Below are 900,000 nucleotides of genomic sequence, written 5' to 3' on the forward strand. Positions count from 1 at the left end.
CTTTAAATTTACTCTGTCTTTTTAAGCGAACAATTAATTAAATGTTATGAAAACATGTTGGTATGACTCTCGTTTTACACGGAAAGGGGTACAGAACACGGAACACGCAACGTATATGTTCTACTTAATTGCTTTTGTTCTTAATTTACCCAGTACTTATGTATTATAGCATGATCCAGATCCTGTAGCTGGCGGACTAACCCTTTCGTAGAGCACGAAGGGGGTTTACTTAGCGAAAATAGCAACCACGCTATATATATAAAAAGAATGAGTTTGCATATTTGAGTGGGTTGTAAACGTTATCTAGACTTGAAAAAATTAGAGGGGACTTCAGGCATGTACGTTGTATGTATTATATGTAAAATTTGGTTTGTGTAAAAAAATGTGTTTAAATAATCTGAATCAAGTTTACGACTGTACCAAAATAATCTTCATGAGAAAATTGAATATTTATATGTAACATGTATATAAACTGGGCATATTTTTCATTACTTTAAGGCATTTTTTCACCTAACCCTTATCCGTCCATTTTTTATTCAGTTATCATATTTAATATAATATAAAATGTATATATACACACAAAACAATGTATAAAAACTAAAGTAATATTGCTATCACTAAATTACATGATAAAAATACGCAACACATTACAATACAATCATTTTAAAATTATAAACCGTAAAAATATATATGCCTCTACCAACATTATAGATATCCTTATATAAAAAGGTATTTTTCAAATAATATATAAATTTTTTAATGTATTAATATGCAAGAAATGTTTTCTTTGCTTGATGAAAAATTGTCAAATTACAACTTTATTTAAAATAACGTTTAAACACTTACGAAAATACCAAACATTAGCTAACCTATCAGTTTTGGACTGGAACTGCAGAGAAAAGATAACAAGTTAACAACGTAGTGATGATAACGTTATCATTCGTTTTTTACTTTTATTTATAAAAACTTTGATCGGATGCTTATCGGTATTAATTGCAAGGAAGTTAATGATAGCAAAAAGCTATTTTTAAAAGTTACTTATAGTACCTACATAGTAAAAGCGTAATCATTCAGTAATTATTATAATTATGTATTTATTCCATGAGATAATAAATTATTTACTCTCCACTCTACAGATGACATATAAATATGTTTCACAACTTGAGAGAAAGCCTATTTTGTTCTTTTGTAGTAATCTAATTACTTCTCAAATTCTAAACTGAGGGCGCCATCAGTGTCAGTCCGAATTCCACATCTTTAAAAACAATAAGTAATATACAAAAGGAATCTTATAATAGTTGCCAAATATGTACATACGTTTTTCAAAAATTAATTTCATACACATAAAAAAAGCATATAAAGAGATCACCTAAATAAGCTTATGTGGTAAGTCCTGGTATGCTGAAACTTCCACGTCTTTCGTTACAAAGCGTTACATTTCACTATACGTTCACCCCAATGTAAAATGAAATTAAAGGTTAACGAAGCATCTTCAATAGAATTTTATTAATGTATTATTTAAAGCTATGAAGTTATTCTAGATGATATCGTATTTTCAATTGAATTAAATTCTTAATTTTTAATCTGAAATTATTTATTTTTTTAAACTGCAGGTTAAACGACTTTTGGTTTATTTTCTGAACTAGGGTAGTTTATCATACAGTCCTGAAAGGAACTACGTCTGCTGTAGTCAGCTGTCAAAATACCTTCTATATTTCACATCCCGACTTTCATCTTGACCTATATTAATCTATCAGGCTCGCGTGTTTGGGTTCAGTTAAGATTTAATCTAAGATTTTACCAGCGAATCGCGTTATGCTGTGAAATTGCGGTTTTGACGCACTACTAGTCGAAACAGTGTTATGTAACGGAGTTTCGTAATTTTCTTGTATTTTTGTTGGGCCAATCTCCAATGAAGTTTGTTTCAAATATTTAAACATATGTCATGGTATGAAATGCAAACGTCGCTTTTTTAACTACGTATTTTCTATCATAAAGAAAACCATTGCAAGGTTGCTGAAACGTTCTAAGGGGTATGTAACCTAAAATATCCAATTTATAAAAAATGCACATTATTCTAAACGATGAACTTACATCAAAATAATAAAGAATAAGATGAAGTAGATTAAAATAAAACTAAAATGCATTTCAAGGTAACATGTACATGTATGTAGGTAACATAAATGTACATAATATGTATATCTATGTTACCAGTTTGAAAATGTAATGATGAAACATAGTCAACGGACAAATAAAATGAATGTGGAAAAACTATATTTTTTGAATGTTTTTCGCAGATACTTTGTGGCACATTTTATGAACTTTATAAAATTAAACAACTTTGTTTTAACCACATTATTTTAACATTTTATTATAAGTACACATTAACCTACCGGTTTCAACAAGAACCTTGTCATCATCAGGGTTTATTGATTTCTTAAACATTAAAATACTCATAATTAATTAAACTCCCTTACCAAAATCTAAATCCTTAATGTTATTGTGCATTGCGTAGCAACTTCAAATAACAACTAATATGAAGCATAAAAACAATATGAAGCCGCGCACGCGTACGTAAAGTGAAGAACAGACTAAATATTAATAATAAAAAAGTGGTTAAAGCAAAGTTGTTTAATTTTATAAAGTTTATAATGTTATTCTTTATTTTATCAAATTATACATCCGCCTCCGTTGTGTAATGGTCAGAACGCTTGGCTATCGTATTGGAGGTCCCAGGTTCGTTTTCCAGGAGGGGGGTCAAACAAATATAAGTGATATTTTTACTCTAATATACATATATTCAATATAAGTGTTAACTATCAAGATTAACCTACGTTTAAATGATGCAGAGCCCTATGCATGATGCGGATGAGGGTTAGAAGAAAAAATATATAAATGAATTATATGTACTTAAATACATATTTTTTAAAAAGCACAACTCGCAAAGCTTCTATTTTGAGAGGCTTGTCTGCAGATATGATAGTAAGTAAGAATGGGGAAGGTTGATGTGAAAAATACATAAAAAACACCCAGACTAATTGAAAATAAACCTTTCTTGAATTTATTTTACAACTGGCGGAATTCGAACCTACGACATCAGTTTCGTAGCCGAGCGTATACATCAACATAAACGTATTAATTTTACTGTTTATAATATTGAAAAAGTTAACGTTTTTATCATATTAAATTACTCAAAAATCACGTGGTGAATTAAGCTTGCGTGAGTAACCTCGGCAAGGGTGACGTGTGAAGGCTGCGCCGGAATAGTGGTGAGGGGTGGAAGAGGAAATGATGGATCGCTGTAGAGCCTCCTGCCAGATGATCCGTTAAAGTGAACACCAAGACACTATTGCGACCTGTTGACTTTTCTCCCGAACGAGCTTCTCGCTTGAAAGCTCCAGCGAAAACTATTATACATTCTGTAATGTCGTTACAAGTATGAGACGTGTGTTTCCTTAATACGTTGTGAGCGAGATTCTAAATAACTTATCTTCATTATGGTAATACATTATGCTGCTCTGGTATGGCTGCGATGTCAGATGCTTCACATCAAATAATATAAACATTTAAACTTTAGTGAAATAAATCATTTTGTACTGAATCTTGTACCTTTCAGCATTTATTTAAGCCGTAGTCTCAGTCTACGGTTTTAGAAATCTTATATACCAGTTCTGAGGTAAATTGCCGGAATACTAGGACGAAAAGAATAAATTGTATTTCTTGAATGTTTTTCGCAAATACTTTGAGGCACATTTCATAAACTTTATAAAATAAATCAACTTTGTTTTAACCACTTTTTATTGGTACATTTTTTCCAACCGGTTTCTACAAGAATCTTGTCATCATCAGGGTTTATGTACTTATTCTAAACCATTGAAATACTCAAAGTTAGGTTAAAGATAATTACCCTTCCCTCACGATACCAAAAACTTCCACGTACTCCGTACACCATATGAAAATGTGATTTAAAAAGACCTAAATGTTGCTTTTATTGAGCATTGCGCAGCATTGTATCGGAAGGGAAGGGTTATTATCTATAACCTAACTATGAGTATTTCAATGTTTTAGAATTAGTACATAAACCCTGATGATGACAAGGTTCTTGTTGAAACCGGTTGGGAAAATGTACCAGTAAAAAGTGGTTACAACTATGTTATGTTATTTTATAAAGTTTAAATTATATTTATTCTTTAGTGGCAAAAAATACTGAAATGCTTATTTCATTAAATTTTGTTTATTTTCATTATGCAACATATGTTTTTATTTTTTATTTATTGATTATAAAACATATTACATACATAAATCATATATATATGCATATAATGTTCCCGATGAGTAATTTCTATTTCTCATTTTGGGACATGGGATTAAGGTTAACAAGACTGGAACACAAATAATAAAGTAACAAAAAAGATTTTTTTAAATAACCAAAACTAATACTAATATATGGCAAAATATAAAAACAATAAACAGGTATAATAAATAGGCACAAGAAGCATATTTAAAAGAAATAAATGAGAAAACACAAGGTAAGAAGCATATTTAAAATAAACAAATGAGAAAATACAGTGGGCGAATGTTAGTGGAAAAAGAAGCAGAGGAAGACCGAGAAAAACATGGCACGATCAGGTATGCCAAATACTTGAAAGTGGTCAGGTTAGGAGTCGTAACAATCGGCGGGTATGTATGAGGAGATGCATGAACGTGGAAGAGGCGAAGAATGTTTGCAAGGACAGAGTGGTGTGGCGCTCTATTCTCTCTGCCTACCCCTGCGGGGAAGCGGCGTGATGGTTAGTTAGTTAGTTAGAAAATATAAAAATGAGAAAATGTAAAAAACATAAGTTAAAAACAAAATAACAAAAAAAAATGGGTGATAACAATATAACTTTAGTATTGTGTATGAAATGTAATACTTTGATTCTATTGGAAATAAATGGGTATGAAAGATTTCATGATAAAGGCAAGAATATAATCGAATAACATTATTTGGCACAAATTTGTGGATAGTTCCAACTTATAATACATTTAACTTATTTAAACACCCGCACCCCAATGGAAAGTTTCCCATCCTTTATCCTGTCGCTATCCATTCTGCCTCTGGGGCAATAATTCTTAATGCGACGTTTACCGTGAGTCCACCCCTATATACCCTAAATACTTACCTATAGCCTCTTCTAACTGCTTCCTACCTGAACTCACAAATATCCCGCAGTCGAAGCTGCGAACTTGGCACTTATTTCGACCCACATTACCAGCAGTAGCTTTTCTACGCATATTGGGAAAACGATAGTAAGATTCGCTTATTCCTTGTAAAATTAAATATTTTTAAAAAAGTCCCCTTGTTCTTCTTCTTCCTTCTTATAGATCCGAGGATCTGTCTCTGACAGTTGTCAGTGCCATCGCTTTGGAGGTCATCTGGCTTCTCTTGAAGAGCAATTCGGTCCAGTCTATTTTAATTCTATTTTAATTCTATGGACATGGGCATTCCAGAATCATCTTTGCTGTCTTCTCCAACTGACTTTATCCTGCGTATAACACATTTCCGTGTTCCTTATTTGCTCTCTTAATGTGTTTCCGGTTATGTTCCTCAATATCCTTATTTCTGAAGATTCTAGAAAATATTCGGTTTTCGCTGTGTTTTTCCCATATGTGGCCACTTAGTCTTACACACGCTTTGTATATTTTGAAAAAAGTGATATTTCGTATTTGAAAAGATATGTTTGATCGGTAAACTCAATTTAACGGATCGAGTATATTCTTTCACAAAATATCAATAAAATTACGAAGCGAAGATTCTTATAAAAATAATTAAGAAATAAAAAAAAGCATTATAAAACATTTTCATTCAAACATTGTGTTTTTTTTTCAATCAAAAAATAATGTTTTTTTTTTTTAAATTCATATTTCTTTTATTATAATCTATTTACTTACGAAAACCATATTTGTAAATAATTAAAATAATGTTAATGAATGCCTTGATACAAGATGTACCTAGTGAGTTTTCCATAAAGTCAAAAAATGCTGTATTGAATATTAAAATAATGAATTATATATTTTGTAAACTTAAAGATTTCTTTTATTATTACAATTAATGTGTTTTTTCTTAGTTCACGATGAAAAACATGAATTCAATAAATAATTGTGTTGAAATAATCGTAATTTAAATTATATGATTGAATTTTGCTTTATTTCCTTAAGTAAATATAACATGGAATAAACCCTCTTCAAACTTGATTTTAATTAATTGTGAGAATCCGTTCAATGGAAATAAATTAATAATCGGTAATGAAACATTCGATTGTGATTAAATATAAGACAGGTGCGCTTGTCCCAGGCTTAATTAATACCTCGGTTTCACCTGTTTCACCCCCTCCACCCGCCCCATTCCAGCTACCCTGTTCCCTTGATACTGTTAAGGGTGCGTAATAAATATTTCACCCCGTAATTAACTTGATATACGGCGCTGCCTATTTTGGAGGAAGAAATAAAAGAGAACGGAAAATCTTTATTTTTCTGCAATAGGTGTTTTACAAATACAAACAGTCTTTTGTTTAACTTCATAAAATAAATAAAACACATCCTTGGTTTTTAATATCATGTTTATTTTTAATACTTTTGTTCTAACGTCATATACCAAAAAACATGATTTTTCAGGAGATCGTTTTTAAAGTTTAAAAATATAATGAAATGTTTTTAAAATAAATATCAAGCCATTTATTGAACTTTTTACTGTGCAACAGATCTTTTTTGGTAAAACCTGAATGTTTTATCTCCATTTGAAAAATATTTAGTATACTTAAAAAAATAATTAAACAATGCTTTTTTTCAAAATGCAAAAACAGCACTTTCTGCCCAGTAGCGAATAAATATTTTAATATATGCCGCTTTTGCTGGGATATAGTACATTTTCTGGGCATTCCGAAAACATGCATAACTGAAAAGATACTTGACATGGTGTTACACAATTACAAATAATATTTTGTTGTATAGCTTTATTAAATAATTATGGTTTACAAGGCATTGGGTTTGAGCCACCCAGGACGAACACAGCTGACAATTCGTCGGCAGCTCTCGTTTGAACTTCGGGACGCTGACTTAACTTGAGAGGATGCAAGGGAGCCAGCAATCGATAGAAAAAACATATCGTTTGTAGACTCCATATTTTCCACATAGGGAGTGGATATGGTTTAATAATAAAATAATTTTCTAAAATAAATAAAACGCTTTGTTTTAACCACATATATTTTTGGTATTACTATTTCGACTGGTATCAACAAGCGACTTGTCTTCTTTTATATTTGAAGAAGACGAGATACTTGTCAAAACCAGTTGGAATAGTAGTACCTACAAAAAACGAATATGGTAAAAAACAAAGTTTCCATTTTATTCATTGTATAAAGTTTGTTAAATGCGCTACTATTTTTCAGCGAAAAACTTATTGTGCTTTGAAAAGTCTTTTGCAATATATTTTCGGATCCCTGAGGAGGACAATGTAACTTTGTCAGGTAACCCTTGTCGAAACCAGTTGAAAAAGTAGTACCAAATATGAAAGGTGTGTAAAACAAAGCTTGTATTTTATTTATATTTTAAAGTTTGTAAAATGTGCTACTAATTATCAGCGAAAAACTTATTTTACTTTAAAAAGTCTTTTGTAATTCATTTTCAGATTTTAAAATGATTTTTACGTTTAGACACAACCACCTCAGTAGTGTCAGCTCGTTTGACTGCCGCACTGGAGGTCTCGAGATTTTCAGAGGTCCATAATAAATATAAGTGATTTTCCATTTTAATATACATATACTTGTATTATTCAGGGCTGAAACTGGAAGCGTATGACTGATCTTGCCTTCATGTAATTAAGGATCAATATAACATTGCTTTGATGCAACATTCGAGGAAGATAGGGACTAGAATTAGACAACGAAAAAAACGGGAGCAATATGGTGAATAAATTTAAAAAATACAAAAATTAATAGATTTATATTATCCACTGACACGTCGTGATGGAATTGCATTAAAATATATTATTAGATTAAAACCAATATTTTTAGCTTTTCCACTTTATTTTTATTTGACCAGCGACCGGGTTTCGTCGTTACCGACATCATCAGACTGGTCAAGTCCAGTCTGATGATGTCGGTAACGACGAAACCCGGTCGCTGGTCAAATAAAAATTAAGCGGAAAAGCTAAAAATATTGGTTTTAATCTAATAATATACAAAAATTATGTAAAAGATATGAAAGCCTTTACATTATTTTGCTTTAATAAGTTGATAAATAAATAATTGAAAACTCAAGAAGTATTTAAATTTTAAAGGCTTGTAAAACGATTAAATAATATTTAGCGAACTAATATAAATTTGTAATAATATTTGAATCCTTTTTTTAAAGACGGTTTTATCTAAAGACATGTATTATTTATTTTTTTCAATTGATTCCGCAGTCACTTTGTGTGAATATCTTTACATTTTTAATTTAAATTTTACTTGGTTGATCCACTTTTCTTAAATCTATTGTGACACTTATTTCGATGCACTCAATATCATTATCAAAAACGATGTTTGATAATGATGCTGAATACATCGAAACACATGTGACAATAGACTTTTTAGAAAAAGTTGTATTGACCAATTAAATTTTTACTTCATTGCTGTGATTATTCTAAAATATTATTTATATTTCAAGCAAAAACTCCGTGATTTTATATTTTTAATGAAAATATAACTTGTTTTCTAAAATCACTATTTATATTTTATTATAACTCAATTATAATGTTTACCGGTTTCGAAGCCAAGCGCTTCTTTTTCAAGACTAAAAAGAACTAGTTAGCTTCGAAACCGGTAGACATTATAATAAAATATTTATATTGATTTTAAACAAAATTATATCTCAATTATTTTGTTAATTCGTTTTTTAAGGGATATAACAAACTTTAGCGTATAATTGTCTACATTATAAAATTTATTTAGATGGCTGATACTACCTACTTTACGGAGTCTAACAACGTATTACCAAATTAGATTTCACATAGTAACTACGCCAAAAGTAAGTATTTCCACCTACATTAGGAAAAGGCATTTTTTTATAGGCTGAAAATAAAGATCAAAAATGATAAATTGTTTTCGGAATGCCATTACACCCTGCGTGGAATGTTAAGTTGCAAACTCGAATAGGCGTTACAAATATAAGGTTCTTTCTTATGTGGCACTACTCCGCGGTACAATGAGATATATGGGGCCATTAGATTCGGTTTTAAACGCCATTTGCAAGGATACGAGGCTGGGGGTGGATGGCCAGGGTTGAAAGTTACTTGCGAGGGCGGTCAGTGGCGCACATTTCGACCCAAGAGTTATAGTACCTCGTTTAATTTCTTATTACCACTCGATAAGTTTGTATTTATACGAGTAAAGCGATAATGTGGCTTCGGGTCAAATTGTAAGAGTTCTTTTATTACGTAATGTATGCCAAGTGGAGTTAATGTATGTTATACCACGTATTTTTTTAAAAAGGAAAAGTAAGTAAGTAGAAATTATAATTAAAGTAAGTAGAAATTTTTATACTTAAATACTGGATTTAACCACAAAAGAAATGGTTTTCACCATCGTATTTATGATAAAATATTATTATAGGTTTTTCCACGTATTTTTATACGACCAGCGACCAGGTTTTGTCATTACTAATGTCATCAGACTGGGTCATTATCCTAATCAATGTAATGATAAAACCCGGTCACTGTTCAAATAAAATATACGTGGAAAAATGTATATATCAATGTATATATATCAATAAGTATTAGAAATACTTGATAATGCCAATCGATATATAATCGGTGGGTATGTATGAATGTGGAAGAGGCGAATAATGTTTGCAAATACAGATTAGTGTAACGTTCTATTCTCTCTACCTACCTCTGTGGAGAAGCAGCGTGATGGGTAGTTAGTTCATAATTATCAAAATTATATAGTGTTATCCAACATGTGTTGAGTGAAGCAAAATAATGTATGAGATTAAGTGCAGAGAGAAAAGCTCGCAGTGTATGGATAAATAGCACGTACGAAAGCTTGTTAAAGTAGTATTAACGCGAACTGTTTTATCACGATGCTTCAACCGACCGTGCAATAGAGTATTGTTGATACGAATCTAAATAAATAAACGAGCTTGATGGAGCTTCTGCCCTACTTGCAATGTTTATCTGAAGCCTGCACTGGTATAGTGCAATATTCGCTGTGAAACAAAGCCTTAAATCAGATCACGATCTATCACGTACTACGGTCTGCTTTTAGTTTGATTTGTTGGCTAAAAGCTTTAATTTAAGTGTAATCGGTCGCTTGAATAGTCATCGATATCACGTATCCTCGTATGCTTTTTGATTATAAGGACTTGGGCAAAATATTCTAATGACAATAGCAACTGTGTTTTGCTGTTTTGTGATTATAATACAATAAATTTGGTGGAATTAATATTACAACAAGGTTGAAAAGAGTTGAGAAAAGTATATTTAGTATTGATTCTTGAATGTTTTTTGCAGATACTTTGTGGCACATTTTATAAACTTTATAAAATTAAACAACTTTTTTTATTATAAGTACACTTTAACCAACTGTTATGAGTTTTAAATCATATTTTCATATGGTGTACAGAGTGTGTGGAAGTTTTTGGTAAGGGAATGTAATAAAATATGAGTATTTTAATGTTTAAGAATTTAAAAAACCCTGATGATGACAAGGTTCTTGTCGAAACCGGTTGGTTAAAATGTAATAATAATAAAAAAGTGGTTAAAACAAAGTTGTTAAATTTTATAAAGTTTATTTAGTATTGTTTTAAGTTTTGGTAAGATTTCTAATGTTTACGTTTGTTGCAATATTTTTTTTTTGATAATAAATTCATACAAATATTATTTATTAGATAAGTAAAAACTGTCTTAAAATTAAGAAAATTTCTTATTTATCTTTGTAACAAACCTTGATGTAAAGTTTGAAAGCCTCCAAAGGTCATATGTCATTTTCATTATACTCGTATTTCATACAACGGAAGAAAAAAATAAATTGGTAACAGCATACGAAGAATATCATTATTTTTTTTACTTCTTACCCTTTTCCTCATTCAATATTGCAAAAGGCATTGGATTTTTTCAATGCATTGTGAACTTGATTACTAACTAAGTACTAAGTACTTCTGATGCCATAGTCCATGGTAATATTGAAAAATTGAGAGTAAAAATCACCTATATTAATTTTGACTTCCCTGATAACAAAATTTTATGTTTAATTAAAGCTCCATTAAGGTAGTATTTTACGAAAATAGCCATAAAAGTTTAAGTTTTATGATTCAAAATTAGAATAAAAAACTTCCAGTATGAATTATTTCATGTCTTAAAAATTCATTGTTTTCATACTAGGATGAAAAATATAATTTAATTTAAGGGAGAACTTTTATTTTCATGGGTAAGTTGTGTTTCTTGGTGAAAATAGAAACTTTCACGTCAAGGCTTACAAATCCTCAGCGTCACACCCACGAACAAGGTTATGTGCAGGAAACAGCGAAACCGGAAACCGTGGGTCACTTCCCGCTATCGGAAACGGAAGGAAATATTACTCATGTTGATTGTTACACAGCACTCTTAGGTTTTCGCACAACGAGAATTTAAAAACCGTTTTTTTTCTCGTCTTGTAACTCAAATTAAATGAAATATATAATATAACAAGCAAAATTATTTTTGTAAGAGAATCTTACACATAGTACATTAGGCAGGGCCACGGTTGTATGGAGATTTTTTAAAATCCAATTTCTATCCGGCGCAGAAAGAAAAAGGTGGCAAAAGATGCTTTTTAAGACATAAAAAATGTTTTTAGATTTGGTGTTTAATTTTGAACTCCATTTCAATTTATATATTTAATAAAACAATTAAACGCTGATTTTTAGACTATACTAAATTGTAACATTCTCTTTATCATTCATCGTTCACTTTGTGTAATACCACTTTAATAAACACTAATTCATGACTCCCGTTTTTGAAAAATCATTCCATCATCAATCATTGAAATGAAATGACATTTATATGAAAAAAAAGATAGAAAGAAGACAAACGTATCACATTGGGAATATTTTTAAAAGTGGACTTTAAAAATATTCCATTTAAAATATTTAATAAATAAAATATTTAAATTAAATTAATTAATTAAGTATCATACGAAGTGAACGATGAATGATAAGGAGGGTGTTATATTACCATACCACAATGTTAACAATGCTTTTAACATACAAATATATTCAATTGTATTTTATTATAAATAAAAAAAAACTGTGACAATTGTTTCGCCTTGTTATGGCATTTTCAATATACTGCCAGAAATTTGAAAATACTATAATAATTATTTATTGAACACTCTTCTGCAAACGTATCCCTTCGGAGGATTAATTTTTTGGTTAAAAAAGTTATTTAACTCGTTAATTTATTTACGAAATTTTAAGTTTGATAAAGTGAAAAAAATATTTTATAGCGCTTCTCATGTTTGTGATTATAATCCAGGATTCGGACTTCACATACAAATGAAAGAGATTCCGCTTGGTAAAAATGTTCTTTCATCTCACCAAAAGATGTCTCTAGTTAAATTTTTGTGATTCAGGCACTTTGTTTTGAAATTTGAACCAAATATGAAGATGTTTCAAGAATTTGAATAGTGTGGTTGTCAATCATGGGTAGAATTTGTGATTGTTACAGGTGTGTTAAGTGATCACTTAAACCAGCCTATGACGGTGGTAAGCCCCGTAAGTGCCCAGACATCCATATTTTTATTTCATCTATGTTGAGATATCAAAAAATAATATGAAAAATGACTTCTATAATTGGAGATAATCCAGATTTGAGAACAAGTATTTAGACACACTCAAAATGTTGTATGTATATACATACATATACCTTGCATTCATTCCTTATACCACCATTCAAACATCTACTAAACAATGTTTTGCTGCTCATCAATATAAATATTTTTATGAATATATTTTTTATTGTTGGGTTATTGTTATATCAAATATTTTCATACAAAGAGATTTGAAATACCTGAATGTTAGAAAATATCAGGAATTATATTTATGACACGTATTCACATTGTGTCTTGAAGTATTAATATGTGAAGAATATATGCCATGAAACCTGTAAAAATTCAACAACACACAGTCGAGATGGTCACAGTCGAGATGGTGCATGTTTCTCCGTTTCGTAGAATGCTCGTACGACGGTGAATCTTTTTATTATTGCTACTTCCGTGAGTGAGGAGCTTTTTTTATTTCAGCTTAGAAAAGTACGCGCTAGGAATGCGAATTTTCCAGCGATTTTTCATGTCAATGTCTCGCACATTGACGTGGCGTGGGGAGGGCTGAGGAACACACTGTTCCCCCAACAAACACTTTCGTGACTAACACCGAGTCAGGTATACATCCTCTTCCTAGGTTTTTATATATATATATATATATATATATATATATATATATATATATATATATATATATATATATATATATATATATATATATATATATATATATATATATATATATATATATATATATATATAAATATATATATATATATATATATATAAATATATATATATATATATAAATATATATATATATATATATATATATATATATATATATATATATATATATATATATATATATATATATATATATATATATATATATATATATATATAAATATATATATATATATATATATATATATATATATATATATATATATATATATATATATATATATATATATATATATATATATATATATATATATATATATATATATATATATATATATATATATATATATATATATATATATATATATATATATATATATATATATATATATATATATATATATATATATATATATATATATATATATATATATATATATATATATATATATATATATATATATATATATATATATATATATATATATATATATATATATATATATATATATATATATATATATATATATATATTTATATAAGAAAAAAGAAGAGCAATTTAAATTAATCAAAAATTAGTAACAGTATTCTATGAAGCATTCAAAAAAATTGAAGTGTCAAGCATGCTGACTCAATTGAAGTGGCCATTTAAACCAGCCAATTACAGCTAAATTACAACAAAAGTAATGTTAACATTGATAATCTCAAAAAAATGATGTTAAATATTTAAACTAGTGAGTTTTTACATGATTAAACTTGAGAGTTTTTAAACAAGCATACATATTTTAATATTAATTTTATAAATAATATATAATACAAACATATACATATGTTAGTCCTTGGAATAAACCTGTACACACGTTGCACAAAAATAGAAAAGGGCGTCTTATCGAATCTCCTATGCTATTCTAATATCTCCGGGGAAATAAACGGTTCTTTACCCCTCTTTCTTTCAACCTTTTCATTTTCCAACCCTCGATACTAGTACATGCAGTTATCTGAAATAGGTATACAAAAGTACTTAAAAACTATATATTATTACAATTTGTAGTACGCGAAGTGGGTTGAAATTAATAAACACAACGGGATGAATTATCTTTTTCCTCATTTCCTTCTTTGTGTAGGCCTTGTGACCAGTTTTTAAGAGGGATTAGCATCCTGCGATGTTGATTTCTAGCTGTCAATCAAAATGTCTGGTCTGTGGTTTTTGATCTACATATATTTAAAAATAAAACTAGAAATACTGAAATACAATAATCAAGATTCCAATAGATCGTTGAAATTATATCATACAAAAAAACGTAACCATCAATAAAAAACGTTTACTGTTTATTTTCGTGCAAAAGCTAGTTTCATTCGAGTTTCAGTGGGTGAAATATTTAGAGGTAGATTTATTTTAAACATAAGAGTTCTCTATTTATAGGCTTAACATTAAATAACATGTGATATATTGCCTTGTAATGGGTTCATGGCAATCATGATGTGTAATTAAGTACGTTATTAATTATTTCACATGCCACAAAAGCAATTGAATGGTATAAGTAATACTTCATGAAAAAATGTATTGTGATATTACACAAAATGAACGATGAATGATAAGGAATGTGTAATTTATATTCGAAGCACTAACTTTGTGATTTTCCATTTTATAATTAAACTGTCACTTTATTTTGAATCGTCATAAATATATTTTATAAACTTAATTATAACCGGTTCTTTATCAAGTATTGATCAGTCTTGATAAAGAAGCGGTCGGCTTCGAAACCACTTTAAATATTTTATTTTAAAAATAAAATATTTTTAGCTATGTTAAAACAAAGTACCTATCATTTAAATTATATGAAAAGGATTGTGTTTTATGTAGAAGCTTAAAAACAAATAAAAACTGTCAAAGTAAGTCAAAGTAAGTAAAAACTCCTCGCATATGAAAGATGGTATCAAATGCAAATTACACGGGTATATAATGGGTAGAAATTTATAATGGGTTACAGTGATAAGTTAAACCAGCCTATTACAGGTTTTAAGTCCCGTAAATACTTAGACATTCATAGTCTTATTCATCTATGTTGAGATATCAAAAGTTTTGATGTAATAAAAACACATATTCCTGTATGTTTTACTGTAGTTGTGCCTTAAATTTCTGCAATATTTCCTACATATTGCATGTGTCTTGAAGTACAGCAAGACCTCTTTAATCCGAATCCCGATAATCCGAATACCTCTGTAATCCGAACAGCTACTCATGCCCAGAATGGGCTGACCAAGTAGATATTCTTGTGGTAGAGAAGATGCTTTTACGTTAATTACGGAACAAAGTAAATTATTTGTCATCAAATAAATCTCGACGAAGTAAAATATTTCATTTCTTTAAACAAGTTTAAAAAAATTGTTTATTTTATCTGTTTAATGTTCAATTTGTTGTGTTGATGTTGATGTTAAACATGTTTATTTTATTTGATAAAAATACCCTATAGATTTTCTGTACTGTAATCCGAACGCTTTACTAATCCGAACAAAGAGTAAATCTTCGGAGTTCGGATTATAGAGGCACTGTTGTATTACGTTTATTTTCCATAGAGTTTATTGATTAATATCCCTTAAGATAAGAAAACCTCGGTAGACGGAAAAAGAAGCTAAGATCTCGTTTTTTACCGTCTTTGCAATAAAGGTGAAGGAGAGATTCATTAGCCCCTCACCTCTCTATAGGAAGAAACTAGAAACTTATCATACATGATGAAATACCCCGAACGCGAGAAAAAATTCTAGTGAAGACGGATGACATAGGGGAGAGTGAGGCACAACGAGCACTCGGGCGAGCCACTATTATTATTACTGGTGATAATAATTCACACAGCCGTCAGGAGGTTGCTTGTGAGGAAGATTCGCAGTGATGGAATATATAAATACAGACTTTCAAAAATAAAAATTATTCTAAATTTACCAAAAAAGATGTAGTACTCTCTAACATACATTTAAGTATTATAATTGATCATTTCTGAATATTTAAAAAGCTAATTTATGACAGATTCATAAATAAGTTGGTTTTCTAAAAATTTAATTTTTTGAAAAAATTTTATGTTGAAATTTTACATTATTACATTTTTTTAAACAAAGTCTCAGCACATCATAAAAACGCTATATTTTTATTTATTTATAATGATAAAATAATATTATATTTTTATATCACACAACAAATAACTATGTAACAATTTATATCTCTTCTTCTTACCCTTGTACTCCCATCCAATGGCGCATAGGGTACTGGACGTGTTACAACTATTAACATGTTATCTTGATCGTTACTCTTGTGAAGATATAGTGGTCAGTCCTGGGCAATATAAAATAAGTGTTAGAATAAAAAATCTCTTATATTTACTTGGGCTCTTCCATGAATCGAACCCGGAGCTTCTAGTATGGTAGTTAAATACGCTTACCATTACGCTATGGAGGGGGGACATAAGGAACCTAAATTGCTAGTAATTTCAAAAATTATGTTACAAAATGTATTTCTTCTGTCAAGTTTATTTTTCATAACACTACTAGTTTTAGAGGAGCAGGCCTCCTACCGACACTTGATAAGTTTTTAAAGACCTGTTTTTTTTTATTTATTAAAAAATGGAAGTATTTGTGTGTTTTTGTTGACGTTGATGAGAAGATTGCCCTTCTAAAACGTAAAAAGTAATTTGAAAACCATATTAAATTAATACTTTAACAGAGTTAATTAAATTATTCATAAATTGTTTACTCATCTTAAAATCACATCAGAGACTGGTGATACTAATAAGAATAACAATAAAGCGACTTAGTCATTTAAATACCACTTTTACTATTTTTTCATAACTGTTACTACTTTTCATATATGTTTTAATGATTTATAATATAAATATGAGGTTTAACTAGGAGCCTGATTTGTAACCGTCTATATTGCACTTTTCCATCACTGTGCGATACTTTGCAGAATGCGGAAAGGTGTCACCCAAGCTTCCCCCATCCTGAAGTAAGTGCTACCTGTAATAAGTTTTGGTACCCAGTTTTATTGCGGCTGTGGCTATGAAAGTGAATTATGTCTCGTTTACCCCGCATTCCCCTTTTAATTTTACGAAATTCATTTTATAGCATACGGGATATAACTCTTTCTTTTACTTTATTCATTTAATGCCCCGAAAAGGTTTTATTTTATCTTTACTTGACGCACTACTTGACTTGGCTGTTGTTATATTGATGGGTAACAGTTTACAGGCGTTTTATGCATTTTACGCAAAGAAAATAACAAACAGTTTAAATCATTAAAATATGAAAATGCTAAAATAAAACTTGCAGTTCAAACTATTTAAATGTGGAAATGTCAAGAAGAACATTGAGTTCAAATCGTTTAAACAAGAACGTATTGAAATAAATTCAAAAACAGTTTCAATAATTTAAACGTGAAAATGTTTAAAATTACTCAACAGTCTCAAATAGTTTAAATACGAAAATGTTCCTCAGCAAAATAAACCAAAAATTGATTCCATAAAAAGTGACTAGCAAAAAAATGAAATATCAATATTTTTTCAATTCATAGTTCTGGTAATAAGAGGGCTTATAACATGTCATTGACTGGTTTAAGTGATCACTGTATATACTTTGTAGCATTTACCATTCTACCCATGATTGACAACCGCATAACTCAAATTTCTAAATGATGTTGCTTTAATTGAATGGATCAACTTCATTTTCGAATTAAACTTCGTCAGCATTATCTGTGTTTGAAGTTAATAAATAAAAATAAAAATCCTTATCCGCACCAAATGGTGCATAGGGCACTGTTTCATATAAACGCAGTGTTATCTTCATCGTTTACACATGAAGGAAAGGTGATCAGCCCTCCGCTTCAGGTACGAGTCCAGGGTAATATTAAATAAATATTATAGTGAAAAAATCACTTATATTTATTTTACCATCCTTGGGAATCGAACCCGGGACCTCCAGAATGGTAGCCGAGCGTGCTGACCATTAGACTACGGAGGCGGACAAATTTACCATATGTGAATAAAAAAAATGGACATATCAAACTCAAAACATCGAGAAAACAATATATGTTTATAACGAATTATAGTTTATTTCAAATGAATTTTTTTCTCGAAAAAAATGTTTTGTGAGTTCCAGGCATTTATCATTGTTTAGAATGAATAATACAAAGATTATGTTCGGAACATCTGTTAAGAATCTTCTTAATGAATAACTTCCATTTCGTTGTAAACAAAATTTAATTGGAATTATATCTACGGCATTCATTTTAAAAAGTCATTTTTTAACGTCAGACCCACTCGTTTTGTGAAGAAAAATTCCTTTGTGCGCAACCAACTTCAATAAAGTATTAATTAATTTTATTTGACCTTTTTATCATTGTCGACTCAAAGAGTTCTCGAATTGTAATCGGTTTGGGTTAATTATTTCCACAGTGAGGCTAACAATGATGACGTGTATTTGAAGAAGAGTATTAATTTAGGCTTTCATTAAAATTAAATTTGATAAAACTAAATTTATTGAGGCTTCAAGAACAATTGGTAGAGAACACTATTTCAATTATTCATATTTTAATGTGATTTAAGTAACAGTTGGAATGGAAACAGAAAATTAAGATTTTCCCTCTTTGAAGATTTAGATTTTGGATCATTAAAATAATTCATAAATCCTTTGATAAACCATAGTACAATTATAAAATCAAATAGTTAAATAACAAACTATCACGCAGCTTCTCTGTAGAGGTATGCAGAGAGAATAGAATGCCACACCACTATTTTGGAAAGACAGTGGTGAAGCAATTTTAAATTGTTTTTAATTTCTAATTTAAAATTTAAATCTAAAATAAATAAATACATTTTCATTTTTTTTTTACTTTAAAATTAAAATGTAACTTTGTTAAAAAATTGTAATAAATATGATATTAAAATTAAGTCGTTAAAAAAATATTTATAGTGATTTTAAAACAAAGTCACATTTTAATTTTAAAATGGAAAATCACAAAGTTAGTGCTTCAAATATAAATTATAGAATAATTTAACTTCTTTCTCATCTTCTAACCCTTCGCTCCCAATGGTGTACCATATATTGTTCTGATTTGTATTGATGTCGTGTTATCTTGATTGATTCTAACATTCCTTACTGTCCAGGGTGATATGAAATAAATGCAATTAAAAATTTTTACTTATTTATTTTTTTTACAAAAATGTTAATAAAATTAGTATATAACCACTCACATATAGTGAGTGGTTATATACTAATTTTATTAACATTTTTGTAAAAAAAATAAATAAGTAAAAATGACTAACCACAAAGTAAATGCTTTAAATATTAATAATATTGAGAATAATGCAATTAAAAATATTTACTAATGTATATTTTGACTCCTAAGAGAATCGAACCCGGTGCCTACAGCACGGTAGCTAAACGCGCTAACCATTTCACCGTGGAGGCAGTAGGCTTAAAACATAATGTATGGTATATCGTTATCAAAGCCTTTGAATTAATTCAATATTAAATTATCTCTTGAATAAAGATTTTAGTTAGAAATATATAAAATATAAGTGTAAATAAATTAATGGTGTAAAACAATTTACTGCAGATGTTTTATTTAAACATACCCATAACACCCTTCATAAAATGCCCAAGGTTTATTGTTTAAATCTATTATCAAGTTGCCAAAAAGATTTTTCAAAAAATATTTTCCAATAAATCGAATTCGGAAAAATATACCGCTATATTTTCTTAAATTCAGTTATATTAATAATATTTTTTCCCAAAATACAAAAACATAATTTGATAACGAAAAATCATCATTCTACATAAATCATTCTTCAGGAAAAAGATAATTATATTTAAACCACCGCCCGCTTTATTCCGAATATTTTTACCAAAATAAACTGAAGAGAAAATCAAATTCAATATTGACGAACTAAATCCATTTTGAAATGTTTTTTTTCTTCTCTCACTAGTTCCGGTTTGGAGTGAGATCCTGTCGGAATATGGACAGTTATCGATGGTCATGTGTTACTGAACAAAATAAAGTATTTGTTTCATATATTTATATGTGTTAAAAAAGACTGCTCAATCAACATCAATATCAATAGAAATAATGAGATCATAAAATGAATAAATCCGAATTGTCTTTTATTTATTTATTTGTTTATTTATTTATTTATTGGAAAACCAACAGAATATTTAAAAAAATAACAAAATATAATACATTTAAATAAAATAAAATTCCAATTGCAGGTTTTCAATGAAAAAGTAATTAAAAAAACTTCATTAATTGATTTGGCAGTCACTTTGTAATAAAATCTATCCATTTTTAATTAATGTTTTACTTAGTAAATACCACTATTTCTTAAAATCTATTGTGACACGTGATTTGATGCATTCCGCAGTTCAGTTGGGTCCTTGGGACGTCCAAGGACCCAACTCTAAAATTTAGAATTAGCTTCACATACGGTGTTTGAAAATGACGCGGAATGCATCGAAACACGTGTCACAGTAGATTTTAAGAAATAGTGGTATTTACTAAGTAAAACATTAATTAAAAAAAAACTGCCATGTACTCGTACATAAGTATAACTATATAGCATTGTGCAAGAGGGTGTGTGTGTGTATGTGTGTGTGTGTGGTGAATGATTCTAGTAGGAACAGTGCAGAGAAGCATAGTTTTTAAAGATCCTGAGAGGACAAAATGCTCACCATTCGACTTTTCAACACAGATTTTCCGCAATTGCATCTTGCTCTTTAATTAGAATATTTCTTAAAAAACAAACCATCACGCCGCTTCCTCGAAGAAGTAGGTAGAGATAATTGAACGCCATACCATCCATGTTTTTTCTAACATTCTTCGCTTATTCCATATTTATGCATCTCCTCATACATACTTGCCGATTATTTCGACTTCTGACCCGGCCGTTTGTAAGTATTTGACATACCTGATTGTGCCAAGGTTTCCTCGGTCTTCCTCTGCTTCTATTTCCAATTACATTTGCCTCATATTTATTTTACCTTTCCTCACTAAGATGCTCAGACTACATATACATATTTTATACATTTCACTTAAAAAAATTCGTAAAGCTATATATATCGTGTCGGGTTGTGGTCCCGTGGTAAGTGTCGCGGACTCTTAAGTCAGAGTTTCTCGGTTCGAATCCACTCTACCATAATTTTATACCTATTTCTAATAATGAGGTGTATATGCTCACAGAAATAGTGTGAAATTGTAGTATTTTTGTGAATAGTAAAAACACAAATATTTCTATAATTAAAATGTAACGTTGTTTTAAAATCACTATAAATATTTTATTATAACTTAATTATAATGTCTACCGGTTTCGAAGCTCACCACTTCATGATAAAGCCATGATAAAGAAGCGGTTGGCGGCTTCGAAACCGGTAGACATTATAATTAAGTTGTAATAAAATATTTAAAGTGATTAAAACCAATATTTTTAGCTTTTCCACTTTATTTTAATTTGACCAGCGACCGGGTTTCGTCGTTACCGACATCATCAGACTGGGGGATCAGCCCCCAGTCTGATGATGTCGGTAACGACGAAACCCGGTCGCTGGTCAAATTAAAATAAAGTGGAAAAGCTAAAAATATTGGTTTTAATCTAATAATATATTAAAAATGCAATTCCATCACGAAGTGTCAGTGGATAATATAAATCTATTATTTAAAGTGATTTTAAAACAAAGTTACAATTTTATTATAAAATGTAGAATCACAAAGTTAGTGCTTCAAATATAAATTATATACAAATATTTCTCTTTATATATATTAAAATAATAAAAATAAATGTTGTTGACAGAATTTAAAGGACTAACTGGTATTTTATCGACCTGCAGCCTTTCCCTTCTTTTTGATGGTAATTTCTTCTGGACTGACACTTTCAAAAGTTTACATCTATAACTTTAGCGCCTACCCAGTCACGATGCCGCGGGCGAGCATCGGTGAAGGGATGAATTTTGAGGTAGTAAATTATTATTATTGTATTTAGAATTCACTCCAAATAAACTTATGATTGGTGGATTACTTTACTTTACCTTACCTACCTTAACCCTTCAATGCATAGTGTATCAAATTTGTTACATACCCAAAAGTAAATGTTAAAACGCCCTTTAAAAATATAACCAACCATTCTTTGTTGTAACTGATTAAATACATTCATAACTCACGTATGTAGTCCAAAAGACGGTTTATGAATGCCAAAATAATAACTGTCAATGCAGTCATGCAGTCATGCAAAAAAAAGTCGTGCAGTGAAGGGTTAATCATTAATAAATATTTACAACATTTTGAGTGTGTCCAAATACTTGTTCACAAATCTATTAACTGGTCAAATTATAAGCTAAAATTATAAAAATTAAAATGATATTTTATGGCTTTTCTTATATATGTGATTTTAATCCAGGATTCGGACATCACATACTAATACAAGAGTTTCTGCTCAGTAAAAAGCTTCTTTTAATCTCACCAGTAAATGTCTCTTGTGAAGTTCTAGTGATTCAAGAACAAGGTTTCTTAATTGGTTCATATATTTAGAACTTCCAAGAATTTGAGCTGTGTGGTTGTCGATAATGGGTAGAATTGGTGAATGTTACACTTGTGTTAAGTAATTACTCAAAGCGTCAGCCCCGCAAATGTCCAGACTTCCATATTCTTCTTCATCTTTGGTGAGATGTCAAAAAATAATATAATATTCATTAGCTATTTTTAACTATTAATTCAGTATTGAAAATTGATCAAATATTTAGTTTTATAATATTTACAGAACCATGACCAATTTTTATCGTTTCACTAATTATTTGTTGATAATAATGAAGTGAAATATAGAAGATTGAACATTTACAGGTCTAACGACCTGTTACTGGCTAGTGTAAGCAAAGGCGTATATTCCATATAGGCAGGAAAGCAGTGCCTATTCTAACTTACTCGCTTGATATATAAAAATGCAACCAGTACCTATGTATACTACCTTACTAAGTAGTATCTAGGTTACTTAACTATCTACCTCTACTGCCTACCCAAGTAAGCAGTACCTACCTAGCTTACCTTACTACCTACCTCTACTGCCTACCTAAGTCAGTAGTACCTAGCTTATCTTACTACCTACCTCTACTGCCTATCCTAGTAAGTAGTACCTAGCTTACCTTACTACCTAGCTCTACTGCCCATCCTAGTAAGTAGTACCTAGCTTACCTTACTACCTACCTCTACTGCCTATCCTAGTAAGTAGTACCTAGCTTACCTTACTACCTACCTCTACTGCCTACCCTAGTAAGTAGTATCTAGCTTACCTTGCTACCTTCTTCTACTGCCTTTATTTATTAATTATCTGTGCACGACACTGGTGTTTGAGTTTAATTTACAAACTGTGTAATATTTACCATTTTACCCTTGATTGACAACCACACTACTCAAATTTCAGCAGTTATATATATGCTTCAATTGAAAAGATCTTCCGTATGCTACTTCATCAGCGACATCTATGGTTGAAATTAGCACATTTTATGATGAATTGAAACATTATCTATTTTAAAATAATAAAATTTAAAATTGCAGTATATGTACTTCAAGCGTTTGTTGTATATCGATGATTTTTCAGCGCCAACAACGATTTCTTTTCAATTTTCATTTCAATACATTTCCACGTTTCGACTAGAGCGCTCAATGTTCTGAATGGCGGAAGATATCTGAACCAATAAAATTAATATTCAATATGACTATATATTTAAATCAGATTCCAACAATAGCGAGGCGTGACGCTCCGATAGTTGTGCAGAGGCGCTACGAGATCGGAATACATTCCCAACGCTACGTAGCTATGGGCTACGTTTTATGTACATTTTTACAACATACAATGTACGGTACTTTATATAGGGTATTTATAAACTCGTTAAATAAAATAAAATAAAAATGTATTCGACAAAAAACTACCAGTTTTTGAGGGCTCGGTGTTGTGACTTAAATAAATATTTAATAAAATAACAACTCTTTAGTTTTTTTCACTCAAATTTACACAAAATTTACAAATTTATGGGGAAGAAAACTAATAATTTGTTTTTTTTTTACGTTAGAAATGCAGTTCCACAAAGATATGTCAGTAAAAACTTAAATCTTATTTTAATTTTTTTTTAAGATTTATTTTTTTAATACATATTTAAATAATACAAAATAGTTGGTAAATATACAAAACATTTCAAACAGAACGTGTCTACCTCTCTAATAAAGTAGATGCTTGTGTTAAGAGAAGGAGTTCGTTTTACTTTTTTTTTTAAGTAAATAAAGAAAATTAAAATTAACATTAAAATCAAGTGAATAAAAAAATATTTAGTATGAATTCTAGGTAGGGAGGAGTCTTATAAGTTTTTTTTTATTTTTATTTTAAAGGTGTGATATTTTTGGATTAAAAAAGTTTTTATTTTACGTACGTATGTATAATGGTTTAACGCTGCTGCTATTCTACATCTTTGCAATATAAAATTATTAGAAAATCTAGGGTTACATGAAATTTGCACTTCAGTTGTTTTTTCTTTAAAAGTTTGTAAGATAGAATCTTTACTAAAATTTTCTTGAATTGTTGGTACATTAAATTCTTTGAATACTAGTTTGGAAGGAAAGTTCTGGGCTTTTTAAGAATTATTTTTGCAAATTTTTTTTAAAAATTGAGAGTGATCTTAAATTTGTGAAATAATTATGTACCTACTTTAGTTATTTGCAGTCGGAATAGATTTACAAATATGTACAACTGCTTATTGTCAAAATGTTGTAAAATTTTTAAAATTTAATTGCGTCATGATATCAAATATCAATTTTTCAGACGAGCAATATACGAAATGGGTCTTACATACGAGCAAATATATTAAAAAGGATTTTTTAAAGACCCTGTACAGTATTTTATATATCCCTGTTCGTATAGGATGGGCGTTTTCCCGTAGATTTATATTCACCGTTAAGAGAGTGGATGTTTGTGGTCGTGTTCGCCTTTAGATAAATATCACAAGCCGAAGTATACCTTCGGAGGGAGGAACCTGGAGGGCGAGGAACTGTTTAGAAATTGAAGCAAGGCCGGCACATAAAACACATATTTCACATCGTCGACTTCACTGTTGATTTTATTCTCCGTATGAATGTATTAGGTTATTCGATAACCAAAGGACATATTTCACAATGAACCAGAGTTGTGTCAATATTTCACAGGGATTTTCACAGTTTTTGTTCTGGAAAATGTTATTTTAGGAAGGCTCTGTTCAGTGACATTTTCCGAGCTTAATAAAATATATTAAAATCCTGTGTAAATGTTTCGCAATTTTAAGAAAAACACGTAAGACACAAAAAGACGAAGATAAGCTTTTTTATTTTATATTTTAAGATTTGTTTTGTAAAAATTAATAAATGTTAATAAATTTCCTAGTAAATCTTATAAAAGAGCACTGATTGTCTATTTACATATACAAAAAATGAACTAAGTGATATTTTTCTTAAGAATTTAACTAATTAATTAAGTGAAAAAAATTACGTACTTTTGCGGACGTCAGTATTTAATATTGCTTAAATTAATATTAATAAACTTTTCTTAATTATTGTTACTTTAAAACTGTTTTTTACGAACTTCTCTGTTTAATTTTCAAATCAGAACTTTCGTGATTTCTCCCACTAGAACATCAACTTGCTGTTTCTTATCACATTACATACAATTAGTTCATTTGAACATTTTATATTTACCATTTAAAGTATGTCAAATTACATTTTTGAAATAAATAACCTTTAATGTTCTAAAATTTATTTTTAAGACAAAAGAGACTTTTATTTCCTGAATGTTTTTCACAGATACTTTGGCACATTTTATAAACTTTATAAAATAAAACAACTTTCTTGACAAGGTTCTTATTGAAACCGGTTGGATAAAGTGTATCAATAAAAAAGTGGTTAGTACAAAGTTGTTTTATTTTATAAAGTTTAAGACTTTTATGACACGTGTTATGATGCATTTTGCATCATTTTCAAATACCGCATCTGAAGTTAAATCTTAATTTCGAGGTTGTGTCATTGCGACATTAAATGATGAATAAGGGGTAAGAACTAGTGAAATATTAGTATTTAGTAAAAAAAATGATAAATAGTATCACAAAATATATGCCGACTTAAAGATTTATTTAACTTTAATTTCCTTGAGGCTGAAAATATTACAAGCATTTTAGTTACCGAATTATTTTCTTCATAAGTCAAAAAGTGAGGCTGTTCTGCGTCCGATGAATACACTTATTTCAGTTTTCGTTTTTGCGCTATAATTTATTTTACTTTTGAAATGTATACAAATGGTTCCCTTAACAGATGATTTAGGGTCACGACCCTTTGGAAGGTCACTGGATGATTGTATAAAGGGTGGCGAGAAGGCGTTGGGGAGGGTGGTGAATAAATTATTCTCAAGACTATGAAATATGTTGGAACAATAAACGAAGCCTCTCGTTTTGGCTGGATTCTTACTCCAAAGGACATTTTCCATATCATAAGCCTTTTTTTAATTTTTAATATATTTTTTTTGTTACCCTAAAGCGACGCAGATAGAACACTCTAGTCGATGATATGTGTAATAGCACAATTTTGAGTTGATAATATATACTACTGAGCGTATACACAATTTAAAGAGCCATGTTCTAATTATAATTATAATAATGTAACAACTATGATGAAAAGTTTAAATTTTAAGTTGCTACTTGTGTAACCACTCATTTTACTCACATATACTAAAATCATTTCACTCAGTTACAAACAAAGGTCAAATTATGAACGATTTGGAAAATTCAGCATACATAAAAAATTAAATTCTGATAAAACGTAAATTAATAAATGTGCTTTTTCAAAATACGTCACCATTATTATCTATATTTCCTGTTACAAAAAGTCCCGTTCCTTAACATCTCCCCTTTATTTGTTACCATTCCAACCTCTTTAAATACATTAATATTGTTTTGCTTGATAGTTTTACTTTTTACTTGTAGATGAAACATCTGTAGTTTTGGAAACTAGTCGTGTGTTATGAAATTAAACTTAAGTGGTATTATACAAGTGTTAAATTTAAAAATAAATCAACGTGTCACTAGATAAAGTTAATGCCGAATCAATAAATAATATGGTACTGTTTTAATATTCTGAATAAAATGAAAGCAGTTTTCCTTGCAAGGTCAAATTTACTTTGTAACAGGTTGAAAACGATCACAACATATGAATGATTTTGTTGGGTAATATATTCAAAATTAAACACTTATTAAACACTAAGACATATGTAAATAAAGTAGAATTCAATCCTTAAACCGTGTTTAGTTTTGGACATATTGCTCAATAATTCAATATAGATTTCTACCGTCTACAGTTACAATAAATGAATGGTATTAACAAAATACTTTGGAAATAATGCATTCTTAATTCTGTATTTTTTTTATTGAAAATATTATTTTCAAAAGTAAATTTGGGTTCACCGTTTAATTTTATTATGATAAAAATAAAGATTTTTTTGTTACAAATGTTAAATAACAGTTTCAAACATAAATAACGTCCATGTTAATATAAAATTTTGTTGGGAAACGTGACTTTGTCTTTTGCGGGTTTTTCATAATTTTTTCCGCAAGTTCCGAAGCAAGTTCAGGCAAAAAAGAAGATAAATGAAATTCGACGTGTATTACTTAGTCTCGTACGAAAGATCAGGAAACGGATGACAAACGAGCCAAGTTGGAAGGTGTGTCTGAGCGAGTTGATGAAGGATGGTGTGGGCTGAAGGGGGAGAGACAATGACAAAGCAGAATTAAAACAAAGGGAGGAAGTGTGAAAAGAAGTGGTGATAATTTCCCCTCAGAAAGAATGTTTTGAAGAAGCATCATTATGAGGGTCTAATGAAACACGGCTCCTTGTGCTATAATACTGGTTTTAACTTGACAAACAAATATTCTCACAATTTGAGTGTGTCCAAATCTTTGTTCACAAATAAGCTTTAAATTTTCATAACAAATCTATTTCTCAAATAAAATTTCATCAAATTATACCTAAAACCTTTTACCACCACTAATATGTAAATATTATTTTAAATTAATACTTTAATTCAATCAATTTCAATTCATCTTGTCAGGAAAAAAATATATTAAATCATGGTTTTCATCCCCTGCCTTGATGTGTGTACATAGAATTATCTATAGACTCACACCAGTCTAATGATGTCAGTTAAGGCGAAACCCGGTCATTGGTCAAATAAAATTTATGTGAAAAAACCATAAAGTTGTTATTACATTCTTCAAATTAGCTTGTGCAAGAAAGTGTCAATTGAAACAAAAATATTATATAACTTCTGAAATTTGAGTAGTGTAGTCATCAATCCTGAGTAGAGTAGTGAATAACGTCTATGACGTGATCACTACAACTAACGTATGACAGGTAACATGCTTTTTTTAATATATTTTCTTCATTTATGTTGAAATATCAAAACATATATTCGTCATCTGGTGCCCATCCTTACCCAGAAGGTGCATTAGGTACCGCATCGAATCGATGCCATGTTAACTTGAAAGTAACTATTTACTAGAAAGGTATTGAATGTTTATTAGTGAGTGAAATGCGTCCAATATTTATAAATAAAGAATCTAAAGATGATCGATTCAAGATGAATTCGAGAAATATTTATTATCAATTGGTCTGTGTGTTTGCGATGTGTTTTTCATACCTATCTTATCCTTACTCCCTACCTGAAAAACTACTTTTAAATGGAAGTTATAATTTTATTGATTAATTTTAATGATTAAACAACGAATGTCTTATTTTTATTTTTTCTCAAAAATAAAAATAAGACATTCGTTGTTTAATCATTAAAAAAAAACATTAAGTTTTAAATGTGATTTTTTGTTAAAGAGGAAGGATGATAAATTTTAAAAACTTTTCTGGAACGTAAGTGCTCATAAATTTTCTTAGACCCATAAACAAGATGGATCTCGAAAAAGGTCAATTTAGTGGGTTACTAACATCAGCAAAAATGTGTTTTTCTTCTGGCAAAAAAAGAAATAGTTTTATGTCTTTTCTTATAAAAACTTTTTGGAAGTAGAAGCAATAAGAGATGATGAATTAGCAATAATTAAAAGATGTTTTTTGACAAACACATACAATAAGTATTTGATAAGTAATTTACTTGTATTACTAATACAATATGATCATTTAAAAAAAAGGATACATATTTGATAAAGTTTACATTCAGCAATTGGTTGACTATTTCAACAGAAATCTATTGAAAGCGCCCTTGGGGTGGCAGGGTTACCTACCTCCGTGTGATATAACTTTTAAAATTTAATAAATTTTATAAATTTATAAATTTTATAAATTTATAAAATTTTATAAATTTTAGAAACAACTTTTTAGAACTTTAAAATTATTTTCGACTTTATACTTTAAGTTAATTACACTGTTTACATTTAAAAAAAAGCTTATGGTATCGACACAGAAAAACTAGTGGGACTCATTTACCCCTACTTCCTACCATAAATGAAAACACATATTAATTGTGCTAAAAGCCATTATACATTTATTAATTTTTAACGTTTTTATGATATATTACAACATTGAAATGGCTGTCAAAATATCGGGAAATAAAACTAAGTAACAAACAAACTATCACGCTACTTCTCCACAGGGGTAGGCAGAGATAATAGAACGTCATACCACTTTGTCTTTGCAAACATTCATCGCTTCTTCCACAATTATGCATCTTCTTCAACATACCCGCCAATTATTTCGACTCCTGACCCGGCCGCATTCAAGTATTTGACATACCTGATGGCACCAAGTTTTCCTCAGTCTTCCTCTGCTTATTTTTTCCAACAACATTCGCCTCCTAAATTTGTTATATGGTTCTTTCCTTACTTAAACATTGCACATGTCCAAACCATCTCAACGAACCTTTCTTAATCTTATAGATAAAAAAAATATACATATATAAGTAAATATATAAATATGTATAACTTAAGTACAAAATTATATTTAATAATAAACGCTGTTCTGCAGCACTGAACCTGTGATAATGCTTATCTTAGCCATCCATTTCTAAAAATTTATTTTACCATTCGAATATCTACATAAATCTTTTTGCCGCACGTTCCTCTGAGGGATTGCATTTCAGTTCGTTTTCATCCCTCTTTTGTCAACTCCATGCTTCGCTTCCAAATATAAGAGTTGCAACCAAGACTCCGTTGTATCTGAATATAATAGTCATATTACAGCTATCCATAAAAAATCGTTTTACGTATCTAGTAACATATTTTTGGACCTCACTTAAAAAATCGAAAATACATATTTTTGACATATTTCATCACTGCACTTATTAGATAGGTACTCAGATCCTGTTGAAATCTCTCGAGTACTGCCTGAAACTGAAACTTTGGTCTAAAAATATGAAAGCGCTGCCAATTCCTCGTACTTTAGAAAGTCTCTGCCAAACCACTTCAAAAAGCTTGTCTCTTGAATCTAACTTAACATCAAAAGCTTCTAACTACTTCAGCTTCGATCTTAAAGGAAAAGAGATATTATCTCTAACTTTCCAAACTATTGCTTAAATACACATGGGTTTATATAAGCACCCATAGGGGCTCATGTACACATATCGTTCTATTTCTAGCAAAAAGTTTTAGGTCACAACCTTAGTTACACGATATAAATTTTTTAAATCTGTATACACTTAAATAATTTTATTAAAAAAATTATATCGATAGTCAATTTATATATTTTTTATCGCATGTCTAAAGCAATTAGTAAATATGGTACAAATTAAAATTTAAGAACCAAATTATCATTTTATTTTTTGACATCTCAACATACATATGAAGAAGAATACGGAAGTCAGGACATTAACGGTGCTGTCGTAAGCTGGTTTAAGCGATCACTTTATACATGTGTAACATTCACCAATTCTTCCAATGATTGACAACTACACTATTTAAATTCTTGGAACTTTTATATATATATATATATATATATATTGTATATATATATATATATATATATATATATATATATATATATATATATATATATATATTTATATATATATATATATATATATATATATATATTTATATATATATATATATATTTATATATATATATATATATATATATATATATATATATATATATATATATATATATATATATATATATATATATATATATATATATATATATATATATATATATATATATATATATATATATATATATATATATATATATTGTTCAAATTCAAAACATAGTGCAAGAATCACTATAATTTCCCAAGAGACATCTATTGGTGCGATGAAAGAAGCTTTTTATGTTAAGATGTCAAAAAATAATATTATATGAAAAATAACTCTTATTATAGATAATCCAGATTTGTGAACGTATTTGGACACACTCAAAATGTTGCAAATTATGATTGAATAAAAAGCCTTGAAAAAAAATCGAAATTCATCTACACGGAGATATTAATAAAATATTGATATAAAAAGCCCTACTTGAACCAAATACACAAAGGGTGAATAAATAATGAGAGTTCAAGAATAAATCAATTTTAAAATAAATAACTTATTTAAAATAAAGATAATCCATATCGATCAAAAGATGAAAAAGTCTTACAAATAGTTGAAATCTGATTATTTTAAAAGTAAAATGGGGTAGACACAACACCGAAAGTAGTCTTTGAGGTAAACATATGTTTATTTTTCTTCGGGAAAGAAAGATTTTTCTTAGTTAAGAGATCCACTGATTACTTTTGTAAGATCACAAAAACACGCAAGATGGGCCAAAAAATACTGAAGCAAAGAATCTCTCTCGGAATATTTTACATTTGTAATTCCATGAGAATAATATCCAAGCTTTGCTAGATGGGGTCAGATATTGTCAGGCTAATATCATTGTGTTGCACTACCATTTTAATTTCGATAATATTTATTCTTCATAAAGAAAATAAGAATTTTTCCTTAGAGAACTGACCACAATCGAGGTCATAAAATAAAAATAATAATAATTAGAATAAATTTTGACAATTTATAAAGCGCCATTTCGTAAAAACTATCTCACGGACACTTCATACATAATATATTATTAGATTAAAACCAATATTTTTAGCTTTTCCACTTTATTTTTATTTGACCAGCGACCGGGTTTGATCAGTCTGATGATGTCGGTAACGTCAGACCAGTCTGATGATGTCGGTAACTACGAAACCCGGTCGCTGGTCAAATAAAAATAAAGTGGAAAAGCTAAAAATATTGGTTTTAATCTAATAATATATTAACAATGCAATTCCATCACGAAGTGTCAGTGGATAATATAAAACTTCATACATATATTGTTTTTACAGAGTTTTCAAAGTACTTGCCGGGTACGATATAAAATAAGAGATACTTTTCAAAACAATTTCTAGGGAATGACTAGGGAGTTAATTCTATTATTATTATCGATTCGTAAGAAAGTTTGGGAGGAACCGCTTCATTGAATGCATTTAGGCATCCATTTTTTGCGAACTATAAATTTTTTTAATCTTTTTCTTGAGCTGAAAGTTTGAGATTATGTTTGCTGACTTTTGAGGTAGAGCAGATTTAAAAAATTTCTGATTAAAAAAAATTAGCCTAGATCCATTCCACCTTAATATAATATTATGATCAATGCGTTTTATTTCATCCTCGGGATTTACAGCACTGAGATACTATGTAGGTCTTAGCTAGTCTTAGCGAATACTTTTCATGGCTTTGAGTAATTGGTGTAATTATTAAAAGAATTTCAATGAACTGTCAGTGTACCAGTTGATAATGCACACATTGTTAGAATTGTGTACTTTTTCTTTAATCAAACTGAACTACATCACTGAAATACATACGCGTAGCCGGATTTAGCAAGTTTAAAATATTATTAAAAAAATGAACGTAGTAACTATTTTTTATATAAATGGATATGGTACCTTATCATTCGGGTTTCACGGTATGGTTTGAGAGGTGGCGCTTTTTTATACCCAAAGGTGTAATTGAGTTGTCAGGTGTTAAGGCCAGAGAAGAAGAAAAACACAAAGAAAGAAGATAATAAATGAAGGTTTCACAAAATGGATTGACCCATTTTCACCCACACAGGTTCAATTTAATATAACCTTTCGAAGGGTCCCTTGACTTAATATTATGATATTGGGGTGTATAATATGCCCCTTTTAAAACATTATTTCATTTATTTGATGATGTGATTGCTCGAGTGCTGCAATAAATTATTACAGTTTTTATGATTATTTCTATGTGTGATTAAAATTATAAAAAAATCTGCATTTTTAAACTTTAGTGTACCGTACGTTTCTCTGCGATATTAAATATTTCGTTTTTATATAATTACGAGTTTTATGTAAATACATATGGTATATCTTAAGTCTTAACATGACTAGTTTTAAGAACTACAGATGTTTACATGAATACATTTAAAAATGTTGTATTATACAGTTGTTTTATTTTTTTATTTAAACCATGGTGTTATTCTACATAATGTTTACAAAAATCAATTAAAAATGTTTCATTTTCAGTACTACTGTTGCCTTCAAAAATCATTTTCTATGAATTGTTTTGAATGACAAATAAAGGTTTTGACTAATGTTATGAATATGATATTTTAGTTATTTGTAAAATAATAAAAAAACGCTTGTTTTTTACGAACGACTAGTTTTCGAAGCTACAGATGCTTTCATCCACGGGTTTGAATATAAACTCATTCAAACCCATAGACGGAAGCATCTGTAGTTTCTGAAACTAGTCTTTAAAATATAATACTCAAGTGGTTAAATAGGTGTTTTATTTAATCATGTCTTACCACAAAGTGGAAACAATGAATATCATAGTTAGTTAATTATTTTATATATTTGATATATCCATAAAATAATTAAATATCCAATATAGGCAGGCGCTTTTGCGTAATTGGGTAGACCCTCGACTGCGAAATTGGCATCGCGGGTTTGATTCACGCCTGTTGCAAAATGAATTCAAGAGAGATTTATTTTCAATTGGTCTGGGTAGTTGTGATCTGTTTTTCACATTTACCTACCTTATCCTTACTATCCTACCTGCAGACAAGCATCTGAAATAGATGATTTGCGGGTTATTCTTTTTAAAAAAACTTTGCACGATTGTAAGCGGGTAACGATTGAAATAATAAAAAAGGCTTATTTTAAATACATCCATCTCGCAAAGTTCATGTACTGTTGTAAATAACATTATCAAAAAATATTATAATAGGAAAAGATAATAAAAACATAAATGCCTTCGTGATTGCCGGTTTTATTATTAATAATTTAGTGAGAACACATTTCTAAGTGACGCCATTCGTATTCAGAACCATTTCCCTGTTCCATTAGCCGCCATTATAACATCGTTACGCTCCCTCTACAAAACTTTGTCAGATTATTGGGTACCACGATGGAACTTTACACATAGAACTGTACTCACAATATTCTTAATATCATAACGGCATTAAACATGAGATCAAACATTTCAAGACGCAAACCCGAGATAAGAATGTTTGTACTAATCATTAAACCCTTGGAATGTATAATAAATCATGAGCAAACTTCACTAATACATTACGAACATACTGGGTACCACATGCAATATATAACATTTCGCTCACTCCTTTTAACAACGTCATAAATATAAAAAAAACTTGATTTATCAGGAGATCATTTTTAAAGTTTAAGAATATAATAAAATGTATTAAATTTTTTTTATCCATAAACTCAAAATACCGACAAATATAAAAATTACAATTCACAATGGTGACTGCAGGGATTCAAATTACAAAAACTTATGTTCTGTTTTATGTCCAAAAAAAGAAATAAAATATCTAGGTGTAATAATAGATCAACATTTGAAATACCATAGTCACATTAATGAACTAGTAAAACGAATAAGAAAATGCATATATATATTCATTAGAATCCGAAATATACTAACCATCGACAACCTAAAAAGAGTTTACTATGCTATCGTACACTCACTTCTACAGTATGGCATTATTGCATGGGGAGGCTCATACAACAACATACTGAACTCAGTGAAAACAGTACAGAAAACCATAATTAAAGTTATCTTGAAAAAAAATATATTTCCAACAATATTATTATTTAAAAAATTTCAAGTCTCAAATATAGAATCCATTTATAAAAAAACCGCAGTTTTTCAAAAACTAAAGGGCGACAACTATTTAAATTTAACAAAAAATTTATCATCGAGATTCTCAAACGATTTTTCTACTCCAAAATAAAAATCCTTAATTAAAAAATTAAAGCTCTATACATTTAAATCTTAAAAAAAAAACTATAATATCTTTTATTATATAACATTAAACCACGAGTGTAAGTCCCTTTCCAAGCACAATAGCACAGACTCTTTTTTCGAAATATAAAAGTTCTCCATTTGTATAAATGATTCAAATGTATTATGTTATAAATAAAAATGTAAATATATTTAATGAATAAAAAAAATAAATAAAAATAATGAATAAATATCAAGCCACTTTTTTAACTTTTTACTGTGCAACTTCTTAATTAATCTAATTAATCTAGTAAATCTTCTAAGGCGATCTTTTTAGGTAAAACCTGAAGGTTTTTTTCTCTATTTGAAATACATTTAGTATTTTTTTAAAAAATAACTAAACAATACCTTTTCTTCAAAATGCAAAAACAACACTTGTAACGGGTAAGTATTAAGTTAAAAATATGCCCCTTTTGCTGGGATATAGTACCTTTTCTAAGCATTTCAAAGACATGCACAACTGAAAATTAACCATTTTTGATATATGACGTTGTTAAAAGGAGTGAGCGATATGTAAAATATTTTTTTTTCATTATTTATTATATGGGTTTGAATCTGAACTTAATCATATCCTATTATCAAGTGAATGCCGAGATAATAAATAACATACATAATATACGGGTACATATGTGTATAAAACCTTATAAAATTCACAAATCTGAGAGCATTTTTTATAAGGTATTCTTAACTTTATCCTCGCCCAATGGTGCACAGGAATGCATTGTATAGAAGCAGTGTTATTTGATCATTAAATGCATGACAGGGAGGTAATCAGTCTAGGGTAATATTGAATAAATATTAGTGTGAAAAATAAATAGCATTTGTTATGGCACCCCTGGAAATCGAACCCGGGACCTCCAGGGCAGTAGTCACATTTTCTAACCATCTAATACTGTGGTGGTGGATATTCTTATCATGGGTAACGAAATAAAGTTAAGCCCACGATACTTATCAATTATGGTCCTAATGTAATTACCTGAATTACGACAATTTTAAGATATGTGGTGTACAACATAACTCTTCCTTGCATAAACCACCCTGTAGGTTAAAATATGAACGCCGGAAGGAGTTAAGCTCATGATTCGTATCAGTTTTGGTCACATGAGCCTGACATGTTTATCTTATCTCTTTTATGTCCCATCAAATCGCTTACATCTCGAGAAATCAAATCGTAAAATGATGTTATTGCCGTAGCGTGTATACGTAGTAAAATCCGATCATTTCCCCGAAACAGTACTTCATTTTGTTTGAGATGACTGTAAACTTGAAGCGAGATAAACGGCCATTTTGTATTATGCCTTCTTGGGTTTATGTCGCACAATAAACTTTAAATCGTTGGAATGAGTACATAAAGCAAACGAACATACTGACTAAATGACTTTGTTAAATAGTTTCAAACATTGTATGAACATTACAAAGAGGATCAAAATTGTCATTAGATAAATAAGAAATAAACGGATAAAACAGAAAATCAACAATGTAAATTCTCTCCTTAAACACAGCACGCCGTATTAAAAAAAATTGTATCATTCAGTATTACTTGCACCTAAAGGTTTTTTTTAGAGGTTTGATTTTTAAACTGGCAACATTGTTGTTACAGATTCAATTTTACATGAATTTTACAATTTTTGAATGATCATTATGAGCTTTGTAGATTCGGCGAATGGGCCGAAAACAATATTAAGCTTGATTATCTTTTTCAACGCAAAATTTTGTTCACCGATGAAGCACATTTTTGCTTAAATGGCTATGTTAATAAGTAGAATTGCCAAATTTTAGTGAAAAAAGCCCAGACTTTAAAACCACTACACTACAGAAGTGGGCTTTATAGAATACAAATAATAATTTTACGTAAAAAATAAGAACCTTGATTTATTACCGTAATGAAAAAAAATGTTTCATTTAATATTATTTTTAAAACTGTTTTCAATAAAATTTATTATGTGGTCGCTTGTACAACAATTTAACAACTGCTAAAACGTTAAGAAACCTATTGACTTTGCAAACCAAAAACGTAAATAAACAAAAGTTTACACTTTATAAACTACAAACAAACAAACATATAATTGTTTTTCTGCGCGATTGTGAAACAAAGCACGTCCCAGGAATCGAAAAATAATAACTTTCTTTTTCATTTCAGCATCCTGAAAGTTCCTTTGTAAAAGTGTTTTCTTTCACATCACATAGGTGTCACACAAGTTACGTGCTTTAGGTCTGTTCCCAACGTATCAGGCAAGCCATTAGTGGAGTAATACTACGTGACTGGGACACGTAAACATTTATTACTTGTTAAAATTACTCACCCCGTAGCTACAACACTTGTGTTTCAGCCGGCGAATTATTCCTGAAAGAATGTTCGCTGAAAATAAAGCTTCTTTCAAAAATGCTAGATCGCTTCAAAATGGTTAGATGAAATATTTTTTAGGTGAATATTTTATTGTTATGACAAGATTGTCATTATAAAGTAGTTTTAAGAATGTTATCAATTCACCGCAATTCAAAATCATTTTAACGTTCTGTTAAAATGATTTTGAATGAAAGAAGGCATTTCACAGATAAATTATTATTATTATTATCATATTTTGTCCGCCTCCGTAGTGTAATGGTCAGCACGCTCGGCTACCGTTCTGGAGGGCCCGGGTTCGATTCCCAAGGGGGGTAAAATAAATATTAGTGATTTTTCCACTCTAATATTTATTCAATATTACCCTGGACTGGTACCTGAAGCGGAGGGCTGATCACCTTTCCTTCATGTGTAAACGATCAAGATAACACTGCGTTTATATGACGCAGTGCCCTATGCACCATTGGGGTGCGGATAAGGGTTTTATTATTATTATTATCATATGACTAGTTTCAAAAACTAACACATATTTTCATCTACAGGTAAAAGTAAAAGTAAGCCTTACTTTTCACCTGTAGGTGAAAACATCTAAATTAGTCGTGTGTAATGAAATAAAACTTATTAAGTGGTATTACACACGTGTTCGATTAAAAAATAATCAACATGTCATTCCAGAAAGTTAATACCGAATCAATAAATAATATCCCACAGATTTTTAAAATATGATTTTTAGACAGTTATAGTAGTGAGGTTGGGTAAAAATACAACATTGCTTAATTCGTGCAAATTTAATAAAACATGTTTTTATTTTCGGTTATTCTGGGGTGTAATGAATTACATTTATAACTTCAAACATGTGTGTTTAAATTCGTTCAAACTTCTAAACTTATGAATTTTTCTCTTCACTAAGATTTCAACAAATATAATAAAAAGTAGGAACTATAAGTAAAAAATGGTTTGGTCTACATTCTTGAATATCATCAGTATAAAATATTTCATAAAAATAAATTTATGAATTTCACAATATTATCTGTAATATATTTCTGCAAAGACATTATTTAATATTGTGTTTAAAACATTTTTTAAATATTATGATAGTATATGAGTAATATAATTAAAATATGATAGTATTTCAGTATACTATCATAGTAATTCCTGTTGTGTTAAAAACCATATGATACTCAAAATAGGGCGAATAACATATTTGTATTACGTAACAAAATTGGCTCAACACTGATGTACATAATATGAAAAAAATCGTGTTTGTAAGTGATAAACTTTTCAAAATCCACCTTTGTGTATTCTTTCAGATAATACAGCATACTTTTTTATTGTCAAATTAATCTTGATTCCCCTCGATACTAAAAATTGCAGTTAGGGATGGCCATATGTCGTTTTCAGTGTCTATTATTATTATTGTATTACTTAAAATACTGAAACGAATTTTATGAATTATGTGACTATTTAGTTTATGGACCCCTCGGTAAGGAATTGTTTTTTTATAGCAAAAATGTTTGGGGAAATTCTTATATTTTTAACGAAGAAATATAAAATTGTTTTGCCTGTCATGATGCCATTTTATTGACTTAAGTGCTAGACTATTTATGTACTCGTAGACGTAAATTTTCTATAGTTTTTTGAAGTAAGAAATTTTATTAAAACTATGCATTTAAAATTTTAAAAGATTGTGACGTATTTTACTACATTGATTTTATTTTTATTTTCAGGATCTAAATGGATATTGATATTCTCAATACAGCGAAAAGGTATGTATTCAAATTGTTTTTACAGTTATTTTAATTATCAGTTTTACATTATGGAATCGCTGATGAATATTTCTTGTGACACGTGTTTCGATGCATCGTTTTCAAATACCATAATGATGTGGAATATGGATATAGTGGTATTTACTCAGTAAAACTTAAATTAAAATTGGAAAGATTTTACCACTAAGTGATTGCCGAATCAATAAATGAAATTATTTACAGCTTATTTAATTGGGTTAACATGTGACCTAGTGATTCTCACAGTCCAATATCATCCCCATTCCCTTTCCAACTATACAATTTATTCTAATGTTACAAGTCACGACATGGGGTAATTCAACTATCCACCCAATTAATTGCGAAATAATGACCTGGCAACTGTTGCTGCCTTATAACTACTGGCATTTCCTCGTTAGGAAAGGACACTAAACACTGACTTGAAAGGCAAAAACAAAGACAAAGAATTTGTCATACGGTTTTTGAAAATGATGCGGAATGCATCGAAATATGTGTCACAGTAGATTTTATGAAATAGTGGTATTTACTAAGTAAAACATTAATTAAAAACAAATAATTTGACTTGATATGTAAAGATATAAATGATATGAAAAAATGAACATAACATACACTTATAATATGAAAACTCGATGATGGTAAATTACGTTGAAATGAACATAACACTCTCCGTATCATTCATCATTCACTCTAACCCTTATCCGCACCCTATGGAGCATAGGGCACTGCATCGTATTGACGCAGCGTTATCTTGATTGTTACTAACATGAAGGCTAGCCGATCACTCCTGTGATTCAGGGACTAGTCCGGGGTAATATTAAATAAACATTCGAGTGTGAAATCAATAATATTTATTTTAACCCACCACCACTGGAAATCGAACCCGAGAATTTCAAAACAGTAGCTAAACATGCTAATCACTACACCACGGATGCGGACTAAAAGACAAATTAAGAATATAAATTAATTTTTGGTTGAGTAGTCTCGAACCTTCAACTCTTTTAACCCTAGAGGCCGGTAAACCGGCTTTATTTATTAACGCATATACCCTAATGGCCGGAATACGGGCCTCAATATCTATCCTCATTACCCTACGGCATGGAATACCTACGAAGAAAAAACCAAGACGATATTTTTGACTTATTCTGACGTCATCACAAGTGTGAGAGGGGGGAGAACTTGTTCGAACATGAACTCAGATTAATTTTGATTAATTTCGGATCGAAATTTAATTTTTAATCAAATATATTTTTTGGTCAAAAATTACTCAGGAGCTCAGCATTAGGGTACTTGTACAATGAGCGCTTCAGGTTTCAAAGGGTTAAAAGCATAAACAGAGTCGATATAAACATACTACAGTATTTAAAAAAAAAAAATTGCTAAATATGTAATCAAATATTGAAAAAAATAACATTTTTGTTGCAAAGTTTGTAAGAAAGGGTAACAGTGTGAAACCATAGTAAATTATTTATAGTAAATACTGAAAACTACCCCGCTTCAAGAAATGGAAGTGATATACGGCATAACCTCACTTCAGGCATGGAAACGTATGAATGTGATGTCTGCTTGTATTATATAATACGTAATTAGATTAAAGGATTATTATTATGTCGCGTCGGGTTTACAATCCTTGGATGATAGAACAGGGAGAGGGATAACTTATGAAGATAAAATATAAATATATATGTATGTAAATAAATTGTTGTTTGTTTTTTTTATGTACTTATTCCATAACAGTGATTGTGAAGCTAAAAATAAAATGAAACTCAACAAATTTGTTATATCGACTATTTCATTTTTATTATTACAATTATTTATTGATTTATGTAAATATTTATATGATATCCGTAGTGTAGTATTTTTGCCTAGAATTTTCACTCATCAATTACATGAAATTATAGTAACTTTAAACAAAAAGAGTAAATCCACCCACGAGTAGGCATAGACTATGAAACTTAAAAAGCTGAAGCCTGAGTCATGATGAGCGGTGTTGCATAAGCCGTAGCTAGATTTCAACGTCACTTGGACGTTAGGTAATTCAACAAAAAAGTGGTAACTGCGTTTGGCTACCGTGCTGGATGTCTCAAAATAAATATAAGTGATTTATATTATCCAAGGTATAAATGTGACACTGGACGCGTGTAAGAAGTCCAGGATTTGTCACATTGTCTTCATGCAATTAACGATCAAGATAATATTACTTCCATTTTTGTCACATTTCTGCACTTCAGTGTTTAAAAAACTCCAAAATTACTTTAAAAAATTTTCACTCAAAATATTGTGAATAAAATTACTGGATATTTCTGCAAATTGGTATTTCACAAAACCCCAAAATTATTCTTAGGAATTTTCACTCAGATACGTTATTCCATTGAAATATATTTTGGTCCATAAATCAGTAACCTGAGATTTATGTCTGTTGATTGCACATTCCCCTTAAGAAGTTAGCAAATTCATTTAAGTTCCTCATATTTTAAAACTAATAATTTTGTACATTTCAAATCCAGTTTTCATATGTTGGACATATTTTTAAAATTTCTACCAATGCCGTACACTCGTTTCAAGAAATTACATAATTTTCAATATTTTCCTTTACATGCCCTCGAATTAAATATGGATGATTATTTAAAAAATTAAATGCTCGCAAAAAACCACTTGAAGAGTTTTATATCATCACGCACGACTAGTTTCTATAACTACAGTTATTCTCATCATCAAGTTTTTGTAATCACCTACTGATGACAACAACTATAGTTTTCAAAACTAGTCGTGTGTAATAAAATAAAACTCAAACAGTGACATTAAAAGGTGTATGATTTTTTGAATTAATCAACATATGATTCCAAAAAAATACTAGCGAATCAATTAATAATTTTAATATGGAAGATACGCATTTACCGTACAAAACTCAATTTATTTTAAATGCATTTGCAAATCGAAATACGTTAAATGTTGATCGTTCTATTCACGATGCTCTGCCGGAGTACTTGACTTCGAATCAATAGAAATGAAGGGAGCTGGTTTCCCTCCGCCCACTGATAGGAATCTAAGCTAAAACCCTTAGGAAACACACCCCTCTCTTTCCCGATCGAAACACCCCTATCGTGTTTATGGAAACATTTCGTAGATACCTGATAACCAAGGAAGAAACGTTTTAATGCCATAGCTATTATTAGCGATTGTAGGTGAGTTGAGATAACCCTCGGTTGGTGAACTCATTTAAAAAAAAATTATAACCACTGGGGTGCATTTTCTAAGCGCATTTATTGATGTGCTTTGTACTTTGAAATGAGAAATGGTTATAAAAATATGAATAAAAGAAAAAAAATATGCTCTTGTTATCTATGCACATACATGTATTAACTTAAATGCCTACCCCTGCAGAGAAACGGAGTGATGGTAGTAGTAGTTGTATACAGGCGCCGTGGTGAAGTTGGGTAGACGCTCGACTACGAATCTGCCGTCGCGGGTTCGATTCTCGCCAAGTGCAAAATAATTTCATGAAAAGATTTTCAATTGTTCTTGGTGTGATGTATTTTTAAAAATTACCTTCCCTATCCTTGTTATCTTACCTGCAAACAAGCTTCTTAAAGTAGAAGCTTTGCGGGGTATTCCTTTAAGAGAAAATGTTGTTAACTTATACTTAGTATTAAATAAATAAAAAATAAAAAAATACGTATTAATTTAAATATAAAAACAAAGTACTTGCATAAGACCACATTTTGTGTTTGTTAATGTAAAAACGACTAATTTTGAGGACAACTGTAGTTTTCGGAACCAAACATATGTATTTATATTGATAAATTTAAAAATGAGTGGTATTTGACCATTTTTAAATTTTTTAATTTAAATCATCATATTATTCTTCAAAGTTGCACCCAAATCAATCATATATAATAAATATTAAAATTTCTTTCAAGTGTTTTTTAAGATATAAACTTTTGTTTCATTTAATTTATCACATATTTTATAAAGTTTAAGACAAATATCTTATAAACTCGCAGAAAACAAAATTTGTCATAATAAATAAAATTAAAAGTTTTTAAATTTTCGGACTTACAAAAATAATATATTATTAATAAGCACTATGGATACGTTTTCTAATATATTCATAAAGTAATTATCTGTTTATCTTAATTAACATTTTTTTTATTTTAATGTGAATTGACGGTTTATGATTGAGACGTGTGAATGAAAATCGTCATAAAAACATTACAAATTACGTGTTTTCACGACCAAAACATGTCGGACAATATTGTATTTATGAATTTAAAAAAAATCATATTTCAGATATTTCTTTTTATCCATTCAATGTTTCAAACAGAGGGTTAAGGCTGTATTATAGTCAGTGTTGTTGGTTTTTAATAGTAGTAGGTAGAAGGCAAAAGACATTACAGTACGTATAATAATCTAATATCGTTATTCGATATTCGAAGGCTATATAATTGCCCTGATAAGGAATCTAAATTATAAGGCACAGTAGAAACAATTATTCCATTACGTTTGCTATTTATAAATAACTTTTAAAATCCTTTCATTCGTCGAGATGAGGGCAAGGATGAATTTTTAAATAAATCGTTGTTTTATTTTGAAAGTAAGCCGTTTTAAAATTTCATTTCAGGCAAGGTTCTGTCTTATAATTGTTGTTAATGATGAAATAATAAATACAACGGCAAGTAAAAGCAATTCAAAGGATTGAAAAAACATATTTAATTTTAGACTATTTGTTTCCAAACATAAAACAAACTTCGTTATTTTTTTTTAATTTATAAAATATAAACTATGTTTTATGTACCACTTTTGTATTGGAACTGTTTTTCCAACTGGTTCGACAGATAATTCTTAACTTATTTGGGGACATAAAAAGATAAAGTGGTAAAAAAAACAAGGTTTAAAATAAAATATTTTTAAGATGTTTTGCAAAAAATACAAAAACAATATACAAGATTTTGGTTGATATGAAATTTATATATATATATATATATATATATATATATATATATATATATATATATATATATATATATATATATATATATATATATATATATATATATATATATATATATATATATATATATATATATATATTATAGTTTATTTTCGTAATAAAACCATAAACAATTTTTTACGTTTATTTAAATCATGTTAAAAAAAATACTAACAAGAAAATACTTGAGGCCGATATAGTTTTAGCATTTAAGGGATTAATTATTACGAAACACACAAAAAAAAAAGTTTTTAAAAATAATATAATAAAAGCTTTTCAATTATTTATGGCAATATAAACGAATAAGCTTTATAAAGATATTTTAATCTGCACATTGTAACAGGTCTACTCCTTCATATTGAGAAGCCAACACGTTTTCATATCTGGAATGCCTTTTCCGGAATTTTCTTCCCCGTTATTTTTTCTCGAATAAGTTACTACCAGCATCCCTCATAATAGATTCCATATACTCAACTTTCCTTTGCTTGCTTGAGGTCGGCGATTGGTATGTTTCCACTTTACCTAGTAAATGTTTAATTGTGACAGTCATATTTTCTATTTTTGTACGCCAAAAAAATGTACCCTTATTTACTTAATTCTAGCCTTTGGGCAAAATAAGAACTATTTTTCAATATTTACGATTTTAGCCGTATGAGTATTATTAATTTTATAAGTAAAAATATATTTACCAAGTATACGTTCAATTGTGTTCAGTGTATCCAAAATTTGCGTCATATCCAGCAACAGGGTCATATTTTCTATTTATGTACTTTAATTATTTAATTCAAGTCTTTGGGTAAAATTGTACTATTTTTTCATATTTAAAATTTTAGACAAATATGTTTCCAACATATTAATTTTATTAATAAAAAATATGTCGTCAACAATATTTGAATTTATTATACTTTAGTCGAAGGGAAAAATAAATGTTTACTTAAATTATCAATCGAATTTAAGCAATTTGTTTCCCATTAAGGGAATGAAAATGGGGGAATAGTTTGACTTCTAGTAGAATAGTATTATAAACCGATTGCTATCACTATATCAATATTGTCAAAACATGAAGTGTATGTTATAATATTTCATTATTGACTTAATTAAATTGTTTGTTCGTAATTCATTTTGACAGTGACTCGTCTTATAATTCACGATATTCTACGAGTCGTAAATACATTTCTAAAGACATTTTCGTGAATTTGAACGTTGTATTCGAATAAGGTCATTTTCTTTGAACGTTGAAAAATTTCAACGTTTTATACGGATAAGATTTTTTTTTTCAAAATCAAGCTTATATTACCAACAATTAATTATCTTTCTTCTTCTTCCAACCCTTTTTAGTACCTTAAGACGCTTTATCGATACAGTGTTGTTTTATTGATAGTTGATTGCATCAAGGGATACGTGTCGCCTACTTTCAAAATCCGCCAGATCCAATTTTATAACATTTTAAAAAATCGGAATGCCAATTGTGGGTTTTATTGTTTAAAATATTTATATCAGAAAACCCTTTTAAACAATATTAAAAAACAGTGTTTTCTTTTAAATTCTAATCAGAGAGCGGAGATAAGTAAAAAATTAAGATGACGTCATTCTCGGTTTGTTTTGTCTCGTGTTTTTTTTTAAATACTGAAAAAAAAATCCTAAAAAATTAGGAAATTCTCTATTTCATAATATTTTATCTAAAGGTAGACAAATCTTCGAAACATAAATATTACCCGGAGAATTTTGCATTTTTTGTAAAATCGACTTACATGGATCTGGCGGATTTTGAAAGTAGGCAACACATATGAAATAAGGATTTCAGTGAAATGTTGCATAAATTTTTTGTGTTGTAAATTGTACGAATGTTCCGAAATCTAGGGTTTAAAGTCCATCGACACAGGTAAAAATAAAAGTTGCTTTAAAGACGTGTTGACACGTTACTCGTTTAAATGGCCTTTTATACCAATTAAAGACCAGCGTGTGACATAAACAGAGTGCCCAAGGGATATTCCATTATTTTTTACTAAAGTCGTGAAAGCTATTCAAAGCACTAGGAAAACTGCTCGTCTACATAATATTGCAAAAAAAATAATTGCCGCCCATTGAAAAAGTACTCGAGGAAGGATTCTGGCCTGATATCGTGATATCCACGAAATATGTTGAATCCTAAGCGCAACCATGTATTATTTTCTGAACCCACGTAGGCTTACCACAGGCTTTTCAATAAATACTAGATCCAACTAGTACTTAACGCGTATAAAATGTTTACAAAGGTACTTTTAACAGTAGGGTTGTTGTGTAAATTGAAGATCTAACAATAACATAATTTGGTCAGCTCACTTCGGGCACATCGCATAACTTTATTCCTTACAAAAGGACACGTATATCCTTTGTATCATTAGTAGGGGTCATCTACAATTTATATAATCAAATGAAGGGTTATCGGTTACCTGAGTGTAATAGGAATGAATTATAATTATTGTATTAGCCAAAAAAGAGGGAGGAAATTGTATTTTCCCTTTGGTCAAAAGAACTTTGATTATTGCGCAATAAAGTTTTGCAAGCTGCTCTATGTATTAACCATGAAATTAAAAAAAATATAAAAACAAAATAAAAAAGATTTTCGAATGTTTTTCGCAGATACTTTGGGGCACATTTTATAAACTTTATAAAATTAAACAACTTTGTTTCATCAACTTTTTTTCAAATATTAAAGATCTATTTATAAAACGATAATGGAAGTAGGTAGATCTGAAATAGATCGCATCATTTGGTTTTGTTAGATTGCATGTCATAAACAATTTTTCGGGATAATTTTATTAATAGTTATTATTACATGTTCCCTAGGCACGGGAAATCTCAAGGAGGGCACATTGTCATATTTTGTTGTAACATACATATATGATTTCATCAATTAACTCCCTTAAATAAACATTCTGGACCGTATAAATTTTTAAAAAATTATCGTTCTAATATAAACTACGAAAGGTACTTTGTTCTTATTTGTATTATTTAATCAAAGTATTACTTTGCCATCGATATTTAGAGTTAAGCTATTAAAAAAATACATAATTCAATAATAAAATTAATATTAAAACAATAAACATGGTAAATGAAAGATATAACATAAAATTACATTTCATATTTTCACTAAGTATAAGTAAATTGTAAATTGTGGTTTCTCCACAAATCGAAATTTTGTGTTCGAACAAAAATCGCCTTGTTAAATACACCTTCAAAAACTTTTCCGTTTTTAACATCGTTAGTAAAATAAGTATATTCCGCAAAGGCTTCATAATATATTTTGAAAGGGGAAAAGTGGTTTTAGTTTTCGTAGTAACCAAGTTCTTTTAAAGCTTACTCATGGAAATATCCATAATTCGCATAAGTATTCAGTAGAGTAAACGAAAGGGTTAATGAATTCTAGCTGTAATGCTTAAATTACTTAAAGCGTGCGAAAGAACGACGATAAATGGTCGAAAACATTCAATTTATTCTAGTACCAAAAAAGTAATATTAAAAAAAAGTCGTTCAATATTTCGTCATCGTTTATGCTGTTCAAATGATCAGTTTGCTCTTTCCAAAAAATCAACCTCAAATCATAATAGAATGATTTTTACAATTTCATTTAAATTACGTTGAAAATCTGGTTTACGACATTTTTTACGAAAAAAAATCGTTAATTTTTATTTTATTTTATATGAATTGTACTTGACTTCTTTGAATGCACCTTTAATTTAAAAGAAAGCGATTTTCCATCCCATGTACTTAAACATGTTAATTGTTTACTAGCTTTAACATAAAATAAATACGACACACAAACGTGTCTTAGCTATTTTAATTTAAATCGATCAAGTCTCACAAAAAGGCTATCTCAACTTGAGATAGCCTTTTTGTGAGAACCTTTTTTAACCCTTATCCGCACTCTGTCAGATATTGCATCATACACAAGCTGTGTTATCTTGATCGTAAAATACATGAAAAAAACGATGAACCCCGCGATTTAAGTAAAAACCAGTAACCAGTCTAGCCTAATGTTAAATTGATTTTGGAGATATAAAAATGATTACAAACGAGTATTACCCACACATACATACATCTTATATAAATCCCAAGTTATCACATCGAAATGTACAGATGTAGACTCTTGATTTTTTTTTATATATTGAAAATACTCGATATTTTAGAATGATCCAGTCAAGATGCAAACTCAGTATCAAGCACGAGAGTGAAAACCATTAACATTTATAATTTAGATGGGAAAAATTCCAATAGTTGTTCATAATTATACATATTTGCAAAACTCACATTTTCAGAGTATTTAACGATATCAAAATATATAACTTTTCCATGAGAATAACGATTTTAGAAGAGCAAGTAGTGTGCATAACCATTCTGGGGATTATGTTTCCTTGTATAAACCATGGGTTTATGGGGTACAAAATTCTTCAATTTATTACTATTACCAGGAGAACATAATTTGTATGAGGTGTAAAACAGTTGATGCTTCCCCTAGGTCTGTAGTTATCTCTTCCCTTTATAGCCTCAGACCAACCAGTCATTAATTTAATATTTAATACGAGAAGCAATACAGAAGATCCGTTAGATGGTTCGAATTACATTAATAATAATAATAATAAAACCCTTATCCGCACCCCAATGGTGCATAGGGCACTGCGTCATATAAACACAGTGTTATCTTGATCGTTTACACATAAAGGAAAGGTGATCAGTCCTCCGCTTCAGGTACCAGTCCAGGGTAATATTGAATAATATGACAGTGAAAAAAATCACTTATATTTATTTTACCCCCCTTGGGAATCGAACCCGGAACCTCCAGAACGGTAGCCGAGCGTGCTGACCATTACACTACGGAGGCGGACATATACATATACATAGACATATATGTATACATATATATATATATATATATATATATATATATATATATATATATATATATATATATATATATATATATATATATATATATATATATATATATATATATATATATATATATATATATATATATATATATATATATATATATATATATGTATATATAAATGTATATATATATATTATATATATATATATATATATATATATATATATATATATATATATATTTATATATATATATATATTTATATATATATATATATATATATATATATATATATATATATATATATATATATATATATATACATATATATATATATATACACATACATAAAATGAAATACTGAATAATTCAATAAGATAACTAAATACACAATATGATAGTAAAACAATGAGTGTTTGTAAAAAAAAACATTTTAAAAGCTTTCGTTGTGTTTATACATGAAAATGGAAATTCTAAACATCATGGAAGTATTACAAGACATGTTTACACAGTACAAAGTGAACTTTATGCACCTTTTCATACAGAATTTATTCATGAAGTTGGCGGTTTTCGGTGGAAAATGCAGGAACTGTACCTGTAGTTTACCAGGATTGGCTGCGGCATTTAAATTAACGTTTCCTCAAATACCTTATTATATAGACAATACGATTCGCAATGTCATTTAATCTCAGCTTTCAGACTATTTTTGATGAACACATTCTAATTACAACACAATCTGTTTAAAGAAAATGTTATTGTAAATAATTAATGATATGTACTCTATGGTGTACGGGTTAATGTGTTTTTTTTTTATGGATTTTGGGCATTAAAAATCCAAATTTTAAATTTTTATCTGATCATCACTGCTCAAAAATTTTTGGAAACATTAAATTTAAATTTAAATTGTTTTAGGCTTGAGTCGACTATTCGTTCTGATCCAAAGAATTACCCAATAAAGGTGCATAGGGCACTGCATCATATTGACATATCGTAAAATCCTAATATTTAGTGAAAAATATAAACTTCATACGAAAATATTGTTGTATGTTATGTTTAAGAAATGTGTTTATTATTTGTAATTAAGTTATTCTTAAAAGTCTTATTCATATGAATTTTGTATTTTATTTCAATCGATTGATATTCCAACAATAAGACAAATCGCTCACTCCTTTCGAAGAACGTCATAAATCAAAAAACTTGATTTTTCAGGAGAACGTTTTTAAAGTTGAAAAATATAATACAATGTATTAAAAATAAATATGAAGCCACTTACTGAACTTTTTAGTATGCGACAGATCTTTATAGGTAAAGCCTGAAGGTTTTTTCTCCATTTGAAAAATATTTATTATATTTTAAAAAAATAATTAAACAATACCTTTTCATCAAAATGCAAAAACAACATTTTCTGCCCTGTAGCGGGTAAATATTAAGTTTAAAATATGCCTCTTTTTCTGGGATATAATACATTTTCTGGGCATTCCGAAAACATGCCCGACTCAAAATTCACGATTTTTGATTTATGACGTTCTTGAAAGGAGTGAGCGAAATGCACTTTTTGGGTTCATAAATATAATTATTTGTATTCCTGCTTTTGTAGTGAAACGCTGATAATGCATTCTGGAATTTGAATCTAATAAACGTTTGATTAGACGCTTCATTATCTGATGTAATATCCTTAACCAAAAGTAAACACTATTAACTTATTGTACCCATAAATGTTTAAAGTATTTCTCAATTCTGATGTGACTTTGGGAAAATGAAATATATTTTTAAAATATATTTATTTCAGAATAGTTTACCCTCAAGAAAGCTATTTTTACGATAGATGATTTTTTCAGAAGGGCATACTGTGCTAAGATTTAATGAAAAACATTTTAAATAATTAAATGTGACCGTGAAAATATCGTTACGTTAAAAAAAATACACATATTTTTTTGAAAACCTTCATCCAGCCCTGGTAAAAAATAGGGATGTGCCCATTTTCGTCCATACACATTTATGATTAATGACTCCATGTCACATCTTTATGTTGCCAGTGAATAAACCAAAGAAAGTATACACTAACTGGGGCGGATATAGCCCAAAACTGTTTGTAAAAATACCAAAAAAGCACTGAATTTGTTACTGTAATGTATCGATTGTGTGGTTTTTGAATGTAATGTTGTTATGATGTTTTTGTGAGAGTTCTACATACACTCGAGATAATTTTAAGGGTCATGCAAATATATGGGAAGCTTAAAATATACTCACCTTTTGTATTTATTTACCACCATTTGTTAAATTATTTAATTATGACGCGTTAATCAATAATAAATAACAATATTTATTTTTTATTTTTTGACATCTCATCAAAGATGAAGAAAAATAAGGAATATATTATTTAGAGAAATAAAAATACCTTGTGTTCTGATCCACTCACTGAATGTGAGTGAGAATATATTAATATGATCTACAAAGTTAATGCTTTCAATATTCAAAACAAAGAATAAGGAAGTTTGGACATTTACGAGGCTGACGACCGTCATAGGCTGGTTTAAGTGATCACTTTACACACGTGTAACATTCACCAATTCTACCCTTTATTGACAACCACACTACTCAAATTCTTGGAAGTTCTATATACATATATAAACCAATTTGAAATATTATTCTTTTTTATCTTTGATAAGATGTCAAAAAATAATATGAAAATAACTCCTGTAATTGGAGATAATCCAGATTTTGTGAACAAGTATTTGGACACACTCAAAGTGTTAAATATTTTTAATTATGATACGTGTTTCGAGAGATTCACGATCATTATCAAAGACACTTCAATCTCTAATGGATCGAAATACGTATTACAATATATAATAATATTCTTAATAGTGGAATTTACCAAGTAAAAGTTGAGTATAAAATGAATACCATTATGCAATTGTCGAATCAATTAATGGAAATAAATTGACTTACGGTTTCCACTTTACCAAAATACGAGACTTGTATCCATTATCGTGACATGTTTTTATATCTCTTGTGCATCTTTCTCCGAACTTACAACACAATTCACTGGCATAATGCTGATATATCCTCTTCCTCTTCAACCCTATGGTCCATACGGTACTGCATCATATAAATGCAGTGTTATCTTAATCGTAAACACATGAAGGAATGGAGATCAGCCCTTCGCTTTTGGCACGAGTCCAGGATAATAGTGAATAAAGATTATAGTGAAAAAATCACATTTAGTTAATTAACCCCCCCTTGAAATATTCTATAATTTATATTTGAAGCACTTAATTTGTGATTTTCCATTTTATAATTAAAATGTAATTATGTTTTCAAATCAATAAAAATTTGTAGTGATTTAAAAACAAAGTTACATTTCAATTATTGAAATATTCTATTATTTAGAAGCAAAGAGCAGATTTTTTTATAATTACCAGATAAATATCTAAAAACGGATAAAAAAAAGACACCAATGACCGTTAAACTTTTTTTGTTTATTTGACTGTATTCACAAAAACTACTTACAAATCATTTCACTTGAGTAATATCAAATGCATGGTTGAGCATTTTATTTATACCTAAATATACTCAGACTTCGTTTTTAATATGTATTATAATATTGTACGTGCCACAATTGTAGAGAGATGATATGTTTCTCACTCTCCTTTTCATTCATCGTTCACTTTGTGTAATATCATTTACAAGTGGTATTACACAAAGTGAACGATGAACGATAAGGAGAGTGTTATATTACCATACCACAAAATAAAAAAAATGCTTAATGTACAATAAATATGATATGTTTAATTATTTTAATAATTGTAGTTTCACATGAACTTAATAAGTCATGTTATTATGTTAATAGCTTTCCAACATAATTCGCATTTAAATTGTGCGGATGTACAAACGATTATAATATGTAAGACTGAAAAGGGAACTCAATAGTAAGGTATGCGAATTCCCCGGTAGCGAAACGCTCAATACCTACGGGAAATCCCTAATAGGTAACTCGATATGTTCTCCATAAGCCCTAGCGAATACCTCTCACATTTCATGTTTGCTTGGTACAAATCTAATGGCGGGCCAAACAACGGATTTGATTTCGTTTTTCTTTCAAAAACATAATAAATAAAAATACAAGTATCGTGGCATGGCTGGTGAGGCGATTCACTGACAACTGGCGTTGCAGGTTCAATGTCTTCTAATTGTAAGATAAATTTTATAATAGCCAGGATATAAAGGTTTGTGGGTATGATGAGGACCTCTGTAATGGTAACTTGGTTCGCTTTTATTACATATGATATTTTGGTGTTCTTTTTTGACATCTCCAAGAAACATGAAGAAAAATACCCCTGCAGGAGTAGGCAGAGAGATTAGAATGTCACATCAATATATCTTTGCAATCATTCTTCGCTTCATCTACTTTCCTCCCCATATATACCCGACAATTATTCCAAATCCCGACCTGACCACTTTCAAGTTCATATTTGAAATACTTAATCATGCTTAGATTTCTTCGGTCTTCCTCTGCTCCAAATTCCAACTCCATTCGCCTCACAAATTTGTTTTACTGTTCTTTCTTCACTCATGCGATTCATATGCTCAAACCATCTCAACACACCTTTCTTAATTTTGTCTGTAATGAGTATCTCAGCTTTGCATTTTTTTCTTATATCACCATTTGGATATCTATATTACGTCGTTTTATCGTACATTCAGTCTACTTTCATATTTTTTGTGTGATCGCCGATATAACTCTTCAACATTTAGTTACATTTTTTGGATAGGCGATATATATTATGTATGTTTGTACAAAACACGCGATAAATTTTAATCGGGTATATTTTAATCTTAATCGGCGCTTGAAGGCATTACTACGAGGCATAAACGTAAAAACAAGCTTTGAAGGAGCCCGAGCAATGTTCATGAATGGTAATTGTTTTGTAAGAATTTTCTAGTAAAACTTTAAGCGCTTAGCGAAAATAATTACTCGGAAACTTTATGTAATATTCGCAGATGACTCTGTTCGGTATTCATTCACGTGGGAACAATTGAACATGACTTTGAAATTTTCACAATAAAAGTTTTGCCACGAAATTTTATAAATCCTTTGGTAATTACGCTTTTGCGTGAGAACGGGACAAATTTTCGGAGAATTTTGTGAGGTAATTATGATACAACGACGGAAAAGAGGTGGTGGATTTTTTTCTAATTAAATTATTATCCAAGCTTACTGTTTTTAGTTAAGCCATGGAAATATATTTGTATTATTTATCGATTCAGCGTTAACTTCGTGGAATGACAGGTTGACTGTTTAAAAAAAAACACTTGAATAATAAAAAATTAAAACTTGTATAAAGTTGTACTACTTAATGAGTTATATTTTCAACATTATTTATGTTGTGAATAAATTATTTGGTCAAATAATAAGCTTAAATAATAAAAATAAAAATAATGTTTTCTGGCGATTCTCATGTGTGTGTGATTATAATCCAGGATTCGGACCTCACATACTAATAAAAGAGTTTCTGCTCAATAACAAGCTTCTTTTCATCTCACCAATAGATTTCTCTAGTGAAATTCTAGTGATTCAAGAACAAGGTTTCTAAATTAATTCATATATATAGAACTTCCAAGAATTTGAGTAGTGTGGTTGTCAATAATGGGTAGAATTGGTGAATGTTACAAGTGTGTAAAGTGATCACTTAAACCAGCCTATGACGGTCGTCAGCCCCGTAAATGCCCAGACTTCCATATTCTTCTTCATCTTTGATGAGATGTCAAAAAATAATATGAAATAAAACTCATTGAGTGGTAATATATAATGGTTATTTTTTTAATAAAGTGTATTTGTATAGTTTTAAATCATTTTGTCTCACGTGTAAATCATGCTTAATCATCAAATGCTAAGAAGATGGCTAACAGCTTTTTATAAATGAACAAATACGTACGAGTAAATATATTTTATTAAGCTCTTAAATATCTACATTATTAAGTAGCTATTAATGTCGCTTTACTTAAGATTTAACCAAAGTTTAATATTAAACTTTTGTTCTTTGTGAATTTAATGTAAATATTATGTTTTAAATGGAAAATGTTAAATTCTTCATCAAACTTTGTTTAACTTTGTCAACTGTTAAACCTTATTATAATCTATGTATATTTTGTATATTAAAAGCATTGTTAACTTTGTGGTATGGTAATATTTTTTTTTTACCTTAATTGACATGATGATAGAATGATTATCCAAAACAAGTAGTGTATTTTAAAGTGAAATGCCATAAAGTGAACGATGAATTATAAGGAGAGTGTTATCTAACCTAACGTAACTCAACCAACGCGGAGTCATTAGCGAGTTTAAAACTTATATATGTACATCAATATTTTAGCACGGGCTATACAGGACTTGCAGGTCTATAGAGGACTTGCGATCTGTCATTGGCTGGTTAAGTGATCCTAAACTAATACACTTTGCAACATACACCATTCTACCTGAAAGACGAGCTATTAATTTCAGTAATCACTTTATATACTATGCAACTCATCATTGTACTTATGACTGATACATATGACTGATTTCACAGGGTATAATACGATTACTCAAACCAACTAATGACAGGTCGTAAGCCCTGTCAATTCCTAAATTTTATATTCATCTTCATTCATGTTGAGAAAACATCCAACATTTGTAAACACTAATTTTGATATTCAAAATATTGTAAACAGATTAAAAATTCAATAAATGTCTCAGAAAGAATGACTAGAAAAGTATATTTGGCAAATGTGAACACACCAAAACGAGGATGGACAAAAAAGGCAAAACCTTTAATCTGGTCGTGTCAAAAAGTTATTTTTTTAAAGTACGGTAATAATAACGTTCGCCTCCGACTTTTAACTTTATAAAAACGGAGAGCGGTCGGGAACTTCACATTTATTCAGAAATTCCTCGCAAAACAAATAAACTGTCCAGACCAGTTTTTAATATACAACCAACAGAGACTAGACGAACAAAATTAGTTCTTACTGCAATATACAACTGAAAAATAACGATTTATTCACCCACTAACTGTGCCATGTTCTCTGAAAATTAATAACAGATTCAACATTTTGATAGTGTCCAAATACTTGACACACTCAAAATGTTGTAAATAAATTATCTGGTAAAATTATAAGCTAAAATAATAAAAATGAAAATGATATTTTCTGGCGTTGCTCATGTATGTGATTATAATCCAGGATTCGGACCTCACATACTAATATAAGAGTTGCTGCTTTAAAAAATAAGCTTCTTTACATCTCACCAATAGATGTCTCTAGTAAAGTTCTAGTGATTCAAGAACAATGTTTCTAAATTAGTTCATATACATAGAACCTCCAAGAATTTGAGTAGTGTGGTTGTCTATAATGAGTAGAACTGGTGAATGTTACACTTATGTAAAATGATTACTTAAACCAGCCTATGAAGTCACAGTCAGCCCTGTAAATGCCCAGACTTCCGTATTCTACTTCATCTTTAATGAGATGTCAAAAAATAATAACAGATTCAACATAAAAAACATATTTATTTAAACATTTTGATATTTCATATGCTCAAGTATTTCAAATACTTAAAAGTGGTCAGATCAGGAGTCGGAATAATTGGCGAATATGCATGAGGAGATCCATGAATGCAGAAGAGGTGAGGATTGTTAGCAAATGCAGATTGGTGTGGCTTTCTATTCTCTCTGCCTACCCCTTCATAAAAGCGGCTAGATGGTATGTTAGTCAGACTACATTATTCAATACGATTATATTTGTGTCCATAAAAAGAAAAATTCCAGTTCTTTCATCGAAAATTTACTTTGATTTTCATTAACTTTGGTAATTTTGACCCAACCTAAATGACGCCTGGTTAATAACATTTTTATTGCCCTGATTAATTCGTTTTTTGATATGTATGAATGTTTTAAATATTTTTTTTACAATTATAATTTTACCTAATTTTTTTTTATCGCAGTGACAAGGAATACATGATTCCTCGACCTCTTATAAAAAAATATTTTGATGGTATTGAAAATCTAAAATTTAGACTTAGCTTCACATGCGGTATTTGAAAATGTAGAATGCATCGAAATACGTATCACAATAGATTTTAAGAAATAGTGGTAATTACCAAATAAAATTCAAATTTTACAAATCATTTTTTCATTGTGAAAGAACAATCGTCAGTATTTGAAAACGTGAAGGTTTCTTAAAAAATAAATTTCAAATGTAATTTTCGTTAACCTTAGAAAATTAAATAAAACGTAATTTTGTCAACGATTCAGCATTTCCGTTTGTGATCGGGAATTTTCATTTATGCTCGAGTGTTCTTTTTGGTGACCCCAAGGGACGGGCATTTTCTAAAATGAGATACCTGTCGGGTTTGTTTTGCATAATTCCTTTCAAAATGTTGACGGTGCCTGGGTAATAAAATTTGCGAGTGTCCGCACTGAATACGTAACGCAAAATTTTAAATTCTTTTATTTTATTATGCGAATCAGATAAAGCAAACTTCGAAAAAACTCTCTCTGCCGATTAATGTAGAAAATACGTGGTCTTTCTGTGTGTTTTTTTTCAATTAGTTTATTTTGTAAGGGGAATTTTCAACGCAACGTCAAACATTCTATAAAGGTTGACAACAGCGCGTGACATTCCAAATATAACATAATCAGACGGTCTTGAAATACCCTGTCTAACAAATGAGTAATGGAAAAAATATTTTAAATAAGTACTGCGATAACCTAAAACTTTTTCGAAGAACATGCCGAATAGATGTTGAAATATTTTATTCATAAAAACCATCTGTGATCATTTTAAAAATTATATGTAAATTTTTGGTTTGAGAAAACCATTTAAACTGAAAAAAAACATTTTTTTATAAAAATCTTAGTAATCTTAGTATATAACCTCTAACTGGGATTTTTGTCTAGTGGTTTCGAGACGTTACAGTCTCTTCATCAGGATAATCACTATACCAGCATGCAAATAATATCACACGTCACTACCAATGCACCATTTACACACATACAACTACATAAAATGTCGATCACATGTCGCTTACTCCTTTCAACAACGTCATATATCAAAAATCGTCGATTTTCGTACTTACTACTATACTACGAAGGCGATAAATATAACATATTTATAACATACTCGTATATCCTAAAAATACTTACAATTCATTTCAGAAATCCACAAAATAAACACTTGTTGATAAATAAATACAAGACTAGTTTTAGCAGAGTTCTTTTAATGCAAAGCACAAAGGGTTTATACAAAGATTTTATTATTTATTTAAAAATTTACTCGTTAGTAGTACTAATTAATAAAACGTAATTGGAACACATGTTTCCTTGCAGTCAACATCATTATCAAACAGCGTATGTACAACTCAGTCTTAATTATAAAGTAATGCTCTTGGGATTTCAACTATAAGTGATATTTCCAAAAATGGGGATGAGCAAATAAGAGCAGATAAGAAATAAGTTTAAAAAACAGAAATTAAAGCTTAAGTATTATATCCAATTCATAAAAGGAGAGACATACGAATTTATGCGTTTTATATTATAATATAAAGTTGAAGGTAAACGGTAAAAAACAAGTGTAAAAAAAGTTGAGAGAGTGGTTTTAAAGCAATACATTATTTAAAAAATACGTGTTTAATACAACATATAAAAAAATTACCACCAAATTCATTGATCATGGTATACTTTTATCCGAAATGTAGTGGGTGAATATATTCATACTCTATTAAATATATATTTAGTGACAAAGATAAATTTAAATATAAAAATAAAACACTTGTATTAAACCACATTTTAATTTATTAATGTAAATTTAATTAGTTTTGAAAATTATTGATGTGTTTATCATCAGGTAAACATAAAATACTTTGTATTTTTACTACTAGAGGACTAAGTTGGTTTATATGGTAGAAAAAGTAAAAATTGTCAAAAGGACTTCTATACCTCTGCGTTAAGCGGTATCTTTCTTGATAAGAAGGTATCAAGAAAGCAAATGTAAAATGTACAATAGAAAGTTATATATATATATATATATATATATATATATATATATATATATATATATATATATATATATGTATATATATATATACATATATATATATATATATATATATATATATATATATATATATATATATATATATATATATATATATATATATATATATATATATATATATATATATATATATATATATATATATATATATATATATATATATATATATATATATATATATATATATATATATATATATATATATATATATATATATATATATATATATATATATATATATATATATATATATATATATATATATATATATATATATATATATATATATATATATATATATATATATATATATATATATATATATATATATATATATATATATATATATATATATATATTTAAATGTATGTATATATACTTGTATTTACAATATGAAACACCTAAATTATAATGAAATATTTATTTTGAAGTGACTGCCGTTTAAATTAATGAAAGTGAATTGTTTAGTTCAAACATGCTACACAAGTATACAGACTGCATTGGCAAGGATTTGATCCTTTTACTTCACTATTATACAGAAAATTAAAATTTGTCATTTTCCACATCCCCTATAATGTGACTGGTAAAAGAACCTGTCAACCCCGAGCCAGCCTGTAGATATTGGTCGGTTTTTAAATTTGCTTTGTTAATTTTTGAAAACAACGTTTGCAGAGGGCACAAAGAGCTCGCAGCAGTAATGGCTTTTTTGCGGTATTCTTTGTACATTGTTGATTCAATGCAAGTACTTCATTTTACTTTTCATCGTTGTGATTCAACCCCTTTCAACGCTTTTCGTAAAAAATAGCTGTATATTATTTGGCCCTGACATTAATGTGTTTTAATTTATTTTTCATTTTAAATTTCAAATTTGTTAATCGAATTTTGGAGTCATACCGACCTAACAGATAAGATGAATTTTGATATAAATTATATTTAGTATGACACCTACAAATTATACTGAATTAAAAGAGAAAGTAAAGTTAGTTTAAAAATATGCTGTTTACTGATAATTATATTGGCGTTGCGGTAGGTTAATAAAACTTATTGCAGCCTTTATATTTCGAACTTATTTATTGATTTGTTATTCAGCATACTTTTTTACTGGGTTTTCCCGTACCGAAGGTATATTTACCATATATATCTAAAAATCTATTGTGAGACGTATTTTGATGCATTCTGCATCATACGGTGTTTGAATATAATGCAAAATGCATCAAAATACAAACATTGAATATAATGCAAAATGCAAAAATGTGTCATAATAGATTTTGAGAAAAATTGGTAATAAGTAAGTAAAAAGTGGAATTGTGTAATTGGCTTTATTTTTATTAATATAACTATTTTTTGTTTTATACTTTTTTAATGTAAAGCTGTACAATACCCGAAAAAAAACTATCATTACAAACTCTTCATTCTTCTTTATATATGATATCGCAACATAGATCGCAATTTAAAAAAAGAAAACATCTTTGGATGTATGTTCTCAGTCTAGATTGATTTATTTTTACGTGATTCATTGCATGATATAATATTCTATCATAACAAACGCCTGAGGTTAAGTGAGTTACACCTTAAAAAAATCTTATGTTATGAACGGAAGGAAGGTTATTGATTTTACGCCACTCCTTTAGCCTTTTTGTTTTATTTATGGGGTTTAACATCTTTATTCGTGGAGATATAAAATAAGTATTATAATACTTATTTTGTTGGACGCTAAAACCGAATGTGTTTAAATTTTATATTATTTATTAATTTTGCATTATGATTGTGGAATGACATTGTGATTAACGTTTTAAAATAAAACTTCACTAGTTTTGAGAACTATAGATTTTCTCAGATCATTACAAACACAAACTTTCAGTTTTTCATTTTCAATAGTTTAATTTTCACCTGTTGATGAGAACATATACAGTTCTCAAAAGTATTTTTTTTCAAATTATTTTTACTTGAATCTTTTAGTCTTACTTTCAAATTTAGCTAGGATTGTTTCATTATGGACTGTATTTCAATTAAATAAATGTAGTAATATGCTTGTTAACTTAAATATAAAAGTAAAAATTTATAATAAAATTACACTCAATCAAACTTTAAACCCTAACCATAATTTATATATAATTGTTATAAAATACCCACTAAAATTCACTCAATTTAAATTCGTTTTCCCAGAAAAAATATATACAATCATGGTTTTCAACTACATGGTCTTGTGCCTGTAACAACGAAACCCGGTCACTGGTCAAATAAAATATATGTGGAAAACTATGTAGTATTTCATATCACATTCTTTCCGTTTATTGCTATTCTAACATTCGTCTGAGAGATTGCATTTCTAGTACATTCAATCAAATGCCTCAATCATATCAACACACTTTAAAAAAAAAAATTGATCCATAATGCTTATCTCAGCCTGGCATTATTTCTTCACCATATATCGCCATTAAAACATCTAACATACATCGTTTTACCGTACATTTTTATCGAGAGATCGGAATTTTACTGCATTCAATCAAATGGTTTTATACAAGTGTTTGATTTTTATATTTAAACAGTAGGTATATCAAATATTGTATGAATAAAATCTCGAAAGATTTTCAAAAACAAAGGAAATTGGGTAACACTGCATTAGGAGTTATGACTGTGTAATAAACTACCCATTGCTTCTGTATAGGGGAGAGAAATATATAAATTTTATTGCGTTTATTGTTTTAGTGCTTTCTACTTCCTACTTCCTACCTACCCCCACTACCCTAGTCGAATATTTTCGGTCAAGGAGGGTTGCAACATTTTCATCCCGGGAAAATAAATACTAACAGGTACTAGAAACGAATGGTCAAATGGTTTATGGGGAAAATTTGTTGTAATGTATTTATTTTTCTGTTATCGTCTGAATTTTTTGTTGTTGTAATAATTGATGTTATTTTAAAATTATAAATATAACACTTGATTTTTACCACTTGAGTATTATATTGTAACGACTAGTTTTGGTAGCAACATATGCTTCCATCTACGGGTTTCAATATAAACTAAAGCATATAGCACGACAGCCGCCGTGGCGTAATTGGTTAGACACACGACTGCGAAACTGGCGTCGCGGGTTCGATTCACGCCAAGTGCAAAATGAATTAAAAAATGATTTATTTTCAATTGGTTTGGGTGTTTGAGATGTATTTTTCACATTTACCTTCCCTATCCTTACCATTCTACCTATAGACAAGCCTATAATAAAAGCGTTGCGGGAAAAAAAAGCTTTAGATTATATTCAATGATTTAGTTCATATTTAAACCCGTAGATAGAAACATTTATTGCTTCCAAAACAAGTCGTAGCAGTATATTACTCAGCTGGTAAAAAAAACAACCGTTTAATTCATAATTTAATCATATCTTACCACGAATAATAACAAAAATATTATTTTTCACGCAAATAATATATTTAAAATGTCATTTATCAATTAATTTGCATTATTTCTTTAAGTTTGTCCGTAAAAGACAATAATTTGACAGTAAAACTAAAAATCAAGAACATATAATTGATAAAAGAATCTAGCAACTAACAAAATGTTCTACTACTGCGCTTCTTACGGACTCGTATTTGTATTATGTAGGTATATCACACATTGAACGATATATTTCTAGAACATACTTAAGTAAACAAGAAAACCTTGGTAAAAAGTACAGTTCGTAAAGAAAATCCACATTTTCCACTACTTACATGAAATGCCGACTGACATAACGTAAGGTCTCTTGTAGTTTTTCTTAACAGGTGCTGCACCTCAATCTTTATTTTTTCATCCGCTTTCCTTTTTTTCCTTTTTCTTTTGATCTCGGGCCATTCAAAGTCCTTTGTGCACAAACATGCCCCGGAAGGAATTTCCTCTCATAATTTGATAAAATTTCTTGTTTTTAGCGCTGTTAGACTTATCTTTTGATAGTAAGCAAAGTCGGAGTGGTTTTATACAGTTTTTGATGTTTTACAATTTGCATTAAAGGACAAAACTTGACTCGTTTTTTCAATAAACTCTTTTGTATTTTGGGCCGAGTACTCTCATTCATCTGCTTTGATATCAAAAGAAGTTTGTCTTAAAGGTTAATCTTATAAATTGAGAAGTGAAAGACAGTTCAATAAACACTTGTAAAATACTTATCCTAGATTATTTTTTGATCAAGTTTTAAAAAAAATATAAAATGCGCACAAAAAACTTTTTTTGCGACAAAACCTTTCAACAGCTAGATTTTTTGCGTACTTTTTGGGTAGGGCATTTCAAAATATATAATATACACTTAGGAATCTAAAATTTATGGTAAATAATTAAAAAATTAATTAACAATATGAGAGGTATAGAATGATTCATATAATTGTTCACTTATTATATATCGTACACAATACTAATATATACTTAACAATAAGAATAACATATTGATTTTTATATTTTATTAATATAAATGGAAAAACACGGAATTGGTTTCATGAATTCCGAGAAAAAGTTGACATGTTTTTCAACAATATAAATAACATGATGAATTATCGAAAATTTTAAAAATGAAGTACGTATTTTTGAGAGCAAAAATGATTTTTCCTAATAACATTTTTTAAATATATTTGTCGTCAGTCGTAAACTCGGAACCATATTTATTCATCCATTAATAAAATTTTGTTCATATTTCTCTCACAGTTCCGCTTTCGAAATGTAATTATGTCTTCAATACAGGATTTACATTTCGATAGGTGCGAGGTAAATAAACGTAAATCCAAATAGACAAAAGTTCACGAAGGATAGATTTGTGAATTTTAGCTTATTTTGCTGCTAGATTTGGGCGTCAACAAAAAATGATAACACATAATAATAATATGTTCTGTAATTAATTTCTTTTACTTTCTTTGATAAATAAAAAATAAAATGTTTGATTTGCTTCCACTGAAATTAAAATTGACTGACGCTTAAAATTTGATTTAAAATTGAACAGCCTTCCGCTTCATGTACCAGTCCAGGGTGATATTGAATAAATATTAGACTGAAAAAATCTTTTCTATTTATTTGACCCCTCCCCTGGGAATCGAACCCGGGACCTCCAGATCGGTAGCCGAGCGTACTGACCATTACACTACGGAGGCGGACAAAGAAAAATACTTTTATCATACAAAATATGTAAAATATCTTACTATGCATAGTAACGCTGTGCCCCTCGAAGAAAGCTCTTGTGCTTAGAGAGGAACCTTCAATCAATATTTATTTATAAGAAACATTTTAATTATCATTCTCTAAACTGTTTTGACTAAATTTAGAGATATATTACATAAATTTTCTTACCCAAATGGTACTGGTATTGAAATGATACTTTAATTAAAAGAACTCAAATCTTTTAATGTTTTGCGTAGCGTGAAATTATTTGACTTGCTTAGTACGGGTATTATTATTATAATATGATTAAATTCATCGAGAAACACAAAAGCGGCTGAAAAAAACATTTTTCAGGAAACAAAGGTAAGCGTTTGATCCTTCAGAATTTTCATTGCCTGGGGGTAGAATATGGATTTAAGGCTTCGGTGGAAATACACAAGAAAAATATGAAGGACGGGGAAGGAAAACGAACAAATCTCAACGTGTATCATGACGCTATATTACTGTAAGCGATAAAACAGAAATGTGGGATGGTAAACTGTGGGAAGGACATTTAAACGTGAGAAAAGGATTTGTTTCAAATCCTTTAAAAAACGACAACTCCAAGGGTTGTATGATGTAAATGAGGACCGCATTATATAATTTATGTTGAGTTGAGTAAAACCTTTATTTTATAAGGTTCTACAAAAAATACCTGCGTTATTTTTGGTATGAAGTAAATACTCAGATTTAAATATTTATAAAACATTTTTTTTGTTCGCCTACATTATATCGTAGTAAGTTCGATTACCAGGGAGTTTAAAATAAATATAAGTAATTTTCACTCACATATTTAACGAATATAAACGTAACACTGGAATGGTACAGAAGCTCAAGACTAAGCACATTGCTTTCATGAAATTAACAAACAAGATGACACTACGACGATACAATTCAGTGTCCTATGCTCTTTTGAGTGCGGAAAAGAGTTGGAAGAAATTAAATAATGATAAAGGTTTTGATGTACGACTAATTAATAATAAACTGAAATATCTATAAAAACTTAGATGAAAACTTTGTATTCAGCATTATTACGATTTTTCAGCATGAAACTGTTCATGGGACATAACTTATGTATTTATTTGTGTATTTTGTAAACATATTTTGAAATAAGTATAAATTTATAAATAATAATGCATCACTATATACAGAAAAAAAAATTGTGAAATTGAATAAAATTTCTCCTCAAAGCTTTAAAAAAAGGAATAACCCGCAATTCCCTTTCACAGGCTTGTCTGGAGGTAGGAAAGTAAAGATAGGTATGGTAGTTGTGAATAGTATATACATCACAAACACTCAGACCAATTGAAAATAAATAGTTCTTGAATTTTTATTAAGATCATTTACTGTTCATTTACTGTTAACCGTTAAGATCATTTACTGTTCTTTAGTAGAAACTATATTAAGATATGGAATTAAGTCTTTGGGACATTCGACGAAAACAAATTTCAAAATGGTTCAAAATCTGCAATATTTTCATAATAAAAAAAAAAAGAATATATATATATATATATATATATATATATATATATATATATATATATATATATATATATATATATATATATATATATATATAAATATATATATATATATATATATATAATATATATATTATTATTATATATATATATATATATATATATATATATATATATATATATATATATATATATATATATATATATATATATATATATTATATATATATATATATATATATATATATATATATATATATATATATATATATATATATATATATATATATATATATATATATATATATATATATATATATATATATATATATATATAAATATATATATATATATATATATATATATATATATATATATTTATATATATATATATATATATATATATATATATATATATATATATATATATATATATATATATATTATATATATATATATATATATATATATATATATATATATATATATATATATATATATATATATATATATATATAATAGAGACAATCCAATCTTGATATTTAAACATTTAAAGTTACTTCCGGTACAGAAAATATTGTGGATGAGTATCATCGTTGAACAACTAACTAGACAAAAATATTGAAATCTTCTACTACACAACCATGATACGCGATTTACGAAGGTTTGATAGTCCCAAGAATTAACAATAAATATGGGAGTAGAACACTGCAATATATCTTTTCGAACATTTTTAATTTAGTGTCGACGGATGTTAGAGGTCAAAATAAAATATGGAACAAAGGCAAACTAATGAAATGGGTAAATGACAAAGAGTTAATTTTATGAAAATTGTAAAATAGTTATGTTCTTCATTTTTTCTCTCTATTTGGTGTGTATATTAGGTTAAAATGGTTAAAAACAATAAAAATGTTTGTAAAAAGAACTCCACCGACAAGACACACAAGGTGGGCTTGGTGGGTCTCTGCAAAAAAAATATTTTTAAAAAATATGTGAAAAAATTGTTCTTGAAATAAATGTTTACAATTTATGTTAATAAAAAAAATAAAGAATTAAAAAAAATCGGCTTATATGGTAACGGTATCATCACTTCAAATCGAAAAGACATGGTTAATTATTCGTTTTGGTAATGAATCGTAAATGTACTTGTAAAACATTATTCCAAAGCTCTAATTGCATCCGCGAAAGAGTTCAAAGTTTTCGGTAAAATCGTTTTTTTTTCTTTCTTTGAACTGCTTTTTTATGAAAGCTCACTAATCCTCTTCAAGGAGTTTGAATTATTAAACCCTCAAGGCTTTTTGCGGAGTATTACGTATGTTAATTTAACCTGAATTAATGCGCATTGGGCTTTTACTTATTTTACGGAATTTAGATGGCAGAGTTTACTTAGTGAAAAAAGGCCGCTAAATGTCCCAGAAAAGGACTTGGGATGGGAAAATTTCCAGGAATTAATTTGGCTGAATTTTGGCTTTGGCCAAATACAATTGTTCTCGCTCGATTCGGCAATTTCCCCATTTGAATTCTTGCGAATAATTTAGGATTTTTGTTAAAACGTTAAATTATTATCTTGATCATCGTTTTTGTATTTAACATCGTTAATGAGAAACAAACAATTGAGGTTAAAAAGGTTATCTCTTTCACAAAATAGCCGGTCTAAAAAGCTTAAACGGAAAAGGAAAATCGAGAAGATGAATTAATTTTTACGCAAAATAAAGTCATAAAGGGGTTATGATTCAAGAAAATGATTCGTATTTTTTTTTAATTTTCAAATATAGTTGGTAAAAATATATATTTGAACAGTATTTAAAAACCTTTATGCTCATTTTTTTTTCAATCCCGAAGGCTTGCGAAATATGTTTTTAATTGAAGTATAAAAATAACTTATGGAATTTGAGTAATGTGATTATCATTATGGGCAGAATGGTGAATGTCAAACGTGTATAATCTAATGATCATTAAAACTATGCTATGTCAAATTGTTAGCCCTATAAATGTCTAGACTCACATATTCTCCTTGATCTTTGCTCAGATATCAACAAAAATCTTTATAGAATATGAATGAAAAAATAAGTGTAAAAGAACAACTGAATATCTCTAAAAATTAATTTTTATAGTTCTTTATCGTGATATCATTAAAAGAATATACAAATACAAATAAACACAAATATTATTTTTATGACTTAATTAATTTTTTATAATAAAATCACAATTATATAGTTTTTTCCACATTTATTGTATTTGACAAGTGACCGTGTTTCATCATAACCGACATCATTAGACTAGTCTGGTGATGATGGTAACCAGTTTGGTGATGTTGGTTACGACAAAACCCAGTCACTGATCAAATAAAATACAAGTTAAAAAAAACTAGATACTTGTTATTTTACTATATAAAATGCAGTTCCACCTACAAACATCAGTACAAAACTTGTTTCCAATTATTTTTATTAGGTATGTTTATGTAATAAGGTTGTTCTCTCAAATACAATCCAAATATTTTTATTAAATTCTTTTGTTTTTAACGTTAAACATAAAAGCTCTCCCCGCACAAAAAATAAAAAATCTGAGATACTCATCGTTGGTCGCAAAAAATGGCTTGAACTGTGGACTCTCTAGCTTCGTTACGTAACCCTCTATTCTCATTTTTCGTCAGAATTACATTAAAGTGACGTAATTACAGGGAAAAACTGTATAAGCTGTGTTTTTTCTGCGGAAAACTTTGTTTTTTATTACTTTTCCGGGGCCTGATATTCTGGACCAAAGTTTTGGGTTCCACACCTTGCGGCTGGGAAATTTCGATAACAGCTGGCCGATGTGAATAGCCGAGTAATTTTATTACCGTGTAACTTTTCCAAGTTTGGAGCTTCCCGACCGCTTGCCCGTAAATTTGGCGTTCATGCATAATCTTAATTAATGAAATATTTTAAAACCACGCAGAGGTCCGTTCATTTGCATTAACTCGGCGAGGGTTCGGCTAGAGGCTGTGCCGAAGCGTGGAAGCGGAATAATATTATAAACAGAAGTTTAGGGGATGGATTTAAATGAAAACCAACAATTTATTATCATCTTTATTCAATATCAAGCACTGGATAATTCAAGAATAGATAAATTGAGATGAAACATCCATAACATATAACTATGTTGTAAATAGATTATCTGGTCAAATTACAAGCTTAAATAATAAAAATGAAAATGAAATTTTCTGGCGTTTCTCATATGTGTGATTTTAATCCGGGATCCGGACCTCACAAATTATTAAAAGAGTTTCTGCTCAATAAAAAGCTTATTTTTATCTCATCAAAAGATGTTTCTAGTGAAGTTCTAGTGATTCAAGAATAATGTTTCAGAATTGGTTCATATATATATATATATATATATATATATATATATATATAGCTTCCAAGAATTTGAGTATTGTGGATGTCAATAATGGGTAGAATTGGTGAATGTTACACGTGTAAAGTGATCACTTAAACCAGCTTATGACAGTCGTTAGCCCCATACATGCCCAGACTTCCATATTCTTCTTCATTTTCATGAGGTGTCAAAAAATAATATAAACAGCTATAATTTTTTCTATGAAGGAAGATGGAAATTTTCACAACCTAGGGCTTACTACCTGGCATTTGACAGACTTAAGGGATAACTTTATATACTTGTGTAACGTTCACCAGTCTACCCATTTTTGATCATCGATATTGCATTAATTTTACAAACCTGTATATATGCATAGTACATACATTGGAACATAGGTATTGTTCATTTCGAATTATTAAGCATATGTTTTGAGATGAGAGAACCTGAAGTATATTGTTTGGATTCTTCTATTTTAGCAGATGATTGTCATTTTTTGTTATGTGCAAGAAATCTACCAGTATTGGATATACACAAGTTTCAAAATTTTATGCAACACAGATTTTTAATGATAGGCAGAAAGGTCAGATGCTCAGATTTATATTTTACTTAATCTTTAAACGATATATGTTTCATCTGAAGTAAGGATACCTATAATTAATGAATACCATTAACTTATGATATAAACTTGAGTTGACTGAATCCAATATTTAGATCTCTATTTGGAGAATATTCACTGTATGTACATGTGTTTATTACTGTAGTGATATGGAAATTAGCTATCAAATTCTGGAAAGCGAGGGTTCGGTTACAAATTTAATGTTGGTTTGATTGAGAAATTATAGGATTTCCTGGAACTGCTTACTGGTTGGTATAATTACTAGAAACAAAAGCATAAGGGATAATCAATATTTCATAATGAACAACTGACACGATATAACGAGCGGCTATTACTGACACATACTCGTTGTAATATATAAACCAGTTTTCATCTAATTTTTTTAAGCATTTCATTGGGATTTAATTTTTATTTATTATTTATTCAAAGAATATAAATATATATTTTATGTGATATTAAGTTTTTAAAAATCATTGTTTGAATATATTGAATAATATGAGTCCTAATACTTGTTGACAAATCTGGGCTTTCTGCACTCAGGAGTAATTTTTACATTTTTGACATCTCTTCATTGAAGAAGAATATAGAAGTCTGGGTATTTACAAGACCCTGTTAATACACACACTTCCATATTATTCTTCATCTGTGTTGGATGAAAACAATATATTAATATGTGTAAAATATAGGTTGAAAAAATTATTATTAAATTTTGTTTATTTATTTTATGAAATTTTGGACAGTATTTAGTTTTATCAAAAAAAAATAACTTAGTAGACTCAAATAATCTGTGTTTTGTTTAACAATTTAAACATAAATTAAAACGGAGTTCTAAAAATTAAATGCCAAATCAATAAATAATAATTAGTCAAACCAAATGTGTAAATTTTATCTTATATTGCACTGTGTAAAGTTTTATCGTATATTTCTTTGATGATGTCGAGGTAAATAAAATACTTTGTGAGTTAAACGTAGGCAAAATGTTCAAGTAGCGCGCAGAAAGGCAGAATGTCTCCATATACCCCGCTACACAGTTCTGCTCTCCTGATAAGTAAGAATGACAATGTCGAGGTAAATTAAATACTTATAAGTCAAACGTAGGCAAAATGTACAAGTAGCGCGCAGAAAGGCAGTATGTCTTCATATACCCCGCTACACAGTTCTGCTCTCCTGATAAGTAAGCATGAAAATGTCGAGGTAAATAAAATACTTATAAGTCAAACGTAGACAAAATGTACAAGTAGCGTGGAGAAAGGCAGTATGTCTCCATATACCCCGCTACACAGTTCTGCTCTCCTGATAAGTAAGCATGACAATGTCGAGGTAAATAAAATACTTATAAGTCAAACGTAGGCAAAATGTACAAGTAGCGCGAAGAAAGGCAGTATGTCTCCATATACCCCGCTACACAGTTCTGCTCTCCTGATAAGTAAGCATGACAATGTCGAGGTAAATAAAATACTTATAAGTCAAACGTAGGCAAAATGTACAAGTAGCGCGAAGAAAGGCAGTATGTCTCCATATACCCCGCTACACAGTTCTGCTCTCCTGATAAGTACTCATGACAATGTCGAGGTAAATAAAATACTTATAAGTCAAACGTAGGCAAAATGTACAAGTAGCGCGAAGAAAGGCAGTATGTCTCCATATACCCCGCAACACAGTTCTGCTCTCCTGATAAGTAAGCATGACAATGACCGATAGCTTGATCGATTCGGTCACCCCCCTTCGGCGATTAGCCACCCCTGGTCTAAAAAGCCTCTCTCTCCTCCCCGCTGGCTGCCATTTTACCGAGGCTGTGTGTGACGTTGAGATATTGAGGTTATCCATCTCTAGGATTCATTCTACTAATAAACATTTACTTTGGCCACAGAAAGCAATCAGAAACAGAAAGATCAATGAACATGTCTGATCAATTATAGCGGAACGAGCCACCGTAATGAACTTATCATGATGCATTAAGTTAGTCATTCTCCATATAGAAAAATAACAAAAATATGTGTCGCTGTACTGTTCTGCCATTTGGTTTCCTGGGATAAGCATTTCAATAACGTCAATTTTGATACTAACCTAAATCTAACCCTCAATAAATCGACTCATAAGAAGAAGTCATTAAATGTATGATTAAGTTGCTTATTCTAACCGATTCGTTAAAAATGTAAGTTATCGATTTTTTGTATAATTCAAATATGATACGTTTTATTTATATAAAATCGGTGCAACATAAATAACTTATTAGATTTATTTTAAAATATTCATTTAATTAATTTTAATTTTCTTTTATTTATGATCTATTTATTTTTAGCCGGAAGATTTTGAATATTTATTAACCTTCCTCATTTTTTTGTAAATTTTTTTTATAATATTTATTTATTGTGTTATTAAACTGATTCTTAATATTTGAATATAAAAAATATTTATATTTGACTGAGTAGTGCTGCACCCACCTTTATTAAAGAATTTTTATTTTTTATCAATTACATAAAAACACATTTTTTTTATTGAAAACTATATTGCTGAATTCTTTGTCTTCTGTTTTGGGAGAAGTATACGAGATGTATACCTGACCAGCTGCCATTGGGATGCTTAAATATATAACTTAAAAAACGTTTACCCCAAATTCGCTAACTCAGAATCTAAGGAATGAAATGTGACGCCTACTTTAGAAATCCGCCAGATCCATATACATAAGTCGATTTTACAAAAAAAATGCGAAATTCTCCGGTTAACGTTTATGTTTCAAAGAATTGTCTATCTTCAGATAAAATATTATGAAATAGAGAACTTTCCAATTTTTTAAGATTTTTTTCAGTATTTAAAAAAAAAACACGAAAAACAAACCTAGAATGACGTCATCGTCATTTTTGACCTATCCCCGTTCTCTGATTGGCCGATACGGGTCAGAAGGCAAGTTCCATGTATATAGCGGCATTTGAAATACAACGCTGTTTTAAAGTATTTTTAGCAGGGTTTTCAATTATAAAAATATTTTAAACAATAAAACCTAGAATTGGCATTCCGATAGAGTATTTATTTTAAAATATTATAAAATTGGATCTGGCGGATTTTTAAAGTAAGCGACACAAATATACAATACGATTATAATTCTCGCGCCTTGTAAAATGTCGAAATGTGAATGTTTGATAACTTTTTCGTATTTACGTATTTTTTTAAAGTAGGTAAATGTGGTTTGTTAGTGAGCTATAGTGGGTTTTGTCACCAAGGATAGGTAGACGGTGAAACATTTCACTCGCTAGCGTCATGGGTCTGAAGTGTCGTAATTATGGTTCTAAATTGTAAAGTCAACATAACAGCGGCTATAACTGACACATACTTGTAACATGTTATAATATACACACGATGGGCGTATGTTTTGACTTTAAGTATCATTAGTAACATGAATCTATTTTGTAAGGTATGAGTAATTTGAAATTTAAAATACTGAAAGAAATATATTATGTAGCTTACTTCATAGCACACTTAGTAAAAAAAAAATATTTTATTTAAATGACTATTTCTTCTTCTTCTTCTTCTACTTCTAACATTTTTCGCACCTAATGGTGGATAGGGCATTGCACCATATTAACGCAGTGTTATCTTCATCGTTAACAAAAGAAGGAAAGGTGATCAGCCCTCCGCTTCAGGTACCAGTCCAGAGTAATATTTAATAAATAAAAGTGTGAAATAATCACTTATATTTTTTGACCCTCCCCTGGGTACCAAACTAAAGCAAATGTAAATAGATGGAAGATTTTTTAAAGTATTCCAAACGTGTTGCCTTGTCAATTTTTCTCTCGACCCTCAAGGTACTGCAGAATTTAATAAACTTGGTCCTCAAATAAATCTGTTTTTAACCCCGCTCTTGGCACGGGGTGTAAACAAAGCACCCCGACTACTCTTGTTTCATTACTGGGGTAAAATATGTCCCCGTGACGTATGGCGGTAAATGACGCTAATACGTAACTATTAGGAGAGCGGAATGTCGGGGTGGTAATCACCCCTGGCCGCCGTCGCGAGTTACAAACTATGTACAATGTACATACATATCAAGTTCACAAAAATGAAATGTAAAAACTGAAAAAAATGTCACTCCATTGAAAAAACAAATATTATTTTTTATAATATTTTTAAATAGAGAAACATTTTATTACTCTTCCCATCCTTCATCGTTCAATTGGTGTAATACCACTTTTTAAAATTGGTATTACATAAAGTGAACAAGTATGATAATGAGAGTGTTCTATTACTATGCCACAAAGATAACAATTCATTTAATATACAAAATAAATAATAGTTTTGTTTAGTAAAAAACAACTGCATGCAACATCTTTGGGTGAGAACAAATCCTTTATAATTATATATATATATGGATTTCTCCACATTTGATTTATTTTTACTATTTGAAATCTCAACATTATTGAGATTCAAAATGTTGAAATAACTCGGAAATGGAGAAATTATTTTTACCCCTATTTGTACCCAATCTTGTAAAACGAAGAAAATGAGATTAAACCTGCGTTTCAAGCATCTGTCCAGGACATTATTATAAAAAATAGAGCATAAAATCTCCTATATTTATTTTCAGCTTCCTTGGAATCTACCATATATGTACAATTTAGGTACAATTATATGGTGTAATCAATGCCATGCATAATACTTTAAATTAATAGTTACAAACAATCCTTAATGCAGGCTAAAAGCTCTGCTAATGACGTATTAAACACTTTCAAAACCATCTAACTTCCTTCCTGAAAGCACTTAACCTAGTGATGTTTGAAGAAATATGGGTTATACCAGATTGGGGGTAGGAGAATGGTACATTTTCCTATCACCGTATTGTTTAAAACCTAAGAAAGATTTTCTTTTTTATATTAAATCGATATTTAAAAAATGTTATATAGTCCAAGTACAGGATGATTTTATTAATATTCATTTTAAAATATCAACTATAAAACCTACTTTTTAATTCATATTTTTATTTCGCTTTGTTTTGCTTGGCATAAAAATTAACCAACAAAAATGAATGATTTTTTTCATAGAAATAAAAGCAATTAAGAAAATACGAATTTCCATGAATTTTTACATGTATGCTAAGTATATTGAAATAATATATATTATCAGAATTTTGAACTGTCAATGTATTTTCTCATTACTTTAATGTGAGCATTTTACAAACAAAAGTTAAATCTCATGTTTGTAAGAAACAAAACCTACTTGAAGCGGTAAAGGGTTTCGTGCCTCAAGAGGGTGGTTTCGGGGTATAGGGTGGTTACTGAAGGCTGTCGCAGTGCAGTGGGACATAATCTGAGCCCCTAGGGTACTGATATTTAAGTGACGTGTACAGAAACGTCAGTCTGCGGTGTCAATCTAAAGGATGGGGTAATAATTTAATTTTCGTGTATCTACAATATCAGTACAACATCTTGTTATTAAGTCAACATATTAGGAGTGACACTCAATAAAATATTTTTATTGGAAAAAAACAAAATATGAAGTTTTAATTAATTTAAAAAAATAATATTAGTTTCGTGAACTGCGAGCGTCAATTATTATACTGAGCTATATTTTCTTGCAAAACTATTTTCAATACCTTTGATTTTTCCTTATATTGCTAATTTTACAATTGAAATCATCCGAGGGATTTTCCCAGGATGATTTCAATTAAAATTGTTTTATTTTTATTTTTAATAAAATTGCTGTATCTTTTTAAAACTTAATTTTAGCGTCGATCGATTACTAAGTAAACATCTAATTCCTCAAGGTTATTAAACACCTTACTTTATCTTTGTAACAAAAAGGTGAGATTGGTTTTATAACAGAATTAATTTTTAAGTTACGAAACATAAAATTATGAAGTAATTGATTCTTATATAAACTTTTAGATATCATTTAATTCATAAATTTGTATTTCGCTATTATTTTATACAACTTTTTTTTAATATACCTGCACATTTTCGATCAATCAATAAACACCTTGATATTTAAAAATAAAAATTATATATTTTCATAGTTATTATTTAATATATTTTTTTCAATGTTTTTCTCTTCACCAGGATGACAAATGTATTGTGAAAAAATTGAAAAATACAATGATTTTTGAGAAACTAATCAACTTTTTCGTTACCTTTGGATACACGTACATTTATTGTAACACATTATTAATATATTTTCAACACATTGTAATAAACTTATTATTTTTTTTTAAAGGGGAAGAAATACTAACATTTAAAATTCACAAAAAACATTCTTATTTAAAATTTGGTACACTAGCAAAGCCTTAATAAGGATGGTAAAAAATAATTAGTAGTATAAATGATTTTATTATTGATTGGTCGCTAATGAATTCAATCTGAAGTGAAAGCTCTCTGAAAAAAGAAAGCAATTACGGTAATACCGCCATAAATTCCTGGCGAAATAAGGCGTCTCGGCGTGAATATTCCCGAGCCTTCAGTGGATTTCAGACCCGGCTGAAATGAATTTATCCGTTTTCCATTTTTCTTTTTGCCAACAGATTCAGCAAGGCAGTTTACAGCTCTAGATAACGTAATTATTTCTGAGCTCTATAAATAATTAAGTCAATTACTCTCTCCACACCAGCGAAGGAAGTAGAAGGAGATCAACAGACGAGAGAGCAGACAAGAAAATATTTCAGGTTGTTATTTTTAACACCGTTTCATTAATTAGTTTGTTACTTGGATTATTAGCGCACCTCTATCAACTGTGAGATATTTTTAGGCTCTTGAGTTTTCTTATTATTATTATTTTATTAAATAATGCAATGGCACATCGCTTTCCTAGAGTATTTTTCTACCCAAACCCATATCCTCACCCGATGGTGCATAGGGCACTGCATCATATAAAAACAGTGATAACTTGACCGTTAACATACAAAGGAAAGGTGATCTGCCTTTTCACTCCAGGCACCAGTCCAGAGTTATATTGAATAAATATTGCAGTGAAAAATCATTTTTATTTATTTGACCCCTCTGGTAATCGAGCCCGGGACCTCCAGCACGGTAGCCGAGTGTGCTGACCTATTATTCAACACTACTCCACACTACTTCCTAGAGAACTATTATTTTTTTTAATAATACTCTCTTTAAGCATTTAATAATGTTGTCATATAGAAAAATCCGATATTCCGTTGAATTATAATATTTATATATTATAATTTCCATTGTAAACGATCCAAATAGCTAATAAGCGTTTTAATTACAAGTTTTAAAAATCTTTTAAATAGATATCCATATTACAATAATATGGCCAAATAAAGTTAAAATATGTGTAAATCAAAATAGGTTAATAGTATGGGGATCAGTATTTCAATAGTGAAACAAAAAGCTGATATCAGGAGCACATAAAGGATAGAAGTTGGACCACGCTGTGCTGCCTCCCGTAGATAAGTCTGACGTCACCCGCTGAGATTCGTTCATATGGCCACGATAAATATCTAACGTTTGAGTAACGTATGTTTCAAAACACTGAGTAAAAAATATTGAAAGATTTTTTCAAAATGAGTTTCGCTCTGAGGTAAATTTGATAAGTTTTACAATATTCTCTCTCTGTGGCCTCAATTATCTGGATTTGTTTGCAGCAACAAATGACATCTCCTTTGAAAATAAGGAAGTGCTATTTATAACCTAATTATTTAATTCTGAGGATGATGAAAGGTATTGGGAAAACTAAAATTATAATTGATTTTTTAACGAATGATAAAGATTGGGTATGTTTCACAAGATTTCTAATGACAATCTCTGTTCGTAATTATCTCGGTTATATTTCATCCATGATTGGTAGATAAACTACATAGATAATTATTAATGTATCTTTTTTTATTGATTAATTCAATATACGTCATAAACTTTTATTTAATTCGAGTTTAAATAATCTTCACACTCTAAACATACAGGTATGCAAAAAAGTACATTTTCACCCTTATTAGTTTTTTTTTTATAAAAATAACATTTTCCCCTTTGCTTTTTTTTAATTTAAAACGAATGTTAAATATTTTTTATTTTTATACTCTCAATACATTGAACATTGACAAGTATCACTCTTTACATGAAAAATGATTGAATCTAACTGTAGTACAAGGATACGTTTGAAAGAATTTCGTTATATAATCAATTCTTAGCCAGTTTTAACAATTAGAGTTTTAGTAGTATAGTATTTTAGTTTTAGTAGTATAGTATTTTATCAGTAGTTTTATCAGTAATAGTTTTATCATTAATAAAAAATAGTAACAATTTTATTCTAAAATGTAATTATCTAAGATATGATAAATAAGTGAAAATTTAAATAAGCTATTATGTTGCCTACTTTAATATAGTATACAAATAATATTCTTATTTGTAAAATTATCTTGTTTAATATATGCAAATTACATTGTAATGTAACTTACTCTAATAAAACAATCGTTCTATTTTAAAGAAAAGGAAATCCTACCTTTATTGATTATTTGATTAATAAAATTGTTTAGAGCCTTAATTTACACAAATGTTATTTCACACGTTAAATATTCGTGTTTACAATTCAAAATGAACGTGGTTTTTACGAATTTTAAACCGTAAAATTTATCCGTTGTCACTTCAAAATACTCGCAAACTTGTTATTATAGCTATAACGAGAATTTTCCAATATTCAAACATTACTTGGAAGGTCAAAGTTCAGAAAGGAATTTATATCGGAAAAAGCTTCTGAACTCTATATGGCCACTATTACAGACTGTTTACATGGACTCCAAAACATGAACGTTTTCAAAAACCTTTATGGATTATTACAGTTATACAGTATATTTGTATATTATCAAAATAAATTTTGAAAACGAATATGTACGTTTGAAAATGAAAATGTTATATCTCCTAACGTAATTTACCGGCTGTGTTTAATTTTCAATACGACATTGTATTAAAATACGCACGTTGTTTTTGTTTGCTATTTTTCTTTCATTTCTGTTTTAACAGACTGAACTGCAGCAACGCGTAACCGGGTACTGCCATGTAAAATTTAAATGACAAAAATTAAAATCACAAATGGTTCAACAAAAATCGAATAATTTTTGGACATGAGACAATAGCAGCGCCATGTTGAATGTAACAGAAATATCTTTAAATCCTTATTCTCTTCCCAGTGGATAGGGCACTGCATCATATAAACGCGGTGATACATTGATCGTTACCCCTTGAAGGAAAGGTGATCAGCCCTCCGCTTCAGGTACCAGTCCAAGGTACTAAAGAATAAATATTAGAGTGAAAAAATTCACATATTTATTTGAATCCCCCCCCCCTGGGAATCAAATCCGGGACCTTCAGAAAGGTAGCCGAGCGTGCTGGCCATTATACTACGGAGGTGGACAGAAACATACCCAATAATAAATATTGATCATGACGGACAGTGTTTCTTGGCAATTTATGTAACTTGAGTATTATTAATGTTTTGTTATACTGTTTCATAGATTTTTAATGCATATTTTTATTGCTTCACAAGCATTATAAAAAAAATGGAAATGTTTGTTTTTATTATTATTTGTTTTTTTTTGTTAAAGAAAAATTATCAACTGATTTCTTAGTTGTCATTGTCTAAAAGGAGATATCTGAAATAAGTATGCGTTATAATTTATATTTTGTTGTTGTTTTTACTGAAAAATCAGGCGAGAAAAAAACGGTTTCTTCCGAAAATGAAGAGGAATCATCTAAATGAGTGTTTATGTGAAATGTGGGATTTTTTAAATCTAAAAACTGTCTGCATTATCCACTTCATCATCACCTCTCATCTCCGCGCTCTGCGTCAAGGGTCCGTAGGCTTCGAGGGGATGGAGGTCTGCAGGGAAGCCTCAAGGATCAACAGGATGACACTCTGGCGGCGGCCGCCGTAACTACATCACGCCATCTTAAACACTCCATTGGCCGAAAAGTGAAACACTCGAATACGCAAAAGAGGAAATTGTTCATGAAATATGGTTTTCGTGCTTTTTTGGTTTTGTTAGTGGTACTAACTTGCAAGAGCTTTCGTAATATTCTACAAAGAAAATTTTATTCAGTACAATTACATTTGTAACAAAGATTTTTACATTATGTATTTAATTTGAAATTAATATCATATAATTTTTTCCCTAAAGAAATCGCTACATTTTTGAGGTAATCATCTTTTGGAATTATTTTTGAACCATTTAATCAAATAACGTAGATCGGTTTTTACATATTTAGAACATTTTTGTCATATATTTGAATAAAGAAACGCACATCACGTACGTAATACATATTGTAAAAAATAGTCAATTTTTTGTGTTTTTTCGAATCGGGAGTTCAATTAATGTGTTGAAATTTTCAATATTTTTTTAAATAAATAATTATAATAAAATGTGTATTATTATTGCATCTTTTTTTTTGAGCCTGCACATATCTGCACCTAAATTATGCATGGAAAAAAATGTTGTGTTAACCTTGATCCTTATTATATTTAGCAGAGTAATATATATATATATATATATATATATATATATATATATATATATATATATATATATATATATATATATATATATATATATATATATATATATATATATATATATATATATATATATATATATATATATATATATATATATATATATATATATATATATATATATATATATATATATATATATATATATATATATATATATATATATATATATATATATATATATATATATATATATATATATATATATATATATATAATAGTCTAGATATTATTACATGCAATGGAAAAACCAAAAGTATTGCAATTATACAAATGAAATATTGTTTGCGTGTCTTTAAAAACTGAATGAAAATGGTAACATTATTCGATAAGTTATAAAGAGCCCATTTCATAAAAAATACTTACTACCTTAAAGGTACTAAATTAAGGATGAATTAATTATGAAAAGTAATGGGAATAATTAATTTTTAATGCATTATACTTGGCACAAAATATTAGAAAATCATTATCTCTTGTCCAAAAAGCTATCGTTAAATTCGAAGGCGAGATTGGCTGTATAATACAAATTATTTCTGGATCATTAATCGTAATATCAATAGCGCGCCAAAAAGTTCAGTTCTGACTACTTTATTCTTTTCTAAGGCTTTTTGGATCGCCTTTCCAATAAAGCTAAATATAAAAAAATAAAAAAATAGTGTTGAAAATTATTCGAATTGAAAAGAGTTCAACTCGAATCAAAATTGGATTATTTTCTATTGGGACTTAAATTGATAAAATATTTTTTATTTAAATTCGTCAAACATTTTTCATCCGCATCTGAAATGCAAAGCTCATGATTTTTGTCTAAATAATGCATATTTTTCACATCACTCGTTGTATCCCTTTAATCTGGTTACATTTGTCAGCGTTTTTCAAATGGAGCAAAGCTTATCCAGTATTTAGCAATATTCATTAATAATATTTTTTCGATTCTAACTTCATGTTATTGTTCTACATAGTTGTAGATAGTGTTTTGCGCATTTGCCTGCTGTGCTTATGGTCCCGTATTTGATTTCCACTAAGATTGGAAGGAACATTTTCAATATTAACAACGATTTAATATTACTCTAGACTAGTATCTTAGTTTTGTCTGCCTCCGTAATCTAATGGTCAACATGCTGGGCTACTGTTCTAGAGATCCAGGGTTCGATTTCCAGGTGGGCGTTAAACAATTATTAGTGATTTTTTCACTCTAATATTTATTCAATATTACCCTGGACCAGTACCTAAAACAGAGGGCTGATCACCTTTTCTTCGTATATTTACGTTCAAGACAACACTCCATTTATATGATGCCGTACCTTGTGCACCATTGGGGTGCGGATAGTGATTAGAAGAAGTATGTAAAGCTGCATAACTGATCATTTTGCCTTCTATTTGATTAAATATCAATATTACATACATTGTCTTGATAAGTTACAATACTAATAAAAACAAATGTTTACCATAGTAAAAATATATATATTCACCAGCCTCATGATGTCGTAACATTTGATTCTTTGCTTTTCTCATATAAAATAAATTTCCAATAGAAAATATCATTTGAAAATCTTTAATTTTAAATAAAATAAATGAAATCAACGTATTTGGATAATGGGATGAATACCAATAATAATTATAACAAAATTAAAATCACGAAGGCAATTCCCGAAATACTAAATTTATTAAATTAAAACGTTTTTGTCGTAAACTTTATTTTTATCTCAAATGTAAAATTACAAAGCTCTGCTTTTCGCATCCCTCCCCTTTGAGGTGTCCTTTCTACTATTCACCCCTTGGCCTGTGTAATAAGAAATGGGGTGGTTTCACCCTTCGATATTGTGTCTTGAGGGGTAACAGATTTTTATGGGCTAACTCACCCGTTACAATATTGGGCCACTTTGTTTTCCACTGTGACTTTCACAAGACAGAGATATTAAAACTTACTTTGAGATTTATATTTGACAAATACCTCAAGTGAAATACGTTATGATTTATTTTTTTATATTTTTATCTTATGCTGTTGAAATGAGTTAAATTAGTTAATTACTTGAAGGATTTTAGTAATTTCTATTAAAAATAAAAATAATAAGTTATATTAAATATGGAATAATATTTTGAGTTTAGTTTACTCACACAAAAAACTGTAATATCTAAAAATAAACGAAAAGTTTAATAAAAAAATTAAGTTTTGTTTTATTTATTTAAAAAAAATATAAAGGAAGCTTTAACATGTCTCTGATACTTATTGTGACCCAACATTGTTATATAACTTAGTAACGATTGATAATACGTGACAAACTAAAATGTTGTTTCTTTGTTTTGCAGGGCAAAACGATTATTTTAACCCGCAAAGCCTCTATTTTAGAGGATTGTCTGCAGGTAGGATAGTGATGATTTATAATTTTTTTATAACCCTTATCCGCACCTAATGGTGCATAGGGCACTGCATCAAATTGACGCAGTGTTATCTTGATCATTACTTACATGAAGGCAAGGTGATCACTCTTGCGCTTCAGGAACCAGTCCAGGGTAATATTAAATAAATATTACAGTGTTAAATCACTAATATTTATTTTCACCTCCCCCCCTGGGAATCGAATCCGGGACCTCCAGCACGGTAGCTAAACACGCTGACCATTACACCATGGAGGCGGCCTAGTAATGATAGGGAAGGTAAATATGACAAAAGCATCACAAACACTTTGAACAATTCAAAAAATATATATCTCGAATTCATTTTGCGATTGTCGGGAATCGAACTCGCGATGCCAGTTTCGCAGACGAGCGTCTACCCAACTACGCCACACCACCTGTCCAACATATAATACGTAACTTGAGAATAAAAGTAAAACTTCAATATAAATGTTTGACAAAATTTCATGCGGTTTACGAAGAGAATTTGTATTTTGCTATGTATAACTATTCCTATATAAATAAATACGTTTGTCTCATTGATATGTACGTGTTATACGTTAGGGACCTTAGATAGTATCAATAACGCTAATATCATCAAATTAGTGTAGCCCAATTCCGACAATAGGTAATCGTATGAGGTAATAATAGATTTACCTCACTATGGTCACTGTACGTTATTAATCCTACCCTTTTATAGGATTGTGGGATAAACTGCACACAGAATGGGATTAAGGGGATGCAAGCGACAGCAAACTTTGTAAGCTTTCAATGCTTGGCCAGCGATTTTATTTTTATCTTGATGTAAAAAAGACTGCAATGTAAACCGAACTATAAGTACAATATTTTATACACATATAAAACACATGTTTTAGATTCTGAACAAGTTTTATTGGGGTTTACACCATAAAATTATACTTTGGATTAAATATTTTTTTCCTTAAAACTAAATATTTGTGGACTGTTTATATATGCATATATTTGTAAAAAAAATATTTTTATCACATGTGATGTTATTAATAGAAATCCTTATTAAATTGAAGAAAAAAATGAAAACCCTAATAGAGAAGAAATGCATAGGAATTTCTTTAATTGTATTTAATTTGCGAGAAATTTAAAAATAAACACTTATAAGAACTACGGACCCTTATCTGTACTATTGGTGTATAGGTTACTGCATCAAATTGGTGAAAACGTGAAGCATATGACTTGCGCTGCATAGAATAGAACTGGGCAATTTTAAATTAATGTAAGAAACCTTTTTTATTTATTACACTACGGGGTGGATTAAATTATATGTACCCTTTTTCTTCATTATTTCAGTCGATATGAAGCTATTCACTCCATTTTTTCTTATTGAGAGTACGTTTGTAATTTTAAACACTGCACTTTTTTGAATATTAGAAGCAATGAAAACTTTGTGGTATACTAGTATAATATGATTTATTGACTCACGTTAATATAAAAAAATGAATCACTTGTATAATAACACTTAATGAGTTTCATTTCATTAGTCACGACTAGTTTCGAAAATTTACACATGTTTTCAACTTTTTAGGTATAAATAGAGGTTGATAAGATAATAAATAGAGGAGGGGGGTTAAGGAAAGGGACTTTTTGTAAAAGTCCCTTGCCGTTAATATAAATGGTGACGTATTTTGAAAAAGCATATTATTAATTAGCGTTTCATCAGAATTTAATCAATGAGTCTTCGAAACAAGTCGTGTGCTATGAAACAAAATTCATCAAGTGGTATTATACAAGTATTAAATAAAAAAAATGTAACACTCTCCTAATCATTCATCATTCACATTGTGTAACCACTTTACTTTATGACTTTTATTTTTTTTTGTGTAAATAACCATTCCATCATTAGATTAAATGTAGACGTTAATGTTGTGTTGCACCATTTGTATAATCCAATAAAATAAACATCATTTAGGTCCCTGTTAATATATTAGGATACGTCCCAACCGATGCAATCAAATAAAAATAATTATAATTTAAATGTAACTTAGTTTTAAAATCACTAAAAATGTTTGATTATAACTTAATTATAATGTCTACCGGTTTCGAAGCCAACCGCTTCTTTATCAAGACTGATTAATACTATTAATCAGTTTTGATAAAGACGCGGTAAGCTTCGAAACCGGGAGATATTATAATTAAGTTAAAATAAAATATATTTTGTTATTTTAAAACAAAGTTACATTTTAATTATAAAATGGAAAATCCCAAAGTTAGTGCTTCAAATAAAAATTATACTAAACATAATTAAATCAGTAAATATTCATGAGATTTCATACGATTCTGTCCCGTTCCTATTAGCGAACCACCTCTAGTTTGATTGTTTGCTCGCAATACGCCCCTCATTTGGAGTGCTCTCTTGACCTAGTTGAAGCCGTTAAAGCCTACATAGCAATTCGTTACAAAACATTTATTGCAGCGGGAATGGACGCCATTTTGTTGAGAGGAGTAATATTTAACGAGAACAAAAATCACTTTATAAAAAACTTTTCCATCAATGGAAATTATTAAAATGCGGACCCAGGAAAAATGAAACAATTCAGCGAGTGTTTTTGTCTAGAATTTTTACACATGAATAACATGAAATTATAGTAACTTTAATCATAATGAGTAAATCTACTCACGAGTAGGCAAAGGCTATGAAACTTAAGATGAAGCCTGAGTTGGGTCATGATAAGCGGTATTGCATAAACCGTAACTAGATTTCAGAGTCACTTAATTGTTAGTTAATTTAAACAAAAATCAAACAATTCAAATCAATAAAAAGTTTTTATATCATTGAATAAATGTGCTTTTTCTCAATTATTTTTCCACAATTATACCCTTCAATGCACATAATTGATATGTGTTTAGAGGGAAATTGATTTTTTTTACTAAATAATAACTGAATAGCAAACTTACCATCACGTTGTTTCTGCAGGGGTAGGCAGAGAGAATAGAACGCCACACCAATCTGTCTTTGCAAACAATCTTCGCCTCTTCCAAATTCATACTTCTTCTCATACGTACACTCCGATTATTTCGACACCCGACCTGATCACAAGTATTTCAAATACTTTGAGGTTTTTTTCCATTATATCAGGAATTGGTAATTTCACTCTTCAAGAAATACACATCTTTCAAAATTAATGCATAATGGGTGTTCAATAAAAAACATTAAAAAATAAATGAAACTCAAACTTTGTTTTTAACCATTTTAATTACTATTATTTTTCTCTTTCAACCGATTTCAACAAAAACCTCGCCATCTTCAAAACAAAATACGTATCCATCCCTAAAGATGACAAGGTACTTGTCAAAACCAGTCAGAAAAGAGTACCAAATGTAAAGGTGGTTTAAATCGAATTTTCAGTTAATTTTTTTTTGTATAAAGTTTATATAGTATGAGCGAAAAACCTTAAATAATATGAATATAATATTATTATTAAGCCATCTTCTTGATGATGACAAAATAGACCCAAGAATTACAATGGAGACCTTGAGAGAACTAATCTGACGACATGGTTGCTGTGGGGGGTAAAAACTGACTGCAAGCAGCAACCAACCAGAGAATATGGAAAGAAGGGAAGAAGCCTATATCCAACAGTGGGGTCAAAGGGCTCATTAAAAAGAAGAAGAAGAATTACATAAACACAAAAAGTGATAATTCAAAAATGCCAGTGCCAGGTCGAAAGCCCTAGAAAACTCATTTTCATTTTCTCTTCGTAAAAAAGTAATGGATGTCTGTCTCGTTGCACTTGAGATACCTAAAATATATTTATGATAAATTAAAAAAAAATGTAGATTTATAAAAATGTATAATGTGTATTTTTATTATAATAATTAAAGAAAACACTTCGTTTTTTAACACTTGAGTTTTATTATAGACTTCATGTTTCAGAAGTTAAACTTCCATCATTCAGATCTGTATAGTAACTAAAATATAAAATATAAAATTGTTCTATAAATAAGGAGAGGGGAAAGTAAGGGGAAGGGGTTAGTCAAGAAACGGAGTTTGAAAACAAAAGAAAAATGGAAAGCAATGGCGAAGAATTTTGAAACAATATATTATTTAATAAATTATTATCAGAATTCAGGTTTTTTTGTATTTCTAAATTTTCAAGATATGTAATTCATAATTTGGCCTTTATATGGACCAAGGTGTAATAATTTTAATTTATGAGAGCGAAATGAGTGTTTAGTATCTATTATATGATTTGCGAATTCCAAAAAATAATTACTAACAAGACCGCTATGATGTTCTTTAATTCTAATTTTTAAATTTCTCGCAGTTTGGCCAATATATTTTCTATCACAATCTCCACACGAAATTTCATAAACACCACTTTTTTGTAATAAATCAATTTTAGATTTTGAGTTATCGAGAATTCTATGTAAATTATTATGTATTTTTATTCCCAAACAAAGTTAAATTTTTTATAATTTTAATTAAATTTTAATTTACTTCTGACACCTCATACAGCTATATATGGTATCAAACATTTTGATCAATATCACTAGTCTATTTTCGGTTCATAGAAAGATATTACTTTTTAGAAATAAGCCAGCCTATGTATTTATTTCTTTTCTGTACATAAATTTTAAATAAATTAATTAATAAAAACTTTATCAGGAATTTAACATAAAATAATATTGTAAAACGTAGAAATATCATAAAATTATTTAATTAAAGTTTAATTAACCGTTTTTTCCTGTTTCAGAGGGTTGTCTGAGTATCGTCGCCCTCTTAAAATGAATTAATAAATCCAGATGCCAAATCAAATCTTTCATTTCGTTTTACCGACAGTTAGTTCCGGCGTTTGGCGGATTCGCACCCCCTCGATGGGCGGGGATGGGGGGCGGAACCTCCTCTGCCGATCAATCGATTACCACCCCACCCGCCCATGGAAAGTGCTAGCACCGCCAGCAATTCGAATCACATTGTTGGCGGAAAATATTTACAATTAATGTCGATTTAATTGATTTTAAATGTGTATATGTATCCCAACAAAATATTGGTACTTAAAATGATTTTATACAAACAGTGATTTTGAACCTTTAAATAAACAAAATTCCATATTCTTCTACATCTTTGTTAAGATGTCAAAGTATAAAAATAACTCCGAACAAGGATTTTGGCAAACCCTAAATGCTTTGAATATAAAACTGATAAAATTACAAGCTGCATAGATTTTTTTCTAGCGTCTCCTAGTATGTAAAATAATCAAGTAAGGAAGTTGCATACATTTTAATAAAGGGGTTTCTGCTTATTTAAAGCTTTTCCATATCAACCTACCTACAGACACTATACAGACTAATACTTTACTTACAAATAAAACAAAAAATAAAAATATATTTAATATAAACCTTACAGTGAGTAAAAAATAGGTTCAGCTTTTATGGGTAAGCATAAATATGATTTATTGACTACATTGGTGAACAAATGAACAACATTTTTTGCATATGTTTTCGGTTTTTCTCTGAATAATTGATATACCGTTTTTGTGAGATAAATTTCCATCATGAATACTACTATCGAAGATACATGCATAGCACACACATTATTGGTCCCATGTCATTCATTTTGAATACCACGAGCGTGTATGTGCAATGCGCTAAGAATTTAGAATATCATCCCCAAAACCACCCCTTCTTATCTCAGCTCTTTTCACATCCACACTCAACCATAAACTTTCCCATAAGGGTCACCCCTCAAATGTATACCGCATTCCTTTAAGTACCATCATAGTGACTGAGGTGTTTCATGGTATTTTGGTATTTTCCATATACATATTTACACATACTCGAATAAACTTGAATACATAAAACACATTTTTCAAAAATTAGCTTTTCATGGTGCACTGAAATCAGTTATAGCAAATAAAAACCCATCAGCGGAAGCTAAACTGGCAGTGCACAACGGAGTCCTGGTTCCAACTCTAATGTATGGAAGTGAAACATGGAGTTAGCAAACGAAGGATGAAAGTAGACTGAATGCAGTCGAAATGCGATCTCTCAGAAGAATGTGCAGTAAAACGATGTATGATAGATGTGCGAATAGTGAAATAAGGAAGGAATGCAAAGCTGAGATAAGCATTATTGATAAAATTAAGAAAGGTGTGTTGAGATGGTTTGGACATGTAGAACGAATGAGTGAGGAAAGAACGGTAAAACAAATTTATGAGGCGAATATTAGTGGGAAAAGAAGCAGAGGAAGACCGAGAAAAACATGGCACGATCAGGTATGCCAAATACTTGAAAGTGGTCAGGTTAGGAGACGTGTCAATCGGCGGGTATGTATGAGGAGATGCATGAACGTGGAAGAGGTGAAGAATGTTGGCAAGGACAGAGTGGTGTGGCGCTCCATTCTCTCTGCCTACCCCTGCGGGGAAGCGGCGTGATGGTTAGTTAGTTAGTTTAGCTTTTCATGCGTATTTCAAAGTTTACTGTACGACGATGTGTAGTTTTAAATCTCGTATATGCAACAAATTTCTCTAAAACATCCAGTGTTAGACCTAAAATCGGTATTTTATTGCAAATGCACTTATTTGTGGATTATTCCATATATCTCCTTAAATATTTATCGTCCTTTTCTGGCAAATGTTTGTTGAAAACGATAAGCTTAAAAAATGGTAGATTAATATACAACATTTTGAGTGTGTCCAAATACTTGATCACAAAATCTAGATTATCTCCAATTGCAGGAGTTATTTTCATATTATTTTTTGACATCTCATCAAAGATGAAGAAGAATATGGAAGTCTGGGCATTTACGGGGCTGACGACCGTCATAGGCTTACTTACATAACAAAAATACATAATAAAAAGCTTCTTTACATCTCACCAATAGATGTCTCTAGTGAAGTTCTAGTGATTCAAAAACAAGGTTTCTAATTTGGTTCATATATATAGAACTTCCAAAAATTTGAGTAGAGTGGTTGTCAATAATAGGTAGAATTGGTGAATGTTACACGTGTGTAAAGTGATCACTTAAACCAGCCTATGACGGTCGTCAGCCCCGTAAATGCCCAGACTTCCATATTCTTCTTCATCTTTGATGAGATGTCAAAAAATAATATGGTAGATTAATATTAAAATTATGAAATGTAAATTTATAAAGGAATTTATATGCAAAAAATGTCTCCATTTAAAATGTTAAAAATCGATGGAAGTTTTCTAAATATTATAAGTCGTTTAAATCACTCAGCCAGTCAAATTTGAAGTGACTTTTTGATCAATTTTCAATCCGAGTAAAAGGTCGCAAGGTGTTTCATTTAGAAATTCCAAGTAGGTACCTTAAAATAAATAAATACACCGGGAGCCAGTATTTTCCTTTCCAGAAGTTTCGTAAGAAAATACAAGCTAAATAGTCAATCAATACTCACTTACATTCACTTCGGGGTAAAATGTTAAATAAAGATAAAATAAGTGCTTTTAGCTGGATCTAGACAGGCAACGAAGGTGTTACTTTAGCCGGTGAATGAATAAGCAATGAGAGGAATTTGAACCACTTCAGGCAAAGAAAAAAATTTCCTAAAAAAATTATCCCTCGCAAAAAAACGTTTATTTGTTGGAAAATCGCTTTCATACCATAGAAACGTAAAATTTTAAATGACCTATTTAATTGAATTCATTCTGAATCTTTTTTTATGAGCCATGTCAACACTGCTGGCTCTTCCATATTTTTCCATGCTTCTCTTTTTTGGGCCCCTCTTGTCTAGTTTTTGTCGGTGATAGTAATGATTTCATCAGTCCAGTTTTTTTCAGGTCCTCTTTTTTCATTCCAGGATCTCCATTTTAGGATTCTGAATGTCCATCTGTTGGTTCCCTGCCTAAGCATATGACATGCCCATTGGCACTTTGACTTTGCAACACGATCCATTATATCGACAACTTTTGTTTTGCGTCTGATTCCCACATTTGGAATTTTATCTCTCAGACTTATGCCCAATATTTGCCATTCCATTGATTGCTGTGCACATCTCAGATTATGTATGATGTTGACTGTCATCTTAAATCATGGGGTGATTTATTGAACACTTCCTCTGTGGAACTCTGTCCTCAAACTTTTAGTACTATTTTCATTTCTTTTTAATTTTGTACACAATTAACAATATTCTTTAGTGCGTCACTAGTACTATCCCATCAAATACTCCTACACTGTGGAAAAGACTGACGCACACGATAGTATATTTTCAGTTTTTTTTGTATCTCGGATGTTACTTTTGATTTTAAAGACGTAAGAAGGTTATTATGGTTTATTTGTAGCGCTTTCAGTTTGCATATTCTATTTAAAGTTTTTGTCTTTTTGAATACTTAAATATTAAACCTTTGTTAATTTTGAACAGTCACATGTAATTTTTTAATTACAATTGAGGATTATACTGATAATATTAGCATTTTGTGAAATTTTCATTGTTATTTGTTTAAAATATTAAATGTTTTACCACAATAACAATACCATAACAACTGTGAATATATTATCATCTACTTAGCTTAAATAAAAAGATAAATTTCATAAATAATTAACACGTTTTGTGTGGAGTAAAGAGGTTATCTTTGCTTTTCGATACAGTCTTCGCGCTTTCGACTCACACTTGCGCGCCATCATAAATATGTCAATAAGTACGTAAAAGTCCAAAGCTTGCCTTCACTACGCGGAGAGCTTGTCAAATAGTACCTTAAATGGAGTTTTAAGGATATTGTGCAGTACATTATGTCACCGTTTTCGCTTCCAATCTCTAACGGAAGTTTACACCCGATTCAAAGGGGAATATTTTGTGAATTATTGAAGACAAGTGGTTTAACACAGATTGACAAATTAAAATGGCGATGTGTCATATAATATTTTGCTCTGATTTTGAATTTGCGTACCATTTTTAATTGGTTTAAATTTTTTTTGACATCACAAAATACACACGAGTAGATGAAGAATAAATAATATGTGAATCATTATGTATCACTCAATTTTGGGTATTTCCAATAAAAAATGAACATCTGGGTATTTATAGGACTATATTATTTCGAGAAATAAAAAGACTTTGTGTTTTGATCCACTCACATTTTTATTAACCAACTAGTTTCGGCAACAACCTGTTGCCCTCTTCATAAATTAAACCCTGAAGAGGGCAACAGGTTGTTGCCGAAACTAGTTGGTTAATAAAAATGTGAGTTGATCAAAACACAAAGTCTTTTTATTTCTCGAAATAATATATCAATATGATCCACAAACTTAATGCTTTCAATATTCAAAACATTTATAGGACTCACTACCTGTCATATGCAGGTTAGTGATCTCTTTACACGCGTACAATATTTACCATTCTACCTATAATTGACAACCACACTGCTCAAATTTTTGGAAGTCATACATATATGATCAATCTCATGACGTTCCGTGATTGAGTTCATCACAGCTATCTATGATTAGATTAAGAAAGCTTTTATTAAACAGAGACCTTTCGATAAGTGGTGAAACCCAGATTTGTAAACAAGTATTTGGACGTCCTCAAAATGTTGCAAATTAGTTTTATTTAATTAACTTAAAAACGTTTATTATTAATCTAAAATAAAATGTGGTTTTTAAAGTTGTTCTACAGTACTTTGCTTAAGAAATTATTTTTTACTCCAAAATTTATTTAATATTACAATGCTCTTGTACCCAAGGCGCAGAGCTGCTCCCTTTTACTCGTGTATTTAAATATCAAGATTCCACTACACAATGCAACGACCTATACACCATTGGGTGCAGATAACGATAAAATAAACTGATGACGAGTATCGCTAAAAAACAAATACGTTTAGTTTTTAAAAAATCATAAATTATTTAGTCTGTTGAGATGGTTTGGACATGTAAAACGAATGAGTGAGGAAAGAACGGTAAAACAAATTTATGAGGCAAATGTAAGTGAAAAAAAGAGCAGAGGAAGACCGAGAAAAACGTGGCACGATCAGGTATGCCAAATACTTGAAAGTGGTCAGGTTAGGAGTCGTAACAATTGGCGGGTATGTATGAGGAGATGCATGAACGTGGAAGAGGCGAAGAATGTTTGCAAGGACAGAGTGGTTCTCTCTGCCTACCCCTGCGGAGAAGCGGCGTGATGGTTAGTTAGTTAGTTAGTTTTTTAAATTATTTTTAATCGATATATTTTTTAACAAGGAAATACTAGAATTCTATTTTTTTTTGGTTTAACATATTTCTGTTAGGTATTAGAATAGCAAAAATGAGATTAAAAATCTTCGTCCGTTTTTGTCTCTTTGAGGATTGCACCCATTAAAGTCGAAGTGTTGGATTCTCCATTTCAGTACGATATTATTACTTGAAATATCTAACAACAAACAGCTATTTTATTATGAAATTTATATATCAATACGCCCACTGTCCTTAGTGAAAATTGATGGTGAAATATCGAAATTACATTCTCGGGTAACGGTAGTTAACACTTTTCACGTTCATTATTCAATCAAATGGGAGATTTATTAACGGAAAAACTTTACCATTGGTAATTTATTTCCCCTTGTGACGTACATGGAAGTTTTTGATCTGCGGAGGGGTGGGGAAGGAGGCTGTTTGAAATACGACCATGAAGAGCTTTTAATGAGTTTTCCTCTGTCATTAAACAAATATATTACAGTGTATTTGTTTAAGTACCGGATTTTAACAAGGAAATAACAAATAATTATATTTTTTTAAATGCCTAACGTATTTTTAAAATGGAACGCGGAAGGTATTACAATAAGTAATTTACTTTATATTTTCATAAACATTCCTCTCATTTATTAAAAATCTGTTTTCAGAATTTGTTTTTACAAGACAGAGACATCATAACATCAGTATGTGTAATGATGATAACAGTATAATGAAAACAAAATGTGAATTTGACGGGTAAAGCTTTATTATAAAAGATGTTTCTAATAAAAATTTTACTTGGAAAATACCACAATTTTTTTAAATCTATTGTGACACGTGTTTCAATGCATTCGCGTCGTTTTCAAACACCGTTTATATAAATGATACGGAATGTATCGAAACACGTCTCACAAAAGATATTAAGAAAAATTGGTGTTTACCATGTAAAATAAAATTTTAAACGCACAGATTTTACCACAAGGCGACTGCTGAATCTATGAATATTAGAATATGAATGCCTATAAACCTATTTGTAGCACAAAAAATCAAATAATAAGGACATAAAAAAAATATTTACAGAATTAGTGTTTTTTGGAAGTGTCATGGATTTGTATCTCATTCTCATACTGTCATATCTTTAATAAAAAAAAGATATCATAGATATTTTTAAAAAATGCAGAGCGTCCTTCAAATAACTAAAGAAATAACATTAACCTTTGTCACTTTCAAATTCAAAGTCTCTCACGGAAAATAAATGTAAAATTATTTTTTTTTTAAAAGAAAGTGATAATATAATATTTATTTAGTAAGAAAAATTAGGGTAGGTTCCACGGTTTATAAATCACTCAAATACAAGTCGAAATTCATCGGTAAGTACAAGTCAAAATTTGTATGTAGCTTCGTCGGGGAGATATAAATCTCCTCTTCAAATATTCAATTTTATCTCTGATCGGAAATCTTCTTAGGATAACTTTTGGGAAGTCAGATCTACTTAGTCGTACTCCCTTGCCCATCACTGGAGTATTTTTCCCAGTCTCACATCAAATGGTCCGTGAGATAAGATTGAGGGCAAACTCTGCGAAGCTCGCCGGTAGGGTCCCGTAAAAGCCCTCCGCTCCACTGTTTACATAGTTTTCAGCCAAAATCTGAGATAGAATAACAGTATTAAAGCCGAAAGCGGCTCAACGGGGGTGACTTGAGAGTTGAACAAGATTCTCTGCGGAGATTCCACATTCAAATAGGTTCCGATTGTTGATTTACGCTCCGCGTTTATCCGCAGAACTTGCGTTGCCAATCAATGTGTTTATTGAGAAATATTATTTTAGATAATAATGTACGGTAATATGGTATTGAGTTTAGTGAAATGTGTTTACAGTAAGCCCCCCATAATAGTACCTCGTTATCAGAGGAGACGTTATAGGGAAGTTAATGTTTTTAAATTGTATTACAATTTAAAATGTCAAAAAAAAGTTTAAATGTCAAATGTAAAAATTACAGTCATTTCCGACGGTTAAAATGTAGAAATACAATTTAAAATATTAAACCCTTATACAATTCCCCAACATTAAGGGATACCTATGTCAACGTCGTAGGGGGGTTTACTTTACTTTATAATTTTATTGAGTTTAACGTTAATTTTAAAACAATGAAAATCAAAACCGATATTGATTGAGCAAGTATATTCTTTTATCGACAGTTTTTCTCTATATACGAAAATATTCAAGAATTTTCGTTTAAAATTACTTTATAAGCATATTTATACATTTTTAAATAAATAATTATGACATATCTTGAATGAAAATGTCTTTTATAAATTGATAATTCAGTATAGACGATTAAGTTTATTTTAACGGTAGTATGAAATTCTAAGCATTACTGGGCTGAAGACCTATTATTGCCGATTTTAGTCTCTTTATACACTGTTTCTATTTCATTAGACTTCCTCATCTACATTGAGATATCAACAAAAATCTTGATAAGAATAACTAAGAAGATTTTATTAGAGGAGGAAATCTTGAACTTATGAACCAAAAAATTGGACACTTTCAATTTGTGAAAAAAGTCATTCGACCTGTCATTGTTTGGTTTAGTGATTTGCTCACTAAATTTACTGTTATCATCTTCATATACTTAAGAGCCTACGCCATTTTTGATACGATATCAATAAACAATTAAAAAATCAATGATTCCTACGTATGTGGAGCAGTTCTGACAAGTATTAACAAAAAAAACACACTAAAAAAGTGTAACAAAGTGGTTTTATAATGTCATTAACTTACAATTTCATCGGATTTGTATGTATATAAAATCCGTTGGTAAGTAAATGATGAACGAATTTTATTAATACCTAGAGACTCTTATTTATTGTTATTTTAAAAATATATAAATAGAATCACGCGTATATCTCACATAAAAATGTTTGAAGTAAAATTTAGAAATGACTACGATATTTAATTCATATTTTATGATAATAGTTAAAATCAATACGAAAACCATGAATTCCGTTTAAAGTTGGTTGGGTTTTTAGTTAATATTGTTCTAATTAACCCAGCACTAATTTCCCCTCAAACAAACAAGGGAATCACAATGCCTGAACTCATTTCATTAGACAAATTGAACATTTAGCGCATGTTCTCCTGATAGTTATATAGGTACATGGTGGTTTAATGACGAGCATCTTGAACATTCCGGAAGCGCATGCTTGCGAGTGGGTGAGCCACCTTCAAGTGACACTTCCAATTAATTATGCTGACATAGGAGACATCCGGCCGTACCGACTCCTTCTAGTCATGTGCTCTTGGTATTTCTGCGTTCTTGATGTGAGTTATATAGGCGTGTCATGTCACAGCTAAGTAATATGGAGGGAGGGTAGTGATTTTGATAATGATAGTAATAATTATGTTATTAATTAATATGAGATAAATAACACATCACTGCGTTAGTAATTAACATAACATTAACATCAGTATCTCATTAAGCCTTAATCAACTAGCAAATGACTATCGGCAACATGTGGTAGAATATCATCTCGCATTTAAAAACATTTATTAAATTGAGATATATATTTCACAAATGTAACAATTTATTCTGATTTTTTTAATAAATGATACATAGTTTTTTTTAATTGATTCATGGTACACAATTCTAAAAATGAAGGTTAAATAATAATTTCTTGAATGCTTTTCGCAGATACTTTGTGGTACATTTTATAAACTTTATAAAATGAAACAACTTTGTTTTAACCACTTTTTATTGGTACACTTTTTCCAACCGGTTTCGACAAGAACATTGTTATCCTCATGTTTTATGTACTAATTCTATGTGAACGGTGACTTAATTTTACTTTGCCTTCATGTAATTTAGGATCAAGAAAACACCGCATCAATGCGATACAGTGCCTTTTAATATATGATTGAATACTGATAAGGGTTAGAATAGAAATTCTTTCCTATCATCTCAAAAAGAGCACTTAACTGGATGAAGTGAATTGATTAATTTTTAAAATATTTAGTTTTATCATCACAATGATAAAGAATATGTTGTTAAAGAAACAAATAAAAAAATACAAATATTAAATTCTTCAATACTTACTTTATCTTTTACCTTATTATTTGTAATATCTTACTTGTTAAAAATGAAAAAATAAAATGTTTTTTCAAAGTAAGTCTGCGTATTTTGATGATTTTTATACCATCTTTAAATCCTTTTTTTCTGATTACGAAAGACTTATTAGTTAACAAACTTTTCAGGTAACTCCTTAAAAAACGCCTAAGCCAGACCTTATATTAATTACTTAAACTAATCCTTAATGATCTTTGGAGCACCTTTTGAAATGACAAGTTCTGTACCATTCTAATTTAAAGTTTGGGAAGATTCATCAATTCTCATTAAGCCCCATTTTGAGTGACAACTCTCGCTGCCTGAAGGGTGCGCGCCCAGTTTCTGGCACAAAAGGGTTTTAGCCTCCAGAGTCGACTTGATGTTTCGACATTTGCCTTCTACCGGGACGTCAGCCCTCTGTCAAAGTAGCTTAGTCAAAATCAGGGTTGTTATCACTCAGTATCTTTGTTTCGCCATCTCAATAGATGCGCAACTTGGATTGATAAATAAATAAACAAATAAATAATTATTCTAAAATGTATTCTATCTGAAATAATCACATTGAGGGTTAAGGGAATGTTTTGTAAATAACAAAATGAATAGTTTTCAGATGAGAAATAAATCACCGTTGCTTATGTTGAGCTAAATTGAGAGATGATTTAATATTAAGAGCAAAACATTTTTGATAAATATATTTTCAATAAAACATCTAGATTTTTAAGATAAGTGCGCTTAATATGTTTTAAATTATTAAATATAATCTTCTGTTAACTGATGCTAATATAAAGAGAAATAAATGAAAACTGAAAAATTCTTGAAAGTATTTTTTAAACTCAAGGTAAAGAGTTATTTTTAAGTTCTTGAAGCTCTTCGATTTTTAATGAATTTTTCACTTGATGAAATAATAACTTTTTCATGAAATTTGTATAATAATATTGGATAATAAACTATTTTATTTGGGTAAATACTACTATTGAGACGTATTTTGAAAGATTCAAAGTTTTTTTAGCAATCTTATCAAATATCGCAATAAATTTTAAGATAAAGTGGTAATTTGTAACTAAAATTAAAATTAAAAACATGGTTATATATTACCATAAAATTGCTGTCGGATCAATTAATAAAATAAAAATTGTATTAGAGATATAATTTTATCATTTCGATATTGAATTATTACTTAATTATTTTGCTTATTTTGTATTATTGTCTCGTTATTTGTGTAATAAATACTTTTTTATTATTATTACTAATATTTTTGGTCATATTTCGAAAGGAAGTGGATCACGTTTTGGTCTTTTAATTCGAAATTCTCTTCAATCCTCTCTACCTCATAGATTTTTATTTTGAAGCACAATCCCATTAAGTTTACTTAAAACGTGGTATTTATTGATTAATGTTAAGATATATCATAATAATACCTGTATTTTAAAAGCTGTAAGGATGTCATGTGTGGTTTGAAAAAGGCAAAGATTTTGAAGTTTTTTTTTTATATAAACAGATTATTTTCTAGATCTAACTTCGTTAACATTTTCGGGTCTAAATTCAATGAAAAAACTCACATTTTTTAACAAAATAAAAACTAATTTAGAATTTCTTTGAATCCTGGGTTTTTGATAAACTTTCTTTCGGAACATGTTCCACGAACATGCGCAGTTAACTCACAACTTTGCCAATAACCGTTCCGTATGTGAAGTTAGTTTAACGAAACTGGTTTTGATATGTTCCGCGAATGGTTTCCCTTTGAGCATTTGTGCGATTTAAAACAAAGAAAAAGGAAGGAGTGGATAAAGGAAAACGGGTCGAGTGGAAAATTTGTGTTCAGTCATACAAGATCGCTGACTGAAAGAGTTCTTTATTCTGTACGCAAATGGAATGCCGTGTTATTATTGTATAAGGAATAGGTAGCTTCCTGATCGAGGATTACAGGATAGACTTCTACAAATGCCAATCAAACAAAATAAGCTTTTTATACCGTTTTCCCATGTTCTCCACAAAATAAGATTCACAGCTGCTTTTGTTAGTATCACTTCAAGGGCATAAGAGTTTAATGTTTTATATATTCATGTTATGATTGCATATTATTTAAGTTTCAAATAAGTGGAGATCATTCAATTCAAAAGAATTATTATTTTTTCAGCAATTGCTGATCATCGTGGTTTATTTATACACCAAGTGTTTTTGGAATCTTCCACAGTTAATTTTCGACCTCGATAGATTTCGATTATTACATACATATGCTGTATATATATAAGCTTATATATATATACATATATATATATATATATATATATATATATATATATATATATATATATATATATATATATATATATATATATATGTATAAACATATGTATATACATATATATATAAATATATATGTATATATATATATATATATGTATATATATATATATATATATATATATATATATATATATATATATATATATATATATATATATATATATATATATATATATATATATATATATATATATATATATATATATATATATATATATATATATATATAAATATAAATATATATATATATATATATATATATATATATATATATATATATATATATATATATATATATATATATATATATATATATATATATATATATATATATATATATATATATATATATATATATATATATATATATATATATATATATATATATATATATATTATTTATCTGTACAATATATGTACTGGTCTGTCCTGTATTGCGTGTAGTTACATACATATTTCAGTACATTGGAGTACCTACCTATATTAAACTAATCACAGTACTTTACATATTACAAAAAATATATTTATTCAAATATATGATAAATGATTTGATGTTTTTACTCAGCTGAAGATTTTTTCCAGATAATGGTTTTTCAATTTATTAACAATTTTTTTTTATAAATAAATTGTTATTATGGAATTTACATGGGTCAAAATTTTGCAAAGCGCAAACGAAATTCGACTGTAAGCATGTTTCCTAAAACCAATGTTCCGAAAACAATGTAATTCCTAACATACAAGTTGTTGTAGTTCTAAACAGACATGGTCCTAGGGACCTGTTTGAAAGACTTAAATTAGTATACTGCGAACCGCGCTAGATGGGCCAAGCCGGACAATACGGAGCTTTTCCACCCTCACACAGAGATTTCAGAAGGGCCAAAATAAATAAAATGGAATTGAGAGATGTCTCCAATGCCATTCCTTGAATACGTGATCCTTTTGACAGGGATGGATATAATTTGAAGTTTTCTGTGATTATTTCTATTTTATAATTTTTTCAAGGTCTAAATCTCAATATAACCTCTAACAAATTTTAAGACTCTTAAGCCATGTCACTCCTGCACTTAAGGGACCAGTCTAGGGTAATATTAAATATATATTAGTGTGTTAAAACACGAATACTTATTTTACTCCCCCCTGGAAATTTAGCCCAGAATCTCCAGTACGGTAACTAAACATGATAACCAGTGTAATGGTTATCATGTTAAGTTTAGTTTACAGAGGCGGATTTATTTAATTTTACCCTGGATCGGTCCAGGGGACTGGTCTTTGAAATGCAGTAGTGATAACTTTGCTTTCATGTTTGTAGGTAACGATCAAAATAATACTGCGGCAATACCATGCAGTGCCTTACGCAGCATAAGGTGTGGATAAGGGTTAAAAGGAAGGAAGTAATGTCACAATATTTTTCAATGCGAAAAAACAAGAAAAAAAGCGAGTTTTTCAGTTAAAAAAATCGCAGGCAAAATAGTCCTCTGTTTCTTACGATTGCTGAAAGCAAGTGCGACGGCACAAACTACAGAGGACGATCTCGCTTGACTCGCATTGACAAAATTATCTCTCACGTGCGTTGTAGCGAATACCTCGAAGTGACGAGCGGAGTATGGAGACGGGTGGAGACTGATCGTGAAAGAAGTAAATCAATCATCACACAGATTGCAAGAAGAAGACAAGTGTATAAATTAATTTTTAATTTAAGTTTTACTTAGTTAATACAATTATTTCTTAAAATCTATTGTGACACGTATTTCGATACATTCCGCATCCTTTTCAAACATTGTCAAACAACACCATTTCAAATATTGAATTTGAAAATTATCAGGAATGCATTGAAAAACGTGTCATAATAGATTTTAAGAAATAGTAGTATTTACTAGGTAAAACTTGAATTAAAAATGGATAGATTTTACCACAAAGTGACTGACCAAATCAATAATGAATGTATAAATTAATGTTGAATAAGCGTCCGTCAGTTTCCAAACACGTTTAGTTTATAAAGAAATAATAAATCATTCAGTAATCTAATGTTACTACAAATCAATCACACGCCAATGAAAGTAGTGGAGCAAATTTCGCTTTCAATTTTGATTTCCTGAAAAATTGCCAACACATCACCCTGAATCAGCAAACCCTCGTTCCCTAAATATTTACATAAGACAACATCTCGGGCATTGCATGTTTTGCTTACATCAGTCTCCGTCCGGCGCGTGTTTGTTAGGGAAATTGTGTGAAAAGCTTTTTGTCCGAGCTTTCCAAAGAAAGGGCCGGACATTAATGTATCACATGCCCCGATGTCCAGTCTTGTAAACGTCCCCACCCCACCGCCGAGGGGTGAATGGGTAAGGGATGTTTTACTAAAACATGTAAAGTGGAATGTATTGTTGTCGGTTTTGTCTCGTTGAGACTAATCACATATCTTATGTCGGAAAAATACAAGAATGGCACAGATTTCTGTAAGTCATTCCGTGTGAGGAAAAAAGGTAATGTATTTTTTTACTTGATAATACATTGTAGCAAACATTAATATATAACCTACAGAAATTGTGTTATGTTGAATAATTAACATTTTAAAAGACAAAATACAAAATACAAAATTTGTTTTACGTGTTGTGCACACATACGTAAATTATCTTGAAAAAAATTAAACACTCGTATAATACCAAATAATGAGTTTTATTTTATTTTACACGACTAAAATTTCTAAAACTTGAGTTGTTTTCATGTAGGTACAGGTGAAAAGTGAAACAAAATACAAATCAAATTAATTCATTCTACAAAAAGAAAACCGAATCAATGAATAACATATGCACCTATATTAATTATATAATTAATGAACATACACAAATTTATAAATAAATTATGCATTTCTTATTAAGTTCTTATAATTTATATTCCACTAGTTGATACCACATTTTTTTTAGAAATTCTTTGTGTTTTGATGACAATTAAAAAATAATAAATATAAACAGTTCCCTCCCCCCTCCTCATCTCAAAGACACAACTCTAAAATATAGACATAGCCTCATATACGGTGTTTAAAAATTATCCTGAATGCATCGAAACAAGTGTCTTAAAAGGTTTTATGAAAAGTGAAATTTACAATGCGAAAATTAAACGAAAAATGGATTTATTTAGTACCGCAAAATGACTATCGTATTAATTAATAAAATTATGATAAACATTTCCTGTTAATATTTTGAAAGTAATAGAAAGGTATTCATATAATCCTATAGTTAATTACTAGATCAAAAATCTAAATTATTCGCAAGGCTTAAAAATATATAATTCCATATTTTTCTGTTAATTTAGACCCATGAACGTTGAACACAAAGTCTGCTTACGATATACTAAGTACAACATAAATTTGCACACCACTTTTGCAGATTCTGGACCAAACACGAGATAGTCTCCCGTACTAACTTCCCGTTAGTACGAGAGACGTGCGTCGTAAATGCCGTTCCGGAAAACAGGAGTTAACTTTATCCGGAGATTAATGCTGTTATCGTAGTTGAACCAAATTATGAAACTAAAATTGGACGCATATAGTGTACGAATGCGCCGCGCTGCATGCTCTCTCAGGATACAAGCGAGTGCACAAAAAGATTTCGTACTACGTATATGAGATACGGTACGTGGACTAATTAAATGAAATGTTTGTAAAAGTTTTTTTTTCTGTGAATTTTTTAACAAGATTTTGTTATTTATTTGCAGCCAGAAACAATTAAATAATAAATAAAAAAATATACCGTAGTCGTACAGGAGAAAGTGACCAACTACCAAAACGTAAAACGTTCAGGTGGGCCATTTAAGTCACTATTGCTAGGCGAGAAAATAAACACCAATGCAGTTAGTCATTTTTAACTAGTCAATATATTATACTTCCAAGTTTAAAATCCTTTGGTATTTTTTCAGAGCAATATTAAGCTAGTAAGATATCAAATAGTCAATGATCATGTTTTTGTAAAACAATGCACTTGGTCACTTTCTCCTGTATGACAACGATATGTAATAATTTAAACATCCATGAAAAAAAGAATAATGAACTGTGACAATATTGATTGATATAAAATATTGATTCCTATGTATCTATTGCATTGTTTTTAGGGATCAACCTTGTAAATTTATTATTTACTATCCATATTATTATCAGTTTTAAGATTTACAAAGTGAATATGCTGAAATCTTTTTAAATCCACGTACAAGGAGAATTTTCTTCCACCGTTTTTTAAATATTTGAAAAAAACATCACGAAGCATAGTATGTAAGATTTTTTGGCATATTAACACGGTGAAGTTAGAAACTTGTATTTTTAATTGAAACGCTTTATTTAGTATCCAAAAGGTAATCTGAATTGTAAAGGTTTCTCAATGTGAATAAGTTTTTTTTCTATGAAACAAGTGTCTACAGAATGAAGTATTGGAGTTTTTGAATAGATTGAAAGTAATAACAATGAGTACAGATAGAGAAAAAGGGTCTCGCATATAAATAGTTTTATTATTTTAATGTTTCCAGTGGCCTCCTGCAAAATAGGTAAAAGGGGTCGTTTGAATTCTGGGATAAAATATTTATGTAGCTTTTATGGGTTTCATCCTAAACCTGAATATAAAAAGAAGGTCAGTTATAATACGAAATATAAAAAAAATGTGCAAAGAAATAAAATGATTGAAAAGGTTTTATTCACCATGCGAAAAAGAGAAGAAAAACGTCTTAGCCATATCTTAGCTTATCCTACGATCACATTGTATTCAGTAAAAAAAATGCTTAAAAAGTCACTTTGTTGTAATATCTATATATTTTTTATATAAGTTTTACTTACAAATATTTTAATGTGTCTAAATACTTGTTGACAAATCTGGATTATCTCCAATTAGGAGTTATTTTTTTTGACATCTTGAGATGTTTGAACATGAGTAGAACTTTTGAATGTTATACGTGTGTAAAGTGATAACTTAAACCAGCTTATGATGACGTTAAATTTCCAGACCAGCTTATGACGACGTTATCTTCTTCTTCATATAATTTGATATATCAAAAAATAAGTTTTATTTGTTAAATACGGTGTTTGAAAATGAAATGAATGAAATAAATTATTTAATGCCTCATTTCATGTGTATCGGTAGCGCAGTAGTTAATGCGTTTGATTACAATTCTGAAGGTTCAGGGTTCGATTCCTAGTGGGGAAAATAAATATATGTGATTTTATTGTATTTAATATCACCCGTACCTTAAATACTGGACTGATTATTCAAGTTATTAACGATCAATGTAACACTGCTTACGTGCGATGCTTTGCATAGTGCTCTATGCACTTTTAGAAAAATAATATTTATCCAAACACCTAGAATGCAGGACATTCTAATCTTTAAATAATTAACGATCAAGTTAACAAGGCGTCAATCTGATGGAATGACTTATGCACTATTTAAATGCAGATGGTCAGAGAGTAAATGGGTGAAATAAAGACACGAAGTTTAAAATTAATCTAGTTTACTTCGTATCTCTGAAATACATCCACATGACTCTGAAACTCAAGTTTTCAGGAGATTCGCGCCTCATGAAACGGGTCCGTCCGCGTCCCCCGGCGGAGTATCACGTATAATGCGCAACTTCCGGAAACTTGGCCAATCACAAAGCCCACCTGTCTAACCGGATGTAGCGCTGCAACTTTACAGCCAACCTGCGGTTGCGTTCCCCATGCAAACTATGACGGGAACCTGACGCTAATACCGCGAGTACCTGCGAAACTAACTTCATATTATACGACGCAATAAACACGCGCGGTTTACGTGCACCGTGAATTATGGTGTTTTGAACACCATTGCAAAAAATATATATTAAATTTCATTAACTTTTGTCACTTTATCAAAGGTATTGTTACAAACTATGTCAAGATCATTTTTCTACTTGAATGCAGAAAAAAAACACATTCTTAGGTGAAAAGTTTAAAAAAAAAGTTCTTATATTGACTTATTTTATGTTTATTTATTATTCTTCATTCTAAACCTTGGAGAGAAAGTGCAAGCCTCTAATGTTTATATGACAAATTTATGAAATAAAATGAAAAAGTAAAAAACACGCAATTACTTCAAATGAAAAAGAAAAAAAGTAAGAGCATAACAACAAAATGTCAAAAAGAAATAACAATATAATAAAAATAAAAGAAGTATAAATCAAGTGTATGCATATCAAAGATACATAAATATAAATATGCCCTCGTTTATACATGCACATATAAATGCAAAGAAACAAACATACACTTACACACTCATTATTATTTATGTAATATCATAGTTATTTTTCATATCAAAATGTTCAGTAGCAATCTTATTCTTAGTTTATATATGAAACATGCTCGTATTAATTCCACGAAATTAGTAATTCTTTAAGTCGTATTGAGTTATATCGAATACACTTATTAATGAAGATCGGTAAAATTATAATCCGTATTTTTTTCAATAATTAAAAAAGAGTAAGTTTCAATGCAAACTTACAAAGCTGATTTAAGCTCTCAGGAGGCAAGAGTAATATGTTATGTATATGATCTAGCCATCAAAATCACCTTTTCTTGACAACTGTGTATGATCATGAATTGCTGTATTGGTTTCATAATTGTTGCAAAGTCAAATCACCGCACTTCTAAAATATTCTCAAATGCTTTTCGCAAATACTTTGTGGCACATTTTATAAAATTTACAAAATTAAACAACTTTGTTTTAACCACTTTCTTATTATAAGTACACTTTAACCTACCGGTTTGGACAAGAACCTTGTCATCATCTAATGACATCATCTAATTAACAACTAATGGAATCACCCAAAAAACGTAAGATTTTTGTACGGTGTGTATGGAAGTTTTTGGTGAAGGAATTTAATTAATTATAAGTATTTAAATGTATTTAATATATTAGAATTAATTACACCTTGATGATGACAAGGTTTTTGTCGAAACCGGTAGGTTGAAGATTACTAATAATAATAAAGTGGTTAAAACAAAGTTGTTTAATTTTATAAAGGTTATTCTTAAATGATTCATTATAAATACTTTCTGATATCAAAGCCCTAAGTTCTTGTTTTTATTATTAAAACCATTAAACAAGTGAAGCAGTTTCGGAAATAAATTAAAATATTTGATTAAATCACTGTTTACAACTAAATACTGTATCAAAGATGGAGAATTGAGTATATATTGTAGAAATTGTACGAGTATTCTTGGCACGTTTCACCAGATAAGTGTTCACTAATATTTAGTTAGCGAACAGGAAATCTGTAGTAAAAACAGCAGCCGCTCGCGAAAGGGCGTCGTGACTTCACGAGAGCTTAGCGAAACATGTTTTCGCTATATTTCTACAAAGGTCCCCCACAAAGCCTCCGAAATCTCGATGGAGGAGCTTTTATGCGGGAAACTTACGGTGCAAAGTAGTGCACTTGCGGTATTCATTGCGTCGAGCTTTCTAAGCGAATTTAAGACGACACTAAATTCGAGGCATGTTTGTTAAAGAAGAATCGCCAACGGAATAAATGTTCAAAATATAAAAGTTATCAATTGTATTTTCTTAGCGTTTGGATAATGCAAGTGGCAGTGTATTATTTTTCTTCTTATATTATTTATCCTCATACAATGGTGCGAAAAGTACTGGATCGTATCGCAGTAGTGTTATCTTGATCGTTTATTGCATGAAGGCTAGGTGATCAATCTTGCGCTTCTTATACTAGTCTAGTGTGCTATCAAATAAATATTACAGTGAAAATAACTTTTATAAACGGGAATCGAATACAGGACCTCCATCATGATAGCCAAGCGAGCTTACTGCTGCTAAATGTTTTAGGCGACGAGAACTGTAAAAAATTTAATTTGTTTAAATTTAAAAAGAAAATGACTCATTTGTCGTACTCACATTTCTTGATGAAACTGTATTTTAAATATTAAAATATTTTTTACACATATTTACTTTTTTATACATATATATTTTTATTCATATATATTTCTGTAAAAAACTGTATGGTTGTCCAAAAAACATTTCCTTGCTTTGATATAGGTGCTGACACTATTTATATATAAATAAATAAACCACGTGCTTATAATTGCTATAAAAATATCGAAAGCATTTTTAAATATTGCCATTTTCATTCTGGCCAGTGAAAAGGCGAATTAGCCACTAAGTTTCTACCTGAATCATAAGTGTAAAGGAATGATTTCGATTTGAGTTTCAGTGACTGAATTTTAGCTCCATTGTTGTTCCGTAATCTTACAACCCTGTTTATATTCTATTAGACGTTGTATGGAAGTTGCCCTTAATTAACTTCCTTTGTTTCAACAACATCTGTAGAAACCAATTTCCCGGTAATGGTGTCGCATTAAGAGCTATCGCCCACAGGCAGATTTATGTCGCACGACGAAGGCTTGTTTAACTGCATTCTCCTATTATCCGGATCAGTTCACGGATTTGAAACGTATTTATTTTGAAAAATAGATATTGAAAGAGAAACGTAAAAGATTTTAGCATTTAATATAAATTTCAAGCGACTTTTATTTTTTAAATAGTTAAGAAGCGTTTAAGAATTAAAACAAGTTCCACAATCTGATCCATAATAAAATAATATACCTAACAAACACATAAATGTTTTTGCACAGTGCTCTTTGAAATGTCTGTTTAAATAGAAAAAAAACAGAAAGCACACATTTCTTATATTATTTTTTAACATCTCATCAAAGATGAAGAAAAATATGGAAGTCTGGGCATTTACAGAGCTGACGACCTTCATAGGCTGGTTTGAGTGATCACTTTACACACGTGTAACATTCACCAATTCTGCCCATTACTGACAACCACACTACTCAAATTCTTGGAAGTTCTATATATGTTATATGTTTAATTTTTAAGGTTAGTAAAGTAATGAATATATATATATATTTTTAAAACAACAATGCAATCGAAAAAATTTAAAATACCGACAGCTCTGTCAAGAAGCATGCTGTCCGCCATAATAAATGATTAGTAACGCGTGCGTTGGTGTAACGTGTATATTGGCACTTAATGTGTGTATGTTTATATGTGCTTTATAAATAGCAAGCAAAAATAAAACAATTAATTGCCTATTTACAGAACGCATTATTATTTTCTTTACAAACGATCCAATAAAAGAAAATAAAATATTAATTTTGAGAATTTTTTTTTTGAATCAGTAATAATTTTATTTTATTTTCTTTTCAGATAAAACATATTCTTGTGAGGACATTAACATATCCTGGATCTTGAAGGTAATTATTTTATTATTTTAAATATATATTCGAATCACGTTAATTTTTTTTGTATAAATTGATACTTCATTAAATGTACGGTAAAAATATGTTTTATTGCAACATATGTTTAGCTTAATATCGCGATGATCTCTTAAGTTGTTATTGTTAATCCATAGTGAAACGTGTTTAGATGCACTCAGCATTATAATCAAATGTTGTTTATTAACTAAAACAAGAAAAATGTAATTGAAAGTAGTGAAGTAACTTTTTTTAATTGGTAGATTTTTTTTCTTTATTAAATGACTTAAACTTGGAAAATATCAGGAACTATATTTATAATTGCCATTAATATTTCTTTAGTAAAGAAATATTAATCGAAGGAATATTCTTATTCAGCTCACTATATTTCTAGTAATTAATATTACAATAATTGTGTTATCAGAGACAATCCAAGTGTATAAGGGATGATTAATTTCTCTCAGCTCTGATTTTACGAAAAATCGCGGAACGTTGCTTACGCTTTATGCTGTCGTTAAACGAGGGATAATTGATCGTAAAAGGAGTGGAACTAAAAGGAGGGAATATTTCACTCAGCGATATAGCGCTCAGAATACGAATGATTCTAATAAATACGCTTCGTTGGTACGAATGAAATATATAATTTATTCGAAAAGATTAGTTAGAGAAAACTGAGGTAATGGGGTGAAATCTAGATTTTTTAAACGTATTTTAAAGTCACTTAATCGAAAAATATTATCAATTTTATGTAAAGGTAATTAAATAATTTAGTTTGGGAATATTATTTATTTGTAAAAAAGTTATTTAAGTCCTGAAAGTTCAAAAGAAAGATACGAATATTTTAATGCTGGAGTGAAAATTGATATGTATTATATTGTAATATATATTAGTAGAATAGGTCAAAAATAATTTTGAAAAAAAATCGTTTTGGTTTTTTAGATTTATTAATAATTAAACAAAATAAAATTTGCTGATGCTTTGAGGTACGTTTTATAAACAATTGACTAGCAATTTGCCTCGAAATACTCACAGAATAATGAACTTTAATAATTACTATAATTACTTATTTTGTTGATTTTTTTCGATTAACGTGTAAAAAAGACATTCAAATTATTTTTTAAATTTGAATAAATGTTTATTTTTTTTATTTCTCAAGAGTGTCATTGAAATATTTGGTTCCCAAATTTTTGAAATTCTGTTAGAATTGTTTTTTTTTTGCATTTTACTATTATAAAATCGTTTTGGAGTTATTTTCTAAAGACATAAATGGAAATTCGAGAGCTACATACAAGTACTAAACCTTTTTAAAATGATAAAGAAAAAACTTCTCCTCAAATATTATTTTATTATTTCTGTTTACCTTGTTGTAAATTGTTATTTTTTTCAAAATAAAAGTTAAATAAATCACAAAGTTAAATCATAATCTTGGAAAAGGCATTAAAACTTTTAAGTGCTTTTATTGTTTTAAGAACACAAAACATTTTTAACGAAAGTGCTTTTAAAGGCTATAGAAATACGTTGCTATTAATGCCGAAAATTGCGGAGGAAATTAGCATTGTTGTAATTTAATTTTAATCACCTTCAGCGAGGGTATAATAACGGTAATTCGCTTTAAACTGCGGTACCTTGGAGCGATAAATAACGCTAAAGAAAGAAACGTAAATCGGGTAATTAAAAAGAACGCAATTTACTCAAAACCTGCCTGGTTTGGTATTATTTATTTCAGCACACCTAGAAAAAAGTGAAATTATTTATTGATTTAGCGTAACTTTATGGAATAACAAGTTGATTATTAAAAATTAAACACCTGTATTAGTCCAATAATTGAGTTTTATTTCACACCACTAGTTTCGAAACAAGTTTGAATCAAAACTCAATTAGTATTTAGTATTTAATAGTGAATCATTTAATAAATTTCCTTCAACACTTCTTTAAGTGTGTTCTGAAAAGTATTCTAACTGGAGCAAGTGCTTCGAGTAGAGAAGTACAAGCTATTGTGCCTAATCATAAAAGGCAAAATAGATAGTTGACGAGGTTTGAGCAGAAGACAGATTTCATGGCTCTGGAATATACGAGATTGCATGGGGAACAGGATCGTCGAGGCGCTATTTAGAGCTTCCCATGACAAGGATGATTACTATGTATAAAATAATAGCCGACGTTACGGGGATCTGACATGACACGAACAGAGAGAGAAGAAGAGACTTCTGTAAGTGAATAGTTATGATTTGAGCTAGTTACATTTCTAAAGAAGATGTTGTTGAGACAATTGACCGAGGATCTCCAATTTTAGATGGTTATTATGTGTTATTATTATTGATGTATGGAAGAAAAGCATAGAGTTGGCAATTATAGGATGAAAGTAAACAAAATGCAGTCGAATTGCGTTCTCTCAGATGAATGTGCGGTAAAACGTTGCATGATTGATGTTCGAATGGTGATTTTAAGATATTAATATATTTAAAAAAAATTAAGATATAAAGATAAGCAATAACGATAAAACTAAGAAAGGTTTATCGAGATGGTTTGGGCATGTGAATCGAATGAGTGAAGAAAAGTGAGTAAAACGCATTTATGAGACGAACGTGATTGGTAATAGAATAAAGGAAGACCGAATAAAATTTGGCGCGTTTGACTACCGTGCTGAATGTGCTAGGTTCAATTTTCAAGGGGGTTAATTTAAACACAATAATATTTCTCTCCGATTTTCAAATAATATCATCCTGGACTCTGAGATGCAGGACTGATCGCCTACATCAATTTAACGATCAATATAACAGTGCTTTTAAGCGATTCAGATCCTTGTGCTTCACTGTGTCCAAATAATAGCAAAAAAAAATAAAGACATTGAGTATGTTATATGCAGAAAGAACTGAAATTTTATAGACAAACGCTTTTACATTTTATGTAGATAAATGCATATGTAGCCGCGCAAAATAAGGGTACTTTGAAAGGCGTATATGTAAAATTATGTAGTTTCTTGTAAGTCCCTACTTGTATATCTAAGGTTTTTTGCGTTGAAATTGTTCGATTGCCTTGCCTTCTGCATAAAGAGAAAACTCCTTACGACCGTCCTAGGCCCAATACACGATTGGGAATAAGTCTCCCCTACCTGAAAACTTGAGGGCAATAAAAGAAAATGGCAAAACCACCCTTTGTTGATCGTAATACTTACACCCTGCCCACACAATCAAGCAGAATAAAATTTACTACATACATGTCTGTAATTCGTAAGCCACCGTTTTGTACAGCGAATGCCGAATGGGTTAAGTTTGTGAACGAGTAAATTTATGGACATTAAACATATGTACAGGCTTTTCTACATAATTCTAAGCTATGGATTTTAGACCTTACGTCAGTTAGTATTTATGATATTTCTTTTTTATTTTGTTGTATTTTTCTTATTTTTTTAAAAATATTTCTTTTAAACAAATCATAAACTGTAGTTGCTTCAACATACATATTAAGATGAAGAAAAATATAGAAGTCTGGGTATTTACAGGAATAATGACCTGTTTAACGTTGTTTAAGTGATCACTTTTCACGTGCAACATTTCCCATTATATCCACGATTGACGAAAATAGGAGTAGTGTGGTTATAAAAGTGGTTAAATTACTCAATATAAAAGTGGTTAAATTACTCAATTATATATACTTCGTACATAGTATCATAAAAACGTATGAATAATCATTTAAGTATAATAATTCAATCAAATCCGGACTTTTATTTTCTAAGCGTCCACCTTATCCCCATCAATAAGTTATGGAATGCAATATTGCTGATGGCATGAGTACGGTATGCAACCCTGAGTGGCCTAGGTGTTGCAGCTATTCTCTTTTTTCGACTTAAAATTTCTACTGCTTTTATTTTCAAATATAAAAATGATTTATGCCTTTAATCCTGAACTCTTTTACTTACATAATCTGTGTCCCATCAAATTTATTTCAGTCTTAAATCCAAAATTTTTGTGTGATAGACTGATGCGGTGCTCTATGCACCATTAAGTTTGGATGGGGATCAGAACAGTTGAAACAAAGCCACGTTTTGAATATTGAATTTTATCAATAAATTTCTTTTTCAGGCTGTGAAGCAGATTTTGAATAATTCATAAATATTTTTCAAATAAACTTGGTAAAATAAAACAACTTTGTTTTTAACCACTTCCTTATTGGTAAATTTTAACTGCAAACTTAACTTAATTACCCATTTCTTAAACCCACCCACTCACCTAACTATGAATATTTCAATGTTTTAGAATTACAATGAATGACAAGGTTCTTTTTAAAACCGGTTGGAGAAAAAAATGTACCTACCAATAAAGAAGTGATTAAAAACAAAGTTGTTTATTTTAAAAAGTTTATAAAATGTGCCACAAAGTATCTACGAAAAACATTCAGGAAATTTCTCAAATATATTTATTTTTTTATATACAATAAATAAACGTATTTTTGCTGTTGTTGCAGAAACATATTTGTTTAAAAATTACATCCTGGAGAGCCTTAACCACCCTTTCGCGTGAACCCTTTGCTGTGCTACTCAACTTGGTACCCACGAAAAGCCCTAAATGCAGGAATATCCGAAAATACGAGTGCAAAAGTCTGGCAACTTAAAGTGCTTTATACATTACGGAACAGCTATTGTGGAGCAAAGTTCCCTTTATGCTGTTTGCTCTTCGCAGGTAGAAAGAGAATGCGGGTGTAATGAGCAAAAATAACCTGTAACGAGAATACCTTTGATAATGCAGTATTTGTATTTGCGATTATTTTGCAGATGAAACAGGTAAAAATAAAGTAGTTTGTGTGGAAAATGTTAACTTTGATGTTAATTAAAGTACTGTTCTTTGAAGATGTATATATTTTTTCCACGAAATATTTTTTAGTGTAATTTGCAATGTGTTAAAAATTAACAAAAGTCAAAATAAATATATAATAAAGTATTGTTTTTTTTATTGTATTGTACTGATACCAATATCAGTCCAGGGTGATTTTAGATATCATAATTATTGAATTGGAAATGGTCTTTGCAAAAGTAGTTTATGTATGTATAATTATTTGAAATATTTTTCATCATTTTATAACTTTTTGGGTTTGTATACATCCTTGTCTACAAATCTGGGTTTCTCCACCTCGTAGTTATATTTAAACCAATCATAGATGACTTCCGTGAACTCAAACATGAAGCGTCGTGAAATTTATGATATATGCTTGAGTTCCAAAAAAAATGAGTAGTATGGTTGTCAATCATGGGTAGAATGGTGAATTTTACACACTTTTTATCTTCCATGTTCCTTTTCATGTAAGTTGAGTTGTCAAAAATGAACAAATATTTTACTTTTATAATTATTCAAGTTCATATTATAATGAGAAATTCATAACTTTATATTCTTAACATAAAAATAAAAAATAAAGGAACTCTTAAGGCATTTTTTAAATGTGGTGTGATTCTTTTTATTTTATGAATTATGAATTATTATTATTTTTTATGTAATAAATAAAAAAAATAAAAAAACATATTCGCTAACTAGGTGGAGCATATGGAGTCCACAAACTGTCTCCAGGCTTTTCTGTCGGCTGCCAGCTCCCTTGTATGAAGTTCTGACGAGAACTGCCGACGTATTAATAAATACGTATAAAAAAAACAAAAAAAAAAACTCTTAAGGTCTCTTCCAATAAGGGTACGTTTTTTGTTGTTTTGAATGTACAAAAAAAAAATGATTATGGGTATTCAATGCACAACCATTTAACGACTGCATTTTCATTATTGCCTAAATATATTTAAGTCTTGAAAGAAACTGAATTTATTTTGTACATAAAGCCTTAGTACCCATAAGTCGGGTACATCCAGTTTTCGTTTTCAGAAATGGCAAAACCACTCAAACAAGCTCGGCGTTTCTTTTATTTTCAGTACGTTTGGTAGTAACTGCACCGCCCCTCGCTGCACGGGGCGCTTCATTGAACAGCATGGTAGTTAACCAAGGGTTGGTTTTCTTTTGAAACCCGACGGACAGCCAAGACTTCTGTTTTATTTCGCGAGGCTAATTTGGGGTGGTTATTAGGGGATGAAATCTGTGGATAATAACGTCGTAAAATCATCCCACAGTCATTGAAGTTTTTATAAAAATATGACCGCAATGAGCGCGGAGGGTTAGCGAATTGTTTTCTGATAATGAAGGGTTTTGTCTTTTTACTAACGGATTTTTAAAGCTATTGTTCTCATTTTTATTTATTGCGGCAGTTATTTACAGAGTTCATGATTTGAAGATAGTATTAATTATGATTTCAAGCTTTTTTACAAGCACCATCTTTCATTTTAAAAATCGTTACCATTTTTATAAATGTAAATGAATATTTTAACGAAATTTTGAGTTTGTCAAAATACTTGTTCATAAATCTGAATTATCTTTATTAAGAGTTTATTTTTTTACACAATTTTTTGGTATCTTAACAAAGATGAAATAGAAAATGGAAGTCTAGGCATTCACAGGGAAACCAACGTCCTAGGCTCCTTTCATACCCAAGTGGTGCATAGGGCATCCTATCGAATATTGCTTTAACACGATTGTAATTATATGCAGAGTGAAGTCATACGCTTTAGATTCTTGAATTAAGGAGTTTAATACATTTGATGGCAGGTAACAGTTGCTAATAGGAGCATATAGACATATATATTTATATATGAATATATATATATATATATATATATATATATATATATATATATATATATATATATATATATATATATATATATATATATATATATATATATATTTATATATATATATATATATATATATATGTATATATATATATATATACATATATATAAATATATATATATATTTATATATATATAAATATATATATATATATATATATATATATATATATATATATATATATATATATATATATATATATATATATATATATATATATATATATATATATATTTATATATATATAAATATATATATATATATATATATATATATATATATATATATATATATATATATATATATATATATATATATATATATATATATATATATATATATATATATATATATATATATATATATATATATATATATATATATATATATATATATATATATATATATATATATATATATAAATATATATTTTTTTATATATATAAATATATATATATATATATATATATATATATATATATATATATATATATATATATATATATACATATATAAATATATATATATATTTATATATATATATATATATATATATATATATATATATATATATATATATATATATATATATATATATATATATATATATATATATATATATATATTATATGACTTTATTCTAGCTTTATTGAAAAAATAAATTTTATAAATAACTTTCATGTTTTAATACATTAATTGTTCTTTAAATTGTATTTATTTGCATCACATCTCTTTCCTTTGATAAACTGAGTATTTATTTATACCTTATTAAAAAATACTTATTTTGGTAAACAAAATCATTATTAATGCACTGTAAAGAAAATAAATATAATTTTTTCAGGATGAATTGTTCTTGCTACAAACAACCAATTATGTTTTGTATTTCAATGTCACGACCACCCTTAGGTCCATTTCTTTTATTTCGTTCCAACCCCGAGTCGGTGGGGAGGAATGCAACTCGATACTGGACGAGTAAGACCCCTATCCTAAAAGAGAGATGTACGGTACAGCGCTTCGCTAAGCACAATAGGTGGTCAGATGAGAAAAGGGGACAAAATGATTTGTAATAATGAGGGTTGTGGCAGGTGAAATGCAGCCTCTTTTACAGGTTTTACTGGCGTCGCAAAAACGTTTTTCAGTAGTTAAAAACTGTGTAAAAAAGAGATTAATGTACCTACTAATTTATATATGTAAAGGAAATAAAGTATTTCAGTATTGGATAGCCTCAGGAAAATGTTTGATAAGAAGTGTCTTTATGAAACCTTTGCTTGTACTTGTATAACATCTAATTCTTACTTTTTAACCACATTTTATTATATATGTAGGCAAAAAATTAACGAATTTATCAGAATTGTATTTTAGTTGTTGTATTTTTTCACATTCTAACGATTGAACGATGTTATTTAAAAGAAAAAGGAATGATAAAAATATGAAATTAATATAAAAATGACTCCGACATTATTCATTAACACACTAGATGAAGAAGAATATGGAAGTCTGAGCATTTACGGAGCTTACGACCTTCATAGGCTGGAAGTGATCACTTTACACGTGTAACATTCACCAATTCTACCCATGACTGACAACCACACTAACCAAATTCTTGAAACTTCTTTATATATTGTTCAAATTCGAAACATGGTGCTTGAATTCACTAGAATTTCAATAGAAACATCTATGGTGAGATGAGAAAAGCTTTTTCTTGAGCCGAAACACTTTTATTTGTATGTGAGGCCTGAATCCTGGATTATAATCAAATACTTGAGAAACGCTAGAAAATATCCCGTTAATTTTTATTATTTTAGCATTTCATTTGACCAGTTAATTTATTCTCAACATATTGAGTGTGTTTCAAAATCACTCAAAATATTGTAAGCATTACACAAGTTTATAAATTGATCACTAAAGCCAGTTAAAAGTCAGATCGTAAGATGCTCAGACTTCCACATTTTTTCATATAAAAACGATAGGTATTCCTTCTCAAGTCGAGACACCTATATTAATCGATATCTTTCACGTTTAGATACAAGACACACAGACATTATGCAATCTTGGCGCATCCCTGCAGGGTGGGTCCTTATGCAAGGATCGGATGTAGATCGAGGGTCAGGACGTTACTGCTCTCGTGGGAAATCCGGAACTTCCGGCGGAGAAATGTACCCCGGAGTTACGGACTTACGGATAGACAGTGTAAATATTATACAGCCGATGAAACGCGCTTACAAATGGAATCTTCTATTTGCTTACGTTACGTTGAAATAATGTTTAGGTAGTTTTGTTTGTTTGGTTAGGGGATCGCCACATCGAATAATTAGTTTTTACTTCATTAATCACTGGTCACAAATTCATTATTAAAATAATCTCATAAACGTAATACATAATATTCTATATACTATTATTTTGGTTTGTCGAATGAATTAACATATCGCTCACTCCTTTCAAGAACGTCATAAATCAAAAAACTTGATTTTTCAGGAGAACGTTTTTAAAGTTTCAAAATATAATACAATGTTTTAAAAATAAATATCAAGACACTTATTGAAGTTTTTACTGTGTAATAGATCTTTTAGGTAAAACCTGAAGGTTTTTTTTCCATTTGAAAAATATTTAGTATATTTGAAGAAATAATTTAACAATACCTTTTCTTTAAAATGCAAAAACAACACTTTCTGCCCTGTAGCGGGTAAATATTAAGTTTAAAATATGACTCTTTTGCTGGGATATAGTACATTTTCTGGGCATTCCGAAAACATGCACAACTGAAAATTGACGATTTTTGATTTATGACGTTCTTGAAAGGAGTGAGCGATATGTTGCTGTCATATTCATCACAAAGGGTTGTTTCACGATCAACGCTCAAACGTTTTTTGCAACGTATAAGCATATAATATTTTTCTGAATTATTATATATCACATACTAGGTTCTTCTCTCTTACAAGTCTCTTATTTACATTTTTTCAAAAAACAGAATTATCCAAAGAGATGTCATATGTCACACTCATATTTGGGTCACCCTTAATATTATAGATGGACAAAAAAATCAGCAAACTGTTTTACTATCCGTCGATTGTTTGAGAACTTCGTACTTTCAGGGTCTGTGACCAATGACTGTAAAGAAAACAGTGATAAAATTTAATCGCATGTGAGTTGCAACATCTTTTTAGACAACGTAAAATCTAAAACTTTAACTTAAATGAAACATCTGAATTTTAAACTTTAATATAAATCTTGGACAGAAAAAAAATTGATTAAAAAAATTTCTCGTAAATAATGTGCTAACCAGATATGTAATTAATGATTTTATCACACTGAAAATATTATTTTATGTGACGTTATCTTTGTAATCTTACCTCGACAACTATCAAAATGAATTGTGAACATGTATCCTGTCAAAAGTCTGATGGTGTCAGTTATGAGATCTGGAGTCAATTTTTAAATCCACACATTAAAATTTAAACCTGTCTTCAACCATCAAATATCACAAATTGCCTATATAAAATACGAATATGTAATATCGGTAAAAATGTAAGATACCAGCTGGTTGTCACTATATTCCTTACATGTCTGCAACTCCTTCATATGTCTACAATTCCTGCAACAACGTCATACATCAAAATATTTGATTTTTCAGGAGATCGTTTTAAAAGTTTAAAAATATAATAAAATTTATTAATAATAAATATCAAGCCACTTATTGATTTTTTCGTAAAACCTGAATGTTTTTACTCCACTTGAAAAATATAAAGTATATTTAAAAAATAATTAAATAGTACGTTTTCTTCAAAATGCAAAAACAACACTTTCTGCCCTGTAGCGGGTAAATATTACTTTAAAAATATGATATGGTACCTTTTCTAGGCATTCTGAAAACATACACAATTTAAAATAGACGATTTTTGATATATGACGTTGTTGAAAGGAGTGAGCAATGTATTGCCTCGGTGCTTCCGATTGGATATCCGTTGTAAATTTTACGAATGTTCCGTAATTCTGAAACATGGTCACTGGTCAAATATTTTTTTTGCAGAAAAAAACTATGTGTTCGTTATTTTAAAGTATTACAAAAAAGTGTTTTATTAAAAACGAATCCAGAATAAGATTCCTGGATATCAGAGGGAGAGGGAGTGACGGGAGGAATAGGGGATAAGCAGCAAAAACCGTGAGCGCCTGTCTTTCTCCTGGTTTTCGAAAAAAACTTCTCGGAGCTTCGGTTCGCAAGCCTTTTTTGTTTACCTATTGAGGTCTCATTCAAGCAAACGTAAAAGCCATACGCTTAAAACTTACATAATAAAACAAACTTTTTTCAGTACGTAATATTATGTGCCTTCGTGCAGCTATTTATAAGGTAACATTATTCATAATGCAATAATGAAGAATAACATATTTATATTATTTTTTGACATCTCATCAAAGAAGAAGAATATGGAAGTCTGGTCATTTACGGGGCTGACGACCGTCATAGGCTGGTTTAAGTGATCACTTTACACACGTGTAACATTCTAACCAAATCTACCCATTATTGACAACCACGCTACTCAAATTCTTGGAAGTTCTATATATATATGAACCAATTTAGAAACCTTGTTCTTGAATCAATAGAACTTCACAAGAGACATCTATTGGTGAGATGTTAAGACGCTTTTTACTAAGCAGAAACTCTTATATTAGTATGTGAGGTCCGAATCCTGGATAATCACACAGATTTTGTGAACAAGTATTTGGACACACTCAAAATGTCGTGAAGAATATATTTGATGGAATACAGATGACATAAGTGAAGTAGGGTCGGGACTGTCTAGGACACTCTGGGTTGCATACTCGTATATGTTTACCCAAGTACAAATTTGTGCAAGTTTTCGCTCTCTATTTATGGTTTCCTTTGAACATTGACACTCGACTCAAAACTTTATTATACTATCCTTTTTTCACTCATTCGTTTCACTTGCCTAAACTATCTCGACATACCTCTCATAATTTGATCGTTAATGCTCATCTCAGTCTTGTACTTTTTACTTATATCACTATTCGAACATCTATTATACAACGTTTTTTCCACAAATTTGCTCAGAAAACGCATTTTGACTGCATTCAGTCTACTAACATCTTTCTTTGGCCATCACTATGCTTCACTTTCATACAATTAATATGGTTGTAACGACTAATGGTACTGGAACACCGATGATGAGGAAGACGGAAACTTAAAAAATGAAAATCAATTGATTATTCATAAAATTATAAGGGCAAGAAGAGTAAAGCGACGCCAATAAATTGAGTGAAGCACGATGTTTCGATTCTTAGCAGTACTGAGTATAAACACAAAGAAAACACCTCACCAAACCGATCAAATAATACTCAGTACTGAAACTCAAAGACAAAGAGCGTGACATATTAAGTTTAAAAGTATGTATGTCTATCTGAGCACGAAAATATTGGTCCTCCATCATTTATACACTATTTTAAAGGAGTTACATGTGGTGGGGAATATATTGTTAACATTTAAAAGTTAATGAACTGCGTCTCTTTGTTCTTCTCGCATACATTTATGAATTTAATCTTATTAAAAAAAACTTTTGCATAAACTAATTTGGGAGAAACACTGGTCATTTGGCAAAAAAATAAATAAAGTAACAAAATATAAAACACGCCTGTCGGATCTGAAGGTGTTTTGATTCGGGGGTGAGTACGGTGAAATGGAAGTAAATTAGGGTCCAGTTACTGACAGCGGCCCAAATTAATGCGTTTCCCTTAATGCACGCGCCATATCCGGCTGAAAAAAATCAGGCTCTGGCTTGAAAAACTTACCTGGAAAACAAGAGAGAATGTTTTTAGTCCGAAAACACAAAATCCTGAAATATCCTGCACTTAATGTGTTTTTAATTCAATCGAAGGGTTCTTTTAATTGATGCGAATGCGCATTTAAAAATTCAACGTCTCTATTGAGGTGAGATCGTCATTAACAAAAAATTTAAACAAATATGTTCTTCGATACGCAGAAATATACCTATTAGATAATATAAAATATTATTTGTAATTTTCCGAAACCGGTAGTAACAAATAAGTGTTTTAAAGAAGTGGTATTACACAAAGTAAACAATGGATGATAAGGAGAGTGTTTTATTACCATAACACAAACTTATCAATGCTTTTAATTTACAAAATATAAAACATTATTATTTTTTTTAGATATCTCAACATAAATAAAGAAGAATATTTCAGTCCTATGGGTATTTACAGGGTTTATGACCTATCATACGGTTGGTAAAGTGATCACTTTACACACATGCAACAAGCACCATTCTACCCATGATTGACAACCACAGTACTTAAATTTTTAGACAAACAAAATATAAAACAAGTATTAGCACACCCAAATATGTTGCGAATATTATTTTATTTATTTATTTTGGATTGTGTTTTCCTAACCATTCTTAGTGGGTTTTATCCACCACTTATATTATCTCTCTCATTTCTGGAAGCTGGATCTTGGTACCAGTGACCTGTAATGTCTGCCGTCTGCTCCAGCTCTGTTACATTTCAAGGGTAACTGATGATGCTGCATTTTCGCCAATTGCTTTTCCAGACTCCTACATTTTGCAAGTACGGTTTGAAAATACAGTTACCACTGCATTGTTAGCAGAAACGTGATTGTGAACCATTGTCTTGTAATGTTTACAATCTCAAACATAATCCAATTAAATGTTAATATGTCATTTTATATAGTAAAGTAAAGTCTTATTTACTAAAAAAATATGAAATTATCAAACCCCATTTAACCAATTCATTTTGACTGTCTTTTTTTAGACCCTTATCCACACCCAATGGTACATAGGGCACTTCATCAAATTAGGGCTATGTTTAGGGGCTCATTAATTATATAAAGACAAGATAATCAGTTTTAAGCGTCAGGTATCAGTCCAAGATATTATTTGATAAATACGATAGTAAAAAACCCGGATATTCAATTTGAGCCCTAGTCTCAAGTCTAATGCCAAGGAACTTTTCGCCTATTGTGATAAAAATGAGAGATAATTGAGGCAAATATATACGACATTTTTAAGAGTTAATGACGATATATGTTACTAAGAGTCGCTTTAGTATTTTAAGCAGGATTTACATGAACTGAATATGTTGGTCAATGCAAGCATATCGGTCTCTCGTTGTAAAATAATAAACTTATGGATATGGGATGATATTGGCGAAAAAATCAGTTGATTTAATCATAACGAATTATATTTGAAACGTAATTAATAAAATTATTCATGAATACTTTAAAGCTTTGTGGAAAATTATTTTTTTAAACATTTTTTTCTGGTTAATTTTCCTTTGTTTATTATCATCCTATCTGAATATCACTGCAGAGTAAACAAGACCATCTAAAACAAAGCATGCCTGGCATTAAGTATCCGCACGATAACATTGACCGTTAAACAACATTGCATTATAATCCTGCCAAAATATCACCGGCTTATCGCAGTTTTGGCGGGAATGACACAAAATGTTAATCATGTAAAAAAACAACAAAATACAACACGGCTGGCAAATTCGCCGTGAACCAATATCACGCACAAACATTGTGCGTCCCTGGACTATCGTATCTCGGCATGGAGGACGTGGTTTTATCTGACCGCTATACTGAAGCTTACCCCGGGGACAATGAATACGTTCATTGATGCTCACAAGGAGTAGACGTGACCTCCTCGTTCGTTCTGTGCTCCCGGTAGTTTAAATGCCGAATTTGCAAAAATATCGGATGTTTTTATCGCGCGTACCGAAAATTGGTTAAATTACCATAAATAATGTACTTCCGGGTATTATTAGAGGGGAGATGAAATTTTACGCTTACAGTAGGTACTCAAATACCGCTTTAGTAAAATAAAGTTTTTATAAGGAAGTAAAATAGGGGAGTTTCCCTGCACTCTTTATTAATACCAGCTTAATTCTTTTACGACATAAAATAAGGAAAAGTACTACCTTTTCCTAGTAGGTAGTCAGTAATATTGGGTTTTCTTTTTGGCTTTAGATGCGTTTATTTTACATACTTTTTAATACTTTACACCTTATATTTGCGGTGGATAAACATTACATGTAATTGCTCAGTAATGATTTTAATAAAATAAATAAACTGAGCACATACAGTAGGTCCAGTATTCCTTTGTAAGGCATTTCAGACGGGACAACAGTGAAAACGCTTTCAATTATCTTAAAAAATCATTAAATTAAAAACAAACTTAGTAAAGAAATAAGACTGGGGCGGAAACATCCAGTCATACTTACAGAGTAAAAAAATAAATGCTTATAAGGATGTCATATTTCTAAGTTAGTAAGTAATACTGTCCAATTTAAATAGAAAAATTAAATGCTTAACATTCTAGCATGCAAGTATCTTGTTGTAAGGTACCATAAAACCATTCCTGATTGAATTATTTGTAATTTTTACAAATAAAATTATATTCGTACGAAATCATATGGTTTCTCATTGTTAATGAAACTATCCTTTTTTCACCTATATAGACGCAAAGGCCACCAGGCCAGAAAGAGCTTCAACTAAATTCTAGTTTTTCTTTTTTGTCTATCAATGAAATTTTATATTCTGTGTATAAGAGCATCGGTAAGGAGACATGTCCTCAAATGTGGTATGCAATATGTGGAGAGAAATAGAAAACCATTTGTTTTCAACAACAATTATTACCAAGACAGAACTTAATTGTTTGCCTTTATATGGTATACTAACATAATAATTTACATTAACATATATAAATGCACAGACACACACACACACATAAAGCTGATAATAGATTTTGTTTACTTTCGGACGGTTTTTTTGCATTTTGTACATGTAGGATGACCAATTTTTTTCTGAAGTTTTCTTAAATTTCTATAATTTAACTGATTGGAATATTTTTTTAATTTTTAAATTTGAATTGCCATTAATCTGACAGAAAAAAGCGGTTCGTTAGTTTACATTCACTATCCAAAATATCTTTTAAAATATGAGAGCAGTAAAAAAGAATTAATGTTGTTAAAAGATGAAAATAAATTTAACACCCGCCCAGATATACGATGACGTTTTTAATGGCCAGCAACACATGTGCAAATAATCCGAATCCCCAGTGGACATAAATAACCTCGGTTTCCACCCCTTAAGTCCAAGGCAAGACTATCGGAACTCCTGAAACTCACCCCCTCGCTTACACCCCCCGACAAACGAATATATGCATATGCGGGTAAATACGTACCGATGTTTGTTGAAATTTAGCGGTTTAAAACCATAATCCTCACAGCAGAAGTTCAACACTGTATGTTACCTATTTCATAAACCAAAAATCGCTTCATACAATAAAAAACACATTATCTCTTTTTTGTATATTAAAAGCATTCTTAACTTTGTGGTACGGTAATATAACATAATTTAATTTCAAAATGTAATATAATTTTATTTTAATGACCTGATGATGGAATGATTATTCTAAAACTGGTAGTCACGTATAAGTATTTTTTAAAGTGGTATTACTTCAACTAAACGATGAATATAAAGAGAGTGTCACACATTATCTCTTGAATTTTTTTGGTTGCTTTTATTTATATGTACTATTATATAAACACTATCCTCTTCATTTATCATTCACTTTGTGTAATACCACAACTTTTTTTTTGAGTGGTATTACACAAATTGAAGGATGAATGATAAGGAGTGTGTTATATTGCCATACCACAAAGTTAAAAATGCTTTTGGAACACCGAACACATTTTAATAACTTCTGTTTTGTCGTTTCTTGTTGTCGCTATTTTTTCTTCTTCTAATTTTTATTCGCATCCAATTGTGCACATAGCGCTGCATCGTATTGACGCTGCATTATATTGATAATGAATCCAGGATAGTGATTAATACATTGAATAGTGAAAAATCTCTTGTATTTAATAAACCCTCCTAAGAAATGAACCGGTGGATTTTCCATGGATTTTCTTTTAAATTTTAATCATCTTTGTCATGTAATGATTAAATTTTTTAAAAATTGCGTCTATTAAATAAAAACAAAGCAACAGACAACAGACTCTGACACTGTGTATTACCGAAATAAATTTATTTCCTTAAAAAATAGTGTAAATATCACTAGACTGATCATTAACACGAGGCCAAGACGGGGTTTCCTACTACAAAACCACACTAATAATAAATGCAAAATGTTCCGGGCAAAGCGACCGTAAGGGAATGGCAAAAAAATGAGAAAATGGCAATATATCACTTACGTAGATGACATATGGAATTATTCGGGCGAGCTTTGGAACCGGGCCGAGGTGTAAATCATGGAGGCTAGGACGCGGTTTTTGTAAGAGGATTATGAATTATACATCTGATGCCCGTTGAAAATATGGTAATAAGCCGGAGTTTTGGCGGTTTCGGGCCGGCCTCCGTGAATAACAGGAAAATGCGAAAATCGTTCGATTTTTTAAAAGTTTCGCCATTTTGGGCGATCCTCCCGGGAAATGGCGGCGGGTGACATGCTTTATGAAAAATCGTCGGAGGTCGGAATTGAAAAAAATAATATCTCATTTTGTATCCCCTGGCGGCCTATTCGAACGTTCGAATCATTGCCGATTTGACCTTTTAGCTTACTTTTAGTCAATTATATTTAGTATCACGATTGAATACATGGATTTGAATATTATTCATTTTTAATTAGTGTATTAACATGTATACTACATTTGAAAAAAAAAGTTTTTTATTTAAAACTAGTTGTACCCAGGCATGCATTACTGTGGCTCAGTCTAGTTAAATAAAAAATAAATAAAATAAAATAAATTCTAATATTAGATGTAAGTTTTGTACTAACATTTCTTGGTGAAACGGCATTTTATAAAATAAAAATAAAAACAACTTTACTCGTATAATGTATGTGGAAAAACTGCATCGTTATTATTTAAATACATTTTTGATATATGTTAATTTCACAATGCTTAGTTTCTCGTGAAGCAATTAAAATATTGTAAATCTACGAATCAAAAAGAGAATCGAAATATTTAAAAATATTTATTGGCAGCAGGTGCCAAGAAGCACGATGTCCGACATATTAAGATAAGGATTATATGAGTTGATGTTCAACAGATGGCACGGCCATTGTTTCACCGCTATAAAATACTATATTGTTATTTAGATTTTCGATTTAGAATGATTTTTTTCATCGGAATATTTCCTATCAGCGAATGTGCGGCAAAATGGTGATATAAGGAAATAATGCGAGACCGGGATAAGCATTTTCGATAAAATCAAGAAAGGTGTGTTGAGATGGTTTGGGCATGTGAATCGAATGAGTGAAGAAAGAATAGTAAAACATATTTATAAGGGAAATGTGGTTGGTAATAGAAACAGAGGAAACCGACGAAAACTTGATATGATCAAGAATTTCAAACACTTGAAAGTGGTCAGTTCAGGAGTAGGAATAAACGGCGTTTATGTATAGTATGAGGAGATGCATGAATGAGGAAAAGGAGAAAATTGTTAGCAAAAACACATTGGTGTGGCGTTGGATTTTCTCTGCCTAACCCTGCAGAGAAGTAACGTGAAGGTTAGTGAGTTATTTTTTAATATAATGTTACTTATTTTTATTACCCTGCATTCTTTAAAGTAAATTTTTCTTCGATTACTTTCCTCCGTCCCTGGTAGAAAACTCTGTAGTATCGATGCCAATATATAAATTTTTATTTAATAATAGTGATAGCAATTGGTCAGTTGACATTTTTGTAATATTTTGTACGAAAAATGTCCTTTTCATATTCATAAATCGATTGCCTTTAGCATGCAAACGATCTTTATGATAATCTTAGCCAGATTTTCATATTTTACTACGTCCTTATCGTATGTAATCGCATTGACCGCTATTTATAGTCAAAATCGACAGTAAAAAATAATTATAAAATATTCTAATTAATGTTCATTTAAGATAATTCTCATGTGGAAATTATTTTTTTTAAAGGTTGTCCGCCTCTGTGGTGTAATGGGCAGCACGCTTGGCTGCCGTACTGGAGTCCCGGGTTCGATTTCTAGGGGTTTAAATAAAAATAAGTGATTTTTCACCATAATATTTATTGAATATTTACCCTGCACTGGTACCTGAAGCGGAGGGGCTGTGATTACCTTTCCTTCGTGTATGAAAGATCAAGATAACACTGCGTTTATATGATGCAGTGCCCTATGCACCACTGGGTGTGGATACGGGTTAGAAGAAGATAGGTGGAAAGTTTGCAAATTTTCGGGAATTTATTAACCGAGAATAGGGATGAATATTCCAGAAACTATATGAAAGCTTTCAAGGCTGAGATGCCATACGGGAGTTATCGTTTTATCTTCGTAGTGTAGATGCATCTAATCATGAAAGGCAAAATAGGGGGTCTACAAGGTGTGGCCAGAAGACAGATCTCCTGACTCCGGAATATACAAGATTGGACAGGGATCAGGACCGTTGAGGCGCTGTTTAGAGTTGCCCAAAAAAGGACAATTACTCTCGTATAATAGTCACTTAAGGAGACCTGATGTAATATAAGTACACATAAGAAGAAATGTAAATAACCTGTGATAACCTTATCATTCCTTCTATTCGATAAATATTATCCTTTTTTTTCGGTTACTTTATCTTCCTGACAATGTAGATCCAGAATCAGTTTTAACATACCCATGTTTTAGGAAAAAAGACCGTTAATAAGTCAAATGTATCTTTTTATAATTGATGTTTTACTTAATAAATACCACCATTTCTTCAAATCTACTGTGACTGTGTATTTCTTCAAATCTACTGTGTTTCGATGCATTCCGCATCATTTTCGAACACCGTAATGATGCGGAATGCATCGAAACACGTGTCACAGTAGATTTGAATAAATAGTGATATTTACTAAGTTAAACATTAATTTAAAATGGATAGATAGAAACACGTGTCACAGTAGATTTGAATAAATAGTGATATTTACTAAGTTAAACATTAATTAAAAATGGATAGATTTTATCACAAAGTAACTGTCGAATCAATTGATAAAATTTATCTATTCTACGTAGTTGAATCGGTAATTTCCATGTGTAATCCAGGAATGTGTTTTTATGATTACTTTCGATTTAATCGATTATTTCTCTACTTTTATAATGTAAAAACAGAAAAAAAGTCATTCCTATGAAGCCAGAGAAAATGAGATAGAAGAAAATCTTCAAAATTTATGTAAATTTGCGTGTAGTTATTTACGTTTTTTGTTAACATAATGTTTCAGTATCTGCAATGAGATATACGAGTTTATTTGAAAGCGCTGACCATAAATATTTCTCTCTAAATTATTTTCAGTTTTTCATTAATTTTCAGGATCTAATTTAAGCTGGCGGAGAAGGCGGTATTAGCTTAAATATTATGTTTTTTATTTTCATTTTTTGGGGATATTTTTTCCTCCTAAAATTGTCATCGATGGAGGGTAAGGAGAAATTTAGGTCGTCATCACTGTCAGTAATGATAATAAGTTCCAGCTTATCGGATCTAATAACTACCCTTAATATTGCCAGCTTATGAAATAAAATAATTTCAACCAACAAATCACAAATGAATATAATATTTGAATATAGTAGTATGAATTTAAGACATACTTATAAGTATTTGAACCCAGTGATATGAGAGCCATCTACAAAAATGGTGTGCGTCTTGGCTAAATGTATTTCCTTATTATTGAAATTTAGTTTGAGGTACAGTCGGTAGATGTCAGTTGTTCCCAATTAATTTCAAACGTTTATATTCTCAATTTTGCGTATTATGAACATTTTTCTTTTAATTTTAAATAAAAAGTAGAAACTATTGCAGATCTTTTACTTGAATCCAATTTTTTTTTACGAACAGTAAGAGTAAAATAATAAAACATTCTTAAAATAAAAATTGTCAGTGAGTTGAATTCATTGATATGCAAATTACAAATTTTTTAAATTTTTTTGCAATGCACTGAATAATTTTTTTCAGGGTGACACACAGTGATAATAAATTAATAAAATATTTTTAAAAACTTATATTTATTTTGACCCCGCTGGGAATCGAACTCGGGATCTCCAGTATGGTAGCCAAATCTACTAACCACTTAAAGAGGCAAGCGTATAAAAGGAATAACCCGCAAGGCCTCTTCTTTTAGCGGCTTGTCTGCAGATAGGATAGTAATGATCGGGAAGTTAAATGTGAAAAATGCATCACAAACACCCAGACCAATAAAAATAAATCTTTCTTGAATTAATTTTTGCAATTGGCGGGAATCGAGCCCGAGACGCCAATTTCCCAACTACGCCGCGGCGCATTATTATTTATTATTTTTAAGGGATATAGAACGTCCATCAAACTATATTTTCAAACTACCAAACGCTATGATAGTTGGAACGTACTACATTTAATCTGTTAAAGTTAACATCGAAGTTAAAGCTAGTAGAAAGAAGTTATAGTGAGAAGTCGCAGTCGTTTGAAAGTTAACGATTATATCGGAGTGTTAGTAACTCGCTTGTTTTATGATCGGTTCAACTCAAGTTGTTATAAAGCTTTCAAGGTGTACATTTAACCACGTTAAGCAATATTGAATCAACCAATAAAATAGGAAAAAACTTTTATTTCCGTAATAGAAATATATCTCAAAGATTCTTAAAATATCAATCTAAATCAATTTAAAATAATCCAAATTTATACCCTATTTAATTTTCAAACTATTTTTAAACTCCAAAATCTATTTTTTTAATTTTATTAATTTAAACATATTTAAAAATATATTTTGCAAAGACCCACCAAGCTACCTTGTGTGTCTTGTCGGTGGAGTTCTTTTTGGATACATTTTTTATTGTTCTTAACCATTTTAACCTAATATGCGCACAAAGAAGAGTTTTTTTGTAGAATATATACATTTTACAATTTTCGTAAAATTAACTCTTGATCATTTGCCCATTCCTTTATTTCCTTTTGTTCCATATTTTATTTTGACCTCTAACATCCGTCAGCAAAGTAATTAAAAATCTCCCATATTTATTGTTTATTCTTGGAACTATCAAACCTTCGTTGTGTTTAAATCGTGTATTATGGTTGTGTACTAAAAGATTTCGATATTTATGTCTAGTTTGTTGTTCAACGATGATACTCATCCACAGTAATTTCGATTCGAGGTCCCGGGTTTGATTCCCAAGGGGGGTAAAATAAATACAAGTGATTTTTTCACTGTAATATTTATTCAATATTACCATGGACTGGTATCTGAAGCGGAGGGCTGATCACCTTTCCTTCATGTGTAGACGATCAAGATAACACTGCGTTAATATGACACAGCGCCCTATGCACCATTGGGGTGTGGATAAGGGTTTTATTTTATATATATCTTAAGTTACCTTTGAATACTAAAAATTAAATAATTATTTTTTTAAATAATAGAGTAAATCTGACATCAAAGTTGCAAAGCTACATTTTAAACAATGTGATAATCAAAGTTAAAAATATTGTTCACAACATTTTGAACGGGTCCAAATAATTGTTCACAAATCTGGGTTTTCTCCACTTAGGAGTTATTTATACATTTATTGACATCTCAACATAGATGAAGAAAAATATGGAAATATTAGAAAAGTATTTACTGTGTACAAGTATTTGGACCCACTAGAAATGTTGTGGATAAAAATAATTGGTCAAATTTTAAGCTGTACAAAAATTGAAAATCATGTTTTCAGGTATTTCCGATGGGTTCAGATTATGCATACATCTAAATCAAAGGGTCTCTGCTAAATAAAAGCTTTTTTAATATGACATAGATGGCTCGTGAAAACTCATATGTGCAGTGTCATAAGATTTATGAATTCCAAAAAGTTGAGTTGTGTGGATGCAAATCAATGGTAGAATGGTGAATGTTGCACGTGTGTAAAGTGATCACATAACCAGCCTATCACAGGTCATGAGCCGTGTAAATAACCGGACTTCCATATCCTTCTTTATTTATTTTATTTGTCGAATTACCGGATTTCCGGTAAAAAAATGAGCAGATAAACCTTTATATTTTTGTTTTGTCAAATAAAATAAGGTTCAATCGAGAAATGTACAAAAACTAAAAGCACATAACTTAAAAACAGTGAATTTTTTTTGAAGTATGGGTTAGTCAAGTGTTGAAAATCGGTTCTCGATAACTGTTCAAGCAAGTTTACCGTTGCTATGGTCACTATAAGGGTGTTAAAACACATTTTAACGACACACTTAATCCAACTCTTGGAAAATTTTAATAGGAAATTGAACATAAAGACTTTAAGTGAAGTACGATTTTTTTCTTTAATTTTGTAATAAAACGGTAGGTTTTAAAAACAATTAAATTGTTTTTTAAATGTGGTTAATTTCTGTTTTCTTTTAATGTTATCAGCATCAGATCGATGAATGCGATACACAACAGGTTATAAGATATTCGAAGTAAAATATATTTGATCGGCCACATATTATTTTTTGATTTTGCCATAACTTTGTTGAATAACATGACGATACAAAAAAAAACACTTATAAAATGCTATATGTTGAGTTTATCAACGTAAACACGACTAGTTTCGAGAACTGCTAATGTTCTCATCATCAGGTAAAATACATACTAAAAAGTTGGTATTTTCATCTGTTAATGAGAACATACGTTATTTTCGAAACTAGTCGTGTTTACATTAATAAACTCAAAAAGTGGTCTTATGCAAGTGTTTTATTTTTTATTATAATGTTAATCCACGAAGTTATTACCAAATCAGTAAATAAAGAGTTTTTATTGTATCTGGCTTTGTTTGTAGCCCGTCATTGTCACGTTAGTGTATAAAGGTCCTCTTTTTGTTTATTTTTATTGATTTTTAGCTTAAAATACTTACAATTTTACATTAAACAATTAAAACGTAATATATTTCATGACTTAACCATTAAAAATATAGAATTTTAACTGACAGATATTGAGAGTAGTTTTTAACGAACATTTTGAGTGTGTCTTAATATTTGTTCACAAATCTGGATTATCCTCCGATTAACATGTATGATTATAATCCTGGATTCGGACCTCACATACTAATAAAAGAGTTTCTGCTCTATTGAGGTTCCTTCTTTCCAAAGCTTCTTTTCATCTTACCAATATATGTCTCTAGTGAAGTTCTAGAGATTCAAGAACGATGTTCCGAAATTGGTTCATATATATAGAACTTCCAAGAATTTTAATAGTATGGTTGTCAATCACGGGTAGAATTGATGAATGTTACACGCGTGTAAAGCGATCACTTTAACCAGCCTATGAAGCCCCGTAAAAGCCCAGACTTCCATATTCTTATTCATCTTTGATGAGATGTCAAAAAATAATATGAAATTTACAAAATTAACTAAAAATATTTGAAAGAATAGTGTGAAAGCTACGCTCTTACGAGATGTGATTGTTTAAAATCTGCAGTTGATGGTTTCATACTACCGCTGAGTAATTAACAACAATTAAAATTCGATAAAAACCAAGCCGAGTGCTTCGCAACGATAATCGTAATATTTCGAATCCACCGTTTTATACCTGAGACTAAAATATTAGCACGTAAACTCATTAGAGAACAATGGAGACTATTTCCCAAAGCACATTTCATTTTAACCCTGGCTTTAAAACGCGCAGTACTTGGCGAAATAGATTATAAAACGACTGTTAAATTTTAATCGCCCCGCCATAATAGGCCCTGCAGTGTCGTTAAACAGAACGCCATCCGACAGTCTTAATTTGCACTGTGAATTCGAAATAAGCAATTATGAATTCCATTTTGGCGGGATTTTTCGAATCACGGAATGAGTGTTGCCATTCAGCGAAAATCCCCCCGAAGTGCGGAAATTTTCCTTCGACATTCCTCCTGTAATTAAACGGTAATAAGGGTCATTTTCGAATGCCGATCCGCGAGTCTAATTATTTCGCTGCAGAAAAGTCGGAAACGGAGGCGCCACAGCGGTGTCGCATGCGCTAAATCCCAGTTGTGAAAAAGGTTTAATGCGTTTATTATGTGCAATCGGCTCGGTAATTAGTTACGAAATCGGAATTCTTGTCGATATAAGGAAACTTTCATACCCTTTTCTACGGTGAGCTAAACCCAATGAACATTAACAACAACGAACTTTCTTGCAAAAAATACAAGATATATCGTGGTTAATTATGGTATATACAATACATATGTAGTTTAAACGTTAATCGGGGATGAAATTTAAATTGCTTATGAAACTAACTAATTAACCATCACGCCGCTTCCCCGCAGGGGTAGGCACAGAGAATCGAATGCCACACCACTCTGTCTTTGCAAACATTCTTCGCCTTTTCATGCATCTCCTCATACATACCCGACGATTATTACGACTCCTGATTGTGCTAATGTATTTTTGCTTATGTATTCTTAATAAATTATGATTTTTGCCTAGCTGACACAATCTTGTACGAGTAAAGGTATGCATCCCCAAGTGCCCTTGTCATTGGTGCTACTCCCCCTTCTCTTTTAAAAAATGTTATTTACTTTGACATTTTCTTACTTTTGTTGCCATTGCTAGAATTGTCTTTTCTTTACTTATTTTTTTCACCAAACGTACCCGATATTCCTCCTCCATATCCTTTCCTAAGCAGAGATAGATTATATTTTATTAGAGAGCACTTCTTCGTTTTATATATTATGAATTGATCTTAAATGAATGCACGAATTTAATTGAATGTTTTATTTATTTACATATCAATTTTTTTATTTACGACTCACAAAATGTTAATAAGTAATCACTTACCGTCAACTGCAGGTTAAACATTTACTTCATTTCTAAACATATAATCTATGCCATAGATTATATGTTTAGAAATATAGAATACCATAGATTCTATGGTATCAACATGTTAAGCATGTGATTAAATATGATAAAATATATATTTAATTCGTCATTGTTGTTATTATCCTACATGATAATATGAACGGAGGTTTTTTATTGGACGTTTTATTTATTTATATATATCTACATTTTTTTCAGACTTTCACAACGATAATACATATCTCTCCTTCCTTTCAACAACGTCATTTATAAAAACATCGTCAGTTTTTGGAATGCCCAGAAAATGTTCCATATCCCAGCAAAAGCGGCATATTTTTTAACTTAATATTTACCATATTCTTAATATTATTAATATTTAAAGCATTTACTTTGTGGTTAGTCATTTTTACTTATTTATTTTTTTACAAAAATGTTAATAAAATTAGTATATAACCACTCACCGGGCAGATATTTATACAGATACTCACTAATATTTACCCGCTGCAGGGCAGAAAGTGTTGTCATTGCATTTTGAAGAAACGGTATAGTTTAATTATTTTGTTTTAAATACTAAATATTTTTCAAATGGAGATAAAACATTCAAGTTTCACTGAAAAAGATCTTTTGCACAGTAAAAAGTTCAATAAGTGTCTTGATATTTATTTTTTATACGTTTTATTATATTTTTTAACTTTAAAAACGATCTTCTGCAAAATCAAGTTTTTTATATATGACGTTGTTGAAAGGAGTGAGCGATTTGTTACCACTTATCATTAACTTAATATGATTCAATTACTTTAAAACATAATTTTAAAACATATATATGTTATGGTATCAACATATATGGATATTCTGCATGTGATTTAATTAGTTGGTGTGTATTGATATATGCATTTTTTTAGTAATTATCAACAAAAAAGTGACAAATATGAATCGTCATGCACTTTCCAATGGCATAAAAACGCTTGACAAATTCATATGTGAATGTGAACACAAATCTTGAATACGTTATTCAGTTATTCACTCACATTAGTCAAAAACCTCTTAAAATTTGCGCCTTGGCTAATTAAAACATTTACCTAGCTTCTGCTTCCACCTTGAATGAATGAAGAAAGAAAAACGAAACCCAACAACAATTTGCCTGAAACGAGTATTCTCCGAAACGTTGCTTAATGAACACTTCAGGTATTTCATAAACGACATATTAAATATTCCGTTTAGTAGAGAGTAATAACGTTACTTTTCATCTATGATACTTGTAATTAATGTTATTTGTACCGGGACTGGCATACCCTGTAATGTTCTACCCCGAAAACTTAGGCTAAGCTCACACTTAGCTGCTTTACCGCACGATTTTTCGCGGTTGAATTATACATACATTGGTTATTTTCGCTTGACTTTGGTATTATATCGAAAACACGGGAGGTTAAGGTCACACATAGATTTTTAGTAAATACTCGTTTACTGGACTGAGATGCACTTCTGACGGATTGGTGATTGAAAATATTTTTTGATAAGTTTAGTTGCTGTAGGTACTGTACTTTTTTTTTAAATTCTTTAAACGCACTGCGGCTGTTTTCATTTAAATTTGACATTTCAATTCATTAATTTTATCAAGAATTGTATATTATTCATTTAATCGTTTGGAAAATATATCAGACTTCTAAATGTAGGCATTTTATTTAACCCATTAATTGATTATTTATATATTTTTTTCCTCGTGAACAATTTTCTAATACAAGCTTTAATGAAAAATTCGAAAACTTAATTAAGTTTTAAAGTGGAAATTATTAAGTGGTGGTTTGATAATCCATAATTAGACGAGAATTAAGTGTGAAATATCAAGGACGCGTCACGTTTATTAGGTAGGTATATTTCTAAAAACTTTGACTTCTTCTCTGAGTCCATGAAACTAACTACGGAACTACAACCCGAATTTTGTCCTAGCGAGTGTTTTTGCCTAGAATTTTCACTCATGAATTACATCATATTATAGTAACTTTAAACAAAAATAGTAAATCCACTCACGAGTAGGCATAGGCTATGAAACTTAAAAAGTTTAAGCCTGAGTAGGGTCATGATAATCGGTGTTGCACAAGCCGTAGCTAGATTTCAGAGTCACTTGGACGTTAGGTAATTTAAATAAAAAAAACCTTTGTCCGCTTGATTTTTATAAGTAACCTTATTTTTATTATTGTTTATAAAAATAACAAATAAACTACAAAACGAAGCAGTCGTTTATTTAATTAAAGTCGATCGAACCGCAAAACGGAGCAGTAAAGCTGCGTGTGAACGTAGTCTTATGAACTGAAATGTTTTGCCGTCTAATTGAAATCGGTCTAATTCGTTTTTAATGCTGTAAATTTTAAGCTAGCCATGGGGTTCGTCGACGTAAATTTTGTATGAGATGCAGGGACGATAATTTATGAAAGCGCTTCGGCGAGTGGTACGCAAGATCAAACGGATGAAAATTAATTTAAAGCAATAATTAGTAGAGCTTTTATTAGATGGATTATTAGTCTCGGAAAAGTTTCATAAATTGAGATATTATAATACTAGAGAACGCTTCTCCATTTTATATATTACTCAGTGATCTCAAATAAACGCACCAATTTTATTGGATTTTTTTTATTATGTATCTAAATTTTTATTCAGTCTTTCACAATTTGAAAAGTAGCCACCTACTGTCAACTGCAGGTTAACTGTCTTCTTTGTATATAATTTGGGTGTTAAATCAACATGTTCTGCATGTGATTCGGTCGTATGTTGCTATTTGCTTTTTTTTAGTATTAATTATCTCAAGGATTTATTTAGATCTACATTAAATACTGAGTACAATTAAGCACATTTAATGATTTCATAATTGAGTATTACAATTCTCAATTATTTCTTTAAAAAAATAGTAAAACAATTCTTAAAAAAACTTAGAACTTACCCTTCAAAATCAGTATTTTAAAAACTTAATGTAGGTACCAAAATTTGAATACATTTTTAATAAAGCCTCTATCTTCCAAACTTTTAAAGAAAAAAACAACTGAAGTGCAAAACGTAACTCTAGATTTCCGTTACTCTAGATTTCCCAATAATTTAATATTGCACAGATGTAAAACAACAGCAGCGTTAAATCATTATACGTACGTGGGTAAAAAAACACTTAAACAAACTTCCGGAAAACATAAAATCTATAAAAAAAATTCAAACCTTTAAAACTAAATTTAAAAAACATATAAGACTCACCCCAACCTAAACTCCATACCGAGGAATATTTTTTTTATTCATTTAATTTACTTTGTTATAATTTCCTTTGTTTATAAAAAAAATAACTGTAAAACGAATTCCATCTCTAAACACAAGTATCTACATACTCTATTAGATAGGTAGAAACGTTATATTTTGTATATTTACCAACTATTTTGTATATTTAAATATGTATTTTGTATAAAAAATAATTGCAAATAAAAAAATTAAAAAATGTAGTCCACTTGCAAACCACTTAATGTTAAAAAATTAAGTTTTTTAACCAATGGCGACAATCGGTAGGAAATTAAAAATATTCACGTCCATATTTAACATAATCCACCGAAATTCGTTAAGCTAGGAATATAATAGAATAGAAAAATCAAAACTCTTGCAAAGCTCGCTATGCCGATCTACAGTTCACTTTCTGAATCACTCAAGAAAGCTCAAATCGGTAGAAGAGTCAATCTTGTACCGATTGCAATCTTTGGCTAAAAAACGTAATTTTTTAACATACCTTGGATATGCAAGTGGACAACTCAATTGTGAAAAGTGTATATTTATCAGAAAAAAATAGTAGGCACTTTATTTCTGCAGAGTTACCATATTCAACACGATATAGGTAATGACGTATTTCAGTATGTTAATCTGAAATAGCGCAGTTTATACTGTTAAAACGTTTGCATAAATCTATTCGTCTGATATTTCATTTTAAATGCAAAAATATACATGCAACATAATTATTATTCCAAGCCTTTGGGAAATACATCATATTTTTTTAAAGCCGACCAGTTACTGTAAACTACACATTTTTGCTTTGTGGATGTTTTATGGATGAGATTTATGTTAATGATTTCGCTTATTGTGTTGTTTTATTTTTATTTTTTAAATGTAATAAATTATTCCAAATTTAACATAAATGCTAATTTAACGAAGCCAAAAAATATTGTTCATTTATTATTTTATTATTTATTTCTTAAGAATATAAAAGTCTACATATTAAAAGGGCTTTTGACCTCTCGTAGGCAAATAAAGTGATAGTTTCACATACGTGAAACATTCACCATTCAAAAATTTTTGGAACTCTTACATTTATCATTCATCTTACGACGCTATACGTATGAGTTCACAAGAACCATTTATATTGGATTAAGAAAGCTGTTATTTCAAATAGACCGTTTTTTGGATGTATGTTATATCCGAACCCCAGATTATTGTTATCTACTGCGAAAAAAGTTTTATTTTTTTGTACACGCTCAAAATGTTAAAAAGAAATGAAATCAGCTTTTGTTTTCTATACTTATTATGAAATAAAGTTTAAATTTACTTTCTTCTTCAGCCTTCATATAACTTTTACTACTTTAATGTCCGATAGGTATTAAACAAATTTTTTATTTTCTCATAGTATATTAAAAAATGGTTGAAGTAATAAATAATACAAATGAAATCATTATTTTTTATTACGCAGTATTCAAATTTCAATGTCACTTTCTACTATGTGTTTTCGATTTTGCTTGATTTGGAAATAAGCCGTTGTTCTCTGTTCGACCATTTGTTTATGAAGGGATTTAAACACTAAATAAAACTGGCTATAAAAATATATTTATTGAAATCGCATTAAACTTACAAATGTATGTACATAAATACGTAGTATGCTTACACGTATGTGCATACATTTAAAGGTTATTGAATTTCTCGTTTTAATGTCTACTATAATTTTAATTGTATTATTCCGAGCATCGAACCCGAGACAGCCAGACCGTTTGCGCTTGCGTGATTTCCCAAAAGTCAATTATTGTGATCGGTACAAATAATTCAGGAGTAATCAAACATCTGCTGCGAGTCCCTGGCTCAGTTTTTCAGCGTTAAATTGCAACTAAAAATAAAGCCATCCAATTTTTTTCTAGTTATTTTTACATTTTTCGTAACGAGTTCTTCTTCTTCTTCATCTTGGTGTAGTTTTTAAGAGGGATTGTAAACATCTATATTTATCTGACACGGAAAATCATCTAAATGGAGCTCAGATAAAAGTGTGGAAAATGGTCAGAAATAAACAGAAATCAATAAACGAATATGTGGAAACAAAGAAAATATCCTTGGAGAAATGGGAGAACTATTTCCATAAAAATTTAAGGATATATATTGATATGTTTGTATGTATGTAGCACTATCGTTTGAATCATTGAAGTTATTAAAACATTTACAACGTAGCATTGATTTTAAACACTTACATTAATCTTTATTTATTGTTTCGGCATTAACTTTGTGGTAAGACATGTTACAATGATTAAAGAAAACACTTCGTTTTTTACCACTTGAGTTAACTCAAGTGGTGAAAAACGAAGTGTTTTCTTTAATCATTCTTACATTTATCGATTAAGCGGTAGGTATAATTACTAAACAGTTTTTTAGATGTCGAAGTATCGAAAAAAACAAATCAAATCGAAATTAATATACTTCAATAATACTGTTTGTATATAATATATTTAAAAAAAATGTGTGTAATTTTTTTTTTTATTCATCAGTTCTCGTCCACGCGTTGATGTGGCTCAGTCTGGTTCGATGTAAATAAAACTTATGTAAAGAATTTGAGCCTTATGCTGTTTCAAAGTGTTAAAGCAAATAATAAAGCATAAATTACTTATGAAGATTTTAAAGAGATGATCATTAACGTCGTTTGATTATCGATTACTTTTTAAAAATAAAAATCGTTATGATTAAAATCGCTTAAATAAATTCGCCCCGTGAAAGATCTCGATACTCCTATAAATTACATCGGAGAAGCAAATATACAGTAATTAAATATGATTCCATATTGTTTCTCATTGAAAAACGTAGAAAGAAGAATCGTGACATTATTTATGCGTTGCACGATTTTAACATGTTAGTTTTATTTAATCTACGGGATTAAATTGAATTTTGAGTACCTACAATGGGATATTAAGCAGGGACTGCGGGTATTATTAATATAAGGTTAAAGATTCCAAACGTACCTGGGGACGATAATATAAATAATTATTTAAAAAAAAAAAAAAAAAGTTTTTATTTCATGTTTAAGTTAAAACAGGTTTTGAAAAACGTGGTCATAAAGTAGCCATTCAGGAATAAGGCTTTTTATGTTGAATTTGTCTAAAGCATAAAACCATATTACGGAATGCATTTTTTTAAATCATTTCTCACACGCAATCTATAAAAATTCCCTTTGGTACAAATATATTTGTCATAGTGATTTTTCAAATTTATTGTGCAGCAAAGAAAATTGAAGAAAAAGATACATAATAAAATAAGTTTAATTACAAAACAACTAATTTTGATGAGTAGGTATCCTCTAATTCTTATCGACATGTATACCTACTCATAAATTGTTCAATCGAACAGAAACATATTATTTGAAACTAGTTTTGTTCATTTAATTAATGTCCCTAATGATGAATTGAAATATTTAAATGTTGGCGAAATTTGAAGTGTGTCCAAATACTGGGCATTTAAAGGGTTTACGACCATCATAGGCTTGGTTAAGTGATCACTCTACGCACGTGTAACATTCACAATTCTATCTATGATTGACAACCACACTACTGAATTTATTTAATCTTCTAGATATATTGATCAAACTCGTAACACAGTATGCGCGAGTTCACAATAGCCATCTATGATGGAATGAATAAAACTTTTATTAAACTGATACTTTTTCCATTTGGAAATAAGGTCCGAATCCTGGATTATATTCACATACTTGAGAAAAGCTTGAAAACATGATTTTTCAATTTATTTTTGCTTATAATTTGACCAGTTAATTTATTTATAACATTCTGAGTGGGTCCAATTACAAATCTTTACTTTAGCAAATTTAAAGAAGTCTTTCACAAACGTTTCATATTTAATTTTTGTAAAATTCATTCTGTGCGACAAATGCGTAAAATTCATCAATGTGCGACAAAACGATGTATGATAGATGTACGAATAGTGAAATAAGGAAGGAATGCAAAGCTGAGATAAGCAGAGAATGAGTGAGGAAAGAACGGTAAAACAAATTTATGAGGCTAATCTTAGCGGCAAAAGAAGCAGAGGAAGACCGAGAAAAACATGGCACGATCAGGTATGCCAAATTCTTGAAAGTGGTCAGGTTAGGAGTCGTAACAATCGGCGAGTATGTATGAGGAGATGCATGAACGTGGAAGAGGCGAAGAATGTTTGCAAGGACAGAGTGGTGTGGCGCTCTATTCTCTCTGCCTACCCCTGCGGGGAAGCGGCGTGATGGTTAGTTAGTTAGTTAGTTTTTAAAATTCATTCTATTGATTTTCGGTTCACAGAATGATTAAGTATCAACTGGAGGAATTGTTTTCGTAAGCAGCCACTCCATGATAACTTCCGTTCTCTAAGCGAGTTCATCAATAAAACTCAAGCGATTAATCAAGATTTTAGTCGCTTTTAATCTTTCATAATTCAGGCATTGTGTTACGAAACACTTCGACTGACCGCCATTATACTTCCGACAGGGTTGCATGCAGAGGGGTCAAGATTTTGAGTAATGAGATCTAGTTATTTGGATAAAGACTTTACCTGAACACAACATGTCGTCTTTTGCCCTTATTTATACTAGTAACAAGATGCCATAGGACATATATCTATATGTATTTTATTAAAATTTAAGGTTCTCTAACAAACATCAAATAGTTCTTTTATTTATTGATTCGGCATTAACTTTGTGGAATGACATGTTGCTTGTTTTTAAAAGATTTAATAAAACACTTTATGAGTTTTATTTTTATACACGAGTAGTTTCGAAAACTTACAGACGTTTTTATCTACAGGTGAAAATTAAAACCAAAAAAAAGAAAATTAAATATAGTGTATAAAAATAACTCATTTAGTAAGTGGTTTACAACATTTGGAGTGGGTCCAAATACTTGTTCACAAAATCTGGATTATCTCCAATTACAGGAGTTATTTTCATATTATTTTTTTAAATATCTTATCAAAGACGAAGAAGATGACGGTTGTCAGCCCCGTAAATGCCCAGACTTTTTTTTCTTCATCTTTGATGTAATGTTAAAATATAAGTAATTGGTTTATTACAATTGTTTAATTTAAAAAAAAATCAAATAGTGCTCACTCAAACACCTTCTTAGCGATATTCACACCCAATGTGCATGGGTGTAAAGGGAACTGCATTGCATTGACGTAGTGCTCTCGTGATCGCTACATGTATGATCCAGGGCTTACGACCTGGTATTAAGCCCTGGGATACTCAGACATTCATCATTTCAAGTTGAGACACAAAATATTGAATGATAATAAAGTAAAAATAACAATCTTCTTCATTTATCGTTTACTTTTTGTAATACCACTTTAATTTGGTATTACACAAAGTGAACAATGAATGATAAGGAGAGTGTTTTATAACAATACCAAAAAGTTTACAATACTTTTAATATACAAAATAAATGATAAAGTTAGTTAAGTTATTTTTTGACATCTCATCAAAGCTGAAGAAGAATATGGAAGTCCGGGCATTTACGGGGCTGACGACCGTCATAGGCTGGTTTAAGTGATCACTTTACACACGTGTAACGTTCACCAATTCTACCCATTATTGACAACCACACTACTTAAATTCTTGGAAGTTCTATAAATATGAACCAATTTAGAAACCTTGTTCTTGAATCACTAGAACTTCACTAGAGACATCTATTGGTGAGATGTAAAGAAGCTTTTTACTAAGCAGAAACTCTTATATAGAACTTCCGAGAATTTAAGTAGTGTGGTTGTCAATAATGGGTAGAATTGGTGAATGTTACACGTGTGTAAAGTGATCACTTAAACCAGCCTATGACGGTCGTCAGCCCCGTAAATGCCCAGACTTCCATATTCTTCTTCATCTTTGATGAGATGTCAAAAAATAATATGAAAATAACTCCAGCAATTGGAGATAATCCAGATTTTGTGAACATGTATTTGGACACACTCAAAATGTTGTTAATTGAGTTAACAAAAGTGTGCAATTAAAAAAAACGGTTTATACGAAATCAAAATAAAATTATCATGACAGAGAAGCACGGAGAGTGTTGATAATCCAGAGGTTATAGGAGTTCACAATCCTCAATCAGGAGAAAAACTCCCATCTACTTTTTTAAATAAAAATGATGGATGTTTCATCTCATTTTGAGACACATATTTTATTCGAAGGGTCAATAATCGAGTGTCTGATATATTAAATACAAATTAAAATGATTAAGTTATTAATCGGTTTTCCTATCCACATATTTAATGTGGAATAAATTTGGTTTAATTTTTTTTATTGTACCGTATATCGTGGGTGTACTGGCAAAAAACGTTAACTGGAAAATATGTAATTTTGACTTAATGATGCATATTATAAAGTTTTCAACGTTCTATAAACTGGCAAAATACAATAAGTAGTTTAAAAAAGTCATATTTATAAGTGGTTTTAAAAGAAAATTCAACTTTTCATTAAATAGCGGGTATTTTATTTCGGCTACAAATTTTAAATAACAGGGATTATTTTAACAGGAATTTTAGCTTCTAATAACGTTTTTTACCAGTATACCTACGATATAATACCATATTTTTTGGCCTTGTTGACTTGTGAGTTTACGACTACTGTTCTATACAGTCACGAGCAGTTGAAGATTGTTGTAAGAACGTATTTATCAAATTTATAATGTACTCTAAAATATATCTTAAAAACATTGTATTTTTTCTGTGTGTTTCTGAGTTTGCGACTACTGTCCCTTACAGTCAGGTGTAGTTGAAGGTTGTTGTAAGAATAAATATATAAAATTTTAATGTGCACTAAAATATATCTTAATGGCATTATATTTTTTCTGTGTGTTTTCTGTTGTATCAACCGGTTGCTCGTTTGGGAGGTAGGTACACGTGTTTTGACTTGGAGGATAGGGGTTTAAGTTCGGGGTGGTCGCGTGTCTGACCAACTTCATAACAACATGGCTACCGGCGACTTCCTGCCGTGGCGGGGGGCAGAATATGATGCTAATATATATTACTTCATATTTCCACGGAAGGGTATACACAAAATGGAGAGAAATTCAATTTGTGTTGTATGAACAAAATAAAAATATATATAAACGAGTATATTTACCTTTTTTTGATAACTCAATAAAGATGAAGAAGAATATGAAAGTCTAGGCATTTACCAGATATTATTGGATAGCCTCAAGAAAATGTTTACAAAGTAGTGTCTTCATGAAACCTTTGCTTATACTTATATAACATATAATTTTTACTTTTTAACCACATTGTATATGTAAGTAAAAAAATTAACAGAATCGTATTTTTGTTACTAAACGATGTTATTTAAAAGAAAAGGGAATCATAGAAACGTGAAATCACAATTAAAAAATGATTTATTAACACTTTTTTGACATCTCAACATAGATGAAGAAGAATATGAAAGTCTGGGAATATACGGAGCTTACGACCGTCATAGGCTGGTTTAAATGATCATTTAAATGAACATTCACAAATTCTACCCATGATAGACAACCACAATACTCAAATTCTTGGAACTTCTATATATACATATAGTTTAATTTCGAAACATAGAACTTGAATCACTAGAATTTCACTAGACACATCTATTGGTGGGACGAAAGAATCTTTTTATTGAGCAGAAACTCTTTCATTAGTATGCGAAGTCCGAATACTGGATTATAATCATATACACGAGAAACGCTGGAAAATATCCTTTTCATTTAATTTTTTTGAGCTTATACTTTGACCAGTTAATTTATTTCCAACATTTTGAGTGTAACCAAATACTTTTTTACAAATCTGTATATTCTCCAATTGGAAGTTATTTTTTATATTACTTTTTTAATTATCCCTCAATGGCTCTTTTCTTTTCAAAACCTTAATTAAAAAAAAACTTATTATTTTATTTAACTTTTTTTTTATGAACGTAAATTGTAAACATTTATTTAAATCGCAATTTTAAACATATTTAAAAATAATATTTTGCGAAAACCCACCAAGCCACCTTGTGTGTCTTGTCTGCGGAGTTCTTTTTTTATAACGCACATAAAACAATCTCCAGTGGGACGCAAAGGTCAGATAATATTATATGAAATCGTTTTATACATTCGTTAGATATCGTCATTCATGTTTTTGATCAAGCCACCTCTATTATTTCTTTTGTATTCACCTCCAACTTTTGTGCTCCCCTCGCTCTATCGGTGGTTCGATGTTTTTATGGGTAATTACAGTAGGTAGCTTTTTACTGCGATCGTGCTTTTTTCCGGATCGGTTACTTAAATTTTTTAATAATAAACGTGCGTGCTATCCGTATTGTAAGTATATAAAAATATAATTAGATAAGGGCGAAATGGAAATTGATGTTAACGAGGGTGTTTTGAAGTAATATCCCCTTTCAAAATAAACTTGATTAATTTACTTTATTTATAAATTTGAAAAGAGAGTTTGTTGTTTATTTATTTATCTATATACTGAGCCTTGATTTTAAGATTGCAAACTTGAAAGGTTCAAAGGTGAATACATAATTAGATATACAAGAAAAAAATAAAAATAAGAAAGATAACATTAATGTATTTTGTATATTCAAAGCATTGATAACTCTGTGGTAAGGTAATAAAACACTCTCCTTACCATCCATTGTTAATAAAATAATAATCTAGAAAAATTGAAATAAGTAAAGCACCAATAAAGACTTACCCATAATAAATTACAAACTTAATTTAACTTCGAGTCCACTTTTTAAAATATTCCCATTGTGATTCATTTGTCGTCTTTCTCTCTTTCAAAAAAAAAAATACAAATGTCAAATCGTAATTATTTTCTTTTAATTTGAATAATTGAAATGTATTAATTTATTTTAATATTAATCACCTGGCGATGGAATGATTTTCAGAAACCGGTAGTCACAAATAAGTGTTTAAAAAAGTGATATTACTCAAAGTAAACAATGGAAGGTAAGGAGAGTATTTTATAACATTAATGATATAAAAAAAAAGTATATCAATGTATTACTTACTAAAAATTATAATATTTATACGCTGAACTAACTTATTAACTAACCATCATACAGTTCCCCCACAGGGGTAGGCAGAGATAGTAGAACGTCAATCCGGTCTGTCTTTGCAAACAATCTTCGCATTTTCCATATTCATGCATCTCCTCATTCATACCAGCCGATTATTCTGACTCCTGACCACCTACTTTTAAGTATCTGAAACACTTGATCATGCCAAGTTTTTCTAGGTCTTCTTCTGCTTGTATTACTTACCATATTCGCCACATAAATATTAAAAGTAAAATAAAAACACACACAAAATGATAGAGGCTTCGTCTTGATTTGAGACGATTATAATATTTATACTGATATCATATGTAGGGTAAATAATCTAGTTTCTAAATAAGTAATACAAATTCGTCAATGAGTACGTCTTTAGAAAAAGTTATAATTTTTTTACATTATTTTTAGTGTGTCCAAATTCTTGTTCACAAATCTGGATTATCTCCAATTATATGAGTATTTTTTATATTATAAGTTAATATAAAAAAAATACTTCTATAATTGGAGATAATCCAGATTTGTGAACAAGTATTTGGACAAACTAAAAAAATTGTAAAAAAATTATCTGGTCAAATTATAAGCATAAATGATAAAAATGAAAATGATACTTTCTGGCGTCTCTTAGGTGTGTGATTATAATCCAGCATTCGGACTTCACATACTAATAAAAGAGTTTCTGCTCAGTAAAAAGCTTCTTTTCATCTCGCCAATAGATGTCTCTCGTGAAGTTCTAGTGATTCAAAAACAATGTTTATGAATTGTTCCATATATATAGAACTTCCAAGAATTTTAGTAATGTGGTTGTCAATAATGGGTAGAATTGGTGAATGTTACACGTGTGTAAAGTGATAAAAAATAAACCAGCCTATGACGGTCGTCAGCCCCGTAAATGCCTAGACTTCCATATTCTTCATCAACTTTGATGAGATGTCAAAAATAATATGAAGTTATAATTTGCCTAGTGTGACGTATTTTGACGTCCAGATCGATGTACACATCATAAACACCGGTCACACGTTTCAACCGGTTGACATGTTTGCCAGCCGGAGTATCGCTTACGACTCGCAGTGTTTGTTTTCCCGCTATCACAACAGGAAGATTTGAAGGTTAAATTGGCCGGTGACGTGAGCCACCCTCCCGGCTCGCTCGAGACCATTTTTCACCCGCTGTCACGGGGGTGACTGGGTTTATAGGGGTTAAGGACGGTTCATGCATCAACTCCGTAGTGGCCGATGACAGACTGGCATAAGGAATAAAGAAATATAGGCGAGGATTGAAAGTTTACACAAACGCTCAGTTACTCGGTAATAAATCGAGTGTCATACTGAGTTCATAACGAAACTGAGCGATTTGTCTTCGAACGATTTGCGAAAGAGGAAATTTGAACTTTTTGATGAATACTTTTGCGTGCGTGACATTATATTTTGTAATCAATTTTGTAAATTTCAAATTATTTTTTGACATTTCATCGAAGATGGAGAAGAAGATGGAAGTCTGGGCATTTACGGGGCTGACGATCCTCATAGGCTGGTTTAAGTTATCACTTTACATACGTGTAACATTCACCAATTCTACCTATTATTGACAACCATACTACTCAAATTCTCGGAAGTTTTATACATATGAACCAATTTTGAAACATCATTCTTGAATCACTAGAACTTCACTAGAGACATCTATTGGTGAGATGAAAAGAAGCTTGTAAACAAGTATTTGGACAAACTCAAAATGTTGTAAATTTCAGTTTGTACGCAGTATACAAATAACAGTAAAAAACAATAACAACAATACAAGACAAAACTCACATTATCATTCATGGTTCACTTTGTGTAATACCACTTAAAAACACTACATCGTGAATATTGACTTCGGGATAAACATTCTAACATGAGGTCAAATGTAGCGTTTAATGTAGACAAATGTCTACATTTGATCTGATGATGGAATAATTATTTCAAAACCTGTAGTCATGAAGCAGTGTTTTTAAGTAGTATTACACAAAGTGAACAATGAATGGTGAGAAAAGTGTTATATTACCTTTCCACAAAGAAAACAATGCCTTTAATATACAAAATAAATCAAATTTAAAATTTTCAACATTTGTTCTACATAATGAAAATCGGATTGTGGTCCGTGGGTTAGTGTCCCTGAATCTGTGTCAGAGTACCTGAGTTTGAACCCACCCTACTACAATTTGATGCCAATTAAAAAAAAAAAAATAAATAAATTAACATTTTTAGATTGTCCAAATACTTGTTCACAAATTTTGGCTTCTTCACTTAGGGGTTATTTTATATTCTTGAAATCTCAACATGTATGAAGAAGAATATGGAAGTGTGGGTTTTTACAGGGGTTATGACCTGTCATATGATGGTTAAGTAATCACTTCACACACGTGTAATATTCACCATTTTAACCACGATAAACAACCATATTACTCAGACTTAAGGATCTTGCATACAAAGACATGAAAAGGTCTCTGCTGAATAAAAGCTTTCTAAATACAATTATAGATGGCTGTTGTGAACTCAATCATAACCATTACACTTTGCAGGACCTCTTAACCAGCTTACTTATTCATCTTTGTTGAGATGTCAAAAACATAAGTAAAAAAAAAATACGTGGAGAAAACCGAGATTTCTGAACAAGTGTTTGGTCACACTCATTGAGATTTATTAAAAGGTATATAAATAAAATCATTTTATCTTAATGTATTTTATCTTAGCATTTAAATTCAGGGAACCATTAAAAGATAAACAAGAACTACCTTTAATTTGATGTGATGAATATTGTTCAACGAGTGTATTTAACTCCCTGTCCCATATTTCCGCTTAAAATACGCAATTCAAGGATTGTAAGAGCAGATACTGTTAAAATAAATACATTTAAACGGCTCTTGTACACGAAAGTGTAGAAAATAAATACGGAACATCCCTACAAGTGAAATAGAATTGTAGAAACATCCGATAACGTTCGTTGGAGAGAATGTTCTCGCAATATCGCAAACACATTATCATTTTCTAGTACGTTCAAGAGTACTATTGAGGAAGAAATATATATTATAATGGGAGAGATACAGTTTTGGTGGAAAATGCGTTAAAACTTATGGGTATAGTATTATTTGTTTGGGAAACAGTTATTTATAATGTGATACAAGGTTTTTAAGGTCCAGTCGTTATGTTATTCCAGATGAATCAAACTATAATAGAAAGATGATTTTTTTTTTAAATATGGTTTTTTAAATATTTTCTAGTTATTTCTACTTTCGCAATCTTAAAATGAATAACGCAGTTCTCTCCAATAAGGAGACTCAGCTCTTGTGCTTACAATCCGTTTTTATACAATTCGTTAAAATGATAAAATGTGGTTTTGTAATGAACATTTAAATAATGTTTAAATATTTTTTTTTATGAGTTCAGGTACCTTTTCTGGGAGTTTGTAAGTGAGTAACGGGATATTTTTGTTGTAAAAAAAGCTCTGGTATAAATATTTTTTTACTTATAACTCATATACCCTCATAATTCGGAGATCAAACATGCCTGAATCACGGATATTTAGTTTGTCGAGCGGATTTAAATTTTAAAACATGTAAAGGCTGTCATTAAAGTAATTTACAATTAACTCCCATAACACATCCTAGCAACCCTTCTCTTGTCCGTAGGCGCCGACGCCGGGTGCATGGGACAAGGTAGAACACATCATCCTCAGCGCTCGAGCAACCCTTTGCTTAGTACCCGGGAAAATTCTGACGTTTTCATACAAAGCTTTACCTCACCCATACACCTTAAACCATATTTTTTTTCTAAAATTTTTGAGTATTTTTTGTTCAATACATAAATATTGCTGAGAGCGTATATCTGGGCTGTACTGTAATTTATTTTTGATATTTCTTTAAGCACAACTTTTGGAACCGTATTATACCACTTATTTATTTCGATTATGAATATTTTTCAATATTTGATTTATTTTGGACTTTTTTTCGAATAACTTATGACAAACGATGTCTTGATATTTTTCTTTCTCAGACGTTTCTCCACTGCTGGATGGTCTCTCCAAGTTAACTTACAACCAGAAAATTTCAACTAATATCATTTCAAATATCATTTATAATATATTTCAAGTGACTATACCATCAGGTAACTTACTTTTTATTTATTGATTTGGCAGTAACTTCGTGGTAATATCCACCCATTTTAATTAATTTTAACGTGGTAAATACCACTCTTAAAAGCATAACAATAAAACACATATAACAATAACAATGTAGAAATCCTAAAAGATATTTAAATAAAAGGTCATAAACTTCAGCATTTCGAAAGGATAGAAAATCATTACAGTATGAATAATGACAATCCCAAAATAAAAATATGAATTAAACTAAAGCTTCTTCCATATTGTCTAAGATTCTTGTAATTAAAAAAAAGAAACAGCTTATATCTTTGTTCAAACTACGACTCTAAAATTTTGACTAAACTTCACATACATCCTTAATTTGGACTAAAATTTATACTCAACTTCACATACATGGTTAATTTTAATGATGCTGAATCCATCAGAATACATGTCATAATAAATTTTAAGGAAATGTGGTATAATTTACAAGGGATTTTTTTTTAATCGAAAAATTACTTTTTATTTCAAAAGCTACTCGTACCATTCAATATGAAACCCCTAACATTATTTTTTTTTCCTAAGCATTTAAACATAACAAGAGAGCTTTGAATGAGATGTCTTCACAATATTCGGTCTCCTTAACAAACAAAAAAATACGTACAAGGTTTTTATTGTAGTCTTTATATATTTTTTTAAAATCCCCAATCTGATTCGCTACAAGTAAAGTTAAGACGCCAAGTTATCAGTACGTAAATTAGTCTACAAAATTCAAGCCTCGCTCGTTTTACCATTATTCCGAGTTTTATAATAATATGTAAAAGAGAATTCTTAAGATCTTGGGGTGTTCCGTTTCAGTAGCATCCGGCCGACAATTACTTTGGTTGATTTATTCATGGAACAAGTGATTTCAGAAATCTTCCATGAAGTGTTCATACCAAAGAGAACGCCTTAACTGAAGGTCTTTTCAGATTCACATATTTAGTGGGATCCTTTGTTATGACTTGGCACTTGAAGAGACGATAAAACGTAAAAAATTACAACGCTTTTTTTTCTACTTTACTTTCACGAAATTTTCTGTAAACTCACGAATTGACATATATAACTAAGAACCCATTCGGGGATCCAAAATAAATGATCTGAAAAAATACCTAATGGAAAGATATACATGTATATGTAGTGATTAGTCAAATTTTCTTATTTTGTTTTTAACTTTATTTTCTCATTTGTTTATTTTAAAAATGTTTCTTATTTTATTTTTTCTCATTTATTTCTTTTAAATATGCTTCTTATGCCTATTTATTAAACCTGTTTATTTATTTTATATTTTCTCATATATTACTTTTGGTTATTAAAAAATTATCTTTTTTGTGACTTTATTATTTGTGTTCCAGTCTTGTTAACCTTTATCCTATGTCCCAAAATGAGAAAAAGAAATTACTCATCGGGAATATTATAAATATGACTTATGTATGTAATATGTTTTGAAAAATAAATAAATAAATTTCAGCCGTTGATTTTGTTGACGATACTTGTTATATTTTTAATTGATATTTGTTAATAAAAATGATAATAACAAAGGTATATTGACAACTCTCTGAAATTTAAGTAATGTAGTTTTCAGTAATGTGCAGAATGATAAATGTGATCACTTAACACTTTCAATACCATTTTTTATTTTAATAATTCATGTAATATTTGTAGCACAAAATATTTATTACTAATTTAATTTGATGGGAAAAACAAATATTTAAATAAATGATTAAATTATTTATTGATAATTGCAAAATAAAAATTGGGAAAAAAGTATGTAAAAACATATAAAAACACAGTTCGTTGTCTACTATTTGCTAGCAAAATCGAGAGTGACAAAATTTTATAGAAAAGAAAAAAAGCAGTCAGCACGCAGCAAACAAAACAGACATGTTTGGACTTGTTTACGAGCCTATGACCGTACAGAACTAAAATCCCAGATCCCAATGCATTTGTAAGCATTTAAATTATTTTAGTAATTTTTACAAATTCTCTGCGACAATATGTCTCTGCAGTATTGAAAGGGTTAAACCAACTAATAAGTCCTAGGATGGTCAGACTTCTATCTTTTATCATATGAAAAAAATATTTTAAGTTAAGATACCTATTATATCAAATAATATAATCAAGGAGTAATGTGAATAAGGATGGGCGATTCTTCAACTGTGATACGGCAGAAACCTGCAAACGTTTGTTTAAAATAATTCATAAAACATCACAATGAGTCAACCCCTCTGCTAGGGTAGCTCATCAGGCGATACCATAATCAAATCAAATATTCAAATCCTTACATCAAAAAGGGTGGGGGGTGTTGGAGTATTTCAAATTTATTTTAAAATAAAAATTTAACGTCTGGTTGGAAGATTAATACAGGGGCGGAGCTAGGTGCATAATTTCACCGTTAACATTTTAAAATTTATTATGATTACTTAGTAATTATTGTTTTCCCACAAAACAGCTTCAAAAATGGGGCATGAGAATTTTTTATCTGATGTAGAAAATGTATTTTGTAAGGATTATTTTTTACTTAAGGCGAATAATTTTTGCTAAGATAGAGTAGTGTGACGTTCTATTCTCTCTGCCTACCTCTGTCGGAAAGCGATGTGATTGTTAGTTAGTTAGTTATTTTATATTTTGAGTTGAAGTAAAATAACGTTTATGTCAATTTTTATGCAGTTGTTTATAATATTGAAAAAAAAATAATACATATCAATTTAAACATTCTGATTTAATACATTCCAAACACAAATTTGAAAACTGACTGATGAATTTATTTGAGGGTTGAACAAATTATCTTAATGAATTAAATAGTACTCAAAAGATATTGCAAATTATTCGATAATGTAACACTCATTTTTTTCCTGAAAAATCATTTTCATTGTACTGTATTTTATTTTTTTCATAAATTTCTTACAATTTTATGATATATAAGATGAGCTTTATATGAGATTGTATTGTCCTTTAAGAGTGGGAAAAACACATTTTTTATCCTTTTTTGAGTTTCAATGTTAACTCTTAATAAAGATATATTTTTTTTAGATAAACGAGAATTTGAGTAGTGTGGTTGTCAACCATGGGTAGAATTGGTGAATGTTACACGTGTGTAAAGTGATCACTGAAACCAGCTTATGACGGTCGTAAACCATGTAAATGCTTAGACTTATTCTACATCATCTATGTAGAAATGTCAAAAACAATATTTCAATCATTTTTAAATCTCCCATTTTTTTAAATTTATTTGACATATAACACTTGCAAACCACGTTATGTAAAAAAAACGTTTTTTAGAAAATGGCTCCAATCGGTAGGAATTAAAAATATTTTCTTCCATATTTAACGTAATCTACCAAAACTCTTTAAGTTAGGAATACAATGGAAGAGAATAATCAATACTCTTGCAAAACTTGCTATACCGATCGACAGTTCGCTTTCTAAATTATCTTAAAAAAGCTCAAATGTATTTTTCTAAAAAAAACATTTTTTCAACAATTAAAATATAACTCTGTTTATATTAAAAAATAAATCACTTTATTTAAAGTGATTTTAAAATAAAGTTAAATTTTAATTATAAAATGAAAAATCACAAATTTATTGCTTCAAATATAAATAATATTTTTTTAACATAATGTGGTTTGCAAATGGAATTCTCATATAGCGTTAAAATAAGAATAATGTATATTTTTTTAAATATTCAAAAAAGTTTTGAAAATAATGCACTTGGCACAGCCCTGTCGCACACTTAACTTCCCTCCCCTCCCCGGATTGGATTTTGGAAATTCGTGTTTCGCGCCTGCCGCCTCATCAGGCGCCCATATGGCGCCCAATCCAGCTTCGCCTTTGACTTTGATATTATTTTTTAACGTTATGTGAAGTGAGAGTTGCCATAATGAAATCGGAACTACCCCCGAGAGAGAGAGCGGGCTAATATTTTTTCCGCCTGGGGGGTTCAAAAGTTGCTCCGAGGGGGGCAACGATGAAATCTAAATACACTCTTTGTTGTCGGCACTGTATCAAAAAAATAAATAGGAATATTATATCCAATCAGGAAAAAAATGTTATATATGTGCGCTTAACTAACTACGCGCTTAATAAGTTTACACTCTAATTTTTACTCAATGTTACCCTGGATTAGTCCAGAAGTGCACCTGCGCGCAGGAGTGATTATCTTGCTTTCATGTAAGTAACGATCAAGATAACACTGCGTCAACACGATGAGTGGTGATAAAGGTTAGAAAAATAAGAATCTAACTAACTAACTGTCCATCACGTCGTCCCCACAGGGTAGGAAGAGAGAATTGAACGCCATACCAATCTGACTGTAAACAATCCATGCATCATGCATCTCCTCTTAAATACCCACCGATTATTCCTACTCTTGACCTGTACCCAGCCACATGTTGTTATGCCGAACTCTGGTCAAATGAAAAAAAAAGTAGGAAATGCAAACATTTCTAATATACATAATTTCAGTATGCTTAGGAAGCAATGGAAATATTAAAAAAATCTGTAAAAAAATAATTGTATCAAAAACATTTAAAATGCCAGCATTCAAAGAGACAGCAGCTGTCAAGAAGCTGTCTGCCATGATCAATGTTTAGTTTTGCATGTGTTACTGTTAGATTCTTTAGTTTTTGAGAAAAAAACACTTTGTATTTGTGTTTGTCTATTACATTTATTTACACAGATAGTAATATCCACGTACGAGCATTTAAATACAATGATGTGAGATAATTTTAAATCAATCGATGAATAGTTTAAAGAGATTTAAGATTTGGAAAAATTTATTATTATTTTTTTTAAATAATGAGTTTAAGTTGATTATTTACAAAGATTAATAGATTTAGTTGATAAGTCTCACAAATTTGAAGACTGACAAGAAAAAAAAACAATAAAAAGTGGTTAATATGTACTTTTATAAAGCTGTGTAACTCGTTAGGGATTTTGATAACCCTATTTTTTTATATATTTATTTTTTGGATAATTTACACCCTTACGTTTCACCATCTGTACAATCCGTAATATGTAATCTTTTTGTGTTTTGCCCACTTTTATTAGGAATTTGTGATTTGGTCTGGAACATTTGATTCCAAATTCAACAACGCCCTTAGAAAAATGACTTTTTTATTCAATTTTCTTATTGCCCTGAGTGGTTTTATTAGACGTATCGCAAAACGGTATTTCACCCTCAAAAGTTTTTCTTATAGTTATTTATTAATTTCAACATACTACTCAAAGGAAAAGTGTTCATAATACTTAAAAATTTCTAGTGTCCAAAAATTGCAATAAAGTAATATTAAGTTTTTATTTTTCGTAGAACCATATTAACTCCCCTTTTCTCCAACGTTTTGACCATCGCGCAAGTACTGATTTTTGACTTACTAAAAACTAATAAACCATCACGACGCTTTCCCGTAGGAGTAGGCAGAGAAAATACACAAATTTTCAAAAAATCTTCGCCTCTTTCACAGTCATTTATCTCTTCATACACACCAGCCGATTATTCCGACTCCTGACTAGACCACTATTAAACATTTGAAACACTTGATCATGCCAAGTTGTCTTCGGTTTTTTTGCTAACATCTTCACGGTATTTGTCATAAAGTATTTATTATTTGAAAGCAGTTTTTATGTTTTGAGGGTAATTATGATAATTTGATTTAGCTTAAAAGTTGTATTAGAGCGCAATTAAAAAAAAATCGTATGTATTGTCTCTCTACACATATGTATGTATGTAGATGCCAAACAGTTAACAAGCACTATTGTAACGTATGCTCACATCATCAAGGAGAACTTTAACCTCAAATGCAATATGTGGGGAAAAAGGTGGTTGAAAAGAGACCTTTTTTCTTATTTTGAGTTATTTGTGTGCTTTTGAATCTGAATGAAAATAGCAGACACAAGCTAGAAGACATTAGAACATTTAATTTAATTTAATTTAAACAGGGTGTCATTAAATCATTTAAATTTGCATGATTACCTTAGCAGAGATTGAACCGGCGTGCTTGCACGTCGTATGCACACTTGCAGGACATATGGCAGATGCAATAATAAATTCCGTAGCTCAGTTGTTAGTTTACACCCTTAGTAATTTGAGTGGCATGGTTTGGAGTCGAAGTTTTCTAATGAGCCATTATGTATTCCTCATACGTACTACACTGAAGGGTGCTCTTTTCAAAAAAGGGATCTAAAATTTTCAAACAAGAACTTGAATTAATTTTAAAAATATATTAAAGTTATGTTATCATAATAATTAAAATTGTTATGATTAAATTAAGTTTTTCACCCTAACTTGCAATTTTTTTAAGGATGTGCAAAACCGCTTATTTTGTAGATGGTTTCTTAAGAAAGCATAATTTTTGTAAAAAAATATATATATAAAGAAACACATACGGATGGAAAATTAATGATATTCAAGAAACACTAATGTGTATATTTTAAAGTCTATTTATTACAATGAAATGAAACATTTTTTTAACATTAATAACTGTTTAATAAATTGGTACTTATCTCAAACCGTTTTTGATAAGAACCTTGTTTTATTAAGGTTAAAATATGTACAAAAATAAAAGTGGTTAAAAACAATTATTAAGTTTTATTTTATAAAGTTTAGAAAAATTTGCCGAAAAGTATCCGCAAAAAGCATTCTAAAAAAGTTTTTTTTATTGAACACCGTTTTTATGATCAAAACAATGACTTACCTGATATTTATTCTAAATGCATCATTTGTGCAGTAGCCTTTACAGAGAATTAATTACGTTAGGCAGTAGAGGAAGATTGTAAGGTAAGCAAGGTACTACTTAGTAAGGTAGGGTAGGTACTGGTTGCATTTTTATATGTCACACGGGTAAGTTAGGATAGGCACTGCTTTCTGCCTATATGGAATGCACGCCCTGCATGTATGTATGTGTAGATAAAATACTTTTATCTAACTTTTACACGGATTGATTTTGTTTTTTTTATACACATAAAACTACATTTGCCTTTTTGAGTATTTGCAGCAGATTGTGCACAGAAGCTCGGCAAAAAACATTCCATGAAATCACAGGAGAGCTGCAATTTTTTAATTAATCTTTTCTTTATTGAATGTCCAGAGTTGTGAAAGGCAACAGTCGATTGCAGAAAGGGTTTAAGGATCCTGGAGGTTCTGTCAAAGGACATTTTTTAGTCCTTTGGTAATGAAGTCTGGTCGATCCCTTTGAGATATCAGAAAATAATGAATTGCAGCTTTGAAACTAGGGGATGGGGTTGTTCCAATTGCATTTTTTCCCAGGAGATGTAATTAACATTCATCACCTTGTTTCGTGTCGCGGTGTTGAATACAGAATTTAGAAATCGCTAAATCTGAAGCAAAATTTTGTTTACACTAAGGTCATGTTTTACAAACAAATTTGATTCATGGAAAATATTAAACGAATTACAACTCATGACAGTAATAACGCTAGACAATTAAACAATCCTTATCTATGCATTTAAAAATTACTTAGGTCACAAGAAACCAGTTCCCAGTAAAACACACAAATAGCCAATAACATACTTTATAAAAACACACATATAAAAAAAAAAAAACAGAAAAATAAGTTTATAAAATAAAACTAGAGCTTTGTTTATTTTAACTTTTATTTTTAACACTTTTCCCTAACCGGTTTCGATAAGAACCTTGTCATGTTACTCTGATATATATTGTCAATCCTTGACTTATTTTATTTGATAAAGTTTAATAAAATATGCCACAATGTATTTGCAAAAATAAATCAAGAAAAAAATATTTGTTTAATTTGAAATTGCAAATATATGTGTGAAAAATAAGCCGGATGATTCTACATTCAATCAATTATCCTTTTTATATTTTATCTAATGACATATAGGATACTCAATCAGAAAGTATGGCGTTATCTTGCTGATAAATTACACGAAGAAACGTCTAGGCTCCAGGTGCTTGAACTAGTATCTGAAGCATAAGTCTGATCAATCTACCTTCAAGGAGTTATTGATGAATACAACTCTGCACTATTTAATTAAATACTTTATACACCATTAAATATGACCAATATACCTAAATTAGTTTTAAAAATACAATTTAGTTACTAAAAAATATACAAACTCGGAAATAAGTATTCATATTGAATATTGGAGACTCCAAGATTTCTTACGTGTATCACAGGATAAATTTGCCTTTTTAATGATAATTTCCAATGTCAAAAGGACCTGATAGGGCATTTAAGAATGAGAAAAAAAAATTGGATATATCAAGAAAAAATATATATATTCAACATATATACTTGATTTTTCAAGAAAAGAAAGCTTACAACATTTTGAGTGTGTCCAAATACTTGTTCACAAAATCTGGATTATCTCCAATTACAGGAGTTATTTTCATATTATTTTTTGACATTTCATCAAAGATGAAGAAGAATATGGAAGTCTGGGCATTTACGGGGCTTACGACCGTCATAGGCTGGTTTGAGTGATCACTTTACACACGTGTAACATTCACCAATTCTACCCATTATTGACAACCACACTACTCAAATTCTTCGAAGTTCTATATATATGAACCAATTTAGAAACTTTGTTCTTGAATCACTAGAACTTCACTAGAGACATCTATTGGTGAGATGTAAAGAAGCTTTTTTATTAAGCAGAAACTCTTATATTAGTATGTGAGATCCGAATCCCGGATTATAAATATTATATTATTATTAAATATTATATTATTATATTATTATTATTATATTATTATTATATATTGTTTTTTGACATTTCATCTTTGATGAAATGTCAAAAAATAATATAAAAGAAAGCTTCGTAAGGTGAAACGTCTCTAATATTATTATAACTTTAAAATAATATAAGCGGAGCACATCTAAGAAAACTAAATTTGCATATATGGTACATATTATGTATATCCAAAAGGGTCTAAGTATCAGAAGACAATTTCGTATTCTAGAATTAGCAAGAGACTAGACAGGGGAATAAACAGTGAAGGCACAACGTGCATGTGATAGCTTCATGTCGTCTAAAAACACGTCCTTATTAACTTTAGAACTACCCACCTTTGTTACTGCCACCCTTAGCGACACCCCTTGCTCTAGTTTAGTATAGTGTCATGATTTAAAGTGCACGGTTAGTTTACTTAATTTGAAATTGTAACAAATACCGTAAAAAAAGAAAACTGAAACAAATATTGAATTTTAAATAAAACACTTTGTATTTTAAATACCTACTATTATTCTTATAACCCTTATCCGCACCCAACGGTGCATAGGGCACTGCAACCTATTAACGCAGTGTAATCTTTATCGTTACTCACACGAAGGCAAAGTGATCACTCATGGGCTTCAAAGACCAGTCCAGGGTAATATTAATTAATATTGTAGTGTAAAATCGCTTTTATTAATTACCTTCTTTTACGCTAGTAATTTGTTTTGTACATTCCAAAATAAGGCTAAATGGCTTTAATTTTTGGAACTTGTTTATACGATATGCTCTTAGATCACTTTCGCATGTGGGTAGAAATTTAATAGACTTGAAAGTATGGCCGATTATTGCGCCATTATAGTCCACTAGTTAAGAAATTTGTGGTAAAAACTACGGATTTTTAAGCACTAAACGGAAAATTTAATTAAGAAACAACTTTTGGAATTATTCATTTGTTTTTTTTTTTATAATGATAACTGATAGCCCTCAGACTTTTACTCAGTTATTATTGCTCATTGAAGTAGGAACATTTTTTTAAGCGTAAGAATTCTGATGAGATTATATTCTTCGTCAGATCTTCAAACAATATTTATTCACATGGACGATCAAAGCTGTCGAATGAATCGCTTACTACTATTTAAGTTCCCATTTAATTTGTGAAAACGTGAGAAAACAAGGCCATATAGCTCATATTTTTTTTGTAAGATTCATCAGGACCTTGAAACAAACAATTATTTTGAAAAGCTTTATTTCTAGAAGTATTTTTTTCCTCGAAAATGAACGTAACCAAACATTACTCAAATTCATTATTTGAAAATTATTTGATATTAAAAACCTGTATGTACGCAAAGTTTCATACACCATAAACACATAAACAGCGTTTCTCGAGTACGTATATATAGTCCAGGATTCATAAAAGCTTCATAAAAGATTTCCCTTTTCCAACTTAGATGGCTGTTGTGAACTCACATGTACTGTGACACGAGTTTGATTAATATATCAAGGAGTTCCAAGAATTTGTGTAGTGTTGTTGTGAATCTTGGGTAGAATTGGTAAATGTTACACGATTACTTAAACCAGCTTATGACACGTCTTAAGCTGTGTATATGCCCAGATTTCCATATTATTTTTCATCTTTGTTGAGATAAAAAAATAATGTTTAAACAACGAAATAGTTTTATACCATAAAAGTGCCACAAAGTATTTGCAAAAACATTAAAGAAATTACTTTTTTGAATTCAAAATAATTGTTGTAATTTCGTTATTACATTACCGTAATTATTAAGATGATATTTTTTTATCCATGTTTTACTTAGTAAATACCACTATTTCTTAAAATCTACTGTGACACGTGTTTCGATGCATCCCGCATCATTTTCAAACACTGTATAATGATGGGAAAGGCATGGAAAGACGTGTCATAGTAGATTTTAAGAACTAGTGGTATTTACTAAGTAAAACGTTAATTAAGAATGGATAAATTTTACCACAATGTGATTGCCAAATCAATCAATGAAAATATGAAATTTAACAAAACTATTGTTTAAAATATGTCATTAATGTATTCATGCGTATATTCAATTTATCTAACGAACTGCTTAGCCTTGCTTAGACACACAAGGGAAGTTATTGTTTCGGAAATGGCTTAAGTTGTAATCTCATCCATGAGCTTAATTTACTACAAGTAGTGTAAGCTTACGTGAATTTCAGGGGTAATTCAAGCCGTTACGGCAATCACGGTGACGGCGACGCCGACGTCACATCACAGTGCTCGTAATAGGCTGCGTCGAGACGCCTTACATGCTTCGAGGACAAGAAAACGTTAATCAGCTCAAAACTGATTTATCATATCAAAATATGAGTATTTTTTAAAAAGTTATGTACTGATATTTCTTGGTGGAACAGTATTTTATATAATATAATTACATCTATAAAGTTTCTTCCACCTAGATTTTATTTGACTAGTGACCGAGATTCACCAAAGTGATCACTTTATTCACTTCAACAACAACAACTTGCAACAATCACCATTCTACCAATGATTGACGACCTCAGTATTGATATTTTTTCTCCTAAATATATTTTTAATCTCACGACACTGTACATCTGAGTTTACTGGACCCATTTATGATTGAATTTGGAATACTTTTTTTTGAAGAGAGCCTTTTATTTACAGAAGTGTCTAAAGTGATCACTTTACTAGCCTTTGACAGGTCATAAACTCTGTAAATAACCAGATTTGATATTTTTCTTTATCTTTCTTGAAATGTCAAAAAAACTTCATAAATATAGAAAACTAAGGTTTGTGAAAAAGTTTTTGGACACTCAAAATGTCGTAAATATTTATGTAATGTCATAAATTGATTCGGCAGTCACTCTGGGGTAAAATATTTAAATACTTTTTAAATGTATGTTTTACTTGGTAAAAACAATCATTTCTTAAAATCTTTATGAAAATAATGCGAAATGCTTTGAAACACGTATCACAGTAGATTTCAATAAATATCAGTATTTATGAACCAAGTAAAACCTAAATTAATATATTTAATGTATCCGTTGATGTGACAAAACATGTAATATACGAGTATATAAACAATGTGTACATTTTTTTAATCAAAAATATAATTTTCGGTTTAATTCGGTGATAGTTATAGAAGCGTGAATATAATAACCATGTCCTTTGGAGGTTGGTGTCTGAAAACCATATTTTACGTTTACGAAGCGTATGAAAGTGAAAGATAAGGTCGCAGGGGAAATATGCAAACTTTATGACCCTATATCTTATATGGGCACATATTATTAAACCCTCCGTCATGTGCTGAAATGTGCTTATGCTCTTTTTGACAAGTCTTCACAATGCTTAACTGCCACTAAAATATCTTCTCAAAAGTATGTCTATAAAATAATTTATTCTTTTCGTTTTTTAGTCGTGTTTGCAATGTTTATTACCCAAAATGTGTAAAGAAGAGATATATTTACTTGTAAAAAAAAACTTTTTTTTGTTCACTTTAGTTTTTAATTATGAGCAAGACAAGTTTCGTGAACTTCGCATGTGCATAAACAGGTGAATATTTAAAGATTTTTGAACAGGTGAATATAAAATATCTGTAGTTTTTTAAACCAGTCGTGTTTACATTAATAAACTCAAAATGCTATTATACAAGTGTTTAATTTTTACATTCAAATCAGCATGTTATTCTTAAAGTAAATACTAAATAAAAATTGTACATGAATCATTGTCGTGATTAAATTTTGTTAGTATTACTTTTTGGTGACTTTTTATTCACATTTTGACCATTTTTCTTAGTTTCGAATAAATGAGTATTTGAATATGAACATAGATATGTATTCAAAAAAAATATAAACATATATTATGGTTAAAATTATACAATCGAAACTTTTATACAAAAACAAATTCGCGAATCAGGAATCCGCATTTATTAGTTTTAAGCAACTATTATTACATTAACAAATAATTTTTCCTATTGTTTCAGGTACGTTTATCAAGATTTGTTTATAACAATGCAGAAGGGGGATAATTTACATATATATGGTAAGTTTTTGGATTTATGAATATGTTTATACAGGGTGGTACAAAATAAATCATCAAATTTTGTTTTTAAATACTTTTTTCAGTAAAAAAAATTATTGAGTTTTTTTTAACCAAACCCACCATCCACACGCAGTCCTGGGGGTTATTAAGTTATAAATTTATTTGTACTTTTACAATTCTTTTGTTAACCGGTTCGCTGCTACGAGCGCATTAATGCGCTCTCCAATTCTGTGCTCGCCAGGCGAGCTAAACAAAATGAGCGCGTAAACGCGCTCTCGTTTGAGCTTGTCGCAAGCCAATAGCAATTCCAATTTGAATATTTTTTATTAAATATATAGAGACATCTATTAAAAAGATCGAGATGAACTTAAACATTACAATTTACCGATATTAGCAATGTTACAGTCATCTTTCTAAAAGCTTTCACATTTTCGATGAAAAAATCACGGCCTGCTGGGTACGGTCATATTAACCTTCCGGCATTGAAAGTGAAAAATATGATATCCGTCAAGCAGTTGCCACCAGTGTTGATACACATTTTTCCCCGTTTTATCAATTTGATTGTTTACTGCAGCTGTTTTGTTCGCAAATCGCTCACTCCTTTCAAGAACGTCATAAATCAAAAAACTTGATTTTTCAGAACGTTTTTAAAGTTTAAAAATATAATACAATGTTTTAAAAATAAATATCAAGCCACTTATTGAACTTTTTACCGTGCAACAGATCTTTTTAGATAAAACTTAAAGGTTTTTTCCCCATTTGAATAATATAAAGTATATTTTAAAAAATAATTAAACAATACCTTTTTTTCAAAATGCAAAAAGAACACTTTCTGCCCTGTAGCGGGTAAATATTAAGTTAAAAATATGCCTCTTTTGCTGGGATATAGTACATTTTCTGGGCATTCCAAAAACATGCACAACTCAAAATTGTCGATTTTTGATTTATGACGTTCTTGAAAGGAGTGAGCGAAATGTCAAATATGACGCCATTTGCAAAAATTGTAACATCTCCCGATAGGGTGATGAATTTTGTACCACCTGTATACAAATGTATATACACATTTAAATCTCAATTGATTAACGCACAGGGAACTGCATTATATCCTCTTACTTATATCACATTTAAAAAAAAAAACAAAAAAATACAGACGTTTACACATGAATACAGCGTGTTTAATTTAACGAATTAAAATAGTAAATTAATTTAAAATGAGGTCCGCTCATCTGCGCGGGATCAAAGCGCGAAGTGCGTCCAATGTAATTATTGCATTCCGTGCAGGAATCGAATGCATGCACCCTTTGAGGAATTTAAAATATTGCACTACGCCACCGCCATTATCCGGACTCACTCACCCCTGAAATATCCCTTGGGATATCCAGGTATCGCGAGGGGTAGGAGCCGCCCCTAACTGATCATTTATGTTGGGGTACTCGGAACATCGACAGCCGGTGTAGTTTTCTGGTCAAACGGATTTAGATGTTCTTAATATCAGTCTTCTTCTTCTTACCCTTATCCGCGCCCAATGGTGCATAGGGCACTGCATCGTATTAACGCAGTGTTATCTTAATCGTCAACAGATGAAGGCAAGGTGTTCACTCTTGCGCTTCAGGGACCAGTCCTGGGTAAAATTAAATAAATATTAGAGTGTTAAATCACTAATCTTTATTTCCACCCCACCCTGGAAATCAAACCCGGGACCTCCAATACGGTAGCCAAGCGTGCTGACAATTACACCATGGAGGTTGACAAAAAAATAAGTATTGCATCAACATAAAAATTCACCTGAAAATGAATGAACCATTTGGTAAAGGTGCTATTTGCTTCAATATTTATTTATAAATTTATAAAACAGCTTGTTATTTATTAGATTATAAAACTAATCAACTTACTAACCATCATACCAGTAACCTGAAGGGGTAAGTAGAGACAATAGAACGCCAAAAAAATTTTCTTTGCAAAGAAACTTCACTTAATCCACATTCCAACATACTCGCCGATTATCCTAACTCATAATTATTTTAAATACTCGATTATGTTTTAAAAAAATCAGTCTTCTTCTGTTTTTATTTCCAACTTCATTTGACTAGTATTTTTTTACTGTTTTTTTTTTAACTCATTCGATTCACAAGACCAAAACATCTCAGTACACCTTCCCAATTTGATCGATTACGCTTATCTCAGTCTTGCATTCTTTCCTTATATCGCCATTAGAACATTTTTCTTGCAAATATTTTATATTTAATTGTTATGGATAACAAATTAACATATGGTTGTTTGATTTTAATTTCAAATTCTGAATTTCATTTATTTTTTAAATAAACCAAGCATTATCTTGGAAATATAAAAAACTCCTATTTTTTATTACCAAAAATAGTTCTTAAAATCCGACATTGTCTTGCAAATTAATACAAAAATTAATTAGTTAATTAAATATTTCATTGTTATGGGTAACAAATCAACATGATTGTCTGATTTTTTTTAAAAATTTTGAATCAAATTAATTTTTGAAAAAAACCAAGCTTTTTCTCAGAAAAACTCCTTTTTTATTACCAAAAATAGTTCGTAAAATCCGATATTTTCTTGCAAATTAATACCAAAGTTAATTAAATCATTTTTCATATCAAATTTAATATTATCAGTAGAGTTTTTGTTCTTAAATTTTTTATAAAATTTATTTTAAAAAACAACTTATGTTTGAAAAACGATTTTCTTGAATTGAAAATAAATAACCAAAATAAAAACGTGTCGTATTGTTTTTTTATTTTACGGCGAAGTCTTCTTGAAACAAAATATCTCATTATTTTCGCGATTGAACGAGTAGTTAAATTTTAAAATCAGTTATTGAGGCGTTCTATTATAATGACGTAGGTCAAGACACGTGTTCGGGTTTATAATATATAATATGCAAATTACGCGTCTAGATTAATTCTACCTACGTTTATGTACCAAAGGAAGTTGGTAATATGTGAACAAATATTTAAGGGTGCATTCTCACTTACAGTTTTGTCAGGTTGAATGACTAGCAGGTAGATGTTTCTGAATAAGGTATAAAGTAACTTGTTGACTCTGAAATATTATGTTTGTATTGTTTTAAATATGTAGAGACTTTGAGTACAAACATACATACGTGATATTCTTTAATTTTAATTTATAATGAAAATAACAACAATAATTGTATAAAAATAAAAACTGTATAAATAAATAACTTTATAACTGAATATATAAATAGCACTGTCCTTATCTGTCATTGATTACATTGTATAATACCACTTTGTAAAAATAATTGGTGAATATCTGTTTTGGAAAATCAATTCCCTTGTTACTTTGTCACCTTGTGACTGATCAACTATTGACCCGAAGAGAGAATGGTTATTCCGAAACCGGTAGTCGTCAATTATATTTTGAGTGGTATTACTCAAAGTAAACGATGAATAGTTATATTATTATACCAAATAGCTAATATAAAGAAGAAAATGATTAATTAACTCAGAAACTTACTATGATTATATGTAAATAACTTAAAAACTAAGGTTTTTAAAAATATAATAAGTTAACAATTTAATTACCTTATAACTCAAAAACTAAATACAAACAAAAATGCAATCATATAATAACAAAAATAATAAAAACTATGATTAAATCTACCAAATTTACGACCTTTTTAATATTCTCAATATTATTCATATTTAAAGCATTTACTTTGTGGTTAGTCATTTTTACTTATTATTATTTTTTTTAAATGTTAATAATATTAGTATATAACCACTCATCGGTGAGTGGTTATTTACTAATATTATTAACATTTTTATAAAAAAAATAAATGAGTCAATTTATGACCGTTTAAAAAAACTTGATATTCTGAGTTTCAAAGCTAAATTCTATGAATACATACCATCCGTTAACTGTTTTATTTTTTTTAAATGAACTTTCATTTAAGACATGATTATAATACTTACCGTGTTAAATGTTATGATAATTAGATTGAATGGTATAAGATTTATCTGAAATTGTTAAGATGTTTAATGTTAAAATAATAAAACACACTTTAGCATTGAAATTTTTATTTTATATTAAAAAAAAAAAAAATAGAAATGGATAGTCTTTCACGGTTGTTTTCAATCACGTTTAAATATTAACAAAATGTTAACAAAGCTACACCGTTTTAATTAACAAAGTACCCGATCGCACGTACACCCTTACAAAAGAAGAGACATAAAACACTCTCATCCCTTAATAACGGCCCCGTTTCCTGAACAAACCTGCGTAAATTTTATTAAATGAACATAATCCTTTCATTGTTTTCTATGGGGTGCGATACACCCTTAGCAAACCTACCCACGTGCGCGGAGATGATTTGAAAACATACCACCCTTTAAACCGCCCCACAGAAACTTCATATGAATTGTTCAAATATATATCGAGTAAGTAGATTAATATTATTATTTTCATATTCTCCATTTAAAAAAAAAATAAGTAAGAGCTTATGATGGATGTTTGAACTTTTACAGGTATATCAGAAAATTCACAATTTTACATCATTTTTGTTATTTTTCTGTTCACTTATTTTAGTGCAATCGTTTTATTTCTTGCTTACTGGAATTAAATTTATATAATCAGAAAATAAAACGAATTTTACTAATTGTTTTTATTTATTTTTCCTTATCAGAAACTGGCAACTGGATTATTTACCCCAAGGATACAATATTAATAAATATTATAGGTCTCTCAACTATAGATGAAGCATCTATAGTTTTTATACAAAAGTAGATAGAAGTCTATGTATTCCATGGCCTAAAATCTGGCATTTGGCGGGATTAAATGACTACTTTATACACTTGTATAACGTGATCGTAAAAATATATTCACTTTAGCCACTCAAACGCCCCACAATGCTGAGACTTCTAACTTATTTCGTATAAAAAAACGATATATGCTTTAACACCTATAACACGAGTTACCCTAAGGAAGTTTATTTATGTAATGAACATTCTCTTTCTTGGTCTTATCTATCATGTTAAGGATTATAACTCCTTCTTACCTCTGTCATCTAATCCTTCTCCGTTATGAGCCACGCGGAGAATGGAGAAGCTGCAATCATCTCCATTATCTTGTCACCAGTCTTTGATTGCTTCTTATGCCTTCCGAATCTCCAACAATCACGTATTCTTTCAGATTAATGTCTTCAGTTTTATGAACAACATAATATATAATATAATCGAAAATGGTTAAGAGGTATCGTTTATATCCAATATATGAACATTTTCATAAATAAATTCGGTTGTTACTTGCATCAGTTTTATTCTGGAATGTGTATCGAAACACGATGGGGTCAAAATTGTAACAGTATAACGGGTTTAGCTGCATGAAGTGCAACAAGGGTTGTTTGGGAAATATGCAAATTTGTTCATCCCTTACCCGCGTGGGCTGTAAAGGTAATGAGATTTTATTAAATCAATTATTGCCGTGTCCACTGCCTCGAAATATAAATATTCAAAACGTTTAAAATTTGCATAACTATTTTAGTGATCGTTTGTACTCTTTGTAAATGAACAAAATATAAAATGAATACTAGTAGATTATAATTGCCTGTTGGGGATGATAATAATAATAATATATTTTTTATTTTATTTTTTTATGTCATATTATTTTTTGACATATGCCCTGACTTCCATATTCTTCTTCATCTTTTATGAGATGTCAAAAAGTAATATGAAAATAACTCCTGTAATTGGAGATAATCCAGATTTTGTGAACAAGTATTTGGACAATGTTGTAAAAAATTAATCATTAATGAAAGAAACATTTAAAACCAAAGCCTTGTCCGATGCATTTCTGCCATGCTCTATTTGTGTGGCACAATTACATATATTATCGTCGTTACATACATTATAGATTTCAATAAAGTTGAATCATCAATCAAAATAATTACTTAAAATCATAATTTTGAGTAGGTTTAAGCCTTGAGGAAGTTCTCTAAAAGACCCATTTTGGCACACGTTATAAAAATAGGAATCAAGTTATGGAAAAATGGGCTGAAACCCCCCTTTTAATGGTAATTAATGATAAATTATTGGTTTTGATTTATTGATATGTTATAAGCTGTTGTTAACTTTCTATGCAATAAATAAAATAATTATGCAGTTTTATGTATAATGAACGATGCATTTTTCCATACACTATTTGGTGTAGATAAGGGTAAAAAAGAAGAAGAATTCCGGTTTAAATAAAATATAAGTCATATAAAAAAATTGTAAAAAGTCGACTTAGTTTTAAAAGAGAATATTAAGAATAAAATAATCTTAGTTTTAAAACAAGTTTTGAAAGATGTAAGAAGTTTTTTTTAATTTTTTTTTACTATGATTAAATATTAGATTTGAAATTCAAATTTTATATTTTAATGACTCGGTTGTACGCTCAAAGCGTTTTTAAAAAACACTTTTGAAATCAAAACAAAAATTTATTATTTTTTTCTAACTGAATGATTTTTAACAAAACAATCATCTTCACATTAAAAAGTACTTTCTGCCTTTTCGTCTGATGAAAAATGTACCTGGCCGATTGAATAAATACAAAGAGCTTTTATAGAAACGCCTTCGGCAAATATTTAATATAACATTGAAACACGTTTAGTTGAGTGATTTGGCTGTTTATTGTGTAGATGGTGGGGATGTGAAAAGGTGTAAGGGCGGATGGGTGTAAGGTGCCAGGGGTGGAGGTCGGAGGGAGGAGACGGTATGAAAAGCTTCAACTAATGAAAGTCGTGGAAAAATGTTACTTCGGGAGGGCGCCTTCAATTTAATACATCTGGATATAAAAGAAGTAAAAAATTCGTTGCTGGATGTATCGAATCGCTACACGTTAATTAAAAAAATACCTGCTATTTATTTATTACAAAAAACTCGGATTTTTCTGATGCTTTGAATCACAAGAAAAATAAAGTGATTGTAGAATATTTTTATTTCGTCTTTTATGATGTAAATAATTAGTGTAAGTGGAATTCTCATGATTATATGTAATCTACAATTAATAATAAAAATAATAAAACCCTTATCCGCACCCCAATGGTGCAAAGGGCATTACGTCTTATAAACGCAGTGTTATCTTGATCGTTTTACACATGAAGGAAAGGTGATCAGCCCTCCACTTCAGGTACCAGTCCAGGATAATATTGAATAAATATTACAGTGAAAAAATCGCTCATATTTATTTTACCCCCCCTGGGAATCGAACCCGAGTCCTCCAGAATGGTAGCCGAGCGTGCTAACCATTACACTACGGAGGCGGACAAAATTAATTACGACATTATAATAACGAAAAATATATCTTAAAGTATTATTAAAGTGTGCTACTTACTTTTATTATCTGGAAACACCGGGTGCAGTAAACATACCGAGATAAAGCTTGTCAGGAGTTTGGTCCACTAAATTTTTCTTTATGCTGCTGAAATATGGACCATAAAAGTAGCAGAAAGGAGAAATATTTACGCGTTTGAAATGTGGTGTTGGAGGCGCATGCTCTGAATTCCATGGACAGCTAGACGCACCAACGAGTCCATTCGACAGAAGTTACATTTGGATGGCTTGACTTTGGTCAGTGTCTGTATACGACGGATTCTTTAGTTCTTTGCACACGTTGCGCGTGGCAATAAGGATAGCCTGGAACGACTGGTTGTGCTCGGTAGAATGGAGGGGAAGAAAGTTTAATTAAAAAAAAATGTCATTCCACAAAGTTAATGCCGAATCAATAATTTATATATTTCCACTGTTACTCCATAATTATCAACACTTTTTTTAATCCCTTAGACCTTAGACTAAAGCATGTCTAGATACCAACCACTATTACGGTTTCAACTTATGTGGTCCATACAAACAATTATATGACTCTTACATCAAAACTTGACGTGATACAAGCTTGTCACCATATAGACTTGTAATAAAAACGACTAACTTAGTACAAATCAGTCATCAAAATTTCAGTTACAAAATCATTGTTGGCCAGTGTACTTACACTCCGTCACATACAAAGATCAAGTTAAATAACAATATAGAAAATTTAGAAATACATCAAAAAAATATTCCGATAAAACATTAATTAATAATATGCGTTTCCAATATACATCACCATTATTGTCTATGTTCCCATTAAACTAAATCCTACCCCTAACCCTTCCCATTCTAATTATTACCCCACCACCTATATACATACCTGAATAATTTAAATGCTCGTTAATTTTTGTAATCACCCGCTGATGAAAACATCTGTAGTTTTTGAAACTAGTCGTCTGTAATGAAATTAAGTCAAAAGGTGGTATTAAACAGGTATTAAATTTTAAAAATAGTTTTCAATTTAGTACATGATGTTATCAACATTCTGGCTTCTGTTTAATTATATTATTTTTATTGAATAAATCGTTTACCATGGAATAATGGATATACACAAAGCGAAAACATTAATCCTAGAGCGATTTCAGCGTATTTCCAATACGGTTTGCATTCTTTCAGGAATGTATTTTTCTCCAAGAAAAGTAGCAAATTGAAACCGCTTTGGTATGTGCTGGAGTTTTTATTCTCTTCCAATTGCCAATCGAATGTAGCGAAATACTTTCATTCGCATTTATCTTATTGAATTTTCTTTGTACTAAAAACAATATGTGCAAATAATTTATCTGTAAAAACACAAAATTTAACGCTGAGATTTTGAGAAAAATATATTAAATAAATGCCAGGAGGATATTTTTTCTTTATTCAACAACAAAAATATTTTTAGTGAGTAAATCGATCCTTCATTATTTTAGTTTCAAAAATAATAATTTTTTTAGTCAATTGGCAGTTACTTTGTGGTAACATCTATTCATTTTTAATTTAAGATTAACTTGGTAAATACAGCTTTCTCTAAAAATGTTTTGTGACACATGTTTCAATGCAAATATAGACTAATTTTCACAAACGGTGTTTTAAAATGATGCGGAATGCATAAAAAGACGTGTCACAATAGATTTATAAAAATAGAGGTATTTGACAAGTAAAACGTTAAAAAAGTAGTAAAAAATAGTTTGATAATGCCTCACTTCAATGTAATAATTCCACATTGGATAGAAAGTAATGCAGCATCTTACGAGTAGCATGCAAGTGGAACAAGTATAGAATCGAACAGATTAATTAAAACAATTTGCGTGAAAAGTTTTATAACTTTTGTATTTATTCGTTTTATCACAAATTGATATTTAATAAAGTCTCATTTGGACTCAATCAAAAATTATACTCTTCTTGGCATCTATTATATAAGGTTTTGGCACGTGGATGCCATTTTTTGTCTCGAAACCATACCTGAATTAAGGACAAAATGAGCTTTTCCACCGTAGTGCAATCAATTTCGGAGAGCCGATTCTTACAGATTTCCGATAGATTTTCAATAAGTATATGTCTGGCAATATCTTGACCAGTTCAACATAGTTCACTGTTTTTGTGTGAAAATTTTCATTTCTTGGATTCGTGGCAGGGGGTTAAATCCTGCTGAAATATTATATTGCCATATTATTTTTTGACATCTCATCAAAGATGAAGAAGAATATGGAAGTCTGGGCATTTACGGGGCTTACGACCGTCATAGGCTGGTTTAAGTGATCACTTTACACACGTGTAACATTCACCAATTCTACCCATTATTGACAACCACACTACTCAAATTCTTGGAAGTTCTATTTATGTGAACCAATTTAGAAACCTTGTTCATGAATCACTAAAACTTCACTAGAGACATCTATTGGTGAGATGTAAAGAAGCTTTTTATGAAGCAGAAACTCTTATATTAGTATGTGAGATCCGAATCCTGGATTATAATCACACACATATATATATATATATATATATATATATATATATATATATATATATATATATATATATATATATATATATATATATATATATATTATATTGCCATTTGATCTTCGTTTTTGTATCTCTGGTAGTCTTTGCCAGTAGAATTGGGTGATAATTCTCGCTATTTATCACCTCAGTCACTGAAAGAAGCAGCTCTGGTCCATAATACGAGGAACACCCCTAAAATTTTTTTTAGAGGGTGTTAAAAATACGAAAAAGTATTGTTTCAATTAATCTGTTTGATACTTTATGTACCTACAAAAATCAAATTAAAAAATTCATAATGCTTTACGTTGAGTATTCTTTGTGACATTAAATATGTTTGTAAATTGCGGTTTTATTAAAAGTAAAAATATCTTCATGCTTATAATATCCTGGATATATGCCACACAAGTGTACCGCCTTCCTCAAAGGATTTTGAGTATCATTCCTCCCTCACTTTGGTAATACATTTCATTAACAAAACCCACAGCTAATCTAATGAGAAAATTTTGAGAGGATTAATTAAAACCAGAGAGGATCTCCCTTCACCCCCACCCCCTCGCCCACCCCTATTTATCCTTAGAAGGAGCTAAGATACCACTGATCTTAAAGAAAGGAACATAATACAATATTCATTCGCTTCGTTTTGTGATATTAGAGATGTAAATAATGAAAGTCTTCATTATTACTGGCTAAATTATTAAATATTACCAACATTGTGTAAACAGCAATAAATTATTCTTGATTTACCCAATAAGTCATTTATTTAATATTACCATTATCTGAAGCAATTAAAACAACGATAAAATTCATGATTGGATTTGTAAGCCTTTCTGATATGTGCATTTAATTGTTTTTTCAAATATTTAAAATTTAACTTTTATCAATGCTTATCATAAAATATATTTTAGCTAAGTGATTTTTTACCTCTCATTAATATTTCTGCCACCCTTCCTAACCACCTTACCATCTAACCATCACGCTGCTTCCATGCAGGGATAGGCAGAGAGAGTTAGAACGCCACACCACTCTGTCTTTGTAAACATTCTTCGCCTCTTCCGCATTCATGCATCTCCTCATATATACCCGACGATTATTTCGATTCCTCACCCGGCCGCTTGCAAGAATTTGTATACCTGATTGTGCCAAGTTTTCCTCGGTCTTCCTCTGCTTGTTTTCCAACTTTACCCTTCCAGGGGTTCTAAAAGTAAATACTACACAATTTTAGTGCCATGAGAACAAAGAATCTGTAAGAAAGGCTGAAATATTTGAATGAGTAAGCAAAAATAAAAAATATAAACATATTTTAATATAAATAATCTGAAAAAAAAACACTTCAAATAAAAATAAATTAAGCTTTTTGAAATCAATGAATTTTTGGATATTTTTTTATATGGTTTTTTTCCTATATTTATATTCTCACTGAAATAGGTTTTTCAATAGCAATAATTCTAATTTTAATAAAATTTATTGCTTAAATTTATAATTTAAATTTATTACGTATTGTTTTACATTTTGTACTTCCACAATGTAAAATCAAAATCAATAATCAATATGCTGAAAATGACTGTGAAAACCAATACGAAAAATTTTTCACTCGTGATATTTTGCTTATGGTACCTTTTTTGACTGTCATTATTTTATAATTTGTTATAAATATGCTGTTTAATTTCATAAACAGTAGATTTGAAAGTGAAACTAGAAACCAAATTCACGTATACGTCATTCAGGATATGGGACAACAAAGTATTTAGGCCAATATAAACTGAAACATTGTTTTATTTTCGATTCAGTACGAAATCCTTAGTATAATGCCCCCAAAGTCTGTTGCATATCCTTAAAGGAAAATAGATTCCTTGACGTTAAGTAGGATGTATGGAATAAAAACAAACCATTCTTTCTCGTTTCGGGTCCCGTACGAGAAAATGAAGGCCTTCCTTCACTGAAACTTTCGCAAGGACACATACATAACCCTTTTCCCAGGATCCTTGGGGAAATTCCCAGGATAAGGAGGAGCAGCCACGTTATTTCGCAAATCTGTCTTAATTCTGGAAATTCTCTCACTAGAGAATAAACAATACCGTCATAAAATATTATATTTCAACATATTCTATTTACATTTAACATATATTAACAAAAATATACAAAGCATTTATTTGTTCTTAGTGGTGACTGGATATGTATATTCAAAAATCAGTTATTTATTGACATCTCATCAAAGATGAAGAAGAATATGGAAGTCTTGGCATTTACGGGGCTGACGATCGTCATAGGCTGGTTTAAGTGATCACTTTACACACGTGTAACATTCACCAATTCTACCTATTATCGACAATCACACTACTCAAATTCTTGGAAGATGAACTTAGAACAAGGTTCCTAAATTGGTTCATATATATAGAACTTCCAAGAATTTGAGTAGTGTGGTTGTCAATAATGGGTAGAATTGGTGAATGTTACACGTGTGTAAAGTGATCACTTAAACCAGCTTATGACGGTCGGCAGCCCCGTAAATGCCTAGACTTCCATATTCTTCTTCATCTTTGATGAGATGTCAAAAAATAACATTCTAGTTACATTTAACATGTATTAACAAAAATATATAAAACATCATTTGTTCTTTGTGGTGATGGGTGATAATCTGTCAAAATCTGTATATTTATAGATTTGTAATCCTTTTTCTGATTTATGTGAAACTTTTTTTGGTTGCAATTGAAAAGACAATTGTAGAATAAACAGTTATTAATGCATAAAAACTATTGGACGATATTTTAAAAGATATTCATAATTAAATGAAAACCAAAATAAATGAGAATGAAATAGACAGTTTAAATCCGGCCCCTTATTAATTATTATAAATCATTATTAATTAGTATAATTAAAATAATTAATTATAGAAAATCAATTAAGGTATGATCAAGTTTTTCAAATACTTAAAAGTAGCCAGGTCAACAGACGGATTAACTCGCGAGTATGTATGTGGAGATAAATGTATGTGAAAGAGGAGAATAATGTTTGCAAAGACAGGTGGTGTGGCGTTCTATTTTCTCTGCCAAACCTGCAGAAAAGCGGCGTGATGGTTATTTAGTTAGTTATATCATACATATATTGTAAAATAAAAAAATAAAGAAATGAAAATGTTTTTCATTTTCTAGTATTAATTGAAATATGAATTTCCAAGAGACTCGAAGAAATATCCGGTTTATAATATAATGTTAAATATTCACAATAATTTTTCGTTACATTTCATTACAATAAGACGCATATCTTGCGCATTATGAATTTAATTTCTCCTTCTTCACTTAAGTCGGAACTTTCTATTTCTCCTCCCCTCTGCGGGCCTACTACATCGACCTACCCCTCAATCTTAATTAATTCTTCTTCCTCCGTATTCTTCCTCTGTCTTCCTCGTCTTCTACTTCAGATCCTGCCCGCGATGAGATGCCCTCTTAATTATTACTTTGTTGAAATTGAGATTGTCGCTTAGCCTTGTCACTCGGTTTACTCTCGACGTCTTCTTGCGTATAGTAACTCTAGATGCAAATATTAATAAATTTTCTTTGTGAGGAGATTTCATAAGGCGAAACATATTGCTTCGTTATTTCCTTATTTTAATTCGCCAACTTTGCGTACTTAAATAAATATACATGTAAAACGAAACAGTGGCGTGCGTTTTTTATACGCATAGAAACGTTATCTTCTTTATTTTAATGAATATAAATCCTGAATGAAGTAAATGTGCGTTTGAGTCTATTTTACATTTAAAAAAACTACGCATTTTTTAAATGTAAAGTTTAGCGACAAAAGGCGCATTATTAGTATTTTGAGATTTGAATGGTGTTAGATTTATGACACAATTTTTTTTTATAATTCTGGATTCGACTTCACTCTACCTAAATTTCATTATCTAAATATTTTAGTATTTAAAAAGAGAAATTATGTTCTTTAAGATGAAATTTAAAAAGAAGTATCATACTTCTGTTAAAAAACGCATTTTTTTATTGATTCTATTACACTCTAATCAAACCTTTGTGCACACCATTGAATACAAGTATACATTTATAATTTGGTATTTGAGGTAAATACCAACACACACGCTGTAATTTTTTTACTTATTTATATCTGAACTGTTGCGGCTTTTATACATAAAGGTATACACAAGCTTATTGACTTTAAAGGAGAATATTACTGAATTGTTGCGACTTAAGATTTTTTAAAGGGACCTACATACAAGCTTATTTTATTTTATTTTATTTTATTTATTTATGGTTCACAAACAACGAAAAACATAAAACAAGAAATAAAATACAGTGCAATATAAATTTTTTGAATGTTTTGTAATTAGATGAAAACACAACAAACTTACAGAAACAGATAAAGGTGCAGGTTAAATACGTATATAAAGAATAGAAATTTGGTTGTAAAAAAAAAGTTTATAATCTATAAAAGTGAATATTGTTGGATGGTTGCAGCTTAAGATTTGTTCATCTTTCTTTTGATCCTTGTCCACATCCAAAAGCGCATAGGGCACTGCATCGTAGCGATGCAGTGTTATCTTGATCATCAATTATAGAATGGCAATATGATCAGTCCTGCGCCTCTTGTACCAGTCCAGGGTCATATTAAATGAATACGAGAGTGAAAATCACACATATTTACTTTGACCCCCCTGGGAATCGAATCCGTGAACTCCAGCATGGTAGCCAAACGCACTGACTACTACACTAAGGAGGTGGATATTTTTTATAGGTACCTACATACAAGCTTACAATCTTCAAAAGAGAAATATTGAATTTTTTCGCCTTAAAGTTTTTTGTAGTACACATAGATGTTCATCAACCATTCTTTTTACATTTAAAAAAGAATATAACTGAACTGATGCCGCTTCAGATTTGTTGGCACTGAAAAAAATACCTTTTAAATCGTATTGTAAAATAACCAAGTTTTATAAAAGTCCTCAGGCTGATTGTCAAGAAATCTTTTGAAAGATATTGCAGTATACTCACGGTTGAAATTATCTTACACTGTAAATAGTCTTTCAGATCATCAATTTATACTACCGAAAACTTAATTATAAAGTTTTACTTGTTTATGTTCCGTTTTAAGTAATTTCATTCCAGAATGAAGCTTTCGCAGAACTACTGAAGGGGGAAGCGTCTAAATGACAAAGACCTTGTATACAAAAATGTGGCGAATGAATTTTTTAATTAACCATCTTTAGATTAAATTTGTAAGATAAGACGTCTCGCCTAACTTCCCAGAATGAATAACCCGAATTGAGACTGTGCGGCATAGATAAAAAGATTTTTTATTTATATCTTAAATTTTCTTAAGTTTGTTTAAACATTTCTTGCTAGTTTTATGTTAAACATCTTATTTTTATAATTAAAAAAATTATATTTTTTTCTTGTTAATAAATATGAATCCTTTTTTTATTTGTAGCCATAGAAATTAATTTTCTTACCACCTCGAAACAGATAATGTTGATTATACTCAACGAAAGAAAAATATTTTATTGTGAAATAACGAAATTTTTTGATAAAATATGTAATAATAAATAAAAATATATTTGAAACAACAATGCGATCGTAAATATTGAAAATGTTAAGTGACAGCGACAACTAAAAAAAAAATCGCAATCCGCCATGAGCAATATGTAGTATACTGCTATTAGTTTACTGCTATTACTTTCAATAGATGGTGCTGCCATTTCGGTCCGAAAGCACTGTTTATAAAAAAAGAGTGTTTTAACCTGTGATATGTATCATGTAAAAACACGTGGATATTCGAAAGGAACGAAGATTTCAAAGCAACCGGTGGGTGAAAAATAGATTAAAGATTTTGAAGAAATTAACAATTATATTTTTTCTTTTGTCCATAGATCGATTTGATTAGATTGCACCTAGAAATATCTTGTTTAACCAAGTTAATACACAATATGTTATCTCATCCGGAATTGGATAAATGCGTGTAAATGTTAAAATCTACATTCACTTATGTATATTTTAATTTTACTCTATTATAACATGCAGATAAATGTAAGTATGATACAAGATTAAATAAAATAGAAACTAAATGCGTATTTGAGCTACAGTGCAAATATGAAAAACCCTCTTATTGGTTTACCACCCTTTTTGAGGAAATAATTTTCACTCGTATTTTAGGTGAAAATGTTAATTTACAAATAAACATCCATTTATACTGATATTCTTATTTAAATAAAACGTCAAAATATCTCAAATATCCTAACTGACTTAGGCAAAGGTGTAAAAAGAAATTAAATTGCATCGCGAATAAAGTAAAGGCTTTGTACCAAAGGAAGCTCTTCCTTGGCGAATAAATTTAGCAGAGAAACGGGGACGAAATTCTAGAGGGTGGTTCCTGAAATTGCTAATTATGACAAAGTGGAAGACATTTCATTTTATGGACGATGCTGTGATTTTTTTATTAAATTAGCCATTTTTCGTCAAATTATTTTTTCTTTCGCTTTTTATTTCGGAATTGTTCTTTATTCAGTTATTTTCTTCAGAGGTCTCATTCAAAGATGTCTTATTTATCATTTTTGTCGCCTTAATAATATTAAAAAAGACCCGCCACGTTATAACTTTGATTGGATGAAAGCCATTTTTTCAAAATATTAAGGTTCTTTATATTATTTTTTGACATATTATCAAAGATGAAGAAGAATATGGAAGTCTGGGCATTTACGGGGCTGACGACCGTCATAGGCTGGTTTAAGTGATCACTCTACATACGTGTAATATTCACCAATTCTACCCATTATTGACAACCACACTACTCAAATTCTTAAAAGTTCTTTATATATGAACCAATTAAGAAACCTTGTTCTTGAATCACTAGAACTTCACTAGAGACATCTATTAGTGAGATGTAGAACATGTATTTGAACACACTCAAAATGTTATAAGGTACTTTATGTTTAAAAAGTCACACAAACGAGTAATTCAATTCGATTTTTCCATGTTTCATCTGTGTTGGCGTAATTTCCTTTTTTTTATTATCAAATCCATATTTTTCTATCTTAATTATATTATCTTCATTTCAACATTTTTAACAATATTTTTCAATATTTTATTGAATATTTTTCAACATATAAGAGATGCAACTAGTAGATTATCGGTGATATTTCGATAATCCGTTTGGTAAAGTATTATTACTTTTTCTCGGTCAATATTTTTTTACAGCTTAAATACAAAAAATGCGCACTGATTGGCGTGATTTTCTTTAAATAATCGAATTCAAAAACCGTTCAAGTACCGATTTTTTTAGAGGTTTTCTATTAAATGTATAGTTTTACTTTCACCTATGTGCAATACGAAGAAAAATATCTTTTTTTATACATCTATCCAATCCCTTATAATGGACGTAGTGATAGTTTAACATTAGCTCAAATTTTCATGCATCAATAAAATAAGAATTGTTTTTTTTTAATTTTGTCCTTTTAAAGGATGTATATATCTGAAATGAATAGTCAAATCATTTAGTGCAAAAAATAATGATATGTTGTTTTATAACATAAATGAACGAAAAAATATATATACATATATTTATATATTTACAACATTTTGAGTGTGTCAAAATACTTGTTCAGTAATCGGGATTATCTCCAATTATAGGAGTTATTTTTCATATTATTTTTAACATCTCAAGATGAAGAAGAGCATGGAAGTCTGGGCATTGTCGGGGCTGACATTTGTCATAGGCTGGTTTAAGTGATCACTTTACACAGTGTAACACTCACCAATTCTACTATTTATTGACAACCACGCTACTCAAATTCTCGAATGTGTCTAAAGTGATCACTTAAACCAGCCTATGACGGTCGTTAGCCCCGTAAATACCCACACTTTAATGTTCTTCTTCATCTTTCATGAGATGTCAAAAAATAATATAGTCACATTTACATAAAATTTTCAACAAAATATTTATAGAAGACGATCGCAGTTTACTTCCTTCCGTAAAAGTACTAGTGGGTTAAAAAAATATTCCATCGCATAAAATTCACCTTACGGTTATCAATGTGTTGTAAATTCCAGAAAATTCCCAGCAATGGGTATAAAACTCCGATCATATGTTTAATAAGTGAGATGCCCCTTCTTTATGCGGCCGTATCGTCTGGTCAGTCGTGGTCGTGAAGTTCTCGTATAGCCGCCATTTTGATTTCACTACCCGCCATTTTATTTTCACTACGGTCGGTAATGTAGAAAATGACCACTTGGCTATGCAGAATGCAACGTGCTTTTCACTTTTATACGCGGCTCTAGTGACCATCAAGTTTTATGGGAGTTTGAAGTTGAAGAGCAATATGTAAAAAGGTATCCAGAGTCAATTTCCTAATGAACCGCGGTCGCTGTTTCAGATAAATGTTTTTTTACGCAGATGCCGAAAGTATTCGACTTTCATCTGATGGTTTATGACGTAGAATGTAGTGGATATTGGCGGCAGTTAGGAAATATGTAGGAATAAGAGACTCGTTCATTTTTTATTGTATATTTATTAACACAGTCAATTACGAAAAATATTTATTATTGTTTATTTCTTATTCATTATTGGTATATTTTAAGTAGAAATTTCGGAATATTTTTTGTAAATTATATCATTGAATTGACATACGCTTACATCGAACGCTTTTTTTTTATTAAACACTCTAATCTAATTAATTATTAAGTAATATTGAATTGTATTAATGAAAAAATTGGCTCATTTTATTAATATTTATTATATTAAGTTATTTTGAATAATTGGCTTGGTGGAAAAGTTGGCTTGAATGATAAAATTGATTTGATTAATATATATTTCAATGTATAACAAAGTATTTTATTTATTGTTTCGGCATTAACTTTGTGGTAAGACATGTTACAATCATTAAAGAAAACACTTGTTTTTTACCACTTGAGTTTTATTATTGACTACATGTTTCAGAAGTTAAACTTCCATCATTCAGGTCTGTATAATAACTTATTACTGTCAGTTATTATACAGACCTGAATGATGGAAGTTTAACTTCTGAAACATGTTGTCAATAATAAAACTCAAGTGGTAAAAAACAAGTGTTTTCTTTAATCATTATTACAGAGTAATCTATAAAATATGGATTGATTGACAATTTTGTTTTTTCAAATAACTAAGTATAAAAATGTTTAATTTAAATTTTACTTAGTTAATACGTCCATTTCTTAAATTTTATTACGGCATGTGTTTTGATGCATTCCGTATCATTTTTAAAAACGTTACAGTATGCGTCATAAAACGTATCATAGTAGATTTAAAAACAGTGGTATAAACCTAGTAAAAGATTAATTAAAAATGGAAAGATATTACCAAAAAGTGACTGCCAGGTCAACTAATGATATGATATCTCAATTTGATTTTCAAGCATTGGCTCAAGTTTGGATATTTTCTTGGTTTAAATACTTATAAGTTTATATTTACACCTATAGCAATATAGCTTCCGAAAATAATTGTAATAAAAAATTAAACTGAAGTAGTAAAAAATAAGTGTTTTTTTAATTACATAAAAAATATTTTTTATAATTTTTTTATGACTCCCTTTTCAATTAACGTTTCAAATTTAAAGTAAGTTATCGTCTTTACAAAGCCATTAAATGTATTCCTACCCTTCTTCTTCAGACTTTGGGTTGTTATTTTCACTTTCCAGCATTATCCGAGGTGCAAGGGCGCATAAATAACCCTGCACTTGGCTATAAGTCACACCCTTATTTATTGCTTGCAACCCCCAAATCAGGGTGCAAATAATAATTGTGATTTGTAAATTAATAATTTTAGGGCAATAAATAAATTTATTTGATGCTTTTAATCACTTTTAAGAACTCATTTATTTTCATTTAAAAATTAATAACATCATGATCAATGACAATTTCAATTAAAAAAAAAAATTAAGATAAAAATTATCAAATTATTTTGTTAATGAATGGACCATGAAGTTGTTTGAAATTGTTTTTCAGTTTTTTTTTTAATTTGCTCGTTCCCTTGATAGTAGGTATATATTTAAGTTAAAGTGGTTTGTTCTTTGTTTTATTTAAATTGTGACAAAAATTATTTCATCAACATTTTTAAAGGTTTTGTTTCCGGGTTTTTAAGGCTTGATGAATAAATAAGTAAAAGAGAGGGAGAGAGTAAATACTACTCTTTTTATAATTTCCAGCATTCAGAAACTCAAATTTTACTGATTATTTCAATTCAGCATGCATTTGAAAATGTCGTTTTAAACGTTGTTTTATTTTCACTTGAATTATTTGAAAAAATTGTAAATGTAGAAATTTCACGTATTTTGATTGAATATAAGTTTCTTTGAGATCATTAAAATTTAACCCTACAAATACTTAAATAATTTAAATGTATCTTCTTTTAAAATAAAAAATATATATTCCTACAAATCGGGACAGAAAGCAACTCTGATGATTGTAAAATTAATATTTTCACACTTTTCTCACTAAAATTACCAAATTCTCAACAAAAATAAAAACGTCAAAAATAAAAGATGTCTGGAGATTTGCAGGGTCCGAAACCTCTCATTTGCTGGTTTAAGTGATCATTTCATACGCTGTGCAACATTCACCACTCTTTTCATTTTTCTATACTTCCGTTTTCCTATCTTAAATATACTTATTCACCTTTGTTGAGATATCAATGAAAATATTGATTTGAAAAACTCCTAATCTAAAATTGTAAACAAACATTTGAACACACTCAAAATATTGGAAAAATTAAGAACATTGACGTTCCGCAAAAAAATGGAATAATGTAATTACTATTTCTCTTTTCAAGTACTACTTAAAATACTGCTTCATTTTAAATTGTTTCATTTTAAAGTTATTGATTTTATTACTTAAAAGAAAAAAAAATACATAAACATTGGCATTTTATAATGAAATTATACACAGTAAAATAAAATCCAGTTATTTAATTTGTGAATTCTTCATAAATTCAAATTTTTTATTTGTTTTAAAATGCAAAAAAAAATCAGGGCTTAAATAAATTACTAGGGCGTTATCCTCCCTTTTGAAGTAACGTTTAGTGATTCATATCGAGAACATGGAGCAGATTGAAAATTGTTAGTTAATTTAACGATAACGCTACGTTTTATCATCGTAAAGGGCCCGTAAAGCAATAAAGTTCTTAATTACGACTAGAAAGCTTGCCTTATTTATCGTTAAAGTTTTTTTCCGAAGCCATTCATTTTCTTCGCGTAGGAATTAACGCCGTAGTTTGTATCTATTTACTCCTCCCGTTCAGCAGTATTTACTGCCTTCGTTCTTTTAATCACTCCAATTAATTAGCATTCATTATTGAAACACTTTTTTAAATGTTTATTTAAAAAACCAGCATCTGGAGAAAATAATAATTTTCTATTATCAAAAAATAATATTATTAAAGAAAGTATTTTTGTATCCTAGAAATCTGATAATAATATTTGAATAAAAAATTTGTAAGGAACAGGGAGTTGCTAGGAGATGAAATTGTTTCATGAATTGATTCGGCAGTCACTTAAAGTTAAAGTAAAATATGTTTATTTATAATGTAGAATATACGGGATATTGACGGCAGCTTGCAAATATGTAGGAAAGATAGACTTGTTCAAGAAGTTGGATGGGAATAACATCACTTTATGGTAAATTTCAATACATTTTTATGTTTGAAGTTGAAGTGAAATATGTGTTTTTTGATAAAGAGTGTAGTGTATATTGACATTTACACTCGTATAAAACACTAGTTTAAGGATATGTGATAACAATTTTTTTTATAAGGTTGTAAAATCGCAAGCTAAACATTTGTTTTGCAATTATTCAGCAAGCTGAATTTCCCCTCATTTGTATATTCCAATACACGCCCTTCTAAAATATTCCTCCTTTACTCGGGCCTTATTTTAACAGAGACATCTTTGGAAAATGTGAATAAAAAAGTTGACTTAAGATTCCATTGCAAAGTTACTTAATTTATCGAGTCGTAAATTTTAATATTTCGAAATTACTTTTTTTCGCGCTAATTTCGGTTCCCTTACTTCTCCACTTTCCCATTTTATCCTCCGATTTATATATTGTTTAGCTACGGCTGTCCCTTTTTGCGAAATTAAAATCGTAAATAAAAAAAAACCTGAATTCGTTTTCACTTTTTCAACGAAAAGTTTTCTTAGTATTGTGAATTTTACATCAGAAAATTTATCGGTCTGTTCTTTAGCAAATATATGAGGATTTTTAAATTTGAACGTATTTTATTTAAGGATTTGTAGGTGAAACATTTATAATACCGAAATAAAAGTTTTTTCATAAACTTGACGTTTACTTTGTAAAATATGAGATGCGTTGCACAAAATGAGAATTTATTGTAAGTTTAAGTGCTCCATTTAAAAACAAATTTTTACTTTGTGAGAATTTAATTTCACGCGTAAACGCTACACAAGTGAATGAAGTGATCACCGAAGCCACCTAAATGCCAGGCTGTAACCCTTGGAATGGTCAAACTTCCGTCTTCTTTATATTTAATATAAATAATAATAATAAAACTCTTATCCGCACCCCAATGGTGCATATTATTCTTTAGGTTATCTTGATCGTTTACACATGAAGGAAAGGTGATCAGCTCTCCGCTTCAGGTACCAATCCAGGGTAATATTGAATTTATATTACAGTGAAAAAATCACTTATATTTATTTGACCCCCCCCTGGGAATCGAACCCGGGACCTCCAGAACGGTAGCCGAGCGTGCTGACGATTACACTACTGAGGCGGACTTTATTTAATATAATATTGGTATATTATGTACTTTAACAAAATAATATGATAGGCTTTTGTGAGACGAAAACCGAATTAGTTTCCCAAAAGTATATTTTAAAATTTATTATACATAGTCGTCAAACAGAGATGAGTCAAACATATTCACTCATGATTTTTTCAAATTATTTATCCTCAAATGAGTGTTTAAAATCACTCATTGGGAGTACAATGTACCCATTTTTATATGTGTGTAATATTTGTTAGTGAACAAGTAAATTTCAAAACGATATTTGTAATTTTTATCATAAAACATAGTAAGATCAAATACTATCTGATATCGTTCATATTACGCTCAAAAACAATGAATTAACAACTTTTTTCATTGTATTTTATATCATGTATATGTTTTATTATCCTTAAAGGTTTTCACAGTTCACCTCAAGCTTCGGAATAACGATAAATAAAATAAAATATATATAAAACGTATTTGTAATAGTAATATTGAAAAATAATAATGTGTTTAGTACTTTTCGATAGCTTTATATATTTTTAAGTAAACATTTTTTTAAACTAACTGTAAAAATGTATGTATTAACAATTCATTCTTTATTAATTAAAATATGAGTTATGTATATGACATCATAAATTTTACAATCATACGAACAAATATAATCATAATTATCTGCTAAGTTCTCGTAGACTTTTATCATTCTAGTTCCAAAGTTGACAATGAGCTTAATTTACAAAAGCTCCAAAAGCGGAAGTTCCGTCTAAGGTTATGAAAGGACATTTAAAAGGCTTCTCGGCATCTTTTCCTTCACTTCCGTTCCAAGACTAATTTCTCTATTCCATTTCAAAGAAGTTAATTAATACTAAATAGTCAGAAATTCAGAAATATTAACAAGTAATTATTTGAATAGGGCTCTTATTTATTTAAAAACGGATCAGAGATGTATTATACAATGTATTAGTATAAACATAATATTAATCTATACTATATACATACACTATAACATAACATTTTTTATGTAAAACCAATTACAACATTTTGAGTGTGTCGAAATACTTGTTCACAAATCTGGATTATCTTCAATTTTAGAAGTTATTTTTCGTATTATTTTTTGACATATCATCAAAGATGAAGAAGAATATGGAAGTCGGAAACGCCTTTTTCAGGCATTTCTCATGTATGTAATTATAATGATTTGGACCTCACATACTAATAAAAGTGTTTCTGCTCAATAAAAAGCTTCTTTTCATCTCATCAATAGATGTCTCTAGTGAAGTTCTAGTGATTCAAGAACCACGTTTCGAAATTGGTTCATATATAGTATATAGAACTTCCAAGAATTTGAGTAGTGTGGTTGTCAAAAATGGGTAGAACTGGTGAACGTTACACGTGTGTAAAGTGATCACTTAACCAACCTATGACGGTCGTTAGCCCCGTAAATGCCCAGACTTCCGTTTTTTTCTATTTGATGAGATGTCAAAAAATAGTATAAAACTAATTGTATACAGATTCAGATTATGGAGAAAAAACTTGAACAACAAAATAACTAATGTAATACTAATTTAAAAAAAAAGCATTTTGAATACCATTATTCTTATTGATGTCTCAACCTAAGGTGAAGCATCTATCGTTTTTAAAGAAAGATGATGGAGGTTCGAACATCTCATTTGTAATTAAATAATACTGAAACCGTTAGGTGAATAATCCAATGTCTGCGTAAAATTAGAAAATAATTTAAGGTTTTTTTTTTGGCTGTGGGGTTTCGACCAATCGTCCAAAAACGATCTTTTGAACAACATGCACTAAAGGCCGAGGTCTGGCATGCATGTGATTAAAATTTTGTGTAATTGTAAGTGTCTGAATAGTGCTATGGTATCTATTGATCTGTAGTATTGTTTGTATAATGTTATAGTGTCCGCCTCCGTAGTGTAATGGTAAGCACGCTCGGCTAACTTTCTGGAGGTCCCGGGTTCGATTCCCAGGGGGGGATCAAATAAATAAAAGTGATTTATTTTTCACTGTTATATTTCTTTCATATTGCCCTGGACTGGTACCTGAAGGGGAGGGCTGATCACCTTTCCTTCATGTGTCAACTATCAAGAAAACACTGCGTATGTGTGATGCAGTGCCCTATGCACCATTGGGGTGCGGATAAGGGTTTGAATGAATTAAATTAATGTAGTTATTGTCCTGACGATGAGACCGGCGCAATTCGAAACCGGTAGAAAAAAATCTCGGGGAGTGGTTACATACTAAAATTAGTTACATTTTCGTAAAAAAAATGCAAAAAATTACTAATTACTAAGTAAATGATTTAAGTATTCAAAATAATTTAATTATCATTTATTTCCTTCTTTCGACCTTTTCTTATTTTGACCATTTCAAACCTTTCTTATTATTGTTATAAAAGAACCTTACCCCCCCCCCTTGAAAAGTTCATTGCGAGCTTCTCTAACTTGGATACATAAGAAATAGGCATTATTATACTTAAGGTCAAATTAATACAAGACCGAGAGAATAACGTCCCATGACATTCATTCCCATAGTTGTAGACTCCGAAATCTGCCCCTCGACCTTTAGTCCACCCCTTCTTAATCACCCTAAAGGGCAAACGAAATGAAATATTACCCGAGACGGCCCTGATTTCTTTATCTGAAGGTATTATTGTATCTTAACATTTACGGGGCATATTCAGAGGATATTATTGTATTATCGATATTCGAACCTTTAACCCTTACGGACCCAATTTAATGAAGTTGTTTAAAAAAATAGTTTCTTTTATTATTATGTACATGTACATGAAATGATTTTTTTATTACTATTTTGTAAACCAAAATGCGGCAAAATAAGATAAAAATGGAAATTTGTAACAAAAAAGTTTTATTATTTATTAATTTGCCGACTTTTTTTGTAAAATTAATTTTTATAAGAGATTTGTGCATATAGGTATTATGACTGCTCAGTTAGAAAAGGAATCAACAGAAAAAATCATTTTGTGACTACTTATGTGATCTTTTTCACCAGTAATGTAAGATACTCCATCTTATTCGAAAATAGTTTTTTTTTAATCCGTACATGTTATTAACGGAATATTTTTGATAGTCTTCTTTTGAACTTGAGCATTGTATTATTACCATCCTCAGTGCTTTGTGTAATATATGGTGTTTAAAAAATTTTTAAATCAAAGCATGTGTTTGACAATACTGCCAGAAACCACCCAAAATCGGTGCAAATGAAACTCGGCCAGTGCTTTCGGCAAAAGAAAAAGCTCAAATTGCGCTTACTATCGAGTCTACAAAGCTCACCAACTGTCTCACTCGGCGCACTGTTTACAGTCGATTGAATTCAAGCTACTCTTTGAGCCTTTCCCAACAATGAATGGCCATGGTAATTGCTCTCCATCGGTTCCAAAGGGATTCCTGGCAATTGATCACAATTTCGAATATTCAAATGGTTCAGGTGTGCTTTTTCTATCGTTAATATTTCAGTTAGTGGAACTTTTGAGATTTTCAAAGCCTTTCAATAAAGTTGCTTGATGATTTTTCGCGCATATTTGGTCATCAAAGAATACAAAAAAAAAACAATTCAATTCAGAAGCTCATTCAGCCTTATTTAAAGAGAAATGGTTTGTGTGAAACGCGTGATACGCATAAAATAAGCTTCACTTCAGATTTATGAAATTCAGGTGTTTAAGAATATTTTAAAAATGTATTTCATTTTATTGAAAGCTGTTAAAAAAATTCACAACCATATCTTGATACTCTATAAATGTATAACCTATTTGTTAATATGTTTAACTTTATAAAAGCTTGAAAACGCTTACCATTTTTTTACATAAGTAAAATAATTAATTGAGTACGCATGTATGCACAACATGCCAGATTTAGTAGTCGGTAACACAATGTTGAAATGTTGGATTTAGTGTTGTAGCTCGTGTGTGCATTACATAGTGCAGACGTATTAAAGCGTCACAAACTTGGCACAGATTTGAGCACACAAATCTACTGTTGAACATCGTATATTGCCTAGAATTATATGCGCTACTGTTTGTCATGCGATTAATTAAATTAAAGTGCAATTTGAACGAGATACATGAGTTTAGAACTTGGTAATGCTCCCTGTCTTTTAAACTTCAAGCAGTAGTAATTTTTTTATAATTTTTATATTGATATCTTAACATAGACGTTAAAGTCAATTGATATTGGCAGTGACGTGCACAGAGTTTTTAATCGTGATAGGCAGTACAGGTGGGATTAAAGGTAACGTAGACACCACATAATAAGATAGGATAGGCACTGCTTTTCTTTTTCACACCCCTACTTATGTGCCTTTATGAAATTCAGACCACTGGATGTAATAAATCTCTGGGCATATACAGTGATAAAAACTTTCATGGCTTGTTCGAGTGATCATTTTATTTATTCATAATTCTACCCATTATTGACAGCTATATTATCCAAATTTCTGATTTTCTTCAATAAAAATATTACTCATATTTTTGAGTTGAAATAAATATTTCACATATTGTAATTCATAATTCAGACAACGATAGATCTTTAAACCTGTAGACTTCCATTATCCCATTCGTTATCAATGTTTTAAGACATCATTAAAAATATTGAAATGAAAAATTCCTACGCGACGTATTTGTGTTAATCGTAGGACTATACATATTATAATTTATGTTTCACGATTTGTTCGGTAGTATTTCCCCATAAGGTTCAACAAATACCTTGTTTTCTTCAAGGAAGGATAGATAAAAATATAGTACCAAATAAAAGTGATAAAAAACAAAAAGTTTTTAAATTTTACTGCACGTATCGGTAAAAAACATTAAAAACATACATTTTCAAAAAAAATAAATTATACTTTACTCGCTTAACTTAACCTCTATTTTGAAGTATCAATTATTATAAAGACACATATATATATATATATATATATATATATATATATATATATATATATATATATATATATATATATATATATATACATATATATAAATATATATATATATATATATATATATTTATATATATATATATATATATATATATATATATATATATATATATATATATATATATATATACATATATATATATATATATACATACATATATATATATATATATATATATATATATATATACATATATATATATATATATATATATATATATATATATATATATAATATATATAATATATATATATATATATATATATATATATATATATATATATATATATATATATATATATATATATATATATATATATATATATTATATATATATATATATATATATATATATATATATATATATATATACTATATAATATATATATATATATATATATATATATATATATATATATATATATATATTATATATATATATATATATATATATATATATATATATATATATATATATATATATATATTTTATTATTAGATTAAAACCAATATTTTTAGCTTTTCCACTTTTTTATTTGACCAGCGACCGGGTTTCGTCGTTACCGACATCATCAGACTGGATGATGTCGGTAACGACGTACCAGTCTGATGATGTCGGTAACGACGAAACCCGGTCGCTGGTCAAATAAAAAAGTGGAAAAGCTAAAAATATTGGTTTTAATCTAATAATAAATTAAAAATGCAATTCCATCACGAAGTGTCAGTGGATAATATAAATCTATTAAAAAAAAAAAATATATATATATATATATATATATATATATATATATATTTATATATATATATATATATATATATATATATATATATATATATATATATATATATATATATATATATATATATATATATATATATATATATATATATATATATATATATATATATATATATATATATATATATATATATATATATATATATATATATATATATATATATATATATATATATACTAAGATATCATAATCGATTAATTTATCTACCAACTTTTTCATTTGCTCGATATTTTTGCCATATTTTTGCAAAATTACGACCAACCTTTGGATTCATGATTTTGATAGATAAACACATGTATGTCAAAGTGAATTTAATCTACAACATTTTGAGTGTGTTCAAATACTCGTTCACAAAATCTGGATTATCTCCAAGTATAGGAGTTATTTTCATATTATTTTTTGACATCTCATCAAAGATGAAGAAAAATATGAAAGTCTGGGCATTTACGGGGCGTACGATCATCATAGCCTGGTTTTAGTGATCACTTTACACACATGTAACATTCACCAATTCTACCCATTATTGACAACCACACTACTCAAATTCTTGGAAGTTCTATATATATGAACCAATTTAGAAACCTTGTTCTTGAATCACTAGAACTTCACTAGAGACATCTATTGGTGAGATGTAAAGAAGCTCTTTACTAAGCAGAAACTCTTATATTAGTATGTGAGGTCCGAATTCTGGATTATAATCACACATTAATTATAATCCAGGATTCGGAACTATTGTATTTTGTTTATATACAGACAATGTAATCAAAAAATATTTTGCAGTTATTTTGTTTGTCACGTACACTGCGTACTAAACAAGTTTTCTATGAACAAATGTATATACATTGCATAATATTGTGTAAACACCTGCAAACAGATGTATGCAGATGTTTAGATTGTCCGTGCGCACAACTCCCAAACCTCAATATTGACAAAGCTCCTTGTAAACTACTCACAATCAATACATACTTTCAGCCCCCTTAGTACTTACAGACGTTTGTGCTCGGATAGTTATATTAAACTTCACACCTAATAATACATTGGATTCCTCAAAAAAAATTATCCACACCCAGATGGTGCATATGGCATCATATCATCCTGTAATGATAGCAGATATTATATTCAAATACATAAGATGTCAACAAAAATGTAAAAAATAAATCCTAATTGGAGATATTCCAGATTTGTGAACCAGTAATAGGACACACTCAATATGGTGTAATATGCCTATATACTTTTTAAAAAAATGTGAATATGGTACAAAAATATCGATAAGAAAACATGGAAAATTAATTTAACAATGCATTTGACAAAATTTATTTATTATTGTAGTCTAGGGATCTTTTTGTTGTTGAAAAAAATTAAAATACATTAGCACAAATTTTCACATTTCACCACAAAGCTTTATGATTCCTTCGCTTGAACAGTTTTTAATTTAAAATGCCGGCTTATTAATTTGCTTTGTTTAATTTTCAGCGAATGCTAACGAGTGCCGTGTCAAATGCAATAACATGCATTACTTGCACAAAGTTACCCCCAGGAGTTCCTCTACCCGCACCCGTTAGATACCCCCATACTTCATAGTAACCCCTTTTTGCTGAATCATTGTGTTAACAAGCTATATGGACTGTATCGATGGATAGGAAATGTTTTAATTTGTTTAAACCCTTTTTTGGACGCCCCTTTTGAAAATTGACACCCTTGTTAAATACCAGAAATAACTTGTTTTTCATCCGGAATTTGAATTGACCATGAGTAAACGGAAAATTGGTTTTGGTCACTTCCAAAAGATGTAATACTCCTATATATGGTTTAAGTGGTCTTAAACTTATTTAAAAAAATATAATTTCATCGTTTAACCACACACTCTTAAAGGTGAATATTATAAATATACAAATTAAATAATACAACATTAAAATATAAACATAAACATGATTATTTTTTTAAATGGAAGTTGATAAATCCAGATTACCACAACGTTTTACCACATATGCACAGTTTACCACAATTTAGATTTTAAAGTTTCCTTAAAATTTCATTAAATTTAAATAAAAATGGAAACTAGATGAATTTTTTTTAAATAAAAAATTTTTCCCGATTAAGTTTTCACTACAAGAAAGATATATTTTTGGTTGATTCGAAATTGAATATTTAAAAAAAATTAATCATCAGCTACAATTTATTATTTGAAAGATATATTATCAGTTATTACCCATACTTTGTAATAAGGCTTAAATTAAATCATTTTACCTGGCCATCACGAAGGCTTTTACGTATAAAATAATAGGTACTGTAATTGTTTTACCCTATTTTGGCATAGTTGATATCATCCCTTATTATATTCGTAATATCGAAAGCTATACTTTAGGTAACGTTTTAATTGCAAGGGGTTATATTACTGAGCACAGTATACGTCCTTTTGGCCATGATTAGTTTGATTATGGTCTTCCTTGAGGCCAAAGTTTGCGGCTACGATCGGCATTGAGAGCCTTGATTTCACAGCTTACGGTGTACGTATTATTTGCTTGGGATATCAGTACTGGTCACAGGATGGTGAAAGCTTTGATATTGTTCAAAATTCAATTAATTTCAGCAGTTTAAATTACACTTCTTAAATGTTACAGTTGAAAAAAAAAACAGTTCACTTATGTTGTGAATAAACGCTTGGCAAAAAACTTAATTATTTATATATAAAAAACTAAGTTATTTAAAATATGGCCCATCCTTGATTTCAAACATTGAATAATGCATTTTAGACATTGCTTTAATTTTTTGAGTTTTGAAATATCTCAGGTAATTTTTCCGCAGAAAACATGGCATGATCAAATATGATAAAGAATTATTGTACAATATTTCAAACATTAACGATTTTAAAAAACCTAGAAATATTTAAAACCTTTCGAAATACATTAAAATATTAAGCATTTATTTTAAATTCATGTAATTTATTATAACACTTTTAATTTTAAAGCATATAAAAAAACCAATTCCATAGAATCTGTCAATTAGTTTAAAAAATACATAAATGTTTTCAATAACAATTGAATTGATATAGTTATTGGTGTTGAAATACTTTATTTTTCGTGGTTTTATAATGTTTATTGTTTATTTGTGAAATTTTATTGAATTTCAATAGATTAGACTAAGCCAAAGCAAAACATATGTAGTAATTTTAATGAAAAAAATGAATTATAGTAAAATACTAAATAAATAAACCAATAATAACCCAAAATATTTTACATATTCAATACAAAAATCTAACCTTTTTATTTTTTTACCGTTTGTACAAACGGTAAAAAAAAGTCGATTGAATTTTTCTCTCGTTTGACTGGTGATATGGGAGATAGCTTTTCCAAGCTCTATCATACACATACTACTCATAGAACACTCGTGTATCACTTTTATTTCCATATCGGATACCTGGAATTGTTCAGAAACAAGCACTGGACTGTAAATGGCTATGCCGTAAGTCTATTCCATTAACTGAAACTACTAAGTAACTTACTCATGGCCTGCTCATTCGCGACACTTCGTATTTCTCACAGGAATTCAAATTCCACGTTAACTCCTGCCACTGTTCCCTACAAAACTGCGAATCCTAGTCTTGATGTGGAATAATCATGCGCGACGCAAAAGGAGTCGAATATTATACTTATATTTTTAATGAAGCTTTGAGTGATAAATTTATGTGAACGAATTGCAATCATTATTTTTTTAAACATGTATACACACACACGCACGCACACATATACATACATATTTCGACATGTTTGCAAATATCTACTCGGTATTTTGGTAGCCGAGCGCGCTGACCACATTTCACTATGGAAGCGGACAATGGGCTTCTTTACATAGGAGTTATTTTTACATTTTTGACATTTCAACATAGATTAAGAAGAATATGGTAGTCTGGGTATTTAAAGGACTTATGAGCAGTCATTGGCTGGTTAAGTGATCATTTTACGCACGTGCAGCATTGCCCATATTGTACCCATGATTGACAACCTTAAAACTATTTTTTTTTAGAACTCCTATATTTATCGTAAACAAGCATCGTAAACAGATCATTACATGTGGGTTAACTGGAGCCATCTATGGTTTAATTGATAAAATTTTAGCTTAGCAGAGACCCATTTATTTAGATGTATGAAATTTCCTAAACCAGATAATACTGGGAGACGCCTGAAAACGTGATTTGATTTTTTTATGAAGCTTGTAATTTAACCAGTTAATTTATCCACAACATTTTAAGTGTGTCCAAATCCTTTTTTCACAAATCTGAGTTTCTCTACTGAGGATTTCTTTTAATTTTTTATCTTAACATAGTTCCACTCAATTTCTGGGATCATCTAAAGAGTCAATTTATCCGGTTACGTGTTAAAAAAAAGACACAAAAATAATAAAATAAATTTCATCAATAAATTAGTATTACCATATATCTTAACCTTATTTTACCTTATTTTATTTATAGATTAAACGTTTAATTTGTGGAATCTCATTTTAAATAAACGTTTAATCAAACACAGATTTTTTAGTCTACTAAGAGTCTTCGATAGCAGCGGACACCTGCATAAGCGGGATCAGACCCCCAGGAAGACCACCTAAACGATGGAGAAAAAGCTGGTCTTCCATCTCCCAGGAACGGACCGGAGAATGATAGGACATAGTCCACAAAAAAAGACGAAGAAGAGTCTTCGAATGGCATTCATTTGAAAATGCCGGAAATGTTACAATTTTTTTAAGCAATAAAATACAACTTAGTAGACTCAAAATATTAGTTTTTGATTGAAAATTTAATACATATCTTTATCTTGTTACACGGGGCCTCTTAAATATTTGAAGTGTTTGCATACTGCAAGTTGCCGATAAACCAGACCACTGAAATTCCAACTATCGCCACCTCACATCATCGCCAATGCAGAACATACCACCTTCAGTTCCTGGAGTGGTATTATAAGGAGATATCTCTATACCGTGCACACGTGGACTTAGTGCGTTTCGGGTCCGCCGGGAGTGGTTCAGGGGAATATTGTTAAATGGTTCGGAAATGGATAAATTTATTCCACTAGCTACGTTTGTGTTTTATCTCATTTGAGGTACGAGTGTGTGAATGTATTGTTATTCTGAACTGATAATAAACCCGCAGTTTAAACTGCGAATTGTTGAAAATGAAAGCGACTCTCTCGGCCTCCGATCAGAGAGATAAAACGTTGAATTTAGTTTCTGACTATTACTGCGTGCTTTAAATTATAATAAATAAAGAACACCGTTGTTCAACGTCTACTGCAAAAACCCTCTAAGTTGTACATATAGCTTTAGAAAATCTTTCGAATAATTCGATGTAGGTATTTAATTTCTTAGAAATTTAGTGTTAAGTTCATTTTGCATCCGTGCTGGAGAATCTAGGTTCGACGCCTAGGGAGTCAAAATAATTACAAGTGATTTTTATTATCATATTCATTTAATGTCAACCTGGACTGGTACAAGAAGCGCAGGTCTGATCGCATTGCCTTCATGCAATAAACTGTCAAGATAAATTTGCGTCATTACTATTGGTAATCTTTTTCGAATTTTTAAACATATTTTGTTTAACACATACAAAAATGAAAAATGAGTCAAATGATAAAATTAATATACAAAATAAAATCCCTAAATAATACAAATCTACTACTACTACTACTACCATCACACCGTTTCTCCACAGGAGTAGGCAGAAAAAAGGATGGAACGTCGTAATACAAATCACGTTTGATTAATGTTAAAACAAACAAAAAATACAAACATTTTCCAAGAATTTTGCATTTTTACCTACCAGCTGATAAGAATATCTAGTTTTCGAAACTAGTCGTGTTTACATCAATAAACTCAAAAGTGTTTTAATAGAAGTTTTTATTTTTAATTTTATATTTAAATCATGTTTGACAAAGTTAATACCAAATTAATAGATAATATGAAAGGATAAGTTATTCACAATAAAAGTATATTTTTTCCTTTAAAATAGCATGATAATGATTATATTCCTTTGTTTATAAAGTTGATTTTAGTCAATGGTATCAGACGTACTGGTTAATATCACTAGTCTGTTTTTGGTCAACCATCCCGCCGATGTACTTATTTCTTTTCTGTACATGAAATTTAAATAAATAAATAACTCCTCTGGAAGTAGAGACCGAGACTCCAGCACTGAAGTTAAACTTGCTAACCACCACACTACCTACAATTTATTATATTTTAAATGTTTAATGCTACTAGTAAACATATATAATGTTTTAACAGTCCCGTCCAATAATTTCATAATAGGCTTTCATTTAAAGTTGACAGGTATAACAGGGATAAAGTGCGAGTTCCATTTTCAGGAATGATACTTTATGCTGGAAATGTATTTAGTATTTCAGATAAGAGCGGCGTGATCCAAGAAACGAATTTACCTCCGACTTTTCTGGGACTTTTGTTTCTTAAATAATATACAGGGGGACCAAAAGCGAAAAAAAACTGATGAAATAACCTTTTCCATTATTTAATTCATAAAATCACATAAATTCACAATTTTACTCATTCTTACAATTCTTACATTCGTTATTCGACCCATGGTTGACAACTTTTTTTCTCAAATTTCGGATGCTGGGTTTATGTTTCAATTGAAAACATCAACTGCGTGTTACGTCGTCAATCATGGGTAAAATGGTGAATATTGCGCGTGTTTTAAGTGATAAATTAACCAACCTATGACATATCATAAGCCCTATAAATGCCTAGTATTCCATATTATTTTTCATCCTAGTTGAGATGATTAAAGTTTTTACAATAAATTTTTAAAATATCTATGTTGAGATGTCAAAAAAAACTTCTGATGGAGAAAACTCATTAGAGAAAAAAAGAAGCAGAAGAACACCAAAAAAAACTTGTCCTGATCAGGTAAATCAAAGAGTTGAAAGCGGCTGGGTCAGGAGTAAAAATAATCGTCGTGTGTAAGGAGATGCGTGAATGTGGAAGAGGCGAAGAATATTAGCAAATATAGAGTGGTATGGCGTTCTATTATATTGGCCTACCCCTGCGGAGAAGCGGCGTGACGGTAAGTTATAACAAAATTGTTTGTTATTTGTTCTTACTGTACTTTGAGCTCTGCAAGGCAGATATGTAGTTTATGGAAACCATTTCTGTCATACGATGCGACGGGTGAAATGTGTAAAATAACAAGTTTATTCGCCGTTGTTTCTGTGTTCTGTAACTTCGGTTGCACCCTGTAAACGGTGGTAGCGCCATTAACTAAGTTAGAGACTGGAAGACCGGGTGTCAGAATTGATAAGAAAGATAAGAAAGGGTGAAAGCTGTTGCCATGGCAACCGTATCTCCGCCGACTAAACACGTGACGTTTCGTGAAAAGTGATTACGATTATACGAGACTACGTGTTCTATGCTTGCGCTAGTATAAATTTTGGTTCTACAACTTTTGACAGGCGCCTTTTAGCCTCTTGTCTGAATATCCATTTTATGGTGGTTTAATTTTTTTTCTAAAGAATAATAATAAAAAAAAAATATTCATATATTTTTTAAGCTCTTTCGATAATTTTCTTGAAAACATTTTGCAAATACTTTGTGGCACACTTCATACAGCTTTATAAAATAAAACTAGAAGTTTGTTTTTAACTTCTTTTTTATTCCAACCGGTTTTGATGAGAACCTTATCATCATTATGGATAAATATGTTTCTTTTTAGTTTTAATTTTATAAAGCTTTCGATAAAATTAAATAAAACTGTGTTGAGATTGTTTGGGTATGTGAATCGTATGAGTGAAGAAAAAATAGTAAAATAAATTTATGGTGCAAATATTGTTGGTAATTTAATAAACGTCAAGTATTTTTAATACTTGAAAGTGGTCAAGTTAGAAGTCGGAATAATCGGTGGGTTTGTATGAGGAGATGCATGAACGTAGAAGAGGCTTGCAAACACAGATTGGTTTAGCGTTATTATGTTTCTCTATCTAGCCTACGGGAAATTTTTATTACGAACTATTTTCCAAGGGATTTGAATTAATTTAATTCATAGTAATTGAATTTCGTTTATTAACGCACCCATTTATTAACATTTTTATATGAATGTATTTAAATAATTAAAAATTAAGAAAATAAAACAAACCTCACAGGTATTTCTTTGGAACTATATAAAATTAAACAACTTTGTTTCAACCACTTTTTTATTATAAGTACACTTTAATCTACCGGTTTTGACAAGAACCTTGTCATCATCAGAGTTTTTTTTTAATTTTAAAACATTAGAAACATCAAAATACTCAACCGGTTGGTTTAAGTGTGTAGTGGTTGGAAGATATTGCTTTATAGCAATAAGCCCGCCAATGTACACACATATTGTACAAAAGTTCAAATAAAAAAAAGAAATCCTTTATTACTGATTGAACTCTTGGTATTGCATATTGTGTTACATCTTGGTAATGCAATATTGACGCTTTTAAATAGAAAAATAACTGAAACAAATTCAAAAATATAAATACGTTTATTAAAATTAAAATTGATCAACAAAAATATTGGAAAATCTATAATTTATTTCATCAGCTAATATTGTTCTCAAAGCAGTGAGAATTACATAAGTATTAAATCTCTTTAGTATCATACGTGACATCGATAATGTCACATATGATACAAATGTTTGTGTAATGGCACTGCCTGGAGATTGATATTAGGTGATGAAATACATTATAGATATTTGAAAATTTTGGGGTGATGAAAGGAACTAAATGTCAACTGAAAATACAGATAGATTGATATTTAGTTGAAGAAGGAATTATATTTGGAGTTATTGTGTTTGAAGTGCATATTCAAACATTATCTAAATGCGATTTTAAGCGCTAAATTTAATTGCACACATAAGTTGTTTAAATTTGCGCATAAATAATATAATAAAAAAAATAAAAATGGCCAATTCATAAAGCGCCGTTTTCGTGAAAAATCACCTTATGGGTGGTATATATATATATATAAACGTGTAGCGAATAAGACTTAAAGAGACACGAAATTATGCCAGAGCTTTTTTATTCATAATATTTTTATTATTTATTACCGCACTAATTTAAAAAGAAATAAAAAAAAATGTAACTTACAATAAACATTTCAGGCAAAATAATTATTCTAGCAAAATGAATATCACCCCTAAATATATACATAAATGTAGGATGTTTATTTAAAAAAAAATCATAGCTACAATATACCTTTAATTATAACATATATCTATGATAAATTGGTTAAATTTCCGGTCCATAAAAAAAATTCCAAAATTCCACCAGGTCCACAATAGATTTACAGCATTACAGGGTAAATCAATACATACAAGTTTTTTTTAAATAAAACTACACTTGTATTAAAGATTTATTTTTATTTTGAATGTTTACAATCTTGTCTCTTATTACTACATTTTACACTAAATACGAGTGAGAAAAAAATATGTTTGCTTGTATTTTAACACTAAACTGATGAAGAAAAAAATGTCAAATGTCATTCGACATAGGACTCACCGGAATAAAGTCGATGTCGAATGACATTCGACATAGGACTGGAAAGGGTTAGTGAATTTATCAATACATTAAATTTAGACCAATCCTCGGGTATTGGAAACCTATGGATGAGTATCTCCATACGTAAGTTTAAAAATAATATATTTATTTTCCTATTCTGGAAGTAAAAAATAATATTATATATTGATTTATATTTACAAAAGCGATTAAAAGTTTTTTTCAAATCTTCATATCGTGTTTATTTGATAAATTTCAAAAGAAATTATATTGTTTGATTAACAGATCGATCTCTTAATAAAAATTCAAAATTTTGCAAAGTTTTTCGTAAATTTACATTTAAATGGGATAATCCATATTTATTACAAATTTCATCCCTGTTCAACGGGAATTTATAAATCAAATATAATTTAAATTTTGAGCTTTTCGGAAAAGTAGAGCCTACACAGGAACAGGTAATGTATAAGGCTGTGAAAGGATGGGTAATCAACCCCTAAAAGTCCCCTTCCCAAGTGATGCGGAGGTTCAGATAACATGAAATAATTTTCAGTAGGTAGGTAGTCGCGTTTTCGGTATTATGAATTCATATCGTCTCTCTTGTTTATTATGCCTAAATACAATTCAGGAGGTGCTTTTATTTTTATCGGATTGAAATACCAAAATTTTATGTGTGTCATATCCAATCGTAGTGCTTTATATATGGTATCTGTGAGTAAATGATGATGTACAAAGTTTTTTCAAACATTAATATGCACACCTCTTATAAAATGTACAATACACATTTTTCGTCATCTTATTTGAGATTTTTGTCCAGATATTTATATTTTTAAATGTCGTTTAAAATATTGTATTTTGAACATTTATACAAATAATATTAAGAAGTAGTTTTTAAAAAAAAATATTTGTGTTAGTCTCGATTTTCTAGCAAAAAGGTTTTATTCTTCAAAGTCAATCCTTTACGAAAGATAACTTAAAAAAACTTACACAGAATCTCGCAATGTTTTCCACTAAATTATTGAGTTACAAGCCTAAAACTATATTTTTTTAAATTTCTTACATCATTATTTTACAAAAAAGTCGTGTTAATTGGGGTGTCGCTATTTTTTGCTTTATTTATAAAACTCTAGGAATTTCCATTTCTTATTGTTTATGTATTCATAATCCAGTAATATGATAAAGACAGCTCTGCGTTCTTGTTCGCATGCCAGAAGGCTATATTGTTAACGAAATTGCCATTTTATGGCCGCTTACAACGGACTTTTTTCATAGTTACTCAGATTTATTTACGAAAAATCGATCAAACGCTCGTTTATGTAATGCAATTTGAATAATGCACTTTTTTTATGTTTCAATCAAAATATTTAAATCAATTAATATGTAATTGCATTTCGGTTAAAATCCAGTCAAAAGGTTGAGCTGAATGTTTTTTAATTTCTAAAATTTATTGAAAAGAACACACTATACATTAGCGGTTATTGATATGATTTTTTTTTACTTTGTAGAAATAATAACGAACGAAAAATAGATAAGTGGTTAGATTAAGATTTAAAAGTTATGGATATGTTTTAAATTGACAGATATTAGAAAGGACGTTTATGTATGTTAACTATACGTAAGAATAAAACACATAAAAACTATCACAACAAAAAAAGCATCACCTTCACTCATTCTCAAGAAAAAATCATGACTATTTCAAGGTTATTTATTTTGTGATAATTATTTTCAAAATACTGTTTAGTTCTCTTTTTTTTAATACGTAGTTTTACTGTTTCTCAAATTTAAATAAATATAATTTTTAACCATAACTACATGTATATCCCTCGTGTATTTGAATACAACGTTGTTCAATTCAAATACACATTTTAAAGGATCTTTAAACAATATACGATTTCAAACAAACGAATCGTTTTTATTTACATACATAGGTACTTGACACATTTTTGAGAAATACATCAAATTGTTTTTCCTTGAAATAAACAAAACATATACATGTAATTGTTTTTTTAGAAAAACAAGATAAATTTACTTTTTCAAGTGCAATTTCGTTTGTTTACAATCTGAAAAAGTTATTTTTATAAAAAAAAACAACCTTAAGTATTGCTGAAAAACTTTTGCTACTTGTAACAAGATTACAATTAAAACAAATGGCATTTTCTGGTCCCCTTCAAGTTCGTTGATTAGCTTTCTCTTCCGAAAGTTTTTTCGCTTGTTTTGTTTTGCCTTTATTTCCACTTTTTCCCTTTGGGGAATCAAATGGGATCCAATTCAGATAATGAGTATTTATGTGGGGTTAAGTTGTGAGAGCTTATCGTACAACTGACTCTGAAAACGAAGACGACTTCCCTGATTCGAAACGGCATAATTATCTTTTTTAAAAGGGAAATACGTTTTGTTTCTAATAAATCATGACAGAAAGAGGGTCCTAACTCTTTATCTCTTTTAGATTTTATTAAATTATACCTTTATTTTAATTCATTAAAAGAGGTTAGGTTGAAAATGGAGAGTAAAAATAATTAAATTTTATGATATTTTGTTATGATTCATCGTATTAAATCGAGTCAATAAGATTTTCTAACCCCTATCCACACTCTTTGGTGCATAGGGCACTGTATAGTTTCCATGTAGTGTTATCTTGATTTTTATAATATATGACAAGGTGATCAGACATGCAATTTAATTCATAGTATCTACAGAGTGTAGTGTATTCAATAGTGTTTCAGTGAAATATCACTAATATTTAATTTGATCCCCTTAGAAATTGAACCTTATACCTACAGCGGAAGGAAAAGTGTTCAGCCCTCCGCTTCAGGTACCAATCCAGGGTAATATTGAATAAATATTATAGTGAAAAAATCACATTTATTTATTTGGCCCCCCCTCCCTGGGAAAAGAACCCAGGATCTCCAGAACGGTAGCTGACGGTAGAACGGTACACTACGGAAGCGGACAAACGTGAAAAAGTAATGAAGTTGAAATGAATTCCACAATTTCAATAAATTCATATTTGAACAGGATTTGAAAATATGTTTTTTTTTCGTTTTGATATATTTGAAATACGTGGTATGAAAACAAATATCATAACTAAGCTGAACGAACGTTTTTTATCAATATTTATATTTAAAAATATATAAAATTTCCTTACGTAAAAATATCGATTATCCGTATGTTTTTTTTAAATATATACACGTACAAAGCCATATACATACGTAAAGGGTAAAATTGAGTCAAAATGTAAACCTCTTTTAAAGATTTTGTCAAAATCTCTTTTATTTATTTGTAAGAATAATGAGGATTGTTTATTTATTGCTAAGTGCGCTTTTTACAATAAAGATTTAATGCGTTCACCTACAGACAACATGTGTTATACAGGATGATTTTAAAAACATAAGCACCCTAAATAAAATAAAGCACACTCTTCCTGTACCCAGATTGTAAATCTACCCTCTAAAACCCAACCCCTTATTCTAAGCTAATACAAACAGATAAATTTCATTCCCGATGCACATCAGCGAGGCTCCAATTGCTTTTAATCAAACAACTTTCCGTCCAATGCAAATCAGCTGCACTGACAATACAGTGGATATGGAAGGTAGGTGCGGTGGAAGTCGTCCAGAATTTCAAATGGTTTCCTCTTCGAGCACCACTCCATCGCGCTCGTGTAGATACATGTGATTGCGTATCAACCGACAGACACACTCAACAATCAAACATGGCACCGAGCCGATTGGTTTATTGGGATATGTATAACATACATGTGTATATATATATATATATATATATATATATATATATATATATATATATATATATATATATATATATATACATATATATATATATATATATATATATATATATATATATATATATATATATATATATATATATATATATGTATGTATTAATATTCATATTTATTTTTATATCCAAATACTTGTTCACAAAATCTGGATTATCTCCAATAATAGGAGTTATTTTCATATATTTTTTGACATCTCATCAAAGATTAAGAAGAATATGGAAGTCTGGGCATTTACGGTGATTACAATCCAAAATTTGGACCTCACATAGGAATAAAAGAGTTTCAGCTCAATAAAAAGCTTATTTTCATCTCACCAATAGATGTCTTTCGTGAAGTTCTAGTGATTCAAGAACAACGTTTCAAAATTGGTTCATATATATAGAACTTCCAAAAATTTGAAGAGTGTGGTTGTCAATAATGGGTAGAATTGATGAATGTTACACGTGTTTAAAGTATCTTAAACCAGCCTATGACGGTCGTCAGCCCCGTAAATGCCCAGACTTCCACATTCTTCTTCATTTTTGATGAGATGTTAAAAAATATAATAATATGAAAATAACTCCAGTAATTGGAGATAATCCAGATTTTGTGAACAAGTATTTGGACAGAGATCAAGATAAATATGGGATTCCGGGTGATGTTTTAATAAAAATAATTGGTGAATTAATATTAATAATTAAATGTCATGTTTTAGGCATTTCCCTGTATATTAAATAAATCGGTATGGATTTTGCATACATTTAAAAGGGTGTCTGCTAAATAAAAAGCTTACTCAATTCAACCATAAACTGTCACGAACTTGCTAATTTTAAATGGTTCCCTTATAACTTTGTGCCTGATTTTGTTACTTCTTACACTACTGCAATTACGCTGTTTCTCTGCAGGAATAGGCAGAGAAGATGGAACGCCACCCTAGTCTGTTTTGATATGCACTTCTAACTTCCATCACATCTGTATATAAAGTATATAAAGTCATAAACCAGCCAAATTCCAGGTCAAAATCCCTGATTGATAGATGTTTTATATCAAGTTGAGACCCCTTAAAATTGACATCTCAAACGTAAGGTAAATAATCCAGTGTTGGATATAAAAAATATATATTTATGTTGTTTAGAAATTAGTTGTTTATTTCAATAGTGGAAATTTGTGAAAAGTTTTGTTTACTTCATCTAAAATGGATAAGAATTCACATGTAGGTTGTGTTTTAGGAAAATCATTACTAAAACTAACATAATTTTTGTAAATTTTGCGCTTCTAAGACACGAGTTCTCGCAATACAAACTTGGATACTGAACAACAGAAGACGGGCGGCAGACAAATAAAACACACACTTATCACTGCACTCATCATTTCCTGTTACTTTGAGATGTGAACACGGCTGACCTTTCTCTTCCTATCCTCTCCTTCAACTTACCTCCACGTGACCGGAAGTATCTTCATCTCCGGTACAAGGCCCGCAGTCTTTTGAGAAGGAATTTAATTTATTTTGTATAGATAAAATTTATCTACTGGCTGTTGTGGTCTGGTATCAAAGCAACCACTAAGAGCGTAAAGTTTTGCCTTGTTTAAACGTAACGAAAATGCTTAGAATTGATTTCCCAAATCTGAAAGGTATTATCAAATTTAATTCAAATATTTTAATTTGTAAGGTTATTTAAAGCTTTTAATCTTTCAAATAAATTATTCCTCTTGAAAGATCAATATTTTTAAACAGGTACGTCAACATTTTAAGTAGCTACCTACAAAATTATTGGGAATAATTTTTTAATTTGTAGGTTAATGATTACTTGGTTGGTAGGTTCACAGGTTTTGAATTTTTTTGAAGAAATTGAAATAACAAACCGAAAAAATACTTGTGACAAAACTTGAACTGTTAACTGTACTGTTCATAATATAATTGCAACCGCACTATAATTTTAAATAAATTTCCTTTCATGAATGCTTTCACAAAAATATGTTAAAAACGCTTTACTAGATTTTCTGAAAAACACATGAAGGTAGTGTTTAAAAAAAAAAACCTGCTTATTTATTAACATTAAAATTTTTGTGGTTGTTCTATTTATTTGTTTAAAAAATAAGATAAAAAGTCTTTATAAGTAAAATTGTGAACGAAGCTTAGATATTATAATTTTACCTAGATTTTTTTTAGTAAATAAATAATACAAAAATAAGTTTCTTAGACAGTTTCTTTTTGTGAAATACTGGACTACTAAATATTTTAAAAGCTCACTTATTCAAAGGAAGTTTAATATAAAATGAATTCAAACTAAAACTAATTTTATGTGTTTTTGGCGATTTAATTATTTTAAAAATATTTCGTTAAAACCGAGTTCCCTACAAAAATAAGCATTAGTAATAGTTTCGGTATAAAGGTTAAAAAATTACAATATCATTTGAATACTTCATAGAACCTTACCGTTATCCGATCATCAAGTACGTGGAACATCATTAATCATTCTGATCTTTGTCACCCTATTGAAAACTACCCTTAACTGAAATATCCGTGAAATGGGATACATACTCGCTTTTACACAAGAAACTAAATTTATTATTTTCGCCATAAAAGCAGTTTCTGAAATATCTATGAAACAATTTTACAATTTTTTTACTGTTCTAATCAATTTCGTTTTTAACGTTTGTATTTGCTGTTTTGAAATATGCATTGTATTGTGAACATTTTATACTATAGTATTTTTAGACACATTATATGTACCAATAATCAATTTTATTAAATAATTATTGTTTTATTATTTCCTTACTGATTCAAAATGGATTCCAATGTGAGTCAATTCGTTACATTATTTTTTTATATTTTTTTATATGTTCGTATTTATATTATTTTTTGACATCTCATCAAAGATGAAGAAGAATATAGAAGTCTGGGCATTTACGGGGCTGACGACCGTCATCGGCTGGTTTAAGTGATCACTTTACACACGTGTAACATTCACCAATTCTACCCATTATTGACAACCACACTACTCAAATTCTTGGAAGTTCTTTATATATGAACCAATTTAGAAACCTTGTTCTTGAATCACTAGAACTTCACTAGAGACATCTATTGGTGAGATGTAAAGAAGCTTTTTATTAAGCAGAAACTCTTATATTAGTATGTTCGTATTTACACAATAATAAAATACAATTATGAACATTTTTTATTATGTCTTAATTGGTTTCCTAGTATTAAGTGAGAAGCAATAATATAGGTGATCTCTATCGTTTCGTGTTGTTCTTATATATATTTTTTTAAAGTGAAATTATTTACCATACAAAGAAATATTATTCTAAATAAATAAAAACTATTGAAGAATATAAATACGGTGTTCGATAATGATGTTCAATTCATCGAAATATGTGTCTTGATAGATTTTAATAAACAGAAATATTTACAAAGTAAATTTTAAATTATAAATCGATAGCTTTTGCCACAAAGTCGCTAAACTAATGATTCAATTAAAAAATATATAAAAAGATCATTGAAGTTATTATAATAAATACTTTGAATTTAAAAAACATTTTCAACAATAATTATATTTAGGTAAATGTTCAGCAATGTTCCCCATTTTAACATTGCTCCTAAATCTAAAATCAGAATCCCCATGGACTGTGTTTATCAAAACACTTATCATTTTAATATGTTGTGTACATATCAAGGCAGGTCTAATGTAAAGTCCATGCGACTACACGGTGTTCATGGATTTATTCTTCAATATTTATATATATATATATACATATATATATATATATATATATATATATATATATATATATATATATATATATATATATATATATATATATATATATATATATATATATATATATATATATATATATATATATATATATATATATATAATATATTTAATACTTTTATTTTTAATACATGTTACAATTAAAGTGGTGAGTTTACAGCGATAATGTTATTATGGTTAAGTTACAAAAATAAGTGTGAAGTTAAGATTAAGGATTGAAATGATAAACTATCTTAGGATACTCTTTTATGTTAGCATTACTTTATCCGACTTATAAAAGCTGGTAAGAGTGTGGGTGTGCAACTCCGAGTCCTCTTGTTAACACATTGTGACCGGGCAGTTTTCGGCCGCGTACTAGTGCTGGTAACGGGTGATTTTTCGCGTAATTTCGCGCTAACGTAGACCTCTAGAAAAATTGCGATAACTTCAAAAATATTTACAACAAATTGTCGGCGTATATTTCTTGGTCACTATCTTCATTGTGGTGAGACATTTTTCTTATGGGATAAAACAAAATATAATAATATAACTAACTAAAAAAAATAACAAACTTTTAATCACAATCTTGGTAAAAATGTCTGTTTCATCGAAAATTTATCAAAAGTATTTTAACTTTTAAACACTAAAATAAAATGTAAATATGTACGTAATATTGTATATATATAATATCTATGTACTCGATATTTAGGTTTTAGCAACGTCCGACCACCAAAGAGTAGTGAAATAAACTAAAAAAATATATTATTCTTCGTCTTAGTGTTGCATGTTTACCGTTATATGTACCATTATCTATTGTCCTCAATCCCATCCAAACCATCTATTGTTCTCAAAAGATTTTTACCTGCATGGCTACAACCCTACAGACGCTATATAGCGAAAACTCAAGTATATTGGAACCCGTATTTGACCGTGGCCCGCGCTCCACTAACAATCTATCAAAAACGTATAAATACGTGATCCGCTTTCTAGCATTAATTTGCTAAACACGTATCAATACGTGATCCGATTACAATGTGTTAATACTACTTTTCCCATTTACCTCTTCATTATGAAAAGTACCCACTATTCGCTCATAATCTCGACTCCAATCAAAGATAAAAGAAAGCAGTTTGGTGGACATTGTGATTTCATATAATTAATGATCAAGGTAACACCGCACCGATCTTTGTATAGGTAGTCTATAGATAGGTAGGTAGTATGAGTGTATAGGTAGTCAAATGACAGGTCAGTAATTGCGAATAATATCTGAATAACTCAGTGATAGTAATAAATTTACAGGAATTATTCAATTTTCCCATTGAATTTTAAAAATAAACGTCTATAAATGGAATATGCCTAAAATTCAATAATATTAATGTATTGTAATAGTTTTTATGAATTTAAAAAAGAAAAGTGTTAAAAATATCAATTTTTTATCTTTCATCGTTCACTTTGTGAATGCTTTTAATATACAAAATATGTGTTATTAGTTATGATATGGGACGGGTTGTGGTCCCGTGGTTAGTGTCGCGGACTAAGTCAGGGTTTCTACGTCCGAACCCACTCTACCACAATTTGATACCTATTTCTAATAACCTGTCCGCCTCCGTAGTGTAATGGTCAGCACGCTCGGCTACCGTTCTGGAGGTCCCGGGTTCGATTCCCAAGGGGGGTAAAATAAATATAAGTGATTTTTTCACTGTCCTATTTATTCAATATTACCCTGGACTGGTACCTGAAGCGGAGGGCTGATCACCTTTCCTTCATGTGTAAACCATCAAGATGACACTGCGTTTATATGACGCAGTGCCCTATGCACCATTGGGGTGCGGATAACGGTTTTATTATTATTATATTTCTAATAATGAGCCGCTTAGGCTCACAGAAATAGTATGAAATTGAAATATTTAAGCAAATAATAAAAACATTTTTTTAAATTAAAAAATAATTAATGTTATATTTTTCAGACAATGTAACAAAAAATAAAAGTTTGCAACATCTCAAACAATAATCACATTGAAAAAAAATTCCAATTATTATTGCGATTGAAAGATTCCCCGTTATCAATTGTATTTAGTTATGAAAGTTACTTAAAAGAAAAATCTTAATTAGCTCATTACGTATTCTTCATTTCGGACCCCCGTGTTCCGATGCCGAATGTACTGGGTGAGCGTTGAAAATCTGTAACAGAATGTTCTGAAATGTATAATTGAAAAGTTCTGGCATTTGTTTGAGCTTTTTGGAGTTTTTGGACAACTTTGTTCTGCAAATGGCGAAATTCTCATAATGTATTTTCAAGCTTTATTTAATCCTTATGAAACGTGTATTTTTTTAATTCAGATTTTCAAATGGGTTTTATCAATGAAGTCTCCGAGTTTTCAGATGTGAAAAAATCTAATGACATTCTCTTTCTATTAAAGTTTTGCTGGATACAGCAGAAATCTAATATTTAAAATAATATTTTACATAGAGTTTTTACCATTTTTTTCACAACTATTCACCTAGAATATGAGACTGGAAAGAACAACGTGTAAAAATAATATAAAAGGAAAAAAAAACGATGCCAGGTGTCATAAAAAGTTTCTTATTCTTCAAACCTTTATCGACACCCGATGGTGCATAGGGTACTGCATCATATAAACGCAATATTATTTCGATTATTCACACATAAAGGAAAGGCGATCAGCTCTCCGGTTCAGAAACCAGTCCAGGATAATGTTAAATAAATATTGTAGTGAAAAAAATCATTTACAACACTCTCCCAATCATTTATAGTTCACTTTGTGTAATACCACTCAAAAAGCTAATTCGTGACTACAAAGTCATTAATATTTATTTGACCACCCCCCTGGGAATCGAACTCGGGACCTCCAGTACGGTAGCCGGGCACGCTGACTATTACACTACAAAGGCGGACACATAATGAAAATCAAGAGATTTTGGTATGATTTCAATCAACTAATATGTATTTTTCCTTATATTGAAATAGAAAATATTAGTGTGTTGTTCAAATATGGATTGAATTTTGGTTCAAATATGAATTAAATTTTCGTATACATATGATAACAGTTGTACCATACTTATTTTAGAGTCGCAATCTTCAAATGGGTATAATGTTAGTCATTTAAATTATTAAAACATTTATAAAATTTATGTTCACACCCCCAATCAATTGAACTCGTTCTAAAGCGGTGTTGTTAAGCCGGTTCGGGTAAATCCGTTAACGATCGGGTAATCCCGCTTTGGAGGCTAGGGGAGGGGGTTGACACCCCGGATTTATCTAAGGGCAAAGGGGAATGGGAATATTGAAAATGTTATCACGATTTTGTGTGATAATGAGGTAGGTGCTTTATTCTGACGCAAGGGGTTGTCTTAAGCACTGCGTTTTTATCTAGACAAAATTAAATCAAAAGGTTTTTCTATTGACATTCTCTGTGGAGTTAGCGTGATTCCAGCTTTAAGGGGTATTGAAAATCAAAATCGGACTTGAACATGAATACTGAATAAGATAAAAAATATAAATGTGTTTAATATTGAACGAATATTTTTTTTCTTCCAAATATTCTGTTTTTTTTTTAAATATTATACAAATATGTATTTTTATTCCAATGATTCAGATTTTTATTCCCAATAATTAAAATTTCTTCATCGATATTGGAAACAAACTACGTATTTGTGCCCCGTGAAAAGACTCATTAGCATTTATGACTTGCATACATAGTTCAGTCTTGGTAAATTTGTAAGCTGCTTTAAACAACCACGTGATACCATTAAAAAAGACTTAATTTAAAAAAAATCGGTAATATTTATAAAGAATGAAAAAATTCTTAAATACAATTGTTTCTCAACATCTTTTTAATTTTTTTTTATAATTTACGTCAATCAAACAAAAAGAGGCGGACGTTATGTAATGTACAGTATTGCTCACATCAAATGAGGTATTAACTCTTCATATTGTGGATATGGTTTCGAAAAAAACTTAATAAATTTGATCCCTTGCCATCCATAGATCTGTTGATAAAAAATAACATTGAAGGACGTGATACTAAGTGTGTATACTCGAATGTCATACTGACTTAATTCGGTAATATACTGTTTGTATGTATTTATATGTATTATAAGGCAATATTTAAAGAACTTACGGTACATAATTTAAAAGTTCCAAAAACGTTCTCTTAGCAAGCTTGTTTTCCATATTGAATTTTATAAATCTATCATTCCCAAACAGTTGCTCGCATGTTATAAAATTTTTTATATCTCTTCTCGCGTCTTAAAAATACTTAAAAAATGACAAAATACCATTCCTAGGTATGTCGGTTAAAAATCACTTTTTGAAACATAATACTTAGTCGGTTTCATTTAGAATCAATTTGATAATCTGAGTATGTGTTTATGTATTTTATTTAAAAGAGCTATATTTAACGTGCCATTTAAAAAAAATGTAACGCACTCTTGATAAACTTGATTTCTATAAATTAGTTTGTTTCAAGCAAATGTATATAAACATAGAGGTTGTTTAAATTATGCTGCATTTAGGGTGCTGACGGTATTTAATTGTAAAAAAATATTTCAAATTCCAATAAACGCACTCTTGACAAGCTTGATTTCCATACTGAATTCTATAAATCAATTATTCCCAAACAGTCGCTCGCGTGGAATAACATTTTCGGTTAATCTTCTCACGTCTCGGCGAATATGCACACAAATCCGGAAGTTTTATTCACACTGCGTTTCCTTTTGATAATATAACTAATACGAATTTCGCATCACGTACCAAACAAGTCTAAAACAGTGGTTTTAAATAATAACACTGCATCTCCTCAACTCTCACAAAGGAAACGAAACGTCTTCAAAGGGATGTGTTAAAAAGGGTCTCTGGATGCGTCCGACAAGAAAAAGTTACTTGGCTTTGTACTTCTTATTGCCCTTTTTCAATGCTGGCTTTTATTTGAGTCTGCAAAACACGTCAAAGCCTTGGTTTGAACTCGGTAAGGAAAGTAAATCAAACGGAATTAGAGGCTTTTGAAAAAACCTTTTCTGTGTTTCTTTTATTTACTATGTGTATGTATGTGTGTGTGTGTATATGTATGTGTATATGTGTGTGTATATGTGCGTGTGTGTGTGTGCGTGTGTGTATATGTGTGTATGTGTGTGTGTGTGTGTGTGTGTGTGTGTGTGTGTGTGTGTGTGTGTGTGTGTGTGTGTGTGTGTGTGTGTGTGTGTGTGTGTGTGTGTGTGTGTGTGTGTGTGTGTGTGAGTATGTGTGTGTGTATGTGTGTGTGTGTGTGTGTGTGTGTGTGTGTGTGTGTGTATTTGTGTATGTGTGTGTGTGTGTGTGTGTGTGTGTGTGTGTGTTTGTGTGTGTGTATGTATGTGTTTGTGTGAATGTTGTGTTCTTAAAAGTATTTTTATGGTATTTTCTAAAATGTATAATATTGACCTTAGAAACATATTTTTTTCATCTACTTACTACATCTCTCCACAATTTTACTTCACCGATTTTTTTGTTATTGTAATTTTAACTTCATTATATAATAATTAGTTGTAAAACATATATGGCTGACTAAGTATTGCACCCATACGGGTGATATCACTAAGTGATATCACTTAGTCAAGCTACAATAAAAAATACTTTTTAATAGATTTATATTATCCACTGACACTTCGTGATGGAATTGCATTTTTAATTTATTATTAGATTAAAACCAATATTTTTAGCTTTTCCACTTTTTTATTTGACCAGCGACCGGGTTTCGTCGTTACCGACATCATCAGACCAGTCTGATGATGTCGGTAACGACGAAACCCGGTCGCTGGTCAAATAAAAAAGTGGAAAAGCTAAAAATATTGGTTTTAATCTAATAATAAATTAAAAAATACTTTATTTATTACTATTATTATTTACCTTATTATAAACTTTATAAGCTAAAACACTTCACCTTAGGCTTAGAATAAAGACAAGTGAATTAACTACGAGAAAGTTTGGTGGTATTTCATAAAAGTATTATTTAAAAATAATTCAGTACTTAAATTAGCTAGTGGCAATTTTTAAATTCAATAAGGTTTTCATGGTAATAAAATTCTAATTTTCATTAAGTTGAGAAATTGCTTGCAATATTCCAGAGTGTTAAATAACGAGTTCAAAAGTTAAGAATACTTACTTTAATTACGTTTTTATCTGTTTTTTGTAATGACACAAACCATGTTTCAATTAAAATACAAAATAAACATGAACAAACATGAAAATATTGTAATGAAATTAAGCTTTATGACGAATACGAAACACTGCTTTACCTCATTAAAAATAATCCGTTTAATTATGTTCGGAGTACTATTTTGAATGTAGTCGTAACACTTGTTACGAAGTGTGACACCTAGAAGAACGGAGGAATGAGTGAACAATTTTTCGTTCATTATAATTATATCAATGTCTGCGGAAGGATTTGTGGTAGATACAAGAGTTGTAAGGGTGTATTCACACACAACTGTACTTTGCATACTTCGCAGTTTTTATTTTACTTCGAAAATTAAATGGCGTCTGTAACACGTAACATGTATAAAAAACCACGAGAACGTAATTTTATCATCTTTTTCTCTGTTTGAAATTAACGGAAAACAGTTTTTATAAAACAAATCGTTACCTTATCAATTTTTGGGTTCAATCATTCCTCATATAAATTAGTGTACAACTGGATGAGCTTTGTATGTTTTTAGCTTGTTATTTATTTGATCGAATTTAATGACAATTTACATTGAATAAATCGTTCCTCATTCGATTTTTAGGTTCAATCATTCGTCATTTAAATTAGTTTATAGCTTTGGCTGACTTCGTATATTATTAGTTCATTATATATTATATCTTCCGCCTCCGTAGTGTAATGGTCAGCACGCTCGGCTACCGTTCTGGAGGTCCCGGGTTCGATTTCCAAGGGGGGTAAAATAAATATAAGTGATTTTTTCACTGTCATATTTATTCAATATTACCCTGGACTTTCCTTCATGTGTAAATGATCAAGATAACACTGCATTTATATGACGCAGTGCCCTATGCACCATTGGGGTGCGGATTCGGGTTTTATTATTTTTTTATTATTATTAAATATTAAAATTGATAATTTGATATAAAAAATTAAGCTGGAAAGAAATGTACACGGAAAAAAGTAAAGAATATCATCCCAATAGGGTAGGCAAAAAACAGCAGTAACAGTTACCCATTAGTCATACTTCTAGTTGATACGGTCTTATAATGTGGGTCTATGTGAGCAGGTTAATACTGATGACTAGTGTTTTTTTAGATGAGCTAAGAGGTACTCACAGAAAATCTTTACAAGTTGTGAGAGCGTTCGCTGACTACCTTTTTTCTCTAAATCCCTGACTGGAATAGATCGGTAGTGATTGGTATTAATATTTCCCAAAGGGAAGATTTTTGTATACCCAAATAGTCGTCTCGTCTCAGTCAACTAGCTTATTCTCCAATCTAAGAACAATTGTGTGAAAAGATCCATTCTCTTTTACTCCATTTCACTGTTCTTCTATAGTCTGACACAGTGGTCGGCAAACATATTAGCCAAAGAACCACATATGGAAATTTACAACGATATTTTTTTCTTTAGACCTAAATCTGTCTGCAATTCTTTGTACAAAGTACACCTTAATTATAATTTTAGATTTCTATTGGTGACCATATTATTATTCACCAATAGATGTCTCTAGTGAAGTTCTAGTAATTCAAGAACAATGTTTCAAAATTGGTTCATATATATAGAACCAGGAATTTGAGTAGTGTGTGTTTGTCAATGATGGGTAGAATTGGTGAATTTTCCACATGTGTAAAGTGATCACTTAAACGAGCCTATTCCAGACTTCCATATTCCTCTTCATCTTTGATGAAATGTCAAAAAATAATATAATTTTAGACCTTATAAACATACGGGTTCACTCAATAAAACTTGATTTTACACTCTAAATATAATTTTATTCGTTGATAAAATTTCTTTAGAAAGTAAGGTATGCATAAGAACACCACTTATTGAAAATAATATCCTTGCAACTCCTTGCAACATTAAATTTTGATGAAATCAGGTTTATGTGTCGTTATTTTTGCACGTTTCCAGGTTCTCATCAATAAGACAATTTCTCAGTTTACTTTTGATAAGGTTCCTACTTCAAAAAAGTGTTCACATGAATACTAAGAGTCAAAGAGTCACACGCGGTTTCCGAACCACAGTTTGCCGACCTATGGTCTAACAGATAATTTTGATTGAATGATTTTATAGTTTTTTCAAAAACTAATATTGCTTTATATACCCAATATTACATCAATTTGTTTTATACAGTTTCTTGTGAACTAAGCCTTAGGGTAGTAAACTCGGCGGATGGATGAATGAAGGATTGTTTTTAAAAAGGCGTGAAGAATACTAATTATTTGAGCCGAGCGTGTTGCATATATTAAAATTTATTCAATGTGGTGCTAGTCTCGACGCGTTTTTTATTTGTTTTAACTAGAGGGTAATAAACAATTCTAGGGGTTGTAGCAAGTCGGGGTAATTTTTAATCGCGAGGGTAATAAGTGCGGGTGCATACTTCACCTTAATTAAATAGTGTCTGTTGGAAATTTTTATAGGCGCATATTATGTAAGATGAGTTTTAACAAATTAGCGTGTCTTTGTCGTTATGGTGTAAAAGCTCAGTGAGCTTTTTTTTCATTAAAATGAATGCCTATTTACTATTGAATGTACTTTAATGTCATTTTACCGCTTTTATATCAAAGTGTGACGATGTGTGTGAAAAATTTATACATTTATAATTGTGTACTTGAAATTCAGGTTTTTGCAGTAAATAATGGAAAGAGAAACATTTTATTTATTTTATATAAAATATATTTTTTAAATTAAAATAAAACACTTGTATGTATAAACCACTTTTGAGTTATTATCTTTTGACATCTCATCAAAGATGAAGAAGAATATGGAAGTCTGGGCATTTACGGCACTTTTGAGTTAATTAATGTAGACTCGATTAGAACTAAAAATGTGAAAATCAACTCCTTTGATTAAAAATCCACTGATTAAAAATATCATTTATTTATTTTGCATTAACTTTGTGGTTTAAATATTAAAATAAAACTTAATTATGAGTTAATATATGTAAACACGACCAGTTTCGAGAATTAGAGATTCTCATTAACAAGTAAAAATAAACACGTGTTGATGAGAACATTTGTAGTTCTCGAAACAAGTCGTGTTTATGCTGATAAACTCAAAAAGTGGTCCATATGTTTTATTATTATTTTCAAATCACGTTTAAAAAAATTAAGTTATTATTATATGAAATAACTCATAACTCCATAATAAATGGAGCAAAGTTTCAAAATTTTAAACAATGATTTGGACACACTATGTTATCAATATTTAAAAAAAAATTATCTTAAGCTTTTCGATTTAAAAAAAAAACAACTTTAATATTTAAAAAAAAAAACAAACAATTAAGCATTTTTTTATAATTCAACAATTTTTAACATTATTGACAAAAACTAACAAATTTATTCCCATTATTTTAACAATATTTTCTTGATAATTCACGAATGTCAAAAAGTTTTCTACGGCTAGAATGTTTCATTTAGAGAAGGAGTAAAGGGTTGTTTGGCATAAGTAAGACGTTACAGCACCTCGTTTGTCCAATTGCCCTTTGAATTCCGAACTCGACAGTATTCCAAACAAGCTAATGGTTATATTTGAATTTGAATTCAGAATCTGGATTCCATGAATGTCAGACAGTTTGCATAAAGCTCCTTTCATAATATCGGAATCGGACATTCAAAACACTGAAAATCCATTTAACCAATTAGTGAGCCGTTCGCCTCACTTACCGTGCTATGGAAAACGAAGCGACATTCATGAATATGACAATTTACATACATTTACAAAGGGATTGCGTACATATTAGGATGATTTGTGATATATTATAAAAAAATGCTAGTATAAAACAAGTCTCCGATATAAAAAGCTTCGTTTTACAAACAGACTGAAATATCTGACTAAATAATACATCAACTAGATTTTTAAAGTGAAGTTGGTGATTTGATCATTGTTAACAGCACGAAGATTGACTGTGAGATTTCAAGGACGCGTCACGTTTATTGGACACATTTTGTTACATGAGAGAGAAGAAAATATATGAGAAAGAGAGCTATATATTCTGACGCTGCGGGAGTGGAGCAAAAGAGAGCGACGTTAAGACAACAATACAAAGCGGTGGAATAAGATAGTGTCGCTCATGCCCTCATTATTGATGTGCGCTTCGGATGCCATATATGAACAGTTGAGGTACCACGCGTTGTCTAAGTTATATTTTAAATTTTGTTTTAACAAATCTTAAAAATCAAAAAAAAATTGGGTTTAAAATAATTGATAGACTTCTTTGAGGTTGATTAAAGTATATTTGAATCTGCATAAAATGATTCAATCTCTAAATGCATAGGTGTCCAATCATTTCATTTTTTCCCTGATCCTTATCTTATGGTAAAAAACCATAAGTAAGAAAATGGTTTCGAAAAAAAAACATTTTTAATATTTTTTCTTAATTTTAAATACCATACAATTCTAAGAACGCATTATTTATTTTGATGCAATGTAAAAAGTTGATGAAAAAATTAATTAAAACAAATCTAGGAGAAATTATATTTTTCATGCAATTTCATATAAAAGAAAAGCTTACTTGTTTGTTTAACAAAGTTTGTTTTTTAAGGTTAATACAAATACATACTGGTTATTATCTAAACAAATTATTAGGAAGATTGAACAATTACGTAGATACCCATTGCTCTACAAAAAAGAAAAAAAATGTAAATTATTTTGTCACTGAAAGGTTTAAAATGCAAAGTGAGCCGTTTGTTTTGACAAAACGATGTTGAGAAATAATTGTACAGCCATTATTAAAATGTTTCACAAATAAGCGGACACTTTTATCAAAGCTCCGCAAATTATGACTAGTTCTCTTTTATAGTCTCCCTGCAAAATAGTGAGACAGTATATTGTACACAATAATGGAGCATAATAGGGCGAATACCGTAAATTATTTTACAGAAAAGAAACAGGCTTAAGAGGGCGAGTAGTATGATCATATTAATATTATTTTATAAGGGGTGTATTTAAGACTTATAGACTTTAGAAAAAAAAAATATATGTAATTTTGCTTGGAATTTTAGGGAATTTGATGAGATTGTTTTTGTTTATTTTCTTTCTGTGTAAATACATGATTATTCTCAGGGGATTAAAATAAGAATTTATAATATTATGGCTATCTCAAGAATGGTGAGTGTTTTTTGTAAAAAGAATATAATAACTTTATAAAATTATTTAACTTTGTTTTAACCACTTTTTTATTGATACAATTAAACGTACCGGTTTTTTCAAAACATTAAAATACTCTCACTAAAAACACACTCCGTAAAAATCCGGATTTTTATGGAGTGTGTGGAAGTTTTTGGTGAGAGTATTTTAATGTTTTTGAATTAAAATAATTCCTTATGATGACAAAGTTCTTGTCAAAACCGGTAGGTTAAATTGTGTCAATAAAAAAGTGGTTAAAACAAAGTTTTATAATGTTATACAGTTTATAAAATTTACCACAAAGTATCTGCGAAAAACATTCAAGAAAAAATAATATAGTTTGGGCAAGGACATGGGTTACGACCTGATGACCAACTGGTGTTTCAAGTAATCACTGTGTGTATATTTCAAGCATCTTTGATATGTAATAATAATTTGGATGAATGTCAAATACGTTAATACAGTTTTCAACTATTTATATTCAGAAATAAAAACGGTACGGTTTTTTTAACATCTTAACTTGTCAATAAAATACAAGTGTCTGGGATTGGTGAACTGATAAAAAATCTTTATAAAATGAAATAACTATAAACACTTTTTTATTAAAACAATTTAACCTACCGGTTTCAACAAAAACCTTGTCATCATCAGGGTTTATATTAATTCAAAAACATTAAAATACTCTCACCAAAAAAATTCCACACACTCCGTAAAAATCCCAAATATTATTTTTATTATTCATTGCATAGCTACCCAGAATAACAACTAATGGAATCACCTAAAAAAGCAATATGAAACTGTGAGAACATACACAAAAAATGATCATTCAAATCATTCAATAAAACCTTAGAATCTAAAAAATAACGAAAAATTATAAAATGAGTACTCAAATACCGTTAAATACATTTGATTCATATCAATTACGGGAACATTTGCTCATTAGATAATTCCTATTTCAGATAACGATACACAATTAAAATTTCATTAATTGGTTTGGCAGTCACTTTGTGGTAATATTTATCCATTTTTTATTTAAAGTTTACTCGTAAATGATGCCAAAACACATGTTACAATTAAAATCTCAAATAAGTTGATAAAATAGTTTTTGCTAAACACTATCCTTACTAACATTTCCTCTTGACTTTAATTTTTATTTTCGCCGTTTTTAAACGAAAAGGATTCACCCTGTATGCTTGTTACGCTGGTATTAAAATATTATATGACCGGTTTTTCATATTTAGTCTTAGAGTGTACTCCATTTCAGTACAGCGCAGTGAGGCTGCACTTTCGTAATATGCAATACCATTATAGTGTCATGGATGAAAATGTGCAGCTAATTCAAACCAAACACCAGGAAATGTACTGAAAATACGAAAACGAGAATTAAAAGGTAGTATCTACAAGTATATGAATGATGTAATTATATCACATTGAACTTAACTTTTTAAGATGTACTTAGTAGCGTACCTCCATAGTGTAATGGTCAGCACGCTCGGCTACCGTACAAGAGGTCCTGGGTTCGATTCCAAGAGGGGTCAAATAAATACAAGTGATTTTTTCATTCTTAATATTTATTCAATACTACCATGGACTGGTACCTGAAGCGGAGGGCTGATCGCCTTTCCTTCATGTGTTAACGATCAAGAAAACATTGCGTTTGTATGATGCAGCGTTAAAGAAAAAAAGGAAAAAAGTAGTAGCATACATATGATCTATGTTTTGTACTTATGTTTCTTGATGGAGCTGTATTTTATATAATAAAAAAAAATAAAAAAATTTCGACCAAATTTGACCAATTGGTTTCGTCGATACCAACGTCATCAGACTGATGGAAGGCTAGACAAATTCTTTATTATATACACAACTAGGCAGGGGTTGAAATGATTTTTTTGTTGACAAAATGAATTTGACTAATGTATGATAATAATATTTTTAAAACAATAATGGTTAGGGTTTTGAGCAGCCTAATCCTTGATGAATATTTTTTAGGAATTTCGTAAGTAGGGGTTTGCCTTTGTATTATTGTTTTTCTTGATTCACTATTAAAATGTTTTTTGTATGAAACTCATACAAATATTAAAATACATTTATAAACTTTATAAAATAAAACAACTTTGTTTTAACCACTTTTTATTGGTACACTTTATCTAATCGGTTTCGATAAGAACCTTGTCTTAGAGTGTACTCCATTTCAGTACAGCGCAGTGAGTCGGTTAAAAAGTGGTTAAAACAAAGTTGTTTTATTTTATAAGGTTTATAAAATATGCCAAAGTATCTACGAAAAACATACAAGGAAAGGATACATCTATATATTTTTTAAATGCAAACTGTGATTAAATAAATTAAGCAAATGAATATGAAATTATTTAAATAGAAAATTTGAGATAGTTATTATGTTACATCGAATTGATTTTATCAGGAAATTTTGAACGAATTTTTCAGTATAAATTCCCGTAATTTTTTTTTGGTAATTATTAAGATGCTGTTAGTGTTGCATTAAGGAAAATGTATGTAGCTAGGGTCGTAATAAAGTGCCATGTAACGTCACTCTTGAGTAGCAGCGTTGAAACTACCTCCCGATACCTATGGGGATAGGGTTGTACCGTTTTTAATTACAAACCTCCCTATTGTGAGTGCGCCTCTGTACTTTATGCAAGGGTAACTTTGTAGGAACACTGTCGGCTTGAACAAAGGTTCTGAAACTATCATTATTTTTAGAAGGTACTGACTAAAGATATTGGGTAGAAGGTAAAAAATACTGATTCATTTATTTTTCATAAACTAGCTAACTAACCCGTTACGTCGCTTCTTTGCAGAGGTAGGCACAGATAATAGAACTCCATACTAGTCTATCTTTGTAAACAATCTCCTCCTCACGCCCAATTACTTGAAATATTTGATCATCCCAAGTTTTCTTCGATCTTCCTCTACTTCTATTTTCAACTTTAATTTATTTATTTGTTTCGATCTTCTTCTTCTTCTATTTTCAACTACGATTTATTAATTTGTTTTATAATTTTTTCTTCCCTCGTTTGAGTTACATGCCCAAACCATGTCAACAACCTTTCTTAATTTTATCGATGACGCTTATCTCATACCTGCACTATTTTCTTATATCACCATTCAAACATCTATTAAATATCGTTTTGCCGTACATTCATCTGAGCGATTGCATTTTTTTGTTTGTATTTATTATAATTAAGTTACAACAAAAGATTTTTTTTAAATTTGTACATATCATAAGTTTTAGATAAAATTGATCATATGAAAGTCGCAGTGTATAAAATGATCACTTAACCCAGTCAGTGTCCAGTCCTTGATGAGATGCCCAAACTTCCATATTTTGTTCCTATAAAAAAAAGATACTACATCTGTGCCGAGACACCTATAATATATGTTTTAATATATTGTTCTTAAGGTAGATTTCCACTGTTCTATAAAATATCAAAAATTTAAGCAAAAAAAAGTTGGATAACCATTGGTATTAAGCATAAACGGGACAATATTAAAACAAAATATATATAAATACAAAATTAAACTATATTTCTTCTTAATAAAATGGTACCAAGGTTTCATATGTTCCAAAAAAATAGTTGAAAATTCTTCGATCATAATATTGAAAAGAAATATAATAAAACTATTACTTTATTATGAAATAAAATCATATAATAAAAGATCAAAAGTTAAATAATTCCAATAGATGCACCCTATTTCAACCCTTATTTTATCTCTCGTTCAACCTGTTTGTATTACTGGACCCTCAAAGAAGCGTTCAGAAACAATATATTGAAATAAACTACCTGTATACAAGAATGTACGCAGATAGGTTAGTGCATCCCACATATATTTTAATGAAACTATTCATGGTTCAAGCAAACGTGAAAACCTTTCACAACTACCAATATTACGCCCTTTTTTTTATCGGATTGTTTTATATTATCGTTATATACATATCGAACCCTTCCTGGATGAAGAATGTAAAGGTAAATTTTACGATAGTTGTTTCGAAATATTGAAAGGGTTGTATGTAGACACTTGCATGAGAAATATTGCAATATCCAATCAGGATGCTTTGCATTAAAGACAATATCAGTTGAAATAATCAAATATATTGGAAAACGTTGAAAGAGTTAGAAGTAGTTTTGTAACTAAAAAATACAAACAACACCCATATAGCTCATAAAAGTAGAGATTTGAGTTAACAAATAGTAAAACCAATAAAGTAGATTGCGGAAATAATTGGAAATACCTTCCGATCTTAGTATGTTTTTGTTTGTAAAGCAACTGTTTTTGTGATTAAAACTTAAAACAAAACACCAGTTTTCATTATTAAAATGGATGTCTTAGCTGACAACTAGTGAAAATTATAAAATAGATGGGAAAACGGTTATGATAAAAGTTGGAAGTATGTTACCTACCAATTTCAGCGATTTTTTATTATTAACCAATCGTTTTTGTGATTAAAAAGTACAAAAAACACTCATCTAAGTCATTTAAGTAAATCATTGAGCTGATAACTAGTGGAAATAATTAAAAAGGTGTGAAAATGGATAAGAAAGTGTTGTAAATATTTTACCTACCAATTTCAGTGTTTTTTTTGTTAACCAACCGTTTTTCTGACTAAAAACTTCAAAAACCTCCTATGTAAGTCATTAAAGTAAATGCCGAAGATAACTAGTAGAAATAATGAAATTTATGAGAAAACGGGTAAGAAAGTGTTTTTACCTACAGATTTAGTATTTTTGTTGTTGTTGTTTTTGTGACTGAAAACTACAAAAACCACCCGTATGAGTCATTAAAGTAAATGATAAAGTCTTAGATGATAACTAGTAGAAATAACGAAACATATGGGAAAACAGATTAGAAAGAATTGGAAGTATGTTACCTACCGATTTAAGTATTTAATTTTACTGTTTTTTTTTGTTAACCAACCGTTTCTATTACCGAAAAGTACAAACAACACATATATAGATTATTAACGTACATGTCTGTGATGACAACTAGTAGAAATTGTATTATTAGAAATATCGTAAGTCGTATATATTTTATTTTTTATTTTTTCGGAAATTGTACAGCTTTACATATAAAAATATATAATAAACAATAGTCTCATCAACAATTATAAACATTACATTACATTAACAAAAATAGTTACGTTTTAAAAATTAAATTAAACAATTCCACATTTGTGTTATAAAACTATTAAAATACATTCAGAGATTTAAAAGAAAGGGTATGGTACAAAATAATAGACCAAGCAGGAAGGAGAAGGAAAGGAGAGGAATTAATGAGGTGAAATAAAACTCATTAAAGTGGTTTATTCAAGTGTTAAATTTTTTTTAATAATCAACTTGTCATTCCACAAAGTTAATGCCGAATCAATAAATAATATTATTTTGTTATTGTTGTTTTTTTAACCAACCGTTGCTATTACCAAAAATAACAAAAAAAAAACACATATAGATAATAAACGTACGTGTATGAGCTGACAACTAGTGGAAATAATCAAATAGATGGGAAAAGAGAAATATCTGATATTTCCAAACCTGTCAGATGAAAACACACCATGTTCAGTACACTGGAATTCAATATTTAGTCTGCACGTATTCGAATGAACTTCCAATCACATAATGGTCGGTTTGCTCATTCGACCTGTACGATGAATAACTGTTCATTGCAGATGAAACATTTCCCATTTTTTCTCATATTTATTATAGCTCAAAAAAGATTTTCCGATAAATAACTGCAACGCTTATATGAGTGTGCAATATTTGTGCGTCGATTTTAAAACAATTTTTTTTGACTTAAATGCATTGCTTATTTTGGGTTGCCAGTTTCAATGCTATGGATGCATTAAAAAAATCGTTTCAGAGATTTAAAAATAGCATTATTCACATAATTTTGGGAGTGTCTAAATACAATGAAAATCTGGGTTTTCTCTGCAAACATACCCGCCGATTATTCCGACTCCTGACCTAATCACGCCGAAGTATTTGAAAATGCCAAGTTTTTGTCGGTCTTTCCCTGCTTCTCCTGCCAACTACATTCGCCCCATAAATTTGTTTTACTTTCCTTTCCTTGCTCATTTGATTCACATGCCCAAACCATCACAACTCACCTTTCTTAATTTTATCGATAATGTTTATCTCAGCTTTGCATTCTTTCCTTATATTGCCATTCGAACATACAGCGTTTTGCCACACGTTTGTCTGAGAGAACGCATTTTGACTATAATCAGTCTACTTTCATCCTTGCCAACTCCATGCGTCGCTTCCATACAATGGAGTTGGAAGGACCAGATTGTGAACTGTCAGTTTAGCTTTCGCTGATACGTTTTTCTTTGCTTTAACTGAATTCAATGCAATATTTACACCGTTTTCAATATTCACTCTCCCTTTTACATAATTATCAATATTCTTATTCCTAGAAATCATACACCCCAAATATACGAAATCATCTACCTGTTCCAAATTGTTTACATTTAAGTACTTCAATTTTATAATACATGTATTTTGTAATCCAATAGATAAAATTTTAAAAAAAAGCCCAAACTAAACAATTACATTATTTCCAACTCATTGAATCTGCTTTTAGTAGTAAATTTTATGGATACGAAGAAAATAAGCAAAATTACATTACATATCCAGAATTCAACCCTAAAAAAGGTTTTATTTGCTATAACTGAATTCAGTGCGTCATTCACTCTTTTCTCTTTATCAATTTTTCCATCCCAAGAAAACATTTTTTAAACCTTATCCGCACCCAATGATGCGTAGGGCACTGCAAAGATTGACCCAGCGTTATCTTGATCGTTAGTTATACGAAGGCAAGGTGATCAGTCCTGCGCTTCAGGGACTAGTCCAGGATTATTTCAAATTAATATTAATCATTCATATTTATTTTCATCCCCCTCCCCATGGGAATTGAACCCAGGACGTTCAGCACGGTAGCTAAACACGCTTACCAATATACCACGGAGGCGGAAAACATACTTCCCAAATATACGAAATCTACCTGTTCCAAAATTTCCCCATTTACTGCTATTTTACATCAATTTCGCAATCCAATAAATTACACGGAAAAATACCTCCAACCCAACAATTAAATTATTTTCAACTCATTGAACCTGTTTATGGTAAGAAAGTGAATGGGTTTGAGGGAAATAAGCAAAATTACATTACATATCCAGAATTCAACCCTTAAAACGCCCACGCGCGGGCGCTTTGCATTCGATATGCGGTTTCGGACCCATCCGGCGCTAACATTGCCGCGGTATTCGAATTTAAGCCAGTCATAAAGTTTTGTCTGGTCCCCAGTACCCCATAATGCATAGGTGTTTCTAATTCGAAGGATTATTGGTCACTTGGGGCTTTACCGTGGTTTAATGGTCGTTTCTAAAATAACATGGCTAGCACAAGTGCCATTTCGGTAAAGGATAATATTGAGAAGTATCAGTGATGTAGTAAATTCAATCGCAATGGAACAATATAAATACAATGTTTTTATTTTATTTTCAATTTTATTCCTTGTAATGTTTTACATTTATTAAAACGTTAGCAATTAAAAAAGTGTCTTAAATATTTTTTTCATGGCGTTTTATTTTTATTTTAAAGTTAAATCAATATCATAAATGATGGTTAATTCAGCAAAAGCTTAACTGGCAGTGCACAGTGGAGTCCAGGTACCAATCTTAATATATTAGTTGGGAAAAAGGATGAAAATAAATTTAATGCTATCGAAATGCTATCTTTCAGACGCATGCATCAAAACTATGTATGATAATTATTCGAATGGTGATATTAGAATTATCGATAAAGTTATGAAAGGTAAGTTTAGATGACATGTTATGAAAGGTATGTTAAGATGAGATTCAAATTAGTAAAAATAAACAACAACCAAATAAACAAACAGAATCAGAAGAAGACCGAAGAAAACTTGACATAATCAAGTATTCATATACTTGATAATGGTCAGGTCAGAAGTCGGAATAGTCGACGGGTACGGATGAGCAGATGCATGAACGTGGAAGAGGCTATAATGGTTTGCAAAGACAGGTTAGTATGGCGTTCTATTCTCCTATTGTCTCTTCTTACCCCTGCAGTGAAGCGGCGCGACGGTTCGTTTTAGGTTTTGAATTACTTTTCCTATCCCAAGTAATACTCCTACTGAATATTTAAGCTAATTTAATCACACGCAAGGGTTTGCTGCAGCTCCTACCTACAACAATGTAATGAATATTATAGCGCAGGTGATACATTCCGAAAATTAGATATAGCTAATTCGGGCAGCGTTACAAGCCCACCCCTGGTCACTCGAGGGTTGGAAACCCTTTCCCATACTTAGCGGTTGAATTCGCACAAAATTGTATTGCCTTTTTGCTGGGAGTGAGGCCCGATATGTTTATGTGCCGGAATCATGTTTATTTATTATTTATCGCCAGGTGTTTTGGAAATTGCCCTCATTTGGAATGCGCTCGTGACTTCTGTGGGCTATTTGATATTCAGTTCGCCATTCCGGCTTTCATTCTATTGCGGAATGTACGATAACCCTTTACTTTTGGTGGTTGTAACAAATTATTTTGATCTTACCATCCTTATAACCTATCATGCATATACACATCAATGGTTGGAATACAGTCAAATCAATACACAATACATCTCTGCCCATTGAAATAATGTATTTATCAGTCTTCAGAACTTTGAATGCGTTTCTCTTTTGCACCAATATATATTTTGATTATCTTTGGATAATTTTTAAAAATGATTTGGATTTTTGTCCAAGTTATTCTAAAATCTAGCTACGGCTTATGCAATACCGCTTATTGTGGCCCTACTGGGCTTTAATTTAACGCTTTTTATTTTATAGCCCATACCTTCTTGTGAGTGGATTTACTCTTTATGCTTACAATTGGATGTAATTTAAGAGTGAAAATTAGATAAAAATAAAATTGATAAGATAATAGTGTTAGATAATAAAAGTTATAACGATAATTAATTTATTTTTGTTTTTATTTACGGCATAACTGCCTTTTACATAAAATTATAAAGATTGTGTTTTTAACATATGTATTAATTAATACAAATAATATATGTAAAAATATATGAATATTACATAGAAAATAATAATAAATGATATATAATAAAAATTAAAATAATAAAAAAGAAAAAATAAGTACAAGTAATACAAAAATACAAAACTTGGTAATTTTTTTTTTTAATATTTGGTACCAATTAGGGAAGCTAATAATCACCATACAATTCATAGCAAGAGATCCAAAAAAGTGCTCTATAAATTTTAAACCAAATAATAAATTTTGTAATGTAAGATGTTAAAGTAATTTTTTTGTATTTTTATCTGCAGGTAGGATAGTAAGGATAGGGAAGCTGAATGTAAAAAAATACATCACAAACACCCAGAAAAGTTGAAAATAAACCTTTCTTGATTTTTTTTTAACTTGGCGGGAATAGAATCCGTGACGCCCGTCTTTTAGTAAAACTAAAATTAAAATTCCATATTCTTCTTCATCTATGTTGAGCTATCAATAAAAAAAGTCTTGAAAACAATGTACGTTGTAAAAAGGCATTGATGTATCAAGTTTCCACGTTTCTGTTAACAAAGTTGCCGTTATTCCATTATTGTGAAGGCCCTGCATGAGCACAGCAGAGCATCGCAATAATATTGTTAAACAGAAATAAGTTTTAATTGCATATTGCCTGCTCCATATTACTTTCCTGTTTCATGTGATGCAATCTGAAGCTAGTTCATATCACAATTCAATTACAAACTTCGTGACCCACATATACTGTCGTTAATTATAAGTTTCTTCGGTAATTGGAAAATTATTCTACGTATCAAGGAAGTTGTCAGGTGGTATTATAGTCCTCTGCTACATTCATGAGATACCAATATTATACACAAGTGAACGTATAAAATATGAAATATGTTATATGTCGGCATTAACTTTGTGGTAAGACATGTTACAATGATTAAAGAAAACACTTGTTTTTAATTATGAATTTTTATCTTGAAAATTTAGACATCCAAAAAAACCTAAATTCTAATAATAATTTATTAAATAATATATTGTTTCAAAATTCTTCACCTTTGCTTTCCATTTTTCCTTTGTTTTCAAACTCCGCCCCTTGACTAACCCCTTCCCCTTACTTTCCCCTCTCCTTATTTACAGAACAATTTTATATTTTATTTTTGAGTTATTATACAGACCTGAATGATGGAAGTTTAACTTCTGAAACATGTAGTCTATAATAAAACTCATGTGGTAAAAAACAAGTGTTTTCTTTAATCATTGAAATATGTTGTTTGTCTGTCTCTGTAGGGAAGATAATTTTTTTTGTATTTTAAAGTAATATTATTTAACTTTGTGGTATGGTAATATAAATGTTTTTTTATTCGGCATTAACTTTGTGGAATGACATTTTGATTTTTTAAAAATTAAAAACTTGGAATAAACCACCACTAATGAGTTTTATTTTTAAACACGATTAGTTTCGAAAACTTAATTAATTAATTAACTTATTGATTATTTAATTAAACTAATTAGTTTTAATTTTCATCTGTAGAAAACATTTGTAAGTTTTCGAAACTAGTCGTGTATAAAAATAAATCTCATTAAGTGGTGGTTTATTACAAGTGTTTATTTTTTTAAATAATGGTAATATAACACTGTCCTTATCATTCGTCGTTTACTTTCTGTCATACCAAAGTGAACGATGAATGATAAGTACCTAGTCACGAAGTAGTGTTTTTCAAAGTTTTTTTAAACGATGTATTACACAAAGTGAACGATGAATGATAAGGATAATTTTTTATTGTACATTCGAAGAACAAGTGCAGGAGAGAATTGTTCATAACAATTAAGCTCCGTAAAACTTTATGAAAAAATATTCTACTGAACGCACTATTTTAGAATGATGTTTTTTTCATCATCAATTTGTTAGAAAATGGATAATGTCGTTTGTTGTAAAATGGATAAAGTATTAATCAGTCTTGGTAAAGAAGCGGTTAGCTTCGAAACCGGTAGACATTATAATTAAGTTATAACAAAATATTTATAGTGATTTTAATTATAAAATGTTGTTTTCATTTCAAGTTCCACAGATGTCTCTGATGTATCCGAAATGGGACGATGCGTCAAGGGACACAATAAATCAGTGTGTACATTTGACAAGTGAATCAATCATAATACTGAAAATAAATGTGTTGGTTACAGCAAATGCATGTAGGGGACATTTTGTGATAGTCACTCAGGGTACGACGCATAACATACTTAAGCTACATACATACATTACATACCACATTAACTCACATTAAGTATTAATATTTTTTACATTAAGTATCATTGCAGTAATAAATAATGATGCTAAATGCATCGAAATACGTGATTTTTTTTTAAAAATATTATACACTGGTATTATCCTACTTATTGAGTTTTATTTCATTACACACGACGAGTTCGGAAAACTACAAATTTTCATCACCAGGTGATTACATAAAGAATATATACATACGAATGTATTCCAATTTAATATTACATAAGACTATCCTTAATATTATAAAGGTACGAGTATATATTCAGGTATAATTTTTTTTGTAATCACCTGTTGATGAAAACATCTATAGTTTTTAAATGAAATACAGCTCAATAAGTGGGATATTAAGATTCTTAAATGTTTTTCTCAGATGCTTGGTGGCACATTTTATAAACTTTATAAAATTAAACAACTTTGTTTAAACCACTTTTTTATTGGTACACTTTATCCAACCGGTTTCGGCAAGAACCTTGTCATCAACAGGGTTTATGTACTAAATTCAAGATTTAGGAGTTTTTCAATCATATTTTCATATGGCGTATGGAGCGCTTGGAAGTTTTTGGTAAGGGAAGGATAATTAATTATGAGTATTTCAATGTTTTGGAATTTAGTACATAAACCCTGATGATGATAAGGTTCTTGTCGAAACTGGTTGGATAAAGTGTACCAATAAATAAGTGGTTAAAACAAAGTTGTTTAATTCTATAAAGTGATATTGATTGTTTAATTTTTAAAATAATTAACATGCCATTCCACAAAGTTGATGCCAAATAAATAAATAATAAAAAAATAGTGATAGTTACTAAGTAAAATTTAAATAAAAAGTCAATGGAAACTTTTTCTGTTATGCTTTTTCTCTTTGACTACTACTGCTACGCATTTTCAAGCAGGTGTAGATGGAGAGGATGGTTCGCCACATTTATCTATCCTGATGACCGTGAATGATGTGAATATTTATAAACTCAATTTCCTCTACGTCTATACATCTAGTCATACATGCCCTCGTATTGGGAAGACTTTCGACACGACCAGATTTCACGTTGGTTTGATTTGTTTGAGCTACGTTTTTATCGGCACATTGATTGATTACATATGTTAAAACATTAAATACAAACACTTCCTAGTGAATATTTAAAAAATATATATATATCGTATTTGGTTGGATGGCGTTTCTTATTACATAATAATGGATCTTTTGTTTCTTGATTTGTAGAAATCTTAATTTTTTGAATGAAATTATTTTTCCACTTTATTTTATTGGAAAAATAATTTAATTAAAAAAAAATCTATCTCAGTGTAGCACAGAGGTGTTCGTCGATGGAAATCAGGGCTAGAATGTACATGTTTATTTTGTTGTTATATAAAATACAAATATAATTTATTTCTATCATTTATGTGCATGAATGACATTAATTTGAGGATTTCGTTATATTTTACATTACTTGTACTCAACCACTCATTCCTGTAGCTAGCCATGATATATATTTAGTATTGCTTGTGTTGCTGTTACGTTCAATAGAAGGCGCTGCCAATGTCGTCTAGATATGCTATATAAAAAATATGAGCGTATTCAAATGAAATATTGTTTTGAAATTTTAAAGTAATCGATGTATAACATTTTGAACAAACGAACATTTACTCTTTTATTTACATAGATTACAAATGATCAGTAAACTTCAGTTATAGAATTATCTTTTAAAAAACAATTTTTAAAAAATAAAGAAAACGATTTTTAATGCTCAGTACCTACGTTTAAAACTTTATCGTTTTTTTTAACTCATAGTCGTTGGAAAATTCGTTAAACTTTATGATACTGGGCTTGGCGTTCATTGTTTTTTAAGTAAATGGGTAAGTATAGAGTTTTTTTAAAAAGATTAATGGCAGTTTTGACTGGATAAGGGTAGGATTCTGGGAGTGAGGATTGACCTTAACCTTTTTTTTATATGATTTTTTAGTCAAGTATTAACAATATTAACAGTATTTTATGAGTACGGGTAACATTCAGTTTATTTTGTTATTTTCATAGTTAAAAAAGGGAAGGTTTGAAATATAGCACTAAATTTTTTAATAAAGAAATAATGTAATAGCTATTTTGCCCCGCAAGGACATTTTTTAACATAGTCAACAAAACACAATGGACGTATTGAAGTACATTTTTTTAAACCGACATAATTATTTTTTTATTTACTTTTTTTAATAAACATTTGTAGAATTAAAAATAGCAAAAAGAAGTTAAAATGAAAAAAATGACTTATGTCACATTAAAATATTAAAAATACATACGTACCGGTTGCTACAATATGTAACTGTAAGAAAAAAATGATAAACCTTAAATGTTTGTTTGTAATGTATATATTAATTATTGAATAAATTGAATTGAATTGAATTGAATAACATATGTACATGTGTGCACACGTTCCGAATGCGTTACTTGATCCAAAAAAATATATTCTCACTAATATAATACAAGTGTTTTAATAACATAATCTAGATTTTTCAACTGCTTTGCAAATTTGTATTTATCAGGTTTATTTGTATTTTTCGACATAGTATAAAATTGCCTTCCCAAAGTAAAACAGCTCTCATAAAAACAATAAAATATTAAGTCCTTTCGAATTTTTCAACACAACTTAAAATTGTTTCCCAAGACAAAAAGCTGTGAGAAAAACAGCCGTAATTTAACATAAGGTTCATTTATGTTTTTTGACACGGCTTGAAACTGTCCCCCCAAGGCTAAATAGCTCTCACAATAACAATGAAACAGTTTAAATATTTAAAGAATTCGATTTATATTTTGAAAAAATAATAATAATAAAATTGTTTATTGTTCCGGCATTCACTTTGAGGAAATTGTAAAAGAAAAACACTTGTTTTTTATCACTTGAGTTTATTTTATTATAACAACAAGTTTCGGAAGCCTTGCTTCCATTTTCAGGTTGAAATATAAACAATAGATTACAAAAATTAAAAAAGTAAACGCCAATCCAATAAAAATAAAAATAATTAAAATCTCTGTTTTACTCACCCCTAGCATCCTCGTTGAATTTCATCCTTCTTTTTTGCCTGTTTTACTTCCAATAAGCGGAAAACTTCTCCGGTTCTCGTATTCAATTAATGAAGAAGGCATAACTTAGCAGACTGAAACACTTAAGAAGAAATTCCATTTAGTGGACATAGTTTTCCATTTTCCATTCGGTACGTCTCGATATAATGCAAGATAGATTCTAGGTTAATGAATATTTCTGTATTTTACTTAAAGCTTTATTTTTATTTCTGTTGCTGATGTTTTGTATTGTATTCTTTCAGATACGAGGCATCGGAATAGCTCATCTGGAAAGAAATAGCGTTGATTCGAGTAAGTGCACACTTAATATTTTTTTCTGCTTCTAAAAAGCGATATTTTCTTTTCTTAAATGTTTTCCGCAGATACTTTGTGGTACATTTTATAATATCTTTATAAAATTAATTAACTTTGTTTTCACCACTTTTTTATTAATACAATTCAACCTGCCGGTTTCAACAATACATTGTCATTATCAGGGTTTATTTTAAACCAAAAACATTAAAAACACATAAAAACCGAAGTTTTTGGTGAAAGTATTTTACAAAAACTGAAGTTTTTGGTGAAAGTATATTAATGTTTTTAATGTTTTTGATTTAAAATAAACCCTGATGATGAGAACGTATTGTTGAAACCGGTAGGTTGAATTCGTTTAGTAAAAAAAGTGGTGAAAACAAAGTTAATTAATTTTATAAAGCGATATTTTCAATCAGTGTTTAAGATATAACATATTATTTGACAAAATAAGGAGTTGTCTAGGGTAAAAAAATATATGAAATACTTTCAGTATTTTTTTATTATTGATATCTTTACATAAATGAAGACGAATTTGAAAGTCTGGGTATATACAGGCCTTACTACGAATATCTGTCACAGACTGGTTTAACGCGTAAAAAAAAAATCAATTAAAATTAGCCAACTTTGAAATTCACAAAACAAAACTTTTCGGTAACTTACATTTCTTTAATAATATAATGTATTAAGTTTATTTATTATTATTTGATTATGGGTTCTATAGTTAAGGCATTTTGAATATAGCTCTTAATTGAGGTCACTGAATTCCCCATGGCGCTGCTGTCCAACACAGGTGAGGTCACCGGTGCCCCCCATTGCGTTAAATGTGTAAAGTGATCACTTAAGTATGCACTTGATCATTCTACCTATGATTGACTCATGAACGACTTATATTTTGGAAGTTATACTTATGTTTCAATTGAAAATATATTATGTGTGCTACTTCTTTAGAAACATATACTTATGGTAGATTTTTTTACTAGCAGAATCTTTCATTAAACTTACGTTATAAAGGTCCTATCCAATTTATTTTACATACTAAGAGATAGGTACCTGAAAACATTATTTTAAATTTACATTAAAGTTTATTTTTTACCTGTTTCTTTCATTATTTTAAGTGTGTTCAAAATTGTAAGTTTTTTTTAATATAATTTATACCTGAATCACTTAATTTGTGATTTTCCTTTTTATAATTAAAATGCAACTTTGCTTTAAAACACTATAAATATTTTATTATAACTTAATTATAATTTTATTTTATTTTATTAGAAGGAAAAACAACAGTTTCAATATATGATAAATCAGAATACAAAAAAAAAACATGTATACCAATTACAGTGTTTCACATTTATGCATAGGAAAAGTCAATATATAAGAAGATATATGAGATAAGGATGAGATATAGAGAAAAGGAGATGACAGTGATAGGAAAAGGAGAGGACTGGGTATAGAATTACCCTTTTAGGTTTATAAAATTTCTAGTAATTTTGCTTTAAAGTTATAAAATCAGTTATGTCTACCGGTTTTGAAGCTAACCGCTTCTTTATCAAGACTAATAAAATATTTATAGTGATTTTAAAACAAAGTTACATTTTTTTTTTTTTTAATATATTTAAAAAAATATGTTTGATATGAAGTAACGTCAAAGTATCACGATCAATAGGTAAAAAGGGGAAATCGGAATATGTGAATACAGGATGTAACAGATATGCATTGTTTAGAGCGCAAGGGAAATCAGGATACTTGCATGTGGCAACAACATTGGATGCTATCTCAAGGGGCGGAAATTCTTTCGAATGTTTTCGTGGAATTTGCAATCTAACCTTTGACTACAAACGAAATATACTTTTATTTTTTAATATCCTCTAAACCTTTTATTATAATTAATGTAAATTTTATTTATTTGATTATTATTTGAATATTCTTTTCATGTTGTATCATTTTATGTTACATATTAGAATTAAGCAGGAAAAATAATAAAATATATATATTTTTCCCGTTTTTAGTTTTTTTTTAAAGATATATTCGTTCGATATTTTTTCAACTAATCGATACGAGTATTTTCAAATATGGATGTTTAAAAAAATATCGGAAAATCATATGAATGATTTTTGATAGCAATATAATTAACATTTTTGTCGAAATAAAAAATCTTCTATTTTATATTTTAAAATTAATATTTCATATTTTCAGTAATAAAAATTAATATTTTTTATTGATCATATTTCATATTTTATGCCATTTTTTATGTTATACAACCGTTAATACAGACTCTTTCTACTACGTAAGAAATTATTATTTTAAAATATATTTACATTTATTATGTTCAATTTAAAAAAAAGTAAATTACAAAAAAAGAAGAAACAATAAAACTATTCCAAAATTCTTAATATAATATGATAATAAATCTTTATTTATTTTAAAAATCAATAATTTAATAATAAATCTTTACTCAAATCGTGCAAGTTATATTCGTCCTTATGAAATGTTATAAACTTTTTCAATTTTTCAAAATATTTTTAAATTTACACTTTAAATATTGAAAAATGACAATATCAACTTTCAAAACAAAATATCACATTATTTTATTTACAGTTCTTCTTCATCCTTCATCTGACCCTTATACGCACCCATTGGTGTATAGGGCACTGCATCGTATTGACGCAGTATTATTTTGATCGGTAATTATATAAAGGCAAGGTGATCAGTCCTGCGCGTCAGAGACCAGTCCAGGGTAATATTTAATAAATATTATAGTAAAAAATCACTAATATTCATTTTAACCCCCTCTGGGAATCGAACCCAGGACCTCTAACAGGCTAACCATTACACCATGGAAGCGGACAAACAGTTACCTGCACTTAATCAGTTTTGTATAATATGTAAACTCGAAGATGTGTAATAATAATAATAAAACCCTTATCTGCACCCCAATGGTGCATAGGGCACCGTTTCATATAAACGCAGTGTTATCTTGATCGTTTACATATGAAGAAAAGGTGATCAGCCATCCGCTTCAGGTACCAGTCCAGGGTATTATTGAATAAATATTTGAGTGAAAAAATCACTTATATTTATTTGACCCCCCCTGGGAATCGAACACGGGACCTCCAGAACGGTACACTACGGAGGCGGATACAAGATGTGTAAAATGTTTTAAAGATGTGTAAAATTATACTTATTTAAAATATGTATCATATAAAACTTTATATGTAATTACGAAGTCGGAAAACGATATTTTTTGCTGACGTTTAGGTAAAATGTCATTCGCATTAGATAATAAAATAGTATACATTATATAAAATACGGTATAATATATATGGAAAAAACCCAAAGCAAAATTGGATATTCGCATTTCAAACATCAAAGTAATAATTTCCAGCATAATGCTCCTCCGAAATGCAGTAATGCACCAGTAGATTTGTCCTGATCATCAAGGCGCCGTTCCATCCTTCTCTCCACCGAAACTTTACTATGGCTCCATCTCTTTCAGTAGCCCGAGCTTTCGGCAGAGCTTTCAGCCACAAGTACCCCAATAGTGTGAAAGCTTCAGTAGACGAAAAATTACTCTTCATAAGTATGCAACTGAGTAGAGTTGTCAGGATATATACTATCATGGGTATGTGCTATTGGATGATGTAAGACAGGGGTGTCTTTTTAATAATGACTAAGGGATACATTTTTACGTATTTGTTAGTAGCTGAGAAAAAATAAAGGGTTATGGAAAGTAAATAATAATGCATTTATTTTCAACTCATTTTACTAATGTTTTAAATATAAATTGTGAATAAGAAAAAATAAAAAGAATATGCCTTAAATAATAAACCTTAAAATTTAAAGCTTAAAGTGTAATATATCACAAAAGTCATGTGAATTACATTATTTTTTGCCAAAAATGAATGTCATGACATTAAATAAGTTTTTTTTGACACTTTTATAGTAAATTGTGTTAATAAAATAAATATACAACTCTTTTTCAATAAAATAAATTTATATTTTTAAGTCATTTAATGAAAATAATGTTTTCCTAAAATTTTACCATTAGTTAAATGTTTCAATAGCACAGTGCCAGTGTAGTAAACTTTAATTTTTGATCCATTTATAATAACTTTATTTTTTTTAATTAAAGGCTATACAATATACCTTTGAATAAAAAAACTGGATTTATCAATTATTCAAAGAATGGTGGTTTATATAACTTTTAAAAAATTTAAGGTTTTTAACATATCAAACCGATTTTGAAATTTCCCTTAGAAGGCAAACCTATAATATTTAAAACTCAGTCTCAATATTTGATTAGCATTAAACAAATTCTTTAAAGGAGAGAGTTAAAGTTAAAATTTTTTTTTTTTTGTAATCATACAATTTATGGCCTTGATGTAATTTTAAAAGAGTAACATAATAACATAGTCTGCTCTATTATTCACCCTCTCTCTTATTGTCAGACAAGGGGGTGGAACCTCCCCTAGGAAATTTTCACGAGGTGTGAAAAGTCTGAATGAGAAAACAATGCTGATTATTCGCTGTGGTGACTTTGTTCATTTGTATATTTTGTACCAACACACAGTGAGCTTTGTCAATAACTTCCATAGCCTCGGAAAAATTCTCCTATGATTTTTCGTATGTAACAAATAATAAAAATATAAAATCATGTCTCTTCTTAAATAAATGTTACCTGGCATTCGTTTCGTAATAATTACCGAATATTTTTGGGTATAAACATACTTCTTTTAAAAAATTTAAACGCTTTGAATCAATTAACAAAGTCACATTTATTATAATCATATAACTTAAATACCTTTGTAACTAACTTTTTTTTAAATATTTTTGCACAAAGGCAGAAATTAATAAATAAAATTGTGAATCACAAAAAAAAGAACAGGATTTTCTATTCTTTTCTGAACATAAATGACGGAGATCATGGAAGTCAGGGAATTTAGAGAGCTTAATAACTGTCTAAGGTTGGTTAGAGTGATCACTTTGTGTATGGGTTACATTCATCATTTTACCCGTTATTGACAATCACACTATTCATATTTAGGAAGCTACATATGTTTAATCTGCAAAAAAAATATCTTACGCTTGTTATTTTTTTGGCAACATCTGTGGTTGAAATCGTTTTTTGTTTACTTACAGAAACCTTCATGAAATGCATGTAAAATCCTCCCTGAACTAATGCACAATCTTCACCTCTTCCACATTCGTACATGTTCTCATACATACCCATTTTTTTAATTATAATTGTCTGGCTCTTTCATGAAACATCGCTCTTTTGTTTTCCCAAGGATGTTCGCAATATTAACTTAGATTCTTGTAGGAAATATCTCCGAAGCCTACCCGAAAAGACTGAAGCCAGATAACGCACGCCTAGTTTTAACTCCATTTTATTATCTTAATGTTAAAGATATCAATCTTGCAGCATCACCCATCGCAGGAGGATGATGATTTAAGGGAAGGAAGGAGGAGAATATGGCGGGAAAGATTTTTTCCACGCGTTAAATTTAACGGAGATGTGATCCCTAATACTGTACCATTTTTCAGGGAAATTAGTTTTTCCTTTTCATCTTCGCCTTTGCACATTTGATGTGTGATATAAATTCACGGTAAATTTTAAATCGCGTCGAATTTGTCTTTCTGACGCGGCGAAGTCTAAATTTATCAGTGTCCTCGAAGTTTACGTATTCGTACCCACCAGGCACTCGATACCCTTACGCATTTACTAAAGCCATACTTTAAAATATTTCACAGTATTATTTACATATTTCATTTAAAACGAGCTGTACAACACCATGCGTTGTTGAAGCTCAGTCTAATTAAATGTAAAAGAAAAAAAAAGAAAGCACAACTTTAAATAATTTTAAATTTTATGAAAATATTATTAAAAAAGCATTTAAACAACTTTGTAATTCAAAACATTGAAAATCCTTAGTAATTGAAGATGTCGAGGAGTACGCGTTTCATCGTGAGCAATGTTTAGTACTATATGTGTCGCTGTTACGTTCAATAGATCGCGTTGTAATTCTGACCTAAAAGCTGTTTTTTTTTAAATCATTTTTTTTCCTGTCACAGGTAAAAACATCACAGATACTAATATAACCTTTAAAACATTCAAAATTTCTATTATTTCATACCACTTATCTTACTTGCCCTTTTTAAACACATAAACATTTTAAGCATAAGCTTTATTTATGGTATCATAACTGATTGCGATAAATTTCAATTTATTTTTAAAAATCGTTATTTTTAGTGATATATGTACATAGTTCTACAATCTGTTTAAATAAATTATTTTAAAACGTGTATTAACAAAATATTCTCCCATTACCTGTAGTGTTGTTGTCATAGTGAAAGTAATGAATATAAATTAAATATTGAATATAAATTAAAAGATTTTACTTTAAAAAAAAACATTATACTCGAATTAAAAATAAATTCCCTCGAATGTTAGGTAGAGTTAAAATGTGAATAACACTTTCCAATTGCAATATCACAGTTTATACAGAAATATAATATCTGGATTAGAGAAACATTATGACACTTGGATATTCACACCAAAGTAGCAGATATAAGCAACGTTACGAGTGTGTTATAAGTTCCCGTTGGAATGTCACCCTCGCACTCTGGAGGTGTCGTTTAAGGGTTGGAAACTGACACCCTACTTACGGAGGTGGCGGATCCACTTTTACGACTAGTGGGGTGGCTGTGCAGCGGTAATTTGTTTTTAACCATCTTTATGCGAGATGAAAAACACCCTATGAATACACGTGTCTGAATTTAGCACTATATTCTGGACGAAATTTTATTTTCTATTTGACTTTTTTTTATCTAAATATCGAATGAAAAAAAAATAGATTAATTTTTTTTGACTGAAAGCAGATGATTAACTGTTAAATCACTATTGAAAAGATCCAATGCTTTGCAGAGAATCCGTCAACACAGGGCGGTTTGGAGCTGTGCAAGCTATAATGCTTATCAATATTCAGTCCACCTTCTTAAATTAAATATTCATAGATATGTATTGATTATGTGGTAAATATTCAATGATTAAAGAAAACACTTCGTTTTTTATCACTTGAGTTTTATTATAGACTACATGTTTCAGAAGTTAAACTTCCATCATTCAGGTCTGTATAATAACTAAAATATAAAATATAAAATTGTTCTATAAATAAGGAGAGGGGAAAGTAAGGGGAAGGGGCTAGTCAAGGGACGGAGTTTGAAAACAAAGGAAAAATGGAAAGCAATGGTAGAATTCAGGTTTTTTTGGATTTCTAAATTTTTAAGATAATTCATAATTTGGCCTTTATATGGAACAAGGTGTAATAATTTTAATTTATGTGAGTGAAATGAGTGATTAGTATCTATGATATGATTTGCAAATTCCGAAAAATAATTATTAACAAGACCGCTATGATATTCATTTAAGAACTAAAAATAAAAGTGGTTAAATACAACGTTCGTGTTTTTTATTTTTTTTTATTTATAAAATGTGCCACAAACTATCAGCGAAAACTCAATTTAATGTCAACTTAAAAAAAGTTAATTGATGGAGAAGTATTTTGATTGTTAATTACATTTATTTAAAGTTATAAACAAGCAAAAAATCCATAAACGGTCATAAAAATGGTCGGATATGGAATAAAAAGTTTTTTTTTCATGTTAACAAATATGCCAAAAAGTAATCTAAAATATTGTAAGGAATATTAATATTTAACTAGCACAATAAAATTAGTCTTTTTTATGGTGTTTAAATATTGAGACTATTTTTTTGACTGTGAGAAAAGGTTTAACTTCATTTTAAAGAGAGAGAAAAACCTGTGTTTTGGATTATAGATTTGATAAAAGAATTTCCAGAGTTAATCAATAAATAATATTAACCAGTCTGATGATGTCAGTTACGACAAAACTCGATTGCTGGTCAAATAAAATTTATGTCGAAAAAACTAAATACTTATGATTTTATTATATAAAATGCAGTTCCACCATGAAATGTCATTACAAAACTGAAATCTTATAAATACATAAAATTTCTAATCCAATTACTGTTTTTTTTTTAATAAAAAAAATATATAATGTTTCCTTTTCTGATAATTAATCAATCGTGATTGGTGCACAGAGCACTGGATAAGATTAATGTCTTCTGAAGTTTATAATTAATCATCTCAGAAATCATTAAAAATATAAATAAAATGTATAGGTATAATTATCTTTCACAACCGTACTCGTTACGTTCGTTACATTTTCATTGTTGAAAAACACCAAACAAATCTTTTGTTCTTTATAATTAACTCCCTTCCTTGATACAGTTTACAGAATTTCATTTGATGACTCGCAATTCCTTTCATGAGATGGTATTGAGTGAAGCCCTTTAGTGATTATACCAACCCTTACTCAGACGTACAGAACTGGATCTAAGTCATCCCTCGGGAACGAATCTTTATTTCGATATCTCCTTAAAGGGCTCAAAGAATCCGTACTTAGGATGTGTAAAATGACAAAGTAAAAAGGAATTAAGATAAATATATACCTTTTTGCATTTCGGACAATTTTTTATTATGATTATTATGATTTACATCAAGATTAATCAGATGAACTGACAAAAACAGTACTGGGTAAAATATTCTTAGACCTTGGAGTAAAATATGTTTACATGTGATGTCTTTGATGGTGATGAATACGAATATATGTAACTTCTTAGACGGAAAAAAAGGAATATGATAGTTGGTAGAAAAAAATCATTTTTAATAGTAAGGATACTGTGCGTTGTATACTCGTATTTTTGTTATTAATTATAAATGGTTTCATTATTCCATCACCATATGATGGTTTAAACAACAGTTCTATATTATTATTAATGGTATATTTTGTTAACATTGTTAACGGATTTTAAACCAAAGATATTAAATTACTTTATAAATTAATATGTTATCAAATCACTTTATAAGTAAAGATATTGTTAATGCAGTCACTTCATATAAAAAATAATAAATATTTACATTAGAAACGTCTTTCCATACCGGTGATTTATCATTATATTTGCTCTGTTCTTGTGAACAACTTTTTTGTTGGTTTACTAATATGGTTTTCAACCCCTGAATGCGTTGTCTGAAAGACTGGCATGTGATATGGTGTTCTAAAAGTCTATCACATACGAGTTTGTCTCTAATTTGAAAGCGCGATATTTTTAACACCTTCGTTTCGCGACATAGCCTCCTCCCAGTGCGCCCTCCACCATCCACCCCTATTTAAACCCCGCACAAGGGAGGATTACGTAATGCGCTATAAAGCTTTTTCTCTCTTAGTATTTTATGTCAGTGGAGTCAAACAAGTATATAGGAATGCTCTTAAAACACTGTTGAAAGGAAAAGAACAATATTGACCCTTACCTTAAATTCCTGCACTATACACTCTACAATTCACACCCATTATACGAGTACATTATGCAGGTCAGAAAAAACAAGGCCAAATACCAAACATGCAAAAATAATCGCTAGGAATATTGATTTTTTTTTCATATTACATAGTACAGTTTTGATAGTAGATAATAAACATAAAATATATTCTTGACACGGCTTTCTTTACATGTCGTGTTGGGTCCTTCCGACGTTGACTTAAGTCTCCCTATTTTGGGCATGTCCAAAAAAGCTCTTTGATGTTCCATACTCCTGTCCACTCGTGTATATTATGAAGCCAGGAGACCTTTTTCCGACACCTCTTGCACCCCCGATCGTACCCTGATGGTAACAGTAGTTTGTAATTTTCTTCTTTGATCACATGTCCCAAATAGCACACCTTTCGAAGTTAAAAATGTAAAATGTTTAACTGTTTAATATCAATATTTAAATACGAAATATCAATATTCAAATATTAAACATCATTTGGTTAAATCAAAAAAATCTAATTTGTACATTTTACGGCAATTTCATTGAATCGTTTTTTTATTATTTATATATTATAAGTAAATACAGTACTTGAAGTAATAATATTATAAAAATAGCATAGATAAGTTTAACTTTACGTCCATACTTTCATTTATTAAGTTTTTTTAAATATCGAAACCGTTTTTCTTCTCGTAAAACCTGGATTATAATTACACAAATCGATGATTTTTTATGGCTATTTATTTTATTAATACAAGTTATATTTACTGCTTAAAAAAATTGGGTAAAAGTGTCGATAAATTGAACTACTCTCCTATTCCAATTACCCATATATTATATTTTCAAATGACAACATTCTCTTCAGGATAATAAATGTAGGTTAACATTCAATTTTAAAACTTAATGTCGTTAGAAAATGAAGTCCAGATATGTAATTTCATTTATATATCTTTCATCTACCCATAAATATTTTATTACATTTTATTTTATTATATACATATGTTATATGTTTTGAATTTCTCTATTTATAGGGTGCACAGTCTAATTATAGGAATACGTAGTTCAATTTATACGAAAAGCTTAAAAACAACCCTTGAAATTAATAATTTGTGGCCTTTTAAAATGGTGGACGCACATATTTCGTGCGTACTTAAACTTTCTTTTATTCACGGCGACACAACTGTTTTATCAGGCTACTCGTACTACGGCACTAAATGTGAATCTTAATTTGCATACAACGACAGCATACCCATAAAGTTTACGCCCTTTTTTACTGCCGATGGAATGGCGTCCTTCTCGTCTCCGTCACCGAGTTTGCATTAGCCTGTTTTAGTTTTATTAGCATGATATTTACTTTAAAAAATAATGGAATCCATTATACTCGTACCTCCGTACCCCGAGTTGTCCGAGAGATTTGCATGAAAATATTTGTTAATGGAAATGGATTTACAGCTTACAAGTATGTGTATCTTTTGTTCTTTTTTAATTTTTGGTTCTACTGTTGGTTTTCATTCAGTGTTACTCAAGAAAAAAATGACATAAATAAAAAAAACACAATCTCAACAAAAATATCATTATTTTTTTAAATCTTAACTTCTTGAACAATACAAAAAATAACTAAGAATAAAGTAAAAAATATTCTGAAAAAACATAAATATTAACATGTTTAAATTATTCTCACACAATAATTAATATGTTCACCCCATGGATGAAAAAATCATAAATATTATTATTTATTATTAAAACCCTTATCCGCACCCCAATGGTGCATAGGGCACTGCGTCATATAAACGCAGTGTTATCTTGATGGTTTACACATGAAGGAAAGGTGATCAGCCCTCCGCTTCAGGTACCCAGTTCAGGGTAATATTGAATAAATATGACAGTGAAAAAATCACTTATATTTATTTTACCTCCCTTGGGAATCGAACCCGGGACCTCCAGAACGGTAGCCAAGCGTGCTGACCATTACACTACGGAGGCGGACAATGGATGAAAAAATCATAAATATTAAGAAAGAATATAATTGGAAAAAGTTGTACACTTCACATAACTTAAAGAGATACAAGATTTTAAACATGTAAATAGTTCCATTTTTAATCATAATATTTTGAGTAATTCCAAGTACTAAATTTAGGTTTTCTTCATTTAAGGAGTTATTATCACATGTTTTTGAAAAAAAAAACTCCTCAAACGGAGAAAAATCAGATTTGTGGACAAATATAATAATGTGAATAAAAATAACTAGTTAAATTATAAGCTGTATAAAATAAAATGAAAATGTGTTTTCAGGCGTTTCTTAGTATTTGAAAATAATCCGGGGTTACGATTTTGCATATCGTAGTCGTACGGGAGAAGGTGAACTAGTGCATTTTTTACAAAAATGTGATCATTGACTATTTTATATCTTACTAGCTTAATATTGTTCTGGAAAAATTCCCAAACGATTTTAAACTTGGAAGTATAATATATTGACTTGTTAAAAATTATTAACTGCATTGATGTTTATTTTATTGCCAAGCAAAAGTGATTTAAATGGCCCTCCTGAACATTTTACGTTTTGTTAGTTGGTCAGTTTCTCCTGTACGACTACGATATATCCAAATAAAGGGGTCTCTGGTAAATAAAAGTTTTCTCAATCCAACAGATGTTGTGAATTCATATGTCATGAAATCAATGATTTATCTAGGAGTTTTGGGTAGTGTGGTTGTCAATCATATTTAGAATGGTGAATGTTGCACTTGTGACAGGTTATAAGCCTTGTTAATATCGATATTTCCATATTCTCTTCATCTATGTAGAAATGTCTAATAATAATAAAAATAAAACCCTTATCCGCACCCCAATGGTGCATAGGGCACTGCGTCATATAAAGGCAGTGTTATCTTGATCGTTTACACATGAAGGAAAGGTGATCAGCCCTCCGCTTCAGGTACCAGTCCAGGGTAATATTTAATAAATATTACAGTGAAAAAATCACTCATATTTATTTTTGCCTCCCTTGGGAATCGAACCCGGGTCCTCCAGATCGGTAGCCGAGCGTGCTGACCATTACCATGACGTAATGTCTTAAATGTAAAAAAATAATTCTCAGTGATGAAACCCAAAAAGTATTGGGACACACTCAAAATGTTGTGAATTTACATATTTATTTATATAGAGAATACCCAATTCGGTTGCAAGATACCGTGTAGATATTTGCATACAGGTTCAATGTACACAGACAAATAATGGTACGTTCAGCGATATTAGTCTGGTGATCAGGGCACCTAACGATGAAGGAGCAAGAGCAGGTACTTCCATTACCAACCTTTAGACTTACAACTCAGGAGTGCCTAAATTAAACTGCACAACAAAGGAACATGCTGAAAACAGAAACAGTCCGACAGTGAAGTAAAGGGGCTAAACTGAAATAATTATTTTATTATTCTTTATTTTTAATTTTTATTTTTACTTGTTCGGAAATTGTACAGCTTTACACATAAAAAAAGTATATAATAAAAGATAGTTACATTGAAAATAATAAACATTACATTACATTAACAAAAAATAGTTACATCAATAAAAATAAAGCCAATGAAACAATTCCACATTTATGTTATAATAACTATTAAAAAACAATATTTATATTTTTTTAACATATTTATTTTTAAACGTTTTTTTTATGAGTAATCAAAATTCAAATTATATTTGGTGTCGACAAGTCTAGAACATTACTTATTTTGGTCTTGACTGTAATAATATAAAAAAGAAAATAATAACCTGATTAATTGATTCGGCAGTCACTTTGTGGTAAAATTTATCAATTTTTAATTAATGTTTACTTAGTAAATACCACTATTTCTTAAAATCTACTGTGACCCGTGTTTCGATGCACTCCGCATCATTTTTAAACCAAAACGACGCGGACTGCATAGAAACACGTGTCATAGTAGATTTTAAGAAATAGTGGTATTTACTAAGTAAAACATAAATTTTTTTAAAATAACCAGTTAATATTTTGAAAAAGTTAGAAATATGCATACCCATATAAAAACTGAGCGTTTTATATTTCATAAATACACGCTCTTTATGCAGAATAGAAACTTGATATAATAAGATAGATTAATCTACCGGTAAGGAAAAAACATGAACCATGAAAAAATCAATATATCTGCTTAAAACGCAGTTTATCGGAAATTACCATACTTTATTTTAATATTTTTTTAACGGTTATTGAACTATTTCAATGATGATTTTAAATCAAAAGAATTCCTTTTCAAGTAAACTGATGAAATAATTTAATAATTAGAGTATCATTTTGTGCGGTACAACTGTAGGAGAAAATTTCCTGAAATTCAGGACTTCAATCAGACGTAAACCACAGAGGCGGGGATGTCTTTGGACGGCTCCTTGTCTAGAGAATTAAGATATGAAGCAACCGAAAGACTTTTTAAAACTCCTTAAAATATACTTCAAATATGCGTTAAAAAAACTTTTTATCCACAACTAAAAAAATGAAACTTCCGCGGCAGAATTTGTAGTTTACCACTTAATTAATTTTATAATTTATATTTGAAGCAATAAATAAAATAAAAAATAGTTTAAAAATCACTTTAGTGATTGTTAAACAAAGTTATTTGGTAAGCAAAATGAATTTTAGCTCATTTCAAAATTTTGAAATGCTATAAAATGTCAGTTAGGTATGCGTATTTTTTAAAACTTGCTCGTAACTTTAAATGTATTATAAAACAACAACAAAAAATATTTTTAACTAATAATTTTTTCTCTCCAACGTAAAAACTTTTTTAGAGTAAATAAGAAGAAGCTTATTTCTTTACTCTACCTTAGACGTCAGAACTGCGAAAATTATTTTCTCTTCGGAGTCGTCAAGTACACAAAGATATCAATTTCGTTTTTTTTCGAAAACAGGAATAGGAAATTTCAAAACCATCTTTTGAAGTCAAGAGCCTTATCGGTTTGAGAGACGTAAGGGATATTTACTTGTTAACGTGATATTAAAGCCTACACTTTAAATTTCTTCAGCATCGTATGTATTTCATAGATTCAAGCTTACTACAATACAAAAATGCTGAAAATTTAGTTTCAAAACATTTAATTCAAGTAGTTTTTGATGAAACTTATATTTTGGTTACCATAACTTTTTTTAAAGTTTTTAAATCATTTTTTAACCTTTTATATCATAAATATAATTTTGACCGGTTAACAAGCAAAATGCTTTTTAAGATGAAGTTCTAGATCCGGCATCATGCTTCAAAACTGGCCGACAATAATAAACTAAAAACATAATAAATCAAATTTCATAAGTTATTTTTATGACTTAATTGAAAACATTTTCTTCGTGATACTTTTTCGATTACATTAATGGTTAAAATTTTCAAATTGTTTTCCAGAAACCTTCATGAAATGTATATTTTACATGCTATGAAACGCAAGGGAACATAGTTTAAAAAAAAATCATTAAACTTACATTTTGAATAGTTTTTTGTTTCCAGAATTTTTGGACAAAAAATTTAAATTACTCATATAATATTCACAAATATAAAATTCAGTTATATTCTGAATCTTTAATTTTATAAGGGAAGGATATTAGACTTGTGCTTCAAGTACCAGTACAAAATTTTAGAGTGAATATTTCCAATTTTTTTTACCACACTGTAAATCGAATGCAAGACCTCTTGTACGGCAGCCAAACGAAATCAACAATATACTATGAAGTCAGATTGATACAATGTACATACTTAATTATTGTATAAATATCATAAAATAAAATTATAAAATTATATGTTTGACAGCCAGGAAATGTACCGACTAGCATTATGCGTTTCTCGTTGAATTTGAATAACAGTATTTATTAAATGTGCCATAATTCATCGAATTTCAAATGAAATTTAATTTATTTGTTACTCTAAAAAGTTGTTGAATTTATTTCCAATGTAATCTCTCTGTTAATCTCCATACCATTAAATAAATTCATGTACTCGCATAAAATTATTTCCCTGTAACGAAAATGGATTGTTATTCATTGATTTGTAATCACATTTGGTACTTTTGGTGCGATTAAATAGATATCTACAGTGTCACGATAGTAAATTATGTAATATTAATGAAATAATCTGCGGTTCGTATCAGATTATTCATCGGTTTGCTGGGCAAACGGCCAGAAAATTATTTTAAACGTTAATTCATTTTATTACATGTTCTCTGCAGTCCATGTAATGAGTTTTATTAAAATTGAATAACACTCTCCTTAGCTAATTTATATATCAAATGTAAAAAAAACACATAAATATCACATTCGTTTGAAAATGCCATAACAAGGCCAAACAATTTTCACATAAATATTTTTTGTGTATTTTAACAATAAAATACATTTATTGATTCGGCAGTCACTTTGTGGTAAAACCTATCCATTTTTTAATTAATGTTTTACTAAGTAAAAAGCACTATTTCTTCAAATCTACTATGACACGTGTTTCGATGCATTCTGCATCATTGCATCATTTTCAAATACCGTATGTGAAGCTAAATATTAGAATTGGGTTCTTGAGACGTTGAAGGTTACAGAGGGGGTAAAATTAAGAATTAGCTTGACATACGGTGTTTGAAAATGATGCGGAATGCATAGAAACACGTGTCACAGTAGATTTTAAGAAATAGTGGTATTTACTAAGTACAACATTAATTAAAAATAAAATACAATTTAGTAGACTTAAAATATCAGTTTTCTATTTACATTTAATATATAAATTAAAAAGGAGTTGTTAAAATTTAACGCCAATTCTTTAAGAATACTCTCCTTATCGTTCATCGTTCACTTTGTGTAATAACAGCCGCAAGTTTTCTGTGATGTTTTTATTATCAACTGTTTCTAGTGTGGTATGTTCCAAATAATATACCATTTCGGAATAAATTTTAAATAAATAAAGTGAATTTAAAAAATATATGTTTGAAAAGATTCTTCTTCCTCTTTTTCTAAAGATTATCTTCACCCGTGGTGTATAGGGCACTGTAACGTAGAGAAATTGATCTTTAAACAAAACGCTTGGTCTGTAAACATATAAATGAACGGTGATTAGCCTTGCGATTCTGGTTCCAGTCCAAAGCAATATTAAATAGCTATCAGAGTAGAAAATCACTTACATTTATTTTGACCCCCCTGAAAATCGAACCCGAGGCCTGCATCGCGGTAGCCAAACACGCTTACCTCTACCTCGTGGAGATGGACACATGTAATTAATATTTTTTTCCTATTCTTTACATTTTCTTCTCCTTCTAACCCTTATCCGTACCCAATGGTGCGTAGGAAACTGGATCATATTGATGCACTGTTATCTTGATTGTTACTTACACGAAGGCAAGGTGATCACCCCTGCGCTTCAGGGTCCAGTCTAGGGTAATATGAAATAAATATTAAAGTGTAAAATCAGATAAAAAAAAATTCACCCCTGCCTGGAAATCAAATTTGGGACCTCCAGCATGGTAGCTTATTGCGTTAACCATTACATCACGGAGGTATTAGACTTCATATTTTAAAAGCCTTGTGATGTAATTTTTTTGAAATCCCATTGAATTTAAAACGCGGATTCTCTAATATTCGTCCAAGTTTCTGCGACATTATTCTTTGACAGATTAATAAAAAATAATAACTTTGTACGAGATACATAGGCCATAGGTAATGGATACCCACCCTTAATTAGTTCCTCAAGCCTTCTGGAAAGATGGGACTGAAAAGTTTACAAAGGAAAGAGGACCCGACGCCATCGTGAACGGGTTGAAACGAAAAGGAAAACTTCCCCTTAGACACGGAAGAAAATGGCCGGAACTCCACAGCCTAACTAATAGATAGAAATGCGGTTCCATTAATATTTGAAACTTTCCAACTTATATTCCCAAAGCACATTTGCCGGAAATTACAACTTGGTTTTGGTTTTTATTGTAAATTAATTTCGACATTTTAATTAATATTATTCATGCATATTACAGTCACAATTTTTTTTTTTCATAGATACATGCATTTTTTACTATATGTATTATGACCCTTTAGTTATGGTCTGTGTTGAGCCGAAATATTTATATGTAAAAACAATTTTTTATTATTAACATTTTTTTATTTATAAGATTTTATACATTACGTACAATAGATACAATAACAATTTACAGTTCTATATATAATTACACCTGGACTTATTAATTAATTCATTTTCAACCTTGTCCCTTCCAACGAGAAGCAACCATCGACGAACACTGTTCTTAAAGACATGATCACTACTGGAATTCTTATTGGTTATGAGCAATCCGCCGTAAATAAGTTGTATAAAAAGAATGTAATTTATTTTAATTCCTTTTTACAAAAAATGTACTTAATATTATATGTACACTAGGTTCCCTATAACGCTGAGCTGTGGTTTATTAAAGTTAAATAGAAAAGATGGAAATAAACAAAAAAAACACGTGCAAATTTAAATGTAATCTTGTGAAGAAATTTCAAAGCAATCGATGAATAACTTAAGGAGATTTAAGATTTCGAATAAACGATTTTTTTTAATTTATAAAAGATTAACAAAAACACGCAAGTGTTTAAATACAATGTTATGACGAAATTACAAAGTAAACAGTTGATATCTTTAGGAGATTTAAAATTTTGTGCAAATGAAAAATATATTTAAGATATTAATATAATGTTTTGCAATCTTCTATGTTTTCTTTTCAAAACATTTTTTTTTTCGCCAACCAAATTTTAGAAAAATTTAAGACAAATTTATTTGTTGGAAACATGCGTTGATCTCTATATGTTCAACAATAATCAATCGAAAAATTAATTCAAATTAAAAAATAAACAAGTATAACAAATGTTAAATTAAAATTTATATTTGAAACACTAATTTTATGACTTTCCATTTTATAATTGGAATAAAATTTTGTTTTAAAATGAATATAATTTATTTTTATTGATTTTAAAACAACGTTACATTTAAATTTAACGTTAATTTTTTTTCAGTTTAAAATAAACGAAAAAAATATATATTGATATACATACATATTTCTGATACAGTAACGTTAAATCAGTAGCATCTTATAGTTTTTGCAATCTTAGTTTTCTAACTAACTAACTTTAGTTTTTTTGTTTTACAATAAATATATATAATCTAAATATATGAAACAGAGGAAATGTTTCGCTTAAAAAATAAAATATTTAAATTAATAACATCAAGAGAATAAAATGAGTGTTTATAAAATAAGACAGTCAATTTACATAAAATGGCTTCTGTAAACTGTTCATGAAAATGTATGAGCGATCAATGTGAAAGGGTGAATTAATTAGAAGGCTGCATATAATTGCTGCATTGAAAAGAGGGTAGTATTTTGGGTAACGTTTAATTGTAAGGAGCTTCAAAGTTTACCAAAGGGGATAAATTACTGACCAGCGGTTAGAATTTACCGAGGAGTTGGTAAACTTCAAGATAACGTACATATTATTCATTTATTTATTTAAAATGTACGTAAAATGAAAACTAGCCAAAGTAGTGATATTTCTCTAGTGAAAGCTCTTATCATATTTATGTTTTGTATGGTTAGTATATTTGTACATATTTTATTTATTGTTTCGGCATTAACTTTGTGGTAAGACATGTTACAATGATTAAAGAAAACACTACGTTTTTTACCACTTGAGTTTTATTATAGACTACATGTTTCAGAAGTTAAACTTCCATCATTCAGGTCTGTATAGTATATTATTATACAGACCTGAATGATGGAAGTTTAACTTCTGAAACATGTAGTGTATAATAAAACTTAAGTGGTAAAAAACGAAGTGTTTTCTTTAATCATTATTTGTACATATGTATGTAATATGAAACTTTGAACATTTTTTATTGATCTCTTTGAAATATGTAAAAATTACTTGGATATATCGGGTGTTTTCTTTAGGTGTATACAAATTCAAACTTCCCGCAATAAATTGTGGCATGTTGCACCATTTTGTTGAAACCACAGCATTTAACACATCAATGCCAGTCAACTGAGGTACGAAAAAGTCAATAATCATAGTATGTAGCACTCTCCATTGACCGTTACATTCTGGCCGGCATTGTCTTTAAAAAAATATGGGCCAATAATTCCACCTGCCCATAAATGTGCCCATAAATTTGGTGTGACCAAATAGTGAGATTTAATGGATATAAGGTGTTTATATTTCAAATTATTGAAAATTATTTCTATAAAACATACATGGAATGTTATTTGTGTCAGTAAACCTGTTTCAGAACTTACGCAAACAATACTATAGGATTATTCACATAATCACATGCGTAATTAGTCTATTCGTAGGCGAACATACACTTTTATGCAAAGTGGCCAGTGGTTTTTTCACATATATTATTTTGCTGGTGTAGTTATTCTCCCGAGAAAGAGACTTTATTTATTTATCGATTTTGCATTAACTTTGTGAAAAAACATGATGATTTAAATACAAAAGTAAAATGCTTGTTAAATACCATTTTGAGTTTATTAATGTAAACACGTTTAGTTTAGAGAACTACAGATGTTCCTGAAACTAACCGTGTTTACATTAAAAAATCTCAACAATGGTCTTGTACAACTAATTAATTTTTATATTTAATACACTGGTCCGTCGTAGTATTGGAAACAAAATCTAGCTGAGTGATTACTATACATACTAAAAAAACAACTTTTTCTTTTAAATGTTTGAATATAATGCTAATATTTAAAATATTGAAAATACTTCACGTTTAAGAGAAAGCAATTTTATTAAAACAAAAGCTTTGTTTTATACTCAAATGAATTTATATTTATCAAAATGTTCAAAACACAATTGTATGTAATGTGTATCATCTATATGATAATAAGAATTTTCTCTTAACGTAGGTACTAAGTTTACATGGTACCTACGTTAAGAGAAAATTCTTAACTGGTTTTATTACAAAGCACGTACAGTGTATTTATACTCCTTATTACGAATGCAGTCTATGTCTGCAAAATTTCACTACAATATACGTACTAAATGTGGGCAAATAATATGCATTGGTATAATAAAACGTATCTGAGGCGAAATTACTTCCTAGTCCCGACCTCAAACGGAATTATCCCTAGGCCTACATCTCTCCTATCCTCTACACCCCTGTTACCATTCCATAACTACCCTCACCATTACCCGACCCTCTTCCTCTTATCTGCCCTGCATGAATACCTGCTGACAAAACTGCTTTCATGAAATTCTGGTATTACTTTTGATAGCAATCCATAACAAAGGATCTGAGTCGGAAAAACTTATAGACTAGAAAAAATCAGAAAAATGGATTCGAGAATACGTGTGTTCAGAAGAAGACAGTATAGACGCCTACAAAAAAATTATCCCAAGAAATAATTACCCTTTCTTTTTTGCGGGTGAAAAAATTGATAAAGATATTTCAAGGAAAGTGAATGCTGGAAACAGACTGAATGGTGTACTGAAATTATTTATACTAAATAAATACCTTATGGCGAAAGCTAAACTGGCAGTACACAATGGATGGAGTCACACTCTCCTTATTATTCATCGCTCACTTTGTAAAATACCACTTAAAAAGTCTACGTCATGACTGTCGGTTTCGGAATAACCACCCCAACATACAAGACACAAATAAATAAAGATATTTTATTTTATATTTTAAAAGAATTTTGAACTTTTTAGCATGGTAATTTAAAGCTATCCTTATCATTCATCGTTTACCTTGTGAAATACCACTTAAAAACTCTACTTCACGACTGCCGGTTTCGGAATAACCAAACCATCATTAGGTTAATAATAAAGTGTTGAAGATATTACTGGTACAGAGACATTTAAGTCATAAATTCCAAGCAACATACAATGTTTTCTCTATCCTTAGAACGACTTTTTAATCTGTAAAATAAAATATCGCTATCATTCGAAAAGTGGTTTAGTAGGTAGTATCGCGGGGTATAAATTAAATTCTGTGTTGAAGATATTTCTGGTATGGAAGAAGTATTCAAGTCATAAATAGCAAACAATATGCATAGTACATAGGTACAATGTTTTTTTCCCCGTACTCAAAATGAGAATGTGATTAATGTGTATTTGAAACACATGCACTAAATACTATAAGTAATTCCATCCGCAATGCCGGCTCATTTAGCTAAAAGTTCCCCACCCGGGCTGGCTAGTTACGAGCCGCCACTGGCCGCAGAAGACCGTCTGGCCGCCTATAATTACGAAGGTTTGCGGCGATCACATGCGCGGAACGCAGTGGCGGCCGCGCCGTTGGGAGGCGTAAATTAATTTCTCCAACTAAGGAAATACTCGTACGCTGGAATTGTATCGCCCGGCGCTGGAGCTAAACTGATCTTGGATTAGGGAGAAGTAGTCAAAGGATTATAACCAGATTATTTATGGCACCAAAACCAATTAAAACGATGTAAAATTATTTTTATCTTTATTATATCTTTGCATACAAAATGTGTCGGGTTGTGGTCCTATGGTTAGTGTCGCGGACTCTTGAGTAAGAGTTTCTTGGTTCAAACCCACTCTACCACAATATGATACCTATTTCTAAGCATTAAAAATTGTTTTCCCTGGCATTGTTGTTTTTAAGATTCTATGAAATTAAACTTATTCGAAATGTGAATATTTTATTTTTTTTCCATTTACAACATGAAGACAAATTAAATCTTTTGTATTTATTCGTTGTTTTTTTTTTAATTTGTATTTTATTAATATGTTTTACTGTCCAATTTTCTCCGTTGGTATTTTTTTGTATTTGAAATTTCTTGTTTTTCATTTTAATACTAACCATACAATGTAATGAGCCAAAACACATATATGTAATATATGATATAATGTCATTAAATAAATACATAATCCCTTTGCTTTCAATAAACATGTACAGTACTGACTTATTCTGCTCGAAAAATCGTGTCAAGGAGTTTTTTTGATGTTGAATATAATCCTCTTTTAAATACAAATCTAAACACTAAAAATTATATATTTTTTCATATAAGCATACACCATGTTTAAAAAAATACTATTCAATTCAGAAAACAATTGCTTTATACTCGTATATGAGAAGATACAAAGTAGGTATGTGTAAGTTCAGCGATATCTCATGGACCATAAATTTCTTCTTCAAACCCCAAACTAACTTATCTCTGTAGCACTAATAAGCAACGATTTTGCAGAACGGGGGATCATTAAAATACTATCTTCGAGAAACATTCATTACAGCTCTGTGGAGAACTAGACAGAAGGAATACAGTTTATAAATGACACATTTTCTGCATTATTAAAACGGATCTACCTTTTAAACATTCAGTTGACGTTTTCGAAGAGCACTCTACAGTTTCAGTTGGAATTTATGAGGTAAAAAAATAGAAATATTGTATTCTTTCAAAAAAAAGTTGAAAATATTATTAACATTTATTCCGTTTTATTTGTTTGTGTCCGAGGTTATTAATTTATGAGAAAATGCCCTTTTTATTATATTGTAGATACATACATTACATTTTATAATTTTACATAACCATATTGGTAAATCATGAACGCATGTTAAGTTTTACAAAGAAATATTATTTTTAAGTAAAATAAAAGACTTATCAACTTGTTTTTTATATCTTTTTATTTCGGTTTTAAATTACGAAGAAAACTATGGATTTATCTCTGAATATGTCTATGTTTGACAAGTACCTATATTTATTTATCAAAAAAAAAAATAGCGTCGTTTTCATGCACTCAAAGGGTGCATTTCAATTTACAGTAATTTTGATTGTTTAAAACGATATAATTAAATAATTGGATACACATACATGCACATACAGTGTATGTATGTATATATAAGTGCATGTACTCACAAAAATACATATTTATAAAGATATAAAATTAATAAATTGTATTAAACAACGAAAATCCATCAAATTTATATTTGATTTACAGTATTAATTAGTATTGATAAAGAAGCGGTCAGCTTCGAAACCGGTAGACAGTAGAATTAAGTTAAAATAAAATATTTAACGTGATTTTAAAACAAAGTTACATTTTAATTGTAACAAAAATCCAGTTACACTCCCGTAGAAAAGTAGCGTAGTTGGGTAGATGTCTGACTATGATACAAGGTTCACCAGTTCAACTCCTCAGATTTGATTAGATGAAACTTTTACCAGAAACATTTTTTTACTTATAAGCATGCACTGGCATGGCAATATGGCTGGTTAATATCTTCTCTTTTTAGAAAATAACATAATATTATTTAAATACTGCCCGAAGAGAATAGTACTGAGCAATAAAACAGTTACATACAACCCAACAAACTGACAACCCTTCGTATGACATTTGTCAGTCGTCAGTTCTTTGGCAATGTTTGTAGTAAAGGGGGAATCGTTAATGCTTTTGGCAACTACCAGCGAATAATGTCATTCACTAGCGGCCCACATAAAGCAGTAACCATTTCTTTCTATTACCAAAACTTCCTGCCAGAAGATGAAACAGATTGTGTCAGTTATTTCGTTAGCGAAATGTAAAACGAGATTCACAATCCCAACAAAGAGATTATGAATATATCAACAACAAAAAACTGTTATAACTAAAAAACATAAATATAATTTTATGAAATTCTTCTTTTTTAAAAATAACCCTGAAGTGTTTTTTTTGTTGGTTTTTTTTTTATTTGTTTTTTAAAACTTTTTTTTTTCAAAATAATTTTCCATCATCAAAATATTTATCAGTGTATTATCCGCCTCTATAGTATACTAGTTAAAGCTTTTAGCTACCATACTGAAAGTCCTGGGTTTGATACCAAGGGGGCTGAAACCAAATATGTGCGATATTTTATTCTAATATTTATAACAGAAATAAACGACAGTGAAATACAGAATGGTGCATAGGACATTGGATTAGACTGACGCAATGTTTACTTGACTGTGAACTTTATGAAAATAAAGTGATTACCGACATTATTAATGATGAAATCCTGTCTTTTATTTATAAAATAAAATAAAAAGTATATATTATTACGAATTGTTTTATTATAAATTATAATATAGTCCAACAACATCAAAATGTAAACAAAGTAAATTAATAGGGATGTTATCCTACACTCCTACCTGAACAGCCTTTATTTTCATTTAGTTAACGATCAAGTAAATATTGGGTGGATAAATAACAGTGTCCTATGCACTCGTTGATGCGGGTAAGGATCAGAGTTAGCATCACAGAATATTTATTTTAAAATTCTCTACACAAAGTCAGATCTCGAACTTTGATAAACGAATTTTATATGTTCTAAGTTTTTTCGCTGCCCATCCATACGAAAAATAATGTAACAAATCTCATACTGACATCTTCTACTGAATATTAAGAGTGTTTTAGAAGTTTTTTGGGATCATTTGACTAATCGATAGTTACCTCAATTATTTTCTTAAACTTTGACCCATTTTTCTATTTAATTTTCCATTCTAAAGACTTAAATAAAAAAAATGTTAGTTCAACACCAAACATAAGTTTGTGACTTTCAATATTTGTTTGGTTTAAAAAAAGATTGGAGTTTCTCTACAAATAAAGTATATGATTATACAATGAAAAATAAACATCCTTATTAAAGTCTAGATCTCTAGCGTTCAAATCACAACGCGCTCGGCTACGCTGAGGGCTAAACTACGTATCAGAATTTGACTATTTTAGAAAATGTATTGGAAAAATACTTAAATATTTTTAACTCTTTAACTTTAATCAATTGTCCGCCTCCGTAGTGTAATGGTCAGCACGCTCGGCTACCGTTCTGGAGGTCCCGGGTTCGATTCCCAAGGGGGGTAAAATAAATATAAGTGATTTTTTCACTCTAATATTTATTCAAAATTACCATGGACTGGTACCTGAAGCGGAGGGCTGATCACCTTTCCTTCATGTATAAACGATCAAGATAACACTGCGTTTATATGACACAGTGCCCTATGCACCATTGGGGTGTGGATAAGGGTTCTATTATTTTTAACTTTTAATAGCTCTTTTCATTTCGAAGAAAAAAAAAATTCCATACAATAAACGGTATTTTAAGAAAATAATTAAATTACGTTAAATGTTACCTGGGTCTAGAGAAAATTATGTTGCAATCGAACGTACATTGTGCCTTTAAAACTATTTTTTCCTAATTACTCTCTGGAAAATTTTATATCACGATAAGCTTGATCAGTGGCGTTCTTTAAATAAGAATCGAATTTCAGAATTTAGATCAAACGTACCGGTACGTAGTAGTAACAGAACCTCGAATAATATACCCGTACAATACTTACGCACTTCGCCAAAACGCAAACGTAGGCTCACAATTGTTTACCACTAAACAAACTCAAGTATCCAACCCCTGAATCACAAACAAGACAAACTACCCTTAAAATATTCAAGACGAAACATTATTCAAAATAATGTTTAATAAACTTGATTAACAACCTTACGCTGTTTACTCCGACTTCCGACTAGGCGTTCCGCAGAACATTAAATAAACGTGGAATGGCTATGTGGTACATATCTACATATTATATAATTATATCCGCCTCCAGATGGTATGGAATGGAAGATCTCTGTTATTTCACGATTCGAATTTAAGCTTATTTTCTAAAATCATCAAATATATTTATTCATCTCATTACTATTTGCTTTCATAGCTATGTCGTAATTCGACCGATTTTTCTTGTCCATACATATTCTTCTTCTTCTTACCCTTATCCGCACCCAATGGTGCATAGGGTACTGCATAATATAAACGCAGTGTTACCTTGATCATTAATACATGAAGGAACGGTGACCAGCCCTCCGCTTCAGGTACTAGTCCAGGGTATTGGTAATATGGTAATATTGTAATATTAAAAATCTCTTGTATTTATGTACCCCTCCCTAGGAATCGAACTGGGACCTGCAGAACGGAGCCAACGGGACCTCCGGCCGAGCATGCTGACCACTACGGAGGTGGATATTTGGACAGAATTTTCTCAAACGATGACCCAGTGTAATTCTTTGGTCCAACAGTCGAAATAATAACCGTTTTTAATACGTAAAAATAAATATCTTTGTTTTCAGTCGGGATGTGGTCCAGAGGGTAGTATCGCGGGGTCGAAATTAGATTCTTTATACAACTTGATTTCTATTTTTGAGCTGAAAATGGTATCGTAATTGAATAATAAATATTACAATAATATATTGATCTTCAGATAAATTATGAAAAATAACTGTTTTCTCTAAAAAGAAACTTTAAAACATATTATACATATATTGGTATTATTGCACTATTTTACTTATAAAATATATGCAATTTACTATTTTACCTACAATACTAAAACTTTCGCTCATTAAACTTTAAATTATGAATATTTAAATGCCATCAATTTCAGAAGGTTTTTTGTTACATTGTATTCTAATAATACTTATTTATAGAGGATTTCAATTCATTAATTAACTTTTTTTTAAATACTTTGGTAAAAAACGTCTTAAAGAAGTTCAAATATAAAATAAATAACCATTATTTTACAAGTTTATCTTATTTTCTGTTACTTTTATTATATTGGAAATTCTCTATTTGGCATTTTGCATTGCTCAGGATTGGCGGAAACAATAAAATTGGTCTTTATTACTGCAGGCCTAACCGTGCATGACTTTACTGTTCCTACACATCCGGGAGTAACGTTCGGGGGCGACTCCAAGAAATAAGGACACAACGGAAAACAAAAACAAAGATAATATAAATTTACCGAATTTACTATTTAGAGAAAAATGTTTTAGTGATCTCAGTGGAACGGGACGATAAAAAAACTTCACAGGACGGTTTTTCAATAATAGTTTTACTAATTTGTAATTACTTATTGCATCAAACACTGGATTGTTCGCCTTTCGGGTGATATATTAATATTATAGGTGCATCAAATTGAAATAAAAAATCTTGAGATAATCGACGGGTATGCATGAGGTAATTTTTTTTTCACTCTAATATTTACTCAATATTACCCTGGACTGATATCTGAAGCGGAGGGCTGATCACTTTTCCTTCATGTGTTAACGATCAAGATAACAGTGCTTTATATGATGCAGTGCCCTATGCACCATTGGGATGCGTATAAGGGTTTGAAGAAGAATAATGTATGAGGAGATACATGAATGTAGAAGAGTCGAAGATTGTTTGCAAATTCAGATTGGTGTAGCGTTAAATTCTCTCTGGCTACCCCTACGGAGATGTGGTGTGGTTGTAAGTTAGTTAGTTTTGATATGCCATACAAGCATAAAAAAACCTAACTCTTATCTGCACCCAAAAGACACTGTATCGTATAGAAGCAATGTTATCGTGATTTCGACTGCGAGGGTTCGATTCCACTCAATAGAATTTTTTCTAGTGGTCTGGGTGTTTGTGATGTATTTTTCATATCTATCTACATTCCCTATGCTTCCTATGCTACCTGCAGACAAGCCTGTAATATGGAATATTTGCAAAATATTCCTTAAACACACACACGTGCACACGCACACACGCACACACGCACACACACACACACACACACACACACACACACACACACACACACACACACACACACACACACACACACACACACACAAACGCACGCACACACACGTACAATATCATATTATATAAATATTTATTTACATATAGCTTACATACATATATAAAATATGTAGAACCCAGTCAGGGATCCAAAATGAATAAACTGAAAAAATACTTTATGGGATGATTATTGTGTTAGTGATTAGTTATATTTTCTCATTTTTTTCCTTAAACGTGCGTTTCTTACCTTATGTTTTGTACTTTTTAATGGTTTATATTTTACATTTTGCCCTGTATTTTTTATTTTTTACATTCTTATCTATTTTTCAGTATTGTTAACCTTAATCCCATGTCCCAAAACGAGTAATGGAAATTACTTATCGGGAATATTAAATGTGTGTAATATGTTAAATTAATGATTAAATTAATTTAAATTATTTTAAACTCCGTTTGAATTTCTGTTCCGAACAAATAAATGCCCCTTGGAACGATATGTCACAGGGGCTAAGAATCATGTGTCAGGATTTATATTCATTTTTCAGTATTGTTTGGAATTGTTTGTTCCATATTTTATACAAAAACTAAGAATAATAGCCCTTGTTTTTTTAGTTAGGAATTCTCGTCAATTTCTCAACAAATATTGGAAGAAATACCAAATAAAACTTTTTAGAAGAAAATGGAATTTTAAAAACATGACGAAGAGAAACTTGTTTAAAGTTTTTGCGTTCTAAACAAAAACGATATTTTTCGCAGGGCTGCTATCTGTCACATTTAAATATATTTTAACTGGCACGCATAGTACAACGTAAAACCTGTTTTTTATGTTTAAAATAAGTGTAACATTCGTATTATATAAAAACACAATTAAAAACTTTGATTTAAAAAATCGATTAAAATAAATAATAATAAAAAAGTAAATTCAAAATCAGTATGTACCTACACTTAGTTCTTGGCGATAATATTTGCATGAATTAAAATAATGTTTAAAATTAATAAAATTCTGATTGTGGTTCCGTGGTTAGCGACGCTGACTTAAGTCAAGAGTTTCTGGGTTCCAACCCCCTATACCACGACTTGAATCTTATTTTTAAAAACTGGTTGATTGGGATATATACTTTTGGAGGCTTGTCTGCAAATAAGATAGTAAAGATAGGGAAAGTTAATGTGAAAAATACATCACAAACACCCAGAGTATAATTTTTTCTTCAATTTATTTTGCAATAGGTGAGCGTTCGTGACGTCAATTTCATAGTCAAGCGCCTACTTAACTACGCCTCGGCACCATATACATAAATATATATATATATATATATATATATATATATATATATATATATATATATATATATATATATATATATATATATATATATATATATATATATATATATATATATATATATATATATATATATATATATATATATATATATATATATATATATATATATATATATATATATATATATATATATATATATATATATATATATATATATATATATATATATATATATATATATATATATATATATATATATATATATATATATATATATATATATATATATATATATATATATATATATATATATATATATATATATATATATATATATATATATATATATATATTTATATATATATATATATATATATATATATATATATATTTATATATATATATATATATATATATATATATATATATATATAAATATATATATATATACATATATATATATATAATATATATATATTTATATGTATATATCTATATACATATATATATATATATATATATATATATATATATATATATATATATATATATATATACATACATGTGTGTCTTATGTACTAGTTTTAAATTACATTGGTTAATATTTAAGGTAACACTTTAAATTCATATATTTTTGAAGCAACGCGTTTATTGTGTACAGTTTAATTGCAAAGTTATTTGTTGATTAACGAATTCTAGATAAGTACTGGAGGCTCTATCCGCAATCTACCCCTACCGAGTAGTTCAAAGTTCACCCCTTTACGAGGTATAAAAACTTTATCGACGAATCACTTTAACAAATTCGATCTGTATTAAATCTCAAGAAATAAATCCATAAAAGAAAAAAAAATACATTTATTGAGTCGAGACGGAATAGTTAGCACTTTCTACCAAGTTCAGTGCAGTTCAACTCCCTTGTGAGCTTTTAGTTCGGTACACTTATGCCTTATATCCTCTCCTTCTTCACAAAACTTATTTGGTTCGCTCCTCGTCTGAGTATCGATTGAAGAAATAACTTTATGAAGGCACACGTTTATCTGTTCAAGTAATGTGGAGTCAGTATAAATGGCATACTGATATACATACTGGCATACAAACATGGCAGACTAAATAAAAAAACCTAAAAATAAAAATATATATATATATATATATATATATATATATAAATATATACATATATATATATATATATATATATATATATATATATATATATATATATATATATATATATATATATATATATATATATATATATATATATATATATATATATATATATATATATATATATATATATGTATACATAAATAAATATTAGTGAATATATTGTATGTACATATGTATATATGTACATAAATATAAATCAAAATACTTATGTCTTTAAGTTTGCATGTCCACTATTGTCAAACATTGTTTAAACCCGGACACTAGTCACATTTACAAAAAGTATTTATAAAAATCGAACTATTGCAGTATATTTTAATGATTTGATTAAAATTACGCATTGCGACTAGTCATTGGGTCTATAATTAATTTTTATTTTATTGGATTTTATGAGGTAGGTCGAAAAGAGCGACTGTACTTTTTTAAATGAGAGAAAATAAAAATGGGATAGTCGATACTCTTGATTTAGAAAAAGAAATATTTATTGGTTTGGCGTTTAATTTGTAGAACTCAATTTTAATTTCTGAATTTATTTTTTAATCAAATACAGATTTTTGAGTCTACTAAGTTGTATTTAATATTGTGACAATTGTTTCGCCTAGTTATGGCATTTTCAAACTGTCTGAAAATGAAATAACTAGGCTTAAATGAAACATTCGTTTGAAAATTCCATAACTAGACGAAACAATTGTTATAATATTAATTTTTAAGTGTGTTTTTTATATAAAATACAACTTTTTAGACTCAAAAAATCTGTGATTTGGTTAAAAATTAATTCATAAAAAAATATTTTTAAAAAATCTGCATTCTTGTTTATGCCATTATAATATTTAATGTGAATATCAGTTTCTAAACTGTAATTGAAAAACCATAAATTTTTCATAATATGCATTTGTTTATGACGGTATGGAAAATAACCATAGTAAATATAAATATACGACGATGTAAAACTTGGTCCGTGCACTCGCTTTTATTGAGGCGTAAATCATAATTGCAGTTAGCAGAGAAGCTATCATATTTCTTGTACCTACCATAACCTTATTGCAAGTTGCACATTACACATGGTGCACACTAACTGTCTGACTCTTGACATATTTATACGCAAAAAGGCTTACCAAGGTAACATCAACTCCTATAGTTATTGGAAACAATATTTATATTACTTTCAATAAAATATAATAAATTAATACTGTTAAAACTTTCTCCCATTTCTTTTTATAAAATAAACTTTTATGCTTATATTTTAATATAGCGTTATATACAATAAATACAAAAATAAAAATATCGGGTTGTCGTCACGTGGTCAGTGTCGCGGACTTTTGAGTCAGAGTTTCTAGGTTCAAATCCACTCTACCACAATTATATACTTATTTTTCATAATGAAACACTTAGCCTCACAAAAATAGAATGAAATTCAAGATTTTTGTAAAGAATAAAAACACAAATATTTCTCTTTTAAAAACAATATTTTAAGAAAAAACAGTTATTCGGTTCATTGAAAATATTAATTAAAAGACTTACAATACATCTTAACGAACAGTAATGCTTCACTTTTATTATCAATATTAATAACATGTATGTACCATATATGTATGGAAAAAATATCAATGGGTTATTAAAAGTATTATAATGTATATTATAATATATATTTTTTATAATGTTTTATAAAAAGATAACAATTAATAATTTATATATTTCAAATGACATTTCGTACTGACATGATATAAAAAAATATATTTATGGCAAGTAACATATTTTTTAACTAAAGCGTTTATATTTTGTAAAGCATTGATAAGTTTGTGGGATGGTAATAAAACGCTATCCTTATCATTCATTGTTCACTTTGTGTAATACCACTTTTATAAACACTTGTTCGTGACTATCGGTTTCGAAAAATCATTCCATCGTCAGGTCATTAAAATAAGCGTATATTATTGTGTTTCAGATTCCAACCGGCAGATGAAAAAATGGCGCATGTGAAGGACAGTATCGACTCAAGTGTATAGATTAAATAAAAGTTTTTTTTGTGACCTGATCTTAACAAGAAGACAAGATGGCTGTCTATCCTCAGAAGATACTGGTCTGGAGATTGCTCATCGCTACAACTATCCTGTCCTTCTCTGCAGCAGTCCAGATAGTCATAGAGCCGTTGCCAGAAGGTAGGATATTATTTTACATTTCATATTTTTAATTTTCAGGGTCGGTTATCACTTGAACTTCTATACGATACTGCAAAGAAAGAAAAAGAAGAAGAGTAATACAAATAATACACCAAAAATGTGGATTTTAAAATTTATCAGACTTAATGGTATCTGATTTTCTGATAAAAAAAAATTAAATCGTTACGCCTTTGTATTTTATGCATGCAATCTACATAACAATATGTTATCACTTTTGTCTGAAAACGGAGTAACTCGGAATAAAAAGTAACATTATTTTATTTTTATTACATTACTTATTATATTTTGTATGCTCCTCTTATATCTCTTACTGTGTATTGTTATTAAAATTTTATTTGTTTTTTATAGCTAAAATCACTCGGAAACTAGTGGAGGCTTAAAAAAAAGGCGTTACCTTTTTATATATTTTTTGATATTAAAAACTCAAATATATATTTTTAAATAACTTGAGAGTTAAGGTTGAAAGTAAAAAACACGGGACATTATTTCAATCGTGCGCAATAATGTATAATTAGATTTCTAGATTTGGAATAATTTATTCACATAAAACTACGGTTTTCATAAAAATCTAGTTGGAAAATCAACCCGTAAAAAAACATCACTGAAAAAAAACACAATGAATTTATAAACTTGATATTCTTATTTATACATATACACGTTTATCAAATAGGATTTAAAAATAACAAAGTAATGAAAGAACCTTTCGAAGTTTTGTAATGAATACTCTTTTTAAAATAATTAGGTTGATGCCTCATAATTAAAAAGATCGCATTTTTTCAATAATTAAAAGACTTCCTCTTGGAAAAAAGTCATTAGGTACGGCAACACTTAGTTCAAAGGCCTTAGAAATGTTTTCCAATTAACGAGGAAAAGTTTATTTTCTCCTTTCTTTTAATCTTAAATGTTTGATTTGGAAAGAAGTTAAAACAAATCACACTTTTTTGGATGTGATATAATTTTTTTTATAATAAACGGTAAATAAACTTATTTTATTTATAAAAAGTCTAAATTGATGTTATTTGTGTATTATTTTATTAAATAATCGTATTTATTTTATAAATATCTCTTTTATATTCATGACTAGTTTTTTTTAAATTATTTATTTGGCAGTATAAATAATTAAATAATAATAATAATAATAGAGGTAAAATAACTGTGAACGAACTGTTATTTCGATATCTACAGAATTATTAATTTATAAACTTTATAATTTAAGTTTTGCTTACTAAATAGCAATATGGATTTTAAGAAATAGTGGTTTTCAATAAGTAAAGCTTGTATTAAAAATTAAAAGATTTATTACAAAGTCACTGCAAAAACATTGTATAAAATAATTTATATAAAGTTCATTTACTTTCCTTTTTCTAGATATAACGAATACATTTTTTTTAATTATTCAAATAATTTTGCCCAGTTTGAAAAGGAAGAATGCATTTTATGTGTCGAGTCATTGTAAAGTTGCTTAAAAAAGCTCCAGAGAGAAGTTTTGTGGTACCTATTTTCGATAAAAGGAAGCTGTTTGCGACACGTAGTCGGTGTACCGTTAATTACTGCGGTTTCTTACTTTCGAAAGCTTTTCGATCGTCCTGGTCTCGGCCAATTCTAGGGCTTTAAAGCTCAAAGGCGAGCACTTTAGCTACCAACTGCAGCGAAGGCTTCAATATGCTATAGATATATAGTTAATCTCATTCATTAATGGTTTATATCAAATTACTTAGTTTAAGGAGAGCATTATGTTTAATACAAAATTACGTTTTTTATTGTATTCGATCACATGTATCGCTTCAGGTACCAGTCCAGGGTAATATTGGATAAATATAAAAGTGAAAAAATCACTTATATTTTTTTGACCCCCCCTGGGGATCGAGGCTAAGCGTATTGACCATTTCAGAAAGTTTTAAATTGTTAAATATACACTACTTGCTTTAAGAAAAAACAAATATATTTAGTCATAAAATACTGAAACACATCCTAATTTTCAACTTATTTTGTATTTTGTATTCTTCTTATGAATTTCAATGACAACATAAAATGAACAAAATTACAATAGTTATGTCATTTTCCATTTAAATGTATAATAAAAGGCATCATTTTTCGAAAGCGATTACTGAATTTGAATGCTGCCCTAATTTTCTTTGAAAAGGTATTTTTGAGATATAAAATGATAACATTTTTAGACGTGGCCAACAAAACAAAATCTTCTAAGGCCAGAGTGTCTTTGATTTTCATATAATTAGTTTTTCTACTTCACCGCTTTCATTATTTTCATCCCCGTACATTGTCTCGAAAATCTTCTGAATTTCAGTTGTTCCCAGAATTTCCGCAAGCTGGAAAAAATACGAAGCATGATTAACGTCCTTTGCTCTTTCAATAAAAAGAGCTTTGAATTTTGTGATTGCTTCTTGGGTTTTCATGTTTTGCTAAAAAAAATCCGTTAAAGGAAACAATATAATTATATTTTCTTTCAAATAAAACCTTCGAAATTTATTTAGGCACACTTCAAAAATTATTTTCATCTTTCATGTACATTATTTTTCATTGTACAATATAATCTTTTATAATAAATATAATATAAAATATGGAAGTCTGGGCATTCACGGGCCTGACGATCTTCATAGGCTGGTTTCACTATTTTCATAGTGATCACTTTACACACGTGTAACATTCACCAATTCTACCCAATATTGACAACCACACTACTAATGTTCTTGGAAGTTCTACATATATATGAACCAATTTGGAAACATTGTTCTTGAATCACTAGAACTTCACTAGAGACATCTATTGGTGAGATGAAAATAAACTTTTTATTGAGCAGAAACTCTTTTATTAGTATGGAAAAAGAAAAGATTAACTTCGAAACCGAAAGACGTTATGATTTTGTTAAAATAAAATATTTATAGTGATTTTAGAACAAAATTATATTTTACTTTACACTTTATATATTAAAACCATTGATAACTTTGTGGTATGGTAAAAAAAACACTCTCCTTATCATTTATTGTTCGCTTTGTGTATACCACTTTTATAAACACTTATTCGCTACTACCGGTTTCGGAACAATCATTCCATTCATCAGGTTATTCAAATTAAATTATTACTATATGACATTTGTAGAAAAATACATTTTTGAAAGAGATAAAGAAGACAAGACCAGAAGACGAGATGATCCAAAGTGGGAACATTTTAAAAAGTGGACTTGAAGTTAAATTTGGTTGGTTATTTATTATGGATAAGATTTATTTATTGATTGCTTTACTTATTTTTTATTTTTCAAGATTATCTTAACAATTACCAGTTTTATTTACATTTAAAATTTATTTACCCGTTGATTTATTAAAATTATGGTCTTCAGATATAAGGTGATCAACATATTCCGAAAAATTATTATTATTAAGGCACCTTCGATGTTCTTTAATTCTGATATCGAGTTTACGCGATATTTTTCCTATGTAAAAGGCTGGACAATTACACAAAGTGAACAATGAATGATAAGGAGAGTGTTTTTTTTACTAAAGCACAATGTTATCAATGCTTTTAATATACAAAATATAAAATAAAATATGATTAAAGTCTTTTATTTATTGTTTCGGCATTAACTTTGTGGTAAGACATATTAAAATGATTAAGGAAACACTTGTTTTTATACCACATGAGTTTTATTGAAGACTCCTAGTTTCGGAAGCTAAATTTTCCATCGTCAGGTCTGAATAATAACTAAAATATAAAATAAAAAAAACTGTTCTATAAATTAGGAGAGGGGTTAGTTAAATAGTATTTATGAAATATTATATTGTTTCAAAATTCTCAACCTTTGCTTTCCATTTTTCCTTTGTTTTCAAACTCCACCCCTTGAATAACCTCCTCCCCCTAACTTACCCCTCTCCTCATCTATATAACAGTTTTTATGTGTTTCCTTAATCATTGTAATTAAAATAAATTTTGTTTTAAAATCACTATAAATATTTTTTTATAACTTAATTATAACGTCTACCGGTTTCGAAGCTAACCGATTCTTTTTCCAGACAATTTATTGCTAAAATGTAAAATCACTTAGTTATTGCTTCAAATATAAATAATAAAATAAAATGTGCAAACGAATAAAATAATAAAGTAAAGTTGATGTAAAAAACCTGTCAATTGGGGTTTTTCTTTGTCCCTTTTATTAGTTTTTGGGCACCCAAATCCACGTCTTTGAAATGTGTCAAAGTGTGACCCTCGATGCGGGTGCAAATTAATCAACCCAAAAAGCAGTCCGAGATTGTCCCCACCCCCCCTGACCTGTCTTCCCATAAAGCCACCGACTTTTCCGGTTGTCTTCGAAGATTGCGTGACAGGTTTGAGAATTTTTTAATCTCAATTTAAATATGAAAAATTTGACACTAAAATTTTTATTTTTACAAAGATTTTTGCTATTTTATACAATGTAATATTTTTATGGAAGACTGTTTAAATTCGATGGTTCGAAATTTTTGTTGTTGGTGCTGCTTTCAATATTTTTCGCTATCCTTCAAACATTTATTACAAAAATTAATTTATAGCATAATAATATATATGTAATACTATTTCAAAGATTTAATGTTCTCGCACCAAATATTTCATGGTGAACTTTGCAAAATAATTGTAATTTGGTTTATTTTTGGACAATATAGCTTTTACATTTTTACTCTTAAATTTAAAATAATCACTACTGCTACTATCACATTATTTTCATGTAGGGGTGCCCACAGAGGGTAGAACGCCTTACTTTGACATAAACTCTTAGCATTCTCTACATCTATGATTTGAGTTTTGTATTGATATTTCTTGTTAGAACTGTATTTTATATAACAAATCAACAATCTTTCTAGTTTTTTGTCACCTTTATTTTAATTTGTTCGTTGTTACCAATATCATCATTTGATTATGTCGGTAAAACTTTTTTAATAAAATAAATATGAAAAAAAAAAGTTTTTATTATAATGTTTTACATCCATACATTTAGTCATATAATATATACCCACTGGTTACGAAGATATATGATACATTACATTGGACATGCATATGTTTATATGACAATAAATAATATAATTTTTTTTATTTGTATTTTCATGTTTTTAAATAGTTTTTAGTTTTACATTCAATGTTAAAAAAATATATTTCTATGAATAAAATTTTTTTTTTGGATTCAAATACTAAAACATTTTCTGAAAAACAAACGTATTTTATTGTAAGTCTGGAAAGCATGTAATACAGACGTCGTCCAAGGATCCAACGACAGCCTATAAAATTATCATCCCTTTTCCTGACAGGACAAATAGGCCATCTGTCCATTGGCTGTCAACTGTATTGGTTCCGACTTCTTATCCCCTCGTTCATTTTCACCCAAAACTTCCAACTTCCGGTCTTATGCGCCCGCTCCCTTCCGGTCTTACGCGCTGCCAATACGTGGCAGAAATAAATTGATCAAGAATCAAGAGATGATAAAAAAATCAGGACCTCCGTTTTATTTTAGATTGAAGAGAATCCTTCCTAGAATTTAAATTATGTCCTTTCAGCAAGAATAGGAGGTATTTTGATTAAAGGGAGATAAATCTTGAATTACTGTGTAAATTCAGAGGTTTTCTGTAATATTTTTTGGGACTATGAACATTAATTTGTGACTGACAATTAAATTTTTCCTATAAACATCGTAGTTTTTATTAGTAAATATAATCACTGCATAAATATTCAAAGTAACAAAATACTTAAATAATATCACCTTAAAGGATGTAGTCATTTATTTATAATAGTACTTCTTATACAGTGCTTTAAAAATACTTATAATACAAAAACAGATATTTACAATATTTTCCTCAAAATTATGACTTATAAATAAATGTCCATTTTTATTGATAATTTTATATTGATAATGGAAATCATGAAGAAAGGCAATACTCACAGTAAAAAATAGATACCAGTTTTGATTCGGGTTAAGGTACCTGATAAATGGTGAGAACTTCGAGTTTGAGGCTTTAGGTTCAACCCTCTCTTTGCACATTATGATACATATTTTGAAACACAAACCTCGTAAGCTTACCTTTTAAAAGATTTCCATAAAAATATTTAATTATAAACATAAGTATTTATTTTAAATACAATATATCATTTCTTGATAATCAATTAAAAAGTCTTAATGACTTTTTTTAGTCATATATAATAATCGTTTTTTGACGATTGAGTCTTTTAAAATTTCTCCATTAACTGAGCTTAATCGATACTAATTTATATCTTTTTTCATCTTATCATTATTTTCAATATTGATAAAATAATTATCAATTATATTTGAACATTTATTTTGGACCATTTTCGTGTAAAATATAAATCTGTAGTTGAATTAAAGTTAATTTATCTAGACCCGTATTATACATTATTTATTTTACACATTCTCTTGCAAGGAATGTGTAAACAATACAGTTTTTGAAGGTAATATAACTGAATTTTGATTTTCCAAAAAATGTCAGGTTTTTGCGTTTTATACAGATTTTAGTAGATTATTTTTATTGTTTTCTCAAACAGGACAAAAATAATAAATTCAACATTTTGAAGGTGTTAATTTCAAAAACCCAAATGGACACCGTAGAGATGTCTTTTAAAGATTTGAAAATAAAGGAATTGAAATTTAAGGTAAAAATGGTTTCAAGTAAAAGAGAGTATGAGATATGATACCACTCTGTCATGACAAACATCCTTTGCCTCTTCCACATACCAACTTTAAGATACATGCATACAATCTAATGAGGATTAAGTTTGTACGTGTTTTATAACAAAAAAGTTAAAAATATAGCTATTCATGAAAGTAGGTACAAAATCGCAATAATTTCCAGTAAATAGAACCTCCGATGAATACTCATATTTGCACGCAGTATCAAGGTACGAATTTAATTCGCGTTATTGAAATGCTGAAAAGACTGAAAACTGAAAATGTGAAAATCGCGGATGGAAAATTGGTAACATGTATTGGGTAACAGAATCCAATAACACCATCTGAATATGACGTAATAAACGTGAAGTCGTGCATATATTTTCAATCAAAAATCTTTTCATGCGATATTACTTACTCCTTTAGTAATCTCTCATTTCAATAATGCTCCCTCGCAAATCTAATGGAATAATTCTCATAAAATATGATCATGTGTTGAATTATTGTATTTTATTTCAGATGACTCAAACTCGTAAACGGTTCGATTATTTTGAGTGATTGGTTATAATTCAACAGTTTGATTATGTTATTAATCGAAATGGCATCAACTTTGTAGAAAATGTGATGATTCGAATATGAAAATAAAACATTTGTTTATGAAGTTTGTTTATGTAAAGACCACTAGTTTCGAGAATTGTATATATATTGCCATTTTCAGTTTATACATACATATATTGTCTTTTTTTTACTTGTTGATAAGAATATCTGTATTTCTTGAAACTAGTAATGAACTCAAAGGTCATCTTCTTCAAGTATTTTATATATAATTATAACATACCTAAAGACAGTATCTGTACATTAAAGGGATACATATGCATCTATTGGCGGACACAGGATGCACCTATGGGAGCCTTATTTAGATAATTGGTCCTTAAATAAACATCCTTACCAGATATCAATGCACTTAGGCTGCATCTATGGCCTATTTGTATCTAGATGGTAGAGCTATGGTAGTCATGGTAAGAATTTGAAAAATGAAATGTGGTAAAATGATTGTCTCTTGCATCCTTTATACGAGTATTTATATATTTAAAAAAATTAGTACAAACTAGTAAATACATATTTTTTAAAACGCTCACCTTATCATTCATCGTTCACTTTATGTAATACTACTTAAATACATACTAACTCGGGACTACCGGTTTCGGGATAATTATTCCATCATAAGGTCATTAAAATATAATTATTACGGTCTGTCATTTACACAAAAATAAAATTTTTAAAGAGAGAAACCGGTAGTCACGAATTAGTGTGTATTAAGTGGTATTACATAAAATTAAGATAAGGAGAGTGTTATATTACTACCATACCACAGAGTTAAAAATGATTTTAAAATACAAAATACATATTTTTTTAAATAAAAGAGATTTTTCTCTGTGAATTTGATGGACATGTTAAACATTTTTACATTTGTTTCATCCTAGATGGTTTTGTGTAAACAAAAATTGCTTCTGGCTTTTATTTTCCTATGTCATACTAAAACCCGAAATGAACATGAACATGATTTTTTTTTTAAATAGGATTTTGCCATTTAATACAATCTAATATTTTTTATGGAAGGTTATATGAGAAATAATTCGTTCAAATTTGATGTAACGAGATATTTTTACTGCTTTCTACATTGTTTGCCATCATTTAAACTTTTATTAAATAATTCAATTTATAGCATATATGTAAATGTATAATATTAAAAAAAGGTTTTTTTCATGAACCATTTATTTCATGGTGAACTTTGCAAATAAACGTTTTTTTTGTACTTAAAAGGATTTACATTTTTTACTCTTAAATTACTACTACTGCTACTAATTACTATTACACCATTTTCATACTGTTTACGTTGAAATAACCTATATTGAATAATACCATAAAGTTAACAATGCTTTTAAAATACAAAATAGATATTTTTTAAATAAAAAGAGATTTTTCTGCGTGAATTTGATGGACATGTTGAACATTTTTACATTTGTTTCATCTTGGATGGTTTTGTGTAAACAAAAATTGCTTCTGGCTTTTATTTTCCTGTGTGTCATACTAAAACCCGAAATGAACATGCCTGCTTCGTTGGGGCATGCATAATTTGTTCATATTCCCGTACAGGCGTGCGTGAGGAGACGAAGCCTTGCTCCTGACGTTCGTCTGTTTAAGTTGGGAAGAGAAGCGAGAAGAACAAAGAGAAGGCAGAACTGTGTCGTAGTAAAACTAAGAAGGGGAAGAGAGAACGTGATTTGGGAAAACATCTCATTTGCGGTCTGGTCACACCCTCGTATGTCCCTAACAGAACTAAACCCTGCTTAATATGTGACCCTTGGATGAAGTCATACCTTAAAATTATCTTATATGCGTACAAAAACGGACGAGATAAATTCACACAAGTAGGTAACTAAAAAGATGTAGATATGGTCCATGTCGCCTCCGTAAAATACACAAGATATTTTTATAAATTTTAAAGTTTAATTTTTTTTTAATAAACATTTTTTAATTTTTAATAGATTCGGCATTAACTTTGTGGAATGACATGTTTGTTTAATAAGTTAATGCCGCTTACTGACATACTCAATTATAGAAGTGTTTAATTTTTTAAAAATAATGAGTATATTTTTACTCTAATATTGATTAAATATCACATTGGAGTTACATTTGAAGCGTTGAACTGATATATATATTTTTTAATCGTTTTGATACGATTTATTTTCAACGTTCAAAAAAAACTCAATTTTCTACACAAAACTATAAAAATTAATAAAATTTGTTTAGAAACAAAACCAAAAAAAACTACCTTCAAACAGCACATTGCATTAAGTAGTAATTTAAAAAAAATAATAATTATACTTAATATAACTTAATTAATATATTTCACTAATTTGTATAATTTTTTCCGCCTCCATACTGAAGTAGTTAGAACATTTCACTACGATGCCGAAGGTCTGGAGTATGATTTTTATGAAGTTTCTTTCAAGATGATATTATTTTGTATTATTTTATTCATAATAATATTTTTGTACACAAAACATGAGTAATTACTACGCTTACCACATCTTCATGCTGGAATAAACAGTTATTTATATTGTACATAAATTTATTTGAATTTTGTCCCATAAATAAGGAAATTTTATTTTTATATTTATAACTTAAGGTAAAAAGGAAAATCAAATTCTGTCGCGGATATTCGGATTTTACTCATTAATATTTCATGAACTTAGCCGATGGATATTATACGATTTTTTTTTCCTTTAAAAAGGGGACATATTTCCATTATCATTAAGATTCTTACGCTTCATTTCGATTTAGGTAAATTGTAAAATATTTAAAATAAATATTCTTAAATTTATTTGCGATGAAAACAGTAAAAATCGTAAAATTTCACTGCTATTTGAATAAACTCATCGTCTCTTAAATTTAAATATTGAATTTCAACAAAAAAAATATTATGGTAGACAGTATCTTATACATACATATGGCGAAAAACTAATCACCCTATTGGAAGATATCATTATATGTTATGATTTTTTCAAATAGCGTTTTACATCAATCATATTTGATATTTGTAAATTAAAAAGCTACAGTATACATAGAAATTAGAATGGTGCAAAATTAATCATCCGATTGATAAATAATAAAAAAATAGTCTTAACTTGGGTTTTAATTTTTTTCTGTTAAGTGAAAAATATGATATCCGTTAAGAAGCTGCCGCCAGTATGGAAACACATTTTCGTCCTTTTAATTAATTTGTTTACTACGGCTGTTTGATTCACAAACTTTAGAAAATAGTCTACTTTATTTTTATATTCCTTTTCTATATGCTTATATACTCGTACAATTGTAAAAACGAAATATAATATATGTGTAAAAATCTCAATTTCCTTAAGTTAGATATTATACGGTAAAACAAATTTATGAGGCGAATGTAATTGGGAAAAGAAGGTTAGTTAGTTCGTTAGTTTTTAGATATCCTGGGGTGCAAAATATTTTACCAAATTTGTTTTTTTTTATCTTTAAGCTTTAGGACAGTTTTTGCTGCACCACTCTCCTATTTCGTTTCTATATAAATTTCCAAGATTTATATTTACCATGAATATTATTTTATATCAAATCCGAAAATAAAACAGTTTGTCAATGACAAAATTCTGGAATCAGAGAATCTTTTCGTTAAAACAGTTTATAAGCCCAATGAAAGAAGCATCAACTTTTAATTGGATTTTTATCTGACTAAGTTATCTTAACCCTTTAAATAATTACCCCTTACGAAGGGTTGCTTTTATTGAACGATAAAATAACATTCCTTTATGTTTTACAAGAAATAAATTCATATGCTTCATTTGCTAACGTGTGGTTTTCATAAAAAAATATATTTCTTTAAAGTGACACATTGTTTTTATTTATTTACACGACTCATTGAACAAAAAGATTTTTAACGATCAATTTCAAACATCGAGTTGAAAACAAAGAAAAACAAGAGAAGATAAAATAAATACATCTCAAAAAATACTCGGATACTTTCTTTATTTGTTTTTTTTTGCATTTGAGGCAAACGAATTGTCGTGTTTATAATTCTTAGTTATTTATTCATCTGGATATACTTCTTTAGGGTAATTCTTTATGTACTATTGCTCCAAAAATTGATTAACTGCTGTCAGCCTTGATTTAACCATGTTTATTACAAAGTAAATACCACTATTTCTTAAAATCTACTGTGACACGTGTTTCGATTCATTCCGCATCATTTTCAAACACCGTATGTGAAGCTAATTCTAAATTTTAGAGTTGAGTCCTTGGGACGTTGAAGGTTGAAGAGGGGGTAGTAGCTGTTTCAATGATTTTACTACAAAAAAAAGTGACTGCCGAATTAAGTAATGAAAATTTATCAGTCTATCAAGTGGGGAATCTTCCTCCTCTTTTACCACTTTTGACCCCTTCCATGACCATAACTTTGTTTTTTCTGGCGATATGTCTGCAAAGCCGAAGAACTCGTCTGATATGGAAGAAGGAAAGTATTTAACATTTTTTTAAATGAAAAAGTTACATACTTTTTAAATGAATAAAGTACATATGAACGATTCAACATATTTCTTTCCTTGAATGTTTTTTGCAGATATTTTGTGGCACATTTTAAAAACTTTATAAAATTAAACAACTTTGTTTTAACCACTTTTTTATTATTAGTAAACTTAAACCTACCGGACTAGTAATAAAAAAGTGGTTAGAACGAAGTATAAGTCCTTTTTTTTTATTATTAGTACTTTTAATTTTTACGGAGTGTGTTTTTGGTAAGGGAATGTAATTAATTATGAGTATTTTAATGTTTCTAATGTTTTTGAATTAAATAAACCGTGATGATAACAAGGTTCTTGTCAAAACCGGTAGGTTAAAGTGTACTAATAATAAAAAAAAGTGGTTAAAATGTTGTTTAATTTTATAAATATTTCTTTCCATTGCTGGGTCTCTTTAAAAACTAAAGGCTTCTATGCCGTCTTGAGAAAAACTTTAATCTGGTGTTTAATGCTCATATGGGTGTATGACGCAAGGCAATATGGCGAGAACGTAAAAAAACATAGCCAAAAAACTAAAGAAGCTTTCTCTTAAATATATTCTATCTGCTATTTACCGTATGAATCCTTAATGCACATTGCAAATACCCCAAGTTTTAGAACTAGACTTTCTTTACCGACATCGTAAACGCAACAATAACAGTAAAAAGCTTTTCCATCAGCAATGTTCCTACTCTGCTCCGCTAGTATGGAAGCCTTCTCTCAAATGAGCATAATTTTTGAACCCTTCCATTGAGGCTCTCATTTGCCCGAATAAAAACGCTATAAAACCCGCCAATAGGGTACGAATATTCAGAAATCTTTTAAAGCTATCCTTTAATGTGGAAGTGTAAAATTTTATGTATTGAATATTCTGTTTTTGTTCAAATCTGCCATCGAGTATGCCAATCGAAAAGATGATTAAACCTTGTAAATCATATCTCTCCGTCCATCGATATATTCCATTATCATACATGAGCCGCTTTCAGCCGACATAAACATATTTTAGGCCTCGTACATATGCTACTAAGACAAAATAGAGTTTAAATAAGGTTGAACTTGTAGGGTAGAGAATTTATATATGGCGCTTACCTCGTACAGTCGAGTCATTTGAAGGAATTTGCTTAATAAACGAAGTAAACTACTTAAATGTGCAATAAATGCGTTATTTTAAGATTATTTATCCATTTAATTTTCCGAATGAAGTATTTCGTTATTTCATATGTAAAGTAAACTTACACTTACAGTGATAATATCAACACAATTAAATGTTGAATAATAAAAAATAATCAATATGAAATTGAATTTGCTTTACCCTGCCACGCGTTGCCATAGATCAGTCTAGTAAGGTAGAAAAAAACAAAGAGAAAGCAAACATTTCTAATACATCTAATGCAATGCTTGTATGTATAAAATATTTAAGCAGCAGTCAAGAAACACGCTGTTTGTCACGACCATTATTTATTATTGGGTGGGTTGCTGTAAAATTACGCTGTCATTGCAGTAAAAAAGAGCACTTTTGACATATATATTAAATATATAAGTACATTCAAATGCCACATTTTGTCAAAGTCTAAAGTAATCGGTGAAAAACTTAGGGAGAATTGAAAATATTAACAAACGAATACTTTTATTATTATTTAGATTTACTACAGTATTACGTTGTAAGAGAATCTGCTTCATCGCGTATTTTATCAAAGATTTAACACTAAAATTTTCTTGTTAAATAATAAAATCTACGAGCCGTCTCCAGTATCTACGATGTCTGGAGAATATTTAATTTTCTTCATCTCGGCTATTAAGATTTCTTGAGAGTTCAATAAATTTCGCGTTGCTTCGGCGACTTTTATTAAATGTGCAAATAAAATATTTAAATTAAATTTAACAAAGAATTTAATTAACCATTTCATTTCTAATATTATTTAATTATTCTAATATACGCTTTATAACAAAGAGCAGATAAATCACATACTAAAAAAATTCTATTTCAATATTATAAAAAACATATGCTTAAGAAAGATCGACATTTTATTCAGTAAATATACTGTAGATATTTCAACAGAGACGAAGTTTTTTGTTGTTGAAGATAATAAAGAAGTGAGTTCATCGACAAAACGACTTGGCATTGGCTTGCTTAAGTGATTACACTGTGTTCAGTATTCTGCCTAGATTTGAAAAACTATTAATATCTTGATTTATAACCAAAAGAGATTATGCAGCATTTAAGTACAATCATATTTTTATTTTATTTTATAATATAATTTATATTCAATGTCACGAATAAGACAAAATTGCACGTGTTTTTTTTCTCAAACTGAAACTACGTTTTAGACAATTTTACAAAAAAAAAACATTTAAAAGAAAATAAATAAAAATGTTTTTTAAATTTATTTTTTAGTAAATACTCTTTCGTCACATTTATGCTATTTAAGTTTACTTTTCAATACTTTTGCAAGTACTTTCGTTTATGAAAAATTTAATGCTTAAAATAATTGAAAAATCATTCACCCCGAATTCAGATTAAATGTAGTTTTATATATGAAAAAACTTCAGTTGTTACTAAAATTATTTGACATTTACGACGAATTTCCAAAAAAATGGAGTTGATATATTTTTCTAAAAATACTCTATGAAATTTTCCTTTCACGTTTCTATATTCTTTGTTTCACCCTATTCAGCATTCACCCCATTGCCCTTCCTGCCTTCCTATCAATTCTGATAATTTCCTGATACATTAGCAATAAAAGATAATTACTATTACTGATTGGAAATATACTCAGATAATTTGGAGGAAAAGACGAGTTGTGCTTATCGGATTACGTAGGAAATAAATATGAAAATTAGATGAAATAAACATATTTTGAATTGAGGTTTTACTTAGTAAATACAATCAATACTCAAAAACCAATTGTGACACGTGTTTGTATCTATTTTACATCATTTTCAAATTTCTTGTGAAGCTTATTCTAAATTTTAAAGTTGGGTCTTTGGGACGTTGATGGTTGAAAAGGAGGATGGGACTGTTCCTACTTATATAAACAATATATGTATTTTTTAAATTTGTGTAAAAATCATTATCTATTTCTTATCAGCGGGAACATTCAAATAGGAAGAGGCTTTAGTCATTGTCATATCGTTAATTACAAATTTAATTAAATTTTTAAAATTATTAGACTTCATATTATTTCTCTTCATTCTTTCATCGCTATTTGTACCCAGATGGTGCAAAGAGCACTTCATCCAAATAGCACAGTAGTAATGTGATAGATAGTGATGTTACACGATGGCAAGGTGATCAGTCCTGCACTCTAGATTCATTGGTATCGGAGATGCATATATCTTATGGGATACCGATGACGAACGTGAAGGAGCTTAGGATAAAAGTCACTGCTAAATGGAAAAAAAATGATGGAGGAAAATAGAACAAGCAGAATAGAATCAATAGATACGACACTCGAGGTGGCATACCTATATTCGTACTATCTTTTGTAACCCCTACGAAACATCAATCAATTCACTTAATTTTGAGTGTGTCCAAATACTTGTTTATAAATCTGGGTTTTATCTACTGATGAGTTATTTAAACATTTCGACATTTGATGAGGATGAATATGGAAATCTGGGCATTGACAGGGCTTATGACCTGTCAAAAATGAAAACTTAAACGGTCTTCGACAGGTCATAAGCCCTGTGTGGCAAATTCCCATGTTGAGATGTCAATAAAAATTACTCCTGAGTGGACAAACCTAAATTTGTGCACAAAGATTTGGATGCACTTAAAACATAACTAAAATCATTCACTATTATTTACTTACGACGTTTCATTGATAGCAATATATCTTTACATGCTTGGATACATGCTTTTAATAAGTATAAACTCATTCTGTTTAAACACATGTTTTTTTATGAATGACAGTGTTCAGTAAAATGTGTTAGTTTAATTGGAAAGGAAATAATGTAGACGAAAATAATTCATTTTACTCATTTTAAAATGAATACATTTTATTATACCCATTTAAAACAAAAATAAGGTATAAAATATATATTTTACATTTTAAAAGTATTGTTAAATTTGTGGGATGGTAATATAACACTCTCCTTATGATTCATCGATTGCTTTGTATAATACCACTTAAAAGTTGAATGACACAAAGTGAACGATGAATTATAAGTAGTGTTTAAAAAAAATACTGAGGATAAAAAAAAATATGTATAAAAATATAACTAAAAAAATATGAGTGCGACGGCCGGGAATCGAACCCGGATCAACTGCTTGGAAGGCAACTATGCTGACCATTACACCACCATCGCCCGTGGAGTCAGTGCCAATTTACACGTACTAGTAGAAGTGAAAGTGAGATTTGTGAAAATAATTGTATATCATGAATGTAAATATGCATATTGAATATATACAGGCAAATTATGAACGTGTTTTCGTATCTGTTGTGAACGAGTGAAAGGTATGAGCAAATGGTGGCGAAGGTAAATTTAGGAAAAAATAATAATAATGGACAATAAATGTTTTAATAATTTTTATACAACTTTTTTAGTTAAAATCTAACCATTAAATTTTAAAATACATATCTATTTTTTGCGATATTTATTTTGTTGGTGCATTTTTCAAATTAGTTTAAAAAATATGTTTCTTGAACTGGTTCTTGATTCTTTATTGAAATTTTAAAATAATAAGTTTGTAATATAAGAGTACAAATTTATTTATGACCTCTAGAATTAAGAGTTTGGAAATTTTATTCCATAAAAAAACTTTGTTAAAAAATCAATTCGAAAATTGTATATTATTATTAAAATGTCTTACCTAAACGTCATTATATATTTGTCTATTTCTTACAATATTAATTTCGTTAGTACGAGTACATTTTTAACGTCTTCGCAAACAATCTTCGACTCTTCCACATTCATCCATCTCCTCATACATACCAGCCAACTGATAACTCTACTATTACTATTCTTCCTTAACTTAATAAAAAAATTGAAAATATAGGTAAGATCAAAATAAATAAAAATATATTTTTACATCATAGAATTAATTTTTTGATTTGGCCTTAAATTAAAAATAAACTTTTTAATTTAAGTTTAATTTTTATTTTTTTTTTAATTTAAGCTTAATTTAATTATTTATTGACATCTCATCAAAGATGAAGAATAATATGGAAGTCTGGGCATTTAATGCGCCAACAAGACGAAACAGGTGCCATGCATAAAAAATAAATAAAAAACATTTTCATGCTGGTTAATAAAAAATCAAAATAGTTTAAGTTCTTATAATATTTTTTTACATCCATATATTTAGTAGATAAATATTTATTCTCAGAAAAGCTTATAAAGTATGAAAATAACAAAATTCAAACATATTAATATAGGTATTTGCTCTGAGTATGAATTATGTTTTTCTCATAAATTGAGTTAATTGCCGAAATTTGTAAGCGTTTATCGAAACGAAACTTTTCCGAGATAATTTGATTTATCAAATAGCCCTCGTGCAATCCGAAATATTGTGTAGGCAATTAGCAATAGTATTTTCCTGAAATCTAACAGAAGTCAGGATTATATTAAGTTGCTTGTACCGTGTCCTGATAAGTTGCAGGCGTAGTTTGGTGCAAGGCGCCATAAGGCACCACTGCTAAGGAAAAAAACACTTTTGTAGCTCACACGCGGAATTCTCCGCAAATAAAACAATTAGACCTGAAAAAAAAACCCCAACGCATTTCACATATCGCTTACTCCTTTCAAGAACGTCATAAATAAAAAAATCATCAATTTTCAGTTATGCATGTTTTCGGAATGCCCAGAAAATGTACTATATCCCAGCAAAAGCGGCATATTTTTAACTTAATATTTACCCGCTACAGGGCAGAAAGTGTTGTTTTTTGCATTTTGAAGAAAAGGCATTGTTTAATATATTTTTTAAATATACTAAATATTTTTCAAATGGAGAAAAAACCTTCAGGTTTTACCTAAAAATATCTGTTGCACAGTAAAAAGTTCAATAATTGGCTTGGTATTTCAATTTCCAGGCGGGGTCATGAAAATACTAGTGATTTTTTCACTCTTACATTTATTCAATATTACCTTGGACTTGTACCTGAGGCGGAGAGCTGATCACTTTTCCTTCATATTACCGATCAAGGTTAAAGATCAAGATAACACTGCGTTTATATGATGCAGTCCCCTATGCACCATTTAGGTGCGGATAAGGGTTTGAATGAAAGTAGGTTATAATAATGCAAATGACATTTTGTTTATTGTATTTACATGTACTTAAAATACATAATAAATATATTTATTTTAATTCATTAATTCAGTAACTCATTTTTAATGTACACAAAAAAACTATATTTAAATTTAATAAAAATATATACTAGTTGAAGTATGTACGTTTATATATTTTTATTGAGTGCACTTTCGAGCTTTTTTTCTGGTGAAAGTAAAAGTCTACCACGCACTGGGGAAGTACGGGGGAACCAGCCATGAGGAGTATTATTTTCTACCCGATTTTGGTTTTTGCCACCTTAATGGAGAAAGCAGCCGACGGCCACTCCTTCTTAATTTTCTCTAGTTTTTATCAACTTTTACTTACCTATAAGAAACAGCGCAGACATCGTGCCTTATTCTACAAAACCAAAAATAGTAGTTTTTATTGCTTACGTACATATTTATATACGTACGTGTACCACCCTCTATCTTTATTTGTATATTATAATAATCTACACTCCTTTTTATTTACAAAAAAAGGAATAAATATTTCAAACAGCAAGATTGTAATTCAAATCATCAACAAAAATATTACTTTCAAATTTTGTCACCAATGAAGGTCACTTTTTAGAAGAAACATTTCTTTAAGTATTATAAATGATATATAATTAAGTCTTTAAAAAAATACGTCAGTGAGATTTTGACATGATTTTAGAATAACAAAATAACAAAAACACCAAGCAATTCCAACAAAATGACAAATATTTGGAAATCAAATATTTTAATAATCTCGATACGAAATTAGAAAAAAGTAAACTAGATTTAAAAATGCCTGTAGATGAAAAAAATTTAAATTAACACAAAAAACGACACAAAGAAAAAATTACTGTTCCTGATTAAGTTCAATCAATAAATATTAAGTGTAAGTCATTCTCCAAGCAAAAGAGCTTAGTATCTTTTTGGAGAGAAGCGTAACTACATAGAATAAAATATTTTATTAGCAGAACTATCTTGTTAAAAAATTAAAATTTACTTGTTTATACATTATTTAGATTTTAAGATACAAACTTAAATTAATTCAACTGACATTTTAAGATTTCGCAAAAGTACATCAAAACTTATAATAACAAAGTCTGGTTAGTTTCGGATTAATTTAAAGATAAAATCCACTATCTCGTATCGTCCCACGAAACCAAGTTAATACAAAGCTAGCTGATTCCGTTTAATGAAAGCTGTCTGCGAACATTAGAGTCGGTAGGTACTTTGCACTCCCACCGAGTTTTTCTCCCAGCCCAATCCATCTCTCTTCTGTCTGACTGCCGAGAAAATATAAAGAATTTCCCCAGATATAGGGAATTTCCCGACTTTGCCATTTATTGACCGACGACAGGAATGATTCCGAGTCATTTGGTAATGAAACATAGTTGTTGTTCATCAGATTTTTCGTCCGTTCTTGGCCATTTATCAATTTATATGATTAATGTGTTTCCATACATTTACAGATATTTATTCAGCTAGCTTTGATGCGAGAGTATGTCGAATACAAACAATAAGATATTTTATTTCGGAAACTCGAAACTGTATTTAAGCCAAGTAATGTACTCACAAAATGCACATATCGCTCACTCCTTTCAACAACGTCATATATCAAATATCCTCGATTTTCAGTTGTGCATGTTTTCGGAATGCCCAGAAAATTTACTTTATCCCAGCAAAAGTGACATATTTTAAACTTAACATTAACAGGGCAGCAAGTGTTGTATTTGCATTTTTAAGAAAAGGTATTGTTTAATATTTTTTTAAATGTACTAAATATTTTTCAAATGGAGAAAAAACATTCAGGTTTTACCTAAAAAGATCTGTTGCACAGTAAAAAGTTCAATAAGTGGCTTGGTATTTAATTTTAATACATTTTATTATATTCTTAAACTTTAAAAAGGATCTCCAGAAATATCTAGTTTTTTGATATATGACGTTGTTGAAAGAAGTGAGCAATATTTATTTATCATATTAGTTGATCCGTGTTTATTTCCTCCAAACTATGTTTCGGCTACCATTGCAGAGGACATTTTTAGGGCACCATGGTATTCAAGTTAGTTCAATAAATTGCAGTCTGTAATGAACAAAAAAAAATATTTACCATCATAAAAAATTACAAAAATGTGTCTTCACTAGGTTTTTTTCATATTATTTTTTAAATAATATGAAAAAAACTAATTATTTTAACTATAATTATTTTTTTATTTTTTCATATTATTATTTTATAGGTTTTTTTCCATTAAAAATTATTCCATAGTAATTTATCTCGTGCTATAATGTGTAAAATGGCCGAATGATGCATTTATATGAATATATGAATATTTTAAATCTATCCACCTCCATTTTCCAATTATAAATACCCTTTCATACAAAATTTCGTTAGACTAGATGGGTAATGGAAATGGGTTACACATCTTTTTTGCATCATATTCAAAGTTCCTTTGGCCAAACGAAGTATGTGTTTGATTTTGTTAGTACTTATATTAATGTTTTTTTCCACTCTCTAGTTTTACCCAATAGTGCATAAAATACCGTATTAGATTGATGCGATGTTTACTTGATGGAAATATGAAAGCAAGGTGATCTATCCTGCCCTTTACTAGTTCTAAAAGACCTAAATTTTTATGGCATTACCTATATGGGAAAAGAAATAGAGAAATAATGTTACGTAGTAAAAAGAGAAGTGGCAATAGTAAGGGACTTCTCATTGCTGCTATTATGTTTTTATTGTATAAACTTTGTTTGTCTAAATAATTACTTATAACGATTTTTTTAGCTCAAATAATATCGTTATATTTTTATAAAAAAATAATCATCAGGTTTACAATTTGAACAAAAATGGTACTGCATTGATATTGAAAACAAATTACATTTGTTGAAAAATAATGTTTTGAATACTTCTAGGAAAATATTGGAAGAAATAATGGATTTGGGTAGTCTTTTGAGCTTCTTTTGAAAGCAAAATACGCTTCGTCATCACCATGTTTAAACATATAACGCGAACACCAAAAGGTGTATTCGTACAATAAGTATCAGTTTGCTATCGTAGTTTCAAATGCCAATAAGAGTTAATAAATTGAAAACGTTTGGGAGAACGACCCCGTTTAAACACACGATTTAAAACATTTATTTCCACTTTTTTTATGGTAAAACGAAAACTTAACGCATTCTGCAATAAAAAAAAAACAAAACCATGATCCTTTGAAATAATTATTGTTGCTCGAATAAAAAATTGAATAGGTTATTTCGATTGCAAAGTACAATACCACTTTTGAGTTTATTAATGGAAACAAAATTAGTTATAATCTTATTTGCCAATAAAATTCATTAAGCGTCCGGCTGCACTAAGAGCCAGACGTCACTCCACGCCCAATTTTTTTTAATATATATTAAATTTTTGTTTTCCTTTATTATAACACATATTTAAAAACAAAATTTAACTCCTTGCCCTACAATATTTCTTCTCTTTTCAAAACAATATATGTATGTCAACGAAAAACTCATTTTTTCATTATAAAAACAGTGTTTTAAGTAAGAAAAAAAAACAATTACGACAAATGTTATCTGGGTTTAAAAAAAAATTTAGTTGCGATCAAACGAATGCTGGGCCTTATGGCCTTATTCGCAATAATGTGATTCATTAAGCGTCTGGCTGCGGAGAGCCGAACCTCATTTCATGCACGATTTTATTTTTTTAGAATACATTATTGGATTTTTTATTGCATATTTCGAAAAAAAAAAATTTTTCAACTCCTTACCTTTCAATCACCCCTTTTTTCAAAACCATATATTTATTTCACAGAAAAACTAATTTTTGCAACACAAAAATGGTGTTTAAAGTAAAAAAAACAATAATTACGTCAAATGTTGTCTGGGTTTAAAGAAAATTAAGTTGCGATTTATCGTATGTTGGGCCTAAACAATGTTATTAATGACATCACCAACACCTCCCATTAACTCTCAACGACCTTTGAACCCATTATAAATCACACATACAAGTGTTACGTTTAATGTAACAATAAAAGGGTTGATTTATGAGAATGCCATTATATAATATAATTATATTTCACATAAATAGAATAACAAAGTACTCCGGTTAGTCCTTTCGATCCTTCTCAGGACCTAAATCAAAATATGGTTGACCGCTTTGTTTGTTGGCTCGTCAAGAATAAAGTAATATAATGTTAAACCCCAAAGTAAAGAATGGTCACCCTATTCAAACGACTTAAGTAATTTTAGTAAAATAAATAACAGTGGATATTCTCTTATATTTATTTATTCATTTAGTTTGTCTAGATGCTCGTATATCATGTTTATTTATTTATTGATTATGCGGTTAATTTGTAGACCTCCATTATAATTTATATGTTAAATGTTAAAATAAAACTCAGGTTTTTTGAGTAAAATATAATATTTTAGTGTTTAAATAAATTATAAATTTTATTGATTTAATATATTATATAAATTATATATTAACTTTGTCTAGATGTTCGTATATCAAGTTTAATTATTTAAAGATTTGGCGGTTAATTTTTAGACCACCATTTTAATTTATATGTTAAATTTTAAAATCAAACTCAGGTTTTTTAAGTCAAATATCATATATTATATATTATTATGTTAAAATAAATTTTAAATTTTATTAATTTTTTAATTATATTAATTTATTAATTTAGTTTATATGTCTATATGTTCTTTTATCTTGTTAAGTTATTTATAGATTAAGCGGTTAATTTGTAGACCTCCATTTAAATTTATATGTTAAATGTTAAAATCAATCTCCGGTTTTTTTAGTCACATATCATATTTTAGTGTTTAAATAAATTATAAATTATATTTATTTAATAAATAACATTAATTTAGTTCATGTTTATTTATTTATATATTTAGTGGTTGATTTGTATATCTTCATTTTAATTTATATGTTAAATGTTAAAATCAAACTCTGTGTTTTTGAGTCTAAAATCATATTTTATTGTTAAACACACATCAAAATTATTTTGTAACAATTGTTTTGCCTTGTTATGACATTTTCAAATGCCTTTCAGGGTAAAAAAATTATCGCAAATATAATTTTATGTGTTTTTAACAATAAATTGCAATTTAGTATACTCAAAAAACCAGTGTTGGATTTTAAACATTTTATAAATAATTAATGTTTGTTTATAAACGATTTTTAAGATTAAAGATAATTTATTTATTTGGTAATCTTGTGATACATATCGAAGTAATGTAACAACAAATAAATATTTTCAAATCAAGTTAATTTTAAAATTATTTCAAATCACATTATTGATTTACAACATTTTGAGTGTGTCCAAATACTTGTTCACAAAATCTGGATTATCTTCAATTACAGGAGTTATTTTCGTATTATTTTTTGACATCTCATCAAAGATAAAATCAAAGGTAAAAATAAATTATCTGGTCAAATTATAAGCTTAATAATAAAAATGAAAATGGTATTTTCTGGCGTTTCTCATGTGTGTGATTATAATCCAGGATTCGGATCTCGCATACTAATATAAGAGTTTCTGCTTAGTAAAAAGCTTCTTTACATCTCACCAATAGATGTCTCTAGTGAAGTTCTAGTGATTCATGAACAAGGTTTCTAAATTGGTTCATATATATAGAACTTCCAAGAATTTGAGTAGTGTGGTTGTCAATAATGGGTAGAATTGGTGAATGTTACACGTGTGTAAAGTGATCACTTAAACCAGCCTATGACGGTCGTAAGCCCCGTAAATGCCCAGACTTCCATATTCTTCTTCATCTTTGATGAGATGTCAAAAAATAACATTATTGATGTTAATGAGTGGTGTTTATTACTCAATGAAATGCCCGAATTTTTAATGAAATTGTAACATAGTTGACAACAATCTCACATGTGTGTCAGTAAGTATCAGAAAATTCAAATGCAATAATGGTTGGAAAAGCAAACATTTAAAATGCCAAGTTTGTGCCTTTTAAGGTGTACCGCTATCATTTATATGTAACCTCGAATAAACAACCTTTTCCGCCACTATAGTATAGTGTGTAGAGCGTTTGGCTACTTAAATTTTATTTTAAATGGGTTCCATCCTAAAAGAACTTTTCCAAAAGTCCAAGATTATTTGAAAAAAAAACTTTTGCATGAAGAAATAATATTATGTCACTTAATCTTTTTTGTTTCCCCTTTCAAATATAAGAGTGAAAAATGTATCAAAGAGATTCAAGTATGTTCAATATCGATATAGATTATATTTTCAATGTGGCGTGTAATACCGAAGATAAATTTCACTTCAAAAAGTACCTTCACACGAAGTGCCTTTCCTGGATGTGTGCGGAAAATAAAAATGAAAAAATTACAGGGGTGCGTTTGTGTATATCTTACGAGTAGGTAAATTATAAAGAAAAAATAAACGTTTTTAAATTCAAAATAAAGCAGGGTGATCCGAATATTTTTTTGCATTTTTTGTAACAAAATTTATTACATTTTGAATTTGGCGCATTTACGATACATTTTGTAGCATTGAAAAATATTGTTATGAATTTGAAATAACAGTTTTTTACTAATTTATTTATTAAAAATACGTATAAATTTGCACATTAAATATGTATAAAAACTGTTTTGCATACAAAAAATCCAACGAAATGAGGTGAAAATAGTACATTTTTACTACAAAAATATATGAGAAAAATGTAAGAGAATCATTAGAAAAGTATGATTGGATACGAGACCGTTACAAAAACGTTATGTGAAAAGATTCAGAAACATTAATTTCCTAACTGTAGATGATAATCTTCACATTATTTAAAGATTTTTTTAAATATGTAGTTTCGAATCACCCGGTATAGGCGGTCGTGTGTGGCCTTATAAGTTAATGGAATCGCGAGTTTCTTTGTCACATTTCCTCGGATTTTCTCGGGAAAGTTTCCCAATCCACACAGGAGAGGGTGTAATCGTGAAAATTGGTATTGAATGTTTAATGGTTTATGAATAACTTCAAGTTCCTTACTACGCGCTGCACGATACTGCGTGCTTTCTCGGTGTATTCCCAAAAGGGAATATGTAACTTTATTTTAACAAACTAAACAAAAAGAAAACAAATAACAGGACTGCATTTATTGATTTAAAAAAAATTAAATGATTATTTATTCTGCTACCTTTGCAAGATATATATAATACTGAACTCTATATGATATATGAATTACAAGAACATTAATAAAATTTCCTATACTAAAGTTTAAGATTATTGTTGTGTAAATATAAGTTATGTTTAAACCTTTTGTAAATAAATATAAAACAATTTATTTACTATACTGACCAATGTATTTCGACGATGACAGTAAAAATGACATCGAAAAATACAAATGATAATAGCCAAAAAAAATATATTATCCCCTCATACTAACAAACGAACTCATTATTATGCCACTTCCTAGTAGTAGGCACAGAGAATAGAACGCCACATCAATCTGTCTTATCAAACAATCTTTGCCTCATCACTCCTGACTTGAAAAACTTTCATGTACTTGATATTTCATGGACTATGAAATATTTGATAAATTTTTTTTCGCCATATTTTCTTCAATTATTCATGTTAGTATTCTCAATTTTATTTAGGATTTTAATGTTTAAATGAGATAATGTAAAATCCTATTGAAATCAACAATAATAACTTTTTTCGCAAATATTTAATTATTCTATAAGTCATATTATTTTTTGACATCTCATCAAAGATGAAGAAGAATATGGAAGTCTGGACATTTACTTTGTGAACAAGTATTTGGACACACTCAAAATGTTGTATTCTATAAGTATTTGAAAAACTTGATCATACGTTTTCCGTTAATGAAATTTGGTTTATTATAAAAACATTAAATTGCAAAAATGTTAGTTGTAATTTGTTTTTACAAATTAAAATAAATATGGTTGTAATAATTGTTAATTTAAAACACGAAGGTAAATGTTACGCTTTCACCATTTTACTTGATTTTACTTTGAAATATCGCTCACTCCTTTCACCAACGTAATAAATCAAAAAACTTGATTTTTCAGGAGAACCTTTTTAAAGTTTGAAAATATAATACAATGTATTAAAAATTAATATCAAGCCACTTATTGAACTTTTTACTGTGCAACAAATCTTTTTAGGTACAACCTGAAGGTTTTTTTTTCCATTTGAAAAATATTTAGTTTATTTCAAAAAATAATTCAACAATACCTTTTCTTCAAAATGCAAAAACAACACTTTCTGCCCTGTAGCGGGTAAATATTAAGTTAAAAATATGTCTCTTTTGCTAGAATATAGTACATTTTCTGGGCATTCCGAAAACATGCACAACTGAAAATTGACGATTTTTGATTTATGACGTTCTTGAAAGGAGTGAGCGATATGTTAATGAATTTATTAAAATAATATAACTATTCAAAATAATGTAAGATTGATGATTTTTTTTATAAATGAACCATAATAGCACTTGGACCATTATTTCTATAAATCCCTTGGAGAATTTTGTGCCGTCGCTACTTCGCCACTAGATATTCGCAAGGAATCGAACTTGCTAAGATATTATAAATTTACCCCATAAAATGCTTTTCTAAGGATGTAGGGATAAACCCTGACAAGAACTTTATTAATCGATGTTCAGGACTTTTGGTTAACTAGGGAAAGTACTGTCGTTAAAATACATATCACTTTCCACAAATTCTGGCACATAAAGATGTCGAAATGGGCAATATTCGACTTAAAGTCGTTAAAATACGATTAAACTTATTTATCAGATTTAATTTAAATGGCTCCATACTTAAATTTAAAAACACTTTTTGGACAATGTTTTGAGTATGTCCAAATACTTATTATTTTTTGACATCTCATCAAAGATGAAGATGAATATGAGGGTCTGGGCATTTACGGTGGCACAGTACAAATATTTTTATATATTTAAGTGATCACTTTACACACGTGTAACGTTCACCAATTCTACCCATTATTGACAACCACACTACTCAAATTCTTAGAAATTCTATATATATGAACCAATTTCAAAACGATGTTCTTGAATCGTTAGAACCTCACTAGAGACATCTATTGGTGAGATGAAAAGAAGCTTTTTTACTCAGCAGAAACTTTTATATTAGTATGTAAATACGTGTTCACAAATCTGGAATATCTCCAATGAGGAGTTATTTTTCAAATAATTTTTTGACATCTCAACATAGAAGATATAGATTTTGTCCGCCTCCGTAGTGTAATGGTCAGCACGCTCGGCTACCGTTCTGGAGGTCCCGGGCTCGATTCCCAAGGGAGGTAAAATAAATATAAGTGATTTTTTCACTGTAATATTTATTCAATATTACCATGGACTGGTACCTGAAGCGGAGGGCTGATCACCCTTCTCTCATGTGTAAACGATCAAGATAACACTGCGTTTATATGACACAGTGCCCTATGCACCATTGGGGTGCGGATAAGGGTTTTATATTTATATTATACAACATAGAAGAAGAAGAAAATGGAAGTCTGGGCATTTACGGGGCTTAAAACCGTTATAGGCTGACTTAAATGAAACCCTCAATGCTCAGACTTTTTTTTTCATCTTTGTCGAGACTTTATTTCATATTATATATGATGTAAATAATAAAAAAATATTTATTATTGATGAAGTTAAGAAAATAATTAAGAAAATGAGAGAATAACCAAGAAAGTATATTTGCCAAATGTAAAAAGGTGAACAGAACGAGGATGGACAAAAAAGACTTGACGCGATGAATCAGAACCTTAAATCTGGTGGTTTCAAAAGTCTACGTAACCGGAAGGCATGTATGACTAGATATATGGATATGATGGAAGCTGGGAGTATATGTTAAAACAGATAAGTGTGGCCTATGTGCGTTCTATCCACTCTGCCTATCCCTGCAGGGAATCGGATGATAGTAGTTGTAATAACAGTTGTAAGTTAATTACATTTTTAATAGCACACGCGTAACAACCTTACTTTTAAGAGTTGATAAAAGAGTTGTCAGTTTTTGGTAGAATGGTGAATATTGCACTTAACCAGTGATCACTTAACCAGCTTATGACATGCCTTGAGGTCTGTAAATACCCATGCTTTCATATTATTCTACATCTAAGTTAAGATGTAATTTTTTATATGTATTTATAAAGATGTGAAAATAAAATTAACGTGTTTTTTTTTGCTATAGCTAAGCAGTACCTACAATATAATCAATTATATTAGATAAACACAATCAAGTAGACAGCCTTAATTGGAAATGCGTCCAAATAAATTTAACACAGCCTCGCAATCTTTGTCCGTTCCGATTGAACTTGATTGAGATTCGGGAATCAATCAATTATATTTACTACACAAACAAATATTCCCGAACTCAAACCAGTCAGTCCCTTCGAGCAGGATTATTTATCATGTAAACATCAATAAATATAAAAATAATAAAATAAAAATAAAACTTACATTTTCCCTACATTTCCTGGCATCTCAATATAGAAGAAGAATATGTAAGTCTAGGTATTAACAGAGCTTATGACCTATGATAGGCTGGTTAGGTGATCACTTTACACACGTGCAACATTCGAAACTCTTATTATTTTTTTGTAATTCAACGTAGATGAAGAAGAATAAGGGAGTCTGGGCATTTAAAGGGCTAACGATCATCATATGCTGGTTTAAGTTATCAGTTGTGTAACACATGTGTAACTTCACTAATTCTACTCATGGTTGACGAAAATCATGTTATCACATTCGTTGAGATGTCAACAAAATAACATGAAAAACAATTCTCATAATTGGAGATAATCCAGATTTGTGAACAAGTATTCGGACAAACTTAAAATGTTGTAAAAATTGTATACATATAATCTTCTGTACTGAGAGAAAACCCTTGCTGAACCACCACTAAAAATCATAAAATAACCAGCATTTAATTTCATATTATTTTTTGACATCTCATCAAAGATGAAGAAGAATATGAAAGTCTGGGCAATTACGGGGCTGACGACCGTCATAGGCTGGTTTAAGTGATCACTTTACACACGTGTAACATTCACCAATTCTACCCATTATTGACAACCACACTACACAAATTTGTTTGTGTTTGGACACACTCAAAATGTTAGCATTTAATTTAATATGCAAAGCACAAAATTCAAGTACAAATTGCTATGCTAAAATAATAATGCTTTAGAACTATGACTTTATATAAATTCTTCGAAATTAATTTACTTTGAGATTTTTGATAGCTTAAAACTAACTACGAAATTTATCTATCTGAAACGCTTCTTATACCTGTAATCTCTCCGTTCCTTCCCAAATGTCTGTTTCATGTCGTATTTACTTTCATTTCTGCTCTCCATTACTAAGCCGCTTTCCCTGGAGATTTAATTGGTCGACCAAACCTCTTAAATCCTTTTCTGTGTTTTTATTTTCCATTTCCCTACAATTTCATAATATTTTTACCGTAGATACACGATAAATTTAAAGATTTAAGTTAACTCTGTAATCTTACTTACAACATATATATAAATGAATAAAAAGTATTATTCTTTGATATCTATCTGTACCCAGATGGTGCATTGGGTACTACATATAACTAACGTCGTTTTTATTTATTTATTACATTTTCATTTTTATTATGAAAATTGAGGAGATTCACGAATGTGGAAGAGGCGAAGTATGTTTACAAAGACATATTGGTGTGGCGTTATATTCTATCTGCCTACTCCTGCGGGGAAGCGGTGTGATGGTTAATTGTTAAGTTAGTTATTAGGTCAAGGTTATCATCACTCCATTAGACCAGATTCTTGAATATTGCATTGGAATGTATTAGTTGAGATAAATTGAGTAGATTTAGATTAAGGTCGTTAAATGAGGAAAGTAAAAGAAAAGGAAAAATGGTATAAAAGGAGAACAGCAGAAATGGTTAAGAAACTCGAAGTCGCATACTAGCACTAGCTTATGTAACTTATAATTTTTTTGTGCGAACTTTTTGGGGCCTAAAATCTTTGTAAATAAAATTATTCAATATTAATTTGGTCAAAATCTTAAATCTTCTAAAGCTTTTTTCTGATTCCTTTTATTTTTTAATAAATCGTTGCATTCGAATGTGCGCACGTCTTTATATACTCGTACCTGTGATAAGTGTGTACCTGTGATAGATGAAAACATTTAAAAAAACTGTTTTACCGTAATGGCAGCGCCATCTGTTTAATGTAACAGCATCTTAAGCAAAACTGTTGACAGCTGCTGTCATTAAGCATTTTCAATATTATTGATCGCATTATTGTTTCTTATATTTTCCTTGCTTCATAAACAATGTGATACTTACGAATAAAGAAAATTCTAGCAAAAAAAAACGTGTGATTTTTTTTTCATTTTTTATCACTGAGCCACAGCAATGCGTACTAAGGTATCGCTTGTAATTGAAGATATATTACACAGTCATATATTAAATTTATATGATAAATAACTCAAAATGTACGATTTATAAACAGAGCAGAAATAAGTTAGTAATATAAGCTTTAATTTTATTATTTTTCTTGGTAAATTAAGCAGGTATTCAGCATGTGCACAAACTCTCAGTAATTTATTTACGTTTACATCAAAAACTCTAATTATCAAAAGCTTTTGAGGGTGATTTTCATCCCCTAAAATGAGGCTGATATTTAATTTGTAAATCTCATACCGAATTTCCTTAAATACAATATTATTTGATACGAACCTATATTTCAGCGTGTTCATACGTTCATTTTTCATCTCTCCTTAATAATTAACTGCCTACCCCCTAGGGTGGCTTTTACCCTTTTCAGATAATTTCAGCAGATAAATGTTTATAGAAATCCGAGGTGTTTGATAAAATATTTAGGAATTTCTATTTACATTAATTATGGTTTCAATTATTTGTTTTGTGTGTTGAGTGATTATAAACAGAACATATTTTCAATATAATATTCTTTAATATATACTCATGGTTTCAATGTTTCAATGAATTGTTTTATTTAAAATTCACGGCTAGTTATTTTTTTCTAAAACAAAGATGATGAAGAATATGGTCTGAGCACTTACTGGTAAAATAACCAATCGTTAGCTTGCTTAAGTGATCACTATGTAATATCACCATGTAATATTCACCATTCTATCTATGATTGACAAAAACACTTATAAAATTTCGCAAGTTATATTTATGATTAATCTTAATACAAATATGGTTGAAAAGAGTTTTTTTGTCGAAAACCTTGTTATTCTGTAAATGTCCAAACTCCCATTTTCCTCTTTCAAATACTATTTCGCGACGTTTGAGATTTTATTTTATTTTTGAATCTCAATATTTTTAGATTGTAATTTTTTTAATCTGGCAGTACCCAGTCAAGTGTTACTGTGTTTTAATCTGGTTATGTAGAAAAAAAAAACTTATGTGTTAAACTGAGCTGTGTTTACAGGTTAAAAAATACAGCCGTCAAGAAACATGCTGTCCGTCATGAACATTAATTTTTATTTTATTAATTTCCGTTTAACAGGTGGCACTTACCATGGGGGGTCAAAACTGATTTTTTTTAACACACTTTTTACTTGACGCAGGAATAAAAAAATATTTCTTTCGATGTTCCATCGAATTTTCAAAGAAATCAATCGGTGAACAACTTTTAACAAAGGAGTATTAATTTTTATATATACCAATTCATAAGTCATTTTATTACAACTAAATAACAAATTTTCAAATGATGTCAACAATAAATTGCTTTTTAAAAAACTTAAAAAAAAATACCATTTGACCTATGGCTAGGCTTGCCAGACGTCCCGGTTTGACCGATGCAGTCTCGATTTCCCAGCCGGTTTACTTCACTTCCCGGTAAAAATCATATTTCAATATATTGAAGAGGACAAAAATAAGCTGTGAAGATTATTAAGGACAGTTACTTTGCCATTTATTTCACAGTACTGTACGCTGGGTGCATTAGTATCCCAGTTGAACATTTCAGAAATCTGACAAGCCTATACGACTACACTCATCGATTGGGTCGAAAGTACAAACTTTGATCATTTTGCGAGTAGAACATTGCAGCAAATGAAACTGCAGAAATTAAGCATGTGGCTATCGGGACTGGACTGGAACAAATGATGTCATACAATAGAGCACACCTTTGGGACTGCCGCAAAAGGCAAATCAAAGGCATTGGTGATTATTTGGCTCGTGATGTTGGAGGTTTAAAAGCTATGTTTCAATGGTATATTGGTATAATTAAAGAACAATATGGAGTGTTGGAATGATTAAAGTTATTAAAGAAATGATTCCGCCAGCAAATAAAAATAACAGCTTCAGTATCTGGTAATTAGAAAAAAAAAGTTTACGTAAAGAATATATTTTGTCCGCCTCCGTAGTGTAATGGTCAGCATGCTCAGCTACCGTTCTGGAGGTCCCGGATTCGATTCTCAAGGGGGATAAAATAAATATAAGTGATTTTTTCACTGTAATATTTATTCAATACTACCCTGGACTGGTACCTGAAGCGGAGGGCTGATCACCTTTCCTTCATATGTAAACGATCAAGATAACACTGCGTTTATATGACGCAGTGCCCTATGCACCGTTGGGGTGCAGATAAGGGTTTTTATTATAATTATTATTATAAAGAATATATACTAAAAGTCAAGTATTCTTCTTATCGTTGTTTTTCTATATAATGATATCGATTTTAAATAGACCACAGTATATTAAGGATGATTTTTTAAATGATTTGATTAAATCATTGAATAAAAGATTTTTTTAAACTTTTGTTTACACATATTTGATATTGTTAAAAAATAATGTATGCGGATCAAAATAATATTTTAAATAGCTTTCGGTTTTAAAAATACAGTTAAGTTTAAACGTCTTGCAATTGTTGTAATCAACAACGTTTGATAAGAAAGAGAGATATTGAATATGAATTCGTAAATAAAGTTTATTAAAATACTATTCTAGTATTTTAATTATCAACTTGTACGAAACCTAAACGTGTTTCGTACGAATTGATAATTTAAATACTGTGTTAGTTTTATGTGATTTAAATTAAATATCTAGGTTATATACTATATAATCTTGAATTATTTTCATTATTTTTAGAATAAGGAATATAAAATTTTCAGAGAATTCACTAATTTTTTGGATATCCAATAATGCTTATTGTTATAAAAAATTCAATATGTATTTATTTAAAAAAAAAACAAAGCTTATTCATGGTATTTTTTTTAGTGTTATTTAGTATTAACATATATTGACATAAAACGTTGAATAATTACAGTTGACTGTAATTAAAAGACGTTTTCAAATTATTTTTAACTTAAAGCTATTTATATAAAATATTAAATGGGAATTATTTTTATTCTAGGACTGTACGTGACCAAATAATATGAACAGTAGCAGTCTGGCGTACATATGATATGGTGCATCTATGTAGTTTTATGTTGTATGATCGTACGTGGCCGAATCGCCACACTTCCCCATAAAAGCGAACGGACACGTCTCGATGCATTGTGAATGTTGAATGGGAACCACTTTTTACCTTTTTTTAACGGTTTTCCAGCTTGAATTTATATTTCGAACCATTACCATTGTTTCTGGCTGGATCGTCGGGAACACAATACACCAATGGTGACCAAATAAAACATCAATGTATGATTTTTGTCTTCAAAATTCCTATGCTCAAATCAACAACGAATATTTCATTTGTATTGTCAAGATATTTAAATCAAATGCAGTAGAATAAAATTATAAAAAAAATCTGACTACTTTCGCGCCGCTTCCCCACAGGGTTAGGCAGAGAAAACAGAACGCCGCACCATCTATTTTTGCAAAAATTCTTCGCCTCTTACACATTCATGTATTTCCTTATAAATACCCGCCAATTATTCCGACTGACCACATTCAAGTTTTTGACATACTTGATCATGCCAAGTTTTCTTCGGTGTTTCTTTGCTTCTATTTCTTAATAAATAAAGGAGCTCAGGGATAGTGATATTACTGCTGAATGGGGAAGGAAATGTAGCAACAATTGTAGATTTTATTGGGGAAGAAAGGAATGATTAGGAATGGCATTAGAATTTTTTTTTATCTGTATTTGAAATAGATTTCGTTAGTTGTTTTTTTTAATAATATTTATATTGCTAATAGTGCAAATACAACAACCCATAAAAAATATATTAAAACAAACTATAGTTATATAAAATTTTAATAGAGCTGTCTAGAAGGTACATAATATTTTAAATGTGTAATAATAGTGATCGTCACAAGATGATAAAAGAATCTAACGAAGAGGCTTATCAGCTTTTCCGGTTTCAATGGGATCCAATATTACAAAATATGTGATGTTTTCCCGAGAACTAGACATATGATATCCTTCTACACTGACGATCATTTTTTTTATATAGGTACATCTCTATAGACTGATATCATTGATAGTAAAATGTATCATCCTCTTGCAAATTATTTAGATAAAGATTCTTGTCTTTAGGCTTAAAGAGAAAATAATTTTGATATTAGTAGATAATCTTCACAGAAACGAAGAAAGCTTTTATAAAGCGGGAATATAGAAGCTTAGAATGTTAACGATTTATGATCGGCTGACTAATTTCTCAGTTCAATCAAGAATATTTTTTTTAACAAATATGTGGCCTTACACACCTTTTAAGAAAAAAATATTTATTTTAATAAAGTGTTGCATAATATCATATGGAAATCATTATCAATATCATAACTAATATTTTTTTATATTGAAAGCATATTAATTTTTTGCGGCTACCCATTTTTACTTATCTATTTTTTTATATAAAAATGTTAGTAATGTTGGTTTCCAACGTTCCCGTCTCTTCGTCAGGACAATCACTATAATAACATGCAAACAATACTAAATGCCAGTACCAAAGCACTATTTATACAAATGAGTGGTAACATTATTAACATTTTGTAATTAAAAAAAAAAACAAAAAATATTATTTATATTTCCGCGTATACTGAGCTGTGTGAGGTCTAGAAGACTGACTAAGATACTTACATTTGTTTTATTTATAATATTTTAATGACGTGTTTTCTATAGCTACGCGAATTTACATGACTACTTTAATACATGAAGAAGAAAAAAATGGCATTGAATATAATTTTATAATTTATTGTGTTCACATAAACCGAATGATTTATATCCTCTCTAATTATAGGTGACTAGTTAGCTCGTTACAATCACGTACAAAAATTCTCTCCTTAAACTTTTATTCTCTCAAACATTATTTAAATCTTCTAATATATGTATTAACTGACACATTCTATTTACTATATTAAAAAAAAACAGCACAATATTAATACCTCATAAAGTCCGGTTCCACCATAGTTGTATAAAATGTTTTTTTTTTTCAAATTACCTTGTTAAGACGCATACATGTTTGGTAATTTTTATATCACTTACATAGAAACAAAGACATTAAAATTTAAAAAGGATAGGGTCTCAATATAGACGATGAAGAAAATGGATGTATGGTCATTTACAGGGCTTACAACCAATCAAAGGCTGGTTAATTAATAATTTTTTCACCATTCTACCCTTGATTTATAACCACACTACTCAAAATTGAAATGTAATATTTATACTTAAATTTAAAACATCTCACGCGTGCTGCTTCTATAACACCTTAGTTTAGCAAAATCCAGAATTTTCTGAACAAAATACAAAATTGAAAAAAAATCATACTATTCACAATGTCTTATCTTACAAAATCCCACGTAAAAATCTAAATATAAAGAATTGTATACATCGAAGTTGTACAGGAGAAAGTGACCAACTAACAAAACGTTTAATGTTCAGAAGGGCCATTAAAGTCACTTTTGCTTGGCAAGAAAATCAATGCAGTTAGTCATTTTTAACAAGTCAATATATTGTACTTCCATGTTTAAAATCGCTTTGAGATTTTTTTAGGGCAAGATAAAGGTAGTAAGATATGAAATAGTCAATAATCATGTTTTTGTACAAAATGCACTTATTCATTTTCTCCTGTATGACTACGATATAGCTAATGATCATAATTATGTTGTAATGGGGTTTAAATTTTAGAGTAGAATGTACATTTTATGACAAATTTCGACAACCCAGCTGGAAAATCAATCCCGAAATAATAATTTACATATTAATTTTAAAGATACAAATAAAAGTCTTTATTGACATTATTGTAGGGAATATCCCACAGAATGCATTGGTGTCCGGTATGCTAGGATTTATAGGGTAAATCGGGTAAATACTAACCAAGGTATCTGTGTTTTCAGGAATGCAATGCCTCCCCCTCTCCATCCATTATCCTTATCAATGCTGCGCATGTACCAGGAATGCAGGAATCTAAGTAGCTAGATCGGATCCCAAATGCGACTTGAAACATGGCATTGTGAGGCTTGTTTGGTCCAGGTAGACGGCGATGCCGCAGAATCTGAGATACTTGCTACTTCGACTGCACATTTGGGAATTGCTTCTAAGTCATCGTTATTATGAAAGGATTGCGAGGTTCTAAGGAACTGAAATGTGTAGAGTAGTTTGTATGTAACTTCATTAAAACACTACATTGTCAGTCGACATTTATATCGTGGTGTGTCCCACGTTTCATACAATTTATCTTTAACTTGAGCTTTGATCTTTTCTCATTCTCCTTTCCTCTTTCCCATCAATCTTCCAGGTATTTTTACAAATGTAAAATTTTGAAATTGGAAATGTAAAATAAACACTTTTTCTCATATCTGCATAACTTGATGTAAGCATTCTGTTAAATTCACAAATAAAAGGAAAGAAAAACATATGGTCCCATCAGTAATAAATTAATTTTGGCAAATAGTTCTCAAGTAAGTATATTAAAACCTCAAGATAATTTTAAATAAAACCTTTTTATATTCAGTCTAATTTCTTCGTAAGTTTTTTTTTCATTATTTTATTACATTGGGGAAGGTATTTTACTACAGTATTTAATGTACAGTATAACGACAGAAATATGTCATAATTCATCATAATTCTAAAAAAATGTGCTCCCATCTACAAAAAAATATTGTTCGTTTCTACTGAAATATCAATATGCAATTAAATAAAACGTGGAAAATCTGCAAAAACTTGTAAATTCTTTTAATTTTTTAAAAATATTTTACATAAGTTTACCGTAAAATAAAATAAAGAAATTATTTTTTCAAAAAAAATTTAAACCAATATTTTTCTTTGGTTTTATTAAAAAAAACATTAAAAAAATTATACAAAAATTTATTGCTATGTTTCTGGCATTCAATTAATTGAGTGCTAAATTCATTTTAAAAAGAATTTACGACGAATGCTTTCAACATGATTGAATTTATCACGAAAAGGTTTTAAATTGTAGCTCGTCGAGAGATTTCTGTGTATACACAGAAATTACAGTATACTGTAATTTAAATAATGTCTTATTTCTGTGGTAAGCCACAAAGTCACGCCGTTCCAAGCATAATAGCTTAATCGGCACAATATATCTATATATCGACATGTTTTTTTATGCATCTGAATCATTTAGGCTATACTCGGCATCACAGCCTTTATGTTTCAATCCTATCTCGAGTTCTTGGAAATAATTTTATGTCTACTTGAATTATTACTAACTAGATTCTCGTTTCCTCCTTCGCAAATGGGCATTTGAATTTCCGTAGCTTACAATACGGATAGAATATAATTTTCAACCTATTTTACTACACAATCTATGGGATATAATATTCAATGAATTTTACGCGAATCAATAATATATATACAATAAAATATAAAATAAACCCTTATTCGCACCCAATGGTGCATAGGGCACTGGGTCATATAAACGCAGTGTTATCTTGATCGTTAAATACACGAAGGAAAGGTGATCAGCCTTCCGCTTCAGGTACCAGTCCTGGGTCATATTAAATAAATATTATAGTGAAAAAATCACTTATATTTATTTTACCCTCCTTGGGAATCGAACCCGGGACCTCCAGAATGGTAGCCGAGCGTGCTGACCATTACACTACGGAGGCGGAGATATATATACAATAATCAAATTTAATAATTTAAGGGCAAAAAAACGGTTACGTCATAACTTGTAGCATTCTTAGTTTTTAAATTACCATGTCTGATTATTGTTTACTCTAATCGACCAATTCAAGACCGCAACAGTTTCCTTCCTTAATTTTTAATCGTACAAAATATTTACTATTTTGATACAAATAAATAAATAAATACATTTAAGCAAGAAATTTTGATAGTAATTATAATATATGTAAGGCGATGTTTAATGTAAAGTATCATATTTGCAACCTTAATATTCAAGGTATTAACTTTCTTCTTGCCGCAATTATTTTAACAATGTAGAAATAACAAGGATTTAATTATATTATAATTATATCTTAAAATTTGTTGAATTTTTTCCTTTTAGAAACAATATTCTCACCGTCATAACTCCATCATAGGTGAGTTACGTAAAGATTTTAAGTTTAAAAATATTGTTAAAGTTTAAAATATTTAATCAATAGAAAAATCCATTCTTCAAAATATATGTATAAGCTATTTTAAAAGAACTTATGACGATTTGATTGGTTTAAAATTATTTTTCATATCGATTACAAAGAAGAGAATTTTTCAAAATTGTAACAAATGTATTTGAAAACTAGGTATGAGGTTTATTAGAGATGAAATACGATTATGTTATTTGTATTTTTTAAATACAGATTTTTTATAAAGTAAATGAACATCTCGTCACAGGTTCAGCTTAGTGAGGCGTTTATCAAAAAATGTATTTAAAAAAAGTAATAAATAAATAAAAAAATTATGGTTATTTTCGATAATTTATAAAACGCCATTTTCGAAAAATATTTTAACATGCAAAAAATAAAAAATTTCAAACACGCTAAATTGACAGGAGGTAAATAGTGTAGGTACATAAAAAAGGCGAAAAAAACATGTCAATTGGTCGAAATGGGACTGATTTTCAAATTCACACACTTCCTTTCACACCAATTTTTATGGGATTTGGCCCAAATTGGTTTTAGAACACAATGAATTCTTTAGAAAAACCTAATCTTGAAGGTTTACTTTATCCTTGAACCCTTGTATTTGTTTGCTCAGGGCTGTTTGTAGATGTAGATCGGAAAAGAATAATATATATGAAGATTTAGACCCAAAAAACTTCGTCAATTCGGAATGGGATCTAAAGTATTGTGCCCATGGTACATAAACCATACAGGCAATAGCCCATTGAATCAATGGTGCCTACACCATTTGTACGTTTTTGTGCAGAAAATATAAAAACTATATTTATCTCCGCAGGGGTAGGCAGAGAGAATAGAACATAACACTAATCTGTCTTTGCAAACAATCTTCGCCTGTTCCACATTCATGCATCTCTTCATGTTATTACAACTTCTAAACTTACCAAGCCCGAGTAATTGAAATACTTGATCATTCCAAGTTTTCCTTGGACTTCCTCTGATTATATAACCAACCATATAGTGCGGCATTCTCTTGTCTCTGCCTACACTTGCGGTAAGCGGCGTGATGGTTAGTTATATTTGGTGTAATATAAATTATAAATGCTATTATTTTCACGAATAATAAATTGAAATTGCTATCCCAATATTAGTTTACCTATAGGTACACACGAAGAAAATGTTAAAATAACTAAGTTTTACAAGTTTTTTTATAAATATTTCTCGCTATTTATTTTTCTTTTCTCCAATTGTTTTTTTTTTGTTTTTTGAGTTTTGCTTATTTTATTGTTATTTTTTATTGTTCAAAAGATTTCGTATAATTTTCAAATACCAAACTTCAACGAAATAATATTGGATTACTATTAAACTTTTATTGAAAAAAATATTTCCGCCAGTCAAATTGTAAATTTTAAAGCTTTAAACAAATTTGTATAAAAACATGACTCATTCATTTTGCTGTTCTTAATTTTTTGTTTGATGTAGTTCTGCTTTATTTTATTATTTTTTATCACATAGTTTAAAAAGTTGCGAATCATTTTTAAACCTCATACTTGAACGAAATAATTATATCGGATTACTATTAAACTTTTATGTACAAAATATCCCGCCAATCAAATTGTAAATTTTAAGCGTTTAAGATACCACGTGGTCCGTGCCATTAATTTTACCGCTCATTTGAATTGTAAATTTCGAACGCTGATTCTAGAATCCTGTTCTTTTTGCTTTTTCCAGCTTCCGCCTTTGAATCATAAACGGTTTCTTAGAGCATGACGTTTAAACGCCTTTTTATTTATATGTCGTTCCCACAATTTTATGGCGAGATTATATGAAAACTTGGGATCGTGACAGGTTGTACGACCTGTCATCTGCTGGATTAAGTAATCACCATTCAAAACTGTTGAAAACTCGATTACAAAATAATACTAAAATGATGGATACGTGTTTACAATTGATTTATTCTCAGCTAAATACATGAAAGCAAGGTGACATTTCTTTTACTTCAGTTGAAGCTTGAGGTATCACATTAAATAAATACAATAAAACATACATATAATAGTTGGTTATCACTTTTAAATAATAGGTTTATCCTTCATGATGAATTTTCGGGTCCATATTTCATGTGCGTTCATAGTTTTGAACTATCAAAAGTGGTTTCAACTAGCTCAGTAACAAACTAACCATCACGTCGCTTCCCCGTAGAGTTAGGCAGTGAGAATAGAACTCCAAACCGATCTGTCTTTGCAAACATTATTCGCTTCTTCCACCTTTATTCACCTTCTCAAATGTACATACCCGATGATTGACATGACCTGGCATGTATTTGACATACTTGATCGTGTCAAGATTTTTTCGATATTCCCCTGCTCATATTTTTAACTACATTTGTCTTATAAATATTAGTTTTATTATTTACATTATACTCTGAGGAAACCATTGGAAAAGTGTTATTTCTTCGTGACGTCAATGATATAAATTTTCTAATTTTAAATATTATCCTTAATTTGAATAAACCTTTTTAACTTTTATCCATACCTAATGGAGCATAAGACACTACATCATATAAACGCAACATAATCTTGATAATTAACACATGAAAAAAAAGGTGATCAGCCCCCCGCTACCAGTCCAGGGTAATAATATTGAATAAATATGAATACATATACGCGTATTTAAAATTCAAACTTATCTTGACGGGCTAAGTACCTGTTATTAGAAAAAGGAATCAACTTGTAAAGAGTGAGCTCGAGACTGTAAAAAACTAACAAAAGAACCACAATCTAATGTTTAGATCATTATTGAATATGATTAAGCAGAAAGTCGTGTGTTATCGACACCAAGCGTTTTTTTCTTATTCTCGCCTGGATCAGAAAAATATATTTAACGTCTTATTTAAAGTGAGAACTATGATTATCTTTCCTTCAGACGAGAACGTGATCTGCGGTGGCGTAGGAGACCACTTCAATTAAAAATAATACAACAGGCATTTAAATTTTCTCGCACCGGCTCTGGTGGGAATGTTAAACAATATAAATGGTCCTTCAAGATTTTTTTAACGTTGTTTTTTTCTTACCACAGTAAGTGCTACGCTGTTATTATGATTGACACGGTGTAATGTTATATTTTTAACGTTTTTAATAAGATAACTTATGTATATACGTTGGTGTTTTGCGCGAAACTGGCGCCAACAATTAAGTCAGAAAAAAACGATTATGTTTTTTTTTTGTATTTTTTTAAAGGAATAACTCGCATAGCGACTATTTTACATGCTTGTCTGTAGGTAGGATAGTAAGGATAGGGAAGGTAAATGTGAAAAATACATCACCAACACCAAGATAAATTTAAAATTAATTTTTCTTGAATTCATTTTGCAATTGGCGGGAATCAAACCCGCGACGCCAGTTTCGCAGTCGAGCGTCTACTCAACTACGCCACGGCGCCAGCATAAATCTTTTAGTATCGATACAATAAAGGTGTGTTGAGATGGTTTGGACATTTTGAACGTATGAGTGAGGAAAAAAGGTTAAACAAATTTTATGAGGCAAATGTATTTAGAAAAAGAAGCAGAGGAAGACCGAGGAAAAAAATCAGGTACGTCAAATACTTGAAAGCGATGCATGAATGCGGAAGATAATAAATAATTTTTGCAAAGACAGGGTGGTATGGCGTTCTATTCTCTCTGCGTACCCCTGTAAAGAATCGGTGTGATGGTAAATTATTTAGTTTAGTAAATCTTTTAACCCTTGATTACTTAACTATCTTACGAGTTACATTGTTGCTAAACATTCGTAAAAAATACGTCATAGAAATACAATGGGAATAAATAAGATAATGATTTTTTTATTATTATTTAAGAAGTAAAGTAACATTCTTGGGGTTATAAAGATCGTGTAATAATGAAAAAATAACTCCTGATTGGAGATAATCCAGATTTATGATCAAGTATTTGGACACACTTAAAATGTTGTAAAAAGATAACGTATTATCTCTCAAGATGGCAGTAATCATTACTCATTCCAAAATGGACAAAAAGTCAAATTTCTTATTATTCAATTGTGAAACGTAGATGAGTTCTAAACAATAAAATAAAAACTTGAAATATCCAAATTTGGTGAGACCTTTATTTTTTTTTATACTAAAGTTACATAAATTATAAATCTCATTTAATTTTATTACATCGATCTATAGATCATTTACATTCGTGACAAGCAAAATTATTGTTTTTTTTTTAACCGCTTACAATATCAGCGTATAATTCCGATTGTGGTCCCGTGGTTAGTGTCGCGGACTCTTAAGTCAGAGTTCCTCCGTTCGAGCCCACTCTACCACAATTTGATACCTATTTCTAATAATGAACCTTAGGCTCACAGAAATAGTATGAAATTGAAATATTTTTATAAATAATAAAAACACAAAAAAAATCAAAATAAATCGTTATATTTTATTGCAATACTTACATAAATGACAATAAATTAATATTATTTTATTTCTTTGATGTATTCCGCCCATGCAGTGCAATGATAAGCACGTCTGATAAGTTTGTATCGATTATATAATATATTTTAAACACATTTATGAGGCTAATGTAGTTAGAATAATGAGCAGAGGAAGACCGAAACACATTGGCAGGATCGGGTATGTCAAATACTTGGAAGCGCCCGGGTGAAGAATCGAAATAATTGGCGGGTATCTATGAGGAGATGCATGAATGTAGAAGAGGCAAAAAATGTTTGCATAGATAGAGTGATATGGCATTTTATTCTCTCTGCCTACCCATGCGTAAGTGATGGTTAATTAGTTAGTTAGTAAATTAATAGATAGCTGAAAAAAATCTTTTTGACCAGCTCGTGATAAACGGAAGGTATTCGTGAATCTACTGACTCAAAAACATGTATTTTTTATTATTATTATTATGTATTTTCATTAAGCGTTTATGCCCACGTTTGATGACCTAAAAGTCCCTTCTTTTAATTGCTTGGAATATGTTAAAATTTGTGAATGAAGACAAAATCATATCGTAAAACATCTGACAAAATTGAGTTGTCTTATTTAACGATTAATTATTTTTATGGCTCGACTTGTAAGAAGAACCAAGTATCATTAACACGACCAGTTAATGAAGACCTTAATAAATGGTCGTGGAAACATTAAATGTGCATGAAATATTTCAATTTCATGGGACACAAATTTGGGAGAATTTACAGTTGAGCGACTAAGTATGGAAGTTGTTATATTATAACCAAAATCCAGATTTTTGTGACATGAACACTGTTTTATTAAACCTCGTCTGGAATAATGCTTTTTTTTTTAATTAGACGAAATATTGTTCTACCAAAGTTTATAATGATGATTAAAGAAAACACTTGTTTTTTACCACTTATAGACTACATGTTTCAGAAGTTAAACTTCCATCATTCAGGTCTGTATAATAACTAAAAAATAAAATATAAAATTGTTTTATAAATAAGGAGAGGGGAAAGTATATAAGTTTATTTTATTTATTAGTTATTATACAGACCTGAATGATGGAAGTTTAACTTCTGAAACATGTAGTCTATAATAAAACTCAAGTGGTAAAAAACAAGTGTTTTCTTTAATCATTGTAACATGTCTTACCACAAAGTTAATGCCGAAACAATAAATAAAGTTTATTATTTTTATTTTATTTATATTTAAATGGAATAACCGGCAAAATCTACACTTTTAGAGGCTTGTTTGCAGGTAGGATAGTAAGAATAAGGAAGGTAAATGGGAAAAACATATCACAAATACCAATACCAATTTATTGAAAATAAATCTTTCTTGAATTTATTTTGCAAGTGGCGGAAATCGAACCCGCGAAGCCAGTTTCGCAGTCGAGCGTCTACCTAACTTGTTTCATGAATTGATTCGGTTATAACTTTGTCGTAATATCTATCCATTTTTAATTTATGTTTTACTTGGTAAACACCACAATTTAAAACACCATTGATCAAAGTATGTATTTAAACACACGACTCTATACTTGGTCATTAACTTCCATTACATGTATCCTTTTTAAACGCCGCTTCTCCGTAGTGGTAGGCAGAGAGAATAGAACGCCACGCCTCTCTGGCTAAGCAACCTTCCTTCGCCTCTTCTACATTCATGCATCTCTTCAGACATACCCGCCGATTATTTCGACTTCTGACCTGACCACTTTCAAGTATTTGACTGACCTGATCATGCCAGGTTTTTCTCTAAATTGTAAATTATATTTCACTGCAATTTATGATAACATAGTGACTAATGTATTAGGTGTGGATAGCGTCAAAGGCATAAAAAAAATCATTGATTTTTTAAACATCTATAAACAAAGTTTTTTTATGATTATTTCATCAGTTATTTGTTATATTATCTTTTAAGTCGAAATTTAAAACGTTACGGCAAGTTTTTTCGCTTATTTTACATAATAAGCACAATTCTTGAATTATTCTCACAGTTGATAGTAAATTTCAATAAAAATCACAGGGAATTGATTAAAAATTCGGAGAACTAGTTTGTTTTGCATAAAAATGATGTAAAAATTCTTCCCAACGCAAGTTTCGTCGATCTTAAAACAGATATTGTCCATTTAAACTTATGTTCATGAATTATTGACACTTGTAGTCTTTAACCTTTTAACAACTTTATCTCCAATTCAAGCACTTAATTGAAAAGTTTTCGGTCTACTGTTTTTCTAGAAATATTTAAAATTCCTTTCGAACCATTGTGGAAAAAATAAATATATTTTGTCGATTTTTTTTAAAAATAGTTTAGATTAAAAAAAAAATTATGGCACTCTTTATTTTTTCGTGTGATTCTTAATTCTTGAAACACTTTCTTTAAATCTTTTTTTTTTAAATCAATAGCTTTTAAAAATCACTTTAAATGGTATCATAAATTAAATTAAACAATAAGATTTAGAATAATTATTAATTTTAATAAATACTTATACTATCTGATTAAGCACTAGAAAATAATATTTGAACTATGTATACACCATTAAAAACTTTTTTTGAAAAACAAAATACCGGACTTTAAATTATAATTATGAATATTTCATGCTTTTTTTATCAAAAATAAAAATCTTGTATTAGACTTCTATTGAATTTATTAATGTAAACATGACTTGTTTCAAAAGCCATCAGCAGATGTTCTTATCGAGAAAAGACAGTTTGTATTTTCAGCTACTGATGAGAAAATCTGTAGTTCCCGAAACAAGTCATGTTTACATTAAAAAAAACCGTATAGAGGTATTATGCAATTTATATTTAAATCATTAAGTTATTCCACAAAGTACATAAATGCGAAATCAAAATAAAATACTTTTTGTCTATGAAATATTGCCAATAATGTAAGGCGATTTTATTTTCTCATTTTTCCCATATATCATAGGAAAATAAATAACCTTTATTTCTGAAACCATGCGTAATGGGATAATTCAATGTAGCTGGTTTCAATAAGATTTCATAATTATCGATTTTTCTCATAGTATAGATCACAGCATCTCATTTTAGCAAAAAAAGGAAAAATAAAATAAAATAAAAAAAAAATTAACGTGATAATTTTTTATATGAATTTTGGACGAAATACTTACTTTATTCTATAAATTGGGATTCGTTGAAGTCAAAAGTAGTGCTTTTCAAAAGTCTAGTTATTATTTCCTCCACTTTAACACTATATTCTCCTCTCCGGCATTCCTAACCTCTGGCTCACAAAGGCCATCTCTACTACCAATCCATTTTATAATGTCTTCATCAAGTCGACTGACAGCTCAACACAACGAAAAAGCATGTATCTATACCACCGGGGCTTGTATTTGAGTCGCACTAACACTATATCGGTGGGGTTACTTATGTATAGTTTGAGAATCGCTTCATTTAAGCATGATGATTCAAATCACACAGGGTGACCCGAAGATAAATTCGGTTTTTAGATAACCCTTCTGTGAAATATAATTATGAAGTATTTTTTTGTACCTTTTTATATTCCTTCTGAGTAATAATTAATAACCGAAATTATATTCAATTTACAAAAAAATGCTTTAAGCATTTATAATTTAGATTCGTGAAATATATAAATACAACCCATAACGAGTTATAAAAATTACTCATTTTGGGATAAGATATAATTTTTTAATAATGTTTCTGCGGATCATTGTTTTGTTTTAATATCTTAATTTAAACAAAACACAATATGTTATGAACCATATTTAATGTAGGTTTGTCATTAATTTTTAAAATATAATGCTTTATGTTAAATATTTTTCATTATTTAGATGGGACTCTTCCAATGAATTAACGAAATAATATTTTTTTAAAGAAATTTCTCAGTCGTAATATGAAAGTATACATATATGGGCGTCAAACAAAACATTATCAAAAAATTCACTCAGAACCAGAAATAAATGTTTTTAATATATGTACAGCATTGTTCACTTTTTATGTAATAAAATCTACAAATAAATGAGCCACGGCGAAGAACCGTTTTAGAACCATAGATTATATGCTTGTTTGCTCTCCTTCTTTGTATCTTTAATTCATCAACAGAGATTATCATATCGCCAAAAACTAAAATTTGAAAAAAATCTGCATTACGTTTATCGTTTCCTCAGTGATAATAAAACATTTTAAACTTTTTAGTAACCCTGTTAAATTAATATGTTAACAAGTAGAGATGTGTGGGTGAGTGTGATACACTATAATTACACCCATGCACGGCCATGTCGGAATTCTGGAAAACGTGCGGTAATCAGAAGAGAGAGAAAAAACTCGATTAAATTGACACATCCCATTTATAAGGCGGTAGTACTGAGACCGCGTGGGACTTTTTAAATAGAACGAATTAATTCGATAAACGAGATGATGCCTTAAGTACGCGCTCCAATAAATTATGCAGATCATATGTTTCATACTTAGAAGCGTATTAATTAAATTATGAATTAATTCGGAAGATTTCACAGTTGAATAATTAATAACTAGGGTGTTAAGAGACTTCAAATGTAGGTTTTTTTTATGATTTATATTTGAAGCAGTAACTTTGTGATTTTTCATTTTATAATTCAAATATGACTTTGTTTTATATTATAAAAATGATATAATCAACTATTTATTGTGATTTTATAACAAAGTTATATTTTAATTATTACATTTTTTTTAATAATAAATATGTACCTTTGCGTCGTATTATTCTACCCTCATTGTTGTCATTTTCCCTTTTGCCCGCGTCTATAGTGTAGTGGTTAACGATTTTGCTGTAATCTGGGGGTCTCGGACTCAATTCCCAGTGAGGAAAACTAAATTATTTTTTTCCTTTCGTTTAATTAAATATTAGTATCGCCATGCCTTCGTATAATAAACGAATATTAATTTGGAATGCTTAGTAGAAGCTAATCAAATACCCAATTAAATGTCTATTAAACATATTTTATTATTTTATTTCACTATTTATTTGAATGAAAAAAAAAACATAACAATCGTATTCAAATAAAATGTGGATTTAAATAACAAAATTCATCTTTTTAAATTGACTAGCATAAAAATAATAATGATACGAATAATACCTAGGCAGTATTTTATTATTTGAATTATTATGTTTTATAAAATAACAAACAACATATTTAGCTATTTCTATATATATTTTATCTGACCAGTGACCGGGTTTCACGTTACTAACATCATCAAATTGGCGAGAAGCTAGATAAAATTCAACGTTATACGCACAATACGGCTGGGGTTGAAACTATAATTTTTTTTCTGACAAAATAAATTTAAATTATGTAACAAATAACAAAAATAAATTGTCTAGCATCTCACCAGTCTGATGATGTTGGTAACGACGAATTCCGGTCAATGTTCAAATAAAATAAATATGTAAAAAACTGCATACCTACTTAGTTCTTTTTTAATTAACATAAATTGTATCCATTTATTTAAATCACAATTTTAAACATTTAAAAAAATTATTTATTTATATATATTTGCAAAGACCCACCAAGCCACCTTGTGTGTCTAGTCGATGGGATTTTTTTAATACATTTAATATTGTTTTTAACCATTTTAACCTATTATACACACAAATAAGAGTGAAAAATAAAGAATATATACATTTCACAATTTTCATAAAATTAACTCTTGATCATTTACCCATTCCTTTATTTTGCCTTTGTTCTTTATTTTATTTTGACCTCTAACATCCGTCGGCAACAAATTAATAATGTTCAAATTAAAATGTTTGTATAAATTCAGTTCCACTAAGAAATGTCAGTACAACACTCAAATGTTTAATAAAAAAAAAACTGTCATAACGATTCTCTGAGAAGTTCCATCAACATTTGATCAAACGGATTTATATGGTTGGTATGTAAATATACGATATACATTATTTACGCTGAAATTATAGGTAAGAACTTACTGTATGTAAATCCATGTGGATATGTGTGTTTAAATTGCTTGCAATTTGTATCGTAGCAACATCATCTTCGCGCAACACGATCATCTCAGTCTATCCATTCACTTCGCGAGTACTCGAACCTCCTTCCCGTTGTTTTGTACTTTTGTACACCGACGGGCGTTGAACCCAGACCGCCCGGCGTGCGATGCCAGGCCGCAACCACTCGTCCACGGCCGTGTAATAGCCGAGGTAATGTCTTCATCGCGCCGGGTCTCGGAGGCTGTACCTATATTGGACGGGTAAATTATCATCCGAACCGATTCTATATCATTCAGACATGTACCTTAGTATTTTATGCTCGTCACAAAGTTGAAACAATTCGGAAGAGTTTGAATGTTTTAAAAATATATATATATATTTTTGGAATTGAAAAATATTATTTAAGCAAATAGTTCTTAATCGGGTGGGTCATCATTTATATATCTTCTTCTTCCTCTTCTTGGTGTAGACCTTGTGGCCTAGGGATTAGCTTCCAGCGATGTCGATTCCCAGCCATCGATCCATCTCTTTGATGGTCTGCCCGGGAGTCGTCTACCATGGGGTTGGCCGTACAGTGCAATGTGGATGGACTCTGGATGGTTCCATTCATGCGCATACCATTGTCTAACGACATATTTAATCTCGCATATTTCCCTGATCCTAGCGTTTCTTATTCTATCTCGAAGACTCTTGCCTGATATGCTTCTTAGAGTATTCATTTCTGACACATATAGCGCGTTTTTATGCCAACGGTGTCCGCTCTGCTTTTGATCCCGTATGTCATCATTTTATTTATCATCTATATATGATAAATATAAATGTTAATATGCTTTTGTTCGCAATATAAAATCTCGTATACTTAATGGCCGATTACTTAGGAATTTGACGTAGTGGCAGCGCCATCTGTAAATCGTAAAAACAATACACGCTTTTCTAAATATTGGCAAACAGCGTGTTTCCTAACAGCTGCAAAAATATTGTACACCCACAAACATTTTGAAATTAAACACCAGAAGTAGGTTTTCTATTTTATTTATTTTCCATATATTCAGACTGAACCACAGCAACGCCAACGCCTGGCCGGGTACAGCAAGATACAAATAAAATGATTTTTTAGTCGTTGTAAAATTGTGAACACTTAAAATTTATAAAAATTAGGAATAATCAATAAATATATAAGCGAATTTTTTCATTAATCGATTCGGCAGTCACTTCGTGGTAATTCCTATCCATTTTTAATTCAAGTTTAACTTAAAGGTATTCGAAAATGGGGCGGAAAGCATCAACACACGTGTCACAATAGATTTTAGAATTTATTAGTGGTATTTACCAAGTAAAACTTTAATTAAAAATGAATAAGTGCATTTTTTATTTAAGCAATAGTACAAAATTTTAAATATATTTTAAAAAATAGGGTCCGTTAAATCACATTCCATAAATATTTGTACAGGATCAGTCCATTAAACACCCTTTAAATGGCGTTTCAGAATCCGCAGACTGAAAAATTACACCTCTCGCAATGTTTTGTTTCGAGTAATGATGAAAAATGCACAACAATGGAGGTCGATAGTTCTGAAACGGTTACACATTGTTCCCGTGACGATTTTTGGTCCCCAAAATGGTGTGATTGTCCCAGGTGCGGTTGGTCCCGCTGGTGGAGTTGCCTGTCAAAAATTGCAAACACAATTATTTTTAAATTGACAGACTTGTCATTAAAGTGTATGTAAAAAAAAAAACTTAAATATTCTTATATCTAAAATGCTCATTAGTAATTGACAATTTGAAATTATCATATATTGTATCCGACTCTGAATTATTCATCTTACGGATGATATATCAATACATGTTGTCTGAACTTAAAACGAAGTATAAATCATTTGTATACGAAAAAAGATGAAAATCTGGGCATCCCAGTGTTAACGACTTGGAATTTGACTGGTTTATGTGATCACTTTACAACGCTTGCGTAACTTTTACTATTCTGCCCATTATTGAGTATCCATATTACATTAATTTTCAAAATATGTACTACTGATACTGCTACTACTACCATCATGATATTTTAATGCAGGGGTAGGCAGAGAGGATAGAATGTCACAATCTTCTGTCATAACATACACTCCTAGTTGCCTTCACGTCCATACATATAGTCATATATTCCTCTCGATTATTCCGACTCTTGACCAGACTTTAAAGTATTTCAAATACTTGATCATGTCTTCCTCTGATTCTATTACCGACCATTTGTTTGTTTTTTTTTCTCCGGTCTGTCTCTTATTCTATTATAAACCACTATTGCCAAGTTATTAAAAGTTTATTTAATCGAAATAAGTAAAAGGCAGAAAAAAAATGTCATTGAAAAAATTATGCTTTATTTGCCAATGTTTAAAAAATGTATAAGCTTAAAAAAAATGTTTTAAAAATTCGAATTTTGTGCCATATAAACACTAGAATCATACAGTCCCTACAATTGATATTTTTACTCGAAACTTACAGGCTAACCGCTGAAGCAGTATGATATAACAAATTTGATTGGTTTTAGTATATACTGTATCATATCCATGCATTTAATCAATTCCCAAAGTAAAAAATTACTGTTAAACATATTCTTAAAATATGTTACAATTTTAAATACTTAGTCATCTGCAGGTGATAACTACCACACACGTCAAAGGTAATTACATATAATCAGCGCATATTGCAGTTAAATCTCCATATGTGATTGCGCCCTGGCGAGTTCACTGTACGAGTTAGTTTACTGTTGAGTCCTTCGCTAAGTTTGAAATAGACAGCAATATCTAATAATAGATAAAAGGAATACACTGCGCTGCTAAAATTAATGCATTCAGATAAATGCACACGCACACATACACCCTTACACACATTAACATAAAAATAAACAATGATATGCAAAAGTAATATTTTTCTACTTGCATGTACAGTTTTTGTATTTTTTTAAATGTGTATTTATTTTTAAATTGTTTGTACTATGGTTGTTACCGTTTAAAGTCAGAAACAATAAATTTTTAATTTTCGTAAGAAATATCATTAAATAAATACAAAAATGATGTTAAAATGTAATATAGTATAGATTCGGTACAAAATTTAATTTGGACAAAATTGTGGACATTTTGGTAAGTACGGAAGTTTGGATACTTTCTGGCATTCAATAGAATAAATTTAATAAATTGAACACTATAAAAGAATGAAATAATATTGTAACTTAATGCTTAAAATGCTTATTAATTCTAATTTAAAATTAAATCGTAGGTGTTAAATTGTTGAAAAGTAAGGGATCTATCACCCATTTTTACATCTTCTTGGAACTTTATTTTTTTTTATTAATTGATTTTTCAGTTATTTAAATATAAAATAGAAATACTGTATAAATATCGCATTGTCATAAAAAACATTTAAATCAACCAAAGCAACAATTATTTTATAAACATCTCAAAGGTTACTTGGTATGTCTTTTAATTTCCGTTCGTATTATTTTTCTATAAAACTTATTTCCATAAATTGATTCGGCAGTCACTTTGTGGTAAAATCTATCCATTTTTAATTGATTTTTTACTTAGCGGAATGCATCGAAATACGTGTCACAGTATATTTTAAGAAATAGTGGTATTTACTAAGTTAAACATTAATTAAAACTTATTTTCCTTTAAAATACATTAAGTAACTCTGCATTCGAAATTGATGTTCTGTCCGTACATGTTTAAAAAACCAAGAAAATGAACCTTTGGAAGATATGATGTGAGGTTTAGTGCTTTCTCCCAGTAAATCCAAAGGCCATAAAAATTAACGACCCCATTCGAAACGACACAAAGGTTTTATTTTATTAGAGAATGATTAGTGATTGAGTTACTTTATTGTCATCCTGCTAATGAAATACAAATAGGATAACCTACATAAAGCTTGTTGAAATTATTATATAATTGTATTTTGAATATTTCAGGGTCACGTAAAATCACAATCAATTTATTTAATTTCTTTTTATTGAAGGCCAGGAAGTATCCAGACTTTCATACATACAACAATATCCGCAATTTCGATTTAAATTGAATTTTTGTAGTAATTTTAATAATGCGAAACAAAGGCATTAATGCTTTATTCATATTAAAAATTAAGTGTAATGTTTCTCAGATACTTTGTGGCACATTTTATAAACATTATAAAATAAAACAACTTTGTTTTAACAACTTTTTATTGGTACACTTTATCCAAACAAGAACCTTGTCATCGTCATCATCAACCTGATGATGACAAGGTTCTTGTCGAAACCGGTTGGATAAAGTGGACCAATAAAAAGTGGTTAAAACAAAGTTGTTAATTTTATAAAGTTTGAGTGTAATGTATTTCCATCACTTCCTTGTTTAATTTATTTTATTAATATGAACTTACACAAAAAAAAAGCAAATTTCAATATTCTATATTATTTGTAATCTTATCAACAGAATAACATGAAAAAAGATGTATTTAATTTATAAAAATGACATAAATTAAACTGTATATATCTTTCAAAAGTGAATAACGCTTTCAGTTTTTTTCATACGCAAATACAAAATTGATAATTCGTCTAAATTATACAATGTTATGATACAAAAGCCGTTTAAATTACAAGTTTAATTCGTAGCTCTCTTGTTCGGGTGAATTCGCAACATCGTGAAAATGCATTTTATATTTGTCTGGGGGATAAATCAGCCAGAATTAGTCGCACAATTAGCGCAGTAATGATGATGACACTCGGCTGATGCATGGGCCTGAACGCTGAACACAACTGTGACTGTTGGGAAACCATCCATCTGGCTAGAGGGGAGTTTTTGCCCTACTGCAGCATATGTGCGATATATCTGTTTGTGTATGTAGTTTGCGCTATGTTCAATCTTGGAACCATGAAAAACAATCTGTAATATGTAAAAAAATCTAATTTTATCAGTATATATTGATCAAACATTGCTTTATAAATAAAACAAGTATTTACAACATTTTTAGTGTTTCCAAATACTTCTTCCCAAATCTGGATTATCCCCAATTAGGAGTTATTTTTTACATTTTTTATGACAAAGATGATGAAGAATGTGTAAGTAGAGGCATTTACAGGGCTTACTACCTGTCATAGGTTATATTCTTCTTCATCGATGTTGAGATGTATAAAATGTAAAACAAATATTGGTATCTTTATTACATATTTTTCTGTAAACTGATGCACATTCAGGTAAACTCTATGTTAATGGAGATCTAAGTTGGGGGATAAACGTAGAAATAAACAAGTCTATTTGCGGTGGGAACATGGAAGTCTGGGTATTTATAGTGATTAAAACTTATGATCGGCTGGTTGAAGTGATAACTTTATATACCGTATTTCATTGTATTAACTGTAAATATTCAGACATCTATATTCCCACCTCTAAAAGACTTCATCATCTTTGTTGAGATATAAATACATGTCTAGTTATAAAATACCTTCACAGTGGAATGACACCGAAATTTTTTAATAAATTAAAAAAAAAAGAAAATATCTATTGAGTATAAATAATCGTTTATATGTATATGATAAAACCACAAAACAAAGAAGCATCATAGATCAAGTCAAAACAGGATATTTTCGACGTATACTGGGGTAAAAAAAAAAAAAACGTTAATGCTAGTAATAAATGTAAACGAAAAATTTCGGAACTGAAATTATTACACGCAATGCGGCTTGGCGGTAAAATGTTAATTCCAGGTTTTACTGTGTATATATATTTATATAATGGTCATATAAACATATAATACATATAATGGTAAATACAGTATAAACATATACTGGTCGGTTTTCCTCGCTTCAGTCTCACACATCTTTGCATAGCAAACATCTTTGTGCATTACTTTTGAAAGACTCGTTAATTATTGCAAGACGCGGTGCATTGTATTGCAATACAATTTCCAGGACATTGCTGCGTGATTCGTTCGTTAGCGCCCACTTTAGTAAGAGAGGACGGAGAGATAATTATGATAGAGAAATGCGAAGCGAACCATTTATTTGGACTCCGTTCTGTGAACTAAATTGAACCGAGTAAAAATAATTGGTTGGTTGATTGGAAGAAAATGCTGACTATCAATATATCCCGCCAATTTGCTCTACATCATCGGACAGAAGGATGAATCTATACGTTATATAGAACTCCTGTATAATTTGTCCAGTTTTTTACTCGCAAACGATGGAACCTTAGTGATGCCAGTTTTTCAGAGATATATTTATACATCAACGCAACGATTTTCAGTTCAAAACTTATCAGACATAGACATTTTAAGGCTTTTTTTATATTATTTTTTGATACCTCATCAAAAATGAAGAAGAATATGAAAGTCTGGGCATTTACGGGGCTGACAACCGTCATAGGCTGGTTTAAGTGATCATCTCAGCTTTGATAAGATGTAAAAAAATAAGTTGAAAAATACTCCCATAGTTGGAGATAGTCCAGATTTGTGAACAAGTATTTGGACACAATCAAAATGTTGTATTTTAAGGTTTCATTACGATTAAAATAATCCATCTACATCATCTTACATACATATTAATGAGTAGTGTGTTTGTAAATCATGGGTAGAATGGTAAATATTGCATAGTTATAATTAAAATGTAACTTTGTTTTTAAATCACAGTAAAATATTTTATCATAACTTAATTAGAATGTCTACCGGTTTTGAAACTAATCGCTTCTTTATCAAGACTGATTAATACTTAAAAAAATGTGATATAATAAAGAAGCGGTTAGCTTCGAAACCGGTAGACATTCTAATTAAGTTATTATAAAATATTTATAGTGATTTTAAAACGAAATTTAATTTTAATTATAAAATGAAAAATCGAAAAGTTAGTGGTTCAAATACAAATTATATGTTAATATTACAGGTGCGTTAAGTGATCCCTTAATCAGCTTATGACACTTCATAAGCCATCTAAATTCTAAAACATCTAAACCTTTGTTGAGGTCTCAAAAATGGAAATATAAAAGGTAGTTTTAAGTAAAGGTGTAAAAATTACCTTTACTTAAAACTACCTTTTATATTTCCTTTTTTGAATATTCGTGAATATATGTTACTGAATATTCGATTTCATCTTGGTGTTTTGTTGTTAAAAATTATGTTTGCAAATTCACCAAATATTTTATGTGTGGAGGCAAAATTAATAAAAAAAAAAAAATCAAACTCAATTTATGATCGCACATAAATTATTTATTCCCTGACAGCTGTTTCGAATGAATAACTGGATACCGACAGACAAATTAAATATTTAAATTCACAGTTCATTGCAAAAATTTCTTCTGTATGAATAAATTTGACTGATAATTTGATTATTTAAGTAATTTAGAACTAATTTGATTCGGATCGTACGAATGATGGACATTGTGTTGATATTCGAAACGCATTGTTTAAAAGAACACTCGCTGCCACAAATGTTTTATAATTAGATCATTTGAACGTTGCAAGCGGTAAAATCGTATTGAAATACCGTAACTTAAAAATAAATAAAAAACTTTTAAAAATTGTATTGAAATACCGTAATTTAAAAATAATAAACAACAGTTTGAGAATGTTCTTGTAAGACGAAATAGCTATCACACAATCACATAGCAATAAGGAGACTCGCATATTTATTATACTTCTTGTACAGAATACATGTACACTGGTGAGTTTGTTGCTAATATAATCAATATCTTCCAACCAACCAAAAGAAAATCATGACTTTTTTGCTAATACCTTTGGCACATTTTATAATATTTATTAAACAAAACTCAACGTTATTTGTCACCACTTTTATTTTCGCTACTTTTTCTACCCGGTTTCGACTTTATCTTCAGAGATGTAATGCGGTATTGATATGCGCGTTAAAAACAAATCCATCCCTTAAGATGAAAATGTAGTTTTCGAAACCGTTTGGAAAAAAAGTACCACAAATAAAAGGGGTGAAAATCAACGTTATACTTTTATTTTATAAATTTCAACTTAAAACAGACAAGTGATACTAGACAAAGAGTTTGAACTTTATATAGGCGTTTTTAAATTACTGGGCAGATACTGCTTGTATTATACATAAGTATAAACGAAAATAATATGCGAATTGAAATTTAACAAGGTAATGATAAAACACAAAATAAAACAATGTTTATTAACATTAATATATCGTAGTCGTACAGGAGAAAGTGACCAACTACCAAAACGTAAAATGTTCAGGAGGGCCATTTAAATCACTTTTGCTGTGCAAGAAAATAAACATTAATGCAGTTAGTCATTTTTACTAAGTCAATATAATATACTTCCAAGTTTAAAATCCTTAGGGATTTTTTCAGGCAATATTAAGCTAGTAAGATAGCAAGTAGTCAATGATCACGTTTTTGTTAAACAATGCACTTGGTCACTTTATCTTGTATGACTACGATATATTTTACGGAATTCTTCAAAAAAAGTCAATTCTTTAAATACAGAACCAATCATGTTTTCACGTAGGTATCCATTGTAATGTTTATTTTATTTGCTGTGTCGAGTTGCGTCCCGTGTGTCGCGGACTCTTAAGTCAGAGTTTCTCGGTGTGAACCCACTCGACCACAATTTGATACCTATTTCAAATAATGAGCCACTTAGGCTCACAGAAGTAGTATGAAATTGAAATATTTGTGTAAATAATAAAACGAAAAATATTTCTCTTTAAAAAAACAAAAAAAAAACAAGTGAGGTAAATTCTTTGTCTCTTTTTAACAGCACCATCTTATGAAGAAGAGGCGCGATGGTAGAGCGAAACATCAAATTGAGTTATTATCTTGATGCAAGGGCCGTTTATAATGACCACGGTGGGTTACGGCCGCGGCCATACTTATCCGTTCAAGGAAGATCAAGGATGTTCCACAATATTGTTAAAATAATATTTTTTAATTTTTTTATTAATAAGTAGGTACTGTCGAGCTCAAGGTACTCTTAATAATAATAATAATAAAATTGTATAATTTATATGGCGCCATTTTTGTAAAATACTTCCTCAAGGGCGCTTCATTGTGAATGAATTGAAGAAAAGAAGATAGGAAATTTTCGCCGTTCGAGCACCAGGACTAAAACAAAATTTCAGTCGCAATCACAGTGTTTTTTTTTTGTAAAATTTAATTGATTTTAAATTGAGATTAGTTGATCATTTTTTAAATGCCTTTAACATTAATCATCAATCTGTAGTATACTTAAAGTGAATATCTTTTAATATGCATTTAAAGTATATGTAATATTGAATATTAGATGTACAAAAATCGTTTTACTCTCTGAAAATGCGAACACAATCGATCTATGTACAAATATAAAAACTTAGCGGAAAAACTAAGATATATGTCAAACACACGTACCATAATAGGTATGTATTTTAAAAAATGTTTTTCGTTATATTAAAATTACTGTTTAAACACTTACATAGCATAAATCCTTTGAATTTTAATTGAATTGTATTTTATTTTTATTTTAATTGTTATCGGTAAAACCATCAAATCAAATAATGACTTTTTATTTTATAATTGGTTTTAATTAAATGACAAATTGTTTTATTTACGCATAGATTAAATAAATATGTAAATAATAAATTCATAATAGCAGTTTTGTTCAGGCTTTGTATGAAGCACATTTTTCTTTAAGCGTTTCTTTAAAAGCAAATCTTTTATACCTATGTATAAATACAATCTAATTAAGAGGAGTATTGTGATTTTAAGGACTGTTATTTGTTTTTTTTTTATTATTATAAATATGAAGAAAAAAAATCAAGTGATCTGAATTTTTAGCGCCTATTTTCAAATAAGTTTAAGTTTTTGATTGATCTGAAGAATAAATTAATATTTAAACATGTTCAGAATAATTGATTAATAACGGCATGATATTTTTACTTTTTATTTACTCGAGTAATTTTTCATTGACAAAAATAACATCTTATTAAAAAAATATCAACCTTCGAACGATTTTTTTTTGTTTATCATAAAATTTAATAAATTAAATTGTTTGTTGTATTTATTATTGTTGTATAATATTAATAATATGTTTTTTCAACCACATCTATACCAACAAACTCTATGTATTATTTTTTAAAGTCGTAGTTTAATCTTCAAGATCTATTTCCGCTACAGACGTAATATCATTTTTAACTTCTAACGGATCAAAGCTTCTAATGTCCTTTACCAATATCCGTAAATAATATAATTATACTAAAATAAATTTCCTCAAAGCCTTTATTTCAACCATAAAACCCAATCACAAAGTACGTTCTTACCTGCACACAATCCGATAATAATCAATCCATCCTTTTCCTTCTCATTGTTTCACCGAAGCTCGTATACCCATCTACATAACATAACTGTCTCGCTCTTGTTCTCGACGGCCATAGGCGTGTTTCTATTTCCGTCTCCCTTCCGCACATTATGGGGGTAACGTGCTTCAGACCTGAAGATATACTTGACTTACACATGCGCGATTTGTTTGTGTATTTACGTGCGTGTTGAGATGTAGTGGTGCCGGGAATGCATACAGATATACAATACAGAGGCACGGAAGCGTGGTTCGTGTTCCATGCTTGAAAACTTTATCCAGTCAATCCAGCCAGTCGCATTCCAGCCTCCGTCGGGGGTGGTAGTGTCGCCGCTCGTCGCAAATTTCCTCCGATGTTCGTTTGAAATTCGAAGTTATCCGCCGCCGCTTTTTGAATTAAATATCCGGCGATCTTGTTTCGGGAATTCTTTGTGAAAATTTGATACCGGAACGTTATATAGAGCTTTGTGATGGATTTTCCGAATAAAAACAAACTCTTGAACGTTCGAATTTCTAAATCGTTCCCCTGTGTTTTGAAATAAAGTCAAACAACTTTTTTCGTTCAAATATTTCGATTTCGCTCTTTATTGAAGCAAAGTTGAATAAATGTATCCTGTCTTTATGCGAAAATGCAGTGAAAACGTGGGTGATCTTTGACAACATCGCTTGTTTTGCATATTGAAGACTTCGACCCATCCGCGGCTTGTTCTTTCTGAATCGTGTTCCGTGCTCCAAGTTCGAACAGATGAGATGAAAGTTGAATCATTGTAACCAAAATCAACTAATTCCCCAAAGGATTCTACTGTTGTTGTTTTGAGACCCAGTTTGGGCCTGGAGTAAATTTATGCGTAAGAAACAATTTTTTAAATATTCATATGTATTAATAAAAAATGTTTTTTGATAACTCTAAAACGGAAAACTCTTAAAATAGTTTTGAATCATATTTTTTTTAAATGTTTAAATAATTCAATAATAATTAGATTCTTATTAGCAACAGTAAAATATTGCATTACTTTTGATACGTATAAGAATTTCATAATTTTACTATGTAGGTATTATATATTTTTTTAAATACTTGTTTAAAAATTTAACGTAACATGAATGTAACACGATTGCTGGTTCCTTATCAGAAAATTATTCTACAATTATTTTTAAAAAATTTAAAAAGTATACAACTACGTATCTATTTACTTTAAAATAACAATCGAATATTTCAGTAAACAAAGATTGTTAAATAAAATAATATTAAATGTTTACAGATAGGTATAACTCGGTGATGTTTTGACATTTCACGAAGCTTAATCCACCTATACATAAAATGTGCATATTGAATAAACCACGTTGAAATAAATTTTCAATTTTTTTAAAAAATTTCTTTCAGTTATTTATTAAATTTATTCGTTTAAAAAGTATTTTTGTAGAAAATATCTATTATTATACAATAAAAAACTATCAATGTATGTTATGCATAGAAAATTAGATATTTAAAAACTCGACTGGTAGGTATGTAGTAAAGAAAAATATTGGCACATTATTGACATGTGAATCATAAAAATTATATTTTTATCAATGGTAGGTATTGCGTTTGTTACAATTTTGTAACAATACTTTGACGTTTTCTAGATGACACCTTGATGTAGTATTTTACGAAAATGGCGCTTTATAAATCATGCAAAAATATATATATTTTTTTTTCTACATTAACGTTAAAATAACTCGGTGAAAAAAAATCATTGAGTTATTTATTAAAATTGTTCATTTTAATAGTATTTTTGCAGAAATAACTATGGTTATCTTTATTTTATACATAGATAAATAAATATTTAAAAACAAGACTAGTAGGTATATGATATATAAAAAAAAAACCCTTATCCGTACCCAATGGTGCATAGGGCACTGCGTCATATAAACGCAGTGTTATCTTGATCGTTTACATATGAAGGAAAGGTGATCAGCCTTCCGCTTCAGGCACCAGTCCAGGGTAATATTGAATAAATATTGCAGTGAAAAAAATCACTTATATTTATTTTACCCCCCTTGGGAATCGAACCCGGTACTTCCAGAACGGTAGCCGAGCGTGCTGACCATTACACTACGGAGGCGGACAATATGATATGATATGGTAAAGAAAATATTTTGGCACATTATTGGTATGTTAATTATAAAAAAAAAAATGTTTATAAATGGTTATTATCATGTTGTTAAAGCAATAATTTGACATTTTCTTTCCCCCGCGAGGTAGTATTTTACGAAAATGGTGCTGTATAAATTATCCAAATATATCATAATTATTATTTCTGCGTAAAGTTTACCTTCTCAAATTTCTCGTTTTAAAAATTAAATTGCCAACCTATTTAATATCTACCTATATTTTTTAATCTCCCATTTCAAGCTTTATTTGTTTCTTTTTTTTACATAATTTTACAAAAATCAATGAATCATTTATTAAAGTTATAGATTTTAAAAATGCTTTCAGTACCAAAGTGAGATGAATAAAAATGATGAGTAATTTTTTTATATCCTAAGGCTATTTTTTTTTGGAAAAATGAGACAAAAATAGCGAAATTACACATGAACAATTCTATCACTATTTCCTCAAAAGCTTGTGGTGTCAATACCTCAAATATGGTGGTATTTAATTAGGGATTAAATCACTGAATTTTACAATAAATACCCGTCTAATAATTAATAATAGTGTAACTCGTATAATGTGATTATATCGAAATATAGGAAATATTAATATTATACGAATTTAGAAATGTAGTCATAGAAAACAGCAATTAGTGGACAAAAACATCAAATCATTCTTATTTAAGGCATTAATTAATATTTGGAGAGACAATATAGCCTTTACTATACAAAAAAGATAAAAAGCATTAATGTGAAAAAATATGAGAACTTGATTTCGTGTGGGTAGGTACTAAACACAAACGAAAATAAAAACCATTTTAACAAGAAATATAATTCAGTTGATTTTCTCTATATCAAACGGATAAGCAAATTAGCAAAAAAAATATCATAAAGAAACGTAAATTAATTTCTTCTGTGGGTAAAATATTAGATTATCACATAGAGCAACTTTTATTAGGATTTTTTTATAATGGTTTCATTTGGATGAATTTATTATATATTTTCCGTTGCTTTATTATAACTTATTTAATTTTTATTTTCTATTTTTTTCTTCGGTTTCAAGTGGTTACATCAAGCTCCGTTGGATAGAGTCCTTGGACTATGAAGCTAATGTAATCCCTTTATCTTCAACGTCTAGTTCCATTATAAAGAAAAATCAGAAGTCATTCATTTTCTAATCTTCATAGGTGTGAAACAAAGATGCTGAAATTTTAAATGTAATTTTCAAGGAACTTATTGACTCTGTTTGAAAACTTTTTCGCTTTTAACACTGATACTAAGGAATTGGCGTACTTTTCAATAGTATTTTTTTTTAAACAATAGTCATTGAACAATTATCACGTAAAATTAAAAAAAATATTGAGTTTTTAATTAAATGTGATAAATACCGCATTATCTAAGGGATATCTAGATACAAAATAATTTAATGTTTTTAAAAATAAATATGTTGTAGGTTTATTCATAAGACACTTCAAAATTTGTGAAGAACGAAATAAAATACTTTATATATGTATATAAAAAAAACCTTAATACTTTTATCACAGTATCAGAGTTTTTGGTATTAAAATAAATCTCGTATTATTTCTTGTTTTGAATTTTTGATATTATAGTATATAGAATATTCAGAATTCCTGACTTTTCTATCTTTATTTCGGATTTGTTTTAAAACATAAGTAGGTACGCTTTATTTAAAAAATTGTTCTAGAATAAGTAGGACTTGGTGTTTTTAATGACACATCTATTTTCATAGTCATTCTCTCGTTATCCATTCGCTTCACATGTCCATACCACCTTAGAGAACTCTTCTTAATCGTTTCAATTATCTCTTGTTTAGCCTTACATTCCTTTCACATATCTTCGTTTTTAATTCTGTCATACAATGATTTTCCACACATTGGTCTGAGGGAGCGCATTTCGACAGCGATCACTCTGCTTTCATCATTCCTTTGCCAGTTCCATGTTTCGCTTCCAGTGTCTAAGAATTCCAATCGTTGCCTGCCTAAATGCTGTGCCAAAAAAAGTCGTTCGATCACACGTTGGCATACACAAAAAGAAGAGACAAGTATGGTCAGGTATATGTTCCTCATCAACACCAGGTTCAAACTTATCCCATATCAATTTCAATACAGACGCTGGGATCGGATTACCAATGCAAGCACATTGTGGAGCGTCATATGAGAAAATAACAACGCGTATTCCCATGGCGAGAATACCTAACAGCTGTTCTCGTGTATTGAGCACTACTATAAAATACATACAAGCGGATTATAATGCATTTGTACAAGATAAATAATAACTTATTTTTAATTTAATTAGTTTTACAAAAATTAAACACTTGAATATACCACTTTAATGAGTTTTAATTTATATATACGACTGGTTTAGAAAATTTACAGATGTTTTCATCTTCTGGTAAAAATTAAAACTAAGAAGATGAAAACATCTGTAAGTTTTCGAAACTAGTCGTATATTTAAATAAAACTCATTAAAGTGGTATATTCAAGTGTTTAATTAAAAAAAATCAACATATCATTCCACAAAGTCAATGCCGAATCAATAAATAATAACTTATTGATTTTTCTCCTAGATAAATTGATCAAACTCGTGACACAGTAGATACATGTGAATTCACAACAGCCATCTTTGTTGGAATAGGGAAAGCTTTTATTAAGCAAAGATTCTTTATGTTTGTATACAAGGTCCGAATCATGGATTAAATTCACACACTTGAATAATTGTAAAATTTAGTTTTTGGATTATCATTATTTTTGATGGACCTAGGCCATAAATATATATAATAAAATATTATATAGGTAATAACAAATAAAATAACCTAGTTCTTATTACACATGCATAAATTTGTCATTTAAATTTTTCTGATTTTGTCAATTTAAATCAAATACCCAGATATAACTTTTAATCCATTTAATCTTTCCAAAACGCTTTTATATCTTTAAATAAAAAAATCTGTTTGTAGTTTGTTTTTAAACACCCATAAATGGCTTATTATTCTTATTTAGAATGTTTAGTAATGCATATTTACTATTAACATTTATACACGTATAACATGGTACACTGTATCTACCTGTTCTAAAATATATATAAAAAAAAAACAACTTTACTGTACAATAAAATCCAATTACACGCATATTATCTAGTTATTTTAAATAGAAAACGTTTTTCGATACGATGTATTTTAGACACGCAGGAATCCCAGTAATTGACACACCGCATGTGTATAAAAATATAAAAAAGGCTGCTAGAAGGCCTTGGTTTTCTCAGTGTTCATGCATTTGAAGTTCTGCACTGAAGATGAAAAAAATAAGTCTTTAAAATATGATGTTGGCAATGAATACTACGGATTCCATGAACAGCCAGACCTACAAAGGCTTCGATTGTCCAATAGCTGACCGTACGAGTATAAGAGAGGCTCTTGACAAAATGCAACACACGGTCTTCCACTTTTTTAGGACACATCTCCAGAAGCCTGGAGAGTATCTAATATTTTAATAGGATGTGTCAGTAATAAAATTGGGAGCATATTCTCTATTATTTCATATGTATTTAATATTTACTTTTTATTAACTTTAAGAAAATAACAATACAGACTTAGAGGTATTAAATAGTTGTTTAAATTTAAATTCGTTTTGTTTCCTAAGAATTTATTTAAAAATATATTTTTAGCATTTCGGTAATGTTTTTCTAATTAACACTATTTTTTTTCTTCAGTAAAACTGTGTGTAAAGAAATGTTTTAAAAAAATAAAAGAATCTAATCGCTAGGGGTTTGCAATGTAAATACAAAGAATTATTCGTTGAATATAAATATTAAAAATAACAAAAAACATTTAAAAAAAAAAACTACATAAAAACTGTGTCGCAAGTAAATGCAATGCATTTAACATTAATTAATTGTCATTACTAAAGGGCAAACATTTACTTTTAATACTGCCAAAAATTATATCTACTGTCTTTATAGACGAGGAAATATTTTAATTCGACATATACGTATGAAGTCATGATAATTAATGCATATGTTTGTACAATGGGTATTTTTATTAGAGTTTTTGACAACTTCATTATATTTAAATATTCATATTATTCCTAAGTCTAACTTTCTGTTTTTTTTCAAACATTGTTTTGATAAACGTGAACGTTTCTGATTACAAACTTTGCATATCTCGACAGTAAAATATTGAATTGTTTTTAAATGCATAAAATAATAATTTATCATGTGTATCGCAGTAGTTTTCGCCCACGAGACGCTTAAAGTCACTCACCGATGTCAGTGTCGACCGACATGTGTGGGTGATTACAAGTGACCAAACACTTTTCGTTTGGTGCAGGTACTGAAATTTTTTGACATCTCAACATAGGTGAAGAAAATATGGAAGTCTGGCATTTATAGGGTTTACGACCGTTATAGGCTGGTGTAATGATTAGCGTGTTTAGCTACCGCGCTGGAGGTACCGGGTTCGATTCCCAGGGGGGTATGAAAATAAATATTGTTTTTTTCAATCTAATAATTATTTAATAATACTCTGGACTGGTCCCAGGAGTGATCACCTTGCCTTCATGTACGTGACGATCAAGATAACAGTGCGTCAATACGATGTTAACTTTTTAAATTCTTATAAGTCCTAGATATATCGATCAAATTCAAAACGCAGTGCTTGACTTCACTAAAACATGAGACATTTATAGTGGGATGAGGCAAGCTTTTTACTAAGCAGAAACTCTTTAATTTGTATGTGAGATCCAAATCCGGGATTGTATTCTAAGATTTGAGGAACGCGAAAATATCGATTTTATTTTGTAATAAAAGCTTATTATTTGACCAGATAATTCATTACTGAAACTTTTATCCACGTGAATGAACGCTGGGTCCATCCACTTCTCGAATCACCACTCTGCTTGTCAGCGAAGTGGAAGCTCGCCTTTACTTTGAATTACATCGGTAAATAATGTAACCTGATTAATAAATAGAACTGGTCAATATCTCTTTCTTTAGAATTTATTATATATGATATTGGACTACTGACAAGGAGGCGTGAAGCAATTTAAAATATATTATCTGCCAGAATAATTAAGATAGAAATACAGACGGTTAAATTTATTACCGATGCTGTAGAAAAAAGGTAGCAAGTTTTATTTATTCATTTATTTCAACTTTATTTCAATGTTGATATTTTATTATAGGCGGACTTATCTTGGTTTCATTATTTCTAATAATTTACCTACAATTCTGATGGGATATTTGATCTAACACAACACGTATATGAAAAGTAGCAAGGTAACAAATTTTATTTATTAATTTAATAAAATTTTATTTCAATATTGATAATTTATTATCTTCAAACCCTCATAGGGTACTGCATCATATAAACGCAGTGTTATCTTGATCGTTAAAACATGAAGGAAAGGTGATCAGCCCTCCGCTTCAGGTACCATTCAGGGTAATATTGAATAAATATTAGAGAGAAAAAATCACTTATATTTATTTGACCCTCCCCCCCTGGGAATCAAACTCGGGGCCAACAGTGCGGTAGCTGAGCGTGCTGAATATTACACTAAAGGCGGATTTTATTACAGGCGGACATATTATAGTTTCATTATTTCTAGTAACTGAACAACAATTTTGATTGGAAATTTGATTCAACACAATATGTATGCGAAAATAGGAGTTATAATTTCTTGTTAATTGTAATATTTTTTAATGATTCATCAGTAATTAGGATTTAACTGCCAAGATCAAAAGTTTTAAACACATAGCATAATATTTTAATTTTTTGTATCGACTACAGGTTTCGCCAATCCGAAAAAGCCGTTAAAATCAAACTATGTATTTTGAATAAAAATCTCCCAAACTAATGATCTTACTGTTATGTCGTATCTCTGCAGAGGTAGTCAGAGAAAATGGAATGCAACATCACTCACCAAAAATGCCTTTAAAAATTGTGTTTTTTTATTAAATTTTTAACTGTTATATCTACTGACAATCTCCATCAGAATTTCATCGTTTGCGTCATATTATCTTTATGGTAAGATGGTATGTATTTTTGCTTTCATCGTTTGCGTCATATTGTCTGTATGGCAAGTAGGTATGTATTTGTGCTTCTATTACAAAGGGCATTTGCGTAGGTTCTCATTATAAAGTTTAATCGGAAGATCACCTCAGGTCAAGGGACCTTTAACTTTAAACGTTACTATTAAACAAAACCCTAGCGTTAATTCCACCATTATAAATTAAAACCAGTTTTGTTCATTCTTAGAATTCCCCTCGTTCGGGCAACGGACAAAAGCACTTTATTTGGGAATAGAACTGGAAGTATAATACGTATTTAAAATACTTATTACAAAATATGTAAGTGTCTGCTTAGCTAAGTTGGATAAAGCGCCTGACTGGCAATAAGAGGATGCCGATTCGGTTCCCGTATTAGAAAAGTTATTATGTTGATTCATTTGGCAGTCACTTTTTGGTAATATGCGTCCATTTTTAATTTACATTTCGCATGATAAATACCAATATTTCTTAAAATCTTTTGGGACACTTGTTTCGATGCATTCCGCATCATTTAATACCATATGGTATTTGAAATTGTGGTATTTACCAAGTGAAACTAAAAACTAAAATACCCTATTACAACATTTTGAGTGTGTCCAAATCTTGTTTTTCTCCACTAAGGAGTTGAGATGTCAAAAAATAAAATAATAATCACTTTGTCCTGTGGTTCAAACAAATTTATTTTGGACTTGTTTTTCTCTTTTCACTCTTTGAACACATACATTTCCATAAATTGTTCATTATTTGATTCAGGTTGTTTTATTTAAAATCACAATATAATATTCTTAGATAATTTATATTTCTCCAATTTTGTTAAATATTAGGTACCTTAATTTTCGATTAACTTTAAAAAATTGTCAATTTGTTTTAATTCATTTTCTTAAGTTCATCTCATTCTTACTGTTTGTATTTAGAGTATTCTATGCCATTACCCGCAAAAGCAAAGGCACGCTTACTACATTCATTCGATTAATACTGCAGAATTTTCTGAATACTGAAAAGACTTTAAAAAGGGCCTTCATTACGACACAAAACATTGTACGTCAGGATAATAATGAACTATAACTTGAATAGCGAGGTTAAAAATACAAGTATTGTTTTGTTTACTCGCAGATATATGGGAGATATATACATATATCGCTCACTCCTTTCAAGAACGTCATAAATCAAAAAACTTGATTTTTCAGGGGAAACGTTTTTAATATTTAAGAATATAATACAATGTATTAAAAATAAATATCAAACCACTTATTGAACTTTTTACTGTGCAACAGATCTTTTTAGGTAAAAGCTGAAGGTTCTTTCTTCATTTGAAAAACATTTAGTACATTTAAAAAAAAAAATACTTAATACCTTTTCTTCGAAATGCAAAAACAGCACTTTCTGCCCTGTAGCGGGTAAATATTAAGTTATAAATATGCTGCTTTTGCTGGGATATAGTACATTTTCTGGGCATTCTGAAAACATGCACAACTGAAAATTGACTAATTTTGATTTACGACGTCCTTGAAAGGAGTGAGCGATATATATTAGAGATTTTTTTGTGTTGCATTTGTGTGATTAAATCTTTAGGGTTATTTTTTATGTTGAAAAACTGATCAAGTATTTGGTTGCTTGCATTATGAGGAAGTTTGTTAGGTTCAAACATTCTGAAACGGTGATTTTTCATGAAAGATAATAGTTTTTATGACTTTGGTGATGGCTTTCTCACGAAAAGTAGCTTCACGGGTTGTTACCAAAATAAGTGTGGTGAACCAACCGAGACAATGAAGTTGCCTTCACAAATGTGTATTTCTTAGCTGTAAATTAAAAGAAGAGGGAAAATTCTTGATATAATTTTACCCACCTACGATCAATTATTTAATGAATGAAAAAAAAACAATATTTTTTATTTGATTTGCACTTATGAAAAATCAGCTTGAAATAAGTATATTATTGTATTATCCCTTTTTTTTTTAAAGAATATTCATATACTTATAGCATGTTACATAAAAATATTAAATTTATACTATGAACATGTTATTTTACCTACTGTTAAAAATCTAAAATTCCAAGAATTAAAGCACGTTTTTTATGTAATGAACGCATTGTTTAATAAAATATATATATATATATATATATATATATATATATATATATATATATATATATATATATATATATATATATATATATATATATATTTATATATATATATATATATATATATATATATATATATATATATATATATATATATGTGTGTGTGTGTGTATACAAAAGCATTATTGATATTCTTGAATTGTATTTATAATGTATATATCTACATAGAAAGATATTTAAACTTTGGTATTATTTTAATAATATAATCTACGGTATTATTTAAATCGTACGCGAAACTGTACATATCTTTATAATTTATTATACTCGGAAAGTGTATCTCTCTGACCGTCTCAGCCTTATCATATGACCTAACGGTGCATTCTCATGTATAATTGAAGTGAGTCAGCGTTATCTTAATTGAGAATAGCTTAAGGTACTGATATGATATGTATTCATATACGAAATAATATGTATCAGCTACGCCATACGTCTGAAAGGCAATGCTATGCAGATTTTAGTTTGTTTATAAATTAAAACGTAAATGGACGTTTGTAAATGCTTTGAAATTTTCATTCAATTATATTTCTAAAGAAAAAAAATTAATGTTCGTTCGTTAAGAATCTCATATCTGTTACTGGTGGTTTTACCTGTGACAAGTATGTATTTTTAACACAAGGCGGATCATCTGTTGAACGTACAAGCATCACCAGCAATACTAAATATCACTCATGGCCGAGAGCGTGCTTCTTGACAGTCGCATTAATATTGTATACCCATGCGCATTGTGAAATTAAACACAATAAAATAATAATTGTATATTTTTTTCCACATTTTAAACAATGCCTGGTTGACCAGTGAGAGACTAGTCAAAAAATATTTGTGGCAAAAACTATATATTTGTTATTTTATTATATTACATGCACCAAGAAATATAAATACATAATAAAATGAGCATATGTTTTAAAAATATGTGCTTCTTTTTTTTCCTTTCTTTTTTACCTGATTGAGCCACAGCTTTGCGTGGCTGGGTACAGCTAGCATGTATTATTATTATGAGTTTTCCTATATTCTGAAATATTTTATAATCAATGCTTATATTTGACTTGATTTCTCGCGATTCCACGTAACCTTAAAACGATACCCTAAAAAGCATACAGTTTGTATTAAAAATACTCAAAAATACGGTTTATATTTTCAGATTGACTCAAAAATATTTTCAAGCTCTCTTTCGCATAGAACATGCGATATATTCTAAAACTTTCAGCTATTTCGGATTTAAACAAATAACCTCAGATAAACAGACTAGATTATTATTTGCGCAGAAAATACAAAATCTGTATAAAGAGCATCGCGTTTACTAAAATGTTTCTCCGAAGCTTTTAGCGAAAGCTTCATCATTCCGTGGCTAAAAGGATGTTAATATACCTTTTATTATTAAACAAACATACAACAAAACATAATTTGTACAGTATTTGGACACACTCAAAATGTTGTGAATAAATATTACCACAAAGTGACTGCCGAATCAATTAATGAATCGTTTTTATACCAGAATAACTGTGTAACTATAAATATTGCGTCACTACCGAAATAATATTAAAATATAATGTTAAAATTGATCTGAGCTCTCTTTATTTTACTACAAATATTATAATCCATGAACCGATAGTTTTTACTTTGGTTCATGCTTAAAATGAAAACAGCTTTAATTGATATTAGTAATGTTACTGCTGAAATGAAAACAGCTGTTTAGCCTTAACGAAACGTTTTTATTACATTTTCACCGAAATTCATTCGAAAAACACGTGTCATAAAAGATTTTAAGAAATAGTGGTATAAACAAGTGGAACTTGTTGTGTCGGGTTGTGGTCCTGTGGTTAGTGTCCCGGACTCTAACCAGAGTTAGAGTTTGAGTTTCTAAGTCAGAGTTTCTCGGCTCGGACCCACTCTACTACAATTTGATACCTATTTCTAATAATGAGCCGCCTAGGCTCACAGAAATAGTATGAAATTGAAATGTTTGTGTAAATAATAAAAACACAAATATTATTACAAAAAAAATAAATACAAAAAAAATTTAAAAAAGGTTTTCATTAAAGCTTACCAACTGTTTCCGTTGTAAGCATAAACTCAAGTAAAAAAATATTCGCTGATTTAGTATAATATTTCAAGAAATATAATGAATAACTCAGGACAATTTGATGCTTCAATCTCATGTATCCCTGTAACTAAGCTTGCCTTCATTCCTTCCAAGACTGTATTTCAAGAAGTCGATTATGGGTAGTTCCTTAAAACGAGTTTCTTAATATTGCAGTACGCTCGCTGTTTGCAAAGGTAAATTTAAATAACATTTATCTTCTCTGGGTATCATTCCGTCTTCAACTCGCTCTTTACCCTGCATGCATTTTATTTTGGATGAAACTGTATGTCTCAGCTCGTCGCGTCTGTCGTTTTGAGACAGACATATCGCTCACTCCGTTCAAGAACGTCATAAATAAAATAAAAACTTGATTTTTCAGGAGAACGTTTTAAAAGTTTAAAAATATAACACAATGTTTTAAAAATAAATATAAAGCCACTTATTGAACTTTTTACTATGCAACAGATCTTTGTAGGTAAAACCTGAAGGTTTTTTCTCCATTTGAAAAATATTTAGCATATTAAAAAAAAAATTAAACAATACCTTTTCTTTAAAATTCAAAAACAACATTTTTTGCCCTGTATCGGGTAAATATTAAGTTAAAAATATGCCTCTTTTGCTGGGATATAATACATTTTCTGGGCATTCTGAAAACACGCACAACTGAAAATTGACGATTTTTGATTTATGACGTTCTTGAAAGGAGTGAGCGCTATTTGTGTATATATCGCTTACATATTGGTTTTTTACACACAATATTTGGTTTTAAGTATTAGTATCAGGAGGTAGTTTGAGAATCAGTTTATTATATTTTCTAGTAGTGACAGAATAGATGCTGTGACTAAATGATTGCGTGGATCTATCTTATGAATTTAACGTTTTGCATTACAACCTCGTACCTACCGTATGGTACATTAATTATGTAGGTAGCATTTCATGATTTTGTATAACTAACGCGTCCTTTTTTCATATATACGTATAAATGCATCATATAATCAGCGCTTCCAGCAAGATTTGTAGTTTACTAACTAACCATTACATCGTTTCTCCGCAGAGGTAAGCAGAGAGAATAGAATGCCATCCCACTCCGTCATTGCAAACATTCTTTGCCCCCTCCACATTCAAGCATCTCCTCACACATAATCCCCTATTATTTCGACTTCTGACCAGGCCGCTTTCAAGTATGTGGCAAACCTGTTAATGCCAAGTTTTCTTCGGTCTTTCTCTGTTCCTTTTCCCGACTTCACCCGCCTCATAAATTTGTTTTACCTTTCTCTCCTCACTCATTCATTCCACATGTCCAAACCATCTCAATCACCATTCTTAATTGTATCGATAATGCTTAATCGAACATCTAGCATACATCGTTTTGCCGCACATTTGACTGAGGGATCGCGTTTTTGTTGATTAAATAGCATTTAAAATCTTTTCTGATACCTCCTATATTATAACAAATCAGGTACACTTTCCATTAAAGACTTTCACCCTTCAAAAGAACATTAATTTGAAATTTAATATTTAGGCATTCATTATACTAGGAGGCACAAAATCTACACTGGAAAACATCCCCACACTATTTTGCCGCATTATAATGACCCTGAGCAACCGGTAAACTGAGATAGAAGATTTAGTATATACTCCAAGGAGATAGGGATGTTCTGGAAGATTAGAAAGTGGTCCAGAGTGGCCCCACGCCACCCCTTCGCAAAATGTGGGAGATATTTCATTTCTTAATTACAGGTCCGTACTTATTTGAGGTCTCCTAAATGGGGACAAACAAACGCCCAGTTGATAAGTCCCCATTAATTATGATAGCGGCACGTTAATTCATGTCGCTTGACGTGAAATTTTAATCGGAGACATGGAGATATAAAGATTGCCAACATTATGATCCGACGAGTTTAAGCGGTAAATGCTGTAAATTCATAAAAAAATTTAATTTCGTATTTTTAGTAGAGTTTCGCGCAATAACCGACCATCGATTAAAGCATATTTAGAGGCTGATCATTCGGCTTATCGAAATGTTGGGTGCTCTGAAGAGCGAGGAACAAAAAATTTATCCAGTTTTTATAATTTAAACAAATATATACCATAAATCTTCTTCTACTAGAAGGGGGCAGAAAACCAAACATTCCTGCCTATCATTGATTGAAAACATTTATTCCAATTTAAAAAAAACTTTACAACATTTTGAGTGTGTCCAAATACTTGTTCACAAAATCTGGATTATCTCCAATTACAGGAGTTATTTTCATATTATTTTTTGACATCTCATCAAAGATGAAGAAGAATATGGAAGTCTGGGCATTTACGGGGCTTACGACCGTCATAGGCTGGTTTAAGTGATCACTTTACACACGTGTAACATTCGCCAATTCTACCCATTATTGACAACCACACTACTCAAATTCTTGGAAGTTCTATATATATGAACCAATTTAGAAACCTTGTTCATGAATCACTAGAACTTCTTTAGAGACATCTATTGGTGAGATGTAAAGAAGCTTTTTATTAAGCAGAAACTCTTGACGTCGCCCACCTTATCAAGCTGATATACCTTGGGAGTATTAGAAGGAGGGGTAGGGAGATGAATGAAAATTCAGCACAAAAAATATACTTAAATTAATTTAATTAAAAATATAATAATTATACGAAAGCGACTTTAACATAAACTAATCTTATCTGCTATCTTAAATTAGCTTAAAATTAATTAATCCTATCTTAAATTAAACTTATTCTAACCTTTGGTGGAAAAGATGCGCCATGATGCTGGGGTGGTCGTGATTCTTTGTGAAAAAAGCTGCGCCGTTGGATGCTGGGATGAGGTTCTTCTTATGACGGGCCGCCGTGCGATGATTCTTGCTTCTTGTCTTCTTCTTCTCCTAGTAGAGCTTCAGCTCTTAATTTTGAGGCTTATGACCCGGCGTGGGTTTGCTTTTGATACTCCGGATGAGTAACTCCTTTTTTTCTATCTTCTCTCTCCCTGCGTAGAGCTCCCGCTCTTCTCCTCACTTAAGTCTTAAAACCTGGTGTAGGTATGCTCCTTCTAACTGATTTCTCCCGACTGCTCGATCCCCCTGATCTCTCCCGACTGCTCCTTCCAACTCCTCGATCCCACTGATTTCCCGAAATAATGCTCCTTCCAACTGATTTCTCCCGACTGACTATTCCGACCAGTCCGACTGGTCGGTCTTCTCTGATCTGATGGATCCCTTCCAACTGATCCTTCCAATTGTTGGCTTCCAAGTCCCCGACTTCCAAGTCATTATTCCGACCAGTCCGACTGGTCGGTCTTTCCTTTTACGACTGATTCCTCCCAACTGATCCTTCCAACTGTTGGCTTCCAAGAGCTCGGCTTCCAAGTCTCGGCTTCCAAGTCTCGGCTTCCAAGTCCCCGACTTCCAAGTGATTATTCCGACCAGTCCGACTGGTCGGTCTTTCCTTTTACGACTGATTCCTCCCAACTGATCCTTCCAACTGTTGGCTTCCAAGAGTGTATTCCGACCAACTGCCGGCTTCCAAGAGAGCGATCTCACTGATTTCTTCCCGTTATATTCGGTTTCTCTCCTTGAAGATCACGCCCTCGAAACCATTTTTCATTGGCTGACGGTGCGCTTGTATCCACCCCCAAAATTTTCAACGTCTAGACATTTCAATTAGCAATAATTTTATTTGCGCTATATAATAATAAAGAACCATCGGCAAATATCTTTAATCCCTTTTTTACAAAGGCCAGCGGGTTGGCGACAGTTTTTTTTATGATTCAAACCTTTTAACACATTTTAATTTTACGACAGGTAAATTATTAAAGGTCGGAGCCATAAAAAATATTTTCGCGCACAGAAATTTTTTTTTTCCTAAGACTAATTAAATTAAACGATTGATAATTGATTATTTTTGCCAGGCTAGAGGAGAAACGTGGTTTCACCACGTCACTCTTATATTAGTATGTGAGATCCGAATCCTGGATTATAATCACACACATGAGAAACGCCAGAAAATACCATTTTCATTTTTATTATTAAGCTTATAATTTGACCAGATAGTTTATTTACAACATTTTGAGTGTGTCCAAATACTTGTTCACAAAATCTGGATTATCCCCAATTACAGGAGTTATTTTCATATTATTTTTTGACATCTCATCAAAGATGAAGAAGAATATGGAAGTCTGGGCATTTACGGGGCTTACGACCGTCATAGGATGGTTTAAGTGATCACTTTACACACGTGTAACATTCACCAATTCTACCCATTATTGACAACCACACTACTCAAATTCTTAAACCAACCAAATCACAATTAAAAAAAAAAGAACCATTGGTTTACTTTTGTAAGTGAAAGGTATAAAAGTTTAACTCTAGTTTTAGTACTTTACCTTCAAAGTACTTACCTTAAAAAATATAGAAGCTCGTTAATTTTGTCAAGGTTTTTTTCGTTTTAATCCGCAGTTTAGCTACTAAGCGCTCTTTGAGGACTGTTAACCCTTCGTGGCGCGAACTTCGTAAAATATAATTTTAAAAGCGGCCTCCATAAAGTTTTAATGATTGTCGAGGGGTCATTCACGTTCTAGGGCCAATCGATTGGAGCGGGGAAGTGACTCAGAAAATTATGTCCTAATGACGATTAGATAACACACTAAGTTTTTGATATCACGCGAATGCAAATATGTACACTTCGATCTAAGTACACCTTAATCCCAGCGAATGGAGGTATCCAATAAAAATGTGAGTTTTTGTTGAATCCAATTTTGGATTCTTTTTGTTCAAAACATATCAATAATTAGGTTTCCTTACAGTTATTTTGCAGCTCAGGAGATATACATACCATATATACTTAACATTTGAATATTTTATATATTTAATGAGTAAACCAATAATAATTTTGTCCGCCTCCGTAGTGTAATGGTCAGCACGCTCGGCTACCGTTCTGGAGGTCCCGGGTTCGATTCCCAGGGGGGTCAAATTAATATAAGTGAATTTTTCACTGTAATATTTATTCAATATTACCCTGGACTGGTACCTGAAGCGGAGGGCTGATCACCTTTCCTTCATGTGTAAACGATCAAGATAACACTGCGTTTATATAAAGCAGTGCCCTATGCACCATTAGGGTGCGGATGAGGGTTTTATATATATTATAAAACTAATAAAATACCTCGCTCCTTCTCCACAAGAGTAGGACGTGATGGTTAGTTAGTTTTTAGTTAGTTCATCATATTATATTGTTAAATGCCAAAAAAAATCAATCAAATCTTTTGAGACCTTTCTTCATTTCCAAAAATATATGACCCATTTATTTGTTCCACCACTATTTTCTTACTCATTCGATCCACATGTCCAAACCATCTCAACACACGTTTTTAAAAACATAAACGCTTTATAAAAACGGTTTCACTTAACTTATATCATGACATTTTTATTGATATTCATTAAAAAAAAACACCCTGTTGAGAGGATACTGCTTATATATTTCCATTTTATATATCTATTATAAATAAATTGATTGAAAGTAAATTAGAAATTTTCTCACCACAGATGAAAAAATTAATCAAAATATTTTTTTTAATTTCTCCGCATCCAATCACGTGTTATGCAATCCATTGCTAGAATAATTTTAATAGTTCGTACGCACGAACATGTATCGTTATAAAGCACAGCGCATTACCTTTTTATTAATACACTTATTTAATTCCATTTCAATAAATATCGCCCTCAGCTTATTGAGTGTTTTATGGATTAGTATTAATTGTGTCCATATGAGAAGAGACTTGATTAAGATATCAACTCTTGACGTGATTAATATTATCCCTCTGTAAGTCGGCCCCTCTGAACGCTTTGTATCATTAGTGACGCAATGCATTGGCCGAATATGGAATAGTCGATAAGTCGATATATTTTTTCGATTGATTCGGTAGACGTTTTCAGTGAATTTTACATTAATATCTCTATGATACACTTTATTATGAAAAAAATTGTTGCGGATATAAATGTTATATCTTTCCTGTTTAAATTTAAATTTTACTCGGTAAATACCACTATTTCTTAATATCGTTTAGCATCGTAATTTTTTTTATTATCATTCAATGCTATATAATAATGCTGAACACATCAAAGCACGTGAGAGTAGATTTGAAGTAATAGTGGCATGTGCCAAGTAAAATTTAAATTTTTAAATAATATTTTACTTAGTAAATACCACTATTCCTTAAAATCTACTGTGACACGTGTTTCGATGCTTTCCGCATCATTTTCAAACACCGTATCAGTATACGGTGTTTGAAAATGATGCGGAATGCATCGAAACACGTGTCACAGTAGATTTTAAGAAATAGTGGTATTTACTAAGTAAAACATTAATTAAAAATGGATAGATTTTACCACAAAGTGACTGCCGAATCAATTAATAAAATTTTAATAACTAAGATATATATAACGATTTTTAATTGTAAATTGAATTGTTAATATCATTTATAGATTTAGTTTATTTAATAAAGCGAAATATATTATTTCATTAATTGATTCGGCAGTCACTTTGTGGTAATATCTATCCATTTTTTATTAAAGTTTTACTTAGTAAATACAAAAATGTATTAAAATTTATTGTGATACGTATTTTTATGCATTTCTCATTATTTTTTTGCATCAAACGGTGTTGAAATGATGCGGGATGTATCGAAACACGTGTCACAATAGATTTTATGATATAATGGTATTCACTGAGTAAAATGAAAATGAAAAATAAATGTATAATACCAAAGGACTTCCTCTATTTAAAGCTGATAGTAAAGGAGGCTAGGAGTGTATGTCAGGACAGAAGAGTGTGGCGTTCCATCCTCTCTGCCTACCCCTGCGGGGAAACGGCGTGATGGTAGTAGTAGTAGTAGTAGTAGTAAACTTGTACATAATAGTTCGTCGTGATCAAAAAGTTACCGTGTCGTAAAACGACCGAACGCCTGTCACATCCCTACTACATGTTACAAACTATAGACCGTTCGTCGGTGCGTCTGAACGTTAAATTTTATAAACCAGTTTCTTTAAAATATGTTCGTGTTTAAAGAACACGAATCGCTTGACTCGTTTTACGAAGATTAATCATTTGACAGCGTTTAATAATGACTTTAGATAAAGGCCAAATTGATTACCCCAGAATCTAGGTCTATGTCAATATTCCAATATTTTTACGACTGACAAAAATCGTGAGGTCTTTATTCTGACAACAGCGGCTAGATAAGAGACTAAAGATACCGTCATTTATACAAATTGATACTTAAAATAAAGCTTCTTTCCGTACCCTCACAAAATGCTATGAATACCATTTAATGGAAAATTACCGAGAGTGAAAATATATATATATTTTTTAAACATTTAAGAAGTTAGATGTATGGATGTGAAGGAGGCGAGGAGTGTGACGTTCCATCCTTTCTACCTACCCCTGCGGGGAAACGGCGTGATGGTAGTAGTGGTAGTAGTAGTAGTTAAATAAGTTTTTACTAATTGCTTTGGCAATTACTTTTTAATTTAAGGTATACTTGGCAAATACCACTATTTCTTGTAATCTATTGTTACACCTGTTTCTATACATTCTTCAACGTCCCAAAGACACAACTCTAAAATATAAACTTATTTTCACATACGGTGTTTGAAAATGATGCGGAATCCATCGAAATACTTGTTACAATTATTTTATCAACTAGTGGTATTTACCAAGTAAATTTAAATGAGAAGATTTTATTTGAATTTATAAAGTAAGCGAAATGAAAGCTGTCAAAATTATTTTAAGGAATTAAAAAATCCAGGTCTGTCTTAGCAAACGCCTCCATTTTGATTCCAAAACGGTGAAGAAGCCCGAATAAGCTCTGAATTATTTGCAGAGATTTAGAAAGATAAATATTAGGGTGTATCAACCTAAGGGTCGGTTTTTCATTGTAGGCATCTTAGATCTTGTAAAATATATTTGAATAAAAAACAATTCTTTTACATCATGTATTTTTTTTATAAAAAGAGATTCACTGTGTTTAAAATCAACATAATAACAAACCATTGCATGACTAGAAAAATACCGTTTTCGAAATATTTTTTATAACATGTTTTCGAACGATTGTATTAAAAATGATTTTACTCACTTGCGTATGTGATTTTATTTTGTCAGTTATCGGTATAAATATCGTAAACCTTGATGAATTAACATAAATTTCTCTCTGCTTTTTCACATAAATAACGTCTTGTATATATTTGAGAACTACTTTCTGTAAAAGGACGGATTTCTTAGGTTTAATCTAAGGTTTTTCGACTCTTCATAATTATTATAAGTCATGGGGTTGTATTGCGATGGTAGTGTAAATTTAACGTATTTCTTAAAAAACAAATACACATTTTCTTTATAATTTTCTGACAAAACGGAATGACAACTGGTTTAAATACGACATAACAAATAAAATAAAAAAAGAAACGTTTATTTTATCTGCATAAAGTGGATAGTACCTTTATAATACCAAAATCATTAAAAAAAATTCATTAGTTTGGATTATGAAAATGTCTCTTTAATCGATTTGAGTGCTTAGGTTTACTGTAACACCTAAAAGAAAAATATAAAACATCCTTATTTTATCATTTGATGTTATTTAATTTGGTTTGTTAAGGTTTATTTCATATTGGTTCATGTAACTCTGGTTTAAAATATTGGCCGTTAAGAGTTCTCTCCTCATAGTCTTTGAGTTCCATTGAAGTTATTTTGGTGCGACGGAAATAAAGATGTTTGTCCTGCCTAATGGTGCTTCCTTCCTTTTAGCTAAAAGTTTATTTATGTGTGCGTCCTGTATATTTTCTGTATTAGCAATCATCTGATTGGTAGATAGGTACTGAATAACACCATCTTTTATTACAAAAATAAAAACCACTTTTTGTTGTTGTTGTTGTTAATTTTAATTTAGTTCCCGAAATCGTGGTAATACTTACCTATGATATTTTTATTTAAATTTTTAGTATGTAAAAACCACTATTTTTAACCGTAAACCACTATTTCTAACCTAAATGGTAAAGGAAAGCAGCTCATATCGAAACTCGAATTATATACTTTAATTGTAAAATATTATTCCACTTCAATACAACGAACTCCTATTCACCGAACGCAATGATTTGCGGACCAACTCGATATCTGGAATATGTCACTTCCCAACTATAAAGCAAGAATAATTTCAATATTTCAGGCTGATGTATAATTCTTTGTCTGATATTGTCATCCTTGTTTAACATACGTAAAACGAGATTATTATTTTTAACTACAATTATTAATGTGATATATCGCTCACTCCTTTCAACAACTTTCCATTTATCAAAAATCGTCTATTTTCAGTTGAGTATGTTTTCGGAGTGCCCAGAAAAAGTACTATATCCCAGCAAAAGCGGCATATTTTTACCTTAATATTTTCCCGCAAAAAGGTGTATTATATTTTATTCGCGAAAAGGTATTTTTATTATGTTTTTAAAAATATAAAATACTAAATATTTTTCAAATGGAGAAAAAACCTTCAGGTTTTACCTAAAAAGATTTGCTGCACAGTAAAGAGTTCAATAAATGGCTTCATATTTGTTTTTAATTCATTTTATTATATTCTTAAACTTTAAAACCGATCTCCTGAAAAATCAAGTTTTTTGATATATGACGTTATGGAGTGAGCGATATTTATTACGTAATTTGGTTACGTCCGTAAACAGGGAGAAAAAATACAAAAGCCACTTTTTAAAATATACTTTTTGCAACATGAAAACCTTAGACATGTCGTGATATGGCCCGCTTCAGAAATGAGTACTGCGCATTTTATATTTGGAATATTCTCCAGAAGGCATCTGTATTCCTTCTTTCTTCGTTGGACCATTTGCCCGCACTCATTCTAAACTATTTTCTCCTACATTTTCGCACAACCCGTACATATTTTGCAGTTTCACTAGTGCAGTGGTACTCTTCCACAAAAGCTATTTTCCACAACAACTTTTCAGGCGTTGTGCAAAATGCTGCATTTTTCCGCGCTCTCGAATTATACCGACTTCGTTCCACTATTCCATCTGAGCGCAGTTCCACTTTTATCATGCTCGTGCATAGCCAAGTAAGAGGCCTTGTATTGTATTCATTAAAAATAAAATTAATATCGTTTTATTATTTAACGTTTACTGTAATGTACTAATATATTATTTTATTGAAAACCACTTTAATGAGTTTTATTTATATTTACGACTAGTTTCGAAAACGATAGATGTTTTCATCCTCTGGTACAAATTAAAACTGACAAATCTAATTCAGATCTGCACAATGTTTTTTGGACGGGGTTGTTGAAATACCGCCCGACAACAATGTGTTAAGAGATATCTGCAGTCGTCTTATGGTCGAGTATTAAATAAATACAAACGGACAAAAGACGCTACCTTTTCAGCATCCGATCCCTCCCCGGCCAGCACATTCTAGTTTTAATTTATACCAGAAGATGAAAACATCTGTCGTTTTCGAAACTAGTCGTAAATATAAGTAAAACTCATTCAAGCGTTTAATTTTAATAAAATAATCATGTCATTCCACTTAGTTAATGCCGAATAAATAAATGATACTAATATATTATTTTTTGACATCTCAACATAGATGATGAAGATAGAAGTCTGGGCATTTACGGGGCTTACGACCGTTATAGGCTAGTTTAAGTGATCACTTTACACACGTATAACATTCACCAATTCTACCCATGATTGACAACCACACTACTAAAATTCTTGGAACTTCTATATGTGACAAGAACTTGGACACACTCAAAATGTTGTGAATTTCGTAATATGACTTACATCATATCTTAAACACAATATTGATTTAAACGTGTTTGTAAATATATTGAATACCATTTCTGTTGGATTGTATTTGATGATTTTTCTTGTTTTCATAATTATTATTCATTCTTCAAACCTTTATTCACACCCCAATGGTGCATAGGGCACTGCATCATATAAACTCAGTGTTATCTTAAACGTTAAGACATCAAGGAAAGGTGATCGGCCCCTCGCTTCAGGTACTAGTCCAGGGTAATATTGAAAAAATATTAGAGAGAAAATCACTTATATTTATTTGACTCCCCCCCCATGGGAATTGAACCCGGGACCTCCATAACGGTACCTGAGCCTGCTGAACATCACATTGCACACTACGGAGGCGGACTAAAGAGAGTTTTCATGATTCTTACATAATATTAATACAAATTATAAAAGAACAGCACTTGTCTTAACCACTTTATTTATTTCAATATAACGACTAGTTTCCGAAGCTATGCTTCCATCTTCAGGTTTAAATATAAATTAAAAAAGAAATAATTATCGGTTCTACAACTAAGGAGGGGTGAGGTAAGTTAGGGGGAGGGGGGGGTTAGTCAAGTCAAAACAAGTGTTTTTCATTTACTATTTCATCATGTCTTACCTCAAAGTGAATTTAAATAATGAATGAAAATAAATAAAATAAAATTATAAGTATGCATGCAGAAAAGCACATTTATATTGCAGCATCCACATAAAATATTATTCTCAAACTATTTCCAAAACTGCAGTTCCTCGTTATGGCGTATTCTGCTCGGAGGCAGCTCTAAGTGTTTGACATGACGCCCGATTTAAATAAACAATAAACAAAGGGCTAGGAACAACCTGAAACTTCTTGAATCTCTCTTCTCGGCCATGATACGTACAGCCGTCTACCTTTCTCTACCTATTCTCTATACCATGGGTGGCCAACCTTTTCAGCAGCCGGGCCAAATTTTAGAAATGAGATTTCCTACCGGGCCGTGAAACAAAATTTATTTTATTATTTAAAGCAAACGAGAAATATGTATATCTATTGATTTTTTTAGAAGATAAAACAAAAATGAGAATCAAACATATTTATTAGATTAGAGTTGTGCAATATTAAAAATAATAATAGAAAATAACATTTTTTTGTGAGAAGTCTGATTTTGTTCGTCAGAACTGTTTCATTGATAACGATTCATCTTGTTGCTTCACGCAAATAGTTTTCCAAATGCTTCAAATCAAATAATTTTGGCATGGGTCATTAACACGGATTTTGGGATATAGAAGAAATTGTCACGATAGTGAGATACTTCCCTAAGTGGGATATGATATAAACAACGCACGACGGAATGTTCTTTTGGTGGTATTATGTACACATGTGTGATATGCTCCGCGGGCCGCAGGTAGACAACCGGCGGGTCGCATGCGGCCCGCGGGCCGCGGGTTGGCCACCCTTGCTCTATACATTACTCCACACACCCCCGCACAGGGGAAGACCGCTTAAGCTTTTGTTTTCCTTCCGCCCGCAATCGCTTACTTTTTTTTTCGTTTTCAACTAGTATTCGCTCGAGGTGTTTGCCTTTTCCAAAAGTCGTGCCGAACGTATCTCTGAAGGGAGCCTAACAGTTTTCAAGCAGATAGATAGTTTCAAACAAACAAAACGTTTTAACATTTTTTTTAACGATTTGTCTCATTTCCCCGTAAATTTACTTAAATAAAAAGTTTTATTTCAACATTTTGAGCGTGTCCAAATACTTGTTCACAAAATCTGGATTATCTCCAATTACAGAAGTTATTTTCGTATTATTTTTTGACATCTCATCAAAGATCTTCTTCATCTTTGATGAAATGTCAAAAAATAATATGAATAAAAGTTTTATTTAAAAAAAAGTTTATTACTGGAATATCTATTATTTATCATGCTTCATAATTTCAATTTCTAGATTTTTATTCATTTAATTTAAATTTTACTAAAATATACTTTTTAATTTCCATGAAATAAATGTGAGAAAATTTTAAGATCCTAACCGCATTAAGACAATTTTACAATGAGATAATTATATTTTTGAATGTTTACTCAATAATTTATTTATATTTAAATTTAAATATTGAGATTTATAATGTTGTAATCTTTTAAAGCTATTTATTAAAGTAAAGAAAATTCTGCACAACAATATCAGTAGTTTGAATAACACAATACACGGATAAAATCTTAATTCACATTTAAGCGACTCAGGATAGTTATTCATTCAGTTTTAAACCTGTAATATGGTAAACATTATTATTTCTTCAAATATTTTGTGACACGTGTTTCGATAAATTAAGCATCATTATCATACACTGGCATACGGTATTTGAAAATGGTGCAGAATGTATCGAAACACATTCTGCACCATTTTCAATTTATTTGAAGAAATAGTGGTATTTATTTACAAAGTAAAAATTTTGTTAAAATTTAGAATTATTTCGCTCCAATATGAAGCTGTTTAGTAATAAATTGAAACGATTCAGTTTTGCTTATCCTTTACAAAAAAGTGAAATTAACCATGAAAATTGTAGTATCTCAAAATATATAATATCAGGCCTTGCGTGCTATAACAAAGATGTTTAAACCTTGTTTTATACGAACATTATTTGGATTTTTAGTGTGCCAGAGCTAATATGTGGTAGAACTATCCATACAATTCATTGCCTCTAGTTAGGTACATTTTATGGTAGCTGGATATCCTATCAAATTCTAACATCAAAAATAGCTAATCAGATATCTAAAACCGGATTTCTTAATTTAGTTTTTGTTTGATTAATTGGATACTCTGAGAAGAAATATCTTCCTTAATATATCATTTTAATAACCCGAGCAACTTCCGGATGGACCAGAAAAAATATTTTAATTAATCATAAATAAAGAGAATATAAAGATTTTTATAGGTCATTTCTTAAGTGTGAATTTTTCAATCTAGTATCATAATCAATCTATCCTAATGCATAGATTTTCACATTCATAAAAAAAGTCATATTCAAAATGGTTTATATTAATTAATGTCAACCATTCCATATGATTTTTCGACATTTCATCAAAGATGAAGAAAAATATGGAAGTCTGGGCATTTACGGGGCTGACAACCGTCATAGGCTGGTTTAAGTGATCACTTTACACGCGTGTAACATTCACCAATTCTACCTAATATTAACAATCACACTACTCAAATTCTTTATATTTCTCAAGTTCTATATACATGAACCAATTTTCGAAACATTATTCGTTAATCACTAGAACTTCACTAGAGACATCTATTGGTGGGATGAAAATAATATAATATAATTGGAGATAATCCAGATTTTGTGAACAAATATTTGGACACACTCAAAATGTTCAACCATTCCATACCAAAAAAATTGTAATTAAATAAAAATTATGCATTTAAACATCACTAACACCTAGACCAATTGAAAATGATTTTTCTTGAACATATTTTACAATCAGCGGGAATCGAACCCGCAATACTTCGCAGTCGAGAAGTCAGTATCTACCTTACTATGACACTGCTCCTGTCATTTAATTTTACTTCTAGTATTATTCACAACAAAAATAATGTATTGCAGTCAGTAGTGCTCTCAACTGATAGTTAAAAAGACAAAAAAAGATGATTTGAAATAAAAATATAAGAACATATCGCTATAAAACTTAATTACTTTAGTGGAAATCCCCACCAAAACTTCACAATGATATCCCGCAGCAGTAGTAGTGCCGTCAGTTATCTTATCTTTCTTATCAATCTTGGTATTCTGACTGCATCACACTGCGAGCACTTGTATGCTTTATGATTCTCTACAGATATTCTTGCTTTGTATATTGCATGGAGATTCAGCAACACTTCAGACGTAATAAAGAAATAAAGCTTCCATTTCATTGCATACATTTTATTAAGTTACCGTAAAGTGGGTATACATTGCACCAAAATACTGCATTTTTTCAAAAAATTGTCTATTCAGATCAGGTTTTTTACTTTTTCTGAGGTTTCAACTATTGCAATGTAATAACACATATACCTGTAACATGTCTGATACGTTTTTAAATTTTTATCTATTTTGCCTGTATTTTTTTTTAATATTTATATTTTGGTGCAAAGTATCCCGGGGTAAAGTACAACTTTGCACCATGATATTTTCTCTACACTTTTCGTACTAGAATCCAAATTTATGCAAAGTAAAGGCTATCCTACAAGTTTTGTTGCACCTTACGAAGGGTTTTGGCTCACAGTTCACTAAATGCAGATTATAATATTGTATAATTATGGAAAAATAAGACACTTGATAGAAATTAAAAAAAATATATATTGAAAAATCTAACAAAAATGTTTTTTTTTCAATACTGAAGGTTTAAAATTACATAAAATAAAAGGTGGATATTAAAACATATCGTACTATATAGGTAATAGGAATTAAAATTAAATTAGGCCTAAATATGGTCAAGTTCCGGACGGTAAAGAAACCTCTTTTGGATTGCATTTTCGGTTCTTTTATGGAACCCGCTACATCCTTCCAAGAATATTGAAGAAAGTCATCCTTCATCGGCCACTTCCACGATTTGAGACTCTCCTGCATGGATTTAACAGCTCTGTCTTTCTTTATTTCCAAAATCTGTCCCGTAAATTTTTCTCCTTCATAATGAAATACGACATATTTTCCCACCTTCTTTTTTACTGGTCCTAATGAAACTGAAGAACAAATACGATAACTGGTTTCAGTCATCGTTTTTGTTCTTCTCCCTCTTCCTCAAAGCTTCCGTGTGAACTAACATCAGTTAATGCTAGATATGCTGGAAGTTTCGATGCGGAAGGTGGGATCATTGATGTAGTTGGTTCAGGTAGCATTTGTTTCTCGTCTACGTTCATTTCGACATTTGGATCGTGAGCAATGCTCTTACCTGGTTCTATCGGTATCGTTTTCCTGCGTTTTAAGACTGAATTCTTTGGGTTGAATCTGTTTTCTTCCAAAAACTGTTGAAAACTCTGGCGCACGTCATCGTCATACGCTTTTAATGGCAACCGATTAAGCAACTGACTAGTTTTAGCAACAGTCAAGGTTTTATGTCTTTGCAAAAATGATCTTATCCATTCAGAGCCTGGTACGTTGTTCTTTAATATCCGTACTCTTCTGCCAAATCTATCCAAATAGGCTATTAGAATGTAGCAAATGTTAAAAACACTCACTGGGAAACCGTACTCACTCATGTCTACTATGCAGTTTACGAAGGATTGCTCTTCGCCCTTGTCACATATCGGAGGTTGTCCCACAGGTTTTGTGTGCTGACCTTTGAGCTTATAGTTAATCGTCCTTCTGGGGATTTTCTTCAGCCTTTCTTTGACTGATTGTACCATTTTGAATGGCCTCCAAACACTGCTCCACTCTCTTCGGTGTAAAATCGCAGTATCGTCTGGCATAAGGCCGCTGTTTGTGTGTTCTTGACATTTTTGAAAAAAATATACCATCAGGAATTAAGTAAGTACACAAAACCAATAGATATTTAGCAAACATGTCAAGTTGTATAAGCCGTTTTAAGACTTTTCATCAAATTAATTAACTATGGCCTTTTGTGGATACTTTGCACTTGGTGCAATGTTACCCCAAAAGTGGTCAATACAAGTCAGTTCTTAAAAATATATTATTTTTACATAAACTTGACAACGTAACTAAAAAATACAGCATTTGAGAAAAGCAGGGCCTATCTACCTACGATTTAGAGACCACTCACTTGTTGTAACTAGTTTCAGTATACTGATTCCACTGGATTTTTTCGGACACAATTTTCAGACAGAAAACTTTCTTTACGTTCGGACAGGAAAAACGCATTGGAGCAATAGCGACCGACTGTTACTTCTGTAAACTAAAAAGTAGATTGAAGTGCCATCTATCAGAAACAATAGAAAGTAGAATGAAAAATGACATGTATCAGAGATGACCAGCTCTACAATTTCTTTACAGAAGGTGGTGCAAAGTATCACCCATGGTGCAAAGTATACCCACTTTACGGTAACCTATTTTTTTATGAATTAAGCTTACTACCCAGATTTATAACTTTTATATACTTTATGATTTGATTTATTATATTGTATTGTATAGCTTTGATATAGAAATTCAGATCCAAATTAGTTATGAAAATGAAATACAAACGAATATTTTTATTCTCGATTAACCGTATAATTAAATTGTACGTACGTTTAGGTCCAATAGTGCCCTAAACGTGGCGCCTGTTATAGTGGCAAGACATCGGTAGGATGAAATAATAATACACGGTTTATTATTTGTTTATAATGGATACAAATATATCACTCAATTTCGGGTAGGTACTTTGCTAATAAATAAAAATAATAATGGTATAGAAAAATGTATACTCTTAACAGTTCATTTAATAACGGATGAAATGCATGTAAAGGTATAAACGTGAAACTATTAATTTTATATAATAAACTAGAACTTTGTTTTTAACCGCTTTTTTATTTGTACTTTAGTTTGCACGGTTTTGAAAGGTAACAATAAAAAAGTGGTAAAAATCAATTTCATTAATTTTCATTCCAACACTTATCCGCGTCTAATGATGTATAGCGTACTGCTATATATCCCGGATTATAATCAATAACTCCTGTAATTGGAGATAATCCAGATTTTGTGAACAAGTATTTGGACACACTCAAAATGTTGTAAATAAATTATCTGGTCAAATTATAAGCTTAATAATAAAAATGAAAATGGTATTTTCTGGCGTTTCTCATGTGTGCGATTATAATCCGGGATTCGGATCTCACATACTAATATAAGAGTTTCTGCTTAATAAAAAGCTTCTTTACATCTCACCAATAGATGTCTCTAGTGAAGTTCTAGTGATTCATGAACAAGGTTTCTAAATTGGTTCATATATATAGAACTTCCAAGAATTTGAGTAGTGTGGTTGTCAATAATGGGTAGAATTGGTGAATGTTACACGTGTGTAAATTGATCACTTAAACCAGCCTATGACGGTCGTAAGCCCCGTAAATGCCCAGACTTCCATATTCTTCTTCATCTTTGATGAGATGTCAAAAAATAATTATCTTTTTTAGTTTATTGCATAGAGTTATTTTTCAGTTAACTTAATTATAATTCCAGAAAGAATGAGCGACGAGTAATATTAAGTATCAGCTAATACGAAGAGTAAATAATGGTAAGAAAATGTTCCGTAATGAGTATCCACGGTAAATCAGTTAAAGTTTGAAGGATATATTTACAAGGAACTCTTTCGCCGCCGAAACTTTTCGTCTAATTGCATTTTAACACACGTCGTTGAAACAGAAATTCATAATTAAGGCAACCATCTTGATTTGGAGCCCGGGAAACTTGGCCGTCGGTGGATTTCGGGAGCGTATTTAGCGCCTCTCGCGGCAACTTTAAGGACTTTGGAATGAGGAAATTTCGGGTTTTCAGTGAGAGAAAACATCCAAAGTTTGAAGTGGTAATCAAGAATCAAGATGATGCGAGTTAGGCCATGGGGTGTATCAGGCTACAATCGCCCAGGGCGAGGTATTAAATATTCCGCGTGGATTTTAACAAGTGTAGAGTTGTTAATTATTATTGACCCCATTTTCAAACTTCTGAAGAGGATTGGGTTATCTAAACTTTTGCCAAAATTTTGAGAAATTCTAATATAGTTTTTTTGATTACACCGCAAAATCTCACCTAAGATATTTTACTGATATTATTTCAAAGATATTAATACTTACGCTTATCACGATACAAATATTATAATTTCATTCAGCAGTCACTTTGTGGTACAATCTATCTATTTTTAATTTATGTCTTGTTTAGCAAATACCAATATTTCTTTAGATCTATTGTGACACGTGTTTCGATGAATTATGTATCATTTTCAAACACCGCATGTGAAGCTAAAGTCTAATTTTAGAGTTGTGTCGGAATATATCAAAACACGTGTCACAATAGATTTTAAGAAATAATTGTATTTACTTACTACATAAAATTTAAGTTAAAAAATAAGTTTAAAAAAAAACAGGAAAGCTACCTTCTTCCAATCGCTCTGCGACCCTCAATCTTCCCTTTTATGACCAGTTGTAGGATGGCATACTTTTCACTTCTCATAATGTGACCAATCACTAAGTTTTACGGAGCTTGATTGTTGTGATCAATGCTCTCTGTGCATTTGCTCTACGCATTGTTAAAACATTAATGTTTATTTGCTTTCTGGTATCCAACCCAAAACGATTACATCTTATAGCGTAATCCCAAATATATGAATGTAATGCTTACTCAAAATCTGTTTCAATGATGGTTTAGATAAACGGATACAATCCTCATAACCTTATAACTGAATGCTATCTTACCTGTAATTCAGCTGCAACTGTTAATTCGAGATGATAATCTCCTCCCTCCTTGCCGAAATCGCCCTCGCAACTACAACTCGGTCCTGACACCCTTGGAACTATTCCACAGCGCTCCTTTAGCTTCAGTGGTTCCCAAAATGGTACATACGGACAACCAGTGATCCCTAGGATATTTCAGGGTGTCCGTGGAAAATTAAAAATGATTTGGAGGTCCCTGAACAACGACAGGTGGTCCAAGCAAGGTTTACCATAAAATAAAAAAGAATGACAAGATTCTATTACTACGGAAGTTATAATAAATAACAATGAATAAATTGTAGGTAAACGAAAACTATAAAAACTAGTTATTATTTAAACCCGAAGATGGAACCATCTCTAGTTTCCGAAACCAGTCGTTAAAATAAATATAACTCAAGTGGTAAAAGAAAGGTGTTTTCATTAACCTTTTTTTCTTGTCTTACCACAAAGTGAATGCCAAAACAATAAATTTTAAGCTAAATTTAAATAAAAAAAATTAACGGTTACCCCATATTTGTGTCAGGTTATGGTCGCGTGGTTAGTGTCGCGGACTCTTTCGGAGTCAGAGTTTCTGGGTTCAAACCTGCTCTACTACAATTTGATACCTATTTCTAATAATGAGCCGCTTAGGCTCACAGAAATGTATGAAATTGAAGTATATTTGTAAAATAATAAAAAGACGAATTTCTCTTTCACCTTATAAAAAAAATATTCTCTTCATTTTATTTTTAATCTGGAGTAAGACACCGAACGTGCAGCAATTGAAAATAGGCCTTTCGAAACATGTTTTAATGACTGTTTTCCAATTTCGGCAAAGAAGGAATTTTATTGAAACAATTGGCGAGCGATGTATACCGAATACTCTCCTTATCATTAATCGTTCACTTTGTGTAATACCACTTTAATTAACACTAATTTGTGACTACCGGTTTGCGAATAATCATTCCATCATCAGGTGATTAAAATGAAATTGTTACTGTCTGACAGTTATACAAAAAAATACCATACCACAAATTTAAAAATGCTTTTAATATACAAAATAGATGTATACCTACTTTGTTTGTAGCAGGTACAGTAAATTCAGTAGTTTTTCACCAAGTTGTGACTATGAAGTGTTACATGGACCAAAATAGTTTGGGAACCACAACTCTAGATTATATGGAGAACGTTAGTTATGGAGCGCTGATTAGGAGATATCATTGTGTAACAGATTCCCCCTCTATACGTTATATTTCTATATTAATTCTCAAGCCTTTGCCTCAGCACCGATGCAAATGGTATTGCGTTCATTTCATTAGTTCTCCCCGGGACCCTGGTAATAAATTTTGAATGCTTGCTTTGTGAACGTACTTAAGATAATGTGCATTTTGGCTTTATAGTTGTATTTTATGCCCTCGGCGCACTGTTCTCAGATTATTGTTGGTACTTTATCAGACACTTCGCTAAAAACGTCACAAGTCCTTGTGACATTTTTGTATAATTCGATAATAATGATAAAATTGTATTAATTTATATGGTATAGCGCCATTTTTACGGAATATCGTTCAAAGGCGCTTTTTATAATTTTTTTTAACATTATCTAATGCCATGTACTATATACGAATTTGATATTTTATTTATTGTTTCGGCATTAACTTTGTGGTAAGACATGTTACAATGATTAAAGAAAACACTTGTTTTTTACCACTTGAGTTTTATTATTAGAGGTTAAACTTCCATCATTCAGGTCTGTATAATAACTAAAATATAAAATATAAATTGTTCTATAAATAAGGACAATTTATTTCTTCCCCTTACTTTCCCCTCTCCTGACTTATAGAACAATTTTATATGTTATATTTTAGTTATTATACAGACCTGAATGATGGAAGTTTAACTTCTGAAACATGTAGTCTATAATAAAACTCAAGTGGTAAAAAAAACAAGTGTTTTCTTTAATCATTGTTACGAATTTGATTATAATCTGTGTGCTGATATAAATGTAAATAATTAATCAACCCTGGAATAGTAAACTATTGTAAAAATAACGGTGGCAAAAACAAATAAATAATTAAAATTGACATTAGATTTAAGTTTTGTACTGACATTTCTTGGTGGGACTGCATTTTATAAAATAATAAAAAAAAACTAAGAATTTTTTACATGAATTTTACTGACCAGCAACCGGGTTTCGTCGTAATCAACATCAGTCACCAGTCTGAGGTAGTCCGTTACGACGAAACCCGGTTGCTGGTCAGTAAAATTCATGTGAAAAAATTACATAGTTTTAGTTTTATTTTATGAGATTGATATTATTTGCCACACTGGGTGCGCAAGGCTGCGGTCGTCGTGTGTCGCTCGCACTACCCGTTATACGATACACCCCGATGCGTACAGAAACGTGTCGGCCGAATAGCGAAACGTCATCAAGTCGGCTTATCTCTGTGCCCGCCATTGTGAGGGCTGCGCGCGATGATTTATGGGCCGATCGGACTTGGCGCTAGGCCTAAAATCGGCTAACCGGCCGCCGCACGGCGTACGACGCGCGACGCACAATAGAATACGTATTTTTTATTGTTGCGAAAACTAATGAATTGAATATTAAAACCGTTGAAAACCATCATACTGTAGAACATAGCTTAAACAAAGATTTACTGTAGAAAACTAGTGAATATTTCAAAAATAAGATAAAGTGAATAAAACAGTTGATTTATTTATTGTAACTGAAGACAGTTGGTAGAATTCCATATTGAATTGTTGGGTAATATATCCAAAATAGAACACGGTTTTTTGGATTGAATTCTACATTTATTTATGTATATGTTAATACGTGACGCGTTTCGTCTTCTTACGACATTATCAAACACTATAATGATAATTTGTTTGATAATGTCCTAAGAAGACGAAACGCCTCACGTATATATAAATATACATACTTATATACATAAATAAATGTAGAATTCAATCCAAAAAATCTTGTTTTATTTCGGATATATTACCCAACAAAACAGTTGGTAACTGTCATAGTGCAGAACATAGCAGTATTCACAGAACCCAGTATTCGTTAAGTCGCATTTTAACCGTTTATTTCAAATCACTTATTTTATAACATTTATAAAATTACATGCTGCAGAACATATATTAAACAATGCCATACTCTAACCATCACACCGCTTCCCCACAGGAGTAGACAGAGTTTTCAGATGGTTTGGGCATGTGAATCGAATGAGTGAAGAAATAATCTTGTTCTTCTTCTTAATCAACACTGCTGGATGAAGGCTTCTTCTAAGGACTTCTAAACTCTCTAGTTTAGGTTTTTTCGACCCATTTATTACAAAAGAAAGGATAACTAAACAAATTTATGAGACGCATGTGGTTGGCAATGATCAACTATTTCAAATACTTGAAAATGGTCAGGTCAGGAGTCAGAGTAATCGGCGTTTATGTATGAGGAGATATACGAATGTGGAAGAGGCTAAGATTATGCGCAAAGACAGATTGGTGTGGTGTTATATTAGTTAGCTAGTTGGTTACACTATACTATGCGTGGTAAAAAAAAGCATATCATGGTGTATCATGATCTAGGGTCAGTTCAAATACGTATGGTTACAATCTCATTTTCACATTCACGACATTTGCGTATCGATATACGGAGGGCAATGACGTTGCAGTTATGATGTCATTATTCATTTTTTAATGTCGTGTTTATTTTAAATTCATATCTGGAGCATGCGGTTACGCAACGCGTCGCGGTGCGGGATTTAAGGGTTAAATGCGGCGGAGGGGCTGGGGGTATTAACATAATGCTTTATACCTATTAACGCAGTTAACATTTGGGCTGTTATGCCTCGTCATGGTATCCGATTCCAGGGACATTAACCATAACTGCCCTTGACACGATCAAAATTAAACTCTTTGAAATTTAGAACCGTATCATTTTTGTGGAGTTCTATCCCCACAAAGTACTTGTCGGTGAGCATATAGTGATAATCAAAGTAAATACATTGATTTAAAAATACCTTTTAAAGTATATAATAAAGCTTTCGTTCTGAAATGTTTTAATTAATTTACAAAGATCTGAAAGCAATAATAATCTAACTTCATCGTATCTAAAATTCCTTTCTTTTTTCTTTAAAATATTGTCAATTGAGAACGATTCTATTAAGTATGTTAATAATTCACAAAAAATATTTTCAAACGTACCTTTTTATATTTAAATTTTTCATGAATTCATCCAGTCTTTGACAATTAAGTCTAAAATAATTGAATGGGTAAAAGCTGTATATGATTTATTGAAATTTTTTAAAAAAAAAAACGGTTTCATTAATGATTTCTGCATTCTTTTTATAACTTGGATTTATCGATATATATTTTATTTAAATATGAGGTAAAACTTTTATATGTAGCCACACTCATAATTAATACGTATGTGTGGATATGGTTTCGTGAGTTAGATGTCAACAACTTTCATATTATTTTTTCTAAAACACAATGTAATATGAATATTTATAATAATAAAAATATTTATAAAAACGTCATATTACTAAAAATGATGATACCCTTAATTTAAAAGAACAGCAATCGTCTTACAATCGTGAAAAGAGTTATCAAAAGACATTCGATCAAATAAGTAATAAGTTTATTTCTTTTACAGTTGTCTTTCTGGAACAATTCCGCGAAATGTGAATAAATAATAACTTAATAAAAACTATGATGAAACATTATCTCAACAGTTTTAGTTTTTTGTTTTCTTTTTCGTTTCGTGAATGAGTGAAGTTGTGACGTAAGGACAGTCCGCTGGTATCGCCATGGAGTCGCCGAAGCAGTTTGTTCTCGCCTTTTTGGTGGTTTTGGTCATGAGGGTGGGGTGGACCCTGGCTCTGGGCCTCGGCTGGCAGACGAATGCCTTCACGAATGTGGCCACTGTGATATCCCCATCGGACTATGAGAACTCGTGGCACTTTTACTTTGAACAGCCCTGCTGTTCCACTGCACTTGGAAAGGGAAAACATCACTTCAGACATAGAAAGGGTGAGTTTCATATTTTTTTGTTAAATATGTATATTTTTTTAAGTAATAAAAAATTTAACGAGCACAAGTTTATAAGTGATTCAAGGCATAAGGATGATTCCTCGCGTTACAATTTAAATCACAAAAATATCCTGATGCCCTAGAACATTTAAAATAAACATTTTTTATTAGTTTTAAGTTTTGTACTGACATTTCTTGGTGGAACTGCATTTTATATATTTTTAAAGGAATTGCCCGCAAAGCCCTTATTTCAGAGGCTTGCCAGACCAATTGAAAACAAATTTATCTTGAAATCATTTTGTGATTGGGAAAATCGAACCTGCGATGCCAGTGTCGCAGTCGATCGTCTACCCAAATTAGTGCCTGTCATATACTTATAATAAAATAAAAACTATATAGTTTTTTTCCACATATATTTTATTTGACCAGTGATCAGGTTTTGTCATTACCGACATCATTCGACTGGAGGGAGGCCATATAAAATTCTAATCATAACTTATATATATATATTTATTATTTTAATGCACTGGTTAAATTAAGTCAATTTTAATTAATTTTCTCAGAAAATTCATATAAAATCATGTTTGAGTTCAAACCCTGCCTTGTTGTGTGTATGACATATAATTTTGTGTAGCCTTTGGTCTGTTGGTGTCGATAACGATGAAACCCTGTCACTGGTCAAATAAAATATAAATGGAAAAAAATTATATAGGTACATACATAGTTTAGTATATAAAATGCAGTTTCACCAAGAAATGTTAGTGCATAACTTCTTCAAACTCTTTCATAAAACAAAAACTAAGTAAGGCTATTTTGTGTCTTCTAAATTTACGATTCAACTTATATTTTCAATTGATTTTCAACGTCTGGGTGATAACTTATGTTTTTTAATTTAAACAACAATGCCGCCATATCACATTCTGACTAAAAACGCTATGAATCAGATGATTCATTCTCGAATTCCCTACTTACTCCAACTGTTGAACACGGCATCTACTTCTCAGCGGCGAGTCTTTGAATTTCACAGAATAAATTCTACTGCCGTCATAAAGCACAGATAATAATACGTGTAATTACACAATCAATTTCAACTCTCCAAGTCGCGACAAAATCAGTCTAACATCACGCGATATGGCCATTAAAGCTCTCTAAATATATCGCCATCTCTTCGAGGATAAATTAATGACGTATTGGTAAATTAGAGACAAAAACGTTTTGATGTTATTATAAATTATTATTTCGGTACATAATTTTATTATTGGCGCCATATGTCCGAACAGTCACGCAAGCGTACCCGCTAATCACTCAAAGTAGCTATCCAGGAGTCCCAGTTACTCGCCATTTGGAATTAACCGACTATATAATTTGGACTATCAAACAAAACTTTAGGCATTCAACCTAAAATACTTCTTGATACGCTCATATTTTATATATTAGTTGGGTAGGCACATGCTTTTACTTAAAATCGAAACTAAGCATACGATACATTGGCGTTGACATCTTAACATAGATGAAGAAGAATATAGAAGTATAAGTATTTACAAGGTTTACAATCTGTCATATTGACGACCACACTACTCAAATTTTGGATTTTGTATTTATCCTTTAATTGGCTCCATCGCGTAACAGATCTATAACTTATACATCTTTTGCTGCCGGTTTGACTCTGTTTATATATCTAGTGATGGATCCATGTTTCATCGATTGTCAAATAGCGCATGAAAAAATTTTTTTTTCAGTTCAATTGCCTCCTAACAGTACTCTGAGTCATCGCGTTGTTGTTTTTAATCGACTGTTAGCAAAGCAGTTCGCACTCTTTTATATCTACCAGAGCTTTCTCATGGACTAGTGTATCTGCAAAATGGTGAATATACTTACTGCCTTTTGATATCTTCGAAGTTTCCGCTGTTCACCTGAACTTCAATTTACAATCAGCTAAAATTGTTTTTTAGTTTCTGACATCCTACGAACTTATTGAGTGAAGTTATTACATACTTATAACGGTGATAATAAATAACTGGTCTTCTTTATTTATTTTTTTCTGTTGTGAGTATTTTATTCATAATCTAAAAGTTTACAAATTAATATTCAGAATATTGTCATTTAATTTTTTTCCTTCTACAGCCGTTAAAACGTGTTTTTTTTGTTTCCCAATATTCTCATTCATCCAATCCACAATTTATCTCTCGCATAGGCGAAGTTTTACTGTAATAATATTTAGGCACATTTTGTGAATAACAAATTTCAAAAGCAATCGATCAAAACGAAGGTTAATTATTTTAACCATCAGACCAAGAAAAAGTTTGTGATTATTTACTGTTAAAAACGTTTGCTTGAGTAAATTCTAGAAATGTCGATAATCTAAACAATACAAGAATCGTTTATGGCAGTGAAATGAAACAACTCATCAAAAGAGTAATTCAATCACTAAGCGTTTTTCTGGTAGATTTTAGTAGATTAACCATTTTTATAATGTTCCATTTCTACTGTTTGTTCGCGTGTTTCCCTCGAAATGGTTCTAATTTCGTTCCCTAACATCTGCTGTTTGACATCTGCCATCTTTATTGACTAATAATAATAGAAAAGAGAGGGATTTCGTTATGATGAAGACATGACTGGAGAACTGTCTATGTCTAGTAATTAATATAGCGTTGTCAAAATATCAAAACGAAACGTTTTATAAGTCAAATATATATCGTGATGTAGAAAAATACTTCTGAAATAAGGCTTTCACGATAGCAAATCTACTTTATATTGGAAGTATAATTTACTGTTTTCTATAAGATGGATTATTAACTAACTACCAACTATTATTTTTTGTCATCTCATCAAAGATGAAGAAGAATATGGAAGTCTGGGAATTTACGGGGCTGACGACCGTCATAGGCTGGTTTAAGTGATCACTTTACACAAGTGTAACATTCACCAATTCTACCCATTATTGACAATCACACTACTCAAATTCTTGGAAGTTCTATATATATATATGAACCAATTTTGAAACATTGTTCTTGAATTACTAGAATTTCACTAGAGACATATATTGGTGAGATGAAAATATAAGAAATAACTCTTGTAATTGGAGATAATCCAGATTTTGTGAACAAGTATTTGGATATACTCAAAATGTTGTAATTACCAACTAACCATCACGCCGCTTCCCTGCAGGGGTATGCAGAGAGAATAGAACGCCGTACCACTTACGCACCTCCTTAAACATAACCGCCGACTTATTTCAACTCCTGACCCTGTAACTTTCAAGTATTTGACATTCCTAACTATGCCAAGTATTCCTCGGTCTTACTTCAGAATTAAGAATCAAATTTAAATGTTTTTGCTTTACATAAATTAACGGAAAATATGTTTTGGTGAAAGTGCATAGCTTGTCCAGTAGATTTCTAGCTTAGTTTATATTTTACCATTTTTGTTAACTTGTATTTTGTAGATAATCCTGAAATTATCCGGAACATTGGTCTGTAGGTTCCCGATAGTTACCTAAGACAGTGTCGGCATAGATTTTTTCACATTCCTATACACAGGACCAACCTGCCGATGGTTATGCCTGTAGGAAGAGCTACCGCTATGTTGAATAATATGTCATTGGATATTGATCTGTTCCATGTGTCTGAAGGAGTTTTTCGAAGCGGGATTCTTCTACACCTTTAGCAATAGTTCTTGCATATTTTCGATTTTTGTATGTATTTTAATGTTTACGGTTTTAATTTTTTAGTTTGTAATGTATATGTTAATTGAAAATAAATAAATTGAAATTGAAAAAAATGGTAAAACAGTGTTGAAAAAATATCTTATGTAAATCGACTGTCTTCATATGTCTTATAATTTAATGATGATGGATTTCAAAAGTAATATATTTTTGAAAGCCACTTAAACAGTAAAGTAAAATTTCACGAGAATGGCTCCAATTCAATAACGTTAATTCTTAGAAAGAGACAGTCGGCAGTCGTTTATAATTCAACTCTTTATTTCTAAAAGCATTAATTATACCAGTTAACAGAAAGTTTCTTTGGACATAAGCAGCTTTTATCGTTTGCCAACAAGTTCATATTATTTCTATGTTTGTGTGTACTCGTAGGAAAATTATTACTTTGAAATTAAATAGTAAATTTCCTTCAGAATTAAATATAACTAACTAACTAACTAACCATCACGCAGCTTACCCGCAGAGGTAGGCAGAGAGAATCGAACGCCACACCGCTCTGTCTTTGCAAACATTATTCGCCTCTCCTACATACATGCATCTCCTCATACATACCCGACGATTATTACGACTCCTGACCCGGCCGCTTTCAAGTATTTGACATACCTGATTGTGCCAAGTTTTCCTCGGTCTTCATCTGCTTCTTTTCTAAACTACATTCGCCTCATATATTTGTTTAACCGTTCTTTCCTCACATATACGTTCAACATGTCCAAACCATCTCAACACACCTTTCTTAATTTTATCGATAATGTTTATCTCAGCCTTGCATTCTTTCCTTATTTCATCATTCGAACATCTATCAAACATCGTTTTGCCACACATTCGTCTGAGGGATCGCATTTAGATCGAATTAAATATAAGTAGTAAATAATGAACTCTCATAGGTTCGTTAAGTGATCACTTTACACACGTGCAACATTCTCCATTCTGCACATGAGTCAATCAAATTTCCTTGCGACAATTGACCTGTCTATGGTAGCTCATAATTCCTGATTATATTTATTTATGTAAAAAAAATACGGTACTAATTCTTATGCAACATGTTTTTTCGGACCCAGAAATCTGTATTCTTCGTCATCTATGAATGTTGAGATGTAAAAAAATGTATAAATAACTCCTAAGTCGAGAAAACCCGGATTTTTGAACAACTTTTAAGACATACCTACTCAAAATATTTTAAACCAATTTTTGTGGTCTATATAGATTATGGAATTTCGTGAAAAGTTGTGTTTACTTTATCTTAAATTTATAAGAATACATGCGTTGTATTTTGGGAATGGAGAATTTGTTTAATTACTAACGTCCATGTGACTCTGAGATTTGGCCACGGCTTATGTTACACCGCATATCATGGCCCTACTTAGGCTTCAACTTTATAAGTTGACTCTGAGATCTGGCTACGGCTTATGCAACGCCGTTTATCATGACCCTACTAAGGCTTCAAATTTAAAGTTTTATAGCCTATGCCTACTTTTGACTATGTTTAATTTCATGTAATTCGCAAGTGAAAATTCTAGGCAAAAATACTCGCAAATAAGTAGATATAACTTGATTTGTGAACAAGGATTTGGACACACTCAACATGTCGAGGAAATAATGATTAGGATACCTGTTATAAAAATGAAAGACCGAGTTTTTATAACGAACCATTGATCCAGATCATATATCGCCAACAATAGCGGGCGATCCAGTGTGAATTTCTCTATTTAGACAAGTCCTTGCACCTTTGGGCAGATTCAGGTAGACGAGAACAGCCGGGCACAGAAGGAAGAAATCGGCTGCTTCGGTACAACGGATTGGGACAAAAACGGAAAGCTTCAACAACCCGATATGAATAAACGGTGCATGTATGTTTATATCTATGTGTGCATGCTGCAAGTCTACGTGGTAGGGGTGTGCAAAATTACTAAAAATAATAAAAATATTTATTTTGATTACAAATAATACATCGATAAATTCGTTTATAGAATAAAATAACAACTACATATATAGTTTTTCCACATCAATTTTATTTGTCCAGCGACCGGGTTTCATCGTAACCGACATCATCAGACTGGATAAATATCGGAATGTATATAAAATATGCTTATCAGACTTATGAATTCAACCAAACTTTGAACAATTGAATTACTACAGGCTAAGATTGTTGATACCATAAACGCTATATACACATATTAACTTCAATAAAACTATCTAACCAACCATCACGCCGCTTCTTGCAGGGGTAGGCAGAGAAAGTAGAACGCCACACTACACTGTCTTTGCGCACATTTTTCGCCTGGTCGTACCAAGTCTTTTTTGATCGTCGTCGTTCTTTTCTCTCATTCACATTTGCAGAATACACTCTTTTAAAAATTCCCTCATCATCCATTTGTTCCACGTGTCCAACCATCACCTTGCACTCACATTATACAATATCAAGTCAATATCTAAAATGAAAACCTAAAATCGGGTGGGATAAAAAGTCTTAAATGAAAACCTGGAATCGGAGGGCATGTATGACTAGATTCATGGACGTGAGGGAAGCTAAGAGTGTATGTCAGGACATAAGAGTGTGGCGATCCATCCTCTTCGCCTACCCTTGCAGGCAGTAGTAATAATAATAAATTTGGATAAATTAAATAGGGCCATTTTCGTAAAATACTTCCTCAGGTGCGCTTCACTGTAATTTAATTGGGGAAAAGAAGATAGTGGAAATGATTTAGAAAACAAATGTTTTTTTTGTTTTTTTTTTTATTTACAATTGTTTTTTGGTCAAACATAGTAGAAGTAGTAAGTCAATACTATGTTTGTTTGATTGCGGATAAGTAAAACAATCCGATGTAAAGAGCATACAAGATGCCTTAATAATTATAATTATCTGAATTTGCCAATCACTTAATATAAAATAATCACTCATATGGTAAAAATAAAGGTCTAAATATATTACACACATGTAATAGAGGACTTAAATTAGATTACTTAGAAATATTAGAAATTAAAAAGGCAATTAATAATAATTTACATCTAATAGATACACAAGTAAATGATTTTGCTAAAAGTCCGTTATGAAATATGTTCACAATCACTCATCATCCCTGATCCCTTTTTACTGTGACTGCCAATCAACACAAAAAAATAAAGCCACTTAAGATCTACCTAAGCTTCTTTCCCTAACCGTCAAAATATTTTGAATATTGTTTAGTAGATAGTGTTAAAGTATTAATCAGTTATGATAAAGAAGCGCTTCGAAACCGGTAGACATTATAATTAAGTTGTAATAAAATATTTACAGTGATTTTAAAACAAAGTTACATTTTAATTAAATGGAAAATCACAATGTTAGTGCTTCAAATATAAATTATAAAAAAAAAAATATAAAATGAGGAAGCGATGTTCATTGAATTATTTTTTCGTTAAATTTTTCAAACTATTCTTTCGCGCCCCTGCCATCCCCCATACACATCTGACTGCATTCAGCTAACAGAGGGATCCGACACAATAGGTCATCACTATCTCTTTCTCACACCTAACTTTTTATTCAGCCCTCTTGCACGCACAAACACACTCGTGCCCCGTTTCAATGTGTTTTTATACCACTTCAAGACGGACCTAAATGCTGTTCCCTTCCTTTTTTAGCACTCCCGAGCCGAGTGCATTCTGCCCCGTTCCAAGAAAGGTGAGAGACGTAGCCCATTGTAAAATCACAGCAAAATAAACCCATGAGTAAAAACGCAAGATCACCGATACAAACTTATCACGTGAACTTAGAGACATCGGTTACTTTTTGAGGAGCATTCTGCTGCTGTCAGCGTTTTTTAGTAGCTGAAAACAATTCTCTAAATGAGTTGTCAAACTGAATGCTTCCGTGAAGACAGCCAAATTATAATGAATTTAGGATTTGGAATTAAATATGTTTTACACCATCTTGTGAAAGAGTGGCAGACATCTTGTTTAAAATTCCGAGAAGTACAATGTGGGAAATGTAAAAAAAATGTGTAGACTTAATAACATGCATATATCGCTCACTCCTTTCAAGAACGTTATAAATCAAAAAACTGATTTTTCGGGAGAACGTTTTTAAAGTTTAAAAATAAAATGCAATGTTATAAAAATAAATATCAAGCCACTTATTAAACTTTTTACTGTGCAACAGATCTTTTGAGGTAAAACCTGAAAGTTTTTTCTTGTATTAAATTATATGAAAAATATTTAGTATATTTAAAAAAAATATATTAATCTATAACTTTTCCTCAAAATGCAAAAACAACACTTTCTGCCCTGTAGCAGGTAAATATTATGTTAAACATATGCCGCTTTTGCTGGAATATAGTTGTATGTTTTCTGGGCATTCCGAAAATATGCGCAAATGAAAATTGACGATTTTTGATTTATGACGTTCTTGAAAGGAGTGAGTGATTTGTAAACATGTATTAATTTTGATGTAAGTACGTAAAAACTTTAAGTATACGTATTATTTTTAAACTTTATAAAACATTTATATAAATATATATATATATATACAAATATATATATATATATACAATATATATATATATATATATATATATATATATATATATATATATATATATATATATATATATATATATATGTATATATATATATATTTATATATATATATATATATATATATATATATATATATATATATATATATATATATATATATATATATATATATATATATTATATATATATATATATATACATATATATATATATATATATATATATATATATATATATATATATATATATATATATATATATATATATATATATCTCCAGCTCTACCCAGCCACGCGTTACTGTGGCTCGGTCTGTTTAAATGAAAAATAAGGAAAATAGGGACCACACATTTCTAATACGTTTGGTTTCACAATGCTTGTAAAGTAATAAGAATATTAATAATCTTTTATACAAAAATGTATCAAAAAAATTTAATATGTGGCAACAATTGTCAAGAAACACGCTGTCCGTCATGAGTAACGTTTAATATTGCGTGTATTGCTATTAAGTTCAACAGATAGCGCTGCCTTTGCGGTAAAAAAGACATGTGTTTTAACTTATCATAGGTAAACACACCAGTCACAGATTTGTGATAAACGTTGTATTAAAATTTCAAAGTTATCGGTGAATAATTTTAGATGCATCATTTTCAGCAAACTTTTTTAAAATATTTTTATTTATATAGATTGCAATAAACTTTACTAGCGTTGTCATTGGCTGGTGAATTTAAAACTTAATAAAAAGAAAAAAAAAGTTTTATTGTGGATCTATTAACACATCTTTTACGATTAATATTGTAATTTCAAAACCATTAATCTGGAAATGCCATGTTTTCTACTTGTAATCGTCTAAAACTGATGATGTGATTTCTTTGATCAAAAACTAAAAAGCAAATTAAATTCTTGTATTTCATATTAATTAATCGAAGGCTATTACTTCCTTCATCAAAGTATAAATACATGTTTATAAAAAATAGCAGGTGGATTTCTTTATACTGAAAAATGGCGATTAAAAGTAATAATTAATTTTTTTTAAATGAACAGGTGTTATGAACACAATTAAAATTTTAGTGGGTAATTATTTTATTTTTTGTAGATTTAATGCCTATACAATGCCTGCATTGCTCCTGTTCTCTTATACGGCTGTGAAACATGGCACCTTACAAGGGCCCAGAGCAGCCGTGTACTAAGCTTTGAGAATAGGTGTTTGCGGAGAATCTTAGGCGTGCGGTGGTTTGACTTTGTGAGGAATGAAGAGATAAGGCGTAGGACGCAGCAAATCTTGGTCACAACTGTCGTCAAGAAAAGGCGATTCAGTTGGCTTGGCCATGTACTCGGCATGCCTCCTGAGAGCCTTAATCAAGCTTGCCTCTTTTACAAGGCATCAGGTTCGCGCCGCCCAGGACGACCACTGCTGACAATTCGTCGGCAGCTCTTGTCAGAACTTCGGGACGCGAATCTGACTTGGGAGGATGCAAGGGAGCTGGCAGCCGACAGAAAAGTCTGGAGACAGTTTGTGGACTCCATATGCTCCACCTAGGGAGCGGATATGGTTATTATTATTTATTATTAGATTTAATGTAAAAATCTATGCGTCGTAAAAGTGAAAAACATGGAAACACTTAAAAGCGGCTGAATTTGAGTTACATTGCGTCAGTAATATTATTTTGGTAATTTATACAGCGCCATTTTTACAAAATATCGTCTCAAGGACGCATCAAATTATCTTATTTGCTATATATTATGCTATCTACTACATACAAAACTTATTTTTAATCTAAATGTTAGATCTGAATACTAATTTGTCGGGTTGTGGTCCCGTGGTTAGTGTCGCGGACTCTTTAGTCAGAGTTTCTCGGTTCGAACCCACTCTACCACAATTTGAAACCTATTTCTAATGAGCCGTTCAGGCTCACAGAAATATTTAGTATGAAATTGAAATAATTGTGTAAATATGAAAAACACCATTTTTTCTCTATTTTCTTAATAAAATAAATGTAGATAATAAATAAGGCTCCACAGAAAAAAAAAATATATTACTTTAGTTAAATTTTAACGATGAGAGATTTGAAAAGTGGTGATCGAAAATTTTAGGCTTGTGCTCCAAAATAAGAAGGTACATTGAAAGCCAACTGCATTCCTGGATCTAATACAGAAGCATCTAGGCTTTCTGACAGACCTCTCTTGTAAATCAATTTTATTTTCCGAACTAAGATGCGAAAATAATTAGTAAACGCGAAACTAAAATGGATCTCGATTTTATCGTGAATTTACATTTAAAAGCATTCAATGTCTCTGTTACTGCTAATCTAAATAAATAGTTTAAAAAAACAACCATCAAGTTATTAGAAGTGCCCCAGTGTAGAGAGTGAAGGGGATTAGTAGTTAGTTCAGATAGTCAGCTAGATCCGATTCCAATTCGACGTTGGCCAGTATACTACACACCATACGCCTCCACAACCCCGACTAGCATAGCAGACACACACGAAAACGTACAGAAATTTTGTACAAAATGTTCAGTCATCGCATTTTACACTCAACTACTATTTATCGACATTCTACTAATAATTAGGTACAGAAATCGCCAGCAGACTTGAGATAACAAACACAGACCTACCAGTTTATAAAATATTACAAGCGCCGTATATGTATTACTAGTTACTACTGTGTTCGGGTTAAAACTTGTAAAATTAGAAACTAAAATTAGATACTACTATAATGTTTTTGTTATTGAATAATATTATAAAGTTTCACGTATTTAAATTCAAAATAGTGAGTTCTCACTGATTCATTATTGATATTATTTTTTGATTCGACGTTGTCTTTGTGAAATGACATTCAAGTAGTGAGTAATTTTACTTCTCACCTGTAGATGAAAACATCTGTAGTTTTCGAAACTAGTCGTGTGTAATAAAATAAAACACATTAGGTGGTATTAAACAAGTGTTGATTTAAAAATTATACTATGTCATTATTCAACACCATACTTAAGAAAAAGTAGAATTTTTCGTCTACCATGTTTTGTGGAGAACAATGTGGCCTCTAATGATACAGTTTTGATTCAGTTACACACAAGTTGGTTCATTTAAAATTGTATTCACTGGTGCGAACTTCCTGTCACTACTACTCATGGTACTCCATTGTTCCCTTCTTAACCAATTTATTAACGAAGGTATTCAGCAATACCCCGAGTAACGTTGCAATTGGTTTTAAACATATCGCCTTATGTAGAAAAGACGTAAGTTATAGTACGAGTCTAGATTTATTTATTAATTTATCATTATTTCATCATACACATCATAACAAATTACAAAAATGTTTCCTCACTATGTCTTTCCGTGCCGAGGGCACATTTTACAATATTTATGTATTTATTTATAAAATTATAAAATTGTGTATTACATGCAATCAAGTATTGACCGAATTGTGCAATCTATTTCATGCAAAGATGTATTTTTAATTGGCCTGGGTGTTTGTAATGTATTTTTCACATTTACCTTCCCTATACTTACCCTACCTGCAGACAAGCATCTCAAATAGACGCTTCGTGGATAATTCCTTTTAAAAAAAAAGGAACTTCTCACTTCCAATATCCATTTATGAATAGCTCTTTTATATTAAGTGTCTATTTTTAATTATGATAAGTTATTTTGGCCAAAAGAGGTATGCGTTTTGTTTGATGTGTTTCTGTGTTTTGGATCTTGTATTTTTATGTGCGTAACCACAAAAGTGTATTCATTCTTTTCATTCCGCGGAACGCATCGAAACAAGTGTCAAAATAGATGTAAACAAATAGTGGTATTTGACAAGTAAAACTTACATTAAACATATCGCTCACTCCTTTCAAGAACGTCATAAATCAAAAATCGTCAATTTTCAGTTGTGCATGTTTTCAGAATGCCCAGAAAATGTACTATATCCCAGCAAAAGAGGCATATTTGTAACTTAATATTTACCCGCTACAGGGCAGAAAGTGTTGTTTTTGCATTTTGAAGAAAAGATGTTGTTAAAGTATTTTTTAAAATAAACAAAATATTTTTCAAATGGAGAAAATACCTTCAGGTTTTACTTAAAAAGATCTGTTGCACAGTAAAAAGTTCAGTAAGTGGCTTGATATTTATTTTTAATACATTGTATTATGTTTATAAACTTTACGTTCTCCTGAAAAATCAAGTTTTTTGATTTATGACGTTCTTGAAAGGAGTGAGCGATATGTATATAGATTTTATCACAAAGTGACTGCCGAATCAATCAATGAAATTTTAGTACGTTTAATATATATTTTTTTATTTAGCACTTGTATTATACCACTCAATGAGTTTTATTTTATTATACACGACTAGTTACGATTAAATACGTTTTATATGAATTGATGAAATGAAGTAATTTAAAAATAAATCGATGAAAATAAATGATGAAAATATACACGTTCAGGACGCAGGTGAATTGCGAGATATCACGACGAATAAAATACATTTTTGAACAAACATATCATCAATACGTATTGCGCCTGATATTTTGGTTTGAATTTGGGAATACAGACAAACGGGACTTCCAGGGCTTATGTAAAGTAATTCCACTACCCTTAGTAGGAATGGCGCTCATTATTATGTCAAGGGTGGCAGACGACGAGAAAGAAATATCAAAATTACCATTCAATAAACTAGCACACCTGTTGTCTCTGATATTGTCTTCCTCCAGTCTACAACAAAGGCAACGAGAGCGGGCTGTTTAGTTCCAAGACTGTTCGACAAAGCGGAACAAAACAAACAATTAAAATGGAATATAAATAAAGGAATACAGATAAAGTTTCCCTCGTCTGGCGTTTAATTATCGTCAGACTTCTCGTTCTACAGGGTGAGTGGGATTTAACTCCTGCGCTCTGTAGCAAGGAGTCCACAACCATTGAATAAGGCAAAAATAAAATTAACGTTAATTTTGGGTACTTTAAATACCACCATTTTCGTAAAATACTATCTCAAGAGCCCTTATTAAGATGTGGACAGTGATAAGATAATGAATTTCATAGATTTAAAATAAAACGTTATTAATCGGTCTCGGAGCAAGGAGGCTCCCTGAGCGATGGTCATACCGAAGAGTAGCTTGTTGAGCTCCTTGTTACTGTGAATAGCCATCTGCAGATGGTGGGGGGTAACCCTGGTCTTCTTGTAGTCTTTTACCCGAGCGATTATTTTTAGTATACTTAAAAAAAATAATACCGTAGAACGGGGTACTTGAACTTTGATGTGTTACTTGAACCCTGAACATTTTTTATTTATTTAGATCGTGGTATCAATCGAAGTATCATGATAATAAGTGTCACCTGTCAGGGAAACAATGAATCATGTCGATTCGATCATTATTGTAGACCAAATACAGATTTAAATATTTTTTGTACTGGGCTCATGTAACACATCAAAGTTCAAGTAGCCTCGTTCTACGGTACCTCTGATAATTAAAAATGTATCATAAAACAGACTACTTTATAGTTTTTCTCCACTTTTTTTTTACCGTTTTGTCGATTCGGATATTATCAGACTGGTTTGAGGTAAGACAAAAATTTATGTCATAAACATAACAATGCAGTAGTTCAAAATCATGACTTTATTTAATTTGTCTGACAACACCCAAAAATCATCTAAAAATTGACTACATAAAAATAGTAAATCACATTCGGATAGTACAATAAACAAAAAATGTTGATTTATGTGAATGATCCAATTAAAAGTTTATTAAATCACTCCATAGCTTTGAGTTGCTGTTCCCTATTTCGGGGCGTGGGTTAATTATTAAGGTCTATTCTAAGATTCGCCAAATAAGTGTTGAAGTGTCTTGTATACAATTTCTAGTCTACATGAGTTAGTGAAAATTAAGCGTGCAAGGTGGCATTGTCTTCAGCACTTATGTTATTTCTTCATGTATTTTAAACCTCCTCGAAAAGTTCATAAATTGCAGGCGTTAATAAATTCATCTCGTATTTAAAAAAAAACCCGTAGTCAAATCGACGATTAAAAAATAAACAGCAATTATTATTATTATTTTATTTTAAGCAATGCTTTTACCGGAATTTTTGTTTTTCGCCAAGTTCATAAAAAATTAAAAACAACTTTTTATTTAATATTTTATGCGACACGTGATTCAATATTTATAGCATCGTTGTCAAACACCGTATACCAAATAAACGCCAATATTGATAAAATATCTCACAAAAAAAAAAACTGATGTAAATCACAAAAGAACTGCCGAATAAATCAATATGTATATATTAATGTATAAAATACGTATAAATAAATGTTGAATAATATAATATCTAGGTATAAAGCTTTATAATTGTTCTTTTCCCTTCATATTTGTATGTGCGGATAAAAAAAATCGTTACTACGGTTTTTGAAATATTTTTTTTACTTTTTTATAATCGTATGATAATTTACGTACTACACGAAATATTTTGAATTTTTACATGTAAAATATAAAAAAAAACGTATTTATGAATGCTAGATCTCATTTTTCATCTCCTTGAAGATAACGGAGTATGTTAAATGTAATGTATTTCCTCTTCGTCTGATTCGTTCTCAATGTTCCTTATCTCCAATTGGTATACTTTGTGGCTATTTTTTTCAATAGGGTCAAAGCGAATTTAGTTTTCTTGGAAAGTGACTCCAGTACTTAGCTTTGTGTGCGCTTCTAAGGATAGAAGCGCGGCTATTCGTCGGCTGTACTTTGTCCAAGTCACCCTCCTCTTCTGACCCCTCTCCTGCTTCTATTGTAATCACAAACTCGAGAGGGCATAATTGCTTCCTTGGGCCGGCCCTGGGCCCGGATTACTCCTCGAGAGGGGGGCGGAGCGAGGATTTAATTCGCCCCGAATTAATTTAGAAATTTAATTACAGGGGTGTTTTTCAGCCATTTTCAACAATTTCACACTCTTGCGCCCACGTGACGCTTATACCATAATTATCGCCCTTAATATCCGAAGCTTAAAGCTATAAGTTCTTTTCTTTTCCAAACTCAAGCCTAGGAGTATTCAAAAGGCGCATAATTTAGTCTCTATAATATGAATTTTCTGCATTGATATATAATATGTCAAATTCAGTTGCAAAATGTTATTTTTTTTATTTAAATTGAATTTCCATTTTTGAAACGGCCAGGTTACGTTTTATTACATTCGAAATATCGTTGGGGATGTATAAGGAGATGCATGAACGTGGAAGAGGCGAAGAATGTTTTCAAAGATAGAGTGGCGTTATATTCTCTCTGCCTACCCCTGAAAGAGAAGTGACGGGATGGTTAGTAAGTAAAAAGCATTATCGATATAATCAATAAAAATGTGGGGAGAGGGTTTGGGCATGTGAATCAAATGAGTGAATAAAGAGTAGATTTATTTTATAAAGTTTATAAAATATGCCACAAAGTATCTGCAAAAACATTTTAGAAATTTGAAAACGATCTTCGCCTCTTCCACATTCATGCATCTCCTCATACACACCCGCCAATTATTCTGACTCCTGACCCGACCACTATCAAGTTTAAGAAATACTTTTTTTTCTACAGAATTTCGTAAGCATTTTATATTCTCAATTGAAATTACTATTTTTAATTCATGTTTTACTTAGTAAATACCAGTTTATTGGTATTTACTTAGTAAAACATTAGTTAAAAATGGATAGATTTTACCACAAAGTGACTGAATCAACTAATAAAATTACTACATTAAATTTATCTGTTCTCTATTTAATGTCAAATATTTATAATATTTTATATCGTAGTATATTTTAAAATGAAGTGTAACTAATTTCTTTTTTATTTTGTTTTAGGTGAGTTACAATTTTATGACACTTGATATCAAATGAAGAATGGACCATTATTTTTGGTAAGCAAAAATATACATTTATTGGATAGTTATATATTTAAAATTTTAGTAATGAATTCGGTAGTCACATTGTTGTTAAATCTATCCGTTTTTAAATAACTAAGTTTACCTTAGTAAATATCACTATTTCTTTAAATCTATTGTGATACGTGTTTCGATGCATTTTGCATCTTTTTCAAATATGGTCGTGTCAAAAGTCTACGTTATGGAATAAAATAACAACTTTGTAATTCGTTCCACATTAATTTTATTTGACCAGCAACCGGGTTTCGTCGTAACCGATATCATCAGACTGGGAGGTCAGTTATGTCGTTCTCTCCATACATAGTTGTTATTTTATTTTATAAAATGCAGTTCCACCATGAAATGTCAGTTACAAACTCAAGTCCAAGTAATCCTTAGGTATGTTTGACTGGATGCATGGACCTGAAGGGAGCTAGGAGTGTATGTCAGGATAGAAAAGTGTGGCGTTCCATCCTCTCAACCTGCCCGGGCAGGGATACGACGTGATGGTAGTAGTATTAGTACTTGTGAATACTTAATAAAATAATAAAACCCTTATCCGCTCCCTAATAGTGCATAGGGCACTGCGTTTACATTTGAAGGAAAGGTGATCAGCCCTACGCTTCAGGTACAAGTCCAGGGTAATAATGAATAAATATTACAGTGAAAAAATCACTTATATTTATTTTACCCCCCTTGGGAATCGAACTCGGGACCTCCAGAACGGTAGCCGAGCGTGCTGACCATTCCACTACGGAGGCGGACAGATACTGATGTGAATACTTAGATAAGTTTAGATCCACATAGTTTTCGGTTCTGGATTCACTGCAGCAACACTGCCGTAGGGGTGGGAACATTTTAAACTCTCTCTTTGTAAAGTTTCGGCAGTAAGTTGTCTTACTTCACGTTCCTTCTCTCCACCGGCCCCACAGCTCTACACCTCCGCTGTATAGCGTACACTAGGGTTGCCACGATAGTCTAGCTACTGACCGGGACACAAACCAAAACTCGAGAAAGGTAATGTATAGAGAACTCTACTACCACTACTACATACTACTACTATCACGCCGTTTCCCCGCAGGGGTAGGCAGAGAGAATGGAACGCCACACTCTTCTGTCCTGACATACACTCCTCGCCTCCTTCACATCCATACATCTAGTCATACATGCCCTCCGATTACGTAGACTTTTGACACCGCCAGATTTTAGGTTCTGATTGATCTGATTGTGCCAAGTCTTTTTCGGTCGTCCTCGTTCTGTTTTACCTCTCGCATTCGCCACATATATTTTCTTAGTCATTCTCTCGCTATCCATTCGCTCCACATGTCCATACCACTCTTCCTAATCTTTTTAATTATTCCTCGTTCAGCCTCACATTCCTTTCTTATATCTCCGTTTTTAATTCTGTCATACAATGATTGTAAAAGAAGAATGAGAACTCTACGCTGAGTGAAAATGCTGTACGTAGTAGTTGGAGAATGCCTACACAATAATTTAAAAAAAAACAGATAAATATAATGAAGGATTTTTGCCATATATTTCAATTATTTTCTTCTGTCCATATCATGTTAGATCTTCCCGCAATTTTGCATTCAATTGATCAAAAAAGATTTAAATTTTCCCATGTTTTTCTGTCTTCTTTCAGCTTCAGGAGATTTAGTTTTTCCCATAACATATTTGTGAGATACCGAACAAGTCATGTTGAAATTAAGCTTGCATTAAATGATGCTTTCTACCCTTTTGATATGAAGGCAAGGACGTTCTTTGTTCCACAGGGTTAACTACTTTTAAAAAATATATTATCATTCGCATTATGACAAGGTGTGGCGTATTAATAAATATTGACACATTGCGATTCCTCTCCGATATTTCGGTTTCAAAAACATATTTAACCATTCATCATATATGCTCTTTGGTCCATTTTTGAAAAATACCACCGATCATGTGTCCCGACTGGGATATTTGATGGGCCAACTATTGACACATCACAATTCAATTTGTTTTCTTCTGTAATACTTCAGTTTTTCAAGAAATATATTTTTTCATCCATTTATGATGAATGTTTTTTTATCCCATTTTTTTAAAATATCGTGGTTCATGTATTCCGACTGGGACATTTGACGGACTAACCGGGACGACCGGGACAGAGTTTCTAAACCTTTGTTTCTAAACATGTCCCGGTGTCCCGGGACGTTTGGCAACCCTAACGTACACGCCACCTACCCCGATGGGTAAACACGCAAAGTCTCCGAGAACAATGATTCTGGCATACAAACGATTTGAGAAACCAAACTAGTTTTAATGGCACTTTTGCTAACTCTTTTGTTACAGCCGCATTATCCGCGGTGAAGCGCTCCGCGAACAATTTATTAAGCAAACTTGCATGCTAAAATACCTTATTTCACTAAACTTATCATCATTCATTTGTAGATACATACTTTTATTTACCAGCCTATGACAGTTCGTAAGCCCTGTAAATACCCAGACTTCCATATGTTTCTATCTCTTTGTTGGGATATCAATATAAATAACTCCTTAATTTTACTTAATATGACAAATATTCACTAAAATTATCTAAAATATTAATTTCATTCAAATAATACGACTTTTCGTCCACAATATTTTGGTATTTTGTGTGTCCAAATTTTTATTCACAGATCTGAGTTTGTCTACTGAGAATAAAAATTTGGATATATTCAAAATATTGTGAATTATCTGTTCAAATAATAAGTTTTTTAAAAAAAATCATATTTTTAACCGTCTCCTAGTGTGTGGAATAATTCGAAAAAGATCTTAAATTCATTTCTTAGAGGTCTCTGCTAATTGAAAACTTACTCAACTCAACCATAGACGCTGCCGAAAACTCGCATATGAAAGAAGGTGTCAATTGAAGGATGTACAATACAAGTATGTACATATACAAGTTCCAAAATTCTAGTAGTCGTAACAATCGGCGGGTATGTATGAGGAGATGCATGAACGTGGAAGAGGCGAAGAATGTTTGCAAGGACAGAGTGGTGTGGCGCTCTATTCTCTCTGCCTACCCCTGCGGGGAAGCGGCGTGATGGTTAGTTAGTTAGTTAGTTTAAAATTCTAGTAGTGTGGTAGTCAATTATGGGTAGAATGTTGCATGTTACACTATATAAATTGACAATGTTGAATAAAAACATTTAAAAAATACAGAAAGACTGAAGAACACATTCATAATTACATAAAATTATTATATGAACCTAATTTTGTTAAAAAAAAAAGTATTGAAAAGTAAATAGATTCAGTACTGAACCTGTATTTGCCACTCAAATACTGTAATACTCTATTAGAATGAAATGTATGATGTAATAATGTACCCTTAAAGAAACAACGTCACAAAGTACTTCATTAACATTATATTACGTAAAAAAATAACTACTGCATATAGTGTAAAGTACTATGTTTGTACTATATTACAATTTTCTCCCTTAATCCTAACATTTCTAAATCCGAACAGGCCACATCCTCAATTAGCTCGAATTTCCGAGGTTCTACTGTATTACTGTATATCATCCTCGAATAAAACCATATAAAACGATATTATTTCAATTCTGAAATGTCTTAATTATTCAACTCGATTAAAATGATCGAAGAGCAATAAATTTAATGCCCCCACCCACGACACGATTTTATTTCATTACAAAACATATTAAGATACGTAAACTGATATCCGTTCACGTCATTAATTTCTCCAGTCGTCATACATATCTAACTTAATCACCCGTCAAAAGTTTACGTGCATTCGTATTTACAAGGCTGTCTCATATTTATTCCTCCATTTTGATATATTTATTACATTTTTATAACCATCCAAAACAACTTTATTATTTATGACGGAGACATAAATAATTTTTTGACTTCATTCATATATTTTAACGCCCGACATTTAGAAAAAAGCTATTAATGTCTGTAATAGAATAGTCATTGCTTGCGACGACTGTTTTTATTTATTTTTTCTTTTGTTTTTTTGTTGTTATTTCTTAATATGGATTTTTAAATTATTGATAAACTGAACAATTTATTGCTAATATATCAAGTTGATATATGAATATATATCAATAAATTAAAAATTCATATTTAGAAAAAAAAACACAAAAGAAAAAGTGTATAAAAAAGTCGGCATAGTAAATATTCTATACTCGTTTTTTTATTTATAAAAAAACACAAGTCACAGTAGATTTTAAGAAAAAGTGGTATTTACTAAGTAATACATTAATTAAAAATGGATAGATTTTACCACAAAGTGACTGCCGAAAAAACTACATGGTTGTTATTTTATTCTAAAAATGCAGTTCTAGTGCAGTGCAGAAATGTCAGTACAAAACTTAAATCTAATGATCACAGTATGTTTCTGATAATTTTAACCGGATGATTTTCCTCTAATAAAAGCATGTCCATATTAGGCGAAATTCAAAATTTCTAGTTCAAATTTGTAGACGGTTAAACGGAACAGATAATCACACACTGCTGTTCGTCGGATATAATTTCTAATGCGATTTAGAAACAAACAATGCATACGGATTCGGAAATAATTCCATGTTCCGAATTCGGAATACAAGGTGTGTAAACTGATTTCGTTAACACGGCCCTGGTGGACATTTGCGCAGTAATTGTTTCATTTGCATAAGTGCTTCAATTTCATTTCACGTGCATTAAGCGAAATTGTTTGTACGGAACATCAACATGTACACGTCTCTAAAATGAGATTTATTGATTTGAATAATCGGGCATTATAATATACATAGGTAGATTTAATATAGATAATTGCAAATTAGTTGCGAGAGACCGGTAAGTTATGGCAGGGTAACATACTGTTCTATACATTCTACATAACATTGTTTTTATATTTTATTTTATTTACGGCTAACGCCATTAAATTTGAACAAAAATTAAATAACAATTAGGAATACACTGACGATTGAATTTACAATATATCGACGTGCTTTACGTAAAGTGCTCTAACAACATTTTTGTCAATTTTGATATGTTAACGCATAGACGTTACCAACTGACCGTTATCTACAAATATAAACAAACAAAAAAATAAATAAATTACGCCTAGTTTTCAGGCGTATAAGACGCCATCTACATCGAATTTTCGAAGTGAACTGAACCCCTAAGACGGTAACTACTGAATTTTGTAACTAATGATTTGATACATTATTTTATTGTGTTTTTGAATGTATAATACTAGTTTAGAATTTTAGATAAAACCGAAAATTTTTTTTTTTTAAATACGTTGAAAAAGTCTTCTAAGCTCTCTTCTGTAAAGTAACAGATTTTCAGATAGAGTACATTACGTAGGTGCCGTCGATATATCGTGGTAATATAGATATGTACATTTTAAATTTAAATTCCACTTGGCAAACGCTACCATTTCTTTAAATCTATTGTGATACGCGTTTCGTTGCGTTTTGCATCACTCAAAACGGTGTTTGAAATGATACGGAATGCATCGAAAACGATATTAAGAAAATATTTAAAGAAGTTATGATATTTACCAAGTGTAAACATGTATTGTTTTTGAATCAGGATTATTTCCTGACAAATTTAAAAAAAATGTATATTGCTCAAAAATGATTCTGAATGCATCGAAACGCGCGTCCCAAAGATTTTAAGAAATAGTGGTAGGTATTTACCGTTAAAACAACTTCAGTGCGAAGATTTTTCTTATTTGTATCTATGCTAAAATTGCTGAAGACTTTTTAGCGTAAATGATCTATTTCATTTGAACATGGTATAGGCGGAAATAATACGTTTTTACAAACAAAAAAATATTAAAATTTTTCACTAAAACGCTGCGATATAACCTCCTAGCTTTACCGCAAAAATAAACTGGCATCATCGTCGATATATCGACGGCCGCACATGTGGCAAAGTATACCAGAGTCGATATATCGAGTCTCAGTACTCTAACGGAAAATGTTGCTTTTATTAATTTGGTTATTCAAATGGGTATAAATACCTTTCCTTTCTGGCAAAAAGCTCGTGTCGGATAATAAATACGCAGAATTATCCGGAAGCGCAGAAGGTATAACTCAGTTATATGACAATACGCAAACCACAAAATCCGGAGCGTTTGTTCATTAAATACCACTTTTGCGCATCACTCTGCTGGCTTGTTGGTTACTTTACTTGATTTGCAGTTTACGGAACACCGATTGGCGCTGCTAAATTATTCAAATAACGGATGGAACACAATCAAATCTGGTCCATAAAGCCAAATTCAAATGATATGCAAATATAATTTTTGGCGTCAGCGATGGAAATTTTTGCATTGTTCCAACATGACTTGTTTTTTTTTGTTTTATATGCTGCATTTTAATTCGATTGATGACTTTTATACAATGATCTGTAACGAGACCCTTCAACAGAGCAAAATTAATTTTTAATTGTAGAATTGGTGTCCAATATATTCATCCAAAAATGTAAAATTTGCGTACTGTCGTGGTGAGTTCAAAAACCATATAAGTATGCAAAAACAAACTGTCAAATAAATATTTTTTATATATTTTATAAAACTAAATAACTTTGTTTTAACCACTATTATGCACAAAAACATTTAGGATTTAGTTTTTGGCAAGGGTATGTAATTAATTATGAGAATTTTAATGTTTTAAAAATTAATAAACCCTGATGATGACAAGGTTCTTGTCGAAACCGGTAAGTTAAAGTGTACTAATAATAAAAAAGTAGTTTAAGCAAAGATGCTTAGTTTTATAAAGTTAATAAATGTGCCATAAAGTATGTACGAAAAACATTCAAGATTTTTACAAATATATTTTTAGATGGAAGTTGCATTATTATTTACTTTGTTTATACACATAGGTAAGGTTTATGTCGTAGATCATTAAGTAGATTTTTCTGTATTCTAACTAAATAAAAATGTTTTTATTTTCATCTGTTTTGGGGATACGATAGATAATCGAAATTGCCAAATGAATCTAAAAAAAATTAATTTACTAACTATTTTGAACATTATAGTTTTAAGAATCCTATTGTCTTGTTTTCATTGCGGAGCGGGTTAAAACATTATACGTTTTAAGAAATTTCATATTGTCTTTTTTGTTAGCTCTTCATATTAAAAGTCTGTTTAGCCATACCTTTAATTGTCATTACAGCACTAGTGCATCTTTAGTCCTTTGTGTTTATGATTCCTAGATATTTCAATTATTTTAATTGGTCTAATAATAATAAAAACAGCGAAAAACGTATTAAAGATTTTTCAAATGCTACACGAAATCATCATTCTTCAAAATATGTGAAAACTCCAAAATGAACATTATAAAATAAAACAACTTTGTTTTAACCACTTCTTATTGGTACACTTTTTCCAACCGGTTTCAACAAGAGCCTTGTCATCCTCAGGGTTACGTACTAATTCTAAAACATTACCAAGTATCAATTAAAAAGTGTACCAAGTGATTAAAACAAAGTTGTTTTATTTTATAAAGTTTATAAAATGTGCCACAAAGTATCTGCGAAAAACATTCAAGAAACTCTAAAATGAGTTTACAGCTGTCATTTCGTCACTTACGAATAAATTTCGATCGATTGATAGATGTTTTCTTTCAAAGTAAAAATAGTTTATAAAATAACACATTTTAATCTGATGTGACGTAACAGTGACAATAAAGTAAAAATAGTAAATGAACCATTGAAAATATTAATTTTAATTGTAAAGAATTTCGGAGCTGTGTTTGAAAATTAAATAAAGCCACTGGCTCGCCTTTTGTTTAGCGAATTCAAATACAAACATCCTGGTCTTAGTTCTCTGTTTAAAAGTTTTTTTTCTACGTCACAATAACGTCAACCCTTTTCATATTTTATTTATATTTCTATGTTTATGTCATCGTACAGAATATCTTTTTTTTTACTTCTATAGCAAGGTAGAGTTTATTATTTTTTATAAATAAAAAGATATAATTTTTCAATATTTTATTGTTTTAGTTTTCTTTCGAAATTCTATGCCGGGATATTTCTTACACAAGTTTTGTATTAAGTAGGTATCGTTTATAAAAAAAATATCTTACAAATACATATTAAGGCATCAGAGTTAGAGAGAAAAAAATCATCATAATAATTTTATATAACTTTTGTATACAAAAATTATTATATTATAAATGAGTGTTTTTTAGTGATTTAAAATGTATATTGAATAAACGGTAAAAAGATTTTTAGATTGATGGATTTAGTCGTGATGAAATTCAAAGCTTTCGTTATTTAGATTCAAAGGGATCGGCTTTAATCTATAAATAGGAAATGTGTATCTATGCATATGCTCGTATATACGTATATTCCTAGTGTATTTAACTACTCTCTATACATCAATATTCTTTACCCCACAGTAGACCATAGAACATAGAACAACCGCGCCTTGTAGGGGATAGCCAGGGTCGTTTTTTGACAAATATATATAATAAATTTCAAAAAAGTAAAAACAACTGAAACTTTCGTCCGGTTTCACCCCTGATAATGTTCAATTAAAAAATCATTTATTTTTTATATCAGCCTTTTTTGTTTGAATATTTTTGATGACAATTTTTTTTACGACTACTCTCTATTAAATTTTTTTGTGCAAAAAATAGTTCTTTTGATCATGTTCTTATATTGTTAATACAAGACTCGAATTCGAATTCAGTTGATATTATTATTTCTACACAAAAAATAAGTTCTAATGAAGAAAAATATTTTTAATAATATTCGGTGTTATTCTTTTGATCATCTTATTCATTTCCAAAATAAAATTTACATTTGAAAATTAAGATCACCCAAAAAGTTTATAGTAGGTACCTACTTTTTTCGTGGAATCAAATATTATTATTTTTTTTTTTGTAATTCTAAAACCTATTCTATAATTATAAAATATCAGAGTTTTTTTAGTTAACATAGCTTTAAATCCTTAATAAATTGTAAAATACTTTGTTTTTAAAACAATTTTTTTTTGTTTGGTATAATGATTTTTCCTATCCCGATTCGTGTCTGCGTTCTTATCGTTGAAATGCAGTAAATCTACCTGAAAGTAATATACATAATGACTTGATGACGGACTGGGAGCGATATTGCCCCAAACTATCGACTATTTTCACCGAGTTAATGTTAATTTACTGTTATTTTTACTGGTTTTCCAGAGTGGTACTTCCTAAGAACACAAAGCGCTATTTAGTGTATTGCTTTCTGGGAAAAGGCGAAAATTTTAAACATCAAAACGGTCTAATAAATTACCTTTGGTAACTACAATTAAAAATGTTTAATTATGGAGAGAAAAAAAACAGCTGTAACAGCAGTTTTTCATCCACTGCTGATAATAAAAAAAAATACTTAAACTTTTATGTATTAAATACAGGTTGCGGTTTTTTACATTTTTCAGATACGTTTATGTTACCTGAACCTTCATTTCTAACCATATTTATGCTATAATTCGGTGATTTAAAATGATCTATTGAAATTGATTCAGCAGAATAAATACGTTTCCTATTTTTACAATACATTTGTACGTAATGTAACATACGCACACTTTTATCAAAGTGACGGTTATTTTATTATTTGGATGTCATAAAATCATTTTCGTCCTAGGTTTTCACAATACAAGAATTATTTATATAAATCGATGACAGTATAATAAATTTCGTATTTTTAAAAAAATCAAAATTGAATTACATTTTACGAGACATATTTACGAAAATGTAACACGTCCATTTTTATCAGTGTCAGTTATTTTATTATTTTGGATGTCACACACTAATTTCCGCCTTAGTTTTTTACAATGCAAGAATAATCTATTTAAATGAATGACAGCATAAAAATACGCGTCCTTTTTTTTAAAATGAAATTTGTATTACATTTTATATGACGTATTTATGAAAATGTAACACGTACATTTTAATCAGTGTTGTTTATTTTATTCCTTTGGATGTATACGATAATTTTCGTTTGAGGTTTTCGCAATACAATTAAACGGTGTGGACGTTTTAGTAATTACATTTGTAAGTTTATTTTTATGCTTGTAAGTGTGAATATTTTTTTTAATTTCAAACATCCCTTTTCTTCAATATTATCATTCTTACTTGATAAAACTCCTTAACGATTTCGCAAGTATTAATTTAGCGAATTTCGCGAATTTTCAGCAAAACGATCATAAAAAAATAAATATTGCCACTTACCCAACGTTTCCAAAACAACATTTTCCTTACAAATAACACATTATTAAAGTTCCAGAACGTTGTCTTAATGCAAATTTGACGCCATTTGCAAAATTTATTGTGTAACAGTATGTATGTGTATATCTGAGAAATGTAACACAGAAAATTATGTAAATAACAACACGAAGTTTATAACGAAAAAGATAATTTGCTTCGCTGTTTTAGGAGGGTCTTTCTAAAATTTATCAACATTAATTTGATTTATGATATTTTCTCGCTATTTCCAATTTTATCTTTGAAGGTTGCGCAGTAAACGGAATAACCAATGCTTGATTATTATTTATTGTCAGTGAAAATTCACGAATTTCACTTTAAAATTCAACTACTAAAATTGCTCTATATAGAAATGTCAAAGCTTCAGCTGATAAAATTTCAGTGAGAGTCTAATTTTAAATGCGCGTTTTTGTTTGAAATTCATAATATATCTTTAGTAAAAATTGCTGTCAAAAATACTTGGAATCTCATTATGTCATTCAAATTAAAGACAAGAAAATTATTTTTTATTTATATGTTTTATTTGATACTGGGAGTTAGTATAATATATTTTTTTAATCGACTTAAATTTATAACAATTTCGTATGTATTATTATGGATTTGGAACCTTCAGTTCTATTCGTCATAGGCTATCATACTTTCATCAATTGATTCCGCAGTCACTTTGTGGTAAAATCTATCCATTTTCAATTTAAATTTTACTTAGTAATACTCGTACTTTAATTTTAATTTTAATAATCATACTTTCCTTAGTAATATCTTGATACAACTCAAACTGATGTTTCCAACATTTTGAGTGTGTCCTAATACTCGTTCAGAAATCTGGATTTTCTCCATTTAGGAGTTATTTTTACGTTTCTACATCTAAACATAAATGAAGATCAATATATCAAGGATTTACAAAATTTGAGTAGTGTTTCCTAATCATAGAAATAATTGGTGAATCTTGCACGTGCGTAAAGTGATTACTTAACCAGCCTGTGACATGTCATAAGTCTTGTAAATACCCAGACCACCATATTCTTCTTCATCTATGTCAAAATGTAAAAATAAATGAATTTTTATAAAATTAACCTTCTTACGCATATTTCTAGTATGAATTTCATATAAAAATATATTATTTATTAATAATCTTATAAGTCTATATTTTTGTACCTATAAATTTTTTTTTCACTACAAGACATCCCATACTCATTTAAAAAATCCTCAATTCTTTAATTTCCTTGAAATTTTTTTAATGCACAGAATAAGTTTAGATATAATAAGACTTTAATCATTGTTGAATAACTTGAAATTACAGCGAATTTCCCAAATATATTTCATAAATCTTTATCATATTTACATCAGCTACTTATTTTTTTTCAAAAGTTTTGCTAGGTAAATACCACTTTTATTAAAATTTATTATGACGCGTCTTTCAACGTATTCCGTATCATTATCAAAAACGTTATTTCCAAAGAAAAAATCTATTTCAAATATATGTGTATATATCACAAAGTAACTGCCGAATCAGTTTTTTAATTTAAAAATACATTTGTTTTAGTAATTACAAGCCGAATTAATTTTTTCAAAGTAAAAAAACCCGTCTTATTAGTTTTCATATGTATTATTTAAATGGCTGTTGTGGTAATTTAAAATAAGTAATATAGTATAAAAAAGCTTCTCTCTTAAATTGTAGAACGACCCTCGTCGGCGTAATACCGCAACGCGCCAGCACGCAAACGTCCAACCTAAACGCTGGTTTGAATTACACATACAAAATAAATTAAAAATATTCTTGTATAGGCGGGGTAAGTAGTATCATTAAATTCGGTGCCCTATGATTTAGAGCATTTGATACTTCGGAGGCCTTGCGCTAAGGGTAGGTACTACAGCAAGGGGTGGAGTTCCAGGGTAGTTAGATGGAATTTATATTTTACGTGTAAAAAGGCAATGTCACATTTATGTAGTTTTACGTTCGTATGTTCACTTGTCGAAAATGTCAAACCCTTGACGACCAAGTAACCTAGATTTTATGGCGATATTGGCACAGGTAACTTACATAAGAGTAACCTATATGGAAATGAAAATTAAGCGCAATAAAACATTTCTGTCGACAATAGTTGTCAAATGCATTCATTTCAGAAATAAAATATAAGCCAAATGATGTTTTTATTGTTCAATTTAGTTTATTCTGCACGTTCTGACATTTAGTACTTGTTAAAAAAATACATATCTATTCTCTTAGTTTTGATATCATCACAAAAAAATAATTGTCTTATATTTGATATATTAAATGTGTTTATTTAACACTTAAAAAAGTGTATTTTACTACTTATTCTTTTTTACTCAAAAATATTGAAATGACTTCATCAATGTTTACATGTATATATAATACTTATACATATAAGTTAACATTTATTTTACAATACAAGTAAAATTGGCCAGACACTTGACGCAACGGCTGTAATTAGTTCCTTGAAAATGGATCTCTCATACTATGAATCTTACTCTAGGTCCTACTTGCTACATTTGAACAATACTTGTTATCCTTTATTAAAAAAAATATATTACTATTTTGCAGATTAAATTAAAGATTATCATTAATCACCTTGTTAAAACAAATAAAAAGAGCAAAAACACCAAAAATATATAAATACAATACTTTCAAATAATATACGCATATAAAACTACATGCCTCATTAGTATGTAGCAGCTTTTACCTAGTTTAGTTCTCTGTTCCCTGTACTAAGTACCTGCCTGTTGGATTATAGAGCCTTAATTGGAATTCATTCCCTAAATTGGGTTCTTACCCGGGCGCGACACTAATTGGGACTTACCCTACTTTAAATGATTGCCAACACAAAGCTATTTGTGTGTATAAACAACGAAAGTAATAGACTAATTCCAAATGTCATTCAAGGAAGCCACAACTCCAGAAGGTGATTGTATAAACAGATTATGAACGTCAACTTTACTTACTCACTTTTCAAGTGGCCTTTGCGACGTTCTCAACTTATTCAATTAACTGCAAATATTGTTTTTACATAAAATAATTTGTCGACTTATAAGGAATATACAAAGCACGATAAAAAAACAACAAAGAAAAAGTTAATTGAATATAAAATTTAGGTATTTCAAAGGAAACATTTTCTAGTAAGAACGTTGTTCTGTTAGGATAATGATATATTTAACCCTAGACCACGGGACTTGTTACAATAAACCTTAATACGGGACTATCGTAAAATTTACGACGATAAGAAGAATCGACATTTTTCCTGTATTATCGGCCGTAGCCAATTTGTACACATATATTTGTTTGAAAATCCCTTGACTAGGCGGAAGAATTGTCACAATATTAGTTTTTATGTGTTTTTTTACAAAACTTAGTAAACTCAAAAATTCTGTGTCTGATTTATCAATTAATACGTAAATCGTACATATTATATGTATACTTTATGATAAAATAATATATTTTCTATTTTAAGCATATTATTGGTTCGAAAAGCATCTAAACAAGGATGAACATGTAAAAAACAAGGAATTATGATATTATTTTTTGACATCTCATCAAAGATGAAGAAGAATATGGACGTCTGGGCATTTACGGGGCTGACGACCGTCATAGGCTGGTTAAAGTGATCACTTTACACATTTGTAACATTCACCAATTTTACCCATTATTGACAACCACACTACTCAAATTCTTGGAAGCTCTTTATAAATGAACCCATTTTGAAACATTATTCATGAATCACTAGAACTTCACTGGAGACATCTATTGGTGAGATGAAAATAACCTTTTTATTTTATGAAAATAACTCCTGTAATTGGAGATAATCCAGATTTTGTGAACAAGTATTTGGACACATTCAAAATGTTGTAAAGGGATTATGTATTTTAGATATAATGTAATTATTATTATTTCACTAAAACAACGTTTACTAAAAGCAGCATGTTTTTTTGAGAACTGTATATAAAATACGAACATAAAATATCTTTAAAAAAAAAAAGTTGTATGTCAGTTGTATGTCACAGCATGCTTTACATGTGTTGTCTCGGTGCTCCTTGTAGATTGGATGTCCAACGTAAATTTTACGAATGTCCTGTTATCTAGGGTTAAATGAAAGGATAATACAAGCAAAAAATAAGAGTTTTTGGTTTATGAGAACGATTTGTTGTTAAATGGCACGTCCTACGATTCTACTGGCACTAAAGAATGGAAATAAACAAAAAATAAGAACATTCGTTAGGTCTTAATGCTTAGTACATTGTGGCTACTAAAAACGTTTGTATCCTCACATTTCAAAATCAGCCACGTTAAAAATTGACTTACTTTTACATTTTGGACATCTCAACATAGATGAAGTTAATTTACAGGGCTTATTATCTGTCATAGGCCCTGTAAAAACTCAGACTTCCATATTCTTTTTCATCCATGTTAAGATATCAAAACACCTAAGCGGAGAAAACCTAAAATTGTGAAGAAGTATTTGGACATGCTGAAAATGTTGTGCCTTACCTTTTTTGTGATCATATTTTACAAACTTATTTTGATTAATTTATAATAGTCTAATAGTCCGCCTCCGTAGTGTAATGATCAGCACGCTCGGCTACCGTACTTAAGGTCCCGGGTTCGATCCTCAGGGGGATCAACATTTTTTCAATATTACCCTCGACTGGTACCCTTAGCGGAGGGCTGATCACCATTACTTCATGCGTTCATGATTAAGATAACACTGCGTTTATATACGATGCAGTGCCCTATGCACCATCGGGTGCATATAAGGGTTTTTAAAAAAATCTTATATCCCAGAATCTGCGCAGTTGTGTAAATTCCATTGCAGTAGAGAAAATCAATGTCAAAGATTTTTTTAACATTTTTGGATGTGCCAGCTTTTGAAATGTAAGCGCGCAATCGTTTTCTTAATCGTGTTTAAACAGTTGTTATACGATACGTACCGAAAATAATGGATGTTCCCGAAAAAACAAAACAAAAAATAAACAAAAGCCGGGAGAAGCTCTATAAGGCGAATGCTTTTAGAGTATCCAAATAATGAAAGCCTTATTTAGTAGAGATTTCCTCCGCCAGGCGCTATATCTGTCTTAATTATCGCCAGACATTTTTGGCGCGTAAACTTTTCCCCCCAAAACGGCGACATTTACTTCCTTTTTTCCCTTTACACACGGCCAGCTTTTATTATAGAGAGGGGAAATTTGATTTGGAATTAGACATTACGGTCGGGATTATGTTTCTCTATAATTTGAGTTAACAGTTTGGAAGTTAGTTTGTGAGATAAGCCCGGTAATTTTGCGAAATAACGATAACACAATGGGACATTTGCTAATAGAATGACTTCATTATTTCAGCAGTATACAAGAACGTTTAAAAATCTCATTTTTGCCTTAATATTTTTTAAGTTCACAATATTTTGAATGTGTCCAAATTTTCGGATATAAATTCTTTGTTTACAAAATATTTGTCCAAAATTTTTTAAATAAAAAAATTATGTTTTCTCTCCATATTTCATAAATATAAATTGGGATTTTTTTACATACGTATATTCCATGAAGGTTTCTTCTAACGCCGACGAAGTAATATCCTGTTGATCTTTTCAATTTCATAATTAATATAAGATCAATTCAATCACCCAATGTCAGTTCGAAAACTCGACTTCCATATTCGTTATCATCTACTTTTAAATATAAATTATAAAAATCTTGGTGTGGTTTAAATTTCGTTTGAGATTATCTTCGCAGGTGTTAAAAAAAATATATTTTATATTTGATATTACATATTTCAAAAAATAATAATTAAATATTTTTTTTGTTAAAAAGACATCATACTCAAAGCTTGAAAAATTATTGTACTTATCATTCGTATGCTTGTGAATTATATAAATACGAAATATTCCATAGATATTAGCATCAATTCTAGTTTTTGATCAACTCCGTTTTCACCTTTTGTTCCTACAAAAGAGGCGTAAGACTCATCGTTTTTCTCTACTGTATTTTAATATCAACCTAATATTGCGTCACTCTATTGAGTTTTTTGAGGTTCGTTGGATGTAAATAATAAATGAAAAATGCAACAAAAAATAATATTTTTCATTTATTGATTTGACGTATAATTTGTAGAACTCCATTTTTATTTATGTATTAATTTTTAAATCAAACACAGATTTTTTGAGTCTGCTAAGTTGTATTTATTTTTTTTTAATCACATAAAATTAATATTGTGATAATTGTTATGGCATTACGTCTAGTTATGGCAATTACAAAAGAATGATAATATTGAAAAAATATATTCTTTGTTGTTCGTAAACACAAATGTTGTCCTAAAGTCAACACCAAATTATCATAACGACTGACAATCGCCCTTTTTCGATAGCAACCTATCGTTTTTCAAAATTTCAATCAATTTCATTCTTCTCAAATTGGCTTTGCAAGTCACGGTAAATGTGAGTTTGTTTTTTCAATAAAAAAGCGGCAAACCTCAATGTTCACTCTGCAAATATTTGCTCGCGATCACACGTGAGTGCACTGAGCACGTCGGAAAAGAAAATAATTCAAATATTGACAGGTGATGGTGCGAACTTGACGCATATACGAACACGGGCGTGAATATATGAACACGGACGTGAATTGTACGTGGAACTCTAACCTAAAATTCTATTCCGGCACGTTTCGAAATTATTATTGTACTACAATACGAAATTCTCTGTAAATTTATATTTTAATTATTGTATTTCGCCGGGAGTAGTGATTTGTAAAATTCAGCTACTGGAATATTATTTTATGATTTGGCATAACTTTGTAGCAAAACATATCGCTCACGCCTTTCAAGAACGTCATAAATAAAAAAAACTTGATTTTTCAGGAGAACGTTTTTAAAGTATGAAAATATAACACAATGTATTAAAAATAAATACTAAGCACTTATTGAACTTTTTACTGTGCAACAGATCTTTTAAGGGTAAACCTGAAGGTTTTTTCTCCATTTGAAAAATAACCAGTATATTTGAAAAAATAATTAAACTATACCTTTTCTTCAAAATGCAAAAACAACACTTTCTGCCCTGTAGCGGGTAAATATTAAGTTAAAAATTTGCCTTTTTTGCTTGGATATAGTACATTTTTTTGGGCATTCCGAAAACATCCACAACTAGAAATTGTTGATTTTTGATTTATGACGTTCTTGAAAGGAGTGAGCGATATAACAAAAGCTATCTTACCTGGTAATGTTTCTGACAGAATGAATTCAATGAGAAAGTCTACTAAATTTCAACTTATTATCATTCATGTATTCATTGAACAAAACGAGTTTGGTTGCATTTGTATGAATTTTATGGGTCCATGAAAGTATATAGATCCTGATCGAGGATAGGGTATATTGAGTAAAGATCTGATAAATTAGTTTTTTATGGTCTTTTTAAAATAACATCAAACTCCAAACAGGTTTTGCGAATTCAACCATTTTATAATCATTAAAATTAATTTTAAATGTGTGATTTTCAAAATAGTGCTATTTATAAAGTATAAATTATAATCGATAGGTTTTACCTAAACGTAACTGTGAATCAGTTAATTAAAAACGTACAATACCTATGGCAAATCGAAGCAATAAGCTATTTATCTTTCCTTTGTGTCTTAGAAAATTATAAGGCGTTTAAGTTAAATAACTAAAAATAAATTAAAATAAACGTAAGTTTAAAACACACAATTTAATAACTTATAATATATTAAAGTAAAAAATAGTTTCATAAATTATAATAAATTTAAGTAAACATAACTTTATTAACTTCTAATAAAGTAAACATAAGTTTAACAAGTAAATAAATAAAATTTACACCGGTGTAACATACAAATATACAAATATATTTTACACTATAGTACAATACATACTTTTCCGAGAAATAAATCCTCTATGGCGTATAAACTGAAACATTACTCCAATTCGCAGGAACATCGTTGGAACCTGATAGCTTTTCGTTTAACTATTCCGATGTGTTCTACTTTTACCTTTTATCCTTCCTTTGTCTGTTCCGCTATTTCTTTCGATTTCCCCTCATTCGCCTATTACAATTTATATCAAATCACTCTTTTCCCAGCATCTTTCTTTTCTCCTGATACCACTGAACACATTTTACTCCTATAAATGGTCTGTTTTCGTACTTTTATGGGTTATTTGCGACTCAAGTGATTTTTCTTCAGCTCGTATGTTTTTTTGCCTTACCCAATTTAAGAAAAAGATTTATTTGTAACTAGCTTTGCCCAGGCGCGTTTTGCTGTGGCTCAGCCTGGTTGAATGTAAAAGAAAGCATATGTTTATGATTTGTAACATATTTAAAAAAAAAATTGATACAACAATGCAACCGTTAAAATTAAAAATGTGAAATGACAAAAGCCGTCAAGAAGCATGCTTTTGCCATGAGCAAGTAGTTTTCCCTGTGTCGCTATTATGTTGAACAGATACTGTAAATACCACGTTTTTCTTAAAATCTATTGTGACACGTGTTTCGGTGCATTCCGCATCATTAAACACCGTAAAAAATTATGTGAAATTCATCGAAATACGTTTTTAAATTTTAAGGAATAATGGTATAAACCAAGTACAACTTGATGGATAGATATTTCCAAACAATGACTGCTGAATGAATTAAGAGAATTATATTAATGGAATTGTGATTTATGAGAAAAGTTTGTTTTTAGGATTATAATAAGAATGGGACATAAGTTTATGTCCCATTCTTATTTATAAAAATTACATTACTTATTTATAAAAAAACGTGGTACTGGTAATGACCTGTTTTTATTTATTTATAAATTATCCTTTAATGTAATCAAATAACAACTACAAAGTTTATTCATATTATTTATAAAATAACTCATAAACGAGGCTTAATTTCTTTAAATGAATTCTTATAGATATTTCATCAGACTGGTGATCAGTCTGATAATGTTGGTATCGACGGAACCCGGTCTCTAATCAAACAAAATAATTATAGAAAAATCCATATGGTTGTTATTTTATTTTATAAAATATATTTCGACCATAAAATGTTAAAACTTAAAACTTTCCTTTAAACTTGAAACTGTCGTAAATAAAAATCAACCCAGAATCACAAAATACGTTTTATATACTAGTCAAAGCCATTTATTACTTTGAAAGTAAACAAAATGTCTCCTTTTTGTTACTGTCGGTCTTTTTCTAAATACTTGCAGACTGCTCGCTTATAAATTAATATTAGCGGCCATTTTTAAAGAGCTGTCAGCTCTTTTTATCCTTGTTTTATCTTGAATTATTCTCCAACATTTTTCAGAAACAATTACTTTCTGCTTTGGATGTCTAAAACATTAGTTTAAATGAAAATATTTTACTAATTTGTGTATTTTTCTTTGTTTCAGGTGAGTCCGTATTATTTTTGACGTTAATTTGTCAAAACTGCGTCGGTTTAAATACGTTCATGGGACACAACATGGCGGAAATATTGGTCTTAATTAATGAAAAGTCTATTTTCATTTTCGTGAGTTTATTTTTATTCAAATACATTTTTTTACATCCAAATTACCAAGTCAGGCTACGGAAATTACATTTAACTCGACAGACGTGGTGTATTGCGTACTTGGGCGTAAATACTGGCAACATTTTTTTTGTTTGACAAGTTGGGAACTGTACCTACCTAAAATATGAACAAAATTTCTTTCAAAATGAGGTTTTGCTGGTTATGAAATTAATGAGAATATAACCGAAGATGAACCAATATCAATTGATCATTACTTACATGAAGGCAAGGTGATCACTCCTGCGCTTCAGAGACCAGTCCAGGGTAGCTTATATTCGATAAATATTACAGTGTTAAATCACTAATATTTATTCCCCGGGAATTAAACTCAGGATCTCTAGGACGGTAGCTTAACGCGCTAACCGTTTCACCATGGATGCGGACTATTTTTGAACGTACCTAAAACATCTCTTTAATTATTACTCAAATTATTATTCAATGATTTATCCCAAAACATTAATTTTTAAACAACATTACTAACCATCACGCCGCTTCTCTACAGGGGTAGACTGAGAAAATTGAATGCCATACCACTCTATCTTTGTAAAAATCTTCGCTTCTTCCACATTCCACATTTTTGCATTCTTTTATACTTTCATACCCGCCGATTATTCCAACTTCTGGTCCGACCACTTAATTAAAACCATTTTATACCTTTAAAGACCATTTTTTTTCTTAACATACACAGCATTTGAAATATGTAATTGATTATGCCGAATTATCCACGTTCTACCTGTGTTCCTGTTCTCAACATTATTCGACTTATAAATTAATTCTTTACTGTTTCACACAATTTAAAAAATATTTTATTTCATAAATATGTGTAACAGATCATCAAATGTTTTTTACTTATTGGAATCGATGCGTCTTTTTTGATTTGTTCACGTTATGCTTATACGGTTTCTTTTACGAAATATCCAATTTAATGCTCTTAGATTCAGACTGAAGAAGAGACAAATGTGTTCAAGTGATTTTCCTCTACAGGAAATACGCTGTGGTTTATACTCGCATCAAATTGTATCATATCTGGAGATGAAATTCAATTATATTATCCTTGAAACGATTTCCAAAGCTCATATTAATTACTATAATATTATACACATATACGCACGGAGGAGTTGTATACGAGAGATTATGTAAATTCAAAGCTGTATAATTTTTATCATTATAATTTAATAAACATATATGATATTATTCCTGCTAAAATACCTAATTTACTTTACCATTATCTTCAAATTATCGTGTCTCTGACAAATTACATAATTTAATTTAGACACTTAATAACTAAGAAGTTTAACATAGATACTTCAGTTATTAAGTAAACAGAGAATTAAGCATAAAATATTTGAGTATTACTTTCAAACCACGTTATGCAAAAAAAAAAGTTTTTTAGCCAACACATTTTTTTACTATAGCACCCTGTGACGTTTGTCTATAATATCAAAGATTACATATAAAAAAGTATTTTATGTATCGCTTTAGATTTTTTTCTTGTTAGCTTCAAAAAAATTGGTTTAATAAAATGATTTGAGATTGTATTGGAAAGTGATTCGTTTAATTTATGTGTTCATAACCGCAGTTTGCAACATCTGTATCTCGCCGATTTCTCCCTTACAAACGTCTTTAGGATACCGTGTTATACGTCTATGTATATATAATCTCATATGACATACAAGCAAGAACTTTGGCACAAGACGACACGTGTTTCTGACATTCCCTCTGACGTTTAGTGGCAAAACTTGTATTGTTTCCGAGTTGTATTGTGTATATATTATAAACACGGCAGCATTTGGATGCGTCTCTCCAAACCGAGGCGAAGGCTCCATGACACTTCATTCCTTTAAAATATTAAATATTTTGCATTTTTAAACCTATAGTATTCGGCAATATAAACATCAAAACAGAAATAAGATAAAACTCTTTTTGTGAATGTGATGAAACCCTCATTTATTGTGGATATGTACAATTTTGGACATATCCACACTAAATGAATAAAAGTAATTTTTAAATTGGAAACAGAATGTGTGAAAAAAGGTGTGTATGCAGTTTACAAAAATTTATGAGGCAATAGGGCATTTATTTATTATTTAGGATTTAATGGTGTCTTATTTAGAAAATATGACAAGACAAGTTTTTAAAAAAAAAATAACTTACAAATATTACAACAAAAATAATAATAACCATGTAATAATAATAGGTAAATAAACTCTCTTCTCTAATTCACTCTACGGATGTCAAGATTTATTTATTTAGGTGATATCTGGAATAACTTGAAAGTGGTCATTTCAGGACTCTGAATAATTGGCAGACATGTACATATAAGGGGATGCATAAATATGAAAAAGGCAAAGATTGTTTGCAAAAGCAGATTGACTTGGCGTTATAAACCGGTTTACGCTATGATTAAGTTTCAAAAGATATTTTGTAATATCTCAACAAAATTATTTACTTAGATATAATGTAAATCTTAAGATTTATTGTTAGGTACTGGTTCAAAACTTTACTAGCAAATTTCGCTGTTTTTATTTTACAAACTATTTTGAATTACGAAATATGGTAATTAATTTTAATACAACTCGATGTTAGAATCCATTACCGTTGTACTCAAAGTTCCAGGGTTTTCGAAAATATGGATTTTCAATTCGATATCTCGACGTTGCGTTGTCAGAATACATATTATATGTTTCTAGGAGGCGGTTTATAGCGAGGAATATCATCATTCAAGAGGAAATGAGTATTTCTCAATTTGATAACTTAATTATCTACATCCAGCATACATTACATAACAATGATTTGCTGTCGTTTAGAGACATATAACAAGCTTTCACTTAGTCTTTCGAGCTAGTAATTATTTTACTTACACTTTCATTAGCAAAGGAATAATAATAAATTTATATATGGGATATAAAAAAAATGTACTTCAGAAAGTTTTTAAATATAAAAAAAATGTGTGTATTTTGTAACATTGTTTACATTGTGGATGATAATATAACACTCTCCTTATCGTTCATCGTTCACTAACATTATCATAAGCCAAGGAGTAATAATAAATTGATAGATAGTACATAAAAATAAAAATGGGTTCTCAATATTTTAAATCTCAGAAAGTTTTGAAATTAATGAAATGTGTATATCTTCTATTTTGTAATATTGTTAACTTTGTGGTATGGTATTATAACACTATCCTTATCATTCATCGTTCACTTTGTGTAATTCCACTTTAAAAAACATTACTTGGTGTAAATGTTATGAGTCACCGAATGCTTCGAATTTGATTGAAAAACGCGACAGGTATTTTTTACCTTTGAAAATGTTTTTTAAACAACTTTATTTTACCGCAATTACAGCGCCATCAGTTTGAAATAAATTTTTCTCATGGCGGAGAGCGTGTTTCTTGACATCTGCTAAAATATTATATGTCCACAAATATTGATGAATTAAATATATTTAAAATGTCTGCTGTTAATTTTCGTACTTTTCAATTTAATAAACTGACCCACAGCAACGCGTGGGTCAGTCTATTAAGTTAAACGCGCCCGGTAAAGTATTGGCTATAGTACTATTTAGTAATGCATGTATTGCCAACAGATGTCTCTGCCATTAAGGTGAAAAAGCTGTTGGAAGACAATATCCGTCCCAGGAAAAAACACCCGTCATATTTATAATTATAAAAACACGCGCGTATTCATATTCAACTTTGTATCGAAATCTCAAAGCAATCGGAGAATTACTTGAGGAGGCTTAAGATTTCAAACAAACCAACATTTATATTTTTGTTGATAAAGATACTGTCTTTGTCTATTTAATAGAATAACTTAAGGAGGTTAAAGATTTCAAACACACCAACATTTATATTTTTATTGATAAAGATACTGTCTTTGTCTATTTAATAGAATAACTTAAGGAGATTTAAGATTTCAAACAAACCAACATTTATATTTTTATTGATAAAGATACTGTCTTTGTCTATTTAATAGAATAACTTAAGGAGGTTAAATATTTCAAACAAACCAACATTTATATTTTTATTGATAAAGATACTGTCTTTGTCTATTTAATAGAATAACTTAAGGAGGTTAAAGATTTCAAACAAACCAACATTTATATTTTTATTGATAAAGATACTGTCTTTGTCTATTTAATAGAATAACTTAAGGAGGTTAAATATTTCAAACAAACCAACATTTATATTTTTATTGATAAAGATACTGTCTTTGTCTATTTAATAGAATAACTTAAGGAGGTTAAAGATTTCAAACAAACCAACATTTATATTTTTATTGATAAAGATACTGTCTTTGTCTATTTAATAGAATAACTTAAGGAGGTTAAATATTTCAAACAAACCAACATTTATATTTTTATTGATAAAGATACTGTCTTTGTCTATTTAATAGAATAACATAAGGAGGTTAAAGATTTCAAACAAACCAACATTTATATTTTTATTGATAAAGATACTGTCTTTGTCTATTTAATAGAATAACTTAAGGAGGTTTAAGATTTCAAAGAAACCAACATTTATGTTTTTATTGATATAGATACTGTCTTTGTCTTTTACATGATTAAATTAATGTAGATCGAAAAATTAAACTAATTGTTTCCTTAATGTCTGTTAATTATTGGTATTGTAATATAAAACCTCACATCTCCTCTTAAATGTTTAATTTATTTTTATTACAGTGTATTTTGTTTGTTAGAGCAAAATTTACTCGTAAAAAAGTGAAAGCTTAATAAAACGTATTTATTCATAACAATTTAAGTGCCTAGTTATTTTATTTGTCTACGAAATATACACTTTTATTACCACAATTATCGAGAGAATTGTATATTTTTTTCACTTATTGTACACTGTTTTAAATGTAAATACATTACGGAGCTTTTACTTTTTCGTAATGATTTTAATGCTCACCCGTATCCCGCAATTAAACGAAGAACAAACACATTTTATTTTGCATTTTAACCCTTATTATTATTTGGGCAATAATCCTATAACCTCCACCGGAATATCAAATACAAATTTTCCTTTTGTTGATATTCCTAAATGTACACAATAATTAAGCTTCCATTCCGAAAGCAAACAAAAACAAAGTAAGCTCTAACAGATAGCATCGGAAGTTCTGAATTTGGACAAATCTAAACTTTTCAAGTGGTAAGGGTTTACTTCCGTTTTGGACCTCGTCACTTCCTGTTTTCGCCAGGCATTTTCCAACTCTTTCTCCATTTCTGTTTCTCTCTTTCCTCCTACCGTTTTGTTCGCATTTCGTGTCTTCTCATAATATACTCCTCTCGGGATGTTTTGTCCTGTGTCTATTGTATTTCGTGTTACTTCATCCTGGTGTAATAAAGATGTTTTCTTGTATTACTCCCTTCACATAACTTTGTGGATTTGAACACTAGAATCTCTTGCACTGTTTATTTCAGCGTTGAAAATTTTGGTCACGTGTCACGTAGAACGTACGAATGCACTGCAGAAACAATAATGCCACCTATATAACTCTTATTCTATATTCTTTATCGTGGATGCTTTAAAATATTTATCCGTCATGAAAAAATATACTCTTAAAGTTTTTATTTAATGGCTCAAAATATTTGATAGCGCGACCACATGTGAAAATAATAATGATAAGTCTAGACGAATGAGGAAGAGTGTGGAAGTCTGAATATTTTCAGGCCTTAGACTTATCATAAGCTGGTTTAAGTGATCACTTTATACAAGTGCGACATTCACCGAACTATCTGTAATTGGCAATCACTTTACTCAATCATGTATTTATCCTTCAATTAACACCTTCATTCACGCACCATCTATGATTGAGTTGAGTAAGTTATTTTATTTATGAGAGACCTTCATGAAATGTTTTTTTTTCTGATTTGTTTTCCATACAAGGAGACGCTTGAAATATGCTTTTCAATTTTTATTAACCTTTTTTTACCAGTTATTTTATGCACAACATATTTTATTCGAAATAATTTCAATCTAGCTGTTTATAGTAATGATCAAATTCAACACACAGGACAGTTTATATTCAACTCTGCAGATGGAAGCATCTATAGCTTCCGAAACTAGTCGTTAAAATATACGACTCAAGTGGTAAATTACAACAGTTTTATTTATTTGTTTTTATTTTTATTTGTTGAAAATACCATAACTAGGTGAAACAATTGTAACAATATAATTTTTATATGTTTTTTCAACAATAAATTACATCTTAGTAGACTCAAAAAAAAATATTTGATTAATTAATACATAAAAAACGAGTGTTTTAATTATAATTGAAATGTTATAATAGCTAAATCCATTGCCTTGTATACGATAATTATCAATCTCATATATCGCTCACTCCTTTCAAGAACGTCATAAATCAAAAATCGAACATTTTCAGTTGTGCATGTTTTCGGAATGCCCAGAAAATGTACTATATTCCAGCAAAAGAGACATATTTTTAACTTAATATTTACCCGCTACAGGGCAGTAAGTGTTGTTTTTGCATTTTGCATATTGTTTAATTATTTTTTTAAAATAAACTAAATATTTTTCAAATGGAGAAAAAACATTCAGGTTTTACCTAAAAAGATCTGTTGCAAAGTAAAAATATCAATAAGTGGCTTGATATTTATTTTTAATAAATTGTATTATATTTTTAAACTTTAAAAACGTTTTCCTGAAAAATCAAGTTTTTTGATTTATGACGTTCTTGAAAGTAGTGAGCGATATAACCTCACATTATTTCCGTTATCACAATAATATATTTGTTTTACGGGTGGAATAAACAGGTCTACCTAATTTCAATATAGCTATGTTTACTAATTAAAACGACTGAGAAATTGTTAGGGTATATTTTTAGACAGCCCGTGTTTCAGATAATCATGTTTGACACATCGAGATGATTTCAGCATTAAGACGGCTTAAATTAAGTGCTTGTTAATCAGTATACAGGCGTGGGACGTCATCTGGAAATTTCCATGAATCCGAAATTCGAAACCTCGTTCGTGTGTTTCGCAGCGAATTTCGCGGGCCATCCGCCATTTTGCTTTCGGTTTGCGGCCATGTTGGAATGGGTTGATCGAGCCTCTAAACGATCGGCGGTGGTCTCAATCATAGGCGGGGGCCTCAGTTATAGGCGGTGGTGGTCTTATTGATAGGCGGTGATCTCAATGAATGAATACGATTGTTTTGTATGTTAGAGTCCCTACTTTATGTAGTATAAAAAAAATTACTTCATGTTTTTTTAAGATTTATTTATAATCGACCTATTATCTATTAATTTTTATTTTATTTAATTTTGAAATTTTACAGAACAGTTACATAAAAACCTACATTAGCATTAACGAGTAACAATAAAAAACAAGTATTTGTAGCATTCCTTATACAAAATTTCACACACTTATGTGATTTAATATAAATACCTTTTTTTAGATGGGAAATGTATTTATTGTTTACTTTGCTTATTATGTACAAGGTTTATAGATCATTTAGTGGATTTTTGTTTCTTCTAACTAATTCAATGTTTTTATTTGAATCTGCGTTGGGAACAGGAGGGATAATCTAGTGTGGGCGTATCAGGAATTTCTCAGCATTTAATCATTGCTGGGAGGAAACCACGTAAAACTCCTCAGGAGAAGCTGGACTGTTGACTGTCTGTCTACAGACCTTCCGTTCCACTAGAAAAGGGTTCATGTTACCAATGTTCTTCACTATTTTTATCATGTATGATACCAAATATAAATACCTTGAAGAGGGTCGGGAGGGAGGAAAAGGGGAAAAGGGAAAGATCAAAGATCAAGTCCATTTGAAATTATGGGAAAATTAGGGCACATCTTGATAAGAATATCGACTATCTATTTACGCGATCTCAGTGCTGACAATGTCAAGTAGAACATCAAATCAAATTCCCATATTCATAGTTCACCACTTTCGATTAACGATAAATATAGGAACCTTGTTTAGAGTTTGTTCTACTCGTGGAAAGCGCTAAGGTGTCATTTAATATATATTTCAATAAACCATACATGTATATATAAATATATTTTCTAACAAATAAAAATTAACTGAAATACTCATGGTTCTGATAGACCATCCTCGACTATTTGTTTTACAAAATTTTATACTAGAATCAATAAAATAAGTGGATTCAATATCTATGTTGAGATGTCAAACATATTGCCAGATCAACATAACAGGTAGACAGACTATAAGGCGTCAAATCGCCCATATTTTAAAATAATCAATTTTTTTTTTTGATAATTCCTTTACTTAATAGCGTCATATACTACGTTGCAGCAAAGACAGTATTATACGAGTATGTGTTGATGGTGCACCCTCGAAATTTTTCCTTTGGAAATCCGATCCTCGACGCCTCCCTTTCACGGTGCATCTAGTTAGTCGCCGTATTAGGCCGGCACTGCAACATGGCCGCCGCTAGAGGGGTCCTCCAGTTGACGAGACCCTTATTGTTTTTGCCTTGTCCCCTAAGCACGCCATTGTTCTTGTCCTTCTCGTCTGCATGTGTGCGATGTTCGGTCGGCGGTGTGTGATGCACTTAGTTTTTTAGCGCAGCCATTCAGAAGCCTGTGAAATAATTGCGCTCCGCGCGAATACACCCCTTTCGCGACACAAGACACCGCTTCTTTCGACAAAATGGCGGCTCTCTAAGATGGCGGGTAAATTAATAAAAAAATATAAAAATGAAAGAGTTTTGCGTAATAAGTCTTTCAGGTATTCAAATACATATTTATATATATATATATATATATATATATAATATATATATATATATATATATATATATATATATATATATATATATATATATATATATATATATATATATATATATATATATATATATATATATATATATATATATATATATATATATATATATATATATATATATATATATATATATATATATATATATATATTTATATATATATAAAACACATCAACAAATCCAATACATACATTGTTTCGTCGATGAAACTTTGAATATTATGAAATAAAGCTGCATTATCTGCTTCGATTATCCATAAACTCGTTTAATGACGAAACATTGTAAATATGAGCTACTCATAATTGGATAACGGAGGTGAGTAGATTTTAAATAGATCATCTCACCTCATCATTAGGCTATTTATATGTTCAACGGAATCATCTATCTATTTTTCGTAATACATTCTTGAAATTCCTTTTTATGTGTTTTGAGCATAAAATATAACATAAACATTTTTTATCTTTTCGTAATGTGTTCGTACATCCGCTTCTTAACAATGGTACTGAAATACCATTTCAAATATTTGGATTCTGTTTTCTGTCAAAAAGCCTTCAAAATCTAAAATAGCTGTCTCTAAAGGCGCATACCGACACATCACGAAGCTGTCATATTTAGAGTGGTAAAAAGCTTTTTTCGCTTGTGAAGAAAATTGAAAAAAAGGTAACATATTCACGGGGTACACGTCATGCGTTACATGTCGGTAATATATTACGTTATCATTAAATACTACTCAAATCAACACTACGACATTGAGATCGTGACACAAAAAAATAAGCACAGTTTATAATTTACCTTTCTTAATGATAATCTGCTAAACCGCGATTATTTTTTATGTCATTACTCACAGACATTTTTTAGTTTATTTTTACCTTGTCCATAACATACTATGACAATTTTTATGTAATGGTTTCAAATCAGTTCTATTCATTTCAGTTGGTGTAAAGAGGTAAAGAGTTGGTAGCATATAATACAGTTTGTCCGGTTAATAATAGTATAACATCACAAACGATTCCATTTATTGATTCAACAGTCACTTTTTCTATCTTTAATTAATTTTTTACTTATAATACATTACATTTTCTGAAAATCTATTCCGATTTGTGTTTCGACGCATTCAGCTTCATCTAACATCGTGAATTCGAGCATGAAAATCAAATGTTAAAAATGGTTGTGAAAAAAATGTGTAAATAACTTTTCGACGGAATGGTTGCTGAAAATAATTGATTTTAATTTAAGTTTAAATTTTGTGAATACCACTATAATAGTGATAAGTTCAAAGTAAAACTAAAATTTAAAATCACCAACTACCAACTGAATATATTTAAAAAAATTAACTTATTCCTTTATTTTTTTATGTATGCATAGTATAATTAAAATGAACCCAGTTTAAAATTACTTTTTTCAATGAATTTTATTCTTCGGAAGCGTTCATTATGGCTTGAACAAATGACACATTTAATATGAAAAGTATGATTATAATCACCTCTTACACCCTTTCTGAAAATGAGTTTCCTTCATTTGCATATTTGAGTCTTCACCGAGTACCAGTCTCGTATCATTTTCCATTACGATAAAAATGAAGATCTCATAAAAATTCACCCCTTTCGCAAGGCTCTTTTACAAGATATGAAACGGATGTACTAAAAAATGCAGGGGATGCAATGCAAATAAAAACGATATTATTAAATATTTTATGTATTTTCTAGTCTCTTTACTATAACTTAATGCATTAATTATATTTGAATAGTATCCAAAAACCTTCTACCGTCTACATGGTTTTCAGCGACTGATTTAAATTTCTTATATAAAATTATAAGTGAATTTTAAAGTAGAAAAAAGGATCAGAACTTAGTCATGTCATTACTAACAACTGACTTTTTGTATTATTTTTTTTTTGTTGACAAAGAATGGTTATTTACTAAAATTGATTCAGCAGTCACAATTTAGAAATATCTATCCATTTTTAAGTTTAACTTGTTAAATATCGCTATTAGTGCACATAGTGACATGCATTTTGATGCATTCCGTTAAATAGTATAAAAGTAATATAAAACACTCTCATTATCATCCATTGTTTACTTTGTGTAATACCACTTTTATAAACACTTATTTATTACTAACGGTTTCGGAAAATCATTCCATCATCAAATCATTAAAACAAAATTATTACGATTTGACATTTGTATAAAAATTAAATTTTGAAAGAAAGAAAGAAGACAAATGAATCACAATGGGAATATTTTTAAAAGTGGACTCGAAGTTTAATTTTGTTGGGTGAGTCTTTATTAATTGCTTTACTTATTTCTAATTTTTCTAGATTTTCCAAGCAAAGACTAGTTTTATTTACATGTAAAATTTCTATACCCGTTGATTTATTAAAATTATGGTCATCAAAAATAAGGTGATTAGCTAATTCCAAAAAATTATTATTTTAAAGGCACCTTGGATGTTCTTTTACTCTGACATTGAATTAACGCGATATTTTTTCCTATGTAAAAGGCTGGACAGCTGTAACAATTTAATTTAAAAACACCAGAACACTGAAATATTAATTTATTTTATTTATAACGTAGAATCAGTTAGGAATTTAAAATTAACACAAGGTTTATTTTTTATTTGAACTTTTGTACAATATGTGTGTACATTGGCGGGCTTATTGCTATAAAGCAATATCTTCCAACCAACCAAATGTTTTTGTGTTTATGTGTTTTATACAATTGTTTTAAAATTTACTAAAACCATTAGCTTTTTTTTTCATCAAATAAGTTTTAATTTTCATCATTTATTTTCCTTCCGTCATACACGTGTTTCGAGAGGGTGAAGCTCACGGGGGTGCATGGAATCAAGAGTAAAATGAAGTAAACTGCAATGTCTAATGCACCCCTTCCGGTCTGAGGTAGACAGGAAGAGTTGAGGAAAGGGAGTATTAAGCCGGAGGCGCGGGGAGGGGTTGATGAGTGAGGGATGAGCTCAATGAATGAGACGGGGTGTTAATACTTAAAAGCTTGATGCACTGCCTGAAGTGAAAACTGTGATTTTACATACGGGGTGTGACATTTTATGGAGGAGACAATGAAGTTTCAGCAAAGGAGATTGAGATTCAGGTATGTAACGTGTTTGCTTAAAAGATGAAAGCTTGTTTCAATGTAGGTATACCACCATTTTTATATGTTTGTCTTCATAGAGTAAACTCTTTAAATCGTTTAATGATAACACTTATTCCCATGGAGGCAATTACTCGTATTATTTTTGTGTCGCCGAATTTCAAAATCCGCCAGATAGATAGTAGGTAAGTCTATTTTACAAAAAAATCAAAATTCTCCGGGTAACATTTATGTTTCAAAGATTTGTCTATCTTTAGATAAAATATTATGAAATAAAGAATTTTCCCTTTTTTTGATTTTTTTCAGTATTAAAAAAAAACACGTCACACAAACCGATAATCACGTCATCTTAATTTTTGACCTATCCCCGCTCTTTGATTGGCCGATATGGGTCAGAAGGCAAGTTTCATGAATATGGCGAAATTTGAAGTACAACGCTGTTTTTAAGTATTTTTTAGCAGGGTTTTCAAGTATATAAATATTTTTAACAATAAAACCCACAACAAGTATTCCGATTGAGTATTTATTTTAAAATCTTATAAAATTGGATCTGGCGGATTTCGAAAGTACGCGACACATTTCTTAAAATATTTATTAATCTATATTTGATATTATTAATATTATCTTTTATATCAGACACTGGATTATTCACCCAATGGATGATATGACAATATTATAGGTGTCTCAACTTGATATAAAACATCTATTGCTATTTTTTTCTATGGAAGAAGACATTCTCCCCATTATTAAACATTCCATGTTGCATAAATTTTTTAAGCATGCCTATATGCAATGGTTTCGAAACTTACCACATGTCGGTACAATTTTTGATAGGTTTGGAAGTATGGTTGATAGTAGCGCCACCAGTTGCCAACGCCAACAAGAAAAATTTAAATAGAATGACATATATTCCATATTAAGTTGAGGTACCTGTAATACCACATTTGATATTGAACCAAATAAATAATAGATATTTCATAAAAAATTACATATTAAAAAAAAAGTTAAGAGGGAAATGTGTTAATTACATCAAAGCTTTTATTTGCCTATTAAATACTCGCAATATTTATCTGTTTGTTTTTATTTATTTTTGAAATTATATACTTAGACGTAGCAAATAAAGTGGACATCAAAGCCAGCTAATGATATTCCAATGCAGTGCCTTATGCACCATTGGGTGCGGATAAGGATTATAAGAAGAAGAAGAATTATTATTATTATTTTGTCGAACTTATTAAAAAACGTGATGAAAATAAACAACGGTTTATGTTTTATTTTTAAAAATGCTTCTCAGAGGGAAATGTGTTAATTCCATCAAGGCTTGCTTTTTTTGCCTTTTAAATACTCGCAATATTTATCTGTTTTTGAAATTGTACACTTAGAGGTAGCAAATAAAGCGGACATCAAAGCCAGCTAATGATATTCCGCGCGGGAGATGATTGGGGGTGGTCCTGGGCTCGCAGGCTGCTGTGGTAGTTGGTCACACTGCGGAATGTCCAATTTGTACAGACAAAGTAAAAAGGGTAAGTGAAACAACCGCTGAATTTGAATTCGTGATAGATGTTTACATAATTTTTTAAAGTGCGTGAGTGGAATCGCAAATTACTTTAATTGACGACTCAAAGCTTTGACATAAAAATACTCGGGACGTGAACACAAATACTCGGTGGAGTCGACTGGGTTTTACAGAATTTATGGGATGGTATGTTTATTATGGTCTCATCAAAAAGCCGACAGCAGTTAAGTTATATTTAAAAATAAACGATGAACCGCAAAATGGATCACTACAATGATTTATTTATTATGTTTATTCTAAGCATCCAAGTGAAGTATGCAAGCTTCTAAAGTTCATATGGCATATCGCTCACTTTTTTCAAACGTCATAAATAAAAAAAACTTGATTTTTCAGGATATCGTTTTTAAAGTTTAAAAATAAAATACAATGTATTAAAAATAAATATTAAGCCACTTATTGAACTTTTACTGTGCAACAGATCTTTTTAGGAAAAACCTGAATGTTTTTTTTTCCATTTGAAAAATATTTATATTTAAAATATATAGTTTATTTAAAAAAAAATACTTAAACAATGCCTTTTCTCCAAAATGCAAAAACAACACTTTCTGCCGTGTAGCGGGTAAATATTGAGTTTAAAATATGTCGCTTTTGCTGAGATATAGTACACTTTCAAGACATTCCGATGCATGACTGAAAATTGACGATTTTCGATGTATGACGTTATTGAAAAGAGTAAGCGATATATATAGGTACATTATTTAAAATACGTTAAAAGTAAGTTTCATATGATCTTATTTTGTAATATATGAATACTCCTTCGTTATGTCTTGTGCATTAGTATTTTAGATTTTTTATTATCCATATACATATAACTAACTTACTAACAATTAAACAACTTCAGAAGTAGGCAGAGAGAAAAGAACGCCACACCAATCTGTCTTTTCAAATGATCTTTGCGTCTTCCACAATCATGTTTCTCCTTACACATTCCTCCGACTTTTTCGACTCCTGACATGACCACTTTCAATTTTAATACTTACTTGATCATGCCATCTTTTCCTCAGTGTACACATATTTATACACGTCAAAATAATAGCAGATTGGTTTTAGTATAATAACGTACTTGACACGAGTATAAATTTACATTTGTAACGCAATAATATTTAAAACAATTTTTTCAAAGCCTTCAAAAAAATTCAAACATTATTACATGCGCAGGGTTAGAAAGTTTTCGTATTGGTGCATTAATATGTATGTAGCGCGTACACGTGAATTTATAACTACCCTTTTAAATGGATACCTATTTCGCATGTGTGACGTTTGTTGATGAATGCAAGGGCTGTTTTCTCCGCCTTAAACGTCAACCATTTTTGTACTCGTCTGCTTTTAAAACGCCTCCCTTTGTGCATCATCAGAGGGGGATTCTAAACGAAAAGCCGCCATCTTGATAAAAATGGAGTTATATATCAATACTTTGTGACATACTTGACGCTCATGTAAAATATCTTCGTAATTTTAAAGCCTCATTCGTTTTGCTATGGAAAATATCATACGTTGATGATTATCAATGTCCAGTTTTATTGTGCGGAATGCATTAAAACACGTGTCACAGTAGATTTTAAGAAAAATTGGTATTTACTAAGTACAACATTAATTCAAAAGTATTTAAACAAAGTTATAAAATTTTATATGAACAAAATACACATTGCAACAATAACTGTCCGCTGGCGCTGTAGGCTATCTCTTACTTTTATTTACTGTTTTATTTTATGAAAAAATAATCGATTCTAATTTGTGATAATTAAATCAAGCAATTCTGGATATTTGACTTTATTCCTTGAAAGTGTCGAAATGTACGTGGTTTAGAGAGAAATGAAAGGATGAATGCAAAAGTTATAAGAACCATGATATATAAACATGAATCTGCTCACTCTGGTGATCTTCTTCTCCAAATGTATGTAAATAGTGTTCTCTCTGTTGCATTCAGGGAACTGCAAATATTTACGTCATAAGGCGGAACCTCCCTCAATGGGCTAGCTACTGTGATTCTACGTTTTTCGTATTATTCTCAAACACACGTGACTATTTGCTTTCCTTATAGTAGAAGTGGAAGTTTCAAGTAATGTTTCCATAAGGGCATTTTGCGAGAAATAGCGGAAAGTTCATACTATCGCTATTTTAACATAAATAACTAAAACATTTATTTTCACACGCATGGAACGAAATACTTTCACATGATTTATTTTAAAGATTGTTAAATATTTTTGATTTCATATTATTTATTAGCATTTACTTAGTAAAATTATAATGTGATATAAAAATAAAAATTAAACCCTTGTCAAATATCACTTTTTAGGTTAATAATTTAAACATAAGTTAGTTCCAGAACTTCAGAGTTTGTATTTTAACTTCTTGCTATGAACAAATATAGTTATAGAAACTAGTCGCACTCTAATAAACGCAAAAGTGGTATCATGCAAGTGTTTTATCCTTAATCCATACATTGAATGCAAATATTAAAACTTTATAGGCAACACATACATAACATACTTGACATAAATCGTAGAAAAAAAGTGTGATTTATTAAATAAACATATTTTACAATTTAATTGATGTTTGATACATACAAATTCAACTATTTTATTTTTTTGGCATTTACTTTGTGGTAAGACATGTTAAAATTATTTATTAAAACACTTGTTTTTTATTCAAGTAGTAAAAAACATGTGTTTTATGTAATAATTTTAAAACTTATCCATAAAAAAAATCTTATTAAAAATCATTACGACGTTTCAATTCGATTATAACGAGATCCATAAATTACAAACCCTACTTGCACGTGTTTTTTTTCCTTAATTTGTTGGCACCAAATCACAGCAATGTCTTTTAGTCTGCTACCTAGCGGCAGGTAATTGATAATTCGATTTAAGTAGTATCACCCCGATTGTCTGGCTTGTCACGTATCGGATGAAACGAATCTCGGAACTGAAAATAATAGTCATTCCCTTAAGTGGTTTCCCCAAATCACCCGCTCGACCACCAAAAGGCTCTATCTCTGTGTCGGGCTTTGATATCTAGGCACTAGAGGAATTAAACTAGGGGACGGGTCCAAGAATATTGGATTAACTCCATTTGTTTTATCCAATAAATAGTTTTTTTTTTGTTTCACTTTGTCACATCTTAAATACTTAAATCTTAGTCCTATGTGCATCATATGTATTACCTTGTATTTTTTTGAAATTTGTGGTTGACAAAAAAAACGAATAAAAATGTACCCACATTAAAAAAAATCATCTATTAAGATAAATGTACCCCTAAAAATGTCATTCTCACGAGTTTTCCTAAAATACTAACTTGAACGTCTTTATTCTGAACTAAAAAAAATGTCTACATTTGGATAAGAGTGACGAATTTCAAATTTATTAAAATATTCTTGTTACAATACTAAAATTTAATTCCAACAAATATTTCAAGAAAATAAAATTATACAAATAATCACCTTCATTGATATTCTTGATGTAAAATGTTAGTCGAAAAGAAACTTGAATGATTTTCAAAAAATATTCAACTGTGCAGAATCGCATCAAATGAGCCCAATTTTTAATTTCGAGAATCACAGGGTAAATCAGAATTTGTATTTTCTTCTAATTACGTAAAAATCTGTGTCAATTAATACAAAAAATGGTACTTTTTCTGATGTATTATAACAAAATTGTAAAAGAAAATCACTTGTTTTTTACCACTAAAGTTATATTTATTTAATTCAAACGATTTGTTTCGGAAGCTTTGCCTCCATCTTCAGGTCAAATTATAAATATAATTTAAATGGTAAAAGATAAAAGTTTTTCATTTTTACAATTTCATCATGTCTTGCCACAAAATAAATGCCGAAACAATAAGTAAAATGTTGTTACAAACTGTTTGCGAAAATATTGACCAATATAAAAATGATAATTTTGCAAATAATTGGATTGATAACAATATTACAAATCTCGAAATCTCTTTAATCCATTCTGAACCCTTCGCTCTCCTCCGTGACACGTCACAACCTTCTGGTCGTTTCCCCCGCCTTATCGCCATCCCGGGCGCGTACTCACAAACCATACTCCGCTGCAGCATTCGGATGTGGGACACATTGTAAATTAGATATAAACATGACTTAACAATACCAAAATGCAATATCAAACAATTCCAACAGAACATTAAATATTTGGGTACTATTTGAGATGCATCAATGAGGAAGAGGCTAAGAATGTTTGCAAAGACAGAGTGGTGTGGCATTATATTCTCTCTGCCTACACCTGCGGAGAAGCGGCGTGATAGTTAGTTAGTTAGTATTTTAACGTTCCTACAGACATCAAAAAATTAAGACATTAAAATGCTAAAAAATAAATTATAAAACTTTATACATGTTAATCTAAGAAACAAAAAAACACATTCTAAAAAAATATATTAAAAATAAATTGTATAGCCAACAAACATAACTAACAAGTGTAAGTCCCTTTCCAAGAACAAGAGGTCAGTCTCTTTATTGGAAAGAAGTGCGTTTAATTTTAAGATTGTAAGTAGAGATGTTTAAAAAATGAATTTGAAAGAAAAACGTAAAAAATAAATAAATATTGTTACAAAGAAGAAGTCGCCACGAAGTGTGCTACTGATGATTGCTTGATTTCTACAACGGGGTTTGGGAATACGCATCTCGGGCTGTGGCAAGAAGCGTCGCGCCGATGTCGTACCAGTTAATAATTGGACAAGACGTGATTTTCATTGCCATTAGGGCCCCATTGTCGTGAGCTGTTGGCGTGGCACGGGTTCCTGCCAGGGGGAATGAGAGAGGGGGTCACTTTGTTAATTAGAACTCTCGGACTGAGAAAGATGTGGGTGATTCAAATGTTACAATCCATCTGTTTAACACTTTAGTTGCTTCCAAGGTGTATAAAATTAATATGAACTAATAGATGTTCGAATAGTGAAATAAGGAAGGAATGCAAAGCTGAGATAAGCATTATCGATAAAATTAAGAAAGGTGTGTTGAGATGGTTTGGACATGTAGAACGAATGAGTGAGGAAAGAGCGGTAAAACAAAGTTATGAGGCAAATGTAATTGGGAAAGGAAGCAGAAGAAGACCGAGAAAAACATGGCACGATCAGGTTTGCCAAATATTTGATAGTGGTCAGGTTAGGAGTAACAATCGGCGGGTATGTATGAGGAGATGCATGGACGTGGAAGAGGCGAAGAATGTTTGCAAAGACAGAGTGTTGTGGCGTTCTATTCTCTCTGCCTACCCTTGCGGGGAAGCGGCGTGATGGTAAGTTAGTTATTTAGTTAGTTAAACTAAAATAATTCATAACATTTTGAGTGTGTCCAAATACTGTTTCACAAAATCTGGATTATCTCCAAAATTATTATTGTAGATAATCCAGATTTTGTGAACAAGTATTTGGACACACTCAATATGTCGTGAATAAATTATCTGGTCAAATTATAAGCTTAAATAATAAAAGTGAAAATGGTATTTTCTGGCGTTTCTCATGTCGCTCACTCCTTTCAAGAACGTCATAAATCAAAAAACTTGATTTTTCAGTAGAACGTTTTTAAAGTTTAAAAATATAATTCAATGTATTAAAAATAAATATCAAGCAACTTCTTGAACTTTTTAGTGTGCAACAGATCTTTTTAGGTAAACCCTGAAGGTTTTTTCCCCATTTGAAAAATATTTAGTTTATTTGAAAAAAAATTAAACAATACGTTTTCTTCAAAATGCAAAAACAACATTTTCTGCCCTGTAGCGGGTAAATATTAAGTTTAAAATATGCCTCTTTTGCTAGGATATAGTACATTTTCTGGGCATTCCGAAAACATGCACAACTGAAAATTGACGATTTTTGATTTATGACGTTCTTGAAAGGAGTGAGCGATGTGTGTGACTATAATCCAGGATTCGGACCTCACATACTAATAAAAGAGTTTCTGCTCAATAAAAATATTCTCTTAATCAATATTTTATTATGAATAAAATAGTATTCATTAATAATAATAAAAAAAACGCCGGGATTGAATAGGTTAACCTCACATCACAGGAAGGGGGATAGTGTGAGTCCGGGGTTTGGGGGTGTTACAGATCAAAGTTGTCATGTGACAGGCTTGCTGTAACTGGAACTATATCCATTAACTGATGGAACGAAAGATTCTGCGCCAAAGATAAGGATATGGAATGAAAAGAACGTATATGACGATTCATTTCCAGAAATATAACGATTTGAATATAGTTTCAACGAGATGAAATTAGTTATTCTTACATCGTAACGCTGTCCCAATTATATCAAGTAAACAGAGCACAATTTGACATAAAAATCCGATGACTTACCCAAAACTTAGTAACCATTTTACATATATGTATGAATATATGTGTATAAAATTCTTATCAGTTTATTATAGCTACATCTGTTATTTAATTACTGTGTTTTTTGTTATTATTTAATATTACATGTAGATTTAGAAGAAATACATAAAATTATTATATTCATCATCAGTATTAATCACATTTTAGTTCCAGTTTAAGTTAAGTAGAATGTACGTAGGTATTTAGTATGATTAATAGATTGATTTTTATACATACTTAAACATTAAAAATAATTTATTTGAAAGAAATCGACCTTTCCTCAAAAATCACCCCTCAAACCTAGCAGTTTATACGATGTTACATCTGTTATTGAATTATTGTATTTGATCAACATTGAATATTAGATGAATATTTATGAGAAATATGTACTCAATTCCAGTTTGAGGTAACTAGAATATAAGTAGGCATTTAGCGTGTTTCATTGATCAATTTTAATACACACTTCATTAAATCTAATTCATTTGAAAGAAATGAAGCTTTCCTCAAAAACCACCTCAAAAATTACCCCCGGTAATCTGCAATTTTTGACAAAGTATCCTTGGCGTAGTAAAAAAAAACTTGATGGTGCCTATACATCACCGACTGAGAGGGGTCTAGAGAAGCCACTTTGAAATTCGGTGCTATTATTCTTAATTATGGTGGTACCCCAGGGTGGTGAGGGAGTGATATGGAGTTTTGTGCGCACCCCATAGATGGGGCGAGAGGGCTTAGATCTAGTCTCACAGGCGCCATAGAAAAAACTGACCGTGTGTTATGACCAACATGGATCTAGGATGAAAGTGTGAGGAAGGGGTGGAATTGTCCGTTTTTCCCTACTGGTAATAAGTAACAAGAATTGGGGAGACCTTTGTCTGAGCTGTCAAGGGAGTCATTCAGTAACGTCATATTTCCGTTGTTTTATTCTTATGTTTTGTTCTTTGATGTCGAACCCTTAATACGAACAAAAATCCATCAATATTACTTGGAATATATGGACATTTTCACGTATATAGGTAATCTTGTAAAAAAATATATAAAATTTTTCTACTATCTTTTTATTCGTTTCTTTATAAGTACGATTTTAAGAAATTATGCTTAAAATTATCATATTATTTTTTGACATCTCATTAAAGATGAAGAAGAATATGGAAGTCTAAGCATTTACGGGGCTGACGACCGTCATAGGCTGGTTTAAGTCATCACTTTACACACGTGTAACATTCACTAATTCTACCCATTATTGACAACCACACTACTCAAATTCTTGGAAGTTATCATTAACACTATCTCTGTGTATTTCAAAAATGTATTTAGTTTGATGTTTTAAAAATCGACTTAATCCTTCTTTACTATTTCAAATGAATTTTTTTACTTATATTTTTAAATTTGCGTATTTTTTGTACCAATGCAATTAAACATTTGCACTGAAAAAAAACTACAATAGGGCTGCTACAGTATACTTAATTCATTTATATTATTAAACACCAAAATTTTACATATGAACGAATTTTAGGGTTGTTCTTAAATAAATTACTGTATTACTATCAAAAAATTATATAAATCATTATTTGATGCATATCCATAAAATTAGTATCAATATGATTTATTTATTTAGATTTCATATTACTTAATTGATACCACCATATATACAAAAAAAAAACTATGTAAAACGTGTTTTAAGCGATGTTAAACGTCAAAACACATGTCATGAAGGATTTTCATATATACAGTGATATTCCAATTAAAATCTAACCATAAAATAAATATTTCATAAACTTTATCATGAAAGTACAGGGTAATCTAACATTCTATTAAAATATGCATACAGCTTTTACTGTGATAAAAAAATTAAGAATGTCGGTATTTCATTGTATGTATTAGGGTTACTAATATGTACATTAAATTAATTAATATATTTATTTAAACATATTATTATTTAAGCCGTTATTAAAACTCTTAAAATTCCAGTGCCCATTTAAATATTTGATCTAACTTTGTATCACAATATTTTAATTCGCAATTATCAGCCATAAAACGTAATTTAATGTATTATTTAATGTTCGCTGAAATTAGCCAACATAACAATGATGGCTTTTGCATTTTTACGACCGAATTACTTCAAGTCAAACACGACTCTGTAATTTTTGTACATTTGTACCAAAACAACGCGATGGCATGCGACGGTAAATACCGGGAAAATTCTGATGCCGATACGCGAAAAGCGACCCCTTTATTTGGTTATACAGCAAACTTCCGTGGTATTTAAACTTTAAGAGGTTAGTCCTGAAACATCAAAAAATAATCCTTTAAAAAATTAGTTTTAGAAAAATCTGATCTTTTATCTCATCGTATGGATTTAGCATTATCGTTGACATCCATCGAAACAGGCGTCACAGTAAATTTTTGGCAATGTATCTTAAATAACTAGTCTGATGATGTCGGTTACCATGAAATCCGGTTGCTGGTCAAATAAAATTCATGTGGAAAAATTACAAAGTTGTTTATTTTATTTTTTATCTAAAATAAAACCTAATTATTGGATCGAATTCCACTTTTATTTGAATATATACAATGATATATAATGTGACACGTTTCGTCTTATTATAACATCATCAAACCCGATGTAATCAAAAATATATTTGATAATGTCTTGTATTATAGAGAAGACAAAACGCACATCATTGTAAATGTTAAAATAAAGGTGGAATTCGACCCAATAACTTAGTTTTAATTTAAATATTGTACATTACCAACATTAAACACGAAATTCAACCAACTAACTGCATTAACAATAAATAAGTCACAATAAATTTTAAGAAATACTGGTATTTACTAAGTAAAATAATTTTTAAAAATAACGTTTATATTAAACAGAGACGATCAGAGATTATCTTACTGTCGTCCGCTCTGAAATTTTACCTAAAACTTATGTATGAACAATATATGTTCTTAACTTTCATATCCATCAGATGAAAACTGCAGTTTATAAAAATGTAATTGCAATATTTTTAATCAAACTATGTATATCAGCTTCAATATAACGTATATTTTAATCTCCTTTTATTAGCCTTTCATAATCAAATTATTAAGTTTGTTAAACAAAATATGTCAAGAGTTTGAGTGCTGACTCCCCAGTTAAATGTAATTCGCTTACGAACACGCCATTTTTCAAAACATACATTGGAAACGATGAACAAGCATTGGTCGATCCTTCAACTCATTATTTACCATACATAACAAAAGCCTATATTTTATAAACCTGATAAGAGCAGCGGCGTCAATTCAGCACGCAATTTCAATCACATTTCTTCATACTTAATTTTAAAATTTACATTAATAAAAATTTGAATAAATATAAATACAAGGTGGCACTAAATTTATCAGCATATCGGAAACTGATTTAATTTTTGCAAATGGCGTCGTACGTCAGTCATATTTGACATTTGTAAACTAGATAGCTGCAGTTTACAAACAAATTGATAAAACGCGGCACAAATCGCTCACTCCTTTTAACAACGTAATATATCAGTCAATTTTTAGCTGTGCATGTTTTCGGAATGCCCAGAAAATGTACTATATCCCAGCATAAGCGGCATTTGTTTAACTTAATATTTACCCGCTACAGGGCAGAAAGTGTTGTTTTTGCATGTTTTATTTAAGTATTTTTTAAGTATACTAAATATTTTTCATATGGAAAAAAAAGTCAGGTTTTACCTAAAAAGATCTGTAGCACAGTAAAAAGTTCAATAAGTTGCTTGATATTTATTTTGAATACATTTTATTATATTCTTAAACTTCAAAAACGATCTCCTGAAAAATCAAGTTTTTTGATATATGACGTTGTTGAAAGGAGTTAACGAAATGTGTATGAACACTGGCGGCAGCCACTTGACGGATATCATATTTTTCACTTGACAGAAAAAATGTAAAGGTCCAAATAAAGATTTCAATTGTTTCATGTCACACACATGTTGGATTAAGAAAAGTTTTTTTTTTGCAGAGGCCCTTTTAGATGATCCCCAGGTTATTTTTATACACCGGGAAACGCCTGAAAACATCATTTAATTTTTTAATTCAAGTTTTACTTAGTATATCCCAACATTTCTTAAAATCTACTGTGACATGTATTTCGATGCATTCCGCGACGTTTTCAAACACCGTACGACAACGTATTCAAAGACGGTGTTTGAAAATGATGCGGAATGCATCGAAACACGTGTCATAGTAGATTTTATGAAATTGTGGTATTTACTAAATAAAACTTGAATAAAAATGGATAGATTTTACCACAAGGTGACTGCCGAATCAATTAATGAAATGATTTTAAATTTTTACGAAGCTTATAATTTGACCAGTTATTTTTATTCAGAACTTTTTAAGTGTGTCTAGATACTTGTTCACAGATCTATATCTTCTCCACTCACGAGTTATATTTACATTATGACTTCTCAACATTTCGTTATTTTTTAATTTACTTTAAATTTCGATACGATTTTAAAAAATAAGATTGATTTTTAAATCGTATGTCTAGTGACATCTCACCTTAACTGATTTGTAAATCACAAGAGGAAGCCAAACTGTAACCAAATATGTAGAAGATTGATTTCTAAACAGAGCGTTGTTCTTGTTCCCAAACTACCCATGTCATTCGAACCCCGAACATACATAGTTATGACATAGTTAATGCTTAGCCGGGAATTCGGCGAGGAAATTCAACGGATTTCTGCCCTTTTCGATAAAATCGCGCTATTATCAAACAACAACCCCTGACCATTAGGGCACATTCAGGAATTTAATCCAATCGGCATTAGCCATTGTAAAAAGTAACGCCCATGGAAGAAACACATTGTTTCGGAGTTTTGGGGCCATTATGGTACTGTGGCTGAGGCCCCTTCGTTCTCTTTAGACCCCAGCGATTCCCAAGCCAATCAAGTCATCCAATTTTTTCTCGGATTCTAAATATTATAAATCACTGAACAATATTTCGAAATTGTTTCGGCAAAGGATATTTCATGGTATCAATGATTTGATATTAACTTTGTGGAATAAAATCATGTTTTAAATGTAAAAATAAAACAACTGTATCAGACAATACTTTTGATTTTATTATTAAAAGCTCGACTTGCTTTTAGAACTACAAATGCTCTTAATATACGATTATTATTTGTTTTTATATATTTATATATTTATTTTTATATACATATTTCAAATAGGATATCTTGTAACTCTAAATAACTAGATTTCTGAAAAAAAAATAAAGCCTTACTCAGATAACTTGTGTGAAACTTGTGTTCTCTAACATTTGTTTGGTGTTTATTATTTAAATTTTATTTTGTAAATATTTTTTTTTTCAAATGTATTATGACACATGTTTCGTTATACTCAGCATCATTATCAAACACTGTAATATTGTATTTATTGTTTCGGCATTAACTTTGTGGTAAGACATTTTACAATAATTAAAGAAAACACTTGTTTTTAACAACTTGAGTTTTATTATAGACTACATGTTTCTGAAGTTAAACTTCCATTATTCAGGTCTGTATAATAACTATTATACAGACCTGGATGATGAAAGTTTAACTTCTGAAACATGTAGTCTATAATAAAACTCAAGTGGTAAAAAACAAGTATTTTCTTTAATCACTGTAATATTATAATGATGCTGAATTCATCGAGAAACATGTAACAATAATTTTTTAGAAATATCAGTGTATCTAGTAAAATTTTAATTGAAAATGGAAAGATAGTAAAAAAAGTGACGAATCAATTTCTAATTTATTTTGTTGCACTTGTTTATCACAATTTCATAATCACGATATTTGTTAGTCCAATGTTTTTTAAACCAGTGTTCAAAATATTGATTCGTGTTTTTTTTTACACTTGTCTTGGCTCATTCATATTTTTTATACACTCTGTACTATGCACTGAGGGCATATTTTAAGATTCATTTGTCTTTTTGTTAGATTTTCATTTTTCATATTTTTAACATATTTTTCAAACAAAAAAAGTGAACTTTTGAAAACCTCTGGCATACGAAATATTGGATAATTTTGAGAGTAATTGGATTTCGGTGAGTAAGGGAAGGATTTTTGCCGCGTCTATACTGCCCGGTAGAAAATTAAAGTTGTAAATACAAGGGAAGAATTAAATTTAATTACTACCCTCTGGACACATTACTACACGTTTCCCCCAAAAGCACTATATTTGCGTCCAAAGTTCACTCCTCCTGAAATACACCCCCCGTCGGTGCACTTTTTAACAATGCATGTAGAATTGTTATTTTTAATTACATGATAGAGTGAAGAAGTTGATCACATTATTTCACATTTAAAATATAAATAAAAATTGATTATCGTTTTTGGAGACTTACTGTTATTTATGAATTAATTGTATTGGCGTTTAATTTTAAGAACTCCATAATTTACATTTTTAATCTTAAAATCAAACACAGTAGTTTGATAATAGCCCTTAAAAGGCGAGTTTATAATTTTAATGTTTGAAAATTAATACAATAAACAACTAAGTATACCTTAAAAATCAGTGTTTGACTTTATAACTTAAAATATATACATGACATACTTTTGATAAAAACAGATTTTTTTGAAATATGTAGATAAGCCATCCAAATTAACAGCTGAACTGTCTTATTAGTGCTGTCATTTTTATCTCTTACGGTTCAACTCTTTAAGGGACTCATACATTCTTTAAGGGACTCATACATTGCACAAGCTGGTTCAATTCTTTAAGGGACTCATACATTGCACAAGCTGGTACAAATGGGGGTATGCAACCCCTAGTGCCTTTACCATTGCTTCTTTTTTAGTTTTCCCTTACTTAAATACCACTATTCCTCTTCCATTTCGTTTTTCTCACAATATTAATATCGTTAATATTTTTAATACAAGTTCGCGCCGCCCAGGACGACCACTGCTGACAATTCGTCGGCAGTTCTCGTCAGAACTTCGGGACGCGGAACTAACTTGGGAGGATGCAAGGGAGCTGGCAGCCGACAGAAAAGCCTGGAGACAGTTTGTGGACTCCATATGCTCCACCTAGGGAGCGGATATGGTTAATAAATATAATAATGTCTTCTTAACCGGAGGTTATGTATAACTAGATATATGGAAGTTGAGGAAGCTAAGAACGTATTTCAGAATATACGCGTGTGGCGTTCCATCCTGTCTGCCTATCCTTGGCGATATAGGCGTGATAGTAGTAGTGGCATTCGTTGATAGGATGCAAGAATTTACGATACTAAAACGTTTCGATATTCATCTTAAACGTGCATACTAAATAATGATCATAAATTTATTACATCCCCATAAATATACGACCGTTTTACTGGTCACGATTTGACACAAAGTCATTAATTTTTTACCGAAACTGAAATGTAATGGTTTGTTAATTCATAAAACATCTTGTTACGAACCGAATATAATAAAAAAGGTCTTTATCCCTCGTGTCTTGTCTGAACCACGGAGATTTATACTTTTATTTCATATCAGAATCGTACATTTTTATGGCGATTTTTATGGCAGCACCATAAATTGGATCTTTGTCTGGCCTGATAAAATGCTTATAATTTTGATTAATTTTCATCCTGTTCACAAAGCAGAATACTATTCTTCACGTTCGCGTTGGTTTTATCAGCAACAAAAAAATGGATTATTGTAAAAACATGTTACATAAAGGAAAGGTCAAAGATGTTCAGCGAAATTGTATTTTCTGAATGCGATGACATTGAGATTGGATTATTTTAAGAATTAAACACTTGTATAATACAACTTATTAAGTTTTATTTCATCACTTACGGCTAGTTTCGAAAATTGCATTTTTCATCAACGGGTGATTATGAAAACTAACGAGCAAAAAGAAGCTTCCTCCAAAAATCTCTTTAAAAAACCTTTTATAATATTTCTCCGTATAAAATTCATATATACTAGTTTTTTTTCTCGAATTTTTCTTCTCATATTCAATATTTATCTACCATTATCACACCTTAATACATTTCAAAGTTCAATTAATTGATCATATTTTTCACAAATCATTATTTTTATACCTACATAAAATGTAACAATTTTATTGAGTTACGTGAGAGATTATCACACACATTAGCAAAATATTATATGCGTGTCTAAAAAAATCCAACAAGATATTTCATTACATTTCATATTATTAAAATAATAATTCTTAAAATATTATATTTTTGAAAACATAATTTGTTAGACGATATTATGCACATTGAGGTATTATGATACTACCAAAATAATTTTTTTTCGTACTGTTCATTAATTTCTGGGAAAATTAATGTGAGAAGGCTTTTATAAATATTATTATTTTTGCAGTTAAGTGACTTCTATGTTGGTATAAAGTTCTCATTAGTCAGGTTCAACGCAGGTTTAACATTTTCGCTTGAAATCCTTTAGAGTAGCTCTAATTTACTTGGATATTTTTTTAAGTTTGTTCGAGGCGTAGAAACCAATTTTGTATTATTTTCGTATGAAATTGAGATGTTATTTTAAAATTAATATTTTACACTATCGTCGCTTGGTGTGCGCAACGTTAGTTCTACGGTTCAAGATTATCCACCCATTGATTAGCCATACGGGCTTAACATAATCGGCCTTGAGGGCTTCTATAGTTTAAACCTTTGTCCTTTTTTGTTTCACCTTTTGGGTACATGACCGTCGTTTTGGTCCCGTTTTGGTCACATTTTGGTGTATATGGTTTGAAAAAAATATAAACACATTTGCATAGAACACTGCTTTGAAAAAAAATCAAGAAATGCCATTATACTGCCATGATTATCCAGTTTAGATACCATGCCTTAAATCTTGGGTGCGATATTCGACTAGGCGAACATAAATTGAAAAATAAATAAAAAAAAAAACAGGATTCGAATAATATGTATATTAATTAGATTACCCATATAAAATGGTATTAATTTATTTTAATTTACAAACGTTTGTCTAGAAATATTTTAAATATGAATATGTAACGTTATTTGAATTTTAAAATTAAATTAAATCAGCATTTCGCACAATAGAAAATTAGTGATTATTGATTTTGTTAAGGGGAGACACCCTTTTGGAAAATAATGAACTGAATACGCAGTAAGGGTGAATTTAATTTCATTACTATGATTGTGCCTTAATGATGTAACTCTATTACTGACCTTAATTCTATCCCCATACATAATAGTACATGTGAGAATACAGCAACACTGGAAGAAAAATCAAATGAAACGAGCTAAATTTCAACACATTTCATCGGTATTACGTAAAATAAACATGCGTATTTCCCTTTTACACTATTTTTTTTTGTACCACTGAAATTGAAATCAATAATTTCTAACCATCCTATTTTTATGATGTGATTATTAAATTCTTTAAACTCCAAAATACTTTTTATAAACATTTTTTTAAGAAATAAAATTCATGTATAGTAAATTCTTTTTATTGGTGAATTTCTTCTAAGTTCTCGAGTTACTATTTTTGTTTAATTTTATTTCACTAAGAAAGATCTCTATTATTATCAACATATGGTATATCATTGTTGTTTTATTCAATTTATTTTTTCATGTGATCAAAATTTGAGGTTTAAATAAAATATACAAATTAAACATTCAAATAATGAATTAAGCCTTCAGTACATAAATTGAAGATATTTATTGATTTGGCGTTTAATTTGTAGAACTCCATTTTAATTTGTGGATTAATTTTTTATTCAAACACAGTTTTTTTGAGTCTACATAGTTGTATTTTACTAACAAAAACAAAAAAAAATTGTGACCATAGTTTCGCCTAGTTATGGAATTTATAAACGAATATATTTGAAAATGCCATAACTAGGCGAAAAACTTGTCACAATATTATTTTTTAATGTGTTTTTGTTAATAAAATACAGCTTAGTAGACTCAAAAAATCTGTGTTTGATTAAAAATTAATGCATGTTCTTATTGAAGAAATTATTATGAAAATTATTATTAGAAGTTTTTTTTTAAAAAAAAGGAATAAACAAGGAAATGTAAGTATTCTCATTAACACGCAGATTATTAATTATTATAATATTTGAATTGTACCTACATTGTTTTCTACGTCTAATTTGAAATAAATAAACCACGACTCAAGTCAAACTAACTTAGTGATTTTCCATATGAATTTACTAAATTACTTATTATATTTTCATTACAATATTAATCGGTTGCTAAATGCTGTATTTATTACGTTCATTCGTATTATATTTCTTCTTCTTTCTTCTTCGGCATTGCTGTCTTTCTTGCTTAGGTTCATGACCATGCTCTCTTCTTATTCTTGTCCTTGTCTATTATTATAGCAAAAACTAATATTTTTTTTCTTTTTATTTCAGGTAAGATCATCGATATTTGCATGGATATGTGTATTCCACATACTTACATGTAAGTTTTTGAACATTATACTCTACATCGAGATTCTGACGCTTCCTTTTAGTTGTATTTAAATAGTGCTCTGGATACTGCAAAAAAAAGTTTGTTGCATTATTGTTTCAAATATAAATTACATGAGCTACCTAAAAATGAAATGAAAACACCAAAAATAAGTGACGAATGACATCTAATCGGGTATCTAAAAAAAGTAACAGTCACCTCTCAGTCACATATCTAACTTTTTACTATTGAGAAAATAAGTAATAAAAAAGGATGAATGTAGACTGAATACATTTGAAATGCGATCCCTCAGACAGATGTGCGACAAGACTATGAATGATAGATGTTTGAAAGGAAAAAAAACAAAAGAATGCAGGACTGGGATAAGCATAAAATTAAGATAAATGCGTTGAAATGGTATGGGCATGTAAATCAAAAGAGTAAAAAAAGAACGGTAAAACAAATTTATGATGTGAATGAAGTTGGAAAGAGATGCAGAGGAAAACCGAGAAAAACTTGGCATGATTGAATATTCAAAATACTTGATAGTGGTCAGATCAGGAGTTGGAACAATCGGCGAGTATGTATGAGGAGGTGCCTGAATGTAGGAGAGGAGACTAAGAATGTTTGAAAATATAGAAAAGTGTAGCGTTCTATTCTCCCTGCCTACCTCCGCAAGAGAGCAGTGTGATGGTTGGTTAGTTAGCCATAAATAATAATACTATTTCCAATCAGTTATAATTAGTGCTATTAACATGATATCAAAATCGTTGCGCGGATTAGATACTAAAAGAAAGGTATTGTAAATTTGCTCTTGATAAAGCGCTTTAACAACCCATTTCTGCCGTAACAACTTCCGCCTAGATACGAGTACGTTATCTCATCATAAACATTAATTTCTCCTACTTTTATGGTGTTGATATTATAAATGTACACCGTGAAACAAAACACACGGTGATGACAATATTCTTTGTATCTTTTTAAGTATCAGAATTTTACTATAGATGCGACTTGACACATAAGCGAAAAGTTTACTTTGTTTAACGGGAACAAAGATAATAAAGGTGATGAATTTCGGAGAAGCAAATTATTAATAATGTTTTATCAGAATTAATTTTTTTTTTGTTTTTCTGAATTTTCTAAGTGACTCATGTTTTTTTCGAAACTAAATAACTACTCGTGTGTAATGAAATAAAATTTTAAAAGTGCTATAATACAAGTGATTTATTTTTTTTAAATAATCCTCATGTCATTCCGTAAAGTTAATGTCAAATCAATGATTAATATATATTTTTCAAAACATAATTATTATATGATAAACTTTTGTGCCACCCTATTCTCAGCAAGATTAAGCTTTACGAGAACCGCGTGTTAAAATTCACGTACAGTTGAGAAGAATCGCCGATAGTAAACTTGAAAATTAACGCTGGATAAGTAACGTCAACAATTTTACGATCTGCTGTGAAACAGCGTCCCAATTATTTAGGGAACAAAGGGAGGCTTCAGGAATATTGCATACGTCAGAGGTCTTAAAAGTTGTCCTCTGTTAATACTGATGTTACCTTTTGACCCATTGAACGTAGAGGCATGACAAGTGAGTGACTGTTACATTTTCGGCTACCATATACAAATAGTATTTTTTCTTGAAAGATTTTGCAGATACTTTGTGACATATTTTTTAAACCTTATAAAATAAAACTAGAATTTTGTTTTTATTTTTTTTTATTGGTACCTTTCTCCAACTGTTTTGACAAGAATCTTGTCGTTTTCAGATTCATAAATATGTACTCATGTTTCCCTGACCATGACAAGGTTCTTGTTGAAACCGGTTGGAGAAAAGTACCAATAAAAATTTGGTTAAAAACAATGTTCTGGTTTTCCTTTATAAATTGTGGTATTTGTTTATTTTTCTCGGTTTAAAATTCTTTTCAGTTTAAGTTTCAGATGTCAAAAACATTTTGAGCTAAAAGATATACACGATAAGCAACCAGATTTTTGCACTGACTGGATAAGCTTTAAAGTAATCAAATCGAAAAACCGAACAATGTAACAACATTTTTAATTGAAGTAGCTTTTTTTTAATAATGTCATATTTTAATTTGGGGTAGTGCTCATTGATGCGCTAGCAAACTAAAAAACCGATATAAATAGAGACTTTTTAGAAATAAGTCACTTTATTCGATTTTTAATTGGATGACTTAAAGCCAAATACCACAATATGGAGCCAATTTTTGTTGCGTATTTCTAGTTCTTGATTAGTTTTTTTTATTTAAGATTTACTTGTAAAATATCGCTTCATTCAGAATTAGTTGAATTGATCAAGTAAAACTAAATAAAAAACCCATCGATATTACTATAAAGTGACTGCCAAATCAATTTATGAAGTTATTTTTCATCAGTTATTATTTGTCATAAAAAAATAATTGGAGAGAAATTCAACTTCAATTGGATATACACATGTGTGTAAAAGATGAATCTTTATGAGTTTACAACATTTTGAGTGTGTCCAAATACTTGTTCACAAAATCTAGTGAAGTTCTAGTGATTCAAGAACAAGGTTTCTAAATTGGTTCATATATATAGAACTTCCAAGAATTTGAGTAGCTTGGTTGTCAATAATGGGTAGAATTGGTGAATGTTACACGTGTGTAAAGTGATCACTTAAACAGACTTCCATATTCTTAATTTATTATTAGATTAAAACCAATATTTTTAGTTTTTCCACTTTTTTATTTGACCAGCGACCGGGTTTCGTCGTTACCGACATCATCAGACTGGTGAGAGGCTATACAAATTGTTATGTTATATATAAAAGAAGGCAGGAGTTGATAACCATGATTTGATATAATTTTATTGAGAAATTAATTTAATTTGAGTGAATTTAAGTATTGTATGATATTAAAAATATATATTTTTTTTGTATTAAAATTTTCAATACAAAAAAACCTTTATGAAAAAATATTTGTAATATCATACAATACTTAAATTCACTCAAATTAAATTAATTTCTCAATAAAATTATATCAAATCATGGTTATCAACTCCTGCCTTCTTTTATATATAACATAACAATTTGTATAGCCTCTCACCAGTCTGATGATGTCGGTAACGACGAAACCCGGTCGCTGGTCAAATAAAAAAGTGGAAAAGCTAAAAATATTGGTTTTAATCTAATAATAAATTAAAAATGCAATTCCATCACGAAGTGTCAGAGGATAATATAAATTCCATATTCTTCTTCATCTTTGATGAGATGTCAAAAAAATTTATGATTTTAAGTAAAATTTCTGTGGTTTGGTTAGGAATTCTAAAAATATCGCTATTTTAATATAAGTATCATCAAAAATACCCTGGTTAACTTACTGAAAAAGCGATTGCTTTCCAGCGGAAGAAGGTTAATCTGAAAAATGAAGGCAATAAGTGGAAGGATAAATTTCAAGGAGCCAAGAGTTATATAACTATTTGTCATACTTGCACCCCTCGAACTTGGAGTGCAATCTAACCGCCGCACATTTCCACGTATCATTTAGCTGAATAATATTTACCCCTTCATTTTGTCTTTAAAGTGTTAACCTCCGCATAGTAAGAAAGAAGAAAAATCGTTCTTTCACTTCATTCAATTTATTTTAATTGAATCCTAGTTAATATTCGAGGCACTCATTTCATGATTTTCAATTTTAAAACAAAAAATAGCATTACTTTAGTGTAACTTTATGTAATATGGATTTAAAGTACAAGTTTATATTTTAAAGTAGGATTTAAAGTACAAGTTTAGATTTTTAAAGTACAAGTTTATATTTCACTTATCAGAATTATAACGACCAAATCAAGTAGAATCTAAAATCTGAGTGAAAATTTATACGTAACCGGAGGCACGCATGACTATATGTATGGATCTATGTAAAGTAAATATGAAGTTTTATCATTTCTGCCTACCTTTTGTAGTAGTAACTATCATCAATAATGAAATGACTATTCGAATAAACTTTTACCATGAAATTTACAACGCATTTTATTTTATTTTTCCATTTTCTGATTATTTTTTATCGTAAAATTTTCTGGCCTATAGAAAACCAAAACTCTTTTTTCTTTATGATTAAATATATAGGTGAATTTATATTTAGAATCTTTATTCCAGTGATCCTCTTTTTAAAAACAAAAACGTTTTTTTTCTGTTAAGGTTTAGAGGACAATTCGTTTATATTAAGGTAATTCTCCTTAATGCTTTTGTAAAAAAAATATTTTTTAGTTATTTAGTTATTAAGAAAAAAACTTTTAACGCAACAAGTATTTTACTATTTAAATAATTGTTTAGATAAATGCAAATCTTTATAAATTTTCACTTTCTGAGTTTAAACAATGGCTTTCTTATACTGAATGTACAAATCTATATTTTAAGCGGTCGTTTCAGTCTGAATTCATCCTTTTGTCCCCTAACTAAACAAGTGATATTTTAGATACAGAAATTCGCAATTTCAAATTGTATTAAACCCTTCTTTTCAGCATTCTGAGTTCTGTTGTCTCTAGAATAAATTTGTGGGTTTTCTATTAACTCTTAATTGAAATATTTCGTTTGATGTCTTCCAGTTTATCCGTCTACATTTCATCCCCATCTTTAAATCAAATAACGCAGTAAAAAATCATAAAAAATAGAACAAAAAAGAAATTTCTTTGTATTTTCTGTTTTGTTTACACTCTATGTATATCTTATTTAAAGTCTATGCCTTACTTAAAAAATAGTGAAACATATAAATTTATAAAAAAAAAAGAAATCATTTCCAAAATCTCGTTTTGCCCAATTTAATCACAGTGAAGCGTCCTAGGGGTAGTATTTTTCAAAAAAGGCACTTAATGATTTATCTAAAATTATTATTATTACTAGAAGTTTTACACAAAGTGAACAATAAATAATAAGGAGAGTGTTATGTATAATAGTGCTGCATATATTTTCCATTATTATTTAAAAATTTTAGCAATCGATTTCGTTTTATAAAGTTTTGTAAGATCCTTTCAATTCTCAAAACTTGATGAATAATCTGATAATCAAAAAAAAACAACAAAAAACGTTAATCAGTTTTAAAATGACTTGTTTTTACGTGAGACAATTGAATTTGTTTATATCCAAACCTAGGCTTACGGCTTAGCACCATTCACCCACTGTAGACAAAAACATTAAATTAGCCAAAAGACTTAAAACCTTCGTGGAAAAAGTTAGGTCAATAGGACTCGTTCTTTTGTTGAAAAGGAAAAATATCTCTCCAGATGGTGGCCGAAGTCTGGGTGGATAAATCATTCAACAATGAAAGCTCCACATACTCGAGTATCTCAGCTTTTAAGCTCCTTTGAAAGGAAATAGCCGGCGGCCTGTCGGCACCCGAAAAAATAACAGTTAGTCTTGTAAATTTGTTTCCCTGCTTATTCTCACATAGAGAAATGTTTATTTGGTATTTGTGTAATCTTTTTAGGACTACCGCGTCACAAGAAAAAGATTTCCTTTTATTATTTCTTGAAGTAGCACTTTACATATTACGCTGCTCATGGCACTAAATATATAAATTATTTAAAATGTATACAATTTTAATTTATTAGAATTGTCGTACAATTTTAATTTTTATTTTTAAAGGAATAACCTTGCAAATCGTCTATTTCAGATGCTTGTCTGCAGGTAAGATAGTAAGAATAGGGAAGGTAAATGTCAAAAATACATCACAAACATCCAGACCAAATGAAAATAAATCTTTTTTTAATTCATTTTGCAATTGGCTGGAATCGAACCTGCGACGCCAGTTTCGTAGTCGAGCGTCTACCCAATTACGCCACTATACCGCCCATGACTGTCTATTGTGAGCAGATTAAAATTTTAAAAAAAAAAATAAGTAAACAGCAACTTGATAATATCGCGATTCATTTATAAATATTGACAGAAATGTTAAAAATTTATTGTATAAAATACGATGTGACTAAAGTGAGTTTGTATGCTTGACATAACTAAAAAATATACAATAATATTTAAATTATTTCGTTTGTTTTTATAATCTGCATTTCTTTAAATTACTTTCTGTATGCTATTTATGTTCGTAGTTTTGGTTTATTTTCTGTTGAATTGTTTGTAATCACTAAGATAAATACAAATAAAATACAACATTTTGAGTGTGTCCAAATAAATTATAAATTATCTGGTCAAATTATAAGCATAAATAATTAAAATTAAAATGATATCTACTGGCGTTTCTCATGTGTGTGGTTTTAATCCAGGATTTGGACCTCACACACTAATAAAAGAGTTTCTGCTCAATAAAAAGCTTCTTTTCATCTCACTAATAGATGTCTCTAGTGAAGCTCTAGTGATTCAAGAATAATGTTTCAAAATTGGTTCATATATATAGAACTTCCAAGAGTTTGAGTAGTGTGGTTGTCAATAATGGGTAGAATTGGTGAATGTTACACGTGTGTAAATTGATCACTTAAACCAGCCTATGACGGTCGTCAGCCCCGTAAATGCCCAGACTTCCATATTGTTCTTCACCTTTGATGAAAGAAAACAGTTATTGAAAGGAAATGAGTTTAAATAATTTATTTATTTTTTTCTGTATATATTCTAAAAAAGCAATAAAATTTCCAATATACATTCCTTGAAAAAATTGGTAGTGAAAAGACGTGTGACCTCTCCGGTGATTGAAATCTGTGTTTGCATTGAATCCCCTTTATACACTCTCCAGGTTTAGTTATGTATTATATTTGTGAATCATCTTCTTTAATAGTATAGTGTGTTAGGCTGAAGTTAGTTTTAATAAGATAAGATAATATTAATATTTTGAACTTAACTGTTTGACAAAGTTTTCAACGACAACAGACTGTAATTTAAAGTTATCCCTTCTTATCCCATCTGTCTCAATATGCGTGTCACATTAAGTCTTAATAATAATTTATGCTCGAAACTCTAGGATTCTTGGCATCCATCTTGTCTACAGCTTATTTCCCTCTCAACAACTTTTAATTTTTTTAATTTTTTTTATTGAAAATTCACGCTCTGATGTTCTTAATAGATACCTCTACATCCGATTAAAGTATCAGAATAAGTTATGAAAAATGATAGAGAAATAATCCATATTTCCTTGTATTTTAGAAACTTTTTAGGATTAATTATTCCTTATTGATTTCTTTCATATGTGGGTAGTTAATTAACAGATTTGGAAGTATGGCTGATTGTTGCACTATCAATCAAAATTTTGTGGCCGCTTTCTCACAAGGATAGACAGAGAGAATAGAACGCCATACCACTTTGTTTAAAAAAAATAATCAGAGCCATTTCCACATTCATGCATCTCCTCATTCATATCCACCGACTGTTTCGACTCTTGACCTGACCACTTCAAAGTGTTTTAAATACTCTATCAAACCAAGCATTCACCAGTCTTCTTTTGCTCCTATTTCCAACTACGTACTTATATTCTCATATTTATTTCTTCTTTTTTCTCACACATTTCTTCCACATGTCCAAATCATCTCAATACATTTTTCACAATTGGACACATTCGTCTGAAAGATCGCAGTCTACTTTCTTCTAAATTATACATATACTCGTATACACTGGAGCACAGTGCTGCGTTTGCCAGCGAGCTGATGTTCTAACTACATCTCTCCACAATTTTTTACGGTATTTCTTTTTGTTGTTAATTATTTTAATTTTATAAAATAATACTATAGTCGCATGACATATATGGCTTATTCAAGTACTGCACCCATTACTTCAAGATGGAATAAAAAATTAAATAAATAAATCAAATAAGCTGAACAATTTTTTAATTTGAGAGAAGTATATACTTTAAAATGTTAATATTATATCGTTAAGTAGGACAATAGTTTATTTAAGTGGAAAAATAAAACACCCTCAATTCCCCTCAATTAAGCATTCTCATCTAAGAAAAATAAAAGAGTTCCCAGCTCGAAGCTAAGATTTCTTTTGTTTTAGGTCGTGCATCTTTGTCTTTTCGTCATTATCTCTTTCCCTTTCCCGTTTTTCTTTATTACTCTATCCCACTTTAATATTTCCCATTTACCGGGCTGCAGATACGGCGATGGGTTCCCGTATTTTCCCGTATTTTCCCGTGTTTCGCCGTCTTTAATCTCACTCACTCACCGGAGTAAATGTTTATTCCAATCCCTCCACTCCGCGCTATCTAGAAATGATCACATTATTTTTTGATATCTCAACATAGATGAAGAAGAATGGGGATGGAAGATGGAAGTCTGGGCATTTACGGGGCTTACGACCGTCATAGGCTGGTTTACCTGGATAACATTAAAAAATTCTACCCATGATTGACAACCACACTACTCAAATTATTAGACGTCCTATTTATATATTCCAATTTGGAAACATTCTGCTTGGATCACTAGAATTTATTTTCATCTGATTGATAGATATCTCTAGTCTAGTCTGTTTATAGACACCCAGGTTTCCGCAAATGCGTGAACTTTTTTATATTTAAATTTAAAATTGATTGTACCAAATCTCTCAATTCATGACCTTTGTACTATTTATCTTTATAAAATTAATTAACTTTGTTTTCACCACTTTTTTATTAAAACAATTCAACCTACCGTTTTCAACAATACATTGTCATCATCAGGGTTTATTTAAAATCAAAAACATTCAAATACTCGCACCAAAAACAGAGTTAATTAATTTTATAAAGATATTATAAAATGTGCCACAAAGTATCTGCGGAAAACATTCCAGAAATTAGTGCTTTTCGTTTACCACTTATCCTAAACATTGGTCTGATATTTGAATCACGTTATTCGTAAAAATCATAATTAAAAATTCGTTGAAATACAATAAAGGACTCATCTTCACCATTTCCTGACTTAATTCAGCCCACCCGAAAACATAATAACACTCAGTAGGAAAGACAAAGCAATTTCCCGTTGCAGTATTGTATATTGTATAGGGGGTGGGAAGGCTTAGGGGGCTAAATCTCATAAATGCATCCACAGGAAAATATTATACAGCCATCCACCCTCACAAGGGTCGGGTATTACGTATTAATTCTCCTACCTTATTCAATAATGCATATATTTTATTTAATATTTAGTAGCTCCACAGAATATTTTGTTCGAGTATGCCTGGTGTTACCTTTATACGTCGTTAATATTGAAACTATAATTAAACCCATATAAGAAAATAAGATAGTAAAATCAAACTCTCCTTATCATTCATCGTTCGATTTATGTAATACCACTTTAATAAATACTTATTCATGACTACCGGTTTCGGAATGATCATATCATTTATCGTGTCATTAAAATAAAATTATTACGGTCTAACATTTGTGCGTTTGTAAATTTAGTTTTTTACCATGGGTAAATAATTTAATAATTTAAATAATAAATAACCAACTAAATTTAACTTCAAGTCCACTTTTTCAAATATTACCATTGTGATTCACTTGTCTTCTTACTCTCTCTCAAAATTTTATTTTTGTACAAATGTCAGACCTTGATAATTTTATTTTAATGGCCTGATGATGGAGTGATTATTTCAAAGCCGGTAGTAACGAATTAGTGTTTATTAAAGTAGTATTACACAATGTGAACGATGAATGATAAGGTGAGTGTTATAATACCATACCACAAAGTTAACATTTTTTAAAAATGTATAACTAAAAATATAAATTTGTTTTAAAATCACTATCACAAAGTTATTGCTTCAAAGTTATATTTTAATTGAAAAATGGAAAATCACAAATTTAGAGCCTTAAATATAAATTATACAATGAGGTTAAAAACATATATCATCCCTGTTTACCTACCCTAGTGGATACATAAACTTTATAGATATCTCAACTTGATGTGAAACATCTATCGTTTGGAATTTGGAAGATTTGAAAGATTTGGAAGTCTGAGCATCTTAGGTCTTTCGACCGTGCATTTGGCTGGCTTAAGCGATCACTTCATATACTTGTGTAACGTTCACCATTCTGCCCATTACTGAATATCCATCTTGCGTTATTTTTTTACTATTTGTAGTTGTTTAAATGACTCGATTACCTTCCACACGCTGGTACTACTCAATTGGCTTGGAAGTATAGCCGATTGTGGCGCCATCAGTTGAGAATTTCGTGAAGTAATTATCTCGTAGAGTGAATAATCCAGTGTCTGATATAATAAATAATATAAATATTGATAAGTTATTGCTGAAACCCATATGCGACGAGCAACATTTTTCAGTAATTGTTCGACTACCATCCAGCAATATTCTCGACTAATCATATCCAGCCATGTAAGAGAACGAATTTGTAGCTGTTTTACCGGTGCTAAGGTTTTATTTTTATTTACTAAACACATTCACTATCATTTTAAGACATATTATTTAAATATGCTTTAAATCCTTGTACATAGGTAGCAGAATTTTCTAAGGTAACTTACAAATATTTTTAAAATAAACGGAAACGTTTATTTCAGCCATGCATTATTCCCTTACATCACCATTCGAACATCCATCATACATCGTATTTATAGAGAAGATACTTTTTATATTGTTTGCCAATATAAAAGCTCATTACGTTGTATGAAAGAACTTCATTATACAAGTCATTACAAAATATAAAGCAAACAGTACAATATTGAAATACGGGTCTACGCCCTTTCCAGCAGTTATTACTACATATCTTTTATTCCTCCCCCAATCTGGTGCTTATCTAATAGGTATACATTAATACGAGCAGCATTGAGTACGGAAACTTTCTTCCCTTCGTCTTGGAGTGCAAGCAACATGGATTCAGAAGGGCGGGAGACAATTATTTAACTGTAAGTAGGTGGAAATTGAAAAATAGAAGCTATGACTTTTATCCCCCAAAACGAATGCCCCGTCATATCTCCTCTTCCTGCTGCTACCCGGGGCGGTGGAATTAAGCATCGAGACATTACGATTAAAAATTGTAATTTGATTTATTTTATATTACTTTTGTAGCTAATAAATCACTACCTTTGATTGAGTTAAATTAAATGTGCATAATAAATTATTTTTTAGTACTTTTCTCAGCATGGTATCACCGATCAAAAAACGATTTAATACGTTAATATGTATTTTGAATTATAAAAAAAAAAAAAAAAATTATTATCAAAACTAATTTACTGAATACGTATTATATTTATAAAAATAATATCGTTATAATAAAGATATCTTTATTTGTTATTTGTTCATTTTAATTTAACTAATATTTGAAATGTATAAAAAAATATATATAATAAACCATAAGCAGTTTTTCTTATTTGATAAAGTTATCCCTTTGTCTTAATAAAAGGACTCAGCCATTACATTTATCTCTTAAAATAATCAATCCTTACTATTTCATACATTGCTTACGAATTTAATAATAATAAAACCCTTATCCGCACCCAATGGTGCATAGGGCACTGCGTCATATAAACGCAGTGTTATCTTGATCGTTTACACATGAAGGAAAGGTGATCAGCCCTCCGCTTCAGGTACCAGTCCAGGGTAATATCAAATAAATATTACAGTGAAAAAATCACTTATATTTATTTTACCCCCCTTGGGAATCGAACCCGGAACCTCCAGAACGGTAGCCGAGCGTGCTGACCATTACACTACGGAGGTAGCTTACGAATTTAGGTACCAAGAAATAAGTAGCAACCTGCATAGTACTTTATTTAGAAACATTAATTTTAAATAAACCTTATAATTTTATTTTATTAAAGAAGAAAGGAAAATTTTCTCCAAACCATTGTGATACTGTAGAAATTAATTTATTAATTTAATTTCAATAATATTTATTTTTCATCACAGAAAAAGGTTAGAATTTCATTAACATCCAACTGTTTTTCAACCCGGTTAAAATTTTTCAGGATTAAGTCAACATTTTCCTAGCATTATGTAAGAATGGCCCTAGTATTTTGAAGCTTATACTAAATTTGAATAACCAAATTTAATCTACTACTCCGTTTAAGTATATTTAAAAGATGAAATATAACGGTGAAACCTTTAAAGGGCAGAACAAGTCAAGTGTCTCGCGAACAAATTGAGTTCATCTATTAAGAAGGTAATTTTTCAAGAAGTGGGGTCGTATAAAGCAAATTAAGGCTTTGATATTGCCTAGCATCTGCGAGGCCTTTACTAGAGGTAATAAGAATCCTTTGTGAACGGCGTGTTTTCATGTTACTATAATTTAAGTTTTAACCTGACGATTTATTATACAAAATAAAAAACTTACACAAACCGGAATAATAAAATCAAAAGTAAATAAGTTTATTTGTAATCAGTAATATTTATCACAAAATATATACATACATCAATTGTAATAAAATGTTTTTGACGCTTTATTAAGGATCTTTTTTTTATAAATTAACTAAAATTTTCATAAGAGAATATTACTGAAACAAATCGTTTTAGATTTACGTATATAATTTTGATTGAAGCTTTTAAATCTAAAGTCAATTCAATAAATATGATTCTCAAATCGTTATAGTCCACCAATAAAATGATTCAAAATCATCACGACAGAATTTCGCTTCAATTTTATGGGTCGAATGGCCTCTTTTGGGTATCATTTTAATACCAAAACCTTCTTACTGGGGCTGTAAACCCAACCCTTAATGCTAGACCTATCCTCTAGTGAACGAGAAATCCAATCACATATAAAAATACAATCAAATTTACCCAATAAAACTTTTTATTCTACACCCCAAGGGTGTTAAACGTTCCCCCACTTATCCTGCAAATTTCGGAGCATTCCTGAAAACGAAATGAAATATTGTCTACGTACTCGTATATACAAACTGAATTCAGGAATCATGGTGGTATCATCGCTATCATAGACACTGTTCATATTTTTAACATATATATATATATATATCTTAAAATTATATTAGAAAACATTTTTTTTACCACTTGAGTTTATTTATGACTACTGGTTTCAGAAGCTGGGCTTCCATCCTCAGGTCTAAATGTAAACTAAAACATTATTAATTATAAACTGTTCTATAATATTGTTTCAAAATTCTTCACCTTTGCTTTCCATTTTTCCTTTATTTATCAAACTCCGTCCCACTGACTAGCCCCCCTCTCCCTTACTCACCCCTCTCCTTATTTATAGAACAGTTTATTATCAATGTAGCAAGTGTTTTTGCCTAGAAATTTCACTCATGAAATAAAGGAAATTATAGTAACTTTAAACATAAAGAGTAAATCCACTCACGAGTAGGCATAGGCAATGAAACTTAAAAATTTGAAGCCTGAGTAGAGTCATGATAAGCGGTGATGCATAAGCCGTAGCTTGATTTCAGAGTCACTTGGACGTTAGGTAATTCAAAAAAGAAAAAAATTATGTTTTAGCTTACGTTTCGACCTTAAGTTGGAAGTTCAATTTCAGAAACTAGTTGTCATAAATAAACTCAAGTGGTAAAAAATAAGGGTTTTCTAATTCAACTTGTCTTACCACAAAGTGAATGCCAAAAAAAGAAATAAAATATATATCTTACGTTATTTTTCTATAATAAACGATGAAAAATAACTAAATGTTTGTTCACAATATTATGAGTGTCCAAGTTTTCGTCCATTTAGGAGTAATTTTAGTTACATTAATTTTTTGTTTGTCTCAACGTAGATAAAGAAAATTATGAAAGACTATGCCTTTATGGGGTTTACAATATATCTTAGGTTGGTTTAAGTGATCAATTTACACGTGTAACATTCCCCATTATTTATGCCCATGATTTACAATTACACCACTCAAATTTCGGAAGTTGTATTTATGCTTTAAAAGTCCTTCTTTGGGGATATCTTTGATTGAAATTAGCAAATTTAAAAATTATAGTCTGTAAATAACATCTATGGTTTTCTTTATTATTTCGGCATTTACTTTGTGGTAAGACGTGTTACAATGATTAAGGAAACACTTGTTTTTATACCACTTGAGTTTATTAATGACTACTAGTTTCGGAAGCTAAAATTCCATCGTCAGGTCTTAATAATAACCCAAGTATTATTAATAAGTAATAGTTATTATTCAGACCTGAAGATGGAAGTTTGGCTTCCGAGAAACTAGTAGTCATTAATAAACTCAAGTGGTATGAAAACAAGTGTTTCCTTGAACATTGTTTTATGGTTTTCAATTGAAGCAAAAATATAAATACTGAAATTTGAGGAGTGTAGTTGTCAATCATGGATAAACTGATGAATGTTACACGTGTATAGAGTGATCACTTAAACCAGCTTGTGTTATGCCGTAAGACATGTATATTCTTCTTTTAAAATATCTATTTTACATTGCAATTTAATTTGACATTTTCCATGAAACTCGAGACTTTTAAGTAGTTTCTAGTAATAGTGCACCCTAAGAGGTAAAGCCCAAAAGTCGGGCGCCTCTTGAGAATTGTACTTTAAAATCTATTAAGGAATACTGCGTTACAAAAGGACCCCCATCGAGTCACGCCTCGTCTCGCATTGCCGAATTCAATTTGTCATAATGCATTTTTGGCGAGGCCCAAACTCCCGACTTGAAACTTCAATCCCCGGATGAATTCACAATCGGACCAATCATCCTGCATCGGCGATTCTTGCAAAAAAGGCGCCTTATTCCTGATCTCTACCAAGTCCTACTGAAATATTAATGGCATTGCCACCTTTGATTCTTCGGGGAGTAAATTTGGCCAGAAACAAATGGCGGTGCGCGGCTTAACTACCCTCCGGGAGGGGTGGTACTTCGCCAGAAAACGACCCCTTTGCACAGAGCAACAAGTCCCAAATTTCTGTGCACTTTCCGAATCGAATTTACCTGCGCGGGGTGATACTTTTGCAAAAGAAATAAAATTGAAACAAATGTAAATAAATAAGAACAGGGTTTTTTTGTCCTTTCTTGTAAAACTTGTATTTTGGAGCGTAAAGTAGTAGTGCCAGCTTGAGTTTTGTGTTTCTCGTAAAAAAACAGTCTTTATTGTTATTTGAAGGGTATGGTGGACTTTTGGCATTTGTTTGTGCTATATCCAAGCGGTAAACTCTCTTATATATTTTACTCTTGATAAATTACTATATAAAAGAAACGGTTTGTCTGTTTACACACACTCACACTTCTACTTTTACCATCACGCCGTATCTTTACAGGGGTAAACAGGGTGGATGGAACGCCACACACGTTTACCCTGACATATTACACTCAGCTTCACCCACAACCATACATCGAGTCACACATGTTCTCCGGTTACATTGACTTTTGACAAAACCACATTTTAGGTACTAATTGATCTGGTCGTGCCAAGTCTTTTTTGGCCATCAATTCTCCGGTTCACATTTTCCAAATGTACTTTCTTAGTGAAAATATATTTTTTATGTTATAAATTTCATGGTACATATTTATAATAGCAAGTATGTAAATATTGCAAAAATGTTAGCGCAAAAGAACATTTTCTCATCAACATTATGAAAAATGGAAAAAATCATTAATTATTTGTAAATGAATACAAATGTCCTTGTAAGGTAAGGTAAGGATCGCAGAAAGAGGGAAGAGTCATATGATTTTTCCACGAGAGGTAACCTTTAAATCCCCACTATAATTTCCCAAGGGCTTTCTTCCCTCGGGCCCCCCTCTCCGGCCCTCGGTGCCCACTAAACACGCAGTTTCCCGCGCAACTTTTCCAATTACAAAACGAAAAACCGCTCTCGAAGAGATCGCGGAATAGTAATATTGGATGTTAATTCACCTCCTCTGCGTTATACTCTCCTGCTCCCCGTAAACGTGTTATTCTAGATATAAAAATAAGAAATTTGGCACTTTTATTTTCTGTTTAGTTAAGCATGACAAATTTTCGTGAGTATTACATATGACGCATAATACTATTACAAAACAACATTTTGAGTGTGTCCAAATACTTGTTCACAAATCTGGGTTTTCTCCTCTTAGGAGTTATTTTAACGTTTTTCGACCCTTTTATTTGGATGTATGCAAGATCCTAACCGGATAACTTCATATGATGAAAAACGTCTAAATACATGATTTTAATTTTTTGCGGCTTATAAAATGACCGGTTTTTCTGTTCACAACATATTAAGTGTGTCCAAATTTTTGTTCACAAATAAATGCTGCTAAATAAAAGCTTTCACAATCCAACAATAGTTGGCTCCAGTAAACTCACATGATTGATATATGCAGTTCCAAAATTTTAAGTATTGTGCTTGTCAACCATGGGTGGAATGGTGAATGTTGCTCGCGTGTAAAGTGATCACTTAACCAACATATGACAGGTCGTAAGACCTGTGAATACCCAGACTTCCATATTTTTCTTCATCTTTGTGGAGATGTTAAAAGTGTAAAAATAACTCCTCAGTAGAGAAATCCAGATTAGTTAACAAGTATTTAGTATTTTAGACTCAAAATGTTTTGAATTACAATATACGTTACATTACAATATATATTTAAATTATTAACAAAAATGCTTTAATTTAATACTATTTTTGTGAGTCAAAGCGGCTGGCTCATTACTAGAAATAGGCATCAAATTATGCTAGAGTGGGTTCGAACCCAGAAACTCTGACATATTACATATGGTACGTAGCATACGAGAATGACATATTATTCCACCAATACATTTGTATTACTGTAATAATGTCATACTGTCAAATATTATAGTAAAAACACGATTTTCCGTCTTAAAAGCACTCAATTGGTATCGTATTTTGGATCACGTAGATACACGATTAAAGTACGTACGATTGCCAAATAAAACCTTTTATACGATTACAGGATATCACGTACGCGAATCTATATTATTCGCTTTCTTTGGGACAAATTTACATGATACCCTTAGTCTGCCATATTTGTCACGTATTCCATTTCGTATGATATTAAGACATCTGTGCGACAATAATGGGAACGACATATTTAGTTTATTTATTTTGATCTACGTACATACTTAGATTTCATCTTCCAAACACAAATTAAGTACAAATATTAACATATAAATGTATTTTAACTTTTTTAAAAAAAAAATCTGAGTTCAATAACACCATTTTTTTTATTTTCGAAGGCAAAGTCTCTTATTATATATTTTTTATCATGTTGTATCAAATAATCAATCTTGTATAATAGTATTTGATGACATCTCAACATATACGAATTATAAAATGGATGTCTGAGTATTAAAGTGCTTGTGATCTGCCTTAAGCTGGTTAAGTGATCACTTTACACACGTGTAACATTCACCATTCTACCCATGGTTGACAACCACACTACTCACATTGACCACGATTGTCAACCACTCAACTCAAATTTTGAAAGTCATATATTATATATCGCTCACTCCTTTCAACAACGTCATATAGGGTCCGCCATCTAAAGTTTTTTTTTTCAACTAGTGCTTATTTCGTGAATGGTAACACTTAGCTCATGTCTGATTTGACAGATAATTAGTTTTATCCTTCCGCTGAGCGAATATGGTTGTGTATACGCTTGAACAACGCTGGGAAATATTGCGACATTACTTTGAAAATCATGGTAATGTTGCAGAATGTGTGCGAAAATTGCGTACGGTTTTTGGAAGAAGAGAAGCACCGTCAGCTCCGTATGTTCGTTATCTTGTGAAAAAAGTGAAAGAAACTGGCATCCTCATCGATAAACCAAAGCGTGAAAAGCCAAAAACAGTGCGTACACCCGAGAATATCGATGTTGTGGCAGAAAGTGTGCGTGAAGCGCCATCAACATCAATTCACCGTCGTTCTCAACAATTGAACATTTCGGAGACATCATTGAGACGAATTTTGCATAAAGACCTTGGTATGACGCCATACAAAGTCCAATTGGTTCAGGAGTTGAAGCCAACTGACCATCCAATGCGTTTTCGCTTCGCTGAGTGGGCCTGCGATCGACTTACAGAAGATGCCGATTTTGCCAAAAAAATCATCTTTTCGGATGAAGCTCATTTTGATCTTGGCGGGTATGTAAACAAGCAAAATTGTCGTATTTGGGGCACAAAAAACCCGCACGCATACATTGAAAAGCCGGTACACCCAAAACGAGTCACTGTTTGGTGCGGATTTTGGTCCAGAGGCATAATTGGGCCATTTTTCTTTGAAAATGAGCAAGGAGTGGCCGTTACAGTCAATGGCGATCGTTATCGGGCCATGTTGAACGGATTTTTGTTCACAAAAATTGAAGAGGAGGATATTGGCAACATTTGGTTTCAACAGGACGGCGCTACGTGCCACACAGCCGAAGCTAGTTAGTTTTTTTTTTATAGCATTTTCAAAAAAAAAAAGTTATTTGGCGGACCCTTTATATAAAAAATAGTCAATTTTCAGTTGTGCATGTTTTCGGAATGCCCAGAAAATGTACTATAGCCCAGCAAAAGCGGCATATTTTTAACTTAATATTTGCCCGCTACCGGGCAGAAAGTGTTGTTTTTGCATTTTGAAGAAAAGGTATTGTTGAATTATTTTTAAAAAAATACTAAATATTTTTTAAATGGAGAAAAAACCTTCAGTTTAACTTAAATGTTCTGTGGCACTGTAAAAAAGTTCAATAAGTGGCTTGATATTTATTTTTGATACATTTCATTAGATTCTTAAACTTTAAAAACGATCTCCTGAAAAATCAAGTTTTTTTAAAATAAATATGACGTTGTTGAAAGGAGTGAGCGATATGATCAATTTCATGACGTTCCGTGAATGAGTTCATAACACCTCTAATAAAAACCCATAATTATGTCAAAAACAAATTGTAATTGTTCTTTTTTTCGGTATACATCAAATTGTCAAACAAATCTGGTACTAGAAATACGCAAAAACCAAAAACCATGTTTGTACATTAACTGGCGTGATTAGCTTTAACGACGACTTGGCCTGATTTCATTTCTTACGTTTTGAATCTGTTGTCACATGCGAAAAAGGATTATTCAAAAGCCCTTTGACTCACGGCGAATATTCTTTTTTCTTCACCCTAACTTGTAGCTAACTTTTTCCGTGAAACAACGAAAAACACGTTACAAAGAGTGCGGGACCTCCTTCAAGAATATGGCGATACTAAAGCTAACTTTAATAGAAAATAAACTTGATTTGTGAGAGAGATACGAGATAAAACAGCCCTCTCCAAGAATTCCTGCGAACTTGATAAAACAATTTTATTAGATAAAAATCTTTACTATGTAAATTATTCAGAGATTAGAAGTTAGACCCAATTTTTCTTGGCGTGTGAGAAATTAGCAACTGCTTTCTTGATTTTATTTTAGCGACAGATGGCTTGGCTTTTTGTTTATTAATAATATCTGTTAATCTTTATGATTCCCTTGTGTTTTCCTGATGGAGTCCTGAATCATGTAGAACGGGTCTTGAATGTGCCGTATGTCCTTAATATTTGGAGAAGATCTCTTATTTATGGAAGTGGAGCATAGAGTTGGCAAAAAAAGGATGACGAATGTGCGACTTGTTCAAAAATCTGGATTATCTCCAATTATAGGAGTTATTTTTTATATTATTTTTTGACGTCTCAACATGGATAAAGAAGAATATGGAAGTCTGGACATTTACAGGGCATACGTCTTAGGCTGGTTTAAGTGATGACAGCCGTAAGCCCGGTAAATGCCCAGACTTTGATGTTCTTTTTCATCTTTGTTGAGATATCAAAAAATAATATAATAAAAAAACTATATGAAAACACGTATTTTTGTATAAATTATTTCAAACTCTAGCATTAATAACTAACTAGTATGGAGGTTAGTATTTAAATTCTTCAAATTATTAAATGATAAATAAATACTGATAAATGTACCAAGCGGGTCATTATTATGATTATTCGAATCAATTTTTATACTTTGTTAAATCAGTTATACGACATTCAATTCCTGATATTTAAATTTAGTCTAGTAGATAGATACCTGAGATATTTTTAGGGAGGAATTTAGTTCCTCGAAGAAGCTCAATGTTCAATACAGTAAGCAATTCTGCCCAGACTTGGGAAATTCAAAATCTGTTTGAGCAAACAGACTGAGGACGAAATTTGTTTCTAGATTTCGCCTTCCCGCCATCTTTTCGTCTTTTCAAAGCACAAATCTCCCGAGTGTAAAGGAAATGCGCTCCTTTAAATATTTAGATAAAATAATTTCGGAACGAAGTTGACGAAGAAGAATAAAACGCCAAGGTTTAAGGATGTCTTTACGGAAATAAATGTTGTCCAGGGCGTGACACTAAAGTGTACTTATTTAATTTAATATTTCAGTACAACATTTTGAGTGTGTCCAATGTGTTTTTCGCCTAGTAATGGCATTTTTAAACGAATGCCATAACTAGGCGAAAAAATTGTCACAATAATAATTTTTATGTGTTTTTTAATAAGATACAACTTAGTAGACTCATAAAATCTGTTTTTGATTTAAAAATTAATGCATAATTAAAATGGAGTTCTACAAATTAAACACCAAATCAATAATTAAGCAATTCTTAATGTTTTCTAATATCCTTTGTTCCTTTTCTTTTTATAAATATTACCACGCAAAATAGTTATCTCATATCTTTTTGGAAATACTTTTTTAAGGATAATTTTACTGCTGCAAAATTGTCACATTAAAGCAGTGTAAATATTTGTGTTTGAACGTTTGAATGTTATAAAGAATTATATACTTATATCTTTAAACACACGGTATAGGTTTTAAGTGTTTCGATGCTTTTTGCTAGTGCTTTTAATTAAACGTGCTAATTAATACGTATTTGTTTTAGAGTTTTCTTTTACTTGGAGCACTTTTAAAAAGAAATGAGTCCCTCTTTCTTTGAGTTGTATTCCTTATTTTCAACACCCAAAGTTTCCCAGGTATCTCAAAGTCTTAGAGCCCGTTCTACTTTCCATAATATTTCTCTTCGCAAGAAATATCTGCATACGAAAGTGAGTGCATAAGAAAAAGGAGATTCTTAAATGGAATTTCTTTAGTTTGCGAAATCAGTGGACAAATTTGCATTCCAAGACTGAAATGTACTTTGAATTGCGAATTTTTATATTTCGTCGCGTGAAATGCAGTTGTAGTTCCTCTTGGACAGTTTGAAGATGATGAAAAACCTGCATTAATTTAAATACGAGAAATAAGTCTTGTTTTCAACATTCGTTTTTGTTCTTATTCCAGTCTACTTTCTTTGAAAGATTCTAAGACACTTATACAATGATATATTATAAACTTCAAGTTTATTTAGAGTCAGTTAATAATATGTGTTGTATATTCAAAGATTAAATTAATATCTTTAAAGTGGTAGGGACATGTGGATCGAAAATATACTAAGTTGGGTTGTGGTCCCGTGGTAAGTGTCGTGGACTCTTGAGACAGAGTTTCTCGGTTTGAACCCACTCTACCAGATTTTGATACCGATTTCTAATAATGTGCTGCAGAAAACAGTAAAAGCTCACAGAAATAGTATGAAATAGAAGTATTTTTGTAAATATTAAAAACTCAAATACTTCTCTTAAAAAAAAACAAAAAAATACTATGAATGGATATTTGGCAAATGTGAACGACCAGATCAATCATAACCTGGTTGTTTCACAAATCTACGTAACCAGAAGACATGTATGACTAAAAAAAATGTATCTTTCATAAATTTAATCACTTTAAAATTTGTGCTTCTTTGACTAGTTGATTCTTTTATTAAATATAATCAGAAAGAAAGAGAAAGGGTGCCTAAAAAAAATTAAAAAAAACCGATTCACATTGAACCTATCCAAAATAAAACAATCGTGGATACCTAAATGACAGAATTCAATTGATAGAGTGATTCCACTTTTTCAACAATCATACATTTGTCCCTCTAGATTTACATCTTCTGTCATAAATAATAAATATATGGCTGCAAAAATGTAATAATAATAAATTTGATCAATACAAAAAATAAGGTTATTTGAATCCTTATTTCCACTCTACAATACACAAAAGAATCAATTAAAACATATTTTAATAAAGTCGCATTCCAGATATTTTGTCCGCCTCCGTGGTGTAATGGTCAGCATGCTCGGCTACCGTTCTGGAGGTCCCGGGTTCGATTCCCTGGGGAGGGTCAAATAAACAGAAGTGATTTTTTCACTCTAATATTTATTCAATATTAACCCTGGACTGGTGCCTGAAGCAGAGGGCTGATCACCTTTCCTTCACGTGTTAATGATCAAGATACCGCTGTTTTTATATGATGCAGTGCCCTATGTACCATTGGGGTGCGAATAAGGGTTCACACTGTCTCTCAGTAAGTTCATCCGAAAATTCTTTTCATTTTAATATCTTACGCAGCTGTAACCGAGGCATCTCTTTAGATTTTATAACTCTATAAAAATATTTAAATTACAGATCTCGGAACAAAGGCGCAGTTTGCGTACAGCGAATTGCCTTCTAAAATATTCAATTTATGAGAATCTACCCATATTTTTCTTTTGGAGTTTAATTTTCAATAGAAATTTAACAAATATTTTCAAAGAGATTACATCTTTTCGGTTCGTGTTTCCAGAGTAAATGTGTATTATTACTATTTACTTATCCAAAAACGGATAAAAAGGATTGGCTTTGATCCTTTTATTTTACATTCTTTTGCGTTGTACTTTTTCGTAATCGAAATAAATATGGACCGGAAGAGTAAATATTTTATAAAAATTAAGATATTTCTAAATTCTCCTCCAATTTTCTTAAACTAGGTCATGTTTTGTTTCAATAAATAAAATTTTTATTCAGGCTATTTTTAAATATATTTTAACGTAAAATTACGCCTTTCATGTTATTTATTAAGACAATTATTCATCCTACAAATGATATATCAATATTAAAGTTGTCTTACTTAAAATAACGGTTGAGATGTTCAAATAGAAGAAGCTTCACACTTCACAGATTACTTAACTGAAGGCGTTACCATCAGTCAATCATTTCAAATCTATCAAATGTGAAAATAATGCAACAACTATATTCTCATATACACACACAAGTATATAAAAAAATATAAAGGTCTTTTTTTCAAAAAATATTGTAATATGGATGCTTAACAATTTGCAGAATGGTAAAGGACACACAAGTGTATAAATAGATTACTCAAGCCAAGTTAATGAATCAAAATAACGCCAGACTTTCATTATTTTACATATGAATATCATTTGTGCTCTTCTGGCTTTTTGTACTTATATTTTTAAAAATATATATACAACTAACGTCAATTTAAGTATAACAATATCGAGTTATTTCGTACACTCTGAATTATTAAGATAATTCTTCCAGAAAACCTCCATGAAAACCTTATACTAGCCTTGTTTACATTTCATCCCCTGTTTTCCACCCCCTTGTAGCATGTTTTTCACTCGGAACCTGCAATTTGGGTGTCACTTCTTCTTTTATAAATACGCAATGCCGCCACTAATAAATTCTTGTCTTTATTGCAGCATTATGTAGAAATTGAGATTGGAATTTCACCCCTTGTTTTCCGCTGAGAACGTTCCCCGCGTTTTGCTTTTAATAATGTAAAAATGCAAATTTGCCATACTTGTCCGTTGTTTGGTGGTACATTTTCTTGGTACAATCCTCTCCAAACCTCGAGTTTGTTAGTTTCTTTTACCCAAAAACTTATTATCCGATATACTAAATTATTTGTTTATACTAAAAAAAGTCTTTATGAATATGGAATATTGTTTTTTTTTTAAATATGAAAAGCGTTATATTTGTGGTATGGTAATATAATACTCTCCATATCATTCATATCCATTTTATGTAATATCACTTTTAAAAAAGTGGTATTACAAAAAGTGAACGATTATTTATCTTTTTTTTATTTTGTTGTATAGCACTACATTTCTTGCTTGTTAAATTTTGTTGAAAGACGAAACCGTTTTTTTTAAGCAGATTTTTGTGCTTTTTCGTTTTTCGAATGTGCTACTTCGTTCAATTTTGTGCTAGTCATCAGATTTAGTTGACTTTGAAAAAAGTATTGAATTTTTTAAATAAACAGTTTGTTTTCCTAATTTTAGTTTAAAGTGTACTGATTGAAACTGGCGTTTTCGATTTTGTACGGTATGTGTATATGGATCCCGTCTCACTTATACCCGTAACACCTGCCAAAACTTAAATTGATCAAGCCGTCCTTGAACCTTTACGACGAGAAACTCGTCTGCTTTAGCATATACGTAAGAACTATGTATATATTATATCACGTAAATAATTGATCAAAGCTTAGTTTTCCAATAACTAACCCCAAATCCTTGGGTATGTCTCCGTGCTGATATAAACTCTCGCTTTAGGACATAAAATAGGAACAGGTAATGTAATCTCCTTAAAACCACAATTAATTCCATCGGTTCACCCTGGAGCAAATCCCTCTCGTCCTTAAATGGACCTTTTTGCCCCCTAAACTTATGAGCCAAGGATTCCTTAAAGGAAATATTAGTTTTATTTTATTTTATGAAATAAGTTGCTACTGTTACCGATAACTTTATATTGTTTACCCTTACAAACCTGTCTGACGATTTTTATTTTATTTCAATCCGTCAGATATGTATAGTTTTTTTTTTTTAACTTACACCTCTAAAATAATTAAACTTAATTTCTTATCTACCTATTCCAATTCAAATATCAAGATTTTATAAAAAAAATCAGAGCTAGATAAAATGTTAAATGTCATTTTATTCAATTTTATTAATAAAACGGCATTTAAGATTTTAACTAGTCTATATTATTAGTAAATTTAAAAAAAAAAAGTGTAAATAAAATTTCAAATACCAAATTATAAAACTCTTTTAATATGTACGTCATCAAGCAATTTGTTATTGGGTTCTTAAAAATAAAAATAAAAATCAGCAAATGTTTTTTAAAATGAAAAATAGTAAACATCAAATCTATAAAGTACTTCATTTAATTTAATTTATTAATTCTGCAGTCACGTGGTAATATCTATTATTTTTTTATTATTTAAATTTCACTCGATTAATACTACTATATCGGTGTTTCAAATAATATGGAATGCACCGAAACACGCGTCACAATAAATCTTTTTCTATTTACCGAGTGAAATTTAAAAAATATTAATTTAATTTAATTCAAAAGGATCGTATAACATATTTATCCTTTTTATTTAGTGCTCTTTGGATTAAATGGTAGAAAATTTCGTAAATATAAATGTATGTATGTCGTACTTATAATAAATATTAGGGACAAATGTGTTATAGTGTTATAACAATGTGTTAGCTTCCGGTGCCCCCTACCGATATTAGATTTGGGGTAGAAAATCCGGAAATAAATCAGCAATAATGGTATGAAGCCATCAGAAAACCATAAATTGGATTATTTGACAATTGAATAGCTGCAGATGCATTAGATAAGGTACTTAGAATCACCAACAAGCTTAGTAATGGGCAACATCTCATATGTTCTAATGTTTGAAGTGCGCTATACCATAAGTATAATGACTCAATTTAGGGAGTCAATACGAAAATATGTGTACTTTTTCATCGAAAATTTATCGCACAGAATACTCACAACCAATAAAGTATGATTATGTTTCTTATGCCTAAATCCTAATAATGTTTGCACCAAATATTTTTCTTTAATAATCACATCATAACTCTATTCACATTTGTCTAAACTTTCCTTCCACCGAAATTCTGAAATTGCAAATAGTTTTATTTTATTTTAGTTTTTTATTCAATTTCCAACCTCATAATACCATTGAAGAAGATTCAACATTATTACTAGACTGTTGCAGGTTAATCGGATGTTATTGTTTGCAGCGCAAGTCTATCTTTGTAATTACAAAAAATAAGCACACACACACACACACACACACACACACACACACACACACACACACACACACACACACACACACACACACACACACACACACACACACACACACAAATTCACACACACACACACACACACACACACACACACACACACAAATTCACACACACACACACACACACACACGCACACACACACACACACCATATATACATTAGTAAATATCTCATTAGATATCTGATATAGATATTTGAAAATTACATTTTCTTCTAAACATCAACATTAAGGAGATATTCACGACCACAAATTTCATTCTACCGAAGTAGTCACATGTCTGTTCACGTCTGATTTTTTTTAAAGAATGCATATTGAATATTTTTTAGTTTTTTAGAATACATATAGAAAATTTATTTATGTGTATTTTTTTAACTGCTTATCTTTCAATAACTCTTTTCTTTTGAAAACCATATAATAGTTTCTAAGAAATTTTTTGTAATTAATGAAAAACTATACAAAAAAATCAATCACGTCAAATGTTACCTGGGTTAAGAAAAAATTGAATGGCGACTTAACGAATACTGGGACTTGAGAAATCAAACTAAATTAAACAAACAGGAAATGGAATTTAAAGGTGTGTCATGTTATTCACGACTACTATTTAGTTCACGTCAAGGAATGTAATTAAATAAATAATTTTACTACCTTAAAATTATTGATTACCGTAAAGTGGGTATACATTGCACCAAAATACTGCATTTTTTCAAAAAATTGTCTATTCAGATCATGTTTTTTACTTTTTCTGAGGTTTCAACTATTGCAATGTAATAACACATATACCTGTAACATGTCTGACACATTTTTAAATTTTTACCTATTTTGCCTATATATTTTTTTAATATTTATGTTTTGGTGCAAAGTATCCCGGGGTAAAGTACAACTTTGCACCATGATATTTTCTCTACACTTTTCGTACTAGAATCCAAATTTATGCAAAGTAAAGGCTATCCTACAAGTTTCATTGCACTTCGTGAAGGGTTTTGGCTCACAGTTCACTAAATGCAGATTATATTATTGTATAATTATGGAAAAATAAGACACTTGATAGAATTTTTTTTTTTTAAATATTAAAAAATCTAACAAAAATGTTTTTTTTTTCCAATACTGAAGGTTTAAAATTATATAAAATAAAAGGTGGATATTAAAACATATCGTTCTACATAGATAATAGGAATTAAAATTAAATTAGGTCTAAATATGGTCAAGTTCCGGGACGGTAAAGAAACCTCTTTTGGATTGCATTTTCGGTTCTTTTATGGAACCCACTACATCCTTCCAAGAATATTGAAGAAAGTCATCCTTCATCGGCCACTTATACGATTTGAGACTCCTGCATGGATTTAACAGCTCTGTTTTTCTTTATTTCTAAAATCTGTCCCGGAAAATTTTATCCTTCATAATGAAATACGACTTATTCTCCCACCTTCTTTTTTACTAGTCCTAATGACACTGAGGAACAAATACGATAACTGGTTTCAGTCATCGTTTTTGTTCTTCTCCCTCTTCCTCAAAGCTTCCGTGTGAACTATTATCAGTTAATGCTAGATATGCTGGAAGTTTCAATGCGGAAGGTGGGATCATTGATGTAGTTGATTCAGGTGGCATTTGTGTCTCGTCAACGTTCATTTCGACATTTGGATCGTGAGCAATGCTCTTACCTGGTTCTATCGGTATCGTTTTCCTGCGTTTTAAGATTGAATTCTTTGGGTTGAATCTGTTTTCTTCCAAAAACTGTTGAAAACTCTGGCGCACGTCATCGTCATACGCTTTTAATGGCAACCGATTAAGCAACTGACTAGTTTTAGCAACAGTCAAGGTTTTATGTCTTTGCAAAAATGATGTTATCCATTCAGAGCCTGGTACGATGTTCTTTAATATTCGTACTATTCTGCCAAATCTATCCAAATAGGCTATTAGAATGTAGCGAATGTTAAAAACACTCACTGGGAAATCGTACTCACTCAAGTCTACTATGCAGTTTACGAAAGATTGCTCTTCGCCCTTGTCACATATCGGAGGTTTTCCCACAGGTTTTGTGTGCTGACCTTTGAGTTTATATTTCTTGACATTTTTGAAAAAAATATACCATCAGGAATTAAGTAAGTACACTAAACCTATAGATATTTAGCAAAAATGTCAAGTTGTATTAGCCGTTTTAAGACTTTTGATCAAATTGATTAACTATGGCCCTTTGTGGATACTTTGCACCAGGTGCAATGTTACCCCAAATGTAGTCAATACAAGTAAGTTCTTAAAAAAATATAATTTTTACATAAACTTGACAACGTAACCAAAAAATACAACATTTGAGAAAAGCAGGGCCTACCTACCTACGATTTAGAGACCACTCACTTGTTGTAACTTGTTTCAGTATACTGATTACATTGGATTTTTTCGGACACAATTTTCAGACAGAAAACTTTCTTTACGTTCGGACAGGAAATACGCATTGAAGCAATAGCGACCGAATGTTACTTCTTTAAACTAAAAAGTAGATTGAAGTGCCATCTATCAGAAACAATAGAAAAAAGAATGAAAAATGACATGTATCAGAGATGACCAGCTCCACAATTTCTTTACAGAAGGTGGTGCAAAGTATCACCCATGGTGCAAAGTATACCCACTTTACGGTACTTTGAAATTTGTGTATAAACTAACGCCTTAGTTCTGAAGTTAATTAAACCAAAAGCGATGGCCGCAGATGTGGAAATTATCTGACTGGGGATCTAGAAAATATCTGAAAACAATTATAGGGCCATTAAAACGCACTTTAATTCACTGAAACAGGCGAGCAATGTCCGACGATTTAACACTATGATATGAAGTACCCAGTACACACTTGTGTAGTATAACTGGACTGAAACAACCCTAACACAATTCGCATAAAGTCGTTAAAGTGGGATTGAGGGTGTGAGGGTGGGAAAAATAATTCGGAAATCGAATTGAAATCAACAGCAATGTGACAGATATGGGATGGGATGAAAATTGATGGAAAGCTTAAAGTTAGATGAGGATACATATTTTAAAGAATATAATTAAATTGATAATTCTACTTTTGGTTTTGTAGAAATAACTCTACTTGTATTGTAGAGATGTTATAAGAAGCGTATATGTCACATATTTATCAATTATATATTTTATCTAGATCTTGCTTTGATTGTTACCGACATCGTAAGACCAGTTAGTGAACTACAGTATCTACTCAATGAATTAGGGCCACCCATTATTTTTTAGAATACTCTGAAATCTTTTGGATTATTATATTTATTTTACATAAATACTTTAAGTTTTCTATTGACATCTAATATCATGTATATTACCTTCAATAATATGTAAAATATACCTGGATTATTTAAGCCTTTACAAAATTTCAAACCCTTTTTCTGAGAAAGGTCCCTAATTAGCACAGGTAGACAGATAGTTGAATGTTCGAAAAATAGTCCTATCTCATTTATTAGTGAAGTTTCTTGAGTTCTGGTTGTTGTTTTGTTCAGAGAGGTTATATAATTATCGTGTCTTGTGAAAAAAACTTAATTTTTAATTTTAGTTCATAAAGTATAATTTTTTTTTGTAAACACAAGTGTTTTTTTTGAAAAGGACAAAATGGGAAAAAGTAAAGACATTTCTGAGGAAAAAAAGTCTAGTGTTATAATGCTACTAAAATTAGAAATACTATCTAATAGAGAAATTTCAAAAAAAGTAAACGTTTCTCGTCAAACAGTGGACAGAATATCAAAATCCATAAAAAATCAGTCACCCGCCACCAGCAATCGGCGAAAGAACTGTTGTAGGATTAGAAAAACAACACCGAGGACTGATCGAAAAATCGTTCAAAGTGCCTTAGAAAACCGTAGTGCATCAGCAAAAACATTAAAAATCAAATTGGAAGAAGAGGGTATAAATATATCGGTATCAACACTGAGGCGACGTCTTTACGAAGTAAATCTGAAATGCAGGCGCCCTGTAAAAGTACCAAAATTGACACCACGAATGAAAGCGGATCGATTAAAATGGTCCAGGCTACATCGAAATTACTCGGTAGATGATTGGAAAAAGGTATTTATTTAAATTGAATTTTCAACATATCATTTTAGTAAATAAACTTATATATTTGAATTAAACTTAAATTTTCATTATTTTTCAGGTCATCTTTAGTGATGAGTGCCGGTTAGAAGCCGTGACAGAGAGCCGTCGATTTGTCAGGAGAACACCAATGGAACGTTACAATGAGGCCTGTGTGGTAAAAGTTATCAAACACCCCCCTGCAACAATGATATGGTCATGTATTATTAACAATTTACCTGGGCCGTTGTTTTTCGTGGAAGGAACAATGAACCAAAATTCCTATAAGCAGGTCCTCGAACGAATTTTATTGCCCTTCTACCATACACTCGACCCAACAGAAGGTCCATACACCTTCATGCAGGATGGGGCACCTTGCCACCGGGCTAAATCAATAATAAAATTTTTGTCTAACAAAAATCTGCCTTTGCTCCCCTGGCCTGGAAATTCTCCGGACCTTAATCCTATAGAAAACGTATGGAGCATGTTATAAAATAAGGTATACTCATTTCCAAATCCGACAGTAGACTGTCTAAAAAAAATATTCAAAAAATTTGGTCAGAAGACGAAGAAACAAAAAACATGATAAAACAGTGCATTTTAAGTATGCCAAAAAGAATTGAGGCAGTTATTTCTGCCAAAGGTGGAAATACTAAATACTAACTATATTTATATGAAAATATATGCATAATTTAAGCGTAATAAAGTGTTCATGTGTAAATAAAATTCAATGTTGTTTTATTCAAGGTTTTCTCTGAGTTATTCCTGTTTGAATTGAGAAATTGCGCGAAATTCTGCGTGGCCCTAATTCATTGAGTAGATACTGTAAAATACTTGTTAAAAAATAATTTAAAAGACTTTTTTTATAAAATTTAATAAAAAATGCCCTTTAACAAATTAATGGCAGTGTAATCTGCAATATATACTTATGATACAAAACAATCATGCAAGCATAAAATAAAGGTTTCAGTTTAAATTACCTTAAATAGTAATTACAGCTCTGAAATTTGTATTTAAAGTGTGAAACGTTTTTGTAACTATGAATATACAATATTTATTTTTTCGGCATTTACTTTGTGGCAAGAATGACGAAATTGTAAATAAAAATACTTGTTTTTTTCCACTTTAGTTTTATTTATTTAAAATATAACTCAACTGGTAAAAAACATGTGTTTTCATTTACAATTTAAGAATATACAAAGTAAATAAACTTTTGAAATTATCAGTTAAAAGGTTCTTATTTAAGGCTAGACTGTTACACAGCATATAAAGTGATTACTAAAACTAGTCAATAGCACATTTAAAGTCGTCCATATTCCTATCTTAATAACTTAGTCGTATTAATTTATGTATCAGTCATTTCTACATTACTTATGTTTACTTTTATAAAATACTAATGACATTTTTTCTTTTTGTTTCAGGTATGTATGTCGAAGAAAAAATTCAAATGACGGTATTTTGTTCTATCTGGTAATCAGTAAATATTTTTATTATTATTCCTAAACAAGTTTTGACATATGACGCCGAGGTCTGTTTCTAAGGAATATACCATAATTGGATGCAGTAGGGTAAAGTCCTTAATGTGCTTCCAATTATTAGATTCACCTTGCAATCCACTCCCGTTTGATCCCTTAAGATGTAAGGGCCATTATGGTCAGGACACATTACACTTTTACACCCCTGGCTATGTGCAATTCCTGAACAGGGCTGCCCAAAACGTTACGATTTATAATAAATAAAAAAAAATCAATATTTAAAAAAAAAATAGTTTCATTATACACGCTTAAAGTAATTAAAAATAAGGATTTAGTAATGAGAATGAATCCTTTAAAAAAAATTACAATTTAAAACTTTCTAAATAATAATAACAATTCTGATCGTTAGAAAGTATATAACTAATCCACCCACTATTTAAGTTGCCCTTATTTAAAAAAATATCTTATTTTAAGTAACGAATTTTTATCTAGACAAAAATTGATATATGAGGTGTTTTTTTTAAATTTTAAGAACACGTGAGTTCAATAATTACTTGGAATTCTTTATGAAATCTTAAAATTATCCAAATGATTATCTGATATAATTTTTTTTCGATGCGTCGCTGACCCATATTGTCATCATCTATGAAACTCAGGTTTGAATCCCGACTATAACCCAACAAAAAAATATATCTACTTATATAATCATTACAAAAATTAAAGAATTTTTTTTATCAGCATTTGGCAACCCTGTTTGTCTTTACTATTGAAGTGAAGAGATATTTTCGCCTGCATTTCGGATGGACAAAGGAGAAGGTATATACAGGTCCTGTAATAGAATCAGCATCACGGCACACACTGCGAGTGTTTTACGAGATTTGCCCCTAACCTAATTCGACCCTGCCATAAAGTGACCGTAACGCCTTTAGAGGACAGCGGGCCGAATAGGACCGAAGATAAAGTAAAGAAAAAGGAATACTGTCCCTAGATTATTTATTTTTTTATAACGAAAATGTCTCAGAAAAGGAATCCATATATTTCCACTATATTCTCTGAAAACATTGAATACATGTTCACAAATATACACGAGTATATATATGTAAATAGCAAATGCATAAGTATGGGTTTGTGTCTTTGCATCAATTAGTGTTGAAATAGTTGTCTTTCGTATAAAATTACTTCTATACTATTTATACATTAGTATAATACAATTCATTACTTTTTAGTAATTGGATTTCGTATAAAATTTAATTAATGCTAATGTAATTACACATTTCATGAATAGTAAAAAACTAAAGATTAAAGGCTGATTCTGATAAACAAATATATGAAACGTTTATTATTATTATTAACAGCTTTTTATTTTAAATTTGCCCTTTATTTTATAGAATATACTCTTTGTTATTTTTAATTTATAGTTTATAAAAATAAAATTACGATAAAAAAATAAAGTCCACAATATGTTTCCAGATTGAGACTACTGGTTAAAAAATGGAACATTAATTTCAACCTTTAATTGAATGAACTATAAGTAGTTTGCAAACTGAAATGTAAGTCTTTAGAATGTTCCTTGAAAATCATTAAAGGAATATGGTTTTTCAACATAATTTCACACAGATCGGGTTGTTTTATAAAATCTAATTAATTTTAAAAGGAAACATGTTAGTTAACTTGACGCCGAAAAAATGCATGCAATGGTTTGATCTTATGAATAAAATTAATATATTTTTTAAAGAGTATTGTTTAGAATGACATGTAATATGTGTCATTATTACTAAATAAAGATTTTTCGGGATTTTTTCCTAGATTTTTTTACCAGTTTCTGATCTTTCAGTCTATCTCGCGCAAATATAAACAGGGTCTATCGTAAATATCACGGGGGTTGAAAATGGGTGCATGAAAATATTTTTACACGCATTCCTCCACGGAATTTTACAGAAAATTCTTGGACAATTTATTTATTTTATCTTGTGACTTTACGAAAACAGTGACGGCAATTTTGTTTTTGATTTACATTTTTTCAAATCTAAATTTTTTTTTTGGCTGTTATCTCACTGTTCTTATACATAAAAAACACATACATGTATGTATAAGTGTGATTAAACTGGTCTATAAATTATATTACATGATGATGGGATTTTTCTACTAAAGCTCATTCAGAACAGAACTGAATTCTTGGTTTGTATGCGATGGATTAAAAAAGTTTATAATAATTTCAACTAATTTGTGACACTTTGTCGAATATAACGAAATGATAATATTTTGCAAGGTAATTCATATAACACTTTTGATTACGGTTTATCAGTTTTCATGTACCAAAGTCTTTAAAAAAAATTAAAACTAAATATTATCACATGTGAATTTTTAATGAATTAATTTTAATTCAGGAAATTTCCGTATTTTCCGTTACATAAAAAAATGGTATTTTTCCGAAGCAAGAACATTAACTGTTTTTTTTATTTTTTTTTTGCTACTTAGAGTTTTTTTTGTCTACCGCTGGAGATTCATCCCCTTATTGCATTCTTGCAGTACGCTAATTGCACCCACCCTGATCCTTCGCATTCTTTCTTTCGACAATAAATTCAGAAAGGGTTGTAAAATACTCCCGTACGTGTTTCGTAAAAATAACTTAAAAATTCTAGGTGTTAGAGACCTTTTTTTTACAAAGGTCAGTACGATGAATAAAATATTCCACACGATGAAACAAATCTTCTAAAAACCCTAAAAATAATGTCCAATCACTTTTCATTTTTTTAATGCATTTTTTCAGTATAATTACTTTTTGCAAAATTTTCAATAACCATTCCCACAAAGGTTGTATTGCGTTTGCATGGCAGTGTATTTCCCCATAGCCAGTAAACATGGCTAGTCTCCATACGAAACTTTGAAATTTCCCTTGCGTTAAGGCTCTATGAATTTCAATAGCCAGTTGTTTCACACCACATTAATAAATATTAACAGTATTTCGATATTTCATTGTTATAATTTACCGCATATGTGATTTTTATTATGGTAGGTTAAAATAATCTGGTATGGCCAAATTGTTTATTTGTAACTTATTAGTCTAGACCAAATTTAAACTTTTTAAAACTGATTTTTAACTGAAATACTGACTAGAATAAATTTATTAATTAAGATTAGAATTAATGAACATCATAGCGGTCTTGTTAGTAATTATTTTTTCGGAATTTGCAAATCATATAATAGATACTTATCACTCATTTCACTCTCATAAATTAAAATTATTACACTTTGTTCCATATAAAGGCCAAATTACGAATTATCTTGAAAATTTAGAAATACAAAAAAACCTGAATTCTAATAATAATTTATTAAATAATATATTGTTTCAAAATTCTTCGCCATTGCTTTCCATTTTTCCTTTGTTTTCAAACTCCGTTCCTTGACTAACCCCTTCCCCTTACTTTCCCCTCTCCTTATTTATAGAACAATTTTATATTTTATATTTTAGTTATTATACAGACCTGAATGATGGAAGTTTAACTTCTGAAACATGTAGTCTATAATAAAACTCAAGTGGTAAAAAACGAAGTGTTTTCTTTAATCATTGTAATATGTCTTACCACAAAGTTAATGCCGAAACAATAAATGAAATACTGACTTATTTGGTATTGCATTGTTATCAAAAGGTGTGGTTATCAATTATAAATAACTCACTATTAAACACAATTTTCACAAACACAAGCAATATTCAAAATGAGAGTGGATTTTATATTGTAGACTTTAACAAAAAGACCTAAGAAAAAAGGTTACTGATGTCATATTTATTCAAAGATGATATCATAATATTATGAAATAAAACGTTAGCCACTTTAATTTTCTTTTTTTCTCCAAATGGTTTCGAAAAACACATTTTCATCTTCAGGAATGCATATGTTGTACACTTAAAATAGATCAATATTAAGAGTGGTGAGTAGGTGGAATAGTATCTCATCTACTATAAATATATAAAAATTAATATTTCTCTCTTTTAAGTTTACTATACGTACATATCCATTCCCGAAGATGAAAAGGTGCTTGTCGAAACCGGTAAGAAAATAGGACCAAACCTAATAGTGGTTAGTACCAAAGCTTGAGTTTATTTTATAAAGTTTAAAAAATGTGTCACAAAGATCTGCAAAATCATATTTTGTTAAGGGAATGGTGGAAATCTCATTTTAAACTAAATGACTGTGAACCTTATTATAAAATGTTGTATTTTAAAACTGTAATAATTTATCATAGAATTACATTTCTTATGGTAAAAACCATACTTTAATTTAAAAAAATTTATGTTCGTGGTAAAATATCACTTACTATGCGCTCTTGAACCAAAGTTTACATACCAAATTCTAACCAGCATATGCTAAACCATGTCTACCTAGGAATGGTTATGTGTTTCCATTATGATCGGTCCTCCTCCATTCACCCTTGCATTGTACTGTCAGTCTGCTACCTATACAACCTCAAATCATGTACAACCTTATAACCTATACAGCATCGTGCAGCCTTATGCAACCAACAACCTACCCCTGTAGAAACGGAACCCCTAAAGCAAATACCGCTTTAGACTGATAGCTACCCTCCATAGCTATCGATACATAGACGTTATCGAACAATTCGGTGTTTTGGAAAGTAAACTAGTGGAAGCTTGTCGAAGTTTTTATCAGCAATAGAAATAATACACTGAAAATATTTGTGTTTAGTACATTTTCGACGATTTCTTTTTATTTCTACATTTTTAACGACGAAATTGTAAGTGAAAACATTCTTGTTTTACCACTTGAGTTATGTGTATTTTACAAATAAAAAAAAATGAGCTATATTTATTTTAAAATGCACTATATTTGATTATTTACTTTTATCAAATACAATGACTTGAATGAAGTGCAAGTTAATTATTATTTTTATTATTTTTCTTCTTCATTACCGTTTATTCTATTTATTTATTTACATCTATAACATATTTGAGTCCTCATATTTTATTTGCATTAAATGTTTTGTGTATTATATTTTTTGTATTTTAAAAGCATTATTAACTTTATGGAATGGTAATAGAATACTCCCTTCATCTTTCATCGTTTACTTTGTGTAGCACTATACAAAAAACTTAAATTTAAGACTAACGGTTTCGAAATTACCATTCTTTCGTCTGGCCAACTATAAACTATAGTCTGACAAGGGAATGGTTATTTTGAAATCGGTAGTTGTGAAGTAGAATTTTTTAATGATATTACACAAGTGGATGATAAATGATAAGAAGGGTATTATTATTTATCATATTATTTTATCAATAGGAACGGCTAATCTAATGAAAACTTTTTCCATTTTTTTCTTATTTTATTGAGTCTTCTGTGTTATATTCTTTCTTGTTTAAAGTTCTTTTTTGTTCGTAATGATTTTTTAAAAATTTTTCACATTGTTGTTTTATTTTAAACAGGCTTTGAGTTTCGTTTTATTTGGAAGATGTTTTCTATGCCCGCGGTGAGAAGCCGTTTGTATATTGTTATTTTCCTTTTGTGTTTTAAATGTATATATTTTGTTCTTTACATATGTGAAAGAACTCATTTTCAACATTATTTGTAAAGAAAAAATAATGCAAACATCAAATAATTCCATCTCAGATTCATGATATATTTTGGTTGTGAGAATACCTGAAAATAAGTACCTTTTATAGCGTATTACAATCATAAATCTAGATAAAAGTGCGTGATTTTATCTGGTTATTTATTTCCACAAACATCCGTGACAATGGGAGAGATATTATTTATTTCGAAATGAGAAATCACGCGGGGTGACATTTCGTTGTGTCGATTAAAAATTCAATTCGCCATGTCGACACCCCCTTCCGCCATGCATTCCTGGAAACGAGATGGGATGAGGTGATAGAAACCCACCCAGCCAACCGAAGGGCGAACTTACTTTCGATATTTAATGTTATTTTTTGACATCTCGAAATAGCTAAAGAAGAATATGGAAGTCTGGGCAGTTACGGGCCTTACGGCCGTCATAGGCTGGTTTAAGTGATTACTTTACACACTTGTAACATTCACTAATTCTAATGGGAGAATCATATTTTTGTTATCATATCATATTCTTAATAATCTCCTTTTGTTTTAAAATAAAACAACATATTTCGGCAGTATTTGACGATATGGATATCTTTTGGAAATCACTTGATTTCCACATTTCCTTCGAGAAAACGTTTCGTTTAAAACGTAGGGTTTTAACGCTAACATTTTTTTTAATATTAAAAAAAACACACTGTCTGTAATTTAAATTTTCCTAAGTTCTAACAAAGAAAAATTTTAGAGTTTGACATGTTTTTATTTAAATAACTAAGCTTATTAATCCTAAGAAAAGCAGTTTATTGATCCGAAAATTCGTATTTCACAAAATTTTCGATATTTATTTTCAATCACTGAAAACTCAATTTCTATGAGTTTCAGGCCTTAGGGTGGTAATATCCAGTTGAGAGAGAGAGGGTAGTCTCGTTTCAGAGTTTAGAAGGGGGCTAACTATGTAATCTGATTGAATAAACACACATCTGAACGAACATTTAGTAAATGAACGCGTCTACTAACTCTAGGCATCACCATTCTCCATTGTCCGTTAGTCTCTAGTACTTCTCCGTGCTGACGTTGCATAATATTGGTATAGTGAATATATCCTGTAGGTAATTAGCAATGCTTCTCCAACCATTTCTATGGTTTTCTGTCGAAAACAATCCTTTGAAATAAAAATCTATTCATGATTTTTTTATTATTTTAAAATCTAGTTATCATTTGTATTTTTTTAATTAGAAAAAAAAATCACAACATTTGAGTGTGTCCAAATACTTGTTCACAAATGTGTGTTTGACGATTTCGGAATTATTTTTACATTTTAAGATTTCACCATAGATAAAGTCACAACAGACCTAATACGACAGGGACTAGGTCGCAGTGACATAAGGGATGCAAGATCTCTTACCCCCAAAAAAAAAGGATCGAAAAATACAGAGTATTTATTATAACATTGGTGTTAATATATAATACAAATATTAAATTCATGACGAATTTTGACATGTCATCATAAATGAAGAAAAAAATAGAACTCTGGATATGTATTAGCGAAAAAAACATGTACTTAAATCATAAGCTGCATTAAAAAATAAAATTATGTTTTTAGGTTTCTTCTAGTAAAAAAAACTTTCTCAATCCAACCAAAGATAGTTGTTTTGAACTCAATGATGACAAAATTTATAGTATAGATATGAGTTCCAAAAATTTGAGTAGTGTGGTTGTCAACCGTGGATAGAATGGTGAAGGTTACACGTGTGTTAAGTGATCATTTAACGAGCCTAAGACAGGTCAGTGCGCAGTAGCGTAAGTGGGTCACGGGTTCGATTCCCACCAATTGCAAAAAATTCAAATATTTCAATTGGTCTATGTATTTGTGATGTATTTTTTCACATTTAAATTCCGTTATTTACTATCCTACCTGCAGAAAAGCCTCTAAAAGTAGAAGCTTCGCGGGTTATTCATTTATTTTTTAAATGTCAAAATTAAAAAATAATTTGTAAAACACCTTAGCTTTGTAAAAACTTTAAAATAATTATAACTTAAAGCTTAAAAACAAGAAAAACCTTAATTGAATAAATAAAGGCCATTTTTAATGATATCTGATACTTTTTCAATCCAATACCTTCTCGCCTTCCCGCTTACTCAGATGTGGCATTATAAGGTTATTGGAAACCGGGTATAACTCAAGGCCACTTATTTTCCCATAACCGTATATAGTGTGACCACCCCTTGTACATGTAAATTGAAATTAGTAAGGGGTGGACCGTCAGGACCCCAACACGATTTTGGGGATGCAATCGGAAAGCAATAATAGTAAATATTGAATGAGGTTGGTGACACGCAGGGGTTAAGGATTTCCCACGAAATATTGGCACAATTACCTTAATCCACAGTCCGTTTATACATTAATACAACGATTAATATTTCAATTGATATAATTTCATCTCAAATAATGAAATTAAAAGAGCTGCAACCGAATCAAATCCATCAATTAGAATTACATTTTTTTCCGTTTTCCTTATTTACTATGTACAATAAAATCTCAAGATAACGGATCTCAATGAACTTCCGGACAAATGAAAAAAAAAACGTCATGATACTATATATATAGATATATTACATATGCTAAAATTCAAGTGCCGCAGCATGTAAACAGTTTTTAGCAGTGTCGATGATAATAAATTAAGACTTAAAACTTCAAAAGTACAAACAAAATTTGATTCCCTTTTCAAAGCAGTATTACCGAAAGCAAGCGCGTCGATATTAAACAGCAGCGTAATATCGCGAAAAGTGTCCGAAGACAACAAGTAGATTTTTGTTTGTGTTTTGTATTGTTTATTTATATCTAAATATTATTTTTTCAATTAAAAATTTCGTGATTTATTTTACACTTATATTTATATTGTAAAATGAAGTTTTGGCTTTAAATGCCGCCCCCACCCCCTTATAAGTCCTTTATATCTGAGGTTTTACTGAAATGTATTTTATATCGGTCACAATTAAATGAATAGTAACACTTTATGCCTTTGAATTTTTTTTTTAAACAATAATTTTTATTATTTTCACTCATGGTCTCTCCTTTGAAGTTTCAATCATATGATTATTTTTTATTGCGTCGCAAAACCTTATTTATATAGGTATCGATTTCAATTAAATTTTATACTCTGGAGCATCCCCAAGGGATTACGACAATTTTTTTTATCAGACATTAATCCCAAACCCAATCCCCTTCCCGATCGTTTTTCATTTTTAACTTGTTTATTTAGTGAACTGAGCAAAAGGGTAAAAGCACACTTAAAATTATCTTCTTTTCCAGAAAATAAAGCATTTTTTCTGTGTTTTATTAGAATTTTCACGTGTTTGAACTTAAATTACTTAAAATCATTACCAAAATAAAAAGTATTTAAATTTAAAACATATATTGGTATAGATTTTTCTGTAAATATACTCTTAAAATGTTTATCATGCCACATGTTTGAATTTAGTGTTATTTTATTAAAGATTTAAAATTATCAAGATATATATTAAAGGTATCACAACTGAGACAAAGCATGTATGGTATCGTCATATGAATATATTTATTGACTTGGCGTTTAATTTGTAGAACTCCATTTTAATTTATGTATTAATTTTAAATCAAACACAGATTTTTTGAGTCTACTAAGTTGTATTTTATTAACAAAAAACACATAAAAAAAAATTATACTGTGACAATTGTTTCGCCTTGTTAGGGCATTATCAAACGAATGTGAAGATCAAATGGACTACGGTCCTTATATAGCTATACAATTCTATGTGACAGTTTTAACATGGATATTTCTGGATATAAGAAAACAAATATAAGGTTACGTACCTACATCCCCCATTAGCGACTGTTGTCTCCCATAAATTATTGCTGCACATGTTAAAACTGTCACATAGAATTGTATAGGTATATAAGGACCGTAGTCCATTTGATCTTCACATTCGTTTGATAATGCCCTAACAAGGTGAAACAATTGTCACAATATAATTTTTTTATGTGTTTTTTGTTAATAAAATACAACTTAGTAGACTCAAAAAATCTGTGTTTGATTTAAAATTAATACATAAGTCATATGAATACTTTACTCGCACGCTTCCATCTTCTTTCATATAAAATGTTATTCGTTTCACATAAGACATCTACATATAACATATGTCATGTAAATTTATTTTAGCTTCCAAAAATTCTAAAATTTGGCTTTTCTGAATTTGTAAAATAATTCGGAAAAAGCAGACATTCTGTTAATACTAGCAATATTTTCTCTTGTTAAATTTGTCATCTGATGGAAGCATAAAGAAAATTAATTATCTCTTCTATCACACATCAAAGGACCCTTCTCACCACAAGCACACATTGCCTTAACAAGGGTACCTACCCTGATTCCCCACATTTGGGTAAAATCGCACAAAAACCTCTTTCGGCTCGCAAAAACCTTTTTCCCGACAATTGTCCACCCACTTTTGATTGCGTAAACGTATCGCCAAAGAATCGAACCGTGCGCGGAGGATTAGCAAACATTTTCCCGTTTTTTGTAGACTACAATTCCCCCAGATGAATGTGGACGCTTGTATTATCTGCACGAGAAACGGAATTGGTTAGAATAATGCCGAAAGAACAAGCTTTTCTACTTGGTTCTTACTGCTGTCACTCGCTTCGCTAACCCTTTCACATCTGATAGTCTACTTTTTTTTTGTTGACGACAAATGTCAGTTAATGTCACCACTGTCTATTGGGTGAAATTTTAACTTAACAAAAAACTAACAATTCGGAAAACATACTCACAAATCGCTATGCATATCAATAATAAAGATATTTAGGACTAAACCTGTGTTAAAAATATTTTCCCACAACGGTATTTGCCATCAATTTAAGGGACTTTTTTATTGGCAAAGCACCCAAAATTGAGTGATACATACATTTAAGGGACTTCTTTGCGATACAAAATTGTGCGGTAAAAATGCAAAGCACGATAATTTTAAATGGTCAAAGTTCAAGAGAATATGTGTTACATAGTTTTAACCCCCAAAAATATGTTATTATCAGTAATCAAATCTACGTTCATAATCATACATAATCCAAGATGGCAGTTTCAAAAGGTTGATATTCTAACATCAAAGTAATTTGTAAAATTATCTTATTTTTTTGCAAGATTATCTCTTTATTATGTGTCTGTAAAGTTTGTTTTTTTTTTATCAATATTGATAAGTTATTGATTATATAACTTTCTTCCTTCAAGCAATGTTCCATTTTTTGTGGTTCATTAATTTTCTACATTGGAATCTCACATGTATGTTATAATTGAAGTCGTATACGAGTATACATAGTACATGGTACAAAATATATGTATGTAGTTAATAAGAAAAAGTGACCTTAAGACGATATTCGCTATTGTCTATTTGACATTTTTATCTATAAGCGAGATGATCAGATTCTTAAAAAATATATATTAAGGTTTAATATATTCGATTGAATATTTATGACTTAAATATAGGACCTAAGGGTTAGTGAGACTATTATTTTAAAGAATGCGAAATAGCAAAATTAGACTACCATCATTAGTTGTGGTACTGCGGTTGCATACCCGTACTCGTATAAGATTGTGTGTGACATACAAGCCACTGGGAATTGGTTTGAGTCTCTTAAGGACAGTTTATATTTATATAAGCATAAATGTTTTCATGCAAGGGGTTGACTTGTGGTTTTATGGTACAAGGGTGGGAGGCCTTGTAGGTGTTTCAGTGAAACACGTCTCTGCAAATATTTGTCGTCGAAATCGATGTCTCTTTTTTCATCAACACGAGAAGTAAAGTAGACAATGGTGTATAAAACGTGTTAGGGAATGGAAAAGGTTTTGCGTAGGCAGAAAACGAGTAGTTAAAAGGTTTTTTGCAAAATCTCGCAGGAAATGGACAAATAAAACGTTCTATGGTATTTCGAGTGCCTGGTTTCGGAATTATTCATGATTCATTCATAAATGAAAGAATTTGGAATTTATTTGCGTTTACTATTATAAAGGTTTTCATTGGATTTTTAAAAATTTATTTGTTTGTGTTTTTAAAAAATATATGAAAGCTTAACGTTTCATATTAAATATAAGATACTGAGAAATTTTCACCATTTTTTAATGAATAAATTCTTATTTATAATAAAAAGTATATTTAAAAATTCATTACAGATGGTGAATTTCACTCAAACTCGCTCTATATTATATATTATAAATTATGTGCTTACCAGATATCGCAAAGCCATTCAAGAGTCGAACATTTACGTAATTATTATTTTTATTTACTGGGAATATACGGCCACGCGTCGCTGTAGCTCAGTCTGATCAAATCTCAAGGAAAGAAAAAATAACGGACACATTTCTTATATGTTTAATTTCACAATGCATTTGGGTATACAAAATTTTAATAGCCGTCAAGAAGTACACTATCCACTTTGCAATGTTTAGTTTTTCGTGTGTTGTTGTTACGTTTTCAACTAACGGCGTTGCCACTGCATCAAAAAAACTGGCCAAAAAAACATGTTTAATCCTGTAAAATAAAAATTAAGCCTATATATAAAAACAAGTTCATATTCGCATGCGACATTGTGTCAAAATTTCAAGACCATTGGTGAATAATTTGAGAAGGTTTAAGATTTTAAACAAACATATTTATGTTTTTTGTGATTGTAACGTGTATTAATGCCTAAGCTTTAATTAAAATACGTGTGATGCCTTTTCATGAAAAAAAAATATCTGAATAAATTATCAAAGCAGTTAAATATATATTTTTTTAAATATACTTTTTTTTAATAAAAATGTTAATAATATTAGTATATAACCACTCACCGAGATTTTTCTGTCTACCGGTTTCGAGACGTACCCACCTCTTCGTCAGGACAATCACTACCACAGCATGCAAACAATACCACCCTTCACCACCATATCTCTTAAAACTACACAAAATGTTTCACACTTGCGATGTTTGGTCGACCCAAAGACCAACATATAGTTTTTTGTGTAGTTTTAAGTGTGTAAATAGTGTTTTGGTAATGAAGGGTGGTATTGTTTGCATGCTGTGCTAGTGATTGTCCTGACGAAGAGATGGGTACGTCTCGAAACCGGTAGATATTAAAATCTCAATGAGTGGTTATATTCTAATATTATTAACATTTTTGAAGAAAAAAAAATAAGTACAAATGACTAACCACAAAGTAAATATTTTAAATATTAACAATATTGAAAATATTTTATAAAAATAGCTCTCGATTTTTTTAGATTCTAGTGCTGATTTTTTAATACTCGCCTCATCATTCATCGTTTCTTTTAATTAACGTAAGGTTGAGGGACATTTAAGTTTACTTTCGGTCATCTAATTATTTTATTTATTTGAAATTACTGTTTCTTTGGATGTAGTACCTACTGATATCTATAATCTGCCTTATGTTAACGTTTCGCTTACTTTTGGTCATCTCAGGTGGGAATTTACATTCCGTTAATATGAGATCAGATCCCTGGCGTTGCTGTTCCGAATGAAGTCGCACAAGCACAAAAAATCGCCACGACGTCTTCATAGGGGTGTGCAAGCTCCCGAAATTTACATTTCGCACCACCCACTCGTTAAACGAAGTTTACGATGAGCTAGCAGCCCGGAAACTTACAACCCCTGTAATCTGCTCCGACCCTGCGAGGGTCCGGATCAGGTACCTGGAGTTTTCGTAACCGTTTCAATTTGAAACATCTTTAAATAAAAAAAAAACGTATGTCATTTTTTAATCTTAGTCGTATTCCGTCTTAGTTTTCTAATTATGTATCTATTTCATATCTTATCTCCATATAAACTTACGACTTCTAACAATGTTGCCAAAAAAAATAATACATCATATTTATTCGTTACTGTTGGTTGAATTTGTTTTGTTATCGCTTGTATTGTTTTAATGTTTTTTATGTTTATATTATTTATTGATTCGGCATTAACTTTATGGAATGACATGTTATTTTTTTTTTTTAATTTAACACTTGTTATAAACCACTTAATGAGTTTTATTTCAGTAAACCGATGTTTTCATGTACAAATGAAAACCTTTGTTAGTTTTCGAAATTAGTCGTGTTTAATGAAATAAAATTCATTGAGTGCTTTATTACAAGTGTTTATTTTTTGTGTTTATGTTTATTTGATTACAAATAATTAATACTGTCCTTTCGTCATAACTCAATGCTTCTTTTAAAACTGAAATTAGAAAAGGAATGATTTATGACATTCAGAGATTTAGATTAAATTAACAATTTATCAACTTCTATGAAATAAAACTGCAACAATAACCACTTTTATACTGGTATTTTTTTCAAACGGTTTTGACAAGCAGCCTGTCGTCTTTAGGGATGGATATGTACTTCAGGGATGAATATCTTGTACGATTATATATTGCGCTTATTTATTTATTTTATCCATTTTCCATGTATATTTGCATTTGAAAAATAACTATGAGATAGGTATGAAAATAAATATAAGTTTTATATACTTATTTAAATTCACCTTTATATTATTAGTACTGCTAGTATCACTTCTCTATTTATTTTATTATAAATTTAATTTAGCGCGTTTGTTACTTCAAAATATTTTTTTATCTCTTCTAGTCATAAAAATATGCGTCATTTATTATATTACAAAAAATATTATTCTATGCAGGTAAATGTTAATTTGATCATTGAATACACGTTGATTGTTAATTCGATTACCCTGTTTGACCTTTTCTTTTCTGGCGACAAAAGCAATGAGGGTTTGCGATGCGTCCGTTTCGACCTTCAGATATAAAATCCCAATTTAAGACACCCTTACACCCACCTCCATAAGGGTAGTGGTCCCGTGTAACCTGATTTCGGGATGTTTTTCTAGTTTTACTTGCCGATAGGGGCTTGATAGATATACCCAACTTTAAATCGACTTACGAAAGACTTTCTTTGAATGTTAAAATTAAGTCCGCTTAAAAGAATACTAGATTTTTTTCTTTCTATTTAGAAACTTGAGATCATTTTTCTAGGGAAAATATTTTATGTCAATATTCCTACATGAGTTCACATTACGAAAATCTCGCACGACGAACCCACGCAAGATAAATTTACGTGGAACAAAACTAAAAATAAATTAAAAAGTTTTTTTTTGTTACAGGTTTAGACAGGTTAAGTTTTTTTTCATTACGTTTATTTTTTCTTCAAATCCTAACTTGGTTTTATCATCACACCCTTTTCTGAGACTCCATTAGTAAGGTGTTATATTCTGTAATTTTGTTGAATTCAAGTCTACAAAACCATTCATTTAAACAATGAAGGTTTTATGATTATTTTTCTTACATTAAGTATGGTAAAAAATAATACATGTTGAAACTTAAAATTAATTTGTTGATAGATTTGGCGTTTAATTTGTAGAAATTCATTTTGACTTTATATTAAATTTTAAAATCAAACATTGATTTTCGAGTCTACTTAATTGTGTTTTATTGTTAAAAAACACAAAGTTTTTTTTTGTGACAATTGTTTCGCCTTGTCATTTTCACATGACATTCGTTTTAAGGGCATTATTAAACTACTGTATTTATATAATGCCCTAACAAGGCGTAACAATTGTCACCATTTTAATTTTTTAATTTTATGTTTTTTTTTTCTTTTTTTAAACATAAAATTCTAATTTTACTAATTTTAAGTTGTAAAGTTTATAACTAAAAAATAGTTTTTAATTTATTTATTCAATAAATAGATTTTTTAAATTTTTATTTTTTCGCACTGTGGACATATCGCAAATTTGTTTTGCTGCTCGACAATGTTACAATTACCTACTTAAAATAATATATCTATGGTTTTTGCTTAAAAATCTGATTTTTAACCTGCTTAAAATAACACGCATTGGGTTTTGGCAAAGCAAGGGAGATATGTTCTCAAGTCCCGATTTACATTTAACTTTTATTTTTTCACACTATGGATAAATCTTAAATTAGTTTTACTCATCTGCAATGTTACGATTGCTTAAAATAACACATCTTTGATTCTTGCTTAAAAAAATAAAAATTGTAATGTGGTTAAAATATCACGTATTGACTTTCGGCAAAACGGGAAAATATTTTCTACATATATAAGTCTCAATTCCCAATCAAATTTTATATCTTTGCATTATTAATACATAGTACATTATTTTGCTGGTCTACAATGTTACAATTGCTTAAAAAAATATTCTGAATTAACTTTTGTTTCCTCGCACAATGGATATATCGTTGTCATACAGGAGAAAGCGACCAAGTGCATTTTTTACAAAAACGTGATTATTGACTATTTGATATCTTACTAGCTTAATATTGCCCTGAAAAAATCCCAAAGCGATTTTAAACTTGGAAGTATAATATATCGACTTGTTAAAATGACTAACTGACTTTTCCAGCCAAGCAAAAGTGACACAAATGACCCTCCTGTTACGTTTTGTTAGTTGGTTACTTTCTTCTGTACGACTACGATATCGTAAATTAGTTTTACTCGTCTGAAATGTAACAATTGCTTAAAACAACATATCTATGATTCTTGCCCAAAAATCAGATTTTTAACTTGCTTAAAATATCACGTATTGACTCTCGGCAAAGCGGGGGAAATATTTTATTTTTTAAGTCCCGATTCACACATGACCTGGTGCAATAGTCGAACATCGATTGAACTAAATCAGCGCGAGCCAACTAACTTCCTCACCCTCACGGCCAACGATTTTCCGGACCGAATTCGCCCTCGCGTCTGCAGCTGTAGTTTGCGGAGCGCGCTAAAGGAGAAATTTCACGTTTTCCTTGCAACTTTGTCGGCATTTTTTCCCTTCCTTTTTCCCGATCAGCCGTCGGGGCGTGCATTCGAACCGAGCTTTCGGCGGAGCAGCCCGTGTTTTAACACTAGAAATTCTTCCAAACAGAATTTTCGCGAACAAAGTTCCTACATTTGTACAGACACATAAACATGTACGTGCATAAAATAATAAGTACCTAATTTTCACTTTTATTTTTTTATTGAAAGTAAAATTATACAAATAGTAGAAACCGTTTAAAAAAAAACAGCAATTCTTATTTTTCTTTATTTAAGAGTGAAAAATACTTAAATCTAAAGAATAGTTCATCTTCGAGATACCAACATGACTTTACCAAACAATTTCATCAGAAATGTGTCTCTCAATTTTGGGTGCTTTGCCAAAATAAAAATAATAAATATTCATTCTTCTTAGCCTTATCAGCACCCAATGGTGCATAGGGCACTGCATCATATAAACGCAGTGTTATCCTTGATTTTTATCACATGAAGGAAAGGTGATCAGCCATGTGCTCCAGGTACCAGTCCAGGATGATATTGAATAAATATTAATATGAAAAAATCACTTATATTTATTTACCACCCCCCTGGGAGTCGAACCCGGGACCTCCAGCACGGTAGCTAAACACGCTAACCATAACACCACGGAGGCGAATAAAGTCGTTTGTTTATTGTCTTGTAATTTATTGATTTATATTTTTTGTTTACATTTCACTACTCATATTTTTTATGGTACCTCCTTTCATTTGTATACATGTGAAAAAAAAATTACATTGCTAGGCAAACTCTTAGTGGGTGTAGAATTTAATTCAATTAATGCTTTTTTATGAAGCTAATTATGTTATTCATATTAATGTAAAAAATAGGCAGTATACCTCCGTAGTGTAGTGGTAAACGCGTTTGGCTACTATTTTGGAAGCCCCGGGTTTAATTCCCGGGGGATGAAAATGCAGGTGATTTACGAAACTCTCATATTTATTTTATATCACCTTGGACTGGTACAAGAAGCGCAATAACATACCTTGATGAAATTGACGATCAAGATAACACAGAGATTATATTGCTTCGATACTTATTCGATTCTTATGCATAACTGCTAATAAGGGCTAGAAAAGAAGAAAATAAGTGAAAAAATTGGATGAAAAGTAAAAAATGTTAAATGAAGAAAAATATTAAAAATAAGTAACACTTGAAATAAAAAAAAAGTGAAAATAATAGTAAGAACTTGAATTCATACTAAAAAAATACCAATTTATCTGAATTCGAATTTATTGACATAATTTTTCACACAGTAGACTACTAATGGACAAATCGCTCACTCCTTTTAACAACGTCATATATAAAAAAAAACCTCAATTTTCATTTGTGCATGTTTTTGGAATGCCCAGAAAACGTACCATATACCAGCAATTGCGGCATATTTTTAACTTAATATTTACCCGATACAGGGCAGAAAGCGTTGTTTTTGCACTTTGAAGAAAAGGTAATGTTTGATTATTATTTTTAAATATACTAAATATTTTTTAAATGGAGAAAAAACCTTCAGATTTTACATAAAAAGATCTGATGCATAGAAAAAAAATCAAAAAGTGGCTTGATATTTATTTTTAATACATTTTATTTTATTCTTAAACTTTAAAAACGATCTCTTGAAAAATCAAGTTTTTATATATGACGTTGTTGAAAGGAGTGAGCGAAATGTTAATAACGTCTTTCAACAAATAGTAAAGTCGAAAATCGATATTATAGCGTAAAGTGAGTAGGCGCCTACTTTACTCACTCCAAAATAATGAATTAAATTAACGAAAACCTTTTGCGTCTAGTTTTTTTTTATTATGAGCGAACAAGGCTCGGGAAAATCCAACAAAATTACCGTTAGTGCTAACGAAACCAATATTCTTTCACGCAACAGAATCACCCTATCAAAACTAATCACACTACCTTCCCGAGTATCCGATTTTACCTCTATTTCCTTTTATTTCGCGCTAAGTCTCGCATTTCTGCTATTCTCATTCTCCTTGCCCGTCTCGCCCCACGCACTGTTGGGTACATAAAATCAAATCGGCACTCGTGATACCGATCAATGTCGATTCTCGTTGCCGATTTCTAATGTCGATTCGCTTGTTTGTCCGCGCCCCATCTCTACGAGTACAGCACCTGCCGGTACGTTTTTTTACACAACAAATTGGCGTGGTTGTCACGCGAATTTCTCATAAACCAAAAACAACAACCATTTCAGTATGATTAGAAAAAAATCACGAATCGTGTTGTAAAGGGTATATTTTAATCGTTTTTATGTATAAAACTTTGGTAATAACGTTGGAATTTTTAACATGAATATTTGCTTTGTTTTATTAGTATCAAAATTGCGTACCAGGCAGGTAAAATCACTATTTTTATGGAAATATGTTACGTATTCTTAATAATATTTCTAACAAAGTTCAAGTAGCGTTATGGTGATATACATTTACGAGTATATGAGAATGTCACTAGTAACTTCAATACTGCAAATAATCATCATACATTCATGAACTTTCAGTGTAAATAAATACAGTACTTTGAATGATTTGGCGTTTAATTTTAAGAACTCCATAATTTATACATTAAATATTAAAATCTAAGATTGATTTTAAGGGTCTATTTAGTTGTTAATTTTATATTAAAAAAAAAATAGAAATTCGTTACAATTGTTTCGACTTGTTAAGGCATTATCAAACTCCTGTTAATATTAAATATACAGATGGTCTTTATATAGCTATACAAATCTAGGCACTTACGCAATAATCAGTTATGTCAGGCATAACATGTTCAAAAACAACTATGGGAAAAATGAAACAATAGTTAAGGGTAAGGCCAAGTGTTCAATAGGTAATGGGGAATGTAGGCACCTACTTATATTAATTTTCAGGGAAATTAATTTTATAGGAAGTATCTATTGATATAGCATTGTGTGATAAATAATATTTTTAAAGCTTTAAACAACTGTTGTGGAAATTATATTGATAATATTATAGTCATAATAGCAAATAAATTAAGTTCGTGTAATTACCTTTAAAATTACATACTTTAATAGTCAAACTTTTATATTTTTTAATCGATAATCTTTTTATTACTTTTCGTCGTTCAGAATTTATCTCGACCGATATCCGTTCTTTTGAGTTTAAATATGTCTCTATGAAAGTTTCTCTAACATTTACTTTTTTCATCTTACCGGGAGGGAACTGAGAAATTACGACTTTCTCTTATTGCAGTACTAGTCCGCACCTGTCCTTATAGTTATACCTCTTGTAGGTACTTCCTTTTTCCCTCAACCAGAAATGACTGTGAGGGGTAAAATAGTGAATTTATAGTCAAATTAATTTAACTCTAAATCTTCTAAAATATAGTGACATTTTTATGCCTTTCGTTGTTAAAAAATGTTAAAAAATATAATACGATGTATTAAAAATAAATATCAAGCCAGTTATTGAACTTTTTACTGTACAACAGATCTTTTTAGGTAAAACCTGAAGGTTTTTTCTCCATTTGAAAAAGATTTAATACATTTAAAAAAATAATTAAACAATCCCTTTTCTTCAAAATGCAAAAACAAAACTTTCTGCTCTGTAGCGGGTAAATATTAAGTTAAAAATATGCCGCTTTTGCTGGGATATAGTACATTTTCTGGGCATTCCGAAAACATGCACAACTGAAAATTGACGATTTTAGATTTATGACGTTCTTGAAAGGAGTGAGCGATATATCAAAGAGAGTAGGTTCGAACCGAGAAACTCTGAATCAGGAGTCCGTGACACAACTCACGGGACCACAACCCGACACGAATCCTAAAGACCTTAATCTGTTAAAATATAATAAAAGCATTCTAGATATACCTTACTTTTCTGCTTCTTTAGGGTTGAAGAAAGACTACTTTATAACTTTGTTGGGGATATTGCGAAGTTCTCTCATTCTATCCAATTCTGTCTCTTCTCGATTTATGTTTCCCTAATGCAATTATAATAATCCGAAATGGTAATATGCATTGTAATACAGATTGTATTCATTTCACTCCGATTCTTAAAGTAGCTATGCAAATTTCATCTTTGAAGACACAAAGAACTTTTGTCTCCTAACGATTTGTTCCGCAGATAAAATTATTACATAACGACCTTTTCCCCAAGAGTCGTATTAAAATTATTACGTTTATATACTTAAAAAAGTATAAAATAAAGTTTACATGCGAAACATATTTTGAGAATCAAATAGTTCTTAATTTATGTATTCATTTTAAATCAAACACAGATTTTTTGAGTCTACTAAGTTGTATTTTAATAACAAAAACACATGCCCTAACAAGGCGAAACAATTGTCACAATATAATTTTTTATGTGTTTCTGTTATTAAAATACAGCTTAGTAGACTCAAAAAATCTGTGTTTGATTTAAAATAAATACAAAAATTAAAATGGAGTTCTACAAATTAAACGCCAAATCAATAAATAGTTCTTAATTGTATTTTTACAGCATTTTGAGTGTGAACTTGTTAATAAATCTGGATTATCACCAATTAGGAATATTTTTTTGTTGATATCTCAACATAGATGAAGAAGGAAATGGAATTCTGGGCATTAACGGGGCTTACGACCGTCATAGGTTGATTTAAGTGATCACTTTACACAAGTGTAATATTCACCAGTTCTGCCAATGACTGACGACCACACTAATCAACTTCAAATCTATCTGCCCACCCCTGCGGAAAGTGGCGTGATGGTTAGTTAGTTAGTTTAATATACAATTCTCTTAAACTCAAGGTTTTGAGGGTGGTTTATAATTACGCCTTATTTCAAATAATACATTATAAAATAAGCATACTCGTACATAAAAAAACAGGTATTTATTTTGTGATTTAACGTATCCGTAGATATTATTTGAAATATACTGCGCATTAATTTTCACCCTTGATGCATTTGCGAGCGGAACAAAAATAAACGAAAACTTCTTATCTGACATTTCATCACGGAAACGATGCATTCACGGTATTCTGAAAGGAGGCACCCTAAACGTAGAGCTGAATAGAATATTTGTGTATCTTGGTACATTGAACACAAATATATATTTTATATTTATTTCTTTCGTTTCATATTGTCAAACTGTTATTGTAGAATATTAAATATTAAATATAAACGAGTAATTGTCCTGATGACAGCATACGGAGAACTTTTAAAATAGTTTCGTACTCATGCCACGGTATGTATAGTAAAATGTAGAAAGTTTTTTTAAAAATAAGAAATTATTAAATAATAAATTGACAAAAAACCTTCTAAGGACATCCGAAATGAAGACTCTACGACCCATTGCAGGCCTAACACTTCGCGACAGAGTCAGAAACTCAGAAATGAGAAAAATCTGCGATGTTGAAGATTTTGTGCGATGGGGAAGAGAAAGAAGACGTTTCTGGAGAAATCATGTGGGAAGAGCGAGTTCAGACCGAGTGGTGAGGATAGCAGCGGACAGCAGCATAAGCGGAATCAGACCCCCAAGAAGACCACCTAAACGATGGAGGGATAGCTGGTCTTCCACCTCCCAGGAGTGGACCGGAGAATGACGGGACGTAGTCCTAAAAAAAGAAGAATAAGAAGAAATTGACAATATATTAAGTGTATTTCTAGGTAAAGTTTCAATGTTATTGCGTGGTTTGGGACCTTTCATCGGCTGGTTAAATAAATAAAATAAAAACTGGACACCAGCGCCTGCGAGTCTTTTAACTTCATGACATTTGATGATTAACTTTAAATTTCAATACTTAATTACATGACATTTCCTTCATACAATGTGTGTTTATATGTACATACTTATATATTTATAATATTTATTTAATAGATTTATATTATCCACTGACACTTCGTGATGGAATTGCATTTTTAATTTATTATTAGATTAAAACCAATATTTTTAGCTTTTCCACTTTTTTATTTGACCAGCGACCGGGTTTCGTCGTTACCGACATCATCAGTCTGATGATGTCGGTAACGACGAAACCCGGTCGCTGGTCAAATAAAAAAGTGGAAAAGCTAAAAATATTGGTTTTAATCTAATAATAAATTAATATTTATTTGTTGGATTTCTATATTGCAATTTCAAATGAAAATTGTAGTTCTTTTCAGAAAAGGAAAATTGTAGAATCGGCACCCTTACATCTAGTTAGTTCAATACACTTCGATTGCTCGAAGGACACAGTATTCTCAATCACACCGAACCCTACCTAAATTCTCTACTTCTACCTGTTCCTTCGGTGGATGAGGGTAGACGGCTAGGGGAAGGGGGTCGTCACGGGGGGAGGGTAGTGAAAAAAGATTGTTCGCAGAAATCGAAATTTGGTTTTTCCCCCTTTTCGACCCACGACCCTGACACAACATGACGCGAGGAAGACATTTCTCAAATGTAACCAAAACATATCAATGTCTCCGCTTCTCCACCCTTAAATAGCGTCATTTTACTAGGGTAGCTCCCTTTCACCAATCTTAAGCAAAATAACGCGCAGATGAAGTAAAACAATTTGACAGGATTATTGTTCTCTTCATACTAGCTTAAAAGATATGCTGATCTCTGCTTTTTATATAAGATTTGTTTTGATTTTACAAAAAAAAACTAAATATCCCTTTCACCAATCTTAAGCAAAATAACGCGCAGATGAAGTAAAACAATTTGACAGGATTATTGTTCTCTTCATACTTGCTTAAAAGATATGCTGATCTCTGCTTTTTATATAAGATTTGTTTTGATTTTACAAAAAAAAAACTAAATAGTTTTCAAAATTGTTTTATTCGATTACTTATTTACTTTATAAAATTAAACAGCTTTGTTTTAACTCCTTTTTTTATAATAAGTAAACTTTAACCTACCGGTTTCGATTAGAACCTTGTCATCATCAGGATTTATTAAATTCTAAAACATGAAAATACTCATAGTCAATAAATTAACTTTGAGTATTTTCATGTTTTAGAATTAAATAAATCCTGATGATGACAAGGTTCTAATCGAAACCGGTAGGTTAAAGTTTACTTATTATAAAAAAAGGAGTTAAAACAAAGCTGTTTAATTTTACACACTAAAGTGTGGGGAAGTTTTTGGTAAGGGAATGTAATTAACTGTGAGTATTTTAATGTTTTTAATGTTTTAGAATTTAATAAACCCTGACGATGACAAGGTTCTTGTCGAAACCGGTAAGTTAAAGTGTACTAATAATAAAAAAGTGGTTAAAACAAAGTTGTTTGATTTTATAAAGTTTATAAAATGTGCCACAAAGTATCTGCAAAAAACTTTTAAGAAAGTATTTATTTACCATTTATTTATTTATTTATTAACAGTTCACACACAATGAAAAACACATCTCATCAAATGAAATACAGTGCATCACAAATCGTTTGAATGTTTTTTATCAATTATATTAGAACACAACAAACTTACAGGAACAAGTAAAAGCACAGGTTAAATTCACAAATAAAGAAAGAATATAAATTTGATAGTTCAAAAAGAGTTATAATTATAAAGGGTAATGAAATAAAAAAATAACAAGTCAAAAATTGTCAAACATATTTTGTGAATATTTAAGAATAATTCAATGGAATTTTTTCACATTGTTTACACAATTTAATGTGTCAATGAAGGTGACAGTTTCAACCATGGAAATATAACCTTAAGCCATTAAGAGTCCCAAATAGATGAGAATTATACCAGTAACCTTCGTTTATATTTGTAATGAGTTAAATTTCAAGAGTTAAGGAGCGGGTTAGCACTGAAATCGTTTTGGTTTAGATGAAACTTTGATAATAATTCCTTGGTTAATATGGATTTCCTGTGAAAATCGGCTTGAGATTTTCCGTTTTCGTTAAAATTGACTATGCATTTATTATTTAAAAACAACTTGCATAAAACTGCATGTTATACATATTTTTTTAAGTATACCTACCGTAGAATGGGGCTTCTTGAACTTTGATGTGTTACTTGAGCCCAGTAAAAAAAATGTAGATCTGTATTTGGTATACAATAATGAACGTATCGACATGATTCATTGTTTCCATGACAGATGACACTTATTTTCACGATACGTTCATTATTGTAGACCAAATACAGATTTAAATAAAAAAAATGTAATGTGCTCAAATAGCACATCAAAGTTCAAGTAGCCCCGTTCTGCGGTACACAAATATTTGTGTTTTTATAAAACATTATTTAAACATATTTTAATTTAACTATTTTTCGTAGGTCCAAGTTGCTCGTTATTCAAAAAATGGGATTAAGTTGTGGTTTTGTCAGTTTGAATTTTTAAACTATGTAGACTCTAAACAAAGAACCACAATCCGTTTTGTAGTTAGTGTAGCGGACTTTTGGTCACAATTTTTTAAATCAAGGTCGCTCAACTTCAACTTAATTCCCATTTCTACTGACTATTTTTTGAGTTCTATCCTTCGTATAGTTTACTGAATATTGTTTTTTTTAATACAGTGATTTGACTTGCCCTGAAATATTTATCGTTTTTGTCTCGGTGGAAATCAATGTCACAAAAAAACATTTTTTTACGAACAAAGCGCCAGAATACGTTTTTATTTTTTGAATTGCCGCCAAAAACTGGAAATAATTGAAGTGAAAATTGCATTTTCCCGCCCAACCTTTATGTGAAGCAATTCGATCTCCCTTTATTGGGATTTTACTTTTTTTCAATTCTATACCACCACCGATTTACCGTAAGCACGCGCCTGCACTTTTCTGAAACATTTACCAATACATTCAAAACATTTACCTATTTTCTCGTACAGAATTGAATGACGTTAACTCCGTGTTTATTTTGCGTATATACGGTTCCTTGACTTTCAATTCTTCATTTTGTAGTACTTTCATATTAACACCATGTAAATATTGCGTTCTAAACATAGCTTAAGTTCATGTATTAATTTTTATATCAAACACAGATTTTTTGAGTCTACTAAGTTTTATTTTATTAAAAAAAAAACACACAAAAAATGTTGTCTCCCATAAATTATTACTGCACATGTTAAAACTATCACTTAAGTACCTAGAATTGTATAGCTTCCTAAGGACTGTCAGTCCATTTAGTCTTCACATTCGTTTGAAAATGCCATAACTAGGCGAACAACTGTCAACAATATTAATTTATATGTTTTTTTTAAATAAAAAAATAACTTAGTTGACTCAAATAGTTGCCAAATAAATAATTTTATAAGTATATACTCGCACTAACATACTTATATACTCAATGACAATTTTCTAATGATTTTTTTTTTTTTTTGACATAAAGGAATCCACCGTTTTTAGGCATAAAGTTATTTATTGAATTATTTTTTAAAATATTTTATGAATAAATACAATAAAATATTTTTTATGATATAAAGTGGTTTATTTACAAAAATTAGAAAACCGTGAATCAAACTTCATTCTCATATTTTTATTAAATAAAACAATTAATAAATAATCAATATAATAATTAATAAATAATCTAAAAAAATCAGCAATCGCAAACCATCGTTTATGTAGGAAAAGGACGAAGTTTATTTTTCGAGAATTCAATCTTTTTTTAATTGATAACAAATGTGAACCCTAGAGTTTGTGGATGTTGCTTCTTTCGAATCTGTACGTTGGGAATTTCCCTTACATCTCAAACATTGACGTTTACCCACACATTGAAAACATTTGTGCATACACCCTCAGATATAAAGGGGCCCCCGATAAATTCCAAATTCAAATGTTGAACATAAACGTCATATAACGGATCGTGTCGATAAAACAGAATTCCCCTTTTCTTGTATATTGTAAATGGTTACATGACGTACAAACATTTCAATGTACATTTGTATCGGCCATTGAATTTTGGTCATTTTTTCTAGGGCTGAGATTTTTTATATTATTATTTTGTAGAAATGACACACTGTCTATATAGGTATTGAAGTCTACGCCTTTAAAAGAGTTGGGGAATAACGAAATGTTTACATTTTCTAGATTTTATTTTGAGATCAAATTTCAGTGTTTCATAAATATTTGATACAAAATATAATTTTAGATGTACCTTGTGTAAGTTTATACGTGTACAGGTATACAACTTCGAGTGCTCTAGCCATTGCTACTTTTCTTCACTTCCTACGTACTATATTTATTATATTTCCTTACCTTTATGAAGTCCTTAACCCCATGTTTCTTTACTAACGTCATCATTATTCTATTTTTTTCACTCATTGATACAAAAATCTGAACTGCGGGCGCAGAACTGACTACCTTGCCTTCATAAAATAAATGATTGACGTAGCGCGCGCATTAAAGAAAAAATACATACTTTCATATGCGAAATTTCCATTTTTAGAATTATGTACAAAACGCTATTGGGGCAATTATTCTCAAATGCGTCTTATGCGAATTTCTTCAATATGTTTCCTCAAATAAAGCTAATAGGGAAAAAAATCTTCAATGGAGTTTAGGCCACTCTTAAAAATCGTTTTGTATTCAAAACCCAACCTTTCCCATTATGTTTAATGGAATGCCCATGTCCCTTTGCGAATATAGGATTGAATTAAGAAATAAACAGCACCCCTAAGAGTGTTACAAATGGAGGGTCCATCATGCGATACTTTAAAAGGAATAAAAATGACCAACGTGCTTCAGCCACGATGATAACCTGCATTTTTTTCAAGTGCTTTTTCTTACCGTTTTTTTTTTAAACGATAAAAATAAAGATTTTATTAAAAGATTCGGCAGTGTGGTAATATCTATTTTTTATTTAATTTTTACTTGGTAAAAACCACTATTTCTTCAAATCTATTGTGGTACGTGTGTCGATGCATTGCTGATCATTTTCAAACACCGTTTGATGAAAAATAGAAATCCAATAATTGATTCGGTAGTCATTTTGTGGTACTATCGATTCATTTTTTTTTTCAAATTTCACATGTTTCATACCACTATTTTTATTTGCATTTTAAGAGCATAAAAACTATTTAATTTTGTAACCAAACACTTATTCACATGCGTATAAGAGGCAACATGTATAAAAATCTTAGCAAAATAAATTCTTAAGACATTTTAATGTTGAATGAAGACATATGTTATAGGAAGTATCGGAATGAAAATATTTTTATCAATTAATCTAGTCGATTACATTTCGAAGGCTCTTTAAATACCCAGACTTCCGTTTGTATACGTATGTATATACATAATATCTTAAATTAAAATTTTGATATTACGTCCAAGTGACTTTGAAATCTAACTACGGCTTATGCAACACCGTTTATCATGTCCCTACTCAGGCTTCAACTTTATAAGTTTCATAGCCTATGCCTACTTGTGAGTGGATTTACTCTTTATGTTTAAAGTTACTATAATTTCATGAAATTCATGAGTGAAAATTCTAGGCAAAAACACTCGCTTAATTAAGGGTTAAATCTAGTTTTCATATTCCAATAGTTTAAATAATCTCAAAATATCGTAAGCAATATTTTGTCAGTTTCTTGCAGAATCAATCACTGAAATGGTTCAAAATAAATTGGAATTAAAATAATCAGCTCGTTATATAAAGAGACTCCACTTTCGTCTTCAACTTATATCGGATACGTGAATTCCGTGCTTATAATTCCGAAAATAACTTTCCTATTTTAAAACTTTTTTTCAATCAATTGTGTTTTTCTAAGGTACCCTTACTTCTAAGGTACTTTATTGTTATCGAAATAACAAATGTTAAAGGGATTTACTTGAAGGGTCGTTCTGGACATTCACCCCTTGTGTACAAGGGATGTTGGAGTAATAAGATATGTAATGAAATTAAACCCCTCGATAGAGACGTCTTGAGCAATAGCAAAAAATATACTTGGAAGTTATTTAATGTTTAAAGTAAATATTTCACAGGAAACTAAGAATTCCTTTTGCTCAAACTAGACAGATTTGTACAATAATGTATTAGTACTTGAGATGTTTTTTCTCGTTTGTTTACTTTTGAACTATATTGCATCATTCATTCTTTAATATAAAGAAATAATAATACCAGAAATGTGCATTTATGACCCAATTACAACAATATTTACATAGTTTTTTTGATGTATTAATTGAAAAATAATGATTAAAGAAAACACTTCGTTTTTTACCACTTGAGTTTTATTAGACTACATGTTTCAGAAGTTAAACTTCCATCATTCAGGTCTGTATAATAACTATTATAATTATTATTATTCAGGTCTGTATAATAGTTATTATACAGACCTGAATGATGGAAGTTTAACTTCTGAAACGTGTAGTCTAATAAAACTCAAGTGGTAAAAAACGAAGTGTTTTCTTTAATCATTGTAACATGTCTCACTACAAAGTTAATGCCGAAACAATAAATAAAAATTGAAAAATAAATAAATCAAGAATAAAATAACACATTTTGAATCCTAACCTAAATAATGTATTCTTTAACAAATCAACAACAGCCTCTTTAGAAGTCAGTTCCTTAAGATATAGAAACAATAATGTCACAAACCTTTTTCGTGCTGTGGAATTCGGCCTGACATCCTAAGGCTTATGCAGATATGACCCACAGTAAATTCAATACGATGTAGATTTTCTATAAAGAAAATCATTTTACAACCTTCCAAAACAAAACTGTGTTTCTTCCACTTAAGAAACAGCAAGGCTGATCGGAAACTAAGTGTTATATAGGTAAATAATATGTTGGAGCTTTGCAATAGCCTTTAGTACATTAGAATTACTCTAGGTAATACTCTGACCTTTTAAAAGCGCTGTGCTTAGACTAAGCAAAAGGTCGGATCACAAAACGACTTCATTGGCATATTTAGTTTGACAACTATTGGGTTGATGCAAAAGTAATGACCGTTTTTTATGATCCCAGGTAAAAAAAAAAATTTTCATAAATTATGAATAGTATCTTCTTTTTTATGATTCCATTGTATAAAGAATGCTTTCCCTCTACTTTCTATTTAGTTTTGGCCTGGCCAGAGTACAGTAATAACCCGTTGTATTTTTTCAAAATGTCGTTCGACAAAGTGCATTTACGTCATTGTTTACTTTATGAATTCCGTAAAGACAATACCGCGAGTGTGGCAACCAAAAACATTTGTGAAGTGTATGGAGCAGATGTCATTAAAGTTCGACAGGTACGAAGATGGTTTGCAAAATTCCGATCTGGAGATTTTTCACTCATTGATAAACCACGTACCGGGCGGCTATTGAAGTCTGATGACGACGAATTAAAAGTCATAATTGACACCAATCCACGTCTAACCATCAGGGAGATTGTGTCAATGATGGGAGTCAACCAAACAATCGCATTAAGACATTTGAAGCGTATGGAAATGGTTTCGCGGTACGACGTTTGGATACCTCATCAATTGTCGGCTGCCAATTTATTGGATCGTGTTTCAACGCGCGTTGCTTTGAGTGCGAGACAAAAACATGAACCTTTTTTGCATCGTTTGGTGACGGAGGTGAGAAATGGGTCGTGTACAACAACGTGACAAGAAAAAGACATTGGACTATACCTGGACAAGCCCCATTAACAACTTCGAAGGCCGAAATCCATAAAAAAAGTTATACTTTGTGTTTGGTGGAATAATAAGGGTATTGTGTATTTTGAACTCTTGGAACACGATAAGACAAGTACAGCAGAACGATATTGTCAGCAATTATCCAAATTGAACATGGTCCTTCAAAAGGATAGACCAGAATTGGTAAACAGAAAAGGGGCAGTGTTTCATCACGACAACGCGCGACCACATGTGGCTATGATGACCCAACACAAGCTAAATGAGTTAAATTGGGATGTTATCAAGCATTTATTGTATTTTCCAGATCTTGTTCTTTCTGATTTTTATTTATTCCGATCACTGCAAAAAAAATTAAATGATGAAAAAAATTATTCAATAGAGCAGGTAAAAACATCCCTTACTTCATTTTTCGCATTAAAATCCACGGAATTATATACTACTGGTATTTATAAGTTGATAGAAAGATGGGAGAAGGTTATAAGAACTGATGGAAATTATATAATTTATTAAATAAATAATACACAAGAAAAAAAAAATTAAAAAAAAATTATGTAAAAAACGGTCAAAACTTTTGCATCAACCCAATACATTGGTACCAACAATCAATGGGGTGTCCAACTATCACTGCTCCATACTTCAATCTTGCCGCTCAGATACCATATTCTATCATGGAATATGCATCTCCAGTTTGAAGACATTCGGTTCTCTGCAAGCACTTGGATATACGTTTTAATGTAACCTCCCAAACTATTAAGGGCTCACTTAAATCCACCCTAAACAATAAGCTTTATCCTCTAGCACGAATCACACCGCCTTATATGAGGCGCAAATTGCTGTGTAGGATCCTAGATTCATAATCCAAGACCCTTTCATCTATTACTTATATGAGCATTTCATTCCCAGTTCGCAGCTCGAGCCTGGAAGATCTTCTACAGAATCACACAACCACTCTCGTAGCATCTTAAAAATTAAGGGACTGACTAACGCAGGAAACCTTCAACAATTGTGTATATCCGAGGGAAAGACTACCTCTGGGGCATAAACAAAAGAACATGGAACCCCTTAGAAAGACAGGACTGGAGATTAAAAAATACACGACATTCGTCACTTTGGGGTTCCTGAAGCAAGATCAGTGGAGAGAGGCATTCCACCGATATCCATTCCAACATATGCCCGATCAACTGTACCTAGACCTTGTAGAAGGCAATAGACGCGCCATTGATGTCCCCAAATACTTTAGTTGTTTGCTGATACCACTATATTCGTATTTTGGTTTATATATTTTACCATACGCGCAAGATATAGAATCAATTTAACGCAACCTCGGGTACAAAATAACACCTGTTAACATTTTTCAAATCAGAAAAGAACAGATTGATCCTGAGTACCTTTGCAAACATTTCATCGATATTTACAAAGAATCGAGTAAATATACACTTAATGATTGTATCTAAACACATTAAGATCTATCACATTATATCCAGGCACGTACACACGCTTCCCGCTGATATTTAACCAAGTGAAAATTTAGGGACATTGATTCTACCCCCTAAATTTGGAGGGTCATTGCGAAGTATCGAACCGCCAACCCCTCGCTGTCGGTCCATCTGGATTCTTTCTCTGTTCTGTATTTGCACTAAAAGTAAATTTGTGTAATTTCTAACAATATGCTTTGAATGGTATTGAAAATGCGTCACCCAACACAATGGAATAAATTGCGTTTGACAAAACATAATTTATATGTAATGCATGGTGTTAGATTACTGCAGATGTGCAATTGTTCGCATAATTGTATTTTTCTGACTGTCTATATTATCTACAAATTTTGTCTAGTATTTTTTTATGTCCGTACAAAAGTAGCTGTAAACATTTTATAGCAAGCAGCGAGTAGAACGAGGAATAAAAAATATTTTTCATTTAATTTTCTATTTCGGATAATTACGTTTCGAACGATTCTCTTTTAAGGATTTAAGAATGTAAAAAAATAAATTATAATACTTGTATTCTGTCATCATAATCATTATTAATCTTTTAAACATTTAAAATATTTATATTCAGTAATTTTTTTCTGGAATTTTGCATACACTTGTTTTCTTCCCTTGAAAGTTTTCTTTAAAAAATGGTTTGTATGACCAATTCTTATTTATATTATCTAAATTAGAAATACTTTAAAGCTATGTAGATCAAACTACTTATGCCCTAGAATTCATTACTTTGTCGTAAAAATAGTGTTCTATTAGACGATCATGTAAACCTACATGCTTATAGAGTTTTTCCCATTAAAAATACTAAAACTGATTTAAAATAATTTTTCTTAGTTTTTTATGTTATTTTCACAATATTCTATATTTTGTTTCAAAAATGTTGAACTGGGTACATTTCTATCATTTTTCTAATATTCCGATGACGAACAAAATTCCATTTGTATGAAATCAGCATCTGGTTCAAAGGAAATTTCCGGTTCCGATTTAATGTCATATTTTCCGTAATCTTTCAGCGATATTCCGTTTCACTCCTTTGAGTACACTTGCACGTTAATTCCCCTGCAAAAATCAGCTGAAACCTGAAAGTTATTTCGCGACGTCGAATATAAGAGATGCCTCTGAAAACTCGACGCCATCCGTCGGATTTGTTCTCTCAAGTGTTAAGGGTGTTTCTCAATTTCTGTCTTCGTGAACGGCTCTACGCTTCCATTCGCATCGGAAAGCATCACGCACCACCGAACTCCTTGGAACTTGGGATTATTTCTCTTTTCTGAATTATGTTAAGTACTTAAATTCACATTGTTGCTTGGAAATTGCCTACACATAGCGGTTTAGAAACGGAATTTTTGTATAAAACAAAATATATATTTTATCATATATATAGATTGTTGCATTGATAAGGTATATCACACACATTGTTAAATTAATCATATAAAAAATTACTTTTTGCTTTGATACAAAATACCTGAATACAAAATTTGCATGTAAATACCAATCGATTATGGTTTAATCACTCCGCGAAAAAACGGTTTTGTTTTAAAATTATTTTGTTTCATTAAAATAAAAATAAAACTTTACATTCATCTTTAGAAATTGTCGGTTGTTTTTAACTTTTTGGTTCCACACGGTTGTTTGTAAACAGTAGAGATATCAAAAGCTCGTCCATCGAGCAATAGTTTAATCCATTTTTTTTTGTTTTCCAAAAACTTGGTTATATTTACGAAAATAAAGTTGCTATTTTTTCACAACAAACAATAATATACGGTTTCTGTTAAACGCTTTTTAAATTGCAAAAACAGTCGCTTTAAAAAGAGTGTACCAAGATTCGTATAAATATTGGCTTATTTTTCTGACATTTCGAACCAGACATAAACACACTCCAAAGGGGATACATTTTACAAAACGAAGTAACGATATTTTCTAAGTTCACTCGCTTTGGGAATGGGCTTGAAAAGAAAATGAAAGATTAACTTCTTCTCGCATAGACCGACTGAGTCAAAGTTTGGCAGGTATAAGCAAAAATATTATCTGGCTGTGACATCTCACGGGCGGGTTGGCACACTCAAAAGAGAACTATAAAAAAGATGGATACAGATGGCAACGCTACGAACGGAGTGTGTTTTCTTTTATATCTGTATACAGAAGAAAATTCACGTGGAAAAATTCGCGCGACGGGGGCTTTAAGTTTTGAAAAGCTCCTCGCGACGCGCTGACGAAATTAAAAGCCATTCTTTACGATTCAGTAGCTACGAAATGTGTAGGAAAATGTTAACGTCGCGTCAGAGGAAGGTTTGAGCTTTTTTTGTGATTTATTGCTTAAAATGTAGTCTTAATAATTCTGCTTCTTGAAGTAAGCAAATCAAGCGTGGAATTCATTTGTAATTGTTGAATTTTGCTTTTTCTTTGAAATTTACATACTTTTACAACACTGGATTATATAAACACTACGTTATTTTTATGTCAATTGAATTGACTTATATTAAATGCGATGACTTGTTATTTATTGCGTGTATATTTGTTTTATAGTACACTTACTGTATGTTATTTTGATATTAAGAATACTGCTAAATTTAAAACTTAATGACGTATTATTATTAAATAAATTCAGTAAAGCCTTTTAAAACAATGAATATAACATAAAGGATTGGAACTTACTACAAATAAATATTAAAAACTACATAACTCTTACTACTTTACCCCGAAACACAGCTGATTTTTTTTTCAATAAAATTTTTAATGCAACAAAAATGCCTTGATGCTGAAAAATTATAATTTTTTTATTCATTTTGTTTTTGAAAATGATTAATCGTATAATGACACATACGGATATATTTTAATCTTTTTTGTTACTAGAACTAACAAATTGAAATTTTCAACTTTTAAGCATATTATTCTTCTTGTACTCGCCTGGATAGATTTAATGCATTTGATATTAAAACTTTCTCTCAAAATATTACCAAATTATGCACTTTTATGATTGGTTTTCCAAAGTTTTATTAAAAATGTTTCCTTCGGCTCTAATACGGCTATTATTACTTTGCTATGGAACGTTATTATAGCTATATTAAGTAGCAATTCGGTACGAAAACCCTCTTAAAATATTCAGCAGTTTCATGGGACTTCTCCAACATTCTTAAGGTTGTATCCTAGCTCCGAGGCATTCTGCATCTTTTATGGTGATGATCCTGGAAACCCGACGCCGCTTAGCGACGCGACGCCCAAGGAAAAACGCTCGACTTTTCCTGGATATTTGCGAACAAAATTTTAAGCTCTAAGAATTCGTGAATTTTATAATATATCCGTGATTTCAAGTACACGAAAGCCAGACAGGTTAGTTTTTTAAAGATCATATGTCAATGTTTTCGATTTCGTAATTCCTGACATTTTCCCTCAAGATCATAACAATAATAATAAAAGCGAAAAGTTAACATATTTTTGGTTTCCTTGAAGTGAATATTCACGTGATTTCTTTTTTTAAGTAGAATTATTTGAAAGATACATATGTTATCAAAATAATAATCAAGAAAAATTAAGAAATTTATAATTTTCTTTAAACAAATTTTCAAGCAATTCTAATATTTAAATAATATCCTTTATGTATTCTTGATCAGTAAGGCACATAGATTAATTAAATATCTTAATAAGGATGAAATCGTGTTTATTAAACCCTCATTAATAAGGATGCGCTGGGAATTAATTAACCACATTATATTAAATATATTAATATGTAATTAATATACTATTCATTTTTTACATGTATCAAATCCCTCACACAAAATTTACTATCGCAAATGCATATTTGTTATATTGTAAAAATCAACGTCTTTCAGCGCTCACATAAATTTGTCATATAAAAGATTTTCTCGTGAGATGAAGTTTTAGGGTCGCGTGTAACAGGTGGTGTTAGAGTTTACCATATTATCAAATAATAATAAGAAACGGTTTTGTTGGAGATTTTGTATTTATTTTTAAATAAATTTGATGTAGGTTATCAGTTATTCCTTTAGTCACAATGACTAAACTACTTGAACATAAATATGCGTTATGGTCAACGCCATCCAAATTCTCTGTCCGAACAGTATTTTTTTCAGAGTATATAGTATGTAGTAGCCATCATTCTTTTTAAAAAATAAACAGAATATTCAAATTCTATGTGACTCTTTGATGTTTCTGTTAAATTTTGTCATTTAAACGAAAAATCCATTCTCTCTAATTCATTATTTATCTTTCAAATAAAGATTTCTACCCCCTATATCCTTCATCCATTTAGAAATATCATCATTCATGTCAATTACTGTGGCATTAAGCTCTATGTGCTTTGATTACGAAAAGCCATAAACTGCAACACTTTGAAACAATAGAAATTCATAAAAATATAAATAACAATAAACCCATACTTAACAATATGACAATGACTAAAGCCTCCCCCCTATTGTTTATGTTCCCACTGATAAGAAATAAAAATTTAAAATAAAAATTAAAATGAAATGAATAAATAAAAATAAACAGCTCCTACCCTCTCTTACACCTTCAATGTCCTAAGGACCCAACTCTAAAATTTGGAATACGTTTCACATACGGTGTTTGAAAATGTTGCAGAATGCATCGAAACACGTGTACCAGTAGATTTAAATAAATAGTGTATTTACCAAGTAAAACATAAATTAAAAATAAATAAAATATCATTGTTTTATGAATGTATGTGGCGGAGTGTGAGGAGGCAAATATTGTTTGCAAAAACGACGCTCTATTCTTTCTTCTTTCTCTACGGGAAAGCGGCGTGATAGTTACTCTAGTTTGTTAAATTAAACAAGTTGTGTTAGTCCCCGATTTCCTTAAAATACTAAACATTCACTGTAAAAAAAAAAGTAAAAATAATATTTAAATCGATTGTTAAGTGATCGATGAAATAAGCCATCTTTTTTCATATTTCATTTTTATTTTTTAATATTATTAAATGTTTTGCGGTAGCGAGAGAATCCATCCCTAACTAGCAACAGTACAATTCGCATCAACGTCTCAGGTTGACATGTAATTTCATACAATGTTCTAGTCTGTGACGTCACCACACGGGAAAACAACCCGTTTATATTCATGTCTCTACCCTTATGTCCTGGCGCTCATGATATTTTAATTTATTCAGATTTATTTTATAAATAGCATTTATAGCTCAACCATATAATATTGATTTGAATTCATCCACCCTTTTCTCATTCTTAACGTTCGTATCTGCATTCTGTGGTGCATCATATATATTTATAATTAAGTTGTTATTTTATTAAATAAAATGCAGTTCCACCAAGAAATGTCAGTACAAAAATCTAATACAGTAATAATAATAATAATAAAACCCTTATCCGCACCCCAATGGTGCATAGGGCACTGTGTCATATAAACGCAGTGTTATCTTGGTCGTTTACACATGAAGGAAAGGTGATCAGCCCTCCGCTTCAGGTACCAGTCCAAGGTAATATTGAATAAATATTACAGTGAAAAAATCACTTATATTTATTTTACCCCCCTTGGGAATCGAACCCGGGACCTCCAGAACGGTAGCCGAGCATGCTGACCATTACACTACGGAGGCGGACAATACAGTAAACAGTAAACCTTCCTATAAAGTTGAGATAGGTACCGCGTTACCTGAGAGAACTTTTTATGGGGTTTATGTCATTAAATTATGTTTTAATTTTAAATGATTCATTTCAGTAATTTTCGCCGGGTTAAAATGTTAAAATACAAAAATGTTAATAATATTAGTATGTAACCACTCACCGAGATTTTTATGTCTACCGGTTTCGTGACGTACCTGTCTCTTCGTCACGACAATCACTAACACAGCATGCAAACAATACCACCCTTCACTACCATAGCACCATTTACACACTCAAAACTACACAAAACACATGCGACTTATGGTCGACCCAAAGACCAACATGCACTAAAGTTTTCAACACAGATATGCGTTACGAGCCTAGGTTAAACATGCAATGGTCAAGGGTGGTATTGTTTGCATGCTCTGCTAGTGATTGTCCTGACGAAGAGACGGGTACGTTTTGAAACCGTTATACATAAGAATCTCGGTGAGTGGGTTATATACTAATATTATTTACATTTTTGTACAAAAATAAATAAGTAAAAATGACTAACCAAAAAGTAAATGCTTTAAATATTAATAACATTGAGAATATGTAAAAAAAAATTAAAACATTGACCCCATATAACGATCTCTCCGAAAATGCGGTACCTATCTCAACGCGATAGGAAGGTTTACTGTATTTAAATCTTATATTTATGAAGGTTTCTATTCTCTTGTTGTTCAGAAAATTACGATAAACCAACGCAACAATACCCACCGTGTGGCCGAGTTACCCCGTTCTACCCTAATACGCACGAGTGTTACACTCGCATACCTCATTCACGGCTTCTTAGCGAATTGACTTTCCCTTACAAAGCCCCATCGGATCGGGGGACGTCGGGGACATCCAACGCTACGGTTAAAATGGCAATCGAGCACTAAGCGGATTGTTAACGGGCCCCATTGTCGCAATTAATTGCTCCCGTAGCAATTTGAGACCTTTGAATTGCCGCTAATGTCCGCTGATTGTTTCCAGCCAAGATGTGCTATGTAAGGACATTTGTAACTATAATACCGAGCCTCTGCCAGCAGAAAGTAAAGACCGATTTTACCAAAACCTCCTCGAAGTATTTAGCTGAGCTTATTTAAGCATTTGTTCTGTGCCAAACCCACACCCATTTTATCCAAAAAATGCCCATTATACTATTTTCTAGTCTTTCCCAGTAAACAGTTAAGACCGAAAGCTAAAACCTGCTAAAAAACGTATTAAGGTGATATTATTTAAGCGTTTGCTCTGTGACCGACCCATACACATTTTATCTAAAAAAAATTACCAACTATAAAAATTTAGAGCCTTTCCTAGTAGAAAGTAAAGACTGATATTTCTAAAACCTGCCAAAAAGTATTTAGCTGATCTTATTTAAGCCTTTGTTTTGTGCCCAAACGTAAACACATTTTATCTAAAAATCACCTATTATAACAATATTTAACCTCTTCCAGTAGATAGTAAAGACTGGTGTTCCCAAAACCTCCTTGAAGTATTTAGCTCATATTATTTAAACGTTTGTTTTGTGCCCAAATCTACAAACATTTTATCTAAAAAAATGGCCTTTTAAAATATTTTCTAGTCTTTCCCAGTAGAAAATAAAGACTGATATTTATAAAACTTGCCAAAAAAGCATTTAAATGATATTGTTAAAGTCCTTGTTTTGTCCCCAAAAACACATTTCATCTTTAAAAAAATATCAATTATAATTATATCAAGCTTCTCCAAGTATTATAGATAGTCAAGACCGAATTTCATAAAACCCGCTCGAATTAATAAGCTGATCTTACTAAAGTCTTTGTTTTGTGCCCAATTCTGTACACATTTTACCTAAAAAAATGACTTATTATAATAACATCGAGCCTCTCTCGATAGAAAGTTAAGATCGATTTTCCTAAAACTCGAAGCATTAAACTGATCCTATTAAGGCTTTTATTCAGTGCCCAAATCCACACCCACATTATCCAACTCATAAGAGTAAACTAATTGGTTCGATTTCTACTGTACTATTACTTTTACTTAAAGTAGATTACTAACAAACGACCAACTATACTTATAAGAAAATTACATTAAATTACTATATAAATATGAATGTAAATATTTTGGATTATAACCAGTTCATTCCTTAATTTTTATTTATATTTAAAACTAGCTGTATTGCTGTGGCTAGGTATGGTTAAATGTTTTTACAATGAAAATATTTCAAATCTGTAAAACAATGCAATCGAAAACTTTGAAAAGTGAAAGCTGTGTCAAGAAGTACGCTGTCCGCCACGAGTAACATTATGAACAAATAACAAGTAGTAACAAGTATTGTTTGCATTGCCGTTGCATTTAACAGATGGCATTACAATTGCAGTAAAAAAAAACTATTTGCTCCTTGTTTTTGTGAATAAATAGTGTATGGTTAAATCATTATTTTCTTCTATTATTTTTCCTTTTTTTTCTTTATACACATCCACTATCACAATTAGTTCATTGCTGAAATCACTTTCCTGAAAAGGGCAATAAAAGGAACATGCACACAAATGCATGTTCCTTTTATTGCCTTGTATTGAGTTATTGTTAGCGAGTGCAGTTAACGTTGTGATTCAAGCGGTGTGTGGGAACTTCAAAGGCAGCACGATTAGACGCTAACCGTATGTACTAAACATACAAGGTGTACTTGAATTAAAATGTTTTTGTTCACCATTTTGTTAGGGATTTTCTTCACAAATAGACTAACCCATTAAAATTTCAGTTTCAGGAAAAGGAATATTTTAAAATCATTCTTATAATTTCACAAAAAATATAAGACTGAGCAAGGGATAGTAGAAAATATTAAGAAAAATATTTTAGGTGGTGTGTACATGTGGAGCGAATGAATAACGAGAGATTAATTTTTGACTTAATATTGTGACAATTGTATCGCCTAGTTATGGCATTTTCAAACGAATGTTTGTTGACATTCGTTTGAAATTGCCATAACTAGGCGAAACAATATTAATTTTTATGTGTTTTTAATAAAATTCAACTTAGTAGACTCAAAAAAACTGTGTTTGATTTAAAAATTAATTCATGAATTAAAATGGAGCTCAACAAATTAAACGTCAAATCAATAAATATTCTACGAATATATTTTCATATAAATATAATCACTATTATTTTTTGACATCTCATCAAAGATGAAGAAGAATATGAAAGTCAAGTCAAGTGTTAAGTGACTTGTCAAAAAATAATATGAAAAATAACTACTATAATGGGAGATAATCCAGATTTGTGAACAAGTATTTGGACACACTCAAAATGTTGTAAATAATCACATATTTTTAGAACACCGTGTTTATTGACATGTGTGTGTGTGTATGCCTGGTAAGGTTGGGCATTAGATACACGAGCTGAGGATAGCTGCAGAAAGGACTGGAATTACACGGGTTATCGGAGGTAATGCTCATTGGGTCGAAGCAGATTAAATAACTGATGGGTAACGAGCCTTTATCCCCCTACATAAGCTTTGTTTAGGTGAAATCTTACAGATTTGATCAGTGTTGAAAATATTAAATTTAAAAAGCTTTGACAAACACGTCATGAAATTGGAAAATTTTGGTTGTATTTATTTGATTTGCATTAAACTGTCAGTTTTGTACGACAAATGAGTGATTGTTTGTAAAAAATATCAATTATAATTCTGGTTCTATGATTCACTGATTCATCATTATGTTGGACGTGTTTTCCTAATCTGTCTACGTTAAAATTGGTATTTTCACTTTCACAATTAAATTTTTACAACAAAATAAAATGGTACGTCTGTGGTGAAAATTTACTTGTAATAATTTATTTAAAAATTATAAAATTCTAACCATTTTCTGATATTTCTATATATTGTCACATTTTAATAATTTTTACAAAATGATTTAATTGAAAACTCTGCTGCAGAGTATATTAATATTCTTCTTAAATATTTGATTTAGGGAAATTGTTATATTTTGCCTAATTTGTTAATTACTTTTACCCTTTTTTTTATTAATTACACTTTATTAAAATACACCGTGCATCTGATCTGGTCGATACAAAAAAAATATTTATCCCAAACAAAGATGAGGAAGAATATGGAGGCCTGGGCATTTACTGTTTTCTCTACGATTGATATCTACACTTCAGAAAATTCGAAACCTAAGTTTACACATTCTGCTGTATATTTGTTTGTTTTACTTTTTTTTACTAAGTTTTCATTAGCAGAAACCTTAGTAAAATGTATATAAGATTCTTCTCAAATAATTTTTATATACAGCGGCAGACTAAAACCACTGTAAATCCCTAGATTTCCATATTTTTCTTTATTTGTGTTTTGAAATATCATTTAAATAATCTTATGTAATTTTTCAAATTAATACATAAAACTCCTAATCAAGAATTTATGAATAAAAAAAATCCTTAAAACATTGTGACATCCTTAAAACATTGTGAAGAAATAATATCTTCTAACATTCTTAAATTCTGTATATAAAACAACAAATTAGAAAAAAGCAATTCTCGTCCGTTTTGATTAATTTCTTCAAAACAAAATACGTATTTTTTCAATGTTAGTCGCGTCTGGATGCTGCGGTTTTTCTTTAATTTTCTTTTCATTGGATTAATCGTGCGCGATGGGGATCCCCCGCAACCTCCATAGTACTATATTGCAAAGAAGGACTAAATACACCGTAGAAACGCAGACTGTATCATGGCGTAGACACGGCGTAACGAATTTACGGAACGTAATAGCGATATCTGAATATGTTTCCTTTGATGCGAGCATTATTCCGGCCGGGCCTATGTACAGAGCGTTCTGAGGTACCTATGTTAGTATTTTACATACTCATACATTAATATTATACACATATACAAACGTACATCAAAGGATTTTTCAAATTTATAACTTTCTCTGAATGAAATGTTCGTAATATTAATGCAAGGTACAGGTTTTCAATGTATTTAAATATGCGTTTTAATAAAATCATATAATGGCGAAATGTGTGTTAATATATATGTTCTGATGTTTTTTCTTCTTCTATAATTATAGACAAGCCACAAAAAATAGATATTGTATTATTCCCTTAAAAACATTCTACACCAATTTTATTTCTTTCTCTAGATATTACTCCGATACCCATTTGAAATTTGTAAATTAAAACAAATGATACATTTGCGCTAATAAATAAATAATCAATATTGTGTATCACAATATCAAGTAATAACATTTAAAAATAATAATAAACCTACAAGTTGACTTGCATTTTGCCAGACACCAACAAATAGTTAATTCATTTCAAATGTTTTTATTTTATTACATATTAAGTTTCAAATTATAAAATTATTCCGATAAAATTTTCATCTGTTATCTTAACTAGACAAAATATTCCTGAACACATGCATTTAATTTCTTCGCTATAAAATTGCTTTTTGTGGCTTACGATAAAACTAGGAAAGTTGATATGAAATTTGAAGAAAGATTGATTTGACGCCTTGAAAAATAATAAAATGGCTAAATAACCCTGTGTACAACAAAGTGCAAAAATATGTATTAATTTTTTTTATAAAAAATCAACACTCTTAGAAAAATATCAAATAAATATTGCAACTATTTTATTATTTCATCAAATTTTTGGAGTACAAAAATAACTGGTGAATATTGAGTTCTGAAATAAAATAAGTCTTTTGAAGTTTTTTTATGCAAATATGAAGGGGTTGGCTAAGAAGATGTATGCCAAAGGATATAAGGTCTCAACATTATCCTTTATTATACATAAACCCATTGGGAAAATTTCCTATCTAAAACCAAGTAATTTGAAATATTATTATGTTTGAGATGTGGAATATTAAAGTAAATTCATTATAATAACATGTAGGCACTGTAAATCCTTAAGATCGATTTGATTTTAATTTATATTTTTTTACTCTTTACAGATCACGTCAGAGAATTCACTTGCGGCTTGATGTACTATAGGACATTCCTAATGGATGCTAAACGGGACACTTTATTCGTTGGAGCAATGTAAGTTTAAATAAATCACAAAATAACGTAATGTAATATATAAGCTTCTGAATGAAGTAGAGGAAAACTCTCTTAACTCCGACGTCAATCCAGGACCAAGTTTACGGCCGAGCTTTTACAGTAGCAGACCCTACTATCTGGAACCATTTGGCTTATCATTTGAGAATATTCATAATGATAATACTGTTTTTTTTTAATCTTCCGTCCTTTCAATCAAATTAAAATTGTAATTAAAATTCAAATTCAAACCCTTCTTCATTCAAACATTACTCATTTCCTGTCTTTTTTTCTAGGCAGTGTAATTAATTAATATTTTTATTATTATTTTTATGTCAAGATAATGCTTGGCATAAGATAAAGTAAACAAGAAAAATTTTAATCCCCCTTAGGACGATATTTTGTAAAAATGTTTATATAATATAAAAATTGAAAATATTGTTTTCATTATTCTTTATGTATGTTCCTCAAGAACCAATGTCCTCTCGAGATGTGAATATTTTATAAATAAGAAAGGTATATTTAAATGTAAATTTACGTCCACTTATGTAGTATAATGGTCAGCACGCTCGGCTACCGTAATAAAGGTCCCGGCTTTGATTCCAAGGGGGGGTTAAATAAATATAAATATTTTTCACCATAATATTTATTCAATATTACCGTGGACTGGTACTCGAAGCGAATGGTTGATCCCTTTTTTTTCAAATATTCAACGTTTAAAATGACACTGCTTCTATATTATACAGTGCCTTGTGTACCATTGCTTACAAAGGAGGATTAGAAAAACGCCACTGAGTGCAAAAAATATTCAATATTTCGAGATACTTCTAAAATTGACATTTTCAAATTGTTTTTTTGTTTGTTGAAATTATCAATATGCCAGTTGATTCATTTTAAAAGCAATTTTATGTGAATTGGCGTTTAATTTGTAGAACTCCATTTTAATTTATGTATTAATTGTTAATGTAATGACCGTCAGTCCATTTAATCTTCACATTCATTTGAAAATGCCATAACTAGGCGAAACAATTGTCACAATATTAATTTTTATGTGTTGTTAAACAATAAAATACAACTTGATTTAACAATTAATACATAAATTACGTTGTTTGTTTAAATACGAATTCATTATATTCTCGCTTCTACATCCCAATGCCACAATTCTAAATTATACTAAGCTTTCCATACCGTATTTAAGAAGGATGCAGAAACACGAAAAACACGTGTCAAAAAATATTTTTTTAAATGGTCGTATTTACCAAGCCAAATTCAATTTTAAAATAATTACATACGGTTTATTTATTTTGCTTTATTAATATTATATTTTGTGTTCTTTACAGGGATCGAGTCTTTCGACTTAATTTGAGTAACATCAGCCAGTCTTATTGCGAGGTGAGTCCAAATTTTAAATACTTTTTTAATGTTTATTTAACCAGTTTACCATGCAAGTGAACGGTTTTATTTCTTGTCAATTATTAACTTATTAATGTACACTTTGTATTATTATCTATAACATATCTTTTTATGTTTTGCAGAGAGATGCTTTAAATTTGGAGCCAAGTAACGTAGCGCAGTGCGTTTCAAAGGGAAAATCAGAAGTAAGTTTATAAGTATCATGTTTTTTTGTATTGAAATGCGACAAATCGTGCTTTTATTTGAGATGTTTGTTTTTTAAATAAATTCATAATTATTATTAGTAAATCAATAAAGATCATACTCAACCGTTTTTGAGGGAATTAATAATCCGTAAATTTATATTTTTTTAAAAATTTTTCGACAAATAATAATACTAACAATTATCTTTTTATGTTTGTGTAATTAAATATCAAAATAATTTTTAAAAAATTCACCCATTAAAGCTCTTTGTGTATAATAATGTTTTATAACATATTATTTTTCATTTAGATAGTTTTTTTTTTTTTTTTTTTAAATCTTTGAAAATAAACGATTTATTTTGTATTTTTTATTGAGTTTTTCATATATTTTTTTTCTAAATTAAAAATAACCTTTTTATTTGTTTAACGTGTGTATAGATACTTATTTCAATGCGTGAATTGCAATATGAAACATAGCATCCAAACGATATAGCTCCCAATTTTTTTCAATTTTTTTACGTTTGGTTACGAGTTCAAATGTTTCAAAGGCAAAATCTGGTAAATTTGGAACATTTTATTTTTATCTTTGATTCCGCAACACGTGTCAAAGGGTTGCAGGCCACCTCTTGTAAAAGGATTTCTGCGGTTCATTTTACGGATATTTGTATTGGAAGTGCAGTCGTAATACGAGATTACGTAGCATTTGTTACGATTCATTTTTTTATCTACGTTCTCCAGCCCACTGCCGCAAAATACGTTTCATTTACCAAAGATAACGGCTTAAAAATTCAAAATACCATCCCTTGTAATATTTTTTCCTCAAAATATGTGCATTTTCAACTATTGGCTAAAATTTTATTTGAATTTAATTTATTGTGTGCATGGTTAGCATGTTTATCTACCGAACTGGAGGTCCCGCGATTGATCCACATGGAGAAGGGGGGTGAAAATCAATATTAGTGATTTTACACTTGAATATTTAATTCATATTACCCTGGACTGGTCTCTGACGTAACGATACTGATACATAAAGATAAGTATCGCTGTAAAAATAACACTGCGTCAATACGATACAGTGTTTTATGCACCATTGAGTGCAGATAAGGGCTAGAGGATTTTTAATAAAGCTTATAATAAGAGTTTGACATTCTGTATGTTCGTATCTTAACATCGATGACTTGATGTGAATATTGAACAAACCAGGAAAACATGAGATGTGAATACGTTCGCTCAATTTTTTACCTGCAAATCTCTGACAAGAATATGAACATCAGTAGGATCAAACATCGTATTTTAATTATACTAATATTGGACAATTTACATTACGCAGTTTTCGTGGAAAATCATCCAAAGGGAAAACTTTTAACCGTTAACCTTTCTTACATCACCTATAAGAAAAAGTTAAAGTTATTTTACTTACTTTATAAAATAAAACAACTTTATTATAACCACTTTTTATTGGTACGCTTTTTCTAACCGGTTTCAACAAGAATCTTGTCATTCTCAGGTTTGATGTACTAATTCTAAATCATTGAAATACTCAATGTTTAAGAATTAGTACTTAAACATTTACATTGAGTATTTTAATGTTATAGAATAGTACATAAACCCTGAGAATGACAAAGGTCTTGTCAAAACCGGCTGAAAAAGTGTACCAATAAAAAGTGTTTGAAACAAAGTTGTTTTATTTTATAAAGTTAATAAAATGTTCCACAAAGTATCTCCGAAAAACATTCAAGAAATTATATTATTTAGTCTGTTTACATTATACGATAATGACGTTAGAGTATTAATTTTCATTGGTTTTGAGTATTTTTTTAATTTTTAAATTTATTTTTTATATTGAATAAATCAACTAGTTTGTAAAACTGTCACAATTGAACATGCCGCACCCGGTACCTGAATTCTGAAGCGAAATAAAACTCTAGAATGAGAAAAAATAACTACAGGAAGGGTTATAAAAACGTTTCGGCCATTTTGTTAAATTTATGAGGCAGTTATTGCCAGCACAAAATGCTTTATGGGGGCCGAATCAATGGTACGGTTCTCTTGGAATATAAATCGGAGCAAGTTTACAAGAAAGCAAAAAAAGCGATTCGTGATCGCATTAAGTGCGTAATTATATATTGATTTGATTTCGGTTCACATAGGGTAATTTTAAAAAGAAAAGCTAAAATTTCTTAAATAAATGAAAAACTAAGTTAGGTTGAAGTCAAAAAGGGTCTATAAGATGGTTTGACTACGCATAAAATGAGAGATTGTGCTTTTGAAAAAATGTTTATGAAGTATGAACATATACGAGTGTAAATTATACATAAAGTATGAATAGGAAAAAAATTGCTTTAACAAATCAATCATAACCTGGTTACATAATCAATCATAACCTGGTTAAATCTAGTTACATAAAACAGATCACTACAACGAAAACATACCAAAATAGGAAAGTTGTCAAATGTAGTCTTCATTTTCATTTTGGAAAAATATATCGCTCACTCCTTTCAACAACGTCGTATATCAAAACTTGATTTTCAGGAGATCGTTTTTACAGTTTGAAAATATAATGAAATGTATTAAAAATAATTATCAAGCCACGTATTGAACTTATTACCGAGCAACTGATATTTTTAGGTAAAACCTGAAGGTTTTTTCTCCATTTGAAAAATATGGAGCATATTAAAAAAATAATTAAACAATACCTATTCTTCAAAAAGCAAAAACAACACTTTCTGTCCTGTAGCTGGTAAAGATTAAGTTAAAAATATGCCGCTTTTGCTGGGATATAGTAAATTTTTTGGTGCATTCCAAAAGCATGTACAACTGAAAATTTACGATTTTTGAAATATGACGTTCTTGAAAGGAGTGAGCGATATATGTTGTCATATTTTCGTATTTTGTTTATACCTTATGTTTTTTATATTTTCTCATTTGTTATATTTTCTGATTTCTTATATTTTCTAATTTGTTTATTTTAAATATGCTTCTTATGCCTATTAATTGTATTTATTTATTGTTTTTTTTGCCATGTATTTATTTTGGTTATTTAAAAAAATCTTTTTTGTAACTTTATTATTTGTGTTCCAGTCTTGTTAACCTTAATCCTTTTAATAAATAAATTTGACCTGATTATGGAATGATTGTTCCAAAACTGGTAGTCATGAAGATTAAAAAAAAAATAGTATTACACAAAATGAACGACGAATTAAAAGGAGAATGTTATATTACCTTACCACAAAGTTAACAATGGTTTTAAAATACAAAATATAGTAAGAAGTATTGAGTAACATAGGATTTCTCGTACTTTTTCTCACGGTTTTAGATTTTTTAGAAAATAATAAATTACGAACATTGCTAGCCCTTTTCCGTCTGATGTTTGAAATAAATCTAGTGTGAAAAATGTGACGAGCGGAACGGGTTAGAAATAGATTCCATCTGTCTCCATCACAATATCGCGTGATGTAACAAATTGACCGTAACTTTTCCAACTTGCGTTCCTGACAACGGAATTGTTGTGATCAAAGCGGAATATGTCAATTATTTATTATTCTGTTATTTGTTTAGTTTGTGAGCTATATATAATATAATATTTAGCCATATATCAAGAATTTAGATAAGCAGAGAGAACAGAATGCTACATCAAACTGTCTTTGCAAACAATCTCGCCTCTTCCACATTCGTGCATCTCTTCATACGTACCCGCCGATTATTTTAATTCCTGACCTGACCACTTTCAAGTATTTGAAATATTTATTTTACCTAGTTTTCCTCGGTATATTTGATTTAAAATGTTCTTTTGAGTTAAATATTCTTTTTAATTGCATCTAAAATTCTAATGTACACATGAGAAAAAAAACACCACACCAACCATTTACGCCTCATAAATTTGTTTTCCTGTTTTTTCTTCACACGTTCGATTCACATACCAAATCATCTCAACACAACATTCTTAATTTAACGATAAATCTCGGATTTGCATTCTTTCAATATATCACCATTTAAACATCTAATATACATGTTTTTGTCGCACATTCGTCTGAGAGATCGCATTTAGACTGCATTCATTCTATTTTTATATATCACCAACTCCATGCTTCAATTCCATACATTATGGCTGGAACCATGACATCATTTTGGGCTGCCAGTTTTCGTATTAAAAAAATATTTAATTTCTAAAAATGACTGTTGCTTAGAAACATTTTAACTTTGTGATGGATTATGGATAGATTCAAAATCAATCTTCAAAATGGCATTTGTGACTTGCTTAATTTTTATTAAAATGTATATGAGTATAGTATTGACATTTACGCATTAGTTTACTTTTGTTCGCAACCTTCCTAATACACCGTATATCCAGAAAAACGTCACAATATCAAAAGACCGAGGCGAAAGTTCGTAAACAATTCAGAATAATTTAATTACCCCAATTCCTTGATTTTGTTCACATACGCGTCGAAAAGACATATTCCCTTTGTTTCAGTATAAATATTTTTGGCTTTTGTAGACGAACAATTCGTTTTATCAGTTTACCTTTTTCATTTCCGCCTCTGATTGTTTGGTTTTGTTTTTCATTCCTTGTGTTTGTGTTTGATGTTAAATATGTCTGAAATGCGTCCTGTGACGTCATATGTTGTGATTGATATATTTTTATTATTTATTTCTAGCACTTCGACTGCCGGAACCATATCCGGGTTATTCAGCCAATGGGGGAGGGAACCAGACTGTACCTCTGCGGAACAAACGCCCACAGTCCGAAGGATTGGGTGGTCTATGTAAGTATTCAGTATTAATATTTATTCCAACGTTTTATTTGGTTGTTATTTATTTGATCGAATAGAAAGTTCTAGACCATAGTTTTAGAAAAATATTTAGAAAAAAATGCCAGAATACTATTAGGCTTATCATTCAACAAATTCTTTATGTAAAGCTCCTTAAACACATTTGACTACAATTATCAACAGTATTTTTTTTATTTTAAATGAAGAATAAAATTTATTAATTTAAAATTGTAACATGTTATAGTATATTGTAGTTTATAGGAAAATATTCCATAATACTTGTTAGGCATATAATTTAATATTTTTTCATGTAAAGCTCCTTAAATTCATTTTCTAGAATTATTATCACGGAAACCTTTTTTTTCACAATTAAAGAATCAAATTATTGCGTGTTAATTTATAACATCTTATGGAATATTCTATATTATTAGATTAAAACCAATATTTTTAGCTTTTCCACTTTTTTTATTTGACCAGCGACCGGGTTTCGTCGTTACCGACATCATCAGACTGGAATATTCTAGTTTATAGGAAAATATTCCAAAATACTTGTTAGGCACATTATTCAATAAAATACGTGTAAACCTACTTAAACACATTTCTCTAAAATTTTTGTTAATAAATGTTTTTTTTGTTGTATTTGAAGAAAAAAATTGTAAAGTGTAAAATAAAAATCAAATAGTAAACGAATTAACGTTCTTAACTTTTTGAAGGGAGTTTTTTTTGTCCTGTTTAAATTTGAAGGGTTAGTTTTGTAGTCGGAGATTTAAAACATGTGTTATTTAAAAAAAATAAAAGATAGAAACATGTGTAATATTTACTATTCTACCCATGATTAACAACTCAAATTTTGGAACTCTTGGGTACTGGGTTTTTTCCGTTGTTGGAACCACGTGCCAAAACGAAAATGCATTTAATAAATAATTCAATAAAAACATGGCGGTGAACGCCTTTTATTATGTTAATTATTCAATCTCCTCCTACCCCCAAATTTGATTGTAAAACAAGCGTCAATCTGCGCAATATAATCAATTTCCATTGTGGTGTCTGATTCCAAATGGAGTATGTACTTGAATAATATTCTGCACTGATGCAGCGCCCTGGGTTCATCCCCTAAACGTCCCGCCTTATTTAAGCAGTAGATGTAATATTTACATCCAATATTTGGCCAAGTGACTTGCGCATATTTCAAATTTGCATGTCTTTGAATCGTCTCGGGGGAAGACTAAAATAATTATTTGTTCATCCCTGTTTGCCGAGGGGGTGATAGACTTCAAAGATTTTTTGGTGTACTGTCTAAGTGATGTAATGATTCAACGTAATTATTGATCGCTTTGAATATTTGGTAATGAGAATTTAGCTAATGATTCCCGTGAAATTTGTTATTGAATATTTAAAGTACTTAGCCATCCCTAGAGTATTTTACACGAGTATATCATCAAATATTTCAATTTACGACAGCAATATTGATGAAAATTTTGTAACAAATGTAATAACGCCTAAATTGAAAATATTCAATGCAAAATGTTGTATACTTGATTCGCCTAAATTATAATATAAAGTCGTGATTGAAAATACGCTTATAAGGCAAGCGGAAATAAGATTTGAAGAACAATACTTTGTTTAGTACCTGAAATATAAAGTAAATAAAACAATAAAAATATATTATTTTTACTATCGTACTAGCTGTTCCTGGCTACGCAATTCATGTACTCAGTCGTGATTTTAATTTTAATTTTTAAACATGTTTTATTTTTTGATGAACATCTCACTAGGCAGAACCCGTGACGAGACGTTCATTTACATAATTAAGATTTTTTTTTTGAAATTGCAAGTATGAAATAATAACAATTTGATTTATTATTTTCAATTAGGTAGAATGACTTAGTTTATTGTATTTTTTTTTATTTAACCTTTATATGATCCAAAGTTCAATGTCGTTATCTTTTCTTGTAGTTTTACTAATAGCTGATATAAATGAGAGAAAAAACAGTGAGTTTTTAATTTATTTTATTAATACATTAAATGTTTTTTTAAAGTTAATTTCAATACTTTTTTAAAGGCATCTCAGAGAAATCAGTCAAAGTTTTACGCTTCGCTGCACTCAATAATATTTTTATGGTCGAAACGTGCGCGAAAACTTAGGGTAGCATTCCTTATACCCTACCTGACACCCTATTTTCTTACCCACCTTGCTGCTACCCGTGTCCTAGCAATCTTCCATCCCTCTACTCGTCTACCTTCCCTTCTACCTTTATCTACCCCCACCACCCTTCAGAAGAACTGTCTTATTAAACCACCCAAGTTCAGCCTATCGCTCAATGCACCTCAAACGTTTTTAAACGATTAAGCAGATTTAAACGAAATAGGAAACATATTTGTTAAAATAAACATTCTGTTCAAATCTACCGCAGATATTTGAAAGCGAAACTTAGGCGGCGATTCAAAAATCGCTAATTGGATGAGAATCGAGACTAAAATATCAAGTACACATCACGTTTATTATCCACATTTCGTTTCAAAAACCTTATTTTTTAAATTCAGAAACGGTTTTTAAGAAGAAAAAAAACATCAAATGTTACCTGGTTTAACACAAAAATTTGTTGCGGCTTATCAAATACCGTACATTAACACTCAATATCTACCTAACTTGATAAATATATTTTTTTGAACACATTAGTTATCATGGTTTTATCATATTCTTCACTATCTGCACCCGATGCTGCCTAGAGCACTGCATTAAATAAACACAGTGTTATCTCATTTTTAACACATGAAGGAAAGGTGATCCGCACTCCGCTTCAGGTACGAGTCCAGGGTAGTATTGAATAAATATTAACGTGAAAAAATCACTTACATTTATTTGTTTCCCTTCCCCTGGGAATCGAACCCGGGACCTCTAGTACGTTACCCGAGCGTAGTGACCATTACAATACGAAGGCGGACATCATATGGTCGTCATCAATAATTAAATTGTGTAAATTACTCAATATTTATTTTTCCCGATTGTTTTTATTTCACATAATAGTAGAGTATATTGAAGTTTCAACGAGTTTAAGAAACTTTTAATCTAGAATCCTGAAATAGGAATAATTCCAAGGAGGGTTTGAATGCGTTCTAATGCCTTTTGGGGTGATTTTTTACGGCTTCAGGGGGAGATAATTGATCCAGATAAAATCTGGATGAATGCTTAATTAAAATATATTGATTCGGCTTATAGAACGCTGGGGAAAGTCTCGACTGAAATTTACAAAAAAGAATACTTATATCCTAGCGTAATTATGATTTTTTTCATCGATAGTCGATGACATAACGAGTCATTCACATTTATCTAGACAAACACATATGAAACATCATATATTTTAATTTACGAATTCTGTTACTTTACTCAAATTATTTAAATTTAAATCGAATCAATGAAGAAAGAAATGTATAAGAAATTAATGAGGCAAATATGGTTGGTAATAGAAGCAGAGGAAGACCGATAGAAAATGGCAGAATCAATTATTTTTAAATATTTCAACGTGATAAGGTCAAGAGTCAGAATAATCAGCGGGTATAAGGAGATGCGTGAATATGGAAGATGCGAAGATTGTTTTTCCAATGACAGATTGGTGCGGTTTTCTATTCTCTCTGTCTACCCCTGCGGAGAAGCAGCATAATGGTAGGTTGGTTTTCTGGAAGACGATTGAAATATAACTTTCTTTTTATGAATATTATAATTTGGACAGTTGCTTTATTCACAACATTTTAGGTGTGTCCAAATCCTTGTTCACAAATCAGGGTTTCTTTACTTAGGAGTTATTTTATTATTATGACATCTCACCATAGATGTAGAAAAATATAGAAAATAAACATTTTTACATTGATGTTAATATATATTCAATTCGTATTTTTGTTAAAAATAACTGTTCATTATATTACAGAGATAAACGCAAATAAAATTATTCAGTCGCACTATTGATAAACAAAATACAATTCAGTGACGCCGTATAATTGAAATCCGTTTCGGAAATATCCAATAATATAATTGAAAGGAAACAAATGTCAATTAAAATATGATTTCGCTTTAAAAATAGAACGGAAAAATGGACTACGCCCGATGCACCGTTAAAAATATCATTTAATTGATGCAAAACAAACCGTTGCGTCCTTGTTACGAAGGTATACATTTGCATGTGCATTCGATATTTTCCCGCCCGCCAAATTCAGTGGACATTATTCAAAATTCCCACATTAATTTGATAATGGCGGACGGGACTGCGCCTTTGTGAATTGTTTGTCAAATTATTTCATTCAGAACTGCTCACTCGTTAAATTTGATTCGAGCAGTTTTTGGTTGGCGCTCTTTAGCGCCCGATGAAATGGAAAAACGGTTATCTTTATTAAAAATTCATAGTAATTTCTGAACGCTTTCTGAGAACGGTCGAGAAAAATCTGAGTCAGAGATAATTGAACCTAAAGGTTATTGCGGTTAATTCCGACTATTCAAGAATTTCTTCTGCGCAACATTAAAATACAAAGTGATGGTTAAAAAAATATTTTGTTGCCACTTTTTGATGAAAGGTTTTTTTGGATTAGAGTTACATTTATTATTTGCCTTGCTTATCATGTACAAGGTTTTAACAGATCAATTTCCAGATTTTTTCTTCTAGCCAAAGACATGTTATATTTTAATCTATGTTTGGAACAACTGAATAAGCTGCTGTGGCACAATCAGGAAAATCTTAGCATATACTCATTGCTGAGAGAAAACCACGTAAAACTCCTCAGGAGAAACAGGACTGATGATTGTCGTTAACAGGTCTTCCGTTCCACTAGAAGACGGTTCGGCATTTTATGTCTTAGACTGGTTTATGGTACCAATGTCCTTTACTACTTTTATCATGTTTAACACCTCTTGTGAGAGTTCCTTATGAACTAACGTGGATTAGGTACTTACCCGGGCTTCTGCAACGCGCCTCCAGCTTTTTGTCTTTTGTTTGAAAATTCTATATTTCATTTCATATATCGTAGTCATACAGGAGAAAGCGACCAAGTGCATTTTTTTTACAAAAACGTGATTATTGACTATTTGATATCTTACTAACTTAATATTGCCCTGAAAAAGTACCAAAGCGATTTTAAACTTGGAAGTATAATATATCGACTAGTTAAAAATGACTAACTGCATTGATGTTTATTTTCCTGCCAAGCAAAAGTGACTTAAATGGCCCTCCTGAACATTTCACGTTTTGTTAGTTGGTCACTTTCTCCTGTACGACTACGATATATTCTTCCAGAAACTCACCAAGCCACCTTTTGTGTCGTGTCGTTGGAATTTTTGTTTACATAATTTTTTCATCGTTTTTATTTTTTTATAACGTAATATACACATAAAAAATAAAAAAATATTTTCAGTTTCTACAACATTCACTCTCGATCGTTTACCCATTCATTTTAAAATAAATAAAAATAAAAACAATCAAAATTCAAAGAAATCGGTGAATAATTTGAGGAGTTTGAGAATTTGAACAAACAAACATTTAACATGAATATTTATTTATATAATAACTTCGAAATATAAAGGTAGTAACATCCATAATATATTTTATGGATCTTCGTGTTTTGCATGCTACACCTGCGACTTTAGAATATTCTACTGCTGAATAAATAAATAAAATAATAACTGAAGCATAAAATACGTACATCCATTTATTTATGTACCATAAACTGTTTTTTTCCTTTTGACATTTTTATTGAATGCACCATATGTAAGGTGCAGTTTTGTAAAATGCAATTGTTTAGGGTTGGATTTATACACGAGGGGTGAGTTTTTTTATTGCATTTATGTCTTTTTTAAAGGTATTGCATTTTGTAAACCATGCGTACCTTAAAATAAAACTCCAAAAAATTCTTTATTCGTGTATTTATGAAAGAAATGGATATCGTTAATCACGATACATCGCATAACTTGGGATTTAATTTCAGGTAACATTTTATTTTAAAAAATTTACTTTTAATTACATACATTTTAAATAAAAGCGAGAAATATTGGAATTACTAATTATCTTATTATTTATTCAATTGCCTTTGTTCTTTATTCATTTATAAACTTCTTAAAGTTTAGTTTCTAAAAAATCTGTACTTCATAAATAATGGCAAAAAATAATTATTAATAAATAAAATTTCTAGTTCCTATCAACGTGTCACTTAAATCAAAAAATCTGTGTTGAAAAGTCGAATGGTGAGCATACTGTACTCTCAGGATCTTTAAAAACTACGCTTCTGAGCATTGTATGTATGTCCCTGCTAGTATCAACGTCACACACACACACAACACACACACACACGCATTCATTCATTTGCTAAATCTACACTTAATAGTTTGTACTAATCTTTATGTGTCTGTGGTTATCTACATATAATTGGCTTGTTTAATAAATATCTTTTGATTGTTTTGTTTTACATATGTTACTGTTGTCAACCTAAAAAAAAATAATAGTAAAAAAGTGTTCTTAAGTGACTTATCCACATCACACAAGCTTTTACGAGCATAAAGATTCAATCCCGAAAGTCTTCCTTCATTTCGTTTTCCCTATTTATAAATTATTCAACTTGAGTTCCATCGCTTTATAATTTTTATTAACAGATATATCCCCCCAATAATTTGTATATAATACAATAATTTGGAGCTCAGGACTGATCGACTTGTCTTAATGATATGATATGTCTTAATGATGAAATAATATACAAAACCTTGTCAATTAGATAAAAGGAAATATTTATCTTAGAATGTGGATAAAATAAATCAATATAATTTGTAATATATATATATATATATATATATATATATATATATATATATATATATATATATATATATATATATATATATATATATATATTTATATATATATATATATATATATATATATATATATATATATATATATATATATTTATATATATATATATATATATATATATATATATATATATATATATATATATATATATATATATATATTTATATATATATATATATATATATATTTATATATATATATATATATATATATATATATATATATATATATATATATATATATATATATATATATATATACAACATACAAATAAATGATATTTTTTTAGTTATGACTATCATTTGTAATATTTTGTGGGGTGTACTTTATGAAACATGGCATTACATAGGAAAATTGCCACCCCATGGCATTTTCCTAACCATTACCTAAAACGACTGCCTCTAATATTGACACTGCAAGACTTGCAGAGTCTTAGAATAAAATCACAGATCTTTCTTATCGTAGAACTGAATCCATTAACATTTCCCATTTGAATTCATTATAAACATAATTTTGCACATAAGTTGCCTTAATATCATTTTGCATTACCGAATAATTTTAGGTCACTTAAATATCAAATTAATAAGGCACTGAGTTCTAATACATATAATAATATAGAAAAAATAGATATATTTATATAGAAAAAAACGAAAGAAGAACTCAACTGGTCACCTATAAAAAATAGACATATATAATATGCTTATCATTGTTTATTAATTTTTTAACGATAAATTACCCAAATAGATTATGGATAAAATAGTTTTAAACAGAAATTTTCATAAACATAGTAGCCACAAGAAATAAGGATAAAATAAAAGTGCCATATTTGAAAAAAAAAACAGTGTCGTAAAATTGTTTAATGTATAAGGGCTTGAAAATGTGTAATGAGATGCCTGAATGTATGAAGAATGAAAAGAGTCAAACAAAGAATTTAAAAATAAATGTTTTGTTTACTGTAAGATTTAAATAAACGTGTGTATGAACTAAGTTTAAATTATAATTTGTATTCAATGTAATATGAGCTTACTAAAATAATAAAAAAATATATGTATTTATGTATTTTGTCTTCCATAAAAAAAAATTATAGTCCTATAGTAACACCGCCTCCGTAGTGTAATGGTCAGCATGCTCGCCTACCGTTCTGGAGGTCTTGGGTTCGATTTCCAGGGGGGTTTAATAAATATAAGTGGTTTTTTCCCTCTAATATTTATTGAATATTACACTGGACTGGTACCCGAAGTGGAGGGCTGATCACCTTTCCTTCATGTGTAATCGATCGAGATAACACTGCGTTTATATGAAGCAGTGCCCTATGCACCATTGGGGTGCGGTAAGGGATTTATTATTATTTTTATAGTAACAACGAAACTCCTTGTCGTTTCAGTATTAATTTGAACCTTAACCATTAATTCCCTTCAACAGTAATTGTCGGATTAACGGATTACCCCACTCTATAATTTCGCCCAACTTTATTGACACGATGGCATACTACCCGTTTGATATGCAAGTGATTAGAAAATTGGGGTCAATTGCAATACTAAGTGCATTCAGCTATCAATAGTTATTTATTATGCAGTTGCATAGTACCTATACAACCCATTTTCAGCACTTAGGCTTGTCCGCTTCCATCATGTACTATTTAGTCACCACGTTTGGATGCATAGTAACCAAGCTCCGATCACCGACTGTGTAATTCTATGAACAAAGTTTTTTTTGACTTTATAAAATAAAATAAAACTTTGTTTTAACCACTTTTTATTCGTACACTTTTTCCAACCGGTTTCAAAAAGAACCTTGTCATCATCAGAGTATATATACTAATTCTAAAACATTGAAATACTCATAGTTAGGTTATAGATAATTACCCTTCCCTTACGATAGCAAAAACTTCCACGCACTCCGTACACCATATTAAAATGTGATTTTGATTAAAAAAAACGGTAAAAAACTCCTAAATGTTGCTTTTATTGAGCATTGCTGATGATGACAAGGTTCTTGTTGAAACCGGTTGGAAAAAGTGCACCAATAAAAAGTGGTTAAAACAATGTTGTTTTATTTTATAACGCTTATAAAATGTGCCACAAAGTATTTGCGAAAAACATTTACGAAAAGAAAAGTTTTTATTTGTGGCTATAATATGAAAAAAGAGATTATTCGTCTTACTTTCTTTTTACATATTCTTCTATTGTAAAAAAATATATTCATCTCACTGCCGTAAAACATTAACCATTAGCAATGCATCGCCTATATGTTCACATAAATCTATTAACGATCCTTGCATATCCTATTCGCTCCCTACGCAGGAGCAATAGAGTCCACAAACTACCTCCAGGCTTTTCTGTCTGTTGCTAATTCCTTTGCATCCTCCTAAGTCAGGTTCGCGTGGTAAAGCTTATTTGAAAACTGTCGACGTCGATTATCAGCAGTAGACGGCTCCAGGGTAGATGGAATCTGATGACTTTTAAAAGAGTCAAGCTTGATTCAGGTTATCGGGAGGAATGCAAAGTACATAACCTAGCCAACTCAATCGCTTTTTTACTTTTTCTTGACGACAGCAAGGTAAAACGTTGATATTCTTCTTCTTCTACTCCCCTGGTTCAGAACCACAAAAAATATATATAATTCACTTACGTCATCCGTATTCTATCAAGTGTATTCTTTTTTAGATTAAATTATGTTGCGGTAAGCATACTTGGCCGCCGTGCTGGAAGTTCCGGGTTCGATTCAAATAATAAAACCTGGCCGTAGAATATTTTAACAATATTATAATTTAAATTTGAGAAACAAGTTTAAAAAAATCGCACAATTTTAAAGCTTTCAAATACTTTCTCCAATATATGGTTATGTACTAAGACACAGTGGATTATTCCTTTAAACATCATACCCTGGTTCATGTTTTGACGTCCGAAACCTCATTGGTAAATAAAGATAAACATAAGCCAAGGGTGTACAAACCTTCCCCATAAAAGGTGTATATTTAATGAGGGCAACTATTTTCCTGTAGTTTCTTTTAACTGTTATATTTTTAGTTTTGCTCACCCCTCATTAATGGTACCTTAATTTCAACGTAAATTATAATAATAGCCCATTTAATTGCTTTTAGTAAAGGGTGAAGAAATTTTATTGATATTTCGTTTCGTTTTTGTGAGTTTTCTGGTAACATAATAGGATTTTCTTACGGGGTCTTAAATTTCACAATGTTGATTTATTTATACGTACATATACGATTATTGAAATATATTTGTAAAACGTTTTATGAATATATTACAAACCTATCTATCATTTCAACTCTTAGAGTGATTTTTTATATCCTTCGACTGATATAATAAACATCGAGATATTACCACGACGTTGAGATATGATGCCTTGTTATATCATTTGTGTCCGGGTAGGGAAATTTAAAAAAAAAAAACATATTTTTGATCGTGTCAATTGCTTTTCTTTTGAGTAAAAGACGAAATGTTCTGAACTTATTGGTTTATAGCAGTATAATAACACAAAAAATGGTACAATATATGCAATTTATTAAATTTATTTTATTGATAAGTATCTTAATTTAATTTTCATCGAATTTTATCGCCATTTTTCCTACATTGTAAATATATTTTCTCTGAGTTATTCATCAAACATGTTAATTTTTAAAACCACATTCAATCAAAAGAAAATATATCTGAGTTTTGATCACAACAGGATTCGTATAAATATCTAATTACTTGCATAAGTACATGTAAGTATACCACAAAATTATTTATTGAACTTTTACAAAGGTTAAATGAAAAAGTTTACCTTTATTTCACTTATAGAATTTCTTTTATGACAAATATGATCCGGAAACAGTAGCAATTCATCTTGTAAATACGATCAATCTTGAGCTTTGTAATTTTCAGTACCATACTGAAAGTCTCTTGAAAGTCCCTTGAAAGAAAGTCGTTACTGCAGGTACCATTTAACCGTTATAAGTGGTGTAATCTACAGGTAACGGGCGTTATTATTCGCTTGTCATTTGAGCGACTAGACGCCGATAATGTAGCCGCAGCTGACGTAGAAAAATCGTTAAAGCTTTATAACTTCAGGGGTCTTAAACTCTGTAATCGTAAAATATCGCTCCACTTTATGGCTCAGACTTATTAATATATTTTTTACACTTGGCTCACTCCGCTACTTATTAATTTAATACGCAGAGTTGAGAAAATACTTAGTATTTTTAATTCCAGCACAAAGACCAGATTGATGATATTCAACCTTTTATTGAGTTTTGGCACTCCTTGTAGAGATATTTAAATCAAAGCTTTCTCTTAATATCTTTTTTTCTACTGATTAAAATATAAACCTTTTTAAGTATACAATTTGCTCAAATACACTTTCAAGTAAAAATTAAAGTCTTTCATAAATATGTTTACATAATTATAAATAACGGATTACGATAATGTGGCTTCACTGAGTTTTCCCGTGCTGATGGCAAATATTTAATTTTAAACGTTGGTCGAATTTCGTAAAATATCAAAATCACTACGCGGTTGACAGTTTTTAAACTGTATTTTAGTCATAGCCCAGGGCGGAAAGCGTCACGAGCAATTCATGTACTCTAATTATTAATCAGTATCAATTTTAATAATATTAATGGAACCATACACCCATAAATAATTTCCATTACAAAGCAGATATTACAAATTAAGTACCTTCAACATTTGACGCGATATACTAAATTGTTATCTATCAATTTCGCTCGCTAGTTTAATGTAATTTACATAGTTTGTATTGGCGGCTGATTTTGATATGTTGAATAAACATGTATCATAATTGTTGTATGATACACGTTTAAATGTAATGTAGTCATCATTAATTCATAGACAATATATCAACAACCAAGCAATCAAAGTAAGAGTGCCATATACGCGTGTATTATGGCATATATGTACATCAACGTAGTGTGTTAGTTGATAAGCCAGTATATCATGGAGTAAGCGATCTGGAAGAGTTAATTTTCTATTGATGTCTTTGATACAGATTCGTAAGCGTTATATTTGGTCAGTTAACACAAGGTTTAATATATGTATCTATATATTGATAAAAGATACAGAGACATTTTTTGCGCAGAAAATCTTTACACATTCGTTGTCCCAAAAATATTCAATTAGTTGCCTGCAACCAGTCAAAACTTTACAAGTTTTCTACACAAGTTTACTTGTTCATGAGCAAAAGTGCTCATGTTTTTAAGAACAGTGTCCGTTGTTAGTTGCTTAGCATTGGTAGAGACAAGGTGGAATCAGATTTGATTAAAGTCTAGGTTTAGTGCTGTGGCTTTTTTGCGTTCCATTTTAAAACGATGATTCACCTTTTTTTGTACGAGATATAGTACAAGTAAAAAAAGGTGAATTATAATTTTATATAAAAATTGTAATAAACTTGAACATGTAAGTACCTGCCATATTTCGGCTCAACTTAGGCTTTGCCTAAAGAGCCAAAATACAGATAATTTACATGTATATGTACTCGTATATTACAAAATAAATGAAATAGATGAAAAGTAATAAAAATCTAAAACAAATAGATTTGCAAATATTCGTTTGTATAACATCTTAAATATTGGAAAGTAATTCATTGAAGCTTTGATACAACGTTGTTTTCGAATAAGCGCGTGTTTTATTTATATATATACGTGTCAGGTGTTTTTTACTGAGGACAGATTTTTTAACGTGCTTTTTTACTGTTAACGTGCTTTTTTACTGTTTTTTACTGTTGGCAGCGACATCTTGTGGCCATACACGAATTTCTTATTATTACTATGTGGAAAATGTACCCTGCCACGCGTTGCTGTAACTTAGTATGTAAAATGAAAAAGAAAGAAAATATCGGATAAAGTTTGTGATCAATTTTGGAATATGTTTTAATAATTTTCTTTTTCTTTTTTCCACAGTCCAATTTGACCCATCTGCCTCGTCACGAGTACGTACCTGGAATCGGCATGGGGATCGCCAAATGTCCTTACGATCCTGCCGACAACTCGACAGCCCTCTGGGTGGAGAAGGGGAACCCTGGACACCTTCCAGCCCTGTACTCTGGAACGAACGCAGAATTCACCAAGGCCGACACCGTCATCTTCCGGACTGACCTTCATAACCTCACCACTGGAAGACGAGAATTCTCGTTCAAGAGGACTCTGAAATACGACTCTAAGTGGCTGGATAGTAAGTACTCGCATAACCATATCTACTATAACCAATCATATTCGTATTTTCGTTATTTACGTTTGGAGTAAGGTCCATGCAATATTTTGCCTAAACCCAAATTTAAATTTAAAAGCTATAAAAATAAGGAATATCAGCTTAGTGACAAAACTACAGTAGTACATAAATACAGTAGTAAAAATATATTTTATTAATTTGACTTTAACTTTAACATAAATATAAAAATGAAACATTTCTTTTAGACCACTTTTGAATTTATAAATATAAATACTTTTTTAAAGTTTTCTCCCTGTAAGGCAGACCTTTATTTTATAAAATAAAATGATACCTAAATAGTTTATTCCACGAATATTTTATTTACCAGATCTGTTAAAAAAAAACTACAGCAACAACATGTATTTAATAAATCAACTGGTCAAATAAAATATATGTGGAAAAAAACTACACAGTTTTTATTTTTTTACATATACTTAATAATAAACGTAAATACGACTAGTTTCAAGAACTGATAGGAACTGAAAACACAAAAGTCTGTATTTTCACCTGTTCATGAGAATCTTTTGTTATCGAAACTAGTCGCGTTTTCATTATTTGACTCAAACGTAGCCTTTTTCTAGTTTTTTTAGTTTTATACGTTTTATTGAAACGGGGTAATTTTTTACACTTGAACACACAAATTTTAATATAGACTCCCAAATAAAAGATATTTATTATCAGTATCATAAAATATCTGATATTACATTATATATTTGTATATTATTATTACCTTCATATTATTTCCTCCTCTCGGCACGTGTCCATATTCTCATCAGATTGGGGATGCGTTCTCCCTCGTTCAATATTAGCAGTGGACATATTAAAATGTACATCGCGACAAGCGTTCGCTTACGCGGAGGGAAGGATCAATGAAAAATCATTGAGTGATCACAAATAATACGCCACTTTGTAAAACGCTCCCATCATTTGGTTTCAAAGAACGAACCGGTGACCTGGTGATAATGGATATTCTTACAACGGATCTAATCTGTCCAGTATTTATTGTATTGAGAAAAATGTAATTTAGATCAGGGGTAATATGCTCCGGGTAATGTACTTTATTTCCTTTGATGGCGAATATAATATTATATCGCATGAAAATCATATTACGAAAGTTGGGTCGTTTTTCCAATAAGTAGCTGAGATTTCTTTTATATTTTTTTCATAGTACATCAATTAGTATGAGGATAATTCATTTTATGAATATTTAATAATCATATTATATCTATTATATCTTTTATTATATAACATTAAACCACGAGTGTAAGTCCCTTTCCAAGCACAAGAGCACAGACTCTTTTATGGAGAGGCACAGCGAATCGAAATATAAAAGTTCTCCATATGTATAAATGATTCAAATGTTATTATGTTAGAAATGAAAATGTAAATATATTAAATGAATAATTTTTTTTTTATTTTATCCGTTTTCGTAACATAGTAGTTAGCCCTTTTAGTTACCGTAGAACGGGGCTACTTGAACTTTGATGTATTACTTGAGCCCAGTACAAAAAAATATGTAGATCTGTATTTGGTCTAAAATAATGAACGTATTGACATGATTCACTGTTTCCCTGTCAGGTGACATTTATACGTTCATTATTGTAGACCAAATACAGATTTATTTTTTTTGTTTATACTGGGCTCAAGTTACACATCAAAGTTCAAGTAGCCCCGTTCTACGGTACCGCGCTAAAGAGTCCAATTTTCAGAATGTTATTATAAATATATATAATAAATATTAGTATTATTTCACTGTTATATTTATTTAATATAACCCTGGACTTGTTTGTTTAGTTAATAATACTGGATTGATAACTATACTTACATGTATTGTATGTAACGACCCAGATAACATTGTGTCAATTCGATGTAGTACCTTATGCACCATTCGGTGCGGAAAAGTGTTGAACAAGGAAAATAATTTTATCGTATTACATTGTAAATTGTACACAGTGTTCATCGTTAGACTGTTAAACTTACATTCATCTACACGATATTTTTAGTGTGTCCGAAACATTGTTCACAAGTCTAGGCCATTTATATTGATATCTCGATAAAGATGAAGAAAAAATATGGTATTTTTTTTATTGGCAAATTACTCAAAATTAAGTGATTAAAATATGGTAACATAAATAATGTCTAGATATTTATAGGGCTTATAACCTGTCATAGGCTAGTTTGAGTGATCACTTTATGCACATAAAATATTCACTATTCTACCCATGATTTACATCTAAGCTACTTAATATTGGAAGCTGTATTAATTTAAATTGTTATTGAAGGATAAATAAAAAATTTGATGGATTTGATATTGAAGAAAATTAATTAAATCATTTGTTAAATGGCAGTATGACTTTGAAATTGATAGATTTAGTACTAAGATATGTATTCTCTTGAATAATTTTTGTCATATTTTTTTTACATAAAATTAATATCTTCTTTCAGAGCCCAACTTTGTCGGATCCTTTGACATCGGAGACCACGTCTTCTTCTTCTTCCGCGAGACGGCTGTTGAGTACATCAACTGCGGGAAGGCTGTGTACTCCAGGGTGGCAAGGGTGTGCAAGAGGGACACTGGAGGGAAGAACATTCTCAGCCAGAACTGGGCAACTTACCTGAAGGCGAGACTCAACTGCAGCATACCTGGAGAGTTTCCATTCTACTTCAATGAAATTCGTAAGTTTCGATTTATTAAATTGAAATTTCATAAATATTAATATTTTTTAAATTATGTTTTTTGAAATGTTCAAGTACTATTTACCCTCTGATTGCAAACACCTCACCTATATATGGTATTAAACGTTTTTATCAATATCACCAGTCTGTTTTTGGTTGTTTGGAAAATATTGCTTTTTAGCAATCATCCCGATATTTTGTTTAACTCCAAATCATTGAATAACTCTTTATTTTCAAAACCATATAATTATTTCTAAGAATTTCTTATTCTTATTAAATCATTACAAAAACGATAAGTTAAGAAAAAAAATCACAAGAAAATTATCGAATATGTAATTATAAAATATACCTAAATGACATATATTATATTTAAATGTAAGCTCATGATTACGACTTCACGCTGAAAAATAATTTAAAAAAATAAATTATTTTTAACTTAAATAAACTTTTGCATTTAACTGAGAAAACGAAATTCAGTGCTTAAACAACATCGGAGAGGGAATGTCAAAACACATTATCACTGTACTAAATTATCCATCCCTTTGTATCTCTAACTGGCATTTTGGAAAAAATCGTGCCAACACGTAATAAAAGATCGCGGGATTAATTGCGCTAACGATCGAGTGAAATACGGAGTGCGTTAATCTCATTACTAAAGCACGAACAACCGAAAGCTTTTCCCCATCCCCCCTCAAATTATCTCGTATCAACATTCGCATATTATCCTCAAACTTTGCACAGAGCTTACAGGCAATTTGTTTCAAAGCCCGCGAGAATTCAGGAAGCTTTTCCCGCTTATTGCTGATAAAAATTTTAATATCACTTCACTACACCGAATATTTTCGTCGGAGCAGTAATACGTGGATTTCCCGAAATGTTCGCGTCATTCAGATATGAAATATTTCCACAATTCAATTATCTTAGTTGAAATACAATTGTAGGTTATTATATATCATTTCATTATTTTCATTCCCTCTAAAAAGTAAACCATACGCATCTACTTCAGCTCCATACAAATGTTGTCCTTCAAACGTACATTTTTACATATATATATATATATATATATATATATATATATATATATATATATATATATATATATATATATATATATATATATATATATATATATATATATATATATATATATATATATATATATATATATATATATATATATATATATATATATATATATATATATATATATATATATATATATATATATATATATATATATATATATATATATATATATATATATATATATATATATATATATATATATATATATATATATATATATATATATATATATATATATATATATATATATATATATATATATATATATATATATATATATATATATATATATATATATATATATATATATATGTGTGTGTGTGTGTATGCATGTATATGTGTGTGCATGTGTATGTGTGCGCGTCTAAGTTCACTGTGAACCCTGTTCTGCAGCTATGAATAAAATAATATTGTGTACCTATCTTTATTCACATATTTTTTCAATCGGCTTTAAATAATAATAATAAATATTCAAATATGCACTTTTTATATATATTCAAGTAAAATACCGTGTACATAGAATCGTATATTTCCGGGAGCTTTCAGATTTTCATCGCATATTTCAGCAGTCACCTCATTTAAAATTCCTGACAGCTATGAAGAAAGTCGAGGTGGACAAAGAATGATATAGGATTATGGTGTATGGAAGTAGAAAAAGCAGGAGATAAAGTGCATGAGACAGGTGAGGAGAAGAAGGAAGGAAGAACGTGAGGAGAATAAAACGAATTGTTTCGTAGAGATAATATGGCGTCTTAAAGATGGCAAAAATTAGAAGTGTTCGAATTAAGTGACGAATATTTAATTGCGAATTATTATTAGAAAAACTGTTTTATTTCATTTTTATGTATATTATTTATTTAGTAAGCTTATGTTACATTTAATACAAACTATTATTTATACTTTATTTACATCATATATTAATTTACATTTTCTGACAGTAAACAAACAAATATTTTCTAATTCTTTCGGACCCTTTTAATTCTTCATACATTTAAGCATCTCATCATACATTTTCAAACCATTATGCATTTAACAATTTCGCAACACGTATTTTTCAAAAATGGCAGTTTTATTTTATTCTTCTTTCTAGTATTGTCTATATTCATGATTTTTTTGATTTGAACTGTTTCATCCTTTAAATAACCCATGGGTAATTTATCGTTCAACTATTTATTTATAAAGATAAGCATATTATACCATATATTAGTCTATTTTTTATAGGTTACCAGTAAATTCTTCTCTCATTTTTTTCTATACTATTTTATCTATTTTTTGTTTTAAATACTATTCTCAAAGCTTTATTTTGAATAATCTCTAATTTATTTGAATTTCCTTCATTTTATTATTTCGCTACTTGAACCAGTGTATTAGCTTCATGGAGAATTATCATATGCACAATAACTGCATTTTAAACTTGCATGACGAGCTACCGCTGCATTGCGTCCTGGAATACTTTAGCCCACAGAGAGCTAATATTATTTATAAAAAAACGCTTTCTTTATCTTTATATTCGTGATAACTTCAATATAATAATCAAATATTAGTGAGACTATGAAAACTTACGTTTGAGAGTCGCGTGTTTCGGACGTTTATTTTAGACATTGCCACAAACTTACAAAATTTAGCATGATAAAATACTTTCTTACGTTAATGAATACTTAAAACTTGTATTGTAATGCTTCCATCATTATTTTCCTAGTTATTTGGGTTTTCGAACTTTGTACATAAGTACAAAAGTATTGTAAAAATATATTTTTTAATCAAATTAATTTTATAAATTTATGTACTAGTAATTTTACGAAAATGTGTCTGTATTATTTTGCAAGTGATTCTGGTAGTAGAACCCGATATATAAATGTTTTTAAATAAGCATACCTACAAAAATAATATTTTGTAATACCTCTTTGCATAAATAAATACTTACAACTTATACTTATTATGAATGCCTCCATTATTTCATGAGTGATTTCGGTAAAAGAACTTAATGTTACATGTAAATGTTTTAAAATAGGTAAAGTCATATTTTATACATAAATAAATACTTATATCTGAATAAAAATAATAATATTAAATTTGGATAATCTAAAAAAATGGCGTAATTTTTGTAAAATACTACCTTTAGGGCTTATAGTTATTATAAATGCCTTCATTATTTTATGAGTGATTTTGGTACAATAGTAAAAATTTTAATTATTAATATTGATTACTTTAATAAATGTATCTTCAATAATGAACCTCTTGTTATTCTAAATTTTATGATTTTGTTATTATTATTTTATTTTTTATGCCATGTTCGCGTCTGTGTTTTATAAACTCAACACACGTGTTTTATTCGAAATATCTTGAGATTGCTGAAAAAGTTTACCAATTTTATTTATGATACTGCAAATAATATCGATAAATCAGTCTGCGTTCTCCCTTATGCATACAGGTGGGCAAACTTTTTGAATTGAAAAACTACCCTGTCCCCTGTTGATCATGTTTCTTTTAAAAATATGTACCTTAAACTCCCCTACGAGTCCACTAACGGGGCATTGGGTAGTAGAATCACGAACGTCTTGGATTCCTACTCTGACCAAACTCCCCTTCAGCCTACTCCCTCCCTGCCACCCTAGTAGGCCACCCTTGTATATCGCAGTTCGGCTGGTACTCTTGGCAATTCTGGTGGTATAAGAACACTGCGTTATAGAGAAACGGGTGTAGAGTACAGAGGTATCAGTTACATGGAAGGCAATATAATGTTGGTGACATTGCAGGTGATTAAGGGTGGGTTTCTGCCAACAAGACACCAAGTTTCTCCAATATATTTAATAATAAAGGTTTTACTTTGTCACAAGAATCGACATATGTAGGAAATGATCTATCTTTTTGATATCTTAATCTCTCTTTGAATTTTTTGTTAATAATCAAAACAATAAATTAACGTTTTGGTTCGGTCAATTATTGAAATTGTGGAGGTCCGCACCAAAACGTTACATTTCCATTATAAATGATTTTAAGTAATCAAGAATTCTAGCCAGTCAAATTGTTACATTTTGGCACGATTTAATGATTTCATATTGGTTCAACATAGGATCAGTCGCACTTTGTCGCAACTTAAATAAAGATTTCTATAAAATACAGTAAAAAGAACAAATTTTCATTTTTTTGAATTGTACCATATTGGAAATGTAATTTTTTGGTGAGGTCCTCTACAATTTATAAAGAGCCATTTCCGTTAAACACTACCTCAAGGACTTAGATAATTATATGATTGCGATGATAATGATAGATAAATCATATTGAAAATAAAAATAAAACGTAGTCTATTGGTCTCAGGGCGTCGAATAGGCGGAGTCTCGGGTGGGGAGAAAGATGAGTCGAAATATTGTGACGCCTTCTTCTTGATCTTCTTGCGCAGAAAAATGTCCAAGATATTGGGCAGGACGGCTCCCTGAGCGATGGTCACTATGAAGAACAGCTTGTTGAGCTCCTCATCATTTTGAATGGGCAACTTCCAACTTCCAGTTTATAGCTAACTTTTTGATTTTGCGAGAAAGTATAAGTTTGGGTGATCTTTCACCTGATTTTAAAATAACTACAAGAAAAAACCTTTTTATATTTTATGAGACTTCCCTAGCGAATTTATTTATTCCTATTGATAAAATATTTTTAAGGTATCTTGGTTAGAATCAAAACAAGTGAAGTGATTGATTTGTATGATTTTTTCATTCTTACCTTGATTCCGTATTCCGTATTTTGTTTAAAGAATTCATTTGTTTTCTGCTACAGTATTTCGTACATGACATTTTAATATCCGCCTCCTTTATCACATTAATGTTTGAATTTCAAATGTTTTCATCAAATAATGATTTAGTTTGATTAAAATTGACTGATTTCGTAATTTTTTTCATTTATTAAACGAAAACTTATGATATTCTTTAAATAATGAACATGAATTTGTTCATTATTTAAAGAATCTCATAAGTTCACTTATATTCGATTCTGACTGATAAAACTTCTGACTTGTCATTTATTTTTTATTTTTTCTTTTAATTAATGTTTTTTTTATTTTTCTTTTGCGCATTAAATGGTACCTATGCATGTAATTTTTTGGAAGTCAATTCAACAAGTACATGAAAAACTACGTATAACAAACAGACGTATAACGTAAAATAACGTTTATTTTTTTCGAGGAAAAGAGATATCGAGCTGTCTTTTATATATTAAGTCTCCACTCATTTACGAGTGATTTTGAATGAAAATTAATTTAATTAGTGGTCATAGAAATAAATGTTTTACATGAAAATTAAGTTTCATTTCTTGGCAGTGCCGCATTTATACAATTAAAAAATAAATATATTTAATCATTTCTACTTTTGCATCATTTAACATTTTTCGAGTTTCCGGGTTTTGTCGTTATCGCCATCATCAGAATGGCTAGACAAAATTCATGGCAACGTCATTTTTTATATGCAAATTTAAATATTATATATTTCAGTAGAATATTGCTGTTATATAATTAAATTATATAAAATAAATATAAAACTTCAAAGCTAGATGTGTTTATTTTATTCTAGAAATGGATTTTCTTAACAGAATTTAAATATAATATGAATGGTTGTTTAATACACATATGGTTCAAATGCACCTAAAACCGGTGGATGGCAGCTCTTTCTACCGCTCTCTTCTAGTGGAATCCAGTGTTCTCTTAAAATTCGTTTTGCCAGAAAAACACATAAAATCATGGTTTTCAACCCCTGCCTTATTGTGTACTTACTTACTTACTTATAACCCTTATCCGCACCCAATGGTGCATAGGGCACTGCATCAAATTGACACAGTTGATCATTACTTGCATGAAGGCAAGATGATCACTCTTGCGCTTCTGGAACCAGTCCAGGGTAATATAAAATAAATATTTCAGTGTAAAATCACTTATACTGTGTACATAAAATATTTTTTTAAGTCTCTCATCAGTCTGATGATGATGGTTACAATTAAAGCTGGTCACTCGTGAAATAGATAGTAATAAATAAAAATAATAAAGGTATAAAGTTGTTTTATTTAATGACTTATTATGTACAGTATATAACTTGAAAATATTTATCAATAAGTTCGTAAAAACGGGGTTGGATTAATATAATTCAATAATATTGAAAATTTCCCGAATCTTCATCCATACTTAATGCGCAGTAGCTACTTGATCATACTCAGCACCACACTGGTGAGGGTTTCATAATAGAACGTTAACCTACTTAGGAACAGCATTATAAATATTCCATTCCGTATGTCAAAATAAAGTGTATTTTGAAAAATCGTTTCACGCATTCTTACCTCCCCGGGAAATATTTAATCGGGAAATAAACGCACGTACGAGTGAATTCTATAGTCGACCCCACCCCGTTAGGAAATAATTTCAGTTAAAATCTACCCTTCTCTGACCTCCTCCATCCCGTGACATCTCTCGAACATAATAATAGAGCCGTCGAATGATTTTTTCTCAAATAACTTAAGAAATCCTTTGCAATACTATTCGTTAAAGTAAGAAACGTGGGATATTGAATGTTTAAATGTGTAAAAATTTTTCTTAATTTTTAGTTTTTTAGCCAAATTTATCACACACTTATATTATTTATAGAATCGGCATTAATTTTGTGGAATAACATGGTGATTTCAATATTTAAAAAAATAACTCTTATATTCTGAAAAATGAAGAATGTTGAGTGATGCAAGTGAGTTCCACTGTTACCTAGACCTCCATATTCTTTTTCGTCTATGTTGAGATATAAAAAAATGCATGTCTGTAGTTCTCTATACTAGTCATGTACAATTGAAGTGTTTATTTTTTATATTTAAATTTATCACAAAATATTACCTACAAGCCTTATTCTCAAAGCTATAGATCTCTAATATCATGCTTTTCTTCTATTTCAATCCATTTTCTTTACTTTTAACCCTGAAATACACATCATACCTAGGAAGTGCACTTCAAGCACTTGACGTCAAATATCAAATTATTTTAATTAAAATCAAACTTACAAATTTTTCCCAGGATCTCGATAAATTATATTAATAAATTTGAAGTACTGACATTATTATCGCTATCTTAAATATTTTCTCTGACTGAACTGAGTCTTTTTCTTGTCTTAACACCACGGGTACTCCTTCAATGGCTTGTACAGAAAACTTTAATAAATAATAAATAAATATTTTAAAATTTTAAATACTTTTTATCACAATTTTTAATAAGTTTTAAAAGTAAGAAAAATACCGTAGAGAAAGTTGATTTGAAAGAGAAAATGAAACATAAATAAGTCAGTCAGAACCATGAAAAAAACATTAATTCAACACACTTCGTCAGGGGATTTCATTATAGACATCACAGTGAAATAAGGTTAATTTGATTAAATTTCGTTTATTAATAAAAAATAAGATAAACCTTTTTTTTATGGCTATGATACTTTCTTTCTAATGTTCGTAACTTTTTAAATGAAAATTCTACTTTTTCAAGTGACTTCGTAAAGAAATGATTTTTTTAACACTGTCCTTATCATTCATCAAAAGAAAAAACATTTTTTTCTTTAAATTTTGAATTTTTTATTGATAAAAACAAAAAAATCGTGGTTTAATTTATTTAACTTCAATTTTACATTTCAAAAATGTGTAAACTTATTAAAAGTCCATAAAAGTACAAAAATATAAGTTAATATGCAGATAAATAATTAAATTGACAAAAAAGTATAAAAATTCGAACACAATTTTCACAAATAATTACGTAACAAATCTGAATCTTTCACTGAATCAATATTTAGTTAGATCGTATTTTTATACTGTATAGCGATAAACTAAGACTAAATTAACAAAATAATAGACTTATTGATAGTTTTTATTGCAAACTAGCTATACCCGATCACGCGTTACTGTGGTTAAGTCTGGTTAGATTTAAAAATAAATAAAAGAGATAGCACACGCATTTATTGTAATTTGGTTAATTTTACATTGCTTACGGGCATACAAAATCATAGAAACTGTCAAGAGACACGCTGTCAGCCAAGAACAATGTTTAGTATGGCGTGTGCTGCTATTAAGTTCAATAAATAAATAAATAAATAATAAATAAAATAATATGCTTTGCAAAAAAAACGTGTTTTCATACGTAAAATCAGAGGTAAAAACTCATGTCATAGGTATATTAACACACGCGCGTATTCGAAAGCAGCGTTGTGTCAAAATTTCTCTGAATTATTTAATAATTTGAAAAAACAAATATTTACGTTATATTATTTTTTTACATCTCATCAAAGATGAAGAAAAATATCGAAGTCCAGACTTCCATAATCTTCTTCATCTTTGATTAGATGTCAAAAAATAATATGAACATAACTCCTGTAATTGGAGATAATCCGGATTTTATGAACAAGTATTTGGACACACCCAAAATGTTGTAAATTTACGTTATAATTTATATCAATGAAATAATTGGTAATAAATAGTTCCAAACGCAAAAAATCGCTCTCTTGGCAAAAATATACAAACGTACATATGATATTTAGTCCGTAAAACAACGAAATACTTTATTGTACGCATATATATGTACTATACAATTATTTAAATATTTACATTTTTGGGTCGGAATACATCGTCCATACAGTAAACAAAATATCCCTGTTGGGTTTCCATTTTTTCGGAAACGTCAAAGAAAGTGGGCGATTAAACAGCCTACAGTTTGAGAAAGCCACCCTCGACGCACTCTCACCCCTACTACGGCCGTCTCACGTGACAAACTTTCACCATCGTCCATTTTAGTCACGCGCCTGAAAATTGAAAAATACACCCCTTCCCGCCCACTCCCTTTCCCTCCTGAATATCCGATGCACGACTTTGTAATAGGAACCTAATGGAAACGAACGGGTAATGCATCTCACCAGTTGAACTTGAAGATCACCTGACTAGAATATAATGTGATGTAAATAATTAATATAATGTGATGTAAATAGTTCGCCTCTGTAGTGTAATGGTCAGCACGCTCGGCTACCGTTCTGGAGGTCCCGGGTTCGATTCCCAGGGGGGGTCAAATAAATATTAGTGATTTTTTCACTGTAATATTTATTCAATATTACCCTGGACTGGTACCTGAAGCGGAGGGCTGATCACCTTTCCTTCGTGTGTTAACAATCAAGATAACACTGTGTTTATATGAAGCAGTGCCCTATGCACCATTGGGGTGCGGATAAGGGTTTAATAATAATAAATAATTAGGTTATTAGAAAGAATAGATAATTTGACATTTCTGTGACATTTTTCATTTTTTGACAGACTACGGTACTGAGTTGGAAATAGTTTGGACTGTATCTGGTGTAAATAAAAGAGTCTTTTATTGATAGCCTTACACATCTTAACAGTTGAACTCGAGGATTATCTGACTGGAATAAAATATGTTGTATACCATTTAATTTAATTATTTTGAATAATAAATAATTTGACATTTCTGTGGAGACAAACTAGGGTACTGAGCTGGAAATAGTTTGGACTGTATCAGGTGAAAATAAAATAATCTCTTCGCGATAATCCACGTATGTTTTCCAATCTAAATATTGAACTCGTATATGACAGTCGTGTCTTCTTGGTCAACGGTGGTCGTACTAAACTGTCGTAGGCTACCAACTTCCGTACTTTAAAGGTCACGCGTTACAAGATCTTGACTTCTAGAAGCTCATATTATACATATTTTCTCCAAATTCCGAAAAATATTGCTAATTTAAAATATTTCACGCGTTATTTTACAATATTCTCAATTTTTTCTTCTTGGTGTGTAGGCCTTGTGGCCTGTTTTTAAGAGGGATAAGCCTTCACGATGTTTATTCCCAGCTACCAATTCATCTCTTTGGTGGTCTGGCAGACCAGGGGGTCGTCTACCTTGGGGTTGGCCATGCAAGGGGAGTGCCATGCCATGGATGGCTTCTTTCTCTTCACGTGCGCATATTATTGTCTTCTCACCTAACGACGCCGACGTCTTGGATCTCGCATATTTCTCTTATCCTCGTGTTCCTTATTCAATCTCGTAGACTTTTGCTAGATATGTTCATTAGAGTCTTCATTTCTGAATTATGTAGGTTGTTGTTTCTAATTTTTGCTTTTGTACACAAACATATATTTTTAAAGATATTAAACTACAAAACATAAGGGATGTTTTCAATTCAAGCCCTATTTTGTAGTTTAAAGAAGTAGTTTTCATTTCTTATATTTTATTTTTGGGTTTGTTTAATAAAAATTATCCCCTAGACTTTCTCAATTCTCGATATAATATCGTAGAGTAGGTAGTCGAAAACACGTTTCATAACTCCGTCTCCCCATTTATAGAAATTGAAACCTTAAACCTTTTAAAGGGCTCACCGCAGTCTGGAGAAATGTCGTCTTCCCACAGATCTCATCAAATCCAATTCAGTTGGCAATCGAAAATAACCCTTACTGTAGAAACATATAAATCCTTTAAATGCTCGCAGGGCTAATGGCAACGTTTTTCCTCTTCCATCTGAAGGGATTAATTTTAGTCTCAGACGATTCTAGCCCTTACCTGGCTTGGATAAGGTTAAATATTCTTTGAAAGACGTTATCAAAGTGCAGCATTATGTGTATTACTCAGATATGGTGCATTTTTTAGGTTTTTGTATTTTATTTTCGTGTAAATCGAAACGTGAGTTGATTTTTGACTGAATAAAAAGATAAATAGTGAAATATTATCTTGTGACTTTGTAACCGCACTCAAAGAACTTTTTATAGTTTTTTAGTGGTACTACACAAGGTGAATGATGAATGATAAAAGGAGAGTGTTATTTTACCATCCATTAAGTTAAACATGCTTTTGCAAAACATAATATAATTTAACGACTTTGATTGGTAAGATCTTATCAAGAACTAGTAAAAAATAGTTTTTTTCCATATTCAATTATATTAAAGTAATGTAGTATAATATTTTTATTCCCCACGTTTCACTTTGGCATTCCTGCAGAGAAGTTTGAAAAACATAAGCTTTGCTTATTATTCCTTAACCAAAAAACTACATCCACTAATTTTAATTTTATTTTACCCAATAGAGAGCATCTACAAAATACCCGGGGATGATTCCCGCTTCTATGGAGCCTTCACCACAGCCTCGACAGGCCTCATGGGATCCGCCATTTGCACCTTCACGACAGAGGACATCCAGAAAGCCTTCGAGGGCAAGTTCAAGGAGCAAGCCACCTCCTCATCTGCCTGGCTTCCTGTCATCCCCAGCAAGGTTCCGGAACCCAGACCTGGGACATGCGTAAACGACACGGAAACACTTCCGGATACGGTTCTCAATTTTATACGGTAAGAAAGCTTTATTTTATAAAAAAATATAAATTTGAAGTAAATCCAAATACTCGTTTTTCGATTTACTTAAAATTTAAAAAAATACAATTGCGACTTATCAACTTGAAACTATAGTCAAAGATTATTAATTTCGTTCACTTTTTAAAGAATGATGATCAGATAAAAATTAATGCTTACTTAAATTTAAAAAAATATCAGATTTAACCACCATGTTTTTCAGCACAATTAAATCCTTCTTTAAAAGAGTGGTTCTGAAAAATAAACATGTTTTACCCTATGCAATATTATATTTACTAAGATAACTTTATAATTATAAAATAAAGATTATTTATTATTAGTATTACGAAACATTTTTAACACACTGTGATTGTTTTTGTATCGTGTAAAATACAAAAAAATTGTAATATACAATACTTTGTCTTCAATACTCATAATTACAATAATAAATAATCGATGATATCATAAATTCAGAAATTTCAATTATGGTATGATAAACCTAAGTTATTTGTTTACATTAAGCATTATTTTATATATTAAATATGAAAATCGAACGGTGATTTTTAGAGTCTAATAAATTGTATTTTATTGTTTAAAACACAAAGTTTAAAATTTGTTACAATTGTTTCGCCTTGTTATGGCATTTTTTAACTACTTTGAAGATCAAATGGATTGAGGGTTCTATATAGCTATACAATTCTAGGAACCTTGGTAAAAATTGATATTATTAGGTATATTATACGTATACTGTACGTATACTGTAATAATTATAGTAAAAACTATTAGTTAAGGGTAAGGCATTATTTGTCATTAAGTTTTCATTATTTAAGACAAGTGGTTTAAATGTTTTCTCTCTCTCTCCCTGTTTCAACCCACATCACTCTTTGCGAATTTGGCCTTTTGACCAAAATTGGTGATATTATCTGTCCATCACGCTGATCGTCAGTTCAGGTTTCTGCGTCTTGTTCTTGGTCATCACTTCAAAACCTTTCTTTTCACCTGACATCCTCTCGTCTAGATATTTGACATACTCATTCCAATTTTCTTCAAGTCTACACGCAATATTCTAGCAACTTTTCCACCCAATTACCACATTTATGCGCGATAATTCTCATCAGTGACATACATATGATTACGGACCGGATTATTTTATCGTTAAATTCGTTATCCGCTAACCCGAAGCGAAAATGTGTTTTTCAGTAAATCCGAAATTGACAAACCTACCCAGGTACCGCAACCTAACTCAATTATGGTCCGCCTAGAAAAATGGTCGATTAATTATTTTCCGCTCGGATATCGCTTACACAGGTGATTTATTAAGAGTTGTTCCACTTATTGAACAAGTCGGCCGTTCAATTATGTTGTCAATTTACTTTGAAAGTGTCTAGACAAGGAGATTGATCACGTGCCCAGATTTGACGAACAGTTTTGCGGCGTATATATTTTTTTACTGCCGGGATAACGTATGGAAGACGTGATAAAAATATTTTACTCTCCGTCTGAGGGTCCAACATATATCCAAGGTTATACAATTACTAAGAAGTCTTGGGTCAGGTTTCATATAATTTATTCACGAATTTCATCGAATTATTTTGGATCCATCATGTAATGAATATTTGCATTGAGATTTTTATTTTTCATGTTATTGTGCTTCTTTTAATTTATCCTAAAACTTTTTTTAAAATTTAAGTTTTACTTGGTATATACCGCTATTTCTTGATAAAAAATGGATAGATTTTACGACAAAGTGACTGCGGAATCAATTAATGAAATCTTTTTTTTATTATTTATGTCATTTTTAAACATATACGGTGTTTGAAAGTGATGCGGAATGCATCGAAACACGTGTCATAACAGATTTTAAGAAATAGTGGTATTTCCCACGAAAAACTTTAGTTAAAAATGGATAAATATTACTGAAAAGTGACTGCCGAATCAATAAGTGGAATCCAGAAATTTGTAAATCAGTCTTAAATGTTTCGGGAATAGGGCATTTAAAAAAGGTCTCATATTTCACTTTGAGTATTTAAATTGAATATTTCATCGGTATAACTCACATACAAATATGAAACTAACCCTTTTATACTAAAGTAGAATATTGAACATAGAAATAAAACACTTACAATACAATACCACATTTGGTCTAATGGCGATTGATATGTTTTTTCACCGGTCGATGAGAACATCTGTACATAGTTCTGTGGTTCTCGAAACTAGTCATGTTTACATCAATATACTCAAAAAATGTCTTATCCAATTTTTTTTTCAATTTGGTATCATCCACAAAACTAATGCCAAATTAGTGAATAATGGAATATTAAACGCTTCGGTAAGCAATTAAAACATGCTGACCCAGTTGCGAATCAAATCCGAGACAAAAGTGCACAATAGGGGCTAACTTTTTACGTAGACAACTTTAAATTCTTTTATTGCTTTCAGTAAACAGAAGACAAAAAGCTGCCATCTGTAGTAAATCTTTGTAACTATTGATACAACGGAGTTCAGTGTTTTAGTATTCCGCCCGTTATTTCGCTTGTAAGCGATACAGCGAGGAGTTCGGATAAGTCCTTTTTTCTTACCCCCACTGTTTTAAAACAATGACCGTTTTCTCCTTCGCTAGTTCTCATCCCAGTCGTTGAACAAACGTAAAGAAAATTTCAATCCTGCACGAGATTGAGGCTTGAATTAAATTGAATTTTCCACGAAAGTTCATCTTAAATTAGAAAAGTTTTGAAAAAGTACTTACATGAGTTTGAATGATTATTTGGAATCTTATTTTAATTCATTTTTCCCTTACAGTTTCATATATTTTCAAATTAATAAAGCACAGTTATAATTTTAGTTTACTTAACAATATAAGTTTACTACTTTTTTTGTTGTAAATTGTTGATATCGTTTACTTCTTTCAACAACGTCATATATCAAAAATTGACAATTTTCAGTTGTGCATGTTTTCGGAATGCCCAGAAAATGTACTATACCCCAGCAAAAGTAACACATTTTTAAATGAATATTTACCAGCTACAGGGCAGAAAATGTTTTTGCATTTAATGTATTGTTTAATTATTTTTTTAAATAAACTAAATATTTTTCAAATAGAGATAAAACATTCAGGTTTTACCTAAAAATATTTGTTGCATAATAAAAAGTCCAATAAGTGCCTTGATATTTATTTTTAATACATTAAATTATATTTTTAAACTTTAAAAACGATCTCCTGATTTTTTTTGTTGATATATGACGCTGTTGAAAAGAGTGAGTGATATATTTTATATTTATATTTCATTATATTATTTAACATTTATTATGTTTAAGCAACAACAAAATTTATGGCACAAATAATGCTTAGTAAAACAGTATTTTACTAACGAGTTACCTCTCTAATTGAACGCACTACTCGCGCTTAGGGAGGAAGTACGCTTTACAAAATATATTTTTAACTGAAATTATAATTAGATTTATAAGTTAAAGTAAGTTTACTTAATAAAATGTATTTTTTAAATGCACAAAAGAAAATAACAGAAAAATCTAAAGAAAGTGTACCAAAAATAATTACAGACGAATATTTTTTTAAGGCATTTTTTTTTACTTATATTTGATTTAAAATCTGAGAGAAATTGCCTGAATCTAGTAGGTATGTACGAGTATGTCTCAGCGATAAGTTTTGATTCAAGTAACGATATAGTGAAAATATAACCATCCACAGTCTATTGTTTATTGTTTAAAGAAAAAAAACACCTTATAGTTTCAAAATCCGCCTCGGTAGTGTAATGGTCAGCACGCTCGACTACCGTTCTGGAGGTCTCGGGTTCAATTTCTAGGGGGGGTCAAATAAATAAAAGTGATTTTTTCACTCTAATATTTATTCATTTTTACCCTGGACTGGTACCTGAAGTGGAGGGCTGATCACCTTTCCTTCGTGTGTAAATGATCGAGATAACACTGCGTTTAAATAATGCAATGCCCTTTGCACCATTGGGGTGCGGATAAGGCTTTGAATGAATGCACTTACTGTGTGATTTTCCAATTTATAGTTAAAATGTAACTTTGTTTTAAAATCACTAGAAATTTAAAGTTATTTTTAAACAAAGTTATATTTTAATAATTAGCAATTTTAAGTTGTAGTTAATCCTAATCCAATTATTTCGACGTTTCATGAACTTTACGTGCATACATTATGTTTCAGTGTCGTTTAAAAGTGGAACGGAAAGATTTGTGTTTTTTCCACAAAAAACTTTGTTTAAATCTTCTTCCTCCTTTTTTCTCGTTCCTTATCCTGGTTCTCTGCCTAAATTAACTGCAATTTATATGCAATTCGAGCACCGTTAAGCTGCATACTTAGCGTCGGATAACTACACGGCGGGGTGCAATACTTTACTCATGTTATGGTACTTTTGGATAATGCCACTCGAGATTATTCTATTTTAAGCGTTTCATCTCTATTGCGGTCACTATCGCGAGATGAATATAATCTGCACTTAACTTTTACGATAATTAATATTAGTAATTGGAATAAAATCATCATGCTTATCGCATGTTAACATTTGTAGTTCTCAATTTTTTTATTTATGATTTTTCTATTTTATTTTGTACGCCTCCGTAGTGTTATTATTTTCAGCACGCTCGGCTACTGTACTGGAGGTGCCGGGATCGATTCCCAGGGGGGATCAAACAAATATAAGTGATTTTATCACTCTTGTATTTATTCAATATTACCTTGGACTGGTACCGGAAGCGGAGGGCTTATCACATTTCCTTCATGTGTTAACGATCAAGATATAACTGCGTTTATATGATGCAGTGCCCTATGCACCATAGGGGTGCGAATAAGGGTTTGAAGGAATGAATGAATTCATCTATTAAATTGCGTGAAATATTATAGACGTACCAAAATAGAAATTTTATTTCCAGCTTGCTCTCCTAAAACATACGTGTAAACTGTTATATATGTCTCGAAAAATGAATTTAAAGAAAATTTAATTCGTTCAAGAAGACCTTTTTTTTCGTTTAGGGCAAATGACATTTAAATAACGAGTATTCGGACACACTTAAAATGTTGCAAATGAGTTTTGAGTATGTCCAAATACTTGTTCTTAAATTTTGAGTATGTCCAAATACTTGTCCTTAAATTTTGAGTATGTCCAAATACTTCTTCTTAAATTTTGAGTATGTCCAAATACTTGTTTCTAATCTGGGTTTATCCACTTATTTTTAAAATGTTGACATCTGAATGTAGATGAAGAAGAAAATAGAAGTCTAGGTACTAACCGGGCCAAATAAAATCATTCATTAATATTAATTTTCTTGGTGTCTGATAAGTTAAATTGTAAACAAATATTAGATACTTCTCAGAGAATCGACAGTTGGTTGAAAAAATCCAAAAGTCCTGAAGTAGAGTTAATGATATATCGGTAGTGTAAAGGCAAAGGGGTATATCTGTCTCAGACCAATTTTTACAGGAGAACAAAAAAAACTTGTGAAATTAAACAACTCATTTGTTTTATTTATTTTTAAATGTACATATCTTAATAAAACTAAATAAGTATTGCAACTACAGCTATATCCTTTTGCCAGACTATGGAATACACTATTTTAGACATTTTGTGGAACAAACTTAGAAACTAAAAATTTGACAGATATACCCCTTTGCCATTACACTACCGATATAAACTTAGTAGTTAAATCGTTATCTTCCGTATAGAATCCCAGCTCTGATTTTTTTATTTCATAAAATAAATGAAAATTCAATAGATTCATAATATGCCTACATTTCAACACTGTGATAACATTTAAGCTCGTTAATCTCTCGGTAGCTTTTCAGCAAAAAAGGCATATGTATATTCGAGTTTTCACAAACCGATCGAACTTCAAATCGAAATATTGAGAAAAAAAATCCCGACGGGAAATCGCAACGTTTCATATATATATCATGACTGTAATTAAACCGCCGCCGGCAAGCGGAACAATTAAAATTCCAAAAATACGTACAGAAATACTCTGATGCTTGAAAAAATATATAATATCCGCATATCCAATCAGCGCTAATCAAAAATACACACGGTATCCAGCCATCAATACTTCGAAACGTCAAAAAATTCAATAATAAAATTGTCAAATGCAAAAGAGAGCGCAGCCCGTTTCCGAGTTTTCCCGCCGCAACTTTCACAAAGCATTTATGAACTCGAATTTTCCCATCAACTGTCGGGGAAAAATTTCGCCACTGGCGTAAAATTGATTCGTATATTTTTTATTGCCACAACGCGATGGGTCCTTTCCAATTTTATACTTGGGCGGGCTTTTGATTAATGTTTTCCTGCGCACACTTTTGGCAGGACGATTCAATTAGTTTCCGCCATCTTTGTTTGATGTGAAGGATATTGTTTGTGGTCAAACATTCGGCAGCTTTTGAAGCAAGACTTTATTCATGCGATGAATGGCGATTGAGTTTAGTTCGGTGTCAGAAATCAGCGTTTATAAATGTAATATTATGTTCTGTTTGCAACAGCAAAAAGGGTATCCAATAAAATCATTTAAAATTAAATTATGGAAGGTGTATTGAGATGGTGTGGACATGTGAAACGAATGAGTAAGGAAAAAAAGATAAAACATATTTATGAGACAAATGTAGATGTAAATAGAAGAAAAGGAAGACCATAAAAAACTTGGCATTATCATAAATGTGTGTCAAATACTTCAAAGTGGAATAATCAGCAAATTCAGATCAGGAGTCAGAATAACTAGCAAATATGTATGAGGAGATGCATGAATGTGAAAGGGTGAAAAATTGTTTGAAAATAGAGATGATTAATGTGGCGTTCAAGTATCTCAGCCCACCCCTGCGGAGAAGGGTCGCGATGGTTAGTTTGTTAGGTTTTTTTTTTTAATTTTAAATGTTAAGATAACTTAAATAATATCTCGCAAGGTATAGTTAATACTTGTTCTGAAGAAGGGAGCATTAATATAATCAGGTAGAGTTTAAAATATGAATTAATATAATGCAGTGACCTAAGGACCATTGCATTCGAATAAGGAAACGTAATTTCTTAGCAATGGTGACGTAGGATAATATTATAACAATGAAAACGTATTGATTTTTTTATTTTTTGAAAGTAATACGTGACAGGCATCTATGTAAATAAAAAATCCTTCATCTCGTAATGTTATTTACCTCTGAAATTTTGACATAAAATTGTATTCGAACACTGTTCTTTAATTTCCATAAAAGCAGACTGAGCCATAAAATAAGCACATTACGTTTAAATTAACAGATAAATATAACCAGTTTATTCAAATAGAAAATAGGAAACAGAAAATAATTTGATATATTATGAAACTTTTATGGAAATGCAAATCCTACATATGGGTTTTCTTTCCTTTTTGAACTGTTACAATTATTTATTAATCTCTGTGTTATGCATATACGTATACCCCATATTTATTGTAGTTTCGACGGCAAATACTGCCGAGATGAGCAAACTAAGCCAATTTGCAATTTATTGTGCAAATAGTGATTAATTTCATAGAGTAAGCTTAACGACCCGCCGCTAGGTGGCTCCACTGAGCCATGATTCAGTTATTTTAAATGGTATAAAATAATAGAGTTGGTGCAACACTATTCTGGCACGACCGAGTTTCTGTTGTAACAAAAATGTACCCTAACGATGTTACGTTAGTTTAGTTTTATAATGAACCTCGTTCACATTCATTTTTTGATACAAAAATTCTTTTACAAAAATTAAGATGAAAGTACATATAAAACATAAATCTCTTAAATATGTTTTCACTATTGTTCAACGATTACTTGGTCATTCTTAATACTATTAATTTGTTTTTTTTTTCATCCTTGTAACTTTAAGTAATAATAAATATATAAAATTTTATCGGAAATGGTTTTTTTAAAATTATTTTTAAATCTGATTTTTCACCTTTTGTCCGCCTTCATAATAAAGTGGTTAGTACATTTTTCTACCATGTTGGACGTCTGGGGTTTGATTCCCAAGGGGATCAACATCAATTAAAATATAAAGGTGTTTTTGCACTCCTGATATTTATTTAAATGTTCCTTTTGACGGGTACTTGGAGCACAGGACTGATTGCTTTGAAATAATAAACGATCAAAGTAACATTGCGTTAATTTAATGCAGTGCCCTATGTACCAGTGAATGTTGATAAAGGTCAGTAGGAGATTTTTTTTACGTAATCATAGTCATGTGAAGATCACAAAGCCACCTAATGTAACTTGTTCGGGAGTACCTACTTTTAATGTATATTTTGTAACTATATTTTTCTTCATTAATCTTTTATCTTATTTGTCAATGATATCAACATTAAAATACATACCCACAACAACAAAACATACATTTCATTTTTTACTTTTGTTTTCTGTATAAACCTCATTTGCTTCATATTGCATTTGCTTTGCATTTTCCCTGGACAAAAAAATCTTTTTTGTTTTATAATTAAAATGTTTGTTTTATACTTAGAAATATTAGAATTTAAAATAGCTATTAATAATAATTTACAACTAATAAATACACAACTAAATAATTTTGCTAAAAGTCCGTTATTAAATATGTTTCCAATCACTCATCATCCCTGATTCCTTTTGACTATGACTGCCAATCAACACAAAAAAATAAAGCCACTTGAGATCTACCTAAGCTTCTTTCCCTTACCGTCAAAATATATTAATTAGTTTTGATAAAGAAGCGGTTAGCTTCGAAACCGGTAGACATTATAATTAAGATATAATGAAATATTTATAGTGAGTTGAAAACAAAGTGACATTTAAATTATAAAATGGAAAATCACAAAGTTAGTGCTTTAAATATATTTTTTTAAATTGTTAATTATTATTATTGTTGATTATTATTTTGAAAGACAATTTTTCACCGTAAGATGAGGTATGATCACATGCTCCCTTACATTCATCCATTAAGCGAGAATATTTTTCAGTAGGCAGTACTTTACAACGTATAAAAAGGTGAATCATCATAAAATATTTTAGATCTTTTCATGCTTATACCTGCTGAGAATATTATTAAAAGGTGGTTTCTCAATCTTTGCGCACGGTGTTGAATTTTTTTTATTATATGAAGAAATTTTTTTTTTCAAATCACTTATAATTGTAGTTTTATAGTCCTCTCATTATATGTGATAAGTAAATTAAAAAAATAAACTGATAAAAACATATCAACGTTTCTTTATACTTGCTATAAGAGTTATTTATATATAGAATATTCTTGCTGGAAGTTCATATTAAAATAAATAATTATAAATTTAAAACACTCTCCTTATCATCCATTGTTTACTTTATGTTATACAAATATTCCCACTGTGATTCATTTGTGGTCTTTCTCTCTTTCAAAAATTATATTTTTATACAAATTTCAAATCGTGATAATTTTATTTTGATGACCTGATGATGGATTAATTTTCTGAAACCAGTAGTCACAAATAAGTATTTTTAAAAGTGGTATTACATAAAGTAAACAATGGATGAAAGGGGAGTGTTTTATTACCATACCACAAAGTTATCAATATTTTTAATAAACATTTTTTTAAAGAACTATGCTCTTATCTGTGGAGCATCTTAAATCAGTGTCTGTCCAAAGTTAGTTTTTTTAGATCTTCATACGATTTCACTCTTTCCTTCACTTTTAACTACTCTATTTAGCTCCTTCTTGATACTCATTCTCCATTCCTGTCTATTTTCCCCTTTAATATTGTATTATTGTTTTGAGGGGGTTGTGCCACAGGATTGTTCTATTATTTTCTTCTTATTGTTATTTCTTGATATTTATATTTCAATTGAATACGTTTTTTCCCGTTATTAAAAAAATATCGCTTTCTTATTACAATGGGCTCAAATTTAAAAACTTTTTCTCAGATTCCAAGACACTAGAGAGAATACTATCCCACCAATTTTAATACAACTTAAAATGACGATTATGTTTCAATAAGCAATAAAAACTATTTTAAAAAAATGATAACAAATACCTCTTTTATCGTATTGCGACACCATAAAATTGGTAAAAATCCGAAATTATACATTTTTTATTTAAAAATATCGATTCTTTTAATATTTGTAATGTTATTTATAAAAATTTTACTATTTCGTTTCTAAATAAAAATGTAAGTGCCCACTTTTTAAAAAACTTAAATCTCCTTAAGTAATTCGCGGATTGCTTTTTATATTGACACAACGCTATATTCGAATACTTGCGAGTTTTTATATCTATGACTAGTGTTTTTTTACATTTGAAAGCTACATGCTTTAAAAAAAAACAATTTTTGTACTGCAATGGCAGTGCCATTTGTTGAACGTAACAGCAACACGCGCAATACTAAACATTATTTATGGTGGAAAGCTTGCTTCTTGACAGCTGATATCACCAAGCATTTTAAATGTTTTCGATTGCATTGATGTTTCAAAGTATAATAATATTTTTATCGCATTGTGAAATTTAACATATGAGAAATTTAGACTTTCTATGTTAGTTTTTTTCATTTAACCAGACTGATAAACTAGTATTAAATCCATCGTTATGTTGAGAATCTGATATTTGCAGGTTAACTTTTAACAATTTATTTTTTTCTTCTTTATAAAATTGCTATTTACTTTTTATATTTATTTTTATATGTATATTACAAACGAATCTTTCACATACATTTATTTGCTGCCGCTTTTTTAGCCATAAATATTTAAGAATCATTGTTTTACGTCTCTGAAGTTTCTTTACTATCATTTTGCTCGTTTCGGTGGCATAAAAAGGCGCTTAAAATCCTAATTTCGCCTCGCCACCCCTTATACCATTAAACCCAGGTGAAATAATGGCGAAATGCGTACTCCCCGTTCCCAACCCCCCACCCCAGTACATTAATTGCACCTGCGGTCACGGATATGTCCCTGGAAATGCAAAAAACCTAACCTATTTTGAATATTCAAATACTTATTTAAGTCAATGTGGAGAAGGTAGAGCAGTTTGTAACAGCTGGATTTTTTTTTTAATTTTAAAGTTGGTGTAAGTTATTTCCTGATTCTTGGAGTTTGGTCGAATCAAATTAGAAAGGAGCTTTTACGTTATTTTTTATTCATCCCGGGTAAAAGAATTGGCTAAGGAACCTTCTTTTTGCAAACTTGTATATAAGGGATGATAAAAATTACCTTGGCATTTCCCTCATTGAACTTTAGTCATTTCCGCGTTTCTTCTAATTTATCGAAAAAATCTTATTTGCCAACATTAATTCATTTTAAGTTATCATAATGCATCTCAATTTAAAGATAATTTCACAATATTTTGGATTAGCTTAAATCCTTGTTCCCAAATCAAGGTGTCTCTATTTCCTTTTTTTAAGTAATAAATTTTAAGTAATAAACCGCTTAAAAATTTAAAATCATGGCATCTCTGGTTAGGATCTTGCATACATCTAAAATAAAAAGGTCTAAAACTTTAATAACTTTTTCTTTTTTTCAGATCACATCCCTTGATGGACGCCGCTGTAACCCATGAGAGTGAAAAACCAGTCTACTATAAGAGAGATCTCTTCTTCATGAGACTCGTTGTGGATAGGCTGAAGGTGGACATGTTAGGAAACGATCTGGAATATACCGTCTACTATGCAGGAACAAGTAAGAAAATATTTAATATTACAACGCACATCTATATCTTCTTCTTCCTGGCTCCATCCCAACTTATCGTCCTTGTAGCCTGTTAGGGTCAGCCCTCTCATCTTCAGCTTGTTGGACCTTCTGTCATGGACAACCTCACCTTGGCCATCACTTCGAATCTTTCTGTAGCATCCATGAATTTTTTGGTGTTCCTCTGGATGTCTTTCGAGGATAATCCGTGGTGATTGCCTAGTTCACAATATGTTCAGGCACTCTGCCCATAAAATCAATATGAATAAAGATAAACATGCATACATACTCACGTATGATATTGAAAACATTGAGACACGTGTCATAATATTGTATTATAATTAGTGGTATTTACCAAGTAAACAGTAAAAGTATACTGGTAAATCTATTAACGAAATTGGATTTTTGATAAAAACCTTATAACTACATATTAAGCGCGACATTTGTTTTTGTTTTTGTTAAAAAAAAAAAAAATCATCATCTCTGTACAAAGTTTTATAAGTTTACTCAGCATAAATTCACATATAAATTCATGTAAATAATAGTATCCACTGGGTCAAAAATTCATAAATAATACTGGATGTAATCCGAAAAGGATTGTTATCTAGAAGATAAATGTAAAATTTCAAGGGAAGCATAGCAGTGTTTCTGTGAAGCAATGTAGAAGTCTGCGCATATACAGAACTTAGAACCTACTTCCACCTATTTTTACTGATAAATCAATTCATTGTTTCAATAGTGTGTAAAAACTGTAAAAAGCGTCAGATTTGTGTGTTTTAGATCGTGTCATTATCGAAATATTGTATAAAATTAATCGTTTTTCCATCGGTCACCTTGGCTTGGATTCAGAGCCTAGTTGTATCACTTATCCCCATTAATATAGACAATCGCCTTACTACAAAACATAATAATACAGGCTATATTGTTTTATATTTAATTAAAAATGCCTCAGTCACGCACCCTCTAATATACTTTAATACGGGTAGGTACCTATCTACCAATATGTGAACTGTAGACGACTGTTTACAGCTGTCCATTTTCACATATAATTCAGTAATTACGGCCTTAACTTATGAATATTTAAAACAAAACATTTCAATTGAAATAATTGTCAATATGCAAACAGAAAATATACGCCAACTACTATACTTTCAAATTATTTTTACTTTTATTAAGGATTCGGATCTCACATACTAATAAAAGAGTTTCTTATTCAAAAAAAAAGAAGAAAAAAACTTATTTTCATCTCACCAATAGATGTCTCTAGTGAAGTTCTAATGATTTAAGAACGACGTTTCGAAATTGGTTCATACATATATATAGAATTTCCAAGAATTTGAGTAGTGTGGTTGTCAATAATGGGTGGAATTGGTGAATATTACACGTGTGTAAAGTGATCACTTAAACTAGCTTATGACGGTCGTCAGCCCCGTAAATGCCCAGAATTCTACTTCATCTTGGATGAGATGTCAAAAAAAATGAAAATAACTGCTATAATTGGAGATAATCCTGATTTTGTGAACAAGTATTTGGACACACTCAAAATGTTGTACTATACTTTCTATTTAATATTATTTGATGATATGTTTAGTACATTAAAAGCAGATGGTCCACAACATTTGATAATTTCATCATTATAAGAAGTGAAATTAAAATAAAAAATTACATTAAAAATATAAATATAAATTTATGGACATTTTTTTCTACTTTATTTTATAACTCAAAAATTAACGTTGTTGTACAATAACCATGAATTGAACTTACAAATTATTTTAAAAAATGTAAGTATTGAGAACAATTAACCCATATACGATAAAGACAGCAGGGTAACTAATCCCTTTATGATTCTAAACATTTAAATTTTATACATTTTTAAATTTAACACAAAAAATATGAAAGGCACTGATCAAGATATGTTTAATCTGTCAGTATCGCCATTAACTCTAATGAGACTTTAAGCGTTCTGATACACGAGTCGGATTACACCCCAACCCCTAGCCTAGGAGCACGGAAATGGGTTAAATACGTAAATAATTATCTGACATAAAGATTGATTAGACATCAGCGTGGTCGCCACAAACGGGTGGTCGAATTCTTAAAGCGAGTTTTAATCAATTTTAATATGTACAGGCACCGTGGCGTAGTTAGGTAGACGCTCAACTGCGAAACAAGCGTCGTGGGTTCGATTCACAACAATTTCAGAAATAAATGTTTTCAATGGATTTAGGTGTTTGTTTTTGTTGTATTTTTCACATATTTCAGAATGACAACTTTACAACTTGGAGTTGACGTATTCGCTACGCAATGCACAATAAAAACCGAATTTGAGAGTTTTTTAAATCATATTTTTTAAATCATATTTTAAAATCATATTTTCATATGGTGACATAGTGCGTGGAAGTTTTTGGAAAGGGAAAGGTAATTAACTATGAGTATTTCAATGTTTTAGAATTTAGTACATAAACCCTGATGATTACAAGGTTCTTGTCGAAACCAGTTGATAAAGTGTACCAATAAAGAGTGGTTAAAACAAAATTGTTTTACTTTATAAGGATAGTTAAGCCTAACTTAAAAAAAAATATATTGATATTAAGCATTGCTTTTTTTAATTTGTTTTCTTACCTTTTTATCTGTATAGCTTTTACGCTATCAATTTCTTAGTTCAGTTACTATACGGGAACTATACAAAATGCTTTTTTATTATTACATCAAAATTTATCGAAAACATCGAGTAAACTGTAAGTTGTACAAACACATATTATATGAAATTTACTAGTTTCATGGAGGCTGGGAGAACTCTCTTTAAAGTTTAGCAGAGTCGTAATACATACAGATATAAAATTTAATGATCTCTATAAATCGCTTGTTAATATGACGTGTTTGCGTATTTAAACTGTACTTAATCGAAGTACCTACGTAACCCTCCCACACGTGAAATTATGTAAAATTATTAATCCGAGCTTAAACAAGCGACAAAAATTGAAATATTGTACTCTAAAATACGTGGGTGTCGGCCATATTTTAGAATCGTTGACAGCATAATTCTATACTTATTGTTTTCCACCCGTCATTAACCCTAGAGTAACTATGCGGAATTAATATTCAACCATTGGATTTTATTTTCTCTATGAAATGTATGTGTATTAAATATTATTGTAAGAATGTTGTATCACTGGTTCCTTGGTATAATGACTTTAAAAAATGAGCCGTACAATACAAAATCGATTAATACACCAAGTGTAATAAGGAAATTCATATATATATATATATATATATATATATATATATATATATATATATATATATATATATATATATATATATATATATATATATATATATATATATATATATATATATATATATATATATATATATATATATATATATATATATATATATATATATATATATATATATATATATATATATATATATATATATATATATATATATATATATATATATATATATATATATATATATATATATATATATATATATATATATATAAATATATAAATATATTTATATATATAGCTATATTATACGTATGGTTAGATGACGACGACGTATCCATTGTTGTTTTTATACGAAAGAAGAAGTAAGTCTGAGTACCTCAGGGCTTATAACCTGGCATTTCCTGACTTAAGTAATTACTTTATAAACTTAAATGACCTTCACCATTAGGCCCAATATAGAACATCCATATTGCATTACTTTTTGAAAAATGTATATATGCACTGCTGGTCGATAGTTGTGATTATGATCGATATGGAATTTCGATTGTCGGTGCTATTTTTATAAATCATTTCCTGCAGAAGGTCTTAAGATAAATACTTTATAAAATTTAAAATATCAGAAATCGTAACTAAAATTGCATTTGTTTTGAAAATTAACTTCTTATTTTATTTTTGAAAGGGCTAAACTTTTTACCTCATTGATTTTGAGTATTCCGGACCCCAGTTTTTCGTTTAAGGTTTGCCATGGGTCTGTAGGTCGGTAATGCTAACTCGGACATGTGGAATTAAAGGACACCCCAGAAATTAAAGTAATAAATTATGTAAACCGTCTGGGAAACATTTTGTTGTAATTAATTCTGGTCTATGAGACTTTCCTTCATATTATTTTGTTTTTACTTACAGCAAACGTTCAACAAAATAGTGTTCACCTATGTAACGTTTGTTTATGGCAGCAATGGGTATTATGTAGAATTAAGTTAACTTTACAGTTACCATAAATTAATCTACGTTTTATATGCGCACAGCTCACGTAGGAAGAAATTTGTAATTTTATAAGTTTTAACTACAATTTCATATATCGACAATTCCTACGTATAGTAGGACATTGCAATAACCCAAAATTGCAAGAAAAAAGTTTAATTATAAATCTACGCTTTTTTTATTATAAAAAACTCTCTTACTGACTAGGAACATCCAGAGTTTTCAAAAGTATTTATCTATAAAAATAAAAACAAAACATTTTTTAAAAATGTAGATTTCAATTTCACCAAAAATAAAAGAGAAATGCGAATATCGAGTGTAATAATACTCGATGTTTGATGTAATAACAATTGATTGATTATTCATGAGGATCCTCATGAATATATCAGAACATAATCAGTGTCGAAATTGTACAATGTATTACATAAAACTATCAGGAAATTGATGGAATAAAACTAGCACATGCGCGATACGTTACTTTATATTTTTTTAGTTTGTTTTTGTATTTTTTAGTATTTTTTGTTTTTGGTTCATCTCCGATGTTTAAAGTGTTGGTAAATCTGGTCAGTAAAAGTTTAATTCAACAACCACTTTACTCGTACTTTTAATCATATAAACAGCTTAAAATATAATTTTATCTTGTCATTGAATTTAATTCGGATACTTTAAAACAGAGTTCAATATTCATTCCTGAATACAAATAATTTGTTAGAAAATTCTAATGCTAGACGTATGATGTTGTTATCATAGCCGCTAAAAATTGTTTACATGCGGTGGTACTTGAATTTAAGCATGTATAATATTAACAGGACGTTTTAATTTTTTTTTTCATTATCTGGATTTTTTTTCCGTTGTACCCGAAGTTCATTAATTCGTCATATCAAAGCTTTACTGTATTTCATTTTTATTTCATTATAATATACGTTTATGTTCGTGTCTTATTTGTGTACTACGTTTTACACGTAGCGAAGTAGTTTGATCGCATCAAGTTAAGTCAGTGGAATTCTACTAAGTAGCAGTGCGAAGGATCCTAAGTATTCAGATCATGTCCACACACTAGTACTGGGTTCGAGTAGCTTACATCGTGATGTTGCCTAACGCAATTAGCTCAGACTGTTTAGATGGCAGCTAACGAGGCAGGAGACTGATGGAAACGAATTCTAGAATTACAGCGTGTAATACCGGCTTTCCAAGCAACTCATTCAGAATACTGTTTACTACTTAATTCGTAAGTTCACGAAAATCTACGGTTCTTTTAATGTTATTCAATCGTAGCACTCGAAAACAGATCCAAGTTACTGTGCTTTTTTTGTTTTTAATTAATGTTTTACTTAGTAAATACCACTATTTCTTAAAATCTACTGTGACACGTGTTTCGACGCATTCCGCATCATTTTCATACACGGTGTTTGAAAATAATAGTTTGAAGATAATAAAATGGATAGATTTTACCACAAATTGACTGCCGAATCAATTAATGAAATGCTTTTTTGTCACTCCATTAAACAACTGAAGACTTAAATATGAAAATAATAATTTTTAATATTTTTCAATTTCAAATTCATTTATTTATAGAAAGATACCTAAATGAGAGCATAGACCTTATCTATCCTCTAACACCACTTTTAATTTTTTGATTATTCTTCAAATGAGATAAAAATATGATGCGTTTAACTGTATCTAGTAAGAAATGATATTGTAATAGGTCACTTTTGTTCCAAGGTCTCCAATTTTATTACGAAAATGTACATTTACAGGATTATTTTTCTTTACGTATTTCCAATATGCATTTCGTTTCATCCTGTAAATGAATTCAGTCCCTTTTTTTATTTTTTTGTACATGTTAATTTTAGTTTAATGATTACATGCAACGATATTTTTTCTTCATAATTCCATAAAAAGTTATTAGTTTTCGATATTTTAATAGTTTACAAAAAACAGATAATTTATTTACAACTGCTTAGATCACAGTAAAAAATATTAAGGAAAAAAAACGTAAAACTACAAAAATTTATGCTAGGTAATTTTAACTGAGTGTAATGACTGAAAGGTGTAAATGAAGACTAAATTATAATTCTTTTTTCCAACTTATTTCTTATTTTTCTTAAGGTATTTTTTACGAAGGTATAACAAGTCAAAAAACTTCATTTAACAAGTAGAAGGTTATATTTTCCAACTAAAAAAAAAAGGAAAAATATCATTTTGTTATCTTGATATTCTTCATATTAAGTTATCTTCCTTAAATAATTCAAATCATATAGTGATTTGAATTGCAACAATCAAACACCATCGCAAGTCACAGATGAATCCAATCACTTAGGGTTAAATTAATTCTGAATCTACCCTTGTATGAGGATCACCCCTGTCAGTTCATGTCACATCCACAAACAATTTCAGAGTACTTCACCTTTCAGACGCAACATTGCAGTAAAACTTTTACTGTACCTCCGAATGTTAATGTTGAAGCCTCCCTCTTTAGAGTGGAGTCCTGAAAAATACGATCCTTATAAAAAATTCAGGTAACAATAAAATAATAACATTGAATACATATACCTACATAGAATTTCAGCTTGATGTGATGATTATTTCGAAAATTATAGTATTTTTATTCGGTTCGCGGTCCCATGGTCAATTTAACTTGAGTCAGAGTTTCTGGGGTACCACACTTATTTTTAAGTCTTTTAGGGCTACAAAAAGTGTGTAAATAAAATATTTGTGAACAAGATAAATAAATGTTATTTTTTGACATCTCATCAAAGATGACGAAGAAAATGGAAGTCTGGGCATTTACGGGGCTGACGACTATCATAGGCTGGTTTAAGTGATCACTTTACACACGTGTAACGTTCACCAATTCAATGCCCAGACTTCCATATTCTTCTTCATCTTTGATGAGATGTCAAAAAATAATATGAAAATAACTCCTGTAATTGGAGATAATCCAGATTTTGTGAACAAGTATTTGGACACACTCAATATGTTGTAAGATAAATAAACGTTTTTAGCAATTAATAATATTGATAATTATAAAACTTTTAATAATAGTACAATCTTATATAGTTATAACATTTTGTCGAGAACTGATATTTTTATGACACGCTATTTGATATATAAAAAAAATCAGGATCGGCGTTAATCCAAAGTGAACTTGAACACTTTTTTATGCACACACATATTTTGATATGATTATCAAAGGCTACTCTGTTATTTATACCAGCATCTAATTCATATTAAAAATTGACACTGATATATTTTTTTAATAATTCATTCGGCAGTAAATTTGTGGTAATACCTTTCCATTAAAAATTTTATTTTGCTTGATAAATACCGCTATTTTTCGAAATCTACTGTGATACGTTTTTTATGCATTCCGAAAAATATTTGAGAATGATGCGGAATGCATCAATGATTTTAAGAAATAGTGGTATGGCACCAAATTAAATTTATTTATATATTATATATTAAATGTTTCAAAAATCATTTTTAGAGTCTACTAATTTTTTTTGTTTGTTTTGAAAATGCCATAACAAGGCGAAACAATTGTCACATTTTTTGTGTTTTTTACAATAAAATACAATTAAGTAGACTCTAAAAATTAATTTTTGATTTTAAAAGTAAATTTTTAAAGTAAAATTTATAATAAAACAAATATTTATATTTACTTATCGCATATATCCAGACTCCCATCTTAATATCGATAACTCCCCTTAACCTGCTCGATAGAACAGTGCCGTGTCTACCTTCCTGCATTGTGTTAAATTATTAAGAATCCCACCCCCTTATAAACGTCTCCTGGCAGGGGGTATAAAGGACACCATATATTATTCACTAGTTGAGATGCAAGTGTATGGAGACGTGGTGAGATTAGAATATTTCCTTCACCCGGGGTGTAAATTTTTTGTCACCTGACAGCCATCTTTTAAGGGTTAAAAGTTATAAGAATGTTTTTATTCGCTTTAATATTATATATGCAATAAAGGGGTATCTCGCTCTCGCGACAACTGCTGCCAACTGCGTATGTACTTATACATATTTCTTTCCTGATGACAGAAGAAATAAGTGCGTATTTATGTCCGCGTGGTATAATGGTTAGGTTTAACTACCGTGCTTGAGGTCCCGGATTCGATTCCCAGGGGGGTAAAAATAAATTTTCGTGATTTTCCACTCTAACATTTATTTAATATTACCCTGGAATGGTCCATGAAGCGCAGGAGTGATCATATTGCCTTCATATAAGTAACGATCAAGATAATACTTTGTCAATACTAATCAGTGCCCTATGCACCATTTGGTGCGGATAAGGGTTAGAGAGAAAGTTTAATAAAATTGTATTTTTTTCAAAATGAAATTATAAATCGCATTTTTAATTTGAATCATTTACTGTGAATGAGAAACCACAAATCACAATCGCTTCAAATTTTACTTAAAACTTAGAATTGGACGCATCAGTGGCTTATTTTTTTTTTAACTATTTAATAAACAATTTAAGGGTGGCCTAAATGCTAGTGATTCCATCCTTATGTTTCCTGAATTCAATTTATTTATTTTTGTATCCAAAGATAAATTACTATTTCAATGTATATAGATCCGAAACTTCGTTGTTGTTCGAATTACAATAACATCAAATAAAACAAAAAGTGGATATTCAATGAATATTACTTGTATCACTTTTAACATAGTTGTAATTTATTATTTTGTATTATAAGTTAGTATTTAGGCAGGTTTTTTGCTTTGAACTAATATCTTCTAACCATTATAGCAGTCGGTATTACATAAATAAACTCAAAAGTAGTCTCATACATGTGTTTTATTTTTATACTTAAATCGTTATCATCTTCCACAAAGTTAATGCCAAATCAGTAAATAATATGTGAATGAAACAGTTGTAAATTTTACTATACGACAGATATTTAAAGATTTGCAATATAAATAAATGCTTTATCGTGTAAGTACATAACTTTTATTATTGAAGCTCATCGTTTATCTCGTAAATCAAGAAAATACTGTATTTTTTTACGATGTATCACGTCCTCATATATCGATACCGATGGTTTGAACAAAGGACTATAACATGTTGTGAAGGAATCGGAAACTAATACTATGAAGTATTAGAACCTCTTTATTGAAAAAGATCAAAGATTGTATTTATGCTTTTTGAAGGAATCTATTACTATAAATACATAAAACATATTTCCTCGGTCACAATATACCCCGACCTCAACATTCTGTCAAAGAATGTCTCCTTATCAGTCAAAGGGAATGAAAAGAGTAGGTAGGAATCAGAAGGGTAGAGGGATGGAAGCAATAGGTATTAGGAGCACATGAACAGAAAATCCATCGTTAGTGAGTCATGATAGGAAATGCGGACTGGGCCGGAAGAAAGACAAGAAAAATCGACCTAATAAAAGCACCCCTGAATATGTTTACCTAGGAAAGGGTCGCGTCCGTTAAGGGTGGTTCGTATTACACCATACATAAATTAGCTAATTAGTTTATATGGTTCCCAACCACACAGTACTAACCCCATTAATTGTCCTAGAATATTGAATTTAATTCTACAATATATAATCTTAAATTACTAGTTCTGTGTTAATTTTTCAGTAGGTACCTACACATTTTGCCACCAAAATAAGTTGATTGATGTATAAACATATTTTTTACAGGCTAGCAGTATTATTGGGGATTGTTAGCTTAAAAATTCAAACGTCTTTAATATTCTTGTAATAAAGCACAGAGCAAAAGCAGTAAAAATACTTTATTTTATCTCTATTCCCTGAACATAGTATTGAATAAGCTGAATTTTTGGATTTGCGTTAAAATAATAATATAAAAAAAATAATAAACAGGCTAGCAGTATTATTGGAGATAGTTAGCTTAAAAATTGAAACGTCTTTAATATTCCCATCACAGGACACAGAGCAAAAGCAGTAAAAATACTATATTTTATATCTTATCCTTGACATAGTATTGATTTAGCTGTATTTTTGGATTTGCGTTAAAAACATAATATTTAAAAAAAAAAAAAAAAAAAAAAACAGGCTAGCAGTATCATTGGAGATAGTTAGCTTAAAAATTTAAAGATCTTTAATATTCCCATCACAGGACACAGAGCGCAAGCAGTAAAAATACTATTTTAGATCTCTATTCCGTGAACTACCCCATACGGTATCAGCGTACGATTCGTGGGGCCCCACGACAAAAGGGTTCCGTATCGTTTGCCCGTAACGACCTCTACATTACCTCCGTTTAAGGGGTAGCATGCCGTAAAGCCTCCTCGTTCGCCCCGGCAGTCGTTGTAAACCTGCGGCACCTGCGACTTCATGCTTCATTTGTATTCTTATTTTATGCTCCAACTTACGGAACTTATTTCGCTTTTGTTCTTACGTTTTACTGTTACAACTACGATTCAAGCAGTAAACTCGTAATCTTTATACAAATACGTAGCATTTTCATACGTACTTTGCAATGTTCCTCTGGGAAGCTGGCAGTAATACGAACTTATTATTGTAATTGTTATTTGCTCATAATGTTTAATAATTACAGAGACACGCCCTTAACGGAGTTAATTATTATGTCGTCCCGCCATATTGCGGAGTCGTGTTTGTTTTGATTCATTACCTAATTATTTCAAATTACTTGTAGCATAAATTATACGTTAATCTGTACTTAAAACGTCGTTTCGTATTGCTTGACGCCCTTGAAACGTGCCTAATAATAGTTGTTTGTATTTATTAATCAGCGCTTATTTTCATATACATAATTTCGTATAATAATAAACAATATAACTCTCATCCGCGCCTATAAGTATGAACAACATATAACTGGAGTAAAATAATGTTTAATTAATAAGTTAGTATTTTATATCATGAAAGCAAGGTAAATAATTAATATATACACGCACAAGCTATTTTTTTCTTTACTTCAAAACCGTATGTAAGCTTTTAAGTTTCAGATACGAGTATATGTCGTGTTTATGGTACATTATTTTAAATACTATGAAAAAACTTATTAAAAATAATTAAAATTCATTTTGTTTGGTTAAGTAATCACTTCACACACGTGTAACATTCACCATTCTACCCATGATTGACAACCTCACTATCCAAAAAAGAGTTCCACTAAATAATAGCTTTCTCAATCCAATATAGATGGCTCTTGTAAACTCATATGAACAAGTTCATGAGAATAATGATTTAAGTAGAAGTAGCAAAAATTAGAGAAGTGTGGTCGTCAATTATGGGTAGAATGGTGAATAACAACTTAACCAGCCAATAACAGGTCATTCTTCTTCATCCGTGATGAGATATAAAAAAAATGTTAAAATAAAAGACTTTATATCGTGGGTTTACTGGCAAAAACGTTAGCCCAAAAATATGGGATTTTGAGTTAATTATGCAGTATTATAAAGTTTACAACTTTCTATAAACTGGCAAAATACACTAAATACTTTAAAATGTCATATTTATATGCTTTTACAAGTAAATTATGTCTAAGTTAAATAGTGGGTATTTTATTCAGGCTAAAAGCTTTATGAAACAGGGATTTTAAAGTTTACTTTATTTACCAGTATACCCACGATATAATAGTACGTTGGTAATAATCAAAAAATTAAATTCACAACCTTTTGCACAATTACCTAACGCCCCAACTATTACACTACAGAGGCAGATTGTTTTTTATTGAATATAGTCTAGTAATTAAATACTAATTTACTACTTATTGACTACTCCTGGCTTCACAGTGCAGTCAATAAGTAGAAACCACACGACTACCCCCTCCCCTGTGTTTCAGTGACGTATTGATGACATTAGTCCGCTCTTCCGTCCCGCAAACAAAAAGCTATCAGGCGATACGTACATATTGCACCTACCCTCCGATTGCTCGCTTTATATTAAATTTATTGCCTTCTTTACTTTACGCTGTACGCTCTTCGGGTTAAGTAATGCTCTAACGATCCGTGAAGAATTGCACAATTCCTGGAAAATATACCTACGGCTGTTATAAGCAATTTGTTCCCGGGACGTAGCGATATGTAAAACATTTAAATTATATAGACTAACGAGATACATAAATATATGTAATTGGTATAAAATTAATGTATTTTACATTTCAATCGGTATTTTTCAATTGATGAAAGATCAAATGACATTAGTGTGTACAATTTTTTCGTAATTTAAAAACATTATGAACTCTATAGTATGGCAATGTACAATAATATATTCTTCATCTTTCATCATTCGCCTTCTGTAATATTTTTTCTTCAATATTAACGATGAATGATGAGGAGAGTGTTTATTGTGTATCATCTATTTAAGGTGAAAAATGCTTTTATAGTAGGTACTAATTTTACTAATTTAATAAAAAAAATATTTCTATCATTTTCAAATTAAACTTTGAAACTTAAACTTTCACAGTTAAAAATTCAAAATAATAAAATACGAATATTTTTATAAAATATTAAATATACTATAAATACTTTCTTTGATAATAATGTAAGTACCTACAAAGCAAAAATTGTACATGTTGGAAACATTAAAAAGAAATCAAACTTTCAAATTACCAAGTTGAGTCAATATTTTAAATCAATTAAAACGAAATTTTACGTATTTTGAGTTGTATTAGCTAAAATCATGTTAAAAGAGGTAACTGGTAAACTAGCTTTGATTGTATCTCATATTGAAAATCATTTAAAGAACCTTTTTGAAGTCTCTTTTTAAACTTGAAATATTGATTGATTTCATATAATTTCGGGTACCATAATTTCGCTGAATTCAATTTTCTTCTAATTACACTCACCGCATCCAATGGTGCATAGGTAGCCATATCAAATCGATGTAATGTTAAGTTAATCGTTTATTACATATATGACGTTAGGTGATCACTGTAAATCTATTATAGCGTTAGCTTCAGAATAAGCATAGAGAAAAAATTGCACGTGGAAACTTTTCCCTAAATGTATGAAGGGGATGAGTCAGGCACGAGTATCGCGTTTAAAAATTGATGGAAACTTTCGCCCTGTACTGTATCTTGGGAACTTCTAAATGTCTGAATCTTGGATTTATTTGTGTTCCCCGTACGCAAGTATTTCAGTGCGTGTTTTGTTTTCGTGGTCTGATTGCCGCTAATTTGATTGGCCGAGACGTGATCCTGCTCCTGTATTCTCCGTCTTCTTCGTTCCTCACGACCCCCACCCCTGGGCCGACCACCCCTCGCATCGCCGCACTCTCCCGAGAGCTTCGTGGAACTTGAGGGGTTGGCTTAACCTCTTAAGGCTCACCTTAAGTAGAACGAAAACCACAACATAAATAATCTATCCCTGATCTCATACATTTTTAAAGATACATACAAGATAACAAAAATGTTTATAACAAAGATAACGCTTGCTTTTTTCATCATAAAATTACTACATGTACCATATTTCCTTTAAGGGAGAGAGTAATTTAAACACCAAATTTTTATTGTATATATTTAAAGCAACGATACTTTCTTATGAAACTTCCCAATGAAATACTTCTTATACTTAAACTCCTTTCATTTAAATTCATTATGTCAGAAAAGAAAATATAAAATCATGGTTTTCAGCCCTTGCCTTGTTGTGTATAAACATGATTTTTTTTATATCCTCACACCAGTCTGATGATATCGATTATGATGAAACCCGGTTACTGGGCAAATAAAATTAATGTGGAACAAACTACAAAGTTGTTATTTTATTCTACAAAATGCTGTTCCACGATGAAATGTCAGTAAAAAACTTCTAATCGTAATTCCCTTTCACAATTTCAGTTAATTTATCACATATTTTTGCAATATTTTGAGTGTGTTCAAATAATTGTCCACAAAAGATTATCTCCTTAATAAAAGCTTTTCTCAATACAAGATCCCCGTAGCTGTTGTGAGCACATATGTCACGAAATTGATCAAAATATCTTGGAGTTTCAAAAATTTAAGTAGTGTAGATGTCAATCATGGGTAGAATTTGTGAATGTTGAACGTGTGTAAAGTTATAACTCAACGAGGTCATAAGCCGAGTAAATTCTTCTTCATCTATCTTGTGATGTCAAAAAGTATTATGTTTGTTTACGATTTGCTGCTTCTATCTAAATATTCCCGTTTGAAGACAGAAATAATGAATGAAAAAATATTCAAAATATTTTCATGAAAATTTTTATTAGTTTTTTTTTTTTTTTTTGAATAATTTTTATTCCTACTTATAAATTTTATTATTTCTATAAATGTGAATTAAGTAACGATTTTTTTTATCTCAAGTCAATGAAAATAATTTTAAAATAAATATTTCAGGATATCAGAAGTTAAGAAGAGGTTATTCCGAACCAAATACAATTTCTAACGTATGCAAGTTGCACGTGTACTAATTGGTTATTGTATCTTACTGTCGTATTCAAATTAATGAAATATCTCGGCAAATTATAGTGTACCGTGTATAAGTGATGTCGGCGTGGAGATGCGACTTCTGTTAAAATTATTTGATTACTTTGATGCGAATTGAATTATTTATATCCCGAGCTCTGGAAGGGTTGAACTGATATTGAATGCTTGATTTGTACCTCCGTTGTCGGAAGGTTTGCTATAGTTTGAAACGCAGCAGGCTCTTAACTGTCATAGTTTCCTGGGAGAATAAAGAAAAAGAAAGACTCAAAAATTATGAAAATAATTTATAAAATAAAACAACTTTCTTTTTACCACTTTTATTGGTACAATTTATCCAACCGGTTTCGAAAAGAACCTTGTCATCATCAGGGTTTATGTACTCAATTCTAAAACATTGAAATACTCATAGTTAGGTTATAAAGTTGTTTTGTTTTAAAGTTAATAAAGTTTTTAAAATGTGCCACTAAGTATCTGCGAAAAATATTTAAGATATGATACTATTGAATGAATGAATTATTTATTTTCTCCTCTTTTTAGAACTCTATATTATATGTACTCGTCTACATATTTTCTTCTTACCCTTATCGGCACCAAATGGTGCATAGGGTATTGCATCGCTTAAAAGTAAATTTAAAACATTAAAGAAATGTTATCAGTTGTGCGATGCAGATACCAGACCTGGTTAATATCAAATCCGGAACATCCAACACAGTAGTTTGACGCAATAACCAGTACACTATTGAAACGGACATAATTAGATATATATTTAGTGCATTCTTTAATGTATGGCTCTTTCGATAGTGATCTGACGAGACAAAAATAGCAGAATTCTATGGATAATTTAAATACATAATTTGAATATGAGTACATATGCATATATTCATTATTTCACCTTTCGAACATGTATCAAATATTGTTTTGCGTTTGCGTTTCGATTGCTTTCATTCTTTTTCAACCCCATGCTTCACTTCCATACATTGGAATTGGTACTAGGACGCCGTTGTGTACAGCCTACTTCGCTTTGCAGGTTTTGCTCACATCGTTTTTAGTGCACCATTCACTCTCTCTTTATCAATCTTTCCGTCCCTAGAAAACATCTTACTCAAATAAACGTAATCGTCCACCTATTCCAAAATTTTCCCATTAACTACTATTTTACACCGAAATATATAACTTTGTTTTAAAATCACTATAAATATTTTACTGTAACTAAAATATCATAATGTCTACCAGTCTCAAAGCAAACCACTCATTTATCAAGAATGATTAATACAAAAATACTAACTTCTTAAAAAAATTCAAATTATTTTTGAGTTATAATAAAAGATTTATAATGATTTTAAAACAAAGTTATATTTTAATTATAAAATTTTTAAAATTAAGTTTTACTTTGTAAATACCACTAGTTCTTAAAATCTATTGTGACACGTGTTTCGATGCCTTCCGCATCATTTAGATAATTTTACCACTTTGGTGTAATCTTATTTTTTATCCATATTCTAAAAATGATTTTTGTAAGGCGGGAAGTCTTGCTTACATCAAACGTATAAAAGTTGGCTTCGAGTTTAACGCAGTTTTTTTGTATCTCACTCCAGGAATTTCATGCTAACAACATTCCTACAGTAAACGTTCTGTCCATTCACGCGATAAACTATTTCCTCAGAACTTTTCTAATACTCTCCCTCCATCTTCAAAGGCAGTATGGCGAAGAAGAATTTATAGAAATTAAATTAACCCGAGTTCGTAAAATAATTGTGTTCTTAGATCTTGGTGCTTACTTTATAATTAATGTTGTACCATCATAATAGATTATTTCCCAATTAAAAGTAAATATTCATTACTCATTTGAATTTCTTACTTAGACGTATTACAATTTGTATTTTACTGTTAAAATTTTACCTCATTACGAAAACCCTATAGTTAAAATCTTGTTAGGCAGGTCCTGACCCTTACACAGTTTAAATTAAATTCTCAAACAATTCTGCTAAGCCTATAAAAATATATAACTACCCAGATTAACTATAGTCGTATAAATATAAAACTAACGCTGAAATAGACGTAAAAATAACGCTACCCTTAACGTCTTAATTCGCTGTTTTATTTTCCCTTATCTGGGGTCGTTACAGTTTTGTCGCTGTTGCTTTATATGCCAGCAATAATATCGGAGGAAATAATTACGTGTAATCAATTTACTTGGCGTTGCTGTATCCAGAAATCGCAATCACTAACATACGAGGAAATAACCGTAATTGGTCGTATTTGGTTTGTAAGAATCCGACTGGTTTTGCGGTCAATAAATTGTCGCTACTAAAACCTGGGGCGACCGGGGGATAAATGTTTTAGAGGCACATACGCGCCAGTTGTTTTAGGGCCGGTTGTTATTATGACGATTAACCAGGTTTTATTACATTCCCCTGATATAATCTTTACAAATAAAATTCCACAGTTCCAAAACAAATGAAACCTGAATAATCGAAGATAGAAATATTAATTTTTTTGTTTAATTTGTTTAACTTTCTTATACCAAATAGTTCAATTTACGGTTTTGGACGAGTGTTGCATATAATAATAAAAGAAAGTATTAAAACAATCACCTTTCTTAGAATCGCCTAAGATGTCGCCTAAAATTTATTTAAGTAAATAGGTCCTTGCCTGTTGAATGTTACAAAAATCAAGAAGTATGTATATATGGCAGTTCACTAATGTAATAAATGGTGAACCTTATAAAGTAATCCTTCAAACCAGCCAATGACACAATGACAGGTTGCAGGCCCTGTATTTACGACCATATTTTTTTCACATATACTCTTCTTCTTTTGTGCGTGTCATGTCAGGTTTTCGTAATATCTATAACTTGAAAATTATTATCTTTGTCTTGGGAAGCTCTAAACATTAATGTAAAAATAAATTTCTTTACGTCTGGAGAAACATACATTATCATTTTAAGTATTTTTGTTTTTATCATATTTAAACTAATTTACCAATTTATTTAAATTAAAAATCTTGCAGAAATTTTAATTATCAATAAATATAAACAGTGTTGATGTTATTTAAGTATTTAAAAAATTCATAAATGCAAATATTTCTCATTTTTTAACCCACAGTTAATCCTTTAAAAACTATTTTTTCTAATTAGCATTTTTTTGTGATTACTACAATGACACAAAAATAATTTACTATAAGATCAATTTTTAAACATTGAAATTTAAGCTTTTCACTCTCTTGGAAATTTAAACAATTAATAATTTGGACTTTTTAGTAGATCGTTACTTATGTAGGTAAAAAATATTAACTTTTTAAATATTTGATAGCGAATAAAACGAAAGTTTTTTTTTATTGTTACTAAAACGCGTTTTCTCTCGTTTTAATTTCGAGAAAGTACCTTTCTTCTGTTTTCAATTCCTGAAATCCACAATTCTGAAATTAAATTCTAAGCTGAAATTAATGGCGAAATCCATTTGCTTGAAAATCGTAATGACTTCATTACTTACACCTGGACGTTTTTACTATAGAAAACAGAAGTCTCCCTTGATTTTGAAAAAAAACGGGTGAGGACACTCCGCCCCCTTAATTTAATCTCCTGGCCGTCTAGGATTAGCTCTTAGGGTGGATCTATGTAAACGGTATGGGAAATAACCTCGCTGCTTAGAAACCTCAAGAAAAAAAATATTTACAGTATTACCTGTAATAAAACAAATGCAATGTTTTTTCTTTTCTCTTTCCAACTACTATATATTTATATCAAGAAGATAGATATATTTTTTATACTTTTTCATAGTAATCTCTATGAGTCCCAAAATATAAATCGTTTTTTTTATTTTAAATTTGTTTTACTTAGAAAATTTTTAACGAAATCAGTAAATAATTGATGTTTATAATGAAGCATTTTCATAAGAGTCTAAACTTTTGTAAATAAAGAACTTACTCAACCTAAAGAAGATTCCGCCGAGATCTTATAAATGATTGAACTTGTCCTTATTATATGAACCTACGGCAAAATAAAATAATGGGGAAATGGTCAAGAGTAAATATTGTATACTTTGTAAAACACTGTTTTTGTGTAGGTATATCATGTTAAGACACACAAGGTGGTTTGATGAGTCGATGCAAAAAAATATATACATTTATGAATTCATTAAACGAGTACGTATATGTATGTATATATTTTTAACAAATAAATGAAATTCTTGGAAAAGGAGTATTGTCTCGATAATTCTTCAAGGCGATCATGATCTTCAGTCATGAAAAATTAGTCATTATTAAGAGAAATACAGATTTGCGACTTAATTTTTAATTTATAGAAATGATCTCATCAGGCCGCGTGGTGAATCGTATCGTGAACATCATGAAATATTACTCTCGGTTCATCGTCAATTACACTTCAATACTAAGCAGAACTTAAATGTGCATATATGAGTGTATATGTGTCGCCTAGTTTCAAAATCCGCCAGATCGATCGTAAGTCGATTTTCCAAAACATGGAAATTTCACCGGGTAACATTTATGTTTAAAAGATTAGATTAAATATTATGAAATAAAGAATTTTAACATTTTTAATGATTTTTTTCAGTATTTAAAAAAATACACGAGACACAAACCGATAATGACGTCATCTTAATTTTTTACCTATCCCCGCTCTCTGATTGGCCGATATGGGTCAGAAGGCATGTTCCATGAATATAGGGGAATTTGAAATACAACGCCGTTTTTTAAGTATTTTTTAGCAGGGTTTTCAAGTATATAAATATTTTTAACAATAAAACCCACAATTGGCATTCCGATAGAGTATTTATTTTTAAAATCTTAAAAAATTGTATTTGGCGGATATTGAAAGTAGGCGACACGATGTAGATCTATCTTTTAACTCCAGGCCTTTATTTTACTTTATCGAAATGGCCAATTCATCAGTGGGCGGGTGGACGGGTGGAGTCGTACAATTAATCTCTGATTTCGAGGATTTTTATCAGTAACTCTTTAAGAATAAGCAGTACTTTTCGTGTATGACCTAAGGTTACGTATTTCATGCATAATCGTATGACATCATCAGTTTGCGGGGTGAACCACGTTTTTGCTATCTCTAGTCGGCAATAACTCTTCAACACTTAGCAATTACAAAAAAAAACCTTTCTTAATATTTAACATTGGGACTTTTACAGACAATATTTTTTCATTTAATAAATTACTGTGTTCAAATGTTAATTTAAAAAAAAAACACTTTTTTGAAATATACTCTTACTTTCACTCATAGGTATTATGGGTGAAATTGAAATAGTATTATGGGTAAAAGTGAAGAAGTTTTTTTGATTATTATTTTTAAATATATTTTCTTTTGTTATTTACAGTATTCTGCTAATTATTTCATGAAATTTATTTGAATTGAAAATGATTAAACGTTATTTATGTAAACTAATATATATATATTCATAATCTCATTCCAATAGTGAATAGGGCACTACATCAACTTAAAGATACTAAGTTGATCTTAAATTATATGTAGGCAAGCTGATTGATCTCACGCTTTAAGTAAAATTTGATAAATATTACAGTGAAAAAATGCTTATTTCTACTTTGACCCCCCTGAAAATTGAACCCGGTAACCTACAAATTATATATATATATATATATATATATATATATATATATATATATATATATATATATATATATATATATATATATATATATATATATATATATATATATATATATATATATATATATATATATATATATATATATATATATATTGTATATATATATTTTTTTAAATAGAAGTTTTTTTTTATTATTTACGAAAAAACTACATTTGTATACTGTTTCTGTGAGTCTGAGCGACTCACTATAAAAACTAGTGGATTGGGTTCGAACCCAGAAACATGTGACTCGAAAGTCCGCGACACTAACGCCAGGACTACAACCCAACACTTATGAAGGTGGTTTTCTTATACTACCACTATTACAAAAGATTTCCATTGCTAATTGTGTTGAAATGAATTTTATCCAATAGAGAATCCTAAAGAAATTACAAAAATAATAATAATAATAAAACCCTTATCCGTACCCTAATGGTGCATAGGGCACTACGTCATATAAACGAAGTGTTATCTTGATCGTTTTACACATGAAGGAAAGGTGATCAGCCCTCCGCTTCAGGTACCAGTCTAGGGTAATATTAAATAAATATTACAGTGAAAAATTCACTTATATAAAAATAAATAAATTACAAAAATAGATGATATAAAAATACTTAAGAAAAAAATTAAAGCTCATTACACATAAATCTTGAAAAACATACAAAAAAAGACTATTATACCATTTATTATTTAACATTAAACCACGAGTGTAAGTCCCTCTCCAAGCACAAGAGCTCAGTCTCTTTTTTGGAGAGGCACAGCGAATCGAAATATAAAAGTTTTCCATATGTATAAATGTTTCAAATGTATCATGTTATAAATAAAATAATAAAAAAGAGGAACAAACATTTGTTTTGAATATACTATTCTTATTTATACAATATTCTCGTCAAAACAATATATACAAACCGTTTTCATAACTATAATTCGACTGTTATTGAATATATAGATTGAGATTTTATGTACCTTTTTTCTACCAGGTACGCAGAAATACGATGGGTCAGCTGCATCGCCCCAGAAATATGTATAATTTAAAGTTAAAGTATAAAATATATTGGAAGGGAGCCGAGGAGAAACGACGCGAGGCGAGTGCTACGAAGGGGAGAGTCGGGTAAAATGGCCATTAGTTTCGGCATTGTTTCGGGAACACTGCGAGGGATGAGTCCATTTTTCCGCATTTTAATATTTTATTAGGGCAATAGTATGTCTGGCGGAAGTTTTTTTGATTTACGACCCCGACTGAACGCACCGACCTCCGCCCTGGGCTGGATAATTCCTTAAATTCGAACCTCTCGAGCGTAACAATGCGTGTTATATTGCAATTGGCTGTGACGTGTGGATAGTGCGTTACTTTCGTGATGAGAACCATACATTTATTCTCAATAATAAAAAAAGTATTCGTTGTTTTCGTACGAAAAAAACTTTAAAATTATAATATACATTTTTGACATCTCAACATATGTAATTGAAGAAGAATATGAAATTCTGGGCATTTATATGCTATCGACGATTTTTATTTCTACTATGTCTGTTTCGACTCAGAGAGCAAAAAATATGAAAAACAATCAAAATCACTCGATGATAAAACATATGTACTTTGTATTTTTTGTCTTACGCTTATCGGTTTTGATTTCATTAATTTATTCGGCAGTCAGAATATGGTCAATTTATTGCATATATGTATTTTTAATAAAATTTTTACTGGGTAAATACAACTTTTTCTTAACATTATTATGTATTTTGACATATTATGTTTTGATGCCTTTCGCGTATACAGTGTTTAAAAATGACGTGATATGCATCGTCAAACGTGTCATAGTATTTAAGAAACATTTTAAGAAATTCTGGCATTTACCAATTAAAATTTAAATCATCAAACTTTAAGTCTCGTACAATTACAATAAGTTTTTTTTTAAAGATAAGTTTCCTCATTCTTGACAGAGTCATTTGCAAACAATGCGTATTCTTAAAAACATTTTTTACGAGTGTGCATATTGTGTAGTAGGTACCTTTATTTTGTAAATCTTGTAATGCTTTGTGCCAGAATTAATTGTTATTTTCTTCTTTCACAGATGATGGAAAGGTGCACAAGATTGTACAATGGATGAGAAATGGGGAGAGCAAATCTACGCTTCTTGACATTTTCGATGTTACTCCAGGAGAACCGATACAGGTAATTGTTTATATTAGTCATGAGTCATCGATTTGAAAAACTTAATAAAATATCGATATACTTTAAGGAACATTTTGCTTTTAATTCACTTTTTGGACTCGATAATTTCATAATAATCCCATCAATTATTACGCAAATTCATTTGCGTATTTTTACATTATTACTTTTAGCATATTTAAGACGAAAAATTAAATTAAACAAAAAACATTAAATATTTAAGCTAGAAAGAAATACAAACCAAGAACATTTTTCGATTAATATCCTTTTTAATCAGATCAGATCTACAATAAAAAGTATTAAAACATAGAATCCAGTTATTAAATATATAAATGCATATATTATAAACTAACCCTTCTTACCCTTATCTGCACCCAATAGTGCATAGGGCACTGCATCTAATTGAAGCGGTTTTTCTTGGTTTCTTACATGAAGGCCGCTTCACATGCCAGCCCTGGAAATAATAAATAAATAATAGAGGAAGAAATAACTTTAATTTATATACACTTCTACCCCCTTTGGGAATTTAATCCGGGACCTTCAGTACTGTAGATAAACGAGCAAACCAATAAACTACGGAGGACACATCACTCACTCCTTTCAATAACGTCATGAATCAAAAATCGTCAATTTTCAGTTGTGCATGTTTTCGGAATACCCAGAAAATGTACTATATCCCAGCAAAAGTGGCATATTTTTAACTCAATATTTACGCGCTACAGGGCAGAAAGTGTTTTTTTTTGCATTTTGAAGAAAAGGTACTGATTTATTATTTTTTAAATAACCTAAATACTTTTCAAATGGAGAAAAAACCTTCAGGTTTTACCTAAAGAGATCTTTTCAATAAGTTCAATAAGTGGCTTGATACTATTGTATTATATTTGTAAACTTCAAATCAAACTCAAAATCATTTTTTTTGATTTATGACGTTCTTGAAAGGAGTGAGAATATATACATATTCATTTATTTATATAAATACGTATATATATATATATATATATATATATATATATATATATATATATATATATATATATATATATATATATATATATATATATATATATATATATATATATATATATATATATATATATATATATATATATATATATATATATATATATATATATATATATATATATATATATATATATATATATATATATATATATATATATATATATATATATATATATATATATATATATATATATATATATATATATATATATATATATATATATATATATATATATATATATATATATATATATATATATATAAATATATATATATATTTATATATATACATATATATATTTGAATATAAATATATAAATACAAAAACTCAAAAGTAATATGTATGAGGATCACATAGAAAAGTCGGTTGTGACCTATTTTGTATTATACGTATGTTTGTATCCGTCTTCCTTTATAGGCCATGGAAATCTCTCGCGTCCACGGTTCCCTGTACGTCGGATCAGATCAGCGAGTCAGGCAATTGCAGCTGGTCATGTGTGCGCGCAGGTACGACAGCTGCTTGCGGTGCGTCAGGGACCCTTACTGCGGGTGGGACAAGGACGACAATACGTGCAGATCATACCAACCCGGGTAAGTCTTCAATCGTAATTTAAACTCTCATCTTATTTACATTTTTAAAAAAATATCCAATTCACAAAATTGTCATGTCATCCTGTTCACAAATCTTGGTTCTCCCAACTTTTCTACATCTCAATATGTATGAAGAAGAATATGAATTGCATTGAGGATTTAAATGTGATTGTATACATCCTTATGGGCCACCAAAAAAAAACAATACTGTAGAACGGGGCTACTTGAACATTGATGTGTTACTTGAGCCCAGTACATTTTTTGGTCTACAATAATGAACGTATCGACATGATTCATTGTTTCCCTGACAGGTGACATATTGTATTGTTGGGTAATATATCTAAAATTAAACAAGGTTTTTGTTGGATTGAATTCTATATTTATTTATGTTTATCTTGATACGGGACGCGTTTCGTCTTCTTAGGACATTATCAATTAATAATGTCCAATTCAATATGGAATTCTACCAACTGTCTGCAGTTACAATGAATAAGACGTTTATTGTCACGATACTTCGATCGATACCACGATCTAAATATTTTTGTTGTTCTGGGCTCAAGTAACACATCAATGTTCAAGCAGCCCCGTTTTACGGTACCAAAGATAAAAATGAAAACATTTTTTTCTACAATATATATTCGATATGTGTCCTAACCCTTATTCACAAATCTGGGTTTCTCCACTTGGGAGTTTTGTTAACATTTTGAAATTTCAATATACATGAAGAAGAATATGAATATTTACTGTCTGGGTATTTATATGGCTTATGACCTTTCATAGGCTTGTTAACTGATCACTTTACAAACGTGTAACATTCATCATTCTTTCCATGATTTACAACCACACTACTCAAAATTTTGAAACTCATGCATAAATTATAAATCTCATGACGCGTTACGTTTTAGTTACCGGGAGTCATTTATGGTTGGTTTGTCATCTATTTTTCCAGATATTTTTTTTGGATTTCGTATCCGTTAATTTCTGTATAATTTTTAACATTTTGTATCAGAATATGGCACTAACTTTAAGATTTCATCAAAACTTTGTTGGAAATATATTTTTCTTTCCTTTCTCCAATTTATATTATTTTTTCAGACTTCTCCAAGACGTGGCCAATGATACAGCTGACATTTGCGACTCGTCGATTGTTAAGAAGAGTATCACAGTCACGTGGGGGCAAAGCTTGCACTTGGGGAGCTTTGTGAAGATGCCGGAAGTATTACAGCCTCAGGCAGTCACCTGGTACCATTACTCCAAGGAAAAAGGACGCTACCAGATCGTCTTCAGGTATTTTGAAAACATCTGTAATTTTTTACTTTATAAAAAAAGTCATCCGATATCTCAGTTACCTGATATAAATTATCGCTTTTTCAACTTTTGGCGGAAACAGCTTTCTGACTACAAATTTTCATTCTGCAACTCCTTTGAACAATAAATCATATATTTGATTTTACTTTTGTACGTGTGTAAATATTGCGAGACGTACGTCAAACTTTCATTTTTGGAAACTAATTCCTATGACATACCACATAATTCTTTCAATGTTGTTAAAAAATTTTTCAAAGGAAACACTTGTTTTTTTACTACTTGAGTATATTTAAGACTAGTTTCGGAAGCTTATCCTCCATCTTCAGGTCTAAATGTAAAAAAAATATTTAAATTTAGTTACTACACATTTTAACTGACTTAAAAAATACTTCTAATTACGCCGTGTCTCTTCAAAAACAATCTTAGCTCTTGTGCTGGAAAAGAGACTTACTCCGAATATAAATTTATTTAATTTAATTAAGGATATATAACAATAAATTTTAGACGTATTTGTACATATAACAGATAAAAAGTAAAAAAAGTACCACATTTGTGAATAAAACTAATACATGTATTGACGTGCGTATTTGTTTATTGATATATTAGATTACTTTACGTAATATGTACCTATATGATTATATTAGTCAACTATTTAAGCTCTAATTCACAATATTATCATTAAATTCAATGACGTAATGATTTCATTTTAATTCAATTGAGCGATCAAAATATATTTGACATTTAATTAATGAATTATAACACTGACCACGTATATGAGCACATTTAGTATTGAAGTATTTACATGGTATTTAAATGAATAAACAAATAATTACATTTGAATTACTTAAAAAAATAAACTTTGTTGGTTTTAGCTCATTAACATTCAACATACTAGCGAAAATAAATTTTTGGAAAAACTGATAGTTCGGTGTAATGTCCGTGTAATTCCAATGCATAAATAAATTTTATAATTATTATATTTATTTAATGAATTGATTCGGCAGTAACTTTGTGGTAATATCTATATATTTTGATTTTATTTTATCAATAATTATCACTTCTTCTTGAAATCTTTTTTGATACGTGTTTCAATGCATTCAGCATTACAAGGTGTTTGATAATGATGCTAAATGCATCAAATCACGTCTTACTCCACTTTTGAATAAGTATTGGTATTAACTAAGTAAAATTAACATAAAAATAGCTTTATTTAATTTGAAATCGTTTCGAAATTTTATTTTACAGATGTGAAAGGGTTGTAGGTATTTAACTCATTATTTCTGTTTATTCTCAGGCCCGACAAATACATTGAGACGTCCGAACATGGCCTTTTAATAATTGCCGCATCAGAAGCTGATGCCGGAAGGTATGACTGTTGGCTGGGAGGTTCTCTTCTCTGCTCCTACAATATCACTGTCGACTCTCACAGGTATAAAATAAATGAAAAATCTAACAATTAAGAATACTGCATAATGATTTTTTTTTAATTCTTCTAAATCCGTGTATTTTATTATTTCTTTTTTTTCAGGTGCTCACCACCAGAAAAGAGCAACGAATACCAAAAAATATACTCCAATTGGTGCCACGAATTTGAAAAATATAAATCTGCTATGAAAAGCTGGGAGAGAAAACAAGATGTAAGACTTTTTTGAAAATAATATATGTAAATATTATTTAATATGTAAATCAATTATTAACAGTATAACAATTACCAAAGCCTCCTGATAAGTTTCACTCTCAAAACAAAAGCAATGTTTCACATACGATGTTTTTGTAATGATGTTTAATGTATCGAAACACGTGTCATAACAAATCGCTACAATTAGTGGTTTATACCAAGTTAAAATTCAAATTTAAATACATTGAAATCAAAAAGTGGAGCTTTGCTATTGATGGCATTTATAAAATAAAATAATTTAACTGACGGTCGGTCAGTTTTGCGTAAATTTGTTTTATGAACCAATTTAGAAACCTTGTTCTTGAATCACTAGAACTTCACTAGAGACATCTATTGGTGAGATGTAAAGAAGCTTTTTACTAAGCAGAAACTTTTATATTAGTATGTGAGGTCCGAATCCTGGATTATAATCACACACATGAGAAATGCCAGAAAATACCATATTCATTTTTATTATTTAAGCTTATAATTTTACCAGATAATTTATTTACAACATTTTGAGTGTGTCCAAATACTTGTTCACAAAATCTGGATTATCTCCAATTACAGGAGTTACATTCATATTATTTTTTGACATCTCATCAAAGATGAAGAAGAATAATCCAGATTTTGTGAACAAGTATTTGGACACACTCAAAATGTTGTAAATAAATTATCTGGTCAAATTATAAGCTTAAATAATAAAAATGAAAATGGCATTTTCTGGCATTTCTCATGTGTGTGATTATAATCCAGGATTCGGACGTCACATACTAATATAAGAGTTTCTGCTTAGTAAAAAGCTTCTTTACATCTCACTAGTAAATTTGTTTTACTCAAGTTATGCAGGGTAACACAAAATTAATCACACTTTCAGAAGAAGTTATAATTTTTGCATATAGCGTCGTACGTACATCAATTATATTTGACATTTGTGAACTAGATAGTTTTTATGCAAACGGATTGATAAAACGGGCCCAAATGCGTTTCAACACTGGCGGCAACCTCTTGACAAAAAATATAAAGGTGCAAATAAAGATTTCCATCACGCAAAATCTTTTTTTTTTATTTAGTAAAAAAGTTATTCAAAAACAAAATTGGATGATGAATTTTGCGCCACTCTTATTTATTTTGTATACTGCAGCTGTTTCATCAAAAAATATCAAATATAATTGAGGTGCGACGCCATTTAAAAAAATTATAACATCTTCCGATTGGATGATTAATTTTGCGCCACCCTGTAAGAGTAAGGTTGGAGATTTATCTTAAGTCTACACCTAGTTATTTAGCTAACGCTCATGACGTCACGAAAAGTCTACCCTGATAAGGTTTCTCCCTTGGGCCATTCATCATTCTTTATCTTGGTCATCCTAACAAGCTAGCTCAGCAGGAATACCGCATACTTTGATTACTATACGATTGTTTTTAATATTTTTATTATATTTTCCAGCAATGCGCAAGGCAGAATGAGTCCAATCAGAACACACACCCCAATGAAATAGTGTGATAGCTGCTGCAGTTCTTCTACCTGCTATTCGTTTCCGTGATTCCAGTTAGCTGCATCCCGATTCCTATCGTGCTGAGAACCTTCGAAGTTATCAACGAACAATAAACCTTCGAGACAGTACAGTGCATAAAAATAAAACTAATAATGGCATGAAAACTTTTTTCACTAAAATCGTTTTGCCGAAAATTGAACTATTAAAATGTGCCACGAATATAAAACGTAGAATATAGTAAGCAGTGAATATTATCTACCGATGAACAGTGAGCCAGGGGTGTATCGAAAAAATTGAATAGTTTGAAAAATATTCCAACGAATGGAAATATTTGAACAGTGAAATTTTCGTGAAACAAATTTGTGATTTTAATGTTTTATTTTCATATAAGACTATTATTTTTAATTTTACAAATCGATATTTGTCGAGGAGTGCACATATCCATTTATCGTGTTTTAATTAAAGCTACTATCGTGAAGTATGATGAGATGAATGATATAGAGTACATATAAACACTAAGATTTACAGCAATAAATATAATAAATTGATTTCGTTATATGTAAAGTAAAGTTTGTTCTAAGAGGTCATGATAAAAATATCGACTTCAAACGATTTTTTTAAATTTCTTGCTTATATTGTTTAAAATTTAGTTTGATTTATTTCCTGAAGACTGTTTGAATTTTATTTTTAATTTAGATAAAATATTCTCTCAATTGAAATAAAAATTATTTGAACCAATGCCATGTATAAATTAAATTTAAATTCTTATTTTAAGGTAGATTATTATAAAGTACGTCACATTTAGTCTTAAACCACTTGTAAAAAATCATTTCCTCGCTTAGATGATTTAAACATAAGCTATCATCAACATAGTCTTGCATCAAACAATCATGGTCCATGTAACATTAACTTATGTTGGTGTGTACTATATAAAAGCTGCAAGTCATTATCTGAGCAGTACTATCCTTAGTCAAATTATAAGATAATTTTGCAACCATAATAAAAAAGCTTATTACTTGTAGTTAGAAAGATGGATAACCATCTTTTAAATATAGAGTTTTTAAAATACCTTGAATTCAATATTTCGATCTCTTAACAATAGAATCAGTCCACTTTATTTAAATCGTGTTTAAAATATGTAGTTATTTTTTATGGCTTTCATTTTGATAAATATTTTTAAAAAAATAATGATTTCATCCAAATTGTGTATTTACGCAATAACCAATCTTATTTTTATTCTGGGCCTATAGTCAACATTACTATAGATCCGTTCATAATTATTTGGAAATTTCTATATAAGAATAAAACAGTTTTTTTTTTTCATTTATTGCAACAACAAAAATCAATTGATTAAGAAAACAATGTTTTTATATTATTTTCAATCAGTGGTTTTGAAATACGACCTATTTTTACTGAAAAATTAGTATGTGTTTTGTCATTTTCTGTAGAATCTTATAAAATACGTGTATTAAAAAAAATACTGAAAATGTGATCTACTTATATTAAATAATAGAATAGATTTTAATTTAAGATACTGGAAAGAGGTTGTATATAAATATGTTTTTTTTCTCAATAGCATACTGAATTACACTGAACTACCTTTAATACTATTTCGAAATAACACGGTGGAAAAAAAAATTAACATTCATTTATCAATGCGTAACTATGATTTGAAATTCACTACAACCCTCATATATACATTTTACTCAGTATTAAGAGATACAGTAAGCATTAATGATTTTTTTGATATCCTGATCTGACTTTTATAAAAAAAATCTATCAACCATATTTTTTGTTTTTATTTGATTTATATAAATTACACGAAGAGCGTTTATACTGTAAAATGGTCAGTTCAGTATATTTTAAATGGATAAAAAAAACCTTTTTCAATTTACGAATATAAGAAATAATCTGTTTTTTTTTTTTAATAAAATAGAACAGTCGCCATTGATATTTCAAATCTTACTATTCTTAAATATTTTTAATGAAATGAAGTTAATATCAAACATATTTTAATACTTATAAACATTTTTTAATGTAAAAAATGAAACCATTTGAAAAATGAATTCGTTGCGCAATAATTAATAGGTACTTAACGTTTGTTAAATAATAAGTATTGAGAAAAACTTAAAATTAATAAGGGAAATGTAGAAATGTGTACAGTTATTTTTAATTGCCGAATCGAAGGGGTTATATATACATTTAATTGTTTATATAATATATATTTAGCAATATTATATCTACATTATAGAAATATGGTATGGCGAAATTTGTTGAAGAAAATAACTGATTTTTTTTTCTGGCGCCGAATGCGCCACTGGCCATTTTTTATAATTATGTATTTTATATTTTAATTTGGCTTTTTTCACTTTTCGATGAATAGGGTGCTAAACATATGAAAGGGATTCGCTTTGTTCTTTTATAAAACATTTTTATGTTGAAATTGAACCAATAAATTTATCAAAATTGAAAACCGTTTTTTATTTACCCAAAATAATTGTTCATTGAAATTAATATCGAATAACACTCTCCTTATCATTCATCGTTCATTTTGTGTAATACTACTTTACTCAAAGTGAACGATGAATGATAAGGAGAGTGTTATGTATATTACCATACCACAAAGTTAACAATGATTTTGTTTATTTATTTAAATTAAATAAGTACATTGACGGGCCCATTGCTAAAAGACAATATCTACCAACCAACCAAGTTCCAAGAATTTGAATTGTGTGGTTGTTAATCATGTGCAGAATTGGTGAATGTTACACGTGTGCAAAGTAATCACTTAAACTAGTCAATGACGGTCGTAAACCCCGTAAACGCTCGGACTTCCATATTCTTAGCTTTAAAATAAAATAAAAATAATTATGTAATGAAATCTTAGATTTTACAATTTCATTCAAATTCAAAGCTTTATAATATTTTTCGTAAAACAAAAATAACGTCCGCCAATTTTTCTTTTATTAAAATATCAAATCTTTGATTTATTTAACAGCAATACGGTAGATTCTCCACGCCAAAAATCAAATTTAAAAGTTGCACCCCTAAGTGTCGGAAATATTATTTTAATGCACATTATTTTTTTTTTTCTCATCAGGATCATATTAGTTTCGGAGGATTTGCATTATTCATGCACATCGTGCGGTCACCCTACAAAGGGGAGTTAGTGAATTTTAATCGACTTATCAATATCCTGATTCAGACTTTTTTTATTCCTCTTTCATCCCTTGGAAATTATGAAGAAGAAAAAAACGATTCTATTACAAATATTACTGAGACTACCAAATGACTCTATCTTTCAGTAATATTTTGATAGTTATTTATTTCCCATTATACATAACTAAGCGCGCAGAACATATCCTTTTAGTTGACAAACTTGAAGTTAAATGAGCATTCAATAAGAATGAAACATAATCTATTAAAATTTTAAACATAAATACAATCGTACGTAAAAGAGATTAATGATAATATCTCAATTAAGGCCGATTTTTTTATTAAATATATGAACATGATTTATCAAATTAAATTACAATATCGAATATTTTTGTTTGAAACTAACTTTACCCGCCACGTGATGCTGTGGCTCATTTAAGGTAAACAAAAAATAAAGAAAATAGAAATACATTTTCAATGTCAAATTTCATAATGCTTGCGATGCAATAAGAATAATAAAAACCTATTTTAATTATTGTTTCGGCATTTACTTTGTGGAAGACATGTTAAAATGATTAAGGAAACACTTGTACATATTTAAGTTATTATTCAGACCTGACGATGGAAGTTTAGCTTCCGAAACTACTAGTCATTAATAAACTCAAGTGGTATAAAAACAAGCGTTTCCTTAATCATTTAATTAAAAATCTATAAAACAATGCAATCAAACGCATTTAAAATGTTTTTTTTAATTAAAAAAATATATTATTTTTGACATCTCATTAAAGATGAAGAAGAATATGGAAGTCTGGGCATTTACGGGGCTGACGACCGTCATAGGCTGGTTTAAGTGATCATTTTACACACGTGTTTCTTTACATCTCACCAATAGATGTCTGTAGTGAAGTTCTAGTGATTCAAGAACTATCTTTAAAAAATTGGTTCATATATATAGAATATAGAACTTACAAGAATTTGAGTAGTGTCGTTGTCAATAACGGGTAGAATTGGTGAATGTTACACGTGTGTAAAGTGATCACTTAAACCAGCTTATGACAGTCGTCAGCCCCGTAAATGCCCAGACTTCCACATTCTCCTTCATCTTTGATGAGATGTCAAAAAATAATAAAAAATTATGTAATTATTGAAGTTTCACTGATATCCTGAATCATCCTCATACATTACTAGGAGTGCTATGATCAACAATAAAAAAGCGGGATTTTCAACATCCTACTGAATCCTGTGTTCCGTATCCGGCTAACCTTCGAAGATTTTTTATTGTTTAAATAATTTAATCTTTCTTTACCCTCTACTGATGTTGTTATGGCGAATTTACAGTTATGTAAAAAGGTGAATTTTTTGCTATGGCAATGACCTCACCCCTCACCCTGTTCCCACTTTAAATCGGGACTCTAGATTTAATAACATACAAGTGGGTAAGAGCTTATTCATAAAAAGGGAGCGCTAAATCAAATCCCGAAAACGGAGATGTCATCTGCACTCGAAACTAAAAAACCAGTGTCGTAGTTACAGAAATGTCAAATAGGAAATAAAACAACTTGCTACTCCAGAACTTATATATTAATTTAAGTTGAAGAAAAATTTAATATTATTTTAAGTTAAAGTCGTAATTGTTTTCTGCCTTAGCGTGGTTATCTTTCTGGAAGAAAGTTTAATTTTTTACTTTTTACATTGAAAATAAATATAACAAATTATTTTCCTTACCAAAGACGACGATTACATATTTCATAATTTACAAAGAGAGTTATTACATTTTTGACATCTCAACATAGATGAAGAAGTATATGAATGTCTGAGTATTAACAGAGCCATTAACCTCTCATAGGCTGATAAAGTGATCACTTTACACAAGTGCAACGTTTACCAATTCTACCCATGGTTGACGCTCGTAAGTCCTGTAAATACCCAGACTTCCATATTCTTCTTCCACTTCATCAAAAATTAAAAAAACAACTCCCAAGTATAGATAATCCATTTTTGTGAACAAGTATTTGAATACACTCAAAAAGTTACTCACTGTAAATAGAGATGCATATTTTGAAATATATTAATGAAAAAAATAAGTTATATTGCAGAAATATTTTCTTTTATCCAAAATTCACCATTTTCTGGATCTATTATCCATAGTATTCAGATTTAATCTAAATTTTCACTTTCACGTTTATCCGTGGAAATTGATTGCATTGCAACATTTTGTTTTTCTACATATCTAATAGTAAGAATGTGAAACTGACAATATGTATACATAATTGTAAAACGCACTTGAAATGATTTTTCACGAAAATAGCGCTGAATATCATAAATTGGCCAAATTTATTATTGCTTGATAAAAAAAAAATTACCAAATTTTTATCGTGTTCGTACCATTTTAATTTTTACAAAATGTTTGCTTTTTTCAGTCAATAGAACGATGTGTTGTATTATGCTAATATTTTTCAATGTGTTTTCACGAACCGTCATTATATTTGTGTATATTACGTGTCACAGACGTCCCTAATATTACAAGTACTGGAATAAATCACACGTGCATACATTATAATCTTTTCGATGCGGAAAACCTTTGGTTATGAGAGTGATATATATATATATATATATATATATATATATATATATATATATATATATATATATATATATATATATATATATATATATATATATATATATATATATATATATATATATATATATATATATATATATATATATATATATATATATATATATATATATATATATATATATATATATATATATATATATATATATATATATATGTATATATATATATAAATATACATATATTCAAATATATTTGTATATGTGTGTGTGTGTGTATAAAAAATCAATATTTTATATTGGAAAACAAATAAACAATATATCTTGATTTTGTGTTTACAGCCTATGTTGACGTTCACTATTTCAATACAATTACTTTAACACATTCGCTATGTTTTTATGATTTTTATCTTTTATCGTACAATACAGAGGTTTAAAAAAATACAAAGATGGAGAGAAATATAAATTCATGAAATTGGAATAAAGACACCATGTTAAATATAGAAACAATACTTGAAAAAATATGAAATAGACATCTGAATATAAAAGTGTGCGTTTGAAGTGTGTTAACCAATCCCCTTATGCATTAAAAAATATCAAATTATCATAGTGAAAAATAGCATCCAACCGGACTCTATGCATCTACCTTATCCTTACTAATGATCGACACTGTTTTCAACCTGATCGCTATTTATCACAATATAGTAATTTTGAAAAGATTTCTCATCATTTGAACAGATTTGGTTACAAAATACAAATAATTGGCTGTTTTTCGTGCAAAAATTAATTCAAACCTTTTTTATGCTTTGAATTATTGGAAAAAATCACCACGCACAATACCCTAAAAATTGCACACCCTTTCAAACTGTCCCTGTAGTCGACTTCTGATTTAAAACCTTTGGTCGTATATATTATAAATTAAATTGGACTCGAGCACCTACCCCAACCTTACTATAACTACTTACAGAAGTTGCCGTACAGAATAGGGGTGTGTAGTAAACTATATACCTCCATATGGCCTACCCCACACACAATTAGGGTGGCACAATCCAACTCGCAGAGAAGCTTATCAGAACTACGGATTCATTTAGCAATCCGGTGTGGCAAGGATTATAATGCGACATATGGACGGATCTTTTGTTGGATTTTAATTTATTTTATTTTATAGATTTTATGCTTCATTGTGTTTTAGTAACATCTGACAAATATTCAAGTTCGATCAATTTTACAAAGAAAAACTAAATTGATTTATTTTAATCTGCTTAGTACAAAAAAGAGAGGTATGGTCACATTTTATGGATACATTTCCAGAGAGGTGGATATTATACCGAATCCCAAACCTTGATGTAAAGTGTGCAAACCTTTATATTTCATATGGTAGGTACATTGATTATATAAAACCCAATAAAAATATTAAAATTTAAATATTGATTACAATGATTATTTCTCTTATCCGCACCCCGAAGGTGCATAGGGCACTACATCATATAAATGCAGTGTGATCTTGATCGTTAACTCTAGAAGGAAAGGTGATCAGCCCTCCGCTGCAGGTACCAATCCAGGGTAATATTGAATAAATATTAGAGTGAAAACATCACTCTTGGTATATTTATTTGATCCGTTCCTGGGAATCGAACCCGGGACCTCCAGAACGGTAGCCGAGCGTGCTGACTATTACACTTTGAAGGTGAACAATGATATAAATAAAAATACATAAACATGCACCAGTAAACGAATGTTCATAAACTTTATAAAATAAAACAACTTTGTTTAAACCATTTTTTTATTGGTAAACTATATCCAACCGGTTTCGACAAGAATCTTGTACACATCATTTTTTTTAAATATATGAACATTCAAGAAAAGAATGTTCATATATTTTAAAGATGCTGGTATAATATTTAACAAGTTAATCAGATTAAACTATAAAAAAATGTAAAATATACTCATAAAGGCTACAAATATACAATAAATAGGTTCTCCCAATATTCATATATGGCTTATGTCCTGTTAAAACCCAAATTCAGTTTAAAACAGTCACAATAAAAGTATTTTGTCTAATCTTGTTTTCATTAGGGATTTGGCTTTAAGTTTGTAGAATAGTATGATGAGAAATAATGTGCACGAATTTACTAAAAGTTCTGAAAAAGGTGTAACAATAACATCTTAAATATTTACTCTGGAGGCTGAAAGTTTAGAGAAATGAGAGCTTCTCATACATAAAGTGCGCAAAAATCGCTAAAAACGTGAGCAAAAATCTTAATTTGAATATAAAAATAAAACGCTTGTATAAGGCTACTTTTTGAGTTTATTCATGTAAACACGACAGTTTTGAGAACTACGGGTAAATATTCTTATGAAAATTTTAAAATACAGTTTATTTTTTGTTTTTTCAACTGTTGATAAGAACAACTATAGCTCTCTAAATTAGTCGTGTTTACATAAAAAAAATTAAAGTGGTCTTACACAAGTGATTAATTTATATAGTAATTTTTCCTTTTACTTACCTACTTGGGTACCGTAGAACGGGGCTACTTGAACTTTGATGTGTTACTTGAGCCCAAAAATACAAAAAAAAATCTGTATTTGGTCTACAATAATGAACGAATCGACATTATTCATTGTTTCCCTGACAGGTGACACTTGTTGTCACGATACTTCGATCGATACCATGATCTTAATATCTTTTTTGTACTGGGCTCAAGTAACATATCAAAGGTCAAGTAGCCCCGTTCTACGGTACTTATTTCAGCTTTCATCTTGGTTCAGCATTGAACAAAAGTCTCCCTCTTGGACTTCCGCATTTCTCTGTTGGGCGCGACTCTCTTATAGTGCTGGCCCACTGCTGGTCATCGAATCAACTTGTTTTTGGCCCACCCATGTTTTTGCGTCCTGTTCAAGGCCTTGTCAAGCACATTTTTCGTCCATCTATCATCAGACATACGTTCCACATGACCTGCGATTGTTTCCTTTTAGTAGTCATAAAATGTTTTATTCAGACATCGTAACTAGTGGTGAAAAAAATTATTACAAAATTACACACTTAATTCAATATTCCAATTAGGATAAATTGTGTGCAAATAAAAATGTATTTAAAGATTTACTAAATTTAAAATATGAATGGTTCCATTTGTTCAGTAGCGTAGCTTTTGAGCGCAATCGGTCGTTTCATTTTGAGATAAATCGCTCTTGCACTTTTTATCTCCATTGCAATTCAAAAGACCGACTGCAGAACGCAGTGGCGGCGCAATCGGAAAGCGCACCTACCCGAACACTTAGTTTGTATGCAGGGAGTAAAAATTCGAGCAGAATGTACGTGAATCAAAGTGTCATATGGAAATTTGAATTGCGGTGACCATAAACTCAACTTGAAAAAATTATACAACACAACGCATAACTTGGTACTATGATTTTAAATATAATATTGATTTTGTATATGAAATACATGATCCACATTTCCACGATAGAGACCATGGGACACGGAGAGAGAAATAGGTCAGCCCCAGAAAAAATGGGCCGGTGACATTGTCGTGTTGATGATGTAAGTGCATCGAAAAAGCCCAAACGAGAGAAATCTAGAAAAATTATTAAAGACCTACATCCAGCAGTGAAGAAACGTCTGACAAAGAACAAGACGATTGATATAATGTGTGTGTGTTTTTCAATGAAAATATGAATATAATTTTCTTTATTCTTAAATACATCAATTTTTAAATATATTAAATTTAAAAATATGTACTTTGCAGAGGCACATTCATGGTTATTTTTTTGGTGAAAACATAATAAATGTCTTACATCTGTTGCAGCAAATAAAAGACTTACAGCGAAAACTAAAGAAGCAGTGCTCAACGGATCAACCCTTATGTATGGAAGTGAAGCAAGGCGTTGGCAAAAGAAAGATGAAAGTAGACTTAATACAGTCGAAATGATTTTTAAATGTAAGGCAAAACAATGTTTGATAGATGTTCGAAAGCTGAAATACAGAAAATATGCAAGGCTGACATAAGCTTTATTGATAAAAAATAGTATGTAAGGTATATTGAAATGGTTTAGACATGTGAAACGAATGGGCGAGAAATAAAACGGTCAACCAATATTTTTTACATTTCGATACATTCACCATGATTTTGGCATTTGATTATGATGTTTAATGCATTGAAACACGTGTCAAAATAAATTTTAAGAAACAGTGCAAGATTTTTTAAAAATAAAAATGCATGGATATTGCCACAAACTAACTGATGAATCGATCAAATAAACCGTTGATTTTTAAAAATGTTTTGCGTGCTGGTAGAAAAAGGGTGAAGAATAAATTGTTTTGATTGCAAAGTGTTCAAATATATGAGAATTTGTTTTTTTTATTTTCATTTAAATTTGTGACTTGAAAATGGTCACCCTATGACTGCGTTACAGTCGAACCAGTTACACATATTCCCGATTTTATGTAAAATGTTTAACATACAAAACTATATCAAAGTATTTTTCATCGCTATCTTTAATATATTATACTTCTATGTGGAATTTCGTTCAATACATTTTAAAATGGTTATTTCAGAAAATAAATCGAATATCGACGGAAAACATTTTTGTTATATTAATATGCAACATGCTTCTATCCATGTCTGTTGTATATATCAGTCAGTAAATTATATAATAAAATAACATATATTTAACATGGAATCAAAACGCATAAATTAGTTTCGTGGCAATATTTTATGGAAATGACGCTACATACATAAATTACGTTTTCTGGGGATGGAAAATTTGATATTGTTTATTAAATGCATTGTTAAATTTGTAATAAAACAATCTCCTTACCATTTATCATTCACTTTGTGTTATATCATTTAAAAACACAACTTTATGACTATCGGTTTCGGAATAACCATTCCATAATAAGTTCACATGAAGTGATAATTGATAAAGATAAAGAAAAGAGGATAAATAGATAAATGGCTGAGGACAAAATAAATAGTGCACTAAAATCAGTTATAGCAAATAAAAGCATATCAGCGAAAGCTAAACTAACAGTACACAAATAAGTTTTGATACCAACCCTATTTTTTCAAATTGAAGCACGGATTTGTCAAACAAAAGAAAGAAATGCAATATCTCAGAAGAATGTGCTGTTAACAATGTATGATAGATGTTCGAATGGTAAAATAAGGAGAGAAGGCTAGGCTGAGATAAACATTATCGATAAAATTAAGAAAATGTTTTGAGCTGGTTTGTGCATACAAGTAATGAATGAAGAAAGAACAGTGAAACAATTTACAGGGCGAATGTAGTAGAAAATAGGAGCAGAAGACCGAAAAAAAATCTGGCGTTCTTGAAAGTGGTCATGTCAGGAGTCGAAATAATTTGAGGGTATCTATGATGAGATTCATGAATATGGACGAGGCCTATCACCATATAGTGACTGCCAAATCAATTAACAAATAACATTAATTTTTAATTTAAGTTTTACTTGATAAATTCCACTATTTCTTAAAATCCATTGTGACACGTGTTTCGATACATTCCGCATCATTTTAATATAATTTACCGTATGCGAAAAATAATGCGGAATGATGCATATCACATATCGCTCACTCCTTTCAAGAACGTCATAAATCAAAAATCGTCAATTTTCAGTTGTGCATGTTTTCGGAATGCTCTGAAAATGTACTATATCCCAGTGAAAGAAGCATATTTTTAACATAATATTTACCCGCTACAGGGCAAAAAGTGTTGTTTTTGCATTTTCAAGAAAAGGTATTGTTTAATTTTTTTTTTAATAAACAAGTTATTTTTCAAATGTAGAAAAAACCTTCAGGTTTAACCTAAAAAGATCTGTTGCACAGTAAAAACTTCAATAAGTGGCTTGATATTTATTTTTAAAAAATTGTATTATATTTTTAAACTTTAAAAACGTTTTTCTGAAAAATCAGGTTTTTTGATTTATGACGTTCTTGAAAGGAGTGAGCGATATTTATTTATTTATCAAAACATATTACATACATACCTAAGTCATATATATAATATTCCCGATGAATAATTTCTATTTCTCATTTTGGGACATAGGATTAAGGTTAACAAGACTGGAACACAAATAATAAAATAACAAAAAAGATTTTTGTTTAAATAACCAAAACCAATACATGGCAAAATATAAAAACAATAAACAGGTTTAATAAATAGGCATAAGAAGCATATTTAAAAGAAATATTCTTCTTATTTTATAATATTATAAATATTAGTAAAATTTAATAAAAAAATGGATAGATATTTCCACAAAGTGACATGCCAAATCAATTAATGAAATTCCTTTGAGCTGAGATATAAATACATATGTCCATGATTTTTCTTTATTAAACCACGTGAGGGAAAAATAAATGTAAAATATATACGCAAGCAGTGACAATTTTGATTTCGATTTGAATCTCCTGGTGTATATTTTCTGTGTAATATTTCCTATCTTATTTATCGTATTTCCCGAATACAGCGTACATCATGTCGCAAGGCTCATTTTCATTTAAAATGGGGGAATTCTCTGTTATTGTTTTGTATTATAACCCTCCTCGCACGTCGAGAAATATATATTTTGTTGCTGATAATGCAGAAATTTGATTGTAAACGCGACGTGAAATATGATGATATGTTCTTTGAAAAAAATACGATTGCTATATGAATACGAAATAGGAAAGAGAATATTAAGAAAAACTCTCTTTATTTCATTTTTTATGTTTTCAATATATTTTTTAAGATGTGAATTGACAATCTTACTAGTTCATAGATTCATAAATTCTTATCAGTTCGGAAAGTGATTTTTATCGTGTGTTATGAATGTGCATACATTCAGTGTTTAATTTTCTTGAAATATTATTAAATTTAAATAAAATTCAAAGGAAAAACGCAATGCCTCGACTTCAAGATGATTGTCTGTAGATAGGAAAGTAAGATAGTGAAAGTAATATGAAAAATACATCACGAACACCGAGCCCAATTGAAAATAAATATTGTTTTTTTTTTTTTTTGCCGGGAATCGAATCCGCTACGCAAGTTTCGCAGTCGAGCGTCTTTCTTACTATTCCACGGCGCCAGTCTGGTATTTTTATTTGAGATAGATAAAAACGCGCTATGCAATGTAACGGCAACATAATTGATATTGCTCATGGCGGATAACATGCTACTTCACAGCTGCTAAAATATTGTATACACACAAGCATTATAAATTTATTTTCGTTATTTTGAAATATTACATGAACTGTGGGCTTTCTCTTTTTTCTTTTCCATTAGACTAGACTGAGTCTCAGCGACGCGTGGCTGGGTATAAATAATTATTATGTAATAAAATTCAATTATGTTGAACTATTTTATTTAAGCATTTATTTTAATTCTACCTCTAAGTATTACTGCGTGAAGTATTAAGAAGGAATAAAAATACTAAAAATATTTTGATTATATTCAAATTTTTCAAAGAACAAAAAAATAATGGATGTATCCCCTGAGGTGTTGTTTTTAAGATTTATTGCAGATGTATAACAGAAACGAAGCAATTCCGTGCGAAGGTAATATGGAAGTATTAGGCATTTACAGTATGTACAATATCTAAGTGCCCATTCACGTGTGAGTTTAAAGCGATATCTAGTGAGATTCTCGTGATGTAACTGGCAACATTCCTTCAGAATTATTCGAAATGATATTATTCGAAATGTATTGCATTTTTATAAGAATTACCATTTTTTATGAAAAAGAAATCCTTATTCTATTTTATTGGCTTGTCTGCAGGTAGGATAGTTAGGATTAAGAAGGTAGCTATGAAAAATACCTCATAAATATTTCTTGAATTCATTTTGGATTTGGCCATAATCGAACCCCCAACGCTACTTTCACTATTGAATATATAACATATTAAATAATATGTAAGATTATTTACATGTTATTGTTTAGTAAAACGATGAAGACATTGTTTATTGACTAAGAGTACATAAAAAAATGAAGATTGAAGTTTTAAAGAAAGAAGATTATAAAAGTTATAAGCATTTACCTGGCTTACAAATTGTCATTGGGTGGTGCAAGTGTTCACTTTACACAGTATGTAACGTTGATTATTTTGATTCACAACCAATTTACATTTATTTTCGGTAATTGTATATGTGTTTCAACTGAAAATATTTACTGCATGTCGGCGACATCTACGGATGAAATTAGAAAATTATTTTCATCAGCAAAAACCTTCATAAATTGTGTATAAGATTCTTTCCCGGATTATTTTATATTCTAAAAGACGCCTGAAAAATCATAAGAAATTTTTATTTTTTTTTGTGCCAGCTTTTTTTATTCACCATAAGTATGTCCGAATAATTTGACTAAGTCTGTTATCTAAATAAATAAAAAAAAATATTTTATCAAACATGAATAATTAATATTTGTCACCTACTTTGAGATAAATCCATATTTTTGTGAACAAAAATTTTAACGCACTCAAAATATTGTTTAGCAATGGTTTTAATTTACACTTCGAGAGTATGTTATTAATTATTTAGATACATTGTATAGGTACATACATGAAATATATAGTTGTGATAAATAATTCCTCATACTCCGCATAGTTTTATGTGTTGCTTTCCGCTCATGAAAGTTCCATGTCGTAACACTTTGATCGTAACTTTGCAGAATGATACTATTCCACAGTTTTTTTAAACATAATTTATATGGTGAAATATGAATTAAAAAATAATAAATCAGAGACAGACTCTCACGGGGAAAATATAAAAAAAATACACCCAATGACAGTTAACAAATTTATGCTAAAACAATCTTTTTATAACCATGTAAGGATTACACTTATATAACACAAGAAAGCATCTTCCAGCAAAGCAGTTATTACTCGTAGTCATAACTTATTACTCTTAATAAATAGTTATTACTCTTAGTCATCAGTTATTACTGTTAGTCTCAGTTATTACACTTTATGGAAACATACAAAGAATAAGATTCAAAACACAAAAACACATCAAACAAAACCTAATACATACACCTTTTGTTCAAAAGATCTTTGATTATTATACAATTGACTTAATTAGTAATGGAAGCAGGAACTTCCATTATTAATTGAGTCATTAAAAAAAGAAATTAAGTTCAAAAGAGTTATTAAAAATAGTATATGATTACATCATTCGCCCATGTCGTATATACGGTGATAGCAAGGGCGTGCCTTTCTAGCAGTGCCTTTCCTAACTTACCCGCATAACATATAAAAACGCAACCAGTACCTACCCTACCTTTTAAGTAGTACCAGCTTACTTTACAGCCTACCTGTACTGCCTTCCCGAGTAAGTAGTACCTAGCTTACCTTACTACCTACCTCTACTGCCTAACTTATTAATTCTCTATGCACGCCACTGGGTGATAGGTAACGCCATGTTTTTTTTTCAAAAACAGCTTTTTTACCGACAAGCGCTTTTAACTTAAAACATCTTTCTTGGCTAACATCATGCTTCATGACAGTTGCTTGAATTTTGTCCACCCACAAGCATTGTAAAATTTAACATATAAGCAATGAGTACTACCTCTTTTCAATTCTATTCAACGAGACTGAGTCACAGTAACGCGTGGATGGATACAGCAAATTTGAATGATAAACATGTTTTTTGTACAAGTATAATATCACTTTAGAGGTCTACAGCATTTTGTATAGGTATGTATATATTTCTAAAAATGAAATTTCATATTTTAATTAATGTAAAAATTAACTATTGTAGATGAATCCCAAATATTTGAATCTCGATTTTCTCGGTATTTTGAATTTGTGGAATATATTTTGCATATTTAAAGCATTGATAACTCTGTGGTTTGATAATAAAACACTCTCCATACCATCCATTGTTTAGTTTGTGTAATAACATTTTTTTAAACACTTATAGCCAGCTTTTTATATAGGAAAAACATCGCGTTAATTCAATGTCAGAGTTAAAAAAAATTAAGGTGCCTTAATAATAGTAATTTTTGGAATTTGCTAACCACCTTATATCTGAAAACCATAAATTTAATAAATTAACGGGTAAAAAAAATTAACATGTAAATAAACCTGGTCTTTGTTTAGATAATCTAGAAAATTTAGAAATAAGTAAAGCAATCAATAAAGACTTACCCATTATAAATAACCAACTAAATGTAACTTCGAGTCCCATTTTGAAAATATACTCATTGTGATTCATTTGTCGTCTTTCTCTCTTTCAAAAATTTTATTTTTATACAAATGTCAAATCGTATAAATTTTATTTTAATTAATTAATTAATTTTTATTTTAATGGCCTGATGATGAATGATTTTTTCGAAACCGATAGACACAAATAAGTGTTTTAAAATTGGTATTACACAAAGTAAACAATGGATGGTAAGGAGAGTGTTTTTTTTTGTGGAATAGTTCAATTCTGCATACTTCTAATCCTGCCCGATTAGTTATTAACTTTGGCACTTTATATTTTAGTGCGGCGTTGTATCCACTACCCCAAGATTGTTCTGCAGCCAATCAAGTCCTCCGTAGTCCTTATTTATGGTCCAGGACACGCTCTGTTGATCCTGCGTGGCCATTTTACACAACGTTGATCTTAATATCCTTCTCTTATCCTTTGCGCTACTGTCCTGTCTAGAATTTGAGTTATGTTTAATTTAACTTGAACCGTAAAATATAACCACCCCGTGTGGAATCTCCGGGGAAAACTAATAGCACTTTTTAATATCGGAAATAACAATAAAACATTTTTTGTCTGTAGTAGTAAAGTAAACTTTTTGTAGTTGTATAGTATAGCAGTTATTGTAGTTAGTATATAATATAGTAGTAAAGTATATATCGCTTACTCCTTTCAACAACGTCATATATCAAAAAACTCGGTTTTTCAGGAGATCGTTTTAAAAGTTTAAGAATATAATAACATGTATTGAAAATAAATATGAAGCCACTTATTGAACTTTTTACTGAGCAACAGATTTTTTTAGGTAAAACCTGCATGTTTTTCTCCACTTGAAAAATATTGATTTTATTTTAAAAAGAATTAAACAATACCTTTTCTTCAAATGCAAAAACAACACTTTCTGCCCTGTAGCGGGTAAATATTAAGTCAAAAATATGCCACTTTTGGTGGGATAAAGTACATTTTTCGGGCATTTCGAAAACATGCACAACTGAAAATTGACGATTTTTGAAATATGACGTTGTTGAAAGGAGTGAGCGATATGTATTTTTTGTCCAAAGTAGCTTTGATTTAATGATATACTGCTTTGCAATATATCAAAAAAATATTCAAAATACATACATAATGAAAACCAATATAATAGTCTTTAACAAATTGTAGGCCACCAGTTTTTTGTAGGATTTTGAAATTAAATTCATTAAAGCATAGTTCATAATAATTTCATAATAAATTCATAATAATATTAAGGGTTTTATTTTATTGTATTTTCAACTACATTTGAATGACAAATTTTATTCATTCTACTTTTCTAAACATTCCCAACACACTTTTCTTAATTTAATCGAAAATTTTTATCTGAGTCTTAGATGAAAAAAACATCTCTCGTCTTAGTCATATTCACACATTCGATAAATTATTCACGCTGTGTAAAATGTAACTTTTATTTAATACACATTAAATGTAAATACTTTATTGTTCATTACTGTCTTAATTTTTTCGTCAAATAATTATGTACGGAGTGCCAAAAAATTACATGAAATGGGGTTTATTCGGTGCATAAAAAATAATATCATTAATAAATTATGAATTGGAAGAATTTGAAACATTTAAAATTAAAAGAAATGCTACGAGCAATTTTAATATACATTAGAGTTCTGAATGTTCTTAAAACAAATAAGGCATGTTTTTTTGCGACATGCATATATTAAATTCACCATTTCTAGTAGGTATATACCTGTTGAGAAGACCCCAAGTGATAGATCTCCCCTTCGTAACAACTACCCTTTTATTCCACTCCACACTCTGAAGTCTTTGTGCACCTTAACTCGATAACAAAACTCGAAAACAACGAGTAAAATATTGTTATCAATTTATCTTTATATGTTATATTTTCCCATCTTGGAAGATACGCAATATAAAGATGTCTGAAAACATCTTTCCATCATTATTTCTATCTAAAATTTTCAAATAAAACATATTCAGAAACTGGTGCGTATAACAAATAAACCGAGAAAGTCAATTCAGCTAAGATTATTAATCAATTGAATTTTCTAACATAGCATTTTGTTTGATATTGATATGATTAACCGGTTATATTTTTACAGATTTTTTGTTATTTTTAAATAAATACGCACACACACACATATATATGTATTTACATTTGTTTTTATTGTTATAAGTACCTACGTTATAATGCAACCTTTTATATGAATATACAAACGATATTGGTACTTAATTTATTTTTCTTGTATTTTAGCTAAATTATAATTTTTATGTATTTTATATCATTCTAACATATCATTATCTGTCCGCTTTAATAACGGGGTAGTTAGTACATTTAACTGCCATGTTGGAGATCTCGTGTTTGTAACCCAGAAGGTTTGAGATAAGCATAATGTTTTTTTTTGTTTAACATCGTATTTTTACTATCCTTTTTTACATAAGTCTGTTCCAGTATCTGAAGCGTAGGACTGATATATTGCCATAGTATAATTAACGATCAGGTTGATATTTTGTCAGTTTGATGCAGTATCCTGTGCATTATTGAGAGTGGATAAGGGTCAGTAATAGTGCAGTAGCACATCTATTTATTTTTTAAATTGTATAAAGATTGTTTAGATATTCAAGATTTGAAAAGGTTTGACTAAATGAAAAAAAAAACATTGCTTACCAACCCTAATAAAATTAATCATATTAGAGTACAGACACAATTAAAAAATATATACAAACTCATAATATACATACACAAATTTTAATATTATGATTTTCCCTTTAAAGTTCTAAGCAAATATTTACCAATAAAATTTTAGGAATTATACGTTTGAAAGTGTTCCAAGTTTTTATTTATTTATTAAGTAAATTCGTGAAACTTTATAATAACAAATAAATTTCCTAGCTAGGTTTCAGGGGATAAAAAGTATTAGTTAGACAATGATATTGTTGGCATAAAAACATGCAAAGTACAAAGTTTGATATAATCGTTCAAAGTTATGTTTAAATTAGTATCATATTTACGAAAATATGTAAATTAATGTAAAATTCTACCAAAAAACTCTAACAATTTATTTTATAATATTACGCAACTTGCGGTAATATATTTTTTTTCAATCTTATTTTTAAATCATTACATTTAATGTTACAAGTATTAACATAATTACTCTAGTGGTAAAAAAACTCTTTGTACTAATGCCACTAATCCAGCGAATATCTATATAAACACAAATATAAATGTAAGTTTGTCAAAATTTAAACGTCTGACTGAATTGAAATTTCGACACAACATTTCGATAAAATACGCGCATGTTTTTATTTATCTGCGTGGATTAATAAAAAAATATTCGTCGTGTAAATTCTTAAATCTAAAGTTTTTCGACGATTGCTTTTGACACAACGTTCTTTTAATTGTGTCAGGTAAAAAAATGGTCATCATTTTTTACCGCAATAGCAGTGTCTATCTGTTGAACGTAACAACCACACAGGCAATACTTAACATTGCTCATGGAGGATAGCGTGCTTATTATCAGCTACAATCATTGTGAAATTTAAGTTATTAAAAATGTGTTTTTCATTTTGATTTATTTTTTATTTAACCAGACTAAGCAAATGCAACGTGCAGGTGTATACAGCTATCATAAATATGATTCAAATATCCATAATTTGACTGTTGATTCCTCCCCAAAAAAAATATATAAAAAAAATGGTATCAAAACCCATTCATGGGACATTTACAAAATGACTTTATTCTCCGTAAAAAGGTCGCTTAACAGCGCTTAAACAAGTAAATGCACGAATTAATTTGTTATAAATTCATGGACACCATTAATCAAAATATTATTACATAATTCAGTCGTTGGTCGTATTCAGTACAAACATAAACCGGGCTGATAAATGTCGCTTTTTACAAACTTCGTTCGGCGGGTTCATTAATCAGGGTAGGCAGGGAGGGAGGGGGACCCTTACTGCGGGGGGGGGGGACTGGTGGACCATCAACCCCTTACAAAAGGGATGTCATGAGTAACAAATCTACTCCCTTTCATGGTGACGTAGATGCCCAGAATCAGAGTTTTGCAAATTGTAATTTACTGTTAATTTGAACGGTTTTTTATATGTTATTTTGGTAGTCACGAATAAGTGTTTATAAATGTGGTATTGCATAAAGTAAACGATGAATGATAAGGAGAGGGTTAAATAATGATTAATCTTCAGAAATCTTTCAAATAGTTATAAAAAAATCATAAATAAATAGATAAAAATATGAATTTAATAATAAATTTACTATGATGACAGAAAAATAAAATAAAATAATTTTCAATAGATTTATATTATCCACTGACACTTCGTGATGGAATTGCATTTTTAATTTATTATTAGATTAAAACCAATATTTTTAGCTTTTCCACTTTTTATTTGACCAGCGACCGGGTTTCGTCGTTACCGACATCATCAGACATCACCAGTCTGATGATGTCGGTAACGACGAAACCCGGTCGCTGGTCAAATAAAAAAGTGGAAAAGCTAAAAATATTGGTTTTAATCTAATAATAAATTAAATAATTTTCTACTGTATCATTTTACCTCTTATGCATTTATTTGGTTCATTAAAATAAAATATATTTTAAATTTATATTTGAAGCACTAATTTCGTGATTTTCCATTTTATAATTAAAATGTAACTTTGTTATAAAATCAATATAAATTTATAGTGATTTTATAACAAAGTTATATTTTAATTACAAAATATATTTGTATGTTTATGTGTGCGTGAGTGAGTGTAAATATTTATGTTTAAGTATATGCATTTTGCATTTTAGACCATTTTTATGGTTTTTGTGAAGTGGGGGTTTTCAGTGAGATAAATATTATTCCAACAACATATAAAACATTTTTTTTTCGTTATTTTCAATGCATATATATTTCAAAGTTAGAGAACGCTGGTATTTAACCAGTATGGCAGTGGTTTTTGGGCTTATCTCGCCGGATAAATCCGACCTACTAAATAATGTTATGTTAGGAGCCATGTTCGCACACAATGCGTGAAATAGATTAATATTCTAGTGACCATAGAAGAACCGATGAATGGATAAATAAACCCATTATTTCTAAATTGTATTAAATTAAATACATATATAAGTTCGTACGTACAATGATAACTACATTTACATTTTTAAATGGATATTCATTAATTTGTAATTGAATAAAATAATTGTATAATTGAATATAACAATTTTTTCCTTATTTGATTCGGCAGTCACTTTGTGGTAAAATAAATACATTTTTAATTTAAATTTTACGTAGTAAATATTTCTTAATATCTATTGTGACACGTGTTTTGATGCATTCCGCATCATTTTCAAAAACCGTAAACGGTGTTTGAAAATGATGCCAGAAAATGATACATGTGTCACAGTAGATTTTAAGAAAAAGTCCTATTTACTAAGTAAAATTTTAATTAAGAATATTTTTTAGTTATTTCCTTAATTATTTTTTTGACAAATTAATTTTCAGTAATTCACGAATTACTGAAAATAATACACATTTAGTTGTTAAATATCAGTAATTGATATAAATAAATGGCATTATTAAGAACAAAATGCCAAATTTACTTTTTTTTGGAAATTTATTTTTTTTCCTCAAACTGGTTCAATAGAAAATTTATTCAATTTGTATTTTAATGAACATTTAAATCAATTTAAAAAATTCACATTAACTAAGTTACGAATGTATGTATTAAAAATGGTGATTTCAAACCATATTTAAATATGAAAGCTTTTAATGGACTTATTCGGTTGCGGAATGATTTATATTTGGGCTTTACAAGTTGATATACGATATATAGTATCTTGAACGGGTAGGGGGCGGTATGATTCACACCCCAATGAGAAATGCATGAGCTGTCCACTAAAATTGTCACTCAAAGTGCATCCTGCCCTCACCGGCTTCCAAAACCACACGGAAACGGAAACTTTGAGGTTTGGAATATCACAAAATGCACTTTGAAATTTTCATTCGGATGTGATTGTCATTTGGGGAACCTTTCCGGATATTTCTCCGGGGGTGATTCACAATCGGTCATTTATTTTTCACCCCTACTTTAACAATACTAAGGTATATTATATATGTCACAATAAAGATGAAGGAATGACGCTGAGAAAAGAAGAGAAAAATAAAAGTCGGTGGGCTTACGACCCATCATCGAATGGTTAAGATATTCACTACTTTTAAACACTGCGTAACATTCAATAATTATCATGGGCGGAATGCCGCCCATGATAAAACCTACATAATACATTGATTTTTGAAGTTTTTTTTAGGTATAACCACAAAGCTTCTACTATTAGAGGTTTGTCTGCAAGTAAAAAAGTAAGGCGGACCGAATTTATTTTGCTATTGGATTTGCTGTGACGTCAGTTTCACAGTTGAGCGTCTACCCAACTATACTACGCTGCCTGACATAACATTTTAGTATGTTTGAGGAATCATTCGATTGAATTTTATCTTTTACGAAACGACTTTATTGTCTTTTTTATATTATTTTTACAAAGTAAAAAATCATAAAAATTTTAAAATCATAAAAATAATGAGATCCTCTATTTAAATTCTACGTCTTTTTTAAGACCTCTCAAACATATCTAGTAAACAATTCCTCAAGAGCAAATTATGTGTTTGCGTGGACATACGTATAGCTTTTATTTTTAATGCGTCATTATTGCGAGATTATTTTCGTGTTTGTTCTACATCCGAACCCTTCTTGGAACAGAATCGGGAACCCCTAAATAGGGGTTTAGCAGTAACGTGGCATTTGCTTGATCGATCTCTCCTTCCATTGTGCACCGATTGCAGATTGCAGTGTGTTTATACAACCAGGAAAAGCCTGTTATTTGTCCAAGACAAACTGAACGTAAGAGAATAGCAAATAAGATGGCCTAAGCTTTCAGAAACAAAGCAAATTTTAACAAAAACACTAGAAAGGAAAGAATGAAAAAAAAGACCCTATTTTGGTACAAAATTGACATTTCAAACAACTATACCATCAAAGTTTTGACCTAATATTTCTTGCTAAAACTACTTTAAAAAAAAACAATATTTCTGAACAAACTACAATATTTACTGCATAATTCAAATGTAACTTTGTTTTAAAATCTTGTAATTTGTTACATTTTATGTATAAAATGGAAAATACATAGTAAATGGTTCAAATATTAATTATAAACTATTTATTCACAACGTTTCGAGTGTGTCTAAATACTAGTTAACAAATATGAATTTTCTCCATTTAGGAATTATTTTTTACTATTTTTTGACATCTCTATATAAATGAAGAAAAAAATTCAAGCCTGGATTTTTACAAGGTTTTTAAAAAAGTAGGTTAAAAGCTATTTCAATAATAAATTATAATTTTACTTACCTTTGTAAAGAAAATGTATGATTTTATTTAATAGGTCATTTATTTTAAACACATATTATATTCTCAGCATTTTGAGTGTATAAAAATACTGGTTCACAAATCTGGATTATCTCCAATCATAAGTGTTATTTTTAATATTATTATTGGACATTCCAACATAGATGAAGAATTATATGGATGTCTAGGCATTTACGAGGCTAAGCCTATGACGGTCGTTAGCCCCGTAAATGCCCAGACTTCCATATTCTTCTTCATCTATGTTGAGATGTCAAATAACACTTTTTTTTCAAGCATTTTACGATAGTGAGAAAAATATAACAATTAAAACAAATCCTGTTAATTTATTATTATAAATTTGATCAACCCGTAAAAGTTTAATAAAATAATTATTTCGAGTTTTAACAGCTTCTGGCAAACTTATATTTATGCGTGTGTGTGTATGTGTGTGAGAGAGAGAGAAATAAGGAAATCTAAAAAAATATACCCTTTTCAACAATAATCTCCGAACAATATTTGTGATTTCATAAATTAGATATCAGAAAACTTCATTTCATAAATAAGCCCTAAACCTCATACCATAAGTACTCGAAAAGCTTTGATCAAAACTTTAGGGATTTCTTTAAAAGCTTTCAAATCCTTATATCCGATTATAAATCGGAATATTATCGGGGGTTAACGAAAATCCCCAAACTTTACAAAAAAAACATCTGTAATGATGTTTCCTAACGCAGATCTTTGCTTTTACAAGATCTTTTAGGGTTTTTATAACTTAGTGAAGTTTTCTTTTTTAAATAATACAGAATTTAATTTTTATTTTTAAAATCTTTTTATCCATCTATCTTTCCATTGCTACTTGGATTACTGAATGTGGAATTTCTGAATGTGGAATAAAATTTAAAAGGATAATTATACTTAGCAATTTTTAGTAGTACATAGCAAGTAATTGATAATTTCTGCGCCTATACAGTGAAGTAGCCAACCCTTTTGGCTACTACTAAATACTTATTTTAAACCAATATATTATACTTCCTTGTGAATTAAAATGTATTTCTTTGAATGAGTAATATTATTTCATTAAAACGGTTTTATTAATTAAGGAAAACTTTATATTCACCATTTAAAACAATAATTTCCACCAATAGATTTTGAAGCTGCCATCCCGCTTTCAGAGGGCATTACAACTTATGAGAAAATGAGTATTTTTAATTTTGATTAAAGAATAATCTTAACTAATATTTATTTGAATCCATAACTTATAAACAAATATTTGGATAAGCCCAAAATATTACGAATATGAACTGGTCAAAAAAAAAATCAAAATAAGGTGACAGGCGTCTCCTTCCCCTAGTATGTAAAATAATTTTGAAGAGTATGTTACATATATTTCAGGAAGGTTTTTGATACTAAAAAAATATCTTTATTAATATTCTAGATTAAGTTCTTATCGAGAATGCAGTTGATCCTTTTAATTGTTGCATACATACAACTGATTGAAATTGAAGCAATGAACATATCAACCATCGGTAGGTATAATGGTAAATTTTACACAGTGTATAAATTAATCACGTTTATTGATCGCTTAAATTAGCTTAAGTCGTTTGCCCTGTAAATGCCTAGATTCCTATAATCCCACCTAAAAATAAAAAATACTTATTTTTCTTAATCTTTAAGATGCTTCAAAGTACTAATAGAAAAACAATACAAGCCAACGAAAAATGAATTAAGATCGCAATCGATCGAACCTCCTTTATGAAACTATTAATATCGCTAGCTATATATCTAGTATGACAAATAAGTACTAGCACTAGTATTGTATTATTTCATCCCCTAATATAATGTTATATCCCATAGGGGATGGTAAGATCACTGTGGGGGAAGTAAGACGTTCACTAAATACGTCTTAGCTTAACTTTTCCATAGCATGTCTCTTCATAAATGAGTTTTGATCCCATCTCCAGTGGGGTAGAAAGATTGTCTCATGAAAATGGATTCTAAATTTTAAGTTTGCGTTTATATGACTTTTATATTTAATTTTTTAATGGGCAAACTGTTAAAAAATAAGAAATAAAATAGATTGAAGGATGAAATAATTGTTTTATTTTTTTGTATGTAATCTAGGTAGACGATTAACAATAAGAAAAATAAGATTCATCTGGTAAATAATACTTTTTCTCAAAATGTACTATGGCACATTTTTTGACGAGGAATGCATTAAAAAGTGTGTCAAAATGGATTTTTAAAAAGTGGTATATACCAAGTGAAATTTTAAACAAAAATAGATAGATATTACCTCAAAGAGTTTAAAACCTGCTTTCATTAAGTATATACTAGTATTTTTTGTAACTTCAGTATTTATCGATCTTTAAAGAAAAATTTAAAAAATAGCTACTATTACATTTTCATAAATAATGGTAAGTTTGTGAATATACCAATTAATTGACATTGTAAACTTATTAAGGTAATAATGTGGGCTCCGCACTCTCAGCTTAAGGTAAAGAATTTCATACGCCAATGCGCCAAATATACATCAAGTCGTTACATATAAAATATAGGTATATTTTCTAATAGAATAACGGCCTTAGCACCCTCGCCCTAGTCTGGTAAGGGCGGACATTAGGGTACGGAGGCGGTCACTGAACACCAGAACATACGCTCACTACACACGACTTCTGCGATCCTGGGAAAAGATTTATATCTCTTCTGCAATATCAAAAGAATTGATGAGGCAGAATTTAATCACACATTATATACGACTGACGATTAAACGAGTATACACAACAACAGCAAAATAATTTATAAAAAAAATATTTGTTTCTCTTATTTCTCTTTGTTCCAAATCTTGATGTGAAGTGTGCAAAGCTCCCATGTTCATATAGAAAATAATCGTATTTTTTTTATAAAATATAAAAAAAAAAACACAAACAAAAATGACACAAGTTATCACAACACAACACGCTCGATCACAGTGAGCCCTGGACGTCTCTTCAAACTCATTTTTTTAAAAGAATATACATATATTGGAATTAGTCTTTTTTTAGAATGTTTATTATTTTGAAAAAAAAATCCTCCTTACCTTTCAATAATGGTTTTTTTTCCAAAACCATGTATTTATTTCAATGAAAAACTTTTTTTTCAATTGAATACGATGTTTTAAAAAACAAAAATATATTTAAATTATTCCTAAAAAAGGAAACCATCGTCATCCTTATTTATTGAATTATTTTTACATAAGATAAAAAAAATAAATAGACCTGATTTTGTAAAACATAAAGATCAAGTATTTTTGTTAATATTTCAGCGAGTTCATTCAACTTTATGTTCTAGAATAATTTTAATTAAACTTTATCATTTATTAAAGTATTTAATTCTAGTTTGTTTTGTGGTATGGTGAATTAAATTAAAACAAAATCCACCTCATTTGCAGTTAGCTAGTTTTAACTGTTGTTGTTCTTTTGAAAATGTTACAGAGTGGTTCATATTTCATGATTAAATATGATGTATTTTTTATAATGCCCAAAAGCACGGCGTCACAAGTTTTAAACATAGCGACGCTGAAGGGATATAATGTGCTGTTTTTAACGTGCGTTGAAAGTTGGTGATGTCACGTATTTCCTTAATTTAAAAATATGTTAACAAGTCCTGTTTCTCATGAAAATTATAACCATAGTAAAAAATCTATTTGGTAATGAAAAATCAACTTTATTTGGGAAATAACAATATTTTACATACATTTTTTTTAACAGTTTTTCATAAAAGTGGTATTTTTTAAGACAATTTTTTTACAAAATGGAAAGATATTTAAAGACACTCCAAAATTACTGTGAAATTAACTAATGATAAATTATAAAACATTAATCTCGACATTCATTTTTGTTTTTAATGCAAATGTTTACATATGACTTATACCTTTCAGATGATTATTTGAATACGACTTAGTTTAATGATGAAAGAAATGTATGTGAAATATGTATTTTCTTTAAAATAGCAATTCGTGGGAAAAAATATATGAGTTAATATAATATTAATCAAATGAATTTTTTAATTAATGTTTTACTAAGTAAATACCCTTTTTCTTAAAATCTACTGTAACACGTGTTTCTTTGTATTCTGCATCATTTTTAAACACGGTGTGTGAACCTTATTATAAATTTTAGAGTTGGGTCCTTAGTACGTTGAAGGTGGAAGAGGGGGTAGGAGCTTTTTATGTCTTTGTTTTTTTTGTCTCTTATTTTTTATTTTTTTATTTTTTATTTCTTATCAGTGGGAATATCGACCATTGGGGAGAGGCTTTGTCATATTGTTAATTAATATTTTTATGAATTACTATTGTTTCAAAATGTTGCAATTTATGACTTTTCGTATTTACTATTTTTAGGATTTCTACGTTATTGTGGTTAAATTTGTTATCATTATCTTTAAATGGTTAACGAATTGAAAAAAATATTATTTCTCAAACATAATTATTTTTTTCTGATTCTTCTTTTGAATTTTCTGGAAGTCATACCAATATACTAACTTCCACAGTCGCAGTTTAATTTATATATGCCACTATTGTCTTATATATTTCCATGAGCTATGAATTATTAATGTCATAGTGTAAGTTTTTCCTATTATTTTAACATCAATTAATCTTTACTTATATATTTTCTTAAATTTAATAAAAAAAATGAATTATCTTTCATCATGTATTTTATACATGTATTACACCCATTTTAATGCTTTTTTTTTAAATAACCATCCTTTACTCAGAGACTGTATGAAATAACATATTTACATTGATGTGATGTAAGCAATTTTTCTAATTAAACAAAAGAAACTTTTTTTTTTTTACAAAAATGTTAATAAAATTAGTATATAACCACTCACCGAGATTTTTGCGTCTACCGGTTTCGAGACGTACCCGTCTCTTCGTCAGGACAATCACTTACACAGCATGCAAACAATACTACCCTTCACCACCATAGCACCATTTACACACTCAAAACTACACAAAATATCTAACACATGCGATTTTTGGTCGACCCGAAGACCAACATGCACTATAGTTTTCAATACAGACATGCGTTACGAGCCGAGGTTAAACGTATATCAGAATTAGACTAGGAATCGAATCTACTTATATACTTGTAGGATGAGAGGAGTGGGGGGGGTTCGAATTGGATATTGACGAATCGTGTTTAATCGATGTCGAATCAAACAATGGACTATATGTAAAATTTATTTGGTTGTTAATTAGAGGAAAATTATTATTTTTAAGTGCTTTCCTAATATGAAAAATCTCCATATTATTTAGTCTAGTCTAATTCTAATCTAATTCTAATATACGTTTAACCTCGGCTCGTAACGCATGTCTGTATTGAAAACTATAGTGCATGTTGGTCTTCGGGTCGACCAAAAATCGCATGTGTTAGACATTTTGTGTAGTTTTGAGTGTGTAAATGGTGCTATGGTGGTGAAGGGTAGTATTGTTTGCATGCTGTGTTAGTGATTGTCCTGACGAAGAGACGGGTACGTCTCGAAACCGGTAGACGTAAAAATCTCGGTGAGTGGTTATATACTAATTTTATTAACATTTTTGTAAAAAAAAAAGTAAAAATGACTAACCACAAAGTAAATGCTTTAAATATTAATAATATTGAGAATAAACAAAAGAAAACTTATTTAATATGTAACCTGTACTAACAGCTTACAAAACTTTACTGTAGAACGAATTTACCTGCGTTAGATACGGTCATTAAAGTTTCTGCCCTTTAAATAATTAATAGCGTAGTTTTAGGTTTGAAGTTCTAATGAAGATAAGATCAAATGTATAATACTAGTTTTATTGTTATAAAGCAATAAATATCCACTCTAGTTTTGAAACTTCTGTTCAGTCACCCAATAACTACAATAAAATGAATGCTTTATTTCTAAAATGTTGTAAATTTGCGTTACAGAATATATCTATTCTGTAACGTAAATTTCTGTAAATATAGAGAAAAAATGTTTCTTTGTATGTAGAATAATACACATTATTTTAATAAACATTATTTTTCCAAGATTTTAAGGTCAGTATTAATTTAATTTATCCTAATAAATGGTACGTAACGCATCGAAACACGTGTGAAAATATAATTTAAAGGATAGTAGTATTGATGAATTAACATATTTAAAAAAAAACAGGATATAATATAATTAAGGATTCATATCTAAAAAAAATAATGAATAAATATTTATCTTTCTATTATAAATCTATTTATAAATATTTACCTTTCGTCAATTTTGCGTTTTTTTTTATAAGTTGCGAAAAACCAAACATTGTTTCCAATGGAGCGAAACGGATGAAGATAGTACGTTGTAAAAAGTTTCGTTAGGTCATGGGGTGTATTTTCAAACCTTTTTTCCCACAGTTCTAGATAATCTAAAAGCGATTTGTAACATCATGTTCTTACACTACTAACACATATTCGTACACGAATCTATAAAGCTGTGAATGCACTATACGCGCATACATTTTTCAAACACTTTTTTGAACATCGGTTCAGCTGGAAGACCATTAGATTTTTGAAATGCATACATATATATACAATATTATAAACTGATCATATACCTATCACAAACGATTTGCACTTTTTTTCAAAATTCTAAAAAAAACACTATGTACAATCAATACGTTCGAAGGTAATCTTTTTTTCCAAATCTAGATAGTAATTCTGTCAAACGTTTTCAGGATCATCACAATAACCGATAAATTTCCAATACTTTTTTCATATTTTTACTAATTTATCAGTATACGTTTCCGGAAAATTTGCATACCCTCGTGTATGTCGCTTTCCACCCAGCATCCCTTATTTTTGAGGTCAGTCACCTGGACTGTCATGAGGCTGTCATTTACCTACCCGCATTGCGGTCATGATATTGCATATTATATACAATTTACTGTATACAATTTACTGTATGTATTCATCACCAAATATTTATATATAGATCATAATACAGTGACGTGTAAGCAAACGCATTAACTAACTTAATGGTCTCTTTGGTGAGTAACTAATTAGAAAATCGATTGCTTTAAAACAGAGTTTCAAACGCATTTGTTGAGATGATTTTTATTTATTATTTCCACACGTATTTTATATCAAACGAAATTATGAATATTTTAATGTCTTGTTGGTGGATTTTTATTTAATTTTTTTTTAATATATGTGAACATTATATTCATTCAATATAATCCTGGATTGGTGCTTGAAGCGGAAGCCTGATCACTTTTAACACTGCATTTATATGATGCAGTGCCCTATGCACCATTGGATGCGAAAAGGTTAGAGGAATATACACATAAAAAAGAAAAAAAAAAGAAAACATTCCCAGTATTCATTTTTCATCATTTACTTATTCCTTTAAATTGCCTTTTATTATATATTTTTGTTTTCCTTTTTAACTCTGCCAGCCACAAATTACCTACAACATTTTCAGTGTGTTCAAATACTTGTTCACAAATCTGAATTATCTCCAATTAAAGGAGTTATTTTTCATATTATTTTTTATTAAATAATAATTTTTCACTGTAGTGTTCTACATACATATTTATTGTTTACTCTTGGGTGCTCTATATATTCCTCTTACTCTCCTTTTCATATATTCTATACACCCTCCATGTCCTTTGCCCTAACTTCTTTTACTTTCGCTACCTGTATCCTGTCGAATATATTCCACATCTAACCCTAGAATTTGTAGAGGAGGATTGATCACAATATAATTGACGATCGTTTAATCATTAACTCCGTAGTGAAGTGGCCAGTGCGCTTGCCAATTTTGTATGTGCTGGAGACACCGGGCTCAATTTACAGCATGCTCAAAATAAGTGATTTTCCTCCCAACTTTTTTTGAAATATTACTTTTGACTGGTAGCTGAAACGCAGGGCTGATCACTTTTGATTCACTGCCTTAAGAACCATTGTGTACAGATAAGGGTTAGAAAAATAAATTTGGCAGTCACGTCGACACTCATCAATCCGATGCAATGCCCTATACACCATCCGGATAAAGTTTGTAAAATGATAACTTAACCAGTGAATGACTTGTCATAGTCCGGTTTAGTGATCACTTTACACACGTGCAACATTCACCATTCTAACCATCATCATCTATATGTAGAATAGTAAATGTTGCCAGGTCACAAGCTCTGTAAATATCTAGGTATCCATACTCTTCTCCATCTTTGTTGAGATGCTGAATAAATGTAAAAAATATATCTCAAATGGAAAAAACCCAAATTTGTGAACAAGTGTTTGGACACACTTAAAATGTTGTAAATCCATAAAGACGTAACTAGGTAATACAAAGGAATAAATCAAGTGAAAAACGGTGTTTGAAAATTATGCGGAATGTATCAAAACATGTGTCACAATAGAATTTTAAAATTAGTTGTATTTACCAAGTAAAACTTGTATTAAAAATGGATGTATGTATATTACCACAAAGTGACTGCCGAATCAATTGAGAGAAAACTAAAACACATTTTTTTTAAATAAATATTTTTAAAAAAATTGTGAAGATGTACAATTATAATTTTGTAGAATTTATATCCTGAGAACATTACTTAGAAAGAGGGATGATCCTTTTCTGTATTTTATATGAATGTCAGAAAACAGCATAATCAAAACCGAGTTAACAGTTGCCGTTACTATGAACCACTGTAACCATACTCTGGGCATACCGTGTCGGCCTGCCGCTGCAATCAATCACACGTCGACACCTGCTTGTGACATCTTCATGTAGATTCACCCCCGCCGCCCATCTCTGCTACCCATTCACCCCTTCGCAATCCTGGTACCCTGATAGCCTTCTATTACTTCCGCTTCAAAGGATTTCGTCCAAAGGTGTTTGTAAATGGACAAATGTGTGAATAGAATATAAAACAGATATTTTATTATAATATTATGCACTCAAAAATGTTATTCGCTTATAAATAATATGTTTTAAAATATCACTGTTTTTTTTCATCTTTTTAAACAACGTTCAATCGAATTTAATAAATAATCTTGTATCATATTTTTGGAATAACCAACCACATTAAAAATACATACTTATATTTAGTATATTTTGTTTATAAAAGGTATTGATAACTTTGTGGTATGGTAATAAAACAGTCTTCTTATCATTCATTGCTCACTTTGTGTAATATGTACCACTTTAATATATGTGTTGTATTCGTTACAAATATTTATGTTTTGAACTCGTATTTCTTATTAAATGTTACTACTTATTTTGATTTATTTTAAAGACATTTCATAAACAGTACCTACATGTAATGGATTTTTTGGAAAAAATAGCATTAAATCGAATTTTATAAAGAAATTTTGTAGCATACTTTTGGAACAGATATATTTATAAGTATTAGAAATATAAGTTTTCGTATATATTAATATATACGAATTTCTCTAGGTAGTATGTACCAACTTACAGAAGCCATTGGTCTCTTGAATAAGCAAGTATAATAAACCATGCGGTTGCTTTAATTATATTTTTCAATCTAATACGCCAGTGAAATTGCAAATGATAATTGAAATTTGAAATAGGCCGAAAAATATCAGGCAAATAAAATAAAAATATTTAAGTTTTCACAAGTTAACCGTACAAAATACAATATGGAAAACTATGTTATAGATTCCTTGTTCTTTACACATACGAACCAAAATATCAGAATCAATATCAACTAACACTCCAAGTTCTGAGCGAAAACAGCCTCCAAGTATGTTAGGCTTTTAAAACGTGAGCCGAAAACTTGTCTAAATTTCCCCCTATGCCTATGTTAACTACTACCTTATAATTGAATTGCGAGATCGGCATATTGACTATACAGTTCCCTAACCAAAACTCTTGTATGAAAAACAAAACCACAACCGAAAGTTCCCAAAGCCCGAATTTCTAAGCTCCCAAGTTTTTACAACCATTTGTGTACAAAGTTTGTTTGGGGCCTACTTGCTATCGATAAATTTCCAGTTTTGAACTTTGGCAATTTACTTATGATATTTCATTTGGAGCTTTTCGAAAGTTCACGTAAGTGAAAACAATATCGTATAATTAATACAAACAGGTTAATTAAATACGGCCTTCAGATGTTATTTGAATTATGTGGTTGTGTGTTTGAGAGACATATTAATCGTAAATTGAATTCCGAATGTCGACGCCATCACGAGAGCTTCATTTTGCTTTTAGGCCATTTTACACCGTGTAATACACTGTTTTCCCGTTAAAAAATAGAATTTTTGAGTTGATTATAGTTAAAAATAGGAGCAGAAGAAGACCGATAAAAACTTGTGATAATGGCATGATCATGTTTTTCAAAAACTTTAAAGTGAAATAATCAGTCAGAAGGCGAAATAATCAGCAGACATGCATGAATGTGGAAGTGCGAAAAATGTTTCCAAAGACAGAGCAGTATGGCGTTCTTTTTTCTCTGGCTGCAGAGAACCGACGTGAGGGTTAGGTAGTTTTTTAGGGATATATAAATAAATATAATTTATTAATGTTTTGATACCTTACAAACGAAAAAATATCACATTTAACGAAGTAATTGGAAAGTGTTACAATGTTGATGCCAAAACTGTATCTCATTAAAATAATTAAATTCCTTGATATTTTGTCATATATTTTTGAACACCTCAATTAGAAGTTCGTGAAATGGTTGCCATGAGGTCAATGTTTTTTTGTTGTTGTTATATTACTAAAAAGATTTTTTTTTAAATAATAAACATAATAATAAACTTTAGTTAGTTAGTTTATACACAATTTAACTGAACATCGAGTGTACAATAAAAAACTATTAACCAAATACAACATTCACTTTAAAATATTGACAGCTTTAAAATAATACAAAAAAGAAAACAATAATAAAAAAAGAATAAAAAAAAAGTTTAAAATAATAAAACCTCTAAAATATTTATGTTACGTAACTATACAAATCTTGGCCGTAGCCAGGTAAAAACATTTATTAAGAATCAGTTTATATTTACATTCAAATACGTTAGGCAAATTTTTCATTAATTTTATAAAAAAGTTTATACTAAAAATAGGTTTAAATCAATCAATTAGTTTTATTGTTTTTATTTTCATTTTAACTTTGTCTTCAGTGCTCAGTCACAACAATGCACTTCGTTGTTGCTGCGCTAGACAAATGGTGCAGGTTGAAACTTAGAAGATTAATTTATACTTTGACCAACTTTTCTTCTTGCTTCTTACTTTAAGGGTCTAGAGGAGATGTTTTGTGAGAAATGGTCCACTGCAAAACAACCAACTAAGTTTTTTTTCAAATCGATTAAAAAGACAGCTTAAGAATGTTGCTTTAGTATGCAAAATAAATATTAGATATATTTGAAATGCCTTTAATGAAGTATTTTAAGGAAATGGCGTAATGCAAATTAAGCAAATTTTTTTATTATTTGGGTTATAAACATAGGGTTTTTAATATGATTTCACTTAATATTATTATAGAAATGGATTTTTTTATGACTTACCTGCATATCAACACTCTCCTTATCATTCATCGATAAATTGTTACATTAACCCATATTATTTTAATTTACAAAGAGAAATTCCCCGCCACAGTTAAACCCTTACCACATTCACTAAACTTAGATTGATTTTGACAGAAAATTTTAAATAAAATCATGGGTTACTACACCTGCCTTGTTGTGTATGTAACATTTTGTCTAGCCCCCCACCAGTCTGATGATATTGGTACGACGAAACCTGGTCACTGGTTAAATAAAAAATATGTAAAAAAATATGTCTTTATCAGAAAAAATAAATATGTTTTATTTTTTATAAAAATAAAAATAAAATTTTACCTCTTCAGCACATTGATGTAACAAACTGTTAATACTTACATGCAAGCCAGGTAATCCATTTATGTCAGTATTAAATTTTATATTTTTATTAACCTTGTCTGAAATGGGATTCTCTCTCTGTTTTTCAAAAATATTCTTGCACGCCCAATTTTATTTATATAAGCAAACATTGTAATTCTTATGACAAATTATATTTTTATTAAATGTTTTGTTTATAACGAGCCATGCATTTCTGTGGCTCAACCCAAAAAACAGAAAAAAAGAAAATATAAATCACACATTTCTAAGATGTTTAAATTTACAATTATCGTTAACAATAAAAACATAAAAAATGTATGAATCAACAATGCAATCGAAAACATTGCATATCCTAAATGACATCAGCTGTCATATTTGTCATGTATGTGTTTGTATTTAATTCAATAGATAGCACTGCCATTGGGTTAAAAAAGGCAGTTAAAAAATTACATTTAAGTTGCGCATATAAAAAAAACACACGTATTTGAATGCAAGGTTGTTTTAAAAAATTACGAATATCGGTGAATAACAGGAGGTTGTAAATTTTGAGCAATCGAATGTTTGAATTTTATTTACATAAATACTTCGGTTTTTTTTTATTTCAACTTTTTTGGCAATGCGCATTCCATAAATTCATGGTTTGTATACTTGGTAGACTTATATGAAAACGTAGGTTTTTTAACGGTTATTTAAATACTATGGCTCATATTTGCCTTTAAAAGCTTATGGTACAAGTTGATGTTGGAAAGGCATAAAAAACTTCTCGTCTTGCGCTTTTAGAGGGGTACTTAGTTTTCCATTATCAAAACATGCAATGCAACAATCGCCCCTCTCTGTCGAAGCCTCATTGCGGATTACACCTGACGCAAGCTTTTAAGTCCATTCCCATCCGCACTTCAATAAAAAAAGCTTTTACGCTCATAATCGCCCATTAAAGCTTCGAATATTCGTCAAATCCAATGGCCCCTCGAAAACATTTGACAAATTCAATGTGGCTGCGACATTTGATGATTTTAATGCGGCCATATATCTAGCGCAGGCCTCCTAAAATGACGGAAAAGTGACCCGACTGACCTCCTCCCCGTCTCCTGGTTTAATACGCTTTAAATAGGGGATGTTGCGACCCCCGCGGGCGCAGTACAGATCTGAATAACTTTACATAAATAAACTATTTGCACAAGAGGGCTTACGGACAATTTAAAATGACCACTAGTGTCAGCGTTACCTACTCGTGGATACACAATATAGGGACATGTGGATATTAAATGTTATAGTCTTTACGCTCTTAAAGCCAAATATACGATAAATAACCACTTGATTTTCTTTAAACCCAGGTATCATTAAGCGTAATAATTTTTAAGCTTAAAACACCGTATTAGTATTGAAAATAAGGGTTTATGTACGAAATAAATATGTGTAGGGTTTTTTAATTAAGAACAGTTCTTGAAAGATAAGAAGTTACAAAAAAGTATGAAATTATTTTTTAAATCCATATTTTGAAAAATAAAAATTAATAGCTAATACATATATGTATGAACTTAAAAAAAAACTTGTATGTGGAAACACGTATGGCCCCTAGCGCAGCCGGTCGCGTTCAAAATTTGTACGACTGAGATCTCACCCTTAAATTCAAATCATAATATGTTTTCTGAATATCTATATCTTATGATTTAATATTTCTTAGTAATTCGTTTCATTATTCGTTGTATGATTTATTTTAAGTTAATTTTTTTTTATCGACTACAACTCTTTTCTAAGATGATTTCAAATATATTAGAGTGAAAACTTAAATTTATTTCAAACCCCTGGGGATTGAACTCTGGTCCTTCAGAAAAGTATATCAAATATTTCAAATATTTGAGAGCAAGTATATATGAGAAGATGCATGAATGTGGGAGAGGCGAAGATTGTTTGCAAAGACAGATTGGCATGGCGTTCCATTCTTTCTGCCTACCTCTAGGTGGAAGAGGCGTAGTGGGTAGTTATTTAGTTAGTTGGTTAATAAATAGTTTATTTACTTCTCTTCATAGTAAAATTGGGATACAATTTTGTTTCACATTTTCTATAAATTTCGCAACTAACTATAGTTCATAAAATAAAAACAACAAAAAATGCTTTGCAAGGGAAAGTCAATCAGGAAGCCTAGATGCGTCACTATCGGTTTGTAATCTTTCTTACTGAAGTCATTTTGTAGAATACTCAATCTTTTGTTCGCGTGGCGATAGTATTTTCCCACTAATCCTCGGAGTACTCGCATCCCACGTGTTTCAAGCCATTATTTAAATTTGTCACGTTACCCTGTGTGACACTTGCACCGCGAATACTATACGAACTACGTAACGTAATATTTACAGTGCACGTAGACGTAGATAAGTACATGCTGTAAATATTATGCAGTAGACGTTTTCCATAGCAAAAATGTCATTTTTATTACGTATTTTATCGTACTTTACTGCTACATAAAATGTTTTGAAAGTTTAAAAATATTGCGTTTTAGTGATTAAAATCCTCACGTTATTAAAAAAATGATCTTATACAAACATATTTTTTTAAATTTATGATGTCAGATTTTTTTTTCAAATTCACAAATTAAAAAAATTAAAAAAAAATATAATTTTATTTATAAAATTTTAAATCATGATTTTATTTTGAGTTAAAATTACCTTTTTGTAAGTTTGAAAAAGCGGATTATTATGGAATAACCCGCATATCCTCTTCTTTAAAAGGCTTGTCTGCAAGTAGGATTGTAAGGATAGGGAAGGTAAATGTAAAAAATCATCACAAACACCCAGACCAATTAAAAATTCATCTTTCTTAAATTCATTGTGCAATTGACAGAAATCAAACCCAAGAGTTACTTTCGCAGTTGCACATCTACACGTCTACGCCACGATGCCTGTCATTAAATGTAATCAAAATAAAATTGAGCCTGTTATTAAAATAATATTGAGCAAAACTGCTAACGTTACTCGTATTTTTTAGGACCAAAAAATTAACATTTGACAATATGATGTAAGATACATTTTATTATTTATTTTGTCCGCCTCTGTAGTGTAATGGTCAGCTCGGCTACCGTTCTGGAGGATCTGGGTTCGATTCCCAGGGGGGTAAAATAAATATGAGTGATTTTTTCACCGTACTATTTATTCAATATTACCCTGGACTGGTACCTGAAGCGGAGGGCTGATCACCTTTCCTTCATGTGTAAACAATCAAGATAACACTGCGTTTATATGACGCAGTGCCCTATGCACCATTGGGGTGCGGATAAGGGTTTTATTATTATTATTATTATTATTTATTGATTCGACATTAACATTGTGGAATGACATGTTGATTTTTTTTTAATTAAACACTTGAATATACCATGACTTTTATTTATATATACGACTAGTTTCGAAAACATACAGATGTTTTCATCTTCTGGTAAAAATAAAAACTATTATAAGTTTTAATTTTTACCAGAACATGAAAACATCTGTAAGTTTTTGAAACTAGTCGTATTTATAAATAAAAATCATTAAAGTGGTATATTCAAGTGTTTAATTTTAAAAAAGATATATTTTACCTACCCCAACTTTAAACCCTTACTATAAATATTTCTTCCTCAGTGAAAATAGCAAAGCTTATTGAATTAAATTGACGTTGATTTTTTTGATATTTGCAAAAATAACTCCAACCAATAAAAAAATACAGTTTTTTCTTTAGCGGTATCCTTTTATCTGCCTTGTAAAGTGAGCCATGCTTTCAGCGAGAAAATAATAATAATATATTCAGTGATATCTGTTACACTTAACACTTTAAGTTGGCGAATTCATTCACTCCCACTCTTATAGTCCCTTTTTTCTTTCGAATAATTAACATTCGCTTTTAAAACAACTGTTGAAAATTGCGTTTTTCTAGGTATTCGTTTCATAAAAATGATACTTTTAATATTATTTTTCTCACCAAAAATGTTCGTGCCAAAAAGCTTTTTACAGTTTGCTAATTTATAAAATTAAATCATCAATTTTAATTCAATATGGCATCGTTAGAATGATCATTACAGCAAAAAATGAGATAAAGCTATATTTCTATGAGAATTCTCACAAAAACGGTGTTATTAAAATCGACAATTAGATAACTTACTTTATAAGCTTACAGTATTCAATTTTACCATTCTTATTTAAACATAAAAGCATTAATATATATATATATATATATATATATATATATATATATATATATATATATATATATATATATATATATATATATATATATATATATACATATAAATATATATATATATATATATATATATATATATATGTATATATATATATATATATATATAAATATATATTTATATATATATAAATATATATATATATATATAAATATATATATATATATATATATATATATATATATATATATATATATATATATATATATATATATATATATATATATATATATATATATATATATATATATATATATATATATATATATATATATATATATATATATAAGCATTAATATATATATATATATATATATATATATATAATATATATATATATACATATATATATATATATATATATATATATATATATATATATATATATATATATATATATATATATATATATATATATATATATATATAAATATATATATATATGTATATATATATTTATAAATATATATATATATATATATATATATATATATATATATATATATATATATATATATATATATATATATATATATATATATATATATATATATTTATATATATATATATATATATATATATATTTATATATATATATATATTTATATATATATATATATTATATATATAAATATATTTATATATTTATATATATATATATATATTTATATATATATAAATATATATATATATGTATATATATATATATATATAAATATATATATATATATATATATATATATATATATATATATATATATATATATATATATATATATATATATATATATATATATTTATATATTTATATATATATATATATATATATATATATATATATATATATATATATATATATATATATATATATATATATATATATATATATATATATATATATATATATATATATATATATATATATATATATATATATATATATATATATATATATATATATATATATATATATATATATATATATATATATATATATATATATATATATATATATATATATATATATATATATATATATATATATATATATATATATATATATATATATATATATATATATATATATATATATATATATATATATATATATATATATAAATATATATATGATGAAATTATAAACAATTTTTCGAACAAAACATCTGCATGGTCCAAGCATTTAAAGTGTCATATGCGATTTAACATAGAAGTCTAAGGGAAATTCTGTGAAGAGACCTGCATGTTTAGTGTTTAGAATGTGACCACGATCTTCAGGTTTAGGCAATACTGCCTTATTATGCGTTCCAACAGGAAAACCCTTTCAGGGTACTCTTTATAACTGAGGCGGTTCGTGGAATATTTATATTGAGAAACACACATAACAAAATTAATATTTTTACAACCAAAAACTTTTTAAAATTGATAACATAAAAACATTATTTAAAAGTTTTTGATAAATCTTTAAAATGTTATTTTTATAAAAAGTGGATAATTTAAACATTTTCCTTGTAGCCGTTTATTTTACGTTAATTTTGTACTACTGATCTATAAAAATAATGGTCAAAATGGGACTAAAGAACCAAAAAATAGTAAGGTTAATCATTTTCATCCTTTAACTTTTATATGACTTCCAAAAAAATTATAAAATAAATATATTAATTTGTAAATAGTATTATTGATACATATTTTAAAAAATTAATTAATGAATTATTGATAAATCGTCATTAACCAAAGTATAATATAGACAGACCAAATATTTTTAGACGAGTTATAGTTTGTACGAGTATATCCGATTAGTATAATATTTATATCCAATTAGTTATTGGTGACAGATTTTAATATAAAACAGAACTCTGAATTCTCTATTAATTCCTTAAAAACATTGATATCTTATCCCCAAAATTGAAGTAGTATATTTGTGATTTAAATTAATTTTAAAAACATATAAATGAAACTAAATACTATTTTTTTAAATATATAGTCCAGAAATATATTAATAAAAAATATATCAAGCAGGAATAATTCCCTTATCGAGATCGACAAACAAAATGGCAAACAATACTTCAAAGCAAACTGAAAGAAACATTACTGTCACCTTCAACATCGGAATCCTATTTCCCTTAAAAGTGTGCTTTGTTTTCTATTCTCTTAAGGGATGGGGCTTCCATATTTCCACCCGACCCCAGCGCTACATATCACACTTTTCCTAACTCTCCCCGTGACGTATAATATATGAATATACCATACCTACCTACCACACACTCTATTGAAACTCGCTGAAAGAAGTGATATAAGTGGATAAAGGGCTTCTTTATTTAGAGTCAAGAATCTTACTTTGCACATCCATTTTTGAAATATTAACTATTACGCCGACTGCACTTTAAAATCTATTATTTAAAAATTTTAATCATTACTTCGTTTAAGTTTAAATTACAAATGTAACCTTAAATCAATCAAATATAGTTTCTTAAGCAAACTTAGAATGAAAATTTAAAAAAAAAAACAAGAAAATAAAAAAGAATTAAAATTTTGGCAGAGGGCACTACACATAAAAAAGTTTAACAACAACAAAAATGTATTTACGTATTTTTCTTCTAACCCTCTTCCATAACTTATGTTGCGTAGGGCACGGTAAGTTTTTTTCTTATTTATAATTAAGGATTAATTTTCTAATTAATCTCACCGTCATATGTTTTATTTATCAAGGAACGTCGATATGTAAAATTGAATTTGTTTGTTGAAATGAATCTTGCGCTTCAGGTAATAAAAATATATTAATATAATGAAAAAAATACATTTATGTTTATTTTGACCTCCCTGCGAATCGTACCTGGAACCTACAGCATGTTCGCCATCACGTCTACAACACTTTGAAGGCCAATAAATAATGTATAGGTGTTGCCAATAGCTTTTGTTTTTGTAAAAAAAAATATACATATATCAGTGTTGTTGTAAGGTTATATTTTACAGTGTGGTAAATGGCACTCTAAGTTAATTTAATAAGGTCTCGGGACCGCGATACATTAATATCGATTGGGAAACTGAAGCACACAAAGTGAGTACTCCTTTGTAAGTGCTAACTGCGAACATTACTAACATTCAATCATTTTACCATGGCGTAAAGTTAACCATCTTCATACAATAAATTTAATGGATTCAAGAAATTATTAACTTGTAATAAAAACTCTTTCCGGTCCCCCAAAATTAAGAAAAAAGAAAAAAATGTAGGTGGACAGTTACATTCCAATTGGAAACAAATATTTTTCCTCTGCTCCACATACTGTTGTAATAGATACGAATGACAAAAATGTAAGCTTGGAATTTAAATAAATAATACTAATGATGAAAAAAATGTCGAATAACATCTGACATGGGACCTTAGAGCAAAAAATCGATGTCGACTGAGATTCGACATTGGACCAGTAAGGGTTAAATGATATTTTGTGAAAAAAGTGGTATAAATAATTTTATTTTTTCAATATTTCAATGTGATACCACGTATTAATCACAAATAAAATTTAAATTTATATATTATCCTTGTTTTCAAGTCTTAAATTATAAAAATTTAGAGACGGTGTGTTAACTGATTATTAAATTTAAAATCGTATGAACAAATGATGACATTCAATATTTAAAGCTTATACGAAAAGCTAATACTACTTAAAAGCTTGTTTTTGTAAAAAGTATTGCTCTTGAGCAATACTTTTTTTTTATTGAATCGATCTTTTGTTTAAAAACAGCTATAACAATTTTCAACTCATACTTTGTATAAATGTAATTTTTTTTTAATATTTCGAACATTTTTGTTTTTTGTTTAATTAACGAAAAAAATGTTTTTCTTTTTAAATATCAAACTTGTTTAATGCTGAATGCATCGAAATATGTGTCGCAATATAATAATGGTATTTAACAAGTAAAATTTAAAAACAAAAATTTTCAATGTTAAAACAAAATGACTGCAAATAAATTAAAAAGTCATATCACATAAATGTACCAATTTGTATAACTTAATTCATTTATCTTGAATACTAGCATTTTATGTAATTTTAAAATGTAAAACTTAACTGTGAAAAAAGTCGGCTTTTTAAAAATTAATCGATAAAGAATTTTTTTATTTATAATAGAATTGATACACTAAGTCCGGTTTGTTTGAAATGATATATTTATTTGTGTTCAAAGTTTAAAAGTAAATTGCTCTTGAAATATTGCAAATATCACATGGGTGGTTTACATTTAAAACTAAGGATGCAATATTTATAAAACACGAAAATTTCACTCTATTTACGTACTGTTTTACTACGCCAATGCATTCTGTATAGAAGCAGGAAGAATAGTGAAACATATAAATGCTCTTTGTCTCCAAATCAGATTACTGCAAAACCTTTTGATGTATGGTCCTTAGCATCCTGTGAGAGTCCTGCAGTCGCCGTCCACCCTATTAACCGTACCTGGAGCAGGACAGTACAGCTTTTATTCCTTTCACTGACCTCGAGATTGGTCCGAAACAAAAGAGGGAAAAAACATACAACATGAATCAAGATGCAGCAAGCAAAAACAGGCTTTATTTGCCACAAGGGGTTGGGTTGAATATCGTTACGAGATTTCGGTCATGATAATGTTTGACCATGTGAAGTCAGACTAAAAAAAAAACAAGTTTTAATTTTATGTATTTGGAATAAAAAAAAATACACGAAGAATTTATGTACAAACTCTTTAGTCGATATACATGTAAAAATTAATAATATATTTTTTTAAATATGAACGTAGATAAAGAAGAATATTGAAATCTTTGTATTTACAGGGCTTATGACCTGTTATAGGTTGGTAAAGTGATAACTCTACCCACGTGCATTCACCCATGATTGATAACCACACTACACATTTTTTTTAACTCCTACCTATAATTTATCTAATAACATTAGTAGATGACAATTGTAATTGCAAGACAATGTAAATGACAAAAGTATGTGTGAGTTTACTAGAGCCATCTACGATTTCAATTATCGAAAATGTAAACAAAACTGAGCAAAAGTCGATATTTCGATGTTTGGCGTATTATATGGTACGCAGTTTTGGCGCAGTAAAAAAGCGTCAATATATCGACAGTCCGCAGTAAGACGGTTAAAATCACTTTTTTATAGTGATTTTTAAACAAAGGTTTTGATTATACAAACGATTTTAATTTTAAAATGGAAAGTCACAAAATTAGTGCTTCAAATATAAATTATAGTATCTAGACACACTCAAAATGTTGAAATTTATTTAAATTTAAATACTACTCTCATGTACTAGCCCACCATAAATGCAGAAACTAAGAAAATATAATTTTTACATATTTTTTAAAGATTTGTTGTAATATAAAAGAGGCATGATCAGAATCAAAATCAAATTCGTAATCTTTTATCAAACAAAGCGACTCTAATCACCCAAGTGCCAACAATAATTCATCTGTAGCACAGTGTATCTTCTGCAATGCATTATTGGCCACAAACCGCACTTGTGAACCGTTCCATTACCATTATGGTAAGCGGTACCGGTTACCGGTAACAACAGTCAATACTGAATGGCATACCTCCTATCTCCGCTGCATTCCCGGCATCTTCTGGAATGCAGACTGCATCCCGCATTCCGGTCAATATGGCTGAATTCGAATCCCTAGTTATTCATTACATTCGACGTTTATTCATAACGTGTTTCAGTTAACTATTAATCATATTTATTTTCATAATCTTCAAGTGTATGGCTGTTTTAACTTATTGATTAAGGCTTAACTCGCAATCACAGAATTAAGTAAGCGTCCGGCAGCGTTTGAAGCCGCACGTCATCATACATAGTCTCGGGATACATTTATCTGAGGGATCGCATTTCGACTGCATTCAGTCTACTTTTAACCTTTTTTGATACTTACATGCCTCACTTCATTATGATGCACTTAGAAAAAAGATACGTAATCATTCCCAGTTTTGTACAAAATCGAATTGTTCCAACATATATGGAACGGAATTATTTATAGGTTTTTTTTAAATACATACACACACACATTAAAATTATATTTATTAGTTGCCTTAGAAAATTTTCCTTGCCTATTATGTACAATGTTTATATAATTCAGTGCCCTATGCACCAAGGGTTTGAAATGAATCGAATGATTTATAGTATATTCAGTTTATATTCGTATATCTTAAAAATTATGGTGAATGTGTATGGTAAATAATAAATGAATAAGGCCGATCACTAAAAACTTTGCAATAGATATAATAAATTACATCAGATACAATTGATTCAATATCTTATATCAATCATTGTTAATAATATATAGTTATAGATGCATTATATGCAGTTAAATCTTTAAGGGTATACATTAGATGCACATAACTACATGCGAGTATACAGCAAACGCACGTCTGGACGTCTGCACAGTTAGCGGTTAGCATAGTGAGCGTTGCGACGTTAGGGGCGGCGGCGACGTCGCTCAGGCCACAAGAATTAGTTACAGACTAACACTGTGGGATTAATTAGCTGCATAATTGGTCATTCATTTAATTATTACATTGTACGTGATTCTGTTGTAAGCTGTACTGTATTTTTTGTCATTTAAGCATAAGATTATTGATAAAACACTTTTACCTCTTAAGTAATCTATTATTTTTTACCACTTTAGTATTGTAAACACAAGGTCTCTTTATTGGAGAGAACAGCAAAATTAATTTTAAGGATTACACAGTAGAAGTATCCGCCTTCGTAGTGTAATGGTCAGCACGCTCGGCTACCGTATTGGAGGTCCCGGATTCGATTCCTAGGGGAGTCAAATAAATGCAAGTGAGAGGGTTGATCATCTTTCCTTCATGTGTTGACGATCAAGATAACACTGCGTTTATATAAAACAGTGCTATATGCACCATTTGGTGTGGATGGGGGATTGAAGAAGAAGATCAGTTATGAAAATACTCGTAATACCTTCACTTCTCGCTTTGTTTTATTTTATTGTTTTCATCAGTAAATTTTAATGCTACCATTACTAATACTACTACTACTACTACCACAAATACCGGAAGAGTAGCAGGGAGGAGAGAATGCCACACTCTTCTATCCTGACATACACTCTTTGCCTCCTTCACATTCATACATCTAGTCGTACATGCCCTCCAATTACATAAACTTTCGACACCACCAGATTTTTGGTTCAGATTTATCTGATTGTGACAAGTCTTTTTTGGCTATCTTCGTTCTGTTTTCCCGCTTATATTCGTCACGTATGCTTTTTTAGTCATTCTCTCGTTATCTATCCGCTCAACATGTCCATACCCCTTAATTTTCATTATTTGAGGTTATATCATTTTTATGTAACAGTTTTTTTAGACATTTATTGAAACCTTATATAATCTTCGCCAAAAGTGATGTTTTTTTTACAACGGTTTTCACATTCTTGTTGGCATAATTTTCATTGACCTCTTCTTCAATTCTTACTCCAGCAAGCTTAAACAAAACGTACTATCATATATTGTTATTCTTTCATTTTTTAAAGCAATTTGATTACGAAAAGTTTCTTCTTCTTCTGTGCATGTCAAGTCAGGTCCCCCTGACGTCGGCTACCACTTGAGAATAATTGTCCTTGTCAGTCCATAGAATGCGTAGCATTCTACGACGTAAGAAAATTTGCCGTTATTAAATAAAATTGAATAATTATTCCTCTTGTTTCATACATGTAGTACAGGTGCTTTCATAAGAGTTTACTTATCAAATAGATACTCTGGTCTTTGTATTGTATGTTGTTTCCAAATAAGCCCCTGGGCGGTAACACTAGGCGATACGTCGCACGTTTTACAGTCCATGTACAAGCGATACTTTCGTGTTAGTAATATGTTCCTCACAATTGAAATGGAAACGCAAATAGAATTATGGTATTATGTGCTCGATATTTGCCCACTGTACGGAACTGCCCTTACATTGGTAGGTAGAGATATCTAACCGAGTTTGACAGTTGATAAACGGACGTTAAATACCGACGATTTCAGGAATGTTGCTGATTCTCAAGCGCCATTGGTTAATAACTAACTAGACGACTAACCTACGCAGGGATAGGCAGAGAAAATAGAATGCAACACCACTATGCTCCTTCTCCTTCTTGTAAAATCTATTTTTTTTATACCATACCCTTTTTTTAAATCTCTGAATGTTTTTTATAGTTATTATAATATAAATGTGGAATTGTTTAATTGGCTTAATTTTTATCGATGTAACTATTTTTTGTTAATTTAATGTAATGTTTATTGTTTTTAATGTAACTATTGTTTTTTTATACACTTTTTTATATGTAAAACTGTATAATCCCGGACAAATAAATTTAAATAATTTTTTTTTAAAAAAAAAAACATTATTTGCCTCTACTACATTCATGCATCTCCTCATACGGTTACAAACATTGATAACATAAATGTTTTATTATTCTTCTTATAATGCTTTAAAGTACCCAATAATCCATAGGCCACTGTTTTGTTTTAACAAAGCGCTATCATAATCATTAACTATATAAAGATATTGTGATTAGTTTTGGGCTTTAGGTAGCAGTCCAGAGTGATGTTAAATAATTTTCAGAGTTAAAAATCACTAATATATGTTTTTTACCCTTGAGAATCATCTAATCTGGGACTTTTAGTGTGGTAGCCAAAGCGCTAACCATTTTACTACGGAAGCGGATAATTAATTTAATAACAAGTACTTTAATCTTCTTTTAAAACAACCCTTAATTTTGGAAAGCAATAAAGCAAATTGTGTTATATTTGCATTATGTAAAGGTAAGTAATTTCACATATTAAGTTTAGATTTGAAAAATTTAACTGAATTAAATATTTTTTTTAAGAATGGAAGTAATGCCAATGTTTACTACACTATTTTATTTATTGTTTCGGCATTAACTTTGTGGTAAGACATGTTACAATGATTAAAGAAAACACTTCGTTTTTTACCACTTGAGTAAAAAACGAAGTGTTTTCTTTAATCATTTTACTACACTACGAATTAAAAACTTAAACTTCCATATGAAGTTTCAACCCAGAATGGTAAACATTAAAGTTTCAGAGAAAACAAAGGTTTTCAACATTTAAACATTGCTTTTTTCGCAGATAATAATCTATTGCATAATCTGTGAAAAATACAGTATGTTTAAATCTTAATACTGTTTTTTTTGCTAAAGTTAAGTTAATTATAAAAAATTGGTTGATGTTAATTTTTGTACGTTATGCGAAGAAAAAAGTTACAAGAAGACAAACAAACTATAAAGTGATTTTATGTAAGAAATAACATGAGTCATAAATTTCTCTTTGTGTTTATAAAGAAACATCTTATTTATAAATAATTCTTAGGGTTGGACTACATCATGCAGACCGGAAAAAGTATGGCCAAGTTCCTGTTTATCCGGAATCTGGGAATATCTTCAGCTAATAGTTTTCAGCCATGATAGTTGGTAAGTGGTGACTATTCAACATTTTCATCATACACGGTGATACAAGACTCTGATGTTCATTAAAAATCCCTACAAAATATAATGATATCGGAGCTTTAAGCGTTTCAGTATTGGAGCACAATTTCAAGTAAAGATACGTCTACAAGTGAGCCAATATTTTTGTTATATTGTAACTGATCATATTTCATATGATAATGTTTGTTTTAATTTCAAATGTATGTCATATTATACTAATTCTACTGTTTATTTGTTAGTTTAACAAAAACCTGTTAACTCAGCCCTTCGTGCTGAAATGATCTGTATTTTTTTATGTTTTAATTCATTTAAATTAGTGTCATCAATGTTAATGAATAAGTAATATTTCACAATAAATTCAAAGCCACTGGAAATTTATACCATCTAATTTAATTTTATTTTTTAGAAATATTGCTTAAAAATAATCATTTAGTACTTGTATTGATCCAAGTATAAAAATTCTCATTGTAAAAGTGAGTTGAGACGGAAACAGAAGGGAGGAAAGCGGAAAAGAACAAATTTCATCAAATTTGAATTTCAAATGTAAACAGCATGTTAGAATAAGGTATTTTAATTTTTTTTAATAAATTTTTTTTTTTCACCAAACTTTGAACTAATTTTAAAATACTATATTGTAAATCTAAATGCAATGTTGTCGCAACATGAAAAAAGCTTATCTTTAAATATGGTATTGGTGAAAAAAAATACAGTAATTTAACATTACGAATATAAAATTGTAAAATAATATACTAATATTCTTTTATTCATTCTTAAAACAACGTTTAATTTTAATATCAATAAAAAACAAAATATAAATAATAATCTGAATATTTAAAATATATATATATTTTCCTCCTACCATTAATTGCAGCTATATTTAGTAAAATTTAACTAATATATTTTTAAAAGTCATACAAAACTTTCAATCAAAATACCGGATTGTAATATTTTAAAAAATACATGGATTTTTTTGTAGTAAATCATGATGTCAATTATTTTCATTTTGACTTCTAGTTTTGGTCTATCATGTACAGTTACATGTTAGTCTGCCTACAGTTCGCAGATTTCTCTATTTCTCCACTCACCCTTGAGGGACCATCGTATCGATATCGGCCAATGTGAGGGATGATAAACCAGGGTTAATCTGACGTGAAGGGCTGTCATTTCCGCGTGAGTGGGCACGGCCAGGAACTCCCCGGACCGGTGCATAGGGGTGAATCATCCCCCAGGGTTACTAAATGCCTGACAGTTTTCACTATTCTGCGGTAATTTATGCGAACATTTTATATCGGCGCAGGCTTTAGCAGAGTCATAGTTCTAATGTGTCCTGGTGTGAAATGCACACTCGTAAATAACATATTTACTTGAATTTACTGAAAAGAAATCTTTCCCATTCTGAATTTTAAGGATTTACTAGTATTTTTCACTATTCTACGGTAATTTATGCGAACATTTTATATCGGAACAGGCTTTAGCAGAGTCATAGTTCTAATGTATCCTGGTGTGAAATGAACATTCCTAAATAACTAACTTACTTGAATTTACTGAAAAGAAAACTTGTCCTTTCTGAATATTAAAGACTTACCAGTATTTTCTGCAGAAGTACCAATAGATGTGAGATAAAACAAATGATCATTCTTTTGGTTTATGGTCAAAAACTTCTTTTACATTTTTTTAAAAATAAATTTATCCTCTTTATTCTACATTCTTTATTTTTAAATAGAATTCATTATTTGTCTGGCTGCGCTAAGAGCCAGTCATCACTTCACGCCCGATTAAAAAATATATATACACGAACTATTTTCTTTGTTTTTTACAATATGTATTGATAGAATATTATTATAATTCTTAAATCATAACCTTTTAACAACTCTTCGGATTCTACATACATCCAAATAAAACGGTATCTGCTACATATTTTTTCTCAATCCAACATGGATGTCTGTTGTGAACTCATATGTTCTGAAACATGATATTAAATATATATAGGAGTTCCAAAAAAAATAAGCAGTGTGTTGTCAATGATGAGTAGAATGGTCAATGTTGAACGGATATAAAGTGATCACTTAACCAGCCTATGATAGGTCAGAAGCCCTGTAAATACGCAGTTTTCTATATTGTTCTTCATCTATGTTGAGATATCTAAAATAAATTTATGTAACTATTATATAATAACAATAATAATAATTTTATTCCAGCTTGACTAAGTGGTGGGTGTAATACTTAGTCAGCCATATATGTTTTACAACTATAGTATTAGATCATGAAATTAAAATCAAATAAAAGTATGTGAAGTTGTTATTGTATTCTACCAAATGCATTTGCTGTAGAAACCAATATCCGACTCACTGCATTATTTTCCACACCAAATGCAACGATATCTGGAATCCGCAAATCCACTTTGGTAAAATACGAACTGTTAGCTGATTTGTTCCGAATCCTGTGGGAAGCTGTCAGGCTGCCAGTGATTGCTGCATTGTGATGATAGTCGAGAGATTAGACACGTGACCGGATAATATGACAAAGTAATCCAGCGGATCTTTCCGTTATTCAACGAATCCAAATCTGTTTGTATGTCGCAAAGAGGGTAAATGTATATTTTTTCGATGTGTGAATTGATCGATGTCTGCCTTTATAGTGTAGTGGCTCCCGCTTTTGATTATCGTACCGGAGGAGCTGATATCGATTATACAGAGGAAATTAAAATAATATCATTTTAATATATTATTAGATTAAAACCAATATTTTGAGCTTTTCCACTTTATTTTTATTTGACTAGCGACCGGGTTTCGTCGTTACCGACATCATTAGACTGGATTATCCAGTCCAGACTGGATTAACCAGTCTGATGATGTCGGTAACGACGAAACCCGGTCGCTGGTCAGATAAAAATAAAGTGGAAAAGCTAAAAATATTGGTTTTAATCTAATAATATATTAAAATGCAATTCCATCACGAAGTGTCAGTGGATAATATAAATTAATATAATTTTTTTTCTTTACTTTAGTATTTATTTAATATCAAGTCCGATCACCATTCCTTAATATGTTAACGATCAAAATAACATTGCTATTTTATGCTGTGTTTTATATACCATTGGGTGTGAATAAGGGTTTGAAGAAGAATTAGATTTTTAAATTATTTATTGATTCGGCATTAACTTTGTGGAATGACATGTTGATAATCTTTTAATTGATTATTAAAACTGAGTTTTAATTTTTACCATGAATACATCTGTAAGTTTTCGAAACCAGTCGTATATATAAATAAAACTCATTAAGTGGTATATTCAAGTGTTTAATTGTTAAAAAATAAGATTTATTAAATACAACTCTGAACTGTTGCTTTAGTTTGACTATCGATGTTAATGTATCGCGATCCCTAGACCTTAAATTAACTTAAAGTGCCATTCACCACACCAAAATAAAATCTGATGAAACAACAACGTTACAGTCCATTCAGATGTCAGAACTCGTAAGTTTTTGGCCAAATAGTCGAGTTTGAGGAATAAAAATAAGTCATAGGAAGCCAAATTCAGGTGAAAAGAAAAACAGCTATTGAGAGTTTGTCAAAAAACTCACGATGACAAAAAACTTGAATTGGCTGAAGCTGATTAAACAACAATGTTCACGACAACTCTTCAGTCCATTTAGGTTTCTGGACTGGTGAGTTTTTGGCCAAAAACTGGCCGATTACTGCTCTTTTCCACTCACCGTACTCACCTGATCTTGTTCATTTTGACTTATCCTTGTCCCTTAAACTCAAAACACCTTTAAAAAGAAGAAGATTTGAGACGATTTCCGAGATTAAGGCAAATGCGACAAAGAAGCTAAAGGACATCACAAAAAAGCGTTTTTAGGACTTTTTCCAAAAGTGGAAATACCGTTACAATAAGTGTGTACGTCGGAAAGGTGACTACTTTGAAGGGGACACAGTCATGAAACTTATTTACAAAGAACAAACGTTTTGTTTTATGACGTCGATCTAGATATTAATTAAACAGGCCAAATATCTACAATATATTTTTAAGACTTGTTTTTTAACGACGTCGGAGTCATATTGCTCACTTCTTTTAACAACGTCATATATCAAAAATCGTCAATTTTCAGTTGCGCATGATTTCTGAATGTCCAGAAAATGTACTTTATCTCAGAAAAAAAACATATTTTTCCTTAATATTTACTCGCTACAGGGCAAAAAGTGTTGTTTTTGAATTTCGAAGAAAAGATATTGTTCAATTTTTTTTTTAAATATTTCTAATATTTTTCAAATGGAGAAAAAACCTCAGGTTTTACCTTAAAAGATTTGTTGCACAGTAAAAAGTTCTAAAAGTAGCTTGATATTTATTTTTAATACATATCATTATATTCTTAAACTTTAAAAATGATCTCCTGAAAAATCTTTATTTTTTAAATGCGACTTTGTTTTAAGAAGTGAGCGATATTATACTCTCCTAGACTCTTTTATGATGCCATTTTTGTGATGCCATTTATAAATCTAGGTATTTAATTTTTTAAAAACCTTTTTTTAAACGTATCCCCTGTTCGCCTAGAGTTGAATATCTGCCAAAGGTACGAATTTTAAAGTACGAACATAATTAAATTATAACGATAGCCCATCGAGGGAATCATTCATTCGAATTAGTTAGATCCATTACACATTCAAATCAGTGAATATTTAAAATTCATAATCAAGGCATTGCGCATAGCCAACGGCCAAACAGGGTTACAACGACATTTGTTATCAATTGATGTATTGGATATATGTATTTTTCGCCATACACATAATGACAAATTACCATTTATTATAATATGCCCTCACTAGATTTTCTGTATCAAGCGTATATTTTATAATATTTATTTATAAAACTACATGAAACGAAAACTATTTTTGACACACAATAAAATACAATACCGTAAAGTGGGTATACATTGCACCAAAATACTGCATTTTTTCAAAAAATTGTCTATTCAGATCATGTTTTTTACTTTTTCTGAGGTTTCAACTATTGCAATGTAATAACACATATACCTGTAACATGTCTGACACATTTTTAAATTTTTACCTATTTTGCCTATATATTTTTTTAATATTTATGTTTTGGTGCAAAGTATCCCGGGGTAAAGTACAACTTTGCACCATGATATTTTCTCTACACTTTTCGTACTAGAATCCAAATTTATGCAAAGTAAAGGCTATCCTACAAGTTTCATTGCACTTCGTGAAGGGTTTTGGCTCACAGTTCACTAAATGCAGATTATATTATTGTATAATTATGGAAAAATAAGACACTTGATAGAATTTTTTTTTTTTAAATATTAAAAAATCTAACAAAAATGTTTTTTTTTTCCAATACTGAAGGTTTAAAATTATATAAAATAAAAGGTGGATATTAAAACATATCGTTCTACATAGATAATAGGAATTAAAATTAAATTAGGTCTAAATATGGTCAAGTTCCGGGACGGTAAAGAAACCTCTTTTGGATTGCATTTTCGGTTCTTTTATGGAACCCACTACATCCTTCCAAGAATATTGAAGAAAGTCATCCTTCATCGGCCACTTATACGATTTGAGACTCCTGCATGGATTTAACAGCTCTGTTTTTCTTTATTTCTAAAATCTGTCCCGGAAAATTTTATCCTTCATAATGAAATACGACTTATTCTCCCACCTTCTTTTTTACTAGTCCTAATGACACTGAGGAACAAATACGATAACTGGTTTCAGTCATCGTTTTTGTTCTTCTCCCTCTTCCTCAAAGCTTCCGTGTGAACTATTATCAGTTAATGCTAGATATGCTGGAAGTTTCAATGCGGAAGGTGGGATCATTGATGTAGTTGATTCAGGTGGCATTTGTGTCTCGTCAACGTTCATTTCGACATTTGGATCGTGAGCAATGCTCTTACCTGGTTCTATCGGTATCGTTTTCCTGCGTTTTAAGACTGAATTCTTTGGGTTGAATTTGTTTTCTTCCAAAAACTGTTGAAAACTCTGGCGCACGTCATCGTCATACGCTTTTAATGGCAACCGATTAAGCAACTGACTAGTTTTAGCAACAGTCAAGGTTTTATGTCTTTGCAAAAATGATGTTATCCATTCAGAGCCTGGTACGATGTTCTTTAATATTCGTACTCTTCTGCCAAATCTATCCAAATAGGCTATTAGAATGTAGCGAATGTTAAAAACACTCACTGGGAAATCGTACTCACTCAAGTCTACTATGCAGTTTACGAAAGATTGCTCTTCGCCCTTATCACATATCGGAGGTTTTCCCACAGGTTTTGTGTGCTGACCTTTGAGTTTATATTTCTTGACATTTTTGAAAAAAATATACCATCAGGAATTAAGTAAGTACACTAAACCTATAGATATTTAGCAAAAATGTCAAGTTGTATTAGCCGTTTTAAGACTTTTGATCAAATTGATTAACTATGGCCCTTTGTGGATACTTTGCACCAGGTGCAATGTTACCCCAAATGTAGTCAATACAAGTAAGTTCTTAAAAAAATATAATTTTTACATAAACTTGACAACGTAACCAAAAAATACAACATTTGAGAAAAGCAGGGCCTACCTACCTACGATTTAGAGACCACTCACTTGTTGTAACTTGTTTCAGTATACTGATTACATTGGATTTTTTCGGACACAATTTTCAGACAGAAAACTTTCTTTACGTTCGGACAGGAAATACGCATTGAAGCAATAGCGACCGAATGTTACTTCTTTAAACTAAAAAGTAGATTGAAGTGCCATCTATCAGAAACAATAGAAAAAAGAATGAAAAATGACATGTATCAGAGATGACCAGCTCCACAATTTCTTTACAGAAGGTGGTGCAAAGTATCACCCATGGTGCAAAGTATACCCACTTTACGGTATGGCTAAATATTAAGATGTATTTCAGATATTTTTTTTTATTTTTTTTTTAAAACCCTTATCCGCACCCCAATGGTGCATAGGGCACTGTGTCATATAAAAGCAGTGTTATCTTGATCGTTTATACATGAAGGAAAGGTGATCAGCCCTCCGCTTCAGGTACCAGTCCATGGTAATTTTGAATAAATATTAGAGTGAAAAAATCACTAATATTTATTTTACCCCCCTTGGGAATCGAACCCGGGACCTCCAGAACGGTAGCCGAGCGTGCTGACCATTACACTACGGAGGTGGACAAGATTTATACAGATATACCAGATATACCTCAGATATACCTCATATTTCAGATATACCTCCCTCTATTGTGCATTCATGAATAGTTTTTTTTTACTTATTTTAGTAATTTAATGACTTTAAAGCTAATGAGCGCAGGTTGTACAACTCAATTGAATGATAATAATTTTTTTATACCAAAAGAGGAATCTGTTTTGTTTTATGTGTTTCTTTGTTTTGGATCTTATAATTTTATTATAGTATGTATTGTTTTTTGTGTGCTTAAGTAACATTTAATTTATTGTAAAAATATGTACACATATTTACATTGTCACTTAAGAGGAATACCTTATTTAGGAACTAGTATGTACAAAAGGGTTCAATTGAATCATAAACATAACTTCCAAAAGTTGACAGGTATAGTTAAGGGTAGAATGGTCGGTGTAACACACGTTCAAAGTGATCACTTGAACTAAGTTTTAAAAGGTTAATAATAATAATACAGGTTTTGACAGGTTATAATTACAGACTTCTTTTTATTCAATCCATATTGAGGTGTAAATAACTCCGAACTGGAGACAAACCCTGAAATTTTTAAAAAAGATTTATACATTCCAAAAATATTGTGAATCGTAACTTGGTTAAGTGCAAGGGTGCGATTTTACTTATGTAGGTCCCATCTTAGTTAAGGTTTAGGCTTCCTTTATATTAGATTTGTAATAAAGATTAATTTTTTTAATTTTATAAATGGCTGCGTCTAAAAATCATAATATATTTTTACAATCTTCTTTATAAAATATTAAGGTAATTTTTTCCAGACATATCACACAAATTACCAAGCAGGTACCATGGTACAAGGTACAGACTAATGCGTAGCATGTTAGATAAATCGTCGCCAACATGACTGTTGCATTTCGACTGACGGGGAGGGGGTAAACAAATGGCAAAAACGACAACCCCTTGACGCGGTAAAGCCCCTGTCATTCCGAGAGAGAGGGTTCGAATCCCGTAGAGGATCAAATCCCTTCAAATGAAGACCATCACACACTCCAAATGACTATGGAGTACACCCTCAGAAGTGATATTCTAAATAAAAGTAACGTGTAGTATATCATTTGTATGTACATATATAGGTAGAGAATGAATCTGTTTTCATAAAATGTATTAACGTGTAAAGGTACAGATCTCTCGTGTTCTTCAAAACGAAATTAGTTTTTTTTAATGCTTTATTTTCTACACACAACGATTCAAACCTTTAATTATTGAGATATTGAGACATATCGTAATTCAATCGTCATAATTCAAATACTGTTTAGTTATAAAAATATACATATCAGGCCCAACAATGACAAAAGTATTTAATGTGAATGAAAATAACACACACACACATATAAATATATATATATATATATATATATATATATATATATATATATATATATATATATATATATATATATATATATATATATATATATATATATATATATATATATATATATATATATATATATATATATATATATATATCAGGGCGCTTCACACTAACAGCGAATGCTGCGTTAGAATAGATGATGTGTGCAGTGAACCATTTGAGGTCTCTACTGGGGTGAAGCAAGGCTGTGTACTAGCCCCATTTCTCTTCATCATCATGTTTGACTTCATCCTACGAATGTCAATTCCACCGGATCGAGGAATTGCAGTGAGTCCTGCTCAGAAATTATGCGATTTAGAATATGCGGACGATGCAGTTCTAATAGATACATCGATCGGAGCCCTGCAAGATATAATTGACTCCCTCCAAATAAACTCCGCTCGGTTAGGCCTAAGAGTGAACGCCAAAAAGACCGAGATCAACATCTTACTTGTGAGGGACGAGCGCTCGTTCGAGTCGACACCTTCAGATACCTTGGAACACTCATGGTGGAGGATGGTAGTGTCCAGAAGGAACTGAATGTACGGCTCGGAATGGCAGGAGCCATATTCAATAAAATGCGCAATGTCTGGGACTCACTGCTTTACTCGACAAAAACCAAGTGTCGTCTCTTTAACGCCTGCATCCTAACAGTGTTGCTGTACGGATGTGAGTCGTGGCACCTCACCAAAGCTCAAAGCAAGAAACTAGCAAGTTTTGAAAATAGATGCCTGAGGCGAATACTGGGTATAAAGTGGTATGACTTCGTCAGGAATGATGATGTGAGGAGAAGAACTCAACAGCCCCTCATACTGGAAGTCCTGAAGAGAAGAAGGTGGACATGGTTGGGACATGTCCTTAGAATGCCACCTGAGGGCATCAACCCCTCATGTCTCTTCTTCCAACCCCGAGGATTCCGGCGCCCCGGAAGGCCGCTGACGACCATTCACCGACTATACTCAGCGGAACTTCGAGACGCCGGACTGACCTGGGAGGAAGCCAAGGAGATGGCGCGTGACAGAGTGACTTGGAGACGACTCGTGTTGGCCATATGCTCCACCTAGGGAGCGAACATGGAAAAAGAAGAAGAAGACATATATACTAAATATATATATATATATATATATATATATATATATATATATATATATATATATATATATATATATATATATATATATATATATATATATATATATATATATATAGACTAAAATAAATAAAAGTGTTTTTTCTCTGCAATATTTATTTATTATTACCCCGGACTAGTACATGATGCCTAAGACCGATCACCTTGCTTTTATAATATAACGATCAACTTTGTTTTGCATCAACTTAATTAATATATTAATACCTGTATATATTTCGATATTTCGTAACAAAAAGCTTTTATCATAAAAGTAATTAGGTATTTTCAATTAAACCAGTTTTATCAATTTCCTATCTTTAGGCAAATTGCCCCTTTGAATAATGACAGTTTGTTCGGAGCCCTGTGACGATTTATCAAAATCTGTCAAATTCAGCAACACCGCCCGTAGACAATGTCTGGAATCTGTTAATAGCTTACGGAAAGCAGATACTAGTCAATTTTAGCTCGAAAACTACTCAACTTAGAAGTTTACAAATTATGTAACATACGAAATGAATTAAATAAATATGTACATATTTCGAAAACTAATGCAATATGGATGTTCAGAAAGGACCGAATAATGAACGTTTCACATGTGTATAAAGTGATCACTTTAGCCAAACAAATGACCATAGGCCTTACTCAAATGACATCAAAGGAAGACTAAAAAATTTATGAATGCTTCAGAAAGTTAACATGATCCGAAAGCATGGCCTAGGTGACGTTGTCCATGAAAAAAAAGACTTTAGCCAGCCAAATGACCATGGATATATTTTGAGGAAGTCTAAAGATTTCACGGATGCTACAAAAAGATTCAAATGGCAATAGGCAAGACATATCGCAAGACAGAACCCTTCAAGATGGACCCCATTTTTTCAAAGATGGAGACCTTGGGAGAATAAAAGAGACGTCGGAAGATCCTAAAAGAGATGGTCCGACGATATTGTCGATATGGGAGTGGAAACTGGCTGCAAGCAGCAACCGACCGAAGGCAATGAAAAGACACAGAACTGTTCTATATCTAGCAGTGGAGGACAGAGGGCTCATGAAGATGAAGAAGAAGACAGAAAGATAACATGATTCAAAGACATGGCCTAGATGACTTTGTTCATGATAGAATGACCTAAAACCTAAGAACGATGAGTGCTAACGCCAACATTCTTTAAAGACGATAAGTTGTTATGGAAACAGGAAGAAGACTTTAGTCAGCCAAATGCCAGGTCGTACGCTAAGGGATCCTCAGACTTTCATCTACTTCTGTATCAAAACGAAATCTGCTTTATCTTTGGTTAAGGTATCTATAATATTGATATATCATCCGTAGGGTGAATAATCAACAGTCTGAAAAAAATATAAAAATTACATACATATTTTCGCATTACGAACATTTGTGTAAAAATATTCATAAAACATTTTCAACGCAACCGAATATTATTTTCCCAATCGCATTCACATCTCCCCTTTAAAGCGGCTATCTTTTTAACCACATAAATATTAAAAATCATACAGTCAACGAGACAAAGGCGATAATGCATTTATTTCGCCATAAAAGCACCGTAAATAATACATGACCGAGATACCGTTTTTTTATTATTTATTAGAGACACAACAATGATAAAAGTATTTAGTCTGAATGAAAAAATATGTTAAAAATAAAAATAAGTTGAAAAAGTTTGAGTTTGTTTTAAAAAAAGTGAAAGTACCTACGTTAAATACTTTGCATGTATTTATATTTAATGTACATTCATTTCACGGAGTGTGTAGAAGTTTTTGGCGAGAGTAATGTTTATGTTTTTAATGTTTTAGAATTAAAATACACCCTGATGATGACAAGGTTCTTGTCAAAACCGGTAGGTTAAATTGTATTAATAAAAAAGTGGTTAAAACAAAATTATTTCATTTTATGAAGTTTATAAAATGTGCCACAGAGTACCTGCGGAAAACATTCAAGAAATACATTCATTTTATTCAGAACATTTTTTTATTATTTTGAAAACGTTTATAAAATTACTACATACAACCATAACGAGTGTGACAGATTGTTTCAAAATCATGATTGTAACGGATTTTAAGATATTCACAAAAAATATCGACCATCTTGAAAACACAAACCTTATACAGTGTCGTCAAATTTAAACTCCATTTTGTTCATTCATTTTTTTTAAATATATGTTTTACTTGGTGAATACCAATATTTCTTCAAATCGAATGTGACGTATTTCGATGCATTTGGCATGATTTTTAAACGTCGTATGATGCAGAACGCATCGAGACACGTGTCTCATTGAATTGTGGTATTTATCTTGTAAAACTTGTATTATAATTTTATAGATATTATCACAAAGTGACTGCAGAATCAATTGATGATATCATTTTATTTTAATTTATTAACCTTTTGTATCCAGCCATGCGTTACTATCGCTCAGTCTGGTTAAATATTGGAAATAAAATGCATATTCTTCATTTACGTTGAATTTCGCATTGCTAATGAAACAATGAAAATATTAAAAATCTTTAATTATGTATAATTTATATTTGTATCAATAACTTTGTGATTTTCCATTTTATAATTGAAATGTAACTTTTTTTAAATTACAAAAATATTTAAAGTGACTGTAAAACAAAATTCCATTTTAATTATATATTTAATTCTATAATTATTTATAAGCCATAGCCGGGACGAGCTAGTAATTTTATAAAATGAGCAAGCGACTCTGACTCTAATATAAATTAGTTTCCAAAACAAACATAAACTCTAAAATATATAAAACTAAACAACTTTGTTTTAATCACTTTTTTTATTATTGGTACACTTAAACCTACCGGTTTCGACAAGAACCTTGTCTTTATCAGGGTTTATTAAATTCTAAAACATTAATTACATTCCCTTACCAAAAACTTTTGTGGATAAAATTCTTGTCGAAACCGGTAAGTTAAATTGTACTTATAATAAAAAAGGATTAAAACTAAGTTGTTTAATTTTATAAAATATGCCACAAAGTATATGCGAAAAACATTCAAGAAAACATAAATTCGTTACGATTCTTGTAATTTTGTGAGAAAAAAAAATATGCTTGTTTTTAATTTGCTCCACCGTATCTTTTACATGTATTACTTTATTATAAATGAAGTTCGGGAAGTCAAAAAAACTTTGCCAAAAATGACATAAGAGTTAACTGGGTACCATTAAGTAAAATGGCCGCTCTGTGAAACTCGTTACGCTGTCTAATTTAATATTCCCGCCCATTTGTAAAACGCACGGCGGGAAAAATGACGAAGTAGGTACCCTGCACACATACGTATAGCTACGAAATCCTCTATGGAAATGGACTAGCAACTTTGCGGGGCTCAATTTTTTTTCTCGCGTGGGTAGAGGGTTGAAAAAAAAGGGTTGGACGGAATGATAATACATTTTTGCACCCGTATCAAATTATTGTATGAAATATTAATTGTAACATCGGAAAACTGCTGACTTTTATGAAAAATATACAGTTTCACATGTCATAAATATACTCTGGATATGTTTTTGTTTATTAATCTTATTTTATGGAATTATCTTTTTATAAATTTATACATTCTTCTGCACTTATATACCCTGTATATAACTGAACTCTTCGTAAAAAGGTGGATCGATTTTGATTTGAAAAAATTATGTATTTGAGTATCCCTGTATTGTTTAAATTCACAATTAGGTGCCGCAGTACGATTTTAGATCATTTTTTAATCATTTTTTAAAGATATAAACTCAAAATTTCACCTACCTCTACCACCCCCAATACTTGTTAAGGGAAATAAATCATAAAGTTCATGAATAATTGACCATTAAAACCTTCAATTCATGAATTGACTTTTGAGAAGAATTCATGATTATGTCTGTATACCAAAAATATAATGGTGGCGTTGATATCGAATTCTGTGGTATTTTATTCTAGTGCCCTAGTTATAACTGATATTACTGCTATTCTCTTTTTCCTAGTTACTTTTATTTCTCCATTTCCTTTCCCATGTAGCAGGAATGTCATATACTTTAATTTTTTCCCTAAAATTTATTCCAATCAGAAAATTTGGTGCGCAGGACAGATATGCACCTTGCCCTCGTAAAATAAATGATCCAGTTAATACAACATCAATCTGATGTAGTGTCCTATGAACAATTTAGGCACGGATAGGGATTTAAAAAGTTTTTTTTATATCTCTCACATTTTTTCGACATGTTGGATGTTACATAGACTCTGTTTACCTAATTCTGTCAAACATCAATTCTCCATACATTAAATTGATGAAATAAATTAAACATATTTCCTGTGATTTTAAATAATGCTGCATTTTTTTCTTTTACGATTCTTCAGAGCTTTAATGAAAAATATTTAATATCTTTTGATACGTTTTTCTAAACAAAATTGTATTTTATTCGTAGTGTGTACTTAGCATTTTTCATTATATTTGCTCAGAAAATTAATAATTATTTTCAGTTCAGTTAACATAGTAAGAATTTCTTTGTGTTCCGTTTATGAAAGCATTTGCGAATCGTTTTTATAAAGTATTATTATTTCACAATGAGATTAAATTAAATATTTTTTGGAACCGAATACCATAAGATAATGTATGAATTCAATAAGGTAAATAGGCAGAACGAGGGGAAAAATCAGGACTAAAGAAAGTTGGACAATTTTTCGTCAAATGGGAAAAAAATTACATCAAAAAAAAAATTAAGAAGAAATAAAATATGAAAAATCATTATTAATAGGAATGTGTATATCCTATTTATCAATGTTATTAAAAATCAAAGAATTTACATTGTGGTCCGTCGTTTTTGCATTTTTTTGCAAAAATGTTAGTGAGGTTAGTATGTACACCTACTGACTAAGATGTTTGCCTATCGGTTTCGAGACGTACTCGTCTCTTCATCAGGACAATCACTACACCAGGATGCAAACAAAACAATAAGTCACTACCGTAGTCATACGATCAACACACTTACAACTTCATAAAATGTTAATCACATGCGTTTTTGGTCTTCCCGAAGACCAACATGCACTTAGAATTGTAGAAAAACATGCACTTAAAGTCAAGGTCGAACATGCTCGTCAAACCACTCCTGTATGAATCAAGACATAATTTATATTTATATACATATATACGAGTATATATATATATATATATATATATATATATATATATATATATATATATATATATATATATATATATATATATATATATATATATATATATATATATATATATATATATATATATATATATATATATATATATATATATATATATATATGTAAATATATATATATATATATATATATATATATATATATATATATATATATATATATATATATATATATATATATATATATATATATATATATATATTTATATATATATAAAGTTCTAAAAATGTTTCTGAACCGCTATATAAGATTTAATCTAATGGCCTTGTTTAAGAAAAAAAACATGATATAACAAAAAATATGATGGGAAAAATACTCCATCGCACTATGAATTCTAGAATTCTCGTATCGGTTCATGCGGTATGCTTGAATATATTTTATGTATTAGCTCTTAAATTCACAGTGGAATGAATCTTCAATTAGGAAAGCATTATCACCATTAAAACCTGCCAATCTTAATAAGCAGTCGTCAGTTTAAGGCGATGACTGATTCAAAACTTCCGCATTAATATTCAACGCAAATATACAATAGTTGCTGTCATATCGAATCTTAGAACATGAGCAGTGAATAACACGATTGTATTCGTATCTATCTATTCTCGGTAAAACCATTTCAATGTCCATGTAGTACTTTCACATTCATACGCATATCATTAATTTCATACTACATACTTATAACAGACAGAAGATATGTAATTTTTAATAATTATTAAAGTATTAAGATATCTCAAGATAGATGAAGAAAAATATGGAGGTCCGGGTATTTGCAGGGCTTACTAGTAATAAATTAAACCCTGAAGAGGGCAACAGGTTGTTGCCGAAACTAGTTGGTTAGTAAAAATGTGAGTGGATCAGAACACAAAGTATTTTTATTTCTCAAAATAATATAACTCATATTTGTCTTTAGTAATTGAATATATGCCAACAAAGATTTGCCAACACTCAAAATATCGTTATTTTGACAGCGCAGAATCTCGACGATTATTCACTGAGCGAATTGAATGCAGTGCCGATAGCGCGATTCGGTCACATTAGAGGTGTTCACACGTGTCCCATTATGGTCGCAGAACCCGGGTGTAGTAATTATCACACCTCGACCCTTCGGGTATGCCATTCACCGTCTCCTTTGTTCTTACTTCTCTCCATTCAAATGTTTTTGTTCCTTTTGACATGCGCTCTACCCGAGTGAGGCGTCACACTAAGTACCACCGACTGAGGTGGATTCAAGTCCCCGTTCGTGAAATCAAGATTAATTTCAACCAGAAACTACTTATATTTTATTTATTGTTTCGGCATTAACTTTGTAGTAAGATATGTTACAATGATTAATGAAAACACTTGTTTTTTACCACTTGAGTTTTATTATAGACTACATGTTTCAGAATTTAAACTTCCATCATTCAGGTCTGTATAATAACTGTACAGTTATTATACAGACCTGAATGATGGAAGTTTAACTTCTGAAACATGTAGTCTATAATAAAACTCAAGTGGTAAAAAAAAGTGTTTTCATTACGTTTTTCAACGTGTGACATTCACCAACTCTACCCATTATTGACAACCACACTACTCAAATTCTTGGAAGTTCTATGAACCAATTTTAAAACATTGTTCTTGAATCACTAGAATTTCACTAGAGATATCTATTGGTGAGATGAATAGAAGCTTTTTATTGAGCTGAAACTCTTTTATTAGTATGTGAGGTCGAAATCCTGGATTATAATCACACACATGAGAAACGCCAGAAAATATTATTTTCATTTTTATTACAATATTTAAGCTTATAATTTGAACAGATAATTTATTTACAACATTTTGAGGTTGTCCAAATACTTGTTCAAAAAACCTGGATTATCTCCAATTACAAGTATTTGGACACACTAAAAATGTTGTAAACTATCTAACCGTCACTTTACTTCTCCGCAGGGATAGGCAGAGAGAATACAACGCCACACCAATCTGTCTCTTCCTCTTCCGATCATTCCGAATCCCGACTTGACCGTTTTCAAATATTTGGCATACCTGACAGTGTCAAGTTTTCTCGGTCTTTCTCTGCTCCTATTTCTTACTACATCAATTTGTTTTTCGGTTATTTATCACTCGTTCGTTCCACATGCCCGAACCATCAGATTTAAAGTGATTAGAAATTTTAATATTGCAACCTTCATCTTCACTTTTATAATGTTCCCTTATACCTTTATCCCGTGAATAATAAATTAATTAATCATCAGTAGTCTACTCCATAGTTTGATATTTGTAATTCAGGGTATTAATATTTATGTTTCAGGGTATGCTTCAAACAAGATTATAAAGGTTATTGAAATTTATTTTATAAAATAGAAAATCAATTAAAGCTTTTGAAGTAATAATGAACCCTTTTGAAAAATCACTCTAATAACGCTATAACATGAAGGCTTTATTAAAGTTAAAAGGTTACTAAGCTTATAGTAAATATGGTTCAAGTTATTTTTTTATATTTTTTTATTAAAACTTCTTTAGATGCTTGTATTAAATTTTACAAAGCTATATTAAAAATATATATGTTAATTTTATTAACATATTTTTTTTACAAAGAGTGTGTACATTAACGATTTTATTGATAAATACCAACGATGGATAAAATATTGACCCCAGTCAACTAGTCGATCAACAATTTTCAACAACGTACTGATAATACATCTTTTTACAATATATATGAAGTTGGGGAGATAGTAAGTTATGATTTAATATAGTATTCCGTGCAAAAATGTACATTTTAAAATGTTTTATAAACAACAAATACAAAAAGTTATAAGCTTAAATAAAAAAAATTAATATGATATTTTCTAGCGTTTCTCATGTATGTGATAATAATAATCCAGGATTCGAACCTCACATACAAATGAACAGTTTCTGCTAAATTAAAAGCTTCTTTCATTCATGTTTCTAGTAAAATTCTATTTAAATCAAGCATTATGTTTTAAATTTGAACAATATATATATATAGAAGTTACAAGAATTTGAGTAGTATGGTTGTCAATTATTGGTAGAATTGGTGAATGTTACACGCGTGTAAAATGTGCCCCGTAAATGCCCGGACTTCCATATTCTTCTTCATATTTGTCGAGATGTCAATAAATAAGTTTACATCTTATTGGGTTTCTATTTATTATGTCTTCTTTGTGTCCATAATAAGTTACACTCTGATATTGCAACCGTTTTATTTACCTGTCTTTGAGTGTCATCAAATAATAAAAATAATTTCTTGAATGTTTTTCGCAGATACTTTGTGGAACATTTTATAAATTTTATAAAATAAAACAATTTTGTTTTAACCACATTTTATTAGTACACTTTACCCAACCGGTTTCGACAAGAACCTTGTCATCACCAGGTTGCATTTCAATGTTTTAGAATTTAGTATACAAACCCTGATGATGACAAGGTTCTTGTCGAAATCGGTTGGATAAAGTGTACTAATAAAACGTGGCTAAAATAAAGTTATTTTATTTTATAAAGTTAATAAATATAATTTTTCTTCAAATAATTAATAATAGCACGATATGAATTATCGATATCTTCGGAAATTTGATCTAGACTAGTAAAAAAATGTGAGATTTCAGATAAAAATATTTAGTTTCTCTAACGCTCATCTGAACTGACATGTTTTCACCTCGCATTGTTGGTAAATCTTATGTTAGTAAAAAAAGGCGTATCAAATGCCACCGTATCAAGATAAGTCTCGTGCCTCTAAAACAGGACTTGGTGCAGTGTTCTGTAGACGTATTGAATTTCACGAACAAAAAATCGCCCAAATGAAGCCTGTTGTATTGAATTGGAAAAAATTTGAACGGTTGAACGCTCAACAGGTATCTGGCCAAGTAAACATTATATAACCAGCAATAGTGTTTAAAGTAATTTCAAAATTCTTTTTTTTTCTCAAGTCCCGATGAAGATAATGAAGCAACTTTTATCACCGAGTTCTTAAAGTATCGTTCAATCGTTCAATCAAAGTATAAATACAAAAAAACTTAACAAACGAACTAACCATCACACCGTTTTCCCACAGGGGAAGGCAGTAAGAATAGAACGCCACATCAATCTATCTTTGCAAACAATATTCGCCTCTTCCACATTCATGCACCTCATGCATATCTGCCGACCTCCTACTTTTCCTGACTTTTAACTTGACCACTTTCAAGTAATTTAAAATTAGCCTTAGCCTTCTTCTGCTTATTTTACTTAGAACATTTGACTCATAAATTTAGAAACAATGAAACATCAATAATGGTAGTTTTTTTTTTCTTTTCTTAAGTGTCTCTACTCTTACAGGCTTTACTGCAGATATGCCGAAAAGTCTCTACTCTTATAGGCTTTACTGCAGATAGGAGAGTAAGGATAGTGAAGGTAAATGTAAAAAATACATCAAAAACACCCAAAGCTATCTTTAATAAAAAAAATAATCTTTCTTGAATTTTTTTTTTTGTAAAAAGATTTGAACACTCTCAAAAAATTGTTAAATGGTATTTATCGTATGATATGAATATTGATAATTGTTGTAGTAATTACACTTTAAGTAATTTTTCATAGATTTGAGATAGGTACCTCGAGAAAATACTTGAATATTGTATGATAAAGTTTTATTTTACTTCATGATTTAACTCATTAGTTAAGTTTTTTTTAAATATATCTACATGTTTATCAGTACAATCTTCAAATTGTCCGCGTCCGTAGTGTAATGGTCAGCACGCTCGGCTACCGTTCTGGAGGTCCCGGGTTCGATTCCCAGGGGGGTTCAAATAAATATAAGTGATTTTTTCACTGTAATATTTATTCAATATTACCCTGGACTGGTACCTGAAGCGGAGGGCTGATCACCTTTCCTTCATGTGTAAACGATCGAGATAACACTGCGTTTATATGAAGCAGTGCCCTATGCACCATTGGGGTGCGGATAAGGGTTTTATTATTATTATTATTATCTTCTAATTGAAGATGAATACCATCGAGGCAATTCTGACTATAGAAATAAGGGCCTAAAATAGCAATATTATATTGATTTCAGAGAGGATATAAAAACGTCTTGATTTACCAACAAAAAGATAAAATTATTTAGATTTCTCTATGGCAGAGAACACAATGAAATCTCACAATAGATTTTGTAGACACAAAGGAAATAAATATTTGAAAAATTACCATGCTGTCATGCGCCCATCAGGTTTTATGTGTTTAAAAATAATTTCAAAGCGAATCCATGTATCAGGGAAGCATCTTGGCGGAGGGGTAGATGCGACAAACGAAGCATGAAGCCGTAACCACCCCCGCGGTAAGGAGTCATGATGCGAGGAAATCCCATCCCGGTATTCACAGTACTCATTTACCGAATGAATTCCAGACTTGTGTATTGTGGCAATTTTAAAACGAGACGTATTTCGTGTATGAATAATGAACATAGTAAATCTCGGATTATTTTTATGTTGTCAAGTTAAAAGATTTTATGATAATATATGTATATCACGTATTTTTTTTATTATTATTCAGCAACAGTGTAACTACAAGCAGATTTCTGCATTTGTAATTATAATAATCTTTTTTATATAATGATATAAGCTATAAACTACAATTTACAAGTTTTTTCAACGACTTTAATCTGGCAGTTCATTTCAATTATCACAAACAAATATCGACACAGCACTTATTTATACTCGTTAACTAGTTATTCGAAACCACTATTAATGTCACGTTTCCGAAACCAGTAGTAAATTGTACTAATCCTCCCAGTATTACCAAACAAACAGTATTACTTATATGGAAAAATATTCATGTGAACAATTTGACCACTTAAGTTATAAAAACAATAATCACCATTAATAACTTGGCAAATGTGGTTGGTAATAGAATCAGAGGAAGACCGAGAAAAACTTGGTATGATAAAGTTTTTCAAATACTTGAAAGTGGTAAGGCCAAGAGTCGGTATAATTAGCGTGTACGCATGAGGAGATGCATGAATGTGGAAGAGGCAAATATTATATGCAAAGACAAATTGGTTTGGCGTTCTGTTCTCTCTACCTACCCTTACGGTGAAGCGGCGTGATGTTTAGTTCGTTAGTTAATTATTTAATAACTGAATACTACTACTACTTATCCACTCGCTATGTGGAACATATGGATTCCGCAATCTGCCTCCAGGCTCTTCTGTCGGCTGCCAACTCACTTGCATCTTCCAAGTCAGGTCTGCGTCCTGAAGTTCAGACAAGATCTGCCAACGGATTGTCAGCAGTGGACGACCAGGGCGGTGGGAATTTGACGTAAAAGATTCAAGCTCGATAGTAGCTCTTGGGAGGCATGAGAAGTACATATGTACATAGCCAACTGAATCCCATTCTCTTGACGCCAGTTATAACCAGGGTTGCTGCATCCTAAATATATTTTTTTTTTAAATTCACCACTAAACGTAATATCAATGTTTAATCATATTCAATCGACAAAAGATTTCATTTCATTTTCCATAGAATGTTTTGTTTCCCATTTCACAGAAGCAAATGGTATATGACGTATTTAGATTTTTTAATTTTATGTGGCGATGAGGCAGTAGAGAAAAGCATTGATTTTGGATTTTATAAATGTTATTATTTTCAAAATCTTTTTTTTTAGAGGTTATACATACATACCTATTTATACGCACTTTTCCTAAACCTCAATCTAAAATAAATAAATGTATATATGTGTTCATTTGTTCAAAATCATAAATCGCATAAATTGATCCAACGATTTTTTTTTAGGTCAAGGGATTTTGCATCCCTTATGTCACTGCGACCATATTAGGTCTATTGTGACTTATCCAACGATTTCTTTGATTTTTTGACAAAACGTTGCATTCGCATATGTGCGTGTGTTTTTCCTGTGGCAAATAAAAACATACTTTCAAAATATGTTTCATGGGTGTTAATTCTTTTTATATTTTATTTGTAATTTACAATCTTCGCGTCAGCGAAATATTCATGGGGGTTTTTTCTTTGTATGTTATATGTACCTATCTTTACTCTTTGACTTCATGGGCTAAATAACCCCTACGTACACCAACATCCAGGACTCTGAATAAGGATATTTCCTAAACACGTTTAGCTACTGACACATGACAAACTGTTTATTTTAGGGGCTGCTGCATCCCCCGACCCTAACTTGGCATGTATTTCGGTTCAAATTGGTTGAATTTTATGATTTGGGAGGACACATGCTTCAGCGGTTATGCGACAGCGATTAATTGAGCAAGTTTTGGTTTAAAACAGGAATTAAGATGAATAGAGATGAAATATTGTGTCAATTACACGCGTAATTAAAAACAGATCTGGCAATTTTGCACTATAATTCACATTTTTAACGAACAAACTTAATAAAAACGAAGATGGCCGAAAAAGACTTGGCACGATCAGATCAATCAGAACCTAAAATCCGGTAGTGTCAAGAGTCAGAGTAAACGAAGGGCATGTAAGTTTTATCAATATATCTATGAGTTCCAAAAATTGAGTCGTGTGGTTTATTTTGTAAAACATGGGCAGAATTGGTGAATGTTAAACTCATATAAAGTAAATGCCCAGTCTTCCGTTTTCTTCTTTATCTTTGTTGAGATGTTAAAAATGTAATTCTTGTTTATTTCATAAACCTTATTATATACATATGTACAAATCATAATGATACAATGAGATCATCAAAATGTAATGTATGTTAAAATAAAAACACCGATTTTTAGTCTACTAAATTATATTGTATTTTATTATTAAAAACACATATAAATAAAAATTTTGGCAAATGTTTCTCCTTGTTATGGTATTTTCAAATCAACATGAGTTTGAAAATACGAGACAAAATAACGAGACGAAATAACTGTGATTTTTTAAATGTTTTTTAACAATAAAAAATTGTTGACTCTAAAAATCAATGTTTAATTTTAACATTTCATATATAAATTAAAATGGAGTTCTACAAATTAAACGCCAAATCTATAAATAAATCATTAAAATTTTCTTACCGTATTTCAGATGTTTTTGCAATGATGATAAAAAGATAACGACAAACAGCATACGAACAGTTATATTGTTAAATTAAAGATGACATCTCTATAAAATTTATCTATGGTCGACAGTCAATTTTAGAGTTCGCGAGTCGTCCGTTTATATCCAATTTACATATTATTATAATATGAAACGTAGAAATCTAAAAATTGTTGTGCTTTTATTATGTATTTAAACTGTTTAGTGTTATCAAATCCTATTTGTTAAGTAAGCGTACTTGATTATATACATTTAATGTGTAATGTATTTTTATACGTAATACGCAAAGATGCCATCGTTTTTCTTATTGTTGCAATTTTTTTTGTGGTGTAAATTATTTTCATTCGGGTCTAGGTTCAACATACTTAATATTATAATAACATTTGTGGTGTTATCTGTTATAAAGTGCATCTAGCCAACAGCATCCTGCATTTTAGTGAGTTTATTATATTATTTATTTTTACGGATATTAGTAAATAAAGTGCATAGTTAGAATATTAGAATTTGATAATTGAATGTGATTTTGGATATACATACATAAAAAGTTATTATTATCGTACCGCTACTGAATTTCATAAAAAAATTAACCTACATGTATTAAAATTATTTATAGACTGTTTTAAAGCGCACTTTTCATTTTTATAAAGATACTTTTAAATTTATCACAAGTCAAATAAGTTACCCTCAAAAACCCTTAAATGTACAAAGGCATTAATAACTATTTTCATATCAATGTTATAGGTGTCTCAACTTGATATTAAACATCTATAATTTTTTATATGAAAAAATCCTAGCATCCCAGGATTTATAAATTGAAATTTGGCTAGCTTAAGCTTAAGCTTATTTTATACACTTATTTAATGTTCATTATTCTGTCCATTACTAAATATTTTACATCAAGTAAAAATGACTTAAAATATTTACACGATATTTTTTTAAGGAAGCAAAAAAATACATACTATTAAAGAAAGCATTTTGACTTGAACGTTTTAATTGATTTAATAATGATATTTTTTCAAATTATTTGATGCAAAGCAATTATTATTACAAATATATTTATTGCCATTTTCGCAGTTTAATTGTCAAACTATGTACAGCCGTTTTGTGAATAATCGTAGAACAAAAGATTATTCAATGAAGTAAATTAACTTTCAATAATAGGACCTATATTTAAACGTTACGTTATTACAAGTTTATGTGCCGTTTACATGGTTTCAAGCATTATTAAATTATGTATATTTATTTCTGAAATTTAGCGGTGAAACTCATTTATAACATAAATAAACAAAGTTGTTAATTATAATATGCAATAAACCGTTAATATTGCTAAAACAATAAAATTATTTTTACAGTTGATATACTTAGTTTAAAAAATAGATGCAAACCTTTTATTATTTTGAATACATATTTAAGTTTAGCTATTTTTTATAATTTTTATCTTGTTAATATTATAAGACCCAAAACATTCATTTTCCTAACAGGAGACATTAAAAAAACTTATCAGGAAAGTGCAATCTGAAAATAAAAGTTGTTTAGTTTTAATTTTGCTTATTTTCAAGACCAGTTATTTTTATGACAACGTTTTGAACATGTACATTTTTTAGCGCCTATACTGGATTTTAATTACTTTAAATGGGATTTTCATCCATTTTTCATTCGTATGTATCTACTTAGAAGTTACTTACATAGATGGAATATTGAATAATTCTTAATATTCTTAATTTTTAAACAACAGACGCCACTTGGAATGAATTAAACATTTAAAAAATGTAAATTGGTTGTCAACCTTGAGTACTGTGATTGTATAATCCAGCCGATGAGAAGTCGTAAGCTTTTTAAATACTTAAGCTTTTAAGCTTTCATCTTATAATGAATGATGACATATCCCTTGATTCTTAATAACAAACTATTAGTACGTAAAAAATTCAGCATTTCTGCACAAATAATTGGACTGTCTCTGAATATTTTCTTTTATGTTATCATATATGGCATTTGTAATGAAAGGGGTGATAAAACTGACGAGCCCTTGTACTGTATTTGTAAGTATGTACGTATTATACATGTGCATATGTAGATAAGTAATAAAATTAATGTAAGCAGAAGAGATTGACGTTAGTCTGTAATAGTATTATATTATAATAAAGGGGTTGAGATGGAAGCCTCCGAACTGTTGGCATTATACCTAATCGCATTGTTCGAGTTTAGAAATCATGCGTAAAATTACATTATTCCTATCACTGCCTTATAAAGCTCAAATTGACAAATATATGTACGTACATATATATATATATATATATATATATATATATATATATATATATATATATATATATATATATATATATATATATATATATATATATATATATATATATATATATATATATATATATATATATATATATATATATATATATATATATATATATATATATATATATATATATATATATATATATATATATATATATATATATATATATATATATATATATATATATATATATATATATATATATATATATATATATATATATATATATATATATATATATATATATATATATATATATATATATATATATATATATATATATATATATATATATATATATATATATATATATATATATATATATATATATATATATATATATATATATATATATATATATATATATATATATATATATATATATATATATATATATATATATATATATATATATATATATATATATATATATATATATATATATATATATATATATATATATATATATATATATATATATATATATATATATATATATATATATATATATATATATATATATATATATATATATATATATATATATATATATATATATATATATATATATATATATATATATATATATATATATATATATATATATATATATATATATATATATATATGTGGAAGATGCGAAGAAAGTTTTCGAAGACAGAGTAGTGAGGCGACTAGTTTCAGATGTTCTCATCCATTATTATCCAGTATTCTGTCAACTGCTTAATGTCAACTGTTATTTTGAACATCTGAGGATGATGTTGATAATAGGCAGGCCAACAAAATTCTTTTGTTGAGAACATCTGTAGTTCGCGAGACTAGTCGTGCTTATATTATTAAACTCAAAAGTGGTATTTTACTTAGTTTACAATTTTCATTTATATATTAAGATTATCATGTTATTCAACGAATGATTATGCTAAAACAAATAAAACTAAAAAAACTACGTAGTTGAGAAATACGATATATTTAATATAGTTAATAAACAAATCACATTAACAATTCCTTCAAAATTAATTATATTAATGTTTAGGAAAACAAAAAATCACATTTAATTTACAAATAACAATTATGAATACAATTCGTGTTAATTCATGCAAATGATTTCGTAATCAGAGCTATCTGACAAAGAGTTTAAATTAAATGCACTGTTGAACAAATAAATAACTACGCAATATTTTTGGTTGACTTCATCACACCCCTTTAATGAAAATAATATCACGATGAAAATCCCCCAAAAATGAGTCGCATTAAGATTAATGAAGTAGGTTCCATACATTCCATATTTGAATGCGCATAACTCTGTAAATATCTGTGTGGAATTATTTTAATCAGTGGCTGACATTTTTAATCATCTTTTATTTGTTATTTATTATTTGAAATCTGATTTTAATTATTGATAAGCACTAAAAGATACATGACAATTTCTTCGTTATATATAAACTTGACAATGGCGATAGCTTCATTCTAATCTAAACAATTTTATTATTACTAATTATTAATTTTTATGTTATGTTTACATACACAATGTTACATAATGTTTGTCCGCCTCCGTAGTGTAATGGTCAGCACTCTCGGCTACCGTTCTGGAGGTCCCGGGTTCGATTCCCAAGGGGGGTAAAATAAATATAAGTGATTTTTTCACTGTAATATTTATTCAATATTATTACCCTGGATTGGTACCTGAAGCGGAGGGCTGATCACCTTTCCTTCATGTGTAAACGATGAAGATAACACTGCGTTTATATGACGCAGTGCCCTATGCATCATAAGGGTTTTGCGGATAAGGGTTTTATTTATTTTATTTTATTATTACATACGTGTTTACATAACATATCAAACTACTTAAATATCAAAATTGTTTTATTTAAATTCTTTCGTGTGATTGTTTGAGTTTTGTAATAAATGCGACTAAAAACTCTTCGTCGTATTATTATACTTAATCTCCCTAATTTATTAGAAAAAAATATTTCCATTAATTGATTCGTCAGTCACTTTGTGGTAATTAATATCTATCCAATTTTAATTTAAGTTCTGCTTAATAAATTCCACTATTTCTTAAAATCTATTGTGATACTTGTTTCGATGCATTCCGCATCATTTACAAACATTAGTGTGAAAAAAATGCTGAATCCATCGAAAATAGTGGAATTTACTAAATAAAACTTAAATTAAAAAAAATATCATATTTTAATCAAATATGTTATTTAGATTTCAAGATGTAGAGGACTTTTCTTTGCAATTTTTAATATTTTCAATGTGCAATATTTATGCAAAACGTATGCAATAAATATAGCTACAATTTTTTTTATCTGATAAAATTATCATCATTTTTGTTACCATCACATACAACTCGAAATATAATAAAGTACACAAAAATACCAAATAGCCTTTGTACTGAAATTTTTAAAAAGTACATATTGTAGTATTACTGCTTTTATGCTTGTTCGTTACATATATGTCGTATTTATGTACTTACACATGTTTTAAAAGGTTAACCTTTTAATATTAATCTACATGGATTTTGGTATTTATTCATATTTACTAATAACTCTCTCAGTTAAATCATGTTTTCGACCAAAACGGTTAATCGTTTAAAAAGTCTGTACGCCTCTTTTTCTTTATTGAAATATGCTTTTATGTATGATATTAATCACGTGTATACCCATACAGGTATATGTAGAAACTTAGTCGTTCTAAGTCATAGACATTCTACCCTAAATATTGACTCTTCCTCCCTTATGGAACTAATGGAACTCGAGTCGATAATGCGTAATTTGCAACTCCACCCTCATACTTTCATCTTATTCCCGCGTTCGTATTCTGTTTTCCCCCCTAACTGAGTGAACTCCATTTACAAAAATATAACCTGATATGCACATAGTATTATTTATATCGCAAATTAAAAACTTTTTCAAATAACACTCAAAATAATCGTAAAAATAGTAGAACACTCTCCTTACCATACATTGTTTACTTTGTGTAATACCAAATTATTATAAATTTGTCGTCTTTCTCTCATTCAAATATTTAATTTTATACAAGTGTCAAATCGTCATAGTTTAATTTTAATTTTTATAATTTGAATTTAATTTAATTATTGCAGAAAGCGTATGACCGAGTTGATAGAACGAAGCTATGGAAGGTGTTATCTGAGTATGGGGTAAGCAGTAAACTTATCCAAGGCATAGCATCCTTGTACGAGGATAGCACTGCATGCATAAGGGTAAGTGGTTCATTTTCATCCTGGCTTAGCATCTCTAAAGGTGTTAAGCAGGGATGTGTAATGTCACCGTGGCTGTTTAACCTATACATGGATAATTGCATGAAAGAACTGAAAGATTTAAATGTTGGAGCCAGAATGAATAATTTGACTGTCTGTTGCCTTTTGTATGCTGACGATGCTGTTCTTCTTGCCGATAGCAGAGAAGACCTGCAGGCGTTGGTGACAAAAGTGTATAATGTGTGCAAGGAAAGTGACTTATTGATGAATGTTAGCAAATCCAAGATTATGGTTTTTGAAAGAGAAGAATGCAGATCTGAATGTGAAATATTGGTAAACGGAGAGATTCTGGAACAGGTAGATGATTTCGTGTATTTGGGTAGTATGTTTTCTAGGGATGGAAAGATTGATAAAGATATAGAAAGGAGAGTGAATGCTGGGAACAAAGTGAACGGTGCACTGAAATCAGTTATAGCAAATAAAAACCTATCAGCGGAAGGTAAACGGGCAGCGCACAACGGAGTCCTGGTTCCAACTCTAATGTATGGAAGTGAAACATGGAGTTGGCAAAAGAAGGATGAAAGTAGACTGAATGCAGTCGAAATGCGATCTCTCAGGAGAATGTGTAACAAAACGATGTATGATAGATGTGCGAATAGTGAAATAAGGAAGGAATGCAAAGCTGAGATAAGCATTATCGATAAAATTAAGAAAGGTGTGTTGAGATGGTTTGGACATGTAGAACGAATGAGTGAGGAAAGAACGGTAAAACAAATTTATGAGGCGAATGTTAGCGGGAAAAGAAGCAGAGGAAGACCGAGAAAAACATGGCACGATCAGGTATGCCAAATACTTGAAAGTGGTCAGGTTAGGAGTCGTAACAATCGGCGGGTATGTATGAGGAGATGCATGAACGTGGAAGAGGCGAAGAATGTTTGCAAGGACAGAGTGGTGTGGCGCTCTATTCTCTCTGCCTACCCCTGCGGGGAAGCGGCGTGATGGTTATAAACTACTATTTATACATATACAAAATATGTATAAATAGTAGTTTATCTTCTGTTATTCATTGAATAACAATTTTAAACAGACACAATATTTTCAAAAGGTCCAAATTTTTGCTCAAAATTCTGGGTTAATCTCCACTCACACAGCAAGATTACTTTAATGTTATCTCAACAAAGATGAAAAAGAATATGGAAGAATCGACACTTACATAGCGTACGACCTATGATAGGTTGGTGATCACTTAAACCAGCCTATGTATGACATATCTGTTTACTCATTAATGTATGTACAATATGTGTACGTGTGTGTATGTTCTGTAAATTTGTAAACGAAATGTGCATAAAACTATGCATGAAAATGTTAATGTACATATATGTCTAAATTGATATTACAATTAAATAAACTGGATTGTATTTTTTTCCAGTGAAGGAAAATAATGATATCAGCAATGGCTAGGCAGCCGGGTTTGCATACCCGTACTTGTACAAGCTTCTGTAAGTTGTACAACCTACTGCTAATGTGTAAGTGTTTTTTCGTTAATTTTGTTTGCTAAATTTGAAAATAAATTTGAAAGTTCGCCTCCGTAGCGTAATAGTTAGTACGCTCGGTTCGATTCCCAAGGGTGGTAAAATAAATGTGAGTGATTTTTCACTGTAATAATTCAATATTACCCTGGACTGGTACCTGAGGCGAAGGGCTGATAACCTTTTCTTCATGTGTAAACGATCAAGATAACACTGCGTTTATATGACGCAGTGCCCTATGCACCATTGGGGTGCGGATAAGGGTTTGATTATTTATAAATTTGAAAATAATATCACTTCAATAAAAAAATATTAAATCCGATTGATGTAAACTAAAATTTCAAATACGGTTTGTGAATTCAAGTTTTTTTCATATTCAATTCATTGATTTTACTCGTTTTGTTTTCTCTGTTAGTTTATTGCTCAAAACTTTTTTTCACTTAGTTTATAAAACACAACTTCTTGTTAATCACAAAATGAATCCTTTTTAAAACCTGCTTTCAACCACGACTTACCCTGTGACGTAACAAAACGCATAGAAAAACTTGCGCCGGGGTTTCCGCTTACTCCAGCGCTTCTCAAACCGGCTCATAAATGCATGCAGGTCCCTGCATTACCGACAGACAGATAAAAACGTCAACCATCTTTTTGGGGCTAATTCACTTTTAAAGCTCCCGTGGATACACGAATTTCCACTATGGCGCTCGGGACGCTTTGCACATTTTTGAGGGGGGGTTAGAAACTTTCTAGAAAATTATTCCAATTTCGCAGTCGACATGCGCGCTTGTCAGTCTTCTAAAATTAAATGGAAGTGCCGATCTAAAAAAATAGAGTGAATTTTCGTTGAAAAATATTTACCCCGGCATAATGTCTGCGAATAACGCTTTCAATCTTATTTTTCCACATTTATAAAAGGTATCGACGGCTTTAAAAAAAAGTTTTTATGCATTTTTAATTTTAAGTTTGTGTTTTCAAGTGTTAATGACAAAATTTGTACTTTTCGAAATTAGATGTGTTCACATTTAAACTCAAAAGTACTATTACACAAGTTTTTTTAAAATATTTTAATCATTACGTTATTCCACAAAGTTTATGTCAAATCAAGAAATTATACAAAACGACGAAATAACTTACTTACCATCATACCACTCCAGAGAGAATAGAACGCCACACCGATTTCACACAATACATGCCGACATCTGGCCAGTCTACCTCAAGTATTTAAAATACTCGATTATGCCAAGTTTTTCTTGGTCATTCTCTGCTTCTATTACCAACCACATTCACCTCATAAATTAACTATCCTTTCTTCACTCATTCAATTCACATCCCCAAACCATCTCAAGACACCTTTCTTAATTTTATTTCAACTAAAAATAGTTTATTTACAGAACTATCGATTCATAACAAAATCATGACAAAAAAAGTAATTTGAGATTTTTTTTTATTTAAATTAAAAAGAGAAATATTTGTGTTTTTATTTTTTTACACAAATATTTCTATTTCATACTATTTATGTGAGCCTAAGGGGCTCATTATTAGAAATAGGTATCAAATTGTGGTAGAGTGGGTTCGAACCGAGAAGCTCTGGCTTAAGAGTTCGCGACACTAACCACGGGACCACAACCCGACACAAAAAATAATAATTACCCAACGATTTTTCGTAGTTACAAAATATTTTAGGTCTAAAATCATCGATATAATATATTACACACCCATATTGACTTTATGTATCTTCCGAACAATGGATATCTCATTCCTCTCCTGTCATACAAGTTTGCGTCAGTTTTTCGATTAAAAGTTCCACATGTCAGTTACATCTTCTGATTTCTATTAGTTGTTTGAATAGCAATTTGTATACAAGTGGAAGTTGGTAGCTAATATTCCCATAATGGGCCCCGCCATAATATGTATGAATTTGGTATTTTTACTATCGTTTTTGTACTCCGCATGCAGCAGAGGTGCTAAACATTTGAAAATTTAGAAAAAAATTACGTTTTTATATTTTTAATACATAAAAATCAACCTTTACCTTCCTTATTAAGGATCTTTTTTAATTATTTTGCCGCAAACTTTTATGGATAAAAAAATAATCATAAACAAACAATTTGAAAATAAAATTCATTGAAGAAACCAAATTTAGAGCATTTAATATAAATATATTTTTTGACAATGTTATTCAAATGACAAATGGTTTGGGCATGTGAATCAAATTAATGAAGAAAGGATATTTGAACAAATTTATGGGGCGAATGTGGTTGGTAATAGAAGCACAGGAAGACCAAGGAATACTTGGTATTATCAAGTATTTCAAATAATTGAAGGTATTCAGATCAAGAGTTAGAATAATTGGTGTGTATGTGTGAAATGTATGACTAAAGAAGAGGCAAAGATTGTGTGAATTGACATATTGGTGTGGCGTTCTATTCTCTCTGCTGGGGGAAGTGGCGAAATGGTTGGTTAGTTATTCATGAATTGCAAACCGTAAGTAATAATATAACTACACAGTGAATTCTAAAAAAAAATCCAAATTATTTTAAATGGTAAGTTATAACAATTACCTATGGTAAATGATATATTACACCAATACGTTTGCATCCAATAAAGAATAAATAAATAAAATATCTCAAGAATTAATCGAAGATTTTCATGACCACGGGTATTCAAAATAAAAATGTTGTACCTCTGTTTCTAGAGTTTTGATTCCGCCCTCTTCATGACACCTGATTGACGCACCCCACTCCCGCCCTCCCGCACAACCCTCTTCTTCTTCCCCTCTCCCCCTCTCTCCAGGATTATCCCCGATGATACTCATCCCGAGGGTAACCAGTTAAATTATATGGAATTGTGGCTGTCATTCTCATTTTGGACTGCGGTTAACATCATTTTAATTAAAAATGGCTTAAACTGCGGTAAAATGTGAAAAACTCATAACTGAAAAGTAAGTTCATTTGCTTTTAGCTTTTCGCCGAGAGAAATGTGATTACTTTTTGAGAGGTGAAAAAAATGTCTAAAACAACAGCCGTATTATTTTGAGAGACAGATATTTATACCTTATGACAGAATTGTGTACTGTACGTAGTCATTAAAAACGTTATCTTTTCTGAAATTACATCATTTTGGCGACAGACTTTTTTTATTTTGAGAATTATTTTTTTCTGTAATCATTGTTTTATTTATTAATCAATGTAAAATCATATTAACAGTGTTATATATTCATTATTATCTGATTTGTCACTAACTTTTTGGAAAAACATAATGATTTAAATATAAAAAATTCCATATTTTAAGTAGTTGTCGAGACTAGTGATATATGTACATGTACATTAATAAACTCAAAAGTGTTCTAACACAAGTGTTTTATTTAATTTCATATATTTTTGTAATAAAATATGCTTATTACTGATTATACTATGTAGACGAATAAAATTTATAAAAAAAAAGATTTAATGGTCTTAGAAAAAATTAAAAAAGGACTAAAATGTAACGTTAATTTAAGTTAAGTTTTTTAATACTTTTATTATTAAGAAATAAATAATAAATTTCATTATTTTTATATCGATAAGGATTGTAAAAAGTTTTTGTTTTCATTTCTTCCTATACGTAGGTAGGGTTAGGGTTCTGTGATTTGTGTTGGGGACTCTGAATAAAGAGTTGCTGGGTTTCGAACCCACTCTTCCACAACTTTATATTATCTTAAATAGTTAAGTTCCTTAAAGCCTGAAAAAAGTATGAAATAAAATATTTGTTTTATTTTTTATTATTCAAAAATTTCTGTCTATTAACTGTTTCTTAAAATCTAATGTAACACGTGTTTCGATGTATTTCGCGTTACTTTCTATAAACAACTGATGAATACCTAGTGAAATTGAAAATTGAAAAAATGTATAGATATTACCACAAGGTTACTGATGAAGCAATTAATGATATAATTGTTATTATAACAATGACAAAAATACTAATGTTTAAAACAATTTTTAAAATTGAAATAAAAACATTATTCCTCTTCTTAAAGTCCTCTGTACTATTCCCTAGACGTTAGCGATCACCATTCTCCCTATCCTGCGCTATCTGAAACAGCTGATATCTTCCTTTAATCAGGCTCGCACATTTTGAAGCGGGGACAGTTGTCTTCTACCAATACCACGTCTTCCTTCTATCTTGCCCTTGAGAATCATCTGACGTAAGGCACTGCTCACCACGTAATACGTGACCAAGGTATGCGATCTTTTGGAATTTTACAGGTACTAGCAATTCTCTACTGGAACCAACCCCTTGAAGAACTTTCTCTTTGATATTTCAATCATTTCGAATGCCTAGAGGCGTTTTGATTGAAAATCATATGGGCCTACATTTCGTCATCATATAAAAAATAAACCATGTCAAATTTCCCGTTAAATCATCGTGAAAGGCTGTTTGGTAACGGTTTTTTGTTTTAATTTTATTAGGGCAAAAATTTCATACATTACCGTGATTTAATTTCGGACTGAATCTCACATATGTTCACTTGAACTAAGCTGTATACTTCATAAATTTCTCAACGGAGCGTACCTACCACACCTATACTTTCAAATTTATCAAAATAGAACTAACATATGAAAGTAAACCGACAGCATTGCATTTATTACCAATAATGGGCAGAATGGTGAACTTTACACTGGTGTATAAAGTGATCACCTAAACTACACTAATGCCAAGTCGTAGGCCCTTAGATGCTCAGGCAAACATCTTCTTTCGTATAAAAAGCTTCGTTTCAAATTGAGAATCCATAAAAATTCTGGATAACGGGTAATAATGTACATATGTTTCAATCGATCGTTTAAAAAAACGTTCATTTTTTTACTTTTATTAAAGACATGGCATAATTGATAAACAAAACTTGCATGAACTATTGCACTACGGTATTGAAATATATTCAGCCAATGAAGGCAAACTCAAGAATCTAAATTCAATGCAAAACGAGGTAACCAATGAAAGTAATAAAAAAAACAAATGAAACTGGATTGAAGAAATGGGGTGGAACAGAAGTAATGGATGAGAATTGAAATTCAAAAAATAACTTTTCATGATGTTCTCATATTTGTACACAAAGCGTTTAATGATCTACTAGCGAAATATTTTATAATTTCTTGAATGTTTTTCGCAGATACTTTGTGGCACATTTTATAAACTTTTTAAAATAAAACAACTTTGTTTTAACCACTTTTTTTCAATTTAAAGTTTATTTAAAAGTATTAAAAACAAGGTTGTTTTATTTCATAAAGTATTTTATAATTATTAAAAAATATTTGAAATAATCAATAAATATGCAACTATATTTTTTTTAATTGGATATCTAAATAAGAAAATACCTAGTTCCAATATTGTTATACGTATAGGGATGAAAATTTAACATGAAATGCCGGAAAGTACGGAAAATGACAGAAAGTCGAGTGTAATTTTCAAAATAAAGTTTTTTATAGCCCCCAAAATCGCTTTTTAAAGGTTTTTCTGCAGGGTGGTAAGAGTAATGAAGAAAGTATGTTTTGAAAAATATACGTCACATGAGTATTTATAACCGATCCAAAATAACTACTTTGTTTATGAATTTAATATTGGTAAATATATTTTTTTCAATGTTAAGATTACTTACATTAAAAAAATGTAAAATGGCTAAATACAAAGTAAATTTATTATCAATATTATTATTATTAAACTAAGATTATTATTTATAAATATACTTTAATGTAACATGATATTAACTTATGATAGTAAATAATTAAATTTACTCGTATTTAGAAAAAAATCTCTATTATTTATGTTGACAAGATTCTTATAAATTATAACAGAAGAATGAACATTTTATTTAATTTAAATATGTACCAAATATATTTGATAATCGTGTGTGGTACTTATTTTTATTACTACTATCTTCATTTATTCAGTTATAACGCTTCACTTCTATATTATCAAACGCACCATTAAAATATTTTAATTGTGGGCTTAAGAGCACGCATATGCATGATCATGTAAATGTCTGTGGCGTTTTATCTATTTTGCATTGCATTTAGCTAAATTATATCGTTAATTCGGTGCTCACGTATTTTGCTCGACGCGATAACCCCTTTAATCCCCAGCCACCCAGTATTTATAAAATATTAAATCCGGGCTTGCCGCAGGCAGACGTTTCGCGGACGGGCGGGGTGAGGGGGTTGGATTCACTTTTACTGCAGTATTATTAATTTCACAAGGTAAAAAGACCCCTGGGACAAGGATTAACAAGATCACAGAGTCTGAAGAGGTTATTCAGAAGGATAATATCCGATATCATTCGAGGGGATTTATCTTTGAACAATTCGATTAAAAATTAATCTGTCTATTTATTTTGATATGTGAACCAATTAAAGACTAAGTGTTTTAGAATTTTTATATTTTTCCTGTTATGAAGTTAAATTTAAAGATGAAAAAAAAGTAGAAACAAAATTTTAGATGAGATATGACAAATATTGCAACTACATATTTCTATCAAACATTGTATAAACACATACACACATATATATATATATATATATATATATATATATATATATATATATTCCTCTTTAGCATTCTGTTCTCCACTACTGAATATAGGCGTATTCCGTTTCCTTCCATTTTAAAAAAAAATCGGTCGGTTGTTGTTTGAAGACAGACACTTCAAGCATTGGTAACTTAGAAACAGCGTCAAATATTAAATTGAAGTAATTATGTACAACTTAAATTTAAAATATGTTAATAATGTTTGAAAAATATATTAATTTAACTTGGCACGATCAGGTATACCAAATACTTGAAAGAGATCAGGTTAGGAGTCGAAACAATCGGCGGGTGTGTATGAGGAGATGCATGAACGTGGAAGAGGCGAGGAATGTTTGCAAAGAGAGAATGGTGTGGCGTTCTATTCTCTCTGCCTACCCCTGCGGGGAAGTGGCGTGATAGTTAGTTAGTTAGTTTTTTTAAATTAAGAACTTTGTCATACAATCACTTTTTTTTTAATATTTTAAGTGTCAACCGGTTTCGAGGCAAACAGCTTCCTCTTCAAGGTCAATTAAAGGAATCAAGGATGATAAAAACATTGTCTGTAACTGCCTTTCAAAACAAAAAAAAACAGCTACTTTGGGTAGTTTCCACAAAACCCACTTCAGATCCTACTCATGCCCTACTTATCGTTAAATATCAGATTTTTTGATAATACAATGTTATTTAGTCTTAAGGAAGAATCTGTGTGCTTCGAAACCAGTTGATATTTTAATTAAGCTGTAGAAAGATATACCAGTTTAGTAAATTTAAAACAAAGTTATTTTATATTTATGAAATGGTAAATCATTATAAAATATTAGTGCTTCAAATATTGAATTTATACAATAATCACTGTGAAATTTCGGCTTAAATCAATTTCTAGAATTCAAATGCAAAGCCAATTGAAACGAGATCTTACTTTAATATATGTTTATATTTCTAAGCATAAAATACTTAAGTAATTTCGAGTAATCGTTCAACTAGATATAGCTGCCTTAAGCCGAGAGTAACCCAATTATTTACCCTTCATAGGCATTGTTTGTTTCTAATGTAAATGTTTTATAATATTCAACCCGCTTTCGGTATACGATAAAATAATTCTAAGACTGATAATTTAATACAAAAACAAAATAATTGTTTAAAACAATACCTTGTTACTTAAAAAAAATGTGTAATTCTAATACAGTATAACGTGGTGCGAATGTGGGGCAAAATGATATTTGAAAGATGTTCAAATGGTGAAGACAGGAAAGAATATGGCGTTGATTTGGGCATTACCGATATAATTAGGAAGGCGTGCTGGGAAGGTTTAGAAATATGGAGCGAATGAGTGAGAAAAGAACGAAAAAAAAAACAAATATACGAGTAAGAAGTGAATAAAGCTAGAAATAGAAGCAGGTGAAGATCTAGGAAAACTTGACTCCATCAAGTTTTTAAATACTTGAAAGTTGTCTGGTCCAGGAGTCGGAATAATCGGCGAGTATGTATAAGAAATGACCGCCTCCGTGGTGTAATGGTCAGCGTGTGTAGCTACCGTGCTGGAGGTCCCGGGTTCGATTCCCAGGAGGGGGAGTGAAAAAAAATATTAGTGATTTTACACTGCAATATTTATTTAATATTATCCTGGACTGGTTCCTGAAGCGCAAGAGTGATCACCTTACCTTCATTTAAGTAATGATCAAAATAACACTGTGTCAATTCGATGCAGTGCCCTATGCACCATCGGGTGCGGATAAGGGTTATAAGTAATAAGTAATAATGTAAAATAAAATATATGACTGTGGAAAAGATGAAGATTGTTTGCAAAGACAGAGTGGTGTGGCTTTCTATTCTCTCTGCCTACCCCTTCGGAGAAGCGGCGTGGCAGTGAAGTAGTTTGAAACAATGACACTACTTCGAGTGCAATCATTATACATCTTTTCAAGGAATTCAGTCCTAAATCATTACAAACACACCGCCGTGTGCGCATTCTGCATCGTGTCCACAACTCAGCCGTTCCGATTAATGCAAGGGGCAAACACTGCTTAAAATTCAACAATCAAACGCACAAAGGCCGACCGCCCAACTGCTAACTGCTAACTGCTCACCGCTCACTGATCACCGCTCCTGCGTACCCCTTCTATACCTCACTCGATACAGATCAAACAGAATCCGGCCCAAAAGGGTGAGAACGATCCGCCGTCTTAATTATACTCGTCGCTTTTAACTTTAATTTGGAAACCATGCCCAAAACCGATCAAAAGCTAAAATCATTTCTTAAAACTACTGATGCTCTAAAATATCAAGTCAAGAAAATGTCAAGAAAATCAAAAATATCATTTTTATTTTTATTTTTTTTATTTTTAAGCCCTTATCCGTACCCCAATGGTGCATAGGGCACTGGATCGTATAAACGCAGTGTTATCTTGATCGTTAACACATGAACGAAATAATATTTATTTAATATAACCGGTCCAGGATAATATTGAATAAATATTATTATATTTATTTGAGGCCCCCCTGGGATTCGAACCCGGGACCTCCAGAACGGTAGACAAGCGTGCTTACCATTACACTACGGAGGCGGACATTTAAAAAAAAACTTTATCAAAAATAAGGTTAGATTAAAATGTAGATACAAAACATATTATATGAATATAAAAATTCAAAGAAAAAAAATATTTATCAGGTTTATCTAATAAAAATCATGTCTGAAGTAAATGGAATTCATATACCCGATTGGTTTTGCAATTCAGCCATTAGTTTCTCTAAGTTAAAGTAATCGGTCTTGTAATTCCTTTATAAGGGTACATAGAGAGCAATCTTAATTACACTGTCTGCATTTGTGTAATTTGACATGGGCACAGAGAACGGTGCACCATTTATTGTGATAATGTCTGAAAAGCTTACTGAGAATTACCAGTAAGTTGCATTTATATGCATTTGCATTTAATTTACGGATTAATTCGTTCAAGAAAAAATATGAAGTGTTTAGATACTATATTAAAACTTCGTGCTTTACTCTGAACGTTACCCATTATTTTATTAATTATAAAATCGGTTTGCTCATCATAAAGTTTTTTTTTTATTGATTTTTTTTACATAATACATATTAAAATAATACAAAATAGTTGGTAAATATACAAAACATTTCAAATATAGCGTTCCACGTTTAGAGAGGAGTTCATTTTACAATTATTATTTTTTTATAAACAAAGTAAATTAAAAATAAATAAATATTATTCCTTGGTATGGAGTCTAGGTAGGAGCGAGTTTTATAGGTTTTTAAATTTAGTTTTAAAGGTTAGATTTTTCTGTGCAATATTAAATTATTAGGAGATCTAGAGTTAGGTACGTAAATTTTGCACTTCAGTTATTTTTCCTTTAAAAGTCTGTAAGATGGACGCTTTATTAAAATTTCTTTATTTGTTGGTACATTAAGTTCTTCAAATACTAATTTTTAAGGGTAAGTAAAAATTTTTTTCTCACAAACACAGTATGTACATTTGCTGATGTTCTCTTATTTTATTAAATATTATTCGTCGGTGGTTTGTAAAAAAAAAATTAAAAACTTGCATTTTATTTCGAGAATTGAATTAACTCTTGATTGAAATTATAAAAATAACAACTGGACTTTGAAAAAATAAAATTTCAATCTTTTTAATTTTAATATTTAAAAAAAATGCTTTCTACATTGATAATACGTAGAGAGAAAACAGTAAATTGTTATTAAAAATTGATAATTTCTTTATTCTCTATTAAACGTTGCATATATATAAATATCTATGACGTAAAAAAACGTATTACCTACATAGTTCATACTTGTTCTTAATATATATTTTTTTAATACGTTCGAACTCGCGAAACTCGAATAACTTGCAAAAATAACGCTTTGAGACATGTTATTTTCAATGTTTGACACACTCATATTCAATACACTACTAAGGCAAAACAAAGAGATCTGTAAAAAATAATCATTAAAATTTCCAGCATTATCACGAAACTTACCCTTAGACTTCCCAAGAAAACGAACGATAAATAAAGGGTGCCCATATTGGTTGCATAAGAAGTAATTAAAAGTAGCTTTGGAAGTCATTTTCACCCTCTTATTTTTCTAGACAATTAATTAAATTTCGTGCTTCAAAGGATCTTTGGAATTGTGGACGTAAAGAATACAATAATTAAACATTCAAAAGTGTTTGTTACATTTAACTTCAAGGGGGATGAATATTTGAATATGTAAGGAATTAACGACCGAATTAGCTTCCCTTAAATGTTAGTCCATTTGACATTTATCTGTAAGTATGTTTCCCAGAGGGGTAAAAATAAATATAATAATAGTGAATTATCACTATTATTTAATATTTTTTTACTACCCTGGACTGGTCCCTGAGGCATGATCATACGATGCAGTGCCCTATGCACCACTGGGTGCGTATAAAGTTTAGAGTGTATGTTAGTCGGCATATGAAGCGTGGTGATTCAAAAGCTTTGACTTTTTATAAGGTCTGTGTTGTTAACTTGATACGTAAAATATTTTTTGCTTAAATATTTTACAAACAAATTATATAATACGAAAGTATTATTTGAAAAAAAAAATGAGTCGTTAAATGAAATATCCCTATATCAGAACCAGAAAATAAAAGCTACTCATATATTTCATATTGATATTGAAATTATCCTTTCAAAATTCTGACTTTCAATTTAATTGTATTACTCTCTGACGAATCTTTGAACTATTTTTAAAATTTCACCCCATACTTATGCATTATGTATCTCTGAATATTTTAAGGCAAAAAAAGAAACTCTCGTTTTTATTGTTAAACGAAATAAGGACCATAGTTCTACATAATGAATTTTAACTTTATAAACACGACATATTTTGTTGACATTGAAGAATATGGAGTGAGAATAAGAAAGGGCATTTACAGACCTTACGACCTTCATAGGCTTGGTAAAGTGATCACCTTACACACATTCAAATTCTACCCATGATTAACAACCATATATACTAATCGAAATTTTGAAACGTCTAGATACATTGATCAATCTCGTGACACAGTACATATGAGTTCACAACAGCCATCTGTGTTGGAATGAGGAAAGCTTTTATTAAGCAGGGGCACTTTCCATTTGTATGCGAGGTCCAATATACGTACAATAAACGAAAGAATAAAATATATTATAATATCATGCATACTAAAAAAAAACTAAAATCTGTTACAAACGGTTGACGCCATTGTTAGTCAAAACATAACATTGCATTAATTTAACAATAATCAATACATCGCGGTTTCCCAATCGTAATTGATATTATTCTATTCAATTAACAGCTGGATTTAATTCGCGACCGCCAATATTAACCGAATTGTTGTTTCACTCTCTCGGCGAGGCATTGTACAGGCAAAAGAGGGACACACATACGAGGATTGACAATCATAACACAATAATGGTACACTTCAGTTGACCGCTACTCAAATGACAAGTAAGCCCCTCGAATTCCAAATTGACTACTACAATAGTTGACCGGTACTTGACGACTTAATTGAAATAATTTCTAAGAATCCGGTCGTATTGTGATACATATAATGATATGTGTCGCTTACTTTCAAAATCCGCCAGATCCAATTTTATAATTTTTTTAAATAAAAACTTATCGGAATGTCAATTGTGGGTTTTATTGTTAAAAATATTTATATACTATAACAACGTTGTATTTCAAATTCCGCTATATTCATGGAACTTGCCTTCTGACCCATATCGGCCAATCAGAGAGCGGTGATAGATCAAAAATTAAGATGACGTCGTTATCGGTTTGTGTCTCGTGTTTTATTTTTTTAATAGTAAAAAAATAATAAATAAATGTTAAAATTCTCTATTTCATAAAATTTTACCTAAAGAAAGACAAGTATTTTAAACATAAATGTTACCCGGAGAATTTTGATGTTTTGGAAAATCGACTAAGGTGGATTTAGCGGATTTTGAAAGTAGGTGACACATTTATTAATTTGATTTATTACATGCAGAATAATAAAGATTGCGGGTAGTTTTTATGGCGCCATTTTCGTTAAATACTACCTCAAGGGCGCTTCACTGTGATTAAATTGGGAAAAGGCTTAGATAAATAAATAACGTGCAGATAAATATTTAATGTTATGATTATATTTTTATGATATTCAAAGAAATTTTTTTTTCTTAAGTAAGCTTATATTACAACTTTTATAAACTATTATTTACACTTAATTTACATTATCTTGATTTATATTTATATTTCTTTACAGTAAGCAAAACATTTATTTTTAAATTCTTTCAGATTCTTTTCATTATTAATACATTCAGGCGTCTCATCATACATTTTCAAACCCTTATACTTTAAACAATTTAGCGACTTATTTTTTTTCAACAATGGTAGTCTTATTTTATCGTTCAATACAAATACGTACACATATATAAGATAAATATGGGAATTTCCTATATCCCTCGCATGTACTTACTACTCAGTACTAAGCGCAGAGAGGTATGCGGGTTTATCTTCTGTCTTAATGTGATAACTTTCTTAACCTTTAAATTTATTTTATAATAATAAAATTAAGATACAACAAGGCATAAGAATTTTTATTTATTGATGTAATTAATAAATGTACTATATCCCAGCAAAAGCGGCATATTTTGAACTTAATATTTACCCGCTACAGGGCAGAAAGTGTTTTATTTGCATTTTGAAGAAAAGGTATTGTTTAATTATTCTTTTGAATATCCTAAATATTTTTCAAGTGGAGAAAAAACCTTCAGGTTTTACCTAAAAAGATCAGTTATACGGTAAAAAGTTTAATAAGTGGCTTGATATTTATTTTTAATAAATTATATTATATTTTTAAACTTTAAAAACGATCTTCTGAAAAATCATGTTTTTTGATTTATGACGTTCTTGAAAGGAGTGAGCGATTTGTAAAATGTTTTATCAAACATTTAAAATCTCTCAACCAACAATGCAATCATAGAAAATACAATACTGAGAGACAGCATCTATCGAGAAGCACACTGTTGGCCATAAGCAATATTTAGTATTTCATTTATGTGTTATGTGACAGATGGCGCTGCCATTGTAGTATGAAATATAAATTTTTGTTTTTTTTGTAGAGCTTATTTAAATGCAACGTCTCAAAATTTCAAATCGATCGGTGCATAGTTTTTGATGATTTTAGATTTTAAACAAGCAAACATTTGATTAATTTATATTAATCAATATAAATAACTCTTAAGTGGACAAACCCTAATATGTGAACATTGAAATGCACTAAAAATATTGTAAATTTACATTTTTATTCACATAGGTAAAACTTTTCTCACTCTCCTTATCATTCATCGTTCACTTTGCGTAATACCACTTTGATGAATGATAAGGAGTGTGTTAAATTACCATACCACAAAGTTCACTGTTATATAATAAAAAAAAGTTTTTCGTTCAGATTCGAGTAATGATTAATTGTAATAATAAATTAATTAAAAAACAACTTCTTGTCGCATCTCACTTTGTAAATAAACGGTGGGATGAGTGAACTTGATTCATCTTGTATATTTCTTGAAATATTCTCCCTTTTATTGTACATTATATTTACCTAGCGCCGTTATTTTGGAACATCGCAGACTGCCGACGACGCGAGATTGCGAAAGCTTTCATCCCGCCCATTCGCAGGTACATTGCGTTCGGATGTCATATAATTTGACGAGCATACTCGTATACTTCGAGAATGTTCGTAGCGAGAGCAATCGTCACGTATATATTCGTCACCAGAGGCGTACTTGTAAGATAGATGCTTTTAAAATATTATAATTGTGATTTGTATTCGAATAAACCTTTTGCATTCATAGTTATTTCTAGAAGACATAGCAGATAAGTGGATAGTCATTTACCGAATTACATAAAAGTGATAAGTGGATAGTCATTTGTAGCTAAAAATAAGGAATAAGACTGTTATCTAAAAAAAAAAGGACATAAAATTGTATCATGCACCTTCAAGGGTTTAAAAATGTATGTTACACGTGTGTAAAGTGATCACTTAAACCAGCCTATGACGGTCGTCAGTCCCGTAAATGCCCAGACTTCCTTATTTTTCTTCATCTTTGATGAGATGTCAAAAAATAATATAAAAATGTATGATGAGATGGCTGAATGTATGTAGAATGAAAAGAGTCTGAAAGAATTTTGAAAGAAATGTTATGTTTATTGTAATAAGATGTTAATATATATGATATAAAATTAAGTGTATGTATGAGTTTGTTTAAAATGTAATTTAAAATATGTGAAGAAATATTAAAAATAATAATAATACTAAAAATACTAATAATAAAGGTTTTGTGGGTTTTTATCAAATACTGTCATAAGCCTGACCTAGCGCCAATATTAAAAAAAATATATCTTACGTGTAAGTGACTCCAAAATCTAGCTACAGCTTATGCAGCACTGCTTATCATGTTCCTATTCAAACTCTAACTTTATCAAGTTAAGATTTACAGCCCACTTGTTATAGGGAGACTTTATTATTATCACTTACGCCGTTACAGTATCAATTGGGAAATCCATGTAGTACGTACTTTGCATGTGCAAATTTTGGAAGAAATTAACGATCCGCTGTATTTCATATCCTAAGTCTATGAATACTAAAGCATACTTAATATATGATGAACATGAACTACAATGTTTATACAGTTGTTTTATCTCGGTCTCTCTTGGATCGTGTTTAGGCGTGTAAAAGAGAAGAAAGGCCCTGGTACTAGAATTCTCGTTTTTTTGTTTGCGTTAGGCGAAAATCTACTTTATCTTATGACCTTTATATGGAATATGAAGTTACGCGAGCTTTATTAAACTCCACGTGTGAGCGTTTTTTGCTCCTATCTTTAGATGGAATTTAAAGCTATTTCAAGGGGAGTTTATATTCAGACTCAATTTTTCATAAATTTTCTTATGAGAGGTTCCTTTGAAATACAATCTGAACTGTTTATATGAAATATGTAGTGTTTTGTTTAGTGATGTTATAGCTGAATAAAATACAAAAAGTCAATGCCCTAAGTCACGTTAAGTTAGATTACTACTACTACTATGTACTACAAGTAGTTATTTGTATTTAGGCAGTGCATTTTATTTTATTATAATATTAGATCGCTAAACAAAACATAACATATTTTTAATTATAAATTCAAATGAAATTGTAAATTAGATAAAATCGGTTTAAATATGGTTTTAAGCATTCCTGTAGTAGAAAACTCAAATCATCTAATAAATAAAAATCATTTATAAACAAGTACATTTTTCTGTACATTTATCGTTTTTATTTATTGTATAATTAGACTTTTTTTGGATACAGAATTTTCCTATTTTCTTTTGTATAAAAAAGGAAAACAAAACAACGTCTATTAATATCATAAAAATTAAGTTCTCTTTAACAATATTCAAATCGACCAATGCTTATGCTTGAAATATAAAATTTATCACAGAATATGTCACGTATATTTCCGATTTATATCAAAAGTTGTAATCACTTCAAGGTAATATAAATAAGGTAGATTTCAGAAAAAAATATCTCAAGAGAAGTCTGATTCACCCTGTATACACAGAACGCAAATAAAATTGAATTGCTTGATAATTATCTAGACATATATAATTACTTTAATTATTAAATAATTGAGTAAAAGCTCACCCGCTATAAGTTATTAAAAATAATTAATATTAAAAACGTCACTACCCTCGCGTACCGACTTATCCACTTGTACCCTTTACCCGTGAAAGAGAGTATGTATTAAGTAATACACTATGATCCTGAGCCACCGTGTGTTCCTGACGTTTAATAACTTGCATGGGGCTTATGGGGTAGCACGGGGTAAGGAGTACGTCTTTATGAAAAAACACTCCTCAACGCTTTAAGTGAGCTTTAAGCTCTCGAGTGACTTTTCATTTAAGGCTGCGCGCTATTTATGAAGCCTTTCACCGTCGGCTTTGACCCGATCATGTTATGTGAATCATTTAAAAAAGCTATTCGGATATTCGCATTCCGAGAAATCTTCGCAAATGGTTCTTCAAACCCTTATCCTCACCCTAATGGTGCGTAGGGCACTGCATCATCTAAACGCAGTGTTTTCTCGATCGTGTTAACACATAAAGGTGATTAGCCCTCCGCTTCAGCTACTAGTCCAGGGTAATATTGAATAAATATTAGAGTGAAAAAATCACTTATATTTATTTGACACACAGAATGAAATATGTAGGCAGTAGAGTCGGTAGTAAGGTAAACTAGGTACTACTTAGTAAGGTAGGGTAGGCACTGCTCTTCTGCCTATATGGAATGCACGCCTAAAACCTAGATACTCAGACATGCATTGATTGAATTCGATCTTCTTCTTCTTCTTCTTCAGCCTTCTGTCCTTCACTGCTAAATATATAGGCCTCTTCCATATCTTTCCATTTAAATGCCAAACCGATACAAATGAAATATGGAATGCAAATCGTGAGATGATTTGTCTTGAAAACAATTTCTCATTTTTATTTTGTATACATATTTTTTATCCCAAACTTTGATGTAAATGAAGTGTGCAGGCCTTTAAAGAGCATATGGTATAATTATTATATAACTTACAATGAAAAAGTGAAACATTAAATAATACATTTATTAAAATCTCTCAAGTCAGTGTTTCTCGGTTCGAACCCCTTTACCGCAATTTGATACCTATTTCTAATAATGAGCCGCTTAGGCTCACAGAAATAGTATTAAATTAAAATATTTGTGAAAATAATAAAAACACAAATATTTCTCTTTTTTAATTCGAATAAATGGAAATTGTTATTGTTTTTATAATACGAAGAAAAAGAATAAAACATTCGTTCTGCGTTTTTATTTTAAATCAATCGTTTAACGCTTGTATTTATTAGTGAAATTTACAACTTATTTTATATAAAAAAAAAAATATTATTTTATTTTAACATCCAGTTTAATATTGTTGGATAATATGCAAGTACTAGCACATATCTAAAATACAAGGTATTGTGATTTTAAAACAACTGCTTCGTATTTATATTCTCTTAAAATACAACGCTAACAACATGTTTTGTAAGTGAACGCTTTTAACATTAATTGTATAAAAAAAAAACAAAGTGTAAGAATGCGCGTTTTAAAGCTCCGTCTAGACTGTTAATTTACTCAAAAGCTCAGTTTATTTTTTGTAACATTTTAATAAAATTGTTATTTTAAAATAAAAATAAAGCTTCAATATTCCCCTTAGATATGTTAATACAAATATGAATATATGTTTAACATTATTTACACATTCATATTTCACATGTTTTAATATTTATGGCATTTACTTTGTGGTTAGTCAAATCTTAAGTAAATAGTTTATAGTAGTAATACGTCTTAAGTAAGTAAGAAGGGGTTTGCTTCGAAACAGATTGACATTAGAATTAAATTGAATTATATAAATCGTGATTTTATAAGAAAATTATTAAGAAGGTTAAAAAGTAGTAAATTTAATAAAATCCTAATGATTTTTTTTATTTTTTTATTATTTAAAAAAAATTAAGAATATAGGTTTTTTGTAATTGTTCATGGAAATAATATTTCAGAACTGTTAATTTTTTTCTCTATAAAATATTGTTGCGAAATAAACAGAGATTATGTTTATTTATTTTAGTTTCTGCAATTTTCAACGTTAAAATGATGAATTAGAAAAAAATAAGATATTGTGAAAATAACATAAAAAACATAAATATTTAGTTGAATAATAAAAATTCTCGGTGTTTATTCTGCAAGTATAAATTTCGTGACTAGTTTTATTTCATTAAATTTAAATTAAATATCCCAATTAAAACAAACCTTGCTGGGAATCGAACCTGGAAATTCGTGAATGTTAGCTAAATATATTTACCGTTGAATAAAGGCTACCATTATGATAGGTTATCATTATCAACAACCATAATGTTTATACAATTTTTATTTTTAATTAAATTTATCGTTCCTTACTATTGTCTCGATTTTAGCACGTACTCGTATTTTAATTACAAAGAGTTCTAGCTTATTACTCGTCGACTAACGCAAGACGAAGTGCATTAAGACCTTATTTTTTATAAGATAATGATAATTTAATTACGTATATATTCAATGACAGGAAATGTGCTATCTCACGCCTTATGTCTAAGGTTCTAAACATTGGGGATGCCAAAATATTACTTACATGATGGATCGTGCTCGATAAAATAAAAATATCTGAACAAATGAATGGCACAACTCTTGTACCTACAAAGCATTCACATAATTTGAAGTAACAAAAATTATTTGTTTTCCAGTGATTACCTAAAAAACTAACTATCACACCACGGTTGGCAGAGAGAGAATAGAATGCCACACCAATCTGTCTTTGCAAACATTATTCGCCTCTTTCAAATTCGTGCATCTTCTTATACATAGACGCCAATTATTCCGATTCCTGACTTGATCACTTTCAAGTATTTGAAATACTTGATAATATTTTTTTTTTGTATATTTTGTTAATATTTTGGAGATTCGGATTTATAAAACCAGATTTTTTCATTTATTAATTTATTGGACAATTTAAAGAGTACCATTTGGTACAAAAAAAATCTCTCACCTGTATTTTAATAACATTGTGTACGTATTGTACACTCACTAAGAACAGGCGTAGCACAATTTTAAATATTTGTACTCATTTTTAAGAAGTTTTATTTTGACATACAGCTACCTTTATACCACTCCACGGGCTAATTGTTTAATATTACACCAAATATTAGGCATTACATGAGGAATAGTATTCTGTCAACATCAACTTTACTGCCATAAATACATTTTTTTATAAACTAACCCATCGACTTGACTACAAAGTTTGAGCACCTTTTATCTAAAAGCAAAGTGTCAGGTTCCATCGTTCTAATTACATTATATTGCAGCGTGAGACGGATGGCGGAGTTGTGTCGTAGAGGTCTTTAAGGGTCGTAGCCACATCTAAGTGCTACGCCTTCGCGCTTCGGGGTACAAGACTTGCCTACAATCATAATTCAATATCGCTCAAAAGTTTCCCTTTATGACTTATTAGTCAAATGAGATCCAAAGTTATAGATGATAGATCTTTACCCTGTAAATGGAAAGATAACAAACTAGAATAGTCGTAATCCAGCTTAGCAATAGTCTAGGTGATGTCAGAAAGCTTGTTGCATTGTGCATTGCTTATTGCATTGGATTCGTTCATTTTCAGTCTCTCAAGGAAACGTCTGACACCATTTGTTCAATGGCTCTTTGCGGAAAATATAAGTTTGACATTACTTGTTATATGATTTGCTCTTATTAACTTATTGATAGATCTTTACCCAGCAAATGGAAAGATAACAAACTATTCGCGGCATTTTGTAGGAATAGTCGAATTCCAGCTTAGCGATAGTCTGGGTGATGTCAAAAAGCTTGTTGCATTGCTGATTCTTGAATTTTAATTGATTTTTGAATAGTAAAACTAACGATCAAAAAGAAATATTCAGGCATATAAAGAGTTTCTTAGGATAATAAATAGAGGGAGGAGGTTAAAAAGCGGGACTTTTTGTTAGTTTTACTATTCACTTGTCGAAGAAAACAACTGTTGTTTTCGACCCAAGTCGCGTGTAATGAAATAAAAGTAAAAATGTAAAAAAATAAAAGTAAAAGTGGTATTGTACAAGTGTTTATTTTTGTTAAAAGTAAATTTTTCTTATAATTTTTTTTTGACATCTCATCAAAGAAGAAGAAGAATATGGAAGTCTGGAATATTCCAAAGTCTTCTTCATCTTTGATGAGATATCAAAAAAATAATATGAAAATAACGCCTGTAATTGAAAGTAATCCAGATTTTGTAAGTATTTGGACACACTTAAAATTTTGTAAATATTTTTTTAAAATTATTAATAGGTGACAAATATTTAAAATTTTAAGAAAAAATCCAAAACTCCAAAATGTAAAAGTTAATAATTTCAACAAAACTTCAAATATTTGGGAATGAAATACTCCATAAAGAAATAAAAAAATAAAAGATATCAAAAATGTGAAGAAAAAATCAATGCCTTTTACATGTAAATCTTTTAAAAAGAAAAAAGATTATTTTACTATTAATCAAATAGAACAATAAACCTTGAGTGTAAGTCCCTTACCAAGCACAAGAGCGCAGTCTTTTTTTTTGAGAGACACAGTGAAACTATAAATGATTAGTTTGACATATCGCTCACTCCTTTCAAGAATGTCATAAATCAAAAATCATCTATTTTCAGTTGTGCATATTTTCGGAATGCCCAGAAATTGTGCCATATTCCAGTAAAAGTGGCATATTTTTTAACTTAATATTTACCCGCTACAGGGCAGAGAGTATTGTTTTTGCATTTTGAAGAAATGGCATTGTTTAATTATTTTTTTAAATTTACCTAATATTTTTCAAATGGAGAAAAAACCTTCAGATTTTACCTAAAAAGATCTGTTGCACAGTAAAAAGTTCAATAAGTGGCTAGTAATTTATTTTTAATACATTGTATTCTATTTTTAAACTTTAAAAACGTTCTCCTGAAAAATCAAGTTTCTGATTTATGACGTTCTTGAAAGGAGTGAGCGATATGTATAAATGTATAGAAATTGTTTTAAAAAATGGTAGTAAACTGAATTAAATAAAAAATATCACATACATGGTATGTAAAATATAATATTAAAATAATAAAAGCTCGTTCGCATTATATGTACATCCCTCATTTCGGGTCATGAAGCACCGGGTAGAGATCCGAGGCGACATTTTTCCCACCCTAATGGCCCTAGTGATAATTTTATTATATTCAATTTCTACGTGTATAAACGCTTTTTGTACAAAGCACCCCAGCCTCCCCCGTTAATAGTAAACGTTAAGACCTTTGCAAAAGAGAAAATGGGGCAAACGGGGAGCAGAGTGATATTTTAACGTGAGAATTATGCGTCGGCGAATAAGAGAATGTATTGTGTTTCATTCCATTATTGTATAAAATACAAATGGACTTTTAATTCTACAAATGTAATGCTATAATTTTAACTCGCATATTTCATTACATTATAATAAGTCTGATAATTTTGTCTGCCTCCGTGGTGTAATGGTTAGTGTGTTTAGTTGCCGTGATAGAGGTCCCGGGTTCGATTCCCAGGAGGACTCAAATAAATAAAAGTGATTTTTTCACTCTAATATTAATTCAATATTACCCTAGACTGGTACCTGAAGCGGTGGGCTGAGCACCATTCCTTGGTGTGTTAACGATCAAGATAACACTGCATTCATATGATGCAGTGCCTTACGCACCATTGGGGTGTTGATAAGGGTTCGAATAATAAGTCTCCGTAGCGGCGTGGTTAGCGTGTTTGGACTTTATGAATGGTGTCTCCGGTTTGATACACACTGCGATCAGCGGTCAGCATAGATTTATGAAGATTAATTACTTTAAATATAACAATAAGGCACTTTTACAAAACCAGGTTTAAGTTTATTTATGTAAATATGACCGGTTTCGAGAACTACAGATGTTCTCAACAATAGGCAAAAATAGAAACTAGTAAAAAACATTTGTATTTTCACCTGTTGAAAATTAAAACTACTATGTGATAGCAGCCGCCAAAAAATGAGCTTGAGCATGAGCAATGTTTAGTAATGCGTGTATTGCTGTCACGTTTAACAGGTGGCACTGCCATCACAGTCAATAAAGGGGGTTTTTTTCAAATATTTTTGACTATCACAGATTAAAACACCTATCACAAAATTATTAAGCGGTCTTTTGGAGATTTAAGATTTCGACCACACGAGCATTTAAATTTGTATTCAAATGATTACTTTACAAAGTTCTTTTAAATGCATTTTTATGTCCACTTCAATATTGTTCCTATTTAAACATACAGTATTCAAACAAAATATAAAACTGAAAATATCAAAATTGGATTCATGGTTACTAAATTATTACAATGAATGAAAGCTTTTAAATTGAATCTATAATATTATCGTTTCTTAATGGAAATAATGGTTCTTGGGATCAATTGAGATTGATAATTAAAAATCTCTGATATCCGAAAAACCAAGGCGTCGAAGAGCCACTGAAATGGAATAAAATTACCGAGAAGAAAATGGATTTCAAATTAAATTTAGATTTGAGATATCTTTTGTTACTAATGCGTCTCCCGACCATTGGGTATCTTTGCTTACGTTTATACTGCACGCGAAAAACTGAATTTTACCCAAAAAAACCTGAAAGCGAATACTTTCAGGTAGTATATTCATCATGCTTTCGAATTTAAAAATTATCACAAAGGACATAAAAATAATGTACACAATATAGTTAATATTTTTTATTTGTGAAGTATATTTTAAAGGGACGACATTGATAAAGATTAAGAAACAATAGTGAATGCTCTAAAATCGTATAAATCAAATAAAATACTTTCGGAAAAAGCTAAACTAGCTGTCCACAACCGAGTCCTGGTTCTAACCTTAATGTATGAATGTGAAGCATGGAGCAAAAAAAGAATTTAAGAAGACTGAATGGAGACAAAATGTGCGGCAAAATGATGTATGATAGATGTTCAAATGGTGATATAAGGAAGGAATGCAAGGATTATATAGTTTTGATACTCTTCAAAACGGTTGATATACAATAGAATTGAAATAAAAATGTACTTTAGATTTCAATGAAAGGTTTACCATACTTATATCGCGTTGAATTAAATGAATCCGTTATTCCAAGTTTTTTACCAATATTTAGTGATCTAATATAAATACAAATTTCTGAAACAGAACTATTTACATATAGAATCTTAATGATTAAGGAAACACTTGTTTTTATACCATTTGAGTTAACTCAAGTGCTATAAAAACAAGTGTTTTTTTAATCATTGTAACATGTCTTACCACAAAGTTAATGCCGAAACAATAAATAAAATAGAATCTTAATAGTCCAACACATGTTTTCATTATCTTTCTCAGTCTTTATAACTTCTTGCCACCTATATCTTCATTTAAATGATTAATTTACTGTTTTGTAATTAGTAAACTATTCATATTCAAAGTCTTCTAATTTTTTTCTCACTTAAGAATATTTTAAGTATACAAGCACTATCTTACTATCTACCACAAATTACAAACAACTGTAAAAAGTGCCAACCCCTTATTAATATTACTGTATGTTTTAGTCGATTTAAGATAGAAATATATCTACATACTCATATATGCCTACCAATATACATTACATTCCTATTCTCCTCACATATGTTTTTTATTCTTATTGCACTTTATGTTAAGCATATTGTCTTTATTCTTATATCTATTTCTTTTTTTCTTCGTAATTATTTTAATATTTTAACCTTCCTTATTTCGCTCATTCTAAAGATTAATCTTAAAAATCATGCCTGCAATCAATGGAATAAATAACAATAATTTTACGTTATTACAATCGAGAGGTTTTTGAATTATATTTTTCATCAATAGGGGTGCTTGGGGTGGTATTTTGCGTCCATTAGGATGTTTGACAAGGGCTTTGAGGTGACGAGAAAGCTCAGGGAGAAAAAACCAGCACTTTCAAAGAAGAAACCGAAGGGTGCACAAATGACATTCTCAATCGATTCATAAAAAATATTACGCATACAGAAAATAATGCATATCATCTGATGTTGTTTGAAATCTTTTCTCGGAATGATGAAATTGTAAGAAATTGAATGCAAAAAAATCATAAAATATATAATCTATATATTGGATCAGCATTATTGTTGAATAAAGAATACTTCTCATCGTGCAACCTTTCGCAAAATATGATTTTAGCAAAATACAATATCGCTGTAGGAATTTCATATATATTTTTTTATTTATAAAAAACGTATGGGTGCATGTTAAGAAATTTATGTCTCCTTAATTTAATACTTTTTATTTTAATTTTATTATTGTTTATTACATAATTAACCTAAGAGGCCTTTAAGGTTTGGAATACAAATAAATTTAAAATCTTTTATATTAAGATAAAAACTTTTTTCCTACTCACGCTTGTTTTCCTAATCTCACACACTGATATTATTTATTGATTGGGCATTAACTTTGTGGAATGACATGTTGGTAATTTATTTTTTAAATTAAACACTTGAATAAACCACTTAATGAGTTTTATTTTTATGTACAATTAGTTTCGATTTTAAATTTTTAAGTTTTAATTTTTAAGAAGAAGACGAAAATATCTGTAAGTTTGCGAAACTAGTCGTATATAAAAATAAAACTCATTAAGTGGTTCATTCAAGTGTTTAATTTTTTTTGAATAATCAATTAAACTATATTATTTTTTAGATTTTACGTTTGGATTTATGAGAAATCTTCAATTTACGATTTTTTTTTATACCAGTCATTGTCCCAAAATTAGAAATAATTAACTATATGGTATATTTGTGTTCAAGTTTTTACCATAAGTTTTAAGTATTTTAATTCAATACTGATCAGGCCTAAGAAGAAAATGTTAAAATTAAAAATAACTAAAAATGAAGAATCCTAAAACAAATATATTTTTACTGACAACTTGCTTAAATTACCGAACAAAATACCGATTCGGATATGTTTCTATTGACAAAATAAATAAGTTCCAATAAAAATGTATCAATCTGTGAAAACAGTAAGAAGATGGGCGGTAAAAGTATATTTCCGATAATATGACCACCCTTGTGGATTATATTCGCAATTCTTTATTGAAAGACAAGATCCGAAATCGTGCTCGGGGTGAAATTGATATAACGTGTCTCCGTACACCGGAGCGGTCCGCACTCTATAACTAATCCGTTCCTACTTTATGGGACATTTTTAGTGAGTTCTCGACCCCCAGTCTCTGGGTCCTTTATCCTCGGAAAAACGCCGAAATCACGGCATCTTATCTCTCACGTTACACCCCCAAAGTTTTCATAAATTCCTCAAGTCTCCAAATGCCACGATAAAGACACGTCTCAAGCACATGCTAGGGTGTGTCACGATTCAAATTTGAAAAATAATAATTTTTATTTTTACTTCTTTTTTGGTGTTTTGCTTAGTTTATGACTACAAAAAAATCACAATATGAAAAAGTTATGCTCATTTAGCCTTCTTAGATGTTTAAAAAAATTAAATAAATAATAAGTTGAATTTTGAATTTTTTTTTATATTTTTTTTTCACTCTAATATTTATTCAATATTACACTGGACTGGTACCTGAAGTGGAGGGCTGATCACCTTTCCTTCAGGTGTAATCGATCGAGATAACACTGCGTTTATATGAAGCAGTGCCCTATGCACCATTGGGGTGCGGTAAGGGATTTATTATTTATTATAAGTTGAATATTTTCACACAAATTTTTCAATCTGCAACATTTTTATGTTTAACTAGAAGCTAGTTAAAATGGGAATTAGGTTATTACGAAAGATAGAATTTGTAATACACAGGTTTATAAAATAATTTTGAATAAAATAACACATATCGTAGTCGTACAGGAGAAAGTGACCAACTAACAAAACGTAAAATGTCCAGGAAGGCCATTTAATTCACTTTTGCTAGGCAAGAAAATAAACATCAATGCAGTTAGTTATTTTTAAAAAGTCAATTTATTATACTTCCAAGTTTAAAAACCTTTAGGATTTTTTCAGGGCAATATTAAGCTAGTAAGATATCAAATAGTCAATAATCACGTTTTTGTAAAAAATGCACTTGGTCAATTTTTCCTGTATGACTACGATATTTGTAAAATAATATAAAATAATAAGAACATTAAATTCCAATGAATGTATTGTATAAGTGAGATAAACGTAAACATAGCAAAAAATCATTTATATCAACTGAACTTCTTTTGAACTTTCAATTGTTTTTTTTAATGAATGCAAAAGGAAAAAATTGGCCTCAAAAAACTCTTTTTGTTTTTTTTTAAGTAAAACAAATCTTATTCAAATATAATTTGTTTTAAAACACTTTAAATATTTTATTATAACCTAATTAAAATGTCTACAGGTTTCAGAGCTTTAAAGTTAAAATAAAATATTTTTAGTGATTTTAAAACAAATTTATATTTTAATTATAAAATGGACAGTCTCATAATATTGCTTCAAATATTAATTACATATAAAACAAATCATCCTTTAAATAATTTATTTTATTACATGTCTAAAAGACAGAATATATTACATATACATTACATTACCATTAACTAGCTATTTCTCAAAATATTTTACGGTTACTTAACACCAATACTTAAATTAATTTTATTACAAAATACGTAGTTCGAAACTCCTTCCGGTTTCCGAATTTAAAAGTTGAAAAAACAAAGGATACACCTTAATACACTCACCCCGGGTGAAAGAGATTTACTAGGTATAAATGTCTTGAGTCCTTATATTCAAAGGTGAGCTTTGAATAAATATGTATGCTTAGATGCGAAAATAACGAGATGTAGGGCGCATATGTGCATTCTACATTGTATGAATAATAAAACAAGCGCTGGCATACAAAAAACAATCCTTTTTGTAAAAAAAATATGATTTCACATTTCTTTGTCATAACATTCAGTTAATGTTAAGTTCAATGTAAATCGTGAAAAAACAAAAAAAAATGTTTTTTTTCAGCGTGTAACTAATTATTATATACAACATTTTGAGTATGTCCAAAAACTAATACAAGAGTTCCCGCTTAATAAATAGATTTTCTTCATCTCACCAATAGATGTCTCTAGTGAAGTTCTAGTGATTCAAGAACAGTGTTTCTAAATTGGTTCATATATATATAGAACTTCCAAGAATTTTGAGTAGTGTGGTTGTCAATAATGGGTAGAATTGGTAATTGTTACACGTGTGTAAAGTGATCACTTAAACCAGCCTATGACGGTCGTCAGCCTCGTTAATGCCCAGACTTCCATATTCTTCTTCATATTTGATGAGATGTTAAAAAATAATATGTAATCATTATACGCATCCTTCATTCAAATTTTACTATTGTTACTGTCATACATACAGTAGGTATAGATATATACAGAAAATTGTATTTTGCTACCTTTTAGTACAATGAGTTTTGCTATGTACTTATCAAAATATAATAGTTACAAAAGACACAAATGATTAAAAAAATCGAGTTTATTTACCATTTTTATTGTATATAACCTTAATATTTTCTAAAATAGTTGAGAAATTTACCACAGCTTAATTATTAAACTTAGACAAACTGTGTTTTATCGACGCAGTATTTTTTGTGATTAAACTTCTATGAATAATTCAAAGAAACCTAAATATCATTCACAGAGAACACTGTTGAATTGCGCTCCCTTAAACGAATGTGTGAAAAATCATTGTATGACAGAATTAAAAACGAAGATATAAGAAAGGAATGTAAGGCTGAACATGAAATAATTGAAAAGATTAGAAAGAGTTCTTTACGGTGGTATGGATATGTGGAGCGAATGGATAACGAGAGAATGACTAGAAAATATATGTGGCGAATGTAAGCGGGGAAACAGAACGAGGACGACCGAAAAAGACTTGGCACGATCAGATCAGTCAGAACCTAAAATCTGACAGTGTTTAAAGTCTGCGTAATCGGAGAGCATGTATGACTAGATGGATGGATGTGAAGGAGGCGAGGAGTGCATGTTTAGACTCGTACCAATAACATTGCACGAACATGATTGATTCATCAAGGTTAGCAGTTGAAAATACATTCGAAGTTAGTAAAAAATAGGAATATTCAATTTCAAGCCGGCAAGGAGTCTTAAAGCTAAAAAAATTCGGAACCAATGGTTTAAACCATTTTTGTTTTGCAGTGTCGACTTATGTTATTACGTGGAAAGAATCGATTCTTAGTTTCAAGAAAAAAAGAGTAAAAAAAAAGAGTTTATTGTTGCCATTTTAGTATCGAAATCTATTGTACGATGCCGATGTATTCACTTCTCAAAGATCTAAAGGCATAATAAACTATAAGTACAGATTTCATCCCCATTGTGAGATCTACCCCTTAGTACTTTTTATGCTCTTCCTGAAATTGTTCGTTTCTCTTCAATATAGCTTGAGCCGCTGCAATGATGGCGTCTTGTTTTCAATTTCATGGGATTTATCTACCCCCTTCAACTTCTAACCTCCTTCCCTCTTCCTCCCTTGAATGGTTTTGCCCTTCCATGCCAATAATCGAGAAAGTGCCACCTTCTCTTAAAAATCTACAGCCTATTCATTGGAGAGTGCTTAAACTCCGAAATATTTTATGATTTTTCTCATTAAAATAATCGCAACTCAAATTTTCATTAATGCCATTCGTATTTTAAATTCAGACTACCAGAAATGAATGACTTGATTATTTCATTGCTTTGAATAACTGTATTAATAACACTTCTGTAATCTTTGAACCATCTTACAATGATTAATAGAATTTACTACTATATGGCGGGTAATAAATAATCAAACAAAAAATTAAGAATGACGGATATCATATGGTGATAGGTAATTTAATAAGGCTAATTTAATATTTTATTTTGTTTTTACCTTGTGTTTTTTATATTTTCTCATTTGTTATATATTTTTTTTTCATTTGTTTATTTTAAATATGCTTCTTACCTTATGTTTTTCAAAATTATTTCTTTTAAATATGCTTCTTATGCCTATTTATTATACCTGTTTATTGTTTTTATATTTTATCATGTATTAGTTTTGGTTATTTTTTAAAATCTTTTTTGTAACTTTATTATTTGTGTTTCAGTATTTTTAACCTTCATCCAATGTCGCAAAATGAGAAATAGAAATGACTCATCGGGAATATTATATATATGACTTATGTTTGTAATATGTTATGAAAAATAAATAAACAAATAATTGTTTTCAAACAAATTCTTAATTTCTTAGGGTTTATTTTTTTTGGACTTAAAATTAGCTTTCACATTTAAGTTTCGAATTGACATTTAATACTGAAACTACAATTTTTAAAATTAAACCACAACTATATAGCTTTTTACACTTTTTTTTTAAACACATATTTTTTTTTTTAAATGGTAAAAGCTATTAGATTGTTGTTTTAATTCCTTTAATCTTTACAACATATATTGCGAATATTGAACTATAAACAGATAATAATATATTTCTATTGCTTAAGCTATATTTTGTTTACTTCCCTTCAAAGAGTGATTTCTTCCTAATACGTATTTTTATGTAATTTTTATATTACTAATCTTCCATTGTTGTCAGAAGTGTATAATATGAATATGTTGCTCGAAGTACCTGTAAATATATGAATAGTAATTATTATTTTCCATTTTTTATGAAATACTCATAAATACTTAAAATTGTACATGCATATTAAAACATATTTTAAAGTTTTAATAAAACAAGTATTGAAAAGATACCTAAAGTTTTATATAAAAAAATATCAATTATTTACTGTAAAAAATACACGATTTTTATTAGCGTCGCAAAAGACATAAAAGTTGATGCAAGTCGTGTATTTTCATTGATTACCTGTCATTCGCAGGTAAAATAAGGTAAGTAAGTAACACTTTTTAGTTTTTGCAACATTCACCATTCTATTCACGATTGAGAAAATATATCACTCAAATATCAAAAAAAAAATATTAGTAATCAGGATTTTGAACAATAGGCTGGTATGTATGAAAAAATGCATGAATATAGAAAAGGTTTGAATGTAGAGAGTTTTATTTCATAACACACGACTAGTTTTAAAAAATACAGATGTTTTCATCTACAGGTGATTACAAAAACTAGCAGACAAAAAAAACTGATATACATACATATATAGAGGTGGATGGGGTAATAACTAGAGAGAGAGGGGTTAAGGGTTGGGACTTTGTTTAATGGGATCATATATAATAATGGCGTTGTATTTTGGAAAGACATATTATTATTTAATGTTTATCAGAATTTTTTTTTTTTAATTTCAAAATTGTTTATTGTCTTCATATAACTGAAAATCGTGTTATCACCGTTTTCTTTTGAGAGGGTGCCCTTTGCACCATTTAGGTAAAATGATTTCTACAAGTTTAGGAGTGGTCCCATGAATGCAGGTGTAACATACCCGCGCAGAGCTCGCGGTTAGCGTACCATAACTCTTCCTTACGAGGTGCATGAGAATTCACATTTGTCTGTCTCGCAGACCTCAGCCACAAGAGTGTGCGGGGAACTGCAACGGATCATTTGTTACTAGTCCCACCTAATACTTAACTCAGGTGTTCTGCTAAATTACTGACTAACTGATACTCGGTTAACAGAACGGTTACATCCCTGTATGTGCACGGTTTAGAGATCACCCTACATTATATTTTACAAGCCGGTATAATAATTTTACTTCATAAGTAAATGGTGTTTAAAATATATTAAAAAATAGACTACAAATTTTCCTTTTAAATTTTACTTGGTTTATACCACTTTTTCTTTTAAAAAGTGGTATTATACAAATGCTTTATTTTTTATGATACAATCAAAATTGCATTCAAATCAATAAATGATATTTTCTGATTCATTCGTTACCATGATTACTTCCCTATGTGTGCACCGTTTAAAGAGTCTCCTGTTTTATATTTTGCAAGTTGACATAAATATTTTACTTCGTAACTAACCGTTTGTTTAAAAATTAGAAAACAAATTCAAAATTTAAAATTTTAGTTAAAATTTAACTTTAGAAATACCACTTTTTCATAAAATTTACTTTAATAAGTGGTATTATACTAATGTTTAATTTTTATATTTTTATCAAAGTTGAGCTCAAATCAATTTATTATATTTTTACATTCATTCGTTACCATAGCATAGCAAACCATTAAAAAAAAGTCGTTATAAGCTAATGAAGATTTTTAAGTACGTACATGTATAGAATATAAATTTAAAATTAAGTTGGGATAATTATTTTCAATAATTGATTCAGTAGTCATTGTTGTAAAATCTATTCATTTTTAATTTAGGTTTTATTTGGTAAATGTCATTTTTTTTTTAAATCTATGGTGACACGTATTTCGATTCATTCCTTGTAATGTTCAAACACCGGAAACCACTGGAATCTAAATAGAAAAACGTCTCAAAATTGATTTTAAGAAATAGTGGTATTTACCAAGTTATATTTAAATTAATAACGGATAGGTTGTGACAAAGTGTCTAACGAATCAATTAATGAAATTATTGAAAGTCATCGGTTGATAAATATTTTATTTTGTTGTTATTAATAGATAAACTACGGATATTATTTATAAAACAACAAAAATTATTGATGTTAGTCATAATTTCGGCATTTACTTTGTTTGAACCCTTATATGCATACCGTCGCAATTCTACAACAACAATTTCACATCAGTTGAAACATCCTTTAGTCACCTAGAATTGTTATAATTCACACTGTTGCATACTCATCATACACCTAGGTATGAGAAGTCAGGTTATTATAACTAGATGTCGCTGTGAGAAATTTGTTGATATTTAGTTATTTTTTAAGTTGTTTTTTACTAAAAATAATCAAAAAATCATACATTTAATGATTAAATATAAATAAAATACTTGTTTTTTACTACTTGAGTATTTTATTGACACCACTAGTTTTGGAAGCTACGGATGGATACATCTACGGTTTTGAATATAAACTAAAGCATTAATATGGATAGACAACTATATTTTAAAAAGTCAATCTATTTATTATTTTATTTTAAATACCTTACCCCAGAAAAGCATTCAAGATTTAGTGTAGAAAACACTGCAGAGAGGAATATTGGTTTTTGTGATCTCATGAGAAGCAAGTGGAACAACTTTCTTTGGGAAGCCTCCACCTTGTACCAAGGACACTTATATATAGCTTCAGATAAACCGAGACTCTGAAAATAAAAATAAACCAAGATCATTAACACTCAACACACAATTCCAAGATCCTTTACACTCGAAATTGAAGACCCTCTTTTGCGAATCTTATCCATAGTAAAAAAATCAATTTAAAAAAATCATTTAATGTTCAATGCAAATGCATAGACTAAATTATTTGTTTGGAACACCAATACTATTTAACATATTAGAGAAAAGTTTTATTCAAAATATTTTTATTAAAGTCAGATAAAAATAATGTTGTAATTTTGCTATTTTTGCTATTTTTACCTTATGATAAATCAAATCTCCATACCAACAATATACAAAGATTTGCAGCATGCAACAGACAATATAAAGATAGAAGGCGTAAACTGTTTCTTCACTCTGAAATAACAAAAAAATATGCACAAAAGTTAGATTAGTATCTCAAAATGTGTAGGATAATTATAGACCTATACTTTTATTAGTAATTAATTAATCTTAATTTTTTTAAATATTTTACTCAAATCTGATCCGCGCTTTATTTTTTAAGAAAAAAATAACTGTTTAATTTTACCCTTCGAATTATGACATCTATTTTATTATATAAGCGGTTAAATATCATATTGACAATTATATCATATTGACCTTAAAAAGAATGCTTAAAATTTACAAATTCAATAAAGCGATTCACCTCAGTTACTTGGTACAACGACGCACATCCAATCAAAGTGCTAAATACTATTTCGTTTAGACAGTCAATTTTATACACTTTGTTGATAGTATCCCCAAACCTGAAATCAAATAATGAAACCATTTTAACATGTTTTTCAAATATTTTTTTTTATTTTAATGATTGAATAAAAAAATATATTTATACTTAAAAATTCTCTGATGCGTAAGAATACAGCTTCGAAGATACTCATGAGTATACTTTTTGTTCATAAATACATAGGCTCCGTTATCTACAAAAAAAAATTTTTTTTTTATCAATGTTGTTTTTAATATGTTGAAAAATTGTTTTAAAATTGTAAAATCATAATCATAAAGGAAAATAATGCAAGTTTTCATATATTTTTTCTAATAAAAAATAACTTTCAAATAGTTAACAGGTAGAACTTTAAACTTTTACATTTTCAATAATGATGAGTCACTATTTGAAATGTATATACAGCAAAAAAAAATTTTAAATTGAAATCACAAAAGTAATTTCTTTTGCTTTAAAACTATAGTTGTAAAATACTAAAAATTGTTGCATATATTATAATTTAAGAATATTTCATGAATAAGACTTTTTATGCCTTATTTTGTATTTGTGGAGGTCCTCACCTAAAAGTTACATTTCCAATATTGTGCAAAAAATCTTATAAATGCAAATCTGTTCTGTTTACTGTAATCTATCGAAATTTTATTTAAAGTTGCGTCCTAACGTGACCCATCCTATGTTGATCCAATGTGAAGTCATTAAATCGCACCAAAACGTAACAATTTTCAAGCCATAATTCCTGATTACTTAAAATCATTTATAATGGAAATGTAACGTATTGGTGAGGACCTACACATTTGCGACTCCATAAAGTTATTACCTTTTTGATCCTCTATCGAAGCTCTAGTGCTGCCAAATTTTGTGATATTGTAATCCAGTATTTCGATGTGGGCACAGAAAATGAGCAGAAAGTATATGAATATGCCTTCATAGCCAGTCATGAGATGGATGACGATGCACATAGCCCAAGTGTGGAACACAAAGTTAATGGGGTAGCCAAGAGTTGAGTTCTGGGAGAAACCGATGTGGCTCGCGGCTAAGGGTAGCTTTTTACTCTCGTAATAAGGAAGAGCTCCTAATACGAACGTGAAAGTTACTATAATCTAAAAAAACAAGTACTCAATAATTTGAGTATTTTAATTTTTTTTCACAAATTTGGGCTTTGTCCACTTAGGAGATATATTTTTTATAGGAAAATGTAACTCCTATGATTTCTAAAATAATAAACAAAAGTCCAAAGGCGGCAGGTGCTATGGCGTAGTGGGTGAGTGGGTAGTAAACTGGCGTCGTGGGTTCAATACTTGCCAATTGCAAAATAAATTCCAGATATATTTATTTTCAAGTCTGGGTGTTTGTTATATATTTTTCACATTTACCTTCCCTTTCCTTACCATACCATTTACGGACAAGTCTCTAAAATAGACGCTTTACGGGTTATTCCATAAAAAATAAGACTAAATCCAAAATTGTGAACAAAGATTTGAACACACTCCAAATATTATGAATAAAATATCTGATCAAAATATATAATCATGATTTCAAAGCATCTCCTAGTATGTAAAATAAGTCAGGAATAACGTTACACATGTACATTGTACATTCCATAAAAGTCTCTGCTAAGAAAAAAACTAAGCAGAGACCTCAAACCAACCATAGATGATTCCAAGAAATCGCATGTGAAAGAAGAAAGAACGGGGGTAGGTAGAGAGCATAGAACGCCACACCAATTTGTCATTGCAAACAATCTTCGCCTCCTTCACATTCATGCATCTCCTCATACATTCTCGCCGATTATTCCGACCAAATTCTTTTTAGTACAATAAATAAATTATTAACAAAAACAATTTGCTGACTCGTATGTTGAGGAAACAGTACAATTATTATTACTCACCCCTGCATAGTAAAATAATCGAGAAATAATTCTAGCTTCTTTCACCCTTCTTATCATAATTTTCCACTCTTCCCCGCCATTTTGTTTTGCTTCATCATATGTGATTCTACAATTATCTATCAAACCATTGATTTCCTTTTCAAAAAGAAAATAAAATAGAATTTTGAACTGGAGACCAACCCCTAAAAGCGTCGTAGTCAGGCATTCGGTGGCTTTGGAAACATCGTGTAGATTATTCTTGATAAAATAAAATCCCGACACGATGTAATAATTTACAAACATGAAAGTTATTATTCCATATACTGGCCAAACAGTTTTATAATAGTTTTCTTCCAGATTACCAAATCCTAGCCACTTCATTAGCCAAAGAAATAGCTGCATATTATCGTCGAATGTTAAATTTTCAATTTTAAACATGTTAAAAGCCTGGCGAATTTTCTCCTTTCTCGTATGAATGGAAAATGTTTTCTCCGCGATATACATTTTCGTTAAATATACTTAATTAATACACGTACTTTATTTTGATAAAATAATTTTTTAAATAATAGGTTTATGATGTTTTATTTTTACTGATGATGTCAATACATTTTTTTAAATTTACTGGAAAAGCACCCAATTTCGGGTGATACCTACGTCAATACAAAAACAGTATTCAAAATCAAAGTGAAGCTTTATCAAAGAACTACGACATATTTATAATATTCCTAAATTAAAGAACGTAAGAAATCATTTTCTAGGGTAGTAATTTAAAAGAAGTTTTCTTTATTACATAAATCAAACTTATAAAACATGCTAAAGAGAAAACGCTCATTATAGTATGGAAATTACCTTTCATCTAGATTTTTCATTATTGGAAAGCATTATTGCTTAGAAGGAATATCAATTTTGACGATATTTTTTTATTATTCAAAATTAGAATTGTTATAATCATATTCGTAAAAAATTAGTAATAAATATTATATTATTTTATTTTGAAGTGAATTCATGTTTAACTAACTCACCATCACGCCGCAGGAGTAGGCAGAGAGAATAGAACGCCACTCCGCTCTGTTTTTAAAAAAAATATTGGCTTCTTCCACATTCATGCATATCCACATACCTTCGTTATACAATTCTTATATTACAATTTATTAATACAATTCTTATATTCGGCACATATTTACCAAAAGTAACATTTTCTAGTTGAATGTTTGCCTCTGTCGTTACAGCATTAGATATTATGTACCTACTTAAATATTTTGGTGATATAAATAGACAAAAATATTTATTGTTTATTTTACAAACTCCATTTTAAAACAATGGCAATGTGATATAAAAAAATACAAAAGCAAAAATCATTCCTTCATTTATTTTTTCTTGAATATTCTTTTATATTATTCTTGAATAGGTAAAACTATTTTCTTGAATAATATTTTTACCGCCACAGAATATAATACAATTTACTCAAACCAACAAATTTGTATTTGTATCCACTACAATTAGGTTTAGGTAATATAATTTTTTGACATCTCATCAAAGATGAAGAAGAATATGGAAGTCTGGGCATTTACGGGGCTGACGACCGTCATAGGCTGGTTTAAGTGATCACTTTACACACGTGTAACATTCACCAATTCTACCCATTATTGACAACCACACTACTCAAATTCTTGGAAGTTCTATATATATGAACCAATTTAGAAACTTTGTTCTTGAATCACTAGAACTTCACTAGAGACATCTATTGGTGAGATGTTAAGAAGCCTATGACGGTCGTCAGCCCCGTAAATGCCCAGACTTCCATATTCTTCTTCATCTTTGATGAGATGTCAAAAAATTATATGAAAATAACTCCTGTAATTGGAGATAATCCAGATTTTGTGAACAAGTATTTGGACACACTCAAATTGTTGTAAAGGTTTAGGTAAGTTTATAATTTATTTTGCATATGAAGAATACGTTTATTTAACTGTGTATTTTTTTACGTAATATATAAAATTCAGTTAGTGATGTGTGTTTCGTATATAATAAATAATAAATTTATTTCAATATTCTTGGCATAGGTATAAAAATTAGGTGTAGAAACTATATTAATTTAAAAAAAATATTACTGAGAATTGTTTTCTGAACTTTGATTCGATCAAGGTTTTTTTATTCTTTCTGACTAATAAATATTTTATTTTTATTACTTGAACATTACAAATCAACTAGACATACCCGTGATAGTAGAAAAATACTTAATAATAAAATATTATTCTAAATTATTTTGCAATCATCTTTTTTCTATAAATAATATGCTAGAACATCCACTAGAAGTAACGATAAGCAGAATTTTAAGAGGTGAGTTATTAAATTAAATTAAATTAATGGAATATGAGAAGTAGAGTTAACAGGTAAAATAATAAAAGATTTGTTTAAGGCTCAGATTTGAACATTATCATTAATAAATATATGGACTTAGATAGCTGTGACAAGTTCATTAATGAAATAAATAAAATATATTATATGGTATTCTTTTATAATTCAGATTGAAGAATGCTAAAGGATAAGTATTTTTTTAATCATTCATTGTTGTCAGAACTGCATAATATGAATATGTTGCACGTAGCACCTAAAAAAGTAGAAAAAAAATATTAATTTTTGCAACAGAGTTTCTAAGTTTTAGCCACTCTAACACATTTTGATATAAACGGAAATAATATGAAATTTAAAGAAAAAAATATTAATATCTATACAAGAGCAAAAATGTGTTGCAATAAATATTTTACATTAAAAATAAAGTCTAATATAAAACATTTATCATTTTTACCCAAGACTTTGTACTAACGAGCAGCTGTACATTATTATTTAAGAAAATCCTTTCATCCTGATGTGGAATGGTTTATCTTTTACACGCGATTTGATTGTCAGATTTCAGTTTACTTCAAGTAATTGAACAGATTTTTTTTTTCAAAATCCCAGAACTCATAACTGGTTCAGCAAAGTATTTTTATGTTTGTACAAAATATTGTGTATTTTTTTTCTACTACGAATTATCAATATAACGATCATTTTGTTGTGATTTACTGACGTTATTTCATTGAAGTTCTACTGTAATCACGGTTATTTAGTTATATCCAAAATTTAACGTTTAATGAAAAGTATATAAATTATTTATATGTCTTAAAAACCACTTCAATATAATAAATTCACACTTATTTTTTGAAATCCCAAATTAAAATATGTATAATCCAAATAAGTTATCAGTTATCATTACTTTATATAAGATTAAAGTACTATATCAATGGCTATTTCTTCTTTTATTTTATTTAAGCCGATCTCAGGTCGTTGCCGTCTTCTTTACCAGTCTAATGATGTCGATAATAACGAAACCCGGTCACCGGTAAAATAAAATAAAGCTAAAGAAATTTCTTTATTTTATGTTCAATTCTTGTAATTTGTGTTCAATTCTGAAATTCTTGCAAGTTCACCGAGTGGTCTTATTTGAAAAAATCTCGTAAAATGTAAAAAAGTTATTTTCTTCATAAATATCTATTTTTACAGTACAGAGTTTAGGAAAATATTAATTTACTTAATCAGTATTTATTCAGCGATTTTCTTACTTTCTTATTAGTTAAAATCTTATTAAAGGGACTTACTGAAGTAAAGCATTCTAGAGTCAATGCTGAAAAAACTGCAGACATACAGATTGGTTTTTGGGCTCGCAGTAACATCATATGGAATATTTTCCTTTCCGAAGGGTGAGTTCTATACCAGGGACAATCGTATATAGCTTCTGTAATAGACTGAGTCTAAAAAATCCAATGGAAATACATTCTTGAATTATCTACCAGATATTTATTTAAAATTGTGTTACAATACATATGTACCAAACATTGGCAGGGTCAAGTTTTATCATCATACCAGCCAACAACATTTTTTTATTACAATGATAATCACAATACCTTTTATAAACTGTTGGCAGAACATATTTGTATAAATATATTAGGGGGATGAGGAAAAATAATTGTGAATTACATATTTTTTTAAGAATGTCAAGATCATTCATTACATGACTTTTAATTGATGAGAATGGGGAATGCATGGCGATTTGGATAAGGCAAATGGTTGAGTTATATGACTAAAATATGTTGCGTAACCTCTTTATTAATTGCTCGTAAATTATACTTTTTTAAATGATAATAATATTATTTTTTTATTTAAAGAAAGCGATTTATACAGAATATCAATTCAAGGACGATATTCATTCTTCTTTTTAAAATATTATATTGTAATGTACTTTTTATACGAATTTAATTATAAACTAAATATAAGATCTCAATGCAAATCTTGTAGTAATAAACAAATTTTACTCTACATATGGAAAATAGAAAAGATCAGAATATTGTTTGAAGAAAGAAATTAATATTTATTTATTATGTAATATATCATAATGAATTATGAAGAAAACGTACGATATTATGAAGAAAAAAATGTTAACTCACTTCTTCTTGTATATAAAGCAAGAAAATTTAATACCTTGTGATATATCAAGTCTCCATACCAACAGTAAATAAATATTTGCAGGACACAGCAGGACATATAAAGATAAAAGGCATACACCGTTGTTTCACTCTGAAAATATATATATTGTATATGTGATACATTAACAATTTTATTAAACCAAGAAGTATTTCATATATTGGATATACACATTGAGAAGGCAATACGTAATGCATATAAAAAAGGTTACAAATTCAATTCTTCAATATGTGAGTTGATATGGTTATATATATAAATTGTATTACTTACCTCAGTTATTTGGTAAAGCGAAACGCATCCTACCATCGTACTGAATACGACTTCGCTCAAACAATCCAATCGATAAATTGTATTTATCCCTTCTGCAAATCTACAAATGAGTGGTTTATTTACGTAGAGTGCATAATTAAAAAAGTCAATTTATTACAATATGATAAATAATTCATTTTCCTATACGTTTGGTTAAAACTTTTTTTTTAAACAAGCTAACTAACCATCACGTCACTTAATCGCAGTAGTAGGCAAAGAAAACAGACCGCTACACCAATCTGTTGCTGCAAACAATCTTCGCCTCTTACATATTCATTCATCGTTTATTCCGACTCCTGACCTAACCACTATAAATTATTTGAAAGTCTTAATCATGCCACGTTTTTCTCGGTCTTCCTCTGCCATATTATCATCCACATTCGCATTATACATTGTTTTACTAATGTTTTTTCTCTGATTCGATTCACATGCCCAAATTATCTCAACACACCTTTCTTAATTTATCGATAATGTTTACCTTGCATTTACTCCTTATATCACAATTCGAACATTAATAAAACAGTATTTTGCTGCAAATCTTAGCGAATGAATTTCGACTGCATTTAGTCTACTTTCATTCTTCATTTGCCAATTCCATGCTTCACATCCAAACATTAGGCTTGGGACCTGGACTTTGTTGTGTACTACCAGTTTAGCCTTCGTTGATATCTGAATTTTTAATTAAAAATATATGTAATTTAAGATGGTGATTAGCTCATTGGGGAATTCCTGAAAATCTAAATTCAATTACCAATTGCGAAATAAAAATGCCTGTGATTATTTAATATATTTCAAACGTACACAGCAACTGGCCTAATTATGTTATGTTTCTTGTTCTCAGTGCTTAATAGGTTATCAGCAGCAGGTATGGGTATTTCAATTTAAAAGTAATGAATTAGAAATAAGAAAGTGATTAAAATACGTGTTAAAACTACGTGAGTACCTTTGTTAAGACTCGACCTGATTTATTTATTGAAATATTGATTTTTCAACTGTACATTTAAAAACTTTAGTATGGGGTGTATTATATTATTTATTGATTTGGCATTAACTTTGTTGAATGACATGTTGATTGTTTTTTTTTAATTAAACACTTACATATACCACTCTAATGAGTTTTATTTATAAATACGAAGTTTTATTTATAAAAACTCTAATGAGTTTTATTTAATTTTTACCAGAAGATGAAAACATCTGTAAGTTTTTAAAACTATTCGTATATGTAAATAAAACTCATGAAAGTGGTATATTCAAGTGTTTTATTTTAAAAAAATATTGTGGTGTATTATTCAATACGTCACTTGAAACTTTATATATTTATTTATTTTTCTATTTATTTCAAATGTTAAAGTTTAATTTGGGATGCGTATTCAAAAATATTAAACACTTAAGGCGGTATATTCGATGGCCCGTAACTCAACTTTCTTCAAACCCAGGTAACATTCAACACAATATTGCTGAAAATACAGTTTTTTTTTGAAAAATAGTTTATCCTCGAAAAAAATATAAACTTAAAAAAAAAGAGTTATTGAAAGGTAAGGAGTCGCAAAAAATGTTAAAATACTTTTTGCAAATATATTCTAAAAATATATAAAATGTAGAAGTTTCATACTTAGTGTAGTATGGTTGTCAAACATAGAATGTTGAATTTTACACGCGTAATAAGTGATTACTTAAACCAGCTTGTCTGGTCGTAAGCCCTTTAAATACCCAGACCTTCATATCCTTCTTCATCTATATTGAGATGTGAAAATGTGAATTATTTATGTTATCAAAAATATGAAAAAAATAAAAATGTTGGTTACGTACGCGAAAATTTGCTGGTGCATTTTAACACACCCCCTTAAGTAGTTCAAAGTGTATTGATGATCCAAAAGATCAACTCCGTTTTCGTCTGTAAAGAAATTATTTTATTATTGTTAAATATTAAAATGATTTTTTTTTAATATCTACCACACCACATTCCTTAAAAACAAAAACGAAAATGTCTCAAACATTGCTTACACATATTTTTTTTAAAATGCTCTTTTAACATTTTGAATAAAAAAATGCGCAAGTTTAACCTCGGCTTGTAACGCATGTTTGTGCTAAAACTTTTAGTGCATGTTAGTCTTCGGGTCGACCAAAAATCGCATGTGTTAAACATTTTGTGTAGTTTTAAGAGTGTAAATAGTGCTATGGTGGTGAAGGGTAGTACTGTTTGCATGCTGTGGTAGTGATTGTCCTGACGAAGAGACGGGTACGTCTCGAAACCGGTAGACATAAAAATCTCGGTGAGTGGCTTTATACTAATATTATAAACATTTTCGTAAAAAAAATAAGTACAAAAATGTACATTAGAATTGTGAAAAGAAAAGTAAAATAATACAATATTTTCTTGTATAATTAACGTTATTGGTGATGGATACTGTGCATTGGAAATAAATAGATTTTTTGCTCAATATTATTCAAATCAATTTATATGAATAATATCGATTATAGCAACTTAAATATAAACTATACCTTCAGATAATATTTATAATCTAAAGCAATGATAAATAGTTAAAAAATACCATTTGCTTGTTTAAAATTTTATTTTACGGTTGACTCATGCAATAAAATTTATAATTGAAGATCTCGGGACAAAAACATCAAGTATCCAATCTTTATTACATAAAAAAGATTTTTTTTATTAATACATATTTACTCAAAAATAATCTTTTTTGGCAAGTGTATTTTTTGTCCTAAGGTCTTAAATTTTAACACTCTCCTTGTCATTCATCGTCAATTTTATGTATTTTGATTTGTTAAATATTTTACTAGATATCTTACACTGTTCAAAAGATTTGGTTGCATCAGCTGAAAAGAACCTCACGCTTTTCCCAATCTTTCCTAAATTGCTGTGTAAAATTTCAACTTGCGCACAAAGTATAACTAAAAAGTAAATATAAATGGATTCGTATCCCGACATTAGATGTACCACAAGAAACATCGCTTTCGTGTGCATGAGAAAATTTATTTGATAATCGGGGGTGTTATTGGTTGGCATTCCTATAAGGGTTGGAGCTAAGGGTAGAGCCCTACTCTCATATTGAGGCAACGCAGATAAGACGAATGTCACAGTTACCGCAATCTGAAAAAATGTTTACAAAAATTAGAAGACATAATTTCTTTAAAAAGTTACTACGCAATTCTTTAATCCCAAATTGTACTGATACACAACCAAATGGCATATATATATTTTTTAATTAAACACTTGTATTTAAACGTTTTCATCTAGAAGTAAAAAGACTACACTAAAAGCAAACATATAGATGAAAACGTCTGTCACTTTCGAAACTAGTCGTGTGTAATGAAATAAAACTCATTAAGTGATATGACACGTGTTATTTTTTTTTTAAATAATCAACATGTCATTCTTCAAAGTTAATGCCAAATCAATAAGTAATTTAACAAATGGTATGATTGGGAACGTAATAATTTGAGGCATGTTGTATCAAAACCATTGCTTATTTGCGAATACTGTGACTTATTAAAGCAGAATTCACAGATGAATTTATTTAGTTGATCGACTCACTATTCGTCGTATTATAGACAAATATGAATTTTCTTTACACGATACAAGAGTATCAGAACGACAAAGTATATAAAAACGGCAAATTTCATCCCAAAAGGGTTTATTTGCAATTCCCTTTTCATGGTTTAAGGATAATTCATGTGCTATATTACAAACACAACGAAGTTAGTTTAATTTGCAAATTTTAAATGAAAATATATTAATAATTTACTGACCGTTGCATAGTAAAAAAGACGCGTTACTATTCGAGCTTCCTTCAATCTTTTTAACATGATATTCCAATTAGTCTCCGTGCTATTTTTGGCATTATTAAAAAATATTCTAGCGGAGTCTAACATATCAATTATATTATTTCGAAAAATAATTACTATGATGATTTTTCCAACCAGACATATGCCCAGAAGGGTGGTTGTAAGGCATTCAGTCGTCTTGGCCACGTCCTTCAAATTGTGTTTGACGAATACTGCTCCGGAAATAATATAGTATATGGCGAAAGTTAGTATATACAGGGAAGTAAGGGGTATCTTCATTGATCTCTTTCTACGGATGATATTCAGTCCGACAACTTTCAAAAGCCAATAGTAAAGCTCCATGTGGTCGTCGAAAGTCAAATCATTAACCTTAAAAAGGTTCCAGACCTGTCGAAACTTTTCTTTGCGTGTAACAAATGTAAAGGTTTTTTCAGCATCCGGCACCATTTTGTCTAAAAAGTTTTCTGTTTTCACACTCCTGAAAAGCTTTATTTTCAGTAGATATGGTTTCAGCGAAAACCGGCGATGATGTGACAAAGGAGACTCCCGGCCATAAAATATATTTGGTTGTGTTTTGAACAAAATTAAAGGGCAGCGCAAATTCGTTTCACCATTTGGTTAGGTAACAATTTCAGTAAACTGTAATTTGCTTCAATTTGAATATGATTTGTTGAATGATATTTTAAACCTTGCAACTGATACTTTTTTCAATAATCTGAAGGTTGTATGATGAAAATGTAATTTGGTAAATTACTGCTTATGAAAAAGATAGAATGTTTTGTAGGATATTGTGAATTTAATAGCACTTAAATTTGACCTTTTATTTTTTTTTCAGAAATCAAACCGCAAAAACCTATAAAAAAAAACATTTTACTGTAACAAACCCCGAAAATAGAAGTCTGTCACGCGATACGCTCTGAAGACTTTTTTTTAAATAAACGATGTCATTTTGTGTCTAAGAGTCGAATTGTTAAATTAGTATATTTATATTTTAATGATATTAAAATCAAACTACTGTCTGATAACGCTCTAACAAGGCGAAACAATAGTCACGAATTATTTTTATATGTTTTTTATGTTTTTTTTAAATAAAATTAGTAACTTAGTAGATTCTCAAAAGTAATGTCCGTTTAATATTTTAAATCTCAATTATAGAGTTCTACGAATTAAACGTCAAATCAATAAATTGTATATTTAAATCCAACATTATGCTTAAAGAGTAATCACCGCGAACAACACTTCAGACGTAAAAGACTATTGACCTACACTGCCGCAAAAATGTAATTAAGTTTAAATAGTGATCTTTTGATATACCCGTTCATACATATGTTCACTAATATTTTGTTCGATAATCAAAATACATATTAATTTTTTTAAGTTCATCTAAGATACTTAAAAATTATTAATGTTTAACTTTTCAATTAATAAGTTTTTTTTTCATGAACGTTTTCCGCTGATACTTTGTGGTACATTTTATAAAATCTTAAAATAAAATTAATTAACTTAATTTTCACCACTTTTTCATTAATACAATTCAACCTACTGGTTTCAACAATACATTGTCATCATATTTTAAATAAAAAACATTAAAATACTTTCACCAAAACTTCCACACAAAAGTTTTTTTTTCATTGTTTGTAATCATGCATACTAAAAATAATTATTTACAAAAAAATCAAAAAGGTTCATTTATTTTTTAATTCCACTACATATAAAATCCTTTTAAAATTCTCAATTTCCTGGAATATTCAGGAAAAAAGAGGTTCGTTTAACGTTTTATTCCATAAATTAACAATTAAAGGCTTCCGCTCCACACTAATTGGAGGCGTCATGGCGTTATCGAGCCTTTTTTTTAAATCGACGCTTAAATTATTTAATTTCCCTTCATTTTAGTTCTGTTGGAGAATACAGTTAACCCCTCGAAAATTCTTCCACCGCAATATGAAAATTACAACGAGTGCACTATTATTCCCAAATTTAATAGGAGTGTAGCACCTACTTGTATGTTGTGATTTAAAAACATGTAGACAAGTTTTATAATAATTTGCAATTAATATTTGAAGCACCTTTTTTATTTATTTATTGACTTGGCGTTTAATTTGTAGAACTCCATTTTAATTTATGTATTAATTTTAAATCAAACACAGATTTTTTGAGTCTACTAAGTTGTATTTTATTAACAAAAAACACATATCAAACGAATGTGAAGATCAAATGGACTACGGTCCTTATGTAGCTATACAATTCTATGTGACAGTTTTTAACATGTGCAGTAATAATTTATGGGAGACAACAGTCGCTAATGGGGGATGTAGGTATGTAACCTTATATTTGTTTTCTGGGAAGGGAAGAATTTATTGACATGGCCATATTTTAGAGATTTTAATACAATTGTTAGTAATATTATTTTTAAGAATTTTTATATGTAGATGTAATTATTAGTTTATCAATAACGCATTTTGTTAATAAAATACAACTTAGTAGACTCAAAAATCTGTGTTTGATTTAAAATTAATACATAAACCTTTTTTATTGTTGATTTCATAACATTCAAACGTCATAACCTCAAAAAAATTATGTATCTGTTAAATACAAAATATTAATGATTTTTTTTTTACTTTTTAATTTATTTAAAAAGAGAAATGTTTGTGTTTGTATTATTTATAAAAATACTACAGTTTCATATTATATTATTTTGGTGAGGCTAAGCGGTTCATTATTAAAAATAGGTATCAAATTATGTCAGGGTGGGTTCGAACCCTGAAACTCTGATAGATGTTCGAATGATGAAATAAGGAAAGAATGTAAGGCTGAGATAAGCATTATCGATAAAATTAAGAAAGGTGTGTTGAGATGGTTTGGACATGTGGAGCGTATGAGTGAAGAAAGAACGGTTAAACAAATTTATGAGGCGAATGTAGTTGGAAAAAGAAACAGAGGACGACCGAGGAAAACTTGGCACAATCAGGTATGTCAAATACTTGAAAGCGGCCGGATCAGGAGTCGTAATAATCGTCGGGTATGTATGAGGAGATGCATGAATGTAGAAGAGGCAAAGAATGTTTGCAAAGACAGAGTGGTGTGGCGTTCGATTCTCTCTGCCTACCCCTGCGGGGAAGCGGCGTGATGGTTAGTTAGTTAGTTAGTTATCTACTTTTACAGTTTGTTAAGATGAACAGTATGAACACAGGTTATCCTATTTTTCCATCCGTAAAACATTTTATGAGATGTTCGAAGAAGGATATTCAAATTTTGTTAAATTACGATGAATGATTTACATATAGTGTAGCAGATATGTTTTTACTAAGAGAAATATTTTTACCCGCGTATTATTTATTAATTTCGTTTTGATGCCATTTTATTTAAACATGTGTTTGACATTAACGAAGGTGTGTTAAGATGGTGTTGAAACGTGGAACGAATGAGTGAGAACAAATTTATGACGCGAATGTAGTTGGAAAAGGGAGCAGAGGAAGACCGAGGAAAACTTGGTATGGAGATGCATGAATGTGGAAGAGGCGAATAACGTTTGAATTGATGGTGGTATGGCCTTCTATTCTCTCTGCCTACCCCTACAAGAAAGTGGCATGATGATTAGTTAGTTAGCTCATATTTTTAATTCACAATTACTTATAGATATCGACATGTATATTATTTCAAATATCGTAGTCATACAGGAGAAAGTGACCAAGTGCATTTTTTACAAAAACGTGATCATTGACTATTTGATATCTTACTAGCTTAATATTGCCCTGAAAAATTCCAAAGCAATTTTAAGCTTGGAAGTATAATGTTTTAACTTGTTAAAAATGACAAACTGCATTGATGTTTATTTTCTTGCCAAGCAAAAGGGACTTAAATGAGCCACCTGAACATTTTATGTTTTGTTAGTTGGTCACTTTCTCCTGTACGACTACGATATGCATGATGGTATGCAGGTACTTAGATCATCCATTAAAATCTTTCGCCTATCAAGTTTCACTAGCCGCCATTTATTACAGGCCTTGTAATAATTGGTTATTAGCAAGTCCAAAAGACGGTAACGAGAATTTAACTACCACATGGCGTCCACCAACCCCTATTTCAGGGCTGTATTGTATAATGTATTACCCACCCCCCTCGCGTAGAGGAAAGTATTGAGTAGGTCCAGTAGTTGTCCAGTTAGGTGGTAAGTTGAGCGTGCATTTTTAATTCTAAGGCTTTACTTTTTTTCGCCATTAGCAGAGGCGAGTCGTTCTGATGGTCGTAAATCCCATAGGTATAAGAAACACCCTGTATGTCAGTAATTAGACCAAATTAAATTATTTAGGTCGCTTATAAAGGATTCTTACATGATTATTGTGTTAAAAACCTCTTTAGAAATACGGGATCTTGAAGTTCGTGCAAAACCTGTATTCTTATACCCTCTGCAAAAAAATGCATTCGATATATGTCGCCTACTTTCAAAATCCGCCAGATCCAATTTTATAAGATTTTAAAATAAATACTCTATCGGAATGCCAATTGTGAGTTTTATTGTTTAAAATATTTGTATACTTGAAAACCCTGCTAAAAAATACTTAAAAATAGCGTCGTATTTCAAATTCTGCTATATTAATGAAACTTGCCATCTGACCCATATCGGCCAATCAGAGAGTGGGGATGGGTAAAAAAATAAGATGACGTCATCATCGGTTTTTCTCGTGTTTTTTTTTTAATACTGAAAAAAATCCAAAAAAATGGGAAAATTCTCTATTTCATAACATTTTATCTAATGATAGACTAATCTTTGAAACATAAATGTTACCCAGAGAATTTTGCATTTTTTGTAAAATCGACTTAATAGATCTGGTGGATTTTGAAAGTAGGCGACACAAATATATAATTCTTCACAAAATTTAGGGTATGTCCAAATCCTCGTGAACAATGCTGTCCTTTGCGTCTCCCAGTATGCAAAACAATCCGGTTAAGATTTAGCTGATATTTAAATAAAAGCTAACTCAAATCAACCATAGATGCTGCCGAGGACTCAAACACGGAGCAAGATGAGATTGTGAGTTCCAAAAAAATGTAGTGTGTTTGTCAGTCATGGGTAGAACGGTGAATTTTACACGTGTGTAAACTGATCACTTAACCAGGCTGTGACAGGTGATAAGCCCAGTTAATATCCAAACTTCAGAGTACAGATAAAAGAAAAATATCTTTGACGTTAGTGATACCTAGGAATTAAACGATTAAATATGTTTCTTCATATATGAGTTCTCAACAGCATCTCTGGTTGAGTTGAGTATTTTTTTTATTTATAAGAGACCCTCATTTTAATGTATTCAAGATTTTACCGAATTATTTTTGACACTAGGAGACGCCCGAAAACATGATTTTCATTTTTTACACTTTGAATTTTACCAGTTACTCTATTCTCAACATTATTCTAACCTTGATGAGTCAATCATGTTCATGCAATGTTTTTGGTACGAGTCTGGACAGTAGTTACTGACCGATGACATATCGCTCACTCCTTTCAACAACGTCATTTATAAAAAATAAAAAAACAGATTTTTCAGGAGATCGTTTTTGAGGTTAAAAAATATAATAAAATGTATTTTAAAAAAATATCAAGCCACTTATTGAACTTTTTACTGTGCAACAGATCTTTTTAGGTAAAACCTGAATGTTTTTTCTCCATTTGAAAAATATTTTGGATATTAAAAAAAATAATTAAACAAAAATTTTTTCTTTAAAATAATTAAACAAATAACTTTTCTTCAAAATGCAAAAACAATACTTTCTGCCCGTAGCGGGTAAATATTAAGTTGAAAATATGCCGCTTTTGCTGGGATATAGTGCATTTTCTGGGCATTCCGAATACATGCAAAACTGAAAAATGACGATTTTATATATGACGTTGTTGAAAGGAGTGAGCGATATGTGCATTTACTAAAATATTCTAAAGTCACTTACTTCGGAAAAATTAGGCTTGATTGACCAATGACTACTTATGAATATATAAATATAAACAAGTTTCAAAAACCAGGGATTTTATCATCAACAAGTGAAAATACAAACTCTTTATGAGTTAAAAAAAGAGAATATTAGCATTTTCATGTGTTGTTCTCATAACTCAAGAATAAGTCAAAAGTAATTTTCAACAAGTGTTTTATATTTATATTTACATTTTCAACATAGGCTTTTATTTTGTTGTATTATTATTCACTAATAATTCGGTAAAATAGTATTATTTCCTGATCAAATGGATATGTAATTTGACAGATTTTGTACCCTAATTCAAATTAGGATGTCGGGGTTCAGAGCGTATTGACCACAAATCCAAACCACTCCTTGTTCCAACACACGTCTGGTATTAAGGCCCATGATGGGATCGAACCCACAAGAGGTCTCTTAATCACAGTCCCATTGTTCCCGACTCACCACTGATGGATATATTATACTACAGGTAAAGGTACTAGAATAATTCGATCGCATGTACTCGTGTAATAGGACTCGGAATGAATTATTTATCGATATTCCTTTTTGGAGCAGTGAAAGTTTAATGGAAACCCTATAAAGAAAACTGTAATCCAGAAATCCAAACAATCTCGTCATGACTGTAAAACATTACTTTAAATACATGAAACCTTATCAAATATTTAGGGAGCCCAAAAATCACATTTTGTATTCTAACAAAAATTTTATTTTATTTATTGTTTCGGCATTCACTTTGCGGTAAAACATGATGAAATTGTAAATGAATACATTTGTTATTTACCACTTGAGTTATATTTATTTTAACGACTAGTTATGGAAGCTACAAATACTATCTTTGGGTCTAAATATGAAATAAGTCGTTTAAATAAATATAACTCTAGTGTTAAAAAAACAAGTGTTTTCATTTACAATTAAAACAATTATAAATAAAACACATATTTTTACCACTTGAGTATTGTTATTTATTTTGTAAACTGAACATAACCATTTATTTTCAAACCCGTATATGGAAGCATCTGTAGCTTCCAAAACGAGTTGTTAAATATTATACTCAAGTCGAAAAAAACAAGTGTTTTATTTAAAATAAAATCATGTCTTACCAAAAAGTAAATGCAGAAACAATAAATAAAATTCTCGCAACAAAATAAGCTGTTAATTTAAAATGGTTAAATAATAATCATTTCCAACATCGCCAACAGCCTTTGTCCTATGTTGATGATTTAAATATAAAAATATAACAATTGTTTAAGACCACGTTTGAGATAATCATTTAAATATGTGTCTAGTTATGAGAAATACAGATGTGAAAATACAAACTTTTTTATTCGTAAAATTTTTGACTTATGTTTTCAATTTTTAACTCTTCGCTTGTTGATGATAACATCTGTGGTTTTTAATATTAATAAAACCTAAAGTAGTTTTTTGTTAATTAATTATTATTAAATGGGATCACGTTGATCCCATTTAATAATATTTCAAAATGTCTCTTTTAGTTTATTTATTGGACGTATTAAAGATTGTTCCGTTATTATTAATTATAAAAAAAATACTTCATATTGCCATTTTCCACCCATTTTCCAAGAAAAAAAAAATTACACTCACACAGTATAAATTTATGATTCTCGACAAGGTATGCGATGAAAAACATTGGGGATCACTGTACTAGATGTATTTTCATGTTAGTAAGGCGTGATCGGGTACATGTAGATAAAGTATTTAAGTTCACGTAATAAAGAAATCTGCAAGCAGACTTTTATTCAGCCTCACCGTAAAACTTTTTACACTTCACAATTCGGTTATAAAATACCATTAAGCATAATTATTTGCGAATAGTAATTCATTTACGGCCAGTTTTATTTGAGTTCGCCAACAGCATTCAGCAAGGCAATACTAAATAAAAGGCAGATCAAGGCAGACGTTTATGTGTTCTGGAAGGTTTCAGGGTATGATCAAATAAAGGGCACTGAATCGTCGCCTTTGTGAGAAGTAATCCAAAATTAAGAGACGATAAAACTGATATATACGATACATAAAAACAGGTGATAAACGATTAATATGGAGACTTCGCCATTTTCTCTTAACTGCCCATCAAACTCTGAAATACGGTCTTTGTCACGTCTTAAAAAATATTTTATTTGTACTTTTATTAAGAGAATTCTTCGCTTTTATATCCATCTGAACTGACTTTAAGTGGATGAGTAAGTGTTTAATTTGCAGAATCCCATATATTACATTACTTATTATGGAGCATGCAGTAATTAAAGGTGTAGTATTTCTTAATGTTTATTATTCTACAACATTTTGAGTGTGTCCAAATACTTGTTCACAAAATCTGAATTATCTCCAATTATAGGAGTTATTTTCATATTATTTTTGACATCTCATCAAAGATGAAGTTAAGAAAACTTAGATCTGTGAACAAGTATTTTGACAAATTCAAAATGTTGTGAACAAAATAAAAAGTTTTTCGATGTTAAATGGATTAATAAAAGTTTTTAGATGGTAATCCATATAAAATATTGAAAAATATAAAATAGGAAAATGGAATAAATTTTTATTCAAATATTTTTTTTTTTAGAGAATGTAATTAACAATGAGTATTTTAATGTTTTAGAATTTAATAAACCCTGGTGATGACAAGGTTCTTGTCGAAACCGGTTGGTTGAAGTGTAATAATATATTTTTTTTAAAGTGGTTAAAACAAATTTGTTTAATTTGTAAAGTTTAAATTTATTTGTATTTAAAATGCATACCCGATAAATGATAAATGAACCATTAAGAATGTTGAATTATCGTTGGGCTGTCGAACAGCTTCAAGCATAAGGGATGTTTATACCTAATAACTCCCCCCTCAGTTACACCGAACTTCCACCTGTCTAGCAGAGATAAGGTAACCAATCATGCATACACTGCCGTCGAAGCCTACAATAAAGCCTTTATCTTCCACCCATGTTGGGGTGCTGTGATTCAAAGGAAAATTTGCATACTGATGTAAAGAAAACTGCATGAGCAAGGTGACTATGAAAATATTGTTGTACACGACCTTTTGCGTAAAATCACGATTTTTTTCTACATAAATACGATAGTTAATATCCTCTCTTGTAAATTTTATTTTCTTTTAATTAAAAAGTAATTTACCACAATCGAACCAAACATTTTAGTTATCCTAGTATCTCTACTCGCATTTGCCTGAAAACTGCTGGTTAAACAATTTATTTTTAAATAGTAAAATTAAAGTAGGTATCCAAAAAAACTAAATAACCATCATGCCACTTCATCGCAGGGGTAGGCTGAGAGATTAGAGCCCCACACCAATATGTCTTTTTCAAACAATCACCTCTTCTACATTCATGCAAAAATATTACATTTTTATTAATATTTAAAGTATTTAAAATACTTTATCATGCCAAGATTTCCTTGGTCATCCTCTCCTTCAATTACCAACTACATTTGCCTCATAAATCTGTTTTACTGTTCTTTTTTCACTCATTAAATAATTATTGAATTATAATTTCACCTGCACTAGTTAAGAAAATGAGTGCAACAGTAAAAAAAACTTAATTGTTTGATGATTGAAATTAGTGTTTTGATTGTTTTTTTGCAAAGGCAATTTTTTATTATATATATATATATATATATATATATATATATATATATATATATATATATATATATATATATATATATATATATATATATATATATATATATATATATATATATATATATATATATATATATATATATATATATATATATATATATATATATATATATATATATATATATATATATATATATATATATATATATATATATATATATATATATATATATATATATATATATATATATATATATATATATATATATATATAGACATGCTGTCGAAGTCATCAACGGTGCTTCACTTGTCATCGTATGTCGATAAAACACATACCAATCATCAATGACGCACAGGGATGTATGTTTATATGTACTCGCAGTACGTGCAGTATAATGGTTCTGTCATGTCCATATTATAGACGTGTTTCTACTTGTGGTGTCCAATTATTGACAACACTTCACTTCAGACATGATCTCGTCCATGAATATAATTGATCAGTTCAACCCTTGCGGCTCTCGAGCGATCGTCACCCCTCTACTCATACATAATACATATATAACTCAATACATCCCTGTCGTATGCACTGTATTGAGATATATTCTTTTATTTTGAAAAAAAAAATATTGCAATAATAAAATTAAAATAAAACTTGGTTTTAAAATCACTATATTTTTTTATTACAACTTAATTATAACTGATAGACTAATTAAAACTTCATATTAAGTTCTAAAAAAGAAGCGTTTAGCTTCAAAACCGGTGGACATTATAACTAAGTTGTAATATGAAAAATTATAGTGATTTTTAAACAAAGTTATATTTTAATTACAGTATTGCTTTCATTCAATATTTTTAAAAAATGGGAAAACAAAAAGTTTTAGCTTTAAATATAAATTATAGATAGCAATAACATTTTTGTGTAGGTTGCATTTTAATTAATCTCTTATTTGTAAAAAACTAAAAGCAATCAATGTCTAGTAATGTAATAATAATTAAAATGGTATTTTTATTTAGTTTGAAAATTGTGTTAAATCCATCGAAATAGGTTTCATAACAGTTTTTAAGAAATAGTGGTATATTACCACAAAGTGACTGCTGAATCAATTAATGGAAATAATGTGTTTCTGGATATTAAAAATACCTTTAATTAGATTTAAGTTTTGTACTCACGTTTCTTCGTGGTACCTACTGCATTTTGTATAATAACATAATATTTATTTATTTATTTTCCAAAACATATTACATATAATATTCCCGATGAGTAATTACTATTTCTCATTTTGAGACATGGAATTTAAGTTAACAAGACTGGAACACAAATAATAAAGTAACAAAAAAGTTTTTTTTTAAATAACCAAAACTAATACATGGCAAAATATAAAAACAATAAACAGGTATAATAAATAGGCTTGAAAAACATATTTAAATTAAATATATGAGAAAAACATAAGGTAAGAAGTATATTTAAAATAAACAAATGAGAAAATATAAAAAAATGAGAAAATATAAAAAATGTTAGGTAAAAACAAAATAAGAAAATATGACCAAACACTACATGTATATCTTTCCATAAAGTACTTTTTCACATCATTTATTTTGGATCCCCGAATGGGTTTTTATTTTATAATTCCATAAAACTTTAAAAAAATTTCCCCATAAATCTTCATAAATTTTTTGTGACAAAAATGTATATTTGTTATTTTATTAAAAATACATTTAATGTTAACGTAAATTAATTTAACCTACTGAACATTTCCGACTGTAAGGCGACCTCTTTAATCGGAGTGTGGAAGTGTGGAGTAGCAAGGTGTCAGTAATAAGATTGAAGTGATTACTGGTAGCAATAGGGCTTCGTGACACGTCCGAGTCCGGATCATTTCACTTTACACGAAACCCGACACTGTGTCGTCACAGACAACTGTTTTCGCTGAGGGAAAATGGGAAATCAATACTTATACTGTCAACAGATTACATTCTCATTACACAGGCTATTTGTAGGTAATCCGCGTGTAACTTCATGTCACGCCACATACGGAGCACACCAAAAACAGGCTACATTATTAATATCGCGTTAATGCACCTACTGTATTTTACATTGCCCCTTAATGGACTAGCTCTACTGCGAATTTGATTCTGCTAGTTGCAGAATATATCCAAAAAATATATATTTTCAATTGATTTGGTTTTTCTTATGTAAGGAAGTCCTGTACTGAGCTTTCTTCACTTAGGAGTTATATTAACATTTTTGACATCTCAACATATGTACTCGTATTTGGACACACACAAAATGTTGTGAATACAATAACTAGTCAAAGTATAAGCTGCATAAAAACTATAATCCGGATTTTAGGCGTTTCCCAGTTTGTAAAATAATTAAGGATCGGATCTTGCGTACAGTTAAAAGATCTCTGCTAAATAAAAGCTTTTTAATCCTATCAAAGATAGTTGTTATGAACTCAATTAGTGAACGTCATGAGATTGATCATATAAATATGTATGACTTCCAAAATTTAAGGAGTATTGTTGTCAATCATAGGTAGAATGATGAATGTTGCACGTATGCTAAGTGATCACTTAACGGGTATGTGACAGATCGTAAGCTTTTTAAAAACCCGGACTTCTGTATTCTTCTTCATCTTTGTTGATTTTTTTTAAAATAACCGTAACAATCGGAGGGTATGGATGAGGAGATGCATAAACGTGGAAGAGGTGAAGAATGTTTGCAAAGACAGAGTGGTGTGGCGTTCTATTCTCTATGCCTACCCCTGCGGGAAAGCGGCGTGATGGTTAGTTAGTTAGTTAAAATAACCAAATATTTGTTGCATATTTCTCTTGTAAAAAATTATGGGCAAGTTTGAATGAAATCCTCTAGAAATGCATATTTAAAATGGGATGAATGTTAGTTCGGTAAAATTTATGGTGGAAACTTGCATATCAAAGCTAATGAGAGTTCGATTGATGACCATATTCGTATCCTCTTAAATGTCAAATAGCGTAGAACTTTTATTTTGCAACTTTAAATTAGGAAGAATCATCTATTGGTATGCAAAATTGAAAAAACTTCCCGCTTAGAAAAATATTTTCAACAGTCACCGTCTAACTATTATCATTGCCTATTCATTAGTTTAAATACGTACAAAGTATCAGTAAGTAGATGTGTCCTTTGTAAGGAATGAAAAACATATAATTCCTCGCTTTATTGTACTTTTGAACGTATTTAGTTTTTTGCTATCGTACAACAAAAAACAATCCTCGTAATCCATTTATGTTTTGAAATCACATTGTGTTCTAAAGTTTTACTTACATAATTCAAGTTGAAAGCTTTATTTTATGAAGAAATAAATATTTGTGTCTTGTTTTGTACACTATGTAAAAAATTTAACTTATTCTGGAATGATTAAAGAAAACACTTGTTTTTTACCACTTGAGTTTTATTAAAGACTACATGTTTCAGAAGTTAAACTTCCATCATTCAGGTCTGTATAGTAACTAAAATATTAAATATAAAATTGTTCTATAAATAAGGAGAGGGGAAAGTTAGAGGGAGGGGGTTAGTCAAGGGGGCTGAGTTTGGAAACAAAGGAAAAATGGAAAGCAAAGGTGAAGAATTTTGAAACAAAATTAATAAATTATTATTAGAATTTAGGTTTTTTTGGATTTCTAAATTTTCAAGATAATTCATAATTTGGCCTTTATATGGAACAAGGTTTTTTTTAAATTTATGAGAGTGAATATTCTTAATATATATATAGTTTATTCTGCAACATTTTGAGTGTGTCCAAATACTTGTTCACAAAATCTGGATTATCTCCAATTGCAGGAGTTATTTTCATATTATTTTTTGACATCTCATCAAAGATGAAGAAGAATATGGAAGTCTGGGCATTTACATCTCACCAATAGATGTCTCTAGTGAAGTTCTAGTGATTCATGAACAAGGTTTCTAAATTGGTTCATATATATAGAACTTCCAAGAATTTGAGTAGTGTGGTTGTCAATAATGGGTAGAATTGGTGAATGTTACACGTGTGTAAAGTGATCACTTAAACCAGCCTATGACGGTCGTAAGCCCCGTAAATGCCCAGACTTCCATATTCTTCTTCATCTTTGATGAGATGTCAAAAAATAATAGTTTATTCTGGAATATTTACATTTTAAACTATTCTGGGATCTATTTATTTCAGCTTTTTTTCAAATTTATTAATTTTAGCGTTTTCTAGAATTTATTGATTGTAGCTTATCTGGAATCTACTCTTTTTGGTTATTCTTGTTTCTACTAATAAAAGCATATCCTGGAATCGACATAATTTATCTTCTTCTTGAATCCAATAATTTTTAGCCTTTTCTAGAATCTACTTATCGACTTGCCTTTTTTGGAATTTTAATAATAAAACTAACTTTAGCTTACTCTACATTGTAGTATTACGAATGTCGTCGTGGGTCGAGAATAGGGGTGCATTAACTAATTAACTTTTACTACGCGCGTCTGATAGAAGATAAAGCTGTGGGGTCGAAGTCGATATCCACGTGCGACAGCATCAGCCCAATTAAGAAAACTGCCAAAAAAGAGCTTTCTTAACTTAATGCGGATTTAATGCTGAAAGTTAATCTAATCCTCAGAAAATGCAATTTAGTGAAGTTAACTAGAAAGTTAACACCTTGTTTGTATGAAGCTTCAACACGCGACTCTATCACAAACAGCACCTTTGACATAATTTCGAATCTCGAATTTACGTTTATTTAACTATAATTAATATTTTATTATAATTTAAATAACAACAAATTATTTGAAGAAAGTAGTTTTTCAAATACTTCATTATTTATGAAGTGAGTAATTAATATAATAAGTATTAAAATAAGCTTTAGTGATGCTGTATTCTTACTTATTAAAAATGTATTAATGTTTATATTTAGTATGTATCTCAAAATATTGTTTTTATTTCCAACAATTTTTTACTCTTTCCTACATTTCATATTTATTATAAATGGCTATCTTTCTGTGGTCGTTATACTGGTACTAAACATAACGTACATGCATATGTTGAAATATGCGTAAGTTGCCTGATATTAAAAGAATAAGAAATATTGTTATTTTTCTTATGATTCCTTAAATTTTTGTAAAAAAAAAGCACTAATGCAATTTTAAATATATACATATATTTATATATATATATATATATATAAATATATATATATATATATATATATATATATATATATATATATATATATATATATATATATATATATATATATATATATATATATATATATATATATATATATATAATATATGCATATTTATATATATATATATATATATATGTATATATATATATTTATATATATATATATATATATATATATATATATATATATATATATATATATAAATATATATATATATATATATATAAATATATATATATATATATATATATATATATATATATATATATATATATATATATATATATATATATATATATATATATATATATATATTTATATATATATATATATATATATATATATATATATATATATATATATATATATATATATATATATATATATATATATATATATATATATATATGTATATATAAATATATATTTATAAATATATATATATATATATATATATATATATATATATATATATATATATATATATATATATATATATATATATATATATATATATATATATATATATATATATATATATATATATATATATATATATATATATATATATATATATATATATATATATATATATATATATATATATATATATATATATATATATATATATATATATATATATATATATATATATATATATATATTATATATATATATATATATATATATATATATATATATATATTATATATATATATATATATATATATATATATATATATATTATATATATATATATATATATATATATATATATATATATATATATATATATATATATATATATATAAGCAGAAGTATTGATTGTTTTAAATGTGCATGTATAAATAAACAGGCTTTTTTTTATTTAAATAATAAAAAATAAAACACTTCTTTGAAACCACTCTTAAGTTAATACACGTATTCACCTGTTGATGAGAACATCTGTAGTTCTCGAAACTAGTCACGTTAACATTAATAAGTCAAAAGTGGTATTGTACAACGGTTTTATTTTTATATTTAAATTTCAATCTTACCACACATTTTCCTCTCCATTACGTAGTACGGAAGAACAAAGTAGTGGACTTGCAACTCTATTCATAATATATGCAAATACCAATGTTTGTTGGTTTAAAGTTTCCAGATGGAAATATTCCAGAATCACAAACACGTAAAAACTTCTGCCAGACTCCATCATATATTAAATTCTGAATAAATTTAGATTACCTCCAAAGTGCTACTGCTACATCGCGACATTATTTCGGTACTTTTGTTAACCGGATGATCAGGAAATGGCTAGAAATTTCCAGAAACTTTGCAAACATTTTGACATTATTTTACAATCTTGGTTAAATTTTGTTTATACAGTATGAGAGTAAATATTCTAGAGAATTTCTCAGATTTATATCAATTTTAACAGCCCTTTATTATTAAATTTAGTAAATTTTCGATATGACGGAACTCTATTTAATGAACTTCAGATATAATGGACAAAAAATGAGGTCAATAAATATTATACGCATTTTCGTAATTTTAGAAAGTTGATTATAAAATAAGACAGAAAACCTAAGAAGTGGAAATAAAACTTTTTCAAAACAGGATAACCGAAAGCAAGCGCATTGATATAAAACCAACATTACTTCACGACGAGCGTCCAAAGACAATAAATAAAATTAGTCCGTTATATCAAGGTTTTACTGTATTGCGGTTTTATTTGCTTATAACGATTATCAGATTATTTCTTTCTCAAAGTTGCGAATCTAGATTTTATACTACTTTGTCTTTAATGTATTTATATGTTCCCAGTTATCATTAAATATTTGTTATCAATATCACAAAATCGTGACAATTTATCAAAGATTTAATAAAAATATTTAAAAAGTACAGTAAGTCTAATAAAACAAATTATACCAATAACATTTCAACAAATTGAAGTCGAGCTGCCATAATTTGTAAACCATATTGCAAGTATTGCATTTTCCTTATTGGCTAGACAAAATTACACAATCGTAATTTAAAAAGTTATCTCATTGTTTCCCCTGCAAATAAATAAATTAGTATGACATGATGTAGAGCCTGCGCGACCGGAAGGTTGTGTAATTGGAAAAGTAACAAAATAAATTATTATGGTCTCCACGTTATGTGTTGTTCATACAATTTTTGCTGCGACGGGGGGTACTTGAACCTACTGGGGTGTTTTTCTGATGAAAGAAAGTAAATATTTTTTTTAGAAATCAATTTGAAAAATATCGGTTATGATTTTTCACGTATTTTATTCGGTATTTTAGCTGTCAAATGTTTTTTTTATTCTAAGAAATCAAAATAAAATCATTAGTTATGTTTTTTTCACGTATTTTTTCTTTGGTGTTTTAACTGTCAAATACTTATATTTATTCTTACAAATCGAGTAAATAATATAAGTAACGTTTTTCAATTATTTTATTTGGTATTTTAACTGCCTATTTTTTTCTTATAAATTAAGTAAAATTTAAGTTTTTAACTCGTCATTTTAAATATTAAATGTTTTCTTTTTACACTCATTTCGGATTTTTACTAATAAGTTTTTGTAATAAGTAGTTTGCCTATTTTTATTTATTATTTATTATTTATAACACCCTTATCCGCACTTGATGGTGACTCAACAAAATATAGCCACAGTTTTATTTTGATCGTTAACACACGAATGAAAGGTGATCAGCCGTCCGCTTCAAGCATCAGTCTTGGGTAATATTGAATAAATATTAGAGTGAAAAATCACATATATTTATTTGATTCCCCCCCCTAGAAATTAAGCCGAACATGCTGACCATGACGAAAATTTCTTTATAAAAAAATAAACAACCACATAAAAAATTGAATTTATAATCATTTTAGAAATAATAAAATAAAAATATGAACGTTTTGGAAAAATACTCACCCCGCTTTACGCCAAAGTTTTAATATATTTTATTTATTTATTGTTACAATCAGAATTGAACAGCAGGATACTGCTTTGTTCAACTATGTAACATTTTTACAAGTGCGAGTCAAAGTTTCCTTTGTTTCGAGTTTAAATACATAAAATGGTGTTGCTACAATTTGTTAGGATATTCTCGGAGTTGCGTGGTTCTTCGTTATATTTTTTAGATATGTACGGTATGCTGATTCCTATTTTATGTGCGAATACTTTTTTCTTTAATTTTCAAATCAAATCATGTATTTTTAAATTCCCTTGCAATGATTCTTGCTCGTAGTACAATAAACCTTTAATTTAATAAACAAAAACCGTTTTTTTAAAGAAAAAGCCGCTTAGGCTTATTAAAAATTATAATAAATAAATAATAATAAAACCCTTATCCGCACCCAAATGGTGCATAGGGCACTGCGTCATATAACGCAGTGTTATCTTGATCGTTTTTACACATGAAGGAAAGGTGATCAGCCCTCCGCTTCAGGTACCAGTCCTGGGTAATATTGAATAAATATAAGAGTGTAAAAATCACTTCAATTTATTTGACCCCACCCCCTGGGAATCGAACCCGGAACCTCCAGAACGGTAGACGAGCGTGCTGACCATTACACTACGGAGGCGGACAAATGAAGCCTCGTGAAAGAATTTCGATAGAGCGACGTGTTTTAAAGGAGAAAATATGAATATAAAATAAAATAGTGCATCGTTATATTTCTAAGACATGTAAGGTGACTTGATGGTACGTTGGGCCTCCAATCAGGTCTCCGTTAAAACTTTTTCAAGGCAAAATTCTGAAAATTCACGTCCAGAGGAATTCTTCTGAAATACAAATTCACGATCCTTTTATCGTTGATGCCTTAAACATGAAGATGTCAAAGGCTTCGACCCAGGGGTGGATTCAAAACGCGTGAAAACGATCGGTAATGCAATTTGCTACGAGTTCGGGTTCAGGACTGCACCCCTTTCCACCCCATTCCTTGGAGGGAGCATAAATTGACCAAAATTTCACCGTACTATTACCGATTTTGCTTTGAAGAAGTTTTTATAACAAAAGTTATAAGACTTCAAAGATGGACACGGAATTCGATATGAAAATTTTACTAGTAAGTACGTTCTCAAAATCAGAAATTTCTTCTTTGTTCTCGGAATATTAATATTTTTTGTCATTAATTTTGTTATTACGTTATGGCATTTCGTATTTGAAAAAAAAATATTAAAAACAAAAAAAATGCACGATAAACTTACAAAGAAGGTATTGAAGGAGTCAAAGGAAACTCTTTTTTATTCTTCTGAGTTTTTTATTAATAAATTCCATATTAGCATTGTAAACAACAATATTTTTGAAACAATGAAAATTGTCTGAAAAGCAGTTTGTATGGTATTGTGGATCAAGCCTATTATAAGCTCATGACAGATACGAGGTAACTGAATATTCACTATGTTCAAATAATTATTTCGAGTTCTTTTTCCTCTCATCACTCCTTTTTAATTGCAAAATAAAACAGTAACATATAAAAATTATTTAAATTTATTTAATATGAAATGAAAAATTGGAACATGTTTTAATTATATTGTACATATCATTCTTCAAAATTGGTCAAGAAGTGAAATATCTTGTTATAGAATTAACTTCATAGTTGTAATTATAAAATTATTTATGACCGTTGGGTATTTATTTATTTTATTCTTTAATATCCATGTCTATCTCAAATATTATAATCAGGAGTCACTACAATAAAGAGAATTTATGTTCCAATACGTCTTGAATTGGAGAGAGATTAAGATGAAACTCAAAAATAAGTTTTTTTTTCTACACAAAAAAAAATATCGTTAAAAAAATAAACACTTACATATAAACGTCATACATTTTATGATACATATTCATTGAATTGGAAAGCCCTGTCGATGATTCAAATCTTGTTATTAAGTTACAAAATAACTCTTTAAAAAAATGGCACACATGCATTGAATTGAAAAGCTCTTCCATTTAGTACCTCCAATTTTCGAGTTACTTAGTTATAGTTTTGAGCCCACAATTTATATTTTATCCAGACCAAAAATTTAATCTACTAAATATTTGGTACCTTCTATAGAAAATGGTATTTATATTATTTTTTAAAAGCTATGGCAATATTTCAGGTATTTCAATATCATATTTTTGTTATTTCTAACAAGGTTTTCGAATATAAAAAGCTACTAAACTCTACATATTTCAGGATGAGCATTCATTTTTATGTTTTTATGTTTTTCATCATAACGAAAAAAAATACAAGGTTCGATCAGGTACCTACTTCAAAAATTAGGTACATTAAAATTAGTAGACTGTAACTTAGCCTAAAATATTAAGCCTAAAAATGTTATCTATTATACCACTTTTGATTTTATTAATATAAACAAGACTTGTTTCGAAAACTAAAGATATTTTCATCAAAAGTTTCACCTTAACAAACATCAGTAGTTCTCAAAACTAAATGTGTATAATTCAAATTAATTGGTCTTATACGATTATCCAAGTGTTTTATTTCAATACGCTCTTCCACAAAGTTAATGCCAAACCAATAAATAACATAACATAACATATGAGAGTACTCGCTAGTCTCATTTTTCTACTTACTATATATTCTCATTTCTTTTTCATATAACTGTTTTATCCTTCACCAACGGTTTCTTCACTTGCATCTGTATCCTGTTAAGTATATTTCGTGGCCCTCCCAAAATTTTGGACATGATTACCTTCGCTTCATTGATGATCAAGTTAATACAGCATTGATCCAATATGGTGTCCTGTGCACTAACTTGGAGTGAATAGAGTTAAAGAAAGAATAATTGTGTCATTCATTTACAATTTCACAAACATAATTAATATGATTTGTTTGTAGAAATCCATTTTATGTGTCTTGTCGGTGGAGTTTTTCAAATATTAATTATTAATTTGGCATTTATTATTTATTAACTTTTAGGAATGACATGAGTTATTTTATATATAGTGTTTTTTAAAACACATTTAAACAAAGTATAAAAAAAATTTAAAACATTTTACAATTAACATTTCCTTATCATTCATCGTTCACTTCGTGTAACAACACATTTTACAATTTTAAATAAAAACCTAAAAAACCCTTATAAGTTTTTTTTTCATTGCAAAAAATTAAATCAAAGCTGATGGAGTTCTAAGGCACCCACATTAAGTAAGCCTTAATACAAAACCTTTACGGTCAAGATAGATTTTATAGTTCCTAAATAAATCCTTGCTAAGTAATAATAATTCAGAAGGTTCTACTGCCCGTTACCTTCAATCGTCACTATTTTATGGGTCCATAATGTTAGTGTGTAACACTCTGCTTTATTTTATTTTATTCCCCAACACCGGCTCTGAATAACGGCGTGTGCCTGAAAAGTAACATTTTCAGTGGCTACCTGAAAAAGCTATTTGTGATTACATTAATGATTCAACATTTTTCTAGTAATTTTTATTAATGGGTGGTTGAGGTCGTTTTTTACTTCACATTTTTATTAATATTAACGCACCTTATCCCAAATGAAGTGACCTTTTTGCGGTCGATTAAAATTGTTTTAAAAACTGTGAATTTAAAAAAAATACTAATGTACCTTTACACTAATCCCCCGTAAGGGTAGGTAGAAATAATAGAACGCCACACAAATTTGTTTTTGGAGACAATCTTCTCCTAATAAATACCTGCCAATTATTCCTAACAGTGAAATTTTATATTCATAGTTCTAGTTATATTCAAATCCGAAAGTAGTCGTTGAAAATAAAAATAAACATAATTCTCAAGTGGTAAAAATATATCTACCTAAACATCTCAAAATGTCTAACCGCAAACTGAATGACATAACAATAAATAAAAATTATTTTTATTTTACATTTTGCCCTGTGTTTTCTTATTTATTTTTCAGTCTTGTTACCATAATTCCATGTCTCAAAATAAGTCATGGAAATTACTCACCGGGAATATTTTACAGGTGAATTATGTAATACGTTATATATATGTTTAAATAAATAAATAAATCACAATAAATAAATTACGTAGTCAGTGTGTACAGGACGTTTGTGTTTTTCCATAAAGCAATAATTTATTTTTGATCCATTTTTTTCATTTTACTTAACTTAGTACGGGCGAATCCGACTCACTGCATTGTTTTGCCACTAAATTCCGTTGCAATCCGCTTTTTTTACCGTCAGTGATAAACTATGGATCCTTAGTAACCACACGTTTCTCGAAGCTTAGCCAAGTTTACGACTTCAACAGTTAAACTGGGCGCCTTTAAAACGCATCTATACATCATAAACTTCAATGAAAAATGACAGCGCAAATCCACCTCTTAACAAAAAGGCACAACCAAACGCACCAGTATGAAAAAGGTCTTCATGATTTTTATTGTATTTTTCTATGATGTGCCTTGCTTCTTTTCCGTTTATTCGAGTTTCTTGAGACGCGAGGTGAGCTCAAAAAGTTTTTACGATGGCTGGCAACATCGCAGAATCCCTGGAGCTATTACCCTTTAGTTAGCCAATATTTTTTCCCTCTCTTGATAAAGAACCAGCACCGCGTTTTAAACTATAAAAATAAATTTACTACTCTTTATAGAGAACTGTTGGACTTACCTCACTGGAATTTTGAACGTAAGTGTAATTAAGTAAGGTTACTTTTCTAAAATAGCATGTGTAAATAATTATTTACACGAAAATCATACTCTAACACGTGACACGTATTTCGATGCATTCCGCATCATTTTCAAACATCGTATACAAAACTAAGGATTTTAAGAAATAGTGGTATTTACCTAGTAAAACATTAATTAATCATATAAAGAGATTACCACAAATAAACAGCCGAATCAATTAATGAAACCCTTCGTACTGTTGAATACGATGCCCGTGAGCCCTATATGCGTTCCTATTACGTTACTTACAAAATACTGTATCATTAAGCATTATATGAATTGTGTCGCCTACCTTCGAAATCCGCCAGATCCTTGTACGTCAATTTTACAAAAAAAGCTTAATTTTCCTGCTAAAATTTATGTTTAAAAGATTTGTCTATCTTTAGACATATGAAACGTCTATATTATTATTAAGTCTATATTATGAAATAGAGAATTTTCCCATTATTTCAGATTTTTTTTCACTATTTAAAAAAAAAACACGAGACACAAACCGATAATGACGTCATCTTCATTTTCGGACGTATCCCCGCTCTCTGATTGGCCGATATGGGTCAGAAGGCAAGTTCCATGAATATAGCGGAATTTGATATACAACGCTTTTTTTAAGTATTTTTAGCAGGATTTTCAATTATATAAATATTTTAATCAACAAAACACGCAATTAGCATTCCGATAGAGTATTTATTTTTAAATCTAATAAAATTGGATCTGGCGGATTTTGAAAGTAGGCAACACAATTACGTTATAACTGTAACACGAAAAATAAAGTAAAATTAATAAAACGATTCAACCCTTCCGCATCCTTTTCTAACGAATATTCTATAGCCGAGCATTATACATTCCTCGGCCGTTAAATAGCAAAAATCTTCCTATACACAGCGGACAATACCGATTGTCGAATATTTGCAACACCCCGCTGAGTGCCAGTGGACCGGAGGGTTAAGGGTTCGGACCTGTGTGGGGGTCATTTTTCATGTTTTCCTAATCTCTTGCGCCAGTACAAAGGTCGGAGAACCACGTCTCTACGGCCATTATGTTATAAAATACATTAAAACAGGAAAATAATTACACCAAAGTCATAATGGCCCGTTTAATTTTCGCTCGTTCGGCACGTGACTCCGGCCTAGCACTGGTTCTCCATAACGTTATATGAAACTATAATAAAAAATATAATAAGATGAAAATAAACAACAATATTTTGAGTGTGTCCGAATACTTGTTCACAAAATCTGGATTATCTTATAACAAGAGTTATTTTCATATTATTTTACATTTACGGGTATGTATGAGGAGATGCATGAACGTGGAAGAGGCGAAGAATGTTTGCACAGACAGAAAGGTGTGGCGTTCTATTATCTCTGCCTACCCCTGCGGGGAAGCGGCGTGATGGTTATTTAGTTAGTTAGTTAGTTTTTTATTTATACATCTCATCGAAGATGAAGAAGGATATTGAAGTCTGGGCATTTACGGGGCTGACGACCGTCATAGGCTGTCATCACTTAAACCAGCCTATGACGGTCGTTAGCCCCGTAAATACCCAGACTTCCATATTCTTCTTCATCTTTGATGAGATGTCAAAAAATAATAAAAACATAAACGTTTACGCGATGAAAAGGTGCTACCTGAGATAAAATACAAACAATGTTATCAATGCACAGTTTAAAATATACACAATAAATTTATATAAACGATTCATTCTGTTAATTTTGAAAACAGTCACCCAAAAAATATACTTTACTTATAAGATCCATGTAACATTTATACTTCAATATAAACTGTAAACCTAACAGACTACAAAAGTTTTGAAACCCTGTATTGTTAAATGTAAAAATATGTTTAAAACATTGGAACGTAAACCTTTAAATATCTCAAAACGAATAAAACATAACTTACGCCAATCTCATAATTATGGCACATATTTGAGTGCAGCTTTGTGTCAAATTCAAAAGCAATTAGTGAAGAATAATGAAATGTAAGATTTTGAGTAAACCTTTAAATTTTTATTGATATATCGATAAAAACTTGGATGTTGCATTTGAATACATGCGCGTATTATTTTGATACAATGCAACATTGTATCAAAATGTCAAAGCAATCAGTGAATAACTTAAGGAGGTTTCAGGATTTGAACAAACTAACATTTAGATTTTTATTATATCTACATAGGTTCAAGTCCCTAAGTGCTACACTTTTCGGCTTTCGGCCTCCTGCGAGGTCGATTTTTAGCTTTCGATCCATCTCTTTGGTGGTCTGCCTGAAGTCATCTATCTTGGGGTTAGCCGCACAGTGTGATGTGGGTAATTAGGTAATCAAAGATCCTAAATGATTTTATAACTCGTAAATCACATATAGAAAAGTTGAAAGCAGAAAACTTCATAATCAGTGGCTCAAATATAAATAAGATATGATTTAATAAATTAAACCAATTCTTAACAAAAAATTCCAGCACCTTTTTAATCAATTGCCTTTGAGTAAGGCTCGTTTCATCCAAAATGGCGATAAATTATTGATAAAAACGTGAAGTAATAGAAGGCGCCACACACAGGCGAGGACATAAATATTAGGCGCACGGGACAGTGCCAGCATGTAAAAGGACAAAGAAAAACATGTGCAAGGGACAACCCTGCCTTACAAGGGATGTGCAGGGAGTAGGGGTGGCTGGTCCGAAATTCACATTGTAAAAGGTTTTTCTCCTCGGCCGGAATTTAAAGTCCCGACGTATGAGTTAAAAAATGCCACGTATTTTCAACACTTATGACAAAGCACGTTTTTTGTTTTATTATTCTACATTATATGCATTTTATAATTATTATTATTGTCCGCCTCCGTAGTGTAATGGTCAGCACGTCCTAGGTTCGACTCTCAGATGGGGGGAATTGAAATAATTTTATGGTATTTTTCAGTCTAATATTTATTTAATATTACCCACCCTGGACGGTCTCTGAAACGGAGGGCTGATTTCCTTTCCTTCATGTATGAACGATTAAGATAACACTGTGTTTATATTATGCAGTGCCCTCTGCGAATGCGGATAAGGGTTTGAAAAAGATGTTTACATATTATTATTTGTTTTATTTCATACAACTCGCGTCTTTATTGGCTCTTATTTAGTGACCAGTCTCGGTATCCTTAAAATTATCGTACATTAATTAAAAACATAATTTATTAAAGCCAGATCAACGTTTGACTATTTTTTTGGGACTCTTGCTTGCTTTTGGCTTAAAACAGTTCAAATTTGAATAAAATTTCACATTCTCTACAACAGTGTTCGACAAACTCATTTGAGTCAAAGCAGTCAAATATTCGCAGTGCAACGATTACGGTTTCTTTTGAGATACAAATTTATTAAACTTTATATTTTATAGGTAGGTAGACTATTTACTAGCTTAAGAAACTTTGAGTCAAGTTTTATGTTATAATTAAACTATAGGCACCTTGATAAAACTTAATAGACACTTAATATAACCTATGGCTTTCCATCTTGTTGGAATGTTTGGGTAAGTCAGGTGTGCAAGTATTTGTTTTTAATTTCAGGCGCGATACCAGATTTTGGTCATATATACATTTTCTTTTTCTACTCTTGATGAGGTTCGTGCTCGAAGAATGTTGCTCTTACTAATATATATGTAGTATTTGAAATGGGAAAAATAACGTTTGTTGTTTCTATGATTGTATTCATCTTATGATTCAGGAACATTAAATGAATATGTTACCAGGTATTAAAAAGTCATTATATCTTACTTTTTTGAGTCTTTCAATGCAAATCACTTGAGCAGTGAACAAATACATTTATTTTTCATCAATATTTCCATATTGACACAGGCACATACTATATCAGTCGCTCAGTACCTTTGACCCTTTTGGGCTGAAGAGCCGTTCGCAGTTTGCGAGCCACCGTTTGCCAACCACTGCTCTAGAGTAAAGAGACCTTAATTTTTCTCTTGGATCAATATTTTTCGTTTAGATTATATTAACATTTATAAGCAGTTTTAGTCTGAACTACAGGACACAGACCTGACTTGTTAAGATACAAAAGAGCTAATACTCAACAGAATAGCTTTCAGGCAGGTTTTGGACTTCACATTTCTACTTTTTTTTATTGGAAAACCAACAGAATATTTTACCAAAATAACAAAATATAATAAAATTCAAAAATAACATTCCAATTAGAGGTTTTCACTTGAGTAATCTAAAAATAATAATAATAAACTGTCATGTACATAAAAGTATAACTATATACAAAAGTAAACTTACATTACATGTTTTTATCAAATAATAGAAATTTCTAAATCAAATAAAAAATCAACAAGTCAAGCTTTTGACATCTCAACATAGATGAAGAAAAATATAGAAGTTTAGGCATTTACACGGCTTACGACCGTTATAGGATAGGTGAATACTAAATAATAAATGATCGCTTTACACACGTGTAACAGTCACCAATTCTACCCATGATTGACAACCACACTCCTCGATTTTTTTAAACTTCTAGATATATTAATCACAGTTACTCGTAATACAGTTTGCCTGAGTTAACAGTAGCCATCTGTGGTGAAATGAGATGACACCATATGCTCTAATTGAAAAGTGGATATAGATTCATAGAAACAGTACTACATGGTTTATTTATCAACATAATTCAGAAATTTTCAATTTTCAACCAGTTGGATTATTTTCTACCTTTTTTTTAAATATAACTTTCTCAAAAAATGCATAGTTCATTTTTTCATTGACAGATGTAAGAATTTAATAATATCATATTTATATTCCCATCAACTCGCGTCGCTACAACCACATCGATGCGTAACAGTTATATAATCGTATTTAAATACATACATAATTATATAATTTAATTTCGTGTCCCTGCAAAAATACACACGCATTTCCCACAAACATGGCTATTTTGACCACAACACACGACCACCCTAATGCATGCAGCGCCCTACCCCCTACCCCCCCACCCTAGAGCCTACAGCCTACAACCCTTTGCTAATGTCCACAACTGCCATATTATGGTCTGCTAATTTTGTAGAGCCGCATCAAAATAACATGCGTAATACATTAAATGTACATTTGGTAGATTTTATTTCTTTAAACTTAATAAATTGTTCAATTTCATAAAATTTTATTCTTTTTTATGGATCGTTTATCTCAACTGAAAAACTGTATTTATATTTTTATATAAAAAGTACATCCGTACTCAAAAGTTGACATTTGTTAATTTTTATTACCCATCAATCATTGAGAATATATATCTTAAGTAAGATTTTTTAAATAAATTCATAGTCATTTCTGATTTGTAACACTTACTTTGATTTGATAACTTATGTTTTTACTTTAATTTTTACTGTTTCTTTTTTCACATACTTTAATTTTTTTAATTATTTATGTTTCTTTTTTTTCACCTATTTCACTGTTTTCTTTACTGAGTTCCCTCTAGTTTTTTTTTCTTTTAATTGTTTCTAGAATGTTTCGAGGTTCTCATCAATAAAATGATTTCTCAGTTTGCTTTAAAATGATTATTCGCATGAATACGTAGAATCGAAGAGCCTTCGCGCTGATATTTGTGCCGGAGTCGCACTTAAAAGATCAAAGAGCTTTGCTGACCTATGACCCAGAACGTATTTAAACAAAATAATTTTAGAGTCAAACTACATATTTGATGACAAAGTTAAAATATTTTGAATTTTACAATGCACTGTTCTTATAAATTTATTGATTAAAGGTATTGTTATTTAATAAGGTGACTAGTAATACCTACATCCGGTCCCTGATTTCCTGGAATGTCATCAGAACGAGTATGTGTTGTATATATCGTAGTCGTACAGGAGAAAGTGACAAAAACGTGATCATTGAATTTTTCATATCTTACTAGCTTAATATTTCCCTGAAAAAAATCCAAAAAGGATTTTAAACTTGAAAGTATAATATATTGACTTGTTAAAAATTACTATCTGCATTGATGTTAATTTTCTTGCCAAATAAAAGTGACCTAAATGGCCCTCCTGTAGTTGTTCACTTTCTCCTGTACGACTAAGATATGAGAGACTGATACTATGAACTATGGATTGAGTATTGGATTATCTAGAAGAAACCCTTCATCCTTCAATTACATTATACGACCGGCTCTATCCCTTACAGATATTACAAAAAAAACTAGGATATTTCAACCCTTGCAGATACCCTTTTTGCACTTTCCCTTTTGCTGAACCATTAAGGTGTAATGTACAATAGCGGGATGCGGGTACATTACCGCCACCTAGTCGCGACATCCCGCAACACGATCGGCCACGTGTATCCGAAAAGTAAACAGGGTGTACCATAAATTTAGGGAAATTTAATGAAATACTACCCTCGGAAACATGAAAGGGACAGTGGAGTCGTTAGAATTTTTAACGGACATCCTAGTGTTTGCATTGGCCAGATATAATCATAACAGGAGAAAGTTTCAGTACGTATTTCGAGCAATGAATTTTAATAACAAGTCTCTACGCATTTGTATTATATACAAATATTAAATTACATAAATATAATTAAACTTGATTTTTTAAAGATATATAAGTATATAGTCACATCTCTTCAGCACTTTTATTCTAAAACCGTTTCAAATTCAACTGTAAATGGTTTTTTGGGTTGTGTTATCGAATAAATGTATATTTTTTAAATTTGCCTAAGCCTATTAAGAAAAACAATTACCTTAAAACATAACACGTACTCCTTAAATACATACTTTGATTCATTTTCAATCTCAATTGACATATTTCACCTTCTCTCTTTGAACTAAAATGATTTCGTTTCAATCGGGACCTAATCGTTAAATCTCTCTCTCAACTGTATTTATTTATTTATTTGGGTTAACAATAGCAACATATGTAAAAAAAAAATATTAAAATGAATACATTAAACAAGCCAATTATAGTTAAACACATAAACATAAAGATTAGAGCTATTCAAAGAATGTGGAAATCTGGGCATTTACGAGGCTGACGACCGTCATAGGTTGGTTTAAGTGATCACTTTACACACGTGTAACATTCACCAATTCTACCCATTATTGACAACCACACTATTCAAATTCTTAGAAGTTCCATATATATGAACCAATTTTAAATATATGAAACTTCCAAGAATTTGAGTAGTGTGGATGTCAATAATGGGTAGAATTGGTGAATGTTACACGTGTATAAATTGATCACTTAAACAGGAAATGATATTTTCTGGCGTTTCTCATGTATGTGATTGTAATCCAGGATTCGGACCTCACATACTGATAAGAGAGTTTCTGCTCAATAAAAAGCCTCTTTTCATCTCACCAATAGATGTATCTAGTGAAGTTCTAGTTATTCAAGAACAATGTTTCAAAAGACATACTAATCTAAAATATGCTTGGCAGACTGTGTGGGTATGTACACATTTCTTAAAATTTTCCTCTACCATAATATTACTTGCTCTTAATTATATTATATTACAAACATTTTATATCAAAGGTCTTCCTTTATGATGCGATTATCTGTATCCTGTGATACGTTATGGTGTATCATATATCGCGTTGCAGAATATACTATGTCGGAATAAATGATACGTGGAGCTGTGGCTATATATAACACTTTATTAGTGAAATGTTTAAACGCGGATCTATGATGGGATAACTCTTCTTTATATTTCCGTTCACTCGTTCTGTCATGATCATACAAAATAAATCTCTATTATGCACATATCTTTCACAAATAGGCCTAGTTCAGACGAGCTTGTTCTCCATGATTTGTGTCGTATACAAATTGCACTGCGCAGCTTTTTCCGCTTGAATTTGGCTACTTATTCATGCAGAAAATGACTTAAATAGGAATAAAATATGTAAATTTAGTAAGTGTCGTTCGCGAATCGTCTTAGTAAAGACGTGTGTGAACATAGATAACATTAAGGTTAAATTGTTATGTATTGTGTTTTGAGACACTAACCCATTTTTAATTAATAATTAAGTATATCAAAAACACGTCAATAAATTATTACCCGTTTTTATGGAATATAGTTAGAAAAGTACCGGAACACTAAAGAAAACTTGGCATAATCAGGTATGTCAAATACTTGAAAGTGGTCAGATCAGGAGTCGAAATGTATGTAAAAAAAGGATGTATAAGATGCATGAATGTAGAAGAAGCGAAAAAGGTTTCCACAGATAGAGTAGTGTGATTATTAGTTATTAGGTATTAGTTAATTAGTATTATTTGATACAACTCTCTTGTTGCTGTTGGCTCTCATTTATTGCCTAGTATTTGTAATCTTACAATTCTCGAACATCAATCAAATGCATAATTTTATCTTTTGTAATCAGTTTTTTAGGACTCCATCTCCCATGCTTTTTTCCAATCTTTTGACTTGAATGAGTAAAATTTCAGATTGTCTACAACAGTTGTCGGCGAACTTTTTTTGACAAATCATCGTTAAATGATTTTAAATAATCTTTATATATCAACATACAAAAACACGTTAACAATTCCTAACCCTTTTTAGCTAAAAAAAATTCAGAAGAATTCAAATCCATTAAAGCCTTAAACAATACCAGAGAACTACAGCGTAGGCTTAAGCTTAGCCAACCTTCTCCTCGTAAATAAGTAAATAGGTAGGAATTATTTCATCCTAAATCCTAAAGGACCCGAAGCTTACGAGGTGGGTTTTCCAGAATTCAGGTAGGTAGTTTCGCGGTTGCACGCTTCAAATGTATCCGAATCTAGAAGTGGAAGTGGGAGTTTAGTGCGGCTCGGTACCGTAAATATCAGTCGGCAGTGACATCTATCCGCCGCGACGTAATTAGTGGAATATTTCACGTCAGCTCCAACAGGCGACGCGACGCGACGCCGACGCCGACCTACCCGCGGTCGCGTGCCTTCCATCCTTGGGACTCGGTGGGGTACCCATAAGTGTTATTTTATATAAAATAAATAAAATATTTTAAAAAATAATAAAATTTAAAAATAAACAAAACAAAACGAAATTTACATTTATTTAGAACAAAATTTAACATTCTATTTTTTTTTTATTTTACTCTATTTTACAGGTTTTTAAATAGATATTTTAAGATACTTGTTCGTGTTCTTTTTTAATGTTTTTCGTAAATAAAATAGAATTACTTTATTTTTAACCACTTTTAACATTTAAACCACCTCTTTAAAAAGTGGTGAAAAACAAAATTTTATTTTATAAAGTTTGTTTTGTCGTGGTTTACATTAAATTTTTACCGTTTCAGTAAATATATGCATCTACATTCAATAAAAGTTTTCACGTTATTTTTGTGGCTTTTGATTAAATGTTTTACCGTTTTATCATACGTATCTACAGATTAAATAGATGTTTTGATGTACGTATTTGTGTTTTTTTAATAAATCCTTTACCGTTTTGGTGTATGCATCTACTTCAATTAGAAATTTTGTTGTACTTTTTGGTGGTTTTTTAGTAAACGCTTTATCGTTTCTTTATAAGGTATCAAAAGTTTTGACCAATATCACTAGTTTGTTTTTGGTTGGTTGGAAGATATTGCTTCTCAACAATAAGCCCAACATAGTAAAAAAAAAGCTGTGCATTAAGTTAAAATAAATAATTAAATATATTTTTTGTGTTTGTGATTTATATTCGAGTTAACATATTTACGTGATAATACGCTAAAAAATATAATGTGTCTTTCCTCGGTTATTTTTAAAAAATTCCATACTATTTGGCTTTTTTTCGAATTCTCATTATTTTCAGAAGCGGAATTACAGCGTAATATTCTGGCGAACGGGTAAACCATAACATCAGGGGGGCGATATAAATCACACATTACTTCACACTCAGCGTAATATATGAGAAAATAACGCCACAGGTCGGTCGAAAATTATACTTTGGGGAAAAAGAAGGTACAATAATATAAAGGAACCTTTTTTTCACACTCTTCTCCGGGTGTTATTCTCGCACCTGTTATAATATTCAGGAAAAATACCAATATTTACAATATACAATATACAATATTCAATACACATATGTTACTAATGAAAAACACTTTTACATGAATACGCAAAAAACCCAGCCTAGGTGTGGATATATATTTTATATACATTTACCTTTTGACAACGATTGAACAATGATTTAACTTTTTTATTAACTGTATTTAATAATGTATGAAATAACTTTATTTAAAATCACTATAAAAATCATATCCCAAACTTTAAGGGGATATGACAACTTATATTTTTCACATTTCGCTCACTCCTTTCAAGAACGTCATTAATCAAAAAACTTGATTTTTCAGGAGAACGTTTTTAATGTTTAAAAATATAATACAATGTATTAAAAATAAATATCAAGCCACTTATTGAACTTTTTACTGTGCAACAGATCTTTTTAGGTAAAACCTAAGGTTTTTTCTCCATTTGAAAAATAAGAAGTTTATTTAGAAAAATAATTAAACAAAACCTTTTCTTCAAAATGCAAAAACAACACTTTCTGCCCTGTAGCGGGTAAATACTAAGTTAAAAATATGCCACTTTTGCTGGGATATAGAACATTTTCTGGGCTTTCCGAAAAAATGCACAACTGGAAATTGACGACTTTTGATCAATGACGTTCTTGAAAGGAGTGAGCGATTTGTCTCTTTCGTGATTTTAAGATATCTATTCCCTTATTGAATCTTTTGTAATGATGTATAAAACACACATTTCCTTGAAGCAACCAATGTTTTTTTTAAGCTTTTCTCCCTAAAATTTTCACCCTTATTTTTATGAAAATCCCACAATTTTCTGCAGAGGGGGCGCCGAGTGTTAATTCGCATGAAATTGGAACTTTACGCGTCAAAGAGTTGAAGAGCACTTCAATCAATTTTGGACACTAAATTTTTCACAATTTTAAAGGAAAACAACACTTTGGCCATTACTGAAGTGTTTTGCTATCAAAAATGCTTTTGAAAACTGTGATTGATTGGCGCCTAGGATACTTTGTTTCTTTTTTAAAAACTAAAGAGGTTTTTGACATTAAAATAATATTTAGCACTTTGAAAAGAAATTTGCGTATTGTAAAAAAAATAACGTTATTTCACTAAAACATCAGAAAATATTATTATTTGACTAGCGTTCTTATCTACATAGCTTTTATTTATTTGCACTTATAAAATTAAATTAATGAATTGTTTTTAAAATATTCTCAGTATCGCCAAAAAATAATTAAAATTTAATTAATTTCAATAACAATAAATAACTTTCATGTTTACTTAACAACAAAAAACAAAGATTAATTATTTCCTTTTAAAATAATAGAACATTTAAAATATATATTTACTGGAGTATGAAAAATTATTTGTAATGAACTACTTAAAAGTAAGCGTTGATTTATTTATCTTAAAAAGTAACATTAAAAAAAGTTTTATACTATTTTCTCTTCTGATAACTGTTTTATGTTAAATTAAATTGAATTTTTATCGTATATTATTTGTCGATAATAAATAAAAACGTAAATAATTTTTAATTTACCTATTAAATCACCTACCGTAAAGTGGGTTTACTTTGCACCATGGGTGATACTTTGCACCACCTTCTGTAAAGAAATTGTGGAGCTGGTCATCCCTGATACATGTCATTTTTCATTCTACTTTCTTTTGTTTCTGATAGATGGCACTTCAATCTACTTTTTGGTTTATAGAAGTAACAGTCGGTCGCTATTGCTTCAATGCGTTTTTCCTGTCCGAATGTAAAGAAAGTTTTCTGTCTGAAAATTGTGTCCGAAAAAATCCAATGTAATCAGTATACTGAAACAAATTACAACAAGTGAGTGGTCTCTTAATCGTAGGTAGGTAAGCCCTGCTTTTCTCAAATGCTGTATTTTTTAGTTACGTTGTCAAGTTTATGTAAAAATAATATTTTTTTAAGAACTGACTTGTATTGACCACTTTTGGGGTAACATTGCACCAGGTGCAAAGTATCCACAAAAGGCCATAGTTAATTAATTTGATGAAAAGTCTTAAAACGGCTAATACAACTTGACATTTTTGCTAAATATCTATAGGTTTTGTGTACTTAGTTAATTCCTGATGGTATATTTTTTTCAAAAATCTCAAGAACACACAAACAGCGGCCTTATGCCAGACGATACTGCGATTTTACACCGAAGAGAGTGGAGCAGTGTTTGGAGGCCATTCGAAATGGTACAATCAGTCAAAGAAAGGCTGAAGAAAATCCCCAGAAGGACGATTAACTATAAGCTCAAAGGACCTCCGATATGTGACAAGGGCGAAGAGCAATCCTTCGTAAACTGCATAGTAGACATGAGTGAGTACGGTTTCCCAGTGAGTGTTTTTAACATTCGCTACATTCTTATAGCCTATTTGGATAGATTTGGCAGAAGAATACGAATATTAAAGAACAACGTACCAGGCTCTGAATGGATAAGATCATTTTTGCAAAGACATAAAACCTTGACTGTTGCTAAAACTAGTCAGTTGCTTAATCGGTTGCCATTAAAAGCGTATGACGATGACGTGCGCCAGAGTTTTCAACAGTTTTTGGAAGAAAACAGATTCAACCCAAAGAATTCAGTCTTAAAACGCAGGAAAACGATACCGATAGAACCAGGTAAGAGCATTGCTCACGATCCAAATGTCGAAATGAACGTTGACGAGACACAAATGCTACCTGAACCAACTACATCAATGATCCCATCTTCCGCATCGAAACTTCCAGCATATTTAGCATAAACTGATAATAGTTCACACGGAAGCTTTGAGGAAGAGGGAGAAGAACAAAAACGATGACTGAAACCAGTTATCGTATTTGTTCTTCCGTTTCATTAGGACCAGTAAAAAAGAAGGTGGGAGAATATGTTGTATTTCATTATGAAGGAATTTCCGGGACAGATTTTGGAAATAAAGAAAGACAGAGCTTTTAAATCCATGCAGGAGAGTCTCAAATCGTGGATGTGGCCGATGAAGGATGACTTTCTTCAATATTCTTGGAAGGATGTAGTGGGTTCCATAAAAGAACCGAAAATGCAATCCAAAAGAGGTTTCTTTACCGTCCCGGAACTTGACTATATTTAGACCTAATTTAATTTTAATTCCTATTACCTATGTAGTACGATATGTTTAAATATCCACCTTTTATTTTATATAATTTTGAACCTTCAGTATTGGAAAAAAGATCATTTTTGTTAGATTTTTCAATATTTTTTTTTTAAATTTCTATCAAGTGTCTTATTTTTCCATAATTATACAATATTATAATCTGCTTTTAGCGAACTGTGAGCCAAAACCCTTCATAAGGTGCAACGAAACTTGTAGGATAGCCTTTACTTTGCATCAATTGGGATTCTAGTACGAAAAGTGTAGAGAAAATATCATGGTGCAAAGTTGTACTTTACCCGGGGATACTTTGCACCAAAATATAAATATAAAAAAAAAATACAGGCAAAATAGATAAAAATTTAAAAATGTATCAGACATGTTACAGGTATATGTGTTATTACATTGCAATAGTTGAAACCTCAGAAAAAGTAAAAAACCTGATCTGAATAGACAATTTTTTGAAAAAATGCAGTATTTTGGTGCAATGTATACCCACTTTACAATACCTTGCAAAATATATACTATATTCCATAAAGGTACATACATATAAAACTGAATAAGGAAATATATTCATGAATTGATTTGGTTTCTTTGTGGTAGTATTTGTGATGTTTGAAATGATGCGGAATGCATCGAACCACGTGTCACAATATATTTTTAACAGTGGTATCGTCGTCGGGAAGACCTGATATGACACGCGAAGAAGAAGAAGAAAAACAAAAATTAAATTATTTTTTTAGGACCATCATGAAATCTAATTTATCTTTGTCTTAAAACGTTTTATCTTCATGTGATATCTAGACCGTATTACTAACTTAATTTTATGAGATAAACACGATATCAATCAGGGAATTAATTATAATTTATCGGACTTATATTCTATTATCGTATATCACCAATAAGTCTCATTCACGTACTATATCCTTTTTGTGTCCCAAACCAACCTAAAGATTCACTTTAAATTTACTTTTCCTACTTTGGTCCTTTTAGAAGTCATCCTTAGAGACTATCTTAAAACTTAGATCCACTTTAACTCCTTAGTGTTACATACCTGTTTTTTTTTAATAAATTAATTTTACAATTTTTTTTTTATGTTGATTAATGACGTTTACCATAGGATATAAGTGATTGAGTAATGTCATTAGAAACATTACATTCAATATGATTATCCTTCAACTCACGTATATATATTTATATAATATATTCGATACGCATAACTTTTCAAAGGTTTCAATTATTTTTAGATCACAATTTTTAAAAAATCCTAAATTTACAATTTTAAATTGATTTGTGGTAAAGTACGTAACCAAATATTATAAATAACTATTTTTATTTATTTCTTACGCAATTTTTTTTCTTTAATTTATTACTGTTTAAGAATACTATCAATAAAAAGTTTAAAAAAAAAAATAATTGAACTGATTATTAAGCTCATTATTAAATATATATTCAATATATATACATAAATATATATATATATATATATATATATATATATATATATATATATATATATATATATATATATATATATGTATATATATATATATATATATATAGAAATATATATATATATATAGATATATATATATATATATATATATATATATATATATATATATATATATATATATATATATATATATATATATATATATACATAAATGTCTATATATATATATATATATATACATATATATATATATATATATATATATATATATATATATATATATATATATATATATATATATATATATATATATATATATATATATATATATATATATATATATATATATATATATATATATATATATATATATATATATATATATATATATATATATATATATATATATATATATATATATATATATATATATATACATATATATATATATATATATATATATATATATATATATATATATATGTATATATATATATATATATATATATATATATACATTTATTTATATATATATATATATATATATATATATATATATATATATATATATATATATATATATATATATATATATATATATATACATATATTTTAAAAAATATTGTTAGAGTTACAAATTTTGTTTTATTTAGTGAGTAATTATCAATGAGGGCAGTTCACCCTTGTACGTAGTTGACTAACTAGTATTTTTTATTTATTAGTAATGAAGTATGCATTTTTTTACAATTTGTGTTATATCGAAATAATAATACTAGGGTACTTATATTCTTATGCGGACCTTTCCAAAAAAGAGACAGGCTCTTGTGCTTGGAGAGGGAGTTATCTTGTTATGTTTTTTTTATTGTAAAGTCTGTTTAAGTTTATATTATTCGTTCTGTTTCTTTTTAGAGTATATGGTACATAGGACTCGGCATACCTTATTTCGACTCACGTCGCGCTTTCCCCACGACGCGCTTTCCCCCGATTTGCGTCGGTGTGCCGTCGCGACGATACACTAACGCAAATCGGGACCCCATTGTATTTGTTTTTATATATCAAAGCATAATCGATGTAACATGAAAGAAAACTGTACTAACGAACTACCTTTTGGGCCTTTGAATGTGCATTTACCAAATATGATTTTTGGCTTATATTTTTATATACATATTTATTTATTTTGGGTGTCAAAACCGACAACCTTTTTATGAATGAATTTCAATTCCTCAATAAATTCGTTTACACATACGATGCAAAATCGTAATTTATTTATTTATTTTATTTATTTGTATAATTTTGTGTCCACGTAGATTTCCCGTACCAAGGGCACATTTTACAATATTTATTTTTAAAATTATATAAATGGAAATTGTTTACGACATGCAATCAAATACGACAAAATTTATAATGCAATATATTTCAGATCAACCCATATTCAATTATAACTTGAATGATAAGCTTGTAGTCTTTTTTTTTGACAAATGATAGTCAAAGCCGTCTTAATAATCATTAAAATATCATATTCTGTATATTAAAAGTATTGTAAACTTTGTAGTATAATAATATAACAATCTCCTTAAGTATATCGTTCATGATTCACGTTGTGTAAGTCGTTTTAAGTTGTGTTACATAAAGATAATGATTAATGATAATGTAAGTGTTATTTACGAGTAATTTTTAATTTAACGTTTTAAAACGCACGAAATAATATTTCTTTTTTTATATATAAATTGGTTTTTAGGTTTTCTCTAATATTTCAGTCACTCCCTAAGTTAAGACATCTAAGATGTCTCTACACATCGCTCACTCCTTTCAACAACGTTATATATCAAAAAACTTGATTTTTCAGGAAATCGTTTATAAAGTTTAAAATTATGATAAAATGTATGAGAAATAAATATTAAGCCACTTATTGAACTTTTTACTGTGCAACAGATCTTTTTAGGTAAAACCTGATAAACAATCACACGATACCTTTTCTTGAAAATGCAAAAACAACACTTTCTGCCCTGAAGCGGATAAATATTAAGTTATAAATATACCGCTTTTGCTGGGATATAGTACAATTTTTGGACATTCCGAAAACATGCGCAACTAAAAAAATTATATTTTCGATTTATGACGTTGTTGAAAGGAGTGAGCGATATGTTTAAGGCAGTGTATAGAGCGCTGTACGAAGCAGGGTAGTCCAACCAGTCAAACAACCATAAACTTGCGCACATAATATATTCGCGAAAACAGTAAAACGGCTTACATTATGAGCTTAGTAAAAATTGAAAATGATTCTTTCCGGCATCTCTTAGTATGTGAAATAATCCGGGAGGGAATCTTACATACATTTCAAGGTATCTGCTAATAACAACGAAATAACATGCAGTTGATCTTTTCAATTAAAGCATATATTATATAATGGTGTGGTAAATTGGTGAATATTACATAGTGCACAAACCGATCATTTAAATCAGCCAATTACAGTTCGTAAACTCTATAAGTCTTCCCATCTTGTTCTTCTTCCGTATTCTTCTTCGACAACGTTAAGATATCGATTTAAAAAAATCTTGAGAAATATGGAAGTTGTTTGTGTAATTTGTCAAACAATTTATTTTAAGTTTTACTTGATAAATAACACTATTTCATAAAATGTAATTAAATACGTGTTTCAATGCATTCCGCATCATTTTTAAACACCGTTTGGAAGACGGTGCGGAATGCATTGAAACACGTGTCACATTCCATTTAAGAAAAAAGAGGTTTTTACGAAGTAAAACTTCAATTCAAAGTAGGTATATATTGCCACAAAGTGTCTGCCGAATCATTTAATGGAATATGCCGTCATCTCTTTTATAGATGTTAGATTCAGTAACAATTATGATTAAAATGAATGTTGGATTATTTTTTCACATCTCATCAAAGATGAAGAAGAATATGGAAGTTTGGGCATTTACGGGGCTGACGACCGTCATAGGCTGGTTTAAGTGATCACTTGAATATTCTTAAAGTTATCCATATTCTTCTTCATCTTAGATGAGATGTCAAAAAATAATATGAAAATAACTCCTGTAATTGGAGATAATCCACATTTTGTGAACAAGTATTTGGACACACTCTAAATGTTTTGTTGGATTAAGTAACAAACCACATTATTTAAATTAAGTTAAGCTAACATTTCATCACCGATTTTTTAATTTAGATACTTCCTTAAGTACTTTGTTAAGCCGTGATTTAAAATATATACATACGGTCGTCTTACAAGTTCTTATCATTTTAGTACAAAGCTTAAAGATTACTCCTATCAATCAAATATAGCTACATACTTTTTAATCAGATAAAATTTTACTGGAATGATTTGTTTTTGCTTTTCGATAGCCTACTCACAAGGTGAAACATTTAATAATTTTACATGTAAAACCTTCAATTTTGATATTGAACCGGGTTCGATTCCCAAGGGGGGGATCGAATAAATATAAGTGATTTTTCAACTCAATAATATTTATTAAATACTACCCTGGACTGGTAATTGAAGCGGAGGGCTGATCACTTCATGTGTCAACGATTAAGATAATACTGCATTATATAATGCAGTGCCCTATGCCCCGTCGGGTGTGGATAAGGGTTTAATCAAATAATAATATTTATTTAATATTTCTCTGGATTGGTCCCAGAAGCGCGGGAGTGATCACCTTGCCTTCATGTAAGTTACGCCCAAGATAATACTACGTCAATACGATGCAGTGCCTTATGCACCATTGGGTGCGGATAAGGATACGAAGAAGGTATTAGATATATATATATATATATATATATATATATATATATATATATATATATATATATATATATATATATATATATATATATATATATTATACTTTACATCAAGATACACGCATAATATTCCCAATGAGTAATTTGAGTCACAAGTATCTAATTTGTTTAATCACAATGTTCTCAAAATATTACATACATAGAGGGGCCTGTTAACTCCAATTCAGTTTCCGGAGAACAATCCGTCGGAGAGTTTTAATATTCCTGCGGGAACTCTCTCCCGGGTCGCTATGGCCCTATTCTGACCGCGTAAGTATGGCCTTATAAAAAAGTAACGCGCCGTTACAGCGTATTTGTGGGCCGACTCCCAAATGGAGAACTCATTGCGAAAGAGAACTATGCCTGTTTATGCGGCCACAGTTGACTGTCAAAAATGTGTTTAAATTTTAATCCCGCGTTAACGTTTTACCGATGCTGTACCATATATTGAGGGATTTATCTTCAAGGTAACGTTAGCACATATTTGCCAAAAAATACCTTATATTTTCTTTAACGTTTTTCGCAGATACTTTGTGGCACATTTTATGAACTTTATAAATAATAATGAGTATTTGTAATTAGTTATGAGTATTTTAATATTTTCACTGTTTTAAAATTTAATAAACCCTAATGATGACAAGGTTCTTGTCGAAACCGGTAGGTTAAAGTGTACTAATAATAAAAAAAGTGAAAATAATTAAAACAAAGTTGTTTAATTTTATAAACCTTATCTTTTGTTTATTAAAAGCATTGTCAATCAATGTTTGTGGTATAGTAATATAACACTCTCTTTATCATTCGTCGTTCAATTTGTTTTTAAAGTGTTCATGTGTAAAGTGGTATTACACAAAGTGAATGATGAATGATAAGGAGAGTGTTAATATATGTACTTTATCCTCAGAACGGTATGTAAAGTGGTATTACACAAAGTGAATGATGAATGACAAGGAGAGTGTTAATATATGTACCTACCTTTTTTGTCCGCCTCCGTAGTGTAATGGTCAGCACGCTCGGCTACCGTTCTGGAGGTCCCGGGTTCGATTTCCAGAGGGGGGTCTAATAAATATTAGTGATTTTTTTACTTTAATATTTATTCAATATTACCCTGGACTGGTACCTGAAGTGGAGGGCTGATCACCTTTCTTTCGTGTGTTAACGATCAAGATAAAACACTGCGTTTTTATGATGCAGTGCCCTATGCACCATTGGGGTGCGGATAAGGGTTCGAATTATCCTCAGAACAGTGGAATTCTTACAATACGGATTATATTCCTATAATATAATGTCTAATTATGTTAATTAACGCTTTGGGTTATATTATTTATTGATTTCGGATAAACTTAATGGAATAAAATGATGATTTAAATAAAATAAAAAACACTTGTATAAAACTTCTCAGTTTATTTATGTAAACACGACTGGTTACGAAAACTGTCTGAGGACATCTGTAGTTCTCGAAACTCAATAGTGGTCTTAAACAAGTTTTATTTTTATTTTTTATATTTAAACCTCTGAGTTTTTATTTCATTATTTTTTTATATTATTTTATATTTCATGGGCCAGAAATAAGCGATTATTTTTCAGGCATTTCCGAGTATGTGAAATTATTCGGTTAGGATCTTACATATATCTATGTATATATAAGGATATTTCCTAAATAAAACTCTTTAATAAAGCGTTTTATCAAACCGACCACTCCAGTGGACTCATACATTGATTAAAGAAAACACTTCGTTTTTTACCACTTGAGTTTTATTATAGACTACATGTTTCAGAAGTTCATTCAGGTCTGTATAATAACTGACCTGAATGATGGAAGTTTAACTTCTGAAACATGTAGTCTATAATAAAACTCAAGTGGTAAAAAACGAAGTGTTTTCTTAAATCATTGTAACATGTCTTACCACAAAGTTAATGCCGAAACAATAAATAAAACTCATACATTAATCATCATGAAATTTACTTTGTAACAATCTTAAAATTCGAGTAGCGTAGCTGTCAATCATGGGTAGAACGGTGAATGTTACACGTTTGTAAAATGATTACTTAACCGGCCTATGGCAGGTCACAAGCCCTGTGAAAATACACAGACTTCCATATTTATTTATTTAATTAAAAAAATATATATATAATTTAATTAATTTACATTTCAACTTTTGACAATTTAAAAATTAGTTACAATGAAAAGGTTAAGCTCCTATGCTTGGAGAGGGACTTATGTTTGTGAGTGATGTAAATTATTAACATTTTTTAAAAAAAATCTTCCTTCTCTTTTTTCCACATAGTCCCCTTTGTCTTGGAACGTGTACAAATAGAGTAGTGTAAGGTTATATCGGCTTTTACTTTTGTTTCCGTCCCGAGTTTGCCCTAATGGCCGGTTTACATTTTACGCCTTCCGCCATAAATATGTCTCCAGAGTACCGTCCCGGCTCCCGACTCCCGTCTCCCGACCCGCAGCGCCAACACTTGATATCATTTTTAATACAAGAATGGAGCAAGTAGGTTAATCAGCAGGATTTTTTTCTCTTTTTTAAAGTTATTGCATCTTGTTACTCACTGTTTTTCCACCACCATTTTTTTACAGAAGGAAGACAAACACAAACATATGCTATATCGTCACACGCAATCGAGTATCTTCTTCTAATCCTTACCCGCATCCAATGGTGCATAGGGCACTGCATCATATTGATGCAGTTTTATCTTGATCGTTACTTATATGGAGGCAAGGTTGTCACTCCTGCGCTTCACTGTTAAATAAATAATGAGTGTTTTTTTTCACTGAATTTACATTTAATTGTTCCTGAGGGGACACGAGTTTACACTTTAAAGTATGTAACTGCGCTAAGCGCATCGACTCCATTTAGAAAATTGAATTTACTATCACTATCACTGTATTGAGAAAAGACAAATCAAACATATTTGTAGGGAAAGTGGCAAATCTAAGGGGAAAAACACTACGCGTTTATATGTAAGTATTTGTAAATAATGGGGGGTAAAATCACTAATATTTAAATTCACCCCCCCCCCCCCTATTTATTGTATTAGACCACTAATTATGGAGTGCCTAAGGCCCAGGCATCTCTATAAGATAAAATGCATTACATCACCGTATTGCGAATGTAAACAAGATAAAGGGAATGCAACCCATACGTTATTTCAGTGTCTGCTCATAACAGAGGAGAACTTCCTAAACAGCTTAACGCAGGCAGGAATCCAACTTTCCACCCAAGTCCAGTTTCCACCCTTCTTTCTGAACCTAATTCTAGAATCGCGGTCATAATTTCTAAAATGATAAAGCTTAAAGTATTTAAACTATGGAAATTTTATTGATTTTTTAATTTTTTCATTATTATTTTGTTTTTAAAAAAAATTATTAACATATTACTTAACATAGGCAGAAACACACACTCACTGGGTGACTGCCAACTAATAATAAAAAATACATCTTTTTTGAAATCATTTATATATTAAAAATGAGTATATTATTTGCAACATTTTGAGTGTGTCCAAATACTTGTTCACAAAATCTGGATTGGTGAATGTTACACGTGTGTAAAGTGATCACTTAAACCAGCCTATGACGGTCGTCAGCCCCGTAAATGCCCAGACTTCCATATTCTTCTTCATCTTTGATGAGATGTCAAAAAATAATAATAATTTATTTATATGCAGTTCTTTTTATATAAAATATATTTAAACGTGGTAGATTCTGAGAAAAATTGTACGCAAAACAAAAAGCGCCAAGCAAATGTATTGAAAAAAAACGCATTTGTTATTTCACAAGAAAAGATATATAAATCAAAATTTTATGTAAACAAAGAATTTTTTTGGTAGCAATTATTTCCCCTTAGTAAATTCTTACGAAAATATTTATTAAATAATAATTAAAGAATAATTTTTCATTAGAATTCATCGTCCAACGGGGAGTCGAGTCGGAGACATGGCGGCATGTCGACCACTTCAGGAATTCGCTTCCTTTGCTAAATGAATGACAAAATTAAATCCGGCCAAGTCATAAAACCCCAAATTGGGGGCTTCCGACGCTGTCTATATTTATTTTTATGACGAGCTTGAGGATAATAAACATTGCCGTAATTTAAATGCCTAAAACTGAGATCGCCGCTCTTTACTAATAAACATTTTCATTTAAAAACACGCAGTTTCAACATGAATTTACTAGCTTACTTTCGCTTATTTAAAATGAACGCGAAGGAAAATGGTAATAAGAATCATCAAGTAAAACCTTAACTGCGACATTCGTGAAAAACCTTTAACAAGTTTTTAAATATTCATATCATTTTTAAATGTTATTTTTTGTGTTGAAATTTCGACTACCCTTTTAAGATGATCCTCATTCTTCACTTTCTTCTTCTTCTAACCTTAACCTCAACCAATGGTGCATAGGGTACTACATCGTATTAACGCAGTTTAATCGTTATTGCCATTATATGAAAGCAAGGTGATCAATCCAGCGCTTTAGGTTCTAGTCCAGGGTAATATTTAAAAAATATTGCAGTGAAAAAAAATCAGTTATTTTATTTTAACTCTCCCCGGTAGAAATTGAACCCAGTGCCTTCAGCACGGCGACAAAACGTGGTAACCATTACACTACGAAGGCTAACGATAAGATAAGATATATAAGAGACTCAATTAAAATGCGTGTTTTCTGTCGGATTATGAATTTTAGATAAATTTTATTTCACTAAAATTACTCTCCGATTTAAGAGTTTAAAAAAATATCCCTACTCCCGCATGTGTACAAACAAAGGTTAGGTTGCCATTCTTCTAAATGTGCCATCAGATTAAAATCTTAATTGGGCAATAGTTGTCAGCAAATGTGTTTTATTGTAACACTACATAATACCGTATTAAAAGCCCAGTTAAACTTTAATCTAAATTTGATAACTTCAACTGATGTCATTGAGAATATGTCCACAACTTAGTTAACAAAGTAATATCAAATGAGTAAAATCCTTAAGTCAAATAATTAAAATTATTGTAAAATGTTTCGGTTATTAGTATAAGGTTTATGGTGAAAACAACATTGACATTGATTACGTACGAGTATGTTAAACATCGATATTGATTGCGTGTGTTAAACACTTGTAACAATAATTGAGTTTTATTCAATTTCACACTACTAGTTTCGAAAACTACAGATGTTGTCATCGATAAGTGACCACAAAAATAATTGTTTTTGTCATCTATAGTTTTTATCCATCACAAAAAAAACATTTAGTTTTCAAAACTGGTTGTGAAATAAAACTCAACTAGTGGTTTAATACAAGTGTTTAATTTTTAATAATCAACATATAATTAGACAAAGTTTCCATAATTACACGATGAAATTATAAAACTCATTTCTATTTCGGTAATTGTATTTTTAAATTATTTATTAAATTACACATATCGCTCAATCCTTTCAACTACGTCATATATCAAAAGTCGTCAATATTCAGCTGTACATTTTTTCGGAATGCCCAGAAAATGTACTAAGTATATCCCAGTGAAAGCGGCATATTTTTTACTTGATATTTACCCGCTACAGGGCAGAAAGTGTTGTTCTTGCACTTTGAAGAAAAGGTATTGTTTAATTATTTTTTTAAATATACCTATAATTTTTGAAATGGAGAAAAAATATTCAAGTTTTACCTAAAAAGATCTGTTGCACAGTAAAAAGTTCAATAAGTGGCCTGATATATATTTTTAATACATTTTAAACTTAAAAAACGATCTCCTGAAAAATCAAGCTTTTTGATATATGACGTTGTTGAAAGGAGTGAGCGATATCAGGTTATTTTAACATATTATATATTATTAGAAATAACTTTTATTTCATTCATAAGTATAAATAATAAACAATGAGTGTTATTCCCTCTCCAAGCACAAGAGCTTAGTGTTTTTTTTGTAGATGCACACCGTAACTAGTATTAGGATACATATGTATAGCAAAACACATGTTTAACAAAGAAATGTCTAGCAAATTAATTTAATTGTTATATTATTTTATAACTCTGTATAATACATAATTTAAATTAAAAATAAATTACTTGTGAAGTGACACTGGTCTTTTTCCTTTCGATCTTCATATACCTTCCTACATTTTTATTATAACTTTCAATAATTCTGTTAATGACAAACAATAATTTTCTCACAGTTTTATACTGTTTAGGTCTTTTACGTCTTAAGTTTTGTTCTAGCACCGTGTGGCATAATGAACAACAATAAAATGGATGTTTAAGTGCTAGTTGGCTGTATAAAAGTTAGAAAATGTACGAAACCGCTAGTTCTTACTTAAGTAAAACTTAAAGTAATTTAAAACCATTATTTTTATTCCCGTCTTTGGAGAACATATTATTTTAACATAACTTCACTCGTAAAATGCTTGAAAACTAATGAAAACAAGCTCAAATCTAAACTTGTTTAACTCAGTGAAAAAACTTTTTAATGAAGTTTCTAATTTGCGTTACAAAATAGGTACAAGCACTATTATAATTATATTATTCTTCAAAAACTTAATTTGTAAAAAATATAAAAAATTATATGCATCCTACTGTATCGATGTATAAGAAATTATTAGTAAATATTTTTTTTTAAAACTACACTTCAGCTGTAAGGTTACATTTGAAAAGTCAACAATAATTCAAATTAAATTATCCTCATTTTACTATGACGGTGAGTTTCTCTTAAAACTTTTTACTTAAAAACATCATGTTTTCATTAATTGATTCAGCAGTCGTGTGGTAAAATATATCCATTTTTAATATAAGTTCTACTTCGTGGTATTTACTAATTATTACTAAGTACTTAGTGGTATTTACGTAGTAGTATTTATTGAAAAAGTGGTATTTACTAAGGTAAACTTAATTTAAAAATTAAACATCTTTTGTGTCATCACCATATTGTAAATTGTAGGAGTAAATACAAAGATTACGCATTTTAAATCAACTAGTAAAATTAAAAAACGTCATTTTAATATTTATATTGAATTTCAATACCGTTGGGAAAAACTTTTCATATTACTAATTCTTACCACGGGTTTCTAATTTTGATCGTAAAAAGGTGAATATAGAAAAAGTTGAATTATACGAATGATGTTGTTGTACACTCGCATTTGTGTGTTTAAACAAACTAACTCCATTTATGATGTACATAATCGGTTAAATTATTTATATATATTTTGTGCAATATTTTTAAACAACCTGTATGTTTAGTTACAAAGCTAGTACACCAATTTTACCTAAACCATTCTGATTTTTAAAAAAAATGTATCAAAATAGGTACACAGATATATATTGTATGTACATGTTTATAAAACCTAATTACTACACCCTCAAATATATGCCATTATTTTTAAATAACCTATACGCTTAGTTACAAAACTAGTACACCAATTTAACTTTTACCATTCTGATATAGTTTTATTTAATATCAGAATAGGTACAGGTATATAAATGTTTATAAAACCTAGTTACTACAGCCCTCAAATATATGCCCTTTTTTTAAATAATCAATACGCTTAGTTACAAAACTAGTACAACTATTTTACCTTTAACATTCTGATAATGTTTTATTTAATATCAGAGTAGGCACAGGTATATAAATGTTTATAAAACCTAGCTACTACAACCCTCAAATATATGCCATTCTTTTTAATAACCTATACGCTTTGTTACAAAACAAGTACACCTATTAAATGTTTACGTTTCTGATATAGTTATTTTTTATATCAGAATAGGTACAGGTATAAAAATATTTATAAAACCTAGCTACTACAACCCTCAAATATATCCCATTAATTTTAAAAAACCTAAATTATTATTTACAAAAGCTACTACACCTATTTTACCTTTACCAATCTGATGTAGTTTTGTTTGATATCAGAATAGGTACAGGTATATAAATGTTTATAAAACCTAATTACTCCAACCCTCAAATATATGCCATTAATTTTAAATAACCTATATGATTATTTACAAAAGCTAGTACACCTATTTTACCCTTACCAATCTGATATAGTTTTATTTGATATCAGAATAAGTACAGGTATATATAAATGTTTATAAAACCTAGTTACTCCAACCCTCAAATATATGCCATAATACATTCAACCCCCGAGGCGCAGTGTCGGTTCGTTGTGTCCCGTCACGGTACCACACCTCCAAAACGTATTAAGGAACTATCCCCGCATCCAGGCTGCAGCCCGTGGACCACGCTTGATAGCTCGGGGATTAGATTACCATTTCCATTTTGTCTTCTTTTGACGAGACCCTTGCAAATGCCGACACAAGAATTGATGCAAATTACTCGAATTTTCCCCCAAAATAAACAAAACAAAAGCCTCAAAGCGCTGGCTTATAACTCCTCGTAATATATATCAATAGGAGGGTGACTAGACTAGCCAATTTGTGCAATGAAATATCATATATGAAAGACTAAGTGTAAATATTCGTTTAATAAGTATGTAAAACAAATAATGAAGCTTTAAATAAATAAAGTTTTATTAATTTTAGCTTTACTTGGTAAATACCAATATTCACTATTATATTTAGAAATAGTGGTATTTATTAAGTTAAATTCAAATTAAAAATGGATTGATATTACCACAAAGTGAGCCAAATCAATAACTGAAATAAAAATTTGAATGTGCGTTTCTTCAAAATATTAAATCTCTTTAGAAGTTATTCACCGATTGCTTTGAAATTTTGACAAACCGTTCCATTCGAATATGTTTGTGTTCTTATGTATCTGGTATTTTTATCTGTGACTGGTAAAAACATGTTTTTAACGATTTTAGTTAACCTCGATGGCAGCGCCACCTGTTGAATGTAAAAGCAATACCAAAATCACCAACACATTGCAAACCTTGACGATGATTAAAACCTGTCAAGGATAGGTTGTCAGAAATATATATCATTAAATTTTCTTATTTCGTTCTCATAAAACTTCCTTGTCTCTCTTGAGTGTATAATAAACATATATATTTTTGAAAATCAGATTCAAAATGTTGCTAAAAGAAAATGATCTTAATCGAGTGTGTAAAATAGGCAATGACTTACATAGGAGTGTAAAGTAGACAGTAACTTAATTGGATATGTAAAGTAGACAATTACTTATTTGGATATGTAAAGTAGACAATTACTTATTTGGATGTATAAAGTAGACAATAAATTATTTGGGAGTATAAAGTAGGCAATCCTTTTTGGATGTATAAAAAAGACAATTCGTCAATTGGGTGGGTAAAATAAACCATAACCTATTTGTGTATGTAAAGTAGTAAATTACTTATTTGGATGTGTAAAATATACAACCACTTTATTTAGTATACGAAATAGGCAATCACTTTATATATGATTCAATAATTTATAAAGTAATCGAAGGAAAAATAAAGACAGCAAAATCTTAGACAACATTTCAGAATTGGAATTAACATTTTTTTTTAAATAAAGTTGAATTTGTGTTGATATACAATATACAATGATATTCAACTACTTACTCAAATAAAGGCTAGATTTCGTTTCTCGATAGGCAAGTACTTGAAAAATAAGAGTATTTTTAAAGGATTACAACGGATGAGACCTGCAGATGATGAATTATTTAGCTTAGGCTCAGTGCACTTTAAAGTTCTGGGGGGAAACTTATCCCTGACTCCATTTCGCCTCTTTATTTCCCGCTCAAGTGTCGCCAAGTTGGAATACTACGTGCAGTTAGTACTAGCAATGTCGCATGTCGATTTGTTCCACACAGAGTACTGTTCTAGCAAAGGTTACTCTTCGCCAGAGGTATTCAACACTGCATACCTCCATTAACACACATTTGAGATGATAATAATACATATCGCAGCCGTACAGGAGAAAGTTACCAACTAACAAAACGTTAAATGTTCAGGAGGGCCATTTAAGTTACTTTTGCCTGGCAAGAAAATAAATATCAATACAGTTAGTCATTTTTAACAAGTCAATATTTTATACTTCCAAGTTTAAAATCGCTTTGCGTAAGATATCAAATAGTCAATAATCACGTTTTTGTAAAAAATGCACTTGGTCACTTTCTCCTGTATAACTACGATATCTAGATTACCCCTGATTAATATTTAAAAATACGTACCCGCAAATAGCATACATAGAGATAAAATATACATATACAGTGGAACCTCGGTATGCGTCTGCGTTGGAATAAGTCCATCTTGGCATACGTCATGTTTGGATGCGAAAACTGCGGATTTGGATACGTCTTATTTGGTATAAGTCTCATGATCTGGAACGGATTAAGGACGTATACCGAGGTTCCACTGTATACGTACAATATTCTAATGGAAATAGGTACATGGACTTAGCTTCACATACCATACAGTGATTGAAAATTATGCGGAATGCACCTAAACACGTGTCGCAATACATTTTATGAAATAGTGCTATTTACCCACTAAAGCTGAAATTAAAAATGGATAGATATTACAACAAGGTGACTGCCGAATTAATTAATGAGACAATATACATTGATAGTAGATAATCCCGGAATGGCATTTAAAACTAAAAACAAAAATAAAACAAAGAGGCGAATGTAGTTGGTAATAGAAGCAGACGAAGACCAAGGTAAACTTGGCGTGATCAAATTATTTAAATTCTTGAAAGTGGTCAGGTTAAGAGTCAGAATAATCGGCGGGTATGTATGACGAGGTGCATGAATGTGGAAGAAGCGAAGATTGTTTGAAAATATAGATTGGCGTTCTGTTCTCTCTGCGTTCTCCTACGGGGCAGTAAAGAAGGAATATTTTACAGTATTTAAGTGTATCTAAGCCTCACTCACTAATGCTGGATTAGATCAAGATTTTAATCGGATTTTTCAATGTCTTTCATACTGCGTAAAATTTACCATGTTAATATGATTGACAACATCTCAAAATTTACGTAGATTCGTATTTTTATTATAATGATATCACTATCTTAAGAAAATACTTACGTTCGCTCTGTGTTTATTAAAACATCATTTATAATCTATATTTCAAATTAAAGCTACTAGATTTGTATAATATCAGTAAATATATTTTTTATCAATAAATATAGCGTAATGATTTCGGTTTTGATTTTATCTCTGCCAAATAACAATACTTTTAATCATCAGATAAGTAAGTAAAGCCGGTTTTTCCTGATTGCCGTTTTCTGTAAAAAAATATTGCGATAATATGAATTAATCATCATAATTTTTTTTTAAATTGAAGACATCATTCTTTATACATATGTTTCAATTAACCCATTATTATGTAACTCGAGAAAGAAAATAGGGATATTATTTTTAAATGAATCTGCATATTGCACTATTGCGACATAATTATCAACATTTCAATAGATTTTTTAAACACATGTTAATATCAGATGGCAATATATAAAGGTCAAATATTGACCATTTGTACTACAATATAACTTCTCTTATATGCGTGAACCTATAATATTAATGCACAAACGATTATTGATTTTTAACCTACAACGTCGCTAGTTTTATGTTAATCAATCTACATGATTTCAATCGAATCGCTAATCAATACAACCTGCCTACTATAAGAGTAGAAATATATGTATGTACATCGTTTTTACGTTTTTGCGTAAACACTTTTTCAAAACCTATTTCTTTGGTTTAGTAGCATTGTCTCTTAACAATATAATTTATACAATAAAATTTAATAATAATAAATGATAAATAACAACACCAAACTACCTTACAAAAGTACGAACTTTGACCACTCTCACCATCGTTTTTGGTTGATTTTAATACATTAATAATATGCTCGTAATGAGTATTAATGTGGCATTATATGTACATGATTCAAATATAAAAATTAAAACGTTTGTTCAAGACCACTTTTGAGTTTAATTATGTAAACACGACTTGTTTCGAGACTCTATAAGACCACTTGTGAGTTCAATAATATAAACACGACTTGTTCGAGAACTACAGATGTTATCATAAACATGTAAAAATACAAAATATTTTTACAATTTGTATTTTCAATCAGTTTGGATTGGGTGAAAACCTGTTAATAAGAACATCTGTACTTCTAGAAACTAGTGTTCACACGAATAAACTCAAATGTGGTCTTATTCAAGTGTTTTATTTGTATTTACTAATAAAGTAAATACAATACATTTAAAGGTTGACAGTTTATAATTTGTGACTTTAACCCGTTCAGCCCATCTACGCAAGTGTGAGGTGTTTAATACCCCTGTCCCAGACACTCTGAATAGATAAAGAGTATGCGGTGTTAGGAATGCACTTAGCGGGTTTTCAGATGAGGTGGCTTGAGGTCGGGTGTTCCTAAACCCCAACCCTCAGTCGATGCCAAAATACGACCCAAACTTCCCCTAAATAATTCACTGTCTGATCGGGAATGTTATTTAGCGTTTATTTGTTGGGATCTCAAATATTCCTTTATTTTATGGGTTTCCTATCGGCGTACCTTATTCTATTTTATTTTATTTATGGTTTAAGTACATATTATTGCAATTCCAATATAATGAATAAATGAAGAAAATATGAATTTCATTTACTTCATTTGATCTTTTAATATCTACAAAACAATTATAAACATACCATAAAAATTAGCTTTTAAAATATTTTTAAGGAAAATCGAATTTTGTGTAACATTGCTTAATATTTTATTAAAAGTACTCTCGCAAGTATAATATAATGAAAAATGTAAATATGCATACATACATGGTCTTCTTCTTCTAACCTTTATTCGCACCCAATGGTGCATAGAGCACTGCATTATATCGACACATTGTTGTCTTGATAGTTACTTATACGAAGGCAAGGTGATTCATTATACTCTTCATATGTCAGCCCAGGATAAGATTAAAATAAATTTTGCTGTAAAAAATCACTAATGTTTATTAATATTTATTCCAACCCCCTGGGTATCGAGTCTGAGATCTTCAGCATAGTAGTTGAATGCGATAACCATTACATAAAGCACTCGTCCAATAATATGTAGTCAAATAATTTATTAATGTTAAATATTTTTTTTCAGGTAAATCTATGTATTATTCAGGTTATCAATGAAAATACACTGATTTGCATCATCTTTAATTTCTTTTGCGACGCTAGTAAAAAACCGTGTATTTTTTACACTAAATAATTGAATTTTTATATATTGACATTTAGGTATCTTTTCAATACCGTAGAACTACTACGTGGGGCTACTTGAACTTTGATGTGTTACTTGAGCCCAGTACAAAAAAAAATAGATCGTGGTATCGATCGAAGTATCGTGGCAATAAGTGTCACCTGTCAGGGAAACAATGAATAATGTCGATACGTTCATTATTGCAGACCAAATACAGATTTAATTTTTTTCTGTACTGGGCTAAGTAACACATCAAAGTTCAAATTGCCCCGTTCTACGGTACTCGTTATTTTTAGTACATACATGATAAATATTACAGTTAAAAGATATCGAAAAGCGTTTTAAAATCAATGTTACCGTTGTTGTCACGCGACAAAATTGCGTTTGATAAAAAAATACGCAAATAAATTACATCAATTATTTTAAAAATCAAAAAGATTATCATAAAATAATTAATCAAGACATTTGTCTACCGCGACCAGATAAGATATGCCGACGTCAATATAAGGGTGCCCTGGAGGCTTTGGAAGTCAGTTATTGTGACATCATGAAGGTTGTAGTATTACTCTGTATGCTGGTGGCCGCAGCCTCGGCTGGGTATCCTGTTGTGGACAGGTATATGGTCCCCAGCGGTGCTGAAAGGATCCTCAATCTGATCCAGCGCATGCAGTACAGCAGGATCGTCGGAGGAGCAGAGGTCGTACCTCACTCCAGGCCCTTCCAGGTACTTAATTAAATAACACTTCTTCTTCTTCTGTTCATGTCATGTCAGGTCCTTCTGACGTCGACTATCACTTGTGAGTAATTGTCCTTGTCTTAGGCAGCTCTGAACAGCGTCTCGACCGTCCTGATCCCCGTCCAATCTCGTACATTATCTCGATAACACTGACAGAAACAATATGTTAATCACTCAAATTTGACACGTTTCAATTTTTATTAAAGAAATTCATAAAAAAAGAAATAATAATAAGCCCATAATTAACAATATGACAATGACTTAAACCTTCCTCCTATTTTCTTTGTTCCAAATAATAAAAAAAATTAATTAATAAAAATAAGAAATAGCTGCTAGTCCCTCTTCTTCCTTGAATGTCCCATGAATACGACTCTTAAATTTAGACTTAACTTTAGACAATGACGAAATACTCCCCCTGTTGTCTATGCTCCTACTTATAAAAAATAAAAACAAGAAACAGCCCCTACTCCTTCTTCATCCTTCAACGTCCTAAGGACACAATTCTAAAATTTAGGCTGAACGGTGTTTAAAAATGACGCGGAATGCTTCGAAACACGTGTCACAGTAGATTTTAAGAGATGGTAGTATTTTCCACGTAAAACTTAAACTAAAAATGTTTTTAATTACTATGATTTTTATGGAATTTCATTAGATCTAGAATTTGTAGCCAATTTGTGAACATATCGTAAGGTTTAAGAAACATACGTAACAATTGATAGATGAGACAAGATATGTTTTTCTGCATAACTTTATGATGATATCTTAAAAAAATATTACAAAATTAATGGACTTTATACAACAACTAAATCAGGTATCATTGTTAATTAAGGAAATCAATCTCAAAGTGTCATGTAAGTATGAGATAAAAATGTAAATGTAAGTTGTATTAATGGATTACACAACAGCTATAATATTTATTAGATTATACGATAAATATAAAATAACACTACTTTGTGATGCCCTTTAAAAACAATTTAACCAAATATCATAATTATGAATTAATATAAATAACAATATTTAATAATTACGATGTAGTTTGTTTTTCCAGTATGTTATTACATAGTAATAAAGCAATCATTAGTTCCGTTTACCAATTATATGAACTGTGTGCATATTACTTACAATCAATTTATCGCCGTACTATTCAGAGCATTCAAAAATGCTTCTGAAGTACTTATAAAAAATGTATTAAAGGATACATTATTAAATTGGCTTATCCTTTTTTTTCGTATGTATATGAAATTTTCTAGTTTTTTTTTCAACAAGAAGGTGAAACAGCAATATTTACCATACGAACACTAACATTCCTTCACAACGTTTTGAGTGTGTCCACAAATCTGGATCATCTCCTGGTCATTTCCTGATAATTAGGAGTTATATCTTAGTAAAATTAATTCTTAGGAGGTAATCTAGATTTCTGAACAAGTGTTTGGACACATTGAAAATGTTGGATACATTCCTGTTTGACCCGATCCTTTTTGCATCTTTCTTCTAACCTTTATAGAAAAAAAAGCAAAAAGGATCGGGTCAAACGGGAATGTATCCAACATTTTCAGTGCGCCTAAATACTTGTTAAAAAAATCTAGATTACCTCCAATTAAGAATTAATTTTGTTAGGTTATAACTCCTAATTTTGCTTCTTTACTGACGTGTAATTTTCTTTTCCCAGGTCGGTCTGTTCCTGACCCTTCCCGGAGGAACCGCCTTCTGCGGAGGCTCCCTGATCAGCAGCAGGTTCGTGATGACCGCCGCCCACTGCGTGTTCGACGGCCAGAACCAGGTGACCAGTTTCCAGGTAGTCTTGGGGGCTCACTCGATTAGAGACTCCGAGAACACCATCCTGACTACTACTGATGCCATTATGCACCCCAACTGGACTCCTAGTCTTCTGCAGAATGACATCGCTCTGCTCAGGCTCCCAGTAGACGTTGAATTCACAGGTACATATTACTAGCCCCTTATTAACTGAAAAATCTTAAAGGGGGAAATCCAAAATGCGGACGATGGAGCAAGAGATCGCTCCTGCTTCCCCGCACGATTTAAATATATATATAAAAAATATATATTACAAAAACGGTATTTTAGGCAAAAAAAACTATTCCATCAAACCCAGGCTATTTATTACCTGGGTTTAATGAAAATTAAGTGGCGATTTTTCGTATATTGGGCCTTAACCGAAAAATCTTTAAAGAAAAAAATTATGAAAAAAACACATTATTTTTAATTTTGAGTCTTCTTTACCAATAACTGGACCATATTTGTACCAGACCACATTTCATGTAATTAAATTATGTATAATCTCTTAGTATCCGTTGTGCTGAGGAATTAATTGCTGAGGAACTTCTCAGCAATTAGCAAATGCTGAGAAGTTCCTGTTTGGCCCACACCAGATTATCCCTCCTGTTCCCAACATAGATTCAAATAAAAACATATTTAATTAGCTAGAAGAAATAAAAATCCACTAAATGATCTATAAACCTTGTACATAATAAGCAAGGTAAATAATAAATGCAATTCCCTTCTAAAAAAAAAGGTTCCGTCACCTAATTTTTAACGGTGTAATTTTTTTTCTAGATAAGATCCAGCCCATCGCCCTTCCCCCAAGGTCCTCTTTGTCCGACAATTTCGTGAATTCTGATGCCACCGCTTCTGGGTGGGGTCTGGAGTCTGATTGTAAGTATTCAAATAAATCAATATTACTTTTCATGTATCCAAAAATATGTACATTTGCTTATCTCCGTAACACAATAGTAAAGTTATGTCAATGACACAATTCTATAATTTAGACTTTCACATGCGGTGTTTGAAAATGGTGCGGAATACATCGAAACACGTGTCAAAATAGATTTTAAGAAGTAGTTGTAGTTACCGCCTCCGTAGTGTAATGGTCAGCACGCTCGGCTAGCGTTCTGGAGGTCCCGGGTTCGATTCCCAGGGGGGGTCAAATAAATATAAGTGATTTTTTCACTGTAATATTTATTCAATATTACCCTGGACTGGTACCTGAAGCGGAGGGCTGATCACCTTTCCTTCATGTGTAAACGATCAAGATAACTCTGAGTTTATATGACGCAGTGCCCTATGCACCATTGGGGTGCGGATAAGGGTTTTATTTTTATTATTATTTGTTGTAGTTACCAAGTTAAACTTAAATTAATAATGGAAAAATATTACCACAAAGTGACTGATGAATCAATTAATGAAATCAGTCAAGTTCTCTTAAGTGTTCTGAGATGTACGAATATTTTGGTGTTCCGGTCATAGAGTTTAAGTCATTGGACAAAAAACTTTTCGGTTTTCAGGATTTTCATCAGGAATTTCAGAACCAAAAAAATCTGACTTATAGGGTAGGTCAAATAAATTATTATAATTTAACTAGATATCGTTCACTCCTTTCAACAACGTCATAAATCAAAAATCGTAAATTTTCAGTTGTGCATGTTTTTTGAATGCCCAGAAAATGTACTACTGTATAACCCAGCAAAAGAGGCACATTTTTAACTTAATATTTACCCGCTACAGGGCAGAAAGTGTTGTTTTTTGTTATTTTTCAAATGGAGAAAAACCCTTCAGGTTTTACCTAAAAAGATCTGTTGCGCAGTAAACAGTTCAATAGGTGGCTCGATATTTATTTTTAAAACATTGTATTTTATTTTTAAACTTTAAAAACGTTCTCCTGAAAAATCAAGTTTTTTTATTTATGACGTTCTTGAAAGGAGTGAGCGATATGTAATTTGACTGGAATAAATTATTCAAATGACTTTCAATAATCGATTTTTTTCAATGATTTATTCCATCGCCAGATAGAAGAAAGATCGATCGGTGTACATAAGAAAAGAAAATGGTATGATGTACTATCACCTGTTTGAACTTAAGTTTATTAACGTTCGCATAATTCTTTCTCCATTCACTTATCTCTAGCATTAAATTGTCGATGTGATATTACAGCCAGCAGTGCTATCGCTGAAAAGTTGAACGCCGTCACCATGCCCGTGATTACCAAACTTACTTGCAACATCAGGTATCTGGGAGTCATCCAAGACACTCACATCTGCACCAGCGGAGAGAACAAGAAGAGCACATGCAATGTAAGTTACGAGCTTTTTCTATAAAATCGACAAATATATCAACAACTTTTGTAAAAAAATGTTTACACAGGGAGATCTTCATTTCTTTGACACGTATCCGAATACCGAATCAATGCTGTAAAGTTTACAGCATTGATAAGCTGTAAACTTTTCAGCATTGATTCGCTGTAAAGTTTGTAAACTTTTGTACACCATAGTGTAAAGAAACAAGTCTTTGAAAGTGAATTATGTTTATCAAACAGTTTTTTTTATCATCTGTTTTTGAATGAACACCATTGATTTCATATGATATTGATTACTTTCAATTTCACTTATTTATGATACATTATGCTTATTTATTCCTCAAAACAAAATGTGCTACATATTTTTTAAATAGATTAAAAGCTTACTTTAGACATTTTCTTGTAAAATGCATAAAATTTACCATAAAATACATACTCAAAACTACTAAACATACTAAAAACAGTCAAAAAATGCTTTGTTGTTTTCATCATACATCAAACATCAAATCAATCAAATTGAATGCTCAAAATACCCTCGTTTAGCTTAATTTTTTTTATCTAAATCACTTTACTGCTTGTATTTTGATCCCAATCTTGTGGCAAGTTTAAAATTGTTTTTGATTTTTGATGTAATATATATTTGTAATGCAAATTTAACATTATTTCTAGGGAGACTCCGGTGGCCCGTTGACAGTAGTTAAGGATGGAAAGGTTATCCAGGTATATTATTTTATTTTACTAAATTTTTATTTTATTTATTTATTGAACGGCTAAAGCCTTTAAAATAATACATACATACAAAATCAAATATAAAAATACACTAATGAATACACTAACAGACAAACAAAAACAAAAAGTCTTAAACATAAAGTAATACTAAAATAACAAATAGTAAACTCTGGTTAATACACGTTTCCCTCACACACTATCAGCGAGCAGCGAGAGAGAGTGAAACACAACGTTTAAATTTATCCATTATAACATGGAGAAGAAATGCTGAGAAAGTAAAGACTTCAAGGTGGATAACAATATATTAAATAAATCAATACTATCAAAAGCATTGGCTAACATGTGAAGCCGCGGAATCGGAGAGAACATCGCATAGTTTACATTATGTACAAATACTGCGAATACAGATTTTGCCTAGTACCTCTTCGACGCACGCTAAGCTTTATTAGATTTAGGAGATTAGGGCTGTCCAAAAAAATATTAAGAAATTATTATTATTTATATTTTATATAAATTATTATTATTTATTTTATATTATGAGAAATATTATTATTTATATCTTTTATTTAATTTTATATATTTTAACATTATATATAAATATCTACACTAAACATCAATAACTCTTAAAAAGACGTTATGACTATGTACTTATCAAACAATACCTTTGGTAATCATTAAAAAAAACAATATATGGGAATCTCAGAAAAAAAAATCTTTCTCCAAGACTTTTATTTCTTCAACAGAGATAATTTTGTGGATTACTCATTTAAGCGGGTTTTTGCTACAACAGAACATTTGCTTCACTTTAAAAGTCAAGTAATTTTTAAGAAAGAAATTAGCTGACTTATTTGTGTGCAATACCTTTGGTAATAAAAAAAAAACAATTTATTTGAATCGCAGAAAAAAAATCTTTCTCCAAAATTTTTATTTCTTCAACAGAGAGTATATTTTTGTGGATTACTCATTTAAGCAGGTATTTGCTACAACAGAACATTTGCTTCACTTTTAAAGTCAAGTTATTTTTATGAAAGAAATTAACTGACTTATTTGTTGTAAGTCTAAGAAAAATAGTAATTACATCATGAGCCATTTGGATATTGGACTCCTTCAAGATCTGCAAGTAATATCTGCCTTAATCGTTCAATTGCGGAGAATCGATAAATTGACTCTGGTATACTTTGCCAAAAGTGTGGCAATCGATATACCGACGATGACGCCAGTATATTTTGGCAGTCAAACTGGGAGCTTCCTTAAGTTCCAATTCGCCAATAATATTCATAAATAAACAAATTTGACAATTTTTTTTATGAAAAAATAATATACATTTTTCTGTAAAAAACCCATTGTTTTTGCCCTTAAAATGTTCACTGAATTTTCAATTTAAAAAAAATCTTCAGAAATTTTAGGATTTATGTAAGAAAAAATCCCAATACTAAAACGATTAAGCATTTGGGCACGGATCTATTTGCTGGATATATCCGGCGAACGTTTTCGTGATAACCAAATCCAGCTCATTTTTTTAGATAGGCAGTAATTTTTTTTCTTTCTTTTGATTCTATACATGATTTGATAATTTAAAAAAAAAAACAAAATAATTTGCATCGTAATCAATGTGAAATATTATATTGTTGTTTTATTTGTCTAGGTCGGTATTGTTTCCTTCGGAATCGCTCTTGGATGCGAAGTAGGATGGCCAGCGGTCTTCACTCGAGTCACGAGCTACGTGGACTGGATCTCTGAAACTGCTGGAATTTCCATTGCTCCCTAAGCAAAATAGGCAAATCAAAGAAACAAAAATATTTAAATGTTTTTTCAATTCTTTTATTCCTACTGTATATTAAATTGATCAAAGACTCATCAAAATTACACTCTTGCTTCTAACACGATCCGGAATGAAGTTGGTAGCTGCTGATGAACGATGAGAAAAATCTATTCGATAATTCAATGAACTTTATTGCATTTTCATCCATAACTACAACCACAATAAAATATTCTTTTACAAAAAATTGTTGTTTTATTCATATTACGTCTGCGTAATCGGAGGGCATGTATGACTAGATGTATAGATGTGATGGAGGCGAGGAGTGTATGTCAGGACAGAAGTATGGCGTTCCATCCTTTATGCCTACTCCTACGGAGAAACGGCGTGATGGTAGTAGTAGTACTAGAAACATATTGTAGTGAGTATTTACTATATTGAAAATTAGAATACTATATTGGAAAACAACTTATTGACCGTTATGGCAGCGCCATCACTTGAACATAACATCAACACATGCAATATAAAACATTGATAGCGTACTTCCGACAACTGCTAAAGTAGTGTATTTGTGAGAAGAAGCGTTGTGAAATTAAAAATAAGAAATTTAAAAAAATCATTTCTATTTAACTAGACTGAGCCACAGCATCGCGTGGCCAATTACAACTAGTTACATAAATATCAATAACAAGGTTCAATACATTGAACCCCGTTAAATCTATGATTTACACATATTTAATCTACAGCTTACACCATTGTTGCCGACAAACCAAACGCAGTCACAATACCAGTGATTACCAAACTTACCTACAATGTCAGATATCTGGGAGTCATCCAACACATTCATCTACACCAGTGGAAAGCATAAGAATGCCTGTAGTGTAAGTAATATATGTTGCCTACTTTCAAAATCCGCCAGATCCAATTTTATTAGATACTAAAATAAATGCTCCATCGGAATGCCAATTGTGGGTTTTATTGTTTAAAATATTTATGTTCTTGAAAACCCTGCTAAAAAGACTTAAAAATAACGTTTTATTTCAAATTCCGCTGTATTCTTGGAACTTGCCTTCTGACCCATATCGGCCAATCAGAAAGCGGGGATAGGTCAAAAATTAAGATGACGTCATTATCGGTTTGAGTCTCATGTTTTTTTTTTAAAATACTGAAATATGTTTTTTTAAATTAAAATTCTCAATTTCATAATATTTTATCTAAAGATAGACAAATCTTTCAAACATAAATGTTACCAGGAGAATTTTGCATGTTTTGGAAAATCGACTTACATGGATCTGGCGGATTTTGAAGCAGGCTACACATATGAACTTTTGTTATTATTATTCTTACTATGCTACTCCACACGGTCAGCAATCATGGCGATTTTTACTTTGCCTGCAGTCAATCCAAACAGCGACTAAGTGCTATAGCGGAACCACTCTCAAGTTTTCAAGCCAGGATGTACGTCTTCCTCCTATGTTGGATTTACCTTTGACATTGCCTTGTAAATATACTAAGTATGTCTATCTATTTCTCTCCTCCTATCATAAAATGAACAAAGTACTCTAGCTTTCTTTTCGTTATAGCGTTTAATAACTTATTTTCCATGCGTCTTCGTTTTGTACTCTAAAATCTATATTTCGATTTCAATTTATTTATTTATAATTAACATACACATTACAAACTTAAAATTTAAAGCGTTTACATTAAAATCGAAAATATGCAAGAATACTATTGCTAAAGGTGTAGAAGAATCCCGCTTTGGAAAACTCCTTCAGACACATGGAACAGATCAATATCCAATGAGATATTGTTCAACATAGCGGTAGCTCTTACTACGGGCATAACCATCGGCAGGTCCTGTGTATACGTCTGTGAAACAATCTATGCCGACGCTGTCTTAGGTAACTATCGGGAACATACAGACCAATGTTCCGGATAGTTTATATATTAATATATGATATATTATATATTAATAACTATATTATTATTATTATTTAATTATTTATTATTTTGTTAATTTTTATATGACCAGATTGGCATATATTATGTTTCATTCGGCATTGCTCTTGGATGCGAAGTAGGGTGACCATCAGTCTTCACCTAAGTCACAAGCTACTTGGATTGTATCGGGACGACCACTGGGTTTCTAATCGACATATTGTAGTACCACAAGAGTTAATTTACACATGTTAATATTTACAACAAATTTTTCATCAAATAATATTTTCAAATCCTCTTTTTGAGCCTTTGACAAAAAAGTTCACAGAAGAATTTTCATTGATTGATGTTTTATTCCCTATGGTTAATGACAAGTCAAACCCTATCTTATATCGCAGTCTATAGTATACAGTCTACAGTATACAGTAGTCTACAGTATACGCAGTCTACAGTATACAGGAGAAAGTGACCGAGTGCATTATTTTACAAAAACGTGATCGTTGACTGTTTGATATCTTACTAGCTTAATATTGCCCTGAAAAAATCCCAAAGGATTTTAAACTTGGAAGTATAATATATTGATTTGTTAAAAATGACTAACTGTATTGGCGTTTATTTTCTTGCCAAACAAAAGTGACTTAAATGGCCCTCCTGATCATATTACGTTTTGGTAGTTGGTCACTTTCTCCTGTACGACTACGATATATTGAATAAGGAGATGCAATCAGACCATGGCGCTATGAGCAGCAAAGATGCCAGTTGCATTTCTTGCCATAGCATCTTACAAATAAAAGTCTTCCAAACATTTGCGAAATCAGATAGCGGGATGTCAGGTGTGTAAAGCTAAGGAAGTTTGTCACCCCATAAAGTAAGTTTGATACTTTGTAAGCAAAGAAAGTTTGTCTCCGCATAAATAGCAACGTCAAAAAACAACTAAACTTCCTTCAGTTGTGGAAATATTATATTTAGAATGTACCATTCATTATAAATAATATTTACAATTATAACAAACTAACTAACTAATTAACTAAATAACCATCATGCCGCTTCCCCGCAGGGGTAGGCAGAGAGAATGGAACACCACATCACTCTGTCTTTGCAAACATTCTTCGCCTCTTCCACGTTCATGCATCTCCACATACATACCCGCCGATTGTTACGACTCCTAACCTGACCACTTACAAGTATACTTGAAAGTGGTCATAGAAAACATATCACTATCAGGTATGCCATATATGGCATACCTGATCGTGATATGTTTTTCTCCGTCTTCCTCTGCTCCTTTTTCCAATTACATTCGCCTCATAAATTTCTATTATTGCTCTTTCCTCACTCATTCGTTCTACATGTCCAAAACATCTCAACACACCTTTCTTAATTTTATCGATAATGCTTATCTCAGCTTTGCATTCCTTCCTTATTTCACTATTCGAACAAATATATTTACAATTATTTTCTGTATATTATCTCTATTTTAAATTATTCAATACATATCCGCCACCACGAGAAATCGTAGACAAACCAGATGACCCGCCATTTGCATTCCGAATGGAAAAAGTGGTGCAATGGCAATTGGAACCGTTTATACACGGGTCTACCAAACAATAAAATGACTCAACTGAAATCAGTGTTAAACGCAGCAGCAAGACTGATTTTTAAGATTTCTAAATTCAGTCACATCACCCCACTACTTCACAAACTGCACTGGTTACGCTTTCCCGAAAGGGTTGAGTATGAACTCTGCCTACTCATGTATAAATCAATACATAATATGGCTCCAGAGTATCTAAAAGAGTTGTGTATTCCAGATGAATTGGTTGATAGACGTCTCACGCTTCGATCGGCTACAACAACTGCAATGGGCAATGTGATCTTACCAGCTCGCAACCAGCGACTAAATTTGGCGAGCGTGCCTTTGCTGTTGCCGATGGCATGCAATGCTCTTCCACCAAAGGTTAGAAATAGTGAGAGTGAGATGATACTAAATAAGAAACTAAAAACACATTTGTTTGCTAAATCATTTCCACCATAATATTTTCCCCAATACATTCACAGTGAAGCGCCCTTGAGGTAGTATTTTACGAAAATGGCGCTACATAAATTATCAATTTAAAAAAAAAAATATTAATGGCATACATATATCTCATATGAAGGCAAGGATAAAAATTAGCTAAAAATAATAACACCATTTTTCTAAAGGCTGCATTATTTATTTAGGGTGACACTAGCAGAATAGGATATAGGGGATACCATCTAAACATAGATTTGATCCTTTACACAAATTATACACTTAAACATATCCGCAACCAGGCAATATTGGCAACACAAAAGCCATACTAACGTATGTGAAAAAAATATCCAACCACATTTATAAATTTAATTGAATTTTTTTTTACATGTATTTTAGATTAAATGAATATAAATTACCAACTTAAAAATAATTAGGCTTAACGATGAACTGTGAAACAGACATGAATTAATTTTAATTTAATAATAAAACACTTGTATAATATCACTTTTGAGTTAATTAATGTAAACACTTATATTGATATTTAATATATGATATTTTCATCAACAAATGAAAATACAAAGTGTTATACATAATAAGGTCTTTTACAAGTGTTTTGTTTTATAAAAATCACCATGTTACTCCAACTTAATGCCAAATCAATAAATAAAAAATAAAAATAATTGTAGAAATGGTTGGATTAATTTTTACGATAATTTTAAACGGTTCAAAGAATAATGGAAGCACAAAACATGAACATATTTTTCTTTAAGCGATAAGTGGCCAAATAAAAAAAACGGCAGAGATACAAGTATGTATATTAAAGCTACACCTAATAGTAGATAATTTATGTAATTAGATATTCTTTTTACTTAATTGTCCTTTTTCACTAATATATTTCTTTATTTAACTTAAATAATGACACAAAATTGATATTTTTCTAAAAACCATTTTTGAACCACTTTTTTATACTAAATAAATTTATATTGGTACATTGAAAAAGAAACACAAATCGCTAAATAATCTATCATTTTGTTATTCTTATTTTTTATTGTTTTCATATAATTTCCCTTAAAACCAAACTTACACTCCAAATATACTCCGGATACCTCAAAATAATTTCAATATTTAAAAAAATCTAATACAATCAAGAATCAAATAGTATTTCATTTTCTTTTCAGAAATAACTAATTATTAAGACGATTACATACGGAAGTTAATATTTTGACTACACAGTATAGATAATTCCATCTTTACTTACAATTGTTGAAAAAGTTAGATGTGTAACTCTACCATGTTGACAGTAGCAATAGAAAACCATTTTAAACTTTTGAAGATATTAGAAATTAAAGCCCAGAAGTAAAAGTAAAATTATCTATACAGTGTAGTTCAGGTGTCTACTTTCGTATGGGACCCTAGCTCTGAAAACACTTTATTTTAGTTTTTAACAATATTTAAAAAAATCTTTGTACACAAATACTGGATCCTCTGGGAATGTTATCAGAATTTAATTAGTCATTTCCTATTATGTGAAATTATTCAAACAGAATTTCATACACATAATAAAGATTTCAACTCTAAGTGAATTTCTACAGATGACGGTTCTAACAAGCATATGAAACATTCTTCCTCATATAGAATACATAGATGTTCAAAAAAATTTTGGGCAGAATAATGTTTGTTACAGAATACATAAAGTGATTACTTTGCAGTAATGGTTGTAAGCCCTGTAAATGCCCAGAATACCATATTCTTTGAATAGATTTATCAGTTAATTTCTGGTAATATCAATCCATTTTCAATTAAAATTTTACTCGGTAAATATCACTGATAAAAAAGAACAGCTTCTACTCCCTCCTCATCCTTCAACGTTTCTAAAGCAAAATTCTAAAATTTGGACCAAGATTCACATAAGATGTTTGATAATGATGCTGAATACATCGAAATACATGTTGCGATAGATTTTAAGAAATAGTGGTATTTACAAAGTAAAATTAAAATTCAGCCATATTTTTCTTTGATAAAATACATTTTCATATTATATATGAGCCATCTGTAAAATCATTTTTATGTTCATTTGAAGCTGAAAGTCTGAGTATTGAAGTCACAGTTAATTTAAAGATGTAGTATTATTTGGAGGTATAATTTTGATACATCAGTGATTGATCATTTATAGGGACAATCCTTTTTGGTACTTATATTAGAAATAATTAAATTTCTAGAAATCTAAACATATTACATATTGAAGTTACACATTCACTTAAAGATAATGCTAAAAATGTATTATAATTATCAATTACATTAATAAAACACAAATCCTTTAGAAAGGCTGTTGGCGATGCCGAATTAATCTAGTTAACTATAGAAGATATTGCCGAAGGTACTAGAATTTTGTCAGTCCGGCATTGACTGAATAGCATAGAATACTTATGTACATTTTGATGTTGATGAGTTACAAAAGTTTAGAAGACTTTAAATGACATCTGAGAGTTACTGATTGCATAAAATTATCTGGTTTTAACCCTTTCATAGTTTATAGTTATATTCCAATTAGAAAAATTAATTTGTCCTCTGCTCCACATACTGTTGTAGTAGATACGAGTGACAAAAATGTATGCTTGTATTTTAAATAAATAATACTAATGATGAAAAAAATCGAATAACATCCGACATGGGACCTAAGAGGAAAAAATCAATGTCGAATGAGATTCGATATTGCACCAGTAACAGTTAAGAACATTTCTCAGAAATTTTGATTTGCTAGCATAATGCATATGAATTTCAAAATCGCATAATCAAATGTGAATTACCATCATATGGTTTATCTGCGTAATTCAAGATCTCCCAAAGAAGGTTAAACCTGTTTTGAAGTGACTGCTTAGGTGAAATACAAAAGCTAAAATTAATTTTTCGTACAGATAATTTCAAAAGGATCATAGACTCGTAAGAAGATAGAAATATTAGGGTGAAAAGTGAAGTTATAAAGGATGATTTATCTAAAATTAGTTTCTTACACTTAATTTATGATTTGGAGATGAGAAAAATGTATAAAGATTGGAAAGGCTTTGAGGTTTTAATAAATCAAAAATACTTATTCCAAGAGTATTATTTAATTTAAAGTGTTTAATGTTTTAAAAAGTTTAAATTAAGAATTTCAAGAAATAGGATAGAAGAATCAACAGCGAGGACCAATGGTTCCCAACCTCATTTAATTTGTGCCTTAGCACCACTTATAATCCTTATATTTAAGGAGAAAAGATATTTACTTTTGTTTCAATTTTTATCCCTAAATGACTAAGCATACCCTTGGGGTATGCTTACCGCCAGCTGGAAATCACTGGTTTAAACACAAGAATTTGTATTTTAATCGTTATGATAAATTTACATAGTTTACATTATTACACTACGCATCTCATATAATTGGGTCATTTTTCAAATGATTAGATTTGTTGCTGAAAACACCTCAAAAGAAAAAAGTATTCATTCATAATTCTTTGCATTACTGTACTAGAGATATCACCAACACTCATTCAAAATGTTCTATAAAAATATACATTTTAACAAAATTATTAATTTAACCATCCATAAATTAATGCAGTATTCTAAAAGTTATGTGAAACTTTATAAAATGTTCTCTTTTTTCCAGAATAGCTCTAAGAAATGAGTTTATGCAGCGTAATATTATAAACATTATTTGTTGTTTATTAAGAATTTTGATGCCATCAAAAGCTCACAAGGCGATTAGCAACAGCGAACAGGCAAAAATTTAAATATGTTTCTAGAATAAAGAATGTTATTTAAAACAAAAATTTTAAGAATCTGTATTTTTATTATTAAATTGTGTGAAGTTATGCGAGTATTAAAACATACAGAAGTATCTAATAAAGGTCTATGTAAATTACGGGAAAGTAACTTTATGATAGATATACTAAATTATTATTAATATTACAGGAATAAGTAAAGCATTTAAGATTATATAATTCAAACAATGATAATTAGAATTTTACCATAACTTTTTAATATTATTTTGTAATATTTTTCATATTATAAAATTTTTCTCCTATCATGAGGAACACATCAAAACTTTCAATAATTCTAAATTCTCTCAATTAATAATAAATAAAAAGTTTGATAATTTAGAAAAAAAATATTTCCCTCACAATTGTGATCAAAATTACAACATTAAATGTAATTTTCCAAAAGAATATGTGATTCCAAAATATGGTTTAAATTACCAATTTCATTGAATGCAAATTACAAATTTCACTTGAAACATCGCCGCCCATCAATTTGTATTTGGTTTTAAACTGAATTTAAAAAATCTGATCATCTTATTTAAAAACTGTTTTTTTTTTCGGTCGTTTCAGATTTTTAGTTTTTACCATAAACTATGTAAATATTCCGTGATATGGCCAATCGGAGTAAATAGTGGGTAACACTATTTTTGCTCCTATACTTCTCATGTCTAATCCATATTAGGTGTGTGCAGAGCTGTGCGGTGCTTACGTACAGTGCGTGAATACTGCTCTCATACTTCAAGTACATTTTCAAGTTGATGATTATTATTGCGACTATTAATTTGATTTTTACTTAAATTACTGATTTCATTATGAGCATATCACAATTGAGGAATAACTTATCATTGCATTACTCACCATAATATGATAATAAAAATGTATGGGGTGGTTGGTACTTGTATATAATTACTTTTGTGCAATTACATTTTGTACTTGTGAAGAGCATATGTACTCAAATACTTTTTGGTAGCACTCGTAACAGCTCCGGATGTGTGGTGGGAAAAAGTGGTTGAAAATAAAACAAAATTATAAGCAAATGTGTTGTATTTAGTTACATTTCAACTTACACGACTCAAGGAGTCAAAAATAATAGCTTGAATAAAAAATGTACGAAAATGATGATACACTAACAATATAAATGCTCTGTCTATTAAAAGTGCTAAAATGCAAAATGCCTAAGTATTTCGACATGAATTTTTAAGTCTTGGAATAAAATAAATAATATTAAAACAAGACAGAATATTACCGTGGTAAGTTTTACGCAAGTGTAATAATTTGGAATTTGAAGATTTACGAATTTTACATCTAGAAAAAGAATCGAAAAGTGTAAAGTTGCAGGGCTATAAAAAAAATAATTTGTGCAGAATATAAATAGCATTGTCCACAATTTTATAATAAATATATTGATTTGTACAGGACAAGCGTATCGATGAAATCTAGCATTTGTGAAATGATTCTCTATACACGGATTGTGACAAATCACCTCTGCTTATATCTATAATGAACGTTGTAGACACAATCGTAAAATTACACATTTGAAACACATAAAAACAATAATCATCCATATATATCTTTTATTATAATTCAATTTTATAAACAAACTTATCAAAATATCTCGTAATGACAAGATTGATTTAGTAAGGGATATTAGGGCCAAAGGTTCGAGACATCCACACAAGCGAGAACTTCATTTCTACAAGAATAAAGGTTCTTAAACATTTTAACAATTAATTCTTTTTTTTTCTAACATTTATTAATCCACGCTAAATTATCGGAGCAAACAAATCAATCCAGTCATAAATAATATTAAGAGAACAAAAGTATTGTGGCAGTACAGGTTACAATAACGAAGGATAATTTCTTATCTTCTAAAGAATTAAATATCTTTATTTCAAAGTCGTTCAATAAAAGTTCCGAGTGATCCATCTGAGAGGAAACATGGTCCTACGTCGGATGTGTTTGTATAATATACGCTAGCTTGTGGGAAATGTTTTAATTTAAGAGTAAATAATTTATAGACATTTTCTCTATAATATATATCTTTTGTCCAATTTGAAGATTTAATAATAGTAATTGCGAATCACATACCGATAAGTTGGAAACTTTCTAGTCAGGGAAGGTAAAAAGACATCGGAAATCTAATACAAATGAATCTAATTTAAGTCGAGAGTACATAGCAACATTTACACGCCATCTCACCGAGACGGCGCTAAATGTTAGCGCGAGTTGGATGGTTCAGTACCGAGAGGGGCGGCTCACCAACCCCTAAATACTTGGTCCGACATCTCCGTCATATTTCAACATTCACCGGTATTACACAAACTGAAGGTCGATTATTCAAGATGAAATATAGACGAGAAATCTTTAACACACGGCGTGGTGATATCCGCAAAGACTTATTATTAAGGTACGTTTGAGATGTTGCTTGATATAAATATTACTGTTCTTGAACACATGTTGTCCAAAAGATACGCATCGCGGACCGGGCTTCTCAAATCCTGTTTTGGGATGACATTTAACTAGAAAAAAAAAATACATTTCGTTAAAACGGATCATTTTATATTTCAGGTCAATAATTGTTAGTGAAAATATATAAAGTGATTGAATTTGTGTTATATAAGGCTCCAATAAAATAATTCATAATTATTTTGAAATAATGTATTAGTATTTTCAGAAAATAAAATTGAATGACTGATTGACTAAGAGTTACTAAATAATTATCCTTACTACACTATTAGCTTTCTCATCCATACGTCTATAATTATACATGCATTTGGGTCGATAACATATACCAAATGATTCATCCTAGCCCTAGTTTTCCATTCACTGTTGTCAAAATATATACTATTGAATAGATTTATATGACCTAATGACGCTTCTTGTTCAAACAGCAGCTTATGTACATAGCTTTTTCCACTAATTTTTGATAGATACTAAAAAAAATTATTTGAACATAAAATTTTCAACAATTGTTTAATGTAATTAATTATATACTTTATTTGAGTAAAACTCCACTATCCCAAAATTTATTATCAAAATTGTATAAAAATAAAAAAAAAGTTTAAAGGATTCTTAACGTATGATATAGCAGCTTCAAAAAGCACATCTAGTTTTAAACATCAATCTATTGACGATTGAATTTTGTCATTACTCTCTATTGATAACAGAATGTAACGTTCAAGTAGATATATAAAGTTTTCTATTTTTAATTGCAAAGATTTTTTGTCATCTGGACGATGATAATCCCGAATTAGCCCGGATAATAGAGGCTCTACTGTACTTAGCAAGCTTGTGACTTGCATCATGTAGGATTTAAAATAAAAATCTTCGCAGTCTAAAATAGAAAAATAGGCAGTTGGACTATCTTAAAATGGTGATAATTGACTCACTTCTTCTTGAGTGTGAAGAAGGAGCGCCTCTTTTGGTCCTCTCTCTGCGGGGGCGGCAGGGTCTGCGCGCGCCCCGAGCCGCCTCCTGCCGCCGCCGCCTGCCCCCCGAGCGCCCCGAGCCAGGAGCTCACCCCGGCGTCATCTGTCGCCTGCAGCAGGAACTCGGCGCCCGAAGCCAGTCTGGAAACAAGTGCACAATTTAATATTACATAAATCGAGTTATGGCCGCTATGGGTGCAAAGGGAGCAACATCAAGTTCATATGATATTGTGTAGCATGACTATATGGTAACTAAAAAATCTGACTTTTCTCTTTAAAGGTGTCTAGGTAAAATGACGGGACCTTAAGCCAGTTCTTCTTTTAAAGATGTTTTTCTTATGTCAAGGTCTCTTATATCCAAGTTTGACTGTAAATACATTGCTTTAACATACTTAGACATTTTTTCATGATACTCTTTATTTCATCAGGGTAATATCCAAACTAAATGAGAAGCTCACTTGATTCTGAAGACGTATTTCTTCTTGGTGTAATCGGAGGCGACCTCGGCCGTGGATCCAGCCAAGTCCAGTGGAGGCTCCCCTCGGAAGGTCTGCTCCGGCGAGGACTTATACGTCTTGCTGTCCTTGTAGAACCACATCTTGTTGTCCTTTGCGACAGAGTACACCTTGTCCCACGATCTGGAAACAAATTCACAAATAAGACACAAATTTTAAGGCATTCTCTGATCACATGTTTAAAAAAATTACTGCTAAAATTTTTAGAAGTGATTTTATATTACGAACATCGTAATTGGAGATTAATAAAGGTTTTTTTTTATTTGTGTGAAATGAACAAGTTTTAAAAGCCATCAACCTGATCTTGGAATTTCAAATTTGTTGCGACATTTAAAACAACTATGGCATCCTGTATGTAATATTTTAAACATACATTTTCTTGAAAAATCATTATTTTTTTATATTTCAACTGTAAAAAAAAAGAATGAAAATAGAAGGAACACATTTCCAATACGAATTTAATTTCACAATGGTTGTAAAGATGAAAGTATTCAAATCTATGTGATAGTAGCTGTCAAGAAGCACACTGTCCATCATGAGTAATGTTAAGTATTACTTGGGTTGCTGCTATATTCAATAGATGGCACCAGTATTATGATTTTAAATATAATTTTTAAAAATATTACCTGTCACAGGTGTACATAAAAACAGGCACATATTCAAATGCAACTTTGTGTCAAAATTTTAGGGCAATCGGTGAATTGCTTTAAAAATTTAAGATTTTGTTCCAAGTAGTAAATAAACCCTGGGATGCTTAGGGCGATTGTCCACTACCCGGAATTACACGGAATGTTACCGTCCAGCACGTCAGTTAGCGTTTTAAAACGACGATTGGCTTTGGATTGGCATGTGATTTTGTCCATCTTTTTTTGGATCGGAGCTCTTGATCGGTGCGTAAACACGTTGTGCGTAAATTCGATCACGCTAAACTGTCGTAGTCGCTTTTAATTTTCAAAACCAGACTGTCATGTAGTGGACAATCGCCCTAAGACTTCCATCTTCTTTCTTATAAAAACAATGGATGCTTTATCTCAAGTTGAGATACTTTAATATGTTTAAAAATGTTAATGTCAAAAATGAAAATAATCTAACCTGTTTGTCGCCCTCTTGACATTGGATTCCCATTCGTGTTTCCTGACCAATGTTCCCTCAATAACATCATCGTCGCCTCCCGGACTCTGTCCTTCTATAAATACAGAATAATATCATTAATATCACATTGAATATTCATTATATTGTAGATATTTACCACATTGTGGATATTCACTACAGAATAAACTTTTAGTAAATATTCATCAGTATTTCTGGTGTAACATTAAAATGATCATGTTTAAAACAATTCAATTATTATTTTAATATCGTGATGATTTGGTTTTGGTTGGCAATAATCAAATAAATTAAAATATTCCATAAAATAAAACATAATTATCAGATTCTGTATTGAATTTTTTTTTATAAATAATGACAGATATTATTTTTAAAAATCATTTCTAACTACGAGGAAATAGTTTATGTACATATTCATCAAATATATAAATAAATTTGACAATGATTAGTAAAGCATTTTATATCATAATAAAAGCAAACAAATAATTGTATATCCTATTTCATAAAATCAGAGAGTACAAAAATAAACCATTACACCCACTTTGATAAAAACAGCATCTCTGATATTAAGAAATAAAATTTAGAATTTGCATGCAACAGAACAGATGGAAAAAAGAAGACAAATATGATTATATTAGAATTTTACTTACCGTTATCAACTGTTCATTTATCTTAATGTGTTACTTTCAAGAAAAAAATAATAATGTGAGATTTAATCGAGCTTGATTATAGAATTTTTACGTTAAGTAAGAGATAGATTTTGTTCATCAACCTCTATACTTTCACAGGAAGTTTTAAAAAAATATTACCTAATACATAGTACATTATTGGATTATTAAAACTATTGAAATGACATCATAGAACAGACCTTCTATGTGTCAATGCATGTATATATATATAAATATATATATATATATATATATATATATATATATATATATATATATATATATATATATATATATATATATATATATATATATATATATATATATATATATATATATATATATATATATATATATATATATATATATATATATATATATATATATATATATATATGTGTGTGTATTCTATGATAAAAAGCAACTGTGTAAATCAACATTTATATCTAATGCCGATATTTAAAAATAAAAAAAAATTGGAAATGATCGGCTATCCAAACTTAAAACACAGTAAGGGACATTTTTTTTAGTACGCTTTTTTTGCATTTTTGGACAGTAGAATCTACTTATTCCAGAAATGCAAAAAAAAACGTACAACAAAAAAATGTCCCTTATTGTGTTTTGAGTTTGGACAGCCATGATACAGGAGCGTTTAACAGTTTTAGTGTTGAGATTTTTTCTTATACGTATTTGAAAGAAGACTTTTTTACAAAAATAGTCCATTTCAAATTTAATGGAAATTGTAAGAGCAAAAGCATTGTTAAGGTTTTTACAAAAAATTGTATTTAAATTTTTTACTAAAAATTAGTTAAATTTGTTTATTGGTGAATATTATATACAAATTGAAACTTTAGAAACGCGCCACGCTCCGACACAACCTCCCGGCTCAAACGCCAAAATAAACGGTATATCGATGGCCGCGCTTTTAGTAAAGTATACTAGAGTCGATAAATCGATTCTCAGCACTCTAACAGTTAAATTGTGTTGGGTTGTGATCCCGTGGTTAGTGTCGCGGACTCTTAAGTCAGAGTTTCTCGGTTTGAACAAACTCTTCCACAATTTGGTACCTATTTCTAATAATAAGCCGCTTAGACTCACAGAAATAGTATGAAATTGAAATATTTATGAAAATAATAAAAATATTTCTCTTTTAATTTAAAAAAATATATACAAAAAAAAATTTACTGAATTTACTGAATCTCGCAGGATTTTTTTGTCAATTTTGGTTGAACATGTGATTTGAATGATAATTATAAATATGAGCATTATGTATTACCTTTTTAAAATGAGATAAAGAAAGTAAGTTATATGGAAAAAAAGAAGTGTTAAATTATCATTTTGAAGGAAGAGCATAATTTAATACTGAGTCCTGAAGTACCAAAGGATTATTATCTCTTTAAATTTGGCTTGGTCACTGCCGAGTAGTGACAAGTCAATAAATAAGGAGAAAAAGAAGAGTTTACTTAAATTGGTTAAGAAACAGTGGTCAGTCAACATTTGTTAATGTAGCTTATAGAATGTGTGAAAGATTGTGCAAACAGAAGGTGTGTTATATGGTATGGAGTCCCAAGTTTGTGGTGCCGGAAGGAATCCAAGCTGCAACCAGATTAGTCCAACATCCTCCGTGTGTGCTTACTCGCCAAAACACTTCCGATTTGTGACGCCTTTCAAATTTGTTGACATCATCCATGTGAAAATGTTACTTTGAAAAATTACTATTGAATGCAATTTTATAGTAAAATCAATTAAAATACGGGATCAGGTATCAAGAACATATTGCTCTTGTTCAAACGGGTAGTTAACTAACAAGTGTAATGGTGACCAATTAAAGCCAAAACACAAAACACCATAGCATAAACGTATTACGTACTACGTGTCCACTTCGTATGTTTATAATCCTTTTGTGGATTATAAATGAATTTTTAGGATTTATTTGGAGAAATATCATTCAGTGCTCGGCTGTTCAAACTCAAAACACAGTAAGGGACATTTTTTTTTGTGGTATGTTTTTTACATTTCGGGACTAAGTAGATTCTACTTAGTCCAAAAATGCAAAAAAAATGTACTAAAAAAAATGTCCCTTACTGTGTTTTAAGTTTGGACAGCCGCGCTGTGTTATAGACAGAAAAATGCCACCATATTTAAACTAAACTAATTGACCGAGGGTGAAATAATATCAAATATTCGAGAATAATCAAAAGCAGAATCTAAGGTTGACTATATAGTTACTGTTTAATTTTTTTAGTTTAGTATGAGGTGCGTAAACCATATCCTTGCTAATATTTGCCCTATTGCACTATCCATCATCTAAACCAACGAGTCAAACATCAGCTCAAATGACGGATACTACAGTAGACTATGAAACGTCAGGAAATGAGGAAAATCAAATTGAATAAATATATTTTTCTTTGAACAAACATTACAAGGATAAAACTAGACTGTCTGGAATATAGCGGAGGAGTGCCCCACCAGAAGATACCCTCCTGCCTGGGTATGCCTGGAGCAATCAAGTGGATAATGAGTCTGGACCTGCATCTGTAACGTGCCCAATAGCCTAGAGAACTTTGTACTTTTTGCCAAGCCAAACAGAGAGCATAAGTAAGTAAGGATAAGTTCTAGAGCAGTGATTCTTAACCTGGGTTCGATCGAACCCCAGGGGTTCGGTGAGTCAGTCTGCCGGGTTCGGCGGAGGTCAAAACACACACCTGACTTATTGTTATAAAAAATTATACGACGTACGATATATTCATTTATCCAATAGATCTAGTATATTATTTGAAAGAAATATATGAATCTATCAATAAAAATAATACTAGAGCTCAAACTCTAAGACAATGCACCTAGTCCGGATCGTACAACAATCGATAACAAGCGTACTAGATCTATTGTCATAAAGTGTCGTCATTATTTTGTTTTTGTTTTTATGTGAACATCATGTTGTAGTGGTTTTGTTCTTTGTTTTTAATGGTTTTGTTTATATTGTTTACCTATGTATTAATGTTTTGAATTTGAAAAAATCTAATTTTATTTTTCCTATTAAGGGTTCGAACGCACATATGAAACTGGTGGGGTTCAGTACCTCCAACAAGGTTAAGATTCAATGTTCTAGAGATTTCAAAACCGTTAGAAATCACAGAATAAATACGGGTTGTTTTTTTTCTCATGGATTGTACTGTCAACAAAATTGTCTAGCGTCACAGAGTCCGTTCCGGCGAGCTACCTGACGTGTCGTCGTCGCTGTGGGAGCCGTCGGCGGCGGGCTGCTTCTTGCTCCTCCATCGGAAACTCCTGAACGGAGACTTGCTCCGGGAGCGGCTCTTGATCTTGGTCCCTGACGATGAGGGAGTTGTGGCCCTCGCCGGCTCCTTGCTCGGAGTGCCCTCTGAGAGTGCTGAGTTCAAACCACAGAAACCATCATCGCAACGTCACAACACAAAATGCACACAACACACAAAAGCGTGATAAAAACAGACAGACACACCGATCAAGTCATTTTGTTAACATTTTGATTTGATATTTTAGAATAAAACTCCGTAATCAAATCATAGATCAGATGAAATACTTAGTTTTCTTCGCCATGAAAGAAAACATAGCAAACCCATAATCAGGGTTTTTGCGTTATATAATATATCAACAAAGGTCCTAGAAGCCTTGACACTGGACATGTAAGTTTTTAACACTATACATATGAGTAATACATCAACTAAACTTTAAAGGTGTTAAGAATATTTAAATATTACTTTCTAATACAACGCAAATACATATAAAGAGAGGTCAAGTTCAGGTATTTTAACAAATTTGGATATGCTAATTTGGATATGCTGAAAAAATAGTCACATCTGCTATATTTACAGAGTGAAAGAATTGAATTACAATTATTTAATGAACATTTCCAGTCAGGATTCCATTGTAATATTGTAACATGAATTACATATAATAAAAATATGAGGTACGCTTTCATCATGCTTATTTGACCAATAATGCACCATTCTACTCCATTTATGGGAATCCTCAAAACAAAAACTTATTTTAAAATTAACAATTAATAATATTTTCGTTCATTGTAATAATGTTTTGTTTGCAATAATACTTTTTTATTTTTACTATTTAATTTTTTATGATCTAATACTCATCATATTTCGGATCTTTCAAAAAAAAAAAACATGATAGATCGGTGATCTGTATTCAGAATTAACATGCAACGGACATAAAGCAATGTATTTAGATGGCTTTGTAATCAAAACTTGTTTTTGAAACCAGTTAAAACAAAACAATTAAAAACGTGCACACAAGAGAATTTTGACAAATAAATACCTGAGCAATACCACACCCGAACCATACAGGGAATGTCAAAGGGTATAAAAAAACATTTTCAAATTTACCAAAACTTCCAATACCAAAAAAAAAAGGAAAAATTTTCACCATGTCTATTTTCAAAATTGACTTTTATAGACTGAAAATTTCAGAAAGTCTAGTTCACCAATGATACCTGGATAATGGATTAAAGTTAAAAAATCAGAAAAAAATATTGATTGATTCAGCAGTCACATAATGTCACAATATTGTATATTAATTAGTGGAATTTTCCTTAACAAAATGTAACAATTTTTTTTTATATAATATTTTCATTTGCTTTTTCATTTTATTTAAAAAAAATTAAAGTTGTCTCAATTTTTAAGTGATATAGAAAAAAATAAGATAATTATAAAATCAATAAAGTAATTTCAATAATTATTTCTTCAAGGAATTCTATTGCTAAATTTATAATATATAATCATTGGCATATTAAAAATGAAATGCCTATTTTCATTTAATTTTTAAATGCTGCTTACTCGATTTTGAAAAGTGACTTGCGGTATTCGTGAATACGATAGTAGGGTGGATGTGTACTTACTGGATGCCCTCGCTGACCCTTGGGCCCTGGCAGTCGGTTCGCTTAGTCTCTTAGAGGCGGCCGCGGCAGACTGGCGGGTCCCCTCAACCAAAACTGTGCATGCACATCATCAGCCATTTTGTTAAACATCCAACGTGCAAGATGCACTACTCGTTCATTTTGGGAAACCATGCACTCATCGACAATAATTCAATTTGGCTAATTGATTTGGTAGTTATATTGTGGTAAAAATATACTACAAAAATAATATCGTGGGTATCCTGGCAAAAAATTTTAACTCTAAAATCCCTGTTTGAATAATCCCTGTTATTTAAAGGTTTTTAGGTTGAATTAAATACACGCTATTAAACATAAAATTGAATTTACTTTTAAAAGCACATAAATATGTCATTTCAAACTACTTAGTGAATTTTGCCAGTTTACAGAATGTTTAAAATTTTATAATTTGCATCATTAAGTCAAAATCGCATATTTTCGAGTTTACGTTTTTTGCCCGCGATACCCACGATATATGAAATAAGTTGTAATAAAAGTGGCAAAACAAAAATTTATATCTTCAAATTCTGACATACATTTTTTATATTTTAAAAATTATAATCCACTTCAGTAGTGTAGTGATTAGTACAGTTATGTGCTAGCCACTAACTATGAAAGGCAAAAATTAATTAAAATCATTATTGTCAATAGTGGATTTCACAAAATCAATAAGCGCAATCCTTCTGTTCAACTACTGAGATATTTCATTTGTAATAAGAGATAAGAGATAAGAAAAATAATTTAAAGATTTTACCATCATATATAAATGTTACTAAACCGTTTGCGTCTTTTAATATTCCTGACATTGTGTAGTATAATTTTAATAAATTTGAGAGATGGAAAGGATAAACATTGAATGTGAAAAATATAATTTTTTCCAATTTCAAATTGTTTTTTGAATTGAATTAATTATGTTTTTAAAGCACAGTTTCTACTCAGACAATTTATTTTTATTTAAATACTACACATGTTTTTTTTTATCAATATTTATGTACTAATTTCAATAATAAACATTCTCAGTAAGTAAACAAAGGCATAAAATAAAAATCATGCAAAAATAAATCTATTGGATAATCTACAGTTGAATTTGTTAGATAAATCAGATTTTTTTTTAAAAAAATCAAAAAACAAAAATTAATAGTAAAAATAAAAACAAAATATTAAAAATCGATTTCATCTTATCTCTATTAATTTGAAACACTACAAAAATATTCTGGTGAGTGATAAAACATATTATTAAAAAAAATACAACTATAAAGTCAGCATGAAAAATACATTTTTTCAAAAGTATTGTGTAATTTGTTTGTATTCTGTGTGTAAGTTTGTATTTTCACAAGACGTCACAGAAAAAATAGCTTACCGTCCATAAACCGCCCTTTCACCAAAGCCCTGCAGTACTTGACATAATTGTTAAATGACAAACATAACAGCCATCACTAGGAAATGTTAAATTAGCAGATACAATTGTTGAGGAAACATAGTTAGAAACATAGGGAAATTAATATACAAGCCTTACATATAAAGGAATATTGTACATATTTATAAAGCGTATTGAGAGTGGAATACAAAAAGGATGTAAGCATATTTTAGAAACATTACATCAAAACTATTTGGGATTTGTATTTTATAATGTATGAAATAACTATTTTTAAATGTGTGAATTTTATCAGATACTAGATCTTCATCCTAAGAATGAACATGCATTGCATATCAAGATATGCAATACATGTTCAATAATGCACTCAATAAGTCTCCGGTCTGACACATATCGCTCACTCCTTTCAACGTCATTTATCAAAAATTGTAAGTTTTCAGTTCTGCATGTTTTCGGAATGCCCAGAATATGTACTATATCCCAGCAAAAGCGGCATATTTTTAACTTAATATTTATCCCCTACAGGGCAGAAAGTGTTGTTTTTGCATTTTGAAGAAAAGGTATTGTTTAATTATTTTTTTTAAATATTATAAATATTTTGCAAATGGAGAAAAAACATTCAGGTTTTACCTTAAAAGATCTGTTGCATAGTAAAAAGTTCAATAAGTGGCTTGATATTTATTTTTAATACATTTTATTAAATTTTTAAACTATAAAAACGATCTCCTGAAAAATCATGTTTTTTGATATATGAAGTTGTTGAAATGAGTGAGGGATGTGTGGTAATACTGGACTGACCTAAATTATTTCTGGATAGTACTAACCTTCAATTGATAAGTGTGAAAATTTCATGCCATCCTGACAGTTAGGTTACTGAGGTTTTAGAGAACCCAGTTTTATAATTTTCAAAATAACAGATAAAAAAAAAAAGAATTTCTTACACATTGTTTTCTGATGAGGAAAAGTACTGTAGAAGCCAAACAGTGGCTTGATAAGTGTTATAGAGTTGGAATGAACGTATCACTCTTGAAGGAGAGTATGTTGATGAATTAATTTAGATTTAAAACAAAATATGTTTTCCTTAGTTAGATCAGAGACATAATTTAATTAGTTTTCTTAGTAAGAAGATTTAGTGATTTTAAACAAATCTCATAAGTTAAAAAATGGAAAATCCCAATGTTAGTGCTTTAAATACTTATTTTTCAAACAACAAAAGATATTTAGAGATTTATATGATGTAAAAATAAGTTACAAAACTGAGAGATAATTTTTAGACAAATTTGCATGATTGAAGTAATAAAAACAGTAAATAATGACATTTTCAGCACTCAACACTTTAAAAAAAAATGTATGTAAATTATTCATTTTGAAACCTATTTACACCTTTTTAGCTTGCATAATTAAGTTAAATAAATTTTATAATAGCAAATTGGCTTTGTTATTTGTATAAAGCAATAGAATTCGGAAAATTAAGTTCAACAAATTAACACACATGACTTACAATCCGGTTTTCAATAAATATATATGTATATTTGAAGAAAATAAGATACAGGGACATTATTAAGGGCTGTAAAAAGGAATAGGTACAAAGATTAAGACACAGAGGCTAGAAGGAAGATAAGTAACCACAATTACATAAGAGAGAAAAGCACAGACAAGATATTCATGTTTTACACATCGAGCCAATTTAACCAAACCATCACCATATTTTTTAATACATAAACCTATCACTTAAATAATTAAGTAAGAAATAAATACGAGGATGATATTATTTACAAAAATAAAAATATTACATTTATAGCAGCCTAGTTTGTTATCTAAGGATTGTACTAATAATGGTTTACCAAAAATAAAATTACTACGAAAATGATCGATAACGATGAGTCTAATACTCTTTTTTTTAAAATGGATATCAGAGACGTTTGATTCTTCTAAGCAAAATAAAAAAAATACTAAATTATTTGTAAGTTAGAGTGGCTCCAGAATTAACACATTGATTACTGCGTACACATATTTGTGCATTTCTGAAACCTCATGTAGAGGCGGTGTGCACATTTTTGCGCATTTTAGTTACCTTCAACTTCATATGCAAGAAAACATGCCTTAAATGTCTAATTTCTAGTCATGTTTGTTTTGCTGTGTAGCAAATAGGTGTCACTATAAAACAAAACTATTATCAATTCTTTTCTGTCATCATTCTTTCGGTGCGATCTAAAATCGCCCGTGTCAAATTACATTTCTTTAACAAACTTCACCGTAATCAATGTGTTAAAAAAGTCCTCTTAGATGAAATGGCTAACGGGGTAAGTACAAAGTTGGAGGGTGGTAGCTTGCCTTAACTTATGTTGTAATTTTCTATATTTATCAATATATTTCGCCCCTTTTCCACACCAAACAGTACATAGAGCACTGCATCAGCGCAGCGTTATCTTGATTGTCAATTGCATTACGGCAAGGTGATCAGTCCTGCACTTCTTGTCCAATATGATATTTAATAAATATTAAAAGAGTGATAAGTCACATACATTTATTTCCCTCTGGGAATCAAACCCAGTTCTCTAGCGCGGTAGGTAAACACTACACTATAGAGGCGGACATTCTTAATCTCATTATATTTATTTATTTATCTTATTTAATGTATGGTTTTTCATCCTAAGACTGGTATATAAAAATATATATGCCATGCATGTCCAATGATTTTATTGCCAGGTCGTAAACACTGGTATGTTTGGACTTCCACATTCCCATATAAAAAAAACAGGTTTTTCATCTCTGTTGAGATGTGTGTCGTATCGCGCCAACCCGAGCACTGCTCGCGTGTAACGACTTGTTTGAAGCCGAACTGACGAACCCCAGTTGCCAGTCGGACGCTTTTTATTGAAATTTATTGGAAATTCTTCGATAAATGATCAAATTTTATCTTTTATGATTATTTTTTAATTTGGTCTTGTTTAATTTTATCAGATTAAGTTTTTTTTTTACATTTTTTATTACATCTGTTTTCTTTTTAGAACTGGATACCTTTTGAATTATGTAAACTCTTTAAATACAAAATAAAATAAACTGATCTTTTTAAGTTCTATTTTTGAGATAGAGCATGAAGCAGTCAATCAGGCGGCAATAGATTTTTCCCTCCAAACCGTTGGACTTCTTACCCCGGAGCCACTCCATCCAATAATGATTCTAATTGTTTTTTAACGTATATAATGAACGGGTGCGGGTTGTATGGTATGCACAGTGCTATGGCGGAGTCTCAAGCGTGCCTCGCATGTCCTTTTACCTGGCTGGGAATGCGGCCGCTCCTGAGACTTGTCAGTGGTTTTAGTCGAACTCCTTCTTATAACTACTTTAAACGTTACATCGTGTCCATAGCATAGAAAGGCAGCGTGGAACAAACAGAACACAAACAAACCCGGTGTAATTATTCATCCGCTGTGTCCAAACTAACAAACCATCGTACTAGTAACTATCGGTAGACTGCAAGCTGTACAGTTGTCAGGCAGAGAAAGCGACATACATATATCCACACCGTGTGTTTTTTTGTAATTGGTTATAAATAATTTCAAATTATAATGGAAGTGACAGTTATCGAATACATAATTGACTAATTTTTAATGAGGGTAAAATGTCTATACAGTGAAACCCCTATTTTAAGTTTTTTATGGGGCTGAACAAAGAAAAACCTAAACGGAGGGAAAATTCAATTTAAAAAAAAAACATTGTAAATAAACAAAAATTATGAAAAAAAAATCAGTTTCCTGCTTTTTTTAAACATAATTCTGCATATACATTTTGAAGTCTCATCTTGAACGCCACCAACACTAAAAAATTGGTTTTAAGGCCCTCAATGTACTTTATTGTGATCTATCCATGCATTTGATGCAGTAAATTTACCCTTGGATATTGAGTCAATTTGGGATGCGCAATGTTTTGTTTAGGAATGATTGAACCGCCAACAGGAACATTGCTGGCCAGCGCACTAACAAACTACTCATCTAAAATCTCTTCCAGTTTGTCGTACTGCACTGACTCATTGCCAAGTGCGCATAACTCACATAATTTGAATACTTTTGATGTGATTTGCGGGAAAAAATGTATGAGCGGGTATTAAATGTTCTTCAATATATCGGGACTGAAATAAATATACACAATTGGCGGAAAAACATAAAATCTGGGTTTCACTGTATATTTATGTAATTCAAAAGCTTGGCTTTGTCTTGTGCTAATTTTATTTGAATCGATTTATCTATGTATATAAATATAATAAAATTATATTATTAATTGTATGTAGTATGTTGTCTGTATGTTGTTACTGTGATGGAAAGAACTTGTGACTTCATAACAACATCAGCAGTAAATATTAAAAATTTGCAGAAACTAAAGTATGTGAAAGATCACGTAAATTACAAGTATACATATTTCTCTGCACGTAACGGTATATTGCCATTGCATTAGACTGCTGCAGTGATATCTTGACAGTGAATCGAGGGTGTTGGAAGCAAATGTAGGATCTCAAAACAAAATAACCATAATATAAACCAAATTGAATGAAAATTGACACTAATTAATATTATTTCAGCCAGTTGAAAAAGAGGGATCAGGAATGATATTACAATGGCATTATCTATCCATATAATGAAGAAATATGCAACATTACTTCGATTAAGTTACATTTATTACATTATTAAGATATCAATATAAGTAGTATATACCAATGTCTGTACACGACGGATTCTTCGTTGCGTGTGGCAATGATAGTCAGGAACGACTGGCTGTGATCGGTAGCCTGGAGGGCAAGAGAGGGAGAGGAAGATCCCCCATCTCGGTGGTTGGAGCGCTACGTGCAGCGCAGTAAAGGGATAACTACATAGAGAACCACAAGGGTCACAACCCTCAGTAATGAGGAATAAGACGGAGAATCATAAAATGCTCATTTGCTTCCAATACCTTCAATCGAGACCAAAATTGCAAACAGTGTCCGATTTCGCCTGAATTAAGTGGGGAGATATCGGAATTGGTGTTACCTTGCGCGTCGTGCGGCGCGTCCGTGGTGTCGGCCTTCTCGGCCTGCGCCTCCCCTCGCCTCCTCTCCTCCTCCTGCCGCTCCCTCTCGGCCGCCTCGGCCAGCTCCGCCAGGCGAGCCCGCTCAGCCTCGTCCTCCGCCTCCTGCCGTCTCTTCATCTCCTTCACCTCAAACTGGACAACCAAAAATACATGTTAGACATATATTACACAGTACGAGCTATTGGACCTAGTCATAAAAGGCAAAATAGAGGGTCGACGAGGTGTGCGCAGAAGACAGATCCCCGGAGATACGAGATTTGACGGGGATCAGGACTGTCGAGGCGCTGTTTAGAGCTGCCCAAGACAAGGACAATTACTCTCGAGTGATAATCGGCTTCAGGAAGATCTTACTATTTAATATTTTATTTTGTGTTTTACATTCTATTTTATAGAATTTTCTTCTGGTCCACGTTTTGAGATTTAAAAAAAAACTTGTGTAGAATTATGAGTGAGAAAAGTTTTTTTTTTAAATAATGTTATTCCAAAAAATAACAGGTATAAAATAATAAAAATGGTAATTTTTGACAATATTTTTTTTTCCAATATGATGGAATGATAATTTTTTTTACACCATGAATTAGACACGGAAATAGAATTAAAAATTATTTAAAAAAAAAAACAAGTGACTTATTCAAAAGAAGTCATCACTGAGATTCGTTCATTCAAAGCTTATCATGATAGTGCACAAATTTCATTGCGTAACGCAAATGTATATATATACGCGTATAGCCTCTAAATTATTTGACATAGAAAACTAAAGCTGGAAAGAAACAAAAAATAAAAGATACTCATTAGTCACATCTTTACTAACACAAAAATCATCATTGAAAATTAATTTTGAGTAAGAAATTATAATACATTTAGGATTTACAAACATGCACAAAAAACAATAAAAAATGATTTACTAAGTTACATTGGTAGTTAAAAATAGCATGCAAATAAGCTTACCTGCCGATTGGAATACGAATCCGGACCACCGAGTACCAAGGTGTCCAGGGAGATGGAACCAAACAGGGAGGGGTGCAAGAGGTTGGAGGAGGTCTCGGAATTATCGGGAGACGAGGAGCGGCTGTCGCCAACCAAAACCTCCGCGCTGAAATACCTCACGGACTTGGCTAAAGGAACATTCGGAATAGAGCCGTAGCGTTTCAGCTTACCCGGATTCACGTTACACTTGGAACTAGATCGCGAGATGTTGGCATTTTTATATTCCAGAGTGCTCTTTCTCGAAGACGTGTGAATATCCGCTTCACTTTTTGTAATGCCTTGAACCGGATTCACGGGTTTCAGTAATGATTTATCGGGGTAACACTGTTCGGACATTTGATACCGGTGTTTCTCCCAGTATATAAAATTTGCGCAAGCTCTTTTTATATCGGTCGGATCTCTGTCGGAGCACATGACGTACATACTGTCGGTCAAAGCTTTGTCTCGGTCCGTGACCAAAAGCAGATTTGCGACAGAAGGATCTTTACTTACACTTTCCGTACTATGGAAAACTATGTCTGATTCGCGGTCGGATATTTCTAGCGCAGAAATGGATTGACCCGGCCATTTTTCATTGAACTCCGACTTTAAATTATTGTAATACCGACTCGAGTCTTCGCTTATTACAGAGAAATGTTTAGACGGATCGGTTTTTCTACATTTGTTAGGAGATTCGAGTTCTTTAAGGACTACGGATTGAACATTAGAAGGATGACTTTGATTGTTACCTAATTCAAACTCGTCTATATTTTCAACCTCCCCTTGAGAAAGCAACGAGTCCCAGAGGAACGATTTGTTTCTCTTTTTATCCGCAATCGTCACTTCGTCGATCGACGGTTCCGGGCAACCAGGATAGATTATTTTGGTTCCGTGAGATGTGACAACTTTTCGTTTGAAAGGTTGAGGGGAGTAAAAGCGATCGCTGGTCAGGATGATTTCGCGAACGACTTCCCCGACCGGTCGTGCCTTGTAAGACAAGCATCTTTTGAAAATGGGGAGCGGTTTGACTTTGGCGGGGGTCGGTTTGGGTGTTGGAAGGAGCTCTTGATGAGGGGGAGGTGATTTTGTGATGTGTCCGTGATCGGGCAACGGGTCCAGAGCCGCCCACAGCGGCGCTGTTTTATTCTGTTCTACTTGTTCAAGCTACGAATACATTCACCATAATTAGACAAGAAGCATGCACAAGACAACTACAAAAGTTAATAAAGAAAAAACAATGGTTAACTGAAGAATGGTAGAGCGATTAATAGAAAAACATAAACCCATATGAAATTTAAAATACTCAAAACTCTCCATACAGGATTCATGATGAAATGTGTCATTCTTAAATAAAATTTTGAATATCCATATCAAACCATTAATCAACGTTGATCAATATTATTTAAAATATTGTTATAGATAATATTTTTCGGCTTTTACTTTTTTTTATATAATTAGGCAACTCATCTTAGACAGGATGATATGAGAAATTTAACAAAATTTATTAAAAAATCACTCAAACAAAAATGCTTTGATTTACTTTGATATTCATGAAAAATATTAATTAAATATTTATAATACATTGATCATTAACACATCTCTCATGGACGGTAGAAGAGTGTCGAGTTGAATAAAAGAAAACCGGCCAACCACAACCATTAGAAATATAAACAAAAGAAGACAAAAGCGGGAAATCATAAAATGAGAAGTAGCATTTACAACAAAACTACGTAACCATGTATTATACTAAACATTACCATAGAAAATTTGGTATTTTAGTAAAAAAAATGTCTAAACAATAAGTTTTCTACACATAAATCTTCAATTTTCAACGATACAATATTCAAGTCCAATTATTTCAATTTTAAACATTCAAATTTGTGTCTGCCACACGGTGATCCAATAAACTCACGCATATGGCGATATTTAAGATAGTTACGAGTCATGCAGGATCTGATTGAAATGTGTAACTTCACTTTATTTATGATTACTTATTATTTGACCCCAAGAAGTCACAGTGATGAATACAGTAAACCCCCCTATAACATACACTCGTATAAGGTTTTTCCCTACAACGTTTGCAGCAGTTTTCCTAGAATGGTGATCCCCGTATAACGTAGTAGGTCCGTATATTCAGTCAAGTCATTCCCGTTAGTTAAAATGTAAAAACACAATTTAAAAAATAAATCTACTTTAACATTCCCCCCGATAACTCGGAACCTATCTCATCTTTATAGGGGGGTTTACTGTACATATTTAGATTTTTGTTAACTGTATTTAGATTTTTGATTATTGTATTTAGATTTTTGTTCACTGTATTTAGATTTCTGTTTATTGCAATCACTGGACATGCAGGCTAACCTTTTCGGAGTTACAAACAAATTACACCGCTAAAACCATTCGGAGCGGGAGGTGTTAGCACATAGAAAACTAATTGTATTAACTACAGCATTAAGTCTAACACGCAAACAAGATACATGGAATAAATTGAGTTTCTTACCGTGGTGAGTCGATGTAGGGCGCCGAATCTCTCTTCCTGGGCGGCGGCCGACTTCTCGAAGGCCTCGTGCTTCTTGATGAGGTTCTCCACGTCGTCTATAGTGTGACCGAGCTCCGAGGACATCAGGTACGGTTCCTGGGCGATCAGCCAGGCCTCTGCCACGGCGGCGTCACGAGCAAACTGGTACACCTCCAGGACTGGGGGGAAAGTCACAAATTAGGAGTCAGAGAACTTGATAAGTTGAATCACGTATCGCACAGATCATTGTAGTTATCATAGGTTTAAAGGCATCATCTCATTATGTACAAAACGGTGGCTCAAAGAGTCGCGAACAGTGTAACTGGGCAGGTCATATGGCATGTCTGAGGATAAATTAGACGAAAAAAGTGCTTGCCTAGTCAAGAAAAGCCTAGAAAATTTGGTGGTGGATTTACAAACTCGTATTTATTTTAAATGACAGGGATATTGAAAGCTTTTAAATGTAAATTCACAGTAAAATCGGGATACAATTTTGTTTAACATTTTTCAATAAATTTCGGAACTTAGTTTTTAAAAAAATTGCTTTGCAAGAGAAGGTCTGTCAGGAAGCCTAGATGCCTCCGTATCAGATCTGGGAATGCGGTGGGACCGCTTTCAATTGAGGCCTAGACCAGGACGCAGAAGAGTAGGTAAGCCCCAGACTAGATGGTCTGAGGACATTAAAAAAGTGGCGGGCCTGCACTGGAAAAGAGTCGCGTCCAAGAGGGAGTCCTTTGTTCAATGCTGGGCACAAGAAGAAGGTTGAACTAAGTAAGGCTCCGCTTTCTACGACGTTGTCGGTACTCACTGAGCTGCAGGTTCTCCCAGCGCTCTTCCCAGCGGCGCAGCAGGGCGTGGCGGTGGTTGTTGAGCCCGAGCAGGCGCTCGCGGATCTCCTGCGACGCGTAGTGCTGCCGTGCCAGCAGCCCCTTGCCCAGGGACACGCACGCCGCCAGGTTGTCCTCGCGGGCGTCCACCTCGGCCTTCAGCGACTGGTGGTTGTTCATCAGCAGCTCCACTCCGGACACATCCCTGGAAAGGAAACATTATTTGTTTTATATCGCTCACTCCTTTCAAGAACATCATAAATTAAAAATTGACAATTTTCAGTTGTGCATGTTTTCGGAATGCCCAGAAAATGTACTATATCCTAGCAAAAGCGGCATATTTTTATCTTATTGTTTACCCGCTACAGGACAGAAAGTGTTGTTTTTGCATTTTGAAGAAAAGGTATTGTTTAATAATTTTTTTAAATATACTGAAAAAAAATTAAATGCAGAAAAAAACTTCAGGTTTTACCTAAAAAGATCTTTTGCACAGTAAAAAGTTCAATAAGTGGCTTGATATTTATTTTTAATACATTGTATTATATTTTTAAACTTCAAAAACGTTCTCCTGAAAAATCAGGTTTTTTGACTTATGACATTCTTGAAAGGAGCGAGAAATATATTAACATCTTCTTCTTCTTCTTTTTCCATTTTCGCTCCCTAGATGGAACATATGGCCAACACGAGACGTCTCCAAGTCACTCTGTCACATGCCATCTCCTTGGCTTTCTCCCAGGTCAGTCTGGCATCGCGAAGTTCCGCTGAGTATAGTCAATGAATGGAGAAAAGAGACACGAGGGGTTAATGCTCTCAGGTGGCATTCTAAGGACATGTCCCAACCATGTCCACCTTCTCCTCTTCAGGACTTCCAGTATAAGTATGAATATGGGACTGTTGGGTTCTTCTCCTCACATCCTCATTCCTGACAAAGTCATACCACTTTACACCCAGTATTCACCTTTGACATTCAAGGTAAATTTAACATCACACAAATTTAACATTGGCAAGCACCATTGCTTAGTTGAGTAGTCCCTCGACTGGCAACTCATTTCAATATCTCAACATTTAAAGGAGATTTAGATAAAATCAAGTTTACATAGATATAAGCAACATCTCTTGTTGTAAAGTAAAACCTAGACACTAGGTTTTGTCTGCCTCTAAAGTGCAGTTGGTTAGCATGTTTGGCTATCTCTCGCTGCTTGGATAGGTTATAGTGCTCTATGCCCCATCGAGTGCGGATAAGGGTTAGTAGAAGATATGGAGTACAGACCTGGGCTTCTCGCTCGTGTTCATCTGCCTCAAGACGTCGTCCATCCAGAGCATGAGGGTCCGCACCATGTTGAGGAACTTGAACAGATCCCCCGTGTCGGCGAGCTTCAGCCTCCTGGCGTCGCAGTCGGCCTGCAGGGCCGCCCACGCCGCCAGCACTTCTCCCTCTCGGTTGGTGATCTCCTTGGCCTTGTCTCCAGCGTAGGAGGCTTGGAGCTTGGCAGACTCTTCTTTGATTTGTTGCACCTGGAACAGAAGGTATTAGCATTAGATATTTCCAAGTTTCTGACAGTTGTTTGCCACATTGTCAAAGCATTACGGTTAGTTAAATTATACATAATTTGTAAATTTTTGTTGATGATCATTCTGGTAACTTAAGGAATTTGTAATTAAAAATCTGACATTAAATGATTCATTAATTGAATCTTACCATTTTTTATTTAAGTTTTCTTAGTAAATACCAGTATTTCTTAAAATCTGTGGTGACACGTGTTTCAATGCATTCCGCATCATTTTCAAACACCGTATTTTAATGATTTTAACACCTGGTTTTAATGATTTTAGCCAGAGTTTAAATGTTCCACGTTCATTCATAACAAACATTTTTATATAATCACTCAGCAACTAAGTCATTTTCAAAAAAAAATACTCATCAAAGACGATGTATATTTACCAAATCTTCTCCCAAAACCGCTACCATATTTTCTTTAAGGTGTATATTTATTTTAAAATGGAAAATAATAATGTTGAACAGTTTAATTTCTAAAACATGACTCAAAAACTCACTAAATTATAGAGAAAAGTGAATACTAAAAGTCAAAGCTGATTGACTTACCTGTGATTGCAGGGTCATCAAGTCTTGCAAGAAGTTCTGGTGCTTGCGTTGCAACGCAGACACGCTGGCGGCATCCCTGCCCAACTCGTCGGACACTCCTCGCTGTCGCTCCACGATACGGCTGAGCGTATCCTTGCAGTCATGGAAGAACTTGTGCAGCTCCCGGGAGGCTGCCAGCATCTGCGTCCTGGTCTGAATCAGCTCCAACAGGTCCTGCCACACGTCGTTCAAGTCATCCTTCCACTGCGCAATGGTGGCAGTATCGGAGTGTCCCATGGAAATCATTTGGTCGGCGATCCTGTTGGCCGTGCTGACTCTTTCCGAGCCGATCGCTTCGGTATCGCGTGCGAACTCCTTGAACCTCTCCCACAAGAGTGTGACGTGATCGTAATCCTGGCCCAGCTCCTGGGATCCGGCAACCAATTCCCTTTCGGCGATCCATTGCTCCAAATCGTCCACTTCTCTGTTCAGCTGGAAGAGTCTGAGGGCTTCGTCCAACTTGGCTCTTCGCTCACCGGCAAGATCTTTTAATCCGGCATACAGTTTGTCTACTTGGGATTGTTTGACGGATATTTGCTCACTCTGAGGATGCTCTTCCATGGTCAGTTGTCTCACTGTTTCTCCGAGCTGTCGGATCGTTTCCGCGTAGTCTTCGACGGCCTGTTCCAAAATGTCGTGCTTCTTGATCAGGTTCTGTGCGGAGATTTCATCCTTTCCTCTGTCTTCAACCATCATGTAAAGCTCCTGCTCGCTCATCCACGATTCGGCCTCGTTGGCATCGAAGAAGTATTGTTGGGCCTTCTCCGACTGCATGAGACCACTGTTTCTGTCATTAATGGCATCTAAAATAAAATAAAATGAATTCATTGAAAGAAACTGAAGAGATTAAAAACTTCAAATAAAATCAAAAAGTATTAAATTCAAGTACCTTTGAGCTCTTGCCAATGCTGTGTCAATTCCCTTATTAATTGCTGGAATTCAGGGGCAGATTCGTGGCCTTCATCGATTAGCTTCTGACCGTTGCTGACCACCGTGATGATTCTAGCTTCGTGATTGTCGATCTCTGTTTTTAATGATTGGTTCTTCTTCTTCAATGTGTGGACGTTAAATAGTGAATTGCCGTATTCCTTGCTGGTGGCCTGAGGCATCTTCTCTCCTATCCACAACTTCTCATCCTCGACATCTCTGCAGAACTGGAAGGCTTCCTTCTTCTTTTCCAGCTGCCTCTGCCTCTCCACGAGAGGAGCCTTGAACTGTTCGAATCTCTTCTCGACTGCGGTTTTCTTGACCTTGATGTCGTCCATTTTCTCGGGAACAGTTCTCTGCAAGTACTGGGCTTGAGTTTCTAATTCTGTAACTTGACGAGCCTTGACAGCCATCTGGGTCTCGATCATTTGCTGCTTCTGCATCAAGATATTAACAGATGCCAAATCGGATCCGGTATCGGTATTTTCAATTTGCTTCTCCAGTTCGTTCATCCACGAGTCAATATCGTCGCAAGTCTGGTGAAGCAGAACTTCCCTGTTGGCGTCGAAGAGTTTTTCACCCTTATCTTTCGTGCTGACCTCCAAGTTCACAAACTGATCACTGAGATCGGACATCTTGGGTGAAATAACGACGGCAAACTCTGGCTTCTGTTTAACGAGTTCCTCGGCAGCGTTTTGCACTGCCACCAGCCTTTCCTTGTTGGCGCCGATTTCTGCCTCGAACGCCTGGTGACGTGTCCATTTCGAGTGGATGGTCTTAGCGGAACGGTAAGTGTCATCCTGGGCAGTGAGGTTCTTCTCTTGAACCCATTCTCCGAGTTCGTCGCAATCTTGGAGGAACTGGTGCAATTGCAGTTGATCCTGGAGTTTCTCCAGCTGTTGCAGGGCCTTTTCGCGGTTGATGTTTCTTCGGGAATCGATGTTCTCAGCCTTCTTCTGTACTTTATCGGCATCGAAGTGTCCCTCCTCCGACAGACGGTTAGCGAACTGAACCACGGAGTTGATCTTGTCATCGTTAGCTTCCATGGTTGTAAGGAACGCTTCGTGTTCCTTGATGAGGTGATCGGCTTGGTCCAGGGTCGTGGGTTGTTCAGCCTTGGCCAGACGGTGTTCTTGTTGAGCCAGAAGGACTTCGGCTTGACGAGCATCCCTTTGCAGCAATTGCAGGTCCAGACTTTGGGACAAAAGTTGTTGGCGATTCTCCCACATCTGTTGGAGCTCGGCCCAACCGTCACGCAGAGCCTTCAAGCGCTCCCTCAAGAACATGTACTGCGGATCATCTTGAGTGGATGGTTCCTATACAAATAAAATATTAGAAATTAAGATAAAGAAAAAAAATATATTATATTTTGAAAGAGATACTGAAAGAAACATACCGCTGTAATCTTTCCTCCATACTCCATCATCTTGGCATAATCTTCAGTATAGTTGTCAATCTCTTCCCTGATGGTCTGGTGTTGGGACAGGAGCCTCTCAGCGTCAGCCAGGGAAGCAGGAATGTCCTCAGAAGCCACGTCTGTCTGTGTCTTGGTGAGCCAGGACTGGAAGTGATCCACAGAGCGGAGGAAGCGATGGAGGTCTCCGGCCTCTTCCAATTTGGCATCGCGTTCCTTGAGCTGCAATAATACATAATGTTAAGTGATTGTTATCATTCTCAAACAGTCAACATTCTTTACTTGTAGTACAAAGCATTTAATTATCATTTTACAAATATGAACCAAAATTGATTAAAACTGTAAAATGCATGTGGAAAAATCACAACATGGAATGAGAAAGATCACCACAGTGGTTTATAATGAGTTTATTCAAGAATATAACATGATTTAAATATTTTGTTTACTAAATTTATTTTGTATTTATAAAGATCAAATTATAATTTAATTTGTATTGAGCCAATTACTTTTAATAAGTGCTGCAGTAGGGGCTTTCAAAAGGCAATTTTGAAACATTATTTTTTAACCCTTTAAAACTGGTTACATTCAAAACCGAGTACTACAAGAATATTCTATGATTACTAAATCCATGATTAAAAATCTCGAAAATTCCATGATTAAAAATCTCAGAAAAAAGGATAAAATATTTGCTTGTATTGTATAACATATTTTTGAATGGGGAGGTTATAATTTAAGATAAGTTTTATGTTTTCAATAATTTCCAGATTCAAGAGTTGGATGGGACTGGTGTTGATATAACAGGGGACTGGTGTTGATATAACAGGGTACAGTTAAGGATTGCAGTCTAGTTACCATCTGCGTGAGCTCCTCCCAGATGATCTTGATCTGCACGACGCGCTCCCTGATGAGCTCCGCCTCCTCGGGATGCTCTGCCTCGATGGCATCGGCCTCCCTCGTGAGGGAGCGGATGCGCGCCTCGATGGCCGCCAGGTCGCGCTCCATGCCGGACACGCGACGCTGCAGGGTCATCACACCTGCGCAAACAAATAACACATTAATATTAATAATACATACATACATTCATACACCACACCAACATGGATCACTGACTAGTCTGCCAATAAACCAGGTTCTTCTTCAAATCCTCATCCGCACCCGATAGTGCAGAAGGCACTTCATCATATAAACGCAGTGCTATCTTGATCGATAACTCATAAAGGAATGGTAATTATCCCTCCGCTTCAGGTACCAGTCCAGGGTAATTGAATAAATATTAATGTGAAAAAATCACTTATATTTATTTGAATCGAACCCGGAACCTCCAATACGGTAACCGAGCGTGCTCACCATGACACTACGGAGGCGGACAGAATAAGTCAGGTTAAGGCCCAATATTTGATAAATCTCAACTTAATTTTCTTCAAACCGAGGTTATTGATAAACCCAGTAGTCGGCTAGTTGATCGACTTAGTAATCGGTTAGTTGAACAACCGAATAGTTGGCCGACCCAGTAGTCCCTCCACTTCACAAAAAAAGAAAAAAAAAATTACCAGTAAGATCCATCTCCAAGTTGTCGGTAGCTTGCAGAATACGCTTCTTGTCTTCAATCCAGGACACGGTCTCGCGACACTCGATGTGGAACGTCTGCACTCCCTGGGCAGAGTTCAGCTCCTCCCTCTTAGCTTCGGCCTATATTTAAAAAAATAAAAAGAAGGATAAAAATCAGACAATATGGAAACAATATTCAGAGACTTCAACCTGTCAGAAGCATATAATAATAAAAAAATATTCCAGCTTGACTAAGTGATGGGTGCAATACTTAGTCAGCCATATATGTTTTAAAATATTTTTTTATATAATGAAATTATATAAATCTTGTCCAAACAAAATTCATTATAAAGAGTATGGATGGAATGTTTTGTTTGTACATGATCTAAAAATGTATTTAAAAAATAAATAAAATAAAAACTTATAACTGCGGGTCAATTCACATAGTTTTGAAGTTTTTATATGATTATCTGCAATACTAACTGCAATTCTAATTACATATTAATAAAGTACTCATTTATTTCAACAAAACCAAAGGTTGGAGATTGCTAAAACTAAATATCAGTTTTATGCACATTTGATTGTTCAATTTGACCTCGATTAGATTAAGTTTAGTTTTCAAGAACTCACTTCATGAGGTAAGAAAATACCTTTGTTATAATAAATAACCAAAGAAATATTTCCAATCGTCCATTATTTGGCGAACTGTGAGAATAAACGCATTAGTGATAGAATATTTTATATAAATAGTGCTATCTATCATTGTCATTGCGAGAGTCCTGACAATAAGACGACCTCGCCTCAAGGAGTGATTGCTGAAATTTTTTTCATAAACAAATTCGGTAACAGTTATACATTCCTTTAAAGGTGTATTTTTTACCTTTTCTCGGAGTTGTCCCCAGAGCTGGTTGAGCGCCTGCTGCTTGGATTGGATGAGGGGAGAGTCGGGATGCTCCACGTGCAGCAGCTGGCGAGCCAGCTGGTTGACGACGGCCACGCGGGATGCATTGGCGTTCATTTCCTTGTCGAAGCCGTCATACCTGAGAATGAAAAAAGAGAAATGATGATGAAATAGAAATATCTGTATGAATTACCCTCCTAACATCAGCATGATCAACTAACTGCCATAGATTTCCATCTGTTTGTTACGATACCATGGAAGTGCAATTCATAATAATAACTGCGTTATGGATGCTATTACGTAACTGCGTTATAGATGCTCATCTTAACTTATGTCTCATCTTATTTTAATTTTATTTACGGCTAATGCCTTAAACGTTATTAACAAAAATAAGTACAATAACAACAAAGAATACACTTATAAAAATCGTCAATACAATAATCATCACTATCAATAACAAAAGATTTTAAAACAATTTGTCACATAAACGACTGTAACATACTTGAAAAAAATCTGGAAAGACTTTTTGCAATAAAAATTGCAGATTGGTGCAATAAAAATAAGCTCTAAACTCACAAAAATGACAATAATTATGGAATTCTGTAAACACAAGAAACCACTATTTTTCAATTACTCGATCAACAAACTATACTTAGAGGTATAACCTTTGACACCAAACTCATATTGATGCTTATCTGAATTGGACATTGTGACAAAGTTCACAAACCTGTGCTTCATGATCTCGACATCTTCAATATCCCGGGCGGGCACCATGGTTGACAGCATGCGGTCCTTGTCGGCGATCCACTGCTCGGCGTCCGACGCCTCGGAGAGCAGCTTGCAGAGGGACAGGGCGTCCAGCAGGCGCTGGCGACGCAGTCGCGCCAGCTCCGTGAGCTCCCCGTGCCGGGAGTCGATGGACGCCAGGCGCTCAATCACTTCCGGAGACTGGGCGTCTTCGGGCACCAGTTGGGAAGCCTTGGAATCAATTCAAAAATATATCAAGTCAAATGATAAAACAGCATTTTGTTAAACTTATCCGATGTGCCGTAAGTCGAATACAGATGTGCCGCAGTCAAATTCAATGTATTCAACATTTTACAATTTTTCTTTGAAATTTTTAATTTTTCTTTTAAACTCGACTTTTTAAATGAAAATATCAATATCAAATATAATAGATACGGGCTCAGAATTTTTGTATTCCTCAATAATATAATTTTGTATTACATGAAAGTATTATGATATAAAGTTTGCAGCGATGGAAATAAATAATTTGTGAAAAAATCGGGAATGAAATCACCAATACACAAACGTTTCTGTGTGTGCGCATGTGGCGTTCTTTGTAAGTATAAGCGAATGTTGTAACGTGCTTAGTCCGTCAGTAGTGCGCAGATCGTCTTACTCAGCGGTCGTGTCGCTACACTAGCTATTGTGGCTACTTGTGAAGTATTTTTTTTCTCGTTTTCAGATAATTACCAGAGCTGGCATTATAAAATTATTACATTTCAACTTCAACTATGATTGATAAAAGCAATATTTAGGAATATGTATTCACATTATTCCCGTTTTTAAACCACATTTTCATATGGTGTACAAAACACATATCACCGGTGCACTCGGAAGTTTTTAGCACCGTAAGGGAAGGGTTTATAAACAATGACAAATTATTTTTCATAAAAGTGTCTTTTTTTTCAAAGTGTAGTATAGAATAATTATTATAAGTAAATAATTATTAATGGTCTATATACTTTAGCTTTTGGTGCGCCGTGGAATTCTAGGAAGAATTTTGGTGTGTAAGGTGCATTTGGAGAGTAAAGGCTGCAGAACACTGGTGTGTAGGATGCTAAAATTATGCAGCATTTCCTTGGTCGTAAGGTGTGTGAAGAAATAATGATCAGTCTCGCATGTTGAGAGCTCATCATATGATTGAGAAGTTCAACTTTGCTTATATTTTGAGAAAGATAATGTTACCTGTTGCTTAAGCTGTTGAATAACAGTGGCGTAGTTCTTGAGTTCATCTGTTACGTCCTTGTGCTTCTTCAGCAGGCTCTGAACTTGAGCCTCGTCACGTCCAACGTCTTCTGATGACACCAATCTATTACAAAAATAAAAGTAATTAATTTTCACCTACTCGGGTAAAACTATTTTGGTTTATTTATAGATTTGACATTTTATATGTAGAACTTCTTTTTAATTTATATATCAAATAATATAATCAAACACCGATTTTTTAGTGTCTATTAAGGTACCTACATTCCCCATTACTAATTGTACACTTGGCCTATCCATAACTATTGTTTTATCTTACAATTGTTACTGCACATGTTAAGCTAACTGTTACTGAAGTATCTAGAATTGTATATGTAGCTTTATAAGGACAGTCAGCTCAGTCCATTTAATCTTCACAGTAGTTTAAAAATGCCATAACAAGGCGAAGCAGTTGTCGCAAATGTTATTTTTATGTGTTTTTAATAATAAAATACAATTAAGTTGACTCTAAAAATCGGTGTTTGAAAATAATATTTAATATTTAAAAGCTATTTTGATTCACAGCTGTTTTTTGGCAGTTTGAAGTATGAATTTTCTACAGCATAAAAATACGATTTTGTCCAAAATTTTAATTGCTAATGTCTACCTGAGTGTGTCGAGCATCCAAATGTCCACGTCGTCAGCATCAGCAAACAGTTGGTGATAGCGGACTGCGGAGTCCAGGCGGTCTCTACGCAGCGACACTACATCCAACAGGTGACTCCAAGCCGAGAGAATCTCACGGAGACGATCCTGAAAGGAAAAAAAATAAAGCCGTTATTTTCAGTTTATTATTAGCAACTCACGACTGACTGAAGACGGTCTTACTTTGAAGATCTCAGATAACTGAATATTTCAATGTTTTAAAATTAGTACATGCTTAACCCTGATGATGACAAGGTTGAACTTGTCGAAAAATAAAAAAAGTGGTAAAAAACAAAGTTATTTTATTTTATAAATTTATAATTAATGTTTTACTTAGTAAATATCACTATTTCTTAAATTCCTTTGTGACACGTATTTCGATGCATTCCGCATCATTTTCAAACACAGTATACGGTGTTTGAAAATGATGCGGAATGCATCGAAACACGTGTCACAGTAGAATTTAAGAAAATGTGGTATTTACTAGGTAAAACAATAATTAAAAATGGATAGATTTTACCACAAAGTGACTGCCGAATCAATTAATGAAATTATTTTATAAAGTTTATAAAATGTGCCACAAAGTACCTGCGAAAAACACTCAAGCTACAAATTATTTTTCCTCATGTTGCACAGTGTGTACGATTGTCATACCGTGTGATACCTAGGACTTGCGTCCATTTTGAATTTAAGGGGGGTGGGTTTTAGATAAATGATAGTCACCTGGATCCTGTCGGAGCCGAAGTGGCCGTCCTTGATGAGCTCGTCCCCGACGCCGGCGACGGCCATGAGCTGCGGCTCGTGCGCCTTGACCTCGCCCTGCAGCGCGTTGTGCTTGCCGACCAGCAGGTACACGCTGGTCATGTCGTGCCCCACGTCCTCCGCGGAGGCGATCTGCTCCTTCTCCTTGATCCAGTTCTCCTCGTCGGCCGTGTCCCAGTAGAACTGCCACAGCTTGCGGCTGTCCTCCAGACGCTTTCTGCGATAACAAAATGGTCAAAATGTAATAATAAATTTAATGAATAATAACTTTTTTAATTAATGTTTTACTTAGTAAATACCACTATTTCTTAAAATCTACTGTGACACGTGTTTCGATGCATTCCGCATCATTTTCAAACACCGTATGAAAATGATGCGGAATGCATCGAAACACGTGTCACAGTAGATTTTAAGAAATAGTGGTATTAACTAAGTAAAACATTAATTAAAAATGGATAAATTTTACCACAAAATGACTGCCGAAACAATTAATGAAATAATAACTTTGTTTAAAAATTACTATAAATATTTTAATAATTTAATATCTATCGGTTTCGAAGCTAACCGCTTCTTTAAAAGAAGTGGTTAGCTTCGAAACCGGTAGACATTATAATTAATAAAATATTTATTGTGATTTTTAAACAAAGTTATATTCTAATTATAAAATGAAAAATCAAAAAGTTATTGCTTTAAATATAAATTGTGAATGAAATACTGAACGTCGGTGCAAATTTTCCCCAAAGGAGTACCAATGATAATGAATGTCAAAGTTTGCCTTGTCAAATGGTAAGATGTAACTTGTATAGCAATATGTAATAACATCTGTGGATATTTGTATGTAAATCTGTCATAAATTAAAACCTACATAGAGGCGGTGAATTTTATTTTTTATTATTTTTACACAACTTCTATCTTCATAATAAAATAAAATAAATTAATTTAAAAAAAATTTCATGTAAAAAGAACCCATTTTCCAGAGAAAGTCAGACATCAATTATTTTACTCTCGAAAAGGTTAAAAATTAAAAGAAGGTATGCATCCTGGGTAGAAGAAATATGGTCGGTATTCCTTTTATCACAATAATGATAATATAACCAACTCTCGCGGGTATGCCATATATTCTTAAACCTTTGGTTACCAAAATCCGATACATCGGCTTACGCTACTCTAGCGAGAAATACCAGATCCGCAGTGGAAAATTTTTCCCCTGCACATTACCTGCGTTCGATGGCCAGGCGCACCAGTTCTCCGTAGGCGTCCTCCAGCTGCTGGATCCTCTCGATGGTAATGGCCGGATCGCACGGCCTGTATCCTTCCTCCTGCTCCAAGAAGCGCTGGCTCTGGGTCACTACACTCTGAAACAGTATTAATTGAATAAATAATAATAACTTTTACATTTAACCTTTCCTATACTGATCATCCAAAAATTACACATGATCCGATGAGGGGTACCAAAAGACCCCAGTTCATATTTGTATGGAAATTGTAGTACGCAGCTTGCAGCAAGTACCAACTTGCCGCCAACTGAGTTATAGGTGTCACGTCCATTCCAATGCGCCGTCAAGCAGTGACTGAGTGCAGCCACCCAATAAGCGAGAGGCCGGAAAACGGATCAAACGAAAGCCGACTAGTTCAGTTGTCTCGCTCTCTCCTTACGGTTGTACCACATTTATAAGAGTGAAAGAAATATCATGTCGCTAGTAGACAAAAAAATAATGTGCTGATATATTTATAAGTACGAAGATCTCGCGGCACCGACTGATTGTGCTTTTTGTCAAAAACAGTATTTTGAAACATTTAATGATTTGAAATTATAAAAATAAATAAGGGAAAAATTTCTGTAACATTATTTTTGAGATTACAAAAAAAATGGAGTAAGTAGCTCTTATAATACTGTAGTTATCGAATTCAAAATTATGGGGGATTTCATTCCCCCCATTAGATCTGGCTAGGTTAAATATACAAAACAATGAATTAATTTTACCTTGACCCTTTCACCGAGGACGTTGATATCGGCTTCAACCAGCGAATGCTTCTGCAGCAGGTCCTCTACCCCCATGAGATGCTTTCCATAATCATCTGTCAGCAGACGCATCTTGATCTCTTCCATGGAGTCCAAAATGTACAGCATTTCCTAAAATTCACAGCAAAATTTTATTAAAAAACATTGACAAATGGGTGTAGCAATCAACAATTCTAAATACAAAAATACTGTAAAAGCCAAAGTACAAAATTATACTTACATAGGAGAAAACATCAAAAGCTGTGAATGAAATTAGTAATTTATATCAAGGGAAAAAAAATATGTGTGTGAATTTTTTTTTAATTATTTAAATGGTTTATTTGCTTTTCCTGTGTAACATGTAAATGAAAGAGTGGTATTTTTTTTGTTTAGAACTATCGAAGTTTATGTTTGAAAAAATTGTAAGAAAAACCATAAATTTAGAGTATTTTTCAAATAATGCTAAAATTCAAATTATCTTTGCTGAAATTAACAATCTTTAACTGTATCTGTGTTCATAACAAAGCAGTATTTTTTTACGCACCTGGAAGTTTTGTTGCAGTTGAAGAGAAAGCTCAAGACGACCTCGTCTTGCCTTGAGGAGCTCAATAAGGTAAGCCCAAAGGCGGATAACATTGTCTCTGCGTGCGCTGATACGCTCCACATCATGGTATCTAAAAGAGAAAAAGATAATTTAACATAATGTAATAAAAATTTAAAGCATTATTTTTTCACTTCTCCATATCCCTTAGTTGGGCAAGCCATGTCATTCGTATGGATTACCTATGCCTACCCAAAGCTAATCTGTTTGATGAGCTTCTCGAAGGAAGACGAAAGCAAGGAAGACAGAACAGGAGGTACAAAGATCAATTGAACGCCACATTGTGGTTGGCGGGGATGGATGATGACTGGGAGTCGTGGGCTAGAGACAGAGATGGATCGAGAAACTCCGTGAACAGTGTTCATGAGGTCTCTGCGCGCGGCTACACAACAGAATTGACGAGGATACGCAGTGCGCAGTGTGTACTCGAATTATTAGGTCCGAAATCGGCATGTTCAGTCACATACTCATAGATAGACCCTGCATATGCTAAAGACATATCGCTCACTCCTTTCAACAACGTCATAAATCAAAATACTAGATTTTTCAAGAGGTCGTTTTTAATGTTAAAGAATATAATGAAATGTATTAAAAATAAATATCAAGCCACTTAGTACACTTTTTACTGTGCAACAGATCTTTTTAGGTAAAACCTGAAGAGTTTTTCTCCATTTGAAAAATATTTATTATATTTAAAAAAAAACAATTAAACAATACCTTTTCTTCAAAATGCAAAAACAACACTTTCAGCCCTGTAAGGGGTAAATATTACGTTTAAAATATGCCGCTTTTGCTGGGATTTATTACATTTTCTGGGCATTCCGAAAACATGCACAACTGAAAATCGTTGATTTTTTATATATGACGTTGTTGAAAGGAGTGAGCGATATACTCGGGCGCGAGTTAAGAGCTATTATTATTCCTACCTCTCCGCCTGCAATTCAGAGCACACTGCAACGACAGCTTGCACTCTTTCTTCGTACGCCAGAATGTCAGTCTCGATGGCTTCGTGTTTCTTGGCAGCGGCTTCCACAGCGGCGAGATCGAAGCCAAAGTTGTCCTGGCTCACTAGACGCTGGTTCTCGGACAACCAGGTCTCACGCATAGATGCCTTGCGGTTGAAACTGAAACAAACAAAAAAATATTAAATACTCATATATTGGATTAAACATTTTATAATGTTCTCAATATTATTATTGTATTTTTTTTTTTTAAAAGAGAAATATTTGTGTTTTCATTATTTACACAAATATTTCAATTTCATACTATTTCTGTGAGCCTAAGCGGCTCATCATTAGAAATAGGTATCAAATTGTGGCAGAGTGCGTTCGAACCGAGAAACTCTTACTTAAGAGTCCGCGACACTAACCACGGGACCATTACCCGACAATAATATTAATATTTAAAGCGTTTACTTTGTGCTTAGTCATTCTTACTTTTTTTTTTTTAAATAAAATACTTTGACTAAAATCCCTAGTGCATGTCAGATCTCGGCCCTTAGTGCATGTTTGTTCTGCAATCCCGAGTGCGTTGGTCCTCGGGTCGACCAAAATTATATGTAGTTATAAGTATAAGTGTGTGAATAGTCCTATAGTAGTGACATGTAGTATTGTTTGCATGCTGTTGTAGTGATTTTCCTAACGAAGAGACGGGGGTACGTTTTGAAACCGGTAGACAAAAAATGTATATGAAAACTGCACGTAAACGATGATCACGAATAATCTTAACAAAAAAAGAATCTTTACTTTCAACAGGATATTTTCGACATAAATTGGGGGGAAAAAACGTAAATGCGGGTAATAAATGTACAAAAATATATCGGGACTGAAGTAATAACACGTGATTGGCGAGAAAATGTTAGATCCATGGACGTAAAATCCGGGTGTCATTGTATATAATAAACATATATACATATATATTGAGAATGTATTTACCGGGCAGCCAGCTGTTCCAGTTTCTCCTGGCGGATGAGTTCCTCGCGGAGAGCGAGTTCCCTCTCGTGCTCCGCCTTCTCCAGCCTCTCCCAGGCCCGGTTGATGTCGGAGATCATGGCCCCCTCGCGAGGAGTGTACGGGCGCTGGTTGTTGGCGCGCATCTTGGACTGCAGCGTGAACAGCAGCACCTCCAAGTTGCCCTTCTCCACGAACCTGGGAAACAAATTTCAGCTTGACAAACAGTAATATAACTTAATAAAATTAGTAAACACTGATAAAAAAATAAAGAGAAAATTAAATTGCGACTTATCGAATACTAGGCCATAACTCTAAAATTAATGAAAGAGGCGAGCGGAGGGTGGAGACCATTGGAGACAGACCATGAAAGAAGCAAACCAATCATTACATAGATTGTAACCCACGAAGAAGAATAATATAACTATGTATTGCCTAGTCACATAGGAAATTATTTATTCTTCTTATTTTTCCTTCCATGTTAGCTCCTTAGGTGGAGCATATGGCCAACACGAGACGTCTCCAAGTTACTCTGTCACGCGCCATCTCCTTGGCTGCCTTCCAGGTCAGTCCGGCGTCTCGAAGTTCCGCTGAGCATAGTCGGTGAATGGTCGTCAGCGGCCTTCCGGGGAGGCGGAATCCTCGGTGTTGGAAGAAATAATTCCAATTCCACCCCCGAGGAAATTATTTACTTTCTTACTATATTTTTTACTTACTTTTGATCCTAGGTTTTTCTATCAATTGGTGGAAACTAAACCCCACACCAGTATTGATCCCCACTAACAAAAATACAAAGCATGTCTTACTTGGGCGGTTTCTCAACAGTTCTGTAGTTGGCAAACTGGCCCAGTTGTTGCTGGACTCCGACCAAAGAGTTGGCGAAGGTTCTGTCGCCCAGAGCTTCGATGGTGCTCTCAATCCACTGCAGAAGATCACTAAAAAAATAAAAAACAATTAGAAAAAAGTTTTATGTTTATTGGTTATAATTAGTAGATTTTTTTAAAAATCCATTTAGATTTCAGTGCATAAAAAAATTAGAAAAAGTAATTAGAAAATGTTTTATTTGTTAGTGCCCTATGCACTACAAAGTATTATTCGTTTGTAGCGCATAGGGCACTACATCATATAAATGCAGCGTCATCTTGATCGCTAACACATAAAGGAAAGGTGATCAGCCCTCCGCTTCAGGTTGGTACCTTCAGTCCAGGGTAATATTGAATAAGTATTAAAGTGAAAAAATCACTTATATTTATTTGACTCCCCTCCCTGGAAATGGAACCCGGGACTTCCAGTATAATAGTCGAGCGTGCTGACCATTACACTATGGAAGCGGACTAAATGAACACAGGCCTGAGAGTGATAGGAGAATTTGCATACCTGGTGAGTGATTCATATTCCTTGATCATGCGATCATTGTCCATGGCAATGCCGACGACCTTTCCGATACGTTTCCCTTGCACCGTCTCTTGCTTCATCTTGCTGAAGTAATGGTAGTATGTCACCACATACGTGATGATGGACTTCTCATCCGGATGTTCCACAAAGATATCTAGAAATTTTAATTAGAGTTAGAATGACAATAAAACAAGTTAACAATAGGCTAAATATGATAATAAACTAAAAGTAAATTAAAATATCAATTGCTATGAGAATTGATTTTTATTGTTAAAAAACACATAAAAATTAACATTGTGACAATTGTTTCGCCTAGTTATAGCATTTTCAAACGAACGCATTTGTTTATGTATGATAATGTCCTAAGAAGAAGAAACGCGTCACATATTAACATATACATAAATAAATGTAGAATTCAATCCAACGAAAACCTTGTTTTATTTTGGATAAAACAATTCAATATGGAATTCTACCAACTGTCTGCAGATACAATAAACAACTTAGTAGACTCAAAAACTCTGTGTTTGATTAAACAATTAACACAATAATCAAAATGGAATTCTAAAAATTAAACGCCAAATCAATAAATAAACAGTAGTATGCCATGTAACCACCCAAACATTCATATTCTTCTTCACCTATGTTGAGGTGCCAAAATGTAGATATAAAGGTTTGTTATTGTCGCTCACCTTCCGCGTCCAGCAGTTTGGTGAGTCCCAATTTGTCCTCGGCGACATTGAAGGCATTATTCAAGTTATAGATGGCGTTGGACTTGGAGAGCTTCTCCACCTGGATGAGGTCGGGCCGGTGCTTGTGAATGATGGCGTTGAAGGCGAGCCCATCGCGCCAGGAGGTGGTGAAGTTCCTGACGTTGACGTTGTGGTAGCCGGCGGTCTTCATCTGGCACCACAGCAGCAGGGCGTCCTTGGCCGACTTAGTCTCCTTGTTGTCAGACTCTTCGATGGTGATGTCTTGGATCTATGAGCAATATAAAAATGATGTCACAAATAGGCAAGTAAACATATTAAAATATTTTCATAAATTAATTCGGCAGTCACTTTTTGGTAAAATCCAATACATTTTTAATTTAAGTTTTACTTAGTAAATACGATGTTTGAAAATGGTACTGAATGCATCGAAACACATGTCACAGTGCATTTTAAAAAATAGTGGTATTAACTAGGTAAAACTTAAATTGAAAATATTAAAATATCTTTAAAATTTTATCATTTTCGATATATATACACAACAAAAGCGAAAATAACTATGTAATATTTCCAAATTTTACAATTCAGTGGATACCAGGTTTAAGGAAAATTATATCATACAAAATTACTTCAACTCGCTAAAAGTGTCAGAAATAAAGACTCTGTGAAATAGAATAAAGAAAACCAGGATTAGAGAAATATACGAGATTGAAGATGTTGTTAGGTGGGGAAGGCAACGAAGAAGACAATGGTATGCGCATGTGAAGAGAATGGAACCATCCAGGCCAACAATGCCAACCCCGAAGTAGACGACTCCCGGGCAGACCACCAAAGAGATGGATTGATGGCTGGGAACCGACATCGCAGGAGGCTAATCCCTCTTAAAAACAGGTCGCAAGGCCAAGAAGAGGAATTCTTCATAATACAACTATATATATTTTTTAAAGGAATAACCTGCAAAGCTTCTACTTTTAGAGGCTTGTCTGTAGGCAGGATAGTAAGGATAGGGAAGGTAAATGTGAAAATACATCACAAACACCCAGACCAAGTGAAAATAAGTCTTTCTTGAATTTATTTTGCATTTGGCGGGAATCGAACCAGGGACGCCAGTTTCGCAGTCGAGCATCTACTTAACTACGCCACGGCGCCTGTCTAAAACCTATTATTAGAAGATTCTGACTATATTAGCAGACAAACAAACAAACAAACCAACGTGTAGGAAAAAAATGTTTTTGTGCGTCAGAAGAGACATAAGATTGATTTTCAGCAAAATAATCACCTGGAATCGTAAGATGATGGTCCAGATGAGCCCAAGGTTGAGTCTAGGATTTCCATCCACAATGTCGTGGGATCCCATGTTCTCCAAATGTACCCTTTGCTCCTTCAGGAACTGAAGGGCTTTGTCTACGTTCTCCAAGCAATGGATTCGCATTTTTCCTTTCGTTGGGCGTGGCTGAAACAAACAAAAAACAAGATTAGAAAAATAAATAACACATTTTTTTAAACCCTTATCAGCACTCCAATGGTGCATAAGGAACCGTGTCATATAAATGTAGTGTTATCTTGATCGTTAACACATGAAGGAAAGGTGATCAGCCTCTGTTTCAGGTCCAGTCCAGGGCAATATTGAATAAATATTAGGGAAAAAATCACTTATAGTTCTTTGCCCCCCCCCCCCCTCCAGAATGGTAGCCGAACATACTGACCATTACACTACGGAGGCGGATAACATATAACAAATAACACATATCGCTCACTCCTTTCAACAACATCATATATCAAAAAACTTGATTTTTCAGGAGATTGTTTTTCAAGTTCAAAAATAGAATATAATATATTAAAAATAAATATCAAGCCACTTATTGAACTTTTTACTGTGCAACAGATCTTTTTAGGTAAAACCTGAATGTTTTTTCTCCATTTGAAAAATATTTAGTATATTTAAAATAATAATTAAACAATACATTTTCTTCAAAATACAAAAACAACATAATCGGCCCTGCAGCGGGTAAATATTAAGTTAAAAATATGCCGCTTTTGCTGGGATATAGTACATTTTCTAGGCATTCTGAAAACATGCACAACTGAAAATTTACAATTTTTGGTATATGACGTTGATGAAAGGAGTGAGCAATATTTGACTAATTAGACATAATACTTTTTTGGCTAAGCTTCCACAATAGTTACAGATACTATCTCTAATACAAAGATGCGTAGAATCGAAAAACATTATTCTTGTTATTGTTAACCTTTCCGGGAGTATGGACGTAAATGAAAGTCGGTGTGAATTTTCATTAAAGGAGTATCGACATTAATGAACGTCATAGCCTGTCTGTCAGTTGGTATGATGTAACTTGTATAGTACTGACATCTGTGGATATTTTAATGTGATTTTTTCATAAAATAAAACCTAAGGATGTTGACTTTTTTTTTAAATATATATATATATATTTTTTAAAGTATATGAGCACATATAGAATCTATAATTAAAATACAAATTGATTTTCTTCTAAATTGTTCCCATGTCTGAAATATTGGATGAATTTTCAATTCAAACATGCTCCTGACATACATTTGGATACAAGACAACAGCAATGAAAATTAATTAACATCTGAGCGATGATAATTAAGCATACTTTTAGTTTGTGACATATTTTAATAGTAAGTCCTACATTCATATAAATAACACTTGTATAATAGCGACAAACAAATCTAAAAATACTCATTTAGAATCACACATAGCTAATGAATGAAATAATATTAATAAACGGAGTTATTCATAACTAAAGTGAGTTATCAGTCTTGTCATTTAAATGAAGATGATTTGTGGTTTTCCAAATTAAGTCATTGACACAGTAATCATATCACTTTTTTTTTTACTCTCAGAACTAGTGTAGATCACTTTACACACGTGTAACATTTACCAATTCTAATTGAATTGGTAAATATGTAGAATTGGTGAATGTTACATGTCGCTCACTCCTTTCAAGAACGTCATAAATAAAAAAAACTTGATTTTTCAGGAGAACGAATTCAAAGTTTAAAAATATAATACAATATATTAAAAATAAATATCAAGCCACTTATTGAACTTTTTACTGTGCAACAGATCTTTTAAGGTAAAACCTGAAGGGTTTTTCTACATTTGAAAAATATTAAGCATATTAAAAAAATAATTAAACAATACGTTTTCTTCAAAATGCAAAAACAACGCTTTCTGACCTATATCGGGTAAATATTAAGTTAAAAATATGCCTCTTTTGCTGGGATATAGTACATTTTCAGGGCATTCCGAAAACATGCACAACTTAATATTGATGATTTTTGATTTATGACGTTCTTGAAAGGAGTGAGCAATGTGTGTAAAGTGATCACTAAATGCCAAGACATCCATATTCTCCTTCATCTATGTTGAGATGCCAAAAAATAATATGAAAATATATACTGAATGGCAGAATCGGCCTGGCTTTGAATGATGTGATGTGAGAATGCGAATCTAAGGCCGGAATCGGCACCACAAAGAAAGGGTAAACTCACCAGGCGTTCTCCAGAAAGCACCTCGAGCAGCTTGATGAGCATCTTGCCGTCGCGCATGTCCACGTACAAGTCGCCGATGCGGCAGCCCACGCGGACCAGGTGTGAGTTCACCCATTTCTGGAATGTCTTCTTCTGAACACCCTCTCGTTCGTCTGGAAGCCAAAATAATGACAATTAATTAGGTATACGGTCGAGGCTTGAATAACAAATTTGCCTTAGCGAGTGTTTTGGCCTAGAATTTTCACTCATGAATTACATGAAATTATAGTAACTTTAAACATAAAGAGTAAATCCACTCACGGGTAGACATAGGCTATAAAAATTGAAAAGTTGAAGCCTAAGTAGGGTCATGATAAGCGGTGTTGCATAAGCCGTAGCTAGATTTCAGAGTCACTTGGATATTAGGTAAAACATCATTCTTCAGTAATTCCTGCTCTGTCCAAGCGGTCAGACTATGGAATTACCTCTGATTGTAAAAAATTACATGCACCTACTCTAATAACTTTTAAGAAACATCTGAGACATTACTATTTATTTATCAATAGAATCTGTCCATCGATCCTCTTCCCTTAGTTTTTCCCTCTACCTCCTTCCTTAAACTCTCTTTTTCCTTTGCTCTCCTTATTATCATCTTTTGTAATTTATGTTTTTTTTTTATGTTAATTTGAAATTTATGTTTTTTTTTATCTACCCTCTGATTGCAGCTTTATAAAGTATCAAACGTTTTGATCAACATCACTAGTCTGTTTTTGGTTGGTTGGAAGATATTGCTTTTTAGCAATAAGCCCGCCAATGTACTTATTTATTTTCTGTACATGATGTTTAAATAAATAATTTTTTTTTTTTTAACTTAATTTCTCGACAAGTCCCTCCCCCCCTCAAGAGAGATGAAAATTCCGCGCAGAATTAATGGCGGGAAATTGATATTGCGTGCGAAAATCGACGCGCCATTAAACAATATCAATTTTCTTATAAGCATTCTAACCGCAAACTTATGTACGTAGCAATTAACAATCAGTACATCGAGAAAAATAATATGAACTAATAATTATTTTTACGGCACGCTAACCCGTTTATCAAATACAATATTTTGACGCATTTCCATTGAATTTAACAGCTTACTAATGTGATTTTTATAATATGATTTTAGTTCATACATGGCTTTCGAAAAAACAATCGTAAAACGGAAAAAAATATTAGCGTAAATTTTAAGTCAAGTTTTTACGGCGTGCTTCAATCCACGTTTCTACTAGATTATATCAATACTATTATCATTAATTATCTCGAATGCCGGAGAGGCGAAGATTGTTTGCAAAGACAGATTGGTGTGACGTTCGATGCTCTCTGCCTACCCCTGCGGGGAAGCGACGTATTGGTTGGTTAGTTGTTTTTACCAGTCGTATAATAATAAATAATAAAACCCTTATCCGCACCCAATGGTGCATAGGGCACTGCATCATATATAAACGCAGTGTTATCTTGATCGTTTACACATGAAGGAAAGGTGATCAGCCCTCCGCTTCAGGTACCAGTCCAGGGTAATATTGAATAAATATTACAGTGAAAAAAAATCACTTGTTTTATTAATTTTACCCCCCTTGGGAATCGAACTCGGGACCTCCAGAACGGTAGCCGAGCGTGCTGACCATTACACTACGGAGGCAGACAGTATAAGAAAAAACAAAAAATAAATGAAAAAAATGTAACGTAAATATTTAGAAATTATTTTATAAAACGACTGCTGGTAGACGGTGGTTCTTATCAGTTAATGCTTATTAATCAATTTGATTGAGATATGGTATTCTTACTTTTTTTACGTATAAACGATTAAAATTGATGCGTTAGTATTTATCTCCCATTTTTTTAATAAAATAAATTACGATATTTATTGTAAAATACTACAACATTCCTTAGCAACCGTATGTATGTATATTGACGGAAAATAATTGATTACGTTTATCAAAATGAACGAATCTTTTAAAAATCTACATACGATTGTACAGAGAGGTATTCAAAGGGCGCAGGCGGGTGAAAGGGCTGCAAAATGGTCAGCAAAATCTTCCCTTGGCCGGATGTTTTCTTAGAAAATAGTGTTGGCAGATTTTCTTAAGGGAGGACTATTTTAAGTCTCAAAAAGAAATTACCTCACCCATACAGGGTGTTATATCGCCGAGGAAAACAAATTTATGAAAACAAACTATATGTTTATGTTATTCCGCGTAAATTCCGAGTGCCAAAAAAGTAATAAAAAAATATTTAACCGCTTCATGTCTATGTGTATCTATTAATTACGATACTGTACTGGTTTTCAGATTCAACAGTACCTACGTTTGGAAGATAACTTCACCCTGCTGTATAATGATCAAAATCTTGAAGGAAGAAAAAACAACTGTGCTTGTCTTTTAGATTCAATAGTACCTACGTTCGGAAGATAACTTTGTCCTGCCCTACGATGATCAAAACTTTGGAGAAAAAAACTACTGTGCTTGTTTTTTTTTCGATTCACCAGCACCTACGTTTGGAAGATAACTTCACCTGCCCTATATTGATCAAAACATTGAAGAAGAAAAAAACTACAGTTCAGATTCAACAGTACCTACTTTTGAATGATAACTTCACCGTACCCTATAATGATCAAAATATTAAAGAAGAAGACAACTGATGTTCTTGTTTTTCAGATTCAACAGTACATACATTTGGAAGATTACTTCAGCCTGGCCTATAATGATCAAAACATTGAAGATGAAAACTACTGCGCATGTTTTTCAGATTGAATAGTACCTACGTTTGAAAGATAACTTCACCCTGCTATGTAATGATCAAAACATTGAAGAAGAAAAAAAAGAGGTCAAGACGGGTTAACCTAAAAACGTAAATAGTAAGGGTCCACAATAGCACAAAAAACAATGTTTTCCCACGTACCTTATAGAGTCCAAATTGAGTCCAAATTTTGTGAATAATCTTTAAATACAGTCAAATGATTTTTAAATCTATGGCGCAAGAAATAATAAAAATAATAATGGTTTAGCATGACGATAGAACTACGGCACACTGATGAAAACACTTAAAATAAACCAACAGAAATAAATATTATTTTTAACTCCCGAGATAAAAGGGTATAACGAAATATTTACAGCGCCCCATTTAGAAATTTAAATTAAAGTGCGGATGTGGATATAGTCCCGAGAGCCGGTTGTTCCTTATTTTCAAATTCCACTCTTATTGAAACACCAAAATACTTTAAATATCCAATTAATCGTTTTTTGACCCTCGACCCTTGAAATTAGTATTAACTTACTTGCAAAAACAGCCTTATCATCTATTAAAAGATTATCCCTTACCGCCGACATTTTTTGCGGACTTTATTTGGGTTATGGCGCTAAATGTAATTAGGGTTTCAAAGGAAATATAAAAAAAATATTGTGATTAAATTAATAAAAATATTGTGAATAAAAAAATATTTAAAAAAAAACAGAAATTTATTGTGTTAGTTTAATCAACGAAAAATTACCTTGGGTTGGAGAAAATGAAGTATGTACTTAACTCAATAAAAAATGTTATAAATAAAATGTATGAAAACAAGTGGTTTTTGAGTATTTTAATTTTATAAGCTTTAAAGCAAGCCCATCCATACAAAATATATTATAACTAATAGAGAAAACGACGATGGAATGAAAACAACCATAAAAAACCACACAATAAAAAAAATATGTGGATCGTTGCCAATTAAAAAAGATAATTAACGATTTTTCAAAGAAATATTGATTTTAACAGCAGAAATAACCGCACCAGTATTTACTTTATGTTTTATATAGGACGTATTTTTTAGAGGTTTGGTTTTCAAACCGGCAACATTGTTTCTACAGACTGTCAATTTGATAGTTGATAGTTGATTTGTACTTAGTACGTTTTGCCATTTCACCATGAATAGACTGAATGACCTATATGCACGTCGTAGGTTCGGTGAATAGGCTGAAAACAATATTCAGCTTGATCCTCTTTTTTAAAGCAAAATTTTGTTTACCGATGAGGCACATTTTTGGTTAAATGGCTATGTCAATATGCAGAATTGCCGAATTCGCAGTGGAGAAAACCCAGAAGCCTTTGTCGAGACGCCCTTACATCCATTAAAAGTCACTGTTTGGTGTGCTTTATGGGCAGGTGGAATCGTTGGCAAATATTTTTTTAAAGACGATGCCGACCAGAATGTTACGGTCAACGGAGAGCGCCACAAGACCGTGATTACTGACTTCTTCGTACCTCAGTTGAATGGCACTGATGTGACAGAGCTGTGGTTTCAACAAGATGGCGCAACATGCCACACGGCAGGTGCCACCATCAATTTATTGCGGGAAATTTGAATTTGTATACCTCTAAAAAAACACCGTATACTTATATGTATGTTTTATTATTGTTCAAGCAAAAACAATGTTTTACCTCTTAGTTCAACGACGAATTTCTCAAAAGACTCTCCTTTGACGTCCGTCCTCAAAATATCGTATCCTTCCGAAATCGACATTATCACAAAACTTAAAATAATAATAAATATGTAAAAGAACACACGCACACGATTATTTTATTAGTCTAATTTATAACCCACTAATTAAAGTACAATTCAGTGTACATATTACGTAAGTTAAACCAAACACCGTTATCTCGGGATATAAAATTCTGTATTAACCGCCGACTCGACGGCGTACAATTTGCGGACATTTATTTACTGAAATGTATGATCGAAAAGAAACTTTTTATTTGTGTCAAACATGTGGGTACTCCCATACTTCTAACACGGAATATAACGTCACAAAACATACATCACTAAAAATCACAAAAAAATAGGCATGCAAAAAACATTTTTTTTCTGCAAGAAGACTAACTGACATTAAAGAATTTCAAACACTGCACAATATAATGGATTTCATACGAGAGAAACCCGAACGATGATTTTAAATCATTCGATATTTATTTTTTCAAACGCGGTATTTTTATCGATATTTTATCAATATTTACAGCGAAAATCGCGACAGATGGGTCAAATTCAAACAATGCACAACTATAATAGATTTTATACGAGAGAAACCCGAATGAGGATTTTTAATCAGTCGATATTTATTTTTTCAAACACGGTATTTTTATCGATATTTTATGAAAATTTACAGCGAAAATCGCGACAGATAGGTCAAATTCAAACACTGCACAATTATAACTGTTTTATACGAGAGACACCCGAATGAAGATTTTAAATCAGTCGATATTTATTTTTTCAAACGCGGTATTTTCATCGATATTTTATCAATATTTACAGCGAAAAATCGCGACAGATAGACACCGGCCGAGATGTCATAGCCGATGTCTTCGCGCAGAGTGCCATTCTGCCCATTTTGGTGGGTATTCGATGCGATAACGCCATAGCTCTGAAATGGGATTCATCACGCGAACGGGTAGCGAACGATGGCACGGGCTAGAAAGTGGCAGACGATGCGTTACTGCGTGCGCCCGGCCGATATTTGACGGGTCGGTGATTTCAATAAAGGTCAGAGGTTTTGACATCTGAAAAAAACCCAGCCGCAGGAAGTCAACGGTGGATGTGGTAGAGATAGCAACGGCTACTGGTTGATAACAACTGGCAAGAACGCGAAAATAACTTCGAATTATGCCAATAAATCTGAATGTTTATATTCCAGTGCCCAGAACATTTATAAATTAAAGGTAAAAATAAAAGGTAAGAAATCGGTCCTTGGATTTATTCACCTTTAAGTACCTACATGAACACGCAAACAATAAAAACATATTTTTAATTTTAATTAAAGTTTTACTTGGTAAATGTGGAATTGTTTAATTGGCTTTATTTTTATTAATGTAACTATCTTTGTTAATGTAATGTAATGTTAATTATTGTTAATGTAACTTTTTTTATTAATATACTTTTTTAAATGTAAAGCTGTACACTTGTCGAACAAATAAAAAAAAAAACAAAATAAAAAATTTAAAATAACACTATTTCTAAAAATCTATTGTGACACGTGTTCGATGCATTCCGCATAATTTTCAAGCACCATATGTGAAGTTAAGTCTAAATTTTAATTTTGTGTCCTTGGGACGTTGAAGGATGAAGAGGGGGTAGGAGCAGTTTCTAATTTTTATTTATTTATTTATCTTTTTTATCAGTGGGAACAAAAACAATAAGGGAGAGGCTTAAGTCATTGTCATGTTGTTGATTATGGTTTTATAATTATTTATATTTTTATAATTTTCAATTGTTTCAAAATGTTGCAGTAACATTCTAATTGAAATCTGAAGAGAACTAAGGGAGATATTAAGGTATAAACTTTTAATAAAACGAGAAACGTGCGTTCGCATACGTCATCAAATTTCCGTCATCGACCGTTTTATGACGTCATATGGTTTATTGTCCATGGTTTATAGAGCTGTAAATGTAGAAGTGTGGATTGTTCGTTTACCACTACACTACCATTTGTGTTATACAAATACAAGGGGAGGGGGGTGGGAGGGTGGACCATAGATATCAACAAATAGAGCCGAAAATAATTTAGCAATTACACCAATATTAAAATAAGTCAATCGTTTCTGTGACGTCATTCATAACCAACTTACGCCAACAACGTATTTACGAAGGCGCATTTTCCAAAAGAAAATGATGAATGAAAATATTGATTATATCGGCTGTTATAAACACAAAACGAGTGTAATGCAATCCTTTATAGGTTGAGTATGTTAAATTAGATATTCCTCCCATCTGACAATGATCCATTCGCATCAATAATTACCAAGCAAAACTAAAATTAAAAATGGATAGATATTACCATAAAGTGACTGCCGAATCAATCAATGAAAATAAAAAAATATATAAATTACGACGAGATCGAATAAAAATTTCACGATTCAATATTCACCGCACGACCAATACATGATCAAACGTAACTTAAGAAATCGAAAATAGTAATAAATATTTTAATAAAAAGCAGAAAGATCAATATAAATAACACTTTCTTGTTGTAAATATTGAAATAAAAAAGTAAGCAAGTACCCTTTACAGAATTCTACGCAAAATATTCAATTATCAAGCGGAATCCAGATAAGATTACAAAATATGTTAAGTGAAGCGGTTAACCTTTGATAAGCAGATTATAAACAACTGAATTTGATTGTAATATTTTTTATCTATACTTGACTCTCAGATGACTTGCCTATTGCTATTATAATAATAGTAATAATTATGTACATACTTTTATATTTAAATTTAAAAACAAAAATCCGTTTGTTCAAAAAATTACGTAAAATCATATATTGAATGTAATTATTACTATTGTATAAAACACTACTTAAATTCACTTAATTTAAAATCATCTTTTCAGAAAAAATTATATTAACTCGTGGTTATCAACCCCCGCTTGTTGAGCATACAACATCGAATTTCTTCTATCCTCTCATTAGTCTGATAATATCGGTAATGACAAAACCCGGTAACAGATCAAATAAAATATATGTATATAGAAAAAACTATAAAGTTGTTATTTTATTATATTATAATAATTAAGTCATAGTTTGCAAGTATTTAAAAAACTAACTAACTAACCATCACGCCGCTTCCCCGCAGGAGTAGCAGAGAGAATAGAGCGCCACACCACTCTGTCCTTGCAAACATTCTTCGCCTCTTCCACGTTCATGCATCTCCTCATACATACCCGCCGATTGTTACGACTCCTAACCTGACCACTTGCAAGTATTTATATATATATATATATATATATATATATATATATATATATATATATATATATATATATATATATATATATATATATATATATATATATATATATATATATATATATATATATATATACATATATGCGTATATGTATGCATGCATGTTGTAATTTGTACTAAATTGCCTCATTTTAATTCGAGTGTAACATACTGCATATGAGCAATAAATCATCTACCAATATAAACCGAAATGTGTTGCAAAACTCGGTGGGTACATTAAATATTGCAGAATGTGTGTTGTATATAAAATTATGCATATTTTATGATGCACATAAATGATATTAACAAATTGCTGAACACTACGACCAGTTAGTTGATAATCGGCAAAATATGAATTTTATACAAAATTTTATACCGTCTTAATGGCCCCAAGAGGAAGGAGAAAACATGGTTTAGCATAACTAAGCAGACGGTAATTTCTATGTCCACAGACTATAAATCGAATCACATAACGACTTCTTTCGAAGAAATCGTCAATTTATTCGGTTTTTTAATTTTTGTAGACAAGGTTTATTCTATACCGCTTGTCGTGTTCCTAGTTCCTACTGATGCACTGATGGACTAATATAAACTTTATAAAATAAAACAAAATAACTTTGTTTTTAACCACTTTTTTACTGGTCGATTTTTTTCTCCAAGCGATTTCGACAAGAACCTTGTAATCATCAGGGTTTAACATGTAATTTATACACGTTAAACCCTGATGATGACAAGGTTCTTGTCGAAACCGCTTGGAGAAAAAATGTACCGGAGAACGGGGCGGCTACTTGAACTTTGATGTGGCACATTTTATAAACTTTATAAATTAAAATAAAACAACTTTGTTTTAAACCACTTTTTATTGGTACCGTAGAACGGGGCTACTTGAACTTTGAGGTGTTACTTGAGCCCAGTACAAAAAAATCTGTATTTGGTCTACAATAATGAACGTATCGTGACAATAAGTGTCACCTATCAGGGAAACAATGAATCATGTCGATACGTTCATTACTGTAGTCCAAATACAGATCTAAATATTTTTTTGTACTGGGCTCAAGTAACACATCGAAGTTCAAGTAGTCCCGTTCTACGGTACTAATAAAAAGTGGTTAAAAACAAATTCTTCATCTTTGATGAGATATCAAAAAATAATATGAAAATAACTCCTGTAATTGGAGATACTCCGGATTTTGTGAACAAGTATTTGGACGTACTCAAAATGTTGTAAATAAATTATCTGGTCAAATTATAAGCTTAATAATATAAATGAAAATGATATTTTCTGGCGTTTCTCATGTGTGTGATTATAATCCAGGATTCGGACCTCACATACTAATATAAGAGTTTCTGCTTACTAAAAAGCTTCTTTACATCTAACCAATAGATGTCTCTAGTGAAGTTCTAGTGATTCAAGAACAAGGTTTCTAAATTGGTTCATATATTAACCGAATTTGAGAAATGCGGTTGTCAATAATGTGTAGAATTGGCGAATGTTACACGTGTGTACAGAGATCATTTAAACCAGCCTATGACGGTCGTCAGCCCCGTAAATGCCCAGACTTCCATATTCTTCTTCATCTTAGATGAGATGTCAAAAATAATACGATGCGAAGAGTTCTGGCAATGTATTTATGCCCTTCATTATACAAGTACAAAAACACAAAGCACAGGGAAAGAATTCTTGTCAAAATTCAACGGGATACCCTCGATAACCCATATTCTTCTTCATTTTTGATGAGATGTCAAAAAATAATATTAAGTAATTATATTTTATTTTATGAAGTTTATAAAATGTGCCACAAAGTATCTGCGGAAAACATTCAAGAGATGATGGACTAATTACTGAAATGGTAGACTCACCGGCTAAAGCCTTGATGCGGGACCGCTCGAAGAGTCGGGACGAGGAGTTCCCGCCGTCATACTCGTAGTCATCTAGTATCTCCTGGCCGGGCACCTGGGACGGGTCCCAGCGCACCATGGAGATGTCCGTCGTCATGCCGTGACCGCGGCGCGCTCACTGCAACAAGGAAGAAATAATATTTATTGTAACTGCAGACAGTTGGTAGAATTCCATATTGAATTGTTGGGTTATATATCCAAAGTAAAACAAGGTTTGTTGGATCGAATTCTACATTTATTTATGTATATGTTAATACGTGACGCGTTTCGTCTTCTTAGGACATTATCAAACACTCATTATAGGTGTTTGATAATGTCCTAAGAAGACGAAACGCGTCACGTATTAACATATACATAAAAAAATGTAGAATTCGATCCAACAAACCTTGTTTTACTTTGGATATATCGCTCACTCCTTTCAAGAACGTCATAAATCAAAAAACTTGATTTTTCAGGAGAACGTTTTTAAAGTTTAAAAATATAACACAATGTATTAAAAATAAATATCAAGCCACTTATTGAACTTTTTACTGTGCAACAGATCTTTTTAGGCAAAACCTGAAGGTTTTTTCTCCATTTCAAAAATATTTAGTTTATTTAAAAAAAATATTAAACAATACCTTTTCTTCAAAATGCAAAAACAACACTTTCTGCCCTGTAGCGGGTAAATATTAAGTTAAAAATATGCCGCTTTTGCTGGGATATAGTAAATTTTCTTGGCATTCCGAAAACATGCACAACTGAAAATTGACGATTTTTGATTTATGACGTTCTTGAAAGGAGTGAGCGATATGCACGGACCAATGAGTCCATTCGCCGGGAACTACGCTTGGATGGCTTGACTCTGGCCAATATCTGTACCCGACGGATTCTCCAGTTCTTTGGACACGTTGCGCGTGGCAACGAGGATAGCCTGGAACGACTAGTTGTGATCGGTAGCCTGGAGGGAAAGAGAGGGAGAGGAAGATCCCGATCCGAATGGACCGATCAAATTAAGGGAGCAGCAGGCACCTCAGTGGTTGGAGCGCTACGTGCAGCGCAGTCAAGGGATAACTGGATAAGAGTCATTGCTTCTGCAAGGGTCACAACCCTCAGCAATGAGGAATAAGACGGAGAAGAAGAAGAAATAAACGTAGAATTCAATCCAACAAACCTTGTTTTATTTTGGATATATTACCCAATAAGAAAGAAACACTTCAAATCGTGGCACACACATTTCGCAACATACAATCCCAACATTCCTTCTTTCATGGATCCTCCCTTTCTCCCGTTTCACTATCTAAGAGGTATCAATGAAAGGAGTGACCTTATCAGTCAAGTTGGCAAGTAGAACAAATCGCTGGTTAAATGCCAAAGGGCCGCAACGCAAAAAAACTCTTTATTCCAAAAATGTTATCTAAATCGTCAACATTTTCATATTCCAAAGACACCCATATGAGCAATATATGATCAATCACATGAAGTTCCATGATTTGAGTTCACAACAACCATTTATGATTGGATTTAGAAAGCTTTATTGGATTTAGCAGAGACACTTTTATTTTTATCCAAGATTATTTTACATACGGGGAAACGCCTAAAAACCTCATTTTCAATTATTTATGCAGCTTTTACTTTTACCAGCTATTTTATTCACAACATTTTGAGTAGCTAAATATTTGTGAACAAGTATTTGGACACACAAAATGTTGTGAAATCGGTAATCAGTTGAGAATGTGGTGTCTGCCTAGTCAAAATAAAAGTCTATTTTTTATTTGAATTATTTTGAATGTGCTACAATTTTGTCACATGTGACATCATACACAAAACAAGGCGAGCTTTTGTCCGATACTAAAAATATATTTGTAATCTTAAAACCTTCATACGATAGCTAACAAATTCATCACATTCCTAATACAACTAGATCCGTGTATAACACAAAAATACGTTGTATTTCTCAGGTACAGAGTGCAGTTCTCAGGTGTATCGTTTCAACTGCATCGAGGGAACAAACAGACCGAAAAGCGAATGCAGATAAAGCTTACAGTGCAATCGATACCCTACTTGCGACTCTTGGCAACTGCATCCTGAACGTGTCGCAATACGCGACACGATCCAACATTTGTTTTCACTGCCATCACGAAATGGGTTCACGTTACTTAATATAATATATACTTACCATTCGTCAATTATAGGTAAATAATAAGCACAGTAAACCACCTATAACGTTGAGATAAGTACCGCGTTATTGGAGAGAACGTTATAGAGGGTAAATGTTTTAAATTGTATTTCGATTTTATAATGACTTGTTACGGTCATTTCCGCTGGTTAAAGTGTAAAAATACAATTTAAAACATTGACTCATTATAACATTCCCTCGAATAACGCTGCACCTATCTCAACATTATAGGGGGAATCACGGTATATCAATATAGATTAGTTGCTAATGAAAGGTTAGCTATCGGAGAAAACGTTATAGAGGGTAAAATTGTAGTTTAATTTAATAATGACGTATTACGGTCATTTCCGCTGGTTAAAATGTAAAAATAGAATTTACAACATCAACTCCTTAAAACGTTTCCTCCGATTACGCGGTACCTATCTCAACGTTAAAGGGGGGTTTACGGTATATCAATAATAGATAAGTTGCTAATGAAAGCTTATTTAGTGCGTGTGGCGGAGCGCGGAATTCCACTAGGTGAGATCTATTCAATTTCCAATTCAGCCCATCGGAAAATACTGTTTATATTTTTTTCATAACATATCTGAGAGATACCTTTAGATTTTCATAAACATCAACGACGTAATAATGCCATAATTTATTTCCTTATTTACGACTTCTTTGCAAACGGTAAGAAGACATTGCATAGAATACAATGACTTCATTTTTATTATAGGTGTCTCAAATCGAAACTAAGCATCTATCGTTTTTATACGAAAGAAGATGGAAGGATTTGGCTGGCTTGAGTGATCACTTTATACGTATGTGTAGTGTTTGCCATTCTGCCCATTCATGACAACCTCCCCCACCCTGCTTATCTCTGCAAGCCATTAACTGTTATTTTGGGAGTCTATTCCTGCTTTTGTCCGCCTCCGTAGTGTAATGGTCAGCACGCTCGGCTACTGTTCTGGAGGTCCCGGGTTCGATTCCCAAGGGTGGTAAAATCAATACAAGTGATTTTTTTCACTGTAATATTTATTCAATATTACCCTGGACTGGTACCTGAAGCGGAGGGCTGATCACCTTTCCTTCATGTGTAAATGATCAAGATAACACTGCGTTTATATGATGCAGTGCCCTATGCACCATTGGGTGCGGATAAGGGTTTTATTATATTATTATCCCTGCTTATAGCTAACATTGGCTTATTATAATAGGCAGGTATACTTATCTTTTATTACGTTGCATATTTATATCATCTCTCAGGATCATTTTTCAATATCATTACATAATTTTCTTCATTAAAATACTTAGAACCATTTCAACATTAAAAATTATTAAATAAATATTTTTATAGTTTTTGTTTATTACGGAAACCATTACTTTCTCTACTTCAAATTTGAGTATCGACAAAATCACTTACTACGCATTTTTATGACGATAAAAGTAAGGCAAATTGGCTGTTCGAGAGTTTTAAAGCCAAGAGTAAGAGCTAGGCGTGTAGGCCAATTGGCAATTGGCTAAGCATAATATGAGGTTTTCGTCGAATTCGCTTGAATAATATTATCTTTACGTCAATGAACTGAGAAGTCAGATTGTGAATTGGTGAAATATATGTGCAGCAGTGAATGAAGACAGCTGATATGGCTCTCCTGTCTAATTACCTAAATATACAAAATCATAAAAAAAAGTAAGTGATGTCTTCAAAGTGGAAGTCGGTCTGAATATGAAATGGATGTGCCAATAATGACAACATGAATACGCATTTAAAAAAAATATACATAAGTTTATTTTTTTTGTACATACCATACATTACATACCATACATACCATACATACCATACATGTATCAAGAAAACCTTAGCGGATTATTTTGAAATCATATGAAAGAAGCAAAGATATGTTTGTACTGTAAATAATTGTGATTCTTGATACGTACTCTTTCAAAGAAACGTATTAGTAGTAGTTATATGGTAATAAAGAAAAGGTGATTAAAACTGAAATACTAGAATGATATTTCTTCGGTGACAACGGTTCGAATCGAGCTAATTAATTGCAGAAACGAAATGAATCAGTCGAAGTATAAAATGGTAATGTGAAAAAACGGTCTATCATTTGAGTCGAATATTGTGGAACATCCTTGGATATCACAGTAAAGCTATGGGTCCTGGTTTACATGTAAAACTATACACTAAACTAGCAAATATCGAAGTAAGGCTATTATGAGCCCATTTTACACGTAAAACTAAACGCAAGACTGGTAGATATCTAAGTAAGGCTATGATGGGCCCTCGTTTACACGTAAAACTATACACAAACCTAGCAAATATCGAAGTAAGGCTATGATGGGCCCTGATTTACACGTAAAACTAGTGGATATCGGAGTAAGGCTATGGACCCTAGTTCACACATAAAACTATACACAAGACTAGAGAATATCGAAGTAAGGTTATGATGGGCCCTGGTTAAGACTATACGCAAATAAAGTCTGTTTTCGGGCGTTTTTTGAGCGACTTTAAAAGAACTACCACCGAAAATAAACGCTATTTCCCGATAACGGATAGAATCAACTCTGTTTGTGAACACGCTTAGGTCTGCTTTTACTCAAAGTAAAAATAATAATTAAAAAACAACTGACCATATTCATATACCATCGTAGAAGAATGTTACATTATGCTAACCGTGAACACATTGACCGAGATACAACAGCATGGATACCAATCGAGCGGAATCATCAATGCGTGCCTCCTCCAGCTGCGGCAGAAGTCGGGTTGGAAAATGGACGAAAGCGAAAATAGCAATGCCGGTACAGAAATAGCACCGGTCGAACGGGAAACTCCGACATTCCTCACGCATGGGAATACTATGGATTAATGGATCCACCGGACCCGCGTGTATGTGAATTAGTTATGAGCCATTGTGAACGCCCAGAGTCGATAATACAATACTCCAACCGATTGAGATACTCAATTTCAACATCGTATTATACTAATAACACGAGGAAAATTGATACAACAAAATATATCCACGTATTATGCACGCAATAAAAAAATTAAAAAATATCTTAGTTTTTGAACTTATGTTATTTTTCAGATTAAATTAGACATTCATACAAGGATTTTTTAAACAAAAAAACAAGTGTACGTGAGAAATTTTAATAACTAGGATGTATTTAATAAACATGACATTTTGATTTATCACTGTACGTTTTTTGCCAGAGGTTTTTTTGTATCTTATTGACTACTAGCTGTACCCAGCTACGTTTTACTGTGGCTCAGTCTAGTTAAATGTAAAAGAAAGAAAACACATTTATAACAATGATTGTGAAGCAGTGAAAATATTAAAAATCTATAAAACAACAATGCAATCATAAACATTGAAAGTGCCAAGTGACAACAGTTGTTAAGAATGTCCGCCATGTGCAATTTTCAGAATTGCGCACGTCGCTGTTACATTTAACAGATTGCGCTGCCATTACGGTCAAAAAGTTTTTTTTTTAATATCACGGGTAAAAGCAACAGTCACAATTACAGAAAAACACGTGCGTATTGAATGCAACATTCTGTCAAATTTCAAAGCAAAAATATTTGTAATACTAAAAAATTTATTTAAAAAAAAAATACACCGCACGTGGTTTAAGCAGAAGTATAAAAAAAAAGCTTTTAAAAATCGGCATTATTTAAGTTGATTTTAGGATATGCATTACGATTCATATAACCGATGTTCACATTCTAATCCGTCGATATTTAAAAAGGCCGTGGGATAGTCGTGCAATAATCAGGGTAAAAAAAGAGCATCATATGATTAAATTAAGGTCAACTGGTACATAAATATCAATGGAGGTCGAGAAGATTTAGGATTAGGGGGAAGCGAGATGAGATCGTAGGTGGAGTATGATTAGACCGCTCCTATAGAGAGAAAGAACAAAATATAATGTGAATTAACGATACACGAAGCTTCCTTCTGAGAAAAATTATGTGTATTATGTAGATATACTCGTACCATAAGAGTCCAAGCCTTATCGATAAACATTATATCACTATTTATCAAATATAAATAATATTATATTTTTAGATAAGAATAACGAATGAATGAAGAAAACATGCTATACTGGCAGTGCACAATAGAGTCCTGGTTCCAACCATAATATGTAAAAGTAAAGCGTGGAGCTGGCAAAAGAAGCATTATCGATAAAAATTAAGAAAGGTGTGTTGAGATAGTTTGGGCACGTGGATCGAATGAGTAAAGATTGTATTATACTACTAAACTAAAGAACAGTAAAACAAATTTATGAGGGCAATGTAGTTGGAAATAAAGGCATAAGAAAACTGGGGAAAACTTGGTATGATCAAGTATTTCAAATACTTGAAAGTGGTCGGGTTAAGAGTCGGAATAATCGTCGGGTATGTATGAAGAGATGCATGAATGTGTAAGATGCGAAGATTGTTTGCAAAGACGGATTGGTGTAGCGTTACATATCTCTCAAGTGATGTGGCGTGACGGTTAGTCAGTTAATTTTATATAGCATTGGAGTTCAAGCTTTATCGATATAATATCATTATTTACCGAGTAAAAAATATTATATTTATAGATAAGACCAACGAATTAACGGAGATAACATTCTAACATTTCTTTATCGTCGGCTTATCGTGCCTTTCTTGGTTTTACCAATGTGGCAATTACAAAAATATGTTCAGTAAAAACTATTTTTAAAACTGCAAATACAATGTATTTATAAATCAATAAAAAGAAACGTTTTCAAGGATACAGTCTGTCAGATTATTCGGGAATTATTTATTTCATTTATAGAATTTCATTCTAATTTATATATTACATGTTAGAATCAAATACTAATTTTTTTAGTTTACCAAATTGTATTTTATTGTTAAAAACACATAAAAAAAAAATTGTTACAATTGTTTCGCCTTGTTATGTCATTTTCAAACTAATGTCATTAGTTTGAAAATGCCATTACAAGGCGAAACAATTGTCACACATTTTATTATTATGTGTTTTCTACAATAAAATACAATTTGGTAGACTCAACAAATCAGTATTTGATTTTAATATTTAATATTAGGATTATGATTCATAATCATGTCAATACATTTATATTTATGGGTGTGGCTATTAAAATTCCAACTTGCTTACTGTAAACCGATTCAATGTCAATCTCAACGAGCATCGCTCGCCGATGTACGAGGATCATGGAGAAAAACAAGTGTATGAAAAACTTAACAAACAACATAAGTTACATAGTTAATATAAACAAGAAAAAAGTGAAAATATATACAATATATTGCATACTACGAAGAGAGTATCGAAAACAAATTTATTTTTGCACGTGTTTAATCCAATAGTACATAAAATTGGCACGCTTGTAAAGAGTTTTCAAATACTATCTGTCTATATAAATATAAATTAAAATAGTCGTTCGTTCAAAATCCTAAATATTTTAGAGTAATTTGCTTTGAAATCTTGACGCAGCGTTGCATTCGATTACGCGTATGTTTTTTACATACCTGTGACGGAAAAAAAACGTTTTTTTTTACGATTGTCTTCGCCGAAATGACAGCGCCATCTGTTGAACGTAACAGAAACACACGTAATACTAATCACTGCTCGTGCTGGGCGACGTGCTACTTGACACTGCTGTCACATTTTCAATGTTTTCGATCGCATCGTTTTTCATAGATTTTTAGTATTTTCATGGCATTCACAAGCATTGTGAAATTAAATATATTACAATAGAAATGTGCTCTCTATTTTCTTTTTTTTTTCTATTTAACCAGAATGAACCACAGCAAGGCGTGGCCGAGTACAGCTAATCAGTAAATATATTATACGAGTTTGCCGTTTCTAAAAAAAATCTATTTTTTTTCCAAATCTATGATTATTCCTTGATATAAAACGTTTTTTTAAAAATATATTTTGGTATTTAAATTCTTGATTGTTTCATTTTAAAACTTAACACTAGTAAAAAAATATTGTGTGAAAAAAATATATAGCGTAGCCACATTCTATGAAACAATCATAATTAAGTTTTAAACCAGATTATGAATCCATTCAAAGTAGGAATGAAAATAAATCCTTAAGCCCTGTTTTTTTAGCTAATGATCGTAAACTGAAACGAAAGACCATACAACAATTTAGTAATTTAGCTTCGAGAGAGTTATTTTTAGTCGAATGGCTTTGGCCAGTGCAATGTTTACACTATCGAAGTAATAAGGTGCGGCAGTACAAGCGATAATGGTATCTGAAAAGATAAACATCGGTACGGTGTTTGCTTGCAGGTGAATTAGGGACGACAAATGCAATAACGGAGACACTTCGCCCTGGAAAATACTCGTTAATTTTTACGACATTCAACGACAAATTTGCGACATCTGCAAGACGTTAGCGCGAGGCTTTTAATAAATATTTTTATGATATTATTACCGGCAACGGAGCTACAAAAACAACATGGACTATTCTTTAAGTTTAAAAAAAAATACATTTTGATAAAATTACTGTAAATCTCAAATGTGAACCTAATCAGAATATAACTATGTACACAATTATTTTATACAAGTTTATACGGTAATTGAACAATTTTTTTAATAATTTTTCCTTTACAATTCGAACTATATGAGAAAGAAGATGAATCATCAACAGCCTTGTTTTCCGATCTAACATGTCGCCTGATAGAGTTACGTTTTTTAAACATAAATAAAAACCACGTTCTGAAATTAAATACAAAATATTACATAGAATCAAGATATAATTTTTATTCAAATATAAGGACAAACCCTTTATTATTTGACAAAAATAAACCCTCGCCTAACCATAAATATCTGAATTCTGAATGTCTGTATCTGAATGAATAGGGAGTAGGAATAAGGAATAAGAAAATGTTCCAAATAAAAAAACAGCAGTCAGAAATAAAACCCAACGTCGAGATTAAACTTACATACTAAATCAAAAGAAAATTTAACGACCTGAAAATTCCTTACAAATCGAAACAAGTGTCACCGATATAAACATGATTGGAATCTTTAAAATTTATTATGTATTTCATTTCTTCCTTGTGTTTACATTAAAACTCGTTAAAGGAAATTGGTCAATAATATTTTCCATCGTAATTTGCAGACGCCAACGTAAAATCAAATAGTGGTTAGAGCAGTTGAACTGAAAATTCAAGATAACAGGAGAGATACATCCTCGGCATTTTGTTTGGCTTCCTTCCACGATGAAATTCGACTACAGACACTGCAGTGCACTGCCCGATACAATGGAGATATAATAACGGTACATTTAGCTGCTATCCGACCCGATTTTTTAACATTACTGCCGAACAAAGGCCAATTTACTGTCTGCCTTTTGTACCTATAAAACTTCGATCGTTTCACTGTTGATAAACTTTTCATAAATTTTATTACGGTAAAAAGTAATTCATAATGTGTTATTTCTATCAGGTGTATCACCTGACCGATTAAGTAAGGGATCTAGGCTCGAATCTGAACTCAGACAATAGCCAATCCTTTGATTGAAGACAGCTGTAGCATTGAAAACATTTGAATGCATGGTAAAAAAATTAAATTCTATTTATTATTAATAGAATATTTAAATACAAAAACAAACTGATTAATTATATATCCACCTCGATTACCATTTCATAAATGTAAAGCAATTATGAAAGTTATATTAAAGAAATGAATAAAAAAAAATGAAAAGAAAAACCTTTCATAATAAACATAGACAAGACATCACAGAAAAAATATATATGCGCATCTTTAACACTCTGAAATAACTTTCAAATTAAAGAATTTATGAGATAATATTTCAAATACATTTTCAGCTGAAACCAATTTTATTCCCTCTCCAAGCAAGTTTGTTTGGGAGGAACAGATTTACATACATTAAAAAAAATATACATAATAATTACACATAGCGAGTGAAATTATTACAGCGGAATACAAACAAAAATAAAACTCCTTAGGGAACGTGAACAAATGATGTACGCTAATGTTCAAATGTAGCATATTTTTTAAACACAAAAATGTTTATTGAAGTTATTTCCAACGAACGCTTTCCTTTTGTTCTGAATGAAAAAAAAAAGTTTTCGCGTTTTACCATTCGCTACGTCTGGTCACGCGAACTCCGGCTCATTTCATTGTTCAATCACGCTTTAAGGTCTGGATGGATGCGCCATCTTTTAAATTTTTAATAATATTCATAGGCTAGGGCTTCTCAAACTTTTTCTGCAAAAAAAAAATTCGGAAACTTGGTTTAAACACAACAATTATACAGAAAAAAATAACAGGTAAGTATAGAGTTTTTTCATATTGCTTTTGTAATAATTATTTGGAATTTTATGAATGCACGTTTAACCTCGGCTCGTAACGCATGTCTGTATTGAAAACTATAGTGCATGTTGGTCTTCGGGTCGACCAAAAATCGCATGTGTTAGACATTTTGTGTAGTTTTGAGTGTGTAAATGGTGCTATGGTGGTGAAGGGTAGTATTGTTTGCATGCTGTGTTAGTGATTGTCCTGACGAAGAGACGGGTACGTCTCGAAATCGGTAGACGTAAAAATCTCGGTGAGTGGTTATATACTAATTTTATTAACATTTTTGTAAAAAAATAAATAAGTAAAAATGACTAACCACAAAGTAAATGCTTTATTTTTTTTTATTTGTTAAAAAAGCGTAGAAAAACGGCAATGTAAATGTATATTCAACCGCGAATTGTAACGTAAAAATGAGAAAATAAACATGCACTTTTTAAAGAATGTCACTTGATATTTAATTTCAAGTGTATCAGAAAACTGGGGTTAATTTTAGTCAGGGTGCTTTAGAACCGGGCCTGGTGGTATTTTTTTTTTGCAATTACAATTGTTTCACGTTATAATGGCTGATTACTGATTACTTTTGCCAGTTTTTCAGCCGACGCAGGCCGATTCCGCGAAGGAAGGATACGGCCACGGAATACTCAGACGTTTAATAACGGCATAGCGGTACCCGTTGTGGGGAATTATGTTCACACGTCACGCCAACAACAATGGCGCGTTGTAGACCAGACCAAAGGGCGACACCCCGACTGCTCGCTGAATGCTGCTTGCTGCTCGCAACGGTACTAGCGCATGGAAATATTTCAAATATGACGTAAAAGGGGGATCGTGACGCAATAAAAAAGGGAATAAGATATGTTTTTAAATTGACGTAAGAGAGGAAATATTTCCTAAATTATTTGAGATCCAATGCAAATAATATGTGAGTAAAAAATGTTTTTAGAGGTTTTTTTTGTTGACATATCAACATAGATGAGGAAGAATATAGATGTCTGGGCATTCCCAGGGCTTACGAACGTCATAGGCTGGCTTAAGTAATCACTTTACACACATATAACATGCAACAATTCTACCCACGATTAACAACCACACTACTCAAATTCTTGAAACTTCTAGATATATTGATAAAACTCGAAACACAATATGCGAGAGTTCACTAGAGACATCTATGGTGGGATGATTTCTCATTTTATTTGGGGTATAATGCTAATAATAGTAGTGAAGAAAAAAAGGCAAGTGATTTAATAATTATAATTAGCGTGTATCTACCATTTTCTGTCTACTTCTTATTCTTCTTGGCGTTGGTCTTGTGACCTGTTTTTAACAAGTATTACAATAAATATCACAAAATAATAACTATGAGCTAAAAAATGAGCCTGGTATAAAAATACACAATAGCCATAATAGCCGCTACTAGAGTAAATCGGGTCAACGTCCTTCGGTACAAGTGTACCAAACAGTTGGAAAAACGAACCGACAAAACTATAGCCGACGCCCTCTGGCTGGTCGTGCTACATTATTCAAGGCGCAAGGGCGAACACCTGTTGTCCCTCTCATCTGCGGGACAAGGGGGAAATATTCATAGCTTCCCCTCACTACACACTACGGTCAAATTGCATCGCGTTTTGAATACCCGCCGAATGAACCTGAAGAGCCCATTAGAATAATGACACATTGTCGTGTGAGCGATATGAAAGTACCTACAGCTTCCGTATAAAGAAGCAGTACCTGTAAGATGAAATATGGAATTGGTCAATCCTCAAGACAGCTAAAATCTTTGAAATTAATTTTTCAATGCGTACATCCGTCCAAACGCATTAGCGCGAAAATCAAAATAGGCAAAAGTATAGACTATAGACCATTGGTTGACCAAGTGTGACTCGGGAGCCGCAAAGGCTCTATGGCCTTTTAAGTGCGACTCCGACACGAATATCATAAAGGCCCTTCGACTTTACGTATTCGTGTGAACAAGCATGAACCTTATTAAAAGCAAACTGAGAAATCGTAATAATGACGAGAGCCTGGAAACGTGCTAAAAATAACGATATACAAACCTGACTTGATCAAACTTTCAAAGGAGATGCAAGGACATTATTCACTGTAGTGTTTTATGGATACCTTCAAGTTTTATTGAGTGAACACATAATTTAGTAAAATGTGTAAAATTATAACTACGGTGTACTAGAATTGCAGACAGATAGGCACTGAAGAAAATCTTTCGTCGTTGTAATGTGCATATTTGGCTCTTCGTCTAATAAGTTTGCCGATCGCTGGTACAGACCATTAAAACAAAAATTGGCAGTAGGTAAGGCATAAGGAAAAAGTAATTTTCTTTTAGTAGATTTGATTGATGTCGAGTCCACTATAATTTATTGGACATACATCACTGAAATTTAACGCAGTTAATAATAATTATATCCCAAAGTGGTTATTCAAATTACAAGACAGTACTTCCAGTACGACGTATAGGCACTCTAAAGAATAAATAAATAAATTTAAATAAACCCAATCAAAAATACAACTTGTTAATGCATCAAAATAAAAATGAAATTACAACGTACATTAACGTGCGGTTATCATATGAGTATAAGGCAGTAATAAATCTTTCTAGAGTAATGAAATGATTTTCGCGTATGATACTTTTCTTAAATAATGTTTATCATTACGCGAAGACGTTTCACCATGTTTAGAGAAGATTGAACGATATATCATAAAGTTTCATACAAAATCAAGTACTAATTAGTGACGCCACATCACGAGCCCCTTTTAATCTTCAGAGTCCGCCATACATATTTTAATGGAATTATAAAAGCGGTGGAAGGAAGGCAGCTAATAAGAGCTGTGGAGAATTGTGACGCTAATGTCTTAAAGACTAGATAGCGACACCTGGGTATTAACTATAATAGTATAGCCTAAAGCGGTGAAATTCGTCTCCGACAGTGCCTGTAATGTGTGTGACCGCAAAAACGCCAAAGACATATTGCGCAAGTAGGAATCTACATACGCGCGAACGTTGGACAAAGCCCTTGTTTAAAGCCTCAAGTGAAAAAGTTAAAATAAACCAAATTTTAGGTGATTAAAAAAAACTGAAAATCACAATTTCAAATATATATTTAAAAAAAACTAAATTTTAGAGTAAACCTTAAATTAAAAATAGATAGATAGTTCCACAAAGTGACTGCCAAATGAATTAATGAAATTAGGTAAAATAAAAATCTACATTTCTGTTGAATTACACCCATTGAATAATATAATCTATATAAATTAAAATGTAAGTGATCGTTTGTTCGTAAATATTAATCCTCTAAAATTATTTACACATGGCTTTGGTATTTCGATATTCGAATAAGCGAGTGTTTTTTATATACCGATGACAGGTGAAAACATGTTTTTTTTTTAATATAAATCTCTTTACGGCAATGGCGGAGCCATCTGTTAAACGCAACAGCAACAAACACGATACCAATCATTGCTCATGATGGATAGCGTGCTTCTTGACAGGTGCTAGAATATTGTATACCCACAAGCCTTGTGAAATTAAACATATTTAAAATTGTGTGCTTTCCTTTCCTATTTAACCAGACTGGTCCACAGCAATGTGTGGCTGGGTATAACTAGTCAAAAATAAAACAATAATAAAAAATATGGGATATCGCTTTGACTGGGATTACTATTTTAGAGGTAACTCCATGAACTCTCCCATATTGACAGAAATTAAACGTATCAGTAATTGTGTGCTCTCTTTCATTTCCTTCCCATTTAACCAGACTGACAAACAGCAACGCGTGAATATGTAGCTTAAAATAAAACAACGTTTGACAATCCTATTTAGGTGTAACTCTACAAACTCTCTCATATTGACAGTTCATTTATGGGTGTGGTGCGTCCAGACAGACGGCTGACCATATTTTGTGAAGATGTCCTATCTTATCTTAATGTGATTGATAGCTTGACGGATGTGATGCGACCAGTATGGCGCCATTATCTGTTTAAAAAGAAAACCAAGTATGGTTTGTTTGCCGAGTCTGTTAGTGTTTGGGTAGATCAATGGAACATACTGAGAGATATTGAGAAATAATTTCGGAGTGCTATTGCGGTCAATCACACTGAAACAAAATTTTATCCTTTAAGGGTGTTTATTGTTATTTTCCTTAATTCATTTTATTATTATATATCACATACATAATATTTTAAGAACTATTATCATGGTACTTTTTTATATTATATTTAATCTAATATTTTTGTTTTGGTTATATATTTGATTTTTTGTGATACGATCGAGAAACGGATTTTTTCAAAAATATCTAAAATCGCGGAAGTGTACACCAAAAGATTAAAATAATTAATTTTGTTTCTGATTCCTTAATTATAAATGTAATAATGGAATAGCAGAATGGTGCATAGTCTTCAAAATAGTATCAAACGGGTTTGTGGAAGTAGCTTTCATTAGTTACAACAACAACAAAACCAATTTATTTCATTTTCAAGGGCAAATGTCATTTTTATAAAATTACTAAGAATTTCAACAATTTTCAGTACATTTTTCAATTCGGTCAATGTAATGTAATGTAATGTAATGGACTCGAGAACTAACCAGTAAAATTCATACATTAAACTTCTACGAGAATTTATGTCTTTTTTGTGTAGTTAACAGAATTTAGTTTCGAGATTAACAGAATGCAGAAATACAAATCGTGGATAAGATTCATAGAAAATTACCTAGATAGTACCGAGCTACAGCAAATATAATCTCAAAACATTTGGAAACGTTCCAACATTTTGACGGTGCATTGTACCTTATCTCAAATACAGGAAATTGAACCAGGTGTCTAACTGTATATTGACTTTTTTGCCGGATAACGTTAACTTTTAAGATGCAACAAATCATGTAGTCAATTATTTGCAATCGATATAAGTAATGGAGTATTCTGTAAAAATATTAATCACGCAATTTTTAGTAAGCCAGATTGGCCATCTTACGTCATGCATAAAAATATAATTAGTACAATGCGAGTTGTCTTGCAAGATAACGTTGAAAATACAGGGATCATAAACTCGACAATATTTTTGAATAGTTACTTTTCGTTAAATATAAACAGCATATAGATAGGCAGGACAGAGAAGCTGACGTTGAACTAGTGAACCCTTCACGAAGACGACATATTAAGCCAGAACATTCTAGAAAAAGAACCGGTTTTCATTGAAGATGCATTACATACCGGTTTGTGATCTATTATTGTCTGATGTTGGTCTAGGATCTAGGCAGGTAGACTCAAAGTTCTATACTTGTATGTCTAAGTTGTAATGGTACGAATATCATCGATAATAACATACATTATAGAATTTTCACTCACGATACTAATTATTTACTATTTACTATTTCATATTTCAATGACATTGCTATTTAAAAAAATAGCAACATTAACATCAAGTAAATTACGACCGCCGCCAATAATATGTAATAGTAATTTTGTCCGCCTCCATAGTGTAGTGGTTAGCGCGCTAGGCTACCATACTGGAGGTCCCGGGTTCGATTCCCAAGAGGGTCAAAATAAATATTAGTGATTTTTCAGTCTAATATTTATTTAATATGACCCTGGACTGATACCTGAAGCGGAAGGCTGATCACCTTTCCTTCGTGTATTTAACGATGAAGATAACACTGTTCTATACGATGCAGTGCTCTATGCACCATTGCGGTGCGGATAAGGGTTAGAAGAAGAAATTAGGAACGTTTTTATAAAATGCTATTTTTCAAGTACTGAGTTTCTTAGGTACAGATAGCATCGGACCTTGTAATAATGCTACAATATTTTGTTATGTAAAAACAACGGCTATTATCACTAACGTGCATTCAGATATACTCACAGTTGTTACACAAATATCCAATTCGATATCAAATACTAAATACGATATCGAACACTAAAATATCAACATCCGCCCATTCCGATATGCCACCAATCACTCTGGTAAAACTTGTGAAATATCAATATTGAATAACGAGAACTATATCAAATAATGCTGGGTGCGTTATTGGGTCAAAAGGAACAAACTGATGTAATATAAATGAAACGAATATAATGCACTTAAGGCCCATTATTCATTAAGTCGCAAGTAAGGTTCTCTAAATCCAGGTAACATTTTACGTAAATGACATTTTTCTTAAAACGCCATAAATGCATTGAAAAATCAAGTTTTCGAACGAAATAATTAGATGGCTTCGAAAAGAAAAGAGTAATCGAATGGTAAGGAGTTTAAAAAAAACTATATTTATTCTAAAAAACAAGCAAAAATACAATATACTTATACATTCTTTAAAAACAACAGGCGTGAAGAGAGTGTTACCTCTCCGGTGGTCAGCCGGTGATTGAAATCTGTGTTAGCGAGTAAGGCCGTAATGATGTTTACTAGTACTTCTACACACGAATACGCAGATTTTTTATCGTTATCTGTGCTTTTACATTATGTTGCTGAAATCTAAACGCGGTTAAACGTGAAATATGCACGTTATTTTCTACGTTGCCAATATCGTTAAAAGAAAAAACAGCAAGAAGTGATAACCACATAGTTGCGAGCCAATAACTTAAGACAAAATAAAACAAAATGGATAATTGATTCATGGAAAAATTTCGACATCGTTTTCGACATATCGCTCACTCCTTTCAGGAACGTCATAAATCAAAAAACCTGATTTTTCAGGAGAACGTTTTTAAAGTTTAAAAATATAACACAATATATTAAAAATAAATATTAAGCCACTTATTGAACTTTTTACTGTGCAACAGATCTTTTTAGGTAAAACCTGAAGGTTTTTTCTCCATTTAAAAAATATTAAGTATATTTAAAAAAATAATTAAACAATACCTTTTCTTCAAAATGCAAAAACAACACTTTCTGCCCTGTAGCGGGTAAATATTAAGATAAAAATATGTCTCTTTTGCTGAGATTTAGTACATTTTCTGGGCATTCTGAAAACATGCACAACTGAAAATTGACAATTTTTGATTTATGACGTTCTTGAAAGGAGTGAGCGATATGTAACATGGATTCAATACATAAATAAATTCAATACTTGCGCGTCAAGTGTTACACATCACATCAAAATACCCCGGCAATAGAAGAATTATGCAACTTCAACAAAAATCAGAAGTGTTTTATTTATCTAAAAATTATAATGTAATGGACCGGGTTCGATTCCCAGGGCGGGGGAGTCAAATAAACATAAGTGACTTTTTTACTCTAATATTTATTCAATATTGCCCTGGACTATTTGCAAACAGCATCCAACCGGAGGAAATGGAAAGAGGAAGAGGCCTATATCTAGCAGTGGAAGTCAGAGAGCTCATAAAGAAGAAGAAGAAGATTACCCTGGACTGGTAGCTGAAGCTGAGAGCTGATCACCTTCCCTTCATGTGTTAACGATCGAGATAACACTGTGTTTATACGATGCAGTGCCCTATGCACCATTGGGGTGCGGATAAGGGTTTGAGGAAGAAGAAGAAAAATGATCGTCTTAAAAAAGAAATTATCTGACTCAATTAAAAAAACGTTAAGATTATATTTTAAGACATACTTCGGTAGTGTAATGGCAAAGGGGTATATCTGTCAAATTTTTCATTTTCTAAGTTTGTTCCACAAAATGTCTAAAATAGTGTATTCCATAAAATAGCAAAAGGATTTAGCTGTAGTTACAACACATATTTAGTTTTATTAAGATATGTATATATGCCATCGGAAAAAAATATTTAATTTTACAAGTTTGTTTTTGCTCTCCTGTAAAATTTTGTCTGAGACAGATATACCCCTTTGCCTTTACACTACCGACTTATCTACCAGTGACACATTTGAAGTTTGGAGAATCTCAAAACTGAACTAGGTCGTATGATTCAATTATCCATAGACCTCCCGCATATACCAAAAGAAACCGCTCACACTCGAATGTCGAATTGGCGAGATGCCAATCATTTTATTATTCCAGTGATAATATATTCGGAAAAATCATCAAACGAGAGTACTTAGCATTAAAATCGAGAGATAGTCAATATTATTATTGGAGAAAAAAAAACAAGAAGAATCAAATAAAGTTAATAAAATATTCAATAGCGATTTGTTGATTCGTGATGAAATTTAAAATTTGCGAGAAAGTAATATTTCTTAAAAACGAATACACTTTTATTTAAATTTCACGTTCTTAAACCTGGTTGAATTTATAAACGAGTTATTAAAATGTACTTTTACTTTTGAAAACGCTGAATAATAAAAACAAATAAAGCATTGATTACTGCTAAATACGGTATGAAACATTTTCTTTCGTTCCGCTTCTAAAATCCACGCATTGTAAAATTCCGTATATTATTTATGCTCAAAAAAAATCAGACATCAGCGATACGTTAACGTAAGAGTTGTACGCTTATTTACATAATACTATAACTTAAGTGAAAATGAAAACAAGAAATAATAGTGCTAGTTAGCGATGACCAACAAATTTTAAATACTTGAGTAACTTCACTTGGAGGTTCCCATAACATCTAATAATATAATAATAAAAATATATTAAGCGTTTAAAATAGTACCAAATCATCATTCGCTCGATTCCATAACACCAACTAACTAACCATTTCACCATTTCCCCGCAGGGATAGGCAGAGAGAATAGAACGCCACTCCAATCTGTCTTTGCACACAATGTTCGCTTCATCCAAATTCATGCATCTTTTCATACATATCCGCCGATTATTCCAACTCCTGACCTGACCACTTTCAAGTATTTGAAATACTTGATCATGCAAAGTTTTTCTCAGTCTTCCTCTATCCCTATTTTCATCAACATTTTTCTCATAAATTTGGTTTACTGTCCTTTCCTCACTCACTACTCGGCTGTCCAAATTCAAAACACAGTAAGGGACATTTTTTTGTAGTACGTTTTTTTGCATTTTTGGATTAAGTACAATCTACTTAGTCAAAAAATGCAAAAAAAAGTATATAAAAAAAAATGTCCCTTACTGTGTTTTGAGTTTGGACAGCCGTACTGTCCTATCCCTCATGCCCAAACCATATCAACACACCTATCTGAATTTTATCGATAATGTAATCTCAGTTTTCATTACATTTAATGTAACTCGAAATAAAGGTATTCTGTGTACAGCTGGATCATTAAACCCCTTACAAGTTGCCGTAGACTTCTGGGGGTCGATATAGGCCACATTGGGAATCACTGATTTAAATTAAGGATGGTGAAATGCGGTATATCGATACCTACAGAAATAAGCAATCAATGTTAAAACTATAAAACAAGCTAAATATTAGTTGTACGTCTTCCTTTATAAAGTAAAGCTATCGATTCGGAGAAATGGTTGACGCCTTTTACTAATACCAATCGGCCACGTCTCACAATACCAACGGGTACCACTCCTAAATAACGAAAAATAAATAAACAAAAGGCAATTTACATTGTTGTGTTTGGACGGCAAACAGCTACTTAATTCCTATTGTCAAAGCACAAACGATAAGAAGGAATGTTGTACTAAAAAATAACGCGCTCTCTCCAAAATTATCGGGACTAACATTTGGCTACCTATTTCCCGCGACATGGTCCAGTTTTTAGAGCGTTCTGTCTGCATGCATGGCGAATTTATAACACACACGATACTCTACGCAGTTGTATGCGTGCCTATATCATTCAGTATACGGATACCACACACACATATAGTGTTGCTATAGCCAGCTCAGACGATTACAGCACCGCGATGATCTCACTGCCCATGTCCATCATTCATCGTGTAATGTATACCGACTATTACGAACGTAAACAAGTTCGATGGAGAAATGAATTCACACTAAAATGGTGCACGAAAGAACGAAAATTAGAATCGTTCGATGAAAAGTCAAACGAAGACAACGAGGATAGTTAAAAATTGAAAATTTGAAGAAAAAAAGACCTAGCAAGAATAAACAAACAATATTGCATATGTAATTCGATTTAAATCGGGTCAAGCAGTATGGCACTATGAAGGGACAGTCAAACAAGAAAACATATTTCTTGAATGTTTTTCGCAGATACTTTGTGGCACATTTTATAAACTTTATAAAATTAAACAACTTCGTTCTAACCACTTTTTTATTATAGTACACTTTAATCTACCGGTTTCGACAAGAACCTTGTCATCAGGGTTTATTAAATTCTAAAACATTAAAAACATGAAAATACTCATAATTAATTACATTCCCTTACCAAATTGTTGAAGTTTCAAATTAAGTTCTAGTAAGTTAAAGTGTACTAATAATAAAAAAGTGGTTAAAACAAAGTTGTTTAATTTTATAAAGTTAAAGAAAATATATTTTCGTTTTTAAATTTTGTTCCTAATTCCGCTCTAAGCTCTTAGCCTTATAAATAATTATTGAAAGAGAAAAATACAATTAGCCATTAAATCAAATGTGTAATCAACTTACACAATATACTATTATGTATTATCACATCAGAAAAGAAATCTTGAATAATAAACGTAGTACATGTGGATTGCGGAACGATGAACATTCTTAGAAGACGATTCGAAGAGTTCTGGCAATGTATTTTTGCCCCTCATTATACAAGTACAAAAACACAAAGTGCATCGGGAAAGAATTCTAGTCGAATTCCAACGGGATACCCTCGAGTGGAATAATAAACAGCTTTCGGGTCAAGTATAACCCCAACACACGAGCGTAAATACACATACTAAATAACTGTACGAGAGCTACACGATAAACAAGCAACTAATGTATTGTACATAATATCATTGGTAAGTTTATGTTTATGTCGCCTCTTCCACACGTCCCAGCTGAAAATAAGTCTGTTGATAATGGTACAGACAGGGGAAGATCGAACAGTAATAGCTGACACAGGCCATCTGGCTAACAAAGTGAGCTCTGGACCAAGTCATGGCGCTCAACAATGGTGCAGTCATCCCATTTAATTGGCAGCGAGACGAACTCCACTAACCGGTTTGTACCAAAGAAGAACAAAAAACAACAGGAGATGGTAATGGTAGAGAATGGTGGAGTATTATAGATCAATCATCTCGCTCGGCTAACGAAAATAGTGCGTCCAAAACAATGGTAACGAGGATTTAATAATGGTAGAAATATGGTGTGAGATATACGGCTTTGAAATAACTAATATAGTTAGCCAAAATAGCTAACAATCAGCATTTTTTCTTGTATAATGATAATAAATTAACACTTGATAAATAATCTCTGGATTCATGTACATACTTTATAATAATTAATACCCAAGTATGTAGAAAGCAATTTCTGAGAAACAATAACTGTTTATAAATACTAATTTTTCCGAGAAAATGATAACATTGTATAACGCAACAGTCGGCTTTTATTTGTTGATAAGATGGAGACCGATATCAATATCGAATTAAAAATGTAAATGACGCTAGAGCATTGTATGCACAGGTATGACTCAAAATATACCATTATTTTAAAGTACTTATCATGCTAATTAACGATGTAGTAATTTTTTCTGTGATTATAGCAAATGGGGCATTCCGCGATAAGTCATCGCTGTTTTTGCCATGAAAGTGGAAAAACGAAGCAACACAAACAATTAGCTTTTAGAACAGACACAATAATGATTATTTCTAACCAATACACAAAGGAAATACCGAGGCCCTCGAAACATATGTGAATGTGCAGCTAACTTTCAGATAACTCAGTTTCAATTTCAGATAGCTTCAGTTGCTAATCAGATATTTCACAAGCGTTTTTACTCCTCAAAACATCGCCACTGGCGAGACGAAAAGAAAATCTAACGACTGTTTCTGCCTTCGGCGTACACTAACTCCGTAAACGGTCAATAAGATTTTTTTTATACCTGTACCCGACGAAATTCATGATCGGTCGAGGAGCGACCGTCTGCCTCAGCATTCATAAAGCATGAAACTTTACAGACGCCACTGGATGTGTAGGTACACTTCTCCAGTCTAAAATGCCACAAGACCATAAAAATAAATGAAAAATAAACCACTAGAAATTGGTGTGCGTGCAGATGGTAAGCGAACCGTGACTGTTCGCGGCCGATGTTTTATTTCGTGGACGTCGTTTGAGGCAGAAATAACCCTGATAGAAGGGCCCTCCCCCCTTCCTCCTCCTCATCGGTCCAGCCGGACACATTGTTTTGTCGTTTTGTGTCTCATGCATAATGGAAGCATTCTACTTTCTTATTCCTCGTCGCTCGGGTTCAGAACTGGAGCGAGAAAAAACATTAGACGCTCTCATCAGGACAATTTACCTTTTTATACTGGACTTAGAATCAGTTTACAAAATTATTCACATTCAACTGTATGCAGCATAGGATTCATAGAAAAAAACCCTTTTAAACTGTTTTAATTCGTAATTGCGAAAAGTGTCCGCTGATAACATTTGGGTTATTAAACCTAGAATACTAAACTATCGTAAAAATTACGACGACAAAATGACGATTCCCGGAAAAAACAATGTTCACGTCGTTCCCGCGCCCCCTGCTTCACATTGCTGGAAACGTTTTAATTTTTACAATAAGTTGTTTAAAACATATGAAAACTTTGTATTATTCATACAGAACTAATTTGTTTTTTTTTGTGATTAAAAATCGTGGTGTTAGAATAAAAATCGTAACAAATCTTGACTAAAACCAAATCGGTAAAATACGGAGGCGTTTTTATTTCAGAAACGCTTTCTGTATCTACGTTTTTTTTATTTCATTACAAAAACAATATCCCGAAGAAGTGTTATTTTCTCAGAACCTTTTGGAATGGCAGTTCAGTTAAATTTTATTTCTTAGTTACTACTAAAAGTAAGTCCAACGAAAAGGTGTTGCAGGACGTAAAAGAAAGAAGAGAGCTTATAAATCATATTTTGAAGAGGAAGGCCAAGCTAATAGGGCACTCAATTAGACATAGCACCTTTCTTAGCAACATCTTCGAAGGAAGAATCTTGGGAAAACGAACAAGAGGCCGCCCAAGAACTTCATACTTCCAGGATTTGAAGCGGCTCATGGACGTCTCCTCCTATTCGCAGCTCAAGAGGATGGCGACTGACAGAGACAAGTGGCTGACACAACAAGGCGCTGCCTTTAGAAGATGATGATGAGTTACTACTAACTTACTACCTAGCTACTTCTAAAATTCCAAACTGGCAAGAGGTCTTTGGAGAACAATGCATGGAATAACGGAAAGCATTCGAAAATACAATAGGTTCATAAATTAATATTCGAATTTCGGTAACGATTCTTATCCTCTGGACACTTTGACAACCCAAATAATAAGTCGTAAAATTATAAAGTAACATCGGAATACACCGAATGAGAATAATTAGTCGTTTTGTATGGCGATAAATATTTTTTTCTAGAGATCAAGCACCCGACATGAAGATATAATATAAGGTATAAAAATGGTGCTATCAATTGAATGTATGCCAAAAAGGCATAATTTAATCTTTAAATTAATGTTCATCACTCTTAAAATACTTATGTTGTACTTATTTTATAAAATTCACCGTACTTTTAACGTTCTTATTGAATAAAAGTACTCTAAATCTTATTAAATAAGTACAATAACAGTCTTTTTAAAGTCTTTTTATTGAACTTATTGAAAAATGTTCGTTATGTATTTTTTTTTTACAGATCAACGGCATACAAATAGTACGTTCAAATCTTAGCCTAACCTTAAAAATGTAACTATGCATTTTACTGTTTATACAAATTTGTATAATTACAATGGAATTTCGTGGAGAAACGTAAAATAAACAACGTTGACTTTGAAAAAAAACTACATTCCGATTAACGTCTTAGTTCTACACTCTCGTTTAGAAATTTACTACCTATAAATAGATATTAAAAAAATAAAATAACTGAAACAAAATTTGGCCAGGTGACATGTGTTTCTGACTGTTGTATTTACAGGTGTGCTATCGGTAGCATTGGGGATTGCTGGTTTATACAATTTCCTTACAAACATATACTGAAGCCTCACGCACATAGATAAAATAATATTACATTGTACATTGTATTTGTAAGTGTATGCATACGTTGTAGGCACGTAAGTGCATGATATTTATTGGATTCTTTGTTAAATGTTTAACAAGTATTATGTCACTAAAACGTTTGTTTCGCCCACTTATTTAAATTCTTCAAATACTTGACTTTGGGCAAACCTCCTCCACCTGTTAAATTTGTAATAAATTATTATATAAATAATACAATAAGTAGCTTATTTGTTTATTATTTTATTTTATTTGCAAAGTCACAATACTTGACTAATCTTTCCAAAACCAAATAATTTCTGACATACCGTTGGAACAAACTCAATATGGCACATGTGGTATATGTGTGCATAGGTCACGTTGGCCATATTACACATGCATCAAAATTATGAAAAGAAGCTATTTATAAGCAGAAACATAATTCTGGTTTTGCTGCTAATCTGACAGCTAAACCGAATAAGAAGGTAATTGGAGCAGTTTTAGGTGCCTACCGATTGTGGCTCGATGGGCTTCAGAAAGGGCGCGTGCTATGTGACGATAAATTCATCTGGCCGAACCCTACTCGTCCATATTAAGGTCATCCCACATCCTATGCTATAATGCGCGATCACGAGTTAATATTGTTCAACGCTGGTACGGCGCTTTCAGTTGTATAATCAATATTGTCATAAAGGCTGGCGCGTCTCGCTGAAGGACGGAAGAACAATCAACTGGGATGACTGCTGATGACTGTATCCAACTCGCAATTACAAGATGTGTTATCCGCATCAATCGGAGATGTGACGTATTCAAATGGAAGATGCGAAAATAATTATTTGTTATTATGTCAGGCGACTGTTAAAAACTCATTATAGCGCAAAATGGGAGGGGCTATTTCGATACAGTATGTTAACACGTCGTCAAATTAACGTTTTCGTATTAACTACGATTGTTTTATGGCGATATTGGAATCATAGTTGTAGCTGATACGAAAGATATATTAAAAACGTAACAAAATAAAATGTGTAAGTCAAGTGTAAATACTTGTTTTATATAAGGAACTAAATAAAGATATAAGAAAACATAGAGAACTTAGTTCTTCTATAAATTCACAAATTCTGCTTGATTTTATTTAATCTCCAATATACCATCACTTGCGTGTAGCTAATATAAATTTAAACAAATTCTATGTGAATTTAAAAAAAAATAAAAACTATCATTTGTGAAATATCTTTCGGCTATTTTTCACAAATTAACAATTGTTGTATTTTGTAATAACTATAATAGTACAAGTACTTTGTGTAACTCATTTATGTGAATGACTTGATTAATGTAACTATTCTGTAAAATTTCCAAATAAAATAAAATAAAAATAAAATGCTTATATCCTGACAATGATTATAATAGAAAAACTAAAAAAAATCGTAAATCGACGAAATTCAAGGGAAATGTGAATAATAAATATACAAAATAGTAAAAATCAATTGGAAACAGATTTTACCATCACAGTTCATACATTTTATGAAAATATGAAACATTCTCGTTTGCATGAAGTATTTTTAAAATGTAAATTGATGTAGATTTCTGAAGAAAAAAAGACAAAATCAAGATTAGACATAATATATGTCTCTTACAATAATCGTCTGAGAAATGATTGATTCAAACCGACATTGTCACCCACCGTCTCATATTTGACACTAACAAGCCGCAAGATTCACTTCCTCGGTTGAAGGTTGTCAGTTGATGTTTGGTAGTTGGTAGTTGACACACACAACTCCTCCCACAGAACTGTAAACAGCAGATCCGCTAGTATTTTTCAGATTCATCTCAGAGTAAATATGTACATGCACACATAGAGACATGATGAAAGCACACATGGCGTAAAAAAGAACATCCGGTTGGGATGCAGTAGCAGCGTGTACGAAGTTTGAACTCTGCCAACGAGCCCACACACTTGTGTGTGTTCACTGGATGAACTGCCAAAAGATGTTTTTTTTTCTGATTTATATATTTTTCCTCATACTATATCCGTACTCGATTTAAAGAATCACGCGTTAGTGGAAATCATACTATTTTTTAAATTACAAATACTGGATTCATCTAGTTTGCTCTTGAACGAATTATGTGTACAAAACGTGTGTACAAATCTCAATTTGAAGATATTTAAATATAGCTGCGAAAATCCATTTCTAAAATAAAATTTGTGTAAAATCCAGCTTAAAACCCTTACTACATTTTATATGTAATTATAGTTATAATACACTGCTTAAATTCGTTCAAATAAAATTATTTTTTTCAGAAAAAATTATATGAAGTCATAGATTTCAATCACTGCCTTGTTTTATATATAACATAGAATTTTGTTTTGCCCCACACCAGTTGATCAAGACGAAACCCGGTTTGTTGCATAAAATGCAGTTCCACCGAGAAATGTCAGTACAAAACTTAAATATTGAGGATAATCGTTTAGAAACATTGTGAGAATCATAAGTCATTAAAATGAAATTAAAAAGAAACATGCAGATAAGGATAAAACTACTATTTTTCCCTTTCTCATTTTTTTAAAAATTGTATCCGATTTATGAATTATATCTTTGAATTATATATTCTATTCCAATTCTATTCCAATTTTTCAAACTTTAAAGCTAAATTGTTCGAAATCTTATAAACCTAAAAAGGTAATTCTATTCCCTGTCCTTTTCTTCTTTTCCTATCACTGCCATCTCCTTTTCTCTTTATCCCATCCTTGTCTCATGTCTCTTCTTTTATATATACTTCTCTTATGCATAGTTGTGAAGAACTGTAATTGGAACTCCTGATTTTATTTTTTGTCTTCTTATTTATCATTTATTGTAACTGTTGTTCTTCCTTCCAATAAAATAAAATATCGTTAGATGTCCCACGTTGCGTTGAATGAGCAAATTAAAGCTACACCATGCGCCTGACAAGAAAAATCAATGTTCGCACCGCTTCTAATCTCACTGATTTGCAAGAATGAGTGACGTAAAAATAATGTTTCATTTACAATAAAATTAAATTTTTATTGATAATAGCCAGCGGGCTTTGAAAACGTTTTATTTAACTGCATGTCATTTCGGACACGCCAACCCGTTTAAGATCTTTTTTGCCTAACTACCTGCTGTAAGTTAAATAATCACCGACTCATTAATGGGACATTTATACGGTAGTCGGTCGCATTGTCGGCAAAGGTAGGAAAAAGCGTTTTAGGCAAAAATAACAAAGCTACCTGTAAAAAAGTCTGCAAGAACTACAATAATTTTCTTTTCATTTTTTTATCGACATGAAGTGACAAACATTCCTTTTAACTATGAACTTATATATTTTACATTATTTTTTTACTTTCTTCTATATTCTTCTTTATCTATGTTGAGATGTAAAAAAAATATGTAACAAATAACTCCTAATTGGAGATAATCCAGATTTGTCAACTAGTATTTGGACACACTAAAAATGTTGAAAATTAACACTTTCATTCCCGTTCTATGTTTTTACAAAAAGGGTAGTTAAACATAGTTGGAATTCCAGTCCAACTGTTTTTTTTATGTGGTGAGAAAATTATATAATCTCTTCTACTACGAAACTTGACATGCAATTATTTTTTGATTTTTATAAATATATAGCGCGGTAATAGCAACCAGATTGTGTATATATAATCTGTTATGGACCTACATACTTATTTCTTTCACAATGCATCAATGTCACTCATTTTACGACGTATGGAATTACTAGCACAAACTATACAATTAAGTTTCATTACAAAGAATTGAGTTTTATAACATATATACTAGCGTAAATAAGGAATTGAGAAGAAATAGTGAGGTCGTTTTTCAAACCAAATACAGAAAGAGTACTTAGGCAAGTAACTATTTATAGAAATGTGATTGTACATGAACAGAAATTTACGATTGTAGAAATTGCAACAAGTTCTCAATCGTCGGTAAAAGTTGTTATTTACTAAACATGACTTGGTATGAAGAAAAAAACAACACGATGATTGCTTGCACTACAATATCCGCAAAGAAACGTCAATATTTACGGATATTCTCGTTTCTTCTTACTTTTGATCTGAGATTGATGTTGATTTTTTAATTATACATCAATGCGCTGGTTGCGAGCTGGAAAGACATTTTACCCATGGTATAACTGATCGAAACGTAAGACGAGTCCACAGCTTTTATGTAGCTCGAGCAGTTTTAAATGTTTTATTAGTAACTAGAATTTGACCATTAATTTGCATTATAATTACATCCAAACACAACTATACGGCCTTAGAATCATATTGCATCTTCCGATATACGTCGGAACTGAGCTTTTTTCACTGATGCAAGTTAGCTTTAAAAAACGAAAGCAGGATATTGATAGATATTAATTACTAGAGAGCGACTGCTGAATTAATTAATGGAAATATTTATTTAATTTTTTTTTTACAAATTTATTATTTATCCAGCGATACGTGATCATATTTGACCATACCAACGCCGTATCTAGATGAGATTTAATAATTTATTGTAAACCTTAATAATATTTAAATTTTCACTACATAAAATACCAAATATTTCCAAAAATACCACGCAAAAATAAGAAAAGCCAATATTCGTCATTCTAAGGGTTAATTCTGACACGTAAGAATGTATGACCTGTGTAAATTATTGAGGTCATTGTGTTGTGGAACAAACATTTGAAACAAAGTCTAAAATAAATAAGACATTTTATAAAAATAAAACTAGCATTATTCGCGATTTTAGCACGGTGAGGACCAAATAAAACAATGGCAGTCACTTCATGCAGGAAAATTTTGAACAATAATTCACGGCTTTTCACAGCGAACTAGTAGATCTGACCTATTTCCCAGCGATCTATTTAGACGTTTGTAATAATAGTCCAATCGCGCTAACTGGTAGTGACAATATTATCGTCTTGCCATCACGCGGAATAATCTCAGGTATATCTAGTTAAGCGGTAAACTCAGCGGAGCCTGACAAACGCATTCTAAAAATATATCCATTATCACGACATGTGTGAGAATATTGTCGCGGCATGATGTCACAACTAAAACAGAACGCGCTTGTTATCGGCGACAGAGAATCGTTAAACAAAATTACATTATTTTCATCACTCAAAGTAATATTAAAAATTTCGCGATTGTGCAATCATTTGTTCGAATCTGAAAACAAGTTAATAAAGATTATGGCGTTTATCAAGTCGACCAAAATAAAGGACGTACCGATGTTGAACGAACCTAAGAAAATGGCCAAGCATCACGAATAATTGGTGACATTACTTCACGTTAGTAAACTTAACAGAAAAAGGTATCATTTGTAAAACATCATGGCTCCAACAACAATGAAAACATCAGTGGAAATTTATGAAGAAATTATAAGATTGTTACGAAATATTAGATTATTAATGATACGCGGTGTACAAAAGGCGAGATTAATAATCATTTAATTCGATTTATACAACTTTATCATATTCTTAACCCTCGGTGACGGGATTTGCTTTAATGTGCCTTAATAATTAACATCGTAAAATTTAGAAAACTCACAATATACCAAAAACGTTTGCTAAAAACATTTTAAACAGAGCAACACGTTTTTTATAGAACGTTATTTAAAATATGAAAAAATATTGGTAAAAATTTAAGATGCATGCTAGCTGTCACTATATCTTTACATGTGTTGCCTGAGTGCTCCCCACAAATTGGATGCCTGTCGTAAATTTTACGAATGTCTCGTAATATACAATAATAAAAAAATATTGAGATCGTACGAGGTTCATTTAAACGAGACTACGAAAACGTATTTTGAAACATATTGAGTTTGACATAAAAAAGGGTAAAAACTGTCTACGTGTATTAAACTCTGATGTCAACATATTTTTAAAAAATCGTTTGAGTTAATCATTTTATCACAAGACAAGTTTCAATCCAAATTTCTTACCAAAGTAAGTCTAAAGAATCTAGAAGAAAAACATAACTTCGAATTACGTGCTTCGTTGAATGTCACGCTACGTCTTGACAAAGCACAGAACCATTATTTATCTTACCCATTCAGGACGTCCATCCTCACGTTTATCTTTTTTCGTTCCCTTCCACGGTTTGTCATTTCTGCCATTCTGATTTTTAGTTACGACAGAATTCGTATCAAAGGAACGTATTTGTAGAATACGCAAAAATGAATGAATAAAATCAACATTTACATTGAAACTCATCCTACAAGTTTCCCCTCCTGAGATATCGAGATTAGGGAGGGGGTGACATCGTTATAAATCAAAGTGTGTTGTCCCAATACTCTCAAGTGCTCCACTCCCCATCGCACAATTATTGGATTCGGATTCTGAGAGGCTGGTACCAGGAATATAGTATTGGGGAAGGAATCCATTTCATTTTCTAATTGTATACGACTGGAAGCGAACGATATTCAATGATATTCATATAAAAAATAAGCTATTCGTTCCAGTATGTGCCTTGAAAGATTTTCTGAATTAAATCGCGGAAATAAAGTGTGTAGCTACGTGCTATTCTGGTCCAACCTAGGAGATAGGAATAAGGAATATAAAATGTTCTTCTTAATCAATAATCTGCCATGAGATCATCTTATCTATTTATAACACAAATCCGCGCGTAAAAGATTATTATCGGGCGCAAACGGATTTAAATGACAAGTGTAAATTAAATCTTAAAATTCATCTAATAAAAGAGTTTGAATTCGTGTCCAATATTGAACGTCATCATACCTTTCGATTGCAAAGCGAGTCCTGGAAAAGCATACAATCACTCCAACAAACTAAGTCCGAGGAACATTCACTAAACAGAGGTTCTTCCGATCAACCAATAATTAAACACTAGAACCGTTTTCAGTAAGCACTTTCGTTTCTCTGGCTTAAAGCTCAGAGCGCCACAATCTGCACGCAATGTTTAGAGCCCGAAAGCTCGCCGATATGGTTTTCTTCTCCCCTTTCCCCGTAGTGCGACTTATTAGTTTCACTGGACAGCCGGCGCGGGAGGGTTCGACACCCGATGCACTTGTTAGGAGATTATGATGACGAGCGGAAGATGAGGCTTCCTGGTTTGATGGCCGGGCGTGTTTGGTCCGTCGAGCGCGGGCGTGCGTCCCGTGTGAGGACCGGCGGCGGACTGCGGGTCGCGCGGGCCACGGGGGGCAGCGGGGCCAGGAGGGCGCAGGCGCGAGAGCCTCGCTCCGCGGGCATTGCGGATAATAAAACTCTAAGCTCCACAAAAACGTAGAATTAATCAAATTTCTTTACAAACACAAAGGTAAAGATACAAAAATGACAGAGGTAGCCGCTGACCACTAACCGAGATGACTCGGTTTCGCCGCCGCGCCGCGCCGGAGACACGCGCTAACAGCGAACGATATAATAAAAACCACAACAATAGATATCCACTAATTACAACGAAACAGGAAATATGCGTAGGTACACACGGACAGGTGAAATATGTAAATTAACTAACACACCATAAGAGTATGTACCACACTCGTGCCCTAAAAATATAAAGATAATATAAAACAATCACATTATGTACAACATTTTAAGTGTGTCCAAATTCAAATCTGGATTATCTACAATTAAGTATTATATTTTGACATTTCAATAAAGTTGAAGAATAACATGGAAGTCTGGTCGTTTACAGGGTTTACGACCGTCATAGGCTTGGTACCACTTTACACACGTGTAACATTCACCAATTGGTCGTAACCCGTGTAAATGCCCAGATTTCCATAATCTTCTTCCTCTATGTTGAGATGTAAAATAATAATACATAATGGACTGACAGCGCTGTTTACATTTACTGTATAATTTCAGTTCCCGCATCTTCCGTCATAATAGAAGATTAAATCCTTAATTAGATTCAATTAATAATATTGTTATTATTAACGAGGGAGACCGGTCAAAGAAAGCAACGGTGATCATTTAATAAGGCCAATAGATGTATTGTATATTATAAAACGAAATCAACAATGTACATGTTTGTGTGCTGCGCGAAAGCTACGAGTTAGAAAGGAATCACTGTTCAGGAATGAAAGGGTGTTTGTTATTGAACGAGATACGAGACTGGGTAACTTTCCAGCTCTGTGCTATAGGCTTTGTAAAACGGACCACTGACACGCTATGTGCTCGACATCTAAAGAATAAAACATGGCCAATAAATTACATACGAAGAGCAACACAACAGTGCTAGTACTAGGTACGAATGCGGAACTTTAAAATTCAAAAGTCAATACCAAAAAAAGTGTTTTTTTTTCCATTTAAACATGCTTCTTACCTTACGTTTCTTTATATGCCTATTTACTGTACCTTTTACTGCTTTATATTTTAAATTTTGCCCTGTGTTTTCTAATTTATTACCTTCTTATTTGTTTTTCAGTCTTGTTAATCTTAATCCCATGTCCCAAAATGAGCAATGGTGATTGCTCAACCGGAATATTGTATACTTATGTGACTTATGTATGTATTATGTTTAAAATAAATAAAAGAAAACAAACAAAAAAGAAGCAATATGGTGAAAACGAAAAAAAGATCACAGAATTCAATTCGTCTTGTAATATCGGACCTAAGAATCAAATTAAAATAACAATATGTATCTGATGATAGGCAATTGGTCATTGTCAATTTCCGTTAGATTGACTGACGATAAGTTTTATTTGTTCTCTTAGTTTAGTGAAAAGAGAAATGATCAATTCGTGGAATCTTAAAAGTTGTTTGGCTTATGAAATCTTTATAGAAAATAAAGAAAAATAAGTTTGTAGTAACATTCATCCTATATTTATAAAATAAAAATTGTGTGTGATTATAATCCAGGATTCGGATCTCACATACTAATATAAGAGTTTCTGCTTAATAAAAAGCTTCTTTACATCTCACCAATAGATGTCTCTAGTGAAGTTCTAGTGATTCATGAACAAGGTTTCTAAATTGGTTCATATATATAAAACTTCCAAGAATTTGAGTAGTGTGGTTGTCAATAATGGGTAGAATTGGTGAATGTTACACGTGTGTAAAGTGATCACTTAAACCAGCCTATGACGGTCGTAAGCCCCGTAAATGCCCAGACTTCCATATTCTTCTTCATCTTTGGTGAGATGTCAAAAAATAATATGAAAATAACTCCTGTAATTGGAGATAATCCAGATTTTGTGAACAAGTATTTGGACACACTCAAAATGTTGTAAAAAAAAAAAAAATTGAATAAATGAAACATAAGGAAAACTGCAATGCTAGATTTTAAAAAAACTTATCTTTTGAACTCATTCTATACATTGAGTAAGTACTTTGTGAGTAAGAACTTTGTAAGTGTACAAACATCCTACACTTTAGTACTAGACTTTGGAAAAATGTTTTTTTTTTTATTTAAATATTTTGCGGAATAAGTGATGTAAAAGCATATATTTATTTATTGCCTATAACTTCTTTCGGAAATTTAATGCTTTTTTTTTTAAGTCAAATATTGTAAAAGTCAAAATCGTAAGAATTTATTGCTACGTAATGGTAACGGAGGTCTTAAAATATTTTTTAATTTAAGATTATGAACAAGCCGAACAAAAATATATTATGAAAAGAAATATAAAAACCTAATGTTTATTACATCGAGAAAAATAACATAATATTTATATTTCGCGTAACAAATAAAGATAATAACTTCAAGCAAGCATCCAGTACTCGACAAATAATTATTTATGCGTCGAGTATAATAAGAGTCGTTTAAAATGTGTTACATCTGCAAGTGCATGACATGAGGTTATAATATGACTGCATAGTAATTGCATAACGTAATACAGTACAAGGGACTTGATGAATGTGATTAACTGATCCCAGCGGGGGCAGAATGAGAAGACATCTATACATATATAAAATACTCAAAATATCCATATTTCATTTTATTTTCAAACAGAACTAAAAAAAAATCAAGACTACGGTGATGTAGTTATCAAAAAAATGTATGTATTTTTTTTTTCTGATTACGAAAGTGTATAAGTAAGATGACATACATTCCTGGCCATATGTATTAGGCACGCCCTACAGAATTGGTTAATGTCTTTAAATACTGCGAAATAATGAAGGTTTAAATTAAAAGTATTAAAAAATCGCACTTATTTACTGATTATAATGACTGGAGAGCAAAGTTTCAAAAATAAATGTAACCATTAAAAAAAAAATAAAAAAATTGTTTTTTTTTTAAATAAACCACACCCCTAAACGTAGGTCGGGATGGCAAGTAGTAAGTAGTGGGTAAAATAGATCAAAATACAATACAATCCGAAAGAAAAAAGAATTTCAAGAATAGCAGTATTTAAAGACATAAACCATTCTGTAGGAGGTGCCTAATATATATGGCTAGGACTATAAGTGCTTTTTTAAATAACACAAAAACAGCAACAAAAATACTGAAATTAATTATCTATGAAAGAGGTCAACATGTCAAAGTAATGTATAATAATTAAAAAGAAACCAACATTAATAGATAGGAGCACAATCAGTTTTTTGTAATGTAAGAATACGGGCAAATAAAATTCGTCTACAAGATCGTAAAACGTAAGCTGTAAAATTTCACGACTGTCGAACGAGCCAACTCACAACACAATTAAAATAATAATTGCAAGAAATCACTAACTTATGGTGCCCCTCTTATGCAAAACAAAACTAAACATTCTCGAAATATGAACATTATTATTTTCTTTCGGCTATTGGCGTAGATTTGCGTAGATCTAAAAAGACTAACACCATATCGTTTGTTGGTGACTATAGCCCGAACAAGCCCGGTGAATCAATGACGATAAAAATAGGATTCAGTGTCACGTTTGCTGTCGCATTATAAACAAGATACCTAACGTAAAACGTTGTATAAAAATATGTGACCAACAGGTGGTCAGAATCCCAATGCATCTAACGGCGGATGCCTAATGGGTCATTTCCCTTTTTTCAACGAAATGAGGAAACGGTCATAAGTTCAACTTAAGCCGAAGAACGGGATAAACCTATCTTCATCTTTGTGTACTTAGCGTTATCTTCAAGTGATTGATTATACAATTTCGTTAAAAGAACGATATTTACAAATACTAAAGGTTTTCTCAATGAACGATCCTGTAAAAAAATATAAGTAATCATGAAAACTACGAATGACCTAATTTAGAGGAATCTTATGTTGTTCTGGACTTATCTATTTTAAATAATGTTACAATTTACGCACTATTATTTTTTTAAATAAATTTACGTCTTAGTCTCGAATCGTTAACATTTTTTTAAATTATGGTACATATGTTGGCAAAGTTATTCAAATTTAATATTAAACAAACAAAAACGAACAAATCAACTATAGAACTTGGGGATGGCGGGTTATTCGTTCGCAAAGAAATGGTTAATACAAAAAATCCAATATTCTATTCGAGAGTTGAGAAAAGTGAATAGAGTGCCGTCTGTTTCGGAGCTGTCACGCAATTACCATATGGTATTCAGCGCTAAAATAATAATTTTTATGATAAATGATACTAGGGATATGCATCGTATAGTCTTAGTATAAGTATAAAAGGTTATTTACTCGTATATATTGAATAATCATTAACCCTTTCCACGCTGACCATTTTTTCTCATAACCGATTAGCTACTCTGATCAAAAAAATGCGACGTTTTCTACTATTAAAATAAATATTTTGGTTCCCTATTTTTGGGACACTCTGTCTGGCAGTTCGTATGACCAAGTTAATTAAGATTTACTGTATTTATCTGATTTTTTTTTGGTAGAATATACTTGGGTGATAGAGAAATCAGTGATTTAAGTTGTACCTGCGCCGGGCCAGACATTGTGGCCCACGGAGCTGCCTTCTAGAATCATACGGGCCAGAATGTCTGGCCTACAGAGTGGTAAGAGTTGACATAATTATAAATATAAGGAATATTCTAGCTATAATTTCAATTACAAACGCTCTTAGTTAATGACGGAATCAAGCAATTAAGTTATAAAAATAAATTTAGCTGTCAGTATTGTAAGTTATATATTAGATAAGTGTTAGATGAAATGTGGAATGATGCACCGAATAAACGCTCAAATGAGATCATGACTGGATTACAAACTATGTAACACAAAGCTGGTGGTTAGTAATACCTTACACAGTTTTAGTATACATTTTTGCACTCTCAAAAAAAACTCCTAAGCGGAGATAATCTAGATTTGTGACATTTATTTAGTATTTGGATTTGTGACAAGTATTTGGACATACTGAAAATGTTGTAGTTTTATTATAATACTAGCTGCACCCAGCCACACGTTGCTGTAGCTCAGTCTGGTTAAATGAAGAAGAAATAAAATAGAAAGCACACATTTCTAATACTGTTGGGTTAAAATTTCAAAGCAATCGATGAATTTAGGTTATGAAAAAACGATTTTTTTATATATACGAGTAGACGACAACCACAAAATTAAATAACATGCTTTAAAGTAAGATTTTTTTTAGATATAAATAATAAATTGAAATGTAATACAGAAAAAAAGAGACGTAAGTACGAACCATACATTTATAGGCTAATTAACTCAGCGTGTTATATTCGTTGGAGGATCATTCATAATCCAACAGTATACGGTGCATTACATCATTCCGCAGTTTGAAGAAGAGTATAACATAATTTGTTCGGTACAATGTTTCCCTCCCACATCCCATTAGTGCGCCCGCAGCTACCTACCAGGGACAGGACGAGGATACCAGGCTATCAGGATAGTCAGAGATGATGACCACATCGAGTCGACAGCACTCCAATTCGCATACGCTCCAGATAACAGAGTGCAATCAAACGAACGTCAAGTGTAGCGAACTCAATTAGTTGTATCGTTCACTTTTATGAATGAACTAATTCGTATGAATCAATTTTACATTGTTTTCACATAAAAATACTGAAATATTAATTTTATATCTTATGCATACATAAAAAATAATTCAGGTTACATAAATAAATAAACTTTATTAACGGATAGGCGTTTTACGCTGATCGAATGTTTATGAAGGAACTAATTCGTATGAATCAATTTTACATTGTTTGCATATCAAAAATGCTGAAATATTAATTTTATATTTATACATACATAAAAAATAATTCAGGTTACACAAATAAATAAACTTTATTAACGGATAGGCGTTTAACGCTGATCAGGCGACTATAATAGATACGGATAACTTATTTACAAGTTGTTCACAATAAACCCATACAAATCCAACAAGAATCCTTCTATTGGTACGATAGCGTGGAACGATGGAACATCGAAAGGATCATTTTGCTTAGAAATATAGAACGATAAAAAAATGATTCCCTATTATGTTATATTATCACGTTGGATAATTGTTTTATTTGTGTACATATTCACATCTGGGTGATAAGGTGATTAAAAATATCAGTCGAAAATAACACCGTTATTTATCTTAATCATTTTTGTATTTTATTGTATGTTTTTATCTTGAATATGTCAACTTCAGCAAAAATCATTAAAAGAAAAAATGGAGTGAAAAAACAGGGGGTTCATTATCTGTTTATTTAAGAAATACTAAAGTACAAATTGGAGTAGGTGCCTATCATGGCAAACGGCCTTCCAAATTTATTCGCAATTATGAATGAGATCAAGCTTGTTGGAATTATGAACGCTTAGAATAAGTCATGGTTATGCACTGCGTAGCGTGTGTGATCTTTATTACTGTAGAGCAGTAAGTACACATAATGCAATAGAGCAAGAGCAATGATAGTTATTTTGAAGAAGAAGAACCAGAAGTAATGATTGTGATTAAGAATGATTTTAATGTTGTGAATCAAAAACATTGAATTTTTTTAAAGTAATTTATGAATTTATGAAAGGCAGATTTTTTTTAATAAATACGACTTTGAACCTAAAAATAAACAACATGCGAAGGGGTAAATTGAGAATTAAGTACGATGAAATGTAGAGAAAAAAATTGTACATCGGATGCGGTATTCCTGCGGAGCTAGCTTGATAGGATGACCGAGATAAAGAAAGATGAATGGCCTGAGGGAGAAACCTTGTCAGGGTAGACTTTTCGTGACGTCAGAGGGATTAGCCAAATAACTAGGTGTAGATCTTCTTCATTCTTCAAAGCCTCATTTGCACCCGATGGTGCAAAGGGCACTGCATCAAACAAACGCAGTGTTATCTTGATCGTTAACACATGAAGGCAAGGTGATCACTCCTGGGCATCGGATAAATATTAGAGTGAAAAAATCACTCTTTTTTATTATTGACCCCCCTACTAATAATCGAGCCCGGGACCTCCAGCACGGCAGCTAAACACGCTGACCACTAACGCCACAGAGGCAAAGGTGGATAAATACATCAAAGATTATAGTAAAAATGTAAGATGGCAACACAAATAAACAGCCTTGTTTTTTTTAATCAAGTTGGATGAATAACGAGGGTAAGTACCAGTTACTACCAAATAAAAATAGAAATAGGCTAAAGACACGTTACGTTTTTCTAGGTGAGATCAATAAACACATGTATATTGATCGATCAATAAATCACTTGGCTATAAAGTCGTGGTAATAAATCTCAAGTCAACGACTCGATTGTCTCATCAATAGGTGAGATCGACGGCCAATCAAAATCTAAAATTGTTTTAATTGGTGAATACGGAGATACAACTGACGAGTTTAATTTTAATGACATACCCTTTAACCTTCATTCCATGAGGGAACAAGGGACGGGAGAAATGAAATTCAAATGTTATATAAATATTTTAAAAAGTTACGACAATTTTTTGTATATGATTTTTTAAATCTGAAAACTTTTAACTCTGTGAAAATAGTACAGAAAACAATAATTTAAGTTATTTTGAAAAGAATATATATATCCAACAAGATTATAATTTACAAATTTTAAGTCCCAAACATACAAACCATTTTAAAAAAAACAATTTTTCAATTACTAAAGGGTGACGAATATTTGAATTAAAAAAAAAGTTTTTCTTCGAGATTCTTAAATGATTTTTCAACTCCAAAATGTAATACTAAACAATTTCAACAAAACTTCAAATATTTAGGAATTAAATATTTCAATAAACTCCCTAAAGAAATTAAAAAAATAGAAGGTAAAAAAAATCTTGAAAAAAAATATTAAAAAAGACTATTATACCATTAATTATATTTCCCCTGGGAGCCGAACCCGAGACCTCCTTACGTACGGTAGCCGAGCGTGCTGACCATTACACTACGGAGTCTGACTTTTTTTTTCAAATAGTATATCAAATTGATATCATTTGACATTTTAATACAGATAAGTTAAATAAAAAAAAGTTTTAAAAATCAAATTACAAATAAGAATCCTTCTCACTTATGTTTTAATGATGAACAGTACAGTTTACATAAAGTGTCTGAAGTGCTATAACAGAGTTCAACTGTGGTTCATTCCCCGAGTGTGCGCAACATGGAAAGTGTCCAAGTGAGGTGATAACGCAAGACCAGGGGTGGGTAACCTGGGGCATTTTGGCTACTCTTATACGACATTTGACTTGTCACAAAATCTCAACATCGTAGAAAAGATACGTCTGGTTTGTCGCGTAACCGATCGCATACTGAATTATCCTGATTCCGAGTTACCCCTTACATGTAAAAAAAGTTTTGTTTTTATCTTTTTCTCTTTTTTAAGTAGATTTTTCTATTTTCAACATACATTATAGTTTATAAAATAAAACAAAATTATTTTTAACCACAATTTTAGTGGTACATTTTTTCTCCAACCGTTTTCGAAAAGAACCTTGCATCATCAGGGTTTAACATGTACAGGTTTAACATGTACATGTTTGACCCTGATGATGACAAGGTTCTTGTCGAAACCGGTTGGATAAAAAATGTACCAATAAAAAAGTGGTTAAAAACAAAGTCGTTTTATTTTATAAAGTTTATACATAATACACTATCCGAGCGGGGTTCGTTCCCAATTGATACGAATATGTAATTGGAATTCTACTACATATAAAAAATTAGTTTCCGTACATTCGTGTCCGCAAAACTAGATACTAGGACTTAAAATTTTTACAAACGAGGCCTTACGTTCAATCAGATAAATGAATACGGCCTCTAGAAGTGAAAAGGTTGCCCACCCCTGCGCCAGACCCTAAATACCGCCCGTAGTGTGAGAGGTCACGTGACCCCCGTGACCTCTACTCACAGATAATTAGGAGCAGACCACATTCCTTTCATCATGAGGGAACCGTGACTGATCGCTGGTACTGTTCAGATGCTGGGCGTGCCGTCAGAAGATCTATCAATATTTTTATTTGAATGATTCAATAGACTTTTGCGTTAAGGCTAAGTGTTCGTTAAGTCGCAACTTTATTTTCTCTAAATCCAGGTTACATTTTACATGTAGATATTTTCTAATTTAATTCACAAAAAAGACTTAATTTCGCTTCAAACCAGCACAGGAATGAGCGCTACAGATATTGTTTTTGACATCTCATTAAAGACGAAGAAGAATATGGAAGTCTGGGCATTTACGGGGCTGACGACCTTCATAGGCTGGTTTAAGTGATCACTTTACATAAGTGTAACATTTACCAATTTTACCCATTATTGACAACCATTCTACTAAAATTCTTGGAAGTTCTATATATATGAACCAAATTAGAAACATTGTTCTTGAATCACTAGAACTTCACTAGAGACATCGATTGGTGAGATGTCAAAAATAATATGAAAAATAACTCCTATAATTGGAGATAATCCAGATTTGTGAACAAGTATTTGGACACACTCAAAATGTTCTAAAGATATTGTATTTACAACTTCCAAAAATTGTGATATGGATGTTCAAATATGACAGAATAATGAACATTCCACAGGTGTATGAAATGATCGTTTTAGCCAGCCTATGAAAGGTCTTAAGTCCTGGAAAGGCTTACATATTCCCTTCCCATAAAATTTCTTCGTCTCAGTGGGACATCAACGATCAGTTAAATTTCGACAGACAAATAATTATTTTTCTCGTAAAGTATTAATGCGATGCATCGTGCGAACAGGTTACATTGATAAGTGAAATTGCAAATGAATTAAATATAGATAAGGTATTTTATCTATAAGTAGATAAGGTATTTTATCTATAAGTTTACGATTCATAATGCTTACGAACATAGCAATATAAATTAAATCATCTCTACATTGTTATCTGATAAGCCAACTTTATATGCAATGAATAAATAAGTAGGTGGTTATATAACTAATTTCGCTTACTAAAAATTAACAATAATTATAAAATATCGTGATTTGATCAAATAAATTGACGACAAAAAATTTATAAAAATAAAGAAAAACCGTTATAAAAAGTAAAAAAAAAAATATGTGCACGCAATCGCTTTCAATTGTCGACTACACAAGAATTACATTTATTTGAAAAAAATGTAATATGCCAACTACTTTGAAATAAAAATAAAACAATACATTGGACACGGGGAACAGACATTGTTGAGAAGTACAAATGTAAAAATAACTCCAAAGCGGGGAAAACCCTGATTTGTAAACAAGTACTTGGACACACTCAAAATGTTGTGAAAAAAAACTAGTCAAATTATAAGCTACATAAAAAAATTAATTAAGCTTTCTCAATCCAACATAGATGGCTGTCGTGAAGTCATATGTACTGTGTCATGAAATTGATCAACGTAGCTAGGAGTTCCGAAAATTAAATAGTGTGGTTGTCAATTATGGGTAGAATGGTAAATGTTCCACGTGTGTAAAGTGATCACTTAACCAGCCTATGCACAAGCCCTGAAAATACCCAGACTTCCACATTCTACGTCATCTATGTTAAGATGTGAAAATAACTCCTAAGTGGAGAAAACCAAGATTTGTGAACAAGTATTTAGACCCACTCAAAATTTTGTGAACAAACATTGTTCTTTACTAAACGTTTTGTATGTATCATTCAAATTTATTATCAATGTTACTCGTATTATGCAGATCTGAAAACGATGAGAGGGCAAAAAATAACCCAGAATTTAATATTTAACAAATAAAAAATGTTAAATAATTTTACCACTTAAGAAGGAACTTATTAAAATTTGAAACATGTTTATACATTAAATTACATAATTGAGATAACCTTTCGGTGATAGTAGTGGCTATTATAGTATTCTTGTATAATGCAGCATCATATAAAGTATTATTTTAAAAAATATATACTTTAGAATGTAATTTTAAATGCTTGATAAGAAATTGTTTTCTAGTAGCATTATTGTCAACTCGTGCCTTCTAGCCTAGATAACTCAAATAAGTAATATTTGATATGAGAAGAAGTGAGAGTATTTTTTTCCTTGATATGTATTTATTTAATGATTTCAAGGAGGTTTGGCAGATTATTCCATTATATTTTCTTCCTGGCTCCATCCCAACTAATTGTCTTTCTATACTATTGGGATCAGCTCTCCTCGTACTCAGGATGTAGATCCTTCTGTCTTAGACAACGTTACCTATGCCATGCTTTCGTATCATATTTTCTCTATGCACTCTTTATCAGGTTATTCCGTTATATGCAAGAGAATAAAAAATATATCAATACAGGTTCTTGTAGTTACGGATTAACACATTGAGCTTTTATGTAACATAATTAATATATGTACAATTCATTTCCCCAGACGGAGATGTGAAGCTTATGTCTTATCACCATACATCTCTCATACATCTCTAATGTTTAACGAGCAATACTTGGAGTGTAATACTGTATGGAATTTTGTTGGAATACTGTATGGATTTGTACGGAATCGCTCAATCCTTATCCTAGGAACATGTCAAACTACTCTAAGAGGCGATGAGAAGGTTAATTTTTGCCTGCGTGTAAAAACTCATTCGATCACAAACGCACATTGGCCACTGATCACAAAACAAAAGTTCGATATTAAAAAATTAATATTTTATTTTATTTTTATTTATTGAATATAGTTACAGGAGTGTTTTTCATAATTTATGTTATTAATTTTCTAGGCATTTCTACTTTACAATGTAAAAATTAATTTATAATTAACGCTGTTTTCTCCAATAAAGAGACTAAGCTCTTGTGCTCGGAGAGGGACTTACACTTATTATTTATTGTTTTATTTAAGTTGTTTTTATTGTACAATATTTTCTCTATCCGTGTCAAATAATCGAGAGAAAACCGTGCATACAAACGCATAATAAAGGCACTAAGCCGCTATCGATCTGGCCGCACGCGCCCCGACGGCGGCGCCCATGGCGTCCCACCCCCGAGCCCGCCCGCTACCGGGAAACCTACCCCCCCTTCCTGACAGTTTCACCCTCCACCCGCCACTCCAGGTGGCCGGGCCCAGCCACCCACAGGACGTCACAAACACGGAAATAATGCTTAATAGAATCATTAACGGTCGTACTCCGATTTTTTTTTTGTTTTCTTCATGGTGGGGACTGATCGGAGTCATTTTGTTGTAACGTAACACGTTACGATGCGAGCATTCGTATAGTCTCCATCCGATGTTCGAATGCTCGCCGCGAATGTTACGTTACGACGAAATGCTCCCCACCTTTAAATATATCAAGTACATGTCGCTGGTTAAATGCCAAAAGACCACAACGCTCTTTATTCCAAAAATGGTATCTAAATCGTCAACATTTTCATATTCGAATGACACCCATTAGCGTTAGAAATGGACATTTCTAACGCTAGAATCATGTGTGTCTCAAGCATTAATCTCAACACAATGAAAGCTGAAAATTAATGTGTAACTACGTAAATAATACTTTGTAATACCACCCCTGTGGTGGTATTACAAAACAAGACAAAATACGTGATGGGGTAAAATGCACCTTACTCGATTGGTAGTGTAGTGCACTTCGTGAAACTTAGAACCTCCGGCATGAAAAGGAGTTTGCACACGAAATGCCATTAACAAAATTAAGAAATTGCACGTAAGTATTTACAACGGGTGAACTACACGTGTATTTTGATGAATTTCTAATTATATTTATAGCATTTTTAAGATGTAAAATACGATATCATTCCAAATGTCGAAAGCTGTTTTTGTACAAGCACAAAATATTTTTATAATGTTTTCCAAAAATTTAGAAAAATTAAACTTTAATATAATGTATTCATATAATATAGATATATATAATTTTAATATAATATATCCAACGACGAACATATGGCAATACCTATCTGACGTATTTTTTCCATCTAATATTGGTCAAGGGTCGATAAAAGGTAAATATAAATACAACATTAACGATCATAAGATTATCAGAAGAAAAATATATATTAAATAATGAAAAATACATTTAAACGATGGAATTTCATCAATTATTACGGTATATAGCAACCGGGATGAGCAAATAAAGGAGAAAGTTAATGCCAAGTCACATAATGAGGGACAAGAGCTGGCATAAAGGAAAGAGGACTAGAAATTACTACATCGAAGAGGAGTGATTTCACGATGGTCAGAAACTAGGCAAAACGTAAAATATTATAAAATATTTTATTTATAATTTATATGCCTTAGCAGGTATCAGCATTTCCCATTGTTCCCAAGTACATGGCACTTCAAAAACACGCCTCGTCCATGTTACGTTTTGACATTTTCTCGACAATAGCGTATCTGGTATCTGCCGTCACACTCCATTACATGCTGACCCAGAATACCGCCGAACTCCTCTCGCTCTAACAAATTAACTCAACAAGTTCATTGAAACGTCTTTCACTGAATTTTCAAGAATACGTGGCAGGAATAAAAAAAGTAAAATGATGATATAAATTTTACGAATAATAGATACTTTAATTTAATATTTTAAACCGGTACCTATGGCAAACAATATATGGTCATAATCCCTGGATAATAAATCCAGAATTCGATTTTGGAAATACATATTTTTGATACTCAATCGGATATATATATGTTTCTTTTTAAATAATCGGCATTCACTTCCGAGTTTAAAACGCCAGAAACAAACCCGTAAATATTTAACGTCACGACAATCTCGACGCTAAGCGCGGAATCAATCAGAGATGGAAGAATTTTATAACCCTACAAAAAACGTATTTTTGTCAGCCTTCATAATGCAATTTGAAACACTATCAAACCAAGATAGTCAGATGGTCTACATAATACTCGCAATTGTATTTTAGAATTTAATGTTATCCCATACTGAATTTCGAAACGCAACACATATTTGAGCACTTTATGACCAAATTAAAACATGCCTCAATCTTTTTTTCCGCAGTTACAATGGACTACCAGCGATTATCAGGGTGTCAGTCCAGGGAATATCAGAGCAGGATATTTTTGGTAGAAAACAAAACAATTTAAAGCACCGAACGTCGGCGTAATTCGCCCTTATAGTGGCGATACTTTTCAGAAAGGTCAGTGGGTCAATTTAAGGCCAGAGGAAAATGTGAAAACCAGGGGTGGAGCCTGCGGAGATCGATATAACAGATGTATGAAGCAGTACCTATTGAGTTCTTACTTTATAATACATACAATACACGCAGTTGAGTTTCGTGCTGTGTTGGGAAGAAAAACTTATATTCAATATGAAAAATTCAAGAAACGAAAACTAAGAGAGTTTAATAAAATATTAAGAAAAAAATACCTATGAACCTTGATAGAAAATAAAAAATTATAAGTACCAATAATTGATTAAATTATATTATGTACATTAAAACACGATATAAAAACATAGTTATTACGCATTGATGCATTTAATTTGTACCCACACGTTGAAATAAGACTAATTTAGGCTACTAATTTAAATTACTCCTTTCTTTCGTCAAAAATCAACGCGGTATAATCTATCTTAAGCCAAGATCTAGCTTTTCATGATAGGTGTACAATTATAGACTTTTATCATGGTATATTACGATAAATTGACTTTTTTAAATACAACAGCACTATAAATTTTTAAAAATTATTTCCTACCTTCTTCTGATTACCTGTACCTTTTTTCTAGTACTGCGGCAGTGCTATTTTTGCAATTTTATTCGACCTTTAGTCAACCAATGGGAAAGTCCTTTGCAGCTCGATCCAATAGCAGTACAAAACAGAGGATATTGGAATTGGAATAGGCAGGAATATAGAGATTCCCGTTGGAACCGTGCGCAGGAAATGAGGTACGGAACTTTTCCGACATCGCGCGGAAGGAAGGATGATCGTTTATACATTCATATCGTGATTAACGATTGAGGAATACTGATGTACGAGAATAAATCATATAAAAAACATACATAATACATTATGAACTCGAGAGAGTTATAGAATATAATTAGTTTTAAGAAATCAATCACAAGAATCAATTTAAGTGTGAAAAATAAGAGATCGGATGAAATTCAAAAACGATTTGAGAATTGTAATGTTAATGATGATTTTTTTAAAAATTTAAATAATTACATGACAATTCATTTTATAAATTTATTTCGATACATTTTGATGCGGTATAAATGTGTTGAAAATGAGTAATTATCCTAATTATTTGTAACATTTTTATCTTTTATGTGCATATTTAAGTATGTGCATTTGTGTATGTAAGTACGCAGATGTGTAAATTTAAGTACCTTTAATTTCACTTCATTTTAATTTAAGTATACAGCTATTTCTTTTAATCGTGTATGTTATATTCCTATTTTTATTTAACTAACTAACAAACAATCCGAAGTGCTTAATAATCATCAGTTTAATTTGTTTTTCGTTGACTCATATCCTAATTTTATTTCATGAGTATTTGAAAGATGTTTTCACTGTGGAATTTCCCGCCAATTACAATGAGAATTCAGGAAATATATATTTTTTTATTGGCCTGGGCATACTTCGGTCACGTATTTTTCATATCTACCCTCAATATCCTACCTGCACAGAAACCGCTTAAAATAAAGGCTTTTGGGTTATTCCTTTTTAAAAGATGCATAAAATCTGACTGCAACAATCACAATTAATAACGTCAACTTTAGCAGTAGCTATTTACATAAACCCAAATTCTACTTTAAATGCTTCCTGACTAACTAACTAACCATCACGCCGCTTCCCCGCAGGGGTAGGCAGAGAGAATAGAACGCCACACCACTCTGTCCTTGCAAAAATTCTTCGCCTCTTTCACGTTCATGCATCTCTTCATACATACCCGCCGATTGTTTCGACTCCTAACCTGACCACTTTCAAGTATTTGGCATACTTGATCGTGCCAAGTTTTTCTAGGTCTTCCTCTGCTCCTTTTTCCAATAACATTCACCTCATAAATTTGTTTTACTGTTCTTTCCTCACTCAAATTCTAAATTAAATGCTTCCTCTATACTTTTTTCTAGTACTTATATTATAAACACAATTTACAAGACGGCATTGCAGCGATACAATTATATGCTCCGTGCACTATGTATTGGCACTAAGTTCTGAAGGAAATGGTTCCGATACATATTTTACTTCCACATTTCCGCTAGGAAGTTCAATTCCCAGTGTGATTACGAAACTAAAAATTAACCTAACTGTTAAACGGTACCATCGGCCGGTAACAATGTGACGAATGCCGTCAACCGTCGCGGTCCGTCACCCCTGAACAACAAAACGACAGAACGACACTGACCTCCCGTATTCACAGTCACCAAACTAACTTCCACATTTACAAAATTTTGAGTGTGTCCAAATACTTGTTCAAAAAATCTGAATTATCTCCACTTGGGAGTTATTTTTTACGTTTTAGTTTTAGTCGTACAGGAGAAAGTGACCAACTAACAAAACGTAAAATGTTCAGGAGGGCCATTTAAGTCACTTTTGCTTGGCAAGAAAATAAACATCAATGCAGTAAGTCATTTTAAACAAGTCAATATTTATACTTCCACGTATAAAATTCTTTGGGATTTTTTTCAGGGCAATATTAAGCTAGTAAGATATCAAATAATCAATGATCACGTTTTTGTAAAAAATGCATTTGGTCACTTTCTCCTGTATGACTACGATATTTTCACATGTGTCTTTTACAAGTGTGTGAATATAATCCAGGATTCGAACCTTGCATACAAATAAAAAAGTCTCTACTTAATAAAAGCTTTCCTCGTTCGAACATAGATGGCTGTTGTAAACTCATATTTTTTTTTTTTTTTTTTTTTTATTTTTTTCTTAAGTTAGCTTATATTAAAACTAATATAAACTATTATATACATTTACATCATCTTTATATATTTACATTTCCTTACAGTAACTTAGACATTTATTTTTAAATTCTTTCAGACACTTTTCATTCTTCATACATTCAGGCATCTCATCATACATTTTTAAACCCTTATACATCAAGCAATTTTGCGACTCAGCTCTTTTCAATAATGGTAGTCTTATTTTATCCTTTTGTCTAGTAGCATATTCATGACAATTTTTGTTTAAGACAATAAAAAATAATTTAAATATGTTAAATATTTTTTTAATATGTACAGTATCACGAGATAGATTAATATATCTAGGGGTTCTAAAAATTTAACAGTGAGGTTGTCAATCATGGGTAGAATTGGTGAATGTTGCACGTGTGTACGTAGATGACATCTCAACATTGATGAAGAAGAATATGTAAGTCTGGGTATTTGAAGGGCTTATATCCTGTCATTGTCCGCCTCCGTAGTGTAATGGTCAGCACGCTTGGCTACCGTTCTGGAGGTCCCGGGTTCGATTCCCAAGGGGGGTAAAATAAATATAAGTGATTTTTTCACTGTATTATTTATTCAATATTACCCTGGACTGGTACCTGAAGCGGAAGGCTGATCACCTTTCCTTAATGTGTAAACGATCAAGATAACAATGCGTTTATATGACGCAGTGCCCTATGCACCATTGGGTGCGGATAATGGTTTTTTTTTTATATCCTGTCATAGGCTGGTTAAGTGATTACTTTACACACGTGCAACATTCACCATTCTACCCATGACTGACAGCCACACTACTCAAATTTTCGCATCTTGCATAATAAAAGACTGTCTTAAAGGTATTTTCTAAATAAAAGCTTTCTCAATCCAATATTGATGTCTGTTGTCAACTGATATATACTGTACCATGAATATGTATATAGAGATAGCGCTCACTCATTTACACAACGTCATATATCAAAAATCGTTCAGTTCTGCATGTTTTCGGAATGCCCAGAAAATGGACTATATCCCAGCAAAAGTGGCATATTTTTAACTTAATATTTACCCGCTACAGGGCAGAAAGTGTTGTTTTTGCATTTTGAAGAAAAGGTGTTTTTTAATTATTTTTCTAAATATACTAAATATTTTTCAAATGGAGAAAAAACATTCTGGTTTTACCTAAAAAGATCTGTCGCACAGTAAAAAGTAAGTGGCTTGATATTTATTTTAATACATTTCATTATATTTTTAAACTTTAAAAACGATCTACTGAAAAATCAAGTTTTTTTTTAAAATATGACGTTGTTGAAAGGAGTGAGCGATATGTCATTAATCAATATATCCAGGAGTTCCGAAAATTTGAGTTTGATTTGAAAAAAAATGTTGAGATGTTAAAATGCTCTATTATTTTCATTGAATTCTGTTTTTACAAAAATCAAAACAACATCCCGATTAATATTTTTAAGCAATATTTTCACAGCTTGGCGTTGGTTAATCAATCTTCATTATTTCACGCCTGAAAAGACGCGGCTAACCTAGAAAGATTGAAAGGTTTGTAAAAATATGCAGCCATTTTCCCTGATGAATAATCATTTTTATAATCGACGATCGAACGCCGTGGAATATACTCGTATTTGATAAAAACAAAGTAATATCAGATTTTCTTGAAACACATTAACTATCTTATATGTTTTATCTTATCTCTCGAGCGGGTCTAACTCGATAATATCTTATATTAGTATAAAATAAGAATAGATAAACAAAAAATAAAAATAAAAATCGAATCAGTTTTTCGGTGCATAGGTACTTGTATTATTGCAAGATATTATATTAATACTTCATTGATATACAGTATCGAAGAGATTAATTGAAACAAAACATTTTTGTTGTATTTCCAACACTTAATAAGACCACTTTTTGAGTTTGTTAATGTAGACACGACTAGTTTTGAAAGCTACTGATAGTTTCATCAACAGGTGAAAATATAAACTCTTTTACAATCGTCTTTTAAAATACAAAAATATTTGTATTTTCAGCTGTTGGTAAGAACGTTTGTAATTCTCGAGACTAATCGTGTATACTCAAAAAGTGGTATTATACTCGTAAAAGCACTTAATTTTTATATTTCATTAAGTCATAGGCTTCACAAGTTCCACAAAGTCAATGCCAAATCAATAAATAAAATATTATTTACAAAACAAATCTCAAACTTTGATTTTAACCGCTTTAATTTTTGGTACTTTTTTTCCAACCGGATTCGACAAGCACCTTTTCACATTCAGGGAAGAATATGTACTGTATATGTATTATACCATAAGTATGGTACATATCCATCCCATGAGAAGGTGCCTGTGGTTGTTTTATTTTATAAAACAGAGTCGAAAATTTGTGTAATGTATAAGGGTTTGAAAATGTATGATGAGATGCCTGAATGTATGAAGAATGAAAAGAGTCTGAAAAATTTTATAAATAAATGTTTTGCTTAATGTAAGAAGATGTAAATACATATGTACATAATATATGATGTACATTAAGTTTAAAAAATAGTTTGTATTGAATGTAATATAAGCTAACTAAAGAAATAATAAATAAATAAATATTGTTTATAAAATGTGCCACAAAATATCATTCAAGAAAAAATTAAATATTCAAAAATTTAGGTTTAAAATTATTTTACATTTTAGTAATCATACCAGATTAAAAAAAACATTTGCTACTTTTTAAATTAATTTATTTAAGTATTCATACGTGCTTTATAATGCTAATCTTCTAATTAAGGTAAGTAATTACTTATTCAATACACGTCTTTTTAATTATCTGAATACTCGAAAATTTTTAAAAATAAATGTTTTGCTTAATGTAAGAAGATGTAAATACATATGTACATAATATATGATGTACATTAAGTTTAAAAAATAGTTTGTATTGAATGTAATATAAGCTAACTAAAGAAATAATAATATAAATAAATATTGTTTATAAAATGTGCCACAAAATATCATTCAAGAAAAAATAAAATATTCAATAATTTAGGTTTTAAATTAAATTTACATTTTGGTAATCATACCAGATTTAAAAAAAAAAAACATTTGCTACTTTTTAAATTGATTTATTTAAGTATTCATACGTGCTTTATAATGCTAATCTTCTAATTAAGGTAAGTAATTACTTATTCAATACACGTCTTTTTAATTATCTGAATATATATTAACTACAAGATGCGTAGCTAAAGAGATGAAGCAGCGACGCATAGAATATAATTGACACAAATTCCTACTTAGAAAGAAAGTACCTACCCACACAGGGGGTAGAATGAAGAAGAAAAGCGCGGTAGACTTCATAATATTCAGTACATGGGAATTTTTGTTTTAAATGTACTTTCCCCGCTCCAGACTCGACGTACCGAGACCGATTGACGACGCATTTTTTTTTTTGTATATCATTATCATCATCATCCTATTATTATTATTATTATCCATGTCTTGAGGTATTAATAATACCTCAAGCGCCCTTGAGGTATTATTTTACGAAAATGGCGCTATACAAATTATCCAAATTATTATTATAGCAAGCAAAATTAGTATACGGGACACGAATTTGAAATTCGCGATCAATATTACGTTTTTTTTGTCACCTACCACACGACATTTAACCGTATTTTAGCGCGGTAAATGTTAACTGAAGTCAAAAAAGGAAAGTACGGTTTGTCCCAGATTCTTGAAAGGAGTATGCAGTTCGGTTATTACTATGATAAGCATAAAACGAGTAATATTTTTTGCTATGAATATGAAAATTCGAAGTAGAAAAATGAATCTCCTTAAGACTGACGATGTAAAAAAAATATTTTTAAATTAAAAACTAAATAACTAACCAATACGCAGAGAGAATAAAACGCCACACCCATCTGTCTTTACAAATAATCTTCGCCTCTTTCACATTCATGCATCTCCTCATACATTCCCCTCCGATTATTCTGACTCCTGCCTGACCACTTTCAAGTACATATTTGAAATACTTGATCATGCCAAGTTTTCCGCAGTCTTTCTCTGCTTCTATTACCAACCACATTGTTCTCATATTTTTTTATTCACTCATTCGATTCACATCTCGACCCACTTTAATTTTATCGAAAGGTAAAATAAAGATATAATTTACATTAAATTAGTATTGTTTTATATCACACAAGTGTTGAATAAAGAAGGTATGTGTGAAATTGAGCACTGAAGAAAAACATAAATGAATTGTTTATAGTTTTATACTATTATGTATACAAAAAATAAACTACAGTAGAATAATAAACTTAAATAGTACAAAACGAAAATTAGGAAGGTTTCAAAATTCATTTTATGCAATATACCTAGGTTTAGAATTTGACCGTATTTTATATGTTGTGATTGCTTGTGCGAATCGTTTTGATAAAATATAATATTCTAGATTCTGCCATTGTTAAAGTAAGAGATTACTATCAATAAATTGTTCTTTAGTAATAATAATCCGTCTTATTCATAACCCTATTCTTGATTTAATCCTTCATGTATATCAGATGACGTCAGCGGATACCTATCAAACAATTAATTGTTACAACATAACAGAAATTCTTTGCGGTGTGGAAAAAAGATTTTTCAGTTGCAAAATGCAACAAATACTAAATAATTTTCAGCAAAAATTAAAAATTAAAACTAGCCAACTAACCATCGCATCGCTTCTCATATAGGCAGAGAGAATAGAACGCCACACCAATCTGTATTTGCAAACAATCTTCGGCTCTTCCACATTCATGCATGTGCTCATGTGCACCCACCGATTATTCCTGACCTGACCACGCCCAAGTATTTGAAATACTCGATCTTGCCAAGTTTTTCTTGGTCTTCCTCTTCTTCTATTACTTTGCCTCATAAATTTAAAATTATCGATAACACGAAAAATAAAAGTTAAAGCAAGTACCTACCCATCAAACAAGATTTAATAGACAATATTAAGACTTTATGAAATTAAAAAACTTTGTTTTAACCACTTTTTTATTATTAGTACACTTTTTAACCTACCGGTTTCGAACTTTGTCATCATCGGGGTTTATTAAATTCTAAAACATTAAAAACATTAAAATACTCAACTCCGTAAAAAATCCTAAATCCGTAAAACAAAGTTATTTAATTTAATAAAGTTTATAAAATGTGCCACAAAGTATCTGCAAAAAAACATTCAAGAAATATTAATAGAATTTATACATTTATAGAATCATTAAAAAATCAGCATTCCATGATGATCCAAGCCCATTCTTGGAATCATCAGCCCTTCTATGGTTCCTTTATAATTACGATCTCAGTCATCAATCAACGCTTAGCTTCCTGTCTGGGCATTGCAATTGAACCACGTACAGTAACGCGAGTGTACTCCTACCAAATACAGATCACAGCCGCGTCTCTTTCACTCTTCTGCAATGCGATGCAGAGAGGATCGAGATGGAATGCGTGGAAATATTATCATACCATACCCCGCTCATCCTCGTTCTACCTATTATCATAATACAGTGGAACCTCTCATAACGAGCACCTCTCATAACGAGCAAAAAATTAAAAGTTGCTCCCTTAACGAACGACATTTCGCATGAGTTAACCGCCCTACACATACGAACGTACGTGATGCACGCGGTTTTTCTTCACCATTCCGCGCTAACACACCGCTCACTCCTTTCAAGAACGTCATAAATCAAAAATCGTCAATTTTCAGGTTTGCATGTTTTCGGAATACCCAGAAAATGTGCTTTATCCCAGCAAAAGCGGCATATTTTTAACTTAATATTTACCCGCTATAGGACAGAAAATGTTGTTTTTGCATTTTGAAGAAAAGGTATTGTTTAATTATTTTTTTAAATAAACTAAATATTTTTCTAATGGAGAAAAAACCTTCAGGTTTTACCTAAAAAGATCTGTTGCACAGTAAAAAGTTCAATAAGTGGCTTGATATTCATTTTAATACATTGTGTTATATTTTTAAACTTTAAAAACGTTCTCCTGAAAAACCAAGTTTTTTGATTTATGACGTTCTTGAAAGGAGTAAGCGACATGTGACCTACGCGCACGAAAAAAGATATCTGTTCCAAAAATATTTAATGCGTACCCGATACACTGACAATTTTTCGTCAGATTTCATACCTGACAATGTTTTGTGACAACAAACGTTGTGATTTTTTTCACTTGTTTATAAAAAATATACCTGAAAATAACCCGAAGGTAGGGGTGGTTAAAGAGAAAAGGCAATTCCTTTTTTTACGACATTCCCTTGTGAGCCGGGACTTCCGGTTTATTTACGTATTTTTACAAAGTTTTTTTTTTCAAATCGAAGTTTTATTCAAGTTGTTACACTCCCTAACAATTTATAGTAATTTTATTTGAATAAACCTTAATAAAAAAAAAGTATTCTTTCGGCATGGAACGCATTATCGTATATTACATTGATCTATATGGGAAAAATGTTTCGCTTAACGAGTAAGATCTTAGATCGAATAATGCTCGTTATGAGAGGTTCCACTGTAAATAATATGCAGATGGCTAGCTACTAAATTGGCACGACGAAACCGAAAAGGATTCGAGACTCGTCCTTGGCACACACAAAATTCGCGGTCTGACGTCATCTTCATTATTGTCTAGCGCGAAAACAGCAATAAACAACAATTAGAAAATGATGATAATGTTATCACCGACATTTTAAATGATGGCATTAAGAAATACAAGAGATTTATTACCAGATTGGTGAAATAGAATTAAAATAGTCTTGAATTTTCCACCTTAATCTCGTAGGTTAGTTTAATTTCGCTTTCAATTTTTCCTTTTTTTTCCATTACTTTTTATTATTATTACTTATTTTTTAAGACCACATTTCTGTGTATTTAATCTAAATTTGTTGTGTTCTCATCTGATTAATGAAAAACATTTAAACGCACTGCATTTCATTTCATTTCAAGTCACGTGTTTTCACTGTTGCAAACCATAAATAAATAAAAATAAATAAACTATTTTGATCAATTTAGATTTATCTAGTGAACAAAAAGTTACACAATTTCGCACTGTGACCTAGAGTCACCCTGAATTACATTAAAACACTATGTAAACACGTACAAATTTCTGAAAAGGTTGTCTCGTTTACTCTCCTGTATTTTTATATGCGAGCGAACGAGAAAATATTGAAATGCGAGTTGAAAATTCCTAAGTATAATATTGTGGGTGGGGGTGCGAATGACTGACACAAGGGTAGCGGTTGGGGTAAACAGTCGGGGACTTCGGTGTTTGACCCCGAGGCAAAACAGTACGTAACATCATTATGATAAGTACTTCTATCGAATACTGTTGTTTATTGTGAATGTTATGATTATTTCCAGCACATGTGGTACGTACGCAGATACAATGAAAGCTTTTCAAAGCAGAAGCCGCTGAAGGTTAGCATTCTGTATGAATAGATCGTTTAATTTATGCGCAATGATTTATACATTATTGAGATGCTATCTTCGTACGGTTGTCGCTTTGAATGCCATTAAATTGATTTAACGGCAATGGTTTATTTTGCAAAAAAGCTTATGTATGCGAGACGCATAAAAAGTGACCCAAATAAATGACGTTCAATAATGCTTAAAATAAATCAAACCAGAAGGAATGCCATTGTGACGATTAGTACTTCATTAATAACAAAAAGTTATAATACAGTAAAACTATATAACGGAAATCTATTTTACGAACAGACTAAAAATCCGGTTAGTACATATTTTACGGATTTTCGTATTTTAGAGAGTTGATTACAATAATAAAATAAAAACGTACAAAAAAAATTGATCCCTTTTTTAAAACGGGATTACCGACAGCAAGCGCGTCGATATCAAACAACAACGTCACTTCACGACGAGTATCCGAAGACAATAAATAGATTTTTTGTGTTTTATATTGTTTATTAATATCTAACTATAGTGTTCATATTTTTTTTTAAATACATACTTACTTATTTATTTTAAACCTTAAACGAATTTAGGCTTTTAACGGACACTCCCTCCCCCAATCAGACCGTTATATCGAGGTTTAACAAATGCGTGCAAATAGCACCTTACAATATCTAGCTTGTAACTCGGCAACGAAAATATCGCCATTGATGCAGTTTCATCGGAAATATTAGGATGAATACCGAGTCAATTTTAGGTCAGCGCCCTTTCGCCGACAGTCACAAACGAAATTATGATATTTCAGAAACAACGCCGATTGTTACAGTTGGGTTATGCCATTATTTATAACCGCTCGTCCGTAGAGCGACAAAAGAATGACCGAAGTGCAAGAGAGCATTGTCCCTCGGCAATAATAAACGTCAATTATGAAATGTTACGAATCATAACTAATCAAAGACCTCTGATCTCCCCAGGAAAAAAGTTTAATGACAAGTAATTATAAAATAAGGTAATGTTCATATAATCAAATATTTACATACGTCACACTAAGTAAGCAGAAACTGTGTGGTATTCGTGCGGTTGTGTGTTTAGCAAGTAGTAAATATTGACATGGAAAAAAAGCCTTTGGGCGCATCCGATAGAGAAAATAGTTCAAACATGACAAAGCTAAAATAGTATCAGCAATAATAAAGGTCTTATACTGATATTCCTACGCTCCAAAACCCCAAAGTCATAAAAAAATAGCGACGAATCATGCATTTATTTGGTTACCTGGTAGTTTTTTACGTATTTCCCCAACGCACGGGAGTTCACATTTAGTATCAAAAGTACTTACTTAGTAAAAGTAAAGGTAGGCGTTAGGTACCGTTTCCAAATTCAATTTAATTAAACCTTAGATGAACGAAAGCATTTGCCTGTAAATCATGAGTTCAAATGCTTCCCCAGACATAAATGGATCACGACACGGAATAGTCATCGCGTGACAACCGCCGCAGACGGAAAATTGTCGAATTGAGCGAGAATTCGCCGAAACTCAAACAAATTGTACCACTCAATCGCTGGGGAGGGTGTACCTCGATTAGTGCGTTTGAAAGAAACCGAAAGTAGAACGAGGCACCGCTCAATTAGAGTGGTTCAATTCGCGCTAATTGGCCGATCCGCACATGCACTATCTGCGGTGTCACGTGTGCCAGGGTTAGCGAAATATTCTCAATTATAAAGTTCTGATGCTACGCACAATAAGCGCGTTATTCACGCTCGAGGAACCCTGATGGTGGCAATAGAAAGTTTATACATTAAATGTTAAATCAAACACAGATTTTTTGAGTCTACAAAGTTGTATTTTATTGTGAAAAAAAAAACACATAAAAATCAATATTAATCATAAATCAAAAAAATCAATATAAATCAACATTCGTTTTATAATGCCATAACTAGGCGAAGTAACTGTCACAATATTGATTTTGAGTTCTACAAATTAAACGTCTTAAAAACGAGAGCAAGAGGCCAGATGTTTTATCCTCTGGAAGATATCGAAAATATCTGAAAGAAGACCACTATCCAATATGTTTACAACGAGGAGAGCTGCATTTTCCGTTAGTACAATTATAATTAGGTATACCATATAACTCATTATACGTAGCATCCGCTATAATGGAATACAGTACTTAGCGCAACAATACGTAGCCACCGAAACTAAAATTTGCTTGGCATTCAAAGTAGGAGGTACGTTCGTTTGACCTTCTATGATTTCACACACCGGTTAGGACTGCACTTTAGCGAGTATTCATTGAAATGGCGATTACTCATCATTTCAGCTACAAAAAAGTGGCGGGAGTAGGACTGGTAATTCACCGATTGAATCAGAATTTAAAATAGAGTATTCAGACACGCAGAACTGCCCACAGCATTATGACGAAATACTCGATGGGGTGACTTGTTCATCTTGAATCAGAGAGATTCAACTCGAGATGTTTGGAGAGAATAATCCGATTTAGGCCGGAAACAGACTAGCAGGCAACAAGGTAAGCAGTCGACTTCAACTGCTTTATGCTGTTACAGTTGCCGGCGTTTTAAGCCATCGTAATCGACGGCTGCAGTTGACTAACTTGCAGTTGCAGTTGACTAATGACTGTCGAATGTGTGCGGATTTTTTTAATAAATTAAATCTGTGGAATACCCAACTCTGCCAGCATGTAGTTTTCCATCATCGAATGATTAAAGCAAATAGTCTTTTTCTGGCTTTATAATAAATAAATCAGATAAACCATACACGAGTATAATAAATGCGATGTAAGAATGCAACTGATTTCTTTTGCCCAATAATTCAAGGCAGTCAAATCAACCGCGTTCAATATCATATTAAATTACAAAACTAAAATAATGTTACACGTGTGTAAAGTGATCAATTAAACCAGCCTATAACGGTCGTAAGCCCCGTAAATGTCCAGATTTCGGTATTCTTTTTCGTCTATGTTGAGATGTTAAAAAATAACATAAAAAATAACTCCTATAATTGGAGATAATCTCGATTTGTGAACAAGTATTTGGACACACTCATAATTTTGTAAACTAAATGAAGCTACCCACGATGAATTGTTTGATTGGATGACGGATGATGAACCATGGCAGTGACAGTGAGATGAAAAGCAATCAATGGCATCAGCACGCGATTGTATCTATCGGCACCCGGCGACCAGGAAGTGAAAGGAGAGGAGACTCTGAAGGAATATTCATGACCTTTAGTGATGTCAGACGCCATTCAGGAGCCGTCCCCTCGTCTGCGGACCCTCTGAATACTAAATCGACCTCTTCCGTTTGCCAAACACATTCACGCAGGATGCGCCGCTGGCAACATTGCCCCTGTGCACTGCACACACACAGCGACAAAACGCCGAACACAAATACACGCACACATGCTCACCATTATGGCAAAGTACGGTAGTTACTTGCGTTAAATTATTTCGCGCGCGAGCGATATTACGTAACGTACAACTGCCACATTATTTATTAGGCCAATTTTCAAAACAGGGTAAGCGAACGATTTTAAAAGCAACGAAATTTTATCAAACACATCCCCAAGACCCGTCATGTCAGTCAGAGTATATCTGCTGTTTTATTTGATCATTCTCAATTTTTGACGTATTGAGAGAATACAAATGATATTGGTCAGGAATCGAGGGGTAAATATATGGAAGTTAATTATATGACCACACAAATATCAAAAGAAGAATTTGAGTAATACCGCATTTTTTCAAGATTTTGCTTGCCATACCCTTAAATTTTAATAGTTTACATACACTTTTATAAAATAAAAGCCTTGTCATGTGAACTACCTAACCAAAGTGACATAAACTTTGTATCGACTAGGGGCGTGCGGTCCATGTAGGCAGAAAAGCAGTGCCTACCTTACCTTACTACCTACCTATCCTTATTAAAAACTCTGCGCTCGCCACTGATATTAACTAACATAAAAAGTAAATACAATAGATAATCAATGAAATATTGCACAGTAGGTGCTGATATAAGTTGTCATTGAAAATCTCGTCAAACATGATGGATAGCAACTGTGTTCGCTATCGTTTTTTTCCATTTAATTATTATATTACATTTTTTTGCAATTTACTAAATAATATGATGAATATAACTGGATGGAGGTAAAATATAGGGGATGAGGATCGAACAATTTTTTTATATGGACTTTTCGATACAACGTAAAATTTTAAGGGCAATCGTAAATACATGCATTAAAATCATTAGTCCCATTTATAATAATGATGAAACTATGCTTACCAAGCAAAAATGAAACTAATAAAAAATTAAGGTATTGCAAATACCATACAATCTATAAACGAAGTGTTCACATTAACATTTCATCAACAACAACAAAACATTTAGTAAATGGATTATGTCCCATATTTTTTGTCCATTACTGTAAAAATAATCAGTAAGATGTCATAATAAAAATAAAACATTAATCAGAATAAAACGTTTCTACTAAACAAGTTTTAACACAATTGTTGGGTAAAAAGCTATAAATTCATCGAAAACTTTAACAGCAGTGAAAAATGCAGCAACGCAAAGGTCAGCTGTAAGCATTTCAAAATTATGTAGCCTTTTATAAAAAAATAATTATGTAATAGTAGATATGTACCTAATATGAGTACACAGGACCAACCTGCCGATGGTTATACGTGTAGGAAGAGCTACCGCTATGTTGAACAATATCTCCTTGGATATTGATCTGTTCCATGTGTCTGAAGGAGTTTTCCGAAGTGGGATTCTTCTAAACCTTTAGCAATAGTATTCTTGCATATTTTCGATTGGGATGTATTTTAATGTATACGCTTTAAATTTTAAGTTTGTAATGTGTATGTTAATTGTAAATAAATAAATTTAATTTAATTTAATTGATAAGTGAAGTAAACATAATTAAATTTGTTCCACATTATCAAAAAAAATAAGACTTTGCTTAAACAAATTTATTGAAACGATGAAAATATTAACACTCTTCTTACTATTCATCATTCACTTTGTGTATTACCACTTAAAAACACTACTTCATGACTACCTTAATGTCTAAGTCGAAACCGGTAGTCATCAAGTCGTGTTTTTAAGTGGTATTACACAAAGTGAACAATGAATGATAAGGAGAGTGTTATATATATTACCATACCGCAAAGTTAGCAATGGTTCTAGTATACAAAATAGATTTTTTTCAAAATAATATGAATATGTGAAGTAGAGAATGTATATGTATTTTTATATTGATCAACCAATAATAAAAAATTAGATCTCTTCAGCAAGGAATTAAACCGAGGATGTTCGAATCGAAGTCTGCCACACTACCAGTCATAATATGAATAGATATAAGAACAACGTTACCTTGTGAAAACATACAAAAAATTACCACACTGAAATATGATTAACACAATCATAACATTGCAGTAAATAAAATACTTTCAAACGTCCATAGTAATTGGAAAAATAAATGTGATGAGATTTTTCTTACCACACCTAAATGTTAATGTTCTACCTATAGTGCCTTAAATTTCTTCAAGTAAGAAATAAATACAATTGTATATTTGAGAAATATTTATAAATTTTTCAGATAAATGATATAAAACCAAATACAAATTGGTGGTTTAATTCGAACAATTAAAGTATTGGTTCGAACGAAAGAAAAAAAGATATATTAATACTTGAGGACAGCGCAGATTCAAATTATACCTCATCTTCGGATATAAGTCCCAATACTGGTACAAAGTAATGGTGTGATATTGAAGAACCATATCGCTCACTCCTTTCAAGAACGTCATAAATCAAAAACTAGATTTTTCAGGAGAACATTTTTAAAGTTCAAACATAAAATACAATGTATTAAAAATAAATATCAAGCCACTTATTTAACTTTTTACTGTGCAACAGATCTTTTTAGGTAAAACCTGAATATTTTTTCTCCATTTGAAAAATATTTAGTATATTTAAAAAAATAATTAAACAATACCTTTTCTTCAAAATGCAAAAATAACACTTTCTGCCCTGTAGCGGGTAAATATTGTGTTAAAAATATGCCTCTTTTGCTGGGATATAGTACATTTTATGGGCATTATGAAAACATGCACAACTTAAAATTGACAATTTTCGATTTATGACGTTCTTGAAAGGAGTGAGCGATATGTATTTTACTTCTTCAACTCGCTTATGATATTTATTTTATTAGATCATCATTAGACATCATTTTAAATGATACATTACCATTGCTAATTTATGCAACTATTAGCCATTATAAATATTGATCGTATAAAGTATAAAAAAATATGAACATTCTGTTCGGAAAACATTTTGGATAATAGGTTATATCTACACATCATAAGAAGATGTACCTTTGAAAAAGGTGTGTATGTGACATTCTCATAGTATGAGCAGATGAAAAAGGTTCAAGGTACAAGGTACAACGCCCATTTTATCAGTGATTCAACGAAATAAAAGTAAAAGCAAGTCTCATTCAAGAAAACTCATTTGGGAGGATCTTGGATAGAAAAATAAAAAGGATGCTAGGCTTCAACTGACGTTCGATATTGTAGGACCTGTAAGATCCACGTATCGAATTTTCATAAAAATCTGTTTTTTTTCATTCAGGGATATGAGATATTACTATTATAAAAAGATAATAGCCTTAAGTACATATATTCGATAAAACTTATTATTAGGTATTTAAAAATTATATATATATTATTAACTAAGTCAAATGACATGACATATGACATCACTGACACTATTACACAAAATAGTCGCCTATTTGACACTTCTCGAAGCAAAACCAAAATAAACTAGTTATTTTGACAAGAAGCAATCTTAGGTAAGTAAAATATGAGAAGATAATATAAAAATACGGTACAATACAGTATCATATACCGGAAAACGCCTTTAAAATAGGAGAAAACTATATTTGCCGCTAGGTAGTAAGTAGTAAAACGGCCATATTAAATGGGAAGCCGATGTGCATTTTAGCCGCGAAGCAGCGCACAAATGTTTACAAATATATAATAAGACACTTACCGTTAATTTGAAGTAAATATATTCCAATATTCGGCAACAAACACACAATCTTAATTCACATTTAACCAGCCACACACTTCGAAAAACTCCCCGACTTCCGAAACAGTCCCGTATCCACTCGTTTCAGTCACCAAAACCAATACAAGTCGGCTTGTCATGCGCACAACGAAACAAGTAGTCCGTGATTATTAATTAACAGAAAATGCTAATCATTTTTCCCACGATTCGGTCAAGATAGCCTATTTTCTTTTCTTTTTTTACTGTACACACACAAGATGTATTTCCTATGCGCGTTAATCAAGTCTTCGCATGTACTCAAACGCCCGCGGAGTATTAAACTAAAATGGCGGGATGATGTCATCGGCTCGGCCGGTTATAAAAAAGGATGATAGGGGGTGGGCGTTGTCGCTTCCCTATTATAATATGCATTTATTTATAAATTTATGGAATATTTCAGATCTTTAAATTTAATGCGAGAAAACAAACTGAATCCTCAGCATTATTTTTTCTCTATCTTTAATTTCTGATATGAAAAATATGCAATAACTGTGTAGCACCATCTCTTGATATTTTTCATGAAACATTAGTCATATTCTACATGCATGGATCAGTTTTACATAGACTAACAGACAACAGATGATGTAATTTTACATATTTTTCTAAAACAGTAGATCCTCCCAGAAGACTACAAGTGCTAGAATTATTTAGCCGTTATTTTTTAGTTATACATATTTATTTGCTAAACTTTACTTCTATTAGGTGAAATACAAATATCCATTTTGTTTTATTTCGGTAACATAAACTATCTTAAAACATGGATCAACATGTAACTTGCACAGATTTGCACAAGTATGGGTCTCCAACCCTGAGTGCGCTAGCCATTGCTACTATTCTCCTTTTAATATCCGGTAATACCTACTATGCTTCTATTCCCTATCCCATATAGCAGTTATGTCCTTCATTTAACTCAGACACCGCTACCACAAAAAACGCGCTTAGAGTGTCAGAAATGAAGACTCTAAGAAGCATAACAGGCAAGAGTCTTCGAGATAGAATCAGAAATGCCAGGATCAGGGAAATATGCGAGATCGAAGTTGTCATTAGGTGGGGAAGGCAACGAAGGAGACAATGGTATGCGCATGTGAGGAGAATGGAACCATCCAGACTCCCCCACATCGCACTGTACGGCCAACCCCATGGTAGACGACTTCTGGGCAGACCACCAAAGAGATGGGTCGATAGCTGGGAATCAACGTCGCAGGAGGCTAATCCCTCTTAAAAACAGGCCGCAAGGCCTATAATAAGAAAAAGAAGACTTACCTCATCTGCATCCGATTAGATATATTCTACTCTTATTTTATATGTTATTTTAATCAATGAGCTTTCACAGTTTACAATTTTCTTTTACATTAAATGAAACAAGTATTTTTATGATTAAATATTTTATTAAACATAAATATTATATGCACTTTATTTTAAGAAATAATTATCACCCTTATCTGTACATGCAGAAATGAGACACCCCGTACTTAAAATTGTAAGCGGACAGCTATTTAACATATATGCCGGGTATAAAAGTTATAAAAATTATAAATCTTGACGCTTTTTCTAAGATTTCAATGCATGTTTCATGTGTATATTTTCGATGCACTTTAATAATTCTTGCCAAATTTCATAGTTTGGGATTCGTATCAAATTATTAGAATGTTAGGACAAAGCAATACACTTACAACCAAGTTTAAGGTTTGTAGTATGTAATGCAGTTGATATAATGATAAGCTAATAGGAGTATAATACATAACTAATATTGCATTAAACTTGACCTTAACCTTTTGACCACGTCAACTTTGTTCCTGAGAGACACGATTACTTTTATCATGTATTTAGTTAAGAAACGATTTATTTTCCTAAACAAAAATGTTCAATGGGATTCATTGTGCCTTTTTGGTACTCTATAATACACGTGTGTCACATTATTCTTGAAATATATTGTAATATAAACAAATAAGATTGTAACATAAATAAATTAAAGCACGCATCTGCGTGTCACTCTTACCCGCTGGCAATGCGTAGCGTCGAGAGTGAGACAGATATAGGGCATGATTATGGCAAGGACTAATTACCGACAGCAAGAAAAATCAGGGATCTGTTCTTTTATTTATCCTTGTGATGTTAAAAATTATTAGTCAGATATTTCAACAGATGTCATAAGGCCAAGGATTGACGTATTATTTTATCCAAAGTTCCACACCATGAAAAAATCCCTCCAAGTTGAACTTAGGTTCGAAACTTGGAGCAAAGTAAAAACACATACGGTTATGTCAGCCGCGTACGGGGCATGTTTTATTAAAACACATACGGTTATGCGAGCCGCATGGATCCGGTTAAACGATTATCAATACGGGAAGTAAAATATATTATGAACTGTATTATTATTAGTGTGTAAATTATTACACAAATAATTATGGCTGTACAACAGACTTCTTATCTTGACAGGAGTAGTGAACAATATCCCCATTTGGATATCTCACAAAAGCACTTTGGTGTCCAAAACGTTTTTTACAAACTGGACATACATTGTAATCTGTGATTACCACGCTTTGTGATTCATGTATCATTTTCAATTCCTGAACCTGAAACAGCAATCAAAAATAGTTTAAAATTAAATACGTAATTTTTTGTATTGTTAAAAAATAATTAAAAAAACATTTGGTCTTAAAAAAAAAATACTTTTTGTTAAAATTCATACCTGCAGATGTTCAGCATATAATAAGCCTTTTAAAACTTGAGTTCTGCGTCTGTTATTGAGCTGTTTATGGAAGGCACTCTCTAAAAATGTCTTTATCCTGGCAATTGGTATATTATCTGGTAGAACTGCCAATGCCTACAAATACTCATGTTTTATTAAATAATTTTATATAAAACCTACCTTTTTGTTATAGTGTTATGCTGTGAATGAAATTTCATAAAAATCTATTGATTCTTTGTTAAGGGATTAGCATAACACAGATAATTCTAATTCCTACTCTAAATAATATTTTTTTAAATACCATAATAATATTTTTAAGGAAAACAAAAGCATATAAACATTGACAACAGCTGATACTAGTGGACAGATGGCTTTCCATAGATCTGGCATTTTTCTATGGCACAGCTAAAGTATAAACTTATCTAGAAAGTAATGCTATCTGTAATAACCTGTTCCATACAAAAGACAAAAATAATACAAGTAAACAAAACCCCTTTCCACACCTTTATTTACTAACCCTCCCTTCCCGGTGTTGTGTACCTTGTACACATTGCTTCTAATAACCATAATATCTCTATAAATATGAATAGTAAATATAAGGCTAAGATTTTATGTATTCCCCCATAACATATTTACGCGTTGATTTAAAAAATAATATAAATAATAATCAGAATTTATCGGGTACATCAGAGGTATTTTGTGAAGATCGGAAACAAATTTGTGAATAAACAGCGCGTGAAGAGTGTACGGGAGCCGCGATACTATATTCGCATCTCACTCTTGGATACTTGCACTGTGCAAGCGTGAGGAGCTCAAAGCTCAATGTTCTCTGGCTTAGCAGCAGTAGCTTTTGGGCTTCCGACAAAAGTGGATCTGTGCTTGTTCCGTGAGCGTTGCCAGATGGTTTTTTAATGTTTTTAGCAAATAAATCTACATTATTATAATTTTTTACTTCATTAATAAATAATTAAGGGGATTAGCTACGAATGTCCGTATTTTTCCAAATTATAATCGGTAATTTTTAATTGTGTAGTGACTACCCAACACCGGGATGCGCATTTTATTTTAGCACCAGAAGGGAAAGGTTAAAATTGATATTTATTTCATTCTATTGATTTCAGCCAAAGTTGATGTCATCGCTTGGAAAACGCTTGCTTACCCTGCTATGTACCACTGACGTATCTATATTTATATTATACCTTCATGGGTTCGATCTTGTCCGCATGCATTTCAAGCAATTTGAGTGCTGTTTCTATATCTGGCTGTGCAGTCAATGGATTTCTAGGAACATTACTCAATGGTCCGTTAGGAAGAATCTCTTGAGCTGGATTAACTAGCATCCTTATCAAAATAACATACACATCTTGATCTTTCTTGTTCTCTTTTGGCCTCTCACTTACTGCATCACAGTACTTTATTGCTCTTTCCACATCCCCTAAAACACATTTAAAAAATCATGTTTCTTATGAATTTAAAATATTTTTAATTAAGTACCTGCATAATGTAAACAATATTTGAACATCTGAAAATATTCGTTCTGAAATACTCAGTCTAACCCTAGAGGATTGTTACCTAGATGCTTTTAGATAAGTTAAGACAGAAATAAAGAAATATTTTATGGGAGGGAATTCAGAAGTCTAAACGTTACAATTTAACAGTTTACAACTGAGAAAATACAATTTGTGTTTTTAAAAATTGCTTAATGGCGATGTGACTCAAATCAAATCCTACCTAATCAATAAAGGATTCTGTTTTATTTTTTCAAATGAAATTTCACAGATGACGATAATTGAACATGCATATGAAACGATTTCCATAATAAGAAACATATAGAACTATAAAAAATTAAGTGTTATGGATGCTCAAAGACGAGTAGAACAAAAAGTACAATAGCTTTTGAAAACATGTAATAAAAAGTAGAATAATAATGACCTACTAATGGCATCTTACCACATATACATAACATGTGTAACCAGTCGAGTATGTAGTAAGATATTAATGAAAAGATTATATCCTGTAGAGTGAGTTTTTTATAAGAATTTTATGGTTCTAAGACTATATTTTTAAAATTAATATCAACATTTTAAATGTATATCAGGCATGTCAACAATAAATATTGTCAATTTGAATAAATTACTACTCCTTAAACATGGGGCCACACGCTATCTGACCCAGTTTTGTATGGCCCCGGGGTTGGAGCAGTACGCACGGAGAGGTTAAGAATAATAAAGTCAATGTATGTAATTCTTCTCATAAAACAAGATATCCATAGTAATAAAATTATACCTACCCAAAACATGGACGTAGATGGACAAAGCTTGTTCATGTGAATCCAACTTCCCAAGCACTAAAGCTCTTTCTTCAAAAAGGGAATCTGATGGAAAGTGGATTAAAACAGTTTCTGGGGTGTAGTGATTTGACTTCTCTAAAAATGACAGAAATTTGGCCTTGAAATGCTTCAATTCTTCCTCGGTATGTTTTCCTGACTTGTCCATCACCTTTTCTCTCAACATTCTAACGAGGGCGTTGTGGAAGAACGGGTTATCATCTTCCCAGCCATGAATAACGTGTTCAAGGTACGGAATGACCAGAGAATCGTGTTCTCGCAGTAAAAAGTCGAGCACTTTGGCTCTTGGAAGATTCTCAACCTCTAAAACATCTTCGGTGAATATTTTTAATCCATCTGCAGGGTGTTCAGCTAATATCCAGTTGGAGAATTGGAAGATGAGGTTTATGTGTTCAGCTCCTGCAGTTAAAAAAGGGGAGGTAAATTTCAATAATTGTTTCAATAAGTGTACTATGAGTATATATATATTACACATTGGAATGTCAATGTATATGTATGTATCTAAGGTTACTCTTCACTTGATTACGATCTCATTTATTAAATCATCACACTTAATCATAATTTTAGACGGGACCCAAAACTTTATTTTGAGTCCAGAAAGAAACAATTGAATAATAAAAAAAATTGATATAAAGAAGTAATAATTGCATGAAAAGTATAAAAATGCATGATTTCGTTTTCTAATTTACTGTATTTTGAATGTTTTATTATGTTTAACCAACAAGGTTTTACAGTATGTTTATTACATATAATGTCCTCTTTATACCACTAAATGAGTGGACATATTAAAATATAGGCATAAATTTGTACACCAACCAATTCTCTCTATAAATAGGTTTGCAGAAAACTATCTAATAATCTAATAGTATAAGCAATATTTACATCATACCTAAATGCTGCAAGTAGCTCTTAGTTTTATGATGACCCTTGAGACTAGAATCTTGTTGTTTGGCTTGGTCTTTCAGCAACTGTAATGCCTTTGTATGTTGTCCTTTGGTCTGATACAGAATGATCAATTCACTGTACTTGCCATATTGAAGTAGAACCTGCTCAGCTTCCTCTAATTTACAGTTATTTAGTCTCAAAAGTGGGGCAACAAATGCATCGTTTGTCTACAAATTTAAAAAAATTTAAATCATTTAAAAAAATATACAATACTCACAATCAATTTATATGAAATTAGATTTTATTAAACAAATATGTATTGATAAAGTTCATAAACAGTTGAAAGACCATTAGTCCAGAGTTGAAAATAGTCGTATTAGCATTAAAGTTAGTGTCCAATCTGTACAACTTTAATTACATGGATAGGGTGTTACATAAACAAGTTTTTACCAGAATAAAAACACATTTGTATGCTAAATTCCACCATATTTTTTTCCCCAATTCATTCATAGTCAATCGCCCTTGAGGTAATCATTTACAAAAATGGCGCTTTATAAATTATCCAAATTTATTATTATGATTAAATACTTTTATTCTAATAATAAAAAAGAAAAGAAAATTATTTTCAAAATAACTTTCTTACATATCGCTCACTCCTTTCAAGAACGTCATAAATCAAAATACTTGATTTTTCAGGAGAACGATTTTAATGTTTAGAAATATAACACAATGTATTAAAAATAAATAACAAGCCACTTATTGAACTATTTACTGTGCAACAGATATTTTTAGGTAAAACCTGAAGGTTTTTCCTACATTTAAAAAATATTTAATTTATTTATAAAAATTATTAAACAACACATTTTCTTCAAAATGCAAAAGTAACATTTTCTGCCCTGTAGCGGGTAAATATTATGTTAAAAATATGCCTCTTTTGCTGGGATATAGTACATTTTCTGGGCATTCCGAAAACATGCACAACTCAAAATTGACGATTTTTGATTTATGACGTTCTTGAAAGGAGTGAGCGATATGTGTATCTACTTAATTAGATCAATGGATTGAAAAAAATATGTATAAATTAGAGACAAACCTGAAGATAACACTTTAATAATGTAGTATCAATTGTTTCCAGCAAAACATTATTGCGTTTAATTATTGAATCCTTTTTGCTCTCATTTTTTTCTACAACATCCTTATTATTTTTCTGTACTTTTTGTCGCACTTCAGTCAAATACTCTATCAAAGCCGATATTCCACTGTCAGCATCATTACTATGTGGCTTCAGTTCAGAAGATTCATCATCGGTTTTACTATGAGCCGTAGAGAGTTCTGGGAATAATTTGATTACTTCAGAAGGGTCGGTATCTAATTTCAAAAAAATCTTCATAGAATCTGAGAACTTTTTGCTGTCAAACAAGTCAAAAGCATAGAGCATTTGAATGGAGTTAATTTTTTGCTTCTTTTCTTCGTCAGATTCATCGGATAATTGCTGAAAAATAAACAGTTTGGCAATTTGTATTATGATGATTTGATATAAGGATCAAATTACATATAAAATGTGGAATAGTTGAATTTTGTTACCGTTAAATTGATAGCTAGTTCAAAGTATTTATCTTTAAGCAACATTTGTCGTTGTTTTGTTATGTCAACAGCATCAATTCTCCATACTTGGCTCACTGAAGCAATATATAAAAGACCACGCCGACATCTAAAATTAATTATTATAAATTTGTATTTTGCAAGGAGCATTTTAACTATTTTTTATAATACCATTGTTATAATTTAAAATGATAGTAGAAACCATTTTTTTTTAATCCATCCTAATCATTGGTTTTTTTTTATTTACACATTATTTGCGGGAAAAACTTAAAAGCATCTTTTACAGTCTGTTGGTAGAGAGCAGGAGATACTTATGAGCCGAGGTAGTATTTTACGAAAATGGCACTATATAAGTTATCCGAATTTATTATTATTCTTATTATATTTGCTTACTTTTGGTAGAGGGCGAGAGCCCCCAAAAAATATTGTACAGATCGGAATCGGGTTTGCGGTTCCTTTAATTAGTATACTACTTGTTATAAGGGTTTCCTGCACCAAATAACAGAGGAGACGATCGAGGGAATAAGTGCCAGAAGACGCCCACGCCCCGAATACCTAAGCGACTTATATAAAGACAAGGGCTGCTCAATGTATGAGGAGCTGAAGAGGACCTCCGAAAATAGGCGAGAATGGCGAAAGAGATGTCATCTGTTGCTACAAACCAATCCGCAGGATTGAGACCAAAGAAGAAGATTAATATACTAATCAGGGTCAGGGTTGATGAAAAAACTGTCCAACAACAATGTTTTAGTAAAAGAACATCAGACTTACTAGCTAATTACTTGTAAATTGTATGTCAAAAAGACAGATTTGATAAAAATAAATATGATATTGTTGCTCTGCTAACTATTTTAAATAATATATGTATTCATTAGAATATAATTAAATAAAATATGGAACAAAGGCAAAATAAAGGAATGGGTCAAAAGTAATTTCTATGAAAATTTTAAAATATTGTAGTTTATATTCTTAATTTTTTCTCTCTCTTTTTTGTGTATATTAGGTTAAAATGGATAAAAACAGAAAAAAATGTATGTAAGAAGAACTCCACCGACAAGACACTCAAGGTGGCTTGGTAAGTCTCTGCATTGTTCTTTAAATGAATAAAATAAAATAAAACTTACTTGCATAATAACCTTGCCTTATTGAGCTCGGAAAGAGTTTGTATGAACATATTAGGTTCAATAGTCTGAACAATTATTTGATCGGAAAGTAAACCTAAAATATACGGACTGTCCCATGCTGAAAATGAAAAAAATGGTAAATATAATTTTTACATACTCAATTCACAATTTATGACTTTTTTAATAAAAAAAAAGGAAACATTATTTGTAAATACCACTCTAGATTGAAACGAAGCATAAAACTGACCTCTTCCTTAAATGTATTTAGCAATCAAGATGGCACTGAATCTATCACTGAGTGTGAATAAGTAAATAGTAAGATGTGCAGCTTTTGCTTCCTTTAATTTCAATTTAAAATCAATATTTGACAAAATGTAAATAATCTTAAAAAAAGTAGATATAATTAGGACATTTACTCTAAATTAGGCATGTGTAACTGATACATACTACATTGTGTTTCATTTTATTTTTCATATGATCACAAATTCTTATTAAATAATGGACAACTATCCCTCAGATTCTTGAATTAACTATTCATGATTTTTTTACCTTGATATTGATATCTTTGATATATTTTTGTAAATTTGCAATGAAATAAAAAAAATGAAGAACAATAAAAAAAGATACTTTCTTTTTTCGTATTTTCTAAAATTGTGTTTGTGGAAGGGTAACTTTTTGGCTAAGAGCAATCTCAATATTAGCAGAATTTCCATTTGCCATCTCTTTTAGACTTTTAATTACCACAAGCGTGTGTCTCACTTTTCATAAAATATCAGTGTTTACATAAATGGCATCTCTGCTCACTTTACTAGCCAAGTTCAAATGTTTTTGACAGTATCAGTATAAAACAAGCTGAGACATCTCTTGGGATAATTATGAAATACTAAAAATGCCAATTTTGAAAATTATGAAATATTAAAAAAAGTTTGAAATTATGGTATGTCAGGCTTCGATATAATACCTACCCAGCAGTTAAAAGGTTAGAAACACAATCCCCGAGAACAAAGAGAAGAAACTGTAAATCAAAGAAGCAATAATTACCAGCCCCAGCTAAAGGTTCTGTCCACTTAAACACCGACTTGGTGAGTAAAGACGGTTGGGTTTCATCCACTATGAAGGAAGTTTGATCTCGGCCCAGCATGAACGAAGTGTCCGTTATTTTGGTAATACAAGGTTCCAGTGATCGAGAACCACTGGTCAAAAACTGCTCCTTAGCGACACCTGAAAGCTGTTCGTAAAACAAAAATAAACACTGCTGTTCAAAAATGAATTATAAAACATATGAGCAGACTTTTTTAAATGAAACACTATAAAACTATTGTGCCCGTAATATTGTCATATTTTATTGATGAAAAAACGTGCCAGGTTGTGGTCCCGTGGTTAGTGTCGCGGACTCTTGAGTCAGAGTATCTGGGTTCGAACCACAATTTAATATCTATTTTTAATATTGAGTCGCTTAGGCTCACAGAAATAGTATGAAAGTGGAGTATTTATGTAAATATCTTCTTTTTTTTTTAATTCATTTTAAAAAAGTATATGTTTCATGTTTGTTTTTCATAAATCTAAATAAATTTTTTAAATTTTGAAAAATTAAAATATGTTTCAATTGAAAGTTGGGTAAACTTGAAATAAAAACTATGCTTTTTGAAACGTAGTAAGTGGTGAAAATAACATAATATGTTTGATAATTTAGGTTTGGAGCACTTACATCATACAGAATGTATTCATCTTTGAATCCAACACAAAGCATACTCTGCCCCCATGTGATTACTTTTGGAATATCTCCAATAGGTATATCTTCTACGAGCTGCTTAAATTCTTTTTTCCAATAATACAGCTGAAGCTTCCGTTTGACGGCCACACACAACCGTATCACCGAAGTCTCTACGCCGGTCACCAATAAAGTAGTCTGGAAATATGAAAATGTTTTTCGATAAGAAAAGTATTCCAAATTGATATATTCTTTAGTTTTTTATGGTACTTGAGGTACCTAGTAATCTGTACAGTTCCAGCGCGAAAAAGTATTTGGTAACATTGGGATATTCAAACGTATTGAGTATACATAACGTTTTTTTACAACATTTTGAGTGTGTCCAAATGCTTGTTTACAAATCTGGATTACCTCCACCTAGGAGTCATTTTTTTACATTTTGACATCTCAATATAGATGAAAAATATGGAAGTGATCACTTTACACACGTGCAATATTCGCCAATTCTACCCATGATTGGGTACTACTACTGGGTACTACTACTACTACTACTAACCATCACGCCGCTTCTCCACAGGGGTAGGCAGAGAGAATCGAACGCCACACCACTCTGTCTTTCCAAACATTCTTTGCCTCTTCTACATTCATGCATCTCCTCATACATACCCGACGATTATTACGACTCTTGACCCGGCCGCTTTCAAGTATTTGACATCCCTGATTGTACCAAGTTTTCCTCAGTCGTCCTCTGCTTCTTTTTCCAACTACATTCGCTTCATAAATTTGTTTAACGGTTCTTTCTTCACTCATACGCTCCACATCTCCAAACCATCTCAACACACCTTTCTTAATTTTATCGATAATGCTTATCTCAGCCTTACATTCTTTCCTTATTTCATCATTCGAACATTTATCAAACATCATTTTGCCACACATTCGTCTGAGGGATCGCATTTCGACTGCATTCAGTCTGCTTTCATCCTTCTTTTGCCAACTCCATGCTTCGCTTCCATACATAAGGGTTGGAAACCACACCACTAAATCAATCTCGTGCCACAGTTCACAACAGCCATCTTCCATATTCTTCTTCTTTTATGTTGAGATATCAAAAATGGAAATAAACCATTGAAGGGTTAATTTACCATTGGTTATGCCAAGTGAGGAAAATATTTTTATTTTAGAATATATAGATTTAGGCAATTCCTATGTTATTGCTTAACATGATATAGAAATGATTTTTTTTTATTAATTTTATTGGTTTTGTTAGTTTCTTTGTTTAATTTTTATATAAGGCATGAATGCACACTTTGATTGGCTCTAGTGAGAACTTTATTCAAAATAAATAAATAAATAACTTTAAATTCTGCCACTCAATAATTATTCTTTTAAATATAATAATTAAAAGTATATGATCTTCCTACGGTTAAAAATATGTCAGACTCTGCAGTTACTCCAAATGCAGCATTATAGCGGATACTCCAAAATGGCAAACCGCAATAAAATATTGTTCTTACCTTATTATCTAAAGCGAACAGAGTAGCACCTTTGGTTTGTGGTAGTGTTTGTACAACAGGAAAGTTTATAATGTTAATATCGTGTACCACCAATATATTGTCTGACAAGCAAAGAAGCAAATTATGTTCTGGAAAAATAAACAAAATATTAAAACTTGAAAAATTAAAAGAGTTATGGATACATTTTAGCTGAGTACAATATTGTCCATACCTGGAATAACTTCAATTTGTTGTATGGGCTTTTTGCTAAACGTCTTATGGTATCTGAGCACTTGGACTTTATATCTTGGAGCCTCTGGGCTTTGTGTTACTAAATACATTAGCAGGTGTCCCTGCCGTGTTCCAACCAGAAGATTTTCATCTACAGAAAAACAAAATGATTAGTAATGTCCTGACAAGGAGAGAAAAACTAAATAAAACACGACAAAAAGAAAATATGCGTCACCGTATGCAGCTATCGATTCTATTTGTTCAGTCAATTTGAGCATAGGCGAAACCTCGTACGCTTCGTGCATGATTATTTTTTTGTTTTAATTTTATTTTATCGAAGTATGTTCCGCGGAAGTTTGTTATTTTTCACATTTCATAAATATATAAGCAATCCTTTATCAATATAGCAATCACTACACCCACTACAAACGTCAGTCTGACAGCTATCTTTGTCTATGGTAAGAATATGCTAAGTATTATCTATGCACTCAAGGCTAAATAGTATTTAAAATATAGAGACTGTTGATAATTATTTTAATTAGGTACTGTAAATCTTTACAATTTTTACCAAAGATGTCTCTGATCATCAACTTTTACAGCGGGAATTTTAAAACATTTATTGAGAAAGAGAAACTTTTCTCCAATTTGTAAACGAAATTGATATTTTTTTATACTGCTAGAAGTATAAAAAAATAGTTTTATTTTTGAATTGGTATTCATTCATTCAATGAAGCTTTTATTTCGTCTCATATTTGAACATCTATTTCGCTTGAATTTTGTTCTTTTAAATTTTTTTTTACACTAGTACATGATTTACCCCCGAAGAATTGTTCAATTCCTATTTATTACATAAATGAATATTCATTGAAACCGTTCAACCAGTATTTGCTTTTTGATTTCGACCGCTTATTGATTTTTTAAAATCAACAGTCGTTTTGCCTTAAAAAAAATACAACTATGGGATATCAAAAATATTAATTTTTTACGCTAACGTCGTTTTCGGATCCGTTTTTTCGTGAAATTGGTCCGGGAACATTTGGGAATTGATGAATTTATAATGAGAAGTATTTTCTGGTCCGATTAATTTAATTTTGTCTAATTTTACCCTATTGTTTTTTTTATAAATATTTAAAAAAGAAATTTTGTATACAATCATTTCTACGTACTTTTGTATTTAAGAACCTAGAAATTCAAAACCATACAGTTTTAAAGAAGTAATGGATAAAATTATTACTCGGAATAAAATATTGATATACATGTTCATACGAGTATACATTATTCTGAGCATATCAACGATACAAAAGGACAGTAGTTATAAGATGTGAAATCGGTTTGATACTCTTAGTTTCTTTATGATGAATTTTATGTTATCTACTAAACTTTTAAGTAAATTTACATTTCAATATCTTTTTTTTCAGCCGCTTTTTAAGAATCTTTCCATGTCATTTTTATATTTGTTGAGCTCGCATTATGTGGATGGAAACTTTTAATATAATACATAGTGCGTATTTTTTATTTAAGTTTTACTTAGTAAATACCACTATTTCAATATGTTGTGACACGTGTTTTAGAATTGAAATTTATTGAATAAATATTTAGATTTTGCTTCACATACGGAGTTCGAAAATGATGTAGAATACATTGAAACACGTGTTACAATATATCTTAAGAAATAGTAGTATTTACTAAGTAAAACTTAAATTAAAAATGGATAGATTTTACTAAAAATTGGCTGCCGAATCAATTTATAAAATCATAACATTTCACGTTTTTTTTTTTGTCTTTTTTTACCTTCAATCAACATGTAATTATTTTTTGCATTTTTATAAACATACTAAAAGCGTAAATCATCATTAAATTTCGCTTCCTCCTGAAACCTCCTGAAATCAACATTGTAGCAAATTTGGCTGTTAGCAAACCACTGCACTATGGAGGCGGACAAAGTATAAGTTTCCTTAAATTTTAGTGTTAAAAAGTGGCGCCCCTTGTCTCTATGTGAAGATTTTCGGGCGCCCCGTTAAGGTCCAAATTTTTGGATGCTTCAAAATCTTGACGACGGAAAGCGTACTCGTAAAGTAGGTACTCCATTTACAGATTTCATTAGCTCGTCTTTTTTCATAATAATTGGTGCCACTCTGTTTTCAGATTTTCAAAAACTTCCAGGACCTTCACATACAATTCCATGTTATATAAAGAGCTCTCCTTGGACGCCGTCAACAATCTATTTGACTTGGCGCCCTTGCTGATTGACGACCTCAAATTTACCAAATGAGTTGTGCATTATGTATTAAATAAATATTAGAGGGAGTGATTACTATTTATTTCAACCCCCCACAAACTACCATACTACGGAGGCGGCTATTTGAAAAATGTTACGTATATTTAAATAAAATTTAAAGTTATCCCATATCTATTTTCGTAAGATTTTTTTGAATAGCGCATTGTAAAAGCTTGAGGCGTATGTAGGTAATTAAAATCGATAAGTTTTAACTATTCAACACCTGCTACCCAAACTTTCATATATGGTCATCTTTTAAAACAACCATTCTAATGAAGTGCATATGATGAACTAAAAAACTTTTTTTTTACAAAAATGTTAATAATATTAGATTATAACCACTCACCGAGATTTTTATGTCTACCGATTTTGAAACCGGTAAACATAAAAATCTCGGTAAATGGTTATAAACTAATATTATAAACATTTTTGTAAAAAAAATAAATATGTTAAAATGACTTACCACAAAGTAAATGCTTTAAATATTAATAATATTGAGAATTAAAAAACAATATTTTTAATGATTGGTTGAAAAGATTTTTTCCATTTAAGGGAATACTTTTCTTGTTATAAAACTTTTTTTTTCTTGTTATAAAACATATTTTTTCTTGTTATAAAATATATTTTCTTGTTATAAAATATATATTTGGTTGATATAAATTAACCAAAAATATAACAACACTCAAAGTAAAAATTTACATTCATATAATTCTTTCTTGGTTTCCTCTAGCCTCTAGCTCTCCCCACTCAAATCTTTATCTGATCCTACTTCCTTTACCTTCCTTGTTTTCATCACTTAAAATTTCACATAGTAAATAATGTTGTAATTATTTGGTTGTTCGTACTGCAATGAATTGTAATTCATGTTTTTTTTCGTTGATACTTATTTACAAGCACTATCTGCCGTCTGTTTTCAAAAAGCTTTCTTCTTCAAAAAGGGTCTTATTCCTCATTGCTGAGGGTTGTGACCCTTGCAGAAGCAATAACTCTTCTCCAGTTATCCCTTGACTGCGCTGCACTTAGCGCTCCAACCACTGAGGTGCCTGCTGCTGCCTTAATTTGATCAAAAAGCTTTATGAGGTTTAAATTTCAACCAGTATCACCACAGTCTGTCTTTGATTGATTGGAAGATATTGCTTCATATCAATAAGCCGGTCCTTCATATATTCAGCCTTCTTCTTGTGCCCAGTGTTGAACAAAGGTCTCCTTCTTGGACTTCAACAGTTCTCTGTTGGACGCGACTCTCTGCCAGTGCAGACCCTCCTCTTTCTTAATGCCATCGGACCGTCTTGTCTGGGGCCTACTCACACTTTTGTATCCGGCTCTAGGCCCCCAGTCATGCACCTTCGTCCATCTATCATCAGACATACGTGCAACAAGACATGAGCTGGTCAAACTTAAGCCGGTCAATGTATATATATTCAATACAAGAAGTTTAAATATATATTATTACTTTATGTATTAATTGTTCAATCAAACACAGATTTTTGATTTCTTGAATGATTTCCGCAGATAC

At 30.5% G+C, this 900,000-nt stretch overlaps 4 protein-coding genes, 1 long non-coding RNA gene and 1 other non-coding gene across 22 annotated transcripts; 3 read left to right on the forward strand and 3 right to left on the reverse strand.

The window, feature by feature from the left end:
* Positions 1–29,491: 29,491 nt before the first annotated feature.
* LOC148310533 (uncharacterized) lies at positions 29,492–267,918 on the forward strand. Its single transcript, XR_015837387.1, has 5 exons — positions 29,492–29,507; positions 39,945–39,983; positions 109,223–109,269; positions 235,407–235,455; positions 267,784–267,918. It is a non-coding gene; the product is annotated as an uncharacterized LOC148310533 (long non-coding RNA).
* On the forward strand, positions 267,813–580,466 carry Sema2a (Semaphorin 2a). Of its 2 annotated transcripts, XM_088258308.1 has the most exons (16): positions 327,522–328,081; positions 363,489–363,865; positions 504,236–504,323; positions 505,661–505,712; positions 505,856–505,918; positions 510,574–510,681; positions 523,453–523,723; positions 526,205–526,435; positions 537,598–537,856; positions 549,334–549,488; positions 571,818–571,918; positions 573,357–573,529; positions 574,625–574,816; positions 576,132–576,266; positions 576,366–576,474; positions 577,945–580,466. In XM_088258308.1, the coding sequence occupies exons 2-16, from the start codon at positions 363,643–363,645 to the stop codon at positions 577,999–578,001; spliced, it is 2,217 nt and encodes a 738-aa protein (XP_088114434.1). In that variant the 5' UTR covers positions 327,522–328,081; positions 363,489–363,642; the 3' UTR covers positions 578,002–580,466. The 2 variants fall into 2 exon arrangements, with proteins under 2 accessions (XP_088114435.1, XP_088114434.1); XM_088258309.1 differs by lacking the exons at positions 327,522–328,081; positions 363,489–363,865 and adding an exon at positions 267,813–267,997.
* Positions 284,003–284,074, reverse strand: TRNAG-UCC (transfer RNA glycine (anticodon UCC)). The gene has a single exon. It is a non-coding gene; the product is annotated as a tRNA-Gly (tRNA).
* A 174,390-nt stretch (positions 580,467–754,856) lies between the features above and the next one.
* Positions 754,857–761,841, forward strand: LOC148310536 (brachyurin-like). Its single transcript, XM_088258328.1, has 6 exons — positions 754,857–755,033; positions 756,715–756,985; positions 757,620–757,718; positions 758,994–759,133; positions 759,805–759,855; positions 761,510–761,841. The coding sequence occupies exons 1-6, from the start codon at positions 754,857–754,859 to the stop codon at positions 761,630–761,632; spliced, it is 861 nt and encodes a 286-aa protein (XP_088114454.1). The 3' UTR covers positions 761,633–761,841.
* An 8,520-nt stretch (positions 761,842–770,361) lies between these two features.
* On the reverse strand, positions 770,362–884,408 carry LOC148310537 (spectrin beta chain-like). Of its 16 annotated transcripts, none has more exons than XM_088258282.1 (33): positions 884,065–884,408; positions 820,954–821,110; positions 811,324–811,475; positions 809,066–809,239; positions 807,769–808,057; positions 807,062–807,233; positions 806,491–806,619; positions 805,670–805,882; positions 804,662–804,859; positions 803,679–803,808; positions 803,117–803,266; positions 802,351–802,487; positions 801,094–801,349; positions 800,333–800,478; positions 799,669–799,792; positions 798,425–798,675; positions 797,677–797,836; positions 796,799–796,937; positions 796,101–796,282; positions 795,231–795,470; positions 793,797–795,150; positions 792,869–793,710; positions 792,035–792,279; positions 790,746–790,969; positions 789,920–790,116; positions 787,402–788,583; positions 786,414–786,585; positions 779,979–780,071; positions 778,305–778,475; positions 774,402–774,495; positions 773,253–773,432; positions 772,756–772,935; positions 771,101–771,885 (listed from the first exon to the last, which is right to left on the reverse strand). In XM_088258282.1, the coding sequence occupies exons 2-33, from the start codon at positions 821,087–821,089 to the stop codon at positions 771,882–771,884; spliced, it is 8,316 nt and encodes a 2,771-aa protein (XP_088114408.1). In that variant the 5' UTR covers positions 821,090–821,110; positions 884,065–884,408; the 3' UTR covers positions 771,101–771,881. The 16 variants fall into 16 exon arrangements, with proteins under 16 accessions (XP_088114417.1, XP_088114415.1, XP_088114421.1 ...); XM_088258283.1 differs by lacking the exon at positions 884,065–884,408 and adding an exon at positions 852,203–852,604; XM_088258291.1 differs by lacking the exon at positions 787,402–788,583 and having other exon boundaries at positions 770,362–771,885.
* Positions 884,409–885,489: 1,081 nt separating this feature from the next.
* On the reverse strand, positions 885,490–896,645 carry LOC148310538 (vacuolar protein sorting-associated protein 39 homolog). Its single transcript, XM_088258310.1, has 13 exons — positions 896,442–896,645; positions 896,208–896,357; positions 895,997–896,124; positions 894,480–894,680; positions 893,813–893,999; positions 892,772–892,889; positions 891,630–891,756; positions 891,139–891,537; positions 890,050–890,272; positions 889,104–889,559; positions 888,013–888,248; positions 886,814–886,948; positions 885,490–886,697 (listed from the first exon to the last, which is right to left on the reverse strand). The coding sequence occupies exons 1-13, from the start codon at positions 896,509–896,511 to the stop codon at positions 886,527–886,529; spliced, it is 2,601 nt and encodes an 866-aa protein (XP_088114436.1). The 5' UTR covers positions 896,512–896,645; the 3' UTR covers positions 885,490–886,526.
* Between the last annotated feature and the right edge of the window lie 3,355 nt (positions 896,646–900,000).

This window comes from Brachycentrus maculatus, unplaced genomic scaffold (genome assembly GCF_059751285.1).
Source record: "Brachycentrus maculatus isolate JH-2025_06_01 unplaced genomic scaffold, ASM5975128v1 h1tg000092l, whole genome shotgun sequence".
Taxonomy (NCBI): domain Eukaryota; kingdom Metazoa; phylum Arthropoda; class Insecta; order Trichoptera; family Brachycentridae; genus Brachycentrus; species Brachycentrus maculatus.

Coding starts and splice junctions, on each gene's coding strand:
- Sema2a (XM_088258308.1), top strand. CDS start 363,643: ATGGAGTCGCCGAAGCAGTTTGTTCTCGCCTTTTTGGTGGTTTTGGTC. Junction 505,713..505,855: donor TCAGCCAGTCTTATTGCGAG/GTGAGTCCAAAT, acceptor TATGTTTTGCAG/AGAGATGCTTTAAATTTGGA. Junction 523,724..526,204: donor CGACTCTAAGTGGCTGGATA/GTAAGTACTCGC, acceptor ATCTTCTTTCAG/AGCCCAACTTTGTCGGATCC.
- LOC148310536 (XM_088258328.1), top strand. CDS start 754,857: ATGAAGGTTGTAGTATTACTCTGTATGCTGGTGGCCGCAGCCTCGGCT. Junction 756,986..757,619: donor AGTAGACGTTGAATTCACAG/GTACATATTACT, acceptor TTTTTTTTCTAG/ATAAGATCCAGCCCATCGCC. Junction 759,134..759,804: donor ACAAGAAGAGCACATGCAAT/GTAAGTTACGAG, acceptor CATTATTTCTAG/GGAGACTCCGGTGGCCCGTT.
- LOC148310537 (XM_088258282.1), bottom strand. CDS start 821,089: ATGACGACGGACATCTCCATGGTGCGCTGGGACCCGTCCCAGGTGCCC. Junction 805,883..806,490: donor ACTGTTGAGAAACCGCCCAA/GTAAGACATGCT, acceptor TTTGTTTCCCAG/GTTCGTGGAGAAGGGCAACT. Junction 796,938..797,676: donor GGGGACAACTCCGAGAAAAG/GTAAAAAATACA, acceptor TTTTAAATATAG/GCCGAAGCTAAGAGGGAGGA.
- LOC148310538 (XM_088258310.1), bottom strand. CDS start 896,511: ATGCACGAAGCGTACGAGGTTTCGCCTATGCTCAAATTGACTGAACAA. Junction 896,125..896,207: donor ACAAATTGAAGTTATTCCAG/GTATGGACAATA, acceptor TTATTTTTCCAG/AACATAATTTGCTTCTTTGC. Junction 891,757..892,771: donor AAGGCAAGGTTATTATGCAA/GTAAGTTTTATT, acceptor AATTAATTTTAG/ATGTCGGCGTGGTCTTTTAT.